Raw genomic sequence first — 1,153,433 nt, forward strand, 5'->3', positions numbered from 1 at the left:
CAGAACACTTGTAGGCCAACAACATTTCAGTGCCTTTCTGTGTAATTTTGTTATAAAACTATAGCTGAGTCTTTCAAAAACGTTTATCTTGAAGACCATCTTTGATTGTGGTATTGATAGGTTCTCAGTCATTACATGTGCCCTCCTTTGGGAGAGCTCTTTGCAACATTTGGCATGAACATGATGAATTTGGATTGAAAAGATAGGTGGTTGGGCTTTTTGCCACTTTGTTTGTTGTAGAATCTTCTATCACATACATGTAGTTACCAGCTGACTCCTCTGGATATCATTCCCTATGGTTAGGGATGTGGCAGAGGAAGCTATGATGGTTTTTATCAGTTATCCCACATAATGGACATCAGAGCATCAGTTACCCCACATAGTGGACATCCCCAATACCATGGCTTTTTTCCTGAGTGCATAGCCAAGGCAAAGCTCACCAAGTCTCAGCATATTGGATGAGCTGGATTACTACTGGAGAGTATCACTAGGGGAATCTTTGGTCTCCTTGGCGAGGATGCAGCAGTAGTATAGTTGGGGGATATACAGACATGCATTTTTGGTATAAGCTATTTTCTATAGCAACTGTGACCACCATTTCTGTGCACTTCTTAAAAAAGAGTGCTGATATGTTTAATCAAACTAGATGTGGGCTTACGTCCAAGTAATTTACCTGATCCTTCTGCTGAAAGGGTCTCCATCCCTATCAAAGATTTAGGTACCTATTTAAGAAGGTACTGGCAAGCATTCTCAATTTTAAATTTAGAAGGAAATTTAAGGAGAAACAGTCTTATTTGAAGACACTCTGAAAATTGCTCATTTGTCTCAGCGGCCCAGCTGTCTCTGTTCCAATCTGACTGGTCACTGCTGATGACACTGGCAAAGCCTTCTTGGAGTATGTGCAGATGGGCTTTGTACCAACGATGTTCTTTTGAACCACTATTTGAATTCAGAATTCTTTGCTCAATTCCAAATAGCTGCTAAGGCCACCATCAAGGGAAGAAGGGTTATTCTTCATCTACTGCAAGATTTGATACAGCTCCCATGCATAATCCAGATTTAATTAATGTATATACTCTTCACACATGCTCACAACTTAACAGTGGCATAGTAATGTGGTGCTTTGCCTGGTGCTATTTATGTATACGATAGACTTTAGGCACCGTTTTGCTGGGCAATACGTAAATTTGCCTGTATATGACTGTCCTTGTCCCAGACAGCTCACACAAGACAAAGCAGAACATGTCGCAAAATAATCAACAGGGACAGTACAATAAAACTTACAATTTTCCTGTAATAAAATATAACAATTATAATGCAGCAATGGACTTACCCTGCTGAGTTTGTTTCCTTCTTCTCTAGGCATTTTGAGAGCTGGATTTAGAGGACAGTAAGGTGACTGTGTGGATATTTACTGAGTACTTCCCACTCTTGAGGGCAGCGTGGGAGAAAGCATGACAACTGCTGGGAATTTTGAAGAGCAGGTCTTCGAGAGGGCAGCCAACCTTTAGAAGCCAATCCCACCTGTGACTAATCATCTGTGACTCATCTCAGGCTTTAGTTTCTTTTATTAAGGCTTTTCAAAGTCTCTACACCTAGGAAACATATAGGCAATACACAAGTACGATTAAGTCAGAGCAATCCACAGGTTATTACAAGAAATAACAGCATTAATTCTCCCAAGTGCTTGTATACAGAAATAGCAAAGGAAGATGAATAACTTCAAGAGTTGCACAGCCCCAGGTATAATGGCACCACGTCACCTCAAAAAAGCCCTGTTATCCTAGCACCAAACTTTCTTTCTCCCCAGTGGAGATTCTTTTCAGGTGACTCTTAGGCCGCACAATGCTTGTTGTTGGCATAACTATTCATAAACCATTCTCCAGATCTGAAAGTGAGGGCTGAAGGGAGCACACAGACTTGTGACTACAGTTTCTGTTCTTACCCAACAAGTTTGACCAATGGCTGCTTCTTTTCTGTCTACTTTCTACAAAATCACTTTTGAAAGTCCATCTAATAATTTGTGTAGTTTGTCTGGTTTCCAAAGCTTTAGACTGTCTCTTGCTGTAATTCCAGACTTCTCTTTCTTCAGCATATAGAATAAGACCTATTTCATCAGAAAATAACAGCTTCTCCTTTGTGCCTGTACACACACAACTCTCCTCAGACAAATTCAGTAATTCCTTCACAATTCAGTCCAGTGGTGGAAAATTAAACATGTTCACAGTGCAAGAAGCACACTGACAAGTAACCTGTGTTTTTTAGATGTGTGACACTTACCAACTTTTACGGCTTTCTACAACCTGCCATCTCCAGCACCTTTTCCTAGTTTAAGCGCTCTATTTTCCTTCACAAAAGTACAGCTCCAGCATTTCGAGCTAACACTGCAGGCTCTGCAGACCTTTCAGTCAGGGAAAGGTCAGCCCATGTTTCTCACCTCATTTACCTATTTGGTTTTTGAAGGCTGAGTCTCATCCCCGAAACACTCTCATTACTCTCCAGGCAGAAATTGAGGGGGTTTTGCACGTCCTTTGAAGTTGCGATCATAATGGAAATGTTGAAAAAAAAGCCACATAGCACAGGAGGAAGAAAGCCCCATTACTGCTGGTTTGCAGCTACTGCTCATCTTTGGATATGAGAAGATGCTGAGCACACCTGCTAGTGGCTGGATCTCCATATCCATTCCAGAGACAACCCATACAGGACTCAACAGATATCCTCATGCCTGGTCTCTGAGCATGCCAGTTAGTCTTCTAAAACTCTGCTTTTAGGAAGAACACGTCAAGCTCTTGGAGAAAGGCTCTTCCTAACAGCGGCACCTTCATCTCTTTTCATCTGTAGACCCACATGTTCACTCTTCCAAAGAGGGGTTTAAGAAGCCAAACCTAGCAGTGGAGGAACAGAAGGATAAATTGACATACCTGGTAGCTTTGGATATATTGCTACTAATAGGGAACTATGAATCTCACCAAGATTTCCCTTTCCAATATGTGAGACTTCTTCATGTAGGATGTGAGAAAAATCTCACATTGAGATATTTCCCTAGGATTCCCAGAGTTATTCTTTACACTCATACTCCTGCAAGCTGATTAAATCAAGCTTCTCCTTTATTTCTTGTTTGCTCTGGGATGGTAATTAGTGCTATATGAAGAATAAGGCCTCACTATGATGGGGTTTCCCAGAAGACACAATGTGGGTGCTACCTTCATGAAGAGGTAATGTAATGTATTCTTGGCTGTAGCACGAAGTGCATTACTGATGAGTAATTTTTGAGAAAGAAAGCTCATAATTTTGTAAACCTGCAGTTTGTCATGAAAAACATTCAATTGTATATGCTTAATGAATAAAATGGATAGTTCCATGGCATTCTAAACCTACTCGAAATACCAAGCATGTATGGCCTTAGAAATTTACGAGTTTAGGAGTTTCAAGAATGTAGATTTTTTTCACTCATGTACACAGTGCTCCAAACTGTTGCCAAGATTCAAAGAAAAAACAAGTTCAATTTCAGAACAGATGATTGAAGTGATAACCACTGATTAAAAGCTTTTGTTAAAGCTGTGTTCTTGATACCATTTAATTAACTGAGTTATAAGTAGATAAGTTCTTCTGAAGCAGTCTCGCCAATATTTTCTCCTCCCTTATGATCTGAATTGTCCATCTAACACAATAACTATCTCTCTGTCTTCCTAGTGTTTTCTAGTGTTTTCTCTGTGCAGGTGGAGCTCACACCCACCAATGAAACTGAGAAAATGCGTAAGTGCATTGAAGCACCTGCAATTTCAGTTCCAAGCCTTCTAAAGCTAGCACCTGAATCTCTAGGACCAACTGTCCATTGCTCTTTTGGAAATATTTGGATCTAATGTTATCTGCTTTGCTGATAATGCTATAGAAGCCCTGGTTTATTTCTCAGAAACTGTATATTATGGAGAGTAGATGGATTCTACACAGTCTCCTGGACATTCTGCTTCAAGCTTGATCCAAGAAATACCAAAATATTGTTGATCCTTTCTCTGCATGCTATTTTGTACACCTCGTGTTTTCTCTTCAGCCCTTTCCACAAAACACCAAAACCTGGGTAGTGGGAATCTCAGCTTTGCAATCAGTCTCCTGTTAAAGGAAATACACCATGGCCAAACTATATGTGAACGTGTGCAATGCAAATATCTACCTCAGGGCTAATCTCTGTAGGATCCTTTAGTAGCTGATGGGAATCAAGTGAATATACTCAAATGAGTCTGGAGGATGAATCAGCTCATGACGGAGGTGTGGAAAGTAACTCTGATGATTCATGATTTAAAATTGCCTAGTTCTCTCCTTTAATTCTTAAGAGAGCCTTGGGTGACTAGCTCATGTGTGACTGTCTGAAAAGGCAAAAATTAAAGGTTAGATCAGATTAATTCCATCCGGAGACCTTATTTTTATTTTTTTTTAATTTTTTTATTTTTATCATTATTTAAGCAGAGATTTGCAATGCTGAGCTGTAACTTCTCAGTGATCATTGTATGACAAAAGACATTGTTAGACACAAACACATTGGTTGCTTGCATGTTTAAAGTACCATTCAGTTAACTGAGGCAAAAATACATTTTGAAAAGAAAAAAAAAAGGTTTCTAAATTAAGACCATCATAATTTCTGACACTTTTAGTAGATTATAATCAGTAATTACCAAAAGAATGTTCCATCTATGTTGCTGGGCAGGAAGAGGGGCCAACTGTCTCCACTGCATATATTCTAGACTTCTACAAAATCATTTTTTACACAAAACCACCCCATGCATCTTACATTTCAGAAGAAATCTGCCACTGTAGGCTGCAGGTCCTCATTATGACATTGAAAAAATAGGCTTTTCTATTAATATAATTATAGGATGCAGGCACGGGGCAAATTAGGGACATGTTTAGGAAGCTCAGATCTTGAAAATCAGCAATTATGATCACAGGGGATCTCTGTCAGCAAGGCAGTATAAACTGGCAATTGCCTGAGAGCACAGAGGAGCCTATGAATACTCTTCTAAAATATTTTCCATGCTTGCCTTTCCTGCTTTAAGATAAGGCATTTTCTTCTATTATAATGCTGTTATTTGGCATTTTCAGCAGTATATTGCAAATTTCAATAACAGGGTTGCAAACAATTCTCCATAGAGACTGCATGTTTAGCATGTTGAACGATGGGGTTTTGTCAGAAATACTAGGAAGAGAGTCTTTTTCATGTTGAAGTTTTTCAGCAAGATTTAGAAGCCCTAAGCTTGTCATTTGAGCTTCTGTCTACCTGTATTTGTGAGTCAGCAATTCTGAAAGCACTCCCAACAAGGGGCTCAGTTTCTAAATCTAGACTCTGAATTCAATCTTACAGAATCCAAAGAAGTATGCGATCTGCTGCAGAAACCTTCAGGCATATTTACAGAATTTGCCACTTTCATGATGTGGTACTGACTCCTCTAAATCCTTCTTCCCAGGTCTCTAAGCTAACGCATACTTTGCAAGATTTCACCACTGCAATCTGGAGCAGACTGAAGTTTAAACAGGAGAGATCAATTATCTGTGGCTGACACCAACAGTTAGTATTGGCACTGTGAAAGAGAACATAATGAGAAAGAATGATCCAAACTGACATTAAACCAATTGAATATGAAGTCCCTAAGCTAAAAACCTACCTTGTAAATGTAAATTGGTATGACGGCTGACAAAGCAACTCAGCTCTTACAGCTCAGACCAATATGAACATATCTTTGGACAGCTGCTTGCCATCTCAGGTCAGATACACCCCTGGCTTCTGTCAAACCCCTCATTGTCTCGGCTTCTCAGTGCAAGATATCCTTCTTGCACTGAAAACTAAACCCTTGTTTGGAAAAACAGTACAGGCAACGGTGTGCTTACAGAGTTGGCCTGGGACTTCAGCTCTGCCGGAGCCCACCCTTGCCTTCCGTGTCCTTTCACTTCCTAACCAGACTCATCCGACCAATATGTCATCCGCCATCATTGCATTGTTTCTTCCATTTGCAATTTCTATCCTTTCTTTTTTCTCTGTGTCATTGTCGTGGTTTGGCCTCAGACGGCAGCACAGAGCCACGTGCCGCTCGCGCGGGCCTTCACGGGAAGGATCGGAAGAAAAAAAAGGCAAAACTCTTGGGTTGAGACAAGGGCAGTTTAACAGGACAGCAAAGGGAACAAGAAAACAACAACAATAACACGAAAACAACAACAATAAGGCGGACAGAGGACTGTACAAACACGGCTCCGGACCCGCCGCTCGCCGCCCGCAGCCGGGACGCCCCAGCCCGCCCCAAGCGGCGACTTCCCGCCCCCTCCCGCGGCAGCTCCGGGCGGGCACGGCTCACAGGGCAGGGGATGCCCGGCCTGGGGAGAATTAACCCTGTCCCCGGCGGAACCAGGACAGTCATCTTTACTTCAGTGTCATCTCTTTGTAATAAGGGTTGTCCCTACCACAGTGAGACTTTGGATCTATTTGGTCCTTAGGAACTACCGTATTGAGCATGGATAGTATGCCCCTGACCCTCAGGAAATCCATAACCCAAGCCCTGCTGAGGTGCTTTCCTCCATATGCCCATGGACGGAACTATAAAACTCGGGGGGGGGGGGATTAATCAATGTTACTGTAGAAGGGTACTCCTTTTATTTTTTTTTTTTCCAGGACCTCTGAATAAAGTATTTGGAATGCATCAAGAAAACAAAACATTTCCTGGCTAAGAAGCAGCAGGATTTTGATCGCTAGTTCCCAAGTTATGTCACTTTGATGTAATACAACTCATGTTGGCCTCCTGCATGCAGTACATATGTTAATTATGGCTTGGACTGTCAATTCTATCCATGATAGCTGGTAGGGACAGGACAGCAACAACTTAGGCAAGCATTCACCTTCCTAAAAATCCTGTACGTAGCTCCTAGCAGGGAGGTTACAATGGAGGAAAAATTCAGACTGCTTATATTCACTGCCCAAGGAACAGCTGTTCTTGCTTCTGTGCACCTCAAAAGTGAGAGGCTCGGTTGACAAGACAAGTTGCTTAGCTAATTCAGGAACAATTGAAATAAAGAAGCTGTAATTTTTTTTTTTGCAGTTCACAAGGCAAATTGTCATGCAGACATCTCGTCCTCCGCATGCTTGTTAGTAGCAGTTGTGAAAACCTTCACAGTTTAATTAGAAGTACCAGTATGGATCACAGCCTGAAAAAGAGATATGCAAAACCAAAAGGAAATATTTGTTTCTGTGAGCCTGGCAGCTGTGCTTCAAGGTGCAAATAAGAAGAAAAAACACGTTGACATTTTGAACATTTGAAATACCTCCAATTCCAGGTATCAGGATTCCATACTTCAAGAAGATACTTTCATAGCTACTTATGGCTTGGTATTACACAGGTATGATAAAATCCATTAAATGATTCATTTCTGCACTTAAAGTCATGCTCTTTCTCTTCAGACAAAAGGAAATCAACTGTCTAGAATGACAACTAAAAGATTTTATCGTCTTTCAGTGGTTGTAATATGAGTGTTAAAATCATGAGCCTATGCAAGACTGAGAACTGCTCAAAATCAGTACGCTTATGCAATTGGCAAGGAACATACTATAAGCCCCAAAACAGATTGCATAGTTAATTCTTAGAATAAAAATAAAATAAAATAAAATAAAATAAAATAAAATAAAATAAAATAAAATAAAATAAAATAAAATAAAATAAAATAAAATAAAATAAAATAAAATAAATAAAACTAGAGAAAAGCTTAACTTTATGTCTTCATTGGAAAACAGCAGGGCAAGGAGGAGTTGAGATATGCGTCCTCGAGTAAGGACCGTCTTAAATATGATCTCGCAGTGTTCAAGACTACATAAAATTCATTTTGCAGTTTCTTGATTCTTTAAGTTATAAACAAAGAATGATAATGAAGAAAGTGTTTTTGTAATTTGCCACATTAGACAGTAATGCTTGCCATCTTCAGTGATTCAGTTAAACATTATTTCTGATGGGGTGAAATAGCAGTATTTACTGTTCTGCATGGTCTGTGACTAGAAATCACCATATTTTACAAAAAGAGTCTCAGTGTCTCCCACCTATTTTCACTCTTCCCAAACATCAGGTTGACTCAATACATTATTCAAAACAACAAGAGAAAATGACTAAAACAATGTGCTAGTCTCTGAATGAGGCAGGTTTATTTTTCATTAAATCATGCTTTCACACATTTTAATTGAGATGGACCCTGATCCGTCTCAAAAATGGAAAATTTCTTCACCTAGATTTCAAAGTGGTTTTCATCAAGGCTTCTGAATTGCTTTAATACTAATTTACAGGTCAAAATGTTATCAAAAGGCTATTGAATTTTCACAGTTTTTTCCCCACACACTTCTACCTTCTTGAAAATCAAATTCCTTTAACGTTGTTCTTAGATTGTTTCCTTGTTAGACATATGCAGTCTTTACAGATCAAGAGCTTGGAAAATACAATGAAAAAGCATAATTGATCAGAAACTTTCAGAGAGTACGCAGTTTAGGATTTAACAGATTTACTTTATTTAGTATTATTCACATTTATGTGAATTTTTCTTTAAAAATTGGCTTTTCTCCTCGCTAAGCAATGGTCATTCCAAATTCTGATTGTATATCACTATAAACTTTGACTTCTGTAGCTTTTAAAATTTAAATATTTCTTGGAGCTTTACTTTTATTCCCAATAACAGGTTACTATTACAGCTATCTATTTCACGTGCTCTGTACTTGGATTTCCACATATTTAAGGGCTGAAAAATGAACCTGTAGAAGCCAGTGAGGTAGTAACAAGCCTGAAGTTGGACAACTGCCTTTCAGCAAAATATTTCAAATTAACATTTGCTCTCTTGCTGAAATGAGTTCTGGAAGACAATGGATTGAAGCCTGGAGATTTTAATTCTAAATCTGTTTCTGCCGAGTGCTTGTTTGAAGCCCATATTAATCACCTTCACCAGTGAAAACCTTAACCAGCAATCTAATTTGAGGTCTTTTTGACTGGGGATTTTGAAATTAATAACATTTTCTTGAGGGAAAATCTTTGGATGAATCCATCATGTTACTTTCCATTATTTTTGCTGCTGCCTCATTCTTTGAGTTAGCTTTTGATGTTGGAGGAAAGCATGTAACTTCTCCCTTTGGCAGATGGCCTCTGCAACAGCCATGAGTTTATAAGCCCAAAAAACAAGATAGGAAAAAATTGGACAACGCAAATATAGATGTGTCTCTCTACCAAAAAAAAGGCAGTCTAGAATTTACAGGGGGTTTGCCAGTTGGTGGTGGTCTTTGTGCTATATTCACCTATGAAAAATTCCACATTGCTCAGCCACTTAAAATAGACAATTACCTTATTCTTTGCAAGTCACTAAGTCTCAAAGCACCTATGATGCAGGGGTCGTCCAGGAAAACTCCTTGATTTGGCCTCTTTGATCAGACTTTTTTAACCTTGTGTGATATTAATGTTTTTTTTACTGATATTAAAAATGATGGAATAATAAACTGCAGTGTAAGTTCTGACACAAGCTAGTTTGGGTGAGTGTTTTAAAGATGGGGTTTCTTAAGCTTTGCAAAGCTGCACTAATCCATGTATTGATACTAAGGTGGTTGTGGCTTTATACTTAAAAATGCAGCGACCTCTGTGAAAGGTAGGTAAAAAACCCACTTGATGATCAAAGATACTAATGCAGCTTTTATACTGAGGAGGGCCTAGATTTGTTCTTCAAGTGTCGTGAAGTCCAGTTCTACTTGGTTAAACCTAGTACAATTAACGCCAATGAAGGCTTGTCCCATGAACTCTGTAGGTCAAGGAGCTCTGTTGCAATGTTGACTTTCCTGCCAAGCAGGTAGGCTGGAACTGTTGACAAATGTCTTGCCATTCTGTTGTAAGGAGCCTTTGTCAGAGCTGATTGTCCAAGAAGGAAAAAGATCTTTTCAGAAAGTCCCTGAAAGAGACATTTCAGGTCAAACTATATTGTTGGATCAGCTAATTGCATCATTGGAAATAGAAATCACTTTTTTCTGTGAATCTTTAATGTACAGTACGTTTGTGAGTAGCAGCTGACCTGACCATCACAGTGAGTGTCTCCTCTTAAGATATTTTCAGGTTTATGACAAACAAAACCATTAAATGTGGCAATCCCCCTCAGTACCAGACCAGTCCAATAATAAGCTACTCTGCCTGTAACCGAACCATCAATGTCAAGTTATTAAATTAGAGTTTTTACAGCTTTTTTTTTTTGAGGTTATAAAGAACCCTGGAAAGACATGGGTGGTGTTTCAGGTTCCTATTGTCACACTATTGCAGTGTTGTGTCTTCTAAATTTAAACCCTGTGTTCATGACTGTACAAATTCATTCTCTTTCTTCAGGTGGAAACTGTCCAATTCCTAAGAGTTTATGAGATAAACATACAGTTTGGCGAGAGGTTTTTGCTGGCCAATATAATGCGGGAATTGAGGTCAAAAAGCACTTATTTACCTTTCCTAATGACGAATGGAGCCTGGAACAACTGGCTCATGTGCAAATACCTACTTTGGAGAAGGAGGAATTTCCTTCTCCATTCATGCATCCAGTGTTGGATCCAAAATATTTGAACGCAGTAGTTGCTTATCCCAATCAATCCCTCGTTATTTTTTCACAGTGCTCAAAAGTCTCAAAATATAAAAAAATAATAAAAAAATAGAATAACAGTGTAGAAATGGAGGATGATCCAATACTGGTGTTCACTGGCATACTACTTTGTGACACTTCTGGGAAGGTAGCTTTAGTCAGTCATTCCTGCTATAGCAAAGCTACTTTTACTACACTGATGACTATTTTCAACTCACATCTGAAACTAAACAAAACTTCATTGACTCCAAAGAGTTCACAAATGACAGAAACGACTGAAATGAGAACACAAGGGTGCAGCAAATTCTGGGGGTGGTTGTTGACATCTCCAGAGTTTTGTTATTTTTGTGTCTCTGTTACAACTGACTTGGAAGTGACACTGAAATAATTTTAATCTGTTTGTAAAAACATCTCTGGTGTTCAATAGAATCTTTAAATATATTTTGGGTTTTTTCAGGTGAGTGACAGCCTCTTCCCTTCCGTGCCCTTTCATTAGTTCTTAGACATGAAACCTGCATTTAGGTTCTCTGTTGAGCTCCATTTTTCACTCATTTTATGGTTTTGGCCAATGAATTTGTCATGGCCCTGGAGAATTAGAACACACACAAGTAAACTGGGATTGAGTTTAAGTCCTTTTGAGTATACAATTTGGTCCTTCTTCTTCATCAAATTCAAGCTGATTGGAAATGAGGACTTCCAAACTAGGGCTGGCAAAAAAATTTGCAAGTGCTTGAAAAAGTGCCTACCTCTGAAAGTACATTTGCAGCCACAAAATGAAAGTGAACTGCACTATTTAGAGAAGGAAGCCAGGTGGAATTGCTCTGTATATTCACGTTATTCCCAGCACACCTGCAATTTTGGAAAGCCAAGCTAGAAGTCCTTCTGTACCATTAGCAAAGGTGCGTTCTGCTCACTTACACAAGAACTTGACAGGAGAAACATGCCATTAACTTAAATGGATGAATAAATTAAGTTATCACCTGAGGTGTCCAAACATTTGGAGATCTTCAAAGTAACAAAGTATTTAAAGCATGTTACATTTTGTACTTCAGATCTTCAGAACAACACAATCTTATTTTATGCTGTGCCCTGCAATCTGTCAAGCCAAAGGCTTTCTTTCGGACATATTGTTTGCACATTGCGACTTATTTTAGTGTTCTATACAATTAAGAAATGAGGGAAGAAATCTAAAATATTTTTTTCTTTCCTTCTCCTTCTGCTACAAAAATTTCAGAATAAGTTGTCAAAAAGTAATGATTGGGAGGTTTTCTTAATTTAAATAAGTCGATGTTAAAATGTTCTTAATTAGGAGATGTGAATGTTTTGTCAGCCGTAGCTGCTGCAGCTTGGATAATAGTGGGCAGTTTTGACACAATCTGTACAGCTTTGCTATAATTAGACAGACACACAGAACAACCTTTGGAGTAGAAAATGACTGGTAAAATACTGAATTCGCTGACAGGCTTTAAAGATCTCATGCTGTCCTCTGACATTTATTCTGTCTGTCACATAAGCTCACTGTAAGCTCCATAAGAGCAACACATCCCTGAAAATGACCCCTCAACATGTTGCTTCATGACAGCACAGGTCATGGCCGATTCCAGAGTCTTTTGTGAGTAAAGACACTGTTAAGAGCATAGATTTCGGCAGAATCACATAGACGAATTGCTGATCCATTTGGATAAGGTCTTGTTTCTGCTTTAGTTATCAAGACTAGATGGGATTGAGGGTTGACCAGAATTTAAAACATTTTGGAAAGATTTAAGGACTTGTAGCAAATCTATCAGTTTATTGCTGTGGTATTGAATTAATGGCTCCAGTACGGAGTTCCTGTCTGCATCAGAAAAGACATCTATGTGTTCTGTATGACTGTCCTCTTTTAAGAAAAGAGAGGAGCAGATATCCTGTGCATGGAGCAATGCGGGACTGCTGAAAGTACATTACAATAACCCCTTCAGTGGCTCTGTCATCTATACTGGTGGTCTTCTGTGCGATATTTCCTTCACAGAGGAGACTGACCTGTTCATGCCCAGTAGCCAGATTCATGACGGCTGCTGGTTTGGTGTCACACTGCAGATCTGTGAGTGTTTAACAAGGCCTATCCCTTCTCTGTAGAGATCCAATAGCAGGGTCTTGCTGGTCCCTTCTGTGCCTGCCACTGCACTGTCCCACAGCTGGGTCAGTGGGTATTACCTGAATATTCATTTACTGCTTTTTAGGAAAATCATCAGGACAGAAAGAAACTTCCCATCAGTAGGTGCAGAATCAAATTGCTACAAAAAAATATATTTTTGTAAAAAATAAAAAAAAATTAACTCTTGAGTTCGTCTTCCACTGTGCATGAACTCTTTTGAGATCTCCACTTAACTCCAGATCTCCATCCTATCCTAAGATCATCACATACTGGAGCACTCATCAGTTGTCTTAATTGTCTCTTCATTCAGGAAATTTTGGATGATCATCAGGGCATGTGACAGCTGTGGAAATCTCCTGCTCGTTAAGTGGGAGAGAGCAGAATGAAACACTGGTCTTTTACATTTTGTGGTTGGGATCAGTCACTCTGTTGCTATCCTCGTTTGAATATATCTTGTTGAAAGGTTTTGTACCATGGAGCCATGAGACTAAAGTCATACTGTTTGTGCACAAGGAACTAAAAGATCTACCCTCATCTATTCCATATACTTCTTGCAAATGTGATTTAATGCTTACTAGTTCTTTCGAATAAAGAGTTTCACTTTTATGCAAAGATCCGTCCTTCTCTTTTATATCCTGTGCAGCCTTTTCTGCATGACTCTCTCATATGGTTGAAAAAAATTCACAATCTACAACTTGTGAAATAAAGTGAGTTACAAATTTTGGCTTAAGAAAATTTTTAAAGCAAATTGCAACAGCCCACATTCCTATTCCAAAAGAAAGTCCAAGTTTAAAAACAAGTTTAAACTTGTTTTAACTTACTTTTCATGCTACTGTGGGCTAAGTCAGCAATACTGTGTGAAGTTAAGATTTTCCTTAGCATGGCACGGCATAAATTTAGTATTGTCACTTCATTACTTTTGTTTCCTATTTAAAGCACAGCCTTCACAAATGGGCATTTGTAGCAGTCTGCAGGCTATTGAAATTGCTTGAAAACTCAAGGAATTCTTCTAGCACATAAACCCTGAACTGTTAAAAAGTGACACAAGACTGTATTTCCTATTTTTCATGTGTTATGTACTACGCACAAGTTGAAAAGGTTTCTCATTGGTCTGAAAGTTGTAGCCTTTTAATCTAGTTTCCTGAGCAGGAATGTGAGACATTAACACAATCATTGTAGTAATGCTGGGTATGGATTTGAAAGAAAAAAATTAACTATTTATGATGACAAATACAAAGTCTGTGAGGCACGGGTAGGCACTACTGGTTCTCTTGTCTCCTTGAAGTCTCTCTAGAAATCTTAAAATAAATATGTTTTATATATAAACCTGTGAGACTTTGAGTTTACCACTGGAGCCAGGGAGGAATGTGGCTCAAAGATGAAAAAAGAAGACTTTTTATAACTACTGTTCAAGCCAATTATACCTACTGACTTACATTGACATAAGCCACTGTCTCTGTTTTATTACTTACTCAGTTATCCAGGGGTTTCATTTCATGACTCTCAGACTTACCTAACTGGTGGCATTGTAACTCTGACACTGTGTGCTGGAAAACAGCTAGTGACATGGCAGGTCATGTACCACATCTTTGCTTTGACTTGAAGAAGTCTGTTTGATTGCTTCTGCTCACATTTTGGGGAAAATTGGGAGAAATCAGGCCAACTAGAAAGTTGTTGTGAAGCGAGGAAATTCCTATTACCTTCATGAGCTGCACTTCTCAGTTTAAAAGCAATTAAGAGCCAGTATCTTCATTCCGGAGGAAAAAAACACCTTTTCCTTTCCCCGCTTTGAGTACTCTGTTCTCTTTTATTCCCAGCATCCAGACCTTTTTTCTTCTTGCTGCTGCCCTCAGCTTTAACTACTTCAGAGCTCTGTGGGGATTTATGAAACTTGTTACAGAGCGATGAGTTACTCTGGCAAATCAACAAGGAAAATGATGCATCTTCCACCTTCCGATTTCCAAATCCAAAATGAGATGCCTAATTTGGAAGCTGGTCTCCTTTTTTTCTCTCTACTGAACACCCCTCTGGCAGGTGATTGAATTAGGCCTTCTATGATCTAAGTCTCTGGAGATGCCTGAATTCATCCAGTGGTTGTATAGGGAAGCCTAATGTTAATAAGCTCATGTACCTCTCAGTTCAGCACATAAATTTGGGCTGTAGTAGTAGACTCTGACTTTTTGTTACAGACTTCTTCAGTAAAGAAACTTACTGTATCTTGACAAAATGGAGCAACGTGGGAGCGTTACTCCAGCTCTCTGCATCAAATGAGTCCAAAAAGAGTCATATATCCATATGGACATCCCATCTAATTCCACTTTGTCAAGCCGGATTAACTTTGTGCTGCATACAAAAATTCAAAATTGTTGCTTTTCTTCTAACCTAACTTCATGGATTTAGGCCCATAAGCATTCAAATTACTTCAGTTTAATGGATCACATGTCCTCATCTGGGCCACAGCAAATGCTTGTGGCCATGTTCTTAGCCCTGTTGCAAATGGGAAGGAATATATATTGGTTTAAATTACCTTCAGGCTCTGAAACAACAAAATGTAAGGTTACATGAGCACTTGCTGCAATAACTGATGTGCTGTCCAGGAGCAATGCATGTTAATGACACTCTCACTAATGCATTATGCATCGTGACTAAAGTCAATCAATACCACTTTCTGTGACTTCTGCCCCTTGAGACAATGATGTGACTCATTGTCAGGTCTCTGGATGGGTCAGCAGTCTGACACCTTTCCACTGTAAAGAAATGCTGCTGATGTCAGTCTTTTTTTCATTGTGAAAATCACCTGATTTTTATAAGGACACTAATATTAATCTCTTTTTTCACCACAGAGATTACAAAAACAGGTTCAAAAACCTTTCACCTACTGTAAAGAAATAAACAAATAAATCAATAAGCCCTTTTATCTTGATGTTAAAGGTTAATGAGGTAAGAATTAAGAACCAGAAGTGGGCAGAAGAGAAAGAGCTGATAAGTTGTAGCTGTCAATATTTCCTTCTTTAAGTAAGTGCAAAGAATACACATATAAAAAGACAGACTTATTAGTCTCTTTTCAGTTAGAAAAAGAACACAGTGGAAAATCAGTAAAGCAAAACTAGACAGTAGTAAGCAGTGCTGTTGCCCTTCTGAGATCTTTTCTGCATTTCAGGCCAAGTGTCTTGTGGAATCTTGAAACTCTTTTGGAAATCGAGTACAGTGGAGCCATGTCAGCATCATCAAAATAATGTTCAGTATCCAGCTAGCTTTGTGTAAAAATGACAAATTTCAGTACACCTCCAGAACTGTGAAGCTTAAATAAGTAGATCATGTACTGTGATTGAAGAGGTGGTAACTCTTCATAAAAACATCTGTTGACCAGCCCATTGGCACTACCTCTTCCCTTCCTCCTCCAGTCACTTCCAGATACGCTCCCATCAGTTTTCACACTTAATTTAGTGCCTTTTCAGTGGTTTCAGAAGATAGAGCTTTGGGCAGAGTAAGGAACTGCTTTGTCAGAGGAAAATTCCATTTTGTTTTTTTTCTAGAGCTTTTTACTTTTTTTAGAGCTATTGTCATTCCCATTGAGTAGGTCTGCATCCCAATTACTGCCTCTAAGAAAAGTAGAAAGCATATGGGACCTTTGTTTCTTACTGTAAACAGAGCAAAGCACAGAGGCAGACAAGTAGGTGCCACCATTGTAGTGACAATGACAAAACAATGTCTTTTTCTGAGCTGATTTTACAAGGTGATATAAAACTTTCAAAACAAAGCTTTGTAAGGGCTCCTGGAATACAAACATAAAAGGTTTATAACCTCTCTAGTCCTGTGAAAGTGATTCTTGCTATTTAAAATATGACTATGCTTATTGTTGGATATTTTCAGATCACTCATCATGATTTGCTTTAAATGGATGCTGCATTTAGTCCCCTTCTGTTACACAGAGGACAACATATTCAATTTATTAACTTTTCATTCAAGCTCTGATAGGGATGTTTATATAGCATTCGAAAGGGTGCTTGGTGCTACATATAGCTCTGAAGAGACCTAGCCCAGGCCCCGAAGAACTCTATTTTTAATGGGATTCTAGAGGTGACATTAACAACAGGCTTGGGGCAACGAAGCACAAAGATGACAAGGTGCTTGGGTAAAATGTGCTTTCCAGAGGTTTGATCAATGCGTTTTGGCTCTCTGTGTCCTTCCGCAGTAGAAACTCTTCCTATCACACTCCCGTGCCCAGAAGGGAGCTGCAAAAATGAGCAGGTGATGACAACCATCCTGCCCCACAGCATTTTGGGAAAGCTTTTCTGACATCTGGGCTGTGCACGTCCATCACTCTCCACTTTCTGTCCTGCTGCCACGCTGGCACTAGAAACAGCCACTCCCCAGCCCCTTAGGCAATTTAAGGCCATTCTCAAAGGGCAGTTGGCACAAGGCTCATCTTGGAAGCCAGGTGTGCTCAACTTCATACTGAATTATTGCATGATTTTGGGAGCTCTCTAGTCCAACCTGTTCAAAGCAGGGTGAACTTCAAACTTTCAGTTGTCTGCCTTATCCAGTTGCATTTTGAGTATCTTCAAGGATGGAGGTTCTTCGGGTACCTGTGGCAGTGTCTGATCACTGTCACAGCGATGTCAAAACCTCCTTATGCAACATCTACTCTTACCATTTAACTCCCGACAGGGCGACTTGCTTGTACCTTTTCCTTCACTGTGAATATCCCCCACAAATATCCGTAAAGTTGTAAAGCAATAAAAAACAAACCCAGCCACTTTTATTAGAATGTGAATTAGGCACTTAAGGGTCTTCTGAAATTTAAAATAAAAAAAAAAAAAGAAAAATAGGTAAAACAGATTATGACACAAGGATTTAAATGCAAATCTCCTCTTGATACTCTTTCCTTGCAGAGCAAGTCCTTGATTCCAGGTTAGGACTGAGTCAATTCAGTGGTGGAGACGTTGTGTAAACCCTGACTGTTGCTCTCTGGCCATGAAAACATGATAAAACATGAAAAACAGTCTCCTTAAGTGTGCTTGAAGATGTATTAAAATTAGTTTTAGGGTTCCTATTGCCAAACAGAATATGCTGAAGTAAAATCCCTGGAACCCTCTGCTGCTCACTGAGTCTGTGCCTCAAATTTTGTCCTCACAGCATCCATGAGTTGGGGCAGCAAATAGCCAGAACGAGACCATTATAGGTCACATTAGCAAATGGTTAAAGAAATATGGGAAAATGCTGAAGTCCTGCAGGAGAAGGTTGAAAACGAATGCCTGTCCTCGCAGAGCTAAGAAGCAGTGGGTGGCCTAACCCAGGAGTTCATGTTGCTTTTTAGGAGGCTGTTTCTTGGTATAGCAGTTGATTTCACAAGCAGCAGGTCTGGTGTCTCCAACAGGCTGACCAAAACCTACCCTTGGATGGAAGCATTGCATAGAAGGGGTAAGTGAAGGGCTGAATCCTTTCCATAACTATGCTCCATGAAATCACAGTCAGGAGGTCTGAATAATTCAGTGGTGTTTGTTTGAAATGTGCCCTCCTCCTTAATCTGACTTAGATATATTGTGCCAAGCAAACCGACATTTACGCTCATTTTGGCTACAGTAGATAATAAGAAAAAAAATCATCATTTTCTTTTTGTATAAGCAGTTAACTTATTTTGAAGACTTATTCTGACTTCCCAGAAATTTTCCGGTTAATAAAAGAATTTGAAGAACACTTGAGAGAAAATGTTCATTTTATGAGAAAAGGGAGAATCTGGTGTTGAAGCACACTCGAGAAAAATGACCTATATCTCTTTTTTCTTAATGTTCTGTATCTGTTGCGTCAGACTCATTGCTGAAAATAAAGGAGATAAGAATAAATTGATACTACCTCAAACCATTTAGTTTCATCTATAGAAAGGAAGAAATACACCTTTTTGGACTAAACATTTTTTGGCTGTCTGAAGAACTATGAGAATGTCTTATATCTTCTTTATAAAGATAAATTTCAGGGACAAGTTTTATGATGACTTTTGGTTTTATGACAGATTTTTTAAAGTGAACTCTGGCTGAGCAAGTATATGTATTATGAAGTGTTCTCCTGCAGTTGTTCAGCTACCCTCACAGTTAGCAGATTTTTCTGAAGTCACTGTAGGGAATATCTATTAGAAAAGTACTTTGTAACTTTAAAAACATTTATCATGGCAACAGCTCTTGAAGACAGAAGAGCGTTGTTTTTCCATTGGTCTCAAGAGAGTAATAAAACTAGTGCTTAGTAACTTGTCAGATGCTTTACAGGAAGACAGTGATTGAGAAGTGAATTAAATGCAGGATTCCCATGTCCCAGGTTAACATCCTAATGGCAAGAACATTTTCCTCTGTGTATCAGAGAGACGTCTCCGCTCTCCAGTGTGTCCGTGTGTGCTAAGGATAATTAAGACTTAAAGCCTACTGCTTTGGGACACAGTGCTATTATTCAGAAACGACAGGAAATTAAAGTATCTTTCTTCTTGTGTTCATTAAGGAACCGATCGCATATTTTGGTTGGTTTTTACAGGAGTACTCTTTCCTGCGATCTGGAAAGTCAAGTTTGGGTCTCTGTGCATTTCATCTACCAACATATATACCCAGCATATATTTAAGTAGCATATACATATTCATCTTCACATCCTGTCTGTATCTTCTGTTGTGACACATGTATTTCACTTCCATGGTAACTATGCATCACCCTTTTTTCAGTTAAATAACAGTGAAATTCTCATTAGTATATAGGTTTTAAGTTTTTTTAAAAGTCAAAAAAGCAAGGTGCTGCTGGTAATTGATTGAGCTGGGGTGGTGCAAGGCTGTACCCTCAAATACTGAACGTTTAGTGGATTTAAAGCTGTATCAAGTTCTCTAATAACTAAGGATAAAACTAAATCAAAAATTTCCTTTGGAGTTAATTGTCACTTAGAGATTTTTCTTCACAGAAGAACACAAACACTAAATATGATAGCTATATAACTATTGCAGCTAGTCTGACATAAATATTTTAAATAAGCAAACACATCCAATGGTTTTTACTCATGAGTTAACCCACCTAGGCATTAAATGGCAAATCTGTAACCTAGAAGGAGGTATTTTATTTAAAAATCATCTGCATTGTGGATATGCATAAATTAAAGGAACAATGACACACGCTTTTAGCAACCCACTCACAGTTTAGTAACATATGTTCCAGTCGGGCAAGGGAAGAGTCTTGGAGGAAAACCAAAGTCCTTGGAGATACTGGCTCTACTCCCTGTTTTGTGCTGAAATCCCAACAGGAAGAACTGAAAGAACACCAAAACCACTGCCTGAGACCTTCAGTGGTGTCTCAGAGATTAATGAAAATGACAAGGAGACTGCTATCATGCACAAATGCTAGTTCACTACTAGGTTGAAATGTTTAGGCATCATAGTAGTACCCACAGGGATGGACTTTATTGTTCTTGCAGTATTAGAGAATTGCCAAAACTAACTGAAATTTGACAGGATTAGCTATTTAGGATAGTATGAGCTCTATTGGGTAAATCATTTACATAGCTGCAAAACCTAATAACAACGTTACTGATGTTGATCTAAGTAAAAGCTGATGTTGATCTGATGATCTTTAATTTAATCTGTAACAAGTATTTCATGCAAATGATTTTGGTCTTTACACTTAAGAATGCATGCACCTTTGGATATGCACAGGAAAGAGATGCAGAAGCAGACCTAAAAATCAGAAGAGAAAAGCCAGTAATGGATCACAGCCACAAGAGTTGTGGGAAAGGGAAGAAACCCAGTCAAACAACAATAGTCTTTGTATAATAGCACATGCACTCAGCTCCCTCCTTCTCTTACTTTTCAAAGAAAACCATTGCAGGTGCAAATTTGCATCTGGAAAAAGACAAAGGGAGGATTCCTTGGTCATCTAATTCTGGAATCCATTATGTGTCTGTGTTTTGGAATTAGAGAATCACGTCTTGCTTTTCTTTTTGCAGGAGCTCCACCTCATTTGTGGTCTCAGTTGGATAGCACTCCCTAAAAGAGAAACTATTCATTATTTATCTTCCCACCCCCACCACGAGTGATGCTCCTGCCTTGTGTACAACACATGGTTCAAAACCATCAACTTTCTCCTGCATTTTATTGTGAGCCTTATTGATACAGTGCTCTGCCTTCAAAATATGTATGTATTTAATTTTCACAAAGCCTAACTGCAGTGAAAATGGGTTCCCTTATTACTGGACTTGTTTTGCAGTTGAGAAACTGAAACACAGGAAGATGAAGGTCAAATGTATCTACTAACTTGGTTTCCTCATTTTAGGATTTGTAATCTAAAGGAGGTCAGAATAAATGTCATGGTCTCCCCTGGCCTTGAACTTTATGGAAAGGTAGGTTATTTACCTGGATAACTCCATGTATAGAGAATAGATTTCAGGCAGATGCAAAATCGCTTTTCAGTTTGCAGGATACAAGCCAGCTCCGCACTAGACTGTGTAGCAATGTGCTTAGGCTATGCTAATTCAAGTACGGAAACCATGTACATTTGGGATTAAGGCCTGCTCATGTCCAGCTAGTTTGATGCATCTGCCTACCATGCACCATGATTTTGAGCGTCCTATCAGTCCAGTAACTTTAGAACAAGATGCTTTTCATTTCTCAAAAGTCTTACCTGTACTGTGCTGTGGGCGTGGGGAAAGCCAGGGCTGCTGCTGAAAAGGAGGAGGTGGGGGGTGCCTGTGGGATCTGAGCAAAGAAAAAAGGTGCAAAGGGTGGGTGGCAGAAATCCCTGTGATTTATTCCTGAATCCCAGCCTGATGCATGATGTGAACACAGGCATGAATAAAGTCTCTCAGAAGATATGCTCTCTGTCTGCTTTGGCACACGCTGACCTGCGTTGTTCCCTGCCCTGCCTCCAGATGCAGGCAATGAAATCAAGCCAAAACAAATCAGATACACAAATATGTCGGCCTGATTTTATACCAAGGGAAATTTAAATCCTGCTCAACTCACCCAGGAGACACAAAATTCTGAAACATGAATATTCATTATTATCATTATCTTAATGCTCAGCAGAAAATACCCTGAGCATTTTGAGGGTAATGCAGGCATATTTTGTTCCATCTCTAGTCCAAAGAACTTAGCTGGTAGCCAAGATTAATTTAAAACCATGGATTGAAGTAATTATTCTGTCTTTGATTCAATTATATTGATAGGGCAGTGCTAGGCTTAAACTGAGATGTGTGCTGGAAGGGTCACAAACACAGTGTAAAACAATTACTTCCAGTGACCTTTTCTCCTAATTCAATCTCAACTTGAAGATGCCAAATGAATGGGGTGAACGATTTAAGTGGTTAGCTAATTTCTTAAAAAATTTGCATGTTGATGCCACATTCAGTTTTCCTAGCTGTAACCCCAAATTCTCAGCCTTGTGATGCTGCTGTATGCCCACTCAGAAGCCTGCTAGTATCAGGGCACCTTGTTCCTCCTTAAAGGGAATTATTTCTCCTCTTAGCCTCTCCACCAACTGAACTACTGGACTAAACACCTTCTCAGTGAGGGCATGCTTTCCTCACCTTGAATCATTTGCATAACCTTCCTGAATGTTAAAGTATGAATGCCTGTCTCAATGCAGCATTGCAACCGTGGCAATGTGTTCTTCAAATGTAACAGCACCCTTTGGTATTAATTCTTTGTTACCAATATAGTTTTCTATCTGTGCTTTCTACCGTAAAACATATGCCTCCACCTTAATCACAAGGAAGACCTAAAAAAAGCAGTGCGTGGGTAGCACAGGTTGTTTATCTGCTTTTTGCTAACAGACTGACCTGTTAATTATCTGCTCTTTTTCAGGCTGGTCTGTGAAGAACAATTGGTTTCCCATTGTTTTCCAGTGCAAAATGGAGTTGTCTTAATATCTGCTGCATTATCTTACTACCTGCTCCTGAATTAATGCCTTACTGAGTAGAAATGCTGGCAGACTTAATGTGCAATGTGGGTTGCACTAAGGAGAGGCAGGAGTAGGCACCGAGATGAGAGCAGAAGGACTCACTGCTGTGACTTGTGTGCAGAAGGGCAGAGATGGGGCTCAGGAACTCTGCAGGGTTGTTGCTATTGTTGTGCGGCTGAAAGAAGGAAGCAGGAAGGACTGCATTCCTGTACTGAGGTCTGGTGAGGTGAAAGAAGAAGATTTTATGAAGCTGGATCTGAAGAGAGTGCTAGTCTGTACTAGCTTTGTCATGCCTGCCCTGGTGTGGTTTTGTTCACCTGAACATCCAGTTGGCCCATTCCAGACTTAAGGCTAACAGTAATTCAACACACAAATGTTGCAAAGGATTAGAGCTCAGCCTCAAATCTCTGAATTCAAATGCTTACCTGACAGTGAAGGTGAAACTTGATTTATATTAATGTAGTAATAGAAATCTCTACCTATGCTGGCTTTCACATTAGTTATTGGAGCTCTAGTGGCATAGTAGGCAGAACAACAAACATCTTGCTCCAGGCTATGAAAGGTCTTATAAAGATTCACCAGTGCTGTGTCTTTCTCAAATGCTTCAGGTCTTGCCAACTTGCTGAAACAGAGCTAAGAGGTCTGAAGAACACACTGAAGCCCAGATTCCTCCTTTACAAGGAGCCACTCTGCTTCTAAGTCTGAATCATCTTATTTTCCACCAACAAAACAAATATGTAATTTGTTTGTACAAACCTTGTATAGCCTTCTAAGTTTCCCCATTTAATAAAAGAGTTTGCCAAAATAAGATATTTTCTAGTTTTAGAAACCTTAACTTCAGGGTCAGTAAGGAAACTCTTAACTAAACACAGAGTTCTAACAGTAAATCTGCCATGTTATATTTGTGTCTCTGTTCTTACAATTAAAAAAAAAAAAGTATAATGAGCCACTAAACAACTTATTCTTAGTGCTGAGTAAAACAGTTAAACGATTAGTATTTATAACATAAATAGCCTAGAGTGAATAATGTTTACGTTTCTTTTCAGTTCTTTCCCTTGCATTTGCCTTTGCCTACTCCACTGGTATGTTTTGGCTCTTACTTTATTTTTGTCAGAGAAATCAGTTATTTCTGACATCATTTCAATGCCTTCAGGGCAGAGTGCTAGCCACTAAATAGCTGGTCCTCTCCATGACTTTTTCCGAGTCCATATCAAGCATCCGAGTTCCTTGCTGCTAACCAGAGAAGTCATGGATGCAAGGCTAATAAAAGGATGAATTTTGGTAGGGTTCACTTTGAGAATAAAGATGTTTCATGGTATGTATCCACAATTACCTCCATGTTTATAGATTTCTGTGTGTCCAGAACTGGATGTCTTAATATGCACCCTTGCTTCTTTTGAAAATTATCAGGTTTTGTATTAACATCATGGCCAAAGTTCTTTCCAGCAGTCCCCAAACAAAGGAAAATGATCTCTTCAGACTGGTCTCCTGTGCCTATATCAACAGACAGACCTTCCTCCAATGACTACTTGTAGGCTTTCAACTTTTTGTGCAGGTGAAGAAGGTCACATTAATCTCTGGAGTTATTTGGAGCATGACTGAAGGAACAGCATTAAGCAAAGCTCTGACTCAACTGCTTGTGGCATTTTGTCATTTTGTCATTTTTGTCATTTTACGTCTCCAGTGAATGCGCTTAAACACTGCTTGATGATGTTTTCTAGATTTCTGAGGTTTTCTTTTGGACCTCTTGCATCTCTTAAGGTTCCCTCTTCCTGATACCCATTAGAAAGCAAGGCAGAAGACTAGCCAGCCAGCTGGCCGCAGGCATTATTTTTCTTAAGGAGAATCTCTGTAGTCCTAGATATCAACAGCTCGAGATATCAGCCCAAGACATCCTCCTCGTGTCCACCCTGAACCCTAATGGGAAGGTCAATGGCTGTGAAAGATTCCAGAGGAACTTTTATACTCCCCCCCACCCCGTAACATTATTGAACAGTATTGATGTTTATCTAGCAGAACTGGGAAAGAATGCTAACAGTTGACTCTTGTCCTTGTGTTCACATTTAGAGATGACTTCTTCACCTGGAACAATGGTTAAGCTTCCCACCAGTAAAGCCAAAAGAGGGAGTTTTGCTTCGGGGGTAATCACATGCTGATTCATGGCAATGGGTGCCTCTACTAATAGAAACCTTCTCAGAAAAGGATCTGCAGCTTAAGATTTACAAGACTGTCACAGTTCAAGTTTTCTTTTCTGCTTAACAGCCCTAACTTTGTTTTTCCTCTACAGAAATATCCCGAACTTGTTAATTCCTTTCAGATACAGAGAAGAAGGAACAAACCCTATCATTATTTTCCAAGGTAAGGCTTAACGTACTTACTAAATATCAAGCATTAACAACCTCTTTATTTCTTGTAAGTACCTGGTGAACTGTCGATTTTTCATCTTGCTGTTTCTTCAACCTTAAGATGAGTCACTCTTCATGGTAAGAATAAATACAACTGAGATCTTGAAACTGGCTTTTCTTTGCCTGCATTTCCCCAATTTGTGTACTTAATTGTAGCAATTATTTGAGCAAATCAAGATAATGGGTCTGAAAATAGGTACAGTGGACATGTTGACTGGAAGGAAAGGTCTTTATTTCTCATTTGAAAGGTGTTGATGCCAAGAGATATCGAACTCCTTCAACTTTTCTTAACCCCATTGAGAGTCAATGGAACTTGGCACTTTGCTGCAGCGCTCCCACCCAGGCAGGCAGCATTGATTCCTGTTCAGTTGTACTTTGATATTTGTGGAAGGACTGAGAAGAGTAAGGGTGGAAGGACTGGACGTTGATTTCTCCTTTCAACTCCAGTGAATTTTTCACTCCAGATAAATTTGCCAGTTACCACTTGGATATCTCGTAATGTTTTCTCTCTGCTCAAGGCAATCAGTGGACAGAACAGAGAGAACTAAGTCCGAACAGAGCATTTATCTTGATAACATTCACTGTGCCAACATTCAAGTTATAAAAATTGTCTTTCCAATTACTCTAATCTCTTTTAATTTGTTTCAGCAAAACAAGGAGTGTTAATGTTTATAATACGGCAGATGGCAGCATACAATAGTACCTTCCTGATTTTTGAGTATTTTGTATATATTTAGTGACTCTTTAACATTGGAATTGAGGATGTATGACCTATTATAGCATCATGTAGATCAGTATATAACATCTTATCGGGACTTGTTTGCCTTATATTCTGCTGCCAGAATTAATTATTCTTTTAAATTTTTTATTTATTTTAAATATATTTAATATTTAAATTTATTTTAAATTGTTATTTTATTTTAAATTTTTCTCAAGTTGGTTGATACTCACATAACAGAGCTCTTCGTCTTACGTCAGTAGCATGCTTTTTCCAAATGCTGTTTCTATGGGTAAAAACTAGATCAAATTAGTTTCTTCTTTTTCCTTTTATCTCTGTGAAGCTTATGCATCCTGGCTTTTCTATTTGTAAAGATAGATCCCAGCACTGCCAAACAGACTGCAATCTTGGTTCCATCATCACTCAATTGCATATGTTGGGCATCTTACCAAAGTTGTGGCTCCTGCTGTGGATAGGTCTCGTATGGGGCAATAAATCTGTGATCTCAGAATATTGTAAAATAGCAAGCAATAAATTTCCCTGGACCATAACTCCAGGACTTTTGGAGTTAAAAAATTATAGGAGTTAAGAAACTTAGAAGATCTAGGGTCTGTTCCCACACAAATATTTTGTATTATGTGAGTAGCAAATATTTAATAAGGTAATAAATATTAATAATTAACAATAACAATATCAGCAACAATATAAAAGGTAGTTAATAATATAACTATAATGATACAAAATTTAAGAGTAAAAGAAATAATATTAATAGTAATTTGAGTAGTAAATATTTATTGATTTAGTAGTACAAAGAGATAAATTAGGTGAGTGTTGCTATAGTGACTTATCTTCCTGATCTGTGGGATGTGATTCATCTTATAAAACTCATCGTGTCTGTAATGTAAATGTATGCGTCTGAGCTTAGATTGCCTTTACACGGTGGAGAGAAATGGACACTTCCAGGACACAATTAATTTCCTCCCAAGGTAAGATTTACCACTATAAGATTAGGTCTTTCCCCATGGTTAGAGAGAAAGTTTAGATCTAAGGCTCAAATCTTGACATTTTCAGTTAGGATAAATGAAGCCTATCACAGTCTTCTGGAAGACACAAACCAAATGATTTTCATATCGTCTCTCCATACAATAGTTCTGCAAAATACTTTCCATGTGGAAACTTTTCCAAGCATTTCAACATGTGATCTTTTTACTGTGATTTGTGTTAGTAGTAAACTACGTAAACATGCTCAGAATTGCTTAATGCAAATCATCCCCTAAATGGTTTTCACAAAATCTTTTTGTTTATTCATTGACAGAGAAGCTGTGCATTAAGGTTGAGAAATGCAGGGTTTAACTCACTATTGGCAAGCAATACCTCTCCAAAATGTTGTAAATAGGTGAAATCAGTCTTATTGATCACTGTGTTTTCAAAGCATGCAATGTAGTGGGACTTTGACTCTGAAGAGTGGGTGTGTGTGTATATTTGTGTGCCTCGGAAGAGGAAGGTATTTGGCTATACATTAATGAAACCATTAACCCCTCTTGGCAGATTCTTATCATTTAAATGCTCCCTAAATTAATCTGGAATGACCAACTAGCCCATAATGAGGACTTGCAAGTCCATGCGTATTAATATAATGGGCTTCTGGAAATTACAGCAAATTTAGACACTAGTCCAATGGAAAATGAAGTTGGACCACCCCTGTATAATTATTTGAATTACCCTATATGCCAGCGTTAGTTCTCATGAGCTGAATATGCATACTGAGAAAAATTTGGCCTCTGAATGTAGAAAAAAGGAGGTATAACACTATCTCTCCATATCCTTATCACTGTGGTTTGCTATAATAGCCTCTCTTTCTAGGACTTTGAAGTTTAAAAAGTTCCAAGAAGTACAAAAATATCATGAAGCATAAAGTGATGTAGGTTCATTTCCCACAGGGAGTCACCACAGGGGACATGGTACTGCAATGGCTTCAGCTTGGAACTAAACGTATGTCCTGCAAGCAACAGACATAAATGTAGTAGAAACCTCTGCACTTCATGTGTGAAGCTAAAACTGCAACCCAATTTCTCACTTCCATAAACACAGCACACACTTCCAGCATGAGGTAAAGAAAATCATTATTTCTGGTTTAACCCTTTTGTTGGCCTCATCTATCGCACAGATCTTCTGCTGTCACACGTTGAAGTTTCTGTGTGCTATCAGCTTGGGCTACATAAAATTTTAACTCCAGAGCAGTGACTGCAGCAACCTTGAATGTAATTTTTTTTTTTTGTTATACCTTTATCAGTTGGAAATCATACGCCTTTCTGTTGTTTGCTTTTTTGAGCTCTGCCAAAAAAAAAAAAGAAAAAAGAAAAAAGAGAAAAAGATCTCATTCTTTAAAAAAGGAAAAATAAATCACTGCTGCGTCTGTTGGGCTTCATCTTGATAGAGTCTGTCTAAAAAAAAAAAAACCTGTGCTGAATTAATGACTCTGAGGTAAACAGCACAGCAAAGGAGAAGTCTAATTGTTACAGAAAAGGGTAAGGAGCTTAAATCTTGCAGGCTTTGGTCATAAAATTTACACAATGAAAATATGTGCCAGAGGGCAAAGGATTAAGATGAGAACATAGTGAAAATGGTTCAGTACTGACCTGTTGGTACCCTCCATTCCGTCTTCACATTGTTGTGCCTCAGAGTATTGTAGGAAAAAGAGTGGCTGAGATTAAATGGACAACTACCAAGAGCTGTCTAGGTATTTCAATGAGAGCTGACAATTCGTTAAGTATTCTTACTTTCTAGCTATCATGTAAATCCACAGCAGAGCCACATTGTTAAATATTGCTGAAGGTGTAGCCTTATAAACATGAAAGATTTATTGTCGAGGTTCTTAAAATGCCACGAGTCTTTGAGAGGACCAATATGTTGGGATTTTTCTTGAATAGAGTGTAAGTAGGGTAACTCTTTCTTACTTGTTGAAAAAAAAATAAAAATATTACACCCCAAAAGGTAGAGGCATTTGCAGGGAAGAGGAAAAAACGCCAAGATTTCTTCCTCACCAGGGCTGCTGCCCCCATTCCTATGTGCACCGTGGTGGGGCTGGTTTTGAGCCCACATTTACAAGTTCAGTGAATTGTGGGCTGACAACTAATAGCCCCAGTACCCTGGGTGTCTCTGTGCTGGGTGCAGCCCAGCATGCTCCTTTCCTGGGAGCTTAGACCTGGGAGGGCTGAAGGCTTCGGGGTATGAGACGTGACAGACTCCAGCCGTGGCTGTGGATGAAAGCCTGCTGTGTTTGCGTAACACTGTCTGAGCAGTGGCACAGACAGTCTAGCTATGGATCGTGGTGCTGGCTGTACCCAATAAATGCCAATTTGTTAAATACTTAAGTTTACTGAGAGGACTGTGAGGCAGCACTAAGCTATGGACATGGAAGTGCATTATTGAAGAATATGATTTACATCTTGAACTTTCCCAAGAGCTGCAACTGTTAACATTCAACACGCTGGAGTTTTATCATAAAGGCTGTGTGTATAATTAGCATGACAAGTGGTTGCAATCACCTTGTGTAACGGAAAGAGATGTTCCCCTGGCATTGCTAAAGAGAGCTATGATGCAGCAAACTTCTTTTGGCTGATGCACCATGCCAGGGGCTCTGAGTCAGCAACAGTGGCAGAGATGCAGAGACGTGGCTTGTGACTTACCATGGAAGTTTTGAACCACCCTGCCTTTCTGTGAAGGTTACCTAGGGGTAGCGTGTACCACAAGGAATGGTGACCGTCGATCCTGCTCCAGGAATCCCAGCTCCTGGCAGGTTCCTGATATTTGTCTGCTGGGTAGGAAACTGGTCATAGAGGATTGGAAAGGAATTCTTAAAATAGACCATTTATATATGATTGTTTTCTTCTGTTTACATTCTATACATCTTTCCTGCTCTTCAGCTGAATCCTTGATTGTGTTTATATATGTGTACTACAGAGCTGGGGTTTCTCCCTCCATTTATTTCACCTTGCATATACTTAAATCTGACTTTGAAACTTCACATTTTGGCTCCTGCCTTTGTAAAAATAAGAGATGTTTCTTGTATTATCCCTTGTGAAGGCTGATTGATATCCAAAGGGTTATATTAATTACTTCATTGCTATTTTCTATAAATCTTACAGGTGACATTAATGTAACAATGTTAAACAGGCAGTGTGTTGACTTTGAACTTAAAAATAATAATTCTGAGGTCATAACCAAAAATAGCTATGTTTTAGAGCAAGCTAATAACAACCATGTTTTTCTTTTATCATGATGCATAATCCCATTGTATTAAACAAATAACCAAAAAAAAATCATAAAAATAGAAGGTACAAGAGATAATTGTTAACTCAGTTTGGCCTGAAGGAATAGAACCCTGTTTCAGCCAAACAAGATAGCATCAAATTTTTATTCTTTGCATTTCGTTACTTATGACTAATCTCTGGCCAATCCAATTATCATTCTAAATACTGCAACTGTTTTCAAAATTTATTTCACATCATTTTAGGTGACTTACCCTGTACTTTTTACCAAAATCAAACAAGTGGTAAATTAAAGCATTAAGAAAGTTAGGAATGAGAATTAGTCTGCCCAGAAAAAAAAATGGAAAAGCTAAAATAATGGAGAAGGTCCTGGAGTCTAAGTTAAATACCAGGTGACAGCAACAGCCACGTGAAAACTCAGAACGTAGTCTTTTCCTGCACAGAAGGCTATAGAGAGCCTATTGTTTCTTTTTAGGAATACAGAAATGAAAATGTACCAGTGTGGAAATTAATTCAGTAGCATGTCATAAGATTTAAAGTTTTGGACACTTTTGAAAAATCTATTATTTTGGTTTGGTTTGAGATACTTCAGTTTGTAGTAGCTGTAAAGCTACAGCTGTAAAGGTGTCTTTGCAATTTTGGAAGTCTTTCACTAGGTAAGCAAAGCTGGAGGTGATAGCACATGGAAGCAGGAGCTTTGGCAGCTGTGTTCCTGGACTCCACTTTTCATCTCAGCAAATGTCTTGGTCTTTTGCTTCATGCAGATCCTTAAACTTAATGTAACCCTTTTTCAGCTCTTTGTGTGGGAAGAGAAGGACGTTTGGGCTGCTGTTAACCAACTTCCATTACCCCAGCATCTCTGCACTGGACTGCTTGGAGAGAAACCGGCGACTCATGTCAGGACTACTCTGCTTCCTGCTTCTTAAAGTTGTTTTCTAAAGAAATCCGTGAGCAAGTTCTTCAAACATGAATATACTAAACACATGGTTATATATAACCATACAGTTTTAATTTAGCCTACTTCTGTGTTATCTATTTGGTCTTTCTTTGCTTTCTCAGCTCCTAATCTTTGTTATCCAGAATATCTCAGAGTTGAATGTATAAAATATTTCCAGAAGAAAAAGAAAAAAATAGCCATAAGTCAGGTCTTTTATTCATTACCCTGAAAAGTTACAGTCCAGGATTCACATAAAGCCAAATGACATTTTAAGAAAAGACACGTACCATAAAAAAACATAGAAATCTTTTCCAGGGAGCTGTTTTGATAGCTATGAATGCTACCCCACACCGACTTTATGCTCCACTTATCACCACAAAGACAATTAAATCTGTTGTTTACCCAACTTGTACAAGACAGTATTTCTGCAGAAAGAGCTGGGAATGGACAAATAGCATTTTTAGCAGCCTGAAACTGGCAAAGAGTGAAATCTGACTCTTTACTTAAGTAGATGGCCTTTTAAATGATACAAATCTCCATGGCAGGAGCATTTCATAGTTGAAAGAAACCAAGTGCAGATTTAAAGATCCTGTTTTAAAAAAAAATTATTTTCCCTACAGTTCAATTGCTGTAAAAGCTGGAAACTTCTTGGGAAGGACCATAAAAGTTAATAAACACATTTTCAGTGGTAATAGCTTTAAGTGCTTTCATTTGATAAAGATCATAGATAATTAAATCCCTCTGAGAATGAAGTCTAAATAAGATCAAATAGGAAAATTACATAGGGAAGAAGCGTGATACAGCAAGACCAATGTTAGATCTCAGCTCCTGATGCTCCTCCTTGCCTGTCACTTTTTGGAGGACTTGGACTGGAAAGTGAGTGGTTGTTAGGAGCAAGTGTCTCCTCCTCGTTTTCACCAGCGTCCTCCCGATCAGAGTCTGTGGTCAAAGTAAACTACACGTCCTCCTGCAGTGCAGTGAGCATGTTATCTCATCTCTTCTGAAATACTTTGATTTTCTCTTGAAAGCAGTTGATTTTGGCTTCCTTTATTTTTTCAAAATACTTTTTAAAACATGTAGTTGTTGTATTGCGAGCTCTAAGAATGCCTCTAAGGAACTCATCACCAATGAGAAACAAAAAACCAAACAGACAAGCAACCAAATGAACCCCCTCTTGTTCTGCTAATTAATATCTTAAAAGATTAAATTTTAGTCTTCGTGACTAACAGGTCACTCTGTGCTCTTGCTGCTGAACTCAGAGAGAGACACCTCCACTTCCAAGATATTGGTAAATGGTTATTTAAACCAAATTATTCGCAAAGTCTTTATGATATGGTGGGTAGCAGAGAGGCTATGATCTATTAACTTTTCTTTTTTTTTTTTAATAAGGAAAGATTAAACCCTGTAGGGCAGAGAAGAATTAGTAATATCCTTCTCTCTATGGCACTCTACATTATCTGAATATAGCACTTTACTGCTAACTATGTGAGTAGATAATGCATTTTTATTCCAGAAACACGCTAATCTACTTTCTTTTTCTTTTTTTTTTCATAGAAACATGGATATTCTGTAAGAAATCTGTGCCTAAAGTCTTTAATTTTTGTGACTCATGCTAGCTACCAATATATCTGTACTTTTTGGTGGCTTTAATAACCAAAAATCTCTGCTTAGCATTCAAATTTAACTCATTTATTTGCTAGGATAAAGGTCTCTTTGTACTATGCTAAGTTAAAAATCGAATTTCCATAGTGCTTAAACACCTATATTAAGAGGCTTTGCTGAAGTTTATATAACCTTTAGATTGCCAGATGTCTTAAAAAATCTGTTTAAGGGAGTTTTTTGGATTATCAGTCGATTACAATATATTTTGTGATTATTTTGGTGTTCTTTTCTCTCCACATTTTAAAGCTGCAGATAGGAAGAGAACATTGGTTTCTTATATCTTGCTTTAAAATAAACAGAAGGCAGAAGGCAGTTGAGAACTTACACTCTAAAACTGTGTATTGCAAACAAGTACAGTGCAAAATGTGGTACTTATTTTGCTTAACTACTGCAGAATCTCAGCAGGCTTTTTACATTAGCTATGGATGTTTACAGTAACACATAGTACAGCACATAAATTTTATTCATTTTTTTGGGTTTCAGTGATGATCAGGTAACTGTAATCAGTTGGCTGGAATGATATATTTCTACCCTTTGTCTGTGACACTCTAATGTCAGCAGATAATATATTAGGAAAAGGTTGGTGGGAAGTTGGCTGTCTCGACCAGGCCATGTACAAAAGACAACTCTTCCTGCAATTGCAGAAGTGGCCATGTAGCACAGTCCTTTCATTGGACCAGGCTGCCCAGGGAAGTGGTTGAGTCACCATCCTTGGAGGTATTTAGAAGACAGGCAGACATAGTGCTTAGAGCTACAGTTTAGTGATGGCTTTTGTCAGTGTTTAGTTGATGTTTGGACTAGAAGATCTGAAAGGTCCTTTCCAACCTAGGCAATTCTAGGATTCTAAGATATTTAGGAGGTTTCTTTGGCATGCATTTTAAGATAATCAATAACAATAAATTATGCATGAATGTGAAAACATAGAACCACCACCCAGCCATATGTATGTCCTGAGCAAAGATCTCTATGCAAAGACACACTATGCAAAGATCTCATAAAACACAAGTGGGTTTTCAACAGACACTGAATGTGAGTGCCTGTGCAACAACTGAAGAATAAGACAACTGGTAATGGGCACAAACTTGAACATAGGAAATTCCACGTAAACATGAGGAGGAACTTCTTTACTTTGAGGGTGGCAGAGCACTGGAACAGGCTGCCCAGAGAGGTGGTGGAGTCTCCATCTCTGGAGACATTCAAAACCCACCTGGACGCATTCCTGTGCAACCTGCTCTGGGTGACCCTGCTCTGGCAGGGGGGTTGAGCTAGATGATCTCCAGAGGTCCCTTCCAACCCTACCATTCTGTGATTCTGTAATAATACTATTAACCCAATGATAATACACTCAGTTAATCTGCTTTTAGGAAGGCAGGGTAAAGCTGGAAAATAAAGCCTGTTTCTTAAATAGTGGTCTAAAATACGGCTACTGCACTTATCTTTCCCACTTTTGTATTACTACTTCAGAGCTCCATGTAAATTTCATCCTAGACAGGGGAGAAAACAAAGCATAAAGGCAATCCTTCTTCTTAGGAGCCTTCCAAAATATTATCAGACTTGGGATAGACAGTTTTAAGGCAGGGAAATGTTACAATAATCAAAGCATCTGAAATTAAGCTAGGCATCATGCTTGGGTCAAACTAAGTCCTAAATCTCATGCTGCTCACTCCTTGGTGTAAAATGACCCCTACATGGCATATACTCATTCTCTATCTACTGCAATGCTTTTATGTAGCAAGAATATTTTTTTCTTCTTTTTTTTTAGCATATTTTTTCTTCTTTTTTTTTTCTTTTTTTTCTTCTTTTTATTTGGTCTAATGTAATGCTTATGTTAGCAGTAATGTCAGACTGTCCCAGACTATGACATAGATTTGACAGCATGGTCTGAACCACACCAAAACCTACCCATGTAGCACCTAAAAATATCCATCATCATCTTCTAGCTTTCTGGATGACGTAACTCAACAGTGGCAGCTGAAATCGTTGTCCAGGTACACGTGGTTTTCGAAAGGGATTAGGATTATTTGTCTCCCAGGATATTTTAATTCGGCATAAATCAAATCTGATGTTACTACAAGGGGCTCAGGTGAGAGGAAATCTAGTTGTGAAAGCATGCAACATGCTTTATTAGCAGGTTTGTCTGAGCAAGAAATGAGTCATCATCTGGCATGTACTTTATGCTTTGTCTTCACCGTAGGATTTTAATTGACAAAACGCTTCAGTGCTTATTGACTGCAAATACTAGGTGTTTTCCCCACCTTCTGAGCTAAGCATATCATCCCAGTGTTAGTTACTTCCCATCCAAGCCGTATTTGCCATTTATCACTACTATTTAAAACTCTTCTACTTCAATCTACCTGCTAATTTTTGCTGTCAAATGAATCACCGTGGAGCAGGAATATGCCAACCTATGGCAAGGAAAGGGAGATATTAGTGTTTTGACTGCTGTGTTTAAAAGTCACCAGGTAAACTGTAAAACAAATGTTGTGACCAGCATCTAAAAATCCCCTGAAATGTGGGTGTTTCAGTGGTTTCAATACAGAGGTATTTCTACATGTCTCAGGTCTTTGACTGAGTAAACCTCAATTTTTATTTATTTATTTTGCACACCTTGATTGTGGAATCACTCTTCAAAGAACAATCTGCAGGTTATAGATTTCTCAGGGTCAGAAAGGACTGAATCTAGGTGTCCCATTTTCTAGGCAAATACCCTACATTCTTGCATATTGCCTAAAAAGTGAGCTCAGCCCCTGTCCTAAAACGAAAATAATGACCAACACTGCATCTTGCAAGAAGCCTAGTTTTATTGTAGAGTAGTTGTATTTTGGGAGAATGTCTCAGCACTCTAGATGCCAGCTAGAGTCTGATTCAGATGGAGAAGGGGCTGCAGTCTGCCTTTTAGCATCTTCCGAGGCACCTGTAAGTGGTTTCTGCCTAGTCTTTATGGGGAAAAGGGCTGCAGTACCAGGACAGGGTTTCACTACAATTTTCTTGGCATGATTTTGACAGACAGCAGCGTTCCTCACTGCTCTTCAACAATTGCTTTTGCTGGTTTATGTGTCACTGGCAGGATGGAGTAACAACCACGATGGGAAACCTTCCTCTACTGTTTTTTTTTGTTTTGTTTTTTACTAGTGGCCTCTGCAGCCCCTGTTCCCAGTTATAATCCTGTCACTGTGGCTACTGGGACTTGCCTGGATTGGGCATGTCATTGGACCAGAGCAATTCTGCACATGTACGGCTGTAGAAAATGTAGGGGCAAAAGAAAGGGAGCTCTGGATTTAGGCACTGTTGGGCTTAGACAGCATTGTTGTCATATTTACCCCTGATTTGTTGGAAGTGAGAAAAGTCCATCATCTGAGAAGCCAAACCCAATATTCCCCTTTGATAATTATCAATCAATATTAATTCAGCAGCAACCCCAAGGAAGCCCCATCTTAAGACAGGAATCCCATTGTACCTGGTCCTGTTCAAAATGAGAACACGGAGGCCCTACCACTAGCAACACTGTGACTTTATCAACACCATTTTCTGCTGTAAGGAAAATGAAAAAAAAACACCTAACAATCCTAGTCAGGAGTGGAGAACTATTTACTTTTATGCATTTTCTTCCACAGTAGTTTCATAAGCAGATTGAAGATTCTTCCAAAGTATGAAAGAAACATAGTGCTCTCATTTTTTAATAATATCTGATTGCTTCTCATTCAAGCTGTGACATAATAGAGAAATTAATTAAACCAAATATCACTGCAGCCATATCTATAATGAATCTCAGTGCCTTAAAACACTCCAAAAATTGACACAAGAGCACAAGAAATTGTATTGAAAGACTATGGAATTTAGTAATTACTTGGTAAAGGGTAATAATATAAGTTACACCCATGGCTTTATGTACTTGAAATAACCCTTTATTTATGCACAGCTGTACCATCTGGGAGTCCTAGCTGGGACTGTGGCCTGCTGTATCATGTGCTTTGCGGGCACAAGGTACAATAGCCACTCTCCCACAGAATTCCCAGTATGAATAAACTAGAGTCAGTGTGAGTGCTGGGGTGTAAACCTCCTGACTTCACAAATTGCTGCTAAAATCCTCAGCTGGCCACAAGCACTGAGCTGTAATGGAAGGAGGGATGCTAGCTGCTGCTCAGAAGTGGGAGTTGATGGCTACTAATGAGGAGTACCCCACTCCTCTGTGGGTGAAGGGATGCACAGCGTGACTCGGAAGCCCATGATGGCTTATTTTTTTCTATACCCGTATCAAACCCTGGTAGGGTCAAAATCAAAACCCAGTTGTCATTCCATGTCTGCCTGCAGAACAAGTATTTGCTGTCGCATTTTAACCTGACGTTGACAGAAAGGGGGTAGATACAACAGTCGATTTCAGCCCTCCTACTATCACCTCTCTGCTGTCCCTGGGCTCAGTATTTTTCACCTCTTCAATACCATTCATACTTACGTCTGGTACCTTTGACCATACAATAATAGCAAAGCCTCCATATTTTCTCTTGTTCTTAGCCCAATGCAACCTGCTGCTAGCCTCCTGCTCCCTCACACCAGATAACTTCAATTCACCTCTCCTCTCCTTGCCACAGAGGTCATCCTGATATGGGTAATGAACATCAGAACATCAGCCTTGTCTCGGTCATTATCTTCCTTTCTGAAAACAAAAAGATTTCTGCCCACTTCCTGCCTGATGGTTAATTGTGGAGGGAAACCAAGACACAGCATGAAGCTGTGGTGAGGAGCTTAAGTGTCCTCTGCCCATACCTGATCTGAGACCGGTCTTTTTGGACACCTGGCTTTTCAGCATCTCAAGCTGGTAGCTACTGCATGCTGTCATGGTGGAAGGAAGCAAAATATTTTGGTCACATACAATATCTTCACAGTGAGCACATTGGAAACGTTAACAAAATCCAGAATCTGCAGGTTGAGCACACAGTTGGTCTGGCTAGTCTGCTGAATTTATTGGAAGATCCTTGCTTTCAATTGTTTTTCACTTATATTGCTTTTAATTATTAATGCACTCCTTTATGTTTAGCACTTCTGCAAGGCAGCCTCTATAGAGCAGGCTCTCCTCCTGTGTCTGTAAAGGTTACTCGGTGTGAAGCAGTCTCAATAGGTTTGTTACGTTCCTTCTTGTTCTATTAAGCAATCAGTGATGCAAGTATGGCTTAAGAAGCTTTGATCTTCTCTTTCAGTCGAGCAAACAAACTGGAGCAAGCTTACCATCCTCTTTCACACACCCTGGTTCATACCCACTTGTTTATCAAGTATAGGTCTGCAGAATTCAGCTAAGCTCCATCTGCCTCTTTAAAAAGCAGATGTACAAAAATACCTAAGTACCAGACACAAATTATCGTAACTGGAATCCATACGGCAATTGTAGAAGCAGAAATGTGAAAAGTTCAAGGCAAAGAACTTATAAAAAAAAATCACTAAACATTTTGGAAATGTAGCTAGTCTTCTTGACACAAAGTTTCAAGAAAATTTTGTTTCCAGCTTCACATAAGATAGAAAAGTTCTTTAACCTTATAAACTATCCTTGTTAAAACAGCCTTCAAATATATCTCATTGGCTAATACAGAACAACATACACTATATAGAATTAGCAGAAATTCTTCTCTTTTCCAGCCTAAACATATTCAAGGTTAGTTTATATCCAATTGGTCTTCTGCCAAAATTGTCCTTGAATTATCAGAATGTACACAGATTTTCAGAGTCAGGACACTGTAGATGCACTCATGGCTATGAAAGTAAGTTTGTTTGAGTCAATGTGAGAAGAGAGGAAGTCAGAGAATGAGCTGGAATGGAAATGTCAAACGAAAAAGTGGATCGCATTTTCCTTTCAAATTACTTGACTTGGAGAGAGACAGGAAAAGTTTCATGTCTAAAAGACCTTTTGTTTTCTGAAAGTTTTCAGCATCTAACAGTCCTGTATTATATTGGAAACTCTCTTGCTTCTTTTAGCTACGCTGTAATTTTCATGAGAGGCAGACAGCTTAACAATAATACTTACCGTGTCATGCAGTTCTTCAAAGTCTTACACAAACACTAAGGAACTCTCTGGAAGATCAGAAAGAAAATCATAGTTAAACACAGCTGCATCTTAGTTAATATTTTTAAATACATGTATTTGCAAGAGACATGTAATTAAAACTGGGAGGGGAGAATTCTGCTCTTGCTATGGAGTGCAGTTGTCAGTCAAACCATTTTTAGACCTTGGTCTGGGGCTGTGTCTATGTATAATACTTTAGATTGACAGGCAAGTTACATCTCTGCGGATGCAACAACCTATTTTTGTATAATAATGTGGGTTTTGATTGACAACTCAACAATGGCAGAATTCAGCCATCCGTGTACCCTTCTTATACCCTGGTTATCTGCTGCTGTACCACTCTATTGTTGTACGCACCCAAGCTGTTAATAAAAATGGGTCTAGTGCTCAACTATGCACAACCAGCACAGTCCAAAGGATGTGAACATCAAAATAAGAGTACTAAAATACAATAAAAAATAATAAAATAATATAAAAAATGTAATATTCCACCCTCCATGACTGATTGGCTGCATCCTGAGCAGTGTGACTGGTGTTTCCAAGCCCTTTACAAAGTATATCTTTGGTAATATAACCCTGTCATTGGCTATAATTTCAAGGGTCAAACAAAAGAAGCCCAGAGAGACATGGGAGTGAATGAGTTTGAAACATTCGGTAATGGCCCAGTTAAATGTGTCTTACTACACAAATCACATTTGTACACTGGATGCAACATGTTGGATGACTGTGACAAACCCAAACAGCTCTGAGTTCCACACCATGATCTTCTCTGCTCAGTTTCCTCACAGCAAAATGTTGTTTTGATTTACCAGGCAGGTTCTTCTCAGGTTTTTACGGTTTAAAGAAGTCAAGCTTGTGGTGTGGTTTTGTTCGACTGTGGGCAGAACATCTTGATTTAATAGATCTTGGCTCGTATTGTGGTAACAGAGGTGTTTGCATGCTGAGGCATTTCATGCATTTTGAAAAGCACTTTGTCAAATATTAGGCTTTATATGCTTGCCAGGTAGTAATACTGCAACTCATTTATTCGTGGCTTTTAATGGTAGGTGAGTAGAGCTCTCCTGTCTTGAAATTTTGTTGTCTGATACAAGTTACTCTTATAAACTTCCTTTAGCTTCAATAGAGAGAAAGAGAGAGACAGAACTGGAAACTAATTCATCCCATCCATCTTAGCCAATTTCCTAGGAGGGGCAAGTGGCTCCTGTATCTCTGGGTATTGGGACCTGTTGCAGCGGGTCCAGAGGAGGGTCATAACAATGATCAGAGGGATGAAACACCTCTCCTATGAAGACATGCTAAGAGAGTTGGGGTTGTTCAGCCTGGGGAAGAGAAGGCTCCAGGGAGACCTTATAGCAGCCTTTCAGTACCACAAATGGGCCTACAGGAAAGATGGGGAGCAACTCTTTATCAGGGAGTGTAGTGGTAGGATGAAAGGTAGGTTTAGATTACATATAAGGAAGAAATTCTTTACTGTGAGGGTGTTGAGGCACTGGAACAGTTTGCCCACAGAACTCGTTGATGTCCCATCTCTGGAAGTGTTCAAGGCCAGGCTGGATGGGGCTTTGAGCAACCTGATCTAGTGGAAGGTGTCCCTGCCCATGACGGGGAGGGGGTTGGAACTAGGTGATCTTTAAGGTTCCTTCCAACCCAGACCATCCTATGATTCTATGGTTCTATGATTTATCCAAGATCAACCTTCACATCATTCATGGTAAATCCTGCCACCTCCAGTCGAAGGTTTGTATCATTCTTTATTCTGCACACACCCTTTGAGATGCCGAGAGGACGAAAGGAATGAAAAGAGAATGAAAAGTTCACCTAGTCAGTGTCATTTGGGTGAAAACATCATTATCATCATTACCTTGAAAAAAAAGAATTTGTGGTAAAGAAAGAGTGAAATGCAAAAAGTACAAACAACAATAGGAAGGACTGGTACTGGCAGCACGTTACCAAAGGGCATGATTGAGGGTCAGAGATGAGTTGTCTTCCCTGGGAGTACATAAACTGCAGAGTGGATAACACTAATAGGGATGTGACTTGGAGAGAGAGGCCTTAGCAAGGAGTCCCTTGTCCTTTGTCACAGCTCTCAAGATAACCCCTAACAGGGAGTCTGACTTCTCTTTCCCTGGTGAATGAATGACTTGCCAGTGAAAAGAGGCTGATGTAATGTCAACAGAACAGCAGTAAATAACAGGATGGCTAACTGCTAAGTGCCTAGTATTTCTGGCTGGGAATGACTTATAAAACCAAAAGAAGAAATGCATAAACATCAAGTCCCAGAACCACATTTTCAAATGCAGGCATGCAAAGTGAAGAAACAAAGCCAATTATCTGAATTTCTAAATTAGCTCTTTAGTTTTCAAATGGTGCAGAAAATGAACTTCTGATCTGAAAATTCTCAGGTATGTATCTTTTCTGAGGATGTAGATTAAAATTGGGGTTTTTTTTGTGTTAGGATTTTACTGCCTTGTGGGAAAGATGATTCTGTGGCCAAAGAGGACATGTAATTTTGAATATATTGGACTGTTCATAAATGTCAGAGAGAATATTTCCATCCTATTACATGTCTATTAAATCACATGGTATCTTACAAAGTTAAGTTCCACCACAGGTGGTGGAAGACATCCCCTATCTTTCTTAGAAAGTGTTCAGCTTGTAAAAACATTTTTTTTTTCAATTCATTGCTTGATTTCTTCTTTTACAATAAATCTTGACTCATTTTTTCAAGAAAGGCTGCAAAGTTCTGCTCCCAAATATTCAGAAAACATTTTGATACCTTTAGTGAGCACTAACCGCAGCTGTAAAAAAAAGAAAAAAAAAAGAAAAAAAATATGTTGGAATAAATTGCTTGCATATTTATCTTCAAAATTTCAATCAGTTCAAGCAAAGAGGTTTTCTTTTACTCTTTTTAATTAATATCATGAGTATAAATTACAGATTTATATCTTAGTAATAAAATTTTATGCTAACGAAAGCTAATGGAGGCAAAAAAATTAAATTTGTCAAGAGTCAAGGAACTCAAAATTGCACTGGGATGTAGATACATTTGGTAATATTCCCTCAAGGCATTCAGAATTTAGAATGAGAAATGTTTTTGCTAAGTACTGTAAGATTTTAAGTAGAAGAAAAAGCATTTCAGCAAATAGATCTGAGGCAGTTCTGGGACTGTGTTATATACTTATATAAAATGCTGTTCTGTCTTTTCATTTCCTAGCATTGCTCGGATTAGGACATGAAAACAAAATAATTTAATCACATCAGGTTTGATTTATGATCGACATATAAGTTTATAGTACGTATGAGTGATTGTACTCATCTACTAAAGTGAACTAAATATTGCTTAAAGTGAATGGAGAGATTAAGAACTTCCGCACAAACTAATGAAAATGGCTATGTTTACATGATAAATATTGCTGAAAAATAATGTGAATTCTGTCTAGCAGTTGTTCTACGTACAGATTAAGAATTTAACATCTCTGACATTAAAAGAAAGTATTAACATGTCAGCTCAAATAGTAGAAGTCTATGCTTGAATTACAAGGTCTTATCCCTCTGTATAATCCATCCCTCATGAAGCATAAGGGCTTTTTCTCCATAAAATACTTTTTAAATTGAATTGTTCACTATAAAATATGTAAGACTGATTGTTTTTTTCCAGTGATGTTCTGGTTCCAGCCAATATGACAAGGTTTCTGGGGGCATCAGGGTAGACGACTATGAAACTTCCATTGCCCGTGGGATTTTTGCTGGTTTTGTTGTTTTCCCTCTCAGTATAAACCCACACACTTTTAAACAAAAGACATTCACAATGAAGCCTACTTACATTGCATTTTGAGCAGTGTGGTATTGGCCATCACTCCAGCTGGGAAGCAGCTGCAGGTCTGGAGCAAGTGTTATAAGCAGGGGTTTAAAACATTGTTAATCCCTTTGTGGTGAAAATGGAAATTTATCAGCAAGCAAAGAGCGTGTACTCAAGTATCCGTGAGTTTGAAGTCACTGAGAACAAAATAAGTGATATTTAGGATTCATGAAAGATTGCATTAATGAAGCACGAGCAAGCTGCGCCATGCAGCCATTGCTTAGCACGACAGACATTCACTCAAAATGTTGTATAGAAAGAGTGGCGTTAATTAGTGACAAGGTAGCATGTGCTGCATCACAGCGCTTCATCTGGATCAAGGCACAAGTTTGAAAAAACCTACTGAATTTTCTCTTGGTCTTGCCTAGAAAGCTTGCATAATGTCTATCACTATATGTTTTTAAGAACAGGTTAGACAAATATTGACCAGGAATGACAGAAATAAACCTAATCTTAGGTTGAGTGAGGGGATGCATTACACAGCCACTCCAGCCCTGTTTTCTACTTTTCAGGCTGGTTTGTGAATCCCCACCAGAAGGCTTGGAGTGGGCTCTGGACAGCTTGCATGCTCAAGCACTCCAGGAATTTACTGATGATGATGAGGAAGCATGGAGAGGTTTCCATATGGATTAATGACAGAAGCATTTCTGATCCAAATTAGTTGAAAAGTCAGTCAAGATCTCTTTCCTGGAGTGTGTTGTTTAATTTTACAGGTAATAATTCCAGAAGAGGGTTTATGCTGCGCTAGAGAGCTCGCAGATCAACCCTGTTGAAACTCTGTGATCTTGTTACGGGCTGGGAGATTCATTGCTTTTTATATGCACATTCCAGTGAAGCTGGGAGGTAACCAGCAGGTACATGCTAACCATATTATTGTTCTATTTTTCTGATGATTTATTTTGTCTCCCAGCTGTCTCTATTTGTTCTTCTGCTGGAAAAACAATGTTCCCCTGGACTATGTTGAAACCTGCTATGTTCAGATGAGGAAGGCAAAAGAGAATAGACAGTAGGTGGTTTGTCCCCTCAGGCTGCCACCTTGATATTTTTAATATGATTTTTTTTTAGAAGAAGAATCTTGTGTAGATCTCCTGCTGACCTGCCACGGTGCTTGCTTCTGTTGCAAGGAAGGAGAAGAAGAATAACTAAGAGTGAACTGTTTTAACTATCTAGTGCTGCAGAGCAAGCTATTCACTGGATTGTAGGGATTATTCACACTCTGCCTGGAGAACATCATGAACTACAACTTATTTTCCTTTCCAGCAATGTGGTGCAGTGTTCAAGCTGATGATTCAATCTTATCCATATGGAAAGATGTTTATTTCTACATAGAGCTGTTGGGGTACAGCATGCAGTGGGAGTGTTTATTTCAATTGCACTTTTCACTTTTAAATGCTGTTGCTGTTTTCACACAGCAATGAAGGTGTTTGAGAGTTTGCAAGAGGGATAGAGTTTCCTTCTTAAAAGATGACCTGATGCAGAAGCTGTGGGGCTTGCAAAGTTACACCCAAGAGAACAGGTGCTGGTAGAAGCTGCATATGTGTGAAGTGCCATCTGGCAATTGCACAGGAAACTATAAATGCTGAAGCATTTTGCTGGGCTAGAGGAAATTCCTGACAGTGGTGTCCTAGGAAAAGATATGATTATGAGGCCAAAGGAAGCAAAAGGCTAAGAAAAAAAAATCATTGATTAGCTGCACTGGAAAAACAGCTAGATGTGGCAGTGCCAAGGGAGAGGAGATGCCTCCGCACCCACAGGAGAAAATAGAGCTTACCAGATATAGAGCACAAAAAAGAACCAGAAGCACAAAACCAACAGAGGAACTACAGATGGAAGGAAACAAAAACTGCAAAGGTGATATCAAATTGAAGAAGAAGCAAACCTGCTAGCCAGGCACCCGTTAATAAATAAGATTTGCAGCCTCTCAGTGCATTCAAAATAAGAGCGTGCAGACCCTCAGGAGGAAGAATACAAATCTGAGTCCGGAAAAGACCCTGAAAGGAGCAAAGAAGAATCCAGTCATCACCTGGGACAAATTATGCTGACAGATTCCCAGATATTTATGTCACTGGGGACATTTGTGTCATTGGGGATGGTCTCTTCAAAACAACTATATGCATGAAACTAAGGCACAAAAAAGACAATACAAATTGCTGGTTAAGACCTATAGCAGGAAGCTATAGGGATAACACACATTACTAGCAAAAAAATGTTGATAAAGGAATTGGAATTGAAAGCCAGAATTAATTGCCTGGTTCAGCAAAAATCATTTAGAAAAAAATTGATGTCAAGATAGCATTGGGACACTTATGCAAGGATAAACGTAGACTGCAAATAAGATTTAAAATTCCAAAGCAAAACTAATGATGGCTGAAAGAAGTGCCTAGTGGTGTTAACTCAACTGAAAAGTTTGAAGACATGCATGTACAAGCTTTCTAGGATTCTTTAAGCCAAAGATGCAAAAATAATAAGGAATTTGTAAATTAAGCAAAAAGAAGTACAGTAAAGAAAAATTCCAGGCTTCTCTCTCTGAATGATTAGCTCTAAAAAAAATGAACAGAGCTTAAAAGTAATAGAAAAACGGACTGATCGGCAAAGAATGGTAAGATCTTGGGGTCAAGAAGGATAAAATTGTAATGTAAATTGCCAAGAGTCAAGTGGATGTTTATGAAACAATTAGCAGAGGTACTTCAGTCCTATAAATAAAAGAAAGTGAGGAAGGAATAAAAGAGGTTGCTATGCAGGGACACGCACAAATGATGTTGAATATGGCTAGAAGAGAAAATAAATATTCTGCCTTAGTTTGCAAGAAAGCCACGTAAGGGAATGAGAGGGCAGATAACAGGAATGACAGTAGAGAAAATGGCACAACAGTGGTAGATGAAAAATGCGACATGATCCAAATAGGTGGACCATTATCTTGTATTATCAAGAAGTGAGAAACATGACTAAGACAGAAAAGGCAAGGACATTAAAAATGGGACAAAGATCGAAGAATTGCTATAATGGAAATGAGGTGAAAATCACTATGGAAGTCTGCAAAGTTTTGTACCTAAAAGTATCGTGAATATAGAAAGCTTCTTGAGAGGAAATCAAAAGAACTTCGCCTATTTACCTGAGAACAAGGGAAAATACAATTACTCTCTCTGCACTTGTCAGGACAACAAACAACAGGTAAAGTAAAAGAAACTATTGGTGCTAAAGAACGTGTTGGCACAAGTGCAAAAGGTTACAGCATTTTCCGTGACCTAAAGATCTTAGATAAAGTTGGGAAGAAATTAGAAGAGGGCTCATACCTCCTAAATTTCTGGAATTCTGAAACAGTCTTTCTACAAGACAATAGGGTGATAAAAAATCTGTACTTTAGTAGAGATTCATAGAGCAGAGGGAGTTAGAATGTACTGGAGAACCAAGATAAGAGGGCAAAAATAATTTGGGAAATTTTGTGAACAGTGCAGAATGGCACAGTAATCCCATAGGCTGTGCATATCTGCCAGCTCCATGCAGATTTCTAATATACTCTGAAATGTCTTGACTAGTACCAAATACCTGTTAGACAGCTGAATCACTCTTCTCCAGTGCAGATACCTCCACGTGAGCAATTGCCTCATGGCTGTCTGTCTTTGTAGTCAACAGAGAGCTCCATTTATGTATATTAATCTGTGCTGACTTCAAAGAAAGGTCAGAATAACTAGCTGAAATGCAGGTGCTATTGTGTAGTTGAATGAGATGAGCTACACTTGGGCCATACATGTCTCAAACATTTTAAAAATCAATGCAAGTGCCTAGTAAATCGCCCTAAAGCTGTGGTTATTAATGAAGATAGAATTAAAATGTAGCAAGGGTCTTCCACTAAGTCAAAGGCAGGAGATGTAGAAACACGCTCTTCTCATTCGCTGTATGTGGGAAAGGAGAAATAGTTTAAATTACAGCAAGAGTGATTTGTATTAGCTACCCAGGAAACTTTTCTAAGAGTAGTGAGAGTTAAACCCTAGAAAAGGCTGTGTTGTGGGAAATTGCACCATTTCCTGCAAAAAGCAGCCTTGGGAACAGTGTGAAAGTGTTTCTCTCAGGATCAGTTGGATACTAGGTTGGCAGTTCTCAGGTAGCGATTGAGATGATCTTCTGAGTCTCTGGCAGCACTACTTTTTACTCTTTCTGCGGTTAAAATCATATGAGACTTGCAAATCATTGTTTAACATATTGCTTCAGTTTTTCTTTCCTCTTTGAAAAGACATGTAGCTTATTGTTTCGGAATCTTATGTATTTTTGTGTCCCCAAACATTTAAAGTGATGCCTAAACAGATTGAACCATGAAGGCAGCATACATCTCTTCTTACCTACTTTGAATTTATATCCATATGGTTTCTTTCCCAGAATCCCTAACACCTTTGATTTTGAACAAGCACCAAAAACCTTTCCTTTTATTTCCCCCCAAATGCCTACTTTGATTATTCAAGCTTCTTCCAATCTAATTTCTCCCATCTATTCCCTATTTCCTGTAGTTGTCACCTGTTGTGACCATACTTAACTGCCTTCAGCATTGCCAATTATGAAAATGGCCTTCTTTTCACTCAGATTTTCTCAAGTATTTTTAGCATGAAACCATAAATGTCAGACGGATTTCTACTGATAAGACAGATTTTCATTTTCATTTGTGTTTGCAAGCAGAGTTATGGTTACAGAGGAGTCTGGGGTTTGTGCAGAACTTGCTGTGTTTTGTGAAAAATCTACACTGATTTGTCTTCAACTTGTTTGGATTTTACATTGTTATACAACTTAAACTTAGAAACTTGTGTGAAGACCATTTTATTTTCCCTAGTGAAGACCTCGCTGATGAAACATGTTGGAATAAAGTATTCAGCTAGCTTTCTTTAAAACTCTTGCTCTTGCTTTTTTTGTTCATAAAGGCACCAGTGTTTCCAAAAGTGTCAGCTGCTCAAGGTTGCGTGACTTCATTGCCAAAGGTGGTGGGAGTATGTTCTTCATTCAACCTTATAACTGGACCTGCAGCCACATAGTGGTATTTTTGGAGCTAGGTTGGAGGAATGATGTGAAGGCTGGCACCCTAGACAAGACAAGGTGTTCTAAGGTAAAACATCAAGATGCAGAGTCAGAAGAGGGGCAGAGAATATTTAATTGGGTGGGTTGTTCAGATCTACACCTCAAGGATGGCTCGTCTTCCTTCATGATGTGCAAAGCACCGGCCAAACCTTTCATCACATCTCTCTATATTACTCATCTGTGAGTGGTTGAGAGCTAACACTGTCTCTGGATATGGGAATGGAGATTGCAGGTCTTATGTTTACACTAAGTGAGTAACTGTTGCTTGTCCATAAGCTATGTTGGGACTTGGTGTAGGCTTCTTTCTGAGTGCCACCACATGCTGTGTGTTTGACTTGTCATCTTGGTTTTTTGCAGCTTTGGGGAAGGCTCTGTGTGCCTCGTTGCACTTTACTTAAGCACAGGAAAATCCTGGCGTTGACTGAAGCCTCTTAGTACCCTCTAAGTCATATCTTATCATGAGTTTTGAGCCTTTTCTAACAGCATTGTATTTCAGCTCCTCTTTTTTTCCCCTCTGTATTCCTGGCTTTTGAAGTCTGTAGTGCTCTCATAGGTTTGACTATTCAGTCCTGTGAATAATAGCTCTCAAATGACACTCGAGTTACTGCATTTTCTCTTTCAGTGGCTTTGTAAAGTCACAAACCTTGGGGAAAGAAGAGGCAATATGACATGATCATGAAAGCTTGTATATTTTCAAAGGCTGATTCCAAAAGCTGTTGTGGAGAGCAATGTGTCACATTGAATTATTGCAATAAGTTTTGCACACCCCCTAATATTTCCTTATGCCGTATTTGAAAAGGCTGTAAACCTTTTATGGATATCTTTATCCCTTTTTAATCTAAATGCCAGCAGATCTGAATATGACCACCTTGTGAGTTGCCGGATCATATATCCAAAGGAAAGTTATCTCCATTTCTGTACACACCTGTAAAAGTTGTATCTGTTCTTAGGATCTAGGAACCGTCAGACCAGACAGAACAACGGACAATATCCTTCATTACCCAGTTTTTATTCCTTCCAAGGGTGGTGAAAGCTGTAACACGAAGCTATACAGAAAAAATACACTAATCTATGTTGCACAGAAACTACTAAGCACTTCCTGAGATAAGGAAATTTAGAAGGATGAGAGAGATGCAGTTGATTCTAACTCTAAAGAATGGATTCTCTAACCTTTAAGGGCTCCTCTAACACCTTCTTTTTCCTCACGTAGCAGTACTTTTCGTGCTTGCGATGTCTGTAAGAGTGTCTAATCCTTCTTGGAATTGTGAAAAGATTTGGAAGCTAAAGATATTGTTAAGTATTCTAATCACAGAATCATAGAATACGAGGTTGGACGGCATCTTGAGGATCATCTGGTCCCACCTTTCTCGGCAAAAGCACGGTTTCTAAGGAAACATTTCCACTTATCTGTTGTCTTCTGATTGCTTTGCTTTTCCTCCTTTTCCTTTTTGTAAGAAAGGGTATACGTACGAGTGTCTTGCCTTTGTTTGCTAAATAATTTATTAGTTTGTGTACCTCTTTCTTATGCTCCACTTCTCTCAAAATCAAATACTGTCCACATTAACAAAGATAATGACAGCGTTTAAGGATTGGAAAGTTCTTCTCATTTAATTTACCCTTCAATATTGGTCTAATCACTTTCTAATCCATCCCCTTTTGGCTGTCTATGATTTAGTTACCCAAATCCAATTGCATTTATTTCCACTTAATCAGTTATTTTGTGGTCCAACCCAAGACTGTCACTTATGATAGCTGATTTTCCAAAGGGTTTTAAATCAATTTAATTAATTTCATGTAATCTCTCCAAGAACTTTTAGGATGTTGCTTCCTACACCAATTAGCCTCTCAAATTACTGACATGTGCTTATTAAGAAATTTCCTCTTATCTTTCAGTTCCTATGCACATAGCTGTTGTGTTCATGGCCCCTTTGGTAGTCGAGTGAGCTTGCAAATCATGGTCCACGCATTGCTGCTCTCCCTTTCTATTAATGGGTTCTCCTCTGAATGCTGTTTGCAGAACAGCATCACAAAGAGGAGGTCAAAGGGCTATTTGGCATGATAGGCAGCTAGCTACTTTGAGATAAATATCTGGTTTACCCTAACTTTTAGCCATGCATCAGGTTAAGACAGGCAACATGCACCAAAACATATGCTTAGTCTTACTTAACATAATTTATTTTTATTTGGATACTATTTGGATATTTTATGTATTAATGCGCATATATATGTAAAACCAGATTTAGAAACATATGTATATAAACCACGTCTAAATAAAGGTATATATAATTGTATTTCCTTAATGTTTTCAATACTATTACATGCTTTTGGTAACTGGAATGTTATAAGTTTTATACCTCTAGTTTAAGATCTTCTGTTGATTTAAAGACTTATTTGGGATTATCAGCTAACCCGACTGACCAGATGAATACACTAGTACCTCGGTTTCCTATTATGATTATTTAAGGAAGAAAGAGTAGTTTAGTACAGAACAGAAGAGTGAGAACATGGCAGCCCTCCTCCAGTCAGGTTATAATCCTACATGGGAATGGAAAACATGGTGGGGGGGTGGGGGGAGAGGCTGGGAGAGAACCACACACTGTATGTGGAAGAAGCTATCAGAGACCAGAGGTCAAGGTGATATGTCAATGTGATGACTCAGTGTTGGTTTTATGCACCTCAAATGATTCTGTGCAATTAAATATGAATTACATTTAACTCACTGCATGCAGGAAATTATTTCCCTTTAGTCTTCTTAGAAGTCTTTGGCAGGAAAAGGACAGACACTCCCCCTAGTGTCCTACTATTTAGAGCAGAATAGCGTTCAATCTCTTTCTTTTTTGGACATTGACTGTCATCTTCCTTGATTTGTTACATGTATGCTGATTTCAGCCTGCCTTTTAAAATCCTTTCTACCCCAATTGCTCCAAACTGATTGCACTGAAATGGAATAAGAACTTGTGAACGTCTCCTTTGAATCAGGAATGGGACTGATGGTAGCAATCATCTGTAGTGTTGTAGGAGTTCAGCAGCCTACTCAGAAGTCAGGGGTGCCCGGCACTATAAAAACCAGGGACAAAAAGACTGACCCTGCTGTAAGAAATATATTCAATACGTGAAGATGAAGGGAAATTTCCCAGAGTCCAAGGGAATTAAATTCAATGGTTAAGTACACACTCATATCAGGATCTGAAATGCTCCAGGTTGCCAAATAAACACACATTTGTGGGGTTCAGAGGACTAAAGAGAACTGAGGTCCCTTACTGTTCCCATTAATGCAGCGTGTGCCTGATGCTTTACACCCTCCACAGCGCTCTGGCTCAGGAAAAAGCTCTGCTGTACTGTTCTTTGGAGCTCCAGGGTTAGTTTTGATTTGCTTTTAATACTGCCTACTTCTGAGGAAAAGCTAAAATAATCCTTGGGCCATAAATCCAACCACCATGTCACTGGAAATATTTTTGAATCTCCCAGTAAAGCCTGCTTGAGTTTCCCCTTCACACAAAGTCTGCAAATAGGAGAGTTTTGCATGACTTGGTTGCAAATATCCAAAATTAACAATAGCCCAATTCTTAACAGCTGCTCAGGTTAAACTTGCTTGTTCTCGATATTCTGTTGCTGTAATTCTTTTTGTAGATGCATTTTTCTGTTTAAGTCAAGGGCTTAAGAAACAATGATTTTCATACAAACACTTTTGTTTAGCTGTAGATGGACTGATTTATCTGTAAGCAAGAAAAGTCTTTGTCTATTACTGACTATTCACTGTGTTTCCATATAGAAGTCCAGAGAATAGAAACATAACATAAGGTGACTAATATCCAATTATCCAGGATAGAGTGGTGAAATACCATAGCTGAGCAATTTATAGAGTTGGACACTTACGCCTTTGTTTGTCTCTGAGTGGGTGAGAACATAGGAGAAGTTTAGAGAATAGAAAAGCCCTGAATAAATAGCTTATTGACACCAACCTACAACTTCAAAAATTATAGGATAACTCGCAGAGGAATAAAAGAGAAGTAACTGCAGACACTGTCACATAAGTGACAACTAACTAGCCCTTTTCTCTGAGATGTTTGCAGAACCCAATTGAAAGTCTGCAAAATTATAATAAACATGAAACGGTTAAAGTTTAACTTTCTCCAAAGCATTTCAAAAAATAGCAAGTTTTAACTTTCAGATCACCTTTGTGTCAGGTTTTTTTTCCTTGTTTTAGTGAGGACAGCGATGCCTTCCTTCTTCCAGTGATACTTCACTTGCATGACCTGACATCTGTACACAGTCAAATTAGTTCCCTCTCCTGCATGCTTTGGAAGGTGGATGAGCTTTCTTCATTACCCCTCATCCTTTGCTCATCTGATTAGCCCTGTAGGGAAGAAGGAGAGGTAGTAATTTACAGAGCAGCCTTTTAACATCTCTGGGTACCAGCAGAGAGCAAGATGTCAGTCTTCAGAAGTGGCTCTCAAGTATCAACAGCTCTCTGGCCCTTTACAAAATGTGATCACGTCTCCACTCACACAGGAACTGGAGCAGGTCCATCTGGCAATGCTGCAGTGGTGTTTGGGTCACCCAGTTCACAAGCTGCTATAGTAACCGACTGAGCACAGTCATCCCATCAGATGAGAGATGGTAGTTTCTTGTGCTCCTTATACAGCACTGAGCCATGTGGGGACCAAATAAGCCCCCAGACTGGAAAGCAGGGTAGGGGGGAGGAATACTTAGAGCAGATTAGAAGCTTTGTGTCTCAGGAACTTCTGTTCATAAAGTCAGTGTGTGCTGGAAAACGTTGCATCCTACTTGGGTTGTAGAAAAAGGGGGAAGCAAGAGTAGTATGAATGGCAAGGTAAAAATGGTAGGCATAAACCACGGTGGGGGGGATGCAGGAAGGGAAGAGGCAAAAGAAGCACATGAAATAGAGAAGGAATGAACAAGTGGAATATAGCAGAGAAGACATGGGTGTTAAGATTGATTAAATATTTAGGTCATTTAAATATTTAATTTAATATCTTCCTAGCTAACTTTCTAGAACAGAGTGTGCTGGAAAAGAGGGGTTATGTTCTGTAGGAATGAGGAGCTTTGCTGTCAGGAGTAAACTGACCTCCACATGCTTTGGTTTCTCAGCCATAGAATAAAATAAAAACCTGCCTTGTGGTGGCATGGGGAGGTCCAGTGTGCCTAAATCCTTTGAATTGCTTCAGGTGAGAACAACAGTGAGTCCTCTGCAGGAGAAGGAGGTTGATGGAGCCACTCTCTTCCACCTCCCTGAGGAGGTGGTTCACTCCCTGCAGCAAAGCCCACAGTCTTGAGCAGGAGTCTGCTCCCACGTTCATCTGCTTTCAGCTTGCTTTGAAGGCAAGCAGGCATGGAGAAGTAGGACAGTGGTATTGCCATGAAGCTTTCATCTTTCTGTTTTGCTAGCCTTCATTTGTTGCTGTTTTGCTCTCATCTGGCTGCAGTTATTTCTCAGTGCTTTGTATGCAGCCTTTCTGGACAAAATCCTACAGCGAGAACACACTCTGGGTACTGTAGTCATAATAACTGTGTCATTTACTTATCCAAACATATTCAGAAATAATACTGTTTTGTTTAGCAGATATCTACTGCTGCAAACCAGTTGAAATACATGTGACACAGAGGCCCAACTGTGTTATTTTAAAGGGGCACACTCAACTTTTCCAGTTTTTCAGTTTAAATTTGCAGTATCCTTCTTTCTTCCCTGTGCTTTCTCAGAGGGGATTCTTTGGGCATGCTTCCACTTATGAGATTTTCTCATTTAGGTACAGCAGAGACTTTACAGCCCAGGTAACTTCATTACACTGCCCTTTATGTAAAGTGATTAAACTCTATTTTAAAAGTATGTAAGGCTTTCAGTTTTATAATTTGGAGTTGTATTTAAACTGACACAAACTGCCACCCATTTTTTTCTTACAAGTCACTGACGTGAGAAATACTTGTTTCGGTCTTGCATACTTATTCCTCATTTGGATCACTTACTCAAACACTCCCAGCCGTGAACAAGTGACATCTCACTCCTGTCTGGTTCATCATCCCATACCTCCTCTGTAGATCCTTTTCCACCTGTGCTAGTGTAACAGCAGAGTAGCATCTCTTCCCATCATTTACTCATGTTCATTGAAGGCTTTGAAAAATATACTAGGGAGAGGCAGTTTTCAGCCCCAGTTTTTAAATTTGCAACAAACACATAGGTAAGAAATTTGGTGTATATGTTTAAACTGTCCCACACTGCACTGCATATCTTAACACTCTGCATAAGAACTGAATAGTGGCATCCTCTGGAAGCAAAGGTGTCCCACAGACTTCCTTTTCCAAGATGAGGTAAGAAAATAGAGCAAAAAATACCTATTAAAACCTCTTTGAGTTTGTCATTGTTTTTTTTTCAAAGAGAATTAATGTTTAGAACCCCTCACCATGGGTACAATAGTACTTCAATGGACAAGAAGAGCCAAGTGTGCACATGGGACACTGCACCTGCAACATGCCAAAGCAAACGAATGTCAGACTGGGAAAAGATGCTGCCTCTGAGAAATACAGAGTCTGGCCCTCTTGATTTACACTGAAGTTTTAATGCAGTACCCTTGTCTCTTGTGAGCCATTCCCCGACACATCTTCCCGTGTTAATAGTCTCCTGCTCTCTGGAGAGGCAGTGGGGACATGGTGAGACGGGCAGTGCCATCTATGACAGCATCTCCTGGCTCTGCGCCAGTTGTCCCTGAGCATCTCCTCTGCCAGATGCTTTGGTGCCTCAAGTCAGCCTGCCAAAAGATGAACAGTGCCCTAGTGGAAATAATCCTGTGTGCAAAATAAGTCTCCAGGAAATGGGTTTTCTAACCTGCAGGCTTAATACCTCAGAGATCGTTGTGTGTGACTAAGCCACCTGTTTGCATTGAGTACCTGTATCTTTCTCACATTTATCAATTATTACCCCCCACCCCTCAAAAAACACATATACGTGCCTTTTTGAATGGGAAGAAAGTAAATTTTTTGCAAAAGATGCTCTGAAATCCTGTACCTCTGAGGGATCTTGGAAATTTTAAATCATTAAAAGCTTCCTTTTGAACGATCTCAAGGATAACACTTTTCTCTTGTAGCCTGCCCACTTGCTCACTTTTTAAGTCACTAGCTTAGGTTGCTGCGTGCCACAGTAAAACTTATGAGTTATATTTTGCTGACGATTTTTCTGATAATTATTGCTCTTTTTTCCCCCTTTTCCCCCTTTCATGTTTATTTTATGTTCCTTCTTCTGTTTTTCTTTTTGGCAGTTGCGTTTTGCTGTGAGTCTCCATTAGTGTAAAGATATTTTTGATGCCAGATATCTGTTTCTTGCTTCTATTAGCCATCGCAGTAGAGCCCCAGGAAAGCTCGGAAAGGGATCCATAGGACTGGTGTTATGGGGAGAGTCGGGAATTTGAAATCAATTTTTAAAAAGGAAGTGAGTTCAAGAAAGGAAGTATTGTTATCCCCATTTTACAAACAGCAAAAGAAAGCACAGTGAACCATTCAAGGAAACTTGCAGAGGGTTTGGGAGCTCAAGCCGGTGCTTGTGGGCCCTGGGGTGTTGCTCTTACTGGGTTCCAGTTAAACCATGGGAACTGATGACATGCAGACATGGACTTACAGGTCAGGGACAGTTTTACAAGGGGGAGACAAGCTTCGGCAACTCCAGCACTAGTATTACACAAAGGGACGGATCAGATTTTGTTTCCATCAGATAGCTTTATGACAGTTTTCCCGTGTGTAGTGAGACAAGAGATGGAGTTATTTGTCTGCACAATCTTCCTTTTGGCTTGAGCTGGTTTCTCCCCTGAGCTCAGGGCGTGCTAGCACAGCAAGATCCTGAATCACAGTCTGATCCTTCTGCAGTTCTTGACCAGGAAGAAGGACTTCCCATGTAGGTATCAGGCTCAGCCAGTGCTTGTCAGTTGGGTATGAGGATGGCACTCAGCTATATGTGTCTTTAAGTCAAAATCCATCCTTCCTCCTTGCTGCTCCTCAGTCTTATTGGGATTTTACCCCACATGCAGAGATCCTTTCAAGCAAAGTTCTGGGACTGCACAAAATTCCTGGAGAAAAAAAAATGAAAAATCATTGATTTAAGGTAAATTTTATTTACACACTCTCGTTCTCCTTCCTCTCTTCTCATTGCCATCAGTATTGCAAGAGCAGCAGCCCCAAATTTACATGTATCTTGTGAACTGAACCATGAAAAACAAATTAGTGTGAGTGATTAAAGTGTTCTGGGAATAAATAGTGTTCAGAGATGTCAAACTGGTACTTTTCAGGACAGCTATATAACCATTAATGAAGGAGGGGAAAAAAAATCTGTATTTCTCAAAAGCCAGCACATTGTCTTTATTTTTCATCATGTGGGGAGAGAGGAGGGCTCACAAATCAGTCTCATTCTGCTGGAAATTTTGCCTTAGTTTCTGTATTTCTGTGTTGGGTTTTTTTTCTACAGAAATTGAAATTATCGGGCAACAATTTAAAGAGTTTCTAGCTAATCTTCCTAGATTTACTGTGCCAGGAGAGGATTTTTCTACAGCTTTTTTTTTACAATCTGGCAACATCATAGTTTGTTAACATTTTAGATATGGTGAAGACACATGAGCCAAGTTTTTATCAGGAGAGTTACGATGGATTTATTGGAGGATAACAGAAAACAGAGTTTGGATCATTTATTTCTAAACTGGGATTTCACTCAAAATGCCCCACGGCATTTTCTTATAATCATAAGGCTTCTTCTAGGGGCACTAAGCAACTCCCAAAGAGACTCTCATTTTGATTTACTTTGAGTGTAAAGTCTTCAGGGCAGGTGGCAGATCTTAATCTGTGGCCTCTTGAGATAAATCCACGTTTTCCACTTTGAACTGCAGTTCAAACTTTGGTTTGAAGCCAACTTGTAACCTTAAGGTCCTTTATTTTTGCTTTTCCTTTTCACTTTGGATTTTGATTCCGTAAGTTATTGGTTACCATATCTTCTGTAATGTGATGTGTCCAAGTGGTATCTCAGGATGGTTTCATGAGACTTTCAAGCAGTTTTGAAGCACAGCCCCTATGCCAGGACTGGGTAGGTTGATGCTGGCAAGTGGCTTTTGGCTAATTACTTTCTGAGAGAAGGAGTAAATCCAGGAGGAGCTCCTAGGACCATGTAAATGCAGCCCGACTTGTTAAAGGGCACTATCCTTCCCCTCAGCTCTCTGAAATATATATGTCTCGTGGTCACAGGAAAATTTCAGGACTGAAAAGCTGGCTTGCCTGTGACCTTGGTGATCAAATGGTCCTTTTGAAACTCTCACTGTGTAAATTTGTTAATCACAAATGCACACGTGTCACTCAAAATCCTTCATGTTTGGGCCACCTTCAGGATGATCGTTAATAATACTTGTTATCCCCATAAATAAGGATTTTCTATTCTGATCCAAGTCAGAGAGAACAAGAAGACAGAAATTTTGTTTGGATGCAGCACCTGTCTGCCAGAGGTATTTTACAACAGCTTGGTTGTACCAATCCAAAAAGTTCATTGCAATCCTTACTTTATCCTGTTTGCCATTTGGCCCTAAGTGAGTTCCTACTGAAAATGTAGCTGAAAAGCAATGCCAATTCCCCTTCCCTTGACCAAAGCACAACCGTGTTTGTTAACTTTAAACAGATGCATGAGTGAAAGTGCATGGATCTAAGCCATCACCTAAAAACCTAACCTTGATTAAGCCTATATCCTGGATTATTTTAAGCGGATATAAAGAAGCAACATTATTCCAATTTTATTTAATCTTTCTGGTCCAGTCAACTTCAAATCTTCATAAATCACGATCAGCTAGCTAGATTGGATTAATATTACCATTCTGAGTTGTACTAACATTTGCAGAATCATGTTTTCAGCTTTTTTTTTTCCAACTTCAAGACCTTCTACAGTTGAAAATACATATTTCTTATAAGATATCAGGATTCTTTAGAGCTCAGGCATGGTTTATAACACTAAGAAATCTCTAATAAAATTTGGAGAGCAGGCAATTCTGCCGCTTCAATGCATTATAAGGAGCAAAATAGACTATGATCCAGGAACTGATGTAACGCCAGGGGATATTGTAATTATTGCTTTCTGCTCCTAAGTATAGATCTAAAAAACTTGTTCAAAAAGACATCTTTAGTTTGGATTTACAACATATCTTGTATCACTGAAATAGATGCCCTTTAACCCTCGTGAAATAAGCAGTGTTCATTCACGTCTTTTGCCTCAATTTTCAAGGTTCATAATTAAGAAGAAGAAATATGTTTTACATACACATAGGTCTTATTGAAAGACAGGAATCATCATGCTTTTTTTGGTAAATATACTCTTTTTATAAATATATTCTTCAAACAAATATCCTTTTTTTTTTCTTGAACCATATATTGTAAGTGTGAGAAGCAAAGGCAAAAATACACTCAATTATTAGAAGCACTGAAGATCCATATATTCTCTGTTTTCCAGTTCCTACATCAGCTTGTTGGAATACATGCCTTGGAAATCCTGTTGGTGGATTATATGATAGAGAAATAAATCTCATTCCAATGTCATAAGTTTACAAGAATCACTGGAGAAGTACTTCCAAAACTGAAAGCCAAGCAGGGAAAGAGAAATTAAATATTATTTGGAAGAGACAAAGATATGAAAAAATGGACTATGCAGGTTAATAGTCAGCACTAACTGGTTGGTTTGCAGGTAAAGATAAACACTGCGATATGGGAAAAGACCAAGAGTAACTGGGGAAAAAAAATACTCCTAAGAAAGATACGTGAAATGTTAGGCTTCAATAGTCAACCACAAATTATCTGTTTGCTCGAGCAGTGGAAACTGAGACAGAAAAATTCAAGATGAGGGAACTGGTGTGTGTTAGTTCTAAAGAAAGACAGCAGATGTTTCCCCAGACATTTATGCACAAAATAGTGTTTTCATTCTGTTTTCATATGATGAAAGAACATATGCGACATGTCCTAGTGATTAAATTTTCAATCTGAGAATGCATTTTCACAGAGCCATTTTTTACTCTTCAAAGCAAATGACAGTAGGCATTAACGAAAATAGACCTGTTGGGAAAACACACTTCCATGTTTTGTTCCTTGAAAGGTAGCTATTTCAGCTATTCTTATATGGCACATTAAATTTCCAGTCTTGCAAAAACACATGCACAGGTGATCCCCTTGCATTTATCTGTAAAGGTAGGTGCATGTCTATGTCTTCTTAGAACCAGAACATATGCATGTCTTTGTCTACATATCTACTGAAGCATTATAGGGTAAAAAATGTATCTTTAACTATTTAAAAATTCGTGTAATCAATATGATAAGCAGATTTTTAGCTCTGTGCTATTTAATAAAGAAAAAGGTATAATCATTTGTATGTACGCTATTGCAAAAGATAGAAAAATATCCAGGGAAATAAAGAAGCTTACAGTAAAAATAGATATCTATAGAAATTAACACAGTAATGTCTGAAAGATGATATGCAGGAGGGAGAACCTGAGTATGTCTTTGGGATAAAAGGTGATGAACTTCTCCAGAGAACTTTGATGGGCCAGAGAGCATCATAATAGTGCAGTCGTTACATGCCTGGTCATGTACCAGTGGCAACATTCTGTTCTTTAGGTGACTTGTTTTCAAAACTTACAATACAATCTGCACTATCCCAACTGGTAAAATAGGAACAATTAAAAGACTCATAGTTCTAGACCAAAATAATTTCAAGAAGCAATGTCTCAATCCCCTGCTCTGTCAAAGAAAAGATTTTAGCTTTATTACAACACATAAACCTCCCACAATTACACAGAAGTTTACTGTGTTAGACTTGGACATACTAATAACTACAAATAAAGAATTTTGCTCCAGAAGTCACTATAGTGTCAGTGAAGCTGCCTTGCATAATGCTACACCTGAGCTAATGATGTTTTCACTGAATGCAACTTCTTTTGGATAGACCTTAGACTGCATTTTTCATGTCCAGTCAGCAGGGTAATTTCTGCACTTATGGTTCAGTTTGGATGGGGTTATGCCAAGTCCTTCAGATTAAACTTGTTTCAACCACTTCACTTTGATCCGCAAGTGTACTTGTCAATTTGAAAGTTAAGGATTTTAAAAGGAGAAGCGACTAAGAACAGTGTATTAAGAAGTGCTTCAGAGACAACGTCCAGCTTCAAGCACGCGTTATGCCACACGTTGGTCAGTGGACATTTAGACAGCTGAATGAGTTAAGCAGAACCCAAGCAAATGTGTCTCAGTGAAAGACATCAAAGCTATAGTCATATATATATGTATGTAAGTATGCGTATGTGTACAGGAGCTCTTGTGCTCTAGATTGTAACAATACCACATGAAAATAACTATAGCCAAAAGTCCATCTAAGCCTTTCTTGCATTTTGCAATGTGTCCAATAGTATATACCTAGAAATGCATATTGATATATGGTGATACTAGTTTCATTTTCCACACTTTAGCTGTCTGCTTGTGTTATCTTGTTCTCTACAGCTAATGGTCAATCTCTGTGATGCTCATTTTGTTTCCAAGCTTTGAACCTGAGGATGGATCAATCACTTGGTCCGGTTTCTGGACCAGCTATGATAAGTAATCATTTTCCTCCCTCTGAATATTACATACTGCCCAAGACCTGTCTACTCTTCATAGATGACAAGTGATGTTCCATTTTATTAGCACTCATTGCAGGACGTACCCTTCTTCAATGTGTCCTAAATTAACAAAGAATTTCTGGACTTAAATTTGTTCTGTTCTGGAATCCCAGCTGACCTTTAACTGGTGCAACTTGGGCCTCAGCTGTCTTTGTGTTCTTTTGCTTTTGTACTATATTCTCTCTTCCCCCCACTGAAAGTGAAAAAAACAGGTCTCATTATATTCTTTTCTGATTGGAAAGTATCGTTCACTAGCAAAAAGTCAGAGCACATGTTAAGTAAAGCCCTGAAGGCCAACAGAAATATGCAATCTATTCAAAGAGGACAAATTAAATAGTAAGTAGACATGAAAGCTTTGTTATGCTTATGTAACCCATAATAGCACAATTTTCCCATGACTTGCTGCTTACAAGATAGCTGACCTTCTAACAGTTAGCCACTTTACAAATCTGCACAATGTGCTTTTAATTAAAACTTGCCTTTGAAACTAGGTCCAAATGAGTTATCCTTCAAAACAAAACAATGAAATAGGACCCATCTTTCTGGTTTTACTCTGAACCAGATCCTTCATACTTTATTCCCACCATAAACAACATTCCTCTTGGTGTCATCCTGCTAAAACAAAGCTTCAAGCTGAATGTTGGTCTCACCTGGAATAACAGTGACAAGAAAAGGTTCTTGCTTTGTTAAATTCAGTTAGCAATCATGTCAGTCCTTCCTTCAAAGATGGAGAGAAAGATGGAAACAGGACAGTGTTTGGTAAGGGTTTTTACTTTGTTAACCTGCCTCTAAACATTCAGATTTTTCCAATTGCTGATCATCAGGAGACATGGGCATGGCAGCAGGACTTTGAGCTTGTCAAACAAGGAAATAATGATGAAAAAAGAGGAGATGAAGTTGAAGACGAGCAATGTCTGGTAAGGATAAATTGCACTTTTTGGAGATATTTGCAACACTAAATGCCATCTTACAAACAGGTGACGAGACACAAGCAGATCCATTAAAATGGAGGAGGTGCAAAGGATGCAAAGTAACTTTTGAGTGAACAGCTGTCAAAGTGCATTAAAATTAAAAGCTTCTCTCTGACTGAGAAGAAAAAAAATCTAGATTAGCTATATGTTTTGTGTTGCACATGTTTAAATATAGTAATGAGAGGGCATCTACATAGTCCAAGTGAGAACCTCCAATATTTGTTGCCTGGAGAACACCAGGTTTTGTTCCTTGTCATAAGTGAAACTTGAAGGTCACATCACAAAGCACCTTTCTGTTTCTATACATTAAAAGCCTACAGTGACAATTTTCATTTAAATAGAGAAGAGCCAGGAGTTAAAGTTAGGTGGAGTAGCATTATAAGCATTAATGAGCACCGTCTAAAGAAATTTAAGATAATGAGCTTAAAGGCAAATCAATAAATTTAATTGAAAAAAAAAAAGGAATAAAATCCAATTGCATGTCTAGGTGTGGAATCACTCACACCCACTGTCTTCATTCAGCAACAACTAGGGGTTAAGCATAAGGTTTTTTTCCAGTGACTAAGGGGACATATGTAGCCAATATTATTTTTTATGAAAATGCACCAAAAATTGCAAGCCGTTAGAAGAAGAGTGGCATTTAAATTATTAGAGTTGATCAGTGGTATAAACTTCTGAATTTCTTGTGCATTTAGAGAGGACATCTCAATCAGGTGATCAGGGTGAGCCATCTAAGAACTCATCAGCATGGCTAAGAAATGTGCACCCATCTTCTGGGTTCATGAGAGGAGTCTTTTCTCATCATACCCTGCTATAAGAGGGTAAAAGAAAAGTTCTGGAGGTGTCATTATTTTCCATGCTGTAATCTGACAGAACAAAAATAATTGTTTCATTGCTCTGCAGATTTAGAGAGAAGCATTTAGCCAGAAATCCCTAAAAAAGATATAACAGTACTTTGCTCAGAAAGACCGTCTTGTGTTCTTGTGAAAAGGATGAAAACCACAGTTGAATACCACTTGGCAGTTGTTACAAAACTGATTTCTTTCTTTCTCTTCTATTAAAATACTGTTCCAAAATTTCAAGAGTCTTATAGTATGAAATCAGCTCAAAGGTACTCACGGACAGTTAAAACCAGTTGTTCTTGTTCCAAGATCATTCTTTAGTTTAAAAAGATATTTTCTTTTCCTGGAATTTGTTCCACTGAGGTACTGAAAGAGGACAGTCACATCTCTTCTTGGCATTCTTTTTACTTGACATACTAAGGCTGTTTTCCCCTCACTCCTTCATCCCATAAGAGGGTTATCAGTCTCTCTGATCAAGACAGTCTTTCCTTACGTCTCTTCAAGACTCAGTCTTTTTGACCATGAATAGCCGGATTTGAACACTACATTTCAAATGAGATCTCTTATATGTTTCTTACACTAGGGCATTAATTTTTTTTGAGTCTATTAGAAATAGTTCTTGGCTATTGCATTCAGCCTCCCCATTGCTGGCATCACAGCAGAATTTCATGGTCACTCTTCTATCAGCTGCACTACGCCACTGTTCTCCTTTCTCACTCATTTCCAATGCGTAAACCCACAGGTCACAACAGGAATGCCTATGGTCAGTCTCCACATATGCAATCTTGCATTTTCTTCTATTAAATTCCTTTGAGACTTCTTTTAATTCTAGTCTTTGAGGTCATCCAGATTTTAGGATATAAAGCCCTGATTTTTCTCTTTATAGAGAAAGAAGAGAAGATAGAGAAATCTATCTTCGTGGTACTGGGAAACTGAATTAACATAGTCTCATTTTGGGCCAATCCATAAAAGAAACCATGAAATAAAAAGAGGCCTGAGTCTCATTTCTTGGGCAACTCTGACAATGACTTCTTTACCTACTGCCTCTTGTCATTTTCCCTTTACCTGGCCTTGTCACCAGACTTCTGTGAGTGTCTCCATGGCATTGCATCAGATGATGCTATACCCACACTCAGCTAGATTAAATGTGTAACACTTTTCCTGGAAAATCTCTTACATTTGCAGAGAAAGGTATCAAGTTATTCTGACATCATCTACCTTGGTAAATTCAGCTTGCATTTTATCTTGTTTTTCATTTGTTTCTATCTCTTCACATACAATGCTCCAAAGACTCCTCCAAACTTTCATGCAGTCTAAAAGCCAAATTTTCAAGCATGATAAAACTTTCTGTTTAGGGAAAACTCAGTATCAGATGTACTAAATAACCACAAATTTAGTGAAAATCTTTGCTCATGGACCTCTGGGTATTTTTGAGAAGATTAGAATGGAGATTATTTGAATCTTCAGCTTTACATGAGTGTTTTGTACTCCTCAGGATGCTAATTTTCTCATTTTGTCTGGATCTTTTTGTGTTTTCCAAGTTGTACACTAAACACTTCGAATAGGTTAGTCACTTAGCTCATGACATAAAGTGGGTTGGAAAATGACAATTCTCCACTGATTGTGAGGTACTTAGAGATACAATAAAAAAGAGCTTTAGACTTGGAAATCGTTCTGTTCATTGATGAGTCATAGTCTTTTGAAGGAGTTCTGGCTGAAGTGAGTATTAGATGGATCTGCAGCATATCCGCTTTAAAATTTGCACTGTGCTCCATCTATATTGATATGGGCAAGCAACTGCTTTGTGAAATAACTTCGTATTATTGAGGTCCATAAAGTAAAAGATTTAATAATACTTTATTAAAAGCCTCTATGTTGTTGTCCAAATTGAGTTTCTAAAGGAAAATAACAAATGCATAGCCAAGAAAGTGAAAGAAACTGTACCGGTCTTTCCAAATATCTTCATCATTCCCACAAAATGACAGTACAAACTGTTTTATAAGATTCTGAGCAGATAGATCCCTACTTTTCATCAGGGGACTCAGCAGGAGCAGTAAGTATTTCTAGCTGGAAATGCCAGATTACTATCTTATGTCCAAATACATGCACGTATTCCAAGTCATTCAGGGTACGTAGTTGCTGCTGCAGCATCTGCATGGATGAAACTTGCCGTTAAAGCTCTCAGTGACGTTTTTTTTTTCTCTTTTCTTCCTTACGGGAGACCCCAGTTCACTTTGAGAGACTCTGAGGAACAGGTGCACTGAGCATAGATGGCAGTCACCTTCATTAGGTACTGCAAAGACTAAATATCAAACACTTCATTTACTAGTTGTTTACTACTGCATCCAAGCTGCAGCAAGGGACACATCAACAACAACAATGACTGTGGATGTTAGTTTACTCATATACAAAAGTAGCTTTCTGCCAAAACCGTTTTCCAGTGCAAAATCTTTTTTTGCGGGAGTGGGAAGTACTGCCTGTAGAAACATATATTATTCTACATGCATACTCTCCAGTTTGATGGCAGCTTTTACCATGTTTGAAAGCTCAATCATCCATAAGCAGTCAGAAAGAACTTCTAAAGTCTTAGTTCTGTAAGTGTTGTAGAGTGAAGTTAATTTATCCTAAGCTATTTGAAGACATTTAATGTACAAAAGAACAGCTGAGTCCCTTCCTTATCAGAGGCTGAATCTTTTCTGTATGTTACAGTGCTCTGGTACAGGAAGATACTATTTGATGAAAAAATGTTTCTGAGAGTTTTCTCAGAACATGTTGTTCTACAACTTTTAAAAAATATTTAAACTTTTTGTTTCAGCAATGTTTGAAATATTTTATTTTCCTGTCTAATGTAAGAACTTGTTCAATTCTGTGCAATGCTGAGCATGACTAACTGAAGGAAAAAAAACCCCACCACATATGTAAATGCTACATTTATCCTATCGAATTTAGGAGAAATATGTTCAAGCAATGAGCTAAATTCACGTGCTGCAAACACACCTTATCATTCCCTGGAAATTACTCTCTTTTTGGAAGAAACTGTACTCTACACTGGAGTGTTCTGGAATGTGTTAATTTTACAAAATAAAGAAATATTCACCAGATCATACTTCTCCTTCCTTGCTTGCTTGCTTGCTTCCTTCCTTCCCTGCAAGTCAGTTTTAGCCACTGAAGCCTAGTTGAAGTCTGCAGCATCAAAACACTGCAGCATTGTTTAATTACCTCTTTCTCAGCTCATTTCTCGGGACACAGTAGGATCCTCAGTGCCAATGTGCTGGAGGACATCAACACAGAGGAAATTAATACGGAAGACTGAAAAAGGGAAAAGCAAATCCATTTGCACTGACAGGCACATTCCAGAGTGAAGGTCAGGAGACAAACAGGACATACAGAAAGTAGAAAACCAAAAAAAAAAACCAAACCAAACCAAACCAAAATAGCTTTGCCATTGACTGTATAGGTCACTGGTCCTTTTGCAACTGTGTCCAAACATGCAAATAATCTCCCAAGAAGATGGAAAAAAAAAAAGAAGCAGAGCAACCTAGGATAAAACTAATATAAATAAAATAAACAAAGGAAAAAGGTGACAAAGATCTTGGAAGTGCCACTGCAGTTCTTTAAAAGGGAAGAGAAAACAGAATTCAGTTCAAGAATGAAAGAATTTAGCTTAAAAAGGATATTTGCTTCCTGAATATGTGTATAAGCAAAATACAACTAATCACTGATAAGCTACTCAGAACTACTTATTAGACCATATGTTAGACCATATGTTCAACAAGTTAAAAGGAAGGATTAAAAGACCATTTTGCATCTTGGAGGATCAGATTATTGGTGACTTACTGTTATTTACCCATTCATATTTTTTTGGCTGTCAGTTTGTGGAGATCATCGCAGTGACAGTAAGCACATAGGCATACATGCCTAGCAGCATAATCTTCCAAAAACTGAGATGCAATTATCTCTAACATAATCAGAGCTTTTGTGCAAACCTTACTCTCTCCTGAAAAAGAGATTGGTTAAACATCAGCAAAGGCAAGCGTAGTGAAGGAAACATGAAGCTTGTAATTAAATCTGACAGGAAGTAAAACTAAAAGCTATTTATGCACCATTAACAAGGAGATGTTTAAATGAACACAGTCAGGTGTTGTGAGAAGTTGAGAAGTGGTGCAGTAAATGAGAAAAAGAACTGTAAGGTGGGAGAAAAACTTAATGTAATGTTCCAGAATAAGGAAATAACCTAAAGGATTTTTTCCCATTTATTGAAGAAGAATCCGGATCAGACAGTGTAGCAGTACAGAAACTCATCTTCTACCTTATAACAGTATTTCAGAAATGCCATGAAAGCCAAGTAATGAATGTGATTGTGGTCAGTTCTGTGAAGAAGTACGTCTGAACCTTACACAAATAATCCAATATCTGTACTGAATGAATGAATATTAAATCACAAGCCACAGGGAGGCTATGAGGATTCACTAGCTTCTACCCTCGTGGTGCGTATCTGTTCCCAGAGATATCTCATATTAAAAAAAATTCTCCAATGCACTTTTGGATTACCTTTGCCTTTATTATCTAGAAAAAATGACAACCTATCCTGAAGGTCAGCCACGCTCCACAGGTTTGCATCTCCAAAATTTTTGCCCTTGGGTCTACAGTTGTTCTTTGCTATCTGTACAAACCTGAGCTCAAAGTCATAAGTGAAGGTAATAGCAACTGATAATGCTACAAGGCATAAATACATTTCATAATAGTATAAAGAAATTCATAATGCTATAAAGTGGTGGCGGGCTGTCATGCAGTTAATAACATCTATAAATGTTATCCCCTTGGTTTCATAAGTGAGCTAATTATTGTTAGCATAGTGAGTGAAGAGATCAAAGGAGCTTAGTTGTTTCCGTTTCATCCTGTGTCTCTGCTCTATGATTCAGTAATCTTTGCGCAAATGCTGAAATGTTAAATATATAGTTTTCCTTTTCCCAGTTGTTAGAATGTTTCAAAATTATAAATCTAGTTTAATATCTTCATTTCTCCAATATCTCCATGCAATAAGTATTGCATGTCTGAGAGTCACAGTAGATATTTCACTTACTTTCTTTACACTTGCTAAAGATAACCCAAATTCAACATGGTTGAATCTTGATGCATGAGCCAGTGACCAGAAAAATCTTCCAGGATCTTGTCAGACTTGAATTCTATAATTAATTTTACAAACGTAATGCATAGAATTTCTTTATATGAAACATGGCATCAAAATTATAACACTCTGCCGCACTCAGTGTTTTCTTAATGGTGTTTGATGAATTTAGTACTGCTATAAGTAAGTCCTTGCTGATAAGTTAAGACTGGTGAGTCTTGTTGGTATGAAAGGCAAAGGTAGGTTGCTATGGGTTCAGTGGAGAATGTGTCCGTCCTCCACAGAAAGAAAAAAAAAAAACCACAAAAGAAAAGAAAGGGTACTAGAGTTGCTATCATTGGAACATCAATGTGTTTTAAATATTAATGAAATCAGTTAGGCCAAATTTAAAGATTGTAAAAGTCTGTGATATGGAAGACGAGTTACTATATGTCTGTTGTAGAGTGCACATTATCTAGAAAAAGCTATTTTGTGAAAAGCAGTGTCACTAAAATAGAAGTTATTTCATAGATTTCTTTTTTAATTCTCCAAAGTTGAGAATATCACTGTACCTTCTACTATATCTTCCCAAAATTTCCCTGGAGTTATCACTTCCTAAGAGTTTATCTGGCTGAATGTTCTATTATACATCCTTTAAATTTGAGGTTAATTGACCTTTGGAACAGCTTACACCAAAAAAATATCTTGCCTGAATTCTATCTCATTTTTACATGCTTAATTTCAAATCATAGACACCCTGGAGCATCTTGTCTGGCTGTGTGAGTCACCTGTTTGCCTGTCTGAGGCATCATGGTGAATCACTAATGGGTTTGCATGTCTATGTTTACATGACCACCGCTGCTTCTTAGATGGCTTTTCTGGGTGAACTGGGACATATCTCTCAGGGGATGCTTAGACATGCTGCTTAGCAGGCAGTGGGATGATGATCTATAGTATGTCTGGTGTGTGTCAGCTTTACGTATTCAGAAAAGTTCCCTTTGGCCCTGGGTTTATGAGAACTATCTCCAGATGCGTAAAAAACCCTAATGTTTCAAAGGTGTAAATATATTCAGTGCAGGTTCGGTCTGTTTTTTCGTAATGGCAAGCTGGTAAGGAACAGTGTGATACTGAGACAATGCGGATGTTTCCTTAGGCAAAGGATTTATAGAAATCACAGATGTGCTGCTCTGCCTAACAGTCCAGGACATCCTGCTATCTTCTGACAGCCATTAACTAGCAGTCCTGCTCTCCTGCAGTCCTTGAAGGTTTTAGTGTTTTTCTCTGACCAGTTTAAACACACTCTGTTCATGCACATTGCGTCCAACTGATTCCACTGCACAGTATCTTCACTCATAATAGTTTTGGCTATAGAGGATTCAGTCATACACAGATCATCTATGCACAAGAAAGAGAAGAGGATGGCTTCTGCATAAAGAAAAATAAAATACATTTCCAGAATGAATGTTTATGGATAGTCCAAATACTTACTTGTATACTAACAGTTAACTAAAAGAATGCAATGATGTCCTCTGCAGAAGACACAATATCAGCTCATGGACTGTTAAGAAGAGCCGGCATCCCTGCATTCAGAGTGTCATGATGACAACTTGTTTATCATCATTTTGCTTGACTAGTTTTCTGTGATTGATCCTGACCTGAAATATGGAAATTTTGCTCAGGTAAAATCCCCATTCAGCTCAATAACTTCTTGCTAGCAAGGTTTTGGAAAGGCAAATCCCCAAGGAGATATCATTTGTTGCCTTCCATGAGGAATATTTATTGCATGTAATGAATAAAACTGTGGACTTTAGTGGGGTTTTTCATTTAATTTTTTTTAAAGATTAGTTGATTGAATTTGATTTGTACTTACGTTCAGTTGAGGGAAAGCTGTTAAATAATTCAATGAACTGGTACTGATCATTGAATATATAATTTATATTCATTAGAACAGGTGAGGGTTCCAAAATTTTGTGATTTCACTTTTACTAGCTTAATACATTGAAAAAATTGATTGGTAGAGAGGCAAGAGATTCCTCACTTGTTTCAACTCAAGATTCATGACCTTTGCTTAAGCAATCAAGGGAAATTTAGTAGTTGGAAGATGAGTAAATAGCTGACTTTAATACTGTACTCAAGGAGTTAATTTTTCTCTCAGTCACACCTTGATCTTTTCTGTCCTTAGGTTCATGCAGGCAGAATCCAAGGATTTCTCAAAAAAATACTCAAAGACCAGGGATAACAACAGTCAGAATTATGCATTTTGCCTCCTGTCCTTATTTTAGCTGTCATGATTGTTAAGGCTATTCTCGGTTTTAAAACTTGCCCTCCCTCATTGTGCTCACTGCTCTCCTCTCACACAGGGAAATCACTACTTCAACAGCACTTAGCCTTGGCAACAGGATGGAGCTTTGAAGTGCCGCATACTTTGGAACAAAGGATATGAATTTTCATTGAAGATTATGTATCTCAGTGGTGGAGAACAATTACACCATGACTCAACCTGCAGAACTGTTATCAAATGGCAGGAAAGGACCTTATTCATAAAATTCCCCCAACCCCACATTTTCCAGATCAAGACACAACATTTCATGCTAACATATCTTCCTCTAACAATGTGAATACAAAACCCCAAAGTGAACATATGTCTGTTAAGCAAAGCACAGGAATGTTCACTGAACCCTGATGATTGGTTTGGCCTGATAAAAAGAGTCCATTTCAGCTCACTCAGACACGTTCAGCATGAGAAATCATGAAAAAATTTCCATGTCATACATAGCAGCCGTGCTCATTGGTTATTTATGAATGGTGCAGCTCCTGTCCTCCTAGGAATCAGCTGTGACCCATCTCTGTGTTGAAACCCGTCCTGTTCTCTCCATGATCATTCTATCTATTTCTGATCGAGAGGAGGGTTCAGATGGAGTTGTCGTTTCCAGTGTGCTCCTGTCTCCTGCATTACACTTAGAATTTTCTTCTTTGCTTCTCAAAAAGACTCCAAAGACTACCACATTAGTCCATCCTATGTACCTCTAGACTTCAGCTTCTCGTTCAAAGTCACCAAGTCACTTGACAACATATGGTGTTGTTTTTAACTTTGTTGTCACAACCAAAATAAAAATGGTTCTCATAACAATTGGTCTCTCATAACACTAGTGTGGTCATTCTCTTTTAGAGCCATGAGCGCTGACACATTGCTTTTGTTCTTTGTAGCAAAATACCTGCTGTTGTGTTATGTACAGTCACTTTATTTTCATGTTGCATCTTTCTTTTAATTGCTAGCCAAAAGGATCTCCTGATGATGTGGGTCAGACTTTCTTCATGACCGTTTGTTTTTCTTGGAGCTCAGATTTATTTATCCTCTCTGCTTCTGCACAGGTAATAGTCAGCCCCAAACTCAGTGTTAGGATCTGCTGGCCACACTGAGTGATCATAAAGGACCTGATATGTAAAGGTATTTAAGTGCGAAAGCATACCAACACATCTACCATGGAACGGCCAAAGCTTTTAAGGTGTCTACCTGTATTTTGAAAAATAGAAGTAGTAAAACTAGTTCAAAAGGAAAAATAACCAATGAAGAATCTTCTCAGAGAGTTTTCTCTGGGAAGGAGTAATGTCCACCTTATCATATTTTCCAAGATTCATTTTCCACAAAAGACTCTTACTACCATACTTGATGAGGGTACTTTGGACCATAAGGTCACAAAAGCTCACGCTGACTTTGTGCAGAAACCCATGACTAGGTATAAGCTGCCTTTCACCCTGCTCTGTAGAGGTGTTTCTCATGCTGTTCCTACCAAGTCAAAGAAGAAGACCGTAGCACCACAGATGATCTCTGAAGGGAGATCTATGCTGTCGCTGCAGTGACTGTAGGGGAAAAAAAATGCTAGACGCTTTCCCCCAGCCAACATCCAGCCCACACAGTCTTCTGATCTAACAGCTTAATGAACAGAGCCAGTTTCTTTTCATCTCCTAATGATGATGCTACTTCCACCTTTTGTGCATAATTGCACAGTGGTCCATGGACATACTTAGGGCATGGGACATCTCTCCTCTTGATCTTTCCCTCTAACCCAAGAGCATTCATTTCCCACCAGGTGGTGGGAGGGTGGTCACTGTTCACCCCTGCTGATGTAGCAGCCTGTTTCACAGCTAGGAGTTTGAAAAGCATGAGACCTGAAGAGAAAAAGTAAGAGAAAACCTGACATCTTCTGTGTGTACCAAAGATCATAATACTGTTGTTTAAATAACACTGTTACAGATTAAACAAGACAACAACACATAAACACTCCTGGATATAGGGACCAAAATCCTGATTTCTGGTGCTATGAGATGAGTGACTTAAGCTGAAAGCAAGACCTTCCCTGACATCCCTGCATACATGCAAAGGACATGACTGACTGGTTTGCTTTGAGTACTGTGTGCAACTCTCTGAATGAAACCCCACCCTTACTGAAACCAAACTGCAGGTACACTGAGAAAATATCTTTTCAGGATTTCTTGTTTCATAACAAAATTCTGATGTTTCGACTGGTTTCCATAGTTGGAGTGAAAACTCAATATGAAAACAGATTTCAAAAACTGAGTTGCTGTTTTTACCTTAGTACTGCATGACTTCAGAAAGACTTAGACTTCATTAAAGGTAGGGAGGAAAGCCTGATTTGTTTACATTATAAATCAGGGCTGACCGTGCCTTGTGCTGTTTAGATTACCAATCAGGCTGGGATGGCAGGTTTGCTCCACTGTGGCTTACATTGTCACGACTCTGAAATGTAAGTTTATGTCTTGAATTGTGGAAATGTTTAGTGTATTTTGATAATATCCTATGACCTGCCTTTTCAACTTTTAAACAGATCACAACCTGGTTTTTCACCACCTTGTGCCTGAGGAACAGGAATGTGGGCAGAGAGCACCCTCTGCAGTGAACGATGGGGAAATGAGAGTTTGATCTCTGCCAGAGACTCATTTGTGCTGTATTTGATCTATCAGCTCAGAGCCCTCTTCCACACTATGCTTTTGATGGACAAACTAAACAATGGAGTTTGGAGCTGGTGTGAAAGCTGAGACAGGCAGAGGCATCTCAGGATGTCTTGAAGGATGTGTGGGGTTGCAGGGAAGGAAGACGGTGGCTAAATTGAGTTCGAACTATCCCAGTTTTATGGCACATGCTATTTCAGGTGCTATTGTGTCAATTCTCCCTAGGGCTTATCTTTTTTTTTTTTACAAGTACAACTTTGTCTTGTGCTACAGATATGCTATTTAAGAAGATTTTTTTGTTAAGTTGCAGTTCTTTTACATGCGATGTGTTAAAGAAATCACAGTCAAAGGACACATCTCTCATTTGCAGAACGGGAATCTGCTCCAGACTCTGAGCAGACCAGAAACCTTATTGTGTTGACCCACCCCTGTGGTTTAGTCATATCTCCTGCCAACAAAGGCAACAGGTGCTGCAAAGACACTGATACAAAAACCAAACCACAAAAGTGCAAGACAATTTTCTCCCAGTAAGAGTGACAGCAATGGCCCCATTTTCCTCCATGCTAAAGTGATCTTGTGGAAGTGATCTTTACACCAGAAAACCAGCCTTTTACCAGGACAAGAAGTTTAATACCTTCTCCCAGTCCTTGTTTTCTTAGAGGATCCTCAGCTGCTTCGCAGCGAACCCTGGTCCAGCTCCCAAATGTGCAATCTTCCTCTACACCAGCTCCTAATTAAAACAGGTTGGAAGCAGAAGTAGATCTCCAAAGTTTAAGAAAATACAGTTATTTGATGAAAACAAGAGGTGGTAATTTCAGGTATCATGAGGACTGCCTGATAGTGTCTCAGGTCACTTCAGGGTCAGCAGATTCCTGAACATGTAAACCTGAACCTTGCAGGCAAGTGCAGTCTAGTGGGCAGCAGCTCGCATTTATGGCGAGAACCTCGTGGGGTATGTTTACCCAGGTTTCAGTCCATCTTGCTGTGCTTTGTGTTTCCTCCGATACCTGAATAAACAGGTCCAAAGGGAGCTTGGCTTCTTCTGTGCCCTGCAGCATTTTACATGATGGAAGCACATGCAAGTTATCCATGTAAATGGATTCTCTTTTTAATCTCTGTGTATTTCTGTTGAGCTTCCACTAAGGTTTCATTCTACTCTTTGGACTATTTTACAAATCATTCTGGGAATGCTTTCTTGTATGAGAGAGAACTCTTGAGATTCACAAACTATATGTGCTGGGGCAGAGCAGCAATAATGCAATGAAATGGTTTCTATCTGCTTTTCCCTCTTTTTTTGAGTGAGGAGCACTCAAAAGTTAGAAGAGTTTTAAAAAATAAACAACGGTGTTTGTTAACTGCTAAATTAAGTTTCAAATTTCAAGTACTCTCCAGGTTTCAGATTTAACCCGAAACCTTTAAAAGCAACCATATGCCTCTGTGTTTGCATGCACATACACTTGCATGTACAGAAACCTGGGCACAGAGACCCGGAGAGTTTTACTATGCCGATGAGATGAAAACTTCATGTTAAATTTCAAATCTTAAGTGTGTGACATTATAACATGTAGAGTAAATTTTGGGAAACATACAGTAAGTGTTATTTTCTACTCTTTGAAAAATGATTGTCTCCCAAATCTCTTCCACAATCTTTTTCAAGCTTTCCAAAATATTGTTTTTAAAATCATAAAGAAGTCTAATTTCATTGATGTTAGGGCAGTCATGTTCAAAATTAGATTAATAATGGTTTAATCTGTGGGTTTTTTAAATGTGGAATACTAGCACTTTCTCATAATTTAAAGCATGTTGGAAATGTGGGTTATTCCTCTTTGATCTGAAGTTTGGTTGAACAGTAGGAAATTGAGCCAAATGTGGCATATTGTCCCTCTCTTTATGTAGCCACATATAAAATTTAACAGTTTAGTGTTTTTGACTGAAATTGTTGTCTGCCACAGAGAATAATAAGAATTCTTCACTCCAAGTGTTTCTCCTCACTCTGCCCAAAAGCATATAAGAACCTTCATTCTAGATCAGACCAAAGGACCACATAGTATAACATCTCACCTCTGAACATGGTGCATAAAGGGAGTTGCAGGAGGTAAATGATAAATAGGGCATGCTCAGAGCAATTCCTCCTCCAACCTTCCAAGCTTCCAAGCACTCAGATATTTAAAGCAATCATTTACCATGTTATAGTCAATAAATAAGAAAAATTCAGCCAGAGGGTGGCTTTTTTTGTTGTTTGTTTGGTTTTTTTGTGTTTGGTTGTGGTTTTTTTTGGGGGGGGGAAATTGCTTTCTTTCTTCCTTGGTTGAATAAACACAGAGTAGTTGCTCCTCTCATCAAGCAAGTTCTTTAAGTCTTTTTCTTGTGTAGCTTGACATAGCAATTGAAAAGGCTACTGACGTCCACTTCAAGACATTCATAAAAACCTTTGTGCAAATACTGTAAATGTATCCAATTAAATGGTAATGAAGAATCTATTTTCTGGTTGGCTAAAGATATCCCAATGACCACAGGGAATTAATTGGATATCATCATGGTTTCTTTTTTTGAATTACAGACACTATTGTCTTAGGATGATCACACTCAAGCTTATTTCTAGGTAAATAAACCATGGGCAAAAGGCTGATACATGATCAAGGAATCATTCTGAGTTACCTGGAAACACTTCAGGATGGACAACGTTGTCCCATTCCATATTACTTGGAAGGAAAAAGCCTCCAAGGAAAATCTTAAAGAAACCTTGTTGTCTTGCTATAGAAATTTGTAAAAGCAAAGTTGTTTTTCATGGTTTTGCTCTGATGAGTCACAGTAAAGAAAAAGATGTGTCATTCGCTTATTAAAAAGGGAAAAATTCACCTCGTACAATTTTGCTAGGCTGCTTAGACTTGCGAATACTGCTGATGGACAAAAGAGGAAAGCATCGTGAGCAAATTCCAAGGGCAGGCTACTGAGGGATTTCTGCTTAAAATTCTCTTTTAGATGTTTTTTAGAAACTAAAATAATGATAATGGTGTCGACCTCCTTTGTAAAGTGCTTAGTGATTTTCTGATGAAAAGGAATATACGAGCTAGATTGTTGTTATTGTTATTGATGTTATTATTATTATTTTAGAATTATTAGTCTGATTCTATATCTATTGAGTACATCAAATGGCTACTAAAATTGCCATTTCATCTTGTAAATTTCTAATATGTTAGTATCCATGTTTCCTATTCATAAACTAAGAGCTTTTCCTGTTGAACTTCCTGTGTTTGTGATTTTTACCTCATTTTATGACTGGACAAGATCATTAGAAAGCAATCAAGGTCATAGCCTCTCAGAGACTGCTAATAACTTTTTAAAGTCGTAGTATTTTTATTCTCTCCAAGAGACAATAAAAAGGTGTTTTCTCTCCAAGGTGTTTTCTATAATGTTGGTTTTATGTAATTCAGTGCATCCACTTAGGAGGTGGCTGCCTCTCTCACTTCCCTGTCATTGTCAGTACTTCTCTCTTCTAAGTGGGTGTATTTATTTTTCTCATAGATCTATCCGCATCAGTGTTATGGTTTGGGTCTGCTGCCATGGGAGCTACCTGTAGGTTTACCTTCAATTATGATGTCTTCCCAGCTCAACAATCTAGGTGTTGTTTGCTGTACAGCTCTGGGTTAAAAAAAAAATAAGGTGTAAAGCAGTGCTTAAGTGAATTTCCACATGATGCAGTTGGGCACATAACATCTTCCAGTACAGAGGAGCCCACGAGATTAGACTGTAGGTACAACTAAAGTGATGCTTCCTCTGTGATGGACTCAGTAACTAAGACAGCAAAACAAGCATCTGAGGATGCATCCCTTAAGGATTCATATTCCTGGCTGCCTAGGATGCTTTGATTTCTGCCATCTTCTCCTTTAGTTTTTTTCCTTTTGGTCCAAAAGAAATAGGCACTCATGTTCTTTTTCTCCTAGAAAACTGTTCCATTGCTAAAATCATCATCTTCTCCTGACACAGCACTGCCTTACAGTGGGAAACTGGCAGGACAGCTCATCCTGAAATCAAAGATTCAGTGTCTGGGTTTATTACAAATGTGACTTCCTTTATTTACATAGTTATATATTTTGGAATAGAGCTTGTCACGGTGGAAAGATAGGCACAGCCTCTTGTGAGAAATATCAGCTCCCAGAACCATGTGTAAATAACCCAGCAAGCAATTTTTTACTGTCCTAAAGTCTTCCTCATAGGTTTAAAAAAAAAAAAAAAAAGCCAAAACAGTAATTAAAGTAAAACAAGTTAAAAGCATGCATATAATAGTATCACTTGGTAACATGAAACACTACCTGTATATCCCAGACAAACTGATACAGGTCCACAACCGAGACCTCTGTTCTAGCATGCTCAAAAAGTCTTTAGGATGCTATTTGTCCCAAATTTTAGAAATTACTTGTTCCATAAATCTTTTGCCCAGGATGTTATCTCCTTCTTGGAGCCCATGAAATCCACCCATGAGCCTAGAAAGAATGTAGGAGGCAGATGCTATTGAAAGTAGAAATCAGCTGCCCACTCCCCAGAAGACAAGAGAAGAGTCTATCTGCCATCCGAGACCCATTTTTGGGAACTATGTTTTTATTGATCTCATGGCTTTTGTAAGAATAAGGTAAGTATTTCCGTACTTGGAGTATTTGGGTACTTAGGTTCCACTACATAGATATGCAGTAATGAGACTGAAAACATTGAACAGATACAGATTTATACCAAGATGAAGGACTATGCTGCTTTGTTTGGGCACTGTCTGCCCTTGAAGGCAGTATGGAGCTACACGGCTCAAGCAAACTTCTGTGAGAGATCCCTCTCTATAAGGTACTCCCTCAAAAAAAGACTTAGGACAGTTCAAATACATGTGCATTAGGCTCTAAAATCCTGCATAGTTTTAAGTTCTCCACTCTGCCCCAACCTTAGTGAAGCAGGCAGGATCACAGACTGCCTTCTCTGTGCACTTTAATACTAATTTCTATTAGCTGCTTTGAAGTCCTTTATGTAGCAGAATACCTGATGAGTGCTTTGTGTGTTGTTGACTAGCTTGCCAGCACTGATGATCTCTTCATTGTGCCTCCATTTACTTTGCCTATCAATTAGGTTGTTATTGTTCTGTAAGTTACAATAATTGGCAGGTTTTGCAGACACAGCTGACAGTCACTACACTGAAAGGTGGGGGAGTATGAATAAATTTAAATACATCTGCATATTGAAAATGAGTGCCTAACAATATTAAATATAGACACCTTCAAAATAACTTCTAAAATAAACAAAATTCAAGGAGAATAATCCAAAGTAGCCCACTGACTGCAATCTGGGAAGCTCAGAATGAGACAAGAGCAGTACCCAGCAGCCAGGGACGCGGAAAGATTTTGGGGCATTGGGCTTCTTATCTAGTCTATCATACACATTTTGTGTGATTCTGTGCTAGGCATTTCTACAGTTATTTTCCAAAGTGTGTAAGCAAGGTTGAGCACTCATATTGATTTTGGTGTCTTAGTTCCTCCCTGTGAAATGGGAGCATTAGTGCAATGCTGTTTTCTATGAAGTACAGTCTCCCCTTTGCAATGTCATCCATGGAGAAGGACCTCACTGTCCTGAGCATTATTTGAACAGCCAATAGAAGCTGTTCTAAAGAGTTTATGGTCTGAGCAGGATAAATGCATAGGGGTTGTGGAGCGCTTAGATAAGAATTGTACAGTGTCTTACTGTAGTAAGAAGAACTGTACAGTGTCTTAGTTGCATATACCATATGTTCACCAAGGCATTTCGGTGTTGCTTGGCTTGCCATTCTTACTCTAAGGTCATGTAATCTGAACTACCAGTGAGAACAAATGTGAAACCCTGATGTTCCTACCAGACGTACTTTGCTCTTCTGTAAAACTCTCACTGAACTGAACAGAAGCACCAGTGCAACTGTTTTATATCTCTCAACAAATAATAGGGAACAGACAGTCATTAAACTCCAGTACTGGATGACGTTCAATCCAGAGGTTGGTGGAACTCTAATATTAAGTTGCTAAGGCTTCAGGTGGGCCTGATGCCTGTCATGGTTTACACAGCAGAATTGCAGAAGGCAGAAACCTGCTTTACAGACGCAACGCAGAGCAGTCTGGTTTTACTCAGAGCTGGCTGTGATTACAAGAACTAGATTTAGAGGCAATGAAAATATGCAGAACGTCTATCAGCCTAGGCAAAAGATAAAAGATGTCAGAGTTTGGGGAAGAATAAAGTATTTAGGGATTAGAAATTGAGAAGAAAGAAAAAAAGGCCCAAAAAAATCATATTTGGAGGGTAGGGGGCAGAATGGTCTATGTCTTTTAAACTAGGAAATACCTTTTATCTGTTCTGAGGGTTTATCTCGGACAGATTTGGCCTGTAAAGGGCCATGGTCTTGTTTTAACTATTGCAGGTTTTATAGCAAAATTGGTGTAAGGGGTGGGAGGCATGCTTAAAATTTTATTCAGTGGTAACATTCCTTCCTCTACTAACTTGCATTGAGCTGACCTGACATAAGAGCCAAAAAAGGAACTTGAAGAAATAAGTCTGAAAGTAAATCCTCCAAGGAAGATCTTGAAGATGAACATTTCCCTGCCTCCTTGGGTACTCCCACCCCTACAGAGCTGAGGGAGTTGCATCGTCTGTTGGGCTACAGTTGCAGCTGGGATTCATAGTCATGCTTCTGTGGATTAGTTAATATTTCTTATGTTTATAATCATGGTTCTGGGGCCTAGTTAATACTTTATGTCTGCATACTTTGAAAGTCACATGCACTTGACCTCACCTTGGTCGGAGACGGAGTTTTGAAAAACAGGACTGGGATACCAAACGTTTCACGGAATAGAAGCCGAGGCCTCTATTTCTTGGTTTAATTCAACTGCTGGTTTAAACTGTTGTTATATGCTCCCACATTAACATGACAGGTTCCTAAAAGTCATTACAAATAAAAAATAATGAAGGTGTTTGGCATTTTCCTGGATCATTTCTTTACATATAGGCACAGCATCGCAAATTATAAGAAGACTGCAAAACTGGGCAATCTGTGTGTCTTTTTCTCTCCCCTGCAAACTGTACCTGTTTCCCAGAAATGATAAATGGAAAATCTTATCTATCAAAAAATAAAATGAAATTAAATGGAGCTTGTGAGTACCAAGTCAGAAAAAATTGGACTGAAGTTATGTAAGAGAAAAATAACTGGTTTTACAGACAAAAACAAAAGAACATTTTCTGAAAATCTGGGGAACCGTTAGTGTAAACAAAATAGCCACAACACTGCACTGCACTGTCCGTATTTATTTATATGAAATCCCCTAATAATACCAAAGCTCTCTAGATGGCAATGTCAACATATGTTTCAGAATATCATGCAGGTGCCTCTCCCTATCCATTATCTATCATTTCAGGCTGAGGAAATTGCCTTTCCTAAATTTTAAATTGTGAAAGTAAGGTTAATGCCACAAACAGAAGGTAAAATAAACCCACATGCTGATTCAGCAAAACACTTCCGTCTGCACTTCGGTTTGGTCGTGTGTATATGCCATATTGGTTCCACTTACACCCAGACCTGAGCTTCGGTGTCCATCCGAAAGAGCAAACTCCTGCACAAGAACCAAAAAAGGTGGGACAGAGGGAAAGAATTAAATGTCCATTAGTCAAGAATGAAATGTCCGTTTTTTGTTTGCTTGCTTGCTTTGTTTCTCTTTACAATGATCAGCAGTTCCAACATTAGTTAAAACAAAGATGTGGAAATCTAATGTGGTCTTTTGTAAGTAGGAACTACGATGATTCTCTTTTTTCTTGATTTGCGTTCATCATAGATTGACAGAGTAATTTGTATTGTCTTCGTCTCCTTGCTCTTATTTTCCTTAACATACCAAAGAGAAGCTTTTGTACTTAACCCAGCGGATATTCCCTGGGATTACATTTTAATGCCTGGGCAGCTTGCCTGGCTTTTCACCGTTGCAAACCTGTCTTTATTATCCACGCAGCGTGCACTGCATGAGAATCAATACTCTTTAAGTCAGGAGCCAATTATCCAATCTTTTTGATGAATTAAGTGTGGTCTACATGCTTTGATTTTTATTTTGAGTTTTGTTTCTGACATTTTGTGGGGGCTGTCTTGACTCTGTTTTCATTTTTCTCAGTGCAACTTCTGCTTTATTCTCCAAAGGGAAATTAGTTTTCTACTCAATCTTTCATGCAGACAAAGAATAACTGTAATATTTATTTGCAGAATGACTAGAGGGTTTTTGTGAAACCATCTTTTACTGTATCTGTGATTCAGTGGCAGAACAGCAGTCTGTTATGTCAATAAAATGTGAGAAAAAAATCACTTTTGGAGGTGTGGAGTTAGAAGAAGTATTAATCAATACAAGATGTCTTAATGTTTCCCTGTATACGTTCTGTAAAGTAAACTTCCTATAAAGTCTTTTGGTTCATTTTATACTTCAAACTCCAAACTGGGCATATTACATTAATTTAAATCAGTTTAAAGTATTACCTGAAACGACATGTTTACAAGAGCTGGCAAGAAAACGCATCTGGTTAAAATGCTATTTATGTTTTGAATATTCATCATAAACTTTGCCTGAACTTTTTTATTATTTTTTAAATTGCACTTAGATACTAAAGTGGAGGAAATTTACATTGAAATACATCATTACTTTGCAATTACAAGACTATATACACACAACTGAATATTTGGTTCATAAAAATTTATATTGAATATTTGATGAACTTTTTTTCCAGTCAAAGAAGGAATTATAATCTCTGAACATTGTTATTAGTAAACACAGCCTCAAGTGAAAACAGTGAATTATTTATTTACAGGAAATTGTCTTAAAATCTCAATAATGCATAAAATTTAGTATGAATTTTTAGTATGCTGAAATAATAAGTTCACAGTCATCTTCCACTTTCCTCTTTTTCATTCCCAGATAAATGTCCTTAACATTTGTATAATGCCAGATAAGATTGATTCTTAGGGAATATCTGCATGGACACGGTGTGACCACACTTTGTTGGTTTTCCAGTGAAGATGTGACAATGTGAAGATGCCATCCAGTTAGATGGCTGCCATGCCAGCCAAAGATTAAAAAAAAAAAAAAAGACATATAAACACAGATTCATAGAATAAAATAATAGAATCACTTACATTGGAAAGGACCCTTAAAATCATCAATCTAACATTGCCAAGTCCACTGCTAAACCATGTCCCTAAACACCACATCTACACATCTTTTAAGGACCTCCAGGGATGGTGACTCAACCACTTCCCTGGGCAGCCTGTTCTGATGCTTGGCAACACTTTCAGTGAAGAAATTTTTCCTAAAATCCAGTCTAAACCTCCCCTGGCACAACTTGAGGCCATTTCCTCTCATCCTGTCACTTGTTACTTGGGAGAAGAGACTGACACCCACCTCGCCACAGCCTCCTTTCAGGTAATTGTAGAGAGTGAAAAGGTCTCCCCTCAGGTTTGTTTTCTCCAGGCTAAACATCCCCTGTTCCCTCAGCCGCTCCTCATAAGACCTTATACTCTAGACTCTTCATCAGCTTCGTTGCCCTGCTATGGACACGCTGCAGCACCTCAATACCTTTCTTGTAGTGAGGGGCACAAAACTGGTGCAGCCTCACCAGTGCTGAGTGCAGTGGGACAATCACTTCTCTAGTCCTGCTGGCCACACTATTTCTGATACAAGCTAGGATGCTGTTGGTCTTCTTGGCCACCTGGGCACACTGCCAGCTCATACTCAGCTGGCTGTTAACCAACTTCCCAGGTCCTTTTCCACTGGGCAGCTTTCCAGTCACTCTTCCTCAAGCCTGTAGCATTGCACGGGGTTATTGTGACCTAAGTGAAGGACGTGGCACTTGGCCTTGTTGACCAAAGAAGATAGGGTAGTCATTTTGATTTGGACAAGTCTAATTCTTCTGATGAAAGTGTGAAAACAAAAAACTATCAAACATCTCTTTCCAGAAACTCATGCCAAGGCTCATATTCTGCCATTTCCCTTTTATGCTTTGTTTTCACTCTGAAAGTAACAAAGAGGGCAGACAACTGCAATCCCGACAGCTCATAGGTATGTTGTGATCATTTGTGCCCTTGGCTGAAGAGTGGGACTGAAAATATTATAGGCAACAAAAGTAATATGAACTAAAAGGTAGCAAGCAGATAAAACTGGAATAAGCTGCTGGACAAGCCCCACATTATGTTGGGCATGAATCAATAGTGACCCCAGGGTACAGAACGGCAAATCCCACGTGCTGTGAAGCCTCTCCCAGCCTCAATATTTTAGACATTTATGCCTGACAAGAATTATGCAGTCCCTTACTTTTTTTTTTTTTAAAATCACAGAATTACCCAAAAATTGTTTCTAGATGCAAACTTCTCAAAGATTTCTTTGAAGTAGTCTTGCCCATCAATAAAGCTGTTTTGTTTTGTTTTGGAGATGGTTACATTTCTAGTTATATTTGTGTGTTTGAACTGTTATCCTCATTGATAATATCCAAAGTATTTGAGGTCTTTAGCATTTAAATTTTGTGGGGTTTTTTTGATTCCTCTGCAAGTTGAACACTAATAATATCACTACCTGAAAGACTGTTACCTGAAGAGTTCTTAGAAATTAAGCGTAAAGGAGATAATATTACTATGTTAATGTTACTAAATCCTTTTCTTTTGATAGCACTGATCAATGTGAGCTGCTCTCAGCTTGCTTCAGTATTTGCATTTTTATGTCCTGTCAAGAACATAAAGGACTAGCTGATTGCATCTATAAATCAAAATTCGCATGTGCTCTGAATCCATCAATTCACACCTGTTTGCTCTTAATGACCAAGCAATTTTGGTTTTTAGTCAGAGGATACAACTCTCAAGAGTTATCTCAAAGAAACAGACCTACTCTGCAGCAAATTTCTTCCATTATCCCTTTATTTCTATTGCTAGGGTCAACAAGCTCATCATTCTAAATAATAGCCTGGGAAGATGTAGGTGAATAAAAAGAATGGGAAAATACATACACACACACACACACACACACAAATGCCAGAAGTCTCATTTCAATTTTCTGCTTTCTACAACATAGTTTCCATAATTCCACCAAACGTTGACCCTTATAAGAAAATTAGGTTTGTCTTCGTATCAGTCCCGCCCAGTGCCCTCAGGGAGGTGAGAACTTTCCCACTGAAGCATAGACACATTGCAGGAAGGGAAACCAGCACAGGGAGGTGAAGCAGCTCCTCTGAAGGCATGCAGATGGGGATTGCCTGAGCCAAGATCACTGTCCATTTGCCAGTTGCTGAAGATACTGCCTTTTCTTTAAGTCTTTCATGTACATAATACTTCACACTGCAGCTCAACAAGAAGCTTGAATTTGTGTTCATCAAATCACGTACACTCAAATTTTTCCAGGCGTTGCCCATACTAGATGAGGAGCTGTACATTAGAGGTAACTATAGATATGGGTTTGTCACATCACCCAATACTAAAGCCACCTTAAAACCCTTATCCCTTCTCCTAGCTTTTTCTACTCACAGGGTAAATCCATGCCTGCTAAACAAGCAATAAATTTAAAAGGACATTGCCCAGTGTAAAATGTTGCTTTTAGAATAGCTTCCAAGAGAAAGTATTTACATACATTCAGAGTGACACAGGAGGAGGTTAATGCAATGAAATGTTCCCAGGCAAAATATATTGTGCACGTTAAGAACAAATGAAGGATACTGATGAATAAACACACAGTACTTTGCATCCCTCCATAAATTCGACCTGCTAATAAGAAATCTTTAAAACCAGGATTTATCCAATGTTATGTCATTATCCTGGGATACAGACAAAAGCTGCTAGGGGTGAGAGTTTAATGTGTGTACTAACACACTCTGAGGAGAGGAAATGGGAAAAAGGAAAGGGGAAAAGAATCAGGGATAACCTAAAAATAATCCTAAAGACTAAAAAATCCTAACCCAAACCATGAGAACTTGTAACAGCACAGAAGACAGACAAATCATAGTTCTGTGTTGTCTGGAAGGCTTCCACATCATGTAATCATTTGCTGATTAATGTATTCACCTGATGATTAATGTAATAATTACATTGTGAAATAATAGAGGGCTCATTACAGAGCCTGTCATATAAGGCAAACAAACATTGAAAAAAGTGTATCTTAAATGGCAGAGAGATATTCATTTGATTGAATGAGTCAGGTAACAAATAATTACAGTTATACCAGCAAAAAAAATTCCCCAGAATGACTCAGGATTTAAAGCGGCTTCCATAAACTGTGGCTAGGAAAAGGCTTTCTCAGGAGATAGTCTGTTTTGTAATTTTCTCATGCAAAAGTCTATTCTGAATTTTTCTCATGCAGTTTCCTGTGAAACTGACCGACTGACTGTTCTCAAAGCTATGAGACAAAATGAGCGAGTGACCTGGTTCAGCTTGAGATCCGGTTTACAATGCTTCATCAAGGCTTCAGTTTAGCAAGGTCCCCAGGCAAGTCACTAACGCTGAGCTTGGGTGCATGGCTAAGCTGTGTTATTCATGGGCTTGAAGTCAGGCATCAAGGATCTTTGGTTCCAAGTGATTATTAGTTCCTTGTCTGAGGAACTAATGAGCTGGGACACAATAATAAGATTCTAGTAATAGTTTACCAGTGTGTGTCAATGAGTTTCCCGCAAAAGCTTTGCAGATAAGTATTTGTATTTCCCTTGCTTGCCTCTGAGGACTGAGAAACCTCTCTTCTCTAATCATCATTTGTCTGTTTTGGGAGATGGCAGATACATTTAGCAGTAGCATTCAATTACAAATCCTTATTCAAAGCACGTTATATCTTTCCACAGACTTGGGTGAACGTTAGGTCCAAAGTTTGGGTGTGCAAAATACATATATATATATAGATATATATATCCTCTAGAAGGTGTTTTGGACTTACAGTAATGTATATATCTACCTTGAGCTTACCAGAATTCATAGAATCATAGAATCATAAAATCATTGTATGTTTGGGGTTGGAAGGGATCTTTAAAGGTCAGCCTCCACAGCAATGAGCAGGGACATCTTCAACTACATCACGTTGTTCAGAGCCCCTTCCAACCTGACCTTGAATGCTTCCAGGGATGAGGTATCTGCCGCCTCCATGGGCAACCTGTTCCAGTGTTTGACTATCCTCATCACAAAAAATTTCTTCCTTATATCTAGTCTGAATCTACCTTCTTTCAGTTTATAAGCATTAGCCCTTGTCATAGAATCATAGAATCGCAGACTGGTTAGAGTTGGAAGGGACCTTCAAGATCATCTAGTTCCAACCCCACTGGCCACGGGCAGGGACACCTTCTACTAGTCCAGGTTGCTCAAAGCCCCTGATCCATCCTGGTCTTCCTATCACTACAGCCCCTATTAAAAAGTCTGTGCATGTATATGTGTGTGTGTGTGTATATATACATATATATATATCTCCTATTGAGGGTATTTTGGACTTGCAGTGATGTATATATCTACCTTGAGCTTGCCAAGATTCACAGAGAAGTGATTGTTAAGTTTCTCTACATATCTTACACGATTTTGTTTAGCAAATGGGAAATTAAAAAATAAATGAATACGTAAGTAAATGAAAGCAACTCCAATAGTCTGTTTGGCAGCAGTAGGAATACACTCAATTTCTAGTTCTTCCTCATGACATTTTCTTGGTCTTGGAACCTAGATTTGTATTTTTTATTTCAGTAGAGACATGAAAGTTGTTCTGTAATATGCTTCCACACTAAGGAATAAAATAAGAGAAAAGAATGAGGAACTTTCTAACCCATTTTAAAAGAACTGACTGAGATGGCTTTCTTGGTGAAACCCAGACTTCAAAAATAATTATGAGAAGGTGAAAGGGGAATAATAGATTTTTTTTCTTTCATCTTAAGACTGATTTTTTTTCAAAGGCGACAGATAAATTTGGTCTATTTTTAGAAGTATTTTTCTATCTGCTTTTAAAGCCATTGTTCTTGAGGAAAGTTCTGTCAAATCTGATTTAATCAGAAGGTTTCTTGTGTTTGGTGGGGCTTTTTTTTCCCTTCTGGATGTTGATGAGTAAGGCCAAAAGGCAAGTATGATATTAAGGACTTCTGACAAATAGTATTAATGGGGAGCTTTCTGTTTCATTTCTCTGGGAACTGACTGCCCATTTTGAATTGCAGCTGATGCTGGAGGAAGAACAGATTAACCATGCTACACCAGGATACTGTCCCACCTTCAGTGGACTGAACCTTGTGTTATTGGGGAACTAGAGAAAGAAACATCCAAATTCTCCATCCTGCAGAAATAGCAGCAGACAAAGCAAAGACTCAGTGGAAAAATAAGGTTGTAAAAGTGATTAGCTAAGGTCATCCCTCTTCCCAATAACCCAATGGGTGAGGTATGATGTTGGGGAGATCTCTAGCCAAGCCACAAACACTTTGAAAGCACCAAGGCCTGAACTGATCCCGTCTAACTTTAGATATCCATCTGAGGCACCTGTGTCAGGCAGGCTGTAGCCCCCCTGGAACTGGTCCATCACCAAGGGAGGCAGAGAAGCAATTCTGAAGGAAGATTGATATCTTTGGCCTCCGTCTCCATCCATTAACTATAGCAAATGCAAGGCAACATGGTCACTAGATAAGGTGCCTTGGTGAAGTGACTAATGTCTAATTAGTCGGAATCCATCTGAGTTGAGTCATCTGGGTCCAGAGAGCTGTCTGCAGCATGCAACTGATTTTTTCTGCTCTTTTTTACCCAGTTCTTCCCTTGATACCTCAGTCCTTCCTCCTCTGCAGTTCTCCACCTTCCCTCTTTCCTTTTTTCTCTACCTGATCCTTTAGCCTGTTCCTATTTCTCACTGTCTGTTTGTCCACACACAGTAAAAAAACCCTCACTCTAAAAGATGCCAGGCAGGAATGAGAGAAAATTAGCTGCTGTCACACTCTGTTTATGTGTTATAACTCTCCCTCCATCCTGGCTGTAACATTTCTACTTAGATCATTAGCTCCTTAGAAGCACCACTGTCTGCTCCTCTTAGTGCAATGCCAAGCACAACAGGGACCTTTAAGTCCTTAAGTACAAACATAATCAAAAGCAGTAATAGCAGTAAAGGAGTGAGTGGGTCAGCCAGCTTCCCTTTTCCTTTTATCTTTGTGAGCTGGAAGGTTCACTCCGGTACAAATGGGAACACAGATGAATGAGCTCTTTAGTTTCACGTGGCAAAATGTCTGCAAATAAACTGCAGAGCAGGTGTTCGGAGGAATTAAATGATTCAGAGTAATTTACAGCAGCAGGAGCATCAATTTGAGAAATGCTAAAATGCAGGTACTGAAATATCATATGTTATTATGTTTTCAACTAGTAATGTCAGTTGCTTTATTGGTTTTAACAACATATTAGGTGCACCAATAAATTTACAAAGCACATCATTTGGATTTCTAATAAGCATGGACTACTAACCTCAGATATCATTAATTCTGCCTCGTTTGTGAGTGCCATGAAACTAGAGATGTATTTTAGTTGTGATTTGCTCTCATCCTAATCAGTTTCATAGCAATTTATAATACAATTTCTATGTGTCTTAAACAAAGTGCTAGTTTTTAATAGATCATGGTGCTTATTTTGTTTTAGCTTTCGTGCTATTAACAAAGTTCTCTTCACTGAGATCTAGAATATTAAAGCTGATTTGCAAGCTAACAACATGCCTTTCAAAGTTAGATAATAGAAGGAACAAGTCCTAAAAAAAAGACTTGGCATTAAAATAAGGAACTGGCTAAGCAGTCAATTAAAGGCATGATGAATGCCAAAATCAATTAAAAGAGCTTACTGTAGAGCTTAAATCTTCGACTAATGATCAGGGAATGTCTCCTGTTGCTAAAAAAGGATGAGAAAAAAAATCATCAGCATGGCCATCCTAAAGTCATTTATTTAATGCAAAGTAAAAAATTCCTTAAGTGTTTGAAAGCAGAATTTGATGTCTAATGACAAAGCATCAAACCAAGGTCAGTAAGATGATTTTGATGCTTCGTGAACATGAGACTGACCCTCTCTGCTGACACTATATGTTGCATTACAATTCAGGGCTCTTTTCCATTACTGAAGCCCTTTCCAGTCATGGCATATTATTCTGCCAAATTACATAACATCATTATGCATTGATTGAGTCTCTCGCATTGGAAATATTCCAGCAATCACTTTATATACAACTCTGTCTAGGAATTGCTTCAACCAAGGGTGATGTGGAGGTGTCTTCAGAGGCAGGAATATGCTCACCTTTTGCTTTTTGCAGCACCATTGTGAGTCATACTTGAGCGGAAAGGGGGATGGATTTGGATTGCTATTAGAGGGAAAGTTTGGGTGGGTGAAGTGAATTCAGTGTGGGTGGTGGGTCGACATGGAAACTAATATAAAAACTTGCCAATGACAACAAGTGGGAAGAATCTATTTTCTAAAAAACTTGTTAGAGAGACTGTGGTGAAGTCAAAACTAGCCAGGCTGTTCTTCCCTTCCTTACGTAAAGGAAGGGTGCCATCTAATGAGCACTGGCAGCAATTCCTGCCATACTGCAAGCATTTCCTGCCTTATAGGAACAAACTTTATTCACTGCATGACAGCTTGTTTCTATCTGTAGGTTCAGCAGCTCAGCTGCTGTTGACCTTGACCTTAAAGTAGTTAATGATATTAGAAGCTGGCTTCTGACAGGGCATATGAAGATAAAGACAGACACTGCCTATGAGCTTTTAAGTGTCATCTGCATCTATTTTTTTTCCTTCTTGCACCTCTGTGGGTACTGTGAGGGTGCTTTTGTAGTCTCCTTTATACCACCTTCACACTCATAGGGATCTTACTGCAATAAAGAAAACCACTATAGCCATCCTAGGGAACATATACAGGTGTACATTCCTTGCCGTTTCCATCTAGTGCTGCACAAAGTAATTATTATCACAGGAAAGTAAATCACCTTCTCAGTGAAAAATCTTAGAGGCTTCTAAGAGTGAGGAAAGCATCAAAAACTATGGTGCCCAGTTTGAGCTTTCCACTACTCCTGGACCAGCAGAGTGACTTGCATGAGCCATTTGCTAATGCTAGGACCTCAGGAGCTCGCTGCAATGTGTCACAGAGGAAAGATCATCCACAGCTGACATCCTCTTGTCATTCACCACTCAGCATGCTCTGTCGTGAGACATGAATTTTCATATATGGAAAGTGTTCCAGCAAAGAAAAGGCAGACATCTGGTTCCATATTTGTGGCACACAGAAAAAGAAGTGAGAAGCATAAACTGCAACAACAACAACAAAGAACTTTCTAAACGTAGGGATAGTGAAGCATTTAAATTGTCTGGGACGTTTCTCAGTCTCTGTCATTGGAGTCCTTTGAAAGCATGTTGGGCAAAACACGCGATAGAGTGTTTTGAGAACAGAAATTATACCTGCTTCTGCCTTGGGACAGAAAGATGGGCAAGGTACACACACAATGAGGGTGGTGAAACACTGGCACAGGTTGCCCAGAGGGATGGTAGATGTCCCATCCCTGGAAACATTCGAGGTCAGGTTGGATGGGGCTCTGAGCAACCTCTGGAGGCCACACACAATGATTTTTTTGTGTGCTTCTAGCCTTAAGTGTATCAAAAATGGAAAAGGGGAGAGTTGTAGATATTTTATAAATATCTTTCAGATTCTTTAAAAATAAATTAAATTCTTTTCAAAACAAATTTAATTTATCCTATGTACTTTTGAAAATATGGCTACTTCATTGCCAGGACTAACACTCCTTTTTTATCTAATAGAGTAAACATTACTGACCTTCAGAATATTTCCTACCTCATGGCCTAGTTCTGAAGCATTCAAGACTCTCAGATCAAAGGCACACAGCTGTATAAACGGTTCATCACGGGTAGCGTAGTTTCAAGCTGCCACATTTAGGCAGCATCTTGCAGTTACAAATAAGGTCATTCCGTCTCCTCTTGCTTAAATCTGTCTAAATTAAATTCTCTGCAAGATCAAAAGTTAGTTTAGGAAATTATTTTAATTTCAGTAGTGCTGTGATCAAGTGACCTCTAAATGTATGAGTTAATATTCCCAGGTGTTGCCACCACCTTTCTTTTATTTTTTTCTGAAAATAAAACTGAAATTACTGCCATTCTTTTTGCCTCTTTGGGGATCATGATACCCATGTATGTGACTAGCACCAGCTCACACAAAGGACTCACTCTGGAAAAAGAAGTAGATTTTAATACAGCACATACCATGGGCAAACTCTTGTGCTTTGTTTTAAATGGCTTTTCACTCAGCAGGGACCAGGGCAGTCCCTAGACTCAGAGATTTGTTTTTCTTGCTCCATGGTGTCCTCAGAAAGTGGTCTCAGGCCCTTTCTAATCAGCCCTTGCTATCCATGGGTGCCTGCCTCAGGCAGTGAGCTTTAAATAACTTCCTAATCTTCACCACCCCCACTCCAACACACATTTTTCCCAAGCTGTATCTTCATTGCAGTTAAGGCTGATCAAACTGATCAAGCTCCAACAGAAATGTCTATCTAGAAGAACACATGGGGAGACAGCAGCATTCTGCAGTGTATACACGAATGAGAAAGCTGACAAACTCCTACAAATACTCCATTACAATTTTGTATGCCTTTACAGCATAAAGCTTAAGGATAGAATAGAATCACAGAATCATGGAATAGTTCTGGTTGGAAGGGACCTTTAAAGGTCATCTAGTCAAACCTTTCTGCAGTAAGCAGGGACATTTTCAACTAGATCAGGTTGCTCAGAGCCCCATCCAACCTGGCCTTGAATATTTCTAGGGATGGGACATCTACCACCTCTCTGGGCAATCTGTTCCAGTGTTTCACCACCCTCATTGCAAAAAATTTCCTCTTTATATCTAGTCTAAATCTGCTTCTCTTGTCCTATTGCAACAGGCTCTACCAAAAAGTTTGTCCCCATCTTTCTTATAAGCCCCCTTGAAGTACTGAAAGGCTGCAATAAGATCTCCCTGGAGCCTTCTCTTCTCCAGGCGAATAACTCCAACACCATTCCCTCCGAATGTTCCCTAGAGACAAGGGCCCCAAAGATGTCAGCTTCCCACCTAACACACAGCAGAGATCCAGGAGGCCAGACTTTCTGCCTCTATCAATCAAGGTGGAGTAGGCAGTACCTTTGTCCTTTCAGTTATTACAACTCAGGTCTTAAATAATGTATTCCTCTGGTTTCAGATGATAATGGAATAATCAAAACCAAAATCAGGTAAAGATAACAGATATAGTGAGAGAGAAAGACAAATGAAGTGTCAGTTAAGGATATCAAAAGTTGCAACTGACAGAGCATCAAGTAGGACTTTCTATCTGCCTAAAGCTGCAGGGCAAAGAGTGGCAGTCAGAAAAAATAAAATTCTTTGGAATCCCCTAATGAAATGGGATTCAGTGGAAACTAATGGTGGCTTGGCAAAGTATGTTGACAGTCTTCCTATACAGAGACTTTGGCACTAGGTATGACTGCAGCATGTGTTGATAGGGACAAGAAATAGCAAAAGAGACACGGACAAAGTGTGGGCACTGAATACTGCATCTTCTGAAATCTGTGATAGTGGTGAACACGGAGGGAAACTTAAAGACATTATTCTGTACCTGTGCTGCCAGCCCACATTTACTTTACAAATGACCTTGATCTGAAAAGAACAAGGAGAAACAAAATACCTGTTATAGGAGATGACTCACTGAGCTTTGGATCCTTCAGCAAAACACCCCCCAGGGATGCAAAGCAAATATTTTACCATAGTTCTGTAAATTATTAGCAAAACAGACTTATGGAAGTAAGAGCACTCCAAAATAATAGCAAAATGACTGCAGCATTACCCAGGGACATCGCTCACTTGCAGATTGTGCCAGTGGCATTATATCTAATGCTGGATTTTGAAGTTCAGAGTACTTAAGTAAAATCCAAACCTTCTAGCAAATGCATATTCCAAGCCTGCTGTTGTCTGTCTCTGGCCATCCAGAATATCATATTTACCACTACTGCACTGGCCAACAGCAGAATTTTTTAGAAGAGGAGCTGAACTTCATCCCAGTTGGCCCTGCTGCAATTTTACAAGCAAGTCAGAGGCTAAAACTTAGGTTCTAGGAGAGAACATGCAGTGTAAGTGTAGCGCTTGATATCGTTTCCCATGGAGAAACAGTAAGTAGGGCTGGTTGCCACATCTTACCTTCTCACCCTTCTTTGACCCTTAAATGCCTTCCTGACAAAAGTAGTGGGGCATCTTTTCCCATGAAGCTCCTGAAATGGCTTCCAAACATGAGATAGGGGAAGGATTCACTCATCTATGGGCGGTCTTTCTCACCTATAGATGTCATGGGAAGAAGCAGAGGGGAGAGGAGAATTTTAGCCTAGTCTAACGATCAATGCAAAATTAGTACTCAGAAGTCCTAAATCGTATTAGAGAAGCCCTCTTTCGGATAATGTCAACACCTCTCTCTGATACCGCTTGGTGGTTTTCCTGCTGGAGGCTTGCTAGCAAACGCTTCAGAAATATTTCTTGACAGCCCAATTGACGCCACTTCTCACAGATCTGCTCTTTGCAGCTTACAGTACAAGGATGAAGAAACTGCTTTCAGCAAGTTCACAACTGGCTTCAGTCCATCCCATTTATTAGGACCATGAAAGTGCTCGATAAGCTGATCATTGTACTGAAGAAGTGTAGGTGATTTTCAAAGCATGTGAATTCCTTTTGTTGTCAGGAAGGCAATGCTTTCATCTTTGAACTGGATCATGCTGCTGTGCAGAAGAATATGTTGTATCTAAATGAAAAGTATCTTGGTTTATCCAGTTTCATTCCATGTTTCAAATTTGCTTCTGCTCATTGTTATTCTGAGTGGGAAGAAAAGACTTTATTTTTTAACACATTAGCACAAACCAAGATTTTAAATATATATATATATAAAATACATAAAATATGTGTGCATATGTGTATATTTATATGAAAATACATATGCAACTCTGTTTGGAAAAAGAGTTGGAATTTAAAATAACTTTATATATAATAGCATTCTGAAATGAGTCAGTGTAAAACAAAACACTGAAATGTTTATTTCCTGCAGAGTCAAAATGTTCCATTTCAATTACATTAAAATTTAAGCATTTAGGCACTTTTTTGGAATGAGATGTGACACTATAATCAACTAATTTTCATACGAAAGAATATTCCACAGAAGGCTTTTGTTTAGTACTAATTTTAAATTCTGATTGTGTTCAGTGAATATCAATTTCCCTGGAACTATGCATTTGCTGAATGTAACATTCAGGGAAATGCTCTCTCTACCCCCTGCCATGACATCTATATCCTGGCTTGTAATTCCTACTTTAGGTGAGATCTGAGCAGCTTCAGAAACCTGTCACACTGCCTTCTCTGTAATCAGTTAAAATCCAATCAGGTGCCTCTCAAATCCAGTGGAAGATATGTACTAACACAGGTCAAGCTAACCAGCTGGACTTGGTGTTCAAATACGATAGGCTCTTCCAAATAAGTGGCTTTTTTTGGAAAATTTGCTCTGAAAACTGAACTCAGCCTGAGACTCAGAAGAGCTGATACTCAGTGTGGCGGTGCTAAGCCTCTCTGCACTATTCTAGGAATCGCCATAGGGCTCTAAAGTGTGTAAAAAATTTCCTCTCATAGTCTTGCACAAGGATTACTTTTCCCCCCCCCAGCATAAAAACTTCGGGCTTTCATGCTGCAGTGGGTTGGTGTCTCCTTGGCCATCAGTACACCTAGCCTTTGGTCAGGCTAGGGATGATTGAAGATTACTGAAGCACGGGCTAACATGAGTCTGGAGAAGGGATGGGTAGTTCTAGCATAGAGAACATACTTTCTGTAAGGCAGCAGCTTTGCTTCTGTGGCTTTGCTCCAGAGTATTTTGAGAGGCATGTCCTACATGACAGATCTGAGGCCTAACACGAGAGGATGGGGATGCAGAGCGCTGTCTTGGGAGGGTGGACCCAGGAGCTCCAGACAGAATTATTGGTGTATGGGCAACCAGACAACGCAAGAGGCATGCTGGTGGGGTGTGTGGGAATCAACCAATGTAACACCCCAGCTAGAATGGCAGTGTTGTGGGCTTACCAAAAAAACTTCATGAACTGAATAAGGTGGTAGACACACAGGAGGTCTGGTCTTTAGAATGCCTCAGGGATGTTACAACTTCACAATGTCAATGTGGCTTTTGGACTGACTCTATAATGAGCTGTAAAAATATATCTATAAAAATATGTATGTGTGCAGGGATGACAGGGATGATTTGGGGCATAGCTGCTGAATGCTTTATAACAACTCTCTGAATACGGCTTTTTTTTCCTCCCCTGCACACCTCTGCCTGACATTTACTTTAAAAAATTACAATGCCAAAGCCAAAGTTGTGATATTAAATCCTCAGAACATGACCATGCAAGTTTGCCAAGCAAATGAGCACTAAGAGCAAATACAGTTTGTTCTTCTCCACTGTTTCTATTTCCGTCATCATCTTTGGTTGCACTGTTACATCTTCAACACACCAGAGAGTACTCAGCCAAAAAAAACCCAGGAAACTGGTCAGGGCATCTTATGTACTCCTGTCTGTATTTTATATTTGTGTCCAAAGTATCAGAGAAGCAAATGCTCTCATTTTCATTATAATACTCTTTTTCCAGAAAATGTTAACACTGATCAAACAAGCCTTACAGCATATTAATTCTACATATCTGGTAGCAATGAATGAGCAGTCACTTCTTTTCACTTTAATTTTTATTCTACCTTTCTTCCTGCTAGTCAAAGCAATTTACTGGAAGAAAGCAGCCCTTTGGGACACATCAAGGGCTGGAGGCCTTGGACATTGTCTGTGTGAAGGCTTCTACAGTTCTGATACCTGGGTGAGATACCATCACGACACATATTGTCTTTATTGATATAGCAAGGTCCAGAGTGGTGTAAAGCTCCACTCACTTCAGGGTAAAGCTACTTTCTGATGCAGCCTGGGCAGAAAAGCTGACCTCTCAAGGAGAGCGGAACAGCACCCTGGCTCCAACGGAAGAGGACACAATGTGCCCAAGAGGACACACTGCTGAGGGTTACACAAGCATAGGCTGTGGGTATCAGGAAGACTGAGATGGTAATTAAGATGAGAAAAGCCAAATATTTCATTTTTGTTATATGAGGCAGGAAACATCTTCAACTTGCTCTACCACATGTGTCTTTCAGCACTTAAATTCTGACAATCTGAGCTAAAGCTTTTGCTGTTGGCAGCTACTTTACTTACAATACGTGTTTCTCCTGCTGCCGTGTGTTGCTGGAATACCTTCTCACCCAAGCTTGTGGTACTTTAATGAAGATATACCTGGAAGATTTTCACCCCTCAAACCAGCTCTTGAAATTCCCTGGGAAAATATCCTCATGACTCCGTGATACTCACTTTATCTTGATTGGCAGAGAGAGTGAAACCTCGTAACACCATTTTGTCTAGATCTGCTGCTTCTTCAAAAACAATGTGCTCACGGTCTGTCACTTGGCCACGCAGTAAACACAATCTACAAGAAAGCTGGGATTTTGTTCTAGCAGTGCAAAAGAACTATATTTAGTATAACAAACCTGGAAGAGAAATAAGAGAGAAATAAGAAAGCACAGATTCAGAGTGTGTGTGCTGTTTTTTTTCCCAGCAGTTACTGAGTGTACTTTATGAGGCATATCAGGGACTCAAGGCATTGCTCACTTCTTCTGTTCAACCAGTGTCTTTCAGATTTCTCCTAAAGGCTCTTTTCCTCTCAATCTTTCCAAGTGCTATTAATGGTAAATGACATTTCAAAGGGTCTATTAAGGATGGTTTTTGTTAATATACCTTTATTAATTTAGAAGAGCTCTTTGCACAGTGCCCTTGTTTGCAGCTACTTGGAATGAAAATGAAGTGTTCTTCACTTTATTTGATAATGAAACACTTCCTGAGATGAGATGAAGTGTGTATTACTCCTCATTTTTTTCCCACTCCCATCCCCCACTTACTTTCTTTCAAGGAATATAACATATTGCATTTGATACAAAGGTACATTTTAACATTTGCAAAATAATTGTTATAACATTTTAATGACTTTATGTGATTAGCTTGCATTTCATAAAGACCAAATAGAATAGTCCCACCCAACTGTACTAAGGGACTATGACACTGGAATATAGTCCTCCAATGGCAACCAGGGAAAGACCTACTTGAATTAAACAGTACCAATTAATAGCATCATTGACAATTTTTTTTAAATGGCATAAAATGAATCCAATGTTCTGTGGGCTGTCTACGCTCAGGAAAATTATATATTAGGAAGATCTTTGAATTGTGACAGGGTAGGATGAAAAATAGAATAAAAAGAATTGCCATAGTTACATTCTGATTGAACTTGTGAAAACATGATCAGCAAAAGTAAGCAGATGTTTATAGGGCCAAAAACTTTCCAATCATGGATGACTGATGACAGAGGAAGTTAATAAATCACAGTAGAACTTAACTGTTGGTCTTAGTTTCAGGAGCCACTACGTCACAGGTATTTGCAGTGACTCGAGGAGAGTCCGTAGTCCTGTCCTTGCAATCTGCTCTGCTATTTTAGAACTAACTAGGAGAAATTTTAGCAGATGCAGAATCACTTGGGGTTTTCTGGGGTTTTTTGAGTTTCAGAGCAGGGGTGGTGGCCTTGTGGGTAGTGGTTTCAGATGAGATAAATGGCAATTCCCATTAATTTTAACAGATTTCTGACACAGTGAATAAATAGGGCTTTGTGGAAAAGCACAGGCACTAAAGAGGGAGATATGTGTTCAATTTTATGGTCTATGCTGCCCTGAATATATGTTTTACACACTCTGAGTTTTGTTGTTCTTTCAGGCTAAAGGGGAAGAGATACGTAATTTTGTCAAGTTTTCAGTATTGATTTATTAGACCAAGTAATTCAGTTATATTTTAATTTTTTGATGGTGTGTTTCTCAGATTATAAAATTAGATCATCCCATCTGATATTTAAATAACACAAACTATGGTACTTTTTCCTATGTCTCCCTTCAACAAGCCCACATCATGTGATTTACTTGGAGCCACAAGCTTCAGTGAAAGACTTCAAGTGACAGTGAATTTAACACAGTCCTTACTAAGAAATTCCCATGGTTAATTGCAATAACTGTAAGAAATATTCAGACTTGTTTATAGGTCTGAATTTTCCTAGATTTACTTTCCAGCCATTAAATCTTAATATGTCTTCATCTGCTAGGGAGAAAGATCTGTCTGGATGACTAACCTGAGGCTTTTTAAGTTTGATTTTGAGTGGAGTTTGCTGATGTTAAATCAGCTTGGCAGCATGTTGAGTCCACTAAATAGAGCATCTATAATTAGTGGATGTTATTTGACGAAAAAAATTTAGATAGACTGTGCTGTAGAAATGCAAAATATTTCTTGGCTTATACTTTTAAATTGCACTACATGAAGCATTCAATGTTAACAGAATTGCACGTTGAACCACTGTTGGAGCTAGCAGCCGGGGTTGTAACAACCCGGTTTGAGGATCAGCTTGAATAGCAGGTTGAAGAGTCCAGATAAAAAACATACTCTGATCTTACTTCCACATCAAAGACCTTTTGCTCTAGTCCTTTGAGGTTGCCTGGGAACAGCAAAGTATCTAATTCCATCAGCTGCAAACCCCAAAAACTTAACAGCAAGGAAATGGTTAACACCTTAACAAAGTATGCATCTCTTGCACCATAAGCAAAGCTCAAAAATGCATATTTCATTAGGTAATGTCACCAATATTTTCATACCTCTTGAGCGTAGAGGAGTGATGTATCTTGATTTGAATAGTTAAATACTATAATTTAAGGAACGCACTTTGCAGATGTGGAATGTAAATTTGAAGCATGAAAGCACTGGGTTTGTAATGACACTATTTGCCACAAAAATTATTGTCTAACTTTTAAGATTCTTTACTCATAAACTTATTGTACAAATCAGTAGGAGCTGCAATTAGCTTAGCGGACAGAAAGCAAAGACTTTTCCAAGACACTGAGAGAAATTCTCAGAACTTTCTCTGTGTTTGTCTTTTGTCTCCAAGCTCTTACATACCTTGATTAGAATTAGGTGTTAATCTCAGAAAAGTTATCAAATGGCCATTAAAATTTATCCAGAGGAAGGAAGTATCAAAGGGCCTACTGTATACTTAAAAATTACATTGAAAGCAATATAAGCAGTTTAAGAAAAAACCACAAACAAAACCCCAGTACCTCAAAATCTAAGGTAGAAGGTCTATTTGATATTAGGCAGTTACCAAACCCAATTCCATTAGACGCCAGTTGCCACAAGGTTCCTTTATAGCTGGTAGACAGACACAGGGCAATTAAGTCCACCTAAGATGTGGCAGATTTTCTGGGACTTACCTCTCTCCATTGAGTTTGGGAGCAACTCAGTGCACTTAGACCACAATTTGGCTATATTTGGCCATATATTTAGGAATATTTACCTAAAATTAGATATGATGAATCTGTGCCATAGTGCCCATCACATTAGTAATATATAATATAGCATGAGGAGGACAATCCAGATCTCAAATGTAACTCCATGGGGATCATGCTTGAGTGAAAAATGTAATTTCTTTATGATAAATATATTGGATATAGACAATAAACACAGCTATCTAAGCGCCTTATTCTGACCACCAATATTTCATATTTTGTGTACGCCATCTTAACCAAATGCTCACGTCACCTTCAGCAAGTCTGCTTCCTCAAGCCATATCACAGCACTACTTCAATAAAATGACATAAGCTTTGAAAGCCAGCAGAAAGAGAGACCCTGGGAGATAATCTATCTAGTGCATTTTCTAACTTTAAGGCAGGTAGTTCTAGCCTAACAATCAGGAATAAGAATGTCTTCTTTCTGCTTGCTTTCTGCACTTCTGGTAAGCCTTCCAGTTTTGCTTGAATGTCTCCCAGCCAAGTTTCCATTTTAGTAGAAAATCAGATCTCATATGGCCTTATAGGCAAGTTTATATTTAATGTCCTTGTGTTTATTTTTTGATGAGTTTATGCTCTTCTGAAGAAAAAAAGTCACATGTAAAAAAGATAATTGTTATTGGGAAATAACTGTAACATTTACCTCAGTACTTTTTCCACCTGGAAACAGCTTTCCATGGTATACAAGCATGAAAGATTAAGGTAAAGGGGCACATAAAGACAACCCACTTCTTCATTCAGCTGAAGTTTAATTTAATACAAAGAAAAAGAAAGATTTTTTTTTTCTAACAAATACATAAAGAAGCTGATTTTATCCTTCATTTCAACTGTGAAAACCAGTGAACCAAACATCTAAAACAAATTTCCTTTAGCTTAATTAACTGTACCAGCCCTCAGACAAGTGCACTCCACTGCTATGCACACTGAATAAAATGCTGAATCTTTTCAGATGCAGATCTCTGAGGACTGCTTTATAGTGCTGCCAAAAGGGAAGGCCAAACAACGCCCTTGATAAAGCATACAGTAGAGCTGGTATAATAGAAATGAAGGTCTAGAGTGTTCTCTTTCATGCCACCCCTGGAAATTTCAGACAAGTTCTCAAGTCCCTTCAGTAGTTTATGCTCTGATCCTATCCTGAAGCCTGATTTCAACATGACTTAGGAGCCATCAGGCAGAGATCCTACAGCCTTTCACAAGATGATGAATGATTAATAGAATATATAACAAACCAGTTATTTATGTAATTCCAATGACCTTAGATGATGCAGAAAATACTAGAAGTGACACATCTGAAGTGCCTACGAACTCTGTAGACAAGCAGTGAAACAAAGCCATCTGCTGCTGTAAAAGTTGTCAGAGCAGTGAACACATGATAAAGATTATGTAGATGGTGATTACTACCATTGCAAAGCCTTGCAAAATTTATAGATGCAAGTCAGAGGGAAAGCAGGAGGCAATACCTTGCTTGACCTCTGCTATAGCGTTACCCAGATACTCACCCATTCTTTTGTGCACTGCTTCTGGCTGAAGTTTACCTTCCAGAAAGGCATCCTCTCTTCATATGGGGAATTCAGTACTGTTCTGAGTTGTCATCTTTGAAGATGAACATATATTTATTTCTCATTTGCATTTACCCTGTCTTACATTTCAATAGATGGGCAAAAACCACAGAAAAAAAGAAGAATGAGAATAAGACTTTGTACTTAAAGAAGAAAGAGAAAGCAGTGTATGGTAGGTAGGTGTAAGAGTGAGAAAGGGCATGAGTTACAATAATCCTATTTCATACTCATTTAACAACCAATTTGTTTTTTTCTCATAGATGTTTAGTTTGACTTCCAACAGCAAAAGGCTGAGGTGAAAACTGCACTGTTGGACAAACTCTGAAAGCATATTGCATCTTACTTAACCTCACAACTTCCTGATTAAAGAGAAAATCTTACGCGGTTTCAGAACGCACTTTTCTGCACTCCTGACCTGTTCATTAAAACAAATAGGTACTTTGTTGCAACCAAGGACACTTGCCCTTAAGGAAAATTATAGCAATCAAATGGGAGTGTTCAGACATAGGCTGGTTACCACACACATTTTGGTTGAATGAGGCTAGAATTTTTTAAAAGAGCGTTTGGGGTTTTTTTTTTGTTGTTTTTTTTTTTTTTTTTGTTGAAATACTGTGAAAAACAAAACTAAAACACTCATCCACATAAAGAATTAAAGACAAAGCATACAGAATTTTAGATCCAGAAGTGGAAACGGTGGAATCAGTGAAAAATAAGCATTACATGGAAGAGGGCGAACTAACTCCTGAGATAAATATTATTTGCCATTAGAAAATGACGTAATTACTGGAGGTGGATTAACACAAACATATTAATTGGAAAAGTCTCTCTCCAGAAAATACTAGATTCTACAGCTTGTGCTTGGCTTTTTGTTACGTTTTCAGAAAACTGCATATATTGTTAATTAATTTCTTGTTGTCACAAGGATGCGAGGATGAATCTTCCAGGATCCAAGTCCTTCAAGATCCTTTTCAACCTTTAGGAAGCAGTGGGATTTTCAGGAAGCACACAAGCTTTTTATACCAACACCTGAGCTAGAAAATTTTCCTTTCTTTTTTCTTTCCCTTCCTCTCCTATTCTCATTTAATGAATAGACAGAAGTTGCTGGGGTTCTAAAATGCAACATCAAATATTTCTGCAAGAATTGGCAAAGCTGCTAGGGGCATGATAATTATAATGAACAACACTCAAGGAATCACATTCTGCATTGACTCACATCCTGTTTCACTCATGCAAGTCATTAAGCTTATACAAAGGACTAGTTAATGACAGATTTGGTTGTCTATGGATTATAAATGAGAAAGTTACAAAAATATCAACATACAACAAATATAATAATGTATTACAATTGGTTTTCACGGCAGTGCATTTGGATTTCAGTTTTTCTTTCAAATTACGCACAATTCAAACCAAGTGTTAAGGAAAACTGGAAATCTTGACTTCTGATGGGGAGAGCAGTGAGTAACTACCACTACAGACTGTGCGCCTTTTTGAGGTATTTACCTGGTATGGAGACCATGACTGCTGAGCATGTGACCATGACATAGAAATAGATTTATTTACCCAACACTCTCTATAAGAGAAAATATACTGTTCTGATATATATATACACACATGATCCCAGAGCCATAAAGAATGGACCAGCCATGATTTATCCTCCATTCTCTTATAAAGAGATGCTTGGAATAGTAAAGGACCAAAAAATGTGGGAGTGAAATACGGGATTCAAGCTTCTACAGTACTTGGAAGGAGAGTAAACATTTTCATGTAAGCAACCATACCTTTTTCTTAGGCAATGCATCACTGCGGGACATCATAGTGACAGGGTAGAAATTTTCTCATCCTTGTTAATATTTTCTCAATGAATTCCAAATTATATAGCAGCTTAGAATGCCCAAATACCAGGATCCTGTTCCATCACATAAAAGAAAAACAACAATAAACTCAAAGCAATTTACCCATTCAAACTAAACTGAGATCACGGCACTCACCCTTCTAATCTGACCTGGTTTTGTGGAGAACAATGTTTAGCAAATGTCAGAGTGTTACTGAAGATGGTCAGACTGCAAAGGTCAATAATTGGCTTGTTCTAGAGACAGGCCAGGGGTGTTATCTGCACTTTGGTGGAGGATAGATTACCGTCCAGTGAGGGTAAAAAGTGGGGACATACTGGGAAATCAACTTTATAAAAATCTTAGAATTAAATTCAAGTTTGTCTTATGCTTATAAATGTATGGGCAGGAGGAATAGAAAGAGCTCATTTGTTTCTTGGAAACAGTGCAGGAATCTGGAAACATGCATGAGATAAATCTTTTTTCTTTTTTTATATTTGGGATAAAAACATGTAGTTTCATGCAGAATACAGAAAAACCATCAACTATTTTGGCAAAAACTCTGCAAACACTTTAGAGGTGAAGCTGGGATAGGGTGGTTTGGATGACACTGCCTTTTCTAGCTGTTATGATGGGAGCTGCAAAAACCCTGTTGATGGTAAAAGAAGCTAACTGGCATTCTCAGAGAGGTTCAAAAGGAAACTGAGACAAAAAAAGAAGATTTTCAGCTTGGAATGAGAATCTTTTGTTCTCGTTAGAAGCATTCTCAGTCAGTGTTATTCATGCAGGCTCTCTCCTGATGTGCATATTAACTGTAGGATGTCTTGTTCAGGTTGTGGGGGACTCTCTTCAGGTAATAGGAGAATGTAAGACTGATTGGTTGGAAGTTTGTAATTTACCTGGTGGCACAAACTGTATCAAGCAATAAGCGTAATAAATGGTCTTGTCCTTTTGCACAAAGAAAAGGAACATCTTCTGCTTTGGTAGGTTTATGATTCAATCCTGGCCCCTGAAAACATTGAAAACCAGAGAAATTCTGCAATCTCCATCCCACTTTTGGAATTTTTGGACGTGTGAGTATGTGTTTGTGTATAAAACACATACACCTATACCTATCTGTACACAGACAGGTAGATAAGTTTTGGTAAAGTAACTGTTCAGGTGAATGTTTCAGATGAGACTTCTTGTGTAGTGACAACACCAAGCAATAAAAGTTCCAGGCTGCCTAGCTCTGAGACTATGGACAGATCATCCCCAAATTATTGAAAAGGCACATGTCCAAAAGAAAAGATGTTATCACACCTTATCCCTCTTCCTGAAGTTGACTACCTTTGACTGTCACCATATCTTAACAAAACAAAAAAAAGATTATGCTTGAAATTATGCTGCAATTACTCATTCTTTGGAGGACAGAATGTCTTTGCTTTGGGATGCAGCAATTTGATGTCTGTGAGCTGCTTTTCTGGTCAAAGATTAACCATTGGATTTTGCAGCACACTGTGAGCAAGATAGCACAAAAGTTTCTCTGGGGACTTTAAGCTCTTGTGAGCAAGTAATTGATTTGTAGGAGGGTTTGACCTACTGACAATCCTATTGATTATCCCTAAAGAGCTGATGTCCTGGCCTTACAAGATGTGAATGGCACAAATCTAAACATTTGTGCTGTGCAAAAAAAGCTGTTAAATTGTGTGATTTCTGGACAAGACCTATGGCGCCATGAGCTCTTGGCTTCTTGGAATAACATGAAAAGGACCTTGGTAGTCTGCTCAGCAATGACTTTATTACTCAGTTTTAGCTGAAGGAACTTCAATTATTTGCACATGATAAAAAAGAAAGTAAGACTTTAATTCCTCATGGTTTTACAGAATTCATGCCTGTAGGGTGTAAATTAGAAGTGTGACCACTTAAAAATATCCTGAAAGTATTACTTTGATGAATACGACTTCTGTCTGTGCCTCGATAACAGTGCTATGTTTGCTGCATGCTTTAAGCTACTTATGAACTGTAGTGATCTGTTTCCTTTGACAAGCTAGTAATAATGTTTGTAATTTACAAAGAAATGATCATGGAAATATATATTTATTAATAGAATTTGGGGTCAGAAGGAATTTGCACAGAATGGTAGGGTTTGGAAGGGACCTTTAGAGGTCATCTAGTCCAACTCCCCGTCAAAGCAGGGTCACTTAGAACAGGTTGGACTGGAACGCATCCAGATGGGTTTTTAATATCTCCAGAGAAGCAGACTCCACAACCTCTCTGGGCAGCCTGTTCCAGTGCTCTGTCACCCTCAAAGTTTTTCCTCATGTTCAGATGGAATTTCCTGCATTCCAGTTTGTGCCTATTGCCCCTTGGCCTGTCACTGGACACCACTGAAAAGAGCCTGGCTCCATCCTCTTGACTCCTTTTGGATATTTATAAGCATTGATAAGATCCTGTCTCAGTCTTCTCCAGGCTAAAAAGACTCGGGTATCTCAGCCTTTCCTCATAAGAGAGTTGCTCCAATCCCTTGATCATGTTTGTAGCCCTCCGCTGGACTTCCCCCAGTAGTACCTTGTCTTGAACTGGGGAGCCCAGAACTGGACACAGTACTCCAGATGCAGCCTCACCAGGGCAGAGTAGAGGGCTAGAATGACCTCCCTTGACCTGCTGGTCATGCTCTTTTTAATGCACCCCAGGAAACCATTGGCCTTCTTGGCCAGAAGGGTACATTGCTGCCTTATGATCAACTTCTTGTCTATCAGGCCTCCCAGGTCCCAGAAGCCTTGCTGAAATTGAGGTAGACAACGTCTACTGTTTGCCCCTCATCTACCCAGCCAGTCCTGACATCATAGAAGGCTATCAGATTGGTCAAGTGTGATTTCCCCTTGGTGAATCCATGCTGACCACTCCTGATAACTTTCTTTTCCTCCACATGCTTAGAGCTGACATCCAGAACGAGCTGTTCCATCACCTTTCCAGGGATGGAGGTGAAGCTGACTGGACTGTTGTTTCCCAGGTCCTCCTTCTTTCCCTTTTTGAAGACTGGCATGACATTGGCTTTCCTCCAGTCCTCAGACACCTCCCCTGTTCTCCGTGACCTTTCAAAGATGATGGAGAGTGGCTTCGCAATAACATCTGCCAGCTCCCTCAGCACTCGTGGGTGCAGCCCATCAGGGCTCATGGATTTGTGGGTGTTGAGTTTGCCTAAATGATCTCTAACCCAATCCTCTTCAACCAAGGGAAAATCTTCCTTTCTCCAGACTCTCTCTCCTACCTCCAGGGTCTGGGATTCATGAGGGCTGGCCTTAGCAGTGAAAAAGTCATAACATAGCCTTCTCTGCATCCTCCCTCACCAGGGCACCCACATCATTCAGCAGCGGGCCCACATTCTCCCTAGTCTTCCTTTTGCTACTGATATACTTGAAGAAGCACTCTTGTTGCCCTTGATATCCCTTGCCAGGTTTAATTCCAAGTGGGCCTTAGCCTTCCTCATTGCATCCTTATTTCCTTTCCTTATGCTCCTTTTCTCCTTCCTTTTCCTTATTCACTTGTTCTAATCATGTAAAATTCCTTCTGCCCAGGAAATGAATTGAGACGTTGAGTAGTATGGATGGACTTTGTTTGATATGTTACTAACACCAGACTCCAGCTTTCGAAGGACTAGCATGATAAAAATCAGTGACAGCATAAGAAGTCCTCTATCAGATAATATATAGAAAGACTTTCAAGAAATTAAGTTGCTGGAAGGGGACTGTAAGGATAACATTGAAAAGTAAACTCAGTTTTCAAATTTGGTCAAATATGCCCAGTTGGGTTTCTGAAAATTATAGTCCCTCCACTTGGAAATACATGGAAGGAAATTTTTGGCCACGGCCCTGTCTGAGGTTGTTGGAGGAAGCGTAGCGGGCACCTCTGTGACCTTCAAAATATGCTGAATTCCTCAAAGAGACCTTTATGGAGAAGCAGGTGGTTGTGATGGATACCTACAGGGCCTAAATCTGGGAAAGGGAGAAGGAAGAATCAGGAAATCATTATGTTCTGAAGAACAATAAATTGTCTTCTTCACAACAATAAAAGCCTTAGATTTGCAGGAGTGGAAATGAAATTACTGCAATTAATATGAAATTTCCAGAGAGAGTTGTGGCAGCCAGATCTTGGCTCATGTGCTACAGAGGAACACCAAACTGAGTCCTATTGCCCTCCTACTCTTGCTCTCAGCAGCTCTAGAAAAGCAGATATTCCTGGATGTTCCTAAATGGTGAATTGCTGGAAAATGGCAGGAGACATGCAGGAAAAAAAGTCCGCACTTGCCCACTTTCTTATGCTTTTTAAAAATAGTTGTTAATGATCTATCCGAAACAAGAAACTGGGTTCATCTGAATTCTTCTGGAATATAATATGGGCAAAAATAAAAGGAATAAACAACTTTAATTTCCTGCAATTTCAGCAGGATGGCGAAACTCCTAGGGTCCAAAAGCTCGGGTTTTGACTCATTTTCTTTCCCCAGCTCTTTGATGTGCAACCAGAGAATGTTGTTAATTAAAACGAGTCCCTAAGGGCAAGGATTGTTGTTGCTGTGTTAAAAAAGAGAGAGAAAAAAAGGGAACCTGCATAGTTTTGCATTGCAAGGGACTAAAATAATACACTTTAAAATGAATTTACACAGCGTGCTTTGAAATCTGATTAACTGTCCCCAGAAAACACAATCATGGGGCCAAATATTCAGGTGGTGTTGATCAGTGCGGCTTACACCGCAGGCACGGAAGCTCCTGCAATTCACGCGAGCTGTTTGTGCCACATCTGACCGTGCTCTAACAGTGAATTAGAGTAAGTGCCATGAAAAAAACTTTACACTGAACCAGAGATTGACAGACACAGTCCCAAAGAATTGTTTTTCATTCTTGTTGACCAGAGTCACTTCTGATTGATTTAATATGTATTTTCTATTTCCACTCCAAGGCTGCCTGAACTATTATTGCTTTATAACTGCTTCATGGCCCTACCCATTTTTACTGGTTCTTTCCCACTCATCCATAGTGCTGTATGCAATGAAAAAAAAAAAAGTTAGCGTAAAATGCAGATTTGTACACAAAGGGAAGGAAATTTCTTAAAGACAGTGACAAGGTCACTGGAGAAGATACAGATCTGAGGTCTTGGCTAAGGAGTTTTCTTATCAAACATTGCATTACAGTAATGTGGCGAGGTTTCAGGTAAAATGCCCAAGGCTTTGTATGGATGTTGGTATGGAAAACAGCCTCTCCCTAGCCTGTTACTGGGTGCACTTAAATTTTGTTTCCATTTGTTACTGGAAAACTGCCACACATAAGGACTGATGAGAGCAAAAGGCTCTCAATATATTGTTTTGCCTCAACTGAGAAATGGAATAAAGGACTAATAATAGTCTTTTATGCTTCCTCTTTGGGAGCACTTTGCAGGACTTTCTCTGCCTCCCATCATGTGCAGCCCATTTTATGGCACATCTCAAGTTTTTTTGGATGATAATACTTAGGGCGCCCAAATTAAACAGTGTTCACAGGTCACTCAGTATAAATCAAGACGTGAAACACAAGTCTTCTGCGCATCAGTTCGGTGTCCTACGCACAACTGACCACCCTCTGCTTTTCCCTTAAGACTAGAAATAACCTGCTAAGTTTTCCAGGAGTTTTCAGCCTGGCAACCTGTAGGGTTAGCTGCTTCTCAACGTCAGCTTTGTCTGCAGACCAGAATCAATCCTCTGATTATGCTGCAGTCTGTGGACCTCATGGGTCAAAAAAGCCACCAATTCTGATGGAGCTAAAGCAAATTCATGCAGAGACAGGGATGTATTATTGTTTTGTACTTTTAAAGAGATGCTTTTTCATTAAACAAAAGAAAAAAAAAGGAGTTTACTTGTAATTAAAAACTTCCCTTGCCTCTTTTGTTTTTCAGTCTTACCTGAGGTTACTCTTCTTACTGACAATGTGGTCTATCATGTTTTCCAGGCCAAAATATTCAGTTTTACAAAGGTTCTCAGCCATAATCTGCCTCACCTTGGAGCAATTGCATGAAATTAAAGGACGTGCAGTGAGAAAATATCGCAGGAAAGCAGAAAATGAACCCCAGTTCCAGGAATTCATTTATCGCAGCTGTGGCTGAAATTTCACAATGTCTAAAATCTCTAACAATGAGTACAAGCACCAAAAAAATCCTGTTCTAATACCTGAATAGAGCTCCCAAACAGATTGTCTGGTTTTATAAAGAGAAAGAAAAGCCTGCTAATTCTTCATTTATATTCTGCAGTACCACCAGTGTCCAATAATGGTCCTTTGTGAAGAGTTTGTTAAAGCAGTGTAGGTAGGAAGATATTACCACAGAGACATTGATATAGTCACTACACAGGAATGCAGAAAGTACCTTGCAAAAATTAATAGTCATCTAAAATAAGAACTATAATTATTTTGGGCTGAAGTTTCCCATGCTGGCATTTTCCAGCAGCCTCTAGCAATTCTATTTTGTTTTCTTAGGGGCAGAAAAAGGATAAGATGAGGAAGGGACAATTGCTTCTTTCTTTCTCTTAATTTCTTCTAAAATGCTCTATGTGCTTCAGGAGAAATTAATTAAAGAAGTTATCTTCTGTTTGCCTAGCCTGAAACAGTATTAAAAAAAAAAAATCAAAACCAAAGCCACAATCTTTTTGCTGTTAATCTTGCCTCATCCTTTGAAGCAAAGACTTGAAATCTGTCAGATTGGTTTTTTGCTCTTCTCCTACAATCTACATTGTTACAAGCTTCTAAAAACTCTCTTTTTTTTTTTTTTTTTTTTTTTTTGCCTGTTCAATAGAGACTTGTTTGAATCCAGCAATGAAATATAGCAACCTGCACGGAGTACCCTGTATCTCCTCACCACCTCTTTAAAGAGTTATCTTATACTTACAGCACAGACTTATTGGGTCCTTTTTGGAGCTGAATCTTCTCTACAGCTGGACTTCAGGCTGCCAAAGGACTAATAGTCTCTAGGAAAAAAAAAAAAATTAATTTGAGATTATATAATTAATTCTGTAATACTATCATACTTCAGGGTTCAAATAAAGGCTTGCTCAGGATGCTTAACCTGGGTCATTCAGAAATTAAGAGTCTTCATTTTGCACCTGGTCATTCTTTTGTTTTTGTGTAGCATTTTAACTAGTGGATGGTACTTGTATCTTATTTATCCTGCAGGAAGGTAGGCAGGATTGGAGGCTGGAAGGTGATGTACAGAAGAAAAATGAATAAATAAATGCCCAAGGACTTAGGCGTTGCACAATGCCTCTTCTGCTGTTTAGGAGCAATTAGTTACAAGATTGCTACTTGCAAGGTTTTTAGCTTAATTTTAATAATTGCTCCTTTCCAATGCATGGCATTTGGAAAGACTGATGCTTTTAGAAGTGCATAGTCAAACCTTACTTAACTCTTGCAAGGGTGTGTGTGAATCAGCTCCTTTTCCCAATCGGTCCTTCCTAAGCTGTGGAATAATATCCCTTACGAGCAAATTTCCTTTTTTCCTTTTTAGGGAGAAAAAACTACGATTGCTGTTCTTTCCTATCCCAGCTGTTGTTTCAGATTAAATCCATGTGTTTTATAGGAATGGTCTCTTTAATAGGAATTCCGGTTTAATGTTGTGACATACCCCAGTGGATATCACAGTAAGATTCGACTCACTAACCTCCAGGAGCAACAGCATCATGCTGTTTTGGTTCAGCTAACTTTGAGAGGGTAATAGCTACTTTCTCCTACTGCTTTCTGCTTGATACTGTTTTCTTTAATGGGAGAAAATTGCTACAGAGGGGAAAAGTTTTCCTCTTTGCCATTACTAGTGCTATGCAACTTACGATGCCTGTGAGTAGTAACTGAGGGTGAGCATTTCAAAAGGCAAAAAGGCTTTTGAGTATTTTACTCCAGGCCCTAAAATATAAGGCATCTCTTATTCCTGAGGAGTTTCACATATTCTGAAAAAAAAAATAAAAAATACTATTTATCTGATAGATTACTTTTATTATTTTATTTTTATTTTACACTTTCTCTTGGTTTTAGTACACTGGTACCCAAACAAAGTTATCTTTAATGACTTAACCATATTATTAAAATATTTTCTGATCTTCCAATATAATTGAATCAAGGTAATATGCCTGGCATTAATACTTTTCTGCTTTTTCTAAAACAAGCCAAACCTGAATAATAATTTAGGTTTTTTTCCAGCTTGGCCGCAAACAGACTCTTGCCATCCTTTTCTTTTTTAAAAAAGGAGCAAAATTTCCATCTGAGATGCCAGGAGTGCTCTCTTGTTTTTGTTCTCATATATAATTAGAACATCAGGAAAAATAAAAGCTTGCAACTAGTTTAGTGTTGAGACCAGGGCTTTCTCCTGTGGAGGAGCAGAACATAATGTCTTCATTAGGATTAAAATCATTAGTGTGTGAATACTCACTTGAAAATACTTAATGTAAAGTGTTCTTAATGCTACAGAACTATTTCCCTAATCAGAGCACTTTTAAGTGCAAGTTTTTAATTGCAGATATAGTCAGCAGATACAGAAAAATTACCCAGCACATTAAAAGGTACTAAGAGAATGTTATCAGTTAAGTAAATCTGATTAATGAGACCTATCCTTGGCTCCACAAGTTCAAAGGTATGGATGTATTAAATAATATTTGTAGTTCAAATGTATGTTTAAAGGGAAGTGGTTGAGTTACCATCCCTGGGGATATTTAAAAGACATGTTGATGTGGTGCTTAGGGACATACTTTAGTGGTGGACTTGGCAGTGTTAGGTTGGACCTAACTGAGGACTCAGTGACCTCAAAGGTCTTTTCCAACCTATATGATTCTGTGATTCTATGCTTGTGAGGGAGATAAAAGCTGAGAAGCATCTGGCTGGGGCACACCAAGTTTTATTGGACTGTCAGAGGTGATGCACCAAACCTTAACTCTTACTCACCCTCCTTGTTGGTCCCATGCTTCCTTTTTCTCCTTTGCCATGACCTTGGCAACTACTGCTACTTGCTTAACCACCTTTTTAACCAATAAGCTTAGCACCATTTTTAGGCTTCATCTTCACTATGCAGTCCTGTCAACATGTTGTGTTTTGCAATGGTTTGGTGCAAGCTGGCAAAGCACGGCTGTTTTGTCCCTTACATGAAGCCCTCTGCTTGAATAACAAAGGTCTTTGACTGACCCACAGTGCCTGGCAAAAATTTTGTGCTCCAGTGATGTACCTGCTCCTGTAAATGCTGGGGTCCTCAATGGGATATTACATCATCTACTGACACAGCCCCTCGCAATGATGACATACTGTACTCCAAGTAACAGTAGCAGCTGTTAGGATGGCTCAAAAAAAAGCCATCTGTAAATGTTTCTACTAAATACATGGCCCATACAGACAAGCATAATTTCCGTTGTTAGAGCTGTAGTCTTCCTGCTTCTGTACGTCAAAAAGCCTAAAAAGATGATATAGTTGCTCTGCTTTGTAGAATTTGTCTAATATACACATCATGTGCTATTTCTGAAAGTCTGCAGCCCTTGTGGCATTTTATCACTGATCTTATATTTGTATTTGCCTTTCTTAGCAAATGAAGGGGAGTTGTATTACCTTTGCATCTTCCAATTTACCGTTATTTTTATAATTCTCCCAAAGGCCTCCAACAATCGAAGCTCATGAACTGACATTTAATATTTTATTATGAAATTGTGAACAGATTTGCCAAATGTATTCGAAAATCCTGTCTACTGTTTCATAAAATTCTCTCCCTGGATAAAAAAGAAAAGGAAAGGAATAAAGCATAGTGAAACCCCAAAGACTTCCTAACTATATTTCAAACTGAGAAATGTTGCACCAAAACTCTTGCACTACACATAAATAAGTATAAAGATATACCCACAGCAGTAGCAGGTGTTTTCTTTTCAAAAGAGAAAATTTACAGCTTGAACTAAAAGGCTCTCTTCTGATACTCCAGTCCTTTCTTGCCTATGAACAGTCTGTTTCTTAGTCGTGAGAGCCCTCTAGGGTTAGTTCATGCACTCACTGGTGCTCTAATTAGACTTCAGAGAATCACAAGAAACAGCTCACAAGCTGTGCCACATCACAGTTGGCTGGCTGGACACGGGCACTTTTGCCTACAGACACAATTACTCAGAAATCTGCTTCTGTAAAGGGCACGATTTACATCCCTGTGCTCCTAAATCCACAACTCGAAGAGATCCTGTATTAAAGCCAACTTTCACCTTTCCTAACAAAGTAAGACTAATTTCTAATCCTGCTACAGGTTTGGTTTTCCCCTAATTTTCTAATTTTTAATCTTGCTATTAACTTTTATCTGGGCTGCAGCAATGAAGAATCTCTCTGTCCTGCTGACAGAGGTGGGGAGCTGAGCAAGTGGCACTGATTTTTAGATATCAATGTGCAGCTGCACATAGCAACTGGTGGCTCATGCCTTGTCAGGTTTAAGCTGAGAATTATCTTCCCTTATTTATCCTAATTTTATTTTTTTATTTTTAAATTCTAACATCCTAATAATGGCCTAAAAATGTAACTGGTTCACCAAATATTGGGTTGGGATGCAGTTCCTGACAAACACAGGTTCTTGCAGGACTTTTCCGTGTGTGCCACATGTCTCCCTAAAGCACAAAGAAAGAAAACTACAACGGAAGTTTTAGTTTTCATACTCGGAACAGGCTCTTTTCCAAACTTCAGTAGTCTTGGGTTTTTTTTACGCATAAATCATCAGCAAGGACACACACAATAAAGAAAACTCAAAAGCAACATCAGGCAGCACAGCAAAAACAAGTCCAACTTTTCTGATATTGCTATTATATATATAGGTAGATGTTTCATGCATACCATTTGAAGTACAAAGTCCCAAAGATGTCTGTTTTTACAGAAACAGGACTGTTGGAAGTCCCTGTCTTTCAAAGGTAGCAATCTCAAAATATAGACAGACCATTTCCCTGGTGGTCTGTATTTCTGTGTCTCAGAGCTTTTTCTCCCTACAAACATCCATCTTTTTTGGTCTATTGACAAATTCCCTTCTGAATATCACATATCTGTAAGCCAGGTGTTGGGAAAAGGAAACCAATTCAAATGGGTGATGCTGTTTCTCACAGTCTTATGCCTGACTTCAAAACACAGAAAAACCTTGGTACTGTGAGGCACAGAAGACGGATGTTGCATTTTTTTATGTTAACATTATTTTTTATGTTAACATTTCAGATGTTAACAGCTGTAGCCTTCACCTTTTTCTTCACTTTTTTTTTTTTTTTTTTTTTTTTTTTTTTTTGTTAAGAAAGAAAGAAAACTATTTAGAGGTTAGTTTGTGGCAGAAAGTCCCAGAAAGTCAAAGGTAAATTGAAAGAATACAATATGTGCCCTTCACATCAAAATCTCTTTAGAGGAAACTCAAATTCCCATCTGATTTTGCTTACAAAATCACTTACAAAATAATAGAATCATTTACGTTGGAAAGGACCTTTCAGATCAGCAAGTCCAACCATAAACCAAACACAGACAAGTCCACCACTAATCCATGTCCCTAAACACAGCCACATCTGCACATCTTTTAAATACTTCCAGGGATTGTGATTCAACCATTTCCCTGGACAGCCTGTTCCAGTGCTTGACAAAACTTTCAGTGAAGAAATTTTTCCTATTAACCAATCGAAACCTCCCCTGGCACAACTTGAGGCTGTTTCTGCTTGTCCTATAGCTTGCTACTTTGGAGAAGTGACTGACCCCCACCTCACTACACCCTCCTTTCAGGGAATTGTAGAGTGAAAAGGTCTCCCCTCAGCCTCGTTTTCTCCAGGATAAACATCCCCAGTTCCCTCCGCAGCTCCTAATTAGACGTCTACTCTAGACCCCTCACCAGCTTCGTTGCTCTTCTTTGGACGCGCTTCAGCACCTCCGTGTCTTTCGTGCAGCGAGGGGCCCAAAACTGAACACCGTGTTTGAAGCGGGGACTCACCAGTGCCGAGTACAGGGGGACAATCAGTTCTCTTGTCCTCCACACTATTTCTGATACAAAACTTGTAACAGTCTAAAAATGTGCAGAACAGTCTTTGTGGCTATTTTAATGATTGGTAACTTAGTAACTGAGTTTTAGAATTTCTAAGCCCTTAGTGCTGGCAAGCCTGTACAATGTGTAAATTAGCCACAGCTGAGCATTAACAGCTACATCAGAACATCTAGAGTCACAATCTCTTACCCACTCATATTTCCAAATCTCCTTCATCCCCCTTTTCCCCCCTGCTGTGTGTATTAAAGAAATACCTGGTGATTTTCTCAAAGGTTCAAGCCAGTGCACAAAAAAATGGGAGCAGATTGGGAGAGCTAGACTGAAAATGCCCACTGCTCTGTTCTCCGTGCTGTTACTCGTAGCCACGTGCTGGAAAGCGGCTTCTTGTCATATCCTCTTCACAAATGTCCCCTTCACCTGGCAAGTAGCAGTGATGGTGAGCTGCAGCACATCACAGAAGTGCGCTCCTTCAAGCTGAGCCAGAAGAGGGAGACCAAGGATGCACTAAGCCAGATGCCAGCAATGTTTGCTACTGGCCATGCCCCTGCTCACTTTCCCTTTCAGGAAAACCTGATTGCAATTTGGGTACCTGGATGAACTCTCATTTAGAGAAGTGAATACATCCACAAACCATTGTGCTGGGGCTGTGCAACCACACTGTCTTTAAAAGAACCTGACAAAGTCTAACACAGCATTTTCAGATGATTGAGGTTGTCAAGCTACGCAAAATGCATGTACAACCTGCTATAAATACAGCAAAATGGCCTTAATAAATATTTATTCCTAAAGCTGGGAAAACTTACATGCTGGTAGGAGAAACATGTTTGGTCTTAAGAGGCAGCTTGATGTGTTTGTGAACAAGACTATATCGTATGACTGTTTGTATTACCAGAAAATAAACCACAACAAGCCAGGATATTCCTGTCATTTATATGTTCTTAATATTTGGGCTTTTCTGGGTCTGCTTTACCAGATTTCTTTTGATTTGAACACGCTTTCATATGTTTTCTTATTCTTTGGCTCATTACGTTATCATCTTTTTATATTCTTAACAGTTTTTGTTCAGTGAAGCCTAGAAGCCACAAAAATGGATCAAAGCCCCTCTGTAGCGGGTGGCATAGAAATACATAACAAAAAGAAAGCCCCTAACACTTAAATCCTGCAGTCTAAGCAGATTTGTAACAAGAGTGGACAGAAAGGTGAATGCTCAGAAGGGCTGTAAGTGCCAGCAAAGATTCAGTGACTTCTATAGTAAGGTAATATATTAGGACATTGTCCTAGAACATCCGCTGCTCTAGGCACATTTAGGATTATATGTGGCAGTATCTGAAGGTATCTTATTGGAAACAGCATGCAGGATTTCCTATCCCGTTACACCGAATCTCAGAGCAAAAAAGTGCAGAAATTGATCTATATTATTGCCTTCACTGTGCCTGAAAAAGACAACAGTGTTAAAAAAATCCCAGCCCACTTCCAAAGGAGATGCAGTGTTGCATTCCATTGTCATGACAAAAAAAAAAAAAAAAAAAAAAAAAAAAAAAAAGTGCAGTGTTCTCAGAGGAATGAAAAATAAAAAAAATAAACACCCAGTTTCCTATAACTCTGCTCCAGACTTCAGCCAATATTTACCAGAACATTTCTAAGGATAAGAAACTGCTTCAAAACTTGAGGAAAGACTGGCAATTTTTTTGTGATCTAATTGAGGGGTAGATTTGGAAAAAAAAAAGCAAAACAAAACAGTGTTTCTAAGTGTCAAAATAAATGCCTTCCTTACAGCAGTTCGAGCTGTGGCATTCATGGGCAGAGTTTCCTTTGCCCTATTCAATTACATTCATTGCAGATGCTTGGATTTTCTGCTTGCATCCTCAAATTCTTACCCAGAGTTCACTGATATCTGTAAAAATGTCCCCTGTGGCTTAATGGATCAAAAAGCAATTTAAGGCCTTCATGTAGCCATGGGCATACTAAAGAGAATGGTTCTTGCTCCTTTCTGATAAAACTTGGAAAATGTCTCAAAAAGATCAAGTTCTTTTGGTTTTTCTCTCTTTCCAGCCTGTCCCAAGAAAGTTAGATGTCTCACATAATGCTGGTAAGCAGCACTGAATGACAAAGTTGCAGATTGATCCATTTTGGTTTTATCCTGGTGTCATTTTTATTTCAAGTACTGTTATGCTGAGCATTGGGTAGCAATATGCAGAAACTGATGGTCACGTCAGTCCTTCCTTTAACCACTAAACTTTCTGCAGTGTCAAGTATCTTGAGCAACAGAAGCCACCAGCCACTATCACAGGTGAATATTGCTGAACATATCAGTGCCATTATAGAGGTATAGGGATGGCAGAACAGAAACAGCCCACCAGTAAATACAGGACACAGCAGAAAGCAGTGGATTAGCAGAAATACTTCCAGATGGATCAGAGAGACAATTTGGACCAGGTTTACGGGAAGAGTGCCAGCATGTGGTCCTCAGGAACAAAGGAAAGAAGAGGAAATTTCTCCTGAGCGGAGAGAAATAGCACTGTGCGTGCGCTTTCTGTAAATAAGCAGCCTTGCAACAAAAGAAAAGCCCAAGGCAATGTCAAGTTCTCCTTGTAATGGGAACAGCAAGGCTGCCTATTAACAAACAAACTGTCCAGATAAAATGCAGAAAACTACAATTTGGGTCACCAGGCCCAGCGTCACAAGCATTCTGGTGTCAAGTCAGTCTAAGATAGAAAAAATGTTGATATAAACACAACAAAAAGCTGCACCTAATCCGTATGGGTATAGCAAAGGGAGAGAGATATCCGACAGCTGTTTAAGATACTGAAGCCTGATTTTTAGGTGCAGCCAAGATTTCCAGTTCCCACTTCTTTCCCACGTGAACTCATTGTGACGTATTCCTGTAGTACCTAATTTTCTGTTGACAGTATTTTCCAGGTACTATTGTCTGTCAGTGGGCACGCACCGGATCATCCAACTGCTCACGCTGCTCTAAAACTCTGATGACATCCCAGCAGCCCTGGAAAAATCTTACCTTCTAGGGGATCCCAAACATATTGCTAAGACATCATCGTACATGGAGAGAAAGTCTGCAATAAGCCCTTTCAACAGGGACCTTCTTTGATTTTTCCCCACTGTTCAGTTGTCAGGAGACTCATCTGTGATTTGGAAAACCTGTTTTTGTTTCCCCTTGCTGTTTGCTTTGAAGCAGAGATGTAACTGTTGGTTTCCTGCCATCGAAGAGGTTGCTGTAATCAGGAGGCTGCTGGGTCTGTTTGGATAAATTAATCCTACTGAAGTTGCTCTGTTTTGTATAAATAATTCGATATCCAATGCACCTAAGAGTAAACAAGCCAAAAAATGAGTTATTGTCTAGTCGTTAGAGTATTGTCCAGGGATCTGGAGGGGGAAGCAAGGTCACACACTTGTTCCAATTAATATTTACTAACACAAAATGGAATAGCTCCAGGCAAAGAGATTTTAAGAAATATCTTTACAGACAGGTCTGAGACTTAGGGTTCTTTTCTGGAATTTAGGAAAGTATCTTCCAGGTTGAGCAGAGTAGAGATTTGAGAGCACGTCTTCTGCCTTCCAAGTGGTATCTCTTCTCTTCCTTTTCCCCCTGCTTGCTCCCTTTTTGCAGGGGTAAAGGCAGGTTTGACTTTAGCATTCAACACCACCTGAGAGCTCGGAGACGAAAATCTGAATATCTGAAGACAGGTACTGGAAGATAGGTAGTAGATGCACCTTGTTTTGATTTTACTGGAAATAAGTTGCCTAAATTCCTTTTACTTAAGACTGTAAGAGCTAGAACACAAATAACTAAAACATCATATAAGAACTGAATCATGTTTCCAAATATCTTTAAGACATTTATAACTCTGAGTTACATGGTGCAGAGTTAGTTTCCTTTTAGACTAGGTTCTTACTGCAACATTACATAATTTTTTTTCTGAGAAAATGATGGAAAAAACAATCAAGCAGTTGCACAGCCTAATAAGGCAAGGAACCATTTCACCAAACAGAGAAAAACACAACTGAGCACTAATGAAAGAAATTATAGCAAAAAGGGGCAGTTACAGACTGCATTAAACACACATCAGGAGGCAATTTAACAACTGAGCAACCAGAGTCATATTATTCAGACTTGATCTCCGTAGAAATGAAATATTGTACTGTGCTGACACCTGGTGCACAAATACATTTGCTCAGGAAACCACAGCCCCCTGTGCCATGCCTTCCTAAAGCAGCTTTCTAGCCCAGAGAGGTTAGCCTTAAGCCTTTGTAATCATCTGATGTTTGCACAGCACTTAAGAGACAAGCAGAGCTGTCTGGGAGTGATGTCTTCCTGAACAATTCAGTGCGATTAATTTTCATCTGTTTACAAGACGTATCCTGCTACGTTGAAGACGCGATTAGAGGCCTGGGAGGGGTATTTTAAAGACATAAATGGCTGACTCTAGAATATGCCTTAGAACCAATTCCCTTTTGCTACCTCTTTTTTAATTTGGAGGTTTTGAATGTCAGAGGCTAGCGAGGCAGATCCTTAGGTCTTTTTTGGCCCCAGTCATTCCCTAGGGTTGAAACCAGAAATGTTTCTTGTTCATACTCTATCGTACTCCATCAAGCACACAGTATGAGTTTTTTTAGGAGGTTAGGAACCGGCCTTCTCCATAAACTTGGCCCAAATAATTCTCTGAATGATCCAGTGTTTTTTCTCTCTGTTGGTTGCACGGCAAAGTGGTACCTCATTTAAGGGTCTTAGGTGCTGCTGTGGTAATTCATAATAATGAACACAACTTCCTAATGAGTTATTCTTAACCTACATGATGTTCCTACAATCTCACTGTCACTTTCACTTGAGAACCATATGCAGTTCTCTCTTTTGACACTGCCTTGATCCTTTCATACAAACACTGTCTTCCTTTTTTTTTTTTTTTTTTTTTTTAAGAACATAACCCCTGTTCTATTCCCTTACTTGTACTTTAGAGATTGTTATATTCAGGGACCCTAAAGTATCATGTAGCTGAAAGGGTGACCCACTAAAAAACGTGTGATATGAAAAGTGCCTTTTCGGAGTAAAGACTGCATCTTACTGTTTGGCTGCGAAGTGCCCAGCCAATTAAAATAATAAATTATAACTACTGCATTTTCCAAGCTTCCTTTAGACCCTTTCTATTTATCCCAGCTGTAGAATGGACCCTTGATCACTTGGTTTGTGAAGAACAGGTTCACTTAGACATGATGTTTTTCTGTGCTATGGGAAGAAGGTGTGCTGTAGCCAGATTAATCACATGGCCTTAATTCTTACTGATGGATGTCCTTATTCTACTTCCATCTCTTTAAAAATCCACACATTTCACCAGCCTTTTGCTGTTTAAAGTTCTGGGATGGAGCGGTGAGAATCGGTGTCGGTATGTATCAGATGTATCCTTAACCTGCTAACTTGAGCAGTTCACTGTAACTACCTGTGCAGGCATGGTGCCCTAAAGGACACATTACACCATGCAAACAATTTCCAACAGTAAACAGTGTGCTTGTTTACTTCCCATGAAGCCTGTTAGGCTTAGTCCTTTTTTTTTTTTTTTTGGCAAATTGATTTATAGCATAAATGAAGCTCCTTGTTTGCGTTTGTTTTTAATGCTTCACGCCACATAGTGCTCTTCGCTCTGTATTTGATGTTAGGCTCAGTTAGACGTGTAGAAGAAAAATAGCTGCCTGTTAAGAGTATAATGTGCCTCATTTGATACAGAATTGAGAAGCAGCCAATATACTGCAAGAACCTCATTCAATTACCTCTTACGTGTGGCTTTCTTTGCATGTGTCTGATCATTAGTTCATGCTAAACATGTTTAACTTCCCTTTGGAACACTTCCATCAATTTTTTCCTTAATCCCTTGGAAACTTCCACTTGTTACTTGGGAGTATCTCTGCTCAGGAGTCACTGGGTGCAGCGTAGAGCTTACAACAGGTAAGAGTTTTTAGACATAGCCAAACCACCTTTAAATGAGATGGCTCAGCTATCTGCAGCAGTCAAACTGGATAATGGAAGGCAAAAGACCTGGAGGTTAGTCTGTGGTGAGCCGTGTGCTGCATTAATTCTTTTACAGCTGTTTCTCCCTGCATGAGAATGCTGTAAACAGAGTAACATTTGATAAAACATGTGGACTTTTATCTGGACTTCAGTGTCAACCCAGCTCATATCTGGCACTTGCTGTTGCTTTCAGTATAATATCTCTAAATCAATTTGCCATGACCTCGAGAGAGCTAAAGCTCTTGTGATTTCATGTCTTTGACTATTACAAAGTAAGAAGGTTGCAGGTTGTCACATCTGCAAAATCTTCCCCTCCCACACTTTGCTAGACTTAGGGGAAGTCCATCTGAGTATGTCACTTCTTATTTGTGCCTGTTCCCCTTTACGGTAATATGAAACAAGCCATCTGTCTTCCCTTGCATACTGAGTAATACCGTCACAGTGTTTTCTCCTTCTTCACCTGCCTGTTGTTTATTGCTGTGTGCTTAGATTGGAAGAAAAGATAATCTTTATATTCTGTATTCATACAGCTCAGCACAGTGGGACTATGCTCAGAGGCAGAAGCTGCAAAGCTGTAGAATAATCCAAGTCCGAAGCATGGATATGTGAGTGTGTGGTGTCAGTATTTGACTTCTCTTGTCATGCAAATTGCGGATGTTTGGTTCCGGGGCCTAAACCATCCATTCAAACTGCTGCTAAATCGGAGCCTGGAAAGGGGTTGGTACGTGTGTCTACATGCACCCCACTGTCCTCACTAAGGTCCTGGCCTGCTCTGAGCAGAGCAGCATGGTTGCTTACTCTGGCAGAAGCCTGAATGTGTATCAGGGAGAGCTCTGCATCCCCCCTGACAACTGCACGCTTCTCTTTGGAAGGGAACTAAGGCAGAAAAGTGGCAGGAGACTTTCAAGGTGCGATGTTCTCTCTCCTGGATGATGGTTCGACATGATGCACATGTGTTGCAGTGCAGGAAAGGTATTTTAATGCCCATCAGTGATTAAGTTTTGGTGGTATCATTAAGATTTGAGACTTGTGGGTTTTCCTGCAAGGATCAGAGGAAACACACCTCCCTTCTCCATCCTGGCAGGAAAAACGCCCACTCCTGTACCACACGATGCGTTACTCTTTGCTTGGCTGCTGTGTGGCCCACAATTTACTCTCAGCTGCTTTTCTCTCCATCCAGCAGTTCAAGCCATTGGTACAATAAGGTCATTATTAACTGTTGCTTCCGGTGGCTCCTGGATATTTAAAGAAGATGCTCAGTGCAACAGCTTTTAAGCTGAATGTGGTATTGACTCCAGTTTTGCATGCATTGATTAAGGGTAACAGAGGGAATGGTGGTTATGCCTCATTTGTAAATGGATAGACCCAGAAGGAGTCAAGTTCCTGCCTGCTAATCCATTGACCAGACACAATTTGCCTCAGAAACATGAGCTGTTTTGCTAAAACAACGGATGATCCTCATCCCAGCCGCTGTGCATGTGCGTGCACACACATCTATCTGGTACTGACTTTAGCACACTGCAGAGCAGTTAATATCAGAAGCAGAGCCCAAGGTTACTGTATAGTCTGGTTGGCATTGTGGGAAAAGGATTATAAAAGCAAGTCATGTGTGAAATAAATTAAATACACAAACTCACTCTGGGTTGTAGATGGGGTCAATTGGTTAGCTAATTAACTTCCCACAGTAACCTTGTCCCTGCCTGGCTCTGCCCTCTCAGGTGTTACTGAAAACACTTACATTTCAGAAGCTTGATACTGTAGTTTAATACTTCTCTTCACAATGCAAGGAAAAAAACCCAATAGATGTTAAAAATGGGAAAAGGGACCTTAAGCTATTTATTAGGTAACCTAAGTTGTTCTTGCAGGAAGTAGAATCCTGTGTGAACATTTTAGCATTTAAGGACCCTCAGAGAAGTGAATGGTTATTTAGTGAGCTCTTCACATCCGTGTCTGTGTCTAGGGATAAAGCATGTGCATCCATTACAGCCACCACTCTTGAGATTCTGTCCTTCAGTTCATGTGAGAATGGTCTGAGCTCAGTGATAATCACAGCTAAAGCCGTTATGTGAATGCAGGTCAAGAGATTTTCCATATAATATTTGTAGAAAGTTTGACTGATAGCCTTCCCCTGATGCTCATAGTTGCAGTTTTTTCTAGGTCAACAGTTCCCCCTGTCCACCAGTATAGCTCACAAATATCTGCAATGGAAGAGCCAAGTCAGAATTCTTGAATGGGATTTACGCTTCTGCAGTTAATAAATCTTCAGTAAGAGATGTGATAAGCTCTCTGGAGCTTTCTTTTTAGATGCCTCAAGAGCTGAGCTCAGCAGGGAAAATGGTGACTTCTGCCCTTTGCCCCTTTTAAGATCACTGGGGAGTGGAGTCAGCAACCCATTAACAAAACAGATAGCGAGAACTGGCAGTGCTTTCCTCATTGCCAGGAGCTTCAGAATAGACCTCTAGGAAACAATACAGTTAATCAAGTCACAAGAGTGTGTGCAGCCACATTCCAGTACATAGTGAGTGTCCAAGACTGCTGTGGAAAGAGATGCAATGGTATATCTTCAGTCACTGAGAAAGAGCTGCAGGACTTTAGGCACTGTCCTCAAACAGCAAGCAAGCTAGATCCTCACCTCCTACTAGTTCCTGGATGCGGTGATATAATTTAAAAGCAAACAAATAAAAACATGCCAAAATGCAAAGCACTGATTTAATCCTGTGTTCAGTGTGGTCAGTCCACATATGACCTTCAGGAGGATTTGGAACAGCTCTTTTGACAATAAGCTATGGCTTATTTGTCTTTTATCTTGATTTATGAGACGTGTTTTGGGTTATTTCACTTCAAGTTGGGTATTCACAGCCATTGACATATCTGCTGCCTAGGAGGTTGCCCAGGATAGTCTCTGTAAGAGACCTAGCGTAAGGGGTGTTGCCTAGTGTAAGTCAAATGTTCTGGTCTCAGACCAGATCCCCTTAACACTACCTCATCTTTTACGGCTGGGTACAACACTGTCCCACAGATCATCATGCTTCACAGCCCAACTGCATATTTTCTTCCTTTGGACAGTGTCTAGGCAACCTGGAGGTCTGAGAGCATTTTAACTTAGTGCACCTGGCTGAGCATGGATTTTCAAAACATTGCAGTCCATACAGCATGCAAATCTGGCTTTCTGGACCACATCAGGTTAGCTCATGAAAAGCACTATAAATGTAACTAGAAATGAATGCCAATGCTGAAATCTTATTAAATTTGACTGACACATGGTGTAAGTCTGTTTATATTAACTTTTCTGAATCTCCATTTAGATATTTCTGGTGGAAAACGTAATGCTCATTTGCAAATAAACAGCAACCTCCTCTTGACAAACTAGATAAAACCCCCAAACCATGCTTCTGAAGTGCAGTACTTTTTAAGCTTAAATTTATTGACATTTTTCATTGGGTTCCATGTTTTTCTTTTTTCTATTGCACCATTTTTTAAATCGTTAACACTCCTTTATTTCTGTGCAGGTCTGCTTGAAGATCATAAAAAACCACAAATTTGTTTAAATATTACACTCCCAAACAGACTGTAAAAACATCCACATACCTATAATTGCCCCTTACTTTTCCATTTTCTTTGGATTTGTGGTAGTCACTTCATGCCTTGCAGCAGTATAGTTTACTATTAGTAAACTGTGCCAAATAGAAATTTTGAGATTAAATACCTCTATTTAACTACAACTCTGGAAAAACATGAGCAAAGACTGTGAAAGTTTTCATATGGTTCCCCACTCTGTATGCTATGATCAAGAGCGTGCAAATCTCCATAATATTGCAATTCTGCAGTAAGGGTGTTTTGTGATTTGAATTGACCAGGGTTGTTTGAATACCAGGGATGGTTTGAATGGGTTTCGCAATCCCAATGAGGTTTGTTTTTTTATTGTGAGCATCTCTGTTGTAAAGCCATCTGATCGCAAAAGGTCCTCTCAATATATCTCCATCTATCTCAACATAAATATGTATCGATATATCTCATTCCTACTCTTCAGATAGAAAGACGGTGTTCCAAAACTTGTTGGCTTTTGAAGAGTGGTTCAGATGTCTGGTCTTCATTCAATAATTTTCACAAAACTTAATGCATTGATCTTATATTTTTCCTTAGACCTTGCCCTGGATTCTGCTTTTGCCCATCTTGTATAAGACCATTCCGCAGCTGGTACAGTGGTGTTCAGGTCCACCACTCTTCAGGTTTCAATGCAAAATAGATAGCTAAAGTGAAGGGAGATAAATCTCATCAAAAACATCCAGCTGGTTAGGTTATGTTATGATGGTTATATTCAGATGTCTCTGTGAAACCTTTTAACAGTGCCCAATCCTACAAACGACACACATACTGAAAGAAAAAAAAATTTGCCACAGTAATCAAAGTTCTTAACACTGAGTGTGGATCCTCAACTGCAGGCCTTCCAATCTATCAGTTTGTCTATCTTCAATTGTATGCTCCATTAAGCAGCGACTGTGTCTTTCTCTGTTGTGTAGATGAGCACACCACGTGACATCAATTAATAATAAAACGAGATCTGCAAGCAAATGGACCCATAGCAAAGGGAAAAGAGTGATGGGGGCTATATTGTGATGGGGACTGCACTATATATATCCACACACTAAACCCTCTGCAGAAACAAATCCATCAAAAGATAATACTGAGTACTGAACCAGAAAAGATCTTACCTTTCATTATATTTATACTGAGTTCAATGATTACCTTGCATCAGCACTTCCAGGATGAGCTGTCACAGTTTTTCAGTGTCTCTGAAATGCACCCTCTCTGGCGACTGAGCCCTGTCACCGCTGTCCTATTAGGCCCAAATCCAACAATTTTCTGGCTCTCACAGCACGTTAAGATGCTTTACCCTGGTTTATAGGATGTGTTTTCAGGGCAGCTCAAGCAGGTTTTGGAGCCTACAAAAGCCTCTTCCTTTGTCAGCACTCACTTGGAGCAGTCTCCTTGAAACATAGCACTATTTTTATGTACTAAAAGGAAGGTAACATTCAAGAAAGAAAGGTGAAAGCACCTGAGTGCATACAAAAGTATGATTTTCCAGATGCTGGACCATTTCCCTCAAAAACAAGGTGGACCTGGACTCTCCACATGCCACTGCTTAACTGGTATAGGTTTTCACCTTTTTCTCTGTACATTTGGCATCTCTTTCTTTCCCAGATTTTGCTTTTTAACTACCTAATATTTCCATTCTTTGCCCTGAGGCACCAGACTCAACCCAGTCGGTTTATGAAGTCCAAGCAGCGGCTTCTAGGAGTAAAGTTCTCTGAGAACTGTTGTGCTTGTGATTGAAAGCCATTGCTTGCCTTCCTGCCTTAACTATCTTCTCTGTACAAAGTAGCAAAGAATATAATAACTCCCACATAGACATTCTGTTGTTGAAAACAACATAGATCATCCCTACAATTTTTACTGACTTATTCTGGTGAAGCAGAATCATATGTAGTCTATTATCTTTGCCTTGTCTTTCAAGAAAAAACCTATGAGTTATAATGAGGAAGACACAAGAGAGTCCTGAAAGCAGGAGCAGTTCTTCCCAGGGAGAAGACTATTTGTTGCTTTTAAAGTAAAATTGTCAACGATGTTTTCTCAGAGCATGGGGTCTTTTTGTTTCTCAGGAATTTTTAATCTATTTAATCTTTGCTTTTTTCTTTCCTAATATCCTACCAAAACCTCTCCGATTCCCAGGAAGTGTTTCCGGGTACCAGCAGTACCACTACAAGAAAAAACATCCTATAACTAAATAGAATTAAAAAGATCTAAAAAGCATTTCTGTTAATCTGCTGAGGTTCATCCTTAAAAAAAATATGAATTAAAAATGCAGCTTTTATGTTAGCAAATAAATTTTTACAAAATTACCATAAACATAGCTAAGGTTTTAATTTCTTCCCCTTTCCTTATGTGTCACCCCATATCACCCAAAGAAAGGGTCAGACTTCACACTTAAGTTTGTCTTACTTTGAATCCCTTCACAGAAGCTTCAGAACAGAAAGTGAAAGATGTCACGTATGGATTTGGACTGACCTTTTCATCGAGACCTCATTCTGTTCATTGTAACCAAACAGTCTCGCAGTCAGTCGCATGCACTGATTTTGTTTGCAAAAGGATTTAGAGTGTAATAATTGGAAAAGAGATTGACACTGACAGAATGAATGTGCGCTGTGGATGAAACCATCTCTTTGGGGTTTTTAAATGTGACCCTGAAAGCAGAATTACATTATAATGGAATTAATATTTTTTTTTTCTTCAAACAATGAGAAAATAAAATGCTAGGAGGTGATTAGATTAGCTATTTTCAACTCTCTGACCGGGCTGTCTTCTTGGTTCACCTTTCTCTCATGTTGCCACATAACCCTTACAGTAGAGAAGGAAGGTTTGGCTCCAGTTGGCCTGTAATTTTAGTGGTGTTTCCGCAAAATTTAAAGATGATGTTTATCATCAAACTAGTGGATGGCACATACAAAGGGCTTCTCGTTTAATAGATCAATTAAATCCTTTCACCCCAAAATGCTATGCAGGAAAAGAAAGCATTCTTGAAGAGAGCCTGGCAGACCTGGCTCTCAGCTCCCAGCTCAAACCCTCTCATTAGTGTATTCAAATGAATCCGTACCTTTTATTATATACAAGAAACATAACAGCTGGGGAAATAAGGCTAGAAGGGCTTGGAAAATCAACTTGTCCATCCTCCTGCTTTAGGATGGACTCAGCTTTGTCTAAACATGTCCTGTCAGACTGTGTCTGCTCTTAAAAGTGTCTGAGGCTGAAGATGCTTCTGCTGTCTTGGTCAATCTATTTCAGTGCTTTATTCTTCTGTGACCATCCTAAATTCCAGCTAACCTGTTTTGTTGTTCTGGATAACCCAAAGAAGATCTAATACAAATTTTTAAACTGAGAATCAGAGTAGGTTTGCCTGTAAAGTACCCCAACACTTAACATCCTCCTCTGCCTGAATAACGAGTGTCCTTGGCTCTTCTCCTTTCTGAGTAAAAGTATCTCTTCATCTTCCTCAAGTGAAAGCATAGAGCTTTTACAGAGAGAAATCTCTTTTTATTCTCCATTTTACATCCACTCCCCACTTTTATTTTGTTTTTTTTTTTTCCTGTGGAAAATATGAATCATTCTCCCATCAGATATCCATTGACAGACCTTTACTGCCTCTGCCAGCAGCGCCCTTTATCGAACAGAAAACTATGACTTCAGCTTCTCGTGTGCAGACAAACAAAGCATATTCTCTAGGCAGAATTTTTTGTTAAATTTTAGTCTTTCAATTCTTGGGAGAGAATAAGAGAAGGACACTCCTTTATCATTTTGCCAAGACAAGTGTTAGATTTCTATTCCTCCTATAACAATAACGTGCACCTCGTTCTTCAGCAAAGACTTAAATGAGAGAGAGAAAACGCAAGCAAACCACAAACGTTCTTTGGTATTTGCAATTTCCTTACAACCTAAAAAACGACTCCCTCTTACAAGATTTTGTGAAGACAGTAGAAAGGCATGGCAGTGCTTAAAGACAAACTCTTGTATAGATTAAAAAAAATGGGTGCAGAGACAAAAAAGTTTGAAAAAGTGGGCTGATGGAAGCTGCATTTGTGAGAGAGATGAGGGAGGTAGGGGAACAGGCCTGGCTTCCTCCTTGATTCCATTTCCCCAGTCTCCTCTGCTGAACCATGTTTCACAGCACTGGGTGGCTTTAAGAGTCTGACCACCCTATTCAGGCTCCTTTGAAACTCGGTCCCACAGGACACCTACTATGTGAGGTGGTCTTCCGGTGAAGTTCCAAAGTTGTCCTTCAAGCTCATTTCCAGTCCAAAAGCTGCCTTTGGAACAAGGCTGTCTTTGAAGACCTATTTGGATCTTGAAGCCCAATATTGAGGTTTGCAGTAAAAGCCAGCCTTGACCCAAGTAACATGTAATGTGAATAAAGATCTGCACTTGTAGGATGCTTAACTATTTTAACAAAACTGCTCTAAATAGCATGCTCATATTAAGACAGAATCAGACCTGAGGTTACATTTTCTAAATTCTCAAATAATGCTTTGACAAGACTGCATTTGACCAATGAATGTATTGGTTTGACCTCATTAATCAGCTAGTTTCTTATGAGATACTTAACAAAGACCCTTTGAACACATAAAATACAAAAGTCAGCTGGGTTGTCTTCACCCCACCAGGGATTTAAGCCATGCAGAAGGACGATTTCATCTATGTAGGTGTTAAATGAACCTGTAAATCCTTCATTAATTATGAAGTAATATCTAATGGGATTTATATTTTGTTTTAAATCATCTTTCTCTTTAGTTCTAAGTCTTTCAGCTGCTTTATAAAATGCTTCTGTCACTAAAAAAAAAAAAAAAAAGAGCCATTTTTATGGTAAAAACCAAGAATGTGCAAAAAATACGATGGTTTCAACAGGACAGTTCTGATTAAAAAAATTCTGTTTTTTTCATGTGGGTGAGCAGTCCATGATTCAAAGTTTCAATGATCAGTAACTCTCCAAACACAAAATTTTCTCCAGATTTATAGCAAAATTCTACTAAATGACTATTTTCCGCTGTGCTTACTGAAAGGCTTTGTGAAATTGTGAGCATGGCATTTGGATGGGGCGCAGCCTGTAACAAGAAGCAGATATAGGGAATTCTTGTGGGCAGGGGCTTGATGCCAAAAGCCTTAATTTATTCTAATACAGACACATGATACAGTATCATGTGCATGAATGTGGTTTAGTGCAAGTAATTCTTTGAATCATGGGTGCTTTTGAGCGGTTTTAGGGTGCAGAGGGTAAGATAAAAAGAGGACAAATAAAGTATAGAGATGGGAAAGAAGTAAATATGTAAAGCCCAATATCTAAACTGCTTTGCATTGACACATCATGTTCTCACTGGAACTAGCAGGTGCTGCCACTGACTTCAGGAAACAATGAATTTTGGTATGCACAATGACTTCTGAAATTCTTGCTATAAATATTTTCAGTAACAAAATACATTTTGAACAAATCAAAATTTGAAAAAGAAAAACAGGATAGATTTTTCTTCATTATTAGCATATAATAGGGGTGATTTTATTAAGGAAATGTAATAAAATGCAACTTTCAAATGCCATATAAATTGCTGGTTTTTTTCTGGTGCAAGTAGTAACAGTTCCTCTCTAGCTAATGTGTGTGTATCATAATACACACTTTTTCTATGTTAAAATTCTAATGAGAAACTTTTGGAGTGTTGCTTTTTCAAAACACACAAAAAATCATCACATCTATATAAATGTTTAATTTACAACAGCATAATTTCACAAATATCTGTTCTACTTCATCATTCTTCATAAAAAGTATTTCCAAAAATTTATGTCCTAACTCTAAAGATAGGTACTTCAGCAAGAAAGCTCATGTAACAGTGTTGAGACTTTATTATAAATGTTCATTGCAGCATTTGCTTGCTCAGAAAATCTCGAGTAACCTTAAAAATCTTCAGTGTGTACTTCTGTGTCACCTACCTGCTCTGATTCACAAGGCCGCTCCATGTTCTTCCAGCATCAGGAATTAATGGTATGAGGGAGCAACACTCAAAAGCAAGAGTCACCTGAGGGGTGCTGGCTTGCCCATGAGAGAATGATATGAAATAAAAAGGAGACAACAGACTTCACATTCTCTTGAATTGGTGGCAATTGTGCAGAATAAAAGAAACTTCTATATGAAGAATGGTTGAATAAGGTAGGACTTTTCTGACTACAAGGACAGCTAAGGAGGAGTAGGATATAGATCAATAAAGTCATGAGTGGCATGAGGTGGATGCATGGGTAGTGAGCATCTCTAATGAAGCATTTTCAAAGCAGAAACAGCAGAACATGCAGTTAAGATGTGGAATGAGGATACAAAAAGTTTACAAGGAGTCAAGGAAAGATTTGACAAGTTCATGGAGTAGAAATCTATTAAAGTTTATCATATATTTTCAGATTTTTATTAACCTTAAATAAAACCTGCAGACAGAAGCCATGTCGAACTCGAGAAGTTCGGAGGATGGGAGAAATATTGCTTGGGAAAAATACCACTTTCGTTTGGGTTTGTAGTCTTCCACAGAAAGATATTTTTAGGTATTATTGGAGACAGACTACCTTTGGTCTCACCTCATGTGGTCACTCCTCTATTCTTATTGGTTGCATTCAAATATTAGGTAGGGTTCCATTCACAATACCAGTCAACTAAGAGTCATCTGCATGCTGTAACCTGTTTATCAAGACTCTCTTTATAACTAGTGAAAGATGTGCAACAGAAAATAATTTATTCTCTCTATTTTAGGAAGAGATGAATCATTAAGTAGAAATGTCTGTGTGTCTCTGCTAGCCATAGAGAGCCAATGGTAAACTCCCTAGATCAGCTGAACACACGGACATCATATCACCATCAGACATGCATGAAATAACATTTTGAGGTTTGTCTTTCTGACACATTGCAACCTCCATTTTATTTTATAGATAATCTGTTGACTTTAATCCCTCTGCAACATTCAGTTTGCTTTAAAATTATTTGAGATCATGGGTGCCTCTCAATGCCTTGAGACTATTTGCGGCACTAAGGTCTAACCTATAAGGGCAACCAGTCTGGGATGTAGTAAGCACGGTAAAGGCTTGGACCCTCTTAGAAAGCCTGTGATTAGTTAGTTATGGATCAGGAACATCAGCCAGTTTCTCCATAACAAATAAGATGGTTTGCCACTCTTGTAGGCCGTTTATGTAGAATGGATTCACTGGGTGGTAATATGAAGAACGGACACGAATCTCCTGTAAATCTTCCAGACCGGATGCCCAGTTGCCAAACTAACCAACTGCAGATGAAAGACTTCATGTCATGATCTTCATATCATGTCAGTCTTCTCTGAGCACAATCTGTGGAACAACTAGGCTAGAATATGAGTCACAGGTTCAGCCAACCCTCTTTCACCTGACAATTTTCTGCAATTACAAACTGCCTGTAAAGCACTAACTATGCACAGGGCCTGCCAGAACACTGGAGATAGTCACAATGAATAGCAATTCTTAGGGGGACTGAGATTTAATTAGCCAAATCCAGCCCTAACGTGCCAGCAAGTATCCAAAAAGAGACCTGAAACAACATGGCATCCAGAAGATCAAATGCCTCTTCACTAACCTGTGTACTCAAAAGCTTGGCATGTAAGTTCAGCCTAATTACCCTGACTCCCTTTCAAAGTACTGGAGGGAGATATGCATTTCTAAAAGTAAACCACCTAGATACCTGTCTTAAAAAGACTTACATTGGAATTGCTTACCTCTTCCTGTTGAGGTTAAGGAAGGTAAGGCAACCACCTTAGATTTTGGCATGTTAGAGGTAGATGTCTAACTAGGGGCTGGGAGGAAAAACGCCTTAAGAAAACAATGAGCTGGGACGAGACAACCAGCTGTCCATTTCAATAACTTCACCTTGACTTTGAGTCTCCAAAATGGTTTTCTATAGATAAACTGTCTCTGTCATATTAGGAAACTTCTCCTGTTCATTTTTTTTTCCTCCCTACAGACAGTTACCAAGCCTCTGGATATTGCTATTTCTGATCCTCCCCTGACTGTCACCTTTTTGTCATGCACTTGCGGTGTTTAAAAGAGAAGTGCCTTCTTCAGTGAGGACACAATGGGATTTGATGAACCCCGTGAGAAAATTGCAGAGGGGAAAGAATCAGATTCCGATTGCCTAATTTTCATGAAATACAGGCAGACGGAATGCATTTGTGTAAAATGTTACCCATAATTGTTATCCAGACCAGACAAAGCAATAGTGGGAACAATACTTTTCTTATGGCAATTGAGACCATTTCTGGAAGATCAGAACAGGCCAAGAAAGAGGCTCTGTGGGCCACCTGTGGCTAGGCTATCAATCATATTCATAGCCAGGGAGTATTTAAACTCTGGTGTGAGTATGCACAAAGGGTAACATGATTCAGTCCACCATCAGGGTGACTGCGAGCTACAGTTTGCTTTTTACAATGAGAACTGTGATTGCAGTGTCAGAAGTCAACTCTAAATCAGAAAGTACAGCCTCTGTTAAGCAGCCTCTTATCCTTGAGGAAGATGATGTGATCAGTAAATTCAAGTTGAACAGCCAAGGTGGAAGGCAGAGGTCTAAATCAGAACTGACTTTTTTTTAGAATAATTACCTGGTACAATGTCACAAATGCAATGCAAATGAGTAAATGCATCCCATTACATCTTTAAATTACTATTTGAGTTGAAATAATGCACTATTTATTTAATTTTATTAAGCTTTTAAGTGCCAGTGATATAGCATTTAGTCACATGAAATAAGATAAGAGAATGCAAAATGTGCAATGTAACGCGCATTGTAACACCGAGTATGTGAAGAGTTCATTGTTGTGTCTTTGGATAATGAAGAAACCCTTCAAAAAAGGAGCTAAAATTTGTCAACATCTACCTAACACATACATTTGGAGCATTACTGGGCTGGTGTCCACATTATGCAGAGTCTCCTGGGACCATTCTGGAGAAATAAAAAATGAGCTGCAAAAAGTTTTTGAGGACTGTGAGAAGTGCCACACACTGATAGACTCTCTCATTTAAAAAAAAAAAAAAAAAGAGAGAGAAAAAAAGAAAAAGAATACGTGATTATCAGTATTGCTTAGCTTAGTGCGGAGAAAACGCCAAATAAAAAAAATATATCTTTTACTCAGGAAGGAAACTATTAGTGAGAAAAAACAGCTGGAAAAATAAAACTAGAGGTATTCAAATTTCCAGCAGGACATACATTTTTAACAGTGAAACAGGCTCCCAAAGGAGGCAACAGATTTTCCATCTTCGGCTATCTGCAGATCAAGACTAGATATGTTTCTGGAAGTGCTGCAGGACTAGTGGGTGAAATCTCATGAGCTTTGTTTTGCAAGATGTCAGACTGATTGATCTGTTGGTCCCTTCTGGCCATTAACTTGGTATTTATTAATCAAACAGAAATGACTAAATTCCCAGACCCTTGTTCCAGCAATGCACAGAGCTCAATTAAAAATCTGTGCTGGATTATCTGGGATCATTCTAGTTTTGTGAGTAGTTTAACTCTGTGGGCCAAAAGCAATATATGTTCACAGCTCTCTCTTCTCTAAACACTGGAGCAGCATTTCAATGTGAAGTTTCATGTTAACCTTCTTATTAACCTTATGGCTTTTTCTCTATTACTTTTTTTTTTTACATTTCTTGTCTTAAAGGGTTATTAAAAGTTGTTCGCAATTGGATTACAGATGAACTTTGCCTCCTATAGTCAGATTTTCTTTTTTATTTCTATTTTGGCACTTAATAACTTATAAAAGAAGTGTGTCTCTACATTTGGAGAAAAAAAAAAAAGTTGAGGAGGATTCCCAAGAAAATCTTGTGTAGTGCCTTGTGCAGTGGAATGTTTAATTGAAAATTTAGGAATATTTTTAAACCTTCACCATTATAATCAGATATTTATTAGCAGTGGGCAGCAGATGAATAAATCCTTTCTGGTTGGACACATACCATTTTCTCCATCAGTAACTACACTTTTCTGTCAGATAGTATCCCACAGTGGAAAAGATTTCCTGTGCAACTGTTGCCAGAAAGTGAAGTTTGCTAAAGAAATGCAAACTGCCAGTGTATGCAATCTTTTCTATCACCAGCTGCCCTCCTCTAGCAGGTAAAATCCACTTCCTTAGCAATTGCACATCTATGCTATAGCTCTGGGAATTGTCTCCTGATACCTCTGCATGCTTTCTCCAATGCAGCTTAATTATTTAAAAAAAAAAAAATGTTGGAAATGAATTCACTAACCCTCCACTGTAAAATAGCTGTAGCTGCTATATACGCAGAGTTGTAAAATAGAGGAGATGTTGAGTTAGGCCACCTAAAACACGATTCACTTCTCCAGCACAGCTTTCTATGCTCTTATTGCTGCACGTCACCCTCTTTCTACCCAAACCAAGACCATCACTGTATTTGCAGAGCAGTGCTGAACTGCAGACCCTTTCTTCTAGCCCAGAGCCATCTCCTTGTGATGCCCACTTGCCAGACTATTCCAGCACTGGAGAGTGAGTGCAAGGTCCTTTCACACTGGGCATTGCAGCCCTGTCAACACAACAGTTAGAAATAAGGGACTGCAGAAGCCTAACTTACTGAAAGTGGTTGCAGAGAAGGGTGTTTGGTTTACGGTGCACAGTAAAAAGAGTGGCCGAAGGAAGAGAACTAAAACAGGCCAGTCAGCTAACTGAAGTCTTTTCCTTGGGATCGCTATCTTTCCATTGAATGAGCTATGCCTCTATTTTATTTTATTTTATTTTTTAGTGTTTTGGTTTGAAATCAGAGCTTTCAGTCATGAAATTCAGCAGATGCAACTGGGAAACTATGAAGATCTGCTTTCACTGCTCTTTTGTACTAATTTCAGAATGTCTTTCAAGGCAGATGTCTTCAAAGATTTTATCTTTTTAACATATCATAAAGGTGGTTACGTGGAAAGGCAGAGGATGCTATTTCTTAACAAGACTTTCTTCTAGTCCCTTCCTGATAATGACTCTGAGAATGAAAGTAATTCAAGCTGACAGGTCCTCACTGCTTGTAGTACAGAACACAGAGAAATAGCATAAGACCTCTTAAATGTAAAGTGATGAAAGCTGTGACTACTTCAGAAACACATACAGCGGAGGAACATGACTAGTACTTTGAGCAGAATATATTTCTTGAAATAATCTGACTCCAGAAAGTGAATAAAAGTTTGTGTCATTTCTGTTGCAGAATTTCATCATAACACGTATAAGACTCTTGAAAGTTTTATTCCTGGAAAATTCATCTGTGATTGAAAGACTAGAGAGAGAGGGATTAAAAAAATATCCCCAAACCTCTGAGCCAAGGATGTAGTACAGAATTTAAATAACATTTCCAAGAGGAACACATTTAGATGCATTTCACAGAGATGTATTTATTTTTTGAATAACCACGTTACTCAAAGCAGTTTAGCAACAGGCAGGAGGCAACTGCCTCAAGGATAAACAGAAGACACTGAAAATTGTTGCTATACCCCTGCAATGCATTTGGTAGACTATAAAAATAACAAAGCTAAGCCAAATGAAATATAAAGCAGAACAGTTACAAAATAAAATCTGGACATATCGGGCTACACCTTGCAGTCTCTACTTTGGGAAAAAGATAGTACGTGGCTGATTGAAATAATGGTTTCACTTGATTGCCAGATTTTCTTTCTGTACTCGTTTTCTTTGCTAAGAGTGCTCTAAGGCACTCCTCACTGTGGTAGGGAGAGTGGTCCATACTTACATGTCTTCTTTCATTCCCCAGCTCAAGACTATAGCAATACTTTGTGGTGGGCCCATACCCGTGAGCTGTGGGCAGTGACTGCGCTCCTGACAGATGGGATTGATGTCTGCTGTGCACAGCACAGGGGCTTGTGCGTGACAAAAACCAGCAAGAGTCATAAGAACTGCAGAGAGGTAGGATGTGACTGAGCAGCTCCCATGCAGGCAGCTTCAAGGATGATGCTGATAAAGGATATAGTGTTGGATGATATTCACTGTTGCTTACGTTATTTTCCATGAAAGCTTTTTCTGCTATGGTCACCTGAGTGACACCATAGTTTCCACCACTAATGTAACTCCTATTTCCACAATGAGTGGCTTATAGCATATATCAGAATCATGGATATATTTGCTTACGAAGGTGTGCCCAAGTCACTGTTTCTTCGTTGCATGCTCAGCTCCATTGCTATAACATGTCGATAGTATACTATTCTCTACCTATGGTAAGAACTTCAGTCGGGTCCTTATCCCCACTGAACCCTGACAAAGCATTTGGACAGCACGCAGAGATTGTGTGTAACGGTCACAACAAAACATAGCATGAGATAAAACCTTTGGTAGTAGTCTATACAATAGTTTTTTTCATCCAAAAAGCATAATTTCTTAGTTGTTTCTTTCCAGTTCCAGGAAGCTGGCTACTGAGAAAACAGAAAGACTATTCTTTCATCTTGTGTAGATTGCTATCAAACCTAAGCACTTGTAAGTGTGGGATAAAATTCCACATATAATCTAGCACATACAAATGATGGTTAGGTTTATGTATATATACAGAAGTATTTGCAACCATGAAAGATTTTTGTTTTATCCTTTTTGTTGTTTACCACCTTTCACAGAGATTTGATTACCCCTCTCAATCAGTATCTGTGTCTGTAAAGGTGATTGACACATAGGAGGATCTTCCGTGAGACTCTGCAATATCTGGGAAAATAATAAAGTGCCTAAAGCTGTTCCCATATCTGATGCTCTTTTCTGGAGCATTTCTTGAGCTGAAAAAATGTCTTATTCTCTAGGTGATAGACATTCGTGTGAAAAAAGCTACATCTCCTCAGGAAAAAGTGTATTACTATTGTATCCACAAAAAGTGTTGAAGCAAAAGGTATTTTAGCACATTATCTGAACATAGGCAGCAATTAGTTTCTTTCCCTTCTTCAAGGGCTTTTTATATAAATCCCATGAGATTTTTGCATTTATCTATTTTGTTACAGACCATTTTGCCACATTTAAAATGGCCTTCAAGGCATTTTTAGAAAGCTATTACTCCATGTCAGGCTTGCAAAGATATTACAGACTCTGAAAATTCAGCACTCACAATGAAGATTGAAGTGAATAGCGCTGAATTGTTAGATGCAAAGAGGAAGAATTAGCAATGGGAAAGCTGCCAAGCTTCTCAGAGGAGCAGAGGTAATTCTTTCGTCATTGTCATTGCTGGTTGTGTTTATAATAAGCAGCTGATTTATAGGAAAGCCAGAGGGTATTTTACTGTGCAGTCTCTGAACTTAAACTCGTAAGATACAACTAACCAACAGTACTATGGCAATTAGCATATCAGGGTTATTACACCTTCATCTTCTTGCAAAACAGCTCCCTTTCAGTACCTCTTTTCTTTTCTTTCTCTCTAACGCTCACCCTTCTCTTTGAATCTAGTAGATGCAATGGAAAAATTCTTTTTTTCCCCACATATTAATTCACTCCCAGTCTTCTTCGCTCAATGCCGAATTGTCTTGGTATGCTAGGAACCTCTGCACAACACATGAATGAGTTCAAGTTGGCTCTTTGGAAGGCTTCCTGAGGTTCATTTCCTACTAAGCGGACTCATTCAGTCTTCCTCTTTGTGAAGAGTTGAAGTAAGAAGAGGCTGCTGTCCTCCTCTTGAGGCTTCTTTCCCACCACTAGTCCAGGAGGTAAACAAAACTGTAAAATAACAGCCGTGTGTTGTCATACCGAGTTATGAATCAAGAGAGAGTGTATGTCAGTAAGTTGGAGTGTTAGAAGGAAAAATGGGTAAAACCCATATCTGGCACTTCTGGTACTTTCTCATTCCTGGCGTCCATTAGTAATAAATTTACAAATAGTCAAAAACATTTGGGCTTGGACAGTTTCGCAGAGAACCTTAATGAGTAACATTAACATACATAAAATGCTAGATTTCTTTTTTGGTAGCTAGCTAAGTATTTGGGTGAAAAACAGTGAAGTTATCATTATCATATATGAGGGTCAAATCTGAAGTGCTATTCAGGCTCCTAAGTCCCATATATTTCAGTAACATTTAAGTGCTTTCCAGGTTACATTTCTTAATACATTTAAGCTCCTATTTCCACTACTGTCAAATAGGAAAGAACAAACCATTCTTATAATTTAGAGTTTCGGTTTAGAAATTGAAAAATGGATATTTTCAAATTCTCTGTGGAAGGAAGGAAAAAGCAGAGAAGATTGTTTAACAAAAATTAAACGAGGACTCCAAACCCATACAGTTACAAGTGTCTTTTTTTCCAGCTTTTACCAAGTCTAACAAAGCAGGCCTGGGCAATGGAGGTTTGGAAGACATGAATGTGCAGAGGCACTGGAGACAGGGCTCTTGCCTCTGCCTTGGGGAAGGTGGAGTTACCAGCTCTCTTCCGTACAGCAGGGTCTGTCTTCAGGCCATCAGTCCTGGAAAGTAATCTCCCAATTAGACCTCCATAAGAGCCTTCAGAAACTCAAGATGTTCTGAGCTAGGAAACTGGCAGAATTTCACAATATGAATGATGCAAATGTTTCACCTTTGATTAAGATTTCATATCTCAAAGAATTTCTGACCAGCGATATTTGTCCCAATTTTTATAGATTAAATATTATATATATATAATGTATTATATCTTTTATAAAATGTTGTGATTGTTAGGTAAAAGTTGGGAGCAGCCAAATATCTGAGTAGTTATCATGGGTATTTCTTTCCAACCACATGAGTACATTGAAAAGCTTGAAAAAAAACTTAAAGTTGAAAGAAACATCTTCTTTTCTAGAATGGACCTTGTCACTTTGCTTTCCAGAAAACATTATCATCCAAGTAAAGTTTCTAAGGATACAGACTTTAGCCAATTTAAAAAAGTGAATAAATCTTCAGAACTGGCCCACTGGCAGAACTGGTTGCACACTAAAACTGGGATAGCTACATTATATATTTTGTTGTTGTTTTCTTGTGATTCAGTAGTTAGTTTCATTAAATACAAATATTGCACTAAGAACCAAATAGTAGTTAATGGGGTTTCTCCTTAGATTTCAATACCAGCCAAGCCAAACTCATAGGACAAGGAAGACACTCATATGCCCTCCCTCCCTGCCTCAGTCATGTCACAGTATTTCTAATATGCTACATTTCAATAAACAGACTCCTGAACGTCCCAGAGTCATCAAAATCCTGCAGTGACTGCAAATCCTCTACTATTTGTTGTAAAATAATAGAGTTCCTGAATTTTACTAGACACTCTGGACTGAGGTGTGTGACCATTTCTAAGTAACTCTGCTGGACATTTATTTGCATAAAGAAGGGATTTGGCTTCACTGAGATATTGGCATTGCTGCCGGTAGTTTCCACTCTTTCCCTGCAGCACAGCTGACACCACGCTGAGACAAGGGAGATGTGAGCCAATCCCATTTGTGATTCTGAATGCGAACTTCCAAACAAGCTCTAATGCAATCCAATTAGCTGAGGTGGGAAACCAGAGCAAGAATCTTGATTAGCATTTACATGCATTAACATTTACAGTAGACCAGACAAAGTAATAAGCTGTTCCCAAAATAAGCAAATGATGTGCATGGTACATGTAAAACAGTGTAGTTGATTAAAATCTTGCAGCTTCATTGCTGGTGTCTACATGTTAAAAGTCAGCTCCCAAACTCTTCTACTCCATTCTCATTCATACCGTGGTATTGCGTGTGCTCCTGGCTTGCTACAAGGACAACTGTGATAATGCTTTAGCTACTTCCTCGCTGATTTCAATGGAGCTGGACCGCTTCACAAAAAGCTGGAATATGATGTTTTTGTATGTGGTTTCTATTATTATTTTGCATATTATGGGCCGTAGGACTGATCTAAGCAAGGACAATGCCTGGTATGGAAAATTTCATTAAAAGCTCTATGAGGGCTAAAGGAGATAAGATTTTACTTTTTGCCTTCATGTGCTACCAACTGAATTGCATCCAAGTTTCTGCTTTTCCTATATTCCCGTCATAAGCATAGTTTAGTACTATGTTGCATGCACCTGCAACATAGATTTTTGAGCTAACAGTCACATTTAATGTTTTATTGTGTTTGTCATAAGTCCTAAGAGATGAAAGGTTTCCCCACTTCCCACCCCTTGGGCCAGTTATCTGCCAGTGCTTGCCCCATCCTCCATTTTTGACCTCTAGTGCTTGGACCCTTCTGGCCTAAAAGCTTAAATTGAGCATTCAACAGCTACACCATTAGCATGACGCAAAATCACAGAACAACAGAAGTGCTGAGTTTGGTAGGAACCCCTACAGATTGTCTTGTCCAATCCTCTTGCTCAAAGCAGCATCAGTTAGGGCAGGTTGCCCAGAGCCATGTCCAGTTAACATTTTAATATCTCCATGGACAGAGACTCCACAACCTCTGTGTGCAATTCTGTCACAGTTTTCAATCACCCTCACAGTAGGAAAGTTTTTTCTTGTATTTGAATGGAACTGATTGTATTTCAATTTGGGCCCATTGCTTCTCGTCTGTTCAGTGGACACCACTGAGAAAAGTTTGACTCCCCCCAACACGTACTTATACATTTTATACATGTAGATAAGATCTGCCTCCTCGCAAGCCTTCTCTTCTTGAGGCTGAACAACCCTGGCTTTCTCAGCATCTCCTCATATGACAGATGCTCCAAGCCCTTAATCATCTTCAGGGCTCTTCAATAGATTTGCTCCAGTATGTCTATGTCACTCTTATGCTGAGGAGCCCAGAACTGGACACAGAGATTAGGTTTCATCAGTGTTAAGTAGTGAGGATCTTCTATGCAGTACCCCGAACTGGACCATTTTAAGAATGGGATGGCACGATCATATGTTCACATATGCCTAAAACTAACCCATTACCCAACAGGACAGGAACTCTGCTCTGCAGTGGACCTTGTACAGGTCCTTAATCTGCCAAATTATGTTGGACTGGGCTTGCTTTTAAGTGAATTATTTTTAATCTAAGCTTTTCCATTCCACTAGTTTTCACAAAGACATTTCCATCCAATATATTGGTTTCTGCTAAATGTCAGTTAAGGTTTCTGCAGCTGTTTCCTCTGCTCAGGAGATATTGCCCTCTATGTCAGTCTAAATGGGATAAGATCTCTTAGATATGAGCTGAGGAAATGCCCTTCAATGAGACTTATTCACCAGGTTTTGATACTCACACCATTGCTGTTCACAGATGAAGATCCCTTTATAAGAAAGAGAAACCTCTATCCTGAGGCAAACTTTACAGCTCAGAGTGTCACCAGATTAAAATGCCTTCTTGCGGCTTGGTCACAGAGGACAGTCAATCCAGCCCAATTTCATGCAGGCTTAGGCTGTACTACTTGTGAAATTTCCTGACATCCCTACTGCAATACTTTCTCCCATAGTAATTTGAAGGCTTTTAATTTTGCCAAAATTTTGCAGTAGTAGAGTCTGTTCATATTTTCTCTTTTGGCTTGAACCTAACACCAGTTGTGCTCATGAGTAGGGGGTGGATACGCTGTCAATATTGTATTGCTCCCACTAGAGATGAGCCAAATAAATTCAATTAAATTAATTTCCAGAATCTGTACCCATTTCTATGATTGTGGAAAATTTACTATTTCTGAGCAACTTCTTGTGTGTCTAAAAGAAGAAATTGGTATTTGCTAATGATGGCAAAGAACTGGATTCTGACACAAATGGTTTCTTCAGTCTAGTGGTTTTACATGACATTATTTTTGAAATCCAAACCTGTATATCTTTCAAGGAATCTCAGAGGAACTCAATCAAAACCATTGACAAATGCTTGGGTATGTGAAATCTGTATCTATATTTTGCAAGTTCAATCCTCCCCTTGCCTCCCTTTCTTTCATCTTGTTTTTTTTTGTTGCTGTTGTTTTGGGGGGTGTATGTCTTTTTTATTTTTGTTGGGTTTGTTGCTGTTGTTGTTGTTGTTGTTTTTTTAAATCTCTCCAGTGATAATAGACACAGAAGTTCAAAATTCCTGGTGAAATTACATCCTTGCAAACTGTCTGGCATATTCTGAAAAATTTAATCTATCAGAAAAGATTTTCTCATTGATTTACCTCACAGGTGTGACACAGGAGGACTAAGATTCAGGTATGATCTTCATAGTAAAGTTTAATTCTATTTTTCTAAATCTAGAGGACTTAGTGATGAGAAATAACAAAAATCTTCTCTTGAGGTATTGAATTTAAAGTACCAGTTCTTTTTCTTTTCTAAACAAGTGGCTTAGAAAAGTGTTTCTGTCTCTGTGTTGTCTTTTTCTGTTTACAGAAGGGATACCAACTTGTTTAGACACTTCGGGCTACCATCAGTGTTTCTTAAAAGCCCATTCTTCAGGTAGCTTTTCTGTGGTATGGACAGGGATTCAATGACAACCCCGAAGATTAGGATCAGGAAAGAATCCAAAAACTGCATAATACTTCTCAAGAGGCAAGTGCTCCTTTATTAAGTACCTCTTTTTAAGGCTGTGGTCAAGCAAGGACAGTCAGAAAGTAAACAACTTCCAACAAAGAGTACACCTGTGGTCAGAGGGAACAGCTGGATGATTGCTCATCGTTAGTTTTTCCTGGGAGCTATATGAAATGCTGACTTTCACATCTGTGAAGTGCTGGCCCAAAAGTGCAGTCCTACCCAACCAAAGGACTTTTTCTAGAACCTGTCTTCTGATCCAAAATGTGCTTGCAGCTCACAAAATGCGCTCACACCTTTTTTCTTCTCCTAGAGACACTGGAGGAACAGCCATTATTTAATCTCCGATGAGACTTTCTAAACTCATATCTACTAGGAAGGGTATGGGACCCTTGGTCACCGTGAGTCACCTTGGTTCATCGGGATTCTGGAAAAAGGTGTTTCATTTGCAAATGGGACTGAAACCATCCTTGCCATTCTCAACTTGATGAATCATATTCAGGCTCTGAGCACCTGCAATTTCCATGTTGCTTTCATTATCAGATGCCCATTTATATTTAACAGTGTGAAAGATAAGAATTTCAGTGAAATGAGCACTGAAAAGCACTAGAAAGGAGCCTAGAAGACTCAGAGTTCAGCTGAAATGTCTAGGGCACTGTTTTCTATTCTGTTGTAGCTTCCTTTTTCTTTTATTTCTGGGAAAGAGTCTTGTAAAATAGCTTATGTTTACTCTGGAAGGTAATTGAATGCACTGGTAATATAGTTTGACCAGTACTGTTTTGTGGAAAAGGAATTTATTTACTGATAAACTGACCTGCTGGCCAGGTTGCAATCTCACTTCAAAATGCTGTGCTGTTCCTCTGCCTGTGAATCATTTTTAATAGTTACAAAATCACGACGTCCTGCTACTAGTTATGAAAGTTTTCTGAACAACTGAAAAAAAAAACCCAAAAAACCAAAACAAACGCCCAGCTCTTTCTTTTTAAATTTTCTCTCTGTATCCTTGCCCTCCCAAACTGAATAAAGCAACTGAAGTTCAGAATCCACGTGCACTCTGAAGGACACACATACTTCCGATATTGAGTTTTATCATGAGGTTTTGGCAAGAAGAGAACTTAAGCATTAATCTTACTAGTTTGACTTATTGCGTGTGCAATTGGGACCTTTCACAAGGTTCTGTCCATTGGCTTATTTAGCAAACCAACTTCTTAAAGAAGCTATAGAAACAGCTATGAACACTAGAGACTTTCACCACCAAAACACTGACATGATTTTGCAAACCTCTTTTGTGCTCTTATTGGAAAGATTGCACTTCCCATCACCCATTCCACTTGTCTCCCAACTTACCTATTTCCAGTTGCAGGTTATTGCTTCTGTCTCTCACATGTTGCCCTGTTGTGGAGGGAGGGAGGAAGGAAGTGATTCATCCAGATTGCTGGGCATTCAGGATCATGGAAAAATGATTGTTCTGTACTTTTATCTTAGAAAAACATATCATGCACTTAGTTGTTCTGGTGCCTCTATACTCTGTTGTGTATACTCAGATCAATATTTTTAGCATATAAACATTTTTGCTTTAAAAAGATCTGTAGAGATGAGCGGATATAACCCTTTCTTTTTTTTTCTAGGGTTGCTATGTATGGCTCCTGTGTGTGTATATTATACTCTTAACAACACTACCTTTGTCTCTTTTCTACTGGGAATATAAAATCTTGGAAGCAGGATGCTTATTCCACGTCTCTATACAGTGGGTCTCAGGCTGTGACCCCAAGACCTACTGTAATGTTAATGTATTCAGCAGAATACTCAGGTTAGTGGGTGAAGGGGTCTCAGGAAATAAATGGCAGAAAGGAAGCATTTTACCATTATTTCTTTGTTTAAGGAAACCTTCAAACTTGTCTTTGTTGCTACCAGCACTGGTAACAAGAACTCCTGAGCTCTCCCGAGGGAAAAGCCTCTGAGGACAAGTATTTTCTGCAAGATCCACAAAGTAAGACTTAAAATCAGCACATCCTGTTAGGCCTCCAGTTATCTGATAGATTCCACAAATCTGAGTTAGGTGCCTGAGCTTCCTACACAGTACTGGGGGAGGAGGCGGCAGGTGTCAAACTGCTACAAACGGGTTGTATTAAAAAGTCAGTAAAATTTCCCAGACTGTCATCTTGACAGATTTGGTTGCAGAGGCAGAACTTCAAATCTAAAAGCTGAAGCAAAGCTAGGTTCATTTTTAACTTCTGCAGCGGAAAAAAAAAAAAAGAGTGCAAGCTTGTGCTGATGCCTCCTACCTGCTGGGTCTGTGCCCGAGCCTATGAGCTGTGTGGTGAAATGGGGATCTCTTGGTCTTTCCTCTTGCAGCTAGAACTCATTAGATGTTAGCTGGCAAAAGGAATTGTGCTGTAATGTCCTGCTGCCTAGAAGAAACATCTGCAGCTGAGTTGCAGGGCAAATCTCCGTCTTGATTTGGTCTACTAAATAATGTTATTGGGGATATATGAGACACCTGAGAACACATTCCTGCTGCAACCCAAACTGAGGTCCCTGCACTGATGATAAACTTAAAGCTTAATTCAATTGAAATGAAAAAGGCACAGCTCCCTCTAACTGCTGACCCATGAGGCTGGACTGGACCCTGCAGAGGATGTAGGCTGGGGGCAGTGCAAAGGTATACCTGTGGTACAGCCCCATTTCCAGACAGGGTTAATTGTCTGGAGTATGTGGCAGTGCTGGACAAAGATATGTTTGTTTGCACACACCTGCACTATGTCATGTAATCATAAGCCTGAATGTCTCCATCACAGCTCCAGCTGCTTAGAAATCTCTGAAGAGAATTGGACGGCCATGACATAGCCTGTTCTCAGCGAAGCCAACCCTGCTTCTCTCATCCCCTGTGTGCCAAGGCATGTGATGGGCAATATTTGTGAAGGTTTGGATGCTGGCAAAATAAGCAGCAGGGCGATCACCATGTCCTGACCCTTTCCCCCTTCCTTATTGGCATTCAGGACTTTTTCTCATGATCACTAGCATGGTTTATTTCTGAAGCAACAAAAGAAAATGTGAAAGGAAATAAATATTCCATATCACCTAGAAGAGGAAGGGAGGATATTGGGTTCAGCCTCTGCCTTTGTTCTCACATAGACCTTTTTCCCCCACAAAATATGAGAGAAGAGTAAAGCTTTCTCTTCCTTCCTCCCACCACCTTGCAGAAAAGGCACAGGCTTAGCAGACACGTGCTTGTCTTTAGAAAAGTTCACATTTGGGTTTGAGCTTTCTCCTATATCAGTCACATATTTTTCTATCCTGGAAGAAGCATTGTTGTCTCTCCGCTGGACTTCACTTATTGTTATGCCACAGTAGGCTATGTGCAACATGCACCAGACAAAGGGTTTGCTATTTGTCTTCTGCGGTAGTTCATTGTAAAGAAAGGGGACAGCTACAAAATGGAGAAGTAGAGCTTGCAGTAATTATTCCTTAAAACGTCACAGACTTCAAATGGTCTTCTATAGCTCCTTTTATAGTGTCAGCAAAAATCTGGACAAGTAATAAATTACAGATTAATGAATTGTGCTGACCTTCTCTTAGTGTATTTTTCAAGCCCAAGGGACTTAATGACATGGGATCAAATGACATAGCTTTGTCACCTGATGTGCAAATCTTGGTTTCATGCATTTACTTTCTCATGTCATGTCTAGTGATCAAAGTGTAGGGAATTCCTAGAAAGATCCCTTTGCTGCGGCTAAAACAAAAAGTAGCAGAACAGTTCCAAATAAGAAAACTATATTAAGGCTTCTTTGGTTTCAGCTAAATGAATTGTTCCTCTTGACTCATAGTAATCTTGTAAGATACAATTAATATTTTTAATCTTTATTTCTCTTGAAATTTCATTCACTCATTTGCTTTCAAGTGATGCAAACAGTTTTGCTTTATGTGTTTTTTAAAATTGAAATGGCTGCATCTTCATTTCTTTCCACTCTTTCCATAGTGATTATGTTAGGCAATATCTGCCACATAATTAATTTTTTTTACAGTTATTGTAAAATTGTGGTTTTTGTTTCTGTAATTGAGACAGCTAAAGTTAGATGTTTCTCTTGTTTATCATTTCATGAGCATTCACCATGAATTCAAGAACGGTTATTCAAACCCACATACATTCTAGAATTTCTTTTGATCTTTGGTTTTTAAAAGTGGCTGCTTCTAATTCTTTGATGTGTATCAAATTCCTAGTCTAATTGTAAACCTCACTTCTGAGTTTCTTCTCCAAATTGAGCATCAGAAATTAATGTCACCAGCCCTTTGCAGAAGAAACACAAAGAACAAATTACATCTTAACAGCAGGGTATGGAAGCAGCTTGCAATATTAAATTGTATTGTGTATAACAGGCAGTGAACATTTGGGTGAGCAATTGAAAAGAAAATGCTATCTGCAAGATATGTCAGAAAACACAATGTCAGATTTCCTGAGGAGCCCGGTAGAAATACCATACTAGCATGAAAGTGCCAGATTTCTAAATGCCTTGGCCCATGGGAGTAAGCACTCAAAATTGCGAGTAAAGCATCTGCAATCTGGCTTACATATTGCTAAGAATAAAATGGCCATTATTTATGCCGTATGATGCCTGTGGAATGAAAGCTGTTACTTGTATAACTGCCCCGGGTTTCGTGCTGTTTTAACAATGCATCCCAGTGTCAAATTGCTATCATTTATGGATTTATTGCAAGCCCTGGAGAAATCCACCACAAATTAAGAAGTAAGCAAGTGAAAGAATTTCCAAAGCAACCAACTAATAATTTGGTCTGTAAGAGTTACTAAAATAATTTCCCTCACATTTAGAAGAAGCCATGTGGACACCTGAAAGAAGAGTACAGTGGTGCTGTGTTCCTTTTACGTCCCATATTACCTAATTTTCTGTCAAGAGCAATACCCAAAACCATCAAAAAAAAGAAAAATTATATATATATGGTAACCCCACCCCCCAAAAAATAAAATTGTACCCTCTTCTAGGAAGTAGAAATAGAAAATAAAAATAGATCTTAAGTGATCTTACGTGATAATTTAATTTACCTCTTACACTCAAGGATCTGCTTAGCTGGAAATTATTTTTAATAGCTCATCTTATCTCTGTGTATATTGAAAACAATATTTTGCCTTTGTAGTTTCCTCTTCTGTGTCTGAAGATCCTTGCCACAGTCTCGCCTATTGTTCTTTTCTCTAGGCTCAATCACTACAGTTCCTTCAGTTTTTCCTTTTGGCCTGTATTTTCAAAATTTCTGATCTTTCTCTTTGCTTTCCTGTGGACACTGAGTGAAGAGGCACAGATTTATTGAGTCGTGGCATTTAAAACAAGGTATCCAGACTAGGCTTTGTAAAGGGAGAGAAGGATACTTTCTTGTGTTTTACAGATGTCATTCATGTTTATACAGCCCAATATAAAGTTTGTCCTCCAGAAATGTTAATTTTTTTACTGTGAGTTGTCTTTAATGGTTGTCAACTTGAAGTTCAGTAAATCTCTTTTCAGTGGATTTGCTGTCTAACCAGTTTTCCTTATTCTGCATTTATAAAGAGGATTACCACTGTCTAAATGTAGAAACTTGCACTTATTTATAATAAATTGTACCATGGTTCCCCTGTTTATCAAGAATATTCAGAATTCTACTTATCCACTTCAGTATGCCAACAGTCTCTCTCTGCTATAAAATTTTAGGTGGCCTACAAACCTAAAATCATACTTTTTTATTGGTCAAGATTACTGAGTCTGTGTAATAGCACCAAACCCAAGAAACAGTGATACGCAGCTCTGGCTGAACTGGCAGTCAATATTTAATAATTAGAGGACAGTTTTTCATCTCTTTTTGTACCCTCCATAGAGCAGTTACACCCTCTGTACACCCAGCTAATGCTTTCACATCTTACCACTGGGGATGTTATATAGGCTAACATAAAAAAGCTTCATTAAAGTCAAGATACAACATCAACTGCTTTTTCACTAAGGACTATTCCTGTATCTTGAAAGGAAAATAGATTGGTCTGAAACACTTTTTTTCCTAGAGAAATTCATGTTCCTCCTAAAATCCCGATTTCCTACGTGTCTACCAATTGTTTATTCTGTGCTAGCTTTTTTTCTTTTTCTAGCAGCTGGAGATTAAGATGCATGATGATAACTCCTTAGTGCTGCGCTTATCTCTTTTAAAAAAATAGTTACTATGGTTTTGGGTTGTTTTTTTTTTTTTTCTTTTCCAGCTATTGGGGCTTCAGGTATCCATTTTACAGAAAAACCACCAGCTGTTTTTAAGTTATTTCAACCAGCTCTCTATATGAAGATAACTAAACAATACAAAGTTAGAGGAGAACTTTTAATATCTCCCACCGCTGTTTACCTGTTTCCAGTTTCTAGTCTTAGTTACCTCTTCCAATAGCTGGGTTGGCCTTTCTGCTCTGTGCAAGTTTTATTAGTGTATCTGGCCAAGAATAATTATTTCAGTGAAGGCTGAAGCAAAAAAGGCATTAAGCAACCTGACCTCTTGGCCTTATCTGTTGACAACTCCCACTTTCTGTTGAAGCAGGATGAAAACTTTCCTTGTTTTTTCACTTGCTACTAATGAACCTTACAGTTACCAAGATTACATTTTTGTGGCTCAGGCTGGTTTTCCCTTATATTGTGTATCAGCCTTTCTGATTTTCCTTTTCTGATTCAGTTTTCCTTGTCAAATTGTAGAACCCAAATGCTTCGGTCTATCGACACATATTAATTAATTTCTAGTTTCCATACATTTAATTAAGGGTATGTCTTAAAGTATTTTTGGGAAAAAAAAAACTTTTGAAGGATTGCAAAACAGATTTTGGTGCTTCTTGGGACATTTCTAGCCTATAATCTGAGAAAAGTGCAAGGGGACCTATGACTTGAACCTACTTAATTTGAGAAGGAGAGAGTATATTTTAGTTGGTTGTTTTGAGTGGTTGAGATTCTGAGCATTTCCGTAATCATTATTCTCTGCCTAAAGCATTCAATAAACACTTTTCTAACTGAATAAATATGAAAGGCATCATCATGCAAATTCATCTCTTCCTCTTCTAATGCCAAATTACAATATGGTGCTTTCAAGCGCTGCATTTACATTTCTTCACCTCCTGCTCTTATTCACAATCCCTTCTTTAATTAGACTACATTTTTTAAAAACAGAAAAGAAATTAAAAGTAAATGATATGTGAAAATGTTCTTTTGTTACATTAACTTCACAGATGGTGAAGGCCTACTTCACTGAACATGAGTATAAACGTTAATCCTATTCTCTTTCTTCTGCTGTATAAGACCTATTTTGATAGAGAGACAGTCATATTGTTATAAATATTTACAGTGCACAGACAGACAGGCCCAGGCATTGGGATAAAGCAGTTATTTTTTCCTCCTTGATTCCTTAAATATTAATTATTGGCTATTGTATCGGCCATGGCATTTCTGGGATTTTATTCCCCGATCTGTTGCTAACCTGCACTTTTTTCCAGCACAAGTCATCCAGCACCTTTAGGCCTTAGTTTATTCATTAGGAAAATGGGGATGCAATTCAACTATTAGGGAAATGTTGTAAAGTTTTTGGGAAATTGTAACTGTCATGGTGCTATAAAATAATGCAGTTCAGAACAACTTTTCAGAGAGACTGTAGGTTAATTTATTAAGCAACTATTTACCCCTCTTGTAAAACACATAAATTAGAAATTTGCTCAGCTGTAGAGCACAGGAAAAATTTCCAGTCTCTTCCATAGTCCCAAGCCTTGAAAAAAGGAAACTTCCTTCATTTTCTTTACTGCATTTTTGCACTCAGAAGATTTTCCTTAATGCTGTCTTTTTGTGCAATTCGGATGTCTGGCTTGGTCCTACTTGCGCTGACTACAATGAAAAACTCTCCCTTCCCTTTGCCACATGCACACACAGACACACACAAATCTGCTCACCAGAAATCCTTGGCAAAGGTCAACTAACCACATAGAATAAGTCATCTGAAATAAATTTCTGTAGTGACTTACACTAAGCTTGCGTAAATTGTGAAAGTCTTGAGCCAGAAGAAAAAGAAATAAAGACAGAAAGAAAGAACACAGAATAAGGAGGGGAAAAGAAGGACACCTGGGACATTTAAAGGACTTCAGCTTCTCCGTGATCTTCTTCTTGCTACAAAGCACCCCTAAATTAGGCATTTCTTCACAAAAGTCTTTGGAGGGATACTCAAAACAAAGGTGGTCTTGGATCATGGCAGAACTCAGCATTTCTTGAAGTATAAAGATAATTTCACTTTCTTTTGTAACATGTGTTCACATCGTTTACAGAAAACATCAGATTACCACATTCATCCCAACTGGGGCTCAGCTCCCTCTGTGTCCTTTTGGCAGTCCAACCCAGATTGCTCAATTTACGGGCAGCTCCTCGAATATTCACTGTGAGTGCAACCCCTTGGGAACCTGCCAGAGAAAGGACATCCCAGTTTCATTGCCTGATGGCCTCTACACTGCAGATAACAACTGATTATCCAGCACTTGTTCAGGTTTTGGTGTAGCCATGAAGACTTTCATCTTAAGGCTCAAGGAGGATATCACGAAGTGAACAGAGGTACCTCCTGGAGGTCCTCATCCAATTGCTTGAGGGATCTGAGACATCTTTATCTTGCTCATACATGGTTTGTATTTTAAGCTTCTCTGAACTGATCAGGTTGTTTGTTTGGGGCCTCATTCTGGAGGATTTAACTTTCCCCATCTGCTGCGGGAACTGTATGTACCTAACATGCCTCACTTCTACGATCCATTTTGCATACCGTATTTCTGGAATTTATGTGCAGCAGCATCAAACTTACAGCACCTAAGGTTTTGATTGAGCAACTTCTTAATTTCTCCATTTCAGTCCCCTGATAGTAAAAGATTGGTACAGTAAATCTTCCTGTTTAAATATTGATGTCCCACAATAGGGATGGTACCTTGCTTTATTAGTTCTCAGAAGTCAGCATAACAGGGTCCTTAAAACAGAATGGTAAAAAAATATGTCACGAAGACAACTGATTTGAATTAAGAGTACAGCCTTAGCTGCACTGAAGAATTGCCCAAAGCAGTTTCAATTTTACCAAATAATTTACTTATAAATGAGAAATTAATAACATTTATTGGTTTTGCCACTGTTTAAAATAAAGCATGAGCTATAAAATAATAAAATCAATATATAAATTTCAATATTTTTTTTTATTTTACTTAAATAGGAACTGTGTCAATTTTCCAATTCAATATGATCTTGTACTTTGATCTGAATAATTTTTGTACAGTTCAAAATGAAAACTAGGTATTTGATTTTTAGAATTAAGAACTTACATCCTTCTAATAGGACTGAATTAATTTTCAACATTGCTAGTAAGTCTGAGGAATCCCTGATTCACCTACACATTGTAGATCCAACTGCAATACAAAAAACTCTCACACAACTATTCATGGCATATGCAAAGTGGAAAAAATAGTATAGGGATGTGAGGCCAATTGTGAGCACATGTGTCATTCTCTCATTTCACAGTGAAGTCTCCCTGTCCTTATTAGATGTAGTCATGCAGGACGTGCTGGGGATGGAGAGCTGTGATAGCCGCAGCTGGAAATAGATCCATGAAGCCAGGCCACATTGTGACAAGGAATACGGGACATTATGAATGGATTTGGATAAAACCCAGCCACACTTCTGTTGGATAAAATGTGAGAAAACATACTTCCTACAACTCCAGACTAACGAAAGTTTCATTTTGCACAGTGCATACTGCCATGGGCGAGTATAATATTAATGATGTGGAAAAAGACCATCCTGTCATTTCTGCTGAAAATGATAAGAGAAAACAATTCCCTGTAACAGTTGCAAAAACACTGTTGGAACAACTTGAGGAAAAACAAGATTAAGGGCTGGTTTGTCAGTCTGGTGTCCTCCACTGCTGGGACTGATAATTTACAACAGTACTCCACTGCTTTGTGAGGAGAAATAATGTCAGCTCAAATCCCATTCAACTTTGTGAAGGTTTTTGCTCTTAAGAAATCAGGGTTAAGATGTGAGTTATTATTTCACAGGTCTGATTCTAGTTGTAAGCAAAGTAAACAGCTTTTTAATGGGGAGCATGTATCTATTGGCTTTGGATACTCCAGTAATACTCCTTTAATAAGGCTAAGTGCCGAGTCCTGCATTCCGGTCACAACAACCCCAAGCAACGCTAGAGGCTTGGGGAAGAGTGGCTGGAAAGCTGCCCGGCAGAAAAGGACCTGGGGGTGCTGGTGGACGGCCAGCTTAACATGAGCCAGCAGCGTGCCCAGGTAGCCAAGAAGGCCGACAGCATTCTGGCTTGTATCAGGAATAGCGTGGCCAGCAGGAGCAGGGAAGTGATCGTGCCTCTGTACTCGGCATTGGTGAGGCCTCACCTCGAGTCCTGTGTTCAGTTCTGGGCCCCTCTGCACAAGAGGGACATTGAAGTGCTGGAGCGTGTGCAGAGGAGAGCTACCAGGCTGGTGAGGGGTCTGGAGACCGGGTCATATGAGGAGAGGCTGAGGGAGCTGGGCATGTTTAGCTTGGAGAAGAGGAGGCTGAGGGGAGACCTCGTTGCCCTCTACAACTACCTGAAAGGAGGCTGGAGAGAGGTGGGTGTTGGCCTCTTCTCCCAGGTGAATAATGACAGGACCAGAGGAAATGGTCTGAAGCTGCGGCAGGGGAGGTTTAGATTAGAGATTAGGAAGAATTACTTTACTGAAAGAGTGGTCAGGCACTGGAACAGCCTGCCCAGGGAGGTGGTTGAGTCACCATCCCTGGAGGTGTTTAAGAAACGTCTAGATGTGGTGCTTCAGGGCATGCTCTAGTGGCAGAGATTGTAGGTTGTTTGGTTGGACTCGATGATCTTAAGGGTCCTTTCCAAACATGAAGATTCTGTGATTCTGTGATTCTGTAATGGGGAGCATGTATCTATTGGCTTTGGAAACTCCAGTGCCTTGGAAAACTTGGCTGGCTGCTCGTGCCACTGACGGGGAATGGGTATGCGGGGAACAAACCACTATGGGTGGAAGGCCCCTACAGAAATTACCCTCCACATATTTTTAGGGTTCTCCCATTAGTTACAACTTTATCTGCCTTTATCTTGACTTTTAGTGAGAATGGTCTTGGGAATGCCAATGCTCAGCATTGCCCACAGTGCAAAGAACGCTTCCATTGAGCATTTTTCTTCAGACCTTGTTTCTCAGTCTTTTCCTAATGTGAAATAACATTTTCATACATGAAAAACAAAACTCATTATATGATGAACTTAGTCAAGAAACAAGGTAAAACTGAAGATGAGCAGGATAATGTTTGAGGTGCCTCTCAGATAGTTACGGCAATGAGTCTTTCATAGACTAGTTTTTTACCAAGAGGAGCACTTCATATGCTGCTAGTATTAAAAAGAGAGTTTCCATTGTGATTCAGGACAGCAAAGAATGAACACAGATAAGAAGTGCATAAAGGAGAAAACTAAGCTGACTTTTAGGAAAAAGTAAGAAACAACATGGAGTCCAATTATTTCCAAATACTATTAGCTTGTTATTGAGGACATTTCGAAGAACAGTCCATCAATCATGACAAGAACTCAGCAGAGGTCTTGATGGGGTCAGGCAATGGTACTTTTCAGCTGCAATATATTCAAGCACATAGCTTAAAGGATTCTGACAAAAACTCAGAGAAGTCAGGAATGTTTCAAAAGTTCATCTTTTAACCCTACTAAATAAGAGGTTGTTTTCCTCCTCTCTCTTTCTCTCTCTTCCCTCCCCTCCTCCCCCTACCCCAATATTTTTGCACAAGGCTGCTTTCACTATGTTCCTCACTTCACTCAGGAACCATCAAGACCTGCTCCAAGGTCTGTTGAATTCAATGCAAAAAAAATTAATCAACCTCAGGATCTTAATCATTGCTGTTTGAATCAAAACAGCCAGCTGTATCAGTCCTTAAGAGTGGACACAATTGCAATAAATTGGTAGCACACGGTGTTCGTGCACAATTCAGCAGAGAACCACCTAAACTTCTGGAAGCAGTTTGTCACTGAGAAATCACAGATGAACCAGCCCAAAACAGGCACCTAGAATTTCGAAATTCTTTTCTTCTATTTAAGGCTGTATCTTACTCATGTTGAACTTCAGCTGGAGAAACGAAAAAGGGGGATTTTTGTGGGGGTTGATTTGAAGGACGTGCTGAAAGACCGTATTGGCCTAATTCTGGAACACAAAATAGGGTCCAGATGAATCTGTAAAACTTCAGTCTTAAGGGTGAAATTAAATGTGATAAAATGTGTACAACTCTCAAACCTCATTACTTCCTCCATACGTTTTCCTTAGATGTCCCAGCTACCTACTTGAAACTGCTGCTAGTTTCCATCTTAAGATTACTTTGGGTAACAAAAGGCTGAGAAGAGAAATATGAGAGCTTCTTTAGCACTGAGAAAACATGTGAGGTAGGTTAAGATAGTGAACTGATTCCTCTATCAAATAGCGTTTCAGCTTTCTGTTGTTGCCAAGACAGAAGAGGTGGAAGTAGCGTACTAAAAATCAGAATATTTTTCTGATTTAATGAAAACTGAGTAATATGATTTATAGAGAGACTTGGAATAAATCACTGAGTTGTAAGAATTTAACAAGGAAAATATCACAAAGTACTATAAAAATTAAGAAAATTAAGCTAACGAAATTATCAATATTTCGGGAAACGGAGCTCCACAGTTACCAAGATGACTTAAAAAAATTATATAATTGCTAGTAGCTTGGTGTAGGAAAAGTTAGGAAACTACCACATTAATAACAACAATCACATTTAAATGAAATATTGTTTGTCTATTAAAGACCCTTTTCTGACTCTGTCGTTATCTTTTCTTTGCAGAACCCCTATGGGAAGAGACTAACATCTTAGGTATTTAGATAGTAACTGGCACTTGGGTATGAAAGGTATTTCATGACGTTTTATGAGGCATGTCTCAAATTTCCACAGCAGTTTAATACCCCAGTATTTAAACTAAACTGGGGTAAAAAGCAATGTGCATGTTGTGTCTATGACTAGCAATTAAACTTGAGGTCAAGCTCACCTGACAGATTTTTGCACGTGGGGAATGAAAAAGAAAAACAGCATATAAAAGCTCGGCTGCAGTATGGACTTTCTGACATAAAAACAGTGTATCTGCCCATTTTAATATGACAGGTTTTGCTTTTTTTTTTTGACTAAAATTTGAGGACCACTAGAGTCTAATCCACTAAAAATCAGCTCTCACGGCTGAATCTATATATTAAACTGAGTTTAAAACTCCAGAACAGATTTTGACTGAAGAAAGTGTAAGTTTCTATCCCCAGGCCATAGACGATGGGGGGTTGTCATTTTTTGGATCCACAGAGTTTAATATTCTTACCCCAAATTATCACTCCTTCAGCTTATGTGATAGCCTTTAACTGCTGCAATTCTGGGAAACATCCACACTAATGGTGACGCTTCCGTATGTACACACCATCTGAAAACATTCTTTTTTGCCCAGCAGGCCTACTTATAGACTAGCAGCATTTTAGCTATCTTTTCTAACAGCCTCTTTGTGTCAAATTTTACAGAAGTGTCACATTTTCTGTTTATTGGTCTAAAAAAAGAAAATAAAAGTAGTTTTGCAGAGCTCAGTGAAGAAGATTCCTGGATTTAGTTATTTTAGCTAGTTTAGGGAGGGAGTGAAATAGTAAAATCTAAGCTCTGTAGTGACTGAATGCTGGACACTCATTCACAAATACACAACCGAAACACATTTTTTGCCTATTTTTGCAAAGTCTGAGAGTCTCCAAGAATGATTATTTCAGACATTATCTCAACTATATTCAGGCAGTAAGTAGTAAATTAGTGTGAAAAAAAAAGATAGTTTCTTACTATTTCTTGCATGGGGAAAATCGATCGAACTGGTTTCCTTACTAGTGTACAGGGAATTTCATGTTCATAACTCACAATTGTGAACTTCCCCTCCATATAATTGGAGAAATAAGTCTATAAATCTTTACATTGATTACAGCTTGCAGCTAGAGAGAGAAAAAAAAGTGGAGAGTACTGCTATAATAACTATATCAGAACTTCACATGATGGATAGGACTTAACTCTAACATTTATAATATATACTAGATTGAGGTGTTTGTTGGACAACTGACTTCCTAATATTGCTTTGGGTCGAGTAATGTAGCATGTCACTATATTTATAGAGGTATTTGTCACAGGAACTGCTGATGAAAGGGGATTTTCTTCTTCCCTTCTCAGTAATTCTTACTGAAGGCAGTTGGAATTAGGACCATATGTCAGATCTATAGCATTAAAAGTTCCCAATTTCCAGTTAATCAGAATTTTATATAGACTGTCCTTAAGTCAAAAACTACATAAGGATCTTCTAATCTTTTCAGTCAGCTCTGCAAAAATTATACAATCCTTTTCTGAGAGGATCCAATGATGAGTATTTCTGAGAGTGAGCACCTTATAAAATCTCAATATCCCATTTTATATGATAATCTTGCTTGATTAGAAATTATTAACCATGGCTGGCTGTAACAACGATTTGAGGGAGGTTTTGAAGATCAACTCTGTTAAAGAGTAGTGACAGATCAAAAACATTCAAGGTGGAAAAGCCCTCTTAAATCTTAGTTTTTCCCTCTGCCCATGATAAGAGATACTGGTAGATATCAAAAAAGGCAAAAGCCCAGGAAAAGTACACAGATCTCTCAGTAAGCACTGACATGCTCACTAACAGAGGACAAGTGTACCACGTTTAAGGCAGAGATTCCCTAGATGATATTTTCTCAGACATTAGAAACAGTTTCTGCCTTAGCTTGAGATCTGACCTGCTCAGGAGATGCCTTAAAGAGCAGATAAAAACATAAAAAGTGAAACCTTACTGCTTGAACCTGAACACAATGAAGCAAATGCTCTTCACCGAGAAAGAAACCAAGCAGATGTTGTATTGAAACTCTGGCTAGGGGATGCTACTCAAGAGAAAAGGTTTGGCCCGTGTTTTGAGAATGGCTGTTCATACATTTCATCCACAGACTGCTTCATCTTCCCATGAGATTTCCATAAACCAAACGGACCAGGTGACCTTTTAGGTTTCTTTTCCTGTTTCATACAACAGGACTTTGCACCTGTTTTACAGCTGGTGACATTTATGGGGCATTTTAGTAATGTGACTCTATCCATTTTGGGTAGAATTTTTTCCATGTTTTTCATTGGAAAATGGAAATCACATGCCACAAACCTTGGGGAGGAATTAGATCAGTGTTTCAAAATTGTGACAGAATTGTCTTTTGTAGGAAAAAGAAAATAAATGAGAAAGATTATTTCTTTCTTTTATGTTGCAAAAAAAAAAAAAAAGAAACCTGTCTTTATAGAAAATATTTAAAAATACAATAGCTATTGTAATGAAAAAAATGAATGGTTTATTTCTGCCATCACGTGTTAGCTCCTTCTCTGTGATCTGTCTCCTCATGGGTTGAATTACCTATTTCTTTTTTCCCCACCCGCAGATCTTTTCTCCTGCAGTCTTTTGGGGCCTCCTGGCACTAGATGGGCTTCAAAGAGGCAGCTGCTTCTTAGTAGTTTGTCTGCTTCCCTTAGAATTTAAACATTAAGGAAGATAGTGGATGTAAGAAGCCACAGCTGAGTTTATTTTATCTTAATGATGCAGCCTGAAGCCTCAGCCCCGTAGAGCATGTACCCCTGAGGCTGACAGTAAACATTATTCAGAAGCCTATTGTTTGCTGAATGTATCCATCAAAAGATTATTGCGCTTGGCCAAGTTGCTTCACTTTCCCTTTACTGAGTTTATAAGTCCAGGAATGCTCTGCTCCACTCATTGACTTTGGATTCAACAGAAAGGCATTTTGTGTTTAGTTAAGCAAACATTCATGTAATTGCAGGATTAGTTCTGGAGCGGAATGTTGCTCAGATGGATGAGCGTCACTCTGGAGAAGTGGCATTTGTTACTAGACATGTTTCCCTTGCTGACATTTTATTTTATTTTAATTTCCTTTTCAGTAGTCATTACTCACTTTTCCACTCCTATTCCATAGCCTGCTGGAAAATGCACACCATTCAAAGGGAGGTCTGAAACCTTAAGCTCTGTAACCTAATACAATTCACTCTGAGGTCATACTGTGCTGAGAACAAAAATCAATACCTTACCCACTTGACCTGCAGCAGAACAGAGACAAATTTCTTTTACCCTTTTTCCTATCCATTGTTCTTTATAGAGCTCCTTATTGATCTGAATTCTCTGTGTCAGTCCACTTCTTTTAAATGTCTTGTTCAGAAGCCATGTTTTCCAAAAAATCCTTTCTGTGATAACCTACCATGATATTAAAAGTAACACATGTGGAGGAATAAACTGTCTTGAAATCAGGTCACAATGCGGGGTTTGGGATCTTTGGATTGAACTGAAACCATTACCATAGAGTACATCTGAATGCATATATACTGTGCAATAACCAGACGTGAGGATAGCGGGAGTGTGGCCATGCCGGTGAGGCAGTATGCTTCATTCTGCTTTGATTACTTCCCCAAATTCCAGTGGTGGTCAGTTAGCAAAGGTGAGGTGAAAGAGGATCCCAGAGGCATGCCAATACAGAGATTGATTCACTTGAAAGCTGTAGTTGTGGAAACTGGGGCATACAAATGGTTGGTTTACTATCACAGATAAAGCTGGAGGTGTATGAAAACATGTAGCTGTTCGCCTATTTGATGAAGTTAAATCCAGGCTTTTTTTTTTTTTTTTGCCTGTGGTGAACAAAATCACAGAATTGCTGAATAGCTTGGATTGAGTGACATCTATGTGGGTCAATTGTCCCACCCCCTAATCCTCTTTTTAAAGCTAAGCAAACTATATCCTCTCTGACTCTCCTTGTACTTTCTGTTCTCTACCACCTTCACCTCATCCCAGTGGCCTCCACTGGTCTCACTCCAGTATGACAGTGTCTTATTTGCCCTGAAGAGCCCCAAACTGGGCACAGCATTCCAGACGCAGTCTCACAAGTGCCAAATAGAGGGTAGTCACTACAGAAAGCACTGGCTTAAAATTATACAGGAACAACAGAAGAAAGAGTTTGCTTTGTTAACGTTCATTATATCCTCTGTCTAAACCACTTTCTCGGCAGATTAATGCCATCAAGAATATTAATAAATTTAAAACTGTTATGGCCAATACTGTTCAGCTCTTGTTTAATGAAGAAATGAGAAACAGCAGCTTGTAATGGCAATCCACCACCCAAAGTACGCAGTTAATGTGAAGAGCAGTATTTACACAAGCACATCTTCTGCTAAAGTAAACAAATACTCCAGCCCTAAGTATGCACTATATGGAGAGAAGGCATTCCCTGAAAGTGAACTTGCATACCTGGCCTTGATAATTGAGGGACTGAATGATATTCAGTCTCACAGATGACAGATGCAGAGTCTCTGAGCAGAGCTCGGGTCCAAAATTGTCACAAAAAGCTGACCAAATGCCTGAGTTCATTTTTCCAGCACACACCAGTACCACCAGTTACACACCAGCAACAGAGTTTTCCAACAAGTAGAAAATGTCTTCTGTCAGGACGTATATGGAATACAGTAATTGTTTCTGCAAACCACAAGTGGATACCAGGGGGGTACAGATTAATATGGAGCTATCTTTAAGGATTCACACACATTTTGTCTTCTGCTTTGGGCCTATGATCATAAGCCCTGGATGACCCTTCACGTATCCACGACCCAGTTAAACCAAGTAACAGCAGGAATCTGTGCTCAGCCACTCATGCAAAGCCATTTACACTAACATAACACATTAAAAAAATCTTTTTTTCAAAAAAGTTACAACTGTGCTTGGTATAAGCAGGTAGGAAAGCGCAGGATGTCGTTTGAATATTCCACAATGACCATGATAACATTTTGCTTTTCCGTACGGAGATCCCCAAATCTTCTAAAACTATTGATAAATGAATTTTCAAATGGATAAGTCACAAACATTATTATTTTCCTTTTATAGCTAGACACAGTAAAGCACTAAGGCATTACATGTCAGCTAAGGTTTAGGGACAATCTGCAAATAGATGACAAATGCCCCCACACCAGGATTAGGGGTTTCGTACCAGCATAATTATAAGTTCCGGATGCCTTTACGTACAAAATCATATGATGGTTTCTTTTTATCACAAAATCAATTAAATTAAATGCTTGTGGGTAAATATTGAGGATTTTTATTGACTTCTCAGGCAAGACATTTTTAAATATTTTTTTAACTTAGATTGGCACAAATTTTTTTTCCTGATTCAGTACATAAAATGCTTGTGAATTATTCAGTGGAATTTTTTGTTCTTGATTAACCATTCCTGGGACTGGGTTTTGTATATTGCAGCTGATGCTTTCAAATGAAATAACTGAAATTGTCAATGAAGTCCATATTGAAGCAGATAATTTAGAAGTAAACTTCAAAAATGTTGTCTTTAGGTACTGTATAATCCAGCTTCCCAGTTTCCAATTTATAGACATCCTTCCAACTCAGGTTCTCTTCGGTTATCAGGGACAAGCTCTCCTGGAAAATGTCTTTCAACTGGAAAATATCTTTCAACTTTCCAATATTATATTTTTCCCTTTGAATGCTGCAGAAAATTCAAACGCTTTGTAAGCGCTACACTGAAAACAATTGTAATGATCCACATGAGATGAAGCGTGTACTAATTTTTTCTGGAATATTTATGGATATTAATAAATCACTGATTTATGAACTCAAGAGGTATAATAATGCTCATATGTTATGTTCTTCATTCTTATTTTTCTTTCTTTGGTTGATATTAGTACTATACAGTACATTATACTGTAATATTATAGAGGTTCCCTCTATAGCTGATGGAAAGAACCAGGCATCTCTAAAGGTGAGCCGTGTCAACTGCTTTGGGTTGAGACAACTATTTCCCTATCAGTAGGTGCCCATCCATCTCCAGGTACCTTATAAATGGATAGCCTGATAATTACCTGAATCTGCAGCGTAATTTGGGAGCTGAATTTTATTCAGAACTGAAGGCTCTTTAAAAAAAAAATAAATAAAAATGTGCTGATATATATTCCCCATAAACACCTGTATCCAGAGTTTTGCACCAGCCACTGTGCCTCAGCATCGGGAAAAAGGTTAGGAGGTGTGCACTTGGGCACTAAAGTCTGTAGTAATACCACGTGTTGATAAAAATTTCAGTGATTTTGGTTAGCCAGGGGTAGCTGAGTCCAACATGTTCATGCTTTCACTGCCTAACAGTGAGAATACAGTATATGTAGACCTAAAGCGACAGCACGCGTTTCAGAGACATCACCACACTGATCCTGCTCTTGGCTTTACGCTTAGGCTTTCCACAGAATATTGAACCAGGCTGAGGGTGCCAGTCCTGCTTTTCAATTTGCCAAGTGTCCTCAGTGAGACAGGTGATTGGGAATATCCTCTGCACTCCAAGGTGAGCACAGTGATTACAAACTTCTTTTTCTCTCTGGAGATGAAGCTTCCTCCAAAAGAGCATAGATTTGTGCAGTGGCCTTAGTTCTGAAAAGCACATGAAGAAAAAGGCATAACAACATGAATTCAGTGAGTTGAGAATGTGAATTTAGACTTATCGCTGCATTCGTAAGCTGAATTCTATTGAATGTTTATCATGTCTGTGTGTAGCTGTAATACACAGTTCAATAAAAAAACCCCACCCACTATTTTGGCATTTAAACTACCTTCTTAATGCTACAGTGGTGGTAATTAAAATAATTACTGTTGAATAGAGCCAGGAGTCAATCGCTTGCATTGCAAAATCAAATTCTCAGATCCAGAGGACTCAACATCAGTTGATTTGCCAATAGTCCATTGATTTCTCATTGAGTTTTACACGTGGGAAGTAGATGCAGCCATGAAGAATGGCAGTGTTGATATTTGTCCTGCCACTGAAGAACTTCCCTTGGGAAATCCCAGTCTGAGACTGATGTAGAAGATCTGAGTTTCTTCATATGTTATTTAATCTGCCTCATATGCTCAGGCCGAAGTGGACAGGCTGCAGCTAGAGAAGTAGTTTGCATTTGCCCAGGACTATACTGGATAAATGAGAAAGACTTGTGCTGGGACCTTATGATTGCAAGAAGGTTCAAATAACAAACCCTTATGTCCATGCTCAGCCTCACCGCAATCAGAGACTTTACTTGTTTGAATTACACTGCATTGCAGGTCACAGCGCAAATTTAATTAAATCCTGATAAAATTGATTTGAATTTCCTGTACCACTTAAGTCAAGAATAGAAAACTACTGAGCCAAGCGCCCATCTGGAAAAAGTTCTCAAGTAGAAAATTACAACTGCATTTTTAAACGTTTATCTTATTTCATATGCAGGAGAGCTAATGGGCTGGATCCCTGGCTGCACAGGACAGGTGAGTTCAGCTAGCAGTGGTGGGATTGTGTTCGCTTATGCCAGCTGAGGTCCACCCTTTCGTCAAATGGATAAAAGCAAAATTTGTGGTTTTAGGCAATCAGCTCTGGCTACAGACTTTAACCACAGCACTGGACCTCAGGCTTGTCGGTTATATAAAAGTTCCATAAAATTTGTGGTGACTCAATGTTGTTTCTGTCTCCAGTGGCAACATGATATCCTTTGGGACACACAGGAATTATCTTGCTGACATAAGGGACCAACCATTTGCATCACAGGAAAAGTCTTGTGATCACCACTGGGATTTCAAAAGACAATATTAGGGGCCTGATGATTTCAAGGGAAAACAGACAACATTTCAAAACCTGCCTCCAAGGGTCTCAACACAGCTGGGACATAGCCGAGGCAGACGTTAACAAAAAGCAAGTTCTCCCTGATTTCTAGAGCAGAGGACAAGAACTTGGGAGACTTAGCTATCACACCAGCTAGCTGGGTGACCTGGCACATTTGAACTCTTGGCCTTGGTCCAATCTGGTTTCAGTAGGGGGGCTACCTGAATATTGTGGAGCAAAAAGCATGGATTTTGTCAGCTTCAATGACAGAGAGCACCCGAGTTGTCATTTTGTGATAGGTGAGCATCCTAGGGAGCGTCCTTGCTAACTGGTCCATGACTGGAAGTGGGCAGCCCTCACCTTAAGGAAGACAGTGAGTTTCTACACGTGATCTATCCTTTCTGTAAAAAAACTTGTCTGTGATTATTTTTCTTTTTATTCATTAGCACGCTGCTTGGTTTGTTCCCTCTGGTCCCCAGGCAGACAGAACATCATCCTTTCTTTGCAGAACGAGACTACTTTGCATGTGCTTTGTGAATCCAGATTCACGGTGCCTCATCTTCTACCCGGAATGCTGATGAATAACTCAGCAGTGCCTGTGATGCAGCTGCCCTCTAAATAACAGATAGAAATCAATGGATATACATTAGCGCTGCAGTTTCTGAGCCTGAAATGTTTCCATGACAGCTAAAGGGTTTCTGGACATGCTTATTGCACCCTCTTGTGTTTGTTCACTATAAATGCATGATTTATTCAACTACACTCGTTCCATATTTTGATCATGTGCTAGTTGGTGTCTAATGTCGACCTTCCTCCTGGGCCTGACTGGTAGAGCACAAAGGACTTGAGAAGAGGATAAGCCATTTGCGTTGATGGAGATTCTCAGTAATTTTGTAGCAGATAGGGTTTTGATCAATAAGTGGAGCAAATCAGCACCTTTTTTTTTTTTTTTCCTCATTTCGTTAGCACCCATCAAGATTACGGTCCTTGGTATAATTGATTCAAGTCACAAAAACTATATATGACGTATGAAAGAATTTTCATTAGACTATGCAAGCAATAAAAGCATTTATTTAACATCACTCTGTAAATTATGCACAAGGAATTAAATTCACAGCCACTTCGCCTGGCACTTAACTGAAGGACTTTCCAAGCTATGATGGATGGCATGTAGGATATAAAGAGCTTTTCCAGGTCTCCTGACTTCTTCTGTAGTGGGAAGGTTGCCCGAGTCCCTCTCTTCCTTTGGTTTGTGCTTTTCTTGGGCAAGGAAGAGATCCTTCAAATAATTATTGATTCCGATACTGCCAGCATAATTTCTTCTTATTGATTTTTCCTTCTAGCTCCAGGTTCTTGCAGGTTGAGGCTTTCTAGGGCCTTCCAACAGACTGACAACTTTGAAAGTCCAAAGCCAAACATACCCTTTTCTTCTCTGTCATATTAAATTAAATTTTAATCTTACCCTTATAAGGCTTTACAAATGATAGTAGATTTTTGTTTCTGCTTTGCCTGCATTGAAAGCTCCAGTCATATAAAATTACCAGGAAAATGACCAATCTGTGTTTGCTTTGTTGTGGATGTGGGTGGCAGATAGTGAAATTACAGGAAGAACAGAGGACAAGAAAAGGCCTCACATGTATTTTTAAGGCAGATTGTTGAAATCCACAGTTTCACTGCCCTGATATAATGGTGATGTTATAATGATGAAGCCTTTGAGCTCCTGTTATAAATTGGTAATATTAGGACCCCATTAGAACTGGCTCCATTTTGAAACTTTCTGGTGGAGAAAGCAGGTGAATGTGTTGGGAAAACACTGACAAGATATGTCTTTATTTTCACCCTGTGTTCATTACACCGTTTTGGTGACATACAAATGCTTTTCCACCTCCTCAGCCCTATGCTCTTGCTCAAAGTGCTCTGGGGATGTCAGGACAGACGTATGCACCTAAATGAATATGGAGGTTCAGCACGAAAGAGTCTTACGTATTTTGCTTACAGCAAACTAAAACCTGCTGGCTGCGTCAAGATCAAAAAGCAAATCTCAGGGTAGAAATATTGTTTTGGGCATTGTTATGAAAGCTTGTCAGCTAAACAAGGTATTTTCAGCCGGGCAAGAGTTTGGTGCAGAACTGTGAATTATGTACACATACGTATATATAAGTAAAAAGTAAGGTGGTTAAATTCAAATAAAATGAATATCACATGGCATAGCTGTTGCCGCTGTCGCTGTGGTAACCAAGCATGACAACGTGTCAGACAAGTTAATTTTAGACAAAATAAACTGTTTCTTAAAATTGTTGGAGAAACAGATGGATTTTGTCTTAAAATGAACTCTTAAACATTTGCTTTTTGGAAGTACATACAGGCAGACCAAATAAATACACATTCACCTCACAATAGCTTGCTCAAATGAAAGGGCTTTCCAGATGCTTTGGGACCATCTTTATTACCCATGCTTCACTTGCTAAAGTATTTTCCTGTACCTTCCCAACCTGATGTGTGGGCCAGTTGAGAAGATGATTTGATTTCTTTTTGCTGTATTTCTACTAGGTTGCTTGGCCTCCATCCTCAGCACTCTCTCCAGAGCCTCAGAGCTTTCTTGTTTTTCCACACTTTTCCACGCTTCACCTTTGCTGTTTAATATCCTCCAGGCTGCTTCTACCAGACTAACCTTAGTTTTTAATGAAAAGGTAGTACACAGAATGCAAGATAACTCTATTTGAGACCTGAGTATGGTGACTAAAAATGACTTAATCACTGGACTAGATGATTATGGTTTGCCAAGGCACTGGGGGTCACGACATGATTACATGCAGGATAAATAGAGGGCAGTCTTAAGCAGTGATATTTTCACTTCGTGCTTCAAAAGGGCCGTTTCCAAATGCTGAGGAAAATTATAAGCCAAAGAAAGTGGGAATAAAAATGACAGAAAAATCAGATTTCCTGTTTGCATATAGACCCAAAGTCCAAAAAAACCCACCCAGTCAAGATCAAATAAGAAGAAACTCATTACCAAGAACACTCTCAGCTCAATAAGAAAAAAAAAAAAAGGAGAAACTGAAAAATTCCAAACCAAAAAAAAAAAAATGAGCAAAAACTTAAACTATAAGAAATGAAAATAAATGGTAGTTGCTATCACCAAGAAATTACAAGATTAAGATAATCAATAAAGAGAAGATGATGACATGAGGGGAAAAGACATTTCAGGCAGTCTTCTGGAAAATTTCAAATATATTAAGAGCAAAGAATTCTTATCAGTAGTATAAGCCTTTGCTAAAGAGAGGGGTAACCATTATGAATAATATTGCAGAATATCAAGAAATGGTCCCTAAACACTTCCATCCTGAAAAATGACAAGAGGTTGTTACGTATTTTCAGTGATGACAGCTCTGTTTGTGTTTTAGTAAATCAAGGAATAAATCGCCAAACCTACCAAAACCATGTCTTCTCATAATCAGCCAGTTTAGACAACTTTCAGAAGACCCTGACAGAGTTGTCAGAGGAGGTGAATATTAATAAATCTTTTCGTTTCTCTGAAATTCCAAAAGATGGAAACACTGTATGTGAGTTAATATTGTGTAAGGCACACAAAAAGCTGGAGACCTGACATCTATCAATCCCAAGAAAAATAATGGAAAAGCTCATATGAGATTCACTGCGTAAAGACTGTGAATATAATTAATGCCAATCAAAACTGTCCCTGGAAAATGGGCCTTGTCAAACAAACCCGATTTCATCCTTTAAGGAGATTACTATTTTGGTTGAAAAACATACTGATAGGTGTAGCAGACTTTCCTAAAGCATTCACCTTCATATTACACAACTTTCCAACTAAAAATACAACACTACAAAATATCAATATGCTATACCACCTAACTGACAGGTTTTGCCTATGAGGAAATCACATATTTGGGAAACAAATATAGTATCATTGATACAAATACAGATTGTTCTGCTCATTACACGAGTAAAATGCCAGCGACCACAATGTGTGGAGGTCAGAGTATATGGTTTAATTACAGTCTGACCTATTGTCCCCCTGCATCCCCCCTAGCCTTATGGTCCTCAAATATAGATATTTTCTAACACACAGCAGGGAACTCCAGAAATTCTGCCTGACTTGGTACAGCAAAGATCCTGCAAAAAAAGAAATTACAGCCCTGCACAGATAGTGTTAAGCCAGCTGATAAGCAGTTATGACTAGTGCCATTTTGAACTGTGCTCTAAGGACATTTAATAGTGCCCCAATGGTGCTGGTGTCTCCCAAAGGATGCTGTAATGAGACTGAGTGTCTCACAAGCAACACTCAGCGTCTTGCAGAATCAAGCCTGTATTTCCAACCAGGAGAAAAGCTAGTCCTACTATTGAAGCCTACATTCTCTCTCGCTTAATTTCTTCCAATTATTCTTAATTGTTCCCCCAGGAGTAAAGCTCTGTGAATAATTGATTTTTTTTTTTTTTTTTGTTGCCAAACTTGGTGCAGGAGGATTATTCAAGGTTGATTGGAAATGTAAAACATCTGATTTTTCTCATCGTAAAGAAGCCCTCCCCCCTGGCATTTTTCAGGTCAAGGAAAATAGTTCTTTTAGTTTAGACCAAGGTATCTTGGTTCATTTTCTTTTTCTAATTGTTGTAAACAATGAAGTGCAACTATGTGCAACCTTAAAGCACCATCCGAAAAGTCGAAAAGTCAAAACATGGCATTTAAAAACTGTGAACTGAAATGTTTTAAAAATAACTTTTTGGAACAGAGGGTCTTGTATAGGTCATATTCAACCAAAATCAGTGAGAATCTTCATTTCCACTCTCAACTGAACTGTTCTCCCCGTTCTCCTTCCCAGATCATCCAATTCTGCTATGATCCTGCATAAACAATCTTGCCTTTGGTATTGACTTGGTATTCGACTTGCAAACATAGCTAGATTTATGTCCTTTTCCTGAGCTCTCCTTTAGCCAAGCTCTACCTAATTAGTTGTTCTGATTTTCTCTCAAAAGTCAGTCCTTTCTACCTACTAATAATTTTTCTTCTTGGATTTACCTCCAATTTATTAACATGTGCCTGGGCAGGAGCTGCTAAGAAGTGATTGCCATGTTAAATTGCAAGCCAGTGACAATGGCTACCTTTCATAGATACCTGGGTTTAGCTATTTTTCCTGCAATTACCATTTTTGGCTTAGGTTTCTTTGCTTTACCAATCTCCTTGAAACACATTTCAAGCTGGCAAAGGTCTGTTTAGCCCTTCTTTTTTTCTAGAAAAATTGTAGGTAGCTCATTTGTAGGCATGGATTGTAAAAGCACGTATCCTGCATGCTCCAGCACCTTTTAGTAGTTCATAGTTTCTGAATATTTTACATTACCGTGTTTACTGAAATACCCATTCTTGCCCAACTCAAATATTCATCAAATTCGCCTAAGGCAAAAACTTAATACACATACTTGGTACTTCCAAACATTACTTACGAACGTCTGTGTGCGTAGATGCCTGAGGCTGTAATAAAGCCAAACCTGTCTATATGAAATAGTGCGAGATAAAACACTGGAGGGTCACCAAATTAGAAGAAGGGAAAAGAACGGAAAAAAAAACCCACCCAAACATTTTCCAGCACATTCAAATGTCAGGTGTGGTCTAATACCCTCCTTCATCTACAATCTTAAAGCAAATTGATTTGGTAAACAATGAGGGATGGCTAAGCATTGCTTGCTGGGGAGAATCAGGCATGGGAAGAGTTATGAGAAACCTCTGCACGTTTTCATAATTCATCTGAGGAGAGCAGTATTTTCTGTCCCTCAAGGTGATCCAACACCGAGTCCTGCTGCCAGGATTTAGTCCCTTCAAAAGCACAGGAAGTCTGATGATGAAATCACTAAACCTGCGGTATTTTTCTTGACTTTTTCATTAAGAAATGTGTTATTCTTGCTCACGTGGTTGTTCAGCACACATGCTTCATTGATTTATGTTGTATGAACATACCTTAGCTGTGCCCTTAAAACCTCATTAGTGTCTGTTGAATATCCATTTAAATCTGAATTTTATTCATAAATGCAAATTTACAAACATTCTTAATTGTGTGTCATGCATCAGTGTGATTACAACTCCATCTCCTGTTTTGACATAATGTGGATTTAATATTTTGCAAAACCACCATTCTAGATAATGCATAATGACTTACCGTTTATACAGAGGCAAATGTTTCCTATTGTTTCTAGGTTTGGTCAATACCTACTCAGAAAGAAGACATCCCGCAATTAACAAGAATGAAATAATAATAGCCATTGCTGTGACCCTGTATAAAAGCAGCAGAAAGTTTACTTTCTAATAGGAATCAGAAAATATTCCTTTCCTTACGAACAAGAATGCAAAGGTACGCGTATATGCTTTGTATTGTGTACAAAGAACTGATACCCCAAAGCTTTACCACTGTTACGTAATATTAAATAAAAGTAAATGAATGAGCCAATTAAGAGTAAGAATAGAATAACAGTATTTGTGTGCTGTTATGTTTCTGGTCTTCATTTTAACTGTTAAAACCTGTTATTTCACCTCTCTTATTCCTCCCATATTCTAGTTTTCTACTTTGATCCTATAACTCTAATAATTTACCTTCACTAATCTTCACCACCTTTCCTCACAATTGTCCTTGTTCTAGCTAAACAGCGGACATGAAGAAAAGACAAAAAAGCAAACTTCCACCCCATGCACCTATTCCAGATCAGAGAAATACCCTAACCTGCTGGCTGTACGAGTGCAAATCTGATAGCCACAAGACCTGTCAAATCACTTTTTCCAGTGAAGCAGGTGTTTCGGTGACTCTTTGCAAGGAGCCTGGAGTGCCGTTCTTCACCCATGAATCAGAGCTTGAAACTGGCACGAGGGTGTACAATTACAACCTCAAAAATTTTTTTCATTTTCAACAACTGGATAGGTTGTTCAGCAGGGAATAATCACAAGCACTGCCTGGTTTCTCTTATTGAAACTGCTGCTCTGCTTTGTGAATTATGGATTCAAAGATGCCTCTCTTCATGGTATGGCACTGAAAAGGAAATGCTTTACCTTCTACAAACATCTAGCTGTTTTATTCTATTGGGAAAGCAGTTGGTGATCTTCATTGCTATTGATTTCGGTATTTAAATAATCAATCATCTTTTGTTTTTCTGCTTCCCTATTTTTTTGACAAAGGGTTATTACAAGGCTGTGCCTTTCCTGGTAGCCTTGTAGAGCAGGTCTCCCTCATCAGGATTAACAGTTTTCCTTGCTTCATAACTGTTTAGGACTGAAGGTAAAGGGTGTGAATGACAGATATGACAGTGCTCTCCCCACCGAATGAAGCAATCAACTTCAAAACAGGCTACTGCACAATGCTGTGCCAACAATGAAATTGTCACAGCATCATTGCAATCATGACCTTGCTCTTCCCCTCAAATTCTCTACCTTTAATTGCAAAATGGTCCTTGACCTGAATACGTCCTTTTTTGACACTTTTGTGTCACTTCTTATTTGTCTTTGCAGACATGATGATAGACTCTCTCATTCAAAAGCCATTCAGTGAAAAGCAGCAAGAAGTACTGAATTAGCAGTTCCAAATTCACATATAGTCGTCTTACTTGCTTCATGATAGTCAGCCCTTTGATCTTTTTCCTTCAAAATATAGACTTATTCTCCTATTGACAGAGACTTTTCCTTGGAAGCTGCTAATGTTGTGTGCAAACTTACCATTTCCTTTGGCATTGATTCCATACCATCTCTGTCCAGTGTTGGCAGTAGAAGGCAGCGGCTTGGGTCCACGTGTTTCCCAGCTCCAGCAGAGTAAGGTGCAGCTTCTAGGTTAATGTTGAGTATCACAAGAAAAGTTGCGCCCAGACACAAGACTTCAAGGGCCTCCTTGCCGATAGGTATCTGAAGGACACCAGAGAGATGTCATCTAGTTATAAGGTGGGAAGAGGACCATTCATCATGGTTTTTGAGAGAGACAGAAAAGACAGCAGTAACTTGCTAGTTATGCTGAGCTACTCCCTGTACTCTACAAAATTATCTACCCGTGACTGAAAGACTCCGATTTAAAGGGAACTCTCTTCTTCAAAAGTTAAGAGTTCCAGGTGTTAATTATTAAATAGAAACATATATATTATTTCTCAGAATTCACATCTAGGTACAAAGTTTGGCTTTGTCTCTGTTTCCACACTAGAGAACACTGAGTTGTCAGCATTATTCAGGGCATAATCTTGTTACTTTCTTATCTTGGATTGTCTACGTAAGTTTTGAAAATGTATCTGATTTTTTTTAGTTATGCTTTTTATCAGATTTTTCTCTGTAGTTCCTTTACAAATCCTTTTCAGCTTGTCTTCATGCTTCACAAATAGCAGACATCTAAATTTGACATAGTATTTCAAGCCCATACTCCAGACAGAACATGGAGATGTAGAAGAATATTGCAAGGTAATAAACCTTTTTTTAACACATCTGCTATGCAATAGTCCAGGGAGAAAAAAAGGGACAAAAAAAAAGAAAAAAAAACCAGTTTTTTTAAAAAAGTATGGTTAACTTAATCTTCTGAAAAGGCAGTCGAGCCAGATAGAATTGCTTGTGATTGTGGCTTCAGTAGGACAGCTGAAATGTTCTTCCTCTTATTTTCTCTAGTAAAGACATAATTTGCAGATTTATAGTAGATATCTTGTATCTTGCTGTTATGAACCTATGGAGATTTGAAAGTAATTAATCATGCTGAAGAGTCTTGCTGCTCAGGAAAGAGAATGTGCAATTCTGCAGGCTGTTAGTCAATAAAGAGAGACTTTTCAGGCATTCTTAATTGACTACCATTTGTCACCAATTTATACACAGTAAACTTCTGTTAAAGATATCCTTGCAGGGTAGATTGCCAAATCAGATTAAAACAGACTTAAAACACCCACCAAATAAGATTTCTGTAACTATTTCCACCACCCACTTACCCTTATATTAGTGGATTTTTGATGTGTGAATTTCTAAAGAAAATAAGGTTAGGAGACATGTGAACTTGTTGTAAATCTCTACCAGGCTAAGAAGGATTTAAGAAACTTTTAAGGAAAAGGGCCAGAGAATACCGGGAAGGCCTATAAGTAGCACCAGATACTCTAAAAGATGTTGACTCAACAACTGCAAAATTCCCTGTTGGACAGGTAAAACTCTTGAGTCTTGGTCAGGAGTAGAACATGAAAATTTATCTTGGGAATGGTCTTTCTCATGATGAAAATTTCTGTGCAAATTTTAATGAGTGATGGGAGGAACTTAGAGAAGTAGGTATCAAGAAAGATGTTCCAACGCAGTGAGATCTGTTAGACTGCAATAGCCTCATAAGGAAACTGATAGAAATCCCATTGCTCAACATGTTTAAAATTAGACTGGATACAGCAGTTGTTATGTACCTCTGCAATAAAATAATAACAAAAAAAAATTACAAAGAAATCACCCTGGCACAGCTGGGGACATAAATAACAGCTTTTAGCTCACAAACAGCTTAAAAGTCTGCTAGTATATTCAGACCATGTACCACAGCATGGATCGTGTTGAATGTATTGCAGGGGCAAATCCTGGAGAGAGATCTTGGTAAGCATGCTCTCTTTGGATACCAGTGACCTTTACCTTGCTGGAGAAGATGGGGTTTTTTTTCAGACTTCCACTTTCTTCCAGTGGCTCCTTATCTGTGTCTCTAATGCCTACAATTTCACATTCCTGCCAACTTGGATAAAGTAACAAAGCATAATAACTTAGTCCTACAATCTGTTACTCACTTTCCCACCCTCTGAGCCTTTGGAAATGTTATTGCTCCCCCAATATCCTTTGTCTTGTCACCTGTGAGCTTTATAACTAAAATCTTTCTTCTTTTGTTCCCCTATTTCTTAACTGCTACATATCCCAAAAGATCATGATACTGCCAAAACCAGGTATGTTAAGACTCTGATTTGTCAGGGTACCCACCCATAAGCAATCCAGGAAGGAAGCTGGTTCTTGCAGGATATGTTATCTAGTTTCCATGGTCTAGAGTCATTCAGGAAACTGTCAGAACATAGAATTTAAGTCAAATGTTTATGTTTACAGTGTTTACAGTGATGTTGCCTATGGAAAAACTGATAACGTGGACACAGTATATTAGCTCCCGAAAGAGTGAAAGTGATTTGAGACAGACAGTCTCCATCTCAACAACCTGATTAGAGTTTCACAGGCAAGTTAGTGGTGATGATGCTTTTCTTTAGCAAGTCTTAGCCCAACTAGCTTCTGCTCTGGGATAGACACCTTTATAATTGCTCTTTCTGTGCAAAAAGGGTAGAGGGGAGAAATTGCAAGTTGGCTGGATGTGTGAAACTAACACCTTCTGCAGTTGTTCAGCTGATAGTGAGGGTTTGCCAGGTTTGTGCAAACCACCCCAGCTCTGTTACGCTTCCCGCCCCTCTGTTTGGTGCATGACGTGTTACATAAGTGAAGATGAGGCCACGTGGCTTAAATAGAGGTGGCAGAATGAATATTGGGCTTTCAAACTTAACACTGCTTTGTTCTTTTTCATTGTTCATAAAGAATTATTTTATCCTCAGGTTGCACTGAAGAAGTACTATAAAAGAAAAACAAACTGAAAAAGGGAATCTGCAGCACAAGATTGCTGTCAAGGTAGATCAAGTTCTGCAGGTAGTAATAACAGCCTTCCTTTAGCTTCACACAGTAAAACAATCTTTAACATAATGATCTGGAAAGAAGACTTTGGAAGCAGTTGAAGACATGGCTGTTTAGCTCTGTTAGGAAAGATGACCTACAGATCTTCAGTAAGAAATATCTGACACAGAGGTCTGAATACAGCAAAAATTGTGCATGGGGGATGCAGGCAGAGGTCAAGTTGCAGGTCCATTGCAAGAAAAAATATATTTCTAAATCAATGTTGTTGATTTATTCTGTTTTTTTAAAGCCTTCTCCTGTGGAAACGTGGGTACTCCTGAGCACTGTTGTTAATGCCGCAACAGTAGTGTTAAAATGCTGCGTGCAAACGCAGAGCATCGCAGTCCTCTCACCAGGCTGGCAGATAATCATTTATCCAGCTTTCAGGCCCATGATGGCTCAGCTCTTAGATCACCCCCAAGCCCTGCCAGCCCTGTGAATTATGCATGCCTCTGATCAGCTGCCCGAGGGAGTTGGAATGGGAAGGAGACACAGAGCACATGTGGCTTGCGGAGGCTCCATGCAGCACACAGGGATGGAAAGGCTTTCCTTTCTAACATAGCTGGTGGTGGAGGGGGATGCCATGCACCTTCCCCTTCCTCTACCTGGTCTGGAGCACTTGCCAAGCGGTGAATGAGGTTTCGTGTCCTGTCCTACCTTGTGTGATCTCAAACATAAATCACGTAAACTGGGTGAAAAGAAGAAAAGAGGTAGAGAAATTTGAAGCTTTGGTTTTTGAATTCAGACAACTGTGGGACCAGAGGGAGAGAGAAAAATAAAACCATCTGATGCAGTAGTGAGCACTGTAATGACAAAAGTGGGTGTCCTTGCTCTTACAATTGTTTTTTTTTAATTATACAGTTGCAAATTTATTTATAATTCACATCTATTCCTTGACAAGGGAGTTGAGATCTTTGCCCTAACCTGAACTCAAACACTAATTCACTCTTAGGGACCATCCTAATGGTTTCATGACACAATTATCTCCTTTTTGCACCTTTTCTAGCCAATACACACTCGGTTCATATCTGTACAACAGAAACTTTCAGCAAAATAGATGGGGAGCTGTTCTTTTACCTTGCAGCACATGCCTTGAACACAGGATGTGTGGGTTTGAATCCAGCTGATGGGAAGAGACTAGCACTCCGATCTGCTCCTTTTCCCCAGGTGCTCTTATAACAGAGCTGTTTTGTAAATATGTAGTGGAAACAACCTGGCATTCAGTGAAATACTGGAATAACACTGCCAAGCTCTGCAAAGAAAGGACCTCAGTTCCTGTTTTCAGAAGAAGAGTTAACGTTTATCTGTCCTATATAGGAAGGATTTCCCTACAAATAAAGAACCCTGAAGGGATGGTGGGGAAATTAAGGTAAACTTTTGCCTTCTGCCTTTCCCTCCCTGCAGAGCACCCTGAATATGACGGCTTTTTAAGAATCTCTTTCTGAAGCAACTTGCTCTGGCATGCATTACATAGAGCATACCACATGGCCGGTTCTTCGGAGTCTTGGATGCTGCTCTGCCAGGCCAGGTGCTCATCTTCTGCAGTGTGTCTTGCCCTGCCTCCATGTTATTTTGCTCCAACAGATGTTTACAGCAACATAGAAACAAATCTTTGGCCTTTTTTTTTTCCTTTTTTTTTTCCTATTTATATCCCTCTCGATCAAAAAGGAAACAGATAAAGTGTTTCCAATTGCTTCTTGGCTTTCACATACACATATTCCCCACTAAATTGTGACTTTTCCCTTAAAGTCTTCTAAAGTGTTTAACAGATTTCTAGTCTTATATATCAGTGTTAACAAGGAAGCAAGACTTCTGGCAGTCCTTTTTACTAATGTGTTCAACTATGGGCTATTACACTTCACAGTGTGAAAGAAAGCTCAGTTTAACAAAACCTCTGGATGGCTCAAGGGGGACAAGTTTCAGGTACCTCAGCTAAATGCCAAAGAGACTGAGCCAAGGTCCACCAAAGTCAACTAAAGTCTTTTTTTTCCATTGACTTCAACGGGCTTTCGGTGGGGAAATAAGTCTATTTTCTAGAAGCAATAGCAAATTGTCAACCCTCTTCTGCAAACCTACCACAGGGGAGGGACAAAGTCCCAGAGTATGTTAATGAGAATTACGTGCACTTGAAAAAACTGTTTATATTGGACACTGCTGACTTCAGACTTCTCATACTTTCTGTAAGACATTTCCTTTCATTTCCATCTTCAGCTGCAGTCCAGTTGTAATATTTGAGGCCCTTTTGCCCCTTGCTACATTTGTTATGTTCCTATTTCAAAGAGAAATTCTGTCTGCACATTTTTTTTTACTAAAGGTCACAGTCAAAGTTTGAAACTTGGCCTGTAAATTCCTTCTGGTGGAAAATGGTTCTTTGTTAAAGTAAGGATGGAGAAATAACAAGGTTTTTTTTATTCAGTTACCACTTTCAGTGCATCTTTTGGCGAAAACACAGACATGTATAGAATAAAACAGGGATGCAAAGTAAATCAAAGGCTGTATGATTTAGGGGAGTAGAGTCAAACTCTGATTCATCTGCTGTCACAAACTGGTACACCCCAAATCCACAGACATTTAGGATTTCTTTTATTTGAAAATTTTCCAAATATCTAATTCTCTGCTTGTGTTTGTCAGTGCGTTACTTTTGCTGGAGTGGAAGAGCATGGTTCCCAGTACCAGTTGACATCTAATTCCCATATGAATCTCCAAATTACTTGTCAGCATTCTTCTTCGGACACTGCCTGAGGGTATGAGTGTGTGGTGAGTCCAGATCCGGGAGCTGTTCTTCTTGAGAAGAAAACCAGAGAGCAATCTAACAGGTTTGCTGCGTGAATGTGAGGTCAAAACACTGCAATAAAAAAGGAATCCTACAAATCAACACACTGAACCAAAAATTCAATTGCCACAACACTTCTCCAGGTTCAGTTTTGTTCTCTACTTGAAGGGATCAAACTCTCATCTCCTAGGAGAAGACTCAAGTAAACCACCAGGCTTTAAGTGGAGAAACACAGCAGAGTTAGAAAGGACATATGTATAATTCATCCCATTTAATCCTGCCTTCTTTGAGTAAATAGCCTAAAAATAATCAGGGTGGAATTTTCAAAGGAGTTGAAGTAATTTTTTGATGCTCAACTTCCCTGTGGTCCAAAGAATAATCTACTTTTAGAAAACAATTTAAGATCTGGAAGGAAGATTGTGATATCACAAGGATTCAGTGAAAACTTCAATGGCCCTACCCAGCACTCATATCTGGTAGCTATAGGATGAAGGATAACAGTTTTAAACTGAAAGAGAGTAGATTTCGATTAGATATTAGGAAGAAACTCTTTAGTGTGAAGGTGGTGAGGCACTGGAACAGGTTGCCCAGAGAAGTTGTGGAAGCCCCATTCATGGAAGTGTTCAAGGCCAGGTTGGATGGGGCTTTGAGCAACCTGGTCTAGGTGTCCCTGCCCATGGTTGGGGGCTTGGAACTAGTTGGTCTTGAAGGTCCCTTCCAACCCAAACCATTCTATTATCCTATGATTCTAAGTATGAAAGACATTGGATTAATTAATAAAATTTTCTGATAAATTTTAGCAAAAGACAAGAGACGAGAAGAAATTGAGTGAAAGTCAACAACTGGCTTATGTGGTTCCCTGCTGACAAATACTTTGCATATGCTTTAACTGTGATGATTGTGTATAGCATCCTTTCTCTGTCCTTATTAGCAAGAAATAATGTAAATAATGTAAAGAAGGCTTCTGGGGAGTGGGAAAGGATTTGGTGCAGTGACCAGTCCTCAGAGGGAGACTGTGAGCAAACCTGTCTGCTTGAAAGCAGGATGAAGCCATTCAGGTGAACTGTAGAGGGAAAGGATGTGGAGGGAAGCCAGGTCTGAGATGAGAAACACAAGGATAATTTGGCATGGAGGCTAGTGCAAAAAATTAAAGAGCAACATGTCAATTGATGCCTGTTGTTCACCCTCCACTTCCCAGCCTTCACTAACTGATACATCAAGATACAGTAACACCATAAGTAAACTTGAAATCTATGCTGTTGTCCAAGGTGTAAGCAGAGGCTGAGTGATGAAAAAAGAATAATAATTTTCATCGCCTTTATAAAGGCAAAACCAATGTAGCATGAAAAAAGAGTCATGGGAAAATGTTAAGACCTTTTTGAACCAATACGTACTTTTCTGTAGAAAAGTTTTCATGCATCTTGAAAACACAGGCAACAATTCCAGCCTGCTTCCAAATGGGTCTCTTAACTGTGGTTAAAATAAATATTTGCCTTGACCCTTATTCTTTTGGGGCTTGTGGTCTTGCCTGAGGGGTCTTATTGTCATCCACACTAAATTTAGTGCCCCTTGACACAGCCAGAACAGTAAATATGAGTTTAACATGCATGAGAGTTGTTCCATGTGTGAAGAAAGAAGAGGTTTTCTGGAGAAGACCCCTAACACAGCAAGGTTCCCTTCTGCCTTGGACTGCAACCAAAGCAGCTGTTGTGCACCTGACTGCTCAAGAACCATTTAAGCCAGAGGGTAAGCCAAAAGGCTGTCAACAGGTCTAAAGTATATTGCCAGCATGCTACCGTATTCACTGTTAGCATCAGAGTAAAATGCTGTGTCTAATGCTTTGCAGGGTAAAGGATTATTCAGACACACTTTCCCCAAATTTATAATTCCCTTGCATGAATAACTAAGAGAAAATATGCTTAATGCAGAAAAATCAGTCAATGGGTAATTCTTGCTTCAAAATGAGGAAGCAGTAGTTATTACCATTCTCATGCTTTGCTCTGTGGGTTTCCTCTACAGGGTGGTATTAAACCACTAACCATTCTGCCTAATGATAATAGCCACAAAATTAATTTCTTCAGACTGGCAATGCAATTAAATTTAACTGAAAGTCTGACATGATTAATGAAACCATGGAAAAATGCAGTTCTTTGAGTCCTAAAACACACATACATACATAATGATATCAGAGCAAAATGAGTTAAATTCCTAATAGAACACACAAAGACACAAGCATCAACACATACACATTTTCCATTGTGGTCTGTTGTGATAAAGAGGATTTGTATACTTCAGACATTCCACACAGATATTTGAAAATAAATGGAAATTGTGTATATGATGTTAGTCATCATGAGGAGAAGAAATATTTGTAGAATAATTGACAGAATAATTTAGCATGGAGGGTAAATTGATCAAGTAGCTAATTTTATCCTTGTAAAGCAATGTAATATATGTAAGGCCATCTCTGTGTGGGATTATTAGATGGAGAAGTAATAATACACTGTTATCTCACAATGCTATGGATCCAACACAAAGCCTAGTAAAGTCTATGTAAATGCTCCTATTATATTCAGTGGCCTCCCTGATGATTCATGAGCAAATCTGATTACAAGTTCACAAAAAATAAATATTCCCCCTCCCAAAGCTAGATGATTCATAAGCAGCTCTGGGCAGTGTAGAGGAAGTGCCTTGTCACCTTAAAAAATACCTGTATTAGATGGAAAAATTCCATGGAAAATATCACAATTCAAAGTCTGTCAGCCCGAAACTAGAAAATGCAACTTGTCTGATTATTCGTGCTGTCTGAATCTCTGAATCTGTCCTGTTTGAACACACACATTGGGAAAACAGAATCCCAGGGCTGGAGTAACCCAGGAGTTGAATGGATCTGACTGTGATACACTGGCAAATGAATTCTACATCTCAATTTAGAGTTTAGTCTGTGCAGGTGAAGGTAAAGAATCATTAGCTGTTGACAAATAACTATTAGATCAACATGAAAATGAGCTCAGAGGTCTCAGTGCAACTCCTACATCATAATCTGCTAACAATGCTTATACCTTTTTGGTCTCCAAGCACCTTGTAATCTTTATAATGTGTTTATCTGCATAACGCTTTGGTGAGACAGTGATGGGCTATTTCACCCTGCTTTACAGATGGAGAAGATAGGTCGTGTAAATAGGTACCCACAGATCTAGGGACTTCTCTGTAAAGGGCTCTAGTTTTCCCTGCACATGAAAGAGAATCACCAGAACAATAAATGGTGAGTTGTGCATCATACAAAATAGAAAATGTGTAGGAGATATGTGGAGCTTAGATTCCCCTTAGGCACCATCACGGCTTTTTGCTTGGGTTTTGTGATCTATGGAACTGTATGGAACTCATCGGTGGTCAACAAGGATATAACCAAGTTTCTTAAAACAAACTCCTAGGGACTGAAGACTGATTTTCCAGTCAGAGACATGGTGGCCACAACACATGGAGAAACTGCCCTTTTGTCTTGTATGACTTTGCTCAGTGCTTGCTCGGCTGTCAACTTCACATTTCTCATAATTCTAAAGTTCATTTCAAATGAAAAGCAAGGAATAAAGGGAGATCCCTCTGCTGTGTGTTCAGTGTCCCTCCACTGGCTGACATGAGCCTGCTGAAAATGGACTGTATATGTATCATCCCTGTGCAAGGTGACAACAAAATCAGATTTCAGAAATCAGCAAGTTGCCATAGCAAGCCAGGGAAGATTCAAGGACAGGATTGCAAATTTTTTTGGTCTTCATTTTATTTTATTTTTGCAGCATTTTTCTACCTCATGAGGCAGTGCAAAGGACCCTGGAAAGCAGCTTACTGCCCTCTCCCCATTGGTGTCATTTATGGGTCTAGCGCTTGAACCATTCATCTAGAGACAAAATTATTTTTCTCTCTCTGATTGAAGACCAGGAAAAATCTCTAGACTAATGTTAGCAGGAACAGGAGCAACAGAAGCTTTTATCTGGGTAGCTGTGTCCTGGGATCACTCCCAGAAAGAAAATCTTTGAAGAAAGTCACATCCAGAAGGAAATTATATTCTATTTGTATCTATCATAATATTTAAGGCAAAACTCAGCAGGCATGGAAGACTGAGCCGTATCCAATATTTCAGTGGTGTCTGAAATCATATGGAATCCCTACTTGGCTGTAGGATGATTCCTTGTACACTATATGGGTCCAACAATTTTGCACTTAATAAGGCAGCATTTAGGCAGCCTCCCCTAGTGAAATTGTGATTTAGGCTAACTCTAGGGTCTTAGTCTAGCAAAGGATCATTTCTGGTCTTGTGGAATCAGCATCTCAGCATTACCTTACTCATAGATTATGTAGTTGACATCTGGTCTGACCAAGAGTGGTCATTTTTGTAACTTTCCTATATTTTATGCTGCAGTACTGTCAAATCCTAACTTGTTTGAAAACAAAGGAGAAGTGAAGGAATTCTTCTATGTCATTTATTTTGCTTTTTCCTTCTTTCGGTTTTAGTCCCTTCCCCATTATTTCCCTCATCCTGAGCTTTGTTAGTCTCTCTTCTGCTCTGTGCTATACCTGTTATTTTGGGTTATGTCCATCTTCTATGTAATTGCTTCTGAAAGGCTTAAGGTAAACACAGAAGAGCAGACTGATAAACAATTGCTGCAAGAAAGACAAGTATAATAAAAGACAGCAGCATGGAGCAATATTTGGGAGTAGGATGTAATTTTAAAGGTCAATAATGCACCAAGGAAATTTTGCCTGAAGCACAGCTCACATTGATAACAGAGAGTTGGTATCTTTGGTTTCTTTGGCTGCTAAATGAGTTTAAGAGTCCACTTCTGAGTTTACCTTTCTATCTCCCTTCTTGCTTCAGGCTTGCTTGCTCTTGCTCACTCTTTCTTTCTTTCTTTCATTCTTCCTTTCATTCATTCTTTTTTCTCACATTCTTTCTTTTCCTTCCTTCCTTCCTTCCTTCCTTCCTTCCTTCCTTCCTTCCTTCCTTCCTTCCTTCCTTCCTTCCTTCCTTCCTTCCTTCCTTCCTTCCTTCTCTTTCTGTATTTATGTATTTGCCTCTTTTTCTGCCTCTGTTTTTCTTCCTTTTTCTATACCAGATTTATCATGGCTTATATTTTCACTTAGAAAAATCTTAAAACACATCTCTTCAGTATTTATTAAAATTATTTTTCATATCAGGCCTTCTGCAGAAAACACTTGCTGGATCAGTACTTCAACAAATAGAGAACAGGATTTTAATTTCCAGGTTGTGCTGCCTGTTGGATAAGTATCTGTTTTATCACAGCTCAGTTTTCTAGTATCTGTTTCTGTGTGATCTGAGAACAAACTGCTTGAAATTCCTGTGTTTGTTTCCTTTGTCCATTTGTGGCAGTTTTGGCTGAAGTCTTAGACTGAAATTGTCACAGAGAAACCATTGTCTCCCTGTGGTCTTTGAGTCCTACAAGGGTATTACCAACAGTCTTAAAAGCAAGGAAAAACATGAAATGAAGATAACACTGTGAGTTTTAAATGTTGCATTAGAGTATATTAAGCTCTAAACTTTTAAGATAGTAAAGCACCTGGCTATAAAGATACAGTTATGCTTGCCCAGATTTTTCAGCAGTCAGTAAGGATTCTTCATTTCTTCATTTCTAAGATTGCATTATGAAGAAAGCTCATTTTTGGAAGATGGGTGCTCATTGTCATGTTTTTGCCAGTTGAACTATTCTAATTAGGTCTCGGAAATCACTGACTGCTGCTCCAAATTTGGTAACAAACATCCTAATATAGTAGCATGACTTAAAGGGAATCTACACTTTGATCTAAAATTATTAAAACTTTGTTGATTTTTCTTTTTCACCCAGGGAGCAAAAAGCCCTGTGCAAAAGTAAGTGAAGGTAGTCAATAGATTTTAGTTTTTATAAACCCCAGGCTTACATTTGCAGACTCTGCTTGCTACTTAGTTGTTGTCTGTCTATCTGCATGGACATATTCCCACATTGTCAAGTGCAAGTAAAAGATGGATGAGAAGAGTAGGGTCTCCCTCTCCCCCTTGTGTGGTCGAGTGCACTGTGGTTTCTGTAGGGTGTCCTGTTTGGTCCCACGTGAAACCCATTCAGGACTTAACCTGGGTGTCTATAAATGACAGCACAAGTTTCGAGGCAGTGAGGAGCTTGAGTAGTGACCTATGCAATTTTCTTCACATGTTTATGCAATGCCCACCCGGTGTCCCATGCAGGCCAGGATAGAGTGGCTGCAATTAGGACCTCTCAGGCAGATCCTTGGGAGGCTCTGTGTTTACAGGATCCATGATAAATTATCACGGAATCACGGAATCACGGAATCTTCAGAGTTGGAAGGGACCTCTAGAGATCATCTAGCCCAACTCCCCTGCTAGAGCAGGATTGCCTAGAGCACATTACTCAGGACTGCATCCAGGCAGGTCTTGAAAGTCTCCAGAGAAGGGGACTCCACAGCCTCCCTGGGCAGCCTGTTCCAGTGCTCTGTCACCCTCACTGTAAAGAAGTTTTTCCGTGTATTTGAACGGAACTTCCTATGTTCTAGCTTGTGCCCATTGCCCCTCGTCCTGTCACTGGGAACCATTGTAAAGAGCCTGGCTCCGTCCTCCTTAAACCCACCCTTTGGATACTTGTAAACATTAATCAGGTCCCCCCTCAACCTTCTCTTCTCCAGGCTAAAGAGTCCCAGCTCTTTCAGCCTTTCCTCATAAGGGAGGTGCTCCAGTCCCATAATCATCTTGGTTGCCCTTCGCTGAACTCGCTCCAGTAGTTCCCTGTCCCTCTTGAACATTATGATGGTTTTTCTTGCCCAGGTTGTAAAAAAGATAACGGAAAATGGTTGCACTAGGACTTTCTGGCTTCTCCATCAGACTCCTGAGCCATAACAACATATACTTCGGAGACACAGACCACAGCCCTACAACAGAATTTATTCTATGGGCTAGCCTGGCAGAACTTGATTGTAAGTGCTGGAGCATGTGCCATCAAATGCAGCCACATCTGGGCCCGTCCTAACTGCCATTGTAAGTGACAGACTTAACATCATTCACACAGCAACACATGCTGCTATTTTGATCCATGTGAAATGAGTGCTGTCCATGAGCACATCTGATGCTTTATTGTCCCTAAGAAAAAATCAGCAGCATCTACGGCTCCATGAGAAGAATTAGGCATGGGGGGAGATGTCTTCTTAATGAAGACTTAAGGCAGAATTCTGATCCAATTAAAAAAATTCCTCCATAAATTATTAAACTAAACCCTGGTATTACTACAAAGTTTGAACATGAATCCTACAAGTTTTCTTGGGGAGATTTTTGAGATTTTTCCTCATGCAGGGCTGGTATGTCTCAGCCTTTTCTCCTCAGTCTTCCCCAACCTTATTTCTGAAAATTAAGATCAGAAAGAGATTGCATTTACAGTGTAGATCTTACCACATTTGACACACAAATGCAAAAGGCAATTTATACCATCAGCTACAATTAATAGTGCTAAAAGAACAATGCCCAGAAGGCAGCCACGTATGGATCTCAACACAAGATGATGATTTTAACAAAGAAGGATTATTTTCTGCTATTAACTAATTATATGTTGCTCTAGGTATTTTTTCTCTTTTCTTGCAATGTAACATGTACCACAAGGAGGAAGTAAGTCTTTCATTTTTCCCCATCTAGAGCTCAAATATTAAATCCCAACCAGTACAAATAGGCTAATGTTAAATTTTGGCAGTTTGCAATTATCCTTATACTGAAGCCAAAAATTTCCTGTGTATACATCTTATTACCTTACTTCATTTCATACTTCCATTGCTACTTCAATAAAATTGAACAAAAACCCTTCTGGCTTTATTTGCATTGTTTTTCCCTCTGTTAGTTCGCAAATAATATGAATGTGGACACATGACTGAAAGCACTGAATTATCGCTCACTGGCAGATTCCTGAAAACCACCAGTTGGGTTCTCAGTCCATCTCAGTTGCAAAATAAACCATGCTGGCTTGAACTGCTTTTGTGGTGGTTTAACTACATAATTCAGTTTGGCTAAAAATATTCCAGCTATTTTTACGAGGCTGTGAATTAAACAAGCACGTTATGCTGTTCAGGATAACCTTGCATGATATAACTTTCCGAAAGAACTGTACTGCTTCATTTCTCTAAGATTTCATGATAGAAAATCCTAACTGATCAATCCAAACAATGTCAGTACTCCATGCTTCCCACTCAAGGATACAATTCATATGTGTACTTTGTATGCAGTGTATGCACTTATGCAATGGTGAGGACCCCAAACGCTATCCCTACACATGGGTGATTAAATACAGAGTCTTAATCTGGAACTAAATTCCAACTCACATTAAAGACGTGACCTGCAAGGCAGAACCCCAGCACCACATGTCTCCAGTGCAGAAGAAATTCTAAAGCAACCTGCCTTACATCACTCTAAGTTCACCTTTTCTTTCTCTTTAAATCAGTCCCTTCACCTTAATCAATAATTTCTCATGCTTGTTTCTGGGTGTCATTTGTTCTACCTCTTCCTGGCATTCAGGCATCCTGGACTAAGACAGGACTATTCATCTTCCTGCATTGCAGTTCTGAATAAGTGAACCTAACAGCTTTAATATTTATTGGCAGTTTAAATTCACCGAAACACAGTCACATCTCTAAAAAGTAGCCAGATACTGTTTTTCCATGACCCCAAAAGTGTTTCTTATCTCTCTTAAATGTTCAGTGCCAGGCTGGAATAAGCAGGTGTCTATTGAGTCCAAGAGGCCTTCTGTTCGGCTGTTGCTTCCTTGATAAAAGCAATACCACATTTATAAAATGTAATGTCATAAACATGCTTTTATCATATGGCTTGTCATGCTCCTCTCTACTCTGTGTACTTTTTGTGTGATAAATTCTGCACCAGTACCGAAACCTAATGGGAGCTAAACAGAGAGGGAGTTAAACCAACACAAAGAGCTGCTTCTTATGACAGCGAGACTCCAAGGGTGATGCAGCACTCGCAGCTCTGTGGAGCTGACTTCAGTCCTTCCGCTGTCACAGAGATTTCTTCCTTTCTCTTTTCATTGCATGAGTCTGGCTTCCACTACCCGAGTTTGCTCCCTTTTTGTCAGGAAGCTGCCCAAAGAGCTCTTTGTCACCCTCTGCTGAGGACTCTTTTACACCTCAAAGGCTCCCTTCTCCCTTTCTGACTGACCTTCACTCCTCCCTGTCAAATAGAATGAAAACTCTAACATTTACTAGCTGTATTTACAGTGTCATAAAAGATACCTTGCTGAGAGGCATACTTTCCCTGGTATGATTCTGTTTAGGGTAATGGGAATCCATTGTGCAAGAATATAACCCCCTGATTTTTATCTTGTGCCCTTGTCTTCCCTTTATGTCCCACAGCATCTTAATTAAGATATAATTTGGAAGCTCTCTAATACAGGGATATATCTGTCTTTGGTCCTGTAAAGTACATTATAGCATGTTATAAAGACAGAATGAAATTTTGCAAATCAGTCTGCTGGCATGTCACCAATTTGCTGGAGGTAAGCTAACAGCGACCTCAGGAAATGCAAGCTCTGTGAAATCTGGTTTGTTTTACTGAGATTTGTCAACATCTCTTAAACCCAGAGCATTCAGTTCATGCCCATCTGAAGGACTTTCTAGGGCAGAGATAGACTTTGAAAACATATTATTATGGCTTCCTTTCCTAATAATTTCATCAATGATATCATATTCTAAACAGCAACTATGATTAGGGTTATCCCATGCTGATTCAGAAAGGTAAAACTAGACCTTAAAAATGCACTAACTTCCTCTTGAGATGATAATGAAGGAATTAAAGAAGGAATAAGGTAGACGTACGAAGAAAGAGTCTAAGAAGGGGTATCCATGGCCTAAGGAAGAACTTTAGGAAATGTCTAAGACTACATGGGGTTACTAATCTGCTAGAAAAGGATAAAGGCAGAAAGAAGCCAATTCAAATTAGGAATTTAATTCAGCCTAATGGTTTTTACATGACATTTAACATACAAACAAACAATTCCAACATGCAATTTTTACACTCTCCCACCTGCTCTCTTAGGAAAATCACAGGAACGGATCTTGAGACAATTCAAAGGTATAACAAATCCAAACAACAGTGGCTCCAACAGACTCAGCCTCCTGGAAAGTGGAAAGAAGGGCAAAAAAATTACCTCACCTTTCTTCTTTTTGAATTACTTGATTTCCACTGAGGCACATTCAGCATAAACTGTGTGACCTTTTGCATGTGCATAATGACTACTGCATTGGTCGTTTATCACCTGGGATATCATTGCATGAAAGCCACCATGCTTCAGCTTGAGCCTACATGCTCTGAGTGTAGACTAAAACCTCTTGTGTTACACCTAACCACTGCAGACCCTATTGAGTTCGGAGGTAACAGGTAAGCAGCATCCCTCAGTGACCAGGGCAAACTAGCATGGACAAAGAGAAGACCTCAGTTCATTAGGCCGTAGGCTACTGAAATCCTGAAGGTAAAGTTTTAGTTATGTTATAGAAAAGGAAAGGCAAGGATGATTTTCTGATCATCTTTGGCTCCATAGTGGTAATGTGTTTCCTTATCACATTGCCTTGGACTGTCTCATTGGGGTTCTTTTACCTTATCTGTTGTTCTGTTAATATCTATATGTTCTATCTATTATCTTAGTGTTGACTCACAGTTTATCAGTGGCAGAACATTTCTTGGTCTTTCTTGTATGATATTTAGCACTGTGAGCTTATTTGGCCCTCATTTATATTCTTGTGTAGAAATAACCTGTGCAATGACCCAGCAATGCACACTCACAGCCGAGAAAGCCAACCGCATCCTGGGCTATATCAAAAGAAGTGTGTCCAGCAGGTTAAGGGAGGTGCTTCTCCTCCTCTACTCCGCTCTCATGAGATCCCACCTGGAGGACTGCGTCCATCTCTGGAGCCCCCAACAAAGAAGGATATGGACCTGTTGGAGCAGGTCCAGAAGAGGGCCATGAAGATGATCAGGGAGCTGGAGCACCTCTCCTATGAAGACAGGCTGAGAGAGTTGGGGTTGTTCAGCCTAGAGAAGAGAAGGCTCCAGGGAGACCTTATTGCAGTTTTTCAGTACTTAAAGGGGGCCTACAAAAAAGGTGGACAGGGACTCTTTATCAGGGAGTGTAGTCATAGGATGAGGGGTAACTGTTTTTAACTGAAAGAAGGTAGATTTAGATTAGATATTAGGAAGAAATTATTTACTCTGAGGGTGGTAAGACACCGGAACAGATTTCCCAGAGAAGCAAAGGATGTTCCATCCCTGGAAGTGTTCAAGGCCAGGCTGGACGGGGCTTTGAGCAACCTGATCTAGTGGGAGGTGTCCCTCCCCATGGCAGAGGGGTTGGAACTAGATTATCTTTAAGGTCCCTTCCAACTCTAACTGTTCTGTGATTCTATGATTTTTTGACATGAGAGTCGCCTCTGTGTCCACTCTGTATTTGGGATCCTTTTTCTTCAGAGCTTTCTCTTACTTTTCAAAAACTATCTATCTGCCCCATTGTTGCTGTATAACTGCTGATAGCAATTATAAAAAATTCTAATAAGCATGCTAGAAAGAATGTTAAGATAGGTCGAGTCAGAGGCAATGGGAATCTGGACAAGAGGAAGGTGAAATTCGGGTTGGAGAAGTGAGATTGCAGCAATGAAAAGGGAGAGGACTGCATGAAGAAATTAACTCAATCTCCAAAGAAAAGCAGGGAGGGACACCTTTTAAATATATTAGCAGTTTACAAGCACCTCCAACCTTTCTGGTAAAATTAAACATGGCTACTAGTTTCCTCAGCATGTGCATGTTCTAGGGAGTGACACAGTAATTAATTCTAAATATCTAACCCATGGTCTGCCTCAGCTTTCAAGGCACATTATAAATATTGGCAAGAAAGATCATTAAGAACAACACAGATCGAATGTTCAGCTTGATTTGTAGAAATTGCCTAGTAGCAAAGGTGCTGTGAAGATGGATGAGTTTGTTAAAAGGGAAAGAAGATTTCAAATATAATTTCGTAAGGAAATGAATAGCTCCTTCCTACTTCTGCAATGTGGCCACAAACACATGCATACAGAGAAAATGAAAAAAAAAGGAAAGCAAGCTTTTCTCATTATGATGGGAAGCTCACAGACTGCTGAAAAATAGCATGTGTCTGGTGCTGCCTTTTGACAGAAATTTTTCAAGGGCTGGACCACAATTACCAGCAATTTCTCAAACTCCTCGATCATCCTTTCTTGCCTGCTGCTCTCTGCTCCACCACACACTGGCCTGTTCCTGTCTCTTACCCCTGACTATGACGGGCAGGGTGAAATCCAACAGCAGGACGCAGGAAACCTGCAATTTTCCTTCCCCGGGGCAGTGTATAATTAGAAGCCTTTTGGTTTAGAATATTTTAAATCACATAATAAAGCATTTGAAACATCTGAAAGGGAATTTTCAGACCACCTGGTAGACTTAGGGGGCATCTGTAAAGCCAGATGTTTTTACATCTCTGGTCTTATTTTGAAGATCTTCAATTTCATAAAGCCGACAGTTATTTAGACTCAGAATCACAGAATTACTGCATCACAGAATCACAGAATGGCTGAGGTTGGAAAGTACATCTGGAGGCCGTGTTATCCAAACTCTGTGCTCAAGCAGGGCCACCTAGAGCCAGTTTTCCAGAAAGGTGCCCCACTGACTTTTTAATATCACCAAGGATAGAGACATCCCTGCACAACACATGCCAGTGCTCAGTCACCCTCACAGTCAGAAAGTGTTTTCTGATGTTCAGAGGGACCCTCTTGTATCTCAGTTTTTGCCCATAGTTTGCGCCCTGTCACTGGGAACCACTGAAAAGAGCCTGTCTCCTTCTTCTTTACACTTTCTGTTCAGGTATTTATAGACATTGGTGAGAACGATCACATCTCTCTCAGCCTTTCCTCACAACAGAGATGCTCCAGTCCCTTCATCACCCTAGTGACTCTGTAAGTCTGTTGCACTAGGGAGCCTAGAACTGGACACAGTACTCTAAATGTGGTGGTTTCACTAGTGCTGAGTAGAGGGGAAGGATCAGCTCCCTCAGCCTGCTGAAAACTCTTGTAGTAACACAGCCCAGAATAATATTGGCTTTGTCTGCAGCAAGGGCACCTTCCTAGCTCATGGTCAACTTGGTGTCCACTAGGATCCCCAGTTTATCTATGAGGAACTTATGGGAGATGGTGTTGAATGCCTTACTGTCTAGGTAGAAAATGTCTAGGTAGACAATATCCACTCCTGTCCCCTCATCTATCAAGTCAGTCATTTCATTGTTAAGGTTTGTCAGGTTGGTCAAGAATGGCTTCCCCTTTGTGAATCCATAATGACTACTCCTGACAATTCCATGTGCTTTCATGTGCCTGACTGCTAATGTTCTTCATATGCCTGGAAATATTTTCTAGGATTAGCTGCTCCATTACCTTCCCAGGGATCAAGGTGAGACGTCTGAGCAGCTTGTAGTTCCCTGGGTCCTCCTTCCTGCTCTTTTTGCAGATAGGAGAGACATTTGCTTTCCTCCAGTCCTCAGGCACTTCTTCCAGTCACCCCAATCGTTCAAAGAGAGTGGCCTTGGAGTAACATCAACCAGCTCAGCACTCATGGGTACATGTCATCAGAGGTCATGGACTTCCACATGTCCAATTTCCTGAAGTATTCTCTAACCTGATCTTCTTCCACCAAATGCATGTCTTTCTTGCTCCAGACTTTATCCCTGGTTTCTAGGTCCTTAGATGTCTAAAGGCCGGTCTTACTAATAATGACTGAGGCAAAAAAAGCATTCAGTACCTTCCCTAGAATTAAATTAAGTTCCCTTTCACAGTTCCCACCCAAGATGATGTTTCTACTGAACCTTCTGACCTTTTGAGGGGACACTCATAGATTGAAGAGTATTTCTAGAAGTCAAGATTTTTATCTATAATGACTTTTTTTGAGGTCACAATAGTTCTTTCTGCCACAATTCTTTACTGCCTTTTTCCCCAACGACAACTTCTGCTTTGAAAATGTGGGAGTAACCAATCCCTCTTATAGAAAAAGGTTTTTCTCCTCTGCGGTCTCCTCTGCGGTCTCTTCTGCACACAGAGAAAAATTTATTCATCAGACAAATTTATGTAACTTTCAAATTTTATTTCATGCCTTCAAACTCAGTAAAATAGTTGTAATTGACTTAATTGGCATCACCCTTCAGGAAATCCGGATGCTGTAATCCTGACGCAGAGAGAGGGACAAGGCAAATTTACCCAACACCAGAATTTGCTACGAAATCTCTAATGTTTATGGGATCAGTTGGAATGCCTATTAAAGTTTCACAGAAATAAATTGATACATCATAAACTGTATGGAACTATTGTTATTGTTATTATTATTAATATTATTATTATTATTATTACAGAGAGTTCACGTACCAGACTCTCTATCATCTTGTAAGATAAGACTGTCAAAAATTTTAAGGATATTTAGACTTCTTATTTTAAAAAGAAGAAAAAAACACACCCACAGCCTTGGTCTTTTCATTTACGTGTCATTCCTTGCAATTTTCCACTCTTTTTTCTCTATAAAGTGTCTCTTCTTATCTTCCCAATGGGTTTTATGAAAATTGCTGTAGTGCATAAAACATGGATTGTAGTACCATTTGGATAATATTTCCCTTCTCTTCCAATTATGGGACTGATATTTCCCCAAGACAATGTAAAATAACACAGATCTTCAGATGACAGTCTGGCAATAGCTCAAAATCTGGGAAGGGAAGACAGAGAATCCTTTGGGGAAACTGATGAAAATGTCAAGGATACTGAAGGAAAAAGATAACATCTCCATTGCTGAAACATGCTCACCAGCTGATAGGTTATATTTTGCTGTGGATAGAAATGATTGCATCGATGTTGCACGTTATACAGAAAATGGATATGCCCATTCTGGAATATCACTCTCACTGCTTTTATAATACCACTGAAGCTTTATCACAAACCCATCCATGACTTTGACACCAGTGCTAAATATGCTGCTACAAAACCCAAAATCAATAGGCTGGAAGGCGAACCAATCCTTCAAACCAACACTGGCTGTCATAGTCACTACTCTGTGACCACATCCTTGTAACTACATCTGCCAATGATCCATGCAGGAAACTTCCCTGTCAGAAACATTGAGAAGTTCTGCTTGAATTCAGAGGCCAGAATAGAGTAAATTATTTGCCTGAAACAACATATTTCAGGCTTTGAAACATGGAGAACGAAAAGAAGTGAATAGTGCTGCCCTGAAAATCAAATACAGCTTTACTTTTATAGAGAGGTTGGAGGTCTCTTGATTAAAGTGTTGTTTAAATATTAAAGACAACCACATCTAAATATTTGGGAAGCATTATAGTACTAATACTATTTTTATTTTCCAGAAAGGTTGCAGAATCAAGGCTTTCATTATCTGTAACCACTTAAGATACCAAGTTACTTTTGCTAAAGAAGGAATGATAGCTTTGGTGCCTGGGCTAAGATCCAAATTAGTAATTACATTCTGAAAGCCTACATTCCGAAAGCCTACATTCCTCCTCAAGTTTTATATTAGATAAAGTTCTTTTCACTTAGCAATATTTCTTTTTAAAGACTGACGTCGTCCAAGCCAGAGGCAGCTACATTTCACTGATGAGTAAAACAATTCCTATGTAAACATAATTTGAATAAATCAAGTGCTTTGTGGTTTTCAAAGTGCAATGTCCACATTAATTCATGTTTCTCATTTGTTACATGCATGGAATAAAAACCCGTAATGCCAACAAAACAAAAATCCATCAAATCTTTGATTTCAGGCAACACCCTAAGCACAGACAATGGGGAAAAATGCTTTGGGCAATTCACATTTACTTTCAAGTGTTTTGTTCATAAACAGCTTTTAATAAAATGGCATTTAAACTGAGTATGATGCATGTAAAAATAAAACAGCTGTTCACCTGCTGAAAATCCCATTAACAAAACTCCAGATAAGATGAACTGAAATTAATAAATCTGTGAACTTCCTTGAGATACATTTTAGAAATCTCCAGCTCGGTAAATAATTAATTGGTATGAGGTTTTGCTTCTGTTCAGAAATATAAAGTCTTACAGCATAGATTAAATGTGCTTTACTTACTAATGATTCTCAATGCATCAAAGCTGAGAGGTGGTAAGGTGGAAGAGCTGAAATGAATAAGTAAAAGGCAACAGAAACATTGTCAGGTGTTACTAAGGGGTCTGAAAATCAGATCCTAAACTTAAAATACAGTTCTGTTCACAACGTACAGTTCAGAGAGTTGCTGTTGGCAATCTGCGTAACTTTACTGAGTACTATGTTGCTATGTCCAGTGTTTTGTTTCAGAAGAGTAATTATAGCCGAAGGTAGAGTGAGTAGTTTCCTTTTGTTGCTTTTCCCATGAATGATCTTCTTATGGAGAAGAAAGGGAAAGCTGCTTATACAGCCCTGCTAGGGACAGGAAACTACCTCCTGTAGTAGGATGTAGGATGGGATCCATACATAGACCTCACAGGGAAGAAAAAATTGGAAAAAAAAAAGGAAAAAAGCTGGGAACCTTGTGCTAAGAGAATAACTCCTTTCTTAAGGTGTGCTGTCTGCACCAGGCATTTCTCTGCAGTAAGGGTGGTCTTGCTTTATTCCTGCTCATCCTGGATGTGCTGGCACCCCACTCATGCCCATTCAACCTCCACCCAGGCGAGGAGCATGTTGCTTTCTTGTGGTAATATACAAATGACTCTGCCCACTAGCACTGCTCTGTGGTACTGTTTTGCTGAAAGATGTAGGTTTGTTGGACTACAAACTTGGAAGTTAAGCAGAATAAATCATAAACAATGTTAGTACTGCACAATAGTTCTTAGCAGGCTTAACCTTGTTATTGCAAGATATTGATTAGACCGGTCAAATCTCTTATAGCTTAAAGGATTTTACATCATTTACAGCAATTACAGTGTCTTCCTAACTGGTAAAGCTATCTCCGAATTCCCTGAAGGACGTCCTGGATGTGCAGAAGTGAGTGATAATTTCCCAGTTACTTTTGTGAAGCCAAGATTTTGTCCACTTTAAGAAGTGGAGAACACTTTATATTTACATACATATTTATGCGGGTTCTGCTATCCCAAACCAGTTCAGTGCCATGGGAAGCAGCAGCTGGGGGCATGGGACTACTGTCCCCGCTTCTCACATTGCATAACCTGGCAAGCATCTGTTCCCCAGCTGCAGGGAAATCCCTCATGCGGTTGTGGTCACATTAAGTCTGAAGTTGGAAAAGTGAAGACATTTCATGTTGCCTCAGTGCTGTGACTCAGAAAAAAAACACTGCAGCTTGCTTCTGCTGTGCACATGGGCTCACTGATCCGGAATTTCTTTCTGAAATATTACCTTCCTAAAGGCTATCATGCCCTGCTGTGACTGTGAACATGAACCCCATTTTGAATAAGGTACATTAAGGTACCTTTCCACTCAGGAAATATGTCCATTTTCCCTGGCTGAATAAGTGTTTTCCATGTTTGTTCTAGAATCAAGCCTAATTGTATAATCATTGTATAATAATTACACTGTTTTTTTACAAAGCAATCAAGGGCTAGCATTCTCATAGTAAATAAGTTTATCAAAGAAGCAATTGCATTGAGTCATTTTCAATTATCTAAATGACAGGCACTGACATTAGAATATACCTTGGGACATCTTTTCACTATTAGTAAAATGATTGAGAGAAAAGTGCCTTTCAACTATGGACTTTTGTTCATGGCTCATTGACGGCTCATGATGGCATTAATAGTTTTGTATTGGCACCTGCAAGACTGGGCTAATACTTAGTGAAATGTCTCTGATGGCATCTCTGATACAGGATCAGGTCCTCTGGGTGTAACACCTCAAATTCTTTTGAGTGAGTACCTTCTGACCTGTGGATTATTTTGTGAGGATGCATTGAGGGGCATAGTGACTCTTCAGAGCAGTAAAAATGTCAATATTCCAAATAATAGGAAAATATCCAAAGTTTCTACTTTAAACGCTTTTCTTCACCTGTTGGCCTAGTCCAAATCAAGTAAATAACTACAGTGTGTCTGGTGCAAGGACCCTTGAATTCATCTCGTAGTCCTGACAGGGATTTGTGATATGACCTTGGGCAAGGTCAAGTTCAGATTTTCTGTACCTAAGCTTCCCTATTTGCAGAATAGTAATAATAATTCTTACTCCACAAGAAGACCGTGGAGCTTAATTAACATCCATAAAGCACCTTGAAATCCTTAGATAAAAGGTTCTGTAAAAGGGCAAATGTAATTACTGTTATTATAGTGGTGCTGCTATAAAATATTCATGGTATAATGGCAAGTCCAGTGAACATTCAGAAGCTTGTAAGATCAATTGCTGTGCATGAATGCACAAGCATATTAGCAGGCTGTACAAGATTCAAGGCATTTTCTCTCCAACTATTAGAGTCCTGTCCTGCAGAGGGTCAAGAGCCTGAGTTTCCCACTGAACTCAATGAGAGGCCTTTGCCTGTTCGAAGACGTCCAGAAGATGGCCATGAAGATGAGGGCAGCACCTCTCCTATGAAGACAGGTTGAGAGAGTTGGGGTTGTTCAGCCTGGAGAAGAGAAGGCTCTAGGGTGACATCAGTGTGGCCTTCCAGTACCTAAAGGCCTATAGGACAGATGGGGAGGGACTCTTTATCAGGGAACGTAGTCATAGGATGAGGGGTAACAGTTTTAAACTGAAAAAGGGTGGATAGAGATTAGATATTAGGAAGAAATTCTTTAGTATGAAGGTGGTGAGACACTGGAACAGGTTGCCCAGAGAAGCTGTGAATGCCCCATCCATGGAAGTGTTCAAGGCCAGGTTGGATGGGGCTTTGAGCAACCTGGTCTAGTGGGAGGTGTCTCTGCCCATGGCAGGGGCGTTGAATCTAGATGATCCCTAAGGTGCCTTCCAACTCTAACCATTATATGGTTCTATGAAATTAAAGTAGCTTTGCATTGATAAAATTATAAATAAATAAATAAATCCACACCTTTTCAGGACTCAGTTTCTGCATACGTTAAGCAGAAAAACTGTCACAATTAGTTTATTATTGAAATGTATGTAAAAATTAATTCCTTAGGATTTAGAACAGCAGCTAGATAATTGTGTATTTAAATTATTACTATTCCTCCTTTTCTTGTATTTGTTCTTACCTAGAGGTTCACAGAACCAGCTGTTTGGTTTTGAAGCAAGTTATCATTAATGACTTTCTAACCATTTGCAAGATATACTTAATAACTGACAGTCCTGTTATGCAATGCAGCTATTAAGAACTCCTATCTCAAGGACAATACTAAAAGTCATATGAAGTCTAATCATTGTTGGCATATTGCTGGCTGCATTTTCTCAGATACCTAGCTTGACACTCTCCGTAGCACTGCCATCACATCCCACTACTTCTTTCCAGCACACCTGAACTTATGTTCGCCACTTTCAGCCCACCTAAAAGACAGTACTGTCTTCAGTGTCCATCTGAGCGTTTGCCATCTCATCAGCCTCCATCTGTGCTTTGGCACCCTCCTTTTCACTTCATTCCTTCTGATATTCATCTGGCATTTCCACCGATTTGAACTGATGGCAAATTAAGATTTCTTAAAATATGAATCCCAATGTTGCAAAGGTAATGTCAAAATATGCATTTACTCCAGTAAGATGTTATGGGACTTTAACGTGATTTGGGGGGGAAGCTCCATGAGTGTGGTCTCAGTGATCTATAAAGTGGAAATTTCCCAGGGCAAAAGAACGCAGATGAAGCAATGAACGTTTACCTTGCTCCCTTGTAAGACAAGTGTGAAGGTTGTGACTTGGAATATACTCCTTAAACTCTGAAGAGACTTTGCGTAACTACAGTTAGGAGTTCTCAGAGCAAATGCTTCTCCATTTGAAATTGTAGAGCTGAAACTTCAGTTAGAGGATATATTTTCAGTGAAGACTATGAAAATTGTGCCTACAAATAATAGTGAACTTGAGCTCCTTGACTGCCTGGTAGATTTTCAAGATGCTCTGAGCGTGGATGATTTAGGATCAGATGTTTCCAAGCTTTCCAGGGACATGAGGTTTCATCTGACCTCTTTTCATAGGAGAGGTACACCAGAACTTCAAGTCCTTTGACTAAAAATCAAATTTCACAGATCACCAGGCATTTGGCAGCAAACCTGGACAGTTTCCAAGCTCCCAGTTCCCTGGCAGTCTGTCTAACTGTTTTCCACAGAGGAGACTGCAGATTCCCTTTCTCCAGCCCATCCCTACAAAAAGACATGGACAGTGGGAAGCACATTTTCATTTTGGAGAAACAAGAATAGTCTTGGTGCAATCAGACCACCTTGATGGATTTGGAATGAAATGTCAGAATATTTAAGTTCTGCAGAACAAAAATGAAGTGAGGAAAAATAAAGCAATGTGTTCTCCTTTTGCCATTAATTTAAGATTTAAAATTTTCCAAGACTTCACAATCATCTATGGAATGATCTACATCTTTTCTGTGTAGCTCTTGCCCATGGCATGACACATAGATGACCTTAACAAAGCTGTCTTGGAGCACAGCAGCCCAAAGCATTGCTATAATTTATGGCAGATGCCTTGAATTTCTGTTCATAGGCTGTCCAGCACCCATGGTGCATCCTGGTGTTTCATCAAATCACATATTACATAAATATGCAAATATAACATTTAAGCCCACAGGAGGACAGAGGGAGAAAAGATGCACAAAGTGAGGAAAAGAAGTATTTAAATATTTAGTGAGAAAATATTAACGATACGGAGGTATTCAAAAGAAGAACATAGAGAAATAGTAAGTACTGTGTACATTAGTAGCTAATAAAAATACTGACTCATGAAAAAGATCTTTTACTGTCCAAAATACACCCACAACTTTTGAAATTAACTTCATGGCATAATAAAACATTTTTTCCTGGGAAATATCTATGAAACATTTGTTATACAACGTTTTATTGATTTCTTTCTCTTCTCTATAAAGTTATTCAGGGAATATATTTGTGCTTTTTTTCAACACTGGACTGTTCATCTCAACATGGAAGGTCAGAATCCTCAAATTCACTAAAACTGCTACAACATCTAGAAATATGCCGATTGTTTTGCAAAATCTAAGATTAAAACAAAATAAAATAACCTTTTAGGTACTTAAGATGAGATCAATCCACAGCTGGTGCGTAGAATTACCTACAGTCGTTGCCCAGAGAAAGTCCAGGCCGTGTGATGATTTAGATCAATACTTTACTTCTGCAAGGATCAGTCATCACCGGTAGGACTACTGGCAACGGTTTGATTAGACGCACATAAATCTTTGCAGTATGTCAGATCCGACCAAATGAACAAGCTCAACAAGCAGCAGGAGGGAGGTTATGGGAAGGAGAAGGGATGTCGGTATTTCTGTATTTAAGCAGATGGGATAATCCATCTAGTCCACCATAGAGGTACCTGTAGCGCTTCCCTGCAAGAAGCAGCTGGGAAAGAGACTCATGTGCTACCATTTAGCACCATAATCCTCGCCTTCAAATATCATGTGTTTTGCTTGAAAATCTTTCACATTCAAAATGTTCCCATCCTACATGTATGTCTTTTGGTCTGTTCCTCATACACTGAAGAAATTTCATCTTGTGGTAACGAATCCACAGAAGGAGTGTTTGAACAATCAGACCTTGTGAACAATAAGTATGCATATGCATTAGCTGTTTTAAAAGTTGTTTAATGAATAATCATAAAGATAATATAACCGATTCCCTGATTCAGGAAGCGTCATTTTGGGTCGCAGGCTTAAAGGATGTGAAAAATTAGGACATTCCAGGCATGAGAATGACAAACAAAGTGATGACAAGGGAAATATCAAGGCTGGAATGAGTGATGTGATAGATGAGATCACAGAAGAAATTTAAGAAGGACAAGAAAGAATAAGAGGATTTGATGCTTAAGACAAGAATACTGGGTTGGGTACAGAGGGGAAAAAATCAGCTTGCATCAGAAAGATGTAAGGATGAAGATAGCTAAAAGCATAATTTCCACAGCCAGGCTCTAGAAGGATCATTTAAAGAAGAAGGGAATGAACTGGGAACTGCCGTTTTTCATGAACAGAGGCAAGGATGCATGGTGCTACGCTGGCATGCAGAACTGGGTGCAGAGGTCAATGACAAGAGGTTTAGCTTATCTGCAAAAGCCTGGCTCTTCAAGATGTGATGGATAAAGTGCCAAGTAGTCTTGCAGCTAGCCCGGCTGTCAGAGGATGATAATGGGATACAACTGCCCACGTGACAGGGTGGATCTTGAAGGAAGGGGGCTGATGACAGAGGAAAGAAAGGAAACAACCAGCAGGCCATGGGAAAATAAGGAGTTAAATATAGGACTTATCAAACCATCCCAGAAGAGCTGTCGGAGAGATGGTCTGATACATAAGAGTAGGGTTGAGGGAGGTATATGACAGGTTGAGAGTTGTGAATTTTTAGGAAGATGTTAATAGCTCTCTATCTTTCACATAGGCTGGACGTGGACTGAAGTTTCCTGCACAAAATATGTACACTACAGGGGGAATTTCATCCCCCATTTAAATGCAGCCATCTCTCTGGTGGCTTAGCACATTTCATCTCTCCTACTAACACTACAAAATAGCTTTGGAAGAGTAAGAAGAGAGTAATTTCCCCTCTTTGAAACTATTAAAGTTATTTATGCGAGCAAAATATAATTATCCAAACTGAAATTTAGCCAGCAGACTGGTTTTACGTTTCTTCTGAAGCAAAGCCACCAGAAATAGGCAGGATTCCTTCTACTATGAAGCTAGAGCATAGATTCAATCCTGAATCAAGTGGAATAAAATGGCCTTGAAGCACTGCTCCTGAAAGGTGCTGAGTTAACTCTATCTGTCCTTCTTTTCAACGTGACAAGAGTGCTCATCACCTTTTTGCATGCCCTGATGTATGAAGGTAATGTATCAGAGTAATTTGAAAAGCTGACCTTTATGAAGGCAAGGGGAGATTTACTCTCATCTTCTATGGGTACAGGATTTGGCCAAAGAACACATTCCTTTGTGCTGCCAAAAAAAGTCCTGTGTTGATCAATATCCTGACCCTGCAAGGGAATCGGATTTAACAAAATCATAGTCCCAAATGGTATAGCTGGAAGACGGCCAGGGTGTACTTCAGAGTGGAAAATCTATTGGGCCGGATTTACAGAGTGTGCCTGGACTCCTTAACGCAGGTGGTGACGAGAAATGCTATAATCCTGCCACAAATTGCCCAGACAAGAATTCCCTGGTGGGTCTGTGTGCTGGGCCCCGAGGCATCACATCTTCCCTGCAACCTGGCCAGATGGGTGAGTGGGTGGAAATAGGAGCAGACATGCTGGGGGCTGGGAGCCTTAATGTGGTTATCCTCTGCCATGGCAACCCTTCTCTGGCACATCTTCACTGAACATAAGGGACAATCTTGCCTGTGTACTTAAAGATAAAATGGGAGTCTCAGAAGCAAGTCTCCTGAGCATCCGTGTCGCTATATATTTTACTGTTTCATTTGTTCTCTGCGCTGTCCCACTGAAATAAGTGATTTCTACTTGCAACATTACATCACCTGTAGGATTATTTTTTGAAAATACTTCTTATCTATCATGTCACAATTGTTCCCTCTTTTATTGGGCTGGTATCAATGAGTCCATCTGTGGAATTACTCCATGAAAACAGCCCATAAAAAAAAATGAAGAAATTAAATATTTACTGGCATGTCTGCATAACTATCATTCCCTGCTCTCTGCTCCAGGGTACTATGAGGATTCATTAGTTAATGTTCATAGAATTATCTGAAAATAAAATGCGTTACATAGCTGGAATTCACCCATATAATTCTTGTGCAATAGGAATTTTTCTCATTTAGACGCACATTAATGACTTCTAAAATGTTTGAAACTTGTGCATGTCAATTTTTTTAAATCATTGAAGTTGTAGCTTGTGTAGATGCTGCCTTGCTTACTGAACTTGGATGCGAAAACCGTCAGTCTCCCAAGAGTCTCCAGAAGCTTGCTATATACTAGTTGTCCATCCCGATCTACAAGGCTGCCTTTAATTTGTGAGGCAACTTCTCTTAATCCAGTTCAACCTGAAAAAAAAAAAAGCAGTTTAGAGTTTATTCCTACACCATTACTTGTGCCTGGCTGGAAAGAGTGTTTCATGGACTGTCCTTCCTTCTGAAATTACTGTCTTTGGTAAAACTTTGCCTATTTCTCTTTTGAGCCATGTGATGAGGGACCAGCTACATGGTGTTGTAAATATGATGAAGGGTGGTGCTTCCTTCCAACTCCAACATGTTCACTCCTGATTTTATCCCAGATGTTTCACTTGGAGTCCCAGCTCATTAAACCAGATTATTTGACTGCAATCTCAGCTTTCCTTTAAAACACAGGTTGGATGCACTACAGGTGCTGATGAGAGGCCTCTCTTTTTCTGCATCACCAACACATACCTCCTGACATCTTACTAATAGCCAGAACAAACCTACATTGCATCTGCAAAGCAGAATCCTATCTGTTCTCAGAGCTGAAGTAAACAATTTATGGCCAGGCAAGGAGGCTGTGGTCTTAACAAATACAAAGGGAATTTTTTTAATTTTTTTTTTTTAAGTAGCAGACAGCAACATCTTTTAAATGCGTGGTACATATTGGCTTTCCTCTTGCTTTGCAAAATTACTTACATTGTTTCTACACTAGTGTCTGCCTAGGACTCCCTCTGCAGTCAATACTTTGAGCCATAGAAGATAGTAACCTTTGAGTGAGATGCTCAGCCCTGGTTAGAAGTCTGATCCTGTGAAATATATTGTTTCTAAAAAAATTCTACAACACAGGTTATTTTAACACATTTTATCAGTTGACTTCATGAAGCTGTCTATAGATAAAAAGAGAAGCTTTAACGCTTTTTTAAAATCTTTAAGGGAATCTATGTCCTTAGGGAACTTTCCATGTGTCTTAAAATAATCTAAGTTCTCTTCTGAGGGTAGTGACTGCTCCAATTTTGCATTTGGGGATTGTTGTATTCCCAAGATAACACAACACATGCACACTGTGATGGTTTCCCTAACTGGGCCAATCAATCTAAGTTCTTCATTTGCCACTACTGAACAAAGGATGAACCATAACAGATATCACCAGGTAATAACTCTCATCAGTATCTCATTTCAACCACATCCATAACATACATATTTTCTTATTTCATTGCCCGAAACTGAGTTCTTCATTTCTTTGAACCCCCTAGACAACCACTGTATCCTCCTTGGGACAGATTCTAATTTTCCGTCTTTTTTGGAACATTTCTCTAGCCTACATACAACGTGCTTAATTTCATGGAGCAGTGATCCCTGTGTCATTGAGTTTCTAATCTAAAAAACAAATTGCACTTGGGCTTCATTTTATGTATACATCTACTGGGAAACAGAATTAAAGGCAGTTTTTCTTTCTGAATGGTACAATACTTTGCAAGTTTCAAAAGTTGATGCATAAAAAGAACTTGCTGGAAACAATTGAAAGAGGTTTGCTGTGATATTTGCAGTTCTGGCATTGTTTTAATTCGCAATTGTTTGAAATGGATTCCTTTTTTCTTTTTTTTCCAGCTTATGGCAAAATCCAAAAACCAGATGTCTAAAATACTGTTGGAATAATTTTCAATATTTAATTGGAAAACCTTTTTCATTTTATTAATATTATTGATTTTTAAACACCATTTCTTTTACATACATCTTCTTAATTTTGTTTTCAATTCAGAAAGCCACAAACTTTTGGGGAAAAAATGAAAAAGAAAAAAAGATTTCAACAATTTTTAATGAAAACCAGTAATTTTCTAAGTCTGTTTCTGAAGGAAAAGTTTTTTCTTGGAAAAAAACTCAACCAGCTGTACAGGCAAACCTAACAAAGCAGCAAAGACTTTGTAAATACGTCATTTAAATGCAAGATCCACTGGGGTGAAACCTGGCAACTGTTTAATAATGCACAGCAGCACTATACAGCAATTTAAGACAAGACAAGAAGAATGACATATGGAATTGAAAATGCAGGCTGAGTGTAAGTAGGCAAAATGTAATCATCTGAATGTGAATTTTGCCACGGCAACAGAGCAGGCATCCCTGTACTTACACATATTGCCATGAAATCATTAATGACAACTTGTCAAGGTGTTTTTTATGTCTCCTTTTTAACTCCCCCTGTTCTGTCACAACTCAGAGGAAAGAGGTCCCCATGGTGAATAATTAGTACCATTTCTTTTTAATAATACTTGTATTTTCGGAGTTGCCTCTGACTGGATGGCGTAAACACTGCTTAGACTTTGGGGCACCTGAGCAGGTCAAAAATGCAGTACATTGAATCCCATTTGGATGTGGTAGGTTAGGGATTAAAAGGCATATTTTCAATTATTTTAGAAAGTGTTGGTTTTTTTTAAAAGTTTGAATTATTTCCCCTCTCCACCATTCCTCTAATGGTTTGGTGTCAAGCACCATTGGTTTCTTCTGATGTGGATGAGCTTATTTTGCTGACGGAGTGAGACCTGGAACTTTTTTTTTTTTAATTTCTTCCTTTCTATTTCTTGTCTGTAAAAAAATGACCTTTTGTCTAGCAAGGAACATATGATCAGGGGATAAAACAATATTTAAGTCATCAAGTTTGTATGCAAAATGTAGTATCCTGTAGGGAAAAATAAGTCAGAACGAAGCACCACTTCAAAGGCCAAAAGTTACAGCAATGTTGTAGTAATGCCTAACAGAAACATTCTCCAAGGGTTAATGAATTATTCCTGTATTTTTAATAACAATATTTAGATTCTTAAAAATATTCCCTGAGTGATGTCTGTTCCCAGGAGGAGCAGCATGCAAGGTCTTTAGGCACCTCAGATGCAAAAAAGGCATTACCGGGATTTTTGGAAGTGCCCAGGGACAGGCTACGGACCATGCCAAAGGGAAGTGGCCATTAGAACTTTGGAAAAATCTCAGGAAGTGCCTGTCTGATCTTGGCTGGTTTTTAGACAATGACAGATCTGGAAAAAAGCACCCCAGAATTAATTGTCTTTGGAATGGAAATATGACACAGTTGTTTGGAGGATGCTGGACTTGCACTTGGAGTCAGTATTTCCAAAAGCAGACATCTACATTGTAGATACCGACACTCCCTTCATAGTTAAAGAAGAGAAACAGGCGTTTCAGAGCTGTCATTTACCTTTTCCAGAGGTAAAATCCTGAAAGAGCCTATTTCTCTCATAAATAAGCACTGAGCTTAGGAGGGCCTGGCTCATATGTCTGTAAGGGTAGATGCCTATAATATACTAAGAGGAATCTTTCTCTCTGTGTCCTAAGAAGTACAGAGTGTGATAAAGCCATGACATAAGATTTGTGAAGGAAAATAATGTGTAGGGCTGGGGGTCATTCCTTTCACATTGCTTCATCAGACTTCATTGCTTCTCTCTTTGCTTTCTGAGATAAGTCATTCTCAAGAGTAAAAATGAGAATCCTCCAATTTGTGAGTCATTTGAGTGCATAATATTGCTTGCAATGAGGGTTGGTGGAGAGGCCTGAGGCAAGTCTTTTCATCAGCTCTGCTGGGACTGGGGAGTGACGAGGATGGTGGATGGAGGCCCTGGCTCGAGCTGGTGGAAGGGAGTCAGACACTGAATTAGTCATCTGTCACGATGAGGAGTAGGAACTAAGCAGGTAAATTATGGGAAAAAAATATGCATCATCCTTCAGTCTACCAGACTCTGAATTCCATTTCCAAATGAAAAATGAACAAGCTAGCAACTAAAAGTTCCAAAAACTTTAAAAGGACATCCAAAATCTGACAGGAAAAAAAATCTGCAGCACTTCAGAAAGTATTGGATACCTAAGCAGATGGTCTGTTTTCTTTCCTGAAGAATAAAAATTAAATTGATGTTTCTAAAGCAGCATCCAGGCCTTTAAAGATAGTAAACAGACACGACGTCGTTTGTACTGACGTGCAGGAAACTCTGGTAATGAACTGTGGGAGCAAACTGGGTCCAGTCCGCCTCCTATGAACCAAAAGATATACGGTGTTATAGGTACAGATGGCATAGGCATACTAAGCTACTCCTATATGTCTTTTGTTTAGTAAATACTATATTTAATGGCCTGACATTAACTGCTGAACATAGTAAGTTAATTTTGCATTTAAATAGTAAAACTTCAAGGAAGTTCATAATTGCATATCTTTTTACCAAATGACAAGCCATATGCTAGGAAATTTCAATCCCCTAATTAAACAAAACATGCCCAAGCATGTTTTTTAACAAATACTGTACATCGTTATTTAAATTCAGGGCAAATACTGTTCTGAGCACTACAAATAGCTAAAATGGTGTTTAATAAGATACACCATCTGCATTTCAAATTGATGCCACCCACATTTAAATCTCTTGAATAATCCCACTGAATAGTTACTGGGGAAAAGAAATGCATTCATGGCTCTTTCTGTGAATTAGATACCACTGTTCTCGGCAATTCTCGTTTGGTTATTAAACTCACTGGGGTAAAACTGCCAAAGTGCTAACTGCCAGCTCCTAGATTACACTAATCGAGAAGTGTACAAACCAAATTGAACTGTCCTTTAAGAGCTCTGAAAAGGGAGTAATTGGAAATAAATCAAAATAAATGCGGGTTTTTTTCTCTCCTCGCTCCCCCCTCCCCCCCTGCTATATTTAGCTACTCAAAGCTACTCACAAAGCCTGGTAACATATGGAACCCTACAGATTGTATAATCTCCAGATAACTTCTAGGGACATCCCTTAATCAGATGAGATGCAGCATACTGGAAGAGAATGCACAGAATAAACCTCAAAAAGGGAAAATTATAGCATTTGGGCATATAGACATTTTTTCTTCTCTCTCCCCTTGCCCTCCCCTTAAGAGAATGAGGCTGAAATGCAACAGCTGTTTGGTTCAGCATCCAAACATCCACCATGTACTGGGTTTGCAGGTGTTCAGAGTCCAAAGCACATTGCCTCATCTATGCCAAGACAGCTGGTGTAAAGTCATGGGCTAATTGTTACAATTCTCCTTCCAAGGAACTATAGGGGATAGTTATGACAATTAACATGGCTGAAACATAGCCAGGGAAGGGAGGGACTTCAGCAAAGACATCTGCTGGAAAAATAAAGTCAGTACATCCCTTTTCTATTTTTTTTTGGTTTAGTTTAGTGGGTTTGGGTTTTTATTCTGCTCCACAGCTGATGTTTTCTTGTGGACAATTACACTCTCCCTGAGATTGTTTATCAATAAAATGTGAAAACTACTTCCAGCGAAAGCTGTGGGATTGTCTTAAAACCTCTGAGAGTTTGGAAATATAGCCAAGGCTTCCGTTCTACCTGATTGGGTCAGAAATATATTGAACTATACCCAGAAGATTAAGCCAGAGCTGGCCCTGGCACTATAAATAGCAAAGCAGAGCAGCAGCTCAGGGCTTCTGCATTAACTGAATTTACTTTTTTGTGATTTAGAAGGGTGGCATAAAGATGAAATGTATCTTTTATATCTGTGGTACGAAAGGCTCCAAAATTTCTGTGCAGAGCCCCATTAAACTGCCTCTCCTACAGCCTCTGCAGCGGCAAAGGGATCATATGTTTTCACAGGCATTTGGCCTGTTAGGGATACAACCGCCAGGTCAGTTGTTTCACTTTATATCTTCTTCTCAATCTGATCCCTTAGGAATGACTCCTCTGTAATGCACTATGGCTTCCTCAATGGTAAGGATAAATCAAATGGGCCTCTATAGTTGAAAGCACAGCTTGGCTTGAAATTTTGACCCACCAGCCCCGATGCTCTGAATCACAGTGAATTTCATGAGTTTTTAAGATCTCAGTTGGGTTGTCCTTTCTCAGATGGCGGTGTAGTTACCCTCTCCCAACTCTGCACCAGGACTCATCTGTCATGCTTGGTTCATCTGTGCTTTCTGGTTTTCATGTTGGATTTCAAGAGGCCCCAGGTGAGGAAGCTATTACTGCCCTGAGAGACTTGTGTCAGTTGCAAGTAGTAAATCCATTAAAACTTTCTCAATCCATTCTTGCGGCATTTATTTGTTTCATTTCAGCCCCCAAACACCACTTCTTGCTGTGTCTCCCTATTTCTTTATGTACACTTTTAATGCCTTTTTCTGCTAGCCAGTCTGAATTTCTGAACGCAACCACAACAGCTCAAGAGAATCCTTTAAAGTCCACAAAACCTATCTGGGATGTATACTTTAATGAGCTTAAGCCACTTTTTAGCCAAAAACAAAGAATAAACTGAACTAAATGAAAACCACGATATTTAACACCTTGCAATGCTTTGGAAATGACACCTTACCACTCTTCATTTGGGTAGCATCTTCAGAAATGTTCAGCTCTGCTCTTAATGAATTCTGGGGGAGTTTCAGCAGTGACTTCAATCAAAGCAGAGTTCGGCCAACACTGAGTACTTCTGAAAATCTCATCCTTCTTGTATCATCTATCCATTTTTAATTAAGTACGAAGAGGACTATATTCTATATTATGAATTAATGGTCTGAAAAAATTCATTTAAATTTACATAAGCCAAAGAAATTATACTAAAAGTGATAAATCTAACAGTACTGGTACATTTTGTTTTCTTTCTTTATTCCCTTTTTTCCCTTTTCTTGTGTTACTCTCCTTGAAAAGCAGCCAAATAGATATTCTTAATTTTATTTTTTTAAAAATGAATTGCTGAGTTCAGCATGGAGTCTATTTTAACTGCTAAATTATGAATCTGGGGTTAATTCTAACAAGATTTCAAATAGAAATACCAAAAATCCTCTAATCTTGAGAGTAGCGTGAGCCAATATGCATAGCTAAGAAAGAAAAAGAATTCATTATCTGCAATAAATAGAAATAGTTTGAAAAGAAGGAAGGAAGAAGGTGAGCACACAAAAACATATAACTTAATCGGCCCATGCAGCAGTATTTCCTTTCATCATCTATTTGGAGACCTCAGTTATGATGATCCACACCTGACTCTACTAACTTTTTGACAAATCCCTTCTTACAATCCTTCTTTTCTGTTACACTTACTAGAAATCAAATAAATAAGACCAACCTTGTTCTGTTTCCTTTTCCACAGCTGACCTGTTCTTTCCTTGAGCTTCCCTGCCTCCTTCAATGTGCTCTGCAGCAAGCTTTGCCACCAGCTCTGTGCAGGTACCGCACTTCTGCTCTGGAGTCATTATGGCAATGTAGAGAAAAGTTATAGTGATTTATATAAATAGCTATATACAGCTACAACCATACAGATAGCTCAGGTGAGAAGGCACTATTCAAAAGTAACATAATGACTGGGTTGGAGGTATTGCTATAGGTAGGCATCACACACAGGACCTTATCCTGAAAGGTATTATCATTTCCAAATCTTTTCAGTAGCCTTTCTTTTTCAGACTGGTTTTGTGGCCGAGCTGCCTGCTGAAATCCAGGCTGCTGTTTGAAACTGCTCTTCTACATGGAAAGACATATGCAAAGACACCTGGTGCCCTTTGGGGCTAAATGCCCCTCAGTGGTGCTCAGCAGCCCTTATTAGCTCCGGAAAGCATATTTTGCATGGCCTATACAAATGGGGACTAGTCAAGCCCAATGTATTTACTTACTTAGTAGCTGCAGTCAAGGAGACTAAGCAGCCCGTAATAGAGAACATCAGACAAAGAACAAAAATCTTTGCCACTCACTGTGCAAAATGCCGCCCTCAGGAAGCAAAAGTTGCTTCCCCACGCTGCGCTTGCAGAAGGCTGCCCACTGCTAGGACAGACATCAATCCGTACCACGGACTCAAAGGCAGAACCTTGCAGGGATTGCAAAACAGGCCTTTCAACTTATCTGTAACAAAAATACATCCACCACTCGTGTCCAGTTGGAACATGCAGGGTCCTGATTGTATGCAAGAGCCTAGTTCGAGCTGGATTTTCCTACGTAACATTTGCCAGCACACGCTCACATTTAGCCACTTGTCCATGACATGATGTATTGTTCTGTAATTACTTTTTTATGCCATGTTCTAGCCACATTCTGAATGTCACACTTTTTAATTAGCTACAAGCCCATTTAAATGATGCCTTTTCAATCCATGTGCCCAGGGAAGGTTGGGGTGTTTTAAAGGAGTGATTGAGCCTTGTAAACACAAGGAAGTGACACGACAAAATTAACTGTACTCACCGTTTGTAAAGAGCAAAACTAACAATCTGTGAAAAATTATTTTCTTCCATTAAATAGTACGCCAGGATATTCTTCTCACAAGACCCTCTGCAGAAATTGTTGCATGTTTAAGTATTTTACGGTGTTGCTCTTTTTAGGTACTGTGACGTTCCTTTAATAAGCCATCATGGCTTTCCTGTTTAAAGATGAAATGGACTCCTGACACATCCAATAAATCATACCTATTACATGCATACATCCATAGAATCACTAAGCTTTAGGTTTTAATCTGATTTCTGGTCAGGGTTACCATAATACTGAACGCTAGATTTTTCCACATTTTCCGAGGGCTGGATTTTTTTAGACTGACCTTGAAAAAGGGGGAGGAAGGGAGAAAGGAAGAAAAAGAAACAAGGAAAGAAAGAAGAAAGGAAGCACTCTAGGAACAAATGGGATATAACTGAAATTCTCAGGAGACAAGGATGTTGCACAGAGAAATGGATCAGATTTGTTCAGCTATGCCCTATATATAGTATCCTTTAGTAGGATAATGGATTTTTTTCTTAAACAAACAAACAGACAAACAAACATTCAAACAAACCGACTATAGATTTTATTATGTGGGAAAATTAAAGATTTGAGATGGGATTTTGTTTAGGTGTGGGGTTGTGTTTTGATTTTTTTAAACAGACATTTTGAATTCCCCACAGAAACTAAACAGTTTTCATTAAAAAAAAAAAAAAAATGTTTAGTGGACGATCCAGTTTTCTATCAATCACATTGATTTCTATCACATCACCCCTGATGTGATCTCAAGGGACAGAATTGCTGCCACCACCGTGACTCGCCAAGCAAAGTTACAGTGGGGGTAGGGTGAAGGGAAAAGCGATCAGAATCCCAGGTGAGTGCTGAGAAGTTGTCTGTGTGTCATGGATCCAAGCAGATAGCACTGACTGATAAAAGCCCGGTTTATGTCAGAAAGGATGGCAACAAAGGCCTTTAACCTGAGGGACAAACACTCGGGTTTTTGCACTGGCATGGTAGGAATAAAACTTAACTGAAACTAACTATGTGTGGAACTGAACTGAGGACACAGTTATCTAACACTTTTCACTTTGCTTTTTTCTTGCTTTTTAAAAAAAAAATAAATTGCTTTTTAATTGCAAACAGTTATTACTGAACCCCGGAGTATGTCTCCTTTTGCTTACAGACTCTATGTTCCTGATCATCAGCAGTGAATGTATAATCTTATCTAACTGCTTAGCTCCGGCAAAGCACATTGTTAGTATTTTAAATATTAAGGGAAAATTGATTTTCCTGTTTAAAGAACTGTATTTCTGTGTCGTGGTGATTAGGTGTGAATATTCCATTACCCTTTCCCAGATAAAGAGAGCCTCCTGGGAGTGCTTTGAGGGCAAGTATTGTACTGTAATGATTATTAGATGAGTTCCACCTCCTCAATATGGAAGTGAGTAGTCTGCAGTGATGCAGTTTATTTACTAAAGTGTTGCTTTAAAAAAGAAATTAATTACTTTTACAATACCTTGGATGTTTCCTCCATGGAAGAAACCTGAGAACTGGGTAAGAAATGGAAGGGCAAGAAGTTAATTTGTCGATAGAAAGAGCCGTATAGGTTTTCTGCAAAACTATCCAGGATTTTAGAGAGCTCACTGAGTAGCTGCAGCTTAAATAGAAAACAAAGTGGGGAGAGAGAAGTGTTACAGTTTCAAAATAGCCACAGCAGGAGACATTAACCAATGGTGCAGGGTTTATGGCATCAGCCCACAGACAAAAACCTAAATCCCATTCCATCTTCCGCTTGAAGGGATTTCAGCCCCCCTGTCCTGGAGGAATACCCACGCAGCTGTTACGTGGCACATTCCTATGAGGGGGAAGGAACATTCAATGCCTCCTGTTGATGCAGTTCCATCTGGCATTGGTAATTAAACTTTCACCTGACATAAAGTTTGATTATTAATTGTCCTACTGCTAAACTCCTTCTTCATCCCCACCTTAGTGAAAATGAAATAGCAATTTAGTAAGCCCTGGCTCAGACTTGTCTGTACCTCCATGGACATGACGTTCTTCCCTGGAGGCAGGAGTCTTAGCTTTACATCTCTGTGCTGCTTGTTTCAGAGACTGCAGCCTCTGGTGAGTATTGTAATGGTATTTTCTCCCTCAAGTTCTCCTGTCAGAGGGGTCTCATTTTGTGAACCTAAGCACAAGCTGGGACACTCACACAGGAGGCAAGATACCTGTCTCCTACTATCTACACCTGGAATGGACTAGCAAACTGGAAAAGTAGTAACAGAAGCAGCTATGCCCCATATACCCGTCAGCAGAAGGATTAAAGGATACTGAGGTGTAGATTTTCCACAGACCAAAGAAAAAGCAGGGATGAAATCTGTGCCTCTTGCATCCAGGCTTATTGCTTTGGCAACTGGGGCAAGGAAACACCTCCTCTTCTCCAGTTCAGGGAATACAGTCCTTCACTTCCTTGTTTTTCTTACTGGTGTTCCAAATGAGAAATATTTAAATTTTTTATTCAGGAAGAGGATTTTTCTCTTGACATGCAATGAACATGTTCCTATTGTCTCATTTATTTCAGTTTTCATCAAATTGATCCCCTTTTTCTCCTGTATCACTATCATATCTCTCTCCACTGCGGTAGTGAATCTCAGGTCCCTTTGCATTTGGTCCTATACACTCAGAAGCTGTTAAATCTTGAATTGGAAGTTTCTTCTTCTTGATATTCAGACATAATTTACAGAAAAGCAATAATCCATCCTTGCCTTGGATGCAGTACGAGAGCAGTGTGGAAACCTCGCCTGGGATACGACACATCCAACAGAGTGCAAGAAGGCTCAGTCTCCCAAGAACATTCAGCATGTCATTTCATCTTGCACGCGTTACTGGTCTAGCAAGATAAGAGAGGTGTATTCTCCCCAGATCCTCCAGGAAAGGAAAGACTTGTTTTGGGTTTATTCCATAGTGATTTCTGTTTTGCCCACTGAGTAAAAAATATGGCACTAAATAGCTGGTATTCCACAAAAATATCCCCGAGGAGATGCAGCTGCCAATGACTGTTGCACATGCAGACAGATGCAGTCTCACACAGCTTCTGAATACACAAAGATCCAGAGCTTCATCTGACGGAAGCGCTATAAGGCGCCACATGAACAGGTCTCCACCTCCAACAGTTTATTGTAGAAAAGGAGCCCAGCCCCTAACTATCATGCTTTAGAAACCACGTAATTCAGAGCTTTTTGTGCAGAACATGGTTTAACAATATTTGTTGTGCTGTGGTGCTTCCTTCCTTTCTTAGCAATATTGGCATTATCTCCTCACGACCAGTCTGTGCGCACAAACCCAGGCTGTGTTGACCTCCTTTATGGAGCTCTAACAGCTTCACTCTTAGCAGTGGTATCACTGTTCTTTGAGGTCCCATGATGGGGGCAAAGGAGGGCCAGTATCACCCATGTTGATGAGAGCTGTGTGCACTTTGTGCCACTAAAGTCAAGGCATGCCCAAGCCCTATTACTGAGTTAGAAGAAGACTCTAGCATTGGAGGCAGACGTCCTGACTTCATGTCCCTGAAGACTTATCACTTCTGTGCAGCCTCAGGGAGTTTGGTCACAATCCCCCACACCAGTTTGGTTATGTCTTTTTCTATTTACCAAGACAAGTGTGAACTCTCGACTGAGTAAAATTCAACTCAAGTGAAGAAATTTTGCTTCTGTTGAAAGCAGGAGGAATTTTGCTATTCATTTAAACACACCTTCAGACTAAAATTCACCTCTAATGCAGAGATGGATGGATATGTGGAGCCAGTTGTTTAAAGGACACTGCATTGGAGTACTGACACTGCATTGGAGTACAAATCAACCCAGCTGTGGGGAAAGGAGAATTGTGATGACCAGTGAAACTCAGCTTGCTGCCATATCACATCTACAGGACACAGCATTTTCAGCTCATTGATTATGGCAAAGGATATCTGTTTAAGTTGTAGTATATGCTGCATGCCTTTAAAAAGCGAGTGGGTCAGATGAAAATCTGCATAGGGAGAGAGCTGTTCTTTTAGGACGAAATTGACCTTCTCAAGAAGGCTTCAAGACTGAAGGATATGGCAGGTTCAGGAAGATGCAGACATCAAGAGCTTAGCAAGGACCTGGAAGGCCAAAGGTCAAGACTGGGAGACTGCTGAAGAGAACAAAGAAATTATGCAGAATTTGTTGAAACCCAGAAAACCACTGAGCTCACTGAAATCAAAAGGAGAAGCAAGGGCACAGCATCTTGTTAAAAAAACTTTGCTCTGCTTTACCTAATTGCTTTGAGTTGTCCTAATTAAAAAGGTAATTATTTTAGTCTGTGTACAACCCAGCTTTTTGAGTTTAAAGGGCACCATGGTCTTCATGGGGATATTACTAAATTATCTAGACATATCCTTCTGAAAGTTGTGCTTGATTTGTGGTCCCAACACTGTAGTGAACAAAACACCACAGCAAAGCTTTCCAAACTGAAACAGAGTGCTATGGCCACAAGTAGGAATCAACCTCATTAACACTGGCTCTGGGCAAGCCTTTTTTTCTCTAAATCTTTCTTACAAGTAGCTATGAGGTTTAACAAGAAGAATTTTCAACAACACTAAATGCACGGTGACAGGTAGTTGTCACCCCTTCCATGAACTGCAGGAGAGAGTGAATGGCTGCTGCTGTTAACTGTAATCTGGAACATGAAACTGTTCCCCCAAAGGCTTGCATTCACCTTTCCCTGTGAACTCAAAGACTCACTGAATCCATTGTCCAAATCCTACTGCAACAGATGATGGTGGAATTGGCTTGAAGTCACCATACCTTCTGCCTTTCTTAAGTCTTCCCCTTCTGGGAAATGTCAACTGGCAACCAAGTGAGGAAGTGGTGGACAAGGCTGGCAAGCAGAATTCAGGGTGATGTGGACTTTGTAATCAACAATACAGGATTAAAAGAGGCCCACTTCAAGTGTATAGAGATAAAAAGCTTCCACCAAGAGTATTGGTGGAAGAATATCAGGTTAAAGAATACTTAAGAAATCCAGACACGCATAAGTTCATGGGCCCTGAGGTGGTTAAAGTCCCTGCAAGACCACTTTCAATAATCTTTGAATAATTGGGTTGATTGGAAGAAGTGCCTGAGGACTAGAGGAACGCAAATGTCACTCTTATCTACAAAAAGGGCAGGAAGGAGGACATGGGGAACCACAAGCTGTTCAGCCAACCTCACCTTGATCCCTGGGACAGTGATGGAGCAGCTAATCCTGGAAAACATTTCCAGGCACATGAAGAACATCAGGAGTAGTCAGGTATGTGAAAGCACATGAAATTGTCAGTAACAGTCATCATAGGTTCACAAAAGGGAAGTCATGCCTGACCAACTTGTTAAACATCAACAATGAAATGACTGACTTGATAGATGAGAGGACAGCAGAGGACATTGTCCACGTAAGCTTCACGGAATCACGGAATCTTCGGAGTTGGAAGGGACCTCTAGAGATCATCTAGTCCAACTCCCCTGCTAGAGCAGGATTGCCTAAACCACATCCCTCAGGGCTGCATCCAGGCGGGTCTTGAAAATCTCCAGAGAAGGGGACTCCACAACCTCCCTGGGCAGCCTGTTCCAGTGCTCTGTCACCCTCACTGTAAAGAAGTTTTTCCGTGTATTTGAACGGAACTTCCTATGTTCCAGCTTGTGCCCATTGCCCCTCGTCCTGTCACTGGGAACCATTGGAAAGAGCCTGGCTCCGTCCTCCTTAAACCCACCCTTTAGATACTTGTAAACATTAATCAGGTCCCCCCTCAACCTTCTCTTCTCCAGGCTAAAGAGTCCCAGCTCTTTCAGCCTTTCCTCATAAGGGAGGTGCTCCAGTCCCATAATCATCTTGGTTGCCCTATGCTGGACTCGCTCCAGTAGTTCCCTGTCCCTCTTGAACTGGGGAGCCCAAAACTGGACACAGTACTCCAGTTGTGGCCTCACCAGTGCAGAGTAGAGGGGGAGAATGACCTCCCTCGACCTACTGGCCACAGTCTTCCCTATGCAGCCCAGGATGCCATTGGCCTTCTTGGCGACAAGGGCACACTGCTGGCTCATGGATAATTTGCTGTCTACCAGGACCCCCAGGTCCTTCTCCTCAGAGCTGCTTCCCAGCATGTCTGCCCCTAACATATACTGGTGTTTGGCATTCTTCCTTCCCAGGTGCAGGACCCTACACTTGTTTTTGTTGAACATCATTAGGTTCTTCTCTGCCCAGCTCTCCAGCCTGTCCAGGTCACGCTGGATGGCAGCACGGCCCTCTGGAGTGTCGGCCACCTCTCCCAGCTTGGTATCATCAGCAAACTTGCTGAGGATACACTCTGTCCCCTCATCAGGGGGACTGTCCCCTCAGTCAGCAAGGCCTTCTACACTGTCTCCCATAAGATCCTCATAGGAAAGCTGATGAGGTATAGGCTGGATGAGCAGAGAGTGAGGTGGACTGAATACTGTCTGAACCGCTGGATGTGGATATGCTGCTGCCCAGGGGGATCTTGACAGGCTGGAGAAATGGGCTGACATGAACCTCATGAAGTTCAGCAAGGGAAAGTGCAAAGTCCTGCATTTGGGGAGAAATAACCCCATGAACCAATATATGCCAGGGACTGAGCAAATGAAAACAGCTTTTCAGAAAAGGACTCGGGGATCCTAGAGGACACCAAGTTGACCATGAGCAAGCACCAGAAAAAAAGTCAACATTAGTCTGGTCTGCATTTGGAAGATCACTGCCAGCAGGATGAGGGAAGCGATCTTTCTCCTCTGCTAATCACTGATGAGACATGTGTGGAGTGCTGGGTCTCCTCAGTACAAGAGAGACTTGGAAGTATGTCCAAGCATGTCCAGTAAAGGGCCACAAAGATGACTAGGGATTGGAGCATCTCTCAGCGAAGAAAGACTGAGGGAGCTGGGGCTGTTTCAATTTGAGTGATCTGCCTTATGGAGGATCTTTTCAGTGTGTGTAAATATCTGATAGGGGGGTAAAGAAGATGGAGTTAGATTCTTCACAGTGGTGCCCAGTCACAGGACAAAAGACATTGGTCACAAATTGAAATACAAGAAATCAATTTAAACACAAGAAAAAACATTTTTACTGTGAGGGTGATTGAACCGAAACAAGTTGCCCAGAGAAGTGGTGGAATCTCCATCCTCAGAGATTTTCAAACCCAACTGGACACTTTCCTGGACAACTTGCTGTAGCTGGTGCTTCTCTGATCATGGATGTTGGAGCAGACAACCTCCACATGTCCCTTCTGAGCTCAACTATTCTGTGACTCTGTGATACTGTGCTCAGCCCCTCCATGTACCAACAACAAGGACCTCAGCTGCAAAGTATTTTTCTAATTACTCCAAACGCTTCCCCTCTCTGCCAAAAAAAGAGGAAGGCTGTAACTTTCAATGTAATCGAAATTACTTCCTTAACAGAAGTAACCATGATACTAGACCAGGAAGTCTTGACCTCTCTTTCCACTGATAAGGGTATTACGGAGCTAGAGACCAATCTTTTCTGTCTGATGTCCCACGCTCCCCCTTCCCTTCTGCTTATGGGAAGAAGATGAATTTTTCCATCTGTGAATTACCCAATATAAATTATTCATGGAACACTTTTATCAACCCTATTAGCTGCACACAAATCTAGGTAAATGTCAAGTCATCTTCGTTAATCCTTCATTCAGGCTGTTCGAAGTGATACTGCACTGAGTGGTAATGTATTTGACCTCCCAGAGTATTCACTTTGCCAGAGAGTCACATTTTGATGAGAAAGTCTAAGTGCTTCTCTGTGGCAGAGCCTGGACTCTATCCTTTCTGAATAATTGGATAGTAGGGGGTGGCCCTGATGTTTGCATATTTTCTTCTGGGTCATATATTTCAAATGGAGGAAAAAAGGACCTATTAACTCATCTCATGTCCATTTGTGTAATGCCTTCCCCGGTGCAGGTGTGCTGCTCTCCAACAAGTTTTAAGAGTTGCACTGTTTTGCACTTCTCTGCCCTAGGAGATGACTCACTATCTGACATCTGGAAGTTTTCCCAGTAAGAACATATCCAGTAAAACTAGTCTTTCACTCTAACCCTCAAACGAGTTCCCTGACATTAACAGGCCCAGTGTAGTGGATTTAAAATATGTCACATGCTGTTACCTGTCACGACAGCTTTCCTTCCACAAAGACCTGAGTTCCTCAGAAAGAGACTTCAGCCCAAACCTGCAGCAACTGGCAAGTACTTTTACAAGTTCCAAGGACTTCAACAGACTTTAAGATACAAAAAAAAAAGCCATAGAGAGAACTCAAGTACCTAAATTGGGACGTTAGCAGGAATTTTCTCATGCTAGCCTTCATAACCCATAACTGCCTAGTTCCACAGATTTTATACTTTGTAGTCACACATACTTTTTCTCCAGCCCTGTAGATCCTGAATTGCTTCCTGGATGCTAACACCGTCTCCAGAGGTGGGGTAGAACAGCCTAGTGATGAGGACACCAGCTGCATACGGTGGGACACATGGAGACCATGTGGCACCAGGTCTGGGCCATGGGATGGACCCCCATATGAGTTTTCCATCCTGCACAAAATTGGGCTTGTTCTTTTTAAATCACGCTTCCAAACAAACAGTTGTCATGACTGCATTCGGTGGGCAACACAATCCCACTGGTCTGTGTTAGGTACAGTCTGAGAAGACCTAAGGAAATGATTCTCCACATGACACTTAAAGGTGATTTCTGCACCAACCAGGCTTGGGCACAGAATGGGTGCCATGCCTATCAGCCTAGCCAAGACAGAACTATCTGGGGGAAAATGCAAAACTGGAACTTTTGAATGCCTAAGGGATTTTTAAGTTAAAAACATTGCAAGTTCTTTAGAATTTGAGAGTCTGAAGAACAGAGATTTTTATGATCCTAGTTTAGGATTTAGGAACCTGCTTTCCCTGCTTTCTATCTGTCTGGTATTTCTTGTGCCTTGCAATGGAGTCAGATGTGGAAATATCTGTATTTCTGCCATGTTAACTAGAAGTAGCCAACCTTGAGGAGTCTATACCAGCTTTCCCTCTGCCCAGTCCCAAGCTGTGTCTCTACACCGTGTGTTTTGTACTGTCTGCGGAGACATCGCAACTCACCTGATGGTTCCTCTCACAGTGTTTCTTTGCTTGGGGTGGTCACATCTTACTGTTTCAGATCTGGACCTAAATAGCTTGCCCAAGGCTACAAGGAGTAGAGCAGAAACATGAATGCCAGCTAGCGCCCAAATCCTTAATCCATCCTTCCTGTGTGTACTGTAGTTATCTTGCAGGCTGGCACTACACTAAATATAAAAGAATGAAAACAGCCAGACAATATGCTTTCTGTTTCCAGGCTTTCCTGGTCTCTCTTTTTGCATCTCCCTTGTTGATCTCACATGTAAAACATAGAGTAAATAGTGACTGATGCCAGCTGGAGTATTGCCTCGGTACAGACATGAAATGATGCTTCCCCTTCGTATCCTTCTTTTCCATAATCCGTTTCTAATCCGCTGGCAAGGAAAGAAAGACCATATTAGAGCTACAGCTGCCCTTGTTGGATGGAAGTAGAGACACAAGTTTGCACATACGTTACGCTGTTTCTGCCAACTCCACAACAATCACAAATTTTACTATTTAAAATAAAAATGGTGGAAGCATAATCCTTGGGGAGTATATGAAAGTGCAAGAAAGTTGTAAATATACAATGGGCAGCAGAAGTACCTGAAATAGGCTTGAACCCTTTCTGCCAAATAGGTTATGAAGCACACAAATAATTCAAGTATTATAAACCAAATCTGGCCATTTCACACATTTGTCAGCAGGCATTTAAAACTCAGCATCTCCTGCTTCCTGGCTGCAAGATCCTGGATTATATTCTCTGTAAAGCAATATGGTTTTCTCAGCATAAAACAGAGCATTTTTCTTCATCCATCTTCTCTGCACAGCAGAAAGCCTCTCCCACATGTTTGACTAAGCGTTTAAAGAGTAGTTGTGAAGTGTCCAGCCTGAGTAAACAGGGGATGTAACGGGCCAATCCTTATTTGCATCGGTGCATAAAGAAACTGAAGAGATTCATAGGCAAAAATGTCCTACTTTGGGGTCAGTTAAATATGAAAATACTACCTCTCATTTAGCACAGCTTAAGCCACAAGCTAACAGAGATTGAACAAGTCCTCTGAGGAGGCAGGACAAAATGCATGCCTGCTCCCATGTTCTTTCCGGGCATCCAGAGTTCATTACTGTCTGAAACAGGATGCTGGGCTCGGAGCATTTTTGGTCTGACCCAGCACGGTCATTCTCACAGCCTCTTATTAATGTCAAACTGTGCAGAAACGTCCATCCAGAGAGCTGAAAAGCTACTCTACTAAGTTTGAGCTTGGGGAGCCGTAGGAAAAAGCAGTGGAGTATCAAGACCACAGAAGTATGACTCTGCTGCTTTCCAAAGCAAGTCAGAGACGCGGCATGGCCCTGAGCTGTGGCAGTTGGTGTGAAGGGAGCTCTGACACAGCATTTTGTTGGGTGCATGGTGGAAACCAAACCTCTCTCTTGGAGAGCCTGGAAGGTCTGGCTAGTAAAAGCTAGAGCTATCTTCTGGGAAAGAGGATTTGTATTATGAAGCATGTTTTCTTATGAGTTATGTAAACTCTGAGAACCCCCAGACGAAAAACCCAGCACAGGAGCCTGGAAGGGAGTTAAACATTTCTCCTGGCTTCCCACTTCTCTCCTGCACTTGCCTTCCTTTTCCTAATTAAAAAAATTCCCTTTGTTTCATTTAAACAATTTACGACTGAAGCTGTCCTCACTCTTAAAATACATGGACCAAGAAAGTATTACAAGCACTCTCTTGCCTTGACTGGCCCAGCATGAATGTCAATGCTATAGTGGCTTGCATTTTGATGTCATGATTAAATTAGGGATTTCAATTTCACACTATACACAGTCCTATCTTACTGTCCATACTTTATGGATGGGGAAATGAGCACGTTGATAACCAAGATGCCTAAAAATCATGCAGGGAAGGGAGAAAACAAGAAATGGAGTCTTCTTTCCAAGAAAAAAAAAGATCCTCAGAAATAAGCAATTGAATGTGGCTTATAGGATATGCAGACCACAATCCAAATGATACACATATGCAGTTTTTTAGCTCTGTAAGTATCTAGATAAGCCTATCTGGTAGTAGCAGCAGCTGATCCAGTGACATGTGCAAAGCTCAAATCCACCAAATATGAGATTACAATTTACATTTAGAAAGCATCTTTCCCTGAGGATAGCATGCCATTTTGCAACTATTAAATATTAACTTGATATCACACTAACCCACTGCATGTGTGATGTGTAAGGGGGCGGGTGACTATATTTTTTATGAGACACCCAAAAGCAAGGACAAAGTAACCTACAATTGTGGATTATGCTTCCTGTACCTGTCTATTGTAAATACTAAAGACTATCAAATGTGTTTATATTCTCTTGACACAAGTGCAGACACATGCCTGAGGTGGAAGTATGTCGACAACCCCAACTGGAAAGTTGCAGAGAAATAGGACAATAAAGGTACTGGGAAAAGACTTGAACGTGTCTCCCACCTCTGACCTTATATCCCCATGTCATTTTGGGCAGATTGCTCAGTCTCTCCATGCCTGTTTTCCATCCCTGAAACAGGAATATGCCTTTCTTTTCTTTGCCTGGCTTACCTATTCACACTACAATCCCCAAGGATGGGAAGTGGTTATTATTTTGAATTCGCAAATCACATAGCGTGGAAGGGTCCTAGGTCCCAAATGCTACACTAGAGTAAGCAGTAATAAAAGTCAAACAGTTTTTTGCTTTTCTTTGCACAGAACTGGCCACAATAGATGAAATAATGTCTGGTTTGCTACCTCTGACAGGTGGAAAAATCTCACTTCTTTCCCAAAAGACTTTATCAGTAATCTGGAAGGAAAGCTTTCCTGCTGGACGGCCAGCTTGTGTACCTGGTGGAAAGACGCGGTTATATCCAATCTTGAAGCCAAACCATCAGTACCTGATATATGAGTCTGTGTCTCTCGAGTGGGGGCGGCTCCAGGATCTCAAACACAGGTGAGCCCATCGAGCAGCCAAGTGATTATCCCATGACAGCAAATCACAGGAAAAGGAAATGCTTCTTTCAGGCTAGTGCTTCACAGAGATAACGAATACTCGCTGCCTCCAGATTGGGAGGGTTGCAACCCGCTCCACAGAGAAGAAAAAGACCATCTTTTAGCCTGTCAGCGGCAAGGAGACAGATGGTCTTTTATGCACTAATCTTTCTCTGCACCCCTAGAAATTCAAGGGATTTCATCAGTGAGAAACTACATGGCCAAACTCACTTAAAAGAATGTATTGCAAAATGATTCGGGTCATTACGGATTAGGCAAGCTTCCCACTTCTCTGGGAAACTAAAAAACTCTTTAAAAGAGCTGTGTCAGATACAATCCTCTTTGATACACTCTGTCCCCTGTTGATGTCTCACAAGGGACTGTATACAGGGAGCGCCTGATTTTCCTCTCTCTCACACCTGTGGCAATCCAGGATAAGGTTGTTATTGGGAAGACATGGGGGCACCAGGCTCAGAGTGTCTGATAGGACTGATCTTTGGGTGCAAGTGATGGCATTGAGCAAATGGTACTCAAGGGGTGCATATTATATGACTCTGACAGCAGCCTCCAATTTTCCCCTTTTTCTTCTCTCTCCTCCTCCCTGTTGTGATCTAAAAGAGATCGGAAACCAAGTCTCCAGAGGTGAAAAGCTAAAGCACAAGTGTGCATTAGCTACCTTGTCTTATGGGCTTCTCCCAGGTGCTCCCTATTCTAAAAGTTTCATTCATTACATTTGAAATCCCACCATTGTCAATCCTGTGCATAACGGGAAAGGATATCATTAGAGTTGAGCAACTGATTTAATGATTACTGACCTATTCAATGAATTTGCCATACTTCACAGCTACCTTTTCTGAAATCTGATGCCACAGACTGATCAGGAATATTAAAATGTAATCCCTATTGGGTTTTGATGACTGGCTGTAGAAATCACATGGCCTCGATGCACCACCTGGATGACCCTGGCCAGCCCAACAGTCAATTTCTACCATCCGCTGGCACAGGTCACTTCGGAGTTCACTTCATACATCACCTTTGATCTGTATGTTTTTTCATAACTTCATAGGATTTAAAGCCAGAGGGCTTTCTGGGGTCATCTAATTTAAGTTTCCCAAATTTCACCTGGTTTCTCCTGAGTAAGTTCAGTAGTTTCTGTCTGATGAAAATGGATATGGTTCCTGGATCTGTAACAAAAAAACGGATGAAAGAAGTCGTTCTATGAGCAAACAAAACCAGCTTCGTTATAGGTTTGTGCCTTCACAACACTAACTCTAACTCTCCCTCTGAGACTCACTGTCTTGCTGGGTGAGAAACAACGTGTGTTATGACTATTTCAGAGCTACGTGTGCCAGCCAGTGGGCCAGTACCTGCAAGGCTGACCAGCTGCCACTAAATAAATTGGCAAATGTGAGTTCTTCCTGTCTTCAGTTTAGAGGGTGCCAATTCCCTTGTCTTTCCTCTGCCCAATGACAGATTTCACCACCCTTTTGGATATTGAATTCTCTCCGAATCTCCTGCCTCCTCCCCTTCAAATTTGATTGAGATTGACTAGTGAGTTTCAAAAGTCATGAGGGGATGGAGGGAGAAGCATGAGGAGAACTGTTTTTTGTAGACATAAGATCATATAGATATGTCTTCTTAAGAAGTTAATAATGAATGCAAACATGACTGAAGAAGCAATGAATTAAGTTAATGGAAGAATGTTTATCTTTATTCTTCAAGCTCTGGAGGAAAAAAATGCAGAAATGAAAAAAAGCCATCTCTGCTACATTAGCTTGTATTCTCAAGCAATAGGACTTTGGTACAGACCCTCATGCAGGGTCAGTAGCTGGACTTACACATACTAGATTTTTATATATACATATCAATACAATAAAACGAAGAGTGAATCCTTGCTGAATAACAAATCAAAAAGCCAGTAGGTAGATTTTTTTTAATTTTTTTTTCTCTTTTCTTTCTAGGCAGGTATTTGGGAATTGTGATTGCCCTACTTTTAAGCCACCAATGTAGTCATGTAGCTTTATGTATTTTTGAGAGCTCTACACTGGATGCACCAGCCACTGCAAAACTCCAGCGCTTCTTAAGAGCCCTCCTTTGAAAGCTCACCATTTGCTGTGAATTCATTCCCCTCTTGCCCTCCCCTGTGAAACACCAGCTTTTCTTCCCACATTCTGGTTTCACAAGCCCTGCAGTAGCATTGTGAGAAGCACCACTTAGATGGAGGAAAGACCACACAACTATGTTTACCAAATAAATCACATGCAGAAAGGAATCAGCTAGGCACAAAGTTATTTTGCTGGTATATATGAAAGTCTGAATCATATGAAGCCTTGCAGAACTGGTAGGGAGGAGGCTGGGAGGGGACGTGAGAGCGAGTCCATATGCAAGGTTGGAAAAACAGCTCCAATGTGTCCGTAAAAGGTACTCTCTGGGAAGGGACACTTCAGTTATACAAAGTTGGTATTGTCTGACAGTATTGCCCAATGTCTACTCAGGAAACAGGGAGAAAATTTGGGGCAGTCTTTTACATGCAATAGTGACACTGAACTTGTACCTGTTGAGGAGCTGCTCTGTGATCCAACACATTCAACAGCACAACACTGTTAAGATGCCTGTTGGTTTAAGAGAAAGAAATTAGAAATTTTATCAGCTGTATTTATGGTAGCTCCTTTTCTGGGATGCTTCAAGAATAGTTAACCTCTAATAAGCACTGACTATAACAGAGGACAGAGAAAACCCTATGTGATTTTATAACATCACTTTCTCTGAGGAACAGTGACTTCCAGAGTCAAAGAGCTTTTCCTCTGTGCTAGGTTTCTGCAGTGTTGTACCTGTGTTGCTTGCATTTGCGTTGCATAAGCATAAACCCATACCATATAGATGTGCTGCCGTAGTGAGAAAGGGGTTTCACTTGAGTAGCCTCAGTGGTTTCCCTCTGATACCCCAGAGAAATGACAGCTTGTACTGAAACAGTCACACGGGTGTAGCTGCATTTTTGTTTAAAAGCCAAATTTTCAGTGGCCCATAATTTGGGTCTCTGGAGGACCAACAGCAACTAAAATTGAAACACGCAAAGCTGAACCGCATTTGTAGCAGTCGGAGTAGTGACAACCCCAAGATTATTGCAATAAAAAGGCAGGAAACTCTTTCAGCGTATGATGGTCTGTAACCGCAGCAGCACATCGCTGCACAGATCAATTTACAGATACTTACCAAGGAGAAACAGACATTGCCTATTTTATCAATATTTGTTTAAGCAAGCCAACTACGCAATATGTGACTTATCATACACCTCCAGTCCAAATTATTTATTACTTTTTTAAATGAGTGAGAATACATACCTGACTTCTCAGCTGAGAATTGGTTTTATAAAAAAATCCTACTTCCTGCTTTCAGTTCACGAATGATGTGTAATTTTTCAAGTAGATATGCTGCAAAATCAGAGTAGCAGCAAATGCTGCATTTTATGATGTGCATTGAGAGGAAAATCCCAAAGACAAAAACTTGCTTTATGACTTATTCATAAAAGGAAGAAACTATGGAATCACATGATTTTTAACTTTAAAGTGCTGGAGAATTTTGAACCATATGCATTGAATGTCATGTTATATTGTATCTGACAGAGTACTGCTATAACTGAAGCTGCTGTAAGAAAATTTCCCCTGGCTTCAAGGGAAGCAAATCATCACAAAATATGGTCCAGAATCTGTCTGCCTAACTGTGTGACTGTCACCTAGACTATTAATTTAAATATTTTTCTGCCTTAATACGGCTGAGGTTTCTGTTTTACCTTCAAATTGTCCTAGAAACTTTAATCATTGCACAGATTATAATAACCATTTCAAATTAATGCTATAATTCAGTGCATACAAGTTTTCAGAAAACATTATCACCCCTACTGAAATGAAAACTGCACAGCCTTTAGTGTAATGTTGCTATCGTTTTGCTGTAATTAACTACTGAAGATCTGACTTAAATTTACAAAGACATAGGTCAAGTTAATTGTCTTGTTGCTTAGCAAAGGAGGAGAACTCAGTAGGGTTACTGGAGCAGCAGCTACCTATGGTTAATAAAGATTTTGAAAGAGTGGTTTCTGGAGACCAATATAGCTTCAAAAATATGATTTCCCACAGCCTGCAGCATTCCGGGAGCAATGACTTATTTCCAAAACCTCTGCAGATGAACAATGAAGTCACTGCAATTATATCCAAAGGCCTGTAAAAGAGCAACACAAGAAACTCAGAAGGCTGAAGATTTACAGTCTGGATTTCCTTTGTTTACTCAGAACAAGGTGCATAAATACCAGCTGAGCTTTTTTTAAAAAAAAAAAATCCATGTTTTAAAATATAATCTTATTTTCCAAAGGGAACAAAAAGCCAACCTCTAAATGGAGTATTATGTGTCAGACATCCAGATAGTTTTAAGTATTTCGCTCTTACATCTTCTTGGTATGGATAGTTTACTGCTTATACTAGTCTAGCTGTACCTCCATAAGGGATTAATTTTTTTATTTTTTTTTTCTTTTAGGCTAGACAAACCCCTTTTCCACTCAGGCAGGGACAGGGATGTCAGTATCACTGTCCTGGTTTGAATTCACAGTGGTAACTTGAGGGTTTAATTATCTTTTGTCAGCAAGTCCATGGGAATTTGGAGTTTCAGTTTGTGTGTCAGTGGAATTTAGGTTGCGCTTGAAGAGAGATTTTCAAAAGTAGGAACCTGTCTACTTCTGTGGGCAAATATCCGAGCTTAAAAATAAAGTTTACTAATCGATGTGAGTAAGAATGGCTATATCAATCTGCAATTTGTTAGTCATGCAAAAGTGTTTTATACAGGAAAAGTCTTAGAGATGTGCTAATTAATACCCTAGTTTTGCATTGATCTTCGTTACTTCTGCAAGGAACAGGTAAGTTTACCTGCATACGTATAAACATAAAGAAGTCAAGTAAAGCTGTAAAACTCATAACCTTACCAATGAAGCTACTTCTCCAACAGACTGCAAAAGAAACAGAAAGAAGGATGTTGCTGTTATTTCAGCCTTGAAAGCTGGAGAGGTACCTGAGGATCCAGGGGAAAGACAAAAGTCTGGATACAGATGGGGGCTGGTGTCCAACTGCTTCCAGCCCAGGTATCGTGACAGCTGAGCTACAAGTATGCTTTTGGCCCACTGCTATCTCATTTGTGGAAAAGAATATTTAAATTACATGTAAAATGAAGCTGAATGAAAAACAGGCTAGAAATGAGAACAGTGTTAGCTGGATCTATTTTCTGAAGAAAAATTATCTATCCATCACAGACCCCTGCCTTAGGATGAGAAACAAATCCTCCAGAGGTACTTATTTCTCTACATCAGCGATTGAGAGACCAGATAACCACTTTGCAAGGTGCCAGATTTTTGGAGAGCTGCAACTACTCAAGAATAAATCTGATCCCCTGAGCCTCCCTGGCCCACCCTTTAATCTTCACTGTCCTTTGTAGCCCTTAGCATGGCCATATAGAGTGAATAATCCTCTTACCTGGGGGGATTCTATATATTCAGGAGGACTATTTTGTTATAATTTCCTCCTCCTGTTTCTAGTTTTTGTAATGTTTCTGGAACATAAGCTGATGAAGTGGTTTTATATTCCTTTGCCCTACCAGCAACCGGCTCCAGATTTATCTCACTGTAATATAACCAAATAAATTAGCATTCAAAAGAACTTTCTATCAAAGCTTGCAAGCCTAGAGGCACAGGAAAATTGATATTACTGCAGAAAACAATTATTTGGTTTAAGACGGATAAAGATTCTGCTGGGATTTGATACTAGCTTAAAATTTGCAGGGGCGTTATAGTTATAAATCAGGAAAGTAAAAAGCTTCAGATGGTCCAATTTGGTGACAATTTTTCCTCCACATTTATTTTAAAAAATATATCTAATAGTAAACAAGGTTTGTTGCTGTTGGATTTCTTTGTACTGTGATAGCATTGAAACTACTGCTGGAAGCTTTCCAAACACAGTGTAAGTTTCAGTACCGCTCTGAAAAGTCTACGTTACATCACCTTCATGCACTTCAGAAGAGTGCTTCATGAGAAAGAAATCTCATTAAAGGACTTGATATTGCTGTCCGACTTTGAGCAAATACTGGAATCTGGGTCCTAGTCCAGGTTTTGGAAAAGCAATTAATTATTGCAGGTGTTTCAGGTATTAGGTGCTCAGCTAGAGACACCTTGAAGAAGGCTGAATTTCAAAATGTGCTATGGTCTGAATATAATTAGTGGCTTTCAAAAATCTTAGCTTTCCTGGTGCTCTCTGATGAGGACTGAATCTTAAATTCCCAGGGATGGATTTATTTTATCAGCCATTTGGGTTTTATTTATTTGTTGGACTGCTATTTTTTGGGTTGGATTTTCATAGATACCAGGATTGAAAGGTCATTCCTAAAAGGCTATATTATATGTTTTGTTTGAAGCATTTATTCTACTGAATAGTCATATTTAAAACATCCAAACAAGGATCATTTTGTTTAAAATGAAAGCTGAAATGCAAATGTCACTCTGATCCCTTGATAGGAGTCTTGAGTGTGTTCACTTTCCCTTTAAAGCATCCATTTTCCAGTTAGAGAAAACCATCTCTGACAGATCTGTGATCTGTTCCAGCAGGACAGGTCTGTCTAATTCCCATGTTGGCATCACAATTGCATTTCTCCTATAGAATTAATCACTCAATCACCAAATAATGACTGCTACACAATGTATTTGTTTGACTACTGACATTTTTATACATATCCCTTTTATTTCAGATAAGCCTAATTACACTCTGCTGTACCCTTTCAAGATACACAGTATGATTTTTATTCTCCTAAGCACAGTGCTCTGAAAAAAGTCTGACTCAAGATTTATGAAAATCTCACCATAATTTTGAAAGACTTATAACTGCCTACATTTTGCCCTGATACTAAGCTTACCTTCTTGTATCATTTGTCATAATTTCCTGACAGTAAGAAAGAGGAATCCACTTGGGAATTTATATAAAATAAACTTGGATTTTTAAGTCTAAAATTAACTTCTTGGATTGATTTCTATGTCCCTCGCACCCTTCAAATAGAATGCCCATAAAGATGTAGTATCTGCATGTTGGTGAGCCTAGCTTTTTCTCAGGCTCTTTCAAAATATCTTTTTGCTGCAGAATGTTACCCCAACTTGGTTGTAGTGTTAGTCCTAGCTGCCATTTGTTTGTCTTGTTCTACGTAGTGTCGGGCAGCAACAACTCAGATCTTAAAGAAAATTTTCTCCCTTGGTTTGCTGTGTTTCAATTTTTCTATCAATCAGCAGCACTTTGCGCATGGAGTGGTGGTCACAAAATGTCATAGCTGGAAACAGTGGAATATCAAAGCTCTTGCCAAAGAGATGTGGAATTTCATGGGGACTCAGGGTGAGAGTGTGTGTTCCCACAGGATTTTATTTTTCTGGATTTCTTCTCTTCGTGATCCTGATCCCTCAGAGATCTGTACTTTGTTTCTGCTTTAACACTATCCACATAACTTTCTGATGTTTTTTTAAGGATCTCAGACAGTAAGGGGCAGTAGGGCCCATTTGCAGATCTGTAATGATTTTTTTTTTCGAAAAATGTTGCTTGAAACTCAGATGGGATGGTTACCACCTTGAATCTCAATCTGGGGACATGTTGGAGAAGACAAGTTTCACCAAAGGGAGGTTCTGGTTCATTTCCAGGTGTAGGCTTCTGTGAGACTGTGAAGTCTGTCCATACTGTGACCAGCAGTAAAAATACACTTTGTGTGGTTACAGGCATCTCCCTTGGGCAGCAGCGTAGTCATGGCAACATGGAACTCAGTGTCTGCTGCCCACCGAGCACCTTCTCCTTTCAGCTAAAACGTAGAAAGCGCCTTTGTCTATGTTCCTTATTTAGATTATTTGACTTTACAGCAAGTATCGTCTCAAACATTGCTTTGCTGGATTTTTTCTGTATTTCTGTGCTTCTATAGTAGCGATGAGCTGACCATGTGCAACCCCACAGAGTGCATATGGGACTGCTCCCATCAAACTTCGCATGGCACGTCATTCTGAAGGCCACTTGCTCTGAGATCCTCTTATGATTAAGGTTTTAAAATAATTGCACCTTTCTTTCATCGGTAAGTGTCCAAGTGAGTGCATTTTAGAAATGATGAGCCCCTGTAAGTTTAGATCAAGTTGGTTAGTTATCTTTGTTTTTTAAAGCCATTGTTTTGGGTGTTTTTAATCTTGGATTGCATTTTGCATAAGCAATTATGACCTGAGGCCAAACCTTTCAACAGCTACGCACAGAGCTAGGCACCTATTCCTATATTCAGCACACAGTTAAAATTATCTAATTTTCAGAGGCATTAAACCCCCTTAAATTCTAGTGCTGTTTCGGGATCTCCATATGCTCATTACAACCAAAATTCATGCAACGTTTAGAGACATGGACTAAGTTCCCTAATTTCTGTTGCCTAAATCCATACCTAAACACTCATTTTAATTTTTTTATTTTATTTTATCTTTAAATACCTTGCTAGTGCATGGTGAATACATTGATGAAAATTTAGACTTTTTTTTCAATTACATTCATGGAATATACACAGTTTTTTTCTTTTTCAAGTCTCAATATAATTGGCAATGCTTTATTCCTCCACTGCAGCTGTGTTCCTGAATGCATTTCATGGGCTGTTGAAGTGCATTTCCAAAATGCCCTCTAAGGATGTCCAATCTTACTTAAGAAATGAATTAAATCTTTCCACTGAGTCATGGTAATATTTGAGAAGAAGGTATATATTTGTCAAGATGTCCTGTTTTCTTAACATTTTGGAACTTCTGGGTCATCTAATTCAAAGTAGCTTACCACATTCCACCTGCTTTTGACATCTTGACAACAGCTAAACCATAGAAGAAGGAAATTACGGAGATGTTCACATCTGCTTAGGCCTTACTAATGCTCTTGAGTATAGTCCTTACCGCAAACAATACACTCCTGAGGCACTTTTAAATAAAAAAAAAAAAATCAGACCAAATTCCATTTCTGCTGTCATGATTTTCAAGATAGGTACAGTACAGTACATTTACTTGCCCTACAGTGGCATTTTTTTGCTTCAGCACGCACAAAAAAATATTACCAGTTGTGCCTGTCGGTTTTAATCTTATTAAGATTTCTTTGTGATGAATTGCAAATAGGTAAAAGCACTTTCGCTTTTCTGATGTGTTTATGCACCTAGGGACTTATATGACCCAGTATCTGTACATTTGCTGTTATCTGTAGTTAAAATATCATTAGCAGAGCTCGTATTGATACAAGCCACAACAAATCTGTTTGGATATTTTATTTGAGGAAAGGTCAGGGCACTCTTTTTGCAAGCATGTAGACCTCCAGCAGCTCTACTTGGCCTGACCAGCCCAGTGAATTAATAGCCTGGACTCCAATCATGGGATTTAAATTCTTTCATATCAAAACCTTTGTGTGATGTTTTGTATTTATGTCTGTGGCCTTTGTAAATGTTCTTTCTCCCTTGGAACAACTGCCATACCAGCTAGCAAAGGTCTTCAAGGAACTATTCATTTATCCAGTGAGCTCTGCCTGTGACCTTCCTATCTCATGTGTCTTCATGTATCTTTCTGCCACATCCAGCAGTTGAAGGCGATATATCACTCAATTATGACAGCTAGCCACTAGCAGAAGGTTTATATCAGATGGAGACATACGGCTAATATCCACAATATTTGCAATGCAACCTCGGTGCAAAGGGATCATATCAGACAGGAGAATCAGGACATCATTATTGTTTAAAATGACCTGTAAACATTAGGTCAGCTTGTTTGCCAGCAATATTATGCCCCTGATATCAGTGACAGTTTTTGATCTGTTATCTTTAGATCCCAGCTGGATTTTCAGAGCTAACTGTTGATGGCATATTAACTTCGTTATGCTTTTCAAGTTAAATGCAAAAGGTCAATAATGAGAATTTTGGGGGGTTTAATACAACATTCCTTGCATTGTTACACTCACGTTTATTTTACTACCAGCTTTAAAGAAAGCTTCAATGCACAGCAGCGGAAAGCAGGTTGGCAGACCTAACAAAGGATCACAGTAAACAGAAAACAGAAATGTACTGGCTGGACAGAGGGTGTCAGATGTGATTGGTGTAGATTTGAACCAAGTTTGAGTATAGAGTAAAAACACATTGAGACTCTTTCATCCACTTTTCTAGCCAACCAACCTGCAAAAATATTTCCTTCTTCACTCAGGAGACTGGAAAGGATTTGACTACTCATGAAATTAAGTGCTCAAGGGCTTTCTCACAACAATCTAATGCAGTGGGTAAGACTACTGTTCACTTCAGTGGGACCCCAAAAATTTTTTTACTGTGATGAGCTTGCATGCTTTGACTGTTTTAGCCATGTCCATATGGAAATAATACAGCTCTACTGACAGTTTAGGCACTGCTCCAGGTAAATGTAAAAGAGACAGAAGTGAAATCCAACTCACAATTCACGTTTTTTTATCACAATCCTAACTAATATTTTGACCACTAATGCAGAATAAAATAAGGTAACATTCTTGCTGTCGGTGAGAGTATCCATGAGTCTCTCAGCTCACATTATATACCTTAGCCGTTTCAACAGCAAGTGTGATTTAAGAATGACCTCGAGCAACACATTCTTTGAAAACGATGCCCCTGGTAACAGGGATGTACGTCCATGCCCCAGCTTGACAAGTTTTTATCTCCACCGGAGGGGAAAGCTTAACTTCTCATCGTTCCCACATTACATGACTGGACAAACATTCTACTGAGTGTCCTTGAGCTTCATTTCTTCGCTACTAAGATCTCACAGCCTAACTTATTGCAGCTTCAAGGAAAAACAGAGGACAGCATTTACAGCCCCTCATGTTCCAGGAATGCAGAAAAAAATCACATTATAACTTTATGTCTGTAAAGCAGTATGTGTCTTGATTCACAGGTGATCCTGCAGAGAGTATCAGAGGAAGGGAAAGCTCTCCTTTGACTCGTGAAAGTAACAGAAATCCTTGAGAATTTACTGAAAAGACCACTCATTTATGTAGATGCATCTAAAATCTCAGTGCCCAACCTAAGATCATTGTCTAGGTTGTCGCTGTAGTCAATGGAAAAGTATTTGGCACCTCTGAAAGCACGATTCACCCCATCCTCCGATATTGATTTCAAATAGGCGGAATATTGACTCTTTCATTGACTGCAGATGATATGTGTTATGCAAAAAGCTGCAACAATACTATTTCAGTGTTATTGTATTTCAGTATCTCTGCAGTGCCTTGACAGATAACAAGCCATCTGTTGGCCTAGCAGAGCAGGCCTATATGATCTGTGAAGTTGAATTAAAAGAAAAGGCTGTAAATCTTTTCACCCATTGAATGACTTTGTGTCAAGCCTTCAGTTAGATAAATTGTAATGTCTCTATTTGCAAAAAAAAATCTAATGTGTCATCCAGTCAGCAAAGATGGGAGAATATACATATAAGGAAACAGCAGCAACAAGTCTTCAGCAATTATATTTGCCACACCTAGACAGAAGGGTAGATCGAACTGTGAAAAAGAAGTCACAATATTTCTCCTGCTTATATAAATCTTGAGTTGAGGATGGTCAAGCTTTGTGGGAGGTGTTTTGTTTCTGTATAGTTTTGATCTCCTTTGATTTGATTTTAGCTCTCCTATTTCAGTACAAGATGCCAGCTTGTACCTCTTTTGGCTGAAGGTACATGTGTTTTAGCAGCAGCAGCTTCCTAAGGAAAAGATATCAAAATTCATAGGAAACTGACTCAGCCCTGCCCTGCACCTGGCAAGGTGATGTAACCAAAGAGGTAGGTTTATGATACCTGCAAAGGTAGGCTATGATACCTACTTTACCTGTGTTTGTATCTACACTCCTGCTAAGAATTTGTCATCTCAGCAATAGCTTTAGGACACATTTATTACTCCGATGCTGTCACATATTTACCCATCCTGGTAGGGCTTGTACATGCTCCATATCCATGGTTTCTCCTAATGTGCAGTTTATATTATCATATTGCTTTGTGCATTAACTGTTTCTCTACTTTGTCACTTCTGTTCATCAATCCTGACCCCACCCTATAGCTTGCCTTGAGGTGAGGTGAGATGTGATGTTTGCTTTCTCTACTTCATCATGCCATTGGTTACCTCAAAGGGTTCAACTCTCATACTTCTGTCCAAGGCCTTTCTTGCCTCAGAAAACTTCACATCCCATGAAGTGTGTCATTCATATCAGCATATCAGCATCAATAACAATTCCAGGAAGACCACCTGAGTAAGGAGGTGATTTTTGGCTCCTTGTTGGAGATATTAGAGCAGAGCAGATTCCTTCTAGAACCCTGGACCCCTGTAAAGACTGCCTAATTGGTGACAGCAGCCTCTGACAGAGATTTCGGTGCCCCTACTAGTGTAGAGAATTCTTCCTTCAATAATAGGTGTCAAGAAGAGTGCGTCATCTTCCCCTCCAAACACAGTAACAGGACCAACAGGAGCTGCAGACTCTACCATTTGGTTACCTTTGTCCACATATGACAGCTTTAGCTCTGGGCTGTGTTTGAAAGCCCACAGGATCCTCACAGCATTTATACAGACCTTTCCATGGAGGTACCAAAAATCAGAAGACGAAGCATCATTCATACCTTCCAGGTTGCACCTCACTGGTCATCTCTTTCTGTCACACCTAAGGACTTATTATTACTTGCCTGAGGAAGGGAGGGCAGATGGCAAAGGATAAAAAACAAAGGGCAAAGAAGACCAATGGTCTCAAATTTCAGCTGAAATTGTTCTTTCTATTGTGAAGATGGATTGGAACATCATTTTCATTACGAGCCTGCTCTGAAGATGATTGAAGACAGTAGAAGAATTTCCTTTGATCTTGATGAACTTGTCACTTGTTCTGGAAGGCTGGACCCTGACCAGGAGACCTCAAGTGTGGTTCTCCAGTATGATCAAACTTTTTCTCTGGGGAGGGGAGAGGTTGTTATGGATCCAGATAAATCTATAATCTATATATCCCATAGTCCTAAAGTTCCAGATTAAACATACACTTAACTGAGAGAGCTTATGAATGTTTTTAAATAACTCTTCTGGAAGTGTGATTGTGGCCGCAGCATGCATGGCATTTCTGGTGGGTGGGCAGCCCTTCTTATTCACTGTTGTTTGAATAATTGGAAAAATCACTCACCCATTACTATTTTACCGCCACAACCACAATCCTCCCCTGAGCTGGCGCCTCATCTGGGGATGCTTCATTCCCATTTAATAGGATGAAAACCATGTGGCTGTGGATCATCTAGTTCTGTCTGTCTCTACTGTCTTAACATGAGCACATTTGCTGTGTTCGATCAACTGTGGTACAGTTCAAATTGATGGCAGGGCTCACACCTCATTTCTACACACAGAGGCTGTGAACTCTCCGAGGCTGTGAACATTTCCTTGCCAACCTCCTCGGTGCTAGAGGCCTGCTCTTTTTTTTTTTTTTTTTTGAATGCTATTGTGTGCTAGATACTTTGCAGACAGACTACGTACCATCATTCCCTAAAGCTTTTATTAACAGTACTTTTTCTTTCTGTCCAAGATTTTCTGCCACATTTATTATCACACATGCTCCTGAATGTGTGTGTGTCTTAGGATGCTCATAAATCACCTTGCAACCCTAACTACACTCTTAGAGTGCAATTCCACAGCGCTTTAGCTAATCTAAACCAGAGCTAGTGCGGTCGATCTCTCTCCTTCACCACCAGCCTCACGTTCCTACCCCCATTTTCAAGCTGGCACTAGCAAATTTGTTATACAGGCTGATATTTTATGCGATATCATGCAGTGAGCTAGCTCAGGGAGCTGATGCAGTTAGAAACCAGTTAGGCTAGTTTTTGGGCAGTTCATTTTCCTGAGTTATGTCATTATCCTATACTGATAATGCAAATCATGTAATGATACCTTGTGGAAAAGGATTGGAATCAGGGTAGTATGGCAGCAAACCTGATTTAGAGTGGCTTAAAAGTGCACTGGTGAACTGGTACACATGAACAAAAATCTATAGATCAAGTGTTTCTAGACTGTTACACAAAGCACTGGGGGTATAAAAACCCAATGAAAAGTTTGAAAGATCCCATTGGGAGGCTTTTACAGGAGCTGCAAGGTGACATTGCCCAAGAAGGCAGTCAGCAACTGCTACTAATCCTGATCTCTCTGGAGGTGCTGCTGGGTCAACACCTCAACACACTGATCAGTCAGTCAGTGATTAACGCAGCTTGGCTTATCAGAAGTAACAAGCTATAACTGCCGCAGCTTCACAGTCCATTCTGTTACTGGCGGGATGGACACAAGTGGTGCCAACACCTGTGTTTTCTGCTGAGGGTGTTAGGGACAGGGTCTGCACCAAGTACATAAAGGGATGGTGATGAGGCTAGAGTCTATTTTTTGTAGGTAGAAGACAAAACTAGGCTGAAGGAGAGATGGAGAGATGGGACTTTGGGTGATAAGCAGAAGGGAAGATAAATGCTCTGCATCTTGGTGCAAAATGCTGGAGGGATGTGCTAGCTAGATGTGCTAGCTAGACATGGTTAGCATCCTAGTCTAAAAGGGCAGAGGGTGGGAGAAGAAAGTGGTGAATGAACAGATATTTTTATTGATTTCTGTTTTCATCTTTTCTAAACCCAGATGTGGTAATTCCTACTGGTATCTGTAACTACTACTGTTATGTGCAGTACTGCCCCTGTGGCTGGTAGTGCCTGCAGCCACTCCATGGTTGTTAGCAGCTGAGTAGATCGTGGCTGGATTATGTGTCTGTGGACTGCAAGTACACAAGGCCTTGCAACCGATGCAGTGGAGACTGGGATACTACTGTACTAAGTCTGGGTGGGTCCAACTTTTATGGTGATGTAGGAGACACAAGGTGTGATGCCTCTTTTGCTGCTATATGGAGAAGATACCTTCACTTCCGGACAGTGGAAGGTAAATCACTTCCTTCCAACGGGTTATAGTGGTAGTGGTTCTTCCAAGAGTAAGGCAGTAGTTTGCTTACCTTACCGAGTAGCTCTTTCTCTCCTTATTCATTTGTCTTTCTCTTTGGTCTCTGTATTGGTTGTGATTTTTTTTCTTTTTAATACTTTCACAACAGTAAAATTCTATTCCTCTGCAAACAATCTCTGCTAATATTGATTCAGCCTTTATTACAAATGCATTAGTTGTGCTGTTATTGCCATTATTTAAGCTTTTACTCCTGCCCCATGACCCATAGCTAAATGAACATTTTTTCCTCTCTCTGCATAGATATTTATTCGCTTTTCCAGCATTTATCCCACACCTCCCATGTAATACAAATCCTCTTTCCTTTGCTTTTTTTTTTTGGTTTGCAGTGGTTATGAATGTCAAAAACAATTTGTATTCGCTGCTTCTGAAAACCATTAAGTTTTGCCTCATGTGTTGGAAGTTTGAGTCATTTAACAATATTTTGTAACTGATGTTGATTAATAATTGGAAAATAGTAATCACTGGTGAAATAAGCAAAAAGTCATTATTTTGATATAGATTCAATCATAGAATCATAGAACAGTTCGGGTTAGAAGGGACCTTAATGATAATCCAGTTCCAACCCCCCTGCCATGGGCAGGGACACCTCCCACTAGACCAGGCTGCTCAAAGCCTCATCCAGCCTGGTCTTGAACACTTCCAGGGATGGGGCATCCACTGCTTCTCTGGGCAACCTGTTCCGGTGTCTCACCACCCTCAGAGTAAAGAATTTCTTCCTAATATCCTAATATTATATATTGTATTACAGTTTGATTAAACACTTAACAAATAAGCAAAATATTTGATGGAAAAGGCACTTCTGGAAGGGTGAGTTTAAGCTTTCGAAGCAATGAATTTCTCTTCCTTTCTCCTTTTGACCACTGAGGAAACCTGAGATCACTTAGGTCGTAGTATAGTCCTCTCAGTTAAATGTCTTTAGGTGGGTAGGATGGATCAGACCAAAGATGTGTCTCTCACTGAAGAATTTGATTTAGACTAGTCCTGGGGTGTTTTTTTTTCTCTTTCAAGTTTTCTAGATGAGACAATTTTGCTCTTGCTGTGCCTCATGTTTACTGGAGCAAAAAAATGCTACAAGAGGATCAACGAATTAAGGATGTGGCACTTCATAGTGCACAAGAGAACAAGCACATCTGGATCCCACCTCTAGCCAAAGTGACCTCAAACTATTGTTGAGACTGCATAAAAGAACAGCAATAAAAGCCAGGTAGTGCTGCTATCCAGTTTCTCCAACTAACTATAGGTCACCGAATACAACAGGGCATTTGGCTAAAGTATTAACCCATGACTGCCCAAGCTGTTTAATTATTAACATGATCTTCTGTGCAGTTTTGTCTATGTGCCAGCTAATGATCTCCCAGGCAGTGCCCAGGCATAGTCTGGGGAACAGGACTGCTCTCAGGAGGTTGTGTGGAGAGCATGGTGTGAACTTTGGTTTTTCCACCACGCAGTGTTTTCCAAAGATAACCCACCAGGCTTTGCAGTGTAAAACACAATTACGTGATCTTGTACCGCATCTCAAGAAGGCACCTCAGATCTGCAGAAAGTTCCTTTTCCCCATTGAATTTAGCAGTAGAGACACAACCTCCAAGAATAAAAGCAAACACTTTCTTCAACAGATTAATCAGTTCTGAAACTGAGTTACTTCTCCTACTTCCAATAAGCAAGGAGAATAACCTTTCTAATCCCTTGGAAAACACCTGAATTCCCAGAAGACCTCCCAGTATCTGTCTGCTGGAAGTTGCATTACAGCAACTTGGAGGTCCTCTACAAAGACAACAGTAACTTACACCAGAAGTTTAGCTGTAGCCATGGTGTCATCAAGCAAGCTCAGAATTAGACAGTAAGTTCTGACTCTAGTTTCCACCCTGCATCCTCCTCCATTCTGCTAAATATTTCCTGGATTTCATAAGGCTGTTTTCCTTTGTCCTTCTTGATTTTGATCTGCCACTCACTTGTAAGTAAATCTCAAACAAGTGTTCATCATTTCTAAGCAGGAAGCTCAGAGATTGATCTCTTTACTCCAGAATCTCCCTTCAGGCAAACTAACATCATCTTGTGTGTGATTATGTACCAGTTCAAGCTCAGCAAGGTTAGAACAGAGCTTATAATCCTTTCCTGTGATCCCTCTGGGCTATCTTCATTCTCTATAGCCATTCTTGTGCTCATCCATGAATTCAGACACCATTTCCTGATTGTATCACCCTTCAGGCAAGGAATCTTGATTGGAGGCAGGGAGGAATTATTTTAACATACCTTAAAATAAAAACAAAAAAAAATCCCAACCTTTCCTACTTGACTTCAAGGCAAAATTCTCATTCAAATTCCCATCAATTAGGATTCATCTTCTCTAACTTTAGCTGAGCTTAAGCTCATGACCTATGCTCCCTGAGCAGGTGGTAAATAGATATTGGAATCCTCCACAGGTTTATGTTTCACTACCCGTCAGACAGACAGGAAGACAGAATGTTGTCAGGGTAAATGTAGCTGTGATGGGTAAATGTATTCCTAGATGTGTTTCTTTCCTCTGAAAATTCAGAGGAGACTGTGTCCTGTCATACTGAACAGAACTATCCCTTTCTTTTCCTCTAGTTCCCAGGGTAATTGTATTCGTTTGCCTTTTTATGTTCAAGGTTTTTAGGGAATATCTGCCTTTTCAGTGTGTGTTTCTGCACTGCTAACACAGGAGAATCCTGATCTGGCACTGCAGCTTCATGGTACTATGATAAAACAAATAAATAATGAATTAGGTATAGGAGTAGGATCAAGCACACACAAGTCCATGCAATAAACTTTCCTCTGCACCCCTGAGATTTCTCTTTCTTTATTATATATTTTAAAATTAACTTCATTTCCTACAATATTCTTCATTCATCCCTAAGTGAACCAGGTTTCTATATTGTTGGTGTTCTAAGAAACAAACATTTGACTCTCCAATGTGAGCACTTGGCCATTCTCCTTTAGTCTCATGGAGCAGTAATTATTACCCTTATTGAAAGGAAATTTCACTCAAGAGTTTTAAGAGAGAACAGCTCAGATACCTCAAAAGAAGGAAATAGGGTAAGTATCCTACCGTACACTTACAACCACTCAAACAAATGCTTAAAAAAGAAGGGGCTAGAACTGCTGATTCAATAAAAGTTCCCTTTAGAGCATGAATTGTCTTTAGTCACCTATGGTTTACTAATTTGTAAGGGTTCACATTAACTTCCATGCGATAAATCACCTCTCACCCAAAAAAAGCAAAAACTACCTTAAATGAAAACTTAAGTTTCTTTTCTGAAAGTCATGAGTCTTCAGTTGAGTATCCAAGCACACACCTAACAGTAATTGCCTTTGATGTGATTCCAAGTTAAGCATATGATTAAATGCTTTGTGGCAGAAGTAGAAATTAAGCAGATTCCTATGTGTCCAGTGGAATTTGAGACTGATTCTCAGGTTATTGGACTTACCAGATATATTTCTGCCACTTTTGGAACTACTGAATGGCTTACTGGCGCCAGGAATACCTAACAAGGAAAGGAATTGGGTTTGCACGGTGATCAGTGCAGACAGACACGGAAACTTTTGCAGAGCCCCGAAGCAGGCCTGGTAGGGCTAGATCTGAAAGCTGAAAGGGTCAGGATAAGGGTCTTCATTTTTTATTGAGGTTTTTCTGCATTAATAGATTCACCACTTTTGGGAACCAGTTTGTTGGCAAATACAAGGTTGAAGCATGGTTGTAATATAGAGTAACCAGCTAGCTGTTTTGCTCAAGACCGTGGAAAGCTTTACTGAATTCTTTGTTCAGCCTTCATATATTTTACATTCTCCTGCTTCAATATGCATCATATAGATAATTGAATGCAGAAGACATTCTTGCAGAAGACATGTTGTTCACTTGGAGACAATGTGAAATAAGGGAGAGGAAGCTGAAAATGAGGAGGGGGATTTAAAAGCAGGTATACTTTGATCACCTCTATAGGAATGTAAACACTCGATTTATCAGCCTAGCCCTGAAAAAAGCTTCCACAGGCTCATTAACAGGACAAAAAGTAAGGTGTTGTTTATTTACTTATGTGTATGTACACATACAGAAGAGTGGAGGTAATTGACATTGAAATGATTCCTGTATTTGTGTCTGAGTTCATCTAGCAGTAAATGTTAAGGTCATTCCCAATTTCAAAAATTAGTGCAAGACTAAACTTGCACTGAACTCAAGGCAATTGAAAAAGTTCAACGGAAATGTGCTTCCCTGACACTGAGAGAAATTAAGGCAGGGAATTAGCAGACTTGAATCTATGCCCTTATTGAAGTCTGTTTCTCCCACACTGCTTAGCAAGTTCAGCTATTTTTTTTTTATTGTCAATCATAAAATATGTGCTTAAGGTGTAACTTCTTCCACCTTGGTAACACTGGCCTCTGCAAGAGGTTCCTTCCACAGGGGCAATGGTTTTTCATCTTAATAAGTAAAACCATAAGTGAATCTGTAGCCTGAACTTTCTTACAACATGCTGAAAGCAGGTAGAGAAGAAGAAGAAAAGCAACCGAGGCTCCCTTCCTGCCTTGGTCTTTAACGTGCTTTGGACATCTCTTTTAAATCTTTGGCATCTTACTCCAATATTTTGTCCGTCTATGATGGGTTGACTTTGGACCTTGGACAAGGTGCCCACCAAAGCTGCTCTGTCACTCCCCTCCTCAGCTGGACAGGAGAGAGAAAATATAACATAAGGCTCATGGGGAGAGATCACTCACCAATTATTGAGGAGAAATAACTGGACTCCAGACGATCCAATGTGAATCAACAGAAGCCGTTTATTAAGCACAGATCATCATCTTTTATACCCTGTGTTGTAGCCGTACACGCGACTCGCTTATTTCTGATTAGTTAGTTACACTGTCCACGTGCTGTGCATGCAGTTCATTCACACATCAGATTGGTTACAAGAATTCGCATAGTAAATTTCTTAGTCATTAGCACAACATGTTTTCTACCTTCTCAGTTCCCGTTTTTCCCATGTACTAATTCCATCTTCTACCACCTGTTTTGCCGTTAATCTAATCTCTCACAGTAGGGAGGCTGGCTCACATGACCATTTTCTCTCAGATACATTCCTACAAATTATGTCATGGGCAAAAATGGTTCAACTTGGGGATATTAATTTAATTTACTTCCAATCAAATCAGAGCAGGTTAATGAGAAATACAACTGAATCCTAAAACACCTTCCCCCTACTCCTTTCTTCTTCATGGGCTCAACTTCACTCCCAAATTCTCTACCTCCTCCCCCCGAGTTGTGCAGGGGGATGGGGAGTGGGGTTGTGGTCAGTTCATCACATGTTGTCTCTGTGACTCCTTCCTCCTCAGGGGGAGAACTCCTCACACTCTTCATCTTCTCCAATGTGGGGTCCCTCCCACAGGAGACAATTCACCATGAACTTCTCCAATGTGAGTCCTTCCCACAGGCTGCAGTTATTCAGGAACAGACTGTCCCATCACGGGTCCCTTCCATGGGGTGCAGTCCTTCAGGAACAGACTGCTCCGGCATGGGCTCCTCTCTCCACAGGTCCACAGGTCCTGCCAGAAGACTGCTCCAGCACAGGCTTCCCAAAGGGTCACAGGCTCCTTCAAGCAACCACCTACTCCATTAACCAATATAAGGGTTATTATGGACCTGGTCACCTACATATTTGTAATAGTGTTGCTGTTTGGTTAAGGTATTGACAGTTCAAATACTCCACTGCAATGTGTGATGTCAACATACTCTTAGAAACTGAAGAGCTATAAGAAACCAAGAATTAAAAACTGCAGGTCTATGAGAGAAAGTAAATGCAATACTGAATGAAAAAGTAATGTCTAATGAATATTGTATCTATAAGGGTCAGGTTTCATCATGTCCCCCCAGAGAAGATACCTATTCAAATATCCTTGTCAGGATGATAATTAGAAAAATGACTCCTATGACTGGGATGCTAATGAACAAAGTCACACATTTTGCTGCAAAGTGTTCCCAGACCAGCCTGGATAGCAAGTGAGCTGAACTGTTACTTGTCACGTTAGGAATCAGAGATTCCCCTATCACAAGAAACGAAAACTGTGAACACTAGATATTTGGGTGTTTTCCTTATCTGTAAGTGCATGAGTTTTGGGACACTCTGGGCAAGGTCTGGGGTCCGAGTACTTCATGCCATGCATCTTAACTGATCATTTGTGAGTGTTTTGTTTCATTACTTACCAAAAAAAAAATCTAATAATCTGAGTCTGTTAACAGGATATTCTTGCTCATTCATACAACAGACTACTTCACAGATGAGAGTAGAGTGTGATTCATGTAGGATCTTCAATCAAAACGCCGGATGCTTTCCTAGAAGGTACAGTCAATGCCAGGTGCCGAGACCGTCTTCACTTATGTGAAAATCCCTAACTATCACTGACAAAATCTAAGTTAGAAATGAGATCATGTCAGATGGGACATGACAACGACATTTAATAGACCATGTGAGAAATACTGTAAAATCTCAATGGCTGATCTTGCCCTATATTCATCATATGCAAATTCTCAGCAGTTTCTTTTTTAAGATTGCCTTTTTCAAGTTAACGCTTTCATGAGCATTGCTTCAAGCACAAGATTTCTTGTGAAATTCTTTGCAGTCCTGAGATAGAAGATGCAAACAAAAATATGCTTGTGATTTATTATTGCATACACTGAGACTTTGTAATGAAGCTAGAGTCTAGTCAGTTGTTTTAAAGTAATTGGATACTACTATCAGAGAGGGATAAAGTCATTCACTGACTGTGGTGCTTGAAAAGAACAGATATAAAGACAGAATTAACTGAGAAACTATCATCTAAGTATTCCCAGTTCTGTAGTAACGGCCATCTGGCAAGACCTGAAACATTCCCTGACATACCTGGTGAAGAAGAAGGCGTCAGCCTTGTGTGAAATGCTCATGTGAGGTGATGAAAGGGAAATGACCTTCTGAAAAAAATTCTGATACAAGATTTGCACTGACAGATGTGCATGAACCTTTGACTACAGTAATTATGATTTTACATTGATAAAGCATTTCTCATCCTCGGTCCCACAGTACCCTATTCAGGATCACACTGTTGAGGTGTTGACACTTTTGATAGTAGGATAACAACCAGCTAAATCAAGGCATGTTAAGGGTGACATTGAGGAAAGAAAAAATACTGTGATGATAAAAAAAGCTTGCAAATGTAACCCAAATGCATCTGCAGTGCCAGGAAAAAAAGTCTAGTTTTAATTGGTTATTTATAAGACAAGTTTACTGTGTCTTTGAGACTGATTCATGACTTTTAAACACCAATTGTCAAAGACTCGAAGTGTAAGCTTTGATTTCAAGTGCTTAGATCCTTCTCTTTTCACGAGCATTCTTTTTTATAGATGGTTGCACACCCTAGGGATAGTTCATAGCATTCAGTTATTTGGCCTGGGAAGAATGGCCACAGATACTACCTAACTTTTAACTAAAAAAAAAAAAAAATCTTCTCACCTATACACTCCTATTCAGACAAAGGAGAGAAGTAGGCATCTTCTGGTGACAGCTCAGATTTTGCGAGGGTCTGTGTTCCCACCCTCATCTCCTATTTTAGGGACCAACAGGTCAATGTGACAAGATCAGGCCGTACTGGTACTTTTTCCTTTAATTAGTGGCAGTGAAGGCTGTAGGAGCAACGTTGAAAGACTATCTTTTGTTTACCCACTGATTGTGTTTTATCTATCCATCAAGAGGTATTTGAATAGTGTGAACTAATCCAACCAGAGAACCTTAAATCTCCCTTCCAAGGGAATGTGTTTAAAGATCTAAAAATGTTATAATATCCTAAAAAATAACCTTGAGAGAAGGACTTGTGTGAGTCAAGTGAAACTTGAGATAGTTTTGAACCTAGCAAGGCATTGATCCAAATTCCAAACTCTTTTCTGCCATTTGGAGCACCTTGAAGGACTAAGGCCCTGGGATACATTTGCTAGTAACCTATATGCTAGCATGGCCAGTGATTTTGCTTTCAGTAAGTAGGATGCTTAGAAAAACACCAATTCTAAAAAGCATCCTGTTTTTCTTCTGCATTTCAAGACTTATTTTCATTCACCTTAGGTTATAGCACAAAAAAAGGAAACTTTCTGAGGGTTGTATTTTGAATTCCGAGGAGAGCAGACCTCCAGCATTCTCTTCTAGCTGGTACTTAATGACGAAAAGACTTACTTTTTTTAAAAAAAATAAAGCAACAAAAAATGATAATTTTTTACAGGCATTTTGGGAGTGTGGAAGCGGAGAGTTTGGGAATATGCAGAAGAAACATTTGTATTATAACTTTGCTCTAAGACAATGTGCTCTAATTAGATGGCAACATGCTTGCAATATCCACACAGCCTTACTCATATTATTAATATTTTATGCTAACTGGGACCCATCATGCATTCTTCAACATTCTTTTTTTGCGCTTCACAGGTTACAGACAAGTCTTCACTTTCTGTATCTATATAAGAATAAATCAAGGTCTTTAGCAAACATTTTACAAAAGAAAATGGGGAAAAAATTGCCATAAAAAGAAAAGGATTATGATTTACCCACTGCTGGGACATTTACTTATACTGTGAATCATAGAAAGGATAGAAAATTGCCTTGAAAATTGTTTTGAATTACGTGTCTACAAAAATCCTATATTTGTGTGTGTGTAGGGGAGGATGTCTGCAATATATTTACTTTGCAGCCAGGTTTATATGCATTCTGTCACACACAGGTTTAGAGTTTTACTTTGGAAGGTTAGTGAGTATGATTCCTCATTCCAAATTCAAGCAAGTAAAATTACCCTAGTACTTCTGGCCTACATCTTTAGCAATGTATGTCCAGCTTTCCTTCATCTGATGTTTCAAGACAGCATTTTAAAATGGATTTCAATGTGTTGCCAAGCACCTGCTCACACGTAGGGTCACTGTTAAAATGAACTCTGCTGTGAAAATGTATTTTCCGCACAGGTGTTGCTGTCTAGATTTCCTTTTATAAGAAATGGACCAAGAGCCTGACTTCATCAGTTCAGTAATGAATGCTAGCATACGTGAGCCTTGCCTGGCATTGTAGCAAAAATTGTGTTCTTCCTTCAGAGTCCAACATACAAGGTTTGACTGTGAAAGTACAACTGGAATGATCAATTTTTAGCTAGGGAAAAACTTAAAACCAAAAAGTCCATCCTTACCTTGCAGTAGTAAGCTACTTGATCATGGTTTTCAAGTGCAACCATTATAAGTTTTTTAAACACGCTTTCCACAAATGTTGCAGAACGAGGGTTTCCCTGCTTTACTTCTGACATTGAGACAAAATGAGAAGCGTAATAAAGTGAAAGTTTATCAGAGTTTATGGTTTCTAGAGCTTGTCCTGACACTCTTATTATGCTATAGGAAGCAGGTGGGTACCAGCAGACCCTTAGACGAAGGCAATGGTGATGGATATTCACTTACCCCAAATTCTTGCCCTATAAATAAGAGAAGACTGCAGGGAGGGAAGCAGGAACAAACTTATCTGGGAAAAAGGGCTGTCAGTTAAAATCACAGAACAAATACATAAAAAAACAGCTGAGATTTTATACCAAGTTTTCACGTCAAGCCTCAAGGAAGTATATACTTGTCTCTTTAAGATAATATTCTGCTGTGTGGGGTTCTTAGCCTACAAAGGCTCTTTCTTTTCTGTTAATTCATACTCACCCTACTTTTCTCTTTCCTATCACTGTTTTCTGTTGACTTCTAATTCCCTCCATCTCTCTCTCCATCTTTCTTATTAAGTCTATTTAATTGTTTCTCCCCTTTACTACTTTAGAACAAAATCTTGTTGGACTTCGGTTTGGGTTGTTCTTTTTAATATTAAAGATCGTTTGCCTTTCATCTTCCATTTCCTTTAGGGGGGAGTTTTCTTTCAAATTTGGTCTTTCTTCAGCTTCTTATTTATCTTTTGATTTTTTTTCCTTGCAGATTGGTATTTTGCTCAGATTTCTTTTTACTCTTGTACAGTTAAATTGCTCTTTCTCTGTGAGGCCTCTGACCTCATAAACCTATATCTTCTTTATCCATCAAAAAGATGAGAGAAAAAAGGAGAAAAGAAAAGGGGAACTTGCTAAAAGGGAAAAAATCAATACGTTATACGCATGACACTCATTTGTGGGAACTGAAGTGATTCTACACCATCTGTATTATTGAAGCATCTATGAACTTTACCAGCATCAGGGTCCCATTGTGCTTCATCAAAGACCATCCTTGCCTTAAAGAGTTTATATTCTAAGCAAACAGGATGCATAAACAGTATAAGAAAGATGGGACTGCTATCTGCCTCATACAGATGGAGAATTGAGATTAAAGACAAGGTTTTTCAAAGAACTATTTTTTAAAGACAAGGTTTTCCAAAAAGCTACCATTTAGGAAGCAAAATAAGCCCAAATTCCTCTGCTCTAGCTTTTGTCTTCACCCCTCAGCCTGATATGTCCTTTGGGCTGGCTCTAGGCCTTCAGAGACCACTAACATATGGACTTGAGTGAAAGTCATGCAAGAAGAATTACTTTAAAGGCCAGATTTTCCTCGGGACATTGGACATGAGGCAGTGAACTAAGCTGGAAAATCTGGTCATAAATGTCACAGGAAAAATTGAGCACTTCTGAATTTGTGGCTTACTGCTTGCAGAGCAAAGCAGAACAGCAGCCTCGGTGACTTGCTGGGTGCTTTCATCAGGGGCTCATCTTTCTTTCTGATTCTAGGTCAATTAGAAAGGCTGTGCTTACTTGGGGAAGTATGTTCAGCAGGATTGTATTTTTGCTGGTTTTCTGTGAGAAGTGTTAGTTTCTTACATGTTTATAGGATTTAAAGGGACTGAGGGGAGAGGAAGGAAAGAAGGAGGAAAGGACAGTGGGAAGGAAGGAAGGACAGTGGGAAGGTTTACCCAGAGGACCAAGTAATAAAATGCAAGAGCCCTGAAATAAGTCTTATGAATATACTGCAACTATCAGAATAAATCTAAACAAGTCTCATACGAAGACTTCTTCCCTTCATATTCTCCATTACTCCATGGTGGCATTCCTGATTCTCAGTCATGTAAATGAAATTAAGGAAAATTATAAGGAAGAGATTTCGTTAAAGACAAAACTTTGTTTTTAAGGAAAAAAAAATCACAAAAAACCCAAACAAAAAACCCCAAAACAAAACACAAAAAAAACCAAAACCAGGACTGTCAATGCAAGTCATCCTTAAATACTTCTCTTTCTACAACTAATGTTATAGAAGCTTTAGGCTCATTGGGTAGGCTGAAAAATGCAGAGTTTGACTGACAAGATTCCCTGAAGAAATTTTTTTCTGTTGTCTCTGTTCAAGTAATGAAAGAACTTCGATTATGGGGGGGAAAAAAAAGCTAATTTAACACTGAGGATTTTGCAGTGAATCACAATGTGCCTCTGATTCAGTGCATTTATCACCATGTTTCACTTGAGTAAACATGCTGTTGATTAGAATCCAAGCCAAATTATCAGGCAGCATGCTTGATGTCTGTTTTTATGTTGAATTCACACCGTATTTTATTTAAAGACAAAAGCAATATTATGGGATTTACCAGCATCCTTTTCTTGTTGCGTGAGTAGTCCAAGCTTTAGCATCCCTGTAACACATACATCCTAAGTAGATTACTACAAACTGTTGAAGCTGGGGATTTGTTTGAAAAAGTTAGTCTTTAACAAATCAGATTTATACTTATCTTACAGGAGTTAACAAATCACTGTCTTTGAATCATTCCAGTCAAAAAGCAGTTTTTAAATGCTTCTCTGTAACTTCCAAACATATTTGGAGAAAAACATTCACTCTTTCTACCACACTACTTTTCATTAGTGTAAGGGATGAACATGACAGCAGAAAAGTTCACATAATAAAGGCTAAAACACAGGGCAGCATTTTTAAATCCCCTTAGGACCAGATTTTCAAAGATATTCAGGCTCCTACAGATGCACACAGACACTTTCTGGGATTTTCTCAGCATGCCTACACACATTAGATGTCTGAAGTACTGTGGGAAAAAATAAGATATAATTGGGCCATTAATTATTTTTATAACACACATAGAAGATGATTTGTGAGTGATGATGTCTGTGAAGGAGGAGAAGTGATCTGATTTATATATGTCTTCCTGTCTATGTGAATATTCTTTGTGATGTGGTTTTAGTCTTGTCTTTTCAAAATGTTCACTTTGGTAGGATTGATCCAACAGCCGGACATCAAATACAAACTAATTTAGTCATATCTCATTAAGTAACTCCTTCACTGGAAACAGGTAGACTCCTGATGGGATTCAAGCTGCTGGTTTGGTTACCTATCTCAAGGCAAGATGAATAGCCTGGTAAAAATATCCTTCACTTTACTGTTCCTACAGATGACTAACTTGGATCAAACACCACTCTTACATGGCTAAAGCTCAGTTAGAAATCCTCAGTGTAATGGTTTCAAGAGGGTTAAAGCAATATCCTGCTCCCTCCCCTTTCAGACAACACAATTGCCTTCACAACTGTTGTTCTAGACAGAACATAAAACATGTTAGAAATACCTTATAACTTCTCATTTCTCAGTGGCAGCAAACCGGATGACCAACAAAGGATTGACAGGTTCTTGTGTTACACTAAGGAACAAACAAAAAAATAATAATGCGGCTGTACATTTATGTTCTTAATTTTTGCATTTTTTTAAATTATGATGTGTGCAAATACTTTAAAAAAGCTATCTAGAAATAAATATTGCATCAGTACAACCCAATTACTCTTTCCTTGAACATGAGTTTAGACAAAAATAGACCCTTTTCTCATCATTATCAAAAAGAATGCGTAATTCCTAGAAGCTCAAGCAGAAATTAGAGCCTTGTTTTGCAAACTACTCTAACAGCTTGGAGACCCCCAACTCCTCAAAATCTTAGACCAAGATAAGAAATCTAAAAAATTTATTTCCTTTTAAATCCAAAGAATAAAGTCAGATGTCACCTGGCTACTGGGTGTTAAAAAGGCTAAGTAGGTCCTACTGTGTTTAAGGAAGTGGATGCTGTAAAAATTTTTCAGAAAAACACATCAATTTCGGACAGCAATTGGCTTAACTGCAGTAGAAGAACCATCCTCCCTCCCTGGTCCTGACTAAGTCAGAATATAAAATCTTCAAACAGTCTGTAGTTCAGAATGAAACCTCATTCAAGAGCTGCTTAGGGTTTCTTTTTGTTTCGGTTTGGGGTTTTTTGGTGGTTTTTTGGTGTTTTTATTTTTTTTCATTTATATCCACCCCTTCAAGCAGTCTATGAATATTTAAAAAGACCTCTAATCTTTAATCTCCACATTGAGATAACTGGCCTTGATTTCTTATCTTGGTTTAAGACTTAAGGAGCTGGTCTCTCAAATTAAACAGTTACTCAATACTTTGCATTTGACTGTGCAGCTGGCTTAAAATGCAGTTTGAGCACATGTGTTTATAGATGGAAAGTCACTAAATCTAATTTTTTTTTTCCCCTCTAATTGCATTTTGTGCCAGCAGCTATGAAAATGTGACCCACAGAAACTTAATGCTTCTGCCTGCATTACCTCACCTCCCATGTGGATACACGCTCCCTGCTAACTGTCTCCTTGTCAAATCCAATGATAAACTACCACTTGTGAGAACAATCTGCTGCCATTCCTTTATTTTCCCAGTTACATTTACCAGAAGCCTAGTTGTAACCTTCCAGGCTACCACTAGTGAGAGGCAGCACATATTTCTAGAAGAGGCAATTTGGAAGCAGAGACCTGAGCATCCTTTTCATCTTTGACAAGCGAAGATTTGAGATGAAGGTTGGATCACGTGGTTAAGGCAATGGGTTTGGATAAGCAGGTTATAATCTGTGACTTTTGGTAAATCACTCACATTGGCATTCAGCTGTCTAAAGACATATAGGTGTCCAGTGCTACTTTAGACACCCAGGAGAGAGGCACTTGGCTTCCGTCTGCAGAACACTGTGATATATTTGCCAGTCCTACTCGGTGTCTCATATACTCAGGGTCGTCTTGGATAGTGTTGGCTTCACTCTTAATTTCTCTCCTTCTCTATAAAATTATTGGTGTAGCAGTTTGTGTTGATGTGACTGCTGTCATCAGTGATGTGTTAGAAAGGGGCATAGGCGTGCCATAAGCTTGTCAAGCAATAGCATCACCCTGAAAATTTTTGATTTAAGCACCAAATAGAGAAAACAGATATTCAGCAAATGAACGGAGATTACAAAGCAAGGAGGACACTCTATTTTTTTATATATATTTTTATATATATGTAGGCCAGATGCACCCTGGAGAGTCTGGGGACATATAGCAGTGACGCAGGAGTAGGTAACTATCGCCTTATAGCAGGATCACGCACACCAGAATGATGAGTTTTTGCAGAACCTGTCAGTGCCCAGGCAGTAACTTACACCTTACGTAAATTAAATCATGAGAAAAAAGATCCTTACTACAATTTTTGCTGTTATAATGAGCAGGTCAGAAAAGACACGGTGTGGCCATTCCTTTTAATGACTACAGAATTTATATATTTTCATAACATAAATAGGAAGAAGTGAGCATTTGCTGCACTATTTTAATGTTTTCTTGAGCCTCTTGCTATGTACGAGGCAATCGACCTAGCAGACTAAGGAGACTCCTGGTGTCTCATTTTCCAGATTGCATTCCAGTTGCATACAAGATTATTCACCATGTGGCTAAAGAGCCCTCTGCAACCCCATAAGAGCCACAACCTGCCCTGAGTCCTGCAAGTGACTGTTCCAAAATTGTTTCTAGCATTTTAGCTCTTCTGTGTACCAGAAAGAAAACTGAATGAGTCAGCATATGAACAAAAATACCTATTGTTTTAATAAAACACAAGTGCATAACCTGTCCACAGTACTTAAATCTCATAAGAGAAAAAAAATCTTTGTGTTATTCTGTATTGCACGAGGTTGATGTAGGAATGCTGACTCTGGCATTTTAAAAAAAATAACATAAATTTGTCTTTGGGGGGCCCCAAGGGACTGATATTACCTGCTTTTACCACAGCCAGAGTTATTCTTTAATATCACTGAAAATGTGTCACCTCGTAGACATGCAAGATAGGTCTAAAGCGTTATCAAACAGCCTTGACAGAAACAATTGCTTATCCAGTTGGGAAAGGGCTCACTGAGGGCAGGGTTGTATCAGGTTTACAGTAATACTGAACATTTACTGTAAGCAGTGTGTTCGGTCCTTGAATTCCTCACCCGTGATGGAGAAACTTTGCCTCTAGCCATTTCAGGATTACCATAGCCAACGTTTCAACTCCACTGCCACTAAAGGATTGGATGGTAGGCAGGCAAACAGACTGCATCCAAGATAAACTGGGCTTGTTAGGGCTTTTTGATGTTGTGTCTCCTGCCCAGTCATTCATATTTGTATGTCAGCTTGAAGCACACTTGCTAAATCTGCCAGTGTTGGATATCGCTGTTTTGTGGGAAAGGTCTTGGAAAAGTCACACTTTTTTTTCCTCTGTATCCACAGCAACCTCCTATGCTCTGATAGTCATGAGACTGGCATATGTAGTCTGGATCAGAGTATGCTCTCCCAGCCCCTGGGCTGTCTGCTCCTGATTTACGCCAGCCTGGGGCTGTCTCTTCAGGAAGGCTTTCATTTAAAGCGGTAACCTGTGCAAATGTGCCAAACTGCCTTGTCTTTACTAGGGTTTTATCTCAAAATAATGATGCCAAGTTAATTCAAGTTAAGAACAAGTCTTTTTTTTTTTTTTTCCCCCTTTTCTTTCCTAAGTGAAAAGGAAAGTCAGATCACAGATGACTTTTAAAGCAGCATTGTTTTCAAAGCAAGCTTAAAGTGAACTGCAGCAATCTATCAGCCAGACTTTACTGTGCAGTACACTAATTTCCCATTTGCACTTCATTTTGTGTTTAGCACTGTAATTTGTACATCTCAGAACTGCTACTGTAAAACCTCAGACAACCTCAAAAAAGAAAAAGAAAAAAGAAAAGAAAGAAAAAAGCACCCAAAACCTAAAGCAAATCAAGAATAAAAAGCCACAGCAAAAACCTAGAAGTGTCTGGACTTATCTAGAATATCAATGTGTCCACAACAAAGGCTCTTTGTGAGTAAGCACGATCTGTATTGTCAGTGCTCTTAATTCTGCAAACTTTTCACATCTACTTAATTGTTCTCTGTGTTAAATCACACTTCTATATTTGAAAAAAAAAAAAATTATCTGCCTTATCCCTTAAAAGTGATCCATCAAGATGCAAAAATGATGGCTCTTTTATAGCCGTGAAGAATTTGCATACACAAGCTGTAGGAGTCCCTGACATGTTGTTCAAAAATTAAATAACATGTATTCATCAGACAATGGACTACTTTTATACAGTAAGAGAATATTCAATCAGCTGAAGCAGATGCTTAGAGGAAATCTTGTTCTTGAGGCAACATTATGTTATTGACAGGTGCATAAAAGAGTCTTAACTGTACAGACCAAAGATGCAAAATCAAATGCAAAATCCTTTATACTTTTCTTTTTTTTAATGGAGATGAAAAACAATCACTTTTAATGGGAAACTCTAGCCATTTTTGCAGCTGATGTCAGTTTTAATTGTTTCAATGTGTGATCCAAAAATCAGCTGTGAAGAGAGGAGCGCTGGGGAACCGCTTACTTCCCATGAAGTAAGGCATTCCCACTCTCGGGGTGTCTTATATCCAGCCAGGGGTTGAAAGGGGACCCCAAAAGTAACTACATGGGAAGAATAAAAAAAGAAGAAAAATTCCTGTATGCTATTCCATACCATTCCCCATACAGGAAGAGAGGTGTTGTGCTGGCCACATTGCATATATGGCTCATTTGCTAAATGCTGTAGAGGAAAAGGCTTACAATTTACCTGTATTTCGTATGATACAACAGAGGATTTCAAAGGTAGGAATATCCACTTTTCAGCAGCTTTTGGAGAAAGGGAAAAACTTCTGATGACTGAAGTGTGTACTGGGCAAGTGAATTATTCAGGTTTTAACTTACTCCTATATTTTCTAGCTAAGTAAAAAACTACAGGAAGCAATTGAGGCAAGAGCATTACTGATTTCTGTTGTTGCTTTTAAAAGATGTCTACAGGTCTTCTGCATGTGTTGGCACTCCCACCCAAGCATCACATATTTCTAGACCGCTTTCACAGCTGCGCAATTAATGTGGGTGGTACCTATATGATAAAAAGCCGGACGCTGAGAAATATGAATAAATCAGATCAGGCTTCAGAAAGGAGACATGAAACTTCCTGAAAAATAATTAATATCAGGCAAAACATTATTTTCAAACAGGAAAGCATTCTGTCAGAAAATATCTGACCAGTTTTACACAGCAACTGCATAAATTAATACCAATGCTTTTGCCAAGGTGCAGGGAAGAAAAGCTGTTAGTGAAGTTCACTGGCTTTCAATTTTTTTTTCCTAATTCCCTCCAGAATATCAAAGACTTTTTTTCCAGGGCATGAGGGAAGAAAAATTCACACTTCTGTCTTCTCTGATTGTAAGAAATCTCAGTTGCAGGGAGTCGACTTTACTGTCTGTTTTCAGAGGGCTCCTTTTGCTTCACAACTGCAGGGTTTGGGTTGGGGGAGGTGAAGTTAGTGGTTTTGGTTTTTTTCTTTTCTTCTTTCCCTTTTTTTTTTTTTTTCCCTTTCACACTGAGTTTTACATTTTAAGAATTTCTTGGGTTTAGTCAAAAATGCCTGCTGGTGCTTTCAGTGCCTCTCAGTGTCTCCAGCAACAATTATCCCAGACCAGCTCCATTCCAGAATCTCATAAAAATATGCTTTGAGATACAGAGACAGTCACTCTCTCACACAAGGGTTGCAACTGTCATTCTCTGTCAATTATTTTCTGTGGGAAATTACTTGCTGCTGGAGATGGGGCAAGTCTCATTGAAGTCGTCTGTGCTGAATGGTTTCTTGGGGTGTTTTTTTGGTTCTTTTTGGTAACAGATTAAACAGATCAGCAGCCAAGACTGTATTGTCTTGATTTTTTGCATGCAATGAGTGAACTTAATATGTGCACTGGTACTTAGAGATACATGCCTTTTATAAACAGGGACTAAGGATATTGATGCAGATGTCTTTACCATCTGAACAGCTCAAAATGCTTTTCAAGCTCTCATTTAAATGCAATTCAGCTCTCACCACTGTTCTGGCACGGCTTTGCTTGGAGCTGGGTGATGCTTGTACCAAATGTAAATCACTACACTGACCAAATCCATCGGCCTCATCCTCAGCTGTACTGTAGCTGGTTTGCATCTTTTTGTCAGTACAAAACAGCCCCAAGGTCACTGTGATCATAGGAGGACTGTGGCCACAATACCAAAAAACCTGCATGGCCAAACTAATGGTTTCATCCTGACCAGGAAAAGGGAAGTGGCTGAGGATCAAAGGCTGTTGCTAGAAATGCACATATCCAGATTTGACCTGCTGGTACACAGCTGACAGAGCAGATTTTGGGGCTGTTGGCATAAGTCAAAAGCAGGAATAAAAAAGCAGAAGGTCGGTTTTCACTCTCTCCACTAAACTGGGCTATTGCCCACACTTTTTAACCTCCTTTGGTGTTACTCTCAATATTCTATGTTTGAAATCTCCATGCTGAAAACTATTTACTTGTAATGGAGGAAAAGAAGACACTCATTCAGTTACGGTAGGTGAGGATTTGGTCTTGCAAGGTGAAGTCTTTCAAATCATTCCTTGTCCAAAGGACAGCTGAGTGCACGTGGATGAGTGCCTCTCTTACGGTACTCTGTAAATGCTAACGTTTAAGCAAACATATAAGTACAAAAAAAGATGTTCTGCTAGATAAAAGCCACAATTTGCCAGCTTCCACCTGATTTGTCTTATTAAAAAGTAAAATTTTATTCTTTGGGGTGGATCAACACCTAACTCTGGGGGGATCTTGGACCATGACCACGGCCACCAGTGCTTCAAGAGACAAATGACAATTATCAGTCCTCTGGGCTGAACACATGCTTGGGGCTGGCAGCTTGTTCTCTCTGCAAGCGTGTGCCGGTCACTTTTTTATATAATCACTAAGTGATAGCACCAGAGTGTTGTCAGAAAGCTGCAGCAGGATGCACTCAATTGGGCAAAAGCATTGAATCTGTGTTTCTTTTACCCCTATTCAGCAGAGTTTTGTGCACTTTGTCTCCAATGCTTTGAATCTGTTAGCCGAAGGAACACTCCAAGTAGTTCAAAAGCACACAGAAATTCTTTTCTTTTCGTTTCTTTTTTTTCACCCTTCCTGTTGGTACAGAAATGCTCCGAGTACTCTGTTGCTTGGCTGGGGACAGGGTCTAAATGTGTGCTCGGGACGTGGCAGCAGCGTCCTGCAAAAATTGCTGCTTTGCTCTTTGAAAAATGCCACCGACCTTATGAAAAACAACCTTCTGACACAGGCTAAATTATAAATTGCAGTACAAATTTCATGTCTGATATTAGTAGTAGAAACCAGATAATAGAGTCACAAGACCAGCCTCTCAGCTGACCAGCCCCTGTGTCAACCCACTGTAGGGCTGTGGGGTGAAACCTGCCCTCTGTCGATTCGCTGACATGGTGAGGTGGCCATGCAAAATGGGTAACCTCAGCTGCATAAAGCATTTTGAATTTTAGTACTGCCTCTGCCATCAAAAATTATGGCGATGGGGGCCATGAAACTACCTGACTATATAGATAACAGCAAATTTCCTTCCTGCTAAAAGGGCTCAGTTCTCCTCTCAAGACACAGTCCTCGTACTGTGATGGCAGCTAAGCACATGCGGTGATGGAGACAAATACCTCTAAGTGGTTTTTACTCTCCTAATCACTGAGCTGCTCCCTTCATTCCTTTTGTCTTTTGCTGACTTTGTTTCTACTGCTCCTTTACTGACTGTCTCTGCCTTGTCTCCCTCCGTGTACTGGTGCCATAACCACTAAATCCTCTCTCAGCCTCCTTGGCATTAACTGCTGTTGTCACCAACTATTTTTTGTCAACATTACTTGATCTCCTTTGTGCTTCACCCTGTCTTGATTCATTTTACCTGAAATTCATCAGTATATACAGGGGCGAAGATATAAGGAGAGAGAATTCTGCCTTTCAATCCTTCTTTATTTGGAAAAAAGTCCCTGTCCCTACATACACAGCTGAAACAGGAATTGATTTATGTTGCTGCAACTCTACTGATTCCACCTGAAGTTTCCCTAATTTCCACTGGCGTAAAGGAGATTAAAATCCATCTCAGAGTATAGTACCTCACTGCTGTAGAATTGCTTTTGACTGGGTAAGAGATAGGAGGCATATTTCCAGCTTGAAATGCATTTTCATCGTTATCTCATGCACAGAGCTCAGTGAAAGACTGTTATTGGAGTTCTCTGCAAATCACCTGAATTACTGATAATCCTTTAGCAGCCCCTGAGCAATGAGACACCGTATGGCATTGGAAGCAATGTTTCTGCATGCCCTGGATGCAGTGGAAGCACAAAAACTAGCTGCCAGCTGCATACCCAGTGTAGCAGTGCAAAAGAATTGCCCTAGCTTGCACACGGGCTGAATTTAGACCCCAACATTTCTAACCCTGATATGTGGTTATCTCCCTGATACACAGCCACAGTCTGGCTCTGGATTACCTTCTTAAAATGGTTCTTTTAGTAGTAAACATTTTATTTAAGGATAGGAATATATTTGCAAAGTATAATGTAGTGTCCCAATTTTTCTTGCCACATATGCTCTGTATATCACGGAATATGTTTTCTTTGCTCTACCACTGACTTATCTGATAACCATGCAGATAAATTACTATTCACAGACCCGGGCAGGGGCAATACTGCTTTTTTTTCAACTCCTTCACTCAAAGGAGAGATAGGAAGAGTGCAATAGATCCAATCCCTGATTCACTGCTCCATTAGCTTCCAGTTTCACCAGCTAAAGATACAGCCCAAATCTTATTGGTTTCCCAGAATATTCATTTATACCTCCTTCATCACAGATTCTCCAGCATTTCTCTTTTTGAGAGGAAAAAGTTCTAGTTCAGGCAAAGTTGTCCATCTGTTTTATTGCCTTGCCAGGAGTCTCTGCACTCCTCTCTTCTAACCACTCAATGGCTAAATAGGTCACGCCACACTGAGACTTTACCTTACCTGGAGCCAACTGGGGTTGTTTTGCCCATTTCATACCCTTGTTCACCATCATGACATCAGCCAATCAGAGGTGAACCAGCCACTTATTTGGTATTTTTTTGCTTCCAAATCAGGAAAAAAAATATTTAGTCACATTCACATTTCAAAATAAATGTGTGATATCCTTACAAGTGTGAGGATTGGTTTGCAATAAAGACAGCAGGATGCCTCAAGCAATATGGTTATGCAGAAGTAATCGCGCATCTTAGGTGGATGAATTAATTTTACTCGTGGTTTCAGACATGCCGAAGGTATGCAATCTCCATCAGATAATGCATTGTCCCAGCTTCTGAGAAGTTTAAGAAGAAATGAACTTCTGGAGAGTGTGATTCCTTGCTGGGAGAGAAATGAGCCAGCAAGGAATCTGAATATCATATAATTGATCCCAGCCTTTATATTTATGCAAAAGAGGGCAGGAAGGTGAATTCTGCTCCCAAGTCTCATTCTGCTCAGTCCTGAGCTGAAGTTCTTTGTGTCCCAACAGACAAGGTGATGGGAATTAACACTAATAATCAACCCAAACAGGGTTGCATCAGGCCCAGATTCCAGACCCGTGTCTGATTGTGTTGTTTGTAGTATATTTACAAGTCTTTACCTATCAAAAGTAATGTGTTAATGTTCAATTCTTGCATTCAGATATTGCTAGCAGGGTTCTCTTTTCATAGAGTAAACATTTCAGTGTTAAATGGGCTTACCAAACACCACAGACACTCCAAAGACAAGCAGTAGATACTTTTTTCTGCAGTCTTGACTATCGGTATTTGATGGAGAAATTTAGTTCCTGGGTTCATTTTGTTAATCTGTGTCATTTCTGGTACTTTACGCAACACATGCACATTCTTTAATTGGGTTAGTGACTTGTTATAAACCACAAAAGCTACAGTGCAGTAAGTGAGAACTTCTTAGTGCTGGAAAGGACAGAATCTTTTAACTTTACTCATAATTGGTGAGAAGCCTCAAACTGTGTCCACTCAGAACTATTACCTCTACATTTTTAAGTTTACCTAGCAGCATTAGGGAAATAGAGCATCATTGCACTGGGTACTATGCAAATATCTGATCAAGAGGGAGTTGCTGCCAGGGAGAGTTCAGGCATGAGACTTTGTAGAATGTAGGAGGCAGAGAGAGAATAATCAAACAATCTAATTAGCCTGAAAAGCAGCAGCCTTGTTAAACCAGCTGCCTAATCATTGCCAAGGTTGGCTCCTTTCTCTTCGGCAACACCACAAAGGGTTTTCAAGCAAAATGTGAACGTGAGTAGTGAATTGGCTCTATGAATAGATTGGGGGTTTTACTTACTTACAGAATTACAGAAAATGGGATTGGAAAGGAGTTGAGGAAGTAATCTGGTCTACTGCCCCTTCTCTAGTTAACAGAATGAGGAGAAGAAAGGAAGAAAATAAGTAGCTAATATTCTTAACAGACAGTCATGAAGTCTGAAGACTCTGCCTGTGTGGCAACGCTTCACTTGGGGTAGGAGGCCATCAGCAGGGTTGGGAAAGGCTGCAGAGATCTGTGAAAGAGCACAAGTTCTTTGTACTGAACGCTGTGCAGATTTCCAGTGAAGGAATGCAAAACAGGGACAAAGTGCCTTATTCCCCTAAATGATGAACTACAGGAACAGTTATTTTACCTCTATTTTAAAAGGATGTACATGTATGAGGAAGAGATTGTCAGAGCTAGGAGGAGGAAATGACGGTGTGAGATGAGAATGACCTGAACAAGACATTTCCTCTGCATACAAGCCTAAAGACATTGCATCCCCCAAAATGGCATAGCTTAGATCTGGCTCCGCAGGGAGGGCTCTGAGGTGGGTCAAGTCAAGCCAAACCTACCCAGTAGAGTAACAGGGAGGAACACGCAAGTTCCCCATGGCTGAAGAAACAGAGTGAGTAGATGTTTGGTAGGGGAAAGCATAAATATTCAGTTTTGACTAGAGTAATTTTAGGTCCACTAGGAATTTTCCAGTGGACAACGCCATAGATCAAGCTAGGAAATGCTGAAGTTGAACTACTGCTGGCTAGGTTGATCTCACAACAAGAGAGATAGGGTCAAAAAGTTGAGGGCAAACGAGACCCCAAAACCATGCTGCATGCATCCTAGCAGCTTTCTTGAGCTTTTCAGAAGCTTAAGCAAAACAGACCAAATTACGCTTATGCAATTAAGTAAAAGGCTGAGGTTTAAATACTGGTAAAGCTGATTCATTCCCTGTTGCTCTACTATTTTAAAGGGCAGACCGCTAGCTAGTGAAAAGTTGACCTACTGTTGCTTCAGCAAGTGGACCTCCCATCCCCTTAGAAACCCTGCCTGATCTTGTTTGAAAACGCTGCAAGAGTAAATGTACAAGACTACGTGACTTGCATAATTATAAAGCACAGCAAATTCATAAGCCCATAACTTACTGTTTACAAACACATTTACAGCTCTTTGAATTTGGTAATGCGAGTGAATGAGCAAACAGGTTCAGCACTCACTTACCTGATTTCCCTAGAATATTTAAGACATTTAGTTCATGCCAAAAAGCTGTAGAGGATGAAATAGAAGGAGAAGTTCTTCCTGGTTCTAATTTTTAAATATATTAAGTGCAAACACTTCACTTTTATGAGAAAGTTTAACATTTAACTCTATGAATATGAATCTTTGGTAGCAGTTCAGATGAAGATTATCATCTTTCAATCTCATAATTTCTGTCACATCTATTAGATAAGGTCCTTTTCTGTCATTCTTCCATCCAGGTTCTGAGATTACGAAATTAACACAGGGCTATAAATTCTCCCTCCTGTCTGATTCTGTCCTTGGCAGATGTATTTTTCTTGCTCAATTCCATTTCTTATTTTGTTGGTGCATTGTATTTCAGAAATAGCTTGCTGCTTTTTTGTTGGAGTTTTTTTGTTGTTCTTCAAACAATTACCCTGCTACAGCTAAAAAAAGCCTTTGCCTTCATGCAATAAGCCTTCTTCCTAAGTGCCAATACGTAATACTGTAATATGCTGCAAATCCTTCAGTTCTGTTTAGGTTTGGAGTGTGCCTATTAGCTTCTAGGGAATAAATCATGCCTGTCTGATGACTGAAATGACCTTCAGTCTATACAGTAATTTAAAATGAAGCTGAGTTGATTCTCATTAAAAACCTGTAATTTTCTTAAGCATTTCAGTTACTTATTTTCTTTGTAAATACTGTATGTCATTTCGAATACTTTTCTGCAGCCAATTATCAAACTATATTTAGTTTTGAGTCTGAGTGATAGTGCCATGCATTTTTAGAGACAGTAGTTACAATAGCAAAGTGTGCTCTCATCAAAGGACCAAGAATTTCACCTTGAATCACACCAGGTTAGCCACATTATCCATTTTATTAGCTTTAGCTTAAATCCTCTTTCTCCAGAGTTTTGTATGCAGTATTTCTCAAAACTCTCTATGTAGCGTTACCTGATATCATTGCTTATTGTATTTAACCTCTCACTGCTATTCAGACAACACATAGATTTACTGATGCTGATTTCCCATCATTAATGACCATTTAGGCTAGTTTAAGCACCTTCAGCAATAAGACACCTGAAATACCCACGCTGCAGAAATTTTATGGTTTAAGGGCCAAGATTTTTTATAACTCTTTAGTGCACTTTCACTTTCTTTATTGCACCAAGTATGAAGTTAAATTTACCAAGTAGAATAAATCTCTTTTGCCTGTGCACACCATTGAAAAGAAATCATTAAAGGGGCATCATCATATCATACATTAAAAGTGGTGAAAGGAAGAATAAAGATTAAAGTAAAATGTTCACGGGTTGGTGATTGGATTTTAGTATCAAGGACAAGATGTATGTCTTCAAATTTCAGACATCTTTAGTGTTGACACCCATCCTACACTCCTTTAAGAGTCATGGAGAGAAATGTACCCTTGTAGGGGAAGATTTCTGTGACCACCTTTAGTTACCTACTTAAGGATGAGATGATTCATTCCCTATCATGCCTCTTCCTTCCACTGACTGAAGGCAAAGTGGTCAACCAAGTCAAACAGAAACATCCACATTTAAAGTTGGGCAAGATGAATTACACAATTACAGCTGTATTTGAAGGTACGACATTGTGTCCCATCTTGTCCTTCTAGGTTTACGCGACCAAAATCTTGAAAATGGCTGTTTTTCAGAAGGTCTGAGTGATCCTGGTTCCCATCAAAATAAATACAGGGACATACAGTCTCCTTGAAAAACAGTATCTTGGATCTTGAAATCAATCTAGTTCTGCCTCCACTCAGGCCAGTTTTTAAATATGGTTTTAGCAGAAAAATATTCCTGACTCCAAGCTTTAAATAGTTACTTCTGTATGATTTCCTAAATCCGTATTTTTAAGCACCAGCCTTAAAATGTCCCCACTTTCAAAATCTCTGTTGGCATTAACCAGAAACCTTTGTAACAGCTGCCTTTGGTTATGATGATTATGCTTCTTTTTCTAACTTTTTCATTACTTTTCTCATTTTTCTCTGTTCAACGAAATTAAATAAGCCTCAATTATAAGGCTTCCTGAATTACCAGGATTGTGGGCTGTTTTGGGATTCTAATACTGCAAAGAATGTTTAAAGTAACAAGAAAATCATGAAACCAGATGTAAGCATAATACATTTGCAAAATCTAATTCTTTTTTTTTTTTCAGACTCTATTTTGGTGACCTACCTACTTGGCAAAGTTCTTGTAATAGTCAAATCATTTTATCCTCAGAGGAAATTTTAATTTAAATACAAGTCCATACATTTTGGCCAAAATGAGCCTGTGAAATTAACACTATTTTGGATAGCAGCAAAAAACCTGGAATCATCATCTAAAGGCATTTGCAAGCGTTCCAGGAACATCATTACATATGTATTTTTAGTCTTCCTACTGGCAGCAAGAGCAGTGTAAGACAAATTTGCATTTCAAGGCTGGAACCAACTGCATTTCGCATGGATCTGATAAAAACATCAGAAGAACAACGAGATACTTTGGCACAGACATACATTTCCTAAAATGACAGAAAAATGAGAATTTTAAGGATGCATTTCTACACCTCCTACTTCAAAGTCTTGCTACTTAATCTCCCTTGAATAGGGTGCAAATATTTCTGATCTCTTAGTAAAACTCATTCATTTCTATGTTTTTTTCCATGTAAATCCCACAAAAGAACTGTCTCAGTAAGTTTACAGATACTACATAGATACTCAGAGTACAGATAGGTTTAAATTCATCAAACTCAGATTTTCACAATGGTAGCAAGTGGGAGTTTTTCATGGAAATCTGTTTTCACTGGAGCCCCACAATACTTGCTTTTCAGAACTTATCACAACACCCAATCTATTAGTGGCTCCCTAGTAAAGGCAGATCAAGAAGATACAACATGGCTTGCAGACTCCGCTCCTAAGGATGTTTCACAGTAGGCTTAAGGAGCACTAATGGAAAAGTTTTCTGTGCAAACTAGAGAATGCAGAGGGATCTAGATCAAAATGTACCATTTTTAAATCTTTCAAAACTGCTCTCTGGAAGTGAAGATAAAAACTAAGTTATTTGCACAAGATGCTCCACAGCTCAGAAAACTTTTTTGGCTTTTTGTTGCACTTTCTGATTTTGAAGAATCTCGACCTGTGCGGATGATGGAAGATGTTTTTTACAGAGGAGATGTGTAGACACAATAAAACGTGTCTTGGAGATATTTTATTCTTGCGCATAGTTTTGTTTGATCTCAAGTAAGTGATGTTGGATTGAAAGTATACGCTCTTCACTCTCTTGAAACAGCATATGCTCTTTTAGTATTGCAAGCTGAAAAAGAAGTATCAGAAACATGATATCCTTATTTCTCAGAGAAAAGGTCAGAGAAAATGAAAAGCTTATCTGAATATAAATTAAATATTCACTACTACTGGAGAATATGACTCTTGCAGTTAGGAAGGAGTCAGCAAACTTAGCTTGACACATGATCTCTCCAACAAACAAAAATACATTTGCAAAATTTCCTAATCTAGCTGCTCTGCAACTTTTTCAAGTTCTCATATGTCAAATTTGGCCTTCATTCCTGGCTTTCACCCAGGAAACCTACTGATCCACTGCCTCTGCAGTCAGGCATGGCTCTCCGTCTCTCACCGTGCCCCTCCAGCTGGCTTTGAAGCCAGGCAGGGAGCAAGAGAAGAGCTGTCCTCATCGGTGGTGGTGTATTCCTGGCTCCCTGTCCAGCCAATGCAGAACTGTCTGACTTCAATCCTCAACCAATACCGTAAACACAAAATCTTTTGCAATATCCCAGATCTGGTGGTATTCTGGGATCAGTCCTCTTAAAAGCTACTGCAGAATAAAAATTGAACTACAGCCTAAAGCAAATTGTATTTCTCTAGGTACAAGCAGGACTCTCTCATCCTCATTTCTTTCAATCTGATAACCTATCTGTTTCTCTTTTGAACACCTTGCTCAGTTTCAACCAGAGAAGTCTCCAAGCCGTCAAGCTCCACCAGCCTTTTGGAAAGAAAGAAGAGGGAAGGTTTTGTTAATGTGTTAATCTCATCTCTTGAAGAAATACCTATTTCAGGACACACACAATCAGTATGTGTGTCCTGCCCGGGACAGATGTAAATCAGGAGTAGACAAGCCACTTTCTTAATTCAGCAGGTAGGAGAGGTGGCTATGAGACAAGGGAAGAGGAGGGATTAAGGATACAAATCTGTATTTGTATATAAACCAGGTTTATTACCTCTATTAAACAACAGCTTTAAGTTTATTAACTTTATGATCACCACAACATCGTGTAGCAATACATTCCAAAGGCTAATTATGATTTTACTGCAAAAATTATTTTGCTTTCCAGTTTAAAATTTGTTGCCTTTCTATTTCAGGAAATACCATTTGTTCTAACATTTTAAGAAAGTGCTAACCAGAGTTCTCCAGCTACTTCATCTGTATAGTTTATTTATTTTTATACATTTATCACGGTCTGGTTATTTTTTTCTTCAAGGTGAATGATCCCTCTTTTTAATAGTTCCTGCTAAAAATTACAGAATCATTTCCATTTCTGCTGAGTCCATTTTTGAGTTTAGGTGCCTGGAACTGCACGCATCATTCAAGGTGAAAAGGTATTTTGATTTATATAGGTTTGTATTATTTTATTATTCTCCATTATGATCTTCATGCACCCTAGCATTTTGTTCAATTGACCTTGCCTCCACAATGAGTATCTTCATTAAGTTATTAACAATGATTCACAGTGATCTTCTACTAGACCTGAAACAGTTAATGTAGAATTTTCATAGCCAGCTGTATAAAATAAACATATGAGTATTTCAAGATACTGACCATTATTTTTGCATCTCAACATTGAATTTCCTCTGCTGTTTATACAGCTTGGAAGGCTCCTTCTGCCTAGATTTCTCCTACCTGGGAAACCACAGTAGTTGTTACCTGCAAATTCCGCCCTTTCTCTCATCACCATCTCTTGTAGATTATCAAAACATTCTTTAAACACCACCATGTTTGGAGGTCCACCTTTCAGCTTCCCCAATGATAGCTTCTTGCCATGAGAAAAAATGGACTCCTTAATGAAATCATAGAATCATAGAATGCGTTGGGTTGGAAGGGACCTTTAATGGTCATCTAGTCCAACCCCCCTGCAGTAAGCAGGGACGTCTTCAACTAGATCAGGTTGCTCAGAGCCTCATCAAGCCTGGCCTTGAACGTCTCCAGGGATGGGGCCTCCACCACCTGTCTGGGCAACCTGTTCCAGTGTCTCACCACCCTCATTGTAAAAAACTTCTTCCTAATGTCTGATCTAAACCTACCCTGCTCTAGTTTAAAAACATTGCCCCTTGTCCTATCACTACATGCCTTTGCAAACAGTCCTTCCCCAGCTTTCTTGCAGGCCCCCTTCAGGTCACTATAAGGTCTCCCTGGAGCCTTCTCTTCTCCAGGCTGAACAGCCCCTGTCCTCAGCCTGTCCTCACAGGAGAGGTGCTCCAGCTCTCTGATCATCCTCGTAGCCCTCCTCTGGACCTGCTCCAACAGGTCCAAGTCCTTCTTGTGTTGAGGGCTCCATAGCTAGACAGTATTCCAGGTGGGGTCTCATGAGAGCAGAGTAGAGGGGGAGAATCACCTCTCTGGACCTGCTGGCCACACTTCTTCTGATGCAACCCAGGATGCAATTGGCCTGGGCTGCGAGTGCACATTGTTGGCTCTTGTCTGGCTTTTCATTCACCAGTATCCCCAAGTCTTTTTCCGCAGGGCTGCTCTCTATCACATCATCCTCCAGCCTGCATGGATAACGAGGATTGTCCCGACCCAAGTGCTGGACCTTGCACTTGGCCTTGTTGAACCTCATGAAGGATTTCAGCAAATTGCCATCCTATGTCAACACTTCTACTTGCAATGGTATACCTGGAAGCAGCAGTACATTCGCAGACCAGGACAGATCCCATGGTATTCTGTGACTGCTTTGCATTGCTCTGGTGATGCAAGGCAGATGTAGACCCAGCTCAGCTGGCTGGCTAGCTCCGGTCAGGGGAGGAGAACAATGAGATTGCTGCAAAGCCTGTGTCTTTGGAAAATCCAAAATAGACCAGCACTAAGATATTTTCAGAGTATATAGTATATTTAAGTATTTGTCTTCTAATGTAAGCTGTGGCTTTAAGCTAACTATTAATTCTGGTGTGATGACCTATTCATCCGTGATCTCTTGAGCTGAATTTTTGTATCAGCAAGAGGTTTGAGTGGGAGGCTGCATGACTTCATAGCACTTTTCTTTTTAATCTGATCTACATGCTCCTTAACCAGGCCCTCCAAAATCCCACCCACAAACTATCGCCTGTAACGATGCAATGTCCATCTTAACATCCAGGCAGAAATGTAATGTCTTTATTCTCACCCTCCCATCCAAACTTGTTCAATGTTTAGAACGGAGGGGTCTGCTGAAATGATGCAAGGGCTGAATAGCTTTGTATTCACGATTCTCACAGAGGAAATTATATTAGCTGCATGCCGATGAGCCGCCTGTGCCAGCAACTGCTCAGCTTTCCAACATCTGACAACTGCAGACCAAAACTGTAACAGCGTCAGGAGGTGACCCAGCCAGAGTTTGATTTCTTTCCAGTATCAAAGAATGCAGCTGTTTTTTTTCTTTTAGAGTGACTATCCAGGATAGTCAGAAAGCCTGAAGAATGCATTGGTTGTTAGTCTATGTAAAATAATGTTAAATTTAGCTACAACTGTATTTGTATTTTGGGGGTATTTACTTAACTTAATGAGGAATGTGATCAGTACTAATGGGGAAAGCTCTCTGTTTTCATATGTGTATGCAAATGTAAGTAATTAGCATGTGCAAATGAGGAGTGGGTGTCCAGGGGAAGGTTGCTGTTTGCTTTCTATCACTTGTGCATGTTAATTATCAAAATAAGATTTGCAAATAGACCTGTATTTTTTTATTCCAAGGTTAATAATACAATTCAGTGAGATTTAAAAAGGCCAGGCTTGCATTACAGCTTTAGCAAGCTTCTTGAAATGTTCTACAAACTCATAAGCTTTTCTGATCTAGGACCTTTAAATTCTTCACTTGACAAGAAACTATCCTTTTTCAAGATGCGATCAGCTGATCTGGACATGTTTATATCTGATATGACAGTATTATCAAACCCAGGATTAAATTTAAGCTTTAAGTAAAATCAGCCCCAGATTTAAAAAAAAAAAAAGAATTTAATTTTAGACAACTTATTCCTATTTATATACCTGATATTAACTGCTAACAAATCCATAATTCACGAGTGAGGGGTTTGCAGAGCATTTCTAGAAAAACAGTCCCCATGTGAGTCACTGTTCTTGAAAGCAAGTACATTTCCTTAAATTCTTGTATATAATTGCCTAACTTGAAGCTCCCAGATTAGAAAATCCCGGTCGTGTAAAGTTAAGGAGTTTTATCTGTGAACAAGCATTTGCCTCCTATGAATTGTCTTTGATTACATCAGTCGTGAGCACACATATCCTATAAAGAAATTGAAACTATTAAACATACTTCAGCTAAGAGCCTGCAGCTTACTATCCACACTAGAGAAGCAAGATAAGTGTCTTTTACAAAGAGACTGTATTTCAAGTATCACAGGAAAATTCAAGGAAAACCCCACAAAAGACTAGAAATTCCTCTCTAACCCCCCTTTTTTGTTTGGTTGGTTGGTTTTAGTTTTGTTTCTTTTTTCCTTTTAATCTATTTTTTTTCTCTATTAGGCATTAACTCTTAGAATGATGACAGAATTCTGGTCAGAGTTTATGATTTCAGTAAAATTAGTGTGAATGGCAAATAAGCAATCAAGTAAAAAAAAGAGCTGAGTACGGATAGAGAAACATTGATAAACTTCTGCCAGGCCTGCTGCGAGGAGCTGTCCCAAACCAGCTCCTCAAATGGCCCCTAAAGTTATCCGTACAAATATAATCTTATGATCTTCTGACATGACAACCCCATCTCTGAGTGGCAGCCTCGCATTTTGCACCTCAGCATGTTAAAGCTCCTTCCATCAAGGGAGGGTAACATATCCTTGTACCTACCAGAAGAAAGAAGGCAGAGATGGAGACAGATTTGCAGTGGCTGAGTGGAACGGGGAGTCAAGTCTGATCCATACTAGGTTAAATGACCCCTCTGTACAGTTGTCCTGGTCATCCCTATTCATCCAACACTTTAAAACCTTAAGGTACACATTTTCCTTTATCCAAAACAAGGATTCGACACACATTTTTATCCTGCTGTTCCCTAAGCAAACACTTTGCCTGTTGGCTGGAACCCCAGGATTAGTGAAAGACTTAAAAATGAGAAAGGCTGTTGCAGAGACTAACACCCTCTGGGAGGCATAAACAGGCCTTTCTGCTCCACTGAACACTGTATCCAGTTATGGACAGCATAGCTGAAGAAAAATATGGTCCAGTTGGAGGGAATCCAAAAAGGAGAACTGAGGGTGATCATGTTGTTGACTGAATTGTTAATCTGAAGAAAGAGGAGCCTGAGACCAAGAGTGATCGGAGGACTCGAGCATTTCGGGAGACAGTGAAACCACCACCGCAGGATAATTTTTTAGAACAAGGTAAATCAGATCTGTCAGAAAGGGTACAGAAATAGTTGTCCTGCTCTAGGGAAAGAGGGAGGGACAAGCCCTCCTGTTTAAAGCCCTCCAGAAATCCCTCTTTTTATATATTCATGCGGCATCTTATAGTCAGGTGAACATCTATCATATATGACTGTCAAGGAGAGAATGAGGGAATTGGACTTGCTCAGTTTTTAGCAGAAGAGTCCTAGTGCAAATGTTAATGTTGTCCACAGCTACATAGTGGGAGGATTTAAGTGCAACAGAGCTAAACGCTTCTCAAGAGTGCACAGTGCAAGGACAAAAGACAAAAGACTAAGGTTGTTGCTCCATTGGATAGAAGACGACTTTTCCCACCATGAAGGTTGATAAGCATTGGCACAGGGCCCAAAGAGGTGGAGTAATTTCCTTGAAGATACTCAAAAATTCAACTGGGCAAGGCCCCGAGCAACCTGATCTAAGTTGGCCAGTTCCTCACAAGATACCATCAGCCTCACAAAGTGCCATGGGAACAAAACAATACCTTCCCCTGATAGAGAGTAGACACCGAATTACAAGAGGAATTTGGCACTGCAACCATCAGCACTGGGCTACTGTTTAAAGTTAGATAACCGTCTACTTTGTTAACTGTCAGGTAACAGGGACTAAATATCACACAACAGAGCAAAGAGCCTATGCAGCTACATGAACTCTGGGGGAGCACTAACATCCTGATTAAGAGTCATGGCATTAACGTGACAAATCAAGAAGAAATATCAGCCGTTGTTTTGTCTGCACTTTAACCTGTGTCTTGCATGGCTGAGGACGTGACTCCAAGGGCTGCAGCAACAGAGCGTGCATTATTACAATTTGGACCTAAAGAGCAGGAAACCACTTCAGCTGTTTGTTGCTATTTTCTCTATCACCTGGTTATATACTTTTCCTTAGATAATTATTGGGTTAAAGAAGCAGAAAGGAAACACAGAAGGAGCTTAAAGGAAACAAACCAGTTTTCCTTACCCCTACCTAAATGTCCCAGCCAGCGAGCTACAAAGTCACAGCTCCTGTCCATGGGAATCCAGCAAGCCTTGCTGGCTGCAAGAGGGCTCTCTGGTTGAGTACGCTTATCACTAAGGTCATCCATGCAAAAAGTGCACATCAGCAGCCTTCAAACGACAGCAATGTTTAGATCAATATCCCAGGAGACAGCTAACATAATTTTAATTTCCACCTCAGTCCAAGGGAATAAAAAGCCATGTCTTTCCACCACCAGGCTTTAAGCACCAGTTTATAGGATATCTTGCACGGAAGAAACTTTCCCTTCTTCTTAGTGCTAGTGCCACGAGGATGAAGGGACACCCTTTAATGTGAAGAAATAACTTTCTGCATACTGCTTAGGACAGGTGGAGAAAGGGAAGAAGACACAGTTGTCTGAATTACCTAAATCTGGTGAAGCAGAAATATATGGCCTTGAGGCCAAACAGGAATATATGATACTTAAAAAACATGGCTTGTTCTTTCTGGCTCAATATTAAAAGTGAGTCGATGCACTGCATTGCACCAGTCTGCCTCAAAGGTAACAAACGTTTTCTAGGAGCTTAGGCCTTGTGTGACATTTCTGTGTCCCTCAGCTCCAGTTTAGTGAGTGAAAGAATAAGATAAGTTAGCTCTGTAAAACAGGAGCTTAGCTTAATGGTCATTAACAATTTAACCACATAACCTTCAGTATACAGTTTGCGTATTGTACCTATCCAGAAAGACCCTTGTGAGGTGACACAAACTGTCTGCAAAACAGGAATCAACATCCCAGGCAAGTGATTTTCAGGCAAAGGCACTCCAGCTAAGCTGGACTTTTGCCATTGCCTTCAATAGAATAAGCATTCAGGCAAAAAGCCACATCCCAGGCTGTTTGCATTTAAAAATGCGGCAGGGCTCAAGTCAGCAGAAGGATGGCTTTGAAAGAATGTATTACATATGTTAAAAATGTGCTTGTCTAATTAAATTTGTCCTTAAAAGTAATTAATGTTGAAGACATATTGCAAATCCACATGAACAAAAATACATTTTTCTTAATGTATCTAAAGGAAGTTACAGTTGGTGACGTGGCCAGGGAGGGTAACTCTGGCCATGTCATGCTCAAGTCACTTTATTTGTGCAATAGCATGGGTTAGGTACGTTACGCTGAGGATTATTTAAAACAAACTGTCTTTACCTCAAAACAGAAGAGGTACTAAAACCAGACCATGTTCATCTACTCTATCTAATGTAGTCGGCGGGGATTTCTCAACAAACATTAGTTCTATTGCTTTTAATTCTCCAAACATATATTGATTTTCTTCAAGTGAGTAGTTTATGATTTAAGCCAGACCTATCATTGCCTTTGTTCATATAACTCAGGGTATAAAACTAGTGAATGTTATCTGGAAATGGAAAGTATGGTATTGGATATACTGAAGAACTCTATGGAAAAAGCAGGGCAACTCACTTACAGTAGGCTCATCCAAATGTATGGAATCTGTGTGGTGACTGATGTTTCCCAAAATCATCACAATTATTGCATATGCCCATATGTTCAGCATGGACGTATAGGAGCTCCAGCTTGCTGCCATATATTCACAAATCTTAACTATGAAGCAGTTCTAAATGTGTGACCATGCACATATTCCCTAGTTTTATCTAAAATTTCCCCGAGGGAAATGCTCAGCAGCCTGAAGAATAATTTCTAGCACTGCTAAATGCTCAAAAATTCCAGCTATATTTTAAAAGGCTTCTCATGTTGTCCGATCTTACAGGAACATTTTGAGGACACATACAAGGAAATATAGTTATAAAGCAGTCCTAAAATTAAATTCTTAAGGCTTTTATCATCTCATTCATAAATCAGCCAAGCTTGGAATCCAATTAGGATTCATGCTGCCATTCTTTCTCTTGGAAGGCTCTGACATACAACAGCAATCTTCTTGCAGTTAGAAACTTCATTCTGATTTCCATCCTGAATTTATTCAGGTTTGAGTAATTAACTGTGATTTTCAGCCCGCGATCTGCAGGCACTGGGTAGTCTACAGAGAGCTTCTAGAGACCTCGGCCAGCACAGACTCAATAGATATGTATTAATTTTGTAGGATTCACAACTCGACTGGGAAACCTTTAGGTGCCTACCAATAACATAAAGAATGAAAATTGTTAACGCCTGTGTCAGGCATTAGCTTGCGTTACAGCTCAAATAGCTGTTACCACACTCCACTCTTTAACTATGAAGTAGTAGGGCGCTATGCAACCATTTGGGGGATACAAAGCTATTTTAGTTTCCTGTTATATGACACACACTTCATTCGCCCAGTTGTACTCCTAGGCATTCCCCGCACTTGCAGAATAATTTTGAGGTTGCAACTCTTTACGCCATGTACAGAGAGTGGTTTATCCTGAATAGGTGAGCTCAATAGTGCTGCTAACTGTTTGATAACATCACTTACTGCAGTGTCTGGGTTTTCCTTGGGGAACACTCTCACACAAATATTACTTGGGCTCAGCACTTAAATCCTCGTGAATATGGTTTATAAAGCACAAGCTGCAGGTACTGTAGCAGAATGCAATGAAGCATTTCAGGTCATGTTGGTATTTGACTGCATCTTTTAATAATTATTGGTTCGGTGCACAGCAACTATTAAACACAGTACAGCCAGATATTTTTTTTCCTCCTCTGCAATAACAAAAGGCCATAAAAATGCTCATGTCTACCAATTCATTACTTTGACTTTGCTATGGTTTAGGGCAAAAAAGCCCAGTAGTATTTAGAACAAAAGCAAACAGACTTAAAGCACTGTTGTTACCAACAGGTAAAATCTCTTCACTACGATCTGACTAAAGGCAGCCAGCGTACTACCTGGCAATGGCTACATAAAACTTGGAGGGCGCTTTTTTCTTTTCTTTCCCCCCAAACCAACACGAATTTGTGCTCTTAAGTAAGAAACCAAGACCATGGCAACAAGCTTGTATGAGTATTCCTCTTTAGGAACATGTTTCATAGAACTGGCCCAAACCAATTTTCAACAGATGAGAATTTCTGATGACAAAATATGTTTCTTGAGTTTTAGATATACTCTACAGATATTTATCAGAAAAAAAAAGAAGCCTCTGAAGTAAAATATAATTTCTCAGAATATAAAGGGTGGGTTAAACAGCTCCTTTTTTTGTTTTAGGATTGTATTCAACTGCTGATTTCAATTACGGTGACCAGTTTCAAAATATAATACATTTTCAGTGGGAATCTTAAAGGAGCTTTTTTGTCTATTTCTCCTCAAAGGGAAGTAAAATTTAAAAAAACCCACACCCTTCAAACCTTAAAGACAATTCTTAAAGACAATTCTTCATTTTAAGAAAAAGCAGAATCTTCAGAATGAAAATTCAATATCTCTGAAGATTAAATTATTGAACCCGGCTACTCTTAGTACATTAAGTTAAGCAGGTGACAACTTCTCACAGCTAAAGAACTGTATTGATATAGTACATCTCTTTCAGTCCTCTCAAGCATGATAAATTGTGGAGAGGCATTTTAACAGTCAGACCTCCTGAATCACAGCAGGGATTTTGACTGCACACTTAATCCAAATCTTCAGAAATTGTTGTACATTGTAACTATTAAAAAAGATTTAAAAGAATAAACGGGGGATGTTTAGAAAGATAAACACTTTCTAAAGGTATTACAAACCCAAATTTGGCCCTTACTGCATGAAGTTTCTAGAACAGATAAGTTTGATATTTTTTTATTTATTTTCTGAGCATTCATGTTGTTGTAAGGTTTTCTCTTCAGGCTGTTCTCCAGTTACTATGAGAACTGCAATTCCTTTCTAGGTAATAGCAGAGATTTTTCAAAAACTTCATTTCAAAAACATTACACAATTTGGTGCTCTAAAGAAAAACAATAACCTGATGTCTTAAATCAGGTGATGGGACTCAAGAAATAACTCATAACCTGGTCTCAGTAAGACTTTTGCTTCAAAAAAGAAAGCCTTCAGGAATCTGTGCTATGGGAGAAGAATCTCTTAACACATTGTGAAAACCAGGCAAACTGCCACAAACAATTAATTCTCTTCACCTGTCATCTTTTCAGCTTTGGGTTGACTAAAGATAATGTGTACTTCATAGAGCAATAATAAGCTGTGTAGTCATAACTATCATGCTTACAGAACTCACAGCACTTCTGAGCATCTCCTTTTATAGGGATTTGCTTTTTCCTGATATGCCTTCCCTAAACAGCTTCAACCCTTTAAAAAAAAAAAAAAAAAAAAAGGCTTATGATGAGTTCTATGTCTTGCTATTTTGCCTGGTGATTTCAAGTGTATTTTTGCCCTTTCTGGCTAATTTTTAGCGGTATTTTTTTGGAAACAACTGGAGTTTAAGGTAGGCTTTATCTCTGAGATCTCCAAATTTCTGAAAGTTAGGGGTCTAGTTGAAATCTAGCTTAGTCACTCTGCATGGAAAGCACCTCCCATAGCCTCATGAGGCAGAGTCTGTAAGGACTCACTGATTTTTATTTCATTGACTACTGAGGAAACCTAGACTGAGCACCCCGTTTCTAGCTGTTCAATGATAGGCAGGATGAATCTCATCCCTCATCCTTACATTTCTTTTTCTTCAGTGCAAACGGAGATTTCCCCATAATGGCATGACTGTTGAGGGTGTGGCATTAAGAATGATAACGTCTCAAAAGCTGGCAAAACCAATTTAGTACCTTGTCATACCTGATAAATAAAATGGTTATGTTTTTCAGGAGCAATAATCAGTTATGAAATGTGTGACCCTGGGTCCCATCCTTCTTCTAAAGTCTGCATAAATATATACATTCCTTTATTTTGTAACAGAAATACACCAGCTGTTCACACTCACTATCCTGACCATCCAGTGGCAAGGATGGTTGAAGATTTTGGTGTGAATGTAGAAACCTTTTGCAAAGATGCAGGATGAGGGCTAAGTGAACGCATAACTGGATGCATCCGATCACAATTATTGCTCAGAATTGACCCTCCCCATCTCTATAGTCTCTCCAAGCTGAACACTCCTTGGTAGATTTATATGTGGTTTTTAGCTTTTTGTAACAGACTTCCCTTCCCACAGGCTATAAACCTTAATTAATCAAACACATTTTTCCATTGCTGGAATTTATAAACACAAAAATAAAATAAGAAAAGAACTTAAAAACAGCTGTATAGAGCCAGATACAAAATGCGTGTAGGCTAATTCCTTATCTCTGAGACTGGCCGGTGGCAGATCCTTAGGGAAAGTGTATAACTAAGGAGACATTTATAGTGAAATCATTTCCCTGGCAAATCCTTCGGGCAGGCAGTGGTATAAGGACTTACCACTGCAGTTAATAGCTCCTAACTAATATATATCCATTGAAAAAATCTAATGAGTTTTTGAGCAAATTCATTCAAATTTCCACAACTTTCTGGGGCAATTTAATTACGCTCCATATGAAAAAGTAGTTCACTTTGTTTGTTTTGAACTACTTTCCTGATAATTGAATTGTGTGTCCCCTATTCGGTGTATTTCAAGAAAGGAAGAATAATGATTCCCTGCTCGCTTTTTCAGTGTCATTCATTGTTTTCTATGTCTCTGATCATGTCCATCCCAGTTGTTGCCAAGCTAAAGAGACTATTTTATAGGATTCTTCCTTATTGCAGAAGTTGTTACACACCTCTGGCCATCTTCAACAGCTTCATGTGTTTTTTTTTACCCACCCTCTGAGGGGAATTACCCATTCTGAGATAACAGGATACACTACAGATGTTGATTTAAATAGAGTTGTGGTGGTGGTTTGGATCTCCATTCCCATCTTAACGATCCCTAAGATTCCTTCTGCCTCTAAACACCTTCTAAGAGCTGTACCAGTCTGCAGTGTCTCCAAGATCCCTGCTCTGAATGGCAATAATTAGTGTAGAGCCTTCCACTGAGAATAGATATTTATGGTTGCCTCTTTCCACTTGGTTTACTTTGTGTTTAGCAATTCTTAATTTCATCTGCCATTCCCTTTTCCAGTCATCCATACCATAATTTAAATAAAAAATTATCCAAAGGGGTGACATTCGGTTCTTACACTGTTTCTTCCAGTGTCCAGCATGGTCAGCAGGGAGAATTAGATGGGCTTTCAGTTGGACCCAGATGGTATTAAGTTGCCATAGATTTTACATTTTCAAAGAGGAAAACCACTTCTGAAATAGAAATTTTTCCCAACTGTGTTCAGCAGCTGAGCTGCACATTCTGGAGATTAGAAAGGGGCTGTCTTACCCACAGAAAGACTGGATGGCAACACCACAAAAAAAGAAACTGGTACCACAACACAGTTATTCAGATGCATTTTAATTCAAATTGGATGGGACTGCGGGGGAGGAAATGCTGAAAGCCACAGAAATAGAATTTTTCCTCTCTTGCTTCAGTGTAATTTAAAACATCAAACCATTTTTAATGAGTTTTAGCAAAACCAAGTCTTGGCTGTGACCTGCTATGCCAAAATTTAGCCTGGAGAAAAATTTCAAAGCTGATTTATAAATCCTATAAAACAAGGAGGTTGATGGTGGAAACAGTGAGCTGCAAACACCAATAGGATATACAGTTATAGCCTTATTTTTAACTTTTAATCTGCAGAGAGGCTCTGTAAGGTGTATTTACCTTGCATTCTGATGCTGAAATTTTGCATGAAACTTTTTCCTTATAAACCTATGACTTTGATATTTTGCGCTTTGTTAGACTCAAGGAGAAAAAAGTGTTAGCAAAATAAAACATAGAGAAGGAAGCATGTACCACCAAGCTCTCGTCTGCAGCAGAGGGAGGAGGAACTTCTTTACTTTGAACAGCACTGGAACAGGCTGCCCAGAGAGGTGGTAGAGTCTCCTTCTCTGAAGACATTCAAAACCCACCTGGACACACTCCTGTGCAACCTGCTCTAGGTGACCCTGCTCTGGCAGGGGGGTTGGAGTAGATGATCTCCAGAGGTCCCTTCCAGCCCTACCATACTGTGATTCTGTGTGATTCTGTGACCACATTTACAGTAATAAACAGCAAACAAGCCACTAAACTGCTTGGTGGAAGGACAGCTTATAGTCTTCTGTTGGACAAGTTGTTTCTGCACCCATTTCTCATTCTAGTATAAGGCTGAATAAATACTTCAAGGTACAGAATTTCTTACTGTGAATATGGACATGGCATGCCTGTAGGATCTCTAGGAGATAACTGTCATGCAAATAATTAGCAATGATTAAGTTGCAGCCGTCCTTTTTTCCTTGAGTGTTAGTAATAATAAAAGTTTACAATCATCAGGTCTACCGTGTAATGCTGCCTTATTGATTTCCTTGTCAACAGTTTACACAACGCTTGGAACCTTTTGCATCAAAACATAATTTGAGTTAAAGGTAGGGTCCATTATTTCATAGCCTCTGGCTATGTAGATGTCAAGGGCACAGGTACATCATATCACACCACCTATGGATTACCCATCTGATCTATTCACTATTCTGCACCATTACCCACCAGCTTTCCCAGCAGCTTCATGGCTCCTCAGCTGTATGGTCTTCTGTGTGCTACGTACATGCACATGCTTATTTTCTCATCTAAGTAAGTTTACAGTTTTACCATAGTCCTCTTGGTTCCAGAATGTATCAGCTCTTGCAGATCACACTATTCACCAGAGCTTATCATTCCTTGGGAAATCTCATCCACTGCCTTCTCAGCACATACATTTCCTCCCCTCAGACTTTGTTTTCTTGTAATTATTTCTCCATCCAAACCTATAGACAACGATAGAATTTACAGAAACTCAGGCAAAAAAAAAAAATATTTATGACAAGCCAAGAAATAAAGTTAGGAAAAAAAGTTCTGTAAATAAAGGAATTTTGGTTGGGCTTCACTTTCCTTCTAAATTTTTACTTTAGGTAGTATTGATGTCCACATCTGAGTTGGTCATTTAAGTGGCTGTCACAGGAGTTCACAGTAGAGACCATCACAGTACATATTTTAGGTATCTATCTGTGATGAGATGAATTGTTTGTAGGAGTATTTCTTTCTCCCCGATGACTGTAAAAGGATGCTCAACAGCAAGGTCCGATGTAAACAACCTGCCTTGTAAGTGCCTCAAGTCAGATGAGATGTCTCTGTCCTTCTTTTCCTTTCCCCACACACAGTACATAAACAGAAGGAAATGATGGCGTGACTCCATCCTGCACTGACCTTGAAGAAGGCAGATTTCTTGACTAATAACTGAAGTCTTGACTAATTAGTTAATTACAAGCTGCAATTATCAACTTTCTTTGTAAGAATTTCACTGCCTTCAAGCAAACGTTGTATGCACAAACTTGGCAAAGCACAGACTTTAGCCCTTCAAATCCAGTTTAAAGCAACAACCATTGTGATTACACTGAGAAAAACAGAGAGAAAAGTTCAGCAACACTGATGACAAACAACACTCCAGGGAACAATAGGAAAAAAAAATGTTTTTATTCTGCACGGGGTAGGACCAGTGGAAGTTGCTCCAGCTCCTAAAGAAAACTTATACATTGCTTAACGTTGGTGATGGAGGTCGTGGTGGTGGCAGGGCTATTTTATGATTCTGTTGTTTTCTTTGTACTTTCTACTTCTGTACTTCATTTCCAAAATAAGTGGACGGGAGCCTGGAGACACAGTGAATATTCCTAGCCCCATTACTGGCTCGCTGCAGTAAATGAAAAGGTCTCTTAACCTCCCTGTACCTCACACATCCCATTTGTGAAACAGGCCTTGCCCTTTTACCTCTACAAAGCACTTTGGGACTTAAGGGACTATTATCACTACATTCAGAGGAAAGCCAACAGCTCAAAACAAACAGTCCTGATGCTGGTGGTCACAATGCGAACCATGAAGATTATCCCTACCCAGAGATCATAGACTATGAAAAAATCTAGGCTGTTTAAACATATTCTCTGGTTTTCTTGTCCACCCAAGGAAAAAAGGAGAGGGAGAGGAAAAAAAAAAACCCAAACACTTCAAAGGGTTGGTCCCCTTGCCCAGAGCACTGAGATCTTAAAGCATGCTGTACAACATGGCTACAGCTCACAAGCTAGAGAGAGATCAAAACTGCAGCTTCACCAGCTCTTCTTTGCAATAAAACTAATCACATTAGCCACTTCACAAGAATAAATCTTTCCTTTCCATTTCACTTTGATTTTCCCTTTTCATTTTTATCTTTAATGGGTAATGGTTTGAATAAAAATTTTTAGGTACAAGGAGGACAAGCTAGTTGCAGAGGGCATGTCTGGGATAAGACTGCAAGGTGGAAGCCCTGGAAAGGTCACCACCTTACACGGTAGGCTTGAAATTTGACCCAGTGGTTCAGTAATCTGCTTAAGGATGTATATCAGCTTCTGCATCGTCCTGGCTTGGAGGAAGTTTGTTTCATTTCAAAGCTTCCCTTTTCATCACCTAGAGGGAAATACAAAAAGAGAAAGAAAAATAAAGTATAAGCAGGGAAATATTTCATTTTTCACTGCTACGAGTTTTGTCATTGCTGAGAAGTAAGAAGTCTGGTCTGATATTGCCCGAACCCCTCGATAAAAGCCGATGACAATATGTCAATGAATAAATAAGAAAATAAGGCCAAGAAGACAAAGAAACTAAAGTTGCTGTTCTAACACTTTAATTCAGCTATCTGGGCCTGATTCTGTACAAGCTTGTACACTGAGACCTCTGAGGAAGGACTTCAGGTGTCTCCAAAGTAGGATCATCTACTGAGTGAGCTTCATATTTAGTCCTTGCCACCTAGTTGGCAACGTTTTGCATAAGTGTGTGCTATTTTCTTGTTTTGTATGTTGTACAGAATCAGGCCCTGATTTTTGGTAGACTAACTGTGAGGGAACAGATTAAGATAAATGTAAATACACAGAGATGTTCTTGGCATTTTAGGCAAGCTTTTCTTCTCTGCATTAAAAATTTAACAAACACTACTGTATTAATTACTTCAGCAGGTAGCATCTCGGTTTCTAAACCCCTGGACTCACCTGTTTTCCTGACCAGGGGTTCGAGAGAGGAAGAAAATAAAAATTACTCTACAAAAAGCAGCAAATGAATTCCCAAGCTCCGCAAATCTTTTCAGCTTCTGGTATGCACAGTACATCAAACCAGTTTGTTGTCCCCTGAAGGAAGCTGTTTATTCATGACAATATTAATCAGGTTTTTTCCATTGTTTTCTGACCCCTTCCCTTCCAAAATCCTTCTTTCCCTACCTCCTTCATTTTAACGGCATTAAACAACATTTAACCTAAATAGTCAAATTATACCATCAGTTTCTTACTGCAGTCTAATGCAAATGAATAGCTGAGGAAAATCGTGCTCAATTTAAGAGGACTCACTTCTGCTATAATTTTTTAGCTTAAGTAGAGGTTTATAAGCCTGCATGAAAGAGACAATGGTCTTTCTTTTTCTTTTTCTTTTTTTTTTTTTCAATTTTGATTTGGTTTGGTGGGGTTTTTGTGGTTGTTGTTGTTGCAATTATTTCTACATCTGCAATTGCAATTCAGGACCTGAAACTTGCTGTTCATGAAAAATTAGAAAGTGCATCTTGTTGTCGAAGGAGCTGAGGTTTGCAGAGAGATGTGTGGGGGTGTGCCCACACTTTTTCTGTCCTCATTTCGAATACAAAGGTTTAAGGAAGTGTATGCTGTCTGGCTCCCTGGTATAAAGGCAGGGGGACTTGCAAAGCCCTTGTCACTGCCATAAGCCAAGGTGTGACTTCAATGACGACCATTAGTCTAGAAAAAAATTCTACCATCAGAGACTTCAGGCATGTCATGGCATGAGGGGAGGAGAAGATGTTCCCAGATGGACTTCGCCTGCATTGATCAAGGAAATTAGAAATGCTCTAGGTAAAATCCAGTGCAAAAATGGTAGCGTAGGAGCGCACTTTGTTCAGCGTGCTGTGCTCTTCCTAAGGTGTGGAGTGGACCCTACATTCTCTCTTCACTGATGCCCTCAGGATATTTGGTCTGAGATGGAGTTCAGCAAGTCTCCTCTCCTGTATTAATAGAAATTTGGGCATCACTTTAATACTGACCATGTTTATAAACCAATTTCATTAGTATTTCTACTTTGCAAACAAGGAAACTGAGACACAAAACACTTAAGTAATATGGTCTGATTCTCATCATGGGGCAAAATTTGGAGTCTACTCCATTTCCGCCCCTATTTCTTATCAGAAAGAAAATAAATGTGATATTAACTGTTATTCTGAAGAATGGAGATCCACATACGGTATTTTTTAAAAGCATAGATTTTCTTTCTTTGTTTATTTAAAGAATTAATAAAAAAATGCAACTATTTATATGTTTTAGGAATCTGAAAATTACTGGTAGGCATTAATATGAACAGTTGAAATGGGTCTACAGTCCATTCTAAGGAACTCAACACGGAAATAGCTCTAAAATTACGTTAACAGAGTACAAGCAGCACAAATTCCTAAACATATTAGAGCAACAATGTGCTATAAAATGTGGCCACATCTGTTCAAAAGTGTAAGAATAATAAGAGGTCTCTCTGCCTGGAGAAATGTAGTATGATTCAGGCGTCAGGCAAAGGTTCACTGCTATGATATGATAGAGCTGTCGCCTTTTAATATGTGATGCCAAAAAAAGAAGAAAGATTCATAGCTCCCTTCTCAGTCAATTTTAATTAGATTGGGGGAAGAGAAGGTTGGCTGTGGAGGGGGAGCCACCATATGCTGGTGATATCTGAACATACACAGACAAATACAATAAAACATTGCTATTTCTGTGTCTGGGTCTATCTGCTGCCCTTTTTCCAGTATACATTTAATAAGGAGGTCAGTGGGGGAAAAAAAAAACAGAGCAAGCAGGATCTCTATGACTAGTTCTGGACCAGCTGTCTTAACTGGAAATCTTGGACATGTAGCTAATACATGCATTATTTTTAACTAAGAGGTCTCCGTTCCTGCAAATGCAGGCAGGTTTGTTTAGCCTCCCACATATGAAAAAATTTAATTGATTTCAGGGGGGCTGCTTTCACTGCTAGCATTGAACATCTGCTTAATGCTTGAAGGAGCAGCACCCTAATTTTCTTTTCCAAATAAACCTCATGACACATAAAGTAGTAACTGACAGGCAATAACCGTGTAAAATTCATTCACTCCATATGTGTTTACAAGGCTAAGAAAGAAAACTAATAGAGAGAGAAGTGTAGTTCTCAAAAATCTGTGAGAGGTAGTTTCACGTGAGATGCATAAACCATCTTATGAGCAGTGTAAGATGCTTTGTCAGGGCATTTGTACCACACTCATCCCTACAGTAATCTTAGTGTTTGACGTAGGAATTTAGAAGGAAAAGAGTATGGGAAAATTGGCAGATGGTCCTGCAATTAAGGTGCTGAGCTGTGATTCAATGCCTTGTTCCCTTCCTCTCTCTACTATGGCAAACACCTGTGGTAACCTTGGGAGTTACTTTTCTATAGACTATAGAAATAGCGCTCATTACTGGAGCTCTGAATACCTCAAAGCAGTGCCAGCCCCCAGCAATCCGACAGAAAACACTGCTCTTTTCAAGGCAACCTGTGGAAGGAATCTTTATGATTTCTATTGCCACCTTCCACTTAATTTTAAATAGAGCTTTCTCACACGAGGGCCAAAATAATGCTAAAGTAAGCAATACCCCTGGCTCTCCTAATTTCATGGTAAAAAAATTTGCAAGGCATAGTTTAACCTTACTTTCATTGGTTGGTTTATTCATTTATTTAGTTTTATATGATTTTTCAGGAAGGGCAGAAGTTGAGGACAAGAGGGACAAAAGGCTTGAAGGCTCAAAGTGAAAATAAGCAGGCTGTGGAGTAGGACCTTTTGGAAATGTGATACTTTTTAGTGGGGCCACAAAGAAGCAGATTGAAATAGCACAATTGTGTCATGTGCCGTTGGAAAATAACATGCAATAACTGCAACCCAGGACAGAGCCACAAGAGAGTCAAGGTCAAGTTGCATGAACAATCTTAACTGTGGCATTTCCTGAGTTTTACTTATTTGACTTTACTGCCTGAGCTTTTTGTTCTAGTTATTTTCTATTACATATATGAAACACATTCAACCTGCACATTATTCATTAATAGCTGGTGTTTAACAGGAAACGGAATAAAACCGTGTGGGCTATGCATGTTTGTGTGGCAAAAAATCGCAGGAGAAATCTTTGTAATATTTCTTTGGCCTTTTGTTTAGGGGAGCTGCAGAGTGAAATATTGCCCTCAGGACAGAAAAAAAGACTGCCTGAGTCTTACATGAAGAAATTTCAGCCTTTAGCTCCAGGCGTTGCATCATAATCTCAGTAACCCTCTATCCCTAGGTGATACTTTACCACATTTTCCTCCACAGTCGCTATTTATAGGCTGGGAGAGAGTGCAGACAGTGTGGTATGTTATATACACATGGCGGTTTGTTTTGTGTGTATGAGAGGAACATGAGGTTTGTTCCTAACAATTCAGGCAGCTTTATTTTATGTTCTCTGAAAATGTAGACACAGAAAACTCTTTCTAGATGGAGTGGTGAAAAAGAAGTTTCTCTTATCAAATGGTATTTGGGAAAAAAAGAACAAAACAGCAAGCGAACACCCTGAAAAACAACTGAAGATATTCAGAGACCTTTCCTTTTGTTCATATCCTCAGTTCTGGAAGTAAAAAAAAAAACCTATCCAAAAAGAGTCAGTCAAGGCATCCTAGTGAAGGTTTACATGGATGTAATTGTAATCCAAACTCAGTCTTTTGCATCATGTTTAACTTAGCAACTTGTGAAGTATATGGTACAGTAACTTCACTGAGACAGGATTCATTGGACCTTAACCTTATGATGTCACAGCTAATCTAAGCTGGGCTCATAAGCTTCCTCTATGGAGTTGATGAAGAATGGTAGACAATTTATTCCAACTGTGAATGTATATAGAGTAATGTCTTTCCCTCTATCGATGGTGTGGGTAACCTGAAGCCTATGTACATCATTTTTGAATAGATGAAGTAAAGTAAAATGTGTGTTCATAAGATCATAGGAAAAATCAGGTTGTAAGGACCATCATGAATCTCTGTTCAAAGCAGGATCAGCTCTGAGCTCAGACCAACTTACACAGGGCTTTGTCCAGCCTGGAGAAAGGCTGGAGGCTGTGCAGCCCATTTGAAAAGCCTGTTGCAATAGCCAAGCAGGAAAGCTATCCTCCTTTCCTTGTGTCTCAAGTCAGATTTTTTAACATGGAAACAGTTCTTTTTGGAGGGGACCTCAGGGATTTATGTAGTCCAACCTCTTACTCAAAGCATATGTCATCTAGAGCACTGCATGGCATATGTCATTAGTTATGAATCTTGATATCATAAAGGGAAAAGCATTTTCTCCTTTGTCACTGATATGGAAAAGAATTCTTTGTTGTCACATACATTCACTCTCTGGAAACTGCAGATTTAGATGTTAGATTTGCTCATTTAAATACGAGTGAAAGTTTTAGTAAGATCTTCCAAAGTGTTTAGTTCAGCAGAAGAACAAGGAAAGAACAGTAGCTACAAGGTAAGTTAGAGGATAAGAGGCAATTAGAGGATGTTAATGGACTGGGCTGAAGGAGAAGGAAAAAGGTTTTCTGAGACATTCAAGCATTGGGTGCTGGCAATGATCTTGTTTAATGCTTTCATTAATAAACTTGGCAAAAATTAGGAGTATGCTAATTAAACTGATGACAAAAACTGGGAGACATCATTGACACAGAGGAATGCAATTTACTGAAATAATTGAATGGAACTGAAATAACAGAAATAGGATGAGATTTAATGCTTTGAAGTTATAAGGTCACACACTTGGAGACTAGGAACAATTTATCTAGTAAAGCTTCAAGTTTTACAGTGCAAACAGCTGATAAGAAAGTATAAGATGGTACATTAGTCAATCAGAGTATGTCTGTGAGCCACCAACATAGTATGGCCATGGAAAAGACAAATGTGAATCTAAGGGGTATCAGGTTGAATACTTGAAACAGATGCAAGGAAGTATTAATTGCACTTTCCAAAGCAACAGTCTTTTCTGTGCATGCAGTTCTGGTCACTTCTGATCAATAAAGATATTAAACTTCTAATATTACATTCTTGTTTTGTAGAAGAAGGAAATTTAATGAGATGCAAGAGGGAAAGACAGATTCCACTTTGCCTCATGATATAGTATGAAACTACAGAAGATTTAGACTAGGGGGAAGCAGACAGCCAGGCTTTAAATTTCTGATGTATGAGATCAGTTAAGAAAGCATGATCTAAATTTGCACTTCATTGGTTCTTCCTTCTTTAACATTGTTATAAAAGTTATGTATGCAACCAATATTCTGATGGAAAAACTAAGCTTTGTTTTCTCGGAATAAAACGGTTTTTTTCTTTAAGTTCATCTGATGTTGAGAGAGAGCTCCGATCAGTATGACAATCATGGACATATTCTTTCCTCAGCAGCAATAGGTCCAAATGAACCTGACTCGCTACCAAAACCATGGTGTTTGCTACCTGGCACATGCTGGGGATGAAGCATGCTTCCAGCTGGCCTGCAAGAGCCAGTGTGGAACCAGTCAAATAGTGAACAGAGAACCCTTTCTCCTCTGCAATGTCAATTAATGTGCCATTTGCCAAAAACATCTTGGTAGGCTGAAGGAGACACATCCCACAATGCTGAATAGCTTCAGGTTATCAAAATGACATACCTTGCTAAGACTTGTGTCTTATTTTCCAATTAGCCCAAGTTATACTTTTTTCCTTACAAGACAAAATGGTCTGTGAAATCTTGGAAATGAGTTTCCTTTCCATTTTCCCATAGCATTTTCTGTCCTTCCTAGGTAAATGGTAACTGAGAATACAAAAAGATCAGGAAAAAGACCTTTTCTAAGTTGCTGGTGGTGTCACTGTGCTCAAGATGAGTGTTGGACTGAGAGAACAGGTGATAAAAGTGGCATAATCCTTGTGGCTGGAGCTGCACATTTTTAAAACCTAGTTTTATACACAGAAGAGTCCAGGTAAATAATGAGGAACCTGGAGATTAAGGCAGGGACTGAAAGCAAATAAGTGACCTGACCTAAAGCTTGCCAGATGGGCTTTGATAAATTAAAGAAGAATCTACCTGACCATTCTGGGTTTTATTAGATGGCATTTAAATGGGGCCAAGACCAGTGAATAGAAAAAAAAATCTAAGTAAAAAAAAAACGCTCTGGCATATTGGTAGGTGGAAATAATACTTTTGCTTCGCTTGGAGGGAGAAGGAGGAAGGTAAGCTTCTACTTATTGTTGCAGTAATTATAGATATCAGGTCAAGAATACCTTCCCAACAGGAGCAGTCTGTGCTAATACACTGTGCTTTTTATAACTCAGCTCTTTTCTTGACCATTTTCCTTTGCAACAGGTTCCACAATCTAATTTTTGCCTTTTTAAAAATGGCTTGTTCCAATGGCAGAACACCAGACACCACCAGCTAATTTATCAAAAAGCCATTTTTTAATCTATATCATATTTTGTTGAAAATTTTGAGACACATACCATGAACATATTAGCAGATATCCACCAAAGAGTGGTGGTGTATAATCCATCCTACACATACCCTAATTTTTCTTACTGTTAAATTTTGAATATGTTGCACAAAGAGATTATGACATTGTAAAGTGTCTGGTGATCAAAACAATATTCCTCCCTCTCTCTTGAGGAGCAAAGCCTGTACGTAGTCCACACAGTAGCATGCGAGCAAATGCACATACCTCTGAAAAAGGACAGAGAACAAAATCCTCAACCTAGCTTTTTCTGTACGTCAAAAAGTATTTCACTGAAATCAAAACTAAGTGGAACTGAATACTCTCAACAGCCATCTAGCCAAAGAGAAAAACAGCGGGGAAAAATTGAGAAGACAGTAACAAGCAGAAAAGCAGACAAATTGAGTATAACAGCCACCGATGCAATAATCATAATGAGAGCAATTGAATTGCACCTTGAAAGGTCACATTTACTTGCAGCCCATATGGGTCCTGGATGTGTGTATTTGCACAAAAAAGCCAGATGGCAGGGCCCACCCCCTCTCTACACACACCCCTGTCTCTATCCAAGCTTGCAGTTCCCAAGGGCACTATCACCTGTGCTATCCCAGACCTCCTGGGGGAATCTCACTATCGGCTAGAGCGCACTCAGCCCTCCTTATGGTGCAGTGCCTTCACCTACTGCTCTCCCTTCCATAGGTGGTAGCTTAAATGTACAACTGAGCCCCAAATCCAGATGCTTTTCTACTTTTTAAAGGAGCCACTAGGCTAGGATTTATCGATGAGCACTTTGCAACCAACTGATGGAACAGGTTTGATATGAACTGCTGGTGGACACGTTAAACCGAAATGCAGCATTAATCAAATTATGCTGTGGTCTGCGACAGATCACTGCATACAAAAAGCACAGACCTGGCAGAGGTCTGACTTATCCCAAAGTGCAAAAGGAGCTACAGATTTTACATAGCAGTTACCACAGCGAATGCTTCTCCGTCACTGAAGTTCACAGCAAAAGCTCAGCACAAATAACAAGCTTAGTCACAGGATCAAAGAACTGATGAGAGAAGATCATTGGCTACTGTATTGTTTCCTCCTAATTTTGTGGTTAATTGTCTTTTCAAACAAGAGTCCTTAAATAAATGTTGACAGTAAAAAAAGTCTGAATTCAAGTGGCACATTGAAGCGCCATGTCACATCTGTGTCCAGCAGCCAATGTTACCAATGCCTGCCAAAGTCTAAAGTCACTTCATAGATATTTCAGTTAGGTGTTTAGTGAAAGCCAAGTACCTGTGCCCCTTCTGTAGCTAATGAAGAGCATCAGGAAATTCCAGAGGTGCGTTCATTTTATCCTTGAAAACACCTTCCTAAGAGAAGGTGACAAATTTTGCAAAGGCTGAAGATAAGCAATGAGATTTCCATCTAGGACAACCACTCATCCATGGATAAGCAAGTCACCTAAAAACAGGTTGCGGCACAAATCCAGAAAATCATTTGATTTTGCATCTCTGGATTTGTCCAAAGATGTTTTTTAACTGATTTATTACTGTGCTCTTCTGATTACTAAAACAACATGGAAGATATTAATTTAACATGAAAATACACCATTCTATGCTCCTTTATTATCCTGGAATTAAAAGAATTCTGATGATGAGTTATCCTTTCCACTTGCATTTGGCCTTCAACCAAAGGACCTCTGAATCTTCTGATGAGCTCAGGATAGCCGTAGAAAAAAGTATGTGCAGAGAACGTGAACCAAAGCAACATGATCTCAGTGTCAGTGGCTGGGAGGGGGGATAAAATACAGACTTTCTCGGTAGCTTTCTGGAAAGCACAAACTAAGTGAAGCATCAGTATGTGAACATTTGAGGAGAAAGAATTACTATATCAACATGCACCAAGACCTGAGTTTCTCTCATTGCATTCTCATCCAGAAGTTGCATAACCACATTAGCGCATTAGTACTTTTGGAGAAGACTAACTGTGTAAGACTTAGGAGCTTTATGGTTTCCTGACAGGAGCTGGCTCATATCCAGCCAGCTAAGAGCTTGGGCAGAGGAGGTTGGGGCTGTCTGCACCACCCATGCAGGCATGACCTTGCTTACATTTAAATCTGCAATGAAACATCTGACCCCTTTTAAAGAGGGACAATAGAGACTCCCCGTGTTTGGCCGTGTTGTCGTAGCAACTGTAATTTAGCTTATAAAGAGAGTGAATGCAGTTGGCCAAGTTCTTGCTGTCCAGCAAACAACAAAATCCCTGTCTGGGCTTTAAGCACCAGCTACGAACAGTGAGAATAGCTCAGACTGCGGGTCTTGCATCCAGGCACGGGTAAAGGCAGGTGGATAGATATGGAAGTAATGTCAATAAAAGCAGGATATATTAAAAATAATAATCATCACAAAGCAAAATGCCAAGAGGAGCTGAGCTATACACATTTCTGAGACATTAATTACACTTTAAAACTTTCTTCTGTCTCTTAAGGTTCCACTGGTCTATCCTTACAAGGCATAGCCATATTTTTCAAAATTCAGCCTATGATATCAAAGTAGTCCCTTCTGGCTTGAAAAAATGTAAGCTCATCAGTGTTCCAGACTGGAAGAAATGCTGTCACTAAATATAAACCAATACCTCTTTTCCTCTTCCTATCTTTTTAATTTTTTTGTTTCACTACATACAGTGAAAACTTGGTCTCTTAAGCTACAGCAACTAGTCCCAGCGATGAGACTGCATTTCTGCTTGGGGGATGGTTATGGTTTTTTATTTCCAACCACGTGCACTCCCTGTCAAATTCCAAGTCATTTTTATTTAATCTAATTCTCTATCAAGCTGATTCTCTGTCTCCCAAGCCTTCCTGTCTTCCAGCTGGGCATTATTTAAAGCAGTGATTTGCAAAACATTAAAGAAGGCATATAAATAAATTACTGTCTGGAGAGTGAGTCATCATTATTTAATAGGAGACTGTATCATAAGTAGTGGCTGCTTGTTGGCAAAGCAGGCCCATGTTACCCCCAGTTTTATCCTGCTGTTCTCTGCTGCTCTCCAGCTTTCTGAGGGCTTGTCCTGCTCTATCACATCCCATGATATTTTGCCTCCTGGTAAACGAGGCTCTTACTCTGGACCCCTGGTGTTACAGGAGATAAGGACAGCAAAGGCACACCAAGACCTGAAACACAAGAGCTGCCCCGTTGTAACGTGGGTTCAGAAGAGACACCTTATGCCTAGGGTCCTGTTAATCTCTAGATGCTGGTCAGCTGAAGGGCATCCAGAGCACAAGGGTGAGAGCCTGTGGGCACACTAACATGTACAGGCTTCCCCGAGAGAAATTATGGAGTGTGCCACTGCTCCTGAAGACATTGTCTGGCCGTGGGAACGGGCTAGGACTCAACTTAACTGAGAACATACATGTGCCCCAGTTGCATCTTAATTTCTATGACTTTGGGGCCTAAATTAAAGGAATTTATCCAGAGGAACACCTGACTGTGCTTTTACAGTGTGGAAAGGAGGAGAGTAGTGCAATAGGGATTACTTGGTACAGAGACAGAGATCCCTCTCTCTTCTACTAGCCCCACTCAGTTGTGTCTCCCAATATCTCTACAGAGACAGTTTATTTCTTCATGTTCAAAATTCTGCTACAGAAGCAAGTGGGAAGGATACAATTAAAATAATCCTCAAGCACTATTCCGTCTTCTGTCCTACCTTACACTTGCTACGGCCTGGTTCCCAATTATATTCTTTATTTTTAAACCCTACACAAGAGCCATACAACGACCCCACCTAAGGCTTCACTTAAAATTCTTCCTCCTCCCCATCACAGTCTTCAACTTCTGTCTCCCAGTCACTTTGCACTGCTGGTCCCAGTCACCATCTTAGCAGTGGAAAAGCTACAGTCAACTAGAGTAACTGCATGTTACTACCTTTAAAAATAATGCAGCAAAGCCTCCCAAAAACTCAAATGCTACCATTCTTCATTTCCACTTCCTCATTCATGACTCCTCTGGAAGAACCTGACTTAGTTAAATCCATGATAATCTCTCATATAGTGAGGGTTTTTTTGACTGTGGTGTTATCTGACAGGCAGAGTTCCCACTGACAGCCACAACAATACTGACAAATCCCTTTTTATTCACATTGCCTTGAAGTTTCCACCCCATCCTTTCTGTGTGCAGAACAGGTGTGACCTTAGTGTATCTATTTTAGGCCCTTAGTAGCATTTGAACAGGTATGAGATACTTCCTGATGAGAATGCCAGCTAGAAAAAGGATCGCATCTGCATCTGGCGTCAGCCAGTGTCATTCTTGTAAAGTAAAGATCCAAGAACCATTGAAAGCTGTAATAACTTCCACTGTCTGAGGACCTGATCAGAGCCTCTGCGCATTTGCATAAGGCCGAATGCATCTAAAGGATCACCATAAAAATAAGCAGAGGGAGATGATTAATTATTTTCTAATTTTTTGGTGGACTTTTTATTTTACTTTTCTGCTGAGACAGTTTATCTCTAGAGGTCACAAGAAGGATTTTGAGTCTCCTCTTGGTGCCAATGGGTATGCTTATCAACTCTATTCTTGTTTTCCCTACAATGACTTGTAAAGAAAAGCCAAGTGGGGTGGAAAGAGGACAGTCTTAAGATCCAAGCCAAAGGTTTTGTCAAAAACTAGCAATGCCATTTCAGTTTTCTGTACCTCTGTTTCTTCTTTGGGTAAGCCAGGCCCATGTCCTCCTGTGTGTTTATACCATACTTAGCTTAGCAAGACCCCGATCTTAAATGGGACTTTTTGATAAGCTCTTATGAAACAGAAATTTATTCCACTTAACTTATGTACTAATGCATAGTTTATGGCCCAAGGGGACTACAAAGGGAAGAACATCCAAGCTAGTTATCTGCCTCCATCTATCACTTACATTTGGAATGAAGACTAAACACTTAATTCCTAAATAAAGCATCTAATAGTAAAAGTGCCTTTCTCCGTAATAAGTGACTAAGAAGCAATAGAAGGCAACCTATGAATCCCGAGTTATGGTGCTTTGAGTAACAAAAGGAAATTGGGAAAAGTTCCAACGTATGGAAAACGAAATTAAATTTGGCTTGGAAAGGAACCATGTTCATAGCAATGACAGCCAACTGACCGCAATGGTTATACTTCATATGTATCACCAGGTATGGCAATCCTTGCTCCTAGTAATGGCCATTTTTCCTACTTGGGGAATGCAGAATAAAGTGATAGATCGCTATTATGCCTTTATGCTCATGAAGGCTACAGATCAATTACCAAGGTTCTCTCTCCTTTTACCCTCCAGCTTTTTCCTTTCTTTGGCTAAGAGCCAGGATAGAAAATATGTTTACTGTCAGCAAAAATACCCTGTTAAAGTAAGCAGAAAAGAATAAATAATTAGCAGCCCCTTAAAAAAAAAAACTTGGGCTAAATTGTTTTCTACTAGCAAAGATAATCATCTTAATAGGTAATTTTTATTTGGTTATGGTTTATCTGGAAATGGGAATCATTAAAATGACTCGTCAATAGAACAACCAAGGCTACTAACGAGGTGTAATTATAACATAAGATATATACAATTAAACATTATAAATTGACAAGTCCTTGACAGCCTGTAGTGAGCTAATCTCCTGCTATTGCTCAGAAGCGTTAGGAATATTCAGTGCCCTTTCTGAGCTAAATGCACGCTTGGATAATACATTTTCCTTTCCCAAGCTCTCCCTGCAACTAGATTGCACATTCGTCATTTCCCGGCAGTATTCAAAATGGAATTTTAAAAGAGCCATTGAAACCTATTTGTCCTTTAGCCCATGGTTATGACCATTACTACAAAATGTGAGTATATATATCTGATATACTGAGAAGTGGCGGTATCCTGTATTCTAATGCACTTGCATCCAGCACTAAACTACTGTGAAGGCTGATGATGTTTTGCTGGAAAGGATGAGGAATATATGCATGTCTCATTTAAAAACCCACCTGGTGTTGATATTTATTAAATGAACTTCATAAGCAGATGATAAATTGCATTTTTATGCCTTCCTCACCTGCACTGTACTCTTTAGTCTATTTCTCTCCCTGAGTTCCTTCCAACTTTCAAAATCTCTAAATGGCCTCAAGCAGCCACTGTATTATTTTTAACCTTACCATGTAAAGCTTCTAGGGCTTTTTCTCCATTTTGCCTAAACATGGAATTTTTCTTGCCTGAGATTAGGGTGCTCTCACTTGGATGAAGAATGAACAATACTGTTTCTACACAGGTGGAAAATCAAGTCTCTTATAATACACAGAGCCTCTAAGCAAGTTGAGGAATTCTGTCTTTGCAAAACAAAGATCTCCAGCTCCATAACAGGCCCAGTATCTACCCCTAAATCCCACTCTGTGACATATAATGTATGGTGTCCTCCAATTACAGAAAACACTGTTTTAGCTTATCTTACATTAAAGGGTTTTCAAACATTAGCTTAGATTTCTCCTATCTCTTCATCCTTTCCAGTTAGACTAATGGTAACTGAAGCACATGACTGCACATATGGAATGAAAAATGAGTCACTAAAAGCTCTGAGCCATGTTTAATCTGTTTTCCCTAATCACAAGTAACGGAGTACTGCAAGTGTGGATGGCCCTGCTTCCCTCTTCCCTGTGTTATAGACTTGTCCAAAAGTTAAGAGCTTCTGAGTATAGGAACGTATAGCATTTCTTTTGTTCTGTTCATGAATAGTTTATAGAGGGCTCTCTGGCTTTTAGGTTACTCTTATTGCTTCACATGAATGCTCGTTTACCGCTCACTGGCGGGTGAACATCTGTGGTCAGAACCTCAGCTGGTGTAAATAGGTATGTAATGGAGACTGGATGATTTTTGCCAGCTGATGATCTGAAATAAGACATCTCAGCATTGAAAATCTTCCATTTCTGATTAGACAGAGAAGAGAAACACTGCATGATGTGAACAGCAGCTCTTGAAATAAGTATCTTGAAATTAGAAAGGGGAAAAAATGTTATCTGTGTTTCATGAGTAGACTTGAAATTTCAGTACTAGTCCAAGATCACTTTTCTTCCATTTTGGAGTCTTCTATATAGATGCTGAGACCACCTCCGTAACATCAGAACACTTTCCAACACCACACTGAGCAACATAATATAATTTGTTATGTTTATTCTCCTGTCTCTGTAGCAGGACAAGCATGTGCAGCGAAGTACCTCTCTTTCAAAGGGTTGTGGGATCAGTTTTTCTTTTTTAGAATGTTATTAATTAGGGTATGTGAAGGCTGGGTGTCTTTTAATAAATTAATATATTTTTATGGAGGGGTGAAAAAGCAGGAAAAAAAAGCAAGTATATTTCACTTCTACATGAAGATGGTAAGATTTACAAGCATAGTGTCCTGACCTCTGTGAATTTACTACTCATCTGACCTTTTACTATATTAAAGAAAGTCAAAGTGTGGCAAAGAAATGAACTTTTTGGCCATGATATTTACTCTGTAGTTTTACATGGTCTTTATAGATATTCTGAGCCTACATCCTAAGTCTTGAAGATAACGAGTTCATGTATGGAAAAAAATATGTCTTATTTTTTCTTTAAACAAATAAAAATTTATGATGAATCTATCTTAGTCAAAAAGTGGAGTTAATTCAAAAAGACAAAAACTGTAATCTTTTTTTAATGGTGAAAATGAGGAAAAATGACAGCTTTTATGTATCCTTATTTTAGTCTTAAAATCCTACTTAAAGAAATCAGGAAGAGAAGCTAAAATGTCTGCAGAAAAACAAAATGATAAAAACATAAATACATCATAAGAAACAAAACCAAAAATAGAGAGGAGAAAGGTGGGTATCAGACCCAGAAACTGTGTATGAGAAGCTCTGGGCCAGATTTTTATTGAGGGGTTGCTCCTCTCAGACCACCTCCAAAAGTATAAATACTTTGCTCCCTCAAACCTCTGAGGAGGGAAGGGACAATTACGTTGCCCAATATTTTTAAATGGAAAAATGCCTTGCTTTTTCCCTTGGGGTGACAACATTTAATGGGTAATGAATGACTGACTGAATCCCTCTGTGGTTCTTGAACTGCTGTTCTATGATAATTCTAAGGAAATCCTTCTTGCAGAAAGCCAGACCAATAGACTAAGCACTCACCTGAGATCCTTTTTAAATTCATGGTTCTTTGATTGTCACATGTGGCTTCTTCGTGAGACTTCTTTAAAGCAGGAGACTTTTCTGTCTGACTTCAAGATCCAATGTCAGCAGTGTGGGGCAGGCTAGGATTCTTCCTGCGGGCTTCTAGAAAAAGAGAAAAACACTTAGACAAGCATTTAATTGTAAAGGAAGAAAAGCAGGTCCAAGAACATCTTTCCACTTTGTTAAAGAGAGGCACCAATACATCAGAAGTAGTAATATTTCACTTACAGCTTGGATGAAGGGGACAGAATACATGTAGAAAAGAAGATTTTGCCTATCGATGCCTATCTGTCTGTCCCCATAGCAAGGAGCTGCGTCCTGGCTCCCTTCCAGCAGCTCAGTAGAGCCATGCTGCCTGCACCACTAGGCTGACCAGCACTGTTTCATTCTTTCCTCATACTTCTCTCTGAGTCAATTGTCTTCTTCAATTCTCAGAGCTATTCTCTCAATGCCAAAACACCTTCTCCCCCACCCTGCTTTGTACACGCTGTCTTGGCCAATGACCTTGAGATGGAGATGCGACAGCCTTAAACAACCATAAATAACAAAGGTAGCTTTGATAGGTCTTTAGTTCTGGAGTAAAGGTGTTTAACTTAATCCTCTTGAAACAGAGGAGGGGGATGGATCAATCCAGACCAACTCATTTTCAATCCACTCTTTCAGCACGAACTGACATAACTCACAATGACATCTGTGGAACCAAAAGAGTACAAGCCATGTTAAGCCCAGTCAGTAGAAAATAAAGTATGTTACTATTTTGTTTCCATGCATTGATTCATGTCACCTTTTTAGATTTTGTTTTTCTTCTTTTTTAGTTATCTGTATTTTAGGAAAATAAATAAAAGCTGTATTTATAGTAGAAATGCTTTTTTTTTGCTTGTACAGGTAGGTGGCAATTCCTACACCACTAAATCCTAACAACTGCATCTATTAATTTCATTTTACAAATTTGGTTTGTATATATAGCCAACTCAAACTATTGTACAAGAGTCAAAAATACGCCAAGCATTTCCTAACTTAGAAAAACTGTGATTAAACTCGGTTAGGATTCGATAAGCTCTGCAGAGGTTAATTAAATTTTTATAGATTTATTCTTCATTCAGTGCTGTAAAAGGCTCTTCTGTTTTGCTATCGTTGCCAAGTTGGTGATGGGGGAAATTGAGAACGCTGATCTACATCAATCTTCTGTGTTGCCAGACATTGAAATAATTTGCAGAATATTGGTATGGCATAAACTGGGGAAATAAGGAAGAAACAGAACTACATCTGGAAGCTGTTTGGGTAATCTGTGGGCTATCGTGAATGTTAGACTTCTGCAGGCAGAAGTGACATATTGAAACTTTCTCTCACTGGGAATTAGCTACAGAAGAATGAACACTTTTCATGTTGCTTTCAGGCAAAATGGATAGCCGCTTTTCCACCGAGGCTGTACAAGAGTGGAATGTGGCAATCTCACTTCCATGAAGCTATTACACTTACAAATAGTAATCAAGCACACAAGTGGGTTGTCTGCTTTTCCAAATTACTGGAAAGGCTACTAGATACTAGGTTACTAGCAGTAGTGTATAGATAATACTGTAGATATCTACAGCGTTTCATCTAGAAAACCCAAGTGGGGGTCAGTGTTTTCTTGAACTAAGTGTGAGGCAGGCAGGTAGCAAAGCAAAACAGTCAATGTCCCAGGAGGATTACAATCAATGTGTTACATATATAGCAGCTGGCTGTGATGTAAAAAAAAAAAAAAAGACGACGGCTCAGAGATTAAGATAACAATATAAAGAGTACTTTGAAGGTGAAAGTCTCTTCTCAGCTTCTGCTTAGTCTACTCTGTAAATCCCCTGTTCAGCAAAGCCAAAAACATAGAATCGTACAATCATTGAATGGATTGGGTTAGAAGGGACCTTAAAGATCACCTAGTTCCAACCCCCCTGCCATGGACAGGGACACCTCCCAGTAGACCAGGTTGCTCAAAGACCCATCCTTAAGTCCAACTCTCTTCAGCAAAGCACTGTGGCATGTGTTTAGTTTTTAGCTTGTAGTGAAGTGTTCTGCTAAATATGGATTGACTGCTGAATCTGAGCCTGAGGATGTTGTTAAAATAGTGGTTAGAGGAGATGCAGTTAACATTATTTATTAAAAATGTTTTAACAGCATTCCTTGCAAAAAGCTGCATAAGGAACTAATCTGTCATAGGGTAAATTTCTGCCTGGGGTTAAAAACTGGTAAAAAGACAAAAAAGGGACAGACTTGATAGTCACATTTCATCACAGAAGGACAATTGTCACAGGAATCCACAACAAGAATGAAACTCTGCAATGTTGCCTGCAGGGTTACTAGCTATGTACACCGAGTAGCCTGAAGTGTATCTGGGAACAGTTGGGTTTGCCCAAAAAAATTGTTAGAAATTATAGCTTGCCTTGGTTGTTTGGGTGGTTTTTGTTTGGGGTTTTTTTTGTTGGTTTTTTAATGGGTTTTTGGGGGTTTTTTGTCTTTTTTTAACAAGATGTAGATAAACATCATCCTGAATATTCCAATTATGTTGTGGATCCATTGCCCCAAAACTGCATTGAATAGCTGAACTCCTTGGAGGATAGCTCTTGCTTTCTTTTTGACATGGAAAATATCTTGCATAGTCCAGGCATTAGCTGAGACAAATAGCAATAAATATTGTTAATAATCTGGAACAAGGCCTTTAGCAGAAAAACATTTTTTTTGCCAGGAAAAGTGTATTTTATGTGACATAATTTAGATCAGCCAAGAATAAATAAGACTTTGGAGAATTCTAGATGGCCAGACTAAACTATCTGCACAGCATTTGTGACAGCTGAAATTCACTGCGGATAAATTCAAGGTGATACACGCTGGAAAGGACAATTCAACTGCTCATACGCATAGCTGAGTTATAAATTAACTGCAATCATTCAAGAAAAAGATCTTGCTGTCACTGTAGACAACTCCATGAAAACATCTGCTCGCAGCAGTGATCAAGAAGCAAACAAAATGTCAAGATGTATTAAAAGAGGGTTAGGGTTTAAGGCTTGAAGTATTATAATGCCATGGCCTAAGTCACTGGTGTGCAGTCACCTTGAACATTGTGACCAGTTTTGGTGACCCCCCTTCAGAAGTAATTTATTGGAAAGAGAAAAGATTCAGAAAAAAAGATGTGAGGGTAACATTAAAATAAGCAACACAAACATATGAATTGAAAAGTTCAGTTTCTCCTCTCTTGCAGCACACATTATGGGGTTTGCCACTGTCTAAAAGCTGAACACAAAGAACTAAATTTTTAAGAATTTTTTTATAACTAATATGTGCAACCTACTCCTACAAAAAATCAGTTCAAGAGGTTAACCACTTCCAAAAATAATTGTCAATAACACTCAGGCTTAGAGGTAGGTATCACTAAGAAGGGACATAACCAACCAAAAGGAAGCCAGTCAAATGGCAGATAAGGACATTTGGAGGAAGCATTTCCTCTGGCCAGGTTGTTGAATATATTTCATATTCATTAAAGACCTCTCTGGTTTTTACACTGCAGGTTCTCCAATTTGCCTAGTATAGCCTAGAGAATTTCACGCCATTTGCAACAGATGCTTCACACGTGCAGAGGCATCATAGCTAGTACATGTAGAGGTACATCACTGGCAAAGCATGCTAACAATTTTTTTGCACTGTTAGCTATTATACATGATTACTATATTCCTTTACTTTAACTGTTTTGGCCTATTTCCAGATTGCTTCAATGTGCCATGTTATGGTTTTGTGTTGGATTACTTTAGAATAACCTACCTGAATCAATGATTGGTGAATTAGCATTGCTGTATACAAACTTCTTGCAAGAGAATGCATCATGGCAAGATGTTAAAATAAAGACATCAAAGTAAGTGTTAAAATACAGCAAACTCAGAATATAGAAGGAAAGGTAAAATTTAGACCAAAAGACTTGATAAATGAGATGAAAGTTCATATCGTTCAGCAGGCAAAAAAATATAAGTTCAGTGAAGGGAAAGAAATATTAGCCAAATACAGCTTTGGGAATTATTTCCCGACAAAAACATTTTAAGGATCTGAAGCACAAAAATCTATTTTATGCTTCTCTATGCAGTTGATCATGCGTTCCTTCAGGCACACAAATCCTATTGACTACACAAGATTTATGTGCAGAGAGCAACAATGGGATCAAAACTGAGGTACCAGCCAGTTAATATCAGAGCAGGGCAGGACGCATTTTTTCTGTCTTTGCAAAAATGCATGCAATTTGAAGAATAGTACCTGTGCATATAGAGACAAACTTCAAAACAACATTAACTGTGAAAAATAAGAAAGAAGGAAAGAAAGAAGGAAAGAAAGAAAGAAGGAAAAAAGAAGGGAAGGGAGGAAGGAAGGGAGGGAGGAAGGAAGGGAGGAAGGAAGGGAGGGAGGAAGGGAGGGAGGAAGGGAGGGAGGAGGAAGGAAGGAGGGAGGGAGGGAGGGAGGGAGGAAGGGAAGGCAGACTTATCTCCCAGGCAAGTCTGCTGGTTAGAATATTGGAAAAGAACAGACTGAAAGGTAAGTCCTAATATGTTCAAACAAGCATTCACTCAATTTTATGTAAGGTAAATTTATCAGATTTCCAAAAGATTTCATTATATCAGCACCTAAGTGGTTCAGACACTATCTCAAGGGGGGACGTCTAGAGCTCAGGTTCTTCTTGAACTCCCTTTAGAAGGTCTGATACAAATAAAAATGTAGCCAAAGGAAGTGGTATCACATGTTGCTATCTTATAGCATCTAGACCACATAAATTTACATACTTGTCTCATGAATACAAGCGCCTGGTATCTCTTTTCCACTGAACTAATGGGTCTTTGGAATAGCTGACAGTGTCTCTGTGTCCCTTATCCTTATTCTTCTTCAGTTTGACAAGAAATCCTGCCTACACCCAAATGCCTTTTCTGACAAAACTGATATATAGTTTGCTTCAAGAAAAAAAAGAAAAGTTTTGATGAAATTGCATTTTATCAAATAAAGGATAATTTCTTAGAACTGTCCCAAACAGTCTTGGGTAATACTTTTTCTTTCTTTAGAGGGACCTACCTTGCCTTAAAACTGTACACACTATAGAAATACACTGCTAGCCAACTCTTCTTTCAGACACATAGTCGCTCTATGTGCACATGATAGCTACTGCTGTACGTGTAGCTTAGTAGTAGAGATATATTTTGGCACATTCAATAGTTATGAGACCACGTCCCTGCAAAAAGGGACTGCCAACACCAATAGAATCTATTTCGTACTCAATATGTAGTATTAAAAATTAAAGCTACTCTGCAACCGTACTTAAAGACACAACTAAATTTATGAAGGCTACTCTGTAAGAACCTGATTCTAGCCCATAGGATGCTTGTAGGTTTGCTTCAATTATCGTAGTGTTCCTTTCCTGTTTTTCCAGTAGCATCTATAAGCTGTAAGCTGGGACAACAGTCTCTTCAGTCAAATATTGTTTGTACAGGTAAGTCCGTCTAGAAATATGGGAAGCATTGAAGTTAATGTGGTTCATGCTGTGCCATTTATCACCTAAATTAGTCACCAGTCTTTTGCATGCTTTTATCCCATTGCAAATACAAGGTAAAACAAGTTAACTGAAAATATCTTAATTTAAATGAACATATTTTATTTCATACGTGCAACAGATATAGAGCCTGAATATGGGTACACACAGTCCTTGAAGAGCTGAATGGACAAAGCCTTGAGCAATCAGGTCTGATACCTCAGCTGACCTTGCTCTGAGCAGGAGGTTGAGCTAGAGATCTCCTGAGGTCTCTTCCAACCAGGGTGATTTTACAGCCAGTGACTGTTGTTGAGAGGACGGTCTATAACTTATGGTAAAACAGCTACAGGTGGTTGTTTACCCATACCTTGAGTTCAATGTTTTGGGCTAATTTTATTATGTATCACTGGAAACTGATACAAATTGACTGTCTCAAGAGTGAACGTTTGCCCAGGCAGTTCAGGAAGTTGACTCACTACTTTCCAAGAGTTTTAGAGAGACACAGTTTACTCTATGGCATTGGGTTCAGCACTCACCTGTTAGCATACAATGTAAAGAACACAGTGTTTTTCAGTTGGTGGTGCCTAAAAATGGAAAAAAAAATGAGTTCTCCTGATTTTTTCCTCTGAAATTTTGCGTATTTATCTTGTTCAACTTCCATCCATCTTTTGTGTCATTTTCAGCTCAAGGTCACTGGGCACCACAAAGGCATCCTGCACCCCAAGTCAGCAGCAGCAGCGGTTACCTCATCACTACATACAATGAGTCCTTAAGATGATATAAATAATGTATTTAATAACACCATTAAACAGGAAGTAGAGGTTTTGCTCTGTAAGGTCATTTTCAAAGTTAGGTGGCTGGAAAACTGCTCTCCTCTTACTATTTTGTTAATACATGAGCCAAACAACATATAGACTATACTTTATCGACCTTTATGCCCTTTCTTTATCTTCCTGATCTCTAGTATCCTGGAGATGATTCTTTATTCTCTGGCTTATTAGTGTGACAAAAACAGACAACTGCCATTAATTAGGCATTTAGCACCTCTTAGTGATAGCTTAGTGGCATTCATTTTCCATTCCCTTTTGCTGTAGAAAAGGGAGGGGGAGGAGAAAAGGAAGGGAATAAAGGAGGCTGCTCATCACTTTATAGCTTGAGCTTTCTTGATTGCAATTACTTTTTTTTTTTTCTAAATCAGTATGAATCATGAATATTACATAAATGGAACAATAAGTTTGAATGGTATCCACATGTATTACCCTATCCGGCTGTGATGTTGGTGGGTGGAGATAATTACTTACTTTTATTCATTAATCACTGTGCAAAAATCCTGCTGGAGATTAACCAACAAACTTTCTATAACAAGCGTAAGCAAGTTCCTTAAATTCTTAAATATGCCCTTTTTTATCAGCAGGCACATCTTCCTGATGGCGTGATCAAGATAAATCATGTCGTTTTTGAAAACAACCCTCACACCTTTGGCTTTAATTTCAAATCGACGAACATGCTTACAGTCATCCATTTGTAAATGCCTCAGCTCTTGCTCTGAAGGTGCGACATCCACCAAGCTGCCACACAGCTGTAATAAACTGGATGAAAGAAGCTTTCCATGCAATATCTGCTCCATCAGGCATTCAGAGTTGGCACAAGCACTGCATAATCAAAAGGGAATAATGTTACACTGTCTGTCTTGGTTCAGCTTGAACGCCATGCTCCCATTCCTTTCTGAACCCATTTGCATCTCCTATACATAGAAAACCTATTTGGAAAATGCTATATAGCTCATGCTATAGAATCCAGTCACAGAGGTAAACACAATGTTTTGAGGACAAATTCAATGTTTATTAACTGTCTCTGACAAAGACTGCTTCAACCACTTGTTTAAAGTACACAATGATGAAGAATCCATCTTTTTCTCTGCTCTGATACCAAACTGTCTTTAGTAGGAAGATTTTCTTTACTTCTAGATTTATCTTCTTGAGGAAAACATAGTAGATTATCCATGGCCTATCTATATATGACATGTCACTATCCTTGCATGGCATATATCTAAAACAAGAAAATCCTTTCTCTCCCCATTCCCTCCTTCCCCCAGCCCATCCCCCCTGATTTCCTTATAAATTATAAACCACCTGCTTTTTGCAAACTGAGTCAAGCCTCCAGGCTTTGGAAGTTCCTAGCCTCTAGCATTAAAAGTATAAATGAGTCATCCTCTGTAATCATTCTCAGATTAGTGTTATATTTCCCTCTGTTCCTCCTTTGACCATCCATCATGATGCAGACAGGGCACAACTTCTCTGTGGCCCAAAATCATTTTCACTGACCCACTAAATCTAATCACATGCAAGGATGAGACATGGCCACAACACGATATAATCCACTAGCAAAGTGATTTTTTTGAAAAGAGAGCTTTCCAAAATGTTTGTGAGAGCAGTCCCATTGAGACTATTCTGGCACGCTTACAGTATCTGGGAAGCTTTTGTTTTCTGCCCACATTGTGATGAATATCAGTGCATCCACCTGAACGTTCTTGAACAAAACCGAGTTACAAATATCTCAGCAACAAACTTATCAGTCCTTTAATTTGCATAACTGCTCAAAATACGTTTCCCCTATTTCTCCCACTCTGTTGCACAATGCTACTATTAATTACTGTTGCACAAAGTGCTCCAGTGAAACTGCTTTAGAAATAAATGCATACAGTCATTGGCTTCATTTATTCTGTGTATTTCTTGTAGCTATTTTTCTGGGGCAAAAATCTGATTTGTTACCTTGTAGTTCTGAAATGGGGCGTTATGTTTACATGTATTTTCAGAGCAGTGTTAGTTTGACATTTTTCGAGCCTGTTATAGTTGAAAAAAATGGAGAAAATGGGAGCGTTTGCCTCTTGGAAGGTGGAACATGCTTAAGCAAAAGCAGTTCAGTATTATATTGAAATCTGATATAATGAAGTCCCACAACTGACCTAGTGAACCTGCCACAGAACTGGATCTAATACAATATTAGGGCTTTTTAGCATAAGAAATGTTAAACAAATGGAGACACTGAGAGCCAGCAAAATTGTACCAACCGCTTGAGCATGGCAAATGGGCAAAGTAATTATGCCACACACGCTGCACAGAAGAAGAGGGATAACACAAAATAAAACATAAATATGCCCTTTGAAATTCATCTGGGAGTTGTTCCACAAGTATCAAAACAAAATTAAACTCGCTGAGATTAAATCTGAGTACCCGTAAGTACAGAGCATCTTTGACAAAAATGAGCCAGTGGACCATGAAACTCTCTCTTAGGGATAGAGTATTCAACAGAGGTGTACCACGATCCTTAAAACTCTGGAAAGCTCCAGTTCCCACCTGTGAGGTTTACATCAGGGCTGAAGCATGACCACATTAGAGGTGTTACATTCACTGTCACGGGTAGAGGAGGTGGTGATACAGCAGTAGAGGTGCCCAAGCTTGCGTGTCCATGCTCCAGCTGTTGCTATTCAGCAGCACCAAGGATCCTAGAGCATAGAGACAGAAAATGGGGTCCTGTTTTCTAGCATTTGGCACCTTTTTGGTCTTGCAAGTCATCTCTGTCTTGTGTAAGTTCCCTGCAGTCTAGAGGAAGGGAGGACTACAGAGAGATGACTGCACCCACCAAACAGGTTATTTGACAGCGCTAAGTTTAGTGCATTACTTGTCTGTCTCTCTTCAAAGCTGCTTAATGAATGACAAGATAGTACACAGTTCTATTTCTGCTACACTTTAAATGTGGGTTTGGTTTGCTCTGAAGCCTCTTTCATTGGTCCTTTCACTGTCTTTTTCATATTCCGACATCTCTGACCAGCTGGGCCTTAGGCAGTCAGTACTATTCATCTAGCAAGGTGCCTCAGTTTGTACAGACTTGTAAGGAGACAGAGTAAACCTGATGCATTGAAGGATTACTCCCTGTACAAATGCCAGAGCGAGATGCATATGCCAAGTCATTGCATTAAGAATGTACAAATATTTAACCTGTCCTTGCATAAAAGGAGCCTGCTGAAATAGCCTCCCTCTCTTTGAAAAATATGATCAAACTTCACCGCTGCCTTTTAAAACTGCGCTGTGGCACTATTCACCTTTCACGTTGTTTAGTGGTGGCTGAAGAAAACATGAAAGCAGAAGACTCAGTTCACTGCCCCTTTCAGTCAGAAAGGGTTTCAGCCCACATCCTTCACTTCACAGAACAGAAGTTTAATCTTTTTCAACTTCGGTCTATTCTGGGTACTTTGTATTTCGCTTCTTAATGCTGCTACTCAGTACATGTGTACAGGAGAGAAAAATGGCATAAATGTCTCTCTCTAGCCTGGGGCTTCATTTGTCATAGATCTCTGTTGCAGTTGCTTTCCTGGGACAGTTTATGTAATTCAACAACCACCATATAACATGCTTAAACTGCCCAGATCAGATGGAGAGAACACAGAATTATGTTTTTCTCTGATCTGTCAGCAAAAATTTGCAATCACTTTTTTTTCACATTATTATCTTTCCTAGCCCCCTGACTTCCAAGTTCTTGTCTGCAGAGAGCAGCAGTTCCAAAATACCATGATGGCAAGTACCTCACCTGTAATATTCCTGCATGACCCGATATATGATCCATATGTGTCAGCTGTTAATTATTGTCGCCTTCTGCAAGATGGAACAGATGACATTGAAAGTTCTCAGGCTGAGGAAGGATTTTAGCTCAGGACCCACACCTCTTAGATGAATGTACCGTTCACTGAGTTACTATATTTTAAGGGAAAGATCACAATCATATCTATCCTTGGGTATCCTATGAAGGTGTTTCTTAGCTGGGGTTCCTCAACATTCCTTGACTCTATTCCAGCTTAAGTCAGAGACAGATGTTAAAATTCTTATTACAAGACAGATGGATCTTTATGAGGACATGCATGTTTGAGATGCTTTTAGGCAGAGTTAGAAACAGAGCCAGAGATTGTATGGATCATAATTTGTGAGATATTTTCCTTAATTTTACACAAATTCTTCTCTGAGTTTCAGTCCTTTGTTGGGACCTGCCCTCCATCATCTACACCAGGAGTCATCATCACCAGGGGTGATCTACACCAGGAGTCATCATCTCCCGGCTCTTGTGCCAGTTGCTGCATATTGGGTGTGGGTGCGGGTTTTGCCAAAAGGCGGTAGTGATCAATAGGTTGAAATGCCTGAAGTGGAAAGGACTTCAATGACATTCTTGTAGCATACCTGTGATTTTTTATTTTTTTTCTGAGTGTATCTGTGCATATTTAATATTCATGGATTTTCTTTTTATTTGCAAGTCAAATCAAGCTCCAACTAATGCTTTCTACTTTAAATACCTGTAAGAGAGAATATTTTCTTTTGCCTTTTATATTCTGTCAGATGCTTTAGAGAGTTTATTATTTCCTCTTGAATACGCTTCTTCTCACACCGTGTATACTGGAGGACTATTAAAAATGAGCAAATTCAGGAGTGTTGTTTTTATTTGGATAATCTTAATACCACACAAGCATCAGACTTTGCCTCATCTCAATTGCTCCCGTTCCTGCATTACATAACCTGGCAGCTCAGGTTTCTGATTAGCCTTTGTAATTCCAAAAATGTGTAGGAATTTACAACTGTTCGATATATCTAAGTGTAACAGGAAAAAGAAAAAAAAAAAGACAGGGAAATGATTTTCCTGAAAATTGAAATAGTTTCCATTTTGTTGTGTGGAATAAACACATACTTTTTTTTTTTCTTCTTACTTCCTTATGTGTTTGCAGTGCCATGCATTTTGCTGTAATAAATTAGCCTTGTATTTGCACTAAAAATACAGGCCATATTGCAAAAGTCAGTAATTTCAGAGGGCTTTTTTTTTTCAGAAGTGTTTTTTTCTTATACCAACCATTTTTCAACAAAGATGTTATATCCACAAGGAAAAAAAAAAGAATAAAACCCATGTCTGTTGTAAAGCTTTTGGAATATCTAAGCTTCTCTCGCATTAAAATGCTGGAACATCACTTTTTTGGAAGGAATAGTCAGTCTGTTCTGCTCACCCCCCCACTGCCCCCACCATGCTTTATTTCTTCTGGTTTTGGTCTTACTTTTCAAAGAGAGTTCATGATGCTGGGCAGCCCTGATAACAGGCTGATGGACACTGTGCAGGCTCAGGGGAACCTGAGAAAAGAGGCAGTTCTTGAAGTGTGTGAGGTTTTGCCCCGGCATTTTTTTATTATTATTTTTTATTTTTTTTTTGTAGGGAAGAGCTTTCAGATGAAAAAAACTAGCAATGATCCAGGACTATGTAGCTGCGTGTCCCTCTGGAAACTGGGAACTGCTGATTGCTACAAATCTGTTTAAGGCTGGAAAATCTGCAGCTGGCAGAGGCAGCGCTGAGGCTTACAGCACTGCCCCTGGGGCTTTCCGTCTACTGATGGAACGATGCAGGGTTTAAGCGAGTGAGCATGTGCAGGTGTCATTCAGCCCTTCTTCCTCACAGCGAGTAGTGTTTTATTCTGGAAATCAATCCCCTAAAATCAGCCAGAAAACATATGTAGTGATGGGAATGAGGGCAGATAAATCTGGCCTGAAGAGAAGAGACAAAAATTACATATTGCACCTGAAGGAAGCTTGACACAACGTAAAGACAAACCGCAAATAAATCAATGTAAACTCAAACTCATTTGCACAACTACAGGAAACCCCATTTTTCATTATGTGAATCTTTGCTTCCCCTTCTCCGCGTCTCCAAACACACGAAGTTTAAGGAAAGTGGAGGTTTTGATGCAGCCGAACAGCTTTCAGCTGCTGGTGGGCGACTTGCAGCCAAGTTTGGCCATCGGCTCCCATGAGCAGGTGGTGTAAGGCTAAATCGAAGAGAGGATAATGCAAGGTAATGTGACTGACCACAGGATGCTAATGTGAGCTGCTGCCATCACAAAGTGCTTGAGACAGTGAACATTTCTGAGTCTGGCATTGCTAGTGACTCCGAGACTTTGCTGAGAAAAAGCACTTTGTTTAAATTATTGCAGTTGGTCTGAGTGCAAAACACTTTGGGTTTAAATGAATCAAAAGCAAAGAATACCTCTTATCCTAGACACGGAAATTTCAATCCTTCAGAGAGACGAAAAAGCACTAATGCTTAATGACTCTGTGCACTTCCAGTAATTACTAAAGAATGAAGTCTGATATCAGTGGTATAGGAAAGTTAGGTTATGTAAAACTTGCATTAAATGAAGGGAAGGTTTTGGGGAGAAGGATGTGCATTCGTGGCTTCTTTTTCATTTGAAAATTTTTACTGTTGGTAATGAAAATATGCTGTCTCTCCTTTAAATAAAATAGAAAATGTGTCATTTCCCTAGAAATACTTCAGAAAAACTTTTCTGAGTTTAAATCAGGGAGCTTGGACTCTGGATTCTTTCTCCTGCTTTATAATAACATAAATTCTATGTTTCCTTGACCGAATCATTAAATCTGTAAAAATCTAGAAAAAAACCTATTGGTTATGGATGCCATGAAACACTGACAAGGCTGCCAGTTTCCAAAGGCACTCAGGGACAACAAATTTGGTTGAAATCAGTGAAGTCTGCAGATATTCACAACCCAGTAAAGAGTGCCCAAAAACGGAGGCAGCTACAAATAGTGGGGACATGTGCAAATGGATTCCCACACATGCAATGCAGGATTGAGAAGTAAAAAGGCGAAAGGACTAAATCAGAAGAGCTACTTCAATATATGTTGACAATTTCACTTGATGAATTCAGTATCCACCCAAAATGTTGGCAATATTGTATTTATTTTTTCATTACTCCAGATATCTGGCACTCTTGCAAGCACCTATCAAGCACAAATTAATTCTCTTTGCATCCCCTTGATCTGAGGATCTTCTCCACCTTCTGTGTGGAGAATCAAGGTTTTAAAAGACGAGACCAAAAGCCAGAACTAGGAGATTTGGGCTGTCTGACATCTCTTGCTTTCCTCATGAGACTGAAACAATAGATTAGCGTCAGAGGGGGATTCCATGCTGCTTCTTTATTTGTGCCTCTGTGGAGTTTTCCTGTCTTCCTATCATTCAGCAGTGTTCAGGCATAAATTCTTTGCTCTGCCATCGCCAAGAGAGAAGCCTCTCGACACTTTGAGGTGTGAAAGTGGTGAGTGCTGTTTACTGGAGTGCATGGCAGGGTGCCAGGCAGGCAGGCGGGCGGGCGGGTGGGTGGGTGGGCTGGAGGCAGAAGCTGCCTAACACACAGGAGAAGATGTCTTGGGAGGAAAAACTCCAAATTTCCTGTGTCAGGCTGACACTCTCATTTAAAGATGAAACTAAAGCCAATGCTCCCCACCCACAACACACACAGATGCATAAAGAAATTAAGAACTTTTTCAATACTGTTTGTTGCAAGAAAGAGAAATCCCATACCAGGGCAGAGTTTCATTCTGTTTTTGAATTTCTCTGGCATTTAGATCTGTTCATTCCCTCAGGACACCAGGGATGTTTTTTGAAGATGCCCATGACAGACATTAGAGAGTTTATTATTTTCCCTTCATTTTCACTTTGTGAGAAGCAGTAGCAGAAGAACTTCAGAATTCCATAAAATCTCAGTGTTTTGAATTTTTTTTTAAATGTAATATCAGGGGGAAAAAAAAGAAAATAAAAAGAAAAAAAAGAAGACAGGAAGCAGGTCTCCTGAGTGAGTTAAAAATTAGAAACACAAAAAAGTAACGGGGGAAATTACTCACCCCAAGGTCACACAATAGCTTGGGAGCGACAGTGGTGAAAGAATGTGAAAATCCCAGTATGTTGCCCTAGCAAGAGGATCCCCATCCTTCCCGGGCATCTCTGGAAAGCAGCTGAGGAAGAAAAGCGTCTGTCCCTGCCTGTTTCCTTGGAGATGGAGAGCAATGTCTGTAGCAGCAAGCATGACGGGAAGTTGCCTTCTTGCAAACGGAGCCAGGTATCAGCTGGCCCTCAGCTGTGTCGGATCCAGGCGAGCAAAAAGTCTGCAGTGTACAAAAGGAGCTTCTTTCAAGTGAACGTGTAGGCCATGGTGATAGGAGGTGAGGTCATTTCAGAGCAGGATGTAGAAAATCCAAAGTTAAAGCTAAATCTTCCCCCAAAGCCTGTACTTTCAAGTAGCTACGAGTAAGGTACATTGAATGTGCAGGAGACTGGAAAAGGAAGAAGTTTGCCAAGTTATGTAATTCAATTGGATGTTCTCGCTCTAATTACTGACCTGGATCAAATCTGCCGCCACCTTGCTCATACAGAAGTCAGCAGCTGGTTCTAGTACCGGCCTGGGATACGTTATTATGTTCATTGCATACATTTTCCAGTGGAAAACTTATTAGAGAAACCAGAGAATAATATATTCTTTTACAGATTTTATATCTATAGCTATATATTAGAGCTAAAAAGATTTATTTTTATGCGTTTCTATATCCTTTTGTGGCTTTTGGCATTTTGTGCAAGTATCTGTGTTTGTTATAGGGTGTTTTGTGGAGGAGTTTGTGTCTTGTGATGTGCGGGAGTGACAGGAAAGGATGTGAGACTTTGCTGGGCTTACGAATCTGTTGCCAGACCGCCCGCGCTGGGGGGACAGGACTCTGAGCGCAGGCCGCCTCTTCCAGGACTGCTTTCTAAAGAGCTTTTCTCGTTAACGCCAGTGTGCTGTGGCCATACACTCAGAAAACATGCAGCTTTTACAAAGCATTACCTGACAGATTTATATTGTGTATTGGTATCAAATGGCATTAAACCATCTCAGAATTATGGCTCAACCTGAGGGTTCAACTACGCACAGCAACCTTCCAGTTTACCTGACCTGTCAGTTAAGCTGAGCGGTCTTTTTCACGGGCAGCACCTTTTAGCTCCTTTGTTCTTATTATTATTGTTTTCTGGTAATTTTCTTTTACGTGAACCGTAGTCACTATTCTGTCTGACTGATCTACACCTAGCTGTTCTCTGGTGTGAAATAATCATGCTTTGAAATGCTGGAAGACTGCAACTTCTCTACCCTCCCACTACCTCCACAACTCGTCTTCCTTCAGTCACCTCAGCTGTAACAGCAACACTGCTCTAATATCTTTGCATTGAAGTCAAACTCATTACTCATACTTGCAGGCAGTCATAACAATTCCAAAGAATCATTGTTGCAGATAAAAGGGCAAATGAATTTATGACAGCCAATTAAAGGACAATTAATAATTAAATGGCGATGTGAATTCTTAACATGAATAGTGGTTTTTCTACAAAGAATGCTGGCATTTGACAGTGGGTTCTGTAGCTAAGTATTAAATAACATAGCACACCAAAGAACTGGTGTCACTCCACCAAAGTTAATGAAATATTACAGTGGAGTCGGGTGGATTTTGCTCAGCTTCCAAATAAAGTGGAGAGCTTTTAAGAGAATGCATTAGATGTGAAAAATAAGTAACGTATTTATGGAGTATTTTCAGCCTTGTGGCAGGCCCTGTCTCTAACAGAGATGTCACTGTTGGACCTCTGTTGGATTAAGGTTTGGCATAGACTTGCAAAAGGGTCATAAATGAAACAAAGAAAGAAAGAGAGGCAAAAAAAGAACGTGCAATATAGTTATGCTTTCCTTCCTCAAGCATTTAACTTAGGAAGACAGATCTACATCCAAGACAGAAGGCTGCATGTAGGCTTTTGGCTATCACAGAAGTATGGAGGAAGGAGATACACTGTGAGAACACTGTATAAAGCACAGACTCCAGGAACCAAAGCTCACGTTGCCCACAAGAGAAATGCAGATCCAACTGTGGACATAGTTGAGTCTCTGGACACCGAGGAGAATAGACGGCATGAATAAGAGATTTGGGTGATGTCCTGTTCCTGAACTTTTCTTACTGTAGGGAAACATCAACCAGTGGCATATTTTTGGTTGTTTATTCTTCCCCAAAGCTTCAAATTTCAGAGGTTCTGCTCTTAGGTTGTTATTACTCTATGTTTTTCTGCCCCTTGTTTATTTTTCAACAGCTTCCCCTTTAAAATTTTAAAATAACTATTTCTCTGCATGCAACCAGTATGAAAGCATGGTCTCCTACCTCAACCGACATGGTTAGGAAGCCTTTATTTAAAATGACTTCTCTCCCCCTACCTCCTTCCTGCACAAAACCAACCCAAACAAACAAAGGAGGCTTTCTTGGAAAGTTGGCAACAGTTTTCCGAGCTCCCACTGTTATTTCTTCTTTAAGATGTTCAACTTGTTTGTTTAAACATTCATGTCTTTAGGCCTTTCTTCCTGATTTTGTTGTTGGAAACCATGAGAGCTGCTATTTGTTCCAGGAAGGAGATTTATTATTTCTTCTGTACCCCAATTATGACTTTCGTTCAATTTAAACTAAAAAGAACCCAACAATTTACTCTTCCAATATGCACTTTAACTCCTGTGATTTAGAGCTCCAAGCTGTGAAACAACACATCTTTAGTAGGTTTTTGCAATTGAAAATCAAGAGTGGAAGCCACTCTATGAAATTTAGGTGATGGATGCCACAATCATCTGCAATCGTCTCATCAATTCCAGAGTATGGCCTGGTGATAGGAGTCAATATGCCATAACAACACTTTTAAATAAAGGATAAATATGCATTTTGCATTACATGATATAGAATCTTGTCAGAATGGACCTGGCTGGGGAATTTGCAGGTCATAACGGTTATGTGGTGGACAACTGTAATTTTAATGAGCATTTCTCAAGCTTAGAGGCACATCTCATGAAGGCACAGGGGCTGTAGTTGTTGGTGAGCCTTGCTGGTGAGCCTGTGAGCGGTTTGCTCCGCTGCTGCCTCTCCCAAAGAAGTATGTGCCACTGTGCCAGCAGAAGGCAAAAGTGACACTCACACTGGGTTAGCAAAGAACAGAGTGCATGCACAAAGGGGAAGAGAAGAGGGGCACCTTCACGCTCACATGCACACAAGACGTGAAATCATTTGTCCAAATGAAAATTTTCCCAAGGAGCGCATTTATTTTAGCGGAAAAATTCCCTCACCCAAATGCAATTTTTCCTTGTATTCCCCAAGAAAATGCCCGATATAGGATAATAACAGAATAATCCAGCAGACTCTGAAAAGGTGAATGTCTGTGATCATTTCTTTCTATCCTATTTGAACCGACAAAGAATTTGAATCGTCATCCCTCACTTCAGAGTAGGGCTCTAGATACCAGACTCTCAGTGTATTCTAGGGAAGGCAAGGGGTTGTTTTGTATATGTAACTGAAAAGACAGTAGCAAAACTTCAGTTCTGTTCTGCATCAGACTAGAAAATGTATTTGTAAACCTGAATTTTCCACTAAACACAATTCTGGACTTCTTGCCATTCTACTTCAGAGATCAGCATCTAAAATTGTGCAATAGTCTTTTGATTACCTACAGAGTCTTGATTCATCTATACACGTAAAAAGGTAATTCAGGTCATTTAGTTGTAAATAGGAAGATGATTTCTGGCAGGTACTGAAATGCATGCGGGAATTTATTTATTTGCTACACTGAATGAAGTTCTTCATGCTAACCATTACTGCCTAAAACACAATCACAGCTAGTGGCAGCTGAGCATTCACCATGTTGTTCTTTTGAGATACGTAACCATCACGACAAAGAAGAATACAAAGAAGAATTAGTGATAAGAAGGCCTTGGTAAAAATGGGTTCTGTGCTGATTGCATTAAAGATTTCCAAATTCAAAGTTAAAGTGTTAAAAAGCTCATGATGAAAGAAATTCTGCTTTTAATGAAAACTGGGTTGTGCACAACCGCTTTGACGAGAATAAGCATAAGGCAAATAATCTGAAATGTTTAAGGGTCCCTATGAGTATGTAGTACTACAGATTGCAGTATCAAAGTGTTGGAAGTTATAGTGGCTTATTATATTCCTCGTGATTTCTCTTATTTCTTTGAAGAATTATTTTCATATAAAAACTCACCTTAAAGTAACAAGGTCATTTTTTCCAGCTGTCGGTTCTGGGGCAGCTTTGGCATTGTTATAATTTTGCAAGGTATCAACAATGCTGTGAGTGTTTTCCATGGCAAGAGGGGATCAATAAGAGAGGAAACTGGTAGAATATGTGGATGGTCAAATTAGGCACCTTTGCAGGGGTGACTTTGCAGGGGAGCCATCCTGGTTTGCTAATGTTTTATCCACACATTGCACAAGAGTAAATGAGTATATATTTCAAGAAAACAAGAAGTGTGGGCCAGTGAATCTGCAAGTGTATGTGTGCAGGTGTGTTTGTGGATTTTCTTTCCATCATTTTGCATCCCCTGATTTTCCCATGGGAGAATGTTTGTGTTGATGAGTCCACTGTGCAAATCAGGATTTCTTCCTGTAACAGGGTATTTTCTTGTGTTTCCCATTCTGTTTATCTTCTAAATTGTTCTATCTCATGTCACTGTCTGCTATGGATATGCTAAAAATTCCCTGGACATTAGCCAATACTGCTGTTGAAACACCTGGGAATAAAATGACTTTTAAGCAGATAAGTACATAGGTGGCTGACCTTACTGTGGTTCTGTGGTTTGTCTTCTCAGGATTCAGGAGTCTGACAATAGATAGAGGTCCCACCTCACTCGCACATAGCATTAACAGACCTCACCACCAGAAGACCAGATATGACACTTGCAAAATTATGGCTCCTCTAAAGTCAGCAGAAATCTAGTAACTTAAGATGGGAGCTTAGTTTTCTGGAACCATTCTGAGAAAATACTTTTAAGTCACAAGGAAAAGACAGGAATGCAACCAAACTACAAGCAAAATGAGGGGGAAAAAATGGCAAAGGATATTGATTCTCCCTTGTTGTGTGTCTTTTGCAGATGTTACCTTGAAAGGAGTAGAGAAGAGAAGGAACCTCAAGCAAATTGGAAGGATGATGTCCTCCTTTCCAAGGGGGCTGTGGGGGCTACCTACAAAGCTATAATCTGACCTGAAACTCGTCTCTGCTCTCAATTGCTTATGCAAATCCATAGATACACTTTTACCATGCTCACTTACAAGAGACTCCAAATGTTCATAAGTGTTATCACTATGTTTAACTGTAACACAAAACCACTAAACTATTACAAGAGAACTCTATCCATAGGGAAATCTCAAGTCTGCTAGGTGAGACAGATGACACTGAAGACTGTAAAATTGCTTGCTGCTCATGTCCTTGCAGGATAGGTCCCTTCCCCCAGTACTGATTTCCGGCTTTGCTTTTTTACCTGCTCTGAAAAACTGTCCTCTTGGGAGTCTTCCTTCTCCCATCATCTGCAAAGGTTAACTTTAGGTCCCTTCTAAAAAGATCTTCATACTTCCCATAGGTCTTTCAGTCTGCCCATAATTGCAGTTTAGTCTTTCTCTGTCACAGCTCCATCCTATTTCTCCAGCCTGGACATGTTCAGCTGTCATCAGGGAAGGAACAGCAACCCTCTACTCCACTGCCCACACTCCTAGTGTTTAAACAGAGTGTAAAATGTACATGTGCTGATAGAGAAAATTGTACAAGGACAACTCAAACACCTTAACCATCTGTCACAGATGTAGATAACTGGACATGAAGCAGTAGGAACTTAACCAAAGATGTGAAAAAAATACAAGTGATTCAGTCCAACTCATGACTCAAGACTCATCAGGATCTTCCCTATAAATAACTATGAAGTTGTTTTCATTTCTTTTTCTGGAGTTTAACTGTATTCCCACAGGTCCGTATGTGTATTTCCCACAGTGTCTCAGTGGAAAAAAGTCTGATTTTATTGCAAAGGAAACTGACATGTGCCAGCAAAAATCAATTCAAGCTACTCATTAAGGAGACAATGATTTCCTTGCAAGAAACAGGATTCAGCCATTCCCATCAAGGTGAGAAGTGATACCCGGGTAAGGATGAATGATGTAAGGAAGGGAAGGATCTGTGTCTTCTCCTTTCCTTTTACCTATGCAATTTCACTACTAAAAAATCGTATTCAACTGCTGTTTACTTGCCTTGCCTGCACTCAAGCCACTAGCAGCGAAGGGTCTGTTTTCTATCTCATATTTGCTGTTATAAAATTTATAAATGAGCCTGCTATTTCAGCATTCTCTCCCTCTGTGTTTTGATCCCTGAATCTGAGGAAATTAGGACCATACGGTTGAAAATATCGGCAACTGCAGTTGATATTTCTTTCTTTAAAAGTTGTCTTAAGCCTCATAACATGACACATGCAGTAAGCAAATACGGTTTCAACACAGCCTGTGTGAGGCAATCATCCAATGCCATCCTATAAGTGGATCCCTACCTAAAAAGTAAATAAAACTGTGTTAAGTCTAGGGAGAAGGAAGAAGAGCTTAAGAAGGATTTTAAAGCGGTTTCTTCTTCGAAGCGGTTTTATTGCAAATCATCTTAGTGTAAAACTCAGCATTAAAACTCATGTCTTCTCAGATCACCAGTGTGGAATTCACCCACAGTTTACAGAACCGAAAAGCATACTTTTTACATCATTTAAGTATTGCCATGTGAGGGGATGTTTCTTAATCCGTGTATGGTATCTGCTTATCCTTTCAGGTCAAGAACAAAGAGGCTTCATGTCTAGTTTGGGTAACTACTTGGTTTGGAGTTGAACTGTCTCCACTTAGCACATTTTAGTGCACACCATGGACTGACTTTGGAGCAGTTACTATACGTTATGCTTGGAGGACTAATGTTACTCCAGCATGAAAACATCTGAAACATATACAGTGTGGACAACAGGTGCTCAGCACCGAATATTTCAACCTATAGAGCTGTTCTTATAGCATCACACTACTTGACAATGCAGAAATGGCCACAGACTGTTACAGAAAGCCACAACGGAAGAGGAATTGTGATCTTTTCATTAGCTAAATCACATCTAGAGGGACGGTAGCAGTGCTAGGACCTGAATGCTGAAATCCTGAATGCCATTTCATATTCTGAACAAATACAATGCATCCTCTCCAATTCTTCTTAAAAAGTGGAACACTAATTGAATTTCTCTGCTCATTCTTAGTGGGATCATGGTTCGCAATTGTCCTCTAGTTGCATGCCTCACTGCAATTTTACTTTGTCTCACAGACTGTGATTATGAAAACTGGCTGTGTGGCATACAGTGAATCATGCTGTGATTTACTTTGAAGAGGTCAGCTTAAAAATTTCCCGAGAGGAATTTTATTAGATGCAAACTGTACCACGACTGAATTAAAATGCAGCCTAAGTATTCTTATATCCATTTCATCAATATAATTCTATTTCTCCCTCTGTTTCACCATTATAAACTGATTGGAGGTGTTTTTTTCTTTAAATTGGATGGGTCAAAAGAAGTTTTCTACAAGCACAAAGTCAATTGTGTTCCACTGAAAATGATAATAAATAGCTCCAAAGCCTCAGTTACACTCTGTGACAAGTGGACAAGGTAGACAGAGAGTGTAATGGAAGGGCAGATGTGGAAAGTATCATTTAGGAATCACTCAGCCCAGAGGTTTGCAAGAACTTTTACCAACTGGCATGAAATGATGGAAGCCACCACATAATGAAACAGCCATTTCCCTATTTCATTCGAGCCAGACACTCTTAAAGCACAGGTCTCTGCATGTCTTTCCCAGCTAAATAGAATAAATCATAAGTATTAATGTAAAACATGGTAAAAAATTAGCTATCGGTGCTCCACTAAGCTATGACTGTTGTACCTGATTTCATCAACTGCCTTCCACTTGAAGACAGTGGACACAGAATTTTTGGATCAATCCTGTAGCATCTGTGTGAGCTATAAGACCTTTTAGATAAATAATCCTGTTTGATTCAAATGTAGTAGAGGAATCCCTGTCTCACATTTTGGGAAGCTAGAAAAGACAATTATCTTTCTGTGTTAATTAATAGAGAAGGTATAAATAAATTATGCCAAAACCAGTGCATCAGCTATTTTTGATTTGTCAGTAAGTTTGCTGTTCTCTACCAGGAATGGATGCTTTTGTCAACCTACATACGGTCTTAACAACATTATTTTTTTATTGTTAGGAAGGATTCTGCAGAGCTGTTAAATAACAAAAACATATCTGCAGTTTTGGCTGAAATGACATCTTTAATCACGTCACTCCAAAATGGTTTATGTAAATCAAAAAGTGACTTGAAGCATGCATTAATCTCTACTTGTCGAGACTGAGACCGCTAGTGGAAATGCAGTATTTCCTGGCATGAAATGTCATCCCGGCAACATGCCTGCAGATCTGGCAGCATGTAGATGAAGACACCTGGCAGTAGAAGAGAATTAGAAGGTATTTTTAGGATTGATGCATTTCTGCTTTGAAAGTATCAGTGGTAATACAGTATGCAAAGAGTAAATCCCTCTGTACATTCATGCATTTTGACACATCCTAACTCTATACATGCCACCGACATGCATTAAATGCTTAGATATCTACTAAAATTATAATATGAAATAAATAAGTAAAAAATAAAAAGGAAGTATTTTCTGAATTCTACCTATTTCTGTTTCTTGAATTATCCATGTTACGATTTCTTTAGAAAACATGATTTGTATCTGCAGCTGAATATTTTCTATGGCTCATTAGTCAACATTTGATTGTAATGATTCTGTATTCAAAGACTCAGTGATGCTCAAAGACATCATTTTATATGCTTAAAATCACTTTTTAGATGACAGTAGATCATAGAATTAGGTTTCTAATGAGGTTGTTACTAATTTCTAAGTTGATTTCCAAAATTCTTCTGGTAGAGTTTTCTGTGAGAATGGGAATTATTGAAAAGAAAATACCATAGTGATTTAAAAGCACTTAAAATTAAAATATTCATGCAATCTTCCCCTGACACTTGCCCAACTCATAATTAAGAGGCCCAGCTCTCAATTTTTTTCATTCGCAATGCCTAAGCCAATATATTTCAAGGTATATGATTAATTGATTTTAACTTTGTTAATACCCGTACTAAACCAGAGCTTTATGTCAGAAAGGCAGCACTAAAAGCCAGGGAAACATTGTTATTTGAATCCATCTAAAGATGTAATTGTATATCATCTGCATATAATTAGAAGCAGGTGCACTCTCAGGCAACAAAGAGATAACACTAAAAATTCAGTAAAACAGAAGTCTGAGATACACACAGCACTTACAGAAGATAATTAATCAGTCTGGGACACCATAAAGACAAATTAAATGGGGTATCTGATATAACATGTTTGAAAAGTTCATTTGTAAATTTTCCTGAATGACTTAAACAAAAACAGTGAAAATGCCAAGAACGAAGGTGATCTATTAAATGACACGCTACATATAGTAAACTGGAGATGGTTAGAGATTTTAGCCCTGTTAAAAGGTAAAGCCTAAAGGTCTGTGCTTCATACCCTGCAAGCGCTCGCAGGATGCCAGTCCCCCAGCACTGACATCTGTTCAGAGTTGTATTTAGAAAACTGGGGCTTATGCATGTATAAACAAGGGACCATCTATGGGCTGGTTTTACTCGCCTCAACAGTTACTTCCCATACCATTAATTCCTTTCATTTTACATTTCATTTTTTCCTTTCTCAACTCAAAGTCCATTCATATCAAGGGGAATTTTTCCACTGACATTTGATGGGCTTTGGTTCATATCCTAATTTATCCGTTCCCAAGAAAGCAAGTCTAGAGCTGCCTAACTGCTGTAAAATCAGCATTCGCAAACATTCATTTAGACTCTGAATGGTTGTTCAAATCAGCCAAGCCTCTGATGGTTTTTTATCACTGAAAACTGTATAATCAGGTATTTGTCCAACAAACAGCTGTTCTGCACCTATATTCTTACGTGCACTATATAATATTATTGTTATTTGCCATTCATTATTCATTATCCTCCTATGAGTCACCACTGATTTTTTTTTTCTTTTTTTACAAAACCACCATTTCATGAGGAGTCCTATTTTTCACTCTGCCCAGCATTTTGCAGTATTGGTTTTTCAAACAGAAAAAAAAAAAAAAAAGACACACCAGTATTTTGCCTGCATCATTTTTCCCTATCTTTCTTTTCCTGATTACTTTTAATAGACAATCCGGTAGGAAAATGAAAACCAGAATAAATTTTTTTTGGGGCAATCAAAAAAATGAGTGTTACAAATGAATTATGATAATTTCTTTTTGAATAGTCCCCACTTTGAAATTTTCAGACATCTGTTCAATGGAAGAAGAGTAGCATGTCTCATTCAGAAACAGAAAAAAACCACCCTGAAATCTAAACAAATAGTGCATGAACACACCATGAGCCAAAACGTGTTTGCTTGAATCAGTCATTGAACAATTACAAACAAGAAATAAGTATGCAAGAAAACTAGTGTGATTTGCAAATTATTTGTGAACAGAAAAAGAGCAGCCAAATACACCAGATAACTGATTAATTGTAATTAGAATGTGGGCTCCTGATAGTGCATAGCAAATTTCCCACTGATCTGGTTTCAGTGAAAATACGTTTTGGTCCATGCTAATGAATTCTCTCCTCAAATCAATTGATTTCAGTTCTCCTAAGGAAAGTATCTGCTTCACTTCAGCAATAAAACCCATCCCCATTACCTAAAAAGCTTCATTAAAATTATCTGCTAGCTCAGTAAGAAATTGTCACATTGTCACAAGAAGAAGTGACAAAAAGAGATGTTTCTACAGTACCTGTTGATGCGTGTTTGACAAAAGTACTTGGATCTCGGGTACCACAACACAGATGGGCATGACAGCATCAAATGTCCTAAATAAGTGCATATTGGTGAATTTATTTTATTTAAACAAGTGTTTTGCATCAACATACTCAAAGATGTGTATTTATAACTATTTCTTTCTTCTCCATTAGTATAGCAAACCTGCAGCAGCATTTGATCTTTCTGGAAAATACATAAATTTTGTATGTGGCTTGGTAGAGTCAGCATTTTTTGTTCAGAGTACTGGGCTCCTGGTCCTGTTCCAGCTGAAGCTGTCAAGAGTTTTGCGTGTGACCTCTTGGAGGGCAAGAATAGCATGTATGTCTGCATTGCCTCCAAAGGATGGATATACGACCGCCTTCAAGGCCAGAGCCATTGGCAATTTGCACAAACGTGTAAGTCTGGGAGAAGGGTGCACTTGGCAGATGCGCATCCCCCTGAGAGCATCCAGGTGGGTTAGCAAACTGCCAGGGCAAATGATCTGCAGTGTAGTAATTGCAAAGAAGAAGTAATGAAGAGAAACTAACCCGAATGCACCAAAATCAGTCCAAAATTCAGATGTTTCCCTTTGATCAAATTAATTCAGTAATATTTCCATCTTTCTTACATCTCAGTGTCTGAAAAATCATGCAAGAGTTTTTTGCACAACTTTTGGGGTGCGCGTGGGCAAATGAGACTCACACTCGCAGGTTTGAGAGGAGGAACATTGGAAATCACTAATGTTAAATCTGAGGTTAAAAATTACTTTTGTTTCCTGCTGTGTGCAAATGTAAATTAAATAAGCAGAAACAAGCCAGAGGAAATGATGCTTGATTGGAAGCAGAAAGTTCCTGCTTTTCCAGATTTAAAAATTAAAGACTTTTTTGTAACTACTTATAGGTAGAATATTTCCACAATTCTGAATCAGGGAATTAACAACCTGAAGATATACTAATTGTCCAAGTGTTACGAGAGAAGTCATACAGGCAATGATTAGTCCAGGAATTGAGCCTGACACCAGTTTGACCCTGAAGTAACGCTGATGATTTGCAGTAGCATGGAGGCAGAACTCAGAACTGGGAGACCTGGTGGAGTTCCCGCGAGAAGCACAAAAGGGAAAAGTGCATTAAAAAAACCCCAAATTTACTCAAATAGTTTTGGAGAGGAAAAAGATTTTGTGGGTAAAAGTGAAATGAACTGAAGTGATATACTACAAAGCACAATATTGTAGAGATTTGATGAGCATCAGAGACATTCAGACTTGTAGTAAATAAATGTTGTTACGCCGCCACAATTACAGCATCTTCCTGTTTTCAGGCTTGTTGAGCCATCTGGCATGGGCATCCGGATAAAAGTTATGCAATTATTAAAACAAGCTAAATTAAATTAATTTAAATTAATCACAGGGTATGAAAATAACTGGCCAGAAGCATCAAATCATAGTTGTTTTGAACATGATGGCCTATTTTTCTGGGGTTTTTTTCTGGGCTTTCTCTAATTATGAGATAACATGCTGTCTTTGAAACCAGTGGCAAAAGTCCAGTTGAGTGAAAAGAGAGATTTGCGCAGGGCACTGCTTCCCTTGTACACTAACAGTAACATGCTTCATTAAACAACATGCACACACAGCACCTAATGAAGGATACAGATACCTTTTTATTACTGTATGTTGGCCTCTCATGTAGGATGTGAAGTTACTACATTACATCAAAATGTTTCCCACCCTATTTTGGGAAGGTCCAAAAGACTTTTTCATTCCCTTAAATGTTATGAAAAGTTTGTGTCCTTCAAACTATTCATAAGTAGGTATTTTTTATTTAGACATTTCCAAAACGATTGCCTAAATGCTTTATTTGCCACAAATGTAGGTTTTCTGTTACAAATTCAGCCAATCTTTTGGTGACAACGTGTTTAAAAAACAGTGTAAAAAAATGACTAACTGAAAATGGCTTGATTTAAAGTGCTGAAGAAAATGGGAAGGCGTTCAACTAACAACCTCCCAGAGCTGCTAGGAATAAGAGCAGTTGAGAAGGAGAATCCCAAGAAGGAGAATCCTGAAGAATTTATTTCTATTTTTACCAAATCTGCTTGCCAGTACATGGAGGGAAAATGCAGCATCTTGCCTACTGCTTGGTCAGAGGCAGCTTGGCTCCAGGTTTAGGAAGATATTTGTGTCCTCCTGATTCAACAGGGCATGTTTTCCATATGTAACGTTCCTGATGTATGCCTGAAACCCAGCGGCGGACGCACTGAGGACAAAAGGATAGTAGCTTCCACAGATCAAGTCCTGAGCATCCCCAGTTTTAGCTAAAGCTCCCTAAAATGCTTTCCTGCATCCTAATAACTCATTAAAAGCCAGCCAGCAAGGATGTACATATCCTCCTACAGCATAGACAAAAGCTCCCTCTAAACTCTATTTGCCTTTCAGTATTTTTTCTTCTCTTTTGCCATTTTTTTTTCTCAATTACTTTGGCTTTAAGTAAAATCTTTTACAGAAGTTCTTCCAATCCATAACTGAATTGCGTAAAGATACAGTTCAACTAGTTTAATGCATTGGACTGGAATCTGAGCAGCAGATAAAACATGCTATTTATTTGTTTATATGTTCCTGATGTGATCCCCACTGGGCAAAACCATGTGTCACATATTGAAGGGGATTTTATGGGATGCGGGAAAAATCTGTACTAGATATTGACAGGTATTTTTTCCAGAAATGTTCAGGGAGGAGGTGGAAGCTGCTTTAAAACAAATCATTTTTCCTAAGTGAGGTCCCTGCTTCTCAGGATAAAGCACAGGTAGGAATATTTATCACTGGTTTGCTTTCTTTCTTAAATAGAAAATGGTAAAAATGCAGTCAGTGTAAGGTTCTATTTAAAAAGCTAGCCTAGATGTGCTGTTCATCACTAGCAAATTTAAAATGCAGAGGTGCTAATAGCTGTAGAGAAATCCAGGTGTGGAATACGTGACTTGGACCAATATGAAATAAAATTTTAGGCAGAAGGGATTCTCTAACTGTAATTAGATTTTAAGTTTAAGTAGCTGCAATTTTACAAATTTCTCCCCCTTCCAAATTGTGAAGAAACTCTTTTGAGAGTAAAGCTGATAATCTGCATACTTTCAGTCTAAGGAAATTAAAATGAATAAATTATTCACACAAAATGACATGGGCATTTACAACAGGAGTCTTATCTCTAATAGCATTGTTATTACCATTATAATTGTTACAATAATTTTCTTTTTAAAATCTCATAAGTCTGTTTCTCGTATGTGCATTTAATTCGTATTCCCTTTCAAGGAAATATCATGCTTATTATGCCTAGGTTTCAGTAGACTTGCCTGAAATCTTTTCTTTCGTAAATTCTTACCTTCTGAGAATGTTATTGATCCTTAGAGGTAACGTGGTTATCTATCTGGGAGAGGGATTAGGAGTCTGGAGATGTAGTCTTATTCTTGGCCCTCTCATTTAAGGTTTGTGAACTTTAGCAAAGCACCTTTAAAAAAAAAAAGCCTCAGTAGTGAAACAGGATAGTGGCCCACATGTATCTTCTCTATTTAAGCCAGTGAGTTTTGCGAAAGGAACGGACTAAATGTAAAACTAAGTAATTTTTTACAAATAAGGTTTCAGATCTTCAGCTGAAAGCCCCTAGAAGTGCTAATTATTTTTATTCCAGCATCTATGTATGATCTTGCTGAACAATCAAATACTGCAGCCTTTTATATTTTCTTAAGTGGTTAGTTCCACTAGGATTACAGTTCTTTTAAAATATACATGAAAGACAGCAGTTATTAGCAAAAGCCTTAGAGATTCGTATTGACAGTGAGGACCAGAGGGTTAAAGTCAGCTATTTAGAAATGTCTGTATATAAAAATACCCACTAGACACATCAAGTACTTGGGTGTGTATACATTGGAGCATCACATCAGCTATTTGCGTTTCTAAGCTAATAAAACCCATGCACAAATACCTGATTTATATGCATACCTTGGGGTTTGCACACATGAAAAATGGCAAGGGCAAATATCTGTGAACAATTGCATTTGCCTCACTTGGAAAATCTGCCCATTAGGATCAGTCTGTATATTTTGAGAAACAACCCATCTTCCTCCTTCCTCCTGAATGTTTATTATTGTAATGACCAAGTCAGCTCAGAAGCACAGAGAAAACAGATGAACATTTAGAAGGGGGCAAGAGAGAGGACTTCCTATCATACGATTAATCAGACACATGAATTATTTGGAGAGAACTTTTTTACATGCAGACAAGTTTTCTAAAATGTTATGAAGTAATTGCATTATGAAAATAATCAAGTGTTCTGCATTCTGATCATTAGAAGCTGATGATATAATTGTCTTATAATGAAAAGCATTCTGGTGATTATTCCATAGAGAACTTCTCTGCAGATAATATTCAAATTTACTTTATTTTGGCATCATTTCAAAGAAGCTGAAAATACAATGTAAACAGCTGGACTGTGAGGTAATGTTATTATAACTTCTGAAGTATGTCCCTTTTTTTAAACTATTATCTTGAAAAAGTTCTTTGAGTTTATCTGCATAATGCCAACTGAACTCGTTTATGTTTTATTGTGGCTCATTAAATAACTTTGTTCTGTATTTCTAATGGGAAACAGCAGTTTTATTATTATTTTCTGAACAATTAATTTGAAAACATCCCAAAGCCATAACGAATCAATAATACTGTAGTTCTGTCATATCCTGAATGGTGTTTTATCACATACTCTCTTGTACTGACAACTTTATGCCAAATCTCTAACTGCCTGTGCTACTGATGACTTAGATTTGTGGTGTTTTGCAGGGTATAACACAAGTCAGATCTTTTTCCATTGGTAACTTCACTATTTCAAAATAAGCACGCTGCATTTCCTCAAGTTAATCATTGATCTCAGAACTAGGCATCTGGTATATAAACCACTCATCTAGGTAAATGAGGATTGCCTCCCAAAACCAATTCAATCCATTGGGTTTTGATAGGACAAACAATTCTATGGAGGAATCTGCTTTCGTATTGAATATCTGGCAAACTGTGGCTGTGGGTAAATTAATTGCACAGCCATACAAGAAAACTAAGTTATTTAACTGTCTTGTTAAAAGCTGTGTATATTTCTGCTATTGCTGCAGTATTTGAATGCACCTTGAACAGTAAAACAGTTTTATGCTCTGCTGACTATATTGCTTGCAGGGAGATGTCTGGGCTACAACAAGGGCTAATATTTGACTTGTAACAAGCTCTTTTTCTACTCACTGTTTCTTCATTATCCTTCCCCAGATAAATATGTAACTGCAGTCCGATTTGGTGGGTGAGAAAGCAGAGGTGAGCGCTGTTCTACTCAGCAAGATCCGTTAGTTTCCCTTTGCTACAAACAAGCATTTCCAAGCTCGGCATTTCCCAGCTGATTTAAATGCCCTCCCCGCCTTTTTATCCATGATACACATGGTTGTTTCTTGAATTTGTTCTTCAGTACAAAGAGAAAAAATTGCCAATTCGGGGTGGTGTGGAGCTAGCCAAGTCCAGTAGTTGCAATGGTAGCTGGAAGTGTTGAAGAGGGGGTGCTGAGATCTTGACCTCAAATGTCCTTCCGTATTGAAAATACCATGCTAATTACAAAGTTGGTGCGTTATTATTTATAATGATGCAAATGTGGGATGAGGTTATATTGAGTCCTTTAAGGGCTTTTGTTTGCAATTATGGTCTCGCATAACCGAGCCTGCAATGTTTGGGAGGTCAGCTTGCTCTCTGGGTCTGCACGTGCTTGTTCCACCTTTACCTTAGTCCTGCTTTAAAACCAGAGTAATCAAATGGCTGTTGCACCACTTCTAAAGCACAAGATCAGCTTCCCCTGCTTTCCTCATTCTCAGGTCTTCAAAAAGCGTGTTCACATCTTCACCACCCTGCACCTGTGATGTGCTGAATCAAGTGAGAAAGCGGGAATAAAATGCCCTTTTTCATTTGATAATGTTTTTACAGGGGAAGTAAAAGCCCACACCTCTCCTTGACTCTAATTAGAAGAGCACATAATTGGCAGTGCTGAAAGTAAAGCCACTAACACAGATGTTTCTTGTTGTCTTAGAAGTTTAAAAGAAGCAAAGAAAGGCAGCACGAGAACTTGAAAGGGATTTGTAAGCTTCTGAAAGGTATTTAGTTGCCTAATTCTGTAGTAAAACTTAAGGACCTAAACACACATAATGCTGTATATATATACATAGACACGTATTTGTCTATGATTACTTAAGACAATAACTAAATCGGAGACCTTTAGAGCCAGAACTCCATTTCCCGCTTTAACTATTAAGTGCTACTGCCAGATGGAAAGAGGTAGAAAAAGCCAACCGGATAGAAAAATGTTGTTCTCCTCCAGCCTCTGTTGTTCATCCAACAAAGAGAACTTCTCCAGAGTCCAAATGCACTAAAGCTGGAGTTGATGTATCTTAATCTATTGGGCTATGAAGTTGATTGCTGACTTGCCCTTTCTTACTTTCCTGCTGTAAGGGTCTCAAAATGGCATTGTAATAACGAAGTGCTGTAGCAAGAAGTAACAACTGTGACTCCGTAGCTATTAGGCTTTTGTGCAGGGAGCTGGATTTTTCATGTAACTACGATGTAAGTTTTTGAGATGTTGCTTTTTCAGTGCTCTTTATTTTACTGCAGTAATCAAAGAGAAAAATCATTTCTTTGACAAGTTATGTGAATCCAACAGAGAAATGCTGGAGGGGGGCTTTGGGAATCGCTAGCTGCATATTCTACTGGCAAGAGGAAGGAAGGATTGGGATAATTCCTGTGCCTTTGATGGGCTTGCAATATCTCCAGATATTGCTGAATCATTAAGGCCATAGAACTTCCACCTGGAACTCATAAAAACATTGGGGGAAAGCAGCATTTGTGTCTAAATTTACCACACTGAGGCATGTATTGGATTAACTTTTTTGTTTCCTTTTTTAAATGCTGCCATGAAGAAAATCACCGGATGTCCCTACAACGTCTTTTCTCACCACCCGCTAGCATATCTAGAGACATAAATGGAAGCTCTAGATATGCTGTTTTTCTGGGAAAAATAATCTTTCACAGCTTTGCAGTGGTTTATAAATTTATTTACTAAATAGCATAAAATAAAAGAAGTTTTTATCCCTTATAAGGTATTGACATCTACCCCTTGGCATCTTTACATTGAACATCAGAAGTAAATCTGTGAACGCCAAAGTGAGCTAGTAAGAGGAATCATGGCACAAACATCGTGTGGGAAAAGGCTTGGGAACCATTGGTGCAGCTGTTACTAGACACAGTATATAATAAGAGAGACAGGTTACACCTCTATCATCAATTACATCTATGAGCTGGGTCCTAAGAGAAACTATAACAGAACATCTCTGTATTTTAAGCATTTTAAGACTAGATCTCTGCTAACAGCCCCACTAATCTATAGGTATGCTTGGTTATATTATTACTGCATGTACTGCTATGGCACCTCATGTTGATAATATTAAAACATGCACTTCAGCAGCACTTACACATCAGCAAAGCTGCCTTCTCTTTCCTCCCATGCCCACTGTGCTAAGCAAATGCCAGGTATGGTTAAAACAAAAATAAATTCTAACCATTCTTACTGCTAAGCCACACAGTTTAAACATTGTGCGTAGCAGGGTGTTAGTAACAGATGGACTGTTACAGTCTATGCCATGAATACCTACTAAGAATCGAATATATTTTGTATCAATATTGTGGCTGGGAAATAAAAATCCTCATGAAGTAAAAATTCCTGTGAGTAAGCAGCATAGTCTGGCAGTTTTAACTGGGGGGGTGGTGGGGAATAACAAAAGCAATCATTCCATATAATGAAATAACTACCTGCAACAGCTCCATTTACATAGGCAGTCAATTCTAATTCGGAAATAGGACACAAGCTAAATTAAAGGAATATTAATGGTTCACAGACTGAAACTTTGCAAAAGAGATTCTTAATTCATGGTGAACTTTTGCAGCCTAGCTAAAGAAGGTATTAATGGAAGTTTTGAAAGACCTTTAGTTAAGATACTTTAAGGGAAGTCTTTGCAATTCATACTAATTTCTTTCTCGTAAGTGCATTATACATGTCTCCAGTATCTGCCATAATGTTACCATTTCCTCTGGTAATTATAACTCTAACTTCTGTGTAGTGAGTCTACATATCTATAAAACTTAATGTTTCACATCCTGTAATATGCTGCCCTGGTAACAGCAGTTTGCTGCTACTGTTGGCTTCTCATTATATGGCCCACCATTACCGACTATAGTTTGTAATAGCCTATTTCCTTCTTTCCCTATTCCTAATTTAAAAGCAGCCATTTTTTAACGCTTGTAATATGCATGTCACTCAGAGCTGAAACATTTTGCTTAGGGCCAAATTCTGGTCTTCATTGCTGGGAAAACTCCCATTCTTATGAATGAAGCCAGGATTTGTCTGCAGCTGTCTGTAGCTCATTTCATTCGGAAATGTGGGCTAGGTTTGTGCCTGCTTTCTTTGGGTTGTCCTTCCAAGAAGCTGATAACCTTTCTACAAATGCCCGTTGTGAAAGAAAACAATCAGCAGAATGAGAATTAAAAAGAGTTTAAGCAGAAAATGAATCGACCAGGAGGTGTTAATGGATTAACTCCTTTCCAGGCAGTGCCCCTTCCAGCACCCCTCCACTCTCTCAAGGACAGGGTGAGCATGAAAACTTGTCCCCTAACCTGGAGATCTGCCTAACCAGAGGCTAGCTCAGCTGGTCAGAGAAGCATCCCAGTCTTTTTCACCATTTGCTGAACAAATGATTATTTAATCTCTGATTAATCAGGACACTTAGGCAAGTGCTAAACTGACCCCTAATACTTCTTTCTCTGACACTTGCAACAAAATGCTGAGAAGCCTTAGTTCCTTTGGACTTTTCTCATGCAGTTATTCTCATACCCAAGTATTTTAATGCTTTCCACATTAAAACAAAGAAGGCCACCTGATTACATTATACAATAGAGTATTTGACTCACCCTTATAAATATAAATTAGCAAATCCCAGGACCGTTAATGTTTAAATCAACAAGAAACAAAATTAGCTCTAGCACTCTTTTCTTAAGGAACTCAGACACTAAAAAAGAAAATCACATGGTAAAATTGCTTCCCACTCTTAAATCTTCTTCTGTGTCACAAGCTAAATAATTCTAAATTCCCATGAAGTCTATCTGTTCCTGAAGGAGGTAATCTATCAGATTGTTGTATTGTGTTTGCAGGTTAAATATTTGCTAATGGTTTATTAGCACATATATTGTAGATGATCAACTTTGATTAATGCCCAAGTGCTAGAGAGTTTCTTATATTTAATAAATATTTTCAGTACTCCCTTATTGCTTTATCAACATAAATTACAATAACTGTCTAATAATTTCAAATCAATACAAACCCTGCAGTAAATCATTCTGAAGCAGAGAGCTGCTAAAAAGTGAAATCCCAATCCAGATTTCTCTTTCATTGCTTTATTATACTTTTTCTGATGCTTGTTATTTTTTTCTGGACCCTCAGCACCGCTAGGACAGTATATTGGTTGAATCACCTCATTTGGACACAATTTTTCTCCATGTCTCCATTCATTGAGATTAGAATTGTTTTCTTATTTTTGCTATAGGCTGAAGAGGCAAGTATGATTCTTGAGGTTTGTAGTTAACAATTTTACTTTGCCTCTGGCTCTCCCTTGCTTTCTCTTCTATTTAGTTATTTTAATTGAAACTTGAGCATGCACTGAAAACAACATACCCTTGTATGTATACCTTGAACAGATTGAACGCCACATCCTTGCTTTCAGCACAGAGTGGGCCTTAAGAAGAGACTTCTTGTCTAGGATTATGTTGGAAGATGTAGCTTTCCAGTGGCTGCTCCCCTGAGTGTCCTCCACCAGCAATGGAGAGGGAGGGAAGTCTTTCTAAAGAGCAATTCCCAAAGTAGCTGTCTAAAGCAGGCAGGATACATCTTCCTCCACAAGTGACAAAAAAGGGATGACTAACTTATATTCAACACCTACCTTTTGGATGGCTAAAGTTAAGGAGGATGAATCATACTGTTAGTGTACTAGTCTCCGTTCTCTTTATAGAACAAAAATTTTGTTGTTGCTTCTGTCTTTATGTAGTCCTTGCCCCAAAACATCTACTAGTTTTATGGTCTTCCAAAGATGTATTTTACAGAATCATGCTATTGAGTTTAAATCATAGGCTGAAGTCTAGGTACATGGAGACCAAAAGCTACAGAATTTAACTACAAGTTATGTTATTTGGTGAAGAGGCTTTCAATAAATTTTAGTATGGTTATTTGCCTTGGATTGGTCAATCTGTTTAATGCTTCCTGCTCTTTGAAAGTGAATCAGTACTTTTGGGATGATTTCAGGTAGTCAGGATCCTAATGTGAGTAAAAGTACTTCTAACAAAAAAGTCTTTACTGTGTTGGAGTCAGTCAGTCCCCATCAGCAGAACTGTGTGCTAAAATTACTGCTGTTCCTGCTTTGTTTGTTAAAAATCACTTCTCACCAATTCTATTTACTAGTACTGATGTACTCTCTCTGAATATTTCTGCTACCAAACCTTTGCTCAGTAAAGTCTTTCAATGTTCGATGAGCACAACTTAATTTAAGACACCCTCCACACACCCCCTTACCGCTGAATATCTACATTTGCTTTGCTGTATGGAAACAGCTTATTTTAAATTTCTTTACTGAACAAAACAATTAGAAACTACCGATATTAGCATACCCTGTTAAATTCTTGCCTGCTGCTCAATAAACTGATCTGACTGTTGATAAATTTCTTCTTAGCAACATCCTCTAATATTCCCATACAGATTTCACCCACTCAAGACTTTTAAAATCACATCCACAACTTTGGCTGCAGGCAATAGATGCAGAGACGACCCAACCTAACACAGATATGAAGCTTATAAGAATATTTAGGTGCAGTTGTTTTGAAGGAAGTTTTCAGGGTTTGTTAAAAATATCAGGGACAACAAAAAAAAAAAAAGAAAAAAAGTGAGGTGCGTGGGAGGATGAAGGACATAAGATATTAATTCTTAGAGTCAGTGAGCTGTAGTGTACAAAATGAAGCCCAGGAACATATGCCACATGTTTGTGAAGTGCTAACTGATAGCAGTTCTTTTCAGCAGCCACAAAGAAGCCAGCTAGATTAGAAAATGCCATGAAATGAAAAGGAAAACAATAGAATTATCTACTTTAATTTTCCCCAAAGGACAACACAACTTATCACAGAAGCTACAGAAGTGCATAAACCATGGCCTAATACTGAAGATTTAGAGATTATAAACTCAGAAGACATCATTATGTTCACCCAGTCTGACCTTTGGTACAGTTCATAATACATACTTTCACTGAGCACTTCTTGCATCAAGGCTATAACTTTTGGCAGCATTAGGACCTTTCTCCTAGAAAACATCCCAACATAAAGACTTAAAACGATGGGGAATCAATAACGTGCTTTAGTAATTTGTTACACAGAGCTCCCATGGTTTAAAAATGTGTGTTTTATTTCCAAAATGATTTAAATGATTTTGTCCATTGGCTCTTGCCTTGCTTCTGTCAGCTAGATTAAAGAGCTTTCCATTATCAGAAGTCTTCTCTCCATGTTCTTACTTACAGATTAGAAGGTGACTTAATCATAATCTTTTCTCAGATAAACTAAATAAATCAATCTTGTCTAGTCTTTGACTATAAAGAAGGCTTTCCAGACCTTTATAAATCCAAACACTCTTCTAGACTCTGCTTTGCAAGATGCAGTTTCATATCTGAACTATCTGACATATTTTCTCCTTCTATTTGTATGAATTTTCCTGGTTTTATTCAAATTTCTGTAGCTTAAATCAGTCCACTTCATCAAATGATTCAGAATGCTCTGTGAAATCAGCCCTTCATTGCAATTATTTCTTATAACTCAAAGCTCTCATTGATAATTAGTGTAGGGATGCTGCCTGATCACTTATGCCAGATCTACAGTGCAGTACAGTTTTGATCTGGATTTTATTTAGGTTTTTAGAGATTTCTAATGGACTATATTCACATTATGTTTGCAAAGACTCCTCTCAGAAAAACACAAAAGTATTCTTCCTTGTATTTATTCTACAGTTCTACATACTGGTTCAGCTGCATGGCTTTCATAGACAACTTCTGATGACAAAGCTTGGAAAACACAATGACTTGATTTACCTATTTATTTGTTTGTTTTTAATCAAAAAGGTTTGGTGGCCACAGTCTAGTTTTAGCGGGCAAATATCTTCCTCTAAAATTTACCAAAATAGCTAGTAGAGCTTACATACTGATTGGTCAAAGGCTGCAAATACTTTCTTTATTTGCACATATGAGAGGTGCTAACAGTATTTGTGACAGCACATGGGCTAGTGTCACATCATTTCTAAAATATTTCCAAGCTACATCACACGACAAAGTAGTCAGAGATGTTTTGACTTGGTTACTCTGTCATGTATACCAGTAAAGGCTTTTGTAGCTCTAAGCCTAAAGAAGACAATTTAGGGAAAAGTCTTATTATATGGCCAAATTTTTATTTATTTTTTTTTTAACCTTTCTTCTCATTTACATGTGTTTCAACAGTCTTACAGAAGGTGGTAGCAGCCACCCTAAAGAAAGCTTTGTGCCTCTTACATGACTTTCTTTTAAAGGAAATATATGGGGTTTTTTTTCAGTTGGAGACCTCTTTGCTCTTTAATATACACTTTTATACAGGAAGCAGTTGAAGTAATTCTCCTCAAGTGAAAATATGTTCAGGAATAGGAACATTTCATGTGTTGTTCATGTGTTTACGGCCAAGAAGTCAAATTTAAATCAGAATCTCGGCACCATAATCTTATAGCAAATGTTACCAGCTGTTCAGCTCCACACTTTCTTCCTTCTAAAAGCAAGTAAGAAAGTGAAAATCCATCATATCAGTCAGCTAGTGGTTCTTAGTACCTTTACCTTGACAGATGATACATCAGAGTGCCTGTCGTTCTGGAAATTTTAGTTTTAATGGGCTGGGATCCATCTCCCTGCAAATCTTAAAATAAAAATATGCATCAAGTCATTTATATATGACTTGAGCCTATATATATATATAGGCTCACTTTTTATATGGTCTTCTGAGAAATAGTACTTAATTTTTCTTCTATGTCTATTTATTATGCCTGACTATATTTTTCTTCATTGAAAGGGCCAATGAAAGTAGTGTGGCTGCTCTAGTATTTTGATATCCTTCCAAATGCAAAGTAGTATGAGAATACTAAAAAAAAAAAAAAAAGGAAAAAAAATTTGAGACCTAGAATAGGTAGAAAATTTCTGAGAAATTTGCCAAAAAATTAATTTCAGGGAAAAAAACCCCTCATCAAAGGGGAATAAAAAAAACCCAAAGAAAGCATTTTTTAAGTGTTACAGTCAATGGGGTCACAGAAAGAAACCTCCTTCTTCATACATATATACTTCTATACTGTATATATCATTCCACATTATATACCTATAATCATATAAACCTATTGATCCCTATATGCTATATTAACTAGACTGCATTCTTCTCTCATACCTGTGCAGAGCTCTGCATGATAGAGTATGGACGCTAGACATAATGTTAGATGCTACTGTAGTAAAGATCAATATATAAATTTACTGTAATAAAGACAAATCATCTGGTGGTGAACATGTTTTTTAAACACTATAATCTTTGACCACACAATAGCAAAACAATGTTTAACTCTGAGCAGCTAAAATACATGAGGTAAAATAGCCTCTAATCTAGGCTTTTTGCCAGATAGGTGTGACCTTGGTAGCAGTGGGAAATAACAGACAGATTACACTGTACGCTTCCAGTACCATAGAAACCATGAAAATATGATTTTTTTTTTTTTAAATTTTCTCCCCTCTGGCAAATCAGAACTACTCTGAAAAGCCAGTTGAAACTGTATGCCTTATATACCAACCTGGGTAGCCCAATGCCACTGGGTTTCTTTGACAGCAAAACTAGAGTAAGTGAGGAAAACAAATGGGGCACGTTTAAATCCATGACATTTTGTATTTTCATTTCTTATGTAAGGGAGTTTGACAAATATTAGAATAACTCAGATGCAAGCTCCATTTGCATGTCTATATCAAATGATAGCTTCCTGTCTTTAAAGTCAAACCCCTTCATTACTAAGCCCCAGTCTGTTTGACCTGTTAACTTGTTAGGATGCTGACCTTTCCCAGTAATCTCAGATTTTACTGTCCATCTGTCAATTCATCCTGTATATCCACACTTTACCTTGTACTACTCTTCCAACACAGGAAAAGCTCCATACTAAAATCCAAACATCCATTACCTTATCTCTCTTCAAATCCTGATTTACAGTTTATATCTCTCATATAACTTACTCACATCTTCCTTTTTTGCTACTTGTTTACTTCCAGCCTCCACTTGTGCATGAGCAACAATAAAAATACTAGACGTGTGAATTTTCATTTTTGTTATTGTCCGCTGACTGAAATGGAAAAAAAAAAATCAATATTTTCTTTTGATAATTCATTTTACTTTCATTTATAGTCATTCTGGCAAAAATGAAAAGAAAGATGAAATTAATTTGAACTGAAAAAAGTATTTTTTTGGTCTCTAAGCAAAGTAATTCAAATTGTTTCTTAAGCTCCACTTTTTTATATTATAAAGGAATTGATTTTTTTAAACATTATTTTTATTTTAAAATTATTTTTTCTAGCTTTTTCCTTTTTTTAAATAATATGCACATATTTTGATGGGCATGATTCAGCTTCTTTTTGTTTTCATCAAATAGATTTGATAGGAAAATTTTCCCATACTAAGAAACATAAATGGAACAGAAAACATTGTAATACTTCTTTGCTATGTTCATTTATGTGCAAATTCAACCTTCAGGCCTTGTTTCATGTGTTCATGTCGTAATCTGTAAAGTTTGCTGGCCAATGATATCCCCATTCAGTGTTTGTGCAACACCTGCCACAAAAAAGTCCGGACCTTAGTATAACCTTTTTATTTATAGTCCAAACCAAATGCCAGTAAGGGATGGAAATTGCCTACCTTTCCTGTCCTTTCCAGATTTAAACTTAGATCAGGTACTTCACAGCAAATATACTGAACATAAATATTCACATGAATAAAATAATCATATTTATGTAGCCAAGTGGAAGCACTTAAGGGTCATTTAATGTATAAGTACGAAACTATTAACAAGAGCATAAATTTTGCCAATAATGTTGGCAAGAGATTATGTATTCCTTAAAGGACTTATCTATTCCCATTAGTTTAAAGCTTTAGCAAGACAACATCAGAAAATTTAGTTAAGGTATCAGCTTCAAGGTCTGAAAAATGCTGGAGAAGCTTTGGACAGGAAAATTCACCCTTTGGTACACTTTAAATGGCTTTCAAAGCCCAACGCCCTCAGGCACAAGTGTGCAATTACTTGAGGAGTGAGGAGTATTGAGTTGACTGCACATGGCTGCTGTTGGGAAACCTATTGAACAGAAAACAAACATCCAACCAAAGAGCAACACAGTATCTATCTAGGTATCTAGTGCAGTCAGATAAAAAGTGGGTAGAGTACATATATTATTTTTTTTTATTGGCATTTGGCAAGACAGTATTCCCTTGCTCTCACGGGTCATGTCTACCGCAAGTTGTTGGTGTTCTGCACCTGCTCCTGAGCTGTACGTGGGAACTGGACGCTGCAAGGTTGTTGTAGGCTTATGGAATGATGGATAGCTTCTTCATGCCATCATAGCCAAACGGATTACTTAAGAAACAAAAGATGATGGCATAGCATTGGATTTGTCTCCTGTGCTCCCAACTGAAGTATATGACATGTTCTGCAGACTCAGGACTTCCTAGCTGTATGGGAATGTCCCATTTAGTGGAGAAATGCTGGTGGGGAGTAATGATCTCAAATTTCTGGCCTATTTTCAATTAGGATCATCTGCAGTGTCCTTTCCTGATATCACACAAAGGACATAGAGTTTGAGTATATCCTTAGGATATCATATAAAATAACCGTAGTAATTATTCCTAGCTGAATTATAATAGAATGAAGTGATTCTGTTCTTTTTCTTCTCCTCCCCCTCCTCCCCCCCGACCTGTTCCTCCTCTGATCCTGCAGCACTTTGCAGGTTTGGGACTATAATCAGCAATTCTACGTGAAAACTTATGATCTGATTAAGCACTGTTGGTTCAAGCTGATAGGAGAAATTGCCTAAAAATGAGGAATCAATTTTGAGCCAAGTGTTGTAATTTTAAAACCACTACTTAAAAGGTATACGGTAGTGTAATTACTCAGGGATGTAATTAGAAACATTTAGATGATGGCTTGAGTGAATGACACTTCTTGCTTAGCTGTGCATTTTGGAAATGTTACAACCTGGTTCAAGTTCTCAAAGTAACTTTTAACTTGAACTTTGTACACCGTAGAAGTGGAAAAAATACTTGGCAATTCCTTTGAGGTGATGCTTTTCTGACATTCCCCCAAAATGCCTTTGCTGCAACATTGGTATTGTATCACAGCCTTTATTCAGATCAAAAAGCAATTTCAAGCAACCCAGCTTCATGTCAGATATTGAGCAAAGACTAATCAGACTTTCAATCATGAAGATACTCTTTAGGGAAGCATGTTATACAGACACATTTAGTAGATGTTGTGCTGATTAGCTTTCCATTCCTTAGCCATCTAGTAAAGCTTCATGGTGAAGTTACCAACTTCTTAACGTGTAACCATGTGTGACGGAATTGTGGTTTACTGTCCCTCTGTGCATCCACAGCAAATGCAAGTTAATTTGACTTAAGCCATCCTAGAATGAAAGATAATCAAATTTACCTGCACTGGCTTACTTCTTTATTAGGGCAAGGCCACACGCACAAAGAAATGTCATGCTGTAACTTGTAAGACTCAGTACTTTCCTCTTGGATCTGAACACTACATTACAGACTGGACCAAGGAAAGCAATACTTGGACTAGGACTAACTTTTGGCAATGGTCCAAAGGTCTGGCTGTGGGATATCTTACAATTCAGGATCATTGCTATTTTGCGAATGAGACTGAAAACTTACAAAATTAGGTGGTACTTTGTAGTTGCCTGTTCTAGAGGGAGTTCTGTCACCAGGTGCCATAATCTAATTGCTTTGGTGGAAATCTAGGAAAGAAAGATGCTTTTCAAAAAGGACTTAATTAGAAAAGAGTTAATAAACATGAAGAGAGCAATATGAAACAGATAAGGATGGAAAAGGCTTCACTGAGGGTCAGTGTTATGGATGGTTCTGCATGAACATTAGGAAGGCAAAATAGTTTGGGATAGGAGCTGGGACTACAACTGTAAGAACAGGTTCAAGTTTGGCTATGTAGATCTGAAGCCCTTTATATGTAGGGATCTGAATCTGCGGTTTTATTTTTAATTAAATACTTTTTTAAAAATTAAACACATTTTCTTGGCATATTTGAAAACTGTTCATTCTAGGAGAAAACAACTGATATTTTTAATCCCTAGCTGTTCACAAACAGCGTAGTGTACAAAAAACTGCACATCATTTTGTTTCTGCGGACACAAAAAGAAAAATTGGATATTTTCAAGGTTGTATAACCTGTTCTTTTTTTTTTTTTCTCTGTAAAAGCTGGAGGGTTAAGCCTCTGTATAATTTGCCGAATCAAATGTTCTTTCACATAATCAGTGATGGATGGAATATACAGATGTTTCATCATGGTTTAATACTGAGTAAACCTCTCTCCAGAATTTCTCCAGGTCTCCTTATCAGTTATGTACTACCCCGTTTAAAACTATGACTGATTTTTGTTACACTAAATCCTTTCTGCAGAGTGACTTTCTTTAACAGTATGCCATTGATTATGGAAACATTCTGGTTTCAATTTTTTTATGTCTGGTCTTCTGGTTTTGTTTTTTTCATATTTGGAGGGGATGTTGGGTATGGTGAGTTATTTCAGGATGAAACTCCCTTTCGTTGGAAGGTAGTAATCCATTAAAAAACCTTCTATCTACTCCAGACTTAGTATTTATCGTGGCTCAGCTGAGCACAGGAAAGTGTTAAACAGCTGTATTATGGCAAGCGTTGGCACAATGCAGTAAGTCCACAACTCAGATGACACTGCAGTCACTGTGAGAGAGGGACAGTAACAGCAGACTGATTAAACATCAATGCCTTGGAGGAAAGCTTTGCCTTGCACCCTGTGACTTGTTTTTCTTGCTTGTGACATCGTGCTGGTTTTTGTTTAAAATGTGCATAATTTTGTAGATACAGTACTTAAAGACTTTAATCAGCAGTAAAGATGAAACACTATCGCTTTTGTTCCCCTGCTAATGCTCTTTTCATGTACTGTTACTAGCTGCTCAACAGCCACATTTATTCTGAATGTCTTGTACAACCCATCCAGCCCATGGGAACAAGAACATTCCTCACAAATATTTTCAATATATTTTCTATCACAGGTTTATGAACCACAATTGATCCTGCAGTAACATGTCTTTGCTCTTCCTATAGCTGTGTATGATCCCCCCACAAAAAAGTCAGAGTGCAATTCCCCCACTATTCCATAATCCTTTGACTTTGGTCATGGCCCTGGTTTGGCAAAAAACTCCAAAATGTGAATGGTGGAGGAGGAGATCAAATTGATCCCTAACAAGACAGTTCTGACAAAATCATGTAGGAGGATTTCTTTTCCTTTCAAACCTGGAGGTGACCAGAACTCACAAGTGCCAGATATAAATCTGGTAAAAATTGATCTCTTTTTAGTTGAATGAAGTAACACATCTTTCTCCCGTCTGATAATTTAGCCCTTTGTTTCTCATCAGTATTAAATACATTTTTAAAGACAGAGGGAAAACAAACAAGCTCCAAAGATTGTTCATCAGCTCTTGTGTAACATCACCTGGATTAAGTTGGGAAAACTTAATTAAACCCACAAAATTTAAATTTCTCACAAGAAATCAAGTGCAGTGTGCTTCCTTCTTTCTGTTTATGTGACTGACCCCTTTATTGCTGTTTACTTTCTGCAATATTGTAAATTATCTAAACAAAACTGAATCAGTGGACTAAAATTATACTGTGCTGTTTACAGAAAAATAGGTTTGTGCTGCCCTCATAGTAGGGAGACAGGCAAGAACTTGACATTTACCTCTGCTGTTTGCCAACAGCCAGCTGGTCTGACAGCATATGTGTATTAGCAGGATAACTGACATATGCAAAGCTTTACAGGGCACGTGCCATTTCTTGCAATGAGGGAGTGAAAAACCTGGACACAATAAAAGCTGGGGATACTTCAAGATTCTGAGGAGCATGTATAGAAAATATAGGACAGAAATTCACAGAAAAAAATTAAACTTTTACCACTATTCATGGAACAGCTGATTGTGGTGTATGCATCAACAACTGAATATTGGTGTCCTTTTAACATGATTTTTCCTAGAAAAGCTGCAATGACTTGTCAATATTAAGGTTATTCAACTATTAAATATTTTTGTTGAGTTTTATAAATACAGAAGAGTCTACAGATGAAAACTTTTTCTTCCCCCTATTTAAATTTTCAGTGCAAAAATTGTGTCCCCCATTCATATTAGTACAGGTTTTTGTCTGGGAAAGGGTGTTTGCTCCTATAGTACCATGAAGAATTTGGCAATAGAAGAGGTGATAAAGAATTTGGGTGCCTTAGGTGTTTACTTGATTGTAAGACCCAGTTCCTAAAGGGGGATATTCCTATAGCCTAACTACTTTGGTTCCTAAGAAGCTATAAGTACACACATCCTCCCCCAGAGAACTTACTAAATCACCTGAATTTCTTCTACACCGCACAAAGCATGATCATCTTGATTGCATCAACGGCTACTTGCAGCCCAAGGTTACATGCAATTCAGAAATGTACCTTTGGATTAGCTGAAGAACCTGAGCCGATGGATATGTTCCAGCACAGGGTGGATAGGACAAGAAGCAGACACCAATCAGCCATTTTCCTTGGTAAGAACAGTGAAGGGGCAAAGCCAAGACAACCTCTTATTTAAAAGCCTGTGAGGAAGACGTGGGTTGGAGGCCAGTCTGAGAGATTTCAAACTCACTTTTTCAAGGAGTGGGCACAAAATTGGAAGTGCTGTTGTAACTGTTGGAATTGCCTGTCCTGCTGTGGCTGAACCTGGGCATATATGCATACAGAAACACATAATTTTGTGACTTTTGCAGACAAAAAAAAAAAAAAAAGCAGGAACCTAACTTTGTAGTATTTGCTGGAGCTTTCTTGTTCACTGAGTAGACTGCAGGAGGTGAGGGGAAGGGGAGCAGTCGCCAGTCCTGCTGTTTGGCATGAGAAGTAAAGAACTTGGAATCCATTTATTGCATGAATCTGTTGTCTACTGGTCTGTAATCCACTTTTCTTTAGTGCTGGAAAGACCGTATTTCTTTTTTCCATTTTACTGACACTAAAATGGCTCTAGGATGACATTTAAAGACAGAAGAGTCTCAGAAGGTGCGTATGAGCCAACACGCAGGAGGTCTGCATAAGAGCCAGAAACAGCACCTCCTCTCCTGTGCTGCCTAAGCACTCTATTACTATTGCCCTGCTTCAGAATAAAGGTGTTCAGTTTTACTTCAGCTTACACTTTGATTCCGGACAGGAAATTAAAAATAAGGTGCTAGCTCTGTCCTATCATGACATAATTTTCCAAGTGAACATCATTATGGTCATTTACTTCAGTAGTTTGGATTGACTAATTAAATCGCTTCCTTTTTGTCTTTACAGATGAACCATATTTAACATCTGTATTGCATAACATCCACTTAGCAGGACTACTCTGAACTTTCTTGAAGGGCAGTTTAGTTCTGTTCTACCACATTTATCTAAGCATCTAAGTCTCATCTTGAAGATGCCAGATCTTCTTTCAATTACTATTCTGGTCACTTTTTGAGTTTCATTATAATTTATAATGATACAGTTTTCAGAGAGAATCTGGAGATAAAAGAGAGAGAGATTAGGCAATTTTTCAGGAGATATCCACTGTCACCTTATAAAGAAAAAGAAAGTTTGTTATAAAATAAAAGTCCTCAGCATATTAGAATGTATTGGAATACCTAAATCTTTGCTTACTAAGAAAACATTCTTCCTGAAACATACTGTTTGGAAATAATATTACCAAAAACTCTGGGAGGGAGAGGTGAGATGCATAGTACAATAGCAATAAAGCTTATTTGCTCAATATCTTACTTTTACAGTTTCAGCTCAGATCTCATGTCCACACAGTTTAACTCATCAAACTACCTTGTAATTTACATCTTTATAATTACGTGCAACTAATAAAAGGTATAGCAATTAAGGTCTTAACTGAACAAATGGAAGATCTTGTGATAACAACCCTTGCTCACTCCTTCCCTTTTCACCACTGTTATTAGCATTAGGTGCTTCATTATGTCAAATTCAGATCGTGCTACTCCTTTGTTCTTACACAATCTTGCACTGTGGGCAGTAACCTGGTAGCCTCCCTCCTATCATCAGAGGCTCCCTGTTGTTCTTTTAATGTGAAAGAGGGAGTTTCATCTGGAGGCAGACCAAAGTGCCAGTGTACATCATCATGCTTTTGCAGCACTGAAGACTGAAAGTATTCAAGATAATTTGTCATTAATAAATACTAGAGTAGAATCCCACGGCATTACTCCAAGTTTAAGCATATCAAGGTCAAAGGAGATACTCAAGACATACAGGATTTGGACCCTTTGTTGTGTTAGCTCCTCCTTGTATGGCTGGGATTATTTTTCAAAGAGGAGAGCCATGTTGTAAATGCAGGCTACATAAGCCTCGACCCACTTTTGGGAAAGGGTTGTTATTGCACACTACCCAAAAGGCACTTATGATATTTTGGACCACTCAATAAATAATTAAAATATATATTCAATGCTTTAATGCAGCATACTTCTTAATATTCTAAATGGGTCAAGGGATGACACCCACATTTATTTTTTAAATAATGCTCATCTTTTATGATTGTTTGCATGTCTTTTTTTTAAATCATTAGTATGATTTTTAAAAAATTTAGAGAGTCAAATAAATCACAGATTTGAACTGCTCCGACAGCCTTTTACTGTTAGGTAAGTTGAGAAAGTATCAGTAACTTACAGCTTGAGCATTCTTCATGGGATGGCCTGTATTGGCCCTCTACTTTTGGAAAATCAGATACTGAATGGTAAGCTTTCAGCTTGCTTTGTTTTTGGGTTTTTTTCCTTTCCACATTGTCCTGAACATCTTTATTTTGTCATTTGCTCTTATGCTGGGTGTACTTCTATGATTGTGCTCCCTCAAACATGTTCATAGCTAGTGTAGCAATTACAGATATTCTTTGTTCTCGCGTCCTTTTTACAACTGCATAAATTTACACCTGTTGAGTCTTCAAATACACACTGACTCTGTTTTACATAGTTTCTCCATGTCTAGAACCTGAGCGAATGCATAGAAACAGAATGGTTTGGGTTGGAAGGGACCTTTAAAGGTCATCTAGTCCAATTCCCCCTGCCATGAGCAGGGACATCCTCAACTAGATCAAGGTTGTTCAGAGCCCCATCCAACCTGACCTTGAATGTTTCCAGGGATGGGGCATCTACCACCTCTCTGGGCAACCTGTGCCAGTGTTTCATCACCTTCATGGTAAAAAAATCCTTCCTTATATCTAGCCTGAATGTAGCAGCCTCTTTTAGTTTAAAACTATTACCCCTTGTCCTATTGCAACAGGCCCTGCTAAAAATTCCATCCCCATCTTTCTAATAAGCCCCCTTTAAGTACTGAAAGGCCACTATAAGGTGTCCCCGGAGCCTTCTCTCCTTCAGGATGAACCACCCCAACTCTCTCAGCCTGTTCTCACTCCACCCCTCTGATCATTTCTGTGGCCCTCCTCTGGACCTGCTCCAACAGGTCTAGGTCTTTGCTGTGCTGGGGATCCCAGGGCTGGATGCAGTACTCTGGATGGGATCCCACCAGAGTGGGCAGAATCATTCTCCCTCCCTATCAACTAGAGCATGATGGCTCTGACTGATAGCACAAGTCTGTATATTCCAAATATGTGCTGAAATATATAGCAAAGATACATAATAAAAAGCATGTGACACATGCTGGTTTTCCGTGCACAGTACAAAATAATGTAATAAAAGACATACCTAAATGTGTGTGCCAACAAGTATGCTGTCCTCGAGCCAAATGTCCTTTAACAGTGTCAGAGCCCTCACATAAAGCACTTGTTTTCTCATCAGCCTTATACAAATAACCAATTTCCCAGAAGCACTTTCCTTTTTACTTCCTATTACTGCAAGCTCTCCCAAACCATACGCATTTATAAACTGCTAACAGGACTAAAACATTGAAACATTAAAATAAAAGCATAAAACAAATGTATCTTGCTCTTTGCATTAAGTCAGTCAGCTGCAAATGTCTTATTAATGTCAGCATGTGTCCAGGGGAGCAAAGAGTGAAGGTAGCTAGAGTTGGAATATAAAAAAAAAAAAAAAAAATCAGGAGTTTCTCTAACATTTCAAGATAAGAATAATTTTTCATAGGACTACATAACATCTCATACACAGTTATATAGACCACCTTTCTCTTCCATTCCCAACTGCTTATCATCTCTGAAACAACTCCACAGTTTGAGGGAGAAAAGAACAAAAGAAAAAGTCTGTGTTCTAACCCTTCAAGCACAATGCCTTTCAACATGTGCCTAAAAAATGCAGTTTAACACTGGCTTCTACAGTTCCTCTGCTCATCAGTCTTAAATCAGCTCTTTTCTACCTGCTTTTTAGAATACTATACCCTCTGCCTGTTGCACCCTTCTTTTTCAATACACTGTCTGGTTATCTTTTTCCTTGCTTCAGGACATTCCCTTTTCCTTCTTTCTTAGCAACCTCAGAGCACCAGAAATAAGCTGCCATTAATGAAATGATTTCTTATTTCTTGACAGAACTCAAGCATATATTGCTGCCATGTAGTAGTTCTTGGATAACATTTTGAGAAACCGTGGCATAAACCAACATAGATGTCAGCCACTCTTAGGAGATACAATCAACCGATAATCCAAAAAAAACATTTGCTTTAAACCCCATGATTAACCCAAATGTATAGGACACATCTGGGTTAATTTCAAGGAGGCATATCTATGAATTTTAATAAAAGAAATATCTCTAACAGAAATTTATCAACTTTACTGCCCCATACCAGCGAACTCCGTGTTTGGCAGTTCCTTTTCCAACCTATAGTTCTTATATTCTGATGTTAAAAAATCTAAAACCTGAAAACACCCAGTCCTTTCAATACATCTGAATGTGAGGACTTAACTCCCAACATGGTAAATACTACCCCTCATAAAAACTTTGAGTCAATTTTATACTGTTGCAAATGCACTGGCACCGAAAGACTTTTTTTTTTTTTTTTTTTTTTTTAATGTAACCTCACTTGCATTATCAGCTAACACTTACAGTGTCCACTGGCACCAATATTAAATGAGCTTCTTATGTTTCTTATTTACAAAGGACTGGATGCAATTCCCTGTATCCACTTAGATTTCACTTGGCATTGTGCTACTAGAACAAAAACCAGAACTGTTATCATTTTCTGGCAATGGCTCATATATATACCATTGACTTCCATTTCAGAAACAACTAGAAACGGTTTAGCCAATGTGTGTCATTTATTTTTCAGTCACTTATACAGAACAGTAAACAAAGGCAATTAAACTAACAATACTGTATCTAATGACATTACTCATTTATAAGACTAAAGCTATGTTCACGTGGGTTTATGACTATGCAGATATAAGTTAGAGCATTTGAAATTAGCCTTCATCTTGACTTTGACGAATACTGAAAATTAGGGCATTGAAAAAATGCCTGGAAATTTTTCCCAAGAGGAAAAATGTGTGTTTTGACAGAAATGACTTCATCTTGACATATTTATAATACAAAACAAAGCTAAAATAGAAATATTTGTAGGAACTGTCATAGCAACCTGTTTTGATTTAATTTGCCAAAATTCTGTAATGGAAAATACTACTTTTTACATAGTATTTTATGTAATTTGCATGAAGAAATCATGAAATGGAATGGATCCTAGTACCCTGTCAGAGAAATTTCCAAAATAGGATCGTGGAAGGTCTTCCCCCCCCATATTATTGCAAGTTCTATGATCATTATAGTTTGCTCGACGTTCCTTCAATATTTCTGAGCAGCTTCATTAATTTAATGAAAAAGCATTCCCTGTTTTGTTTCTTTCTTTTTTTAAGGGATGGTACATTCAGCTGTCATTCAAATATGAAGAATTATTTGAAAATGTAAATATTCCTGCAGTGTCATTCCCATTGGAGGTGTGCTTTATGTAAGGCCTTATGTAAATCTTGACCTGATCGATCAAGAAGTGCAACCATTTTCAGAAGTAATAAGCTGCATAATTCAATTTGAATGTGCATAGCATTTCTGATATTTAAATCAAGACTATTATCTAAATGGGGCATCCTTATTTTACATGGAGCATTCTTCTCATACTTCTCTCAGAATTAACCAGTTCATGGGGATTTTCAGAATGTCATTTTCTTTCTGTTTGAAACTATGTCCATCTCCAAACTGGAAATGGATGAGCCTGCTGCTAGATAACTGTTTGCCTTCATAAGCCTATCTGATTATTTGCACTGGTCATGACAGACAGACAGACAAAAAGGAATTCTTTATAGAATCATAGAATTGTTAGGGTTGGAAGGAACCTTAAAGATCCTTTAGTTCCAACCCCCCTGCCATGGGCAGGGACACCTCCCACTAGATTAGGTTGCTCAGAGCCCCGTCCAGCTTGGCCTTAAAAACTTCCAGGGACAGGGCTTCCACCACCTCTCTGGGCAACCTGTTCCAGCGTCTCACCACCCTCATGATGAAGAACTTCTTCCTAACGTCCAATCTGAATCGACTAATCTCTAGTTTTAATCTCTAGTTTTATATCATTCTTTAACTGTCAATGAAAAGTGAGAACAGGGCAAAGGGGTTTGAAATACTCCAGGCTTATTGCTCATAATTTTTTAATTTCTTCATAAAAAAAAACCCAGAATTTTATGTTGCTGTATTGCTACTGTAGATGATAAAAGATTTCTTAGTGGAAGTACATTATTTTTAGCAGAAAAAAAGGTTTGATCTTTCTAAAAAACTTAATTAACAAGAAACACTGTAAATTAGGTCAAAAGGTCCATTAAAATGCAGACTGGTCACAACCAGTAGTAGCTCTTGTCATCAGCTTTCCTTTTTTTCATTTTTTTTCTTGATTATTCTCCTCTTTTTTACTTACAGCTGCTGCTCCTTTAGAAAAATCAACTTTCCATCATTTTCATGATTCACCAAGGCCTGAAGGAAAAGACCAGAATCATCCATAGTCTTTTCATTTGTGATGCAGACTACTAACAACATAATTTTTACAGTTGTTAATGGAAAGATGCATCATCTTGGGCTTCTGTGAATAGAAAAAAAAAAAATTAGAAATTTTATATACTTCAAGATGTAGGAGATAATTTCTGTAAACATTGTTTTGTCTAAAACAAATCTTGATTCTATCTCACCACTGTTTTGTGCCCACAAGATAAAAAATATATTTAAGTGACTACATTTCTTCTGATAAAAAATGTTTAGCAAGTAAAACATCACAAGTGTCTGTTTTAAACCTTAATTAAGTACAGAGAACCTTTAATGTAGTGCACACCAGAAACAATAAGCAAAAAGAAAGGTTAATGAAAAGAAAAACAAATTTATTTTTCTTGTAGACCAAAAGTTCTACAGCTAGTTGCCTCTAGATTAGCATGATGCAATGTCAGATATGGATATTCCCTGTCATGTTTTGTCTACTAAAAGTCTCATAAAGACAACAGGAGTTTGTATAATAAGGCCTGAGAAAGGATCAAAGTTTAGCCCAATACTCTTAAATGACATTGCAAAGAAGTACAGTACTATGATTCAGTGGAGGAATACAGCAATTTTCACATGGATGAGCAAGTACCAGACAGCTTTCCATCCCACTTTATACGCATAGAAAGCACAACAGGATGTAATAATTGAAAAAGCAGAAGGTTGAGAACAGTAATTTCCCTGAAGTGAAGCAAATCCATTGGCTATTTTCTTCAACAGAGGAATACTTAATGAAATGCATTTGGAGCCATGGCAGAATAGGAAACTCTTCTGTTCCTCAGACTGAAAATTTTCGAGAGAGTCATTCTTACTCTGTGACAGTTATTAGGATCCAGATATTAATCTTTCTTCCTAAACCTTTGTTTGCTAGGAAAAGAAAGGAATTCTAGGGACAGAGCAGTTCCAGAAGACTTCAACTAGTTCTGCAAAGGTATGAGCCAAAAATACATACTGTGGTTTTTAATCTGTGCGCATTCTGCCTAGTTCTTCTACTACCTCCTGTCTCCTCTCTCACACACTCAGCCCAGCTCCCTCCTTTGGTCTCTTTCTCACTTGTCTCCTTAGACAAGGCTACCTGAACACATATTCTGTGTACATACGAACTACATTGCCTTACAGTTTGCAACACTGTAGGTTGCAACACAGAGGTTTGTTTACCTCTGATGAGTTTCACTAATTGAGTCCCTAGCAAGAAAAAAATTATATCCTGGCATTGTGTAGTATTCACAGTCGTAGACAGATTTCCTGTTGTTTTGATGCAGCATGCAAACATAAGAAAATAGAGCTTCTTTTCCAAGGAGCTAACAACATCAGCAGCACAAGACATGAAGTGTTTACAAACAACAGATGGGAAACAGCTAGAAAGTAGTGGTCAACATCAAAAGCAGCGCTCTCTGCTTAAGAGCTGCTTATCTGATCAAGGCTTTTGTAGGAGCAAAGAGATTTAAAGAAAGGTATAAAAAATATTTTTTTCTCATATATGTATAATCAAGACAACTTAGATGCAGAAAAAATGAGGTAGCTTTGAAGACGTGAAGTCAGTTATTCAAGGAGGCTTGAGGAAGAGCTGAGAAGTTACATTTTCCCGAGTCCCACTCTTTCTCCCTAGCTGCTACCCCTGTCCAGATAGAAAACGATTCATTTTATAAATGTGAGAGAGAGTGATTTTATGGCATTTGAATTAAATACTCAAAAGTTTATAGCACTTTCTCTGAATATATGCAAGATTTCTAAACCCTGCTTTCTCTACCACCTTTCAAAATATGGAGGTGCAATAAATCTACCACACATTGCCCTTCTTGCAATTAAAGGATGAGAGATGACCTCCACGAACACACACCCCTGCCCCACATCAACTGAAGTTCAACATAAAGCTTTAACAAAATTTAAAATCTATTCCTGTGGTTTTGAGAAGTAACCATTTAAGGAAAAGGCCTTATAACAGTCTGCTATGGTAGCTGTTAATCTAGTCAACATTAGTCTGACAATAGCAAAGAGCAGATGTCTTTTTTGCATTTCTTTTGAATTTTTAAAGTTAGCTTTCTGAAAGAAGTGAAGGTAGTTGCCTCATCCTCTCCAGCATGAAAAAATGGATAGGCATACCCCCTGTGTTTTTTTCAAAACAAACTGCATCTGCTACTTGCCTTCTAGTTACTTCAGAGGTACAAATCAGGGTAAGTCCCTGAATGCTCTGACTGGCAGACTCTTTTAAGCCAGAGAAAACAGTTCAAAGGGGTGGCAGAGGGCATGGCAGGGAGTATCAGAGCCCACCTTGCATATGACTCTTTATACAATATCCAATTTAAAGGACCTGCAGGGTGTGAAGGCTTTACTGTTGCTTACTGAGCTGCTCATGCTAATATCTAGCACAGAAGTGTCCCACTGCAGAGGAGAAGCAAGAAATATTTGCAACCCAGTGCTCAAGCGAACATGCCAAAAGTGACATACCTAAACCAAAACACAGGTCTCTCAAATACCCACCTAAAAGGTATGCAAATGTGCTCAGGGACAGTGAATGATCTTAGTCAATCCCTGTATATTTATGTGCACTCAGACAATCAAATCTGAAAGGTAACGTCTTATTAATAGAGGCACTGAAATATCTTTCAGAGCTGCTGACAGCCTCCCATCAGTACAGGAAGGCAACAATCTACTTTAAAGAAACAACCTATTAGTTGTTCTGTCTTTAAAGACAACTGAGACTAAAAGAAGCTTAAAGCATCCTAAGTGCCACCTGCAGCTTTCAAAGTCTGCTTAAGTTGCCTAAGAGATACAAATCCTCCTCAATTTCTCTCACTTAGATACTAGTTAACTGTTTGTTTCTACTAAAAACCCTGTTAGTCTCAGCTTTCCTGTTCTCAGAAATTCTTCTTTTCAATAAAGCACAAGTGTTGTCCAAATAGGAACAGGGGTTCAGGATTAGGCAGTGACAGAAACGAAGCCCATTTAGACACAAAGAACTATTGAGATCATAACAGAGGAAATAAGAACTCAAAAAAGTTCATGTTCTTGAAACAAACAATTGAGATCGTTTTTAGCAATAATTTCTTTTATTGTAGAAGAGTGTTCTACAAGAGAAAAAATGAGCAAAAGTTGTGGAGGGTTTTTTTGTGTACGCAGACACAATGCTGAGACTTTATTCTGGGGTAATGGGGATAATTCCTGCCGTGGTATTTTCGTAAGCGCTAGATGTAAAGATAAAAACATACTTTGCAATATTTCAAGAAGTGGACTAAGCTATTTTAAGGCTGAAAACATGTCAAATATTAGGACTTACTGAAGAAGTCGATACTGTACAGTATTTGGATGCTAGAAAAATAGAAAATAGAGAAAAAGAGCTAAATGACATGACAGATATATTATAGCAAAAGCTAAATGCCCAGTAGTTAAGACAAATGTGCGGAAAAAAAATATAAATTGATGGCTATGTTAAAAAAAAAGGAAAGTTAAAAAAAAGCAACAAAGAAAAAAGCTGGAATTAGCATTAAGATGTAGTATTGTGTTTACATTTATAAATATCCCCAGATTAATTTTAGATCTACCCTCACTGTAAATTCTTTTTGCATGCTGGAGAATATAAAAATTCTAAATTATTATCCCCAGTATCCAAAACCTACTTTGTCAGAGAACACAAGTAACATGTAATTTTACGGAGAAAACCTGTATTTGATAGATATCATGTCATAGGTATCATAATAACATGTAACAGACTAAGGCTTGACTGCTATAGATTTAAATGTTACCCAGAAGAAAATGATTTCGCAGTACATTACATCATGTCAAGGTACCTACTGTCTAATGTTGTCATAAAAAAAAAAAAAAAAGACATAGAAAAATATTCAATAGATGATTTAGAAAGTCAAGTTCAGATCTGTCCAGGCACCAGTGAACTGTAGGTTGGTATTTGAAAACTGGGACTGCTATGTGCTGAAATTTACTAAGCGATACCCTTGGAACAAACAATCTGCCTATATAACCACAAATGCTAACATACAGTTCCTTAAGCAGAGAAATTTAAAAATCCATTGATTTCCTTCACTTTTTATTACAGGGATCACACAGCTTTGAGTTCTTCAAAAAGTAGCAAAGAGCACTGCACTTACAGAACCTAAAAGCTCTTTCTGCCATGCAGTCTCCACAGCGTAAATACTGCAAATTCTCTACAGAGCTCATAAGACACCATGGTTTCTTCTGTACATCTACCTTCTGGTTGATCACACCACCACTACAGATCTAGATCCTGAATTAATGTCTTTCAACAATGATCCCACTCATTTCCTGATGGCCTTTATATAGATGAGGACTCCTACACCTACGAAAGGTAAGTGACTGGGCACAGAGGGCTCATCTACCATATGGTAGGCTGAGGCTGTGGGTGGGATGCTGTTTCAAGAACCCCAACTCTGCCAGGACCTTTTGCCCATGCATATTTATGTGTCTCTTGAGTGTGTGTTCTCCCCCAAATTCCACCCATCTCCTTTTCACTTCAATGGGCTGCTCCCATCAAAAGCTACAGTGAATGCAACTTGTATCTGACTAGTTATGCCTTTGAGTAACTATGTATTGCAGAACTCACCATGAAAACCTTAGGGAAAGGTAAAGATTAAATGGCCATCAAGGACTAGGCTAAATGATACAGGCGAAACATACACTGTTTTTATTTTTCTGTAGTTCTTATTCTAATAATTCTTATTTTCCATGTACATGCTTAATATTTGGGTTCTATGTGGTGACAGACAGTTCCACAGTTGGCACAAAACTAAAAAAAAACCAACAACATGTATTTACAAAAAGCATCCACACACATTTCACTTAAACAGAGTCTTTTTGTCTGTCTTGCTAATCAAAATGGCCAATATTTCTGATGCTTTGGTGATGTCCCTTTTCTGAAAGTTGGCAGTGGGAGACCCCCTGGCAGTTGCAAGCATTTGTTAGGAGCTGTCAGTTGGCCTCCCTCGGCTGGTAAGAGCTACATTAATTTAAGAGAAGCATAGCAGCTTATCTCAGTTTTTAGTAAACAGTGGTAAGAAATTCCATTTTCTTCCTTTTCTTTGAGACAATTAACAGTGATAAAAAAAATAAGAGTAGCTTCAAAAATCAGTTAATAACCTACAAGAAAGAAAGAAATTTCTAAACAGTGGACAGAGACCCTTCAGATTTCTCTATCACGTTCCGGCAGACCTCTTAGCAACAGTCCAGCAATCCATGTCTTCTGCCTCAGATAAAAGTAATCTGGACGACATAAGTAATCTCATTTGTTTCTTAAATTGACACACTTTAAACAGAAACATGCACAGATAGTTGAATGAGACCTTTGGTTTGAACTTACGAGAGATGTATTTGCAGCTTAGTTACTGGTGATGGTAAGAAGTAATATCATTTTTCATAATCATGCTTATTTACTATTTGTGGTTCTTATATGTACACTATAGCTCATGCTCATTTTAGTCAAATGCCTGGAGAAGCATTTAGTTGACATTCAATTAATGATGTAATGCACTGTGATAAAGAAGTAGGAACCTTGCTTGTTTCCATTAATTTTCACAATAGACTAGGCAGTTACAACAAAGTAAGGCACTGTCCCTACCTAGAAAACTAGCAATCCAAAAGACAGGGAGTACAGAAATGAAGGCAAGAAACAGAAGGTCTGTAAGTAAAGGTTTCCTAACATCACACGGCTCCATTCAATAGCATGGGAAAGACAATACCACTACCTACAAAAGTAATTTGATGCAACCTGAAAACTTATTAAAGACACAAACCAAATACCTAGTTTGCCTTACTGCAATAATTTACTCATCACCATAAAGGGCAGGCCAGCCTAGCATGAACTCTGTTTACGCATGCAGAATAGGTCATGTTTCAATCCTAAATGATACTGTGAGGTTGAAATAATTCAAAGTACTTCTGTATACTACTGGCTATGACTACTTACTTCTGTTCTATGGCTGTAAAAACTATGTGCCATGATGAATCTGATCACATTTAAATTCATATTTAAATAAGTTTTTGCTGAAGAAATTGCTGCAAACTCCCCCCTGGACTCTGTTGGTGTGCCTTGATCAAGGAAACCAAGGTTCCAATTCCGCTCCCTTCCTTATTTATTCATTGTAAAAATGAATGTAGAGATCCTGAAAATATTTTTCTCAGACTGTGGAAGAGAGAAGAAAGACTGGCAACTACTGCCTCTACTTGAGGCCTGATAAAAACCTGTACCACTAACATCATTCCCTTACAGCCTGAGGTAAGGGAATTGTTTTGGCAAGTCCCTTCCAAGCCTAAAACAGGCAAGGAAAGGTGAAAGTGTGGTAGGACTCATCCTCCTCCCCTCCTTGTTGCCTGTGAGTTTACGTAGAAGGTGGTGAAGCAGATGGATGCCGCAAGAAGTGCAAAGGATACGCAGAACAGCAGCACGTAAGTGGGATTCACACCGCCTCAAAACGGCAAAGTCCCCTCAAAACCACCTACTCCACAGGGATCCTCCGCCACTTATGGGACTTAAGGATCGGCAATTCTGGAGCAGGATGTTTCATCCAAAAGAAACAGCAGAAGAAGGTGCTGCAGCGTAGCGAAAAAAACTTAAGCTTGGTAATATTAGCAACACAAGTGAAGTAACAGAAGAGAAAAGAGCAAGGCTTTGCAGAGAGGCGCAAAACTTGACATTTGGAGCAGAGAATGTAGGGCTGTAAAACACCCAACTAATGAGAAAACCATAAGCAAAGTTTTCGTAGCTTAAGAGAACCAGAGAACCGAAGTTCTTGCAATCGGTCCTAATGGTACACTCATAGAGCAATTATCTTCCCCCTGCCTAGTATCTGAAGCAGCTCAGGAGATCATTAGGCGAATAAAATCCACATTAACACCCCTCCTGTCACAGCTTCTCGGGCTGTCCCTCGGCCACCGGCCTGCGCTTGCAAAGCCCCCGCTGCCGGGCACAGCCTCTCCGCAGCCGTCCCTCAGCCCTACCAACCGCACACCACGGACCCGCCACGGCCACCGTATCGCACCTCGCCCCGCCGCAGGGCCGGGACGCGCCATCCCCTTCCCGGTGCCGTTTTCCAGAGGCGGCCGGACAAGCCCGGTTTCCCCCGCAATCCCAGCCCCGTCACCGCCGGGGCCCACATGCGCCCGGTCCAGCCAGAGTGCCCTCACCTCAGCCCTCCACCTGCCGCGGCTGTCCCCCGCCACTCTCCGAGCCCTTCTCCCGGCCCACACGGCAGCCACCGCCATCTCCCTCCCGGCCCCTCGGGGCGCCTCCCGCAGGCTCCGCTCCCCTCCCCTCGCACCCCCAGCCCCATGCCTCCTCCGCCGCACCGCCCACTCCCCCTCCCTCCCTCCCTCCCTCCCTCCCTCCCTCACCCGGACGCTTGGTAACGCCGTTTCCATACTCACAGCAACTGCGCACTGAGGCAGCCCGCAACCGGCCTAGGGACCCGCTTAGCCGGGGCCGGTCAGCGGCGGCAAGGCCTCCCCCCCGCCCCGTCACCCCCTCGGCGGGCAGCTGCCCGCGCCCGGCGGCAGCGGCGGCGCAGGCGCGCTGCCTCCTCCCCTAGTGGCTGCCGCGGGGAGGCCGGCAGCCGCGGCGGCAGCTCGCGGGTCCCCTCAGAGCCGAGCGAGCGGGGCTCGGGCCGGCAGCGAGAAGCGGGCGGCGAGGGCGGGAGGCGGGGGCCGGGGCTGGGCGCTGTGTGAGGGAGCCGCGCCGCACACCCAGCCCGTCAGTAACTGTCGCTGCTGCTGGGGAGGAGGAGGAGGCGGCGGCGGCGGCGGAGGAGGAGGTGGCGGCGGCAAGAGATTCTCCCACCCCCACCCACCGAGCTGAGGTGAGGCCAGGGCAAAGCATCCTCCTTTCTTCCCCTCATCCCTTCCTCCCTTTCATCCTTTCCCCCCTCCCCGACCTCCTTCCTTTCATCCTTCTTTCCTTATCCTCCCCTTATCTCGCCTTCCCCTCATCCTTCCTTGGGCTTCCTGGTCCTCCTTTCCTTTCTTCTCTCCTTAGCCACCTTTCTCCACTCCTCCCCATCCCCCAGACTCCTTCTCCCCGTACCCACATTTCGCACCCACCAGAAATAATAATCATACCTTCGTTTTATTTATTTTTCTCTTTTTAAATGCAATTTTAATTCTCAGCCAGTGAAAGAGGGAGAGAGAAAGAGGCACAGTCGGTCACGGAGATAATCCCCTCTCCTTTAAAGAATGGATTTGAATTAATGGTCATTTTGTGGTGTGTGTATTATGGGAAGAGGGGGATTATATTTAGGGAAGAAAAGAAAGGGTCAAAGGTGTGTTGTTTCACTTATTCATCTATTTACCTAGTATCACTTCGAGGTGAAATCTATCTCTGTATTATTTTAAGTCTTTTTTTTTTTTTAAATTATTCTCCTTTCTTCAGGCGTCAGAGGTTTCTTCCTCCCTTTTATCCATCCACTGTGCGTCTCTGTAATTTACAGTCGCTGCTGCTCTGATTGTCTCAGCCAGGAGCTGGCGGGGAAGGGGCGCGGGGAGCGGTGCTGTGCGGTGGGGAGGGGGCGGCGGGCACCCGCAGAAAGCAGCTTCCTCTATCCCTTCCCTTGAGGCCTCCTCCAGGCTCTGAGTCCTTTCGAACCACCTGCTTTTTATCCCATCCGGAATCCAGCCCGAAAGGTGCCAGCTCACGTCAAAGGATTTGCTCTGGTGGCAAAGAGTGAAAGTTTAAAACGCGGCTTTGTCTTTACGTGGAGTGTGCTGGGGATGGCGAGAAGCTGTATGGATGTTGGCTGAAAGGCGTCGGCCAAAGTGTCTCGTTGCGTGGCTTCTCGAGTGGAAGAAGTTTTGCTTAGACATGGTGGTGTTGGTGGTGGGAAGCAGCATTGCTGCTGCAAGACTTCCCTAGCTGCCTTGCCTTTTTGGGAGTTGGCGTTGTGGATGCATGCGCTTAGGGGCGCGTCCATACGCCAAGGGTTCAGGAAAGTAACTTTTACATATTTACGGTGGGGTGTGATGTGAGGAGTAGGTAGCACGCACCTGCTTCTCTGTAGATTGAAGGGGTGAACGTACTCCCTTGCATCTCGCTGGTTGTGTGCAGTGCCCGTTTTCTTTCTCAGGTGATGCTCCGTCAGTTGAAATGATCAGTTGGTGGTTGTATTTCTATCTTCATCAGCTGTGTAGTGGAAGAATGTTTATTTGATTGTTAGTGTGCTTCAGACAATTTCAGTCAGTTTCCAGTTGCTGCATTAGAAGTTTGTTTATACTTCATGAGGTAGATAACTTTCAAACCCCTTGTTATTTTAGAAATCTATAGATACCACGGCAGTTGATACTGTGGCAAAACTCTATCAGCCTGAATAATATAAACACATGCATGTTATACATAATCTTGGCATGTATTCCCTAAGAAATGTTGATTCTGTTAACTTGTCAAGATTGCAGCAAATGCTGTGTGTTTTGAAGTATAACGGAGATATACACATAAATAGGGGTAGTCTTAAATGATATTGCTGATGTGAAAAACAGACCTTACTGGCTTTGTGGCTATTACAATGCTGCTGGTTTTCCTTTTTGCCCGTAGTGTCTATGATTGATATTATGTATTGTATCAGGCTTTTTATACTCCAGTTCAAACAGAATTCTTTCTAGAGGAGAAAAAGTACTGACCTGAAGGATGAACTTTTGCACTCAATTGTGTAAATCATTGTTTACAGAAATAGCACCTCAGCTGTGTACAAGATAGCTGTAATTCCGTTAATGGGCTCTGTTGATGACAAAAGCCTCAACAGGAAAGCTCCAGTGTCACTTGAGCCCTGAAAGCCGGTTCTTTAATATTAATGTTGAGTATGGATGGTACTAGTGAAATGCCTTTGAACCATTGAAAACCAAGAGTATTGAGACTGAGACTTTAAAGCCAAAGGAAGCAATTAGGTCTTCTGCTCTGACCCCTTGACTGTTACAGCCAGTTGGATTTTATCCAGTTACTTTTTGAGTGCAATAACTTGCATTTGGCTGAAACATATTTTCCAGAAAAAATGGAATTGTGATCGGAAGAAAGTAAGAGGTGGCGAATCTGCTGTTTATTAAGTTATTTGGCTTCAGCTTCCAGTCACTGGTTACTGATGTGGCTTTCTCCACTATGCTAAAGAACTCAAACTATTTTCTTACTGTGGAGGTATTTATCTGCTGTAACCTAGTATTCGTTCTCTTCTCCATTTAAAAAAAAACAAACAACAAAACAAGTGGACTAAAATTCTTTAAATTTGTCACTGCATACATTTTCCTCACAACTCAGTTTCTGTGGCTTTTTTTCCAAATCCACTTCTCAGTATTTTTGTGAAAATGTGAGCTGGATACAGCATGCCAATGCCTTGTCTCAGCAGTGTCTTGTGAGTTTAAATATTACCTCTCTAGTGTTACTCTTCTGTTTCTATATTGCATTTACATATTAACCCTTCAGCAGCAGCACTGTATTTTGATCTCCTTTTCATTTGGTGCACTCACTGTGGCAAACCCTTTGCAGAACTATTTCTTTCCACAAGAGTTCATCATTCTGTAGACTAGCATGTGTTTCTTGATTGTAGCTCTATAACTTCGTACGTGGCTTTTTTTAGAATGTTTTTTTTCTAGCATAGGTTGAATATACCAAACAATTCTGGTTGCTTTTTGTAACTGGTTTATCTCAGTACATACCATTCTATCAATTTATATCTTGTGCAAATTTTGTCACAATTGATCACATAGACTTACAAATAATCGAGAAAGTGTTTTGTGATAGTGGCCCTCCCCTCGGGTAACTCCATGTTAATCTGAGTTATGTTGTGACGCTTTCTTCTTGAAAGCTGTTTTTTTTCTTTTTGAGATGTCACTTAACCAGTTCTTAACCTGTGTAATTGGTACTATTTTGTCATCAGGCTGTCATAGAATACTACACCAAGTGCCACAGAAGTTTATGGATGAATACAGATATTTTTACCAAGTGGAAGTATCAATTGTGTCAAAGAATAAAACCAAATTCATTTAAGAAGATACATTTTCATTAATTTTGCTTCCTATTCTTTGTTATATAGCTGTGATAGATCAGTTGAATCTCGTATTTGTTTTTTTTTTAATATATATATTATTGTTTTGCTCAGGACTGCCATCGTTCTAACCTTCTTATAGCTATAAACATGGTCTTTTAGAGTACAGTTGTAACATTAGCATTCATTCAGACTTCTGAAATTTTCATGGTATTTTCAGCATTGCTAAAAATTCATGTCGGTGCGATAGATATCTCCTTGGACACTTCTGTGAGAACCCTCTTCTATCGTGATCTTTGGTCTTGCTGTCCGAAAATGTTTGTTGCAAAGTAATATTTTTTTAATGTCATACTTGTAAAGGGCTGAAGAAGTAATTCATCATTCTCATGAGGTACCAGCAAATCATCTCACTTCTTTACAAGTGCAGAATTACTTATTGAATGTATCTATCTGCCCCTTTGCACTATTAGTGTAGATCAGAGTCCCTGTTTAGTAGAACACCTGTGTGAGGGCTAAGATTTCTTTTGTTCTTACAGATCCCCCACTCTTTTTTTTCCCTGTTGCCAAGAAATATCTTCATCCTCACCTATCAGTTTTTTACACTTACTGTTTCAAAAAGTATGGAATTTGTTATCCCTTAATACTTTTCTTCTTGTTATATATGGCTTCTCACTTTTGATAGCAGTATTTATTGAAATCTGTTTTGTTGCCAAATTGTAGTAGTTATGACAATGCCTTCTAGGTATTACATGCTGTCTGAACACACAATTATGAAAGTGTTTTTCTTCCTGTATACAATGACACAGCCATACAATTTATTACATTTCAGAGCAGGGTAGACTTTTGCTTTTAATATAGCATGTTTCAAGGCTTGGCTAAAGAAAGCTAAGCTCTTTATTTATTTTCTCCATACTTTGTTCACAGGCAGTTCAAAGCATAGGACATACTTTGGTTTTAGCTATAATACCAAATGGTATTGGAAATATGAAGGGCAAGTATACAGAAATAAATAATACAATATGTAGTTGGAAATATGAAGGGCAGGCATACAGAAATAAAGAATAACAACATTAACCTAATAGCAATTACAGTATCATACTTAGGTCATAACTTGTTTGGAGTTTTTGTGGCTTATGTCCGTAGAAGTTGTTCATCTAAAGTTAATTTGAGGTTAAGATGCAAGAAGAAGACAAAAAAAGAACAGAATTGGAGGGGAAGATGAAAGTGACAAAAGGAAAGTTGTATTGTAGAGGCTAGCTAAGAGCTGCTTCTTGACTAAAACAAACTTGTTTATTTTGTATCAACACAGCATTTGTTAGGATAAACTTTCTTGAGGAATTATATAAACAATAAAGTGTATCAGTTGACCAGCGAGAACTTTCCCAAGGCACGGCTTCCAACACAGCAGGCTTCTGCAGGAAGCAGAAGTGGCTGAGACTCTAGTTCCTCTGTGGAGCTCCATTATTGATGGGTAAGGTCCTCCAGCTGTGTCAACAACACCGTGAACCTGACTGTGATCAAACTGCTTCTAAGTCTAGCATGCCTTGAGCATTGCTGGAAACTAAAGAGACAAAACTGTTTAAGACTGCCGTAACAAATAAGTTGAAGATATGACAACAAAGAACAGAAACCAGGTTTTTGGCCTGTTAAAAGAAGTGGTTAATAACTAAATTGTTATTGTATTCCAGCTTCTTACTGTCTTAGGCAAATTCATAATACATCTAAATATATCTCAAAGAGTGATAACACTATTGTATTGAGTCTTCAGTTGGGCAGGCTCAGCACTCTGCGGATGTAAATGAATTTTGTCTCGGGTTTCTGGATAAAAGCTCTACATCTCAGTTTTCTGATTGGTTTCCTCAACAGCATACATGAGCCATTGAGAGAGCACTAAGATATTTGGTTACAAACAATGGTTGTATATAAGAAGGCATTCTTGAAAGTTTTCAAACAGTAAGATAGATTGAAGTCATATTTACATAAGAAAACATTAGCTGCTCTAGGAAATGAACTTGTGGGCATCACTTACCAGTACAATGGGTTGAAAATCAGGATTTTTGTGTTATGGAAGATCCTTGTCTTTGAGAATTGTGCTTTATTTTGGATTGTAACAAGGTGCTGAAGTTTAAAATTTCCAGCAAAATGAAAATTATTTCCCCAAGTAGGAATATCACCACCCCCCATCAACCCCCGATATACATATTTTGTTTCAAATTTCATATCCTGTCATGAGACAAAGCATTTTGACCTTATGGTGAGGAGAAAAGCTTTTCAACAGTTTTTAACTGGATTTGTTGACAAAGCACACCTTTCTTTGAAGTACTTACACTCTGCTGAACCAGCATTTCTGACAGCAAGTTGGTTGTTTTTTTCTTCCTTTGGAGTATTTTTTGGCTAGCTACACTTTTTCATTCACATCACCCCTTGCATTAGTATTCTAGTATTGAGAACAGTAGAGAAACATTTTCAACATTGCTGGAGAGACTGCCCAAGGTTTTAGGCTTCTTAAGTAATGAGAATTATTCAGTTAAGTGAAGCTGAATCCTGTAACAGTAAGAATATCTCATAGGGTTTTCATTTGAGAGTTAAGAAAAATAGATTTCGCAGTTATAAAAAAGAAACTCTCTATTCAGCGTATTTTAAAGTATTTTTATAGATATTGCAGTCTGTTGTTATCACTGGTGTTACAATAATTATTATGTGACATTACTTTCTCCTGTGTACTTGTCCTTTTCTTTGAAGCTATGTATTTAAAAACAAGCATATGTTACATCATGCTTAAAGTAGACAAGAATATTAGAACAGAAGACAATTTGGATGTAAGTGGAACTTAAATTCTGAATATACTTTTATAAGCAGAAAGTGGAAGTGGTTTTCATCAGGTTAGGCTCCCAGTTGCCCAGGTGACTTCTGCAAATGGGGCTTAAGCTTTTAAGTTACTTAAAGCTTCCTGTAAATGGATTAATCAGTTTGCCCTTTTCTACAACTAATCAACCTTAATTTTTAATACTCTATTATTTACTAACAAAAGCCTGTCCTCTGTATTCCTTTGAATCTGTCTTGATGGAAATTCTCCATTAAAGTTCATTCAGCACAACAGGGACGGCTATATCTGTCAGTTCTCTAAGTTTTAATTATAAGAAATGGATCAATTGGAAATATTTTATTCTTTATATTTTAAATATAGAAACTGGGTGCATCCTGGGCAGAGCCGAGAAAACCGCTTTTATCAGTTCTCTAAATCTTTTCAAACGTCAAAAGAAAGTCCGAAAGACCTCTTCCTAAAGATTTAACTTTCAAGTTAGATTATGGAGTAAAATATTACTGCAAAATTTTAATAAGCAGTGGTTTCATTTCTACTGTAGTATCATAATGTTAGTAGTAATAGTTGTGTCCTTTCCAGAGGAACCGCATTAATAAACATGAATAAAATCTCTTGAAAAAGGCATAAAAATTATTTGCAGTTTTAACTCGCTCAAATAATCTGAGGCAGACATATTTATCTGATGAGATATTTTTTTGCTCCTTCACTGCATCTGGGAAAACATTTGGTTGTTTCTTCTTGGTGTGGTAAGATATCCTCTTTAAGGTTGTTCTGTAACTTTTGAGCCAGTCTAGAGATTCCTGTAAATAAGTAATATTAAGTAAATGAATGAATGAATATAAATAAATAGAGAACAGGTGTGATGTCCTCTGTCATTAAATATTATCTTCCTCGAATGTTTATTGAATCCTCTCTCTTTCTGATATAAAATGTGATCGGCTGTGACAAGTTACCCATGGTTAATGCTTCATGCGAGCTCATATCTGCACCGTTACATGTCCCCCACTGGATGAGATATTGCACCTGTAAGCAAGATGCAGCTAATGCATGGAGGTGAAATTTGTTTATGGCTAGTGTAGTATAATACAACATCTGATTATTTTGTTAGATAAAGGAAGCATAATACATATATCCTAATAAGATGTCTAGATCTCATGGTTAAACTCCTGGAAATAAAAGCTGCAGTTGCTTTAACATATGCCACCATATTTATTGAGAAATTTTGAATACAGGACCCAAGTACTTTTTCTTGTTTTCTGCATCACTGTAAAAAATCATATCATGAAAACGGTTGTTTCAGTTTTTAACAAAATACAAAGGGATTAAGTTCAACTTTTTTGTTACTGTGCCAGAATATTTAAGTAAAATAAATTGTCATCTGTGCTTGATTTTGGTAGAGAATTTACCAAAACACTTCATAAATGGTTATCCGATGGTTACAAATGTTGACTGTTTAGATAACAAAAGACTGTTCAGCCTTTCAAGAAAAGGTATAAAAAAGATAAGAGCTAAAATTTTAAGTGAGAAAAATCCAGAGTCAGTAGGAGAACAGTTCTTCCATTTATAAAATATAGGATAGTTGGTTAATTTAATTCTTGCAATTAAAATCCACAGGTGAATCTTAAAGTGAAGTTACAGAATTGCAAAGAAACAACTACCATTTGTTACCAGTTAGAAAGAAACAGCTGCCATTTCTTACCTAAGCTTTTTTTTGATTGGTGTCAAAGTGAGAGAAATTCATGTATTTTTATTGCAACATACGAACTCATTTCTAGTTCTTATACAAATAGTCTTGAGTGCTTACTATAATCAAGTCAGAAATGCAAATTCACAAATACAGCTGCTTAGTCTAATTTTAAACATATCTATTATCTCTGTAATCTACATTTCCAGTGCTTAGATGCTACACAGAAATACTTCGAAGAAAAATAATTTCTCAGGAAGTCCATGAATGAAGGAGGATGAAGCTGTGTAGGGGTAGAACAGGAATAAATAGATTCTTGTTGGCTGGGAGCACTTTTCCCCAGAAAGATGTCAGAGGCCTCAGCAGCGTGCAAAGCTGTCACTTGTACTTGGGTGGGCTGCCCGTGCTTTCTGTAAAATTCAAGCCTATTTCATTCAGCTGACAAAATGTTTTGGACTTGCTAAATACTGTTTCTGGGTCACATCTGATATCTAGCAAGAACATTATAAAAAAAAAAAAAAGAGAGAAAAAACAACCTGTTGCTGTCTTACAATTTAATTTTACTTTCATGGCATAGGGAGAATTCAGTGCGTGGCTAAGACAGCCAGAATACTGGATCTCTGGATGCTTTAAGCTGCTCTTTCACTTTAAAAAAATTTTAGGTGACTTGCATCCTGGAACAAAGTTTTTTCTTTTATGCTTGAATTCAAACCTTTGCATTCAGGCCTGAGCCCAGGGAGTATTGGGTCAGTGCAGATCAGAGTAATGGAACTGTACGGGTGCTTTCTAGGTGCTAAAGAGCAGTCGGGACACAAGTCCTAAACAGGATTGTCGTCTACTCATGCTCTGTTTGTGTGAAAACCAGCATCAAACCTTATACACATTTTATCATTCCCCTCTGTGTTTTCCTCATCTTCTAAATAACTTAAGTGCATTTACAGAGCATTTTCTACAGCCTTACAGACATTTTTTGGTTCACCTTGTTCTAATTCTGTACTTAATACCAACAGTATTTTTGTTTATAAATGCAGCCTAAGAACCAGAAAATATATGGGGGTTTTACGTTCAATATTTACCTTCTGTTGAAGGGGTAAGAAATAGCATTTTTTTAATTACTTTTTATTTTATTTAATATATTTAATTATAATTTCCTTAATGTAATCAGAGAAACTAACACCTTGCTTCTTACAGAGTCTTCTTGGAATGCCAGCCAGAGGTATTGTATGGTCCCAGGTGATCTCAAACACTGCAGCATAACCTAATTTACATGACAGAGTAATATGGAAGCATACATTTTGTGCAAACATAGCCAAAAAGCTTTCAGAATTAATGTCTTAAAGTAGTTGAGAAAGCTGAGGGACCGTAGCCATGGTGACTTTTTTTTTTTTAACTTTTAAGTAGAAATGTCACTGATTACTAGTCTTCATGTGAGCCTTAAGCTGGGTATCCGTTCAGCAAGCTACAAATTTGGTGGCAGCAAAAAAAAAAATCATAGATGTGTGGACGGATTCAAAACATGAAAAGCAGTGTGATTTCGATGCAAAAATAGCAGGCTTGCAAATAAAATTAGGTTGAGAGCTGTAATGGTGACACAAATGCCTTTTTGAGGCTCTGCACTCTATGTTCTCCTTGTTTGCTACTAGTTTTAGAACTGTTTTGGTTTGAGAGGTGTTAAAGTTGTACCCTTTAGTTCAGATGCTGCAAGAGTCTGACTTTGGACTAACAGATCCTTCCAAACTTGGTTGCATCCTGAGGGTGGAGTCAGCTTAACTTTATTTTAATTTTTTTGTGGCTTCTGTGTTCACGAGAGTGATGCTGAGATGCACTGACAACACGAGTGTGTTCAGGTCTCCTGTCAGCTTAATGAGTTTATTTTTTGCTGGGTGGTTGACAGCCAGCCAAAAGAAACAACAACAACAAAAAAAATTACATAGCCCAAGAACAGCTTCTTGGCCAGTCTTCCATAAAAAGATCAGTCAGGAGGAAGAGGAAACGCTAGGGATGACTCTTTCTCACTTTTTCTTTTTTTTGGTTAGTTTTCCAGAACAATGTAAAAATTGGGATCTCTTCCTTTTTGCTCTCTGTGCACCATAAAAATGTTGGAGATAGTGTGAGGTCCATTCTGTTGTCATAATATCCAAAAGAAAGATTTGTTGTACCCTAAGGATGTTGCAGGACTTGTGATGCCTAAAGCCTTTCCTATTCAACCCTTGGGAGATAATCCACAATGATTAAACATTTCTTGAAACAGAGCGTGAGAGCGATGGGCTCTGTAATGACTGGGACATGGGTGAATCAGAGCAATTAGTATTTGGTTACACAAAAGGAACAGCTACTAAGGAGGGACTGAAAGCCACACTCCCCAAAGAAATAAGGTGTTGGAGTCTAAATACTTCAGGTGTGCTTGAAGTTAGTGGTGTGAATTAGGCAGTTTGAACCCGGATCTCCAAGATTTTAAGTGACTGTTGTTTCAGCTCTTGGCTACATTGGCTTGGGGTGTTTCTCTTTCATTGCTGTTCTACATTAAGAAGTGTTTTGCATTGGGGTGAAACCAATATCATGTAAGTGAGGAAAGAATTTTGAGATCGCCCTTTAAAAAATGTATTTTTAATAGTTTCAACCTAGCTTTAGTTAGAAATGACTAAAAAATGCTTAGAATTGAAGTTTCCTCTTGGCAATTACAGCTAGGGTACAAGAAGTACAGGCAAAGCGTAGCTGCTGTTGGAAAGGTATGTTGCAGGAAGACTTTCAGCAGCTTCGAGTACTTAGAGCTCCTTTAAATAAGGGGAAAGTATGTAAATAAGAGGGAAGTATGTAAATAATAATAATAAAAAAGTACTGTCTTGAACAGTGGAACTTCCTTTATGCATTTAAAAAAAAAAACACCAAAAAAACAGAGCACACATATTTAATCTTAGCTCTGCTGTTCACTTAATTTACTTCAAAAGGATTACTAAGTGCCTTGAATCTGAAATATGTTTCTCCAATCTTAAGAAATGTGCAAAACATGAGAAAAAACTTCACGATGACCAAATAGAAAGATTTATTTTACTGGGGGCCTCTTCCAGCATTGCAGATGGGTTTCTGGGTATTTTAGCTAAGGGAGTAGTTTGGGTATTCAGATTATGCAGATTATGCAAGATTAAATCCTTGATACTTTAAAAGTAATTACTGAATTTCCATTAATGTTGCAAAGCTCTTACCCAACACTTCTGGAGCTGACTTTGCCTGTAGCAGGAGCCAGTCCTGTGTGGTATTACAACAATACATAATAAATTGCTTAAATCTCTGAAAAATTTAAATGCTTATCTGTGTTACTTTATAGAGCTGTTGTGAGTACTAATTGTATCTGTTACATGCTCTAGAAGGCAAATGATTTGTGTGATCAGGATGTTTTTTAACATTTCAAGAGTTTTTTTTTAAAAAAAGTAACAGCAAGTGCCCAGTACATCAGCGCTTCTTTGCATCTGATTTCTCATCTGCTGCAACTGTATGATACACACTGCTCAAACTTTTATTTTAATGAGCTGCTTTTTGTTCATGTTTTGATCTAAAGATAGTTTTTCTTCTGAAGGGAGAAACTTGTTCTGTCATGTTGGGACAGTTGAAATGTTACAAATGGACTCAGTTACCTAAACGTGAGCTCGTAGCACCCTGTTGTAGACACCTTGCAGTATTCAGTTTGCTCTTCAGTTGTGCCACGGGTCTCATGCAGGTCCTCTATCATATATGTCACTGCTGTGTTGCTTCTGTACAACATCCTGGGTTATAGCTTATCTCTGTGCCGGGTCCTGCACTTGGGCCACAACAACCCCATGCATCGCTACAGGCTTGGGGAAATGTGGCTGGAGAGCTGCCTGGCAGAAAAGGACCTGGGGGTTCTAATTGACACGCGGCTGAACATGAGCCAGCAGTGTGCCCAGGTGGCCAAGAGGGCCAATGCCATCCTGGCTTGTATTAGAAATAGTGTGACCAGCAGAAGGAGGGAGGTGATTGTCCCCCTGTACTCAGCACTGGTGAGGCCACACCTTGAGTATTGTGTCCAGTTCTGGGCACCTCAATATGAGAGAGATATTGAGGTGCTGGAGCGAGTGAAGAGGAGGGCAATGAAGCTGGTGAAGGGCCTGGAGAATAAATCTTATGAGGAGTGATTGAAGGAGCTGGGACTGTTTAGTTTGAGGAAGAGGAGGCTGAGGGGAGACCTCATCGCTCTTTACAACTACTTGAAAGGACATTGTAGAGAGGTTGGTGCTGGTCTCTTCTCACAGGTAACTAGTGATAGAACAAGAGGGAATGGCTTCAAGCTGCAGCAGGGTAGGTTTAGGCTGGACATTAGGAAAAAATTCTTCACGGAAGGAGTGGTTAGACACTGGAATAGGCTGCCCAGGGAGGTGGTGGAGTCACCATCCCTGAATGTGTTTAAGACTCGTTTAGATGTGGTGCTAAGGGATATGGTGTAAGGGAGAACTTTGTAGAGTGGAGATGATGGTTGGACTCGATGATCCCAAGGGTCTTTTCCAACCTAAATGATTCTATGATTCTACAAAAAAGACCCCAGAGATATCAGAGCACTGAGTTACTTGATGAGGTTCATCATATTTCTCTCAAATGGTGCTAATGTGGGTGGAAGAGTTCCATGTGAGGAACCACAATTCATGGTTAATCTTTAGTGTGGCAAGGTACATTGAATAATTATGAAATTTGGTGAGAGTGCTGACATTTCAGAGATCCCTTGGATACGTGGAAATAGGGAGAATTATGAATGTCGTCTTAAAATGTGTATTATAGGTGTATGTATCTCATATGCAGAATATATGCAGATAAGCACAGAAATACATGAAGAATCTAAATTTGTTGTGGGCCTGTGTTTCTAGATGCAAAGAGTACTATGGAAAATATTGCAAGGTGAGATGCAAAATGTGTCAAGGATGGTGGTGATAGTCAATATGTTAGAAAGGTTTCATTGTTTCTCAAAGGAAATTTTGTTGTCTGAAGAACGACTATTGCATTTTCATTTTTGTATCCCACTAAATACAATAGATGAATTTGATGAAGGTTTGTAGTCACTTAGATTTCTTCTGTCACAATAGTGATTTTGCTTTGTGCAGTCCTTACCCATGTTTAATCACCATTAAAGAATGCGTTGGCTTTTAGCCATATTTATCAAGGTCCTGTCATTTGAAAGTTGAAAACAAAACAAAAAAACCAACACATTTTACTTCTGTTAAAGAAAGTATTTGCCTGTTATCATTCCTAAACTTCAGTCCAAACTTCAGTCCAAAAGGTGTATATCTATATAGTTCTAAATAATTTAATGAAAATTATGTGTTGATAGTATTTTTGAAAATAAAAACATTTGAATGTGTTAAAATTTATTTTTGCAGAATACTCTGAAGAAGACAAAAAATAGACAACCTTATTTTTATTATAATAAATTATGTATGCTTCAGGTGATTTCCGGTTATCTTAGGTGTTTATGTAATGAACAGTTCCACTGCTGAACTATTTCATTCTAAGTTTTATGTTCTTAAGGCAAAGGAAAAAAAAAAAAAGCTTTTAAGAGCTGTATTTCTGTGAAAACTGTTAGCAAATGCTCATTGTGGTGAGGCCTCGGTAAAATATAAGCTATTCTTCCTTATGTTTTATTTCAAGACAACTGAATGTTAGGAGATGATTTTTTGCTGCACACATGCTCAGAGTTGCTACAGTCCAATATTTGCTGTCCTATTGCTATTTTTGTTACTGCTTTTTGTGGTGAAGGCTTGTGATTTCAATAACAGATATTTTAAAACCCCCCAAATCTAACAGAGGGCTAAATAGAAAATAATTCTGTTTTCCATGTAGATAAGCACAGAAATACATGAATAAAAATCAGGTTAGCCTCTCCTCCACGCTTCAGAAATCTCCTGCGTACCTTTATGAACCTTTGGGAAAAGGGGCACGTTATCTTAAATTTTGTAAATAATTAACATTCTCTGTGTGGTTATTTTATCAAAAATATACTTCTAGATTAATTTGTGGATAATAATAGTTGCAGTTCTTAAGAGGCTTTTCTTTTTTTGTTGTTTTTGTCTATATTTCTGGCATAGCAGAGTAGCCACCTTTTTTCTGTGAGAATCCATATATTGTATGAGGCAATTTTTAATAATTTCCACAGAATTTGAACTTGTATTACGTTGTGATAACCCTTGAAACCCAAACATGTATCTTATATGTTAACTCCACCTATAGTTTCCCCAAGTCATCTTAAGAGAGCTTGTTTGTCACTCATGGTGTCAGAACACAGGGTTGTGTTTGTCCTTTGAATTAAGCAACAGTGATTAAATTACACATGCTTTCATGATCCTTATTTTTCCTGCCTAAAGAACAGTATGGTGACCTTATGTTGACACTATAGAGAATGTGTGCTTTCTTAACTGCATTCGAGATCTACCCCTGGAGTTTGAATCAGAGAGGCACTTGTTCTAAAACACCAGCTTTGTTTTTTGGGATTATCACAATCACATCTGGACCTTCACTACCTTAGGTGCCATGGGTTGGTACTTATTCTTCTTGTATTCATTTTGTATGATTTGCTTAATATAAGAGAACACGCATGTACTCCATTTATTCTAAAGTGAAGAGGAAAAAATTACTTTCTCTGGAATGATGACAATGAGCTGTTTATTACCACAAGCTGTGCATTTTATTTTCTTTTAGTTAGAAAGCAGTGATTTGTCTGAATTTTTGGAGTGGTTTTTAAGTGAATAATGATATAAGAGCCTTCTTACTTGAGGCTTCTTATAAATGTAGTTATTTATATGAGGAAAAACTGTTCAAGCGTGGATTATTTATGCAGGGGAGAAAACTAGCTCTGAATTGATATAATTTTTCTTTCTCATCTTCTCTGAACTAATTTGTTTTCTCTGTACAGTGAATGCTCGATGTGCTTGGAACTTTGTTTCATACACTTGATAAAGTGATCCGAATCAGACCTCATCTTCTGTTCTTCAAGGCAAACTTTGTTCCCTCATGGCTTCAAAGAAGAGCATTATGGCCTTTCGCCTTTCATTTTTTAGCAGACCTGGTTTCATCACACATTAAAAAGTAGAACTGAGATTTTTCCCGGTTCAGTAGTATTGTCGTGTTCTTTTCTTAATTTCTGTGGGTTTTTTCCCCCACAACAATTGAGAGATGGATGAGAAGATTAACTGCACTTTTGACAGTGCAGCACTTTTGATTTCTCTTTTGATGGCAGTCCTCTCCTCAGATGATCCCTAAGCCTAGAGCCTGGGCTCAGCCCCCCAGGTGAACTGTGATGTGAATCCACCCTATTTATCCACCAGATTATTTCAAAATTGTTAGTTCTGCCATTGGGAATGTGCAGTCATTGGTAAAAAGAGCATCCAAACAGCTTTCCTAAAGCATTGTTGATCATTGACAGTAAACATAAAGAGAAGATGTAGAGGATTTTATATCAATAAAGATCTCTCCTACCTAGAGCCAAGAATGACCTAATTTTTTTTTAGATACACCAGCAGGATCTGTCTGTAAACAGTTTCTAAGCAACAGCTGCCTGTCCTCTAGAAAGAATGTCACTTTTTATCCATGACTCCTGGGCTTTATAGTCCTTCTGCCCAAATTGGTGCCCCAGATCAGGGGGAGATTGAAGCAGCCTTGTAAGAAATGATGGTTCTCCTTTTTTCTAGTAGCAATCACCTACGGTTCACTAAGGTGTGTTTGAAATTAAATCACTGTCCCCTTTATTGTTGGTTTCCCAACAGCTTGCTGTCACGGTCCAGCACTGTGAGTTATACCTGTGCAGTTTCATAAACATTCTGTAATGATCAAAGAACTTTTCTAGTTTCACTTAAATCCACAAGGTGACAAACTGAAACAGCTAATATTTTATTTTAATTTTTTTAATTTAATTTTATTTTTTTTTAATGATTACATGGTTAGAACTGGTTTTAAGGCAAAAACTGAGTTTTCCCCACAGCACAGCAGGTCTCTTTCTTCATCAAGAGTTGTGTGTCATCTGTCTCAAAAACTGGGGTAACTCAGAGGCAAAGAAAACGAGAGCCCTTTGGGAATGGATTTTTATTACTTGGCAGCCTAGCAGCTGAAGTGACCAGTTTTCTGAGACTTACCTGCATTAAGCACTGTTGAATAATTTGCATCTAGAGGTCAAGCAGAAACAACTACCCAAGGGACAGAGCTAACCTTTTCCATGGTAATATACTGGTAAATGGGAAAAAAAGGGAAGACAGAGAGTAATCTCACTGGACATTGTAAGCTCTTGTGATCAATTTTAAACAGATGTTATTTGAAAATAGCAGTCACTTTTTTTTACCCAAATATCCATATAAGATGAAGTATACAAAAACACTTTTTAGAGGGATTTTTGTTTGTTTTCGTTTAATACCGGCATCTTTTAAAAGAAGGTTAATGTGGGGGCTGCGGAGATCAAGTAATTGGTTCGGGCTATTAGAACTTCTAAAAGTTATATATGTCAAGTTCTCTATTTTGCAGCTGATCTACCATGTTTTGCCTTAGCTGAGGCTGCTTTTGAGGTGGGGAAAGACTGATCTTACAGATTTTGCCCCAAAGGACATTATAATGAAATATGATCATAGACTCATTTAGTAAGAAGTGAGAAAGAGTAAACTGGAATCTGTCTCCCATTATATGCCAAGCAGCTCTAGAAAAGTAGCCTTCAGGAAAATATGGTGGAGGTTGCTTACAGGAAAAAGCTTGAATTTTAACATACTAACTCCATGCTTCCATTTACGAGTTGTTTTTGCCAACTCTGTGAGCCAGGAGAAGTAAACTTTCAGTTCTTGGAAGATTTGGGAGAAACAAGCAGAGCCTCATCAGTTACCACAAGATGGTAGGACCTACATAAGTGTATCGATCATTTTACTTAATTATTTTTAATTGCTCTCTCTTATCTGCTACTGTATTTCCTTTTGAAAAATGATCTTACTACTTTTACTAATGGTGCCTGAAGAGAAGACCTGTGGATCTTGGAATCGGTTAGATTTGAGTAATAGTTATGATTGATAATATAGGCTGTAGCCTATGGCCTGATTTAAGAAAACTGAGTTTATTTCTTCCCCAGAAGAGGTAAAATCATAGGTCTTTGAGTGCTTTTGGGAAAAACAGAGATCTGTATATATTTCCTCTCTTATAGCGAGAGGCTGTCTTGTTTCTTACAACTGTCTGTATTTCCTTTGTTTGATTTGAAATCAGAGATTCCTGCTATGTACTGAATAGGGAGTTAAAAAGTAATTGAGGCACTTTTCTGGCTTGCATTAAGAAATAAAAACGAGTAGAAGGAATTCTGTCTTATGAAAGAGAGGTTAGATGCTATTATGTGCAACTGTGAAACACAACAAGAAAGGGAGTTTAAAATACCTGCATGTTTAAAAAGCTAACATTACAGTAAAAAAATGTTGAGTAAGAAGACATATGAAACGTGAGCTTTTGAAGAACTTTTTATGAAAAAGGCAATAAAACTAAGATTTGTGACATTCTTACTTTTTAGGGGCTGCTAGTGTGGCTTCCCGTCAAATAACATAAAAGTAGACTGTGATGAAAGACTGAGAGTAAATTCTGGTTTTTACTGTTTTCAGCATTCTCGCTTTCTCCATTACATTTTGGCCAAGAGTAATGTATTGTTATAAAATTCAGACTAAAAGTAAGCTTTTGTGGCTTTGTTTATTTCTGTTCGTTTCTTACATAAGTGAAACAGTAATCTCAGTCAATCAGTATCAATAATTTGTTACTAATTCCCTCTAGAATTGGTCCAAACTTACTTAATAATTTCTCTTTCATGTAGGAATAATTCCTCATTATTATTATTTCTCTGTCGTTCTGTGAGACATGGACAATGAAGGTATGTCTTTGTTACTAAATATTCTTCTCTGTACAAGTAGAATTCTTCTATCTTTTGCAAGCTCTTACCTTATACAAAATCCCTGCCTTTTCATAAGCAAACTATTGTAGCTCTGTTTGCTGCATATATTATCAAATTGTTTGAAGACTGAAGGGAGCGAACGTGCAGTGTGTCATCTTCTGTTGAGAACAAAACCTGATACATTTGTGAATGAAATCTGGCTTTGTGAAGTACAGCACATAGTTTGTTATTATTGGGTTTGGGGGGATTTTTTTTTTGGGGGGTGTGTGTGTATATTTTTGCTTTTAACAGATGTGCAAGTTAAGAAAGTTTTAATTAGACTTGAGGAATGATTTTTAAACACATTTGTAAATCTGTGAATATTGCAATAAATTTGATTTAGTAGAACTTTACTATGACTAGGAATACCTCCCTGAGGTGGTCTGAATCATTTTTGGAGGTGCCTCTGTTGACAATATTTAAGGAACTTTGATTCCTAAACCTACACACAAGCACTAGGATGCCTAAAAATTTTGAAAGTGAACTGAATGCCAAAAAGCTTGGTGAAGCTCCTTGACAATTAAGTAGCTTGTGTTAGAACAAGTATAGGATTCTAGCAGAAATGTGTGTTGATCTGATTACATATATGAAATGCTAAAGTCTGCATAAGTCCAAGTGTGTGTTGTACAAAGATTTCTGCAACTTAGAAAATATTAAACGTGGTGATTACACGCAAATTTAATAATAAAAATCATAGAATCATTTAGATTGGAAAAAAACTTTAAGATCTTCAAGTCCAACCATTAATGTAGCACTGTCAAGTCCACCATTAAACCATGTACCCAAACACCACATTTACAAGTCTTTTAAATACCTCCTACCTGGTGACTCAACTGCTTCCCTGGGCAGCCTGTTCCAATGCTTGACAACCCTTTTGGTGAAGAAATTTTTCCTAATATCCAATCTAAACCTCCCCTGGCACAACTTGAGGCCGTTTGCTCTTGTCCTATCGCATGTTACTTGAGAAAAGAGATCAACACCCATGTTGCTATGACCTCCTTTCAGGTAGTTGTAGAGAGTGGCAAGGTCTCTCCTGAGCCTCCTTTTTTTTCCAGGCTAACCAACCCCAGTTCTCTCAGCTGGTCCTCATAAGACTTGTGTTCTAGACCCTTCGCCAGCTTTGTTGCCATTCTCTGCACCTCAGAGTCTTTGTTGTAGTGAGTGGCCCAAAACTGAACACAGTATTTGAGGTGCGGCTTCTCCAGTGCCGAGTACAGGGGGACAATTTCTTCCTTAGTCCTGCTGGCCACGCTATTTCTGATACAAGCCAGGATGATATTGGCCTTCTTGGTCACCTGGGCACACTGCCAGTTCACATGCAGCTGGCTGTCGACCAGCATCCCACGTGCTTTTCTACCGGGCAACTTTCCAGCTATTCTTCCCCAAGTCTGTAGTACTGTATGGGGTTGTTGTGATCCAGGTGTAGGACCCAGCACTTGGCCTTGTTGAACCTCATACCATTGGCCTTGGCCCATCAATCCAGCCTGTCCAGATCCCTCTGTGGAGCCTTCCTACCATCAAGAAGATCAACAATCCCACCCAACTTGGTATTGTCTGCAAACTGACTGAGGGTGCACTTGATCCTCTCATCCAGATCATTGATAAAGATACTGAACAGAACTGGCCCCAGTGCTGAGTGCTGGAGAACACCACTATGTGGTTAATTCCATTCACCACAACCCTTTGGGTCCAGCCATCCAGACAGTTTTTCACACAGTGAAGACTATGCCTGTCTAAGCCATGAGCAGCCAGTTTCTCCAGGAGTATGCTGTGGGAAATGGCGTCAAAAAATATGGTATTCTTTCTGTAATGGTAGTTGAAAACAGAGTACATGTATGGGTTGATTCATCCCTGGATATTCCATCCTAGCCTGTAAGAGCTAGCTTTTGATGGAGTTCCTGAGTATCAGGGTAGCAACTGGACAATAGTTTTTAATTGACAACAGATGTGTTATTGTTTTGTAATTTCTCTCGTTAATGTTCCCTTCATCTCTGAAACATCCTGCTGCAGTTGGTTCTGCAAATCGAAGGGAAGAAGTTACCGCCTATTTGATACTTAGAAACCTGATGACTGAAGAATTTGAGGTTTGTTGAAGTTCTTCTATCATAAAAAGAATTGTGAGTTCTATTCGTTTCTGTGCTGTTTTCACATGATTTTTAATCGTATTTCTTCTCTGTGATTTATATTGAAAATTGAAGATTGAAGTGTTTTTAGACTCTTCATATGGAAAGCGTTCAATGCCTCTGAATGTGGAGACTTTATAGATACACATTCTAGTTCTACCAAACCTTTGTGTAGGTTGACGTGCGTGTGGCATTAAAGATGTAGATGTGTAATAGATTTATACAGTGATGTTACAAGTATTTCCCTATTGATCCACATCCCCGCTTTTATTTTCCTGACCAAAGCTGTGCAGAAGTGCTGGTTTTTAGAGGGCTTCTAACTGTGATTCCAGGTTCAGTTGCTAACTTCAAGCCAATTGTTTTATATGTAGAGGTGCTTTTTCCCATGTTCTTAGCGATATTTTGCGGTGGTGGAAAATGCATTTTCATCTGCCATCTTTGCCCATGGTCACTAAGCTTGCCAAGATCTGCAATTCTCTGTAGTGAGATTTATACTGAAGTATTCTGCTTTTATTATTTATTTATTTATTTGTTTATTTTTATAGTTAGCAAATAGCCACTTCACTCTTCACCTCCTTTTTTCCAAATGGTGGCAGGAATTCAGTCTGTGAACTAGTGATACTATACAAGTTACGTATGAAGATGTGCTTTACCTTCCAGAAAGCTTATAATCCAGTTAGATAAACAAGTTAACTATTTTAATAGGCAATATAGTTATATTGTTATGGACTGAAGTTCTGCATTGAAATATGAAGAGCTCACTGACGATGACGCAGAAGTTGTCTGTCTGAAGATAGCTTTGCTGAGCTGTTGTCAGGGACCACAGAAAAAGAGGACTCTTGGTTTTGAATAAACATAGAACTAAAACCATTACTATTGAAGACATATGAAACAATGATCGTATACCTTGTGGTTCAAAACCTTGTAGGAGGTGGGAAAAAAAGCCAAATTCACTATAGTAGTGTTTAATCTAAAGGAACTACACATACAGGGAGGCATGCTTATAAGGAAATTAAAAAGAACACTAAAACATTAATTTCTTTTGGGTTTTTGTTCTTAAGAAATTTCAAGGACGTAAGGAAAATAAGTAATATTCATTAAAATAAAGCATGAAGAAAAGACAATAAGGAATCAGGACAGTAGAGAAAGCTATTTTTAGGTAAGTAAATATTTTTTAAAAGGTATCATAATGTGCATGTATTCAATGCCCAAAATATTATAAGGGAGGCCAAAAATAATTCTGCAAAAATGTTCAAGACACGAAAACCAATTATGAATCTCTTTCAAATCCTTTGGAAACAAGAAATGTTCCAGTGTGTTGGCAGCCAATAGACAAGCGAGGTAGAGAAAGGCAGAGTCAAGGAGCACGAGGCCCAGCAGAAAAGCATGGGAGATTCTGTGCATCCTTGTTAACTGGAAAACAGCTTCTGAAGGATTTTCATAGGGGACCTTGCAGGAAAGGTGTCTGAGACTGAGATGTTAATTAAAGGTGTTTTAAAGGAAATAGATACAGGTCACTAAAACTGAATTTTATTTTTTTCGATCACTGTGTATTCATTTTTCAATTATTGTTCTCACACTTGCAGCTCTATGTGTCTAAGCTACAGCAACTGGCTTAAGTGCTAGATTTCATACTATAGTGAGCTTTGATTAGTTTCATCTTCTATAATTCCTGGATTGACGTTGTCTGATTTTTGCCAGTTTTTATGAATGCTTAATGTATTATTTTGTTTGAAAAGGTATATAAGGTTTTTTCTTTTTTGTTTCGCTTTCCATTATAGTCCTATATGAAAACTATTTGTATTCCATTGAGGTCCCTGTAGTAGTTTATTTACCTGATGACCTGAAAAGTTTCATTCCCATTTTCAAGTTTATCTGGGTTCCTTTGTTCTCTTAATCTTCACAGAGATTATTTTTTTCAGACACACTGATCAAAGATTCACTATCAAGATGGAAACTGTGTATGAAAAGAAAAGTTCTTCTGTGGAAAAATTAATCTGACGTTATCTAAATTGCTTTTTTTGAAGAACTAGCACTTTATTGTCACCTGTATACTTCTTGCATTTCCTTTAGCCTGCAAAGACTAGTCATTTGTTAATTAATCCCATCATAATTTGCAGGTTTTTATGCATTTATGCAAGAATTTAGTTCATGTTTTAATGTCACTAAAGAAAAAAATGCACTTTCTTTCTTTCTTTCTCCCCCACATTTCTGTTTCTAGGTTGTTCTTTGTTTGTTTGTTTTAAACATTTTCAGTTCTAGTAAAAGTCATCTTGTAGTCAGACTGGAAAGGTGTTTTGAAGACTGAAAAAGAAACAGGTTAGATCTGTTGGTTTCCTCTGTGGTCAGGGCACATAGTGATGGTAATCGCTTGGACAGGTTGCAAACAATTCAAAATACAACCCTGCAGTTACCTTTTTGTCCTGGATTTGAAGGCACAGAAAATACTTATTGCTGTTAAATATCTATGTATCTATATATATTCTTTTTTTCTGAGCTGGTATTATTCCCTTCTGTATTGCTTCTCCAGATTCATCTCAGATCCATTAGTGGTGAAATCAGTTTCCTTCTAAGAATAGCACCATAGCATCAGTGAAAAAAATGCTTTTAATTCTTTAAAATGTCCTTGCGCATAGAAGAACCTCATGTAACAAAGTTTGAATTTTTTATGTTTGAAATTCTAATTTTTTTGTGAAACTTTTTTTTTTAAGTTTTTGTATTAATTTTGAAATGGCTACTTACAGAACTTGGTAACGCAGAACTGAAAGCATCTCAGCTTAAAGTAATTTGACCATATGGATCTGGCTGTTACTTTTCCAGATGAATGAATTTTGAGGATTCTCAGTTAAATATCTGACAATGTATATCTCTCTCTGGAACTGTACAGCCTGTATCCATGTGTGTTTATATATGTCTTCTGGTTCAAAAAGTACAGTTGTAGAGTGATGGCTATTTTAAGGATCAAGCACTGTTCTGCAGACCTCTTTATGTAAGAGATAGAGAAAGATCCCATATTTAACTGCTACTTGTTTTCTCGCATATGGATTTTTCTGTATTTTCAAGAAGGTCAGCCAGTTTTTTTCTTTGTGGAGTTAGGACAAAACCAAGGTGAGTAACTTCTGTATATTCGTCTTGATACCCATTTGGTCTGTCTTTCTCAAGAGCAGAGATTTATATCTGGAAAGCCAAGTATATTCTCTCTACCATTTTGTAGTGTGCTTTCACCAGACAAGTGCTCTCCTGCTTCTGGTACAAATGGATGCAATCAAGGCAGTTTCTAATCCTTGATGATTGCAGATTTCTTTGAAGTCGATGGGTGTCCTGAGCATCCTCTTACAGGCTCAGCAGAGGGGATGTTTCAACAGCTTTCGAAGTGTAGCAGGCTTCCCACCAACTCCTATAAAGTTTCTGTACTTTTCTCATCTGTTTAAAATTCATATACTCCTGGCTTCTTAAGACTGCTTTTTCTCTTTTCTGTGTTCGTGATTTTTTCACCTTTAGTCAATAATAGGAAATCCTGTGCAAATTGAAAAGCCTGTACTACTCAAACGTCAGTTGGCAGTCACTATACTAGAGTGTTTCTTTAAGTCAGATGTTTTCAAAGGAGCAGAAAATTGTTCATTTAAAATATATTTAATAAAATCACAACACTTTTGCTGGCTTGCCTGGGGTTGTGAATTAAACATGATGAATTTAAGCATGACGTCACTTTTTTTCATGATTACTATAAATAACATATTAAGCTTTTCATTACAATGTTTCCATTTTCAGAGTTTTATATCACCTACTAATTTACTCATTATAAGAACATTACATGGAAGGTCCATGTTGAACCAATCAAATTTTATTTGCAGAAAAATGCTCTCCAGCCTTTCCACCCGTTCAGGAAGACATGCAGTTTGCAAAAACTGTGCTAAAAAATCCTGACCATTTTGTCCAGAGAGAAGGAAATATCAGATTAGGGTAGTCTGTACGATGAGAAAAAAAATTAGTTTAGCTTGTGGACTCAAAAATATTTTTTTCAGTAATTATTTTTCTTTTAATTCTATCTGTATGCTTAAAGAGGGCAACAATTGTAGAAGCATTCATTTCAAAGTTCAGTGTATAGTGATATACATACATTTCTTGATTATTTTTTTTAAGTTCAATCTAAGTTAAATAATAACATCTATTTAGTAATCCCTGAAAAGATTATTTTTCTCCATTATTATCCATTTACTTATTTTGCTTCCTATATCTGTGTCCATATAGCATGAACTTGATCCATAATGCACAGCATTATGCCAGCGCTTCCGGATTTTATTCCTGTTTTAAAAAATAGCAGGGGAGGAAGCAAGAGAACTTCACGTTTTAGTTGTCATACACTTGTGGGTAGTGATAGTTTCCGTGATTATTTGAGAGCAAAAGGGAGGCTGGTTTTCATATATTTTTAATACCTTTGATTTTGAGTCTTGGGCAAAGATCCCATTCTGTTTGTGCTAAGTGCTATGTAAATACCCGGCAAAACCAGGCTCACTCTCCTTGTTCAAAATGAAAGACAACAGCTGGATTTAGACAGATGAAGTGCAAACGCGGGCTGAGTTAGCATTTATCAGCAAGGTAAGGCTTGATGACAACAACCCATCCCAACCCAATTGCCATTGAGTTTTTTACGTGGTGCAGCCAAGAAAAGTACTAGCAGGAGGCTGAAAGCAAGCAATGAGGAGGCAGATCTTTGGAAGAGTTTCCTTGCAGGTATAAGGTGCAGCTTTTTAGAAGATGCGAAGTTACCTGTTTAACGATTTAGTCAGCTGCTTTATGGGATCCTTATCAACTTCCTGTTGTAGAAGGCTTATTTTCAGTAATTCTTTAGTTCCAGGGCTAATTTAAGCAGCTACTGTTGATAATTCTTGTTCTGCACCACCTCCTGAGCTATGCTGTAATATTTGTGCACAGTTGATTTGTGCTAAATTAACTTTTTTTTTTTAAAGTGCTTATTTTAAACCTGGATTCTTTTCTTGGTTTCGTCTGGTTTATTATGCGCCGTAACAAGTACTTGTATGAGCAGAACTCAAAGCAGAGCATGGGGATTGGAAAAAGTGGTGAGGAATGTGTGGACACTGCTGAAACCATGACTACTGAAGAAGGAAAGGCTCATTAAACTACAGCCCAGTAGGTGTCTGCAGTAAAATTTTGAAAAGCTTTAAAAGTGAAGGTGAGCAATATGATGCAGAAAGGTGATTTAGTTACTGGAAGAAGTTTGAGAAAGCACTGACTTTACAAAAAAATAAAGCATTTTTGTAATAGTTTCCTGAGTGCATATGATGGACTAAGATTGTCGTTAACAGAAAATACAGAAAGTGAGATGCAGAATGGTAATATCAAGAAAGGGAGGGGAGGAAGCTTCCCTTCAGGTACATGGATGAATCAGAATGTCATAAGAGTATAACATCTGGAAGATTTAGGTGTAGCTTGGATTGGACAACATAAAAGGACATTCAAAAACAATACCTATATAACAGGACAGAGAGTAATTTCATTTTTGACTGTGGATATGATATCCATGCACAAGGTGTAGAAGCCACATGACTTCCTTCTATACCTCTCTTGTTTCTTGGTAACTGCTCTAAAATCTGAATATCAGGACTGAATGCAGTATGGCAGTTCTGTTGCTTTCCATATGACCTTAAAAACCCTATTTGTCATTACTTTTCACAAAGAGTGACTTTTACCAGTCTCTTCAGGAGTAGCCAGTTTTTTTTCTTTCTTGCTTTATACTTTTCCATGATTATTATACTGCAACAGTTTTCTTGAATGATCCTATTTCACCAAATAACTCAAATTTTGTTCCTGAACTATTTTCGTTGTTGTCTGTTTATCTTTGCAGCGTTTGCAGTTTTTATCACTTTACCTGTTTCTTCTTTTCCTTTTTTTATTCTTTCTTCTGTAGAAAATATGAGGTGCTTGGGAAAATATTTTCTTTCAAGTAATGGACCACCAGCCTGACGAGGCTGAAAAATGTTCTTCTGCCTGAGAAATCATACCAATATCTAAATTGATTCTCTTGAGGCAGGTAGATAAATTGATTACGGCAGGAAGACATTTGTGCTGGAAAAGACTTGTAGCAAGTAGTTAAAGCCTTTGATTTGATCAATGCTTGTTAGTCATGGTAGAAGGAAGGTAAAGCAGTAAAGCATCCTTTCAAGGGGTTATTTATATTGGTCACCTGAATGTTGATGTAAGCCTTTACCAGTTGCTCCACATTAAACTTTGATGTGCAGATATTCTTAAATGACACTTCTGTTTTTTGTAGCAATGAAGGTATTTTTATTGATTTTTGTTTTGTTTTGAGGTGGGGATTAGCAGGAGAAAATATTGGATTAGTGTAGAGGATACATTGAAACAAGTGAAAATTTCATCATTTAATACTTTTCCTGAAGTTACCTGCAAGGCTAAGCATGCTTTCTGAATAGATTAAGGACTGAAATCAGAATTAAGTCAGAATTTGAGTGACTATGTATGTAAACAGTAACTGATAATTTCAGTAATTTACTTCAGATTTTGTTTATTGCTGTATGCATAGTACTAGTAGAAAACTGAGGAAAAGTATGAATACATTATCAGATATATTAATTTTTGTCCTCATACATGCTTTTGAAGGAACTTTAAACTATACTTGTAAGTCGGCGCTGAAAATCATCAGGTAGAACATATTCAATTAATATTTGATATTTAACACCCCAGTCCCCACCCTCGAAATCTGGGATGTTCTGGGTATAATTTTGTGAAAGATTTCATGCAGGACATGCTTGTGTGATTGCTCAGAGACTGAAGGAACTTAGAATTATTGCAGAAATTTAAAAAAGTTAGTAGAACTTAAAAGTTAGCAGAATTTAAAAGTTAGCTTAAATGGGGCTGAAAATGCCTCTGTAGTCAAAATTTGCCTTCTAAAAATAATTGAATTTTACAACCATTATATGAATTAGCAAGCTTAAGAGAGTTAATTTTCCATTTATAAGGTAATATAAATATAGTCAAGCTCTTTCATCGTGAATTTGTGGTATTAAAAACTATTCTCAAATACTTGTAAAGTCAGCATAGTGTGCTCATGATTCACAAAAAATAAGCAAACAAACAAAAAGTTAGAGAGACAGTTTGTATACTTTTGTAAACCTCTTTCTCCATAAAAAGAAATATTTATTGGGTTGAAAAGACCTCTTGATGTGCCTAAATGCTGAATTTCCCATCTGTATGGTAAACTTCTTTATGTGGCATGAAGTCTTAAGTGATTAAGAAATCTCATCTGGGACCTGCAAGGCCAAAGCCGGAATAAAAAGACAGTTGCTCTTGTAGACAGGGAAGGATTTCTTGGTTCCCTTCATGGCAAATCAGAGCTGTGGGACTGTTGAAGGAAAATCCTGGGCCTATTATTAGATACAAGAAATAATTGTATTGAGTGTATTCAATTTTTTTAACTTTGAATTTAATTTAAAAATAATTGTTGGTGTCACACGCCCTGCTCCTTTCTGGTTATAATATATCCCTCTAAGCATTTAGAGTAATAGCACTTTTAGTACTGTTGTAGCAATCTTGCCAATGGTATGAAGTTGCAGGCCTCATAGTTGAAGAAATAGTGTTGTAAAATCTAATAGGGGTTTGTGTTGGCCGGTAGGTTTTATGAGCAGTCACTACCAGAAAAGTAATATATCCAGTTTCTAATTGTAGCCAGGAATTTGAACTAGCAAGTTCAGTAGATAAGTTCCAGTTCAGCGGTACCTGAAATTTCCTTCCATTTCTTCCTCCACCAGTTTAACTTTTACTTGGGTTGGTAACAGTTGAATTTTTGTGCACCACAAAGTATAAAATTAAAAATTGGAAGTGGCAATGTGCAGGTTCACCTAGGGAGAGTTTAGTCCCTGTATTTTGCTGCTGTAATTCGGGGAGCATTTGTAGTTCACGTGCAGTTGTCTGTAGTGAGTGGGTTGTGAGCACTGTCAGGGCACCCATAGCAGTAGCCATGTGCTCCTCTAATGTGCAAGAGCAGGAAATCAGGACCGCCCCTCATTAAGCCTCCTCCCATTAGCATCTACAAAACAGCATAATACTTTTTTAGAGCTTCTTTTACTGCTGCAGAATATTGGGATGTTCAAGTAGCCCGGCATCACAGTGTGTAAAGAAATGGTGGGTCATATGGTGAAAGAGCTGGGGTGGGATGAAACGTGGGAAAAGAAGACAAGACAAGGGACCTCCTGCACCATGATGTTGCTCTGGCAGTGCTACCTTGTGCAAACAGGCTGTGCTGAACTGGTGCTTGAAGACATGTCAGAGTGTAGGAAATTTCAACTATCAACTGGAGTAAAAAAAAAATATTTCCATTAGAGCTCTATTTACATTTCTAAGCAGCACATCAAAGTAGTTCTGCTTCAAGAAAAATAAATGGCTTCAAACATTTTTTGGTTGGGATTAAGTTTGTGGCTATAGCAGTTTTGTTAGCTTTTTGGTTTTTCTAGTTGTGTTAAATTTTGCCATGTTTCTATGGATATGACGCTGATGGTTTTGGCAAGTGCAGGTCAGAAATCTGTAAGCAATGCCACAAATTGTTTTTTCTGAGAGAAATGGACAATAATCACATATATTAGCATTTTTCTGCCTAAAACATAAAAAAATATAAAAGTATGTATTTTCATGAGGCAGCTTTTCCAAGTAATGTTACAATTATTTTATTCCTCTTAATCCGTTCCTTTTCTGTGTATAATTATTATCACACCATTGCCAGCATTATTTCATTTCTGTAATTATCAGTATTAAAATGAAAAGCCTTGGTTTTCTATCAGGCATTTTAACCAATTTCTCCTCTGACAGCTTTCTCTTTCTTTGTTTGGTCTGTTTATTGAAAAGATTGACAGTTCCATAGAACATGGAGTTTATAGATGCATAGTGACTTTCATATGTTAAGGAAAAAATTGTCATCACTCTTTTAGTTCTGATTATTCCTGCATTATTCTAGAGTTTCAGAAACAGAAATTTTATGGTTGAATTTAGTTTCAACACAGTGGCTTCTTCACCTCTGAGTGTCTGAAATTGCTGTAGAAATATTTTAAAAAAGGTAAAACAAATTAAAAAAAAATAATCCAATGACTTAGGTCTCACAAAGATCAAAATGAAAAGTAAAAGACTATCTCATATGGATTGGTTTTGGTCTTTATGCAGGTCAGGCAGCAATGTTAAGATCCTTTTAAGTTACACCTTTTGAGGTCAGAGAAAATCATGAAAGAGCAGGTGCTTAGGTTGTTATGCTCTCACTACACCGTCTTCTCTGGACATATTGGGCAGAATTTCCATGGTTTATGTAAAGGCGGTTGTATGCTGGGTTTAGATGCTCTGGAGTGCAAACTGGCACTGCAGAAGATCGTGCATAATCATAGGGTTGGAAGGGACCTCTGGAGATCATCTAGTCCAAACCCCCTGCCAGAGCAGGGTCGTCTTAGAGCAGGTTGCACGGGAGAGATTTTCAAATAATAATCTTTTCAAATATACATGTGTTTCGGAGGATTTTTCATTTCTGCTCTGTCAAAACATAACTTTGAAATCTGTTTTATAAAATAGAGAGGTATGGAAAATGGAGGTGAGGATTTGGAGCAATCATATGTACCTTTTTTCTTAGTATAAGATGCCAAGTTTACCATCCTTATCCAGTAAGTGAAAGACCTTAAATAGGCTGAGAGTTGGTAGGGGAATATTTATTTGAAACAAAATTAGGAGTTAAATTTGTACCTCATGTAGAGCTCAGTTTTTGGATCTGAGACTATTTCACGCTAACTGAATCTACTGGCGTCTGAAAAATCTACCCAAAGGACATCTTCCCACCCCCAGCATTTTTGGACGTATGGATTTTTCTACCTCAGCCTTTGGAGTTATTGAACCTCTTATCATTGGAAGCAAGACTGATAGATCTCTTTCTCCTTCCCCCAGGTTTTGCTTTAGGAATTCACTGAATCATTTCTGTTAAAAATCTGTCTGTCTCCTCCTCACTCTCTGAAACATCAGTGCAAACCAACCACAATCAACTCAAGGCAGACAGCTAATGTCATTCCAAGTGGCCAAACTCAAATTTATAAGGACCTGGAATTAAAGGCCAGCAATGAGATATTCTATTCCACCCTTTCTTTGGAGGTACTATGCATGAGAAAGATGCTTAACTGCTTAGTTTGAATTTATTGCTCATCTTTGTCTCAAATATGTTTTCCAAGAAGTTCTGTTACACTTAAACTTATTTAAATCCAGAATGGCTTCAAATGCCTGCTTTAAAATTGCATTTACAGTGTCATAAAACATTTTTTTTCCTTTTTGAAGAAGATAAAGTTTGAAAGTAGCTTAAAACTCCAGCCTGGACTGTAGAATAATGTTTGGAAATAGCAGAAATAAATCATGAACACAATTCTTTTACTTGGAAATCTCAAAGTTTCATTTAGTAGAGATATTCTTAGGTAGGTAGTTAAAGAATAATAAAGAAGTCTTACCCTATCTGAAAATGGTTATAGCATCATTATCATTTCACTGTATATATTTCTCTCTTTACATATATTTCTATGTAGACCATATACGGTGGATAAAACTCTTTAATTTCACTTTGTTTAGATCAGTAGTATTCTTACAAGTACGGAAGAGTTGTTCCCTATTTGATATGGAACATGACAGCACGTTTGTGTGAAAAGGTAAATATGTAATAGATAGATATCTATGTGCTTTTGCTTTTAATTATTAGGTAATTCAAAAGGGCACAAGACCGCTACAAGTGATCCGTGTAAAGTCAGCAAACAATGCTGGCAGACACAATTTAAATTTGAAAGGAGATCATCTCTTTTCTGGTGTTTTATTGCTGATGTTTTAGGCAGTAGAGCTACGTCTTAAACAATTCGTACTCTGTTTTGCTGTGGGATAAAGTATGATCTGCAAGTCCTGAAATCCCAGCAATTAGAGTGGGAAAAGACCTGTCAAGTTTGTGCAGATTATTTTCTTGACAATGCAAGATACTTTTTTTTTCCCTTAAAAATGTTTTCAAATATGTATGCCTGTTCTAATCACAAATGTTCTTTTAAAAAGTCTTTTCCACACTTTCTAAATGCAGATTGCCATTGGAAAGACATCATATATCTCCAGCTGTGTGATTTTCTTGACTTTTATTTCTCACTCATGTTAAAGAATTGTCATTGAAAAAAAAAATAGTTTGAAGTTTATTCCATTTTTCTCCTTGTCAGTTACTTTTCTAAGAGACAAATCATTCTTGATCAGTGACCTTTAAAACTAGTTGATTTACGTTTAAATACAATTTGTCATTTATGCTTCTAATAACAATAAAGCCAGGAAGCTATGTGGTATTCATATTTAAACATTAGGTTTTGTCTATCACTGTAAAAACAAGTATTCTAAACATTATAGCTATGGAAAATAGTACCATTAAAATTGAAATTAATTTCAATGAGATATGTTTTTCGTGCAGAAGACAAACTTGACAAACTGCCCCAGTGTAGTTATATTCTAAATTTTCTTTGTGCTCTTTCACTTTGGCTGTCTACTTATGAGCTCTCTAAATTCTTTTGCTTAGTTTTTTCATTTTTTAATAATTTACATTTAAAGAGTACTGAATAATGTTATTTGATAGATTGATATTTTTGTTGAACTTCTGAATTGAAATTTTAATTAAAATGCAGGAAATTGGCATTTAAATATTTCTTATTTTAATAAAATGTATGCAGGGTGAATAAATTATTTTTGTTAACACTTCTTATACTGATTTAAATAGTATCTGTAGTTATAAATGATTTATTTAGTGTGTGTGTGTTCATCATATCCTTTCAGTTTTAGTAACGGTACATTTCTGGTAGATTTCAGGTTATCATGCTGACTTTTATTTATTTATTTATCTATCTATTTATTTATTTATTTATTTTCTGAAATGCCCAAATGAGTAGAAGTAACAAAGCTTCCCGACATTTTCAAATATCGGTTATCTGAACTTTGAATGAAGAAGACATGGATTTAGAGTAAACAGATTGTCTAAAACAAACCAGTTTTTTCATTGCACTTCCTGAAATGGTTGATCTCATGAGCAGAATTTTCTTTCAGCTTCATAGTCAGCAAGTGCCCCCACTTTAGCAGTTTTGCTTTCATTAGGGTGCATTTAGTGAATGTGTACTATTTAGATATTATTTAGTTTACGTTATGTTACTTCTTTACGATGTCCTTTTTTTCCTCTGATAGGTTTTCTTTAAGTAGTTCGCCAACTTTATAATTCTGGCTTGTATAAGATGTGTATATTATATATGAAGTATCTTCTAAGGTAGAAACAAAACCAACTGTGATTTAGAGTACATGCATAGCACTAAAAAATTCAGCTGGAACTTCAGTTCTGACCTTGATAACTCCTGCAGAGAGTGTAGGGCAGTTTTACACTCCACCTATATCTCTGTTTAATTTACATGGAGATAATTAGGAAATATAGAAAAATATTTTTCAGTAAATAATTCTTCTGAATCTGCCTTTTTTCCACCCATTCTTTCATTTCACTGGTCTGACAAGTTTCTGTCCCTTTACCAAGTATTACTTGAACTTTTAGAATGAAGTATTCTCTTACTTCCTCTAGCTAAGGTGTACAAGAGTCGTCATAAATTTTCTGAAAGGAAAATTTTGGTTTCCAAAGACATGCAATTAAAAAAAAAAAAGGTTTTTATTCTCAGCTTCATTATAAATTGATGAACTTGCAAATTTAAACTAGTTTTGCTCATTAGTTTTCATCTTAGCGAGCTAGAAGTGTGTTGTATTGATCAGAAGTTCTAAAAGGTATGTGATGAAAAACCATAAGTACTATGTGACAACACGAACCGGTGTTGATCTCTGATGTGATTTCAGTTTCAAAATACAATAATTTGCTCTGATGGATGAGATCTATGCAGATTTAATTATTCATGTTATAGAATAGGTATCAAGGACATTGAGTGACACATCATCTCTTACCAATTTTAATTTTTTAGGCTCAATTTAATACAATATTGATAGCTTGCTAACAAATACTCCCTGGTGTACTATTTTAAAATCATCTTTCAGGAACATGAAATCAGGTTTCGCTCCAGAACTATGTTATGCAAAAATGAGGAAGATGGAACAAATGCAGTTGCAATGGGGCACTTGCCTATAGGCAGGTAATTTTTGTATATGTAGCTGACTTTGAGTAAAAAAGGCATATTACAGTTGCCTCTGGAGGAGGGTTGATTTATTTTGTTCCTTACTGTAGCTTCCCTTATGACCATAAAGAGTCTCTCCTATGCAGAATATGGGGGGGAGAGGGGGGGAGACTATTTCTTCCCAAAATATGATGAATGCAGAGTCCATACTTTGGAAAGCTTGATCACAAATACCGATACTGTATTTTGGGGGGGAGGGGTATGTATCAGTGGAAAAATATTTTTCTGCTCTTACCTGCAAATCCTCTGTTACAAACTGCCTGCTGACAAGAAACCATCTGTTCAGTTTCTTCCATTGGAGCTCACCGTAGCAGGTTCTAGGGAAAATATTTTTCAAACCTGCTCTTCCTTGAAACAAGAGAATGGCAAAATAAAAGCTGGAGTAACGCGTTTGAAAGGTAGTAATTCAGACCATCCACAACATGTATATACATGGGTTCTGAAGCATATAAATATCCACATTAGGTAAAGAATGCATTTCTGTATTGAAACGATACCGGGAAGCTGGAGAACAGCAAGTTTAGAAGCAGTTTTTGGGTGAGCTTGGCAAAGTTATTATTTTGTGCTGCCACTCCTCCCTGCTTCTTTAATGAGTTGATGTTTATTTCTGTTTTGTTTTATTATTGAGTGACCTCTCACTCTAAAGTAATCAACTGATTGCTTGATTAAAATGAGACGTTTTACATAATCAAATGAGCTTTTTGGCCTTTCTTACTTTAATTTTTGCTTTGTGTGGAGACCTCAGTGTTGCTGCTGATGGACCAGTTATTCGCAGTTTATGGAAGTTATGGCTAGTAGGATTTTGTTTAATTTTGACATGCATTCATGCATTCCTGATACTGATTCTTTTTGAGAGATTGATGTGATTAAAGAGAATATAAGTTGTACTTTCTATACTTAGCCTTTTCACGTTCTAAATTTTACTTTTTTTTTTCTCTTTTCTTTATATCACAGTTATTTATAGACTTTTTAGTGTGAATAATTTACAGTTCAAAGCCTTAGGACTTTAATACCTTGGGATATATTTGGATTTCCTGGTTCTGTGATTTTTTTTTTTTTTTTTTTTTTTTTTAAATTGTTGGTTAAAGCAGCATATGGATACTTTGGAGCATCCTCTTCTCAAGTTCCCTGATTTACCCTCTGCTCTTTGTAAAGCTTCTGTAATTCCTTCAATCAGTCATTTCCCTTTTCTTTTTTCTACGACTTTGTGATCCTTCTGAGATAGACATGTTGCAAACTCTCCTTTTCTCCTTTCTACCATGACTTCTTTATTTGATCTTTCTCTTGAAGTTTACATTAAGTCCTGTTGGTTTTAACCCGTCCCTTTTGAATGCAGTAAAACTATTTCATAATGATGAGGCAGCCTAAAGCAAAGGTTGAGAAATCTATGGATATCTGTATATCACTTCTCTATCCCTACCACTACTTAAGTTGATTACCAGTGAGTATTATTTAGGAAACTGTAAACAGATTTGTCTGTGTGGTTTTAATCAAACAGTTAACAGCTTCTGTGGTCATTAAGTTATACAAATACTCTTTGTCTTGGTTTTGATTGAAGACTTTGCTTTCAGCATTAACTAATTGTTTCTTCATATGTTGCTGGAACATTAGATACTTTGATATCTTTGCATTTAAGTGTCGTTATTTATTAATGAACATAATAATAAAAAAAACCCCACACCACTACTCTTTAGTGCCTTAAACCCAGAAATTTCTCAGACTGGCTATTACGAATTTTAAGGTAGCTTCAATCATGTTGTTTACATATCCTTATTTGTAAAAACACTCTAATGTGAAAAAAATAATTAATAATTTTTTTCATGAAGTTTTGTCCTAAGTAGCACACCTGGAAAAGGAGAGTTGGGCAGTGCTACCGCTGTAAGGACGAAAAGACTGGCGGGATGTAGAGGAAATCAGGATGTGGTCTGTTGCTTAGGACATTTTCCTAGGGAATAAGGACTCTGGGCTGAGGAAAGTATCAAAGGCAGCTTTCTCATGGTCTGTATGACGACTTGTAACTGTGAGCTGGGTCATGAAACATTGGCTGCTGCTTCTGTCTCTAAATTCCGTGACCTGTTTGGATGGGATGGATTACTGTAGGAGAGGGCTGCCTCTTCTGAATTGCCACGTGCAGCATTGTCATCTGGAGCTAAGTCCTAAAGCCTTGAAGATAGACTTAAGCTTAAGATAAACTCTTCTCTGTTTCCAAACAGCTATTTCAGATGGCACTCTGTTCCGAGCATGGATAATTTGAGGCTCTTTGAGGCTCTGTTTATCACAGAGGCCGTCTAAATACTGGACTCCTGGAATACTTTTCCTTCAGAAAAGCTCAGTATTGCAACGGAGAATTACATGAGACTTAGTAATAAGGAAGTTTTTGACAGCTTCTCACATGAATCTGGTGGCTTCAACAGAAGGACGTGCAGGTCGTGTAAAAACAAAGAAATAAAAAATTGGTTGTGAGGTGTCTACGATCCTCTGTTTCTGATCTCCAGTCTGGTTTACCAACTTAGAGTGAATTCTCTTGTGAAAGAGAGGGTAAAATTATTATTGGAATGTGCCTTCGTTCCTAAAATTGGGATATCGTGCATGTTGTCAGCTCTGCTGTTATGAGCCTAAAAATCCCCTGTTTTGGAACTAAGATTATACTATAGTTATTTTCTGGTCTCAGTACAATCAGAATCCATTCTGAGGTGTTTGAGGCTGATACTTTTAATAATTCTTCATATTTTTTTATTTAAAATAATGGTTATATGCTACATAGTACACCGGCAGTAATATGTTGCCACGAGAGAGCAAAAGGATAGTGTATAAATCCCAAAAAGATTTGCAAAACTAATCAAACCGTACAAAAAAAAAAAATCTAAATAAAAAAAAAAATTCACAAACTTTGCACTCAATTAGGCTAAATATAGATTCTGGCTTCTTAATCAAAAGCTTTTTGCTGTGGAAAATTCTTGGTTAATGTAAAAATCTGCATAAATTCTCTTTGTATTTTTATGTGATGTTACTATAGACATTTCAAATATCAAAGCAAATTCTTGCTTGAAATGTCCTTAGAATCACCTTAGAGTTTTGGAAATGCTAAACTTTGGAAGGTTAACATCACCATCTCTCTAGGGTTCATAGAACATTCTCCTGGGTACAGTTTAGTCTTTAATAATGTGTTAATATGAAACACTTCATGACTAATATTAATATTTTCACTTGAACATAGATAAAGAAATCCATCTGGATAAAGAAAAGCATTGGTCAAAGTACATAAAATTTCATGGCATGAATTGCTGAACTGCATTCCTTGGAATAGTTGCTATGGAAATTCTTTTTTTGCTAGGTTTTTGTTATGTATGCAATGAGGCATTTAAATAACGGAAGAAATTACAGAGAAAGTTTGAAAAATAGAAGTAAACCTTTTAGTGGGAGTGTTCAGAATAATCATCAAATTCTAGGTTGCCAAGCACTGTCCATTCCTTTTCACTTTATCTATTCTGTTCACAAATGGACTGTACACTTAAATGTTAGTGGTATAATAGGTTATTTTCCAGGAAAATTTGGAAAATTTTCTAAATAGAATAACCAGGCCATATTAGATATTAGCTTTATAGCTAATGTTTTTATATCTGTCTCTCCAAAACTAGGAAGAATAAAGTTGTTTTGACCCAACACAAGGAGTAGGCTTTGCGGTCCAGGTCTCCCCTCAAGCTCAATAGCGCAGCAGTTGTTTCCTGGCCTTTAAAATGAATGGATCTAGGTCGAGCGTCCTCAGTAATGCAAATTTCTTTGTAAATAGATTGCTTTCTTTCCCTGAATCAGATTTTAAAACATTATGAGCTTTCTAGACCAAAGTTAGTAACAAAAGATCTGCCACTGTAATTTAACAGTAATTATTATTGCTATTTCTAAAATGTGTGATGTTGCAACTCGGGAGAAATTTCTTCTGATTATTGTGAAGGATTACGTGAAATCCAAAATTCAGTTCTGCTAAGTGTATCAGACACCATCAGCTTAATGTTATAAAAGGGGACAAGAATGAATTGAAATCTGCCTTCCCATTTCTTTGTTTTTTGTTATGTACAGAATTAACTTTATTTTCAAACACTTAATGTACCATGCTCAGTGTATACTTGACTTTAAAACAAACAAACAAAAGTACAATGTTGATAATCAGAAACTGTCAACAGGAAGTAACTTACGCCTTTTAAATACTGTGCTGTTGGGAAAAGGTGGTTTTAGAAACGTTTTTAAGAGCTGCTAAGAGTAGAAAGAATTGGGACAAGTCATCTGAAAAAACAAATTTAGAAATATTCTCCAAAGGTTATTAATAAAGCAATAAGATGTGCATATCATAGAAAGGGAATGGGAAGCAGGGAAAAAGAAAAAGGAAAAAAAAAAAAAAGGAAGAAAAAAATTGATTGTCTTCAAAAAGATTAAGGGGTAAATCATGCTTGAGAATTTTTGGTACTTTAGTCACCATGTATTCATCATCAGTCTTACATAATAGGAACTCTGATCTTTTTCCCATTGAAGGCAATAGAGAAAATTGCTAACGGTTTCAATAAAACAGGACTGGAGCCCATATCACGGTCTGTAAAGGGAGAAAAATATCCCCACTCTTCCAAGATCCCTTTGTGTCTGACACGGTCTTTTGTATTGCCAAACTACTCATGAATGCTATCTGAATCTGCAGCATTCAGGGTCATAATTATAATATAAATGTGGTGGATTGACTGTTGTACCAGCAAGTATAGCCTAAAAAGAAAACTAAAGTTATTTCAAATAATCTGAAGAATGATAAGGTATCATTTGAGACTTTGAGTCTCAAGTTTGTAATTAGGCTCATGATAAAAAGTTTGAAAAAAAAATCCAATTAAAGTCTGGTTAGTCTTTGAAATTTGTACGCTATGTAAGTGGTCAGATTTTTAAAAATTTTCTTTTGCCAGGGTTTTTAATGAATCTACTGCGATGGCATGGCTCAGTAGGTTAATAAATTGCATGCATTGTTTCAGTTATTGCCAGTAAATTGGTAATTTATTTAAAAAGTGATACATTTAGAAGAATAAGAGAGTGTCCCAGAACAAATATACTTTCCAATTCTCTGGTACTTTTACATTGATTTTAGTAGTGGAATGTTATGAGGAAAGTAAATGGTGCTAGATTTCTTTGTTATGAAAAAAAATACTGAATATTAGACAAGTTGAGTTATACAAAGGTTTAGATTTTTAAAAAGTCCAAAATATAATGAAAAGTAATCCTAACAGACCCCTCTTAGTTTCTGGATGATTGAAATGCTGGTTTCTTCAAGTGACCAAATCCACTTACTTTGAATACAACAAAGTTTCATTCTAAATTCTATATATTCCATATACAATACCTGTATGGTTCTGAAATCATGATGTTGAATGTCTCACAATCGCAAAATTATTTTTTCAGTACTTTGGTGAACTGGAGGAAACACTGTATTTGTTGGTTGCAAGGAAATAGAATGGTGCAGATGAGGTGACGTGTTGAAGTTACTAAAAAATTTAAAGCTGAGGCAGGATTTGAAACAATTTTTTGTGGTTTCTAATCCAGTTCTGTGTCAGTTACACCCCAAAGTAGTTAACATATGCCCAGAAGGAAAGTTATCTGTGCTAGACGTTGATCTCAAAAGGTCTCTGAGGAAATGAGAAGGTAAGTAAGTGTGAGGTGTATGTGTTGTTCTGCTACTAACAGGTCACTACAAGCTTCTGGCTTCAGTCAGGATGTGGGATCCGGGTCTGGGCTGCATCTTTGGGTGCAAACGCTGTACAGACAGTTGTTGCGAATTATTTGACTTCTATCTGTGATGACTTCTATCTACGGTTGGCTTGATCTTGCTGTAGTTGCAGCCACCTCCTGTCAGTCGGGTAAACTAATATTCTTCTTGGCTGAAAAGTTTGGGCACCATTGAACTGAACGTTCATAGAAAAGTGGAGTTATTTTCTTGGACACAGTTGCTGCCATTATTGCAGGATTCTGTGTTAATCAACACAATTTAGTGAATTGCATTGCTAGCATCCAAAACTGTCACTTTCTTTAGACAACCAGGCTCGTTGGTGTAATCTGTAGGACAGATACTTTACAAGTGACGGTCCCAGGAGGATTTTATAATTAACTGCTACTTCACTGGGATGTGGTATCTGTGACTGGCATTATTGGTGTAATTCAAAGTTACCTATTAGTGTGGAGGTTCTGCAGTGAAATAAATGTTCCTGAAAGGTCAAATTGAATGTATGCAGTCAGGTCTGGCCCTGTTCCCAGATTTTATGAATGAAAACATAATATTGGGCTTGTAAAATCATATCCTTTCTCCTTTAGTGGAAAGTAGCCCTTTTAGCATACTTCCTTTAGAATTTGTAACTGCTTGTGTAATCTGGTGTGAAAAATGAGATACTTTGCTGTTCTGTTTCCTTGGGTACAAGATTGTCTTCTGTGTGGTCCTTATTTCAGATGATTGCTTCTTTTGTGTTACTCAGTGAATGCCATTATAACATTTTGGCATGACTAAGCATACGCGTATCCATGACTGATACTGAAATTCTTTCAATCCAAAACCTTGCTCGGATGTCTCCTTGATACCTAAGGCTTAGGCATCCACGTTTAGCAAAGGAGAGCAAAAATCCCCAGCAGATATGTTGGGAAAAATTAATGCATTTTCCTGCAGTACAAGAATATGACTCTGTAGTTTCTGTAGGAGTTACACAGCATAAGGCAAAGCTGAAGTGGTTTATAATACTAGAGTCCTAAGTGACATATAGATATATTTTACCTTGGTTTGTTCTGCTTATTATTTTATGAAGCTTAGCTTTTTTTTTTTCTCCCCTAAGACCTTTCACGAAAAATCTCAAAAATCATAATGTGACTGTCAATGGGAATTTAGCATTTTATTTAGCTTTTTTAGAGTTGCTGGCATATTTTAACTACTTTTTCCTTCCTATTTTACCGTCTAAAGTAAATAATCATTAGAGAATCTGACTCTATATTTTACATATTATATGTTTTTGAGCATTTTATCATGTAAGAGCTACCTGAATTACGCATGAAGTCAATACCCAGGTTAAAAAAGAGTACCTACCTACAAAATCAAGCTATGGCACCAGTATGAAGGCAGGTGTGTGTTCTGTGCCCAGAGGATTCTACCATGGCTGGTGGAGTCATTAATCAAATGTAATTCCTTATTTTCTTGATGAAGATGAAACTGTTAAGCTCATATGTGTGTCTGAATTATGACATTTTTGAATACTTTTTGTTTGTACATGCTCTTTCACACTGATTATGCTAAACTGTGACAGTAAGCCATAACACACGTTTCAACATGAGATTCGAGGGTAAGATGTAATCACCCAGCTGGCAGACAGCACTGCTTGTTTTCTAGATGGGGAGGGACGATACACTTTTGGTCTGAAAATGGTAGAAACTGTCATAACTTTGGACTGTGTTTGGGCAAATATATTCAAGCTGAACTTAGTATTGTGATACGACCGTAGAGTCAGGTGCTAGTGTTTCTAAACAGTGTTGGGACCAGGCATAGATCCTATTCTGCTGAACTGAAATGTAAACCATGCCATAACTATTCAATAGCTAGTACTTGCAACCCTTTGTACAAAGGAACAAAAGGTTGGTTTCCTCCTTCACTCTCTCTTCTTCAGCCAGGTTCTTTTTGGAAGTATGGTTTTTGCTTTTCTGTTTTACAATACAAGGGAAGAATAAGAGTTAAATAAATTGAGATTTCAGTCATGTGAGCTGGAAGAATGCTATGCCTTTGTCTTTCTTTTAGTGAAATTGGAAATGGCATTCAGCCTTATCTGGAAATTCCATCCAGCTCTCTCAGGATCATGAGTTTTAGTATTGAATTAAGCAGAAATAATATTACATGTGAAGCACACTTGGTTAAATATCAGGAACAATATCAAAGAACTGACAAAGTCCTCCAAAAATATATGCTGTTTTCTGGAGGAGGACATGCAGACTAGAAGATATGCAAATATTGGATTTTAAAGGTACTTTATGTAAACTGATGATCTAACACTGCTAATAATTGGAATTTATGTGTACTGGCATATGGGAAAAACTAATTAACCACTCACGCCTAATGGTGCATAATAGGAAATGGTAACTTATAGGCAAATGCACAAAGAACTCATCAGATGCTTGTAAACAGGAGCTATGATTCAGATTTTTTGAATTCAGGCTCCTGTATAGTTAGATGCTACAATGTTCTGTTGGATCAGCAATGTGCAGTGTTAAGCTTTCTGTGTACTACATGGAAAAATCCTGTGTGACAAATCCCATTTCAGCTTGAATTGTGTGGCTTGGCAAGTCTGAGTGAGTCAGGCCTCTGTAGGAGGTGAGATTAGAAATGGACCCTGGCATTATCAGTTCTGGCTGGAAAACCAGTAGACACTGGAAAGCTGAAAGTGGATAGTGGGAAAGGCAGGTAATGCATGGAACCTCCCAAAACAACATCACTTTGTTAGAATTGAAATTACTTTAAAATTTTGTTGACCAGCAGTCATAGGGAATTTCTGATTTTGAACGCAAAAAACCAATTGTGGGTGAAAGGTTTTATATACATTTTTAAAGCTGTCATGTGCAATTTTATTTGTGGACACTAGTAATTACTACATTTGAGGAGAAGGAGTTAGAAAGTGTATAAATGCTTTGTAAATAAGTTAGTGCTCCTTGTTTAACAATGAAAGGCACAAAAATATTGAATTCTTTAATATTAGAAAGTTGGGTTGTACAGTTTTGTATTCCTAATAAAACCCATATATTATGGTGTTCTGTGGTGAACGTGGAAATTAAGAGTAACTTGTCAAATTGAGCTTTTTAATTTCAGGAAGAACTATACATGCTTTTCTCTTTCAATTTCCTAGATGGAATAACTCGAATTACCTAGTTTATTTTAAAATACACCTACTTTTTTCTTTGTTTGATATTTCGTAGGCAGTGGGGTGTGAGTACAAATAAAAAGAGGAAATAATTCCTAAAAAGAACAACAATCTTTCAGTCACAGAAATATATTCATATTATCTCACAAAAGGTGAATTAAATATGTAGTATATATTTTCATACTTTTTTTTTTTTTTAGTTTGCAACAACAGTAGGAAATTATGCTATGGTCCTTTGAGAAAGTACAACTTATGAGATGTTTTTGTAGTTAGGCAGCTGATAAGCACAGGATATGAAAAGGAAAAATCATAGCCATGGGGAGTTGAAGTGACAGAGGAGTCGATTTATGTGATTCAAATAGGATGGTCTAAAAGGTTGTTTCAGAGAACAAGGTCAACTGTGTACAAAGCTTATTCTAAAAATGTTACGTTTGAATTAATTAAGTTTATTTTAATGGAACTGGCTGGGTCCTTACAGGGTACGACTTATATCTGGCCAGGATAAGCTGAGCTACTTTTCATTCCTCTATGACTTGCTGGTAAAATGAAACAGATGGTCTTCAGGCATTCCAAGAGAATGGAACTATGGATGATGGGTAGATAAGTCTGAATGAAAATAAGACACAGCAGTGGTGATCAGGACATTGATTGTATCAAGAACATTTAAGAAATTGCCTTTTTTCCCCTCTTAGGCGCTTGTTTCACTGATGGCAGGATCAAAATAAATTTTACAAAATAATACCTTTTGATTTCGTGCTTTCTCCTCTGGCATGAATACTGTGTTTCTAAACGCAATATGTAGCATCAAAAATATTAATGAAAAGAGAGAAGTTTGTGGCTCCCAATCTAAAGACAATTGTATAGAAATTGCAAAAGGTGACATTGTTAACTATAAAAGTGAAGATGAATGCTTAAGGTCTATTTCCTTTAGGTCATCATATACTTGGAGGCAATGGTCCTTTTGTCCTGAGATGAGTACATATGAGAAGAAAGACTAGGACATGTCATAAATTATGCCAGCCTTCCTAAATAAGTGCTTTCAAGATGGCTGATAATGGGAGATTTTTACCATAATGGCATTGTTTGATCTTCTTGAACTCAGGCTTTGAATGTGATATTTCAGTGGCAATTCAAATAAAAAGTTTAGCTTTTCTTTGTAATTTTTGCTTTTTATTATTATTTTGGTAGGAAAAAGAATAAGTAATTTGAAACCCTGTCTAACTTTCTTAACTTGATTTAAAACCGTGCACACATATATATTTCTGGGTTGTCCTGGCAAAAGCTCTTGCCCATAAATCTTATTTCCAGTATTCTAAATTTTAGCAAATATTACCTTAAATTATGTTGTGTAGTTACAGATTTCAAAGCTGTAACAAATGTTGCTTCATAGAGATAGGCAAGATAATGGTAGATTTCTGGCATTAGCATATTGTATGATTTAGTAATGTACTGTATAATATGGCTTGAATTTTGCATTTGTTAATAGGTTAGATTAATTTATGGAATTGATTAAATATGCCCTTTGTTGTGATGTATTATATTGTTGCAAGGCTTGCATAGCTGAGATTTAGCTTCAGTTAATATTTTATTATACTTTTCTTACTTGCAATAAACTAGTGAAATTATGTAGAACTATTTTATTTTCTCCCAAAATTGCATCAGTGATTACCAATCCTTGCTCAAAAGTTTCCTTATGATGCCAACTGTGTGGTGATGTTCCCAAATTCACATACAGCTCTTATACAACAAGGAATTTCAAAATTATGGAAGGCTCAGCATTTCAAATTCACTACGAACTTCTAGGGGGAGCTGAAGAATTGGTTCTAATGGAACAATATAAAAAACAAAACGGGTTAAAAAAGAGTAAATTTCTGATGCCATTGCTCTTGGAAAGTTTTAATGTCATAGATGCTGTCACTAAAGATAAATTAAGGGAGAGAAATAAAAAGAAATGGATGGGAAAATTTCTTTTGTAATTTTTTCTGGCATTTCTACTACAACCCTTTTTGTAACAAAGCTGGAGTTGGTAAGTTATCTGGGCATTGCACAAGTTATTTTTTCTTAGCAGCAATTAAACATGTAAGCACTTTAACAGCATGAAAGAAAATAGAAATAGGAAAGCTGGGGATAATTTGATATGATTTCATAATATGATCTCATAGATTATGAAATTTTCCCCCACTGTAAGAGTTTAAGAATGGGATCTTTTGTGCTGGAAAAATTATAACAGTAGTAGTTTATTGATATCTTTTTGATTATAGTGTATTTTATATATTGAGAGTTTTTTAGAGATAAATTGTAGGAAAAAATGGCATTTATTTTGAAAAAATTTATTAAAAAGAAATTGAGGAGGTTAATTTGTTAATAATTTTGTATTTGGTGTAAATAAATGTCTTTTACACTAACATTATAGTAGATGACAAATGAAAGACAATCGCAAGAGTCATACAGAAATGAAGGAGAATATTTATTGCTAAGGCATCTATTTGATTTGTCAGATTATATTATTTTCAAATATTCTAGTGGGATACTTCTCTATCCACAGCAAAAAAAAAAAGTTTCAAAATGAAAGTATCTTCTCAATAATATCTGGTTTCTGAAGAGTTTGCCCTTATTATGTTAAGAAAATTTAATTGCTGGTGTGAATGTTTGAGTTCTTTTCTGTGATCTGAGGAAGTAATTAAATGCTGTTAAATAGAATTCTATTTCTTGAAATGAGTTCACTTTCTTTTAAGTTTTCTCATTAGCTACTATCTTACCATTAAGTAATTGTGCAAGATCATAATGGATTAAAACTAGTATAGAGGGTTTAAACCTATATTGCTTCTTTTCAGGATGTGTGAAATATTGAGGATCCTTTAAAAGCTGGGACTAGAGAAGGGAAGAAGTGCAGAAAATAATATGAATGTTTGACTGAATATGACATTTTACTGTCAAACTAAAATGATAGTAAGGACCTGATCAACCTGAAATGGACTAACAAGGGGTCTTTATATTTTGTTGCTGAAACAAGGCGTTGGGGAGAAAAGGGCATGTGCATTGCCTCTATGGGTGAGACAAAGAAAAGGGTCCTTGTCTTGACTAATAAATGTGACATATAAATATACATGGTCTACATATGTTGTCTCTGATGTGTTTTCTACCTCTTCCGGCACCAACAGCCCATACGCAGAGTGTTGTCTGAACCCCTCTCTTGACTTCTAGTGGTGTGAGTGACATTGAAAGCAGTGCTACTGTATCGCTCCCTTTGAGATACTGAAGAAGAAAGTGTCACCACCAGTTCAACACTTGAGTTATTCTCTCCGCCTGTCATTCTCAGTCCTGATTCCTTACTTCCGGGAACATTGTAGATCTTTGATATAAAGTAATTTTCTTGAGTGCCGGTATGCTAAGCTGAATGATTCCTCTATGCACCTCTTTTAGTAAATGAAGCTGCTCATGCTTGAAAGGCAAATTGGACCTGTCGTTTCTGTGTTTACCCTCACTATCTGCTGGGTTACTTGATTCCTGATCTGCTTTGTCAGGGCAAAGCTATTCCTGCTGTAATAGCCTGGTACCATGTGTCCTGGTTATTTTGTCACACAAGAAGAGGAGAGGGAGTAGATTTTTCTCACTCCAAAAAGTTGGCCCAATCTTTTATTCCCTTGAGGTTTCCTTATCTTCCTGGAGATTGTCTACAAGTGATTTGTCTTTCTCTTTATACAGTAGACAGTAGGCCAGGGTGTCAACAGTTTTAGACTCCATTTAATGAGGTGAAATGGTTGACCCCTCAGAGTAAATGTGTAAAGAAAGCACTCAGTGATACTTTGCTGGACTATTCTCCAAGCCTCAGACAGCCTGCAGCTAAGGGGCTTCAGGTCAATCTGTTAGCTATTTTTGGTTTGTTTCCTGTTTTGTTTGTTTTTTACCTTCCTTTCTTTTTCATGAATGTATGAGTTAATTTATGAGCTGAAGTAAACTTCTAGCATCTGTCGTGCCCTATGACATGGAGTTCCAAAACCTTTACTGATAATTTAGAGGTTTTATTTGACATTTAGGGACGTTTAGGTTTTTTATATGACAATTTTTTAAATTTTTTTTTATTGAAAAAGACAAAAGCAAAAGATCGCTTCACCTTGTCCATGATACTTCAGGTTTTGTTGCCTGTATTGTATTCCCCTGAGTCTTTCCTTCTGCATAATGAAGATTTTTAATCTATTTAGTTTTTCCTTTAAGTCCTCCATCATCTTTGTTGCCACTGTGTATTTCTCAGTTCTGTGAAATGCTTTGTAAAAAAAGTGATGGCTGAATAGTCTTCATGACACAGATTTATAATGGCATAATGGTGTCTTCTGTTTTGTTATCTTTCCCTTTCAGAATAATTCCTCACTTTATTTTTGATTACATTCCTGAGTATTAATGACCAATTCATAGTCCACCATTTTATATGTAATCAGGATCCTCGTCCTTTTTCCTGGTTTTTATCAGTTGGCATTTATCAGTTAAATTTCATCTACCTTTTTCATAGCCATTTTAAGAACTTCAAAGCAATTCTGCTCTAAAATTCTTGTTTGGTTGGAAGGGACACAAAAAGGAGAAATAGCTGAATGATTGGATTGTGTGAGTTGACATTTTACACTTCAGTAGATGTTGTATGCGGTCCTCAGATTAGTTCTGAGAAATAGGAGGGGAAAAGGACGTGGAAGTAAAAGAAAATAATAAGGCTTGGACTATCTATCGTTTGATACAGAGCAAGTCTGGAACCTGTAACATTACCAGAAACCTAGTGGCTTCTTAAAAAGTGACTGTCCTGATTTCAGCTGGGATAGAGTTGGCTGTGGTTGTTTTTTTTTCTTTTTTTTTCTTTTTTTTTTTTTCTGGTAGCTCCTGTTTCTTGTGTTTAGTATAAGAATAATGTTGATAACACATATTTTTTTAGTTGTTGCTAAGTGTTCTTTACATTGGTCAAGGACTTTTTCAGCTTCCCATAGAAGCTGAGAGGGAGCATAGACAGGACAAGCTGGTCAAAGGAATATTCCATACCATAGATGTCAGGCTCAGTATTATAAATGGGAGTTGGCCAGGGGCAGGAATCCATGATCCCTGCTCAGGACAGGCTGGGCAACTGATCATTGGGTAGTGGGAGCAACCTGTGTTATATCATTTTATTTTATATATTTTTTTACTATTATTATCCTCTTCTGTTATTGTTCTATTAAATTGTGTTTCCCTCCACCCACAAGTTTTTTTTGCACCTCCTTTTTTCCCCCTTCTCCCTACTCAGCTGAGGGAGGAGGGGAAGCAGAGTGAGTGAGCGGCTGGTCCTAGTTACTGGCTGGGGTTAAACCATGACAATAATGAATAGATGTCCAAGAAGATGTCTTATAACAGCGTTGGAAATGGACATTTCAGTCTATCAAAGACACAGTACAATGCGTTGCTAGCCAACAAGCCACCACAAAGTGGACCTGAGAGCAAGACCAAAGGAAAAGACGTACACTGGAGGGACACAGTAGAAAGGAGATAAAATTGTCCATAAATCCCTTTCATTTTGATTCTGTCTTTCTGAATTTTCTTTATTGCAATGGCCAAGCTGTGTTTTAATAATATCTAGTTTTACTAATTCAAAGCCCTTGTAGTATTTTTGGGTCGCTTAATTGAAAGAAAAGCTACAAGTAGATCTGGCTCAAAGTAGTGGTTGATGTAGGGCCCAATTACAGTCAAGGTGATGAATCTGAGAAATTCTCTCAGTCTTTTAGCAATTGCAGATGCAGTCTAGACTGGCCACTAATTTTATTGGAACTGTCTTGTTTTCACTTGTGGTGATACCACAGATACCAGCAACTAATTTTAAAAAGAAGAAAGATTTTTCTAAAGGTTCTTCAGTGACTGTAGAAGTTCTAGCTAGTATAGATAACATCCATATGTATGACAATTGACTAATGAAAACTAGAAAATTGCAAATTTGGTTTGCCACTTCTTTTTTTTTTTCTTTTTTTTTTCCCTCATATTTCAGGTGTTGGTTAGTAACATAAATCTGAGGAAGTGATTGTTTTTAAAAAATACCTTTTGGGGTTTTTGGAAAGCCCAATATTATTGAAGGGCCATTTATGTTCTGCAGGTGTTGCAGGTAATGTTGACTTGGACTCCAAATTAGCACAATTACATCTCAGACAAAAAAGAGCGAATAAGTAATGAAATGTAAGAATAAGGAAATAGTAGACGTAGTAGACTGTCATTTGTCCTTGGGGTGTCATTTGTCCTTGGGTTCCTTCCTCCTATAGCTCCTTCATGGATGAAGTGGGGAAAAAATGTTTAGTGATGAGTATTACAGAGAAAGCAAAAAATGTGGACTTATGATAATACGTCAGATACGATATTACAAACTAGAGTATTAACAGAATTGTTGAGTAGACTAGAAGCAGCCCCATATATTCTGCTCTCAGACATTAGAAAGCTGGAGCTGCAGTGATAAGAATTATTTTAAAAAAATAGTATGGCACAGTGGAATTATGTGAAGACAAATAGGGAATTTAGAGTGGGAAGTAAACGTACAGTAAAACCAACTGAACAACAACAAAACAGCCACAAGGGACAAGCTTAGAGTGCTTTGTACATGGCAGCAGAACAAGTGTTAGGATGCTATGGATTAGTGGGAGTAGGAGAATCACCTATGGACCAGATGTTAGTATACAGTATACATAACCAAAAACTACTCAGGCTTAAAGAATGAACATACCGTGATCAGGGACAAATGGTGATATTGGGTACTTCCTATGCATGTGCAATGAACAGAAACGATGATCGTGCTTGCTGCTTTTGACTTATCTTCTTCGTTTTCTTTAATTCTACTATGAGGACCCTAATAAAACCCAAGAACATTCATGCATCATTGTGATGGGTGGCAACGTACATTGAACTTATTAAAGACAGAATTTGCTGTCTTGAAAACTGGTTTTTTTCAGAGTAGGATATAAAGGAGGAAACTTTAAAATAGTGGTATGGTTAGGAAATTAAGCTACGATGCTAGTAACTTTTTATGCGACTGCTCTGTATAATGTAAATATCAGCTGTCACTAGATTGCTGTCTTCCCATTTCTTGCTTCTGCAGTAATCCTTTTAGCTAAAGCTGGAGAAACATTGCTTAAAACAAACCAACCCAAATGTGTCCATTCTTTGCATCAAATAATTTTCTGTATTTTATAGATAGTTTTAAAGAAATAGTGGATTGTACAAGTCGGTGCTAGTGGCTTTCCAGCCATATGAATTATGTTGCCATAGAGCATAAATCTCTAGATGTCGCTGGCCTGTCTGACCCATACTAGTACATTTGTAATTAGCGGGAACTCTTAAATCCATATGCTCCTTATCTTAATGGAAAGTAGTGTTGTAGATTGTATACAGTGTTCACTGCTAGAGTTCAAGGGTTCTGGAATTCAGTTCGATAAAAGCTAAATTTATTTGTTGCTGGAGCATGTGAATCAGCTTCTCTGGAAACCTGGTTATTTGTTGGGTTACATAAAATGACCTTTGAAGTGTTCACATGGCCGTACAGAATTTTCCAAAATGAAATGAGATCCCATACTTTGCTTTTGTTCTTTTGAGTTTTTTTTTTTTGTCTTGTGATGCATTTGAGGTTAAGGAGCAAGGTTCTCCAGTAATAGTTTTATATTTTGACTGAACCAAGCATTCCCTCTACAAAACTTTAAGCGGTGCGTTTTCATACACTGACAGAATGGCATGCTGGAAGGAAGAGATGCGACTAGTGTAATCACCTGCATAACATGCACTGTATCTTTTAATGAAGTCAGTCCTGTTTAAAGTAATCCTTACCTCTGAGACAGTGAAGTTCTGAATTTAAAATAAGCAGCGATGGAAAATCCATCTCAGATCCTTGTAAGTTGCTCCCTATAAATATTTTCGCTATTTAAAAATATTTTAAAAGCTGTTTATTTCTATTAAGAACTTGTTTAATTTCAGTTTTCACTCACTAGATTTTAGTATACCGTGGCCTGGATTGAGGAGTCTGTCACAATAATGTTTTATTTTATATTTTTATGATCCCTAAAGATCTCTTAATTAAAAATCTATAAATCTATGATACCAACAGTAATTTTGTTACCCCTGTGCAATACTTTGTTAACAGATTCAAGTGCCTACTTTTCCCATTGTTTTGTGAGAGGTTAATGTTGAATTGACAGCCTTATTCTGAGATCGTTCTGTCTTCGAATTTTAAGGAAAGGCACAAGCTTTTTTCCTACTTTTCCGGAATATCTTCAGTACCCCACATATTAGGGGAAAATAAGAAAAAAAAATCAAAATCAGTCCAAATATATAATAGATTAAAGAGAGAGGACAAGTGTTAGAAGGTATGGTCTGAAATAAGGAAAAAATCAAAATTAGTCCAAACATATAATAGATTAAAGAGAGAGGACAGGTGTTAGGAGGTATGGTCTGTTTCTTACGTTACATTTTTTCCAAAGTTGTGTGCAGGTTTTGGGAGAAACAGCTACTTTTTTTTTTTTTAAAAAAAAAAAGAAGGTTATTTTCATTAAGCATGTCATCTGCATTGTTATGGCTTTGGATGTCATCTTTTACATTAGAAATTGTGTTCTCTGATTGTCTGCATTACTTACATCTTTTTGGGTAAAGGACTGTTCTGAATAGGAAACGCAGACCTCTATTATCTTTAATTATGTTAATTCACTTGAGAATATAATGGTGATGTGATTCTTATGCCTCAGTATTTCCAAACTAACAAAACTACAGCAAATCCTGAGAACACAGAGCTGGGGAAGATAAACGTTTTTGGATATCATCATGGATGGCTAGCTATGCATTGTGTTTTATTTAAAACATCCATCAGCATAAAAATAACATCGGGAAAAGTTTCAGTAATAAGAGATCAATCAGAATTAAGCAATTTAGTTCTTATTCTTAAAGTTTATTTCCACCACTACAGATTTTTACTTTGTCTTTTTTTTTTTTTTTGATTAGTGAAACAGCGGTAAATAGTTATGGAATGGTACACGTGGCTTCTGTCAGAGTCTGAGGCTTATTCTAAATGCGTTTATTAGGGACAGAGCAACTTTCTTTAACATGTTTAAAGAAAGAGCAGATTTAATGAACACAAAGTTAGATGATAAATTTCCCTAAGATTTTTAGGAATTTCTCAGAGGCAATTGATGAACAGATTGACAAATGCAGATGACCAGCAACAAGACAATGTGTGCATGTAGAAGTTGGTGGGAATGTGGAGAAAGATTATTAATGGCCCTTAATATTAATTGCAGAGGAAAAAATCAACTTTACTCCCACAGGGCTTTATTTGAAAACAGTCCTGTTTAATGTATTAATTATGGAGTTGGAAAATGGAACAGCACCTTCTCCATAGTATGGAAGCTTGTAGACTTTACAAGGGCAAGGGAGGACTGTTGTCATCCAGTATGTCACAGTGAAATTGTGCAAGCTTTGGGCTGGTTGTATCTGTAGTTCAGACAACTAAAAGATTCTGTTCCATGCAGGAAAATAGTGTTGCATCAGTAGGAATAAGAGCAAAAACGTCTTATTAAAAATAATTAATAGTTAGATAATTTAAAGCTTAATGAAGGAGAAAGACATGTAGAGATGATAATAGCAGTATTGCTATTGTAGTGAAACTAGCAGGGAAATAGTCTCCTTAAAAACCCAACCAAACCAAAAACGCACAAAACCCCCTAAAGCTTTGACCCTCCATAGGAAAAAATGCAAATTGTTTCATTTGAAGGTAGCAACAGTTGATCTTGTGAAATAAAGAGTCCTCTTTCAGAGAAATGAAGAAAAGCTGCAGGGAAATAGAGAGGTAAGGTTAATTGTAGTTTCCAAGTATGAGGAATTGTAAATAGCATACTTTCAGCGAAAGGATGACCCCTACATGCAGAAGCAGAAGCTTGCAGTCACAATTAAAGCCAGGTTCAAGAACTCTTTTTTGAAGAACGGTTGGAATCTGAGATCCAAATTGTCTGTTGCAAGGGGAGCAGACATGCGTTAGTTTAAACCACAGACGCTTAACACTGTAAAATGTAAGCTGGTATTACTAATGCCAGTTTAATACAGTGAATAACAAGAGGTTAGACAGATTTAGTGAATAAAAGTTTGTTTCTGCAAGATGTGAGATTAATGTTTCATTAAGAAGGAAAAGACCTGTACAAAAGTTTTAAAAAAGTGATGGGTTTATTACTAAAAAGGAGGGTCCTTTATGTAAATTGATCATATCTACAGTAATCTAAATGTCTTATACTGGTATTACTTTGTAGTCATTTGTGGGGGGGGGGAATATGATGGAGAGAATGCAGAGCATAGGATCTGCACCGATGACTTGATTTAAAATCATTTGGTTTTCCTGGGCTTGCAATATGACCCTATGTGAACTAGCAGCAGTGAGCTCAGAGGCTTTGATCACACCCAGAACTCTGTGAGAAGACTTTTATTAGGGGGCACTGAATAGCTGTGTGAATACAGAGTGATTTGTGGAAAAATCTTTGGTTGTACAGAAATGACGTAGCAATCTTTTGCTGGGGCTTAGGCTCCCTTTTGGTATAGGTTTCTTAAAGTCTTATATTTCACTGAGCACTTTAGGAAACTACCCTACCTCGACTGTAAAAGTTATTTGGTGAACAAAAGCATGTTCTTATGTATAATGCAACATAAATTATTTAAATACAGTGATTTTATGTATGGCTGTTTAAAACAGCTTTCGAGCACTTTCATTGCGTATTCATCTTGGAGTAAATTACTTTTGACATCAGACAATTCTATTCCTAATATTTATTACAGCGAACAAATGTGAATCCCCCTATTTTTCATCCTTCCCAGGGATAGCCCTCCCCAAATCACCAGTTCACTCATGGAGAACCAGCCCTTAGATTTTTAGGTGTTTTTAGAATTGGGTGTTGTATCTAAGATCTCCCTAGAGTGAGGATCTTCTATATAGCAAACTTAAACTGAGAGCTGAATTCATGGTCCGGCTTCTTGTCCCAGTGTCCACAGATTGTCCTTAAATTCATATCATAGTTTGTCTGAAGTGGGCTTGTTAGGGACTGGATGCAGCTCAAAGGTGTGCTGGACCAAAGGGGATGTCGGTTTGTACAACCGTTGCCACATCGTGGCACCATGTTCCTCAGGGCCATCTTAGGCGATGTTGCTGTGCGAGCCCAAAGGTAGTCAATCTGTAGCTGTAGATGTGTGAGCCTTTAAAGTAGAATTATTTTTCTAAGCCATATACTAGATAAAAACAATTTGGACATTGCACACAGCTAGGCTTTGCACAGAATTTTGAAGCACGTTATCACTGTTTTTAATTAAAGCAGAAGAGGAAGCAGGTCATGCGGGTGGGTGTAGGTGGAACCTTTCTGTTACGCTGACCCTTACGCTGCAGTTTGCACCTTCCCTGTGAGTTCTTTGTGACCTCTTTGATTTCTGAAGGCAATTTGCCCTTCCGGCTCATTCAGATCTTGGTGTAGGCAGTTGCCTCCAAGACTGAGCTGGTTAATGTGACTTAAAAGTGTGAATGACTCAGCCATTGCCTTTTTATAGCTTTCCTGTTTCTGTGTCAGGGCACTGCATGGTCACCATCCCACTGGCTTTGTTACCAAGGTAATCCTCTGCTTGTCAAGGCCTTTTTCCTCCTTACTTAATGGTTTATTGGTTAGCAGTCTGAGTTTGCATAATGGGCCGCCTCCATTTAAGAACTTTGTATTGTTGAGGCCAGACCAGAATCTGAACCCAACGTGGCAACGTGGAGGTGGATGTTTAGCAGAAAAGAAGAGGGCTGTGAATCCAAAAGGAAGTTGAGAGCTTAGAAAAGCTCAAATTAAAAATTCTCTGCATGGTTAAGCTTGGGAGCGGGGCCTAAAGGTTTATTTTGGCCTGTTTTTTTCTGCCTAAGTTTTAGGAAAGATGAGAGGAGAGTTCCATTCATGAAACAAAGTAAACAAGTATGTCAAAAACTTGCTGCTTGAAGACGCGGAGACAGGTATTCCTCCAAACCATCCTGCTCCGTCTATTTTTTAATTTTTTTTTAAAAATCTGTCTTTCATCTTTCTCCTTTTTTTAGGAAAGGTGATGGGAACTACCCATGTAAACTAGGATCATTTCAGCCCAATATGCTGGAGGCTGTGCTGGGCTGTCATTGACTAATGATAGGTGCTTTTATCTGTAGAAAGGGGTGTTTTCTTTTCCATTGCTCTTTTACCTCTCGTTGTTAGTCTCTATCCTCTTAGCATTTTCCCTTTATTTCCCTTCTTTGCAATTGTTATGCACTCATTCTTTTCTGCGTCTTTTTGTCTCTATTTGTACTCTTGTATTAGTAGAGACAGAGAATGGGCAAATGGATTGAGAATAGTACTGGAAACCAGGCTCCCTTGGGTACCAGAGCTCTTGCAACGGCTCTTTATGCTGCTCAGGTCAGATCACAGTGAACGTCTGCATTGCTCAATACTGCAGATAAACTTAACGTAACAGCAGAATCTCAACTCTATATATACTCCCAGGTATCACTGCAGCCCTCTGCCAGCCAGATCATTCAAGAGGTGGTGTTTCTAGGACTGCGTGTTTTGCTGATATTTCTAAAGTCTGAGCTAGTTCGTCCTGTGCTCCAGCCTACCCTGTCCCCATAGTAAGTAATTCAGAGCCAGCCTGTCCATCTCCAATGTCACGCTGTTATACTCTGTAGGCATGCTCAAGGATGTAACCATTCAAGTATTTATATGTCTAGCTCCCAGTGAAGCACATAAATGCATCTGTGAAGTCGGTCAGAATTTTTCTGTCAGGGTTCTTCTCGAGAGATTGTGTATCCTGCTGTAAGGAATTCCATATTCTTCACATAAGCCTGGCTTTGTGTGGAGAGGTGTTTGTTTTGACATGGTTCTCAATCTAAGGATGCAAACGAAGAAAGCACAGTCTGTCGTTCAGTTTCTCAGTCAACTTAAGCCGGTTTGTGTCCGTGCTGCTGCTGAAGAGGCAGTCCTGTCCTCCCCTTCACCTCTGCTGCCGTATTCGGAGCTTTGCTTTTCACTGGTGCTGTCACCCACGTGACTGCAAAGTCAGGCAGGGAATGGAAAACTTGTTTTTCTTCTGTAGGATTAGTTAGTATTCAGCCAGGTTATGTTCTTGATGGAACGCATAGCACCGTTACAAAGCGCAAAGCACAGGAACACGCAGGAAGAGCTGAACTGGCCTCTCAGCAGTCCAAGAGTAGGTCAGTTTAAAGCATGTGTGGAAATGCCCTATTAGTCTGTACACGTGGACTGAAAGCCAAGATGGCAATTGATGTCAGAGAATAATTTCTAAAGCATACTTTTTTTTAATAGTCTATATAAATATCTTGGAAGTATTAAGGCTGTTATAAATTTAAAATTTGGAAGTGAGAGCAAAATTTTATTGTTTCCTCTCATCTCACTGTCTTTCTACCTTGCTCGTCATTTTTGTTTCTCACTTATGAAGACCAGTTTTTGCCTTCCAGTAGCAGTTGGAAGTACAGAACTGCACTGCCAGTATTGCCAATCTTGTATTGCCACCACATTAATCCTACAGATTTGCTATGAATCAGGTAGGATTTTTTTTTCTTTATTTGCTATGAAAAGTTTAGCATCTGTCTTTCATCTCTGCAGTGCTCTGCATTGCAGATGTGAACTGGACGAGCAACTGGAGGCCTGTTCTTGGCTGGCAGTACTTATATTTCCAAGAAATATCAGTTTGCTTCAGCAAATGTTGCTTTTGCTCATGTAGAGTTAAAATATTTTTACTGTTACATTTAAGTTGCAGCATAGAAGTGAGATGCACTGTCACTTGTGAGCAGTTTATGAGCATCAGAATGGACATTTGTGTAAGTCACAAGTAAAGTGGGGCTATTTGGAGGAAAACTGTGTTGTAGTGTGACAGACAAGTAATTTCACATGCAGAATATTTTGTTTTTGCAAAAGGTTCCAAACAATAAAATTCTGCTGTTTGAAAAGCTTGGTGATAAGAGTGGTTGTGAGGTTAGATTTTTGGCGACTGGTAAGTTAATGAAGAATTACAATGATGTGGTTAGATTTTGGCTATAATATAGGAATCAGCTCTAATGAATTGTTGACTAAAGTAAATATTTATTTTCTTTACAGATAGGCTTGGAAGACAGACTGTCTAAACAAATGTTTGCTTTGAACAATAGTGACCGGAATGGGTGGAGACATTTCTGTCTCGCTGTATTTAGGAAAAGATAAAAGCTTAAAACAAGAAATGTTCCAGGAAGAAAAAGTATAGTTATGCAATAGAATTAATTAAATATATTATTGAAAAAGTGTGGGGCTAGTTTCAGGATTAGGGCAGTAATCCTCTACAAACTTCTCTAGAAGTATTATTAACCGTGCTATTACCTTACTTTCCTTACTTGATAATATAAAATTTCAAATTCAGACTTGATAATCAGGCATTGCCAGTTTATAACATATGCGAACAGCAGAGAGTAAGTTTCACTGAAACTTTCCGCTAAAAATGTTTTCTTAACTCTGCAATCATAAAAACACCATGTGAATTTTAATTCAGTGAGATTCACCCCAAAGAACACTCAGTATGTGTTTGTAAATTACAGAGGCTGGTTCCTCAGACGAGAAACCTAATTTCTCATTTTGAAGAAAGAACGTATGGTTGAACAAGTTTGTTGCTGAGTATTTAAAAAATGACAATAAGTTGGAAACTCCAGGGAAAAGCAAAAAAAAAAAAAAAAAAAGTTACTTGAGAAACAGCGGATATCAGCCTAGCGTAGAAGGTATGTTTTCTTCCATCTATCATAATATGCTTTTATGTCTGTATGAAAAATGTCATGGGATGCCATTATCCTCTCACCTGCTCACACAGGTTATCTTCCTCACAGCTACTGGAAAACCAGGTGTAAGCCAGGTGTAAGCTATGAAGCAATTTATGTTTTCAGTGAAGTACTTCAACCTAATTGTTTGTGGAATATTTGGTCAAATAGTCATAAGATATCATTAGCATCCTTTCCTTTATCCAACCGAGCAATTCCTTTTCACCTGTTCAGTCTAGGAAGACTGTTGTAGAAATGGCAACGAAGAAATAGTCTATCTTTTCATATACATACACTTGGGCAGGTGACTTCTTTTTAGTCTTTTGTCATTTAAAATTGCTATTGTGACAGCAGCTGAAGAAATGTTGAGGAAAATGCACTAATTTGACTCTTTAATTTTACTTATTTGATTTTATGGGGTAGATTTTGCTGCAAATGAAAAAAATCTTTTAGGCTTTTAATAACTTTTTCTTGTATGTGTCGTTTTTATCTTTAAAAGTATCGCTCACCCTTTCATATTTAATTTTGAAGGATGTTTTTCCTATTTCTTGGTAAAGGTTGAAACTGAGGCAGTATTCTGATTGAAATATATTTTTGTATAATGATTGAATTATACATGAATATGAAGAATATGAATTCTGATTGAATATACTTCTGTATAATGAGAGGTGTATGTTTTGAAGTACCCATGTTAATAGTTAGTGAGGAAATCAATAGTTAGTGAGGAAATCAATAGTTAGTGAGGAAAAACAATAGTTAGTGATAAAGTATCATAACTCATAAATTATTTACTAGAATAACTGTCTACTTAAAACTTACATTTTGAATACAGAGGCAAACTGGAGTAGCAACCATCTTTATACAAAAAAGAAACAGGTTCTGAAAGACAATTGAACGTTGTCTGTTGGAAAACTGAGAATAGCTCCCACATTATAACCGTGTTTACAGCAACTAGAAACTGTCTCATAGTTTTCTTAATCACATGTATGGGTGTTTTCAGCTTTGTAAAATATGAAGCCTAATGATTTTTTGCAGAAGTGTGGAAACTGAATAATAAAATTTCAGCAAACGCTACATATTATGAGTTAACCCTGTTACCACGTGTTTACAAATGAGAGGAGACTGAGGGCTGGTTTTATACGTGATTTATAAATACATTGATTAGGGACTTCTGATACGCCTCTCTTTTTTGAAGAAGTATTTTAAGTTGTCTGCTAGTAATACAGTGAAAACCTTTTCCAGACTGTGAATAAATTTTGCATAGACTCACTAGCCTGTTAATTTCGAGTGGTAGTAATTAGTCAAGACATTCTCCTGAACAAAGCAGTAGAACTTATTTTGTGTATACTAGATGATGTTGCTAAGTACTGAATACATACCTTATTAAATTAAGCTTTATGAAGAGTATTGTTACTCAAGGAGCAATACCTGAACTTCTTTTGATTTTGTTTACAGAACTGTGTTGTTTTGTGGGTTTTGGTGGTGTTTGGTTTTTTTTCTGTATTATTGAAATTAGCTTGTCAGTTAAACATAATTTTCTGGAGAAAACAATTTTAAGCATTTGGGATATTATATATGGAGGGCTTGATTTGTATCTCTTACGCAGTGTACAATATGATATTATTGGTTTATCTTTCCCTGCTAGAGTTCTCATGGTGTTCTAGGTATATGGGACTTTTATTTTTTTATTTTAATTTTAAAATAAAGGGAAATATTTAAACCAGAATTATTTAAAATTAACATTTTTTTCATCAAATTTTTCTGTTTCTCCAGTGGGTTGTTTTTTTTTTTGGTGTGTGTGGTTTTTTTGGTTTTGGGTTTTTTTGGTTTTGGGGTTTTTTTGTTGTTGTTGGGGTTTTTTTTGTTTTTGGGTTTTTTTTTTATGGACAAGCTAGCTTACATATGGCGTTGGTTGTCACCAGACACTTATAACACTTTCCATCTCTTGCGGTGCATTGCATGTCTCTTACAACCTGACAGCTGGATTTTTCTGTATTTGGAATTTCAAAAATAAAATCATCTGTCTTGAAAATTTCATGAAAGCCTGAAATGGCAAATAAAATGACAGCAACTTGCTGTTGCCTTTATTTTAGGCCCTGATTAAGCTTTTAAGACTAAGATAGTCTGGTGAATCCTTTTTGTTTTTAAATGAGTACTGCCCTTTTTAGTGCAAAATTAAGAAACCCTGAATACTGTTGGAAAGTTTTGCCCCCTGAACAGCTGAACAGGATTACTGAATTTTTTGTATTCCATATGTTGTTGGGTTGATCTTGGCTGTCTGTCTGATGCCCATCAAGCCACTCTCTCACTCCCTGTCCTCCTCAACAAGACGGGGGAGAAAATAGGGTGAAAACCTTTTGGGTGGAGATAAAAGACAGAGCGATCACTTACGAATCACTGGCGCAGGCAAAACAGACTTGGGGAAAATTAATTTAATTTATTGCTAATTAAAATAGAGTTGGATCATGAGGAAAAAAGAGAAAACGTAAAACACCTTCCCCCATCCTCACTTTTTTCCCAGTCTCAACTTTTCACTCCTTCACTCCTGATTCTTCTATTTCCTCGCCTCTCCTGCCCCGAGTGGTGCAGGGGAGATAGGGAATGGGGAATGGGGTTTGCAGTCAGTTCATAATGCTTCATCTCTGCTGCCCTTCCTCACTCTTTTTCCCTGCTCCAGTGTGAGTCCTCTCTGTCGGCTGCAGTCCTTCAGGATAAACCTGCTCCTGCATGTGCTCTCCATGGGATGCAGTTCCTTCAGGACATATCCATCTGTTGCAGTGTTGAGTCCTCCGTGGCCTGCATTCATATCTGCTCCAATGTGGTTCTCTATGGGCTACAGGGAAATACCTGCTTTACCACGGTCGTCTTCATGGGCTGCAGGGGAATATCTGCTCCGATGCCTTGAGCACTTCCTCCCTTCCTCCTTCGCTGACCTTGGGGTTTGCAGGATGGTTTCTCACGCTTTCTATACCTCACTCCTCACACTGCCAGGCAGTGTTTTGTCCTTTCTTAAATGTGTTTTCCCAGAGGTACCACCAGCATCACTGATGGGCTCAGCTATGTCCTGTGGTGGGTTCAAGCTGCGTCCAGCATGGGGCAGCCCCTCGCCTGTTCTCACAGAGCCCACCTTGCAGCTCCCCCACTACCAAAACCTTGCCATGTACACCCAATACAATATGTATGCAGCATGGCAGGGAATCTATTCTTAAGGGTTTAGGGGAGAAAAAAAAAAAGGAACGTAAATGTTTAAGCACTCAGTGTATGTGGCAGTGGTGTGCTTGGGAGTTTTCGGGAGTAGAGGAACACTAGCAAGGTTATGGATAAGTATTTTATATATGAACGGAGACAGCATATATGCTATTCTCTAAATAGATTATATACAATATTTGGATATAACACTAATAATATTCATGGATGTTGTGTAATTTTGTCTGTTCTAGGGAGTATGACGTCTGCAACATCACCTATCATTTTGAAATGGGACCCCAAAAGTTTGGAAATCAGGACTCTCACAGTAGAGAGGCTATTGGAGCCACTTGTTACCCAGGCAAGTATCTTTGATTTATTTTGCTTCTTCCTTTAGCCTGATGCTATATTTACTCATTTTATGTAATTATTTTAATAATCTTCGATAATAAAAACTTGAACAGCTTTTGTTTGTGATCTCTAGTGCAAAGCTCTATTCAAACATGTTTAGAAGTTCTTGTTCTAAATAATTTATAGTCTCAAAGTATGAGCAGGGATACAGTAGCAACAACTATTTAGTTATGTTTGTCTTTTAAAAGCAGTTTCGAAATTTATGAAACAGTCGATTTAAGACAGGCATCTGACTGAGTACATACTCTTGGTTTGTTATTATAATACCATGGAAGACAGGTTCGCATTAAAAACAAACAAAACCAACCAACGAAACGAAAGAAACTCTTAAAACATGTTTCATTTTGTGCTGTGATTGATTAGGAGCGTATGCTCAACCATTTATCTTTCAACTGAGTAAAATTTGCCAATAGCAGGTAAAATATTTGTCCAGTGGTCTAAAAAGAGAAAGATGAACGTGATGCTAGGTAACGTGTATAATGTGTGTATTAATGGTGTCCAGCTTTTAACCAGATGGACCAGTTTTTTTATTGTCAGATAAAATCTTTGTATATCTATGTATATCACGTTTCCTGTGCCTGTACAAATTTACATGCGTTGTGAGTGCACGGACAGGGGCAGGAGCTGTGCAGTCCAGAGAAATATGGCAGTAGAAATCAAACTTCTGTCACTATCAATGCAAGTTGCTGAACCTGTCGCCTGATACCTTTTTGTTCATGAGTTGCCATTAATAATGGGATGCTGGTTACATAATTTAATTCTAGTAAGCTTCAAGATGGATAGCTCCATTATTTAAAAGACACACACAAGTCATTTTTCTTCTAGGAATGCTCATTATATTAAAAATGAATGCCAGCTAACCCCATCTGTCCATCCACCTGTTACTAACAATTTTCTCGTAGACATTGTGGATCTTGAGATTGGTCTGCTGGATAGAAATGTAGGCCTTCTTTTGAGTATGAGACCAGACTTGATGTTTTTGTCTTGAGAATAAAGCACGAGATAAAATATAAATTGCTACTTTTTTTAATTCCCCCCAAATGATGTCTCTGTATGGTTCCTATGCTCCTTTCTGTGAGTCACTTTCCAAAGAAATTACACCTATTCTTCTTTCTTTGTTTTTGAAAAAAATTACGCTATCTTTCTACAAATTATTCTGGACATGAAAGTCTCTAACAATGTACACAGCTTTACAGACACAGGGGCAAGGAGATATAGGTTTCCTTTCACATAGCTGTTGATAACATGGTAATTAACTTTCATTATAAACCTTGATAATTTTGTTGTTGATATGGAAGGTAGACTAAAATCCCAAATTCATTGTGATACCAACTGAAAATTAGGTTATGAGCTCTGTCTGTTATTCTGATGCTGCTGTTGGCATAGAAAGTGAAGCTGCTGTGAACCTTGATCTGCTGGGAAAAGTGCAAATTACTGAGTCTTCTGTGAGTGAATTTCCTGTTTTCCTTTCATTTTATTTTCCAACACCTTGCTCAGAAAAGAGAATGCATTGGCCAAGAAGCAAAAGTACCATTGTAGTTTCATAGTTTCTCAAGTTGCTTTGGTTAACTTTTGGTTTACCTAGATTTATGTTTGATAGCACACTGCAGCAAATGTAAATAAAGAAATTACAGGACAGGGATTTCTTCAGTCGTGGAAATTAAGGTGCCCAAGATCCTTACCTCTGCATTTTGATGAGGAAAAATGTATTTCTATTTTAGCAGTATGACAAGAAGACTAGAGAAAATAAAGTGTAGTCCAAAGGGAATAGAGAAATGTTGGGCTATTTTTTTATTCACCATTTATGAATATTTCCATCCTGATTTCCTCATTTCATAGGTTTCTAGCCAGTATGGACATATAAAACAAACTTTTTGAACATGCAATTTAATATCTTGTATTAGAGAAATAAGTAGTTTTACGGATTTTCTTCTACTTTGAATCCATTAAAGTATGTTTGACTAAAGCATGTTTTTGTGAGCCACACAAACATAATCACGAAAGCTTCAAGTGATGAGAAATGTGCTACCTTTAGATTGTGTTTATCTGTTGCATTGTTAGCTTAAGTTATTCAGCTGCTCATTCTGTTTTTCTCAGATAATTTAACGATCATCCCAGTTTAAAAGCTTTTCTTTTTTCTGCTTAAGATTGCATATACAGTCTGGTCAAGTCAAGAATAGCGTCTGATTTATCTTGTTTGGGTTTACATTGCAATCTGCCTATGCAGTGACAACCTCCACAGATACCAAGTGCACATTCCATATGCAAAGCACTTTCCTTCCTAAAGTGAACTCTTAATTTGAAAGTTTATCTTGGCAAGCAAATAAATACATAAATATTTACTCCCCATTCAGTTTGAACTCTGAAGCCCAGTGTAGATTTGTTAAAAACACGGAAATCGTAGAGATGTGAAATTCTTACATAAGTCATAAAAAATAGGTCAATGGATAGAAGAGAGAGATTCAATGGCCACAACATGCAACAGAACTGTGCTGCACAAGTTCCTGAGCAACCTGATCTGACTTTGAAGGCACCCCTACTCTGACTAGGAGTTTGGAGTAGATGGCATCCTGAGGTGCCGTACAGCCAGTTTTATTTTGGCATTCGCACTTGAATAATTAGAGGATTCTTTTGTTCTCCAAGCTGTGTATGAGTTTTGGAGAACGCTTGGAAAACCAGAAACAGTTATACACAAGTCTTTGGGCTCCAAAAATGCTAATCAAGCCTTGTGTGGGGGGGGGATTTAAGTTTTGAACTCAGTGTATATATAGTCACATGATTGACAGATTTTCAAATGGTGGTGCACCTGCTTATTTCTACTGAAATTTTGGGGAGTAATCTAGAAATGTGATGTGCATTTGAAAAAGAGCACCTCAGTGTATCAGGAGAATGATATATTAAAACTGAATTTTACACAAGCTTATTAGTGTTCCAGATGAGAAAATATGGATAACCTATGAATTGATTTAGAAGAAATTATAAGACAGGAAGGTTGTCTGAGCTGGAGGCAAAAAAAAAAAAAAAAAAAAAAATCCATTAACTGATCATGGGAATACATTAGAAATGACAGTATTGCACTTATTGTAGGAGGCCCTGAACTAGCAAACTAATTAAAACTTTCTCTGGCTGTCAGAGATGTAAGACCATTGAAGCTTGCTGGGGTACCCATTTTCCCAGTGCTTGTTGTCATGTTTAAAGAGTAACAGATATGCCCTGCCACGTATCTTTTATCACATTACTATTATCGAGCTTTTGTAAGAAATGTGTGATTGTAAAATCTATTAGAATTTCTGTTCTCAACGATATTGAATTTAATAATTGAAATGTGTTTCTTTTCTCTGGCTTCAATGTCACAATTAGCTAAAAGTATAAGGTAATTGTATTTATTGCTAGTTTTGTTTTCTGAGAGTTTGTAACAGTTAACGTTTTTTACTATTTATCTTACAAATTTTAATTCTATGGATTTTTTATAAGGAAATGTATAACTAAAAAAATCCTCAAGGAATACTGCCTATTATTCTCACCTTCTTGCATAGTAACCAAAATGAATTGCAATTTTATTTCTCAGACCGAGGATGATTTTCACAAGAAAAAAGAATTACATTTTTAGGAAGCGCTTAACTGCCATTATCTGATATTTTATGTGTAGCCAGAAAATAGTGCTTGTGGAGGTTGCCCATAGGGACTGAGGGGATATTCTTTTAGTTTCTGGTGGTTTTACATAATAATTAAATACAAATATGAATACAAGTTATATATGTTAAGGAGAGAAAAAACCAAAACCACCCAAACTAACTGACCATTAACCAGCAACATCAATGCAATATTTTTTTTGTTGTTGTTGCAAAACACCAAAATTACTGATGTGTGAACACACGGGTAAAAAGATGAAGGAGGCATGTATAATTTTCGAAGATAAGATTTGCTCTTTTGATGAGATTTCATTTTTCTAGTGTCAACCTGTGGTTCTGTTTGGTAGCTTTTCCTAGGTATTTTAAGTAGCAGTGTGGCTGTTTTACAAATGCGCCTTTATTACTAGAGCCATGCAGCAGTTGTGCTTTTTACTTTTTGTACTATTATGTTGTAATAGTATTATGTACTATTATGTTTTGTACTATTACGCATTTTTTTCAGAATTGTAACAATAGCACAAATAATACTGAGTGTTCCTGTTGCAGATTTTTCATGACTGATTATGTTTTTCTCCAGTATGACACATTTTTGTCCTTCTGGAGTTGATGTGAAAAGACAGTTCTGAATTGCAGTGCGTGTTTTGTTGTTTTTTTTTTCCCCCCAGTAAATTCAAGATGCCAGTTACAGTAGCTTAGAATGAAACAACAGTATGTTGTAAGGCAGACAAAAATAATTGATTAATGATTTTGCGGGTTTTTTTGTATATAGTATCACTCAGTAAAATTAAGTAACCTATATCTATAAAATAAACAATTAATTAGATAAAATTCCAAACAGTTTTAATTAGTGCAACTTAATTAGAAAATCATAATAATTATGGCTGATGTTACACTTCATGCTTTCTTATCAAAGAACTTGTGCAGTATATTTGGAAAATAGACCGGTTTCTATGTTGCTATAAGAAATATAAATATGTTCCCAACCATTCCAGTTAATCAGATAGTATTTATATTCAGTGAACCTTGTTTTTATTGCATTTGAACCCTATTTCTGGTGTGCTAACTAATGTCCACAGGAAATACGTTATTGATTATTACTCTCAAGGAGCTGCATCTGAACCACGCTTGTGCATGTGCACACGTGGGTTCCTTTTGGAGAGTTTGTGAATGTGTACGCGTGTTTCAAACGATTTTGAGAAAACCAGTAATAGTTAATGGAGCACTGTATGCCGGGTACACGTTCCACTTGTGTTAGTAATTGTGCAGAATTTTTGAGCAATTTCTTTATTTGATAGCTGGATTCAGCTGAAGCCGTCTTCAAGACAGACGTGAGGGAAATGAATTATAAAGCCATATTGTTTGATTGTTTGAGCTCAGTTCAGCTGTACAATAAGGTCAATATTATTTTAATTTATTTTTTTTACTTGAACAGGACTGTTTTCCCAATTGCAAAGTTAGTTTCTGTTTAAGCTCTGTTTCTATCAGAACATGCAGAATCTGTGGTGTTTCTGGGAGGGCAGGAGGTTGAACTGTGCCTCAGTCATTTCTGGCATGGGCTAATTAGGTGATGGCCATTTGTATCAGGGAGTCAAAGCCAAATCCTATCAGAAAAGGAATTTGGAATTTTTCTGTTCTACCTGAAACTGAACTTTAAACATTATTTATGAAGTTATTTTGTCGAATAGGAACAGGATCCACTTTCTCCAACATTATACTATTTATTGCTTAAAATAATTTATGAAGTGAAAACTAGCAGGTGCCTATTTACATCAGGGTGTTTTTTTTTTCACCCATTAGATTCCTGAGGAAGCATCTGCTGCAATCGCTGTTCCTTGTTTTCCATCGGATTCAGTAACATCTCTGCCCCTCTGTAAACTCTAGTTGGGATTTTCTCAGCATGGAGACTTTTTGTGCTGATTAAGAGAACCTTTAACTAAATTTTATCTTTTCTATTTTTATTGTCTCTTGCTGGAAAACTGTAGACTATTTATAGTATGTAGTGTCCTGTAAGGTCCGGACCTTGTCAGTCTGTTTGCCTTCCAGTGATTTTATTCCCTGTTTAAAGGTGTTTACATATGTATTTGTACTTCTGAGTTTATGCATATGCAGGTTAGCATTTGCTGGCAGGAGAATGAAGACTCTGGGAGCTTTAGATCTCATCCATTACTCCCATGGTCTCATCCATTACTCCCACGGTCTGTTTTTATGGAATAATGCTGCTTAAACTTAAAGCGATGAAACATGATGGCTACTTTTTCTTCTCTTCTGCCATACAAACCGATACGGAGAGATGGTGAGAAAATCTGATATTGGACTCAATGATTTGAAAGGTCTTTCCCAACCTAAATAATTCTGTGATTCTGTGTATCTATAGTAGCTGGAAATGCAAGTTATGCTGGGACTGTTATAGGTTTTCAGTCAATAGTGACTGGAAAATCTTGTGGCTAAAGTGAACCTACTCTACTGTGTAATTCTTTGTATTAAATGCTAGATTTTCCATTCATTCAGAACCTCTTCAATCTTGTTTGTTATTAGCAAATTATTAGTGGTTCAGGGTTACCAGAAAGTGTTTTTGACTTTATGTGGTATGGACAAAACCATTTTCATCACAGTTTAACTTAAAAAATAAAACAAAACAAAACAAAAACAACAAAACCCCCAAAAGATTAAAACTCTGACTGAGCTTTAACTTCAGGAGAGAGAGAACTACAGAAAAGTTTCCCCCATCATGACTGATTAGAGTATAATCATAATGGGGCTAGGGTCTTGTCTGAAAAGAAATATAGCATCTAAACAACAAAAAAAAGACAGCTGAATATCCAGCAAGAATAAACATTGAGTAAGCAAAGTTTTCCTGGTATTTCCAGTGGCGACTCCATTGCAAGAATGAAAGCATTGCAGTGGAGCGATCAAGGTGGGGGTGCTGGATGAATGTTTCCTATAAGTGTAGGGCATTCAACAGGGAAGAGTCAGTGCAAGAAATTGCGTAGCTGAAGCCTGGGAAATTCCCTGATATTGTCTTCATTCTTTCTACTGAAATAGTACGGTGTGGAGTGTTCAAACTTTTCTAGCCGTTTTCCTAAAGGTATTCTTTTCTTGCATGCAGTTTCCTTGCAACTGTTTAATGGAAGAGTTTTCAGAAAATGGTGTTCTTGCCTGGAATTTCCAAACTCAAAGCAAGATGATCAAACTAATATGAATAGTTATTGTAATATGTTTCTTCTACTTGTGTCCTTGAAGATGTATAGTTAGGTGCATTGAAGCAGACCTGAGCCTTTTTCTGTCCTCAAACATACAACTCAGCAGGTTCTTAACAATCCTGTTGATTTAATTGGGGTCATTGCTGTAGAAGGGGAACATCTAAAGGTTTTAAGGGAAAATTGGCTTTGGCTGCATTTTTTAGTTCATTCTTTTCAGTTTGCTTGAAAAGCAGTTACATGTTTTGTTTTTTCAGAGTATCTTGTGAGCTCCATGTCCCTTCCAAAAATTCTCGCAGTCAAAAACGTATTAGCAAATTACAGTCTTTTTCTTTTATGTCAAAAATGCTAATTAAAGCAGGATAGGTGTATAAGCCTATGTTTTAAAAGATGATTGCATAATTAATAGCCGGTGGCCTTTTTACAAAAGTAGTAATGGATTTTCATTTTGGCTGATAAACAAATTCTTGTTGGTATCATAAACTTATATTTACTAAAAGTGTTTGACAGATTCCCCCCCCCCCCCAGTGGTTAAAAAAAGAAAGACTTCAAAATTATATTGCAGCAGATATAACTGCTAATATAATAATTTATATAACTATAATAGTTCATAGAATAGCTTGGGTTGGAAGGGACCTTTAAAGGTCATCTAGTTCAACCCCCCTGCAATGAGCAGGGACGTCTTCAACTAGATCAGGTTGCTCAGAGCCCCGTCCAACCTGACCTTAAACATTTTCAGGGATGGCGCATCTACCACCTCTCTGGGCAACCTGTGCCAGTGTTTCACCACTCTCTTCCTTATATCTAGTCTAAATCTACCCTCTAATTTAAAGCCATTACCCCTTGTCCTGGTAAAAAGTCTGTCCCTATATTTCCTGTAGGCCCCCTTTTAGTACTGTTAGGCTGTAATAAAGTCTCCCCAGAGCCTTCTTTTCTTCAGGCTGAGCAACGCCATCTCAGCCTTTCTTCATAGGAGAGGTGCGCCATCCCTCTGATGGTTTTTGTGGCCCTTCTCTGGACCCACTCCAACAGGTCTATGGCTTTGCTGTCCTGAGGGCTCCAGAGCTGGACACAGTGCTCCAGGGCTGGACACAGTACTCCAGGTGGGGTCCCACCAGAGCAGAGTAGAGGGACAGAAACACCTCCCTCGACCTGCTGTTCATGTTTCTTTTGATGCAGCCCAGGATACAGTTGGCCTTCTGGGTTGCGAGCACACATTGCTGGCTTATGTCTAGGTTTTTGTCCATCAGTACCCCCAAGTCCTTCTCCTCAGGGCTGCTCTTAATCCCTTCATCCCCCAGCCTGGATTGATATTGCAGATTGCCCTGCCTACCTGCAGGATCTTTCACTTGGCCTTGTTGAACCTCATGAGGTTCCCATGGGCCCACTTCTTGAGCCTATCCAGGTCCCTCTGGATGGCATCCCGTCCCTCAGGTGTGTCAACTGCACCACTCACCTTGGTGTCGTCTGCAAACTTGCTGAGGGTGCACTTGATCCCACTGTCTATGTCATTGATGCAGATATTAAACAGTACTGGTGCCAGTATGGACCCCTGCGGGACACCACCTGTCACCAATTTCCATCTGGACGTTTAGCTGTTGACCGCTACCCTCTGGATGCAACCATCCAACCATTTCCTTATCCACCAAACAGTTCACTCATCAATCCATACCTCTCCAATTTAGAGAGAAGGAACAAGCTGCCCAGGGAAGCGGTTGAGGCAGCATCCCTGGAGGTATTTAAAAGACGGGTAGACATAGTGCTTAGAGATAGAGTTCAGATTAGTGATGGTTTTTGTCAGAGATAGGTTGATGGTTGGACTAGATGATCTGAAAGGTCCCTTCCAGCCTAGGCAATTCTATGATTCTATGCTGTGGGGGATCGTGTCAAAGGCCTTACAGCAGTCCAGATAGACAACATCCATAGCTCTTCCCTTGTCCACTGTTATAGTCGCTCCGTCATAGAAGGCTACGAGGTTGGTCAGGCAGGACTTGCTCCTGGTGAAGACATGCTGGCTGTTTTTAATTACCTCTCTGTCCTCCATGTGCCTTAGCATAGCTTCTAGGAGGATCTGTTCCATGATCTTCCCAGGCACAGAGGTGAGGCTGACAAGTTGGTAGTTCCTAGGGTTCCCTTTTTCCAGTCACTAGGGACTTCACCTGACTGCCATGACTTTTTAAGTATCATGGCAAGTGACTTGGCAACTACACCAGCCAAATACCTCAGGACTCTGGAATGCATCTCGTCACACCCCATAGTCTTATGCATGTAGTTTGTAGCCTAGGGTATTTTTATAATGTAACTGAGTACTTTAACAGAGGGGGTACTTGAAAAAAAAAAAAAAGTTTTTAATATCACCAAATGTGAATCAAATATATTAAAAACAAATAATGTCAGTCACATACTGTATGAGCAGGGAGTTGGTGTGTTTTGTTAAGCAGCAACTTCAAAATAGCTGTTATGGTATCCAACTGAATGTGAGCTCATAGTAGCAAAAGTTAATATGATCCTTAAGTGGATCATCTGGTGGGTATAAAGTAAATGTAGGGAGGCAGTATTATTGCTATAATGTAGTATTAATGAGATAGTTATTGGAAGGATTCCCTATTCTCAAAAAAGGTGTTGACAAATTGGAAGGAGATTGGAGAAGAATTATGTGAATGATTCAAGTTTTGTGTTTTAATGGCAGACTAAATTCTTTGGTTGTATTTCATTTATATGCAGGCTTATCAATAAAAAGAAATTCTCTTAAATTAACTGCGGGTATAGATTTTAAGACTATTTCTGATAGCGCCTATAGCATAAATAATATTCTAGAATTAATTTAAACTAAATTCAGGCATGGGATTCACACCCTGAAACTAAAATATCCCATAATTAAAATGATACTCAGTAAGAATTTTGAAGTACTCACAAAAGTAGTAAGTTAAGAGGTATTATGATCTCAACCAATATACATTTTTCTATGTGCAAAAAGTTTTATTGCAGCTTTTTGTCTGACAAAATCCTCTGGCTGGAAACTGAAACTATAAATAAGTATAAATTATAAATAATTTATAAATAACACACCCACTGGAATAGTTCTCCTACAATGGTGGTTCCCTGTGTCTTTTTAGCTCATTTGGTTAAGTACAAGTGCCAGTTTTAGAAAAAAACAAACAACCTCAGTGCTACCAGAATCTTTGATTAAAAACTGGATATAGTTTTGAAGGACATGCTTTAGGTCTACCAGGAGTTATAAAACTGGGAAAAGGAGTACTAGAAGAACAAAAAACTGTGCAATAAAGGGGCTTCTCACTTCATGAATTAAGGAGGAAGCAGGAGCAGGATTGCTTGTTTTCTGTCACTTACACACTTTCTTATTTTTCATTAACTTAATTTGCTGTATGTCATCAATCCACAAAAGTTAGAAAGGCTACAAAATAAGCCTGATTAAAAAAACAATATGCTAATTACAAGGTTTTGCTTTGAGGTGTTAATTAAACTAATTAGAATAGATCCATGTTCTGAAAAGCAATGGCAATTTTTGTTCCATTTCCCTTCCATACGTATTTCCAAAGATTGACTGATTTCTTTGCAGTTCAAAGAATTCAGGGCATGGATACGTGGATTTATTTATTTATTCTTATGTTAATTTCTTTGGAATATTGATTCCATTTGGTGTGCGTTTTTTAATGGATCCATATACATTTTATAGCCATCTTTGAATGTTTCATGAAATGCAATAGTATGGAACTAGAGAGATCTGAGCTTTCTGTTTATTTTAAACAAGTAATTGAATTTCAGCCAAAGAAACTTAAAATATATTGCAGTTTTACCTTAAACACATGTTCTAAATCACCATATTTCATTTCCTCTTTGGGAAATTAATTTTTATATCTCTTTCCACAACCTCATAAGTGGTTGGTGTTCTTGTATATTATGTGTCTGAGCACCAAATGCCCATATTGTGAAGAAATGTCCTCTTCTACTTGTCTCTTTCAATGGGAAGATTAATATTTTCCCCTTGATGTATTGAAGTTCTTCTCTTATTTAGTATATTTCTATGTACTACTATAGTCATTCAGTACTCATTGACGAGAGTTCTCAAACCTTTTACTACTATATAATGGGGTTATTAAGTATGTAATTCATGCTTAGCGTATTGAGGTGTTCAATATTGGGCAGATGACCTTTGAAGAGTACACAAACAATACTGCTCTGCTCCTAAATGAAGTCAGTACTAGAATTTGCATTCTCATTTAGCTTGTTGGGTTAGTGTGGAACAAGGAACTAGTTGCTCAAATTTTCACTTTTGGCCCCTAACTAGCTCATAAATAAAAGGGTATTTAGCAAAAAGGCATAATTGTAACAAAGTAGCCCTGACACCTTATTTTATGTTAGTATTTTTCTTTAGAAATCAGTTTTAAACATGAAAATAGATGGAATTGATTATACATACCCTTTTAAACCAAGAAATACAACTTAATTTTAGCTTAAAAAAGTTTTAGTGTGGAAACTGAAAATAATTCCTCACCTGCTAAAAGTTACTGCAGCTGTTCTGCTTCAGATTGCACTTGATCTGCTCTCCTTTTCCAAATCACCTGCCGCAGCACTGATGTTTGCTATGCGTGGGTTAGCAGTGTCCTGGGCCGTGTCCCTTGCTCTGGGCTGCATCTGACATGGTGGATCCTGGAGAAGAGGAGCTGCGGCAGAGCTCTGCGCTGTACCCAAGCCAGGTTGGTGCCTCCTCCGGGCTCACTGTTTGGCAGCAGCCTTACGTAGCCCCTTGCTCTGTCACACAGCCAAGGACACTTGGTTGTTGACCTGGGATCTTACGCAGCTTTCATGTAACCTGACTCCTTTGGCCACTTCCCTTATCCTGTATCATATGATCCAACTTTTGAAGATTTTTTCCACCTTTTGCCCCACCTTGAAAACTCTTGACAACATATGGCGTATTCAGCCCATGTTCCATTTTTCTATTTGTCTGCTTCCCTCCCCCCGCCCCGCCCCAAACTTTATCTTGCTTGTCAGCGTGCATTTGGGATGGAAGGGGTGTGGAACAGATGAATCCTTGACTCTGTCTTACTGACAGATGTGGTCATGTACTTTCTCTGACTTACTAGGGAGCACTTACTGCACCAAGTCCAGGTCTTGGACTGGAGGCGCAATTCCTCTCTCAAAGCAACAATCGGATTGGGAGTCAGTCAACCATTCAAAGTTGGTTTATGATCCTTAGACTATACGACACTAAACTGACCTTTCAAATTGTGAAGTCACAAGCTGTCCCTGTGCTTCTGAGGATCATATTATTAGACATGTGCACTTTCTCATTCAAAAACCTTACCTGCTTGTACAAACGGTTAAACTGTAAGTTTTCAGAGAAGAATTTTGGAGAAGTGCAATTTGCAACAGGAATTAATTTTCCTGATTCATTTCATTTTGCTCCATAGTAATGAAAATGTATTGTATCTGCTTATGCTAATAGTAAGTTCTTTTATTAGAAGGTATTCATATAGAAGCATAATGAATCCAGTGTACTGAATGGCTATTGAATATTGAGTTGTTTCCAGGGGATACGTATTAACCTATTCAATTTTTCCCAACAAATTACACATATCTGCACTCTGTAGTGCAGAACGATTAAGCTTTTACTACTCTGCTTGAAATACTTTAATTGCCACGTAGTTTTTCACTGTTCTGAAGAAGCAATTGGCTGAAAAAAATTGAGGGAAATGAATGCATGGGGGACTGGAGATATATATATACACACACACACATATACGTGTGTATATAGAATTTATTTTTTCCTTCCTGTCTTCTACTCAGTCCATATTCTTTTAATCTCCTTCCTTCACATGTTCCATCATATAAGAGATCTTTGAATGCTTCCATGAATCTGTATTATTTATATTTTTTATTTTTTTTAAACTGAGAGACTCAATGCTTTCACATATGTGAAATATGATATTGTTGACAATTGGAACGCCAATTGGATTGAAAACGGTTGTGGTGGTGGTTTTGTCTGTTATAGAAAAGAAAATGGGCTTTATTTGAGAAGTTCCTATCTGACATAACTGAAATACTTGTTAGAGTAACTGAAAACATGCAGGTGTATTTTTGGTGTAGTACTGATTATGATCAGTTAGTTCATTTTATAATGTGGTCCATGCCCTGTAAAATAATTTTCTTTATGAGCTACTTACGTGAAGAATAAATTAACTGTCAAATAGATATCTTTTTTAGGGAGTTTCTGAATTCAGCAGCATTCTAGCATGCTTGTTCGAGATGTATCTGTATTACATCATTTGCTTCCAACCAGAAATGAATGACACTTTACAGACATGCCTTCTTATCCAGAACATATTTATAATTGCATTACTGCAAGTATCAAGAATTCAGGAAAGATATCTTAACCATGCGTGTGTTTGGACACAGAACAGGAAAGTCCAGGCTGTGAGCTACATCTGTCTGCTTCCCCATGTGACAGACATATCTGGAGACAGAAGTTTCTACTTCCTTGCTAGCTTGCTTGTACAAGTAAGAAGACTTAGGAAAATTATTTTCTATTTTCATATGTTGGTTAGTATCTTGTTGCTAGATGCTTTCAGTCTATTTGTCAGGGACTTTCCTGTGTTCCTGGCTTGGTCGCCTATGTCAGGTTTTCTTGAGTTCATCATGTGCAGTAAAGCTAGGTAGAAAGCTGCAGTGCCATATCATGGAGAGTGAATAGCTGGTCTTTTGTTCTCAGTCAAGGTAAAATTTAGGTACCTCAGCACATTATCAAATGTACTTTATCATCATTCCTCAGCCACTGTTAGTTTGGACTATTACTTGAAATTGAAGAGGCCAGACCTGGTTTTGAAGTATGCATACCTGCTGACACAGAAGGCCACATATTTTTGTTATTAATATACCCTGTTATGCAAATATTATAAATTCTTTGGGCAAAATGATTGAAGTTGTACATATTCCCTTTAGTGCCTGTCAGCTTTGTTGATAGATACATAGCAGTAGTATTCCCCCCTTCCTTCTTCTTCCCATAGCTTTATATACTGAGCATGGTGTCACACGGTATGGAATATTCCTTTGGTCAGTTGGGGTCAGCTGTCCCACCTGTGTCTCCTCCCAGCTTCTTGTGATTCCCAGCCTACTTGCTGGTGTGGCAGTGTGAGGAGCGGAAAAGGCCTTGACTGCTTAGCAACACCTAAAATCATCAATGTTTTACCAACCACTATTTTTATCCCAAATCCAAAAAAATAGCACTACACCAGCTGCTAGCAAGAAAGTTAACTCCATCCTGGCTGAAACCATGACAGGTGGGTACTCTGAGACACTAACAAAATTGCAGCAGTTACGCTGGCCTTTAGGGTCTTTAGTCTCCTATAAAAATTGACTTTCTTCTTGCAGTAGAAGAACTGCAAGCGTGTAAATTATTATGGCAATCATCATCCTAGAGCTTTTGCGGGTGTTTAAATTTTACTGAACAAAAGTTACTAAGCACTTCAAAACTGAAGACTGGAATTTTGAGCTCAGTGTAATAGTCACTGAATAATATTTTATACATCTTTAATGAGAGCTTAGTAATGCATATGCTCTTCACACCTCTCAGCCTTTTTCATTCAACTAAAAATGTTCAAGAGTAAAATTGGTATAATCAAGTTACACAATTGTGTTCTTTTTTGAAGTGATTGGCCCTGTAGTTTTGTCTTTAGACTGAGGAAGGTATTCTCAATTAATGTGAGGGATTTTGCTTTTTCTGGTTCTGGTTTTTGTGTGGGGTTTGGTTTCTTTCTTTTCTTTGTTTTGCAATTTATTTTTTTAATTTTTTTTTTAACAACCTGGCAATAGCCCTTTAGGCTGGATGAGCCAGCAAGGACATTAAACATCCATAGATCATTTATTTTATATCTCTCATGGAAATGAGATAGGAAGCCAAGAGTATCAGTTTGTATGGAGCAGTGTTAGTTTTGTGTATAATGAAATAGTTAGAAGGGCGTATTTTTACACATACTTCTGTCAGCAGAGAAATTCTAAAACAATTATGTCAGAAACTAAGTCAGAATAAATCATAGAATCATAGAATCATAGAATTGTTGAGGTTGGAAGGGACCTTTAAGATCATCGAGTCCAACCTTTAGCCTACCCTGACAAGAGCCACTTCTAAACCATGTCCCTAAGTGCCCCATCTACCCTTTTTTTAAACACCTCCAGAGATGGTGAATCCACCACCTCCCTGGGCAGCCTATTCCAATGTTTAATAACCCTTTCAGTGAAAAAATGTCTCCTAATATCTAATCTAAACCTCCCCTGACATAACTTGAACCCGTTTCCCCTCGTCCTATCACTTGTCACCAGGGAGAAGAGGTCAGCCCCCATCTCTCTACAACCTCCTTTCAGGTAGTTGTAGAGGGTGATAAGGTCTCCCCTCAGCCTCCTCTTTTCCAGGCTAAACAACCCCAGCTCCCTCAGTCGTTCTTCATAAGGTTTGTCCTCCAGACCCCTCACCAGCTTTGTAGCCCTTCTCTGGACACGCTCCAACACCTCAATGTCCCTCTTGTAGCGAGGGGCCCAAAACTGAACGCAGTACTCGAGGTGGGGCCTCACCAGTGCCGAGTACAGGGGGATGATCACTTCCCTAGTCCGGCTCACCACACTATTCCTGATACAGGCTAGGATGCTGTTGGCCTTCTTGGCCACCTGGGCACACTGCTGGCTCATATTCAGCCGGCTGTCAACCAACACTCCCAAGTCCTTTTCTGTCGAGCTGCTTTCAAGCCATTCTGCCCCAATCCTGTAGCGCTGCATGGGGTTGTTGTGACCCAAGTGCAGGACCCGGCACTTGGCCTTGTTGAACCTCATATATGATGCTTCCCTATTTATTAAAAGTGAGGCTTCTAATGCTGATTTGCTTTGAAGCAGGATGCATCCTTAAGAGTTCTTCTGTCTGCAACCTTTCCTCTGAGTCTACTGAGAAGCAAGGGAAGAAAGACTGATGTTTTTCTCTCTGGAGAAGTAGATATAAGCCACCACCAATTGTGACAGGAGAGCTGAGATCGAATCTGCAGATGTCTCTGTCGATGACCTTTGAGCTGATGCCCACAGAAGTCCTATTAAGTAGCCAATAATTTGGTGCTTAATTCTTTTTGGAAACGGGATCACTACTCCTGTGAGGAATCAAAGTGCAAGTTGCTATGAGTGGCATGGCCCTGTGTGCTGGTTGAGAGCTTTTTGGTCTAAAAATCTAAAAATCATCAGTTGAATAGGTACATGCTAATGCGTTGTTCAAATGTAGTTCTTAATCCATTACTCCATTAATTCCTAATTCACTATAGTCCCTCTGCTACTTGAGACTGAGTACTTCAATGACTGCAGCACTTACACTTTTATCTGGAGTACTGTTCTCTGGTGCTCTGCCTTTTATTTCTGTTCTAAAATGTTGCATGGTGTTGAGTGGCTTAGTGTTGAGTAGGTAGATACCACAGTCACATCCAATTGAGGTTATGGACTCAGCCAATACAAAGCAAGGCCTCTAGAATAGCCAATGGTCATACCCACAATATGTTTTTGAGCGTCCTTAGAAAAACAATCAAACCCTTTCATTTTTGGGTAGTATTTTCTTCTTAAATCTCAGTTCTGAAGAGATATTTTATTTGCTAAAATGTTTTGGAACATGCAAAAACTTTGGAGCTTCTCAGGAATCTGTATTTTGATAGCAGATAAGTCATTTTACAGAGAGTAGTTCTCCGTCCCGTATTAGAATCAGGTGTGACTGCAGAGCTGCTGTGAAGGACAAAACTTTGTCCTGAAATGGTTATCTGCTTCTGCTGACCTATAGCTTGTGGATTCCACTGGACTTGATACTAAATGTTAAGCCATGACAAGGAAGCTAAAGGATCTTTAAGTTTATATAATGTAGCCCTCTCATCTCCTTGTCTTCCTGGTCTCCCTTCCAATCCTTTGCTGTTGCTGGTTGCTTGGTTTGGTCCCCAGGCACCGTTCTGTTCCAAAGTACCAAGAAAACTTATGATTTGAATGTCAAGAAAATACAGTTAAATACTTTTGAACTGGAAGGAAAACTGCTGAAAATATTTAAGCTCTGATTCTTTATGGAGTGGAAATTTAGTAGAGAGAAGCATTTTTAGAACTTTGGAAGTGATGGTTTTAGAAGTTTAATTTCAGTTTTTAACTTCCTATAGTAAGTTTATGCAGGATTGTCTTACTACCACCATTTGACCAGACCGTTTCTGTCTACTCCTTCAAATATTTCCCTTGGCCAAAAAACTTCTGGTTATTACATGATCAATCTATGTCCTGTGATAATTTCTTCTCGTTTTTCTTCCTCCCTGTTCTTCCTATTTATAATATCTGCGTACTCCAGATTCTTTTAAAAACCATTGCATTAAAAAAATTGCTGGTCCATTTAACCCAGAAATTCTTGTGCCTTTCTTCAGGCCACAGTCTGTAGTGGTCCGTGGTTTTCTCTGCCAAACTCTTAGTAGGTCCTTGCTTTTACAGTAGGTGTGTCAGTAGTTCCTTAAGGCTCCTGTGGTAACATCTGGTTCCTAGGTACTTTGCTCTGACACAGCTTTTGGGCTCGTGTGTTTTTATTACAGAAAAGTGCAGGAATCAGCAGGGTTGCATTTTTCAGTTTAGGATTTCCTGTTTTAGAGAAAGTTATTTTGGATGAACAGGCTGTTGGGTCTGAATTAATTGGCTGGTTATATATTGAGTTTCATAACTCTCATTTAAAGAAATCTCATTCATTTATTGGAAAATCAGTCATGTTACAAATGTTCGGTATACTTGGCAGTCTGAACTGTAAATTTAATTGCAAATTTTCCATTGAACTGCTGGCAAATACTTAGGTAATGCATACTTTTTATGAGTCAACTCAGTTACAGGGAGTCACCTGCTCATCTGAGGTATGTGTCTTTCACTGCTGTGGCCATCAGGAAGCTGAGGTTTCAAAGGCCGCATATTAAGAAGATATATATTTTAACATAATATATTCTTTTTTAATGATATTCCTTTTCTCCCACCCAATACTGCATAGAACACTACCTTCATTGATTTCCTTGTCAGTGGTTGCTGTAAGCTTATATGATGTGTACTTTGAGGTTATATGGTTTGCTATGTAGATATGCGATACTGTCACTGTGCACTCTTTGTATGAGATGATATATTTTTCAGTGAGGTATCTGAACACTCTGCAAGAAGCTTATTTAGCTGGGAAATGAATATGTCTAATCAGCATCTAATTTCACAAAAGTCCAACAGGGAAGCTTATGCTGAGTTCCTGCATTTCCATCTACGTAAGGTGGAACTATCAAAAAGCTAATTGTTTCATCAAAATGTGCCTCGTTCTGGATTCATTAAGTTCCATTTTTGTCCACTGAGAATGTGGGCAACTTGATATTCATAAAGCCTTTATTAACATTTATAATTACATTTTATACTTCTGCATAACTCATTTTTACTTTTCATGAGATTTTTATGATGTTGCTTGTCCTTGTAAACTTATTTACTGGCGTCTTAATTTAGCAAATCTCATACAAGATACTGAAGAACTTTATATAAATAATATGATCAGAGGCTTTTTTATTGATTTTTATTCGTGTTTGACTCATTTTCTTTTTATGTAACTTAGTCTATGTATTTCAAATCTTTCTGTGGCAGTAGAGATCGAGGTTTAATAGATTCTCAGTTTAGTGAAGATTCTACCTTGATATAAAGTGCATATATGAAAGAATACTAGAATTTTACATTACATTTTCCATACTGGTCAAGTCAACATGTTCTGTTGACCACATCGATCAGCTCTGATTAACCACCTTAACCCTGAATATTCAAATACTTTAATGGCAAGAATTACACATTACTCAAATATTTTTCCTTCTATAGGAGGCCTTTTAGAGGTTGTCCATCATTGTCACCCCACCCCCCCACACCCAAAACAAAGCCCCCAAAAAGGAAAACAAGAGAGAAGTTTTATTTCATCAGATTGTTTAGTTCTGTTTCTAAATTAGTTTGGAAAATATATTTTGTCTGTTTCCTCCCTTACTGAGTTATGCAAAAGATGGTAGTTTAAGAACTGCATTACTTAAAGCAATGATTTGTTATACTCTGATATAGGAGAGTGAAATTAGTATTTTTTGAGTATGGGTGAAAAACTAAGAAGTTAGGAAGAGGCCCCGTGAGCTTTTGAATTGTTCCTGCGTATTGTTCATTGCGAGATTTCCGCAGCAGAGAGGTGCAGAAATCACCTGGATATGTTTCAGAAAATTTTCAAAGTGGCAGTAAAAGCAAAAGCGGCCATCTCCACATTCTTGTTGGACAGCCTTTTCTCCCTCTTCTCCCCTTCATAAATTGCATGTCTGCAACGCAAGAGATGGGAACACTGGGTCTCCGTAACAAAAGGGCTGTAGGATATTGGCAAAACAATGTGTTTTGAGTAATATTGGACTGGAAATGGTAAAATCATTGTTGATGATCATATTCTTAAAAAGGTAGTGTAATATGTACTTCCAGAGTGGCAAACTGGAGCCAGTGGGAAGATATAATTTTGTGCAAATTTATAAATACTTGACAACAGAGTATTAGCACTAGATTGTGTCAAGTGTAATGTTCACTACCTATTGGTTTGTTTATGAGCTGAGAGTAATTAAAATTTATACTTTCTAGTTCTTACAAGTTTGTACTGTGACTAAGAAGTTACCTTTCTTATTTACAAAACAGTTTCTTATAATTCCAATGCACGACTCTGGGATTTACTGTGAGCAACGCCCTGGTTCATTCTTATTCACTTGATTTATGACAACAATTGAAACTCCTGTTAATTCTACTATAAGTACTTGTTTAATGCTAAGTATGTACTTAAGTGCCATCCTGACTACAGGTATTTCCTTGAGATGGTTTCCTAATAAAAACTGTAACTTTCAGTCTGCTTTTTCTTTTTAGCTCTTGTTTGGTTAAGTACAAGTGCCAGTTTGAAAAGCAAAAAGAAAAAAAAAAAAAGGCAGCATCCAATTTTTTACAGCTTGTGACAGTGGAAATCAACAAGGCTGTCCTGGATTGATTTTCGTCCCCGTACTAAATAAATAGACATTATTCTTAAATGATATAATCTCAATTCTTTTTGTAGTTGTGTGACAAGGTTTGAAAGATTTACATTAACTTTGTTGTTAACATCTGAGAGTAAAAATTAAAAAAGAAAAAAAAAGACTGATAAAAGTTTTAGTGTGTAGGTTCTTCAGGTATCCCTATAGTTATTTTAAATCATCTATGTTTTTAGAAATGGATTCCTACAGATAAATTTAAAAACAAATTTTTCAAAGACTGAGTAAATGGAAGTGCTTTCTCTCATGAGGGACTAGCTTAATAGCTAGGATTTGTGGTTGTTTTTTTAATTGTGTATTTTACTAAAAGAGCTATTCAAGCTTTAAAATTCTATTTCTCTAGATGTTAGAAGAAAAATTGTGCTGTATGTACATAACTACGCAGAGTTTGCAAAAAGGTAATTAAAAATGATACTGCAGAAGAGGTATTTGTTGCCATACCCTGCCACTGCACGTATGAGTAATGTTCAGCTACTCTAACCCGTCTTTGCTTTCATCACTATCAAACGCAATAGCATACCTGGGCAGATTTATTACCATTTGTTAACATACCAGTGGAGATGGATGACTCAGGCAATTTTTAAACAAATTTTTCAGTTGGGACTGAATATGTTTTTTACTACTCTGGTAGCCAAGATATAATTTTTCAGTGGCTAATTGCTTCTATTGAAATTTTCTTCAAACCCTCTGACATTATAACACACTGACACAGGAATTATCAGTGCTGTGAGATAGCTGCCATGTCCAGGCAGCCCCATTCAGAGGAAAAGTCCTGTTAAAAACCATCAAAACGCCTCACGGACAGATGCTTTGATAAGCACCTGATGCTTGTAAGCGCCGTAAGGCTGAGCGCTGGTCTGCCATGTCTCCTGTCTTCATTGGTGTCCAACAGCAGACCGTTATGGGAGATTGCAAGGCTCAGTAAATGTGTAGAGGTTTCTGTCTTTGGACCACCAGTTGACAGGAGCCAAAACTTCCTGAGCCTCACACTTAAGGGCAGAGTGGAGGAAGGAGGACTCAGAGTTCATGAAGGTTTCAAGGGTATCATGAATATGTGTGTGCAGGGAGGAAGATTTGCTCTCTCTGGTTGTTCTTCTTCTTGCTATTTTTGTTCCAGTTCCACTGCGTCTTTTTTAAAGGAGTGATTTGAATCTCAGCTAGTAGTCAGCAATGCTTTTTGTTGGGTTTGTACAAGGGTACAGGAAATGTGGATTCTTGCAATTACTTTCTGTAACAGGGGCTAGACTTGAGGGAGGAGAACTTGGTATCATATCTTCACATTAAAACTTTTAATGCTGCCTGAAATGGCATTCTCAGGAGGAAGCTGTGGTTTAGATTAAACTGCCATGAAATGAGATTTACAACCAGGTTTCACTGTCAATATAGGTGAGTCACCCAAATGCTATTCTGATTTTTTTTCAGTATTTTAAGTAATGGTCCGGACAATGGAATGGAGAGATGCCTACTACCTTTGCAGAGAACACTGAGCTACAGCTGGGGCTGTAAGCATGCTGGTAGACAGAATTAGAAGTCGACATAACCTTGGCAAATTGCAGATGATAATCTGAAAATATAGAGTATAGTTCAGTACAGGCAATTAGAAAGCTCTGCACTTGACCAGGCATAATTAACAGCTTAAGTATACACCAGTGAACTGCCACAGGAGAGGAGGCAAAGCACGGTAGTGGATCATAACTAAGCATGTCAAGTGTCATGATTTACTAAACAGGCATGCACTAAATTCAGCTGTAGAACAGAAATACACCTTCCTGAAAAATAATCCTCCCATGCTTTTCAGCACTTTGGGGGCTGTGCCCATCAAGTAAGATGCAATATGATGTCCAGTTTAAGCACTACACTTCAGGAAAGATTTGAACAGTTACCAGGAGTCTAGGGAGCAGTAACAAAGATCAGAAGTCTAGAAAACATGACATTCTGCTAACAGTTGGACAACTTGGAGCTGTTATTCAAAGGGAAGAAGACTGAAGTGGAATGTAATAGTTCTTAAATACATGAAGAGGGAATGGGACAACTTGTTCTCCATGCCTGTAGTGGATAGGATGAGAAATAATAGACTTAAATTGCAACAGGGAGGATTCTAGATAGGTATCAGAAAAAGCTTTCTCATAGTAAGACTAGTGAAGCATTGAAATAGATTTCCCAAGGAAGTCTTGCAATGTACAGTATTAAAAATCTTCAAAACTGGAATGGATAACGATTCCACCATACCACTGTCAGGAATGGCATAGGTAGAGCTGTTTATGTTTTGGGGTGAGAAAGCCTTGATAATTTTTTTTATGTCTTTTCCATGCATGTGGTGGCAGAATATTTTGTTTAGGGGCGGTTGTTGGCTTGTGTTGGGTTTTTTTTCCCCTTTATGAATTTCTTTCCTGTTAATTCTTTGCCTTTTTGAGCATCAGTGAGCAGTAGCATTTGGCATACAAAGAGTCATTCACAGCATCTCTTTGATCTCTTCTGAATAGTGATAGCTTTGTATATATCCTTGATTTTTTCTCACTGTGCATACCTTTATATTTTCAGTATTGAATTTTATCTACCCTTTTGGTAATGGTAGATAAATACTAAATGCAGCAAGTGTCCTCCATGCTTCTTTGTGGTCAACTTTAGGTTGTGATTAATTTCGTTAACATAATATTGTATTTTATGCATACTCTGTCATCTGTTTCTTTTCCACTTATTCCTATATCAAACACCAGCATTGCTCTTGCATTCTCCAGTATCTTTCCTGTGTCCTTTGCTAAATTCGAAAACTGAAATATTTCACTTAAATCTCTATCACAGGCCCAAGAGGAAGTAAAACTGATGGAGACCTTTGATGATATGAGATATTCTGCATGTAAGGTCTTGGGTCAAGGGAGCTTAGCTGTTACATTTTAATTACTTTTATTAGTAAGTTATATTATTCTGGCGTTTGTGAAAGGTTATGGCTGCAATCTGAGCAACTTCCTGAAAAAAAGGAACAAACACAAGGCGAAGTATTAAGATTTTTGTCATAGAGAAAGCAGGAAAGGTCACAATGCTTATTTTGACCTTTCTCTTGTTTTAGTTCTCAAGGCATTTTTCTTTAAGAAGAAAAAGATTGTCAGATTCTACTATTCTAAGAAAGCTGTAAGATTTTTATTAAGTGTAGGGATCAGAATTGAGGACTGAGTCAAGAATAAATAATGATAAGGTTTGTCCTCACGCAGAGACTGATAATCAGAAATAATGAGCAATCAAATTTTAACTAAATATTGTGGGAGTCTTCATGGCGTTTTGCCTTTTCCTGTGAAAATTCTCTGCCATCTCTTGGAGGAGCAATTCTTTTCTCTGTATTAAAAACAAACAAGGGAAGCACTCCTGGTGCGTGTGTATGTATGTGTAGGTTTTCATTTTTATTATTTTTAGAGACTGCATGGTTTCAGGTCGGCACTGAGGCTTCTTATTCTGGTAATAAATTATTCCCTTCCACTTAGTGTGAAAGAGCGTAATATTCTTGGTAAGGAAGTTCTGGCTTCCTCCCTCCAGCTGGGGCTCAAGTTTGAGACTAATAAGCGACCTAATGCCTTCTTAAAAATCAGGGAATTTATCAGCCGGAGATAAATCAGCAGACATTCTTCCCTGTGGTAACAGGATTTTAAATGGGGACTTTATCTTTGAGTGCAAGCTGTGCCCCCGAGCCATAGCGAAGCAAAGTTGTGATTCATTACAAAATGCTCAGGCATCAGCATCATATGCCTAATGAATAATGTCACATATTTGGACTACAGTATCTTCTAGCCTGCGCTGCTGTGGATCAGAGCTCTGTTGCGACATGTGCTGTACAAACTCACAACAAAGTGACTGTTCATACTTTCAAGAGCTTTTTGCTCCTTTACTCTGTGCTACTTTCCTGTTCTCTTAGTTCTTTGTGCATCTATCTTTTAAATTCAGCATGGGGAATTTTTATAAAACGGTTTAAGAGTGGATTGTTTAAAACAAAAGGCAAGCTTCAGCAAGCTTGCTGAAGCTACAAATTTTTTCAAAGATATTGAAATACGAGGGAGGATGGTCCCTCAGAGCACCTGTAGTTAAATAAGAAAATATTTTGGTTTTGAAAAGTTAATAGGTGTGAAATTTTGCTTGTGCAATCAAACATTAAAATTAATCAATTTTCCATATGTAACTGATTATATTAAAGAAATCATAAATACCTAACTACTTGAATTCATATTCTGTGAAAAAATATCCAACAAGTGTAAAGTGGATTTCTATGGTAATTTGCTAAGGTTATCTAACTTGATGTCCTTTCTGTGACTTCAGTTTCATTTATGAAATAAAAGTGAATATTTAAGCATCTTGAACACCTTACTTCCACCTGCATTTGCCTACGTAGGAAACCATCAGATTATTTAGATTTAGGCTTCAAATTTTATTCTTGCTGCCAGATACTGGATATATTGAAGATCTGTGTATGAATTCTATTTGTTAAAACAAACCCCAGCCTGTCATTTTGAGACAAATCCTCCCTCGTTGTTGTTTGCCACTTCTTTTCATGCTATGCTATAATTTTTTGTTTTATATGTAATTTAACTCTATCTTACTTATCTACTTTGTAATCAATATAATTTAAAAAACAAAACAAAACAAAAAAACCACACAAAACTTTCTGTAAATTTTGAATTCCCAAGCAAGCCTTTGGGAGACAATAAACATAACAACGTCTATTCCAGTACTGAACAGCTTGTAGCTCTTCTGAAAATCTGAATTTATTAATAGAAACTGTTTCTGTCTGTCTGATCCTGGAAGATATCTCTGGATGCTAATTTAGGTTGATTTTATTACTTAAGAATGGAACCTTTCCTGCTGATTGTATTTTAATTAATCAATTTCCACACTGTTTGTATTCACAGTCATGGGTGAAAATTTTCAAATTATTAAAAACAACAATAACAAAAAACCTTGAATACACACAGGAATATTAGATAAAAGAGGATGATACCCAGGAAATGTAAATCTTCCTAATTATGCTGAAATTGCACACCAATATATTTACCTTCCTGAAAAGAAACATTTCCTGCTATTCAATGTGTATAATCCCTTTCTTAATTTGATAAAAATACTTCCAAGAAAGAGGTTTGTTTTCTTTAAGCTTATTCTTCTTAATTGCTTATGTCAAGGTATTTGTTGTGATGTTCATCAAGCTTTACAGAGTTTCTTGTTAGCTAACAAATAAACATTTGAATAAAAATTCTCCTACTCTTTCCTCACAAATTAATAACTTTATTAATTCTGTTAATATTTATTTTCTGAACTTAGTCACTCTGTTGCAGACCTGTGTGACTGTCTGCTGGAATGAGTGCCGTGAGATTGTTCTTGTCCCAGGTTCCTCTGGAAATTGTGGATTAGCTCTCAATAATTCAGCATAAATTAATATTTCTTTTTGTTTCTGGAGATTGTGTTTTCCTACTTTAGAAATAATCTGATCAACCAGCTGAAAAAAAATTACTCAGTAGGCTTGAACCCATTTATATTGAAATGCAGGTTCTTTATTTTCATGGTAAATCATTGACGTTTCAGGAATCTCATAATTTCTGGGTTTTCAGAGTGCTAATAGTTTTATTTAGCTGAAATATATGCACTGAGCAGTCCCTTTCTTCTTCCCTGGGAGCTGTGATTTGAGATAAGATGAAACTGAGAATTCAAATGAAATTATGTCAAATATAGTCTAATGACCTAATTAAATCTAACCTGCATTTAGCTTTCAAAGGAAACAAGTAACTGGCACTATATCATGTAGAACATATCAAACTTTTCAAAAGGCTATTCCACAGGATGTGTTCTGTATTTTTAATTCCAGTTCAGGTATTAAAAAAACCCCAAACAAAACCCCAACATCATCTCTTAGGAATGTGCTTTTGTATATCGTACTCTCATATCTACTTCTAAAACCTCCTTCCACCTTTCTGACAGTTTGTCAACACAGTGATTCACATTTGGCCTAGAATTTAATGGACAACTAGTTCACTTAACAAAGGCCTTCGAACTTTAAAATAGGCATTTTTAATATTAAATGGTTTTCTGGAAAATGATATTTATTTGGTATTATTTGTTAAGACTGACATTTAATTTTCAATCCTTAATGCTAGTACTCGGGAAACACCTTCTAGTCAATGCTCTGTCATGAAAACTTGTTTGTATGAAAAGGTTTGCATGGTTTTTTATAAGAGAACTTGAGGCCAAAAGCAGTAAGACAAAGCAAAAAAACCCAACGGAATAAAAGAGCAAAACCAGCTTGCAGTAGCTTGAACTTTTAAATGTAGTGTTATAATGGATAAAAATAGAGTCTGAATGTATTGACCTGCACTAAATGTAAGAAAGTTCATTTGCTCGTCCTACCATTATTGTATTTTAAATGTCAAGTGGACCAAAGAAAATTGCCTTGGAGTCCAAGATTTACATATTGAACGGAAAAAGTGCAAGATCATAATTTTTGATAGCCAAATCCTAAGCAGTATCTACACATTAAAGTAATGCAACCAGTCTTTGCACAAGGGCTCTTACTTCTGCTGACTAACTTTATATTATTATGTATGTTAAACCATTTGTAGTCAGGCAAAACTATAAGGCAAAATATGCTGGATTTTAAATTCACAGTAATTGGCCATAGTGGGCTTTTAGTTTAATTCAACAGATTTGTGAATAAGACAATTTATTTGAGCCAAGTGAAAATCCAGTACAGTTATGGTCTGCTGGTGTAGCAGGATCAGCAGCTGTAAGTCACAGACTCTTGTTCATGAGGGGCCAGTGCTGTTGCCTAAAAAAAATCCCCGCAGAGCTCAAAAAAGCCATGCTTGTGGAAGATGAGATTCGGCAATCAGCAAGAGTTCTGGAAGTGAATCTTTCTAGTACAGATCTAGCCTCAAATACAGTTTTACAACAATCCAAAATAAGCAGGGTTGGTTTACACTAGGCTTTTATATCTCTCTTATTCTTCTTTTTCAAGAACCTCTGTTGACACTTCCAAAACTTCATACATTAGCAATAAAGAAACATTTTTTTCACTCACAGGCTGAACTCATTGTTCTGGCATCCTTGTGAATAATTCCCATAAATAAAAATTTATAGAATTTGCATTGATAGATAAATCTTAGTGAAACTGATGTTCAGTGATGTAGAATTGGATTGTATAGTAATTCTAAAGGAAAATCACCTTTCGTTACCTCCTCCCAGAATGTAGCTTGGTTAATCTATGTATTACACTGTATAAATGTAATTCCCTTTACATTTGTAAGGCCGTGTTTTCTGTGGCAACTCAGAATGGTGTGCTTCACAATAAGATAGAAGGAAAATTAGTTTTTTTTCTTCCTTCCCTCCTTGATAATGTTGTTCATATAGTTTCCAGCAAATAGCAAAAATGAGAAGTTATCTAGAAACAGTGCAGGAGATGCATTCATATTTAAATGTAACTTTAATCAATTAACATGGTTAATTAAAAAAAAAAAAGAAATTCATTATATTTCATTGCGTCTAAGATAAAAGGTACACAAACAGAACCCAACACAAGTACAAATAACGCTCCTTGAAACAGGAGTCAGAGTAGTACTTAGCCTAATGTGCAATCTTTCATGTGGCAGAACAGAAGAATTTTTATGTGTAGTTTGACTAAATGACTGTTCTTTTAATCCTTTGCTCTACTTTCACTGTGGTGGGTAACAAACATTTCCACGGGTGGATACTAATCTTAATATTTCTGTTCCCAATCTCTAGAGTCTCCTAGGTTATACTACAGATAATATTTTTACAAGGTGTCACACATTCCCTATGATAACTGCCTGAAACTTTCCATGTTGTACATTCAGATGTATTTATTTACAAATTTTTGGTCTTTTGTGAGTTAATCCTTTCATTTTTTCTAGTTAGAGATATACAACTTTCTACTGACTATATGCATTGCGCTGAAGTTGAAGTTAAACTGCATCCTCAAAGCGACGTTGGGAGGTTTCCAACACGTCTAGTAGTGTTTGTGAAGAGCTACCGTTCTTTTCTTGAGCAGTAGTTAGTGGTAGAAGAAAGTTAGGTTACAGAGCAGTTGCATTCTCTTCTGTAACCGATATGTTAGAGAATTTTGGCATTTTGCAAAGGCTTTTTTTTTTTTTTTTTCCCCATAATTAAAGAAAACACAGTTAAGAAGTGCCTGTTAGGAAGCCTACTGGGGAAAAAAGTCTACTCTTTTTTTTTTTTTTTTTTTTTTAATTTTTAGCAGTAATAGCCTACTGAGATAATTGGTGTAAAAATGTAATATGGAATTATGTATTGTTAAGGATGACATCCTTGTTAAAATGCTTATTTTTAAAAATACAGCCTGAAGTCCATATACTTTAATGTTAATTAATGCATTAATTCTTTAATAAAAAGCTTATTTTGTGTGCCTTTGCTTGTGCAGGAATGAGTTGAAAAACAGCTTAATGTCACTTTCTGTGTTTCAGACATAGCACCTTCTCTTTGGCACCTGCTGTTTTGTTCTGCCAATTGCCACTTACTGCTGGGAATATATATATCAGATTCTTTTCTTTCATATCTCTAAGACTTTTATTGGCTGTCACTGCCATTTGGGGTTATTTCCCCTCAAATCTGTTAATTTGTTCTTTCCTTCTCCATATGGTTAAGTTTAATGCGAAGTTATTGTTACGGCATTACTATTCAGAAAATGGATGCTGATAGTGATAATGGTAAGAGACGGTGGGTTAGGAAGGACTATTTCATTTGCAGCAGGAGGGAAAAATAATCTGATCTCTTTACCATGGGGGGAAAAACACAAATCTAAACTCAGTTTTCAGGTAGGCAGACAAATGCCTACTACTGTGGTGATTAGAAAGGTTTAGGTACCATATGCAGCGGGATAATTAGATGTATTACTCATGGTTTTGTTGAAAGAAACAATGAAAAAATTGTTGATGTCTACTCAACTAGATCTGTCTGTGGAATGTGTGGGACAGAAGTAGCTGTTAGATCTGTGTGGGATGATGTTGCTGCTCTCTGTTCTTCTGACAAAAAATCAAGATCAGTAGAAGGAATACGGAGATGGTTTCTGTTTCTGGCAAATCCTGGAAAAAAGCCAGTACTTGCTTCCAGTTTAACCGAGGGTGGTTTCTGGAAAGGGTCTCTTTTGCCATGCCTAGAATTCTGTCTCTGAATAGGCTATTTGAATTAGCAAGCTGTACTGCCATGGCAGGTTCCCAGTGATGAAATTCTGAAATAAAATCAAGTATGTTTGTATGCCAGCATAGCACAGTACCCTTTTAAGGCATGGAATATGTTCTACTGAAGAGTAATATCCCCCCAGACCAAGTGGATGAGGTGGTTGTTCTCTAGTAGCAGATATGACCATTAAAAGACAGCACTGAATCTCATTTTAGTTGAACAGTAATAAATTGAAAACCCAGTCAGTTGATATTAAAAAAAAAACCAAAAAAACAACACACAAACAACAAACCACAAAAGAAACAAAGCCACCTTTCAACAAACTCCTTCAAGTCTCTCTCTCACACAATTTGTAATAACACAATTGAGTTGTTGTTCTATTTTTTAGGATAGCTTTCTTTCCTGTTTGCTGTGCAAACAGGTACACAATAGAGAGAAATCAAGTATTCCGTTAAGGGAATGGATCTTGACTGTAGAAGAAATACAGGCTTTGCCTTCTCAACCTCTGTAGAATGTATCGGGGACAGGTGGACTGCAAAGCAGGTCAAAAACTGGCCAGACTGCTGGACTTGGAGAGTAGTTGTCAATGATTGATGTCCAGCAATTGTCAGGGGTGTTCTACAAGGCTTGCTATCAAGGTGATATTGTTTAATGTCTTGTCATTGGTTTGGGCAACAGGGTGAAATGCACCCTTAATAAATTTCCAGATGACACCAATTTGGGAGAAAAGTCAATCCACTCAAAAGCTAGGGCTGCCATGAGGACTAACTCAACAGGATGAGGAAACGGGCTGACAAACCTAATGAAGCTCAACAAAAGCCAACCCAAAGTCCTGCGGTGAGATGGGGTAATTTGATGTCATGGGGCTGGGGATGGGCTGTCTGGGCACTGCTCTGCGGAAATGGACGTGAGAGTCCTAGTGGAAAACAAATTGAACATGAGACTGGAGACCAACATTGTGGGGAAAAAGAGCAAACTCATACTCTGCTGTTTTGGTGGGCTTAGCATAAGTGGGCTTACTCTGCCAAGCAGATCCCTGAAGAGGCCAAAGTCGGCTCTCCTGAAGTCCAGGGTAGCGAGACGTCTGTGTACCCTCATTGTCGCCCTAAGGATTTTGAACTCCACCATTTCATGGTCTCTGCAGCCAAGGCTGCCCTGAGCTTCGCATTCCCTACCAGCCCCTCCTTGTTGGTGACAACAAGGTTCAGCATGGCACCTCTCCTCATTGGCTCTAACCTGTCCACATTTTGCCTTAAAGAAGTTTGAACAGTCGTCTTGCAAAAAAAAAAAAAAAAGAAATATATTTTCTTCATTTTCTTGGTAGTTGTTTTAAATAATTTTCTTTATTTTCCCCAGTTGTTTGGTATTTAGACAAAAAAAAGACTCAAAGAATAAGTTAATTTAATTATTCTTTATACTATTAGAAAGAGAACTCCCAGAAATATAAATAATATCCATTTGGGGGGGATTTTGATTTAATCTGTTGTATAAATAGAGTGGAAGATTGCTTGCTTCTGCTTTCTGCTGTTCTTTATGGGTAAGGTTTTCATTAAAAAAAGATATATTACTTGTTACAGAGAAACTAGAGCACTAATTCGCTGCATATGTCTGAAGTATTTTGCTTCCTTCATTTCCAGTACTTTACATCAACTGAAACTGAAACTCCTGGGAATCTTTTTCCTTAGGTTTTTAGTGATGTGTAAGATTGTTTTAAATGCTGTTTAGGAGAGTTCACAAACAATAACATCACCCTAGGAGAGCTGGTCTTAGAGGCTCCATCAATAGATAACGGAGGGCACTCCCAAGAGTGCCAGCTTGTCGTCTTTGGCTAGTGGAAGCCTGCAGAGATCAACCTCCCTATGATAAACTTAAGCCTAGTGCTACCGGCCTTTATAGTTGCCTGCTAACTTAGTTTAGTATCCAGTTAAGGATTATTTAAATCCTCTTATGTTATTTTCTCTAATGCAATGTGTTAAGCATTGGAAAAAACAATAATCAAAATAGGTAATATTAAAGCTTCTATTTTAGATGCAATATCTGTTTAGGTAGGAAATAAAACTTCCCCCTCCACCACCTCCTGCCAGCATAAATAACCCCAGAATTAGGTAGAAAAAGCTGTAGACCCTTACTAAGGAAATTGCCATCTCTCTTTTGCCTTTTTTTTGTTTGATTTTTTTTCTCCTGGCCAATTCAACTGTTGCCTGCTTTGTGGTTGATTTTCTTTGAGAACTAAATCCTAAACGATGTTGCCTTTAATTCTGTTAACAGATTTTTAAACCAAAGAGAAGTGTCAAGAAAATGGTACGTTAAATATCAACTAAGAATTTAACTTTGTAAAGTGCCTGCTGTTTATAGTGGCAAGTCTTATACAAATCCAGTAATACAGCTCAAAGTACGCTAAACCCAGGGATTTTACAAGTAGCATGTTGTAATAGAACTCCTATTTAGAGAATAGAATTACTCTAGTGTGGTGTGCCCTCATGTGGTTAAATGAAATATCTTCCTTGAATGAGTCAGACACCCTTTGAATTTATTCTACTAAAGAGCTGGGAGAAATAAAGCCTATGAGCTAAATGGGAGATAGTTTTATGCTAAGTAGGTTTTTGGTAATTTTTTTTGCTGTACAGCTCTCAAAAGATTTAGTACTTGGAGATGAGTATAAATATGCTAGCTTTTGGTTCTGATTCAACAACAGATGCATGCGTTTTTCGTGTCTTGTTTTTTGAGATTTTGAGGATCTGCTTACTAATATTTAAGACAAAGTAACTTCATTTCTGATTGGTTAATACTGATAACTCTAAGTATGGAAATGGAAACCTGTTTATTGACTTTCTCCTGCGTAATTTATAATACCAGTAGTCTTTTACTTTTGATACCATTTGAGTACCACAAAACTTCATTTGGTGATAATAATACATAGCTAGCTACTCTACATATCTCCATTCATGCACATTATGTGTTTGTAGGCTTAATTATTAGTTCTGTGTTCAGTTTTGGAAGGAATTAGAGTTAATGAGGTGTTGTTTTTTATTTTTTATTTCTCATAATTCACGTAGATTGCTAGCAGCTTTTCTTAAGGGTTTCATATTCTTACAGCAAATTGCATATGATAATGACTTTTCCTGTTCTTATGAAAGTAGTGTAACAAACTTTTGCCCTGTATTAAAAATCGGTAAAATTGGAGAAAAACAGGAAAAAGCACTTACGGCATCAGTGACATTTACTGTTTTAATTAACAAGGAAAACAACAGACGTCAGTAGGGGATTTGCGCTAGTAATAACTTATTAACTAGTGATAACTTATTAACTGTGATAAGTTAAATAAATTTAAGTTATTGAATGCAAAAAATTACTTCAGCATCAATTACTGCTCAGTTGTTGCTATGATCATTGGACACAGCACTGAAAGTTAACGTTTCTGTCTGCTTTGAGGTGACTACCGCTTAATGTGTATTTACTGATTTTCGGGTAGACCTTAGCTTTCTAATTATTTTTAGCTGAGATAAGAGAAAGCTCATGTTTTACTGTTTAAGGGAACGTTTTTTGAATTGTGGTCTGTTAACCACTAGTGAGTTGCACAGAGATGATCACTTGGAGATAACTAACTTGGCTTGCCTTTATTGGTTTCAATGTTTTAAGTTTGCACGTGGATACGTGATGATGTCTCACTAGGACAGTGGTAAACAAAAGGAAGATGGTCACAAGATCACAAGCAGGAAGGACTGGTATCTCCAAATGTTGCTCCAATTAAAATTCAGTTTAGTGGCAATTAACAGTAGAACTTTGTCACAAAAGGAGAGTTTAAAATTTTTTCCTCCTAATTTATTACAAATTAGAGGCAAAATATATTAGGAGAGACATTTTATTAACTTAACTGATATTGATTCTTGTTTCAATTGTAGGAGGATCAGTGAAAACATATTGCAGGTTTGTATGTCTATTGTATGAAAGATAATTTTTCAGGAAGACTTGTAGGAGGAAAGTAAGTGTGACGGGGTTTTATTTATTGTGTTTTTTTCCTCTTTTTGTTAACAGAACAAGTAGTAGGAAATTCCACAGAGAATTAATACTTGCTGAAGAACTTTAAAATACTTTCTGAAGAACATTAAAAGTGCCTTATATAATATTCATTCACATTGGCTAGGATATAAACCTCTTCCCATGGTTTGAACACTGATAAGAAGAGTATAAATTAACAGTAACGCTGTTGCTATCTCTAAATTACATCCTAAAGGTACATCATGTAGACAGAATAGAAATATGCAAATTTGTTCAGGAATTTGTATTTGGCAGTGGAAACGTGAAGCAGAGCAGCTAGCTGTCCTCAAGCTAGATTGGATTAAAATATACTGGCTCTAATCAATGTTGCCCAAGTTATTTATGTACCTTGCGTCCAAAAGATAGGTGTGTCACTGGCATTTTTTAACATCCTAGCTAATAATTTATACATTAGAGGGAACAGACTGCTTGTTTATTAATTCTTCTAACCAGCAGGTGTTTGCAAACACTGAAGGGAACTGGAAGGAGTACAAAAAGACTGGGTTAAAACACTGGAATTTGGTGTGGATAGTGAAAGTTATATTTGTCAAAGAAAATTCAAATATCTATATATAATAGAAAAAGAATTTCAGTTTTATGAATTAGGTAGACAGCTGGTGCTAATTGTGCAGAGATAATTGCAAGAGTTAATTATGCAAGCTGTTATGATTTATGGGCTAAGGACAGTGGCAAATTACTTAAGTTGATAGAGAAAATTGAAGAATTATTATCATCAAAAAAAGGAGTTATATTAAGGACTGAATCATGCTCAGCAGAACATCTGTATTCACAATTATATTGGTGTAATAAGGGAAAAAACCCAGTTTTTTACATAGTACTAGAGAATAAGCACAAATATGGAAAAAAACTCAAGTTAGATGCTTCTCTCTTTCTTATGTGAACGGAGAAGTAGTTGTTGAAAGTATTTTCTACTGTATATTGCTCAATAATATCTTGCAGTTGTGTTAGGATTACCTAAATAGCTACTGCTGAGAGCTGTATCATAAAGTAAGTTTATGGTTTGCAGAGTTGGGAATATATAAAGCAAAGTCCCATGTGCTTTTGCTCTGGTTCTTGATGATCAAAGTGAAGAAGGTCACAAACACAGTGTTTAGGTCCGTTCTCTACTTCATTTTGAGCAAGGAATTGAATCCGATCTTCCTACAGCCATGCCAGTACTTTAACCCATAGCACAATCTGTTTCTCTCCCAAAGTATTTTGAAAGGTCTCCTACTGCCAGAGGAAACAAAAAAAGAAAACCCAACCCTGAGACAGTTTGGAAAATGAAGTTCTTGTTTTCCAGACAGTTGTAGTGATTTTTTGCTTTGATGAAATAAACTTCTTTCGGAAATAGGGGGATTCTGAAAAACAACGCTCAAGGGGATACCATTAGTATAACCAGTGAGCCAATAAGATAGTGCATTCAAGTGGAAGGGTAGCCTTATATCTAGAAGGAAAAGGGCCCTTACACTAAAATGTCAGGGCTGTCTTTTTTCAGGTCATTGAGTGTTTCCAGAAGCTTGGTGATATATGAGTATACAAGAAGAGAGGAATAACTTGTAGCTGTTCACATTCAAGAAATGCCACTGGGAAGAACAAGTAATATTTACTTGAAAATAGAAGGGACATAGGGGAGAACAGTGAATTTTTTTTTGCAAATAATTAATGATCTTTCAGAGAAACCCTTTTACATTGATTTTACCTGTGACAACCAAACCAAAGTATTTGTGTGAATGGTTTTGATAATGTAAATGTTTGCATAGCCATATTTGATTTACCTGCTTTGGTTTATTAAAAACGAGCAAACAGATAAATGCTGTCCACCCTCTGAAACAGCCTCTGTCATTGATATTTAAAAATCATAGAATCACAGAACCATAGAATGATTTGGGTTGGAAGGGACCTTTAAAGATCTAGTGCAGTCCCCATGCCATGCACAAGGCCATCTTCCACTAGGATCGGGTTGCTCAGAGCCCCATCTAACCTGATGTTGAATACATTCAATGATGGGACGTCGACAACTTCTTTGGTCAACCTGGTCCAGTGTTTCACCACCCTCATCGTAAAAAAAAATTTCTTCCTTATAGCTAATCTAAATATATCCTCTTTTACTTTAAAACCATTATCCCTTATCCCGTCACTACAGACCATGGTAAAAAGTCTCTTTCCATCTTTTTATAAGCCCTCTCTAAGTATTGAAAGGCCAAAATAAGGTCTCTCTGTAGCCTTCTCTTCTCCATGCTGAACAACCCCAACTCTCTCAGCCTGTCCTCACAGGAGAGGTGCTCCAGCCCTCTGACCATTTTTGTGGCCCTCCTCTGGACCCACTGCAACAGGTCCATGTCTTTCCTGTGCTGGGCACCAAAGAGCTGGATGCAGTACTCCAGGTGGGGTCTCTCAAGAATGGAATAGAATCACCCCCCTTGACTTTCTGGCTGCATTTGTGATGCAGCCCAGGGTACAATTGGCTTTCTAGGTTGTAAGCGCACGTTGCTGGCTCATATCTAATTTTTTATTCACCAGCATCCCCAAGTCCTTCTCCAAAAAGCTGTTTTCAATCCTTTCATCACCCAGTCTGTACGGGAAAAATAATAACAAGGCATCAGTCCAAGGTGAGTGATCAGTGACAAATAGCGAGGATTCATGGTATAACAATAATTTTAAAAAAGCATATCAGTATTTTCCTCAAAAATTATGAATATATTTTGTAATATGGTTATAGAAAATCTTGAGAAACTAATGCAATTGAGGAAAGGAGGGAAGGATTAAGTATTACAATTCTTCAACTTTCGGCGCATGCATTTCAGAAATCTATAGGGAAGACAGTTTAATTCACAGAGCCAGGAATGTTTTTCTATAAGCTGTAGCTGCTGACTGGAGATTAATTTGATGAGTATGTGATCTAGTTCTATCCCCTTTCACTTCGGGAATCCCTGCCCACACATGACCTCTGCAACAGGGAAATCCGTGCTAATTTTCTGCTTTTAGCAAAGACATCCTCACCTTTCTTTTGTGCTGCTGGAGCTGTGTAAGGAAGACTTAATTTGGGATGGGACTGAACTATTAATTAGTGAGGTTCTGTTTTTCCAACAGAGTTCTGTGCTAGAACTCTGTGAAGCTTCTTTAATAAAATAAGAGAGCAAGACTCCCTAGTGTGATCACAAAGCCAGGATCATTATAGGGTTGCCAAATGAGCTTATGGTAATTATCAAGTGGTATATTTGATAATTGTACAGAATTTTGGTGAGGTTTGCATTAATTAGTAACAGAAGCTGATAGAGACATTCTTTCCTTTGTACCAGCATAGGTGGGATAAGTTATCTAAAATAAACCAGTTAGATTGAAAGCCCTGCCAGAAGACTGAGCTATGTTCTTGTCTTGTATTTTTACTCTTTTTTTTTTTTCTCCCAACCCCAACAGGAATGCAGTTAAAATCTTTGGGCTAGACACTTCTGAAAAACTCAAGCGTAGTATTAATAAGATAATAGGTTATTATTTATTTTTTCTTTTATCATGCAATTTGTATTAAATTATAAGTTGATTTATGGCTTTTTTTAAAAAAGGAAATTAGCTAACATGATCTATAAGAAGAATATATATGCTATATAAGTATATATTTGTATAAGAAATCTTCCTCCCCCCTTCCTCTCTCCCAATACAGCTGACTTTCCTGAATCGTATTTCTAATTTTGGAAGAGACTGCTTTCTTAGCGTTTCAAACTAGTAATTTAATGTAATTTAAAAGAAACAGACACAATGTGGGAAAAAATGCAAGATTCCAATTTTTATGCGTGGTTTTCTTCCTGTAAGGGCTGTGCATTATGCAGAACCCAACCTGTTGGTGTAAAGGCTGGAATCCAGAATTGCTTTTTCCCGGCCCCAGATTAGAGAACAATTCCTCTCCTTGCTTGCTGCCTTTCAGTCGTATGAATCTTCAGTCTGTTGCTGTGTGATGGTTCAGCTTCATTTTGGGAGAAGAAAACCCCACCATTCCAGCTCGTGTATGTTTTATAGATCACGATACTTCCTTGGGAAGTGGGAGATCTCTGTTGCATCAGGAGGGTCCAGAGTTCTGCTTTCCTTTTCTCTTTATGTTAGGCCATCATCTTAAAGTTTATGGAATATTTTAGAGGACCTTGAATAATATCTACTTTATAAATGAAAATCATTGTACTTGTACAGATAATTGCATGAGTTTTTCCTTATATCCAGTTTGAAGCTCTCTTGTTTCAACTTGTGCCTGTCTGTCTTGTATTGGAGACCCCAGAACTGGACATGAAATTCAAGGGGTGCCAAGGCACAGTGCTGACAGCTTGCCATCTGTGAGGGTCCCTCAGATCCCTTGAAAGAGAATTGCTGCGCAGCCAGTCAGTCCCTCCCCTGTGTTATTGCCACAGGTTCCTCCTTTACTGGTGCAAGACTTTGCACTCGTCCTCAGTGACTTTTAAAAGGTTTCCTCTGAGTGACAGCCCTGCCCTGAAACATATCAACTGATCTCCCCAATCCATCATCTGCAACTTGATGAGTGCACTCCATTGCTGGCACCAGGTCATGTCTATCCCTAATAAGGAGATGAAGTCATCTGAAAATAAGTGCAGAGGAACACAAGACATGCTCACTATAAAATTCTCTTAGTAGTACAGTAAGTCCATGTCAGTTTTCTCTGACTCAATGCATAAGGAAGATGACCATGAATGTTCATAGGATAAGGTGCTCAGCTTCCTAGACATAGCGGTAACAATTACAGTAGGGATTTCTAGCTCATTGTACAAGACTAGGAAGTTTTGTCATGTTCTTTGGAAAATATTTACATTTTGGAAAGAGTGTCTACATTCTTTGTGTCTGCTCTCAATGCTCTCTTTACTGTATATGTCACTTCAGGGCCCAGAGACTTTCTCATTCACTCAGAAATTGAACTGCAAATGCAGTTTCTGATAGTTGAAGTTTTTAGACTTCTCACTATGCTTATAAATTCACATTATCCAGTTTGGTAGGCTAATCACTTTTTGAAACTGTACATTGGGAATAGTCCATGTTGTGGCACATCATTGTCTTTATATTTACTCCTGTGCTTGCAGTGATTGATAAATTCAGAATGTGAGGGTTTTTAAGAAGGACATGAATTTACATGTGCAAAATATTATTTATTATATATATAGTCCCTTCTTAGGAATTCAGCAAACCACTCTCCATAGTTTGGGTTACAGAGACCTGCAGTTCACTCTATGTAAGAAAATCTGAATTTAGTGTCTGTCCGTATGCTTTCTTGAAAAAAAAACCCAAACCAAAAAACAAACAGCAATATGCAATTACCAGCCAGCTCCCATTTTATAGGTAAAGTTAGGTGAAAAGAATCCCACCTAATAGTGGAATCGTGCACAGAAGAGCAGACTGGAAGACTTACAATCCAATAACACTGGGTTTGGTGGTTTTTAATGGGAAAATCCAATTTTAGGGCACCAAAAGTAGTCTGCAATCCAACTAATTTCTGTGTCTTTACAGGACTTCTACCAGCTACAACTTCTGTGTGTTTGTGCTATTTCGAGCTTTTTTTTTAGCTATTGATCCCTGCATCTACCTAATAGAGATCTATGAAATAATCTCATTGGACTTACTTTATTGACCACCTTTTTCTTCACTTCAGATCTTCTCTATACTACGTGAACTATTCTGACAGTCTAGTTCAAGTTTGTTCAGTAAGTCCAAATAATTAAGATGAAGTTCCGACATTATTCTCTTCATCTTCAAGTCTCCTATAGGAATTTCAGCATATGCTTAAACAATTTTATTGTCTGGTGTATGTGAAAGCTTTTCTTAGTCATCCTTACGATGTACTGGACAAATCCATTCCATTTGCTAAACCTGAATTAGGTTACAGAGCTAACCTAGTTTGTTTATTTATAAAATTCTAAAATCCTTAAATAGACAATGATCAACCACAAAAGGATCTTCAGGAAATTTTATGAAGAATAATTTCAAGGAAAAACTAATAACTAAAATATTATTTCTAGATATCAATAGTGAAAAAAAACCACATGATGGAAGAATATTGCCTTCTTGTAGCCAGGCAGACTCCTTCCTGAAAGAAGGGTCTGAAGTACATTTTTTTCACACAGTACATGCATATATCCATGCATATGGTGTTTTCAAGCCCTGGTAATCTTTTCTTCCCCCTTCCCCGCCCCCCCCTCCAGAGTCTATTGTTTTTTATTTGAGATTTGAAAAAAAAAAAACTAAAAAAACCCTCACAGAGCAAAAAATGTAGCACAAAAGGCTCTTTGGCCACAGCTGTACCAAACACCTTGTCGTGCTTCTTGTAATAGGGATGGGATGACAGTGAACTTTTATATTTCATTTTGAAATCTTTTGCTTTATAATGCACTGTCTTTATTGCAAGTTTTTATTTTCTTCCAGTAAATTTCTGGCTTAGCACACCGATACATCACTTCAAATGCCCTGGTTTGTATCCTTGTTAGGGTCAATCGCATCCCTGAGCATTATGGAGCCATTGCTATTTTTTCCATGCATTTAACACCGGATGTCATCCGATTCAGTATTCCTGTTTTACAGAAAGGCAGCCTTTTACTGGTGGAGTTATAAACTCCAACTGTATCCTGGGCTGCATTACAAGAAGCGTGGCCAGCAGGCTGAAGGAGATGATTTTGCCCCTCTACTCTCTGCTGGTGAGACCCCACCTGGAGTACTGTGTCCAGCTCTGGGGCCCCCAAAATAAGAGGGCATGGACCTGTTGGAGCGGGTCCAGAGGAGGGCCACAAAAATGATCAGAGGAATGGAGCACCTCTCCTATGCAGACAGGCTGAGAGAGCTGGGGTTGTTCAGCCTGGAGAAGGCTCTGGGGAGACCTTACTGTGGCCTTTCAGTACTTAAAGGGGGCTTATAGGAAAGATGGGGACAAATTTTTTAGCAAGGCAGTAGTGACAGGAAAAGGGGTAATGGTCTTATACTAAGAGAGGGTCTATTTAGACTAGATATAAGGAAGAAATTTTTTTTTACAATGAGGGTGGTGAGGCACTGGAACAGGATGCCCAGAGAGGTGGTAGATGCCCCATCCCTGGAAACATTCAAGGTCAGGTTGGACGGGGCTCTGAGCAACATGATGTAGTTGAAGATGTCCCTGCTCATTGCAGGGGATTGGACTGCGTGACCTTTAAAGGTCCCTTCCAACCTGAACTGTTCTCTGATTCTATGATGTAAGTTTTTTTTTTGGTCCAGCAAAAAGCTGTGGTATACACTGTGCTGCATCGTTAAGCTTTCTGATTAAAATTTCTAATCAACTTATTGACAGTTCAATAAGGAATTCCTTTAGGAGATTCTACAAACATGAAAGCAGATCTTCTTTCTTTTGAAATACTGTGGAGAAAGTGGGATCATTTCACTATTTGCTGTTGTCTTATGCCAACATATTATAAATATGCTGGAGCAATACTTCACTGAATGGTTTTAACCTGTATAATCTTTGCAGCAGCTATTCATTCCTTAATGTGTGGAAAACAGCCACGATGTTCTTGTCACCACTTGAATGTAACAGCCGGTATTTATCTGAAGGGCTGATCGCTTTTTGAATGGTTTCTGACCCACATGTGTTAGGTTTTCATTTGAGCGGCTTATTCTTTTTTTTTTTTTTAAATGAAAAACAGTGACCAAAAGGATGCTTTAGCACTAATGCCCTTCCATACCTGTTTCTTATCTTTTTTTCCTTCACTGCTTGACTGTGATTTGCTTAGCCCAGACTAAATAGGGGTTTAAAGAAAAAACCTTTTTTTGAGGTGTGTGCTGCCATGCTTTGGATTTTAAACTTTACATTTTATTTATTCAATACACATGACCGTTACATCATTTCAAGGGTAAAAAAAAAAAAAAATAGTGGGGCATTGAATTAGGTGGCTATCTAGTGTGCTATTAATAGTTGAAGAATTGTTCAAATTGTCAAAAACTTGTGACTTTTTTTTTTTCTCAAAGGTAACAACGCTTGTTAACACAAGCAATAAAGGACCATCTGGCAAAAAGAAAGGGCGCTCTAAGAAGGCTCATGTGTTGGCAGCTTCAGTAGAGCAGGCGACTCAAAACTTTTTGGAAAAAGGAGATCAAATTGCTAAAGAGAGCCAGGATCTCAAGGAGGAATTGGTGGCTGCTGTAGAGGATGTACGCAAACAAGGTACGTGCTGCTCTGATAACATGATTAAAATGTTGTGCTATGTGACAGTATATCTGTAATATGGCATATAAGTATTAAAATAGCTATACCGTCATGAATGGCAATGAGTATAAAGAATGTTCTAACTTGGGTAAAAAAGTGTGTTTGGGTTTTTTTTTTGCTTTTGGCTGTTCTGTCACCAAAGAGTGAACTCAAATATTATTTTGCAGCCATGCTACCCAGGGACAAAGCTTATTGTTTAATTTTCAACTTGCTTTTCATTCTGCTGTGTAATAAAATTACATGATTTTTCACTTTGCTAAACTTGAGCAGTGCTTTAAAGCCTGTGGAGGCAAATGTAGAATTAAGATTATGGTGTGTGCATTTCCGAAAAATCTAACAATTATCAACCAAACAGCACAGCAATATAGGATTACTTGTGGTTTCAAGTATATACTGAAATATATACAGAGATTATCAAAGTCTGAAAATATACAGATAGTAGCAATGTTGAATTTTTTTTTTTCTGGGAGTTGGTGATAGTAAGATAAATGCTAAGATTAGTTTGCATACTGCATAGGTTAAACTGCAAGTTTCAAGATATACAATGTCACAAAAAATTGCCTAGTTGGGAATGGGGTAATAACTTTTTTTTACTGGCAGAATTAATTCTGGTTTTGCACAATTTAATACTTGAATTTTAAATTGCTATTATAAGAAAACTGCTTTTAAATAAGGCTATGAAATTTTAAAAATATCATGCATATCCATGATATGGATATCATCTGACAATTTTCCTTCAAAAGGTAAAATGTGTATCGGATGCTTTTAAATTTACATGTGTGGTAAGGGAAAAATATCTTTTCAATATATGCCCATAACAAAACTTTTCCTTTTTATTGGCTTTGATTGTAATTATCTTTATTGCAGCAGAATTAAGCATCTTTCAGTTTTTTTTCCATTGTAAATCCTATAATCTAAAGATACCATCTGCCAGTTTCATCAGCCCTGGTTTTAGAACAAGACTGGCAGAACTCCAACTGAGATTTTGAAAGGAGTCTAAAGGACTTAGGTATAAAATACTGATTTTCAGTGAGTTAGTCTCCCAGCACTCATATGATGTTTTTTTCAGTTCATGAAAATTGGACTCAAATGATCATATCAGCAGGCAGGGTTAAAATTTTATATATGTAAACACTGATTAGCGAATATTCCAGTCAGTTCTCTCCTGAGGCTGTTTTTTCCTGCTGTCGATTATATGCATATTTGGTTTCACTGTTTTCCTGTTCCTATGTGTTTTAATTTTGTTTTTTTTAATATTCAATTGACAGTACATCAGAATAAGTCGAGTATTTGCTGTATACTCTATGTACAGTGTTATGCCAGTATTCTGGGGGTGGGGTGGGTGGTTTTGTTCTTGTTTGTTGTTGTTTTTTTAAATTTAGGATTTTGATGCTGATGCCTGGTTGTTCTGGCACGCGGTTTCATTTGTCAATGACTTCAGCTTCCCGTTGCTTACATTACTTATTTTGTGTTATGTTAAATTCTAGTACAGCATCTTCAGCGCTGACACAAGTGCCCTTGTTCCCTCGGAATTTATAGTGCTCTCCCTTTAGGGCTGCGATGCTGACTCAGTTTTGCAAGCTTCTCCCAAGGAGCCTTCTCATGAGTTAGAGTCACCAGCCTAAACTGTTGCATGCTCTTTGATCTAGGCAAATATACCACATTCATTAGCATGATATCAGAGCTTCTTATTATCTGTCTTTATCATTAGAGCTTTGTATTAGTTATCAGGGATTTCTTTGTAGATTTTTGCTTGTAAAGCTGGAGGCATCTGAGAGGATTTGCTGTGGAGAGTTTTGGTTTTTTTCTTGATTGAATTTCTGACTTTTTAATTGATAATAAGCCTTTTGTTCTTTTATTTTTAATCTGCATTTTAAAAAAGACAACGATGCAGGAAGCGGAGAGGAAAAAAGATCATAAACAGTATTACGCAGAATGATACAGGCATTCATCTCTTATCAACACTGCAGGCTAGAACAAAGTCTGTCAGAAAAGTGGAGCAGCTTTTTTGGGTCTGTACAACATGAGTCCATAATTAGGAGAGCAGGAGACACCATTATTAGCACACACGAGCCGTGTAAACTAGACCAGCCTTGGTGTAATGTGAAATGATATGTTTAGCTCAGTGACATAAAGAGCTGGATTAATGAACTGAGGCTGTGTTTTGCCAGAGTATTGCTAGTTGATTTTCTGGCAAAATTCCAGCTTGGATAATTACACCGTCAACCTAAAAATGTCTCCTGCAGTTACAGCTGGCTCTGGTGTGCTCCTCATTTCCTGCCCTGTATTGCTGTGTACTGTTATATCCTACTATAGGCGGTTGTTGCAATTCATCTCAGAGACGGTTGCTTTCCGTTGATAGGTATGAAACAAATGTACTGTATCATTTGCAAAATACTTTGGAATGAATGTGAATGGAAAGAATATATAGCTTTAAAATGCTTGTTACTTTAATAGTGTGTGTAAATTATATGTGGATAGCTGTAAAAAACTCTGATGATCAACAGTTTTGATTTAGAAGGTTGACTTCTGAAAAAACAACTAAGAGAAAGAAGAGTTTTTTAAAGTTTGGTTGTTTTTTCCACACACTTTTTGAAAAAGAGTAAATATGTTATGCATAAAGCTCTTAACTGTCTGTGTGTGTATATATGTATCCTGTAATAATTCCATAATAGGAATACTTTGGCCTCATGGGTCTTAAAAATGTCAAAACAGTGAAAATTAGCTTTAGTTCAAAACCATCTAAGTGAAATTATCCAATTGCTCCATTGAGTATTTTGCTATACAGATATTTATTCCCGTCTTGTCAGAGCTGTGTAAACGATCTCCCAGGTCGGGGACAGATAAGATGTAAGAAACGCTGATGTTTGTTGTTCATGTCGTCTTACGTTAGATGTGAGGGAAAGCTGACAGTCTTCTGCATATTGAAATTTTAGGAGGAGTGAGACTGGTGTATTTTTTTGGTTATAGTAACCCTAAGAAAACTACAAAGCCTGAGAAGTGCAGAAAAGCGAAGAAGAACTCATAGAAATAAGAAATACAGTCTGGAGAGGGGAAGTGAAGCATATGTTCTCATAGAATAGATGTCTAAATGCAACTGGTCTTTAATTGATTATTAGAGAAGAAGGAAATTCCCTGTGGAGGAGACATTCAGCTTGTGATTCACACAAAAATCTACAATGTCCATTGTGCTCAGGTCTGATTAAATTTATTAAGAAGCAGTCTGGGGTGCTGAGGAAAGCAAGACAGGGAAATAGGTTATATTCATGTAAATTTATTCTATGTATTAAATGACTTTGGTGATGCCTGTCTTGTAAGTAAGTCTGTGCTAGTGACTGCCTAATTTTAGTATCATTTTCCTAGATGTTTTCTGGCATATAGCTAAAATGTCCATTAAAAACATGATTTAGTCTAGCAGCTGGTTGTTGTGTTCTGAATTTTTTGCTTTTCAAGCAGGGTAGATACAACTTCACACCATAACCTGAAATTTATACTTCAATAAAGGGACAGAAAATAGCTGCTGATGTCTTTTTGTGTCTTTGAAGACAGTATAAACTTGAGGTAGACTTAATTTTCTGTTCATGCAGATTTATGCACATTGCATAAAAAGAATATGGTATGATCCATATACTCCATGACTGTCAGTAAGCATGAAAGTATGTATCAGTATCTGAGACACAAAAATGACTTTAACTTTCTTGGTAACTTTTTTTTTTCCTCTGTGATGGAACATACTAAATACTTTTTAATGCTTTACTTCAATGCTTTTAACTGCCTAAGTTTTAAAACTTTTAAAATTAAGATTTTAAACTAAACCCTGTGAACTTCCTCGCTGTTCCCTCCTGTCTTCAGTTACCCTGGGAGAAAAATAGGGAATCTGCACACTTTAGGTGATGGGAGCAAACTTGAACACCATAGAACATGCAGAAGATGCCAGTTGTTTTCATAATAATTTATAATGCTATTTAAGCTTATTTAAGCTCTTCTGATTTCAATGACAGCAGTACACCCTGGAGAGACACAGATTCCATCTTGCTATTTGTAATGTCACATACACTGTCACAACTGTCTCAGTTTTATGTTCCCGGAGACTGCCAAACTTAGCCAAATGCATGGCATTGTGCGAGTCTTAAAACAGTACCCCAGTTCAGCTGGCAATTTGTATTTTAGGAGACCTTTCCTGATTGTACAATTTTCTTTCGGTTAGACCTTGTTAGACTGACAGTTCCTTCCTAAAACCCAGTCCTTGCAGTGCCATGTTATTCCAAGCCTGTAAGACTTGCTGCCTGGAGGTCTTGACTTTCCTGACTGAAGCAGAAAATCCCTGCTCAGATTTTGCCTTCACTAAAACTTTTCCACTCTCTTTAGATTTTTGTTTTCTGCTCTCTAATCCAATCTGTTTTCTTTTTTTAACTGCATTAAAGAGAACTCTTAGCAGCCATCTCTGTTTCCCATGGAGTCTGTGCTGCTGTCCTCTATATTCCTCCTGTTTCCCTCTCCTTTTCTTTGCTACCTTCATGTGGTCATACATTTATTTTGTCTTCCTTGCAATTCAAGGCCTGACATTTCCCCTATCTCATGGTCTCTTCAGATCTCCCATTCCCTGTAACCCTTCTTTCTTTCATCTCCTTCTCATACTCTAGTTCTGTATTCACATGAGGTCCTTCTCCTTATCTCTCGTATTAAGTCATGGTTTTGTAATGCAAAGTAGAAAAACAAAAATAATAAAATGTCTTTTTCTTGATTGCTTTTTCCCCCCCTTTACTTTACAAACTTAACATACCTTGTTTGTTGTCCTTGTTTTCTCTACACTCTGCTCTGAAACCTTCTCTGACCCTGGATACGTGTTTCTCAGACTCTTCTGTTAGCCCATTCTTCTGTACTCATTTTTACCCATTCTGTCCCTTCTTCCCCTAAATTTCTTTCTCACGCTGAAAGCATTCGTAGTAAGCCAATCTTACTTGCGTTTAAGCCCAGGGTGAGAACATCTTCTTACATAGCATGTTAAACATGCCTCAGATGTTCTTGCTTAGCAGAGTCATCTGCAACAGACTTTCCAGGAGCCCTGATTTACCCAATCTGTTCTCTCTGCTGTCCTGATTAAAAAACAAACAAACAAACAAAAACCCCAAACAAACCAACCAACCAACCAAAAAAATAATAGAAGAAATTGGGGGGGGGGGGGGAGGGGGGAAGGTTTGTACCCATTAGTATCTAAAAGCTTTCCTGGAACACTATAGGTTTAACGCTTAAAGTTACATTTAAAATATATATAAAAAAAACCTTAGCTGAATGCACTACACTTTGGTTCACTTGGTTAATAAGAACTCAACTAATAGGTGTAGGCTTGCTGTCTCTTTCTCTGTGCTAGCTGTGCTGCATTTTTCCTAGTTTATAAAATATATGGAAGTGGAATTACTTCATGAGGGAGCTTCTGTAAAAGCCATTAAAAGTCTTGCCACAATATAACTATCACTTGAGGTGGGAAGGAGGAAATTCTTTTTACAGAGAAAGCAAATAATTGTCTGATTTCTGCATCTGCTTTCAACTCTGAGTCTGAGTGACAGGATTCAAACTGTAGAGCTGATCTGCAAGGGAAGCTATTCAAAGGTATCTCTTACTGTAACAGCTGAGCACTGGCTGATCGTTACTCCCAAAGTCTGAGTTGAATGAAAGAAATGTAGGATATTGGGTTTGGATCTGGCAAGTATGAAGGAGAAATAAGTGATTCTTTTAAAGACAATGATACATCTGATAGCAATATTTTATTGCTTTGGATTTGTCTAATTAACCTGTTTCTTACCTGGGCTAGGGGCCAGAGAAATCTGTTTTAGAACAGAAGTTATCTGGTCTTTTCACTTAAACCTGTGTTCTGCCTAAGTGTATTTATAATGCTCTTCATTGAAGTATATAAGAACTTACCTTTTTTTCTGCTTATCAAAGTTAGTGACCACTATTTCTACATAGAGGAAAAAGTCTGTGTGTTTATGGAAAGAAATTGCTGAAAAAAGTTATGTGAGACAATGGACTTTCTATTCATTTCTGAAAGATGAAGTGAGGTTGTGGTCAGTCCTGCTTAATGGGACAATGAGTTTTGGTCTGCACTTTGGAAGAACCCGTGTGTATAATAAGAGTATTCTCTACTTTGCCAATAGTACCTATGATGAGGTACTCTGCAACTTGCTGTTTTCCAGTTTCTCTGATGGGTCACGCCTCTCCTACAGGAAGCTTTTGAGTATGAAGATTTGAAGTCTTATATTCATCAATTCACTGATGCTGTGGCCCGAAAACTTTAACTTGTTATTCAAAAATATTCATAATCTATTTTGAATTGCTTGTTACATTTGGAAGCGACTTCAATTGTTATTCATGTTTGCTGTGCTCATCCTAAGAAATATGGCATGCTAAATGTCATTCTATGCAAATATTCTAACGCTAGCTCTTTCAGACCCTTTTCAAATCCATTAATTATCTTTCAGCTCGCAGAGAATTTAGCTTCTGAAAGACATTAAAGTTCCTTTTCTCAAATGATTTAAATACACTTCTGATGAAAGAGCAGACATTGTACAGAATCTCAAAGAGCTGTTATACAGATAAGAAGTGTCAGGGGCTCCCAAATCCAATAGTGAGGCTGCTGCAGCTGCATTGCCCCAGGTCCAAGCAGTAGCGAGGCTGAGCATATATTCCCAGTAGGCACACGCACACAAACACGCATATACAGCTTCATTTATACATATATACACGGCTGACCACAAACATCAGACACTCAGCACTCACTATGCTATGATTCTATCAAACGCTGGAACACTGGAAGAGGTTGCCCTCACCAAGGGAGGTGATAGGTGCCCCATCCTTGGAAACAGTCAAGGTCAGGTTGGATGAGGCTCTGAGCAACCTGATCTGGTTTGCAGGGGGGTTGGACTAGATGACCTTTAAAAAATCCATTCCAACCCAAATCATTCTATGATTCTGGGAAACAAACCCAACAGCACCAAGTGTCTTACCATCTTTCCCTCTCTGGCTAATTAGGATTGAAGGTCCGTTAGTGGGCAATGCCTATATTTGTATGTAGAATCCCGTAGCTGGCCCCTGCATCCTGGTGTCCCCAGTTGCCCCACTCCCAAGGACACACAGAAAGAAACACATGGAAGCAGATGTCTTAGTTGACCTCCACACACTGCGGTCTCTCCAGCAACTGGAAATCAGAAGGTCTGGCCCCAGGCATGACCAGACAAGTGCACTGACCAGCAGTTTGTTTACACACAACTAGTCCCTTTTATCCTCTTATCCCTCCATTTTCCCGTGCTTGTTCCTCCCCAAATAATCTTGGTCCTTCCTTTTCTCCACTTTCGGTTCCTGCCCTAAACATCCCATTGCAAGTCCTAAAATGTTTTTCCCCTGCATCCCATAGTGAGTCCAGTATCCTTGAGCAGGCAGCTAAAATTAGAGAAAAATGAAATGTATACAGGTGATTTTCTGTACATGCACTTAATGGTTCAGGCAGTTGGGGAGGTCTTGAACTGGTGATGATATTGGTTCTTCTTAAAGCCAGCTGAGGACTGAGAGCCTGTACTTAATATTCTGCATCATTTTTGGAAGATTTATTTCTGTTACAGCCTTGGCTGGATCTTTTCTAGTATTCATTTCACTTTTCAATATTTTGTTTAAGCTCATGTTAGTTTCAATTTATGAAGGCGACTTACATCTCCCAGAAATATTTGTTATAAAGGGTGGTTGGTGTTTGATATATTACCCAAATATGACAGTTTGAGACAGATTTTACAGAAGCATAGTGATACATGTTTGAAAAATAATATAAATGAATATATTTGGTGATTTTTCCATTTTCACACTGTATTTATTTATATTGTCTTTCTTTAAGATTTTATTACTATTGTGACTCTATAGCAGAGAAGGATGAAATTGCTTTAGAATGTAAACTTCTGACAGCTGTCAAAAATTAAATTATACTCACAAATTGAAAGTTATAGAAATAGTGTTTCTTCCAGAAATATTTAACTTGAATTCTAAAATGAGATCCTAGAATTACTGCTTGTTTCTTTAAAAGCAATATTTCTGTTACGAAAACTTTTATTTGAGAAAGGATTGTAGAAATACACCACGGTTTAAAAAAAAAAATAAACTAAATCTATCAAGGGATTGTAACTAGGGCATGTTTTTCAGTAAATACTTCTCCACACATCACAGTGCAGTATTAGTATGCATGAAATTTTTGAATTCAGGTCAAATTTAGAAATAATTTCACTAGTATTTAAAAAAAAATATATAAATAGGGGCTTCCAAATTGGAAGAGGCACCATTGGCAGTTATCTTTCCCTGTTCTGTCTTCCAGCAGTAATTCCAAAACTTGGTAGGCTCACTCCACAGTCAGTAATCCCCAGCAGTATTAAATGTATGGCCTTTTCAATTAAGTTTTGAGGTAACCATGAACAATGTTCTGCAAGAAGATTTTCCATCATGCATGAAATCTGTATTTAAGCCTCCTCTGTGTGTAATTCAATATAGAAAACGGAATTGAAGTTTCTGACCTCTCAGAAGAACACTGTTACAGTAAAGCTATAGAGCACCATGGGATGAGCATCTCTGCCTTTCTTTTTGAAGCTGCTCTAATTTATGTGCTAGTGAAACATCATCTGGATCACAGCTGAGTGCTTGAAATCACTATTGATTCATTCTGAACTGAATTTCTTTTTGTTCAACCCAACATTAAAAAAAGGAAAAAAAAAGGAAAAGTTTGAACTGGAAAATCAGTTATTTTAGTCTGTCAGATCAAAAGTATTTGGAAGGAGATTCATTTTAGCTTGGCAATGGGGAGTGATCTCAGGCGACTGTGTGTAGGTGCTGGAGGTTTTTAACACAGCAAAGGTAATATGAGTTTAACCAGCTCTCTAAGTAGTGATGGACAGGGTTAGGGAAAGTAGGTGGAAGGGTTATCTGGAGCGGTGCAAAGAGGTTGTCTTGGAGATGTAAATTGGTAAGTAGTGCACCCAAGGGAGAAAGTCAAGGAGATGAGATTTGGTTGTTGCTTTATGCTTCAGTCGCATAGCTCTAGTGAGAGCTGGTGGACAATATGGGGAGGTTTTACAAAGCCAACCTTCACCCAGAGGGAAAGACAGGTTTCCTTCTGCACTGCCACTGTTACCCTGTCCTATTGCCTCTCCCTTTCCAGTCCTTCGCCCCTCTCTGTGCTAAACGATGAAAACAGGATTTTCAGTCTTTCAGAAATTGTAACTGAAAAACTTCAAGTGATTTTGTAATGATTACACAGAAAAAAGTTACTAACAAACTTATACAAAAATGCTCAGTCTGTTGAGCAAGTGTTGTAAATGAGGTAATGAAACATATTTTCAATTAAAAAAGCAAGGGTTTTGTTGTTCACAATGTAGTTGTAAATACTGCTGTAATTCACCTGAAAAGTGGGAACTTTCCATGTTAGCAGGATTATTTCTGCTACTTACCCAGTCACATTTAATAAGAAAGATATAAGCAGTCCTTGGAGCAATAAACTTTATCTGAGAGTCTTCCTTGCACCCTCCTTGGTCCTCCTCCTTGCCTAAAGTATGTTTCCTTCTGTGTTCTTTAATTTTGACTGCATTTTCCATTGCAGTCATCCAACTTTAAAAGCAGTTGTGAAGAAGCTTCATTCTCCCATACAGATTAGGCTTTAATTTTGGATATGGTTTCAGAAAGTGGTAGTCGATGAGAGAAGTAATAAAAATGACAGCATGAAAATTTGAAATACACTTCCTAATGTCTGAAACGTGTCTGCTTAGTCAGTGTATAAAAGACTTTAATTTATTATCTTTCCATTTACCATTTTGAACACCTCTTTGGAGGACATTTTTCACATATTACAAAGGCCAGTATTCTAAGTAATATTTTACAGAGTGAAGGAATATAAAATATTATAATCAAATAACACCTGCTGCTTTCCTCTGAGAAGTGTTACATTATATTATGCTGATCACAAGCTGTCTTGTTTTCTTTCAGTTTTAGTCCCTTTATCAGAGACAAATACTTTTTAAACTTTAGCTCTGCAAGATCTTATGGCTGCTGTTTATATATGAAAACTGGAAAAGGAGACTGCTCTGTAGTGCCTATGGAATTTAGAATTATTTTTATAACTACTAAATATAAAAGTCTAGAGACTCCACTGATTTTGATTTGTGATGTTTGCAAATCTCATTCATCCATAATTGTTCCAAATTTGACTTTCAGAGCTGTGCTTGGCTTTTTTTTTTTTGTGTTTAATTGCAGATAATTCAGTTTATATCATCTGTTTATATTATTATGTGAATTCTAAAGTAGTTGATGAAACATATGTTATTTTTCTTCACAAAAATGTATCAACCCTATCTTCCTTTCACCTGTTTCTTCTGGACCTTATGGTTTTAAATGACTCTTAATTATATTACTTTGATGATGCTGTTATTTTATGGCTAACATCTTAGTTATGATTGTCCACAAACATATGCCTGAATTAAGCTACTGTTCAGTTAATCTTAATATATTTCCCACTGGCTGAAGCAGTTTCTGTTTTCTCCTCTCATTTGTCTTGTATTGTGATCCTTCCCTATTGCTTCTACATCCAAAAACACTTTTTTGTGCAGAAAAGCCCTCTTTCTGAGGCTATATTTCTGATAGACAAAATTATTCCTATGTAGAATTTCCATTTGCTACTTATTGTTAGAATTTATCCTCTTTAAGCTAAAATGTCTTAAAGAACTTGAACATAAAAGCCTGTTTTAAGAAATTCTTAAGAAAGAAGGATAGCTTATAATCGTACACCATTGAGCTAAGTCAGTATTTTGTAATTAATCTACAGTATGTGCTTTTCAAGGGAGTCATTCAGTTCATTTAACAGATGGGGAAACTGCGCTGTGGAGGTATCAGTGCAAAGCTGGTTATAGCACCCGAAGTGCCCCAGCCAGTGTAACTGCAGCTCAAGGTAACATTTCTCAATGGTAGTGTGCAGCTGTCCTGGTGTTTGTACTTTTTTTCTGAAGAAACTGGCCTACTGACATGCCCACGCAAGAATAACAACATATATTAAGAATATGTATAACACTGCAGGAAAAGCTTTTCTACCGCTGTGTTCTGCGATGTGGAGAATCTATATGATGACAGGTAGCTTACATAACAAAAATTGTTTGAACATTGGGACTATGTTTTATAGATACCTGGGCATGGCAGAAGTTATGTTGAATTTATACTATAACATTGAAACAAAAGGAAATAGGTATAAATTCCTCATGAATACTGTATGCTGGGAAACTAAAAGAAAGTTTCAAAGTCAGAGGAATAACGCAGACGTTGCAATAACAGAGGCAGAAGGCAGTGAGGGAGTTATAGAATAAATCTCTGTTTATGATGAATACTGGAAGACTATATATTGTGGAACAGATCATCTTGAGTGCCACTATGCGGCATATGAAAGACAACCAGGTGATCAGGCCCAGTCAGTGGGGATTCATGAAAGGCAGGTCCTGCTTGACTAACCTGATCTCCTTCTATGATAAGGTGACCCACTTGGTGAATGAGGGAAAGGCTGTGGATGTTGTCTACCTGGACTTTAGTAAAGCCTTTGACACTATTTCTCACAGCATTCTCCTGGAGAAACTGACTACTCGTGGCTTGGATGGGTGTACTCTTTGCTGGGTTAGTGGCCAGTCACGAGTGGTGTTCCCCAGGGCTCAGTTCTGGGGCCGGTTCTCCGTAATATCTTTATTGATGACCTGGATGAGGGGAACGAGTGCACCCTCAGTAAGTTTGCAGACAACGCCAAATTAGGTGGGAGCGCCAACCTGCTGGAGGGTAGGAAGGCTTTGCAGAGGGATCTGGACAGGCTGGATCGATGGGCTGAGGCCAATGGTATGAAGTTCAACAAGGCCAAGTGCTGAGTCCTGCACTTGGGTCACAACAACCCCATGCAGCGCCACAGGCCTGGGGAAGAGTGGCTGGAAAGGTGCCTGGCAGAAAAGGACCTGGGGGTGTTGGTCGACTGACAGCTGAATATGAGGCAGCTGTGTGCCCCAGTGGACAAGAAGGCCAACAGCATCCTGGCCTGTATCAGGAACAGTGTGGTGAGTAGGACTAGGGAAGTGATTGCCCCCCTGTACGCGGACACTCAGGAAAGGAAAGACACTGAGATTCTGGAACGAGTCCAACGAAGGGCAATGAAGCTGGTGAGCGGTACTGTTGAGGCCCCACCTCGAATACTGTGTTCAGTTTTGGGCCTCTCACCACAAAAAAGACATTGAGGAGCTGGAGGGGGTCCAGAGAAGGGCGGCAAAGCTGGTGAGGGGTCTAGAGCACAAGTCTTATGAGGAGTGGCTGAGGGAGCTTGGGGTTGTTTAGCCTGGAGAAGAGGAGGCTGAGGGGAGGCCTTATTGCTCTCTACAACTCCCTGAAAGGAGGTCGTAGAGAGGTGGGGGTCGGTCTCTCCTCCCAAGTGACAAGCGATAGGACAAGAGGAAATGGCCTCGAGCTGCGTCAGGGGATGGATGTTAGGAGGAATTTCGTCACCAAAAGAGTTATCAAGTATTAAAACAGGCTACCCAGGAAAGTGGTGGAATCATCATCCCTGGAGGTATTTAAAAGACAGGTACACGTAGTTTAGTGCTGGTTTTGTCAGTGTTAGGTTGATGGTTGGACTCGATGATCTGGACGTTCCCTTTCAACCTAGACAATTCTATGATTCTGTGATTGTAGCTAGATAAGTAGCTAGATATGATGATCTAGGAATCCTTCCAGTCTTGTGTTCCTGCATGCAACATGGTTGAATGTAAAGATCATACATGGTACTTACAAAGCCATTTTAGCCCATTTTTTGCTATGATTTACCTGTCTAATCCAGTCTCCTTTTTCTGCCTTTGCCTCAGAGAAAACTAAAGATGTGCAATTTTTTTGTTTGTTTTTGAGGGTGTTTGGGGTTTTTTTGTTTGTTTGTTTTAATTCAATGTGAGGTGGTAATACTCAAGTAGCTCTAAATATGCTACTTTAAGGAGCAGAGATGCTCTCGCTAGGCTAGCATAGAAATTTATATGGACTAATACACCTGCTGACAAGTGCATTGAATGGATGCAGCTGATGACTATTCCCGATAGTTAAGCACAGTTTTCATACCTCTTATGTTTCTTAATATGCTTCCACAGTGACACCTATACTTGCAGCTGTCACTGATGATTGTTTTTTTCTGTTCTCTTTAAATGTCTAAGAATAATCATGTGATGTTTATGAACCTGTTATTATACAAAGCATACTGATGTCCCTTTCTGTGTGTTGGTGGTGATCCCTAGATTGGCTTTGTGTTTTGTTACCTGCACCAGAGTGTAATTTCACAGCATGAGGTTGAAGTATCTCTCTATCTCTCTGCAAAGAAGGTCTTGCAGTTTTGAAACATTCATGAGTCACATTATGTACGGGGCTATGTTGTATTAACACCTGTATGGTACATGGATTGCACTTGAAACTGGCAATTAAGTGCGAGGGTACGAAAATATTTCCAGGTCAAGTTTAGATGAAAGTTCATTATAGTCTGTGAAAATTAATTTTTTTTAATGTAATTCTTAATTTTGGAAAGATAGGCTTAGTTTTCATGCAGATTGATGCCTTGGGCGTGATTTCAGAAATTCTTGACAAGTTCTTTTATGGTGTAAAAATAAATGCATTAGGTCTCAAATATAGGTTATTGTAAATAATGCATGCAGGCTATGTGAACAGATGGTAGAAATGAAATAACTTAGTTCTTTGAAAGTGCTATTGTACCTTCTATCTCTTGCTCTATGTAAAGCTGCAAGTGCTGTCCTTTGTATTCTTCGTTGTCTTCTTTCTCTTATCTTTTCTTATTGTAAGCCTATGCCATAGACTTTCCCTGTGATGGTGACCCTCCTTGGTCTACTTTTCTTCTTTCTCACGCTATCTCATACTGCAGTACCTTTTTCAATTTTTGTATTTAGTTTTTTCCTGTTCTTTTTCTGTCTTGATCACAAAACCCGAAATTGTCCAACATTAACATGCCTGTTCTCTTAACCCAATCAGGGTGATGCGGAAAGGCTTTTTTACTTTCAGCAGTGTTTGTTTCCCACATTTCTAATAATGATGTTAAGAATATGCTATATGCCTCTATCATTTGCGCAATCCACCCATTTCCTTTATCTCAGGCTCATCAGAAAACTGGGTGATCGGCAGGCAGCAGTACCTCTTGAGGTATGAATCATCAGGCTACAATGTGCTTGGAAATGTACTCTGTTCAGAGCCAGGTGGTTCGTTCCTACTTCTGATAATGCTCCTGTCAAGTCATTCACAAGTAGAATCCAAGAATAAGAAAAAGCATATAAAGCAATGCAAAACTGGCCCCTTTAAACATCTATTAAAAGCTGGTCAATCCACTAGATTGATCAATCTCACCTCAGTCCTACCCACCTCCTCACAGTTGACAGTAGTAACTTGCTGCTCCTTCTGTTCTCAGAGGACACTGGGAACTTTATGATAAATTTTGTTAAGGAAACGGGGCTTGCTGGAAAATACGAACCCTTTGAAACTGAAGCTTATCTCAAAAAATATCAATTTCAACTAGAAGTTTCATTGGGCAATATTTTTAATGTGATAATAAAGAACGATGGAGCTGATTCTAATTATGATTTTGAACTTAGTTCACAGTGCCTAGGGCATAGATATAATCTACCAACTAACTTGCTTGGCTCTACACTATTTGTAAGCCTCTTCAAGCCCCAGAATTAAAGAGAATGCCACAGTAGTTTTTTTGGAGCACTTCCTTTTCTGTGACTGTTAGAAAGTTGTGTGTGCTTTTCAAATGTTCCTTTCTAAACCTGATACATTTCACTCAAATTTATTAATCACAATTCTCTTTACGATTCATAAATTGATATGTAGAAACCCATTAAATTATTAAATTCAAGACTTTAATTGCTAAGACTCACAGAAAAAAGATTTTTCTGTCAATTACATACATTTTAGTCATTTTTTACAATAATTATTTTAGTAGATCTACTATACATAGTTCACCTAAAAAATGACAACTTTTCCTAGCAATTGCCACTGTAGTTATTTGAATAGTTTTGTCTTCTTTATGTGATGAAATATTCTACTCATTTTAACTTGCTTCCTGTCGCAGTTCTACAGCTATCTGGTAAAGAAGGAAACACTTCTTATTTTTAATTAGAAATCTCAAATTTTTAGAATAAACATAGAAGTTTTGGAAAAACTACTAGCTGAAGAAAGAAACAACAGGCTTCCTCTAGTGCTGATATCCCAGTATCTTGCTGCATGGCAGAAATGTGTTCTGCTTCACAGTGATTGTTGGAAGACAGTTCTGCCACTTTCAGTATCTACTGAACTACCCAAATAATCACAGACAGGTTGCCTTGGAAAAAAATATTATTTGGTTCCCTCCCAGCTGGAGTGTGAGAGCAAACTAGCTTGTGTATAGCCTTGGACAATCAGGTTTATCAGGCCACTGGAACAAAGCAAAGAAAGAGCCAATTTGGCAACACAAATGCTATTTTGAGATAAAAAGAAACACTTCCCTTCTCTTCTGTAGGACATTGAGGTTTCAGCTGCATGCCTTTTGCCAGGATACAAATAAGGCTACATTATAATTAAGTTGAGTTTGAGTTTTTAAATTTGCTTCTGTGTTTATTGATATCTTAAAAGGTCCAGTGTGTTTTCATGTTCCCTAACACCAACCACGATGTTGAACATCTAAAATGTTCATGTTGATGTTCCTGAACTCTCCAATTCAGTGAAGGCTAATCAGTTTAGTTTATCCCTGAAGGTTGTTAAACTGCGGAATAGCTGAGAGCTGCAGACAAAGAGGGATTAGAAATGGCACTATATTCTCACATCCAAAACAATTTACTTTTGAATTGAAATTTAATTAATGTTTTATTGTACTTAAGTGTATCAGTGATGTTTCAAATGCGCTATTAATCTGACTATTAATTACAAAAGTTCTTTCCAAAATGTAACATTTGTGCAATAATTGTTTTAGATTGTCGTAGATATGTGGCTAAATATCTTGAAGTTCTGTATTCTTGGTATTTTATTATCCCTTAGGAAAGAAATAGTTGGGTTAATTAAAATTATACATTTTAATGGTCTATGAAGTGAATGAGTGGTGTGCTATTCAATCTAAATGCAAATATTGAATATAAAATACGTACTAGCTTTAAGGGTATCCATTGCGCTTTAAAATACATAATGATACATCTTCCATCACTTTATCTAAATGTCAAACGTAAATGAGTCCAATTTAAGTGAACTAGATTGTCTGTATAATCAATTCCAGAGAGACGCAGCTCTAGGAGCTGAAATATAATGGGGAAAGATCAGGCTAGATCATATATGGCCTTTTCTGGCCTTGAAATCTATTAATACGATGAGAACAGTGGTCATTCTTCCACAGACAGAGAACAAAATCCCAACTGCAGGTGAAAGGGGAAATGAGTTTAGGGAACATAATACTAAAGATTTAGAAGAAAAGTAATAGGGAAGGGGAGACTAAGATTTAAAAGCCATACGTGTGAAGCTTTGGGAATACTGAATAGCATTTTTAATGCATATTTATATTTAGGATGTATGCCGCATTCTTCAGTATGAAAATACTCTACAAATTACTTCCCAAATTTTAACAAATGATAGTACAACGTCAAATAGAGATTGCTACTGAAATAAACTATTTTCATTTATGGAGAATGGATTTTAAAGTACTGTAATAAAAAAATGATATTTTAAGATATGGGATAAATAATCAATATGCTTATGAAGGTAGGATGAATATAGACAGTGAGAAATGAACCACTGAAGATCAGATTTAGTCCATTATTCCTGGATCAAAAACTTGACAGTTGACAAGTATACTGGAATGGGCAGTTAAGTGGTCCTACTCTATTTGATGGGTTTCTAGACAAGTCCAAGGGAGATAAAATTGCAGATCTTTGTATCCTGGACAGTTTCGTTTTGTTTGTTTTAATAGCAAGACAGCATCTATGAGGAAAGGATTAAAAACATGCTTACATTATTTAAATATACCCTATTAGCAATTACTGGTTATTCCAATTTATCATATTATCTTTTATTATCATGAACACTGTTCTATACGGAATCTGCAGCTCAGTTTGTGTCTATACATTATTTTAATTTAGAATAGCTTCATAAGAATGCTTTGGCTCTAAATACAAGCAAAGCACTCTAAAATACTTTAATTAGGTCATGGATCAGTTGTCACATCTTTTTAATCTTGGACACGTAGAACAAAAGACAAAATCTACAAGAGATGGATTAATTAAACCATAGCTTTATTAATTTCTTCCATTTGATAATTGTTCAGGAATGGTACATACACTCAAGCTGTCATTGTTTCCTTAATTATTTCTAGGTGCTTGGAGCACCGTCAGCATCCCCTATTGATCATAGCTGTTCTCTAGATTGCTGCTTTGTGCCCACTGTCTTCTATCCCTTAATAAACACTTCAAGGCTTTGGAAAAATGGCATTTCCTCAATGGATTAAACATTAAGAGCTTCCTTTCTTAATAGGTAGATGCCTACCTTTAACTTTGCTTGTGATTCTAAAAGTTCTAGTAGCTCAACACAATATGTTTATGCACCCCTACCAAAAAATGTGCCAGTGATCAACACTGGTACCTCTCAGCCCTCCCTTTACTCTTTTTTCCTGTATGCAATCCCCAGCAACATGCACTAGACTAAAATAGGAATTGCTTTTTTGAAGACATGGAACTCATCATCTGTGTCATTAATGAGGAGGTTAAACAGTCTTGGCTCCAGCATTGACCCATGGAACATTCCATTAGTGACCTGCCTCCAGATGGACTTCATGACACTGATCACAACTGGGTGAGACCACCAGTTTGGCCAATTTTCAATGCATCTCACTATCCACTTGGCAAGCTCACACTTCTTCAGTTTCTCTACAAGGATGTTCTGGGAGATAGTGTGAAAACTCTTAGTAAAGTAGAGATATGCAACAGCCCCTGCTCTCCTTGTGTTCAAGGTCAGGTTGGACAGGGCTTTGATCAAGTAAAAGATGTCCCTGCCCACAGCAGGGAGGTTGGACTAGGTGATCTTAAAAGGTCCCTTGCAATCCAAACCATTCTATGAGTCCCCTTGTCATCTCATTGTAGAAGGCTATCAGATTGACTGGGCGTGGTTTCCCCTTCATAAATTAATGCTGACTATTCCCAGTCACCTTTCTTTCCTTCGTAAATTTGGAAATGGCTTCCAGGAGTATTTGCTCCATCTATTTTCCAGGGATCGAGGTGAGGCTGACTGACCTGTTGCTCTCCAGATCCACTTTCTTTCCCTTTTCAAAGAAAGAATGACATTTGCTTTCTTCCAGTCTTCAGGAAGATACCCCAGTCAGTTAACATGATCTTTCAAAGATAATTGAAAGTGAACTGGGGCAGCTCCCTTGGTATCTGTGGGTGCACTCCATCAGGGCTTATGGACATCAGGGCTCATTGGCTCATTTAGAGCGTACTGCCATGGAAGACTTTTAGCTTTACTTTTGGAGAAAACATTTCTTTACTGTTGTTAGATTCAAACTAAGAGTGATTCAGAACAGTTCTTGTAGCTTTTCCAGTGTTTCTCTACAAATTGTCCCTCTTTATTTTGAGGCACTTTCCTCAGATTTAGAGCTCTGCTTTCCATTTAATGCTTTGAGTAGGTCAAAACAGTTGTGGCTGCCCAGGGAAGTGGTTGAGTCACCATCCCTGGAGATATTTAAAACACATGATGATACGGTGCTTAGGGACACTGTTTAGTCATGGACTTGGCAGTGTTAGGTTTACAGTTAGACTCGATGATCTTGAAGGTCTTTTCCAACCTAAATGATTCTATAATTCTATGACTTAGGCACATCCAGGCTATTTAAATGTTCCCTAACCAGGGGTAAGCCAGCTTGCCTTCTTTCCTATTGCTCTCAGGGGCCTGAGATCCCCAAAGACAAGTCTTACCACTAAAAGCTGGTTATTTAGCCTGGTTATTATTTTTGCAATTATTAGTAATCTGTTACTCCACTTAATGTGGCCACACTGATATTTTTAAACAGGTTTTTATCAGAATATTTGTTTATAAGTTAAATCCTATGAAAATCCACGTTTACGAAAACAGCATGGTTGCTTTTTGTCAGTTACACTTGCAGGTTGTTTATTGTTTGAAAAAAAATCATGTCATCATCTTTTAATTTCCCTTTGATATACATGCATAGAGATGGACATATATTTTTGTGTGTGTATCTGTCTAAGAAATCATGGAATACTTACACATTTCTGTTGTTTATTAAAACTTTCCATAGATACTGGTATAATACAAATATTTTCAGTAAAAAATAGAAAACAATCAGCCTAACATTTTCTGGAAATATATTCAGAAAATATAAAATTTCAAATGGATGTGTGTCTATATATAGTTTTTGAATATTTATATATATGTATATAAAATTATAAGAAAAAAATGTATAATTTGTTGACTTCAGCTGATTTTCTGCTCTTTTTTTTCCCCTTATGTTGATTTTCACTTTCAATATGCAGTAATCACATTCCAGTTGTTTGAGGCTGTTTTAAGACTTTAATGATGAATAGAAATTTGAATAGGTGGTGTGGTTTAGCCCCAGACAGCAACTAAGCACCATACAGCTGCTCACACATTCCCCTGCCCGGTGGGATGGGAGAGAGAATCAGAAGGGTAAAAGTGAGAAAACTTGTGAGTTGAGATAAAGACAGTTTAATAAGTAAATAATAAGTAAAGCAAAAGCCACGCAAGCAAAGCAAAACAAGGAATTTGTTCACTGCTTCCCATTGGCAGGCAGGTTTTCAGCCATCTCCATCACGGTTACTTGGGAAGACAAACACCATCACTGCGAACGTCCTCCCTTCCTTCTTCTTCCCCCAGCTTTACGTACTGATCGTGACATCACATGATATGGGATATCCCTTTGGTCAGTTGGGGTCAGCTGTCCCAGCTGTGTCTGCTCCCAACTTTTTGTGATTCCTGGCCCACTCACTGGTGGATCAGTGTGAGGGGCAGAAAAGGCCTTGACTCTGTGTAAGCACTGCTCAGCAATAACTAAAATCTCCCTGTATTATCAGCACTGTTTGCAGCACAAATCCAAAACTACTACGAAAAAAATTGACACTGTCCCAGCTAAAACCACCACAATAGGATTCAGCATGAGACATGTAGTGGGTTGTACATTCCTTTTGCCCTTTTGACGTTTGCTTTTTGGCATGTTCAGTTTTTAAGTTATACTGAATCACTCAGAATTTTGGTGACGTTTGTAATCATCTGTTTATACCTTTTTGCAAAATTTAAGCTTGTAGTACTTGAATTACCTTACACAGATTACCAAGTCACTTATATATGTACATGATTCTTGTTAAATACATGTAAAGACATCTTTAACTGCTCCTATATGAGTGCATGAATTTTATATCCAAGATTAAATGACATCTTAGTTTGAAGATCTAAGGGAAAAGGGTCTTTTTTTGAGAATCAGGTCTAAAAAACTCCATTGCTAGGTGGTCACTTTGTTAGGAGAAAGTGACTGAGTATGACTAAATCTAATCTTGCATTACCCTTCAAGGAAGGATATATAGAGTAGGTCTCCCAGTTAAATCCCGTCAGAGCAAGCTAACTGGGTTGATAGTGAGAGATGATGGCTGTAGGTCTGAACCTTCTCAAGCTGATGAGATCCCAGAACCTAAATAACTTTGGACACATCTTCTAGTCATTACTCAAGTGCAGGAAAGTGGCTTGTTGCACGGCTGTTATCAGATTCACAGAATCATAGAATGGGTGAAGTTGGAAGGGACCTCTGGAAGTCATCTGGTCTAACCGTCCTGCTCAAGCAGTCTGACCTAGAGCTGGTTGCCCAGGACTTTGCCCAGGTGGCTTTTGAATATCTCCAAGGATGGAGAATCCGCAACCATTCAGGGCAACCTCAGAGTAAAAAAGTGTTTCCTGATGTTCAGAGGGACCCTCCTGTATTTCAGTTTATCCTCATTGCCCCTTGTCCTGTCACTGGGCATCACTGGAAAGAGCTCAGCTCCATCCTCTTTGCACCCTCCCTTCAGTTACTTATATACATTGGTAACATCCGCCCTGAGCCTTCTCTTCTCCAGGCAGAACAGTCCCAGCTCTCGGCCTTTTTTCATAGGAAAGATGCTGCAGTCCATCATCTTTGTGGCTCTTCATTGGACTCTCTCCAGTATGTCCATATCTCTCTTGTACGGGGGAACCCAGAACTGCAAACAGTGCTCCAGGTGTGTCCTCGCCAGTGCTGAGTAGAGAGGAAGGATCACATCCCTTGACCTGCTGGCAATGCTGCAAAGGTGGCCAATGGTAACCAGGGCTGCATTAGGCAAAAAGATAAAAATTCTAAAAGAAATAAAAAACTTTAACCCCCCCATCCAAAATGGATCTAAGTGCATGAAATGTTGTCCGGCCATGAGTCCTAATTTCACACAAGCAGCAGTTCTACCAGTAATCACTACAATTCAGGAATTAAGCTGGATTTCAGTGTTAAGGTTGTTGTTTGTTTTCAGGTTTGGGTTTTTTTTTTGGGGGAAGGGGGGGGGACAAAGGGCAGTTGTTTCAGTGTTTGGGTTTTTTTTGTTTGGTTGGTTTGGATGGGTTTTATGTTTTCTTTTCTTCTTATGATGAACATTTCTTAATGTGGCTAGTAGGGGCTTTCTCCACTTTCTAACCCAACTACAATGTAAATCAAATGCACACTTTTTTCTCAATATGAGGTGCCAAAGAATTTAGTACGTGGGTCTTAGTGAGAAAATGGCTGACGCTATTTGTCTAACAAAAAAAGGTATATGACTGCTGCAAGGTATCAAGTGTATTGTTTCCCATCGGTGTGAATTATATCACCTAGAAAAATGCAGATCTTATCACACGTATTCCAGAAATATAATTGTTTCATAGGGCTGCTGAAATGATTATAGGAATGGATATTCTATGCAATAAGAGGAGACTGAAGTACTACCTTAAACTGTCACGGTTCATTGCAAAAATGCATGAAGTGAAAAAGGGACAATAGGAAACACAGTGGAAGAAGAATACGTACTTAAATTGAAGGACAAATGGGGCATGAGAAGAAATGGGTATAAATTATCTACAAATACAGTGATTATGGAATTAAAGTGTCTCTAATGAAAAAAAGCCTGTCAGATTCTGGAGTTCATTTTGGAATGAGTTTCCTACTTCCAGTAGGATTAATTGGGGTTAAATGTCTGAGCTGTTTCTGAGTTGGAAGCTTGATAAGTTTGTGAGTGTGGTTATTATCATATTAAGATTATTATTAATTTTATTATGACATGACTGTCTGCAGTGGCAAGGAAGCAGACCTGATGACTCAAGATGTCTGTGTTTCTTGCCTTGACCTAATTTTCACTGAAAGTAATTAATTTAGATTACAGGATAACTTTAAATGAATTTGGAAAGAAATGGATAACTGAAAGTAGTGTTGGCTTTTTCTAGATAAAAAGGTTTCTCTGAAAAATAATTTGACTAGCTGTAACTCCAACAATACCTTTGGCTGAAGAGTGGTTTGATACTATTGATGTACAAGGATAAAAATATGTCAGTTGGCAAGACAGACAGTCCTTCCTCCCCCAAAATGGCTGGATTTCTAGATTATTACATTTTAATTTGTGAATTACTAATTATTTATAGTGTTTAAAAAAAGTGTTATGAACTTTTATATTAATGCTTTTTTTATTTGCTTATTTGTTTATGTCTATTTAATACTTTCTACTTAATTATTTTGAAGAAGATTTATTTCACCTAACTTTAGATTCATAACATAAAATAATTAAGTCAAGCATTTTAAATTGTTGTTTTGACACTCCATGTATTTTCCCTCTGTCCACCAGATTTAACTTTCAAGTATATTTGTTAGTGTATCTCCTTGGATAGTCAAGCCTAAGGAAATTATTTTCCTGCTTTCTTTCCAGTGCCGCTGTCCAATTACCAAATATTATTTCTTTATTTCACAGTTCAGTATTAATATTTATCTGAAGCTACAGACTGGTAATTTGGCAGAAAAATGTAAAATCTCTTCAGTACCAAAATGGAAGTTAAACAATTTGTTGGTGCCTGATTCCAAAACCCAAAGCTTTCTTTGACTGCCATTTCATCTTGGATATACCTAAAGTTCAAGTGCTTTTACATATGAAAGTTTTGTAGCTGGATGCTCAGAATCACTTCCATCTCAACTGAATCTAACTTAGAGCATAAATACCAGAAAGCCTTGCTGGAGTTTTCATACTATTGTATGTTTCCCCTTGGGTCATGTCACTTAGATATGCTTTAAGAGTGCATCAGACTTTCTACAAGGAGCTGTGATAATTGGCTTCCTTTAATAAGCATCTGAACAGAAGATGATGCCCTCCTAGTTGTTACGCTGATTAGATGAATCCAGTCATCCGCATATTGGATCAAATACCTAGGTTAGGAAATTCGAATCTAACCCTTGCCCACGTGCTGGACTAAGCTATCCCGTGGTCACTCTTAGACTCTCCTTTTACAGGGAATATTTTGAGTCACTGACTTAATAATAAACCTAATAAAACTAACAATAATAATAAAACTAATAATGAAACTAATAATAATAATAATAGTGGAAATGTCATTCCTAATTTTTAGCACACAGCCAAGAATTGTTGATAAATTTTTCCAATAACTGTTTGATTTAAAGTACGTTTCAGAAAAATCTTTGTGGCCTCCGAGTTCCTTGCTCCTCACTTCAGTGATTTTTGGCACACAGGTAAAATGCACGGCAATGGAGGTACAGCGAACTGTGGTCCTCCTCTGCAGAAACCTTGTTGTTTCTCTGCAGAGACCAGGTACATAGAACTTTGACTCTGTGATACTGAGCAATATAACATTTAAGCATGTTTAGAAATTTGTTTTGTTGTCTCTTTATCTGACAATGATTGTTTGTTCCTCATCTTTTAAGAAGTCTTTTGAGAGTTTAGGCAACCTTATGGCAATCTAAGAAAAGTATGCAGCCTTAGAACTGAGGCATTTGAATTTTTCTACTGAAATTTTATATTATCAGTTTATCATCCGAGATACACTGCACACAAATTATACTAAGAACATGCAGTCCTAATGGTAATATAATAAGGAAAAGAGTTCTGATGGAAATTATTCACTGTGGCTTTCTTAAGTCTCTTCTCCACTATTTGCATTGTGTTATAGGAAGTTATGCCATATGGGATTTTTTTTTATTTTGAATGTTGCTATAATAGTCTTAAAAGCAATATAAATATGCTTCGATTTCACATTAGAAGTACTTTCTTTCTGAGTTTCTACACTGGAGACAAACATGATTTATTTATTTATTTTTAATAATAGGAATGTTTAGGTTAATATAAAATCTCATTCAAAATGGTCTTTGCTCCTCTTTCAGCCTGATTTCCTAGGGAAATGAGGCTTGTGTAAGTATCGATCTGTTGGTAACTCCTAATACATTTAAAGTGTTGTCCAGTTTCAACCTATGCATAAATAGGGAAACAGAATTAAAAAAAGTTAAAAAAACCCCAGCAACTGGAGAGAGAAGAAAATGCAATAGAAACTCAGACTTGTGTTCACACCAAGAGCAAGGCGAGTGCAATTCAACCTTGTCTTTGACACTGACTGGCTGGTTGGGCAACCCATGTGTAGAGTCCTGATAAGGCAGAGCACATGCTGTTTCTGCCAGAGATTGAAAGCATCATGGAGAAAATAGGATGGAGTGGGTTTTCAGGCAGTATAGGAGCAAGACAGGGGAAAATTAAAATAAACTTTTTACTTCAGCTGCACAGAGATAATTTTTTATTATATGGATAAATAAAATTGTCATTTGAAAAGAAGGTCATAACAAACTTAAATACTGCTGAAAGTTTATGATGAATTTAGAGAATGCTGAATTAAAAAAAAAACAAAACAACTTGCATACAGAGCTTTCTTTCAGCAAAGGTTAATAGTATAAAGAAAGCTTAAAAATCAGATTTTTCTTGGCACAGCCACAACATAATTCCAGGTAATATATCGATGGGATTGTATTCCGTAGCTGGGCTAGCTTATTTTAAATGCTTTTAACAAGTCTACACAGTAGAACGCAACACAATTTGGAGATGTCCAAGGTGGTCTGAAGTTAGTAAAGCTGTATAACAGCAAGGCAGCCTTACACAGGCTACGCTAGCTTGGAACTTGGAGCTTGGAGCTTGGAACTGAGTCATCAGTGTGGCACAGTCTTACCTGATTAGAACTGTCTCTGAGCAAGACCCATCAGCTGGTACATGACACTGTGCAGATATGGCTAAGTTACTTCTGACCACAGAGACAGCGAGCGCCTGTGATCTGGGTTTAGAGGTTTCTGCAATGGGTTGTTTTCCATAGTCTATGGAAGTCCTTCAAAATACAGAAGTGATTTCCTCATAGATTGGATTAATAGTATCATCTCTAAATTTCTATTTTGCAATGCATACTTGTTTTTCCCATTTCTTGAATTAAGAAGGGAGATGATGCATTTTCACTTCACTATTTTTCAGCTGAAGCTGTTTAGAAGTAAGGTGGCGTGATCTCCCATTTCCTAAAAGGATGAAGGTAGACAGCATGTCATGCATGTTTTCCCTGTTGCCTAGATTAACATTCTTTTAGTTCACAACAGTTTTCAAGATCGTGGCTCTGTATTTATTAAGATATCAGTCTCTAGAACTACGAGAAAGGAGGCTGTAGTGAGATGGGGCTTGGTCTCTTTTCCCAAGTAATTAGTGATAGGACAAGAGGAAATGGCCTCAAATTGCACCAGGGGAGGTTTAGATCGGATATTAGGAAAAGATTCCTCACTGAAAGGGTTGTCAAGCATTGGAACAGGCTGCCCAGGGAAGTGGTTGAGTCTCCATCCCTGGAGGTATTTACAAGATGTGTAGATGTGGTGCTTAGGCACATAGTTTAGTGGTGGACTTGGCAGTATTAGGTTTACAGTTGGACTTGATGGTCTTAAGGGTCTTTTCGTACCTAAATGATTCTATGATTGGAGAAAAAAAAAGTCTTTAATAGGCGTGATAGCTCTTCTAGGTGGAGGAGAGCAGAGTAAGTATCTGAGCAAGAAAATGAGGACTGAGGAGCAGGAGTGAAGGAGAAGGCGGCAGTTTGAAGGCAGATTTGTAGTGATGCAGTTGGGATGATACTGTTGGGATGCTCTGTTGGGTCCTCCCTACCAGTGCAGGGGAGTTCTGTATTTCTGTAACACACACTGCTCTTTTTCTTATTTTGTGCTGGTTGCATTTGGTGTTTCGGTTTCCTTTTTAGTTTTTAGCAGGTGACTGCTCTAGAAGAAGAACAGTTGGGAAATAAAGAAAAAAAGGTGGAGAGTACTGAGGGAGTTGCTGCACATGTTTAAAAAAAAATATTTCTCCCGAGCAATTCAATATTCAGTATCTAAGCCATTATTTTTTTCCTGACAGCAGGTAGTTTAATTAATGAGGAGTTTACACTTTTTGGAAAAAAAGTACAAGTATAAAACTTACCTTTAATTACAATTTTTTATTTTTTTTTTTTCAATTCTAGGAGAAACAATGAGAATTGCCTCTTCGGAGTTTGCTGACGACCCATGCTCCTCAGTGAAACGGGGCACCATGGTGCGGGCTGCTCGTGCCTTGCTTTCTGCTGTCACCCGCTTACTCATCCTGGCTGATATGGCTGATGTCATGAGGCTTCTATCACATCTGAAAATTGTATGCATTTTTAAAATTATATATTCTTTTTGCATGTTTTATGTGTAGAAAAATAGGGAACAAATAAGTAATGGATGCCACTTTGGGTTTCTTTCTCTGTTTCACTGTTTTTTCTTAAAGTGATGAACAAGAAGTAGGAGATAACACACTTCTACTGTTCTACTTCTTATTAATTTTCTAATTTTACATAAATAACTTTTCAGAGACTTAAAGTAAAAATTATCAGATAACTTCAATGCCTGGACTAGTATTGCTATTAAGCAGCTCTGAACTGAACAGATGCATTTACTTAACTCACCTTGCCTGTTATGCAGACGGTTTACTAACTCAGTACTTGTAAAGTACTGCTATCTTGTGGCAGAGTTTAGGTACTACAGTTAGTCTTTTTCTTTTTTTTTTCCCTCTGCACAACTTTTGGATGTATCAGGAGACTGAATCTTTAAGTTGGAGTGAGACAATAGTACAACGGTCTAATCAGTCATCAAAGAGGAAAAATAGAATTAAGAGGTATTAAATGTCACCAGATAGTTTGGTATGGATTTGTATTCACTTTTGGCTGCCACCATTCAGGTTTTTAGATAGGAATGTTAAAAGACTTTGCAGGTGATAATGGGAAATGTAATTTTTTTTTCCTAGTTATTGGACTTCTTCACTCTTATTGCATAAACAAACAAAAACCTCTGAAACAAAATAACATGTTGCAGAAACTCATATACAGAATATTTAAAGCCAGCAGAGTGCATGTGTGAGTTTAGCAGAGGAGATGGAGAGTTATTTCTTTTAAATAACTGTCCAAAAAGTATTTTATTTTTATTTTTATTTTTAAATTTGTCTTTTTAACAGTGTAACTGTACAATGATATTATGTTCTGGACAAACAATGAGAACCCTCTGACTTGCAAACTGTGCAGATAAGCTAAATAGTTTGAAAACAGTTTTCATAATGAAAAAGGCAGATTTTTCTGAACAGATTCTAGTGAGCTCCGCTCTAATGAACAGAACGCTGCTCTTGTAATTGTCAGCACGTGGCTCTGATTACGTGCAGTGTAAGCATTGTCTCTCTCGAATATGCTTTTAATTTTTCCCCACAATAATACTCCATGCAACTGTAATTCAAATAATCCTTTGCTAGTGAGATGAAAAATTTAATATTATTAACAACAGATTTTTCTAAATCTTATGATTAAAATTCAAATTCAAGGTCTTTCAATATGAGAAATATTGTTCTTGCATCTGAGTCTTTTTCCTTCTGTTACAGCAATGGGCTCCATTATTTAAAACACAGATGTCGAATACTGTTTTATAAGTGGGTGTATTTACTTTGACAGTTTGCACCCTAGATTTGCAAGGACAGTGTATGGCAATGTCATTTGACACTCTGCATTTATCAGATTTTATTATGAATCCTGTTTCTAAGAAGCTAGACATCTCCGGTTGTTTTTAGCAAAATTCAACTTACAAACCTTAAATTTTATTATTTGTTTTCAGTTTAAAAAGGATGATTTGTTTCTGAGGACTGACAGTGTAAATTATTTTATCTTAGTGTTTTATAAATAAAAATTTTAGATGAACACAAATTGAATTACTAGGAAAGAAGAAGTGTTTATATTTTACAAAATTGATGAAGAGGCAGCTCTTGTATTGACTCAAAGGTAACATTCAAAGACAGGTGTAAATTAAGACTGACATGATAGAGTAGGATCAACATCTTTCAAAATCTGATTATCAGAGTGGAATCTGTACCAAATTCTCTAGTAATTTTATTTAATAGGAGGCTGGAAGGACTTACAAAAACATGTATCAGATGTAATGCCTGTGCTTGTCATTACAAACAAGTTAAAGATGAAAGTTTCAGGTAGTTTAGTATAAATGTTTCTTGATGTGAAAAAAGATGTTCATATTTTATTGGGAATCCTGCAAGAACAAATTGGTTAATACAATGACGCTTTTAAAATTTTTGTTAATGGTTAAGGCAGGCAGGTAGTTCAGCTTTAAAAAACTACTGGTCTTTTTAAGTGTAAAAAAAGAGGTAAGTGGATTCTGAATAAGGTGTAGCTTGCAACTCTCAGACTTAGTATAAAATTTCTAACATAACAACTATGGATTTCTGTACTTGAATTACATATTTTCCTACAGGAATGTGTGGGTTCGCTACTGTGCTGCACTGTAATTTGTAACAACAGCAAGTAGGTAAAAGCTCAAAATAAAAATACCCTCTCTCACTGGCAGGAAAACATAGTTAGAGGAACACAAATGATAAAAAGGCAAGTTCTGCACATAATTGTGCCTTTCTAAATTCATTAGATGCCAGCTACTGCTGAATTTATGAATTCCCAGTAGTGTTTGGAGAGTAAGCTTCAAACCTCGGTTCTTGCATAGGAGCATGTACCTTTCAGAATTAGCTGTTTCTCTTCAAGGAGAAAATTTGCCTGTTGTTGAAAGCTTATGCACGGTGTCATGAATTGAAGCAATAGTATTTAGAAAGAAGGATGAATAAAAACTTTTCAGTTCTCAATCCTTTTGCTTGGAATTGTGTTTTGTCTTGTGTGAGAGAGAAAGAAAACTTTGACTTTTCATCTAGTGACAGAAAGATTTCCTTTACTTATTCTATGAAATGAGCATTTTATCCCTTCAGATATTTTCCCTTGCTGTACATAAGGTAAAGTTTCACAATAGATTTGGTAGATTAACTTGTTTGTATAACTGGGGTTTTATATCTTTACCTGTTAGCTAGAGGATGACTACAATTTTCTGTGGTAGATTTTTTTATCAATTTTAAAGTAACTGAAAAAGGAAAGCTGAGAGCTGAGAAGAAGAAATCATAAATATATTCTGGTTTGAATCTATTGTTGTTTCATTTATTTCACAATGATACGGTGTTTTGGATATATCAGGGTAAATTTAAATATTAATGGTAAGTTTGAGTTTCCTTTTTAAATGTTATTTTTTGTCCAGAATTAATAACTTCCCTTTGTTTTCCCATAAATTGTGTACCACACATTAAGAACATATTCATCTATGTTGTTTGAAACCTGCATATATTAAACATTTCATCTGATAACTGTGAGTGGGGAAATTAATATAGTTATGCCCGTTACATTAGTTTTACATGATAGCAAAGTACAGTAAATGGAAAGTAATGCACAATGGCGATCAGACAGCTTCTCTATTAAGAAACCTAATTAAAGTTAGTGGGACTGATAAAGACACTGTGCAGTGATGGACATGAAAGCTAAACTGGGTCCATATAATATAGAGTATTGGGTAGAATAGTTATGGACTTTGTTAAAGAGCGCACCTGGATTAGAATGCTAACAAAGTTGATATTTTATGTTCTAGGTAGAGGAAGCACTAGAAGCAGTGAAAAATGCGACAAATGAGCAAGACTTAGCGAATCGCTTTAAAGAATTCGGAAAAGAGATGGTAAAACTGAACTACGTAGCTGCTAGACGACAACAGGTGAGTATGTTTTAAAGCAGTGGTTGAAAACTAGTTTTGGTTCTAAAGATCTTGTAGTTTATGCCCAAGTTTGGTTTAAAATGTACAATAAGTAATTGATGTGTCATGGCCTGTAATTTAATCACACTGATTTTTTTGAATGTGATGAAGTTTTTAAAAAATACAGTTTATTTAAGAATATTTTCCAAGTGTCTTCAATTAGTAACAGAATGAAGGATGAAAAGGCAAGTGATTCAGGAAGTTCAGGATAGTTTTCATGAGGTGGTTATTCCCATTTAATTCTAACCTATGTTGATTTGAGGTCACTCTGACAGCTGGTAAAACATGAGCTCTTTGGTAGTCTGGTATAATTCAAATTTAGCAAGAACAGAAATCTACTTTGTGTTTAAAACCATCATTATTAATTTTCAAATACTTAAAAAAACCTAGTACTCAATTCATTCGTCACTAAGGCAAATGCAAAAAAACCCAGAAAGTCACAATAACATTTATTCAGTGCCTGCAATTATACAACTTTGCAATAAAGGTAACATTCTCTTGAACACTGTTCTTTTTAAGAGTCCTGACAGTGCTGACACTGTGGAGTTCAATAAGGTCTCTCCAACTTTGATTGTATTTGAATACCACCATTCAGGACTGTGTCATCTTAGGATCGCATAGCTTTCCATATTCATCTGTCTATTTACTTTATTTTCTGCATTACAGTAATGACAATTTACTTCTGTATCACTATTGTATCTTTTTATGAAATACAACATTTTCAGAGTTATACTGAAATTAAATAAATTAAAAATGTAAAATCTAGTCACTATATGAACAGTACTATTCTGTATGTTCAGACAATTCACTTGTGGAAGTATAGCTACAAATACGGGAAAAAGAAAAATGTGAAAGCTAATGACGGTATATGTCTCAAGTTCTTAGTGGTGGTATGAAGAGATAACAGAAGACCTCAGTTATAAGCCTTTCAAAATTTTCTTCTTGAGGTGCATTTTTGTAATGTCAGTAAGGTTTTCGTATAACTGTGGAAAATCTTGATAGCATTAGAACTTACTACTTAGATGTTTGTATGTTTTCTTTTCATCTCTTCTGTTTTGTAGCCTGATAAAGGTTTTAGGAACTTAATTCTCTCTGAAAACTGTTACCCGTCAGTCATGTGTGGTTGAAATTAGTCAATGGGTAGAACCTTTAAATTCAGAATATCTGTGTTCTTTTTTAATTTTTTGCCATAGATACTACGTGTGAACTTAAGTAAACTATTCATCTCTCCAGACTTCTTTGTTCATAGTTTTCAAATAGAAGTAATGATGTTTTATTACTCCGTATGAATATTGTTAGGGCTATCTAATGGTTGAAAGGCTTTCATGGACAGTGTGATATATGCTACAAATAAATAAATAAATGGATTAAATAACAATAAACCAGTGTCATCTTATTCTGGTAACATATTGTACAGTAGCTGGCGCTTGTTGTCAGGGGAAACAAAAGAAAGTATATATCATTAAAACTAACACTAAATGATACAAGGAATAGAACAAATATGAAGGAAAGGCTAAAAACAATGAGGGGCGTATTTATTAGGTCTTTAAGAACTAAAAATATGTTCATCAATGTAATATTTTGATTTTGATTTTTTTAAAGTTCTACCTTATGATTTTATGTGTGTGTATATATATATATTTATAGATATATTTATAGATATATATAGTACTTACAAAAATATGGCACTTGCTGCAACAGGATTGTTGCACTCGCATTGCCTTTATGGAATCAGCAGATTGAATCCAGTCAGTCGGTAAGAGTAATTTTGAATGTTTTATATAAATTTTCAGTAGGTCATTGAATAAGGAAAGCATATAGACTGATAAGAAAATATTGTGAAGAGGGTAACAGCTATAGGAACACAGAAGGAATGGAGTTTCTTGGGCAGCAGAGAGATTTCTTTCTCATATGATCTCATATGATCTATGGTAGATCATAGAATCATAAAGAATTTCTTCCTAATATCTAATCTAAATTTACCCTCTTTCAGTTTAAAACCATTACACCTTGTCCTATCACTACACTCCCTGATAAAGGGTCCCTCCCCATCTTTCTTGTAGGCCCTCTTTAGTTTCTGCCATTGATTCCATCTCTGCTAAATCACTGGGCTGTATTTGTGCAGGGACACTTAAGCTGTATAGACAATACATTCTAATGCAAAACCTGACATTTAAAACTGTAATAATTGCATGTTTTTGTATAGGAACTGAAAGATCCTCACTGCAGGGATGAAATGGCTGCAGCTCGAGGTGCTCTGAAGAAGAATGCCACTATGTTGTATACTGCATCCCAAGCATTTCTCCGTCACCCTGACGTTGCAGCCACTAGGGCCAACAGAGACTATGTCTTCAAGCAAGTACAAGAAGCAATTGCTGGTATCTCCAACGCTGCCCAGGCCACCTCACCCACTGATGAGAACAAGGGGCACACTGGCATAGGAGAGCTTGCTGCTGCACTAAATGAATTTGATGTAAGTATCAGAAGTTTATTGAAAATGAAGTGCTTCTCCATGAAATCTACAGTGCTTTTAACTAAGTGGGTCTTGAACAGGACTTAAATTTCCCTTTTCATTCAGGTCCATTTTCTCAGACTGCAGAGGCAAAGTACAGAGATTGATTTGTGTTATTTTTAATGAGGAATAGTTATTTGCTGCTAATAGACTTGAATTACAAGCAGTTATTTGTGCTCATATGCAGGTGCCGTGATAAAGAAGTCCTCTTTTCCCCTAGTGCCCTTGAAAAGTCTAGTTACATAGTTTTGAATAATAAGTCTGATTAATCTGGCATTTTAGTTCTGTGACCAAGTTCTGTGATTTGTTGAATGGTAAAATATTTGTCTGGCAAGTCGGGAAGTCAAGACAATAAAATAAAGATGGTGATGGAGCTGAACATCCTGGAAACATTAACATTCAACTTGAATTGTGAATTATGTTAATCAAATATATGGAAAAGACATCCTTCAAACACAGTTGATACCCATCACTTCAACTGCAGGCAAAGCGCTGGAGCCTCTATTCCAGAAATAGCTACAGTTTTGCTTAAGTAACTTTCCTAACAACTAATTGTTTAGCTGTTAATTTCATTGCCAGTCTTATATTATGATTTTTCCCTATGTTACAGTTGAGGACTGTTCTTTAGAAAGTGAAAAAAAAAATAATTGCAGATAGTATCTGAAAATATAATTTTTTTCTCTTTCATGCTCTGACTTTAGGTAAGGGTTTGTTAAAATTATAATTAGGACATGGTGTCTTTTTCAGTTTGGTTAATAAATAACATTGCAGTACAAGCATCTGTCATACACCTGCAGGAGCTACTCAATCCTGCTGTATTTAGGGCTGAAAGTACAGAGATGATGTACAGGTGGTCCATCTCATACTGTGATGGACTGGGCTGCTCTTCTGCATCTGTGGCTTACTGTCATTGGGCATACTTTGGAGACAGCAGTAGAAAGGATAAGCATTATGAATCAAATGAAGTTCAAGTATTGAATAAGATATTGAGAAAAGGCAGAGAATGAGTATATGAATAACAGCAAAAGGGAAATGGGGACAGAGGTGGAAACACGACAGCAGAAAATGTGTGGATAGATGTAGGAAGAGACAAAGAGGATAAAACCATTCAGAACTACTGCAGGACCCAGAGGTTGACTCCAGTTTCATCACGCTTTTCAGGTAAATGAAACAGTACTGCCTGCATCGACTATACTCGTCTTTTTTTTTTTTTTTTTTTAATATCTTTATTTCTTGATCTATAGTTTTTCCTCTAAATTTTTTGTGGGTTGAGATTTAAGTAAATCTGCATGGTTTTCAGCGCCTTCTCAGCTCACAGGTCCCTTACTGGTACGACCCTGGGAGTAATATCCCTGTTTGCTCTGATTGTACTCTGGCTTTTGTGTGGGACTTTGCATGTTATGGACAGCAGAGGTTTGACAAACAGTAAAAGGAAACATGTGACAAACTGATGACGATGCTGCTCTCTGGAAAAGACTGCTGTTCAATGCAAAGAGAGTCGTTGTGCTTAGTGAAAGTACATTTAGTGAAGACTATGCGAGACACCTGATATTGTCTCCTGCCTCTTTGTGAGAATATTTGTTCATAATTTTTCTCCTCAGGTAAAGTAATTTCCATTTTACATGATGTTGCAGGCATCATAAATGCATATGTGAGACCTATAGCCATAATACTGTGTTCTGTTCACAATTTTATTTGGAAAACCAGCCTTTTTTTGAGATATTTCTCTAATTTAAAAAAAAAATTAAATGAAAATTTTATTCTCTGAACTGCTGAGGATACAAAGGTTGAAACTACTGTTTTGTCTGCTTTCTAACCGTGTTTTCTATTTTGCCTCACTGCTTAGCTGTTTAATGAGATATATTCGCACCTAATTTTGCAACAGAGCCGACATTCCCTAAACTCTAGGGAAACCTGAAATTTATAGCTGTGGTGGTGGGTTGATTGTGAATTTACCCTTATGTTTTACAAACAAGAAAGCAAGAAAAATTACCAGACTAGTGAGACTATTTCATGGGTAAAAAGATGGTGGAGAAAAAAGTTTGATTTTTATGCTGGCAATATATAACTTCAGCAAGCAAAAGAAAGTTTCTGTCTACCAGTGAAAATAATTTTACAGTATATTTATTTTACAGTATCAGTCATATTGATTGAGATCAATTTGTATTGGTATGAAGTGCATATTAAACCTTGTATTACATGATAATTCTTCTATATTAAAAATAAGTTTACCCATAATATTTTCATAATATTTTACACAGGCTTCATTATTTCAAATGTCAGAATCAGTGTTCTGTGCCTTAACACTTTAAATAACTGCAGTATAAGTCATCTCAATACTTTATCAATGTAAATATTATCACAAGTGTGTGTAAATAATTATTCTCCCGATTTTAAGCACTTCAAGTATTGTGTTTAAATATGTGTCATGTTAATTGTCATACTCTACACAACGGTGACTTGTGGTATTAAGTCACCTGTGAGTTATTAGCAGCAAAGTTTTGGAAAGAGTTATCATTTGTTGCTTCTCAGAGATAATTTGATAATTTATGTAGAAATGAAGAGAGTTCACAAATCTGTTTCTTATCAGATTTTCTACTTTAAAGTACTGTTTAAAGTTGATTGATTACAGAGTATGTGTTTAATGCTTCATTTTTTGTCCTTAAACCTAAATGTTCCTGCTTTAATTTTAAATCATTTAAATCCAGATATTCCTGGATTTATTAGTAAAGTTTTTATTAGTAAAATTTGGCATATTTCTGGGTTCTTACAGCAACTAACAACACACCTTTTACTCCTCTTATGAAACTTGCACAAATTTATGCAAGTTACATAGAGAGGGTTGTAAAGAACTTACTGTGAATTGTGAAAGTATTCTGTTTATGTGAGGAAGTGGTGGTTTTTGTCTGGCAAGTCTGCATAGCTCTCAGCCCTTCTGATTATCAAGAGACTGCTGTGTACTCCCCGTGTTGAGTGTCGTCGGACTGATTCATCTGGTACCGTCCATGCTTTCCCCATAGCCGTCATGATGTGTGCCACAGGCAGGACCTACCCTTCAAACTGGAGTGCTGTGGGGAAGTAGATAAAAAGATAGTAAAATTACAAAGTGTGAATAAATGAAGCGAGAAAGACCAGAAATTCTGTGCTAGATGAAAACTGAGGTGAAGATAGATAGCATCTACACCTTGGTGTGGGGCTGGCAACTGGAAAATGGTAAAAGTAAGTGTAGGATTTGGATATAAAAATACTTTTATATGTGGGTATAAAGTGACGGGATGAATAGATGCAGAGTGGCTATCTGCTCTAGCAAGGGCTGCAGGCAGGTAGGTGGGGGACACACTCTGCATGGTAGAATGGAGAGGGGGCAGTGGCAGGTAGAAATAGTATTTATTGGGCACTGGGGATCTCTGATGAGTAGAAGAGTGCCTCCTTTCAGAATATGGATTGAGATTGTGATTTCTTAGTTTCCAGAAATGTAGCTGTGTCAGTGGGATGTGCTGAAAAAATTTAAGAAGTTCTAACTACTGCAGAAATTCAAATTCTAGGGGTTTCAAACAGGGCACCCTAAAATACTTAACATTTTAAACAATTATAAATATTTTGCTTTAGATTTTGATATGAAAAATGCGGCAATCATTCTTGTACAGTACTGCAAGGGTAGGTGTAGCAGTATAGTAAATACAAAAATATTTACTATGGATGCAGCATAGACCCATAAAAAGGACTATTTCTGTGTTTGGAGCAAGGCTAGGGTTGTTACAAGAAATTATGAGTCAAGGGTAAAATAAATGAATAAAGCCAGTGACTTAGAAAAGAGGGAGAAGAGATATCTAAAGGAAAAAAGGATCAAAAAACCTGCTTACCATTGATGCTAAAAGCAAGTATCTCATGGCTTTTGTATTGCTCCAGAAAGAAAACAGCAGAACTGATGAGTCGTCGTAGCTGACTTTCTCCTTGAGTTTTGTGTTTGTGTGTGCGTATATAATAAATTGGCAAGTTCTATGTCTATCAATGGAATAAAATGGTATTGCATTTGTTAGAATGTATATATAGTGCTTGCTCTTTAGTACATTAATCCAGATACACCCTATACTTGGTGTTATTTTAATACTCTAGCAATTTATTGTTTCTGTGTGTGTGTACAAACCATTTGTCTTTAAAGTTCCTTGTCTTTAAAGTTGATCCATGTTACATCTTCAATTACTCTGCCTGTGTGTCACCTCTTTACTGTTCGATTTCAAAATCACATTAACTCTTGAATGAACATGAAAACAATTTGGTTTATAAAGGAAATGATCTGGTTAAGAACTGAAAGAGGTGGTTAAAATTATTTTTGGTACATGAGGTATTTATTTCTATATTTGACATAAGTCCTGAGGTACTGAAAATGTACCATTTTTTGGTATGAGAGGGATTTGAGCAGAAAAACTCCAGGCAGAGTAACTCAGTCTTTAATAAATTTTTGAACACTGCAAGTCTACCATTTGGGAGATTACTATGTTTTATGGGAAAGAAAGTGTTTGATGACAATGGTCATTGTCCTCCAGGCTTTAAAATTTAATAAATGGACTATCATAACATATTTTTCAAAGATACTAATAATCCTTTGAGAATATTTTGCAGGGCTTGTGAATGCAGTGTTCCTTAAATGGAGTGAAAGATCTAATAGGTGTGTAATGAGAAAAAAAAAAAAAAAAAACAAAACCAACCACCAAACCCAAATCATAGAAACTGAAAAGACAAAATACTTGGCTACAACAATAGAAAGGATGCTTTTTTGGTAATAAAATTAAGAGCAGTCAAAATGTGACATAAAGGTAGCGGACAGAAGATCATTAAGTGGCTACCTTTAGTATGTTGTTGCTTTTTGGACAAAAAACTGTACTAGGTGTTCAGCCTGAGAATGGATTTCTTAGAATATTTATGGATTCTCAATTTACTTTTAAATGTGTTCTTCAGAGAAGGGATTTATGATGCTGGGGATTAAAGGAAAAAATGTGAGCTTCAGAATCAGAATTGAAATGTGTTTGTTTCACTATTGAAATCATACGAAACAACTGCAAAACTATTACTGCATGTCCCACATAGCAATTTGAAGGTAGACTTGTTGAGCTCTAGTGTGTAGGGAAGCATAGTCAAATGGCTATTTCTGTATAGTAGCAGTTATATATTGAATTTAAATAGGGACACCCGTGTCAGTTTGCACTGGAGAAAGTGGCAAATTCAGATAACATTATATATGACTTTGAATGAAATACAAAAAGCTTTCCCTTGTGAAGCTGAAGTAGCTTTTAAACTGGAACATTTCACCTGTGAAGGAGCAGGGCTGCATCCCGATGCTTCAGAAGCCCCTACTCGATAGTGAGATCCTTTGGCACTTTCTGCACTCCTCAGGTCTCCCCTGAGTAGGGAAAAAATCACAGACTGGTCATCTTTAAGAAAATAATGAACAACAGCACAATGTTTATTTCACAGTATACCTAAAAACTTTACCTGTTTGCAAAAAAAATGTTAGAGGATGTTGAACTGACCTTTCAAGAGTAGAAATACAGAGTAAATTTTCAAGGTCCTGATGATGCTAAGGGCTGAACAAGCTTTTTCTTCCATGTCATTGCTGCCTTTTCCTGCCCACTACAACCCCTTTGGTGTGCTACCTTTGGGGATATTTTCCCCAGAATTTTCCATGCAAAAAGGGAGTAGTTTAGCAACAAGAAACTGAAATTGGATTTAGATTGAAGGTAAATTCAGACTAGATATAAGGAAGATTTTTTTTTACTCAGAAGGTGGTGAAACACTGGACCAGGTTGCCCAGAGAGGTGGTAGATGCCCCATCCCTGGAAACATTCAAGGTCAGGTTGAAAGGGGCTCCAAGCAACGTGATGTAGTTGAAGATGTCCCTGCTCATGGCAGGGGAAGTTGGGCTAGATGACCTTTAAAGGTCCCTTCCAACCCAAACTATTATACAATTCTATAACTCTAAATTGTTTTAATCACCTGTTCATTCTACTTTTAATCTTAGTGCCTTCATGATGCCTTCATGACATATTATGGTTAATGTTTTATCTGTGCTTGTGTATGTATGGAAATGTATATCTACTATTGTGGAAATGTCAGCTCCAGAGTACAAGGGGCAGCACTGGAAACAGCAGGATTTTGGTATCAAATGCATGGCAGAAATATGACCTCTGTAAAGGGAAGCTGCCTTCCTTACTAGCACTTTAGGAGCATGTTACCTTCATTAACCTTTAGCAGTGAGAATGGTGCTGCTGGTCTGTATTTTCTGTGTAAGAGCACCATCTAGTGGGTTTCTTGATTATTTTTTTTTTTCTTCCCCTGAAATGCTCCTGTGTAGTACATTAGTATTGTAAAAAGATTTAGCAATCAAAAATACTATTTGTAAATTTAACCATACCACATGGCCACTGAATTGTGTCGATGGTAGAGAAAGAAGTATTCCAACAAGCCAGGTGTTTTGTGTGCTTTCCTGTCAAGCACATTTAACCTGCTTGTAGTAGGACAAGAACCAGTTTATTTGTAAAAGAGTTTTTGTAGTGAACGCTCATCCAAACAAATTTGTTAGAGAGAGTAGAAACACACTTTAAAAAAACCTAATCGACATTTTTATAGGGAAATATGTTTTCTGTAGCAATACAATTATTCCATTATTCAATTTATTACAGGTTGCTTATTTCATCATTATTAATAAGTATGAATATCTGAACTGTTAAGTCAAAAATACATTAATTTTTTTTTAGGTTACATATAATAGCTCAAAAAGAATACTAAGTGAAATTTTCCAATTAGACTACACTTGGTACTATTTTGAGTATGTTTATTTAGCACATCTGAGACGCTTCTATAACTCAAGTATGTGAAAAGTGAGCACCACCAATATTTCAAGGAAACAATATCTCCATTTGCATTTAGAGAACAGAGTCACCAAAGACTACTGGGGGCTGTGGAGGTAAGGGCTGTTGCTACTTGGATGTGCACTTCTACCTGGGTGTGATATTCATCAAACTACTATGAATTTAGTCATCCTGCTGTCCCAGAAGGAAAGATACGCACTCTTTTCTCTGAATTAGTTCTCTGTTCTTTTAACACATCAGACCTGCTCATTGAGAACCTGCAGTGTTTGAATGGAGTGAGCAGGAGTGCATTTTGGGGAGGTGGAAAAGGCAGAGGAAGGGGGACCCTCCTCGTCCCTGAGGCATTGCACTGTCACACTGTTCATATTACTTCAGATTACACCTGTATGGTATGTCTGTGCGATGAAGCATAGTGACAAGTAGAAACATTTGATTTATAGCTAAACAGGAACCAAACAGCCTTGTTAGCGCTTTTGGGGACACTGACATAAGTACATAAGCCATGCCTGCGAGCACACTGCATTTGTTTTCATGGTAGTGCAGGCACTTCTGACAAAGAAATACATGGAATACTCTTATTTATAGAGTCTTGTCTCCCAGTTTGTTCTGAAAAGCTGGGTCTCTCGGTATATTATGTGCTCCTTTTTACACAAAACCAGTTTTTCATACTGCCTTATGGTTGTGACATTGTTTATCTAAGACATCTATCAATTTGAGGTTTTAATGGCATTTTTCAATGAGTTTTTGATTCCCTCTTCTGACATATTTTTCACTTTGCAGTGGCATTTGCCTTAAAAATTGTATTTTCATTGTGCTAAATCACTAAGAAGCGTGCTAGGAAATGGTTTCTGCCCTGAAGGTTTTACATGCTAAATACATGAATTAATAAAGTGTAAAAAGAGAAATAGAGGAAAGAAGGTATCATTTGTCCAGAATCACACAATAGATTAATGCAAGAGTCAATAAAGAAACTACAGAGCCCTAAATTCCACTTAAGTGTCTCTTCTGCTGTACTGTGCTGCTTACCGTGATACATAATACATCAGTTGAGTTTTCTGGAATTGCCTTAGATGTAAACTTTTGTAAAACTCTTGTTATACAGAAGTATCTTACTTGAAAGATATTTCTGTTCTATCGAGGATAATTTGTCTACCTGCAGAGTTCCAGGTAAATAGTAGTATGATTACAGCTGCTGCTTTATCAGTTGTCTTGTACTTTTCAAACTTTACTTTTTTTCCCTTATAGAATCTTATATTAGATTCAGAACTGCATTATTATACCCTCAAAGGTGCCTTTCCTTTCTTGGAGAATATGAGTCTGAAAAATCAATTCAGCTTTCCTTTCTTCCACAGCATGAATTGGTTTTTGGTTTTGTCTTTTTTTTTTTTAGTTTTGGTTTGGGTTTGTGTGTGTGTGTGTTTTTCTCAGTGCTTTTAAAGTGTACCTTTTCTTAAATAAGAAGATTGTTTCCCAGTAGAACAGAAGAAACTGGTATTGGACTTCTTTTATATGATTTGATAGTTTCTTTTAAAATTCATTTTTACTCAATTACAGGAGGAAATAACTTTTGTATAATTGGCGGTTTTGTGTGTTTTAAAGAACAGAGCACAGTAAATTGTTTAAAGGGCACAACAAAGACCATCATTACTTTTGTCATCCTTTTATACGACAGAAAACTAAAGAAGCACAAGGGAGAAAATTAAAAGGGCCAAAGCCCAACTAGAACTTAACCTGGCTTCAGACATTCAGGACGATAAAAAAAGTTCCTATAAATACATTAGTAATAAAAGGAGGACTAAGGAGAATCTCCATCCTTTACTAGATGGGGGTGGTAACATGGCGGCAAAGGATGAAGAAAAGGCTGAGGTACTTAATGCCTCCTTTGCCTCAGCATTTACTAGTAGAACCAGTTGTTCCCTGAGTACCCAGACCCCTGAGCTAGTATATAGGGGCGGGGAGCAGAATGAAGCCCCCGTAATCTGAAGGGAGATGGTGAGGGACCTGCTCCAACACCTGGACATACACAAGTCTATGGGGCTGGATGGGATCCACCCAAGGTTACTGAGGGAGCTGGCAGAAGCACTCACCGAGCCACTTCCCAGCACTTACCAGCAGTCCTGGCAAACCGGGTAGGTTTCAGTAGACTGGCAGCTAGCAAATGTCATATCTATCCACAAGAAGGACCTGAAGGAGGATACAGGGAACTACAGGCCTGTCAGTTTGATCTTGGTGCCTGGGAAGGTTATGGAACAGATCATCCTGAGTGCCATTATGCAGCATATGAAGGAAAACCAGGTGATCGTGCCCAGTCAGCATGGGTTAATGAAAGGCAGGTCCTGCTTGACAAACATAATCTCCTTGTATGGCAAGGTGACCTGCTTGGTGGATGAGGGAAAGGCTGTGGATGTTGTTTACTTGGACTTTAGTAATGCCTTTGATACAGTTTCCCACAGCATCCTCCTGAAGAAACCGACTGCTCATGGCTTGGATGGGAGTACTTTTTTCTGGGTAAAAAACTGGCTGGAAGGCCAGGCCCAGAGAGTGGTGGTGAATGAAGTTAAATCCAGTTCGTGGCTGGTCACAAGTGGTGTTCCTCAGGGCTCAGTATTGGAGTCAGTTCTCCTTAATATCTTTATTGATGACCTGGACAAGGGGAACGAGTGCACCCTCAGTAAATTTGCAGACGACACCAAATTAGGTGGGAGCGTCAACCTGCTGGAGGGTAGGAAGGCTTTGCAGAGGGATCTGGACAGGCTGGATCGATGGGCTGAGGACAATGGTATGAGGTTCAACAAGGCCAAGTGCTGAGTCCTGCACTTGGGTCACAACAACCCCATGCAGTGCCACAGGCCTGGGGAAGAGTGGCTGGAAAGGTGCCTGGCAGAAAAGGACCTGGGGGTGTTGGTCGACTGCCAGCTGAATATGAGCCAGCACATTCAGGTGGCCAAGAAGGCCAACAGCATCCTGGCCTGTATCAGGAACAGTGTGGTGAGTAGGACTAGGGAGGTGATTGCCCCCCTGTACTCGGTACTATTGAGGCCCCACCTCGAATACTGTATCCAGTTTTGGGCCTCTCACCACAAAAAAGGCATTGAGGAGCTGGAGGGGGTCCAGAGAAGGGCAGCAAAGCTGGTGAGGGGTCTAGAGCACAAGTCTTATGAGGAGTGGCTGAGGGAGCTTGGGGTTGTTTAACCTGGAGAAGAGGAGGCTGAGGGGAGGCCTTATTGCTCTCTACAACTCCCTGAAAGGAGGTCGTAGAGAGGTGGGGGTCGGTCTCTCCTCCCAAGTAACAAGTGATAGGACAACAGGAAATGGCCTCGAGCTGTGCCAGGGAAGGTTTAGATTGGACAATTCTATGATTCTAAAGAAATATTGGATTCCTTTTTGTTCTCTCAGTCAGTGTTTGAATGGGAGGTAATTGAGTGGGGAATTCTAGGAAGAATGTATGAAGGTAAGAATCTGATTTCCCCTTTGATACATGTACAGCTATACAAACAGGACAACTCTGCAGACCAGTTTGTTCGTGTGTTGAGTTGTTTTTTTCTCAAAAAAACATGATTTTTCACAATTTTCATTGTGAGATATAGCTGAGCTATAATTTAAGAATCTCTTTGTTACCAGCTCTAAGGTGGTTATAGTAGCAGTAGTGTTCCATTAATGCTATTTAGTGTTTTGAAACGATAATGCTTTCAGTGTGCTTTCTTTCAAGCTTGCCAAAATGCTGAGCAGTATCAAACTTTATGAATCTATCCATTGATTTAGGAATGAATTTGGATGTGTTTTATGTTGTTTTTTTAAGAACTGGAACTTCCTTCATTTTTTTTTTGTTTATATTTTTAATTTTTAGTTTATATTTCTAATTAAAACCATTTTTTTATATTGTTAAAAAGTATATTCTAATCCAGATAAATTTTACCAATTTCAACAATTATGTGCTCTCTGATAATACCATGTAGGGTACGTGGTTATTTTCAAGACTTTTAGTTGAAGTGTGAATAATTTGGCTGTTATTTTAAATTTCAGAAGTGGTGCCCTGTAGTTTATTAGTGTTCATGATAGTTTATTCTTGTTTGACCAAGACAGCATATAGTAATAATTAGTATGAAGAGGTCTATTTTCTAAAAGTTTTTATTCTTTATGAAAACATTACAACTACTCTATAAACTCACCTTTACATAATTTTAAAATAATTGAGAAAATAAGAGAAAATATTTTAGTGTAATATACCTAAAGAAGATGTTACCACAAGTTTAACAGTTTTCAAATAAGACTACAATTATATTTCAATTAATTTTCTTGGACTTTGTTTCAGCAACTGAATCCAAAAATTATGTTCATTTACACTAATCTGTCTACAGTTGTAAAGAGGCTTGAAACATAAGTCCTGAATTATCGTGTCAGTCCTTGATTTACGGCTCTAATGTTAGTTAACTAATTAGAAATGTAAAATGTTCCAATTCATTTACATTCATCATTCATTAACTGGCTATCAAGAAGTGACTTGAGATTTTTGAAGGAATTTATTTAGCCACATTTCCTGGCAACTATTTTTTTATTTCCAACCAAGAAGACATTATTTCCTTGTTAACATAATGTTAATATATGTGTAAGAACTTTGTACGTGTCAATAACACAGTCTGAAGCTGTATTTAGATACCGAGCTTTCTTTGAAAAGGAGTAAAACCTTTCAGAAGCAAAAAATAGTGTCTCTCTGGGAACTGAATGTCAAGAATATGTCATGTAGCAAGTTCTCATCCCTGTTCTCTTTTTCCCAAAGCTCAAAAACCTGTTGTCCTTTTAAGATATTTGAGGAAAAGTTTAGAATTTAAAATAAAAATTTATAATAATATGTATTTATAACCATCTGTCCATAGGTAACTACATCTTTATTTATTATATTTTAAACAAAGCGTAGTTGTTCTATTTCTTTCCTTAGAACCTCTAAGGTTTTCTTTCCCAGAGTGTTTCTTGTTATAAAAGTGTATTGCGAGGCCCAAAAGTTAGTTTTGGTCAGTATGGTGTGCTTTGTGTGACATTAGGGTTAAGAAAGTAGCCAGGCAAAAAAAGCATTTGATGTTCCTGGTGGACAGGAAATTCAACTTGAGTCAGCAGTGCCACCCTTTCAGCCATGCAGATCAGCCACCTACGAGGCTGCATTAGTAGAAGTGTAGGCATTAGGTCAAGGAGAGTGATTTTTACCCCTATATTTGGCATGTGTGAAACCGCATCAGACCTTCCAGGTCCGTTTTGGGGCTTCCTGGTGCAAGGAAGACTGACCGACTTAAACAGATCCAGCAGAGACCGCAAGATGATGAGGAGGCTGCAGGATGTGACAAATTGGGAGGGGCTGACAAAACTGGGAATTTTTTGGACTGCAGAGCAAGAGGCTTTGAGGAGGAATCTTGTTGGTGTCTTCAACTGCCTAGTAGGATAGTGTAGAGAAAATGGAACTAGAGTCTACTGTGAGGTTTGTGGTATTGGGATCAGAGGTAACTGGCACAAGCTGACTGAAGGAAAATTCTGTTTGGATATCGGAGAGAGAAAAACAAAACAAAACAACTACATCATGAATGTGATCAAACACTGAAAGAGGGGGCAGAGAGATTTGGAAAATCTCCCAAGAATGGAGATTTCATCTTGACTGGATGAAGCCTTGAGCAACCTGGCGTGATGTCAAAGTTGACTCTGCTTTAAGGTGTTTAAAGCAGATAACCTCGAGAATTTAATTCCAACCTAAATTATTCTGTGATTCTGAATTTTCATTAACAGAATATCCCAAACAAATATTTAACTGACTTCTCAAGCCTATAAATTCATTATAAAGTTTTGTGTGATATGGATGAAAAATTACTGAGTGCAACTCAGTGGCTTTTATTCTTCATGGGCTAAGGTCTGATGGTCATAAAGATCTCTTCTTATTTAGGAAAAAAAACCCACAAATATATTCATTTTATATGTTTTACAGTGAGGAAAGCTGGCTTATATTAATTGTACAGCCTCATAGATACACGTTTTATTTTTAAAAAGTAAATGGTGTTTGCATGTAACCTGTACAGAACTTTCTAAATTTATTCCTGGAGTATGAGATAACTGCTTGTGAAAATAGTGAGTTGGGTTTCAGGCGTCAGAGATAGTGGAGATATTTGATCTGCAGATTGTTCATCCTCAAGGCTCAAAAAGGATGGAAATATTCCAGGAATATGTTCTTGGTAGGTCATTGGGTCTCATAGAAAACTGAGTGCAGGGTCTGCAAAAACCTCTAAGAATAAAAATGTGATTCATGACTCGCTGAGATGTGTAAGATCTACTCTTTAAAATTTGCTGTGTAGGTAGAGAACCTTACACCTGTGGCTATAAGGAAAGGAGGAAAAGCAAAGCATTTCTGGAAGGACTGGTTATGTTGCTCTAATTGAAACATGAAAATTGCAATAGTGCTGTGTGGATGTTGCTTTGATAAAATCTATGGATTGAGAAAGAGGTTTGCCACAAGTAGAATGTATGTTGTTTCTTGGAAACCCTCTAGTCTTTAGTAAAGAGTGCCTCCTTTCATTGTTAATGACCATTTTTATAAAAAAAAAAACCACGTGACCATTAACATGATAATTTTCTGATAATTTAAAAAAACACAACCATATTTGAATAAGAGAACACTGAAAATAAGTAGAAACATGCAGCTAATTTATTTTTTTTAATAACTTTTTCTTACTAAGGGCATAAATTGCTAAGATAGTTCATTTGATGCAATTTCAGTCTTGCTACTGCTGAATTAAATATACTGTTGGCAGATGAATTTAAATGGTTGATTTCTAAAAATCCCAATGCTTAGGAAGAATAGTGTCGTGGTGAACTCTCTCCTTTAAGTATTACCATTTGACTGAAAAGCACAGCTACATAAATATGCATAAGCCCAACTCTTAGAGAACTGATTTCTAATTTGGAGGCTTGTAAAAATGCTCTTCTTACTGCTACGAAGCATAGACCCTAGAAGATACATGTGAGACATTATTTCTTATTCTGGGTAATGCTGCATTTATTTCTGCGAAGTCAGCAGTTCCTGGAGCTGGAACAATATGGTGTCTGGTTAAAATTCTATTTGTCCTTTTTTATTAAATAATGAATCTTAACAAATTTCCTGGCATCCTTATGTTTATTACTGTTTAACTTCTATGCATTCAGTTAAGTTTCATATTTCTCAGGGCTTGATCCTCTTTGTATAGTAATGAGTTATGTTTTTTGTGTGTGGAGCTAATTGGAAGTTTTATTGAGAAATAAGCAGATCTTTTGTAAAAGCCCTGTCCCACTGAATTAGTGAAAGCATATTCACTTGGAATCAGAATTTAGCCTAGAATAAGTTGTTTTGAGCATGTTATGATTCGTAATAGACAGATACACTTCTCAGCGTTAAAGGCAGATGTTGGTTATGTATCATGTCCCCAAATCCTGATTTACATTTTAATACACTGTGTTGTATTTTTTCAAATTAACTGTATCATTTGTCTTGCACTTGTTGATTGCTCTTGGATATTAAAGGAAATAGGATAATCATAAAGCTATCAAAATATCATGAAATTCAAAACAGTTCATTAACAAAAATCCTATGTGCTTTAAAATAGGTGTCATTATTAGAAAACAATACTTCTAAGTTTTTAATTCCTATTTCACAATTTATTTTCTTTTAAACCTCAAATAAGAAGTGCACAACTTACAGAGCATTTTTAGAAAATATGAAATTATGAAACTTCTTTGCATGACTGCAGCAAAAGGTTACTGAATTACACGGTGTTGTTAATGTGCCTGTAAGTGGAAGCAGGCGATTATTGCTTTTGTATTTGTTACGTTGAACTACAAAAGGAGAAAAGCAGGTCAGAATATGGTCTAGTGGTGACTCAGAACTCATAATATTACATAATGTTGTGCACTGATAGGGGTAAAACCTATGTGTTTTAGCCCTATATGCTGAAGTTGGTACAAAGACAAAGTTTTGGATTTTAGAAGAACAAACTTCAGCTCACTCAGAGGTCAGTTGGGAGGGATTCCATGGAAAGATTCCATGGAGGATAAAAGAGCTAGTGAGTGCCGGGAGTTTTTCAGGAATGCTGTCCTGGAAGCGTAAAAACAGCTCATCCCCTTTAAAGGCAAGGGAAGTAAGTGGAGCAAGAGACACCTTGGCTTAACTGTGAGCTTTTCTGTGATTGTGAAAAGCCAGCAGAGATTCTCCAAGGGCAAATCTTGCTTGACAACCCTGATCGCCTTCTATGACAAAGTAACCTGCTTGGTTGGTGTGGTTGACCCCTTGGTTGATCCCAGCAGAGGCTGGGATCTGCCCGGCTGGGAAACAGCTCTGTAGAAAGGGATCTGTGGGTCCTGGTGTACCACAAGCTCACTTCACTGAGTTCTCTGAGCGAGCAGTGTGCTGCTGTGGCAAAGAAAGCCAACATTGCATTAACAAGGGTATCACCAGCAGAGATAAAGGAGTCATCATCCCACTCTGCTCAGCGCTTGTCAGGCCACTCCTGGAATACTGTGTTCAGTTTTGGTCCCTGCTATACACAAGAGATGTGGCCAGGCTGGAGAGGGTCCGGAGAAGGGCCACTAAGATGATCAAAGGACTGGGAAGCCTGGCCTATGAGGAAAGGCTGAGAGAACTGGGTTTGTTCAGCCTTGAGACAAGAAGGCTTAGGGGAGACCTTATCACCATGTTCCAGTATTTAAAGGGTGGCTACAAAGAAGATGGAGACTCCCTTTTTACAAGGAGTCACATGGAAAAGTCAAGAGGTAATGGCTATGAGTTACTCCTGGTGAGATTTCTATTGGACACAAGAGGAAAAATTTTCACAATGAGAGCATCAGCGATTGGAATAATCTCCCCAGGGAAGTGGTGGATTCCCCACAATTGGACACTTTTAAGATTCAACTGAATGAGTGCTGGGCCATCTTGTCTAGAAAGGTTGGACCAGATGCTCCTTGAGGTCCCTTCCAACATGTCATTCTATGATTCTATTTGATATTTCGTACTAACTTTGATATATAAAATACACAACTGTTTAGCAGTGATCATAACTTAAGAATTAAAATGTCTTTAATGGAGAACAGTCTTTGAAAATACATATATTTTTTTTCCGGTGGAATAAAGATATTTTGCTAACCAGCAAGCTATTTGACAAATTAAAGACTTTTTAGACTCTCTTTCTGTAGTGCTCTCTTTTTAGTTAAGTAATCCAGCACTTTTTCCTGATATGAAATCAAACAAAAACAAGCTTGCAAAAGCCTTTAGAAAAAGGCTTTTAAAATATGCACTACAGAATGGGAATCAGAGATATTTAACACTTTTGTCTAAGTGCAATTATATAATAATGGTTTTCTTACAATAAAAATAATCAAATTTCAAAATGAAGGAAGCAGTTAACACAGAATGTTCCACATTCTCTTCAGTCATAGATAACTTGCACCATATTTATGAATTTCCTGAATATCCAAGAAGTTGTCAGAAGATTCAGGAAAGAATAATATTAGTTTACTTCAAGATTAAATATATACATATAACATACAGAGTTAAAGATACACATAGTGTTTTATACTATGCGTTTCCCAAATACATATTTGAACCAGTTATGTTGCTCTCAACAGTAGTCTGTTGTAATGATAGGCTGTGAATTATTTGTGTGTGTATATATATATATATTTATATATATATAGGGATTTTAGAGCTACCAGATATTTCTGTAATATTGATTTTTCAGGAATTTGATGGATAATTTGTTTATATGAAAGCCTAAAAACCTTGTGAAGCCACTGAAATGAGGCACTTAAAAATTGCTGAAGATCCATGTATGCTCCTAATTTTTCCACTTGTGTTTTGTTTTTCAGAACAAAATTATTTTAGACCCAATGACTTTCAGTGAGGCCCGCTTCAGACCATCTCTTGAAGAAAGGCTGGAGAGTATCATCAGTGGAGCAGCACTGATGGCAGACTCTTCATGCACGCGAGATGACCGCCGGGAACGAATTGTAGCCGAGTGTAATGCCGTGCGGCAGGCCCTGCAGGATCTGCTCAGCGAGTATATGAATAATGTAAGTTATATGCTCTTACTACTGGCTTCTTTTTCAGTAGATGATTAAACCTTCTGAGGCTAATGCTATGACTTTAATAATTAACAAAATAATAATGCGTCTTTATACCGGGAGTAAAGGTAATGCTATTTGAATTATTTAACTTTTTAATATATTGCAAATGTTTGACAGAGGTTTGGTACAATTAGTAGTTCACAGGAATATTTTTTTACCTGTGAAGGAACCCCATGCTCCTGATAATTTTAGCGTTAATGTTTCTTTTTATGTAATAAATAGCCAACAAGTATTCCTTTTGAGGTAACATGCTTTTTTAACGAAAACTAAGGGCAAGCAGCTTAAGTGGGGAATGGCTGTAAAATTATTGTCCTAATGAAAGTGAATACACTTCATTTCCACTATGTAATGGTGGTCACAGTGCTTGTTTAATAGGATGTTACCTATAGATACCCTTGTGGGGTTGTCTGTTTGTTGTGTAGGTTAAACCATTGAAAGTCTTCACCCACTGTTGGAGCTGTTAAATATTCAGTTGCCATGAAAGTAGTGAGTTTAGCACTAGTGCTGTTCACATAAAGCATACCTGCAGTATCCTAGATACTGACCTGTGTAGGGTTTCAGGAGGTGTTAAGTTGTTCGACGTGGTATTAATCAGTGGTGCATAACCTTTGTTCTGCATAAGTTATTCCAGAAAACTCTTTCCTCCTAACATTGCGTATTAAAACTCAGAAGTACTACCACTGGGTCCTTAAGAGGATGTGTAGAAAAGTCCTAAACAATGTAAACAACCTCTTTTAAAATGGCATTTTATTGATGAGAACTTTGTTCGTTTGAATTTATTTATATTTGATACTTTTTATTTGAATAGGAATATTTTATTTATTTATTTGAATTTATTGTTGAGAAAAGATTTTTATTTTTCTTTTCTCTTCTAAAAATATGGTGGCTGCCATTTGAAACAAGCAGTCATTCTGAGTGATGTGACTGCCATTCTGTGATGCTCTGGACATTGTGGACACTGAGTTTTAAGACTACCAAAAATTTTTACACTGAGTTTACAAACCTGCTTTATATGACCTGAAATGTTTGCAAACGTGTATGAGACTGAGCATGCTATCCTTTGCTGTTTCTTATCATTGCTACCAGACTATCAGGTGGCATGTTTTGATCCCATTTTTCTATAATCATCAAAATAACGTTGAAAAGATTGAGTATAAACCTTTAACTCAGTTATTTTCATTGGTACTGTTATAGTTAGTTGGTAGACTGATACAATGCAGTATCAATAGTGCAAAATTCAGCCCTTTAGTCATTTTATTGTACAGCTCAATATTAACTGTGACTTTTTTAAGGTATTTCATATAATAGAGTTACCCTAAGGAGTAGCTGTTTGTGTTGGTGCAGAATTTAAAAGCATATGTAATTTGCTTTTTGTTTTTTATGAAGTGGTAGTGGAAAAGTTTTTCTGAATGAAAGCAAAGTCTATGCTGTTGTGTTATGGGTTAGAAATTATAGACACAGCATTAAATAATGAGTGATGAGACTGTGGTGGAAGAGGACTTGCTGGATTCCTTCCTAGAAATTCTTGCTTTGTAGAATTATTAGTTACATGTAATCTTTAAAGGTCTTTCAAAAAACTTTGAGAACTGATGGATTGGGGGGCTTCCTATTTTATTGGGATGTGTCTTTTTAAGTAAACGTGGTTTTGGTAACAATGCAATTTGCCCTTCACCAGAAACATTCTTACTGCATTTCTGACCACATTTACAGAGGGAGGAGAGATTTGAATGACTGGAGGCATTTATGACTGCACTAAAGGTGGCTAATATAGTTTCATGGTTTTTACTTAAAAACGTAATGGTATATGAGCATCTGTTTTTATTGTTACCATGATATGTTTTTGAATTTGTCTTCCTCCTTTTTTGTTTTGGGATTTTTTCCTGTACTAATTAGTCTAGGCAGCACAATTCCTGTAGTATTTTTTTTGTTTTCTCTGCTCTGTATTGAGTATAATCAATTTAAGCTATTTTTTACAGCTATTGGGTAATTTAGAGCTACTATTGAAAGAACTGAATGTATACTTAAGTTATTGAAAAGTGAACTACTTCTAATTTTAACATACTTGTGATGGTAGAATTTGAGAATGATATTGCATTAAACTTTGTTTTCCAAGCTGATCTTAGCAGATATAGCAGATGGGATTCAGTTTACAGATTGATACACATAAATTTAGGTTTCTATACACAGGTACGAACAGATAAACTAGAGGCATCAATTCAGTTATTTAAAGATAGATGCCTAGTGGCATTTTTAACTACTAGTTTAAATAGCCTGGTGCTTATTTGAACGGAGATTCCTCAGTCTCCCATTCAGAAGCATTTGGATCCATGGGTCTTGTGTCGTACGTGCCAGCCCCACTTCCATGCCATATATACTCTAGGGAAGAACAAATGGGCAGACTCCTACCTTTATCAAATCATTTGAGCCTCAGTTGCTTAACCTCCTGCTATAATTGATGGAGATCAGATCAATACTGGAGATCAGATCAACACTGACAAGGGAACCTGAAGAGCCATTCAGATGACTAAGTGTTATAATCTAATATGGGATAGGTTAAATAACTGTAGACTCCTCTGACTATGTTAACTAAATCCCCATTAACTAGGATAGGAGATTAGGTACCTCCTTGTAGGCAGCTGTTGTTTAGGCATCTATCTAGAGACTGAATTTCACCCTTTTGTCTGCACTGGCAGAATTTGCTTTAGTATTTAACCTTTTGCTTAAACCTATGGATGGATTTTCTTGGGTTTGTAGTAATGCTAAACATGTTTATTGTGACAAAGTATTTAATTTGAAAAGTTTTTTAAAAGCTTGGATGAGTTTCAAATGGGTAAACCAGAAAGGCATACTCCGAACATAACTCAGTTATAAGTTTGACCAAGAAGTGGCTAGAATGTCAGAGCATGTTGTGTTTGAGAAGATTTGGCAAAGATTGACATCTTTAAAATCTTCTGCCCATACGGTCTTAAACCATTGCAATTTTGCTCTCATTTTCAAGCCTGTGAAGTTTAATCAGACATTGATGCTTTGGTTTTTTTGCTGTTTGATACCTGGAAAATGACAGATCATTTTTGGCTGGTAATTGTTTATCAAATGTGCATACTGCTTTTGATGCTTGCCATGAGATACAAAAAACATGGAACAAATTAAATATTTTGTGGTCATATTTAAAGGACACAGACAGTGAAGTCCAGGATATGGGCAATGTGCTGTACAGTCAGTGCTGGTTCAATCCTTCTCCAGCTTAAAATTGTTCCTTTCAAGTTATCTACTTCTATGATTTGGGTTCAGAGAGATGTTTCTTCTGTATACAAAAGCATTTCTATTTTTTTTTTTTTAATGAAGATTCTAGATTCCCGTTTACCTATTGTATATTTACACTGCAAAGTCCCATATAAATTGGTTGTGGTTTGTATTCTGTCTTATATTAAATTTTCACAGCAGGTAAGTAAAATATCGAGTGCAAAAGAACATACTCAGAATGGAGATGTTCTTGAAGCTGCACTGATCTTTTGCTTTTGTGCCAATGGATAGTATTGCAGGCATGAATTGGAAGCTGGATGGTTTATACGCAGCTGTGTCAAATGCAAAGTTGTCTATGTGATGCTGCATTGTGCTTTCTAGCATTTCAAATGATGAATGCTGAAGGCAGTGCAAGGAGAAAAAAGGGTTTTCCCAGGTTTTGTGTGCAAGAAAAGGAAATAGCTTCCAACTGAACAATGTAAGGACTTCTGCCTTTTAAGTAGTATAAGATATATAAGAAAACCTCCTCCACCTCCAGAACCCCTCCCTGTGCCCATCTCTTTCTAAGAAAGTTCCCTGCAGGGAGGGATGCACCTTGTCTTCTGTGCTCCTGCGGTTGCAGGGCTTTTCAAGTACATCTATCATATCTCCTGGTATATTCCATGCACTTGAGATCTTTTTTGTCACTAGGTGCTTTACCAGACTTCAGTGGATCCATATGCTCTGCTCCATAGGAAGGGAAAATTTAACACACAAAGCAATGTTGTTTTTTCTGCATTCATCTACCCATTTTTTATGGATCCATCACAGACTAACCATGACGCAAGTAGGTAATGATCTTCTTCCAATTAGTTATATGCCGGGGGTAAAATCTCTCTGTGCATTATCCGGAATTTTACTGAAGTAACTTAAAGCTGTTTTGTACTTCAGAAAACTATATAGACAGATGCCACAGGTTATCTCACCATTTGGTGAGGAGTACACAAGATTGGTGAAAAAAAACTTCAAGAGGTGAGGCATAGGGATATGAGTTTAAAAAAAATTGCAGATAATCACATTCAAAAAGTTGGCAACCAAAGAAAAATATGAAAAGAAATGCTGTAAAGAGAAGGATAGAGCAGATTTCAATGCAGATGGGCATTATAATGCTGGTTTTGCAGTTGCATTATTTTTTATTATAAAGGAAAACTGACAGAAATGTATTTAGAGGACTATGAAAAGACATGTTTGGAGAAGTGTGTTTTGGTTCTTCCTTCCTTCTTCTCAGGTAAATGTTGGTTTGTTCCATTTGCTATGTGTCAAATAAGATTTTTTTAATTTCTTTATCAAGCTGTCTTTGCAAATATTCATCTGTTCTGGTCCCAATTCAGATATTATTTAAGCAATTATTACTGTGGAAGGTTTTTGTATTATTGCTGCAGGAAAATTAGTCCCTAGGATCTTTACCAGCTCTATGAATAACTATGCATTTGTATAATGTATTGCATTGACAGGAGTCTCACAGTACATAAGCCCTCTTGCAAGACCTTCTATGGAGATGAGATGTAAACTGTTTCATTATTATTTGTGGATCTAGTAATATGTATTAGTTTCATTTGTCTTATTGGTAGCTCAAAATATTTTCCCAGCATGGAAATATGGGATTTTATGCTGTCAAAATATTTTCCCAGCATGGTATCTATTATTTCTATGCTGAACTCAGCTGAACTTTAAAATCTTTTATTTCTGAGAAGCAGTGGCAGGAGGAATCTTAGTCTGATGGGTCATATGACTTTTTTCCATCTCTCACTGAAAATTGTTTGGTTTTTTTTTTTTTCAGATTCTTATGTGCGTGTGATAAATCTCATAATTTATTTCAAAATAAAATTACATTTCTAGACATATCCTACAGAGAAGAACTAAATACAGTTCCATGGAAGCTCTTAATACAATTGTTTTCCATTTGTCTAAATGAACAAATTATTTAATAGGAGGTTAGTTCTGGGTGTGGTCTAGTTTCCTGCTGGTTTACTCCCCTGGATCCTTCATGATTTCTATTGCAGGCTGTCAGGGAGCAAAAATCCTGGGAGTTCAAGCTCTTAAACTCAGACTCCCGGATTAGAAGTACACTGCCAAACTCTCATAACCCAATGCTCAGCACCCATTCTAGCAAGCGTCAGGGTGCTGCTATGTTGATGTCTGATTAGGATAAGAAAAGAAGAAAATTATATCTTTAGAAAAATATGCTTAAAAAGGGATGCTTTTAATTCCCTGTGACATCACCAGTTTCTGTGACAAGCAGAGAAAGACTGAATTTTGGGTTGCTGAGGTGTATCAAAGAAATTCGGAAAGCAGTTGACAAGTGAGTAAGCCATGACCAAAGACCCCTGTAATCACTTGAATGCTGTCTTGGCATTATTTCAAATCCGCATTTGAAAAGGCATTTCCTATCTGGTTCAAATACAAGATTATCTTCTTAAACCTTTGGTTTCATTATTAAGCCAACATTCACTCTCATGCCTTCCTTTTCCTCTCACCCAGTGCTCCTGCTCCCAGCCGCTGCCAACATTTCATAAGTGCTTGGGCTTTGCTTTTATTGTGATTGGGCTTTGGGACAGGGAATATTTGCAAGTGTCCAAGTGGAATGAACAATCCTTTTTGAAGTCCTTGTATTACCACTGGCAGTTTAACATATAGACATGAGGACCGGGGCACTGCAGGATGGGTGCTTTTTTTGTTGATATTTTACTGATATTGGCAGAGGAATAACATTCCTTAGTGTTTTCTCCTTTTAATCTTGTTCTCTAAAGTTACTACTCATTCCTGATGTCTTTTCACTGTAACCGAGATGCCATAAGCTCTAATTCCCATTTCTTACAGAGAAGAAAATGTCATATCTTGAAAATGCAAAATATATAAGGAACAAATGAGAAAACACAAGTCTACAGGAAGTTTTTCTTCACAAATATATCAGCGAAAAATTCTAATCACTCAAAATAAAATTATTTTTTGTTTTAAATAATTTTTTATTTATAATAAAATAAATTTAAATTTATTTATATAAAATTTATATATAAAAATAAATTAAAAAAATAAAATAAATTTAAAAAATTTAAATTTAAATAATTTAAAAAAAAAAAAAATAATTTAAATAAATAAATTAAATAAATAAAAAATAACATATACTGTGCTGCAGTATATGAAAATGAAATGTCCTTAATGGATAGCTGAAGTTATCGTGCTGGATTGGAGAATGAAAAGCATGATAGCAAATGAAAATCTATAAACTCTCAAGGTACTGTCAGCTTCCATATTTAACAGCTCCATCTGAATTCATATTTAAGAGAAAAGTAATAGTTCTTGTGCACGTTTCAGTTCTGCTGCTGACTTGCATAAGGTTAATCTGGGTGACAGTGAGCAGTAAATTACAGTTATGAGACAGAGAAATGTCTGTAGCTGTCCTGAGATGAGTAATCAGGGATGAGTGACAAGAGATTTGACTGCTGGGTCATCAGGATCAACTGATTTAGGCATAACCGGCTCAGCAGGACAATTTTTCCGTTGATACCATTGTTGAGTTCCTCGATTTCCAAATAATTTTTAGAGGCCAATGGTTTGTTTAAAGCTTCTTACTGTATTTCAAGCCAGAGATAAGCTATTTTACTATTCACTTCGCTCTTTCAGAGGCTGTATGAGCACTTTTGTCTTTCCTAACTTGGAACAAGTACAAACACAGTAGTTATGACTAGAGGAATAGGGTGTATTCCCAAATGGGCAAACACTTTATGATATGTCACAGCATTGCTTTTCAGTTGGTTTCCGTTTCTTTGTATTTATGCGTCCCTCTTGAGTGCCTCGACTTCTCATGACTGTACATAAATCACTGTCTAAGTATGCTACCTAGAGTGTAACTTGAGACAACTTTTAAGGAACCTTCTGACTCTTCTTTTTTGATGATATCATCAGGGTCTCACAGGGGATGCCCAGTATTTTTTGATAGTTTTACAGAAATGCTGCACCACTTAAAATTGCACAAGTGAGTTTTGATTTATTTGTTCATTGCTTTATTATGTGGTTTTATAAGCCCAAATAGAAAAGGCCTGTGAGAAAGTAGGATTTAATGGCTTGATGTTATGCTAAAAATTTGTCTTGACTTCAGGTTCTGGTGGTTGTAAATTTACACAGCCCTGTGGTGTTTCATCTGTTTGGACCAGTAGATATTTAAATTTACTGAATTAATATTTGTGTGAGTAAATGCTGTTTCTGAATCACAGGGATGATAGCTTTTCCCTGATGGTGTCCACTGGAGAACATTTTATAGGTGCTTCATATATGCTCTTTGTCTTTCAAGCCAGACCACAATAAGTTGTGAGAAAAATTTTCTATCTCTTGTTAAAATAAAAAATAAAGCGCATGAGGTTTTTGTAATATAAGGCTGGCTTGCTGTATTAGGTTGAGTGATGTTTCTGACAAGATAGTTCCCTCCAAATTAGTATGGAAATTTTCTAGACTGCCGGTAAATCCAACCAAATGCCTGTATGTGAGGACTTATTTTCTCACTTTCTTTTATGTCTCTATATAATTAATGAAGCCCAGTGACTGACCTGAAGGCTTGGAAAGAAAAGGTCTAAATCATGTTACATTCCAGTGCCTCAATGAATTCTATTTCTTGTTATCACTTTATTGTTATTTCATTATTAAGTAAACTGCACTTTTAAGGATCTGTTTAAATCTAGACATACTCATTGTCTGAAACCATGCATTTAGCATTTCCAGAACTGAGGAGTGAAGGTGAACTTCACTGGAGTTGCAAATTTTGCAGCAGGCTACTGTATGTAGACTTGTCCAATACGTTTTCCTGCCCAGACATGTCAGTAGGTGGTGGATCATGAAACTTTCCAACTTAACTTTCAGGCTTTCCAACTTAACTTTCCAAACCATATTAGATGAAGAGTACAGCGGCAGCAGGTATTTTATTCCATTTATGTGGGTACAAAATTCTGTAGACCTTAATGTCTGAGAATAGTTTCTGAGTAATATTTTGTAGAGCAAATCACCTCATGTAGATCTGATAAGATATGAAGGAGCTCCTTCTTACTACTTCCATGTTTATCCTATCTGTTCCTCTTAATATTCCTGTTGGTGTTACTTTGGATACTGTGATTGGAACGGTTATCTGGACTATTTGCGTCTCAGCTGCTGCTGATTATTTTTTTCAGATTTTTCTGTATTTTATAACCCACAACCTCTTTTCTTATTAGAAATTAATAGAGGCCAATCAGAAAGCAAGCCAGAGAGAAGTATGATTTTTCAGCAGGTGTATGCTCTGTCCACAGGAACTGAGCTTTAAGAAGTACTATATCTTATATTAAAGGTCTTTTCCAATCTAAATTATTCTATAGTTCTATGTTGTGTGGCATTCTAAAATACTTCTTCTAATTCAGGTAATATTATGTGAATATATTGCCCAAAAGATCATGCCACCTCTGTCACTAAATGTTTTTAAAGAATAGGTAGGAGGAATGACAGAAGTCCATGTGATCCAGTTTTAGAGAGGAGGGTTAAACTAAGTGACAATAGCCTTACGTATAGATGTATATATATTTATTATTTTAAATCTAAGTTGTACTCATGCAGAGCTGTTTCAAGAGACAGAATGGTTTACATTTTCAAAGGCATTCTTAGTCTTTCGGTTTTTCTCTGAAACACCTTTCCAAGAGCAATATGGCTTTTTTTGGTGTTGCGCTTTTGTTTTGGTCACTAACATAAAAATGGGAAAGACAGCTCCCACTTCCCTTCTCAAAATTCTGTGACTTGAAAAGAAAAAAAAATATTCGAAGTCCTGTCTGAAACAGACAAATATAAAAGGCTTGTATTTTTTTAAAGTGTGTGTAGGTATATGCCAATATGGGTGGATAAATTATACAGGAGACCTGTGAGAAATTAAGTACAAGGGAAATGGAGATGGAATAAGATTAATGAAAGATGCCAATAGAACTGACACGCAGTTTTAATCACACACGTGCAATATCAAAGTTCTTTCTGCCATCTAATTTAGGTTCCACTACAGTGTATTCAAATTGCCGTTTTACATTTTATGTAATGTCTGGCTTTTCAAGAACTGTTAAAAAAAATTCTTATGCATCTATTTTCAGCTGCTATGAAGCAGTTTATAAGAAAGATTAAAAACAATATATTTTCAGAAAATAATGATACCTGTATATAGTAGTGAATATAACTATGTTTATAATGATAGTAAATTGTCACATGACCTAAGTTTTAAAATACAGAATGACCAGATTTACAATAAAACCAGAAACAATTGTCTTCACAACTTTTGTTGCTGGCGGTGGTGGTGGTTTTTAAAGTTCCTTCTTGGTTTTTGCTTCTCAGGCCCCAGTGCATCCTATATATGTTTAAAATTAAGAACCTATTAAGTTGCAGTGGAATTTAGTCATAAGTTTAAATGTTTGCCCAAGATTATTATACCAACAGTCCCATTTCCTTTGGGTCATGATGGCTAACAACTTCCAAACCACCAGTTCAGACAGAGATATTGTATCTTCCAATAAAAGTTAATCCAGCATTATCTCCCTTAACTTCTAAGAAATATATTAAATAATAATTATTTTCTTGGTGTCTCATTAATGTCTCATTAATATTTCTAACATATTCTAAATTTCTGTCAGATCTTTGTTCCTCTGGATTTTTCATTTTTTCCCTGTCTTTGCCTTTAAAACACTGGGTGCCTAATCAGGAAACACTGTTTTTTCCACAAGTAAATTCAAATGTTTCAGTCTCATGGTGAATTTAAATATACAGGAGAATTCTATATATTACAGTTGCTCCTTTCTTTGCTATTTGTCGCAGTAGGAAGAAATGGCTAGTGGTTAAGTAACAGGCCTGGAAGTTAAATTATTTGCCTTTTATCACTGACTTTGTATGTTCATATAATGCTTAGTTTTTCTGGGCCTCTGTTAGTCCAACATTAAAATTGATGTCATGTCAGACTTAATTCATTAAAGTTTAGGTGCCTTGACATTTCCACTTTTTTTTTTTTTCTGTAATTTGTATAATTGTAGCGTTTGACTGTTGGTGGGTGTGCATGATGTCTGTCTCTTCAAAGACATAGGTTTTCTCTCAATTTAATATCTTCTTCTTTAAAGACTAACTGAACCTCCTTAGCATATGTACTAAATTTTTGCTATAACTGGGCAAATAATGAATTTCTTTGGTTTGCCTATTGAACTGAAAACTGGGAGAAGAATGACATGGGGCAGAATGAAGTGGGCACAACAGTCATGGGGAAGATTACATGGGATTTCATTTTGATGATTTTTTTTTTTTTTTTTTTTTCTGACCAACAACCCAAACTGCTGTGGTGTTAATTTCCTACATGCCATAATTTGGAATGAATGATTTATTAAGTGGGACGCAAGTTCATCAATACTTTGCCTCCAGAAAACTTGCCTTTTTTGACAAATGCATTTATTATTCCTCTTCGTTCTACCTCATACCTGGCTATACTTCTGATACCTTATCAGAATATGTCCTCATTTTAAACAGACAATAAATGTTTCTTGCGGGGTGGGAGGGGGGGGAAGGCATTGCATTGTCTTCTAGTGATTTTTCACGTCATAGCTGATTTTATTTTGCATTAATTAGTTTTGTTTTTTCTAAAGTGTGTTCTTACAGAAGTAATGACTTCTGCATCAGTGCTTTTAATATGCTGGAAAGCATTGCCTTAATGTTTGCAAGACTTAGGCTATCTGAAAATAATGTTGTTAGAGCTATTTGTTCACCTGTATAAAAGTCCTTCATCAACCTTTTGTATATAGTGTGACTCATAACTTCTATAAATTTTCTTTTTACTGAAGTTAGCATTTATGGGTCATTAATTTGTTATTTTTCCATGTCTGCAAATCAATATCAGTATGAGAGAGATTTTTCATGCATGTTATACTATACCAATAGCAATATGATGATTAGCTCTATGTATACCTGCTTTTGGTGTATAGATCTTTCAATATTTGCACAGTTCAGATTAACATTGTTGTGCATTGTATTCTTTTGGATGCAAAGCAAAATATTCCCAATGCTTCTAGAATTACTGGGAATGCATTAAAATAAAATAAGCATGGACCTACTGAAATTAGTAAGCTTTCAGAAAACCACGTAAAAAATCTGTGTCTCCTGGAGGCTACAAAACATTTTCTGTTCACTTGACATTGAGGTGGATTTTTTTGGTATTCATAATGTGTCCAAATTCGGGTAATCATGTGGAAAACCTGAAGGCAGCAATGGAAACATAAAGAGTAAATTATCTATGCACATTTGTTTCTCTGAGATATTATTATTCTGCAGGTGAGCAGAGGAGGGAGTAGCTGTAAACAGGCTTAGGTTCTCTGTGTGCAAGTGTTCATCAGCTATGTATTGTAAAGGGCATGGTTGCCCTTCTTTAGTAAATAAGTCTATATAACTCCTGTTGAGCATTGTCAAAATCTGACGTAGGCAACTGCATTAACATCATGATATACATTAAATTAGCCTTGAGCAGTTTGTAGTAGTCTTTCTTCGTTCTTATTAAAAACTGGTAAAAGTCACATCAAAATAGAGGAAGGATAGAGGATGTGAAGTGAAATTTTTCCCATTTAGTACATTAGATCATCATTGTTATAGTCAAGGATACACTTTCCCACAGGCAATGGTCAAAACTCTTTTCATATTAGTAATGTCATTACAGTATTTACACTTCCATGCAATCAAATCTACAAAACTAGAAAATTACATTAGTGTGTGTAAACCACAGGTTTATGTACCCTACATTGGTTTGCATTTTTTTTTTTGTTTGTTTGTTTACACAAGGAGTGTTTTTACAAATGAGAACAAGGCTCTGTAAGGTAGTGATGGAAAAATTCAATATCATTTGGAGAACTGTCATCTGATATGATGGTATTAGATGTCCAGAAGAGGGCACACTTGCACACCAGAAATGTTTTCTACCACAGTAAAGATCTGCATGCCGATGTGATACAGCTGTAATCAAAGGAAATGTAGTAATACAGAAAATGAAGAGGTTACCTTGTTAGTAGTTATGGGACCTTTAAAAAAAATATATATTCAAAAGGTTATTTTGGGGAAAAAAATAGTCAAATTAATATTAACTGCATGAACTATCAAATAGAAATCAGATATTAAGTTCTACTTGCATTTTTGAAAGGCATTGATGTTTTGATTTCAATAAGGAAATTGGCAGGCAAGGAGTAAAAGCTTCTCCTGCCCTTTTTGAAATTATTTCAGATGTAGATGTTTGAGGCAGAGCTCAAGAACATATGCATGCTAATACAGGCTAATTAATATCAAATATATGATAATAGGAAATGAGATATATTGGTGTTCAGTGGGATTTGATATTGGGACTGATAGATTATATTATGACTGCCTAAATACGGTAGAATTGTGAGGACAAATATGTCTGGTGACACAGTAACTTGTTACTTTCTCCAGAATTATGTATTAGCCAGACACTGGGAGCACGTGGTTTATGTGTATGTTTTTACTTGAGAAATGAAAGAAAAAGCATCCTTACTGTAATCAGTTCCCTGAAACTTCCTCAGTGAAACAGTAGAAGTTTCATTTCTTTTAAGATGACTGAGCTGAAGGAGTAATCTTCATTTTGGTTTGGATTCTAATTGGAATTTTAAGTATTTATCCAGTTTTCGTAACATTCAATAGCATTTGGAAACTTTCTCAGAACCCTTCCTTTTAAAAGATATCGCAACTGTTTTAAATATTTTAGCATGCATTTGGCTTCAACAGAATGAAATTAAACATTTTGTGAAATTCATTTGCCTATAATAAATCTTTAAGCTGATCTGCTTTATAAAGTAAGCTACTATAAAGTTTAGGTTAACATATTGACAACACATTTTCACAATACATATGTTATGTAGGTTTTTTGTATGTTTGTCGGATTAATTAACTGCTACCTTGACTAATTTTTTTAATGTGTTAAGCAATTATTTAAAAACAAAAAACAGGACAACACTAGAAGAGTGACAAACCAGATGGATGCATTAGAATTGTAATTCTGCATTAACATTGCAAATAAATTTATACATTCCCATGTAAAATTGGAGATCCTCAAAATAAAATTCTGTAGCTTTAAGTGGACAATGACTGAGCTCTTTCTGACATAATTTAAAATACCTTGGGGCATGATGTGTAGTAATGTAGTTACTACAAGGCTGTCAAAGGCATTGCCAGATAGTATTTGAATCCTGGGATCAGATAAATTAGATTTTAATTGGGTTTTAAGGGTAAGCTGAACAAGTAGATAAGGTAGAATTAATCAGAGACATATTAACGTAATGAAACCTTTGGTTCTTTTAAAGCTATTGTATTAAACACCATACAATCTCTTGTTGAAAAGAGACATCATGGTAGAGTGGAAAGGGATTGACGGTGATAGGTAAGATGAACGGTGGTGTCTAACGTAATCACGTAAAAACATAATAACATAAATCACATTATCTGGAGCACCGTAAACCCAAGAAATGAGAAAATTGCATTGGTTGTATTTTATTATAGCATTTTGAAGGGAAAGAAAACAAATAAACAAAAAGTCGAAAACTGAATTTTCCCAAGCTGGTGGGATCATTCACCCAGGGAATTTACTGAGGCTGTTGAATGTTTGGGTTTTTTTGTTTGTTATAGAGCAGAACAGAAGCTGCTGCAATGTGAAATGGCCAAACCACTTGCTGGTGTATTTCTTTTCTCTATGAACTACCTTATGATGTTTTTGCTCAGTGGAATTTTTATTTTTATTGGATGCATGACCTTTTTTCTAGTAACGTCCTTTTGTCTTCCATATAGACATATTCAGATGATGAAAAATTTTAAAAAGTTATAAAATTCAAGAACTTGAACTCATTTGTTATTCCATTATTTTGTCTAAGCACATTTTTTATCATTTAAAGTGGAACAACATGTTTAATGACTAAAGGTGTTGTAATGCAAACTTTAATGTGAATAATTTATTACATATATAAAACCAGGCGTCTATGTCATGCATAAGACTCCATAATTGCAGTAAGTATCCTGAAAGAGTAAGTTTTAATTTTATTTTTTTTTTCTTACAAAAATAAGAAAGAAAAAAGGGAAAGAAAAAGAAAAAAGAGCAAGAAAGTGAAACGAGGAATTTTTTGTGGTTGTCAGTCATGAATACATTAATTCATTACAGAATTATGTCTTATTCTTCTGAATGGGTAGGTGAACGCAAACCCTTATGCCTCATGCAGTACTTTTGATTTCTGCATATAGGATGAGGATCATAGAGCCAAATCCCATGGATGTCAGTGAAGGGTCAATCATCGTTACACAAATGCGTAAGGGATTCAGTCAGGAATTGAAAATGTCTAAGTTCCAGTATACAGATACGTACTGCCCCAGGAAAGGCAATAAGGCTAACTTAATTATATACATTGTTAGATTTGAGTCTTGGGTTTTATAGAAGCTGGTTTGTTCTGTTGTGTTCTGCATGGATAACCATCACGTGATTAATCCAAATGTTCAAGTGTAAGCATTTTGTCAATGTGAACTTAAATTAACGTTATGAAATCAGATGTTTAAAAGATACAGCATAAAGAAGTTAATGTTTTGCAATTTTGTATCATAGCTTAACTACTAAAATGCATTTTGAAGCAAAAATATGGGCTTTTTCTTTTTTTTGGTCAGAGGCTATCAAGGAACTTTGTTTAAAGAAATCTACCCACACCTTTGATGAACATAAATTTTATTTCTCTCTTCGAACATATTTTTTCTCTCCGTTCAATGTAAATAAATAAATACATGAATTAATAAATAAAAGGTATAAAATGAAAGGTATACCTGACTTTGTGTGTGTGTAGGCTTACAAAGTAGATCTACATCCATCCTTTTGTTTGTACCAAACAATAAAACTTGAAAGCTCATTAGCTTGGAATGACCCAACTGTGTTTTATGCATAGGGGTCATTTCTTTACTAATGAGCCACTAAGCCAGATGGCTAACCCCACAGTAGTCTAACTGCATTAGTGTGATTTAGATTTTTAGGCAAATTGCATTGCTTTTCTTTTTTTTCCCCTCCTCTTTTTTTTTTTTTTGTCCCCCCCACAAACAGGAGCTAGAGGGACAGCTTCTTCTAGGGCTGTGTAAAACAAAGTATTTTGCCTTAAAAGACAAATGGCTAAGGTGACTGTACTTCTTAGGGGTTTATATCAATTTCTAATATTTTTTCTGGTTTGTAGTGATGAGAGTCTGTTAGATACTGTCCTCCCTGGAAACTGTTTTGGGTAGAAAGTTATTTTGACTGTCTTTATATTGGATTTTGTTTCCATAGATAATTAATCAAACCCATTCTTATTGTCTCATATCTGAGTGCATACGAAAAAACTTGCGTATAAAATGCAAAAGAAGAATGATTCTGCACAGATGACAGTGCAAGAATAATTTGGGGGTTTTTAATGTATGTTTTCTTATACAATTTTTGCTTGTGTTTATGAATTTAAGGTGCTTCAAGTGATTAGGATGAGAAATGCTTGCTTATTTTGGCCTGGATTTATGTCACTCTAGAAACATTTTTCAGGCATGTAAGTGAGGAACCACGTCGTTGAGGATTCCCCCAACTCAACGGCAAGAGAGTGATACCTTCAAAGCACACTGTATTTTAAGTCACCTGGATTATTATCTTGGGATGCTTTTCTCTCACCATTGACTTAATCATACACAAGGCAACTTTGTAAATGACAGAAAAATCTATGTAGTGAACAGGCCTAAAGAGAAGAGTTCTTAAAGGAGGGCAATTTATGAAAGACAACATCCAAATTGGCAAGATGATTTTGAAAGTGTGCTTCAAACATATTGGGCAAACGAACACCCATGGTCCTTTCAGCTATCCCACTTTTGAATGAAGTTTTGATGTAACAAATTGTTAGCATCTGTTACTGTGAATAACTTAATTTGATGATTTCTTCATATCTTATGGGAGTTTGTTGCAAGGATGTTAGATAATTGTATATAAGTTCTTAGCATTAAAAATTGGTCTTATCTTCAAAGAAGGTGGCTACAGTTGGGGGAATAAGAACATAAAATGGCTCGGAATAAAGCTTTATCTGGCCTAGTATTTTATCTCTGATAATAGTCATGGGGGATGAGTAAAGAAGAGTATAAGAACCTGACAAACATACTGTGATTGTGATTCTTCTTTGCAAAATTTATTATCTTAGCCTCCAGCAATTTATGGTTCAGGGAATTCCTGAACCAAAGGTGATCTTTACTGTTTAAAAATGAATAATCTAGGGTCCTTACTTACACAGCCTGTACAGCATTAAGATTTTAAGGGATTTACACAGGTCTCTAGAATAGCCATTTTGCATTGTTTCAACCCTTTTCTTTTTTTTACCCTTTCTTCCCCTCTTGAGTTTTGCAAGATGTTTAGTCCAGGATGAATTAGGAAGGGGAGAAATGGAGTCAGTAAGTAAAGGAGAGATGTGAAAACTATTACACTTTGGTAAAACATTTTTCAGCAATGCTTTGTAGACATAATCAGCTTTAATAACCTGCAGTTGTTTACATTTCAAATACTGAAACAAAACTGAATATGCTGAATCATGTCTTTTACATGTACCAAGCGTAGTACATTGGGATTTGCTTGCTTCATTTCCATCCACTAGTGTTTCCCTGCTGTTCTTGCCTCTCACTAGCACTAGTAACTTCCAAAGCAGCGTGATTTCCTACTGTGGGAAATCTGCCTAGAATTAGCTGTGAAGATATGGGAGGTGGTCTGGAAACCTGTGGTTTTACTCTGTGCTTCCTAAACAGGCTGTGTTAAAAGAAGTCCTGATAGTAAGTACAGCATCTTCAGGGTAGCAGCATTGTGTCACCAAAATGCAGACGGCCAATGCATTTTATTTGTCAGAAGATATTATAAAATGTTTAAAGCTTTGCTTTAGTAAAAGGGTTTTCCTATAAGCAGTCACAGTCAGAATTAGGGCCAAAAAAGTACAAGATAACTTTCTTCAGAGAGGAGGAATAAAACCAGTGTCAAAACATGAGAAAAATAAATTAATTTTAGATGCGAAAGAGCAAGAAAATCAACACTGTTGCAATTTGCCAATGCTCATAAATCTCCTGTCTACAACAACTTGGGCACGGGTCACATTCTGATGGAGATACTAATCACAGTGAAAAAGAAGAGGTGTTTTTCAGTTTTATCCGGATTTGAGCTTCTATTTTTATGAGCTCGCATTTCACAGTGTATTGGGGGATGGGGGGTGTGGTGCATGTATCTCACATTTTTAGCTTCTGTCTCTCTTAACCAAAGACAAATCAAGTCTCTCACTGAATATTAACTGTTAGGAAGGAAGTTATATTCAAGTCTATTGTTGCTTTTAAGATTTATTTGTGAAGATGAAACTTCTACTTTCTATTTGAGAATGTGAATCTGATCTCCAAATCATACCTTAATTTTCAGTTTGGGAAATATAAGTGTTTTTTTTTTTTTTTTCTCTTACTTAGTATTGCCAGACTAACTGAACAATAATAATAAAACTTTTTTTTGTCAAATCATATAATTAAATTACTATAAAAACTAAAGAGTATTCCATTCACTGAAGAGTGGTTACACTTTTACTGCCATGTAGGCAAAACTGTAAGAACAAAATGATAAAGCGTCATATGCTGTGTACATTTTTATTTGTTAATAGCAAATTTAAAATAATAAATACTTTTCCTTCTGTAAAATTCTTACTGAATCTCTTGAGGATTCAGTAGCACTGTAAATGTAATCTGCAGTTCTCTACAATTATAGTTTAAATAGACCAAGCCTAAAGGGAGTTAGCCTATTTGATTTCCAAATTTGCATCACTTAAAATCCAGTCAGACCAACTGTTCAGATTTTTATGAGATATGAAATACACGGATGGGTTCGAGGCCACGCTATGTATAGAAAATACATACCTTGTTTTACAGCATGGATTATCTAACTTGTTACTTAGCATGTGGTTTGACCTTCAGCCCACAAAGACTGCTTACTGACTTCTTGAATTGTTACTATATTAAATCCTTCGATTTTCAGTAACTGGTGTTTTATAGGCCAGCAGATTGCATTTGGTATTGTGAATTTGCTGTAACATATTGAGTTTAACGGATTTATACAGGAATGTAAAACAAAAATAATACAGAAGGTGCTCAGAATTTTAGAACACAAGGGTATTAAGCTTGCAGATGGCTGATATGGATAATGACATTGAATAATTTAGTGTGGAAGGTAATCTGGTTTTGACAGAATACATTAACATTTAGCCAATGCATACAGGTGTTTGGGTAGTGATCTGCATGGTCTGATTTAAGGGAGACCAGAGTGACTGTGTGAAGTGCAGCATTATAATCTCTAAAAAAGGAGGATCTGTTTGAAATATGCTAAAATAGATTTAAAAGACACTCAGAACTGCAGTCTTTAAAATTTCTCACCGTGTGGTGTCATTTTTTTAATTTTAATCATGGGAGAAAAGGAGGAATATTTGTTTAATGCTTTGATTATAATTGTATGCTCATGACAGGGTGGATCTAAGGAAACAAGGCGTAAGAAAATGTAGCAATTAAAATAAGAGGTTTTTCTTTTGTTCAAATCTATTATGTCAAAACATGTCCACCACCTCTTCCATCCAAATTTAGGATGAGACACTCCAATCTTTTTGCTATGGGAACATCTTTAAAATATAGTAGACACAGTGTTAATCTTGGTAGTTGAGAATTAGAGAGAAATAATTAGACTAATAGCCTGCAACTAGTGTTCAGATCAGGCAGGAGCTGTTTGTGTTGCATTCTCTTGCCTGTGTATGCATTCCCGTAACAAGTTGTGTCATATTTTTGCAGCTGTCCCTGACACACACATGCAAACACACTCAGAGTCACAGACCCTGTTAGTTTGTTTTATTTCAGCCTAACATCAGTTTGCCATCATTACGATTTTTATTAACTGGTATGTCTGGAAGAGAGTAACCAATTCTCCCTAACTCTTCGGTTAAATACATTTCTCTAAAATCCATATTAATGAAGGAAACAAATACGTATACTTCAAGAAGTATTCATGATGACATTGGATAATGAGTATGTAACTTAAATGATGTATATCATCTTTATCAATTTAAGCTTGATATTTTTTCAGGCAAATCCTGAATAATTTTTGCCTTGCCAAGAAAGAATCTGCCAGTTTGAATATTTGTGAATAGACTAGAATAGGACAGAACAGAACTATTTCAGTTGGAAGGGACCTACAACAGTCATGTAGTCCAACTGTCTGCCCAATTCAGGGCTGACCAAAATAAGCATGTTATTAAGGGCATTGTCCAAACGCCTCTTAAATACTGACAGGCTTGGGGCATCAACCACCTCTCTAGGAAGCTTCTTCTGGTGTTTGACCACCCTCAAATTAGGAAGTTAAGGAGTAAAGCAGTTCCACTGTCTGTGTGTAGTAAATGGTAACCTTTTCAGTGCCCAGCTGCAGTGCTTGAGCCATGCATCATCTCTTCCAAGCCATGGATGTACTGACTCTACTGCATGATCAGCAGATCAGAGCTGAGCCAATCCAAATTTCCAGCTTTCACAGAATCACAGAATGGTAGGGTTTGGAAGGGACCTCTGTAGATCATCTCGTCCAACCCCCCTGCCAGAGTAGGGTCACCTAGAGCAGGTTCCACAGGAACGCGTCCAGGTGGGTTTTGAATGTCTCCAGAGACGGAGACTCCACCACCTCTCTGGGCAGCCTGTGCCAGTGCTCTGCCACCCTCAAATAAAGACGTTCCTCCTCATGTTTAGGTGGAACTTCCTATGCTCAAGTTTGTGCCTGTTACCTCTTCTTCTGGAGGTAACAAGGCATGATGAGCTTGCTGAAGGAGACATTAAGGTCTGATTTCAGATGGAGCCTTGCGTAGGCTGGATTTTTTTCATGACCACTCAAGCACTAGTTGAGTCCCTGGCTGATAGTCATTATTGAACACCAATAAGAATCTGATGAAAGAAAGGGAGGAAGCTTTCAACAATGGTGTTAAATTGAATTAAACTTACTGTTTTCTGCATCTTTTTCTTGCCTAGTCAAAAAGGCAATAGCTATCAGATTTTCTGTGAAAGAAACTAACACTAGGTAGAGACAAATATGGAGAATTTCTGTTGAACAGATGAAGTTATTCGATATCATAGGAAATTGAAAACTAGAGAATATAAGGAAAAGAAACCTTAATACAGTCAGCACTCACTATTTTTATAAAATAAACCATAAGTATTATGAATGCAAAGAATAGAGTAACCCTCATATTGATTTTATAATGTTGTTGCTGACTCTAGTATTGCAGTGCAGTGACATTTCATTAGACCCATTGGAACTATAATAACTGAAGTGCAACACCAGCTGATGGAAATGAAATTAAGTCTATCTTCAGTAGGAAAGAAGTGATGTCCACGAAGAATAGAATACAAACCAGCTTTCTAGTTTTATATGTTCAATTGCAACAAGCTATAAATAAAAAGTAGGTATTTGTTCTTGTTATATCAGCTAACAATCAGATAACCTAATCGCTCTTGGATTCTCAACAAAAAGTCCCTAAAATAAATGCATCTCCAACCACACTATTGTGAAATTTGTATTCTACAAAATATTTAACAAAGTTTCTTAAATATCTTCACATTTGTGGTGACAGACACACAAAAAAACTCCCCAACCCTTTGTTGGGAAAATATAAATCTGTCTCTGCTTTCATGCTTACACAAATACAGTATATCTGGAATTTTCAAGACCTTGAAGTACTAAACATTTAAGCAACATCAAGAATTACTTTTGGTTTGAACTTCAATCTTTTGTTTATTTCAGTCACTGAGTGATAGTAAGTTTGTTTAAAATTAATAAATGAAACAAAACCCTGACCTAAAAAGAAATATACAGTCTATATATTTACAGTCAGAGGGTTGAAATGTTTCTGACTGCACAAATATCAAGATACTGAGAGCAATTTGGCTTATAAAGCATTCATAATTAGTATGTTATCCTTGCTTATATTATCGTGACTTTTTCCAGGTTCTATTTTAGTATTTGGAAGTGTCATTAATACCCTGTTACTATATGAACAGATAGTAGGATCATGTTTTCAAATCCTCATGCACATTTTGGCTTGCATAAGAGGCCCAATAATGAGAATGGGAGAAGGATAACTTGAAAAGGGGTTTGAAGCTATAAAGATGGGGAAATATAGAGAAAAATTACAAATACATTTTAATTGGAGAGAAAAGTTAATTAACATTAGTGAGGGCTGGAAATTTGGCACAAGAAAATTTTTGTAAATGGCATGAAGGATTTGTATGACTTGTGGAGTTGGTTAGCAGCGAGCTCTTTTAAATGGAATGCCATTTTTTCATTGTCTTGAGGACATTTTTTTTAGATCATGAACTTAAAAACAAGCAAACAAAAAAACCCCAAACAACCGCACAAGCAAACAAAAAAATACAAAAAAAAAACCCCTACCTGCATTTAGTTTACAACCTTCCTCCTAAACCAAAAAGCTTGTGTTCTTGCCAGGGAGTGCAATTTCCCCAGTCTAACTGTCGTGAATGTGGAAAATGCAGACAATAAGGGGTTGTGAAAGAAGTATGATAACTTTTTTAAAACTCGAACTTAAGGCAGTGGCTTGACAATATGATATATGTATTTATGTATATTTTTCATCTGATTCAGAGCCTGGACAGACAAGGAGTGGGCAGAGAAAGAGGTACTAGATGAAGCCTCTGTAAACATTAGACTTAAGTACCTGGATTTTAGTACTTGCACAGGCTTTTGACAGGCTCTATGGTAAAAGGCTGAAATAAGTTCCCGTGTTAATGTGCATTATACATTGCCAATCCAAAGTAAATCTCCCAGTAATGGCAAAAAAATCCTTGACCTAGAGATTTTTCTTGTTTTGTTTAATTGTTTTCTTAAAGAAAACAAAAATGACTGTCTTTGCTTGGATTCCTTATCACTCTTCTTTAAACACAGTATTGACTAACAGCCTGATCTTCCAGGTCACCAACATGGGGAGGAGAGCCCCTTGGCTTCCTTATTGACCTTTTACCTGAATACCAGGTGAAAGAAGTCTATTATTTTATTCTGGACATCCCAATCATCACTTGACATGCAAATTTTGCTTTCATTGCTTTGCTGGATACCAAAGGCCTTTGCAAAGGTATTTATTATGGCTCATCTGATTCATGGCATTCTGCTAAGGATTGCTATAATTGGATTTTGTGAATCCAAAGAAGGGGGAAGCTTGTATCCTTTATGGAGTTGTCATAGCCTAATGCAAAAAGAATAGTATTGGACTTCACAACAAATATATGGCTGGTTTTAGTGCCCAGTTCTTCATGTTCTCAGCATTTTTTTGCACAACTTTCTGTGAACTGGAAACCTTTATTAAGAGAGAGGGAAGATGGTAGAATTTCATTTTGTGATATGTTATTGCAAAAGAAATTATATACTGTATGCACATTGTGCCATATATAGCACATGATGCAAAAGGGCATATTTTAGCTAATTTAGTAAATTTTGTGAAAATAAAGTACTAAAATTTGTCTTTTTTAGTTCATTCAGTTCTCCTTTGTGGAAGAAGGACCTAAACTCAGAGTTGCTAAATGACCTTTTGAAAGAGTTATTAAGAATTCAGAACAATTCTTACCATTTTCATCTTGATCTTGATGTCTGTATTACTCTTAGTAGAGTCATTTTCATTTCCCTGTCTCCTTTCCAAATTTCCTGACATACAACTGACAACATCTACCTGGAACATGATGCGTAAAGACCCCAACTGAAAGGGAGCAGAAGGAGCCTGACACTGGGATATGAAATGCAACCTTCGCCTGTCACTTCATGATATTAAAGTGTGTCTGGCACCTGTGATCACATTCTTCAGGGGGGATGGTAAAAAGTGTAGTTGAGATTAGTTATAAACTCATCTGGTTTTGCTTTATAATGGTCTTTTTTATTATTTTTTTTCCTCATATCTGAAATTTTATGGTTTTATGGACCTATAAATATTTTCAATTTTCCTTCAGGTTCTTGAAATAATATTTTTTCCTATCCTGGTATAGTTACTTTTTTAAATAAGTAAAGGGGCAGAAGTGGGTCATAGCTATTGGGAAAACCTGATTTCTTCCTATCCTTTTTAAAACCTAGAAACATTTTCAATGAGTTCTTTTAAACTACTGTTCTGGGGATAGAGAGCATTGGGAGGTGAGGAGGTGGAAATGAGTCTTTGGTTTTCATCATTATTGTTATTGTACCAGAGTGGCTAAGGGACATATGTGCAAGTTTACTTGCCCATAAACATTGCATGCTTTGTTGGCCTGATAAAAGGAAATTTTGTAGCTAAAAGTATCTTGGATTTAACTAATGAAACTGAAGAAGGGGAAGCAGGACAGTCCCCAAAGAAGTCTACATCTATGAGGAGGATTGATCTTCCAATTGGTGGTTTCCTTACCGAGTTGCTAGCTAGCACCTGTAACTGCTAGCAGATATGGCAAACTTCTCTGAAGTGATTTGGCATTTAATAAGATTATCAGTTTTCCTCGAAGAGTGTAGTAGGCATTGGAACAGGTTGCCCAGAAATGTTGGTCCATCTCCATCCACGGAGCTTTTCAAGACTGGACTGGATAAAGCTTTGAGCAACCTGGTTTGGCATCATAGCTGACCTTGCTTGGAGCAGGAGGTTGCACTAGGTCCCCTCTGCTGTCCCTTCCAGACCAAATTATTTTATGATGCTATGATAGTTAAAAGAGTTTGGGCACAGCGACAGCCTGTTTGACGTTCAGATTTCCTGTGTGTCTCCAGTTGACAGCAGTTTGTATTTCTGGCATTTTGCAGAGTGTGGTAGAACTGGTGTTCCTGTCGGTTGATGTAGCAGCTTAAATGTAGGATATTAATTAAAAATGGATACTGATTTCTTTTGGAAGGGTGGTGCAAATGTATGATTAACTCCCAGTTGATTCTCCATATAGCTATGCCAATTTTTGAGCTAAAAGCAGACATTGTATACTTTTATGACATTTGCTTCTCTTTTGGTGATTAATATAATTTAGAAGGGTCACAGTGCTAGTAGTGTTAGTATCTAGGGTTTTTTTTCTCAAATAAAAAATAAAGAAAGGTGTTTACTACACTGGCTGTAATGATTGTCTTACAACTTTGTGAAGTAAATTCAGTGTAGAAGAAATGTTCATTGGTTCATTGTGTGAGCCCTGAATTCTGCAAGAAAAGCATATTTCAGAATGTGGCGGGCAGAGTGATTAACTTCATTTGTAAGAGAGAAATAGTGGAATATTTATTAACATAAAACAGTGATTTAACAAAGTTAGTAGTGAATGCGACAGTGTTTTACGAGATGCAATGCCAGGGTACACTTGATCATTTACTGCATAGAGGCCAGGGTCAGACAAGCTCTCAGGGAGACCCTCCTGTTGAGTCATGAGGTTCAGAAAGGACCCCCAGCTTTCTAAACTCCTCAGAGAGGAGTCTGAGTGCAGCTGGATCCAATCCTAGTCCCAGACTTGGTCAATGGTTTATGTCTAACGGATTATATATGTGCAATCAATCCTTTATATCACTTAGCTAAGATTTCACAGTTTAGCATGCTATTAGTTGCTTACCGAGAATCTTCTTGAGGCAAGAAATCTCTCAGCCTCGAGGAGTAGAACCTTAAGTGAGTGTCCCCACTCAAGGGGAGATCCTGTCGTGCAGCCTGCTGCCCTGCAGGAGAGCTCAAAGGGCTCTTGGGCTGTCCACTATTTATAGAGTAAGATAATTGACCTATAGTCATGTATTTAGATGGGAACAAGATACCTAGGGCCCCACTCCAGACAGTGTTTTGATTATGTTGCCAGCCATACCCCACAGTTCAAGTGCAACTCATAACAACTCCCGCTGATGGCCATGGCTTGAGCAGGAGCCGGAGGGGGGAAAAGGGGAGACCACACCGCCACACAGAATAATATACTTAAAGAAAAAAATCAACAAAAAACGTCCTCTTTTGATGTTTTTTACTTGAAAATCATGAATGACTTTACCAAATTGAATGACACTCTATATTTTTTTTTATTTTATGACTCCATACATTTTATCAAAGAGGGATTTAAGTTGCTTAAGTTAACCAGAATTAGAATTTACTAGCAGAACTAGGTATGCTAGTTCTTGTCACTCTACTCTCTGCTCCTCAAAGATTTTTTTGAATCTTTTTGTAAGATACAAATAATTAAAATCTACTGTTGATAAATTGGAAGTGGATGTTTATGACGTATTATTCAAAGTTAACAGAAGTAGAATTTACATTGGGGCTTAATGGTTCACATGCATTTGCATTCATTATCTACCTGGGAATTTCTTTTTGTATTCTAAATCATTTCGAGAAAAAAAGAACAAAAATAGTGGCTATGTGAAATAATAAATTATTTTTTTAAATGTTTATGAGACCATTAGAGGGGATTTTTGTTGTTTTACCTGAGAGTTACATTTATTCTGTCATTGCTTTTCATATAATTTTGCTTTTGCATGTTATGAGACAAAATAATATATGTAAATGAGGCTGAAGCACACTTAAGAACTTTCACTGTATTAATTTGTAGTTACTTTTAAAAGTTATCAACAGATTTATGCTCCTGCCAAGGATGTTGAACGCTGCCCTCCCCCCTCCAAATATATGATTGCAGTTTGCCAGTAAATTGGCTAAATTTGAAGCTTGAAGGCTACCAGCCAAGAAAGTAACATATTATTAACTTATGTTACCTATGTCATTACAACATAAGGAAACTTGCCAGATAAGTTCTGTGCTAAAGAGAAATAAATGAAAAGAGTGTTCTGATACCATGCAAAAAAGAACTCCAATTTGTCTTTCCCAAGGTATTTTTTAAAGGACTCAGGTATTAGAAATAAAAGTGGACTTAAGTGCCATTGGAAAAGAGTGTAATTTTGATTAACAAACCAAAGATTTTACTGAAGCTAATTTAAGGATAGTTTACTATGGAATCAGTGTGTCATTAGACTGTCACCAATTTTAACTTACTAGAAAAGCCACAGTTACATAACTTTAAATCATCGTATTAGTATTTACATACTTAAGTTCTTTACGAACAGTATGTATTTAATTAGTAAAGGAGATACTATAAGTAATGAATCATTTAAATATTAATACTGTAGACATTCATTTAGGAAAAGAAAAGTCCTGAAACATTCTTTAGATGTTGATCATGCGTTGAAGATGGAGAGGTCTGCATGTTCCATGCAAGGATGACAAGAATTAACACATTTTAAAATACATTCAAAGATGTATAATAGAAATAATACAGTTGTGCTTGCTTTTGTCCTGTGTAACAAGCCACACTGATAAGATTTGACTGAAGCCATGATGTTGAATAGAACATTTGATTTTCAAATAATGGTCAGGAATAAGAACTTTCTAATTCTGTGTTCATAAATTCTGTTTTCATTCCAAAAGGCATTTTTTTGCCAGGCCAGACTGTAAGTAGAGGCTCCAATGCTTCCCTATTCCTTTCATTTTTCTTCTTTTGTGAGGGTGATGGTGTGACTGATGATTAGTAATGTCATTTAATTGCTCCTTTCTGCTTTCTCACCACTTGAACATGTGTCCAGGAGAGGGAAAATCAAGTTACATCTTCCACTTAGAGAGAATCTGAATCCAAGCCTCCCTACTTATAGTTCAGTGTGCTAACCAGAATCCTGGCTGTCTTGAGGGGATTGAAAGTGCCTTTCACTTTTATATTGAAATTAGTTTAATTCAGTAGAAAGTTTGTGTGTGTGTTTGGCCAGGGGATTGTTTCCAGCACAATGTGCTTGTTTATCTACATATTTTGTTCTTACATTTTCTTTTTTGTTCAAGTCGTGTTCTTAATTTTTATTTTTAAAAACAGAAAAAAAGAAACAATGGTGTTTTTACAGACTTTTAAATGCTCAGAGTAATAGAATGAATATTATGCTTTAGCTTCTGGAAGAATCTTTCAAATCCATATTCAGTGTAGAAAGAGAAATCACAAATTCTCTGTTCACTTCTTTTTTCCCTGGGCTTTGTGGAAAACCAAGTTTTCTTGTATGGATCTCAACATGCTTACAATACTTTTCACTCTAAGACAATAATTGTTATCTTGTCTTCTAAGGCAGGCGCTTCAGGTGAGAGTTTAAGGCATAATGATTATATTATTCAGCGGGTAAATTGAAATGTGAGGAAGGCAGAGGAATTGTTCCTTTGTTCTCTGCCTTCACCAAGGTGAAGGTAAGTGGCATTCAGCAGTATGTGACTGATCTGTTGCTCACAGTCTTGTCTTTGTACCATACAAGTTTGGAAAAACCTGCCTGTCCGTTATAAATGTAGTGGGAAATTAAGATTCTATGTGTCTTTAATGAGCCACTAACTCAATTTTTTGATGTGTAACTAATTTCTCCTTTAAAAATTATAGATTAGTGCAGAGATTACAATAAATACAAGCATTGAGGACTTTTTTCCTTCAGGGCTATAACATAGAAATGTAATCACACTGGAAGAGATCTGGGTTCTCAGAAATGAGGTCACCTTGGCAACAAAATTTTCTATTATTGTCTGAAAGAAGCTAATCAGTGATTTGGCGGAGCAAGAGAATGATAAAAGGGATCTCTGAGCCATTTCCTCTCTTTTTGGTCCTCTTCTGCTGTATGTGATGATGGTAAGGTGCTTGTATCAGAAGCTGGAGGAGGCTCCAGCCTTTCCTCAGTGCATACAGACTCTCAGAGCACCAAAGGGAATTAGTGAACCTCTAAAAGGGATAGGGTATATTCAGCTTTTTCTACTGATCTGTAACAGCTTGGCTTTTATTCAGTTACTAGAAGCAATGATGTGTTCAGAATGACCTAAAACCTTTCTGTATATTCTCACGTGCTTGCTTGTTCTGTTGTGTTTGTCCTGGAGGATTAGACTGAATCCCATGAGGTCCCTGTCTTTGATGGGATTCTGGGAAATGGTGGTGGCTACAGGAGGACTGGCGAGTAGGGCCTGATCCCTGGGGCTAGGCACCTGGGCTATCCCCTTGTGGGATGGTGTCATGTACAATACGTTAATCATCAAAAATTTTAGGTTTACTTTTAAGTTTACTGACAGAAACCTGCTTTTTTTCCTAAAGGCTTAAAGCATTTTGATTGAGTCTTCTAGTAATAATGAACCTTGTGGACCTGACTCCTGTGGGGAATTTCCCAAATCATTTACAGGGGCACCTTCTAGAGATGAAAATGTAATTGAGTATTTTCCCAGCTTAGGTGGGCAGGGAAACTTTATATGCTTGCTTTATTTGTTTTCTTTTGCCTTTTTCTGGCATCCTTTTGCTAGCATTGCATTCACAGCTCTCTACTAATTAGGTCTCTGCCGTTGCACTTCTCTATGCCTCTTATTTTCTTGCTGTGGTGTGCTTTGTTTGTTTGTGAGGATAAGGCAGGGAGGATTTGAAGTATTTAACCCAACTGAATTCTCTTTACATAGCATATTTGGATGAAACGTAATCATGTGAGTTATACTAGGTATCACACTAGATGATCTAATGGTCCTCTTTGGTTTTGCTTTCTATTGATCCATGGATCAATAGCAGAACAGTATGTATTTACTTATCTGAGTATTAACCTATTTCCTCACCCAGAAAACAATTTCTGGTATTGTCAATAGGGCTTACAGTTTACAATGAACTCTGTAATGCCAAGGTCGAAATTATATTGGAATAAGGGGCTTAGTTTTGCCATGTGCTTTGCCTGAGAAATTAAACATTTGAGTCAAATAAGGTAAAGGAGTTACTGTAAAAAAAAAAAAATTGCCATAGATCCTCTGGAATGAAATTCAGTGCCAAAAGAGGAATTTTATAGTACAGAACTATTGTCAGTGTTAGACCTATTTTGTTGTATGCCCGGACACTTTGGTGAAAGCATCTGTGATTCGAAAAGGCAATTAGAGGCTCTGGAAATGACCTTATATATTTCTATATAGACTGGACACCATGTTGGGGTGTTAGACAACAGAATCATTAGTTCTTGGAGCAACTAGTTAAGAAATCAGCAAGAAGAGAGAGAACAATTTATCTGGCCATTCTTAGGGATCAGACCTGGTTCAAGACATTATTACTGGACAGTTGATTTGTAATGGTTGCCAAAATGTATTAAAAGAGATTAAAATCACCCCTCCAATTTAAATTTTTCATACAAAAAAAAAAAAAATCGGTTTTCAGTAACAAGAACAGTAAATTGGGTAACATTTTTACAAACAGTATGGAAGTTCCCATATCTGAGCTATTCTTTGCAGTTGATAAACTGATGAAAGTGTCTCAAGTTGAAGAGTCAGTAGAAGATATTGTAGAGCAAATTAATATATTAAGCAATAATACACCAAGGTAAATTGTAAGCATGGAAATGTCTAAAAGGAGCCTACTTGTGAAATTGTTGAATTAATAACTGGGATTTTTTTTTACTTCTTGCCTAATTGGACATTGAAGTTAGAGGACAGGAAGATGGCAAATATGCCTCAGCTTTAAAGAGAAACCTAAGAAGTAGGTGGCAGAACCTATGACTAGCAAGTCTGACTATCTAACAGGCTAAATGTATATATATAAATTATTTAGAAAAGGTGTAAGTAATAAAGTAATGAAATTTTCAGGTGGCGCAGCATTGCTTGGAACAGTTAGGATCGCGTACAGAGAGGCTCAACAGAAGGGAATTGGATGTAACTCAGTGGTGGTAAATTCAGTGTTGCAGAGATGCAACATGTGATTAAGAAAAAATTACCAAATATCCATTCACAGTCCCAGACTCTAAATTAGCTGTTATCACTTGGGCCAAGGTAGCAGAGAGGAAAGGGAGAAGACTTGGAGTCATTTGGGATACTTCTGTGAAAATATCAGCTCAGTGACCTCAAAAGGCAAATAAAGCACTAGGAATTATTGGTGACAGAAGAGACAATAACATGGTAAATGTCTTGTTGCCACTGTATAAATTCATTGTGCACCTGTATTTTTAGTAATAAATGTAGTTCTTTATATATTCAGCAGAACAGAGAAGGTTCAAGGAAGATTGACAATGATGATTAGAAGTACAGAGATGGTTATCAAAAGGAAAGAGAAATTATTATTCATCCTGCTTAAGGGATGATTGAAGAGAGATATTGTAGGCGATCTGATAAAACCAAGAATGTTATGGCAAAAGTAAATTGGGAATGATTGTTCACTCTGTTGTACCATAAAGAAAAAGAGAAATGTTTAAGAAATCAGATCTGAAGGAAACAGGACAGTAGTAATTTATTTTACACATCATATTTTTAGAATTCTTTGCCTTTAGATGTTTTGAAGGCAGAAGAGAAGGTTTATATAGATCCATGGAAAGTAGAATGCTTGGTGGTGTCTAATCCTGGTGGTCCTCTATAATGACCTGAAGAGTTTCTAACCTGCAGATTGCACGAAGGCAGATTAATGAGGATTTATACAATTTTCCTGATAGGTCTTACATTTCTTCCACTTTTATATCCAATTGTTATTGATATTGATTGATATTTATATTGTTTTGAAGTGTGTATATATGGTATATGTTTACCATATTCTAATGAAGCTGGTAAGAGGTTTACAACTCTGCTCCTGGCATACCCTTAGATTGAAAAGAGATTAAAAAAAATCTAAGGAAAATGTCATTTACACAAATTCTGTCACAAATAAGATGTCTGATTTCTACTGTAAATACATATTTATTTTGAATTAATATTTTGATTATGTATCTCTGAAAAATGCCTTGTGTGTCACTTACCATCTTAATGTGCAAGTTTTTTAGAATTGAGCTTGTAGGTGAAATCTTGAGTTTATACAATTGGTAGTAAAAGGCCTTTGCAGTTCACTGACATTAAATGCCGTGGAAAAGGCAAACACAAATTTGCTCACAGTTGTGTACTGATAAGGATTTCCCACTGCAGCTGTAGATAAAAGAAATAAGTAATCAAACATTTGCATATTCTCGTGAAAATCAAATTAAGTAAAAGTCCCATTTCTTTGCACTTTTTTTGTGTCACTGTAACCAGCAGTAGTTACTGAAAAATAAAGCTGACATCGTAGATTGAAACAGCAACTCTAAGCATAAAGTGGGCATGTAATTCATTTCCCATTTTGCTAGTTATTCATGGTTACTCACTCCTTAATTGTTTTCCATCTTCAAAATGTTGTATATGCATTTTTTAGGCTATCTTCTGAACTTTCTAGATTACTTGTCTTAGGTTTAACTTGTTAGTAGATTCTGTAGCTGATATGTCTTGGTTAGGAGACAATAACAGAAAGATTCTGAGATATTTTTTTGTTATTTACTAGTGTCAAAATGATATATTTTATTTTATGCTGATTTGCACATATTTTGCAGGGGAAACACTTTGAAAAAATATAAAATGAAGTAAACATGGAAGCATAGCAAAACATGTTTTAGAGCACAAGATGCAAAATGCTGGTTTCACCGTACATATTTTTAAAGGTCCGATAGTTCGTGTAAATTGTATTTAGTGACAGTATTCACTGAATCCTGCAAGCCAATAATCAACAATGTCATGGCTTTAAATGCCAATAATCAGACAGGCAGAGATCAGTGTTATTAACATATACACAAGTTAATGGTTCCATAGTTATTAAATAAGAAAGAAAATCTTATCTGGTAAAGCCCTGCTTAAACAGCAAAAGAGTTGGAATTAGAGAGGGTGTTGGAAAAAAGACAGGAAGAAAGTGTAGCAGATGAAAAGAAAGGGAAATTCAAACGTTTATGGAAAATGGAAAAGCCATAAACCCCTTATTACACACTAAGAACAAAAGTTCAGCACTTACTTGAAATCTTCATTTTTATTTTTTTTTTAATGAGGCACGAACTACAACATTGTTAATGAAGAACATCTGTGGTTTAATTTTACAGATTTAATTTTAAATACTTGTATTCATTATCTTTTAAATATATGGAAAGTTGCACAGAATAACTTCCTGTTAAACTGCTGAATTCAAGATTAAGGAAGAAAAGTTTTTCTTCTCAAGTCCAACAAAAAAACGTGACCTAGGAACCAAGTTTGCAAATCCATAAAATTAGCAACAAGGGAAACAGAACTTGGTGATTAAAAATATGAGGGAGGAAAGTTATATGATCACCGGTGATCTAAGTAGAGAGGAAGGGAAGATATTTAGGCACGTAGAACTAATATATAGGAGATGTTCTGTCACGCAAGAGAACTTGTCCTTCTGTGGAAGTTTGATCAAATTTTCAAATGCTTGGAATTTTGTCTTTAAAAACCACACTTTGTTGCACGATAAGAATTTGGTTTATTTTGTTTGGAGAGTTTATTGAATTCAGCTCATATGTCCCAAATATTTTTTTACATTTTTCTCACATTTTAATTCCTGCCTGATTCTTAAAAAAAAAAAAAAAAATAAAAACCCATCGGACTGAACAACTGCAGTACTGCATCTATCGTCTGACTGATGTCATTCCTTACAACTGATCTACATTGTATTTCGTGGTGATAGGAAGTGCTATGACTATGCAAAATAAGCCTTCATATTATAACTCACTTGACGTAATAGGGAATGTTGTATAGACTGCAACAGCCACACAGCTAGTTAGAGCTAATTGTGAATGTAAATCAAAATCGTTTCTATCAGTGGGGCATCTATCTAAGGTATTTCCGAAGGAGAGGAGCTGTGTCTTTTTGTGGGAAATTGCGGGTGAGAATCCTTAGATATGCACCTGGTCTTTTTTTTCTATTTATTCTATTCAGCTGAATATGTTTTTGAATATTTTGATATACATTTGACAGATTTATATTGATCAGTGGTGCAGTTAACGGTCTTTAAATTATGAGTTTATTGAAAGAACATTCACGTGTGGATTTGAAAGTTAGTTTGTAATAGACATTTTTTTCCTACTTTATCTTAATATTTGTTTATCATTTTCCTTCTCTTGCATCATATTTAAAACCTACTTTTTAGCTTTACTGGGGTACTGCAAAGTAGAATAACCTATCCTAATTCTGAGAGTCAAGTCCCTGACACTGTGCAATGGGACTAATTTTATCTGTTGCTTCGGTCCTCTTGTTCTAACAAGAAATCTCTCCTTAGATGAATTCAGAAGTCTGAAACTTGAATCTAACCCCTTAAGTGTCTTATCTTCAGCTGTACTCAAGCGCTATCGATATTTAATCTTGCCTCCTGTCCTCTGTTTCTTTCCATGGGTACTCCAGATGTGACACAAGAACTAACCTGAACAAGACTATTAACTACTCAAATGAAGTAATATGGGGAGGCAGGAGATTGGCAAGGCACTGACATAGGCCTTTGCTATATCTAAGCTAACAGTTCTATCTATTTAATAAATCAGTTATAACATGTTACATTAAATGTTGGAGTCCATAACAAATGGTATGAAATGTTATCTGTTCAGAGCAGGAAATTAATTATCTTCTGCACACAGACAGCAAGTCCTCTTATTTTCACACATATTTTGATTACAGTGGTGTAAATACTTATCTCTTCACTCTATTTTGGAAAGAAAACTATTTGCTCATTAAAGTTCTAAATTTTGTCTATGCTGTTTCCTTAAAGTTGTTTTAACTATAACAGAACTCTCATTCCTGAAAACACTTTTCTAATAAAAATGCACGCCGGAGTTGGGGATTGAGAGTCTAAGAGTCAGAGAAAAGGCTTGAAAATTGCAATTAAACAATTGAAATATTTTTGGTGTCAGAATTTTCAATCTGTCTTGCAAAAAGTGAATTTTATTCCAGCTTTTAAAAATTGTTATAACAACAGCAAGAGCACATTTAAAGGGTGGTTTTTAGGGTTAACTGTTAGGGCATTTTTAACAACATACCAAAAATCACGAGTTGGGAGAATGTGTTACTCAAGCATTGAAAATATTCTTTTTAAAATATGATTGGGCCTCATTTTGTAGTCAAATTGCCAGATTGCAAGTCAGTCTTAAGGAATTTGAATTTTAATAAAGCACAGCCATGTGATAGAACTTTATTATTAATATCATGCATGATTTATAATTTTCTTAATAATTTAAAAGTAACTAAATAATACTAATAAATGTGTGTAAAAACATTGGTCCGTTTTCAAGTTTTGTGTTTATTATAAATAATATATGTAAGCCGCTCAACATGTTCAAGCCATAATGGTCCTAACTGGCCTGAATAATACTGGTTTTCACCAGCAGTGCAGTGTCAGAGTTTCTGCAGTTTTTTTCCCAATATAGACTACGCCTAGCAATAACACAAATCATAGCTGTAGTATGAAAAAGTCGTATTAATTTGACCAAATGTCTGTTGTGATAGTTAAGTTATGTAAAATCACAAAATGGAACATGTGGAAAGAGGCTAGTAAGGAATACAACTACAATGAACGAATACTGATCTCTCTAAGTCAATATCAAACTTTCATGGTAGTCAGTAGTCAGTGAGGCAAAGATTTCCTTTTTCGTAACTGGTTTACATACAACTACACACAGCCATTTCATCTCGACGAATCTGCAGTTTATTGCACCCTATGTAGTGGTAGTACTTAGATTGCAGTAATAATATGGATTTATTATAGGTAATTAAAGAAAATGCTACGGTGACCTTCATGGGTCCACCTTTGAGATCTTTTATTACAACTGAATATTTTATTGAATTTTTCAGGGCTGTCTTGTTTCTTTTTGAGGGCTGTCTTGTTTCTTTTTGTCATATATACAGCTTGAATTCCATCTTTATTGGAAGTGACTATATGAACATAAACTGGAAACAAAAAGTTGCTTATACAAGTAAATCTAAAATTTCTGTTATTTTTATAGTAATTTTCGTTTACATAGGAATAATTATCTCTTCAAGGTGAAAAGGAAAACAAGCCTGTTTCTACTTCTTTTTTTTATTTAAGAAACTACTTATAAGTATTTCCATTAAATATGAACTAATCTGATTCACTTTTTCAAGACTGCAATAATGGATGAAAATACTCAGTACAGAGTGTTAGAAAAAAATTGAAGTAATATTTTGTGGTATTTGCATTTCTGACCTGTTGATCCTCTCCAGTGAAAAATCAGTGCATGTCTGAAAAAATACTGATAACTTTGAGATTTATTTTTTTAAGTATTGTTGTTCAGACAAAATTGCTTTTATAGCATACATGCTTTCAGCTTCCTTCCCCCCCCCAAAAAAAAAAAAACCAAAAAAACCAACAATCTTGCACAATTTACTTGTTGAAAATTGGCCAAAAATCACGATGGGATTAATTTAAGTGTCCCTGTTATCCCTGTTGCCAAAATGTAGGACCTAATAGTTTTCTGTAAACAAAGATAGAAACTCTGGCTTGCTGAATCCTTAAGTCAAAATTGCTTGAAGTATCTCCTAGAGGTGATGTTGGAAATTTTTTCTTGGATCTCATCTGATATTCAGGCTCATACGATGATAGCACAGTAAATATCTCCTGAAAGCCTTTCCATGTTTGTTTAATAATAAGAAATATTTCTTTTCTACCTATGGAAAAATAAGCATTTTAGGGACCCTGTTCTTGAGAGATTGTAGTGCCCATTCCAAAACAGACAGACAGATGTATGACTTCTAATAGATATCCTGTATCCATGGTAATCACAGGGTTTCTGATCTATGAAATTATGGACGGGATATTCATGAAATGAAGGGAACAAAACAACAGAATCCAGAATGTTGATTGACTTCTTGAAAAAATAAACAAACAAAAAGAAAACAAAAGAAAAGAAGCCTCAAACAAGCACAAAATTAGTTATACTTTTATTTATTTCCATAGTGTAATGCATAGAAAAGAAAGGAATGTTGTCAACCTGTAGGTTTGAAGTTATAGTGAGATATTATTCTAAAATGTATGTAGAAATTGAAAACAAAATTAGTAGATGCTAGATGTTATTCTTCAATCATTGAGCGGTTTAAACAACTATCTGCAGAGGAAAATGTACAATTCACTAGTGAACACTGGTTCCAGATTGAAACTTTTATTCATGCTTCACTTGTTGGAATGTAATTTTACTTACTATGTTCAGGTATGCTGTCATTAATGGGTAGTTATACGTATTTATTGGTAAATGGATACTGGATAAAGCCTCCAAGAACTTACTATGTTATTGTGAATCCTTTCCAATAATATCAAACAAATCACTTTGTTCTGTGAGGCACATTTAATGAGATACTAATGCACCTAGCAGATTCAAGAGGCAACAATTAGATCCTAGCTCTTGTTTGTTAATGAGGTAACTGCTTCTCTAAAATAGAAAATATATTGGGTCTGTAACAGTTAACTAATACCTTCAGTTAACACAAAATTCTTAATTAACTATGATTGTGCCTATAGTGGGAGAAAGAGCTCTTACCATGCTTTTTTCTGATTACATCACTTGCTACATTAAGTTCATTAGAAACATTAAGCAGTGAATAAAGGCCAAGGGAGATGAATCACTTTTAATGAATGATGAATGTTACTGAGACCATTTATTAAGGAGGAATAATAGTTACAAAGAATGTTTTTCTTCTTCTATGGTCTACTAAAATATATACATTCCTGGTGTTTTGTTTATTTATTTTTTTTTATTAATTCATTAAATGTCTTAGAAAAAAAAACCCTCAAAATTATCTAATATTTTATTTTAACTTCCTTCAAGATTTAGACACTGCAAGGATAAACACCTATGTGAGCACTTCTATGACAGAAATGTCATGAGAGAACAAAAGACTGCTTCTAAATATACTTATATCAGCCTACTCTGAATGAATCTTTAGGGAAACCTTAGAGAAGAAGGAGAACACAGGGCTATGCAACAAGGTCAGAGGTTAGGGTTGGAATCCAATGACTCTCCGAAGAATTCAGTGCTAGTAGCTTCTTTTCATGTGTAGGGAAGAAATACATCATGAATGCCCAAGTAGATCTCAACAGTGTCATCTCAACATGATAAAGATGGAGGATATTGACTGTAATTTGGTTTTAGACTCTATATGTTATAGTCAACATTATAAGTACTAAAGAACCCATTTTAGACCTCAGTGTATCCTACATCAACTCAGAAAAATCCCAAACCATCAAAATTGGCTTTATAAGTTTGATTCACTCTTCATTTAATATGTAGCACTGATATCACAAAATTGTTGAGGTTGAAAGGTGCCTTTGGAGAGCCTCTAGTCCAACCCCTCTGCTCAGAGCATGACCAACTAGTCCAGATTTCCCAGGTCCATGGCTAGTAGAGTTTTGAATGTCTCCAATATCTCCCAAATTGTTTTCTTATAAATACATTGTTGTACAATTCTACTGCCACTTACGTACAAATATGTCATTTCTTTGTGAGACAAGTTAACACTGGTGGGTTATATATCTCTCTTATTCCCATTCTGCTTGACTCAGGTCTTTCATAGAGTTGTTCTGTCCTACCTTTTTACTTCATCATCATTTCAGTGGCCTACTTTTGCAATCATTTTCCTGCGTATTGACAGTAATTTCAGTTGATACTAGAGTTTGTGAATCTCTTTCCTTAGGCAAAATCAGGTAAGAAATGAGGGCATGCTAAGTAGAAGGAATAAATCATGTTTGCAGAAGCTACTGCTGGCTGTAAGACTGCAGGAGCTTTGACATTTACTATTCCTGAACTTGATATTTACTATTACTGAAACAGATTTTTATAACAGTATTATTTAGTAATATTTTATGAAGTAGTTTTCTCATCATTTCTTGGTAACACAGCCATACCTGTGTCTGAGGGAGTGGATTGCAGTTTTAAAAATTTAGGAGTAAAAACAGGATCTTGATTAATAGTTTGTGAAACTATTTCTCTTGCCTTGTATGATGTTTTGACTCCTGTCTCTAACCAGACTTTTACACACATAAGCAGGTTTAGGGAAGCCTATGACTTTAGATGAGAAATGTTTCAAGACAGGGAATCAGGCTTTTTGTACAAAAAAATTGTCTCATACATTGTGAATACTGTCAAAGGTAAAATTGTTGCTACTTATAGTTGAAAACTAGTAAGATTGCAACTTTGTATAAAGTTAGGTGGTGTGAACATTGAAGCATTTTGTTGAGTTGGTAAATAATCAATAATCTTAGTAATTTTTAATTTTATTTTTATTTTCCCCCTCTAGATTACTATCCTTTTTAGCCCTGGTATGTGAAGATGCTGCTAAAATTCTAGTATTGTTAAAACCATTTAAATTGCATAAATGACTGTTCCTTATATATGCAGTTATAAGCTTGTCTGGTTATGGAAGTCTCACATTGATTTCATAGTTAGGATTTTGTTGCACAAAAAGTTCATGTTGCTTGAAGACAGAATACTTAATGTTTCCGCTAGTAATTGTCTTGGGAATTTCTCCCCTGGATTAACATTTGTCTTCAGCCAAGCTTATATAAAGAATTTTAAGTCCCAGTAGATAGAAAATATTTGAGGAAAATTTGTTGATGTACTTCCATTTCAGCACTTCATTGAGGAAAACTTGCCCCTTAACAAGTTTACGGTATTTTGATATTTTAATGTTTATGTATACCTTGTGTGACTTAGGACTGGGAAATCCAGAAAGGTACATCTGCCTATTTAAGAAGAAAGAGTTTCAGTGATTTGATACTCATATTTTCATTTCAAATTAATGGAGTAAATAAATTCTATCCAGAATTATTTTGATTTTTATAATGACTGTATTGGGTTGTGTTGCTCACTTTTCTTTATATGCTCCATAAAATAAATAGTTTTCCAATTGTTGCAGCATTACATGCAGAATAAAATACTTCAGAAACTGAACAAAAGTGTTAGAAAATGAGATATGTGGGGATTTTCACATTTCTGCACTATCATCTTCAGTGTTTGCAGAATGAGCCAGGCAGAAGTCATTTCTGAGAGGAGTTCTGAGGACAAACAGCTGAAAGTACTTGAGATGGTCCAGACAAGAATCTCAAACAAGCAGTAAAACCCACAATTTAAATTTGGGGGGAAAAAAAGAAAGATAAACCATCTTTTCTGGTGACCTAGCATTGCCCCATTAGCAATGAAACAATTTGAGTTCTTTAAGACTCTCCAGTTTTATCTGATTTTAAAGTCAAAACGCTTCCAACAGATATATACTATTGATTTGTGCATTCAGATACTCTAATTATCTTCATGTGCAGAACATTTTGACTACTTTATGCTCGAAGTATTACAAGTTTTGATCTTGATCACTAGGTATATCTAGCAATCAGATGTTTTTTGTTTTCAGCATGAGAGAACTTTAAAAAAATGTTCAACAAATCTATCTATTTTTTTTCCCCTCATAAAAACCCCAGAGCCTTTCATTAGGGACTAGTTTTTAGTCACAGAACTACATTCTTTGTCTCCTCTCTTTGGCTGTCAGCTTTCCGTCCCCCTTTTTGCGATGCCAAACTTATTACAGGCAAATACATCAAATGGCTTGTCAAATCATGCTGATTCCCTTTCTAATCTCAGTGCAAGCTTTCACCTCATCAGAGGTCCAGGAAGGTTATGAAATGAAATTCAATAGTTAAAGGAAACTTCTTGCAAATACAGAAGAGGGTCTGTGGTTCAGAGCCTGTTTTCCTTCTATGTACGCTGAAGGATTTGCCTATTATCCAGAGGGAATGAGAAGTGGAATCAAAATACTAACTGATACCAAATAATAAAACATATTTTTATTCAACTTTCCTCTTAATGCAATTGCTTCCTAAGAGAAAAGTATAAACACTCTATTTAAAAATATATAAATCACATTCCATTCCTTCTCTAGTCTTTTTGATATTTTGAAGAAGAAAGAATAAAATTCAGAGGTGTTTAATTCTCAAGCCTTTAATAAATAATTTTATTTTCTGACATAAATTCAGGCTATGGAAGGTACTGACCTGCTAATTATAAAATCTGATACTTCATTTTTTCTGATACTTTACTTTTCTCATGTTTTGTATTCAGTTTAAATGACATGTAATTACAAATAAAAGGATATTACTTTAATTACCTTCCACTATAGGTGTGAAAATAAGCGAGCAGTTATCACAGCCATTACACCAAATGGTGCAACGTTCATTTTCTGACCCTACTACTAGCAGACAGAGCTATTCAATTGCAATAGCATCTTAGTGTAGTTGAGTAGTTCTAATTATTACCTTCTGTGAATGCTATATTTTGAACTTTGTACCCTGGACTGCCTCGTTCACAACTAAGAAATAACAAGTGCCTTCATCAAAATGCAATGAATTATCTGACATTTTGAAATAACGGCTAGAACCAGCTGGGGGATAGAAAATAATTGCCATTCAAATATATCATTTTGGGGGTTTTCCTTCTTGCTTCACTGGTCTCCCGTGCAGTAAAGTTTAGTGAACTTCCTAAACCATAAGTAGGAACAAACATTTGGGAGGAAATAAATTCTGTTTAATTAGGTCCTTCTTGCAGGTAATGTCTCACTGAAATTTTCTTCACCTGGATCCAGATGGAGAAGTTTGCTTTAAAACAGCAACTGTGGTTCTCTTTGTTAGAGAAAGGTCAGTTCTCAAAACATACCAAACTGCGTATGTTAGATCCCCCATCTTCCATAGAGATTATGGGGAATGGGAAGAAATGTGAGGTGTCTTACCCGCTTTGGGTAGTGCCAACCTAGCGCAGGGTTGGTGCCGAGGGCAGGTGCCCTGATGGTAATGAAAGTTTGTGCTTTTAAAAATTAAGAGGAAACTTTTGTGTTGTATTTAAATCTGTTTGATTTACATCTCGGGGACAGAAAAGGGCAAAAAGTGCAATATTTCATCATATCCAGAAACATGCAGTTCTTGCCTTCAAAATGCATATCTTAGAAGCTAAAATGTAATGCTTTATAGCCTAGCAGTCTGGGAAATGAGTTCTCTGGACTGCAAGAGAGAAAGGAAAATGGCCCTTCAAGTGCTAAGAGTTGGGAAAATGAGATTGCTAGAGAGAAAAAGGACAAGGCCACAGCATCAGGGAAGCTGAAAAAAAAGTTATGTCTTTCCATCTTCATCAGGATGGGATAGGCAGAGTATCTGCTGTGGTTACCTGTGTGGGAAATGAGATCCATAGGAGCTTAATGTATCCAGAAAGTTCATGGATCAATTAAGGAGAAGGATGTTGAAGGAGATGGATGAAAGACTGAAGCAGTTAGTTTGTTGTTGACAATTCTATGTAGAAAAAATCCTGTGCATGTCCGTCTTCTGTAGAGAGCCCAGAAACTGCAATAGATTTAGAGAAAGACCTCTATGTTGTTTAATTAGAGTATGTTGAGCTGTTATATATTTCATCAGCCCACATCCAGTGGTCTTCATTCAGAAGGTGCACATAAGTAGATGTCCCAATGCTTTTGGTGAAGCATCTCACACACACATGAAGACACCTATCCAAAACTGAACCATAGGCAAAACACCTGATGAACCATTTTTGAGGTCTCAGGGGAAAGTATATGATGGCAAACCTGCTTTAACTTTCATGCAGCACTAAAATCTATTGAGTTGTTTTATTTAGAAATATTTGTCACTTGTTCCTGAAGTACACTTGAGTCTCTGAAATAAAGTATAAATAAATAGAAACAGACATATAAATATTTTTATTTCTCCTCATTTCCTCTATCAGAGATTATAATCTTGTTTCAAAACACTGAGTGGAATTTCATACCTATTATTTTAGGCTTGAAGACCAAAAAATGTGATCAGAATTGCACCTTCTGCTGTTAACATGTTTAAACCTGTGAAGAATTTCTAATACATGGAAAAATTGTTTTTCAGTTTATTGGTTTTAATGAACTGAGAAACTGACTTTTTTTCCCCTGTTCAATGAGAAATGGTATCTTTTTCTTTGTCTGCTCGTTATAAGAATAGTATAGGCATATTGTCTTTTTAATCTTTGTTATACTTCTTCTGCTTTAACGTAGGCTTCATCACTATTTTACTATAATTACAGATTTGTTTAGCTCTTCTATAAATAAGAACTATACTAACAATCCCCAGTGATTCATAAACTTCTTGCTCAATTGCGCATGTGTTATTTTGACTTAATCTCACTGATATTTATTAATAAGTACTATATGTACACATTCTCAAAATCAAAACAGACATTCTAGTAACTTTGTTTGATCACTTGTGTCTGTGATACACTTTAAAATACTAGGAAAGTTTTATGCATGGCATAAAAATTTGGAAAGCCAGTAAATAATATTATCCTTATTCTGCAAATGTTTTCACCACCTTAACTTGCAGACTTGCCTCCTGTATTAATTTCTTAGTACACATCTCCAAACTTCTTATTTAAGGGGCAAAAATGTCTTTGCTCAAGGAAATTTTCATCAAAAAGAACATTATTCTGACTTTTAGAGTCAGCACGTACAGAAGGCAGTAAGTAGACAGTAAATTATCCATGAGCCAACAATGTGCCCTTGTTGCCAAAAAGGCCAATGGAATCCTGGGCTGCATAGGGAAGAGTGTGGCCAGTAGGTCAAAGGAGGTCATTCTCCCTCTCTACCCTGCACTGGTGAGGCCACAACTGGAATACTGTGTCCAGTTTTGGGCTCCCCAGTTCAAGAGAGACAGGGAACTGCTGGAACGAGTCCAGCGAAGGGCAAAGATGATTGAGGGACTGGAGCACCTCCCCTATGAGGAAAGGCTGAAAGAGCTGGGACTCTTTAGCCTGGAGAAGAGAAGGCTGAGGGGAGACCTTATTATGGCATACAACTCTGAAAAATTCCGTGATTCTGTGAAGGTTTATGGTTATGCTTGTGCTGGATAGTCAGGAGTACATAGTTAATTGCATTAATTTTTAATATTATTATTCCTTTCATTTATGATTGGAGTTACTAATTTTTTGTGTTTGCTATATAGTCAGTAAGAGACCTTATAGCAATCGAAGTAGGTTTCATGGTTCAATTTTGGTTAACTAAAAGGAGGACATGGCAACTTTTTTTCAGAATGTTTAAGTATTTGCCAGAGATTGCATTGCACCCCTGTATTAGTGAAATTATATATTCCAAGAGGCAATCTGTTCTTGACTGGTTAATGCCAGAGACTTTCCTTCTGGTCTATATTTTTCTCTACATTAATATTTACAGTACAGTTTGACATACTAACGGGGGGAGGTGATACAGGGGGAAAGACAGGTCCATCCATCAGTTGAAACAGTCACTATTAGCAAAGACAGAAGTAGTGAAAACAAGTAAAAGTCTGGTCTGTTTCTGCACTGTGGATCAAAAGAGTATGGAAGAGAAGCAAGATTTTCATTATCTATATGCCAAGGGCTGCTGGGCGGTGAAGGACCTGCAGAGGTGGGGGGGGGGACGGGAGAAGAGCACCGACTGCAGTGGCCTGCAGAGACTTTGAGCTGAAAAATAATAAAACTCTTAAAATATAATACTGCAAGAAGGAATGCTAGATAGCTAAACACTTCTCCCCTTTTGCAGCATGTCTAGCATATCAGAAAGAATATGAGTCTTTAATTGGATCCAGTCTTTGTTTCCTTGTTCCATGTGGGCTGTATAGTTTGTAGAATCAAAAGGAACTTTACCAATTTTTAAATCATCTTTGTTTATGTAGTAAGAGCAAGCAAGAGACAGGTCAGAATTTGTATCTAGCTTTTAACTGCCTATGCATGGCCCCAAGGAATATACCTGTGGGTCACTGCTATCAATTTTTTTTTTTTTTCCTCCCCATATGAACTTTCTTCCTCTGGAAACATAGTAGAAAGGTGATTATGAAGTTGGTCTGAGGTTTTTTGCCCTCCACCAATTCCTCTTGCAAAAGTGAAAACCTTTGAAGACAATCTGTGCTAGTCATTTCTAAGACTGTAGCCCAGCTCACTACCATTTTTTTTTTTGTCAAAAACAAACAAAAAATATGGCATTATGTGGTCCACGTGCATATTTTTCTGACTGAGTAACAAAATCATAATCAAATGCTACATTTCATTTTGATGAAAAAGCAAAACAAGTAAACTTTATTTTTAAGACCATCATATTATACTAAGAAACGCTGAGATTAAAGTAGAAATGAATTGAAAACATAATTTAAAGAATCTCAGGTAATCTTCTAGTTCATCCATGTTTTCTCCAGGCTCTCAATTATGAGTAGACTATTTCTGACAAAGGAAGCAGTGAATTTTCCAGTGTGTAAAAAAGACATGCATAAGGAGTTGCGAGTTTAAACTCAGAGGCAGAAAAAGCCAACAGTTTAACTTGGTTATTTTCATTTTCTTTGACCCTGCTAGGTTTCAAAGTACTCTTATGTAGAAATAGGGTTCAACCTCAGTGTTCAAGAAAATACTCCTCTGGAATATCAAAAGGTGATACAGACGATGTAGGTATATTATTAGAAGGATTTCTTTTATAACCCAGTATGGCCTTTCCGTTGCTTTTGTCTAAGATTGTTTCCACATTTATGTTTTATCTATTTGACTTTGAAAGAGAATTAGCAAGGAAATCTATATTTAAAATTTTATAATCTCTGTACATTTTAATAAGGCTTAAATATAACATTCTGATAAACACTGTGGGGAAAAGGCCAACTGAAATCGCTAATTGCCAGCCACTTTTTTTAGAATGGCAGAATTATTTTTGCCTGTAATAATCCTCAGCAGTTTGCTTTGCTATTGTTGGAACATGTTTGACTACCAGTTGTTAAATGAGCTTGTATCATTTAAGAGTGGGAGAAGAACATTTGAAAAAGGAATTGGAGTATATTTATTTTAAATAGGCAAATTAAGCTGTCACAAATACCATTAAGAATAATTTCTAATAGACAACCTTCACATGGTTTTTGAAAGTAGCAGATTAAACCTCCCTGTGCGTAGTTTTCCTTTATAAATGTCTTTTGGAATGATATGGGCTTCTCTAAATGTTGGTTTCCCCTGCTTTTCTTTGTATTTATTTTGTTACATATTCCCACCTCTGATTTTTTTTTTTTTTTTTAATTTTTAACCTCAATTAAATGTAAGAGTATGAGAATGTACAGTTCTGGACAATGTATTTGCAAGTGCCCTGATATTAAATACTTTTTTATTGCAAGAGGTTATTTTCCTGTTTGAAAAATTCTATGGGAAATCATTCAGACTCTTGAAATACCCTAAGAACATGACGGACCAAATTGATGCTTTCCACTCACAGAGAGTTTCCTCTTACCAGTTTGTCAGCCTTTCTGGGTTAAAATAAAAAAAAAAAAAAAAAAAAAAGAAACTTTCCCAGTGAACACATCCATCCTTATCACTGATACCATCACAATGGCATTATAAGGTGTCAGGTAGGAATCATAGCCCATAAAGCTGCTTGTACTCAGCTGCTGGATATCTAGGGTTGAGCTGTACCGCTCTGGCTGTTAATAGATATTTGGCCTTCTCTCACTCCTAGCTGTTTACATCTTTTCTCATAGGAGTATGAGTTTCTTTGGCCTCCAGCTTGTTTGATAAATGATCCTAGCAGCTAGCTACCTCATGCTGCTGGAGTCTGTATTCCCAGCCTTAAAAGACGTGTGTGCTATTTGTCTCTTTGGAAGTTCGTACAATGATGTGTTAGCAGGTGAGGAATAGTATTGCATTGTGTTGAAAAATAATGTTTTAAAATTAATGTTTAAATAAATGAGCAGAGAAGCGATACATAAGTGAAAGACTGAATGCCAAGGGTATAAAAAGAAATTAATATAAAAAACTACGGAGTAACCAGAGGGATGAGGGAAAGGGCTTGAGCTGCTCTGAGTTTAGAATAATTATTTGTTTCAAATATTTACATCTATAAAGCTTCAGATCTGTCAGTGCAAGAAGGTCTATGTGCTATCTTGTCTGGAAAAGAGAAACCAACCAGCAGAGACCAGTTCCATGCATGTGTGAACATATTTGTGTCGTTATTTCATTAATATTTTCTCTCTGTCCATTCTGGCTGCCTGTTTGTGATGATCAAGTCTGTGTTACATTAGATCAAGATGAGTAAAAGTCAAAATAGTGATCTAGACAAGCGAAGAAACCTTAGTTGCCAGAATAAGCAGTTATGAGGAAGATGCTGATTAAGTGCACAGCAGTTTAGGTGACAGCACTGGAAAAGCAGCAAAGAAAGCAATCGAAAGCCAGTGGACAGTTAGGGGATTTATCTTGCAAATAAGAGATGGGATCTGGAGAAAGGACTGTCAACTGCCTGAGCAGAATGACGCATGAATCAATACAAAAATAGGGAGTAGATCTGCGTAATACAGGCTCTTGGGTACAAAAAGGAGATTTTTGGAACTGAACTGAATTATGCTTAGAGAAGTTAAGTTAATAAACAGCAGAAACTATACGTATGCATGTTGGAAAGAAAAAAAATATTCATCTTGTGAATTGGTGTGCTTGCATTGTAATTTAGTTCTGTTTTATTTTTGGAAAGAACTGCTTCTTGAAGAAAACAGTTTTGTTTAGTGGAAATTTATTCTGTCACAGTTTTCTAGAGGAAAAGAGTTTACAGGCTTCAATCCAAGCTCCTTAATGCTACTTGTAACTGTGAAGATTTCCAAGTAAGAGTGATAGAACTGTGTAGTTCCATCTACAGAAAACTCGCATCAGAGGGCAAGGAAGCCTGAAAGGTTTCAAAATTAAGCTTGCTCCATTAATAATCTTCACAAACAGTCCAAGTGAAGAAAAAAAACCCCACCAAACCTGGAAAGAAACACAGATTTGCTTTACTGATTAAGAAAAACATAAGATGTCATATGTTATGTTATGAAATATGATTTAGTATATCCTTATATCATAATTTTTTCCATATAAATGTAACTATTGTTACTTGGCTGAGTACTTACTGGCGAAAAACAATGAAATTAGTCACAAAAAGTCTGTAGAGATGGATTGCTCTATTATGAACCTTAAATAGGTGGTTAGATATGCAATAACAAGCCAGTACGCTTATTTTTCTGGAGAAAAATAAAGTAATATATCATATTAGCTTTTAAACTTCTTGGCATACACGTTCCAGATTTCTTATTAACAAGAAATCTTCATATCTATAGGTTAATTGTGTAAACAGTTGTAGACATGGGATGGAAATCTGTCACAAGTGATGTCCACTTTTCTGACATTTATTGTTTTCTTATAAGGGGCTACGTTAAACCTGTAATCAGAACTTTAATATTGGAAAACTTGGTTTTCTGTGGTTATTTGTATAAACTCCTTTTGGATCAAAATATGTTTTAAGGGTTAATCAGTGTTCTCCATTGTATTTGAAGACCTAAATACATATAAGAATGATGTTAGTTTTGCGGGAATCTTGAAAAACTTAAATCATTCGCACCCAAACCTGTTTGGCCAGTATAATTTGCAAGAGCAAAAAAACTGGACCATATAGCATTGATTAAGGGGATGGTGGATCTTTTATGGACTAGAGGTAGAGAGGAAAAAATAGCCCAAAAGATATCTGAACTTTTCAAGGTAAGACGTATTCTGCATAGGCAGGAAACAACCAGTTTTCCTTATAATTTCAAACCCATCTGACTTTTTGAAAGATGGTGTATATTCTGTTTATTGACAATACCTATGTGATTAATTTAAGATTAAGGATCAATTTCCTACTATTTTAACTTGCACAATGCTTCAGGGAAACATTTCATGTTTTAATATTTCACTGAGAAACAGTGATATTTTTTTGCTTTGAAAATAGACCAGTTCTCTAAATATCAGTGTACCAGCCTTTACCAGAGTTTGAATACTGAAGCAAGAAACGAAAGGAGAAGGCCCGCAGGAAATTCCTCTGTCTGAAAAAGGGACCAGAGAACTTTGAAATGGATATCTAGAAGAAAACTTGAGGGAGAGTTGAATTAGCTTTGATCTAAACCATTTTTAAATAAAATTAAAAAGGAAGCAGTGTGGTGATGGTTTTGTCCATTGCAACACTAAAAACTGGATTATGTTAGAGGTTAGGTATTATCATATACATTCTTAAATTTTTTTGGAAAATCCTGTTACCAGTCTGAAATCTTTTCAAGTGAAACATAGCCCTGAAACAAAACTTTGCAACCACTTTACATTCAGTATCTTAAGTTGGGAATTTTTTGTCTCACCATTCTAAAAAAAAAAAAAAAAAAAAGGTCAGCATACCTGTTCATTCACTTTTACCTGATTTGACAAATAGTTTGTACGTCTCCCAGCTTCCATTTTCAGAGGGAATATATTCATCCAAATGGAGGGGGCTGTGGGGCAGGGGGAAGGAAAACTCCAATTTACTGGTCTTACAGTTGCAAAGTATCATAGTTTGAGTTCCCAGATAGTATGTTTTCTTAAATTGCATTGGCATACACATCTGTGTGTATTTGTAAGAGTTGTATTGAAGACATATAGTGTGTTTTTGTTAACATATACAAGTTGGGAATGTCTGCTATTGATCCATGGGTGCTTCAGGAGAAGCTTTTTTTAAGAAAGAATTAATCGTTCTTATTAAATTCTACATTATTTGTAACATAAACAGCCTCAGTTACTTTTTTAGTACATCTGCCAGGTTCTTGAGCTGTGGTGATTGCAGCCTGGTTACAGAATTCCTTTTCAAACTAATGAGCTATTAAAGGAGAACTCTGTGCTTTGAGAAGGGTTAAAAAAATGCAGATGTTGGATAGGCTCCTCCAAGTGGATTTTTAACTTCAGTTGCAAGACTCCATTTGTTCTTAACCGTAGATCTGCAACTTTTTTCCATAATAAGACTTTGATGAAAAAAAAATACAGAAGACGCTTTGGAGGTTATCCTGAAGGTATACAATAAACATTAACAATTAAGAGCTTTAGTTAAATAGGTTAACTCTTGCTCTCCGTAGGCTTATACTTTCTTACTTTCTCTCCCTCTATTTTTTTATACATGATATCCTTAGAACTGTTGTTGTCAGTTTAAATGTTTATGAAGATGAGCTTAAAAATAGCTGTTAGCTATTAAATCTTCGTGATCGCATAATGAGTTATTGTCCTGACTCTTGCGTCCTGACTCTTGCATCATCCTCTGAGGTATATGTGATATTATTTTTTTGCCCTCATCGCCTTTCAAAATTTTAAGTAAAAAAGTAAGAAATACACAAAGGATATTTAATCTTTTCTTTGCTGTCATTGCCATGGAAACATTAAAAGTAAGAGGAACTGTAGGAAGAAGATGAAAAGGTAGAGACAAAGAAGGAGATACAGAACACTAAAGAAAAAAGGAAGGCATGCGGCAGTGCATTAAGTTGCAAGACAATCAATATTTAGATATCATTTCAATTCAGAAATTCTGCCACATTTGGAAAAGCTATACTTTTTAGACCTGAAATGCAGCTTAGTTTGATCAATTTGTATAAATGTAAGAGTAATTTTTCCATTCAGTAGAAATACTAAAAAAACTACTTCAGTTCATGTCTTTGCTGATGTTTTCATAGCATTATAACTCTGATAACGGTAGAGATTTATGGCTGAGTTGCATTATGCTGGGATAAATGCTTCTGGACTAGGATGTGCATTCGTTTGCTCTTCTATCTTTTTTACATGTCTTGGACCATTGCCCAAACCCTGTCAAAAATAGCCCTTCCTGATAGTGTGGAGAAGTCGCTGAAGTCTGGATCCTTAAATGTAATTTGGTCTGAAGGACTTAGAGAGTATATCATTGTTCTTTTCTCAAATACCTGAATCTAATCTAATTTTATCTGGATGCACTTACTATAAATGCCACAGTTTCTCTTGTAACCAGCCACTCCCTCTTTTTCTCCATCCAACAGTCACTCATTTATCAGTCCTGTCTTTGTATTTGTATATTATCAAGTTCCAGTAGGTGGCAGTCCTGCAGCATTGTTTGTGGATTTTGTGGGATGAATAAAACTTAATGTGCATTGCAAATGGCTTCTTTTGCAAAACTCCTTGCAATAATTTTGAAGTTCTCATCCCTTTCATGCCTATCATTTACCACTTGGAGAGAGTAACTTCCCCAAATTTCCATTCTATATCTATATCTATATCTATATCTATATCTATATCTATATCTATATCTATATCTATATCTATCTATATATATATATTTTGCCCTATGGTGATGTCTGTTATTATATTCTATAATAAAATGTATATCAGTTCTTTTTGTTGTTGTTGTTGCTGGAATCTGTTCTTCAATCCCATATTGTGGGTTAAATCAAAAACACATGCAGCAATTACATTGCATTAAACTGATAAAGCCATACTGTATATGAAGACCCGTTCTCTGTTTTATTTTTAATAAATGGATGTTAAGTGACTTGCTGCCACCATTTTGTCTGGGAAAATTGATTCCTTGTTTGCATAGTCCAGTGCTGTGTGGGAATGAAGTAGGATGTTGTGAGAAGTTAGGCTGGCATGAACATCTCTGTATAACCTCTCCAGTCCCTTCTTCATAATCTGATATAGTAACAGGACTCCCACTGCATCTATTTTTCCTATTTTTTTCATCTATTTAGCAAATCTTCACTTTATCCATTTTTAAAGATGTTCTGGAGTTTCATAAGCAAAGGACAGAACTCAGTAAAGTAATTTCTCCTACCAAAGGAGAAACAATAAGTTTAGTGATAAGCTATTTATTAGAACTGTGTTCTTAAGCATTTTAAAGCCAGAAATGCATGGTCTGTGTGATGTTATTTTAGTCTTCTACATACTGATTCTATAAATCCTATTTGGGTTCTGGGATGAGAACCTGCTCCTTTGAGAGAGCAAGGACGTAAGACAGAAGAACCCAGCTTTCTGGATAAAGCACTGGTATGAATGTCATGAAGCTGTTATTTTCTGGACCTACTCATACATATGTTATTGTCAAAGCCCTTTAAATGGTGTTGGTGTTGCTAAGCAATATTCAAATCATTTAAAGATATTTTGAAACCAGTGAATACCTGTTAACAGTCCTTTGAGCTATACTAGTTAATTTACTACTGAACTGCGTTAATGCATTTTTCTCTGGTTTAAATTGTTGTTGGTTTGAGGGGTTTTTTTTTACTCCAAGAATTTAACCTTTAAAAGTACAAAAGTTGCAAAAAATGAAATGACTGAGTTAGAGGAGAGAACCAGTGGGGGCAATTGAGGAGGAAGGTACACAAATGGGAACGCTCTGCTCATTAATGCACGTTTCCTACTGTTCTGCTCCTTGAATTTGAGAAATTTAGAAAGTGGAGATAAAAATTGCCAGACAGTGTGTTGTTGCCTGGCAGCCTGTAGAAATCATACGATGCTGCATAAGACTGCCTGATCTAAGTGAAGTAGATATTTTTGCCCCTTTCTTCTTCCTGTTAATTCTTTAAAGAGCTGTCGGGATACTGCCTGGTTATATCATTAAAAAGTTCTTCAGTGAAGGAACACATATAGATACCAATATATTTTTAGACGTGATGCAATTCATATTTTAGTTAAGGTGGTGTATTTTTACATTTTACTTGGAAATGAAATAAGATGTTCTCATAAAGAAAGGCTTTATTGCAATTTGTGATGGTAGGCTGCTACTAATAGTGAATAATGTAAGTAACCTATGGATTTTTTAGCTTTCTGTGTTGCGTAGATTGTATTTCTCTTTCGAACTAGGATTTGGTATTAGTATTTCTGCTTTTATTTCGAAGGTATTGTAGTCTTTTCCTTTAAATTAATCTTTTCAGTAAATCATCCTCTTGTAATCTCTAGGGGTTTTTTATTAATTTTAAAATCAAGCTCACACTAATAGCAAAACAGAGAAATTCTGACTTCAATATGCTGCATATGAATCTCCTGCATGTCCATGAGGCTTGTTAAAGCAAGATTTAAAGAGATACCTCCTTGGGTATATTTGAGTTCCTCTTTATATCAACTAGTTCTATTAAGGAGAGAAAAGCAGCACTGAGTTTAAAATTTGTGGAACTCGTTTATTAACTTAGTGAACCTGTACCTTTTTTTTTTCACCTAATTGGATCTTGAGGAAATCATTTCCTAAAGAGATGACAGTTTTAAAGCCTGGTGTTTTACCAAGGTGTTGTAAAACATCTACACTGGGTCATCATTACAAGTAACGGTGATGACAGCAGAGTTTATTACAGAAGGAAGTAGGCAACAACAGCATAGTTCAGAGCTCCATTAAAGTAGACGCTATACATACTAATTGGTGTTGAGTATTTAGGAGGTGATTAATGAGTTTTCTGAGACAGTCTGCAAATATTGGAACTCTTCAATGAATAGCAAGTTAACAAACATTAGGGGAAATAGTTGTGAGTCTAAAATATATGTTAAATATACATCTCAACCAAAATATATTTGGATTTTTCCCTGTTACATTTCAGTGCAGTTTGCCTCAAGGAGCAGTTCCTTTATGCTTTCTCCTACCAAAAGAGAAATATGTTGAATGATAAGCTATTATGTTCTTCATGAGTTCTCAGATATTATCTGACTTAGAATCATAGAATCTTCATGGTTGGAAAGGACCTTTGAGATCATTGAATCCAACCAAACAACCTACAATCTCTGCCCTTCAGAGCATGCCCTGAAGTGCCACATCTAGACGTTTCTTAAACACCTCTAGGGATGGTGACTCAGCCACCTCCCTGGGCAGGCTGTTCCAGTGCCTGACCACTCTTTCAGTAAAGTAATTCTTCCTAATATCTAATCTAAACCTCCCCTGCCACAATTCCAGATCATTTCCTCTGGTCCTGTCATTATTCACTGGGGAGAAGAGGCCAACACCCACCTCTCTCCAACCTCCTTTCAGGTAGTTGTAGAAGGCAATGAGGTCTCCCCTCAGCCTCCTCTTCTCCAAAATAAGCATGCCCAGCTCCCTCAGCCTCTCCTCATATGACCTGGTCTCCAGACCCCTCACCAGCCTGGTAGCTCTCCTTTGGACACGCTCCAGCACTTCAATGTCCCTCTTGTGCAGAGGGGCCCAGAACTGAACACAGTACTCGAGGTGAGGCCTCACCAGTGCCAAGTACAGAGGCACGATCACTTCCCTACTCCTGCTGGCCACGCTATTCCTGATGCAAGCCAGAATGCTGTTGGCCTTCTTGGGCACCTGGGCACGCTGCTGGCTCATGTTAAACTGGCCGTCCACCAGCACCCCCAGGTCCTTTTCTGCCGGGCAGCTTTCCAGCCACTCTTCCCCAAGCCTGTAGCGTTTCTTGGGGTTGTTGTGACCGAAATGCAGGACCCGGCACTTGGCCTTATTGAAGCTCATACAGTTGTCCTTGGCCCATGAATCCAGCCTGTCCAGGTCCCTCTGCAGAGCCTTCCTACCCTCAAGCAGATCAACACTCCCACCTAGTTTGGTGTCGTCGTGCAAACTTACTGAGGGTGCACTCAATCCCCTCATCCAGATCATTGATAAAGATATTAAACAAAACTGGCCCCAAAACTGAGCCCTGAGGGACACCACTGGTGACTGGCCACCAAGAAGATTTCACCCCATTAATCACAACTCTCTGGGCGTGGCCATCCAGCCAGTTCTTAACCCAGCGAAGAGTACACTTGTCTATGCCATGATTCGCCAGCTTCTCCAGGAGAATGCTGTGGGGGACGGTGTCAAAGGCCTTACCAAAGTCCAGATAGACAACGTCCACAGCCTTCTCCACATCCGGAAGGCGGGTCACATGGTCATAGAAAGAGATCAGGTTGGTTAAGCAGGACCTCCCTTTCCTAAACCCATGCTGGACTTGTTCTTCTGTGTTTTAAAGTCAAAGATGCGTTATAGTCAACACAGTTCAAGATAACAAGTCTGGATGGTGTTAATTTCTTTCCAGTGCTGATCTCTGTTTCACTCTGTCTTCTCAGGTCAATTTTTTCATGAGTTGGAAGCTTGTAGTGCATCTGCTCGGTTGCAGATAGTCTTGTGGTTTTAGAGGCTTTAATTTATGTGATCCTTTATTAAACTACATATCCTCTTTCATTTTTCTCATGGTATTTATACAAAATTGTGACACTTCTTTTTTTTTAACTTTGCTGATTACATGGTCAGGTAATCTGGTACTAAGCTTTTCATTAAACATATTTCAGCAGACAACATTTGAGATCCAGGGCATCACCTGGGAATTAAATAAAGCCAAATGATAAGTTTAGAAATGCCAAGTATCTGAATTGAAATGGTTGACCTTTTGGCACAAAATGATGATAATCCTGTCTTGAGGTAGTGTATCTAAATGCACATTCTTTCATAAGCAATTGAACTTATAAAATTATATGTTTGGCTATTATCTTTCATCATTGCTTTTGTGATTTTCTAACAAACACGCATCAGATGATAGCATCTTCAGCAGCAGTGGTAGCAATGCTCCTTCTTGGAGGTAAGAATAAAAGTCCAGAAGCAACATCTAATTTTTCCCAGCATACAAATCCAAATCCAAATTTAGAATATGGATCTATAATGGGATTTTGTTTGGGTTTTTTAGGGCTTTGAGGGGTGAGTTTGCCTTTTTAAGGATGTTTACATGGACAGTTCTAACCTCTGATCCATCTTCTAGTAAAGTTTGCTGTTGTGGTCCAACTTGTAGGTAATAAGGAGGCTATATTTTGTCTGACATTAACAAAACCCAACAAACGTACATATCAGTTTATTAACTAGTCCAATATAGCATTTTTTTCCTCTCCAAAACTTGCTGTTATATTTACTTTTTTTTTGACAAATTCTAATTGCTAAAAAAAAAAATAAATACTTAGGATTTCAAGTATCCTGTTTTAAAATTCTTCTGACTCTCATTTTGACAATTCTTCTCTACTCAATTCAGGATTTCACAAGCCTTGTAAAATCTTGCATTTGTCTCGGTTTCTCCTGTTGCTATTACATTACACTACTTACTAATGTAGACACATGCAGCTATGGACAAAAATCACTAGAAAACCATCTCCCTCAAAAAAAACATGAATCTAATGTTTGATGGAGAAACTGATTCTCGATCTGGAAGAGGTACTGTATGTTCAGTAGACTTATTTACATATGCATTTCCACATTACAAAGAAAAAAGTAGTTTAAAAAATAATTGTTGATTGAGACTAATTCACATCATAAATCAGGGCCATTACAGAGAAATACAGCTGTCTGTAATGAGGTAACTACTTTAACAACAAACGAGACAATTTCTTAAAGACAAGAGTTTGGCTGTGCTAAGAAGAGAAATAAATGCTGCTCCTGCCACTAGTAACCTTGCTATTTCTATATTCAGGTGCCGAATTTGTCCCAGTCTGTTTAAATTGAGTCCTCTTCCTGACCTATGATTCTCCAAACTGTGCAACTTCAGAGCATAATGCAGTTGGGGAAAGTATTTTAAAAACTTTGTCAATGAGTGAGTCCCTGTCAATGACGCAGTCTTTCGTGTTAGTATTTTCAATGAATCCCATTCCTTCCTTTGAAATGCTAAAATTACCCAGCACTAGGTCCTCAGAGGAGCTTGCTGATCTTATCCTATTGTGAATATTCCATTGCTTATGTCATCCATACATTTTGAGTTGTCCTGCCAAACATGTCTATTATTTCATGGTAGCTAAGGGGGCAGTTACCTTCACGATACTGCCAGATATTCTGAGTGTATCACAGGTGAGGATGCTTTTCCTTTTATAGCCTTGCAACAGTGCAAGAATCCTAACTCCTGACACTATTTCGGGATAAAAGAAGAGGTTGTTTTCTTCTTCTGCAGAACTCCTATCTGTTTCAGTCAAGCAAAAATGGATTGCAGTACTTGTAACAGTGACAATGAAACTTTCTGTTTTGTGTATCTGCATTATGGATACTAATGAGCCATATAACACTGCACATTTGTTACTAACTTTGAGGTGATTGATCATTTTCATCATGTGTGGATAATTATTTCCCTAAATAGAATTCCTTATATCATGACAACTCGCACAGCCCCCTCAAACTGATTCACTCGTGTAACTGTGGCAGCCTCTTGTTGTATTGTGCTGCAAAGATTGTCTGATTAGTAAGAAATTATGACTTATTTAAATAATTAAACTTAATGTACTTAACAAGGAAACTTAATGCTTTCTTAGAAATTCTCACTGTGAATTATCTTCTCAATAGCAGAATAACATTTTTTTCCCTCAACATTAGCACATAGAACAACAATTACTGCACTAATACAGAATCAGAGAATAATTTTGGATGGAAGTAACCAGTGGATGCTATCTGGTTCAAATCTGCTCAAAGAAAAGCTACCTTCAATATTAGATTAGGTTGATCAGGGCCTTGTCCTCTCATGCTGTCCCCAAGGGTGGACATTCCACAGTCTCTCTGGGCAACCTTAGTTTAGCAATACCTTAGGCTTTACCTGGACATCAGCTGAACTCAGTTTGAGTTGACAGGGTGGATTTAGCTACTGGAGGTTTGCCCAGAGTGTGAGGAGGCGCCTGGCTCTGCATGTGCTTCAAAAGTTTTGGCACATTCCTCTCCAGGGTTGCTTTCCCCTGTCCATAATGGGAATCTGTGATAAATACCTTTGTTTTGTGAATTTTCCATTAAATTATCTGTCTTTTTTTTCATGAAAATTATATAATGTCTACATTTCCATTAAAGTAGTTTTTTTCTAAAGTAATTAGTAAAGAGAGACTGGATGGATGGGATACACCTGCCTAGAATAGGCAAGGAAATCTTTGGAAGCACACTGGCCAGCTTGGTGAGCATGCTTTACACTGAAGGACTTGTGGGGTTGGATCCAAAGTGGCAACACTGACGCCATTGCAACCAACTGCGGAATAAGCCAGGCCAACCAGAGCAGCAACCAGTGTTCCTTGGCTGCCTCCCAAGATGAGAACCAGAAGATCAACCATTTCAAATGTATGTAAACCAATGCACGCAGCCTGGGGAACTAATAGGAGGAACTGCCTGACTGTGTCCAGTCAGAAAGTTATGATATCATACAAATAACTGAAACATGCTGGGACAACTCACATGACTAGAGGATCGTGATGGCTGGTTATAGGCTGTTTCATAAAGACAGGCAGGGAAGAAGAGGAAGAGGAGTTGCACTCTATGTTAAGGAGAACCTTGAATTTATATTGGCAACTGTGGGAGCCTTCTCAAATGCCTGTGGGTCAAGATCAGAGGGATTGTCTCCAAAGGGGATCTTACAGTAGACATCTGCTACCAACCTCCAAACCAAGATGATAAGGCCGATGAAGTGATATTTGGGTCACTTAAGCAAGCTTTGCATTAACAGAACCTTGTTCTTTTGGGTAACATCAACTACCCAGACATCTGTTGGAAGAACAACTCAGCAGCTCACATATCATCCATCAGGTTCCTGGAATGCGTAGAGGACTGCTTCCTCATACATATGTTAGAGTGCTAACCGGGAATGAGGCACTGCTGGGCTTGCCAATCACAAACCAAGAAAACCTGCTTTGTAATATCTCCGTTAGTGGTAGCCTTGGCTGCAGTGATCACAATATTGTGGAGTTTGGGATCCTGCTGGGCATGATAAAGTTTAGTAGTAGGACAAAGATTTTAGTTTGTAGAAGAACAAACTTCAGCTCTCTCAGAGGTCAGTTGCGAGGGATTCTGTGGGAAGCTTCCATGGAGGATAAAGGACCTAGTGAGTGCTGTGAGTTTTTCAAGAACACTCTCCTGGAAGCACAAAACCAGTTCATCTTCTTTAAAGGTAAGGGAAGTAGGTGGAGCAAGAGACCCCTTGGCTTAACTGTGAGCTTCTGTGTCTGCTGAAAACCAAAAGAGAAATGTAGCAGAGATGGAAAAGTGGATAAAGATCTGTTGAGAACTACAAGAGCATTGCCAGAGTATGCAGAGATGCAGTTAGAAATGTAAAAGCTCAGCTCGAATTGAAATCGGCCAGAGATGTCAAAAACTGCAAGAAAGGGTTCTTCAGGTACGTAAACAAGAAGCAGAAACAGAAGGAAAGTATTGGCCCACTGTTAAACAGGAGAGGTGAATTAGTCACCAACAATGCTGGAAAGGCAGAGGTTCTCAACGCTTTCTTCACCTCTGTCTTTACCAGCACTGTTGGGCCCCAGGCCTTGGGAACAACAGTCCAGGTTGATGCAAACACAGACCCACTGCCAGTGAAGGAAGAGTTGGTATGTGAACTTTTACAGGAGCTTGACCCCTACAAATCAATGGGCCCTGACAATATCCCCTCAAGGGTGTTTGGAGAGCTGGCTGCTGTCGTGGCGAGGCTGTTCTGCGTAATCTTTGAGAAGTCACAGAGATCAGGGGACATCCCAGAAGAGTGGAAGAAGGCTAGTGTCACCCCCATCTACAAGAAGGGCTTAAAGGAGGATCCAGGAAATTACAGGCCCGTCAATCTTACTTCAGTCCCTGGGAAGGTTATGGGATGAATCCTCCTGGGGGCTATCAGAAATCAAATGAAGCAGGTGATTGTGAAAAGCCAGCAGAGATTCTCCAAGGGCAAATCTTGCTTGACAGCCCTGATCGCCTTCTATGACAAAGTAACCTGCTTGGTTGGTGTGGTTGACCCCTTGGTTGATCCCAGCACAGGCTGGGATCTGCCCGGCTGGGAAACAGCTCTGTAGAAAGGGATCTGTGGGTCCTGGTGTACCACAAGCTCACTTCACTGAGTTCTCTGAGCGAGCAGTGTGCTGCTGTGGCAAAGAAAGCCAACATTGCATTAACAAGGGTATCACCAGCAGAGATAAAGGAGTCATCATCCCACTCTACTCAGCGCTTGTCAGGCCACTCCTGGAATACTGTGTTCAGTTTTGGTCCCTGCTATAGACAAGAGATGTGGGCAGGCTGGAGAGGGTCCGGAGAAGGGCCACTAAGATGATCAAAGGACTGGGAAGCCTGGCCTATGAGGAAAGGCTGAGAGAACTGGGTTTGTTCAGCCTTGAGACAAGAAGGCTTAGGGGAGACCTTATCACCATGTTCCAGTATTTAAAGGGTGGCTACAAAGAAGATGGAGACTCCCTTTTTACAAGGAGTCACATGGAAAAGTCAAGAGGTAACGGCTATGAGTTACTCCTGGTGAGATTTCTATTGGACACAAGAGGAAAAATTTTCACAATGAGAGCATCAGCGATTGGAATAATCTCCCCAGGGAAGTGGTGGATTCCCCACAATTGGACACTTTTAAGATTCAGCTGGACAGGGTGCTGGGCCGACTTATCTAGACTGTGCTTTTGTCTAGAAAGGCTGGACCAGATGCTCCTTGAGGTCCCTTCAAACCTGTTATTCTATGATTCTATGCAAATATTTGTACCTAAACTGAAAGAGACATTTCAGGTTGAACTAAGTCATGTATAAATAGTGGAACCTGGTATTCCATGCTGTAGTTCAGGCTGAGTTTTGTGTATTGACTATGGGTTGGCAATAGTAAACTGCTAATACATTTGATTGCCATAATTAAAGGCATTTGATTACATCAGCTTGGAACATTTTCTATAATATGATTAAAATCATGCTGGAACACATTCAGCAGTTTTACACTTCAATAATATACAATATGGAATGAAAACCTGGCAGCAGACTGATGAATTCAATGTTGCATGCAGGAATACAGAGTAAGCACCATTACAGTGTTGCAGAAGTAGTGGGCAAGTAATGCATTTCAACAGATTTAGCTTTTGTCTTTGCTTAGTCTTCAAAATGAAGCTTCAAATTTCACAAGTGCAACTTGTAACCCATTCAAGTGGCTTTTAAGTTATTTTTGAAACTGTTCAAAGATCAGGATACATGCTTTATTATTTGTATGTACTGCACATTTTAAATGGCATGCTTAGCTGAGTTCATTTCTTCACTGAAACATCTTGTTTTGTTTGTTTCCTGCTTATTTTCTTTCCCCTGTTATTTTCAAAACCTGATGTATATTATTGATTTTTTTGCGTGGACTTTTTTTTTTTTTTTTTTACTTTTTTTCTTTTAAATCTCCCATTCTTCATCTTTTACACTGGGCCTCTTTCATTCTTTGGTTTCTCTCAATTTACTTCTCCCCAGTATAGAAAGCATCCAGCACTAAAGGTATATGCTTTGAAAGTGCCTTTCTTCTAAGTTAAAGGTCTAAGGAAGACTCTCTTTAGTCAGTTTGCTTTGTCTGCTTCTTTCAGTGCTATCAGGTTTTCTGCTTTCCTTTATTATGTGTAAATTCCCCAAAAGTTGATGAAAGAATCAATGAAAAAGAAAAGGACATGTTGTATTGGACCTTAAGGGTAATCACAAATTGAGACATCATGGAATGGGCAGGAGGGCATAGAAGACAAACTGAGCTGTCTGTGATCAAACAGTAGAATGGTGCAGAACTTCCATAATGGTAAAATAATATAATTTTGTCTCTAATACTTTAAAATTTTTGAAGCAATGTGTATGTTTTGTTGGTATTAAGCAGCATACAATTATTTGTTGAGCATTGGGATAATAATTTAACACACTTTGGTAAATCTGTTACTCATATTTTTGAATTTTTGTCAGCTAAATTCTTATATATAGAATGAGAGTTAACTTCTCTATGTAGTTTTACTAGTATAAATCAACTTCAACCTTATTGAAAGTGTAAGGTCTCAAAGTGCTATCTTGCCAATCTCAAGATTTAGTCTGAAAAAATGACTGATAAGATTGTACCAAAACCAAAGAACTTCCTTGTGCATTTGAAGTGACAAAGTCACAGCACTAAAAAAGTGATAGAACTGGCTTCCCTTGGCAACAATTTTACAATTTTACTGCACCAAACTGCAAAATAAAATTCACATTACTCTAAAGCAAGACTCTGGTGTCAAAGCTGAGAAAAAGGTAGTGGAAATTTGTTTGATAGTAGTGGACCTGTAGAAAAAGGAGTGTATCTGTAAAACAAAGAGGTTGGTGCTGAGAACCTGAATCTACATTGTACCCATTTCAGAAGGGTTTGTGATGAGCTAGGTCTGGTCTGAACTTGTGGCATGAACACCTCTCAGTGGCTGGAACTCCTGAATCACACCACCTGGTTTAGTTTTATCTGGATGAGTCTAGTCTATATACCTGAAGACCACGTCGTGGTATAAACCAAAGTGCAGTAAACAGGAATCAACAGAGGCACAGTCCTACAACTCAGAGGTAGAGTCACTCTTGGTTCCTAAATTGTTTTTCTATGGAGTTTTGTCTATAAAGAGACATCTGGGTGGATGAATCTCCACCCCATGCCAGCTTTAGAGTCACGTATCATAACTCTGTTCCTCTGGTTAAATATTTTTCTCTTTGCTGTCATGTTATGACTAGTAGTTTCCACCTTATGCCCATTAATTAAATCATTGTTATTTTCAAAAGAATTCACAAATAGTATGGAATTCTAAGTGCCAGGTGTTGTTTCTTGTATGTTCAAATAACATGATTATATTTTAAAAAGCTGTCACTACAAAACTAAAATAAAAAATGAAAATACTAAAAAGAAAAAGTCAGTGTTGTTGCTCATAATTTGATTTACTGCATTTTATATCCCTCTTCTGGTAGGTGGTAATCTTCTCCAAAATTAAATGAAATACTCTACTTTGTCATGGGAGTATGCACGCAGAAAAAAGAAACCACTTTTGATTGATGGATAATTATTTTTCCGTCTTAACCAGCGGATTTAATCATACTAACAAAGTACTGAAGTTTTATGATGATAAAAATTTACTTGTAGTGCTTTTCATTTTGATTGTTGTATTGTCTTTAAAAAGTGTTTGTCATGCAGTAGTTTAATTCATTAAATGAATGAGATTTTGTGAGAACTTTTACCAGCACCACGAGCAGATATTGTCAATTCAAACATTCAAAAAGAAATTGCCATCTCATATATTATAATGAAGGCCTTGTGTGTCATTCTTTTTCACTGCAAAGTTTAATTACACTGGAGTGAATTTTAGGGTGCACTTATTACTATAGGCTACCCAACATTCAGTATATAAATAAAATTAAAATGAGTCAGAATATAATTGGAAGGTAATAGAATTCTCTCACACAGACTGGAAAGTCATTATTACCACTTATATTAGATACAACAATATTTATTTATAGGCTGAAATGGTGGTGGTGATTGGATTTTTTTTAGTATATTATGATTTGTCAGTCAGCATTATACTATTGCACAATGAATATAAAAGTGATAGTAATTGTCAGAATCACTATGAACTTAATGTCAAAGTTGGTAAAATAACATAGACACAAGATAGCTTTGAAAAGGACCGTTAGGGTGGAAAATGCCAGTGGAACTTTTGGTTTTAGATCTAGTTTTCACTGCTATTCATGTGAGAAAAAATTTTCTTTTTGATAACTTTTTATTGTGTGTCTGTGACCTTTATTCTTGAAACCTTCGTTCCTACTTAGAAGATCATAAAAGTAATATTTGGAAAATGATAAAATCTGTCTACTTGCATACATCACCACGTGAGCCAGGACCATCCCAAAGAAATAAGCAAACCTGTGTTTGAAAATTGGGAACCACATCTGGGAAATATTTAAGACTGTGTCCACATGTCAAATTAAGCAGAAAATATTTGCTGGTGGCTAAAGGTGAAAACAAAACTCAAACAAGATTTTTTTTTTTAAAGAGAGATAGTCATACAAAGTATTGTTTTCATTTGTTGCCAGCTATTAGAAGACAAAGGGCTCAATATTTTTCTTTTATTTTTAAAAGGAAAAAAATACACACAAAAAAAAAGTTACGAAGAGAGAAATGAGATTTGGGGGGAAAAAAAAAGAAAAAGCGAGGCCATGATAGAGCTGTCATAGTGGGTCACACAGCAGACCTTTAGCTTGCTGTTCTGGTGTTGTTACTGGCTGGTAGCAGATTCATAGCAAAGAGTGCAAGGAACGAGGAAAGCGTGGGGTGAGCTTTTCCCTGCTATATTCTCCAAACTTCCACGCAGCTGTGATTTAGAAACTTCCTGAGCTGAAATTAGCATCTGAATCACTGTTTTAATAGCCATCAATGGACCTATAATCCACTCATTTTGCTAAAGACTTATTGAACCCACTCATATGTTTGAGCTTCCCTGCAACAATGAGTTTCTGAAATTAATTAGGTATTGTATGAAATAGTAATTATTGTTGTTCATTTTAAATGCCCTACCTGATTATCCTATTTTAGATCTCCTAATTTATTGATTAGTGGCCAAATTACAAAATAATGGTCTCTCCCTTTCCCTTTTTGGTGACTTAATGACCATTTTCTTTGTTTAGAACCTGAACTGGTGCATCTACTAGTTTCTCAAGAGATGCTAAGCCGTCAAATATGTCTTTTGTTTTGTCATTTTGGTCTTACAATGTGTATATCATTATCTTTTTAACCTATGATTTTTTTTATATAATGTTTAGTAACTTGGTGCTATTTAATAAGTTGATTTTAAAAAATGTGGAGGCAGTGCTCATATTTAACTGAATAATATCTTTGAAGAAAGATGTTCTGGTAAGTCATGCAGCACAGCTTATTAACCTTAGGTGGACAGTTAGAGAATTGCTTTGCATCTTCACAGAACTGAAAAGAATGAGGTCAAATCCAAATCTATACAGAGCTTGTTTTCAGCCAAGCATTTGGTAGTTCGTTTGTTGTTTTTTTTTTCTTAGAATTGCCTTTGCTGTTAGAAGAAAATGGTACTAGGCTGGAGTGGTGAGCATCCACAGAGCGTATCTACTTTGGTATTCACAGTCACTAACAGCAGCACTGAAATACAACATGACAAGTTTATGCTGATGTTACACAGTTTATTATCTTTGAGTGACCTTTGCCTGACAGTTAGCTACAGCTGAATAATATTGACAAATCAGGGTGGATCAGTTTAATTTGTATTTAATACAATTTGCTAATTACTCTTGAAATTGGATTTTCAGGAGGTTTCGTTGTAATGTTGGAAAAGGATATCGAGGAAAGAATTGAAAACTTGCAGCAATAAGCACAATGCCTTAATTTTAGGCTATTTCTGTAAAACATTACTGCCATTTTAACAACAAACAAGGGATCAAAATAAGAAGCAGATACTTGGGGAAAAAATGAGAAAGAGTAATAAAGTTACAGCTAGCTGTTTAATGGGATGTGATGATGGGGAAAATAAGTTTGCAGATTTGACATGTGTTCTTTCCGTTTTGCCTAGATTCATTTGCAGCGTTCCTTAGATTTCCTTAATCCATGTGTACATTTTTTAGAGAAAAAGACTGTAATGTGAGCCATCATATGTTAATTTGTAATCTATTAGGGTAATTTGGTTTTGCTAGCATCTTAGAAATAATTACGGTGGTGTAAAATGAGTTGCTGGTCTTCCCAAATTGATTGAAGAATAATGGGATTAATCATGAGTAGGAGGGAGTCCAACAGAATTTTAATATGGAATAGCAAAATGGGATTATGCTGAACGTACCATCCTTTGTCCCCCTTTTGTTAAAAAAGGAAATATTCCATTCTGTAAATGGATTTTCCTGCGGTGTTATGTGGTTGCTAAGCAGAGGAGCTCAAGGGATAAAACCTCCTCATGAGTGACTACGTGGTGGAGTTCCACCCATCACGAAGATAAGAAATCAGCGAAGAGAGTTCATTGGCAATAAACACTTAATGGTATGCCATGCACATGACTCTTTCTGAACAGAGTAAAGACTATGCTTTTAAAAGTTAGAAATTAAAATTTTAACAAGATGATGGTATCTCCATCAGAGAAAAGCTATCACGAGAAGAACAGGCAGGAGTAAGAGGTAAAGAGGAAGGACTGCAGGTACTTCTGTAGGCTTTCCATGTCCAAGATGTTTTCACTGGCCCTCTCTGTGAGGTGGAAGAGTAAAGAGCTGAGGGTAGAGGTGTCCCAGGCTTCAGTCCTCATGTGACAGGAATCTCCGTTTACCTGTTGCCTTAAATAGGGTATGAACTGCCCTCATTACAAGTTTTCACTGGTGATTTAACTTGGACAAATTATTCACAGATTTTTCATTCTTTTTATGCACTCAGAAGTATTCAGGTTTTCTTTACTTACAGCAAATTAATATGATGGAAAAGTACATGGTGATTTAATAATTTTGGAGACTTCATTTTATTTCAAATAATCAAACAGGCTAATTAGATCGCTGAATTTCACAGCAACATTTTGTCTAATCAAGGTCTTGGACAACAGGGATTTGCAGAAATGAGCAGATCTTTTCTTGTTAAACATTGTCAAACTACGAGATATCACATCATATGGTATATTAAGGAAGACACTTGTCCAATAACAGACATCATTTTGCCATTTTAAGTAATGCAAATAGAAACGTTGTGAAAATCTAGAAATTAATTAGAAAGGCAATAGGTAAAGCAAGGTGAGTGGGAAGTTTGACTTTCCAATTAGTCAAACTTTTCTCATTAATGAGGTAAGTTAAAACCTGGGAAAAAAGCTGTCATGGGCTGTTTTTTCTGGAACAGGGTCTGCATAAAACAGACACCATCCTAGGCTTTCCTTAAACTACTTTTTTTAAGCATTATAATGTTCTTCCCATACAGTTTGTTGATAGTCTGACAGCAGCATGCAGCACTGTATGAAAGGCTGGAGAGTGACCCAGTGCTATTTTGTACTTTGAGGCTATGCTTTGAAAGAAAAAAACAGCTTTGGAAAAACAAAACTGCTTTTGTTATTATAGTAGATATGATTCAATGTTCTTGGACATTTTTTAATCTTGGACAATTTTAAATCATAGTTACTTATATTATTGTGGCTTTGAATTTATCACCTTGTGTGGTGAGATGTTAAGTAGCTCAAGAAATATCATAATATTTCTGAAGTTCTCAGTTGATGATCCGCTTTAAAATGAACTTTTGAAGCTATGAGAAAGAAGTTAGACGCATGCAAAAGACATGAATGTTATCAGAATAAGCAAACTCTGAAGTTTTCTTTCGGAGCATTTCTTAATGCTCACCGAGACTAACACCTAGTTCAGGTTGTGTTATATCAAGTGGTGGCTTACTGTGATTTACAGAGGTGTGTTGGAGGCTGTTACGTTTCCTTTAACATGTCAGTTTTAGAGTACTTTAAGGCAGCCTCAGAAATGAAATTGGGTAGTTCCTAAATTGTCAAAGGATGTCAGGGCTCTGAAAATGTTATTTTTAGTACAAGTGTGCTGGCATGTCTCTTGCCTGAGGTTATTTATGGAGCATTCCCAAGGTGGTTTGTATTTGCCAAGAATAAAGGTCTTATGCCCTTGACACCTGCATTCTCTGTCCCCACTTGTAATGTCACAAAACTTTATTTTTCTTCTGCAAATGATGCTTGTTCCAGATACTAGGCACCTCTGAATTTCCTTTTTTTGGAAGGCATTTGACCTGTAATCCTTTTAGGTGTTTTTGAGCCTCTTCTGCAGGTCCCCCTTCCTATTCCACTTTGGGAAAACCAGGAAGTGTGCGCGTGCAGAGCCCATGAGATGAGTAAGGAGGCTGAGGCAGCGGTGGTAAGGACAGCTTTGAGATAGACTCACAGACTCTCCCAAATATGGTGAATCTGAATACCATAGTAGTGGGGTGTAATGTGAGTGATGAGACTTTGCAGGGGGTGCAACAAGAGCTTGCAGAAAAGCTGGCATTCCTGAAGGTACCTCTGTGTGATAGAGTGTGTTGGAATCATGGAAGTAATTCTTAGGATGCACAAATGGGTTTTAGAGTGCATGGAGCTTGGATACCACAGTGGATGTGGCTCTTGGAAGGAGCACAACCATCACCAGCTAAGACGTATTTTGCATTTAAACTGCAGAGTCTAAAAAAAGGCATGCTGACATTTTAATTTTATTTTACCTTACTCCTAAAAATGAGCCGTAAGTAAACTAGTTACTTTGAATCACTGATCTTTAATCTATGAGTTATTAGAAGATGTAAATTAAAAAAAAAAATAGTTACAACTAGGTATTAGATATTAGCTACTAGGTCAGTTAGGGACTGAAAGTGCAGGGCTGTATGTTCCTCTTTGTGCACGAAAACCGTTGACAGCAGAAGAGCAGAAGTTCCGTGTGATTCTTTTCCACATAGAATCATATCCCAGAAATAGTGGCAAATTTGTTCTGAAAAATACTGAATATTCTAGAACCTGAGCAGGAGTGATGTGTATGTTATCTGGGGCTCTGTGCGCCACCGAACAGCCGGTCACACGAACACTGTGGTTTGTGCTTTGATGTAATTCATTTCCTTCCTTCCCCTCTTCTGTACTACAAACAGCCCATCTGTTAAAGTGAGTAGATTGTAGACAGCATTTTAACTTTTTGTATGTGAAGTATTTTTGATGTTTTCTGTAGAAATATGAGGCCCTCATAAATCTGCAATGTACTGATTCTCTGCAGTGAAGGTTATTTATTTTTTTTCTGCATGTGAGAGCTGAGAAAGTATAGATCAGTATAAATAATGATAAAGAGAATGAACGGTAGCAATTGGCTTATTTCCGATTTTCCCCTTTTTGGAAAAATACTGCAAAACCCATGACAAAGACTATCATAAACCATCTGCTGTTGCCAGGTGATCTTGATCTTTTTCACTTGGATTTCTTTTTGGTGATTATGGCAGACAAATTGGATTTTCAGACAAGTTGGATTTTTCTTGTTGGCTGAGTTGTCTACATTATGATCTCACCTTGGATAGCCAATACTTTCATTACAGAGATACAATTAAATATAAGAATAAAAACATCTCATTACTCTTTATAAATGATGGTACTTGTTGCACGATTATACTATCTAATTTGACCATAATAATTTAAAATGTTAGTAAAATGAGTGAATATTATTTATGTTTTACAAGGTTCAGCGTTTTTTAGATTTAACCACAAGACTGCTGGTTCACAAGCAAAGTTTATACTGAGCCCTTGGTGTCAGGTAGGGAGAGCCATCAGTATGAGTAACTGGCAACATACACAGGACACTTGAGGCTGAATTAAATGATGGCTTTTGCATGGTTCATCCAATTTACAGTAGCGTGGCTACACATTGGCTTGGTCTCACTAAGGACATGGTGTCATGTCCTACTCTCAGTAAAGAGGGGAGGTAAGTGACTTCAGATTCATAAATTCTCAACGGTGCGGACTAAGGTGAGATAAATCTCAAGGTCCATATAGAAACATTTATTAGCTTACCAAAATGGTTAGCATAGGTCTTAACAAGTCCATGATAATTGGTTAGGTATATAACAAATTATGGCAAGTGGTGAGGTATGCATTGTGTTACTTAACAACAGGTATAGGACAACTTATGGGAAGCGGTACTTAAGGTCGTACTTAAGGTGGTTACTTAACAACTCTAATGGTTACTTAACAATTCTAAGAGAAAAGAGAAACTGAGGGATAGGGAAAGGAAAAGACACAGAAAAAGACAGAGAGATCACCGGTCCTAGTTCCAGCGTCTTTTTCAGGGGATCTTCCCAGGCATAATCTTCTTTCTTGGAAAAATCTTCCCAGGCACGGTCTTCTTTCTTGGGAAGAATCTTCCCAGGCACTATCTTCTTTAATTTCTTCTTTGTTCCCCCCTAGGGCACTTATTTTCCCCTTTTATGTTTGCTGAATTAGGATGGTCCACCCGCCTTGCTGAGGACAGCCTTGTCTCAGGTTTCTCCCTTCTCCCAGGTGACGTGTAGCATGATTTGGGTGGAGAGACGAGTGCCATAGTCACACATGTTTAGCATGATCTCTATAATCTTCATTAGCATATGCAGGGATGTGTGCTTTCATATGCATTTCGCGGATAATGAAGCAAAGGTCACTCATCGGACACAATAGCCTTCAGAACTGAGAACTAGAACTAGCAAGCTCACCACACGAGTGGCAGAACTATCCTGACTTCACAGGACAGTTCTCCCAAACTTCCAGGCGCTAGAAATGTTAGCCTTATCAGTTCTTTGAAGGCCAGGCCTGCATTATTTATTTCCTTGTGAGTGTTTGAGGCATTCCATTGAAGGCTTGGAGGGCCTTCTGCCCCTCATCAAGGAATTTACAGTCTGTCCGTTACACATGGGTTCTTTAGACTGCTGTGAACACAGCTTCCATGAAAGCACTGAGGATGGAGGTTGGACACATTTGTAGTCTGGAACACTGCTTCATACCCACAATCCCTCCTTTAGTATTACTGAAGTAAGATAAGATTTTGTAAAGCCCCAATGTAAATATAAATTCTAAATATTTGTGTTTCTTCTGATTTCTCACAAGTCCCTTTATTTTTCAATCAAAAGCCAAAATATCCCTCAAACAAAGAGTTTGTTCTAGGTGCCTGGGCATGGTCAGTTTGCCATTCCCCAGATGATAAATTAGGAGCCAGATGAATAGTTTTATCCCTCTTTTTTTACACAGTAGTACGGTGGAATATCTGATACTAAGTCAATCTTTTTCACGGCTATTTTCTTTAAAAAGCCTTTAATAGCATATTTCTGAAGGTGTTATTATTTTCAGATAAGACTGTTTTCTTTTTTGTTTTGTTGACTTCCTCTGAAAACTGCCACATCAGAGAGGGAGTTTTTAAAACGTGGTTATTTCACATAGCCATCATAGATTTGCTACAACATTATGTTGCTGTTCTTAACAATAGTTTTCTGCTGTATATATATTCTGCTGTGTGTATAACCCACACCTGTGTTATATTTTAAAGATGGTTCTTTTTCCAATATGAGTAAAAGACTAAGCCATCAAGCTTCCTAACAGGGTGAATTTTTCCTTGTAGAGCTCTCAGACTATTGGAGTATCAATCTACACAATAGATTAACACAATGTTATTATTTTTGTTTTTAATTTAAAGCTAATTCCTCCTACAATAAGAATTTAAATGTATTAAACTTTGTCTTCTTTTTTTCCTCCGTATTTTAATTTTTACTAGAAATCTCTTTTACTTCTTTTATTTGACTGTTGACAGTTCTCTCCAAGATTGGTTTAGTGTACGAGCAGTCCATTATATTGATGATGGGAAATTAAACCTCTAGATATAACAGTACTGGTTGGTATATGAAATATGAAAACTTGGAGTCCGCAAAATATTGAAGAACGCCTCACAACTAATAATAATGAATTAAAAGAGTCTAGATCAGAATAATTTGGAAAATTTTGAATGTGTGGAAGCAGGTTGGATTATTATTGTTATTATTATTATTATTATTAAGGCTGATCATAGTTATAGGGATTCCTACATACGCCTTTAAAAGAATCATAGAGTTGATTTTTTTCTTTTAATTTTTACACACATTGATGTAAGTACATTGAAAATTGCCCCAGCTGTTGAAACCCTTTTTGCACTGATTATTTATTGTTATCTGTTTGGCTGTAGATGACAACCCAAAAGGACTGCAGCTTACTACCGTTCTCTTCTTGTTTGTCTCTGGAGTTGTTTTAGGACCCTTGTAGTTCATTGTCATTGAGTTTTCACGTTTGCAATGAGGACCATAATTACAGTGCTGTATGCAGTTTTTCATTATCTAGTGTAGAAATTTCTAAGTTACAATTTTGCAAGCTCTTTGATAGCAAGACTCCAGTAAGTCTTTTCAGAAAGCTCATCCTGTTTTCCTGCACAATAATACAAGGGAAACAAAGCAAAGTGAAGGGAATACCTTTATAGAGGCTTTAAGAAAAAATGTCTAGGTATAACCATAAATTTTCTAAATTTATGTTTTGTTTTAAACCTGACTGTGATGTAAAAATATTCATTTGCTACAATTAGCTATTTAAAACTGATACATTTGAGAAGTTGGCTTTGTAAAATGTAAAGAAGATGTAGTTAACTAAAAAATAAATAGGATAAATCAGAAACCCATATAATGCAGATATGTGTAGTGTAGCATATTTTACATGAATATTGTTACTTTAAAAACAGATCATGGAAGCAATAAAGCAGTATATTACTATTTTAGAACTTAGCTGTATCAGAGGCTTAAGAATTAGAGTATTATTAAAATAATATTCCTAATTATATGACCCACAACAAACAGACATCAAATTACTTTTTATTTAGCAATTTGGTTTTGATATGTGTGGCAGAGATAGTTCCTGTTGCATTTTTTTCTGTCAATTATTAAGTATTAGGGAATACATGTATCAGTTTGTAGCATCTCATAAACTAATGGCCATTCAACTTTGATTTCAGGGAATTCAAAATGATGAATAATGGTATATGTATTTTCTTTTGTTTTTTTCCCTCCCCTTTGGAAAGTTTTGATTGCTGTGTCTTGCTGTCTTGCTATAAGATACAGGGAAAGACTGTAAGAAGTCAAATAATTAAAATATATTCTTTTGATTTAGATGCTTTTATTCCTCTCAACTTCACATCTTATTCCAAAGATAATTTACATATATTCAGAATGGATGCTTGCACCGCAGGTATGTGATAAAAGTTAATTAAAACACTAAGGCATGTTCCTTTTCCCAGTAAAGTTATATATAGAGAGCTTTTTATGATTGAAATTATTTGAAAATGTCCTTAAAAAAAATACAGAATTTACTGATGTATTTCCGTCTAAAAATGTGTTTCCAATACCAATCTTAGACTCATTTATTACAACACAGGCTAAATTTCATATAAAACCTGAAGAAAATATTAGGTTGCTCCTTTCTGAATCTTCTGCAACTGCAAATGTCTATGGAAGAACCTTTGCTAAATTTTTTCCTTACTCTGTCAAAGGAGACATTGTGCGTATTGTGCATTCAGGATGTTGTCTAGAATTCCCTCTTTAGCTTCAGTGTGCTCAAATGTTAGGGAGTCTTTCAGTTTAGCTAGAAATTATCCAGTAGTTAATTTAAATTATATAATGGGAATTTCTTTGTTCATTGAGAAGCTCATAATGGTTTATCAGTATCCTGTGCAAAACAGACTAAAACAACATTTCAGTTCCTAGTGATCCTAGCAGTGTTCAAAGATTAACATGATGGTAGAGAATAACACATTTAGAGTCACCAGGGGAAGCCAGGATGAGTAGGAATGTGGGGTCAGACTAGATATAAGGAAGAAATTTTTTACAATGAGGGTCGTGGAACACTGGAACAGGTTGCCCAGAGAGGTGGTAGATGCCCCATCCCTGGAAACATTCAAGGTCAGGTTGGACGGGGCTCTGAGCAACCTGATCTGGTTGAAGATGTCGCTGCTCACTGCAGGGAGGTTGAACTAGATGACCTTTAAAGGTCCTTTCCAACCCAAACCATTCTATGATTCTAAAAATCTATGATCTCTCTAAAGAAAATTCCTTGTAAAAAAAAGTAGAGTTGACAAATGCTTGAAGTTAATGAACATTACCAAGCATGTGTGAAGCAAAGGGTACCTAATAACATTTCATGATTCTTCCTCTGTTGATGCAGGCAGGTAAAATGTTTGATTTTTTTTTTTATTTTCCCCCATCTCTTGAGACAGTGTGTATGCACTGAAGTCCTTGGGTAGTGGCAATATAGAACTAAATGCCTCCAAATATTTGCAGTTTCTGTGATGTACGGTTTTTGTGATAGTTCTGGGAAGCATGATTAGGAAAGCCTTGTAAATTTATAAGTATCAATCTTACAAAATGAAAAATGCTCACTTTGGTAAGGTTGTGTTTCACTCACTGTCACTGTTGATTTGAAATTTTAGGTACAGGATAACAAAAGAGATTTTTTTTTCACCTCTAATCACTGTTTCTGACAAATTCAGAACTGATGAAATATGACATTAAGAAAGAAAGGAAAGGAAAAAGAGCAAGCAGAACCACTGCTTTGTGCCATTAAGGATTTTTTTTTTAGTTGGGTGACATTTTGGGGATAGGTTGCAATTATTTGTTGGATATTGTGCTTTTGAGTTGGAGGAGGAAGAGATGTTCTTTCATTTTCTCTTTTTCTCCATCTGCTGATGATAATATTTGGTACATGTTCTTTTGTTTTCCTTTTATATCTCATTATTAATATACAAGTATACATTATTTGTGTATTTGTATACAGATGCATCCCTATTAAGAAGACCCTGTAGGTGATCAACTAAGCCATTGCTTCTTATTTTACCTCTTTAACCTACTTTTTCTCTGGACATTTCTAGCTGCCCTCAAAAGTCCCTGTCTTCAGGCCACGCTTTGCCATTTTTCGTTTTCTTGGTTTTGGAAATAGTTTAGTTCTGTTGTTCTACATAAACAGCCTATTTCCTATTATGATACTAAGACAATTAACCAATAGATATTTACCTGTGTCTTTCTATGTCTATTGGACTTTTTTGGTTATTCAAGGCTGTATGGATTTCTCTGCAAAGAGATGCAAAATAAATCTGCCCAGTTAACTTTCCCAACCCTTCAGGCTAGTGCAATAAATTGCCCATGTTGCAGAGCTGTTAGTACTAGAAAATGTATAATTTAAAATTAGGCTATGAAATATACGAATTTCTACCATAAGGTATTTTTAGCATTTATAGTTGCAAACTATGCGGACAGTTAATAGACTTTAATAATATTCTTTATTGAATAGAAGGAAAGGTAGTATTTTCTTCTTCATCAAGTTAGTTGTCCGTGAGATGAGGAGACTTTACTAATGTAATGCGTATGTCTGTACTATTGTATTAGTGCTTTACATAACAAGAGAAAAAGAGAGAAAAAATAGTCAGAGAGAAGAGTATAAAACTATGCTATCTCTTCACTTAAGGCTTTATGCAGAACCAATTAAAATCCAGTTAAATCACTGAAGTACAACGTGCACATTTAAAAACAGGAAAGGTGATGGGAAATCTGCGAGATCAGCAAAGCTACGTGAAACTACATTTGCATTCTTTCATCAGACAAATAAAATTTCAAGTTGCTTATATCCACACAAACAGCTAGTTTGATCTGCAGATAACGTCAAAGTCAAGCTCATGATTAGGGAGGAGATTCATGGAGCTCTGCATTGCTTAAATCACTGAACCAAAATTTTCTTTTAGGCAGGAAGCAGGCCCAAACCAAAATTACTCCTTTCAGCAATTATTTGTCATGGTAAAGCGAAATCTCACGTAAATGAGTGCTTGAATTACCAGTACTATACGTACAAGGAATCAAGGGTGAGGGAGAGAGTATATTAAACTCCTTTAATCTCTGCTCCAGCAAATCCATGCACCTTGCATTTTTGTTCATCTCTGTGCTCCCTGCTATTTTACTTCCCTGCTTGCAATTTGTAGTATATATGATAACATGTTTAATTTTATGATAATGTTTATGCATTCAAAATTGTAGTCAAGTTTCTGTGGGAACTGATACACTTCTAGCAATAGGGGGTTATGGAAAATATTTCTGAAAAAACAGGGTAAAACTATTGTTATATTTACTTATAACATTTAACAAATTTTTTTTGTTGCTTCTCTTCTGCCCTTGAACTGTGCGGTTGCAGTGGAATGGCAGAAAGATATAATTTAATCTAAAAGAGCATGCTATGTTGAAAGTAACTTCAAAGCTATGATTAAACGTACTTACGATAATTAGTTTCAAAGCATTCTAATTCCTAGCAGTGTTTGAAGAATGCAGCATCTAATGAAGTAAAATAAATTACACACCACTTTGTTCATTGAATAACCAATTTTCTCCTCCTAACCACCATTTATCAACAGAGCCTCTCACTCCTCAGCTCTCCTTTAAATGTACTCAGACCCAATCATACTCCTCATTCCCCCTCCCACACACACACAATGAGCTCAATTATAACACCTTCATTGGATAATGTACAAAAACTAATAGTTCACTTTGGATTTAGAGTTGAATCAAGAGAAAGGAAATGTTCGGTGCAAGCTCTGTAATGCTTTGCTTTAAAGAACTCCTGTTAGTATTGATGAAAGAGGAAAAATGACATTTCCAAAATTCTGTTTTCTGATATTCTTAAGTAATACTAAATTGAGAAGCTCCATGTGCTACATAATTTGAGCTGTAATTTCTTGTCGAGGATACACGAAACTTTGTATTCGTCATGATTGATTCATAGCAAGTCCATAGGTTAGTGTTTTGGATGACCGAAGCAAAAAATTCAGTATTTCTATATCCACAAGTAATCTCACTGACATTAGTGAAAATCTTTATCTCATATTTTGACACATCTTAGCAACACATTCAGGAGCAACAAGAAAATTCAGGTGAAAAATTGAGAGGAATGGACAAATTTCCATGTGAGAGTGAGTGCAACAGGAAAAGGGACTAGCTAGTAGTCATATAGCCTGTCTCTCTTGATTTTTAAATATTTCAAGTACAATGAGAAAGTAAATCTACTTGAAATTTCTTATGGACTATAAATGATGTGCTGTACAAGTGACGAGGCAACTCTTCTTATCATCCCTTTGGAAGTACAAAAGAATAAGCTGAAATTGGACTCTCTGTAGAACTAGGGGAACCCAGCACATAGTAAATCCCTGATGCCATTGGGACATCAAAAAGTACACCAGAAGAAAACATAATGGGCAAGAGGTCTCGTTGTTCCTAGCAAGTCTGAAGTTATCCATGTCCTTTAATAGGGGTTTAAGTTCTTACTGTCTTTTGAGGTCATGGTAAATTTTTTTTCCTGAAATAGGAATGTAGTACAATTAGACTTTCTAACTATCCATACAGTAATTTAACCAGAAAACCATCGTGCTTGTTACTGTTCCTGTCTTAGAATCAAAATACTTTAGTAGTTTATTCTACTGGAGTTTGCAGCATCTCTTGATGATCTGTACAGCTTGAACACCTAGGATCAAAAAAGGAAAATCACCACTTTCTTCCTTCTCCAGTTTGACTTTTTTCATACTACGAAAATTGGACCAGAAATTTATTCTTTCATTTATTTATTCATTCATGCTTTTTTTTTTTTTTTCCTATTTGTATATGCGTACTTATGTCACAGTTCATATTGGGACTGGCTAAATTTAGAGTTTACATACTATCCATACACGTATTCGTGAGCAATATGGCTAGCAATTCCTAGGCCTATTAACTTGAATAACAGAATTTGAAAGGGTTATTTTATAAGGGTGATATAGTTTGCGTGTTTGGTGTATTAGGCAGTTGGTTGAGATGTTATAGCAATATTAAAAATGACAAAATCACCAGAAGAGTAATTTTGAGAAACAATACAACTTATTTATCATTAAGGACCATAACATATCAAAATGAGCTTGCTTGCACTTTTAAAACGTTAATCTTAATGCCCTGGGAAACTGGAGGCAATTTTTAAACAAGTTTCCTCAGTAATTTTCCATTTATAATGAGTATTGTGCAGGAACATTTTAAACCCCTTGAGAATAGTTTGTCATAGATTAGTCTCTTTGTGATGTAATATTTCATTTAAGTAAAGTAATGAATTATACGAAGTTTTAGATATATGTATCATAATCTAAATGCAGATATCTTGGTAATTACATTTTTATTACCAGATATAGGCAGGAAAGATAAATAGATGTAACAGAGCAATTATGACACAAACCAATGAAACTTCAGAAATTAAAAATTGAAGGAAATTTTCTGTCTGTACTCTAGATCACTTACTGTCATTTTGTGTTGATTTTTCTGTGTAGATTATTTATTGAAGAAATCCCAGCAATAAAATACTCTTGACTGAGGACATGAAGGATTAGAGCTATATTTTCTTATAAAATTGTAATGGATGGTCTTAGCAGACCTAGTTGTTGATTTGGTATTATTATTATAACGCTGTAGGGATATAAAATGTGACGTTGAATGTAAAAGAAGTACTCTGTTAAAGTTGTTCTTATTTTACTTTGAAAGCTTTGGTTTCTCTTCATTACTATGCAGAAATTTTAGGACTATACTTGGCTATTCCTTGACCATACTGAGCGGGTTTTACTTTTGTTTTGATTTTTGACATCCTGTATAGAAAATACATTCTGTTCTGCTTGTACTGGATTACCAGACCTAAATATATATACATACATATATATATATATATATTTTGCAGCTGCCGCTTCGCTATTCCCAGCTCTGAAAGAAGACTGTAGGACTAGATTCTTGCATTTGCCTTTTTTTTTTTCTTCCCCTATAATTCAATATGCCCAATGAATTGCATAGCTTCTTTGGAAAACGTTTTCTAATAAGATTCCTATGACTTTGTGAAAACATAGAACAGCATAAGCAACAGGAGGTGCCTAGGAAAAAAAATACATCCATAGTACAAGTGTGGAGTGATGGTTGCCTAGAATGCTTTCCCAGCCGGTGCTAAATCACAGCTTGTAAAGTAAGATGAGACTGAAAATTCGAATGCATTTGTTAAAAAGTTAGGGGACAAGTTTTATTTACAGTACTTCCTTATGCAGATATTAAAAATGTGTATATAATGTGCACGGTTCTGAGCTGTGGTGGTTAACTGGCTACTGTTATTCTTTGTTATATTTTTTGGTAAGTAAATCCAAATTTGTATCAGGATGCATAAACCAATATTTTCATTATTTTATTGCTAATATGGTTCCATACATGTGTTTTTCAAAATGGAGACATATATTCATGCTGACTTCATGTCATATTTGTAAAGTTTAAGCACATTCAGATTTGGTTTTCCTGAAGTTTAAATTTTACTGTTATCTCAGGCTTTTTTTAAGTAGAAAATATACCTTTACTGAAAGACCTAGGTCATAAAAATACAGAGCTGTACAATGAAAAGTGTTTTCAAATATCTTTACTCCCTTTCTTGCTTTTAAGATATTCACATTATTTTTTTTTTTCATTTGCAAGAGTCAATGGATTCTTTTGTTTCGTTGGGTTATCAACCAGCATCACGAACAAGTTATAAAGAACTTAAAATATTACAAGGTAAAATGAAAGGAAAAAAAGCCAGATATTTTTGGTATGTCTGGTCTTGTTTTATGTACAGAGATGTGTGTTCAGGTTTGTAAGTTTACCATACTGAATTCTGTTTTCTGATTGTATTTCTGCTTTTTGGTATTAAAGCTGATGTGAGCTGTGCACTCAATGCTCCACTGGAAGGTTCTACATTGATCATTTGTAGTAATTGGGCTTGTGTGAGAGCATGCCCAGGGAAGGAAAGAAACAATTTTTAGCTGCTGAAGCTAAGCTGTTTGCGCTCACTGGTGAAGCTGAAAGATAACCCAGATACTCTTTACTGAAACAGACTTCTTCCTATGCCAGCTTTCATTGTGTCCACAGCAGAAAATGATGATGATGAATCAGTTTGGTGATCAGTGCCAAATGTTCTGTATTTTCTAGATTTATTTTGAAAAGTACAGGCTTTTTTAAAAAAAAAAAGTTCTCATCACCTGCATCACCTTGGCTTCTTGTCTCCCAGAGATGTCTTGACAAAAAACTGGGGGAGCATATGAATTCTACCAGTTACTGCAGTCCGGAAGCTCTGGGCTTCCTAATACCTTGTCAGATAATTTTCCTCAGAGACCAGGAAAGAAAGCAGGTGAGCTGGGACCCAGTCGATGCATCAGTGATGTTAACACCATCTCACAAACTGTTTAAATCTATATAAATTAGCACTTTCAAGAGAAAGCTGGGCTCAAGCTGCAGACAAATTATTTTTTTTTTCTTGATAGTATTAATGGGCCCATATTGCATGAAATTAACCCTTAAATTTTTTCTGCTCAAGATATATAATATGTACTTATATAAATGCTTACTAAGTATGTAGAGCTTTGGGCTCCTATCTCTACAATACTCTTCTTTTCCTCCAATATAATCTTTCTGGCTTTGGTTTTTTGTGTTTTTTTCTCCTAAAGGGATGGTATTTGGGGTTGTATTGATTTATGTAGCACTGATCAAAAGTTGAAAAATGTGTGCGCACCTCTGTAGTAGCCCTTTTACGCTGGACTTCCCTGGTCATCAGTCACCTTGGGAACTTCAACACACATATTTTAAATCTGGCTGCTCCTTCAGCTCAGTTGCTTCCTTCTACAGCTATTTCACTCTCTTCAGATCCACTTACAGGCTCCAACTATTCTCTTTGAAGGTCATCTGATGATGGTGGTGTGGCTTAGAGCACTGTCCTTGATTTAAGGCTGTTCTTATGGGCCTGGGGTATATTATACTGAGAGGGGAGACAAGAATTTAGTTTTTGGTGCACATCTGGGAAACACCAACCAGAGGGAAGAGGATTGTTGGAAGACCTGGTCCAGTTTTACTTACAAAACAGTGGCCAATAGCAAATGCTTCAAGGAAAGACACATAGATAACTCCGGGTTCAGTGTTTTATTCATAGAGTTCTCTTCTTGTATAGAAAAAAAAGGGACTGTCCTTGACTCCTTCAGCAATGTTACAAAAGAAATCAGTGTTTTAGCATACATAGAGGTAAAAGAAAGTATTGGCTAGATGAATGGGGCTGGGTTTTATGGGATCTTTTTTTTTTCTTTTCTATTTCAAAGGCAAGTCCTGCTTGTCACTCTGCTGTTGAATTTTGCAGAAAGATCAGCTTTTGCAGATCACAGATTAAATCTAACAACACTGGAGTTGTTCAAGGCAAACTTATGAAAATTAATAACCTGTGAAGGTTACAGGCCCTCTTGTTACTGAAAATCAAATAGTTAACCTGTGTTCCTGAATTTGTATTGTAGATCACGGGAACATAAATAAAATTACTTTCAGAGGTCATCTTATCCTAAAGGAAGAACAGCTAAAATAATGCGTATGTATATAAATGAAAAATATATTCTGTGGAGTATGAGCATATAGTGTCTCAAAATTGACCCTCTTACGCTTATGATAGCTTTGCCCTCAGGTCTTTATTCAGCTTAACCTTGGATATTTGTATAATCACCAGAACTCAAAGTATAGACACCTTTGACTAATGCAGGGTCTAGTGATAACAATGAATGTCTTTGTCTATATCTGTAATATTATGTTATGGCTCCTGTAACTCTTTGAACAGGTAAGGTGAAAGATGTGTAAAATCTGAAAAACAATGGGCCATAAATGATAGAGGGACATTAATAATTAAATGCATTACAAATTTAAAAAAAAAAGAAAAATCCAGTACAGCAATTCTTAACGATATCTTTCATGGACCATATAAGCCGATGAATTTCAAGTTCAACCATTTGTGCTAAACAAGGTTAAAATGGCTAAAAGACCGACTATATTTTAATGTGCTATAAAGGAATTAAAAGCCTCCAGCAGTCCATAAAATATCATCCTTCAGTTCTGAATGCAATGCCCATTACCACTGAAAGATTTAGTCAATCATAGGGCAATAACTAACTCTGTAGGGCTGCTGTAATTGCTAATGTAATTGTATAAATTAGGTTTATCCACTTTTAATTCTACTGTTGCTTATCTCTTTAGTAAGAAATAAAGTTTCTTCATTCTTTAAAGAAGTATTATATTTTATACCATTATATTTACTTCATTCATTTAATATACAGTTAAATTGTCTAATTACTGGTGACATGTGGTATCCAGTATTTAGTTTATTGAAAGGAAAATGCCACAGTCATTTACTTGGCTTATCTACATATTTCCAAATAATTGACAATAAAAAGTGATTACTTTTATATGTCTCATTCTAGTACTGCAGTTAACCCCTTGACTGTCAGGATTTTGCTGATACATGATGCACAGTATTTTCACTGTGTTGCACTGTTTAACACTCTCAGCTCACCAATGTATTTATCTGTCCTTCCAATAGTATTTTAATCAAGCAAAACCCATCAGCAGTAATATAGTCATTACCTCTATGCTGAAAGAGAATGTGGTTTTTTGTTGAAATAAATGTTTTTAGAATTGGATTTTAAGTCTTCGATTCAGATGAGTTACCATTTTCTGAGTGAGGCAGATTGTGTTATTGAAGAGAGGTCTACCATTTGGTGTCACAGCCATTACATCCTTCACTGGTAAAAGAGATGACTGCAGTGCCCTGCGTAGAGGTTGCACAAATGTGTTTGCATTCTTCAGGTCGGGGTACCAGCTAACTGCCTGCAGCTGAAAAACTGTGTGTGGGGCCATGGGCTCCTGTAGGTGAAAGTCCAGAAAGGATAAAAAGCATTGCAATAGCAGAGGGAGCACAAAGGTGGAACTAGGTGATCCACCGTCCTTCCCCTTCCTCCCCTCTGATCCCATCTTTTTCTCTCTTGTCCTTTGTGCGGAACACCATGCTTGCCGTTAGAAAGAGGAATGCTTTTCAATTCCAGTTCTTTCTAATTGTCTCTTTTTATCATCAGAAACTGGCATACTAGACAGACAGAAAAGAAAGGAGTTTGCCTGCAAGTTCGTTAGGAACAGCAGCAAGTGGGGAGGAGGCAGTTTGAAAAAGTGAGAAAAGTTGCTTTTGTGTTTTGTTTTTAATTATTTCCTTAAAAAAAATTCACTTTGGCTGCTTGGCACCTCATTGTGAGCAGCAGCAGAGGCACTGCAGCTGTCAGGCTCAGAAGGCAGCTATGGCATTGATACTCTTGCTTTCATGTTTCAGCAGTTATCTTTGCAACTATAAATGACAGAACCTCTTTTTAATATCATTTAAAATAAAAGCAAGGATTCTGTAGACATTGATGGGAATCATGTGGGAAGTATTGCTACTTACCATGAATATGACTTTGTTAAGCTTAGGATAAGAAACGGATGAGATATTTTGAACAGAAAAAATGGGGTTTATTTCTTTTTTTTGTTATTAATGAATGTGTTTTGATAAACATTTTGTCAGTTTTGGAATGGCAGGTCCTCTGCTCCTGATATAGTAGGCTTTATACAGAATGAAGATTCACATCAAGAGTAAAGGAGAAAATTGTAGAATCATCGAATCATAGAATGGTTTGGGTTGAAAGGGACCTTTAAAGGTCATCTAGTCCAGCCCCCCTGCAATGAGCAGGGACACCTTCAATTGATCAGGTTGCTCAGAGCCCCGTCCCACTTGACCTTGAATGTTTCCAGGGATGGGGCATCTACCACCTCTCTGTGCAACCTGTTCAGTGTTTCACCACCTTCATTGTAAACAATTTCTTCCTTATATCTAGTTTGAAGATAAAAATCACGTACGCCAAAGAGGAAAATGTCATATCTTGGTGTTAGTGGATGGCAAGTATGATGTACAGCACGTGAATTTTCTTAACACCATGATGAGGACTGGAGCTGTGCCTTAAAACAGTTGCAAGAGTAAGTAGCAATGCTTACTGTACCAGAAGCAGGAAGGCAGGAGTAAGAATTTTGCCAAGTGATACTAAATTGAGACTTAATGACCATAAGGACATCTTAAAGGTGAGAAGAACAAAGAAGAAAAAGACAAACTACACATTTTAGAATCATGGATAAACAGAAGGACTTAGTGAAAGTAGTTACCATTTATTAGTCAAGTACAAAAATAATGAATGAAACGAATGTTTATTACATGCAGAATGTATGCTTGTGTCTATTGAGTAAGAAATGTGGAAGAATAAATTACAAATAAATGGAATCTAAACCATATTTTTTTCATAATGTGAAAATAAAGCTACAGTTGAATGCATCCTCCTAAATCTAAGAGCAGAAGGAGAGTGGGAACAGAACATGATTAATCTTTAACAGTAAACTTTTTTCTTGTCACTCTGAATGTCTTGAATCAAAGGCAACCATGCGTCAGATGTTGAGTTTGAACTAAGTAAATGATAAAAATGCGTGATTTGATGAAGTCAGTGAAAACTACTGATTACTGATATCTGGTCACACAAAAAGTCTCTCTTCATTCATCTTTAACATCGAATGGCTAACCCCTCCCCTGATTCTTTTAGCCAACTTTGAATTTTAAAAAAATTACTTAGTTTTAAAATAAAAAGGGAGGGGATATTTTGGAATTACCTGTCTTTAAAAGTAGGATAGGTCCCATTGACTAGTATACTCTATAGGTACAATTATATTTAGGATTTTACTTTTGAGGAACAAACTTAGAGCAATCATAATTTCATTCCTGCCTGAAAACTGTAACATCAATTGACAGTCACCTATTAGCATAGGTTAAATTATTATTGCCGTCAGAAAATTAAGTACAGGAAAGAGCCCTGCAGAGACATGGATTCATCCAGGCAGTGTCAAAGAAATGCTAGGGCTTCAATCCTATATTGCAGCAATTTAGGAATTGATCAGCTTTGCTTATGAATCCCTTTGCATCTCCTTGTCCTACTCCAGATGGGTGCGTTTTGCAATGTCTTTCCTTCCAAAACAAGAAGTCATGTGGGAGAGTCATTAAGCAAGAGATGAAGCCATGGTCATATCTGTAATCCCCAAATGCCTGAGATTTGTGTTTCTGGCAAGTCACCCTGTCCTTAGTGCAATTGCACCAGGCAATGCTGTCAAACCAAATGCCATGAAACGATGACACCACTAAGTGTTATAATGAACCCACCTGGAGTACTGCATCCAAGTCTGGAGCCCTCACCATGTTAAAGACGTGGATCTGTTGGAGTGGGTCCAGAGGAGGGCCACAAAAACAATCAGAGGGATGGAGCGCCTCTAGTGGTAGAGACTATAGGTTGTTTGGTTGGACTCGATGATCTCAAAGGTCCTTTCCAACCATGAAGATTCTATGATTCCTATGAGGAAATGCTGAGAGAATTGGGGATGTTCAACCTGGAGAAGAGAAGGTTCTGGGGAGACCTTATTGTGGCCTTTCAGTACTTAAAGGGGGCTTGTAAAGAAAGATGGGGACAGACTTTTTAGTGGGGCCTGTAGCAATGGGACAAGGGGTGATGGTTTTAAACTAGAAGAGGGTAGGTTTAGACTAGATACAAGGAAGAATTATTTTTTTTTATGATGAGGGTGGTGAAACACTGGACCAGGTTGCCCAAGGAGGTAGTAGATGCTCCGTCCCTGGAAGCATTCAAGGTCAGGTTGGACGGGGCTCTGAGCAACCTGATCTAGAGGAAGATGTTCCTTCTCATGCAGGGGGGGTGCACTACATGACCTTTAAAGGTCCTTTCCAACCCAAACCATTGTATGATTTTATGATTCAATGAACGACAACAGGAGTTAAAGCTTTCTGAAGCAGAAATGTGCATTTTTAAAACAGTACCTAAAACCTGAAGATTTTAGCTTGACTTCTTTATATACTGCAAGACATGTTGAATGTGTAGCTTGTACCTGTATCTCATGCCACCACATATTAAGGCTAATAAACAAAAGCTGCATTATATTTTTATATGATAAAAGTTTGTTTTGGGAAAAAAAAGACCCTTATTGCTGTCTCTCATAATGACCTTTATCTTCCTGTGAGCCAGGAGAAACATGAAAAAAAAAGGACAAAAGCACCCACCAACAAAACCCTTCTTCCAGAGTCTGTGTAACAAAAATGAAACATAATTATATGTGTGAACTGAAAGAAACTGAACTCTGTACTGCATATAAAGGGCTGAAGCCCATCTATGGTGCTAGAGTAAATTAATTCTAGCCTTGTCTCTTTTCTTCTTTCTGCATTACTGGGTACTTCAGAGTCAGTGCCGAAAGCTATGTCAGCCCAATAAAATATTTTTGTGTATTTCAAAGCCAACACAAAATTATATAGCCTGTTTCTTGTCTCCAAATTCATGGAGATATACTTAGAAATACTGTTTTGCCCAAGAGGTTAACTGCATGCTGTGAGAATCTATATTCATGCTGAAGTTGCCAGAAATTTGTTTTTTAAGAAGAAAATGTGCCGTAGCACATGCTCTTAGTTTTCTGTCTATCTTAGTGTGGAGAGAGAGTGAAGTCAGGATAAATTCTCTGTCTTGCTTATAAAAGTGCCTTGTGGAAGCAAACCTTAAAATTGTGGACGCACCATGAAGTAGAGAACAAGTATTGTGTTCTACAGTAAACGGCTTGACTGTGGTGTGTATCGCTTCTGTTTTCTTAAATTGCTTTTATAGGATATTCATTATTACAGCATAATAGCTTATTGTGCATAAGAAAATTTGCTTAATGAATAATGAGTAGGGATCTGTCCTTTGTTTTTGGTGTAACCTGAAGGGCATGCCACAATACAAACAGCAATTAAAACATCTCTGGTACAATATTCTGCATTCAAGAGCATTTATTCATGTTTTTCCTCTTAGTGGTAGAGTTGCAACAGTCTACTCTATTGCTGCTTTTGTGATAGATGTCATCGTTTCACTAAACAACAGTGGGAGTGGGGTTGAACAAAAAAATTTAAGTATCTGTACATATGTATCAGCTGACCTCTTCAAGTTTCATACAAATTTCTTAACTAACAAAACCACAGCAAAAAACGTGAGAAAGGGCTGTAATAGCATTTATACACTGGAGAGCATTTCTTTCTATTTGTGAGTTAATAGACCGTAGGTAAATAATATCTGCATTTTAATGGCTTTAAATGAATAAAAGAAGCCATTATGTTCCTTATGTGATAGGTAAATCTCTTCTTCCAAACTTCAAATTACAAAGATTTGAAGGTCTTTCTGATGAACCCTATGACTATGGCACGTGAACAGGAAAGGGAGCATCACAGATTGCATAGGAGGAGTGCGTGCCGAGGCAGGGTCCTCTCCTATAATCAGTAACTACAGGGATTCTGATTTCATATTGGTACCAGCTTTTAATTTGCTTTCACCGCGTACGTACCGACAGCATAGACTGGCAAAGCCCACTATGCCTGGCCCAGCAGCTGCAGTGTCTCCTGCAGCCCTTGGCATGCTGTCAGCTGACTGTAATGTTGGGAATAGGATGGGTTACAAAGTCCAACATGCAGTGTGTCGTAATGTCTTCTTATAGGTGGTTATTTCCAGCTCTTCATAGAATAAGCAGCTGTTACATCTCTGCGACACTAAGAGATGACGCTTGGTGACTGTTGTATAGGACTTGAAGCAGTGATAATTGAACTTAATGCTTATGCTGTTTCTTGATCTGTCTCATGATTTTACTAAAGTCATTTCGGACCCCTAGTTTCCTAGCTGTGAAAATTAATAGCAGTGTTTTGCATATTAGTTGGAGGTTTCTTCTCCTTGCATACAATAAGCTGTTGGTTTCTCCACACTTGGAAATTTTTCCAGTTTTCTTCAAAATTGTAAGAATGGCGTCATATGTGGTGGCATCATCATGGCTGACTAAAGAAACTTAAAATCTTTCAGAGAGGTGGGGAAGACAAGACATTTTCTCCATCATAAGTTAAAGAAAACCTATTAAAGTCAAAATCTGGAGGGGCAGTATTTAGTGTGGTGTCTGTGATGGAGTGACTCTGGCTTCAACACATGGGAAGCTGCCTCTGGGAAAGAGAAATTGTGCTCCTCACGGGCAGTTTTAGTTAGTATAAAGGGATGTGGATGATGGACTCCATACTGTGATTTATTTTTTTTCCGACAGACTTCTCTCCTAGGTCACGATTTTTGTTGTCTTAAATGGCGTGATGCTTGCTGAATCAGCTCATGGAATTTTAAATTTGGGTGTAATATTTCTGCTCTTTAGCATAGAGCTGTACATGGAAAAAAACACGTTTGTTGCGATGGGAATTAGAATTCAGAAGTATAACCCCACCAAAAAAAAGTATATGTATATATACATAGGTAAAAGGAATGTGTGAATGTGAAAGTAAAAGCCGGATGAAAAATTATCTCTATTTTGTGCTTTAACATTTAATTTAGTATCTATATTTAGCACACTTACTCTTGTAACTATTAAAGTCTCCGTATATTTATTGGTGAATGAGGTTCTTTTTAGTCTGTCATTTAACTAGAAGCTAGTGGGGGAATTGGAAAAAAAAAAAAATCACACCCAAATGTCTCTCAAGTGCTGAATTATTCGTAAATATAAGAAGGCAAAACCAGCCACTGTTAACTCCATGTTCCACATGCATATTTCCTGTTGTGTTTTTTTTTTCATAAACAAGTTAATTTTAGTATCCTCTTTATTGCCTTCACTTCCCCACCACCCCTCAAGAAAGAAAAAAAAGAACTGTCAAGTTTTTCCATCTGTTTTTCAGTATCTCTTAGCCAGCTTTTTTACACCTCCAGGTGTATTTATTTCATGTGCCCTCACCACCCTTGATCTTTTATAAAGCAAGGTGATCATTAGTGATAACTAATACATGTGATGAACATAGTTGTGCAGTTGCGAGTGGAAATGAGATGTTAGCTGTTGCTTGTTGCTGCAGTCAAGTGTACAAGGGAAACCGAGGCAAAGGTTTACTGTGAATTTATTTAAGTAACGCATAGCACAGGACTTTGGACACAAAGTTATTTTGTTATTTAAAAGCTCATGCAGGTAGAGTTAGGTAACTAAATAATAATTAGATATACAGAAATTGCTTGGTGGATCTAGTCTCCTGTTCAGGACACAAGGTTTTTGATACAAGACATGAAAACTAACTGGCATCAATATAATTTCATTTACCATTTTTGTTTGCAATTATAATTTGATCACACATTTATAGTGTCATCATTCTCCATCACACTGTGTGTGTTCATGTCTCTTGTCTTTCGAACTGTAAGCTCTTTAGGATAAAACTATATTACTATCCTTTTAAACATGGGCATTTAATGTACAATAAATATGAATCCACTGGGAGACAATTCTGTATTTTAGGAGATACGAATTGTCCATCCCACATTGTCATGCTCTGTACCGGAGTTGCTTATTCCTGAGATTTTTATTGCTGGATAGGTACTGCTAGCCGCCAAGGCATAAGTGTAACTATGCGTTGTGATACCATGATAAATATGTTGATCTGAGATATCCCTATGCCCCATTTGCAATCAGTAGGAGCAAGAGCTGGAATGTGGTTAGTGCACAGCGGGAGGAATGTCAAATTGTTAACAGCGTCTTGCACCCAGGAGCAGCAGAATAGGTGATTCACGGCTAAACTAAACTGGGAGAGAAAGAAGAAAATGCCAATATAAGTTAAATTTTCAGACAGGGAGTGTCAAAGCTCTAGATCATGAAATGAAGGATTGCTTTGAAAAGCTGTCAGCATTTAAATCCTTCCTCCACATTATATTTTTCTACACTATTTTGGTTCACAATCAAAAATTCATCTTGTGGGGTCCTTTGTTTTTTTATTTGTTTTGCAACGTCAAGGTTTTCATTTCCAACATTAATTCTTCCAAAGTAGGATCTTGAGTTCTGTGACTCATAGTGCTTTTGTTCTTGGTGTAAGCATCATTATTCAGCCTAAAAACATTGTATTTCTATTTCTTTTCTAAAGTGTAATGATTTTCTTTCTCTTACTTTTTTTTTAAATCTCATTCTTTCCATGTTTTTTGATAAAATGACCAAGAGGTTTGGCTCCACCATCCTCACACTTAAAGCACCTGCCTGCAGGGTGAAAAGAGGTTGCTAGAGAAAGTGAGAGCAGATTGCTAGAGAAAGTGAGACAAGGCAGGGAGAAGGAAAGGAGGATGGACAGATAAAAGACTTGTAGATGGTGCAATTAAATAAAGTAAGTTAGAAAAAGGGAAGTAAGGAAGGAGAAAAAAAGGAGGGGGAAATGTGAGAAGAATGTCTTGTGCATTGTAAATCTTAAGCTCTGGCAGCTTTTTGTTTCAGGTATGGGGAGAAAAATCAGTACAAAGAATATTGCTCAAAACTAAGCTTATTAGCAAGCAGAGAAGAAAGATACTGTTGGATCCTGCTTTTCTATGAAAAATATTATGGAGGGCTAAGTATAATATAATCTCCCTATGTAACAGGAAGCAGCACTGAGAACTGCACAAATGAAAACAACCCTGAAAAGAGTTGTACCCCATGTACCATAGGTGGGGAAAAAACTGCGAGACGGTACCAGCACCATACTACTAAGAAGAAATATTTAGATTTAACTTCCAAAAGAAATATTTAGATTTAACTTCCAAAAGAAATGCATTTTTGTCTGTTTTGGGAGTGTGCATGCAGCAGAAGTTAGCAGTCTGTATTATCTTGTGTGCAAGTTCAACAGATGTCATTAAGATATGCATCTTATAATTATCAGATAGGTCACCATATATTCAGTCTATAATTAGGTTGCCCTATTTTTCTGTGTTTCTATTTGTCTTATAATTGTGTTATTTAGTATACTGTTGTGTATCACATTAAGTTAAAGATCACTTTACCTTTCACTATTTCAGCAGTTAAGGATTTAACAGTTTGGAATGATTTTTTGAAATTTAGGCTACTTTTACTTTAATTGGCAGTGAATAATAGTAAGCACATCATAGTCCTTGCACAACATGTTTCCTTAACAAAAAAAAATGTTACTTTGCTGTCATTAGTATAAACTGCAGTGCAGCACAAGTAAAATTGCCCAAGATTTTAATTCATTCTACCTTAGTGAAGTATCTTTCATTCTCATCCTCTTTCAGAAGCACATAAATGCAATTGCTAGCAAAAGACAGACATAGATTTACACATGGTCAATCCGGGAAGCATCATTTTGATCATCTGTTTTGACCTCTGCATAGCACAGAGCAAAGAATTTCCTTCATTAAACACCTATTCAAAGTTGAGCATATCTTCCAGAAATAAATCCTTTCTTTATTTTAAAGTGGCCTATTATGAAGAATCTAGCATAACCATTAGCAGACTTTTCTAATGATTAATTTGTCTCATTGTTTAAAAAGTATACTTACTTCTTGTCTGAATTTGATAGTTTTGACATTCAGTAATGGTTTATTCTTATATTTTTGTCTGCCATTTAGCCTACTTCCCTCTTCTGGGGCCAGAAATAGAGCAGAAGTCTAGGGGAGAAGGTAGCTGAAGTTCTTGATAGCTCTCGATGTCTGCAGATGATTTTGTAGCCTTTCTGAGGGGTTCGATAGATCAGGAGAGAAAGCAGAGGACTTGCAGGCACTCCTTTTGAACTCACAGGTTGTAGAGCTGAGTAAACAAAATCCTTATTTCTTGATATTTTCTTTTTATCTGTCATTTTTAGGAGCAGGAAAAGGTATCATCTGTCAAAAGGTTCCTATGTGACTGACAGCTTTTGAACACTTTGTAATAACTAACCAGTGTTTGGCCACCTTTCATCTTTTTTGGTTCAAGTAGCTTGGAAACTGATACCAAGCTCATTATCCGTTGTGTTTGACAAGGTGATGCTGTACTTGCGCTTTGTCAAAATTATTCTGTTTCCTGGTACTGCTGGTGGAAGTTGTTCTTGAGTTTCTCTGTGTTTGCATCTCCAGCCAGGCTGTTTTGTGAGTACCTGCAGCAGGGCAGTAAGTCACAACAGAAGATATATTGGCAAGAAGAGAGCAACGGGGTGGTTATGGAGCACCTACTGCTTTGGCAGCAGGAAAAAACAAGGCTAGGTATACTGAATGGAAAAAAAAAGTTTGCTGAAATAGCTGCTTAGTGTACAAATTCAGGTTTCTGTTTCTGGAATGATTGATACAGGCAATAATTCTACATTTTGTCATATTGTGTCTCTGTGCATGAAATACTGATGTAGGCCAAAGAGTCACTGAGCCATTACCTACCTGGCAGAACGCAGGGGAACCTGAAGAAGCAACATGAAGATCCAGGACAGGTTTGTGCACTGGGAAACTTGTAGAGGTGGGGGAGAGAAAAACAGAAGAGCTCAGTCAAATTGCAACTTTAAGATAACACAAGAGATTCACAAAAAGCAGAGGATGTTTCTATACCCTTTGAAGAGTCTGCTTGGTGTCCAGGACTGGCCAAGGTGTTGTGGGGCTGTTGAGGAATCACTTTGGCTTTTCTAAAGTGGAAGTTGACAGCCCTGACCTTTTCCGAGAGCGTCAGCAGAACATGATTGCCTACTGAGGCTTGTCTGGCTTTGTTTTGTGTTTTGTTGTTTCTTTAAAAAGTGGCATTTTAACACAATCTAGTTACTATTTTTGTGAAACAAACAAACCATGAAATACATTAATGTTCCATGGATCAATAATGAGGGATTTCAAGCCTAAAAAGACAACTGTCTGGTTTTCTTTCAAGTTCTTGAATGGTATGAAAAGGTAAGTTGACATGTTCTGTGACAGTCTCTGTCATGAAGATTTGTTAGGACTTCCCCTATATGTAGAAGTTTTATAAAGAGCTAGATGCAGATAATCTGAAATCACAGTTGTTCAGTGATCTTGTAATTTAACAGAGAGTAAGAAAATATGATTTGAGGTCAGTAGGTCATTACTTTTACTAATGGATTTGACTGTAGGTTGCTGTACAGCTTCCTTTCATTAGAAATATAGGAACTGCCACTTTGGATTAGACTAACGGTCTTTCAGTTTCTCTGTGCTCTTGCAACTTGCATTACGTATAGCTCCATTTTTAAAAGAAAAAATGTTTTTCTCCATATTTTAATCTGTGATTGTTAGAAATGGCCTGTGAAAGTGATGGTCATCTCAAGGTCACATTTCAGTACTTAGCGCTTATTTGTGATATAAAAGAAGAAACATTCCCTGAAATCTCACTGCTTTTTACCAAGTTTTTATAGCTGAAGATTAAAAAATAACCAGATGATACCTCAATACCTGTATGAACTTCTGGCTAAATTGATCAGAGCGCTGGATGGAAGAAACTGTAATTTATCTAATGTATGTGTCAATCTGCAAAAACATTTTAATTAGGTAGACCGGTGGCTTAGTAAAGTCACTGTTCCCACATCTCACAGAGATGAATGTAAATGGACTATGTGTTGCTGAAAGTCATCTGAAAGCAAGCACACAAAAATAAGAGCATGAGAGGAAGTTCAGAAAGGTGTTGGATTGATTTAATTTTTTAAGGAAAAGATTCACAACTATTATTTTTAATACCCAACTGTAGACGCAATTTTTCAGCTGGAAAAGGATACATTCAAAACTAAACAGAGGCAAATTTGGTTTATGCCCATACGCAGAGCCTTCAAAATTTAAATAGGGAATCAGGGCCCTTGGACTCTGTTCCCACCATAATTGAGAGATTCATTTACTTAGATAAGGCACTTAATCTCACCGGGTCTGTTTCCCAATAGTAAAACAGAAATAATAAACCTTAGCAGTCTAATTATGGGTGTCTTGCTAGGCTTAATTAATTTGTAAGGAATGTTAATATCCCCATATGAAAACTGGCACGTGGTGTGAAGTGTGTGTGTGTATAATTACATTTAATACACCCCTCACCACCACCCCCGCCGTTAAAAGAGCACTGTTTGGGGTTGCAAGGCCAAGCAGTCGGAAGGAAATATGAGTTTTGCATATGGACACTCCCTTGTGACTACTCATTATGTTAAATATTTAATTATACAATCATATGCTGTAATCCCATCAGAAAGCCTGTCTGGTTCACTTCATATCAGCTGCAAATTTCCACCTCTTTTAGCTAACCCTTTCTGGTAAGACTCAGTTTAGCCATCCAGTCGTCCTTCTTTCTCATTTCTGATCCTATTTCCAGGTCCATTCCCTTTCCCCATCTCCCTAACATCCTTGAGAAGTTCCTGAAGAAATAGTCATGCCAAGGTAGTTTTTCTTGACGTGTCTCGAGAACAGTTTGTTGGTGTTCAACAGACTGATGTTTGTGTGAAAACAGTGCCACTGTCTTCCTGAGTACAGATACATTTCATGAACCAGTTTCTAACTTGACTTGCAGAAAACCAGGACTGAAGTTGACAGAAAGTTTTGTTCAGTTGGGATGTGGGTTGGTGCAGTACAGCTTCAGGTACCTTAACTTGAATGTTGTACTGTGGGTACTGAACATTGTCCACATTGACTTTGGAAAAGATCATAAATTGATACATTTTTTGTAGGTCAAAGAATAAGATGGCTCCCATTTGTTACAACAATTCCTATTACATTTTAGATCTATGAACCAGGAATTTTGTGTCAATGCTCATTGCTTTCTTATGGTTATTTCTGAGAGAGAATAACTCTGTCTAGTACATGGGGGTTTTGACATCCATATTTCATGTTCCTAGGAATGACTCTTTTATATTCAAGAAGATGATGAGTGACACAATCGATTTCTAAAGTTAGGGATGAGGAAACCCATGGAAAAATTGCTGAAGCCAATAAAATGGAATTACAGGATATATTATTGCAGACCTTGCATCACATTTCCCCAAGCTATATGGGTTCACTGACTCTTCTGAAATATTCTTTCTAAAGGCTAATTTTGTTTTAAAAAACATTTCCTACTGAGGAGTGCAAATATAGCTATTCTATTATCTACTGCAGCTAGCTAAAATATATGTATTTGCACTGTTTAGATATGCTGTATGATGCTTTTGCAGTGGTGCTACTGTATGGTGTTCAAATGATTGGATTCATTGAGGTTCATTGAATAACGCCTGCGTCACTCAGCTGGGAGAAAGGGTTATGATATTAGCAGAAGACCCATCATTAATACCTATTATTCTTGTACTTCAATAGAAGATAACCACGCTTATTGCATTTCAGAAAATAGAGGTGTTTTTCCCGGGCAGAAATTATAACTTCTTGTTCTCTCTCGTTTAAAACTATTCATTATTTCTAAAGTAACAAGGAAAATAGAGTAGGACAAAACTGGTATTTCCCATAGATTCAAACTTCTCTGAGAGCCAGAATTACTAGAGAGGAAGAGAGTTGTTGTGCTGGAGACCAACTCCTGTAGGGTTTTTTTATCATTATTTTATTTCTTTGTTAAATAGCAGCTTGTTCTTAATTTACGGACTGCATTTTAACTCCCCATTCAAGGTGCACCTAGTACTCTAGTGAAGCGGTAATAAATGATAGAAAAGACTAAATGGAAGGATGCAGCAGTGTTTTCAACCCTCAGATCCATGTGCATGTATAGCTGTGCATTAGCTATGTGTCAGGACCAGCTTCAAGCGCTTTCTGCCCTGGCTTTGTGTGACCACTTGAATGAATTTGGTCCTGTGTGCAGACCAGTGTGTAAAAACCAAAAACAAAAGACCAAAGCATCTGGGATGGGCAGCATGACACAAACGTAGGGGATCTACTGATGCTGTAGAGTTAAAAGGATGCTGTCGTATTCAGTTACAGTGGTCCTGTGCTAGTAATCTACATTTATGTCACTCCCTTGGTTTGGAGCAGTATCACCATTACTTCCTGCACTCTTCAGTTGAATTATACATGTTCAATAAGAAAAACAAACACACTGATTTGGTAACCCTGGGTTTCTGTTTCTTAAATTGATATATACAAAAGTAGCTACATAATTGGACTGTCATGTAGATTACATGGGCAGTAATGCTGGACTGCATCCTTCAGGCTTTAATTCTCACATGAAAAAGAATTATAGAATCTGTTCCTTAGAAAAATAATTCTTAAGAAGACACAAAAGCAACAACAAAGGAGACAGCATTTAATGAGCTAGCCGATATATTAGCTTATTGTTTGATTTTGCAGCCAGAGATAATAATGACTTCAAAGGTATTGTAGCCAAGAATATTGCTGCTAACTTTGCAATATTAATGAAAGCTGTAGAAGTATCTTTGATTAATGTGAAAGGTGAATTCTACAGCAACTACTTTCTTAAGTATTTAGAGTTGTCTAACTGCATTGCCTGTTTTTCTGTGCAAACAACTCTAGGACTAAGATTCCAAGTAATAGCAAAAAACTAAAATGCCAAAACCATAATGATCATTTTAGAACTGACCTTTAAAAGGTATTTCTATACATTTTGTACCCAGATTTTTTTGAACAATCAAACTTCTATTTTAAATTCTAAATCTAGTATAATAAGAAGGCAGGCCCTGTGTTAATGTAGTGATAAACAGACACTGAACTTCAGTTATAAAATTTTAAAATACCTGAAAAACTGTAACATCTATATGCTTACAATTTATGAGTAATTTAAAAGTGTAATACTCCCAGGTAATGAATAATTGCAAAATAGTATTAATGTATTTCTCTGACTCAACTGAGTCTCTCTCTCGCTAATGCTATGAAGTAATTGTAGGTGCATGGGATGTGGTTTGACTGATGAGAGAAATTTGTCAGAACCACTGAGCTGGAGGCTCATACGCTGTAAGGTCCACTAGGGATCATGTCTAATCTGGAATGTGCAGATGGTGAGGATTAGGTGTGAAAGGATGTAAAAACCAAGCACAGCTGGGGACAATGATGTTCATTATAAATCTATTGAATATTTTGGACTGTAGGTGAGAGCTGTGTAAAATATGCAGCAAGAGATGGCATTTATTGATTCAGTATATGTATTATTTTAAAAAATCTTGCTTAACAGCAAACAACTATTTGATGAGCACCATAGCTTAGCACCATAAAGCTTATGGTAGCACCATAAAGCTTAAATGTATTTGTTAAAGTTAAACCAGTTGAGTTCACCATGTAACCACTCCTTGAGTTTCCTAGCTCTTGGAGCTTGATTATACATCTTAAAGGCGTGGTGAGAAAGACTATAATACAACATGCTACCAAACCCATTTAATTCCCTCCTACTCCACCAACAAACTTAGAATGAAGAGTGGGACCAAAATAAATTAGAAAACCAGAGGGATCAAAGTTCAAAAAAAAAAAAATAGTATCTTATTTCAAGTGTAGACTCCAAATTACTTTACAAAAGATTGAATATTAGTAACTCCATTTTAGATAGAAAACTGAAGGACAGAAGGGTGGTACAGCTTGTACAGTATCATTCAAAGGCAAATGGCAGAACTGGGAATACGGTCCTTGTACCTTGAGTTGCACTCCCGTGGACATTGCATGAGAGAATCTGGTGTAACTGGTCCATTGCAGCAGTGATTTAACAGTGGAAAATGTCCCTTTTACTGGTCAACTCAATGATAACTAATTTGGCAAAGGGAGAAGGTCGAGCAAGTGGATGGAGGGGAAAGAAAAAAGCAGGGCTAATATACAGGGTAGTTACATGGAAGCTGTAGAGAAGAGACAATGCGTCACACGGTTCCTTTGCTAAATAAGCTTTTCTCCAGCAAAAAGAATTTTTATTGCTCTAAGACTTTGGTTTTATGGGGTCTGACATTTTCAACATTTCAGTGGCACTGCCTGACAAAGAGTGAAGGGTACTTATGAATGCAGTTACTAGTCACGAAGGAAAGACCTTGGAAACAAATGTATGAAAAAGATGTCCAAGTATTAGGTGTAATACACATGGAGCAAAACAGGGAAGAGTCATGTTATATTAACACATGTTTTGGTTAGCTCTTGTCTTCTTAAGGATACAGAAGATTAGAATTTGGAGATTAAAAACCTTTTGGTACTTAAAAAAAAAAAAAATTAAATTTCCATAAATATTAAAATTGGTTTCATTTTTTTAAACTCAACATGATATTGATTCCTTACAGTGTCTGGTAATTCTGTTACGGTCGTAAAAAATCTTTTCATCTTCTCCCTAGTGTCTGAAGCTCTTCACTAATACTGGTGAAGAATATGCTTCTCATGTGGCTGTCCTAGCACTGAAACCCAAGTGCGTCACGGAAGAGCAGTGGAGAAGATCACTGGCAATACGAATATTCTCCCCTCCTTTCTTGGAGGAAGCACCTTGTTAGCAGACCATGGCTAGAGCTATGTGAACAAACTCGTCCCACAATCACATATAGTCATACTGTCTTTGGAAAGAAAAATGGAACAGAAAGGACACTCCCCATATCTTCATGAAGGTGTGTCTCTACAAGCCATTTTGGGTGAGACCAATCTCCCCTGAAATGATTCTCACCTTAGGCTCACTGTCTAGGCAAAGAATATAAGTTTTCTTAGAGAGATAAATGTTCTCATTACGGCTACTAGAGATACTTTAGAGAGACAGGTATTGTAACCTGAAAGTTTTGTTTTTCTCTTATTGACTATAAAGAGATCTTAGACAGCTAGCTCTAATATAGACATCTTGTGTCTCTGTTGGAGACATGTCTATTCGGTTAGAGAAGTCCCACTCTCTGTCAAGATAAGGGTGTAAAATCGCGAAGGTGCTAAGTTGGCGAGAGCTGTATGATAACTACCTCTTGTTAGATGGAAGCATGCCGAGATGTACCAGGAGCTTTCTAATCTACCAAGCTTGTTTTCTGATTTTTTTTTTCTTTTTTTTTCTTACAAAATACTAAGCTAGAATATTGTTAACTCTTTAACTGTATGAGTAGAGAAGACTAGAAAGTCATAGAGAAGCATTTAATGAAGTTTGAAAATCAGTCTCCCGGTTTGCTCTGTCCTTGAAGATCTCTTCCTCCAGGCCAGCTTTCCTGTCCAGCAGTTTACAGTGGTATTCTGTTGAATAAATTCATGCAGCCTCTCATGTATTCCTAGGAAAGTGGAAGGGTATGTCAAAATACATTTTTTATAAGTGTCACTAATGTCTCTTTTGTCAGTACACTTGCAGTTCAGATCAGCACTGCTATTGCTAATCCTGATTATTTACAAGTTTATATTATTTCTGTAAAACATCTCTTTAAAATAAAACTTGTTATAAAGACTTGACAATAGAAAACTTTTTTTTTCTCCTCCTTCTTAGCAAATTAGTTGGTCCAGGGGTGAAATGCAGAGATTCTTGCTACTTAGTTAAACCATGAAAAAATATCACTTTTTAGAGCTTTTGAAAATAATGCAAATACTTAGCCTTTGACAAATAAGACCTATTTTTTTTAAGCAACGCATTGACCACTGAAGATACCAAATTGACAGTGCTGCTAAATAACAACCTCCATTCACAAATGAAAGCAGTAGATGCAATGGATTATGATGCTAATTTCCATACTTTGAGCTTTAAAATTGTTCAGAACATACCATTTAAGCACAAAAGAGTTCTTCAGACAATGCTGATGCTATGAATTTTTTATTCTTTCCCCTTTTAGCTTGAAATGGCAAGTTAAAAATTGGTTCTCCTGACTAACTTCTCTTTGTAGATGTACCTCTGCTGAGGGTTCATACTGTGATTCTCATACATTATCTAAAGACAGTTGTTATTCTTCTTTCCCCAGTTTTATGTATTTTAATGTATAACTATTGACTTTAATGGAGCTGCTCCCAGTCTTCCCTTCATGTCTAGCATTTATTTTATTTTTGCTTTTGCTTAGGCAGTATTGTGAAATAAGAATAAAACCACCAGTTTGTCCTTTGGAAATATCCACCATTATTGCTATTTATTACAGGCATTATGAAAACTATGAGCTAAATGGAGACTATGTGAGCAGAATTATAATTGTACTGATACATAGAATATAGGCATTTGGGAAATGGTGAAATTTAGTATGTCGATAAATATATATTGTTGTGGATAAAAATGATTTATTTTATTTTTTTGTTGTTCTTTTGAGAAGTCCAGGATAAATACTGAACACTCTCTCTCTTTAATTTGCGAATGAAAACTAACAGAAAAAAGTAGAAGAATGTGAAGTAAGACCTGTTCCAGATCTTGCATTTTCAAAGCAGAGTGGTTTTATCTTTATAAATCCTATACTTAAAGAAGGGCTGTATAAAACCTCAGACTGTACATTGAAAATAATAGGAAAACGTCTGACTCATTTCTTACTTATAGGCACTGCACATCCTTTGTGTCAAGGATATAGGCAAGCAGTTTATATTTTGTTAGTTGATCTGTATTATATAAACTATGTGGATGCCCTGAAGAACTTTGAAGTTGCAGAGCCTGTTCATGAGGTCAACAGAGAAATGCCAGAAATGAACCTGTTGGCAGCACGGCAGTATGGCATCACTCGACGTATCCCAACTACTATTTCAATTGAATGAGAACTTTAATGAGCAAAGTGAGGTTAATGTACAGTCCCAGCTTTCCAGCTGATTAGACTGACAGTGTTTCATTTTACTGTCGGAGTTATCAAAATGTGTTTTTTCTTCCCCGTGATACTCCTTTATTATAAGTTTTGCAGTAGTAGGGGAATGCAATTGATATGCAGTCAAATTGTTCCTGACAGAGAGATTTTAAAAGCTTTTAGAGTGGATGTAAAGGAGGAAATTTCGTCTTTGCAGAGTCTGCTTAGCCCATCTATCTGCATTAAGCGTCTAACAGTTACACTGAACAAAAATGACATCTTAAAGAAGACTAAGCGCGGCTTAACTTTTTAATGTCATTCTTGGGAGATCTGAAGTTAATTATTTTTTTTCCTGGTTGCTGATTCACTCCATCATAGCATTTTATGAAAAATAAAACAGTACTCGTGTTGTTAGTAGTGGACTTTCTATTCTTCCTTTTGCACCATGGAGTTTGTGTCTCAGCATATGGAGTGAAAGCACCACACTTTTTAAATAAATAATTGATGCATGCCTATATATGGATTGTTGAGAGAAGAAATACAATCGAAAAAGAAGCCTCTTACATTTCTTATGAACAGACCCCTACTATTGCAGATACGTCTTTTAATCCTGCTTGTGAATCCATGAGGATTCTCACTAAAATGAAGGGTTATTTTTGCCCCAACACTTCCTGAAGGGCTCTTTTAGAACCCCAGTCTTGTTATTGTCATAGACTTTGCATTTTTTGGATTATATTTATTCCTAGCCAATTCATACCCGATCAAGATGAAGTGTACTTCATCTTAAATAAATCTTACTCCGTATAGTTTCATTTCATGATATCATTCAACAGAGCAGTCCTACAATGTCCTCTCTCAGCCTTCCTTTTGCTGAAACTACACAATCCCAGCTTTTTTAGCTTTTTTTCAGCAGCCTTACTAACACCTTTTTTCTGCTTTGCTCATTTAAATTCCTCTTTCTTGAATATAAATGACAAGAAGTGCACAGTGTTACAGATGAAAACTCACCACTGCCTTACGCAATACCATTAATATTTCCTATCTCTGTTCACCCGATGCTCCTAGTATTGCATTTGCCTTATTCACAGGCACATTATACTGGTAGATTATACTTATTTAGAGTAATAGGTCTTCCCTCCATTACCATTTGCACCTGATGATTATCTCACAACAAATTCTTATCAATAGACCCTAGTGTAAGCAGTTGAGCTTCATACTCTTAATTTCTAACCTAAGTGTAATATTTAAACCTCGTGGTTATCCAGTTCTTCACAGTGATAGTCACTCAAATTTGTGTTGAAGATTCTGTCCCATTTTTCTGCAAATTTCATGACTCCCAGAATGTATATGTGACAGTACTGTCTGCTTGGTCTCATCTACATTAAATTGAGGTATATTATTCTTTTCAAAAAATAGAAAAGAAAAAGGTTTTTTCTCCATAGTTATTTAGTTACATGGAAATCAAAAGTATCACACGTCAACCATATTTTAAAAAAAAAGTCATGCCATTAGGCTGGGTCAGATGACAGCACATACTCTATACGTCCATCTCCTGCTCATAGCATTTGTCAATGAGTTCACTTCTCTCCTGTGCTGATTTTTCTGTTTCTCCCTTGCCAATGCTCTGCCCTGCCATTTCTTCCTCGGTCATATTGCAGTACCCTACAGATAGGAGCCAATGATTGCCTTCTTCCTAACCTCACCATTGTGTTTTGTGCTAAGACTTCCCATTGTTACCTTATTCCTGACCCTGTTGCCTTTGGATGAGCGAAGTGAAGATGTGCTCCCTCACAGGCTCCTTTGCACAGAACTGCACTCTGAATGAAATATGCATTTCTCTACTTTTGTAATTTTTGTCCTCAGTGTTTAGCCCAACAGGGTACAAATATGTGGTAAGAACTGGAGAAAGCCCTGAGAAGATTGATCTGATCTCTCTTAGATGACCCTACTTTGAGCAGGAGGTTGGACTAGTGACCTCCTGAGGGCTCTTGCAACCTGAATGTTTCTATGATCCAGGTGCTGCTTATTTTGAAGAATCCAAACTCCCTCCTTTTATCTTCCCTCCTCTTTTTCTTTTTCTTTTTCTTTTTCTTTTTCTTTTTCTTTTTCTTTTTCTTTTTCTTTTTCTTTTTCTTTTTCTTTTTCTTTTTCTTTTTCTTTTTCTTTTTCTTTTTCTTTTTCTTTTTCTTTTTCTTTCTCTTTCTCTTTCTCTTTCTCTTTTTCTTTTCCTTTTCCTTTTCCTTTTCCTTTTCCTTTTCCTTTTCCTTTTCCTTTTCCTTTTCCTTTTTCAACTGTTATGGTTCAAAACCGATTTTGAATCACATTCCTACTTCGACTCAGAATATTTGAACATGTGGATAACATTCCTGAACAATTTTCTCTAATGAAATAACCTTAAAATGGAATGTTTCTTAAAGTGTTTCTTTGTATTTAATATTGCCTACAAAGGCTTCATCTAAATTGACATTTCTGCCACTGAGTTACACTTACAAGTACGGAAAAGGTCTATGATCATTTTTAATGTGCAATAGATATTACAGCTAAGAATAGTCCAAGGAAGTTTTACTTTGGAGAAAGATTTATTTGAGGGAAAAAGTACTTAGCTGTTCACATGAGCTAGGTCATAGAAGTATAAGAGTTATTTTCAACATTGTATCAAATTCAAGGTTAAAAGCTCATTCAACTCTTTTATATTAAAAGTAATATTTATAGTAGTGGTTACATTGGGTTGTGCTGCTTGAGACATTTTAATATTAACAATGTAAATGGCACAACAATGGTACCGCTGAGAAATATGTAATATATGTGTGTGCTGCTAATACTATTCTTATTACCATTATCTACTTTATCTCATTTCCATTAAAGTGATGGATATTAAGCAATATGAAATAGAAATGGCCATTTTGTCTATTTTCTGCTTTGCTAGATGGCAGTATGTAAGTGATGAAAACTCTTATTTTATCAAGCACATTTTATATTCCAAAACTGGACTGTAATGAGTGAATAGCAGAAATAATACTAACAATGAGTTCGGTCATTAGTACATAGAGACATTTATGTGGTATGCTAAGCATATTCAGTGGCTTGCTTGAGAAACATGGCAAGTCTTGTAGGCATTCATAATTTAGATACTTTTTTGCTATTTGTGGTCATGTAACAAATATATAGGAAATTATGGTTTATGTAATCTAGAAATGAAAGTTGTTTAGCTTTTGTAAAAAAACCCAAAACAACAGATTAAATAGTTCAAGGCTTCTTTCAATTTCAGATTTGTCTTTTCATCTTCTTTTTAAAGAATCATAGCATTGCCTGACAGGACACTGAAGAAATTTCCCTGTCCCTTCTTCTCATTTAATGTCAGGATGAAATAAAGTTCCTCTCCAAAAGGTGTCCTTTTAGCCTGCTAAGGTCCTTTCAAGATTGGCATTATTCACGCTGTACTTGACTAATGTCTTAAATATCCATCCTTTTTTTCCTTGTTAAGAGTAAACAAAAAAATCTTCTCTCGTATGATGTGTTTTCTGTATCTCTTCAATGTGCCTGCAGTTTCCCTTTGTACATTCTCCAAGAAATTTGCAGTTACCATAAAATATGATGCCCTAAATGGACTTGGTGCTTTATTTGAGTATCTCTTACCCAGGTGCTGTCACCTTTCCTTTGTCATTGTCTGTCTTTATTGTCGACTCTTTTAATTCCAGAAAATATTTGAATTGGCTTCTCCAGTCATGGAAATGGCAGATATTTCCCTACAGTGCTCCCTTTGAACATGCGATGCATGGGTGTACAGATGTAGGACTCTCTTAAAAGCAAGGAAACAATTATTCTTTTAAAATTCATAACTATTTTTTTCCAGTAGTCACTAAAAAAGAATTCTTCAATTTACGTACTTACCATGTTGCACAGAAAACTTCTAGGAAAAAAATAATTATAAAATGAATATGAGCCATTAGTATGCAAAGCCATAACTCAGTACAGTAAAAAGAATTTATGGGCTTGTGATTACATTCAATATAGTTAATTGACTCCCACTTCTTTATTACTTGCAAGCTATGAATAAAATTTGAGAAAGATGTGCATGCACACACACACACACACACTTGTTTTATTAATCAGTAACTTTAGTTTGTATTGCAATTAAACCCTAAAATAAACAGATTCAGGAATGAAAAAATATATCTGGGTCCTCAGCTTTCTATTGCTATCACCAGCATAACAAAAACTTTGGATGGCGAAGAGCCCTAAGACCGCCACACATACGTTGTGAAGCTGAGACACACAAGTCTTTTTTCACTTTCGCTTACCAGCAAAATTCTTAAAACCTTTTTTTTTTGAGTCACTTGGTTTTGGTGGTAGATGATGCAAAGGACTGAGAGCAGTTACAAGCCCAGGATGCCTAACATTGCTTAATATAAAGCCTTAGGAAATAAGTAATTGAAAATTGTAATTGACTTCACATAATTATATCCCTAATTTACAGAACATTTGTATGTTAATCCCCAGCCAAAATTTGAAATCCACTCTGCCGGGTTGTTTGCATGTTGTAAAGACAGAATATTAAAAAACTTTGTGTTATTCCCTTGCCTGATTGTGTACTACAGAGGTGAAATTGTACAAATATAATGTGCTGGGACAATTCAGACCTGAGCACAGCATCCACCCTGCTATTTAAATGCTGGATAGCTGCCAAACAAACAAAAATAATTCTTTTCATATCATATTATTTTGACTACTTTGACAAAATATGGAAAAGCAACAAGACATTAATTATATGACTCTGCCAAACTCTGCACCTTTTAACAAAGTGTTTTAACTCTCCTTTGCAAGAACTTGCTTGGTATTGAAATGGTGCCAAAATCTATATGTACCTTGTAGGTGCAGGTCAGTGCCATCAATCTGGAAACTGCTTCAGGATCAGCAGTGACACAAAAAAAATCAAAATATTTTACTTATTTATTAGTCCCACTGTGTTGCACTCCTGTCGCATACCAAACTTTGGTAAAGGCTTACGTGGACAAATGCACTGAAGGCTAAACTGAGGGATATGGACAGAAAATAATTGGCTAGATTAATTCTTCCTCAGCTTCTCCCTCTCCTCTGTTCCCATTCAGTTCTTCTGGAAGCTCATTTGAAACATAAGCCTTTACAGTATTTGCATTATGCCTCCTTTGCTATTTGTCTTGAATGCTTAGAATTCCGAAGTGCAAGATTTAGTTATTGGTCAAATGTGAAGAATTTCCTTACACAGTGTTTTAGCAAAATCAGGGGTAAAATTGGGAGCGTCTGGTTCTTAGAAAATATAATTCTACAGCTCTCCGATTAGTGATAAGATTATTCTGGGAAAGCCGTCAAATTCCATGAAGTGTTTTAAATACTACTTCACGAAGTCACTATGCAGGCTTATGGCCAGGTTGTCTTTAAGAGTTCCTGTGGTGAGTTAGGTGGTACTAGTGTGTTCCTAAATCGAGTCTAATTGAGTGAGAGGAGAGGCTTTCACCTATTAAATACTCCCCTACAAGGATCCGAAAGGGTTGTTAGGAACTCTTAAATGGCGTTTATACAAGACAGTTTCCAGGAGGACAGATTGCAGAGCACATTCCCAGTGTCCAAATTTATTTGCTTCCCTTTCCTCTTGCTTGACTGCTCTCCTCTGCCAGACTGTCTGCCAGGTAGAATAAACGAGGCCAGCGTCGCATTTTGAGTTTCAGAAAATATAACTGTTTTGTCTGTTTCTACGGTTGTTGTCCTTTCTGCTTGGCTACTTCAGTCCAATGGGACTTGAGGCATACAAGGATAGGAAAGACGTGTGTCTCAGCTGGCCTTAAATCTTACTTTTGTTGCATCATTTCAAGCGCTCTCTGCCATCCTGCCAGTATCAACTGGCTTCAGGATGTCTAAGACTTTGGGTCATGGTCTCCTTAGGGTTACAGTCGGGTCTGAGGGCAGGGGAAGGCCTTACTCCACCCCATTTTGGTGTCAGTTCATCTCTTTAATGCAGGAGATTGACAACAGCCTGTACGCTTTCAATGTGTTATAAGAAACCTCAGCAGCTAAGGGATGGGAGAAGCTTGTGCTGAGCTGGAAAGAATTGCAATTTCTAAGACCAGCATTGACCTACACTACATGTAACCACATAGGAACCTCTTTTTCCTTTTTTTCATGTTGGTCTTGCAGGGTTTAAGTAGAGAGGATGAAACACAGCTTTCTACTTGGGAGTCAACCTCCATTCTCCCCAGTTTGACTAGTGCTTGAAAATATCCTGTTCAGGGATTGAAGTGGTGGGTGAAAAAATGGGTTTATTACTAAAGCATCTGTTGAAGAACTGCTAGAAAGGCTGATGGATTTGAGCTGATTTTTTTGTGTGTCTACTTATAAGTTTTTAGGCTAAAAGAGCTCTTGAGCTCTTGCATCTCCTCGTTCCTGGGTATGGTGTATTTTCAAAATGTGCTTTCTGAACATGTGATGAGGGACTCTCAAATGCAAACATTTTTTTTCACCAGAAGGGGAAAACTAAGAAAACTACATTAAAATGTCAAGAAAAACAAAAAGCAGTTCAGAGAAAATGAGTGGAAAAAATCCAAGGGTGTGTCAGAAACTGCAAAATAAAGTGATCTCCTCCTTGGGTGAAACTCAGAGAGTGTTATGTTGCTGATTTCAGCAGGTTATACCCACTGTGATATAGAAAGCTATGCAAAGAGTTATAACACTGCAAAATAATTGTGAAAGCCCATCTAGAATCCTGCTAATAATTGTAGAGCTCTGGATATTTGTATCAACGTATTTCAGCAAATTCAGAGAACAATAGAAAAAAATTGTAGGACTTGAACAAAAAATTGTGAGAAGTGATTAAGAGGATGGAAAGTATACCATGCTTTTAAGTAAGAAGGAAAAGATGAGAAGGGTAGAATTAAAGGAGTTTGTTTGGTTTTAAACATATCTGAAGGATACAGATACAGGCACAATAATGGGCTTTTTCTTCTAGTCTCTCTTCCATTACACAACAAAAGGGGAGGTAAAACGCTCTAGCTTTGTGTAAAGACTTCAGGAATTTTTTTTCGTAGGTACTACTTCAATCTTTTCCATTCAAAGATCCTGACTTCTACTTATAAACAAGACCCTAAAAAAATCTGCAAAGAAAGGTCTACTTTTATGTATGTGCACATTATTGAACAATATATCTTAAGATTGACTTTACTGCTAAATCTCTATCTACTTTTTTCTTTTTTTTTTTTTTTTTCTCTTAAGACTGTGGAAAAAAATCGGTCTAGAGTGAATTAATTTTCTTTGGATTTCCAAAGGAACACGCAGACAGGAGTGTTGAGTTTAATTAGCAGTAGTGAAGTTGTACATGTCGGTACGTCCCACTGTCTAAAAACTAAGAGCTTAAAGACTCTTGTAGTCTTTTAGACTGCGAAACTATCTTGATGGTAGTAAATGGATCACTTGTCCTTCAATTAAAAAAAAAAAGGGACATTAAAAAAGTTATTCATGTAGTGTCTTACTGTTGTGTGGGGGAGTCTTTGAGACTGACATGCCTTTGTCTGTTTTCTCTGCTCGCGATTTGCAAAACCTTCTCCAGATTCAGCTCTCTGCAGGGGAGCCTGACAGCTGTGATGAGCACCAAGCTCTGCCTGCTGCCTAGCGCTTCTTCAACTGGCTCATATCCGTCGGTCATAAAAAAGAAAAGAGTATTTGATGAAGTAGGGGAATCCCATTCAAAAAGCTGAATAAGTACTGTGGTTTCATTTATTCAGATCAGAGAAAGTGTTACTATGCAGTTCCAAAATGGCGGGGGAAAAAAAATAAATACCATGGTTGGGTCACCGAAAAGGAAGGGAGAGGGTTAAAAAGGGAACCTTTAAAAATAACCACAACCCCCTTAAGTGTAGGACAGGGTTTTTTTCTTTCTTCTTTCAGTGGGTTAGAAACACTGTTAGATACCTGGGGCCAAACCTCATAAGAAATTCACTTAAACAAGGTATTAACTGATTCTTTTCTCTGTGCATAGCAGCTCATCCAGCAGCCATTTTAAGTATATTGAGATGCAGTTTACTACCAAGTATGTCTCAGAAGGATTGTGGTAAGGCATGGGCAAAAAATGTATGGAAACAACCAAGTATTTAACCTTAAAATCTTCTCTCACTGTACAATCCTGCTCTAGGACGAGAGAAGGGGGACAGCCAGCTGGTCTCACTCTGGGTCAAGGAATGCATTTCCTGGGTTTTAGAGGGTACTATAATTACTATTCAGTGTTTTATTTCCCACCTGTATCTTTTTCTGAATTCTACATCATGGAAACTTTGTAGAATGGGAGAGGAGGAAGAGATCCAGAGGGGGCAAATTTGGGAAACTGCTAAGGACACTGCCTAATCAACCGTGATGGTGATGTTAGCAGAAAAACAAGCCAATGCCTCTGAGTTTCATACCTGGGTGTGCAGAGCATTTACTAAAAGCCTCTTTGGTATTAAGATATAATTTGGAATGGGAAACAAAATCTGACATTTAAGAAAAAGAAAACTTTGACATAGTTAATAGAAATTATTAGAATTGTAATCTCCCTGAGACATGTTAATTAAAATAACACAACAAATGCTGCCTTAGTGCAGAGTCTGACATGCACTGTGGCTTTATGTTGTTTTTAATAAACATAGTAGACAGTAATATCAATTTAGGAAAAAGATAAGCAAGAATAAAATTAAAGTTTAAATGCAAAGGTTAGAGTAGCACAGATGACTCATGCTTTATCTGTATTGAAGTAATTATACAGTGAGAACTCAGAACACTGTCTTTGGATTTATAAAGAGCAAATCACCATAGTGAGATTTATCTTCTAGCTAATTTTATGGGCAATACAAAAGTTTCTACAAACTGCCACTTGAAGGATGGATATGAAAGGTCATTGCTTCTTCAATTCCCTTTTTTTTGCCATTGAAGGACTTAACAATCATTCATGTTTACCAAATCACTTTACTTTTTCCTGAAATTTCCTATTGAGGCTGTTGATTGCTTTTTCTGTGCATCTCTAAACTTTTCAAATTACATTCATGTCTTTGTATATGATCTGCTAGAAGTGGTTGCCAATACGTTTGTAGTGTAAGAGTCTGCAGGCATGGTGATAAACAACACATTCTCCAAGGAGATTTGTTAGATTACTGTGCCTTTTATTGTGCCTTAACTCACCTGTGAGCATCTTGAATGCTTGCTGGGACTGGTGGCTATGTTTTCAGAAATGTTTGATCATAAAACAGAACAAAGACATTTTAGTTATGAGGATTATACAGATCTTGATTGAAGCAGTTTTACAGTCTGATGCCAATAGATGTCAACCTGCAGTGTGTTAGAAAGTCAGATTAGTGGGAGGCTATAAGGTGGTTTGCAGATGGCTGAAATGCTACACCAAAACATTAGAAGAGATGGTTTGTGGTGTTTATTTTGCCCTCAATCACAATTTCTCATTTTAAATGTTTCTTTTTTTTTTCCCCTCAAAATCAAGGTTAAAAAATTATTGGTGTCTAAGTTGTTTTCTCTCTGCATTCAGGGAAACCAAATTATTACATGCCGTAATTAAGTGCTTTGCAGATCAGATTCTGCCTCCTTTGACAAAAGAAAGAAAAGATTCATTAACTCTGTGGTATGGAATAAGTTTTCACCAATCTAGGGAAACAGTTCAGGAGTGCAGGTGGGGAAGATGAGTTGTGAGGAGATTTAAAGAGACCATGCTCCTTCCTTGTTGTTTCTTTCTGCCTCTTCTCTACATCCAGTTGCAGGCCAGGATGAAGTGCAATGAAACTCAGTGATAGCTGGTAAGGGCATAAGGACTTAATACTATTTTGGGGAATTGGAATGAGGTTTGGTCTTCAATACCTGAGTACCTGTGTGCTGTAGAAAAAGCTATTATGAAAATGCTTGAAGTAGTTACAAAGCAAATACATGGATCTAACCTAATACCTTACGTTATGTTTACTGGTTTGGAAATAATTGACTTCTTTGAACAGTATTAAGCATGTATCTAGTGCTGTCCATCTTCAGATTCCTAAGAAACATTTGTCAGTCTCTTAATCCACTAACCAGACTGTTTCCTCCCTCTAGCCACTCATCAAATTGTATCAGTTTTCTTGGTAAATTGCCTTTCATGTTGAATTTTCAGTTCACCCTTCTGTTTTATATAAAGCTTAACAGAACCTGCTTTTCTCAGTGGTATGCTGTGGTGGTGTTAATAAACAGTTTCCTTTTTCTTTTCACCTAAGAGTCCATTTAGTATGTTGCAGTAGAAATACGTGAGCAGCCTCCCTCTCTGTGAGCGTTGGTAATCCATACTCAGTTCTGCTCACAACAAGTGGAGTAAAGCATCAGAAAATGAAGTACAGGGGCTAGGAGAAGGGTGGAACGATGTTCTTGCAGAGTGAATCTGCAGGCATGGATGCGTCAAAGAAATCAGTTGATTTCTTCACCTTTTTTTGTGATATTAAATTCCAATTGTTCCTAGCATTTCTACAGGGGTTTTTTTGACATTGCGGGAGGAGTGGGTGGAATAATTTTGAAACATTGTTTGGCAACCTGAATTTTCAGCATGAATTCATGCTTTTGTACATATATGTATATTTTTATATATGTATTCAGACACATGCACTATATAATATACTTAACATTTTACCATTTTTACCTGTATGTTGAATAATTCACACATTATAATTCAAAGAGTGCCCTTGTGATTTAATGCAAGAATAACACTTGTTCCTCTTACATTGCAAAAGGTTTGTTTCACTTTTTTTCTCATCAGCACTCCTAACTATAGAATTTGGGATTATGCAAATGGACCTTACCAAAGGGTTCTTTCTTAAGTGGGAGTAAGTCAATTTAAGGAGCAGGACTTATCCAGCTAAGCGAAAAACAACTACACCTTTGTATCATACTGTATTTCACTATCTAAATGTTCCAGCTTTGTTCCACATTAGCTCAGATGTTCTTGTTCCGTCTTCTATTCAATGTAGATATATAGTATGGGATATTTTACCTTATGCTGAGGTGCCGTAACGAATGGAGTGAAGAACTTTCTGTTAGATCATTTGGCCAGCACCTTAGGCGAAGTCTTTCTTGTCAAGATGGTAGATAAAAGCAAGAAAACAGAGTCTCCTGTGACTCTGATTCTAATGTGGTCAGCAGAAAAGCTCAGGGTAGAGGTAGCTCTTCATTTATTGTATATCAGTTAATAAACAATGCAATGAGAGAAAGTCTGGAAGAAGTCCTTGGGATAGCACTATTTATTCACAGAGTGGGGAGACATAAGAAAAACCTTCCTTTCTCTGAGCCTCACAAAAGGCGCTATCTTAAATATCTTTGTTTAAAAAAGGAAATTAGATTTTTTTATTTATTTAAAAAAAAAAAAATTAAAAAAAGGACTCCTGCATCTAACATAAGCAAATCTTAAGGGCTGGAAGATAAAATGTTAGAGATGCTGAAATTCTTTTAAAGGATTTTTGTTTTAGCTTTTGGACTTTTAAGGAAAGAAATACAATAATAAACATCTTTATTAAAGTTTAATAACTGTTGTTTTAAAAACAAATAGGTGAAAGCAGAAGTAGGATTATTTTTTTTTCTGCATGATATAGTTTTGTCAGCTAATCAGTTAAGAAAATACACTCCAGGCAATAAATAATTCTGTAGAACCTGAAGAATAATAGCCCTCAGAGAGCAAGTGTTTTCAAGACTACAGTGTGAAGTAATGCTAGAGCCTCAGTGCAGTTAGATGGCTATAATTACTTGAGGGTGCTTTGTAGTATATGAAATAACCTTTGACTTCTAAGGGAAAAAGATAAATACTTGGGGGGGGGGGGGGGAATAAAAAAAAAAAAAAGAAAGCCTGAAGTCTGTTGTAGCATCAGGAGATTTTGGTAGGTAGTGGTTAACAGCATGTTTAACCATGATGATTAGTTGCATTTCACTAGAGTCACCCATTGCTAGAATCAATATAAAAATCTTTAGGCTTTTTAGATCTTCTGTTCCACATTCCCTATAACTTTGCCTAAACAGTCAATGTATCTATTAAAAAAAAGAAATTGTTAAATGATACAACCTCTCACATTCAGTCTTGTTTTCTCTGAAGAGTCACTGATATAATTTTAGACGGAGTTGTGACAGATGGGCTCTAAGGCAGATCTGGCTGTGTGGAAGTTAGGTAGTTGCTATAACATCATGAGCCCCGAAATGTTGGTGGGAGGATGATTTTGGAGAAAATACTTGGCATGCATAAGCTATCACCTGTACTATGCCATGAATAGTCTTTTGGAAGATCTGACAGCAAAATGATAACTTTGGAAAGATACACATTCATTTTATAAAAATACTACACCAAATATGAAAATGTTGTGAAGGGCAGGAAGACTATTCTAAAAATAATCCCTCTGACAATGTCTTTCTGGGCTCCTGTCTTGACCTAGGAAAAAAGGAAGGATACAGATACACAAAACTTCTCAAAACTAGTCCTGGACTTGAACTGTTGAGCAGATAGGAACCCTCTTCCTTTCCCCTGTTTTAAAGGTCAGTTTTTAAAGGTTCAGGGATGGAGTCCTGCTCCATCCCCTTGTCTTCCTCTCTCAGGAGAGTTCACAAAGAAATCCTCTACGGCATCTTGAAAGGCAGATAATTTAATGATATTATGTTAAAGGTTTGTCTTCGTAACGGGTAACTGGGTAATCTGGTTTCCCATTTTTGAAATCAAGAATTTAATCTCCTACCATTGTTTTAATCAATTAACTTTTTTTGTTGAAAAGAGCTGCAGTGAGACTGGCAGATATAAGACATACAGTTTCCATTAGAGCAAGGAATTCAAGCAGACTGGTGCATATAGATAAATCTATGAATTATGTGAAACATTTGACAAATTTTGGAGACTTAGCAATGCGGGGTACTTTTCTCATGTCTGTGGAAGGACAATTTCAATAACGTTCCCTGTGTAGGGTGTTAAACGGTGTTTTTCAGCAAAAAGTAAGCAGCAGAAAACCACCTTCAAATATGACAGTGTCCACACTTTGTCTCTCTGAAGGTTATTGCTCCTTTAGTAGAATCAACAGAGAAAATAGATGAAAAAGCATTTAGATCAATAAGTGCAAATTACAGCTATGGTGGTCAGGGTTTGAGCATGGGCTCACTTTTGCCAAATTTCTAGGACAGTAATATCTGGCAGAGGGAAAGAATGAGCAGCTGGAGAACAGGAACATCTTAAATCACTACAGCTGTTTGCTTCTGTGCAGCTGAGCCAGAATTTCAGTCAATTCACCATTAACTTAAACTGTAACAAGATAAATTGAAATAAAGCAAGGTTGTATTCAACTAAATCAAATTGTGAATGGTTAAATTGAAACAGTGTTCTCATATAGATGAATCCTATGATACATTAGAAAGGTAATTTAATATAGAGTTAACTGCAGGAGGACTTCATTTAGGAGTCCAGATTAAGAAAAACAACAAAAATAATCTTTTTTTAAATGAGATTTTATTATGCTGAATGATGAGAGTATGGCTTGAAAAAAAGCTTCATCATAATTTGAACAACTTCAAGGGAAAAATGAAACACAAGCCTAGTCCTTTAATTCCAGACACCAATGTCTAAACTGCCAGCATATAGTAAATGCTTGATAGCCAGGTAGAATAAGCTATTTTCTTCAGTAAAATCTATGAAAGGTAAGCTTGTGTGCCAAAAAGTGGAAGAGCAGCAGTCTTTTGTGATACACAACCGTGCTGATGAAATTCTGGATGCAGGTAGAATGGTCAGTAGAGAAAACCAGCCCAAAGGACAGTGAGAAGTGCACATCCAGCAGGTTCACAGCTTGGCTTACACCTAAAGTTAGCTGGAGTTATCCACTGATTTTTATTTTTTTCTCTTTCAGTAAGGTGTTTAAAAAAAAAATAAAATAATCAAAGTGATGGCGGGGATGGTTAAGTGACCGTTGGGAGATGTCAGTGCTTCATTTGATTGCTGCTCTCTCCAGATTCAGCTTATTTTGTTTTCATATTTGTAAATGGGATTTTCTTTATCATGCAATTCATGGCATAGGAATTTTTTTCCAACCAGTTTCTTTTACGTTTGACATTCGTAATACCTTGTTGAAAATCAGGTGAGTTTGTTTGTTTAATGGTTGCTTTTTTTTTTTCAAAATTATAATTCTTTACAGCTCTGAAATCCCTAAATTTTCTTGTTCTCATGCTTATCAGCTTCTCCTTCTTCCATCTCACTGCCATTGGAGTATTTTCTGGTAATGTATATTTAGTGATATGTCAAACAGCTGCTATGAACTGTTTATCCCTCCTGTAAGCCTTTTCAGAGTAAAAATACTTTTTTCTGTAAGATAGGCATTGCATTATTAATGTTTAATTTTCATTATTCTTCTCCAGATCTGCTTCCTCATCTTCCTATAGCTTTATTTTTGTCTCTGCTTATCTGTATCTTTATATATTCTTTAGCCTTCCCTATATTTTTATTGAACATAGACATTGGTGTTATTTTCTGTGGTTATTTTTTTTTCCCCCTTTAGTTTCAAGCTGAGCAATAAAAAGCTGTCTCCTGCAGTGAGTAGTTTTACCTCTGTCAAAGGAGTGAAGGACAGGTTTGCTGTTCTCTCTGCAGCATGCAAGGCTGAGAAATCAGTGCTGTTCACGATGCCGCTCTCTCCTAGCTAGAGCTTCCAGTAGGGCAATGGCTTCTTGCTCAGCAGGAAGGGAGAAAGTTGGTTACAGGTTTTACAAAGGAAAAATAACTTTGAAGTTCTTGAAATAATATCTATCCATGAGTTCTAGGCTGTATAACTCACTGGAAAATTAATTCTATTTAAGTTTAATTAGATAGACTTTTTTGTTACTGCTTTAAGATACTTGTCTTGATTCAATTACAATTGTAGGTGATAATAAAGTCAAGCTTTGCTGGATGGTGTGGAAGAGCTGATAACAGTTTGAGGTGTTTCAGTTGGTTAGCATGGGCACAGGGATGAATTACGCATTACTTTGTTTTATTTTGACCTAGAAAAGTATTATTCTGGCAGAGGATCATTGCTTGCACCTGGCAAAGGGCCAGTCCATAGTTACTGTGGAATATTTGCCATTGTTAGATGAGTCTCAGTGGGAAGTTGTAAACATTATTAATCGTAAAGTAAAGCATGTGTGCTAAGGATCATAATCAGATGATAGAAATGACCTGAGGGAGGTGATTTTTGTAAACCAGATGTATGTTTTGAATCAAAGTGCTATATTATTATTGCCTTTCACTGTCACACAAACATTTATTTAAAGGCATATATACGTAGCATCTTGTGTTGGGTAAAAGAAGATTTGTCTCACGGAGCAAGAATAGCTTAAAAAGTAAAGTTAATGTGATTTTTAATTTTTTTTCCTCCCCCCTTAATGGAGTGCAAAGTATCTAGTTGACATTTGAGAAGATTTGAGGGCGCTTAATCCCACCTTCAGGTGAATTATTATTAAAACTTCCAAACAATCTCTGCAGTCATGGATGAGGTTAGTTTTTGACCCTTTTTGAATCAAGGGAAGATCGGCTTGAGGGAGAGGAGAGACTAATTAAAATGAAGTCTCCAGGCCCGATCATCTCTCTGTGGCAGGCAGCTGCAGAACTTGAAAAATGACTTTCTGCTGCCTGGCCAAATTCTGGTTATTTGCTTGGCTGGATGATAAAACCATCTGTGACCTTCAGCAATGTAGAAGACTACAAATCTTTTGTGGTGGAGAAAAACCCAGAAGCAATAGGAGGACATTGCAATTTCTGAAGTAGAAACTCTCAAATCCTCTTTTATAGTTGTGTAGAAGAATTGTCAAAATGTAATCTGTAGGTATAAAAAAGGCCATGGAAATGTCTAAGGTTTATGTCTAAAGCATAATTTTAAATAATTTTATTTTAATAAACTTAACATTTTTGGGTGTTAATGTGTTGATTCATGTAGATATATAGCCTTTTACCTGTTGAAAATGTCTGCCAGTAGATTAGAAATACGAAAATAGGCAGTGTTGCAAACAAATACAAATAATTGGTCAAATGCAGTTAATGTGGAGCACCAAGCAATTAAAATATATTAATAAAACTATAAAAGTGTGAAGTTCTGACTTTTCAGTAGTACTGTCTGGGTTTGCTAGTACTGTGATTCAGTTTTTCTTCTGTTCAACCTGTCTAATGGGCAGATAATGGTTGCCAGGGAAAGTGATGTCGAAACCTCTTTCTAACCTTAAAATGGAGTCGTGCCAATTACCGTGTTCATCCCCAGAATGATTCTGATGTAGGGACTTGCAGGACTGTTTTCCCTTGGCAATTGTCGTTGTTATGTGTTTTGGTATAATATAGCTAAACACAATGAGTAGTGCAGCTTCATCTGCCTTTTCTTATGAACAAAACTGCCAGTTTCTCACAGATGTGTAGAAACCTTCCTGATGATGTTGGTAGTGATGATGAAGAACAAGGCCTCATAAACTTACTCTTTTTGGATAATACTACCATTAGTGGCAGCAGCACTCTTGTTTGCCTGTACATTAAGTGCAGGCAGGCCCCGGAAAAGATGTAACATGAGTCAGCATTGCTGCTTTTGCAGCCAAAAGGCTAAAAATGTTCTGGGCTGCATCAGCAAGAGAGCAGCCAGGAGACGAAGGGATGCTTATTGCACTGTACTCAGCACTTGTTAGGCCACACCTTAAATAACATGCAAAAATTGTTTCTGCATATGCATATAATATTACATATCATTGCATTACATATACATAAAATGATATGTGCAATATTGGTACATACCATTTAGTACTATATTGTGTTATTTCATCATTTAGCCCTTCTGTGTATGAGCGTGTCCCCTTACAATTTACTGATTCCCATTGCATAGGTTCAGTACGTAGGAGACTGAGTTACCCTGGAGCTCTGAGATATGGTTATTTACTATAGTTGCCTTGGCAGTGGTACAATTCAAAACAGGAGAACAAAGTTTCCAGAGCTTTCCTGGCTGCTCTGCAAAGTTGGCCAGGGAAGGGATAAATAAGTCAGGACCATTGCACCATGGTAATTGTGCAGGTTTTCAACTCTAATTGAAATTGCTTTAATCCTATCGGCAGTAGAGCCTTCGGGGAGCAGTGAGAGGCATGAGGAGTTGTGTCCCCCGTTACTGAGCACTGGGAAGGTCAAACACCCAGTCCTGTTACACTTGCATCTTGAGTAGTCACCTACTAGGTCCTTGTATCAGTGACTTGACTACATCTAGCAAATTAAGGCATCATTAGGCTCCTTTCCACCTAAAATAGCTTCAACTTAGCCATTTTAATTCAAAATAATCAGTATTGTTTCCTCTAGCCCTTTATCATCAGTAGAATGCATCCTTTCAGATATATGATAGAAAATGTGAACAGAATATAAATGTTGAGTTAATTCTAAATCCATTAGTTTTAATATAGAGATGTCTCTATAACAGTTCAAAATATTGCAAAGAAGAAAACAACATACGTTATTGCTGCAGAACAAATATTGTCTTTAGCCAGATTAGCAATATTAAAATGTCTTTGTTATTTTGAGTAGCTGAAGTGTATAGAGAGAATTATTTATACCAGATTTTCAGCTCAAAAGGGAAGAAAGCTCTAGGCATGGACAATTATGTATATTTGTAAATGAGTGGAAAAGTATATTTTATTTATAAAGGAGTTTATATGCTTATATTAGTATGCTAGTTTTGTATGCAGATAGTTCACTTGAACGCTTCTTGTTATTTATTTTTTTCTAAAGTGGGTTGATACTAAATAGTGAGGGACTTCATATAGGTACCTAAGTACCTATATGCAGATGGATTTTTTTTTTTTTTAAGATTTTAAAGGGTTAAAGAGAAGTCATAATGCTATACATACAAAGAGAAAAACGGAATCTGTGTTTTTTGTAGTTTTTTTAAACTTAATTGAAAAACATAAAGCAATGGAAATTTTTAAGATCATTTAAGATTTGCTCACAAATAATTGTCTCAAGCTTACTTTTGTACCTCTGATAAGAAAGTAACTGACACACTGATTCCATAGAAGTCCCTTGAGCAGTGGCTCAGTGATCAATAGCTCCTCTAGACAACTAAGAGAGAGGAATAATCCATAGGTAAAATAAAATATTGGCAATAAACTCTTAAAATACACAGATCAAGATCAAGGCCCTACATCTCCAGTATGCTTTTATCCCCCTCCAATTAAAAATATCATTTTGTAAGACACCAGCAGTAAAATTCAACTCCCCATATCATCACATTAATGATACTGGAAGAGTAAAGAAGATTCACACTTCCATTTTTTAAATGTGTTTAGCTTCAAAATTGCAACTATAAACGCTGTGCACTTTTGTAGTTTACAAAGCAAAAGCTGTGCGTTAACATCCCAAATCCTGGTTTTCTATGTTTACAGGGTTCTTCTTAGCTAACTGCAGCTGTGTAGAAGCTATGCACCTAATGTAAGATAGTCATCCTTCTGTAGTCAATGGAAAGATACACAGAGGAGGGAAAAAAAAAAGTAGACTTTTTAAGACATCCCTTGGAACTGTCAAGTGTAGTGATCTTTTATTCATTCTTTTTCTAAAATAATATCACTTAGCATAATATAAAGTTGGATTTTGAAACTCACTACAACTACTTGGATTTAAAAAAAAAAGTCTTAGAAAGTTGTATGGGTGAAGATAATTACATTCATCACAAATAAAGAATTTAATATTACTTATCTGCCTTCATGCCTTTTATCTAAAGATGTCAAAATACATGACAAAGGATAAGAAGTATCGCTATTGAATTTTGCAGATAGGGAAACTAAGTACTGTCTGTTATTTTACTCGAAGACTACAGCAATATCCCAGGTTATTTTACCATGTCTAATGCCCTGTCCATTGGAACATGCTGCTTCCCATGAGTTTTCAACCCAAACTGGATTTCCATTACCGCTCATAACTTTGGGTATAACCACGTATAAAATCTATAGCGCTTTTTAAAAAAAAAAAAAAGTAATAAACTCTAAATAGCTTTCTCAGTCACAGGGTCGTTCAAATTGACACTTTTCAAAATTACCATTTCATGCTTGTTTTCAGGAAAAGAAAGAAGGAATCAGCTTTTAGCATCCCTTCCTCTTGCCAAGAATACTTGGCCTTTGCTCATCCTAGGAGAAGGGTTTACTCATATTTCTTTAATAGCTGAAATTGATATTGGTACTTCATCACAACTTAAGGTGCTTTGTGTAATAACTGTAGATTTTTTTCTTCTTTTTATCATTTCTTTTAGTAAATATCTTTTGTATTTATTTTTTAACTCTTTTTCTTTCTTCTGTTATTCTGCAACTGAAGGAAAATAATGCATTAAGCAGAACTTCCTAGAAAATACTTTACAAAGGCATTTTATATTAAAATGAGAAGGCACTTCTAAAACAGAAAGAAAACAAAAGATACATCTGTAGTCATAGTAATGGCTAGTATTTGTTGCAGTCCTTCTAGCATTTATTCATTGTTTGATACTTATTGCAGAAATTATCATGCTTTTACCCCATTTTGTACTTCACCCCCCCCCCCAAAGTCTTCCAGGTTTTACAACATAAGAATCTTTACTGTGATCATTAAAGACTCTTAACCCTTCTTACAAAATTTAGTATTAAATCTCACAAGGTGCCTGTGTATTCATATGTACCATCTAACCAAGCCTTGCTATGAAGTTATAGTGTCTTTTATCTCATGGAAAAATCCTTGTCCATGAGGATTTTTCAAGTTCCCTGATCACAGCAATTGTCCAGCACTTCATTAGTTATTAGGAACTGTGATACATCCATGAAATTCAAACTCTAAACATTCAATAGTTTTAAAAGATCAATAACTACAGTTCAGGGGGGGAAATAAAAGAAAAAAAAATTCTCCACTTGCTAGCAAAAATAACAGTTTTTATGGGCTAATGAGGCTCATAGGTTAGATCTCACAACTTGCCTGTCTTAGTTATAGTGAGAACTGGTTTGGAGTTGCATCTGAAAAGCATCAACTGAAACTCGAGTAATTTTGTTTCATCTTGCATAATAAACTGCAGAGTGGGATGGCACTCAGCGAAAATTTTCAGCTGGGATCAGACTGATTGAGGGACTGCAGGAAAAGTTTTCTGTACTGTAGATTTACACAGGTGGTGACATCATGCCAAAAATTAAGATCCTTTAATATGTTAATAAAACAGTATTCTTTTCTTGAGTGTCTGCATTTTATAACAAGAGCAAATAAACATTTAAAATTTTGGCTGTTATCTTTCAATAGATATTTAAACATAGATATATCTAAATATGTGTGTGCATGTGAAGAAATTTATAGCTCATGTAAATGTATATATACATAAAGTACAAATATGTATATAAAAAATAGAAAACCAGAGTGGTTGGCAGCAAAGCTGAATGTTTACTGCTTAAGGTACTCTTCAGTTTTATCAGAAAGCAGTGTGAATATTGCATCCGTTGTCCCCAGAAAATGCCAGAAAATATTGCTGATTTATTATGTGGGAGGAAGGAAGTGAAAAAAGATATGGTACTGGAAAAATTGTACATTAGCAGAAAGAATTGACTAAACAACTTGTAACGTTTAAACTTGCTATGTAAAATTTCCCTCCACTGATTTGGATTTCAAGTGTATAAATCATCCATCTCTTCTCCATGTATGTGCTGTACAGAAATGTACTGATGGGTTTTTGTTGAGTGCTGTTGTATTAATTTTTTTCTTAACTGAAAGGATGCAACTATTGGGAGGAAGCTATACCAGCTTAAGATAAATCAATGCAAAACTATGACATCCCATTTTCACTTTTTAATACTGTATTTTACACATCATGTTTTTGCCTTTCACCTAAAATAATAATGATGTCTGTCGATTTTCTATTTTAGGTGAGTTTAGTAATTAAATGGTAATCATCTCACTTCTCTGTTTTACAGCATCTACAATTGCATTTAATTTTCTTCTCTTTCAAGCTGCCTCATTAAGTTTAAAGAATATACACTAAAAAGAATAAACCAAAAATATTTAATAGAACCATAGAATGGTTGGATTTGGAAGGGACCTTAAAGATCATCTAGTTCCAACCTCCTACCTTCCACTAGACCTGGTTGCATAAAGCCCCATCCAGCCTTGAACACTTTGAGAGATGGGGCACCCACAGCTTCTCTGGGAAACCTGTTCCAGTGTCTCACCACCCTCACAGTAAAGAATTTCTTCCTAATATCTAATCTAAATCTACCTAATGGTTTAAAACCATTAACCCTTGTCTTATCACTAGACTTCCTGATAGGGTCCCTCCCGATCTTTCCTGTAGGCCCCTTCTAGGTACTGGAAGGCCACTATAAGGTCTCTTTGGAGCCTTCTCTTCTCCAGGCTGAACAACCCCGACTCTCTCAGCTTGTCCTCGCAGGAGAGGTGCTCCAGCCCTCTGATCATCTTTGTGGCCCTCCTCTGGACTTACTCCAACAGCTGCTTGTCCTTCTTATGATGGGGGCTCCAGAGCTGGACTCAGTATTCTAGATGGAGTTTCACGAGAGCAGAGTAGAGGGGGAGAATCACCTCCCTTGACCTGCTGGCCACGCTTCTTTTGATGCAGCCAAGGATGCGGTTGGCCTTCTGGGCTGCAAGTGCACATTGCCTGCTCATGTTGAGCTTCTCATCCACCAACATCCCAAGTCCTCCTCCTCAGGGCTGCTCTCAAGCCATTCTCCTCCCAACCTGTATTTCTGCTTGGGATTGCCCCGACCCAGGTGCAGGACCTTGCACTTGGCCTTGTCGAACTTCATGAGGTTTGCACAGGCCCACCTCTCAAGCCTGTCCAGGTCACTCTGGATGGCATCCCTTCCCTCCAGTGTGTTGACTGCACCATGCAGCTTGGTGTTGTCAGCAAACTTGCTGAGGGTGTGCTCAATCCCGCTGTCCATGTCTCCAACAAAGATGTTAAATAACACCAGTCCCAGTACTGACCCTAAGGAACGCCACTTGTTTCTGGTTTCTGCTTGGACGTCGAGCTGTTGACCACAACCCTTTGAGTGCATGCATTCAGCCAATTCCTTATCCACCGAGTGGTCCATCTGTCAAATCCATGTCTCTCCGATTTAGAGACAAGGATGTCGTATGAGACAGCGTCAAATGCTTTACCCAAGTCTAGGTAGATGATGTCAGTTGCTCTTCCCTTTCCATGTGCCTTAGCATAGTTTCTAGGATTTTCAGTAATCAAATAGTTCTGCTTTTATGATTTCAAACCAGTGCCATCATTTTTTAACATGATCGTGTTATACAGATAACATTAAGAAACTCAATCATTATAAAGTATAAGCTGGAAAGATGTCAGAAGGCTACTGACAGGCTACTGACTCTCTTCTACACTACGCCAAAGTTCAGACACAAAGATCTGGTTGTGAAAACTATACATGATGGAAGATGAAACGGGGAGTGGGGGACAGGGAGGACACCCAAAAATTAAACCCAGAAAACTCCTGAAGTGAATGGCTGAATATAAAGGGCGAGTTTCAGATCCCAGGTTAAATGACAAGAAGTGGCCTCAGCATAACTTGTCTTCTAATTAAACTAAAATATTTAAACCTTTGATCACGACCACTGATTAGTGACTTATGTTTCGAGATAAATCTGTATTATATAATGAACGAGGTAGCTTCTGTAGGCTCCTAACTTCATTAACTGTATGAAAGACTGTGGCTGGAAACAGGAATAGTCAGCAGGAAGACAAAAGAAAAATATAAGAAACCCTAAGCTTCAGGGTCCTCTCTTCAGTGTTGATGTTAAAAAGTTGCTTAAAAAAATGTGTGTGTGGTATTTGTCAAGGTGTGATGCCTTTTCTTAGTGCCCGGACTGAGCTTCTCTACTCCTGACAACTGCTTTGAAAATTATAATATATCAATATGAGTTATCACTGACATTGATGTATGATCTGAAGGAAACATGACTTTTAGATCTGTCTCTCCTTTGATTTGCAGTATGGCCAAGCTCTCTGAAAAGACGATAACAAAGCTGAGTGGAAATTTCCCAGTACAACGATTTTTCCATGGGAAATGCTGAGACTGAAAGTCTGTTTTGGCTAAATTCTGATTGTGTCAGCTGTCCAAGCTCCCTATTCACTTTTTCAGTGCTTGCTCATGGTGGGGGTACTCTAGATAGCTCTGGGAGACTGAAAGTATTTCATAATTGAATGGTAGTTTTTTCCTAAAAAAACTGTGGCATTTTCTCATGATGAGAAGTGTGATGTTTGTTCAAACACACTCTCCCCTGCATCTCCAGGGATGTTTATTTTGACATGGGAATTCCAGTTTCCATACAACTCTTAGAGCATCATTGGCTTGCATGAGGCACTGCTCATATTAGAAATATGGTTCTGTTTCTAGTTTGTATAGTTTTGGGGGATTGGTCCACCAATAAGTATTTTGACAAACAAAGTCTAATCAAATAAAGTTAGTAGAAAATTATGGACCTTATGATAAACTTGAAAGGTTTTAGAAGCATGCTTCTGGCAAGCTCTTACAGCAGAGTGCAAATAATGATTTTCTGAAACTTATAATTTGGCCAAGTACAAGCAGGTTAGCTTGAGGACATCTCCTTGATGGCTGCTAACTCTTGGATAAATTTCAAAGTACCATTGCAAATTATAAAAGTGTTAAGAGTTATTAAGAAAACAGCTGGGGAAATGAATAGCATGAGGATTGTTAAATGACCTTAATAAAGGGATTGATACTATTTCCTCATATCTTCTGACAATTCTCAAGAGGACCTGGGAAAAAAAATTAAAATCATCACCATGCAAAACTGAGGTTGGAATATTAAGTTGTGAGGACAGATATTTCAAAACAAGGAAAGCTCAAGATTTTTTCCCAAAAAAGGGAAAAAAGAAACTGAGTAGTCTAGCAAAAAGTGAGTGAAGATTATATTGCTTTTATAAGTGATGTTTGGAGATTCACTTATTTTCCTTCCACTTTCAGTCACTTTCACAGTATTTATTTTACTTAACTTTCTCTTTCTCTTTGTTATTGTCTTCTTCTCCTTGCCCCCTTTTTTGTGCCTTTCCCTCTCTTTTCTTCTTCCTAGGTTTAAAACAGCAGCAGAAGAATATCTCCGTGTGCCTCCAAAGATGTACTCTTTTTATAATAATGAGTAGTTGTATACACCCCTTTTCCCTTCAAAGTATACAAAATATTTCACTTGTGCTATTTTTCTAGTTATTGCCACAATACAGCTATCCTTTAAAAGGTTATAGCGGTTTCAAAAAGATATAACGGCATTTGGAAAATATGGAAGTATTGAAGAATATGAATTATCTTAAGGCATAAGTGCGGATGAGAAAAAATAGTTAAGCAAATTAGAATGTGATGAAAATAGGTATGTTTATTGGAATTATCAGAAGTTCTTTGGAGGCCCATTGCAGTAGATACCAGCACATCCTAAAGAAAGAATTCTGCTCTAAAGAACTTACACTTTAAGTAAGCAGTGACTAAAGGGTATTTTATCAGTCTAATTATGAAGACCTGGGCTACAGGAAGGAAGACTTTTTGCTGATAGTCCCATTAAATAAATTCTTACTACACAAGTTGTCCCATCAGGTAGAATAACAGTTAACTTGAACAGCACTATCTTTCTTTCAGAAATCTAGTGACATATCCCAAGCCATGCAAGACGTCTGTTTGTCAGCAGAGTGTCTTAATTGCAACACCATGATTTCCGTCTTTTTTTTTTTTTTCTTGCCACGCCTACCTCACCATCTTCATTGACCTCAAACTGTTCAGATTTATTTGATTTTTATGTCATCTGATAGTATTGTGTGTAATAGCTCACCACTGACTCAGCTTGTGCTAGGTCTTTAATTTACTGTTGGAACGGAGAGAAGCAGGCCAGCTGCAATCTCACATCAACGCCACCACTTCCTGCAACACCCTTGATTGCTCTTGGAGGCTTTCTGTGTAAGTAGTGACCACTGCTAGGCTACTCCGTGCATGCGCAAAGTACCACTGTGAACTTCGCTGCAGGCAGTAGTTGAAGGCATGGTAGTGAATGTGTTCTTTCCTGTACAGTCAAGCATCTAAATGACATAGAGGTGTCATTCTGTGCCAATTGAGAAAGTGTAGATGTGCTAGGGAACTTGTAATTAACCCTGCTGCAATATGAGAAGTAAGCAAAGAGCTGAGCTCAGGCAAAGTTCCGGAGTGCTACGGCAATCTGGAAAAATCACACAGAAGTCTGAGATAGTCTTGAAACGGTATTTTCAGCTGTGTTATGTTGTTTTACGTCCTGTATTTTTAATTGTTTGTGGGTTTTGTTTTGTTTTTTCAATCTGCTCATTGCCAAGAAGGTTGGGGCACTTTCTCCATAAATACACTTTGTATTTATATATGTATAAATCATATCACTCTCTGTGGAATAGAAACTGCAGCCATTACTAAGATGGTTACTGTCTTCAGTAAGTGTTGCAGGTCGTGATGAATTTGCTCATAGCAATTAGTTAAGATGTTTTACTCTCAGCAGAAGAGAAGACAGGTGAGTCTAGCTCACAGAACAGAGGATGAATCAGAGTAAATTGTCACAATAGGGGCAGAGTGCATTTAAACAGAAATAGAATTTGAAAATGAAGACCCATAGGGCATTATTGGCATGTGTTTACAGAGGACGTGGGAATGACAATAGCTGGGGAAAACAAGATGATCTCAATATGGTCAAAGCTTAGGGCATAACAGGAGAAATGTCAGATATTTTCATGGACCATTTCACTCAAATGAAGGTATGTAAGTGAGATAATGGATGAAATAATGCAAAGATGAGAGACACAGAAGTGGTAGAGGAACATTCAGTCCATCTCATGTCTCTCAGTAGGACTAGTTGACTCAGGAAAACACCGGTGATAGGTGAGCTTGTGAAGTCACGGAAGGAGATTGTAAAATAAAATATAAAGGAATGACTGATACATTAGTCTGCCAAGAGACTGAGCTTGGAGAAAAGAAGAAAAGAAAAAAAAAAAAGGAAGAAAAAGAAAAGCAGAATAGTGCTAGAAATTTGATGTAGAGGGAGAGGTAAAATAGAACTTGCCTTCTGAAGCCCCAGGGATGCACGTGTTTTTATAGATGCTGTGAAGGCTGTGTTTGATGGGGGCTTTCTCCTCAAGCAAGAAAGGAAACAAAGTCCGTGTAATATTATTTTTGACACTCTTTCTTCAAGTTTGCCTTTACTGTCCCTTAATTTTTGAGGATCAGAGTACGTGTCATATGATTTAAAGTATCCAAGAGGATATTGCAGAAGTGCAAGAACAGATAGAACCCTTTTGTTCCTCTTCAGCCTAGCCTACCTCTGCTTCACTTCAGTAACTCACTGACTTCAATATTATTATTTCTGTGTTATTTCTGTAACACATGTTCTACTTTATTGTTGCATGTTAGTGGATGAAATTCCATGAGCTAATATAATCAAAATAACAGGTTTTGAACATTTTCTTGTGAAATCCTTGTGAAATATTCATCTGTAATTCCTACTACACATCTACTAAGACATGATACGTTTTTATCACATACCATGAGAATGATGTTTAACTCTTCAAATGGAATAATGGACCTTCTCAAACAGGTAGCACCTTTTTTCTCATAAAGGATACTTTTAAAAGTAATTTAAAGTACTTTTTATAAAAAGTAGTGTTGTAAAAAACAATTTGAGAGCACTTTAGTCAGTGGGTATTGGACACTTCTACCATGATATTTAGAAAGCTTTGGGGTAAAGTGAGGAAGGAGCTCTTAAAACCTTCTTAACTTTGTTGCTGACATCGGTAGAGTCAGTGAAGAAAGAACATGTGTGGAGAGAATTCTAAGAAAAAAGAAAGGATATGACATTCAATTTTTCTGCTATTCCTGATAAAGGATATGTGGGCATAGTTTTAAAACTGGAAAAAAGACAACAAACAAACAAAACAAAACCACAAACAAAAACAAAAAAAACCCCACTCCCCCCCAAAAGAAATTGTATTTCTTTCTGTTTAAGTTCCACATTTTTCCAAACTTTTCCAAAAGTTTGGCCGCATTATATAGAGAGCTGGAATTTTTCATTCACCTTTTTGACCCAGTCTCAAAAAAGCATGAAATGTGGAGTGCTACCAGCTAGATACAGGTCTATATGTTCAATACACCATGGCCTGTGAGTGGATGACCTCTAAGGACTTTATTTCTCTGTGCAAATTAACCATGTTCTGTGAAATATCCATGTGGATCAACTGTGTTGTCCACTTACCCAAATTATAGCTTGGAAATGTAATTTTTTCATAGCTGAATTGACTGTCTGTTTCTCCTGTGTGACACATCAGTTGTGTCTGTACAGAAAACATTTCAGTCATACAGCTGCCCAGGAAAGGTTCTTGTGGTTAAGGGACTTATGAGACCAATACTCTCTTGATTCTGCCTTAGCCATGCTACGTAGTCTTAGGAAAATCACAGAGAGTAGATTTTGTCTCCAAACTCTAACAGTCTCAAATGCAAGGGTCAAATCTAATCTTCTTGTTTATGATCCCTCCGCATCCAGCAGAATTACCTTCAGAAGGGGATTCCTCCTAAACTAGAATAGTGGCCTGTGATAGTTGGATTATGTCTTTTGAAGAAGCCTTCCTTTCTTCCATGTTTCTAAAGGCAGCCTATATAACTAGCTTAGGCTGGATGCCTCAATTTTACATGTTTATGGTTAGATGAAATTAAATCAACCCTTAATCTGTCTGTGGATTTGTCATATGCAAATTAATGTTTCTTTTTCATCTTTTTCCCATAGAAGCAATAATTAGATATGACAGAGAGCTGATGGTGTTGCAACGTACAAGTAGACAGCAATTCAGAAGTCATAAAGAAGAGAAACAGGATAGGTGATTAGTGTCACAGAAGGCAAAAACTGATATGCATAATTGTATTTTACATTTTACTCCTCAGAAATCATAATGACCAAAAATACTCAATACAACTTCCATCACTTCCTGAAAGAAAATAAGACTACCCAGTATTGTTTGTTGGGTGTGTCTTTTTTTCAAGGAAATGGAAAGATTTTTCAGATTTGGGTTTGTGGTTTACAGCTCCTCCTCCACCCTTCTTGTTGTTAGTCTTCTTTCTAGCAACTCCCATCTGCCTCATGTAACGTTACTGTAGATGTTGCTAGTACAGAAGAAGGTCAGTTTGAAAGACTCTGTTTTGAATTAAGTTATTTATTATGACACTTTATGCCTATTAATTAGATGAGTCATATAGTTGATTTGCAAACAATCATGAAAGAATTGCTCAAAGACCACAAGCTAGATCTCTAAATGGAAGCAGTCTTCCATAATGGTAAATGCTAGGATTTATATTTAAACAAACAAACAAACCAGCTGAAAAAGAATAGACTTTAGAAAGGTATAATGAAAATGGGAATATAAGGAAAGAAAAAATATGAATATGTGCAGGCTTTCCTGTATCAAATTCCATAGATGCCATGGTGATGCATCTGTTATGTAGTATGTGTATGCAGGTATCAGTCTTAGATTAGTTTTAAACATAATTCACAATATCTATAAGGTTTACTTTCAAGCAATTACATTTTTTAAATGAATACAACAACTTTAATGCAATTATTGTAAAAAGTAGAGAAATATAGTCACCAGGATTAATGAATCATGTGATATTGTGCAGATATGCTGAATTTGCATTTACTTAGAACATGTCATCAGATATTGTAATATTAGTGGGAGAATTAAAGAATCATGATTATATTCTGTAAGTGTATGTTTTGGTGGGGAAAAAAAAGACAAGGGAGCAAAAAGTATTAATAACTAAATATTGTACTGGAAAAAAATGTGAGTTATTTTGCTTTTGCCAATTTGCAATTGCATCTACCCAGAGGGAAGAGTTTTTTTAAAGAAAGTAAATCTAGACTGTAAGTTGGTTGATCCTTGTGGATAGAACCTAAATCCTTCTTGGAGGGGTGACACAGATGGATTTATTATTACTTTTTGAGGGAGTGTGGGTTGTAATTGAGGAAGGGATAAGCCTAACTTGATGTTTGTGTACGTTTGGAGAAGAGAAGGGGATTTCATTCGTTAAACCTCCAACCACTTTAACCACCGAAGGCAGAGAAAGGAAAAGAATTTTTTTGCTCCAGACCTTGGCTCATCCATCTTGGGAAATATTATCCCACTGTGAAATAGAGTTGGCATTATTTTTTGTGACTTATGAGAACTAAGTGTTTCAGAATTGGCATGTGTGTTGTATGAGAGGTGGCAAATTCAAAGCTGGCATGTGAATGGGCAGAACAGAAAGGCATTTTGAGCTAGGTGGAATAAGATGTTTTATTTAACGTAACTTGGATGACCAACCAGGTCTGTCGTCTTACATCTGCTCAGCATCAACAGGTCTTGCTAATTCAAAAAGCATGTTTGTAAGGATCATGGTGTGAGAGCTGCAATTCGTGAAAGCTTCTGCTTTGTCCTTGACCTTTACATTTCAACACTTCCATAGTCCGCTGGAGTCTGTTGTTAAATGCCAGCCTGGAGTTATGAAGGCATGAAAGATTATCAATTATAAAAAGAATTGCCTTTCAAATGAAGATCAATACAAATCCTCCTATTGAGACAAACAGAGCTACACACCAAAGCATTCAAGTGTGGGAACACAGGGAATTATTTGTATTCTGACTGCAAGAGCAATGACAGGGTGAAGGCGGCCACTTTCTGCTGTCTGTAAGTCTGCATGAAGAACATTGCAACCTGTTGGGAGACACATAGCTCATAGAAAGGCAAACATACAACCGAATAATTTTTGTTTTGAGCTGTGCAAACAGGAAAGGGATATTGGGATATGATGACGACGTAAGCCATCTTCTGAGGATTTTATGCAACTATACCCGTGAAGTTCAAATATCAAGGGTTAGTGAATGTGTAGTAGTATGCCTGATCCCAAAGCAGATGCTGGTTTGTATAGTCTTCCAAAAAGCCACAGCCACCAAAAGCTTTGTGAGCCACAGCAAGAGCAGTAGGCGTAATTTCACTGTACTTTCGACTTTCACGGTGTGGAAGCCTACATCTGAGTTGGCTATAACACTCCAGTAGTTAATGAGAAAACCAGGAAATTTTAGCGGATGGTTCAGCTGATGTGTTTTACACATCTATCTGAAGATCAGCGTATAGTGCCCCAAAAGTGTCCTGGCCCTATTATATATAAGTATAGGAACTTTATATATCTATCAGAGTGGAGTCTATATTGTAAATATATTTCTATGTATGGATTAATTTTATTTTTTTTTGGCTAATAATTGCTACTTTCCCTGACTGTTTTATTTTCTTAGAGCTCTTCAAGCTGACGTTTACTGTGAGAAAAAATTATCACATTAACAGGCATACAATGCTGGTGTGAATTTATTTGGGGAAAAAAAAAGAGAGCTCAAGTGATGGTAGACTGCACACGTCTTAAAATTTTTAATATACCATCTGTACTCCAGGTCACGTTATGTACAAGTCTTTGCACTTGAAAATCATATTTTCCACTCCAAATGGAGCTACAAGCAGCCCTAATCCAATTTACACTGGACAGCAAGGTGCTTGAAGATTTTTGGGGTGTAGAAAACACACTCTAACTACTGTGAAGTAACATAACTGCTAATAAATATTACATCAAAGTGATAAGGGTTTAGGAAATTTGGAAGAGAGCATGAAGAAGGCATGAGATATTTTCACAAAGATGCTGACTCTCTTATCTGCTGAAAATCTGCATTTTAAAATGTTAAAACAAGATTTTAATCTGTTCAGAAGTATTTATGTCAGCTGGCTTTCAGGTTTGTTCGGGTTTTATTTTTTTTAATCTTGCGGCTTTGCATTGTGCCACTCGGGATCCTCCCTCTTGCCCAAGTATCTGTAAACAAACTGGGATTGCAAATATGTGGCAGAGTGTAGGAGCCCTTACTAATTGCGTACATTCAATATATTGTCTAGTGTTAATTTTTAAGAAAAAAAGAAGCAAAGATTTTTTCAGAGAAGTCATATATTCTGGAATATATATATATAAAATAAATATATATTCTGGCAAATATATATATATATGGAAATACAATGAAAGCATGATTTTTTTGTGTGACTCTTCTAATTAAACTTGTCAGCATAACCTTTTAATAGAAAAACCTGACATATTAGCTGCTATTTAGAATTGGTAGGCTAAGTAATATTTTAAAAATATTTTCACAAAGCTTTTCTAATACTTTACAATGCTTACAAGAAAATTATATGATCCAGGATAGATTATCCGTAAATCATGAGTATGTTAAATTTCATTTGTTTTAACTATTTCATCATCATCTATTCTTCAAACTCATTCCATACTGGAAATGTCTGAGAAAAATTAGAATACAGTATCAAAGGCAGGAAAAATTGCAACAACTTAAGAAATTACCTGATTTTTCTATTCTGACCTGCAAATTACTGCTTGTTATAAAATACGGCAATAGAAAAAAAACATATGAGGGCACTTTTAATTATCTTTAAAACCTTCAGAAATAGAGGTTTCTATTAGATGGCTGCCTGGTATTTTTTTTTTTAAGCACTTTGGAAAATTGCATCTGAGATGAGATAAATTCAGCTGCACATTTAAATTAAGATTATCTTTAGGCTAGTAATCTCATTTACTGCTCAGCAATTTTAATTCAAGTCTAGAAAGTACAATTAGTGTCATCATCCTGCTGGTATTTCTCATTGCTTTGTGGCTGTATTTACTGTTGTTAAGACAAGACAACCCATATAAAGTATAAGTCAAGATAATGCATTATTAAAGGGAGAGTATGTCAGCAAGTATTGCTGGTGCAGCCTGATGAGCTGGACTTCCCTTCAGACATAGATACTGTGTTAGCTTTAAGAAGAAGGTCTCATTAAAACACTGACAAACATAATAAATTTCCATTTTTAACATGTAGGTACATATATTTCAAATGACATTCTGAAAAGTGTTTGGTTTTTTTCCCCCCTTCTTTTAATTGCTGGCTTAAAATTATAGCTGTTTTAAATATTTATAATATGAGTAATAAAATTGTAAGAACTGTTTTCTGTATGACAAATTTTATTCCCCCTAATAAGAAGGTATTTTGCTGCTTTTAGGAAGGTATTTGTTTGGGGTTGCATTATGCTGCAGCTTCCAAGAATACAGAAATGTCAGCCATTTCACATATACAAAATGGACAGTAGTTCTGAACGTATTTTGCCTTCCCAACTAGCATAGGTTTGAGGGATTTTTATTAGTAGTATTCTTTATTTTGTACATCTACACTAGCAGGTCCCAGAGGAAACCAGATTTCTATGGGTGGGTGATTTTCTTCAAGCCTGCAGCATTAATTACATTTCTGAGTTTGGAATCCTGGCCATCTAATTTTACCTTTTTATTTTTTTTTTTTAATAAAAATGTTGTTTGTATTAGTGATTCTGTATGTGATCTGGCAAGATATGGTACTTCAACTTGTTTTCAGTAGCAGTGTATTCCCTGAGCCCCACTAGTAATGTTTCCTTTGCAAAGAACTGTTAAGTTGCTGCAAGAAGCCTATTCCAGGAAGAGTAAAGGAGGACTGGTTTGTCCTGGGGATGCTTCCCTGAATATATTGCTGTTATATTCAATAATTTCACGACGGTGAAGATGAGCTCTCCCCACTGTACAATCTGCTAAGTCAGATAGAGTGCAAGCACGAGGGTGTTTTTTACAAGGAAAAGAAGAGATGTCAGGGCATGAATCAAAAGCACAGGAAGGAAACTGTACACAAAAGCAGGAGACATTAGGTTATATTCGAATTGCATGTTCAATGAATAGTTTGGCATCAGACTTATAAATGTACATGTAATTTAAAAATGTGTAGAGACACGGGGCATGGCTGTATATATCGTTGTGTGGTAGACAATGTAAACTGTGCCAAAAGTATGCTGTGCCAGAAGCATTTTTAGTCTCTTACTATTCAGGTTTCTTACCAGCAAGGTGTTTAATGTATACTTGTCTTTAAATTTAAGACTAATGTTATGCATTTGAGTGGACTATTCATGTCTACCTTACTACTACCAACTACCTTACTGCTTCAGGAAACAAAAGCATGTGGTGCTATTAAGACCTTGAAGCGTACTCAGAGCTAAGTGACTCTCTCCCTCTCTCTCTTTGTGTATCTATATATTTATGTACGTTTTCAGAATTAAGGAAAATATTATAGAAATAATTCCCTGCTTACATATAGGTTTTCTTTTATGCTTATTTGTGAATCAACCTTGCATAAGATGACTTTTATACTGGCTAATAAATATGCTTTTTAAGAGCTGATCCTTTTCTGGTATGCATTTTCTTCTTTTTGAAATAAGCAGTATTGGGTTTAATAGAAGGTATTTGGGGGGGGGAAGGGAAGGGGGAATGGTGAAGAGAGCATTCCATGCAACATGGAGAATGCCACTATAGCAGACTCACTCATGCCTCCTTTCTCTGTGAAGTATTGAGTGTGTTTTGTAGCATTCATAAGATAATACTTTGATAATCCTGTACTGCAGTAGCAGGTAAAAATGTTGGAAAGTGGCAGGATTTTGCAGACTGAGCAGAAATCAAAGACAAACCAGTTCCCGATTGTTTAGTTAGGGAAGTTCTAGCAAAAATTTTAAATTAGGATCACCTCTCAGTTTTTTTTATTGTAATATAACTCGTTGGTTTACTGCTTATTACCCTGGCTGTAAATGAAGCAATGTTAATTTTGGACTTGTTCTTTGCATAACTGAATGGCTTGAGTAATAAACCCTTTGACAGCAAAAGCACCAGCAGAACTTAAGGTCACTTAAGAACTGATTCAAAATGTGCCCAATGAGCTTTGGATCAACCAAAGTCATCCCAGAACGCAGATCCCAAATAAATTGAGGAATTAATTTAAGAATCTTCTGTCACTCTTAAAAACAAACAAACAAAACAACAACAACAAAAACAAACAAACAAAAAAAACCTTACCAGATAAAATAGCAATCACCAGAGCCATTCAGAGTTAAGAGCAGGATCAAGTTCTAACTAGTCCTGCAAAACTGGAGAGAGGAAAAAGCCACTGAAGATACTTTAGTATTTTTTAATTATTATTATTTTGTTAATATTTCAGTAGTTAACTACTTTTTTTTTATAATATCTGTGGTGATGAAGTATGAGAGGAAAACAAGTTACTAAAAAATGTGGTGCTTAGTGTGAAGCCAATGAAGTGAGATTTGATTCTCCATAAAGGAACCTGAGTTGAAACATTTCAGTTGATGTTAATGGGTTTTGGACCAAACCCAGTATTAAAAGCTCAGTTTTTCAAGTAACTATTAGCATCATTGGACAGACAAAATTTCATCCCCAAATAGAAACTTTTGCCATCTCAGCTCAAGTAAACTAAAACATAGGTTGTCTACTCTTAAATCTAGCCTAGACTGAAGGAAAAAGAAACACTTCTGTGGATAACAGAACTACTGAAGTTGTCTTGTAAGGCTGTGGGGCTTGTTGTTGAGTTCCCTGGTGAACAGTAAAGGTTGAGTTTGCATTACAGCATTTTTATAAGGGCAAGAACAAATAGGATGTCTCCTCTCTACCTTCCTCAATATGTATCTTCAGAAATTGGGTATCTTCAGAGCTTCTATTACCCTTCTATCAAACTTTTATAATGAAGACGAGAGGGAGGTTCATGAGTTCTCTTTAGAGAACTTTTCCTGGAGAAAAGAAAGCTCCAGGGGGACTGTATTGTGGCCTCTCAATACTTAAAGGGAGCTTGTAACAAAGATGGGGACAGATGTTTTAATAGGGCCTGTAGTGATAAGACAAGGGGTAATGGTTTTAAACTAAAAGAGGGTAGCTTTACGGGGGATGAAAAAAGAGGACGAAAAAAAAAAAAAGAGCACGAAATTTTTTACAATGAGGGTGGTGAAACGCTGGACCAAGTTGCCCAGAGAGGTGGTAGATGCCCCATCCCTGGAAACATTCAAGGTCAGATTGGACGGGGCTCTGAGCAATGTGATGTAGTTGAAGATGTCCCTGCTCATTTCAGGGGGTTTGGACTAGGTGATCTTTAAAGCTCCATTCCAACCCAAACCATTCTACGATTCTAAGATAATGTTTAAGTTCGCCTACATAAATGAAAGCCTGCAGATGCTTTCACAACAGCATGCGTGAGTGCTGCAGACTACAAACAGCATAGGATTCATATTCAACAAATACAGACCTACTGTGCTAAATTCCGTTAAGTTTAAAAGCCCTGTGTTTAAGGTTTTAATTAGTAAATAAATATCTAGTTGTGATAAACAAGTTGATTAAAAGTATTCAGATTTACTGTAAAAGACAGTTTTATTTGGCTAGACATGTTTATCAGCCAGATTGGTATCCCATGATGCTAAATGCTCTATACTGAAAGAAAATTACATTTCCTGCCCTAAAGCAATAGCTTCATTTACGTATTTTCCCAAACAGAATATGAGATGCAATTTGCCACGGTTGCATTTTTGACTTTTCAATCAAACCCCGGTATTTTTTTCACAGTTATTTATGCAGTAGAATTATTTGAATTAGCAAAAGTTATCATAAGATAGCTAAGACTGTGACTTTAAGTTTCTTGCATCATGGAAGTGATTGCCTCTGTAGGCAATAGGAAATTCTTTATTAGTAGCTACTTGCAAAGTATGGTGCTTGTGGCAGGCAAGGTGCATATAAAAATGCTATAGATCCATATAGTCCCAGCTTTTCTCAGAATATGTTTCTCTAGTTAGTGAAGCTGTCAGAGATGGTAGGAAAAAATTAAATAAACACTAAATAAAATCAGTTTATATTTCACTCCTATTTATAGGGGATTTGCAGAGTTTCAACTGGCTGTGTTACCTCCAAGAGATGGGAACAGAGACATTAGCAGGTATTAACACTGGGTCCACCCTATGGGTTACTGGTTCACTGTCTGATATTTTATTAGTTTTTCAGGAGCAATATGGTCTATTTTTAACCTATCCCAAGCTATGTTGGTTTGCAGATAGATCAATATTTATAAGTTTGCATATGTAATAGAAAAATCCACTCATTTTTTCCGGTCTGCGATTAAGAAAATAAAAGTTAATAAATGACAGAAAAAATATGAAATTATATTTGACACCACCCCCCACAGTCACCTGAAAAATAGCTCTGTGTGTTTTTAGAATATGCAAGTTAATATGACTTTATACACTGACTACCAGAGTCTGGTTCATCCAGGTTGTGATCTCCACATATAATGTAAAACCAAGTAATAATCTAGAGAATATCATGCTGTGGTTATGCATTGGAATGGAACTGATTGGTTCAGCTTGAGGGAATTCTTCTTATCTGGAATTATTTCAATTTTTGATCACTGCTGTCCATGCAGGCTTCCTTTCAAGGGTTTTCCAAGTATGCATGGCATGAATTGGCCATTTATATGCAGTTTCTATCTTTCAGACTATTTGCGAAGACTATGTAAACAGTTGGATTTTGATTTTAAAACAGTGGTAAATTATGCTATCGCTGGTACATTGGTCTGTTTTTGACAAACACAGCCTACAGTGAAAAGGATTAAATAGGTAAAGTGTATTCATTAATTATATGTCATAATTAGAGTGCAGTTAATATATTATTTTTTTTCTTTTAAGAGACTGAATCAAACACATATGAATGCCAAGTGATCACCTGACATATTTTTCAGATTTCAGTTAACATGACGCTTAGAACAACTCTAAGTGTGACAGTGGAGTTCAGTTCATACCGCATGCAGTTAGGAAAACCTGCCATGGTTGTCTCCTATATTTTTTTTCTGTTATGCATGATCAAAAAGACAACCACATATGTTTGGGGCGAACTCAGGTATTTCACCCTGAAAAAGGAGCAGCCTGCAATTGTGCTATTTCAGAAGCGAGGTAGAGATGAAATTTATCTGTGTTGTTCTTTATATGCATGAGGAAAATTAATCAAAATATTGCTTATAGACCATTCTTCTTAATTTCCACCCAGTGCTGATTCATCTGTGCTGGGCTGTTGCAGATACACACCCAGGGCTCTGCCCTTTCTGCACTTCACCTGCTCTTTAGACAATTAAAATTAAGCATCTCTGGTTTCCATATTGTCAGCAAAAGGAGGCAACCGGATAATTTTATCCACTGCCTTAGTTGCCTGTTTTAGGATGGGAGGAATCAGGCTCCAAATATGCATTTATTTTTCCTGTCTAGTGTAGTTTATAGGCTCAACTTTAGGGTGGCTCACATCAGGTAAGACAAATTTTATGCTCGTTCCCTTTCTCTGCCTTCATGCTGGGTGTCCTGGTTTTGGTGTTCTCTTCTGTGGGAATATCCATCCCAAATTGATAGGAGAGCTCCTTATTCACTCTTACCCACTTAGAGGGGAGCATTACTAATTTAGGTAATAATTTTGCTCTGTCCCTTGACAGTATTTTTCCAGGATGAATGAAATGCCATTTTAAGTAATTCTTACCATTTTTATAAAAAACAAGGATTTTTCTCCTACTGTGGTATTTTAAAATTTGCCAAGTAAAGATATTCTGCCTCACCCTGGGTGTATATTCCACCTCCAACGTACTCCACTTGGCAGAGCTTAGAAAGTTCTAGGCTGCTTTTTGAATGGGCTTCAACCAGTATTATGGTTATAGTTACAACTGGTGTTATAGTATTATAGTTATCTGTAGAGCATTCTTAAGAAGCAATATAATATTGCTCATTGAAGGTTAGGTTTTACTATTATCTTTAACATGGTCACAATTTCTTCCTATGAAGTGTTAATATACCTGTGATAATGAATCCCACGTTTCATCCTATGCATATGGTGTTATAATTTTATTCAGTGGATTGTATAATGTAGTTACATAAAACATGTCCAGAAATCTTGCTTTACAAGTAATAAAATTAAAAATAGTAAAATTTTTTATTTACATCATGGATATGCAAGTTAAATTAATGTAGCTGTAAGAAATAGTTGTAGCTAATATGTATGCATTAATATTTATAGATAAATGACATTTGCAATGGAAATTTGCTTGCAGATTCTCCATTATGATATAAAACTGACTTCTGTAGAATGTTTAATCAGCCCCACATATTGGCTTCTGCACTTTTCTTCCCTACAATTTACATCTGCTTCATTATAAACCAAGCTCCTTATAATAGAATTTTGTTTAAGTGAAATCTCTCTAACGCTAAGTTACATTTTCTAGAAATCAGTGTGCCAAATATTGCCAACGTTAGATGTGGAAAGAGGCTGGTTTTGCAAGTGATCTTCCTTTTAACTTCTGTAGAATTTCTTGTTGAATGGCAACAATATCAGGATAATTTTTTTTTTAATAAATTTATCAGTCAGCTCTCTTTTCTGCCCGTAAGTAAGTAAATAAATAAATACATGAAACTGAGTCATCCATACAATTACTTGATAATTTGCACTCATCTATTTTAAAAGGGGAATAAATTTTACATAACTTGCATTATAATTCTGTCACTATGTTAAGCACCCCTATATTTTTATGCCTGCCACCTAAGGAATAATTAAAGCATCATGCTAAACTCACTCATGGAAAAACCAAATGGGTTTGGCATCTGAGGCAAGCATGACTGTCTGAAAAACCTCATAAACCTCCATGTGGGTGGAGAAGCAATAGCGCTGCTTTCAAGATTGCTTCCAATGCTCACACTGACAAAGCTTGGCACAAAGGCCAGTCTTTAAAGAAGGTTTAAAACCACCACAAACTCACTCTATTTAAAATGCTTGAAGCTGCATTTGTGTTATTTCATTATTTTTATTTTTTTTTTTTTATATAGAATCAGGTGCACTGCCAAAACCTGTAAGGTTTTGATTTCTTTTTCTGTTAGATTTGACAGGAGATTTGACAGGTTTACATTTCTACTGTATTCTCAGATATCTATTATTCAGGTTTCTTCTCTCAAGGAGCGGGTGTAATTTGGCCACTGGAACAATGTGAACAGTCTCCAAGTGATACCATAATGCTAGACTGCTCCAAATAACTTAAAGGGATATACTTTGATATGGAATCACAGAATGGTTTGGGTTGCAAGGGCCCTTTAAAGGTCATATAGTCCAACATCCCCTGCAATGAGCAGGGGCATCTTCAAGTAGATCAGGTTGCTCAGAGGTGTGTCCTTTAATGTTTCCAGGCATACGAGGTATCTACCACCTCCCTGGGCAACCTGTTCCAGTGTTTCAGCATCCTCATTGTAAAAATTTTCTTCCTTATACCTAGTCTAAATCTACTCTAGTTTAGAACCATTACCCCATGTCCTGTGGCAACAGGCCTTACTAAAAAGTCTGTCCCCGTCTTTCCTGTAGGCCCCCCATAAATACTGAAAGGGTACAATAAGGCCTCTCCGGAGCCTTCGCTTCTCCACCTCTCTCAGCCTGTCTTCATAGGAGAGGTGTCCCATCCCTCTGATCATCTTTGTGGCCCTCCTCTGAATCCACTCCAACAGGTCCATGTCTTTCCTGTGCTGAGGGCTCCAGAGCTGGGTGTAGGACTCCAGGTGGAGTTGCATATCTCCCATGGAACCCAGTGGTGATTGTAGCACAAAGTCACTTTTTAATTACGACCACTTTTTCTTACATTTACATATCCGGAAGTTTAGTTTTGATGTGATAAAGCACGTAAAATTCTGTACCTACCTAAAACATGTAGATTGGCTTAGTGTATATGAACAATAAAGTGCTTCATCAGAACTGGGACTAAAAACGCACGCCCTGATAGAAACCTGGTTGCTTCTGCTTTCTATAACAATTTACAGCATTTCTTATTTGTGCCGTGCCTTGTTTTCTGTGAATTATAATAGCAGAGCTAATAAAAAACTGCAATAAATACTGATATCAGTGACATCAGATCAGCAAAGGGCATTAATATTCATTGCAAAAAAATTCTGCAAGATTAATTATTGGAGGAAGGATAGGCATTTCAGATGATTTTACTGAGACATAAGAAATTAAAATACAGTGCAATCATAGAACCATAGAATAGTTTGGGTTGGAAGGGACCTCTAAAGGTCATCTAGTCCAATCCCCCTGCAATAAGTAGGGACATTTGCAATTACATCGGGTTGCTCAGAGCCCCGTCCAACTTGACCTTGTATTGAAAGGCTGCAATAAGGTCTCTCAGAAGCCTTCTCTTCTCCAGGCTGAGCAACCCCAACTCGCTCAGCCTGTCCTCATAGGAGAGGTGGTACAGCTCTCTGACCATTTTTGTGGCCCTACTCTGGACTTGCTCTACCAGGTCCATGTCCTTCCTGTGAAGAGGGCTGATTAATCCCCTTTATTTGATTTTTTTTTCAGTAATACAATGAGTAATTTTTCAGGAAATTTTTCAGACTTAGAACATTAATAGCTTGGGTCAAGTTAAAAAGCAAAACAGCAGTCCTTCTCCAAAACCAGTCCAGATTCTAATGCTTAAATCCTTATTTACAAATCCTGTTCCACTGAAATATTCCTACTTCCGTGCCTAGCAATTAAATATGGCATAATTGGGTATGCTGGCATTATTGCTCAAGTTATGGGTTGCCCTCAGAATGCTGTTACCCACCAAGTGTTTCCACAGGGCTTAGTTTGCTGCGTTTGCCAGCAAAGATACAAGTCCAACTGTGGTCTGCAGGTGTGCTTTAGCTCACCAGTTGAAAAATGTTTAACCTGCATCTGAATAAACTTAATATTAAGACTAGAAGGTAGTAGTAGACTTAGGGTAAGCTGAAAACTTATTCTATTCAAATTTGAGAAAAGGGAAAGAGTAGGTGGCTGGGACAGGCATATGCCTTGGGTTTCCTTCAGGCTGCTATCAGGAGCTTCCCAACATTTCTCTTTCCATAAGACCATGTTCTGGAGGGGATCCATTGTCGAGGGGATTCCCTTGAGCTATTGCAGTTTCTGTGTATTTTATTCTGGAAGGAGGGAGCATTCTGTCTAGGAGACAGGGAAATGAAGTGAATCTCATTTAGAGAAGCTGTGCTGGTGCCTAATTTCTGTATTGTTAAAGCACAAAATTAAATTCTTGGTAGCTATGCAGTTTTATATAATTACCACCATTTTTCACTGAGGAAGGGGAGAAAAAAAAGTGCTGTTTACATTAAGGAACATACAGTGACACTGCAGGAGTATGTGGCCACAGTTCAGGTCCTCTAGAAGTACAAATATTGATGAGTTCACACCCTCTTGCCCTTAATCTTTTATTCCTGCAGTCTTTCATCTCTCAGACAACATTCCACTCTGAAATTCATGATGTCCAGTACTGGATCACAAACCAACTACCGCATCCCAATTCCAACAGCTGCATCTGACATGCTGTAAGAAAAAATGATGCTCAAATTCAGGATTCATGATCCTAGCTGACCTGACATTTGTGGGAGAATGAGATTTCACCGCTGTTTCTTCTCTATGAAAAAGTTCCCGTGTTTTCTATCATAACATCTCTACAGTTTTAATCAAGGATTGTAAACGTGCTCACCACTTCTTCCCTGACATGTTTTGAAAGTACAAAATACGAATGGCTTTTTGCGTTTGTTGGTTTGTAGGTAAAGTTTTCCACCTTAAAGCACAACTAGTTTTATCAAAAATGTGTTTCTTCCCCCTCAGTAAGAAACTTCCTCAAAGAAGTTCAGTACCATTGATTTGGAAGCCTCTCAGTCTGAGTTAAGGAGTGGCATCTGAAAAACTGATTTATCCCCTAAAGGAAAAAAAAAGCACGTGTTCCCAAATATATTCTATTGAGAAGCTGAGACCTTCATTGGTAAATTATTTCTCAAATCACTGCAAGAAATAAACAGTCTTGCAAATTTAATCAAGCAGGGATGAGCAGCAGTATAAAGCTATTTAAATGTTTAGAGCTAGAGAAAGGGGATACAGAAGTTAAATAAGGAAGAGGAGAGGAGATGAAATTGTTACTTAACTAGCAGTTTCTGAAGGGAAATATGTTTAGGGAGTGCATTTTGTCTTGTATGTACTGAAGAGGAGACAACATTATGAGAAGAATTTTACACCTACTGGGACTTTATGTTTTTACAGTCAGGAATAGAAGAGCAGAATTGATGCTCTGCGTGTAGGAAGCACATCCATTTCAAACTTTCCCTGGATTTAGCAGTGTAACCTATTCTTTCCCCTTTAACATTTTAAAACTTTATTTTTGATGGAATTCATTGCAGTGCCAATATAAAAATACACTAAGCTATAATACAAACCTTGGGCTTCGTCCAGGTATGATGATGTCAGTAGGAGTCTTCCTACTGACTTTGGATTAGACTTACGATCATTCTCCCAGCAATTATTTATGCCTTCTGTAAAAGAACCATTTTTAACACGAAAGCCTAACCCATCTACAGGCTTGTTGTGGAGTTCTCAAGGGTTTTTTTTAAGCCTTTCTAAGATAAGATACAACACTACAGAAACCATTGAATCTCAGTGTACTATTTATTTTTTTTTAAGCTGACAGAAAGGAAATCATTTTCTATTATATCCATTTTTAGACATTTGAATAAATTGCCTGATTGTTAAAGATACTAAGCATTCACACTTCAGAAGAGCATTTTGTGTTAGTAAATGACACAGGATGTTTTTCCCCCCAAATCGAGCGCTGAAAAGAGAAGCAAATGTTCTGAAAATTAGTCACCGTAACCTATTCTGCCTGGAGACAAGCTATACCTGCTCTTCTTCTTTATGTCCTCCTTTTTGGCTTCCAGAGTCATGTCATTTTTTGATAACAGCTTTCTGCCTGAGGGTTTTTGGTTGGGTTCTGATCTTTGTGAGAGCAAGTGCAGGGGCTTTACTTCTCCAGGGATAGTGAGACTTGTAGGAGAACTCAGCATCAGAGAGTAGCCAACAGCAGTGGCTGTGAGAGCACAATTTGGAGTGTCGTCAACAGAGCAGGAGGGTGCTGTGACAGCCAGGATGGGTTCTCTGGGCTAAGGGACATGAGGCAGGGATGTGGGAAGAGCTCAGGGTTGTATGAAAAGGTTTGGGATGGATGGGCTCCATTGCAGGTTGGAGGTTTGGTTGGGAAGAAATGTTACGAATGACATAGGATTTGGGAACAGCATGGAGTGATGGGCTCTTTTTGGAGAGTAATTTGAGATGTTGGGACACATCGAGGACTCGGAGTAAGGAATGTGGGAGTGAAATTAGGGTATTTGCCACAAATGAAGAGCATGGTTATATCTGCAGAGGTAGAGAGACCAAAGATCTCTAGACTTTATCTGTTTCTGAGAATAGCTGTTAACAGTTGCTAAAGTAAACAGCAAGGCAGGACAAGTGCTGAATGATCCTTCTCTTTTGAATTCAAGGATTTTTTGAGATAAAAGTTGCACCTGGGACATCTTGTGTAATAATTCTTGAATTTGTTTTACCACTTTTTGAGTCCTTTTAAATATGGCTCCAAGATATATATGACAAATGTTTGTATGTGAGAAAGTATTTTCCTCTGCCTAATCATTCAGTGCAGTTGTCCCCAAGGTCTTGTATAATGAGAACAATGAATAATTACCTTCTATTCACCTTTTCCATTAAGTTTATAAATGCATAGGTCTGCCTTTTTTTTTTCTCATTTCTCCACAAAGCTCACTTTGAACTAAAGAATTTTTATGCCTTTATTACTCTTGTCTGTATTTTCTATTCTTTGGTTCACCTGTGGCATTGCAGGCACAGACGCACCCCACGTCTGTATGGCTTCATGGTGATGGTCTCTGTGTTCTCTAACCCTTTCAAAATAGTTCCTTCTCTTTGTGTTCTTGGTCATCCACGAACGTTATATCTGTGCTTGAACAACCCAAATGGACACAAGACTTACTTCCTGACTGAACTGCTAAAGTAGGAAATATTGTTGTAAATATACTGTTGGGGTGCTGCAAGCACTTTAATACTGAATTTCAGATGGCTGTTTTTGTTTGTGATCTCCTTGCAACCTTGCACACTCAATTAGTTTTGACTATGCTGAATATTTTGGTATCATAAGCAGATTTTACTACCTCGCCAGCTCTAGATCAATTATGGGCATAAAGACGAGTCAAGACCCACAGCAGATCCCTGTGGGATTCTCCTAATAAATTCTCCACATTGGGAAAATTGACCGTCTTTGATCTTTTAACAGAATACAAATCAATGAGGGAATTTTCCCTTGTACTGAATAGTTTCTTTTAGAGCTTCTGTTAAGGAATCAATCACAAAATCCTACTGATGTGGTGGTACTGTTCAACTGCCTTAAAAAGCTTAATTATACCTTGTTCATTGACTCTTGCCTGGTGATGGGTTTGTATGCAGTAGATGGATCTTAAGATCTCTAACTTCATAAATATGGAGGGACAAACGGACTAATAAACTTATTTGTACAGTTGGCTAAGAAAATCTTGATAGTAAGTGGAAGAGAAACAAGACCTAAATGTGGGTAAATTTAATCATAATTCGAAGACAACTATAAACTAGTACTTTATTTACCCGTTTTCCTAGCAATAATGATGATAAGGGTAAGAAGACTTTTTATTTCCAGAGAATGTTTCTCTTGAAATTCCAGTATTTTGATACATCTAAGACTTGGAGTGTGTTTATACTATATTCATTTCATAACAGGCTTTTCATGATCATTAACTTCACTTCAGTTCCTCCTTTGGTTTTATCATTTCTCTGACTCTTTTTGCCTTGCTATAAACTATTGGAGAATCTCACCTAGAGATGTGTTACTGTCAAGATGCTGCTACTGGCTTTAAGTTCATCAGCTTAAGGATGTTAAAGTCAGGAGATTTCAGGTCAGTAAGAAGTTTTTCCCTGTTACAACAAATTAACAGGGGATTTTTGGGACTGAGTTGTCTGGTCTACTCTTTGGAACTGCGTTGTTCCATGTAATCCATATGGGCAAAGGGAGCCAGGACAATGGTGATGGTTGTAAGCTGCCATGTTCTTTTCCTGTTGTCAGGTTTACTTGTAACTTTTGCATTCAGAACTTAGGCTTTAACTTAATTGTAGGGCTTTTTTAAAGTGTTTTATAATCCCTGAGGCAACTGTTGTAGGCTGCCTAGTAGTCCAGTTCAATTCTAAGTTTTGAAGTTCTTCTGAGAATCCAAATTGGTTTTACTGTAATTTCTTAATAGTCTTCAGATAAGTAAATTTCTGACAAGTGAAATTACATTTACAATACTTCAGAGAAAATTGTAGCTATAAGACCTGGCTTCTTATCCATTGAACATCTCCACCCTTCACAGCCATGCTAAGTAATCATTTCTCTTGCATTTGATTATTTTGTTTCTGTTATGTCAGTGTATTAATAAAAATGTCAGCATATGACTAAAGTACATCATTCTATTTTGTCAATGGATAACTCCTGACATTTATTTTTTTTAAAATATATAGAGAGCGCGTCTGTTTTATTGTTCCAACTGGGGAAAATAATCGTATTTAAATACAAATCATGAGGATGCCAAAATATGAAGGGTTTATAGTACACGTTTTAAGAAAAATATGTTCTCTGATTCTATTGTGATGTATCTATTTTACCAATAAATTCCAGTCCCGTACACAGTTATATCTCATTCCTGCTTATTTAGGTGCACGCATCTGGCAAATCCCAGTGAAAACATCCAAACTGAATGGGGTAAAATATTGCAACATTGTCAGACAAACTTTATTTAAAAAGGATGTAAATCTGAGTTTATTCAACTTTCCCTACACACACTCAAGTGAGTTATTATGTTTATTAAAGTCCTTGTTTGCATTATTTCCAGACACAAGTCAAAAACCAATATTCTATACAGATAAAATATATTGGTTTGTTGGAAATGGAAGAATTTTATATCATCTGTCTCTTGAGACAGTATCAATATTTATTGAGTAAAAAAGCTATTTTTTTTAAAGACGTCAGCAAGTATGGGACAGCTTAGGATAAATTTCTCTGCTGCAAGGTACAGACCATGTTCTCAGCTTTATGTACCTGATTAATGTTGTTCAGCTTTTGTCAATGTCATTGGAGCCATTAGCAGATCGCTTCAAAAAGTTCAGTCATTTAAAAATGAACTGAGCTGTTCTTTATGGACATCCATTATTAAAAAGAAATATAACAGAGTTGTCATGAATGACTTTCATCTCACATCAATTCCCCATCCATGTAACTACGTTGCCTTCAAGGGAGCTGTTCCTAATCTATAACCATTATAGATTTTAAAGTCAAAAGGGCCATTCTGATTATGTGTAATCTGACCTTTGGCATAACATACGACATAATTTTCCACCTGCATTAGGTCTGATGATTAAGCCCGTGCTTCTTCGAAAAGGGATGAATAATGTATCTCACCTAACTTCATCTCTCGAAAAAAACAGTCATATAGTCTCAGCTTTCTTAAGTGGAAAAAAGAAAGATTCATCCCACATGTTCAGTTACTTAAAACGTAATAAGTTGAACTGCCTGCTGGTGGTTGTGTCTATCCCCACTGCCTGTACTCTGGTTCAGGCTGGCCTTCTACTTTAAGTAGCTCAAATTGGTTGGCATGAACCCTTCCCATACAGCTTTGATCTTAAGATTTCACTGAGCCTTAATAAGTTTTGCTCTGGATTTATTATTCTTGCTTAAGAGTTTATTGGTATTCTGAATTTGTTTAGCTCCAATAGCCAAGTATTGAATCCTCAATCAGCCATCACAGGTAAAGTAGAATCTTTTTCTCCTATAGAAAGGGGTAAAACTGAAGATAAAACTGGATAAAAAGGACACACAATTTGCATTTCATCCAAAGTTTGCAAGATATCTGGGATGACTATCTGTATGCAGGCTTTTGCTTTTGAGTCAATCCATCAAAATCAATACCCAAAATATTCCAACTGAAGATTCCAAAATGTCTCAGGGAAAGCACTTGGGTCACCAGTGCCTTAATTCTGCTTATAGGTATTCAGTGGAGCCTTTTTTTTTTTTTCCAAAATTTTTTTTTTTTTTTTATATGAACCCTGTTAACATTAACCTGCCTCCTTACAGGGATTAATTACCAAGTGTCATTAAGATAAATCCAAGAAAAAATTCATGGAGCTATTGTTCTCTCTCTTCTTGGGGGATTACGTTTTGTTGTAAAATTGTGGGTTATTTTCCGAATCACGTTACATTGATGTTAATAGGAGCAGGACCACACCTTGTGGCAGCAAGCAGTCCATAAATGCAGTTGTTCTACATATGAGACAAAATGCAGTTGTTCTACAGAAGAGACATGCTGAAAATGTGTTCAGAGCAGCTATTATGATTAAGGATAAGGCTAGTAAATTTTTCTTAGTTACTGATTGCTGCTGGTATAATAGTGGATCCTTCTATATCAAAGCATTTTAAATCAATGAATCTGAAAAAGTATTCTAAAATCATACACTTAATGTTGTTTTTCTCCCAGTGTATCTTGATGCTAAATTTTCTGTGATACTTGGCATTTACTTCAGCTTGCCTCAACCATATAAATTTAGGCATCTTCCCTATGATAACAGCTAACTCCAAGCCTGCTCAATGGAAAGGACTGCTCTTTTTGGTTATTATCTTAAATAGCTCTGATAAGGAATAATGAATCCATTAAAGGTGCCTATTAGAAAAATAAGGTGTGAATCACATAAACCTGGCATTTTTGAGATCTCTTCTTTTTCTAGTCTTTCTGCAAAAGCAGCCCCCAGGCTAGATGACCCCTCATGTTCCTTTACTCTCCGATATTTCAGACCGTGGGATCTGGATGCTGAAGGGAGCCAGCTGACCTGGTGACCCAGCTACCCATCAATTCCTGGGAAGTCTGCAGGGCAATGAAAGGGTATGAAAGTTGACAAGACCTGACAGAACAGAAATTGCCTTGGTGCATAGGATCTCGCTGTGTCTATGGTCCATCAGATGATTATTGAAGTAAACAAAAAAAAAACCAAAACCCTTTAGCAAGGAACAGCCTGGCAGTCTTATTTGGAGAGCTGTTAAAATATAGCCCTGGCTGAAAAGAGATACAGAAGCGCTAGAACTTGTTTATTTCATTGATTATATTTTACAAGTGCTTTTACTTTATTAACTGGGAGTGAAATTCTGCTGTTAACTGAGTGTATGCAATTTCTGTGACTGCAAGAGTTTTGTGTGGAGAGCAAATTAAACCCTAGATTGTTTTTATTATTTGCATCATTAGCAGTCAAGAGAAAGCTTTCCTTTTCCAAATGTTGCCAAAAACATTGTTGTTGCTTGTTTTAAATTAGAAAAATTAGTAAGATAGTGAGGAAGCGGGTTCCTTATGTGCTTCTGAAAGGCTTTAGAAACAGATCCCATCGCCTATGGAATAGTTGTTGAGCTACGATATGTTCCTATGAAAGAGCTCTATAAACTGCTTAATTAACAGATATCAGCCCTGGAAAGTCCAACAGAATTGTTACATGATATAATTTAATCAGGTACTTGAATACTTTACAGGATTTTCTAGTTTTGTTCCCCAGTGCAAATGCTAAAATTGGTAAAGCAAGTCTAAGCCATAAAGTTTAAAAAAAAAAAAAAAGGTACCTAGGGTAGGCAATTTATCTTAGATTTAGGCCTTTTCAGTGCTGCAACCAAACATCTCGACGTCTGCTCTTTGCTCTTGTATCCCCTTCGGCAGCACAGCTTGCCCACCGCTTTGCTGCGTTCGTACAGCCGCCAGGCTCTGGCTGTAGCAATCAGGGCTTCTGCCACCTTTCAGCCCTCCTGCACATTCCTGCTGTATCCTTTGAATGGCCTGGATTCAGCCAGCATGAGTTTATCTTATTAACAAGGCCAGGCAAGTAGCGATGACCTTATTACCGGGTATTCGTGCTGTATAATAACCCTGTTAAACACACAGATAGCCACAGATCTCTCGAAGGACTGGATCACAGCTTTATTAATGTCCTTCTGTGTCATCCATCAGTTCACGTCAGCACTGTGTTTTGCAATCAGTGTATTTGACTGAGAGCAGTTTGTATCGTGCAGTATTGGTAAAGGAACAGGGTCTTTTGTGAAGGTAGGAAGAGAACAGGGTGTCTTCGGGTGTTCAGTGCTCTGTGAAACTGTTTAATGTAACAGTGGTTTAATGTGCTGCTTTATTTGTGTTCACAGACCACAGTGAGGCAACACTACCAACAGGTCATTTGTTAATTGAAGTTTCAAAGCGTTCAGCTGATACATGTTTCCTGGCAGTGGGTATATTGGAAATAATGTATTTTATTCGAGAGACATAGGTGAAACTTCTAGAGTCACGTGAATATAATTGTGCTGCTCTCCTTCACAGTGAGCCAGCAGCCTGTGCTGGGAGGGGAATAATGCAGGATAAATAAAACTGCAAGAGAAACTTTATTCATGTGCTTGAACTTTAATAAGAAACTTCTGTATGCTAAAGAAATGTCTATATGCTAAAAAAAGCCAGTCCCAGCTACTTTGTTTCTTTTAATGAAGAATTGTATTTAATCAGCATGTCCTCTGACTTCAAATCTGAGATGTCACACATAAGGCTTTCAGTTCTTCTCTAGGAGATGTTAGTCCTTTTCATAGTAAATGAGAATGGACTCCTAACGACACCAATTAAGAGACGCAAAGGCCTTGTTCCACTCTTTACGGTCTGATAGGTCAGTTAAAATGAGACAACAAAACATACGGCACAGGCGAGAACAATTTGGGCTCTTTGTGGAAAGATGAATGTCTGTGACTTAACTAGCAGCAGGAAGAATGAGCTTGCACAGCCCACCCAATTACAGTCTCTCTCTCTCCCAAGGAAATTAAATAATTTGGAAACTTTGCAAACGTTGCCGCATATTTATGTTCAAAGATAAAACGGGTATTTTCATTTGAGGAGGTCTGGAATCTCTTTCTGTAACTTGTAACCTTTCCTGGACCAAATCTGCCATTATCTAGCTATCACTATACAGACTAAACCCCATAAGTAATGACTGTTTGAACTATTTATATGGCCAAAGCTGGCAGGACTTTGAGGGGAATATTTACAATGCTGACATAGTGGTCTGTTGAGTGTAAGGCAGAAGTTTTGCAATTTTTTCCCTGTCATTGCATATGGAAAGTGTTAACGAGAAATTGGAAGCTCTGTTAGATTACTGACTGTAATTACGCACTTAGGGTTTAACCTTTTAAAGACATGCCTATTTTTTAATTACCAAAATAGCTATTACTCTTTTTTTCTTTTTGTTAGCCTGTTGCTCCAGGTGTCTGCTCCAGTGTCACCCTTATCAGTGAAGGATTTGGGTTCAAAGAGGAAGGCAGTGTAAATAATTCTTACACCTTGATAATTGCATTGGTACACAGTGTACCATGTGTCTGGAAAAGCAACCACAAGCAGGTCTTCACCATTTAAGATTAATGTCTCACTCTGATATAATATTCTCTTCTGGTAAAGCTCCATCTTTTATACTCTGTGTTAGAAAAACCCATCACCCAGTTTGTGGCCTCAGTGTTGCATGTTAAAATATCATAGGATCTGGTTCACATGAGGGTTTGTGGAAACTTTTCTTCATTAAAACTATTTTTTAAATTACACTTTCTCTTCCATTTTACAACCAATCCATGGTATTTAGTGCTAGACATGCTTTTTCTGGACGTATAATTTCATACCAAAAATACATGGTCTTAATCACGGAAATGATGCGAATCCTTCTGTACTTGGGGGGCAGGGTTTGAAAAGCCAAGCTGCAAACAGAATAAATCTTTCCTTCTGCTTTCATCTGGGAGCATTAGATTTATCTCATAATTTGAATTTTCACCAGTTTGCTTGAATTCATTACAGATTCCTGTGTGCTCTTGCAGTCTCTTTGGAGGCTGTCTGTGGTCTTCACATCTCAAATTTCCAAATGTCTCTCAAAGATCAGAGGAACACTTGTATTTTGTGGGCTTTGCCTGGGAAATATTTAGTAAGTTGAGATGTTTCTGGTTAATGCTAATATTGAGTTGATTGAGTGGGAAAAGGGGGAATCGTACAAGACCAGCTGGTAATTAGGATGTGAGTTTCCCATACTGAGGGGTTTGCACAGGGCTATTATGAGACAAAAATGTGGCTTTTAGGACTGACCTAGCTATTCCTACTGAAATCATGGGTAACAGTGTTATTTTGTTCAAAGGCAAATGCTTTTAACAGCCCAACTACTGCATTTTTTGTAAAGCACTACTTACATGGAAACAATACAAATAAATTTATGTGGGAGGTGAGGGGGAAAAGCTTTCCGTAATACTGGGAATTTAAGTTGATTCAGATACTTAGGTATCCATGGGCTATATAAAGCTTTTCAAGTGATTATTGAGAAAAGCCATTTGAAAAGTCATTTACGAATTTAGCACATGAAATTTGAAGTAAAAATATATGGTGTGACACTGCATTTTTTGTTCAACACACCAATATTTTATGGCCATTCTTAATACAAAGACTGAAATGAAGTCTTGTTGATAGAAAAAGGTAAAGAGAAGTTATAGGAATAGGGATATAATAGAGACTTGTATAGGAAGCGACCCAGGGAGCACCATCTTTGTTAATAATAAAGGAAACATTTTCCATTGAGTTAAACATTGTCTGATTACATGGATGAAGTTACTTTGAGTTCATTTGCTATATAGGATTCCCAGCAGTCACCCTGAATTTGGAAACTTTGAAAAAGTCGCAAGTTTGGCTTTTTTGTGAAACATCACAGGAAAATATAGCTGCAGATTATGTGGTCATAATAAATTGTTCTGATCCAAGACCATGACAACATATGTGCTTGTGTAATGGCAGCGGAGAGGGGTCTTGCCTTCTCCTGCCTGCACTAACATTATCTGGTGGGGAGCGTATGTGTTGAAGCACCTGATGTGACAGTACTTGGAGTTACGCTGTTTCCCATCAACATGGCTGGTCCATCTCATACAGTGTCAGGGCAAATTCTGCTTGATTTTGTAGATTTTCCGTCTTTGTTATATGGGCTTCTGTGTTCTTTAGTAATACTCAAATTTCAGCCTGAAGATTTCATGGTTGTATGTCACCTGCAATGCTTTTTTTTTTTTTAAATTTATTTACTTTACATTTTTTCTCTTTTCAAGTGCCTACCAGCTGTGTAAAGCACAAATCAAGATACCTCCTTGATTGTAGCAGTTTAATCGTACAATGTGTGCCAAGCATTAAGGCAATATGTAAGTTAGAGGAGTAAATTAATCACAGAACAGGTATATTGACTTTTAAATACTGCAAATACAGTGTCCAATGTGTAGCATGAATTCTGTACAATGGAAAGTAACTATTTAATTTTCCAGTATTTCAAATTTACTTTTTAAAAACTGTAGCCTATGGGCCTAGGATTATAAACATTTTATAATATTGCTATGACACCTAGTTAGTAACATAGTACACTTAAATATAATATAATGTTGTATATACAAATATAAATAAATGCATTAAAATGTACTAGAACCCTACTGGTAGCTACTCACACATCAGTTCTTAACAAATAATGCAATAAGAAGGAATGACAATTGTTCTTGACTAGTACCATCTGGTTCCATATTGCATACAAACGATTACTACGTTATAGTATGTTATTTCATTGAGGTAGAAAATGAAATGTTTTGAGATAATAAAAAGTTTAAGCATAACAAACTAAGAAGTAAAATCAAATTAAATTTGTGGCATGTACTTATTTTCATGGCTTATGTCAATAATGTGAATAAAAAGTTAACACTAGCTCAGTTGCTTCTGTAAAACATTGGTTCATTCTTATTTTTTCCTCTAACCCTTTCCGATAGTAACTGTATCATGTAACTCTGATATGAGAAATGTCCACCTTAAAAATAGCGGACCAGCTACTACTCCCAACTGAGAAGTCATTTCAGAAACTTTATCATTTTAATGGCTATTTATCTTTTCTGAATGAACCTAAATTAATTAGTTATCATATCTAGTTGTTCTTGGGCCAGAATTGCCCTTCAGCTTGAATCAGTCTTTGCTGCTCCTTTCTTCTAGAGGTATTGATTGTTCATCATATTATGTCCTTATGGGTTTTTTTGCTCAAGGAATACAGAAAGTTCCTTGGGGCCCCATTCCTTGCATAGTCAGCCCTGTGCTTCTGAGTGCTCTAACAACAGTTTTCTTTCAGTACTTATATTTGGGGTTTATACGTCTTGAATGGGAGTGATAGAATTTTTTTGTCATGTTTCAGTACCCATGCCTCATGCAGCAGTAATGATACCTTTCTGTACAGGCTGATACATGAACTCCATCATACACCTGAAAACTGTATTTATCTTGCTATTTTCTAGTTTCAAATCTCAGCTGAACATTTTATTTGCATTAATAATCACCAAAGGTAGATGCAAATTATACAGGGGCGTGTTGTAAAGTTGTCTTCACATGTTTAAAGTCAGAACACTAAAGGTAAGTAGTTTAGTGCATCTGGACTGGTGTGTTTTTTGCACCAGCTATCTTGTTCTAGCTACTTATCCCATGAATATCAGCCACTCAGCAACATGGTTTTGGTGATGCTGTCAGTACACGCAGAAAGACGCATTGCATTATAAGCTCTCAGCAGCATCCGGGGTAGTAGTATTACAAGACTGAAATAATTTCTAGCTGTATCTCAGAAATGGTGTGTTAATCCAGAAATAGTACTGTTCAGGCATAAGGTATGTCATATCAAAAAGGCATGGAACAGGTTTTGTTTTCCTTTAGAATTAGTTTGGATATTTTTTTTTTTTTCTGAGAACGTGACAGCTTCCTGTACCTTCAAGGAGGTACATTTTCTTACAAAATAAGCTTAATTAGGAGTGGCAGAAGTGGTTATAATAATAAGATACGTGCATAAGTAATATATAGAACTGGAATTTATAGATACATCCCGAGAACTTCACACAAGGAATGGCTAATTTACAAAAAACACGAGACATTTTAGGAGCCAGCGTTTTTGTATTCCCTGTAGAAATACAGTGGTAGGTGACACCTAGTGGAGTTTGCCATTAACTACAGGAATACACCTAAGCCTACAAAACTGTTCATGATTGGAGTAGAAATATTCCTGGAGCTGTTAAACTCTACCATTCCTCTTGTTATAGTTACAGATATGAGAATTTTGAATCATTACTGAATTTTTCTTCCTGTTAAAAAATGATAGTCGTGATGGGACTATAACAAGAGGGGAGTAAAAAGCCTTTTTCAGCCTCTAGAGTTTTCCTCTTGATATTTATTTTATACTTCTTGAGGTTTCAGGATTTAGAATTATAAATACACTATTTTTGGCTACTTTTAATGCTTAAAAAATAGCTTTATCTTTACATGAGAATTATTGTACTAAACTTTACTATGGAAGAAAAGAAAAGCATTTTTTTCCTGACAAAAAATGGAGCATCTGTTGTATTTGTCTGTTATCACGGTCTTTCTCAAGGAGTAGTGTCATTGCACAAAATGACAACAAATTAATTGTACCGGGCTTCACATCGTAAACTAGCTCAGCTATTCTTCAGTATTAGTCTAAGGAGATGGTTTTTTAGGGGTTGAGTCCTACATTTATCGGGAACCTTAAGCATTGTTTTACTAGTGCGTCAAAACACCTGGAAAGAAAAAAAATATGAAATATGCCTTCCTTCTTTCTGTAGATAGGTCAGGGTTAAGGAAATAAGTGTCTTATAGTCAAACTTGATTCCCTAATAAAAATACAGTTCAGTTCCTAATCTTATCGAAGAAAATGGAAATAATAAATTACTAGAACCACCATTTGTAGCATCAGATGCTCAACTGCATGCATGTATTTGGCCTACAGCTTAGTGGATACATGTTGGTTTCTGTTTAGAAGATGATTTGGGTTCATGTTGGAAATTATTCTCTTTTGGGATGTTATTCCATATTTTGTTGTTGTTGTTGTAGTATAGGTCTAATTCACATCTCTTGTACTCACTTGTTCATGGGACACAATGAAGAATGTCAAAAAACTTCTGGTTTGGGTCTTATCATCAAGTGAGCAGGTATGTGCCAGAAAGTTCTGTGTTGATTTAGTTGTACCTCTACTTCTTAACAGGATAGACATGGGAGCACAGTCACCTCAGTGAACATGCAGAGTTATAACACATCCAGGAGTGTTTCTGGGGCTGGTGGATCAGGAAGATTTGTCCCAGCGAGAGGCAGCTGATGCATTACTGTGTTTTTCATACCTTTTATATCTCTGGAGAAACTTCATTTAATAACCCATCTTCCCTGAAAGCACCAGTGGTTGATGTTCCTCCATGGCAGATGTGCTAAATTGGCCAGAGTCCATTTTAATCTCTTGTTTACTGGTTCTGATAATGAAGTCTTGACCTCTCAGCAGATGGGACTTGCAAAGCAGTTCTGCTTACCTCTAACAGGATCCGTGGGCCAGTCTGTGCCTGAGCATGTGGCTTTTATATCCAGTGGAGTGGCATATTGGGTCAGGGACTGCAGGGTGCTGAAGTCAGAATTAACTCCTGGAATTATTAAATAAACACATATACCTACACCCCCACATACACATACAAAACATAGACGTACAAAACATACACATACACATGCAAAATGATGACTGCAATAGTCTCTGCTTTGCTATGGTCTCACCATGTATCCTTCTAGATACTACATTCAGTATAAGCATGAGCTTCCAAAACTGCTCAAAACCACTTACATCAGTAGGCAACTCCAAGCTCCCGTGGTTTATCTTCTGATTATGGGGTTATTATAGATATAATGAATTTTAACAAGAATATTGGATGACTTTGTAAATGGTAAATGTGGCGGTTGGAAGGTGATGGTGTTTGCACATCTGTATCTTCTGCTCAAGTTTCTTGAAAGGGTTGATTTAAAATGCATGCTCAGAAAATAATAAAAAAAAAAGGTAATTTTCATGCAGTAGAAAGGAAATAATTTAATATATCCATTGCTTTGCATTCATTATAGTGTGCTTAATTTACTCTATAGGAACTTCTGTCATTTAATCAAAATGCAAACCACAAATTGATACCCAAGAGTAAACCCCATTGAACATACAGGCAGAGTGTATCCTGAGGCAGCTATGGTGACTACAGCCGCAATCTCCTATGGTGCCGCTTGCTGTACAGCATGTACTCTTGTGCCATGCAATGCACTCATGGCCATATGTGATGCCCATCCCCAAGGAAGGTGTCTGGCTGTGCTGGTACACCACAGAACTGGGTTTGTACTCGGTTTGGATCAATGACACACGGCCACAACACAGTTGTAATTTGTTCAGACTCCACATTAACACACTGCTGCGTGTGAATGCAGAGCAGATGGGCTGCTTTGGGATAATAATACACTTGGACACTAGCAGGGGCAGCTGGTTTTACATTCAGTGGCACAGAAGTTGCATTGCACAAAAGCATTCATGGAGAGCACCAAGGGGTAGTCATGTTACGTTCAGAACTTAACTTGGGAAGACCTCGAGCACCTGTGGCAGACAATACTTCAATTTCTGCCCTGAATTGCCTTCTGATAGCACCTACTTTTCTCTATTAACTATATAAGGAACCCAAGCTACGTTATATGCCTGAAGTTAGTTGGCAAATACCCATTTATTTGTTCCAAGTGAGGGTTTGATAGTACCAACCATATGTAGTTAGCACTGATAAAAGATGGTAGCGCTTTCAAAGTCCTCCTGGTGAATAATTTCTGGAACTATTTACTTACCCTATCGCTCCTGAAGAAGAGGCAGTCATGAGTGTTGTCTTCATTACACTGAATCTGACTTAGAAGTTGCAGTTGCATATATTCTACTAGTGTACAAACGTTTTGATTTCTGTGCCATTTTGCATTTGAGTGGGTGTATGTGTGTGTGCAAGGCACCCAGCTGAAGCGTGAGCGAGTTTAGTGTTTGACATCAGATGGAGAAGGCAGCCTCATTTTCCCAGAAGCTGGGTCCATAGACCAAAATCCAAAATCAGGGGTTTGCATTCAATTCTCACAAGTCTTCCCAACTTCAGTAACATCAGGGTCGTACTGTTGAGGTTTTCATGTGGTCTGAATGTCACATTACCCAGTAGGAGACACTGTTGTCATGATTGCCGAGATCTGGCTCTGCAAACCCATTTGCAGACCCTCTCCTGGCTGGGCACAGAGGCAGGCAAGGTCGCTGCTGGCCCTAAAACCTGAACAACTTAAATTCCAAATTCACTGGACATGCTGATTCAGCTGTCACCACCGTGAGTAAATCTGAGCCCAACGGTAAGATCCGTATTTATTTAGTGTGTGCTAAGGACAGACTTTCCTCGAGTCAGTGCTTCAGGGCTCAATGCATATTGAATATACGTAGAAGCAAAAGGCATAAGTTCTGCCTTGTCCACCAGATCACAAAAGCCTTTATATTAAAAGAACAACTGGAAAGCAAGTTTCCTGTGCTGGTGCTGGCCATGATACTTAGACTGAAAATAAAGACCTTTTTACACTGCTAAAGACTTTCAAAAATTAATCTTACAACAGCCCACATAGCACTGAGGGCTTATATGGTTTATTGACCAAATTGGTGTTCAGAATCTGTAGGAAGGGCTTGCATCAATTTATCTTTCCCATGTAATACCCTTTCATTCATAAATCTTTAGGCAGGGCTGGCTCTCTGGGCATTAATATTAAGCTGTTGATCTACATGTACTTTTCCTTGATACAAGTGAGATAAAAAGCACGGTTGCAATGTTCTGTAAAATCTATATGTGTTCGGAAGTGTAACGGTTGCTATGGTATTCAGGTAATAGGAGTAGCGATTTTAGCATGTGCTAAATCATTTAGCATTTTGTAGAATAAACTGTGGACTTGAGAGTTAAATCTAGCCGCGTGATAAGCTGCAGTCTTTGCAAACTGGCTGCTGTCGGTGGCGGGGATGGTGTCTGTGCTCTTCATCTCCTTTCCGATGCGATACAGGATTTTGGAGCACATGCTGCAGTAATCCCACTAGATGGAGTAGGGTAGCAGCAGTGCGGCATAGGTTGGGCCGTAAGGGCAAAACCACATGATTATCTGCCAGGCAAAAGAAAAGAGAGAGGAGAGAATGGAATGAGAGGCAGAAGAGTGGAAAAAAAAAAAAAAAAAAGGAACATGTGAAGAAGTAAAGAAGAGACTTGAGAAAGACAATTAAAAAAAAAAAAAAGCAAAGCAGAGGAAACCTACATTGGAGTTGTGCAATAGTAATGCAAAAAACCAATATGAAAACAGATGTTGGATCTTATTTTTAAGACCTAAGTATATTTACATTTTTCTTTTATCTATATTTTCCTACATTTCCGCTTTCTCCATCATTCATTATAACTGGAAATAAAAAATTAGGGTTTTTTTTTATAGATAAAATTGTATTTCTGTTTTGAGAGTCTTACTTAAAGCTGGAGTATCCTCAGGAATACAGTGAAGTCAGGAATATTTTACAACTATAGTTTTCATTGTTTAATTTCAGTAGGGAATATTTAACTTCGGTTGACTACTGCAGAAATATTCTTCTGAAACCACCTTACCATGTGGCTGATCTCCACTCTTATCGCTCTGGTTTTTTGTTTTATTTTCTTGTTGATGCAAGGAAGGCTGTGGTGTTCAGTTGTGATTTTTCCATTGCTGCTGTTAAATATTGTTGAAAAGAAATATTGTTTCACTTGCTACTTGTAACGTGAACCCTAAGTGTAAAGCTACAACTTTGTAGTCAGATAGTGAAAGTAGCCAACTCCATTACAGAGTTTGCCACCTTGATCATTTTGGGGTGTTAGGAAAAGGTCAGGGGGAAAAGAAATATCTGCTGCAATAAATAAGGTTTACTGCTGAATGATCTATATGAAATTAAAGTGGGATAAATCAGCAGAAAGTTATATCTGAATATATTTTTTAATGGAACTTTTCAAGACATGCTGTTAGCTTATAAATGAAGAACAACTTAGCGTATCTTCCTCCAGCAATAAAGTAATTACTATTACAGTATGAAATAGATCAAATCCTATGAAAATCAGTAAGACCCTTCTCAGATGTTGTGATCAGACCGTACACTTCTGAGATTGTGTCCTTTATAAGCATCATACTAATGATGACAATTTCAGAAGAGTTCTGTGTGATTCTAATTTCTGCAACTGCAAATACATGATTTAATAAAAGAGCAGCTGGGGCCATGCTGGTTATCCACTCTGGTTTACATAAGAATTTCGTTTAGGGGAGAGCTTCACGTTACTCCTTCTCTGGTAAAAAAAAAAGTTATTCAAGAATTTCAGTTGTCCTCGGTTGCTCATTTTCACTATTGTGCCATGCAAAGCTGCCCTGCAGTTGCATTTCTCAGTGAAATTATTTATGGAACTGCATTAAAAACTCGATCAATGAAGACAGCCAAATTAAAAAAAAAAAAAAAAAAAGTCTTCCCCAAAAGAGGGATTTTTTTCTTAATCCAAATATTCTAAAGCTAAATGTGAATCTCTGCTTTCCAGCATTCCCTGTGCAAACTTTTTATATCTTTTGAATTATGCATTTACAGTGGTCTGTCTTAAAGCTGGAGAAATGGTCAGGTGTAGGAAATAAATGTTTGGAGGAGACAAAGGAAAGTCAGTCTTGAAGGCAACCTTCAGTTGCAGAACTTCTGCCAGTGCCCTGTTAGGAAGCAAGAGTTTCACTGTACTGGTACAGTCTCTTAAATACTATTACCTGAAATAAATTAACCAAGTGATCTCTGTCTGTCTGATGAATCATAAAATGTGGAAGAAAATTCCATAGGTATTGCTACCAGGGCCACTGGGCATGCCACCAGCATAAAAGCACTGACTGTGTAGAGGCAACAAAAATGACAAGTTCAAAACTAATAATTTTCTACCCTATTTTGGGAAAAGATAGCATGAAAAATTATAGAGGCACTAAGGTAAGGAATTATATGTGTTTTGATAACTTTTGCCCTCAATGGTTTGGGATCATTGTTCATGAGCTCTTCACATTTTCTCTTGCACAGAATAAAAAAGCAAAAGAGTAGACACTGCAGTGTTATAACTGTGATATCTGGGAATAGCCTTGAAAATGTTAACGGATCTCTAATTAGAAACAGGAGTGTTCATGGGAATTGTGAATCATTTGCTGAGAAAAGCAGGTCTGAGCAAATGAAATGCCTCCAAATAACAAGGACAGACATGGAATTTGAGTGCAGGCTGACTTCACTTCAATATCTACAAAGTAACAAAAGGTGGCAAAGGAAAAACAAAAAAAAGTAAGCAAGACTTCAATACAAAAGAAAGCAAGCCAAGAAAATATAGAGCAAAGTTGGGTGGCGCTGTACAGATTTCAGGGATAATACCCAGCACCAAGACAGACTGGACAACCCAGATCCTGCTTCCTGTTTAGTTGTCCATTGCATAGTGAGATGTGCAATCACAGAATTAGGTTGGAAGGAACCCATGAAGGTCTGCAGTCTGAGCCACTGTCACCTTAGATCAGGTTGCTCAAGGTTTTATCTGGGCAAGTTTTGAATATCCTCAAGGATAGGAATTCCAGAATAACAGAGAAAGACCAATACCAGAATATCAGAAATATAGAAATAGAAGTAATAAAAAGGAGACAGAACCTACTAAGGGATTAGGAGGTTGTGCTGGCAGCCTAATGCAGCAAAGGAGACGAGAAACTGAGATGGATGATGTCACATATATTGAGAGCGAAACTAGCTGAGGCTGTGATGAGCCAGAAACCATATGCAGCAACTATAGTGCTAGGACAGCAGAGCAGATGTAAGTATAGTAGAGAACTATAGAAGTATAGTAGTATGATAATAAAAGAGGGGGCAATGGTAGAGCCAGGCAGGTAAAGAAAAACTTGGTGCAAGAAATGAAAAACTAGACGTAGGCAATTCAAAGACCTTCTAAGCTGCTGTCTGGTGGAGAAAAATCATCAATGTGAAGTCAAGTCTCATCCAACCATGAAAAAAATAAAGCAGAATTAATTCTTATTTGAGAACCACTTGAGTGCACTTGAAAGCAAATAAATTAAAATATGATGGCAGTCAATACCAAGTCTTTGTGCTGAACTCTGTGCTGATAACCCCGTGCCCCCGCAGGTCAGGAAATGAATGTGTGGAAGGAATATTAACAGAGCAAACGGATAAAATAGGGTGCGGTAGCATGCATAGAGCTAAAAGGAAAGAACGTGGAACATTGCAACTGACTAAGATATGAAAGAAAAAAAAAATATGCACACACACTGGAAAGCAGATAATTGCAATTTATCTGTAGATACAGCATTTCAGAATCTACTGCATTATATACTTCCAGCATGTATGCCAGTATTCATGTCAGTACTGAACCAGTCTAGTTGTACAATCAAGAAATAACCCAGTGCAGGGTGTATAGTGCCAAAATTATCAATAATGCATATTTTAGAGTAAAATTGGAAGGAGGGAATTTGCAGTTTACTGCCATAAAATGTAAATTTTACTTCTATCCAGTGAAGCTGATCCTTCCTTGGTATGAAATGGCAAAAACACCTACAGTATATTGAAGCAAGCCAGAGTTCATGGCCAGCATTTTCAGTAGGAGCACATGTTTTCAGTGCCTGCCTATTTATTTTTTTTCTTTTTTTTGAGTTTCCAATTTCGGACAACTTCAGTCAAGTCATTTGGGACCATTGAGGTGCTCTGCTTTTTTAGGAATCGGAGGCAGCTTACCTTAAACTTTAAAATCAGCATTTGAAGCATTTTGGTATTCATGTATTCCTTTGGGCCTGTGTGAGCTTGGGCAAAGGCACAGAGAAGTCAGCAGTGGGACGCGGAGTTTCTGCTTGTCATTTTGCTCCTCTAGGATTTTACCGAAAGGAGAATTATGTCAATGAGAGGAGTCTCACTGTATCCTACAATTTAGGTACATGACAATTCCAGCACACTCCAGCTCCTGCGAAAATACGAGAAGCAGAGTTAGAAAGAAACCAGATAACTATCACCAGTACATATCCATTCTATTTTCTATTTGGCCTGTATTTGGGTATATTACAAACTTTTCTTTCTTTCTTTCTTTCTTTCTTTCTTTCTTTCTTTCTTTCTTTCTTTCTTTCTTTCTTTCTTTCTTTCTTTCTTTCTTTCTTTCTTTCTTTTATTTATTTTAATAGGCCTAAAACAAAAGGAAAATTAAAATCTGAACAAAATATATTCTACACCACTGAAAAATATGTTCTTCCTGACTTTCTGTTGTGAATTCATTATCTGAGAAGATTGTTTAGGTTTCAAAAACTGTTATGCTTAATACAAAGAATAGCTTATGCTGCCTCTTTCCTTTAACTTAGTGCACAAGATAGCTGACACAGAGTTATGATATTATCAGCATCATTTAACTTCTTGCACTTAATTTACCTCATTAACATTTTTATTGCGTTTTGTTACTATTGCACATTTAGAAAACAGAGTTGTAAAGTCATCCGGTTCAGGCTAAGCACCTATATATGGCTCAGGGATGTCAACATGCTTTCATTGTCGCGTTAAACTGAATTAAATAGTTAAGCTTTCCAGCTGCTGTACTACCTATCCAGTTGGCAAAGGTGTGGAATAATCTATGACTGAGGGTTTTCCAATTTTCAAGATCACATTCCTACAGTCTGACCAAATGATATGCTAGAAAGAAAAATGGTGTGTTGACCACGGGACCGGTATTTGATTTCAAGCCTTGATGCACCAATACTTCAGTGGGAAATGGTCTTGATAGGATGACAGTTGGCAATCTATCCTCAGACAGCACGAAGGTTGTAAATTACCATACCTGGTGTTTACCTTTGTTTCTTACTGATAATAGGTGGGAAATTTTTCTGTGTGTTTATGATGTTTTATTGATTGAGTTGCTGAAGATCATGGATACCAAAAAGTTGGGGGTTTTCTGCAGTTATGTAGCAGATTTTAATGAGGTTTTTTTAAAGTGCGTTGGCTTAATATACATGATTCTGATAAGTATGCTACATTATCATCCAAACTTTTAGCGTTTCAAAGATTTAGGGGAACAAATTCTTCTGGAGTTCTTTTAAATGCTTTCAGTAATTTTTTGTAATGTTAATGCTAGCTGTGTATTAAAAGCATGTAATTTCACTCTAAATTCTGTTCAGTGGTAAAGAACTGAAAGTCATGTCATTTTTTTCAAAATATCGTTTCTTTTTAAAAATGATCTTTGTAGCTTATGGACTGAAAGTCGTAACTTTTTAAGGATGATAGAAATTATATAGGGTATGAAAAAAATACTTTTTTTTTTTTTTTTTTTTTGTGGAGTTCCTAACAGTCTGTACCTTTAGACTAGGAAGCTCAATTTAGCCTTTAAAACTGAGTTTATTTGAAATAGGTGGTCAAACCATCTTCCTAGATTAGTAATTTTATATTATTTAGTATGTAAATAGTTTCCTCTAAGTAACAATTAAAAAAAAAAAAAGACATTTATTTTGTATACCTAATCATTGCTAAAAAGACATTGCAGATTTTAACTTTGTTATGAGGCTTCTGAAGCAAAAAGGTATATCAAACTTCTTTTAGAAAAAAAAACCTGTTAATCTTTGCAGGAATTTTACTAATGGTTGTTTTTTTTTTTGTTATTCTGACTGACTAGGAGGTAATAACTCTCTTTTTAATTCAATTATATCCGTCTCCATTCAGTTAATGCTAATAAGTTAATGTATTTTCAGTTATTATTATTACTTATTTGCTAATAGAACAAAACCACTAGGAGACAGTTTGAGATGAAGTATCATTTTGCAGCGAGCAGTAGGCAGAGTTAAGATATGAGACAGCCTCTGCCATGAAGCATTGAACAGTTACACTACGTAAGTCAGTGTGGGTGAAAAATGCCTTCCTTGCAAATAAAAAGGCTAAAATTAGTGTTTAGATAGGTTAGCTTGCTTGATTTTCAATTACTCCTCCTTTTTTTTTTTTTTTTTTTTTTTTTCACATTTGAAGCAGCCTCTGAAAAATATTTATGTGGAATTAAGGGGTGAGAAAAGAGCCACTGAAGACTCAGGGGTGTAGTGAGAATGGAAAAGAAAACCTGAGCGTAGGCGGAGGGAGGATGAGAGTAAGTAACTGTGCATCTGGTTCAACAACACTCAATCTTTATCAACATGTTTAGTTAAGGTCTCTGCGGTATGCACCAGTAAACTATTGGGAGTGTGGTTATCAGACCATACACTTAATATTGAATTTTCTTTTCTTCTAATTGTTTAGTGTGCTGTTTAGGCTAAACAAGGCTAGTGGTGTCTCTGGTTTATTAGGGCTTAGTTAAACAATTTGGAAAGCCTTCTGAGTACGGACAGGGAACTTCCCTCTGTAACCTTCAGTACAATCCTTAGATTTTTACAATTCCTTTTAAGAATGACATTGATATCACTGATGTATCACTTCCATGTCTGGGCATCTTTCTCAGCAGCCTTCAGAATCATCGTCCAGGTTTAATTTTCCCTAAATCACTGTTTGCTCGTACAGAGGATACATATTTCTCTAAGGATTGCATCCACATCTGGTTATCACTGCTATGCTTAGAATTAGCCTTTTGCTCGTCCTAAATCAATTATTTCCAACAGGTGCAAAACCATAACCCCTTTGGTACTTGGCACCAAGCAGAGTTAAATGGAAAAGAGATGTGTAGGTTGGAGGACCGTTAAGAGTCTTTTAAATCAATTAAATCAGATTCTGTTTTGCTTACACATAATCTCAGTTCAGGTAGTATCTGAAGCTTTTCCTTTTAATGTTTGTTTTTAACATTAAAATGATTTAGATCGTGAAATGCTTACACCTTACAAAAAAGAAAAAAAGAAAGGAAAAAGAAAGTTTTATTCATTACTGCATAGGATTGTACTTGTATAGTTCTCTAGTCTGCTTTTCCCAGAATTTCTTCCCGCAGTGCTCTTCTCCCCATCTTCCAAAAATGCATGTTTTCAGCATTAAGGAAAGAATATAGGAGGAAAAAAACCCAACTCTCTGTATGATTTGCTGTCCGACATCTCAGCCACGGGAGATCTCAGCCTAGATGGTCTGGAATAGCTTATTAAAAGGATCCAATAAAAGATTGCTGCTTGATTATTCTAATAATTAAGTGTTGCAGTTATTTAGGCTTAACTTAATATTAATAAAGTGCTATTTCTAACAATGAAAATAATCTTTTTTTAATCAAATCATAATATAATATGTTGCTTTTTGTGGTATTTAGTTATGCCTTTCATTTGCACGGTGCCTTTGTTGTTTTATCCATGTGTATATACACATATGTGTGTGTGTCTTTGTGTGGCTATATACCAGAAGAAATGTCTAAAAATGAGGGTAAAAAGTGATTTCTTATGTCATGAAACTTTCTTGTGGAATGCAAAATGCATTTTGAAACACAGACCCATGCAACTCTCTTAATACAGAATAACTGAGTGATGTAGGAAACGCAGACCTCCCTGTACCAAAATTGATACAGGAATTTGAGCCTGGCAATCAAAACAATAACCAGGACCATAAGAGTATGGAATTAGTGTCTCCCCTTGTAGCTTTCGGTTTGTATACACAATTAAAGATTCATTGTTATACATAGAGAGGAATTATTTATTCTGCCCTTTGTCTGTCTGAATGATTTTATGTCCATCTTCCTCATTCCAGAGTGCATTCAGCAGAGTGAAGAAAAGTCTTGACAAAATTGTCAAATACTGATGAATCAGGATTCTCTAATTTAAAAAAAAAAAAAGAAAAAGAAAAAAAAAAAAAAGAAAATCCCAAACATTGACTTTAGGCTCTCTACAGTATTTATTTTCTGCTTGCCAATCATTTACAGAGACAAAGAACTTCCTTTTTCATCTTTTAAGATAACATCAGAAAAATATGCAGGTGAAGAAGTTATTGAGTTGTGTGATTTATGTAGGAGTTCTTGGTGCTGTTGTTTATGTGTCTTTTTGAGGGAGAAGATTAGCATGGAAAAAACGTTTGTCTGTAGATCAATTTATCTTCCTAGATGAGCTCTATTGTCACCTGTTAGCTTGGGAGACAGAGTATCACGGACGGGTCTAGAAAAAGTAAATAACGATGCTAGTGAGTAATCCGAGAATAATAGTTTTATGCCATAACTATCTTGCCCATTTTAATGAGTGAATTAAATTCATTTATTTGAATTTCTGATGGGTATTTCTTGCCTATGGCTTTGCAGGGCTAACTCTGAAATTAGCTCAGGAAAGCTTTGAATCTGCAGAATGTTTCATAGCACTGCAAAAATGTGAAGGAGCCACCTCTCTTTCCTCACAGTCATGATTTCAATTTATCTTCAAAGCTATGGTCGTTATATTCAGAGAACTTTCGCATTGTGTCCCTTGCTGTTTCTCTCACACAGGCTGATTTCAGCTATAAACGCTGAGCTGCGTTACGCTTATTTTCTGGTTTTGTTTTCATTTTGTTTTGTCTCTATTTTTCATGTTCTTATTGGAACTATTTATTCCATACAAAGAAGTGGAAATATCTTTTTGACAAAAACAAATACGAGGAGTGTGAAGGTTTGCAGAAGTTATGAGCACAGAGAAATAGGACTGTAGCAGATACTGTCTCACATAAAGCATTTGCTGTCTAGCATCTGCATCTACAGTGTTGATAAGCATATTATTATATCCTTATATAAAATATTCCTCTTTAACCCATTATAAAATCCCAGAATTAGAAAGCAGGGAGCAGGAAAAGACTCCCTGATTCACAGAAACCCGTCTCATTCTAACATCAGCTATCAGCTTACATTGACCCTTTCCTAAATAGACCAGGTTTCATCTTGAGCATCTTATATTCTAATCCCTAATGCTAGGGTATTTTTTTTTTTCATTTGTTATGTCCACTTATTGGTATGTACTGCTAACTGAAATATTATTTTTTTTTTTTATATATATGAAAAACCTTTCCTTAACAGCAAAAACCTCTTTGTCTTGTGGCATGGAAGACAGGGAGAAATGCGATGTTTTTGAAAGATCCAGATGACTTCATAACTCAGGGATGATAAGACCAAAGTTTATGCATGTGTAAATTTGGCACTCATTAATTGATAATATTTCTGATTTACACTGTCTCTGTCTGTACTGTAACCTGGCAAAGTTGATTGGATGAATTACCTGAGAAATTACGGTAAAATTCCATGCTGTTCCTCTTGCACTGAATTTTATATAGGTGTTTTGAAGTCAAAGATCCACGGACACAAGAAACTTCAGGCTTGCGATTATTAACGATGACTTTTTGATCTTAGAGTGTCCCTCAGAGCTGAAAACAAATTTCTCTTTGCAAAATGTGAAAAGAGACATCTAAGGCCTCTGAAAGGCAGCATGACAAGTACCAGTATGTAGAAATCCCACTTACAGCCAAAAAGATTTGAGGAGAAGAGTTAACTGTACACGATTGTACAGTAACGCTTTATGTCTGCTATATTTTCTGTCAGGTTTAAATAGGTTTTGTCACTTTGATATGCTTTTCTGAAAAAAAAAAGAAAAAAAGAAAAAAGTGGAGTATATGACTAACTAATATTAGACTTCTATATGAAAATCAGCAAAATCAGGCTATGGCAGGTTGTTTAGGAACCAAGGTATTCCCCATTTACTTTTGCCAATATTTTTTTCCCCCTGATTTTAATCTATCCTAAAAAAAAACAAAAACAAAAAAAAGCAACCAAATGAGAAACAAACAAACAAACAAAAAAACCCCTGCAACTAAAACCACTTTGTCTTGGCTGAGTTCAAAATTAACCACAGGAGAATTCATAGGCCACCTACTCAAAGAAGTGCTTTTGAACACTCTCTAAGAAGACCAAAAAGCTACAAGTACAATGGACTATTAAAAATTGGTCCTGGGTCCTTGCAATAAGGGAGTGTTAGTTGAAAACGATTCCTAAATAAGCAGGGAAAGCAGACCAGCTTATTCCATCTTTAAGTGAAGGATTATAAAGCAACCTGGCAGGACTGTTACTTCGGGGTAGTGGCCAACTATTTCTGCCATGCTGTTTCCTTTTGAATGAAAAATCAGCCGCCTTACAGACTCTTATTGTTCTCTACATCTAGTGCTGCGGTTGATGCAGGGTGTTTGTTACTCTTTTGAAGGTTTCAGCACAAAATGGAAGATAGAATAGCATTCATAAACTAAAGTTGAATTGTTAGTCTGCATAAATACAGTAAGTACTTCCAAGCTGCTGCAAAATGTTGACAATGGCTGTGATTCTTCTCCGGAATGGTGGGATTTTGGCTGGGTTTGGATTTTCATTGCAGTGACATAAGATCATGGGTCACCAGCTCTATCACCAGTAAAATAATTAGGAAAACTTAGCCCTGCCAAGATGAAAAAAATCCTAGCTGGCTGCCTGTGTATCCTTTCCTCTCTGCACCACTTCTGTTTGAACATCCTTTGCCATGTACAAGGAGACTCTGCAGTACTCTGCAGTATGCACACAGCACACACACAATTTAAGAGTACAGGGCAAATATCTATTGGCTACTACACACAGCAGCTTTCTAAGCTAAATACTACTCAGCTAAGTATTAATACAGTCACTGCCCTGATGCAATACCCAGTGCTGGCTTGGAGGTTTTCAGCCGGGTGTGGAAGGGTTCTCCTTCCTTGCTCCTTGGAACAGGCATCCAATTCCTTGTTGTGATTTTTCTTTTCCTTAGGATTTTAGCTAGCTTTTCACAGCAGTATTTTTTTTCCTGAATCTTTGAGCTGTATCTTTGACTCCAAAAGAAAAGATGAAATCTTGAAAGAGTGATGGGGAGAGGAGCAGGTAGGGAGGTTGAAGGGCAGAACTGTTGGCAGAGATTTCAGTGTGGGAAAGAATGGATGTGGGCTTGACAACAGCAGAAATGGAAGCTGAAAGACAAGAATAGTTAACACAGAGCCAAATACTTGGAAGCTAGATGAAAGCTAATGAAACAGGAAAAAAAAAAAAAAAAAAAAACAAAACAAAAAAAAAGCAAGGCTTTTTCAAGCAATACCTTTTTTCCCCCCAGTAAACTGGAGAGTGAGCACAATGAATAAATGTTACACATGCCATCAAGATGCAGATCAAAGCAAAACCAAGATCAAAAACCCCACAATATTATTTTTATAAAGTATTGGTTTATGGAAGTTTGGGCCATTAACAGTTTTCATCTAGGCATGGAGTGTCTGTATTACTGTGATGGAAATTAGCACAGCTCCTCAGAAGTTAATGAAATTTAGCAGCTCACATTGAGTGTGAATTTGACCCTCTAGATCTGATCTGCCTATGGCTTGACACCAACATACTTCTGTGGGCTTCAGTGGTGTTATTCCTACTTCAGGCTTAGAAGAACTTCACTGCTTAATTCAGAAGAAAGTATTTCTGAGGACATTAACTCAGCTTGTAACTCTGGACAGTCATTGACTCTCTTAATTTTAATAATTGCTTAAATTGCTTCCTAAAATTGTCCAATTTAAAAAATCTGACAACATTTTGTAAATACTGTATATACGCATCTCTTCACTTCTGTGCAGAACTAACAATATCATTGGAGCAGGGAGATGGGGAATTGGATAATTTTTTGCTCTTTAGTATTTTTAAACTGCTGGTTCATCCCCTGCAGCTGCCTTGCGTTTTATAGGTGCACTAAATTTGATGATCGTGAAGGATTGTTAAACAATATACTGTGATAAAAATAGTTCCCTTTGCTGACATTACATGTTTTTTTCTAAACTAGCTTCATAAATTACATCAACAAAAACTATTTGCACTTTTTTTTTTTTTTTGTTCCCCAGAATTTGAGACAGGTAAACTCAATTGTTTCTGTAAGACCAAGGGTGAAAAGAAGCATGTACAAATGATGGACTTGGCCCTCTGGTAGTTATTCATATTAAATAACTTTGTTCTTGCAAGTACTGTTATTTAAAGACACTGGACTTTTCCACACCACTGTTACTGGACCACGTACTCATTCTTCTTACAAGGTTTTCTTGTGGAGCTTGATATCTGAATACAATTAACAAATTCCTGTATGTATTTCAGGCTAAATGAAGTAATATGATGACAAGTGAATTGAAAGCACGGTATTTCTGGTAGAAATACCTTGGTATTTCTGAAGAAATTTCATGTACTGACAGGGTTATGCAAGCTTGCGTAAATTATACGTCATATGAAGTAAGACTGATATTAAAATGAGACTTTAAATAGTATCATTTAAATAAGAGATAAGCATTCAATTACCTTGCTCTAATAGGTCAAAGAGTTAGCACTGTCAGAGATGCTGACAATTTCAACAGAAGCAAAGGAGAAAATATATTCTCCTGAGTCAAGAAAGAAATTACAATAGAGAGTACAGTATTTAGAGCACAGGCGATGTAGATAAGCTGATAATAAGCTATGTCACAACAGGAAAGGTCGAAGAAACTACAGCTTGATTATGCAGCTAATCAAAAGAATCAAGAAGGCACTTTTACCTGCTATCATTTCCCAACTTCATATAAGGACATATACTATCCACTAATAAAAGTATTGTAATTACATGTCTACACTCTGTCTTCCAACTCTTTGTATTGAAGGTGTGAGGTCAAAAAGATGATATAAACTGTGGGACAAAAGGACAGACAAGAACAACTAAGTGATATGTTTTATTTTGAAAAGTTGAATGCTGGGATTTTGAAACATTTGGAAAGAAGTTCAGATGTTCAGTGAGATTTCACTGCCTAAAAAGTAAAGTAAAAATTCCAGTCAAAGAATAAGTGTTACAGAATTCCCCTCTCCCCTTGTGTTGGTTCGACTTCTGAAATTCATTTTATAGGCTCACTCTTCTTTGTGTCCCAGAGCGATGACCATCTCGCTCTTTTAAGACTCTAACGTAACTCAGTTAAACTTGCTAATTTAAAATCTCCAACTTCCATTGGAGTTCCCATTTCATATCTTCCTTGAAATGTTTCATTATCAGCTGACATTTTATGAATACAGACGATATATACTTATTGAATACTGCTCTTCTTTGAATTGATATTGATAATATAATAGATGAATTGATGAATTATTGTTCATTTTATTACACATATGCTCAGTAGCGGCGTATTAATTAATGATCCAATCACTCGTTTGCTTTTCATAAAAATCCTTTTATTTAAATAGAATAGGAATAAATTATCAGATTCCGTCTGAAAAAACAAAACAAAACAGAAACAGAAAAAAAACCCAAAACCAAACCCAAAACCACAAACCCAAACTAAAAACCAAAACCCTGCATATCATGAAAGACTGGATTTTTGGATTCAGATGTAGTTTTCATTCCTGTCCTGATCTACTTTGTCCTAATGAACAGTCCTAGTGAAATTGCTAAGGGTAGGAGCAACGGAGTGAGAAAAATAAAAGAATAAAAAAAAAAAAAAAAGGAAAAGCATTTGAGACATTTAGACTCTCTCATCATATGATGCTCTGTTAGTTTTGCTTTCTGATTATTTCCTAGTGTTACAGTACTTAAGCTATAGCATCCAGACAAAATCTTTTTTATTTCGAAAGTTAGTTATGGATTTACAGAATTTGATAGTGTTTCTTGAAATGTTGTCGTTTGTTCTAAAAACACCCCAACTGCCTTAACTTGTGTAAATAATGTGGGAATGGGGAAAAAGTTGACAAGATGAGCTCATAAATCAATGATGATGAAGAGAAATCTGTCATCAGTTTAGCCAAATTCCAAATTGAAAATAGGAGTTTCACAGTTGTCAAAAGAGTAATAATTATGCCAGATTTCCATTTGTGTGATTTTTTTTTTTTGTGGCTTGGTTTTTTGTTATTTTCTTAAGATGTAAATATAAAAATGGTTTGACGGTATATTATAGAAATTGTAAAAAAAAATCCACTTTATTTTCACAATTTTGTTTTCCTACTCCTGTAGTAGCATGCATCATCTACCTTAACAATAATTTTTAAAGTACATTTAATTCAAAATTTAAAGAAAATTTTAAGCTTCATATTTATTTTTCAAGAGCCCATGAAAAATTACTGTGAACTGCACCATCATATCAATTCCATTATGTTTGTGAAGGAAAAGGAAAGTAGACCACGCATTATTTGTCAAGAACTTCTTTGCTGTGCCTTGGCTTCGTAGCCTTTTCTGCTGCAATGATGAAAATTGAACATAATTTTCATATAAGCCCTTACCGCAATAAACTGTTGCACCCTTCAGAACAAAGAAGCAGAAAGAAACCTTACAGAAAAAAAGAGGCTAAAAAGCTATTCTCAGAAAAGTAGGTAAGTGCAGCTGTATTAAACCCTCTCTACAATCAGTTCCAAACAGTTTGCTATATGATGGTTGGGAAGGTACTTGAATATTACATTTGGATATCCCTGACTCTGTTTAAGGCTCAATAATACTTGACATTGACATCCTGTCATGAAGAATTAGTTAAAACATTGTATCTAAAGCAACTAAGGAGGATGTGATATGTATGTAGGTGTTTGAAAAGCATGGATATGGAAAAAGAAAGATAAATTGTTGAAGCTGATTATGTAACTGTTCATTCCAGTGGTGCGTAACTTGGTGAGAAGAAATGATATAAATCCAAAAGGATTAAGGTTGAAGATCAGCAATGTCTTGATTAAGAAGGTTAAGACAAGTCATAGAATCCAGGCTCAGTAACAGTAATGCGCAGAAGTCCCATGATCGTTTACTTATAGGTAAAAATAATTTTCTGGTAATGGAATTAATACACCTTATGCTGAAATCAATAAGAACATATTGCTGACTTCTCCGGGAGTTGTATAAGGACTAAATGACTTTGCTGGTTCATTTTTTATGCATCTGTGAAAATTAAGTGTTTTAGTCAAGTCTCCCTTACAGAAAGACATCTATTACCAAGTAAGCCTTTACCAAATCTTTGTCTCTGCCTTTCTTTGAATATAAACCTAATAACTGAAGCAAATTCACTTCATTTAAAAGTCTGAGATTCAGAAACAAAAGAACTCCTCTGGATGACGTAGGGTCATGAAGCAATGGCCAAGGAGAAAGGGAGGCACTGAATCGCCTCCAACGGTCTCATCTACACCTATTCTCTTTGACTTTTTTTTGGTGAAAAACTTTTTAGTAGGGCCTGTTGGATCAGACAAGGGGTAATGGTTTTAAAGTAAAAGATGGTAGGTTTAGATGACATATAAGGAAGAAATTCTTTACTCTGATGGTGGTGAAACACTGGACCAGGTTGCCCAGAGAGGTGATAGATCCCTGGAAACATTCAAGGTCAGGTTGGACGGGGCTCTGCGCAACATGATCTAGTGCTCACTGCAGGGCGGTTGGACTAGATGACCTTTAAATGTTCCTTCCAACCCAAACTATTCTATGATTCTATGAATTGCAGAATCACAGAATGGTTGAGGTTGGAGGGGGTGTCTGGAGGTCTGGAAGTCTGGAGGACTCTGTCATTGCATCAACTCATTAATGACACTTAAAATCTGTGGAGATACATGGCCGTTTGAGGCTCTACCTCCTAAAGTTAAAAACATAGATAATTTGTTTGTCCTACTGAACCCGGGAAACAACATCTCAGAAATTTAGGACAATCTCACCATTGTAGAACAGATTTTTGTTACATTCTGCATATATCTCCTTCCTTCCCCAAAAGCACTCAAACAGAAAGAAAAAAAAAAAAGCTCAGCTGGAATGAGATTCTTTTCCAAATGTTGTGGTTGCATCATCGCTTTCCTTAAAAGGTAATGTGTCTTTGTCTGATCTTTCCAACATAAAAATGAAAACAAGTAGAGATTCCTTTCTGGAGGGTTAAGTAGATCATTTGTCATTGAAGTCTTGTTAGTTTGGCTGCTGACAAGTCAGAAAGAAAAATGTTTTAGCAAAGCCACATAAAGATCCTTGTAAAGGAGCGGATGCATGGTTTTAGCATCAGGATTATTATCTGATAAGGCTGCAAATCTCTTTCGAATCTTTGCTAGATTTTGACTAGTAATCACTGGTAGGCCTTCACTAAGGTTATATGTTTGGAAAAGGCAAAACAGTAACATCAGTTAAATAAAAATAGATACGTAATGAGTAACTAAAGGAAGTATTGTCCCTATCCTTATAACAGAGACTCTTCTTCTCCTAAAGGCTCACTGTCTGCACTACATCTGTATTTTTAGCAGGGTGGGCAGACTGTTAGCTTCTCTGTTAAAATTAATTCTAGGAGCTCCAAAGAAAGCTGATAAATATTAACTCCTTGATAATATTAAATTGTTATAAATGCAATACAAGTAATTAAAAAGATTCTTCAAGTTTATAATGACTAAGAGTCAATAGAATGGCTGGAACTAAGAGAATAGAATGGTCAGCATGAATATACATATCCACATATCTCTCTCTGTATATATATATATACACAGAGAGAGAGAGAATATATATAAGCTTATATGTACACTTATATATGTAGAGAAAGGGAAGTGGCAGGGAGAGATTATATATGATGCTTACCCTGCCTGTGCTAAACCAAATAGTAAAGTATCAAGGCCAGGCCGTGAATTCATTAATTCAGCTGGTGATTGCATTGGAGCTAAGAGACAAACTGCTGCTTTTAACAGTCTTGGAGTGTCTATGTGAAATATAAGAATGGTTTATACAAAATATTCATGTGACCTCCCAAATAAATTGATTGAATTCAAACTCCTGGCAGTCCTTGCTCTAAATTCTGAAAATTAGGTAGTTAAAAAATAATGTTCATTAAAAATATATTTAATCCTGAATATACAAGATAAAATTTCTAATGTGTGGTAATCAGCATTTCTGTCTTCTTCCACACAGTAATCATTTTTAGGAAGAACTAATGAAAAAGCAGTAAAACTCAAGAAGTACCAGACTATGTTTAGTCATACACATATGTAAAAAAAGGTATATCCAATCAGATATTTTTCTTAGCATTAACTTATATATATTTAATTATTCTCGTACATAATGTGTCTCTAGATTATTTCTCTGGATTCATTTACGTAATGGAAAACTTCCAGTGTTCACAGATCTAAGTGTTACGTCAGTCTGATTTAGTAAGTGATTTCATTAAATCCAGTCAAATTTTGCCTGAATTAGGACTTAATAGAAACTTTCTAAAGACTGAACTTTTCCAGATACTAGCTATGATACAGCTTTAATGTTAAAGATGCAAGTGACAACAGAAAACCCTCACATTTTTAAAAAATAATTTATCAAATGTTATGTACAGAATCCAAATGAAGACACAAAGTATGTTCCAAAGAGATTACAACCCAAACAGAAACTGGATCAAAAGCCTGAAAACCTGATATCACAGCTATACTTAGAGAGTTAATATATTTGGAAGTCATTATAGCTTAATATACACATCGAGTAACAGTGAGCCTTGAGGATGCAATGCATTTACAGGAAATGTATGCATCACATTAGCAAAAAGAGAAGAAAGAGGAAGAGTTGTCATAGAGAAAAATGGGGGCGGGGGGGCGGGGGAATGGGTATGGAGCTAGATACAAGAAATTAGTCTTAAAATCAACTCTGTAGCCAAGGAACATACATAGTATTCTTGAGAGCTTTCTTGAGGGCTCATATGAAGATGTTTTTGCTAGTAATAATGTGTAAGAAGATAGACTTTGAGACAAGAGAGAGTCAAGGAAGAGATGCTAGTGCCAGGTGGGAAAACACACAAGAAGGGATAAAAAAAGTTAATCCAAGAAAAATGTAGTGACATGGAAGTTGTTTAAATGGGAGGGTGTATAAGAATGGTGAATAGCCCAAAGTCATTAGCCTTGGGGACAGAGAAAAGGGCAGATTTGTGTGTGCACACAACTATTTCAAGGGGGGATGGGGGTGGTTGGGAAGAAAAATACGTAAATTGTGACAAAAATCAGAAGTTTGCGTGAGATACCTTTGTGAGTATTGACCATTGAGGCCGATCCTGGCCTGATTAATATGTGAAGTCTTTCCACTTGTTTCAGTGGGCTTGGTATCAGGGCATTAAAGTGCTTTAACACACTCTCCAGTTAAATAGATTCACATCTCTCTGAATATTCAAATTCTCATGACAGCATTTTTCCTGATGTGTGGTTTATTTTGTTTTATTAAAAATGGACGTACAACAAAGATCAGTTAAAGTAATATTTGGGGTGTAATTTAACCCTAACATGTTTTACATAATACTGAATTATGTGATGTTGTTTGAGGTGTTCTGAAGACAACTTTTCATAATAATTAATATAGTTCCTCTCAGCTCTGTAATGTCTCTAAAATGTCAGTTTACTTGGGTCACATCCAGAAGAAGCACTGCAGTGCTGTCAGGAGAGCTGCCATTCTCTGGAAGGGATAAGAAAATGAAACTTCCGTCTTCATATGGCAAAAACATTTCTCAATATGCTTTAAAAAAATAATATTGTTTATTATTGTGTTGTCAAATATACCGTCGTTCCAACTACTAAATTATTTTCTGAAGCAAAATTATTGTCCTAAAATAGTTTTAAAAAGTGCTTTCCAGTACAGTGTATTTCCAGACTGTAGTTTATGAGAGGAAGAATTTCTTACTTTATATTGAGTGACTCTCGTGAGACCCCACCTGGAGTAGTGTGTCCAGTTCTGGAGCCCCTACTACAAGAAAGATATGGAGGTGCTGGGACGTGTCCAGAGAAGGGCCACGGGGATGACCAGAGGGCTGGAGCACCTCTCCTATGAGGACAGACTGAGAGAGTTCGGGTTGTTCAGTCTGCAGAAAAGAAGGCTCCGAGGAGACCTTATAGTGGCTTACCAGTATCTTAAGGGGGCCTACAAGAAAGCTGGTGAGGGACTTTTTAGGATGTCGGGTAATGGTAGGATTAGAGGGAATGGATTAAAACTAGAGATGGGTCCATTCAGATTGGACGTTAGGAAGAAGTTCTTCACCATGAGGGTGGTGAGACACTGGAACAGGTTGCCCAGAGAGGTGGTGGAAGCCCCATCCCTGGAAGTTTTTAAGGCCAGGCTGGAATGGGGCTCTGAGCAACCTGATCTAGTGGGAGGTGTCCCTGCCCATGGCAGGGGGGGTTGGAACTAGATGATCTTCAAGGTCCCTTCCAACCCTAACGATTCTATGACTGGCTTATTCCGGTTTTAGGTGACTGTAAAATATATCTCTGGATAAGGATATGGTTAAGTCCCTGGCTGAAATAGGCAGATAAATTAACAACTCTGCTTGTACAAATGTATTTATGTGTGGTCAATTTAGGCAAACGAGCTGCTTCAGTAAAATAAAAGTGGTTCCTAAAGAATGTAGTATTGGGAGAACTGAACTTTATGAATGCAATGAGATATTAATGAAACAAAACACAGACTACAGTGAGGAAAAAAAAGGGAGTTTTTAAATTATCTGTAAACATGAACATGCACAGTTTCAATATTTATACCTAAGAAAGCAAAATCTTAAATATGTTTCTTTGATATTCTTCCTGAAATATCTTTACATAATAAAATATGCACCTTATAAAACTAATTATGGAAGAAGAGATTCTGTAGAAAAGGATGTAGGTGATTTATAGCGCATCATAATCTGTTCACAGACCAGCCGTGTATAAGCGGGATATATTACCCAACTGCATTTGTAAGACCTTTGCAGAAGTACTGTGTCAATTTGGGGTACAGACTGCAAGAAAGATGAAGTCTGATTGAAAAGGAAAGTAAAAATAATGATCAAAGACCTAGAAAAATATGACTGATGAGAGAAGATTGAGTGAACTGGTGTTGTTACTTCTGGAGAAGTGAAAATTGCTACCATTTTTCCTCTAGGTCCTGAACTATGTAAAATGCTGCTGCAAAGTGGAATAGAATAAACAGGTTTCATTTTCCTGCTGGACAGAAGAAATTGTTCTGGAATAACATTGCAGCAGGGAAGATTCAGATTAGAATTAAGGACAATGTATTATGAGTAATAAGAGTTCAGCACAAAAGAATATTGCCTGAGGATGCTGCAAAATCTTTATCAGTGGAGAGTTTTGATAATAGCCAAACATTTGTCAGGAATGATACCATTGATTTTGCCTTTTTGCAGCAAAGTGAGCTAAATAGCCTCATAAAGTGCTTTCAATTATTTTTCTATCATTTTTGCAGCTAAATAACAATATTTAATACATTTATATAATATATATTAGAAAATGAAAGTATAAAGACGTCTTTGAATCAAACTCTACCGTATTCCTGTTGTCGAACCCATCTGGAATTGTTAAAATTTTTGTCCTGTTCTGTATATGAAAAATCTGAGTTAGCTATTCCCATTCTTTCTCCTGGCTGCCTTTCTTCTTTAAACTACTGCAAAAGAACAAAAATTCTTGGAATGAAAGGCAAATGAAAAATGCAGGGATCAAAATGAGTCCCATTTATAAACTAGTAGCTTAATAAAATAAAAACTGGGATTTTTACCTCTGTCCTACTCTGCCTTTGTTATGCATAAAATAAGCAAATAGAATAAAGCTAACATCATATGTCCTTCTTTCTGTCTCAAACTTGCACTTTATTTTCAAAATCACTACGCAGTGGTCTGTCTGTGCTGTGAAGTCAACAGGAATTGCCATTAACCTGAAGATAAATAATGTTAAGTCCATCTGTATTGTATTAGTGACAATATGTAGATGCACTTACAATGAGAAGTGCGAGTTAGTGCTTGTATGAGTGATAGCACCTTTTAGATCAAACCTTGCTGGAAGATTCTCACTACAGCTGCCTACTTACCTGATCGAAGGTTGATGGACACTCAGTAATTTTGCAGTTCAAAATGGTGCAGACATATGTACCAAATCAAGCGTATGGATTTCTACACACTAGCTTTAAGGTAAAGGTTAGTTGTTCCCTGCCGATTGCCTTAATCCAATGTAATGATTTCATTACCTATCGGTTTGCATGCTGTCAAAAACTTAGGAATGCATGCACATACATATTTCACTTAAATATTTGTGTGTATAGATAAGTTTAAATTCAGAAAATTGATGAAATGACAGTAAAGAAAAAAGGCCTCACTTTTGCAAAGTAAAATACAAAGTGTTCTTGTTGTTCCTAAAAAGCAATATAATATGGACAGTTATTTGGAAGAGTCCTAATACAGTTCAGTTGCAATAAAGGATTAAAATGCCAAAATTCTTGGCACAAATAGAAGTTATTTCATCTTCTGTACTGAACTGTATTTACAGTTAGAAATGCTTTCTAATATGTAACCCAAATCTCTTTTGTTGCAAATCGAGCTGATTACTTCTTATCTTACCCTGTGTAGACATAGAGGACGATTGAACACATTTCCCTTACAAAAGATTTGAAAACCTTGTGTCTTTTTTCTGAGACACTTTTGTCTAGAATAGGGTTTCTTATCCTGTGAATATCATCTGATGCTATTCTACTGGCTGTTTAAATTGGAAGTATTCAATTAGTTTTAATTCAGCCATTTGATATACCCGCGGCAGTATCATATTACAAGGAATTCTTTTTTTCTTTTCTGACATTAAGCAAATCTATATTTTCACACGACATTACTTACCTACTTGAAGAAATTACTCTGAAGTAGGGTGCGAGTTTAGAGTGCAACAATTCCTGAGCCCTGATGGGGAAACTTGTATTACACAATCAGTCAGAGATAAAGGACCTTGCTGGAGGTGATTTCAGTTATTTTAGTGGAATTTACTGCCTAAATTATGGCTGCTTCTGGAAGTAGCTGTTCAAAGTCACTCTCAGCAAGCTGCTGTGCTCTCTGGTGGGACATATGTGTCCTTGTGTGGCTTGGAGCATGCTCCTTCTTTGCTCTGAAATAGGAGCCCATGCATTTTCTGTGTGAGGAAATGTTGTGTCCATAACCCTGGCTTCACAATCCCAAGAATTCTCCAGATCTCTGCGATGAGCTGATACTCCCTTGCCAGCATGATTCTGGAGAAACTTCACTAATCTTTGAAAAATCTGAAGCCAGCCAGCTCAATACACAAGTTTAGCAGAAACTTCCAGCAAAATGAAGGCTGTAACATCACTAGAGAACTGGAAACCTTCTAGATTAACCAGACTACCTGTGATCTGAGAATCAAGCCTTTTAGTTAACATGGCGGAAGTAAAACAGCAAAAAAATATAATATTTGATGACCCTGATAAAATCTTTTTATGCTACAACCAACTTCTTTCACAGAGTTCTAAAAGAATGCTCTAATCATCCGTGTCTGTTAGCTGTTAAGCACTGTAAAAAAGGTAGCCACTGATAGTGAAACAAGTCAACAACAAGGTTATTTAGGAACACTGTATTGATAGCTGAGAATTAAAGATTGGTATGAGATTTAACCAAGCCCTTGATGAAGTGATGGTGTCTAAAAAAAAAAAAAAATCTTCTTTCTCTGGATCCATCCAGATGTGCTCCATTTTTCAATCAGCATCGTCAACACAAAGCTCCCGTCTGTAGAAGTGAGGCGTACTCCCACCAGAGAGACAAAGGGAAAAAGCTTTGTAACCAAAGAAGTGCTGATTTCTCCATGATACTAGCGTAATTGTCAATCTTTTAAGTTCCTGTGATAAAATCAGACTTTGAAATTAACTGAGCTGAGCTACCAACTTCTCAGGACAGGTCTAGAAATAACCTGTTGGCTATGAAAACCTACACCAAATAGGAAGATTGCAGTTGAGGTCCTGTTACGCACAATTAGCTTGGCTTCCTCCAAGGCTCCTGTGGTGAGGAGTGTAATCAACTCACCTACAGATATTGCGATTTCAGACATTAATACCATAGCATTTCTAGGCCAGCCTCCATTCCCTGTGAAAACACAGTACTTGATCCATGTTTGGACAGGGAGACATCCTACTGTTAACCACATTAGACGAAAACAGCAATGCTAATGACAGCTTCTCCTCAATCACCCTAGGTTTTTGTTATACCAAAAAAAAAAAAAAAATCGTGTCAGAAATAACAGTGGCAGAATCAGTCCAGCAATGTGATCCACCAATTTTTGGAAATACATACAAGCTTTGATGTTCTGCATTAAATTCAGGTATAGACAGTTAGTGCTTTATTAACCATCGATATTTTATTTAAAATCTTGTGTCTAAAGCTGGGATCTTTGCCTGAGAATACTCCTACTCTTTGGCAAAGCTAGAAAGTCAAGACTATGTATCTTGATATAGGTTTGTGGCAAATGCCAAACGTGTTCCTGCCTGATTTTGTCATGTCAGCTGCCATTCTGCCTAAAGAACTGTTGAGGAAATGAGGCATATTTTGATTGCAAAATACTAAAGTATTAATTCAATTATCATACCACTAGAGGTACCCTCATAAGATAAGGTTAAGATAAGATTATTAGAGATATAAAGAAATTAAGAAGACTGAGATTTACTTCAAAGAAGGCATATCCTTTTATATAAATTTATATTTGTTCACTTAGATTAAGATGGATTCAGGAAAAAGGCACTGAGCTTGTTCATTAACCTGCATTATAGAACAAAGGATCTTCCCATTACTGTTACCTTGCTTCTTGATTCAGTCTTGTCGTGAATTGAGTACTGGAAATTTAATGAGGTTTTCACTATCACAAATACTCTGAAAGTTTTGTGTAAAAAATACTTACCTGTTTTACTACTGGCATTTTTACTAGCTTGCCAGTGATCTTTCTGGCTTCTGCTGGGCCTGCTTAAAAGTGTATTCATATATGATGATCTTCATAGGTCTTGCCAGGGATGACAGACTTGACCATGACATATTTTCTTATCCCAGATTTCCTAGGAGGCATCATTTAATTGTTAGCCAGGTTATTATGTCACCACGTACGCAACTGTCAGCTGTTTTTTATGGGAATTAAATATTTTAGTTCTTGTAAAATGCAATTTCCTTAATTTTGTGTTTTTCTTTGACATATCACTTCACACTTAACTATAAATAATAAACTACTTAGCTCATACATATCAATAAGAAAGTCTGTTAGAAGTGAGAGATTGCTTGCTTAATACCAACAAGTACTTTGGAGAACATCAAATCCCCTGACAGATGAGTGTTGCCACAAGGATTTATTTTGTTCAGGCTTTAACTAAAATAGCTTCAGTTTGCGTTTTGCTATTTAAGGATATTGAAGTAGAAGGTTATAGCAAAATGATTTATAGATAGTAATTGCTTTTCCCAGCTTACCTATTTCCATAAATGAAATCACAGATTCAATTTGTACTTGATCTTGAGCTCAACAATGTCATTATTTGTATATTCATCAGTTTAACAAGAAAGTAAAGTAGTTTTCTTTTGTTCCACCACAAAATATTTAAAAGTTTTAGGACACACGTTGGTGTTGATTTTCTTTTTCTCCTCATAAGATACACAGAAATGTGTTTCTATACTTGGAGTATTTAGATTGTTAATTAAAAGAAGCATCTGAATTTTAAAGCGGTAAGGGAAACATAGCAAAGGTACATGTTCTTACACTGTATTTTTATATGCTATATAATCCGCATCCTACAACAGGGGAATCAGAAAAAACGTTGAGTCCCGCCTTGTATCTGGAAGCTGAATCTTAATTAACTCATCTTTAGTTGCAGGGATAACAAACAATCAAATCTGTTATTTCACTAATTTCATTAGACAAAATCACGTTGGACTGAAGGAACAAGAAATATCATTTTTTGACCAGTCACTATAGAATCAGTGTTCACAGTGAATGTCAGAGCACTCTGGTGTAAGTTATGCAACTTAGTTTATTTTCTGGTAGTGAAATGAAGAACAGAAAAAAATAAGCACTTTAGGTAAAATCATATAGCCCCAATCAATCCAAGACAAGAAGATTGCCGGGCAACTTCTAAAGCTGAACATGGAGCTTAGCACTTCGTGAATCTAAGCAAGTTTCCAATCCTGTGCTATAAATAGATGAGTTTCTTAAAATGATAGACGGACTTATTCTAAACAAAACATTTCTTACAAAGACATGGAGCAAAGGAAGGAGTTATGGCAGGAATGCTATTTCCAAAGTGGCTTTAAACCCTTTACATTATTCTCCAATGTCTTCCTTGCTAATGTCACTAGTAAAAGAGAATTTTCCTGAATATCTTTCCTTCCCATTGCTTCACCGCTCTCTTTTTGCTGTCTAAGTTATTCCTCTGTTGGCTCCCCAGGTTGACCATACTTCAATCGCAAGCAGACCAACAGACCAGTCTGAGAACTGTTGCTTCGTATGCTTGGTGTCACAGCTATTTAGACACTTGAAATTTCTTTCAATTACCCAGGTTTATTGGAATCTGTTACTGTGGTCTGCTAGCCAAAACAAGGACTTTACTAAAAAATAATAAATTGCTGGCTAATATTATTTGCATGGTAATTGCTTTGCAGTGCCTATTAAATCAGTGTTTCTGGCACAGCTTTGTGATGGCAGAAGTAGGGATATTAATATACTACGACAAAAAGCTTTTCTCATTTTCTGTTTTTTAAATTAATTACTATTTTCCCATGATGGGGGGGTTGTGTGGGAAATGTATCCATTGTTACCCTCAGCTTCGTGGGATTTTGATCAGGGCCATAGCATGGGCTGGAAAATCGGTGGTATTTGCAGATATTTAAGGAAATATTTAATGGGACAGAGTCAGCTCCGCTGCAGACTTCTGGTACCTTTGTGGCCCAGCTGATCAACACAGGAGCAGAAAATCCAGCCTGTTTCCAGCTTGAAAATGGCTGATGACATGTGCCGTTCATCAGTCTGAAATACCTGCCATGCGTCCTCAGCTCAATTAATCTGCATGGATGCTGGACATCCAAAACCTTCAGACCACACTGGATTTACTGTCCTTGCCTTCATTACCAGTCGAGCACATACACAGTCATTTTGAGACATCCAGATGAAATGGACTCTCTGACCATACACTGGGTGACAAAGGTGTCCATATTTCCATTTGTGATTTGCAGGCAAGAAATACATAAGCCTCAGATAACTCCCAATTCAGGATGTATAAAGCAACGGCTATCTCATGGTTTGTTCTCAGCTTGATTTCTCCCTTCAGAGCATTAATGGTGATTATATAGTGGATATGTTGTCTGGGAAGAGTCATCTGAACCTGACTGCATTTGTTAGGCCTGGTCATAACTCCTAGTTGGTTTTAGTAAGCATTTGGTGAAGTTTGGGACTGTGAAAAATAAACTTACCGTAACAATTTTTAATGTTATGTAACTTATCCTGATTTAAGCATTTCTAAAATGCTTCACACCAAAGCTCTTTTGTCTGCAGTGCATCATTGCATACCATTATTTTAGGTGCCATGATTTAAAAATGTTACTGTAAAGACAGTATGTCACATTTTCTATATGATTTTTTTTTTCTTAAGTGCTCACAGGACTCGCTGCAATTTGTAGCTAGAGTTTAATTAATTAATAGGCATATGTAACTGTCAATCAATAATTTAGATACTTCTGGCTCACAGTTTTTGGAATGGAGCTTGGTTTAGGAAGAGTGAACAAATATACCATTCCATCTGTTAGCCAAACCACCTGGCACAAAATCATTTGGGGCATAATTATGTAGTTGGCAAGAGTTTCAAAAAATGTGGTTTCTAGAGTTTTAATCCCAATTGATGCTTTACTTTGTAGTGATGGAAACCTGACTAATGCATCAAGAACCAGTACTTTTTTTCACACCTCTGAATAAAATAATTTGTGTTCACCTTGTAAAAGATGCCTAACATCGACGAATATAGGAACTAAGAGACAGGCGTGAAATAAACCTGAGAGCATAATCACAGGAATGGAACTGAAGCTGGTCTGTTGTTATAAGCAGTTGAAAGGAGTCACGTAGGAGTTGCATCATTGTCCTCTTAATCTCCGTAGGAAGAAGCTTGGGACAGTATGGGAAATGATTTTTCCTTCTTGATGGTAGTGCGAATGTTTTTCTTAACTCTGGGTTTTACAAGATTGCTACATCTGCAAATCTATTTTCCCATTCTTTCGGTAATAAAATTTCTTCTTTAATCCTCTGGAAGCAGAGTACACGCATAAGACACTTAGCAAATTATATTTGAAATATAAAGAATCTTTCTCTTTTTAACTCCTGGAAGAGGAAAACAAACTCATACAAGGTTAGCTGTAAGTTAGATAAAACTTCTGAAGTAGGAGCAAATAGATACACTATTTAAAAAGAAAAATAAATTGCTCCAACTAAGTTTTTACTGCTGGTTGCAAACAGTCTTTATGTGTACAGTTGAACATCATGCAGAAATTGAACAAAAGTGTGTATACACTCTATATGGTAAAGCTGCGGCAAGGCTGATTTATGGGTGTAAGGTGACTAGTGTTTGTAAGGCACACCAGGAGACTTAAGCAGGTAGTTAGCATAAAACTTAGTCCTTTTTACTAAAATCAGTGAGATTTCTAACAGAACCTGGACCTTGCAGATTTTCTGCTTGCTGTTGTTCAGAGCACATCATCAGACATGAACAACTTGCCATTCTGTTTGTTACAGAAAGACACAGACAAAAATATGCAATTGAAAATGCAAAGAAATGAGATTATTGAAAAGGGGTCTTGTTTATGAATAAGAAACACCTGCTCAGAATAGTTTGCTTTGTTAACATTTGCTTCCTCGTGGTATATCATTGGCATGCCATATTTTAGTGTCTGGGGAGAGACCATCCTTAGTTTTAATTCTTTACATGGTTAAAGTCATTCAGTTATCATTCAGTTTAATTAAATGGCTTTTAAGATTTAATTTTAGTGAAGGGAAAAATGATCTATCATTAAAATTACCATTGAATGTTTTCTGGGTTTTGGTTTGGTTTTTGTTTTTTTATCGTGGCAGATATTGGGGAAGAGCCTTTGAGATAACTTTTATAATAAAAAATGCTTCTGGTAGTCTGTAAAATGTGTTATCTGTAATGAAAAAAGAATCATTGATGTTGTTAATTAATAAGTAATGAATTAGTCTGGAACCTGACACTTAATTTACCCCAGTAATGGCATTCATGGGAAATCACAGATCACACTGGGTTTCCGTTTTGAAGAATCCACTTTTCTTCAATTTGTAGAAACTTCAGCTAAAAATCAGGGTTTGTGTTTGTCTACTAAGGAGAATTCTAGGGGGAAAAAATTATTATTTGACAGAGTAAGATTGATAAGAGTAAGTGCTATGTATGAATATATGCACTTCCTATATGAAACTAAGCATATATTGCACTTAAAAAACAGGTAAAGAATTCTCACCCAGTATGAGGTGCTTGACCAAATACTCCAAGTCACTTACTCACAATCACTTCTGCAATTGCCAGAAGTATGTATATGCCTGTATATGTAAGTATTGGTGGAAAAATAGATGTCCTCAGTGGATCAATATGAATGTCTTCTTTCCGTATTGAGCAGAGCATTAGTTTTCTTTACGTTTCCCTGTAAGCATTTCCTTCTACTTGCACCCATCCTTATGGTACTCGAGTGCCTTTTTTTTTTTTTTATTTGTCTGTACAGTTCCTTATACTCTTATTCTTGAAACTGTCTCGACAGCAAGCATTATGAAAACAAGAGCTGTCTGAAATTGCATCAGTATCAAACTTGCTCTGACTGTGGATAGTAAAGAGTTAATTTTGTGCTGGAAGAGGAAATTACTTCCATTATTATATACAAATAATTTGAATAATCTGTTTTCTTAATATTTTTAATTAGGTAAAATTATTAAGACACGTTGGAAATGGGTTCATTTTTTAAATTTAAGACATGAGAAGTCAAACTGTGCCTTGTTTGTTGTGTTACTCTTTAGTTTCAGTTGAAAAAATTAACAGCAACGTATTAAAATTAACAGAAAAGTGCTATCTCTGAATTCCATGTAAACAAGTGTCCAGTCTTTGCCAAAACCCACTGCAAGATACAGCAAGGCACAGTCTTAGATGGTTAACAGGTAATTTCAGAATAACCTGTAGAAGGGCAGTAATTTTGCTTTAGTTATTAAAATGCATACAAGAGTGCATAGTGTGTTACAAGCGTTAATTAGAAACACATTCTTCTTGGGCAATTTCTTAGCAGATTACATGTAGAAAAGGTTACTTAATTTGTCTGTCTGTCTGATACATAAATTAACCTAGATCTAAAAAAAACACTAGTAAGGATGGCATTTGAAGCAGAGATGGATAAAACTGAAGTGATGGAAAGATTTTACAAGAGAAAAACATAATCCCTTGCTACTTCTCATCTTCCCTACAACCACAGCCTGGTACACTGGAGTTTATTGGCTTGAGGATGTAGTAGGTTCCTGTCACCAGATTTCCTTTTTTTTTTTTTTTTTTGATTTAGAACAGGACCTTGAACAAAACTTGCAGTCCAAACAAGGCATTTGGCATTATCTCAACCAGAAAGAGAGCACAGCTCCTTTTCAGGTCTCAGCAGCACCCCTCAATGCAGCCAGTTTAGCACTTCAGCTGCTTTGCACCACAAAAGGTTCTGAGGGGATGTGAAGGGTTTGCCTGGCCTTAGTTTCTCCAGGTGTCTGTAGTTGGGCGCATTGGTTGGAAACACTGATATTCAGTGACTGGTCTGTAAATAGGAAATTGAAAGGACCGTTTCCACTGCGTGGTGTGCCTTGTCCCAGATGCTGTTCCTAAAAAAAGCATTTATTTTTTTTTTAATCTAAACAATTTTAGGGGTATATGTACAAAATGAATTCAGTGTTCCCATTTCTGTACAACAGTTCCTTTTTTTAATGCCTATTTTTTGCATTGGTGATGTCTTTATACATTGAGTTCCAAAGTTTATTTTTTAATTTATGATTATTTCTGATGCTAGCGTGTGTGCATGGGTCCCTAGCACACTCCATATCCTCTTCTTGCAGGTAGATACAAGCATATCACAAAAAAACCAAAAAAATACAAAAAAAAACCCCCAACCGACCAACCAAAAAACCAGCCAACAAACCTCTGCTGCAAAACAGCTTCTGCACTAAGTAATGACAAGAAATAATGAAGGAGTACAGCAGGCAGTTTAATGATGAATAGCAAATAATAATATAAAGTGAAGGAACATAAAATTGTGAGTGGAATAAAAAAGAGGGGGTGTGTGCTTGTTTTAAAATGAATTGCCAGTGTATTGCCTTCCCTCCTTGTGATTTTATGTTTGCGATAGCCCTATGTGGACTGGCCACTAGAGGGGGAATGGATACACATTTTGCTCTTAAGCTGCAGTTGTAGGTCCAGTTTCTTTGCCTCTTTCCTTACACACAAACTTTCCCAAATCATTCATCCTTTTGCTTGTCAGTAGCTTAGCCTTAACTAGCAGTTATGTCCTTTCCTAACTTATCTTTAACAGAACTGGGGACTGTTTTCTAACTGAAGGCATAGTAGTGATTTATATCAAGCTATTTAATTTCTTGAGAGGTGTTCCGTTAGGTACACATTTGAGAATTTATTCCACTTCTCTTTTTTTCCTCCTTCTTTTTTCTGTGCGCACTGAGCAGAAGTTTTCAGTGCAATGTCCAGAAAAATAGTTGTCCAATTGTTGCATATTACTTACGTCTCCAAGGCATGGATGAACAGTTTTCCTTATATCTTGACTTTTGCTTTGTATTTGACAATTACGAATTTCATCCATCACAGCTTATGTAATCTTCAGCTTTTGGAAGTCCCTTTACACATGCTCATGATTTTCATTACTTTTTGTGATATAAATAATCTGTCATTTGAAAAATGCCATACGTTTTCTGATTGTAGCTAGGATGATTCAGCAGCCCTGGCCTTGGGACCATACTGCGCTCCATTTTTTCACTGTATTGAGTAAAAAGCCACTGTATTTTTGGCTGCCTATCTAGTTTGCTATGACCATGGAGCTTGTCTTATTTAGGAGAAACTAAATATCTCTTTCAAAGTCCAAATGTAAAATTGCCTTTTTGTACACCACTTTGTAAATATTATTATGGCAGTCCAAAAGTTCAGGACTGCAGGCTGTTACAGAAGCATGATGTTACTTCACAGACAATCAGTCAATTTATCCCTATTGTGTGGAATTATAGACCTTAATAAATCTTGAAGTGAACTTAAGAGCTACTGAGATAAGACTTACTGGTCTGTTATGATCATCTGTAATCAGCTCTACAGTAGGGGAAGGGCAGTTTATTTTAGTTATTCAGGTTTTGGTGCAATAGCTACTTTTACTAGAAATCTTCATTTTTTTTACTAGCTGTTCCACTTCATTTTTACTTTTATTAAAAAAAAAAATTCTTGGTAAACACCATTTGGGTGTCCTGATTTGTTGTTCTAAATGCCCTAGTGCTTTAAACTCCCTAACTTTTATTTCCCAATTGCTAACATCTCCATTACCTGGAAACAATAGATCTGAGATAGATTTTAGTGTTTGTTTCAAGTTTGATTTTCCAGGACTTATTCGTCAAATCCTCATTAAGAGTCATCATTAACAGCCGTAGCTTGACTCCTCTGCTAATGAAAAATGACAGATTTGGGCTAGATTATTCTACATAATGGGAAAATATAACCAGGGAAAAAAAAGAAAAGTTTTCAACTTCTTTTTAAAATGAAAGATACACAATGTAACTTCATAAAACTACTTAGGGGAACTTTTTGGGAAGATCTGCATTCCACCAACTAAAATTAACCTAATGTAATCCCTAACAGTTTCTGGAATCACAGAAATACATTCACAAACCAAATACAATAGGGTTTACTTCAGGCTGGAAGTGCTACCCATCGAAGTAACAACTATTGGTTTAGCATACGTAACATAAAGTAAAAAACACAATCTCCAACGGTCCAGTTCTGTACATAACAGCAATAAAATAGTTAAAATTTTTTTAAAACATACCAAAAAGCCCATCATGACAGAGCAAAGGTGGACAGAGGAATAAGCTGGGAGTTCAGCTTCATGGGGACTTCATGGATTGCTGTTTCCCCCGCTGTAAACACGTGTTTGTATATACTCGTTTTGCCATCAAATACCACCCCAGTGCTTTGTTTTCCCTTGATGAGTTTCTCCTATGTTGGTTATCACCTAATTCCCTTTCTGATTGATCTCTGATGGGCACTGGCCCCTTTTCAATTTTCCCCTTTATTTTTTAACAGTGATTTTCTCTATCCTGTGTAATTCACCGTTTTGCAGTCAATGTTCAATGCTTTCCGTCTTCTGCAAGCTTAAGCATTGTCCCATGCAGTGTTTTCTGTTTTGTGGGGTTTTTTCCCCATAGATTGTATGTCAGATGCATTTCTTCTACTTGTTTATTGTCTCCGTTATTTCTTTGTCTTTCAGGCCATAGGATTCGCATTCAATTTATTAGACTACAGCAATTACATAATAAATTCATTACATCCAGTTGTTGTTTGGGAATTTGATCTGACAGTTGCATTGGGTTCTGGGCTGTTTGTAAAGGTAGCTACAGCGCAAGGGGAAAGTTTGTGAAGATGGAGGCAGCTGCATATGCCAGTAAAGAAATACAGAATGTCCAATATGGAGTGACATTTACATGAAATTAGGGTAAACATTTGACATGCAATGGCCTCTTTAGCATGGGGATTGCAAACCTTTTAGCAGCAGCCACATCTTTCTGTTTGCTGTTGAAAAAATTGCTTTGGGAAATAATCTGGATCAGAGAAGTAAATTTTCTGTCAAGGTAAACTTTAGTAAGGAGCCAAGTTTAAAAAAAAAGAGGGGAGGGAAAAAATCCCTAGGTGGTTTATCTCATTATTATTAACATTCTTTAATATTTACCAGGCTCTCTTAGCAAGCCTGACTGTCAGTAGAGGCACTGAACTACAGAGACAGATTCAGGTTTACTCCCGGGAGCTTACTCCACCTCTCGTCTTGCAAAGAGGTTTGATAGCAGGTGTGTTTCAAAGGGCTGACAGTCCTTAAAAGAATGAAAACTTCTGGAATTCAACAGTTGTGGACTGTTGTTGCAGTTTAGTTTGGGATTTTCAGGGTTTCCCTCTTCCCTCCCCCCCTTTTTGATTCACTCTGCTTGTGAGGTTCTGGGAATGAAAAATGGGAGAGGGGGGTAAAAAGGGATAAAAATTAGAGGGAAAGTATATATTTTAAAAGATATTCAGAAATCTGTTTCCAGTTTGAGTCCCCCAGCTATTAGGAGGATGTTTGCTTGTATCTTATTGTAACCACTAGGGTACAGAGGTGTGCTACTTCAGGGAGGTTTTGTATATATAAGCTGCATCCTTCATTGGATAAACCCTTAAATCAATTTGGTATGTCCATGCATTTTTTTTTAATCTCAGATTTTACTGAAAATACAATTTTTAGTGCTCTCTCCGGTGTCGTGCTCCGGTTTGCTATTAGGAGGAAGATACATCATGAAAAAGGCCAGAAGAAAGTTTGTAATAAATGAACGACCAGGCTTACTGTCTAACCATGTCAGTCAGAGAAATCTGCTGTGCTAAAAATGGTAATTCAGTGATGAAGTAGATTTTTATACTTACCCGTTACCTTTGAAATCTTGGATTTAGTCTTTGTTAGCTCAGAAATGGAACCGAATTGGTCATGTTCCCATAGCACCCGTGTTGAAAGACATCTTTCTGGCGGTAGTCGCTGTGTCTGGTGAGGATGTGAAGAACATGAGAGCAGTGAAATGGTTTAAAATAAAAAGTGCCTTAGCAGAATAGTAGGTGCTCTTTGCAAAGCACAGGCTCACATAATATTATCCTTTGGCCACTGCCAATTTTCTCTAATTTCTATAAGTGATGTACATATCTGGATTTTGGGGAAGAGAGGTGGAGGAAAAGGTGAAAAGCTGATGTTTATTTTACACTGAGTTTCTTCTCTTGTAATACAAATCTGAGTACTTTGAACTCAAACTCCATTCAGTGCAGCCTGTTACATTTGACTGTCTCACCAAACTATCACACCAGCAAAAGCGAATAAGAACAGTAATTGGTTTAAAGGCTGAATAATTGTGTCTGAATGACAACAAGTGACGTTATCTTTATAACAAAAACAATTGCCCTGTTCTCACGGAAATACAGGTTTCATTGCAAATGTGTTCACTTTAAAGCAGACACACCGCAATAAAATTGCAGTGCTCTGCAGCATTCATCTTGGATCTTCACAGCCACCCACCCAATTACAGGCTGTGTCTTGCCAGCAGAAGATTGTTGCTTGGTTTCTGTAATATTTTTGTAGCTGTGCTTTCCTCTACATAACTTTACAGGTAGACTGCGCTTACTCCTTTCCTTTCACCAGGTTTTTCTGCTGTAAAAAAAAAAAAAAAAAAAAAAAAAAATTGGCTGGTATGGAAAGTCTTTTGCATGGCTCTAAACGTGATTTTTTTTTTATGTGGAATACACTCTGAATAGTTGTTTCTAATACCTTAATGGCTCTGGTTTATGTCAGTAATTACATGAAAGGTTAATCTTTAAATCACCGGCATATCCTAAATTCCTAATCAACTTCATACTTGGAAAGGAACCCATATAAATGCTCAATTTGTTAATATTAGAGTGGTTTGAGCAGGTCAAGGAAAAGCGTAACCTTGGTGCATAATGATAAACTGAACACAGCTAAAGTATCTCAGATCTGTTTGTCGTAATAGCTGTGAATATGAAAACTGAATATAAGGGAGAATGAGTGTGGATATAATTAGTAGGAGAATCTGCTATGGCTCAAGATCACCCCTCTCTCTAACAGAGGGTTTCTTAAGGGATGGGGAAACAGAAGAGATATTTTGGGTAGAAAGGTCTGATTTTCTAGAAAGTCTGTTGTGAGCTGTGACTAGGGTAGCTAAGAAGTCCAGCCAAAAAAATTAGGGGAAGAGGCACACTGCTGGAGTTCAGCGAACAAAATGATGGATGAGGGGGACATTGTGCTCCCAGGGAACAGGGAGGCGGCTGAGGAAATGACGGGGTTGCGTGCGTGTGTGTTTGGGAAAGCATGTCCGTCTGCGCCTCTGTAAATGAGAGTGTTTGTGTGTGACTGTGAGTTTGAAAAGACAGGGAGAAAAAGAGAGGCAGAGAGAGATGCTGGGTATCTTTCTTAAATCTCTGCTGTTGTCCTTGCCACAGTTTCAATGTGGGAGGTGAAGGCACTGAGAAATCTTGTTTTCCGTGTGTGCCCAGTGGTCCCCTTGCCTTCTCACCGGTTCTGGTCTTCCCTTTCATCCTGTTCCTTCACCCTTTCTTTTTCTCTTTCTTGCTCAATGAAGCTATTTAGTGTTGTACCCTCCTTGCCAGAAGCTGTTTCATCCCTGCTTGCTCAGTTTTTAAAACTGCTTTCTCCACCCACCTTCAGTCTTGGCTTTTCATCTGTGCTAGTCCTTTAGATTTTTCATCTTTAAAAAAGAAAAAGCAAAGGGAGCGAGCAACAACCTGATTTAGTTGTCGTTACTCCAGTCTTTTCTCTCATCTTTTGTCTCTTCTCCATTTCTTTTATTATTATTACTGTTATTATTATTATAGCACAAGAAATAAGCTTCCTAGTTTAATACTCCTTATTTGCCGTTCTGAATGCCATTGGAGAAGCTGAGGGGAAAGGGAGGGGTATTCAGGGTGTCCTTTTGCTACTAATGCAGAAAAAGACACATACAAGAAACAAATTTAGTCCATCTCAAAAGCAAATGTGGGGCTTTTTATCAAAACCAAAGAAAAATGATCAAATAGGCTCATTTCAAGTGCCCCTCAAAGTCTTAGCCATAAAAACATACAGAATATATTAAAGCATACAAAAATATGCTGAGGTATCATTAATGATCTTTCTGTGGCAAGGCAGTTATGAACCAGGCGTGGGACTGCATCTTCAGACTGGTACAGAGCATCTAGCTATTGCTGTGCACATGGAGGAACAGAGCATCCCCTCGGTCTAACCCCCTGCAGTACTCAAACAGCGTGGTAAAGGAGGGAATTTGCAGCTTTAACACAGAATTTCTTTGTATTTTATATATTCAGGGCAGAAACAGAATGTGGTACATTAGCATTGATTCTGTGGTTTCATATAACTTTTTTCTTTTTTTTAAAGTAGTACAGAAAGGAAGGAAAAAGACAGAAAGGAAAATAAATCATCCCTTATATACATTCAAAGCATACACAGCAACAGTTCCTTCATCACTGGGTGCACTGTGAGTGTGTATTGATGTTAGCAGCAAGAGATTGCATATTAGAGATCTATAACACTGGTAGTGTTAACCATCTTCAAAAAAGGTAGTTCTTTTGCTTGCATTTCTCCCTGTCTTGTATGTTAAAAGACACTTAAATAAAAATAAAATAATGTTAATTACCTAATCATAAAAAGATTAGTCCTATTAAGTGGAACATTAAAAGAGGAATATTTAAAATATTTTCATCCCTTCGATATTCCCCAAGCATCTTCTGAACAACAAACTGTCACAACTAACCCCGAAAGCATCTTTTTTGTTATTGTTGTTCCTTTTCTTTTTTTTTTGAAGCCATTTCATAAGCCAGAATAAGGGCATCATCAGAGAGGGAATGACATATCTCTGGACAGTTGGTGAACATGAAATTTGGAAGAAAGAGTTAGGGAAAATTTGTCCCTGCAGTTGCTATAAATACAGTACAAATATAACAACTCTCATATATACTAATGCGAGCAGCCTGGAGCAGGATGAATAACTGGATTTGCACTAGCTGTATTGAAATGAAACACTTGCTCCTTTATTTCTTTACAGTCCATATATTTTTCATGCAAACTTTCAGGTGTGGAGTACCTTCCTGCCATGTAATAGCAGTGACACCAAGAGGGGTCCAGTAGATATCCACCAGTAGATATTCAGACGGTATCCAGATCTCCAGATATCCTCTGGAGATCATGAGGAGCTTGTCTCCAGAAGATACTCCCCTTAGAAAAGATTTCTGAATGAGGATTTTGAAATGTATTGTTTTCTGAAATTTAATAAATGCTGTGCTCTATATGGAGGATCCATCCATCATCCTGCTAAGGGTGGCAAGTCATTGGTGGTCATTACCTCTCTTCAGGAGAAATGGCAACAGGCAATACCAAAATCAGCTCTCACTTAGGAAATCACTGCACCTTTAAAGAAAAATGTTCTGTTCAGTTTACTTGAGCTGTCAATGCAAGGTGCATGAAGCACAGAGGTGAATAAATTCCAAAGGCGGAATTGCTCACGTCTTTGCAAACATAGCTTGAGGTTGCTAACACCAATAAACAGCAGGAATAATTCCAGAGGGGTGCAATCACTAGTGTGTTTAAAATACAACCCACAAATATGCTAAAAATACATAGAAATACAACCACAGGATGATTGTGTGTCAGTATCAGTCTTGCATCAGATTTACAGGGGTAAAACCACGACCGCACCAATACGGTTCCTCATAGCAACAGGGGGGTCGCTATAGAAATAAAGCTAATTCTTTTTTTTTTTTTTTTTTTTACTGTATGCAGACAATATTGTAACAATCTTGGGTGGGTTTGGAAGTTTCCTGGCAACTAGCTGCATTCAGTCCTTCTGGTTGCGGTGCTGTATGTTGATTTGAGGAACGTATAAGTAGTCCAAAGTTAGAGAGCCAATTTTTCATGGTTAAATTCCCTATTGATTTCAGAGAAGGGTTTAATGGGGAAAAGACATACATTTTGGCCCTCAGTTAGAATGGCATAAAATATTTTCTCATAAAATGTCATCGGGCACCCAAAGAAACAAGGGGCTCCTTACCTACTCTCTGCCCTCACTGTTAGGTTCATATCTGGACACTCAACCCCTCAGGTCACTTGGGAGTTCCTGGATGGATCAGGCCCTTATGGGTTTGAGGCATAGAAACAGAAATGTGCATTTGTTTCAAGAGAGAAAAGCCTAGTTTTAACAGTGCTAGCTTGTTTCAAAGCTGTGGGTGAATTTTTAGTGGCTTTAGTAAAAAAGCAGTTGATTTTCATCAAATTTTCTATGAAAAAGTCCTCTCCCAATACATAATCTCATTGCTTTCACAGATGACATTATCATCTCACTAAATAAAAATTTTGATTTAAAAGCTATTGTCATATTTAATATTAAACAGGATGAGATGTACCAAATAGAGAAAAATAAGTTCTGACTCCTTAAAAATAGTGTCAGTCAGAAAAAAAATTTAAATTCACCCCTTGTGTTTAAAATTAATGGCTAAAACCTACTATGCAGGAAAAAAAAATGGTTTGTTCTGTGCCTATTCTCTGCGTTTATAAGTCTGCTGTAGCCTTTTAAGAGTAGGTGGTACTTTGATGCTATAAAAAAAGAAAAAAACCTTTGTTAAATTAAAATATATGTTAGATTTCTGATTTTTTCCTCTATTGGTGGTAACCTAAGGATAGAGAAATACGTACAAAGCATAAAAATGTTACCCAATTCATTATCTGTAACATTTTATTAGCATGGAATGCTGTATGAAAAAAAATTCAAGATGCTCTGCCTGATGTTATAAAACTACCTCATCTTCATTAGTATGAGAGGAGTTGTTGAAAAGATCAATCAGTAGGTTGTTCACATACTGGAATGAAAAATCCGAAATACAAGGAAAGGAAGCCTTTATTTAAGGGCAGTCAAATAAAACAGCTGTGTGATTCTACATTATTAAATCAGTGCTCATATCCATCAAGTCCATTTATCAGTCATTAGTAAGGAGGGTTTGTATACTTTCAGCCTCTGCAGAAATTTTAGACTTGTTTTGTTAGTGAAGGCTGGTGGTGAAAGTAAGGGACATGAGACAGGCTTTGCTAGCAGTTTCCTATAGGACCCAGAAGTATGTTCTAACAACTCTCTGACTCTGAGTGTTACAGCTGAGGTTTTACTCTTGCAACACACACAGGTTTCACCACTGAGAACCGAATAGCTTTTGCTCTTCTCCATTCACCATGGCACCACAGTGCACAAAGCAAGGGTTTCTTTGCTCTCGGTATATATCAAAACAAGCATAATAGTGGGAAATGCTAGTAAAAGCCCTTAAATTTAGATTTTTTTGACTTTCTTGTTTAAAAAAAAAAAAGATGATAAGCACTTTTTTTTTGGCAGTGTTTTGGTTTGACTTTTGTTGTTTGCTGTTTTTTCTTTTGAGTAAGACTTTGCAATATGATCAGGTTTGATACAAAATACTTTTAGGGGTTATGATGCAGTTTTTATGGATCTTACAGCAACTAACAAGTGAACTGTACTTAAAAATCCTCAGAAATCCCGCCCCAGGGACACGGTCAAAACTTTAGCCTTTCTGAGGTGCACTGGCTCCTTGTTGTACTGACATCCAGTTACAGGTAGCACATTAACAAAAATAGAATTTCAGTGTCATGCTTCATATCTTCAGTAACATGATGTAAGCGAATGTGTACTAATTACAATGGGAAGCCATCTGGTTAATTTTAAGCTTGCTATTTTACGTGGCTTCTTTGCTCCTAGACTTTCATTTCAACACTCAGTATGAAGAGAAAAAGAGGTTAAACTGTTGCATTTTGTATACAGGGAACAATTCATGTAATATACACCAGTCTGTAAAAACTGTAAATGCTATTTTTTTTTATTTTAAACAGTTTTCTTAGTTTACAAAAGATCAATAATTGGTACCTTTTTACACTCTCAGATTCCTGAATATTGACAGATCTTCAAAGGGAGTATTAGCAAATGAAATCTTAAGATTGACTGTCCTGAAGATTTTTAAGACACAATAAAGCTAAAATATCAAGTCTTTCAGACAGCTCCTCTTAACAATTTCGGCAGAGGAGCACGTCGGAAACCACCAGCAAAGCACAGCAATCCCCCCCGTGCCACTGTCTGCCTGCACGCTGTTATTTGGTTGCACACTGTTTAAATCCCCAAGGCAAATCACACCTCGCATTCCCTCGCTGGCTGCTGGTGACAGGAACAAGATCCGTACTCATTAATGATCACCAGGGCTCCCTCAATGTGGTTGGGTTTGTAATCAACGTAATACTCCTGGGCTGACATGGCAGCCATTTGATGCATGGTCTGTTTTTGCTTCTGCTTTCTGCGCTGTGTTACAAAGCACTGTCTTAGTTGCCTTAAGCTGGCTGGAAAGCACTTCCAGGAGACGTACAACACTAAAACCACGATGAGGAAGGAAAAAATCAGTGCCATGGTCCCCGTCACCACCTTGTGAATCTGAACGGCGTTCTCCGAGTTCTCGCTGGGCATGGTCACGGTTATGGCATATGTTGTTTGGTCCCCTTCGCTGTCCTGCACGTCGTACGTGGCGGTGGCAGAGCCGTAGCTGAACGTTTGGTCGCTGTTGTTCGTTACTGTGGAGAGGGTGTTAACACTCGTTGGGTCTGCCGCGTCTTCACACAAGTGAAAAGCGTACACCGCGTCCAAAACATCCTCGCCCTGTGCGTACTCAGGGGTGGCACAGAGCAGATTGCTGTCGTAGCGACCCTTGAAGTTGCTCAGCCAGGAGGCCAGGGCGCAAACGTTACGGCTGCAATCCCAGGCATTTGCAGAAAGGCTGATGCTAGTGAGGGACTTCCAGGAGTCAAGGACTCGGGAGTCGATGTAGGTCAGCCGGTTGGAGTCCAGCTGCAGGGATTTGAGGTGAGGTACGCTTTCGAAAACATGAGGTTCGATGTATTCGATTTCGTTGCCGGAGAGATCCATTTTTTCAAGTTGCCATATCCAGTCCAAAGTATTTACTACGATGGTAACTTTATTCCTTCGCAAGCAGAGGGAGTGCAGGGAGATGAGCCTGGGAAAATGGGCTAAATTCACCTTCACCAAGTCATTGTGCTCGAGGTGCAGCTCAGTGAGTTTGAACAAGCCTGCAAAAGAGTTTCGAGCCAGGCTCTTTAACTGATTGTATCCTATGTCTAGAAACTTCAGGCTGCGACAGTCCTGAAAAATTCTCACTGGCACGAACTTGATGGCGTTCGACCGCATGTGCAAAGTTGTTAGTTTTCTCAGCCCGTGAAACAGGTCAGGCTCCAAAGACTGTAGGTTGTTGTATGATAAATCCACACTGCGCAAGTTTGGCATGGGTCGGAAAGTGGTGTTGGGCAGTTGGGTTATTTTGTTGGAACTCAGGGTGAGCTCTTTAACTCGCCGCAATTTTTGAAAGGCATTCCCCTCCACTGAGCAAATGTGATTGTGATCCAGATAGAGCCACGTGAGCTGCATTAACCCTGTGAACTGTCCATCATGCAGCTCTGAAAGGCTGTTGTACCGCAGAGACAAGCCCATCATGCCCGACAGGTTGCGAGGCATCTCTGTAAGATTCAGTGATTCACAGTACAAAAGCCTGCCCTCACACCGACATAGCTGTGGACACCCACTATTCACGGCTGGAAGCATTTTAGAAAAGATACCCAGCGTACACAATATCAACCCCGGGGGCTTCCTCAGCAGCCAGTTTAAACAGAGACCGATAAGAAGGAAATCCATTAGCAAGAATATTTCCAAATATGCTTGAGAATGTCCATTGAATCTTTTCAAATTCTACATCATATTTTATTTAAGGGAAAAAAGCAAAAAACAAAACAAAGCCAGAAAACCAAAGCAAAACAGCAAACAGAACAAACACAGAGGCAAATATTTCACTTTACAGCATGCAGGAGCTGTGCAGCATTAAAGTTCACAGACATTCAAAGGTAAAATGATAGTGATTTTGTTCATGTTAAATGCTGCAGCAAAGAAAAAAAAATCTTTCTTCATGAAAGAATTTAATTAAAAAGTGTCTTACCCACCCTTTTCCAGAGAGTGACAACCTCCATTCAGTTGCTTCCTTTGTGTTTGGACTAATTATATGCAGAGCTAAAAAAGACCCCTCTGTGCTACAAATTCAGTCCCTTTCAATTTTGTGCAAGGCTGGCAAGCTCACAATGTCTCACTTCGCTTCTGCTCAAAGAGCGAAAGGCTTGTCCAGCTAGCTTTTTAGCTGACTCCTAGGACCTGCAAGTTTCAGAACTATGTACATGAGCTTGATCTTCTCCTTCTCCCTCTGTCCTTTTCTCTGCAGTTAACACTGTGGCGTGAAAAAAACTCCAAACTCTTTACTAACGACTCCACAGGATTTGTCAATCTGTTTAATGTCCATCATTTGCAACGACCATTGACCGGCACAACCTTTACTCCATAGAGAGATTACCCTTCATTCACTGACCGGCTAAGGGTAGCTTTATTTCCCATTCTTTGTTCGCTTTGCTTGTTAGGTGATGCTTAGAGCAGAGAGAGACAGCAAGAATCCCTTCCCTTCAGCTGAGCAGTATGTTGCTAGAGCATGCAGAGGCACCTAGTGTTCACTGAGTGTCGTAAGCTGCTCATGATTGTACGCCTGCACTGTGCATCTCAGACATGGGCAGATTGAAAAGGGGTGGGCATAAAACCAACATTTGAGCGAACCAGGAAAGTAATATATGCTCTTTGATGAAATGGAAAATACTTTAAGCCTATCTCGCCATTTCTCAAACAGGCACGCACACACAGCCGCACAAATCATCAACGGCGAGGCAGTGCTAAGTAGGAAGCTGGAGAATTAGGATTCTTCTTTTTTTTTTTTTTTTTTTTTTTTTGCTTTTGTTTAAAGTCTGAATTTATAAGCTATTAGCTGGGAGAGGGAGATACTTGATTTCTTGGTTTGGGAAGGAATATGTAAACCAGTATCTTTGGATTGCTTTTTCTCTGTAATTCTGATGATGAGATTTGCCTTTTGGAGTCTTGGGGTGGGGGAGTTGGGGAGGGGGGGGGGGAATGTGTTTTTTTTCTGACATTGTCTAAATAGAGCATGATTTGAAATTCTGTGCATTCTTTCTCATAGAAATGCAGCCAGAGCTCTGCAAATAGGAATGTCTGGTTTCATATAAGCTTTAATTACATTTGGTCTTTTTCCATCCTGCATATTTTGTGTGTGTTCAGCACATGCCTTTTTTTTTTTTCTTTTTTTCTTTTTTGCAGTGTATGCTATGGCACACGAAACTGTAATTCTTGCAGCATAAAGATTACTGTGCTTTTGGAATTAGATCAATGTATAGGGTACTCTGACCATGTCGGCAGCATGGGATTTAAAAACCGATTAGTTAATAAGTTCTGCAGATTGTGCTAGCTTTTGTTCCACGTACCAAAAAAATTCTTGTCTGATAATTTGCAGTCCTCATAATCTATGGGAAATGCATCGACAATGAGCTCTCTCTGTAATTTTTACTGACTGAAAAATATACGATACTTCTGTCAGGAAAATGCTGGCCATCTTTTCCTATTATGAAATAGAGTCTAAAGCCTGTGTGCTGGTGAATGCGATCAGAGCTGACAGCTCACGATTCTGCATGAATTCTCTATGAAGAAGTTTCACATGGAAATACAAGTATTGCAGAAGATGGTGTTAATTTTAAGTCAACATCAGCTGTGGAATGCAGGAGGCAGGGCAAAACCGTTACATTTGCTTTCTTTTTCACAACAATTTAATTTTAAAAAATGTTTTTGAAGTGTCTGTTGCAGAGCTCTGAAATCCTAGAGCTGTTCGTTGTGTTTGAGTGTGGCTGGCTGCTGTGAGTGTGTGCTGGTAGAGATCAAGGAATGCAGTAATTTGATGCAGTAAAAGTTGTTTTACAGAAGTCCTGGAAAACTTAAGCTCTCGTGCATAAAAATGTGTGTAGGAGATTCATTACAAATGTATTTGCCAAAAAAAGTCTTAAATAAATTACAAATATAAAACACTTTGACTGCGGTTTTAGAAGCTGGGAATCAATGTGCTTTTATGCTCCCAATTCAGTTTATTCACATTTTTCTGCTATTCACAGCCCTTGCATCTCAGTGTTCTCAAAGCAAAAATGTGATGCTTTAATGAACCTCTTATATGTTTTAGCATTTGGGCACAAAAGCTGAATGTGTTCTTCCTGTCCCGAGATTACGCTGTTTTATTCAAAGCAGGCTGTTTATGCAAGCGTCCACTGGTTGCAGTACACCTTAATTCTGTTTCTCAGTGCACAAAAGCAGGAGGGAAAGAAATGACAGAACCAAAAGAACATTGAAACAGGAGAAGAGACTAAAACAACCTTGTCTGAGAATATATTCCAGATTACATTTCTGAATATTTTGATGCAATTAGGAGGAAAAAAATTTAAAAAGGTGACTTGAACTTCAGGTTCAAAGCGACAAGGTTCTATCCCTTAAAAGACAGCCACCGTATGAGTCTTCATAGGGTAGGACTTGCTGCCCTCTCCCATATAACGATTTGCGGAGAGATCTGCAACAGTAGCCCTAAAAATTTCAACTATGTCTTCAAGGAAAGCTGACATTTTCTGCAAATCAGATGACGACAATGATCTCTTCCTTGGCATCTAAATGCTATGTATAAAATGAAGAAATCCTCTAGCAGAGATGAAACTCCTTGATATATCCCTGTGAAGAGGAGAATACTTTTTTGCTGCTTCTTCTTGCTATCACCCAGGATACAGCCTGGATCCTAGCCAATCTGCCTATTCCCACACTGGCATATAATCTATTATCACTTGGTTTCAAGAGGTAGAAGTTAGAGCAGACAGTACCAAACACATATAGTATCAGCTGGAAGACTGACAACTAGAATTAGGGACCCAGAATTAATGGGCCTAAGCACACTATCTCACAGCTCTGTCAGAGGTTTATTGTATGAGAGACTCTGCTCTTATTCGTCCAAAATTTGTTTGTAAAAAAGAATCTAAGTAGTCTTAAAATTGGAGACCTAAATGTATGTTTGGGGCTGTGATGTTGAGGCAGAGTAGTGACCAAATTCAAGAATCGTGGCACATGGATCTGAAAAGACAAACTTGGGTGAATATATATCTTAGCCCTGAAATATCTTTTGTAAATTTGTTTTTCTTCTATATTTTTGAAATCTACTTTTTTTTTTTTCAATAAAACTTGGAATCCACTTTGAACATGATTGTAATGCAAAGGGCTTAATTTCCACTGTCTGAGCTGTTATCGCAGCCGAACTGTTAAGTTTACACATTTTCTGAAGTTTCAAAGCCTCTGGCAAATCTCTATAAATTAGCGGATTTAAATTAGCTTTATTAAATGTGCTATTATAAAACATTTTAAGAAGTGCAAACTACATTTTTATGTGTTTAAGGGAGATTGATTAAATCATTGTAAAGTAGGTTACAGAAGAACAACATGAGTAAAGTTTTAGAAAGTTTAGCTGGGAAGTGACAAGTGTAATTCACTGGCAACACCCTGCAGTGATTGTCAAAATTGTTCAGGTTGAAAAAGGAAAACACTTTTCAATATAATTAGTCTACACGTCTTTAATATTGTGTTCAGTTTAATGCTACACATCATTTAACTAGCCTCAGAATCATTTCATTCTTGTGAATTCCTTGTATTGAGTAGCATTACTGTTTGTGCCTAGATATGTAACCTGCCTGAGTTTCCAATCCAGTACAGATGGGGCTCGGACAGAGTAAGTAAGATCAGGACCCGGTGACTAATGTCTAACTATGCATATATACGTGTTTTAACATATTAACCGAAAAGAACAGAGGGAAAAAAAAAAAAAAGGTAAATTAAATACTGAGTATATTTCTTCCTTCTGCTATTTTCTGAGTGGTTTCTATCAGTGTAATAAAAAGTGGGACTTTTAGTGGTGATTTTAATTTCCTTTCATGAATGGACAGACTCAACCCTTGATCTTGTATGGTAGTCTTTAATTTTCAAGTGCACTGAACCATGTCATTTTGTATAAGGAAACATTTAAAAACAGAAAAGGGAAGAAAAAGATGTGAATCCAAGTAAAGCAAATTAAATCTGTTATTTCTCTGGTATTTATACCTCGGTCATCCCTGACATTTGGCCAGCCGTCCCTTCTGTATAGAATTTAGGGTTTCAGCTGATAAGAAGTCCATCATCTACGTAGCATGGCTCTTTAAGTAAATATAAAAATGCACTATATTATGCAAGGTTTTGACCAAAATACTCCTGGCAACTCCAGAAGTCAAAGTGATAATTACCATTAAATTCTTGTAGTGCAGAACAGACACACTGGATTTGTTATTACCTTTAAATAATAGATATTCTTATGCAAATCACCTTATCGTTTTTGACAATGTGATAAACACTTTTTCCTCTCATTACAGTCATTCCATTCTCATCAGCAGCCACATTCAATAGCAGGTAGTCATAGCTCTATAAAGTCACTCACAGAAGAGACCTATGTGCAGAATCATCAATGCAGTGTGGAAATATCAATTTCTAGGAAAATATATCAGTGGTAAAATGAAGTGTCTCTCTCTCCTCCATTCGTTACTGGTAGACTACTTGAATAAGCTAAAGAGTTACTGACTCTCTTAAGTACCTGTGAAATTGCCTATGGATTTCTGGATGTGCTGTCAAAGCTCTATACAATGTTATTGGTTGTGAATGTCCAGCTATAATGGAAAAATGACTTGTGTTACAAGTAAAACCTATCCTTTTGTTATCCAATCAACACCTTGCCGAAGATCACATAGCATCCTGGTTAAGCAAAGACTGGTGTGTTACAGTCAAGTTACAGGGTTGTTGGAACTCCTGGTTTGTAGGGAAAGTGGAACTTTAAACCTTGGTTTAAAGTTTGGGTAACTTTTCACTTGGGGAAGTTAAACCAATTAACTCTTGCTGATTTATATCTCTAAAAATGTCTTGGAGGAAGCATGTGTAAGACTGCAATGATTAACTATTGAAAAGGTTTTAGTTAGTCATAGTAAATTGGAAACCAGTTAGTTCCACCTTCAGAAATGCTAAGCTAGACGCTCCAGAAAGGTTTGTCTCAAGACCTTCCCAAGTGTTTCTGGAGGTGCCAGCAAATGAACTGTAATTGATTTCCAATTAGGTTAAGAGCAAAATGGGCCACAGCTTATCCGTACACTTGAATACATCTACTTTGCCCTCTTCTACTGTGGATAGTTAATCTGTAAGGATTATTTTTGAATAAATTATAATGCTTTTTTTTTTATTTTTATTTGTGTTTTAAGATTCTGTTTTATGAAAAGGATTCTGTTCATACATGGGTGTAGCTAATCCGAGATGGCTATCGATGCCATTGCTTCTCCTGTTTGTTGGTTGGTTGGTTGGTTGGTTGATCTTGTATTTACTCAGATTCATCAAGCCTGGAGAGGTTGGATGATGATTCAACCATGAATATGCTACAAAGTAACAGAATAGCAAGGTTGGTTAGGACTGTGAAAAATCTCCCCTGTAGCCAAATCCATCATGTGTCCATCACTTACTGGCGTTTTTTGTCCTTCTCCAGAATAACTTGCGTTGCCACTTCTGAGCTGGCAAGTCCCACCTGAGGATGCAGGCATAACCGTGACAGCAAATTCCTGCTATAGAGAAGTCATTTGTCTGATGTTGGGATAGCCTTTCTGATGCAAAACATTTCGCTCTTTTTATCAACGACATAACTTTAGTGGCAGTAAACACTTTTCAGACTTTCAGGTGCAGGAAGTAGAGAGAATTGAGAGGAATTTGTGAAATCAATTATTAAAAGCTAGGATGAACCAGTTAAAAGCAGTTCCTGGCAGTCTCCTGGAAAGTCTTTTTACAAATGGATGAACTACTCTTGGAAAATTTTCCCAGAGCAGAAAATCTGTTCTTCTCAGTATTAGACAATCAGTTCTTAATCCATTTATTTTGCTCCTTTCCAAATGTATTTTAAAGCACAATCAGAAAAGATAACAAACCTTATGCTGGCCTTTGTAGATACATCATTGCAAGAAATATAGGTTGGTGGTAAAGTCGGTGCTAAACTAGTATTTTGAAATTGAATAAAGACTTTTATTGAGCTCTCTTCCATCACAGAGGGTACTATTTCAAGTGACTCCAAAGGGAGTTTTACAGGAAAATTCTCTTTTGGATAATGTTACCTGGAAATTATATAATTTGTTATATTCTTAGATCTAACTCCTGGAATTACTGAAGACCTGAACAATATGTGCTCGATTATGTAGTCGTGGAAATAGATGTTGGATTGTAGTAGAGCACTTATAGCAAACAGGCAATCGGATCTTTGGCAGACTGTATTATTCTCAGTTATGTGTGCTTCTTGGTATATTTTGGCAGATAGAGAAGGCAGGATTTTTATGTTTCCATCCTTCTGCTCTGACGGTATCCATAATCTGAGGGGAAAACTCAGGAAAAAAGGTGTTGAAATTATGGTTCGTTGTGTATTGCATCTTATTGGGAGAGTAGAGGTGTTCTGAAACATTAGCTCATACGCAAAAGTAAAAATGCAGAAACCAGGTTGAAGACTCACATTTCAGATAGAAGTCATTGTGATTTTTGCAAATGAAGACGGTTTGTTGACTACCTGAAATATTTATGGTTTCATTACGTATTATTTGCAACTGATGTAATGTCTAAGAGCAATAATCACGGGTCAGGAGTCTTGGAAGGACATATTTAAAGGCATAACAAAAGATAGTCATGCCTTCAAAAAAAAAAAAAGAGAATAACCTGACCTTTTTTTTTAAACAATTTAAAAATACTGAGGCAATACTGAACAGTTTCATATGGTGGGGGTGGTTTGTGTGTGGTACATGTGTAATCTTAGAAAGTCAGCTTTGCCCAACAGCTAGTTTAATTCTGTGAGATCCAATGGCAGTCTTTGCAATATGCCTCCGCAACTCTTGTTCGGTTTTATTTCAATGTATTTATGTATTTGTGCTAAAGACTCTTTGTGTCTTGTAAGGAAGAAACGTACAATGTAATCAAAACTTTGTGCTGCTCCTTTACTCTCAGTAAACATACAGAAAGGTATAGTCAATTCTAATAAAACATCCAAAGATCCTGAATTTGCCTGCAAAGATACAGAAAGCGTATGCAAGCCACATTCTCAACATACATGCAAAAATAAGAAGGTAAATTACAGTCACATTATATATGTTTTTAAAAGTGAAACAGCAGATTTGGGGAGCAAATAGTGACAGTGCTGCAAAGTTCACTTCAGATATGTTTCAGAATCATATTCCTCTCCTACTGCTGTAATTTTGAATCTTTAACATTCATGTAAAATGAAGAGCTTATTGTTTCTTAAGACTCAATTTATATTTTAAATGAGTGGAAAGATGCATCATCAACTCGAAAAGACAGGAAAAGATCAGCCTGTTTTTCAAGATGTAGGACATTTTATTGTGTGTTTTGAATTCTAGAGACCATTTTTAAAGAACACTTGGCTTACTTCTACTCTTTTTTTGTAGTGCAAATTAATTATAATTTGACAAGAGAGTGCTTGATTTTCTTATTCAGATTTGGTGTAGAGCCAAGCTTTATTACTTAGAGCATCTAAATCAAAATCAAAGGTCAGTATCTGTGGAAGGCCTGTGGCTCAAGATATATTGTAGTTCTTTCCCCATTATTTAGAGATATTTGTCTATGAAAAGGTGTTTATGTATTTAAGTGGGTACTGTATGTTGAATGCATGGCTGTGGAAGAATAGCCATTTTTCATTATTACATTGGTAATGTTCCTAACAGCAATCCTGAAGTTGTAGGCAATCATTGGTGTGAAACTCTTGAACTATGCACGTCTTTGGTGTGGTCTACACATGCTGTCTGAGGGTTCATGTGCCATGGCATGTTGTACCCAGTGATTCCTCTTCTCCCATCAGCCTTGTGCATGATAAGCAGAGGACGTGCTCCCAAATCTGCCCGGCATCATCCTTCAGCCCCCAGAATCTGTGCTGGCATCATCATATACGTTGCTCAACTGAGGCCCATTTGGGGAATCAGCAGGTAGGGGACAAAGGGAGATTAAGCAAGCTACAATGGTGATTGCCAAATATGCCAACAGAGATCAGAAGGGGAGTGAGAATGGCTAATGGACATCTTCGCTGTACTTAAAAAAAATGGAACTAGCACTGTCTGAGCAGAGAGTCATTGAAGATACCTAGCTTTAAAAAAAACAAATTAATCCTGGAAGCAGTACTGTGTGTCCTGATCCTCACTTTGCTGCTTCTAATTCTATATAATTTTGTTGTTTGTTCTAAGCCCTTGTTCTTCTTACATCTAGGGATTTTTTCTGTTCCCAGCTTTTAATTTCAGGGATTGTCTCTTCCTATATCACTGTGTAATGACCAGCATCTTTTGCTATATCTTAATGAATATGATAATCAACACAGCTTGGGTGTTCGAGGCAATTACTGTTGGACAAGAATTAGTGAATTGCAAGGCTCACAGATATGTGATCTATACAACTGAGGTTTGGTCACGTTGTCTTTCTGCAGCCTATTTTGCTAGCTGAGCTTGGACCATGCACTGACAGTAGGTCAGCAGAAGTCACTTTTTCATGGCCATGGGGGCCATGAAGGCAATGAGAGTTAGAAGACTTTGAAAATGTAATGGGAAGAAGCTTCCCTAGTACCAGAGGGGTGAAGGTGGGAGGTATTTGCTTCTTTACCTTCGACCCAAAGAAAATCATATTGACAACAGTTATAAAAGCATCTGTCACCAAAAAAACCCAACAAACCAAAAACAACAACAATAAAAACCAACCCCAAAACAAAAAAACAAAGCCTTTGATACATGCTGCTTTTTCTTGGTCCTCAGTCTGCCAGATCGTGGAGCCCATTGGATGCATCTGCAGCGTTGCAAAGTAATGCTGACCTTGGGATATTTCCCTGAAACACATTCAGTTCTGAGTCTTTTGAGATGTGTTCTCTGACTTTCTGGATTTGCTGGCACCATTCTATCCATTAAATACTGATTAGATTTAAGAAATCCAAGAGACCAAATAATGCTATCATCTGTTCCCTACTTATCTTAATAATATTGCCGGTAATATTCCAATATATCAGTTCTAGGATATTCTATACCTAACCTGATGCATGAAAAATAGGGACAGTGTGCTTTTTTGTTTCAGAGGCAGAACAAAACCAGTTTATTTATTGATTGGATTTTGCTATATTGCCTAGAGATGAGGCTAAAAAGTGAATTAGCTACTTTCAAGGACTGTTAGAGAAATACACCATTTTTCATAACATTTGATGAATTGCTTACAGTACTTGTTTTACTTAAAACTGCAATTAAAGATTGCCCTCTAGTCAAAAGAAAAATGTGATAAAAATGTGACTTGAAACTGGGCAGAAAATTTTCTAAAGCCCTTTGGGATTAATTCCAGTAATTATTCAATCTGACGTTTTCCAGAGAAATAACCCTGTATGTATGAACTCCATTAATCATAATAACGTAGTTCACATGTCAGATACGTCTGTCCAGGCACTTCATACTCTACATTTAGTAAGAGACTAATAAACATCTTCACTAAATACGAGAAAATATTAAACTGCTTTCAAAAAATCCCAGTGCCTGTGTATAGTTTTTAACTAGGTTTGGTCTTGTGAGGTGGGACACGTGCTTATGTCTACAAATGCACTGAATTTCCAGGCTGTAGCTGTCATTAACATCATGTCTGCTGCTAATTTTATGTAATTTAATTCATAGAACTTTAAGGACTTTTTCCCTTTCTTTTCTCCTCTGAACTGCCCTGGAGAGGTCTGTTTTATCTGTCTGTCCAGTTGTAAACTCTTATTAATTTGCTTATGTAAATAATTTGTCTTTTGCAAGACCTGTACGTAGGAAAGAAAAACTTTAGGTCATCTAAAAACATTAAAATGAATACTTTTTTTTTCTTGCATATGATCTTATTACACGTTATTGGAACTGCGCAGTGAATATTGAGTAACTGTCTCTGATGACAAGCAGCTCTAAAAAGATTTTTGTTATGTTTGTCAGTTTTTCATCAACTGAAGATATTCCATAATATTATCTCGTGTTAAAAAGTGGTTGTTTAAAAATGCAGCGATGATTAGACGCTCATATTTGAAGAATTTACCATTCTCTCCTTTTCAGATTGTGACATTGCTTTATGTTTTTGAAGCTGAAAAGTGAAATTGTCTGTGTTCTGATAAGAAGTGATAAATACGATCTTTTGCTGAATGTGGATAAAAGATGTAGGCAAATGAGATCGTTTTAACACAGCCTCCTCATGCGTCTTTTCAAAAACTAAGAGTGGAGAACAATCCTTCTCTTTGGAGATTTCCTGTATTCTTTTTTTAAATTATATTTTTAGTTATGGAGCAATATACGGTGTACCTAGTCTGTTACTGTGACTAATGCTTTCAGTTCAGGATTTTTGCATGTCAGCTGTCATTCTTTGCACACTCCAGTAGATGGCAACTCCAGTCTTCTTGACATTTAATCTCCATTCAAACTAGAAATATCTTCTGCGTGCACCCCCCCATCTCGTCTATATAAATGGATAAGAGTTTCACAGAAATGTGATTCAATTTTACTTTTATTGAAATAACCACATAGTATCTGATTTGAACTCAAACTGTACCAAAAAAAAAGAAAAAAAAAAAAAGGAAGGTAAGCACCAGTCCTCCTGGATCATAAAGCACATATTGATTCTACCATAACTTTTAAACATCTTTAGGAGTTTTCATAAAAAGGATTAGTACCCAAAACTTCTTTTTGTGTGAAGTAAATGAATGGGTTGGCTGAAAATACAGTGTACTGGCTTTAAGCTGGATGGTTTGACCCCATCCTTAATGTTAAAGTAATTATTTTTGCTATACACAGTAAATACTTGATCAGACTTTTAAAAAGTTGCAGATGATATTTCTCTGTGAATATGATGATGATGTACCTAGATGTGGATTGTCTTGGGTGAGAGGAAGAGTAGGGCCAGGCGTTTATTGTGTTGTATTAGACATGAGAATTTTCTCAGATTCCCCCTCTTGCTCAAAGCCCTGCTTTATTCACCTTCTTTGTGCTTTTATTCTGTCCCATCAATTGTATTACCACAGCATCAATGCAGTGGAGTCTATTTCTCTGTTTTCCTCCGCCGACTTTCACAACTTAAATACTTGCCTGTAGAATTTGAAGACATAAAACAAAGCATCTCTCTGTGAACGAATGCCAGACATCAACAAGAGGCACAAAAGATTGTGCTTGCTCTGCCTGGGATGGAGGCTACTGTTCCTAACAGTCACACAAAGGATCCTTTCTCTATCTCTTTGTATCAAGACTGTAGTTTAATTTTCAAATCACTTCCACTGTGTCTAGTAAGGTTTTATTTTGCAGTTGATGGTTAAAAAGGGGCGGAGTGAAGGATAGTTAATTTATTTTTTTTTTAAATTAATACAGATCTAACTTCAGAAGAATACATGCTACTTACCAGGTTTTGTTGTTGTTGTTTACCTACTTCATCCATAGAGATTTTTCAGTAATTGTGTAAGAAACTTTCCAACTGCCACAGTCTGTAGCATCAGTGATGCCATTTGATCATAGGTCTTATGGTCACAGACAGATACAAAAATGTATTGTTTAAAATAAACTACAACAATTTCTAAAGCAGAGCAATGTTTAAGGCCAGATTTAGATGGTCATGCTTTTATTGGTTTAGTAAAAACCTTGGTTTTCAACCCAGGCTTGATTAGTCCGTAGACATTTTTACTTCACAGAAACAGTATAAAAATAAATTATGCTCCTATAGGACAAGCAGAATATTGGTCCATTTAAGCCTGACTGATTTTTATGTAACAAATTAGTGAGCAAGGTAATTAAATCTCTTTTAGATGACTGTTTCATCTCTGGAAAGAATCCCAAGAACCTCCAAAAACTGACTTTTGGGTTATATACAGGTCCTAGGTCTATTGCAGCTAAGTGGCTTGTTTCTCATTATCGCATTTAGTGCTACAGAAACTACTCCACCAGAGTCTTTATTAAAACTTGCTTAAGGCTAGCATTTTCCCTTGGGTCAATAATGACTTTAGAGGAATGGATGTAGAAGCTAGATTTGTTCTAGCTAGTGGAATGAATTATGTCTCATTGGGGCCCCCAGGCTAGTATTTCAAATTCGCCACCAGGCACTTCATCAAAAATTCTATTCCAGTATTGAAGAGACCTTGTGCTCCTATTAGTAAACGCAGAGCATACATTTGAAGATCTTCCCCCACTCCCATACTATAAGACTATATGTTTTTCTCTGCTAAAAACCCATTGAATTGCCACATGCATCAGTGAAAATGTGGTTTAGAAATGTATCCTGAAGATTTCATGTATCAGGGAGACAGTGGCCAGTTATTTCCTATTAAAATATGGAGCACACACAAAGCATCAAGCTAACATCTGCCGTGCTCCTACCGGTAAAAGCCATTAAAATCCTACAGCTCATTTTCCTGGTGTGAGCACAGTATTTATGAGAGGGGTAGTGTGGAAATAGCGTTTCCTCCTGCAAGTCCTTACTCATAAGTAATCCAATCAAGATCGGCATTGCTGATCACTGCGCGTTATAGAATCGTAGAATCATAGAATAGTTTGGGTTGGAAGGGACCTTTAAAGGTCACCTAGTCCAGCCACACTGCAACGAGCAAGGACATCTTTGACTACATCAGGTTGCTCAGAGCCCCGTCCAACCTGACCTTGAATGTTTCCAGGGATGGGGCACCTACCACCTCCCTGGGCAATTTGTGCCAGTGTTTCACCACCGTCACCGTAAAAAATTGCTTCCTTAAAATTTCTGTCCTACTCATATGAGCGAGTATTACTGAAACATGTGGTTCCTCAATAAGTAAAAACAGCTGGGTTTTTTTCTAGTTTTGAAAATCTGTTCATGTTGATGGCAAGATAAAATATTGACTTAGAAAAGACTTTGGATTTATGATCCCAAAAAGAAATTGCTAGCTTTCCCATTACTGGTCTGGTTTTTAAAAATGATCATGTGAAGTTTACAAAATGTAGTAGTATAGAGGCATTTGTTCTCTTTCAGTGTTTTTTCAGACTGAAGTGTCTGTTGAAATGCAGAGATACTTGATAATAAAAAGAGATTGGTAATAGATAATAGGCATACAGGTGTTTGGCTTTACTTTGTGCTTGTCAAGGACAAAGTTTTCCAGCGCATTACTTGGGTAGCTCACAAGCACATTCACATTCTCATCTCATTTTTTCTTGCTGACTGGATTTTCCCTGAGTGCTATGTTCAGAGATTTCAAATGCAACATTACCTAAGAGGTGCCATTAAAATCTGAATCCAGCGCTGAATGTTACAATGGATATTGCACTTTAACTGCTATGTCTGTAGCCCAATATTAAATATAAATAATTATTTTTATATATACAGTGAAATTTTCCCTATAACCGTTTCCACGGTTTATTTCTCACCTAACAACTGCAAGAACTGAAAAAAGTTATTGTCCTTTTGCTATATACCATACACCATGCTTCTTAGTTTTCATTCCAAAATAGATTCTCCAGATGTTTTTCTACAAAACAGAATAGACCAGTATAGCAACTACAGCAGACTATAAAAATATATTTGCTTTCTTGTATGTGTTTATTCTGTATTGGAATTTTAGAGAATACCATTTTAGACAACATCATGACAAGGCTAATTGAGTAAATTCTGTTTATAGGTAAGTTTTTCTTGACATTTTGTATGACTGAAACAACTTTTTACATAGTAGGAAGAAAAGGAATACCTTCATATGAAATTTGTAACCCAGTCAGCTTAATCAAAATATCAAGAAATAGAAACAATAGGTATAGATGCAGTATATATGGAATCATAGAATCACCACTAAACCTGTGATCCATTCCTCTTAACATTACATTTAATCCTCGGGAGAAAAAGTGCAGAGTTTTAGTCAGAATATGAGACAATCTTGTGTATGAACTTTCTCCATGTAGTTTTGGCTTTTAATAGTATTCCAATACAACAGTGGAGCTTGTTTTAGGTGCTTATTTTATTCTTTTTTTTTTTTTTTCTTAAAATCTGAAGTAAGACTTCAGTGTTGTTGTTTTTTTTTTTTGCAATATGCAGAACAGACAATTTAAGAACCCACGTTCTGTTTTCCTAAAGATCCTCTGGAGCTGAAATGGTTTCTCACCAACATGATGGGGCGTGGAGGTCTGAAATACCTTTAAAGCTCTGAGTCTCAGCCCTGACAGTGTTTTGGAGCCACCTTATAAATAATCTTCTACTTGGAGGTTTCCAGCTAACCCTAACTCAGGCTTCTTAAAGAAATACAAACCACTATGAATACGAGTTTAAAAGTCCCTCTGCTCTGTTTAGTGTGGTTCTTTGTATTGGTTATAGCTGTCCAAGTCACTGTGATATAAGCCTTCTAAGTTTATAGAAGTGCAATGGATCTAAGAAATCACCTGGTCCATCTTTTTGCTCTAAGGCAGTATTAGTTTTGTCATTCCAGACACATCAGCTCCTCCTGCGGACTCCAGAACTGAAGACTTCTCAAGGAAATCTGTTCCAATCCTTCACTTTTCAAGTTCTGAGAGTTTAACAAGCCCAGTGCAACCAAGTTTTTACTGTAGTGGAGTTTTTTGCTGATCTTCGGTAATTGCTTTTGATCTTTTTTGGATTCATTCTAGATGGAATTTTCTTGATACAGGGTGCCAAAAAAATCCCATGGTGTTCAAGCTGAGACCTTGCTAGTTTGGAGAATCGCATCTTCTAGGCTGCAGTTGGGTTTTTCTGCCCAAGAACAGTGCTTGCCTTTTCTGTAGCTGAGTGACACTGATGACTCCTGCTCAGTCTGTGATTCACAAAAGCCCTTGGAACCTTTTCTGCAGATTTTCTACGTAGCTACTACTTGTTTTATAGCTGGTTATTCCTGACTGAGTGAACATCTTGCACATGACCCTGTTGGATAGCATCTCTTCTTTTTCTTTTTTTTTTTCTTTTTGAGGACATAAATGCAATTTGTCAGAATCATTTCGAATTTTTATTCTGCCCTCCAGAGTACTTTCAGTGCTCTCAGCTTGGTGTCACCTCCAAATTTAATAAGCGTATTCCGTGTTCTATCACCTAGGTCATTAATGACAATATGAAACATTGATAGACCCAGAAAAGACCTCTCTGTGTCATTTCTAAGTGAGTCAAAGAATTGCTTTTAGGTAGCAAGCTCGTTATATGGCATGGATAATTATATTATATTAATGAAACTGTGTAACAGAAGGAAGTATCCACATCTAACAGTGATGATGGAAGAAGAGCTCACCTACACCAAGATTTCCTTTTTTCCTCACAGTTTTTGCCTGAGTTGAAGTTATCTGACTGTACTTTGTTACCATGTAAGGCTCACAGGCAGAACATGGGAAGGACAAAACAGATTTTCTCCTTCTCAATCTAGGGCTGAGCTGGGCATTTAGAGTCCTGTAATGAGAAAAATAGAATGTTTAGGTAACATTCATAAGCAATGTAAGACATGCTTCATTCCTCTGCCTGCCCAGAAAGTTGGTAGATTAGGAATAAACTCTGCAATTTAAATAAGGAAACTTGCAAGGATTTACAATGAAAGGGATTTTCTTCCCAGTTGCTCTGATCCCATGGATGCTTACACAACTGCAGGCCCCATCTTTGCCATTTTGATTTTGTAACAGCCTTCCTATAGAGCTCAATGATGCTAAGTGTTCACTTAAATGCAAAAATCACTTTGTGCTGAATTATGTATTTTCTTAACTGTTATTTTAATATGAAATAAGATTCTAAAAAAATATTTTCAATGTTCTACTATGGAAATAGACACATCTCCTCATTTCTAGCTGTAAAGTCTCAGTGAGAAGACGTACTACATTCATATGCCCTGTCTCTATGAGCTCCACATAACCTTTAAATTACTGATTACCTGCATTATGTGTAAAAATTCATACAGCTGGACAGCTGTGCCCCTGAGGACTCTCAAAAGCATTGAGTATTTCAGTGAAGTCCTGGAATATCTTATATTCATTAAGTTCCATGTATATTTGCCTGCCTTAAACTGTAACACCTCGATGTCATCCCAGTCAGTCAGTGACCATCATATGTGCAGAATATATTCGACTAGGAGACTCTCCTTTACAGCTTCTGTTTGCTGAGTTGAAATAAAGCTTCTGTTATTTTTTCAATTGCATTATTCTCCCAGGAGTATACTGAAGGAGTTCTGTTTTGGTTTGTTGGGATGGTTATTTACAAGCCCACATGCACACAGCAAATGACACGCTGATATGATTTTTTGTTATCTAAACAGCATTTCCATGAAATTTTGGCCCATGTGGAATAATCTATTATATTATTACTTTCAATTTATTTGACACCTGTCCAATACTCTAGACACTTCTACTTTTATAAAGTTCTTCTGTAGCTACCAGTACAATAGTATTTTTGCACTTCCAATATCTTTCTTTATGCCACTTATCTTCAAAATACCTGTGTATTCCTGCTTAGATAGAGAAGGCAGACAGAGACTAAACTAACAAACACCACAGAGGAATCCTATGCTGAAACAGAGAATTTGTTCTTCACAAGTCATAAACTGGAAGCCTGGGCATCCAACCCTTTTCTTCTGTAGCTTGTTGCATAAATCACATCATTCTCAGCTCACCCTCACGTAGCGATTTGCTTTTCATGCCTACGAGGTCATACCTTAATGACACATGTAAAGAAAAAAGAACAGCTTGTCCAGACCTGGCTTATTCTTTCGTATTTTTCATTCTTTTATTTTTATCTCAGCTTTCATTTCGTTGTAACCTGCCTCTCAGAAGAGATTGGCTGTCACACATGGGCTATTTTGCTGACTGTCCCAACACGCAGGCACTCACATGCCCCATCTTGGTAGACCAGATAAGTCATGCTGTCTTCTAGGCGTACATTTCCATCATGGAGTCTGCAAAGGGCTGGCAGCAGGTGGACTCAGAGCTATTCTGCTCAATCCTTTTGACATCAGAGCCTTTAAATCTCTATAGAAGTATTTTGCTGAATCATGTTACAGTTTTTAAATGCTCTGTATAATATGAAATTTCCCCCGGTGCAGCTTCTCAGATCTCATGTCCCTTATTAAATGCTTAGGGGATTTTTTTCCCAATGTGGTAAAATGTATCAAGTCTATTACTAACCATGATTTTCTTCTTATTTAATCTTATTGCTGCTTCTTCCTGTAGGGCGTAAGGCAATCCTAATGCTTTGGTTTGGGGGGTTGCAGTAGGAGATGGCCACATGCTGATGACCACACAGGTTTGAGATAATTTTTTTTTCTGCATCCAAGCATCACCTATGCAGAAGCATTTGCAGGAGCAATCCCAAAGGCAATCCCAATGCCTTCGGGATCTGCGTATCCCTTGAAACAGGTAATGCAGAGTGTGTCTTGTGTTGCACCGTGTCTTGCTTGACTGGCCTAGGAGAGGGAGGTAGACCAGTTCGTAGATGGCAGTTGAATATTTTCAGACACATCATGTCTTGTACTCACTCACTGTCATGAATTACAGATGAAGGAACAAATCTCTGCACCATGTTTTGTTTGCCTGGACCTACCTGTGTCACAGAAATAGGGAAAGCTTGGCTGAGAGGAGTTTTGCCACCACCGCCTCCAAAAGGGCCATTTCACTCTGCAGATTGATGTGTATTTTGGGCATGAGCTTCCACCCTCATGGGTTACATGTTTCCCCCTCAGAACTTTCTCTAAACTCCCTTTTCTGTGTCCTGGATTTTTGTTTCCAAATCAGACAACGCCAGAGTTACTCCTGTTTCTGCCCCAAAAATGGAATCTCAGAGCTGGAACTGGACAAACACCTGTAAATTGGCAATTTTAAGGCAGGAACCACTAACAGCACTTGTAACCCTTTCTCCTCTCCTGTGAACCTCAGACATTCGTATGGCCAGAATAGGCGCTAGATGGTCAAGGGCTCTTTGGCTCTTTGTGAGGAGCTGGGTTAAAGCACAGCTTTTAAATGGAGAGTCAGAAATTACCGATAGCTTTGAAAGGCAGGAAGGTAGGGGCTGTAAATTTGTGAGGTCGAGATTGTGAGTAATGAGAGAGGAGAGAAAATAGAGGCAGAATTGATTCAGAAGGATTTAAAGCAGAAAGTCATTGATACAGAGAAATACAATATTGGACAAAGGCAGGAAAAAACCCATAAATGTACAGGTACCGATATTGTGAGAAAGTTACAGGGATTTGATAGGACTGGTAGAAAGAGTTTAATTTTGGAGACAAAAGTTATATGCATATACATGTCTCATGTTCTAGTGTTTGTAATCTTAGGAGAAAAATTTGTCGAATATTGACTGATTTATGAACTGTGCTGTTACCTCAAGCTCTGCTGAAGCAATGCTGCAGTCCTTTATAGAGATATAAAGACCATATTTATCGGTTTTACTCACAGCAGGGAGGAATATAGCATGTGGGTGACATAGTTTGACCTGCTTAGCGTATGGAGAAAATGGTATAATGCCAATTTGCTGCTACCTTGGTATGTTGCCTAATAATTTGGGGTAGTTGGGTATGTAATTAAATTTAAAATCTGTGAACATAAAGATACTCAGTAGCTTTCGAATAAGGAAAAAAAAGAGAGTAGTAATAGTGAGGAAGTCTAATAGTGGAAATCTAAAATGGCATTTAAATTAAATTCTTGCCTCTGTAAACGTGGCAATGTTTAATGTGGTTTTGATCAGTGCAATATGCTATCCTTATATCAGCATAGAAACGAAATTTGTTCACAGTGCAGTCAGTATCAGGTTCCTGTGGGTGGTGGAGGATGTCCCTTTATAACAAACACTTGATTTAAGTGGGACAAATGAGTTAAATATGGGTCCGTGTCTGTAGATACAGGAAGCCAAGCTAAAAGTCCATTTCTGTTCCTTATGGAAAAGCCTCATAGAGCTGATTCAGTGCTTGTCTGTGAGTGCCCCAGAGCCTAGGAGAAATTCATACAAGCAGAAAAGGTCATATAATGCCCCAAAGAAATTACTCTAAACTGTGTAATCAATAGGGGGATTAAGGAAGATATAGGGGATTTTTGGTTTTTTCCCCCTCCAGAAATGTACCCTACATTTCTGCTTTGAACAGATGTCTTAAATAGTATGTGGGAAATTTCCAGGAGGTCCCATACGCTTGTATTTTATTATTTTTCTCTAGTGCGATAATGATTTCAGAAGTGACTGATGCTATTATTTTGTTTAGTTTGCAGCATTTTCTGTTTCAATTCTTCTTATTATGTTTGCACAAATACAAATAGCTGCAATACTAATCTCCGTACTAAATCGCTGAAAAAAGAATACATAGAATTTCAATTTTTTAAATAATATTTCCCTAGGCTTGTGAAATGTTGCCATACATTTTTTGCTTCCTTTCCAGATTTAATTGATATTCCTATCCATCTATGAGGGCAGTCGTACTAGTTATTGAACCACATTCAAGCCTGCTGTTCAAAATGAGCTTTCGTCTTTATCCTGTACAGCAGGAGAGACTGAAGGTCCAAAAATTTGGGGCAGCACTGAAATAAAGAAACAGAAGGAACAAGGCAGAGGAGAGGTTTTAACTGAGATATTTTGAGGGATTACATTTTCAGCAGAGTGGCTTAACAAACCAGGAGGTGTCTCCATTGAAGCCTCATGAGCTCTTTAGGTGTTGGCAGGTTGCAAGTCCAGAAACTATTTCATGGGTGAAAGGGAATGACTTGGATAAGCAAAGAGGCATCAGAAAGCATACCGAACCATGGTAGCATCTCTACTCAGGGAACAAACCCACTTTGTTGTGCAACTGAAGCAAATTCTTGAGCACACGTAGATGTTCTGCAGAATATTGAGTGTCTAACAACAAAGGCCAGTTTATTTAGTGCATGTATGGAAAGGGGAAAATGAACTTATGAAAAGGACCATGAAGATAATTTTGATTCTGTTGTAAAACAAATTAATCATAAGACTATCTAGGTGGTCAATTTGATATTGTTTCTATGGAAAGAAATCAAACCATAAACAATACAAATGCCACTAACAGGAGCAAACCTTGAATCATACTTTTGATATGGCAAGAAAAAGTAGAAGAAATGTAAGAATCTAGGAATGGAAGAGACAAATGACTAAACTGTCAAGGTATCATGCCTGTAACTAGCCTTTCTGACAGTATTATTACTAATCTGCCTTCACCCTGCCCTTCCCCACTCACTGTAATGCACATCTCAATTAGACTCTGGGGTGGGAGCTACGTGTCTAAGGACACTGACCTTGATGGAGGGATTTGAGTTTTATTCTGGAGGTGTGCCTGTGTGTTTATGCATATGGATAAGCATTTGCATATGTTTGTGTAACAGAAAATAAATGTTACATCGCATTTGAAGGCTTCACTGAATGATTTAGAGGGAGTAGGTGGTTACTGCCCTAGAACATGGAAGGGGTTGGATGATATGAGGGAGTAGGAGGATAATTAAGATTGCAAATATTATTTATGTTTTGTAGTTACTGTAGCTAACTCTTCTGTATCTCCAAATATTTAAGTTTTCTCTAAATTCCCATATCTTTGTTTCATGCAAAATGTTCTTAATTTTGTTTTAATAATGGAAACTTCTAACTGATGGGTATCTATAGAAATATTTGAAACACAGTTCCTTAAGACATAAAACCAAAAGACAAATAAGCATAACACAAAAAAGTATTATTTTTTAAAAGCTTGTGTGTTTTAAGCAGCATTCTTTTGTTTTCATAGTCAATATTATGATTTGAGACTCTTCAGACTGTCATTATTATGTCTAGGTCATATCTTTATTATGTTCAGTATAGTATGCTAGTGCTATTTGCAAGGGGTGTAAAGCGGGGCATCACTCCACAAGGGTGCTCAGAAAATAATTTTGTAAAGATACTAAATATTAAAATCTGTTGAAATTTTCCTACTATATCTATAAAGTGTGTTCTAAGAATCAGTAAAGGAGTTTATTCCCCTTCCCCTGGTTTGCTAGTTCAATGCAACTCCTGCAGCTGGATCAAATGGAAAATATTTTATAGACACTCTGTTGCGGTCAAAGAACATTTGTCATAGCAAGCTGGTTAAAGCTTCATTTAGCTGTATGATTGCTCTCTGATGCTATAGTAATTGACATTTTAAAAAAGTCTTGGGTGGAAGAATGTTCAGGTTATTGACTTTTTAAAAAAAAATTTGCAGATCACATTTACAAAACAGGATTTCACCCTCCATTTATGACGCAGTAAACAGGTCTCTTCAGTGCAGTCTTTAAAAAGATTATTGTATTTAAATACTGATTTTACAGTGTTCAATTAAATACAATACATTAATTTCAAAATTAATACTTTTTATGGTGTGTATCTGCACAGGAAATCATAAAGTGGCTGTTATTATTTACCGTTTAGGTTGAGACATGCCCTGTGTTTGCTGGTGAGAGATATAATATGTGCCCAAATTCTCATTCCAATTCATTGAATTACCCAGTTGATCCTACCACTGTTGTGCATCGTTTCCCAGCGGAGCCCAGCTGGGATCTCACAGCTGCTACACAAATACTCCATGTAGTATGGGAGAATGCAGAGAAGAAACTTGAGATATTTTCAGAAATACAAATTTTGTTCTTTAGACTAGTGGATTAATTCTCATTCCAGTAATACAGAGGGCAGAATTTGATTAATTTCAATTATTCTGATTAGGAAAAAAAGTATATTGAATCAAAAGTACATTCCAAAATCCCAGTGAATCGTAGAATAGTTTGGGTCAGAAAGGACCTTTAGAGATCATGTGGTCCAATGCCTCTGACATGGGTAGGGACATCTTTCACTATATAAGGTTGTTCAAAGCTCCATCCAACCTGACCTTGAAGAATTCCAGGGATGGGATATTCAACTTCAAAATTTGAACTTTGAAATACCTAAAATACTCATGGGGGAAAAAAAATAATAATTGCATTTGCTTTGAGTTTCTGTATTTATTTCAGCGTGTCATCTGGGGAATAATACAGTCTATAAAATCCATGTAGACTAGAGCAACACAAAAAGCAACAGGAGTATTTGGCTTTTATTCTTACTGCTGTAATTTTATTTATTTATTTATTTACGAACAACTGTGCTGTATAAAATAGTTTGTGATCTCATTCAATGGCCTCTGAAGTCAGTGAGCTTTTCCACCCACCATCATAAACTTATTGTCAGGACCAGGAGATTAGATGTGATCATGACGTTTAGTCCAAGAAACTGAAAATTGATCTATATTCATGAACATGCTATATAATAGGCTGATATAAATCCAGTTGGTTTATTAGGACTTATTTCTGAAGGGAAGAATCGTAGTCACATTTAACATGCTAGATTAAAGGTTTACCAAAATAACCCATTGTAATAATGCTTGTCTTTTCTCATAAGAAAAAAATATCAGAAGTGATAGCAAAACCAGTTAAGTCAATATAATTCAAAAGTCAATTTAAGTCACAAGTCATAAGGATACCAAACCAAACCTTTTGTGATATTCTGTATTCAGAAGAAAATATTTTTCCACACCAGTTTTTGCTGTGCTACAGCATTTTTCTGCAGATACTTATTAATAGTGAATTAATTTCATAATTTCATGACTTTTAAATACTTTCCTGATACCGATCGCTACAGCTCAAGTCTCTCCCCATCAGTCCTAGGGAGCTTCTTTTTGTTCTAAAGTGCAAGCAGGTCTGAGCAGACGTGATAACTGAACATTTCCATGGCACTTCACATTACTTTGTAAATCCCATTTTAACGTCAACTTGAACAATACCATTTTGCTTATAGAAACGTTCTCTCTGATATTTCAAAAGAAAAAGTTGTTCTTTGCCTACAATCTTAATTACTGTGTTTTCTTGCAGCTAAATTGAGGTTTTATATGAAACTGTTGAAATATCCAGCAACATTTTTAGACCACTATATTAATCTGTTAATTTCGCAAACAGCATATTTTAGCTATATAAACAAATAAGCAACAAATGAGCCTCATCTATCCTGTGCACATTAGCAGAGTTCCTGTGGAAAAATTAAGTTCTGATCGTATAATTGATGACTGTACAATAACATGCACAGATAAAAACAGGGGAAATTCTAGCTAAGCAGGCAGCCGTAACACTAATAGTTTATTTTCAAGTGTGTGGTTCTGAAATTTGAACAAATTTTGCCATAAAAAAGAAGTTATGTTGAAATAAGATATAATTCTATAATAATTATAATATATAATAATGCCTAATATGGGGCATTGCCCTTCTTAGCACCAAAAATATTAAACATGTAAATCAAGAAATCATGATTATTTTGAATTATGATTTATTTCGATTGTTTAAAGGTAAAATATAGTGGATTTGAATGATAAAAGCATTACATACACACACAAATACATAAATACATGTCATCCGGATTTCTTTTAGTCTTGATAAAATTTGAAGTTATGTAGAATATTGGAAATAGCTTTCTGAGGCAACGACTTCTTCTTCTGCGTGTTGTTGCAATTTGTTTTTGATGTCAAAAATATGTTATTGAAGAGCAGAATGATATTAGAAGTAGAGAATTTTACTAGGAGATGCTATTTGTTGTAATAAACTGCTCTAGAATTCATCAGTCAAAATGAATGCTGGCACAGGCAATCATTCTGCTAGCCTCATTTTTTTTTAAAAAAATGCACTCTTACCCAAAGTTCCTGCTCTTTAGCTATATTAGGTGGTTGATTGACATTCTTATCTTGACTTAGAAAGTTATCTACAAAATGAAATTTTGTCCTTGAGTGTAAAAATATTTATAAATTTTGTAAACACAGTTCCTCCTGTTTTTTGTGAGCACGTGATATTAGTAAAAGAGGCTCACCAGAAATGTTGATAAGTACCTCGCCTGATGTGGGCATGGATTTGAGGTTGTCCGCTCCCTGCCTTACCCATGCGCATCAGGGCTACGTCCATGAGTGGGTGTAACATGCTGGCCAGAACGACCATCCTGAGGTAGTATTGTTGCCTTTGCCCAATTTTCCTACATTATGGGGAAGCTTCCAAAACCACTTGGCATTGGCCATTGCTCATCTCTAAGTACAGACTAACCCCCACCTTAGAGTTACTGAATTTGAAAGTACACAAATTTATAACATCATTTAAAATATTAAATTACATTTTTAAATTAATCAAATGTTGAAGTAGTAAAAACTTGAAATTATAAAATATAATTTCAAAGCCCTGCATCGAAATGATTGTGTTCTCTTCATTCCCCTCCTGGAGGTAACGCTGCCTGATCCCAGAGAACAAGCTATTAACATATAGATATTTCAGCAGAGAAGAGCTCACTTGATATATTTAGAGGCTTTTTCTGCATTGTTACAGAGTGCTTTGCAGCACTCACTTGTTAAATGCTTTTCTGTGGCCAAATCTAGCCAACCCATCTGTGTTATGTGAAGTTCTTCTGAAAGTCAAACCGCAAAGATAGTTTCAGAACCGAGGTCAAAATGAGTTTACACTTTGTACATACACTTTTACTCTTTCTCCTGAGTGGGTCACTAAATGGCTCTCTGTGTCTTCAGAAGTCATGCCTTCGCAAAGTGTAATTCTGATATCCATATGATATTTAATCTGTGAAAATAACCCTTTCTGAGCTTTTTGGAATGAGTCTCTTATGTATGTGAACAAAACAAAAGCCTGTATTGCATGTTGTTGAAATGGATTATGAAGGAAAAATATTTTTTCTAAATTGTGCTTGTCGGCCATTAAACCCAGACTATTACTCTCTTATTTAATATCTAGTACCTCTTGTCTTTGATCTGTGACTGAATTTTGCATGTACTCTGCACAAATATTTTAATGTATGTATAATTAGCCTTTAAATGGACAGCAGTATTTTAGCCAACTAGTATACACAATTCATTATTGCTAATTTGTGCCACCTTTTGTCTTGGAGAAAGCTCTTTTGTGATTCTTGTATGGTTTTCCTCTTTCTTCTCCTCAATCCCTGCAACTTCTAATAACAGTTGTAATAAAAGAAAAAAAAAAAACAAAAAACCAAAAAAACCAAACCAAACAAAAAAAACCCAAAAAACACATAAAAAAACCTATAGAAGAAAAAATAACCTTTTCTTCTTGGTGAAATAGCCTGTTGTTATGCATCTAGGTATTGATTAATTGCAAGAATAGCCTCTGTTCTCTCAGAAGCATCGCAAGGGTATTTTCCTAATCCATGCTGTGATCATAACTTGTCTACTAAAATGATTTTTTTTACCACTGGTTTTCAAGACTGAGGAACAGAACGGGTGTGCAACATGACATACTTGCAAGAAATACTTAGCAGCAAGCTGTGTTTTGCATTCTTTCAAAAATTAAGTGGGGTGCATCCCTTCACACTCCCAAAAGTGCTGGTCATTACCATAGGAGATCATGTCTTCATCATGCATTTCTTAAATGGGGATCATTAACCCAATAGATTTATAATTTACTGGGCATTTCCTGAGGGCTCATGAAACTCTAGAAGATTCTTCCAGAAACAGTAATGTGGTACAAACAGCGGAGTATAGCAGTTTCACAGGTTGAGCCTTTACACTTCTCTCCCACATAAAAGATCATTAGAAAAATGAAGTTTTCATTCCTGCTTGCCCCTGCAAGCTAAAGAAAAGAAAAAGAAAAAAAAAAGACTGTTCACTTTACACTAGAGAGGTAGTATGCATCATGGCACTACTTTGAGATGAGATACTTCCTACCCATTTCACACTTTAGAAATAATTACTTAACACAGTGTAACCCATTTTATTCACAGTAACTTTTTCTCAGTAATTTACTTAGTAGTTTTGAAGTGAAAAGCATCATGCAGTGTGGAAAGCCGCAGAGCTTCTCCTGCTGGGCTTTAGTTTATTTTTTTAAATTTCTTTAGGTGTTTGATCATCATAGAATTGACTCACCCTTAACACTAATTGCCATACTAAAGAAAACGTCGCTAAAATATAGTCTATTAGAAAGAGAACTGGTCTGGGAATTGGAAGCAGAGTCTAGTTCCCGTAGACTGTGGTCTCAGTTGCTATTTTGCCGGTGTACATCATGACCATGTGTAACATGCAGAATCTCTACAATTGTTCCTGTTTTATTGAAATAATTGATTTTTATAGGAAACATTTATTCAATTTTAATTTTGTCGATAATGCTAGTGAAATTATAGGGTATGGCATATACAGTAATAAATAGGAAGTGTATTACTAACAAAATTGCTGTTGAAGTCTGTGCAGAGCCAAATTGGTGAATCTTTTAGAATACTCCTATTTAAAATATTTATATCTTTATATATTAAAAATAGGTTTAATTTGGAACATCAAAGGTATTTAGGAGGGAAAGAAGGAAACCAGATGTAGAGGTCAGTTGGCACTTTTACCACTTGCAATTAGTTTCTATATGCATGTGTCATTAAAAGGTATTCTAAACAGCTGCAGATGTCCGTGGATAACTTTTAATAGTGCATGATTTGTACCAAGACTTGCGAACTACCACGGTTTTGTCGGTACAAACCATGAACTGTTCCCCAGTAAAAAATCTCCTGCAGTGAATAACTCAGTACAACTACAGTTTGTTAGTTCACCTCCAAAGCCAACACTAATTGATAAAGGAAGGCATATCCAGGATAATTTAAGAATTTAAATTCCACAGACTTTCAGTCCTTTTGAAAATGCACACACTTGTCTCATTGGATGAATTTTCAAAAGCATCTAAATAACTTAGCAGGATATAAATAACTTTGGAGCTGACAAACCAAATCCAAGCACATTTTAACGTTCGTTGGATGGCTAGTCTTCTTTTGGCACCTTTGAAGGCTCGTTCAGTTTCATTTATGAACATCAGAATGAAGGTGGTGCCAATTAGCATCTGTTTCAAAGTTATTTCAGGTCTTGCACTGCAACCACAGTGCAAGGTTTGAGTCTGCTGTGATTTCATTTAACATTTTTTAAAATTTTTTACACTTCATTTGCTATGAGAAGTCTTTATGGCAATCTACCAAAAGAACTATCTTGCTTTTAACGCTTTTACAATAGTTTGGGGATTTTAGTTATGCCAGAAGATTAAGGTGTATCAAGGAAATTTGAAAAATAGGATTAACTTTATCTTTTTTATTTAAAAAGGCTAGGCAAAGTGTAAACTGTGCAGTGGTTTTGCATGTTGCGTATTCATATACTTTCTTACATTTCCTTTAACTATGAGATGGGCTCCAATGGCACTCACCTTAACAGTTTCAATGCCGTCCTTATCAATGTAGCAGAGTTAACTTGTCATATTGCATATTCATGGTAATAACTCTTTTGGGAGGCATTTATGTGGATGTGCAGAGCTATTCATTCAATTACCCTATGGACCAGGCAGGGATGATCAAATTAATTACTGTCTCATGAATATAGAAGATAAAGGGCCAAATCCAATTAAAGACCTCAGAGTCTATGAGCTCAGAATTACAACATGAACATTTCAAGTGATTTTTTTACCACAGGGGTACCAGGACCCTGTGCATTGTGACTATTGAAAAAAGTGAAGTCACCTCAATGCAGGAGATGAAATGTGCTGAGTACAGTTGGAGCCCTCATGTCTTCTGGATCTTAAAAAGCAAGTTAGGGCTGGGAGGAGAAGGCTTTTTTCCAGCTTATGCTCTATCCTGAAGACTTGGGGTTTTTTTTAAAGACTAAGTGGGTTTCTAAATCACATAGAGGTCATTCTGCCTCTTTTTTTTTTTTTTTTTTTTTTTTTTTTTTTTTTTTTAACTGGGTGAGTATCACCCAGGAAATGAGAGTCCTTGGTCTGATTCCCTGTTGTGGGATTCACAAATCCTTATTTCCTTTATACCTCTGACCGGGCATGTATTTTTACCTATCACACTGAAACTGAGCTGTGGTGCAGCTTGGGATGAAAGGATCAGAGGGGCTCCAGGCACCAGAGCCCATCCCAGTATATCCCATCTGAGGACTCCAGGCAAGGCTTCAGGGGTAATTTTGCATTTGTTTGTCCTTTTGAATCGACCAGTCTTACATCCCTGCCTTCAGGGGAGAAGGAAGAGTCTTTGCCCTTCCCTGCTCCCATTTCATACATGTAATCCAAGTCATCTGTTTGATGATTCCAAAAATACAGCTTATATTCAGTGGAAATTTGGAGTGTCCATGAGAAATGAATGTTCCAATTATTCAATGGAAATAATGGTAAAACTCCTACTGACTTGAGAGGGAGCACAGAGAGGCTTTGTAAATGCACCGGTTATCATTTCAGTAAGGGTCTTTATGCATTTAGTTTTATTCTAGGAACAGAACAAAAGTAAAAAAAAAAATAAAATTGATATCTGCAAGGAGAAATAAGGACTCTAATCAGTTTCTAGATTTAAGGCATTATTTTATGCCTAATTAGTTTTTAATAGCATTTACAAAGGGTTTTTTTTCTGTAAAAAGACTGTTGATGAAAATGTCACAATTTTCAACAGGCTTTTGCTTCAGATATCCCACATGGACATTCTGTTGTTTTCTGCTGGCTTTTACACTAATGCCCTATAATTGTGTTTCACTTCCTCTGATTAAACTGACAAGTAATTTGAATGGATATCACTTAGCACATTGATCTGAGGTGGTGACAGGAATAGACTGCAGCTTTGCTCTGTAAAAATAGAAGGAGCTGGTCCTTTGCTCTTGCATTCTCATGAAAGTCTGGTTGGAGTTTAAATAGTTCTTTTATTTTTATTTTGTTTTGTTTTATGTAATCACTGATGCCTCTTGGTTGTGATGTCCTACAAAGGAACATGTGGACACAAAGAAAACAGCACTGAAAGTGAACGATCAATTACTGTAATGAGGATTTTTTTCCTAGGCTGTCCTCTATCTCCATTCATTCAAAACAGTAGCTAAAGTTACAGTATGTGTCCAATTAAACTCACACACATTGTTTTCTTGCAGGTGGGTTTTTCACTGGAGATGTGCCAGGCTGAAAAGCCTTGTTGCCAGACACGCGTCACTGCCCTCAGAAAGTTTGACACATGTACTAACCCGACATTATGTAGACTGCACAGTTCACTGCCAAGTAGGGTGTCAGAGCTGGAAAGTAGCAGTGGTTTCACTGGCTGCAAGAAACATCAACTGAAATAATTTCAAATATTGTTTCAGTGTAGACTAATTGAAAGTTGTCAGAACAGCGTAGAGGATAAAGAGAAAATAAAAAAAACAAAAAAAACCACAAGAAAACCCCACCTGGGTAGTCTGGAGGGAACTGGCAAGATAAGGAAAAAGAAAGTAGCAACAACTTTGAAAAAGCATTTAGTTCTCTGTTATAAGTACAAATTTTGAGTTAGCATTGACCTTCAGCTGCATACATTGATGAACACGTTTTTGATAGGAAATAAGCAAGACCTCCTTTCCTTGTTGATCATCCAAGAAATATAAGTGTGATGCAATTAAAAAGAAAGAAATGCAGATCTAATACTTGATATGTATTTCATAAAGAGATCTATTAGATGGTGACCGGTGCAACCAATCCTATTTTTCAGTGATATTTGTTAATCAAAACACTGTAAGCACAGTCAAGACAATTCTGTGCCTCCTACAGACAGGTGAGGTTTGGGGGTTTTGAACTCTAAGGCTATATAATAGCTGTCTTTGTGCCATTAACAACAATTCTGCATCTAAATAGAAAGGCATAGTTGGAACTTCAATATGTTCATTAGAAATGTTCATTTAATACCTGTAAATATTGTGAACTCTTTGATGTGCTTCCAACAGTCAGTTCATTTATCAGAGATGTTTATTTCTTTAAAAAGGTCCTTGGCCAAAAAAAAATGCATAAAGGTCCACACTACAGAAGCCAACATTATAGTCAAATATTATCATCAAATGCGGCCTTTTTCTTAAATACATAAACAAACAAAAAAGTCTTTGCTTTCAACGAAATAACATTATGTGGTTCTTCTATTCTTCCAAGAGAGAAACCTGAAAAATACTAAAAGGATGTTTTCAAGGGATGCTGAGATGTTCCAGGAAGTCCTGTATTTAATTCAGTGAATAACAGTCATCCCTGTGATTCATCATATAACCTTAAACCTAAAACCAACTATGAAGAGATTGGCTACAAGTGCTTTCTAGTGAATGAGACAAAAAGCTGAGACCAGTGGTCATACCAGACATCAGTATCACTTCCATTAAGAGTTCTAACAAGTATTTCCACTAATCTTTAAGAGAGATGTAACAAAGATTTACTCAATAAATTTTCTGAGTTTAGATGCATGCAGTATTGTTTGTTATATATCGTAAGACATCCTGAACTTCTCTACCACTTCTCTTCTTAGTTGCCTGGTATTTCTTCAACTTTTTAACCGATAAAATTTTAATAGAAAATATGATAGAAGGCTCTATTAATAATTATTTCATTACTTAGTATCATTAATTATTATCCCTCCAATAGTATAATAGACTTTTCTCAAGAGCTTCTATTAAAGTGGGTAAATTTTAACACTTTTTATGTATATAGTCCTTCACTATAGGCTTACATATCTGAAGGGAAAGAAAAAATGTGTGCTATCTCCTTTCCCTCCAGTTATTTTAGATTAAGAGAAGCCATCCAGAAGTGATTTAAAAGCAGATTGCAATGTACAGCTGGAAAGCAGTTGGTGGTTAAATGAGGAATTTGTAGTGGACCCTTTGCAATTGGATGTCTGTGAAGAAATTAGAATAATTTCAAATTCTGGAGTAAACATTTCTGACCTTCTTTATGGAAGCTTCTGCGAGATTTCATTTAACTGATGAGTGGGGAGATTCTCAGCTGGTGTAAATTAACGTGGCTTCAGTGAAGCTGATGGTTTTATAACAGTTTTCACCATCCACATTTCTGTCCTCTAAAATTCTATTTTTTATATGTATTTAAGTGTAACAGCTCCAATTTTGTGTACTGATATCTTCTGAATAGAAATATGCAGTTTATTCTGTGAAAACCCTGATGTTTTCCTCTTTGGGTCCTCTGAGTAAGCACTGCAAAGGAAAAGATGCTCTTTAACTAAAAGAAATATCCTGCAGATCAATATTCTAGTACATATTTTTACAAACAGAAAAGAATGAGGGGAAGCTTCAGAGACATCAGTTCTCAAGGACAGTAGGATAGAAACCTGGGTCAGAAGTACACTTGCATGCTAAGACTCTGTCATGCTTTAACCCCAGCTGGCAACTAAGCACAACACAGCCACTCGCTCGCTTTGCCCCCAGTGGGATGGAGGAGAGAACTGGAAGACTAAAAATGAGAAAACTCATGTGTTGAGATAAAGACAGATTAATAAGTAGAGCAAAAGCTGTGCACACAAGCAAAACAAGGAATTCTTTCTCTGCTTCCCATCTGCAGGCAGGTGTTCAGCCATCTCCAGGAAAGCAGGGCTCCATCGCACGTAACGGTTACTAGGGAAGACAAAAGCCCCAAGTCCAAACGTCCACCCCTTCTTTCTTCTTCCACCAGCTTTATATACTGAGCATGGCGTCACATGGTATGGAATATCCCTTTGGTCAGTTGGGGTCAGCTGTCCTGTCTGTGTCCCCTCCCAATTTCTTGTGCATCCCCCAGCCTACTCACTGGTGGATCGGTGAGAGGAGCGGAAAAGGCCTTGACTCTGTGTAAGCACTGCTCAGCAGTAACTAAAACCTCCCTGTGTTATCAACACTGTTTCCAGCACAAATTCGAAACATAGCCCCAAACTAGGTACTATGAAGAAAACTAGATCCATCCCACACAAAACCAGCACGCACTCATATTACCTGCATTTACACTGATATAGATAACATTACACAGTATTGGGGAGATTTTTTGAGAACATATCAGAAAACCTGTCTCAGGTCTTGGATCCTGCAACTGCATTTCCTTGTCTCCCTTATTATTGGCAAACTTCAGTTCCAAATTAGGGTGATGTTGGCATACATCTTTACCCAAGAAAGCTCAGTTTAGAGAAATCCAGTTGTAACTGGGTTTTTTTGTTGTTTTTTGTTCTTCATTAGGTTGTGACGTTTCTGTGACCAGCAACTGTCTGCCTTTTGCTGTCACACCTATAATTACAAAGATAAGAAACAGTTTCACACAGCATTGTCCTAAGGCCATTGGTAGTGATGACCAAAGTATTAAAATGTTGTGTGTGTATGTGTTTATATTTCAAGGGTTTTGAAGGGTGAAAATGAGCATGGGGAAACAAGCAAAATTGTTAAGATCCAATGCCAAATCTAAAATTTATTAAGTGTGTTTCTTTTAGACAGTGGGAAGAAAGTGCATTATTTACAGGACCTCAAAGTATCGTAACCTGGAAGGACAGGAATGTCTTTTGAGAAGCTTGTAAAAAAGGTGCTCATATGATGCTTTTAAATTCTCTGGAAGAAAATCATCCAAAACACACATAATTTGTCCAAGATGCAGTCTCTAGCCTGATTCTTAGGAGGGCTGGACAATCTTTGTAGTTAATAAGAAGAGATTTTATCTCATGTAACTTAGTTGTTTAAGAATTAGTCATCTAGTACCACGAGACCCTCTCCATTGTCAATAGAGAGAAGCAATCCCATGTGGTGATATGTATCCCATATTAAAATAAATATGTAAGACAGATGGGATGCTCCAAAAATAACTGTCACTATATATTGAATACAGAAGGAACTAAAATAACTCGGTTTTATTCAGTGTCTCCAGATTGTAAAATTAAATGAGATGGTCCTACCCTGAAAACTATAACTGCTTTCTCGAATGGCAGTGTGTGCTACATTATGATCTGAATTTAATTAAATGACTCAGATCTTAAATGATCGCAAGATATTCTTGCCTTGGGGAAGAACAACTAATAGATGCCTGGCTTTCTACCCCCTTCCAATAAAAAAAGAACTCATGTGTTTTACCTAATGAAAATCATTGAGATTTGTTTGTTACACTTGCCTTGTAACTTAGGAGAGTCCCACCGGTTGCCTTTTCTGCATTTTTGGTACCTCAGTATGTTGTAAAATCCAGTCTTGGCTAGTAGCTAGAAGAGAAGGACTGTATCCTCACAATGGTGATCTTGGAAAATCTAGTTCAAAAATACATAGAAATACAGAAATATTGAATGTATATCTACAAGTTAAAAAAAGACAACCAAAGCCAACAAATTGCTGCCTTCATCCTCAGGAATAAAAAAGTTCTTCATTTTAGGCAACCTCTAATATCATTAGGATAATTAATATGAATAAGTTCTTCAGGCAGTTCTTTTTTAGGGAAGCTTAGATGCTAGTACGTGATTATGGGTAATGTCAATTAATAGTACCAGCTGCCCTTGGGAGCTAGTAAGATCAAGCCCTAATCCTAACTGGTCTTTCAACTCAAACTCCTGTCATTGACAATGTTTCTGAAAATCCTTGGTTATTGCCAGAAGACAAGAAGTAGTTACAACAGTTAATTATGTAAAACAAGACAAGCAATAGCCACAAACCAGCCAAGGTAAAATATTCCCCTACAGACAAGTTCTCCCTCTTGTGAGAAGATAAAAGAAGAAACCACACATGGCTGATATTAAACACACCGCTTAATTCACCAATTAACCACTTGAAGGCATTCGGATGTTGTAGTGATGTGGACTGCATAAAAACACACATAAAATAGAAAAGAGAGTCTTTTTCAACCATTTACATATTCAGTTTTCGTAATCTCTTTATTTCATTACATACTTAGTTTTAATTGTCTACAGATCTAGATAAAACTTGCTTGGATCCAGGCCAAGGACAAGATTTGCGCACCTGAGGTATTGATATTGTGTCCAGCTCATGGTTCATTTATATTTTATTGACTTTATTTACTATGTGGGATTGCAAGGATGTGGCTTACCCAGTATTCTGCAGAGTTGTGATTATTTATGCTACACTGGAACCAATTACAGTCACTGTGATCTGGTCACAATTTTGTAAGGTAATTAAAAACTGCTGAAAGCAATTGTTTTGTTTTAGGAGAACTTATTGTCTGAAACATACATTTATGAGCAGATTATTTAGTGAATGGCATTCTGGAACTGAGTAGTATCATGGAAGCACCATGAAGAAAGCCTGTAATTCAGTGTTTTATTGCAAAGTGGCAAGATAATATAATTACTGGGATCTTTCTGTCTTGTTTCTCTGTGGGGACCGAATCTTTCTCCTTTGCAACTGCATGAAGAAAGGCCAAAAGAGGAGAGTAGAAAAAGGATATCTAAGTAGTACTTTTTCCCCCATTTATGCAAAATTATCTTCTTTTTTTTTTCTCAAGAAAAAAAATGAATGGTTAAGAGGGAAAGAAAACATAAATTTTCATTCCACATGAGGTGATGCTCTAACAAAACTGAAGATGGAAAATGGGTGATTGCAGAACCTCCAATCTAGTTACTTTCAATAAGTCCTAAAAATCAAAATCACATATAGGAATAAACATAAAAAACGGATAAAATCACTAAGCTGAGTAGAACAGTAATTCATGTTCACACCATGTTCCCAAGAGCTTTTTTCACCATTCCATTTTAAAAAAATTATTATTTATTTATTCCAAGATGTCTTCTTCAGCTCATCTGTAGAGGGAGCACACATATTTTCTAAAATATGTTTTCCTGTCCCACTTCCTTAGCTAATAGCTAGAATTTTCAACTTCCAGTGAAATCTAGTCTCTACTCACTTCTGCTAGGATATATGGTTTAGCCTTTTCCTGACCCAAAATTAGTCTTCTTAACCTGTCAGAAGGAGACTATGTATTGGTATGTTTAAACCTAGCTTTCTGCTTAAAAGCACTGATGCAGCTTATGCCTGTTTTTCAAAATGTTTTTCCTCTTAGTACTAAGCTTCTCTTCATCACTTTTAAAAGGGCTATTGAACATGAGCATAGTTTTTAAAGAGTGATGATGTTCAACATTTAAAATAAAATATTAGGACAGATATATTTTTGAGCAGCAATTTACGCCTTAATAAAACATTGTGATATTGAAGTTCTGAATAAACTGTAAATAATGGGACCATCTACCTCGGGGATGATGAAAATATAAAAGTATATCAAGGTTTGGTAGCTTTTGGATCAATAGATAATCTTTCCACCTGTCTCCTGGAGGCTAAATTACCCGATTAATGGCAGTGAGGATGCCTTGGACATGCAACACGTAAAATGTTAGGAGACTGAGCTCTCCCTGGTGTTCTGGCTTATCACTAAAGCAGCAGAGAAGACAGGGGGATGTGTGAAAACAGCGGTCCCAAAATTTCTTACACACTTTTAGGCTATTAGAAGTAGTAGTAAATTGAAACACTGAGCTTCTAAATTATGCAATTTAAAGGAAAAGGACAGTAGCTCTCTCTAACATCTCTCATTTAATTGTCATATGCATTGGTTCTTTGTCTGGGACATTATGTTGTAGGTCTGCAGTTGCTGCACCTTTTGTGTATTTCTTGGCATTCCATCCTCGTCTTTAATAGGTTACTATTGTCAGCCATGTTCATCTGTCAGTGATTATAATTTTTTTTTTTAAATAATATGCTCAAAATAGTGGGTTTGCATCTCACAGAACTGCAAGTAATCCTAACTTTTCAATACAAGGGCATTCGTTACCCAGAGATGTGGATGCCCCATCCCTAGAAGTTTTTAAGGCCAGGCTGGACGGGGCTCTGAGCAACCTGATCTAGTGGGAGGTGCCCGGGCCCATGGCAGGGGGGTTGGAACTAGATGATCTTTAAAGTCCCTTCCAACCTGAACCATTCCATGATTCTATGATTCTATCTTAGCCCTCATACTCTACGATTTCCATATTGGTGGTAATTGGAATTATTCAAAACTAACAACACAGTTCCAGTCTGGAGCATCTTCTTCCAAGCATCTTCTTCTGGAGCATCCATTATTCCAAGATACTCCACTACTTCTGGAGTATCTCATCCAAAATGAGGTATGTCTTTAGGCTGATTGGCCCGACCATTCGTGTCTTGATTCTGTGAGATTCTCTAGGGTTAGAAAAGAGTATCCTATTAAGTAGGATACTTCTTTGGAGAAGGATAGGATACTCCTCTTTGGAGAAGAGGAGGCTGAGGGGAGACCTCATTGCCCTCTACAACTACCTGAAAGCAGGTTGTAGAGAGGTGGGTGTTGGCCTCTTCTCCCAGGTGAATAATGACAGGAGGTCACCAGGGAGGTGGCTGAGTCACCATCGCTAGAGGTATTTAAGAAACGTCTAGATGCGGCACTTCAGGGCATGCTCTAGTGGCAGAGATTGTAGGTTGTAGGATTTTGTTTGTTTGTTTGTTTTTTGGTGTTTTTGTGTGTGTGTGTGTATGGTTGGACTCGATGGTCTCATAGGTCCTTTCCAACCATGAAGATTCTATGATTCTAAGTACTTCACTGCTGATGTACAATCCTGTAATGAGCAATTTGTGTGATATAAATGTCCTTAATAGTTGTGAAAAATATTTTGGGAGATTTTTATTTTACTTCAACAGTATAAACTGTGAACAGCTCATGAAAAGACAAAAAGGAGGGGGGAAAAAAAGGTCTTTTTTCAAGAGGAAAAACAGACCTATATCTTAGCAGATATCATTCTAGCAGATGCTGAAATTTCTTACCATCCTTAGGTGCTTTTAGTTATTATTTCCATTCCTAACTATATGAAGTTGAAGTTCCCCATCTAACTAAGTGCTTACCTGAGTATTATGCAGTTTTAAACTTTGCTTAATGTAAGGAAGGTGATGATTGTATTCTGTATTTGTTTTATTGTCCAAGTAATATTGTTGTCAGTGGTTGCGACTGCAGACATTTTCTAGAGTAAAAAGACCATACTGAGATTTCTTCCACTAACTGGACATGGATGTGTTGAAAAACTACTTAACTTATCATGCCAGTGGAAAATCAGTCTTATAAGTGCTTGAAAAATACATTCAGGGAGCTGGATCTTATGTTGTGTGATCTGAGAGGGAGACTGCAGGCTTGGGGTAGAAATACAATGGAAGACCCATTCCTAACCTGGGAGACTCCGTAGACTGCACAGCCCCTGGTCAGGAGCCCAGGGAAATTGGCTCATGCTGATCAAGTGAGAATAAATCAGTCAGGGAAAAGCTCTTAGGAAATTAGGGTGGGAGTAACACATATTGAGAGAATCATTTGAAAAAATCCTGGGTAAAACTAGTAGGCAAATGCCGTTAATGGTCACTAGAAATCAGAGAGCTAATTATTATATTCTCCTGTAGCAGAGTTTTCCTTATTACACCATGAATAGATGTAATTCTGTTCACAGGAACTCTGAATACCAGTATTTTGGCATTCAAGGAATTCTGTGCATTTCTCCTCCTTCTCCCGTTAAGCCAATGCCAGCAGCAATTTTTACTTCCTTTTTATCCCATCTCCAAAGTATCTTTCTTCCCTTTGCAGAAAAAGATTAACAGAGAAATGCTATGAGGCTCAATACCAAGCTTTATGTTTTTTTCAGAAACACAGGAAACTACTATATTCCTTTCTATCCTTTCTAGGAATGAAGGCCAAAAATTTATCATAGAGCAGCATTAGTATAAGAGTATTTAAGGATTTAAATAAATAAACTTTAATAAACTTATATTTTCAGCACAGAGCAGATGGTATTTGACAGACCTGCCTGTAGCTATGTAACATCACATGCCATGCTATTTATTTTTCAATAATGTGATTTACTAAACAAATTTCTCCTTCTTTGAAATCATACAGTGAAGAAGGGGGTTTGCATCCAGATTAAAAGGCAGTAGCCATTTTATAAAAGGTGAAGGATGCTCAAAATTGCCTGATAAGTAAAAATTGTGCAGATCATGAGAAGTGTCTCTATGACTTAATCCATATTCATATATGTTAATAAAATATTACCATTGAGAGAGCTCAACTGGATCTGTCTCCGCTTGGTTTGGTATCCTGTTTGCCAGCAGAGACTGGTTTGTGCCATTTAGCATATCAGACAGCGTATGGTCATGATTCAGGCAATTGCACAGAGCAGGGACTTTTTCAGTAAGCAATATTTATGAGGCTTTTCTCTGTTTTGGAGGGAGAAGGGGCTGACCAGATGGATATTGACAGTTCGGGTTGTGTGGCCTAAGGGTCACAGAAGGCTTCCCATTTGTCTTGTGTTTCACAATAGGATGTACCCTAAGGGCCACTTTTTATGTAATTTAAAACTAGACTGAAAAAGTCGCAGGATAAATTTGAAGAGAGCCTTAAGAGAGGTGTAAGCTGTAGGCTACCATGGGCCTACTCTCAGTTATAGTTTCCTCCTACAAGTATTACAAAACAACCAGTTTGGGAACCTAAATTACGACCTTTTAAGTGAATCTCAAAATTTCTACTTTTTTCCAATGACCATTTAGGGAATATGAGGAGCATCTGCTCCTAAACAGTACAGTTTATCAGATGCCTAATTTATTGAGTGTCATTATATCCTGTAGCTGACTACCCTGAAAGAAGTCCCAAGTTCCTATTCAGGACAATTTCCTGACTCCCTAAATAGGTGCCAAGCATTAAGTGCTTGACCTTGCATGTCATGGTGAACACAAAATACATCTGCCCTGCATGAGATCAATGAAGGAGAATTGTTAAGCGTTAGCTAGTTATTTTGATTGAGAGCTATAAAATGACGTTTGCTTTTTGATTATTTACATTGTGTTAATAGTCACTACAATATGCACAGTTCAGCAAATTCTTCCCTGATTTTATGGCAGGAAAAAAAAAGGTTATCTTTGCCCCAGCAAAAAAGGCCTTAAAACATTTTGTGTGGTTATCTATCTTCCTAAGCCAATGCATTAAAGCTTAAACAATGAGAAGGAAGAGAAGAATTTAAACAATATTACAGAAATTGAATTATTTGACTGGGAAAATAAAGTGTCCCAGAACGATAATGTCACCAAGGATACTTGGTTCAACTAGTACACTGCACACAGCTGGAGTAATTGAAAATTTTCTTAGAATATAGCTTTGTAGTCTAAGAGACTAGGAACCTGGCTGAGACTAGCTCATCTGGCAGTCCCTGTTGTACTATTTCAACGGTTAGGAAAGGCTTCCTATACCAAACTTATCTGCCCAGGTCTGCCTCGTTTACATTGTGGAATTTCAGCTTGAAAAGCTATAGCTTATGTGCACATATGACAGCTGCTGTCTTGGACCAAATACCAGGGACTGAATTCAGGGCATCTAAAACTAAAAGCATGTGCTGGAATTACTTAGGCTAAAGACCTGTAGTTCTTTAGCTGGAGACCAGAAGAACTCAGTCAAAGGATGAACACAAGAAAAGTGAAATAAAAATATCAGCGGGTTACACAGATGCCTCCTCTTGTGTCATAGCAAACACTTTTTCTCTCTTTTCTGGTGTCAATTCGTATGAGTAACTCCAGAATTTGTAATGAATTCTTTTTAAAAACCTAAGAGGTAAATTTATGTTTTATATTAAATTCTGGTGTCACTTGATATTTTTGTGTTTGAATTTCTAAATAAAAAAAGGGGATGGGTTTTACAGATCTCTAAATGATGATAAATGCATTGGCCTCATATCATAATTTGAATTACAGACAATAATAGAAAGCAGGCGTTCCCTCGAATGAATGCTTGAAACAGAAGACTGGAACCCAGGCCACTTGCCAATGTGGCCATGTAGAGCTGATAACGGTGCTGTACATTTCGGAGATGATTATTGAAAGGGTCTGTTTAATCCCCATCCCACCCCAAAACTGACTTCTCAATAGTTCCCAGAAAAGTATGCTATTAGGCTCAGCTGGAAATAGAAAATCACTCTTAATCATATGCAAGGAACAATTCTAAATAGGAGTATTTGAAAACAGCATTGGGAAGGAAAGAGTACTGATGGAAAGAATGGAAGATCATTTTGATTCTTGAGGAAAAGCTATCAAACAGAGTTCAATGTGGTAAGAGATGTGACAAATCTTTACAGAAGCAGTTTTCTCTTAAGAGAAAGGTAATACAGCTGACAAAGTCACTTAATGCTTTTTGTGCCATTGAACCTAAAAAAAATATTTTTTTTCCATTCATTATGACCTACAAAAAGCTTTTTCCCCCTTTTTAATCTTCATGAGAATTTTTGCTTTGAGGCTTCCTGCAGGAAAATGTTTTAAGTGGAAGTCTTCTTTATGCTGCACCTAATGTCTGCCAATATGATTCCTGTTACAGGCGTAGGGACCATTTTCCGTCTGTCCTCAAGCTGTGTTGCTGCTTATTATCATGTTTAACATTCCCAGTGCCTGGCAGGATGGAGATTAGAAACTCTTAATATTCGTTTTATAGTGAAAGGTCTTGCCAGATTTTTGGAGCATGGGCTATAATATATGCACATAATTTGTTGTTGGAAAAGTTCTGAACTCTCCAGTGAGTCACCTTAATCTTTCTTTTTATCATTTTAGGATTGTTTTAAAATAATCTGCTATGCCCCCCACATGTAAACATGTTTAAAACACTCCATTTGAAATAACAACTTGATGGAAGCAAACAAAAAGATGCATAGATTTCCTTTGATAAATCTGTACTATTTTTTTAAAAGTGTATATTTTCTGGAGTGTTTTTCTCTAACTCCAAAATCTCATTTTTAACAGACCGGAAGGAAGGAGAAGGGGGACCCACTCAACATTGCTATTGACAAGATGACCAAGAAAACACGGGACCTTCGAAGACAGGTAATCTAGTTTTTTTATAATGCTGCTTGATTTTCCAAGGAAGTCATTGCTTTTCAATTTGACTGGTTTTGCCACTTGTAGAGGTATAAAGTATTTGTATCCTTACTTAGATATGGCACTACATTACACTTGACATTAAGCAAAGGACTAGTATTTCCTGAGCCAAAAAAAAGGGAGACTAAACCATATTCCAAGTGTAACCCCCAATGGTCTTAATATGTGGGAGGGTAGGCAGATTGGCCAGATCTTCACTGCCTTTGCAGCCCAGCAACCCCAGTCATAAAAACACCGACATATGTGCTTAGTTGTATTTATTTGAATACTCTCATTGAAATACCAGGAATGATGAGCAGAAAATGAAAAAGTTTGTATGAGTAGAATATTTTCAAGGAAAACTTTCAAGGTAACGCATTAAATAAAGATCCTATGAAGATACGGAGAAGGTTAATAAATAACAGCTTGCCCAGAGAGGTGGTAGATGCCTCATCCCTGGAAACATTCAAGGTCAGGTTGGACAGGGATCTGAGCAACCTGATCTAGTTGAAGATGTCCCTGCTCTTTGCAGGGGGGTTGGACTAGATGACTGTTAAAGGGAATTTTCACCCACACCTTTCTATGATTCTGTGAATAGCTGTAAATGTGAGAAACGCTCCTTATCCAATAATGGCTCAGGCAGTGATCGATGCGAAGCACATTTTATTTAACCATTCTTGCAAGAACAGGTGACCCAGCAAGCAGGCACACCTGAGTTCCCAAAATAGTTTATTTCCTATTCGTGGCCAAAGTTTCCCTCCCCTGTTTCCCCATTGGCTAGGTACTTCAGGGGTTGCAGTCTATTTGATTCGCCTAAAACTACTTCTGTTTGTTCCGCCTCTGTTTACTTCTCCCCATCACCCCACCTAAACCTCTTACTTCACCTGTTTATTTCTTCCCTTTTTTGGTAGTATTGGTCAAGGTTGCCGGTCTTAGTTAAACGTTCCTCCTCCGGTTAAACCACCGATCTGGCATAGACTGGTTTCTCCTTTGTCTAAGGGATGAGCATTCTTGCATGTCTTCTGATAAGCCTTTGTGTTGTTAATCGTTCCCTGGCCACTTGCAGACTGGCCAAATTGTTCCTCTGCAAAAACAATACCTCATTTTTTCTTACATAAAGCATAGTTTAAACCATAGAGGTTGACTTTCTTATATTACATTTATCATTGTGTTTGACTGAAAGATTTGTTCAAAAAGCTTGAGATGGAAAAGAATAGAAGGGAGACTGGCAAACAAAAGGGAGAAACCCTCTATGGGTTTCTCTGTAAATTTTTGAAGATAAAGGAGGAGGGATTGCCTCTTTTTATTTCTTTTTTCTCCTTTTGAGATGATCCCAATTCTGCTTTTTCTGTAAAAATAATAATAATAATAAAAGACTACCTGGCCAATCAAAGGTTGATCCAAAATCCACATACATGCAACACCAAGTAAGGACTTGACATATCTTCAGATACGCATTTGCAACATGATAGTTTCAGAAAGAGTGGCCCCTATAGGCATTTTGAAATCAGTGCTCTGCACTGCTAAAATTCGGCTCATTTTAATCTCTTCCTTAACTCTCAGCAAATGTGTTGGAGGATCGTATTCTCAGAGCTTATTTCTCAAAATAATAAAAATATTGCAATGAACTTAGAGACAATATGAATCATTGACTCTCCTCTATAAAGCCTAGCATCACATCTGTTGCTCAGCTAATGACAGAAGAAAGATCTCCGCTGTTCTGACCTCCAAATTTGTGGGATCCTAGGTTCTGCAGTGGAGCTTGTACCATGTGTTGCCTCCCACCTCTGTTCTTATTACTTGAAGGAAGTAGCAGACTAACACATGAGTTGCTGTTCTGTGTGAGCCTCTCAGCAGTTGCCTGAATTACTCATCTCTAAAGCCAAATTTACTCAGAAACGTGACATCAAAATGGCACCTTTCTTAATAAACTGCTTTTCATATATTTTCAGCCCCATGGGTGTTGCGTTCAATCTCGGAAAGGTTGGAACCCTGTATGTGGGTAAAGTGAAGCACATATATAAATATTTTCCTGCTTGGAGATGAAGCTTTTAATACAGTTTCTGATTTTTATGAAAGTTAATCACGTAGGTATAATGTTTATTAAATTTTGGCAGTTGCTAATAAACTAATCAAGATTAGATCATAATTGTGCTAGGTTTTGCACAAGCATAGAGGAAGATGGAGTCTCTGCTTTCAGCAAAGTGTATTCTGACTATAAATTATTAGGGTTTAGAACTATAATCAATGTTTTACTTCACCGCATGTATAATCAACAGTACATATGCATGTACCTACCCAGACCTGCCTATACATCCCCTGCTAAATTTCAAAATATGTGGATGTCACTGAAGGCTTAGTTTAACGGCTGGGGAGAGCATCTTTAAGATTAAGAAATGAACCACAGTTGAGATTGCAGTGTTATACTATTTCAGTCATTCTATTCTGGGCTAAATCATGGGAGAGACAACCAACTTTGAATACCATAATGCCTTTTATTTTTAATGAATCCCTTTTAAAGCACCCTTGCTTGTCAGATTTATGAAGCTTAATGTTATCGCCATAAAACTGGACAATCTACAAAATATGTTTTGGTAATGAAGAAGGTATATATATTTCATTTGGCAGTCAGGCTCCTTTGCAAGGCTTCAGTCGTCAACCATCTAAGACTGATTTTTCTTTCTCTCCCCAGGTTACTTAGCTCTTTATTTCTGAGATTTTATTTGATTATCTACAGAACACACAGACATGTGAAATGATTGTCATTGGAATACATGGTGCTAAAATTCCTTCTCACAATTTACAGTCACATCAATATTTCCTGTTCTGATGGAATTACATCTTTTATACTCATCATTTAAACTCTCCTGGGCATTGGAAACTATTATGGAGATCTAATTATACGTCTTAATATAAACTGCCAGTAAGAACATCAGCCTAAGTCAGACTGAACAAGTTCTTGGAAGCAGACAAGTCTCACCAGTCCATAGCTTACTGCTGCCATTTCTTACTTTATTTTGAACAATTTGGAAAAAGCACAGAGATCTGTGTCTGCTAACAAGTTGTGCCAATTGGCAGGATTTGAGGTCTTTTCCCTCCCCAATACACAAGTCTGTTGTGAAAAAAAAAAAAAAAAAAAGAAAAAGCAAAACCTAAAAGCTAAAGAAAAGCATCTTTCACTGTGTGGAACAGCAAGCTAGAACAGTAGAACAGCAGCAGTTGAAGCCAGTTATTTTGTTTGTTTGTTTTACCTCCATAGGAAAAAATATAAATACTAACCCTATAGTTTCAGCAGTACAGCTAATCATAAAACAGCACGCACACCCAGTATTTCAAGCATTGCAACTCTGCGGTGACATTGAAACAAAGATAAGCAGGAAGGACACACCAAAGAGTTTGGCTAACACACAAACTGGATGCCTAGTGAGGACCAACACGGTCTATAGATCATTTGGAGTTGTATGAGCAGGGCACCAGCTGTTCTGCTGTCACCACCACTGGTGTCCCACCTGTTAGTGCCGCTGCCTCCTGCCCTGCTGCCACCGTCTCTTTGCCTCATGTCCTGTTCCAGTTCATCAGTTGAGCTTGTTCAGTGTGTATTAGCCAGTTGGTTTCCCTGCAAGGTATAATAACCAAACCCATTAGTTTTCTCTTAAAGAGCAGATATCTGTGCTGCTATTAATTTTAACAGAGCAGCCAGTCTGTGGTATTCCGTACAGTAGATTGAAATCAAATAATTCTTCATTTTTGTCCATTCAAGCCAGACTAATAGTTTGTATGCCTCCCAAGTGGAAGGAATCGTAAAGAAATAGGAAGATTTTTTACCAGCAATTCTCACTTTATACTGGAAATGATGCTCTCGTATAGCTGTTAAAGAAAATCCATCCAGGTCCCGCAGACTTAGGTTTATGTCATTACTGAAGCTAGTTAGAAATACTTTATGAAACAAATACTCAACAGAAAATTTTCACTTTCTTTAAAACTGGAAAAACATCAGAAATTATCCAGAAATTGAATTTTGAAAATAAAATTAAATTAAAAAAAAAAGCCTGATGATGTTGAAAAGTCAATTTGGATTATTTTCACTAATTCCAAATTTTCATTTTGAAAGTTAGTACTTTATTTTAGCTTTGCATTGCAAATATATTAATAATGTTGTCAATAATGTTTTCCATTGTTTTAAGGTGTTTTAATAATTTTGAAATTTCCGGGTTTCATTCCAAAGTAGAATATAGAAAAAATTAAAAAGTACTATATTTTTCTTAAAGGAGGATTTCTGGTTCTCCTTGCGGTTTCAGGCAAGAACACTTTATTTTAAAATGTATTCATAGGAAATGTGAGGTGGAAAGTCCAGGAATAACTACATTACCACTTGCATCTTGAGAAATACTTTAAAAGTTTAGACTGATATCCTGGGCTTTTATTTTAATGGAGTGGATGTCTAATAGAAATTAATGTTACAGTTAGGTATCTAGGTCTATGTGTGCAGTATCAAAAGGTATTTTTTGCCATCTGATTATTGTTTAGTGACCTTAGGTTGTATTTTTGGGTGCAATCCAGTTCAACCTGTTGGTCAGGTGCCACAAAAAGCCAAATAACATCAAGATCCTATTATTAGCTACATACAGTTAGTAGCTAGGATGGTGATTTTGAATACGGAAAGCTGTCATCATTTCTGGACTCGAAATACCTGTGCATGTTCTCATGGCTTGACGAATTTTTCAGACAACTCTCTAAGGTAAAACATTCTGATTTAGCATTTCTTTTTACCAAAAATATCCTCTTCGCAGACTGTCTTTTCCAGACAGCATCCTACAAACGTCTGAGGAATAGATATTGTGTAGACATAGGGCTGAAAAACAAAATTGCGAACAGCTGAATCAATGAAGTCTTGCTTTCCATAGCATTGTACTGTCTGTATAGGGCTTCCTACAGCAATAATCTCAGGTCCTCCCTAATGTTCTCTGGTTTTCATGTTTTTTCTCATTTTCTCCCATCCATGCTTCTCTCTGCTGTCACCTCTTCTGCTGTAGCTCACTTGTTACTCCAGGCTGGCTGGTGAAATGCAGGGAGATGTGAGGCTGGTTTTGGCACCTGTTCTGCCAACTGGCCGGCTGGTACCCGTGTAGTGGTTGGCCAGCTGGTACCTATGTTGGTACGCTAACCAGCCAGCTACAGACTTCACATTACAAATTTCCCTCCACAGGACTCTAATTCGGGTCACTCTTCTCCCACCCAGACAATTTTTCATCAAACTTAAGGTATTTAGCATCCTGAAGACCCTTTTTGTCTGTCAGATGGTTTTAAAATTGGCCAACAGATTAAAATGTTATTTGGAAAAATGAACAGAGTTACTGTAATAAGCCTCATTTCCTCAGAAAACCAGTCTAGAAACAGAAGCCTTTATGGTCAAGAGTATGGTCCTGTTCTGGTTATCTCTGTTATCCGCAAGAACACTCCAAATATTCAAAGGTATATTTAATTTTAGGACCCACCACTGTTCTACATTGCTAGCAATATTGCTATTGTATAACTATAGCATGTTATTATCCATAAATAAACCCTTCAATGTGTTTTCTACAGCAACATATAGCTTGTTTTCCCATGTGATTTTCCAAGAATGGGTTTCACAGCATGGCTGTAGTTTGTCCTTAAAAAGTTGGTTATTTAATTTCAGCTACTTTGTAGACTGAAAGCTGAAAGATAGGCTCTTCCACGATTTCTGTATTACTTTGAATGAGTTGTCTGCGTCTTTCTTATGAATATTGATGGAGGTTAAGATAGTGATTGCTTCTTCCCAGTGTCTGCTTTTTTCTAATAGTCATTACTAGCACCCTAGGAATAGTGACACACTTTTGGATACTCAGGATTAGGTTTAGCCATTTAGGCATAAACTAATATTAATAATGACTGTGCTATAGTGTCTTTCTACCAGCCACACACACAGACTTGTTCATACTTTGCAGCAACATAAATTAAAAAAAAATATATAAAAAATCCAAGTCATGTTTTCCCTTTCTATACATCTAATCAATTCTTTATGTATCATGTAGTTAGCGCATCCTTTCACAAGACCTTTATGTATTTTTGGTTGGTCATTAACATTACCCGCATGCTAAGCTGTGCTCTCACAAATACCTTTGTAAGACGCTTGGTGGACTACAGACATGATATTCATTAGTCTGTTACCAGCCATATTCTCCAGCATACCTCCCTTCAGCTGCACAGCTACAATTATTATGTTCCTCATCTTTTAGTCCTTTATAGTACTGTTTCAGTAGCTATATTAAACTACAAGTCAAAGTTTTAAAAGGTTAAAGGCGGATGAAAAACACACATCTGGTAATTTATTCATGCAAATTTGGTTTTTACCTACTTCTTATGTCTCTGGAAGCACTCGCAATTCAGTGTACTTTCTTTAACATGAGTTACGACAGTTTGAATTAGATAACAGGCTTCATAATGTTCTTAGGTTTCTTTGTCATATTTTTTTTTTCCTAGCTCATGAGAGGCAGCGTATCACCATTTGCTTTTTACATCAGTCACTTCCACTTAGATTAAGTTGTATCGCTACTGTTATGAATGCTATGAATTTGCGGTAAAAAAATTGGTTAGCACTTTAAAATGTGCCAAAAATTGACGTAGATAGCCTCTAAAGAGACTCTCAGAATAAAAACCATGAATATTAGTTCATGCAATTAGACTAAAGGGACACCTAAAACTGAAAAAACGTGTTCTGTTGGAACATATTTTATCACAGATAACACATACAATGCAAATTATAGGCAATAATATTTTTGGTCGGTGGACTTAAATCTCTCTCTTCAATTATATGCATAGCTTGCATCTTTATAGTATGTAAATACTTTGAAAAAAACACAGGACCCCCCAAAAAGAGGAAATTTTGTCATCATCATTATTTTGCAGCCAAGCTACTGTCTCATATACAGACCAGATGACTTGTCAAATGCTGTAGAAAGGGCCAATGGCACCTAGAAATTAAATCTTGCTGTCCTGACTCATGATTTACTGACTTAAATTTTTTTTATCCTCTCTCCCTTCTAAAATGCTTTACAAAGACAAGCAAGATTTATTGTCTGGTTTTTGGAAGAATAATCTGAAACACACAAAAATAAAGTTGCTTATGGAGGTGAAGCTGCCTCAGCTTAGGTATTCAGTGTTGTACCAGCTTGAAGAGGTACACAGCATCTGTACGTTAAGATATAAGCCCAAGGAAAGTATGAATGCTCAGAAAGCAAAACAAAACTAAGATCTTCAGAAGAAAACAGTGAACCCAATTCTAATCAAGCTTAATAGATATTAGATAACCAATTCTTTCTAGCTTCCTTGAGAAGCTGATCAATGCATCCAAAGAAATAAAAGCTCATATCGAGGGAGTGGGGGGAAGAGAAAAAAAGAGAACCCTGAGAATTCCCACCAGCTGATTTCAAGTATGGAAATTGGGTGATAATATAAGGAAGCTGGTTTTCCTTCAATCTCCTATACAGTCAATAGAGAGTTCATTTTCAGAGGGTGGTTTGGGGTTTCAAGGACCTATTTCGCAAAAGCTCATCTTTTTTCATATGTAGGGAGTCATGAACAAGCTGCTTCCTAATATTGGCACCCAAAAGGTAGGAGCCTAAAGGTGGGCTTACATGACTAATCCTTTTGCTTTCAAGCTATAGAGCCAGTCAACACTACAGCAATAGGTGCGCTTCTTGGAGGGCTGGGGAAGCAAGCCCTGCCTCTCATTACTGTAAAAGAAGGTTCTGATGTGCCCCTTTTTTGCAGGCAGGAGGGCACCGGTTAAGGTTATAAATCCTGAAGGTGGCTTTTTCTAAATCAAGATCTGTATAATTTAAGGAGGGCTAAAAACACAGGGAGAGAGGGTCATGGACCTTACCTACCAACTGAGAATTTGTAAGAGAGTTGATACAGTGTTTTTAAGATGCAAAACTTCATGCAAGTGTTAAGTAGTAACAGAATATCTAAGAAGGTTGTAACTTCAAAATTTAGTGTTGTGTGAATGTTTACTAAAGATTTATTTTGCAAAGGCAAGGTTGAAGCAAGGTCATACTTAAAAAGATGATCCGCATGAGTCTTGCTAAGGTTGTGCTATATTACCAAAGATAAGGTATTGGTTGTTCCCAAGGGAAAGCGCAGTGTCGTCGGTAATATTGCTTCATTCTGTTGCATGAAAATGCTTCTTGAAAAAAATGTTGGCTTTTTTTAAAGGGAGCCGGTCATAAGTCAATCTAAATGTGTTTGAACATAAGGCATCCGCCCTTGCTCATTAGAAACTCATCACCTTTTCCTTGTTGCTTAATAGGTTATGTTTTCACCTGCAGGGACTCTAGTGCTCTTGATTATGGAAATCTGGAAGTGGCTTTCTGAAAGTAGTCTATCAAATGCTAATACAGATTTATTTCTTGCCAGCACTACTTGTTTATTTCTTGTATTCATTCAATATGGTTGCGCCGCGTTGCATATACATCAGTACTTCTTTATTTGGTTTGTCTAGCAGCTTGTACAAAACTACTAGACAGGAGGCTTGAGTAGTACTGAATTATAAAGCAGGGAGAGTAATGCTCCACTTGATAAAGTCCTCTGCTCTTCTAGCTTCCACTGAATTCATAGACACTCCTTAAAGCAACATAAGTAGGCAAACTCCGAATTTCACCAGCTAGGACTGAAAGAACTGTAAGCCCCTGGCATGCAGTTCATTTCTGCATCCACTTTTTGTCTGCTCCCATTTGGTAGACTAACTGGTGTATTTACTTTAGGAAAGCAGTTGTAGAAAAATGTCTAAAAATCTGATCTAAAATGTTAGAGGCAATGAACTGTTATTTAAATTGCACTTAATCGTGGTATTGACTTGAACTTGTTTGAATGCACGTGTCTGCCTCCCTCAAAATGCGTTTCTTCTAGATGTTTATCACTGTGACATTGAGGTTTTTATGGTGCTCAGAAGTGCTTTGGAGGAAATGGAGAGTGTTTTAACATTGCTGATTTACTCTTCGGGTCTGCAGTAATTTCCTTACTGCCTAATTATAAGACTCGGTTTAATTTACTTTACACATAATGTTTACTGATGCACATATGGTGCCATAGTTCTGGAAACTATACCCATATCAGGTGGTTTTGTGTAAGACCACAGTGTGTAATATTTTCGTCAAATGCAGGAAAGTTTTATTTGCAACATAATAGTAGTAATGGGTTATTTTTTTCTGGCAAAATACGAAGAGTGTAATAGCTATAGCTGTTTTTGCTTTTTGAAATAGAGACTTCATTTTATTTATTTATTTATTTTAACTGAATGAAGTTGTGAGCACCAGAGGGTTGACCTTTCAAAGTGGCTTGTAAGGAATTATGAAACAAAATCCAGTGACAGCTATATTGCGTTAGAGTAGATTACTGCACAGAGTTTGTCTGTTATTCTTCAAATAATGAGTCTTCGTAAAAGCTCACATATTTCAGCAAATCTTTGTTCTCAGTCCAGGAACTTTAGAGGATGCCTAGCTCTGTAATCACTGCAGAGAAACAAGTATGGAGTTTCTAAAACTCTTTTTAATGAGGGACACTGGAGAAGTGTTTGGAGAAGTTCAACAGAAGTGTATAATGTTGCTACTCAAAAAAAAAAAAAATCAAACCAAATGAACAAAAAAAACCCCAAAATTTATTCCAAAAAAATTTCTATTGATGATAGTTTTACATAAAGAAGCTCTTACTGTTCTGTAGTGTCAACCAGAGAATGACCTGTAGTCACGTCAGCTAAATAAACTTATAGAAGCTTGGATTCATAAACACAGCTTCAAATTTTGATGTTCATTATCTATAATGCAGAAGCATGAGGTAGGGAGCACTATAAATGCAGAGGAAAACATAGTCCTTTTACAAAGACTTCTGTAATTCTGTCCTCCTAATGGATTTATGAGCAATGGCAAAGTATGTGAATTTAATTTCCAAATGGGATTTCAGCATTGCTTTTTTTTTTTGTTTGTAATTGACATTAATTTTATTCAGTAACACTATTTTTAAGTATTATAAAATGTCTTTAATGTTACTTGTTCTTAAGCAACCAGAAATATAAAAAGTTTTGGGTTCAGTTTTTGCTTTATAGAAATTACTGCAAAGGAGAAGAAAACAAAACAAAATAAAAACAACAAAAACCCCAATAAAACAAGCCCAAGAAAAAAACCCAGGCTGTGATCTCACTGCAGAAAGGGCTTTTGTGAAAGGTATGAATGATAATTGATAGTATCAGATAGCAATCATCTCTGTCCATGGGGCAGGTTCAGTTTGTGACTTTGAGTGACTCTTGAAAAGGATGATGAGAAATCCATTTTTGCAGAACACAATCAATTTTTAATCTTATTTCAGCCTTTGTCTGGAACTCCAATAGATAGCTCTACCAAAGACAGCTGTCATCAGCCTTCATTGGGGCTAAATCTCTAGGTCTTAGAGAAGCTAATGATAATATTTAGTATGTCAGGCTGTTCATGCAGCTGGGGTAGGTGGGAACGCTTTTAAGTGAAGTTACTATACATGCTTATCATAGTAAAGATAACTTCACGAGGGGTTTTCGTAGAAAACTTCCTTCCCATTTGTGACCAAATAGCTATTTAACTTCCTCAAAAGAGTTATGTCCCCAATTTTTCATCTTATTTACTATATTTCTAAAAACCCAATAAAGCTTCTTGATTTAAATATCAGTCCAAGAGAGCCTAAGACAATACGTAAAGATACACAGTGTATTGTGATTCTCTGTTTAATCCGTGGATTTTGAATCCATGACTTTTATTCTTCATTACCCTCCTTTATGTCACATCTCTCTCCTGTTTTGCATCAGACCCTCTAGGCTTGCAATCTTTGTGACGTCTTTGACACGTTGCACTCAACTTTCTTTTCTGTCTGGGTAACCTCCTACAATCTTTGCTGCCATCTTTGTTCCTGTGTGTAATGTCCTGTTCTGCAACTTCATCCTTCCATGTTCTCCTTGTCACAACTCTACCCTCCCAGGTCATACAAAATGCAAAAGTTAATCACTCTCTTTCACTTCCGGATTATTTTGGCTTCATTGACAGTTCAGTCCTTGCCTGTATTTCTGTCCTCCTGTTTTTCCAGCATTTTTCAACAGTAATCTCTGTGCTGTCCTCTACCTCTTTAAATCCCTCAATCATTCTTTATTGTTAGAAATAGTAAATGTTTGGTACTATCGCAGCACTCCAACCAGCTTTAGGATTTTATTGTTCTATCCAGACACAAAATAAGACAGAGTTCTTTCCTTGATATTACTTGTATATTTGAGGGGTGTGTGGATGTCTGTCCCCCAACTTTCTATATTTTTATCTGCTTTCATGTAACTGCCCTAATGTTGTTAGCAAGCCCAGGGGTTGCTCTTGCAAAAAATTAATTTTTGAAAGGGCGATATAAAATTTATAAGTCACGAAAATTGATAAAACACAAAACAACAACAAAAGAAGATATTAATGAGGATTAAGTACCTATGTACTTGGTAGCTTCTGTGATTCTGGCCATATACCATTTTGAGGAATCCTTTGTAGTGACCTACAACTAGCAGGAACTTTTTGTGTGTGTGTTTCAAATCTGTGATCAAGACTTGTCACTTCATGTTGCTTTCCATTAGTAAATTACTCCCCAGTCTTTCTCTGACTAGGGAAATTTCTCTTCAGAGAGAAGAAAGCTCACACACAGAAAAATATATGAAGAAGTATGATCAGTCTTTGTACCAGCATTTCTTCCTGAGTTTTTATCTTAGGCTCAAATCTTAAACATTTTTGTGAAGTATATTCCAGAAATCTGTAGTTTGGGTGTCCAAGTGTGGTACATGCTTTATATGTTAATCTTTTTGCTGTTTAATCTATCAATACCTAATTCATGGCATTAGCGTCCATCTACTAATTTTTGGTAGATTTGGTCACGTCATGATGGTTTTGTAGTGTGCAGAATCTACTGGGACTTTCTCTTTGCCGCTATACTGCAGTAGCTTCTAACACTCACTGTCTTATTCTCCAGAACTCAATTTCACGATATATTGGAAGAGACACACTTTAACTGCAGTGGAGAAGGCTTTATTTTCATCTCTTTCAATTAAATTAATACTTGTTTGGGAGCGCTCTGGAGCTGCAAACTGGAGTTGGGTTCAGCTTGTAATGCACCTTAAACAAAAAATGGTGAATAAGGTACTCCTTGGTAAACTTTTGTTACAGATAGCTTTATGCTGCCAGTCTTTATAAAGTTTAACAATCTGTTAGAGTCATTAATCTCCTGCTGTGACTTTACCTTCCAGTGTCAGCATTAGACATTTAATTCTCTACTAGACTGTAAGTAGCACTGAGACACTTTAGTTCTAGAATTGTTATATAGCCATGGAAAACATCATTTCAGTGGGCAGTTTAACCTCTTTGAGCTCAGTTATTGCTGTGAATTCACAATGATAAAACAGCCCTAAATAGTGCTTAGAACAGTAGAACATGATGCTATCAAAACCAGCAACAGACTCTGCACCATAAACTGACTAAATTGACTGAACTGGAAAGACATAAAATCTGCCTTATGGTTCACCATTCATACTTTTAAAAATATTTGCAGGTCTTGATGTTTTCCTTTTATATCTTTGTGCTGGTCTGGCAAACTTGTTGTTCTTTTAGCTGTGTGCTAATTAATAAAGTTTTCTCCATGACAAAATGAATTAAGCAAGACCTTTATTTAATGTGCTTTTTCCTCTAACAAATGGAGTTTCATGGAGTGGAAACTACCCACACTTTGAATTCACCTCTAACTTAAAAATTCAGTGGGGAAAAAAACCCTAAAGCATTGTCTTATGAGTAATAGTTTGTGTCTTAATATTTATATCAGAATGCAGGCTAAATTAAGGCATTGCAAAGACATTTGTTAATGTACGTACGAGCGCAAGATCTCATGCTGTTTTTAGAATAAAACTTGACATGTTTTTGCTGCATGTTTTATGACCATTTAAATTCAAGTCACATTCTCCCATTCCCTTCTGAGCTGATGTTGGTTGGATGAAACAGTAAAATTTCTGGATGCATAAGCCATCGCTTTGGCTGGACTTTGTTGCAGTATGCAGAGGAACATACAAGATTAGTTTTCCAGTAGTTATTTACCTTGATGAATAGCCCTAATTGGATCAAATAGACTGGCAATGCTGAGCTAATACTTTTAAATGTCTTGTCTTGTGCAATTAATATTACCTTGTCATGTATCCATTTCAGCTATTGGATGAATGTCTTATGTTCGTACTCCTGTCACATTTAACAAATGATTTTGTCAAGTCATTCTTTATAGCCTGTGGTGATGGATAGCAAAATTTGTGGTCTCCTGCGTATATAAAAACCGTTAACTGTACCTTTCAACTTCAATGCAAGGGCATCCTAAAACTCCGATAACCAATTTCTAACAAAATTATAATGCATGTTTACATGAGAGGTCAGAAATATGCTACTGACATCTATGATTAACACAGCATAAGAAAATAGAATTTGTTAATTTTGTATTTGTCAAACCTGTGACGTCAGTTTAGGTTGTTTTCAGCTGCTGCGACTCTGAACTGCAGAAAGCAACATACAGTTACCATTAGAAACAAGAGATCTATTAATTTTTATTCAGATATAACTGTACTGTGTATTTACAGTGGTACACCCCAAATTGCTGGTTAGCTGATTCTCTTACTGTCCTTTTTATGGATTTTTAGTATGTGGTTGTAGACTGAAGATATTTAATTCCGATGAAAATAAACTGCGTACTTAAACATCCTCAGACTTTTCTTACAGTTCCATGGGGCATATTGTTTTAATCCGATCTATAACACCACATTAACCTTGATTAAAAATTGAATTGCGTGTTCATTGAACACAACGCTTTGAAACAGATACTTCCTTATGGAATGATATAAACAGAAAATATCAGTGTTCATTTAACATTTAAAATAGTTTTTTCCAGTGCAGTGGGTGGTAGGTTTTATTGATAACGGCATTGAACTTGTTCAGGTGGATTTTTTTTAAGAATTTTCCCTGGGAATGAGGTGGGAACGACATGGGATTTTTTTTAAAACCTTTGTGTGTTTCTTTGGAAATGGTACCATTTGGTATATTTTGGTCCAATGGACTTCAAAATGTCTAACTGTAGGTACAAAAGTGAGGCATCTAACTTGGGAGCAGAGCTTCTCAGCGGGTGTTGGAAGGGAGATGGACATCTGCAGAGGTTGATTAAGCAAAAGTGAGGAGATCCTTTTCTAGCAGTATCTCTCCCTTAATGAAGGGAGAATACAGATGAAACCCTCCATTTAGTAGGGAAGGACTGATATTCACAGTCATCGGAAAGCTATCAGCCATATAATGCAGAGCGCTATGCTGGTGCACTGTTCTCTGACATTTAACTTCCTAGTGTATTTTTTTATTATTTTGCAATGCTTTGATGTGTTTGGAGAAATGTTAGTCTTTATTTATGTATTGAGATGGTGTCAATGAAAACTATTCATGGATCAGGATCTCATTGTATAAGATGTGCTGTAAACCGACCCAAAGGATGGTCTGAAAGAGCTTTCAATGTAAGAATAAAATAAGAGTCAGCAACTGGATATCAACAGATTGATGTGAGGAAAAAAAGAAAGAGTACAAGGTGACAATGAGATAGATGGTAGCAACCACACACCAGCTTCCTAACTGTTGGCAGGTCTCTGATATATTCTTCGTCTCTCCCTCTTCCCCCCCACCCAGCGTGTATGTATTATTCTGTTAGCTATTCTGAGTGCCTTTCATCATTTTGGAAGTGGAAAAATACTTTCCAGGTAGAATATGAGTCGAATTAATTTTTAAGGGATATTAAGAATTGCTGTTCTTAATATATTGGCTGATTTAGTTGTAATAGAAATAAAAGGAATACCTCATGCAAAAAAATATATCCTATTTTGCTTTGCTTGTTTTTGCTACACCACTCAGGGACTGAATGGAAATATTCAAACTTAGATTTCTCCTTAGTCAAATACAGGTGACAATTGCTGCTGTCAAACAGCAAATATATCTTGGATCATGTGTTTACAGTGCCTAACAATATACCAGTTTTCAGTATGATAGGATATTTTGATGATACCTCGTCTGGCTAGAGCTTTCTTGTCTGGACTGCAAAATAGAGAAAATTACCTTTCCTGATGTTTCATCTAACTAAAAATGCATTATTTTAAGGAGACTAGTGGCTAGCCAGACCTCCAGGCTGTATAGCTCCCAGCTTGTGTTTGAGTCCGCAGTTTTTCAGTCTTAACAACCAAAAAAGCTGGAGAAAACATGCTAAAAACGTTTCTAATCCATACTCCTATAGAACAATTAAGCTTCCAGGAAGAATTACTTAAGATTTCAGTCATCTTTCTGGCTGTCTTTCAAATTTTTGTGACGTTTGACATTAATTAGTAGTTATTGGCAAGGTAGAGAAGAAGTTAGTGACATCATTCTTAATGGTAATTGTTTCAAACAGATGTTTTTTATGAAATAACAGGTGTTTGTTCTTAAATAACTTGTAGGGTGTGGTTTTTTTCTTTGGAATAAATTATAGTATGTTTTCTAATCTACCTGGAAAATTCTTAGAAAGGTTAGAAAGGTTTTCTCTTTACACCTGTTGGAGGTATTTGAACGAGAATATGAAGCACAAGGCATGTGCTAAACTAAATACTCATTATTGCATAGAATACTATTCAGTGCAGGAATTAGAGAAGGCTTAGAAATATTCAGGCTAATATTTTTAATGGTTGCCTGAAGTTAAGCTCCTTAATCCATATTTGGCTTTTAAGTGAGCTGAACTGTTTTTTAAAGTGGCGTGCAGCTTTCAATTCTCATCAGTTTGCAATGTCTTATGTGGGTAATCACCACCGTCCTATATAGATCCATTCAGTTCAGTAGGATTAGATGTGTGAGTCAGCATGAATCTCAGGAGGGTTTTGCAGAGCTAGGCCCTTAAGTGTTTGATATTTGTATGCTTGCTGCGAATATATAACTTGGGAGAAAGAAAGAAAAAAGCCCAAGCTCCCATACAATGCTGTGAGATGTGACACATCAATGCTTAAATAAAAGTAGCCAATGAATACAGTGGTAATGTATATTGATAATTCTCCTTTTATTTACTGGTCTGCTTTCTTTTGTCACAGCTACGGAAGGCAGTAATGGATCATATATCGGATTCATTCCTCGAGACCAATGTCCCGTTACTGGTTCTCATTGAGGCTGCAAAAAGCGGTAATGAGAAAGAAGTGAAGGAGTATGCTCAGGTCTTCCGTGAACACGCCAACAAGTTAGTTGAGGTAAGTGACCTTATTGGCACAGCTAGACTTCCATCTTGCCTCTCTAGGAGAGGCAAGAAAAATTATATAGTGGCTGAAATGACAGACGTAGCATTTCTGTAATACAGGTTTCAGGACTTCTGGTGAGCTTTATCCTAGTGATCACACAGCAAATGTCTGGATGACTGGCAACAAGGAGCATGTGCTGTACTTCAGTAGTTCATTAAAGAAATTGAGCATGGTAAAAATGGTATTTCCAGTATTTTGTTAAAAGTCATGAGCAACAAGAAGTAGATTGCATTTCAGCTTTACTGACAATACGATAGATCTTAATTTCTGTTACATAAAAAGCCAAATAGGTGTTTCACAACTCTGTATCTGGTAGTGGCCAAAGGATTCTCTAGACTTAAGAGCTTGTTGTGCTGAAATAAACCAGAGAAAAGGACGTATAGAGAAGACGTAGCCTTAAGACTGGTCTGTATTGAAAATATACACACAGTACCTTCTCTTTCTGAAGAGACCTACTGTGTAAAGTCAAATGACAATTTCAAGTCTTCAGGGATAGTATTGAAATAACTCTATTCTGCCCTGAGGAGTATAAAACATAATGATTGAAGTCTAGGTGCTCGTTGAATGGACTTCCAATAAAATAATGATAATGTTCATGTCAGTTTGCCCTTTAACATATCAAGAACTATGAAAAATGCTTATATTTCTTAAGCAAAACACAGAGTTATATTTGTCTTTGATATTGTTATGTGGCATTATTGACTTCTCTCTACTAGCATTATTTTGAAGTATATGTAGCCCCTTTGCAACATTCTTTCTCTGTAGTCATGCCATGTGTTCTTTAGCAGAGGAAAGTGCTATTGGGGAACTATGGATTTGACAGGCATTGAAGTATGCCTTTGAATGGCTTCTGTTTTAAAACAGGCATCGTCCTAATTCTCTAGTACCTGAGCTGAAGCAAAGAGTAAGAGTTTCTCGATTCCTATTGACTAAAGATAGACAGTTGCCTGACAAATGTGTGTGGGAGGTGATATTTTTAGTGGGAGCAAGGTGCTATTCTGGAGCACCTCATTCTTCCCATGTACAAAATGGGGAGTCAAGATAGGTTCCGGGGTTTAAAAATTCTGGCTGGATTCTGTGCAATGCTGAAAACGGTAAAGGTTTGTTACCATTATCTTCAAGAGGAGCACGGGACTGCCAGCAGCTTTCAGCCCTGACTCCTCTGAATTATGCAGAGATTTGTTACTGCCTCCTGGTGACTGGAGCTGTGGTAATGAAAAAGGAAATAGGCAGCGCGTATATAGAGAGAGACAAACAAACAGACAGACAACCCCTCCGCAATATTCATAGTTATATTGTAGTGGCGGTCAGAGTTGCAGCTTTACACAGAATATCCAATGCACATACGTGGTTAGTATTACAGCAGCCCGCTCCTCCAGAGATTTGCAACAAAGTGTTGCAATTATGGGTCTAATTGCATTATTAAAAAACTAAAAATAACTAAGTAGAACTTTGTTAACAGATAATAAGAGGTAGTGAATAAAAAGCAGAAAAATACCTTTTAAAGTCTATAGCTAAAAAAAATCCCATCACCCCCTTCACGCCCCTTCAAACCCAAAGAAGAACAAAAAAAAAAACCACTTTCAACTGGAAGAAACCCAACAAGAGAGTGGTTATAGTTATCTAGCTTTGGTTTTACTAGCCTAACATTACATTAGACTTGTACTTTAGACCAAACTACAGTTTGGTTACTGATTTTGAACGTTATGTGATCATCTTTAGGTACCCCACCAATAAAACAATATCAATAGATATCCTGGCCCTCAGACCTAATATTTTTATTACTTTAGGTTGTTCCAGAGTATTAAAAGCAGATCCTTAATTGATTCTTGGTACTAGCCTGCAGGGTACTTACTCTTTTCCAAGGGTGGGTTCCTTTAGAGGGATCTTAGTGTTTTATTTGTAAGGATTCTTTCTATTTGGGGTAATAAAGTATCTTGAATAAATTAATTTCTAGTGTGAGTGGAATTTTGAAACCCAGGTTTCAGGTTCATCAGACTGCACAAGAAATGGAATATATTTACATCCTCTGTATGCTAGATTTTGCACTTAAAATAGTTTCATCATTTTTACTTAATGATGCACAATGGTATCTTAGCAGATGGACTTCTATGGTTTTGTGGGTCAAGTAAATTGCAAATAGTAAAATGTAGTTTAAAGATGAGACATAATCAAGTGACTATGGAATGTAAGATCTTTTCCCAGGCATAGGGCCAGAATTGCGTACTAATATATGCAGACACAGTTCCACTGGAGTATTTGGAGTTGCGCTTGCTTATGTTAGAGGAATGTGGCACTGAAAATCCAATACTGTGAAAACTCTATCAATCATTAATTTTTCAAATCAGAATCTGAATTTCTTCGATGTCTTACCAAGCTCACTAGAAAGTCTATCAAAAGGTCATGGAAAACAGCCCATGTTTTAATACTTCTTTTATGTAAACGCTATGTTTTACCAATCCGAGGAAAAAGAAATGCATTCCTTGATATTTGGTGAATACAAATGGCAAAATTTTCTTTGCATAGCCAATACATTTTCAAAACTATATGCTGTAAGAATGAGGCTTATGGAAGTTAACTTTTTTTTATAGTACATATTACAGAAATCTTCTCTTAAGAGCTACTTTCATTATTTCTGTGTTTTCCATACCCCACCTCTTATCACAACATTTTGGCTCTTGCTTTTCACTTGACTTGCTATGATATGCCTCATTTGATGAATTCTCATATTTCCAGACATTCTCTGACAACGAATTTTGTCTATGAGTTTTGTTGGAAACCCAGAGTAAGATGTCATTCCATGAAACTTGAGGCACTTTATCTGTGATACCTGTATTTAGAAGCTTTCTTGTCTCAGGGTCCCTCCAGAGTCCAAGAAGGCAGAGCACCTCAAGAATGAGACCCAGCTTAACTATGATGTGAATCATCCAAAATGACTCAAACAGTCATACAGATATTTGGGGTAAAAAATAATAATGAAATAAAACAGAATTTAGATGGTACTATTCCAGGCTTAGACAGCTAACTCCTATTCTTCAAATCAGCTGTCATCTTTCCACTTTTCTGCCTTCTGAAACTGAAGTTAGAGAAGTGATAATGCCTTTCCAGGTCATGATCTTTACCTAGTGAATCCCTTTAATGTTTTTAAAAATTTATCTGTAATGATCGAAAGACAGCAAATGTCTAAGTTGTGTTACCAGCTTCAAATGTGACCTTGGGAAGTCATTTAACTTCTGTATATGGGCATCTTCATTTGTAGCATAAGGTTAATGACAGATAATTCTAATACCTACCACACAAATGCACTCGGCTGATAAATCAACTCAGATTTATTCAATACTTCTATCAAAGCACTATACAGCAGATAATTAACTATTTTTTATTAAATATTCTGTTTAGTAAAGCTTCCTTGGTTTACCTGTTAGTCCTCTGGCCTGTTTCTTGCAAAATTAAATTAGTAAATCCAAACACTTTTGCTGGGAGATGAAACTCAGCATCCAGTAAACTTCTAAGAGCCATGATAGCAAGCTGTTTAGTTGCTTTCACTAGTAAACATCAATATGTTTGAAGTTTAATTAAGAACTGTGAAAATTCAGATTATAGGGCCTTCTGGTTAAAATAGTGAATTTTATCAGGCTTTCCATCCTCACAAGGATGATGAAAAGTCCAAGAGACTTCTACAAATGATTTAAGTTTGTGTGGTTTTTTTAATATATTTTTATGTAAGAACTTCACCATTTGGTGATCAGTGAACATTTAAGAGTTAAATACAACTGCATTATTCTTCCTTGAAACTTATTTCCAACAAAATTGTAATGAAGGGGATTTTTGTTCTTTAGCATTAATTGATGCATCACCAAATTTGAAACAGTTAAAAATAATTTTTTGAAAAGACAGTGCCTTACCAATTTTGCAGGAATTTATTTTTATGAAGAATTTTGTGGAGCATACATGTATCTATCAGTTTCATCTCATACAAACTTAAAGATGAACACTGCTAGTGGAAGAACTGTGTTAGGCAATGGCTTATGGTGATTAAAATTTGATATAGTGCAAGCAAATCAATAGTATCACAAGATTGGATAGGAATTTGTAGCAGATGAAACCTAACAGCAACATTTCTGTTTCTGCTTTATAGTCTTTGTCCATTAGGCTTGAAGGAGTCTTTATTAACTTTCGCCTGATCATGTAATTCCCACTTCGAAGAGGATTCTAAGGTTGTTTTTGGGAGTTTAGGCATTTGGTTATTTCTTTTAGAATGTCAAGGGAAAAAAAAAGTTAGTGTTTTAACTTCTTTGTAAGTTACGATGCAGGCTGCCCTTCATTTTCCAATAACTGTTTTATCCGTAGCTACCTAATTCATACTGATTGTATGTTTTCGTATGATAAATGAGCTTCCACACTGAAGATAGAAGGGGAAAAATCACTGCCAGCCTGCACACAAAACATGCAATTAGACCTCCTCAGTGACCCCTGCTTACTTGATTTAGTAATGAGAGGAGAGGGGAAAAAATGTGAAAGAAAATTTTACTGTCATGGTCAACAATGAATTTAATCTAGATTTATATCATCCATAATGGACCTAACATCCAACCCCATATTTCTTCATTCCACTGTTTTCTTTGTGCTATTTTAAATATTGTATAAGTTCATGAACTCACTTGGATTTTCATTTAAGATAGACAAAACACAGAGTAATAAGCTTAAGAGGGAAAAAATTGACTTCTTTATCTTAGCAACTTTAGTTCAAGGAATAAAGAGTGTTCCTTCTGATATATTTCACAAATACTGTTCGTACTTAAAAAGTTCTATTCTTTTTTATTTAAGTGCATTTCACTGCATTATTGGAGTATACAAGTAGCTGTTTGCTTCTGTGTCCAACTTCTTTCATGAAAAATGCATACATTCCTGTGTTTCATCTTACAGACTGATGAGCTTTTATTCTTGTATTTTTCTTTTAGTTGACATTAAGCTAGATAAAAAATAATATTTAGAAGATAATAATCCTTGGCTCTAATCAAAGAGTGTTGAGGAGGTCATAGATTAGTTTAATTCAAGCCCTTCAAGTTGAGAGATTTTATTTGAAATTAAAGCTGTGGGCTACCTCTGTGTCCTAGTGTTTCATCTGCTCATTTTAGTTTTAATTTCCATCTCAGGCCTTTCTTCCCTGCATGGGCAACAGATGTTCTTAATTCCTAGTAAACACCATGAGTATATTGACGATACCTAAAACCACGAGTCCAATTATCTGCAATGAGAGCATGAAAAACTTGAACTCTTCGCATTTATTTCTTCCAAGTCTCTGCTGCAGCCAGATCTAGTTAGTCCATCTCTTCACCTTGGATGTGTATATGTCTTTGAGGCAAAGTGAACTCAAAGTCTTTCAGGGTAAAACTTTTTGGTAATGTTATGTCATCGGTGAACTCTTTACACTGGCTTTTTTACTTACATAAGCCACTGGATATTGGTAGTCCACTGGGATCTATGCCAGTTTCATCTTCTGGTTTATAGATTAACACTGAAATGAAATCAAATTGCCGTATAGAAAAGGTGAGGCACAGAAATAACTGCTGCTTTGTGACTTTTTGAGCCTCTTGTGTACCTGCCCCTGAAGAAGATAGGTTATTAAAGGAGTTAAATAATCCATGTCTACATTTTCAAGATTGCTTTCATCCCAAAGCTGTCTCTGCCGTGAGGCAATAAGGATCCAGATCTAAGGCTTACAAAGTCAGCTGTAGGAGGAAGCAGTTGCAGAACCTGCCTGTGATCTGCAGAGTGCGTCATTAACATGGAAACATGGGTGAAATTAAACAATTTGGCAATGGAGAGCTTGGCTACAGCCGACGCTGAAGGCCCTATGTGCTGGTCCCTCAACACCTGCTCTTAGCAAGTTTTTGATGAAACCCAGCAATCCAGGGTGGCTGAAAGGGGAGGAACTTCCTTATCTGATGGCTTCTTGTTGTGGTTTAGGCTGGGAAAGTTTACTGAAAAGAAAATTGGTTCTGTTCTACCTCAAACCACAACGTTTCTTTGGCAATATAGTCCTGTTTCCAAAATTTCTTCCCACTAGTAAGCACCCTGGTAAACAAGCATGCCAGAATCTGTGAGACTATTAGCATCATCTTGAGTAATCATTTTCTATTCATTTGTTGCTTTACTTTATTTTTAGATCGCTAAGCTTCTATATCTCATAGCAGCACCAAAAGGGTTGAAGGATAAATGCATTTGTTCACACATCTTTCTGTACTATACATAATAAGCAAATGGTACATAAAGTTAGCAACTTGTGGATAATGGTGGTTCTTTTTTTCTGTCCCAGAAGGAAAAATTTTATTAAAAAATAAAAGAAAAAAAGTGAGTGGTAAATTTCTGCAGAATCTCTGTGTCAATTTGAATGCATCTCTAGCTTTGGGACTGTAGACATAATACCAGTGTTGTGCTGGTTCAGTTATCTTATTTGCTATAAGTCATCATTCCTTTTTCATTAGCAAATGACTCTATTATGTGTTTTTACTCACTGGAAAGAAAAAAAATGCTGGAGAATTTTCTAAAAATGAAAAAGTACTTTGGCCATTTCCTCAGTTTTTGCTGTAATTCTTTAACATATCTTTTCTTTGCATACTCTATTAATTATTTTAATGAGAAATACCTTGTTTTCTCCTTGCAGAAAAACTTATTCCTAGTGATTTCCCAATATTTTTCAGTTAGCTGCTTTTTTTTTTTTTAAAGAAAACTAACTTTTAACCGTGCTTATTTATGGGCTCTGTACAAGAGTTGAAATCCAATTACTCCCTTTTTAAACACTTAGTAATTTTTAAAAAATATTTTTCTAGTGAATAACATCTGCTTAGCAAGGGACTCAGTTCTCCAGTCTGATCACGCTACTGTGCTATGTGAGTCATGTGGTAAACTTTCCCAAAATAAAATGACTCCTACAAACTCTAGTGTGTCTACTGTCTCATACAACCCAATCACATAGCACTCTATGTGGTTTAAAACTTGTTAGTAATACAATCAAGAGCTCTTGGTTGCATTTTAATTACTTGATTACATAAATTATGGGTTTAGCTCCTCCTAACCAGTTGTTTGAATTTGCAAGCCTAGTATGCTAAGATGCCATAAAACTAGGCTGGAAACCACCTCCTAACACTTCCGTAGGAAGGACTGCTGTGAAAAAAGTGTATATGTAAACCTGTGAGTGGAAGGGGCCCTCTTGAGCCTAAATGTCCTTTTACTTTGAACTCAAACCCTTCTGATAGACATGATTTTTGTTTACAGACATGTCATCTTTTCCATCAGGAAAGAAATGAAAGTAAGTGGAGGCTCCTTAGGCAGATACAAGCCTTCCTTAATTAATCCCTCAACAATGAGAGAAGTATAACCAGTTGTCATCAGAGGCATCGCTCTTAAATTGTCAGGATGAATTCATGGCATCTGTGTGATGACATGGTGTAAAATTTGCAGCTGAATGACTGCTTAGCCCACTCTGTTTAGCAGGTAGGAATCAATACTGGCAGGCGTGTAGTTTACCTACCTTCAGTTTCTTTGATGTTTGGGTTTTAGGGTTTTTTTATATTTCTTTTCACTAGGCAGTAAATAAAGCCTCTTCACTTAGCAGATCAAATTTATTAGTAGCATTTTGCACTGACTAACCTATTAGTTTTTTGGCAACATGGAAGAAAGTGACCTCTTACCCCAAAAAATGGATTGCTATTGGAAGCAGGAAGTTCATCAAGTGGTATTAACCTTTGACAGAGGTAAAAAGAAGATTGCAACTGCCTGTCCTCCTGATAATTATATGACTTGACTTCCTTTATTCATGTGTCAGCAGGGCATCGCTTATGAGAATACCCTTTCCTCTCCCATTGACTGTTCTTTCTAGCAACTTGAAGAAGGATTTGTTAGAGCAGGGAGGGCTACACAGTTGGAGCTAAAAGGGACAAAGGTTAATTTAAGCAAACCTACCTCTTTGGACTAATGTGGTTAGGATATATCAAGTAGAAATATAACTAGTGCCACAGCAGACTTCTACTAGCTTCCTTGTCTTTCAACCTGTTTCAGATGTAGTAAGAGCGCTGGATAAGTTTTCAAGATGAACCCAGAACAAGGCTCTCTCATGAGTGTTGACTTCAAGACTTGTGTGTTTAATATTCAGAATGGGTTTTTATCCATTTACTTCCTAATCTCTTCATTTTATCTGACTGTCCCCAATGAGTTGTGTAATGCAGACATCTTTCCTACTTCCAGTTGCCAGCCATGGGGATCTGAGGGGAATATGTTCTTTTGAAGACAAGCAGAATGAGATACTTGGCATGTCAGTTATTCAAAGGCAATATTTTCTAGACAGCCCCACATAACTATCCCCGTTCCTTACTTTTGCTCTCATATCCTATTTTATAAAGTGTTTTAGTTGTGTCTCTCGTAACATGCCCTAACCATAATTGATGCTTTTCTCGGTGTTTCTTTAAAAAGTGTATTTCAATCTCTACTCTAGAAACTGTACGTTTGGATTAATTTTGCTACTCAAGACAGGTTAACATTTTACTACTATGTAAAATGTTTAGCACCTTGGCCTTTGTTCTGTGATGTATTAGCATGGCTATATTTCAATCAGTGAATATTAAGAACCGTGCTTTTACATAAGCATCCTAGGTTTCTCTGTAAGAAAGAGGAGTTTAATCAAATAACCTGTCTTAGAGCATGGAATTTAAGAGAAATAAGGGAAATGGTGGGGAATAAAAGAAAAGATGAAATACAAGAAGCTATGCTGGTATTCCAAGCTTACGACAAAGTAGGAAATAAAATAAATAGCTTATATTACTAAAGAAAAAAGGAATTTGTCATCTGTGATTGAGCTATTTCCAGTATGCAGGACAGAGAGAGAGGGGCTAGAACCTAAGAAGCCAAAATGTTCAGTGCAAGCAGTAAGTACTTCTGAGGAGACTGAAAAGAGCATTTACAATAAAATAATGAGTCAGAAATAAAGGATAGCATTCAGAAATGCTCAAAAAATCAGCAGATGTGCAAGGAAAAGTCATGTCAAAGACTTGAGGACAGAATGGCATGGTTAACAACAGAGTTTTGAACTGATGCAAAAGAAGAAATTGTAATCAAGAAATCTCAGGATTTTGAACAAAAGTCATAGCAGCTTTGATTTTGAAAAAGATTGCAATCGAGATATATAAGAAAAATTTCAAATATGGATCCTTGACTAATAAAGTTTATTAATCCAGAATAAAGTATGAAAATGCAAAAATCATTGTCTACAAATAGTGGTATCATAGGTATATTAGCAACACAGACACTCCTGTACAACTCTTAGCTTATGCAATGTGTGGGTCATAGTGTACTCTGTCCTGTTTTTTCTTCCCTGTATCCTATTAGCTAGATTGTGACAAGTGTAGTGGTGATGATGATGCACCCATCATAGGTATAGCCTACTGCTTCTACTACAGTGCCCAGACTGTAGCTGTTTAGTTGGTAGTGCATGAATGTCAAAATAATCCTTATTGCCTAAATGTTCCCGGTCAGTGATGCTGTCTTTGTTGGCTTTTCAGAGTTCCTGTGGCAGAGGGATGTGCTGGGAACTTTGCAACAAACTGTGTTTAGTGGCACCCACATCCATTTCCCTTGGTATATTTACAATTCCCTGGTGTATTTATTATTTTGGAAGACCAAAACTCCTTCATCTCAAGTTTTGATTAGAAATCTTTCACTGTTACCAAATCCATAATCAATTACACTGAATAACTTCAACAGTGAATTCCCCTCATTACTTAAGCTTATCACTTTATCTGCAATCTAAAGATGGGTATGTTTTTTTTTTTTTATTTTAGCCCTTACAGTTTGTTCCACATCTTATCTGCACCTATGTCAAGAAGGACCTTTCTTATAAGTCGTCTGTTCTCAACACAGACGCAAATTTTGAACAACAACTCCCAAACTTCAGGCTCTTAAATGAGGTCTTTTGGTCTCTTCCTATAAGGCATTTTTTTCTCAAAAGCTTAATTACCTGTGTGACTCATCTCTATAGCACCAGGTTTTTTTCAGCAATTGCACTAGTACGTCTATGTACAAACATAAAATGACCTATTTTTTTCTTAGCATTTACTAGATGGAAGTAATACCTGTACGCATAGTATTTTGTGGCTTTACTTGAATGTAAAAATCTTGTCACATCAACATGTTTTGTGTCTTTTCCTGGAATTCCAGGCATTCTCAGTAATGAAACACGCCATTGCGCGTAAGTTCAAAAACTGTTGTACTGTGTTTTCATACATATAGTCTAAGCCTTGGATGGCCTGTGTGGCTTTAAAATACTGCTCTGTCAAACTAGATCCTCAAGATTACCAGTAGAGTCAGGTAAACCGTCTTTGTATTCCCTAGATAGCTGTTATTTGAGCAAAAATTTACATCTCTTCCTGGAAGCTTTTGCTACAGAATTGCATGAGGGAAATGGAACAGAGATCAGGGTGATACTATGAATGGACACAGAGCAGGCTGTGAGAAATAAGAGTCTTGGAGGGCTACTGGGGGAAGAGAAAGTTTGAGGGTGAATTTTCAGTGAAGTTATTTATGTGCTTGAATTGCTGCTGCTGAATGTCAAGTACATATCGGACTAGATTAAGAGTTTACTCATGATTTTTTTCTTTAACTTATTGACAACCCATGGATTCAACAAGAAGATTTGACATTTTACGTAGATATGTCTCCAGAAAACAAGTATTCTCAGTCATAATCTTCCTAGGTAAAATCTTGAGCTCAGTGATGAAGGAAAAGAGACATTGGAAAACCTATAGTGCTGCAACCCTGCTGTACCTCATTAGTTAAATACAATACTAAACTCATTCAGAAAATAGCTAGATAATACTGAGTAAAATACTGTAATCCTTAGTTTTCTTAGGGTTTAAAATGGTTTTTATACCTTAATTTGGAGATCAGTTTCCAGACAAAAACCAACCACCTCACTACTCTGGAATAACATAACAAACGTGGATTATGTTTAAGTAGGAAATCCTTTGAGATGTTGATGGTAATAAATGAACACTGACTTCATGGCTTAGTATGAAAAGTTATTGGTTTATTTCCATGTTTGGACTTCTGAAAATCAAATAAAATAATTAAGTGGATTTTCTTCAAAGTCCAGAAAGCTTTTCTTTTTGCCTGAGAGCAAGCATGAGGAACTTCAGCCTGAGGACAATGTCTTAAGAAATTTATAAGTAACCAAGAAAAGGATTTTAGCATGAAAGTGTAATCTCAACAGAGAGTTTAGTACACAGGTTATAAAACTCCAAGTGAAATTGTGTTTTGGTGTTCCTGAAGTGGTTCCAAGGCTTCAAGAGCTCAGGAAAAGAGGTTCTGTAAGCCTTAATCTCTACAATACGTATGCTTGAAGGCACAAGATAGAGAAGGGAGGAAAAGTCAGGATTTTTATCAGTGCTCATACTTCTTGCAGTCAAAAGGATTGTGGAATAAAGGTTCTGCTTCTAAAAGATGAGTGACTTACAGGCTAGTGGTATTACCTTAATGTCTGTGTCATCATACCTGGGTGAGAAAGTCAAGTTATTGCTTTATAATGAGAACCTTTTATCATACAGGCAAAAACGGTGCTGTTATGTCTCTCCTTGTGGTGTGTAATTCTATAGTCGTACCCTTTGAGATACCAATTAATGACTCAAGCTTTTCTTCTACTTGTATTGAAAATAAGTACAATTCTTACCCGTAGATATGCAGAGTGTATAGCAAATCAGCTGTTACCTTTCCAACACAAAATGCATACTGTTGTATAGTTTAAAGAGATTTGTAAATTTTACCATGCCCAAGAAAACAGTTAAGAGCTGCTACAAGATCTTAAATCACTGTTTCTGCCGTGACTCAAAAGTCCCATGGGCGTGTTTTTGTTGCAAAAAATACCATTGCCATGTCAGAAGGAAGATGAAGGCACTTAGCAATGTATATTAACAAAAGAACAAGGCAAATGACATACAGAATTTTTTAGATAGGTGAGGGGGAAATGAGAAAGAAGCGATAACGATACCTTATTTGACTCGGAGTGTAACTTCCTCAGTGGGATAATTGTTCTTGCTGGGATGCCAATAAAGCTGAGTAGAATTCATGTGGGAGAGGAAAAGAGCTCAGGCTTTGTGTTAACCCTCTCAGATACAACAATATCAAAGGACATCCCTTTTAACAAAAGAATATTTAGTAATTTTGTTGGTTTAAGTTATAAAAATTTAAGTGTACACCAGAAATGGTAGCAGTTGCTGTTACTGACCACCATAATTACAATATTGTATAGTATTAAACCTCCAATCATATATAGTATTGGAACTAATCACTGAGTTACCTTGACATCCACTGGTTTAAAGACAGTCAAACACTTAAATAAAACAAGTAGGAAGCTGTAACATTTCACATTCACAGTCTGTATAAGAGAAAGCAAGAGGAGATCAAACTCTGTACCTCATGTTGCACACCAATATCTCAGTATTACTGTAATCTTTGCCTGTTTCATTGAATAATGCTAGGTCTAGATAGCATAAATAGATCACTGGCAACCTTATATAAAAGGTTCTACATCAGTACAAAATATTAATTATACTAATTTGTGACACATGATTTTCAAAAGCCTAACAGATAAAAGCATTAAGGCCATAAATCATTAATTTAATCTGATTATTTTCAGTCAGTCTTTTATTTACTGTCTGCTCAATTAAAAACTGTGGTTAATGAATCTTTCGAATGTACTGTAATATTCTAGAGTTCATTATTTCCCTCTCCCCTGCCCCAGGTAAAAGTCTGTCTTTTTTTTCTCCTCTCCCTCCCTTTGGATTAGAGAGGAACTTCTGAGCCGCACCATATATTTTCATTTCTGAAAGTTGCTGATAGCAGATTTCCCATCTGAAATGATGTACAGAGAATAAGATGGCAAGAAGCCAGAAAGCAGTAGGAGCTCTGGAGTGTACTGTGCAAGTACAGTTTTACCTTAAGTTTTACCTTTCATCTTTCTGTCTTTGCAATCTTCTGCAGAAGTTACCTTCTTTCTCATCCATATCATGGCCAAAAAATCATCTTTTACTTTAGTTTTATTTTTAGTAAAACTCAGCATTCTGCTGAGAAACTTGCATCTCTTTCCCCATTTTTGAATGTGTTGATTTGCAAATAAATGAGGTGTTATCTAAATATACCTAAACTTGGTAGCAATCATTAGAATGATTCATCATTTTTATGCATTAAAGTTACAAATAGAAAAACTGCTTCCCCAATATTTTTGCTGAATATGATCACATTCCTTGAATTTACCTGCCTCTTTACCTTCATAAAGACTTTTTTCCTTTAGAGAATAATCATTTCCTACATCTTCAAAGCATGAGAATAGCAAATCTTTTTCCTTCCCATTTTGTAACATGTGTAACACAAACATGTTTGGCATTTTGCAAGCCGTGAGTAAACAAGTAAAACCAGATGCTCAGTTGGTGTAAAATAGGACTTCCTCCATCTTCACAGGATCAATATCAGTCTGTATTAAACAAGTGTAAATCCAATATTTCCAACTTGACTGATCTTAGAAATACAACTCAGGTGATGCTTCTTGCCTCAGACACCTCTTAGTGCTCAAGAACACCAAAAGTCTGTATTACATGAGATTTATGGGGGGTTTTGGTGGAATTCAAAATGCTTTTTAGATTTAATCATTAGTATTTTCTACACTTTATAGGTAACATCCTAGAAGGTGAAATGATTTGCCGAGAGCGTATTAGTGGAACTGTGGCATATCTAGAAAAAGAATCTGATCGCTGTGGTTTCTGTCAGTTTTTTATCAGTGAGGCTTTCACACTCCTTGTTCTTGTTTCTAGAGTTTATTCATACTATCTTTTGAATTTTGGTTGACTTGTTATTTACATATGACTTAAAATAGTAAACTAGATACAAGTGAGCAAGAAGCTTTGAGCATTTAGAAGCCATTAGATACAGCCTACGCTTTACTATATATAAGCCAGTAAAAGTAAACATAGTATACTTCCAGGATTGATTTTAAATAGCTAGAACCTTTCTAACATACATGACGAAATTCATTTTGCCTAGCTCTTGCCTTAGACTAGTCTTCCAGCCTTTTAGATGGCTACTGTCTACTCCCTTTGGGTCATCACTGTAGATAGATGTACTTCTAGAAGGTGTTTCTTACCATCCTAAAGTAGGGCTATCAGTCAAAATACATGGGATACATTGACTCTGAAGATACCTTTCTCTCTTGTGCAACTTTGTAGGGATCCTAGGCAATTGGGTGACAATAAATGCCTTTTTGGTGGCTAATGTTGAGTTACGTATGGCGAACCTCTACCTGTAATGACAAAAGTCGTGTCCTGTGGTCACTGCTATTGCCTGTGGTGTACTTCTAATCCTGCCCTCAATTATTTTCAGTGAGGACGTTATGTTCTTGCAATTACCTTCTCGTAAAAGCCCAGAATGCTTCATTTGCATCAAATTCTTCCCTTCATAACCAAAGATTATTATAATAACATTAAAATATCAAGTCTCTGAAAGTGAAACAACAAGTAGCATATGTTTCTAAAGGGAGCATCCACATTTCCAATCTCTTGCAGACTGAAGATATGTTTCTCTAGTATTTTCTTTTAAGATGCAGCAAAAGAATAATATCCTGCAGCCACTGCCTCTGGTCTGTTGAATCTTAACCTGTTTGAGCTCTCTGAGATTATTTTAGTCTGCAGTGTCTGTCAAAGATGCTCCTGTTTCCATCTTCTGTGCATTGAAAGGTATCTTGGCATGTAACTTTAACACAACAGATGGGACACAGTGCAACTTGGCTGACCTTTACTTTCAGCATTTTAAATAGCTAAACTGATTTTATTACCATAAAATAAACTTCCAGGAACTTCTTACACTGTAGACCAAGCTGAATAGCTAACAAATGCCAGTTACAATCCTGTAATTGCAATATATAAAGAGGTCAGTTTTCATAATGGTTTCATGGGATTGAAGGATGCTTCCATTGACTTTAATGAGAACCATAGGGATGAAATGCCTAGAAAACTTATATTTTCTTCTGACTAAGAGAAGGAGCCAAAAATAATATTGGTAGTAGTGCACATGCACTTCATTAGTGTGTGTTTCCAAGGTCATACTCTTATTTTTCAGTATAATTGAGACAAACAGGGCTTGCAACATTGAGAACTTTTAGCACAATTTTTCAGTTTCCAACACACTTCATCTCAAGACTATCGCTTTCTGGGAGACGTTTTTCTCTTTGGTATGACTGTTCTGTTGTTTCCAGTTCCTGATGCCTCCTTTTCTCCTGTTAGGCTGGATTGTAACACCATTGGCTACCCACTCTAAATCTTTAGCAGGCCAGGTTGCATTTTCTGCCAGAGACTTCCTGGAGGAATTCAAGAATACCATTGTAAAAAGAATACCATCCCCTCAAGAAAAATAAACACTATAAGTTTATATATCTAATAAAATGTGAAGATCAGAAGGCAGTAGTTATTAAAAAGCAGTTAAAAAGGATGCTCACCCCATACACCTTGGCTTCTGACAGAGGGATAAAGGTCTCATTAGCAATTTTTACCCTTTGTTAACACCTTTTTGCCTTTAGAGATGCTTATTATTACACATTCTCATGTCTGGAATTCATTTTTCATACATTAATTTAAGCTCTGTCTTTCCAGCTCCTGTCCCACTTGTCAGGCTGAGGTGCGAATGCCTTTGAATCAGCTCACACTTTGGCAAACACTGATTGGGGTTTCAAATATTACGAACAATGAAATAATCAAATCAATGGGCATATATTAAAAAATGTTTTACTCGTTCTTTAAGAAGGTGCAATATCTATGGAATGCTTTATTTTAAAAAAATCTCTGAATGACTGCGTAATACAGCAACGTATTTGAATATTTGCCTCCTTTGGGCTGCTATGAATATATCATGTGCTTTGTAGAAGGGCCTCCATGTCTGATTTTTTTCTGTTATACCAACTACAAATATTGTACGCATAGTTGCAGATATAACCATAACTGTACTATGATCTAACGACACAAACGTGGTAAAACTGATCTTCCTTTACCAAATGTAAGCATGCTGTTTAACTCTCCTTCTAGATGGCTTAATTATATTTTTTCAGTGTTTTCAAAGAAAAAGGACTGAACAACTTTATGCAATTAAATAATAAAGATGTCTTTCATAGCAGTTATTATAATGGGAAGGCAGAAATCTATATTTTTACTTACTGATCCTGTTCTCTACAGCTTTTTCTGCAGAGGTTTTTGTACTTGTTTTCATTCTTCCTGCTCGCCTCTTTTGTCAGTAATATAATAAATGAAAACAAGATGTTTTGTGGTGTTCTTCATATCCTATACTGTAATTACAGCATTTTTGTTGTAATATTGATTGTGGGGGGAAGCTGTATTTCTGTGCATAAAGTAATGAAATTCTGAATCTTACAAGAGGGAGTTATTTAATCTTTATTCAGATGACTTGTAGAAGGCTTGCAGGAGAGAAAACTAAAGGAGGAGTATTGTGATTTGAAACTATTTTCATTTTATAAAAAACTTTATTACAAAGTTAAGAATATATACATGTATGATATAAATAATCATCTTCAAAAAGTTCTTGTGATCAAATTAAATTTCATGTTTCTACCTCATTCTGCAACTCTGTCATACTTACATGATAATTATCGTTATTATTCTTTCATCTTGATGTCTGTTTAAGAGATCCTTTCATCGTGTTAGAAGACATTTAGGGGAGAATTTTCTCAAATTCTTCTCACAGGATGTATGAGATCTTGCATTTACCAGGAGAGCAGAATACTTGCTATGAACGTGCAGGAGGTTGCCTGTAAAGTCAAACAAAAAAGCCCCCCAAAAAACCAAAAGCTTTACCAAATGTTGCTGAAAATCCTGCTTATATGCTGAAGGTTATAGAAATGAAGTGTAAGAAAGGCCAACAAGAATGGTAAAACATTAAATCAAATTCTCTAAATATTCCATACTCTAATTCCAGTCCGATTTCTAATCTGTAAATTCCAGAAGCTTTCAAGCTCTATGTCAAAGAGCTATTTGGAAGGGGATTCCAAAATTTCATTCCCATAATGATCACAAATCCTCTAAATATAATTTTGAAAATCTCACCAGAATGTGAAGCTCTAGCTATTTTTTCCTCCAAAGCACTTATCTCGAATGCATTTGTAAAATGCTATTGTAACTACTGCTAATGTCTTATTTCCTCAAGCTTCCGAGAAATTCTTTCTACTTGTATGGTTCACACTGCTCTTTTTATGCATATGACTGTTCTAAGTGAATTTTTGCAATGGTTTGTACTAAAAATCTAATATATTTTCTTAAATTATCGCTATTGATTTTTTTCCCCCCCTCAACATATTTATCTGCTTCTGGGTCTTGGATGCTCTATCTCTGATCTGGGCTGTTTAATTTTTAAAATTGATTACACAAGTATGGCTCTTATGATAGATTATCATGTGTACTTGTAACCTCTTATAATTCCTTATGATTGATCAAGCAATACAATTTCTTTTTCTGCTTAATCTTTTCCGTGCTCTGCAGTTTCTTGGTCTGATGGACATTAAGGTAATCCATGTTCCTTTGGCAGTTCTTCGGAGAGTTAAGCCAAACCTTTTGGCCTCGTAGATACATCTATAATTCTGAATAAAAGAGGATCAGAGAGCAAATGCAAAAGCTGAGATCATTCAGTGGAATTCTCTTATTTAATAATATAGACAGAGCATAACATCTCTTTCTTAAAGCAGCCATTTACATCCCTTATTACATGGAGTGAGTTAGGTTTTTAAAACGAGAAGGATCTATTGGGAACACATATAATCGAAAGGGACAGAGAGACAATGTTTAATCATTTATGGAAATTGCTTTGTGCCTGGAGACTCTTGTGAGACTGTCCTTCTTGAAAAGAAAGGCTCCTTCTGAGAATGCTATTTGTTGAAGTGCAGACAGGCAGAATGATAATGATAATGGCAACAGTAAGTGGTACTTAATCTGAACTTTAATCTGAACTTTTTTTTTTTCACCTAATTTTTTTGGCTATGCAGTTTCAACTATTTTACAACATACTGACATGTATTTTGTCATGTCAGTACCCTGAAAAATCTCAGGAATTCAGAAAATGTCTGTGAAGCTCAAGCTCTCAGGTAATTGATGATAATTGTTTGATAAATACACTTGCCTCTACAGAGTGTGACTATGCAAGGCTGAAAAATGGCAGTATGGTGCAGCAAAATGTCAGTTCCATGAAAAATCAGTAGAAATATTCAATGAGAAGGGTGCTGCGTTGAAAAATAAGACAGCCCATTTAATTTTATTGGTAATGTCAGACGTTAATCTAAACTCTGAGAGAAGTACCTTGATAATAAAGGGTGAAGCTTGTAGGTGGCAGATGAAAGTAGTGGTTTTATTTGCACGGTAACAGGTGGAGCCATTCTGAAGCTGATGCAATGAATCCATACAGCTGAACACGAAGTATTCCAAGCCCTCTAAACAAACAGATATCAGGGATGTTAAGTACAGAAATGCATACTGTATAATTATGGGTTTGAGTTATTCTTGGAAAACTTGGAACTAGAGAGAAGTTATGTGGAATTTCTCGTATGAATGCTTTCCCAGTAAGAAATGCAGTTTTAGGCCAACATAAATTATTTGTGAAAGTTTACTGAATTTGGCCAATAGGAACATACTTGGTGTTAACCTGAGACAATTTTTTGTGATTATTTTTTATTGCAGCCACTGAACAGAAAAAAATATTATTTAAACAGCTCTATTTTTTGGCACACATTTCACATACAGATAGTCTGTCTGGCACAGTATCTGTATTTTTATTCTCTTGTTATGAAAGAATTTTCCTGAATCTGTCATATATGTTTATAATAAAGCTCAACCCTCACCCATGTATATATTCTGTTTAACTAACAGTAATGATCTGGAGGAAAGATGCAAGGATAAATTAATAATATTTTTTGAAATTGTGTAGGACTTCTCACATATTTTAGAAACTTGGTCATGTTTTCTGCAGTAGTGTATAATATAATGCCCTGACTAATTACTGTTGGAACTATTTTACTAGATCCTCCTCATTTTTGTTTAGTTAATATGTTCTTCATTTCCTTCCCTAAACTGAAATACGAAATTGCCAGGATTTTTTTGTAAACAACTGATATACCCCATTTATAAAAGCCACCAGACTTTTCTGGAAGGCAAAGAATGATGAACTGTGAGCATGACAAAAAAAAGTGTATAGTTATTAGAGAAAATAAAATCTCTACACTATATTTAATGCATACATTAGGGGAAAAAATACTAAACCAGGATGATATGATCTTGGTTATGTCTTGGTGTAACCTCATTTTTTTTAGGGTGTTCAGCGAGCCACAGCTGGCCAGCAGAAAAGAAATAATTACAAGGAAATGATAATGTTTCATTTCCTATGTTTGTCTGTCTTTTTACTTGGAAGTCAGTGGGCTGAGATACATGATCTATAATGTGTTACAGAAAGGAGATCCTGTAAAGATGTATTTTACTTACATTGAAGGAATTAATTCTTTTCATTTAAAAAAAAAAAAGGTGAGCTAATGCTATAGTGATCAGATATGTGTTAGTATTTCTAAACTGTGTCACAGTTTAATGCGGGATCCTGTACCTTAGACATAAAGTATTATGTGTAATTACTGTCCTTAATTAAACTCAGTTTTGGTAACTGTTGGAGAAATACACCAATAAACAAAAGCTGATATTTTTCCTTTTTGAGGCATAAATGAATGTGTAGGATTGCTTTGATTTTTCAAGAACTAGAATTTCCTTGCGGTAGCACTTTTAACTGCTTTAGCCTGAGTTTTACAAAAGCCTGACTGTGTTTTATTTAAAACCCCATTTGAAGGAGGTTCTGAATAATGTGTAATTGACTGTGTTTGGGTTCAGAACAAAACCTTCAATTCACTTTCACTGAATCTTAAAGGTTTTTCTGCATCGTGTTAAAACTCCAGTACAAAGGTGGCCAGTGTAAGTGCTTTGTAGCCTGGTGGTTTGGGCATTGTCTACAGAGGTTAAAGCTGTGGGTTTGAGCACCCTCAGGTGAAGAATGGAAATAGCCCTAGATGTCTAAAAATGAAGTTGTTGTACAAAGATGAGAATATATTAACTCTTCTTCCCAATATATTTCAAAATCAAGGAGACACCACTGCTGCTGGGAAGGTGGAATAGATGAGGACATGTATTCTCACCTCCTGAAAAATATCAGCCATGAGTCTTTGGGACAGAGGTTTTTTGCCTTGGTTCACTCATCTGTTCTATGAGAGCAAAACCAGCTTGAGATTCCATAAAACTGGCTTCTTAAAAAATGCTCTGAGATCTTGAAGCTAGTTTTTACTGTTAACTCTGAATGAAAAACCTGAGTTTTCCTTTGGTTACAGAGCTCAATAGTAGCCTAGCTGAGATCTGAGAGCCTGACTAAGAATAGTTTTCTAGATCTTGTTAAATAAATTTCTAAAGCTGGAGAAAAATTAATATCTTCTGGGTACACGTTTTTAATAAGCTATAGCAACTCAGTTTCAAATTTGCAATATTATAGACAGAAGCTGAGCACTCCCTGTTGCTCCCTTCCGAACTTGCGTAGCCCTTCATAACCATCATGACATGTTGAACTAACTTGGAGGAAAAAATAATGTAGCAGCAAAAAACTGTGATACATAATGTCTCTGGTTCATCTTTGTCAGTACTTCTTTTGTTGTGTTGAGGTTTTGGGGTTTTTTTTGTTTGTTTGTTTGTTTTTTACTACAGGCAAAAGATAAATTCCCTGTAAAGCAGAGTTGAGACACCATTGGTTAAGTTAAATGTTCTCCAAGTTTAGACCAGTTAATTTTACATTATCTACCTTTTTACAGTGGACTTGAGGTTTTAGCTTGTTAAAGAAGAAAGCTGCTTGATAGCAGCAGCTGTGCTACCAGTGAATATTAAGGATGGTGATTATCTTAGTTAATTTGAAAACAGCCTGGGTGCCAGCAATCTAGAGAAGAAACCTCTAGTCTCACAAATCCTCAGAAACTGTTTGACTCAATAGTTGTTATTATTTGGGTTGGATATGAATTCTTTTTTAATTGGCTTATCCACTGTAGAAAGGAAAGAGTTTGCCTCAGAATTAGAGAGTTTGTGTAGTTACTTAATAAATAAAGAGCTTCTATTCTGCCAAGTGAATGCTAGACAGCTTATAAAAGGCAGACTCTCAGGGAGCTGCCTGGAGCTTGTGGTATTAGTATTTATTCTGTCTTCGCTTGCATTTAAGGAGCTTTATGGAAGCCTATGGTCTGATATACTAGCTTTTGTCTGGGAATTAAGTTTGTCGCTCTGTGTATGCTCATTAGGTTGGTTTTGTGAGTAATCAGCTTTATTCTTCTCTACTTTGATACCGGTGTGGTAGGGAGTAAGTACCCTCGCTGCCTGACCTAGACATCCAAGGAACCATAAGGGTCTCATAGGGCTGTGATCACAGAAGTGCAAATAAGGATTGCCAACTTTTACCATCATATGGTCACCTTATATATACTGAGATGAATATATATATATATGAGAACTGGAAAGCAGAGACTGCTATCTTTTTGAAAAATAGATATTTATTAACAAAAATAGGAAAAACAGTACTTCCCTGTAGGCCATTTGGTAATAAGAACAGCTCACTAAAGCTAATGAGTGATTCTGAAAATGGATAAAAATGTTTCAAAATACTTTGGAATCTTTCGTGGTAACACTGCAAGCTTGCACTGGCATATTTGGGCATCTTTTCTTAATTCCAATTTGAACAATGTTTCTTAAGAGGAAGAAACTCTCAGCAGCTTATTTGGCATTTGTCTGAAGACTGAAGGGTAGGCTTCAATTATGCTGCGTAAAGCCAGAGTGAGAACATGAATTCAGTCCAGTATGTCTAATTATACCAGTATAGATGAATGCAGTATCTGCCCTATTTTATATTTAGGATTTTTCAAAAGAAGATATATTCTTAGCTGGAATGTTTGCTTGAATGTCAGTGTCGAATGTCAGCTGGATTGTTAAATGTTAGTTTGACTGTCTGTTGTTTGAATTCGGGTTCCTTTAGTCCACGTAGTTGAAGCTAGCCTTTCTCAGCCTGTTGAAACGTTGTAGGTTTTTTTCCCCTCCTGTAAATCATGTGAATTCAAGTAGAACATTAAGACTTTCAACTTGACTGTGTTTGCGCTTAAGCCATTCTCTTGAAATGGGATCGAGATATTAAATGTAAATCACCTCTGTGCTCCCTTCTCAAATTGAATGCTTGCCTAAACTGGGAATAACACAACACGAAAATCAGCTGTTCTTCTGTGAACTTCTAAAATGAGTAAAGCTGATCTTAAGTACATCAGTGTTTTCTCGACATATGTTCTGTTCAAATATCCTCAGCAGAAGTCCATTTACCATTGTTTATATTGGGTTTTGACAGATAGGAAAAGAAAATTTAGGAATTTTGGCTCTGGTAAATTGAAAAATATTTTTTTAATTCAAATTTCTATAATCAAAGGATATTGAACAGCTGCATATGCATCTCTGATATTATTTTTTTGTAATTTTAACCAAACAGGTCAATATGCATTGCAGCAGCATATTCACAACCTGACTCAAATGGCACTCTTCCGTTACTACACAATTCTGTATGATTTTAGAGTATTTCTTGATGTGTTTCTTAAGACTACAGAGTAATGTTAGTATAATAGGTGGCAGGTAATAACTTGCAAACTATTGATTGTCATTCTCACTGAAAAGGTAGTTTCTCGGGTGGGAACAGCCCAGGGTAGGTTATGTTTCCATTGATTCAGAAATGGAATTGATTTCCTTGTGTTTATGCAAATAAACACTTTCAGCAGCTGTTATCCTCAAACTACTGAGCTCATTTCTCCTGTCACTCACGCTGGTGTAAATCAGGATTAATTCTACTAAAGCCGATGACCATATAATGCTAAATATATGGAAAAACGAGAATCACAGATTTGATAGCAAATTGTAATTTTTGAAGACAGTAAAAAGCAGTATTGAAAGCTTTTAGCTCTGAAAAGTTGCAACACGTTGTTGCCACTTGGGAATCACTGTCTCTGGGACGAAACCCCATTGTATGCTTGGTTCAGCCACACACTGTCAGACCGCTTGTGCCGTTCCTTCCCCTGCCCTTTTAGCTGGCAGGAGGCTGTCACCGTGGTAGCTGCCAAGGGGTTTAAAGAGCTAAAAAAAAAATAAAAAATTGTAATGGAAAGAAAGTAAGGAAAAAAAATAAAAATAATAAAAAAAGCATCGTCTTCCTGACAGTGAAAAAAATATGTGTATGTAACAGCTGAAGCAGGAAATACTCACCTGACTCCTTGGCTTATTGTTATTCTGGCTTCATTCTAATGCAGTTTCTTCCTGTTCAATATCAGTTTATAAGACTGTGTTACATGTTCACTGACCCCCGATAACTAAACAAATCCCAGTGCGCAACTAGATGAATAAATTCCAGTTTGTAGTAGTGCAAATATATGCTGATGGTTGTTCAGTGAATTCATAATAAATTAACCAGTAAAAAGATGTGGGTTAGAAGAATAAAAGGACATAGAAACAATGTATTTCTGTAATACATTACTCGTTATTTCTGGTAGCAATGAGGTACACATTTTTTAATATAAACTACAACACATTCTTCGGTCAACCAATCATATATTTTTCATGCCAATGAAAGAAAAACTTTCATGATCAGTTGCCACATTTACTGAGTACTGTGTCCGGCTCTAGGGCCCCCAACATAAGAAGGACATGGACCTGTTGGAGTGAGTCCAGAGGAGGGCCACAGAGATGATCAGAGGGCTGGAGCACCTCTCCTGTGAAGACATGCTGAGAGAGTTGGGGTTGTTCGGCCTGGAGAAGAGAAGGCTCCCAGGAGAACTTATAGTGGCCTACCAGTACCTAAAAGGGGCCTATAGGGAAGATGGGGAGGTACTCTTTGTCAGGGAGTGTTATGATAGGATGACGGGTAACGGTTTTAAATTGAAAGAGAGTAGATTTAGATTTACTGCGAGGGTGGTGAGGCACTGGAACAGGTTGCCCAGAGAAGTTGTGGATGCCCCATCCCTGGAGGTGTTCAAGGCCAAGTTGGATGGGGCTTTGGCTAACCTGACTAACCTGGAAGGTGTCCCTGCCCATGGCAGGGGGGTTGGAACTAGATGATCTTTAAGGTCCCTTCCAACCCATTCTATGATTTAGAAAATCCTATGTTATTTATTTATTTCTATACATGAACTGTCATTACAGAGACACTTCTACATAGAGTCCCATAAACATTTCTGGAATGCCATAGTACATATAGAGAAGTGAAAACAGAGCAACATTTACTTCCATTTGTGTATCGTTGGTGGGTTGCTTGTGGAATTCATTTCTACCTTGGTTTGTCAAAGCTACAATTTATTGACCAAAGAGCGTGTTATACGAGCCAAGGCTGGTGTAAATCACTGAAGCTTTGCTGAAGTAGAACAAAGCTGCTGTACATCAGTTGGGGATCTTCAGCTTTGTCTTATTGGATGGATTGAATGAAGAGCCTTACCATTTTATGTTAGAGTTGCTGAGTTCTGTATTTCTACTTTAGAATTATGTCATTGAGTGAAATGTTGAATGTGATCTGGAGTTCTTTTATGTGCAAGTGCTTAACTGTTTTTGTTTATAGCTGCACTTGAATCCCCTCTGTCTCTTACTCTCGCACGCATAATTTAAAGAATTTATATTTAAAATTTGCTAGCATGTTTTAATGTGTTTAGGACTTCTGTTGATGTTTCTCACTGTGAGAACAGGGACTGGTTTTCAAATGAAGAGAACTGAGTTGACCATGATACATGTTAAATAACGACCTCAGTAGTGATCAAAAGTTTTATCATTATATTTACATGATTTGCATTATAAAATTTTGTCTTTATATTTACGTCATTACACTACAGACATCTAAGTAGAGACAGCAGTAACAATGTGTTAAACAGATCAGAGGGACCAGCATGTCACCTGTTCTGAAGATAACTTGTCAGAGAAAGAAAAATCATTCAAAGATATGTTTTAATCTTTTTTCCTTTAGTCTTCCAAGTGCATAAAGATATCATAAGAACCTGGGTAATACGTGGAAATTTAATTTAGAAGATGAATTGTTTAGACTCAAGCAATAATCTTTTGTGGTGGTGTTTCAAGCAAAGAAATGCATGTGCGAAAAAGACGGTATGAAGGGATATCAAAATTTCTTTTAGTAAAAAATGTCACCTACACTGATGTATGAAGCTTCTTGGTGAATCCTATTTTAAGGGGTCTTTGGTTTGTATTTTTTTTAAGATACTGAAGTTCTGTGAATTTATTATAAGCATGTAAAGATAGTCCTAATGGACGCAAATAGCCTTACTGCCGCGCAGTAGATAATTTTTTTTTTTTCTTGTTCTCTTCAGTCACAAAGTCCAGATCTTAGCTAACAGTGAGTCTGCAAAGGAGAAATATGCAGAGGAAAGAAAAATGGGTTTTTGTTGGTTTTCTTTTTTCTTCTTGCTGTCATTACTCAATCTCTTAATATGTATTTGAATGGGCCCTGAGCGCAGATTAGTGCACGCTCATTGCAGTTGGTCCAGTAAATCTGACTTTGTCACACACTATTGCTATTTGTTTTCCTTAATTAAATTTTTCGTGTATGGGAATAGAAATCCATACAACTGGTATCAATGCAGACTTGTGAGACTAAGTGAAACAAACATCTGCCAGGAGTGGTTTAGCTACAGCTGATCCTGCCTTCAGACAGGAGCATCATCTGTCAAGTTTCCTTTCGGCTCCAATTTCCGCAACTTGTAGTAATACTGTATTAATATTGGTGTAGTGAAACAGATGTTCCTGTGGTATCTAGTCTCCTGACGAAATTAATCAAACTTGGCCAGAATGTTCCCAACATTTAAAGAAACTTGTTTTGCCTACTCCTAAAGAAGAACATAGGGAGGTGTTATTCCTCACCTGCTCTACAGATAAGCAAAACACAGGTGCATCACTTTATCCAGATATATTCATGGGTGCAATTACTACTTCTCAAACGAGCATGGAATGGGCCTGAGGGGAGACTCAGTAATGCTCCATTTTATTGTATGTGTGCTTGCATTTCCTATGTTTTTCAGTTTTTTCTTGTTCCAGGATTATATCTCAGGAATCATTTCATTGGAAAACTGAATGATGATCTGTAAATTGGTGAAGGATAGCTTCCTAATCAACACAGAGGGGGAAAAAAAAAAATCAACTCTAAGAATTCATTCATTCACCTGTGGCTAATTTTGAAAGTGATTTACTGAAAAGTTCTTACGGAAACATGAAACCAAAGTGTGGAGCCACTCCTCAGCTCAACCTAGGGTTTCACATGTCTGGAGTGGTATTAAGAATGTTGGTTTAAACATATCACAAAGGTCAGGAGTACCTATAAAAACAAGCTAAAACATCTTCTTACTACAAATATGTCTTCTCATAACCAACATGGAACCCCAGAGAAACATGGTAACTCTCCTGTTTTTCTAGTTGAAGGTTTTTCAGATGCGCAACTCTTGCTGCAGTTTTGAAGAAGTAATATCTTTTATTAGACAAGCAGTTTCATAATAGTTATGAATCCTGGTTTCTTAGAGATTTGTATTTTGTCATCAGGTGTCAGATTCAGCTTCAGCTTTTCCTACAGAATTTATGAAATCTCTTACCTACTCAAATTTCTGTGTGGTCTGTTTTCATTGAAATTTTAGGAATTTAATTTTCACTGAGATACAAAATTAAAAGTTATTAAGATGGACTGGTGTAGAGACTCTCTGCAGCTTTATCATGGACCTACTGGCCAAAGACTTTGAATTAGCAATTTACAAAGGACCCCAAACACAGACTGATATTGCCGTTAAGTCTAATAGCAGAGACAATGGACTACTTATACCGATCTCTGCATACGAAGAGGACCATAAATCAGAGCACAGTGAATTAAAGATATCTGTCTGCAGTCCTATTCAGAATTTTGATGTCAGTTTTGATTTCTTAGTTATACATTTGTTCCCATTTTATGTTTAATGCTAAAAGTCACATGAAGAGCTTTTGATATAAAAATTCATTATGGAAAAACTATTTGCATGTGAGCTGCATTCATATGACAGTTGGGGTTTTTTTGAGGAGTCAAAGAAAAAGCCAGAAACAGCACTCTAATGCACAAGAAATAATCCTGGTTTTGTTCAAATGGTTTTGGATATTTATGAGCTAATGATGATCCTTTGAAAAGGTAATCAGCTTTCATGCATAGAACTGCAAATGTGTAAGAACTGGGATAAAATGTACGACTGAGTCAGAATCTAACAGTTTTTAATCAAATAAACCATATGATTGAGTTTACAACTAAGATGAAAATTTCCACATTCCACATGTAGTACTATAACAAGAACAAAATTTTAGGGAAAAAAAAAACAAACGTAAGAATGCAGTCTTAAATTAGGAGGAAATATAAGCTGAGGATATGAATTCCAGCAAATAGAATAATTAATACTGCTTTGGTTTTTGTTGTTGTTGTCTTTTTTTTTTAATATGTATATTTGCCTTTCAGAAGAGGAGAGAGAACTAAATATAAATGCAGTTTTTCTCACCTCATTGTCCTTTACTTACCTGTAAGCACAGACCGAGATGTAAGGTTTCTCAGTGCTCTCTCTTTTGCCCACATCTTTTTAATACATATAAGAGAGACTACGTGTCGTATATATGAGGTGGTTTAGGCTAAAACTCTACTAAGGATTATGTTTACATTTGAAAAAGGTGGATGAGTGTATGCAAGCGCTCAGATCTGTGTCTTGGCTGTGGTTGGCTTACTGGTATAACTGCAGCTGCTGTAAACAGATGAATATAAGTCATTTCTATGTTTCTGATCATACAAAAAGTGGATATGCAGTGATAGGACAAAAAGGGAGGAGTAATAGACAGACTAGTTTTTTATAATATACAAATGGGAAAATACCTCTTATATCCACATATTATTTTTGTGTTAGATACTCTAAGTCTTTGTTTCTTGGTGTCAGACACTCAAACTGTAAAAATAATTATCATGAATATGACTTTTTTCAAGAAAAAAGGGGATTTATTAGCAGGAAAATGGGCTACTAAGCAGATGAGTAAACTAAATTAGATTTTGAGCCAATATGAGCTCTCTCCATGCCAGGGTTAAAGCATACTGACAGGAGGAATAGAAAAGGGAACATCTAGTTCTGTTGCCTTGTCTACACATTCTGGTTCTGAGCAGATGACATCATGCTACATTGCTGTTGAACCATTACTAAATTATTGTTAAAACATTTTATAGACTATTGCACAAAAATTGGATACACGTAAAATCAATCTTTCTCTGAATGTAATTTTGTAAGCCTTTAAAATATTACTCTAAATAAAAATCTCTTCACTCACCCCTGTGAAGGCAATCAGTATTTTACAAGGTTTTGTCTGCAAGCAAAGGAACTAATAAGTCTTGATTTCTTAAAAATAAATTTGCATTCTACATGCCATTATAATATCAGATTTCTTTCATACTAGCAATCTCCTTTCTTATACAATACGTACAGTTTTCCACCACTCCTTATGCTGGTGTATCACCATATCTACTTCTGCAATGTTTCCAGTTTCCATCTATGCCCATATCCTTTCATCCCCGTTAACTTCCTCATCTTATCTTCAAAGTCTCCTTCTGTGATTCCTATGTATGTTGCCTTTGGTGGCTGAATAAGTGTTTGTGCTGACCAGTGCTTCCAGTTTGTCAAGTAGGCCAAATAAAGCAAAAAGCTGAATTCTCCCTTAGAGGGTCGCTCATCTTGACAGAGATGTGGGCTTTCATGCAAGTTAGGGGATAACCAGTACGCTGGTCACAAATCTTAACCTCGCCTCAAAGGCAGGGTCATGGATGATGCACAAGGACTAGAGGTACATTTCCCCTTAATGATAATAAAGTCATGTTTACGTAGATAGCAATGCAGGATAGTAGAGTGACTAGTTCAGCCTAACAAATTTTGGGGTTTTCATTGTGAACAACAAGTTGCTATTGTTGGATGCTTATGTAGAATTTAAAGATGTCCCCACCTGTGTTATCATCACTGGAAGAAGTAATAGACTGTTATACAGTTCTTTCTTTATCTGCTCAACTTCAGCCTTAAAATTGCTTCCATCTAACTTGCAGGTTATGTTTCTTTAGGGATCAGTAATTATAGTTTGTGATTTGTTTATACCCTGGGGTGCCTGATATCACACTGTGTTCATATCTTCAAAGCTTCTGTTACTATTGTGAACTTTTTTGAGTTCTTACCGTAATCTCCTGTTTTTCTTCAACAACAGTCAAAATATAGCTTTCTGGTCATATAACTAATGTTTAATTATCACAGCCTACTCAGGCATACATCCCTGTTCCAGGGTCACTGAATAGTTTGCCAAAATAGTGGACTGTTATTAGATAGATGGATTGCTTTGGTAACTACTTGCTATTAATAGCTGTTAATTATAGCACTGCCAGGGGTATGTTGTCAAAATTTCTTTATGGGATCAACTACAAATTGCAGTCTTGTAAATCTTCTTTCCATAGGATGCCAGCTGCCCTCTCACCCTTTGAGTATCTCAGTATACATTGTTCATAGTTCATTATGAGTTTTAATAGCAGTGACCTTGATTGCAGATTGACCAGAAAGGATTAATACACAAACACCCTGAATTTCTTCTTGTTTGTTGGTATACCAAAACAAGAAATTCTTTTGGCCTTTTTGCATGCTTTAGAGCATAAAAGTTACTGTTGGTTAAAGGTTCTGTTGTCTGACATTTCAGAGATGTTGCTATAGTTTTTGGTGTTCCTCTGTATTCTTTGTTCACTGTTTTTTTTCAGTATGAATAGAACAGATATGGAATGGTGTAAGAAAGCCTTTACCTGTGGTCAAATTCAATAGAAAAGTAACCTGATCCTGCTAACAGAAGTAAAAGAGCACTGAGAGGGGTCACTGGTCTCCGACCTATGCAGAAGGAATTCTTGTAGTTGGACGTTTTATATTTTACATTTGCTTTCTGTGAAAGGAAGAAAACAAATGTGTATAAAATGCATTTATACCTGTAACTCAGAAAATCAGTAAATCAAATTCATGACGTCTAGCTATACCACCTAGACTCAGCAGTCACGTTAGCTATGTGGTTTAGAACAGGATGTCTGCTTCATGGTCCACCTGAATAGATGGAGAATAGAGAACAGATTCCCTACAGCTTTATAAGCTGCTTTCTTGTAGGAGAAAGACTTTCTGCATTTCATCAGTGCATTGCTATGTTGCTTAAGATCTATTTAAATTAGCAGGAATCTGGTCTTAACTGTGTTCTTGAGACTACATCCTGCTCCTCTTCTTGGTTTACTACAGCTGTTTGCTATTTATTTCTTTAGCAATTGATGCACATGTATACAGAGAAAATTCAGAAATTACATCAATATAGTGAGCAGATCGTTGAAGGGAGAGACCCCATATATCTGAAGCCGAATGCCCCACTGCACTTCCCAACTCCTGTAGGAGCAATCCTCAGGAGAGAAGTCCTTTTCTGCTGTCCTCATCTCCCTCCTGGCTGGCCAGCTGGGAGGTAGATGGGTTCCCTACTACTTCTGACTATCAATTAATTATATTCCAACTGAATGCCTCAGAAACACTCTTATGAAAACGAGGGAGGCTCATCTATAATTCCTAAGGGAGTTTTCTGACAAAGCAGAAAGCATTTCTATTGATTGCAGCTCTGGGAATCAACATCCACACCCACTTTTCTAAAGTCCTTGAATTTCAAGCTATTTAGAAATATGGTAGAACACAGAACCCCTAACAGATGTATGCCCAGGCTTTTAATTGTGGAATTGGGTCTTCGTGTATTGTAACTGGAACAGCTCTGAGCCTCTTTGTTCTAGCTGAGGACACAGGTTGATAGTTCTGGGCAGTCCTCAGCTCTGAGTGCTCAACAGCATTGCTGGAATAATTTTACAAAGCCTAAGAGGTTTCCAGAATTATTTGTCTCAGATGTAAATTAGAAAAATGCTCTGAAACAACCGCCTGCCTTTCTTAAAATCAATTTGCTTTTCTGTTTTCCATAGAGAATGCTTGGGCAGACCCTGCTGAGAAATCGCAATGATGTGGAAAGTTGGTCTAAAATCACAGATGCATGTTAGCATCGTACCCCTCTTCTTTCAGTAGGTGCTTGAACCCCAGCAGGGGGTTTCTTGTGCTTGCCATCAGGCATATTTGTCATGGTTGGTGCTCATTGATGTGGTGTAGAAACTTGACTTGTTTCAGGAAGAAACAGTTGTATGGTCAAATTCCATGTAAAAAAAAAAAATGGGGAAAAAAAGAAGAGTCAGTATTTACTGTTGGTAAATATATATTTTTTTATTCCTATCCAAAATCATTATTATTGTCTAATATTAAAATTAAATCTATAATACAATACCCTTTTCTTGTATTCTTTACTGGCATCTCTATAATTGAACATGAACCAATGTATTTTTTCCAGTTAAGAAAATAGCCAAGTAATTCATTTTTGATCTCATTTCTGTTCCTATAGGCAATAATCATGGTATGTACCAGAATGGTCCTAGAAATGGAGGAGATTCAGATTAAATTAACAACACTTCACTGAAATTGTCCGAAGCTAGGATTTTTACATTTCAAATTGAGCTTTCAGTACTCATGAGGCTTCTAACCTTTAGATTTCTTTCAAGAGTCCAAGACCCACTGAATTTATTCAAGTCAGAGTTACTTCAAATTTTACCAAAAGCAGAAATCTCTTAAGGCTCTTTCAACTGAATCTGATATGGAGGAAGTCTCAAGGGAGTTTATGTGAGTAGAAAAGCCTTGTTCCTGTAGTAAGTATGAGTGAATATGCTGTTGACCTTTTCAGAAGTTAAAAGTTTTTCATATGTTCAGTGGGCAGCATATAGGACATTAAATAAGCCATTCAACTGTTGTGCTTAAAATTTTCTGTAGCTTTCTGATGTCCTTCTGCTACCAGCCTGCTTAGATAAATACAGAGTATTGTAAATGCTGAGCAGTTTGTATTAAATATGTTCAGGGTTTGGTATTAAAAAATGTTCATAGTGAACATCAAACTCGGTAAATTAGATCATTAGTAACTTATAAAAGAAATGCCTTTTTTACTGCTGTGCATGCAATTAGATTTTTTTAATAAGTATGAATGGATGTACATATGAACAAATTAAAAATACATCTTTATTTAGATTGTGACTGGTTAATATAAATGAGGGACAATTGGCAATGTTATCCAGTATGAGGTTCCCCCCATGCCGTATGGAATGGGTGCTGAGAAGGAGACCACAGCCTAATACTTTCGTGATAGTACAAACTAGCACTGCGTGGAGAGGAAGAGGAATCTGCTGCAATATGTACTCTCGGTGACATTTTGATTTTTTTGGCACTTGTTTGTGTATGTGCAAAAACATCCCTTCTAGTGATAAATAGAGTTTTACTCACAATATAATGCTTCGGTGAGTAGAGTGAGGATAAATAAGCTGAAGATTTTCAGTAACTTAGCTTCAACTCTGTGCTCTCCTTCGGAAAAAATCTCTTATTTGTGGCTCCATGAATACCACTGGGCTGCCTACAGTAGTACCAACATTAATATATGTCAAAATTTTGAAGGATTCAGAGATTGTAACAATATCTGGATAAATTACTAAGCGGATGGATAAATAATTACAAATAGTCAAGATACCACAGTTCAGCAAGTTACTGCTCATCAGCTGAAACATAGTAACTGATTATTTCATAGACTCATAGAATACCAAGTTGGAAGGGACCTCAAGGATCCTCTGGTCCAGTCTTTCTTAGCAAAAGCGCAGTCTAGACAAGATGGCCCAGCACCCTGTCCAGCTGAATCTTAAAAGTGTCCAATATTGGGGAAATCTACCACTTCCCTGAGGAGATTATTCCAATGGCTGATTGTTCTCATTGTGAAAAAGTTTCCTCTTCTGTCCAATTGGAAGCTCCCCGGCAGTAACTCGTACCCATTACCCCTCGTCTTTTCCACATGACTTGCATACAGCAGACTCAGAAACTTGTAGTTAAGCCAAGGGGATCTCTTGCTCCACCTACTTCCCTTACCTTTAAAGGGGATTAACTGCTTTTGTGCTTCAGGAAAGCATTCTTGAAAAACTCACAGCACTCACTAGCTCCTTTCTCCTCCATGGAAGCTTCCCACAGAATCCCTCCCAATTGACCTCTGAATGAGCTGAAGCTTGTTTTTTCTAAAATCTAAGGTTTTAGTACTAACCTTCATTGTGCTTAGCAAGATCCCAAACTCCACAATATTGTGATCACTGCAGCCGAGGCTATTGCTAGCCAAGATATTACAAAGCAGATTTTCTTGGTTTGTGATTGGCAAGTCCAGCAGTGCCTCATTCTCAGTTGGCACTCTAACATATGTATGAGGAAGCAGTCCTCTACGCATTCCAGGAACCTGACGGATGACATGTGAGCTGCAGTATTGCTCTTCCAACAAATGTCTGAGTAGTTGAAGTCACATGTAAGAACCTGAACCTTGCTTAAGTGACCCAAATATTTCTTTGTTAGCCTTACCATCTTGGTTTGCAGATCGGTAGCAGATGTCTACTGTAAGATCCTCCTTGGAGACGACCCCTCAGATCTTGACCCAGAGGCCTTTGATAGGGCTTCAACAATTGCCGTAGTTTACTTCTATAAATTCAAGGTTCTCCTTGGCTTGGCTTTAGTCAGCCATGAATGTTATAGAGGTCTCTTACTTAAACCACCTTCAACTCAAGCTGAGTAACTCAGAAAGTTTCAGTTGCTCAAATGTGTGGTGTAGACAGGTAAGTTTGACAGTGTCTTCAGTCTGTTTAAGTTATTCTATATTTCCCTAAGAAAATAATAACTTGCTGTACGTTTTCTTCTTCCTAATATTTCCATCAGTTAATTACAGTGAAAAAATAAATGGCATAAATAGGAATTACATGTATAAAATTTTTTTTAAAAAGCATGTTTGCAAAGAATACACAAAACTAGGATATAAACAGATTGCATTCTCTACCTGACAATGGTTAAATGGTTTGGGAAGATGAATAGAGCTTTTTTCTGTCATTTATTTTAAGCAATCTATGGTGGGAAAAAATAATAAAAGAAAAAATTAAGAAATAGACTACATACATAAGCTGCAATATTCTGCAGCCTTTGCATTGATATTGCTTCTCTGCTGTAGCATATACTGGTCCCTTTTTTACATTTTTGCTCTAAGCAATGGATTCTTTTTTTTGACCTTTTTAGTTACGTTAAATTCAGAGTGGCCATGTTAAATCTTTGAATTTAAGTTTGAACCAGAGGACAATACATTTTGATAGTCTTAATTACGTTTAATAATACAAAGAGCTAAAGTCAAAATTGGAAATAGTCTAGTTTAAAAACACAATGAAAGGTAATTACACCTAATTTTCATCGGTGTAAAAATAAAATGGTATGAAAGATCCCTTATTACTTTTGTAATTTGGAGTGCAATTTTATGGTAGAACTAGAGTTTTCCTGTCCTAGGTAGTATGTGTGGCAAATGCGATGAAAAAGCACCAATCCAAACTTCAGTCAAGTGTACAATGCCATGAGAGGTAACAGTCTGCACTGACATTTGTGCTGCCTGTCTTCACTGTGTAGTGTAGTCATTGCCTAGACGTACAGTACTTACACCTCCAGCTGCCATGTAAGTACACCTTTAGAATGAATCCTGTCTTTGGCGTGTCCTTTCAACAATGATAATACAAATTTGCATTAGAAAAAAAGTCCTTTGCCACCCTCATCTGCTATACAGCAGAAAACTGCTTGAGGCTGAAATACATGCAAATACATTTCAGTGAGACTGATCCTGCATATGTTTTGAATAACTGAAACTAATGGAACTATTTGCATGATTAAAGATAGATACCTAGCAAGGTGTAGAATTGCATCTTCAGCTATCAGTGCCAGTGATAGGAAATTAATATGAAGGACTTGGTACGAGCTTTTTCACCTCTTCAGTTCTAGGATTGCTTCAGTGGATTTGGTGATTGCAGAAAAACACAGCGTCGCTGGAGCTGGAGTGTTTATTTTCTTGCTCATTACTTTCCTGTGCTCTTGCAGGACAGGTTCAAGGTGTTTAGCAACGGTTTTGATGGTATAACAGTAGCTTAGCAGACCTGAAATTCTGGACAATAATGTTTTTCTACAGAGCAGTTTCACTGTTATTGAGTTCTCCACATATTTCAAGGATGATTCACAATTAATCGATTTTGGTATTTAAAATGTATTCATTCATATAAATACACTTCAGACAGTTCACATTGATCTTAATATAAACTTAAGTTCTCTTTAGGCAATCAGTGAATTCACTATGCTCAAGGAACTTAGTTAACAGGAAAAAAAGAGGGGGGAAAAAAAAAAAGAAAAATTAATTACTTGGTTACTTTCACAGCCTCTTATGAAATCTCTTCTTCAATGCTTTGGTGGAGACAGAGCACTTGAAGTGTAAAGGCAAAGGCTGTCAAATCAAAGTTTTGGCAAATTGGCAGCTGCAATAACATGCAGCCTTTTTATTTTCCTTTCCAAGCTATCTGCTCCATCCAACTCAGGAGTGGTGTATTAAATGAATTCCCAACCTTGAAGAGTCTGGGTTCTTTACAATACATGTTGTATTAAATATGCACATACAAAACAAGTTATAATGCACCTCTTTTATTTCAGTAATACCTTTTCCAACAGTCATCAAGGCCAGCTATAATCTAAGTTTAAATAAGAAACTAGATACATCTAGAGGATAAGATAGTCAGCCAAAAGCCTTAAACAATCTCTGGAAGTGCTTTTCTCTTTTTATCTCTTATCCAAAGAGATCAGTTTAGCATCTAACCAAAGTGTCTCAACTAAGTGGGGTGGAATTAGGTCTAAGCGTTTTTGGTCATAGTTTTGGGTAGGAAAAATATCTGAAGTTGCTGAATTTATAGTAGGCTAAAGCATGTTGATTTACCTCACGGTTTCTGTCAGCTGAGAGCATGTATATGGACCTTGCTGTGCCAAGAATCTTAATTGGTGGTAACTTGATTGTGCATTTGATAACAAAGTCAATCAAAATAATTAAATAGTATCATATCTGGTCATTGAGTGCACTTAAAATTTGTACTGTTTCACAGATCCATACTTACAAGACAGCACTGAAATGCAGGCTTTTACAAGTAATGTCTATTTCTTGCCATGTTTTAAAAATAAGTTTTGGGTAAAGACGCAGTATTTCTGATTTGTAGTGCTAAATCCAATTTTATCCAGATCGCATCTACCTTTGTAGGATTTGCTTATCTCTATTTTTATTTGACTTAATCAGATCTTCCCGTGGTACAGGCTGGCATGCTCCCTGCTGAATTGTGATAGTATTACTTTCTGACTGCTGATGGTACAGGACTGTATTTATGCAAGACATGAAATATACCACAGAAACTATTTAGGTTAGGATTATAAATAATATGTATAATTATTTTTAAACAGATAACTGTAGTGCTCTTTTGATGCATATTTTATACAGCCATAGAGTACGTTTGTACTCCTTCTGTATTGATAGTAGCACCCAAAACAGTGTACTGAACTCTGAATTATTTTACAAAAAAGAAGTTTCCTCTGGTTATCTCTGTATCCTTCCTTGGAAAACCAGGACACTTTACAGTGTCTAAATATTTTCTCACCAGATTCTATTGAAAGAGTAATTGTCAGAGACAGACAAGAAATACATTTTATTTTTACTGATTTTTTTTCTGTGAAGATCGCTTCCAAGAGAACTCAAAGACCTGCTTAATAGTTTGATTGCCATTTCACGACACCCAGCCCCTTTCAGTCACGTATCTCACTGCTATATGAGAAAAAGTAAGATATATGGTGCATCTGGAGCCTTAGCACAGATTTTCATCATGATAATCACAAAAATAAAGGGCAATCTGAAAAGCCACTTATTTAAAACACAGAAGATAGCTTTTGCTGAACTTAATACCATTTGCTGGCTTTTAAGGTCTGTAATTTCCACTCATGTTACTGCATTCTAATTATCCTGCTTAGCTTTTGTTTCTCATGAAGATTAAAGTGGTCTGTTTGATGTGTGCAAAGAAGTGACTACAGAAAATGGCAAATTAATTGGAAGACGTCGTCTTAGGAGAATGTTTTTGACATGAGCTCTGTAAGGCTGTTAACAAACAGACTAACTCATTTGTCTCACCATGCAATGAAAATAAAAATCACAACATTATGATACAATCTTGACTAGGAAATGCCTGCAAGACTCTTTGAAGCCTTAAGTTCTTTTCTTCCCTGGGCTTTGGCACCATGATATATGCAAACCACGTTCTACATAACTGTGAAGTGAAATAGGTTCTATGTAGAACAGATGGACCAGGGCTAACGTGGCAATGTGCACTGGAGACGAGAACAGATTAATACCACAAGGGGAGACTGGAGGAAAATTGGAAAGATGGGGGTATTTGAACTAATTCATGAATCATTTCCAACTGATAGTTATGCCTTCAGGCACAGTGAATAATATCAAGGAAGCATGTTTAAAATTTTATAAGTTTGTTGTAATGTAGATTAGAACGAAGAGCTATACTTTCGGATGATTAAAAAAAATCTTGTACTCTCTCCTCCCAGAATGTACCTTTGTGATATAAATATCACCGATGAGCTTAATTATGTGCACTGTGGCATGAACTGATGTTTGGAAAACCTACTCATGGACTTGGCACAAAGCTTTTTGGAATGGATTTTTTACAAGAAGCACTATATGAGTTGGGAGAACCTGCTCTGCACTTGCATACAAGCCACAGAGAGGCAGCTCTGCAGTGTCTGGAGGCATGGTCTGATTGCTAGATCTCATTCAGGTGTCTCTCTGAGTTTCCCCTTTCTTCACCTTAACCAAACAGTCTTCACTCTTGTGAGGTTCAAACTTCCCAAAGCCGTGCCAGAGCAAGCACATGTAGAATGTGCTACATCTTTGAATGAAATCTCAAGCATGTGTTACAGAATGAGGCTTTCAACAGAGACATTTCGCATGACCATGTTATGATAATTTTGCTAATGGACATTTTACTCTAGGGCATACAGTCATGTAGAAATAAAGAGGTCCAGCTGAGGATTAAAATGATTTTAACATGCATAAAAGCATCAGAATCTGAAACAATGAAGGTACTTGAGAAATATGTAACTTCCAATTGTCAGTGAAGGTATCAGAGTTTTGTTTATGGGTGGAAAAGCACAATTACATGTGTTAGGACATCAAAGATTCTTCATTTTGCGAAGCTCAGAGCATATGGATGAGCCTGATTACTAGTATTCATAATGGACATGATTAATAAAAGGAAAAAGAAACTGTGAGGAAAGGAAATGCATAGAAAATTGTCTGGATGCACTACATTCTCTGTATGACTTCTCAGGGGATTATTCTCAAGCTATAGAGGAGGATGTGAAACCCTTGACAGTGAGGGAAGATTTGAGAAAAATCTGATGAAGATAGCTAGTTCAGTGTGCTAGGAAGGAAATAATCTCCATGGGTTTCTGTTCACCAATGGAGAAGATGCTGTGTCATTCCTCTTGTATAACATTCTCTCATTCTAGGCAAGGCTCAATAAGAAGAGAGAAAGGTATAAAATGGCTTGCTTGCCTAAAACTTGATTCTCTTTCTGCTGATTTCATTACAGGTTGCAAATCTGGCCTGTTCAATCTCGAATAATGAAGAAGGCGTGAAGTTAGTCCGTATGGCAGCAACGCAGATTGACAGTCTGTGCCCACAGGTAAGTGAGATTCCTGTTAAAAAGTACTTGAGAACTCTTTTGGCATTAAAAAGCATCAGTTACCTGAGACAGGGAAAACAGCCTAGATGAAGATTACAGCCTTGCTTTTGTCATTACATTGTTGCCTGCTTTCCATAAACTGTGAAAAATACATTCATATCTTGAGACATGCATATCAAATGGGGTGCAATGCTGAAGTTTTAACACAGTTTGTAATCTATGTTGCCGCTCCTCGTAACAAATGATTTTGAATAACAGGTAATAAATGCTGCGCTCACATTGGCTGCCAGACCCCAGAGCAAAGTAGCACAGGACAACATGGACGTCTTTAAAGATCAGTGGGAGAAACAAGTGCGGGTTCTTACTGAAGCTGTTGATGATATCACTTCGGTGGACGATTTCCTCTCCGTCTCAGGTACTGGGATCAAGGGACTCCTCTAAAAATAAAGTAATGGGTCAGAGCAGTGAAAAGCTATAATTACTAAAGCATCGTTAGTCTGTTAGTCCGTCATTGGAATGCTGACCTTCTACACTCAGTAGGAGCAATCAAGCCATGCCAATTAATCCCTGGTAGCAATCGTTAGCTTTTCCTCTCCCAGAAAACAGCATCCTATTTGTGCTTCTATTTCTAGAGAAGTTTTGTTTCAACTCAGGCACAAAGTAGGATTTTGGCCACCTTTTAAAAATTTATTACAGACCTGTGAAAGGCTGACAGTATCTGCAAAAATTTTGAGAGTCTTCGTGCAATTGTGGGTAAGAGAAGGAAAGATGAACTTTCCTTACTTTATTTTGTTGCTTTGTTTTGCTGCTGCAGAAAACTCATTTTCCTATTATGGTTTAAAAGAGGTGAATTTCATTGTTGTGAGTAAAGACATAAAGCGTGTCAAGTGTGCTTAGCTTACTCTGACGTCACAGAAGAGACAAGCTTCAGGAGATAGCGTCGCCTTAATTTTATGTTTCATTCCACATTCTTTTTCTTGGTGTTTCCTAAATTTCCTAATAAAAGTTTGAGATGTTTAGAGGCAAAAAAAAAAAAAAAATTATCCTTAAAAAAGATCCTTAATTTTCTTTTTTTCCCTTGCCTTTATTTTGTTTGGTTGTATCCAGCTATTATTAGTAGCAGGAAAATGGTTTTGTTTGGTACAATTATACTCCATTGTTCAACATCACTGCTAGAGTGTTTACTGCAAGCCATGACAAGAAAATTAAAATGAACTCTCAGAATAAAAGGGTACTTCAAAATCTCGTAGCACTTAGATTTTTTTATTCAAGAGTTGAAGCTGGCAAGCACTTTTCAACAGACCTAGTTCTACAAGGAAAGGGCAGACCAAGCTGCAAACTGCAGATCCACTCCACAAGCCAAAGAGATGGCAGACATTCTTAAATGGCCATTTGGTTATTTGTCTGGGGACTTGGTTCATTCCAAGCACATGCATCCATAAAATCAGAAGTTATTTGAGTGAGTGATTGATTTTTGTTTTCGTCAAATCCTATTTTCTTCTAAACATGTTACTGAAGATGATAGTCTTGACTTAGATCCAAACTGCCCAAGACAGCTGAGAAGTAGTATTTCTTTCTAATACTGTCCATAGACATCTATATGTATTAAAGACAAGAAAACATCTCATGTATCCAGAAAGCCTGTTGCTACTAGCTGTAAGCTTGGAAGCCTCAACTTACACTGAGTAGTTTTATTTTTGGATGTTAAACCAGTGAAGCATTCAAAATGGGCTGGTGTCTGGTTAAACGTACCTCATGAAATGACACCTCCTCCTCTTCATATTGAGTGTCACAGTTGATGGCATGTTTTATTAATACAGTGTCTGCCAAAAGAAGGCTGACCATAATTTTAATCACTTACTTTATATTCCAAATGCAGTAGTTCATATTCAGAAAGTACTTGTTGAGAAGATTTGGCTATGCCATGCTAAAGAAAATGGAGATTGTAAGGAGGAAATAGTGAAGACATGTTTTAGCAAAGCGACATCTTTTAAATGAGAATAGAGAATTTTTTTAAAGAAAGAATTTTGCCTTGCAAGATACTCTGGTTCACAGCCCAGGGGACTTCCATTTTTCATTCAGAGTTGTTACAGTTTAAAATTCTACATCATGTAAAATGTTTCTGAAACCCTCAAGTGATCCAACCTTGGGATTTTTAACAGTGAAGAGTAGTGTGTCATTCTATTTTTGTGGCCAAGGAAGGATAATTAACAAAAAGCAGTTGGTAAGCTGATTGATTCTGTTTTACCTATTACTACAACAAAGAACAACATTTCATTTTCAGTTTTGATATGTCTGTGGTGGAAAAGTAAGTTGCTCTTTAGAGTCTCTGAGTTTCTCAGGCTGAGTTTGCTCAAATAGGAAATTCAGTCATGGTTTTATTATTGAAATGATTTTTAACTGTACTGGCTGCACAGAAATAATGTTTGAGCTAGTCAAAATCTGCTTCGTCCTTTCACATTATCCATATGTGAGAATACTACATAAACTATGATACTGCAGCATGTCAGAGTACATGGCCTGATTCTGAGCTGAGAAAAAACAACGCAGCTCCCAAGATTTCAACAAACCTACTTGATATTACATCATCTGAGCAGACTCAATGTTGTCAACTCTTATTTCAGAATATGCGTAGTCACATATGATTATATTGTATGTCATGAAAAATCTACACCTTAATCTCTGGCATAGATGAAGTAAAGCAGATGAACTGCTCCTGTACAGGCTCCCTGGTACCTGCAATGTTTTCAAAATGTTTTATTTTCTTTTCTAATTTATTTAGGCATAAATGAAACAAATATATTAAATGTTTATAGGAGTGTGTAAATTCATCTTTATAAAATTGCCAAACTCTTTTATTAGAGCATCTGCATAATATTTGACCCGCCTTCCTTTTTGCATAGTCTTTTATTACACTTTCATTACAATTAAATTTGGTGTGATGTTTGAAATTAATGTGACTGTTTTTTCAAAGAATTACAGGTTTGTACTCGCAGTATAGGTGAGAGGACATAGCCCAGTCCCTTTTAAAGATAAATATCACACTCGGGAATTTTACTTTTATGTGGCATAGTATCACAAGATGATATTTGTTTTGCAGACCTGGGTAAGGACAGATATCAATTTTTTAACGTACTGACATTTGCCATTTACCCAAATCAGTAAGCTTTGCTATGAGTGAGAATGAAATGAAACGAGCCTTATTTTTTTTCCTGTATCCTAGAAAACCATATTCTGGAAGATGTGAATAAGTGCGTGATTGCTCTCCAAGAGGGGGATGTCGATACACTGGACAGAACTGCGGGTGCCATCCGAGGCCGTGCAGCCAGAGTTATTCACATCATTAATGCAGAGATGGAAAACTATGAAACTGGGGTTTATACTGAGAAGGTACTGGAAGCTACCAAACTGCTTTCTGAAACTGGTAAGCTTACCTGAGATGTTGTTCAATATTAAGTCACTTAAAACCTTCATGTAGTTCTCTGAAATCTGTAACTCAGAGGGGAACCTGTGCTTGAAAACAAGATATAAACAAATTAATGACCATGAGTGCTTTTTTTATTCTCTACTCAGTGCTATTGCAGAATTCATATTGACAAGAGCTGTATAAGAGAAGAAATTCACTAGCCCATCAAGGCTAGTCTACTTCGTCAAAGTTTCAGTGATTTGAGTAATACACAGCCTTTTCTTCAAGTTGATTATGAGTCGGTTGATTATGTATTGTGTGTCTTTGGAAAATCATTACAAACATTACTCTGTGGTCTTTGCAGGTGAATGTACTTGTTGGTGACTGAAGTTGTGTTTCTAAACAATTTTTCATCAAAAACACATTTAAGCAACTGAAAATATATCGCCTGATTGAAAAAATATAAAAGTCTGCTAGATTATATAAAATAGATAGATTATATACAAGTATGAAAGTCTGCTAGATAGGTATACTGGGAAAAAACACTATTTTTTTTTAACCTGTTTTTGCCTTCACAGAGCAGGGGTTGGATTCATCTAGGTGCTTATGTCTACATTGATCATTTTAGACTCTGTTATACTCAGTGTTATCTGTTGCTTACGTGCATCTGAATCGTTCAGTTCAGGCAGTGTTATCAAGTGCTTTCATCTTAAAGCAGTGGTCTACATTTGTTTGGACGAATCATGCTTTGAATTTCATTGACTTTATGGACTGGGTCTCCGCTCACTGTACAAGTGACCAGCTGTGAAGTAGATGCGTGTAGTGTAGATGTATTAAAATGTCTGAGCTGACATCTATCTGGCTGCACTTGTTTACCTGGGCTTTAAAATCATCAGGATTATTTTAGGAGGAACAAATGAGACTGTACCACTTCAGGACACGGCAAATGTAACATTCAGACAAAACAACCAGACATCTCCCTCTGAGGCAGAAAAGCAAAAACTGCTGCAGATCTGGCAGCCTCTGTGTCAGCTTTAAGCACAGAAATCAGCAAAATGAGCTAAACTAAATGTTAGGATGACTTAGTATTACTTGTTGTGTTATTGTTGCCCCAGCTTATTATCTTTTAGCCCTAATGAAACCCCAAGCCCTATTTGCACAGATAAATCCCATTAAACAGCATAAAGACTTTCTTCTTTTTTTACCTTTCATTGTGATTTATTGGAAATTATAGCTGAAGTGTGGATTCTTGTGATTGTGATTATGGCTAGACAGTTGTGCCTTGAACACCCACAATGCTTGTAGATTGACACCAACCTGTAGAAATTAACTTTCACAGACTCTTTCCTGTGAGCTGCAGATAGACATTTCTGGGGAGAGGTCAGAAATCAGTACCATGATCTTCAGCCTATGTTACACACTCCATTTGGCTCTACGCAGCTATTTCCTATGTGACATTCATGTTCGTTTTACTTCCGTCTGAACCCAGAGGGTTGGCTTTTGCCCCTGTAAAGCTTGAAGAGAATGCAATAAGGTTTGCTTCTTTTTTTCCTCGAAGTTTAGTGATTCTATTTTGTGTCACGTGTTTTTTAGGTGGCAGAAGCAAAAGCAGATCAGAAAATTGTTTTTATTAGTCCCCCTATTTTTTACTAGCCAGTAAGAGATCAATGGAATGAGTGCTGTAAATTTAGCTTGTTTGAAAAAGTCTCTGAACAGGTATTATGCATTCACAGAAAGAAAATAATCTGTTCAGTCTTATATGGTAGACTATTTTGTTGCACTGTTATGTTAAAGTCTCCTTTTGGTAAAGGAGAGATTTTGAAGAATTCCTCCTATCAGTAAGATTTCTTTATTAGGCAAAATGAAACATATCTTCAGGCTTTTTATTCAGCTAAAATTTCTGACCTAATGTTCTGTAAAATTTGTTATTAATAATTTTTCAACAGAGTAACTGACAGTTATAAAGTGCAGTTATATAGATCAATAGTAGGCACAGTAAATACTTATGTTCCATATTTAATGTAGTTTTTGACATAATTTGAATTATCACTAAGTGTTAGAAGCTCTGGACTAAGTGCATCTTGACAACATCATCTTGTTAATTCTGGGATTCAGCACATAAGACTGAGTCCCTGTTCCTCAAAGTCAAAGTTATTACTTATTCTGTATTTTGTAAAATGTAAGTAAACATGTGAGTAAGAAAAAAGTAGATTTTAAATTAGAAGTACTGTACATCATGTACAAATTGTGCAACAGAAGTTCAGAAGATGGAATGGGCCCAAATTCAGTGGAGCCAATGAAGCTAAAGTGATTTATGCCAGACGTGAACGTGGATCATTAATACTACAGCAGAATGTCGATCTGCAGCTTTTCAGGCCATTTACAAAGGCAATGATTATTATTTCTCTATGATTGTTGATTAAAAAAAGGTAGAATTTACTGACTCATTTTGTCACCCTGGAATAAAGTAGTGTAAATGGTATTTAGACCACCCTACACCATTCTGTGCCTTTCCCATTTATACCCTTCCCTTTTCCCAAGAACTGGTCTCTATCTACCTATGCATCCGTGTAGCTATGAATATAGAGATATGGGTATATATGAATACAAGCATATATTTATATATTCATTCTATTCATCAGCTTGAGATCCTGTGCAGATTTTATCAAACACTCAAGAATGATGAGAGTGATTTACTTGGACTCAGGCTCCACCCACAGATGCACATACCAAAATCTCAGAGAGAATCTTGATGTTGAATGTCTTATCATTTTCATCTTTATTCCTCCTTATTTTTACTTGAACCTTTATTTATGTTCAAATGAAGTGCTTTCAAAAGCTGGGAAAAATTTAGTTAAATGATAATGGGAAGGAAATAAGCAGATTACATTTCTCTTATTATTTACTTTTAACTATCAGCTCAGGCAAGGAAAGGCTCTGTTAAGTCTCCTTTTGCAGGGTTTTCATGCTATTATATGACTACTGGGTTTGGGCCACAGAAACACTTTGCTAATGGGTTTTTTGGGGGGGAGTAAATTAATCTTTAATGAAAGTTATGTTGGTAGGTTCTGAGAAATTGGAAACAACGCAAACCTTACTTTAACAACGGGATTCACCTTAAAGTTTTATTTGTTTGTTGTTTTCATTTACAGCCTTTGGAATATATAGTGTGGGGTTTTTTAGTGTTTCAGTGCTTTCTTGCCAGCGCTTGACTAACCTACTGCCTTTATAGCCAAACCTACTGCCTTTATAGCCAAACCTACTGCCTTTATAGCCAAATACTTGTTAGAGGCTAGATTCTTATCTCTGACAGCAGTATTAGGGAGTGAGGTATTGGTTAATGTCTTTTTAAAATTACACACTTTTCTTTTTCTTTAAAACCAAAATAAAAACTTGACTCTCAGTTGATGACTTTATTCTAAATCCCAGATGAAAACTATAAACCCACAGAGTTTACGGGCTTGCTGGGAACAAAGACAAAACTCATAGATTTTAGTGGATGTTAATTGTGTGCAGGAGTAAACCAGAGCTTCGGGGTTTAATTTTTTTATTTGCTTTTCGAGGCACTGTGAAGTTTTGCTAATATCTTTAGCTTGGTTTCCTGAAGAGCAAGGCCCAGTGGCTCCCAGGGGACAGTCCCAGCCCTGGGCATCAGGCACAACCATGGGGACAGTGTTGGCCTGAGGCCAGGCTGGGATGTCTCATGGGTGGGAGTCAGGATCAGGCCTGGTGAGGGGAACCAGGGTCAGACACAGCCCAGGGATTGGTAAGCAGGGCCATGCTCCTGTTAAACGCTATATTGGTATTCTGCATTTTGTAGAGGGCTGTGAAATTATCCTGCTACAGATAGTCCATGAAGAAGAAGGAAAAAAAAAAAAAAAAAAAAAAGGAAAGAGAGGAGAAGAGGAGAGTGGAAAGAGTAGAAAGAAAAAGGAAAGAGGAGAAAGAAAAGGTTAAAAGCAAAGAAAAAGGCAAAAAGCAAGTGAAGGAAGTAAGAGAAAAGAGAAAGCAAGATTTCTGTTTGACTATTGAGATCTCTCAAGCCGCTCAACACCCACCCTAGCGGTGACCAAGGCCAGCTCAAAGTGTCCTGTCGCCTTTAGTAAGGAGGAGATTGAAGTCTACTCGGCGATTGCGTGAGAAGCTGTACCGACTGTAGGGAAGAAACATGAGTTTCTAAATGAGTAAAAAGAATTGTCCGAAGAAAGAAATCAAGTAATACGCGGTGAGGTTGAATATTGTTTTTCAAGATTTCTGAGATGCAGGAAGGAGAAAAAGGTGTGATATTTTTTAAAGTTCAGAGGGTTGAATTTAAATTGGGAAAACTAGAGTAGACTTTGCAGGGTTATATTGAAAGGCAGTGAATGGGAAATGAAGGAGAAAAGCCGAACAAATGGGACCAGAACTGCCTGGGAAGGGCTTTGAAAAGGTTCCAATTTCTTTTTTTTCTTTTTTTTTTTTTCTTTCCTTCAGTTTGCATTGGGATGTCTGGAAACCATCCTGGAAGATCAAGTGCCGTAGTATTTGGGTTACTCACTCCTGTGAAGGACATTGGAAATTCGAAATTGTCTGATTCACAGCAGAAATTTGAGTTTCAGCTTTTAGCATGTTTTAAAAATATCCTAGTAACCTTGTAACTAGCTGTTTTTAAGTAGGCCGCTCTGACTTCTGTTTTGACATAAATTTCTTATTTTGTCTTTATCAGAATGGACTAAAGTTGAAAATCAGCACTACTGGCAGTTCAGCAATAAGCCTGTGAGAGTTTTATCAGTGTGAGTAGGACAAACTTTAAAGATATTTATCACTAGGAAAAGGCAGCTCAATGATATTATCAAAGCTAATACTAAAATGTGGTAAAGATGGATTTTTCAGCAGTGATGTGAAGGGAAACAAAATGTAGAAGCAAGAAGAGGAATTTAAGCATAGCTATAATAAAAAAAAAAACCATATTGAATCTGAAGGAGAGCTAGAAATCGCAAAATGGAGCCTATTTAAAAAATAAATGATGTTAAATTCATGTTTTATGGGATTTTCAGGTAGCTGTAGTACAACTTATGGGTACCATCACCCTGAGAACACGAGACCATTTATCCAGGGGGTTTGATGAAATTATGGCTTTTATTCTGCAAAGCACTGCAGCATTTTCTTTAAAGTTTTGCTAAACTGAAATCCAAAGGTCAAGATATCACCACCAAAAATCACTTAATGCATCATTTAAAAAAAGATATTTTACAAAAGGACCAAAGAATACTCAGCATTACGTTCCTCTAGTGCTTGGTTTGATCCAAAGAATTTTTAACCGGAGAGACGGTGTTCAATAAGCAGAGGAATACAGTAAGAAATCCTGTAAAATATATTATAAAACAATTAAATGAGATACATAAGAGATGAATGAATCACCACCGTGTCTAAAAGCTTAAATACTATTTCTTTTTCTCTCCACTTTTAGAGTTTAAAAATAGAATATAGTACTAAAGGAGAATATAATATAGTCGATTTAGATTTTCAAAGGCTTTTCATAAAGTCCTGCACACACAGCTGTTTGGAAAATGGGTAACCATGGAGTGAATGTTAAGGCCTTTGATGGATTAAGAGCTGGTTACAAGGCACAAGCAAAGCATAAATGACCATTTCTCAGCAGGCAGAAAGATAAATCCTGTGATGCTTCAGGGGTCAGCGCTGTGGTTGGTGTATAATGGATTAATCAACAGGTGAAGAGAAAGAAGAAAAATTTGCTAAACGGAAAACACTGGTTTGGCTGGTGGGAGTAGGGGAGTTTCCTCATCAGAAATACAACACTAAGAGATAATTTTATTTAATTTTTCTAGATAAATGGAACAACTTAAACTGTATTATCTACACTGACAGGAAGGCTCTGAGCTAATTCGTTCTCTCTGAAAAAAAATATGGCATCATTATGGGCATCTGGGCAAAGATACCTTTTCCATGGACAACAGCCCTCACATCAGTGTTTCAGATGTTAGCCTATACTTTAAGGAGGATATTCGCTGAATGCCCCAAATAGTTGTTTCAACTTTGATTTCCACAACCTAAAAATCTCCCAGAAATGGAAGAAGGTCAAGATAAAGATGACAAAATTGAAGAAATGTGGAGATATGGAGGCAAATTAACTCCAGGACAGTTTCAAAAGACTAGGTTTATCTATTTCAAATGTGCCAGACAGCTTAGATAATGAATAGTAGGTTAGTATAATAGAAGTGCCTATTGTCATAAATCATTATTACTTAGTTGCTGTTCGAATCTTTTCTCAAAAACATCTTGTGTTCTTGAGAGCCATTTTTTAAAGTAAGGAGAATAGTTGTGGAGGAAGAAAAAAATTTATACCAAGTCTAGAAAATACAGGGAGAAAAATGCAGTGAATATTGACAGGCTGCAACAGAATGTTTTGTGAATATAAATGTGAACTGTACAGTAATCTTTTAAAATAAAAACGCAAGCATTCCTTGCATCTCCTTGCCTACACACACCTATGTACTGAGATACACAAAAATAACTAAAGCCAGAAAGGGTGTTTTGCTTGTGTTATATAAGTCATTTTGTGTTCAACAACATGCAACTGTTTTCTTTAGGGGATTTTTTTGAAGAGTTGCAGCTAGATTTTATTTGAAATATTAGCCTGAAGGGAGTTCCATTCGGTAGCAATAATATTTTGGGGGTACTCACTGTATGTTGTGTTTATTTACACAAGTAGGCAGGCGAATGAGTGAGACACCTGAAGTTGGTGAGATGCATATGTCCCTGCAGCCGTCATTTGCTATCCTTCTTTGTGCTCTTTGTGATGTGCCCTTTCATTACATGATTGCCTACTATGTTGGCCATGAGGCACCTCCTTGCAGACACCGCTTACCTTGGTTCTCCCCCCTTCCTGGAAATGAAAATTCAATCAGCACGAAGTTTGAAGGTTTGGGGTTTTTTTCTGTGTGTCCATATCTCCGAATACTTGGTAATTTAAATTGAGACATCCCATTAATTTCTAGACTGTAAGCCCACCTGTTCTGCACATGAGCAAATCCAATGTTTCCTGAAAGTGTTGCATTACCACGTCTATACTGCATAGTTGCATATACACACGGATAAAGTAAGAGCCTTCTGTGAAGTGCCAGAAGACCTATTTATCACATATGGGCTAAAGGGTCAGGACTTGGCCATAAATTCAGGGCACCCTGACAACATTGGTTTTACACTCTGTGGCTAAACCGGTGATGCAGTGTATTGGCAGTGAAGGCTGATTCTTCCTGAAAGTCTTGTGTTTACTGCAAAATGCTATAGGGTATGTGGTTTCATTATTTTACATCTATCCTTTAACCATTTCACTGGGGGAAAAGTGAATCGATAAAACGGCAAGAAGATAAAAGATTGCATTATGCTTCGGAGAGTGTTGTTTCATCCTTTTCTATGCCATAGCACATAAACCAGCATGCTACAAATCTTGCCCTATTCTTGCTTTTCCTCTTCTCTGAGTGACCAATGTGAGACGCATAGGATTTGATATCCAGAACTGATGAGGATTCACGTTTTTACTTCTAACTATTTAGCTGTAACGGAAGTTGTTCCTTGGTTCTCTGAGCACAGAATGGCAAACGCTCTGAAAATCCAATCCACTGACGTAAAACACAGACATAATTACATATGGGCGTTTCTTCATCCACGACAACCAAAATATTAGTATATGTATCTGTATGCATGATATGTCTATGCACAATGTGCACTACAAAGATACATAGATGGAAGCATACATCACCCAAGCAACAAAATATTTAAACCAAATCTGCTTCTTGGAAAACTAGTTGGTCTAATACTATTATATATTGTTTAATTTTTCAGTAGAGCTTTATAAAACTTTTTAATTAGCAATATAAGAATCATGACTGAAATGTTGTAAGTTATGATATGAGACCAGGGTTTAATAAATATTTTATGAAATATTTAGAATCTTCTGATAAGGAATTTACAGTTCTGAAAACAGACTGTGACAAACACTTCGAGCTAAATAAGGTGTCATGTTCGATTCCTTAGTCATCCCTCAAAATATATTGAGAAACTGTGCTGTTTTTGACAAAGCATGTCAGATATCCAATAGAAATTATTTTTAAATACCTGTTTAAAATACTTAAACTTGCCAGTAGTAGACTTTATTCTTTCCTCAATTAAGTGAAATACAGGGTTCATAAATTAAAAAAAAAACAAAAACAAAACAAAAACACAACCAAACAAAAAGAAACCCCAAAACAAGAACCTAGAAGAAATGTCATTCAAAACTCTAAAATTTTAAGCTACAGCTTTGTGAATTTCCTGTACTAAAACCTCTTAAATCTAGATAATGATTGGGCTTTTTTTCATAAGAGAGTATCATTTTTTTTTTTGGTATAGTGGATCTATTATTAGTCTTCCCTGATAACCCTTAGCTTATAATACTGCCAATCATTCTGGATAATTTTGTTGATTTATGTGACATACACAACTGTGATGTTTAGTATAAGCACAGATTCTCTGTGTGAGATTTTCAGGGATACTTCCTTCAACTTTCAGCAGTGTAGTGGTCCAAACCTTTAGACTGCCATGTCATTCTTGAATAATCTTACCCAAATCAGACCGGATTTTTACAGCCATTTAAGGGTGATTTTGACCAGGTGATTGGTACCTAAAATTATGTGTCTAGTCTCTATGAACAGAATTTGATTCAGCTGAACTTGAACTGCTTTCTTAAAGTAAGTGTGATAAATTGTCTAATGGAAACATCTATTGCTCTCCATTTGGTATAGAGAAACACAGATTTCTAAGTTTCAGATATATGAAGTAAAATGAAACGAGGCCAAGGATCCTAGCTCTCACTGATACCATTAAAAATTAGAAATCTGTGCACCTGGAGGAACCTTTATTGTTTTTTCTGTATCTCAGATCTCCCTTTCTATGTTACTGAACATTTGCATCTACGTAAGTATGTGAGGAATTCGAGTTCCTAAATTATAAGGTCATAAAAGGGCTTAAAATTAGCTAGGCATTCATTTAATCTTGTATGTAATGACACTTCATATTCTAATGCTATAAACAATAAAGATCAAACTCTTTTTCTTTTTCTTTAATCTCAATAATGTTATTATGTAACCTAACTTTTCCCTGTCTATCAGTGATCTTATTGTTCCCATATAACTAAGCAAAATCTGTGGCTATGTTTTTAAACACAAACATTGTAGTACAAACTGATTACCACAGGAGAAAAAGTCAGTACAGAATATATTTTTAGAAAATTGATAATTACTTGATAATTTTAATGTGCAGGAGAAATGGGGGGTCCCCAAGAAAAACAGAAAAGCTCTAGAGAAAATACTTTCTGTGTGGAGCAGGGTGGTTCACAAGAAAATACAGGTTGTATCAAGGCATGAATTCACCCATGGTGGTGTGCTAGTTTTCTATTATGCTGGTAGTAAAGAAAAAATATTTAAAAAAATTAATCAATTGAAGTAATTTTATCTTTGCTGTTTCTTGGTTTTTCTCCAGTAGCAGTTCAGCCTAGATTTTGTTGTTAGCGATCGTACTTTCAGTGCCATTGAAAACTCATCTACAGAAAGGCTCTAAAATCTTTACTTGTTAGAATGACTATGTCAGTAAATTAGAAGTGTTGCTATTAACTTGGGACCTGATTCTGTCAACATTTATGCAGGTGCCTAATTAATTCATGTAGTTAGACTGAGAGATGTTAATGGATCACATTTTTCAGTCTAAGTGTATGCATAACTGTTTTCAAGACCACAGCTCAAACTACAAAACCAATATTAATTTTTTCCCTCAAAGTATTGATTTGCTTCTGAATCTGAAATTCATAGCAAATCTATTTGTACATAATAAACGAATAATCCTCTATCTGATGCATTTAAAAGTTTCAACTCCAGATACAGATTTTATGCCTTTGCCTGAATTTTGCTTCTAGCCATTTCACTGTTGGCATAAAAATATCCTTCTTTGTACAGTAAATGACAGATAAGGAAGACTGGAGATTTTGTGGGTGCAACTGAGTTAGGTATTTTCCCATATATCCCTGTCGTGGAGCTGAAGTGCGGCCAGATGACCTTAACTGGAGAATAAAATAGTTAACTCAATTTCCAAAAACTTTATTAACGATATATGCTTAGAGAAACTGTAAGTAATAGCATCTTATTAGTTTAAGATGTTTTTTCTTGCTTTTAGCAAGCATCTTATAGTTTTAAGATGTTTTTTCTTGCTTTCTAATCAAAAATGAGTACTGATGTAAAAAATGCAATTAGCAAGCAAGCAATTCATAATTCATAATATAGTTTAATAGCTATTTCCATTTTGAAACAGTAGATAATGTACATGTGTAAAAATGTAAATTAAGGACTAAACCGTATCCAGGTCTGCAAGGTCAAAATTGTTGAAAGGAGCTTTCACACCCAATGGGCACTCCCCATGCTAATCCATGTGGTCAAAAATGAGTGACTTGTTCACCAAAACGAACAAAATGTAACTTTCCATCTCGTCCCCATGGCCTGATGCTTATGAATATACTACTCCAATCTACAAATGGAGTCATGACTGTTGGCATCTTCCCAGTGGCACAGTGAGAAAAATTACGTGTGGGGCTTCAATATAGATTATTGGCATAAGTCTTCATTGGCTGAAGGCCCACCTAGGGCCTCACTGTGCAACTTCACAGTATCTTCTCTCAAGTCTTTTTATATATATTTTAATAATTCTAAATTGACCTTTGCCATTTTTTACAATAGCATCACATTGTTAGATACGTTGCAAAAATTCATTTGATTTGTCTTTCTGGTTTGACAATGTACCACAGGTAATTAATTATTCCTTGCGATGTTTTTTACCATGCGTTCCATGTCCACCTTATAGTAACTTAATTTGCATTTCCCTCATTTTGTTTCTAAGAATGTCGAGTGTGGTCATATCAAAAACCTTAAAGTCAAGCTGCTTCTCCCAACTCACTGGTTAGCTGCCCTGTCAAGAAAAATATTGTAAGAGCTTGATGCAACCTCTTTTGACAAATCTGTTGCCTGTCTGACATCTGCTCATTATTTACAAGATAATTAAACATTAATTGCTTTACATCATGTTTCATTTTCTTTCTGGGTACTGAAATTAGGCTGAATATCCTATTTTTTTTCCTTCTTTTTTTTTCTCTGCCATTATAAAAATAGTTATTTGCTTTTTCTTCTTTTTCCAAATCCCTGGAACTTTCACTGTTACTGGTTTTCTTGCATGCTCAAAGAGCGTTCAGAAATTGCTTGTATTATATTTTAAGAACCACAGGGTAAATTTTACTATGCTCTGTTAACTGAAGACATATTTAATAGATAAATTTCCTTATGCAGATGTTCTCCAAACTGCCCTTTCCTAATTCAGGTCTGTTTCACTTGCTATTAATTATGCTAAATACCTGACCACCTCTGCTATTTAGGAAATTTTCGACAGAAATTTAAGGACCCTAAATATTAGGGTTCTTTGTCTCCTTTTCTGTTGCCATTTTTGCATCTCTATCTTTACTTACTTTATCTCTATGACCCTAAATATTTTTTCTTTTATTCTTTATGTTTACTTGTTTGCATTGTATTTTTAATAATTGCTTTTTGATTTTCAGGCCAGAGATTTCCTTATGCAATCATATTAGTCTTCTACTACAATTTCAAGTGTTCCGTTCATTAAGATAATTTGATATATTCATTTATTAGTACTTTTTCCAAAACTTCAGCTCTCAAACTCCTTTTCTACTTAAAATGTTTTCCTTCTGCCTAGCAATGTTTTGTTAATGTTTACTTTAAGTATATTGTTGTTGTCACTTCTTCCTGTTTTCTCCAATATATCCCAAGCACTTATTGCACTTACTGAACATTATCTGCATGAAAGATAAAATTCTGTTCTTTCATCTGTGTTCATAAACAAACATATATATGTTTGTGTATATATATTTAGGCAGAATAAACAAAATTTGAATAGATATATCCCTTTAAAGGGTTCCACTTTAATATCCAGTGAGTAATACTTAAATGCCGGAAACAGAAAAGTTGGCTCATTGCTGCTGCCAGTTGTTCTTCAAAATGTAAACTAGTCTTGAATCATATTTTTTCATGTTTTTACTTTAAATCAGATAATAAGTAAGATGCCTAAAACATAGTTTTCATTGTGATTAAGGTATATTTAAGGACACTCAGTCAGGAAGAAAATGTGGTTTCCTGCCACAGTGACAGTTTACTTCCTAGGAAAGATTATCTCTGCTCTTGAGGAAAATGACACTGGAAATTCCCCTATTTATTCATCAGGCTACCAAAAAGTGTATTGAAAATAGGGTCTAGGGAAAAGGTGATAAAGATAATATTATGCCAAAAAAGGCAACTGTCTGAGTTAGGAATCATCTTTGCCCGTTCTTCCAATTATAATGACAAAATAATCAAGCCAATGGTACGTGATTTGGATACCAAGGTGGCAAATAATAAAAATGATGTGAATATAATGAAAAGACGGGTATCTATAAATCTTAGGCTTGACCCAAGTTCCTTAAATTTGTAAGAGTTAATCCCAATGGGTTTTGTGTCCAGGTTTCTAATGAAGCATTGATTCTGTGATTCTATTCGTCCTGTGGTATATGAGAGCTCAGTCCTCCAATATCAATGTTAAAATATTGAAGAATAAGAGTAACTAAGTACAGGAGTATAGGTGCATTATAATTAATGGGACCTGATGTTCTTCATGTTCCTGTTTGTAGGATTTGAGTTTAAGTCGTTAGAGGACTGATTTGGGGAACATATATCTTTCTGCATATGTGATATGCAGAAAGTGATTATACTTTCAAAGGCATCCTGTATAAAATTTGAAGAAAAGCCTCTGGTTACTTCAAGGAATGCCTTTAAACTATTTACATAAGTAAATAATTGCTTTAAGATATGTATTCATGAAGGACATAACACAGTTTATAATACCCTTAGGTTATATCTATGGTTATTTTTTGTTATATACATGATAACAGTGAAGAAACAGAATGTCTATTTATGTGCCTTCATAGAAGTCATTTGCTAGATTTTGCATTCTAAACATGTTTTGTTCCTTATACTATTATTATTATTCAATATGATCTTGAATGCAGTTAGTTATCTAAACTAGTAGTCATAATGGCTACGTTTTGCTTTGATCATTTGGTATAAATATGGACTGTGTTCCTTCCAAGATTTAAATGGTTTAAAAGTACTTTACTGATAACTCGGATACATTGCGGTCTTTTAAAAGTTAGTAAATTCCACTTTTTAAAGGAAGTTTTACATTCTTTGTTGTGCAATTGAAGGAGAGAATATGAAGATGGCTATTTTCATGCTGTCAGAAAATATGCCAGATCTCTGCACGTGTAGAGTCAGTATAAACCCATCCCATGAGCCTTCCTGGGTCTTGAAATTGTAACAACAGTATGTACCGTGTCTACTGGGAAGTATTTATGCCCAAGGGCATGGGGAAAATGTTCATGAAAGAAGGTGTCTAATCTTTCTGCCTTTCATTTTGTTTAATCTAGTTATGCCACGTTTTGCTGAACAAGTTGAGGTTGCCATTGAAGCTTTGAGTGCAAATGTCCCACAGCCATTTGAAGAGAATGAGTTCATAGATGCCTCCCGCTTGGTTTATGATGGAGTTCGTGACATCAGGAAAGCCGTTCTGATGATAAGGGTATGTAAGGCACCTGGGAAATAAAAGATGGGACTTACAGGAAAGTATCACTTTGGGTGAGAGAAATATAAAAGCTTCTCAGAATCAACTTTGTTTCATAATAAGCCAGAGAGGCTTGACACTGAAGCAAGCATGAAACAAAAGTATGTACAGCAAAAAAAGAATTTGTAAGTAAAGAGATGAGGCTATCCTATGGGATAAACCACAATTAATTTGTTAATCACCTAGGAGAAGATCTGATCACAACTGCCAAGTGATGCAAACTTCATTACTGTTTCTGTAGTAATAGCATTAATTTGCCAAGATCTTCAAAGTCTGTATAGATTTTTGTTGGGGTTTTTTGCATTTTTTTTTTTGTTGTTGGTTTGTGGGGTTTTTTTCCATAATGTACGTGTGCTGCCTGGGATATGAGGAAAGTCTGGTTAAAATCTAAATGAATAAATAAATTATCTTGCTGCTCCAGTAAGCCTCTGCAGGGATGGTTTTGAATGTTTACTGAGGTAAAGAATGTGTCATTTCAGCCTTGACTAACCAGTTCATTCAATTTGTTTAGGCATCTTTTAAAAAAACAAACAAACAAATAAATAGGAAAAAAAACACAGAACAACATAATTATCATGACAGTAGATGTGTGTCTTGCTTTTCAGTGTAGTCTACAGTCAAAGATTTTTAAAAAAAAAAAAGCAACAAGCCAAACCTGGTTTGGACACCTCTTTAGCAATTGAAACTTGTTTGAAACTGAAATTACCTTAAATCTGCCCCAGTGAAAGCCACATACAGAGAAAGCTATGGTGAAAATCACAGAGAAAACTTATGAAGCAAATAACAGTGCTAAAACAACAACTCATCCCTTTGAGCAAACAAGTAACATACACTTGTGGTTATCAGTATAGTATGACACTGATGTAAGACTTCAGGCACTTGGAACACTCCAAAATAGCTTCATTTTAGTAATCTGTCACTATGTAGTAACATTTACAGCAATGTTTTTTGATAGGCTTAATTTTATAACCGTGAAATGTAAATTCCATTCCCATACCTGATGCTAATCTCAGGTAGTCTCAACTGTAGTCATGACTGATGATGGGGGCAGACGCGTCCTGTTTTCTGGGTGTGCAATATTGGGGTATTTGCAACTCTTCAGGACTGGGATGAAAACAAGAGATCTGCATAGTAAAGGATCTCCATTTTTCCTTTGATTATCCAGTTCCTTAGTCTGTAACAGTGGTTTTCAAGGACAAGAACCACTTCTAAGCGTGTTTTAATCTTTTATAGTCTCCCATGTGTGATTTTAAACTGTTTCACGAGACACAATCATAAGGTGGGATCTGTTATAGACCCACACTTTCATAGAATCATAGAATACTTTGGATTGGAAGGGACTCTTAAAGGTCATCTAATCCAACCCCCCTGCAATGAACAGGGACATCTTCAACTAGATCAGGTTGCTCAGAGCCCTGTCCAACCTGCCTTGAATGTTTCCAGGGATGGGGCATCTACCAACTCACTGGGCAACCTGCTCCAGTGTTTCACCACCCGCATCATAAAAAATTTCTTCCTTCTATATAGTATGAATATACCCTCTTTTAGTTTAAAACCATTACCCCTTGTGCTACCCCTTTCCCATCCCCTTCACAGAGTTCTGGCTTCCTGTACTCCCTGTACATCAGAGTTGTCCCAGAGAGGTTGCCATGAGACTGTCCATACTGGGTGAGATGTTTCTGCTAAGCAGAAAGCTCCATTTTAAATTCTGGAGGCACAGACACTTATTTCATTGCTATCTTACTGTTATATTAACTGCTACCTTGGAAAGCTGATCAGCATGCAGGCATTGCAGTCTCCTTAGAAACATCCCAAGTTACGTTTGCCATTGTATCACTATTACTTTCCGCTTCTTGTATGATATGAGTTAACAAATTCTGCTTACCCAGATTAGGAAGATGTATTTTTGCATTCAATTAACTTATTTATGGAGATAAATGTAGTGCTTCTTACTCAGGCAGCGAACTAAAACACATTATCCTCTGACTTAACTGGGAAAATTCACATATATAAACTTACATCAACCAGCGTCTGCTGAATCAGAACCTTATTTTCTGTAGAAAACAAAATTAGTTTCAGTTTGAGACACTCTAGCATTCCCATCTGGACATCTCAAGTTTAAATGGAATGTGTAATTGAAGGTTGTGCATTAAATTCATGCACCCCTTAAATTCAGGTTGGAAATCTTCTTGCAGAGTTATAAAAAAAAAAAAAACAAAACAAAAAAAAAAAAACAAAACCCTTGCAAACTTTTTAGAGCATCTGACACAAACAATTATCTTCAGGCAGTAATTGTTCATGTGCATGCCGTGAAAGACTGAATTTATCTGAGATGATTCACTCATTCCATAGAGGAAATAAAGCCACTTTTAAAATTATTTTTTGTTGATATTACTACTTTTAGTAAGCTGAAGGCAAGGGGAATAATCTCAGTTCTTCTCTTTTCCCTTGAAAAGGGGAGATTTTATTGTTGCTTTGGAGTAGAAAGAAGACTGACTTTTACATTGGGGACTATTATTATGAGCTATATAGAAGATAAAATCTCTTTCACAACTAAAGAAGTAGTATAAATAAATTTAGGAGTATAATTATAGAACCTAAAAATAAGATAGAAAATAATAACTTACTTCCAGCATCTTTTATATTACTGTGTTGGTATCAAATTACAGGGTTTTTTTTCTTTTCATAGCTTCTTCTGAAATTCCCTCAGTTATTAGACAGAAACCCTCTCCCCAGTTAGGAAGAATCACAATCACAGCACACTTTTCTCTTTCTTATGCATCTCTGAGGCCAGCCTTCTCTTTTCACACATGGCCTTTGCTATTGGCAACCTCACTGGTAGTTGCATCTAAGTTAGCATTAGTGTTACATTTGTTTGGATCAGGAGTGCACTTTTGGAGCCAATCTCCAGTTGTTCCCTCTTGCTGTGTTGTAGTTCATTTTACAAATGAGTCTTAAAGCATATAAAATTGATTCGTTGTGGAGATCCTGGAAGATGTGCTCTCAGAGCATCTTAAATGCACTTCTCTTCTGTTCTACCGTTAAGGGCCTTTCAGTCCATGGGAGCAGACTACAACGAGCCTGAATAAAAAAGAATTGAAGGTAGTGCAAAGGTAGAGTCCTTAGAACCAACTGTTTGGATGTGTCAATCCTCTTCTACCCTTCCATACCTGTCAGCGCAGGCTTAGCTGTGATCACCTATGGGGTAGACTACTGCGGTGAAATCCAAACTGTTGCAATATCTCAGATCTTCTGGAAAACTAGACTTGGTGCAGAATCCTATCATCTTTTTAAATAGTCTGTCTCCAAAGGGTACTATGGGGTCTCTTGTCTACATTAACTGCCTGTTGCTTCTCAGGTTGAATTTAGAGTGTTAGATTTTACTGTAAATCATGAAACAGCTGAAGACCTGCTGTGAGAGAGGTTCTCTGTCTTTGCCATTCAGATGCTGCTCAAAGCACCTGAGTCACTCAGGCTGCAACTGCCTTTGTACAAAAACAAATATACAGAATAGTGTGGAGTTGAATAGAAAAGCATGTTATAAAGGCTTTTTTTTTTTTTTTTGCTCCTTAGCTTTTAGAATTGGAGGATATTTTCATGCTAAAAAAATGAGGGAATATCTTCGGTCTTTCTTTTCTCTCATTACAAAGTTAGCTTGACTTGGTGTTTGCAGTACTGAAATTCTTATAATTGCATCTTACAATTTTTAAGTGCATACAGCGCTATAGCATAATGGGATTTCTATCTTCATCAAGCATATTTGAATTGGTGAAATATTAAACAAATAGCATTTACAAATCTGCATATATATGCCACTTTACAACTAGTACATGCATAATTCACATTTTTATACTGCAGTTACAAAAGATAAAACAAAGTTATATTGATAGAAGATAGAATCATAGAATCAAGATGAAGATATTTTGTTTACAGCAAGCTATTCAGTCGAGCAGCACAGGAGAAATTTTAAAAAAAATAAATTCTAATGACTTGAAGCTGAAAGTCATCAAATTCATATTAGAAATAAAGCATGCATAAGAGAAAGTGTATATTTACTGGGTGATTTATCTGGGATTGTGATTCTTCTTCATTGGGAGAATTCATATGAATTAGATGGATGAAGTGAAGAATATACTCTATGTGTAGTAGAGATACTGTATTTGAAAACAATTAGTCCTGGGAAGTCTTATGGCCTGTGCTACAGAACAGACAGACTAAAAATTATGAAAATGGTCCATTTTTCTGATGAAATAAATGAGTTCATAAAATTTATTGGTTCTGAAACTTACTCTAGCTCCTTCTGCCACTGGTGGTTGTCAGACTTTTGTTTGGAAGCCGTCTCCAATCTCAAATCAATATTTTCTACGTCTGTGTGACCATAGGTTCAGGTGTCTGCAGGACTGATTCAGTAGTTCTGGCTTCCTACTCACATAAATTAAGTTCCAGACTTTGTTGTCTTGGTAACTAGGTTTTAAATACCAAGGTCCTGTTAGTTGTGCACAAAAATTAGGTTTGTTATGGTATGTTTAGAAGGGCCTGCTAAGAGTAAAAGTCTTTAAGTCGATGTACTTCAATATAATATTTCTTTTTTTATACTTTTGTGTCTAAACATATAGGAGACACTATTATATATGGGCTGCACCTCCAAGAGATGAGATAAAACAAAGCAACAGTGAAAAGCATGCAAAATGTTTGAAATGTCAGCGTGCAGATAACAGTTAACTAGCATTTTTCATCTTATTGAAAAATGTAGCTATTTTTGGAAGAAAATGAGGTTGTTAAATTCACTACACTTGAAAACCTTATCTGAAAGTTAGTTTTGAATTAGATATCACTTTTACAGAGGGGGAACACAGACATTTGTGCTTCTAGTATATTATTAACAGTTGCATTAACTTGTCCTTTTGATTTGCACTACATTTTCTCCAAGTTCAACATCTATACCCATTACATTTCAATCTTTTAAAGACCACAAATTTTAAGATTATGAATGTCAGGCAGTAACAGCGATATGTTTTTTCTGAATGTTTCTTTAAGAATGAATCACTGAAACAGAATTTTCAGAATATTTTAGTTTTAGAAGCATCCTCATGTCCTTAAAGGTTACAGCGTTGAGATGTAATATTTTTAATATTACGCCCATACTTCACTGCAACTTTGACTGTGAAAGCCTGGGAAAGGGCTGCACGTTATCTTTTATACTTTTATAAAAGTGGAGAAAGAAAAAACTAAGACGAGTATACTTGCGGGGTAAAAGGGTACTGGTTTTACACTTACCAGTGCAGCTGGCTAGTTAAATGGACTTGGAGGATGAGGAAGAGCCAGCTGTTTTATGAAGAAGGGATTGAAACTCTCCACCGTGTTCCTGTTCTTCACAGTAAAGCCTAGGCAGTCGAAAAGCTGAGCCCTATGATAGGAAATACTCTCTTTTGCTCTAGGAGTTGTATGATTCTCTTAGTAGCTGGTTTGCTTATGGCAGATTCTAAAGTTAAATCCTGCCCTCAGGCAGTTGAGCAGAGAGAATAAAGTGATTAAAGGCAACTGGAATGCAAGACCATTGGACGTTATAATGATGGGCACCAATCTTTCTGTTTTTTTTCTTGTGGCAGTAAAGAAAGGTAAATTCATTTTTTCACCTAACATTCATCTCCTGTCTATCCTGTTATATACACTATTTGCACATGCATCTCTTCAGAGATGCAGCCTGAGTTTTATTACCATACTGTCATACTTGGTTATTTCTTCCTCCAGCGCTCAGCATCAAAGGATTTATTTAATTCACACTCTTTAAGGCAAATGAAGATAGCTGTGTTTTATGCTCCCCATCATGTGCACTTAACCATGTAGCTAGCAAAGCAGCTGATTTTCCATTACAAACAGTGATGTGCACTTCGTGTTGAAAACCAGGCCGTAGTATAAATATCGCCAAAAGACTTCTCTACATTATGTTAGAGGGTTTGGACCAGTTCCTGGTGACTGAGCATCTTCAAGACAGAGCTGTAATGACAACTGGCAATGATTAGCACCTCTGCTAGCAAACTTGACGTTGCCTCCAAGCATGAAATGCCAGCATGAATGATTTCTTCTGTAATGGTTGGCCGTCTAGGTTAACACTGAGGCATAAGGGTATCCAGCAAGGTGAGGCGTTCTCTGCACAGTTACTGTGATCTTCTTTTTCTGTTACCACTATCATGTATTGTACCTACAGATATTACTTGTGGCCAGATTGTTGTACGAGATGCTATTAAAGCACAAAATGGAATATAATCTTCCTTCTAAAGACTATTTCTGGTTTTGCATCATCTGTATTAAATATAGTACTAAATAGTGATTTTGAAGTCGGCTGTCTCTCCATATATACATAAGGAATTTTTTTTTTGCTCCTAATCTTTTGCTGGAAGGTGAAAAAAGCAAACAGATCCATCAGTTTTGTTTTTTTTTTCTCCCTCCCTCCAACATTTTAAACAACCCGACGCCAACACACATGTAACTAGATTTAATCAATCTGTCCAGAGACCCTCACGCCATTCATAGCACCAGCAATGGAGATAACATGATTTCAGTTCAGGGGATGAGGTTAATTCAAAAGCTCTGTATCTGAAAAGAACCACATAAACCAACAAGATAAAGCAGATTATAAACTTTACATTTCTTCTAAAAACAGTTGACATCATTTACGTTTTCTTTCAAGGGGAAATCTCTTATTTGCTTTCATAGCTTTTTCTTTCAGAATGTTAGTTACTTTTTCCCAGGTGTTTACTTCTCCTTTGAAGATTATGTGGAGATTCCACTAGTATTAGTGTCCATTTATATGTGAAACAGCATTATTTTGAAATACTGAATTCTGATTGTTAGTGTTTCCAAAGGGTATTTGTTCCTTGAACTGCATTCATCATGTTAACAAAGCTAAGAAAAGTTGCAGCAAGGCAATGATAAATGCCATTTATAAAGAAAACTAGAGTTGAAACAACTTAATTTTTTAATATGATTCAATTTCAGTTCTTGACTGCTTGAGAAGACAAGTTAATTTAAAAAGGAAGGTAGTCAATGAAATAAGAGCTTACTGTACATAGGACTTTGTCTGTGTCCTTTATAAGCTCGTCGTCTCCTCTGTTTTGTTTTCTCTGCCTGTGTCTCTCTCTAGACCCCTGAAGAGCTAGAGGATGATTCAGACTTTGAGCAGGAAGATTATGACGTTCGCAGCCGAACAAGTGTTCAGACTGAAGATGACCAGCTTATTGCTGGCCAGAGTGCAAGGGTGAGTATAAAACCCACATACTACATTAAGTGTCTGTATAGCTACGAATAAAAAGCTATGCCTCGGAAAGCAAATACAGTAATTTTAGATCTTCAGAGTCACTTAAGAAAAGACGGGAATAAGTTGACCTCAGTGTTTAAAGTTTTTTTTCATGTCTCACCTATTTGAAAAGCACTGACTTTATTGAATGGTCTTCCTTAGGCTTATGTGATGCCTTGTATTTGCCGTTTGCTCCAGCTAGTGCTGTAGGAGAAGGCCATGCAGGCTTGGAATGTGCTGAAACCACGGGAGTAGTCAGCAAATTTGGAAAAAAAAAAAAAAAAAACAAAAACAAAAAAAAAACCTATCAGGGCACCATGTGCTCTATCCAGAGAAATCTTACATTAGTCATGTTTCCCAGTGTGCAAACTTGTCAAGAAGATCTGCTTAAGCTACTGAGTAGTCCCTGTAATTTAATTGTAATTGAAGACATTTGTTACTGAGTCAATGTAATTTTACCAGGGTAATTACATCATGATAAACTCAAGTCATTGTGATTTGCGACCTCAGCTTGTGCATGGGGATTGCAAATTAAGCTGATGAGTGCTTCGGGGGGTCACAGGTGCTGGAGAAGTGAAGTTTGTTAGCGCTCAGGATTATGCTACCCTGTGATGAATGTTTACCTTTTACTAAATAGGCTGCTCAGATCAGAAGATTAAAAAAAAAAAATCACAATATAATTTTGGGGGCAAATATATTTGACCGAAAAAAGAGTTTCCTCAGGCATTACCTGAATGATTTTCATGGCTGTTTTGCATAGGTCTGCAGTTTCTTATGATAAGTGCTAAAAGTGAAGCAATGGACTAAATGAGAAGCATCTTACACACACTCAAACACTGTAGCAAAAACTGGTAACTGGAACAGTGACTTCTTACCTTGAATTCTGGAAGAGGACTTGTAGGGCTGAGTACCTGTAGACCAAAAGGCAACAATGCCTTGAAAGATCACTTCAGAGGACCAGGAAGGAGGAGTTTCCAGCTGCTGTAGGAAGACCTACAGTATGTTAAGTCTTGAGGTTGAGCAGAGGTTTCTTTTTGTCTTAAATTAATTTCCCTGAATATTAAATACAGATGATAAATAAACCATACAATGTCTCAGAAAAGCTGTGTTTCTATCACTACAGCCCAAGGAAAAAAAAATTGTCTTTGCATATCAAGGACATATCATATATATCATTGTCACCTAGAAGAAGAGCAGATGGATTGTAGTTCCCATCCCAGAGAGGTAGATGATGGCAGTGAAAACAGTGCAGTCAGAATTGCAGAATGATACCTGGATACCTTACCCTGAGAATGATGGTGGAACTATGTTCTGGGTGCAGTTTACTGTCTTGGGGAGATTTTTATATTTTAAAGAGCATAAATCCCTGTTTGAGCTATTCAAAGAATTGACTACTAAAGTCTTTTTTCTCTTTTTCTTTTTCTCTTTTTCTTTTTCTCTTTTTCTTTTTCTCTTTTTCTTTTTCTCTTTTTCTTTTTCTCTTTTTCTTTTTCTCTTTTTCTTTTTCTCTTTTTCTTTTTCTCTTTTTCTTTTTTTCTTTTTCTTTTCTTACATCTAGGATTGAGTATCGTATCATCCTTTATCTTAAAACCAAGTAAAGACTGCAACAATATTTTTACTAAGAATCTAGTTCTCCTAGGGACTTAAGATTCTTAAATTCTATTACATTTATTGCAGTTATTATCACTGCTGCACTTAAAACCTTCTGCTTTGATCAACTATACACTTTACACACATAGTATGTTATAAAGCCAGGTCCATTGCTGAATAATGTACAATACGTCACAAGAAGCAACAAACTATGAAAACCTAAAATGAAAATATGCTAAGCAGAAGCCACCCAATCCACAGTCTTGAGTGACTCATTGAAATGAGTCTGCTATGCAGAATAATATCTTATTTGAACCTTTTCTGTAGAAAAGCTGGATTTTTATTTGTGGAATTTAATGGATTTGTTTAATATGCTCACTCAATAAAGGTATTAGTATTTCTGTGGAAAGACTTGTGTTGGTCTTCAATAGAAATAAAACTTGAATATATGAGCTGCATTTGCTATAGGATATAGCTTCTTTGAAAGCACATCAGCATCTGGAACAGAAATGTTAAAACACTGTATACCAGTTTGAAGGGTGTGCAGATGAAGCTGCCCACAGAAAAAAATCATACACAAGACATACAGATCAGCTTTCCAAATTTTACTACTCCTATCACATTCTCTTAATTTCAGTTCGTTCATCTGTTCAAGTGTTTTATGTGTATTTTATATATTTATTTATGAGCTTGACTTACACTGCATTTTTCTTGGAAAGAATAATATGCTAACATTTGAAACTGCTGAGTTACATTGATAAGGCCTAATTAAAACTCATGTGTTGAATTTTAATTTGATTAACTTGCAAATTTCTCATTTTCTGATCTACTGTTTATAACCTTTTTTAATCTCCATTTTGGAAAAGGTCAATTATGAATTTTTAAAAGCCAAGAGCATTTTAAGAATATGTAGAGAAAGACTTCAGCTGATTGAAAGTGACATAAACAAGACAAAATGTAATGACACTTAAATATGTGTCACACCCCATTAAATACATAACGTGGTCTTCAGAACCCCTAAAGCCAAATAGTAGCTCATCTTGGAAAGCATTATTGGAAGTGTCCATTTGATCTTCAAAAGTAATTATCATAATTTTGTAGGGTTTTCTTTTTTTCTTTTTTTTTTTTTGGGGGGGTAGGGCGGGGAACTTTTTCTGCTTTGTTGATAATGTTGAGGCAGATTAGTATTAACCTGTTTAGTGCCTTTTTGCATATCTTTGAAGAGACAATTAGACCACTAAATATTGAAAGGTACATTAATTACAATTCACTTCAAATGTATTATCTTGCATGTCATAGCTTATTATAGCATTGGGTTAAGCAGAAAACATCTTCTGACAGAGAATGAGGCTGGGAGAGATACTGGCAATGCATTCTGCCTTTTTCCCATAGATATCATTCATTTTGGTCTTCCTAAAAGTTAATATTTAACAGGATTTTTCTTTAATCTTCCTGTGTTGACCGCTGAATAGTCTGTGTATCATGGCATCACATATATAATTTTTAAATTCTTGAAGGCATAAGAAGAGTTATAAACATCCTGTGAATTTGGTTTTGCCTGTCCTAAAAGAAATCAAAGGTCTACTGGATTTTGCTTGGAATCTTCAACTCCCATAAAAAGAAACTAGAAGTTGGGTGTACCATTTGGACCGCTGGAAATGTATAGTTTCTAGCTCCCTTTTTAACGTCAAACTTCTCCCATTTTTTCTCCAGGCTATCATGGCTCAGCTTCCCCAGGAGGAGAAGGCTAAGATTGCCGAGCAGGTAGAGATATTCCACCAAGAAAAGAGCAAACTGGATGCAGAGGTGGCCAAGTGGGATGACAGTGGTAATGACATCATTGTGTTGGCAAAGCAGATGTGCATGATTATGATGGAAATGACAGACTTTACTAGGTAAGGACAAAATAACCTGTGCTGAGGACTTCTTCAGACACCCTGCCTCTTTCCTTTTCCTTGCAATTTATAACCTATTGAGATGATGTGCTGTGTTTTGGGGGATGCAAAGCCAGGTAACACACACCATACGTAGTGGGATGTGTTGTACAGTTCTCTATACATGACTGCTCTGGATATTTCTCCAAATGGGATTAATCACATGAAGTTTTTGTCCTATTTGTGAATATGTTTTGTTTGCAGATCATCTTGAATTTCAGCAGCAAAGATAGTCTGTGACCTTACAGACACTCAACTGACATTTCGTTTAGTACCCATCTAAATGCATGTGCCTCTCTGAACTTTCAACATTTCAACACAATTTGTGTCAATCAAAAATAATGGAAAAACTATTTATATCATAACTATTTATATCATTTTGAACACCCAAATGAAATGAAACTGTTTTGATCTAATACTCTATTGGAGCCTGTCAGTAATGATTTTTTTTTTTTGCTTTCATTTCTTTTTTCTATTGATGTGTTCTTTTCTAATTGCAAAGCATCAAAAGGCCATTCATTAATGATATCATATAAACAGAATTATTTTGTTTAAAGATAGTCATATTGGTAATCACACCAGGGAGAACATTTTACAAGACTCTTTGAATTACAGGTCACCATAATAAATTAAATTTTTTACAGTGTTTGTTTTTTATGGGACTTCAAAAGTTTAAATGGTATTTATCAAAATGTGATTAGACAAAACTGGACAAAAATCTTTATGTTTTTCTTCAAAATTAAAATAAGGCATCCATTTATTCACCTCACTGAGATGCTCAAATAGATTTCTTAATCTCCAGCTGATCACATGCCTTGTGTCTGGAGCCTGCAACCTATTTCAGAGGAGACAGCCTCTGCGTTGTCGATACGGGGTTCGCATGTACCTTATAGATAGATAGATAGAGGGTGAGGGGGTGTATAAATACCATAAATTTGCAAATGACTTCACTATTTGTACTTGCATAGTTAGTTAATTGGTAATAGGCAACAGCAAATATTTTATCCATTTAAAATTTAATTATCCATATAGAAAGTTTGCTTGCTTTAATACCTTACTACTATACTTCTTTCCAAGTAATTATTCTCTCAGTTTTTTTGTTTTTCTCTCAGTTTGTGCTTTTACAACTATTTTTTTTTTGCAGTAGACTCACCACCCCTGTATACAGGATCTTACAGGCAGACAGTGAGGAGCTGGAGAGTAGAAGTCTAAGGGCAATGAAGAAAGATTTCAGGGCCTTGGGACAGCTTGTCAAGGGTTCGTGAGCACAAATTGTGTTCTCCTCTGCCCTTCCAGTTTTGGGGACTGACGAATGGGTGAACAAGAAAATCAGACAGACCAACACCGGGCTCCAAAACTGGTGCTACAAGCAGGGCTCTGGGTTCAGTGATCACAGTTTGATCTGCAGGACACCGGGCCTGCTTGCTAAGAATGGGAAAACCCTATCCCAAAAGGGGAAAAGGGTACTAGGCCAAGACTTAGTAAGGCTTATGGACAGGGCTTTAAATTAGTATCGAAGGGGGAAGGGGATAAAACCAGGCCCACTAGTAATGAGCGTAGGGATAAAGGGCCAAGGATGGGGGTGAAATAGGTAGCCCAGCTGAAGTACATCTACATGAATGCACGTAACATGGGCAACAAATGGGATGATCTGGAAGCCATTGTGCAGCAGGACAGCTATGATGTAGTTGCCGTCACGGAAACGTGGTGGGATGACTGTCATGACTGGAATGCTGCGATGAATGGCTATAAGCTATAGGCAAGGAAGGAGAGGCGGGGGTGTCGCTCTGTACATTAGGGAATGTTTTGATTGTATAGAGCTAGATTCCAATGGTGATAAAGTCAAGTGTTTATGGGTAAGGTTGAAGGGGAAGGGAAATAAGGGAGATGTTGTGCTGGGAGTGTGCTATAGACCACCCGACCAGGATGAGGACACAGATGAAGTATTCTATAAGTGTCTGGCTGAAGTCTTGCAATCGCCAGCCCTTGTTCTTGTTGGGGACTTCAACCTGCCGGGTATCTGCTGGAAATATAACACAGCAGAGAGCAAGCAGGCTAGGAGGTTCCTTGAGTGGCTGGAAGGTAACTTCCTGACACAACTGGTAGGTGAGCCTACCAGGGGAGGTGCCTCACTAGACCTACTTTTCACAAACAGAGAAGGACTAGTGGGAGATGTGGTGGTCGGAGGTCGTCTTGGGTTTAGTGATCATGAAATGGTCAAGTTTTCAATACGTAGGGATGAAAGGAGCGGGGGTTAGCAAAACCTCCACCTTGGACTTCTGGAGGGCGGACTTTGGCCTGTTCAGGACACTGGTTGAGAGAGTCCCTTGGGAGATAGTCCTGAAGGGCAAAGGGGTCCAGGAAGGCTGGACGCTCTTCAAGAAGGAAATCTTAAAGGCCCAGGAGCAGGCTGTCCCCAAGTGTCGCAAGTCTAAAGGGTGGGGAAAATGGCCAGTCTGGATGAATAAGGAACTTCGCATGGGACTTAGGAATAAAAGGAGGCTTTACCACCTTTGGAAGAAGGGACAGGCAACTCAGGAGGAGTCCAGAGATCTCGTTAGGTTATACACAGAGAAAATTAGGAAGGCAAAAGCCCATCTGGAGCTCAACTTGGCCACTAACATAAAGGACAACAAAAAAAAGCTTGTATAAATACATCAACAAAAAGAGAGTGAGGAAGAATCTCCATCCCTTACTGGATGCGGGGGGGAAAGTTGCAACCAACGACGGGGAGAAGGCTGAGATACTTAATGCCTTCTTTGCCTCCGTCTTCAATAGTCAGACCAGCTATCCCCAGGGTGTTCAGTCTCCTGAGCTGGAAGATAAGAATGGAGAGCAGAACAACCCACCCATAATCCAGGAGGAAGTAGTCAACGATCTGCTTCTGCACCTAGACACACATAAGTCTATGGGGACAGATGGGATTCACCTAAGAGTACTCAGGGAGCTGGCGGGAGAGCTCACCAAGCCTCTCTCCATCATTTATCAACAATCCTGGTCAACAGGGGAGGTGCCAGATGACTGGAGGGTGGCTAATGTGACGCCCATCTACAAGAAGGGTCGGAAGGAGGATCCGGGGAATTACAGGCCTGTCAGCCTGACCTTGGTACCAGGAAAGATCATGGAGAGGATCATCTTGAGTGAGCTCTCACGGCAAGTTCAGGGCAGCCAAGGGATCAGGGCCAGCCAGCATGGGTTTAGGAAGGGGAGGTCCTGCCTAACCAACCTGATCTCTTTCTATGACCATGTGACCCGCCTTCTGGATGTGGGGAAGGCTGTGGACGTTGTCTATCTGGACTTTGGTAAGGCCTTTGACACCATCCTCCATAGCATTCTCCTGGAGAAGCTGGCGAATCATGGCATAGACAAGCGTACTCTTTGCTGGGTTAAAAACTGGCTGGATGGCTGTACCCACAGAGTTGTGATTAATGGGGTGAAATCCTCTTGGCGGCCGGTCACCAGTGGTGTCCCTCAGGGCTCAGTTTTGGGGCTGATTTTGTTTAATATCTTTATCAGTGATCTGGATGAGGGGATTGAGTGCACCCTCAGTAAGTTTGCAGACGACACCAAACTAGGTGGGAGTGTTGATCTGCTTGAGGGTAGGAAGGCTCTACAGAGGGACCTGGACAGGCTGGATCGATGGGCCAAGGCCAACTGTATGAGGTTTAATAAGGCCAAGTGCTGGGTCCTGCATTTCGGTCACAACAACCCCAAGCAACGCAGGCTTGCGTTGCTTACAAGCAAGGCTACAGGCTTAAAAGCAAGTTACAGGCTTGGGGAAGAGTGGCCGGAAAGCTGCCCGGCAAAAAAGGACCTGGGAGTGCTGGTGGACGGCCAGCTTAACATGAGCCAGCAGTGTGCCCAGGTGGCCAAGAAGGCCAGCAGCATTCTGGCTTGTATCAGGAACAGCGTGGCCAGCAGGAGTAGGGAAGTGATCGTGCCTCTGTACTTGGCACTGGTGAGGCCTCACCTCGAGTGCTGTGTTCAGTTCTGGGCCCCTCTGTACAAGAGGGACATTGAAGTGCGGGAGCGTGTCCAAAGGAGAGCTGCCAGGCTGGTGAGGGGTCTGGAGACCAGGTCATATGAGGAGAGGCTGAGGGAGCTGGGCATGTTTAGTTTGGAGAAGAGGAGGCTGAGGGGAGACCTCATTGCCCTCTACAACTACCTGAAAGGAGGTTGGAGAGAGGTGGGTGTTGGCCTCTTCTCCCAGGTGAATAATGACAGGACCAGAGGAAATGGTCTGAAGCTGCGGCAGGGGAGGTTTAGATTAGATATTAGGAAGAATTACTTTACTGAAAGAGTGGTCAGGCACTGGAACAGCCTGCCCAGGGAGGTGGTTGAGTCCCCATCCCTAGAGGTGTTTAAGAAACATCTAGATGTGGCACTTAAGGGCATGCTCTAGTGGCAGAGACTGTAGGTTGTTTGGTTGGACTTGATGATCTCAAAGGTCCTTTCCAACCATGAAGATTCTATGATTCTATGATACCAAATGACAGTGTAGAAACTCCTGTGAAGGGTGATATTTTAGAGTAATCTTAACTACTTTCATATTTGTATTGTCTCTGGGTCTCTGATGCTTCTGCCCAAAAACAGAGTGAAAAACTGTCCAAAAAATGCCATCATTTCATGGAAGGAAGAAATAATTTTCTAAAGCAGCTGCGCAGAATATGAACATGTTCTGCAACCTCCTGGACAACCTTTGAAACATTGAACATCAAATTGAAAGTTTTGTAATTACATTTTCTACCATCAAACGAACAGAACTAATATGAGAATGAGAGAAAACTACTGTCACATTTGAAGTAAATTAAAAAAATAAAATCAAAGTGCACCTCTGTCTACATCAGATTCAATAAAAAACTTGTTTAATATATTCCATTAAAACAGAACAAAGCATTTCACACCTTTTTGGTTGACTGTAACCTCAGCAGTGTTAAAATAGAATAATTTTTCAAATGCATGGAGTTTGTGACAATCAGATCTACTGATGTAATTAATGTAGAAGCATATGAGGTCACTATGAAGGATTTTTGCTACAGTTTAAGTTCAACAGAAGTGGGATACCTGTATTTCAATATCTGTTTAACGTGGAAATGAAAGTATGGAAAGAAGATAAAAATGGAAATATGTTTCCGTATGTTATTCTTGGCATTAGAGATGACAAAAATGCAAAAATGGTACTATGTTGTGCTTAGAAAAAATGCCTTCAGTTTTAGTACAAAAAAAAAAAAAAAAAGCTTGATCATATTATGATTTTCCATCAGTCTTACCTGAAGCTGTATTTTCTTCACATAGTTTAAAAAAAAAAAAAAAGGAAAATCAGCTTGCTTCCAACTCATTCTCAGGACCCGTAGCAAATTTGGTATTAGAAACAGGATTAAAGTTTTGAGTCTGAAGGAAACTTAGAAAAGTCTGCAGTGACTTTTACTTTTTGTGGATAGACATTTTGGTAACTTTAATGACTAAAATTAGAGTTTTGTGCATCACCTTAAAAGTATAGTGAAAACTCATAGAATCACAGAATAGTTTGGGTTGGAAGGCAACTTTAAAGGTCATCTAGTCCAACCCCTCTGCCAGGAGCAGGGACAGCTTCAAGTAGATCGAGTTTCTCAGAGCCCCGTCCAACCTGACCTTAAGTGCTTCCAGAGTCGGGGCATGTACTGCCTCTCAGGGCAACCTGTTCCACTGTTTCACCGCTGTCATCGTAAAAAAATTCTTCTTTATATCTAGTTTAAATCTACCTTCTTTCAGTTTAAAACCATTACCCCTTGTCCTATCGCAACAAGGAGTAACGGTCAAAGATCAGTCTTAAAGCTAATTATACATGTTTTAAGCATATTATATGCTTATATAATTATATGTTTTAATTGTAACATTTAAGTGAAACGTAAGGATTCTGCTTCACGTATCTTTGTTTTCTGACAAAAAACTTGTAAAAATATTTTCTAAAATATGACGTTCTTGCTCTAGACGTGACAGGCTTAACATTTAGCACTGGCTTAGGAATAACACAATTTTAAAATAGTTGTGTATTCCAGAAAGAATGTTGGCTTAATGAGCACTTAAAAATGCATATACTATTAAGTATAGCTCATGTGCTTGAAGGTGCCATCAGACTAAATTGCTAGTAAAGCAATTTTTAAGAGAGACAAAATATACCAAACCGATTTTCTAATCAAGCTGTATATAAAGTAGTTAAAATGTGAAATTGTAATAAATTGAGAAGTTATTTGTGTCACTATTTTAAAACAAAACACTAAACAGGGTCACTAAAACTGTTGCCTTTCATGATTTATTTAGATTGTGCATAATTGTATTGTATTTCACAGAGGTAAAGGCCCCCTGAAGAATACATCAGATGTCATTAATGCAGCCAAGAAGATTGCAGAGGCAGGATCAAGGATGGACAAATTGGCACGGGCAGTAGCTGATCAGGTAACAATAAAAATAAGCAGAAATATAATGTAAACTCTATTAATAAGTTGTCTTTTGCAGGAAAAGGTTATCTTTACTTGGCAGAAAACTACCTATTAAAAGTCACTGCCTGGATACCCACTGAGTATAAGTTTTCTCCTATACCAATCAGCTTGGGTTTTACAGTACAGGAAAGTCATAAATGACTCTCTCTAAACCTCAGAAATGCTTGAATTGTTCCACAGTCTCACTTCTGGGCCCAGGTGATTGTATTAGAATTAGACTGATATATTTGCTGTCATGAAAGCAGTAGAGAATTGGATGCCCTCTTACCTAGCCATATGCCTAGGAATCCTTGTATTCTTTTCAGCTCGTTCTTCCTGCAATTTCCCTTGATATGGCACTTTTCCTTTTCAAGATTCCCTGACTTCCTTTCTTCTGCTTTGCATCAGAGTATTGTGCCTCCACCTTACAGCCCCCTGCTCCCTGTTTTAGGATCTGTGTCCTCAGTCCCATTGCCAAATTCATGCCACAACTGGAAAGATGAACTTGCTATATGCAGCCCCTTTCTTTCAGATTGTATTATCTATCCATCTGGCGAACAAGAAGCAGCATCATATTAAAAGTCATGAGTCAAATTTCAAGCCCATGTTCTAAGTAGCTAATTTTAGATTTAGGCAAATTAAATTTGACCATTTTTCCCCCTGTAAGCTTCCTTTTTTCCCCTTCCTATTTTTTCTTTGCTTCTTTCCTTTCATTGTCATCAGTAGAAATTTTGCTGGAAGTGGGAACTGATAACTTCTTTGCCTCTAGTCTTTCCCTTCAAAATAAGTACTCCTTTTCTTCTTCAAGTAAGCATGTAATAGTGTGTAACACATCCCGCCAGGGAATATGGGCCACAGTGGCAAGAAACATGAAGTAGCCCATTTTCCTATAACCTCAGAAATTTTGGGTTTAGGTTTTCTTCATTGTCAGCAACATTTTTGCTGTAGTTAACCCATTGCAGTCCTTCAAACATAGCATCGGTTCATTTTAGCGTAAGAACGAAGAAATCCATCTGTCAGCTGATGAAATTCCTAGTCTATGATATTTGCAGAGATGAAGTATTTTAAAGAAAGAAACACAAAAGACTTGCTATGCTTAGAGTACATTGGCTTGAGACACATTTTAAATTTCAGAAGACTGTAACATGCACACTTTAATAATAAACAGTAAAATCACTAAGAGAATGAAGTGTTTGTTTTAGTGCTTGCGCTTTAATGATATTTTACAGAACTTTGGAGACACTCATGCAATATAAACTTTTTATGGACAGTTGCATTTTTAATTACTGTTTTAATGAGAGAGATCTTACATTTTCATTCGCTCCAAGGTACTTTTATTTAAAGCCTTGTCAGCTCTCTAGAAGTATTGCTTTAAAGTTCGTTTCTTTCAGTTCATAGACTTCAAGAATAGAGTAAATATTTCTGTATTAAATTGTCACTGGTAGGGAGAAGAGGTCTCTTAGGGACTCATGCCTGAAAGATGTGGCAACTGTCTGAGAAAGAGAGGCATTATAGCATTGCCATAAGTATAGAGCAGATTAAACCTCTCAGCCATGGTGAACCTCCAGCTTTGTTTTTTGTTAGTTTTAAAGGGAGAGGAAAAGCAAAGTGACTGCTTTCAGGGTTATAGATGGCAGTATATGCAACTACTTCACTGCAAACATATTCTGTGCCAGCATTAGCAGTTGGGGCTAGAGCAATCATCTCAAGTCTGAGATTGTGATGCTGTTGAGTGATGTGTGTTTAATTCTTGTTTTGTGCTCTGGTAATATTTTGTAAAAATTGAGCATAAACTTGGTAAGATGCTAAAAAGACATATTCAGAATCTTTGCTCCCCAAGCTATACATTCAAAGAACATTGTCAATCAGACTTTGTTGGGCAGCCCCAAAGAGTATTTATTGGAGACATGCTGTTAGCAATGGACACTTTTAGCAATGTTTCATCAAAGTGCATTACTGAGGTCTGTTCTCTTGAGGCAAGACTTTGAATATTAACTACAGGAGTGTTGTCTATTATGCTGTTGATAGTGTGGGGGATGATGCCGTTTCTATTAAGAGTCCCAAAGACTATGAATAAAGTGTACTTGTGATTTTTCTAGTTACATTGATTATAAAACCTTCACTGACTCTACCACGTTTGACCTAATGTAATTCATATCAAAGCACATTTGAGATGCACGGCACACAAAATGGTAACAGGGCTGTAGATAGCCTTCCCTCTAGTATGAAGAGGTATCCCTATCCATTAGACATTCAGAGGGACCAACTTATTTCATTGTGTTCTTGAGAAGGGCTGCAATACTGATGTCATCTGCTGAGACACTCTGTACTATGTCAGTTAGACTTCAGTAAATAATTTCCTTCTGGCACAGATTAAGGTACTTATGCATTAACAACAAGCTTGCTAAACCTGTCAATATCAGACCCAAGCAGCCTCTCCTCTGCATCTTGTGTCCTTAGCATGTCAAGTAAGGGGCCTGCCTTCTACCAAGTGTGAAGCAGAGCTGTCCTCTGAAGGTCTGCACAAATGCCAGGGAAGCTGGCAAGACAGTCAAGAGTTGGCATTGGAGTGGATGTAATCAGTCAGGACCGGGTTTATCTGGACTTTAAGTGGTCCATGTTGTATCCTAACCTGGACCCCCAGAAAGCAACTTGGAGTTTCAGGTCAAACTTGGTCTTTTGGCTGCTCAATAGGTTCTTCTGTTCTGTACAAACAGATATCACAAGTGAACCTCCCCCACAATCATAGTGATCATATTATTTTAATTGTTTTTCATTAGTGGCTGACAGAGAGGTTTCCTCTTTTTACAAAGAGGCATAGTGCATCTTCAGGTTGCAAGTCATAAGTCTTGAATTAAATGAAAGGTAGAGTTTAAATTTTCACATTTCATCAGGTATCCCATGTAAAGACAAGGTGGAATGGATCCGCATAATACACACACATTGCCTCTATCTCCTCTGATTACCTCTCTATAATTATATAAACTCAGCCACATCTAATCAAGTATTTCTGTTGTCTGTAGTGCCCCGACTCAGCCTGCAAACAGGATCTGCTAGCCTACCTTCAACGCATTGCCCTCTACTGCCACCAACTCAATATCTGCAGCAAGGTGAAGGCAGAAGTTCAGAACCTGGGAGGAGAACTTATTGTATCAGGGGTAAGCTGGTATTTGTATTTAGCCATTTATGTTTCCCATGTAGCACTTGAAAGAGAGCATTTTTGATGGCAATAATGTACGAAACAAAAATACAGTGATTCATAAGCAAGCTTTTTAAAATGTTATCGCCATTATTCCAGACCTTACAATAACTTGCGTAGAGCAATTTGATTTTCCAATTACCCTTTGTTTATACTAACCTTGTAAAATCTTCATTCTTCAAAAAGAAAAGTAATTTCATAGCCTAGAAAGTCGTTGCCAGGCTGTGAATATTGTAATTATTTGGAGTTTTTGTATATTTGCTTATTATAAATCTTTCCTTTGTTAGTACTGGTAATTTCCTTCCTCTGTGCAGAAGCCAGCTCTGTATGAAGTGCATATTGTTAAGATGGTGATGACTAATGGGATTTCATTCACTCAGGTTCCAATGCACACTAGGTTTAGCAAAAACTCTGGAAGGCCAGCAAAATATTTTAATTTTTGATGCATGTGCTGTTTTCGAATACTATTGGCAAGCACAATGATTATATATGCTAATTACCATCCAGTTATTTCAGTTATTTTCAATGAAAGCTACAAACCTTTTACAAACAATCTTTTTAGAAATAAAGTCAGGAATGTGCAACAGTAGTAATATTATAAACAATGATTTTTTACATTTTTAAACTATTTTTTTGTTCCTTCTCCTAATGTTGCACTCTGTGCTTCCGGGAGTTTATTAGAACCAAGCAGTAGTAATTGCTGCTTTACATGATTTTCTTGTTTTGTTATTTTAACTAATCCACCCTAGAATTAGCCCCATGACACCTATGGTACCTTCTAACTCAAATACAGACCCTATGTATGTAAATGTATATGTTTCACTCTCATGAGTGTGTTTTCAAAATGATGGTGATTTATGACACCCAAGATAATTGAAACGAGATTGTTTTCAAATGCAGTTTTGAAAAGCACCCTTTCATTGTTTAAGCCCAATCAAGTACGAAGATTCTCAGGACAACTAACTTGTGCCCTTCATTTCATCCATAAGATTCCCCAGTGAAATCACTGGCCTTCCTCAAGCATATCAGAAGTCAGAGCGAATTTTCCCAACTACATAACATTCTGGTTTTTGCAAAGCACTACAGAAGGTCTTAAACATTTACCAGGCTTTCTTGGATCAAACATTCTGAAGTCATATACGCAATCCTAAAAGGAGCTGCTTAAAAGTTCCTGTGTCTGTCCTGCAATTGGTCTTCACTTCTTGACATATGTACATATGTAATTTTAATACCTTGATCTTCCCACAGCAATGAAAAGATCCTCTTCCATTTTCCTGACATTAATGGAGTAATCTGTCCTTGTGTCACTGACAGCTATGCTGCATAGTAAATGCTATGATCTTTTCTTACCTTCTGCCATTGGGTCCAGCTTTTCATACCCATTGACTTGTCATATTCATCTATCTATAACAATTACCCAAATCAGTGCTTCTACCAGCTTGGCTTTTGTGATTGTGTGTGTTTCTTTTCCAAGTCTCTTTATTCAGTGTATGTGGATGCTGAATAAGCCATTGTGAATCTCTAACATCTATTTGTTCACTGGAACATCACCATCCGTTGTGAAATTTAAGTGGCCGAACCGCTTGACTTCATTGTTTCCAGTCTGGCATTGTTAGCATCTGCTGCTTACCAGGCTTCATCACCATTGTGTTTCTGTTTGGTTGGGTTTATACAGTCAGTTGCAGGCAAAGGCAAAACTAGCTTCAACCACAGAAATTATTTGGGTCTATTCTAAAGACTCAGTAGCACTAACATACAGAAAATTTTAAGATTGCCCAGCTTGCTTCTTCTGCCGTTGCTCTGAACAGGAGGTGATACAGAGTGTTGAACTCCTGTGCATCCCTTTTTGAGAGTATTATCTTGTTATCTGGTATAACACAGTTAGTACAGTGCTTTCCTGATAGTGTTTTCCAAGCTGTTTATCTTCAAGGTGCTGGGTACTGTATGCTCCTTTGCTATCCAGAGATCTGGTATCCAAGTGCACATCTACATCTGCTTATCTACTTGCTGCTTCTGCTGCCATCTTCTTCATTTTCCCTTGGATAGCCAATTACAAATAAACAGTATTTTATTTACATTAAAATGAAATACCATTATTTGGCAACTTGCATACAGTACAATGTTAGAAATCCAGAATCTAAGTTTCCCAACCTGTGACTACAGAAGTCTATGTGAATGTACTATATTTAAGTGTTTTGATGTAAATATCAAGCACCAGCATGATTATTACAGTATCATAATTTAGTACTGTGTTTACAAGGAACCACAATATAATTCAGATTTATCCAAAAGATGAGGTATGATTCAGAACTATTATGAGGAGTACAATCTCTGCTTGAATTTTTGCATCATTAAGAATATTAATTGATATTTATATATGAAATGAATGTATGAATATGTATGTATGAATCTATGTGTGGGCATATGTATATTTATGTAAAAAGGAAAGAGACGTAAAACCAAGTAAAACCTAAAAGACAGATGAAAGCCAGTCCACAGTTTTTATAGTTCTGTTAGAGAAAAATGTGTTGCAACAACTTCAAAAATACTGTGTACATAACATATAATATACTATATATCTCTTGGTGAAACTTCTATTTCTTTTTTTTCCCCCAAGATTCAGTAGTTCAGTATGGTTTATCTCTGAAAATAAGCATAAAGCTGATCTTGTTTGCTTTTTCTTCTATAGATTGATGTGATACTAGCATAGCATATGAAGGGGTTCTTTTTGGCATCGACTTTGCTACAAATAGAAAAACAGATCAAAAAGTAAGAAAATGCCACACTCCTGAAGTGTAAATTATTTCAGTAAAGGAAAGAACCTACTGCTGTTTTTCCCTTTCTGTCTACCATTCCTTTTCCCCCAGCCCTTTCTCTCCTTTGATATTTCCCACCAAATCCCCTGCATGCAGATAGCAAAATTGTTTTCACCAGAGAAGCAAGATCTGGCAATTGAGAGTTAGCATATATCAGCTGAATCTTATTAGTATCAGTGGAGCAAGGCCAATTTAGACTACCTGTTGACTTGGCCCTTTATGTTGCAAGGTGAGATTCTTAATTCCTGATTCCAGTTGAGTTTTGAAAAGTAATATAAGGAAAAACTATGTGATACCTGTTCTTCAGTGTGGAGCCTTGTAAACTTGAAGAAGGTTATAGGGAAGAAAGTAAAGAAAAGGGCTGAGGAAAAAGTTCGATAAAAGCAAAAAGGAATTAATATTTAAAAAAACCCGCAATATATTTTAAAAATATTTTCAATCTGTGTAGATGATATCCTTGTTCCTAATAAAAGTCTCTTTTACCTTGGTCCATAAACAGATATATGTGTCTGTAATTCTAAATTTGAATATTCAATTTCTAATTTCCCCCTAAGAATAAACAACCTCCTTTAATAAATCACAGACTAAAAGCACTTCAAAATAATTTTGTTTGCCTTAGTTTATTTAATGTAATGTATATTTGCTTCATAATCAGTTGCACCATTGTATTGGAATGAATCCTCTGAGGTGCTGAGCATATGCTGCTCTTAGGGAAGTAAATATATACTTAATTCAGATAGCCTTTTTGTGATAGCAACTTTTGTTGAATAGAGTTGGGTTTAACCATGATGTTTGTTATTTGGATAAAAATTCAGGCCTCTTCTAACTCTAGGGCTGCTTTATTTTTTTAGTATTCCTGTCTGACTCTTGTTAGCTAGACCATTACAATAAAGCAGATCTATGTATTCATTTCTTACTCTAGGATAAATATCCACTTGTTCTGTTTACTGCTGCTCTGAAGTTAATCAGCTCATTTACCTACTCTCCGTTTAGGCTATGAGCTTGCATTTTTTAAAATTCATGTTTAGGTTAGTAGCTTTGCTACAGTTTTTTCCTGCAGGATTATATTGAACAGAATCTAAGAAAATCCCTTATCCAAGGCAGCCCCCTATCGTTTTCAGGTGTGATTTAGAACACTACAGATATAATCAGCTGTACTATCAGAAAATTTGCCCAAAGAGTCTTAAACTTCTGAGCCAGATAAATATGCAGTGTCATACAGAGTAACAGCCATGTATCTTTGAACACTGTCCAAATATATTGAATCAGTAGCCAAAGCACACTCCAAACGTATATTTTAGCTGGGTCCAATTTTCAATTATTTTCAAAGGCCCATTTATCTTAGCTTAATAGGCTCAGCTATAAAACTAAGAGAGGGATTCTTATAACATTTTGAAGATAGCAGACAATTTAGTTAAGATTGTGGCTTTATCTAGGAGTTTTTGCTTGGTGAGTTTAAGTGGGGACTTTGGGGGAAACAGGATGGTAAAAGGGCTGGAGCTACCCCGTTAACTTTGGGTAGGACATTATGAAAATTCCTGTAACACCTGGACTGGGAAGTCGGATACATAAAAAATTATATTAGAGATATGGGATATACTGCAAAATAACTGTCTGTATGTTTATTCTTTCTTGATCAGTGATAAGAATAATGTAACTGGAAATAGGTAGTCCTCATCAAAAAAGAATGAGCCTCTTATTATTTATCACAGAACCACAGTGTGCATCCAGCAGTTACTTCAGGTGAGCTGTCAGGTACCCTATCAATTCTGCCTGTGGATCTTATATCTAGTAAAATAAAATGCTTTAAAGGTCCTACTTTTCTTTCATTTAAGGCCGAATCACCCTAAACTACCTTGTGCTCTAAAAGCAAATTCATGTGAGTATGAGCAGTGGAGTAACAAGTTGCTACTTATGAATTCTATAGTCTCAAAGAAAAGTCAGGTAACTTGAAGTTCACCTGCTATTAAAAGTGAGTAAGGCTGTCTTTCATTGACTTTGGATTAAAAGCCTGTGCATAAGCAGTTACTTAAGAGCCGCTGATGTGGTATTTCATTTCCCTGCATCAGAAAGCCTTTCTGTAGCTTTTCCTTTGTTTTCAAGTAGGCAATCAGAGAGAACCTTTGCATTTAAAATGCTGAAGAGTATGGAGAAAATGTTGGTTTGGAGTTTGGTAAATAATTTAATTCCTCCGAATCAGGCAAGAATTTAGCATTATGTAAAAGAAAGTTTGCTGAAGGGACAGTTGGCAAATTGACAAAACTGTGGGGTTCCTTTTCTTCAGGATTCTCAGGGGTGCAAAAAGGTTACTCCTATTAACTTAGCTAGCAACAAAATAAGCTTCACTATTAATTCATAACAGAAATAGAAAAATGCTTCGTGAAGTATAGTCACAGAAACAATCTGACAAACCAGGATTAGTAGATATTTCTGGGCTGGGCTGCTTGGACTGGTAAGCTGTCAGTGTCCTCTAGCAGAAAACACCTGAGCTTAGACATAGCTGTACTTAATGATTAACAGATATCACTAATAGAAATTTTGTGTTTTGTCTGCTAGTGATTCAATTTACTTGGAGCTGAGGGTAAGAGTAGTTATTCCTAAATAATTGCTGTGTTCATGTTTGTTGGACGGTGGGTACTGAGAGAGTTACACACCACAAAGAAGACGTCTAGTCCTACGTCTAAGCTGACATCATTGGAAGACTGGAGTTTGTGTTATGGTAATAGGTGACAAGTGGATATAACACAAGTGAATATACTCGAATTGGTAAAGGGAAGTGAAAGATGGATCCGGGGACCCTATAGATAATTACTAAATTGCTTAAGAATATAATTTGACTTTTGTGATTTTCTTTTTTAATTTAGGTAGTTTAGGTTTTGGGGTTTTTTTCCAAGTTGCTTTTCATGTTTACCCACTGTTCAACCCACAAGATTGTAGTAAGGAGTTAGAATGGCAAAAAAGGGAGATTGGAAATCTGAACAGTGTATTGTATGTACCAATGCTGTGAAAATAATGTGAGATGAGACTCATGGAAAGATATTTGTTTAGGATAGTGTTGGTGGAAAGGAGTTTTGTTTTGAGACTTAGAATGAAAACAGTGGGTAAAGGAGAGGACTTTGGAAAGAATAAAGAAGTTAAGCCAAAGATATGAAAAGGGTCAGTGGAAGAAAAAGCCAACCAAAAAGCAAGATAGGAATATGAAATCAAAGAATTGCGATGTTGGGAAAGGACTGAGGTAAAGGCAGGACCGTAAAGTTGGTTGGACTTCACAGTGATCTCTTCTCTCCTAGTAGAACAAACAAGGAGAGAAAATAAAAACTTAAGGTCTTTATTTCGGGTCTGAAGTTACCACTTAAAACGACACCTTCCAGCACAGGAAGGCTGGGGCTAGGTGGGGAAAGTGAAAGACCTTGATTTACATTTTTTTATTTGACTAGCTCATGTCGCCTGCTTTGGAAGAAATGAAAACTACAGGGAGATGTTTCAGCTGTGCATTGTGGCACTGGACATATTTAAGTAACCTCTGCATATGTCTTTGAATGTATGCAGACGTATTGATATATGAGAGGGTGAAATAAAGCCATAGTAAGTGTACTCTGTTCCAAAATATATGGCTATATGAAACACCTAATACTTGTAAACATACAGGTTTTGATAAGCCTTTATTTCGAACAAATTATTTGAGCTTTCCTATTTGTTACTAATATAGGAGTCCCCAACTCCTCCTGGCACAGGCTGTATCCCTCAATTCACTGTCCAAGAGAAGGGACTACCTGATGATATGGTAACATAAAAAATTTATCATCCTGACACTGAGTCAATTTACTACTCCTAAAGGATAAGGGCATCAGTGAGTTATGCAGGTTAATCAAAATGAGTGCTGATAAAATCCCTTATGGTCATATATTCATTATATATGATGTATTTTATGAAAAAACTGTCTTAGGGCTTTCTGAAAGTTAAAACAGTGAAGAATTCCTAATATCCTATGAAAGAGCTCAAAGACTAATAGGAAAGAAAAAGAAATGACGTAAATAGATGTAGCTATGGTGGCTTTAAAGCCATTTACAATACCTCTTCTAAACATGTAACAATAATAAAGATTTAGTTCATTAGATGAAGCTTATCTATTGCTTCCCAGTAAAGGTAGTGCAGAGCAGGAGCCCAGAGAATTTATGCAACTGGCATCCTTGGAGGGGTTCAAGCCCCAGGTAGACAATGCAGCAACTGAGCAGATCTAATGTTGGTAATCGACTCAGTTCAAGTCACAAGTTGTACAAGAGACCTCAAGAGGTCTCTTTCAAGTGACATTTGTACAGTGTTTTGATTCAGCTAAGTGAAAGATCCCATAGGATCTTGTTTCTACGTCTGTGAGTTCCCATGGTTTTGCCTTTATAGCTGTCGTTGAATTGAACAATAGTATATACCCTGAGCTTTGGGCATCTGGGTGGTCATAAGTGTGATCCACATAAAGAATAGCACAGAAAACTTTGGAAAGGTTGATTTATTTTTATTAGTGTTATCATTTTTTCTTCAAAGCAGCTGTGTGAAGGTGGATTGGTGGTGGGCAGAATTTACATTATGTAAGGAAAAGTAGATAAACGAAGCTTAAGACAAAGATTCAACAAGCAAATATTTTTTATGAAATAATCTCAATTCTTTTGAAGCTACAGTCTTTTGATATAAGGCTATTTTCAGGACTAAGAAAATATCTTGTTTTATATGAATGCACATGTAAACACACATACACATAAATATGAAACAATATATTCTCCATAAATGGTAAGATGTTATCTAGAATTTCATTTGCAAAGCAAAATCACACTGCACTTGTCTTCATTAGAATATATTCATGGAGACAAGACGCACGCACACCATCTATACGTCTACATTTAGTAGGTTAAAATTTAGACAGGACAGACTTTTATCCTTATTAAGAAACACTTTGGCTACAGTGAACATGCTCTTGTGCTTTCTCAGGTTACAAATATTCATGAATTTCTGAATATTACATTTATTGAAATTTCTCATTAGAGGAGTTTTCTGCAAAGAAAAGCGTTTCTGATATCTAATAATGTTAAGCCATTTAATTCCATGAAAACAAAGCAAAGTGTTACGGATTCAAGATTGAGGCTTGAAACAAATACAATCATAGAAAAAGATTAGAGAATTGAAGGCAATATTAATGTATATGATTCATTACATACTGCATTTATTTTAAAAATAGTAACCACTCTAAAATCCAAAGCTCGCCTGCTACATACAGTCCAGCTTGTTTTCCTATTTCAGGCCATACTGAATGGGAATATTATGGCTTTCTAATATATAAATTGCACCAACCCTGCAATAATTAGCAAGGCCTAGAGACCATTCTGACATATGCCAAGATATGGTCCTAAAGGACTATTCCTATAAATGTTGCTATAAAGAAAGAGAGGAGTTCAGTGCTATCTCATGTTTACTTCTTTTCCTGTCTTACTGCCTTTAAAAGAGGTGGTTTGGGACTGAGCTTCACCATTTACATTAAATAAGAATTCCTTTTCCCTGGGGCATTCTCAGGTACATCCTGAGGCTTTAAATAAAAATTAGGTTTGTTTCTTGCACAGGGAATTATGGATAACTGATTTTATATAATGACAGAAGTACATATTTTAGCCCTTACAATTATTTAACTTCCTGATTCGGATAGTGGTGAGACTTAATCTCCCTTCTAAAAGTGCTATCACATGTTGCTTTTCCAGATATTAAAATAATAATAACTTCTGTTCAGGCACATAAATTTCTGTCAGTTTAATTACAGTTCTCGACAACCTGAGTTGCAGATGAGTAACACAACATAGAAATACTCACAGGCAAGAAGACATGCCCTCAAGGGAAAACATTACAGGTTTTCCCAGCCTGAGCAGATTCAATTGCAAATACTGAACAAAACAGCTTACAACAAAGTATTTAATAAAACTCACAATAGGAATGTATTTTCATTAAATGTAGGAGGTCATAATAGCCTTTGGGAAGAGATCAAACTGTGAGAGAAAGGTTAGAAGTTGCCTTATATCTTTAAACTCTGAAATATATTCTTCCACACTTGGAACATGTTATTATTACTATTACAATGATTATTTATGAACCTCATAGGAGCAAAGGAAAAACATGTTTGTTCTCACATGACATCATTAATCTTATATAACTGATAAGCAGGTGCATCAACAAGAAGGGTTTGTTTTGTATAATGTATTCAAGACAATGATATGGAGCCAAAGTAAAAACCTCTCCAGTATCAGAAAAAATTATCCTAACCTCAGTTAGTTCTAACCTAACCTAACCTAACCTCACATCAGTTCTTTCTAATTCTTACTAATACATCATCAAAATACCTTGTGAACGAGGTTACCAGGTAGGTAATAGTATCACTAGAAAATGAGACCAACCATACAAGTGATGTGTCCTAAATTTCATCAAAGACCAAATTAGACTCTGAAAAACTGGATTAAAGCATCAATATATCAGAAAAACCGCAGAAATATTTTCATCCTTTTTTATACCTGCAACTAGGTTCAACATTTCCATTGTCAAAAAATTAGAGCATTTACAGATTTACTCATTCTCAGATAGGATGTTACATATTTCATCATTCCTTAGCTATGACAGATAATGAACAAAAAAGATTGCTCCATTCATCCATCAAGCTGATCCACTACAGCTACAGGACATCTTTGGGTCACAGGTGTGTCTGTGTTAAGGTCTCAAACTTCTATGATATTTGTCAGCTTGGCATTTATACATGGCCTTTCCAAGCTGTTGTTTCATTTTTATTAAAATACATCAATTTTTACATTCTGTAGATATACCACTATTACATATAACGTCTCTGCGCGGCTGGTACTTCTCAGCTTTTCACAGTCTTGCTGTACTCAAAACTTTATAGACAGCAGCCACTGGTACCTTAGTGGTGCCTGCCTATTCCCTGTCGTCTGTCCATCTTTTTGAGCAAGAAAGCAAGCACTTCAGTGTTTTTTTCCAACAGCTCTTTGATATCAAACTGAACATGGACCCTTTTTTTAACCTGATTTCTAGTGCCTGGGTGCAAGTGATTAAATCAAAGACTTGATCTGCATTTGCATAGTTTTCTTATGTTGTTAGGCTTAACTTACATCCCTTAAGAAAATACTTAAGAATATTAAAGTCTTCATTTACTGTGTCTTTGCATTTCCATGCATTAATTTAATTAATCTTAGTTGTGTTCCTTGGAACACTTGGAAGATTTCCATCCTTTCTTGAATATATATACATTTTTAAAATGTTTTCAGTTATGTATATTCCTTCTCTGCTTTTGTTCACTGTTTAGGAGAGTAATGTGTTTGTTCACAAATCAGTCTCATCTTTTTTTGCTCTTCCCTTAATTTTCTCTTTATCAACTACAGATATCATACTAAGCAGGTCAAAACAAGATTTCAGATTTGAGCAGTGCTAGCTCCAAAATACCATCTGGGTTATTATCTGCTACCTAATCTATTGAACTGTTTATATCACATTATCATGACGGAATCTCCATATTTCTCCATATTTCTCGTGTTGTTACTGGACGATATTCTTGGCCATATTCAATCTTTGTAAATTTAGTTGTGCTACTGCCATATGTTTCTATTCCAATAAAAGACAATTTCTTCCTTTTTAGGAGATCTTAGGACTGCTACTACAACTGTAGTATTTCTCATATTTAGGATATATCCTCTGAACATCCTTATCTATCAGAATGAGCAAACTTGCTTTGGCTTCATAAAGTCTGGTGGTCACAGGAGTTCGAAATATATTCCTACTTTATTTGGCAAAAACAACTGTGGTGCAATAGTCAAGTCATAGGTTACCTAAGTTATGAATTAACTCGATTCTACTTGGTACGTTTTACCATAAAAGCCTTTAAAAGTTCATTTTTTTCTTTTCTCTTTGGCAGACTAGTATACATACATGTTAATAAGGATGAAATATAGGATACCAGAAGTGTTTTTCCTCCTCTCTATCTTCATACATGCAAATAGCTTGAAATCAAGATGACATAATGAGAAATCAGACATACGTATAATTCAATTATGAACTGAAATTCACAGCACTATCATCACTTTGCGTTACTCAGATGCAGCCTAGTTTTGCATTGTGTCCCTGAAGTTATATATCATCTCTAACAGTCACAATAGCTCTTCATTTAGTCAACTGGACTAGCCCATTTGTTGAGTTTTTAAATCCACAATTATACTGGCTTAAAGCAGCACCTGCAGATACTGCAAGATTAGATTATGATAAAAGTTTTGAAAGTTAAGAAGAAAAACACTTGACTTCTGTTGTTAGGTAAAGTGATTGATACTAGACATTAGTCACACACTCTTTTTTCAATAGCAGGATAGAAAAACAAAGAGCAAACAAACAGAGCAGGGAATACACATTAATCATTACTAAGACTGACAAAATAATCATGATTACATTACAATTTACATGATCCTTGTAGCAATAAAAAGCCTAAGGGGAAACGTCACTATTAACTCTGTGTGCTTATAATACATAACTCTTAAAAGAGATTTAAGGAGCATTCATTTTCGCACTTCCAAAAGGCAGGATCTTATGCTAGTACTCTTTACTGGCATTGAATAGTCCCCCATTCTCTAAGAAGTTTTATTTAATGGAGTTAGGTTTAGCAGCATATCGTATTTTTTTCAATTTTAGTATACAGCTAGGTTGTTAAGAAAATCCCAGTGGATAATACAAGCAATTATGTTTACTCTCGAAGCTGCTTTTTTTAGAATTTGGACAATAAAAATTCCATTTACAATAAATTAGAATGAATATCCCATTTTAAGCCCTCCAGTTTCAGTTCTTGGGAAGTTGTTTGAAAAGAAATGTACTTCAGCCTGTAAGGTTGTCATTGTCTAAAAGTGTATAGTCTTTAATAGCATCACCTCTTTGCAATTTTGTTGATATTTTTCTGGAACTTTAAAGTGTGCTCTGTAAATAAATGTATGCCCAGAATTTTTATACTTCCCTCACTTGTTCTTTCAGCACAGTTTGTCAGTTCTCGTTTTCAATGTGAGAAAAACATTATTCTTTCCTGACCTCTTTCATATAGTGGTGTAGGTGGCCTACCCTCTGGCTTACTCTGCTCAAGGGTCAGCCCAGAGGTCTGGATTGTGTAATGTTTATTCAGCACGGGTGGACACAAGAGTAATTCCAGTTGTAGTCACTGGGATTTCAGCTGCTTGCATCGCTGTGTATGTTTTTGTGCAGGTCGGCTGTTCAAACCATACACAAAATAATGTTATTTGCAAGTCTATTAACTAAATTCATGCCTGATCTGATGTCAGTCAGCTTTCAGTGGGGATAGAGATTTCTATCCGCTCTGGTTTTCATCAAAAGGTGCAATCAGCAAACCCTGTAGGGTTTCCCAATCAGCAAACCCTGTAGGGCTTGCGTGCTTAACCTGTGCTATGGGAGCAAGTGAGAGGAACCACCAGACAGCGGGGTTACTCATCGTGGAAGAGTCCCTGTTTCCTTGACCAAGCATAGCTCCTTCAGCACACGTTTTCCTCTCTCCTCACCTCTACGCTACGGCGCAATATTTCTCTTGCTCTCTCTCTCACTATCTCTTTTCTGTATCTCTCGGAAATCAGACTGGAGTTCAGAGCACTTTCACTACCTTTTATGAGGTAGAGTGTGATGTCATAGATGGGGGCAGGGCTAGTCAACTTTCTACCCACCCACCCACCTGTGCTGAGGGAGCTACGCTTGAGACCGGAAGCAGTGACTCCTCGACGGTGAGTAACCTCCTGTCTCATCTATATCTTTAACTTTCTCTACAGCTCTGGGGGTGGAGGGAAAAGAGATGAGAATGGGGGATTTTTTTATTAGCTTTTTTTTTCTTTCTTTCTTTTAGCGATAGGGCTCACAGAATGAATTGCATGTGGTTTTTTTAGTCACCTGTGAAAAATCATTTCCTTCCTGTTCTGAAGTCCTAGAGTTAATGTCATCTGTAAAGCAATGATCACGTTTCTTTGTAGAGGTGGTCCATTTACTGGTGGTTCAACTGATCCTTCAATGCTGATCTTGCACTGTGAACAGGCAGACTCTGGTCCCCTTAAACTCAATTGCTAAACTTTCACTACTTACAGTAGTGCTGGGCCATCATTTTTCTAAAGTACTTTGTGATTAAAGACAGATGGTGTTATTTATATATTTATCATTGCTAACTGTGGATAATGCCTGTTTATACAGGACAGTTTTGGTTTTTTTATTTTGTATATTCTGTTACCGTTTTTATTTGCTTTATCCAGAATGTTTATGAAGCTATGTATTGACCATAGGCCAATTATAAGATCTATTTTATAGATGAATAAAATTCAAAAGTAAATTGTGGAAGATGTGAAATTAAGCAGGAAATCAAATCCTGGGAGATGTAACTGAGATTTAACCTTTGGAATTATAAATCAAAGCATTTGATTTTTTTTTCTGTGATTTTCTTGGTGTTTTTCTTCTGTCACTACCTGTACGTTACTATTTTACTTTAAAGTACTGTCTTGTTACCTATTTCCCTTGGCCCCAAGTATTACTACTTCCCTGTTTTAATATCCCTCAGCATTTTAAAAAAGACAAGATGGACTATGAAGATCTTCCTTTCTTGTTCTGCCTCTTGTGTATCTATTAAAGCTGTCAAGATGTCAGAGCTCTCATACTCATACTAAAGGGCAGAAGAAGGATCATATGAAGATTTTGACCCCTAGGGATACTACAAAACTTGCTGTTCTTCATTTAAAGCTCTTTATCAGCTCTGTGTGGGGTCTTGTCATATCTCAGTGAAAGGCACTAAAAGGCAGCAATGCATACTCTATAAATCAAAGGCAAAGAGAGTGCAATCACAGCCTTTTCAGCAGAGGTGGTCCATGGTCTGATTGATGAAGTACTTCCATTTTCAGGTGACTAGGTGGCTTTGAGGAATTGAGTATAGGATGCAAAGCCTTCCATCTTCTGGTCATGGGCATGTACTGGGGATTGGTCAGTAGTGATGGATAGATATTCTTCCCTAATGGCTCAGTGAGGCTCTTTGTGTCAATGCATAGGAGATCTGAATGAAATTCTGGGAGGATGAAAGTCTTGTTTACAAAGCTACCAAAACTTTCACTAATGACTATTTCCCTTCCTGTCAGAGAGAAAAATCGGGACAAAGAATATAAAAATTGGCTTCCTGAGAGCTGGTAGCTTTTCTAGCTTTGAAGAATGTGGGCAAGGAATTTTATTACTACTGTTTATTCCTTTGGTGAACCAAACATTGAAGTTTCCAAATCTTCCTTTGCAAAGCCAAGAATTTGTCCAGCGAATTTAGCTTGCCTAGCAAACTTTGATCTTTTAAGTAGGAAAGGAAAAGCGGGTTAGTCAATCTCTAATGTTTCTTTGGGAAAACTTGATAGGAATTGCTGATGTTAGAGGTTTGTTCTTTTCAGAGGTAAATGCTTTAAGGTAAAATTTAATTTAGATCCTAAGCACATCCTTGGCTGGTGAGTTTACAAAATTGGTTTTGCACATAATTATTCTTGCATAATGCAGACGACTTTCATTTTTGCACAGAATAGGTAAAATGTAAGGACCAACTGTACAATGCCCTTAATCTCATCTCAATGATGTGAAAGCATTTTGGTGGCATAGAGAGGGAAATCCTTTTTTAAAGTGATACAAGGATTGGGAACAGGAAATCAGAATTGGTATAATTCAGTAATTATAGTGAATTAGAAATAATGAACAGTACTGAGGGGATATTACGTAACAGAGATGTCAGTGGATTACAGTGGATTACCAGAGAAATTTGCTCTCTACATTTATCTTGCAAGATGAGCACATCAGCAGTTGACTGACTTATGTATAGGAAGGATTTTGTAGAGGAAATGATATTCAAAATGACATAAACTGTTGCAATAATTAACCTGAAATCTGCCTGTGCCAAATCTAATAAATTTTTGTTCGTACAGCGCCAGGATGTGTGTTTGCCTGAGTAACCTAACACTGGGAGAATAAATAGCCAAATTTTACATTTATTGAGCTAATTCCTGTGTTAAATTGTTTTACTGGCAGCTATGATTAAAAACTTCTAAAGTGCACAAATTCCTGTTTTTGACAGCTTTAACTTGAACGTGTATTCAGTCAGTTGCAATGTTTAACTCTATATTATTTACATGCACATAAATTAAAGTAAAATATAATAAAGCCTAGATTTCAGCTGATTTTATTTAGTGTGTAATATGAAAACTTTTGAAAGCAAATACCTGAGCAACTTGTTCCAATATATGGTAATTTAAATGAGTTGCATCTTCATAAGTGTTTTGCAAACTGAAAGTTACTTTATGATGAGGCATTCTTAAAATTTGTGTTGTTTTACATTTGCAAGCACGTTGTGTATTACTGACTCAAAGCAAAACCAGTAACCAGTATATTTATACTTATATATTTAAGCAGGTCAGCATTTAAATTACAGATTTGTTCCTCAGTCGTGCTGGCAAGGTGTGAGCAATACTTTAATGATGTAAGACTGTTCATAGGGATCAAACTCTTTTTCACTATGATTAAGATAGCTATGTAAAATTCCCAAATATTCTGTATTTGCCAGGCTGATTTCTCTTACAAGTTGAATTAAAACTTTGTGGGTTGTTCTTACCTTCTTCTTTTTCTGTATGAGAAGTGAGGGAGAGCTGTGAATTGCACCATCTGTTTGCAAACCATGTCAGCTGGCAGATAGATGCTCATCACCCTGCCCTCTCCTGCTGCAGTTTTAGGCTGGTATAACACCATTGACTCAAAATACTTTTGATTTAATCTTGTTTAAGCAAAAGAAGTCATAATGATAGTGCACAGCATTCTAGAGGACTCTTTGTGTTGATTTGAATTGCAGTCCTTTTAAACTTCGACCTCGGCTCATTTGAATTGTCAACAAAATTGCTCAATAGTACTTGTACTGAATATAGTGGTTGGAGGAACTGAGGACTGCCTTAACACCCCAGACTTTCTGTTTCTGGGGCAGTTGCATCTCAAAGACATTAAACATGATTCTGTTCAATCATAATGCTTTGGATTTTTATCCTATCTGAGTGTCTCAAAGCTAACACGATGGTATATCCTCGTAAAAATGAAAAAGCAAATATTGGCATTATTTCCCTTCTGCAAATGAGAATACTGAGCCACGCTCAAGGCAGAACAGATTCATAGAATCACGATGAGTTTCAATCACTACTTCCTTCTCCCAGACTCAAATAATTTTCAAGACCAGTGTTTCCCTGTCTGACATTCTATATTCCAGTTTCCACTCTGGATGGCCAAATAAAAATTAAAAAATAAAAACAGAGGAAAGAGTTCACTGAAGTTAAGAAGCATGGTTTGAAAATTATAGAGTTGGAAAGAAATCTTGCAGTAACAGGGAGAGGCTACACCACTCAAGTTGTGCAAAAGATGAGAGTAGGTCTATGATGTAATGAAAACTGAGTATTCTATTATTCAGAAAGATTTTCCTTGAATTATGAAGAGTTTTTTACTATTATCTCCATTGCTATGTGGAGAGGGATTTGTCTAGCCAAGTGTAAACATCTGCATCTGAGATGTTCACTCTATGCTTCCTTTATAATTAGTGGAGATCAGTAGCCATTTCTGAGAACAGATATTGTTTCAGATAGATGCTGACAACGAGTTAGGTTAATAACATCTTAAAAAAAATGACAGAGACATAAGCAGGTGAATTGAACCATGTATTCAGACAAGCATAGAGTCAGGGGCTTTAGCCTTGGGGTTGTTTTGAGGGTATATATTCATATGTAAGTGATGTAATCTTTCTGAAAGCTTAGCTGCTGGTGAAAAGAAACTGCCAAATTTTTCTGAACGAAAATATTTAAATTGTTTTGTAAGGAGCATTTATCTATATAAAGTAGCTCTCTCGGGGGTCCCATTCTCATTAGTATCTGTAGGCTGGAGGGATTAATATGTTTTGTAGTATGTGGTTTTCCCCCACTTGACACTTTTGGGGATCAAACGAAGAATTAAGGAAAAGAATCTCAAAAATAGTAAGTTTGATTGAATTCTTGGACTACTGGGTCAAATCCAAGGACAATTTTTTGCACATGTTGAGCATCTATGCCCAGATTCACTGTTACTGTCTTTAGGATTCTAATGCAATTTATGCTCTCTAAATATAATTAAAAAGATGAGGTATCCAGGCCCATCTCCATAGAAAATGAACCTGTGAAATATCTCAAGTGTTCCATGATTCCTGGTCTTCTCCACAAAGCACACAAGGAGTCTGGAATGCCTTGGTCCAGCACCTGGAGCTAGGTAGGATGAGTACAGGATAAGACTTCGTTTATAGAAATGGAAACTTTGAAAGCCTTGTGTAGGTCACCGAACATGTCGTCTCATTGTTTTTTTTATGAGCCGCTCTGTTTTCCTTGCCTCCATTCCTAGTAAAAGTGTTCTGTTACAGACATCTGAAAAAATACTTCTAGGGGTTCTAGTGCTGCCAGCTATGAACAGCTCTTGGATGCTGACTGATATTAATAGACATTCAGTCACAATTTTTCTGATGCCAAGTAGGTGAAGACTAGTCCATAGATAATCATGACTAATGTACAATATTTAAGTTAGGTAGAAGCCTTATAAGAAAAGAACCAGTGCAAGTGCTTTTTCATTTCACCATTCTTCTAAATAACAGCTGAATTTATACCGTCATCTCCTTTACATAAATTCTGGATTAGAGGGAAGATATGGAGATGTGGTTGAATTAATTTGTTTTTGTGTAGGGAAGATTGTCCTGAGGTGAAAAGCACAGAAACCATTTGGGTGATATGAATCATTGAGGCTATAAGTACTTCTGCATTTGTTGTTCAGGGAAAATGCTATCTAAAGTATAGAATCTCAAAAGAAAGTAAATCAGGTTTTCCTAACACGAATATTTTCTGAAGAGAGTAATACAGTTCTTGTACAGTGACTCAGTTACTCACTTCTACAGGTACTCAGGTTTTTTCCCTTTGGATAAAACACTTGTTCTTGTAACAGTGAAAATGAGATCACCAACATCATCTACACTACTCTTTTAGAGACCTTTGCATATATACAGAAGACGACTAAGGGGAGATACTGTTGTCTAAAACTACCTAACAGGGGGATCTAGAAGAGCAAGATCCAGACGTGTCAGAGGTGCATAGTGACAGGAAAAAGGGCAACAAACGCAAGTTTAAACATAGGAAATTCCAATTAGATATACAGAAAAAAAGTTTTACCTTGAGGGCAGGCAAATTCAAGTGCAGGGTGGAGGTCTCTAGTCCAGAGATGTGGGAGACTATCCGTCCTTGGAGACAGTCTGAATTAGAGCAAAATCCTGAACAACCTCATCTAATCCAACTTGGTTTGAACAGGGTATTGGACTAGATGACCTCAAAAAGTTCTTTTCATCCTAAAGTATTCTATGATTATATGATTATTTGCATAATAAAATGTGAGTAATAAAAATGAGCCTTTACAATTCAGAGCAAGATTTACTCATTCCAATTTATTCTTAATTTGCGGTCATCTTTGCTTGTTCTTTCCTTGTGAACTGAAGCAGCCTTTGCAATTGTTTCTGTTTTGTTCTGGTTTCATTTGTTTGCAGTTTCCAGTAATTCTTACCTGTTTTGCTGGTTTTAATAATGTTTAGTGTTAGCTAAAGTTAAAAATGTCATGAACCAGTGCATTCACAAATTGTATGTTCAGTAGTTGACTGGGAAAAAAACGTCTGGTAAGGAGCACTTACTGAATGTTATTTAACCATTGATTGAGTTGGTCAAACAAATAGAATGGTTAATTGTGAATTTTGTATTTGGAATAAAATGTTAGAATTTTCTTTAGAAAGTATTTTCCATATATTATGAAGCTAGCTCTGACAGTGATGGGACTTTTCTGAAAAGCTGAAATGGGGCGTTCTCTTGAAGACTACTGTGGAGATTCAATTTTTTTTCTTTATTTCATTGCATACTGTTGTAAGATCCTGAAAAGTGCTCAGGGAATCAAACGGAGAAAGGAATGTTTCTACTAAGCTGAGTTGAGCAACACTGCAAGGACCCTCAAGTCCAAGGAAGTAAAAGCCTTTTAGCACCTCAGAAATGATCAATATCTTGAATGGTCAAGCCCTTTATCTGCTGTTATGAGACCTGAAATATACATGAACAACAGCAGGCAAGCATTAGGAAACAAGGAACAATTGTCCTCTTGCTATCTTCCATTCTACAAGAGGATTTTGTTTTATTCATTTTGAGTCTGTCTGATGCATTGTTTCCAAGCCCTTTCCTGAGAAAAGCCAGCTATTCCTGTAGAGCAGATATCTTCAAAGTGTCTCTGGCTGACCTGGGCAAGCATAACTTCAGAGATACAAAGCTAGCTCAAGGAGCAAATTTGCCTCAAAATGTGACAGATCCTCACAGTTGAAGACATGGAGATAACTCACATAGAGATACCATTCTGACACTTTTACAAATTAGAAAAGAAGTTGGGAAAATATCTCATTTCTCAGCATTGCAGTCTGAAATCCTACATTATGCTGCTTTTCTTTTTTGTTTTCATTGTGACAAAATCAGGAGGAATAGCAGGAGATAACACATTCTTACGTAAAGAATATAGTGTTTCTATGCTTTATTGATTTTTTTTTTTGAATCCAAAGTCTCCCACATTTTGTCACTGAGAGTACAATTTCCAGCTAACCAGACATGATTTGGACTCCCTTCAGGTAAGACTGTAAGAAAGACATGCTTTTCTTGTTATTATACCAGTTCTCTAGGTAAAGAACAAAAGGTTTGCTTAATTTGAAAGAGCACTGAATTATTTTGTGCTTTTAAAAATTATATCTATCTTTAAATTACATGTAAGTCAGAACTCAAGTCAGGAGGAAGTAGGTCAGTAGCACAGACTGGTTAGATAACCTTTATTTCCTCTTTCAGATTTAACTGCAATTGGATATGAAAGTGGGCATTTGTACTGAGATGCTTTTGACAGAAACCTGTCTGTGCTTTTCTATCTGTGACATCAAGTTCAGACAATGTCATATCTTGTGTAGACTTCTGTTGTATGAATCCCAGTGTAAAACGGTGTATACAATCCTGGCAATACACAGACCACTTACATAAAGTTTTGTACTAATGACTATTTTATTGGGACTGATACTGAGCTTCAACAGAATTCTTACCCTAATTTTCTTCACTAGGCCTCCTGGCAATATCACAAAATCTTAGTTATAGTTTGAGTTAACCTATCCTGTCAAATATACTTCAGACTTCATCTTAGTTGCAGACATTTTATCTTCTCCTTGAAGATTAGGTAGGAGCCTATCTTCAAGTCAGTCATACTAAAGTCTGTTTCCTGTTAATCATCCAAGAATTAAGATCAAACCATGCCATGGGATAGAATGATTGTAAAGTTGTAAACATGGTGGTACTACTTTTGCTATAATTAGTAATGCAACCGTGGTGGCCGTTAGAGAATCATATTTTTTGTCCGTGACACCGTCACCCGGACATTAGTTCTATGCAGAATGAGGCAGACTTAGAAGAATCCCTTGACTCATCATGGCAGAAGACTCATTCCCATGTTTTTCAATTGTAGGTTGATGTAGAAATTGTTGTAGAAATTGAAAATGTAGATGTGTTTCTTCCTCTACATTGAAACTTAGCAAAGAAAACATGTAGTATACACAACCATAGTCCTGGCAAAGTTGCAGGGTGAAATCCTGTTTGCATCTACAAAACTCCTTTGACTTTGTTGACTGAGGATGACTTCCTTGGTTTGTGAAATTGTTCCACGTGTTTCGGCATTCAGACTGATATAAAATATCTTAATTCAGTAACAGACTCTGAAAGTTTTGAGGTAGTGCTATAGTATGACAACGGCTGATAAAGCAAGCTTATTTTAAACATTCAATGCTGTATATGATTGCTTGTCCTTACAGTGTTTCTGGTATATGATAGGAATTGTATTGTTTTGGTGTCTTTTTCCTGCTGTGCAGTGACAGATAATAAGCAGAAGAAAAAGAACTGTTTCTGAGAAATTTTTCATTACGGGTCAAAATTTTTTTCCAAATTAAATTCTGAAAAGAATGCAACAATATATTAATTAAATAAATGTTAAATATTGAGGAAATAACCTACATTATGTTTGGTATCTACAAGAAAAATTGTAAATTTTGTCTTATAGCAGTAATGTCATGTTGAATAAATAATTTATTGACTGTAAATACAGTTGATAAATAGAAAAACCTTAATATCTATCAAAAATTCCAAAATATATTTTTCACCTATGGGACCTGACAGGCTGGAGAGAAGTCAATAATAATGATATTTCACAAAAAGAATTAGATAATGTTAACTTTTAGTTGTTTCCAGTTGTCTTATTTTTCATTTCACTATTTCAATGCTTAAAATAACAGCTTTCCTGCTAGCTCATTAGACGGAGAAGCACTGACAATATGGAACATTGGCCACTGCTATAAAAATAACATTTTGATAACGTCTAAATCAGAAAGGCATGTAGTGATTTCCACTAGTACAACAAATCCTATGCAAAACTAGATGGACTAAAGTAAAAGAAAATAAGCGTCTGAGTCCAGCCTAAATCTCATAGTAGCGATCCCATCCCTGAGCTGTGATCCTCAGACTCCAGCCTCATAAAGTATCTGCATTTCCAACATTAATATTCCCCATGTGTGTGTTTTGCTCCGGAACATGGACACTAATGTGTTAGTTAGAAGGGTGCTTGGTAGCCTACCATGCTTAGCAAAAACCTGAGCTTTGGCAGGATTTACAATTGGGTGCTTCTCTATGTTCCTAGATGACCCAGTAAGCAACTCCAGTGCATACATAACTTATTAGAGCTGGCTGAACAGCAGAGTTGGAGATGCCTAATATCTGGTGGTATACTATGCTCTTGGGCTGAAGACAGGTGGATTCACTGTCCTTCAGACTATCACCTATGAGTGAGGCTTTTTGCAAGGCTGCTTCTTAAAGATCCATCCACTTGTAGCTGTTGATGAGGGGAGAACAGAGAACAAAGCAAAGACAAGATGAGTGAATAGGCAAATAATCATGACATCAAATACAAGATGAGTAAATATGATCATTTGTATGTATATTTGTATATATATGGGTAAGTTGTCACAACGTTGAAGCGCGTGTTTCAGTCTCTCAACTGAGAAGGCAAAAAGATTTTTTTTTCCTCAAAAAAAGAAATACTTTTAAGCTTTCTGGAACCCACTCTGAAATTTAAGTACAGTGTCTGCTAGCTGAGCATTTCTGAGTTGGTGCATGGCTTACTATTTCAGATGATGATTGAGAAACTGTTGTGGTTTCAGCTGGGATGGAGTTAACTTTTTTTGCTAGCAGCTGGTGTAGTGCTATTTTTTGGATTTGGGATGGGAATAGTGTGATAGAACACAGGTGTTTTTAGTTGTTGCTAAGCAATCAGGGCCTTTTCTGCTTCTCGCACTGCCCTGCCAGGGAGCAGGTGGGGCGGGGGGGGGGGGGGGGGCCGCAAAAACTTAGGAGTGGACACAGTCAGGACAGCTGACCCCAACAACCAAAGGGATATTCTATTCCATGTGATGTCATGCTCAGCATGTAAAGCTTGGGGAAGAAGGAAGAAGGGGACATTCAGAGTGATGGTGTTTGTCTTCCCAAGTAACCGTTAATGCATGATGGAGCCCTGCTTTCCTGGAGATGGCTGGACACCTGCCTGGCGATGGGAAGCAGTGAATGAATTCCTTGTTTTGCTTTGCTTGGCTGCGTTGCTTTTGCTTTACCTATTAAGCTGTCTTTGTCTCAATCCATGAGTTTTTTCTTTTCCGATTCTCTCCCCAGTCTGAACGAGGCTGCGGGTGGGGGGGCGGCGAGTGAACAGTTTCATGGTTCTAGTTGCTGGCTGGGGTTAAACCACAACAGAAACAAAAGATCTGCAGGGCTCCTGGTGTTTCAGTGAAGTAGCCTGTATGTCTTGCTACATTAAAAGTAAAGGTTTTTTTGTAGGATGACTGGATACATTTGAAGGCGTTTAGGTGGTACTCCTTAACTTTATAGGCTTAGTATTCTTGTTTTGTCATAAACTTAGATTACTTCTTCAAACTTCTTCATTTAGTGAATAAAGTATAACCCTCCCAATTTTAGTGATATCCAGTGTTGAATGGTATTTTATGATTATGTTTATATCTATATTAGTTTCATATTAAGTATTCTCCTCAAAGCAAATGAATTGGAATGTTATTTTGTCTTTTATCCTTTTTATTTTAAAACAGCCTGGGATAAGTAAATCAACTGTATAAATGCATCTCTACAAATTTTCTGTATTGCCTCTGTCATCTTTTATTGGGAATGCCAGTATTGGGAGTATTTTTATATGCTTCTGCTTTTTCAAAGTGGCATAAAGCGGTTGGTAACCCATTGACCTTGTAAATTAAATGTGTCTTTTAAAATGGCAATGATCCATAGAAGACAGAAGATACCCATAATTCTTGGTATACTTGTGTGCTTTCTGTTGTCCTAAGAGACGGCAGCCTTTGTTAAATGCAACCAAATAGGCTTGGGAATCCCTACGGGCTTCTTACCTGTAATTGAAAAAATGCAGATGAGGACAGTTATTCAGTGGATTGGCCACCTATAAAGCACAACTACCCCCAGAATTAATTAAATATTCAACATGTATAAAGGAGTAAGTTAATTGCGTCAAATGTGAAAATAAATAGCTAAGAAGACTATAATACCTTTTTCTCTACGTAGCCACAGCTCCCTTTTTAACACCATTGTGACCACATTACATTCTAAATAATGACATTTTGGTTTTTAAAGAATTTCAAATATATAGAATAGTTTTCCCACAACGGACCCATATCTAGCAAAAACCTTATGCGCATTTTCAAGTGACTGACTTAAATATGGCTTCAGCCATTGCATAGTAGCGCTGATAAATAGCAGATGTCTCCTACCATAGGGATGAGTGAATCTGAGTAGCAAATAGGCCATTCTTTCATTGCCTGTCACTAATAGTATCATGTTTTATGCATGAAATGTGCCACAGAAATGTAAGACATAAGTATTAGGAATTAGATCTTTTCCTTACATATATCTTACATATGTATGTAGCACTGGATTTACTATTAAGCACAGCTGCGAGGAAAATATTCTGCTTCATAAGAATGTAATCTGGGAAAATGGTATTCCTGATTCACCGTCTGGATTCATAATTGTTTCATGTAATCTTAGTTGTTCTAGAGGCTGTTAATTGACTTTTGGTTGTGATAAGAGCAACTGTACCTGTCCGCAAAAGCATGAACTTGCTTTGGAAAGAAGGAGAAGCAGGTAATGCACCCAGAATTCACAGACAGCCTTAAGAGCTTGTCAATGCCTAAATTCCCTGCTAAAGACATACAAGTCAAGTCTTAGCCAAGAGTATTTGAAGGATTACAGGCTCTTTTTCAATATGTTAAATAAATGACAGGTGCTCCTCCTGATCCGTACAAAGTAAACAAGACTAAACTCTATTTATCAATGATTACTAGTAATAATTTTTTGCATTCATACATTTCAAGGTCAATATGGGCCATTGTTATCATCTAAACTGTCTTCCTGCATAACTGATGCATAGGCTTCCCAGAATTAATGTGCATTAAAAATGTCCAATCGTTATGCTTAAACTAGAGTATACATATTAAGCAAAACCACCCAATTTTGATTTCACAATTTCTAGAGATAGAATCACTATCTTTCATGACTTCTTGTGATTAATATCACTGATAAAAATTTTCAGCTAATTAATTACTAGAATGACCTGCTTCACCTTTCAGCCATTATTTTATGTTATATCTTTGTCTAATCTATTGACCTTGAAATATTATCAGCTTTCTGTTACTATGTACTTGCTGATTTTGATCAACTCATTTTTTAATCATTCACTTCACTAATGGAAAAAACAGAGCTGCCTGAATCTTTCCCATAAAAGATGTTTTTTGTTCTTGAGGTTCTTTAAATTCTTTCCAGTTCCTCAGTATTGTTCTTGCATTGAGAAGACAACTCATGTGGACACATGATAAACTTAATATGATAATTTAGCCTATTTCATCAGTGTCCTCTTTTTTGTATACTCAAGGAGTGACTGCCTAGAATCCTGCTTAGGATAAAGTTCCTTATTGCATAAGTGGGTATCATCTGCTCTAAAGTTGGCCAAACTGAAATCTACATTTATGACTTTTACTGGCTTATTAGATATCAATCACTTGCCGTCTGTATGACTTACCACTTTCCCAATTGTTATGTTATCAGTTAATATTAACAATGTAAAGCTGACAAGTGGTTTCTCCAAGAGCCCACTGCAAAAGTCTTGTTTAGCAATGATTTTTTTGCACATGCATACTTTTGGAAACTTAGCTATTAGAGAATTTGGAATCAAACTGTATGTGCCTCGTTAATTTTGTAGGAGCTAAGTTTTCAATCAAACTGTCATGTAGTACCAAGCAAAACACCTTTCAAAGGTCCAATTATATCAACAGTATTATTTTAAGCAATCCAAAATTTAATCCTATCAAAATACAGTGTAGGTCACTTTGAAATTTTTTTTACCCAAAAAATCATTTGGTTACTGTTAACGGTCTTTCTTCCCTTTATTTATGGAGTCATAGAATCATAGAATAGTTTGAGTTGGAAGGGACCTTTAGAGGTCATCTAGTCCAACCTTCCCTGAAATAAGCAGGGACGTCTTCAACTACATCACATTGCTCAGAGCCCCGTGCAGCCTGACCTTGAATGTTTCCAGGGATGGGGCATCTACCACCTCTCTGGGCAAACCCTGCAAGTGTTTCACCACCCACATCATAAAAAATTTCTTCCTTATATCTAGTCTAAATCTTCCCTCTCTTACTTTAAAGCCATTACCCCTTGTCCTATCACAACAGGCCCTGCTAAAAAGTTTGTCCTCATCTTCCTTATAAGCCCCCTTTTAGGTACTGAAAGGCCGCAGTAAGGTCTCGGTGGAGCCTTCTCATCTCCAGGCTGAACAACCCTAACTCTCTCAGCCTGTCCTCACAGGAGAGGTGCTCCAGCCCTCTGATCATTTTTATGATCCTCCTCTGGACCCGCTCCAACAGGTCCATGTCTGTCCTGTGCTGAGGACTCCAGAGCTGGACTCAGTACCAGGTAGGGTCTCACAAGAGCAGAGTAGAGGGGGAGAATCACCTCCCTCGGCCTGCTGGCCACACTACTTTTGATGCATCCCAGGATACTCTTGGCCTTCTGGGCTGCAAGTGCACATTACTGGCTCACGTCCACCTTTTCATCCACCAGTACCCCCAAGTCCTTCTCAGTAGGGCTACTCTCAATCCCTTCATCCCTCAGCATTCATTCCCCACCCAGGTGCGTGACCCTGCACTTGGCCTTGTTGAACCTCATGGGGTTCACACAGGCCCACTTCTTGAGCTTGTCCAGGTCCCTCTGGATGGCACCCCATCCCTCAGGCATGTCAGCCGCACCACTCTGCATCATCCGCAAACTTGCTGTGGGTGTGCTAGATCACACTCTCTATGTCATTGATGAAGACATTGAAAAGCACTAGTACTAACATGGACCCGTGAGGGACACCACTTTGTCACCAGTCTCCATCTGGACATGGAGCCGTTAACCACTACCCTCTAAATGCCATCATCCAACAAAGTCATCCACCAGTCCACCCATCAAATCCATACCTTTCCAATTCAGAGAGAAGGATGTTGTGGGGGACTGTGTCGAAGGCTTTACAGCAGTCCACATAGATGACATCCATAGCTCTTCTCTTGTTCGCTGATGTAGTCACTCCGTCATAGAAGGCCATGAGGTTGCTCAGGCAGGACTTGCCCTTGGTGAAGCCATGATGACTGTTTTGAATCACCTCCCTGTCCTCCATGTGCCTCAGCATAGCTTCTAGGAGGGTCTGTTCCATGATCTTCCCAGGCACAGAGGTGAGGCTGACAGGGCGGTAGTTCCGGGGTCCTCCTTTCTACCCTTTTTAAAAATGAGTGCAATGTTTCCCTTTTTCCAGTCACCAGGGACTTCACCTGACTGCCATGACTTTTCAAATATCATGGGGAATGGCTTGGCAACTACATCAGCCAATTCCCTCAGGACTCTGGAATGCATCTCATCACGTCCCATAGACTTATGCATGTTCAGGTTGCTCAGGTGGTCATGAACCTGATCTTCTCTTATAGTGGGAAGGTCTTTTCTCCCCTAGTCCCTGCCTTGCAGTCCATCCATTCAAGAGGTTTGGGGAGACAGGTTGCCAGTGAAGACTGAGGCAAAAAAGTTGTTGAGTAGCTCAGCCTTCTCCTCGTCCATTGTTGCCAGTTTGCCAGTCTTGCTCATCAGGGGTGGTAGGCTTTCTTTGACATTCCTTTTGTGGCTGACATACCTGTAGAAGCCCTTCTTATTATTCTTTGCATACCTTGCCATGTTCAGCTCCTGCTGTGCCTTGGCTTTCCTGGCCCCATCCCTACACAAACAGGCAGCATCCCTATACTCTTCCCAGGATACCTGTCCCTGCTTCCACTGCCTGTGCATGCCTGTCTTGCCCTTTATTTTGACCAGCAGGTCTCGACTCAACCAAAGCCAGTCTCTTGTCCTCCTTCCCTTACTTCTTACACCTGGGGACTGAGGGCTCTTGCACTTAATGGAAAGCGTCCTTAAAGATCTGCCAGCTCTGTTCTGCTCCCTTGTCCCTGAGAGCAGTTTCCCAGGGCATCCTATTGAATAATTCCTTTAACAGCTGGAAGTTTGCTTTCCTAAAATTCAGGGTCCTGACTTTTTCCCGGACCCATATCCCTCAGGACTATGAACTCCACCAGAGCATGATCCACTGCAGCCCAGGCTGCCTCCAGTTTTGATGTCACAAATTAGCTCACTTGTGTTGGTGACCATCAAGTCTGTCATAGATACTGCATGATTTTATTTGGCAGTGCTGTCAGCTGAACTGGTCTATAATTTCACAGGTCATTCTAGTTGCCCTGCTCAAATATCTCCAGACTAGGAACTATGTACAATTATTTTGATGTCTTCCCCCATTTTTCAAGGTTTATTAAAATCAACAATCGTGGTATAGAACATTTTAAACAACCAGTTCTTTTAAAGCTGCCTATACGATATCCTTGCTCACTGGAAATACAGGGTGTCTTTTTCCTCTATTTCCCTTAACTTTTTGTAGTATATTTCTGATTGTAAATATGAAGATATCTCTGGAAATTAATTCTTTTCCTTTCTAAAACCTGTGGTGTAATTCTTCCCCATTACAGTGACAATGTGTGACAATGCGAGGAGAATATCTCTTTTCTTTTGCTTTATTGTTAAGGAGAAATTTTCCCAGCATTATTCTCTCCCTCTTTTTCAGCTATTTTTGGTATTGTAATTGCTTGTTATTTTACTCAGATTATCTGTATATGTAAAAGAAGCAAGAAATCTTGATTGTCACAAGCTTCTAGAAAATTCTGCATATAGTACAGGAAAAATGCAGCACAGCTTAAAAGCAAATCAAAAACTCCTCAAAGCCTTATGGATTCTTTGGGGGAAAAAAGCCCTGAAATTATGTTCTTGGCAGATAATAGGCTCTGCTGCTCCAGTGTTCTAACCTTGTATTCACTAATTGCAAAATTAGCTTTTAGCAAAATCTTTTTTTTATTTTTTTTTTCTGAATGATTTATGCCTTTCCTAAGTAGATGACAGTTTTAAACTGGATAAGTGACCAGATCCAGTGCAGTGATTCTTAGGTTCTTTTGAATTTTCCCCTGCATTCTCTGTTCTTGGAGTTTTGTGGGCCAATAACTGCAATTTGCCTCTTATGTTTAAGAGGGCTTTTTTCCCTAAATGGAGGCAAATGTATTTGTAAAGAGATCTAAGCAGCAGAACACTATTACTTTGTGTAGCAAGTCAAAGGCTCTGTTAGCTGTTAGCATGAAAAGCTATCGTTATATTCATAATTCCCTAACCATTGCTAGAGAGTCAATTTTGCCTTCTGTACTGTGCAATAATTTCCTAGTGGTACTTTTATTTGAATTGTTAATTTTCCTTCTTATTTTTTTTTTATTATTAACATTATCTGTTTGGAAAAGTGCATATGTTTCTGTGCCCAGATTTTGTAAGGAAATAACGCGCTAAGGGCTTGATTCATTGCGGCCTCATTCCAGTTTTTGCCGCTGTAGCGCTGCTGACGACAAAGCATGGCTTAAAACTGAAGTAACACAGTGGTGTAGTAAGATCTAAATGTTAATTGAAATGATGTTAATTCAGCTTAATTCTTCTTTACTGAGCCATAATACAAACAAGGAGCCGGAGGCAATAAGAAAATCACTGGAAGTGCTTAGGTAGCCAAATTGGATACGTGGGATGGCTACCAGCAGATTTTGGAGAACACTCACGGCCTAATGCTATTATGGGGTTTCCGTGTCTCTTGTCTGATTCCAAGACTTGAAAGCATTTTGCAATATGAAGAGATATTAAGGGCAAGGACTAAGTATCTGCACGTTAAAATGTGATTAATAATGGTGAAAACAGGGAGATCTTATCTGCTATAACAGCAGATTGAAACTAGAGGTAATTAAAATGGCATCAAAATATGGAATGTGGTTTTCTGAAAGACGTTGTTGCAATCCGCATCCAGTCCTGCAGAAGCACATGCTTCTGCACGCCTTTATCAATATACTCCATAAAATTAGTAACGTGTTTAAAGATGTTGATTGCATCCTTTGTATGGTTTTAAGCATCTAATTTAGGTGCCTGGTCATTTCAAAATGCTTCCTTTAATCATTCTGTTCCTTAATTTATGCCGCATGTAAAAGAGCTACCAGAACTCTTTTCATAAAGAAACAATGGAAAATGGGAGGATATTAGAAACTTTCAACAAAGAGAATTCATTCAGGAATGTGCAATATAGGCTTGACCCAGACAGTTTATCCACATTGATTATGAAGTAAATACTATTTGATGGTATCACTTTATATTCAATATCAATCCACCAGTGTTTCAAAAAGAATCATTTAACAATGAATAATGCTTGATTGTAGATCTCTGCAGTAAATTAGAATATCCTAATTTAATAGAGTATGATCTGTTATTTGCCAACAAACATACAGATTGCCTTATAAATCATGCAGTACTGTGGTTATAGAATAACACTATACTGAATTATATTTCATTACTGCCTATTGAACAGTCATGTTTCTGCCATATAATGTAATTTTACATCTTTTAACTTAGTTTCTTTTACTAACAGAAAATACAAATTAGTCCTGAGGCAAACTGTTTGCTGGGGGCAGGCGGCAATTAACTATGCATTTCAGGGACTGGCACCAAGTACGTGAAAATCATTAAAATGCTTTTTTGTTTCTCACCTCACTGTATGTAGCTGTTTACGTATTTAACAAATCATAATGAGTATAAAGCCACAGCTGAGGAAATCAAAAATATAGGTAAGTCTATAGATTAATGTGGTTCCAGGCACAGGCTTTCTCTAATGTCTATTCTTGTTCATATCAGTCACTGACACTTCAGAAAGAGGTTTCTCCTGAACTCTTCTTCTGTTAATGATTCAAAATACTTGAGGTGAAGTATTATATGTTTCCTGTTATTGTCTTATGAGTATTTATCCTGGATACCTTGCTTAGAATTCATGTTAGGGAATCTTATGCTCCCAAAACATGGAGCAGGAAAGGTTTGGAGGGAGACAGGCCTCTTATACAAGTTTAAAATAGCTAAGAACTTACTGAGTAAGCGGGGTGGAATTAAACAGTAAAAATAATATTGCATCAAAAATCGTTCCTGCTAACTACCAGCTTCCATGGTAGAACTGAAAGGCTTTATCACAAAGAGTGTATCTGACTTTTCCAGTATTTTGGGAAAGGGATAATTGAACTTCCTAAATAGTAACCTGGGTTGCTGCAGTACTTAAGAGCATATTTTTAGCGCCTACTAATTTGAGGATGTCCTGTTGGATTTGGCAAGTGCCTCATTTGCATTTTGGAACATTGAGACATTGCTTTTGAAGTCACATTATATGCTTAAATCCTTTTGAAATATTTGGCCAGGGATATGTGCTTGATTTCAGCGTATGATGGAAGCTTGTTGACTGGAAGTCCCAATGGTTTGAAGTTCAACAAGTTCTTAAGGCCTCTTACGTCCAGAGGACCCATGAACCTCAGGCAGACTTGTGCATGAGAGAAACACAAGGGTGTATGTATGAAAAGCCTGCTAATCATAAAGTAAGATTCCTTGGGAATATAAGTAGTTCACATATTAGAGTAGGTACAAAAAGCTGCAGTTAACTGGTTCATCTTTTTATTTCTTTAGGGGTTTAAAAATTTCCTTTCATCTTTTCAGGTGGGGTGCTCTAACAAGCTCAGCACTGGCCTCACACTGTTCCTGTAGACCTCACTGGGGCTGTTGTCCTGGGCTTAATAGGAATCATTAGAACAAACCTGAACACTTGGGAAAAATCCCTGTTGATCTGTTTTGTGGTTTGTGACATGTAAAAGTAAATTTTTAAAGGTTTAAGCAAGAAGTAACATTTAAGTGACTGCGAAAAAAGAGGCAACTTCTTCACCCGAAGAAAAAGAATTTAAAAAAAAAAAACAACCAAAAAAACAACCCAGACAACACAAGCTTTTCCTTTGAATTATCAAAAAAAATTAACGTGAGGTACCACAGTCCTACCTTTACAGTTCAGTGCATGTTGTTGACGGTGCTTGTTACTACAAGCCACTTGATTAATCCTGAGGGAAAGGATTCATTTCATCTTTAATGAGATCTGAGAGTATCCAGACCAGTCAGGAAATGGTCCAGTGATCCAGTCATGGAGTAACCTTGCTGTATTTCATTTTCTTTTCTATTTCTAGCTGGACAGTGCCACTTCTCTCATCCAGGCAGCTAAAAATCTGATGAATGCTGTGGTCCTTACAGTGAAAGCATCGTATGTGGCTTCTACTAAATATCAGAAGGTCTATGGTACTGCTGCAGTGAACTCACCAGTTGTATCTTGGAAGATGAAGGCCCCTGAGAAGAAACCTCTAGTAAAGAGAGAAAAACCAGAAGAATATCAGACAAGAGTGAGAAGAGGGTCCCAGAAGAAACATATTTCCCCTGTACAGGCCTTAAGTGAATTTAAAGCTATGGATTCATTCTAAACCACTAAGCTTTACCACGAGGGTTTTATATTCTTTTTGTATGCATACCTGCCGACTTGTATGCGTCTGGCATGGGGTGGGGGGAAGCAGTGTCAATTTGCATGCAACCTGAGACTCTATTGAAGTAACTAACTTTCTGCAATGCCAAAATTTAGGGTGTTCTCTTCTGATGTTAAATGGACATATTCCAAGCTTACTTTTTCAACTAAACTATAGCATTCAATTGGCCAAAGAATTTGCATCACAGGGGTACGTGTGGGTTAAATAATAAATTCAAGTCTAAACCCCAAAATTTTTATGCATGCAAGAAACATTAGGTTGGCAGGTATATTAAATGAAAAAAAAAAAAAGGAATTGTAACGGTAGACCATAAAGCTTGTATTGCTTCTGTTCCAGTGCAAAAATGTACTAGCCAATATGCTTAAATGTGTGGCCCAATAATTAAATGATATAACTTTTAAGTCATCTTCATTATAGTATGTGAATTTTTAAAACAGATACAAACTAATTCATCCAAAAAACGCTTCTTTTAAAACATATTTTGTTCTTTATATTCTAGTAGTGTTATGATTGCTCACATTTAAATTAATCCCATTAATATGACCAGAGGTTTACTTTTGCCAATTGAATTCCTTATGGTGGAGTATGAAGCACAATATGGTGATTGACATTGCCTTTTATATTATTATTATTATGATTATTATTATTATAATATTAGTAATAGAAGACCTGGTGGTGGAATGTTTAGAGACACGGAAACTGACAGTGTGAGAATTTAGAGGCAAATATGTAGGTGTAGCTTGGATTACAGGTATCTGACATACCATTGTAACCACTAACTCAATAAACTCATTTAACCTTGGAATCCTCAATATGACGTGTCTGTTTTAATGCACAGATATCTCCTGCATCATAGTTGATGTAGACAGTGAGTAAGTTTGCCTCATGCTTTTTTTTTTTCCCTTTTTTTTGTATTGTTGTGAAGGAAAGATAACGTTGCATTAATTTTCTAATTTTTTATAACCAGGGTAGCCAAACATGGTCAGTGGGTCAAAAACAGTGGGTCAAAAACTGAGACAGATTTAAACTTCAATATGTGAGACATACGTGTCATGTGGGATGAAATTGTTTGAATAAAACACCTCAGAAACATCATAAAGATAGTTCATTTTATTAACCTGACAAGGGTGCCATCTCGAAACCTTGGAAATTGTCTATTGTGACACACTGTATAGACCTGTATAAAGACGACCATGCAAAGAAATGCAGTATCTACTTTTATTCCCATTTAGCCCCAATAGTTGGCTCAACTACAGAGATTGTATTATTGTTATGAAAATATCTTTATATATATGAAAATAAAACAGTGAGCATGTATTTATTTTTCCTATAATTAAATATCAACAACTTAAGAGAATGTTCATGACCTCATAAGGGATTTGAAACGCCATGATAAACAGTGAGGTATACCATAAGTGACGTGTACATCCCTTACAGTGTTTTTGAGAGGCGTTTGGATGCTTCTCTCAGATATGCTGATTATTCCTCAGAATAGCAACATAGCAAATTTTGTTCTATTGCCCTCCTACACAATCTTCGTAAAGAAATGTACTCTCAGAGGCCGTTTAGGAAATTACTATTTTTGCTTTGTTTATTTGTACTGTGTAATGAAAAGGTTCCCCAGTCAGAATTGGAGACTGTACATATGATGTGGGGAGGCCCTTGAAGAGCTTTCCCTATATTGCCCTGTAGTCTGACATAGACTGGCATTGCGGTACCAATAAAATACGTAAAAGTAATTGGGATATTTACAAACAAAATTACAGAGGCAAAAGATGGACGCTGAGTTTAAAGAAAAATTGCAAGTAACAGACAAATAAAAATGTCCCAGTATGGTGCATGAAAAAAGAAAATAGGCAATTGGCCACAAATAAAAGTCATAGCACTTCCTCAGAAGTGTTTTGGTTTAGAACTGTGGTGGATTAACTGAACAGTTGCTTTAAAATTATATTGTTGCCATAAGAGGCATCCCAAAGTTAGAGTTATTAGAAGAAACCATCTAGACAATGACATCTATGAACAGGTTTTGTAGAGTCTCCACTGATTAAGGCTCCACGGTTAAAGAGGAAGACAGTAATACAAGGAACACGTTATGAGTCACTCAGTCAAAATAGTGACGGTGTCTGCAAAATGCAGAGGAAAAATTACACTCTGAGAAGGTAAAACCAAGACTATCACCTTGGTTCACAAGCCAAATGTATGGGTACTACACATATTCCTGAATACATACAACTTCGAAAATTTTGTCTGCAAATTGTACCTACAATGCAAAAGAAGCAATTGCATTGCTGTTTCTAGAAATTGCAATTGTATGTTTCTTGATGACAGAATTTAGTTATTTTTAAATAATTATTTGCTTCCTGCAGATGAATGTACAGCAAATGACTGGTTTGAAGATCAGCGTGGAGGTCAGGCAGTCATCCCTGAGTTAGGGACAGTTTCTATGCTACTGTGGTCTTCCATGCTGTGGCCACTCTTCATGTTATTCACGTGCCAGGAATTGTTTCTTCTCTATGAGAAACTAGAAGGCCAAGTTACAAGAGTGAGTTACGTGCTTTTTCCAGAAATGGCTGTATCTTTTAACCTGTGGCCATGAGGAAAAGGCTAGAGAGGGGTTTGGCTTACTTCCCATGTTAATACAATATGGAAAAAGGGCTAGCAGAATATTTTAGTTTATAGTATACCTCTTTATCAAGAACAACAGCCAATTTGTGAATTGAGAAGTCAGAAAAAACAGAAATCCTGAGAACTTTTAGATAACTTTCAAAATAATTTTCCTAAGATTATTTTTTTCCCCTTATTGGTTTACTTATAAAATTAAGGATTTGAAAGTGAGAGGAAGAGTTAAAATAGCTAAATATGTGTTCTAGGTCAAGGAGCTAGTAGTCAAGGAGCTACTGAGCAAGACATATTGCTACAAAGGAACAGAGATTTTGGATGGGGCAAAGAAATGAAAGCTGACTGTAGTAAAATAACTTAGTACATTACTCATATAGAGAACTTTCTTATCCTTAATCCCCAGGGATCTCAGTTACATCATTAAACTTATACATGAGTTTAAGTGCTTGGCTGCCTATAAACGATAGTATTCATACGCCTAAAGTTGAACAAATGCTTTGATAATGAAGCAGGGGATAAAGCTCAGCACAAATTCACTTTGATCCAGTATTTTCCTACTACTGTGTCTTTAGAGTGTGAAATACCAATCAATAGTTCATCTCTTTTACATTTTAAAAAGAGGTGGACCAAGGTGTGGAAATGTAGTGTGAAACAATCCTACAAAGACAAAAATATTGGGTGGATATTTTTATGTCTAGCATATTGTTTTATATCTCCACATGAAAGCTGGCCAAAACAAGATCCCTGTGTCTCTATGAAATTCAAGTTTAATAAAGAGGATGTATATTTATAGGCTTAAAATGACATTTCTGCATATAAAAATGTGGAATTCAATGGAATTTTCAAGCAAAAACCAAGTTAGTTGTGTTTTTTTTTTTTTTTTTTAAATGAACCCCCCAGTATGAATCTAAATTAAAGGCTTATAATGGAAATAAGGCAGTGTATCTCCTTTCACTGTATTTATAAATGTGCCTTCAAACAACCTTTCAGATCAGACTTGGTTGTTCAGTTATTTTTGCAAGGATGAATATGCGTGTGGAGAAGGAAGGAAGCTGGAATAGAGAAGGAGAAGGGTTTTTTCTCACTGAATGACCAAGTGCAACCTCAGGCAAGGGTTCACACATTTCTCCTGCTTTAGATATTTTTCCCTTTATGACACAGTTAACACCAAGCTATGGAGAACTTGACAGCTTGATAAAAACTGTGGGAGGTATTTTCATGCTCTAGTTATACTTTTAAAGGAATAAATATTTAATTATGTGAGCAATGTTTCCTTCTTTTGATAATGTCAGGTGAGGTGCCATAGGTGAGTAGCTGCTACCCAATAGTAGCCTCTCCCCTTAGGTGAAATTTCAAAGTTACCATATTGTTTGGTGATTACAGAATCACAGAATAGTAGGGGTTGGAAGGGACCGTCGGAGATCATCTAGTCCAATCCCTCCATCAAAGCAGGTTCACCTAGAGCAGGCTGTACAGAAACACATCCAGGCAGGTTTTTAATATCTCCAGAGAAGCAGACCCCACAACCTCTCTGGGCAGCCTGTTCCAGTGCTCTGTCTCCCTCAAAGTAAAGAAGTTTTCCCTCATGTTCAGATAGAACTTCCTGTGCCTGTTGCCCCTTGTCCTGTCACCAGGCACCACTGAAAAGTCTTGCCCAATCCTCTTGACACCCGCCCTTTAGATGTTTATAAGCATTGATAAGATCCCCTCTCAGCCTTCTCTTCTCCAGGCTACACAGACCCAAGTCTCTCAGCCTTTCCTCATAAGAGAGGTGCTCCAGTCCCTTGATCATCTTTGTAGCCCCCCGCTGGACTCTTTCCAGTAGTTCCTGTCTTTCTTGAACTGAGGGGCACAGAACTGGACACAGTACTCCGGATGTGGCCTCACCGGGGCAGAGTAGAAGGGGAGGATAACATCGCTGAACCTGCTGTCCATGCTCTTTTTAACGCACCCCAGGAAAACATTGGCCTTCTTGTCCACAAGGGCACGTTGCTGACTCATGGTCGGCTTGCTGTCCAACAGGACTCCCAGGTCTCTCTGCAGAGCTGCTTTCCAGCAGGTCAGCCCCTAACCTGTACCAATATATGGGGTTATTCCTCCTTAGGTGCAGGACCCTACATTTGGCCTTGTTGAATTTCATTAGGTTCCTCACCACCCAACTTTCTAGCCTGTCTAGGTCTCACTGAATGGCGGCACAGCCTTCCAGTGTATCAGCCACTTCTCCCAGTTTTGTATCATCAGCAAACTTGCTGTGGATACACTCTGTCCCTTCATCCAGGTCACCGATGAATACATTGAACAAGATCGGACCCAGTACCAACTGCTGGGAAACACTGCTAATTATAGGCCTCCAACTGGACTCTGTGTCACCAATCACAACACTCTGAGCTCTGCCATTCACCAAGTTCCCAGTCTACCTCACTGCCCACTCAACCTAACCCACACTTCCTAAGCTTACCTATAAGGATGTTATGGGAGATGGTGTCAAAAGCCTTGCTGAAGTCAAGGTAGACGATATCCACTGCTCACCCCTCATACACACAGCCAGTCATTACATTGTAGAAGGCTATCAGATTGGTCGAGCATGATTTCCCCTTGGTGAATCTATGCTGACCACTCCCAATACCTTCTTTTCTTCTTCATGCCTAGCGCTGACATCCAGGATGAGCTGTTCCATCACCTTTCCAGAGACAGAAGCGAGGCTGACTGGCCTGTAGTTTCCTGGATCCTCCTTCTTGCCCTTTTTGAAGACTGGCATGACATCAGCATTCCTCCAGTCCTCAGGCTCCTCTCCTCTTCTCCATGACCTTTCTAAAGCTGATGGAGAGTGGCTTCACAATAACATCTGCCAGCTCCCTCAGCACTCAGTTCCTGCATAATAATGGCCTTGAAAAGAGATACATCTTTGCAGAATGTGAAATGTTTATACTTACCTGCTTTACCTCAGCTTGCTAAAAATTAAATACAAGGAAGAAAGAGAAGTAATGTTTTTAAAGCCTCCTATAATATTCAGAGGTAATGACTTTGCTAGAAGGATGTATTTGATTATTTTTTTTTCCTGAAAGTTTTCATGCAGAAATTAGGAAAAAAGTATTCTTTGGCCTACATTTCCAGAAGATCATATTAAGTTGTCTTAATGGTTCTGTCTCTCCACTGAAACATAGATCTGGCTGTTAACAGGAGGATAAATGGAAAAAAAAAATCAAATTTTTAAAATCTTAATTTCTCTTAAGATATTTGATGATTTTTTTCTTTAATTGTGTTTGGTTTTATTTATATGTACTTTGTGTGCATGAATGCACACACAAAAATTCCCAGGATGCACAGAGATTTAGATTGCCAAGCAATCTACTGAGTAGCATTCTACTTTCCCAGAAGCAGACGTTGCCTTTATTTAGCTGGAATATCACAGGGATGTCACAAGACCCTCTGTATGGATGTACTGTGTTTTTAAGATCTCTAAAGATTACAACGACTGATTTTTAATTGTATATATCTATGTATATACGCATACATACATATGTATCCATATATATGACTTTGGGGCTTGGGGTTTTTTTAGTTTGTTTTTTTATTTTGGTTTTGGCTATATGGAAGTCAAGTCTGTCAGTTAAACCATAGGCTCCTTGTTTCCATTAGCTTGTCAGCCGTGGTACTGCCCAGCATTAGTCAATGTTACACGGTCCAGTGTCTGGAACCTGCAGGAGCTAACAGAGACCTTGCTCGTTGTCATATACAGTTTTCATTATCAATTAGGCCCTGGTCTACACCTGAGACCATAAGGAAGATACATTATTTGGGCCGTGATTGTGGAATAAGTTAAGTTCACTAGACTCTGTCGTAGAGATATGTGAAGCCCATGTGCCTCTTGGTTTCATTTGTCCCTTAAGACAGGGTTTTCAATCTGCAATATGCACAGCTAAGAGCTTGGAGAAGCTCAGTGGTGTTTCAGGGAGCCATTTATTCACGCCATGAAGAAAAGCTCCTCCAGTTTTCCCTAGTGCCCTGATCTAAGCTGACTTGGGTGCTCACACAACTGTGTATGTTGAAGGGCAGGGGAGAAATTTATAATCTCGCTTCACTGACAGTGATACCTCAAAAATCGCATTAGCTGGATCTCACACACTATGGTGGGGTCCCTTTCACTGGAAGCAGTTTAAACTACAGATTATCTTTATGTGGATTAGTGGAAACATTCCTTGCCTGAGATCATAGCGTGTGCTACGCGTATCTTACACATCAGCTACATTGCACATTAAATATTAGTCACCATTCCATAGGAAGATATTTTAGCTTTTCTCAGTGTGCTCATCTTCAGGTGCTTCTATTGCTCATAGGAATAATTTTTATTTTTCTTTTAGCTACAACAGTGACTTGTCAAATGATTAAGTGGTGAAAAAAATGCAACATCTTGTCACCTATTTTGCATGTACACAGTATGAAAGAAATATCTACAGGAAGGGAAAGAAGTGATATAAGTTCATAAATCATGGGTATTGTCTTGACTCACAAAAGCTGTATGGGGTAAGACCTTGCTGGTTGCTTTTTCTCTTTCTTTATTTCTTTATAATTTTCTTCCCTGCTTTGATTGATCTATTTCTACCTATTCTTTCTCTTTTACGGGTATACTTTTATCACTTCAGCATGAAGAAGCTGTAGCACAAGTGTAAACACAAATGTTATGGACAGGTGAGCTCATTTAAAGGACTGGAACACTGGAGAGTTATGATTGAAGGGGACTTGGATAACTGTTTCACCTATTAAAATTTTAGGGCTGGTATTTGTGTTTTGCACAATCAAAGCAACCATTTTTCTAATTTCTTTACTTTTAAGAAAGTCATGAAAAGGGGGTTATAGTCCATATCTGTATGACAGTGTTTGTGTCAAAGCCATTATACGTCGTACCTTGAAAACTTTCAAATCAGTATATTTGGGAGGAGAAGGAGAAAAAGCATTTTGCACTAGCATCTCTGAAAAGTCATTCTGTAATGAAGCCTGAAAATAAAAAATAATCCTGAGATAAAATAGGAAATGGACAGGTACAGTCACCTCAAAGTTCTTCTAGAGTAATAAAAAATGCCTATTTCCTCAGAAAATCAGATATCAGATCTACCAGTATTATACCATAAGGCAACTCATCTCCCTGAAGGGATACACTCTGGTCACCATCTTTCAAAGTCAAACTATTTTAAATTTTCCAGATACAAATTTTGTGGATTATGGAAAATTTTCAAGTCTACACCTGAAATTACATGATACATGTAAACTGACTTCATGGATAAAGATTTTCATACTAGTAGTTGCATTGGCCAGACTAATCTAGGTGAAAATATAAATTAGATATTGAGAAAAAACGGCCTGACTCATGTTCCCATGCAATGTAGTTGTGTATAACTAGATATAGTCACAATAGTTTTTAACTTCTTTCCTTCAGCTGCAGAAAGATAAAGCAGAAAGCTGCCTCTAGACTCAAACATAACTGTAAAAGATTGACATTTGTCTCCATTTCAGAAGTGACGGCCTTGGTTTAATGAAGATGTGAAGAAATCACTCCTTAAATGACTTTTTTTTCTTAATCTCCTTCTCAAATGCTTTTCAGACTTAAAGAAAAAGAAAATTACTAGGGCAGTTCCAAAGCCTGCTAATTGATACTCTTCTTACTACCAAAAACACCTGACTGAGAATATGGTTTGTTAATTGACCTTGTAATTGACCTGTAGAGCATCATGTGTTGGGCATACTAAGATAATGCCCTCCTCGTCAAGGCTTATTGCTTTAGTGCAGCTCAGTAGGAAATGAGGACATAAATTAAACTTGAAAAGAGAAATGGAAATGCTGAAGTTGATGTGGGAATGTCTCAGAGAACCTCGCATACTGCAGAGGGTAAGTTGGCCTTTGTTTCCTGATGCCTTGGCTAAGAGATGGATTTATTTAGGAGTTATGCCTCCCATTAAATTTAATGGCTTCCCCGGTAAAAGCCTACTTAGTTGAATGAAAGATGCTTCTTGTATAAGAATGTGTGGTAAAGGTATGGCTATTGGCAAGGAAGACTTTCATGTTAATCTATTTGGTATGTGGACTTGTTTGCTGCAAAGGTGATGGTAGGGGCTTCCAAGGCTTGTAGTGAGATTGTTAGATATAGCTGAGCTGGAAAGCAGAATGCATCTTTTTGTGATATCACAAAGGTTACTCATAGTAAGTGACCTGCAGTCACAGCATTTCTACAGGGAAAAAATGAGCTAACAGAACTCATTCAAAAGTGAATTTCACTTATTATTGATGACCTATTTTAGATTGCACAGAAGTTTTATTTTTCTTTTCAGGATTGGTGTTTCTTATTTGAGAAGTCTTTTTGATGTTATTAATTCAATCATTCAAAGAACCTTACTTTTTAATATTTTGCTTTCAGATTCTTCTCACTCCTGCCAAAGCCATGGGCTTTTAGGTTTGCAGTCAAGCTACTGAAAGCTCTGTTCTTGCTTAAATAAATACTTGATTATTAATGATTTTATGGGTTTAAAACTCACTAGCATTTTGTCTCAAGTATATATGACTTCTTTTTTCTGCCCCTGCCCGAGCATTTTGTGTTCAGGAGGAAGCATCATTATCTACGTTAACCTAATTGTGTGGGCATCTTATAATACCCACCTGTGACAGCATCGGGAGGCTTCTTCAGTAGCCTGGGGTACAGGAAAGGTTGCTGTCAAACACCTTTATCCCACGTTTCTGCAAGAGAAAGCTTGGACCAAGTGCCTTTATAGCCCAAAGGTTTCAATGACACAGGAAATTCTCATGGATCTTCATCTTGCACCATTCAGATGGGTCCAGGCTCTAGCCTGGTTTCTCTTTATTTTCTGTGTTGTTTTCTGAGACTGTGTCTATCTTGTGCCACAGACCATGACTTGGAGTTAACCAAACTGGTTGTGCCCGAGTTACATCTGACACCGGAAGCAGTATAACTGCGTTATGGTCCTGTTTTATGCAAGTAAAACCTCAACAAGCTGCATTATTAGTTGGGCTGAGAGAAGCCCAATTTATTCAGGGTTTCAATATAGAAATTATATGTCTGTTCTCTATACAATTCTTTCCAAAGGAGATCGAAACAACCGTAAAAGACATTTGCCATAATATTTTTTTAACATAACCAAAATGCAAAAGTGTCTTGAGCAAACAGGAGCATCATAAAAAAAAAAGGGGGCAATATAAACAACTTTACCTTTGTCCACTGCACTATTTCAGCTGGTTCCTTGCATTCGGGCTTAGTTTCCATCAATCATTGGCTTTCTGACTGGCAGCAGAATCAGTCCTCAGAGAATCTCCCTTCCCACCTCCTTCAATGCCTGGACTGCACATATGCTACCTGCAACGCACAGGTGCCCTTCTCTGAACTGTGTGCTCCCTGCTCCCTTGTCTTTCCCCTTTCTTCTGTTCTCATTCTGGATCCTGATTTCCCCCTTTCTCCAGGAAGGATCTGCTTCTGCCCACCACTTCTCCCAGCATTTCTCTGTCTAGTCAAAGCTGCCTTGAGGGTCTCTGCCCCATGCATTGTTGTAGGGTGAAGATGTGCTCTCTGTTGCAGGTATGTGAATTATGATTGCCCAAAGCAGGGCTATCCTAGACCATCTTCAAAACATTATTTATTAAAGCAAAATGTTCCTTCTGGATTATATACTCTATGGTGATTACATTGAGCAAAGGGCTAATAGCTTTCTGTGTGTTATCTTGTTATAATGCACTCAGCAGTGGCCCTTGAGACCCTCTTTGCTAAACTACTTTGTTCAGCTTGCTGCTGGGGTACCTGAGAGTAACTTCGTTGGGGTACTCCAGAAAAATACCTAAGGGGCTCCCCACTGTGAGCCAGCAGCATAAAGCCAGAAGAGAGGAGCCTACTATTTCTCTGCAACAATTCCCTACACTTTTGGGACACCCTTCACTTCCCGGCTATATTTTAAGCTTGAAACTGGACTGTATTTTCCCTCACTCTGTTGGGTTTTTGGGGGGTTGGATTTTCTTTTTTCTTTTTTTTTCTTTGCATGTCGTTGATGCCCAGTCAAGGTGCAATTTCTCCAAGTGGGCTTTGATGAGAGAGACTAGTTTCTATGTTTTATGTGACGGGGACATATGTATCCTACTGAACTGAAATTGTTCCCTTCATGGCACAACTCTTATTATGGGAACCAACTACTCAGCATTGGCCCTCTTAGCAAGAGCTTCCTTTGCCTGTAAATCTCTTTTTCCTAGGCTTTTAATCTCTCATAAGGACAGACAGACCCTGTAGTGCTGGTATGTTTCTTGTAGTCACTTGACTGGCTCCATTTCTAGGCTAGGGCCTTTGGTTGTAAGACTCCCCAAACTTGCTTGCAGTCTGCAGTATGGAAATGTGTATGCTGAATAACAATAAACTGTTGGGTTGTTTTCTGCAAGTAGGGCATAAAAGACAGTACTGGGGCATCTAACACAATTATTTGGGTTAAGTTGGATTTGGAGGCGGAACTAAGCTTTCCTGAAATGTCAGATCGCCTGAAAAATAAACAGAAGACTGGCAGATGTGGGAACTGATGGTAGAAGTTGGGAGGAAAACCAAACCATCATTGAAAAGTAGTGGTGGAAGATAAGTTTACCTGATCTCTTCAAAACGCTCAGAACTTTTATTTTGAATGGAGGTGTTTGGGGTTGCTTTTTGTGATCAAGTTTGCTATGTTGAAGTTTTTCATGCTGCCTGGTCTGTGTGTTCAGAATAAATCCATGATCGCAGTACATAGAGCGTTAGAGCTGGCTGAGCAGGTTGGGTACCAGAAGCAGCCTGTGTATAATAGCACGAATCTCGGTGAAGGTTTGTTTAACCTATTTGCTTTGCTTTTATTCTCACTTCTGTCTGCCTGCCTCATTAACCTGCATGATCTGACTGTATGCCTGTATGAGGCCACTTGAGCACAGAAGCTCTCTGCCTGACAAAACTTCAGAAACCAATTTAAATTTGACAATAAGCGCTAAAGAAATCGCAAAGAACCCACTTCTGAAGTCATACATACATATCAATGAATACAAACCTCAGAAATATGCTACGTAAAATCTTCTAGCTACAATTAATTTTATTTTAAAATCCATATATTGGCACATTAGGTGCCAGCAAAGAATGGCTAATACTAAAGCAATGAGTCCTATCACCAATGCTGCAGCCCCCCGTGAAGAATTTTAGCAGAAGATTATATTAATTTATTTGAAATTGCCACAAACATCTTTTATTCTAATTATCGTTGCCTGAGGTTCTGTTAAGAAACTGTGTATCATTTTGTTTCATAACTGTGTATTCTTGTCCTGTGTAGTAACATTAAAGTGACTTTATACTGCTTATGTATACAAATTAAACAGAAGAAAATTCAAAATACCCTCTCTTTAGCAAAAATGTCCTATAATTATTTTGTCACAATGACTTTTCAGTCATAAATTATCTTAGCTTATAATATGCTGATACTGAATAAAAATCTTGTTCTTATACATCTATTTTCTCTAAAAATAGTGATTTGACCCAGATTTACACTTGCACTAGCAAGGACATCTTTTCCACAAGCAGTGGTTGTTTGGGGTTTTTTTTTGTTTTGTTTTAATTTAAAGAAGGGAAGGTTTCTTTCTTTAGTTTAATCAATTTAATATCAATCAATGCCAGATCACTACCTTTTTGGAATCTTGTTGCAGTTTTAATGAAATTATTTTTTTTTTAATAAAATCTAAAATGCTAGCCCAGGTTTTCCTTGAGCTTCTTTCACAGGCAGCCATGGGAATGCTTGGCCACTGGAGCTTGGCTGCATGCTCTTACTGGGCAGAGAACTGTGCTTTAAGTTTAAGTAACCTAGTGACTAATTCGTATTATGCAAGAAGCCAAAGAAGCACCAGAGTAAGGAGGTGGGAAGTTGTTAGGTAGGAGTAGCTGAAGGATTGTTTTGCACTGTGGCAGGGATCCCTGGCATGCAGAGTATGTTCAAAATGCTTGCCCTGACTTTTTTTCTGGCAACATATTCAGCAACCCTCTCTAAAGGGATCACCAACTCCATGAGTCTTATGGCTTTTGAATTCCCTATGCGTAAAACAACTTGAGAAATTACTTGACCTTGTTGTTGAGCCCCTCTCCAGGGAAAAGGGCTAACTGCTGATATTCAACTAGATTCAGTTTTGTGTACTTTTTTTTTTCAATTTGTAAACTTGTACATCTGTACAAATTTGTGAGACTTCTCTTGAAGCTAGTAGTAGAATATGGTCCCATGTTCAGACAGCGTTGGTTTTAGCAGCAGGCTATTTGAGTCAGTGAGTTCACATAAGCTAAAAAAAGACACCCCGCTGCACTAAACAAGCTAAAGTTTCTGGTGAACTTCTAAGGTATTCAAACTGTAAGAAACTGTATTTATTTGATGAAGTCTCATGAAGAATTCTAAATAATAAGATCCTGACAAACAATCTTATGCAAGCACAAGTAGAACATTTAATCAAAAATTGATGGCCGAGGGTTAAATGTTGACTGCGTCTGTCCTCAAGCACATCTCTTTTCATTGTTGCACTGTGACTTCCCCAGGATTTCTGGTTTTATCGAAAGAGGTCTTGCTGCAGGCATTTAAGCCTACACACACAAGCATACCACAAGTAGAAGGCTCAGTGTTGTCTGTATTTGATCATAAAACTAAGAAAATCAGAGAACCGTGTTACTAATGAGTACATGTCTGCGTTAAAGTGGTATTTAAGAATAACTCCTGAAATGCAGAGCACCTTGACATCAATGGAGTTAAATGTCATGCAGGGGAAATGTACAGATAGGAAGAGAAAATGAAGTCTGGAAACAATCTGATTTCAGAGGAAACTGAGGACCTTTTTGCCACTCCTTGTGTTTCCAGGACAGTTGGAGAAGACTTGTGATGCTCCCTGCAAGAAAAACCATTGGTAGTTCTAGTTTCCATCTAACAATCTCTGGCCTGTATTGGTCAGAGCCTGGATATTAATTTTTCTGGAGGACAAGAAATAATACTTTATTCAAATGGTGTGCCATATCAACACCACTGCCACAGAAATGAAGACTAATTTTGCAATAAGATTCTAAGAGCTATTGATGAAGTTTTTAGTTTATAGAACATATCCAAGGCTTGAAAGATTTTTGTTCTCCGTGTCTTCCTAGTTAGAAGGGCAGTGCTATAACTGAGAGGAAACCTCTTCCTTTTTATACACTATCCTTAAACAAAATCATCCCTCTCTTCTGTCAGTTCCACCTTAAAATAAATATAAGAAAAGCCAAAAGACATAGCTAGGAAACTGTCAGTATTTACTTTGGGGGGGGGGGGGGAATTATTACATTATTTCATAAACATTTTCTGAACATTTCATTTAGGGAAAAAATCCAATAACTATAGTTTCCCAAAATACCAAATCTATTTCCACTCTCAGTAAGAAAAATCTATACTGAGGCATTGAAGGATTACAGTCAGCAACTGATCTTCCTGCTGTCAAATTTTAAATCAAACAAAGCTTTCTATGGGAGGGACGAGGAGGGGTAAACCAAAACTTTTTTCTGTGGAAGAGTAATTTAACAATCTATTTCCAACTAGTTCTGTTTTGAAGAATCAGAATAGCCACACTGACATCAAAAATTAATCTCTTTAAGGTCTTATATGTTATTACCTGGTAGAATTTTAACAACATGATGGTTTACTGCATTCTTCAGTTGCAGTATTATAGGCAGGATCCACCAGGGTGTGCATACTGGAACAGTTACCTAATATATGCCTTTAAAAGACCCACTTCTTGGATGCTGGCCCCTTTGTCAAAGTATAGCCTTTAGGACTGACACTTTCTTCAGCTCCTTGATCCTGCTTTGCCTGTGACTAGCAGGTATCTCTGAGGACCACTGCCCAGTGCGAGCCGTGTTCCCTTCACCATGTAAATGGAGCATTGCAATATGCCATTGGTGTCATTAACTCAAATGGCTTCTAGGGTGTGTTTACAGAGCACAGCTTTAGTAGAAATGCTCACATTGGGTCTCAGGAAATAAGTATGGGTAATAGAAACAAGGGCAGCTTTCTGTTAGAGCGCATCCTTGCAGCGATGGTTCTTCACATACAGCTGCATTTCAGTAAAGAAGCAGGCTACTGGCCAGCTCTTTTTCAACATGTTAAAATTTTTTTTCTGTGAGTTAGAGATTATTCTGATTATTATTTTTTTTTAACCCAAATGGTGTGTGATTCCATGAAAAATGCTTTGTAGAAATCTCAGTATGCAAAACTGACATTGTGAACTTCTGTAATGAACCAAATGTGCAATTTCATGAAAGAATGTATGAAATTAGCTTGATAGGATCTGCTTTCAGAAGTAAATGCGCCTTCCTATATCTGCTATATCCTGTGTCAACCATTATTTTCCTCAGAACCAGTGTCAGGCTGATGTGCCTGTAATTACTTAGTTTATCTAAATACTAACACAATCTCCATTTGAAGAATGTGGATGCAGGGCATACAGGATTGCTGTGTTTTCAGATTTATTTTTTCAAAGATTGGAAATTGCACACATTCATCTGGCCTAATGTGGATGCATAAATCTTGCAGTCAAAGATGACACTGCTAGGTACAGCTGAGCTCCAGTTCATTATGTCCTAACATATAATCGTGAAATATGTGAGATTAACTGAGCCCTCGGAAATGCCTGTTTCTCTCTATTGGTTATGAAGGCATTTTAGGATGATTTGTTCATAGGTGTTTACACTGTCAACTTCTGAGATTAAATATTGTTCAAAGAAAATACATAAGACAATGAAGGAATACCAAAGCCTGTCAGCTGAGCAATGTTTCTTAGGGAAATGTAGTATGATTAGTGACTGACAAGGAAGGAATCACAACATACAGGTGTATGCATACAAAACATATGGAGGTACCTCTGCAGCAACTTGCTGGAGCCATGCAAGGCTGCAGACAGACATGTGGCTTTCTGGTCGATGAGTCAGGTTGTGCGTACGTGACGTGGAGCCTCTGGAAGGCTGATGTCTGCCGTGGAGCAGCTGGTGGGCTCCGCTCTGCCTGAGGACACTGCCGTCAGGCTGGGGTGAAAATAGCCAGTCTTTAACATCGAAAAGTTATGCAAAACTCAAAGTTAAGATGTCTGACTATCTGCTACTTGCACAGATCAATTTCTGTTGTCTGCTTGGTCTAGACAACGACACAATCTTTAATTACTCAAGCACAGACAATTTTTTTGCACAAGATTCTGTCCTGTTCCACACATATGATGGACTTCTGGGGATATATCATGGGTGCATCGCAGAGGAAGCTGTCTGTTGGACTTCATCCTCACTTACTGTCAGAAACTATACTGAGCAAGCCAAAGTATTGCAGAAAGAGGATATACCTCACCATGAGGCTAGCTGCATGCTGCTCTAGGGAGTCAATTATATTTCAACCTCTGCCTTCAACTTGTGTGATACCCAGCAAGTCACTTAAACCAAGAAACCAAAAACATGATATACCGATAAGTATCCTGAAAAAATAACATTCCTGGTGTTTCAGGATGGACACTCCCAATTAGTGTACATATTTGATTTTAATCTCTTTGTGCTTTAGCTCCCCATTGGTAGAATGGAGATATTGTTACCTTCCAGCAAGGGCAACTTCATTAATATTTATGAAGTACTTGGTTTCTATAGTGATGAAAACCCTAGAAGGTTGAGGAAGAAATTAATAGTTATGGTTTTGAAGCTGGAGTTGACTATGGCAGAGTAAATAAAGGAAGGGCCAATGAACTAAAAGAAGAGAGTATCAAGTGGCAGCTGATTAAGCGTGCATTGTCCTTCCTGATCTGTGAATGAGGTATGAAACAAAAACAGTTAGCTTTCTGTCTGTCCTGAGCCCTAAGGAATCAGAGAAGTGTAAAATTCGACCACTTTTTCTATGGAATTTTATTGTGAAAGCTTTCTCTAGAACATCTTGTTACCCTGTGAAAATAAATTACTTTTTCTTATTAAAATAATTTGAAAATTATTCAGAATTACCCTCTTTCAACTGGAAAAGGAGGAAAAAACAAGCAAAGCATTTTACTCAAGAAAACGTGTGTTAAGCTTATTGAATGGTGCAAGGAGACAACGACCAAACTTCCAAGTCTTTGTATATTTTATTGTGCAAAACTTCCATGAAATCTCAAAGCAGAACATCAATGCAGACACATAGATTACATATTGACATCACCTGTGTAAAGCTGACCACCTGTATTACTGTGCCTGAGGAATACAGGTTTCTCCATCAGATTATTCTTGTGATGTTGCCAGGAACAAGGCTGGGTCAGCTAGTAATGGAGGTATAAGATTTATCTTATGATACACTACTGGAACTTGCATTGAGGGATGTTGCGATGGAAGATGTACTTTGAAGCCCTGACACTTCACATATTCAATGTGCTTTAAAAATAATCCTGTCCTGCAATAGTTATAAATAATTATTATGATAAATTTTTAACTAAAATACCTCTGTACTGAAAATGTTTCAGGAATGAGAACTTTGATTTTCATATAACACTTCTCATCAGTAGAATTTTTTATTTAAAAAAGGGGAAAAGAGACAAGGAAAAAAATAAGCACGACCATTGTCTCTGTTTTACAGACAGAAATTGAGTTCAGTTACATTACAGACAACAGAAAGCGAAGTGTTATAAAATGCCATTTCCACAGTATCATGCATCGTAAAGGTAGAATACAGAAATTAATGTACACTGCTCAACTAACTGAACTAGAGATTGTTAAAATATACAGTAGATTAGACATTGTCCTTGTGTCAGGTAAGTCATCATTCTTCAGTGCAGTATCTACCTGTATAAAAAGATTGAATAGCATGCTGTTACCATACTTAATACCACTGTTTGAAAATATTCTATTGAAAGTTTCTTTTTTTAAAAAGTTTGTTTTCATCAATCTGACAAAAAGGGGATTTGGGGGGTTTATTTGGTAGTAAGAATTATCAAGGAATTTTTTTCAGCTTTTAGAAGAAAATCTGCATATTGGGAACAGCTTTTTTTTTTTTTTTCAGTCCTGGTTATAAACAGAGATGTTTGTTTCATCTGTCAAAATTTAGGTTGAGATATAATTTTCCTATGACTATGGAGAGAATCATATACAAGAGTCATCTTTTTCCCATTGACCCTAAGACTAAGTAAATTACTTGCATACGGCAAAATGTTGAGAGCATATTCTACCATCTTTACCCTGAGAAGCACAAGGCATTATTTGAGGGGGTAAAAACTGCTCAGTAGAAGCAAAGGTTGAAGAATCTGCTCGCTAGCAGAGATATCCATGAAATGTCATGACTAATTGGAAAAGCTACTCTGAAATTAGCATTTGCTGAATGGTTTAATAAAATCAGCGTGATAAGAAAAAAATAACAGCAATTACTGTGTTACATAACTCCCAGGAAACATCCATCAGACATCACAGACTAGCTGAAGATATATAATTTAGCATTCCCCTTCCTCAGAACTGCTTGTTCTTGCTCAAGATGGTCTCTTTCCACCCTATCCCCCATCTGCTCCACCCCCGCTTCCTATCCTGTCTGATTGCTTATACACTTTTTTTATTACTGGTATTCATTTTAAGGAATCAATATCAGTTCTGCTGTTGAATCTTCATAATGCTGAAGGCCTCTGTCAGTTAAAAAGTGATTCCAACTCCCATTAGCTTCAAATCACTGGTTTCAATTTAATCTACTGGTTTATCTATCCAGGCTCTGATATTGCTGTCTACCAGCACTACCAGTGTGCAAGTTGCAATTGTGTGCTGTCAGGAAAATTTCACAGAGGAATCCCTTCTCAGTAGTGCTGCTTTTAATTTCCCGTGTACAGTGCTGACTCTTAATTCATTTGTGATCATAGGAGTAAAATGTCACAGTTCAGAAACACTGACAGAGAAAGCCTGGGAGACTCCAATGCACTCTCAGGTTATATCCATCCCCACATAGAACAATTCAGATTTTACTACTTTTTTATGTCTTCTTCAATTATTTTATTTCTTGGGCTGTGCCAATTTACTTTGTGGTGTTTATGTCCCAGATCTGGATGTGTTTGACACCTGAAGAGAACTTACGAAGACTTCACTAGGGCTTCAACGCTTTGGGTCATAACTCATCACCAGTATCAAAGACTGCAGAGGGCTTTAAGGACCTCTCCTTAAGACAAAGAGACAAAGTTCATGCAGCTGGTGCTTCCATGAGGATAAACAATATAAAACTCCCTGATCCAACACCATTGCAGTTACGCATGTAGGCAGGTAATGTGGCGAGAAGGGTACAGCAGTCAAAGCCCTAGTTTCCAGCAATGTGCCCCTTCACTCCAATAGCCCCAAACCCTCTGACTCCCCTTAGCCTTTCTTACTCTTCAAATAGCTCTTCTACTTCTCACAGCTCCGGCCTCTGCCTTTTGCAGGTCATTTGACCGTGCAAACTATCTGAAATTTAATTTCAAGGAATGGTGCTTATAAAGATGTATAAATCACTTAAGACAGGATGTTTAAGTTTGAAAATTTAGTAATAGCTTTGCTGGCTTGAGGAGAGAATGGATCTTTTACATGAGATTTTGATAGAATTATCTGGTGAATTTAGATACTTCTAGATGTATTCAGATTTTTTTCTAATGGTGATTCACAGTCTGTGAACACACAAAAAAATTCTTGCACAGTTTCAGAGGTCTCTGTTACCAACATTTCTAATTTGAAAGCACTTCTCTCTCAGACCACACAGCCTCCTCTTTAAATGTCAGCAACTTAACAGTTTCCAGCTCTTACAGGGAAGAATACCTTTTACTGCGCGTGGATACAGCATGTGATAAAACAGACGGAAACTTATAACGGCCTGTTTTTCTTTTATTGATATTTCTGATGGGTGTAAAATATAAACTGAGTTAACAGCCGTCTTTAGCTGAGAGTGCTCAAACAGTGACTGAAAATGAGCGGCGCTCTAATAATCACAGGCAATTAAAGAAAAATGTAAACTGGTAGGAATCTTGCTTGCCTAATAAATAGGTCACTAGAGAAAAGCCGATAAGAGGAAAAAAAAAAAATCAATGACTCTGACATGAGTGGAAAAGTAAAAGCCACTGAGGACTAAATTTTCAAACCTACTCTCACAACATCACTTCCCTTAGTGGTGTCATAATTGTTTGTGCAATTTTGTGTGACAACAAAATTCTATTTTTGCCGAAATAAGTTTTATGACTTGCTATTACACCTTTAAGTTTTCATTAAACAGTTATTCCTTGAAGTCTCCTGCAATTTGTAGCTCATACTTCTGATCACAGAAAGACCTCTTTTTGTTGTTTTCTGTTCCCCTTCTACCTAATCATGAAAATCTTACACTTGTCAGTAGCAATGAAACAGGATTCAGCCTTGAGGACAACTGATTGTTCTGTTCAGCTTTTCATCACAGACAAGGAGTACACAGAATCTGAATTCTCTAGGAAAAAAAAATATGAAAGAAATCCCCATGTTCTTACAGATAGGTTTTTAGACATGAGCCACATGAAGGTTTGGTTTTGTGGAAAGAAATGAAAATAGATTATATGCCTGTGTGAACCTATTTGGTGAAACTACATAATTGAACAAAGTTGCTGTACAATGAAGGGTAGCTAATAACATATTGGAAAAAATAAGAGGCTCTACAGAGCTGTGCTCTGCTGTGCTCATGGGCAGCACTATGAAGGTGGTGTTTTGGCTGTTCTTGAGTACCATGGGAATACGGTGGCTGCTATCATCTCATGTTCCTTTGGGAGATGAACAAGTGTTGCCATCACTGGGATTGATTCTGTCCTGCTCAAAAATAATTCTGTGGTATTTTAGGAAAAGGAAGCTATTGATAGATTCAGATATTCTCCAAATTTTTTTTATATTGCCTGGGCATTTAAGTCAAAGTCATTGAAAATACCAGGATTCATGTGCAACAGGGATTGCAGAGAATGCACAGTATAGAACCAGCTGATTTGTGTCTAACATATTAAGTCTTGATGTCCCCAGAGGAAGTCTAAATGATCAGAGAAGATTAAATGCTCAGAGTTTAACTGGCTAAAAATGCATTGTATGAGTCTGATGTCAGGGATAAGATTTGTCTAACCAAAGATAGACTTCTACAGTGCAGATATTTAAATTATTACAATGAGTCACTGAAGACTCCTCTTACAGCAAAAGAAAACAAGCAAGCAACTGTAGGATGCTGCTAATTGCATCCCAAAACACTCGTCTACCTTTGGTCAAACAAACTACATTCTAAGATAGCTATTTTTGTCCTTTGACAAAAAAAAGGGAACCTGAGGTGACTTGCTCGGGTGTGAAGGTGTATAAAGTTAGGAGACATGAATCCTAGTCTACACGCACTACAAGAGAGAGCATTAGGGAGTGTATAAGCAGGTGAGGGACTAACGCTATTTTGTTAATGAAAACAAAGAGACAATCAAAATACCTTATCATAAATATGAGGTAGGAAAACTTTTAAAATTTCTTTATTGCAGTTATTCTTGACTATCGAGGTTGTTTAGAGATGAAAATGAACTTTGTATCAACTCTTCCACTGAAGGATAAATTAAGCTTGATGAGTGCATAGATGAGTAAAGCATGTTCCATCTTGTGAGAAGAATTTAGCTTTTTCAAGCCTTTCCACAGCTAAGGCGGCCAGGATTAGCATTACTGCAATGTTGTTGGTTTTTTGTTTTTTTAAGTCCAGCATTTCCTAGTGCAATATTTTCTAAAAGATGAGAGGAGTGTGAAAATTAAAAAGAGACTTTTATGCCAGCATTTAAAGAGCTGCTTACTTTACCCCTTGGAAACAACGTATGGTTCCTAGTATGTGGTTTTTGGTTGTTTTTTTTTATAGGACAAATATAGCTCAATCTCCAGTCTATATTGATATAGCTTTTCTCTTCCTGATTGTGTCTATTCTTCTTTAACCTTTAAAGACTAGGAAGATAAATATTTCATGTTATATATAAACAATATATATAAAAATATTTTCCTATTTTTCCGTAGTATAACAGCCTCTCAACTGGAATTTAGATAATACCGACATGTCATTTGAAGATTCGTTGCTTGTTAAGGTTATTACTGGAAGATTATTCAGGTCATATGGAACAGAAGAAGAGCATGCATTAACAAATTATTCTGTAACACAATATTGGTAGGCAGATATTCTAAATGAGGGATAAGAGGAGGTATAAGGTTCTGCTTCATCCATATAGTATATCTGAGGCTGAAATTAGCCATACATCACAAAAAAATACCACAGAGATGTAAGGAATTGTCTGAAGATTTAAATTAGATATGTACATCTTGTTCTTTTTCTTCTTACCTGCATACAACACATTCTTCAGAAGGAAGGGGGCAGATGGATAGTTCACTAGTGATAGCATTAACATGGGTCTATAAAAAGTGAGATTCAACTTGCCCAGAGATTTACTGGGTAGCCTTAGGCAAGGTTCAGCTCCCAAGGTTCAATTCATAATCTGTCTATCACAAAGCACTGAAGTGCCAAAGCCCGCCAGAAGTCACAAATGAGGAGGAATTGCTTGAAGGCCCTGATGAGATCACCCTGCAATGAGCTCGCTTCATATCTCAAGGTCTAATGAAGTCACCATTGCATTCACTGGAGGAGAGGAGACAAGGTGAAGCCCTTGCATATAGCTCAAGGCACTGTGGAAGAAAGGGAGCTACCTCCCTTCCGTCCTTCATCTTTATGCCTCCATGACCTAAACATAAGGTTAAAGTCTTCATGAACCATACGATATACAGAAAGCAGTGATACATCTGAGAGGGTAGAGGGTGAAAGAAAAATAAATTCTGTAATCGCACTAATGTCTATAACTTAGTTTCCTCTTCCTGTCGTACCTAAACACCAAAGACTGATGATGCCTTCTCAATGAAAAAGTTACTGTATAGAATACAATAAAAGTCCTTGGAGCAGAAACACAAATCAGAACTTTCCCAGTTGAAGTCATCAACACTAGGCTAGAGATTTAATCTCTCTCTCTCTCTCTAACATAATGAATCTTTAATTGCATTATATGAAATGAAACAGACTCAAAAGGAAGGGGTCGAGGGTTTCTTTGTGCTTTTCACCCTGGAATAGTTGTAGTCTGGTGGTTAGTGCATTCTCCTGGAGAAAGATGTGGGTTTGAATCCTCTCAGGGAAAGAGTAAATCAGGCATGTATTCCACATCCTGACTGAGTGCACTAAGGTCTGAGCTGTTAAAGAAAATGGAGACAGTTTTGTTTTCTGGGTAAGAGCAAGAGCTGAAGACATCAAAGACTCAGACTCATATAGCCTGGACAGGACCTAAGGAGGTCATCAAAACGCCTTCTCCTTAGACCAGGCCATTGAAGTTGCATCTAACTTTTAAGTTAGACCAATTATTCAGAGCCTGGCCCTGGGATTTCTCCAGAGGTGGAGATTCCACAACTTCTGTATAGGAAGTTCCGTTCAAATACACGGAAAAACTTCTTTACGGTGAGGGTGACAGAGCACTGGAACAGGCTGCTGAGGGAGGTTGTGGAGTCCCCTTCTCTGGAGGCTTTCAAGACTCGCCTGGATGCAGTCCTGAGTGATGTGCTCTAGGCAATCCTGCTTTAGCAGGGGAGTTGGACTAGATGATCTCTAAAGGTCCCTTCCAACTCTGAAGTTTCTGTGATTCTCTGCATGACTTGTTCCAGTGTTTGAACATCCTCATGTGAAAATGTTTTCTCTAATATCTAATTGGAATTCCCCTTGCTGCAATTCATGATCATCACCCTCAGTCTGTAGTTTTGAAAGACTTACATTGACCATGGGATAATCTCTAATTTACGAGACAAGAAACCAGATCAGTGACAATCTTCCTAATTTATTCTCCAAACACCTAAGGTCTCCTAGTGGTTGTGATCTGATGAGGAGATACCTGAGCCATGCCTGAAGATAGATAGGAAGTCATTACCTGCAAAAGTCATGTAATGAAGGTATGCTTACACATAGGACCGTTTCTTGTTCATGAGTACAAGGCTTGCCAGGTTGCACACTATCAGGATCCAGCAGGGTACCTCATCCTGTGATTTTTTACCTACATGAATTCAGACACCTTTACATATCATCTGCCAAAGGATTTATTAACATCCCGAAGGATCACTGAAATTTTCAGTATTTCCTCTGTTTCCAGACAGTACTATCAAAATGGCAAATAAAAACTGAACATAACGGAAACTTTGTTTTGCACAAAATGCAAACTTCATTTTGGGGAAAACCTGTGTCCAGAGAGGACCCCTACAACTCCCCTCCACAAAAAAACAAACAGAAAAAAAAAAAAACCAAACCAAAAAAACCCAACCAAACAAAAAACACAAAAACACCAAACCCACAAAAGAGTAAAACAGAGACTCGCCAGAAACAGATCTTTGCAATATAGTAGAGGCTGAAGATTTCCCTTGAAGTATGAAGTTGTATGAAAGAAAAGATAAGACTTCAATAAATTGGGTATGTTTGAATAAATGTCAAGGCTTTTGAACTTCACCTTTGCCAGATTTAAAGTCATAGAAAGTGGGGTAAATTGATATACTGTTTTTATTTAATGATGAGTTTCGAAGAGAGATTAATATTCATACTTTGTCTCCAGGATCCATTTCTTTTTTCAAAGTAAAATTGTTGACAGTGCTCTGGAATTTCATCTTTCTGGTGACTTAATCATCAGTGCCTTTTTCAGATCATGCATTATCATAGTATCTAAAATGTCCCTTTTAGAACACGTCTGAAATGTTTTAAGTTAAACAAAAATAGTTTCGCGAAATCTGGAGAAACATTGAATATACGTACATAACACCTAAAGCATTTAATATCCTTCTATTGTCAAGAACTAATCTGAGAAGAACAATTTCACAATCGATATATTTAATTGGTTTGGGCTACTTTTATAACGTTAAATATTTTCTTATGATAAAATCTAGTCACCTTTAGTTATTGTGTTCTATGGATAATTGAAGACTTGTATGTCTTTCAAACATGCGTAAACTGGGTTTCATCAGTATAAACGATCTCACAGCCTACAGAAGACAGTTGCGGATCTGCGTATAGCTGATAATACGGCAGAAGTCATAAACAAAGCATGGTCAGAAAATTCAGAAGAGCTGACGCACATTCATAGACGATAAGAAATACATTTCACATTTCTGCTCCATTTCCTATGCTTTTGTTTTTGTATTGGGAAGGTGTGGGGATAGTCTTCACAATCCGAGTAGTACCTGTCATCGCTGCTTCTCTGGTCTTGATTGAGGATTCCAGGTGCAACTGCAACATAATTAATAACAGAAAAACAACATAAGAAGAGGATCAAAAGAAGCAGTAAGAAGGTGGGAAAAACTAGAAACTGATTTTATATTGTCCTAAATGGCCATGTTTCAAAATGAAAAAGAACAGGAAAAAAAAAAAAAGGAAAAAAGAAAAAGATGCATCGCAAATGCTTCTTGGAAAGAAATACCATAATCTTGTTTAATCCTGAATCATTGTTGCAATCAATTCAATTTTTTAGGTAAGCTCCTATGACACTTCTATTCCAGGAGCTAAGAAGAGACAGAGCTGAAATATCAGCAACTCCAACAGAAGACCAAATTTTCTCTTATGATGAAAATCTCTGCTTGGAGAGGTTTCAGATCTGCGTGATCAGTGTGAAATTGAAATTACTCCAAGTGATTTTGATGAGTGGCTGTCTTCACAGATGAACTGTTTGATGTTAATGCAAGAAAGGAAACAGAGTGATATGAGAGCAAATGAAAGCTTTGGAGGGGGGGAAATGTAAGAAAAATTCTGTGTTTTTTTGACTAAGCACCATAAATATACGTGATAGAATAAAAAAATTGAAAAAGAAAAGAAATAAGGCTAGAAAGGTAAACAGGGTTAGGAAGATATGTGGGGTTCATTCTTTGCACAACAAAAGAAATGAACAACAGCAAAAGATAATGTTCAACTGCCCTTCAATAGCTGAAATGTGTGTATCAACTGAATCCTTCCTTTTGAAGTAGTATTATATTAAAATAAAAGGGATCTCATGCACTGTTTCTGCCTTTAGTAGGGATGAGACCTTTTAATCTTATGAGGCATGCATACTGACAAATAAGACAACCCATTCACATTAGCGAACTTGTTCATCTCCTTATTAATTTGCGTCACTAGCAGCTCTGACTGAAATTGGGCCACTCTGAAATCAGGAGCCGGTGTTGTGCAAGGTGACACATGGTCCTGCTTTCCTCTTGCTGTGGGTAATAATGCTCATTGCACTGTACTTATCAACCTTTCGCTCTCTTCCACGTGTAGTCTGACTTCTCACTGGGGAGCCTGACACTTCAGTGCAAAACTTGGTGTATTTGATGTACAGGGAAACTTCAAGCTCACTCTCCGAATGTAGGTGCAAGTACATATGAGGTGTTTTTTAGGATCAGACTTGAGCCTTCCTGAAACTGAAGCATTTCTGTTTTCAGAGCTATTATTTACCAACATAGCGCATTGCATTGTATCTAGTCTTTACAACTTAAGGTCACAGGTTATTGGAAACATGCAATAAATCTTCTGGTGTTTATGTATCATTTTTATCTCAATTTGACAAATTGAGATGAATACATATTCTTTCTCTAAGATGCTATTTCCCAGTGTGTTGTAAAAGTACAAAATGTCTTTAAATACTGCTAATCAAACTACACAGGCAGCTAATGGAAGTGATTTTAGCTCCCGTAGTGAGGGGCTATGCACAGTTTTGCTGCCTAGACAGCAGAGCTGCATCCAAATTGGGAACTTGAAAAATTCAAAAACTTGGTCTTTGCTGAATCTTTGCTCTGGACGATAGAAAACTGTGCCAGCTTCTACTTGGCATGGCTTAGTTCTTCTTACATGCTCACTCAGGTTGGCTTAGCTTCCCTAGCTGATATATTGGCAAGATGGAATCAACGCTTCACATGGTTGGTTTTTAAAAAAATTATTTTTATTTTGTCCACCCTCTGTAAAAAACCAAAACAAAACAAAAAAACGAAAGCAACATAGCCTCCCACTGCTGAAATAGAGACAGGCAGTACAAGGCTACCTAATGTTTGGTTTTTTTCTTCCCTGTATTGCTGTGCAAGTGACTTGGAAAGAAACCTTTACTTATTCTCATAGGGCCTACAGCAAAATTGCTGTGCAGCTTAGTCACGTAGAAGTGCACTTGTGTTGGTCTGGAACGTGAGGTTTTTAACTGCATTTGGGGAAGTAAGGGTTTCACAGCTATTTGTTTTGCAAAATGGATGGCCAGGACAAATCTGAGACTATTCTTGCTTTCAAGAATATCCCGAGGTGTAACGTTTAAGGTCATGGGTCTCGAATGACTTGTGCCAAAGTAGTCTGTCTTCGGCATTGCTTGCATTTCGTATGGCATATTATATAATTATAAAATAACAATGTCGTCTTCTACTTTGAAGATAATTGTGGTGGTGGTGGTGGTGTTGTTTTATTTTCTTTGCACCAGAAAGCAATACAGATTGTAAGTTCTACATCCCAGGTTAAGCAGGACAGCATTGTTTATGCCATGCAGTTTATGCTCTAGTTGGTCTGAGTGAACTAAAAATCAGAGTGAATAGAAATTAGGGCTGTGCATAGTATCATTATAGTTACAACACACAGTGACATAATCTATTATATTATTTTCGATTGGCAATAGCAAAGGACCTGAAGCGTCAACATGTTTGGGTACCTGAAGATGCAAATAGTGATTTAGAAAGATGACCAAAAGCAGGTTGGTGTCCATGTTTGTCAGGTACTTTACCTTCTATTCCTTCTATCAAGTAGTCATACACCAAGATGCTTCTGAAAAATCTCTTTAGCTACGTATACGCCCCATTTGACAGACACCTTCAGAAATCTGGTAAAAATGAAACAGTGATCTTCAAGCCTCTCAAAGGCAAGGAAATAAAGAATTACAGGAGTCTTATGATAGTGGTGCTACAGAACAGGAAGTATAAATTGACGGAGAGCTCTGTGAAATAGGATAAAATAGGACTGGTTTTCAGATGCCCTCAGCACATTCCGCTATTCTCTTTGAAGACCCCATGGTTTCTCTTTGATTTATATTCTCCTTATGACACTTGTTGAAGGAATTAATGTCACTGCTTACTGATATATCCCCCAGTAAGGCATGGTAGGGACCATTCACATTTCCTAGGTTTCTATAGTGTCAGGTTCTCTTCTAGGTAGATTTCAGGTATTAAAGGAGTTTAGTAGAGAATAAACCAAAGAGAATAGAAGTCCCCTAAAAAAAATGAGCATGTATAATCTAGATCCTCTGTGTCCTGTTGTTGAATAATCTAATTCTAGTTTGTTGGGGCTTTTTTAATTAGAAAAAGTGGAATTTTTTGTTTAAAGTAGATGTCTTCTGTAAAAAGTTATTTTTATATAGTTTCTTTTATTCTAATGGGTGTCAAAATGTCTACCAAATTGTCTCTGTACAGAAGTCATTCACACAAGGCTGATGCAGACCTGTGGGCTGAAGCTTCCAAAAGTTAATACTGGAAGCCATCGTGTGAATGTACAGGAAATTTAATATGTTTTTCTCTCTTCTACGTATGCAAAGAGAACTAACAGCCATCTGATCTTCCTAAAATATGTTGCATAAACCAGGGAATATTTGAATGTGCAGGTCTCTCTTTAAATATTGTCTTTAAATCCAGACTTATCTGTTAAGTGTGGAGTAACTTTCAGGGATATGTTATCTCCCGGATAGTACCCATAATTATGGGTAGATTTTAGAAGAAGGCTGAATGGCACATGCTGAATGAATCCTTTGTTTCTACTTATTGGTCTCTGTAGTGGCAGTGGAATCAAGAGGTTATTGAAATAAATTACTGAATCAGTACACACTGAATCAGTGACTGGCTTTTTTACCCAGGGTAAATCAAATAATCCTTCTGTTGCCTGCAGATATCACAGTGCTTGGAAAAATGTCATATTACACTTATTCTCTTAGATGTACTTACAGGGCCACCTAGCTTAACTTGTGAGTGGCAATGGGACAGTTTAGCTGTGTGCACCTCATCAGCCTCTGTGGGACTATTAGGTTCATCAGAAAAGAATCTTGTTGCTAAAAGCACAATCCAGATCTCCTTGAAATAACTGGAAAAAGCTGCCATAGGCTTTGGATCAGACCCCCTTGTGCAAGCTGGATGCAAGAAAAGCTGCTAAATTCAGCTGGTATTCTTTTCATCCAGATAAAAGATAAGCTCTTACTCAAGCTGTGATCTCCCAGAGGGAGAAAAATGAATAGAAGAGTTGTTCAAATGCAACAGGCTTTGATTGTGCCTGACCCTGTGTGGGTGCTAGGGAAATGGGAGACGAGTGCAAACAAGCTTTCCCAGCTCCCTCTGGAGAGCCTTCTCCAGGCTAGACACGGTTGTGCCCCCTGAGATCAGGGAGCCCAGGAGTAGTACAGAAGATAATGCCTGGAGCAGGGAAGACGGAAAGGATGTCAGGATGCAAAGCTGTTTACCCCTGTTGGCACCTTATGAATCCTTTAAAGTGGGGCAGCTGCTCCCGCACGCTGGGTGAGATGCTGGCATCGATAAATCAGTTCAAATTAGCATGTGCTTGGAGTTGCACATAAACTGATCTGCTTAAGGAGATTTGTTTCTGTGCTCCCAGGAAACCTTGCTGGGATGGTACACATTGCAGCTGTGCTTTCTACACAGGGTTAGCACCAAAAGAGATCAAGCAGTTGTATAAAAACAAAACAACACAAAAAACCCCACAACTGATAAAAGCTCCACAACACATTTTTAAAACTTTACAATCTTACGCGGCCTACCAATATACATATATTGCTGTTCTGTGAGGATATACTGGCTTCTCCAGTACAGGACAAGGAGGCCCAAAACCAATGATCTCAAAATATTAAGCACAATGTGATAGGAGCAGCAATTCCAGCTTGTCAGACTGGGTAATGAGGCACACCGGGACTAAAAGTGCAAGTGTGGAAGGTGGCAAATCCAGGCAGGAGAAGGACAGAGAGTGTAAAGATTAAGAATCAGTTACAGAAATCTGGACTAGAAGCATTGTGATGGTTCCAGCAGTGGGCAAAAATGATGGGAAGTCTGCAGTTTTGAGGCTACTTAAAAAGCCTGTACTCCAGTGTGTGCTCAGCATTCTCCCTACTGCAGCGCTGTAGGAAAACGCCATGATCTGTCCTCAAAGTCTTGTTGGTTGCTCTTGTAAAAGGAGAGGATGATCATTTGTGGCTCATCTGGTACAAGCAGCAAGAGGTCATCATGGCTGTTCAGAAAGAACCTGGGGAAAACACACGCACACAGCGGTACTTCAGATTGTGGTCTCTGGTGCTGCATTTCTGTGCTGACGTATGGAAACAAATTCTGGATGTTTTATTGATCCAAAGGATCAGATTAAGTCTCTTAAATTTGGAATTGTATTTGTAGCAAGAGATGAGTCAGCATCATTAATATATGCTTACAGTTATTGGGTAAATAAGGCCAAAGAGAAGGTGGTTAGTGAACCTTGCTGAATGTCAATGCAAACTAAACCAAAGCATTTAGTGTCAGTGATGGTTCATGGACTCTTCAGCAAAGATAGTTTTTCTCTGTCCATTTGCTGCATTTTTTCTTCAGACTTTTGACCTTTATAATCAACAAGAAAAGGCCGTCAATTCTGGCTGTTACTGAAAGAACATTTCCCTTTGTCACTGAAAGGGAGAAGTCAATGGACCATTTTTTTCTGAGCTGGCATAGCTCCACTGACCAATATTTTTCCAGCGAATTCAGGACCTGTGATGACTGATTCACCCATTTAATGACAAAACAGGCAAGTACTACATAGATGATGACAGTAAAAGCTTCTGCGTGGTTCAGGAATGATCTGGAAGGACCATGATGAGAAGGTCATTATTTTATTCTCCATTTTAATTTCTTTCTCCTGCTGAGCTTGCTGCTCAGTGCCAGCTGAATATGCAACTCAGACCTGGAGCTGTGCAAAAAAAATATGTTTCAGTTTGGTTCTAGCTGACCCCTAAAAATCTCATTGTGTGTAGTCTCTATTAAACTGTTTTGTGCCTATTATTTTAGTGGAAAGGAATATTATTTCAACTTGCAAAATTGAATAAATTTGCTTTGATGGTATCAAACCAAAATATTTTGGACTATCTGAAATGTACTTTGTATTTTTCTTACTGAAATTATTTGTGAAATGTGACGTACCTTTTCAAACCTTTGGAGTCAAACATAATCAGAATTTTTTGGAGATCATACCATTTGACTCAAAACTTATTTAAGAGAAATCATTTAAAATAGTTAGAAAAATTTCAGTGAGTTTAAGTGAATTTAAACTAACAAGAAGATGAATCTTATTACTGCTAACCCACTCCCTTCTCTGCTTAATGTATAATGTTATGAAGTAGTTAGAATCATAGAATTGCCTGTGTTGGATGGGACTTTTCGGATGATCTAGTCCAACCATCAACCTAACTGAAAAAAACCATCACTAAACCATATCGCTAAGCACTATGCCTACCCGTCTTTTAAATACCTCCAGAGATGGTGAGTCAACTACCTCCCTGGGCAGCCTGTTCAAATGCTTAATAACCCTTTCAGTGTAAAAATTTTTCCTAATATCCAGTCTAAACCTCCCCTGGTGCAACTTGAGGCTGTTTCCTCTTGTCCTATCGCCTGTTCCTTGGGAGAAGAGACCGAGTCTCACCTCTCTACAGCCTCCTTTCAGGGAGTTGGAAAGACCGATAAGGTCTCCCCTCAGCCTCCTTTTCTCCAGGCTAAACAACCCCAGCTCCCTCAGCCACTCCTCATAAGACTTGTTCTCCAGACCCCTCACCAGCTTACTTGCCCTTCTCTGGACACGCTCCAGCACCTCAATGTCTTTTTTGTGGTGAGGGGCACAGAACCGGACACAATATTCAAGGTGGGGCCTCACCAGTGCCGAGTACAGGGGGACGATCACTTCCCTAGTCCTACTCACCACACTGTTCCCTAATACAGGCCAGGATGCTGTTGGCTGCCTTGGCCACCCGGGCACACTGCTGGCTCGTATTCAGCTGGCAGTCGACCAACACTCCCAGGTCCTTTTCTGTCAGGCAGCTCTCCAGCCACTCTTCCCCAGACTTGTAACACTGCATGGGGTTTTTTGCCATGTTGCCAATGTTATCAGGGCCTGAGTAGGTACCTCCATGGTAATACCAGCATGGTGGCACGCAGCCTTTGTCAGCCTTTTTCTCAGTTCTTTGCCTTCCTTTTCTCTGCCCTTGTGCCTCCTTTTTTCCCTAACCTCAAGCCAGGGCTTAGTCAGCAGCCATAATCATCTACCTTTAACTTCTAAATGCAAGGAATAAAGCTTGGCTCTGTTTAAATACACTGCAAAACTCCTTCTGACTCCAGCACAGCCAGATTTTCACTCTGAAATCTTGGATCTTTATACAAGCAGAAGACTCAGTGACATTTTGCTGTGTCACTAAATCCATGCAAGCAGAAGTAACTTTTGCCAAAGTGAAGAATACGAAGCAGTTACACACAGTTAAGCTTTAAGGGTTATGCCAGAACAATTCCTTGAGTCTTTCTAAATCCAGATGAAGGTGGCATCAAATTTATCTTCCTAGGCCTTATGCAGAAGAGTAAGACTAAAATATCATATCTGTCTCTGAACCAAGTCTCTATCTAGTAACCAATACTCTGGCTGTCTATACAAGGTGTTTTATATACATATATAAGTTTGTGTATGTGTGTGTGTGTGTGTATACATATAAAAATCTTCATTGAAGTTGGTGGGAGTTTTCTGATTTATTTCACCATGTATAGATGGGTTATATATCACAGATTATTGAATAAATGGTTAGCATACATATTTCATTTCTTATGTTAGAACTCATAACTATACATAGAGATTAGATATTTTAAAACAAACTATTGTAGCTTTAGTGGTCGCATCTCCTTGCCTAAATTAGGCTACGGTGATATAATTTAACAGCAGGAAGATTGTGTTTGCTGCTACTTATTATCTCTTTAAAACAGATAAATACTGTTTTAAAGGGGTTTTATTCCCTTTAGAACATTCTGGCAGAACAGCATTTGAGTTATTTGAAGAACTCTGGTTATGTACTGTACGCCCAATATTTTTGCAAAAATAGCAATTTTTTTTTATTAACTGTATTTCAGATTTTCTTCTTATAGCTCCTGTTTTCCCAGTTATTGCACTGTTTGTGTAATTTTTGCTGTATCTTTAGAAAACACTTATATGTTTACTTATACTTAGCTCTCAATATGCATTCATTATGTTCACAGTGAATATCATTTTTCTGTGTGGGAATGGCATAAAATAGAAGTAGAGCAAGTTAACTGAAGCCTTTGAAGAGGAACGCAGTCCACTGTTTCTCTTGCTACATCAGCTGCTGCTCTCACACCTTCCCCTCCTCCCTCTCCCCTTTGAGCCCAGTCCTGTGGACAGTTAGCTGCACTCAGGGACTCTTGGAAGTACGGTTGCAGACGTGCATTCTTCACCTACAAACCCTTAGGGAATAGTCTCTTTTTATGCCTACTGCAAAGAGCCTACCTATTCTTTTGTGCTGCATAAGACTTAGAAGGTTGTAAGTGGTACCAAATATTGAAATGATCTATCAGCACTGTTGGTAAGAATATAGACAGATATTCTTTTCAAACCCTTAAGAACAATAGCCTGAATATGTATTCTTAGATTAATGCATAGTGCCTTTATAAAATACTGTCTCACAGAAACAGATTCGTCCTTCTATTTTCCATTTTCCACGGAGGTTAAGGTGTAACAGGGTACTCTCAGGACATCCTTGGCTGATCTAGCGCATGTAGAGGGTCTACACTACCTGTGTGATCTGTAATTTGTGCTTTGACTTGTCCTTTGGAGGTACTTACCTCTCCCCATTGACTGCACGGAGAGATAACACACCATGTTTATTTTAGAAAATCCACAAAAATTTCCTAGGAATGGTTTGGGTGGTTTGTTGGTTAGTTAGTTCATTTCATTTGGTTTGTTTTTTTTATGAGTGTTAAAATAGGTATTGAGCAACTAAAGTATTTCTGAGTTTATGCTGAAATTGAGTAATTTTAATGAAGATAAGTTTATAAAAGACTGTAAAAATCCTCAACTATTGGATCAGCATAGGCATTAAAATAAATAAATATTAACAACTAACGCTTAATTTTAAAAAGAAGTTTAAAATATGGAAAGTGGGAAAATAAAATAATTTTTAGTTACACGACCACAAAACAAGTCTATACCATTCAGTGTGTGGATGGTTTAGTCATACCATTAGAAAACTCTTTATTTACCTCGTTCAGATTAGGTGTCTTTATTTGTGGAGTTCTCTTTTAATTCATAATTGATAGCTGTTGTTCTCAAATCTCAAATTTCACTCCATCTGTACACAAAAATAACATTTAATGTCATTTAAGTTTTGTTGGAATGGATACACTTTGATTTTAATAAATGTGTATATATATCTTACAGTAACTTTATTTGATAAACTATATTAGGTTTCTATGTGAGCTATGAAAGCTTTTGTTTCATTCAGATAGTCAAGAATTCTGTCTGAGGTTGTGAAGATACCAGTTTTTAACCTATTTGTAGTAAAGTACTTGAAAGTTTTAGAAGTGGTACTATATATGCCATTGCTTACTTGTGGGTGGTGACCTCCCTCATCAGATGATTTCAAATGGCTACACAACCTGGTGCTTCCCATTAAGAAGGAGAAGATTATGCATGGTTGTACCTCCAGATCATTGACTTACTAGGGGTTCAGCTGGGATATAAATCTAGTTCTGTCTCCTAACCTGTTACAGAGGTTGTGTGTGAGTCATACATGTGCCCAAGTAATTAAAAATTGTCACATTCACTCAATGGTTTGAAATAGACATTTTCATAAAAATGACACTTGGGATTGTTTTGCTGGGTTTGAATTATCAATTCCTGACGCAGACTTTTGAATAAATAAAACATAGCCTAGTATTACTTAATATAATTTCATACAATTGGTGAAAACTAATTTGATGATCTTGTAGAGGGACTTCTTATTTCCCAAAAGAGTCAACAGATGACATCTATCTAATTTGCCAGTTAAAATTCGTACATGCAGCTTATATGAGAAAATTGATTGGAACTCACTTGACTATTGAATAAGATTCACGTCAGTAAATATAGTTGACTGCATTAGTATTAGCTAAACTTCCAAACCACAAAATACATTTTGTCTCATTTTATTTGTAGAAGAATGGCACAATTATTTTGTGAATAATCAACTTCTCAGTTTAGTCACAATTACATCCTGTTATAATAATTAAAATTGCACCCTTCTGTTTAGATTATTTGAATGGAATAATTATTTCTCTTCTTAAGATTTAACTATATCTTTCTTTTTATCTCCCAGCTTCAGAAAACAAGATTACGTTAAAAGCATATGTGGGTTCTACATTTCTGTTCAGTCTTCATCTGGTTTGGCCCACAATGTCAAAATATGGGTACTTGAATACCCATGACTGAAATTCAAGCACTGTATTATCTGTATTGCTTTTTGTGGAAGAGACTTCCATTAGACTGTTCATAGGAAAAGAGGAATTGTGCTTGTTGGTGGCTGGCAGATAATGCAAAATACTGTACAGTAGGCAGTTATTTTATGCATAGCATCAAGGAAAGCTCCTTAGGAAATGTGGAGGATTTATATATATTCCCTAATCCTTGTACATATTCACTATTTAAAATTCCCAATTCTAAAGACTTAAATATTTTCTTCCTGTTCTTAAATGCACTTTGATCTACTTACAGATATTTAATTGCTGTGTTGGTCCTACATCCTACATTCAGTAGCAAATGAGGCCTGCTCAGCTGCAGACTTCAAGAAAGACACTTTTCCTGTGTCTCTAGTTTGAAGGAGGAAGGTTTTCCCAGTAATCCTTGTTTCTGTGTAGCATCTAAACAGGGCAAAATACAGAAATGACATACATATGTCTTCTCTCCTTCATTTTTGGAGATTTTCTTCCTTTTCCTTTACCCATGGGTGGTCTTGTTCTCTGCCAAACATCAGAACTGATATTTCACCTCTCCATGTGCAAACCAAGAACTGGCTGTCTGCCAAGCACAATCCATTATAAAACTTTAGCAGATATGACACATATGGGTTGATGAATCTTCTGATGTCTTCTACTGTCACTTTTCACAACAACAACAGGATGAGACGATTGCCTGAAACTTCCCAGTTTCAGCTCACACAACTATTCAAGAAATCACCTGCCCCAAAATAGCACAGTGGATAAACTGATAGCATACAGAGATTTATTTGGGAATGTTAATGTTTAAGTATATATAGAGTAACTAAAAGGGTACCTAGGAGGTCAGCATTCGAACAAGTAATCTGAATAATCCCCTATTCTGTGTTTTGGACGTTGCTCTGGCCACTGCACAAAACCCTAAATGGGAGTAGTGTTTCATTATTTGTAACAGAGCTGTGAAGACAATTTGTATAAGGATGAAACATCACTGCAGAAGGCACGGATGCCTTCCACTTGGTGAAAATGGTAGGCGTAATGCTGGATTATAAAAAAAATAGACGTACCTTGAGAAAGTACTGCTTTCTGCGTCAGTAATCTCAGTGCTTCTCTAGGTACAATCCAGAGTTTAGCAATAAAAAGCTGCAGGGTACGTTAGTATTCTATGATACCACAGAGCTCTTTTTCACATGCATATATATCATATTTCTATGTGTATGTTTTCACAATTAAATAACTTATAAAGGCAAATTAGAGGAGAAAGGAAAATTAAATATATTGTTATCCTTAGCTTCACTGTATGAAACTGCAAGAAAAAACCTCATAATAACTAAGATATTAAATATTCTTATGAGGTTCCCTACACCTGGTCATCTGTTTTATGAGAGATTTGAAATCTAGTGTGTAAAGTACCCAAATATCTGTAGTACATTAAAAGTAAAATCCAGCAGTACTGTTTAATCAATTAGTATCTCATGAAAATGTTCATTGTCTAGCAATTTGTGTTTGAAGCATAATCTTGTGGTTTGAACAGTATGGCTGTTTCAGTTTTTGACCCTACTGCGGGTTTCGAGTCTGATGATAGGTTCTCCTTTCTGTATCGCAATCCTCTTTATAAAATGGGAATTAAAAAGTTTGTCTGTCTCAAAAGGGGTTTTTAAAATGCAACCATGGAACATGAATATGACATCAAAAAACGTCCTTGAAAGGACATTGTAGAGAGGGTGGTGCTGGTCTCTTCTCACAGGTAATTAGCAATAGAACAAGAGGGAATGGGTTCAAGCTGCAGCAGGGTAGGTTTAGGCTGGACACTAGGAAAAAATTCTTCACAGAAAGAGTGGTCAGACACTGGAATAGGCTGCCCAGGGAGGTGGTGGAGTCACCATCCCTGAATGTGTTTAAGACTCGTTTAGATGTGGTGTTAAGGGATATGGTGTAGGGGAGAACTTTGTAGAATGGAGTTGATGGTTGGACTCGATGATCCCAAGGGTCTTTTCCGACCTAAATGATTCTATGATCAACATGGTATTAACACATTCTCTTGATTCACCTGATTTATTACAATTTTTAACCAGTGGAAACTGCACTCAGTTTCCATGTACTTTCTGGAAGTTTTTGTCTTTTTAGAGAATTTTTAAGCCTCAAGCTTGTAAAACTCAAACCTTTGCAGTATCACTACGTATTTCTATGGAAATCTAAGAAAGCAAGCAGGCTCAGCCTCAGTTCATCTAGACTCTAACTTTGCACAGTAAAAGAAGTAATATTTTTATATGATGGCGGCTAGTCCAAAAAATGAAAATAATATGGGATCTTGCTGCACACATTTATTGCTGTCCTAAATAATGCTACAAATTCCATGCTTAATTTCTTTTCAAGATTGAAAAAGCATGAAGGCTTTTCTTTTAATACTGTTCTTACTTTCAACCCTAAAGTATTCCTTTTATGGCTTCTGTATTTTGTTATGTTGTGTTATTCTTATAATTGCCATTAAAAAGACGGCAACTAGCGCTAAATTTTGTGCAAACCCAGAAACATCAACAAAACTTGCACTGAGGAATTGTCACCTAAATAAACAAGATGGGTAGATGACATGATACCTAGCGCTTAAATGAACAGAATGAGTAGTAAAAGGCATATTAAAGCTCTGGTCAGGGTAAAGAGTAAAGTAACAACAATGGCATTTATACAAGAGGAATAACTTTAAGGAAAAGGAAACAACATGAACTGAGCAGGATCCCATGAGGACTGTAAGAAAGACAGGCATGGAGTGGCCTCGATGCGAAAGAACTGAAAGGCAATGGCATAGACAGTCAATTAGCATGGGAGAAAGAAAATTCAACCAACACTGTCGGTACCACTCTATAAAGAAATAAAATATTTGCCTCTTTTAGCTTCTTTTATGGTCTTTTTTCTATCAAGTGTAAGCTCTTTTTACACATCCTCTTCATGTTTTTGTTCACCTGTGACAATGCAGGAAGGAAAGATGCCATAGGCTCTACTGTGAATAAGGCATGTGTTCCACACAATTTGGCGTATAAGAACCCAGAAAAATATTTTACTCTGTATTTATCTCCTCCCACTGCAACAATATCTATTTTACTTGATCCTGCTTCTTAGATTCTTAGCAGTATTTAATTAATCTGCTGGCATTATTATTCAAAATCATCAGCTTGTCTTCAGCACTTGGAGAAAATATTGAGCATCTCCTCAGCTTTGAATGCTGTTCTGCTTCAGTTGCTAAATTCTACCAGGTTGCTTGCACAGACATTGCCTGCCTGACCCAGTTATATCCTTTATGTGAAGAGAAGTGTTAAAGTAGGTAGAATTGCTCTTCATATCCCAGTGAAGCTGGTAGATGGGAAAGAGCATGTCGTAGGGATTAGGAGCTTCTACTGTGAATGTGGGCCTCCTGGATGCTGTCGTGGTGGTGCCAAATGTGGGTGTTGAATAGTAGCTAGGAAGTTACTGGAAAGTTCTAGAAAGAAAATTAGGAATTTAAACAGGAAAAACATGAGCTTTTTCTGCTTGTTATTACTGTATTTTCAGTCTGGCACCAGCATAATTTTGAAAAAAATCACGAGCATGCCTGTTAGGGTATGGGTTCCCAACAGCATTATTTGGCTATCGTTCCTGCTAGAAATAACAAAATTGAAAGTTTGTAATAGCTAATCTCTTGCTGTTTCTGAGAGTTTGTTTAATGATTTGAACTCAATGGATCTAATTTGCTGAAGTAGTTTGCTGCCTGCCAAATGGCTGGAGTTGCATGACACTGGGATCTGGCTACCTGCAAAGCTTTGCCTAGCTGGAAAAAATCAGCACAGCACTGGAGCTTGCTTTATGCAGGGACTCCTTGCTTTGTAACTCTGACCCTAGCCTGGAAGCCTGGCTCTGACAGGGGTCTATTAAAGTCCCTGAATTACTTGGTATAATATCGAGTGGTTTTATTTCAGCTGTGATGTCAGACAAGAAAAAGTTCCTTAGCCCCTAAAATTCCACCTAGAGAAGCCAAGCTTTAGGCAAAAGCTCATACCCAGAAGTTTCTTTTTACGTTTGAAGTTCAGCTGGTACAAAAGCCCAACCTAATTTAAAGCAGTTGTAAACTAACTGGGGAACAGGTTACCATAAAGCTGCTGTTGCTATATGCCTTGTGAATTAAACTTATTCTGTTTGTATTGGACTCTAATTTTTAACTATCTATTTTTGAGATTATTTTTTTCCCCTTTTTAAAGCTTTTGTTTTTCCGTTGGCCTTTTTCTCCTTCACAGCAGCTGAGCCTACGACCTCCAATTCGAATGTGATATATTGCTTTGACAGGTTGACATTCTGGTGCTGGTATGGTTTGAAAGTAATAGCCACATTTCTACATCTGGGATTCAATAATCTGGGGAAAAAAGGCAACCCCCCCTCCATTTTGTTTTGCTATAGAATGTATCATTCTAGCCCTGGGTCTCTGTCGTATGGGTTGGAAAAGAAGTTCACTTCAATAAACAAAGCAGAGACAGAGCAGGATAGGTATTAGCTTGGTCACATGAGGAATGCACTATAATACCCTCTTCATAAATTTTAAGTGCACTGTTTGCGTCTAGGTGTTTAATCCACTTATCAATCAAGAAATGCATTTAATAAAAGTGGTATTGTTTTATATTTTAGTGAGTTAATAATATTGTTTCCTGACTCTTCCTGTTGTAAAGCTGTGTGTTCAGTTCAGCTGTTTATAATGCTACAAGATTTAGTCTTTTTTTGAACTGAAGTTTTCTATTCTTGCTGAATTCTCTGTGCTGAACTCTTTGGGGTGGGTTTTTAGAAGGAAAGACACTCACAGAAGTCTTCACCTTATTTTCTGTAAAGTAAATACAACATAGTAGACGTTAATTTAGGGAAAAATATCTCGTAAAAGCACCTTAATAGGATTATAGCTTGAGGTTTAGTGATTAGTCGATTAAGATGAGCATCCTGAGAACTAGAGAGCAGGCAAGAAAAATAAAAGATCAGGGACTGATTATTATTAGGATTGAAGACTGACTAGTTGGACCTAGAATGGAGACTGCTATCTCCTGATAGCTAAAGAGGGGCACTAGAAAGCAGGAGCTGGCTGGAGAAAGGGAAGATAATCAGTCAAGGAAGGTGAAAGAGAAAACGTAAATGGAGAAAATGGGAATGGATGGTCTGATTACTGAACAAGGTATTGAGAAACATCCAAGAAGATTTAAGAAAAGGGAGATCATAGAAGGAAAAAAACTCAAATCTGGGAACAAACCTATTTGTATCCAGGGGTGTACGGCATCTCACACCTCGGCTTGGTTTCAAGCCTCATCTGAGGAAAGAGTTCTGGTTTCAGCAAATCTAAGTGCACTGTGTTCATTCTTCTCTTCTATTGATTTTTGTAAAGGATGAATATCCCCTAGGGTTATCAGTGACTTTGCCAGCTTACTTAGCAGAGAGTTGTGTGATGACCATGAGCCAGCAATGTGCCCTTGTGGACAAAAAGGCCAATGGCATCCTGGGGTGCATCAAGAGCAGTGCAGCAAGCAGATCGGAGGAGGTCATCCTCCCCCTCTACTCTGCCCTGGTGAGGCTGCACCTGGAGTACTGTGTCCAGTTCTGGGCTCCCTGGTTCAAGAAGGACAGGGAACTGCTAGACAGGGTGCAGCAAAGGGCTACAAAGATGATTAGGGGACTAGAACATCTCATGAGAAAAGTCTGAGGGACTTGGGTCTTTTTAGTCTGGAAGAAAGACAACTGAGGGGGATCTTATCAATGCTTATAAATACTTACAGGGTGAGTGTCAGGAGGATGGGGCCAGGCTCTTTTCAGTGGTGCCCAGGGACAGGACAAGAGGTAATGGGCACAAACTTGAGCATAGGAAGTTCCACCTAAACGTGAGGAGGAACTTCTTTACTTTGAGGGTGACAGAGCACTGGAACAGGCTGCCCAGAGAGATGGTGGAGTCTCCATCTCTGGAGACATTCAAAACCTGCCTGGACGCTTTCCTGTGCAACCTGCTCTGGCAGGGGGGTTGGACTAGATGATCTCCAGAGGTCCCTTCCAACCCCTATCATTCTGTGATTCTGTGAAACCTGAAAATTTTATTTATTATTTTAATATAAGCATCCTGTGTCTTAATTCAAGCACAAACATCAGAAACTGCCAGAATAGTGCTTGTCTCTACAACCCTAAATTAGTTTCTGTGCATTTATGCACTACAATTACAATAAGTGAATATAAGACATGGAGACATTCCCCTTTGCACCTTCAGGGGACTGTTATTATATTAACTGCGGGCATGGAAAATGCTTATGTGCAACATGTAAAATTAACCCAAAACTGTTCCTGGATGGATTTACCAAACGAAACATGGAGCTGACCATATTGTTTCCTGATTGAAAAAGGTTAGGGACTCTTTGGAAAATGATTCTTCCCAAGAAAATCTTAAGAACTCCTCAGGCAAGGCTAGGACAGTTTACTAGCTGTCATGTCTGTGAGTGCTGGTTCAGTTTTCAGACCGTCAGTTCTTTGGTAATCAAGGAAAAATTCTATATCTCATCTGCAAAAATACTAAAGACGGAGAGAGCTATTCTTCTAAGAGACAAATGCAAATATGCCTAAAACATTATACAGAAGCGTTTTGAAAAGGAGATCCAAGAATCGCCCTCTACCTCAGTTCCCTTTCAACAAAATAAGGACAACAGTATCTTTCACAAAATCAGAGAATGGTTGAGGTTGGAAGGGACACCTGGAGGTCATCTGGTCCAAACACCATGCTCAAGCAGGGCCACCTAGAGCCAGTTATCCAGGACTGTGTCCAGACAGCTTTAATTCCACAGAAATGTTTTGAAAATTAATTAATGTTTACGGAGCATTTGGTTACTATAGTAATAAGCATCACTGAAGAACTCAGGAGGAAATTGAGCACTATCTACTCTGTGGAAAGCAACAAAAAAGAATTTGCATGAGCTCATGTAATTAGAAAATACGTTATAATGCACACTGGCATACATTGGCTTGATTTTTGTGGTTTTGATTGTATGACCTTAGTAATCCTTTGTTGCAATTTCTATGTTTTTGTTTTATAAAAGCTTTAGTGGCCAAGATGGCTAGTCCTGACTATAAAATATCTTATTTATTATGTTGGTGCTTAAGTTATCTTATATTAAGGCTTTGTGAGAATTCTTGGAGTGCTTATGCATAAATAGCAGACGATAATACACTGCTTTCCCTGACATCTTATTGTTATGTGTGTAGCGTAAGTATTGGTCAAGTGAATCAATAAATACTGAATACATTAGCTGTTGTATGAAGGATATGAATCTAGTAACAATTCATGCTATATTATCTGAGATTTCAGTCACTTTGACTCATTCCCTTTCTCTTTTATTTGGTAGTATAATTTTGTGACAGCAGGTGAACTTTGTCCTGAGGATGTGATGGGACAGCATTTAATTAAGACCAAAATATACTCTGTACCCTAGTTCTCTTCAGTTTTCATAGCTTCCATTCATTCAGTAAAAAAAAAAAATAATAATTCTCTCTTTCTCTCTGCTATTTTAGCAGTATTCTGTGAATGAACATAAGAAAAGTAATAACACTTCCTAATCCATCATATTAAAATGAGGAATATGCAATGAAAAAGTTAAACCAAGCAGGATCATATTAATCTGCATTTTTTCATAAGTTTGTTCCGTTTGTCTACATTTGCAGTAGTCTTTGCTGGAATATCTTGGTGAATCAGGAAGATGGGAAAGAAGAAAGGAAAGAATTATTTTTTTAAAATGTGGGTTTTTTTGTGGCTTATGGGGAACTGAGAGGCAAAGGTATATGAGTCACTGGTAAACGAGGAATGACACTTTAATGCTTAGGCAACACACTTATTTCCTGTGTGGGATTGTAAGTTTTTTATAGACCCAGAGTATCCCCAGATTGCACTTGATGTTACAATCTCAGTCATCACATCAGGGCAAGGTACACGACTATATCAAGAGGATGATACTTTTTCTTCCCTTTTAACTAACAGTGGAAGAGGGTAATGGTCAGTGCAGGTGGATGGTCACTTAATGGGAATCCCAAATGAAGCAGAAAATTGAGGGGGTCTGGGTTAATTTACAGTCTTTTTCTGGGCACTGAGGCAATCAAAATAGGAATTGTGGAATCTCAAGGTTACATTTTCTTCATGCAGCTCTACACTGTTTAAGGACCAGAATAATAAATATCTCTCATATTTTGAAAACTCTGGTTTTGGCTTCCACTCAGCAGCCATCCATCTAGGAGATGTGCAGCCCACATCACCTCAATATCTGCATGCCTTGCATCCTTAATGTATTGATCCGCCCAGAATTCCTGAGATGCAGAAAAATGCTATTACCCCCATTTTAGAAATAGGGAACTAAGGCATAAGAGATAAGGACCTAAAGTCACCGAGGAAGTCTGTTGAGGAGCAGAGAACTTAACCTGCCTTAAAAGTTGTAAAGCAAAGTCCAAACCTTCCTCCACCTATCCTAAAGGAACTTACAACCTCTACTATGGTAAAAACTCAGTTGTGCTTTTAAACATCTGCTATTCTTCAAGAAGACTTTATGTCAGAAAAAAAATGCGAGTTTAACTTCTAAATCTTCACAACTTTTTCTAGCAGCTGCATAAAGATATTCTTGCTTCCCCTGCTTCAAAAACAGACCAGAAAATCTTGCATATTCCTTTGCAGGCTTTTGATTTTTGTTTGTGTATATTATTTCAGAGCTCCTTCACAAATTAGCTTCCACTGATATAGTTTAACTGCTTACCATTTCCAAAGCAGACAAAATCTGGATCACAGAGAATGCAATCAAAACATTTTTCTTTTAGTTTGGTAATCTATCTTGAGACTGTATTCATTCAAAATAGTATGTAACAGTTTTTACATCATTCTAATCTCCTTTTCATTATACCCCATTATTTGGACACCTACGTAAATTACTATGAATTTATTATAGTCTTAGTACTTATAGAGAGAAGGCAGTCAGCTGTGTTTGTCTCAGAAGGCTTAAAATGCAGTTCTTCATCTGACTCGAAGATTGTATGGATTTACTACAAGTCTTGTTTTATATGACAGGCCAGTCAACGTGTGGAAGGGAGCTCCCGTCCATGGGGATTCTAGTCTGATGATAATTGTCAGTTAATTTGGGGAGAAAGTTAGAGGGATTTAAAATTGATCAGGAATAACTAATGAAGACTGGGTTTTTCTTCAGATTATTATTTTTGCCCTGGACAGAACAATTATTTTTTCTGGTGAATTAGTTGAGGTGTGTTAGATTTCGACTAGTACAAATGAGAGCTGCATTTGCCCTTTTGAAATGAAAGATGAAAGATGCTCCAGACTACGTAGCCCAGTTCTACTTTCAAAGCGTAATAGTTTGCTACAGCACCAGTGCTTCAATTTAGGGTTTCTGAAAGTGATCCCAAGCAACCAGCTTTCTACCATTCTCTTTGTGTTATTTACTTCACTGTTTTAACATATTATGTATTTTTTCTTGATAGTCAGATTTGTTCTCAGATATTTGGTGGTGGCATTTTCTTTATTTTCTGTTACAGCTAATTCAGGCTTTCTTGGAGGAAAAAAAAACCCTAAGCATTGGAGTCCAGCTCTGTTTGTGGTCTCTTATGAAGACACCTTACAGAAATGAGAACAGAACTTTAGCCTCATCATCATTTCATGGTAATCCAAGACTCATCTAGCCAATGCATTTATGTCTGCACAACACTTAAGAAACTGAGTGGTCTATTTTAAAAAGAATGTAAGATAAAAGGTTCTATACCATAAGTTTCTATTTATTATCAGCATGGAAATTTCCATGCTGTATGGTGGAACTCTTCAGGGAATCTTGGGGCAAAAATATAGCAAAACAGCAGGACCAGGTGAACTGTGTTTTTTGGATGCCCAGAGCTCTGTTTTAAGAAAAGAGGGTCTTTTGAGACCTGCACGGTTGTGTCTGCATGACACAACGATCTCTGGCTACAGCAGTAGGATTGAGTTAGCTTGTGTATTTTTGCACCACCTCTGCCTGTTCCGGGACTAAGATGTCCCAGGGCTGTCCGAGGAGAGCTGTCGGCCCCATTGGCCAGGATGACACCCATCATGACAAGTCAACAGGAGAGGCTTTCCAGATCACCTTACAAACCCACAAGGCTTACTACGTAGGTGTCATGGGACCTTTTATGGAACATATGAGTTTACACAAGACTTGTTATGGGATGTTTAGGGGAAAAAAAAAAACAGAGAAAGGGAGGTGGTTTGGGGAGGAGCAAGCATGTAATAAGGGAATAAAAGGAGCTGGCCACATCTAAGTGGACTGATGGATAGTGTGCTTTTCTGGCTGTGCCCTGCCCATGATCAGTGCAGTCTGATCTGTCTTCTCATTAAACTCCATTTCTAACCATTCTACTGGGTAAGAGGGTGTCTATTCTGTGTGTATGTGTGTGTATGGGGGTCGGAGTGCCAGCAACTGGAGTCAGACCATGGGTCAGAGGGGTCTGTATGTCTGTGGTGCCAGCAACTGGAGGGATTGGAGTGCATGCATATAGTATAGGAGCACAAGTCACTACAATTGCTAGTGAACATCAGCCTGGACTATCCTTCAAGCAGAGTAAGAGGCTTGGGAGTCAGATATCAAGGAAAACCTAAGTTTGGGACAGATCCTTGAAAGACCAGAGGGTCTGCAAATTGATAGCTGGAGGGATCAGAAAGATCAAAGCTACTTACAGGAGGAACTATGAGGCCTAGGAGTAAACTGAGAGACGTGGTTGCATATGCGTGTGGCAAGGGGAGATGGAGGATCAAGGGGCCAGTTACTGAATAGGCTGTTTAAGTCCAGCTACTGGGGAGGTCTGTATTGTATATGTATTTCCCATTAATGGACCACCATTGTGATCAGCCAGAGGGGAGGACAGCATTAGACTGTTTGTGCCATCTGTGTTTGCATGAGAGTTTCTGCCTCATTTTGTGTGTCCAAGTGTGTTTACATGTGCATATAGTGTATTGTGTGCGCATGCGTGCCTCTTGGGAATGTATGTTTAGCCTCACTGGCTGGACCTGCAGCAACCTTGCCTCTATCAGGGTACTTGATTAGACAACCCCTAACAATTGTTTATTAAACAATTTTTATTTGGTCTAGAGTTCATGAGTCTCTTTTATAGCCTAATATCTTCTTTTAGTGGTCAGTATATGACCAACAGTCCAAATCAGTTTGCTTAATTACAAATCTTTAACTGATATTCCTTATTAGAAATCTACTTTCTTAATGCCTCCTCCTTGGACACTGGCCAGTAATTTGGCTATTTTATAATTCCCAAGAAATCCCCCTGTAACAGGCACATCAATGAAGCTATTCAAATCAGCTCTCAGTGTCCAAAATCATAGGTTTCTAAATTATAAATATATAGTTCTATATAAGGTTAGGGGGAAAGTATTCAGGCTAAATAGCTTTATATTCCAATCCTTACTCAAAAAGCATTACTATTCTGGAATATACTCAAGGCTGGTTAACTTCAATGGGACTGGCACCAGATAAAAAGGCAAACAAATAATGTGCCTTATTGAGTTAGGACCATTATCTGGTTTTCCACTAATGCAATTCCACCAAGTTAAACTGATTTCTGACAGTTGAAGGGAGAGAAGAATCAGTGTCAAGGTCCCACATTGCTCTCCACAGCTGGTACTTTACAGGAGAATGAGTACTGACATGAAATCTCCCAATGCTGTTAAGTGCTTTTGAGATCATGGTCTAAAAGTGAAGTGGGACTTCCCATGGGTGACTAATACATATGGCTTATGGGATTAAACCTGGTGACAGTGATAAAGTCTGTTCGTGAGCAGACTTGCATTGTTTGGGCTAACCTCACATCTGCAGTAGGCTATCCTGGGAAAAATATAGTCCGGCTATGTGATTTTCCAGTCATATTTTCAAGATGACTTATGATAAAGACGTGAGTGATTAAGCATTTGTTCCAAAAAACAGAGTAAATGCATTATTTTGTTCTGTTGGGAAGAGACTAAAGCTTTGAGTTCTTTCTATCCTACATCTTTGCAGAAAAGTCTATGAAAGGTGTTCCAGAAGGCAAGAAAGTAACCACAAAACGGGACAAAAATTCTCTTCCAGCATATAGAATGGAGAGCTGGAAGAGCTAAGGAGCACTTCTGAAATAAATTTGCATTGATAGAAGGGAAAAAATTGGAAAGTAATGAACTTTTGAGAAAAGTTTGATTACAGTAACCAACATAGGTGGGTAGCCTGAAGATAAGAAGATGGTGCCATAAAAGAAACTCATTAGTGACAGTATACTTCCCCAAATATAAAAATGCCATTGATTTAATTGATTCAGCTGAAAAGAAGGTGTGTGGCTACAGCCCAGTAATTTCTCCTCAGTCTTTGGTGCTGTTAGTTATCCAAATAGTCCTTCAAGTGATTTCTCTTCGTCTTCCTTAATTAGGTTGAGAAGACTAAACTTTTCATGCCAGTGGATGGATTCTGTCCTAGTTTTGTTGCAAAGGTTGGATAAATTTGGTTGAGATGAAAGCAAAGTGTCTCATACGACTGGTAAAATAGGAACTGAGTTGCCATTATGTCACATGAGTTCAAAGTCAAGACACTGGTCACCACATAAATTACTTCAACAGAACTTTGGAAAAAATATCCTCTTCCACTGTGATACAAGCTAAAAATTAAAAAAAAAAAAAAAAAAAAAAAAAGATTTGCAGATTGAGAATTTAAGCATTTCTCACATGTTATAAAATTCTTTTGTATGTTCTTGCCCTGCTGGGTGTTTTCAGCCCTTCTAAGTATGATATATTTCAGCATTACTAACAAGATGGGGTTTTCTTCTTTTCCTTTCTTCTTTTGAGATTACGTAATGAAGATATTTAATAGAGCTGACCAAGGAAAAAGGAGAAAATCACACCTAGTTTAAAAATGTTTGTTTACCCTCCCCTCTTCTTTCTGAAATTTGAAAGCTATCATCTGAAAGATCTATATGTAGCTGAAAATAACACAAGGAACAAAATTTTACAAAAGTATCATCAAATTATGTCCTGACAATTGAAAAGAATGATTTTTAGCAGGGAAATTTCATTAGCACTTGAAAATTTTGAGTAGTTCTAACATCCAGAGTAACTCAGGTTTTTAGAGTATTGTGCTAGAGGTTTTACTTGTATTGCTGCTCTCCTGTTTAATATATTCTTATTTTCCCTCTTTTCTCAGATTACATGGCATGTATATATATGTTAGTATGTAGGTTGTAAATAATATTTCATGAGGTAATTCCAATGGGGATGTGAGATACAAAACAGGAAAAAAACATAAATCTCTCTCTATGTCTTCATTAGTGGAACATAATTTATCCTTCATTCCTTTTTTTATGAGTTCAATAATGTTTCTCTAATGATCATTTAGAAAAATATAAATAAATTACTCCTAGAGACGAGAGACTGTAATCATCATTTGTAGCACAGAGGGAGAGCAATTCTAGCTTTCACTGTGCTAAGCCCTGTGCAAACCCAAAGGAAAAAGATGTTGCCTTTGCTGAACTTGGTGATTAAGTACAGGAGCATATAAAATAAAATCTGTGTTACCAAATGTTTGAATCTCACTAATTTCAAGGGAGACTTGGAGGACAGTTTCAAGGTAGTTTTTGACAATCTCAGCCTAGAAGGCTCCGTTTTATTTTTGATTTGTTTATGTCCTTCTCCTAATAAATGACGAGTAACATTTTGTGTGAATTTGTTCTCTGGAGCCTAGTCATTTGTGCTGTCTTTGTTACAGTGGCTACAAAGTGTCACACTGAAGGTAAGTATTGATGGGAATATAATAAGTTTTTTAAAAGAACTGTCATAGACGTTACAGAGGGAGAGGCTTGAGACAGATGAGATAAGGACAAAAAGTCACTACCGAAACTTCATAGAAAAGGAAAAAGAATCCCAAAGCATTAGGGATAGGTTTGCCTTGCTCTAGAAAAGGAGAGGAGTTAAGAATGAGTGGGGAGAATTGTCTTTTTGGGGACACAGTTAGAAACAAATCAAACTCCAACTATTAGGAGGAGATAGTGAAGTTACCCACAACACAGAAAACTGAGAGGACACTCTTCTGCTACAGCTGTAGCATAGCCCTTTGTGTGTGAAATGCATACCCCCATCTCCAATTAAGAGCTGCTGAATTCGGGTTGGGAAATGTTTAATTAGGGCAGTAATTTAAAGATCATTGCCATCAGCCAAATCTCATTTTCTGTCCCTTCCACAATCATTGGAGAATTTCTGACTCAGTACTCCTGAGGACCTGGAATCCTTCAGTGCTTTCATTTTTGTTCTCTGTTACGAACCTATTGCCCTGTGGAGAGAAGGAAGAAGAGATTGTACACATTTACCAGAAGGATGGAAAGTTGGCTCATTTGTTAGAAGAGGTGCAATATATTGCACATGACTGCAGTACGTAACACCCGTGTGATTGCCAGAAGAAAATGGTCACTCGAGCAATCAGCATGGGCAGGCCCATAAGTAGCCCATTCTGTCCCCTAGTAAAAGGAAAGGGGAAGAGAAGGCAAATTGGTGGGTGTTATGCTGAGAAAGGTCTATGCAACAGAAGACAAAGGAGAGGTAGGTTTTGTTATTCAAGTGTTAAAGATATAGATAATTAAGCTTTGATAGTTTTGGTTTTCTTTGAACTGCTTGCTGAAATGATATTCAATGTTTGTAGCTAAACTGTAACATTTGTTCTTATAACTAAGACTGTAGATGAAAGTCTCTTAATTTTCAGAAGATGCTTACAGCTTTATTGTCAGAAATAAAATCCTGTGCAGTGAGAAGAAGGTCTAATTGCAGAGAAGTCTGAGTTCTTCTTTCACTTAGATGTTCTTGAATACATTCAAGTTACTTCTGCTCGCTCACTGGCCGTGTGTGCTCCCCTGTGGTTGTCCCTCTGCACAGGTGCTTCTGTATGCAGAGAGTATACATAATATCAAGTATTCTGTTTAATGCTAAATATCAGATTGGAAAGCTATGTCTGTGACTACAACTTGAATTAAAGGATGTGATTTTTCAAGTGATGGTTGTTACAGATTTTGTTTTTCCTCTCAGTGCTGCTCAGTTTGATTACCCACACTGACACTGCTACGATCCCTTTACTTCTCTGTAATTGGTGTGTGAGGTGCAGCCGTTGAAGATCACATAGGACTATGTGCTGATTGTGCTCCTCTAATATTTGTTACCTCAGTACAGGTAGAAAACCTGCAGTTTGGATGCCTTCTCTGAAGGCAACTTCTTATAAGGTCTTGAAGGTGTGGTTCCTTATCAAGACACCACTTATGCTTCATTTTTTGAATATCCCATGGCTGCTTGGCCCTAAAATCCAGTGAGGGCAAGTAGGCGAATTTCTGAACTTAAACTTTTAGTGGTAGACTGTGCCTAAAGTCAAGGGACATCACAGTGACCAGAGACTAGTTTAGAAAAAGTGTAACCTCTATTTTGTATCAAGAGTCATGTCGGATCTGGAGAGTGGAGAGTGAATGAGGAAGATGCAGCATCAATATATCACTGTACTGCTTGTGATAGAGCCCCATTTCGAAGGCAGTAAGGAAAGCAATACATCATGAGCTGACTCTGGAATTTTGTCTGTGTCTCTTGTGTTATACTGCCTGACCCCCAAAGCTGCTGATGTATGCTCTCCTGAGATGCTGTTTTCTTCCCCAGTTGACCTGCTTCCCACTAGCAGTTTGAAAGTTGGGGAGTAGTTCAGATTTAATCAGAGCTTGAAATTCAAGCAGAGAGATTTAGAAGCCAAAGTTAACAGTACTATAGTCTATTCCCACTAAGCTTTTGTCTGAAGGTTGATGGGGTAACAATAAAGGTGACAAAGAAAAACGTCATATAAAGCTAATTGAAATAGACTTACATTTCAGTCTTGAAACTGTAACTGCAGGTTACAGTTTACAACTCAACTAGTGATGCTAAAACTAATATAATAAAAAATACCAAAATCTGATTATCAGGAAAAAAAAAAAATGGAGGATATATATTTCTAGGGGCATTTAAATAGAAAGTAATCACTGTAGAGACATCAAAAGAGAAGGACATACAGGTAAAGGAGAAAAAGAATATCAGAAATTGTCAGGGGGCTCAAAAAACCCACTCTACACAGAGAAGATGGGAATGGCTGCAACAGTAAGATTTAAGAAGCCACAAATATCAGCACTGCAAAATCAGTCAAGAAGCCAGAGTGTCACTCTTAAATCTTTCACCTATACTTGCCAATAGTAGCAGCACTTGAAATGTTAATGAATATGCCCTCATACAGTAGCCCAGGAAATTGCTGCCATTACCAAATTAAAGGTGTAGAAAAGGAGGCAGAGAAACACAGGTCCTATAACTTTATGCATTTAGTCTAACCTTGTCATCTAGCTTCCATCTATAGTTCCTGGAGAGACAGCAGCACTTGCAGAGGGCAATTCAATTTTCCTCTGTTGGCTTCGTAAACCCATTGAAAAGCTTGACTAGCAGTTAGGTTTCAATGAATCCTACTTTAAGTGATGCTTTCAAGGGCATGTAAACCTTCTATGGCTATTTGGGGAATTGAATGCAAATTTTTTTCTTATGCAACTTGGGAAAGCATATCATTTTTTATAATAGTGCCTTAGGTATCAGAAAGCACTAGCACCAACCTCTGAAAGCCACTGAGGGTTTTGATGGAAATGAGGTAGAGAGATGCAAAGCGTCTGACTGTCTGTAGAGTTTACATAGGCTCTCAAATGCTTGCAGTTCAGTATAGGGACCAAAGCGATCCCAACATAGTGAATGAATTTTCCAAAATTAGAAAAAAAAATTACACATTTTTGCATTACAATGGGGGAGAAAAATTCCATCTCTACATTAAATACATGTATTTAATCTGACTTATTTTCATTCCAGTGACAGAGCCAAAAATCTATTATTTGTCTCTCATTCAGTTCCACCAATTAAAATAAATAAATACATTGTTACTCTTCTGCAATCATGGACTGCTTTGATCAGTATAAATGTTTCTTAGCATCTACAATCCTGCTAGTGACAGCTTGGTCTCTAGTTTATTATGGAACTTAAAATGCTGTAAACACTAACCCAAACTGGTTAGGATCAGTAGCTGTTGTCTGACATAGTCATCTCTCTGCTTGAAACCTTTACTCTGTATTGTAATTAATCAAAGCTTTCAAAAGTCGATGTAATTAAGAGCAAGACAGTTCTAATGGACAAACTGCAAGCTGTCTGCACTACATCTAAATAAAGCAACCAGTTACTGTCATCATTTCCTTGGCACAACAGAAAGCATCTGACACTTTTCTTCTCCATCTTGTCTCCAAAAATTTGTGTGTCTGTGTGCTCCCACCAGACATTGTTTTCCCCCTTTTTAATGTTTAGCGAAAAAACGAAATGCCAAAGTGCTGAATCACTAGGGAAAATGACCTTGCTGGAAAGATGAAATCTGAAAACGAACCACCTTTCCGCTTGCGAGTGTACAGAATAAAACCTGCTATTTGCGAACCTCTCAGGATAAGAAGTACTTCAGCAGGAATGGTTTTAGCAGACTGCAGTGTTTCTTAAGAAGAGAGGAAAAATCATTGTTCTGTTTTGATCACTTGTTTTTGTACTGCAGTAATGCGCTCAGCTCAGCAGTCAATCTTACCTTAATAAACAATGCAAGTGAACTTTATTCTTGAAGTGTTCTTAAGGTGAGCTGGAAGGTGAAATCTGTACAAGGATCAGTAACACATAGCTGAGATAGCGTCCTCTAGCTGAAAGCATGTCAGCCATTAACCACTTGATAGATCTCAGTTTAGGATTTGGGGGCTGAAGTGAGGAAAAATGAGATATGAAAGAGAAAGATAATTGTATGGAAGTTAGTAATTAAACTTCATTGAATTTGGCAGGAAATACTGATTAACATGTATATTTCAAGATGCGTCAGTTTAAGATCTTGGTGTGTTGCCCTTTTTGTTTATTTTTAAAATGGGTTCAACTTGTTTAACTTTCCTTGAGCTTGCTTTAAGTGATCAGCTATATCTTTAATCACCTCCTATAAATATCCAGGTCCTACTGAGTCTTTACCACAACACGTGCTCTGTGTTTAAAGGCATGGCCACGACCCAAAGTTGTCAATCACAGGCAGGACAAGCTACGGTGCAGGGTTCTCCACGTGGCCCCTGGCAGTCAGGTGCTGCAGGCAGTGGCTGGAGGATACTGCCCAATTTACATCACTGCGTGTTTTCCATGGCAGGTGGCTGTGATCAAAACTGAGTAAAGTAGGGCTGATGCATCGCAGAGAAATGACAGTGGACTGGTTGGCATTTTACGCCTCTCTGAAACCCTATTATTTGCAATATGTGTTTAAAGATGAGCTCTCACAGTAAAAAGGAGCAAAACAGATCATCCAAAACTATTCTGAAGTCCAAATGGATTTGGAATCAGTTTAAAACAGATCTGTATCTCTTCGGTACTGGAGGTAATGCAATAATCTTCCCATAAGACCTTCATAAACTGTGATTTTTTTATTTTTTTTTGTCTGCTGTACTCCTGCTGCTGATTTTGATCTTTTCAACTTGCATAGCTGCACATACAGGAAAGCTGTTCAGTTATATCTTATTTTTATGTTTCACTATCTTATCAATGCACTCATGCACACAGATGGAAACTAAAAATATTTGAAGTACAAAGTTACTTTCTATACTATAATGTGATCATAGAGCCAGTTTTTCAAAGAACAGTGCAGGGCTATATTTTTAATGCCTTTGGCGTTTACTTCCATTATGCTGTATGGCACAAGTCCGATAAAACTTCATGGGACGTATTGAGGATTTAAGATATTGCTATGACATGTTAGCCTCTCTCAGAAATCCAAATGAATCCCACAATTCATTTACTTGCTCTGTATTGACAACAGTAATTAGCAGTAAATATTAACGTGAATTCAGAAGTGCATGAATCCACTAGATACAGCATAAGTGAAGCTTTTACGCTGTTTAAAGCTCCAGAACGTGACAATTGTCGGTTGCATATACAGAAAGAACCACAAAAAGATCACTTTTGATGTGGATGAGACTTGCATGCTTTTTGACAGATAAAGACAAATTGCTAATGATTATGTACTGGTTTTCACATAAATCTCGTAAGGAGCACGTGACCTGGCTGAAACAGGAACAGGACACATTAAACCATACTATAGTTCAATATTTAATTACTGTTAGTTGGAATAACCATAGGGTTTTTTTCTTCTTCTTTCCTTCCCCCCCCCCTTAAAAATAAACACAGTAATTAGCTCTTCATTTTAAATTGAGTGTCTTGGATGCAGAATTTGTTGCCTGGGAGCTGCTGACTGACAGCAAGAGGATGTAGTCTCGGTTATACAATTTTTTCCCAAACGCTGTTCCCTCTCCCTCATCACACATCCCCACCCCCTACCCCGCCAAAAAAGCACCTCAGATGAAAAAAACCACATGTGGTGGCCTCAATACGGACACTGTATGACCTGAAAGATATTAAGGGAAGTTGCTGCTTTTTTTACTGCTGAAAGTAAAAATGTTCTAGGCTCTTGGGAAATAAATAAGCAGTGAATGTGGAAGCGCACCAACAAGATGATATTACAGACTCTATTCTCTTTCTAGCTCACCAGTAAAAATACAATTCTGATTATATCTATGAATTCCACTTTCTCAGTACAAAGAGACTGTTCTAATATCACTGCAGTTATCAGAAAAAAATTAAAAACTTAAATTTAAAAGAGCACACCACAAACCAGTTCTTTTATTCAGTAATACAAGTTCATTAGGTAAAGTTCAGCTTGCTCTGTGCTTTGTCTGCGTTTCCAGAACATCAGCAGTGACACTCAAATGTTTGAAAAAGGGAAATTACCCAAATGATAAATACCAATGCCACGTAGACTCTCTACACGTGAACCAGCGATAATTCCTGGTGCCTACCTGCAGTTACTAAACTGCTTTTGCTTTGTCCAAGGTAGCTGTAATAGAAGCTGCGGGAGTGGCAAACAGCAATGTGCGAGATGAGGAAAGCTGTGCCAACAGCTACTGGTGATGCTCTGCTCTTTCTGTGTGATTGAAGGTGCTTGTCAATGTTGGGTGGCTCAGAATTTATTTCCTGAGTATTGTCAGTGACACTGTCAACTGTAAAGTGTGATACTTTTGCAGGCTGTAGCTGCAGTGGTAGGCGGGAGGCCACAGCATGGAATAATAGGCAACGGGTCACAAAAGAGGTGTCAAAGTGATCCTAGGAGAAAGCTAGGGACTCGGACTATGACAGGCACTTTCTCTAGTAGGGTTCAACCAGACAGCTTTTCCCTTTTCAAGGGAGAGAGATTGTAAATGGTAAGCAATAATTATTGTGGACCCTCTTTTCAATAAAAACTGTGTAGTCTGCAAGCACAAAGTTTTTGAGCTTCTCAGTAAGCGCGGAGTCAAGATTTCATTGCCATATAACTTGTGTTCCCTAGCTGGAAAAGTACTACTTCCAACAATCTTGGAAGAACATAAGGGTAATCTTCATTCCATATTAGTAAAGCCTCTTTGCTAGTGCCTTTTCCAGGTTATTGTCTTTCTTAATGGCAAAAGAATATTTGCTTTGGGAAATATGGGTCAATTAAGTAGGTATCATTACCTGGCTACATGAATTCTAAAACTGAAGAATATCTGCATCTCTTGCAGCACTTGTTAGGAGCAGATAATTTTCCTTTGCAGAGGTCGGGAAGGGAAGTTGGGGGAAGAGCCAAAGTAATTGCCCAAGGCCACCCTGCAGAGCAAAAAGTAAAACTTGAGGCTCTTGGGTCCTGACTCAACAGCATGTTCACTGGCAAAGCAGCCATTTTGTGATTGCAGAATATTATCTGCTTTACCTCCAGTGGTCTTATTCGATTAGTTATGGTACAGTACAGTTAAAATTTGTGCTTTGATATGTTTGGAGCCTTATTGACTGCTGGAACAGAATGAATGTGCACAAATAGGATAGAATTCAGTTTTCCTAAATTTAGTCAGAAAAAGAACTAGAGGAAGTATTACATTTTGAGTACAATAATACCAAGCATGTGAAGACAGGCTGGAATATTCCTCACTTTCCATCCTTGTACCCTCCATCATCAGTCTAGCTTTATGAGTAAGTTTACCCATTTTCATTTACAGGCCACCTTTTCCAGTTAGCCCCATGGCATCGTTAGCTTATTTAATTAGCAATTGCCTTCTCTGCTATACACATGCTGAGACCAGCAATTTCCTAGATATGTACACTGGGCTGAGCACCTACCCATGCTTTGTAGCACTCCCAGGTGCCTTCCCTCTCCCCAGACTGATGGCTGTGCCATCAGGAAACTTAATTTTATATTATTTTCACTTGTTTATGATAGGTAAAATTGTTTTCAGGATCCTTCCACAAGCCAAGTCTCTTGCAGGGACTATGAGGCCTGTTGTTTTCTTCCTTTTCCTCCCTCTTAGTCAGTGTGTGTATTTAGGGTGGCTGATGTGGTCTTCACTCATGAGTGCCCAGGACAGGCTCTCACAAATAGGGGAGCATTAAGATCTACTTCGACAATTTGGTCTCAAATTCAGGGAACTATTGTCCCATACTTCATTTTAAGAAGTATTTTAAACATTCCTCATTCCTTTTTCCTTGTATTTAGATTACATTATAGGGTTTTTTTTTAAATAAACCTTGGTAACAAAATGTTTACAAATAATTCTCAGAATTTCTGTAGGTCCAAAACATATCTTCGGCAGCATGTCAGACAGGATTATTGATTAAAAACATGTTCCCTTGACTCACCTAGGGCTGTGTGAAAATTGGTTGTTTTAAAATTGTCCTGGCTGTCCATCTTGATGTGCAGCTTCCAATATATTTTCTATGTCCTGGTCCGTTTTTTCAAAGTCATGTTTCAATATTGTTTCTTCAAACAAGCACCGGACATAATACACCAGAATAGATTAATATTGACCAACTGAAATCATTTGGAGTCTGACCAGAGTGATTACTGTATTCTGAAGTGTGAAGAGGAGGAGAAAAAGTAGAACCTCTGTGAACTCAAGGAAATGGTGGTTTTGGTTAGGAGCATGCTAGGACAGGGACTAGTCTGTGCTAAGTTGTAAGTATTGAGAAAGCCATAACTACATGATGCAGTCCTTAAATCTGATGTAACATTACCACAGTACTGACAAATTCACAGTTGTATAGGCTTTCTCTCAGTTTTATACACTTATTTTTCACTGTATGGCCTATTCATTTGGACACGACTGCAATTTGCCCCAGGCTTAATTTTGAAGCTTTGTGTCTCTGTTCAGGTCTCAGCATTATCAATCCCTTGCTTAGAAGATACTTTGGATTATTTAGCATCATTTGAGGAAAAGTTTCCTTCACTTCCAGGAGACACTGGTCACTGGAAATCAATACAGGCAATTATTTAGACCTTGGCATGTTTATGGAAGACACCTAAACAAAGAGTTTTCTAACCTTTCTGTAGCAGAGCTGTTGCTTCTCTCACTGCTGTCTGCTGACTCTGAGATCTCAGTCTGCTTTTTAAATGGCATATACCTATCTCAAACTACTTTTGGCACTGATAATAGTGGATGTCTGTGCTCATTTTCCTGCCAGAGACGTCAAGGTCTGGATGGCCATGAACACCGAAGAACTTCCTAATTCTGGAAATGATCCTTCTAACGCATGGTTCAGTACCTTACAAGCATCCAGAAATGCTGTATGATCTTTTAGGGGTTTCCAATTTTCTTTTTTTTTTTTTAATACTTGGCCAGAGAATATGGGGGAAATTTCACATTGCTACTTGACGCTCTGGTGCAAGCAGTTGATTTCTGGGATTATAAAAAGATGTCAGACATGGTTCTGTTCTCTTTCAATAAATGATGGTATTTTAGTTGATGTGATGACATAGCTGCATGTAAATTGCTATGCCTTTCATGATGATCTGGTCCCAGTAAATAAACTGAACTTCAGCGCTTTTTTTGTCATGAGAATTTGAGACTCGGAATTCTAAAGGGTAAGTGCTATAGTTTGAAAAGATGTTGAACCCATCACCTGCCACTAAAATAACTTGATTTCATACAGGAAAGCTTGAAAATATCAGTTTCACCCCTTATTTTCTGTCTTTGAGAAAATGAGTAAGGTAATCAATATTCTTCTTGAATTATTTGAAAATTTTAAAAAAAAGATACCCTAAGAGTCTGGGTGTGTTTGTGTAGGATTTCCTCCCCCACCCCCCACGCACCCCTTGAAGCATCTTAAGATTGTTTAAATATCTTGTAATAGTAAAGTAACAACAGATTTGTTTTCAGTCAGTTTTTGAGACTACAATCCTTTCTCACTGCAACACAGCTTATGGCTTGCACTCAAATTGTGTTATCTTTCTCTTTTTTTTTCTTGTTTTTTTGGTTTTTTTTTTTCTTGTTCCAAAGTGTAAATTGTTTCCTGCCACTCTACAGGATTTTTCTCCCTTAATGATATGGAGGGAGATAAGTACTTATAGTGCTGACTGAGGTAAGAGTACTAGAATAAGTAATCCTTCAGATACAGAATGATATACTGCTACTGGGAGTAAACTGAACAAGGATTCATATCCCAAAACACTAGTTAGTCTATCAGCACTTCTGCCATTATCTCTTAGGCCACAAATCTGAGAGAAAGTTTCAAGGTCAGCTGTAACTATATTGAAAATCTGTAGATCTAAGAAAATTCCAGTGAATTAACAATGTTTTTCTTCTTGGATTTTGTTTCTAATGTGAAGGGACTTAGATGCCTCCATTTGGCTGGATCAGTGTAATAGGGTAAGGGTAAATATAAAAGCCTACACAGATAAAGATATCTGGGAGGGGAGAAGTAGTATTTGACAGAAACATCAAGTGTTTAAGCTCACAGAAAGCACAAGGTCAGAAGGCATTTTAGTTGAGGTTTCCTGTGTAAATAAGCATACACCATTAACACTGGTATTATGCTAATTTGTCCAGAACAAGACTGATTAAGTCAGGTCACTTAAAACTGTTTTTAATTGTTTCAAAGCCTTTTTTTGGGCAATGGGGGGAGGAGGGGGGAAAGTCATGCCTAAATTTAAAGTGAAGTTGTAACTTGTAAGCCACTTGCCTCTCAGGAATATTAAGTTTTTCAGTCCCTATATAATTAAATTCAAATGATTATTCAGATAGAAAAAGAGTGGTCCACAATGTTCATTTGTAGTCCATTAACACTATTTTTCACTGACTGGGGTGAAAAAATTGCCGTCCCAATCTTTAATGGATGACTTCTCCACCCTTCCCCTTCAGTTTTTGTCATTGGCCATATTACAAACACAAGTACAAACTACCCAAACCAGTGGAAGGACAGAAATTATAGTAGACATTAACTTAAATAATGAATCAAGGAAGAGCTCATATGTATTATTTAAGGATTAACAAAAAAAAAAGTGGAAATTAGTCTTGTTGATTTAGGACATATTGTAAGGATAGGCATGGAAAAGCCCAAGCCAAAAGGAGAGGCATTTTGTAGTCTTTGAGTGCTGTAACAAGATAATATTCTAGAGCGGTTCATTGCTAGTAATAGGAAAACATGAATGAAGCAGTTGGTACAGAGCTCGGAGAAGAGGAAATCCTATCTACGGATAGGGAAGGAGAAGGCTTAAAGATCTAGTTCTTTTCTGCATCAGTCATTCCAGGAAGGAAAACTGCGATTAGATCAGTTAACATCTATAACACATAGTAAGTTCTCTTTCTGCAAGAGGGATATGAAGCAAAAAAATACGCTTATTTGGATTGTCTGGGTTTGATGAACTTGGGCTGCCGTATGCTTCATTCTCAGAATTTTTTTTTCTTTTAAAGGATTTATCAGCAGCAAGAAGCAGCAATATCTCATACAAAGCATTCTCATAAAGAAGCCTGATCCACATCACTCCCAGAACTGGTGCCATTCACCATCATTATTCCTAATAGTACGGTCTTCCAGGACTCATACTTGTTCCCAGGGGAAATAATAGTAGGGTCTGTTGCAACAGGACAAAAGGTAATGGCTTTAAACTAAAAGAGGGTAGATTCATAATAGACATAAGGAAGAAATTTTTTATGATGAGGGTTGTGAAACACTGGAACAGGTTGCCCAGAGAGCTGGTAGATGCACCATCCCTGGTGCATTATTGCCATCCCCAACCATGACCATTCAAGGTCAGGTTGGATGGGGCTCTGAGCAACCTGATCTAGTTGAAGATGTCCCTGCTCACTGCAGGGGTCTTGGACTAGATGACCCATAAAAGCCCCTTTCAACCGAAAGTATTTTATGATTCTGTGATGATAAAAAACAAACTTGTGAATCCCTGGTGTATATAAAACTGCTATTGGGGGGGTGACAGCTGGTTAAAGATCTATTTAGTATTAGTATTTAGAGAGTATTTAGAATGAGTCACAGACAGAATTGGAGGCATGAACCAATGAGGTTTTTCAGGCATATGTCTTAGTGTGGTGCTATTAAATATTTCCATTAAGATCCAGATGATGTAATAGAAACTTTACTTATTTAATTTCCGGCTGCACCAAGCTGGGAAAAACTGCAAGTACATGGGAGGATGGGATGAAAATTCAGAATGATCCTGAAAAATTGGAGATATGGCCTGAAAAAAATGGATTGAGAATCATCAGAGATAAGTTCAAAATTCTATACTTGGGTAGAAATAATCAATTCTGAAGTGGATCAAGTGAAGAATAAAGCAGTAAGAGTGATAAGGAATCTAGAAATGTTGCCTCTGAAGAAAACTTGAGGAATCTGGGTTATCTCTTGTAGAAAAGAGGAGACATAATGTGTAATATAAGTGGTACTGCAGAGAGGAAAGAAAATGGTAATGGATGGGAAGCTAGTGACAAACTCAAGGTTACAACTGATCAAATCAACAACTGATTTGTTGACCAAATTTTCCTTGTGATCTCACATATGCACAGTCTTCAAAACTCAGTACTTTATTGACTGCATGGTGTAAACCTGTCTAAAATATATTTCCCACTGCTATCAAACTCTAAGTCTCTTAAGTAAAGTAGATCATCTTTTGCTTTGCTTTTGTTTCTCTGCAATCTATTAGCATAAGGTTGTCAGTAATGCTTTTTTCTACACACAAGATCAGGAACAGCAAAGCTATTGTATGAGTAAACTGTTCTTTTATTTGTATCCATCAGTGAATTTGAAATGGAAGTGTACATGCTCAAAGTAGGCTTTAACCTTCATCTTAACTTTTTGAGTAGCTTTTTGCATTAACATGCTGTAGCTGTCTCATGGTCCCATATTACTATCTGAATTTAAGACTAAAAGTACATCTACCTTCAGCAATTGCTTGTCACTCACCTGTTGAAATCTGCATTTATATTGCTAATTACAGTGAGCAGTTTCTTCTCCCTAGCACTATGCCCACTAGACTACCTACCACTTACCTGAATTTTCAAAAACCATTTTCCATAATAGGTGAAGAGAACTTGAGAATAATATCCTTTCTGCTAATGCAAAAAGTATTTTCTTCTTTAAAACTGCAATATGTTCAGCATTTTCTCCTTTTTGTGTTTGTCCATCCTCCCTGGAGCTTGGTTTTAGATGAAATGGAAGCGTGTTGGATGGATGTGTTTTTTCTTATGACCTCAAATTGGCTTTAAACAGCCATTTAGGAGCAATTCTTGCTCATTCTTATGAAACTTTAAAGACCATATGTGATTATGTGCTCATGTAACTTCTCAGACTAATCATTTATAGCATGTATTACTGCCTTCAAAAGTGGCTCTTTGGACATGCTGCCATAGACAGCACACATAATACTATATTTTCTTAAACATTATTTGTCGGGTATTGTATGACTATAATGAAAACAGTATGTCTTTGAAATTAACTAAATTTTGCGCCTATTCATGGGATGCTGCCATGGGGTTGTTGAATTCTCCAAGTGTTGACTTGGGATAAGATGCTTTATGCTACCTTACTGCATGAACTGTATTATGGAATTCTTTGTGCACGGAGAATGTAAACAAAGCCTTGAGTTAGGGTGACTACAAAACTTGTGAAATACTTTTCCACGCTAGTTCAAGAAGAGTTAGAGATTAAGTGGGTTTTGGCTTGTTTTAGGTCCCAAAATGTGTTTTTTAGGTTGCTTATACAGTCAATGGGAACAGGTTGCCTGAGAAGTTGTGGATGTCCCATCATTCAAAGTGTTCAAGGTCAGGCTGGACGGGGCTTTGAGTAACCTGATCTGGTGAAAGATGTTTCTGCCCATGGCAGGAGGGTTGGACTAGATGATGATTAAAGGTCCTTTCCAAACGATTCTATGACTGTACCTGCATGGGATGACTGATATGAACTTAATTTGGTGTTTCAGGTACAGGGCCTGAATAACCATACTTCTCTGCCAAATTTTCTCATAGTATCTATAATGACACACAGTGCCACTTTGTATAAGAGTATATATTGTTCTGTTTCATTTCTTATTTTTAACTTTTTTAACACTGCATATTGACACTATAGAACAGCTTGTTATCTCTCCAAAGAGACCGATATATTTAGCCTTTACATGAAACGGGAGAATTTTGATCCCAGCCTTGAGCCCTCTGTTTTAGATCAGTTTTGAATGACTGAAGCAATGCCCGGGAAAGGTAAGTGTTTGTTATTTGCTGCAGGGCTGAGGCTGCCTTCAGTGCTCGGACAATGCTTGGTCCTAGAGTTGTGGGTAGAGCTGGACATTTTGCACAGATTGCAGTGTCTGGGATTTTCTTTGAGCACCTAAAGATCAGAGACTAGAAAAATAATCATTTTAATTTTCTTTCCACTTAACTCTAAGTAGTGCATTTTGATAGCAGCTGACATATGGAAAGCTGGGGAAAAAAGTGCTTTGAAATGTAAGTAATGTTTGTCAGAATTAGAAACCATGTAATGATATGACAGTAACGAAAACAGTTTGCATGGCCCCTTAACTATATTATTTGTTTTGATTTGACTGCAACAGAAAGCACCCATCCACAGATTCTGCCTGGTTTGTCAGTTATTTAAAATCACAAACTCTAAATCAATGCCATCAGCTCCTTCTTTCTGCTAAATAACAACAGCACAATCAAATACTACCACCTGCAGACATTGCCCTGTATCTCAGTCTACCTTTCTGTTGAAGCCAGTGAGCAAGAATGGTTTACAAAGTTAACTAAAAGTCTAAAGAAGCTGTTCTATACATCTGTGGGTTTAACTTGCACATACTTAATCCGGCTTTGATTGGCATCTTTATATAGTCTATACACTGTAATCATAGAAACATTACATTGTGAGGGACCTTAAGAGGTCTGTAATCCAACCTCCTCCTCAAAAAAGGACTAACTTCAAAGTCAGAATGTGTTCCTCAGGGCTCTGTCTAGTTGATTCTAGAAAATCTCCAAGGATGAAGATTCAAACCACTCCTTTGGACGTCTATTCTGGCACTTAACCAGTCTCACTGGGAATCATTGGGAAAACCTTTTTTTCTCCCTTTTTTTACCCCCACTCTTGTACTCAATCAGAGTTTTTCTTGCACAAATTTACTGTTACCTCATGTGCTTTCACTGTGTTCTACATCCTTGTACTTTCCTTCTTTTAGATAAAGACAAATTCAACAAAGTCTTCTCTCTTCCAGGCTAAACAAGCCCTGCCTCCTCATCCTTTTGTGTGCATCTCTCAAGTTTCTCCATCTGTCTTTTACTGGGGCAGGGGCACAAAGCTGCACAAAGTACTGCTGATACAGTCTTATAAATGATGGAAAGAGGAGAATAATATTTTCCCTCAACTGACTGGTCAAACTCTTTCAAATGCAGTCAAATATGCAGTTTACCATCAGTGTGGTTAAGGTACACTCTGACTCATGTTCAACTTCTCTAGTGGATACCCAAGTCTTTTTTGACTCTCTAGTCAGTCAGCCCCCAGCCTGTGTTGTAGCATGGGTTTACTTTGTCCAAGACTCACATCATCTCTTTGTCTTCTACTTTGCATTCAACATATTTCTCTAAGTTCTTAACCTACTATCTAGCCAAGAAGGCCAATAGCATTCTGTCTTTTATCAGATATAGTGAGGCCAGCAGGACTAGAGAAGAGACTGTCCCCCTGTACCTGGCACTGGTGAGGCCGCACCTCGAACACTGTGTTCAGTTTTGGGGCCCTCATTACAGGAAAGACACTGGGGTTCTGGAGTGTGTCCAAAGAAGAGCAATGAAGGTGGTGAAGGGTCTTGAGGACAAGTCTTATGAGGAGTGGCTGAGGGAGAGAACTGGGGTTGTTTAGCCTGGAGAAAAGGAGGCTGAGGGGAGACCTTATAGCTCTCTACAGCTACCTGAAAGGAGGTCATAGTGAGGTGGAGGTTGGTCTCTTTTCCCACGTAACAAGCAATAGGACAAGAGGAAATCGCCTGAAGTTTTGCCAGAGGAAGTTTAGATTGGATATTAGGAAAAAGATCTTCACCGAAAGTGTTGTCAAGCACTGGAACAGGCTGCCCAGGGAGGTGGTTGAGTCACCATCCCTGGAGGTATTTAAAAGATTTGGCGCTTAGGGACATGGTCTAGTGGTGGACTTGGCAGTTCTACGTTAACAGTTGGACTCGATGATAATAAAAGTCTTTTCCAATCTAAATGATTCCATGATTCTAATAATTCTTCCCCAATTTTATTTCATCCCAGCACCTGCTGAGAGTTCCCATGGTCACTAGCAGTATGAGATAAAACTCCTCCTCTGCTCCTTCCTGGGAGAGATGGGAAACTGGAACAGAATCAAATAAATTGCTGTACCTGTGATGGCAACTGAAAGGCACATGTTGGAGGCTTAGGGTGCAAGTGAAACAATTTTTGTGTCCAAATGTTGTATTGGCACCAGACTGTTAATGAACACCATGTCAAGGGAAAGATAGTATTCAAATGTCCTGAACAGATAACTACATGGTTGAAAAACTGTCTGGAGACAGTGCCTGTGAAAAATATTAAAAGAACAGCTATGAAGGAACAGCAACTAATTTGGAATGGAAGCCACACTCAAAGTCATCTTGTCCTGGTAAATCTGATCATGATTCTCCCTGCTTCAGATCCAAGGCTCTACATCTGAGCTACAACAGAAGCTGCATGGAGAGAGGGAGATGTATTTTAAAAAAAAAAAAAAAAAAAAAGGCAAATGTGTTTAATATGAGATATACATTCGGAATGAATTTTCTGCAGAAGCTGAGAAAGCAATGGCTTTGCCTGATAGATCCTCTCAAAGGAACTATGGCTCAGAGCAGTATCATACTTGTCTTCATCCTTACAATGAAGCAATTCCAGAAGCAGATAAAGTGCACAGAATGAACACACAGAAGAAAGGCATAAGTTTGCCAGTGAAAAATAGCATTAATTTAATGCCAGAGAGAGTTGTTTCAGGGGGTTTTCTTTGCTTTATTTTGTTAAACTTCAGTCTGATCACAGCTCAACCTCAACGGCAGTTTAAAAGCTATGACAGTACAAAACCAGTCATTCTATCGTCCAGCTTATGTCAGCTTGTTTTGATTCAACAAAAGCATTGGAGCCAGGCCTGGGTGTACTGCTGTGCGCACTACGTGGATGCAGTTTAGTGCTTAACCTTCCTTTACAATGCCCAGATTTAAGAGGTTAAAAAAAAAACAAAACAACCCTAGCAAAAGGGAAGGAAAGGAGGAGGGGGGGGGGAAAACTCACAACCTTTTTGCTTCCTCTGTGAATCCATATGGTTTCTGAGGTAAAAACATGCAGTGTTCTTGATGGTACATTTTGATTTCTTAAGAGAAACATCTCCCTTTTGGATTGATCACATGATGGAAATAAGGCACAGGACTTATTTTTAGATACAAAGCAAGCTCACAGACACCTCGATTAATGAGTTTCTGTTATATACTGCAACAGGGGCAAAAATCTCAAGTGCAGGGCTGTAAATGAAGAACTCTCCCAGCTAAGGAAGTAATACTGTCACTACACTCCCCATGTAGGTTAATTCCTAAACCCAAAGCACTGAGGTGTTTTCAAACACCCGCAGGAGAGCAGGCTTTCCAAAGTGACTTAAGTACCTAAAGCCACAAGTAACTCCCTGTTCACTTTCCAATACACTATAAAAGATTTTCTAACTATTGTTAAAAACATTAACCATTACGTGCCTCCCCTTTGCTGCCTCCAGGACCTAGAATAGAGGTTACATCCACATGGTGACCTGAACCTGGACCCTAACTCGCTAACAAGCTTTCCGTGAAGCAAATTCAGAGCATGATTTAGGAGTCAGGGCATTGCTGAGGTCATTCCCAACAGTTTGCAATCAGCTATCATTTTTCAGACCCTGCAGCCACATATCCTTTCTGCTGCAGAGTTAGCTTTTGGGGCTGTAAGTGTTGGCAGGAATACTGAATTGAGAATATCGCTATAACCATAGCCTCTTTGACTATGCCTGGGTCTCATGAGAGAGGTCACTACACGTCTGTAATTATTTGTTGGAATTTTTTGACTGGCATTCAGACTACAACTGCTTTCTGAAAATTTTAGCTTGCTGTACATTTGTTGGCTAAGCCTCTTAAAACATTTGACACATCAGATGGATGATCGTGAAGTCTAAAAAATGTGAATAGTACCTGGTTGTTTGAAGTCACAGAATAATGAACAGACTCCTGAAAGAAATAGAAGGTCAAAAAATGCTCACTGATATCTGATGTTTTATACATGCAAAACCATGGCCATAACAGAATTAATTTACTTGGGCAGCAAGGCAAGGAGCAAAGGAAAGAGCAGCTTAGATGGGAGAAAGATGAGCTGTGAAAGGAAAAAAAAAAAAACGAAAAAAGAAATTGTCATGGGAAAGCTGTTAATTTTAACAATTTTAAAAAAAGCATACAATTAATACATTTCAATATGTTGTAGAAGTGTGCTAGTACTGCTACAGAACACTAAAACACCTTTCTGATTAAAGGCTGACTCTAAAAACCCCTAAATTTTTTTTAAAAAATTCTGCACATTTCATTTCTTTAGGTTGTAGAAATTACATAGGCAATGATCAACAAGAAGTTGCCTGCGGTTACCTGCAGAAATTTAACTCCGTCCTCCTGCACATGCACTACAATGGAAACTTAACTGGCATTTCCTCTCGAGCCTTGGTTATATGAGTATTTATTTCTTATCTCATACAAAAAATCTAAGTTTCATATTCAGCAGGGAGCAGAAAATTATGGATGCAACCTGTATAATGTTGTCCTCTGTTTTGATTGTACCTTAAATTCTATAGGTATGAAATGAAGGGAAGAAAATAAAGGCTCTGCATATCCCTGTTTGTTTGAATCCACGATCAATGGTATCTCTCATATCAAATTCAGCAGCACAATGTTAATCAAGGTCAGCATCTCTTTTTTTGCAATGATTAAGGGTCACGTCAGAGAAGATGTATTTCTTTGATTGTTTATGTTATTCACATCCGATAGGGATTGAAATCACTCATGACCAGTTAGATGCTGCAGCCTGAGGCAGTTCAAATGGATGCTGCAACTTGAGCAATGGTTAGAGTTCAATTTTGCTGCATGTACTTATTGTGTGGGATTTTCTGTAAGATACATTGGAATTTTACGGATTGGATGTTGCCAGTGAGCACACTCCCTTGATTTGTCTGTTTTGATTTTCCCTGTCTGAAACACTTCAAAGTCAGTTTGAGGGTAAGAAACACTTAGAGTTTTGCTGGTGTCCTTTTCTCGACCTCACCTTTAAGGAAAGTCTCTGTTATGCACATTTTCTAAGGGGAAAAAAAAATGTGGCTGGTAATTGCATAGAAGTATATTATTCAGACTTCACAGATAATTGGCAGCTGCATACCAATGAACAGTAGTATATATTTTAACCGCTACTGAGAGGTCTCTAGGACCTTGCAGAGTCCCCCAAAGCCGAGAAACTGGTGCACGTACAGCAGAGACAGTTAGGGGCTGGAGCACAGGATGCTTGTGGATGGGATGAGAAGACACTAGGGGAATTCTATCAACCTTCCACTGTTTACAGGATTTTCTGAGAAGGCAGAAGCAGAGTCTTCTTGGGGTTGCCCAATAAAGGATCAAAAGGCAAAGGCCACAGTTTCAGCAATGGAAACTGTTTGGATGTCAGGAATTTCTTTTTCCTCCATGATGGTGTTTACACACAGTAACAGGGGCCCAGCAAGGGGGGAGTGGAGTTGCAGACCCTGCAGATTTTCCAAACTCAGCTGCACAATTTCCCAAGGAATCTGATTTATCTTTGAGATTGCTCCTGCTTTGAGCAAGAGTTTGCAGAATGGACTTCTGGAGATCGCTTCCAGACACAGCGGTTGTCCAGTTCTGTGATTCTCATTGTATGTAACCTCTCCTGGGGAAAGGGAGATCCTCTCTGAAATAAAAAATGACACTGGAGAAGCAGTGAATGCAATGTTTTTTAGTTATGAGGATGAGCTCAAAGGGCTTTTGTCAGCTCAGTGGAGAGTAGTTATGTACGACAGTACAAAAGTCAAGAAAACAAAAGTTGCAGGGATCTAAAAATACTTTGATGATCTCAAGGTTCTTTCCAAAGTATATATATCTTCTGTTAATAAACCAAGCATTTCTAATTAGTGTAAGTGACCACAAAACTCTAACCAAAGAGCACAGATTAGAGAAAGCATAGCCTAATTTAATGACTCTAAAAGTTATTACCTGCCTGCACGAACTCTGACATAAGGCAAGTACTGACTGAATTATGTGGATTGAATGAGACGTCTGGTGGTTTTCTGCCAAGTGGAGGAATGGGGGGGGAGGAGGGTGGAAGAGAGGGGAAGCTTTGGCTTGTGGCAGAGAAGCTCATTTACCCCAGATCTGAAATCCATATGCTTGTTAACTAGGAGCTGGCTACAACCCAACATGAAAAATGAAGTTTACATTGTGTGTGTGTGAACCAGCAATTTGCATTGATTTGCACATGATTTGTGTCTAATTTGCTAATCGTTAAACTCTATGTGATATGTAAATAGGTAGGAAGTTAAAACCGAGGTTTTAAATTCATTCACTTTGACAATTTAATCTCATTGGCAGGAGTTGCCTTCTGTCACACCATCTGAGTACATTGAAGTTCACCCTCCACGAAAGGCTTGCAAAAAGGTCTTTTCACTTACATTGTTTCCTTCTATTGCTACTGTCCAAAGGTAGATTGAACTTCTTTAGCAGTGACCTGTTATTTTAGGAGTTTTGAGATACTTATATTATTCTACAGCTATTTATATGACTTGTGGTCCATCTACAGGTGAGACTGACCAGTACAGCTAATTATCATTTTGAGATACCTGAAATACAGAGAGGATGCAGAACAGCAAATGTAGGAATGGCAGAAGTAAAAATAGCTGCCTGCAAGACACTGCAAGGCTGGTGTTAATGTGAGCAGGATCATGCCAAAAATCTGCATGCAGACCTCCTATTATTTCAGATAAATAAATACTGGTTTATTTTTAAACGTGTTTAAATGCAAAAGGACGATCTCTGTACTACATTTACAAAAAATTAAAATTAAATAGTAACTTGATCTTTTTTGACTGAAATAGTAATGAGAGGTGACTAAAACAGGATGTCTGATATTATCAGTGCCTCAGCTACCCTGGGTGATTTCAGGATCATGAAAGAGGTGTTATTATCAAAGCTGTAATAAGCAAAAATGAACAAGTTCCAAAGACCAAATGGGGTTTGGTCTCTTGTTAAAAAAGATCTTGTCAGAAACACTTGCAGTGCTAATGCATTTAGTTGACTGTAGGAACACGTTAAGTTTTCCTGATGTCCTAGGAGACAACAATGGTATGTAAATTAATTTGTTTCATGTGTGGGTTGTTTGTTTGTTATTTTCTTTGAAAAAATTATTCAGTCAAAAAGCTTTTTAACAACACAACAATTGACAAATCAATGTGACCCAGTGAACGGAGCATGGGATTATACATTAAAAAAAAAAATAGACTGTCTCCAACTTACTTTGTGATCACGGCAAGATACAGTTAAGAGGCACAGGAAAATATTTTAATTGAAGGATGTCAAGACAGGACAGGGTTTATGTTGTGTGGTGTGTGTATGTATGCTAGAGCCGCCTGGGAGCCTGGACTTATTAGAGACATCAAAGTTCAACAGTGATGTGTAAGCAGACACTGGACAGGACCATCAGCCTAAGCTTTGAAAAACTGAGTCTATGCCATTTTCTCATTTCAATGTTCCTGTAATCACAGTCGTGTTGGACTAATATGTGTACCCTATATATTATTCTACTTTGTAAACTAAGAAATGCATGGGATCATGATGTTTCATGTGAGATTTTTAAAAAGCTCATTGACTTCATCGGAAATTATTCCAGCTGTGAGACCAAAGGGAGATAAATCATTGACAAGTACTGTGGAGGTCAGAACTTCCTGGTTTTCGCTTACAAGTTCACAGGTTTCCACTGGCTGATGGGCTATGCCATCTTGTTTGCAGGACAAAATGAGCTCGGACTTATGCAATTGCTTATCCTTGCAAGCAAGGGCATACTTTGTCAAAGCCACATCTGGTTTCAACATTTTCTAGATCTCTTGTTTTTCTTATAGAAAGGACAGTTCTGGGAACTGCTTTTCTGATATCATTTGTTGTGGTCTGTAAAACTGGGCATTAACGAAGTAGCTGAAATGAGGAACAGGATACCTAGAAAGATTAAAGCATGATATTGCATGGAGGGGACCTGTAGTTCTTGGTTTCTAGTCTCTACTGGGACAGTTTGTTATGTTGTAGCAGATTGCTGGCTCTTCTCTTTCTCAATTAATTCAGTCTGCTAGTTAATGCAGCTCGTTACTAGCAAAGATAAGTGGCTGCTAACTAAATGAGAAGTGTCGACTCCTAATTTCAGGGAATAAAACCACAAGCCAAGTTCTTTTGTTACTCACACTGAACTTCCCATATTAGCTGTTCCCATTCACTGATGAAATGAAACAACTGCAACAAGAGCTGGGCATTTTGTTATCTTTACATAACTCCTCAGACTGAAGTGTAAGAGTACTTCTGTATGATAGAGTATGAACAAGAAGTTTAAAAGTGGTTCTGCATAGTTAATGAACATCTGTCAGTAGGTAACATGTCAACAGACCTAGTTGTGCACCAATAAAGTCATCGGAAGCATTTTTCTTCATAGGGGTGAAACACCAGACCTTCTAGTCTGAGGTTAACTTGAATCTTGATAGCGATTCCTCATGAGTCCTATGGCTGTCCTTCCATTTCACTGCCTTGTGCCTTGCAGCCACTGAATATTGGACTATTTAATTGATTTAACACTAATTTGATTGTCTTATAATGCAAATGCTGACCTTGATAAGGGAAGGCTTTTACTTTTTGACTTTTTTTTTTCAGTTGCCAGCATAGCAATTAATATGTACTTAATAGAATCCAAAATTAGTCACTCCTGAAAGTAATTATGTGCTAATTATGCAATTATTTTATTTTATATAGGCAGCAAAAAAAATTGTAAAGTACTTCAATTATAGTTTTTTTGAAAAATCAAGTCAACCACTACTTGACTTAAATAGTCATTTATGAAATAATTTGTCACTTGACATTTTAAGACTTCAGGTATTTTTATGGCATTGTTATTGTATACCTAACAAAACTGCTTTTTCTCTATCTGGTATTTTTTTCCAGTATTAGAAATTTGATGCAGTTTTATTTTACATGTTTTGTCTGACAATAGCAGATTATGTTTCTATAAAGTAATTATTAGTAGATTCCTATGTATTTCTCTGACTCCTAGCAGTTTTGGATGAGTTTGATATGAAGCTTTTAAAATTAAGATTTGAAGAAGGGGGCTAGAATAATTTTGTGTGTAAATGAGGCTGATCAGATCAGGTTCTTTCTGTCTCATCTGATGCTTAATTTCCTCTCTATGTTTTTTGAATCTGTTGGCCATTGTTGCTCCATTTGTCAGAAGTGGCAACATCTCCAGACAGATAAAGGCCAGAATGTTTTGTGAAAATTCTGTCTGAATAGGCAAACAAGTGCTTCCAATCACAGAGAAAGTACGTAAGCTCAGCCTATTCTGTTTGGCCAGCCAGTGTACCCATCAGCACACACTTACCGCTTGCTGATTGATGTGTAAGTAGCTTAAAACCAGGTACAGCTCCCCAGGGAATGATCCAGATCCGTGACAAGGCAGATGGAGCATTGCAGTGGCTTGCCCTGTACTGAGTATTGCAACCATAAAAAGATTTTGGGACAGATGATGAGGGAAAGCAGTAGAAAATAGGACTCAAATCCACAGGAAAGCAGGCTTCTTTAGTTCAGCTGCTTACGAGTTATTTTAATTCTCCTCTAAAAGATGTTTCTACAGTGCTTTATCTCCATAACAATATTGTTCAAGACAGTATCTGCTGTGCGCAGAGGGAAACTCTCATTTGCGTACAGGAAACAAATAGCGTCAATCAAATAGCACTTATGACCCTTTCTGCATAATACTACAATAATGTGGTTCTGATTTACTATTACTCAGACTACACTGGTAATTAGGAGCTCAAATGAATTTGAAGCCTTATTCTTGTAAACAATATAGGAAGACATTCATAGAAGATTTACAAAATAATGTTATGCTGTTTGATAGCTGGGAATCTAAGGCAGAGGGGTAAGTTATAAAGCTGAGATTTTAAGTGCTTGTTGACTCTAGCACTTAGTAAGTCTTTGTTGATACTAAATTAACTTTTATCAGTACCAAAAATCAACCAATATTAAGGAGTTCACATTTACTAACAAAGATTTTGTCAAAACCTTTGTAGATCCTGGATGGAAAAGTAGGATTGAAACTCCAGTCCATCTTTACAAGAAGCTTGTCTGTCTTGTCTCTTCCCAAAGGAAGATTTTTGATCGCCCTCTGGAGATGTGGTTAGTTGCTAGCTACTGTTTGCTCTGGGTATGGTCACTCTTTTGAAGTTTTAGCATGAAAAGTTTTATACCAATCTTGTCTGTAAATGTATGGCTGGGAAGAAAAGGGAGATGTTGTAGGAGTCCCTGATTCCAGCATCTGTGTGTCTAGATAAAGCTACGTGATGGGTTGTCTCCTATATCCCAACATTACCTCTTGCTCTTTCCTAATGGAGGTGGTAGTGGGTCTGTGTGCGTGTTTCACCTGAGCTTTAAATTGAGAAAATAGGCGATAAGGATTGGATCTTTATCAGCTGATGCATGAAGAGTTATATTGTAGGGAGTCTGATGATACTGCTAAATATAAAAATATTTTCTGCCATCTATCTTTTCCTTCAGCTCCCTTATTCTGTTTTCACCTCACTAACTCATACTGCTGTGATTGACTGACAGACAGAGACCACAGCATTGCCAGTTTACATTTGCAATCAATAGAGCTTAGATTTCCAATGACATTATTAACATACATTTAATAAACAACAAAGTTAACTTTCAGCTGACATTTATGACTATGTACTGAAACAGAAACACTTAAAATGAGATTACACAGAACTCTTCCTGGATGCAACTGTCTTATACACCTCTGCTTTCCACTTTCCTTCTCAGACACCATTCAGGACTCCTCTCCTGATGAAAAGCTCCAAAACGTTTTGCCTTCTGACATCACCAAATATAGTACACTATTTTAATTGAGAGCAAGTTAGCAAAAAACCAAGGAGCTTGGATACACACAGACATAAGGATGTGGTGCAATTTCCTTAATTTGTACTGTCTGGGAACTTTGTAATGTTTACTTTATTTTAGGGTATGTTGGCCTTGCAAAGCTACTTTAAGTAATCACCATCCAGATTTGAGCAGCAAGGTTAAGCAAGCCTGTCACTGAGCACCTACACTGTGAAGCTGACTTATTTGTTTATACACAAGGAATTTTTCCTTCTCGTATTAAGCCATGATGGTGGTGTGAGCCTCGATCTTCAGTCTGTTGGGTCAAAAAGGAAGCAAAGAGCTGCTATGCAGGTCTAACTGAAGACAGCACGTCTTTTTCAGGGACTCTTTGGTGTGTGCCATCTTGATAGGAGATGGATAAGGAGACAATGTGCCTGGTCATAAGAGCAGAAGGAGAAAAATAGAAGAAAACAACTGGAAAGCTGTCAATGCAAGGGACTCATTTTTCCTCATTTCAGAGTGGGTATCCTATTGCTTTGAACTATAACAAGCTGTCCCAAATTCAAGCCTCTAGCTAGGCAAAGTCTATGAAATCACAAATGCATGATGAATGCTGTGCTTCATCAAGGGAGGTGAGAGACCTGTGAACAGTTGAGAGTAAGACTCAAGGTACACGCAAGAAATGCTCCACAAACCTCTTCAGTGAAAATATAGCTTTATGTTAACATCAGGGGAATGGAGAGAAGGGGAAAGAACAAAAGAAAAGACAACAGGTGAAGGATCACAGGATGAGTATCTCCTTTGTTATAGGTTGCAGAAGCTATGACAAACAAGCTGACAGTCCAGTCAGCACAGGAGTTCGCAGAAGTCTAGCAGTTAATTGCATAGGAGCTATTGTGGCTTTGTAGCTACATACACCTCTTTCATACTCGGTCTCATCTGCCACATACTCAGTAATCTGCCACTGTACAGAATTAGTCAATATACTATTTGTGCTAGAAAGTCAGTAGAAACATAATTTAAAAGGGCTGAAAGCTAAGTGGACATACACAAGTTGAATGGGCACTAAGATAGGCCTTGTTTTGTAGATAATATTTATCTTGTTCTCTGGTTTTTTTTTGGGGGGGTTTCTTTTGTTTGTTTGGTTGGTTGGTTAGTTTTTTTGAACGAAGAAGCAAGGTTTCCCAGGAAGATTATTTAAAAAGCTGAAAACTTGGAGGTTTTGGCAACTGGAATGGCCCATCTGAGATTGCTTGCCTGTGAGGGATATTAGAAATAGCTTGTGATGCAATATGCTTACTAGCTCTTATTAAAATACGTCCAAATAAACAATTAAGGTATGTACATTACAATTTTTTTTGAAAGTTCAACATTTACCTGTAAACTGTAGAATTACAGAATCATAGAAGTTGGAAGGGACCATTGATGGAGATCCTAAAACCTCCCTGGGAAACCTGTTCCAGTGTTCAATCACCTTTGCAATAAAAAAGGTTTTTCTTATGTCTAAACGGAATTTCCCGTGTTTTGGTTAGAGCCCATTGCATCTTGTCTATTCACTGACCACCACTGAGAAGACCAGGGCTCTCTTTTCTTCATTAACACCCATCAGGTGTTTATACATGTTGATAAGATCACCCTGAGCCTTCTCTTCTCCAGGCTGAGCAACTCAAGTGATCCCAGCTTTTTTTCATATGACAGATGCTCCAATCCCTTAATCAGCATTGTCATCCTTTGCTGGACTCACTCCAGGTATATCCACGAGTCTCCTCAGTGCTGAATGGAGGGAAAGGATCAAATGTCTGATCTTGCTGTCTCCAAACTGTGTTTTCGGGCTTTTTGCATTTTTGGGAAACCAATTTCTGTTATCCTTTATTTCGTGTTTTGCCATTTCTTTTCCTTTTGAAAGCAGAAGGAGAAAAAAATCGTCTGCATATAAATGGCCATGCAAGAAGATTCACCCCAGTGTAGCAAATTTATGTCCCATTCCTGGAGAGGAAGAGTCTATTTTTGTAGCGGAAGGAGGATTAGCCAAGATTTGGGGAGCTCTTATGTGTTTAAATATTTAAACTTTTATTTCTTCTAAAGGTAAAAAATAGAATAGGGAAGGACAATGGGAAAAAACACTTAAGAATGTGAAACTTTTTTGTTATAGGAAGTATCAGAAGAAAGTTTTAAACTGAGAAAAAAATAATCCAGAGAACGAGAAAAATGAGTAAATTTAGTGGCATATGTTTTAGAAACGCTGTTTCCTTTTTACAGCAGTAGACATGTAGAGTTAGACTGAGTATCTGAATTTATTTTGAAGTTTGTTATTTTGAGGTTGTGAGTTACTCCCTGCTGAATTAGGACTCAAAAAATTATGGATGTATGTTGGAAATATTAAAACAACATTCAATACTAAATACACTTTTATGAAGAACAAAATACATTTTTACATTAATTCTTGCTGGTGTTATTTTCCCTATGTAATTTTTTTAGTATGGGGTAGACCAGGATTTGAACTACATCAGAGTGGAAACAAGTAAGTCCACTACTATGCTGTCCACTAAAATAGGTTTAATTTACTTGCTGGTATTAATCATTCAGACATGAAATCAAACATGCCACCTGCAATTCCTGTTAAGATATTTGGCCTTTCTTTACTGTTAAACTATTCTGAAAAAATATCCCTAGGATCCTTTGGGTCTTCTGCCTTCTTATCTTAATACTAGCAATTAGATAATTAAAGAAGTGCATTCCTAGGTGTCACAGTTTGAAAAGGAAAATACAAATTGATTTTGTTAACTTACAGCTAAGGACAGGGAAAGGAAGGCAAAATTGTGCCTTGACAAAGTAGGAGCTTAGTAAAAAATGTATTGAAAGAGAAATCAGAGAATACCATCATGATACATATCATTTTGTGTTAGGAAGTTATATGCTTACTTTCATCCTAAGATTTTATGGCAAGGCCAAAGAGTTGCCCATCTGAGTAGGAAGGATGCATGCTATTACTGTTGACGTTTTGTGGATGGAAATGGCATCATGGAGTAATTAGATTGGCCTAAGGTCTCTGAAGAGGTTGTCAATAACCTCACCTTTGCTGAATGTTCATCCAGTTTCCCAGCTGCAAGATCATTTTTCATCTCAAAAATAAAAAAGTTGTCTCTTTCCATAGAGAGAAAAAACAAAGATATATTCAAATGTGTCAGGCAAAAGAAGCTCCTTTTTTGTACAAAAATAGGTTTTCTCCCCATGATCAGCTGCTGTCTGAACCTTTGATTTTTCACACATTGTATTTTTAAATTAAAATGTGGAGATTTAAAATTTATTGTAATACATGGGCTCGTACCTTAAGTGAAAGAGAAGAGGAGACAGGGTCTTGTCCTTAGAAATTGTTCTCTCCCAAGAGCTAAAAAGACCCCATGCTTTCACAATTAATGATAATCTTTATCATGATGAGGAGCCAACTGAGATCTTATGGGTCAGGATTAAAGGGAGGGCAGGGACAGGTGACATTACAGTGGGGGTCTACTACAGGCCACTGACCAGGAAGACCAAGCAGATGAAGCCATCTATAGATAGGTAGGAGCAACATCACGTTCACAAGCCCTGGTCAAACACCACGATATCTGTTGGAGGGACAAAACATCAGGGTGTAAGCAATCCAGAAGGTTCCTGGAATGCATCAATGATAACTTCCTTCTCCAATTGACAGAGGAGCCAGCAAGAAGTGGTGCTATGCTGGACCAACAAGGAGGAGCTGGTGGGGAATATGGAGCTCAAGGGAAGCCTTGGCTGCAGTGACCATGAAATTGTACAGTTCAAGATCCTTAGGGCAGCAATGAGGGTGCACAGTAACCTCACTATGTTGGACTTCATGAGAGCAGACTTTGGCCTCTTCAGAGATCTGCTTGATAGAGTACCAGTGGATAAAGCCCTGGAGGGAAGAGGGGCCCAAGAAAGCTGGTTAATATTCAAGGATTGCCTCCTCCAAACTAAGGAGCGATTTATCCCAACAAAGTGAGGCAAAAATGCCAGGAGGTCTGCATGGATGAACAAACTGCTTCTGGAGAAACTCGAACCAAAAAAGGAAGCCTAAAGAGGGTGGAAGCAAGGACAGGTAGCCTGGGAAGAATACAGAGATATTGTCCACACAGACGGGGATCAGGTTAGGAAAGCTAAAGCCCTGACAAAATTAAATCTGTCCAGGGACATCAAAGGCAATATGAAAAGCTTCTACAGGTACAGGTCAGTGATAAAAGGAAGACTAGGAAAAATGTGGACCCTTTCCAGAAGGAAATAGGAGGCCTGGTCACCTGGGATATGGAGAAGGCTGAGGTACTCAATGACTTTTTTGCCTCGGTCTTCACCAGCAAGTGCTCTAGTCACACTGCTCAAGTTGCAGAAGACAAAGGCAGGGACTGGGAGAATGAGGAACTGCCCACTATAGGAGAAGATCAGATTCAAGACCTTCTAAGGAATCTGAAGTTGCACAAGTCCATGGGACCTGATGAGATGCATACGAGGGTCCTAAGGGAACTGGCAGATGAAGTTGCTAAGCCACTATCCATCATATTTGAGAAGGCATAGCAGTTCAGTGAAGTTCCCACTGACTGGAAAAGGGGAAACATAACCCTCATTTTTTTAAAAGGGGATAAAAGGAAGACCTGGCCAGCCAGTCTCGCCTCTGTGCTCAGCAAGATCATGGAGTTTCCTCCTGGAAACTGTGCTAAGGCACATGGAAAATAAGGAGGTGATGGGTGACAGACAACATGGATTAACTAAAGGCAAATAATCTCTAACAAATTTGATGGCCTTCTATGATGGGGTTAGTGGATGAGGGAAGGGCAACTGACATTTTCTACCTGGACTTGTGCAAAGCATTTGACACTGTCCTGCACAACATCCTTGTCTCTAAATTGGAGAGACATGGATTTGGTAGATAAGGTCACACTCAAAGAGTTGCAGTTAATGGCTTGATGTCCAAGTGGCGAGCAGTGATGAGTGGTATTCCTCAGGGTTGGTATTGGGACCGGCACTGTTTAACATCTTTGCTGAGGACATGGACAGTGGGATTGAGCACACCCTCAGCAAGTTTGCTGACAACACCAAGCTGTGTGGTGTTGACACACTGGAGGGAACAGATGCCATCCAGAGTGACCTGGACAGGCTTGAGAGGTGGGCCCATGTGAATCTCATGAAACACAACAAGGCCAAGGGCAAGGTCCTGCACTTAGGTCGGGGCAATCCCAAGCAGGTTGGGAGGAGAATGGATTGAGAGCAGCCCTGAGGAGAAGGACTTGGGGTTGTTGGTGGATGAGAAGCTCGACATGAGCTGTCAAGGTGCGCTTGCAGCCCAGAAAGCCAACCGTATCCTGGGCTGCATCAAAAGAAGCCTGGCCAGGAGGTTTGAGGGAGTTGATTCTCCCTGTCTACTCTGCTCTTGTGAGACCCCAACTGGAGTACTGCATCCAGCTCCGGGACGCCCAACATAAGGACATGGACTTGTTGGAGTCGAGAGGAGGGCCACAAAGATGATCAGAGGGCTGGAGCACCTCTCCTGTGAGAAAACAGTCTGAGAGAGCTGGGATTGTTCAGCCTGGAGAAGAGAAGGCTCCAGAGAGACCTTATAGCAACCTTCCAGTACCTAAAGGGGGCCCAACAGGAAAGATGAGGTGGGACTCTTTATCAGGGAATGTAGTGTGAGGACGAGGGGTAACAGTTTTAAACTGAAAGAGGGTAGATTTAGATTAGATATTGTGAAGAAATGCTTTACTGTGAGAGTGGTGAGACACTGGAACAGGTTGCCCAGAGAATTTGTAGATTCCCCATCCCTGGAGGTGTTTGAGGCCAGGTTGGATGGGGCTTCGAGCAACATGGTCTAGAGGAAGGTGTCCCTAGCCATGGCAGGGGGAATGGAACTAGATGATCTTTAAAGTCACTTCTAACCCAAACCATTCTATGGTTCTACGATTCTATGATTTAAGATGTATGTCTGTTCTGATGAGTGATTTCTGATTTCTTTAGTTTGATCTCTTAATTTGTTTTTTACTGAATATTGTTTTCAGTTCACCACTTTTCTGGAAGTGCTGTACCAAAGGTTATCTTTCAATAGACTGCAAGCATGAGTGGCTTAGTAAAAGTCTCTCATTTTATTAGAGGTTTATATTCTTGCAGCAGGCTCTCTTTCTCTTGTAACACATAGGTTAGTATTGCAGATGGGTATATGTACCAATCTTTCTTAAATCTTTAGGTAACTTCTTGCAATGTCATTGAAACCTGTGCATTTTTTAAAGAGAAGATATGGATGACATCTTCATCCATATGTTGTTTGAAATCTTCTGAGAAGGTTTTCTTTTTTTTTTTTTGTCAGAATAAAATGGGGTGGTGGACAGTGGAAAATTAATTAAGTGGATTCCATTAACTAATCAGGCAACTGATGTGTGACTAAACAGATAGTGTCCAGGAAAGCATTCTAATTATAACAAGGTATTTCTTTAATCCCAGAAAAATCTAATTAATTTTAGCTTACTTCAGTCTCTGATGTCATATTTCAATTTTGTGTTAGAGTGACTGTATGATGACAAGTCCTAGACTGGTGACAAACAGGGACACAATATCTCCAAATCAAATGACCAGAGACAAGTATTTGAATTAGGGGTGAGGGGGAAATCCACGGGAGCATCAAGGTACTTGATGTGCATTTTGCTGCCTGAGTCTGATTGTGATCTTCAAATCTGGTAAACAATTTAAGTAAGATTTGTCCATGTGTCTCAATGCATTATTGGAGAGAGATGCCTGAGCTATCTGTGAATGAATTAATTCCAGGACAATAAGAAATACGTGTGCTAGGTTAGCACTATCCTTGTCTGATGGACTTTTGGAGAACAGAGTTAAATAACTTGGATCAGTCTACACAGTTTTGCATTGTGCCGTGTCCGTAGCTGTTCCACTGTTCTTATGTGTGCCCGGTACCAGTTCCTCTTGGTGGGGCTGAAGAACTTGGTGTGTGAGTCTCTGTGATATTCCTTTTGGGTCTGCTGTAGGGTCTGATCTTGTCCCTCTGAGCCTGCCTAATACACTGCTGGACTAAGCGCTGCACACCTAGCCCATATTGCAACCTTATCCCCCTTCAACTTAAAAACACTGTGAAGACTAAAAATTTCATCAAATCCATGTGGAGTAATGTCACTCTGCAAAGGAGATTTTAAGATTGTTTAAAGGGATTAAAGCATGGTCTTGCTTCCTTGGGACAGCAGAAAAAGCTGAATTCAAACTCTTTCTTCCAGGAATGTTTTCCCGGTGTTTTATAGAAAAGGTCATCACTGGGCTTCCTGTAGGGTGATTTAGTGCAAAGTGCTGAACTCATTCCAAAGATGATGGAACACCTTCCCATCGCTGAACTCCCAAAACTCCAGGAAGCAGCAGCTTCCACCTGGGAAAAGTTGGACATCATGATTGTGGGACAGCGTTTCTGAGAACTAGATTTCTGAGACTAGATTACAAATCTCCAGTTTGCCACGTGGGCACTTGAGTCCCAGAGACAGACAAGTTTATGCATATCAATTGTCATATCTGTCTCTCTGCTCAACCTGGAAGCTATTAAAAATCCTGTAGAGAAGCAATTTATAATTAGGATACAGTGGGAGTGTTATAAAATATCTACACTAGTATTAATCCGAGTAAGCAGTCCGCATGTCTGTATATGTATGTAGCCTTTACATTGCTCTCATTTCCACTTAGAAAACTTTTTAGAACAGATATGAGGATTTCCTGCCTTGGTCTGAAATATTTGGAACCTGATAGTCATAACAGAGCAAGAGCTACAGCAGTGTGATAACTGTGTATCAAGAAACTTCAGAACGTCAGTTGTCATGATTAGTAAATCTGATAAGAAAGAAAAAGCCACGGTGCGCCTGTGAAGAAGGTTGCACATAGATGTTAAACAAAGTCCCTACGCTTGTGCTGTGTAGGATGTCTTGGGCAAGTTTTCTGTTCTAGAAATCCCAAGAGTAGTGTGGGTATTTTGCTCTGATTTACAGTTGCATAAGCTAAAAAGATCCCAAGATCCCAAATGCCTGTGCAATGATATCTCTGCTGAAAGACCTTGGAGGATGTTAAGTCGGATTAAATTGTTTTAGATTTGCCTATAGGCCTTTTGTTGAGTCAGATACTGAATTCTAGTGACAATAAAACTGTACAGCTATAAGCTCCCATTGCAATGCAACTGTCTTGAAAGCCTTTTGGGGATGGCTTATTAAGAAATAAGAATATAAATTTCTCAAGAGGGAATAAAATACAGTTTACCTGCTTGAAAACGCAACTGCTTAAAAAAGAAAAAAAGGAACAGCTACATGTTTTTATTTTATTCAGAATTCATGCAGAACCCTAAATTGATTTGCTCAAAGAAATAGCAGGTACTCTTCCTTCTCATAGCCCTCCTCCCTGATAGAATGAAGGCAAACAGTGGAGAGGAAAATCCTCATCTCTAATTTGAACTTTATAAAGCCCTGACAGATCCATCTGCTTCATTTTTTGTAGGAAAAAACATATGCTAATGATTCTGACTTCATTAATCATTAAAAAACAAATTATCTGAATTCTACCACATCACAGAATATAATACACAAAAGATTTCTACATATACTATCTTGCTATTAGTTAATATTCCTGTGTTCTGTGGAATTACCCCAATCATGAACTTCTTCCTTTGCCAGTTTTGGTTGTGTTTCTTCATTTATCATTTCATTTTATTTACCTTGTTTATTGGATTTTTGGGGGTTGTATTTTGCTTTTGTACGCTTCCAGCGTAAACTCTGATTGCCTTTTAACAGTCAGTTTTAGTGTAGCTTTCTATTAAAATCAGACAAATGGCACCTGGATGAAATATGCCCACTTTATTAAGAACCAACCTTGATTGTTAAACTTTTTTATCAAACCCCTAGTTTTGGTGCCAACTTTTGGACATATTATTGAACTCTTGTTAAGTATAACAAAAATTGTGATGTGAGAGTCTATCTGATAAGGGGTTTTAGACTGAGACAAACTGAAATTAAACTGAGATCCTCACTCTGCTCCACTTTGGAAACACTGTGATAAGAAAGTACACAGATGTGTGCTTTTGTTCTGATTTCAGATTTGGTAATTTCTCAGCTTGGGAGATCAACTATAAAATAGTTAGGTATGGTTTTGTTTGTAGTTTTCTCTATGGAAAAGAGGACATTACAGTAAGGAAATAAAGCACGTGGCTCTTATCTCCCACCTGCTAAGCCTATTGCAATATCTATTAAAGGAGAAAAATACCGTAATACCATAAGAGAATAAAAAGAATGTGCTTCCAAATTTAATCGCATATGTTCTCCGTGCAGATCATAGCATTTGTGCTAGAGCTGATCAAATTTACAAGTAGTATTCACAAACCTCACTGTCTGGAATCTTCATTACCACAATCTCCTCTTCACATGCCCTGGACAATGTTTGTCTACCCCTACAATTTACTTCAAAGGCTTCTGTAAGATGTTCTCCCTACCTCATTGCTGATCGTACTACCCATTTTTCCAACATGTCCATGAGTCCTCCTTTTCCACATCAAACATAATCTATTTGTTTGTTTGTTTGAAGGTCCTCTCTGATTTAGCTTCCATTGAACTTCTTAATTTTTTTTAAGGTGGTTCAAAGTAGTAATTCTGGTCTAATTCTTTTTCCTCTTTCTTCTTTTTTAGTTCTTATGAACAGACAATTCGCAAACAGAAAGCCAAATGAACAGAAAAAATGTACTCTGGACTGTTCACTCAGCTCTAAATCATTTCCAAGTTAATCCACATAGTGTTCGTACCTGTTCATTTTTTTGTCAACTAAGTCTTATTTAGTGAACATAATGTTCTAAAGGTTCAATATTTTAAAGAAGTTATGTTCTTGATTGTGTTCCATATTCCCTGTCCTCTAGACTGCTCATAAATCCAGGTTGGTTGGTTGCCATTTTTTCAATGTTTCACTCCAGTACTTCCTGTAGCCTTTGTGGGACAAAACTGGATAGTTCATCACATTTCCAGTCCATTTGAATGTAACATCTGTCACTGAACAAAAACCTGTTTACTGTCCTCAGCTGAATAAGACATTTATAATGGGGAAAAAAAAGGTTTTCCTGAAGGAGCTTTTTTTAAAAAAAATCATCACATTAATCATAGACTTGGTTTTGATTTCCTGATGGACTAAGCCTGCCTTGGGAGTAATAGCATCAGCTATTTCTGCTTTACTTCTGCTCTTTGGAGGGAGAACAAGGGGGAGAAGAGGTAAATAACAGCATTAAGTCATGCCTGTCTCTAACAGTAGTCTGAGTATGGGAAAAAGAAACAGCGAATGAAAATGCTTTACTGCCCTTGATAAAGAGAATAGGGCATTTACTGAAACGCTGTTCCAGCTCTTCTCCATGCTGCCTAGCAGTACGTGGGGATATATGCGCTCCATCGAAGAAGAAATATTTAGTTGATTGTTTTCAACTTCCATTGCTTTTGAGGCTCTGTTCATGAATGGTTTTCTTCATTTGATATGTCTGCGCAGGATCTAGGGCAGGTAGAGACCTCCTGGTATGTTGCCCCAAGCCCTCTTCTTTCATGGGCAAACACAAAATTAGCAAATTCCATTCTGAAATTAGTGAAACTCTTTATCCATGCCATGTCAAATTATTCAAATCTTTTCACTCCATGATCAAATCTATTACCTTCCAGGTTTCACTTCAACAAAGTTTTTATGCCATTTATTTTGTTTTAAAAGCATATTTTTAATGCTACAATACAATACAGTTACACATCCCATTAGCAGAGTTAATAGAAAGATGATATGACTACCTCAGTGGTCACAACTGCTGTTTAAATGCTGCTTTAAATATTTTCATTTCTAAACCACTTACTTAAAATGATGTCAAAACTGCACTTGAAGAAGCCTGAGATTCACAGATTTGTATGTCAGGAAAAGAGTATTATGGTCTTCTAATGCAATCTTTTTCATATCCTGGGCTGTGGACCCCCACATGATAACAGCTAAATCACATCCATACGAGAGTAGCAGGAGGAATTGTCATTCTCACTGCCCAGAGTGTGACCTTTCTCCTGGTACAGCTGTCCATTATGTCTAAGATGTATCCAAGCAATCTGGTTTCCATACTCAACAAATAATCTTTTGGGTTCTTCTTAAACACTTTTTCTTGTTCAAGTTTTTAGTAGACAAAGTCACAGAGATTTCACAATCACTTTGAGGAGTTTAGTCTGCAGACTAATAGCCATTTCATATTGAGTCTAAAATTATCTTTACTGAATTTGCAGATGTGGTTTTGGGGGTTTTTTGGTGGATTTGGTTTGTTTTTTGTTTGTGTGGGGTTTTTTGTTTGTTTGGGGTTTTTCCTTTGTTTTTTTTTTTTGTTTTTTTAAAGGAGTCTGTCCCCACTCTGCTGCCTTAAAAATTAAAAATCCTTTCTTTTCTTGGTGCTTAATTTTCAAATACACTGAGATAGTTATCTTCTTTTTCCCCCCAGCCATCATTCAACCATGCTGTACATAATTAGTTCTTTTAATCTTTGCTAATAATGCATCATTTGATTAATGCTAGCAAAGCATTTATTATAAAGTGTACTTCTATTTTAAATCAGCAGAGTTATGTCATGTCCTAGAAAAGCACGTGTCAGAGCAGTGTTAAGTGTTCTCCTTAACAATTTTTAAATGGCCAATAGGTCCTGCAGGTAATAGAAGAGATTGTTGAACTAATGATAGTTCATATGGAATCATTGCTTTTGTTCAGTTTAGTTATCCTCCCTGGCTTGTCCTACAGCTGGAAAGAGGGAGGGACATAGATAGATAGATAGATAGATAGATAGATAGATAGATAGATAGATGATATAGATACAGATAAGGTATAGATGATGATGATATAGATATAGATGTATGTAGATATAGGGGCAAAGACAATGAGCACTAATAAGGTGCTTGGTCTCCTTTTCTGTTTGGAGAAAATTAATATACAACCAGGTTTGGTGGTATTTATGGCACAAAGTTTAAGACTACCTGGGATGTTTTTTGCCCTAGACATTTCTTCATGCCTCTTGATGGAAATACATGTTAGGCAATGTCGCATCTATTTTCATGGAAGAGTTTAATGTGTAACTGCAAGACACATGTGCAGTACTTTTCTGCATATACATTGGATGTACACGTGAAAAAGAAAATAAAAGATTATTATATTTGGAGTCTGTCATACTTACATGCAGGAAAAAAATAGGAAGTATCACAGAGACAGGTTAACTGTAAGATTTAATCAGTTACTTTTGCATGTGGACAGAAAGATAATTCTCTTAAGTCTCAAAAGACGTGCCTGCATTCATAACTCAGTTCTTATTTTGTTCAAGATCAGGATTTAAACAACCTCTGGGATTCAGTGTAAAATCATAGAATCACAGCAGATCCCACAGAACAGATTGGAAAGGACCTTGAAAGATCATCTGGTCCATCCTTTTGTGGGAAAGAGAGCCTAGATGAGATTATCTAGCACCCTGTCCAGTCACATCTTGAAAACCTCTAGTGATGGGGACTTGGGGAGGTTGTTTCAGTGTTTGATTGTTATCACTGTAAAAAATTTCTTTCTGATATCAAGATGAATCCTTTTCCTGTACAACTTGTATCTGTTGCCCCTTGTCTTCTCCATGTGGCTCCTTGTGAAGAGACACCCTCTGCCCTCTTTGTGGCCAGCTTTTAAGTACTAGAATACTGTGATGAGGTCCCCCAGAGCCTTCTCTCCTCCAGGGAAAAAAGACCCCACTCCTTCAGTCTTTCCTCATAGGACAGGTTCTCCAGCCCTTTAATCATCTTTGTGGCCTCCTTTGGACCATCTCCAATCTGTCTACATATTTCTTGAATTGTGGGGACCAGAACTGAAGACAGTATTCCAGGTGTGGCCTGGCAAGCACTAAGTAGAGTGGGATGACCACATCTCTATTTCTGCTAGTAATGCCCCTTCGGAGGCAGCCCAGGATCTGATTTGCCTTTGTTGCTGCAGCCGCACACTACTGACTCATGTTCAGCTTGTTGTCCACCAGGATGCCCAGGCCCCTTTCAGAAAGGCTGTTCCCTGGCTACACAGATGCAAGCATGCACTGGTGTCTCTAGTTATTGTATCCCAGGTGCAGGACTTTTGCACTTGTCTTTGTTAAACTTCATACTGTTCTTGTTAGCCCAGTCTTTCAGCCTGTCCAGCTACTTTAACGTGTATTTGTTTTGTCTATCTTTTTGACAATAGAACACACAATGAATTGCTGTTTCTTATCCCACTTGCATTAAAAATTGGTTCATGTTTCTCTATGTAAAGAATACATAGGCTGATAGTATTGCAGTTTGGGTGTGTTTTTTTATTCAGTGTCATTAATCCATGTTTTTCTTGGTTAGTGTGTTTTAGTATTTTAAAAAGGAAGCCTCTCTGTTGGCTTCCTCAAACTTTTTTATCCTTAGGGAACTATCTGGTTTTTGTGTTTTTCTAGCCTGCTGCTAAGTGGAATACAAGATTATAAAGTCTCTGTGGAAATTTTGCCTTGTTCATTATTCATTATCCTTGCCGCTGCTGATGGTGACAAATGTCATTACTTTAATGACCATCGTTACCCATTGTCATAATTAAGGGAGATCATTTAATGAAACTGAATATAACATTGTTTAATGCACCAAATTAAGAAAAGATGTCATGACTAGGTACACAACATCACCCATCATTTTTAAAGATGAATCAATAAATTAAACAATTCATCCTTATTAATACGACAACTTCGTCTTTGTAAAGGTTCACAGGGGCAAAGAGAAAGGGTGCCAGATGGTCCTTTTTCCTTTATTTGCTCCCAATTCAGTGATGTCATGGGAAACTGGATTTCTTTGCCACTTTCTGAGATTCACCCAAGTATGTTTCATGATTGCCATTTTATACCTAGCATGTGTATGGCTGCATCTCTCTGAATAGTCCATTAGGCATGTCATCCTCAAGTAGTTGCCCCTTAATATTGCCATAGCTAACAAATGAATCCTTAATTTAAGTGACAAACCTCTGTATCTCTGTGACAGATGGCCATGAGCTCTGTACCATGGATCACTGTGGATGGTCTGGCATATGTTTCAGAGGGGTGAAGCAGCCTCTGTACCACTTTTTGGCAAAAGCCATGTTCTATGAATTGCCAGTGCTCAATAATAGAGATGGCGGTAACCCTCCATAACAGAGAAAGCTAATTAAGGTCCAGTCGTGGTGTCAGTTCCTTCCATTTCAACAAGTGGAGTCCACAACTGAGAAAGCTATTCCACTTTTGTTGGACAGATATCCTAGATGTGCGGGACACTCATTTGGGCCTGTAGGCCATCTTTGCTGACACAGCAAAGAATACGTGCCAATCACGGGAGTTCGGAGTTCAATTTGATGGTAGGATCAGGAAGAACAGAACATATGGTAAGTGGGCACAGAGGAAGAGAAATTTAGAGACAGAAAAGAAAAAAAAAGGATGAGATCAAAATGGAGGGAATGAAAAGATCCATACAGCATGGGTCAACACGTTAGGGGAAGCATTTGGCAGGCATGTGGGAAGGAGGTTTAGCTACGGATGACTGTGATTTTGCATCAGATTAAGGAGCTCTGGAGTCACTTGTACAGTCTACATTTCACCTAAGCAATTAAGGCAAGCTACCTCATCTCTTTACAAAAAGAGAAGACCTTCCTTCTCAAAGGGTACAAAGTTCAGCTGGCAGTGCATACGTGATATTCAGATCTTGTTATCACAGACTGAGAAAGAGCAGGAGAAGAATGTATGACAAGGAGCAATTAAGAAGAGGATATACTCTAGTACAGCTCTTGACAGAGGAATCCCTTACCTCAGAACTAAAATAATTATTAAAACAACTACATTGAAGACAACTCATGTAGATGTGTGTATGTTAACAAGCTGGAAGCCTTTGGTCTAAATATTAACAGGTACTGACTTTGTTTAGCTTGTGAATCCAATGAAATCAGACTAGTAGCAGAACCGCAAACTAATTGGCTACCTTGCAATCACATTTACTGATACAACAGAAAATATCCACAGGTCTGCAGTTATGATTTAAGACTGGTCCTTAATGCTGACAGTGAGGAGTACACCAGAGTCTAAAGTATTAAAAATTATACCCTTCAGGACTGAAAAATTCTCAACAGTAATTTTTTTTTTCGGGACATGCAGTCATTTCTTAAAAATTTATTAGGGGTTGTCAGTAAATCAATGAACAGTTAGCCCCACTGATTGGGATTGATAAACTGTAAAAAGTATGGCACTCTCTAAGGATTTTTTTCCCCCCTCTTAGTGATAGGATCAACTCTTTGAGAACATTTTCAGCCTCAAGGACAAAATACGTAATTGTGTTCATGAGGTACATCTATCACAATAGGGAAAGAATTGAATGTGAGATATAGGGAAATAAATGAAAAAAAATTAAAGTACATTCTACCTTCCCTTCACAACCTTTTGATCTCAGCTTTCACTATAATTTAAATCAGAAAGCTGCATAATGGGTAGTCTGTGTCCAGCCATTTTACACATCTCGTTGATTCTCGGTCCATGCTAAAGGATGACAAAGTGCGTGCATTTCTGGTACCCAATAAAAAATTACAGATCTCATTTGGAAAAAGGAAAAAAACAAACAAACAAACAAAAAAGACAAAACAAACAACCGCCCAAAAGTATTTACTTCTCAAGAAATCCATCCCTCATTTTCACTCTCTTCTTTCTGAAACTGAGGAATAGATTAAAGCACAGCCATATAATTTACAGTTAGCCTTAGCCTTTTCTGAGTTATGCACTGTTCACACCTAAAATAGCACAAGGAAGCAAGAAGCACTAGATCAAAACATCCCCATTTTTCTTCTCTTTGGTCCAATTCATGAATACATACGCTGTTGAATTAATTTATCTGTCTAAAGAACAGCTTAGGAAAAAAAAACCACCCACCAAACCAAACAAAAAAACCCCATCATTGCCAACCAATACAAAATTCCCTTTGGGGACTATGTATAATGCATGCTTGGAAATGTTTTTAATATTTTACCCGTGATTGAGGGTGAGTCCTGTGTTAACGCTACAGTTCCAGTTATAGACATGGGCATCAGGGCTATGTATCTGCAAAACGTATGAAGAGGCTGTCCCTTTCCTAAAGTGCTATTGTCTCCTTAAATAAAATGGGCCAATAGTGATGGAAATACGAGGTTCTAAGATTTACTTGTGTCTCCATCCCATTTGCAATCAGCCGCCATGAAGCCATGTTTAACTCACTATTGTCCACAGTGTAGCATATTCCATCTTTTTCAGTGCAATTCTTCCTTCTTGGGTTTCACTTTTCAGTACTTCAAAGTTAATGCAAGGTTTTGGGTCAAATTCTGCTCCACTACACATTAGATAATGCAAAGAAACTTCAACCAAATCAGTGGCAATATTATAAAGTTATCTGATTTTCATTCCATTTCAGTGAACTTAATAACTTCACTTACATGTTTTGTTTGGGAGACTGTGATAAAAAAAAATCATACTGAGATACTGAACATTCGGTCAACATCTGCACTGAAACATGAGTTGAAATCAATCAGATTTGCAAGTGCAGATTACTAGCAAAATTCAGACATAAGTAGTTCTGGATACTTATTTTTCAGCAATATTCTCGGGATTATCTGAATTTAACTTCAGCAAAGTCTCTCATTGTTTCTCTGAAACTATGTTGAAAAATCCTATTTAAGATGAGACATTTGATGGGATGTGGTATATACCCATTCGGTTCTGAGTACTGTAACACCTAACTGACTGTTTAGAAGATACAGCAAGAAAGAAAATCAATTAACACAAAACATCTATTTTTGTAATTTAATAGACAATATAAATGTGTCTTTTCAGAACTGCCAGGGTGTCTCTGAGTACTTGCCATTATATGCAATTTAGGACATTTTTATTCAGAACTGAAGGGAAGATGTTAGATGTGTGAAATTCTTTTTCCTAGCTCTAATGCTGAGCTGGCTTTTCATTTCAGTGTACCACTCTTTAAAGTGGCAGTTCATGATAATTTGCCTCTCCGGAGTGCTGTAAGATTTCATAAATATTTTTAAGAGTTTTGAGATCCTTGGATGAAGTGTGTGATAAAGTGAAAATGAAAAAATGTACAGAGTTAAGAGTGCTTTGTTGGTGGTGTTTGCTTTTTTGACTGCTGTTTAGCTTAGCTTATCCAGCATTCTGCCTGGTTTGTGTACTGGAACCCACAGCAACTAAACTACCCACTTCAGTTTACTGTCAAGTGCCTCTGTGCTTCCCTTTCCAAGATAATGCGGACTGTGTATAGAAATAACATTTTCTTGTTTGTGAGCAGAATCCTTGTATGACTAAGGAAAAAGAGGAATGATGTGAACAGTTGGGAACTGAATGCTGGTAGTAAGTAAAAGTTCAAAGCCTCTTATCTCCTATGAATAGCTCTGGACTAGAAGACAAGTTCAGCCTGCAGATTTTGGAAGCCGAATGTCAGTTACTTGCCCTAGGTTTTGAAGTGGTACAGAATTGAAATGTGTTGCATAGCTGACCATATGCAATGCCACTGTGGTAAACAGAAAAATCATAGATTCACTTATTTGGTGTATAGGGAAAATGAATATCCGCTACATATTCCATAGCAGAAGTTGCAAAGTCCATTTCCTTGTCTTTACCTTCATCTTGACCACCTCAAATAAGGTGCTTAGGAGTTACTCCATGGCAGTCCACTAGTGCCTGGCGTGAGCTAGGACACAGGAAACTGGGCTCCTTGAGTTTACTACATAGATCATTACATTTATTAGTGTCTAACCTGCACTGCCTTGGGAATATACTTCATGATTTTGCCTTTCAATTCCTCTTATGTAAAATGGTGATAAGATTCTACTAAGCTTTCTTGGGGTTTTTCCTTTGGTTTGTTTGGGTTGGTTTGTGATTTTTGTATATTTGGATGTCCAAGCTTTATATTCTTCTCCAAATGGTGTTTTTCCTGATGAAGCAGTGGTAATTTGTTTACTAACCTGGAATATTTCCTTTTTTCCTGAGTTATGTTCCAAATTTTATACATACATGTATTTGCATTAATGTTACATCAGTTTAATTTTTAATGACTGGAGGGCTCAGATGTATTGTGTTAATTTTTCTGTCCTATTTACAGTCCTGTGAGCGTAAGAGACCTAACTGAGCAGGTAACCCCAATATTTGTATCTTGATGCATCTACCTGCAGATTTGTGGGTGTTCTGCTTTGGAGCATATGCTCTTCCCCTGGCCTTTTTTTATTTTTTTTTTTAACTTCTTTCCCCTGCTTGAATAGTTTACCTCGGTGCCAACTTTGTGATATAATTTATCTTTAGCTCTAGATAAATTTATTCGTGAGTGCTAGGACTGGGATCTTTGAACACTCTGAATGACAGACCTGAGAAATGCAGTTAGAGTGGATCTGTCAATAAAACTGAAATTGTGAATAAAAGGTTGCTCTTAGCACTTAAAAGTAAGATACTTGTCCAGTAATATTTGTGTTTGAAGTGTGACTGTGAGCTGAAAATTAGAAAGCTGGTTTCCTCTCAAAGGAGCTGCTTCATATTTATAACCTGATATTCTCTTTCTGAGGGTTTAAAATTTCAAGACCAATGTGCTGTATTAGACGAAATTTTTTGGAGGCTTCTGGCCATATTGTGATCCCATCCCTATAAAATACTCTGCAGTTTTCCTCTTTTTACACAGCTGTTTAGTTCTTTTTCAAAGAATAGTATGCTTTTTAATTTTTTTTAAGTTGATGGCATACTTAGGACAATTCACTTTAGCATGGCGTAAGGAGTGTTAAAAGTTTGCTTGACATTGGACCTCAAAAGGTAATTTTTAAGCCAGTGATGTATTACCATATATTAGTGAAGGTCTAGCCATTGCAGTCTTCCAGTGATTTGTTATAAATCCAGTTTTATCCATATGTTTTATAATAATATAACTTGAAATTTTAAATTTTTTGGTATCCAAACATAATATAGGTACAGGCTTGGAGATTTCATGAAGGAGATACAGAAATTGCTCAAATCCTTGGAGAGTTTTATAAGGATCAGTATAATTAGCTGTATAAGACAGCACAAGTGAGAAAGTATCTGATACTGGAGGGGTCTTTGAACCAACAGAAGCATCTTAATGTCCATTAACACAGAGGCAAAAGGTGGACAAGCCACAGGGAGAGTACAACACAGATTTTTAACAGTCCAAGAAGAAAATAATATGGTCTCAGTCCATGTTAATTCTGAATCAAGACCAAGTGACTGTCTTAAAACATTCCACCGTTCAATTATAACTTATATTGAGTTTGGTGCTGAAATTGGATAGACTCTGAAGCCTGTACTACTCAGAGTTATTAATTATTGACTGTCTACTTGGAACTCCTGCATAAAAAGAAGACCAAATAGACTACGTAGTGTGTTCATAAGACAAATCAATCTGATTTTTAATAGGTTTGTATCAACACACCTTCTTCAAAGAATATACACAGATTTGACAAGCCTTCAAGACTTAAATTACTACTTATTTTAACCAGGTTCGATAAGAAACCTTGCCTATTGGAAAGTTTTTTGATTCATGACAGGAACTTCCATGTTGTATAGTTTCAAAGCAGGTAACACTGATTCTTTTGTTTGTTGAAGCTGGTACCAAACTTCAAAATAATGATTGTACCAGCAATGCAACGCAATGCAGGACTCAAAAGGGTATTTTCATTCTTCATGAAAGATTTCATAACATGTAGTAGATCTCAGTTTTGCGTATTCCATTAATGAACCACCTTCAGGTGTGAATTACAGCACTTCTACTTAAAAGTAGCCACCTGTTACAGTTCGGCAATTGTGATGGTGACTCATTCTAGATGGATGAAGTTTGTGAGCACTGTGATTATTACGATCTTTCATCTGCACAACATTTCATCACTTTATGGAACTCTAACAAGTGTCTGGAGCACAGCAGTACTTGTAAGTCTGTGTTATTTTCAAGGACATTCACAGATTTGCGAAGACTTAAGCACATTTTACAATCCTGCTTTCCCTATGGATTTTTAGGAGGACTGAGGAAAATGCCAAAAGCATCTCTCCTTCACACAGAATTACACTTCACTGTTTCTGTAGAACAAACTTCTTGCATATGTTTCCTGTATGATTTTACTTCACCCGTGATCAGTAATTTTGTTAAAACACTACTTTCCTTTCTGTCCTGTCTGGTGCTAATTGTGATTCAAGATCTCAATGTTTTAAACTATTGGAATGGTAAATGGAGCTGAAGAGGGGGGCTAATACTGAAAGGAACGGTCACCTGCAGGTTTCAGCTTGGACTATAAATACTTCGTAGAATCGTAGAATCATAGAATCATAGAATAGTTTGGGTTGGAAGGGTCCTTTAATGGTCATCTAGTCCAACCTGCCCTGCAATGAGCAGGGACATCTTCAACTAGATCACATTGTTCAGAGCCCCGTTGAACCTGACCTTGAATGTGTCCAGGGATGGTGCGTCTACTACCTCTCTGGGAAACCTGTGACAGTGTTTCACTACCCTCATCATAAAAAAATTTCTCACTTATATCTAGTCTGAATCTACCGTCTTTAAGTTTAAAACCATTATCCCTTGTGGTGTTGCAACAGACCCTGATAAAAAGTTTGTCCCCATCTTTGCTGTAGGACTCCTTTAAGTACTGGAAGGCTGCATAAGGTGTTCCCGGAGCCTTCTCTTCTCCAGGCTGAACAACCCCAACTCTCTCAGCCTGTCCTCACAGGAGAGGTGCTCCAGCCCTCTGATCATTTTTGTGATCCTCCTCTGGACCCACTGCAACAGGTCCATGTCTTTCCTGTGCTGAGGACTCCAGAGCTGGACTCAGTACTCCAGGTGGGGTCTCACAAGAGCCGAGTAGAGGGGGAGAATCACCTCCCTCAACCTGCTGGCCATGCTTCTTTTGATGCAGACCAGAATGCGATTGGCCCTCTGGCTGTGAGCACACATTGTCCTGTCATGTCCACCTTTTCATCTACCAGTACCCACAAGCCCTTAGCAGGGCTACTGTCAAGCCCTTCATCCCCCAGCCTGTATTGACACTGGGGGTCACCCTGACCCAGGTGCAGCATCCTGCACTTGACCTTGTTGAATCTCATGAAGTTCACACAGGCCCACTTCTTGAGCTTGACCAGGTCCCTGTGGATGGCTTCCCATCCCTCAGGCCTGTCAACTGCACCACTCAACTTGGTGTCATTTGCAAACTTGCTGAGGCTGCACTCTGTCCCACTGTCTATGTGACTGATGAAGCTATTGAACAGTATTGGTCCTAACACAGACCCCTGAGGGACACGACTTTGTCACCAATCTCCATCTGGACATGGAGCCATTAACCACTACCCTCTAAATGTCACCATCCAACCAAATCCTCATCCATCAAACAGTTCACCCATCAAATCCATATCTTTCCAATTCAGAGAGAAGGATGCTGTGGGGGACGGTGTCAAAGGCTTTACAGCAGTCCAGATAGATGACATCCATAGCTCTTCTCTTGTTCGCTGATGTAGTCACTCCGTCATAGAAGGCCATGAGGTTGCTCAGGCAGGACTTGCCCTTGGTGAAGTCATGATGACTGTTTTGAATCACCTCCCTGTCCTCCATGTGCCTCAGCATAGCTTCTAGGAGGATCTGTTCCATGATCTTCCCAGGCACAGAGGTGAGGCTGACAGGGTGGTAGTTCCAAGGGTCCTCCTTTCTTTTTTAAAAAATGAGTGCAATGTTTCCCTTTTTGCAGTCACCAGGGACTTCACCCGACTGCCATGACTTTTCAAATATCATGGGGAATGGCTTGGCAACTACATCAGCCAATTCCCTCAGGACTCTGGAATGCATCTCATCACGTCCCATAGACTTATGCATGTTCAGGTTGCTCAGGTGGTCATGAACCTGATCTTCTCTTATAGTGGGAAGGTCTCTTCTCCCCTAGTCCCTGCCTTGCAGTCCATCCACTCAAGAGGTTTGGGGAGACAGGTTGCCAGTGAAGACCGAGGCAAAAAAGTTGTTGAGTAGCTCAGCCTTCTCCTCGTCCATTGTTGCCAGTTTGCCAGTCTTGTTCATCAGGGGTGGTAGGCTTTCTTTGACCTTCCTTTTGTGGCTGACATACCTGTAGAAGCCCTTCTTATTATTCTTTGCGTCCCTTGCCATGTTCAGCTCCTGCTGTGCCTTGGCTTTCCTGGCCCCATCCCTACACAAACGGTCAGCATCCCTATACTATTCCCAGATTATATCCAAATCTGAAACAGCAGTTCCTTGTAACAGGCACAAAGCAGTGCAAACTAGGAAGAATTGTGTAGCTTCAAATGGGAAAATAAGGACAGCTAAAATATAGCATACACTACAAGGCAGGAAAAAAAATTGCTACATTAATGTCTAGTACTTCAAATACCATTTTCCTTAATTATTTTCCATTGCAAAGCAGCAGGGAAATTAATCTTTCTTCTGCCCTGTCATTTGTAAATCATCACAATTTAGACATTTGAGATGGGGTTCAGCTTCAATATTTAGACACCTGGACTAGTAGCCGATGTGGGCACATCTACCAGCTAGGCTGGCTAAACTCACATTATAGTAGCAGGAGGTCTATTTAACACAGACAGTGCAGGTATTCAGGTCCCCCACAATAGACGTGCATTTGGTGAGCTCTGTAGCTTTCTAGATTCCACTGACTCTGTTGGCTAAGGGCTTAATTCAGTTGTCCTAGTGTCTCTAGAAATAGCCTCAGATGTCTAGTCTGATCTCCAATTTATGGTCCAAAGGGACATGAGTCCTTTCCAGATCCTGCATCTTATCTGCCAACCTCACCACAGAGATAAGTTTTGAGCACATTAGTCTGTGAACTAAATTTCACCCTTCATTTCCTTAATTCAGTGTCTATGTACATCTTTCTGTTGCTCTACATTAGGGAACGTTGAAACTTCAGAAAACATATTTCAAATTGTGATACGATACAGGAAGGACTGAGTTAAAGGAAAGATGTATGTTTTTACAAAACATTTCTTCTCTTTGTATAAGATAAGCAATAAGGTTTAAAGGATGAGGTCATCATTAGATTAGCAAATGCAACGCTATGTGTAAAATCAAGGCAATGCTGACTAGTAATACAAAAGTATTATTGCTTATACATAAAGTATTAAAGTATGAACATTGCTGAATTCAAAATGTTCAGAAAAAGGAAAAACTATAGTTGTTCTAGAAAATCATCCTAACTGTAATAAATGAATAAAGTCATAACACAGTCAAGCATTTAACTTAGCAAATGAAGGTTAAGAGAGGACCTAGTGATGTTCTATGTAAATTCATCCACATGGATAGCAGACTTCTGAAAGTAAAGGGCACTTTAGTCCATCAGAGAAAAAAAAAAGTTTAAGAAGCTGTAAAATGCACAATTTTAACAATTAGTATCATTAGTCATTACAACAACAACTCTATCATTTATCTTCTTTGAATTGAAAATTAATGACTTTCTAAAAGACATTCTAGGTTAAGTAAAAGTTTTTAATTTTGATGTAGCAATAGCTTGGAGAAAACTTCTAGTAAAATATTCAAAATATTGAGCTAATGAAGTGGCTAACTGTGCTAATTTACAGATAAAAGGGTGAGAAAAGATACTTTTATCATCAAATGGTCAGATGATCTCCTCTGGCTGGATCAACACATGACAGAAATACGCATCTACTATATTTTTAAGAACTAGAATAAGTTTCATTTATTGCCAAGATCTATCCCTTCCTTGTTTTCCTGAGTTTGGGTTTTTTTATTATTTTTGTAATCAAAATGTCCATCTTCTACATAGAATTTGAATTTGCTTGGAAAAAAATCTAAATAACAGAACAGCCACTTAGTATTTCACTTTAAAGTTAATCGAGAACAAAAGATAAGCAGTGACTCACCCACTTATCAGACCTGGAATTACATTTGTGGTCAGTAATTATATATATTTCTGGCTTTGAAACAATTTTGGATTAAAACCAGGAAAGGGAGAGACTTACTGTAACATAGTATTTTTGCTATTTGCATATGCATATATACATTGACTACTGTCCTGGTTCCGGTGGGGATAGGGTTAACTTTTCCTGGTATTCCATGCCATGTGAGCCACGCCCACCCTGAGCTGCCGGGGGAGGGGGCAGGAAGTTGCTGCTTAAAAGCGGGCTGGGGCGTCCCGGTCCGACCGGTCGGCGAGCGGCGGGGAGCGGCGGTCCCGTAATCGCGTTTGTATATTCCCCTGTCCGTGTTGTTGTTGTTTGCCTGTTCCCTTTGCTGTTCTGTTAAACTGCCTTTGTCCCAACCCAAGAGTCTTGCCTTTTCTTACGATCCTTCCTGTATTAGGAAGGCACGTGCGAGCGGCACGTGGTTCTTTGTTGCCATCTGAGGCTAAACCACGACAACTACCAATGTATTACTTTGGTTATTAGCAATCACAATAGCTAATTTGCTATTTTAAATTATTGCTTCATAAAGCCACAGTCAGTTTGTACATTAAGAAATTGTAAGACTGGTACCAAACTTTTATGTACTGGATGATTATTCTTACCAATTTTTACCTTCCACTTTGCAATTCAGTGTAGGAAAAATGCAAGAAGGAAAGAATTAAGTAATGGACTTTGTCTGTTTTTTAATTCCCGTGTACAATAAATCACATACAGTGAAGCCTCTTACTTAAGAGATAATTAAAATTGGAATTAAGAAGTATGAAGTGCCACTTCAGAGAAGAAATGAGAATAGTTGGAAAAATAGTGATTCATTAGCGTCATCCATAAGGGAAGGTGAAAAAAGAGGAAAAAAAAGTCTCAGCACCCTCTTCTGATATTAGACTTGTAAGAAATTTCCTGACTGATGGTCGTTTGTGGTACAGGTGGATGGAATTCACTTACTATATTTCTTGCAATTATTAAATGTCACAGGCACATATAAATAGTATATATTTATTTTCCCTCCTGCTACCTTTCCTTCATTCATAAGCTCCAGCCCACCTCCAGTTTTGACTATCTGAAACCAAAACTACAATCCTTAAAACCCTTCATTTCAGCTGCCACTTTACTCCAGACACTCTTAAACTCTAGTTTTTAATGTTATTTTCCCAAGCACCTGGAGTTCTGCTTCTTGGCACGACCAGAGTCCCAAAGCTCTCATGTCATCAACAACACAGATGCATACATCACATCTCTGGGATACTGTCATCCTTTAGAAAATACTACTGCTGGCATTATTTTGCCTTTTGTGTTTGAGTGTGGCTTAAATAGAAACATTGGGTTAATGGTCATGAATGTTTCAATACTGGCTGCAGAGAATATAGCCTCTCTTTGCTAAACCTATACCTGATATATCTTCATTCTCACCCTTTGTTTTTGTTGAGCATCTCACTCAATAGGATGTATTTAAGCCTTATCAGGAACCACAAATTAGACGTTCATTCATGTCACCACAGGGGTTAGCTGTCTGAGCCAGTGGCCAACAGAGAAAGTACACAGAGAAAGTTCACCACCTAAGGGTGAGAGCTCTTGTTTCTCCAGAGCAGAGTGGGTGGATATCTTAACCCCACAGGTGACTACCTTAGCAGATTGAAGAGGAAATCTGCTGTTCACTCAAACTACTTACTCCATGAGTGGTGGAATAGCTTCAATAAGAGGGGTAGGAAGTTTCCCTGTTCCCTATGCAACAGTTGCAAGCTACTCACTAAGCTTTTATTTTAAATGAGAACTTTCCTCACTATTTCCTTCTGTTGTTGTTTTTGGGGTCTTTTTGGTTGTTCATTTTTTTGTTTTGTTTTTAAAGAAAAGCATGTTTGCTACTATGACATTGAAAGAAAAAACATAAAGGCCTATCTTTAGCGCTGTTGGTGCCTCGTGATAAAAAATTCTTCTATTCGAATACTTAAGTCCTGGTGAGTGGTTAGATTTAAAAGGCACACTATTTCCAGTGCAGAACCTAAAGAAACCCAGTCGTAGAGCCGGCAGGCAAGGAACAAGCAGAAAAGCTTACACTGCAACAAAGACTAACTTGTATTGTCTGACTGTTTTTACGTAGCCAGAGCATGGCACTCTGGGAACCAAGGAGAAAAAAAACCCCAAAAACCAAAACCAAGAAAACAATCCAAGAAAAAAGGGCAGGTAATATGACAGTCAAAAACAGAAGAAGTGAGAAATAAAGGCTGGCAAAGGTGAATTCGCAAGTGCCTCTATTCCGACAGAGAAATTTATTCCACAGTTACAACTAGGAGTTTCTAACAAATTAATAATTAGAGAAGAAAATGAAGAAGGAAACAGAAGAAAGCAGGTTCTGACCTAATAACATCAAGAAACAACACAAGGGCCCACAGTCCCCTGTGGTGATGCATAACATTTGAAGTATCTCACTTAATTATAGCTCTGCTAATTTGTAGTAGCTGCTAAATAAATGTACTGCATCCTGTAGTCTTTGATAATGAAATAGTGGTGAAATAGCATGCTACTCTATTTGTGCTTTAGAGTCTCACAGCAAGCTGGAGCAGGTATTTGCCCACATTGTTGAGAATGCCCTACTTGCTTTTCTTTAAGCTCTTGCTGAACATATCAAAAATGATCTCTTACCTGGCAGCCCAGGCAGATTCCTTATGTGGGTAATGAAGGTGAAGTTCACTAAAATTAGGCGTTCTAATATTGAGTATGGTGGTAAATAAATCCTTGTATGCATTTGAGATTTCATTCTCCAAGACAAGAACTGTTTTGCGGTAGTTGTGTACTAATTTTGGAGTCGCTTTGGATACACCCTGGAGTCATACTCAATCACAGAATTTGATTGCCAGTAGCATAGGCTTAACTGTAGGAGTTATGAATGGGAAAGTGCAATTAGGTCATGAAGCAGAACTGATCCCAGTGGTCTCTCCTCATTTAAAACAAGATTCATTTAAGAAGATGATATGCCTCATTGTTCTTCAGATAGTCTCAAGAGTCTGACAGCTGGACTAGGCAGAAATTCAGACTGATGGTAAAACAGTGATCAAGGCATTCTAGAATATCTGCATACTTAGGGAACGTATTTCTACAAAGTGTTCTGCATATATTTGATAATGAGAATAAACGTGCTGGCAACTGAAAACTGGAAGCCTGTTACTGGAAATTATTTTCGCAAACTGTACTTATCCAGTGGCAATAACACATTTTAACATCTGCTGTTACCTTGCTGAAGCGTATGGATTTAGCTATTACTAGGAACTTAACAAGCCCAGTGCCTTCATCAGCTGCTTTCCAAATCACTGTATCATATGAGGAATTCTTCAGGGAATCAAAGCCATGGTGTGTCATAATGCATTTAGCAAATGACAAATGCAAATACATTGAAATATATATGCAGGGAAGGGAAAAATACATCTCCTGGGCTAGATACTTATTGGACTGTGAAAGCAGTCTAAAAATCAAATGAAGACCTAGAAAGTATCTGGTATAAAAAAAAATAATCTCTGTCTATGAAAGCGGATGCGCTAGATGATGGTTATAAAATATGTACAGAAATGGGATACATTCGTCAATATGCTCCAGCTGTTTTACTATGATGGTAAAAAGCAGCAATAACAGTTAAATCAAGCTTATGGCTGATTTGCATTATTTGACTGAGTCAAAGCATCTAAAGCAGAATAGTATTCCTAACAGTTTGTGTCTGTGTGGCTTGCTGTGTGGCTTGCATTGTCCAACACAAAAGTTCCAGAGTTTTGCTCTTTTATAAATTATACCCAATACAAAGGCAAAGAACAAAGGCAAAAAAGTTTCACTTAATTCTTAAGCTGATCATTACACCTCTTATCTAATCTGACACCCAAAAATTTTCCTGGATTTTGAATTTATATGCACCCCATCAGTGGCCTAGTGCCACATTAGGATGCATCTTAGGAGACTTTGTGTTTTGCTATAACCGAGTTTTGGTTCTCATGTTCTTGCATCCTAGTGCTGTCATCTGTTGTGCTATTTCTTATGTTTGTTAGGTTAGAAATATCTGTCTTCTGCTTTCTTCACCTCTCCTATGCCTCATGAGCCACTTTTAATAGATATATCGATAACAAGCAGAGCTCATTTCATCCAGAGACTTTACCCCATCCTCCGTGGAGTGTTAGCTTTTGTTTTATATTTCTCCCACTTGCTGCAGCCTTCAATATAGTTCATGTTGCCACTGAGTTACTTAAATGCAGCTAACACATTTCTCATTACAAAGTCATCTTCTCCTCATATCCTTCTTGGCAGCTCTCTGCCTGGGCTCTTTGGGGGACTGCAAACTGTCTGAATGACAAAGACTCCTCACGCTGATTATACAAAGCGCATTTGCAATACTTTTGAGGAATCCCATCTACCATAATTTTTAGAAATAATTCATGGGTGATGTAGACTGCATTTGTTTTCACCTTCTGTCTTCTTTCGCCTATCTGTCTTGTACTAACTCCTAACTTCAGCTTCCAAATCTTGAGAATCTAACTGTTTACAGCAGTCTTTTTAGGAGAGCTTTTAGGGCAGAGAGTCTACTCTCTTTTCCGCAAGGCCCTGAATGTACCTTATATCAGAACTGTCGTCTTAGCACTTCTCTGCTCATTGCAGCAATTCTGATGTCCTGCAGTTACAAAGAGACTACTTCGGAGGTCTTTCCAAGAGCAAAGGAAGGAACGCTGTCCTCTAAACCTTGACCAGTTCAGTTCCTGCTTTCATGACCAGTCCTGTTGATTTGGAAGAGTGTCATCAGAGGAACAGAAAGCCCAAAGGGGAGAAAAAAAATGGCTCCAACTTCCTCAGTGTGGTTGGGCTGGTCTCCCTTGGATAACTACCTTCTGAATGATTCTGGGAGAAAAATCTATGACACTCACAACCATGCTGAAATATATATCAACCCAGGCAGAACAAATGGGTTTCATTATGAAAACTCCTAAAAAGTAACAGGATACAAGCCTGCATATGAATTACAAAACAATGACATACATAATAATAAAATTTTACTGCTGTACTGCAAGGATAAGTGTGAAATAGTAGCTGTAGCATACTATGCACACACTAATAGGAGAAGAGTGGGGCTATGGCTCTAAATACAAGCTGAAGTGGCTTTCAAATATTTACCAATGCTTAGGTCTATGGTAGCATTTCATAAAAAGAGCATTGTGTTGTCCTTTTAAACAGAGCATGTAACTGATTATCTTCTTCTGAATTTCAATTTCCTGAAGAGCCGCAGTTGCTGATTTATGAAAACTGACTTGACTTTCTTCATATAATTAGCAAACTATTTCCAGATTACTGAATTTATACTTCTGACAGTTTATATTTCCAAACATCACTCTTTCCTTGAAAGATACCAATGTGTTGTAATTGTTTTAACCGACTGTAACTATTGTAACTGACGTTTTACCCTTCTGATTCTCTCCCCCATCAAACCGATGGGGAGTGAACAAGGGGCTGTGTGGTGCTTAGTTGATAGCTTGGGTTAAACTACAACAGAGATTTAGGATATGTAGCAGGAAGAACTCAAATGTTTCAAGAGACAGGTACAATGCAAAGCTCTCTGTGCAATGTGTTAAACATTCTAACAAACTTGAATATACATTTGTCTTTGCTAGCTTTTAAATTGAAACAGGCAAATGAATGTGAAATCACCCAAAATTAATGCCCTTTTCACCTCTGTAATTTTTGGAGGTCACAGGCTTTAGCAAAGGAAATTGTATCCTATAAAGTATTAAAAGAAAAAAAAAAAAGACAAAGAAAAATTTAATGAAATGTCTAGGAAGTTGTGATTAGTATCAAATCAAAGTCAAGTTTATCTGTCAGTCCTCAGAGACAGTAGGGAGGAAATAAAATAAAGACTCTATCTCATAGATCTAGTGATAGATTTAATTAAATTAGTAACGGCCATTCGCAGCTTGGCAATGGGAGTTAATGTCTGGGTGTTGATGTGACAAGTCCTCCTGTAATATTAGCACCAAAGACAAGGATATCAATATCAGTTTATGCCAGGCAAAGACATAATTAATGAAATCCAAGTGAATCAGAGTTGCAGGTTTACCCAGTTGGTATAAAATATGTTGTGATCCTACTAGATCATGAATCTACTAGTAATTTAATACGTCTTCCGGTACAATTAATTCAGAGTGACAAGTGGCTATTGTGAAGAGAACGATGCAGTACAGGCCTGAGCAACTCTCTATCTAGGAAATAATACCTAGATTAGGTTAGAAATATAATATAATTTAATTCATGATACCGTTTGTTCATTCTCTGAAAGCATTGACTTTTGAAGAGAAGGTTAAAATCACACTAGAAGGTAAAATGCTTCAGTTACTTAAATACAAATAACATAAAGTGGTTATTATAGCAACAGGCACCGATCTCAATAAATTAACATTTTGCCAGAAACTGAGAAATCAAGCTCTGCTACCACATTGTTAAAAGTATTTCTGTGATTCTGTTATCAAAATATTTTTCTTTGAAGCTGCCGAATCTCCAGAATAATTTAGATGGTTTTGATAATTTGAGCATTCAAATTTGCATGTCTGTTGGGCCACAGAATCTGATTGTGGGCAAGCAAATAAAAGAAGATGGATCCCAGTTGAACAAATCTGAACAACTTAATATCCATGGAAGAGCTTTTGACCAGATCAACAGGCATCTAATTACTGTGAAAGATAATGAGAAAAAGATTCCTGAAGATAAGCATTTTTTTCCCCTCTACTTACAGACCTTAAGCGAGGTCTATATCCATGCCTGGTAACAGTCAAAAAGAGACACATTATCCACAATCATATGACAATTAATATGACAAAAAGCTTAAGACAAGGTGGTGCATATACTTTCACAGATATGACAGAAATATAATTTCCCCAAGCTTTTAATTAGTCATATGATAAAATCATAATACATGTACACAGACAGTCAATGACAGTCACTTTTCCTTTGTTCTTGACTTTCTATACCTTTGCAAATATAATATTTTTTTTGATAGAACTACACAATCAATAAAGATAGTACTTGGTAAGATCACAGTTAAGAATTTTACCAATGCCTTTATTTAATGAATGCAAAAATATATTAAAATGGAATTTGTTGGATAGTGTCCTGAATACTTTAGAGAGATTTTTCATGTCATCCAGTGGTTTCTGAATTTGAAGAATTTTGAATGTAAATCGATTCTTAAATATTTCCTATTCCAAGGGAAAAGATTTTTTTTTTCCATCTGTTTCATCTACACACTAAATGTAAATGATAAAAGAGAAGGAAAAAAAAGAATATAAAAATAACTATGTTGGTGCATATCATCATTGATTTTTGCATATGTTGTGTTCCTGTTCAGCCAAAAAAAATTGCAATGAAACACTCTATTGACATTTACACATTAAAAGTGCTTTTCTTGTCAAAGTTAGCAGCCCAAATAGCTTGTTACAGTGTTCCATTTCACAAAAATATCATAGATACTGTAGGTCAATACACTTTGACATTAAACTCAGTTGCAGAACCAATGTAGATGACCCCTTCCCTTCTTAAATATCTTGGTCAAAATCCTGATAATGTGCCAATAAAAAGTGACTTTCCCCCCAAAAATGTTCTGTCCCATTCATCTTGATACAAATAATAAAATAAATATGTTATAATATTGCATATCTTACTGTTTATTGTTGATGGCTGAAAATTCCATCCTTCACAGATAAGCTTGATTATCTTTTTTTTATCAATAGCTGTTGTGACTTTACAATGATTGTGTGCATGCACATTTTACATTTGGTGTGCAGATAATCATCCACTGAACTTATTTCAGGGATGAGGAAAGGAGGATGCTTATTTACTTAGACTTCTTGACTAACAGCCAGAACATATTGCCTCTACTTCCTGCTTTATCTCAAGTTTTTAATGTGACTTTTGCCCAGTTTCTTGTGTCTGTGCATGCTGTACTTCATCCTCTGAAATAGGGAGAGTATGAATTGCTTTCTTTCACTCTTTTTATGTCTTGCCTATTTAAAATGGGATGTCTTGTTACAACACTTGCCACAATGAAGTTCCAGTGTTAGTTTCTGTTGCAATGACAAATATTGTTTATCTGCTGTGTGAAATATGGCATAAAATAATGGATTATGTACACTTTCAAACCACCGTACTGTAGCTACAGGTATACTCTTATTCCCTCTTGCAAATGCTTGAAAAGGTTTGCCTTGGAAATTGGCAGGATGAATAATATGAAGAATGGACTATTAGACAGAGCTTCAAATTAGGGATAGCACTAAGCATATTGAATTCTTTTCTTTCATAAGAGCACATTAGTAAAGAGTCAATTATTAACTCTGCTACTTGATTTATTCCAACATTTTGAATGTATTAGAGGTCAATGTGTTTAAGGGGTTTTTTTTAATTATTATTTCAAGTGGAAATTAGGTTCTCAGAGGGTAAGTAGATTATAATAGATCCCAGCTCATGGGCCCATGCACTGGTATGTCAGTAGGATTTATTATAACTCATACCTTCAGAGAATAAGAATTACATGTAATTTTCTCTTTTAGTTAATGAGATTGTATGCTGTTCAATAGGTATTTTCGGTGTGATTTGATAGTGAATTTTTACTGAGTGATCCAGGCCTTAGCTTTATCAGTATGGTTTCTTAATTTCTGATCACTTATTTTTGTATCTTTCCAATTTAAAGTCACATTCACAGTTTAATATGCAAATTTATCATGAGGTTCAGTCATACTGTATCACTTATCAGAATATTGAGCTGTGCAGGTCCAGTGAAAGCTCATTGAACCAGGTTGCATCTACAAGGGCATCACCAGCAGAGATGAACTCTATTCAGTGCTTGTCAGGCCACACCTGGAATACTGTGTTCAGTTTTGGTCCCCACTATACAAAAAAGATGTGGGCAGGCTGGAGAGGGTCCAGAGAAGGGCCATCAAGATGATCAAAGGGCTGGGAAGCCTGCCCTATGAGGAAAGGCTGAGAGAACTGGGTTTGTTCAGCCTTGAGACAAGAAGGCTTGGGGGAGACCTTATCACCATGTTCCAGTACTTAAAAGGGTGGCTACAGAGAAGACGGAGACTCCCTTTTTACAAGGAGTCACATGGAAAAGATGAGGGGTAATGGGTACAAGTTACTCCAGGGGAGATTCTGATTGGACACAAGATGAAAATTTTTCACAGTGAGAACAATCAGCGATTGCAATAATCTCCCCAGGGAAGTGGTGGATTCCCCAACATTGGACATTTCTAGGATTCATGTGGACAGGGTGTCAGGCCATCTTGTCTAGACTGTGTTTTTACCAAGAAAGGTTGGATCAGATGATCCTTGAGGTCCCTTCCAACCTGGCATTCTATGATTCTATGAAATGAGTTTAAGAGTCAAACAGGTGCATTATGTGTCATAAAAGGGAGGGGAATGAGAGACCACCACTTGCACTGCTGGGATAGAAGCTCAATGTCTAAATGATCCTGACAGTATCTAGAACATATTGCTAAAGAGTGTATTGTTTCTTAAATCTGACTTTTGTAACCTTAAATGACTTTTAAACTCCTCATTTAATTAGAGTGCTATGATGTAGAAAGATTGATTTAATTTATTGGCTTATTTACTATTTAATTTAAAACTGAAGTGATATGGCTATTTATTGAAATATCTGGAGGTTTTTTCCTAGATTTAAACAAACACAAATCAAAATAGTTGCAGAATCTATTGTATCTGCCGTTAGAAAACAATATGACTGTTCAGGCATAAGAACGGATCAAATTGTTCCTGTGTCTTATTTAGGCATGAAGTGGGCAGAACACAAAAGCAAAGAAAAATTAGAGTTTTTTCCATCCATAAGTTCTGAAGCAATGTTACTTTTCATTTCTTACAAGTCTGAAACGTATACTGTCCTTACTGCCTTTGAGGTAAACAAAGTTGCTTTCTAACTTAGCTGGAAATCACTTTTTGACACAATCTTAGTGATCCAAGAACCTACGATATTGGAAGATTTCAAAATCTTCTATCTACTGATTGGTTTTGATGTATAAGGAGAAACTAATTTTTCTTCACAGTTATAAACGATTTTCAGAACACTCAAAGGGCTGTTTTGAGAATCAGTACATTATTAGAAATATTCTGACAATCCATAAATTATTTTTTTTAAGTAAATCTAGATCTGCAACATAAAAGGGCTCTTTTTTTTTGTCTTCGATTGAGGCATTAGACTAATTTTCCTGAATCAGAACCTGAATTCAAGAGAAGAATAGGTAAATTACTGCAAACAAACAGCAAAACGCCAAATCCATCATGATGATCTCACTGAATTTGTTCTCTGGAGACAGCAGTCCCAGATTGTCTTAGTTTAGTAAGAAATGAGATCTCCCTTTAGAAATTCTGATTATATCTTTGGAATTTAATTTTAGCCCTAGAATAGAATTGCATGAAATCTAGGAATCTCAAAAGTCCACTTTCTTTATGAGATTAAATTATTGTTATCCTACAGTTGCTTGAGGCAGTGTACTTCTCTGTACCAAGAATTCTCTGCAGGGAAGAAAGAAGTCTATTGATTCTGACACAATATGTGGGTTTCTCATTACGTTGGGTTTGAGTCCTACTAAAAGTATAGGCTAGATCCTCATCTGGTGCTATCTAGTATTACCTTCAATGGAGAAAGAAATTTTAAACTGCATCAGGTAAAGATCTTTCTTCAGGGTAAGAGTAGTATCTAAGTATCCAAGACACTTCAATTTAAATATTGTAATGTGCTGCAAATGAAATTTCATCATGTAAGTGGGATCCACATAGGAAAACACATGTTGCTACTTGACAATTTTACAAATAATTTAGGCAATTATTTATTGCTGGAGAAATTAATGTCAAGATTGTTTGGTGAATAAAGTGGTTTCTTGTGTTGTTAGCAGCTTGCATCACAGTTGTCAGCTCAAGCAAAGTGCTGGGGTGATGGTGGTGTTCTTATTATCAATACTTATTATTTATAGAGACTGTCACTGCAAGTGGTGCATAACAAATGTAGGTCAAGGCAGGTTTTTCCTGGTAAGACTTGTATGAGCTCATTAGACAAATCCTGCCTGAGCCAAAAGTTCAAAAAGAGAAAGGAAAATGGAAAAAGAGAGAGAAGGAATAGTCTATAAAACTGTTTATTCAGAGTCTAAATAGCACATATGGACAGGTGAAGTTATATATGGGCCTGAATGGGGGCTGGTATCATCACAGGTGATAAAGACAAGAGATGAAGGAACAAACAAGGGTGATGATGTTTCTCCCCTGTGTCCTGAATTGGCTGATATGTTACAACATGATTTTCTCATTAACTATAAATAAAAAAAAAAAAAGTGTGTGTCTTCAGTTTATAGGAACAGGAAAAAAATAAAAATACTTCCACTAGTGTCTGATGGAAAAAAGAATTAGAGCTATAATTCATCGGCATATTGGTGGTGATTTAGCTTTTTTATTGCTGTGCTTCCTACAGATAATATTAAGAGTGAACTTTTGGATTCATCAGCTGAAAGCTTTTGGGTAAAAGTTTCCCAGAAGCATTGTTTGGAGTAATCATCAGACTCTGTTATCAGAACTCTTTCATAATGAATTCTTGTGCTCCATATAATTTTGAGTTGCTTTTCATGGAAAAATTATTCTTGCAAAAGACTGTGAAATGAAAATCTTATTATTATTCTGAAATAATTGCTGAACGATGGTGACTTCATTAAATAGTTTTAATGCAAATTAACTAAAACCAAGTATTTTGGAACTTGTATGACTGCATAATGTCATGTATGTGCAATTCTCAAATAACATTGCTTGTTATATTCCCTATGAAGATGAATATAGAAGTACAGAAGTGTATAGGAGTAAGACAGGCCATCAGAACTATAATTATTAGCAGGAATTTTTTATCCATTACTTTTTGAGGAAAAAAGCCAATAATTTACAGTAGAAGTACTTATAACTGTATTGTGGTCTGAAATTTTTGACTATTGGACTCCACTTTCCTCACAGAGGTGGGTAGGTGCTGCCAGAATTCATGGTGTTTAGCTAAAGCAGATTTTTTAAGGGAGGGCTGGCCACAGCACATATGAAGGCAATTGTGAGTTTCTTTTCAAAAGGCCCCAGGGAAGCTCGCAAAGGACTTTAAATAATTCACGTGGCAAAAATGCATCCAGAGAGCTTAAAGTCAATAAAGCCTCTAGCTCTTTATAGTATTTTATGACTGAGTCTTAGTATATTAATTCAAGCTCTCAGAGGCAAAGACACCATATTCTCAATCTGCTTGGGTGCAAATGTGAGATACCATATGGGACTTAGTCCCAAGAGAGAGGACACAATAAACCCACAGTCAGAAAGCTTAAGTAAGAAGTGGGATTGGTTTCTTTAGCATAAATAACACTTTTGCTACCATGAATTTCATGAGCCTACATTTCTGATGTGAATAATTTTGAGTAAAAAAAGTGTGATAGAGCAGAAATCTGCGTGGGATGGAAGATAAATTTAGGTCTGTAATGAAGGACAGTTTGAATTATGTGTCCATTGTATCAGCTGTTAAAGACATTTTTCTTTGCTGCTGAAAATGCAAAATTTTTCCACCCAACACTATTTCTTTCACTTCCTATGGATGTTGTGGGTTTTTTAAGAAAAAAATCTGCAAATAATGTAAAAAGCTTTCAGCAGAGCCCATGGCTGGTTTTCTACAGCCTGTACTCAAGGGAAATGAAATCCAGCTTTGACCAAGCAGTTATTTTTTACTAAAAATATAGTATATTTGCATCAGCAGACGCAAATCAGAGGATGCAAATAATTTACAAGACAGATTTGTTAACATAATTGAAAACAATTGCTCCTGTTTGGGTTAAAATTAATATCCAATTTAACAAACTTTTTCAAATTCACTATGAAAAGATGCAACTTTCTGACTAATTTGAAAACTAATCATCAGATATGGAGCCTGTTTATCCATGGTTTTCACCATTTTATCTGTGCAATCTAGCTATGTTAGAAACATTGGATCTGCGAACACAGATATAAGGTTTTTATTCTACCACTGTTGATGTCAATCATCTAGATACCACCAAATTTTAGGAGGAAAGAGCAAAGCTCAAGACAGCACCAAGAGTTAGGGTGTGGAAAATGTGAACGTTTGTCATTTAGGTTACTGCTTTCTGTTAGAGAATTTCTTAACAGATGGTACTTGTTTGAATATGAGTGACTATTCCAGGCTTATAGGATTCAGGTGAAGAAGCAAGAAAAATGGTGGCATGGTTAAATAAGTAAAGGCTTTCAAGAAAGCAGGGTGGAATAAACTTCATATGCAGTTTTGGAGAAAATAACTGCTCTTCTCTGCCTCAGTCTCCAAGTCTTTAACAGTAAGTTAAAAATTATTCCACTTGCAAGGTTGACTGGCTCGGGTTAACTGAAATTTCCAGGAGTGCAAAGGTCTTACTGAATCCTGTACAACTCTTGCTGTTAAAGTCCCAAGGATATCCGTCATGCAAAATCTCAGTTGCCTAAACAATATTTGTAAATAGCTTCGAGAAAGGCGTCTATACAAGTTAAAATTATTAATCTTTGAGAAATTTTCCCTTCATGTCTCTAAACCTTTCCTATTGCCTCCCACTTCTACATCTGTCAGCTTTTAGAGTTATCTTGCAGTGCTCTGAAAAAAACTGTGATTTGACCCCTAACTTTCTTGGTTTGAGTTCTTGTCCCCCAAAAGGCAGCATCTTCTAGGCAGAAACACGTTATAGAGATGTTCCCTTTTAAAGCCTGTCAGTGCTGTTTCTGAATCAGCTGGGAATATTTTTTATCAAGTTAGCAAGGAAATGTGGGCTCAAACCTGAGATGTCCAGTACAGAATCCACTGTCCTACGCTGCATAGTACTACATATCCCAGAAAAAGATGCAAGAATTTCACGGACATGTAATAATCTGTTATTTACTTTATGTCTTCTGCTAATATCTTATATCCAAAGACTGTGTTAAAACTGAAGGATGGGGCTTAATCACCTTTCAGAACTTATTAGTATTAACTACTACAGTTCTTCAAATTTTTGTAGTCTTACCAATGTCCAGCCTTTCTTTCAGGCTATTAAACTTTTGACTTGGAAATGTTTTTTGTTTGGCTGTCAGTAATGCTCTGAAATTTGATGTCCTGTGTTAATTAGAGTTCAAGTGTTCCACTCCTGTGCTTGCAGAAAGTGCCATACCTCGTTTTTCAAGTGACCGTTACCCACCACCCTCTTCATAATCCCTTTTAATAACTAAATAATAGTCCCTTTTAATAATAGGAAAAATTCATACACTTTGCACCAGGTTCCACTATCCTTGTGTCCTACATGCTGGTCCAAACTGACGTGGGAGGGTAGGGAAGCGAAAGTCTGAGAACAAGGAGCACAATTTCTTTTAACTTCCCATTCAGCAGTGCCAGGAAGATGTTAGAAGCAAAAGAATTATGAATGCCAGAAGCCCAAAATCTTGTTCTTCTGTCCAATGAATGTAAGATATTGGTGGATCAGGTCCTCAAATCATCTGCCAACAGAGGGTATGAAAGCTGGGAGATGGCATGTTCAGAAGTTGTCACTGGAACTGAGACTTCTCTGTCTGTTTGGCATTTGAATTTGGAAAGCTCTGTCCGTCCACCCACCCATCCATTCATATCTCTCATGGTGTCAGCAGATGCTGAAGTGAGTCATAGCCTGTTTCCCCCTCCAAAGGCGCAGTTGTGTTAATGAAGGATATGCAGAGAGTGCTTTTGGCAGAGAGGTCCTTAATGGTTGACGTAGACAAAAGTGCACAACTAAAAACATAATAAAGTTCAGATATGACTAACAGAGTATCTGTAACTGGCAAATGACACAAAGGAAATAATGCTAAGTGTACATGATTTGGAGTAAAATTGGGAGGATATCAAGTCAATTTGTTCCCTTTTGTGAATGAAGGCAAACACCATGACTCAGGGATCAGTAAGACTGTAGGACTGAAAACTGATGCTGCCTTTGGCTCCATCTGTATTGGACTCAGTGGCACAGCGTCTGGCTCTGGTCCTCAGAGTCTGGAAAGCTTGAATGATCTGGGTAGAAAGTTAAAAATATCCAGGCTATCCATGAATTTCCCAGGAAACCTACTATCCTACAGTATAGGGAGGAAAGAAGCCAGGTGATACTGAAATGAAGTGTTTAAATGGCATCAGACTGTTAGTTTTGACAAAGGAATATTGTGTCAAGTCAAGGGAGAGTAGGTTGTGAGAATGTGGTCACCTTCATCTAAATCTTTCCATAGTTAAGAGACCTTTAACAAACGAAAAAGAGGAGGCTAAAAATGGAGTGGTCATGTCTGAATACTCAGGCATGAAATCTGAGCTGGAAATCCTTTACGTCTGACAAAGTCAAACCCCAAATTATCTATTAAGAACATATATGTACGGACTGTTGCCAGCAGCATACTCAGAAAGGAAATGTGATGGAGCTGGTGATTCTCAAGAATCTGATCGCAAGGAGAATTGCTGGGGTCAACATCAGACGCTTACAATTGGAGACCACTGAGAATTACAGGACTCTAAATATTAATTAATTAAAGTTGTAGGTAATGAAATTGCTGGGCAGGAATTTATTATAGACAACGTAATCTCTCTAAAGAATGACCTAAATTACATCAAAAATTGTGTTACACTGAGCAATTTTAGCTGAGGAGTATTAACTATACATTGCAACAAAACCCACTTACTTCTCAAAACTTCTGAAATACAGTGAAGTACTGTAGCAAGGGATGATTTTTACATTCTCAGTAAAAAGTTAATCACTAATTTAAAATACAGCAACTCTGCAACTAACCCATGATTATTGCCTGGTCAGGCACGTTTTGTGCAAAGAATTTGTGGCCAAGAACAAAATGTGTGAATGCTACAAATGGAATCAAAGGAAGCAGTGAACTACAATAGGCATTAGGATGAAAAAACTATGAAGCAGGACATCTTAAAACCAGATTTGTCTTCCCCAAGTCTGGGGATAATAGGAAGGGGAGGACTGCTTGGGCTTGTGTAGCAAGTGGAGACAAATGTTGATGCAGAAGGTGGTGCAGTAGCTTATGTCAAATGCAAATGGAGGGCAAATGATGACGGCAGGTGGACAGACAGGCTGTTTCTCTGTTTGGGAAGGGGTAGCCTACTTGTCCAGATATAGCTTGAGAGGTGGAAGTGGAAAAACAGATCTTACTGCTTATGTAGGTAGAGCGGATAGCTGCTCATTAATGACAGAGGCATATACTGATGGTATGAGGAAGAAAAATAGGCTGCTGTTCCTTTGTCTTGTGTCAGCTGCAAGCTGTTTATTCCTGCCGCAAAAGATGACCGAACTTTCTTTGGTCTTGTAGATGGAATAGGAAACTTGCAAACCCTAACAAAGTAGCAAACCAAGGCAACTTATATCATAAGCATTAAAGCAGTTGGACAAGGGACCCTCTTAATAATGAATGTTTGTTAATAAGAAAGTTTGGATTCCAAATTTTGTAAGATTACTAATTTCATTATTGCGAAGAGCTAAAATGAATTTATTGGTGAAATTCATTGCATCATCAGTTTATTGATTCTAGATAAAGTGAGATAACTAGTAAAATATGGAAGCAGACTCCCGCAGAACAGGGCTAGAAGAAAAAAAAAAATGAGAAGAATGTTTGCATACCTTCAAAGAAAGACTGTTCAAGAAAGACCTTCAAAGAAAGAAGACTGTTATAGCAGTCTATATGAACCATATTGAAATAATGACCAGTCAAACTGCGTGAATTGTGCTTTTCTTTCCACAGACAGGTGACTGCATTATTCCTTACCATGGGCAGATGTGAGAGCTTTTTGGCTGGCAGGTGAGCTTGACTCGTATTTACTTCCTAATGGAAATGGTATTTGTACTCTATCAGTCCCTTCAGGTGTTCTGGTAGGCTTATTCCAATTATTCTACCATTATAACAAATTTGGTGAAATCCTATTGTGTCCCATTTTTCTTGCTGAGAGATGCAGAATGGAATAGTTATTGCTGAATGGTGAGCTACCAACTGGATCTCTATTATAGTTAGAAGGAATGTTTTTTTTCTGTCTTCCTATATTTGTCCATTAAGGCTGAGAGGTTCAAAGGAATATTACAGTCAGCTATTCAGCTTGCAAACCTGTGGGAGTGAAATGGGATCATTTATGCTTTTAAAGACTTGTCTTTTTAGGATATCTAAATGGATATCCCAATGGGAACATTATTGCTAAGGTATCCTGAAAAGACAAGAACCTTCAAAGGTGTTTTACAGCTATATCCTGCCAGTGCCACTTTTAATTGCTTCTGCTCAGTCTTATGTTGAAGCTTATCCAGTGAAACCATACAGAAACTTATGAATATGGCTATTCTTTAAGCCTGTGCATTTGCTCAAAGCATCTAATAAAGCAATGCTGCTCTCATGCGGGCACAAATTTGAAGCACCTTTATTGATTGTAAGTGCTCCAAATTTAAACTTGGACAACTCATTTCACTAACACTAGGACAACACAGGCCAGATTCTCATTTTAAATTCTTTGGGTTTGAGGGATTTATTTTTTTCCTGATTGATTTCAGTGACGGTGATTTGCCTTGCACAACAGGTAACAGGTACCAGTAGTAGAACAAAACCAATAAAAATCAGGGGAGCTTTGATTTCGAAGCATCATCAGGCACTGATACTGTCAGGTCTGTGAACAGAGAAGCTATAACACACTTGTGAGAGAGAGAAAGAAAGCAAGCAAGAAAGAAAGAAAGAAAGAAAAAAAAAACAAGCTTCTAAAAAGCCTCAAAGGTTTGCTGATGATTATGAAAGAAAATGAAGAGAAGGAATCTTCAATATTGTGTACAATTTCACCTCATTTTGCCAATATCTTTCAGCTTAGTTCAGTGTCAGTGTTTAACTCTATTTCTTTAACGGTGCAATCCTGTGAGATTGCAACATGTAAAATTGGAGGTAGAGAGCAATCAGTTTTTATCCTCTTCCTGTCTTTCAAAATGACCAGTGTCAACCTACCACAGATGTCTTTGCTACTCAACGCAGAATGCTAATTCAGGATGCTGACTTATCTTTTCTTAACTGTTTTTTTATTCAAACATTCAAAACAGTGCTAATTAGTCTGGCTATATAAAAACAAGTGTCTCCAGCTCCATTTATTCCCTATACAAAGGTCCCCTTCTTGTCTTGTTTTTAGTGTGTGCGTGCGCATATGCGTGGTTTTACTTTGAAATAATTGTTCTAATGGCAGAAATGTTCGGTCCAGTAATTCCAGGAGATTATTTCCATTCCCCAGGGTACACGGGCCTGTATGTAAATGCCCAAGCATGGACGTGCAGCTGTGTGGTTGTACATACATGCAAGGGCATGTTTAGTTTTTCGTGTTTTTTTTTTTCTTTTTTTTTTTTTAAAGGATGTGAAATTATCTTGTTTAGGGATACTGTGCTGGTTCAGTTTTTTATTCAGCTTCTTGCCATATGCAACTCAGGCTAGAAATTGTTTCTGAATACTTTCCCTGAGCATCCTGACTGTTTTCAATAGCTGTGGGTAAGTGGGAGGACTGAACACGCTGAGGAAAGATTTCTTCTTTCCCTCCCTTCTACTCATCCTGTAAGTCTGGGGCAATAGAGAGCGCCTTGTTTTATTTGTGCTTCAGAAAACTAATTGGAGGATGAGCATGACGTAGCTACACAGCTGATGGATGTGGTAGTCAAAGGCAAAGATGCTCTCCGAGAATGGTGCTACAGCTCTCCTGGTGTCAAAGTTAGACTGGGCTACAACTGGGGAAGAGGAGATGAAGATTAGAGCGAAATGAGACAGTAGAAGGTGCGTAAGGGACAGAGAGAAAATATGAAAAGCAAGATTAAGTAGTTTTCCTATAACCTCAGTCAGCCTCTGGAGGTGACTCTCCATTGATGTCTCCGTTGGCATACCTCCATTGATGATCAGGCTTCCAGGTTCCACTGTTCAAGTTGTTACCTCAGGCAGATGGACCACAGCCATTTGACTTTCTAGCTGAAAGCGAGTTGTAAAACTCTCTCCTAATGTCTCTGTTGCCTTCCACATCACTAAATAGGAGGCAGTAGGAATTGTAGCTCTTCTCTTAGAGAATGAAGGGAATGTCAATGAAGGGAAGTAAAATGAAGGTGCAGCAGCCCCAAAGAGCATTGTCGGGGTCAGCTGAAAGTCTAGGCAGATTGTACCACATTTCTACCTGCAGTTGCCCAAAAGCCACATTGGCTTTTGAGGATCAGTATGTTTTGAGGATCAGTATCCTTTGAGGATACTGACGGTAAATTCAAGAGATTTGGCAAAGTGGCTGTAGTGACTCATACTCCCTCCCCCCCACCTAATGAAAGTCTTTATCACAATCACTTAACATTTTAGGGTTATTTTTAATGGAGATTTGGCAGTCAGTATTTGGTAATCTGCAAGCCTTTCATTTTTAACTGCTCTTTTATACTATTGGGCATTTCTTAAGTATCAGATGAGACATTTTTTCATCTTTTCCTCCAGGTTTGTTGCCTGAACTTGACATTTTGTTTGACCTTTGCTTTTTTTACTCCAATTCTCCCTAAAAATAAATTCGTTCAGAACATTTTTAATGTTATTATTTTTCACTGTATGCCAGGTGCTATATTGACTCTAGCTCTGGCACCATCCTGCTTTTATAGAGCCCTTTTCATCACCTATCTAACACTACAGTTTAATTGGTTTCCAGCCCATTGCACATCTCTCTCTCACTCACAAGCACACACACACACAGGCACCGCACTGACATACACACAGCACTTCCCTCCCTACTCAAGATGCAGACTGAACATAAGAAATCAAAGCGTGCAGCAAGGCTGAGCCTGCTAGAACCAGTGGGCCCAGTACTGACAGGTATATTGATTTCCTACAACTTCCAGGGAGGTAACAGCAAACATTTTATCATCGACTGTACTGTACGGTCTTCTTAAGTCACTTCTGCACACTGTAGTCTGGATACACTTTTTGCTCAGCGTGGTACTGCATACTGTGTTTTCATTTTCGAAATTCGGTATCTTGCCTGGAGTCTGAAGAATAATGTCTGCTTCTGCTAGAAATACAACACAAGAGTTTGTAAAATATATTTTTCACAGTTCTTACGTGGAATCCCCTGTTGTACTACATGATTTTATTTATAATCTTTATTGCAGTTATCCTCAGAATTTATGTGACATAGGACATCACCTTTATTCTCCAATTTACAGTTAAACAACAAACGCCTATATCTTAAAAGTTACACAAGCATCTAATTCCAGTGGGAAAACACATTTAGCTTTAAGCTTTAAAATCTGGGATTAAATTATATGTTCAAGGGCAAAATCGTAGCCTGTAGCTATAAGTTTAAAGCTATAGCAAACAAGTCCTATTTTGAACTTTCTGCCTTGCCAGTGTCTTAAAGCTGCATTTCTACAGACCAGAAAATTTCTAAAAATTTTATCTTAAAATCATTTATGACTTTACACTCCTAAATTTTCTCACATATGTTGGGTTCTCATCTTGCTGTTGTTGAAATGCTTTATAATGTTAGAAGTAAGGAATCTGGGAACAGAGGCTATGGGAAGGATGCTTTGTTCCTTTGCAGTTCTATCATTTTGCCTAAGCCCCTGCAGCATCTTCCTTTCTCATTCTCCTCTCAGGTGTAATCATTTCTGGAGTTTGCACAGCTCTGCACTTCCCTTTCTTGTTGTTCATCATATCTCGTATGTCCTGGGGCTCAAACTGGGACTAATCATTCCATAGTGAGATTTCTATATTAGTGTGCAGGCTCTGGGCACTGTTATATCATACCTTCAGTCATGCTATTCCCTTTCTGATGCCATGGCTGGGCATATTCATAGGTGACTGTTCCTGCCTGGGTCTGAGCACTGTAGAAGCTTACAGGTTGCTCCTTCCGCTTGCACTCACTCCTTTCTTTCAAGGTTACGACTTTTTCTTTTCTAAAACAAAAAATCACATCTGGAGCATTTTGGTTTTGCTTGGTACTATTGCTCTATTATCTTGGCTCCTGGAGCATATTTGATTTAGTGGAAGTATGAGGATATTTTATAATCCTGGGAGTTATGCTAGTCACAGCTTCGCCAGCAGCGCATCTTCCAGACCAGACAGCTTGAGGGCTGGGGTTTGGGGTGGGGAGCAATTTACCACTTCTCCAGACCAAGCATGAGCTCAGTACCTTTATTCCCTTGAAAAGATACACCCACAACCGTTAAATTGCAATGGTGAAAACCTCAGTATTATTGAAAGGCTCTAATACCAGGTCTGAAAAACACTGTCAATACCCTTTCTCACTTATTTTGCGTGGTTTTGAATCATGTTCCTACTCTCCCTCAAAATGGTGCTGAACATGACTTAGTTCTGTGCCCAGCATGATCATGGAGCAGATCCTCCTGGAAAGTATGCTAAGGCACATGGAAAATAAGGAGGTGATTGGTGACACACAACACGGCTTCACTAAGAGCAAATCATGCCTGACAAATTTGATGTCTTTCTATGATGGGGTTACAGCATTGGTGGATAAGGGAAGAGCAACTGATATCTTCTACCTGGACTTGTGCAAGGCATTTGACACTGTCCTGCACAACATCCTTGTCTCTAAATTGGAGAGACATGGATTTGATGGATGGACAACTCAGTGGGTAAGGAACCGTCTGGATGGCTGCGGTGAAAGAGTTGCACTGAACGGCTCAATGTCCAAGGGGTGAGCAGTGATGAGTGGCATTCCTCAGGAATTGGTACTGGGACAGGTGCTGTTTAACATCTTTGTTGGCAACATGGGTGTTGGGATTGAGTGCATCCTCAGCAAGTTTGCTGACGACACCAAGCTGAGGGAAGGGATGGTGGATGAGAAGCTCAACATGAGCCAGCAATGTGCGCTTGCAGCCCAGAAAGACAACCGCATCCTGGGCTGCATCGAAGAAGTGTGGCCTGCAGGTTGAGGGAGGTGACTCTGTCCTTCTGCTCCACTCTGGTTAGACCCCACCCAGGGTATTGAGTCCAGCTCTGGAGCCCTCAGCACAGGAAAGACATGGACCTGTTGGAGCAGGTCGAGAGGAGGATCACAAAAATGGAACACCTATGCTACGAGAACAGTCTGAGAGAGTTGGGCTTGTTCAGCCTGGAGAAGAGACAACTCCCAGGAGGCTCCTAGGTGACCTTATTGCAGCCTTCCAGTACTAAAAGAAAGCCTACAGGAAAGATGGGGAGGGACTTTTTAGCAGGGCCTGTTGTGATAGAACAAGGGGTAACAGTTTTAAACTGAAAGAGGGTAGATTCAGCTTAGATCTTAGAAAGAAATTCCTTACTGTGAGGGTGTTAAGACACTGGAACATATTGCCCAGAGAAGTTGTGGATGCCCCATCCCTGGAAGAGTTCAAGGCCAGGTTGGATAGGGCTTTGAACAACCTGGTCTAGTGGAAGATGTCCCATGGCTGGTGTGTTGGCATTAGATGATCTTTAAGGTCCCTTCCAACTCTATGATTCTATGAAAGCTCTTTGGATTAGCTACCTTTTCTTACATGCTGGCAAAATATCAGACAATAGGGATTTTGTTTCTTTGTTGTTAGTTTTTTTTATGTGTATATAACATTGGTTGTTAGTTGGGAAGATGAGCTAGACTGACCAAAAGCCACAGGACAGGTAGGCTTTTTTCTTTTTGTACACTTCTTGTATAGATGTGTGGGATTTCTGTCTGCTGCTTTCATGTTTGTCTTAGTAAATTAAGAATATAACTATAAACCTTAACTCAGGTGGGTCAGGTGCTGACAGGTGGGTCAGCTTTCATAACCATTTTTAATGGGGCAACTGAATCCAACATGGGTGATCTGAAATCAGTAACAAGAGATATTTTAGGTATTGGCCTATATCTGCAATGAATATGCACAAAGTCATGGGGAAAAAAAGGATCAAGTTTTCTTGTTTATGTCCAGTTTTCATTCTGCTGGAGGATAAGGCTTTTTTGCAGGTGTACGTAGAGGAGAAGGTGGCACCATACATATAACAAATAATTCAGCTTCTTCCTCCTAGAGAGCAGGTTCGGGCAGCTTGTAGGGGGAAGATGGTTGGACTCAGTAGCACAGAATTTCAGAGAATTTAGCCTTCCAATTTTATATCACTTAAGCATGCAGGCTGCCTTTTTCTTTCATGCAGGGGCAGTCACAAGATGGCTGATTCAGGAAAGCGAAGGTCTAATCTAGCTAATCACTGGATTCCAGTCAAAGGACATGTGGGTTAAAGGAGGACAGTTGTTTCTGCCAAGTACTTGATCAGGAAACAGTAACAATTATTTGCAAGCCAAATATTAACACATTTATTACTTTCCAAAATTATCATGAAGAGGCTGCAATAATTGTTATTAATTAATCCATTAAAAGTAATGGAGCATGTTACCTATTGCCTTAATAATTAGTTTTAGTATCAGAGAGAGCATCCATATTGCTTTTATGTGCTGAAGTCCACATCCTTGTTTAGTGGTAGTCTAAGCTGGAAATAAAATGCTTTGCCAGGAGATGAATTCACTCTGAGAGGCAACTGCATTAGACCTGATTTATTTTAATAAACACATGGAACAATAGCTGAGAACAAACATTTTTTGTAGCAAATGTAATTACCCAGCAGAGTTTGTCCCAGAGAGTAGTTGCCTTTCATTTATGGCAAAGTGAAAACACCAAGGAAATTTTCATGATGGATTTTTAAGAGGTCAGGTTGTCTATTCTCCCAGTCATGTGTGTAAATGCAGAGAATCCAGAAGGGGAGAGATGTCCAAGACATTGTGTTACTGCTCAGGGACACCCAAATCCTTGGTCTACACCATGGGGTGGGGGTGCTTCTGATTTTTCTTTGTCTTAAATCATTTCTTCATCCATAAAGATGGGGAATGTGGACACTTTCCTGTATCACTGACAGGTTGAGGTTTGGTTCATTAACACCCATAATGAAATCTCAGACTTAGATGAGGAGCAAGGGGCATATAAGAATGTGGACAGACCATTCTGCAGAGCTGTTATTTTTCAAGCAAAAATTCTCCTCTATCCAACAGTTGATGAACACACATGTGCTTTCTTTTAAATGTTGTCAATGTTATAAAGCTAGACAGTCGCGTGCTGTCAACCGTGATGCAACAGTTTTGTGAGCGTTCTTTGAGTTGTTTTAAGGACTACTTCTGGGTTTGGAAGTGCTATTAAACAGGTGACTAGCATTCTACCAGCTGATACACAAGAGATAGTCTTTCATAACCATGGCAGGATGTAATTATGATCTCTGAGAGGACATGCAAAGCCTGCAGGTGTTACAGTTAACTCATGATTTCTTTTTTAGGATAATGGACTTGTGCTTTGTAACTTCAGGAGACAGAGTCTGATAAGAAGCTACCTCAGGCAGATAATGCTAACGTTGCTATTGTACATAGGTTTTGTACAGATCCTGATGTGAAGAGCTGAGACCTGGTTTGTTTTTTCCTTAAGCAAACTGTTTAGCCAACTTTACTAAGACCTACTATTATCTTTTTACTTTCAGTTCTCTCTCAACTAACACCCACTAATGAGTTACAAGCACCAATTCCATTGATGTATGATTAGGATATTACATGTTAATATGAAATACAAGGTTCAGTGTATAGAAAAAGCTTCATAAAGAGATTTACTTATTGTCTGTCCAAGAGTGGGAGAGCTGTTAATATTTTTCTAATGGCTACTCAAGTGCAAGAGATAGCACCTATTTTTCTGAAGGGCCATTATAATTTCCAAGGCAGTAAGGGCAGTCAATACCTGGAAGAAGGAGTGCTGAAACTGCCTCCTAAATAAATTAGGGATCAATAATGGTTGGTGGGAGGAAGGAGGATTTTAATCTAAATGGAACCCCAGGGAGATTTAAGAAAAGGACTGAACACAAAAACTATCACACTTTGCCAAGAAAAGCCTGTTTCGTGTTACAGCAACCTGAGCACACAGAATGGGCAACAGAACATGTCACTGGCCATGGAAGCAAAGCAAATGTCAACAATATGTCAGACGGACAGGGGGAAAGAGAGAGCTTTTGGATTTGATCTTCAGACAATTAGATTAAGCATTCTTAGTTTTCTTAATTTTCTTCTGACCCCTTCACACTATATCTCCTACGCATGTCTTTGTAAACCTTTGTGCTGTGTTATTGATTTGATGCTCGAGGTAGATTTTAATTGCTTTCAGCAAAAATGGCTCCAAGTGAGTCATAAGTAGAGATTACTATGGTCAGGAAAGGGATAGGTCTACTTTCTCAAACAAAGCCCAACACCCTGGCCCCCTTCTGGAGTGTACATCCACTCAACCCAAGCTGGATAGAAAGAGATGTAGCACAGGATCTGAAGGTGGATATGTCTTCCTGTGATCAGCATTACACCAAAAAAACCCCAACTTTCTGGGTTTGACAACACATTAGAGAGCATGGCTGTGACCTATAGATCTCAACTAAGTCTGTAACAACTTATGGGAAAACTGAGATGCAGAGAATATAAATATATATTCTCACACATTGCTCCAGAGTGAATGGCCTTGAAATTAAAGACCTTTGTTTTGATCTTCCTCATGGAATAAGCGGTCAAAATCAGTAAGAATATTGCAGAGGTAGATGAAAACACAACAGATACAAACAGGTCACTAAAGAAACACTGAACTTCATAAATTTTGTGCCCACACTCTGAACCATGAAATCTATCTGTTCCACGAAGCTGTTGGATTAATAAAGGGATTTACAGAAATCCTTTTGTAAATATAATCTAATTTAAAATTTGAGAATAAATTCTACCAGCATTTGGACCGAACTTTAGTGTGTACATACTTTAATGAACTTGTATTATGCATACATGCTTTCTGGAATTTGACATTTTAAATTGCATCTATTGAAATGAAAATCTAAGACAGAGGGGTTTTTGTACTTAAAGTTACAATCACTTTCCTTGCAAGGTTTCTGACAAACCATTTAATCTTTACATATTTTAATGTGTCTAAATTAAGAAAATAGTATCTTGATCTTTCAGATTTTTCTTCTTTTCTGCAAAAATATATTTCATTTGGAAACTCTCTTTTTAACCAATAGTTAAAAAATTAAAAATGCACTTATTACTGAATAGCAGCTGTAACTGTGTTTGTAACAGATTTTTCTAATGTTAATTTAATTGACTGATCAGGGTTGTGAGATTTTTTTATTTTAGATAAACTTATTTAAGCAGAATATTAAGCTTTAAATAAATATTTTCCTAGGTCATTAAAAAAAAAAATTACTAGTTCATTTTAACAAAAACCTAATAATTTGTACTCAGATAAAAACTAACAAAAAAATACGTGAAGATAGAGAAATGGCACTGTTGAGTCGAAAAGTCAGAATTCAACTTCTGAAGGGCAATGAAAAGATTATTTTAACTAAGTAGTTCATCAGTAATTCATAAGATTTCAATGAATCCAAACTTAAATTTTCTCATGAAAATGTTTACCATAAATTTATACCAGACTTTATCACATATTTATCTTCATTTTTTTATTTTATCCTTTTATTGTTCTAAAGAGGGTTCAGGTGTGCAAAGCAAAACAGATTATGTTACAAAGAAAGCACCACAATCCAAACCTCTGATGTTAAACACCTTTATCAAGCAGCTATTATTCTGTTGTACAGATTCCATTTGAGAGTATGCTGGCTGTGCTCACAGAAATCACTCAGTGGTGAAATTAAGTGCTACATATATTACAAATTGTTATTTACTTCCAAGGTTTTTAGGTCTGTTTGTGGGTGAAGCACACACACAGATGCATTCAGATCCATATGAAAAAAACCCTCTAGTATTCTTGTAGTCAAGGCAAGAGAAATCACTTCTTGCAAATGCAACAATGCTATTCGGGCAAGCATCCATCCCTTCATATCAAGAAAATTCAAGAAATTAAAAGGGGGATTAGCAGATCAAAGGCAGAAATTCTTATACCAGTCCTACAAAATCCCACCAGTACCCTTATTTAAATGGTTTGATTGAGCCAATGAACGGCAGCATAGTGAGATATAGTCTAATGACCAGTTTCAGTCATTCTGCAAAACCAGAACCTAACTAAAGGAGACCTCTTAGTATCTTTATATAGGGCTCACCTTAGCACTAAATTGTGCATTTCATGAGTCTAGTAAGTGAATTTTCTTGAGCGATTCCCCTCGACATGCAAGTAAAAATTCTATTGACCCTCTTGCAAAGCATCCATAAAAGGAAAGGAAGAATCCTCAGACCATCTATGTGTACGAGTGTATCTTTTTTACATAGTTCTATATAACACAAAAATCATACAGTCAAAAATAAGCACACTCTTGACTACACATTGACAAATATTCTGACAGCATGCTAAGATTTCTACCAAAAATTTTCCTCAGAAATTACAAGTGTTGTCAAAAGTATCTGAGAAATTTACTATTAGCTTACAATATCAGACATCGTTATTTTTGCCAGAACGTTTCCATCCCATACAAAACTAACACAGAAGTTGCATTAAATCTCTTTCTTCCAGCTTCTAGTTATGTATGAAGCTGTTCTTCAGTTTAAAAAATTAGAGGACAAAGATATTGTTTCCATAATCTGAAACTGTCACTTTTCTGTCAGTTTATGATGAATTAGTATAGTATAATATAATGTAGTATAGTATTTATTTTAGCAAGGCATGTGATTTTTCATCTGTTCTTCTGACATTCTTTGAGACCTTGATCTCAGGAAAAGCCAAAAGGGTAGATTCTCAAAGGAAGTCAGGTGTCTTAAGCTATAAATACATATATTTAAGCAATATAAAAATAGGAATTTCACTCTGTGCATTCTGGTATCACAACAAACTAGGTGCTTTATTCCCACTGAAAGCAAAAGGGAGAAGAGCTTAAAATTTTGCACTTTGTTGAGTGTTTACTGTTTTATATATGGTTTTTATACATTTGGCAAGGAAGGGAGGGAAAAAGAGCACATTGTAATGTGTCTCCATAGCTTAGTGGTTAATAGAACAAGTATGAAGGAGTTTGAGGCTGTGACCTGAGGGTTTTGTACATTGTTAGAATGGGTGACTGATGTCTAAAATGCACAGATAGTCTAAAATGCACAGATAGCTTATGGAGTGTGAAATGCAACATGGAAATCATCTGTCCAAATGCAGTTCCACAGTTCTGGAGTTTAAGAATCTGGATCACATTTGCAAATTGCTGGATTTTCTCTCTCTTCTCCCTTATTTCTTTTCTCCTTTTTGGCCTAGGGATTTTATCTATCCTGTTCAAAATAGATTATTCCATCTCCAGTGCCAGCACCTCTGAGCTGGTGATTGGAGTCCTCTCCCAGCGGGTGAGTGCTGCAGTTCTGAGTCTCCAATAGACAGTGGAAGACACAGGATGCAGCTCTCTCATGTTATGGTCACGGCCAGTGAGGATTCTCTGGACGTTGGGGATATTCTCTGGCACTGAGGACAAGATGACTTTCAGAGGTCCCTTTCACCCTCAACCATTCTGTGATTCCTTGGAAAGGAAAGAGGCATGCATGTCCCGCTCTTGGACGTAAGCATTGTAGGCATCTTTCAGAAAAGCTGATAGGGTTTGGAATCTTCAGTGAATGAAAATAACAGATTAGATTCTGCCTCAAATATTGCTTTTCACCAGGACTTGCTTCTCTTCAGCTTTTGCTTCCCTGTTTGCTCTCTTAGAAAGATTTTTCTGACGGTCCTTCATCTCCCTTCCTTGTAAAAGAAAGCTAGCTATCATCGATTCCTCTACATGGACCAGAATTTAGGTCTTAAAATACTGAATATTCATCCTAAGGGTGCCCAATTTCTTATACTCACTCCCTAAGCATCCACTGTTGCACACCACTGCAAACAGCATAATAATCTATTCGTGCCGTTGGTCTGAGACATCATGGACTCTCTTATTTTCTCACTATTTGTAATACCTCATGTCTTTTTGTAGACTTGAGTCTTACTTTAGGATGCCCCCAAAATGAGAACTTCTTAGTGTAAGGTAGGAGAAAAATAGTGTCTACTCTAAATATAGTAAATACAAACTTATGAATCCTTGAAGTGAAATAAAAAGTGATAAAACTAAAACCTGGTTGATTTTGAATTGAGGTGTCAGATACATTAGAACTCCTAATGACATATCTGCATTTCTGTTCAGAAATAGACTATGAAAAATAAGGTAAACTAGGAGTAATTCCTTCATTAATATTAAGCCCACATGATGATTATAATCAACCCAACTTTGCAATGAAAGGTAATTAATAAAAATGTTATTTAAAATAAAATGGAGGTCACTATCGATGGGCCATTTTTTAATTATGTACGATAAGGAAAGTATTAAGCTTCGTAATAGTGTGGTCTGGTTTTCCAATGTGGTTTTCCCCTGAGGACTAGCTACTTTATTGTCCACTATTTAAAAACCACAGTGTGATCATGAAGAAATAGTGACTAATACAACCAACAGACCCTCTAATGCAGAGTAAAAATATGATACAGGACAAGCATTGGTCTCTGAAGTACAAGGCATTTAAACAGATGTTAGGTCATTTTATGTCTAATTTTGTAATTCTAATTCTTACTTTGGGTCAGTGATAAGTCAAAATAAATTTTAACTGTTCTGTAGCTTTCCATACCGAGGCTCAGAATTTAATACAAGCTCTAGTGAAGATCTCTCCATGCATCAAAGCAGCACAATTAGGGCTGGCATTAATTTCTATCACAAGTCTTTTTTTCTACTCAAAGGCTGGTTCTTGAAAATGGAAACTGAAGGAGGTGTCAACACAAAATTCTCTATAGTGTTCGGTGGTATTCCCGCCCATCCATTATAAACTTCTGTAGCAGATGGAGAAAAAAAAAAAAAAAGAAGAAAAAAAAAGGTTGGATATAGTTATCCTTTTTCAAAATACTTCATTCTTTTTTTAAGGATCAAAATTAGAATAATCCGGTAAACCCAGATCCATTTGTTTTCCAGGTATATATTTCTGAGGTGACTAATAAAGGAGTTCCAACTTACAGAAAGGATAATGATGTTGGTTGCTTTGTTCCTAAATGAAAGAAAAGAGGCAGAGTTATGTATCAAATGCTTTGAGAAGTAGAAAGGAGGAATACCCCTTTTTTTTGCTACGGATTAACCAAAACCGTAAAATTTTACTCATTTTCAAAAGGAACCTGTTTTTATTTTAGAGTTATCACAGCCAAAACATTGTGATGAAATCTTGATAAATACCATCCAAACATGTACAGCCCTCAGGGTAAAACATGATTCCTACAGTTTCTCTCCCCACCTACCCTGGAATCTAGAATAAATCATTTAAATTATTATATACTTCATTGCTAATATTTCAAGCATAGAGAGATCAGTTATACATTGGACTCCCCTAGCATCAGTGTGAACTATTTTTGTGAAACACTTGTGAAAAAGGTGGTTTTGACCTTGACAATTTTAAAGTTGTTACGTCTTCAGAAATCCCATTTGTACGTCCTAGTAGAGCAAGATGCCTCCATGAAAATTTCTTCATCTTTTCATGTTACTGCTTCTCATTTAGACCTGTCCAGGCAAGATCGTATCAACTGATTGACCAGTCTTGTTCCTTAAATCTTCTGGTCCTTGTCACATCTCATTCTTTGTATTTAATAAAGGAAAATGAGCTGTCCTCACGGTATAACCTGCTCGGTTTGCTTTAATGATTTCTTGAGACTCAATAATCTTCATTTCAGGCAAAACCAGAATGAAAACTTCATTGCAGATCTCGCCCTATAAATCTTCACTGTGACGTTAGTCCCTTCTACTTGAATAGGGACCAGCTCCATGACAAACCTCAATTGCCATGAATGATGATTTGCAGATGAAGGTTCACTGTTGTTATCCTGATGCTGAGGTAGTATTGATTTCCTTCACAAGTCTACTTCAGTTTGCAGCTAATGAGGGTTCTGATTAGCCAGTGTATTTCTTACATCCCTGTTCAGTCGATCATTTGCTACCAATGGAGTGTAAAACATTATTCAAGTGGCATAAATACATTATGTAATTTGTATTTCATACCCTACTGTGTTAGTTTGGGGCAGTCCGTTTCAGTTTACAGACTCGCTATTACTTCTGTGATGATGTATTGACCTTATATTAATATAATGAAATGAGAGACATATTGTATGTTTGCATTTGTAATATTTCTGGGGAAGTATTAGCTTTGTCAATGCAGTGTATTTAAGTGTCTCACTGAAATATTAGCATGAGATTGAAAAAAAACACAGAAGTTCTGCTTCTGTGCCTGTCAATAACTTACAAAACAAGCTAGCTTTGACTGCACTTTGACAACGTACTTTTTTTTTGGTTCTCATTAGCATGGAAAAGGAGGAACACCATTACTGGAATCTAAGAACAATTCATTATTTTCCATTATATTTCAAGCTTTTGCACAATTTTAAGAATACAGAACTTTTCTTTCTGTTTAATTGTTAAGTGATATATTTTTTATTCCAAGTACAACAACTAGGTCTATAAATTCCTTCCCCGTCAACTTGATAAACTGTTTTTCTCCACTAAGCTAGCAAAATTACAGCAATAATTAAATAGAATTGTTTTGATTCCTCCTTATCTTCTGAACAAAAAAGTATTTTCTATAACTAACAACGACATCTAAATAAAGTTGTCTTTTTTAAAATTCAGAACAAGAAAACAAAGGACTTAAATAAAAAGGGTATTGTAGCTGAATTTGCCCTGTAATTGCCCAGATGCATTAGAGAAAGCTGGAGAATGAAGAGACACTTTGGTCTGTTATTTAGAATAGGTGATGTGACTTGCCATCCACAGTTTCTATTCCTGTTTCTGCCAGAACTTGTCCTGTGACCTTGAAAAAGTAATTCCTTTTTATATTTCAGTTTCCTGATCTGTAAAGCTGAAATCTCACAGGTAGCAGGAAGACAGAGAAATCAGCTAGAACTTAGGGTGTCATTGCATTGACATGAAATTGGATTCCCTATGGTTCCTGTCAATGGAAACAAGACGCAGCAGTCCATCCATCCCAAATTAAGATGCTGTTGGTTTATCTTTATTAGTAGACTTTATTAACAGAACAAAAATTTTCCCAAAGGAATAAAATAGCATTTATTCTCCCTGAAGACAAGTTAGTTGCATTTTACTTTTTTATTGTAGAAACTGGTATTTAGTGGAGTGTGATCACGGTCTAGGACTCGGATTTCCTGGCACTGCGATAGTCACAAATATTAATGGTAATAACAATAACATATTGTACAGAACATGGCATTTGATGTCCAGAGTCTCTTCAGGTTATCATTCTGTTCTTATACCTCGGCACACTGCCAGATTCAGAATCAGCCTTACTAGAAGGCAACTAGGATAAAGTGCTAAATTATTTCACAGTCAGGTGAAATGAAGCCATCCTCTTCATCTTCAAACACAATAAAGTGTCAACATTAACAGGGCTGGAGAGCTCCACTCATGCAATTCTTTGTGGCCCTAGATAAATCCTCTGGGTTCTTGGGGAAAAAAATAATTGGAAATTATTGCATTCTTACAATCTTTTCTGAACTTGCATACCTTTTAGGGGTTGACAGAAATGCTTGGCATTTGACAAGACCCGATTCCATATCAACTTACTTTTTTTTTATTGATTTACCTACATCTTCTGCAGATGGAGAGCAAGGAACCCTTGCTGTCTTAGCTGCAGAGTCCCAAAGGATTCAGTTTATATATGGGAACCAAATCTCAAAAACTTCGTAGGGCTGGGTGGGAAATGATTTCCTGCTGGGAGAGAGTTTACCATAAAAGCTTACACGGTCTTGGCATATTCATTCAAGTAAGAGCAGTCTTTCACAATACTGCTCCAGAATTTCATGCTCTTAGCCAAAGTTAATTACTTGCCCTGCTTTCTGTGATCAGAAATAGTTCTTCACTGTAATTCTCAGCCACTGAAGGTTGGTCTCTATTGCTAAATAAAAGGGGAATTTGAACATTCAGACTGTGACTGTCCACACTGCAGCATTAAGAGCTCACTTCCCCAGTTCTCAGCTCCCCTAGATGGTCCCCAATCTGCTACAGATCAGGATAACTCTAAGCGTAAAGAAATCTGTACCATTTGGTTTCAAGGTGTGGATCGTTATCATTATAAACTTTGTGTGATCCTACAACACAGATGGTCATCTTGTTCTACTCCTCCATAGCACAAGGATGACTTGCTCTTGCACGTGTCCACAGCAACTATTCCAAATATGAAACAATGGTAGACCCTAGAGAAAAGGGAATTTCTCATGAAATCCATATAAGTCTCTGTCATCTGATAAAAGTCTAAACGTTTAAGGACAAGAATCTGTATTGGTACTATTTTAACTTGATGATATGGCCAGAGATGTCAATTTTTTGGTGGGAAAGTGGAAGATATAAATGATGTTGATATGTGCATCCCTCTTTTGTTGTCTGGAGGTCTTTATCTTTTAATTGACTGGGTTTTGAACTTGGAAGAATGAAGGTCATAGAAAACAACTTCTCAGGCCACTGGGTATGATGGGCTAGTGAGGGGTGATTTTGTTGTAGACTGTATGTCCTGATATGGTAACCAAGGTGCCTTTGGTATAATTAAAGACTTTTTAGAAATTGGCATCAACTTAAGACCAACTAAAGAGATACAGACTTCTTTGTTATGCCAAGAATACTACTAAGTTCCTCACAAAGAAACATTTCATATTGTTATTACATGTAGACAATATCATACTTATGGGAAGTTGTTACCTTGCAGCCACCTTTGATAAGGTTAACGCAGTGACCTAAGTCCTCAAGATCAGCCATGCCCAGTTGACTGTGGCTGCAGGTGAATATTTAAATATTTGCGGTGCTTCAGTGGCTAGGTACTGATCTTACAGTTCCTGTATATCCAGGCCAATATATTGGTCTATTATGTTGTTTCTTGTCTTGCCTATTCAGCACTTCATAATAAACTGTGCACCTACGTGGTCTGGTTTACCATCCCACAGCTCTGCAGTAGAATCTGGTGAACAGCTGAAAAAAAAAAAGAAATGTTGTTTCAGAATAAGTGAAACTAATCACAAATACCCAGTTAATTAATCTGATTGTTTCAGCTTGGTAGCAGGGGAAGGTGTGGAGATGAGGAAATCAAAGGGGTTTATGTCACCACTTCTAGTGAAACACTGGAACAGGTTGCCCAGAGAGGTGGTAGATGCCCCATCCCTGGAAACATTCAAGGTCAGGTTGGACGGGGCTCTGAGCAACCTGATGTAGTTAAAGGTGTCCCTGCTCAGGGGGTTGGACTAGATGACCTTTAAAGGTCCCTTTCAACCCAAACCATTCTATGATTCTATGAAATTAAAGGGTTTGAAGCGCAACAGTTGTGTTTGGAAGTTTGTCTGGATTTAATTAAAATTATATATAGGTATGCATGGAACATAAGAAAACTAGTTATTTTTTTCTGAGCCACTCCTGCCCTTCTCTTCTTGTATTTGAACTAAAATAAATTATTTGAATAATCCTAATCTGATCTGAATGCTGTGCTGTGGAATTAGCAAAAGGTCTCATACAGGCTTTTAGAGTAAAATCAGCCCTAGGCTTCCATCACAGTCTGCGCAGGGGCTCACAACGTAGCTGTGGGCAAGTTGCTTCTCAGCACCACAACAGTGGGGGCTCCCAGTAAGGAGAGACAGCTGCCAGGCAAAAGCACCATCCATCAAACACAGAGGACCACTGATGGGAATGAAACCACAGGTTCAATGTGTTGGTATCTTCTTATAAATAACAGACAGTAACAGAACTATGGCATATTTTTGTCCCATCTTAATGCTTCTGCCAAGCATCTGTGAAAATCAACATAACAATGGATTTCCAGTGGTCAATTCAATGAAAGCTGCAATCATGCCTTGCCTAAGGCTACACAACTCTAGTTTTGCACTCAGTCTAATTATCTGTGGGAGCTGGCCCCACTTAGCTGTTGAGATCTCATGTAATCTCTGCTTCATTTGCTCCTAGCTGTTTTGTGTTGGGTTTTTTATTATGTATGTATAGACATTTATTTTTTTCTGAGAAAAGACCTTGGATAAAGGATTCGGTACATACCTACCAGCCTCGTGCTTCCCTTCAGTAACTGTCCTACTGTGTATAACATTTCTACCCTTGAATGCTGTTAAAAAATGTCTCCTAAGGAAGTTGTCTTCCTTTACTTTTATGGAGATCTGTTATAACAGGTAAAATATGTCAGGTACCAGGAACAAAAAAGATGATCAACCTGAATTTCTGATTATTCTGGTTGCTAGTTTGTATAATGTTACCGAATGTTGATGAAATAAGGGTGTTTTGTGTATTTGGTACAAGACAATCATTCCCTGTACACTGCAGCTACACTTTTCTTCCACTTTTAATTATCAAAAAATGGGTTGTTCAGACCTTTTCTCTATTTATCTACTTAAACAATAAATTAGAGATATGCATGCACAGAAGGAAAACAATCCTTAAGTAAATCTCTGTTAAAGTTATTGCTAGAATAGACTAAAAAGAAGTTCTTCAGGCTGCTACATATGAGCCTTCTGCTATGGAGCCAATAATTACTCATGAGGTAGGACACTGTGCATAGTGCGCAAGCTTTTCTGAAACTGGTTTTATCTGGAAGTCACAATCAATCACCCATCAGACACATAAAAGTTAATCTGTATTTGGCAGAATATTAAACAGTTAATGGCAGGAGAAAGAATAGAGAATTAAGCAAGTGAATGGTGACCCTTGAATTGACTAATGGTCCATCCAGGAACCTCTTCAACAGTCCTTGCTATTAGAAATGGTCCTGCTGGCCTTGTCCAATGAAAAATTCTCTGCTGGAATTAAGCATGCAGAAAGAAGTTCAACAACACGCTATTTACACATCACTGCAGTACTGTTAATTAACTCAGTTTCATACACTGTCCTGCTGAAGAGGTTCAGATCCAGTGTCATACACATAATGGTGGTCTTCTACCACTGGCAGACTGCAAAGTCACGTTTTCAAAGACAATGAGAATTGAATGCCTGACCCAATTTGTGAGCTTTTGTGGTCTTCTGTGGCCTTGATAATCTTACCCCTCAAATATACAAATACCAAATGCATATTCTGGAGGTCAAAACCCAGATACGGGAATGAGACAGTCTGGATTCTGTTCCTAGTTTAACTTTTTATATGTTATTTTGCATAATGTTATTTTGCAATATGTTATATTACATAAATCATTCACCGTCTGTATCCCATTTTCTCTGCCTGTAAAACGAGATATATGATATGACAAGCTCCACAAAAGCTGCTGTTTAAAGAACTTTTATTTGGTGCTACAGAATTCATGAAACACCCTGTCATGATTTGGGCTGGGCTGGCCACTAAAATGAACGACAGAAGCTCTCTTTTACTTTTCTCCCCTTCAGAGAAGGGAGAGCATCTCCCTTCAAGAAGAGAAGGATCAGAGAGAAAAGAGACTTAGGAGTTTAAAAAGAAACTAAACTACTTCAATGAAAATATTAATAAAATAATAAAAAATAAAATAATGGAATATATACAATATATACAAAATTGTATCAAGCTCCCAGGATGACCATCACATCACTGGCAGGCACCGGGAAAGTCCCAGACTGGACTCAGTGACAGATGGGAACTGGATTCCAGATCTGGATTCAGGAATGCATGCGTTTGGATCAGAGGCAGAGGAACAGACGGAGTCCTCCTTGTATGCCAGCCACTGAAGAAAGAGAGCAAACCCTTCGATCCCTCAGCTTTTATACTGAGCATGGGGCAGATGGGATGGAATACGCCGTTGGTCAGTTTCGGGTCACCTGTCCTGTCCACTCCTCCACTCAGGTGCAACTCCTCTATGCTTTTCCACTTCCAACCCTCCTCCTACCCAACATGGCACATAGCAAAGTTAGCTGACCTTGGTTGTTACAGGAATAAGTATAAGCAATAAGTAGAAGTCTGCATACCATTCCCTGGTATAAATTATAAATAATCAGGTCTTTTCACTCTGGAAGTGGACTACTGTTTTAAAAATACACAGTTAATTTCAGAGACTTCAGTTAGTTAGAAGAGGCTTAGCTGAAGAGTAAAATTACTGAACAGAAAATTGGTTCTGTTTTACCTCAAACCAGGACATACCCACATACGCTTGAACTATCTTGTGGCACCTTGCAGCATACTGAGTACGCCACATAGGTCCTGTTGCCTTTTCCTAAAATCCCCCTTTAGTAGGGGCAGGCTGTACTTGGAAAACCTCAGAATTAAGGGACAGAAGATATATAAGGAGACTCCTGTGAATTAATTCCCTCTGAGGGAGAATGATTTAAAACATGTGGTTTCCTTTCCTGTATATTGAATTGTAGCAAAGAGAAGCATGTGAAATAAAACATGTATAGCTTCTTTAGGTATGTGGTATCCAGGCAGAAGAGAACTGAGAATGGTTTTAGCCATAAGCATTACAGTAAGTGCAGGAAATAAAAGCTACTTTGGAAAATAGTATCTCCTAATTTCTTCTTATAAACTTAGTGTTTAGCATTAGGAGAAAGTTGATTTTCCTTTTATCATGACATGTGGCACCTGATCTGTATGGGGAAAACATTTATGATTATTCAGCGCTTTGTCAGTGGGCTTGTGCTGATTTGGTATTCAAATATCTTTTGAACAAAGTGTTATCTCTCCATTAGTATTAATCAGATTTCTCTCATAGCACCAACAATGAAACTGAGTAATAACTTTGACGAAAGAAATTTAGAACACTAAATGTCACAAATTTTCCCTTTCACTTCTTCCTTCTTCTCTTCAGTTCCCACCATGTCATCTCTAATTCTCCCCGCATTTGCAGTTAGGAAAAACATTGCTTTCTCTCACATTTGATATTTTACTATGAAGTACTTTGTCTCATATCTCATCTAATGGTAAATAACAATACAAAGCTTTGTAAGTAATATTACTCAAAAAACCATGAAAATCTAAAGAGGAACTGTGGTTTTCATGTCTCTTAAATTACACCTTCTTTTTCTGCTTGCATAAATTACACCTTCTTTTTCTGCTTGCATATCATGGGTGAAATACAAAATATTTGCTTGTTTGTCAAGGGGTAAGCAGCTGTAGATTTGACAGCATAACTGAGAACAAACAGGGCCCATCCTTCCTTGTTATCTCTGCATGTGTTTCAATATTGGATAGGATTTATGATGTGCTGTGATTTCTCACTCACAAGGCTGTTTCAGGAGTGGCCCATAAGGCCAGAGCTGTGATTTGTACTTGTATGGAGAGTTGTGTTTACGATTCAAATGGCAGCAACTAGAAAATCCCACTTCAACACATGTATTTTACTAGGTCTATTAAAAAAAGAGAGAAAAAAAAGGAAGTGAGGCCAAGCTAAATCTTTAAAGTGTGCAATCCGTGGTGGATGCAGAGCAGCAGACATTACTCTTGCTGAGATAAGGTTGTGGTTATACAGAGCAAGGTGATAGTAAAGACGGTTCATTCAAACTCCACTGAGAACAACTAATCAGCTACATATCATCTAAAGTACCCTGTCTTCTCAGTGAAAGTGGAAGGGATCCAATTAAAAGTGGGGGAGGCGTTGCTTCTTACTTTATAGTAGAAGGAAGTAACATACGGAATTAGAGTCTACTGCTAAAGAAGAAAAATAGCAGTAAAGAAGAAAAATTCTGGTATCTTGAAGATCTTGGAAAATCTGCCAAAATACAGCCTTCAGGAACTCATTTTGTGGATTAGAAAACACGGGCAGGCACAAGATCCTACCTTAGGATAGAAAGAAGGATTAACTGATCACCTGAGCTTCTGTTCAACCTCAACTTTTTCCCGGAGACAAGTCTTCAGGGCAGTGGTGACTAGGTGCAGAGATGCCATTCCAGGAAATAAATGCTCCATTGCCACCACGGTGCTTCAATGGCTGCACCAAATTGCTTCTGGGCACCAATGTTTCTAGGCGAGTGTAAAATAACATTTCTTGTTATACTCCTTTATGGTGAGTTGGGTCTGTGACTTGGAAGCTTCATAAGGTGCTTTTGTGGACAGATGGCCTCTAACTTTAGCAGAAAGATTCAGATATTTGACTCATATGGGTATTGAGATACAGATCTCATAGTCAGAAAAATGGATTGAGTTGAAACTGAACAATGATTTGGATCACCTCCCTGCCCCCAGGCAGGGTGACCCATAATCAGGTAGGGAAGTATCAGCGGGAGGCAAGGAAGGATGTAAAGTGGGGAGGGTATGATCATTAAATATTGAAATTTAACATTTGAATTATCTGGGTTATCTCTCATATACCGCAGACTGAAACCAGTATTGGCTAGACCTGCTGCACAAGGAGGGGGAAGCCATATAATCTCTGCCTCAGTTTTCCTCTCTGTGAGGTAGGAGTGAAATTATTTTCTTAGGCATCCTTTTCTCAGAAAATTAAGTTTTAAATATGTTGTTAAAAAACATAACAAAACAAAGAGCCTACCAATAACCCTAGGCTGCACAGATTTATTATTTGTCTAAAGAATTTGATGGGTGAAATGGAAAAAAACCCTAACGAATAATAATGTTATTAACAGAGCTTCTCAAAGTATATTTTCTTGGCAATATAGGCATGCCAATAAAGGTTAATTAAAATAGGAGGCAATCATGATCCAATTAAATGGGGTGTATACTAATCTCATGCACTTGCATGACAACCTAAAAAGCATATCACTTGAGGATGACAACTGAAAGCAAGGTATTTTTAGCTAGAATCAATAGAACTTTCTTCCACTCAATTAATTTCTGCATAATATGGAGATGAAACATTTGCTTTTCTTCCCATCATCTCTACAGGAGGAATAAGGCATAAAACCAACATTTTTGGCACAAAAATATGTGTATGAAAATTTGAGAGTATTTAAGGAAAGAAAAATGCACCTATGAAAGACACAGTAAAGTGTTAGTAATTTTTTTCATTTTCATTCCAGTTTTTCTTGTGGAGGACATACTACATATGTATATATACATATATCTTTGTGTGCATGTGTGTTTAGACAGTGTAGACAGTATTGAGAGCAGCCCTGCCGAGAAGGACTTGGGGGTACTGGTGGATGAAAAGCTGGATACGAGCCAGCAATGTGCGCTCGTAGCCCAGAAAACCAACCGTATCCTGCATCAAAAGAACGTGGCCAGTAGGTCAAGGGAGGTGATGCTATCCCTCTACTTTGTTCTGCTGAGACCCCACCTGGAGTACAGCACGCAGCTCTGGAGCCCTCAGCACGTGAAAGACACCCGTGTTCGAGTGGGTCCAGAGGAGGGCCACAAAGATGATCAGAGGGCTGGAGCCACTTCTCCTATGAAGACAGGCTGAGAGATTTGAGGTTGTTCAGCTGGAGAAGAGAAGGCTCCAGAGACACTTTATTGCAGCCTTTCATTAATTAACCGCAGCTTATGAGAAAGATGGGGACAAACTTCTTAGCAGGGCCTGTAGTGATAGGACAAGGCATAATGGCTTTAAACTAAAAGAGGGAAGATTTAGACTAGATAGAAGAAAGGATGGTGAAACGCTAGAACAGGTTGCCCAAAGAGGTGGTAGATACTCCATCCCCAGAAACATTCAAGGCCAGGTTGGACGGGGCTGTGAGCAACCTGATCTAGTTGAAAATGTCTGTGCTCGTTGCAGGGGGTTTGGACTAGATGACCTTTAAAGGTCCCTTCCAATTCAAACTATTCTATGATTCTATATGTGTGCATATGTACAGATAGGCACGCTTGTAGTCCTTTTCAGCAAAAGAAGGCAAACATATGAGAATGAATAATGGAAGACTGTTAAACCAGTGAGAGCTGTGCTGTATTCTGGTCTTCTGTCCAACAATAAATATAAGACTGCATTTGCTGTTTAAATCTTACTGAGTATTACAAGAAATTATACAATGATGTATAAGTATATACATTAAATAATCACGTGTCATGCATACCATCTATGATGTGCACATTCTCCTTAGGTGAAGTGAAATCTGTCTTACAAAGGGCAGATCTGTCTGTCCAACAGAAGCTCTTTATGACAGTATATATTACATTTTCGGATACTTCACTAAATAGCTGAGCATGACTTTTAGCAGGAGAAGGTAGGGATGATATCCTTCTCTCTTTGGTGTAAGTGATAGTTTGACCTTTAGTTTCATTATGTTTGGAGCATCACTCATAGACATTTGAATGTCATTACACATTTTTGGGTCTGACGGGATATCTTTATCATCTTTTACTGAACAAGTTCTGTTAAGACTTTTGTCAACTGCAGGTACCTATTTTGGCAAAGAAGTATTTAGACACTAAAGAGAGCAAAGAAAGGTACACAATAAAGACCAGGATAGACAGATTAGTATCTATTCAAGCATGAAATGCTAGTCCTAGTCACTCATTAAAACAAAGAAACAAACAAACAAACAAATCCCAAAAAGAAAAGCTTTCTGTCCTCATCCTTGATGCAGCGAACATAAGAACAGTTCTAGAGAAGGCAAAAAAGTATATTTTTCACGTAAGACGATTCCACTCTTTGAAGACTGTCTATAATAATCCACTGAGAGCACTACATGGTTGTTAAGGATGTGAAATTATAACTTTTAACATCTGAAGTTCAAAACACTATAACTTTATGAATAAGCCCACAAACCCAGCACTTTTTGTCAGACATATTCTTCATATTCAAACTGCCCTGACAATAAATGAGGAGCAGGTTTCAGATAAATTCAGACACTCCATCTCCACCTGTTTGCAGGGAAGAATGATATAAAATGACTTGAAGGGAAATGGTTGAGATGAGAAAATTTAGAGAATGCTGTTCTGTCTTTTTTTTTATTTTCCTCTCACCATAATAGTTTCCATGAGCTAAGTATTGATACCTCAAAATACCTGGGAACCTGCAGGGAAGGAAATGCAAATGAACTACCATGAAAACGGTTGTTTGCTCACATTAAGCTAACGCATTATAAAGAAGTGGTAATATTTACCGTGAAACATGGTTTTGTTTTAATTTATAGACTTCTTTACATCCATACTCCTGTATCCCTAAGGGCCATAAAGCAAAACATGAACAGAAAACACAAAATGAATAAAATATATCTTGGCTTCATTTGTGTCAAAATCACAATAAAATAAGGAAATATAATCAGCTTAGATGCTGTTTTGCTTTTATTTATAAAGGTTACTGTTTCAGTCTGTTTTAATTGTCATCACAGTGGTTACTAAATTGTGGCAGCACAGAGAACGCTGCATTCCACCTGGACAGGCAGATTAGTATCTAGTTCTAAATGGAGGACGCTTATTTTAAAACTACTTCTATAAATCGTTCTCCAAGTCTATGTTTTTTTGTGGCCTCGCTCCATCGTTATTTTTTGACAAGTGGATATCCCTTTAATTTCACAGGTCTTAGTGGATAATTCTTTGCAGCTGGATGAAAGGAACTGAAAGTCTCATGTACAGTGCTGTATGAGGTCAACCAGTTTTGCTTCTATATGAATGGCGTATGGAGCAGTGTCTTCCCTAGGGCAGAGCAAAATATGTTGAACCCGATTCAGTTGTTGAAAAACAGCAACATTAATTTTTATCAACAAAATGGGTGCAGAATAAGAAAATGGAGAGGCACTATCAGAAAGCACGCAAAACAATGCTGATATTTTGGTTTTATCACTGCAGCACATCTAAGACCTTCACAATTTTTTAAAAACTCAGTGAAACAAAAAAAATCCAAAGTACTTTCATACTGCTCTTTCTAGAACTCTCTTAAGGACCATACAAATCTTGTTACAAAACAGGCCATAGTTTGGTGCATTGTAATCTGGTCATAGGTTTACACTATGTGGTTTATCGCTGCTCGCTCTCTGTGTTTCTGTGAAACAGTGACCAGCAAACACAAATACATTACATCTTGATAAATTCTTTCTGAAGAAAATGGCATACTGAGACATACTGCTACACAATGGAAAAAAAAGGAAAAAGTCATAAAAATACTTTTGGTACTTTTAATTAACAAACCAACTTTTGTGGTATGTAGAGGTGGTAGCAGAAGATGTAGCAGAAGCATTGTTTAGCACTGGTTGAATGGATTCATTGTAGATAAATTAATAATGGATAGAACAATCTTATATTACTTACTGACTACGGTCAATGGTATCCTGGGCTAAACCAAAAGGAATGTGACCAGTAGGTCGAGGGAGGTGATTCTGCCTCTCTGCTCACTCTTGTGAGACCCCACCTGGAGCACTGAGTCCAGCTCTGGAGCTCTCAGCACAGGAAAGACATGGACCTGTTGCAGTGGGTCCAGAGGAGGGCCACAAAAATGATCAGAGGGCTGGAGCACCTCTCCTGTGAGGACAGGCTGAGAGAGTTGGGGTTGTTCAGCCTGAAGAAGAGAAGGCTCCGGGGACACCTTATTGTGGCCTTTCAGTACTAAAAGGGGCCTACAGGAAAGATGGGGAGGGACTTTTTAGCAGGGCCTGTTGTGACAGGACATGGGATAACGGTTTTAAACTGAAAGAAGGTGGATTCAGATTAGATATTAGGAAGAAACTCTTTACTGTGAGGGTGGTGAAACACTAGAACAAGTTGCCCGGAGAGGTGGCAGATGTCCCCTCCCTGGAAGTGTTCAAGGCCAGGCTGGATGGGCCTTTGAGCAACCTGGTCTAGTGGAAGGTGTCCCTGCTCAGTTGCAGGGGGGGTTGGACTAGACAACCTTTAAAGGTCCCTTCCAACCCAAACTATTCTTCGATTTTGATTTTTCATAGCATACAACTGTTGGGGTTACTAAAGCTGTGGCTTTCTTTGGTTTTTTTGTTTGTCGGGTTCTTTCTAAATTATTGCAGGTAAAGTAAATCATAGAATTGCCTAGGTTGGAAGGGATCTAGAAGCTCAAATATCTACACCTGGCCCCACAGTGAACTATGTTTCCTTCTGTCCTGGTTCCGTCGGGGACAGGGTTAATTCTCCCCAGGCCGGGCATCCCCTGCCCTGTGAGCCGTGCCCGCCCGGAGCTGCCGCGGGAGGGGGCGGGAAGTCGCCGCTTGGGGCGGGCTGGGGCGTCCCGGCTGCGGGCGGTGAGCGGCGGGTGCGGAGCCGTGTTTGTACATTCCTCTGTCCGCCTTATTGTTGTTTTCTCGTTCCCTTTGCTGCCCTGTTAAACTGCCTTTGTCTCAACCCAAGAGTTTTGCCCTTTTTTTTTTTTTCTTCTTCCGATCCTTCCCGTGAAGGCCCGCGCGAGCGGCACGTGACTCTGTGCTGCCGTCTGAGGCCAAACCACGACATCTTCCTTTAAAAACATTAACTAGGATGGGAGTGTTTTATAGACAGTGTTATTTCCTAAGCATAGACAGATTTGATCATTCAAGGAAGATAATAATGTGATCACAAAAGCCTGTCGTGCCATAAGTAAAGTAAACATATATTGTATGTTAACTGCATATTGTTTCAAAGCAGCCTGTGAAATATTAGAGGTTTACCCTTATTTTACAGATGATTATGTATACAAAAGAGGAGGGAAATGATCTCGGATAATTCAGCTAGACAGAGTAATAGCCCACATAAGTCTGGGGAAAGGTGCCCCTCTATCACTAAAGTCCATCTGCTCCCCTTGGAATTGCTGGGCGAAGCTGGTGAAAGGGGAAACAGCCCCGATCTCTCCTTTGTCCTGTGCACTGAAGACAGTACGTGCCTTACAAACAAAAAGACAAATTCAGTTATGTCAACGTACTCAATTTGTGCAGTTTTTGTTCAAAGGGTGAAGTTACGGATGAATTTAATTAGAATAATTTTCCAAATTTTAAGCCTAGTGTTACTATGTTGTACTGGTTTGGAGAAGACAATAGGGTTTTTAATCATTTAACTGATGTAGTGCAGATCTGGGAATAAAAAATACACTTTTTGTGAGCATCAGACCCATCAGTAGACAACACAGAAGTCCTAATGCCTTATGTTTATAGATCAGCAAGCACAAAGAAGGAGAAATTTCCCATTCAAGTATACATCAGAAAGTTTGCTTAACAGAATGTTTTCTCTTCCTTGCATTATGTTTGGGTTCAGTGAATAACAGAATATTTCCATTTGCAGTGCTGATTTGGAGGAATTCAGTTATACCACGAAAGACTACTTTAAGAGCCTTTTTCACAACAAGGAATCAACTGTTCCACCACTAATTTATTTTTTTTTTTAAACCTGACTGGTTTCTCATAATCGGAGAGATATTGAAACTTCTAAAATTTAGCCAGCAGGCTGTTAGATACATAAACTCACAGTTTTCTCATAAGAAATGTGCTACATGTTTTCAATTACCTAGAATGACCTTTAGGATTTGCAGAAATGCATTGCAACATGCAGGGTGGTTTGCTGCTGAATTATTTTATCGTTTGTAATAGCATCAGAAACATCTGATCGTACAGTGCAGATGTAATGCTGACATTTATCAATCTCTCTTTAATCAAAGGATTATGTGGTGTTTAGGAAAGGCCTAGTGAACTACCTCAAATCTCATCTGGGCTGCACATAGGGGATTTAAGACAGGAAGGAAAATTTTATAGGATCTCAAATATGCCTAGAACCATGAGAAGTCAAATGTATCTGATCCTGTGTCACCATCTGTTCATGTTAGTTGAATATGTTCACGTTAGCTTGTAAAGTCATTTCACATATCACCTCTGATCTCTTATGGATGAGAAATGCATAAAAGTCCTTTGTACTGTAAAACACTCATTTCATATCTCTATTAGCCGTTATTTGCCATAGACTCACTTGGTGTCCTATCCTTGATTATTATACTGATATATCAAATAGCTGTAATGTGAAGCAAAATGATGCAACTAAAGGCATTCATAACCATTTGCTGTGGTTTTGTTCATGCTTCACTCATAGTGCAAGAAATGAGGGCATAAAAGCAGAGAGAAGAGTAAAAAATAAGTGATGGAACCCCCTGCTTTAGAGCATTGTACCACAAAATTTCAGCAGGTCTAAACACTGAAATATAGGGACTCGTTTTTTATAGGACAATATTTTTTACTGTATTTATAATTATGACATTCTAACAATAATGCAAATAATATGACTATACAACAGAGCCCTAATTTTTTTTTTGTCATTGTTTACATCTCGTACATATAATGTTTTATGAAAGGCAGGTCCTGCTTGATTAACCTGATGTCATTCTATGACAAGGTGACCTGCTTAGTGGATGAGGGAAAGGTTTACCCCTGTGGAGGGGTTGCACCTGTGGGGAGGAGTGGACAGGTCAGATGGCCCAAAACTGCCCAATAGGGTATTCCATCCCATCTGCCTCATGCTCAGTATAAAAGCTGAGGGAGCAAAGGGTTGGGTTCTTCTTCAATGGCTTGGCTTCTTCAATGGCTCTCTTTCTTCAGTGACTGACATCTGAGGATTTTTTATCCCAATCCATTGGTTCCTGAATCAAGATCCAGAATCCAGTTCCCATTTGGCACCAAGTCCGGTCTGGAACTTTCTCAGTGCCTGCCAGTGACAGCTCACTGGGAGCTTGATACAGTTTTGTATATATTTGTATGTATTCTATCTATTTTGTTATTTCCTTGTTATTTTATTGTTAATATTTCATTAAAGTAGTTTAGTTTTTCTAAACTCATAAATGTCTTTATCTCTCTACTTCCTCTCCTTGGAACGAGCGGTGGGGGAGAGAGTCTGTCATCTTGTCATTGGCCAACCCAGCCCAAACCGCAACAGGGGATCGAGTGCACCATCAATACGTTCGTAGACAGCAGCAAGTTAGGTGGGAGTGTCAACCTGCTTGACGGTAGGAAAGCTTTGCAGAGGGTTCTGGACAGGCTGGATCGATGGGCCGAGGCCACTGGTATGTGATTCAACAAGGCCAAGTGCTAGGTCCTGCACTTGGGTCACAGCAATCCCATGCAGTGCTACAGGCCTGGGGGGAGAGTGGTTGGAAATCTGTCCAGTGGAAAAGGACCTGAGGGTGTTGGTTGACTGCCAGCTGAATATGAACCAGCAGGGTGCCCGGGTGGCCAAGAAGGCCAGCAGCATCCTGGCTTGTATCAGAAATAGTATGGTGAGCAGGACTAGGGAAGTGATCATTCCTCTGTACTCGGTACTGGTGAGGTTGCACCTTGAGTACTATCTTCAGTTTTGGGCCCCTCACTACAAGAAAGACATTGAGGTGCTGGAGCACGTCCAAAGAAGAGCAAGGAAGGTGGTGAAGGGTCTAGAACACAAGACTTATGAGAAACAGCTGAGGGAACTGGGGTTGGTTAGCCTGGAGAAAAGGAGGCTGAGGGGAGACCTTATCACTCTCAACAACTACCTGAAAGGAGGTTGTAGCGAGGTGGGTGTCAGTCGCTTTTCCCAAATAACAAGTGATAGGACAAGAGGAAATGCCCTCAAGTTGTGTCAGGGGAGGTTTAGATTGGATATTAGGAGACATTTCTTCACTGAAAGGGTTGTCATGCATTGGGACAGGCTGCCCAGGGAAGTGGTTGAGTCATCGTCCCTGGATGTATTTAAAAGTAAATGTGGTGCTTAGGGATGTGATTTAGTGGTGGTTTTGGCTGTGTTAGGTTAATAGTTGGACTTGATGAAAGGCCTTTTCTAACCTAAACCATTCTATGATTCTAAGTTAGCTGACTCTTGAAACAAGTAGAATTTCCTCCATCTTGAAAAACTCTCCTTTTTCTAAGAATTTAATAAAAATGAACCTTCAAACCCAAAAACATCTAGAATTAGCTTTCTAGATGAAGGGGCAAGACTTTCTTCAGGAAAACACTTCCCTTGACCTGCTGGCCATGCTTCTTTTTATACAGCCTAGGGTACGATTGGCTTTCTGGGCTGCAAGCGCACATTGCCAGCTCATGTCCAATTTTTAATCTAACAATATCCCCAAGTCTGGGGGTTAAGGGGTTAAGGGGGGTTGCTGCTCTGCAGGGCTGCTCTCAATCTGTTCACCACCCAGTCTGTACTGATACTGTTAATTGCTTTGGCCCAGGTGCAAGATCTTGCACTTGGCCGTGTTGAACTTCACGAGGTTCATATGGGCCCACTTGTCCAGCCTGTTAAAGTGGCTCTGGATGGCATCCCTTCCCTCTAGAGTATCAACCACACCACTCAGCTTGATGTCATCTGCAGACTTGCTGAGGATGCACTCAATCCACTGTCTGTGTCATTAATAAAGATATTGAATACTATCGGTCCCAATACGGACCCTTGAGGGACACCACTTGTTATTGATCTGGTGCAGCCGTTGACTGCAACTCTTCAAATGTGGCCATTCAGCCGATTCCTTATCCATTGAGTAGTCCATACATCAAACCCATATCTCTCCAATTTAGCAACACAGGTGTTGTGTGGGACCATGTCAAAGGTGTTGAAAGTGATTCAGAGAGATTTCAAATAAACACCCTGAGACATTTAGAGATCTGGAAGGCTTGGAGAATGCAGCTGGTTTTGGATATGTACCTGAATTAAGAGTAGTTGTAGGCACTTTCAGCCCACAAATTTAAAAAAACTTCCCTACCATTAATGATACCATCCTTGCACAGGTTGCAAGGGAGTATATTTTCTTACATTTATTTGACAAATAGGGAAAACAAAGGGACAGAATGTGATTTTGCAGTAAGCCAAGTATCCTCAAGTCCCACTGATTTCAAGGGGGAAGACTGCAGAATTGAGCTTGAAGAATCAAGGTTACAAAAGACCTCTAGGCTGGATTTTTCTGAAGTGTTTATAGCCTTACGTGAAGGCTATAAACGAAGCACTTTTGAATGTCTGTCCCCAGTTGTTTGTAATAAAACACTTTCAGAATGTCTTATTTAAAGGATTTGCCCACAGGAATGTGTCCAGCGTTTAATTAAGGGGAAACTGAAGCTGGATCTCTCAGTTGCTTCCTGTGCTCTTAGCCAAAATAGCATCCTTTTTATGTTTTCTTTTTTTTCCTTACCAAGTCAGACCTTTTGCATGACCGTAGAAAAATACCTATAGAGAGGTGATCAAAGAAGAACAGTGAGAAAAGCAGCATGTGTTTGTTTTTTTTTTAATTCCACGTCTGCATGCTGATTTCAAAACAATGTGAAAACATGTTTCAACAAACTCTCTTGGGGAGAAATAAGTAGCATAAAATGGATTGAGAAGATACCTATTCATCAAGATGTTGATGAGAAGACTTTTTTTTTTTTCAATTGGGGAATCCTTAATTTCTAAAATTGAAAAATAAGGAGAGGAAACTGTTATTGATGGAGATTGTATTTCTGTCTTTAATTGATTGAATGTTCTTAGTGGTTTTACAGATGTGAATTTTACTAGCCCTGAGAGATGCTGGAAGCTAAAATGATTTCTAGTTAAGTATAGCATTTAGTTGCATGTATTTAATGATTTTTAAATGAAGGTTTCAGACTGTCTGTCCTTTAAGCCTCAGTATTTTCTAATATGATGGGGCAGGTGAAGCAAATACTTGTAGACCTCTAACTCTTCCTCAAATTATTCATGTTAATTTTTAAGTTGATCAAATAATTCTGTAGTCTGTATACAGCTTTGAGTTTCTTCATGTCTTCTCCCTGTTCAGTTTGCATTGCTCCAGATGACGGATTAATTTTAAATATTTATAATGTATTATGATGCTACCAAGAAGCCCAGCTGGGGTAAGGTCCCCCAGAGTCAGGTTGGTATGTCATGTTCCTGCTCTGCTGAGCTTCTATGACAAAATACTAGGTTCACTCACTTGGAGACCTCTCTGAGTGTAGCTTAACTGACATCTAATGGACCCTAATAAAAAATCAAGCACGGGAACATTTAGCTTGCAGTGATTAGTTTAGTTTATTCCCACTGAAGTACCTTAACATTTTTGCGTGCTGCTGTGCATCCTGTAAGACTGAACATACACATTGGTAGCAGCAAGATATGTCCGCTCTCTGACAAGGCAGGAATTTCTCACACAGAAAAAAAACTGTGATGTTTTTGTGTAGTTTCCGGTTACATATTTTTTTTTTTCAATTTAGAGAGTTATTGTTTTTATTTTTAGTTAAATGATCCTTATTTTTCTTGGTTTGGTTTTCATTATCTACTTCCCTTTTATTTCACAGTGACGCACTGAAAGTAAGTTTACTGTCAAAATAGTAACACTCCTCACTGTTAACTGAAACTGGAATATAATAATGCAAACTAGCAAGGTGAGAGTAAAGGGTATATATGTAGAAGAAAGGGGCCAAAGTTTACTATGCTGTCTATTAACATAGCACTGCACCTAAGCATGTTACTCAATAGTAGAGAAAGGAAAAATATTTTTCTTTTCCATGAACATTAGTGATATCTTAAAAACAAAAATCCTTTCTGCGTTGAGATGAAAACAAGAACTTTAATGATTTAACTTGAAGAAATAAGAAAAAATATGTAGCATCCAAGATAAACTTCTCTCTATCCTGGATATCTGTCCTGGAATAGATAGGTCTGACTTAAAACAAGTTTTGAATTGCAGTTTTTATAGCCCATGATGTTAGCATGCAAAATCCCAAATTACTGGTAAATCAGGTTTCTTTGTTTCTTTTTCTTTATATATATATTTGTGTGAATACGTTTGGACACATTTATATCTGTGTCTATAGATAAGAAATAAATGCACTGACATGTATAAAACATATATTTCTATGCATGTGTATATATTTATATAAGAAATTAACATTTTGACAAAAAAATTGTATCTAGGTCTGAAATGCTTTTCTTAAGTAGAGTTCCATGGAAACTGGTGTTTTCTTGTGAAATATTTTCTTCTTCTTAAAAGAATTGCAAAGAATTGTAAATGAGTTTTTTTACCAAACTTATCTGAAAGACATGACCTAACTTCATAAAAATGAGAATGCATAGGCAGGAGGCATAAGCACATGAGAAATAAGGCAGAACTTTACCTTGTCTTCATAGACCTATTAACGAATAATAAGCAATTAGCAAGAAAAAAAAATCTACTTGGAAACCAGATTTCTTACAAGGACTAAGCCACTGTGCCTTCCAACTGCAGTTGTAATCTGTTCCTATGCAAGTAATTTAGTAAGACATCATCTGCTGAGTGGGGACATGCTGTAACAGGAGAGGTCTCGATATGTGAGATCTTAAAACCAAATGAAATGTGAAGAATAGTCAGTACCAAGAAGCTTGCGTTTGCAATGATCTAATGGCGTGGAGTTGAAACGCACATGCCTTTCCTGGAAGAAAAGCATTATAATATTTATATTAAAAGCCTCGTAATATTTATAACTGACTTAGCGGGTGCCTTATGGTGTTACAGAATAAGGCAGCTAAGTGCGAGGCTAATCAGGAACAAAATGCCAGTGGTCTAACATATCTGAGATAGAGACATGATAGAGACAGCTGGCAGACAGGGATATATTCAATTGCGGCATTCAAATTCTTGTCATTTAAGGTATGTATATACAGTCTATGATGATAATATATTGACCAAAGTTTGAACGTATCAAAGACAGTCAGTGTGGACATAAGATCTTACCTGTTCACTGGAAACATTTTGGATACCTCTGGTCTGGGCAGGTGGGTCTTTTTGGCCATCTTCTTATGTGCTGTTGGAAACTGTCTCTTTTAAATTTATTTCATCTGTTTTTTCTCCTGAAGGCATTTTCTTGACCCAAGTGTCACATTCAGTCTGCCTTCTGCACGTGCTTTGGTCAGCCCAGAAGCAGATAAGAGATTTACAGCATTGTTCATTTTGGAGGGCATTGGGAGATAATAACAGTTGTTTATTCAAATATATAAAATGCATCAAATGCTGTTTTGGTATTAAAGGTATTTTGTCTGATAAAAGAAGTGATCATCTCTGGTCACAAAGCAACTCAGTATGAACTCTGACATGTGAAACTTTCCTAGTTGTGTGTTTGTTTATCAGTAACTAGAATATGACTGAAAGGTAAACATTTGAAAGGTTCTGGGGATTTGTTTTAATCAGCCACTTTTTTCCCTAGTCTTATTCCTAATGTTTGGCTACAATATAGATATAACAGCCCTATCTAATTTCTTCTTCTTAGTGATAAGAAACTTTTGATTCTAGTTTCCTTGTGGCGCCACAAAACTTAGACCATAAAACTTAAACTCCTGGAATCTAAACTCCTGGGACATGCTTGCAACTAGTAAAACCACATGCTTTGTTAGCAACACAGTTTTCTTCTTATGGGTATACTCAGAATATCTTTGACAGGGATTTTTTTCTCTTGTTATTTTAAGTTTAAAAGTTCATGGTTACCAATACCTGCTCTGTATGCAGAGAAGTCACATAGAGCCAGGAGTCATTCTAAATATTTCTTTTGAGGTTAACATAAGTGAATTGCTTTTCAGGTGGAATTCATCAGGTCCCCAGAACGTGTTCTTGTCTACAGTCTTCCTGCTGCATTGTATTGCTCGTCTTCAAACTGTCTTGATTTGCATTTGCATGAATTGGTTGAACCCTTGTTCTTGTTTGCATGCACAACGGTTCCATTTTATCCTCCCTTTTTTTCATTGTAGTTCTTAGTTCATGTTGCTTTCAAAGCCATTGTTATATCTGCTAAAATTTACATATATTTTACATATATTACATATATTTTCCATAACATCTTTGTCTGTTGTCACATGAATTGTGATAAAAATGTTGGCTGCATTTTCTTTCCTTCTAATTTTGTACTCTGCTCACCTTTTGAAATCTCCAGTTGCATCTTCTGATGGAGACGGAGTGAAATGCTGTCTTCATTTAGAAAATTATTCCATGCAGTAGCTATGTCAAACCATTTTTTCCAGGAAAAAAAGAAAAAAATCAAAGGAACTCATATTTTTGTCAAATTGTGTTCTAAGCAAAACTTTCAGTGGTACCATTGTATTGATCTGTGTGGGAGATCTCAGGAAAAAGGGTCCTCATTTTTAGTAAAACAGCCATTTTCTGTTCTCCACTATGCCAACCTCCTTAGAGATTAGTGAAATTATTTAAATAGATACATTTTAGGAATAACTCATATATTGATAAATATTTTTCATCTGTATTTTTCTTTATAAATTGGAGATTGTAGTGTGCTGACTTGTTGAAATAAGAGTGACTAGAAGGTTCACCCACATGCATGTATATGCCTGTGCATGTATATGCATATGCATATACTTGCATATATGCATGTTTTATAGCAGAAGAAGGAAGTTTGGGGAGTTTTTTTGGTGGGTAGTCAAATCACTGTTCCAAGCTCAGACAACTAAACTAAAACATCTCTTGGCAACTTGCCAACGTGATCTAGTTACTCTTGGAGATGTCAAGTGCTACCTACTCTTACTGATAATTCCCCACTGAAAAGTAGGCCACGTGTGCAAGTGCTTAGTGCAAATATAATTGCAGATTTTGAGGCCCATTCAAAGTAAACACTGGGGACTTATGAACAGGTCTTTATGAACATGTTATAAACCAGGAGTGTTGCTATCCTAGTCTATCTCTATAAACACAAACCAATCAGCAGACCAGTCACATCGTAAGCAATCTGAACTGCGTCACACAGGCTCCACTTCTCCAGCATCCACCATGTACAAAAAGCCTGTGATGAATAAGAGCCTAACTTATTCCTTACACTTAGGCGTGGAGGGGAATTCAGTACCGTGAGCATCAAGTTGAGGCCATATGAGACAAACCTGGACTTGGAATCACTTTGCAGAGATGATCGAGATGGTTCATTCTGATTTAGACCTACTCTGGAACCAATATAATGACATTCAGGTCATGCTGTGCCAGACAAACATAGCTCTCTTTTGGACTAGACTATGCTTGATTGTTATCAACATCTGTGATTCATCATTAAATGAATTCTTAGTGCAAAAGTCAGTGTCGAAACTACCTGTGGTCCCCAAAACTCTCTGACTTACCTGCTACTTCTCTGTACCACTTTACCTTTCTCTGCTTTCCTTTCATTTAGTGACACTGCAAAGCAAGAGGGAAGATAAATTATCTTCAGTGGCTTATATATCTAAGATACAGGGCCTTGTATAAAAATTATGGTGGATGTATACATGATTGATTAGAGCGTGTTGTTTGTATTGTATTTGGAAATGAAAATATAAGAAGAAGGGAATTTCAATAGCAAAGTGGAAATGGTTGTCATCAGGATTAATGTTAAATGATCATTCATGTCTGCCTTATCTCACACTAAGTTTTCTTTAGTGGAATTTTAATAATGTAGACTTTATTGTGCATTACGGTGATAAGATCCTGCCAATGTTTAGTTGAGCTGGTTAATTTACAGGAGCTAATTTAAAAGGAAGCTATTGTATTAGGGAATCTGTCCTGTTGGATTGATAACCCAGCTTTTAGGATATTATTTCCACAGGAAACAGATCTTCATCTTTTCTCCTCATCTGTGCCCTTGCTCTCCAGCTTCTAATTATTCAAGTGTGAAGGGAATTTCCTTCATTTGTAGACACAAACGTCTTCACCACATGATTTATGAGGTCGCCTGTAAAGTGAACTTATTATTTTGGCTTGTTAGTATTTCTATAGAATTTTGCAATATATTAAGTTTTCGTGTAGAGATAAAGATAAACTCTACCTGTTACAATTCTGTCTTGGAGAGAGGTTTTTCCCCTGAAAACATTTAATGTATTTACTCACAAGTTTTATCGTTAAGTATAATCATTCAGCATACAACTCATGCATGCTTATAACACACCACAGACACTTTTCTCACCACTGAAACTGAACCACTGAAGTTGAATGTGGCAACTATTTAACAATTCTCATCTGCTCGATGTGAGAGTTTAAACAGAAAATGACCTTACTACTTTCCCAACTTTAATGCATATTCAAACATTTTCTGTCAGCTGTCATTTAGTTTCATAAATTCCTTTGTGTGAGGCACAGACTGCCATCTCTGTTGTCACTCTGAACAGAACCCTGGTATCTTCTTGAAAGATTTTATTCTATATTGGCTTTTCATGCAGTTCTCAGAACTGAAATTTCAAATAATCCATTGAAAAATGTGACTGACAACATTAAATTCTCTGGCTGGTTCCTGTAGCCAACTCTCATCTATTCATCAGCTACAGTGAAAGATGTAAATAACATTTAGCAGTAAGGGGTTTCAAATGCACACAGGTCTTTTGTGCTCACTTTCTGCACACATCCAGACAACAAAGTTTTACTGGCACAACTGTCTACAGCAAATGAAACTCAAAGCCTCATATGAGTATCTGCAGAAGGTGAGATTTAAATCTGCACAGGAAGACATCCTGTGGGAGGTCCTTCTGTGTTCATCCATTCAAAGAACAGGAAGACAGGAAACATGGCATATTTTCTAATCGAAAGTGATGAGCAACACATGTTGAATCTCAAGTATTTGCACTCAGTCCCTGGGGTAAAATACTGGAAGATGACAATGGTGAAGTAATTTCATACAGCATCCAATCTGATACTCATTAAAATAAATGAAAAGAGAATCTGAAATTGGACTAGGCCTATAGGTCCCAGTTTACTAAGGTACTCAAGCATGTCTTCAAGAAGACTAAGCATGTATTTAATGTTATGCACATGTTTAAATGCCAAGTTGTTTTGGGGCCAGAATAAATTAAATTAAGGAAACTGTAACTTGCCTTCTGGGCGGGAGAGGGGAAGACTACATTTTCTTGATATATTTTGAATGTTTAAGAAAACATCCTCCATTTTAATAGAGATATTCAAAGAAAATTTTCTACATAGTTTTCATTGGCAGAATGTTAAATTGTTTATCTTTTTGAAGTGGCAGAATACTAGATGCCATCAGATAATTTCTCCAAATCCCTCGGTTTCTTTGCAAGTGATTGTTCTCTATTACTCAAGCATGCTTTTGTGAAAAGATGAGAGTTGTAAACCTTGTTTTCCCTCTTTCCCCTTAGAAATACGGAGTAAAGCACTTCAACAAAAGTCTACCCAAACAAATATACTTAAAAGCTTCATATTGCATAACTCCATGCTCCATCTGAAGATAAAACTATTCAGAATACGTCCACCAAACTTTTTTTTTCCCCAGAGCCTTGTGTCTTTCTTTGAAACATTTTTGTTAAAATATTAGCCAAATCTGGCAGTTTTGTTTCCATAAGTTAATCAGAGCTTTGTGTTATAGCTGTAGATAAATTTTGCTGTCCTTCGTAGGTTAAATATGACTTTACTCTGAATAGAATTGTAGTTGTGCTGAGTGTAACTACCGGCACGGCCAATATCAGTAGATGCGATGTTGTTTGTAGGTACTTTAGGAAGACATATTCAAAAACATTTCAGATGAGTTTTGCATCTGAGGAATATCAAAGCTAAGTTGTGTCTAAAAATTAATAAAAAATGCATATACAAAACCAAAGAAAATGGAGCTTTACTGGTAATAACATAAGGAATGGGCAGAGGTGATGGATTGTATTAATACTGTAATTTTAATTTTAATTTTAAATTCTGGTCTTCTCCAGTTGCAAATCACTGCTTACTTTAGTACTTTAATGTCGCTGTACATGTAATTTGCCAATATCCAGGTTGCTCGTCAAAGAAATCATATTTGCTCTCAGAAATACAGAATGTACATTATTGGAATGTTTCATTTTGTTTTGTTATCAACTTTGTCGTGGAATGAAAGAAATTTCATTTCAGATTTTATTCAAAACAGAAATTATTGATACTTTATCTGCTGTTGTCACCAGAGTTAATGAATCTTTCATTTTTCAATTCTGAAATCTTAAATTCAATACCTTACCTCTCAGACATTTAATAACAACCTAGTCTTTAATGAACTTTAAGTTGAAAAATAACATAATGAATCTCAGCTCATTAACTTTTCTCTAACATGCTTCCTTTGTAACTTATCATTTTGTGGATGTGCACATCCAAATATTATAAATCAAATTTCATACCTGCATAAAGCACTGAAATAAATGGCTTTATACTGGCATAAAAATCCAGAGATGAAGTGGGCTCTGATCCTGTTTATTTTGTTCTCTTGGGAAATAAGAAAGGAAGACAAAGACAAGTAAAACATCAAGAAGAAGATCAAATGTGAGACAACATAAATGGCCTGAAATTGATTCCTTTTACTTTGGTGACATTTCATTAACTTCAGTGAAGTTTTGGAGGGTTTTTATACAAAGGCAAGTGAGAAGAGAATAGGGAGAAAGGAAAGAAAGACTTTTCTTGCAGACCCCAATAGCCTGATTTGCTGACCTGTGATTTTATATAGGGAAGAGCAATACAGTACTTTCAACTCAGAATAACCTTGTCTCTCATGTCTTTATTCACATGTGACTTTGCAGGTCATTTGTATCAAGAATTTCTGGGGAAGATCCTAGCCATGCAGCAGTTCAGAAAAAAGACTCATGGATAAAACTGATAATCGTAACTCTGGTGTTTTTAAATGAAAGTTCTCGTCAGCTTTCTTACTAGTCACAATAACAGGCTGTGACTACTTGATTATTCATAAATGTTCCAGGAAGATGGTTCATCTCAGGAAAGCAAATATATTGTGTTTTCTATCTACTAGTGACTTTTTTTTTAGTTACTTCAACCAGAACAAAATGTACAGACACATAGCCACCATGAAGTGAAGCTTCTTAATTAAGATTAAGCAACAAATAGCAGTCTGTATTTCGAATATTTCTCGTTCCAATTATTCAGTGGGGAAAAGTGAATACTAAAACATTTCCGGACTTCAGAATCAGGTTGCAACCAGAATTAGGCCAAAAGTTCCTGTTATTTTTATCATTGTACAGTTTAGCACTTCTGGTTTAGGAGAACCATGAAAATTTGGCGTGGGAGTCAGCTTGGAGATTCTGATACATCTAAATGTAGATGCCTATATGTGAGTGTCTTGAGTCAGTTGCTGAAAACCATCTATCTGGCGCTATTTCAAACACAGTAGTAGATCTGTGGCATCTCCACAAGTTTGGAAGATGTGATACACGACCAGTGAAAAACATGCGTCCTCTGCACTGGTGGTTGCAGGCCATGTAGGATGTCCTAGAGTGTCTCAAATGACACTCGATGCCTTTGTCAAATGAATTAAACCATAAGCTCCCATGGTAGCCAGTGGAGCTCAGATAAAGGACTGTTCAGTAGACACCTTCACCGAATAGCTCCTAAGGCTCTGTTAAGTTCACAGCTAGGGCAGATCTAATCAGTATTATAATTACGTGCATGTACAGAGGTAAATTCAGGTGTCCTAGTGTGAGTGCTGGGCCCTACTTTTACTGAACAAACCAACGTCATGGCAGTCAAGAGAACCACTCCGCTGTGGCAAATTTAGAATTGCTCTGTGATTGTAGAACAGCTGATAACAAAATATGAATAAATCACTGTGGCTTGAAAATAAACCAATAAAATGCCCTGCAACTCAGGCTTTGTACTGTGTACTGCATTTAAGAACTTGTCTGATATCAATACCTACATACAGTTGGTGCTCTTGTTCTTTAAAATCTGACAATTTTCTTTTTCTTTTTTAATAAATTTAAAAAAACCCTTCATGACAGTCATTCCACATCAGTATGAAAGCAAGTTTTATAGTCAACTAAAATCCATGAAAATCTGTATTCCTTACAGAAACATTGTTGCAGCTGCTGCACGGTGTGAACAGCGGTACCCTAAGGTATGCCTAGATTATTTTGCGAATGATGCATGCTGTGAAGGGTGTTTGAGCACAAAGCTGCCAGATGCTCTCTGTGACTTGCATATTTGTAGGTCGTATGTGCATTTTGATGGCTGAGGTGTAAATGATAAAATTATGGAGGGGGGGAAAAAAAAAAAAGTCTGTTTCAGGCCTGAAATTTGCCTCATGACTGCAATGATATGGCATTAGATCAACTTTTAATGCAACTAAATTTAATTCAGAAGTAGACTTGTGTCATGATTCCACCTGTTGTCAGCTGCTGATAATGCAGTTTTCTCTCCCACACTTTCAGTGGTTGCAATTGTGAAGAAAATGTGGTTCTGTGCATTTATCGCTCTCATGCATAACTTCCAGCTTTCTTCATCCAGGAGGGATTTTGATTGTTTTGGTTTGTGAGATGAGTGCTATGCGGAAAGGACCAAATTCTTCTTAGTCTTAATAAAAATGCAAATGTGATGTTATCAATCATTATGGTGCTACCTAGAGACCTCACAAATGTTTAATCCCTTGTGCTGTTCTCCTGTCAGAGTAAAGAGGAGCTCCCTCCCAAATTTAACCTCCCAAAAGAGGTTAAATTCACAGTGAAAAAGATTGAGGTGAAAGGAAACACTGAGACGGAGATGGTCACAGTGAATACTCCTATATGATATGGAATATGTTGGTCAATCACCCGAAGACAGATCTGAAATTGCTCCTGATAGAATTTAGAGATGACCCAAAGATTTGTTATTATATTAAATAAAAAGGGAGCGCACCAGTCACATCAAGAAATTTGGTTTACTTGGTAACTTTGGATCTCTCAAATAAAGTATGTGTCAGCACAGCTGAATAAAGCAATAGAAATGGTGGAACAATGAATACCAGTCATGCAGAGTGGGAGACTGCGTGCTGGAAATTTATAAGGAGGAATAAGGATTTAAGAGTCATACAAGTCAAGGAAATCAAGCTTTTTATGCAATGATGCAACTGTGATTCTTGATATACAAAGCAGGAATTAGTTCATTAAAAATGAAAGTTAACAGTAGCTTTGCAGGTGGCATCGGTGAGTCCAGTATTGGAATACTGTGTATTCAGTGAGTGCCCAGTGATTTTAGTGGAATATTAAAAAGATAAAAAATGTGCAGACAAGAGGCACAAATAAAGGTTCTGAAAGACTCAAGAAATGCCATAGAGTGATAAATGTTTGGTCTGTCACAAGGAGATTGAGAGGTGCCTTCATTAGAGCACATAAATACTCTCACTGAAGAAAATGCCAAGTATTAAAGGACCTTTACTCTAATCAGGTATAATGGTTGGAATTTAGAAATAGATTAATACAAATTCAAAACAAAGCACAAATCCTTAACATGGAAAAGAATTGCATCAAACTACAAAAACTTCTCAGTTTCCTGAAATCCTCAAAATTGTATAGGTGTATGGAATAAAAAGTGACTACTGTCAGTCAAATGATAATTCAGTGACATTAAGTGGTCGGTGATATATAAGAATCTGACTGGGTGATCTAATAACTTGAAACTTGTAAAGCTATGAAAAGAGTTTGGGCGGGCTCCTCCAGGATACTATGAAGTAGAGGAACCAGGAAGTCTGAACAAGGAGAAATGCTGAGAAATATGGAAGATATCAGGGTGGACCACAGAGAAAATTGTTAGCATAACCAAAGTTTGAGGCAGGCTGAAACAAGCATGTATATCCCTAAGAATACAAAAGCAGCTTTGAACTTGATCCCAAAGCCGAAGTGATGCTATGTGAGTAATAGAAAGTGTTGCTGAACGCTCACACACACAGGGACTATTGACCCTGCCAGTTTTTTTGCTTTCTTTGTACGTATCACTTCTAGCAATCTTAATTTTGCTTTCTTTCAGGAGCAAAGATAGATTCAAGAAACCAGAATAGATGGTTCTCTGAGACTTAGATGACATTTATAGAGCTTTATGTCATGCATCTGTAATACTGCCAGGGGGAGGAATACAGTTTCCATGTCCAAATGCAATAGTCTGTTAGTATATGTCATAAAAAAACACTCTCTAGAAGTACTAAGTTAAAAAAGAATATAAATGAAAAAGATTTTGAATATTAAGCATGAAAATCCTATTACATAGGGCATGGCAAAATATATTAAGAAACCAACATTCGAAGCTCTCAGAGAATAGCTTGTTTATCATGTTTCCAACCCAGTTTATGGATCAGATAGTTATGGATAGGTTCAACTGGGCTCAAATGGTTTTGCATGCTTACATCAGTAAATCTTCCACCTTCTCAGATTCACTTATATCATTAATGACAGTTAGGGATAGGCAAACATGAAAAGCTGCAGCCCACTCATTCTGTCTGAGTGTATTCAGATATGCATTCAGATTAATTTTTGGTTAATTTATCCTTCTTTCTATAGCTTGTGAGTACTTATTTATGAATTGTAAAAGACAGCACAGTGAGGAGATGTTAATGCAGTCTTTCCAAAGCAAAGACACCACTTAGGCAAATATTTGGCAAGAGCTACATAATATTTTATGCTTGCAATTAGCTTTTGGGGTCATTTTCCATATCAGTGGGAGTCTCGTTTGACAAATTATCCACTATCATTAAGCCTTTTTTTCTTATATTTATAGACTCTAAAGCCAGAATGCTCTGCTCATAACATTTTATTCAGTGATGCCTATATTAATTCCCTAAAAACTTGTGGTTACATTTGCTAATATCACTTACAAAGGCTTCTAATCTTTAGAAGACTTTAGCTGATGGAACTGATCATGTTCTTAGATAAACTTTTGAAATGGTTAATTAACCTTCTTAAAATGTGCAACTCATTTCTTATGTAAATTTATCTATCTTTGGGCCCCAGAGATAACATTTTGTTTGTTCAGTGGTTTCTGTTGTCAGTGTGGATGTTTCCCCTTCATCCATATGGTGCATATCCGTAAAACGTGATCAGACTGAGATCACTTAGCGCTTCCCTGTAGGATATTTATGTGTAGATGATAATCCTGCATATGATGGGGGAATTGTAAGGCTTGGTTCTTGTCTTTAGGGCAACTTACTCTGTTTTTGCATAGCTGCTTCTGCAGTGATACTGTTCACTATGGTAGTCAAGGTAATGATGATTTCTGATGGTGAAAATTTTGCTTAAAAATCGCTTGTTTCTTAAGCTTTCCTGTACAGTTGATGGCATTTCTTATCAACCATAAAGAGAAAAAAAGAGCTCAACGTCCAGGTTTTAGACATTCTTTTCCCTTGTCACTACATTTGAGAGTAAAGTTGTCTGAAGTAGATGCTGCCTTAATTATGGTATCATATTCCAAAGCTCCTCTACTTTTCTAATTAACCCAGGCTATATTCTTTTTTTTTCCAGATTCATCCCACAGTACCACCAGAGAGCTCAAAATCTGTTATTGTCATGCTTCTAGTCAATAAACCATAGCGATGTATGGAATAGGCTTTGCCTACAAGAAGCTGAGTATTCTTAATACTTTTTGGCAAACGCATTCTTAATTGTTAGGTAAACGGTTGAAAGTTAGTGGCACTCTAATTTTTATGCACTTTAGACATTTTTGTTTCAATGAGACATATTTCGGTTGAGCACATGTGTGGTGGTAGTCCTGACTCTTGTGCATTTACACCAATGTGGCTAGAGGGGTATGAATAAATATACTTTTGAACTTGTTTACGTTACACATGTATGTTTATATTAGTAAAGACAAGTAGGCCTGCAGTATACAATGTGAAGTAGTAAGGATTTTTGCTTATGGTTGCATTGCATTCACTGAATTAGAGGAACTAAACAAACAAACTAAGAAAAAATTGAAAGAAGCAAAGATTTCAAGTCAGAAGAAAACTTTATGATTAAATTTGTGGATGCCGCAAGCTAAAGCATGTCCAATTCAGCACATTCCTGCCTGCAGCCTTTAAATTGCTTTTAGATTACCTAAACCATGAATTGTTTCTAAATAGAAACATGTCAAATGATAAATTCCACAAATTCTAAGACTAATTTCAATTTAGCTACCTACCAAGGTTAACCCCAAACCCCATATTAATTATATAATTTTTTTTAAAAGACTTTCTCCTTGTTTGCACGCTGAACTAACCTAACACTCTCTGTACAGTGGACTAGATTTTTATTTTTTTTCCTTCAGAAATATCACTGAGGAGACGCATTTTGGTCAGATGTGGGGGACTTAATTTCTCTTTCTCCTTTTTTTGCCAATAATCTTAAAATATACACCTCGATTCCCAACTGCTCCTCTTGTTGGGCATATCTACACTGGAGCGGAGGAAGTGTTTCTCAGCTCCTGGGTGCCTGTCCAGATCACCCCTTGCATGTCCTAAGAATATCCCAGGATGACATACAGCGATGCACTATTATCATTGCTCTCCTCCCAGTGGCTAACAGGCAGAAAGCGGCCTCTGCGATAAAGTCTGCGGACTATTGGCTGCAAAAAACACTTAATAGCTAGGAAGAAATCAAAAAGTGAATAAGTTAAATAGGGAACACTTGACTTTGTTTTATTTTGGATGATGGAAATTATATTTTTTCTAGATGTCTTTTTTCTTCTAACTGCAATAAATGACTCCACTGGTAGAGTGAAGAGCAATTATCTCAAACCACTGCATGGTGGAAGATGGTATACAAGGATAAAAGGTATCAGATATCTCTGCTGTGTAGATCTTTTAGTGTCAATTTATTGCTTTTGGTTTTTTTGACTCATTAAGTAGTTAATAATTTATACATTACTTATTTACACACAGAAATGTACTTCCTGCCATTCCTTACTGCAAGATATATTTAATTCTAGGATTAAAAATCATGTTGGTGAATGATTTTATGTAAATGTAGAATTAATTTGCATTGTTAAATTGATTTTTTTCCTACCAAAACACAAGGAAGGAGTATAACAGAATAAATAAAAATGAACAGTAGCTTATAATTCCATAATGGATATTTACAAATTGTGGGGTTATGCCATTTCTCACTGAAAGGTTATTGTTCTTTTTATAATTCAAAAAAAAGTAAAGGAACCGTTTGCTTTAAACTTTATAAAATAAGTATCCTACGAATGTCCAAGCTATGAATTTTGGTCTTGGTCTTTTGCTGTACAATTTATTACATATGTTTATGGCATCCTTATGGAATCACTTTTCTCTCATGTAGCAAAGACTTTGTTAGTTTGTTAGTTATCTGGACTTTGTTACCTACTGCTTGCAATAATTAAAAAATATCTAAGCTTTTCAGAGGGAAGAGATGGGCAAAATTTAAAGAAAAAATATTTTTATCTCAGTTTAGACTCTATGTCAGTTCATCTGCTCCCAGGGTCAGAAGGGTAAAAAGTACAAAGCTGGGGACAGAAGGAATAAGATAACATCTACTATATAGGTTGAATACCAGTATCAATCAGGGTCAGTGTTGTGGAAAAAAACAGTAGCAAATACATTGTTGGAGACAATCTATTTCCCTGGAGGTAGGGGCAAAATTTTAGCTTTATATACGTTTCTTCAGGTTCTGTATTTTATGTTTTTGGCAACAGAATAATTGATTGTACAGAGCTGTGGTCCAGGAGGTCTAAGAAAAGTATTATTTTTTTAGGTCTCATGTCAGAAATTATTGGCCTGTCCATGGCTGATTGAAACGTTTCCAATACGCATACTCAGATTGTCAACATTAAGATGGTTTAAATTACACTGAAGAAGATCAGTGTACCAGAGAGAAAAAAGGACCTGCCTCTCCCCATCCCTGAGAACATCTTGGTTTGGCATGAAAAATCACAGTGACTCCCACGATAATTGTGAAAATCTAATTATTTTTATTATTTCATTAATTTCAAAACTTTTATATTTATCAAGGGGCGAACTCATTGATAATTTCTGTCATCAGTCTTTAAACATTCACAGAATCTCTCTTAATTCCACTCTTTAAAGCCTGATTTGTTCAATGACTTCCTGCAAATCCTCAGCTTATTTCTATCAACCATTTAATAACTCTTCTTCCACTTTCCTCTGAAGGAAAGTATATAAATAATACTGTTCCCAAAATAGTATTTCTATCAGCGTCAATCCTGATGGGTCGTGTGAAAATACAAACATATTCCAACAAGACTGAATGTTATTTTCTGTGAAATTTTATAAAATATATTTGTAGTTTTTGCATGCAGTTTTCACAGTGTCAAATTTTGCTGTGTTAAATAATAGGTAAATAAATAAAAATAAATATAGGTAAATAAATAAAATATAGGTACCTTCATGTGATTATTATCACTACTTTACTATGCTCCTGTTTTTCATAGAAAGTTATTTTAGTATATGAGGCATTTTTACATTTTTATAATGAAATGTTAAAGATTTCAGTGTTATCGTCAATAGATCCCTTTGAAATATCTTGCACAAGCGTGGTAAATAAAATTAATAGGTAAAGATAAAACTGTGGTTTTCTAACATAATCACCATACATCTTTATCACACTGAAAAGCTATTCCCCAAAGGTCCTCCTAGATAAAGTCATATATTATTATTGTTGTTGTTGCTATTCACTTTATTCCTATTTCTGTGTACCTGGACAAAGGTTTAGCATTCCCTAGGAGAAACGAATCTGTGCAGTACAACGCAAATAACCATCATCAATTACAGCTTGAAGGTGACTCTATCTGAAATGAATTGATCATCCCTGATCAATGTCTGATAGATCCACATCACCAAGATAAAGGCTGAATGCACGCAGAAAACAAACGGCATACTTTGCCCTTACTAAGACCTCCCTAGATCAGGTCAAATACCCAGTGATGGAGAAAAACTTGCACTTTTCTAGTCCTAGCATCCTTTTCACAGAGAACTTACTTCTTCGGAACTGTCAATCTGGTAGCTCTAACCAGAATTTAGCTCACTTAGAAGAAATACATATTACTCATTTTTAATTCATTATCCTACGTTTCAGCTAGGAGCTTTTAGACTGCTTCACTGTAGTTAAATTACTTCTCTTTCTTTCTAATATCTCGCTTCCCCAGCTATTCACCCACTGCTAGTTTTATGTCTTTATAATGTCATAGGTGCACTGTTTTCATCTACAGTGTTCTTAAGAACATCAGTTTGCAAAAGGCTCCTTGCAAGACAGAATTATACAGACAAAAAAGAAGTCAGAAGCACTTACAGGAAGAAGAGATTACACTAGATGTCTTCATCCTGACACTTAAATGGAGTGTGACATTCTTAAAATATTAGCAGAACATGGGACGTCAAGAAAATAGTAAAATATTTGTGTTCTGTTAACACAAAAAGATGTGTAGATGCATAAAGGAAGATTCAAAACCAGAAATGACAGGGTGGGTTAGGAAAAAAAATCTAGTAAGGCAGTAATACTATAATGTGGGGAAAACAGTATTGTACTTTATAACAGATGAAAGCTTCTGTCTATTGTATGAAAGAGATAAAATAGAAAAGCAATAAGTACTGCATAATCCGAACTCATTGTTCAAGCCATACACTGCTCATTCTCTGGCAGCAGTCCAAGGATAAGCATCAGTGGTATGTATGTACAGGCTGCTTTCATAAATATTTAAAAAATACTATATTGAGTCAGTGCAGTAAATAATACAATTGATTAAAATAAATAGAATATGTGAATTAAGGCCACTTGCCAGTGCAAAGAATAGAGTCATAAATCTAATCCTGCTCAGCCCTGGGATTGTCAGACTCAGATTTTTTCCACTCAAAGAAACATTAATTGAAATATGTAAAGAGAAAACAGCTCAAGCCTGTGGCCTTCTCATGTACTTCTTCTGGTTCAATAGTAGTTTACAGGGGCAACTGAGAACAAAGCAAAAAAAAAAAATCCTTCCCCAAGTAAGCAGTTCCACATTTGCTCCCAATCTGTTTCTTGTCTTGTAATGTTTAAGAAATATTGGAAACTTCTATTTCTGTGACACATGAAACTTTTATCAGATATGCGACTAAATGAAGCATAATATATCGTTTGTCTACTAGTTCTACTACTGGTAGGGTTAAATTGTCTATTTTATGATGGAAACTGTGGGATTTCTTAAGCATTGGCCAGTATCTCAGTGCAAAAGTAGAGAGAATGTAATAAACATCTAAATAAATATTATATTTGATTCACATGAATTTTCTTCTGTGTATAACTTCACAAACAGCAAATGAAAATGTTGCATGCTGAGATTATTCAAATGTTCCACAGGAAGATGAGCAGAGGGTCTTCAGAGGCAAAGAATTTCGGCAGTTAATCATTCTTTGAGAAAAAAATCCACTTTTTCAAAGTGATTTTGCTGGAACGATATCCACACTCCTTAATTTTAACCATTGCTCTCTACTGGGATGTTGCATGACAAGGGGCAAAGCGGTTTTGGCAGAAGATAAACCCCCTTGCGTTCTAACACTCCTCACGGAGGTGGGAGGCCAGGTGCGGCTAGGTTTAAATTCTGAGTGATGCCCAATTCAGCACTATCAGTCCAATCGCGTTTAATATGTATTAAACTATTACGATTTGGATACACTAATAGTGGACTGCACCTTCAATCTCGTCGTGCTCCTGAACTAGCACGGCCACTCTCGAGTCTTTGGTCGCGTTCAGTGAGAAACCGAAACGACTAGCTACTTAAACAGTGCAGTTTATTTAAACAACAGATATATAGGTTCTTAGGATTGCCAGTGATAAATACGCTGTCTGCAAAGCACGTGCAAATGAAAGTGGTGTTACATATACAAAACGCGCGACAAAGTTCTAAAGATACAGCCTGGCTCTAAATGTAGAAAAGAGAGATTCTCTAGAGAAATTTCTAAGTTTCCCGAGGAAGCACTCGTTATAATCTAAGTCTTACCCAAAGGCGTCCCTATGGGGGGGAAGAGAGGCTCAGCCCGTCGACTGATCCCAGAAGTCAGTGATGTAATTCTTTGCGACGGTGTCTTCCCTGGGTAATCCCCCCTCTCTCGGGCTATTTTTATACTATTTGATATTTTCAAGGTGGAGTTTGAGTGACTTTAGTCATACATACTTTTACCATGATTGGTGTAAATTTTCCTCGCTTCACAATTAAAGGTATAGTTCACGAGAAATTCAGGCCACAGGCTCAAGAAGGAGTGGTCGCACCTTGGAGGCGGGTGGCCTTTGGGATGGAGGTGTGTTTTGGGATTATAATGACATTATAATGAGCAAAGTTCACACAAAGGACAGCATTTCATCAAAATTTGACAAAATGTTGGCTCCGAGTAGTGTATAGGCTGCTTATCTGTTCCGTAGTACCATCTCGTTCCTATACCTGCTATACATCACAAGGGAAGGCCACGGAACAAGCGCGTTCCGTTCCATCCCTCATGTAGTTTCGCCTTGTACAGGGGATCGCAGATGTTGCATTCTTCGTATGCCAGCTGCGGCTGTATTCTACCTCAGAAGCCTTTTGATTTTATGACTTTCCTTAATGTGTGAACAATGCTGTATTTTTGTATTGTTTGGCCAATTTAGTAATTATTCCACATGGGAACAAAAAATACATCCTCTAAGGTTTGTGTAACATAGAATCGTAGAATGGGTGGGGTTGGAAGGGGCCTTAAAGATCACCTAGTTCCAACCCCCGTGCCATGGGCAGGGACACCTTCCGATATATCAGGTTGCACAAAGCCCCATCCAGCCTGGCCTTGAACACTTACAGGGAGGGGACATCTACAAGTTCTCTGGGCAACCTTTCCAGTGTCTCACCACCTTCACAATAAAGCATTTCTTCCTAATATCTAATCTAAATCTACCCTCTTTCAGTTTAAAACTGTTATCCCTTGTCCTATTGCTCTACTCCCTGATAAAAAGTCCCTCCCCATCCTTTCTGTAGGCCCCCTTTAGGTACTGGAAGGCCACTATAAGGTCTCCCTGGAGCCTTCTCTTCCTTAGGCTGAACAACCCCAACTCTCTGAGACTGTCTTCGTAGGAGAGGTACTCCAAGCCCTCTGATCATCTTTGTGGCCCTCCTCTGGACCACCTCCAACAGGTCTATGTCCTTCTTATGGTGGGGGCTCCAGAGCTGAACTCAGTACTCCAGGGAGAGTCTCACAAGAGTGGAGTAGAGGGGGAGAATCATCTCCCTTTACCTGCTGGCCATGCTCTTTTGATTTAGCCCTGGATGTGGTTGGCTTTCTGGTCTGCGAGCGCCCATTGCCATCTCATGTTGAGCTTCTCATCCACCAGCACCCCCAAGTCTTTCTCCTCCCGGCTGTTCTCAATCCATTCTCCTACCAGCCTGTATTTCTGCTTGGGATTGCCCCAACCCACATGCAGGACCTTGCATTTGGCCTTGTTGAACTTCATGAGATTCTCATGGGACCACCTCTCAAACCCGTCCAGGTCCCTCTGGATGGCATCCCTTCCCTCCAGCATGTGGACCACACCACACATCTTATTGTCATCGGCAAACTTGCTGAGGGTGTGCTCAGTCCCACTGTCCATGTCCCTGACAAAGATGTTAAACAGTGCTGGTCCCAATATGGACGTCTGAGGGACACAACTCATCACTGGTCTCCACTTGAACACCGAGCTGTTCACCACAACTCTTTGAGTGCGACTATCCAGCCAGTTCCTTATCCATAGAGTGGTCCATCTGTCAAATCCATATCTCTCCATTTTAGAGACAAGGATGTCATGCAGAACAGTGCCAAATGCTTTGTCCAAGGCCAGGTAGATGATGTCAATTGCTCTTCCCTTATCCACCAACACTCTAACACCGTTGCAGAGGGCCACCACATTAGTCAGGCATGACTTGCCCTTAGTGAAGCCATGTTGTCTGTCACCAGTCACCTCCTTATTTTCCATGTGCCTTAGCATACTTTCCAGGAGGATCTGCTCCATGATCTTGCCGGGCACAGAGGTGAGACTGATGGCCCTGTTGTTCCCCAGGTCTTCTTTTTTTCCTTTTTAAAAATGGGAGTTATATTTCCCCTTTTCCAGTCAGTGGGAACTTCGCCAGACTGTCATGACTTCTCAAATAGGATGGATAGTGGCTTAGCAAATTGATCCGCTGGTTCCCTCAGGACCTGCTGATGCATCTTATCCCATGGACCTGTGCACCTTCAGGTTCCTTAGGAGGTCTCAAACCTGATCTTCTCCTAGTGTGAGCTATCATCATCACCAGTACTAAATGTCAGTTGCTATTTTAGGTGTCACGGAACAGTGCTTCTACAGGTAACTGTATCCCTTACCACAGTTCCTTAATTTAACTACTGATGATGAAATATCTTAAACAGAATTAACCCTTCTTCTGTTGCTGTGTTGATTGTAGGGAGAAAGGAAAAAAAAAAGGGCATTTGTTCTCATCATTATAATAAGCAGAATATACAAGGAAAAAAATGTTTTTGATTAGTAACAGGATACTGTATCTATGAACAGACTTCTAACAGATACTCCACATCTGCTGATTTTTTTTTCCTCCCCACCAGGGTGATTCCTGTATCAAGCTCATAACAACTTGTAAGTGTACTAATGCGTTTCTTTTAGAAAATGACTGATTCCGAAATGTCAAGTGATGAAAAATCCACTGTGCTCCTAAGTGTAATGTTCCAATGGTTAATTACATTCATTGTTAAAAATGTTTCCCTTGTTTATGTTCTGAATATGTCTACCTTCAGCTTCCAGCCATAGCATCTCATTATACTTTTGTCTGCTAGATCAAAGAGGTCTCTTCCCTCAGAAATCTTTTTGTGTTAATACTTATCATCTATAATCCTATAAGGTGAATTTTGATGTTATTGAAGTTGATTTGATTTTTCATAACCTTTTTGACTCTTACACTAAGTGAATACAGGAATGTAAAGTAGAAGTGCCTGACATATTTCATATTGTTTTATTTTAGTTTTTGCATCTGTTTGACAATCTGAATAACTATCGAAAATTTGGGGGGGGTTATAAGTGTCCTTGTCAAAATAGTTGTTTTTCTAAAATATTTTACAAAACCTGCAAGACCCTGCAGACTTTTTTGTTATTGCAATAGCCAATAATCTTGTCATGGGATAATGTTTAAAATCATCCTTTTTCTGCCTGAAGTGATATTACACTGTGAGAAAGAGATGCACTTCAGAAAAAAAATAAATAGTCAATCCGTGAGACTTGGTAAATAAACAGAATATGGAAAACATTTTAATGTTAAAACATATTCTGAAATTTAGCTAGTCACTATAATTTTAATTTTAAGAAACTGCTTTAAAGCAACTTCACATTGACCCACTTCTTTGTTGTCATTTCTTCAATAAAAATTGATAACACATTCTTGTCCACGCAGAATTATTGTATTGACAGAGGAAATTTAACTCCATGCATGATTAATGACCAAGGTAGCACTCTATCAAACACGCAACATTCACTGGGATATTCGATGCATCTGCCAGCCCAAGAATGATTATTCTTTAGAGGAGCAGAAAGCAGACTGTGACAAAATTACAGTTACCGATGCATCCTGCTGCATCAATAAAATGGCACACCACAACAAATGGGACTCTTGACCTCATCACTTAGAGCGGAGCAGATCATTTGTATAAACAAGTTATTTAGATGCTTAGACAGTTTTCTTTAATGTACTTTGCTGTTGATTAATAAGTCCTCCCTCCGCCTTTTGCACAACATGTTAGAGAGTGTTTGAGAAGGGAGAGAAGCAAAGCATAGTCTTGACGATGAAGGAATACACTGGAAATTCTGATTCTGTACAGATCTTTTCTACAGATCTTTAGCTCTAAATTGGGGAAATGACACATTTGCTAAAGCTTCATCTCAAGAAAGTATCATGCATAAGTATGCCTGTAGGTACCATGTGTAAGCATTCCAAAAGCCCAGAAATACCAACTGCATTTTCATGGCAGACCTTTTGTATGTGTTATCATGAGATTTGTGCTAATTTTTAAACCAACACAGACGGTATTTTCTCCCCTAACTACAGATATCCTTTCTTCCAGCAGACTATTAAATAGTTTTCATCATACTTCAGGTATTTTTTCTCTTTTCTCCATCTTATTTTGGAATTTGAAAATACGGCAGAAAACAGAGCAGTTTCAGTTACAGCCAGGGAGCTTTTGTGCAATATTATGTATTTTCATTGGAAATGAGAATTTGCTATAAAAGCAACATTTTATTGAAGCATTGATTTAAACTAATGTTCCCCAAAACAACAAGTTTTCTATGCCCATATGTTTAACTTATAAGAAATGAATTTTCAGAGGTCATTCTAGGTATCCTAGTATTTCAAGTTGTCTTCAGTTTCTGAACTATAATGCACGGAAATTATTCAAATGCAGGTTGCCTGATTTCTAGGTTATTTCCATGATGTAGGGAAAGTCTCTAACTCCAGAGGACTCTGCATAAGCTAGCTATAGAATCTCCATGCATCAGTCAGCCTGTGTCTGTTTCTGTTTATGAAAATAACAAAACCCTGAATTTATTTTACTTTTTCAAAGCAATTTGTAGGTTTTGACTGGTTTGGTTTTTTAAGAAATTTTGTCTCTCTGTTTCAATTTAGAACAAACATATTTCAATAATTTCTCATGTTGTGTAGAGAAATAAATACAACATTAATGAGGTAAACAAAACTCTTTTTTTCTCTTTACAGTCTTTATTTCTGTCCTTTTCTTTAGTCTTAGATTTCAGAAGGTCTGGTTAATTCTCTTGCTTTTGCCTTTCTTGTTGTTTCTTGGCACCATTGAAAGTCGAAAGAGGACACTGCTGAGCAAAACACTAAAATATGTGCTTAAACTTCAGTTCCAGCTAGAGAGAGACAGATCTTAGACATCTGTCAGTAATATCTGACAGATTAATTAATTAAAAATTAAAAAATAAGATAATTTACCTTAGACAATCCAAGGCATGTTGGGAGTCTCTTCAGATCCACATTTCTTACAAGAGCTGTAAGAACAAGTAGACTGTATTCTGCAGTCATATATTAAGTATTATTTTTTTTTTTTTAGGTTTTACTTATTTTTATATTTTGCTTATTTTATGGTATGGTAGCAGTTATATTAAAGCAAGACAGAAACATTTTGAATTTTTTCCTTCTTCGCAATTGTTGGATCATTTGTGAAGAAATACTGATCTGCAATTTAAGTACTCCAACTCATCTGGACTTTCATATTCTCCTCCAATAGTTTACCTTCCCTCCCACAAACCATACAATGTGTTATAAATCCCTCAGCAAAAATTCTCACTCCACTCCCCCAGTGTATAATTTTCCAGGAAACATCTCCTCACTCATTAGAAGCCTTATGATTAAACAATGAACCAAACCAACCGGAATTTGTTCAGTGCTTCACAGCAACACAGGAGGAGAAAAAAAAGATGCTACTCTTGGTTGAAGGAAGAAAAGGGACTTCTGGAAAAGGCAGTCCATGTAGTGGTCCACTTTTCTCCAGTAAAGTCTGTCCATACTCCCCCACTGGGACAAAGCAAAGCTCTCTTTGCTCCTAAGAGCATAAGATAACTTGCATCTAGAGCTAATGGACTCAGAAGGATCTTACTAATTATGGTGGTTGGAAGACACGGTGCTGTGGAAATCAAAAATATCACCTTTTGCAATCCCTTTGCTCCATCTCTAAGAGGGCAGCGAAACAGGGGAAGAGAAACTAAGCAGTGTTGGGCTGCTCAGTGTTGCACTGAATTGTTGCTGTCTTCGCTGCAATCCATCCTCCTGCCCTAGGAGGAGGCGAATGAGTGACTGACGTGTGGCTAGCAACGGGCCAGGCTGACTGATAGTTATTCTGTTTTGATGCTTTGTCTTTTTTCTCTGTCACTGTTTACACAACCTATGCCTGACACTGGACTAAACAACATTGACCCTTAGTGTTCTGCATAAATATGCAGCTCTCTATTAAACTCTTTGAGACATGTATTGATCTTCGCATCATCACAAATGTCTATGTTTTACCAAGCAGTAACATCACTTGTTTAGTATAGCTCTTTCTCTTTTCTAGTAGTCATGTTTCCTCACTGTGTTGCAGCTAAATAACGCCAGAATCTAAATATTATGAATGTTATTTGTATGATTGATATTCATTTGCACAATATTCATTGTACTGTTGGAGTCGCGGGTCAGTATTGTGGTCCCTGCCTTATGCAGCTTTCAGTGCAGGAGGGGCATTGCTTTTCTAGAATTGTCATTATTCTTCTCTGTAATCTTCTTCTCATCAAGAAACTGCTGTGTTTCATATGTTCCTGGTGATGTAAGCAGAAAGGAGCTTAGACCAACACCTAGATGAAAACACAGCTTGATTTTGCAGTTAATAATATGACTGTGACTGAAACCGGAAGGAGAATCCTCACTCCTTCTTTAGGTAGATCTCCTATTACAATATGAGTGAATCTGTTAATTCCTTTGCTACAAAGAGCGGAAGATATCTGTCAGCACAGATGAGTTACTGCAGTACCCACCCATTTGAACTAAGAATGTATAAATTAATATTTCTGATTCAGTTACGCAATCTTTGTTGACAAGTGCTGTCTCCTTTGTGATGAGTACCTGTCTAAGCAGGGATGCAGTAAACATAATCTTGCTGTCTGGTTGCAGTTTAACAGTATATGACTGATTCACTGTGATTACAGGCAAAGGAGAGAGTGCTATCAATACTACACTAAAATTATTTGCATCTAAAGTATAGTCTTCCCATCCTTCTCACAGTCACAGACAACAATTAGTTTATAACACAGTCATAAAGATTTGTTGGCAGTATCACTTGCTTTGGTACAGGAAAAGTTTCAGCTGCACTGGAGTGTCTTGCACAGGAAAAAATGTGCAGTGTTTCCTGCTGGAAAAGGAAAAAATTCAGCAGTCTTTCAAAATCTTGCAGGGGGATTTCAGTATGTATTGTGCTGCCAAGCATCGTAGTGGTTTGCCTCTAAATTGGTATTGTGCTGTTTAGAGAAGCTTCTTGGTGAAATCATTCCTAAAGATGGGGTGAAATGTCACTTATATCCTCTGATACACGGCTGTATGTCTCTTGCCCTGGGGAACCTGCAGCTCCTTCTGTGCTGTGGAGGAATGATTGATACATGTACCAGTGTGAGATGTCATGACCATGTCATCCTAAACCCCAAAAGTCAAGTGATAAAACTTGTTTCTCCATCATGACCCTACATTTGTGACATTTTCCTCTTGCTGAGCCTTCATTTTTTCCAGAGATGAGGACATGCAGTGTTTTTGCAGGGTCATGGCCTCCAGGCTCAATAACTGCTTTTTTCTCTCTGGCCCATTTACACAGTTTTCTCATTCGATTTCATTAACCTGGTAACGAGGAGACGTAGTAAGACAGGTTTCAGTGTATACCAGTGAGTTTCAGGGTAAGGCAAGCAATTCTATTTCTAACTCAGCCCCACGTGTAACACCTTGCATTACAGAGCTCATGTGGCTGGAGTTACGTGCAGGAATTTGTTGTGCCACAACCACCTCTGTGCAGCACTGTAGATGAGCAGCTAGGAAGGTAAACAAAGCCAAAAAAACCCAAAGCCACAAACCCCTAAACAGAAGACTTGGAAAAAAACTGGAAAATTCATTCTGTGAACATTTTCAGCTCTACTGGCTTTTACAGGGCCTGTGAGCAAACACATTTTTATTTGAAAAAAAAAAAAATGGAAACACTAAGCATTAGGGACGAATGCGCAAATTGGCGTTTCACTCTGTATTCCCATAGCAAGTGTTGCAGACACTGTGAGATCTTGCAGCACCTTGGGAACCAGCAGCAGCAGGGATGAAGAGATTTGGCATATGATGGTGGGGGGGAAATTAAACTCAGATGGAGAAATAAATTGAGGATTGCATTAAAGTCATGAAAACCAAGAGAGCAAACAGATAAGAATCATACACAATGTTTTTTTCATGTTGACTAAGAGGCACATCGTATGGTGTCAGTTTTGATATCTACATGCCAAAGATGTCAGTAAGATTTGGGCCTCTCACTGCAAGAAAGACTTTGAGGTGCTAGAGTGTGTCCAAAGAAGAGCAAGGAAGGTAGTGAATGGTCAAGAGCACAAGACTTATGAGAAGCAGCTGAAGGAACTGGGGTTGTTTAGCCTGGAGAAAAGGAGGCTGAGGGGAGACCTTATTGCTCTCTACAACTACCTGAAAGGAGGTTGTAGTGAGGTGGAGGTTGGTCTCTTTTCCCAAGTAACAAGTCATAGGACCAGAGGAAATGGCCCCAAGTTGCACCAGGGGAGGTTTAGATTGAGTATTAGGAGAAATTTCTTCACCAAAAGGGTTATTGAGCATTGGAACAGGCCTCCCAGGGAAGTGGTTGAGTCACCATCCCTGGAGTTATTTAAAAGACATGTAGATGTGGTGCTTAGGACATGGTTTAGTGGTGGATTTGGCAGTGCCAAAACAGTTGGACTTGATGATCTTAAAGGTCTTTTCCAACCTAAATAATTCTGTGATTCCAAGATTATTCCTCAAAGATACAGAAAAAAAGGGAGAATTGCCCTGGACTCTGGTCTGTCTGAAGCTATATTTTAGGTATTTACAGCACTTATTCATAGTTCAGTGTTGCTTATAGACCACAGCCATCATAGAATCTCACCCTGGGGTGGGTAATTTAGCAAAGGGAAAAGAAATTATCTCTATTCTGTCTCCCTGAAAGATGAGTATTGTGTCTAATTTATAGCAAGGACAATTCAGGTTAAGTATTAGCAGCAAAGATTGTCACGGCTGTGATACGCAGGGATGTATTGAGCAGGCAAGTGTTATGTCCCGGTCTGACTACATCGGGCCTGGGAGAGGTTCACAGTGATGCCAAGCATGAGATTAAGACACAAACGAGGTCAGATGCTGCTCACTGCAGGTTTATTGCTATTCCCCAGCAATAGTCACCAAGATGAGCAATGAGTAAAGGCAGAAGTAGAGGAAAGGCAGAAAGGAGACGCAGTATTACGGAGCACAGCAAAAGTATAGTCACCACTACCGGCCCAACGATGGTCCTCTGGAATTTCAGCAGTATCTCATTGATCCTTGATTCTCAAGTCGTGGTGGTGGGGTTCCAGTTCCCAGTTGCGGTGGGTCCATAGCTTGACCAATCAGGATGACAGTGGCTTTTGCCCAGCTAATTGTCATTTGACACGGTCACCCTATGAGCTCTTCCTGCCCCCTGTTGCTTGGGCAGCGCTTGGCTCGGCACAGTCCTCGTGCCTCAGTGAGGTTGGGGTTAACAGGGTCTGGCCACCCTGATAACCAACGGCCTACACCCTTTTCAATTGATGGCAACACACCCTTTTCACTTGGTGGCAATCTTGGGTGGTGACTGATAAGCAAAAGAATGGTCTGCAAAAGGTGCTAAATAGACACAAGCAAGCTTCTTATTGGCTTGCAAGCCTGCCGTCAATTTACAGAAGCTTAAGCAAGCTTTGAGACAATTATTTTGAGGTTCTAGTCTCTCACAGCAAGCCATGGAGTTGCCAATATGGGAGATAATTATGAACAGGTTATACAAACATCTCTTAGGAATGACACGAACAACTGAACTTACTTCAAAGCAGGCAGAAAAACTGTATCATTATTGGTCCTTCCAGCCATATAGTTATATATTTCTGGGTGTTCTGGGATAAAATAGGAAGTCATCTGAGAATATTTTTTTTAAAAAAGGCCAGCAAGAGCAATATAATTGATTCTCAAGTACTTCCCTTCCCTGTGTCTTGTATTTAACCTCTTCTGCCAGCCAAACTCCACCACAGTCCAGGACCATCTCCCTCAGCAGTCCATCTCCATGAAGAGCCTCTCTGCCTAATTTCCTGCTGGGGACGAAAACATTAAAAGAGAACATCTGTTCCTAAGTGTTCCTACAAAAGGAACACACAATCCACACAACTATGAAGCTTCTGGCATCCTCCTACTGTCCTGGCTTTTTGCCAATTCTCTTTTTCTTAGTGTAGAGATATGTCCTTTTTTTTTTTTGTTCCTGTTCAAAGTTTGAAAGATATAGCTCCTGTATCATGAGTTCATTTACTTACCATTTTCCTTTAGTGTTATATCTTCATTCCTTGCCTGTGCGAGTGGAGATTCCTCTTTCTAAGGTAGATTTGGAATCTTGGTCACTCCAGTCATCTACATTAGCAAATCTTAGGTATTCTGCATTGCAGTATTTCCCATAGCCTCTCTCTCTTGATTAGCTGCATAGGGAATGTAGGACCTAACTTTTGTACTTTGCAATATATTTAAATTAATGATATACAGTATATGGTGTGATCAGTAGTCTGGGTAATTTTATATTAGAGAATTAGCACCTGATATAGTTTTGGTTGTTGGGGTTTTTTTAAGAGTTTTAGCTGTTGATTTAAGCTACCACTGTGAAAGCAAGTACTTTAAGAAATAACTATTGGATGTGCAGTTCTCCATTTGCCAGCTCAATATGCTTATGCTCCCCAAAACACTCCTTATTTAACACTATTATTGTCTTCCATGGGACTACCCGAACAAGTAAAAATTTCTCACGTGAGCAAATTTTGTATCCCAGATGGTATTCAGCCATACCTGCAGCCTTCACAGCTTTCAAAGTATTCTCTTGGCAGTATTGTTGGACTCCACTATCTGCACTGCATATTTTCAAAGGGAAAAAGAATGGGGCTTTGATTTGGCAGCTCTGGATTCTCTAATCATCTCTGCTCCAGTCTTGTTCTATGGCTTCAGGAAAGATCTGCTCCTCAGTTTCTGCCTTTATACAACAGTGACAACAGTATTGATGTAGAACGGTTCTATGGTAAAAATACACCTATAAAATATTTCCCAGTCTTAGGATGGCAGAGACTAGATCAAGTCTAAGTCACTAATTATAGATAAACTAGAAGGCAAAGATTAATTTCATGTAATCTGTTTTTATTGAAATTCACTCTGTGCATTCAGTATATGAAGGAGAAGGAAAAGCAAGAGACTTTCCATCCAGAAACGTGCAAAAAAAGTGTGGTTTTTTTTCCTCAAAAAACATTGAGCTCTTCTACCTTTATTGATCTAGATTTACTGCAGTGGTCAGAAGTAGTGCACAAACTTTAAAACACACTTAGTGCTCACAAATTGGCTGAGTGTATGGTATATCATGCCAACACTTACACTCTTTTACTGCAGTGCTTTAGGGCCAGAACCTAGCTATATTTCAGAGGAGTAAAAAAAAGCTTGTAACTTCATCGCTCTCCAAGTAATATGGTAGTACTGCAATACTCATGGAGGGGATGTTGACTCAGTATGTACTGGTACTCAGCCCTAAATCACCGCCTGTATGACTGATAAGGGAACAATGCCTGCGGGCTGTATTGCAAAGAGATGACATGCTTCACTGCACATCGCTAAACGTATGAATACAATGCATAGAGTCTGGAGATTTTACCACTAATTCAGAAAGACAACAATCTACAGGAGTAGTTCAGGCTTGAAGGTGGGCAGTTGCCTGACAATTTGTAAAATCACAAATAGGTGAAGAGAATACTACTTTTGTTTTCAGACTATTTTGTTTGGATTTGTTTTCTTTTTACGTGCTGTATATACCAGCAAATCTGTTCTGATCGCATTCTTTCTATGAGGACATTCTTCCCTGCAAACACTCTCTATCTGACTACTTGCATATTTTTGTGAAGAATTCATCAAGGAAAAAATGTCAAATGAATGTGACTTTGCAGCTAAAGCTGTGTGAAAGTCAGCAGGTTTTGTTCAATGGGATGTGTGCACACACAGTATTTTGGTTTTGGTTTGCATGGACTCATGCCTTCTGAGCTACAGGTTCAGACAAATCATCAAAACCCACTCCAAATGTCCCCATTTGTTCTGGCTTCATGCTGAAACCACGGTAAACACTTGGCTCCTATATTTGAAAATAAAAAGGCATGACTCACCCCTACTTTCTTCTAGCTTTATGCCATTTCTAACTCCACTGATTTCAGTGTCAGACTGATTTCACAGAAGTTAAACTGACATAAACTTAAAATGATACAACATTGAATCAGATCCCTCAGGCTTAAAAGATGTATTGCAATGATATCTGTTCACTGACCTTTGTGAAATGAATATGGAGATTTCGGTTCAGTTCTTATTGGAAGCACATAGTCAGCGCTGAAGCCACCATCATTAATACATCTCCTCTCTGCAGTGCACGAGCTCTGCAGAAATGTAGACCTTTACTCTATTAGGACAAGTGTAAGAGACAGTGTCATATATCTTAAGAGGAGAGGACATATCTGGGGTCATCAAACACTGCCTTCTGCATTCATATCACACACAAAAAAATCTCTTTTATGCACTGGAAACCTGTGGGGTTTTTTTTTTCCTTCTCTTTGCTTGGCAATAATCCTCTTCAGCAATCAAGTTGGTCAGTGAAAGAGCTTCTGCCAGGACCTTAGTGAACGGCTTTAGTTTGGTCTTCTCACCTTTCAGGTGCCTGACATGGAATAATAAAATATTAAGACGACTTTAAATAAAGAAACAGTACTTCACCCGTCCACTGGAACTGACCATGCATTGAGAGATACACAAGCATCTAGCGACTGAGGTGCTTTTGCCTTTTCAATAGCTTACTTTTAAAAATTTTATTCCCCTCTTACCTGTGGGACCTGAAAATGAACTTTCTTTACCCTTCCCTAAGCAGTTTTGTGACCTGGGTGTGTCCCCTTTATCTTTCCCTACATTAATCACTGTGATCTGCAGTCAGAGAATACTTATACATGAAAAGCCCCTAATTACAACCAAATATTGTTTTCTTCAAAAACAAGTTACTTGCATATAATCTTGCTGGATGAATAGAAATTTTATAGAAGCGGTAAACAAATTGCTAATTCCTTTTCAAACAATGTTTCAGGCAATTGTGATGTCTGTGCCAACACAAAGCATTGCAACACATAAAACTGAGATGTAGTTTGTACTTTCTATGAAAAAACTACCTGATGTCTGGGAAAATTGGTAGAAATCAAATTGTTTTATTTTTCCTTCTTATACAAAACCTGATGAAAACATCTTTTAGCTGGAATTTTTCCACACCTTTCTGAAGATTACCTGCTTTGAAAAATACTTTGAAGTTTACTGATGAAAAGCACACTAGGTAGTAGCTGCATATTATTATAAACACATGAGATAGAAGATCTGAAAAACTTTTATTATTATGTGCTGACTTGTTCTTGTGGTGAAGAACACCATAGATTTCTGTTTTTATTTACCTTCTGTTGCTTGGAAATGTCAAATCACTGTTAATAGTGAAAACATGCAGATTAATAGTTTTCTTACCTATGTATTTATTTTGGCTATTGAAAATAAGATTATGGACAGGAAATTCTATTATTTATTTTGGCAGATCACAGAGAGCCTTGATTATATTCACTGTCTCTAGCACATGAATAGTGTCACCTTTTTCCCTTGATTTACACACACGGCTCTAATCGTAAACCATCTTAAAAAGAGTATGTGTGAGGCTGTCTGCCAGAGCTTTCAGAAAGAGCTTGTCAAAACTCAACAGACATTCCAAAAGTAATTTCCAAAACATTAATTTTGTTGGTTTTAAAGATATTTGTACTTTAAAACTTAACTATTAGCTCCACTTCTATGTTCCTGCCAGGTAAAAAACAAAAAAAACCAAAAAACAAAAAAGCATAGTATATGCTTTCTGTAATAGACTTACTTCTCCAGAAGAAAAAAAAAAGAAACTTTTAATATCTCTTTCACATGCAAATTATAATGAAAAAGTACCTAACTACAATTTACTTGAGCAGTAAACCATGTTATGGCTGAAATTCTATTCTGTAAGGACAATGAATGTGAATGGGATTATCTATTGAAAATAAGATTATGGACAGTAAATTCTATTATATATTTCTCATCTAAGAGCTTTTTATCAAGAGATAATAAAAATATATTGCCTACATTTATATATATACATACAAACACACAATCACACACTCATATATATGTGTGTAGGTGTGTGTATATATGTCTCTCTCAAATGTGTGCCTGTGTATTTAGATACATCGAGCTATATCTACAAAATTAATATCTAACTCGAAAGGAATGAAAAAGATTAATTCTTCCATGGCAGCTTAAAGAATCTATAATATGCCATCATAATGCAGGTAAAGAACATTTCAGCTTTGCAAGTTTATTACTCAATAATTTGTTCTTTCTAGAAGGGACTAAAACATTGAGCAAGGAGCTGAGTTTTCAAAAAACATTTAGTTGCGAAATCGTATCTCCCCAATGTCCCAAATTTTATTCACAAGTATGTTGTCACTTATACTCTCATTGTTTTCTCACCTTTCTGTGACTGACTTTTTGGTCCAAAATAGCTACCAACATACCCAGGACTCATTCTTATCTGAGCCCTCTTTGAAATAAATTGAAGAGGTATCAGACTATGAGTGAAGAAACGTTTCTTGTATTCTTAGTTTTGCCATCAAGTCATCAGAGTAATTTTTTGCAAAGAGGGTATTTTTGTGCTTACACGTCTCATGAAAGTTCTGCTGATATCAGTGTTTCTTTGATATTAATAAAAACCAGTATGTTAGCTATGTGTTTCTGCCTTGGCAGGGGCTAATGAGTATTAAATATAGAGCAAGTATAAAATGGAAAAAGGACTATATGCAGTTACAAAACTTGAATTTACTGAAGGAAATTCTTTGTTCACGACCATTGCATAAAGACAATAAGACAATACAAACAAGTGGGATAGGACCTATCCAAATTCCCCAAATGAACCAGATGTCCTAAGAGCTGGATAACACTTGTTCATCTAAATGTAATATAAGGCCTGGATAGCAAAGCACGAGACGCAACTTTTAGACTCACAGAATATTTTGTGTTAGAAAGGATTCTTCATCTGCCTAGACGTGGCTTCCAAAATGATTTTCTCTTTTATAGATGTCTAGCTTTCTTGGCTGGCAGTGAATCAATCAAATATCGTGCAGCATTTAAAGTTCTAAAGACTGCGTTTGTAACTACACGTTGCAGACTTTCTCCACTGGACGGTAAGGCCTGAGAGAATATATCTAATTAATCCTGTGTAGTGGATTATGCAAAGCTCTTTGAAGTCAATAGAACTTCCATCCAATTACACTACCACACAAATTAATATTGTTCAGCCATTGTGTCAGCGTACAGGTATACAGCATTACATCAACCTGGCTAAATAGCATAATCTCAGTGTGGGTGATTCAGTTTCAGTTACTAGGTAGGATAAAGAGGTATCTAAAAAGTTTGACAGTTCTATTGGACATTTTTCACACACCCATATCCGCCTACCTATCATACACACACAGGATGGTTGCATGTCCCTGAGCCACCTGTCTCCACTGATTTTCCACAGGAAGCTCTTGATATTACCTTAGACTAAACTCTTGATATTTGGGCAAAATGAAGCTAGGTGTCAGTGTCCTCAGTTTTACAGGACTTGCCAGTAATTTTATATTTTTGAAGAGTGTTTTAATATAATCTCATTTGGAAATCCCAAAGAACATTAGTTAGTCATTCAGCATTTTATGGATGGGCTTTAGGAAACCAAAATTCTTTTTCTGCCACAGATTTGTTGCATGACTCTAGAAAATAAAATTAATTTCTGTTATCAACAGGAATAAAGCCCCTGCATTGCTCCTGGCTGCACTGTGTCTTTTTAGAATATATGAATGGAATTATGTTTCTTCAAAGTTTATCACAGTGGATTTTTACAGTCATCACAGCCTTAAAGCATTACTGTGGTGTTACCAACTAACTGTGCATTCCAGTTCACTTTGGGGTTGTGTCACAAGCTGTTTCAGCTATATCTCCGTTCTTTCCCTCTGACCTCCTTTGAGACCTTCTTAGAATCATAGAATCGTAGAATAGTTTGGGTTGGAAGGGACCTTTAAAGGTCATCTAGTCCAAGCTTCCTGCAATAAACAGAGACATCTTCAACTAGATCAGGTTGCTTGGAGCCCCATCCAAACCTGGCCTGGCCAGGGATGGCGCATCCACCACCTCTCTGGGCAACCTGTTCTAGTATTTCACTGAAATGTTAAGTTGTCGCAATATTTCTACCTTGGATTAAGGTTTTACTCAGCCTCAGGCCAGGACTGACATTTGAAATAGATTCAAAACCTTTGCCTTCATAGTTCTTTCGAAGCAGACTAGACTTATTTTGTTTTCTTCTCAGTGCTTTTAGATACCACATTTTTTTCCTCATCAGATGAGACACAAGTAGTCACTAACCAGATCATAGAAACACATATCCCATTTCAAGTGTCGATACAATAATCTCTGAAGACAGCAGTATTTCATAGCTTTTGTCACATGAATTCTAAGTCTTTGCATATTTCTTATACTTTGTTACCTCTGTTCTAATTAATAATCCTTCCTTTTTAAAAAAAAATCAAATCCATTCAGTATAAGTGGGCTAAGTGCTATTTATCTAAAAGCCTCTGGCAGCTGAAGTCTGGATTAATCTTCTAGCCCAAATCAAATCATGTCAACTCAGATAAGCTTCCTTGTATAATCTGATTTTTGCAGGAAAGTCAGCTTCTCTCCCTTTATGTGACCTACAACAGCGATGTGAAGAAGGAAGCTTGGCATCTTTGTGTGAGGTGGATCCTCAGATGGTGGAAATCGGCACAGATTTCTTGCATTTCCTAGAACTTTATCAGTTTAAATCACCTGGAGATACGGCTTGAACTGTTTAATACAGTTCACAGGTCATAAATTTGGAAAGTAATAAAGTCCAAAAACTTACCTTCCTATTCTATTGTGGTAAATTTGTGGTATTGTGTCCTATTTCTTTTGTGGTAAAGTTTGTGTGTTTCTATTCAAAACTCTTACCTATCTTGCATCATTTTATGAATGGCAACATAAATTTTTATAGTTGTTCTCCATATGTATGTTCTTATATCTAGCTATCGTGTTAGCTTCTATGCTGCCTTACAGCATTTATTTCACAAACTTTATGCATAAGAAAACCTATGCAAGTCTCCATTTAAAAATGAAGTGTGTAAGAGGCCTGTGGAAATTACAGTAAACAGCAAATGTTCCTGCAGATAGATATTGACTTCACAGAGTGACTAAATTATATCCATTTCCCTTCTCCCTTTCTGTCATGCTTTTGAACTAGACTTCAGTCACTTTGGTTTAGATTCCTATTTCCAGGGTAATGCTTTTTAGCAGTGACAATTGCTGATGATAATTTTATACTCTAAGCAGGTTAATGTATTAATTTTTTTCTTAAGCAAGTTGCCAAGTATGGTACATACAGTGGTAATTTATGTTCTGATTCTAGTTTGGCTTCTGTGGTATAAAAGTCTGTTCTTAACCTTAATAATTTTGGTATTCTGAACACAGAGCTGCTGATCCAATCTACATTCTGGCCTATAGACTCAAGGTCAGTGATATTGGAATATCATTAGAGTAAACTGCAGCCACAAAAAAAAAAAAGAGTGCATGGCAAAACACAGGTCTCATAAAAATATTCAAGCCTCTCTAGAATATCCAAAAATCCCAAAGGCAGGACTGGAGGATGGGAGGATCATAGATAGGGGAGAATTTTGGCTCAGGCAGCTATTTATGTACAAGGGGCTTTTCTTTTTTTCTTTTTTAATTCTGATGGACAGTGTTAATTCTAAATCAGTAATAAACTAGCCATAAATTGCTTCACTTCTGGCATTATTTCATGTCATGTATTATGGCCTTTCTGGCAGGAAGCTAAATTGGCTTTTCCATTATAAGTGAACATTTTTTCTCTCTCTTTTTTTTTTAATGTGTTACGCATCTTTGACAAGGAGAGATAGGCCCGTCTGTAGATTACTACCTGCATACTATGTCAAATTCACTGCTTTGCAACAAGACTCCTGTGAGCATAACAACTTAATCATAAAAGGGAGTTATTTAGGGTTGAATCAATGAAGGAAATTAAAGTGTCAAGTGTGACTCTTGCACTCAAAACATAAACCCCAAACTGAGATATTTACACCTCCCCATGACAGTCTTCTCCTGTGTTTCCTAAACCGAAGATCTTTAGGCAGTATGACTTGTGATGCAGAGGTTCCACAGGAGTCTAAGATTTCCTCTGGAGTATTTCCAAAACCTTCTTCTTCTTGGTAAAACTGATCTTTTGCATCTGTCAGATGCCTAATCCCTCTCAGAATCACAAACTGAGATTTGCTATGCCTGTCATTAGTGCCAGGAGTGACAGGAACGAAATCTTACGCAGGCTGTGGATTTATTGATTTTTGGCTGCCCAGAGATTTCAACGCTATAACTCCTACCACCTTCAGGTTTCTTCTAATCGTCAGTAAATGAGCTATTCCTGTGTGTCAGGAGGTAAATATCTTTGAATTTCCTTTAATGAACTACTCTGACTTTGTGCAGAATAATTAAAGTTTCTTTAAGTTATCAAGCAAACAGTATTAGCATGATGGTGTAGCCTAATGGTTGAGGTATCTAACTTGGAAAGGAAGATTAAGGGATGCACTGTGTTCCAGTGCCCTCTAGATTATTTTACCTAATGCATATTGGAAGAATTGCTATAAAAGAGACTTTTTACATCTTTTAAGATAACATTTAGGACTAATATTCTGACTGGAAAGAAACTGTTGACTGAAACTTTATTTATATATTCTTGAACACCAGCAAATGATCCTGAACAAGATCTCCATGATCTCTTTAAGATATCAGAATTAAAGAATAGGTGGCAGTAATGTTGTCCTTCAACATTTTCCTCTACAATGCTAAAGTGCCTTTTAAACTCATGCATAAATTTTCTCTTTTTTTTTAATATATATATATATTAGAGATCCCAGATAATAAAGAATAGCATCAAATTCTTTAGATTATTCTCCTGTGAGACAGGTGAGCTGACAAAGCTGGAAATTACAGTAACAGGAGCCACTGAAATCCCAGTGTAAGCATCTAAGCTCCTCTGTTCTGGCTCACTTGTCCTCTGGGAAATTTTAGCTGGAGCTTTGAATCTATGAAAATAATGTCTCCACCTCGGAGAACAGTCTGTACATACTCAGTTTAGCCATTAGTTTCCCTGGAAACTTAGTAGAGACACCAGAGCAAAGTGCTTTCGCTAGGAAGTACTGCTCAGGAGCTGAAATCCTGCTGTCTGCACAGGGCTTACCATCTGTAGGTTAGTACTAGGCTTCCTTTGGAAGCTCCATCTGCTTTTACTGCTTTCAGTGACTCATAACTACACAATACTCCGTATTTTTAACATTAAGGTTTCCAGCTGGAGATCACTGCCTGAAGTTAAAAAAAAAAAAAAAAAAAAAAGTGGTAGCATGCGTGAATATATACATATCTGATTTATAAAAACAACCACAGCAAAGAACTGATAAGCTGCTTGGGGAAGAAGAGCAACCACTACTTTGCTCAAACAATTCTGCCATCATTCCCAATTTGTCTACCTGCTTACCATATTCTTGAATCTCCTTCTCTGTCTTTCTGAAGCAATTGATATCTACTTTCCCTTTTCCTGCAGGGCTTCTGGCTTTTCATTTCACATTTCTTCTACTGTGTTGCTTTATACGATAGCTTACAGCATTGCCTTCAGGGTCATCTCATACAACAAACTTTTGTCATCATTTCTGTTGTTCCTTTTCTAGGCTTTGATTTGTTAATCTATCCAGATTTAATTTTGATCTTACTTAGGTACCAGTTATTGATATCAGGAAAATTCCTGGGTAACACTGAGATCATGGCAAGAAGAGTAATGAAGCTGATCCAAAATGAAGTTACCAAGACTACTCTTCTTCCAAATTTAACTTTAAAAATACCTACAAATTTACATAGGAATCAGAACCAAAGACATGTAGTCCATAGGCCCACAAGAAATCCCTGGAATGTTAGCTTAGATTTTTATTATGCATCTGTAAAAAAGGGAATAGTTCCCACTGAAAACCTAGAGTGAAAGTATCTGCATTTAATAATAACAACAATAATGAAAAGAAGAATTAAAAAAACCCCAACAAAACTCAAGAAAACCAGGTAAGATTAATTGCTTAACATTCTCCAGGTTTTTACCACAGCTACGGTCATTTCTATTTTATTTACAGGTGGAAGCAATTGGATCCCCTCTTATTAGTCTTTGTAATTATTTGCCTCTTCAAACCTGGTGGAGTATCTGATGAAGCGGCACATATTCTATACAAATGCGAAGTGACCAGCGTGAAGAGGTCTGGCTGGAACCTGATGAGAAATGTAATCCCAGAAAAGTCCCCCAATCTATATAAATTAACACAATTAAGGCTCATCGAACACTCCTCTGCACCCACTGTCAAAGCAGTTAGACAGCCATCCAGCAGTGTGTGAATGTGTAATCAGACAGAGTCTGGAATTCACTGAGACATGTGGTTATGGTTTGGACACAATGTCAAAATCATTATCTTGCCTAAGACACTTCTGTTTGTTATACCTCTGCCTCCAGCTCAATAATTTACCCACCACACATTAGAAGAACAAAAAATAAACAGCAAAAAAACAGCATTAGAAACTAGCACAGCTCTACACAATGGGAATTTAAACACCAAAATAAAATAAACAGTATTTAAAAGTTGGTAGGAAATATGACAGTGATTCAGTTGGACAGATATTATTAACCTAATGGAATATTAATTAGATGTTCCATTTATATCTCCTATTCTGTCCCAAAGTCTCATGAGATATTTTCCAATGAGATTTTAATGGTAATATAAAATGCAGCTACTTCTGGGATAAACATCCATCAGAAATTAGTAACAAATCCATCATTTAAAAGCTGGGTAAGAAGAATTTGCCAACTAATTCCATAAACTGGAATATAGCAAGGATGCCAGGTATGTTTCTAAACTTTCGCCATGTAGTCATTCAAAATTCACACAGTATGGTAAAAGCACAAAACCTAAGGTTATATCATAGAATCATAGTATCATAGACTCATGTGGGGTCTCACCAGAGCATAGCAGAGGTGGAGAAACACCTCCCTTGACCTGGTGGCCATGCTTTTTTTGATGCAGCCCAGGATATGGTTGGATCGCCAGCTCATGTCCAATTTTTCATCTAACCAATATCCCTAAATCCTTCTCCACAGGGCTGGTCTCAATCCATTCATCACCCAGTCTGTACTAATACTGGGGATTGTCCCAACCCAGATGTAGGACCTCGCACTTGGCCTTATTGATCTTCATGAGGTTCACATGGGCCCACTTCTGCAGTCTGTCAAGGTCTCTCTGGATGACATCCCTTTCCTCAAGCATATCAACTCAGCTTGGTGTCATCTACAAACTTGCTGAGAGCGCACTCAAGCCTACTGTTTATGTCATTACTAATGATATTGAACAGTACTTGTCCCACTACAGACCCCTGAGGGATACCACTTATTACTGATCTCCAATTGGACATTCCTGTTATCCCTTTGGATGCTGATATCCATTTGGACAGATAAAATGAAATACCTTGATGTTACCAAAAAATCAATGAATATTAGCATCTGTTTGTGAAATGAAGCTCATTGTATCCTCAGAAGAGATGACAGCGGAAAAGGAGTAGCTCCATCTACACACGATGGGGTGCATGCATTTGAGATCGATTGGAGTAGGAATAGGAATAAGAATAGGAATAGGAATAGGGATAGGAATAGGAATAGGAATAGGCATAGGAATAGGCATAGGAATAGGAATAGGAATAGGAATAGGAATAGGAATAGGAATAGGAATAGGAATAGGAAAAGAGCATGTACTTATTCATTATAAAAAGGATGAGAGCAAGGAAAGAAATTAGAGTAAAGAAACTAATTACATTATTGTGGATATCTGCAAATAGTGAGTGCCACAATGCTTTGAAAGAAGCGACTGAAAAACATGCAAAAGTAAAACTTTCAAATTCTCAATTCAAATTTCAATTTCTCTCAGGCCTCCTATTGACGCCTTTAGCCTTAAAACATCAAGTGATGTTTTAGTCCTGGAGAAGGCTATCAGATTGACAATCATGGAGAATAAAGTCCTTATTTAGTCTGTAAGGTTGGTAGAAAATAAGAAGTCATATCAACAAAACCAGTTCACTTTGTTCTGTGAAGACCTTCCCAAAGAATGAAGAGCTAGTGTCAACTTGACGGCGTATCAATTGCTTCTGCCAACAAGGAGTTCAAGATAATTCTGGTGTGATAGTTTTCTTTGTAAAACCTGCTGCATTAAAATCTGTGGACTCTATGATTTATTTTATACACACCACAATTTTCTTCAGGTCTTTAGGTTATTGTTTTCTGTTTGAGTATTTTTAATCAGGTTCTGCACATTTCTGAATGACATATCATTTCACAGTAAAACCAAGATGTTACAACAAACTATTAGATATGTTTCAATTTTCTATCAGACTCAGTTTCTTCTCCTTCCCCCTCCCTAAATTAAAAATATTTTGCAAATTAAAAATTTTTGATTAATAAAATCTGTGCTCACAAAATTTTGCCCCCCCACCCTGCTGCCAGACCAATGGTTGTCTGCCATTTCTGTACCTGCCCTGAAAGACATAGTGTCTTTTCATTATAAAATTATGTTACCTGCTTTCTTACTAGGAGACGTACTCGATGTCTAAAACAAAGCAAGAGAGAGCTGGGGGGCCACAGGGGAGCAAGAGGACCACACCACAACAGAACATTGCCTTTTTCCTGATATGGAAGGCAGGTGAGAGGGTTGGATCACTATCACGTAATTATTGTGGTAGAACAAAACATTTCTGTTGCATTTTTTCCCATTTTTTAGTTGTGACTGCATTTTTTTAAGTATTGAATCAGTGTCAGTTTACTGAACCACATCCTCTGCTCTATGATGCAGCCCCAAAATGCTGCTGGAAGTGTCATCTTCTGTATGAGGTGTAAAACTGGGGTAGCGATGGTAGTGATTTACAAGATCTATCTGGGATGTAGTTTGTTAGGGTGAAAGGTATATATCCAGTTCATGATAATAATTTCATTTCATGCTATTAATGTGCAAGTAATCGGACACCTGTTCTTATACTGACATGCTGTGACTGCTGAAGGCCACCAAAAAGCACATAGAAGACACTCAGTCTCCTGAACAAGTTGCATTTTGGTTCACTGCAGATAAGTTCCCCTGTAATTCAGCATAATGTAATAGAATATACACACACGTCTTTCCCAGATGAAAACCCAAAAAGCTTTACAAAAGCACAGCCCATGATATCAAAGCCAAATTTCACTAAGAAATTCTCACTACTTTCTTCCTGAAGCGACCATTCTATGTCAGGTATCAAAGCATACAGTTGACTGTGCTATATATAAAATAAAGTAAGAATGTAAGGTTTATTATCATTGAAGTTTTTACATGTTTTAATGTACACCTGGCTTTAAAAAATCATAAAAATCTACTCAAAGACACACCTTTCTCCTCCAGGTTTTCCCCAAAATTCCTTGATACTATTTATGGAAAGTTGGTGCAAAAGAGTAAAGTTTTACAAAGTTATGAGTAAGTATCAGAAGACATCCTTACTTAATTATCATTAACATGATTATGGTTAGTTTATTGAGATAGATCATGGATGCTTCAGCTATCCTATTGTTCCACACAATTTAGAAACACGTAAAAGAAGGCCAGCATGGATCCAAAACGCTTACAGTTAAAGCATCAGAACAAATTTGCCTCAAATTTTGGAGCCAGCATTGTCCTTTCTACAATAAATATCTATCTGCATTTCAGCAGACAAATGACTGTAAGATGTCACTGAAGACAGGCCTTTATGAGGTCGGGTTCTACTTTGCTATGCTTTATTTTAACAAATCTGGCTCTTTTCTATTTTAAAGGACACTGTTAGCTGTATAATCTGAACAGGACGTTCCCCTTGCCTTTTATATAACACTGTACCTTAAAAATTTAAGTTTTATTTATAATGCATTTGTAGAATACTGAATAGCAAGAGACAATTAGCTGAGGGTGTTTCAACTCTCTGAGAGCTGAAGATACGTAATTGTGAAAATTAGGAATTGCAATTAAATGTGATCCAGATGTTGGACTGTCTGATGATACTCTTTAATTAAAACATTTATTACAAAACCAGCAAAGGGCTATGATGACATATCATCTTAAAGCATGTCCTCTTAGTGACCTTAGCCTTCCTGGCTATGTGCCAGGTGATTTTAAATAGACACACACGAATAATGTATACTGTAAAACAGAGGGTTTTTTTAATAACAGATGCCATTTCTCAGAGTTATCACTTGACTGTTGAGAATTAGTACAATGATAACAATAATCGTCCATTCCGGCTGAAAAATTAATTTTCATACTGTCATTTGCTACTCCTAGCAAAAGTATTTAAATTTAAATACTATTTAAAGTGAAACTAACTCCTTTTTAGGGGAGTAGAGTGGAAAAACGGTGTCATGTATGATAGGGTATAGGATATGTAAGAGGCCAGCTACAAAGAAAGGGCATACATGTTGTTTGTCCAAATGTTTTGTGTCTTTGTATATATGACTACTCTGGGTTTCCATGTTCGGGATTGTCAAGGTTTAGGTTGGGCTGGCCACTAAATGGATGACAGCTGTTTCCTATCAACCCCTCTCCCTTCCCAGAAGGAGAAGGGAGAGAGCATAAGGGAGAGAGAGACAGACTTAAGGGTTGGGGGGAAAAAACAAAAAAAAAAACCAAACCAAACCAGCTTTAATGAAATATTAACAATAAAAATAAACAATAATAATAATAATTATTATTATTGTTATTGTTGTTGTTGTTATTATTATTAAAAAATGTAATATATATATACGAAACCAGTATCAAACTCCCAGGATGACGATCATGTCACTGGCAAGGCACTGGGAAAATCCCAGATTTGATTCAGTGGCAGGTGGGAATTGGATTCAGGAGCACGTGGATCAGAGTCAAAGGAAGAAGAATGGAGAGAGTCCTCCTCGGATGCTGGCCACTGAAGAAGAGAGGACTGACCCCTTTGATACCTCAGCTTTATACTAAGGATGATGTGGATGGGATGGAATATCCTGTTGGTCAGTTTTGTGTCAGCTGTCCTGTTCACTCCTCCACTCAGGTGTGACCCCTCTACGTTTTTCTGCTTCCGACCTCCAACAGGGCAAATAACAAAGTGAGCTGACCTTGGCTGTTATAGTAATAAGTATAAGCAGGAGCCTCGCTGCATACCATTCCTTGGTATTAACTATAAACATCAGGCATTATCACAGCTGGAAGCAGACACTGTCTGAAAAACATACCTTTAATTTCAGAAAGTACAGTCACTTAGAAGAGACTTAATTGAAAAATAAAATTACTGAAAAGAAAACTGTTTCTGTTCTGTCTCAAACCAGGACAGGGATGCAAACAATAAAGGAAACAAAATAAAATCTAAGAGAGGATTTGTAAATAACATTATCAATTTTATTACAGAAAAAAAAGTTCACCCGTTTCTCTGAGCAGCAGAATATCAGGCAACCAGAGACATTAGGAAGGGAAAAATTATTTATTCTTTCCTCTGGCCCCTGAAGAATTGCTTCCTAAGGGCATCCCTGACCACTTTCAGAAATAATTTTTTTAATTTCCATGTAGTATTCTGTGCCTTTCCATGATTTCTCCTGGGAGACTGCACTATCCCTGTCACTGTACTTCCCACAGTTAATGCAGCACTCGGGTCTGAGCGGCATGCAATGAAGCCTGGCTATTAGCAGTTCTGGTTAGCTCAAATAATTCAGTTAGCGTTGAATCTGTGGCACAGACTCACCAAGTGCCTTAATTCCCCTTTCAGTGAGTTTCCTGCAGGAATCTGAAAAGATGACAGAAGTGAGCACCAGATAGCAAGAAAACACACTTCTCAAAGGAAACCAGTGTTTGTTGGACACTTATTTTTTCAGTAAATAACTTAAGAAAACTTTAATCAAGAAATTTATTTTTTCAGAATGATTGTTATTTTTTGAATTAGACACTTATAAGCTTTTTAATTTGCGCTCCCCAAAATCATGAGTCATTTGAAAAACTCGTCTGGGATCATTGAATATCTCAAGTTGGAAGGGACTCATAAGGATCACTGAGTCCAGCCCCCTGCTCCTTACAGGACTACCTAAAACTAAACCATATGACTAACAGTGTTGTCCAGACACTGAGAGCTGTATGTCCTGCATCCCTGCATGGGTAATGTATAATCCTTATTCTAGATGCATTCAGGAATTTGAGGTTAGGAAAGGTGTAACTATGGAAATAAGATACACTTACCATTATTTAAGTTACCAATAGGAAGCATAACTATGCATCCTAACAGAGCCTTGCATTCTGAACCTGACCAAAGTTATATCATCTTGGATTGAATTCAGGAATCAAATGCTTATGGCAAACAAAACCACAAAAATCTTCACCAAGCAGCACCAAAATTTGAAACTTCCAGGAGTTGAAAATGCACATTTATATTAGCTTTGAAAGGTTTCTATTATTCAATAATCTTTTGGAAATGAAGATTCCTGTATCATTTACTCTGGTGTAAATTGCAAGTAAATTATTGTTGCGTGACTCTGGTCCCAAGGGCACGCAGCTCAATTCCCACCACCAGCTTTGTGTTTGATGCCCCTAGCCTGTCAATGCTTAAGACGCATTTGGACAATGCCCTTAACAACATTCTTTAACTTTTGGTCAGCCCTGAACTGCTCAGGCAGTTGGATTAGGTGATCATTGTAGGCCCCTTCCAACTGAAATATTCTGTTCTGTAACTTCATTCCCCCAGTCCCTGACCTGAGCTTCAGGGCCTTGAGAGATGTGGGAAGAGAGATTACTATTGAAACCTGTGATGAACAGATTTCTCCTAACAAGGCTGTGTCTCTACACATAATACTGTGTTAGACTTGAGAATTCATATCAATTCCTACCGAATGCCATCTAGTGAATTGTTAACCGTACCTCTTATAGAACGTAAATATTAATTGAATTAAACACATTTTGGCATATGAGGCTTGGTGAGATCAAGTCATCTATCATGCAGTGAAAGGATACAAACAAATCAAGGGTGCTATTGGTCATGAAGCGAACCTTGAAGGTGAACGGCTTATTATACACCAAGTGTTTGGAATTTCACCATTTCCACATGCTAAATCTGGAAACTTTCTGTAATTCAGTGGAGATGATGGGGTCAACTTTTAAAACTGAGACACAAATCCTATCGTATCTTCGTGGGATTTCACAATCCATTCCTTTGAACACAGAGTGCTTCTTTAAATAAACAAACCAACCTAGAAAAAGATCTCACCTTCTGTTCAGAAAATGCAAAACTAACAGTGCCTAATATTTCCAGCATTTAGATATTTCAATGGTCTTGAGGGAAGTGTGTGTGTGTGTGTGCAGCTTTACAGAAGAGGAAGAAATGATACATGTTAAATAGATACTGAGAGCTTCTTGGAGGCAGGATTGGGTAGTGAATGGTAATGCTGGATTTCACAGTACTGAATTCACATCAGTGGAAGCTGACAGATAAAATGGGTAACTTTAATTTAAACCTATTAAACTGAATCATAAAACAATGTTATCATTTGGGAAATTGATTCTGAAATATGCTCAGCTTTGCAGGAGGTTAAGGATGCTTGGGTCTCAAAATTCAAAACTTCAGAATTCAAAACTTCAAAATTCAAAAAGTCTAAGCTCTCTAGGTATCTGTGAAAACTCTGTCTGCCTGTATCAAAAAGCGACAATTCACTTAAAACACTGATGGCAGTTTTTGTGCTCATGATGAGTCCTTTGTGTCACTACTTCATTCTCCCTTGAGTATCCTCCCTGAGACATTACAGGTATGTCCAAGTATTATGGGTTTGCCCCCTGCCAAAAAGACACAGACCATGCCTGGCGGTATCTCTGTCTGTCTTTTCATGCTTGCCACTAGCCACAGGCAAATTGGTTCTTTCACTTTAATGAGAAAAATACCTCTATTCTTAAGATATGAAGATAAGCCAGCAAGCGATTGTCTCTCTATGCTGACTTATTTGAAATCTTTTCTTTCGCAGAAGTGCTGTGCTGTGAGTCTGAAATGCACCTGAGTCCACTTTAAACATGGCGTAAGCTTAAAGTACAAATTAAATGGGTTTTATTGAAAAAAAAATGGGAACGATTACAGTTTTGTTTATAAAGTTGGAAACACATTTACATAAGAAACCCATAAAACCAGATATTGTGTGCATACTGATACGGTAGTCTTCTTATATCTATGATTTTAGATTTTTTTCTGGTGTGTCTAGCAGGAAGTTAAAACTCCTGCTTGGTAGGGTTTTACTGCCAAATGAAATGAGCAGTGTTTTTCAGGGTAATTTTCACTCTCTGACTTTCCATCCCCAGGTTTTGTTTCGTATCTTTACTTTTATCTTGTCTGCTGTTGAATGTAAGTTAAATTTCAGAGCATGTCTCTCATTTTTCTATTAATACCAGGTACCTTTCTTATTGTGATCTTTTTTTGTTGTTGTCATGTTGTGTCTAGCAGAAAAATAAATGAAAACTCTAGAACTTATCTGGCAGTGAATCTCTTTCATAAGTAGAGAGAGACCTTAAAGCACTTCTTATTGTACCTTTCATTTAATTCTTGGTGAAACACTGGCACAGGTTGCCCAGAGAGGTGGTAGATGTGCCATCCATGGAAACACTCAAGGTCAGGTTGGACGGGGCTCTGAGCAACCTGACCTAGTTGAAGATGTTCCTTCTCATGCTGGGGGGGCAGGAACTACAAGACCTTTAAAGGTCCCTTACAACCCAAACTATTCTATGATTCTTCTTTCACTTCTTGTACTTTAACATTATAATTCAACATAAGCCTTTTTGTGCAAATAAGTCGATTTTGCACACCATACTTGCTAAGATTTTTTTGTTTCCTGTTACAGTTTGTCTTTTGGTTTAACAGAAACTTACATGTAACTATACATGCCACTTAACTACATGCTTTCCATTTGCAAGGTTTTATTCATTCAGAGCGTAGAAGTGTGGCCATCTCATCCCAGAACACACAAATATTCTCTATCAGTTATTTTGCATCTACTATAATACACTCATGTATACACCTGAATTTGGCACACTACAGAGAAGCCTTCAGGCTGTAGTAACTGATGTTTATGAGCAGATAGGTGCTGGGATGGGACCAAATTTAAATTAGTACACTACAGGTGGTAACAGACCTAATTATACTTAGAGCTATTAGTGCAGAAATCTAGAGCGCACTGAAGGCAATTCAAATGGAAGTCCACGTTTCCAACAATGTTATTTGTAGTTAACTCAAAAATTGCTAAATGTAATGATTAAATGTTGAACTTGAAATATTTCGTGATCAGATTTTTCCTGAGCGCATATTTCTGTCCTTGAACGGTAGATAACTACCTATTCATTTTTTGGAGAAACTTGTAAATCTCACTCAAGATCATCCTGAACTGCATTTGTCCAGTGTCTCCTTTTTCATGGTTGGGACACACTTGGCCATGAGTGACTGCCAAAGGAGGAGATTCAGAGAGTGGCACAAGTGCCTAAGCCTAGGGTCTGGTGCCATTTTAAATGTCTCTGTGGACAAAGAAATCTGCTTGGGGCTGGCCAGCAATACGACAGAGGAACTGTGGGAGAACCAAGATACCTGAATTTCTCCCTCCACATCAAAATTGAATGCACATTATTTTTCCCTCAGTGAATCTTTTCTAAGTGGTAGAGCTGAGACAAATTTGCATTTTTCATTAGTTCAACATCATGTAGTGTCGTGTACACAGGAATGACCTTCACGAACAATATTCTCTGTTCAGGTAGTTTCACTAAGATAAAAAACACTGCAGGCAGAAAACCTGAGCAGTATAAATTTTGAGTACTGTGTCTTTTTTATCCAAAACCAATTTAATTGTGCCTTGTTTCGAAGCTTCTGCACTAGGGGCACATGCAGGAGAGCCCTCATGATGTTAGGAACTTTGATCAAAGTTATTTTCCTCTACATGGGTCATCTCTGCTCAAGTTTTAGCTAAATTTCTTTGGTATCTATTATTTAGATCCATGTCTTTAAGTAAAGTTAGTAGAACATATCTGCAAGAGACCCAGAAAGAGGGGCCTCTGTGTCTGTAACTGCTGAGATTGTGCAGACAAGAAAGTGGATACTTGGTGGAAAACTTTCAGGTTCCTGTCCTAATCTGAAGTTCGGCTTTCTTTTGGGCTGTTTTTGTTTGGCTTTTTGTTTTCTAATTAAATGAACTATAGCCTGAAGAAATTCTTTCTTGACATATAATCCTTCCTGTACGGAGGTCACGTCTTTTAATATATGTTTTGGGGGAGCAAGAGCACAAGCAAATGGATAAGCCTCAAAATTGTTAATTTGGCTATGGGATCATTTTAAGCTCTGTATTTATGCAGTGTTAAGAGCTCCAGTTGTGAAAGACTGACTTAAACAGAGATAATATAAAATTAGGAAAAAAGTGAACAAATATAAATATTTTACAAATTGAATTCCAGAGTAATTGTTTTTCTTCACTCCCCCACAACCCATTACATTTACAACCCATATCTTTAAAAGCATTTTAGACGGGAAATAAAATATGTAGCAAACACCTCCTCATATCATTACTTAAAAATTCTTCCTGATAAACAACATTTGTGTTGCCATATTTTAATATCAAAATAGCTTCATATGGAACACTGTCAGTGTCAGAACTCTTTTATCATCTGAATAATTTAATTACATCCCATACAGAAAATCTTTTAGGTTTGTTATTTTAAATACACTCTTCCTATGTGTTTGTCCTCTATGTTGTTTTTTTCCTATAAGGGCTTCATGGTATTTTAAATGCAAGCTTTTCATTGAAATCTTTCTAATGGCTTCTGATGAAGACTGGGGCAATCTGCATTAGGCTGATGTGAGCTCTATTCTCTTCAGTGGCAGCTTTTACTATTTTAAAGTCCAGGTTACTATTTCAAGTTCACTTTTTATGCTGACTACAATTCACCTCAATGGGATTTTGGTCAAGTCCTAAAAGAAACCCTGGGCACGGAGGCTTTAGTAAATCATTATAATCCTACTAAAACTAGAATTTTTACATTAATTACCTTGCATGTGCCCCCTGCCCCGCAACCGCCCCGGGCATCAAGCTTTTTCATACTGTAGATGGATGACCTGGCAGAGGAAAAATCTCCTTGTGGACATGTTAATACTAATATGTGCTATTTCTCAGAAGCTCCATAAAATAAAGTTCAAAATGCCCCGTGTACCATCAAAGAAGGAACATGGGACTAAGAAAGATTTCCTCGGTTATTAAATACAATCCTTTCCTATCATATTCAATTAACCGTGTCTCTAAAGACCTTGTATTCAAAGTACAGGACAAGAGAAAAGAATTAGAAGATCAGAAAGATGGAGAGCATAAATAAACAACCAGAGGATACTCATCAGGATATTAGACTGTTGTGTCAGCACACAATCTTTTTATATTGTAGTTACCACAGCAAAATGTTTCTCATGCTCAAGCCACAGGAGGTAAAACCTATTTTGTCTTTGCCTGTGATGGGATTGGGCTTACTATTACAATACTGTTAACACTAATTTTTATATTCTTTTGAACTGTTACGTATTGGCAGCTGGTAAAATGTTATTGTGGTGGGTCTGGTTATCTCATCTGGGATACCATGTTGCACATTACAAAGGTTGAAACCGAATTAGGCCAACGAGATCCTAAGTATATTAGAAATAAAACCACCACCAAAAAAATCCCATGTGCATTATTATGAAATCATCTGTCAAGCTGCCTCATTCAACTTTTAATAGGCAGAACAGAGTCTAGCAATTAGTGTCACTATCTGTTATTTTCTTTGTAAATGATGTGGTTTTTTCTTTAAATAGTCCCTGCATTGCACTAATCTACTTCACTAATACCTAAATCCCTTTCCACTGGGATAAAGTTCAATTAAATCCCGTTGGGTGTTAAGAAATGTCATGAATGTGTCCTGCATCTCATAAGAAGAGAAGAGCATACCAAGATGCTTTCATTCACTTAAAACTAGAGCTGTGCATGTAAATGAAACTGGTACCCTTTATTAAAAAAGCATGAGATGGTCTTACAAGGGTCATATTCACCTGGCTTATATTAGTTGTCTGAAGTGTAGTCTAATTTCTTTCTCTAAGCTGTCTCTACTATCAATATGCATCTCCAAATGCAAAGCTACTTTTTTTTTTTTTTTGCTTCCTGACAAAATGAATAGAAACTTTGTAATTCTATTCAACCCTTTAAATTTAATTTTTATTTGTTTATGGAACGACTTTCTATGTGGAGAAAGGGTACAGCTCAGTTAAGCAGTCATCATGTACAAACATACAGGGTGCAGTGCACTGAATGAGACAATTTGTATTCTTAAGATTTAAAAATACTTACAAATAACTCCTTACTATTTTATCCCTGCTTCCTTTCTTGATAAAGGACATGTGTTCTAATGACTCACTGATAATGAGCCCACGTAAGGAACCTGAATGTGCTCAAGTCCATGGGACCTGATGAGATGCATCTGAGGGTCCTAAAGGAATTGGCAGATGAAGTTGCTAAGCCACTATCCATCCTATTTGAAAAGTCATGGAAGGCTGGTGAAGTTCCCACTGACTGGAAAAGGGGAAACATAACTCCCATTTTTTAAAAAGGGAAGAAAAAAAGGAATACCCATGAAACTACAGGCCAGTCATTCTCACCTCTGTTCCTGGCAAGATCATGGAGCAGATCCTCCTAGAAACTATGCTAAGTAACATGGAAAACAGAGAGGTGATCAGTGACGGACAACATGGCTTCACTAAGGGCAAATTGTGCCTGACAAACTTGGTAGCAGCACTGGTGGATAAGGGAAGAACCACTGACATAATTTATCTGGATTTGTGCAAAGCATTTGATACTGTCCTGCACAACGATCTAGTCTCTAAAAGAGATAGACATGGATTTTACAGGTCAACCACTCAGTGGATAAGAAATTGGCTAGATGGTCACACTCAAAGAGTTGTAGTCAATGGCTTGCTGTCCAAGTGGAGACCAGTGATGAATGGTGTCCCTCAGGGGTTCATACTGGGACTAGTATTATTTAACATCTTTATCAGGGACATGGATGGTGGGATTGAGTGCACCCTCAGCAAGTTTGCGGTTGACATCAAGCTGAATGGTGTGGTGGTTGCTCTAGAGGGAAGGAATGCTATCCAGAGGGTCCTTGACAGGATAGAGAGGTGGGCCTGTGGGAACCTCATGAAGTTCAAGAAGGCCAAGTGAAAGGTCTTGCATGTGAGTCATGGCAATCCCAAATATTGATACAAGCTGTGTGATGAGTGGATTGAGAGCAGCCCTGAGGAGAAGGACTTGGGTGTACTGGTGGATGAAAAACTGAATATGAGACAGCAATGTGCACTCACAGCACAGAATGCCAATCATATCCTGGGCTGCATAAGAATTGTGGCCAGCAGGTCGAGTGAGGTGGTTCTCCCCCTCTACTCCACTCTTGTGAGACCCCGCCTGGAGTACTGTGTTCAGCTCTGGAGCCCACAGCATAAAAAGGCATGGACCTGTTGGACCAGGTCCAGAGGAGGGCCACAAAGATGATCACGGGACTGGAGTACCTCCTGTATGAGGACAGCCTGAGGGAGTTGGGGTTGTTCAGCCTGGAGAATAGAAGGCTCCAGGGAGACCTTATAGCAGCCTTCCAGTACTTAAAGGGGGCTTATAGGAAGGATGGGGAGGGACTCTTTATCAGGGAGTGTAGGGATAGGATGAGGGGTAATGGTTTTAGACTGGAAAGAGGGTAGATTTGGATTAGATGTTAGGGAGAAATTCTTTACTGTGAGGGTGGTGAAATATTGGAACAGATTGCTCACAGAAGCTGTGGATGCCCCCTCCCTGGAAATGTTCCAGGCCAGGTTGGATGGGGTTTTGAGTAACCTGATCTCGTGGAAGGTGTCCCTGCCCATGGCAGGGGGGTTGGAACTATGCAATCTTTAAGGTACTTTCCAACCCAAGTTATTCTATGATTCTATGACTCTATAAAAATAACGGAAGAAAACCTTAATTATTAAGTTCTTAGAGAGACTAATGTCACGATCTTTCCTTTACCCTTGCAGAGATGAGTTTCAAAGCTCAGGCTCATACACTCTTTTTCATGGGAGTGCAATTGCAGTGCAGAAGATGTATCTTGCAAGAAACCGTGGCCGTGTTGGAACAGAGGTGATCTGCTATAGAGCATCCTCTTTGAGGATCAAGGATGGCTGATGAGGGAGGATCCACTCAATAAAGTGGGGCAAGAGGCTCTTTGCCAACTGGCTGCCCAGCCTAGTAAAGGGAGATTTAAACTAGCAACAATTCAGGCAGGCAGATGATGACCGTACTTAAGAAAGTAGAAGATGCAGGAGGACTGGAACAAGACATACATCAGGAATGACAAAACAGGACATAAGAAGACCCCCCACAAGTGTATTTGCACAAAGATACATGGCTTCAGAATCAAGCAGGAGGATCTAGAGCTCCAGCTGTGGCCTCTAAGCCATATTTTTCAAATGACTGAGGTGTGGTGGAATGTCTTATATAAATGTTTCAATGGGTGAATATATGCTCTTCAAGAAAGACAGGTGAGGAAGATGTGAGTGGTGCCTATAGGGAGCTCTTCTTTGGGACAGACAGTTTGGTTGAGAACTGGTAGGTCAGGATTGAAAGGCTTCTTTAAGCAACCCAACAAAGGCTCTAGATCACTGAACCTTGTTCTCATAGGAGACTTCAACCTACCTGACGTCTGCTGGAAGGACAACACAGCATGACACAAGCAGTCAGGAAGATTTCTGTGGCAAGTTAGGGATAACTTTCTAACACAGGTACTGAATAGGCCAACCACAAGGGATGCATAGCTGGATCTGCCGTTAACTAAGAAGGAAAAACTGAGTGAGGATGAAGTAGTTTTGGAAGCTACCCATGTGGTAGCTTTGGCATTAATAAGGCCTATGAAGAGAGACTGAGGGAATGGGCCTGTTCCACCACGAGAAGACAAGATTCTAGGGAGACCTAATATCAGCCTTCCAGTACCAGTGGATAGTTTATTGAGAAGACACAGTGGGAGGATGGGAGACAACAGACATAAAAGGAAACCAGAAAGTCTCAGATTGGAGGAGGAGGTTGCACTAAATACCTCCTGAGGTTCCTTCCAACCTGAATTATCCTATGATGCTGTAGCGAAGGACCAAGAGTTAGAGATTGCTGTCAGGATAAAGACACAGATTTTGTTTTCAATGAGAAGACATGTCAGCATTTCAACACATATGGCTTCATTGCTGTATGTGTTCTGCAACTGAATGCAAATGTTCTCAAGGCTATCCAGAGACTTATAAAATAGACATGCTGTCTCCCAAGGTGCTAGATTTTCATTTAGATAAGTGATTTTTCAGGAACATACATGACTTAAGACATAGCCAACTGTATTGGCTTATTCAGGATCTGTCTGCTGGATGTGTCAAGTTCCTGATTAAGATGGTATGTAAGTCTACGAATGGATAATTTTAACTCATGATGATTAAGCTCAAGAATTTAATCAGAACCTGATCTATGGTTATTTCATCTCAGTACATGGTGGAGACTGAATTGAATGGCAGTTAAAACTTTAGAGAGAGACAGTGGAAATAATGCAGCAAATCAGAAGGAACAATCAAAGACAAAGTGAGGATTTAATCTATTTCTGAACAAAAATAGGAATAAGTATTATCTGCTACATATATTGAAATTCCATCTGTTAGATGTTCATCTAGTTACCAGGAGGGCCATTTTATTTTTCATTTTAAAACTAGCAGATTGTGACAATGTTCTTGTACTTGAAAGATACTCCGCTGCAGCGTGTTCTGCATACAATGGCTCAGACCTCAAACGATTTTAGAAACTGAAACTGCAGCAGAGTGCATGTCAGCTTTCTTCCTAAATGTCTCATGGGGTCTGCCTACTTCAGAAAATCCTTTTCTCTGTGTCATAGTACAATTAGCAAAGCAGCTCATTATGAAATCTCTCATGGTTACAAATAAAAGGAGTAAACGGTGAGATATTTTGTACATCTCTGCTGCAATCAAATAACTCTTATTTCATTGTATCATTACTCATGTTTTTGGCCAAGGAACATGATGGATTTGGCTTTTGAAAGCTATGATGTATGGTGTATCCTCTCAGGATGGTCCTTTCTTACTGACTTTCTGTATCAATTGCCTTGACTTTTTGATAAAGTTAATGTACTGAAGGCCTCTGGCAGACATTTTGTTAGTATTCCATTAGGATCAGGAAGGCCTATGACGATTATTTAAACTCACATTCTCTGCAGCACTGACTTTTGCACACAATTATTCTAGTGCTAAGACTATATATAGAAATACTTGCAAATTTAAGTAAACTACGAATAGGTATACAACATACCAGTTTCAGAACCGCATTAAATTAATCTGGTTTTGGACTGCACTTCCTCAGCACCATCTTCTGTTACAGATCTAGAGAGCTGTGCATATAGAAACATATAAAAAAACATTTTCACATACTGAGAAATCAGTAGGTGAGAAAAGAGTCTGAAGTCTGATACTCAACTATGGATCTGAAAGTGGGCAGTACCAGGCAGGCCTTGAAGTTATGCTCGTTTCCTGGTGCACGCTGATTGTATGACCTGAACTGTATAAGCACTGCCCAGTCCCATAGGAATAACTGAAACAATCATAGAATCATAGAATGGTTTGGGTTGGAAAGGACTTTAAAGACCATCTAGCTCCAACCTCCCTGCCATAGACAGGGTCACCTTCCGCTAGACCAGGTTGCTCAAAGCCCCATCCAGCCTGGCCTTGAACACTTCCAGGGATGCAGCATCCACAACTTCTCTGGGAAGCCTGTTCCAGTGCCTCACCACCCTCACAGTAAAGAATTTGTTCCTAATATCTTATCTAACAGTTTAAAACCATTACCCCCCATCCTATCACTGCACTCCCTGATAGAGTTCCCCCTCACCTTTTCTGTAGGCCCCCTCTAAGTACTGGAAAGCTGCTACAAGGTCTCCCCGGAGCCTTCTCTTCTCCAGGCTGGACAGCCCCAACTCTCTCAGCCTGTCTTTATAGGAGAGGTGCTCCAGCCCTCTCATCGTTTTTGTGGCCCTCCTCTGGTCTTGTTTCAACAGGTCCATGTCTTTCTCATGTTTGGGGCCCCAGAGCTGGACACAGGACTCCAGGTGGTATCATGTTACCATTTACCTTAATTGCCATTAATCAAGGCTACAATCTGTAAAGAACAGGGAAAATTAACATGGCAATTCAACTCCTGTTCTTGTCCCACTAGAAGCACCCAGTCCATTTCATCTTCCAAGATACAAATGAGTGTCATTATTATAATAAACTCCTTATTTTGCAAAAACTGGGGGATGTTTATACAAGCTAAGTTACTGTTACTCCGCTGCCCAGGCTGCTCTAATCTGCTGCCATGAAAGCGGAACCTGGGAACAGTGGTCATGGATAGAAACAATGAAGTCATCGCACTGTAAATACATGGCAAATGAGTCATTAAACACCTCCTCACACACATTTCTCCTTCTCTCCAAGCACAGAGTCAGCACCAGCTGTAACCCAATTAAACTCAACACTTCACAGGTGTTCAGTGGAATGATTATAACACAAAAACACTTTTCTCTTTAAGCTTCTTTAACGTTTTTACTGTTATTTAAGTTTCATGCTCTAAAGAGAAAAAAAAATCCCAGGGAGTAAAGCCTGAAATTGTACAAAAGGAAGAGATCCTTCCAGATATCATTAGGTGTTAATTAAAACAGTTCTGCAAACTGCCCCATACCTCCTGTTCCTACCCCACAACTCTTAAAATTCATGAAATCTCATATTATGTATTCAGCTTGTAGACTCACCATGAAAGTAGAGTAGGTATTTAACAAAAGCACCATGGAATTTGGTCAGAAAATATCACAGTAATACTCAAAAGATTCCCCTGTCATATGATAGCTTTCTCCTTCTAATAGCCAGCCTGTGCCAGAGTGATTGCAGGTGCTGAGTCCCTTTCCTACCACTCCACTCTTACAACTACTCAAGCAAATCCAAACTGTTCTGTGGATGCTTCTTTACTTGTAGTTTTTGTTGCTTAGCTGGCTGTATGCACGCATTTCTCAGGTAGCTCCTTCCTTACTGAATTTTTAACCTCATATATTGAACGTATTCCCTCGCACATATGTGATGTCATCTGCTTGTTGATTGTAGTGGTCAGTTTTGGAGCATGACAGTATGGAGTCTGCAAATTATTGTGGGATGATTTTGAATAACATATTATCTGGGAGTTTTGGGGCTGGGAGCTGGAAGGAGAGAGACTTTTAATAGTGGGATCATATTAAGGCTCCAGTTCCTGCTCTGCAAATAGAAAGCTGCCTTGTAAAGCACAATTGCTGGTAGTCATTGCATTGCAAAAACCCCTTGTCTGGCTATGAAGCAGTAGCTTGACATTTCTATCTGTGTGTCTGGCCAGCCACTGAGAATGTTACAGCTGCATCCTGGTATGCCTCCTTGGGAAGCTTTAAGTAGTACAGGGGAGTGCAGGAAAGAAAATCTGGGTTTCCTTTCCAGCTCTGACAAAGTTTCTGCCTGTGATCTTCAGAAAGCCTTTAAATGCGAAGAGGTGGGCGAACCTTTCCACCTAGCTTATTTTAGGAGCCGAGGTACCCTTGGGAATTAATCATCCTGTTTCAGTCAGTGGAGGGTGATAAACAATTACCTTGTCATGAATGCAGAGGACAAAACCCTAAATATTAATATTTGGAGGGATGCATTTCACCTAATTTTAGACTTCAAAATTTAGTTATCTAGAAAAATAGATACTTCTTGGATGATTTGTTCCATCTAGCTTAGACAGCTATTTTCAAATGACTGTACCTTACTGACTGTAGAAGACAGCCTGTTTTGTGTAGCCTACACTAGATGCCTTTTTGACAGCTTAAATTAGAATCCAGGCTTTTGAGATAATTTTTATGGTAAAGAGTATCTTTCTACAGATGTTCTCATTTAACTTTGAGTCTTTAGAATCAGTACAGGATCCTCTCACTGAGAGAAATGATTCGGCCAAAATAAAAAGGTCAGTCTAGATGATCATATTAGTACCGTTACCTCCTTTAGCTTTAAATTTTATGAAGATTTGGAAGTACCTGCCCTTTGTCTCAAAATAGCAGTTGAGTCACTGACTGTAGTTATAAAAGGTATCACAGTAAAGAGAATTTATGGACTTTATCATCAAAGTTATTTTGCATACATTAAGATTTTACATATTCCACAAGTATTACAAGAAATCCCCTAATAAATACAGATTTTAACTACCTCTGGAAAATAGTGAAGGCTTCAAATAAATCGTAAATGAACACGATCTGTATTATCTGGGAGCACAGAGTGCTCTTTTGGGTTACATTTGGGCTGCACCTTGCACAATAGGAATCCTAGGTGGTACTAGAACACAAAATAACGGCATATAATAGCATATGAACAGTATGAATTTTTCAGCCTTTTGTTTTTGCATGTCAGCACTCATTTCAACTCAGGTGTGTAAATCAAATATATTACCATGTTGACTCTTACACTACTGTTTTATTTCATACTGTTCCCATTGTGTTGTATAGTACTGTGATATTTATCTTCCTTAATACCAAAGAAAGAAAATTGTGTTTTTAAATTTCTTAAAATATACACTGTTCAAAAATATGTCAGTCTTATTGGGAAGAGAATGGGGGGAAAGGAAGTAACAATTTAAGAAAATACTTTAGAATAAATTTTCAGGAGATCTAGGTGCTAACCTGTTTCTTAACAGCACAGAGAGTTGACAAGAAGCTTTCTTTAAAGAAAACAGTGCTTTTTGTTGCTGACGTGTATTTAGATAATGAGCCAGTACTATTTATAAATTCTATATTCATAAGAATCCTGATCAAAGACACAAAACCTTTTAAAAAATGGATGAACTCACTTTAGACAGAGCTTTGCCAGCAGGTCATAGGACGTTATCCTTCCCCTCTACTATGCCCCAGTGAGATACACCTGGATTGCTGCGTCCAGTGCTGGGCTTCCCCATACAAGAGAGACACAGATATACTGCAGTGAGTCCAGTGAAGTTCCACAAAGATGATTAAAATATGGTTAGTCTCACCACACAGGAAAGTCTACCAAAAAACGCAAGTAAAAAGGAGAGTAATCTGAAAGATTGAAACATTGCTTTCAGGTTTGTTTCTAATACTGAGTAAATGTTCTACTGTGTATGCAGTATTTCCAAACAAACTCACTCTTTCATCAGTTACGTAACTACAATTTTATTCAGAATGAAAAAGCCACATTTTTATAGCAAATATATTCGGTCCTTTGCAAGTTTACTTGATATAAGGAAGGAAAGCAGCTCTGTTTAGTAGCTGAAGGCATGGCTAGCAGGCAGCACTGTTTAAATAACTGTAGCCTTGAGTCTCGTTTTGCATCAGCTAAGCAATTACCCTTTCTTTTGCCTTCCCCAGGTTCAAAGAATTCTAAAGAATGGCGTGCAGAGATTTTTCACAAGGTGATCCATTTTTTATGACGTTGTGTGAATGCTGTGTAGGAGAGACATTGCAGGAGTTACAGCTCTGCAAACTCGCTCCATAAAGACCAGATGTTGCACCTATAGTTTTTGTGACAGTACTTAAAATCTGTTTTTTCTCCAGGTAAAAATAAAAAAAAAAAATCAAATTTGACCATTTAAGTCATGTCAGTATTTTCACTGGTGATAGCAGTTTAACAATTGCAAATCTAAGCATTATCATGAGAATCAATGATGAGGGTCACTGATACAAAGGATCAGGGAAATTCCTAAGTATCAATTTACAAAGTCCTTATTTTCAACTAAGTTTAAATTCTTACCTGATAGACATAATTTAGTTAATGGACCAACATGGAAATCCTGCATTTGTAGGATCCATCTCCGTACAACTTTCCACTGCTCCATTTCGAAGTTTAAAATCCTAGTCATGCTGATCTGTCACATAGACACTGCTGTATGCCTGTATGCATCTGGCCATTTGCTTCTTTCTTTTCTGTACTTTTTCCAGTTTTACTTCATGGTTTTTGACATAAAGAGAGGTGGTATTCAAGATGTGACCACTCCTGAGAAGCTACACAGTGGCTTAATAACATTTTCTCTTTTATTTTCTATTTCTTTCCCAATAACCTGGCTTGTTTTACCTTTTGGCTTACCACTGCATATTAAAAAGTATAACTCAAAGATATCTGTTTTAAGTGTTGATAACACTCTGTTTTGCATACTTTGGGATGATTTTTTCCTACATCGCTTTTAATTTATCAACATCCAATTTCTTCTTTTTTTCCAGCCACTCAAAACCGTGACCTCCTCCTGCCGTTCATCCAGTCAGCTTTCCCTTTTACTCCTTTGGCTAAGTAACAATCAGCAGTAACATCTGTCAGCTCACTATCTGTATCCTTTTCTAGATTACCTGTGAACACATGGAAATGCACAGATTTTAGCATAGATCCTTTGGTATTATGTTGGCAACTTCCCTTCATTGTGAAAACTGTAATTATTTCCTACCTTTTTTCCTATTCATTAGTCAGTAGTTAATCCATGGGAGGACTTTCCTTTTTATCCCATGACAACTTAGCTTCCTTTGAAGAGAAGTGCTTTCAAAAGCTCTTTGAAAATCCAAGTATAGTATTTATATATGAGTTTAAGAAGTGTATTCTTAAAGGTCATTTTTTAGGTATAGAAAAGTGATTTTCATGCCTATTTTTTTTGTGTGTGAGCTGCTGTGATTACTTCTTTATGCTTTGTTTGACATTTTGATAATATTTCTATGAAACTTCATGAATATTATGATTTTGAGGAATAAAATTTCATTAATATTCTATGCAATATAATGAAATAGTTCATGATGTATTTCAAGATAATTTCATGCAGACCATTTTTGTAATCTTAATCTTATATTTTATTAAACTTATGGTTGGAATACTTTCTTTAATCTTTATGTAATATTCCATCAAAATTTAAGAAGATATTTCCTAAGTATTCCGTGAACTACTTCATAATTACTTTTATGACTTTTTTCTACCCTGTGAAAATCCTCTTCTGTGTTTGGAAAGAAGCCTGTATAAGACACTTTATTTGAAGCATTCATAAAAGCATAATTGATTGCATTTCAGCATAACCACTATTTATTTTTAAGTGAAAATTTACAAATATTTAATGTAAATTATTCTCTAGCTCTAGTTCTCTCTTTGTCTTATTTATCTTCCCATTAAGTTTTAATGCATATTGCAGCTAAGCAAACAACCTAACAGAATTTCAAAACCACTTATATTTTCATTTGTGCAGGCTTTCAGCACAGTTTGTCTTCTGGTAAATTGTTGAAACACTGCAGCAGAAGGCTCCTCCTTGAACCTGAGAACTTGAGTAGATTCCTAAGCTTGCTTATCTGCTTATATTTCTGGCCTGGGTTGTGTCCAGGGATGAAGAGCAGACACTTATGGATGGGTTTCCAGAAAGCAAACTGCGTCTTCCCCTCAACTGAGTTCTCAGCAGGTCTGCTGCCAGACATTGCCTAGAGATGATGTGCTTCAGAGGTGAAAAATAGTACTGATTATAAAGCTAATCAGAAAATAAAAATGTGAACATCTTTCTTCATCGGTTTTGAAATGTCACTTTTATAGCTTTTTTTCACCAGGAATTGAGCAGAATGCTTTACGTACTGTGAGCTAAGTTGGCCTTCTGGGGCTATGGCAGCTGGGACTTGCAGAAGAAAAGTAAAGCTTTGTAGGCCTTTCTCATGATGGCAGAGCAAATCCCTTATAAGGGGACCTAAAAAATACTTTTTTTTAGGAAGCTGGAGAGATGACTAAAAGTTACCTTGGCTGATAGTAACCAAAATGGTTCCTTAGGGGATGCTCCCAGGATATAGCTTGTCTATGCTGGAAAACCAGCCAAGACAGCTTTGTAATGGAACACTCACTGTAAAGAACCGCTGTAGTTCCTATAGACAAACGTGTGAAATACGTATTGTCAGAAGCAGAGGGGTTAGCAGGTTCCTTCCTCATTTGTGCTCTACTGTATTTCTGTACTTTCACACGTGTTCAAGCTTACACTCTGAAATATTTCCCCTGAAGAGTTTACCTGCTGCTAAAAAGCTATGCTTTGTCCTGAATGAAATGTCTACATAAATGTCTTTAAAATACATATATTGAACAATATGATAAAATGCTATAAAATATACCCCGCACGGCGATATGATGCAGTAGTCTAAAATGTACCGTATCACATGCAAAGATGAAATAGTGTGGATTAAATCTCATGCAGTTCTGTGATATGATGCTTTGAACTGCATCTCAAAAAGAAATTCTATGAAACCTGTTACCTCAAGCAAAACACGGATCAAATGACAAGGCAAATTTATTTGGATGCTGTCTAGTTTTTGCAGTACTTGGTAAATGTGTTTGATGTGAAGATTTTACCACTAGAACTTCCAGGGACAGTGGGGGACTGGACAGTAGGATAGGAGACTGAAAGTTGGATGCATGTGCAATGGAAGAAGGACTCGTGAGGGGTTACTGAACTCCTTATTCTCAAAACAGTAATTTTTTTTTTTGCAGCTGAGACACCCAGCATGAGCATGTGGGTGAGAATGGGGTAAAAACTTTGAACAGGCAACCCAGGGAAGTAACTTTTCTGTTTGTATTAGCCCCAAAGACTGAAAGCTCTATAAGAGAACTAATGTTAGCCCTGCCTCTAGATTTAAAAAATACTTAAATTCTATTTAATGGCCACATGAGAATGCCTTTCTTTTTGAATTTCCCTCCACAGGACTTCCAGGGTGGGTAGCAAACTGATGTCTTCAAGTTGGTGTCCTCAGATATCTTCTGCTCCCTTGTGCTTCAGAGAGACTGTAATGAGAGATACATCCTCCGCAACATGAGCATCATAGAAATCTCACATCTTCATTGCCTTTGGCATTATCTGCAGTGAAATGCAGCTTGGAGCAGAATCATGACAGAGTCTTGTAAAATTCTTTATTATAAGGGTAGTTGGCAGATCCACTGCCAGAAATGCAATTTTTTTCCTTTGGTCATTGACCTTCTTATAATCCACTTTCAGCTCCTTTACCTAGAAGTGCTCTGTTTTCCAGGCCTGACTCCTCAGCTGCTTCTTTAGTAATGGATTTATATATTGTTATATTCCAGTTGTTCTTTCCTAGAGTTTCCTATGCTTTCACCTCTTCCCGGGAAGCAAGGGCCCCTTCACATTTTTGGTCCAGTGCATGGAATAACACCACTGAACTGCAGGCAAGGCTTTAAACACAAATTTAAAAGCAATATAAGGCAGAGTAATGTATAGATTGGTTAGTGACAGGTACAGTCGGGCTACAATGTCAGGTATAGGAAAATCAAATTAATGCAAAGTAGAGATGCATCTACACAAAACCTTAACCTGTTTAACTCAATGAGAATTCTACTTAATGCAGTCAGGTAGAAATACAGCTAGCTGTGGTTGGAGCAATGGATTTAACCAAGAATATGGAGTCACAGAATCACAGAATCGTAGGGTTGGAAGGGACCCCTGGAGATCACCTAGTCCAACCCCCCTGCCAGAGCAGGGTCACCTAGAGCAGGTTCCACAGGAACGCGTCCAGGCAGGTTTTGAATGTCTCCGGAGACGGAGACTCCACCACCTCTCTGGGCAGCCTGTGCCAGTGCTCTGCCACCCTCAAAGTAAAGAAGTTCCTCATCGTGCTTAGGTGGAACTTCCTATGCTCAAGTTTGTGCCCATTACCTCTTGTCCTGAGTCATATCAGTGTTTCAGATAGTGATAAATAAGGTCAGCATGAATGAATGAGAAGGAATCAAACAGTGCTGCAGAAAAGCGAGCTTTGAAGTCTATGCCATTTACAGAATCACAGAATAGTTGAATTTAGATACCTTTGAGAAATCTATCCTTAAATTAGGGTTCTGTATCCAACAGTGCCTGCTACCTATATCCTCAGTAAGAGTTGAAGGCAGTGTCTTGAAGCTATAGAATAATTTGTCCTCAGGGAGAGTTCAATGGAGGCCGGCCTAAGCCTGTAGTAGAGAGACCAGTACCATTAGCAGACTATTGTGTTTTTTGATGTCCATACACTTTTACATGTAGTCCTTTGGATTGTATCTAGGTGTTAGGGGTACCCACAGCAAAGTCCTACAAATTCTAAATATAAGGTTGTATTTTAGTCTCTTCAGTTCCACTGAGTTTCACATTTTTTGAGAGAGAAAAAGCTAATATTACATTTTTGTAGGTTTACTTGGTATAAAGTAGATTTTTAGCTGACGTCAATGGAGATAAGTTCTGGTCCCATCAACTCTGAGAACCACTGTTTCCATATATCGACCCCTATGGATGAAGGTATAATGGAAATATACAAATTCCATTTTTCTTCTTTGACAGGACTCTAACAGAGTCTTATTTCTGAAGACAATGAAGTTGTTTTCATTAACAACATTGGGTATCACATCTACCAGCCTGAGAAAACACCTCAGGAACTATGGCAAATCTTACATGACAGTGGAAGCTGATGTTTTAGCAATGTTATCAAGCCCCTGATTGATTTACCCTCTGACATGTAGTTAGAAATTCATCTCAATGAATGAATCTAGGAATCTACTTCAGGGGAAACTGAGTAGCTCTGTAACCCCCTCTGAGTGTACTACCAGGATACACTGGATGTAATCACTCAACCCACATATTGTGTCCAGATGTAGATCGCTATATTCAGGTATTTAAAAGAGCAAGCTGAATCCCACTACTAAATTTTATGCAACTGAGTTGCAGATGTTTAATTCCAGTTAAGGTACCCTATGTCCATCTAAGTGGAGCTGACAAATAAGACACTGGCATTTTAAAGGAGTTTTCTCAGCAACTGATTTAAGTTCCTAAAGTTAAAAGAGAAATCTTAGGGTTAAATTCAGTTGCCCACTTAATGGCTGGTGGGGCTACCTAAGACTTGTAGGGCATCTGAGATTTCCAAGTGGAGCTGACTGGCATGATTCCTCTGTCTTTCTGGAGTGGCAGCTGGAGATTAGACAGGGTACTTGAGTGCATCTCAAATGCCACTGAGCACTTTCATTTGAACTACTGATCACTGAACTCCTGCGATACTTTTCTTTGTATAGGCATGTTCAATTTTCCAAAATGGGTAGGCTCCCAAATCCCGATTTCTGAAAATTTCATCCTGATTCTGGGAAAACCAGGTATTGAGAGTGTGTGTAGAGCAACAGGGAAAGTACTGCCATGCACCTTTGTAGTATTTGTATTCCCTCCAGGCAATATTAATAAGACAGAAGGTAACTGTATGAGCTGTGTTACTGCACAGCTGGCCTCAAGGCTGCTCCCACTGTACCGTACAGGTGAGACCAAAGATGCTTAATGACGTGCCAAGGTCATCCAGGAAATATGCTGCAGAGTAGGGAACTCCAGTGAGTCGCCACATATCCAGACCCTCCTCTGTTTTTCTTGTTTCCAAATGACATCAACAAAGCATAGGAGCATTACACACTACTCTGTAGAAATTTATCTTTATCTTTTCATTATTATCCCATAGAAGAGAGATAAGTTATCTGTTTGGCAGCAATCTGCATGCTGCTTGCATATGGTATTCCATTTGCTACTAATCAATACAAATACAATACTAATTTCTGTGGAAAGAATTATAATCTGTAAGAATATTTGTAAAAACATATCTGTGGATACATTAAAAGCAAAACCCACCCAGAATACATGCACCAAGCTAAACATTTTAATTGTTATTTCAATTTTTGAAGTAGTTACAGTTAAAATCTGACTACAGCTGTTGCTTTTTGAATGAACCAATTATTTCTTGAAGTAAAATAGGAAAAATAAATGTTTTTGTCTTCCCCCTAAGTTACTCACAACAGACGCGGGTGAAAATAAAAAAATCCACACCTCCTCAGATCTAGACAGTAGGAATTTATAAAACATGAATGTGCCATCCAGCGTGAAGCTAAGAAAGAGGTGTGTTTAATCCTGGAACTGATTATTAACTCAGTATCTGTCTTTTTCGCTTGCCAGACTGAATAAAAAATAGCACCCTCGTACCCTGTTCACGCAGTGACAGCTAATACCACCATATTTTAGCACTTGCTGGTGTGATTTTTGACATGAAAGATTCCTAAGATGTGTTTAAGGTGAAGCACCTTAGTTTTAAATTTCCATGTCAGAATGACATGACAACAGTGACTGCTCAGCTCTGTTTCTGACTAAATGGGAGAGCAGCTTTCATTATCCAGTATCCTGGACTCCATTCTCCAATACAAGCAGCATGTTTTAATTTCGAAACAGGCTGGTGAGACAGAAATATTCTGGCATTTTCAGAATGAATATTTATAGACTTCCACCCAACTGTTTTCTGCGAGTCACTCCTGCAAAACAGAAATCTTTGCTTTGGAATAACAGTCACTTAGCACATAGACAGAAATGCCAGTTTTGTAGCGAAGAATTGGATGTTATCATCTCATGGCTTGTGAGCCAATGCTGCTCATAGTCATGGGACAGTCAAAAAGCTTTTTATTAAAAAAAAAAAAAAAGCCACTGAGGGGCATTAAGGTATAGTGTTTCTCGCAGGGCAGTTTTTGCTAAACAGCAGTGCTCATAGGCCCATGAATATTGGGTACCATTGGCAGAGAGTTTCCTGGAGACTCACGAAACTCGATTAACTTCATGGAAGTGTCTGCATTTGAAAAGGTTTTAATGGGTTTCAAAGGCAATTCACTCTGTGTTTAAAACTCACCATAAAGGTCCTTCTTGCTCCACCTTGCTCCTCTGGCAATTGCCTTAGGACTCTTCACACTTGGATGCTCACAGAATCTCTTCTGTTTTTTTATAACAGAAAGTTGATTTTACTCCTGCTACTTATAAAAACCTACACTCTGTCTCCTGTTTACAGGGCCAGGGAAGAGTGAGGACACATCGGCATGCTGGTTGCCAAGTTAGAATAGAATCAGATTTCAAATCAGAAAAGGCAGCACTGCCTTTCAGTACCAGAGTATTTCCACAGAGACTGTGACTCAGGGATTATAAAGAAACACCAGCCGAGGTGAACTATGTGCTGTACCTTGGTGAGAAATCTTCCTGCATCTCCCTATATGATCACTTCATCATATAATGGATGCCATTCTCTGCAAACTTCCCCAGTTCAATGGTGAGTTTTGTTCTGAATACTTCCAATGAAAGCTGTTTCACAAACTTCTCTGGCAGATAATTTCACTGTCTAAGCAGAAATAAGATGACGAACTTTAAGAAAAAGCTTTTTTCAGCTTCCAGATGAAAATCTGTCTTCTAAACTAAAACCATTGCATCACCTAAAAGGAGCCGATACGACCAGGACCAGAGAGTGAAATGTAATACAAAACAAGAACACACCAATATGCATTTCCCTCAAGTAAGATTTTTTATCATGTATTATATTTTCTGCATGCATAAAATGTAAATATGTGAGTAAAGCACTAAAACGTACAAAGAATATATTCCCTTTGTACTGGTCTGCAAAAAGTAAATCACTATTAAAAAAACCCAACAAATCCCAAAAACCCAACAAATTAATGCCTCGAAAGAAAGAAAGCTGTTAAGAGAATGTTACATACTTGCCATCCAGACACTTGCAATGCAGTAGTTAATGACCAGGCAACAGAAGCTAGGCTTTTTTTTTTTTTCTTTCATAGCTATGGACCAGGAAAAAAAAAGTAAATTAAATTGAATAAGCTCTTGCTAAATTTATTGGATTAATTTTAAAATACACCTCATAATGACTTTATCCTCTGAGAAGTTTCAGCAGCTTTTAATGCTTAAAAGGCCAGATGCTGTACCGTGCTGCGTATATTCAGGCATAGCAGGTCTTACCAGATGAAGAAATAACATCCTTAAAAGGTTTTTGTGCCTCAGAAATGCACACACGGGTAATTTGCCTGACATTTTAAAAATTTAATTTAGGGTTCTTAGGAAAGAGACATAATCATCAAATAACAGCTCACTTTCCATCCATTGAAATTCCTTAATGGTTCTAAATATGATGCGTACTCTGAAAAATTACTTGACTCACAACCATGAACTTTTAACACAATTAATTTAATTTGTAAATTGAACAATATGCATCATTAATGACTCACAATTTCCAATTTGCTGAATGGTTTCTGCCTCATGTCTCAGTCATTTCGGTCAAGCCATTTTCTGCAGCTTTATGTCGCCTTTAGGTTTCGTGCAACTTTCCCACCTTAACTCCATAGTGTCCAGTTTGCACTTTACTGCTAACTACTATTGGCGAAGAGACCAGTCTGATTCAACTGCTGTTCACATAGACTGAGTCCTGTCTTCTTCTCTCTCCTTCCAGGTGATGTGTGAGTTAGGGTCTTAACTGGCAAATTGTTTCTGGGCTGCAGCAACCGGCTGCGCAAAGGCATTTTCAAGCCAGATAATACCACTGCAAAGTACACCCAAGGCTAACCCAAGTTATCGTATTCTTACAGCGTATACAGTCTGGTTGCCTGCTCCACCACTGAATTATCATTACATTCGGGATTGCTGTTTGAAGGTTGCCTTAGAGCAGGAAGTAAAACACACTTGGTGAGATTTTGAATAGTCTTCTGAGAATACAAAAAGTCTACGAAATAAAGGAATCAAATGACTGCAAGCTTCTGTAAGTTCTAAAGCATTAGTCAAAATTGCCTAAAATTGCCAAGCATTTAGTCAGGTAAGAATGGCGAGTGGAGGAGTTTGTGGTATGATCATGATGTAAAATGCTGCTGAACAAGCTCAGCAAATGTAATTGCTCTGTGTACCGGGGTGGTTGCTTCCATGGTCCAAGAGGGTAATCAGTGATGCCCATGCTGTTCTGTTGGGCCACAACCACAGGCTACAGGACTCACCTGTTCATGAAAAGGGGAAAGTATTGCACGATGCTTGAATGAAAAAAAGAAGGCTGTTATGAACCTCTTTGGGGTTTTTCCTCTTAAATGGTTGTGCCAAATCATGAGAATGATAAAACCGTCCTTCGGAAATGGCGATAGGACAATAAATTCTGTCTACCTTTATGAATGACTTACCACAAAGCTGTGCAACATTTTGAAGTTCTGAACGGGTGCTGATGTTCTTTGAAACATCCATAGTATGGGATGTTTCAACAAGATGAGGCAGATGGTGTGACATGCCTGAGAGATTCTGATCACAGATTCTTTATTTATGAGGCAACTTGTGATAAAAACCATGTGCCCCTTCTGAAGCCCAAGAGAAGATGAACAGAAAAGGTTTCCATTCAACATTGATGCAAGTGATACTGGATCAAGTAATTAATCTCTTCAACATTTCAGGATGATGGTCCAGCAGGATTAATTATTACAGTAGTTTTAAAAACTTTATTTATTTTTTTTCCAGAGGTCTCTGAACTAAATATAAATAGTATATCTATCAGTAGGGTGATACTTATTTTCATAGTCATATAGCCTTGATATGACTAGACACAGCGTAACAAAAGGTAATTTTGTCTCAACTCACATAGAATGTGAATTTTTAAGTACTTTTTAGGATGCGGGTATATGGAGGTATGTGGTGACATCTGAGCTATGTGCTTAACCATTGTAATACAGGCATTATAATATTTGTCTTTTGCATTTTACATAATGTGAAAAAGCATGAGAAGGAGAGGTTCAACAGACTGAGGACTGAAAAGAGAGTAGGACTTGCTGCAAACTATGCACAGCTGAAGATAATTGTCTGCGTGACTTAAATCAACTCATCTTCTCATAAAGAGGCCACATATAAAAGTTGAATGCACACGACTATAACATGCATGTAAAGATTTGAGGGTTTGCATTGCTGAGGTGTGTTTGACTCAAAAGGAAGTGACAGCTAATAGTACCAGATGAAAACCTGGGAATGAAAAATAACCTTTATTTGGACATGATTTTTTTCACTAAAATTATTACAGATTTTTAAATTATAAAAAAAATATTAGGATATTTAATGCAGCAAGAAACTCAGTTTCAGTAATATTTAAACGCATATTTCAAATTTTAAAAAATGAGACAGCCATCAAGTTCTGAACTGGGCAAAAAAAGAAAAAGCACTGCAATTTCTTGCTATTTTTTAAATCTTAAATCTTGTAACGGCTAATGACCATCGCAGCTTTCTTTGCTTACGACAATCTAATGTTGCTGTGTGCTCTTTAATTTCTCAAATAAATGATTTATTCACACAGCAATCTACAATAAGAGACTCTGGAAAGAAATTAATTGGGGTGTTGGTGCAGTAATAATGTTACCAGTTGATCAGACAGGTTTTTTTGAGATGTGGTTAGCTTTAATTTGCTGATCAGATACGGTATTTTTGTTTAAAAATATATTTATTTTAGCATTTGTATATAAATTGTTTAAAGCAGGTACTTTGAAAAAATAATTGAGTAAATATTGATATTGAAATAAAATATGCTTGATGGAGTCTACGCAGAAATAATTATTCACAATAAACTTTACTAAATGTAAATCAAATGTAGGCTGACTGGACTAACTAACCTAGAGCATTGCATATTATGTTAGGAAAAAAGAATTACAAAGTGAAAGGGTAGGAAATTAATCCACTTGTGGTTTCAAATCTCCATCTGCAAGTATCTCCCAGTTACATACAATGTCAACACTGCTCTGATATCAACATTACTCAAATAAGTTTAACCGCTGTGAAGTTCACCACTGTGCTTTTCTGCACTAAGCATCTCCCCAACAAAACCAAGGACACAATAGGAGGTAGAGCATGTATTTCACTTAACCTCTGCATTATTTTTTTGGTAGATAATACTTTCTTGTGCAAAGCGATAGAACTGCTCAGTCCTCCATAATGTGAAATCCTTCACATTGGAAGTTTTAACCAAAATGGTTATACCGATTAAAGTTCATTGAAGCTTTTACTGCAAATTTTTTGGGGAAAGTCCTGCTTATGCTGTGTTTTTTGTCAAACACACTTCCATCTGTGTAGAGGAATATAGTCACTGGTTTGCAAACAGATAGGAAGACAATATATGATAGATGTAACAGCCTTACAACTTAACGGAACAAATCCCTATGTATTTATCCCACTTCCCTCATGGTTGTATAATAATTCAGAACCACTGAAACTAATTGCCTAGCTTCTTTCATGTGAAAAGATGCCTACTTATTATGCTTGGTCTTCACTCAAGGCAAGGTACTTCCCTGTGAGTCTCTGTCACTGCAGTTCTAAACACAGCTCTCTTGCTTTGGCTAAATTAATTTAGGATGGTTCTTGTTTGTAAAAAAACAACTAATTTCATAATTATCCTACCCTGATATGTCAAAATGATAATGTCACTAAATACTAGTGAAAAGGTCAGAGGAAATAAAAAATTACAACTGGTATTATATTTGGCATTAGAAGACAGAACATTGTAAGTGTTTTAAATTACATGGAAAACAAATAATATATTTTCTTTCATTTCTTATTAAGAGAAGCCCACAATTTAGTTTTTCAGTTGTACAATAATTTGTGGCCCATTGTCTGTCTTTTCTTTTCCTTTTTCTGAATATATCAAGATCTTATTGTGGGAAAAAAAATTAAAATTGATCCCTTTCAAAATGTGCTAAGGCTCTGGAAAATGTGCTCTAAAAACCACAAGTGTAATGCCTTTTTTTAAGAAAAACTTTCAGAATTACAAGGCAGTGCTATGATTTCCATTAGCATATTCTATAGAGTGGTTAGGGTAAGAAAGATAATCAGTCTTACTACATTCAGTTGGACTTCACTATATATATCATATACATATGTATATATACAGAGAGATAGGGTTGTGTGTGTGTGCATCTATATATGTTAGGTCACATTATGGGTAACTTCAGTATCAAACATAACTGTATGGATCACAGATATTTGACTTTTTTTCTATACGGCTTTGAAATCCTCCTTGTTTATGAATTCTATGCACACTGCACTGCTGAAAGCTTATTCAGCCCAGAATACTTCTGTTACGTTTTGAATAGCTTATACAAAAGCAGATTGTGTTATTTATTCTTACTATTTATTGTTGTTTCAGCTTATTAAACATATACTCCTCTATTCCCATAGGACGTATGTATTCTGTTGAAAAATTCATTTTGAATTTATATTGAACTTTTAATGCACATTCACGTTAATTAGAAAAGAGAGATCGGTAAATAGAAATAGCACAGCTCAGCCCTCTGTTTTAAAGATAAAATACATGTCGAGAACGGACAAATTTCTGAAAGACAGAGGTGTTCTCCTTCTGTCATATATATCAATAAGAAGTATATATTCAATTTATATGGGGTTTCTCATAAATGATCAGCACAATTTTTATTTGAGCTTTGAGATCTGTATCAATTCAGAAACAGTTAATACATTTGCACATTCAAGACTGTGTGCAACATAAGCCTTTACCTCCTCATATATGTTTGAAATTGAATGGACTGTGCTAAAATTAAATCAGTGAGAGAAAAGAAAAAGCATGGAATCACACTGAAACCTATTATGTCAGACTTCACTAATAATACAGCAAAGACTCATTCCCAGACCATATTATTGTCAGTTTTACATGACTTTTTAATACTCTTTACCAAACCTGGTCTGAATTTCAGCTGAACAGATGCATTTACTGTAATTTCTACTTCATGTTGAGAGGTTCCATATTTCAGTATAGAAAGATGAAAAATAGCTCTTACTTTCACTACCTGCAAAAAGCAGCCAACTAGTTTTGAGGCAAATTTGCAATCAAGACCTGGTTTACATTCTGGGGGCACCAATTGGACACATATAAGGAAGGAACATCACCTGTCTTTTAGTCAGTAATCCACTGTTTCAGTCACTTAAACAAGAGGCAGGGTAGGTAATTCGATTTTCTTCTCTACCTGTGGAGATTCAATCCCAGTTCTCTCATTACTCACAGGTGTTTCCCAGTTAACTTGCAATATGCGATTATGCTATGCCTTTCTCTGAAGTTATCCCACTGACAGTCCTCCACTTTCATGGTGCTTACATATTCATTGAAATTAGGACTCAAATCCTGGCATTCTAGATTACTTCCTAATCCCTACTTTACGGAGTTATTTTCCCTTGTTCTCTCACATTGGCTTAATAAACAGCACCCACTGGAAAGACTGTGAGTGCCCTATAGTAAAATATGCTTCGCTGTATGAACAGAGCACTCTCAGCAAGATGAGAATATTAAACCTTGATCTCCCATTCCCTGGTGAGTGCCTGAATGATGGAGCTATGCAGTAAAGGGTAGTTAGACAGTATTACTTCATTTTCCATCTTGGGACAAGTACCTATGACAAGCCCTTCGTTGTTTTGCTAGAGAACTACAAACATCCAAGCATGAAACAACCCTCTACATTCTTATTGTGAAAACAATTAACCGCTGGAAGAATTTACCTAGGGATATGACTGATTTTCTATCCTGTGAAGTTTTGAACTAATTCTCTCTGAAGAGAGAATATTGTCTTACTTGAACAACTAGTTGTTGGTTCTATGCAGGAGTCAATAGGTGAAATTTGAAGCCTTTTAAGCTGCGGGGCAGCTGAGATGGTGATATTGGTCCCTTTTGTGTCTAAAATCTATGGATCTATGAAAAATGCTGCCTTGTGGTTTTTTATGTGTGATTATTTGTTGTCCACTCTTTTTGTTCCTTGCTTCATAATTCTGGAAAAAAACCCTACATATTTATTCAGCGAAATACATATTTAAGGTCTGTGTCACATAATGTATTCTTGGAATTAACATTTCAATGTTTGTTAACACAATGGCACTTACAGTATTGGCAAATGCAAACTATTAATCTTAAGAGTTACAGAAGCTTCTGTATTTGATTAAAATATTCTCTAAAGCGCTTTGGTACAACACTAGACAAGAGAATGAAAAGGTCAAAAAATATTTTACTGTTTGGTTCATTGGTAGGCTAGTTCAATAAATTATAATTAGGAATCTTTGAATAGAGAGTGTTGGAGGAAAATCAGAATTCTGTAAAGCTGCTTTGCCATCAATAAATATTAACTAAAACATGTATTAATGGGCAATACAAATAGAGTACCTTTTACATTTAGATTTCTAATTAATATTCAGCCTGAAATAAACAGACACCACTTGACATGGTGGTCTACTAAAGGTGAGGTAGGCATGGGAAATGGGACCTATGACTAGGCCATCTGCAGGTAGATAGAACAGCAGTGCCTTGTGCTGCCCACTGAGCACTTTCCACAACGCCAACAGTCACACAGGTGTTTTCTTTTTTAAAATGCTGTATCTACTCTTGAATACAGAAAGACCATGCAAAAGAAATGATGACATAGGAAAATGAAATTCAGAAAGAGATTATCATGGAATCACAGAATAATTTAGCTTGTAAGGGAGCTGTGAAGGCGTCTGCTCCAACCTCCCTGAAAGCAAGTCTAAATGCTGCACATGACCTTGTCCAATCAAGCTTTGAATATCTCAAAGGATGGAGATTTGACAGCCTGTCAGGGAGAAAAAAAAAAAAAATTCCTCAGATTTAGTTGGAGTTTCCTGGATTTCAATTTGTCACTGTTGTCCCTTGTCTTTTCCCTGTGCTTATCCAAGAAGAGTTTGGCGCTGTCACATCTATATTCTCCCATCAGGTAGTTGAAGACAGCAATATGATCTCTTGCTAGACATACGTTCTTAAGGCAAAACAATTCCAGCTCTCTCAACCTCTTGTACTATGTCCTCCAAAGCAAAGCGCTGAGTATATTTTTTTACAGGGCTATAGGATTTACATCTCCAAGTCGAGGAAGCTATAAAGCTGGGACAGGATTGGCAAGAGAATTAGAATGGCTGTGGTTCTGGAAGAATCTCAGATATATTCACCCAACCCTGTGTCATAGAACAGGGAAGAAACTTCCCATTTCTGCCCCACCATGATAAATTAGGACTTCTGACTCCACATTAATGAATACCGGTCAGTCTTCTGAAGCTGCTAATATGGGCCTATAATAATCTTGGATACATCTATGTGAGTACTTGCCAAATACTGCTGATAATGGTTGTGCTATGTTATTGCCAAACTAGTGGCAATAAGCTGGTCACTAAACCTTAACTGGTCATTTGCTGCAGCTGAAACAACAAAGGAATACTAAATTTTTTTTTACCTGCCTGAAAAGAAGGGACTGGAAATCCAGAAATACTTCAAGAAGGACAAAGGGATTGAGGTGATACATGAAGAGTTTAAGGGTTCAAAGAAGAATTTTCAAAAGAAAAAAAAAAATCAAAGGCAACACAGGGAGATCTCGACAGGAGTTAGAAAGGCACAGACAGGCTTCTGTAGTGGGAAAGATTGCTGTAGTGACAGGATCATCCAAGGTTAGTGAAAGCACAATAGAAAAATTCCTTGGTGAAAAAAGAAACTGTGACCTTGGACTAAAAGACGTTTATAGCACAAGCCTCCTTTATGTTAGGACCTCACACAACCTTATAGGAAGTATCTATCTGACAGAACAAACTTTACAAGATCTGTTACCATATAGCCTGCCTACTACTAATGGGGAATAATCAATGCTGGTAAAGTAGGGGTAAGGAAACTAATCCACTGGACCACTTGTCTGTTCCTACACTGCTTTTTAATCCACTAGATAAAGGGATATCAGGATTCAGTGGGTGAAAACTGAAGCTTGACAAATTCAAGCAAAACCATGTATTTCAACAATGATAGTAAGCAACCACTAGAACACTTTATCAAGGGATGTGATTCTGTCACTTGAAGTGTTTACATCAAGAGTGGACATCTTTTTCAAATATATGCTGTAATTCCATACATGACTAGTGTGGAATCACTTGCTAAAATTACATGGTCTGTTTGAGGTATGACTAGGTTATGGCTATAGCAATCGATATTCTTAGTCTGAAACTCAAAAGGTGAAATCCTCTTCTGGTTTAAGTTTAAGTGGATTTTTCTTTCACTTCTCTTAGGCCAGGATTTCACCAGATATCTGCAAAACTTTATTCCTGAAAATGTTGGGCTGATCTGTATCACACATAGAAACTGATGATGAAAATAAAAGGAAAACGTCCTCACCAAAGCAAATGGCTTTACTGTTGAATGCTTATTCAAAAGAGCTTTGAAATAAACAGTGCTTGGTAACAGAAACGTTCAGGCATATAAAACACGACAGAAAAGAACCGCATAAATCTGAATGAACCACAATGCAGAAAGATATTTGTTCCATTAACAGATCTTACATAGGTATTAAATAAAAGCTTGCAGTTTTATTAATAAAAAAGACTATTTGAATGCATGTCAAGCAGACACTTTCATATTTTCTGCAAATTCACATCGTCTTTAAAATATTGATATGAGGTGATGGTTTATTAAATTAAAGACAAATAAAAACAACAACAACAACAACAACAACAAACAACTGATGTTGGGTAGAACATGCATTATATATAAAGCTTATTTAGTTAATTTGCCTCAAATATGCCTCCATCAAATTATGTAAGCCTAATGCCAGAACCCAATGCTTTTAAATCATATGGGGGAAACACCTTTTTTAGGACACAATCTCCTGTTTTTTCAGTGTATGTAGACATTTAGAATGAACATGTGAGTAGGAATTTAGGAAGAATGGTTCAACACTTCACTATAGGTGCTGTTTCACCACAACTTGGGGAAGCCTCCAGCTGACCTGAAATCAAAGATTTATCTTCTGGTTCAGAAGAAATGCTCCCTAAATATGGGCCATTTCATAACAGGTCATGATATGGCTTTAACTGTTGTAAAAGTTTTGTTTACTCTGGTGCCACTGCATTCTGTGTTTCCAGACCAAAAAGTATAAAAAATTCATACCAGTATAATCTGAACTTCTGGTGCATTATATATAGTAAACGTTGACTATTATAGAGAAAAATTGACTAGGGGCGTCATTACAGACAAATAACCAAGTCATACACACAATGAAAATCTGAAAGGACACAAAATACCGAAGAAATTAAAATTTGGCACCTTACACAATCAAACTGAAGGTGGTTTTGTTGTTGTTGTTTTTTTTTTTTCTCAGTAATATCCAACAGATAAAAAGAAGGGCCATGACCAGTTTTTCTAGGTGTATTATTAGGCCCTTTGAATTAAAAGTTGTAGTATGATTCCCGCTCCTGTACAGTATTAAAAATTAATGATCAAGTTCCTGGTGTCACAAGCACAAGTCTTTAGAAAATAATGTACACTACCAGTGCCTTACTTTTCCCATGTTCCCAGATATATGACAACTACTTTAGATAAAGCAGTTGTTTTGAGTCCCCTTTTGTTCTGTTACAAGTGTGTACCAGAAAGCGGATGACTGACAGGTTTAGACATAAAATAAACTGGTCTGTTGGGCAGTTTAATCTGTGGGCTGGACCAATGGTAAGGGTTACTTTCTCAAAGTACCAAATAACTTTCAGATATAGCTGAAAAAATATGCCCTTCAGTGAATTCATTATCTCTCTAGCCTTCTGCATTCTTTCAGCTTTTAGCATATACGTGCATTTCCCTGGGGTTAAGCTAATGTGTTTCTCAATTCCTAGATTGCTTTAACAACAAGAATCGAAGATGATAACAAAATGAATTCCCAAACCCATTCTGAAGTACATGAGTTTTGAATTTTAAGTATTTTGTTGTTTCAAGGGAAGAGGTATAAACAGTATCTTCTGAATTAAAGAGAAAATCTTTTGGCTTGTGAAATGCTTCCATGTTCTCTTCTCAGCCACTAGTGAAATTAAATAATTTTATACTGGTGTCACAAAGAGCAAATAAATGACAATACCTTTCAAAAAATTAATTAAGAGCAAAGAACTCTGAAAGGCCACTAGCTATTTTAGATGGGACATAATATTAGGGGTTTTTCAATTTTAAAATGTGAAAAAGACTTTAAAGAACACCAGTGAGAACATGTATTTATGCTTCTTGCTGTCAAATACTTTGGATTCCTGTCAAGTCTTTCTGTGGTATTTTAAAAACACAGAAATTGGAAAGCAAATAATAAATGAGTGACTCATTTGTCAGCTTGGTGACATAATACCAAAATACTAAGGCTTGGTGTCTTGGTAATATAGATGGTATTACACTTTTTCAGATTTTGAACTCTCAAACATTTCCCAAGGAAGCTGTAGTTCCTTGTATGAGTTTACAGACATGAGGTTTGATTTTCTTCTTAACCTGTCATAGACCTGAAAAGGCTCCAGTTTTTCACGGGTGACAGAGTAAAAAACACTGTTTTGCTCTAAGAAAACATTATTTGAAATGACTGGTCTGCCTTGGGTGACCTCTGCAATTCCTCTCACTTTAAGTGGATAAAATGTAGAATCTACTAGTCATCTAGGCTTCTTCTAGTGCCAAGAAAGAGATATCTTAAGATATTTGGAATGAAACTGTCTTCTTCAGGTTCCTAAATTGCACATGTCAAAGCCTAACAGATTAGCTTGCGCTAAGACACCAAAACATTTACATGGCTAAAACAGGTGATGCAAAACTCATTGTTTAAGTCCCTACACAAAACCGCTCAAGATCTACAAAATAAGAATGAATTTACGCTATAGCTCAAAAGCTTGTCATACAAGTGAAAGCCTTGAACTGCTTTAAATTCAATGGTATTACAAAGAAAAACAGAAATTGCTTGGGTCCTGCTTTATCTGTTTATCTGTACGGTATTATTTGCTTTGAAAAAACCTCTCACTGCTTCCGGGAGCTGAAAAAGGTACTGAAATTTTTGATAGGTGCACAAAGGAGATAGCATCAAAAAATGACTAGAAGAGACCCCAGCTTGTACTTTGAACAAAACCATGCACTATTTCTGTGAGGCCAATGTAAATAAGCTGAACTATTTGTGCTTGTAATAGAATTTTGTATTCTTTAAAGATCTTCTTACTCAGCTTAAACAAGGCTACAGCATGGTACTCAGTTCTTACAGCTGGCAGGCTGTCTTAGAGACAGATCATGCAAAGATGAACTCATACGCATCTACTCTACCAGCAAAAATGAGTTGGCTTTTAAGCGTAAAACCACAATGTGATAGGGAGAAAAATAACTTCTTGATTAAGGCACCGGAATAGCATAAAGACCAGGATTCCATTCCCATGGCACAACTACTTTTTCAGTCAATTTCCAACGATTTTGAAGACACCACCAAGAAAAAAAAAATGACAAGGAAATCATTACTGTGGAGATACATTCTGGGATACCTCGGTTAACTGCTGGAAAAACATTAGAATTTTTAACCTTACCTTACAGAAATCAAAATTCAGACCTGTAGCAGTTCACCTGCCATCATAAGAAAAAAGTATGTAGGACCAAAAGAGATGTCTGGCTTCGTCAAGACTAGCACTTTTTTGTTTTTATCAGAGACAACCATACTATGCAATTTCTATCCTAAACTTACCAAATCTTACATTAAAATGAGTTACGGCGTTTGCCTTTTATATACATCAGTAAAAGCTAGCGACTCACTCTGTTGACAGTTAGAAGCATTCCTGTTCATAGTCCAAATTACTTATAGCAAGTTTATGTTCTGCCAGCATCGCCTGATTGCCCATAGGGCTGTACACCCTGCTCAGTGATTTGGGCTCTGAGTTGGACCTGTAGGCTGGCTTTCTTTAGAACGAAGCTCTAGTTCCTGATCTGATGAAGTTAGGAAGAGAATGAGCATATTATTTTTTCTGTAAAGTTAGGTCTTTTGGAAGCTTAGATATACCTTTCTTTGTATAAAGATCAGATACTGAAAGATACTCAATATAATATGATTTATTGTCAGTACATGAGGTTAAATTTTTTTCTATTTGCTTAGATTGATTCAATCGACACAATTAGACTTTGTATTAAAAACGTCAAAATAGGCAGGTATGCTAGCAGTGTTAGAAAGATATTACTGAATGAAGCAGAGTTTGGTCAAATCTGGACTTCCACATTATTTCCAAACAGCCATGATACTGAGATCACATTAACCGGCTAGTAAAGACCTCAGTAATTTTTTTTCTCATGTTTTTATAGACACTAAATTTGCCAGTCTTCATTTATATGGATCTATCCCTTGTTAATTAGAACAATCCTTGCCAGCAAACTTTGCAACTTTTTATTCCAAGATGCAGGTTATCATGCCTCCCCTCTTGAACACATTAAACACCTCCAGTTGATAGGACATAAAAATCCATTACTCTGGACAGAGTGAACTCCCTCTCGCTTCCATTGTGTCTATCCTTTAACAAGGTAATAAATATCAGTTAGTCACCCAGAGAGCGGCCAGATATGGAAGTCAAGCTGAGTTTCACTGTCCAAAGGGAAGAAAGGTGACCTGGAGGCAGAGAGGGTCAGACTCATGTGGGTCTGCTCAGTGTTGCCTGTTTGATCTCCCCGATTAAGGACTTCGGCTGTGCATTTGTTTTGGGTTCACTTCTCAGCAGCACAGAGAACCAGAGCTGTTAGAGTGGCAACAGCAGTGGCAGCAGCAGGGGAAATGGAGAGATCACATTGGCAAAAATGAGAGCCATAAAAAGTCTAGATGAGAGAGGAAATGCCTGAACCTCTTAAAAAAAGGAATACAGTTGTGACTAAACACATGTAAACCAACAGCAGACCAAGCGATACTTTTTGCTTTTACAGAACGTCTGGGCTGTTTTCATTTTAAAAAAAAGTAATCTTGTCATCATAATTAATGATTAAAAAAAAATAAATTACAGCTCAGAACATCCAATTTGGTAGATCTTTTGTTTGAACAACAGCTACGGAAGTTTTTGGAATTTTGGGAAGAGAGTAACAATTGCAGAGAGATCTTATGTCCCTTAACATGTCCTTCATCATAGATTGAAATGTGAGGAGAGATGGACAGATGCTCTAAAGCAACTGAATTCTTTCTAAATGAGTTAAGATTCACCACCAACTGAACGACAAAACTACACAAACCAAGTTAATCTCAGTCACAAAGAGTGTATTAGCTTATACCACCTTTGCAAGCCCCTATGATAATACAGTCGTTGGGGTTTTTTTAATGTATTCGGTAAACTAGAAACGGCTCTTGGCTCAGTTAACATCACTTAGGTGACTTGGCCACAGTAACTCAACCACTTGCAATTATTTCTCCTTATCCATACTGAAGGACCTGTGAGAGACTTAAGGAAGAGATGGCAGAGCAAACAGGAAGGAAAGGGAGGGTACGAATAAAGTGAATCAATCTTAATGAGAATAAATAGCTTAAAGATGATTGTTGGGAAGCTCATATAGTGTTTTCATTGCTGTTCTGAAAGAAAGTCCTAAAGTACCACACAGTAAATAATGAGTTAAAATATATGTAATAACAATCTATGTAATGATTTCCTTCCAGTTTATGAGCTAAGAGAAGCAAATGTCTTGTAAGAAAAATGTCATGGAATTTTGTTGGGAGACTGATAATGTGAGCACTTCAGCGGGTTAGATGCAAAGGCAGCTGTCAGTTTTGGCATTCAGCTTTAAGTGCCCGGATTTGCAGCCTTAGATAATGTCTTGTAGAATAGTTTTTCATCATGAAATATCTGAAGAGGTTTTTTTGTGTGTTATTGCATCACATGGCATCAGAATGGTTCCAATTTGCGTCATTGGACAGACTGGAGACCTCAGATCCATAGAACAAGCATCTGTCACTTCAGCTGCCTCGGTGACAGACAGCTGTAGGAGGTCATTTTCCATCACATGGCCAATGATTATAAAAAGAAGAAAAATATAACTTGATGGTGGGATTTACTGATATTGACTGACAAAAAAAAGAAGGCTAAGAAAAAGAAATCTGGAGTTTCTCCCAACGCATCAGTTCCTATTGCTGTCTGTGTTTATACTTTTTCATGGTCATGACAACTTATCTCTCCTCTTCCTTTCCCACCCTTTTCAATACATTTTTCAGGCTACATCTATTCTTATTATCATTCCCTTTTTTTTCTTTTTTTTTTTTTTAATCATTCTGCATGTCATTGTAACACTTTGCTATCCTTCTCACTGGTTTCTGGTTTTACTTAACTCTTATTTTCTGTATATCTTGTGTATACTACAAGCAGCTGGGAACGCAATACAGCTGAGAGGGAACAGTCTAGGAGGTTCCTGGACTGCGTTGGGGATAACTTCCTGACACAACTGGTGAGGGAACCAACTAGGGAAGGAGCCCTGCTGGACCTGCTGTTTCTAAATAGAGAAGGACTTGTGGGGGATGTGACAGTTGAAGGTGTCTTGGGCATAGTGATCATGAAATGATAAGAGTTGTCGATTCTCAGAGAAGCAAGGAGGGGGGTCATCAGAACTGCAACCACAGACTTCTGGAGAGCAGACTTTGGTCTTTTCAAGAGCCTGCTTGACAGAGTCCCTTGGGAGGCAGCCCTGAAGGGCAAAGGAGTCCAGGAAGGCTGGACGTTTTTCAAGAAGGAAGTCTTAAAGGCACAGGAGCAGGCTGTCCCCATGTGCCGAAAAACGAGTCGTCAGGGGAAAAGACCGGCCTGGCTGAACAGAGATATGGGTACAACTCAGGGAGAAAAGGAGAGTTTATGGCCTTTGGAAAAAGGGGCAGGCCACCTGGGAAGGCTGCAAAGATGTTGTAAGGCTATGTAGGGGGAAAATTGGAAAGGCCAAAGCCCAACTAGAACTTAACCTGGTTTTGGATGTTAAGAACAATAGAGTTTCTATAAATATATTAATAACAAAAGGAGAACTTGGGAGAATCTCCATCCTTTATAGGATGAAGGCAGTAGCATAATGACAAAGGATGAGGAGAAGGCTGAGGTACTTAATGCCTCCTTTGTCTCGGTCTTTAGTAGTAGAGTCAGTTGTTCCCTGATTACCCAGACCCCTGAGCTAGTATATAGGGGCGGGGAGCAGAATGAAGCCCCCGTAATCTGAAGGGAGATGGTGAGGGACCTGCTCCAACACCTGGACATACACAAGTCTATGGGGCTGGATGGGATCCACCCAAGGTTACTGAGGGAGCTGGCATAAGTGCTCACCGAGCCACTTTCCATCATTTACCAGCAGTCCTGGCAAACCAGGGAGGTCCCAGTTGGGACAACGAGATGATCATGCCCAGTCAGCATGGGTTAATGAAAGGCAGATCCTGCTTGACAAATATAATCTTCTTGTATGACAAGGTGACCTGCTTGGTGGATGAGGGAAAGGCTGTGGATGTTGTTTACTTGGACTTTAGTAATGCCTTTGATACACACAGCATACCTGTTTCCCACAGCATCCTCCTGAAGAAACTGACTGCTCATGGCTTAGACAGGAGTACTCTTTGCTGGGTAAAAAACTGGCTGGAAGGCCAGGCCTAGAGAGTGGTGGTGAATGGAGTTAAATCCAGTTGGCAGCCAGTCACGAGTGGTGTTCCTCAGGGCTCAGTATTGGAGTCAGTTCTCTTTAATGTCTTTTTCAATGATCTGAATGAGGGGAACGAGTGCACCCTCAGTAAGTTTGCAGACGACACCAAATTAGGTGGGAGCGCCAACCTGCTGGAGGGTAGGAAGGCTTTGCAGAGGGATCTGGACAGGCTGGATCGATGGGCTGAGGACAATGGTATGAGGCTCAACATGGCCAAGTGGCGGGTCCTGCACTTGGGTCACAACAACCCCATGCAGTGCCACAGGCCTGGGGAAGAGTGGCTGGAAAGGTGCCTGGCAGAAAAGGACCTGGGGGTGTTGGTCGACTGCCAGCTGAATATGAGCCAGCAGTGTGCCTGGGTGGCCAAGAAGGATACAGGCCTGTATCAGGAACAGTGTGGTGAGTAGGACTAGGGAAGTGATCGTCCCCCTGTACTTGGCACTGCTGAGGCCTCACCTTGAGTACTGTATCCAGTTTTGGGCCCCTCACCACAAAAAAGACAATGAGGTGCTGGAGCGTGTCCAGAGAAGGGCAAGGAAGCTGGTGAGGGTTCTGGAGAACAAGTCTTATGAGGGGTGCCTGAGGGAGCTTGGTTGTTTAGCCTGGAGAAGAGGAGGCTGAAGGGAGACCTTATTCCTCTGAAAAGTCATCTTCCAACCTAGGCAATTCTATGATTCTATGACCTCTGTACAACCCTGTTCACCCTTCTGTTCCTCACTTCTTAGTAATCTAGTCAATGCTTTCCCCTGTCCCCCCCCCGCCCAGCTTCTTGAGTATTTATTTTGCAAATAGACTACTAATTATGAATTTCAGTGGTTGTTGTGATTAAGGTTAGGTGCAACAAAAGTAATCCTTGGGCTGACAGAACCTCTCAGCTTTCTAATAAGGTAGTAGAAACAATGAATTGTGGCTTATCAGTATCTACATGATATAAGATGTTATCAAGAGTAGAAAGAATGGTTTGTACATATTACCAAACTCCCCAAAGCTTACTCCAAACATGTAAAATCCTTAATTTTCAAATATGTTTATATATACTTATTTACAAAATTGTAAAGACCTTTACTACTGCCCTTGACAACTGGACACCTTTCAAACTCCTGGTCCTGTTTCAAAGATTGGAATCACTATTATTTCTATGTGATTGGACTTAAACACTTATTTTAAAAAAATCTTTCACTCCTCTCAGTCTTGTTATTGGAGAAAACTGAACTGTGTTATTTGAAACTTTCAAAATCACATGTACTGTGAAGCAGACATCTGACAGAGGATACCTTAACCTGAACAGTTTAAGCTTTAGAAAATTGTAAACCCGTTTTGAAGTTTTACAAATGTAAGTACTGAGCTACATTGGTTTTTTGTTCTCACCAAGGAGCCCCATAACAATCAGTTGTGTGGATTTTTTTTTCCCCTGCAATATCCATCTCTAAGGAATGCAGACAATATAGTGCAATTGATATACTATGTTCAAGCAATTCAAGCAGCCTCCATGGAACTGATTCCTGTTTGCTTCCTTGTCGATAAACCATTCAAATGCTTCAGTACCTGTGCATCTCTTCAGTTTTAAGGCAGACCAAACAACACCTTTTGTTCTACACCAGAAACTTTAGTTATTGTTTTTACTCAACTTTTTATATCCCGTCCTTTAATAAATCTAGTGAAACCAGTCACCTCCTATGCATCAAAGAAACTATTTATTTTCTACGCAACCACGAAAGCAGCCTCCAGAAATCCTATTTGAAGGTTGCAATGAGTCAGATCGTGCTTTTTTAAGGGAGAATGTGATTTAGGTTCTGTTCACTGTACAGACAAACGGGTTTTAGGAGGACTTGTCCTCCTTGAGTACAGAGGCTAGGAATTTTCGTGTAAAATATCAAGTTGACAAACAGAGCAGAGCCAATAAACTCTAGCTGGGACTCCGTGCAGTTGTAGTGACGCCTGGTAGATTAATGAACAAGCAGAGCAAGTGGAGTATTTCCTCTCCGGAGCACGCAGGCTACAGACTTGTCTTTTAGAAAACAGAGCAGTATTTTCCCTCATCTTCTCCCCAGGAGACGGGAAAAAATATTTGCAGGCATGACTATGTTAACAAGAAGGTATGAACTGACGACACTAGAAATAACAGTGCCTTTCCCCCAGGCCTCAGAAAAAAGTCTGTTTTTCATCACAAACTCAGCTTAGGAGAAATACATATATTTTTTCATCCAGAATCATGACTGCTTATTTCTGATTTCCATACAAGAGCGGTAAGATTTCTTTCTTGGCACTGCAGATAACATTTAAGATCAGCTTGAGCAATTTTGTATATATGGCTAAGGATGAAATCTTTATAGGGGGATCTGGCAACTCCCATGAACCCGTCACCCGCTGGCAGTTAGCAATAATCAGCAGAAATTAATTAATGCATCTGGTGTCCATGACAAGATGTCGGTGGGGTGGGGCTGCCTTTGTGAGGAGAGCTCTGGGGCTGCCCTGCGCTGGACACAGCCGGTTCCAGCCAGTTCCTGCTGGTGCCACAACAACCCTGCTGCGCGACACAGCCGAGCCCATTAGCCAAGCTGGTGGCACCAATGGGAAAATGTATTTAAGAAAGAGTAGAAAACACTGGTCAGGCAGAGGAGGAGAGGGGAAAAAAAGTGAGAAACTGCCCTGCAGACACCAACGTCAGAGACGGAGATGGGGGAGGAGGAGCTCCAGGCGCGGGAGCCAAGACTCCCCTGCCGCCTGTGGGGGAGACAGTGGCGGAGCAGGTAACTCCCTGCAGCCCAAGCAGACGCGTATGTCTTTTTTGTTTCTCACTACCAAATCTATTTTAATTGGCAATAAAATTAAATTAATTTTCCCCAAGTTGAGTCTGTTTTGCCTATAACAATAATTGGTAAATGATCTCCCTGTCTTTATCTTGACCCACAGTCTTTCTTGTTCCTGTTTCTCTTCTTATTTTCTTTCCCTGTCCCACGAGGGAGAAGGAGTGACTGAGTGGCTGGGTGGGAGTTTAGCCGGTGGCCAAGGCTGACCCACCACAGCTGTACTCCAGTGTACTAATTTGGAAATATCAGCCTGAATGTATACAGCAATAGTCGCCAGCTTTGTTGATTTGATCAATATCAGTACTCCAACATGTTTATGGATGCACGTGGATACGTGGCTTTGGACAGTGAAGGGGGAATTTCTCTCTATGCTTCCCCACAAAGCTCGGATCAGTCTCACACGCTGCACGCTCACCGCAGGGGAAGCGATGAGGCATGGGCAGGCCACAGTGCAGGGGTGGCTGCGTTTCCTCATCCTACAACAAAATCTTCATGACTGAAAGTCATGAGACACAAACCTTGTTCCTCAGGGAACTGAGGGAGTGACGAGATCTTGGAACTTGGCCCCATGTTAGGCGCCAAGACTGGACCTCACTAATATCAGTTTCAGTAGTCGGGATTGTTTCATGCTACAGCGGGGTTCAATTGTCTTGTAGCCACTGTGACACAACAACCTGTCAACAAGTAGCACGACATGGCCATAACGGGGAAGAAAGACTGTGAAAGGCTCTGAAGCCTTTGTATGGCCATGCTGGCTTGAAGTGAGAAAATCTGGCTAAGCACACTGATGCCAAGTTCACATCCTGAATTTCTGAACTTTCACTGCTCCAAGTGTGACTGGAAAGTTTAATTACAGCTCCATTGGATATCCCAAGAAAAGTGAAGGGAAATAAATTGTTCAGAGATTGATTTTTTTCTGAGATTAAATGTTTTTCCTGTTTTCTTCTAAGCACTGAATGAAAAAACCCACCGTATTTGCATTACCTGTGTTTATCTTTCCAGTGAAATTTAGAAAATTGAAATTTTCCACAAAAATGTCACCTTTCAGATGGGTCAGTTTTTTACAGTCAATTCATCAGTACCTTGCAACCCATTCTAGTGGAAGATGTTGCAGAGCCAATGCTGGTGGAAGATTTGATACTGAAAATGTCAGTGACGATCACGTTATGATGGCAATCTGAAGTGAAATTTAGGTGGGTTTGAGGGGGAAAAAATCATCAAAACCCCACTGTCTATTCTTGAGCAGGAATTTAAGGGAAGTCATATGTAGCATGGGACCATGTAATGCTCCCCCTTTGAAAATCACTTAGAGGGTTCTCCCATCATTCTGCTTACTCTTGCTATCAGTGCATGACAAAAGCTACTGGATTAACAATGTGATGTCAAGAGGTGTGATACAATAAGAAGTGGGTGAAAAATCACAACATCTGCTCATCTTGGTTCGGCGTGATCGTACTGGTCTTTCTACTGTATTGTATTTATTCATCTTGGCTTTAGTAATATCTCTTTTTTTCTGTTGCAGTTGTATCTACAAGTCTAGTTATGAACCTGGGCTGTGTTATATACAAACAGAAAGACAAAAAACGTTTTTCGTTCTCAAGAGTTTGCGAATCAAGCCTAGAGGTAGGTTTGATAATTACAGGGATTGTCTTTCATCTATATTGCTTTGGATTAACTAGGTTTCACAACAGGCTATAGTTCTCAATTGATTCTAAAAAAAAATCAAATTCAGCTGAAAGCGTGCCTGTTCAAATTTTATCCAAACTTGGCAAAAACATAATAACATGAATCTTTAAATTGCCCAGCAATCTTCCAAAAGTGGATAATAATATTCTTTGAGTGCTTTGTCTAGTTTTTGAATATTTGTCCAGACACGTTCTTCAAACTCTGCTCCGTCTGATCTTGCTGTGAGTCAAAAGTGTGACACTGTCACAGTGTAGCAAGAATCTGTGACCCACATTTTTCATTTTTTAATGTAAGTGTACATGGCATAATTAAAAAGCTATCATAAGTGAGGAGGTGTATGTTGGCTGGGCTATATTTTTGTTTAGCCCAAAATAGGATCTGAATAATCTGAATAGTTTTTGATGCATAAAAAATATCTAAATATAAATTTAAAAACTAAGTTTTAAACAGAACTGTTAACTTCCCACAGACATGATTGATTTGCCATTGCAAATTGTTGAAACCCAACTGGTTGTGCGTTTAGATAATCAGTTGCATAAGGACCAGCAGCAAATGATGAGGAATCAATAAAACACATAAGCTTAGAAACAAATGATTTGTAAAGACTCTCTTATGTGTCAGGCAATTTAATCATAAGGAGTGCAAGCTGTGACCTCTGAGTTGGATGTGGTAATCTGGGAATCAAGAAGACAGCAGAGGCATGTGTTGGTCTTTCTTTGCTGGACCACCAAGAAATGATGAGATTGTGTGACTTGCAATGGCTTGAAGTATAACTTAGTCTTAAAGAGTTAGGAGAGTTAAGTCTTTTTTTGTTTTAGATTTCAGCAAACCTCTCTACTGTATGTGTATTGTCCTAAGAAATGTGTAGAATTCATAAACATACATGCCTTGTTATAGCATAATACCCCACAAAACCTGGCAAGTTTTCTCTTAGTCACTCTTTTCCTCCCACTTCTTTTCAAAAGATGTGCCTGAACTTGTCCCAGCAATTAAGAAACATTTACATTCTTAGAATGGAATTTGAGTGAAGTTAAAAAGTCTGTAAGACTATTGGATCTCAAGACTGGGAAGAACTTCACATGTATATGTGAAGATAAGAATAATTTTCCTCCCAATAATTATTAAAAGAAACAAGATAGATTGCTGTGTTTCATTTTCTGAATGAACAGTTTGTCTTTGCAAAAAGCTTTCCAGCAATAATCAGAGGCATTACTGAAACAAAAAGGAAAGCCAAACGTTTTCTTTCCAGCTCAACAGAGAAGCTCAACAGAGAAGCAATCAAATCCTTTTTTCATCATTAAAAAGATCTGCAGACTTTGGACACTTCTGCTTGAGGTGTCTAAGCAACATGGCAGGCTGAGGCTAAACTTGTGGGGTTGGTTTTCACATCACCTCCTATAACATAAATGTCTTGAAGCATTTAGAAACCATTAGAATCTACAGTAGGTCTGATGACTGAGTTGTGGATAAATGTTGCCCAACAGGTCTTTTTTGTGACAGATGCAGGAGACACATTTTGGGTGAAGGCTGTGACTGTTGGTCTCAAATATCGAAGAAATCCTGAACATGATGTTGGAAGGAATGAAAAAGATGCTTTTTTTGGTACTGAATTTGCTGAAGTGACAGATTTGGAGATTTCTAAGTGAGAAAACTTTGTGACACTTGTATATGCCTACGTGTATATGTGTGCATATCTATATAAAAGGGAGATAGAGATTATAGTTCACAGATATAAACAGATAAAGATTTATACTGCCTACTCATTCGGCTCATTTCTGGTCAATAGCTGCTAGACCTTCTGACTAATACTAAACAATACAATGCAGCAGATGAAGATAAAATTAATGACGCCCATTGACCCTTGTATTTTTTGTCCTTTAAATTTTTATGAGAGGATTTCATAGTCATAAAATTTAACACTGTTTTTCATTACAGATTTCTTCTGCCTGATTTGTCAGCTACAATAAATAAAACCTTGGTGGATTAATATTGGTATATTCATGAACAGCAACCACATCAAGTCATGTCTGAGCCTGAATTATCTCTACTTTCACTAGAAAAAGGAAATCCAAGCACTATGAAGAGATTTATTAAGAAAAGCAATCAAATAAAATGTATGACTAATGGTGTCAATTCCTTACAGATAGCACCTTTGCTCTAATCATTTGGAAATTGAAAGTTCAGATTCCTCTGAAATAAAGCCATTTTCTTCCTCTGTTCTACGTCAGCCTTGGGTTAGTTACTGCATTCAGCTAGAGTCTAATAGCAATGTAGCACTGTGCAGAATCAATGTCTTACTGTATATAGTGATTGCAGAAGTTAATTGCTCTTTTTAAATGAAATATATTTCTTTACAGTAAATACACTGGGAAGCAAAGATGATTAGACAGCTACTTTTATAAACATGACTGTGGTGTCTACTGATTACTTCACATCACCAGTGTATTTTCAATAAATAGAAATACTCTTTTTTTTTTTTTGAAAAAAAGGAATATAAGAAGTGAGAATGAGACTATAACTGAGTTTAAAGCAGTATACATCATTTATGACACATCAGCTACATTTTAGGAAGCCATTCCTACTCAGTTGTTTGACAATGCCCTGTATTCATTTGCTTCTGTGGGACACTCAACCAAATTTTAAAGAATGTATTTTGTTTTGCAACAAGAGGGACCAAATGAAAAGTTTACCAGGTCAGTTATTTTGTAGTCAGATAAGGAGGTGATAACATAGCTGAGTGTTAAAAATTATTTAAAATGTGTCAAATGTTTTGACAGTACAACTTACTCATGACTGTCCCATTGGAAATAGGAGGCTTAATCCACTTTTTCCGGAATGTAGAGGTTAAGGGTAACTGTATGTAGCTTTCATGTAGCACATTTTATGTATAGACCTTGAAGCACTCTAAGTGAAGATCTATACGTTCATGTCTCTACTGTGAGAGCGCATAACAGTAGGCAAAGGTCCGTCCCTGTCCCCCCACAGTCGTCCCCCCCCCCCAACATACACCTATGGTGAGTGCTCAGGATTTAACAAGAGAGACATATGGGAAACGAAACAAAGCAAATGGAGTGACTTGCCCCAGGCTAGGTAAAAGACTGGAACAGAACAGAAGTGTCCTGCCTCTAGGAATGTTGCTGTCTGCCTTCCTGAGGTTATGTTTGATTTATAGCAACTGGACCTGTCTATTTTCACGTCTTTGTGTTGAGTGTTTTTTTAAGAAGCATTGGCTGCTTTGACCGCTTTCAGTTATGAAAAGTGAATTAAACATTTACCTAGGTTATTGACTGCTTCATGTTAGTTGTGTTTTGTGGAGCAGCCAGAAGATATTGAACAAAGTGTTTCTAAGTGCTTGCATCATTTTCACCAGCCTGTAACCACAATTAACATAAAAAAAGTTCATTCAAACCATAAAATTGATACTGATTATCCTGAAATTTGCAGTTGTATAGATAGTTTAACTTTCAGATCACAGATCCAAATGTAAAAAAACCCACATCACTGGAAAACTATGTATTCATAACTAAATTTGACAGCCAGGATGTTTGTTTTATCTACATTAAGCTACTGTTGAAAGTTAATTTAAGTGTCTTTCAGAAGACCCAAGCTCCTTGAATAGTTAATGGAAAGAAATAAGCTTAAAGCCACCTAAACCAGTTTTCATGAATAATTCTGCCTGACCTCAACCCATAAGGGATATAAACATGAGCATATACAGAGTAATATTTGCATGCAGAACTGGTTTGTCCATGGAAACAGATAGCTGTGTCTATATGCATGAATCCTGTGAGTAAAACTGCTCTCTTTGCCGAGTTGTAAAGGACAGTGTATGCAAAATTACAGGAAATATTTTAAATCATTGATCATCTTGATTATAAAAGGTACTGAAATTTAAAGCAAGCTAGTAATTTTCACAATTAAATGTGGGTTTGTGATACACAACATAAAATTTCTTTCCCTTAGTTCATGTTGCATTGTTGGCTTCGCATATACTTGCAAGCTATATTAAGTTTCAGAATACATTATAAAGATAAATATTGGACCTTTCCACATGTGGCATTATCAGTTAGTGGAAAATTTATAGAAATTGTGTATAAAACTTTCCAAACTTTAGAGTTATGGGAAAAATAATAGTCTTTCCTGTCTCTGTCACCTGCATTTTGACAGGCTGTAAATATAAGACGAACCTAAGTAATTACACATATATCCACGTCTCTGCTGAAATGTGGCTGCAAGATTAACAGAGCTTCTGTGTTTCACATTGAGCTGCCCATCAAATGAAATCAGTGTTAACATAATAAGCTAGTTATTGCTGGTATTAAAAAAAAAGAATTGTAATAGGGCAAGTGCAGTAGGAGATCAACAGCTGCGAGTAGCACTGAAAGAGCAGTAGTGGCCTGAAGCAAGAATCAAAGTAATTACATCTCTCACAGGAAGTGGTGAGCAGCAGAGTTAGAGAGTTAGATGAAAGAAATGTAACCAGTTCACTTAGCTTATTCATTTGCAAGAGAGATGCTTTCTTCTATTTTAGAGTGGAGAGCTTCCAGCCACAACCCTTCCTCCTCCAACCCCAAATAACATCACTTTTAGGTAGCCAAGATTCAAACAGTGGTTTAAATTGCCCACACAGCAAGCAAATTGCAAATGTGGTATAGGCACCAAGTACGGCGAACCCATGTCCATATAGTAGCTAAAATCCATAAAGTAACACCAATGTTAGCATGTTGTGTGCATGAGGGGAGAAGGGAGGACTTCAGTACCCCTGCACTACCATGGCTTTACTGCTTATGAATAAATGCATTAGTATAAAACTAATTAGTAAATCAGAAATTCCATTCAGGTCTTCACAGTACAGATGCAATCTGTTAATACACTTACTAAAATTTTGTCCTGTCTCAGCTAAAGATTTGAATGCGCACCCAGAGGAGTGGAGAAGGAAGTGGGTCACGTCTGCAGAAAACATCAGTTAGCCATTACTGGAATACCATGCCCAGTTCTGGTGTCTAACCTTTTAAAAAATTGGAGACATTTCTGAGAAGTTGTATAAAGCTGTCCTGTATTCTTCAACATATGCCTCATGGACAGAGATCACAAGAGCTCAGTCTACTTAATCTGCTTCAGGAAAAGACAGGAAGACAATTTATGATGATCTGTAAGTACCTATGCAGGGAAAGACCTCTTTTACTAAATGTTTCCACAGTATAAAAATCATAGGTGTAAAAAATTCCAGCAGCTGGAAATTAAAATCGGACTAACTCAGGCTAAGACTAGTTAACAGGAGCTGGGACGAGCACCAGAGGGTCTGCCTGAGGAGGCAGCTGGTGCATCCACACCTGGAAAAACCTGGCACCTACTTTGTAAATAAAGCCAGTTCACATATGTTTAACAGGTTCATGCAGGCATTTCAGCACAGCCAGTGTCACTATCTGAAAAAAAAAGGGGGTTAATATCTAATGAAAAAACAGAAAACAAATCAACTTCTCACAATCAGAGGGCTCATTTGTCCTAGCCTGGGTCATCAGTGGGAATCACTTTCCCTTATCCCATAAGTTCCTATCTTATTGTCAGAGGTACCTCAGTGGCCCAAACAGCGCTTATCTCTTCCTCCTGCATGTGATAAGATTCAGCTCACTAAGTTTTTTAAAGCTCTTTGAGCAGTCAAATTTTTCCTGCTATAGGCTTTCCAGAGGCACAGTTTTCCAAAGGTCAATAACAGCACAAGTCACTGCTTTCCTTACAGCATCCCTGCCTGACTGATGTTGCTTGAGGCAACTCTGTCCTCAGGGAACTAGTGCCAAGAAAACAGGGAGAAGGAATCTCCATTGACAAGTTCTTCCAGCTGTGATAGAAAAATATCTACTGAATGGACTTGGGGAAAAACGGTGAAACACCCTGTTTTGGACATGTTAGAAATTACTTAGAAATTTCTGTGGCTTTATTGACAGAACTGGAAGAAACACAGAACCTAGTAATTCCTGTAACAACAAAGTCTAAAATTCTGATCTTATCTCCTGCCTTATGTGCCCTTCAGGCTATCACCTTCAAGCTGGGAATACTGGAAAAGATGGGATTATCAGAGTAATAAGAAAATAATGGCAGGAATGTGCAGTTTTCAGGTGGTGTATGGTCACTGAGGGAACCATAACCTGTGGCATAATTTAAACCACATCCAAAGCCTGCAATAATCATTTCCTCAGTGACAGTGATTGGTCAAAACATAACGTTGAAAATGAATGATTTACAGTTGGCTCCTTGTCAGGCTTCCATCTCTCTGCCTGTAAGAAAAGAAATAAAGAAAAGAAAGAAATCCAGCCCAAAACCCATGCCCCAGTTGGGTAGTACACCTATATACTGGAATACTGTGATTGCTTCAGAAAAATGATGAACTAAGAATTTTGTTAGGGAATATGACATTAGGGAGTTATTGTGGCAAAATATTAATCACTGGGGTTTTTTTCCCAGTAAAAATGTATTATAATGGGATTAAATACATATCAAAAAGGTGTTAGAGTCAAAACATTATATTTTTGTAGGTTTTTTTCCAGTAAAGGTGGAATGAACTCTAGATGGAGAAGTTAGTGCCTGTACTAAGTACTATATACATTACATTACTTAAATGACTGTCTATTGTGTGTATATATGCAGTTATTTAATGGCATATATGTTAACATACGACTTTTAAAAATACCAACTATGAAGCTAATAACAAATAGTAACATAAAAAACAGCCCCAAGGAGCAGAACACTTGGTATATAAGCAAAATGATGAGCTTAAGAATATTCCGTTCCTTAGCATAAAATGTTTACTTTTAGTTTGAAGGTGTAGGTATCATATGAGAGAATTATTCATCAGTGATACAAACTTCTATAAGTCTATTGCCAGCAGGTCTATTTAGCTTCTTCCTAAAAGCCAGAATTGCAACTACCATGGAGGACATTATTTTACAGTAAATGTATTTCTTACTAGTCTCTTGAACAGTCTTGTCTACTTGTAAGCATTCATCTCATGGAGAGATGGTGCAAATGAGAGCCCTTCATAAAAGCAGGCTTTTGCTATAGAGGGTCCAGGCTCATCTGCACAATCTGTTATGGTTTCAGTTGGGACAGAGTTAACTTTTTACTAGCAGCTGGTATAGTGCTATGGTTTTGGTTTGCGATGAGAAATACCTTTGATAGTGCACTGTAGTTTTTAGTTGTCACTAAACAGTCAAGGCCTTTTCTGCTTCTCACACCACCCCACAAGCAAGCAGGCTGAGGGTGCTCAAGAAGTTGGGAGGGGACACAGCTGGGACAGCTGACCCCAACTGACCAAAGGGATATTCCATACCATGTTAATGTCATGCTCAGTATATAAATCTGGGGGAAGAAGGAGGAAGGGGGGACGTTTGGAGTTATGGCGTTTGTCTTCCTAGTAACCATTAGATGTGATGGAGCCCTGCTTTCCTGGTGATGGCTGAGCACCTGCCTGCCGATGGGAAGTAGTGAATGAATTCCTTGTTTTGCTTTGCTTGTGTGCATGGCTTTTGGTCTACCTATTAAACTGTCTATCTCAAGTGATGAGTTTTTTCTCACTTTTGCTCTTCCATCCGAACTGGGGAGTGAGCGAGTGGCTGCATGGTTCTTGCTGCCAGATGGGGTTAAATCATGACACAGTCTCTTGTCCTTGGGACAACTGAAAGGTCATTCCCTCACTTCAGTACTGTCATTCTCCCTGAGGATTTGTACAGAATGCAAGATTTCAGTGTATTTTAAATCTCCTGAGGTTTACATATTTGGAAATATTTCATTTAGTGAAGTACATGTGTTTTTTCTTTTTAGCTAAGTAGAGATCACATCTCATCTTTTAAAAATACCATCCAGTTTCTTTGTATTTAATCTTTCAATATGTCTTTTTCTTTTTTAGGTTTTGTTTCTCTATTTGCTATTTTCTGATTTCTTCAGGAATGATCCTCCATAGAAAATGCTTTTTGATATATATATAAAATATCTATCTATATATACATATATATGCATGTGGATAGGTATTTCTTTCAAGTGGAAGTTGCTGGAAGTTGTAGAATGAGAAGAAAGTACAGGAAAAATTCAAGAAAAACACTTAAAGTGTCAGCACACAAAAATAAATGAACAAACAAAAAGCCATTAAGTTTTAAACTTATGCAACTTGGAATTTTAAAAACTTGACTGCCAGCAATAACACTCTAGTTACATGTTAAAATAATGCATTTCTGCTGTGCCTTTATAAATATTGTTCACAGATTAACTTGAGTCTGAAATGAGCCACTTAAATTGTAACTATGGATAGGTAAAATCTTTTCGCATGTGAAAGACAAGATGATTCTGCTTCTAACATTGGGCCAAGTACAAGAAAGCAGGCAGGTTATGGTCTAGCTGCTGCTGGGTGCACACTATCATTATGAAAGAAGCTCCAAATTCAGCTCATTCACAGATGGTATGTGGGCGCTTTCAAGGATGAGAGCTTTAATAACTGGGCAAGAATATGTAATAAGTGTGATGGCAGAATGTAAGTAAATGGCGGATACATGAGAAATACATGATAGAAGGAAATAAACTGTATGACAATGTGAGATGCAATTCATAGGAAATGGCCAAATACATTGGTACAGAAAGAACCACAACTCTCTCTGGATTTCAGCTACCAAACAGCTGGACTTCATTATGGGGCATGGTCAATGATACACCATTTTATTTCCAGAGTAGTAAAGGATTCTGAGTAATGAACCCAACACAAAGTGAAGCTCTGTGTCTCGGCAAGACAGAGTAAATAAGCACCTAGAAGAGATGAAGTCAGAAACAGAGGCTGGAGGAGATACTTATGATTAATGGATAAATAGTTGCATGAGAAAACAGGAGGAAATTCCTGGAATGGCATCTGTGGCCATTCAGGGAGCAAGATCCTGAGAAACAGAAGACAATCCTGGGGGTTTTGCTTGTTACTCCTTGTTTGTGATTGTAGTTGACTGCTATAAAGAGAAAGGTGAAATAATGAAGTATAATACATACATAATTCAAACTCAACAAGGTAACTGGCATTTCATGAGAGAAGAAGATGCAAAACGAAGTCACCATGTTAGCACAAACAAAAAACATTATACAGATATCATCTGTAGGGCGAGCACTGGGATGGGAAAAGTTAAATGGTTCCATATGACCAGAACACTTTCCACACAGGCTTTTCTTACAGAACATATAATTTTATTATTTTTTAATTAGGCTGTTTTAATTTATTAATGATTGTTATTAAATTTAAAATAATTTTCAGTTCTTAAATAATTCCTGTATTTTATCCTGAGGCAAAATCTCTTTAGCCTCTGGCACTTAAAGACTTCTAACTATCTGACTTGAAACAAAAGAATAAATATATGGCACAACACAGGGCAGATATCCAACAGTGTTATAATTTAGTATGTTAGCCGCTCACCTCAGGAACATTGGATAATAGTTTGTGTCATTCATCAGTGAGGAGATTTTACTTCATGCTGTCACTGGGGTGTCTTTGTACTATCCAGTGACATCCACCTCAGACAGTCATGTTTGGGGACCAGTTCCTTATGCTTCTGCCCATTGAGACAAGCTCTTTTACGGGGCAGTTCAAAGCAAAAATTTACTCTAAGTGCTGTGAATCAAGCACCTAAAAAAGCCTTTCTCTGTTCTTTGATTAGAGAAGAAGACTTAAAGAACGTAGCAAATCACTCAGTAGGAGCGAGTCTACTTAAATGGGGTGATTAACTTTCTTCACCACTCTCTTCCCTTTTTTTTTTTTTTGGCTTTCTGCGGTAGCATTGGCCTAAATAAACCTTTGGATTAAGACTCAAGAATTAGCAACATGAGTGAAACACATCATTTTCAGTTCACTTTTATTCTTTTTCATCAGGAAAATTTTTGTATGTGTTGTGGAATGCCTTGTTTTCTAAGGTTCAGTTTGAAGACATTTCCTTCCATTGCTTTTCTTCTGTATTTTCTTTTCCCTTAGAAAATATTTAGTCTGTTCTGTTGGTGAGAGCTGTCCAAGGCGTTAACTTGATATAAAGCACAAGGTGATAATGACCTTGATGACCCTTATTTTGCAAAGAAAGCTCTGTCTCCTGTCTAATAAAGGTTATTGATGTGAGAGAAAACTTGCTTTCATTATAACAGCAAAGTTAAAGATCACAGATCTCCTTCTATAGCTTTAGTTGTTCATTTTGTTTTTGGAGATCTAACCCACTCATGCCAAAATAATACTTTTGATTTTTCATAGGAAACCCCTGAAGAACAGAAAAAGAAGCAAATTTTCTCATTATGAGAATTTAAATGTTGGGACAGGGAAAGAACAACTACAGCTTGAAGCTGTTTAAAGTGTTTGTGACAAAACTGCTCCATAAGCAGTGACCATGGAGCAGATATAAAGGCATGTACAAGCCCAGGGACTACCCAGGGCTTCCCACTAAGAGGTGCAGAGTGGTTTGCGATCACATGGTTGAGGTCTATTGCTCTGCAGAGGAGAGTGCCTAGGTGCAATTCAACTCCAAATTAATGATGCCAAAATTTAAATACCTGCATGCCCATGTCTGCAGGCACTGTAGCTGTCTAAGCTCCTGTTTATATTCCGTGGACATCTAATCAATAGAGTCAGTAGGATCTTGAAATCTATTCAGCTTATCCAGAGCTAGTTACCTGAATTCAATCAGTTCAGTTACCCTCCAGATTCCACTCACTGTATTGCCTAAATCTCATTTGACTTCTGCCCTAGACTGTTTCTGATAAGAGTTTTTAGTCATTTTTCCAGTTCAAATACATGGAATAATACGAGGGCTGTGCCACAATTTACCAAATTGAGGATACAAGACCTTTTAGGACAGCAGCTTGGTTTTTTTCGTTTCAGTACAGCAGAGATCCCGAGTGCTCTACCTGAGAACTGCACTCAGCTTTCGTTTCATAAGAAACTGGTTGGCTCATTCCAAATGACATTCCAGTAACAAAATAAAATACTTTTTGTGTGGACAGTCAGGGGACTTAGCAGTAAACCAGACATTTATGTTACTTGACTGTGATAAGGCACACAATGGCTTTTCAGGAAAACAAACAAAAGGAAAAATTGTTAGGTGTATTTCTATGAATGCTATATTATTTTGCTGTATATGTCTTCTGGTTTTATTCTTCTGTATCTACAGTTCACTTTTTCCAAGACCATGTTCACTAATACATAATTTGTACAAAGATCTTTTATCTTTAAGGACAGAATAAAAAAATTTTCCTTTTCAAGATTTTTGGTATTGTTGTTGCTTCATTTCTTATAAAAACTACACTGAATTCCTCAATATGGCCTTTCTGCAAAGTATCATGCCTTCCTAAACAATGAGAATTGAAGGAATTTTCTGTTCTTTTTCATCTTTCTTTGGCAGATACTGTTTCATCTCATGCCCTGCATTAAAAGCAAAAGCACCTTTCTACACTGTTGTTGTGTTTACTTATTTGGCAAATGCTTCCCACGGAACACACTTCGATACAGGTTGCAGCCAGTGTCACTTGATGTAGCTTTAGGATAAATGTGTGTTTTCTCTGTACGATGTACAAACAGAAGGTGACTTCTCAGTTGGTGTCAGAGACCTGGGCTCAATCTCCTTTTCTAGCAAGGTTTCTTGGGTATTATTGGGCAAGCTATTTCAGACCAGATCCCCAAAATGGCTCAAAATGACTCAAAATTTCTGGGGTGGGATCGAAATATCTGAGTTGGTTTTTTTTGTTTTTGTTTTTTTTTTTTTTTTTTTTTTAGAATCATAGGGTTGGAAGGGACCTCTGGAGATCATCTAGTCCAACCCCCCTGCCAGAGCAGGGTCACCTAGAGCAGGTTACACAGGAACATGTCCAGGCGGGTTTTGAATGTCTCCAGAGTTGGAGACTCCACCACCTCTCTGGGCAGCCTGTTCCAGTGCTCTGCCACCCTCAGGGTAAAGAAGTTCCTCCTCATGTTTAGGCGGAACTTCCTATGTTCAAGTTTGTGCCCATTGCCTCTTGTCCTGTCCCCGGGCACCACTGAAAAGAGCCTGGCCCCATCCTCCTGACACCCACCCTTTAAGTATTTATAAGTGTTGATAAGGTCACCCCTCAGCCGTCTTTTTTCCAGACTGAAGAGACCCAAATCCCTCAGCCTTTCCTCATAAGAGAGGTGTTCCAGTCCCCCAATCATCTTTGTAGCCCTCTGCTGCACCCTTTCCAGCAGTTCCCTGTCCCTCTTGAACCGTGGAGCCCAGAACTGGACATAGTACTCCAGGTGCGGCCTCACCAAGGCAGAGTAGAGGGGGAGGATGACCTCCCTTGACCTGCTGGCCACGCTCTTCTTGATGCACCCCAAGATGCCATTGGCCTTCTTGGCCACAAGGGCACATTGCTGACTCATGGTCATCCTGTTGTCCACCAGGACTCCCAGGTCTCTTTCCACAGAGCTGCTCTCCAGCAGGTCAGCACCCAACCTGTACTGGTGCATGGGGTTGTTCCTTCCCAGGTGCAGCACCCTACACTTGCCCTTGTTGAACTTCATAAGGTTTCTCTCTGCCCAGATCTCCAACCTGTCCAGGTCGAGTTAGTTATTTATGTTCTTACCTCATACCTCAGGAGAATTAGGCTCCTTTGCGTAAGAGTGGGTTTAGCAATACCCACTGCACTCAAGCTATAGAGGTGCCTAATTTAGGCTACAGGAAACACTGGAAGATGGGATGGTTCAGTGACATTGTCTCTTACTAGTCTCTTTGCATTTATCTATAACACTAAGTTTCAGGATCAGGTGGTAACTCACGTCTGTAAAATTTCCTGACACATATAAGCTTCTAAGACACCCTTTTAGACAAAACTGACTCATTTAGGTTTTTTTTAACATACAGATATATCGTTTGGTATCATTTAGAGACTGGATTATGAATCCAGGAACAGGAGACATTTGTTCCAGCCTTTCTTCAGCTGCAGATTTTTCGGATTTCCAGATTCCTCTCTGCACAGAAGCACTCTCATGAGATGACTTGTGCTACTTTCACTGTTCACTTTGAATTAACTGGAAAGAATTTTTCTCTCTTGGGAAATTTTACAAAAAAGCCCTATATGATTTAAAAATATTAATAAATTATAATGCCATTTTGTAATGTAAAACTATTTCCAAGCTGTTCTACTCATGACTCTATTAGCTGAATGCTTCATCAGCTTCAATGAATTTTATCCTTGCATGATCTTTGTGATGTAAAACACTCAAAACTAATTTTTCAGTTGGAGTACTACAAGAGACAGACTAAATGTTTTACTTGACATCACAAACAAAGTGAGCTTGGAAATACGCAGTCCTTTTAAGTCCTTGAGTATCTCCCTCCACTTGTGGACCCTTCCCTTTTATGTGTTCCTGGAAACAATAATCTCAACACTCAGACAGGATCAAGAGATCAGAGAAAAGAAGAGATGGACTGGTTTCAAGAAGGTCAGGCTAGGTTAAATGCTTGGTCTACACACTTTGATTGAGTTCCCTTAAATGTGCTACTGGAAGCAGCGTGGTAACATCGATGTAACTCTTTATTTGCTTTCCAAGGACTCCCCATTAGTCATTTGTCAATTGTTTTTTTATCCCTCTGAAGTCTTTTTGTCTTTTTTCTTTTTCTCTTTTCTCTTCTCTTCTCTTCTCTTCTCTTCTCTTCTCTTCTCTTCTCTTCTCTTTTTTCCTTTTTCTTTTTCCTCTTTTCTCTTTTCTTTTCTTTTCTTTTCTTTTCTTTTCTTTTCTTTTCTTTTCTTTTCTTTTCTTTTCTTTTCTTTTCTTTTCTTTTCTTTTCTTTTCTTTTCTTTTCCCTTTCTTCTTTTCTTCTTCTTCTTCTTTTTTTTTTTCTTTTTCCTCTTCTTTTCCTTTTCTGCTCTTGTAGAAGCACTTCTTAGCATCCAGAGAGACATAGTTCCACCAGTAGAAAAGAAGCAATTTCCTGTGGGCAATGTCACTGCTAATATGAGCTTTCCAAAAGCAGATGTTGGTTGCTTCAGGCTGCCCTATGATATTCTTTTAATCCTTGACAGTGCATCATGGGTACTGGGTAAACCGTGTTCATGCAGATACAGTTTGTGAAGATTTGAAGTTGGTAACAATATTGCAAAATTCATGCTGTCCTGAATAAACCGCACAATTATAGCCTTACCCTCTGCACAAGGCTTTCAACAGGGCTCCAGCTGAAAGAGCCATCTAATTCAGAACAGATGAAGCATGAAGAAGCATAAATATTGTACAATGGCTCCAAAAAAGATCATGCATGACTGCATACATCCTAATTGTCCTTCGTTTGTATGTAGATTTAGCAGTGCAAACACCAGTGCTGTACCATTAGCACTACCAATATGCGTTTATAAACCAACATCAGGAAGCAATGTAGGAAAAAGACACTTGATCATTACTACATGATTTAGACCCAGAAATGACTATTGGAAAGGTACCCAAGTGTTCATCTGGCAACACAGCAGGCTCATTATCTGTATTAAATCATTATTTCTGTAGGGGAAAAAAAACCCCAAAAGCAACAAAAAACAACCCCAAAACAAATAAGGTGTTGAAAAGCAGGAGGTAAAGAAAACATGTGCTGCACATATGCAATGCGTAAGAGACTGTGCTGCAGTGAGGGTTGCCATGGAGACTGCTGGATGGAAGTAAAAATGCAATGGGTCTGAAAGTGAGGTGCTGAGAGCATCCCATATGAACCCTCAGCTCCCACCGAAGTCGAGGCAAGTCAGGATCTGTCCCTGTTTATTGCTAAAGCAGTCTAGCACTGGGCAAGATGAGACTTAGATGAGCAGCACTAGTTAGTGGCATAGGAGCTACCAGGAGCTCATTCCTCAAGAAGCCACCATCCCAGGAAGAAAAGAAGGATTTAATTATTACTTAGCAAGAAAGCTGCCTGTGCAACAGCTTTTCTTTTTCATAGTGAAGAGTAAGTTACTTAGCTTTTTTAAAAATATATCTTACCGCAGCTAGTCTGGCTGGTGAATCATGAGGCCTATGTCCTATTCCCACCCCTCATAAAATCTTCGCTTTCTAGAACACGGAATATTAAGAGTAGCTGCTTCCTTTCTTATAACTACAACTACGGCTGGAGTAAGGCATGATTAAAAGGTGAGCTTTATTATTCTGTACTGCAAAGTACAGATGCGACAGCCCCATCCTTGTTTCCACACAACCATCCCAAATTACACAGTGGTATCATATTGAGAAGCACTTGCAGGTTGTCACACTGGGTTTAAGCACCCATCTCAAAATATACAACTGAAATCCTTTTGAAATTATATGGGAGTCCTTCACGGAGTACAGTAGAGCCACAATTCCTTCATAAAATATGAACTATAATAGAAGAGATGCTGTTTGCACGATCATCAGTCCTCACTGAGACTTTTGGGACTGATGCTGTTTAACCCCATGCTTTCTTTTCTGATGTACATTCATGTTCACCTTGACCCAATCACCCTGGACCCATGCAGAATCCCACTAACTAAACAGTGACAGACTGCAGGATTCAGATGTATGTGAGAATCTCTCATTCCTAAAATCAAAGCACACTTCTCTTCGTTAGAGCAAATGGTGACATCAATTTAAAAGTTATCTAACAAAAAGACAAAATGGTTATGTCAATGAAAAAGGATCTTTTTTCTTTTCCTTTTCCTTTTCTAGCTTCCTCCAAGCTAGACCGTGGGAATTAAATTATGTGGTTGTAGTTCAATAATCTAGAAGCTACCTGGAGGTAAACTGGGAGTGAATCAGTTTATCAGTATAGATACCATCGTAGGTTTTAGTGGCGGCCAAATTACATTACCACTAATTGCTTGTTAAAGCAATTCTTAAAAAAATGAATTGCAATACGGCTTAGTTCGCAAAGCAATTGCATGGTCTACAGTCCTTGTACAAGAAGCTGAAGTTTCTTCCACAAGCACAGCGCGTTGTTCAGATCTAGTTTGGAAACAGTTTTGAAAGAATTACCTCTTATCAAATGAAAAATTATTTGGATCACATTTGACACAAAATTACAATGTATAGTTGATTAATGAGGCACGTCCATGATGGCGGAAAAAAATCTATAACTGAATCCCTGAAACCTGAAAACTGCTAAAAAGTTCTGAAAATGCCTAAGACCAATTTTTCCCTTAACAGTTGTGATGGATGGAGGGGACCATTTATTACAGCCAAGGAGTTTATGGTTTTTTTGCTGTGAGAAAGTTAAATGATAGCGAAAACTTACATATAATTTATAAATCACTAAAATTGTTTCTTGTTATTCCTATGGAAAAGCAATTCCTTTCCACATATTACTAAATTCTGCTTTCATTTTAGTCATTTGTTTATCAACATCCCTCTGAGTAATATAATATTACTTCTTTCAAATCATCCTATCATGCACACATAAATAAAAGATGGTAATTGCCTCCTACCTGTAACTAGTTCTGCTTATCAACTGTTGGGGGTCTTTCAGTTTGTTCTCATTTTTAGGAATTCCCATTTGGAATATCCATATCAGTAACATACACTACCTAACTCTTCTGAAGTTACATATGCAGATGTTTTTTGTGCCAAAATTAGGGTAGCATATATAATCTAAACTGTATCTTTTTACTCCTTTGTGCCTCCATATGGCTTTTAATTGTGTATTATTATTTTTCTTACTGTAAGCATTCAACCTTATTCATTCAGCATTTTGGATGGTTATTAAGGAAAGATGAGCAAGAGGCCTGGAGCTCTCACACAAAAGTTGGACTGGGTTCTGTAAATCTTCTTTTTGAGTCCAGCGTTTTCCAGATGAAATGCAGAAGTTGACCTCTGTGTTCTCTATATTCATTATATTAAAGTATAATCCAGTAGTTTCGCTACTTTCATTGGTTTCCCTTTTCTGTTGGTGGAAATGAACCTATTGAATTAGCATAGCTAAAGCAGTTGCTTTAATAATTCACAAACCCTAAAAATTATCAAGCCATTACTTCAGTGCTTACTCAATATTCTGTTTCTTCCTAATGCATCATGTATTGTCCTGCTTTAGAAAAGTCCATATTTTGATGATACAGTTGATCGAGCCTATTTTCACCATTGCTAAATGGAATCAAACATAATACAATTTCTGTGTAAGTTAATTACTCTGGTTCATGTAGTGCCCTGTATTCTGTGGCTTAGATGGTCTTTTTTGACCTCACACTGCCTAACTGTTACAAAATTTGTCATACACAGATGATGTGAAAATTGAGAGCTTAGAATTTTAAATGCTGCAAAACTAGCTAGACTCAGAATCATAACAGTGCCCTGTGAAGAAACACATATTTTTAAATAAGGGAATAATTTAGGATTTAGAATATTCACATATTTTCTATTCATCAGGTTGTCATTCCTATGTAAGACTTTGACAAATTTTTCTGGTATCTGACTACTATATCGTCACTGAGAGTTAAAAATGAATACACATGAAGTGTGGTTGCTTCCTCACCTTGATACTAATCAACTGCCCCACCCGCCTTGGATGCGTGGCTCTCCGTAATGTGTGGCTTGATCCTTTGTATACACAAAGCAAGCTTTCTGTGATAGCCTTTAAAAAGTCATTTACTTTACACTACTCCTGTAATGGAGTGCTTTTCCTATCAACATTTCTATTCTTTACATCCTTTGCTGAAAAAGTCACTCTAAACATTTGCGAAGGAATTCTATTACCAGTTTTAAATCCTCCCTTAAAACCTGCCTTGTCTCAGACTAGCCATCCCTCCAGTTTTGTACTGGCTACAGGGAAAGCTTTTTTTACACAGCTTCCTCAATTTCATTTTAAATCTGGCATCTGCATCTTTATGCTGGGACAACTCACCAGCTACCTCTCATTGATCTACAGACTACAAACACCATAGGTAGAGAATATGCTTTTTCTCCCTTGAACATCTCCTTCCTACGCACCGATCTTTGATTAGAGCTCTTAAGGCTACATGAGCAATCAACGCTTGTGCAATGTAATTAAGACTAATATTAATAACAACATTGGTATAGTGATTGTCTCCCAGAAATTCCCAATTGTTTTGGTAGAAGACCTGTTACCTTAGATATTTAAATCTCAGCTCCTTCAAGGAGTAGAATAGCTGCCCCAGGGAATAATGCAGTTGTTGATGAATAGATTAAGTCACTTGCAAGATATACTTTTATTCCTTTCTATGAACTATGAAACCATAGCACCACTCCTTACAGCTCCACAACTGCTTGATTATAAAGTCTGAGTTTCAGTACGAGTACTGGCGTCTATCCTCTGGAGGGCCCAACAACGCGAATGCCTTGTTGCAAAGGAGACTGTGTTCTTGAGTTTCAGTCTAGCAACCTCTACTTGTATAGCTGCACTGCTAAGAATTGTCATGGGAACCTGTGATGTGATCAGCAGGATATGACAAAAAATGGCAACTGGAAGAAGGAAAGAAAAAACAGACTAAAGTGAGCTGAGAACTGCAACTGAAAAGCATCGTGGTAGTAATGGGAACTGTCGTGGAATCCCTTGGTGAAGCTGGGGAACATATAACAGAAAGGTTTGGGTTATTTGCTTGAAACAATAAATATAGAAATAGATGGGTACCTAAGTAAAAGCACTGGGGAAGCTTTCTAAAGATGCGTGGATCAAAAATAAGAAACAGAGTCGTGTTCAGATCCATGGGACCTGTTTGTGAAATTGCTGCACCTTTCATGTGAGGGAAAATATATGTTGGGAGTTGGGACCTCTGACTTTTCATAGAACTGCCTACAGTTTTTGAGATTTTTCTGTGTCCTGTGCTGAACAGCTCTTTTTCCTGATCCTTCTTACTCTGTCACTCCCAGCACTTTCACCTCAGGAACATTCCAGTTCTCCATGTCCTGCCTTTGTACCCTTCAGGTAATTTCCACTCCTTGTTCCCTCTCTCTTCTATTCCCATCTTCCCATTTTCTCCTGCCATCAAATAGGATATTGGCTAACATCAGACTGTTAACTTTACTTGCTTTATCATCCCAAACCTATCTGGCTTCCACCTGTAAACTCTCTTGGGGAGAGAGTCTTACTTTACATTGCAAAGCACAGGTTCATTCTGTTCGTTCAGCATGATGCTAATAAAGAGGATTTGTAAGATTAATCTCAATATGCATTACAAAAATGAATAAGTATTGGTTGTAATAAAAATTTAGAAATCAGAAAACTACTAATTACTAGTGCTGTTGGCTATACACCTTGAATAGTATTGGAATAAATGTTTGATGACCAAGAAGTTCCAGTGTGTAATGCTGTCTTGTACTGGAGTGTTTCTGCCATTGGCAGCCTCCAGAGTACACAAAATCAGTATCTTCTATTGACTGTGTGAAGGCCACTAGACATTGCTCCCTTGGTCACTTTATCACTTGCCTCCTCATGCTTGGCCCCATCGCTCCTGTGACCCTCTCCTACCCTCACAACACTGTTGTAAGTTCCTTTCCCTGAGTGAGGCAGAGTATATCTCTATTGTGCATCTAAACACATTTCTTGTTGGAAAATAACTGCATTTATTGATTTATTCCATCTTCCCTTTCCTCCCAGCTCTTTAGCCTAAACGCTAAGCATAGTAAAACTTAGAACATCTGGTTGTGTCCTTTTGTATAGCATACATGGGCTTTGCAACAGGATCCTCTTCTTATATTAGACCTATTGCTATACCAATTATAGAGAGCATGAGTCCTTTACAATCCCAACAGAAAACTCCAGCTGGAGTAAAACATGTTTTTAATTCAAAATATGCCTAGTTACATTCTCATTTTATCAATCAAGGTGTCAGCTCACACATCAAAGGAGTCAGATGGACTTTGACCTGACTTTATCTTTGGTGTTTGAATGGAAATTCCGTTTCCACAAGAATCAGATAATTACCTGATGACTATAGACAGTACATCCCTGAATAGGGAAAACAGTTTGTTCACAATCAGAATATCATTTTTTTAGTTTCATCCCATCTTGATAATCATTTATTTTGGCTGTTTATTCAGTAATGCATTTTTGAAAATTAAATTAATTATGACAAACTACATTGTGTTTTTTTTCCTCCAGCTGCTAAGTTAAAATCCATATGTTTTAAAGGCAGTATGATAATGATGCCAATTAATTTTTTCAACTGTTATTATTTTTATAGTGTGTCAGCAATGTCCATTGCACTAAGGAATAAGATACCCAGATCACAGGAAGTGCAAACACAACAATCAAAGGGATTTCTTCAGACAGCTTGATAGGGAGAAGAGAAGGTATAACTATAAAGGCAAAGGACCAGAACAACATTTCATACAAGCCTTTTTGCTGTTCTGAAGAGACAGTCCAGCTCAAGCGTAAGCTGTTTTGATACTTAAGGATTCCTATACCGATTTAATATATAAGATTTAAACTTTGTGCTTTTTGTCCTTGGAATTACACCTACTGCAGGTGCAACATTTTAATCTGGAGATTTTCTGTAGGTCAGCATTAATTAGAGTTTAGCATTAGGGGCATATAAAACTAACTCTAAGCCACTGTCTTTCCCCCCATGGCCTTCCTCCATGTACACCTCAAACTGCAGAGCTGAGACCCAGTATTTTATCTTTTGAGTTATTATGAACCAAAGAGATGGCTTGCCAAGTATGCCTCACTGACAGGTATTTTCAGAAAGCTTTTAATTAAAGGATAATGGGACTAATTCACTATTCAGTCACATAAAGGTACAGCCAGTCTGTGTCACTGGAGTTGCTCCATATATAAGCTGAAAAAAACCAGAGCATAATTTGGTCCATTATCTTTAGGATTAATGCCTGAATGACATAGCTACAATAGATCTGACAGCTTTTCCTGCTAATGTAATTGTATTGCATTGTATTATGAATATTATTAATTAACACTCCATTTGCAGGTGATCTAATCAGTTAATATACGCCTTTGAAAAATGTAATATTGCCCTACTGCAAATGGATATTTCAGCTGACTTGTGGAAATCTATTTCCATTCCTTTTCATTCCAGTATTCCTATTTCTAACTTCATTGCTTCAACATTTGGCAGGGAAAACTTAGATCATGTGAGGCATCCCGTGATCAGTATCCATGGGCTAAAAATGCTGGTAGAAACCAGTGTGAAAACTGCAGAGTTTCCTCTGAAAGCACCAGCTCTCTGATTTCCCTCTCAGACAACATCTCCGAAAAGAAAAAAAAAAATAAAAAAAAATCAACAGTTTCACTAAAATGTATTCATGTCAGCATAAGTGAGTTCTCATAAATTTTGATGGGACATGTATGTAGATGTGAATCAGGAAATAAAATGAATGGGAAGTGCAACATAATCCATATAAGAAAATTTCTTCCTTTATGCAAGAATAATAAAGAATCTCAAATTCATGATTAATCATAAAAATTATAAGAGACCTTTCCTCCTCCTTTGGCAGTATTTCCACACTTCTTGCTTTGTGTTAAGCTATAATTTGTTGATTAAATTAACATTTTCTATAGGCATGTTCATGGAATGAGCAGCAAGGGTTATTATGGTCTTAAAGCAGTTTCCTTGGCATTTTACAAGGCAAGCATAAATCGCATTTCGTATTTCAGAGTTTCCACTTCCCTTGAGGGTCTTCAATGAGAAAAGTGCTAACTTAAGCAAAAGAAAATGAAATGCCTGTATTTTTTGAATGTTATTGCAAGAGGAAAGTAACTATAGGTGGAGGGAATATTTTGAAAATAATAGCATGAACACTTTCACTGTAGTTGTGTGGCCTAGAACCACATAAATATCATTTCTTTGATAACCATAGAAACTCTGCAAAAGTATTTATTGATTTAACAACTTGTTTTTCTGGATGCTGTACTTGTTGTTTAGAAAGAAACTGAATCATGTATAATTAAGGTTAAGGAACAGTTTTGGGCCCCTCACTTCAAGACGTTGAGGTGCTGGAGTGTGTCCAGAGAAGGGCAATGAAGCTGGTGAGGGGTTTAGAGAACAAGACTTATGAGGAACTGCTGAAGGAACTGGGGATGTTTAGCCTGGAGAAAAGAAGGCTGAGGGGAGACCTTATCGTTCTCTACAACTAACTGAAAGGAGGTTGTAGAGAGGTGGGGCTCAGTCTCTTCTCCCAAGTAACAGGTGATAGGACAAGAGGAAACGACTTCAAGTTACACCAGGGGAGGTTTAGGATGGATGTTGTGAAAAATTTCTTCACAGAAATGGTTATTAAGCATTGGAACAGGCTGCCCAGGGAAGCAGTTGAGGCACCATCCCTGGAGTTATTTAAAAGACGGGTAGATGTAGTGCTTAGCAATATGTTTTAGTGATGTTTTTTGTCAGTGTTAGATTAACGATTGGACTAGATGATCTGAAAGGTCATCTTCCAACCTAGGCAATTATATGATTATATGATTCGATAAAATAACTACCTATCTACAGTATGAATTTGTCAGATCAGATACTCTAAAGCAGTTGGAACTAATCAACAGCACATCAGATTATCAGTGTCATTCCTAAATTATTATCTATATAAATATTCATACCGAGAAAGCAAAAATGTATAATCAGAATTGTTTGCTTACTAGAAAATAGGTACAAAGAATCAACAGTGAAAAAGGATAGTTGCACTTAGGTGCAGGTTATGTAAATGCTGATGAAAAACTTTGCACTTTAGACACAGACATTTTAGTGGCACATAGTTAACCACGTAGTTAAAACATATTTTATACTTCCATCATGGGCAAAGCAATGTCTGTATGAGAAAACAACTGTAGGCATTTCAATTTCCCCAGTTATGAACATGCAGCACATGCTTATGTTACAGAATAAATTGAAATGTAAGGACCCTGAAGCTACAGATGACTGGAGATGGTTGGCTGACACGGTACAATACAGTATCACAAGGAGATACTAACCAACATCCCAAAACACTAAATGCCAACCAGCGTCTGAGGTAACAAGCTCTGTTTCTCAGCATTCATTAAAATAATGCCATGAATATGCAGATGCGGCTATATTTCTACATCAACCCATAAGCATTATTTTGGCTATCTATCTCTGGTTCATTTTCTGTAGTATGGTGTATACAGATGCTTGTCTTACTCAGTCTCACATATTTGTTTGCTAGTCACAACCTAATTTATTATGCTGCTTGAGTGTGTCCATACTCCAGGTGGAACACATCTGAGATCATCTTTAAGAGTTAGATTTGCCATGCATGCAGACAGATGACTTGCAGCAGCAAAACTAGATTTGGAATAAGGCCCTAATGATTTATCTATAAGGCTAAGTAGGATTGCAAGTTTAAATCTACTGCAACAGCTTGCTTGCTTCCACTGTGGGATAAACAGCAGCACAAAAGAAAAACTAAGTACTCCCAGACCAAGCTGCTCTCATCCCAGAACAGTCAGTCCTGTTTATTACTACACTTCTAGAGCATGGTATCTTCCAGAATACAAGTGGAATTTATAGTCACTTTGAGTGTCTTCTTGCAAAAACAGAGGAAAATGTGTCTAGCGGGGCAAAGATTTGCCTTGCATAACTTAGTGATTTCTCAAGTCTTCTATAAAAGCTAGGTTACACTGTTTTACCAAGCTGTCAGGTTGATGAGAGTCATAACTATTCCGGAAAACTAAATGAAAAATCAAAACTATGCTGAAAGGGAAGACAACGTAAAGTTTGTCCCAGATAGGACAAATCTTATGTCAGTAGTGTACATAAATATTAAGAACACAATACCAGTTCCACACCCAGCTAGCTCTCCTGCAATAGCCTTCTCCTTTCAGACTCTTGGCTTGCATCTTACTATTTTAGTTGCTATTAATTTCTTTTAGCTTCATTGGGCCAAATTCCAATTACCTGGAGAGGGAGAGTGGGATGGGAGGCTAAGAACATGTACAGAAATAGAACTTAAATCTTGCTGGACCTAGCAACAGCTGCAGAAGCTTCATTCTTATAAAATATTATTACTGATGCTTTCTCATTTTTAGATAAACAAATGTGATACATTATGAATGGGATTAGTTGTGGCAAATGGTTAATGGCTAAGAATGTCACCTTACTATATGCCAGTGGATGTAACTGGGGAGCTTCAGCAAGGTCTTTTTTTTACATATAAAGGATATTTTCTTTATGTCAGTTTTGATCTTGTCTAAGAGAATTAGTTGTAAATTTAGAAAAAATTGCTTTGCTTGACATTCATTTCTTCATTACCAGAATAGATTTGGAGTACTTAAAAAAAGCTTTCATAGAGTGACTGCTTGAATGAGTGACATAAAAAAAAATAGCAACAATAAAAAAACTAAATACAATCAAGAGAAATTATAAATGTCCCACTAAAATTGATGACAAAAGCTCATTCCCCCTTATCAACATCCAAATCCTCACTCCCAAAAAGGAATAGGACCTTAAAAAGCTTCCTTAGATTTAACACACTACTAAATTTTTCCTTCCAAGCCCATGCAAACAGAAAGGCCCAACTATTGCAGAATTATCAGTTTTTATTCACTAGGAATTAGAACTGATTTATATTCATGCATATTAGAGAAACAACAAAACTACCAGGTGAACTTTTCCATAATATTAACAACAAAGAATCCTTTGTGTAATAATATTTGCCACTTTTCAACTTCAGTAGCCATTTCAAATAATGTAATTTTGCTAAGTGGCAACTAAGAGAAGATGATAGAATCATAGAATCATAGAATTGCTGAGGTTGGAAGGGACCTTTAAGATCATAAAGTCCAGCCATTAACTTACCCTGACAAAAGCCACTTCTAAACCATGCCCCTCAGTACCACATCTACCCTTTTTTTAAACACCTCCAGAGATGGCGAATCCACCACCTCCCTGGGCAGCCTATTCCAATGTTTAATAACCCTTTCACTGAAAAAATGTTTCCTAATATGCCATCTAAACCACCCCTGACACAACTTGAACCAGTCTGCAAAGGGTATTAGGACAGGAGAGCAAAATTTCAGGTCCTTCAGGAGAGCATAACTAAAAGTAAGGGAATGAAATTAAAACTAGAATAATCAGTGGCCCAATCCTCTAAACACCCACTAGCCGATATCACACTTCCTATTTTGAGACCCCCTAATTAATTCCTGTCTCTGCTTTTTGGTAATACTCGTCAGATATTTATAAAGTACCATCTCTTCCTTGCTCATTACTAAGTGAAGCAATGTTAATGGACTGGCTTTAATAGCAAATGTGACTCAATACTACATGTTTACAGAAGTAAGTCATCAGGCTATCTAATAGATTAATAAAAACTGACTTTGAAATGTGTCATTTTGTGTACTTAATCTTCCAAACAAAGTGTGAACGCCCCAGAACTGAGGCTTTTTGAAGGGACTTGCAGTGGAAAAGCTTGGTGCAGTTGTTTTAAAAGGCCTTCAATTTGAATATTTTTCTATACATCCTCCAGGCCATTTACAGACCACCAGGACCAATCATCCAATTTCCAGCGCATTATTATAGCCTTTTTCCTTCCAGAGTGCAACTCGGGAAACAGATGATGATTACGTGAATTTTTCAGGCAATGGCATCAGGCTATTCTGTGCCACCGGCTTTCTGAGCTGCCTCACAAGGTGATAGATGCTCATGTGGAAATGACCCAGAGGAAATGACTCAAGGCTTCCTTCAGGTTCCTGGAAAAGCTGGCATCCAGGAGCAGCACCAGGAAAATTAATCTAGCCTGCCACTCAGTTCCATTCTAGGAAGGAATGTGCCTTGGACAGAGGTCTCCAAAGATCAGCCTGCAAAATAAGTCCCTCTGGGAGACATCTATTGCTGAATGACATCTTTTCAGGCTCTTCTCTAATACAAAGAGAGCAGCGAACACAGGTTTTGTGCAGTGTTTGATTTACACATGTATGGTCAACTGTACTGGACACACGCAATAGAAACATTTTTGTAGATAGTAGTAGCATCTTCTCACATCAGAGGGATGTTTAAGACCTGCTTTGTCAGATGTAGGCAGAGCACAGTTCAGGCTGTAGCCAAATAAAGACAATCTTCTCATCTGCACTGCATTTTACTGTGGAAACACCAGATCAGACAACTCACATGAGTTACAGAAATTGGAGATTAGATGTTAAAAAAATCTTTGTCTTCTAATGAAACCTCGGGCCTTTCATTTAAGTCATCCTCAAAACAGCATAGTTTTTTATCTGAAGGATTGCAACTAAAAATAGAGTGAGATAGGTATGCAGTTCTCAGCTGCAGAAAACTAGGGACTACTTGCTTTCTTTTACGAAATTTTAACTTTCTTTTTACAGTTGTGCTTCATGTTTCCTTTTTTCCTCTTCACATATATTAGCTCCTACCTAAATCCTTCACACTGCATTTAGAACCAAATAAAGCATTAATATGTTCATCTGTGTGAAATGTTCTCTTAACTATTACCTCGGGCAGTCATTTAGTTGAATCTGATAGGGGAATGCATTGACATTGTTAAGGTTAATGACCCAATGATTAACAATACACATTTTGCAGCTCAGTGCTTCCAGTCTGTGTTTCACAGAGTAATGTGAACAACGACATGTATATTATGCTACAATACCTGGAATGATGTCTTTCTTTCTACATGATAGGTGATGTAAAAGACATCACCCCATGCTCAAATTAATAATTCTAAAAGATGGGCAAAGTTTTATACTTATCAAAAAAGTGAGGAACATCACTGAGCTCATAGATGATACTATATTAATCCTGATTAGCTCATAAAATCAGTCAGTTTATAATTTGTGTCCCACTGCATTTAGCTAAATCATCCACAATTTAAAAAAAGTTACTTTTTCTGCTCATAATTATGTCTTACTAAAGCTGCAGTGCTGTATTGGATCATCCACAGCACAGATCTGATCTGAACTGATGATCCACACGACTGCGTTTCTATCCAGAGCACACACTATGACTTTTATGCTGACCATGGGCAGACAACTGTATTTGGTGTAAAGGTAGACCAGTAGGGAAGAGCAACACTCAGACTCTCATAAGGTCATCTAGATCAAATTTACCTTTTCAAAAATTTTGAACAAACCTGTAATAGGAAACTGCACCATGAGGCCAGGGTCAGTTTGACTGGGACTATACATGTGTACCATCCTCTGCAAGTGGGATCTGTCTTTGAGTACAACAGTTGCATCTGAAATAGGGTTCCTTCTTCTAGAATACCATATTCTGTGGATTTTTTTGACCCTCAGTGTTATGTGGCTGACAGGAGTAATCTCGCTCAGTTGCCTTTAAAATAATAGACTTTTCTCTCTTAGGTTTATCACATTGTTTTGAGAGCACTGATAGCTAAAAATAGCATAACTGCAAGAAACATTATTATTATTATTTCATTTGAGTATTCCAAAATAATTTATAAACATTAAGTAATTCACTGAGCTTCACAGCACCCCACTTATGTTATTAGCACTGCATTAGTATTTTCAAGTCTTTCACAGGATGCAAATATATGCTAGGACTTACTTGTACTAAATAATTTTTAGGTTGATTTTAGGCATAACACAATGAACTGAGCAAATAAATAGGACAGTGGCAAGTTTTGCTAAGGAAAGACAGGAACAAAATCACATGGTTAGTCAGATCTGTCATGAAGTCATCATAACAGATCAGTGACTACATTTATTTTTATTTATTTATTATAAATTAAGAGGTGAGTTGAGACATAATCAGCTTACAACATCAGTCATATTTGCTTTCCAAATTTATGCACTTGAGTGTTCTGATTTTCATAGGACCTGTTTAAGAACATGTTCTGTTTAATTAATGGAAGAGGTAAGTGTTCACAGCCTCTGAAACTTTTAAAAGTTATTTAGGTGATTAGCATGGATTGAAACCCAGATCCTCATTCGCATTTACATCTTAGATCCCTGCAGGAAAATAAATTACACAGCAGATACAAATGGGTTAAATTATTAGTCCTGGAGAATGATTTTCAAGGAGTGGAGTCCATCTCGGAGAGGCACTGCATTGCAAAAGGTACGTCTGTTCTCTCAACTATCTATCTCAGCCACTGCCACACAATACTCACCTCTCCCTCACACTGGCTCACGTACTACAGGGTTTTAAAGGTCTAAGACTTTAGGAAGAAGCTATGTGAACTGAGGCTTGGGTAATTATGATTCCCCTACATCCCCCTTAAGTACAGTGCTGGATATGCTGCACCTGGTAGACAGGCAATATATTGAAGCATTCAAAAGCTATTAGCATCAAAATGCATTACAGTGCCATAAAAGGTCATTTGTGGAACATTAGATGCAGAAGGTATATGCTAATCCATGCCTGTTGCTCATATCAAGAGGAGAAAACTCCATGAAGAGAAATAGCTCTCTTTCATGAGAAAAACAGGATGAAAGGCTACAACATGAAGGCGCGGATCAAAGAAGAGGTAGGAGGCAAATTCTCTCTTCCATGCTTGACAGAAGAGGCAGGCGTGGCCAAGATAAGAGCAGCAAACCCAAAGACATACAATACCAAAGACACATAGCTTTTAAGCAGAAATGCCTTTTGTTTAATTCTTGTGATTTTACTCCCTTCCTTCTATAAGACTATGGAAACTGACAAGGCCACCTGAGTCGTTCTTGACTGGTTTTGAAATGATATCTTAACAACTTTTTACTGTCTCTATACCCTCTCAGTATTTGTAATGTTTTCTGCTCATGAATATGTAGCTTGTTTAATGTATATGCACATTCCCCTTGTTCTCAGGGCAGGAAATTTTGAGCGTATTTTTAAAGTTTGTGTTTTAATAGAAGAAATCTCTTAGGTCATCAGGTTCTTTCTAACATGGACAATCTCATCCTTGAGTACTTTAAGCAGATCTATTTCTTTCTTAAAGTAGTTAAACTTCTTACTTCTTCTGCTCTTGTTGGAAAGCTATTCTGGACTCTTACCACCCCAATGGTAAAAAGCAGTCCTCTCTCATGTATTGTTTTCTTGCATCAGCCTTGTCTTTCAGCCTAAATCACAGAATCACAGAATGGCTTGGGTTGAAAGGGACCTTAAAGATCATTTAGTTCCAACCACCCTGCCATGGGCAGGGACACCTTCCAATAGACCAGGCTGCTCAAAGCCCCATCCAGCCTGGCCTTGAGCACTTCCAGGGAGGGAGCAAACACAGCTTCCCTGAGCAACCTTTCCAGTGCCTCACCGCCCTCACGGTAAAGAATTTATTCCTAATATCTAATCTAAATCTACCCTTTTTCAGTTTAAAACTGTTACCCCCTGTCCTATCACTGCACTCCCTGATAAAGAGTCCCTCCCCAGCTTTCTTGTTGCGTCCCCTTTAAGTACTAGAAGGCCGCTATAAGGTCTCCCTGGAGCCTTCTCTTCTCCAGGCTGAACAGCCCCAACTCTCTCAGATTGTCTTCACAGGCTCCAGCCCTCTGATCATCTTCACGGCCCGCCTCTGGACTCGCGCCAATAGGTCCGTGTCCTTTTTATGCTGGAGGCTCCAGAGCTGGACTCAGTACTCCAGGTGGAGTCTCACAAGAGTGGAGTAGAGGGGGAGAATCATCTCCCTTTACCTGCTGGCCACGCTCTTTTGATTTAGCCCAGGACGTGGTTGGCTTTCTGGGCTGTGAGCGCACATTGCCGTCTCATGTTGAGCTTCTCATCCACCAGCACCCCCAAGTCCTTCTCCTCAGGGCTGCTCTCAATCCATTCTCCTCCCAACCTGTATTTCTGCTTGGGATGCCCCGACCCAGGTGGAGGACCTTGTGCTTGGCCTTGTTGAACTTCATGAGATTCTCATGGGACCACCTCTCAAGCCTGTCAAGGTCCCTCTGGATGGCATCCTTTCTCTCCAGCGTGTTGACCATGCCACACAGCTTGGTGTCATCGGCAAACTTGCTGAGGGTGCACTCAATCCCACTGTCCATGTCCCTGACAAAGATGTTAAACATCGCCGGTCCCCTGAGGAATGCCACTCATCACTGTTTTCCACTTGGACATCAAGCCATGACTGCAACTCTTTGAGTGCGACCATCCAGCCAATTCCTTATCACTGAGTGGCCCATTTGTCAAATCCATGTCCCTCAAATTTAGAGGCAAGGATGTGCAGGTTGTGCAGGACAGTGTCAAATGCTTTGCACAAGTACAAGTAGATGATGTCAGTTGCTCTTCCCTTCCCTACCAACACTGTAACCCCATTGCACGTGGCCACCAAATTTGTCAGGTATGATTTGCCCTTAGTGAAGCCATGTTGTCTGTCTCCAATCACATCCTTATTTGCCATGTGCCTTTGCACAGTGTGCAGGAAGATCTGCTCCATGATCTTGCCAGGCACAGAGGTGAGACTGACTGGCCTGTAGCTCCCCAGCTCTTCGTTTTTTCCTTTTTAAAAATGTGGGTTATGTTTCCCCTTTTCTGGTCAGCAGGATCCTCACTGGACTGCCACGATTTCTTAAATAGGATGGACAGTGGCTTAACAACTTCATCTGCCAGTTCCCTCAGGACCGTTGTATGCATCTCATCAGGTCCAATGGATTTGTGCATCTTCAGATTCCTTAGATGGTCTTGAACCTGATCTTCTCCTCCAGTAGGCAGTTCCTCATTCTCCCAGTTCCTGCCTTTGCCTTCTGGCACTTGGGCGGTGTGGCTAGAGCCCTTGGTGGTGAAGAACAAGGCAAAAATTTCGTTGAGCACCTCAGCCTTCTCGATATCCCAGGTGACCAGGTCTCCAGTTTTCTTCCTGAGAGGGCCCACTTATTCCCTAGTCTTCCTTTTATCATTGACATACCTGTAGAGGCTATTCTTGTTGCCCTTGAAGTTATCTTTCCTAACCTGATCCCTGGCTGCTCAGACAATTTGTCTGTATCCTCCCAGGCTACCTGTCCTTGCTTCCACCCTCTGCAGGCCTCCTTTTTGCTTTTGAGCTTGTCCAGGAGCTCCTTGTTCATCCATGCAGGCCTTTTGGTGGTTTTGCCCCACTTCCTGTTTGTTGCCATGCATCACTCCTGACCTTGGCAGAGGTGATCCTTGAATATTAACCAGCTTTCTTGGGCCCCTCTTCCCTCCAGGGCTTTATCCAATGGTACTCTATCAAGCAGATCCCTGAAGAGACCAAAGTCTGTTCTCCTGAAGTCCAGGGTAGTGAGCTTACTGTGCACCCTCCTTGCTGCCCTAAGGATCTTGAACTCCACTCCATGGTCACTGCAGCCAAGGCTGCCCTTGACCTTCACATTTACCACCATCCTCTCCTTTTTGTTGAGAACAAGGTCCAGCATAGCACCTCTCCTCGTTGGCTCATCTAGGACTTGGAGGAGGAAGTTATCATCAACGCATTCCAGGAACCTCCTGGATTGTTTACGCTTTGCTGTGTTTTCCTTTCAACAGATATTTGGGGTGGTTGAAGTTCCCCATGAGGACCAGGGCTTGTGAATGTGAGGCTGCTCCTATCTGTCTATAGAAGGCCTCATCCATTCAGTCTTTCTGGTCAGGTGGTCTGTAGCAGACCCCCACTGTAATGTTACCTGTCCCTGCCTTCACTTTAATCCTGACACATAAGCTCTCGGTCGGCTCCTCATGGAGCTCCCAGGTGAAGCTCCATGCACTCCAGCTAGTCATTGACATAGAGGGCGACACCCCCTCCTCATCTCCCATGCTTGTCCTTCCAAAAGAGCTTGTATCCTTCCATTCCAACACTCCAGTCATAGGAGCCATCCCACCGTGTCTCTGTGATGTCAATCTGATCATAGCCCTGCGGGCATGCGCATGTCTCTGACTCCTGATTATTCCCAGTGTTTTTGCATAGAGGCATTTACTTTGGGGCCCCGATGAAGCTGATTTACTGGCTGGAGTGGCTGGAATTCCTTTGTGCCGCAGTCAAGGTGCTCTCCTGCTGACCTGTGATCCTTTTCCAGGCTTTGTAGTAGTGGGATGGACTGAGGACTCCTCCCCTGGCAACTTTAGTTTAAAGCCTTCTTCATCAGCTTGGTAAGCCTTAGGCTGAACATGCTCTTCCCATTCTGACAAATGGAGCCCACCAGCTCCTATTTTTTTCCGATTCATAGGAATTTATGCCACTGCTGTTTCTAGACATGTCACCACTGATCATTTTGTTTTCGTGGGGATAAGCAAAGGCAGCTATTACAATTTCCTCTAGTAAACTCTCTTGTCATCGCTGCCAGAAACTTGGTGGCCAGTCTCTGGATCACTTCAAGTCTGAATTCTTCAGGATGAGGAGAAGACAATACTCTAAATGAGGCCTTTACTGGTCCTTTGAGCAATGATGCTAATACCTGTTTGTAGCAGCTATCCCCATTCCCACAAGGATAATGCAGTTTGAAGGAGTGACTCATCTGACCTATTTTATCCATTTCCCTCAGGATGATATCAATGCATTGGAGGTAGAATCCAGATGTCTATGTACAAGCTAGTCACTACAGTACAGTCTGAATCCTACCCTCATTTCTGGATGGCAAAAGTTATAAGAGATTAATTCTGTCCCAAAACTAAACTTCCCCACCCCAGAGGGATTTGAACTAGATGATCTTTAAGGCCCCTTCCAACCCAAACCATTCTATGATTCTAAGTCCCAGTGCTCAGAAATATTCTCTGTCACTGTTTAATTTACTAGTGTAGACACAGCCTCTGACTTCGATCAAGTCAGTGATAATATGCTGACAGACACATTTTTTCAATTAATAGTCATACCTTAGGTACTTAGAGAGCTTTTTATATTACATTGTCATTCAATTGACCTTCCTGGACAGTGCATAAGCCAGATCACTTTTCACATAATAAAGTAGTAGGAAGATATTATTATTGTATAATGATATAAATATGAAATTGCAATTAAATTTTATAAAAGAAATTTGTAATCTCAAATGTTCAAGAAACACACCAGAGAGTCTACATTACAGAGGAAATGTGAGTCCGGTAACTCTCTTGTGTGGAACTTCTGAATCAGGAAGTTTTTTGAACTTCCAAGACTTTTGAGTGTTTATAGAGTTACAGATGCAGTCATCACCATAACAGGTGAGATGAATATTCCTTCATGCAGACTCACATTATTAGACAGGGAAGAATATATTATATTAAACATGAGAGCAGGGACCAATATTTGGACTGTAAATGAAAGTACTTTCAATAATAATGTCCCTCGTACCTTTTGATGGGCCTGAACTTAGAAACTTTCATTTGTGAAAATTCAAGAAAGACCAATTTAATCAAAGATCTGTCCAGAACTGCAGTGTTGCACTGAGCTAGCAAGATTAAGACTACCCAGCATCCTAACTAGGACCCACTTATAGATAGATAACATGAAACAAATCTTAAACCCCTGCTCTAAGATGCCTTAGGTGCTCCACTATTAAATCCTTTGCCGAAGAGTTGAGCTCTTACAAAAAAAGATTTTGCTCTCTGAATAAATAAGATATACAAGGGATATTAAAGGTATGCAAGAGAGAGTTGACTTGCCCCATTATGATAAACTGCAAGGTACAGAGAGAAGAAATCTTCACCAACACTATCTGTAGTTTATTTCATGGCCAATGATGACTGCTTCTCATTTTGAAAGGACAGTGACTAGCACATCAGCCACACCAATTATTAAAACAAAAACTTCAAAGCAGTAGATAAGAACTCAATACTTGGAAGCACAGTCATGTCAGTATGGACAGTGGGGCTTTTACTCTGAATTATGTTTTTAAATGATCCTCTATCACAGGCAAAAAAGCTGAACACCAGCAAATATCTCTAAGAAGCAGAAATGCTAATCATAGTGAAATTAATTCTCTCTTCATCAGAGCAAGTAAAATGCCACTTTTACTTTAACAAGACTGCACAAACAAATTAGTTCTAAACGAGGCAGCATCGTCTTGCCAGTCCTCTCACAGGGCTCAGTTCTACCTTCTGCTGCTTTTCTTATTCTGTTTGGAAATTTCCTTTCAGGAGGGAAGGGAAGATTTCCACTGTGTGAATACACCACACAGTAAAACACACATAAAATGAGATGAAAACCACATTGGCCTGAATACATCTTATTCAACTATAGAGAATTAACTCAGGCACCCAGGTTTGGCACTTATTTACCCTAGACTTTTGCTAGAAGAAGATGTTCAAAAGAAAGTAACACTGGCATTTCTGAAGTGTGAATTAGATCTAGAGGCACAGACACTAAGTACAGAAGGGGCCTGGGTTTCCAAGGTACATAAATACTTCCTTGCAAAGGCCTGGAGTTAGATGGGGTAAAGTTAGTCCCTCCTGCCTAAAGCACAGCCCTGAAGTGTGGGGAATGAGACAGAATGGGAATGTGCCATAGGTCAGCATCAAGACCTGTAAAAGGTGCTTTGCACCATCGAAGTGGGAAGGCCAGTAAGGTGTGGTGATTCTTATTTTACTATTATTTTCCATGCTATCATTCGAGCAAAGAGACCCTGAGACCACACTGGAATGTTGAGTCATTGTTTATTAAGAAGCTTTTGTATTCTAAACTGACAAGGCAGAAATCAGAGGCGCTATCCCTGTTTTAGAGGAATGAAAATGGGACAGGCGATGAAACAGTTAGCCTTAGGTGACCCAGAAAAACAATTGGTGAGCAGGGAATACCAGACAGACCTCCTGAATCTCAGTCAGAGACCTCAAGTACATAAACTCCTATTTCGCAAATTGTTTGATCATCTGGCCACGCACTACAAGCTGAAGGTAATTGGACAAGGTGAAGAAAAGGAGTGCAGGGCAAGGGAGGAGATTTCCTCCATTTCTGCCTCATGCTTTCACATGGCTAAAGAAAGAGAAAAAGCTTTTCCTATCTTTGATTTTCAAATCATAGTCTATGACTTCCCTCTTTTTTCCAAGAACATCTTTCTTTTTTTACCTCCCTCTCGCCTTCATCTTTCCCTGCTCCTTTTCTCTATATGGTTCATTCACAGTTGCGTAGCAACAGCACATTCCTTAAAAAAGAGACTTGCTAGATATAAAAGATTGAATGAAAAAAGTGAATGGTCTTAACGAGACCATAAAACAACCATATTTTCTGACTGGTTCTTTCCAAAGAAGTAACTGGGGAGCTGTGTGGGATGAAGGGAGGTAGGAGTCAAAAAGCATCAGCATTTTTGACACTCATTTCCAACTGTCCTTTTCTAGGACCCTAAGCAGGGTCCTCTGTAGCTTCCAGTGTTTGGAAAGACCAAAGAAGAGTATATGATAAAAAAAGGAACAAGAGTTTAAGGCCGAAACAACCAATGAGAAACCTGTACCAAGGAAACAAAGGAAAGGAAATAAACCTGGTATTTTTGCTCACAGACATGCTTAACTCTGAAAAAGCCCTGACTGTACCACAAGCTCTGTAACTTTGATGAATTCTTCCCCAAAGCGAACTGATTTGTTCAAGGACACATGTGAGCAAAAGCAAGTCTTAAACTCAAAAGTTATTGATTCTTCTCAACATATAAAATGGTCACTGGAGATCCAACTGTGATACCTTATTTACTACTGCATTTTAGCTGCATTTATCATAGACAACACTGAGTCAAGTAGGATACTCCAACAAAGGCCAAGCTTAAGAAAGTCAAGTAACTAACACATATAAAATGGAAGCCATATGTTTGAGAGCACGTTGTTGTAGCAGAGTAGAGGAAGATCAATATTATACAAAGGGTTAATAGTAAGGATCAAAATAGTCTTCAACTTTAAAAAAATATTGTTCCAAGACTAAAACCTAGTGCCACAGCATGTCATGTCAAGATGCTGCAAATAACAGAAGCCTATCATACAGAAGTTGACATAATTTCTTCAAGCCATAAGCAAATCCTTCCTCCTCAGCATATGAAGTGCCTTCTCTTCCATTTAGATCCACCACTTCTTTCACTCACTCAGTCAGGAGGAAAAAGAGAAGGAGCAGTAAGAGCACAAGAAAGGCCAGATTTCTCAGTAGGATGATACCTTTTGATCGATCTGATTCTTCTACGAGGTGATCACGTGTCAACACCCTGGTGACCCACAAAAGCAGGACTCCATTTCAGTCTCCACCCTGCAGCATCACGACCATAAACAGATATGAAGCTTTAACAGCTACAGACGCCCACGAGCAAGGTCTGCAAGGGGAAACTGTACCAGCAGCACACAGTGCATACCGTAAAAAGAAATGAAAAGTGCTAGTAGAAGGTGACTCTCTGTTAAAGAACAGTGAGGTGCCTATCTGCTGACCTGACAGGGTCATGAGAGGTATGCTGGTGTCCGGGAGCTAAGGTCTGAGACATTGCTGAGAGTGTGCCACAACTTGTCAAGAGCATGGACTACTATCCACTGTTACGCTTTCATGTGGGCATGAATGACATTGCAAGCCAGAACCTGGCAGAATTAAGGAAGATTATGCATGGTGTACATGGGCAATAACAGGAAGAACTAGAGATCTGCGTGCGGTCGCAGGGCCATGATCTCATTGCAGTTACACAGACATGGTGGGATAGCTCACATGACTGGAATGCTGTCATGGATGGCTACGTACTTTTTAGGAAAGACAGGCCAACGAGGTGAGGTGGTGGAGTTGCTCTTTATGTGAAAGAGCAACTGGACCGTATCAAGCTCTGGCTAGGGGTGGGTGCAGAACAAGTCAAGAGCTTATGGGTAAGAATTAAGGGGCAGGCTAATATGAGTGACATTGTTGTGGGTGTTCACTACAGGCCCACCTGATCAGGAAGAGGGAGTTGATGAGGCCTTCTACAGACAGCTGAAAACAGCCTCACGGTCACAGGCCCTGGTTCTCATGGGGGGCTTCAACCACCCTGATATTTGCTGGAAAGGCAACACAGCCAGGAACACCCAGGTTTCTGCAAAGCATTTATGCCAACTTTTTGACACAGGTGGTGGAGGAGCCAACAAGGAGAGGTGTGCTGCTGGACCTTGTACTAACAAACAAAGAAGGACTGGTTGCAGATGTGAAGGCTGGGGGCAGCCTTTGCTGCAGTGACCATGAGATGGTGAAGTTCAGGATCCTGTGTGGAAGAAGCAGGGCAAAAAGTAGGAATATAACCCTGGACTTCAGGAGAGCTAACTTTGGCCTCTTCAAAGAGGTACTTGGAGGAATCCCATGGGTTAGGGCTCTAGAAGTTAGGGAGATGCAAGACAGATGGTTAATATTCCAGCACCACTTCCTACAAGCTCAAAATCAGCGCATTCCTGAGAGAAAGAAATCAGGCAAAGGAGGCGGGAGTTGTGCGTGGCTGAGCAAGGAGCTTCTGGAAAAAATCACATGGAAGAAGGAAGTTTACAGAGTGTGGAAAAAGGGTGTGGCCACTTGGGAGGAATATAAGAACATTGTCAGAGTATGCAAAGATACAACGAGGTAGGCTAAGGCCCACTTGGAATTAAATCTGGCAAGGCATCAAGGACAACAAGAAGGACTTCTTCAAGTAGAATCATAAAATCATAGAATTGTCTAGATTGGAAGGGACCTTTCAGATCATCTAGTCCAACCGTTAACCTAACACTGACAAAACCACCACTAAACCATGTCCCTAAGCACCACGTCTACACATCTTTTAAATACCTCTGGGGATGGAGATTCCACCACTTCCCTGGGGAGCCTGTTCCAATGCATGACAACCCTTTTGATGTAAAAATTTTTCCTAATATTCATTATATTTCCTAATATCCCCTGGCATAACTTGAGGCCATTTCCTCTTATCCTATTGCCTGTTACTTGGGAGAAGAGACTGACCCCCACCTCTCTAAAACCTCCTTTCAGGTAGTTGTTGAGAGTGATAAGGTCTCCCCTCAGCCTCCTTTTCTCCAGGCTAAACAATCCCAGTTCCTTCAGCAGCTCCTCATAAGTCTTGTTCTCTAGACCCCTCACCAGCTTCCTTGTCCTTCTCTGGACTTGCTCCAGAACCTCAATGTCTTTCATGTAGTGAGGGACATAAAACTGAACACGGTATTCAAGGTGGGTCATCACCAGTGACGAGTACAGGTGGGCAATCACTTCCCTAGTCCTGCTCACCACACTATTCCTGATACAGGCCAGGATGTTGCTGGCCTTCTTGGCCACCTGGGCACATTGCTGGCTCATACTCAGCCGGTAGTCAACCAACACCCCTGGGTACTTTTCTGCCAGGCAGCTTTCCAGCCACTCTTCCCCAAGCTTGTAGCACTGCATGGTGTTGCTGTGACCCAAGTGCAGGACCCAGCACTTGGCCTTGTTGAATCTCATACCATTGGTACATCAGTAGCAAAAGGAAGACTAGAGAAAACAGGCATGCTGCTGAATGAGGTGGGTGCCCTGGTGATTGAGAATACAGAGAATATGGTGTTAATGAATGCTTTCTTTGCTTCAGTCTTTACTGCTAAGGCCAGCCCTCAGGAATCCCAGACACAGAATGTAAGAAAGAGAGCCTGGAGAAAGCAATACTTTCCCTTGGTTGAGGACGACTGGGTTAGAGATCATTTAGGCAAACCTGACACTCACAAATCCATGGGCCCAATGGGGTACGTCCTGAGTTCTGAGAGAACTGGCAGATGCAATTGCTAAACCACTCTCCATCATCTGTGAAAGGTCATGGAGAACTGGAAAGGTGCCTAAGGACTGGAAGAAAGCCAATGTCACGCCAGTCTTCAAAAAGGGCAAGAAGGAGGACCTGGGAAGCTACAGATCAGTCAGCCTCACCTCCATCTCTGGACAGGTGATGGAACAGCTCATCCTGGATGTCAGCTCTAAGCATGTGGAGGAAAAGAAGGTTATTGGGAGTACTCAATATGGATTCACCGAGGGGAAATCATGCTTGACCAATCTGATAGCTTTCTATGATGGCATGACTGGCTGGGTAGATGAGGGGAGAGCAGTGGATGTTGTCTATTTCAACTTTAGCAAGGCTTTTGACACTGTGTCCCATAAAATTCTCATAGGTAAGCTTAGGAAGTGTGGGTTAGATGAGTGGGCAGTGAGGTGGACTTGGAACTGGCTGAATGGCAGAGCTTGGAGGGTTGTGATCAGTGGCACAGAGTCTAGTTGGAGGCCTATAGCTAGCAGTGGTCAGTACTGATCCAGCCTTGTTCAACATATTCATCAGTGACCTGGATAAGGGGGCAGTCCGCAATAAGTTTGCTGATGACACAAAACTGGGAAGAGTGGTTTACTCACTTGAAGGCTGTGCTGTCATTCAGTGAGACCTGGACAGGCTGGAGAGTTGGGCGGTGAGGAACCTAATGAAATTCAACAAAGGCAAGTGTAGGGTTCTGCACCTAAGGAGGAATAACCACATACACTGGTACACGTTAGGGGCTGACCTGCTGGAAAGCAGCTCTGCAGAGAGGGACCTGGGAGTCCTGGTGGACAACATGTTGACCATAAGCCAGCAATGTGCCTTTGTGGCCAAGAAGGCCAATGGTCTCCTGGAGTGCATTAAAAAAAGTGTGGCCAGCAGGTTCAGCGATGTTATCCTCCCCTTCTACTCTGCCCCGGTGTGGCCACATCTGGAGTACTGTGTCCAGTTCTGTGCCCCTCGGTTCAAGAAAGACAGGAACTACTGGAAAGAGTCCAGCGGAGGGCTACAAAGATAATCAAGGGACTGGAGCACCTCTCTTATGAGGAAAGGCTGAGAGACTTGGGTCTGTGTAGCCTGGAGAAGAGAAAGCTGAGAGGGGATCTTATCAATGCTTATAAACATCTAAAGGGCAAGCTGTTAAGAGGATGGGGACAGACTCTTTTCAGTGGTGCCTGGCGACAGAACAAGGGGCAATGGGCACAAACAAGAACACAGGAAGTTCCATCTGAACATGAGGGAAAACTTCTTTACTTTGAGGGAGACAGAGCAGTTGAACAGGCTGCCCAGAGAAGTTGTGAAGTTTCTTTCTCTGGAAATATTCAAAACCCGCCTGGATGTGCTCCTGTCCAACCTGCTCTAAGTGAACCTGCTTTGGCAGGGGCATTGGACTAGATGTCCCTTCCAACCCCTCTATTCTGGTTTGAGGTAAAACAGAACGAATTTTCTTTTCAGTGATTTTAGTTTACAGCTAAGCCTCTTCTAACTAACTGAACTTGATGAAATTAACAGAGTATTTTTAAGACAGTAGTCCACTTCCAGAGTATTAAGACCTGATTGTTTCTAATTTATACCAAGGAATGGTATGCAGAGAGGCTCTTGCTTATACTTATTGCTATTACAATCAAGGTCAGTTAACTTTGTTATTTACCATTGGGGGGTCAGAAGCAGAATAGAGTAGAGGGGACGCGCCTGCAGGGAAGAGCAGACAGGACAGGTGACCCAAAACTGACCAACAGCGTATTCCATCCCATCTCCATCATGCTCAGTATAAAAGCTGAGAGATCAAAGGGTCAGCTCTCTTTCTACAATAGCAAGTGTCCAAGGAGGACTCTATTTGTCTGGCTCTGATCCCAATCCATGCATTCCTGAATCCAGATCCCAAATCCAGTTCCCGTCCATCACTGAGTCTAGTCTGGGACTTTCCCAGTGCCTGACGGTGATGTGATAGTCATCCTGGGAGCTCGATACTGTTTTGTATATATTGTATATATTTCCTTATTTTCTTTTTCTTATTTTATTAATATTTTTATTAAAGTAGTTTAGTTTCCTTTTAAATTCATAAGTCTCTTTTGTCTCTCTTCCTTCTCTCCCTGAAGGCAGATGCTCTCCCTTCTCCGAAGGGGACAGAAGTAAAAGATAGCATCTTCATTCATTTTAGTGGCCAGCCTAGCCCAAACCACGACACCCCACCATTCTGTGATTCTGTGATAACATGGTCAGTATCCATGACCTTGATCTACTCAGCCTCGATCACTGCTTAGGTTCTCAGCATGCAGAGGAAGAGAGAATGCATAATGACAGAAATAATGAAATTAACATTGTGTCAGGAAAAGGTTCAAAAGTAGCTCTTTGATGACATGAGTAGCAGCAGCAACTATGAAACAGTAGCTGTGTTTAGGTTAAATTTTCCTCAAACACAACTACAGAAGCATGTTAAGATACAAAGAAGTGTCTGTCCTGGCCATAAAAGCCAGAACAGAAATAGCTAGATACTGAGAGAGATTGGAAATCCTGGTCAATCTGATTTTTACATCGTGATCTTATCTTGATCTGTTAATTTAACTTCTCTGATCAATCCTTTACTGTAAAGCAGAAATAGTCTAGTTCTATTTCAGGGAAGTTGTGTGACGAATGTTTATAAAAGCCTATGGGGACAAAAGCCACATTCAAGTATTAAGTAAATGGGTTGAATTAAGATAAGGTCTAGAGAGACCCATATCCCACCCTTCTCTTCCACTGTTGGGAAATTTGCCCACATCTCTACTTTTATTTGCAATGACCAGCAGTCAGATATTAGACTTGAGCTACAGACTAGTAATTTTTTCCTTTGAAATTTTCTAAAAGAGAAAAGGTTTGATTCCATTGAAAAAATGAGATAATGGAACATTTAAAGAATGGAAACATTTTTAATTGCATGCCAGAAGGTTCAAAGAAGACAGGATTTTGAGTCAGAATGGGCTGAAAGGGGTGATGCATGAGAAAAAGAACTGTGTGGGAAGGGATGAAGAACTCCAAAGTCAGAGGTCTGTAGTAAATCCTTCAGTAATCATGATCCCAGATCATTAGAAAGGAATTCAGAAGAGGAGATTAGATATTTTGAGGAAGCTTTAGGATTAATGCATTCATGGAAAGGCTGATAGATAAGATTAGTACAAGATAGCTGACCAGAAGTTATTAGGAAAAAGGACCAGTTGCCTGTAACATAACGGAGTCAGGTAAAGTAAAAAGGTTTTTAAGTGCAGGAGACTGAATGTACCTAATGGTGCCTGCTCCTGAAAAGAGAGTACTGGTCCTATCCAGTGTTTGCCTAGGAAAACACCTGGTAATCCCAACTGCACAGACATGGAAGAAAAGAATCATAGCTGAAAATTAATCACTGAAGACACATGAGCTAATATGCTGCGTTAGGTCCAGACATTTTGCTGATCTGGTATACAAAAAGAAAACTGTGAAGAAGATTGGTAAGGAAGTTGTGATCCTCTCATAGCCATAGCAATCATAGATATTTGACGAAGACAAGAACAGAAATGTATGGAGACAGGAGAATTGCAGGAGTCAAGTGTTGCAAGTTTCAGTAGACTGAGACTGCAATAGCTGGAGCTTTCTTTTGCATGTGGATGGAAATCATTTTTAGAGTTTCATAAGGAACTAAGACGTGGAGACAGCATCAAGAGAATTCCAATTTAAAACATCTACATGTATCAGAAAGTTTCTGAATACATTTAAAGTTAAGATAAGACAGTACAGGCAATAAAATCTCAATTAAAGATGCTCATAAGCAGGCTAAATTACATCTCTGTATGACTGATGCTGGTGATATGGTGCAGAAAATGCAGATACTTTACTACATCTCCCACCTAAACATCTTCATCTCCTTTACCTCCTGTCTAAAAATCACCTCCTGAATGTTTATCAATTGAATACAGATACATACACTATTTATAAAGTGCACATTCTTCTCTGAAATGCAGTTCAGTCATTAGATACCCACATACACTTTTACATCTGATGAGCATTGCCCTTGTTTGCCAATTTCAAGTACTTGCTCTGTTAAATAAAGTCCTTCAAATATTGTTTTGTGGGTAAATGTGATGCTGGTGCAGAGGAAATTACAACACTAATAAATGAACATGAACATTGATTAAGCTATCTATGCTACCCTGTCAAGAAATGCATACAGGACTAGTTTTCTTCTGAGAGCAAGAGGAACTAATCTGTCCTGATCTATATCTTCTAGCAGCGGTGAAATATTTCATTTGTTCACTTTGCCCTGTCTTTTCATCTAATTTAAAGCTGTCAGCAAATGTTATGTTGGTTTGTGAATACAGAATACTGCATGAACTTACACTGAAAACACTAAATTCATATCAGTTGACTATTGAATAACCGTAAGATAGGAAAACTAATTTCAGGGTGGCATTGACCTCCTGGGACAAAATTCATCCATTCTCAATATCGATGATGGGTGAGATGAATTACTTTCTGGAGGTGACTAGTGCTCTTCATTGACTGCAGAGAAAGTCTACAAAGCTAACTCAAACTAAAGACTAAAACTGTGATTGGCTAAAGTACATCCTTAATGACTTCCTGTGATTTCACAATGATTACTTCTTCATCCCATCACCAACTCCATAAGCCATCTAATCTTTTAACATTATGAATGTTTTTGCATTAATTATTTGCCATCTCCAGTATGATACTCAAAAAAAATTCTAACAGAACTCAAATCTGTAAGTACAGAACTCAGTGTAAAGATAGCTCATGAATAAATAGCAATAAAGTGCATTTTTTATAAATTCAGTCCCATTTGTGTTTCCTCTATGTCCTGATGTGTAGGAAACCATCTTTTCTGTAATGGATCATCTTACAACATTTACTTTCGGTGTTTGATTTAATGAATCATGTTTATTCTCAGAGAAGAGCTCTCCAGATGAGCTCTGGAGAATCTTCTGTGTCAGCCTGACACATAAGAGTCCTCAGTTTTCTGTGCATCCATCTATTGGAGTTCATCACACCCTTAACATAGTCTAAGAGAATACATGCCAATGTATGTGCTGCTGCATTTAATTGTTCAGTAGCTGAACTTATAGTCACAGTGAAAATTAATTTGCACTGATGTGGTGGTCAGTGAAGTGGAGCAAACTGTCAGATAACCACTTATCTATAAAAAAAAAATTGTATTTGTCACAGATAAACACATAAGGCACCAGAGGTAGTGTCATCTATTCCTTCCCATTAATTCAAAAGGTTCATTTAGAGCCATGAGGAAGTGGGGAAACGACTGGAACAGCTACCACAGACCAGAGAAATTAGATCTGGGCAATAAACTTCAGGGCATACATGACAACAGGACTAATCATAGCTAACAACCATCTCTAGTACTGCAGAGGATTTTAGTTAAGAGAATGAGCTGATGTTATAACAAATTAGCATAGCCAGGAGAACTACAAAATATAACACACAGAAGCATTAGTGATGCACATGATGTGCGCACTCGGGGCTTAGTTAGTGATTTGCTGTAGGCCAGAATGCGAAAGAAAAAAACCAGTGAACTATCCGCTGTGCAGGCTACTAAAGCTGTGGATGTCAATGCCAGGAGAGACAGGTTGGATGGGGCCAGTTCCTAATTTCTTGCAGACTGCAGAAGTATCTAGTTATGTCTTCAATATATCTAGCCAATTTTTGTCTATCCAGCCATCAGTAAAGTCACTGCAGCATGTGTGAGAGCATTTGCTCGCTCTTTCAGAGGTGACAGTAGCAATGAGATGTCTTTCAAGCTCATTTCTGAATAGTGACTAGTGCAAATAATCAGATCTAAACAATACCGTGCCATTGCAATAAGGATTGCTACTGCTAGCTGGGATGGGGCTAGCTGGTGGATACCCACACACATTGAAATTACACACATACTCTGAGGTGACACTGAATAGGAACGAATTCATTTCTATTTGAAGGCCACACAAATCACAAGGTCAAGGGAGGAGTAGAGACTAAATTATGTCTCAGAGAATGAAAAATAAAAGATGCTCTCTACTTAGGGCTTTTCATGGAAGTACCATTCTAATCTATGGGAATCCTCATGTGAAGTTAAATCAATCTATTCTGACACCTGATTCCTTTGGAATAATCATTGGAATAACACTTGGACAGGCTAGAATGGAATGGAACCAAAGAGTCATTTCTGTTTCAAGCAACTGCCAAAATACCTATTTACCACTGAGACCAGAACAACTCTGAAGCAGCTGTTGTGCTCTTCTGGGTAAATAATATGTGTTAAAAAATGTATAAACATTTATACATGTTTACCTTCGAGACATCAGATTCTCTGAAGCAGACATTTCCCTTGCTGCATACATAATACATGCTTTGTTTGAAAAACTGCCTGAATTCATAAAGGGAGAAAAACCTGTAGGGCACTATATAGTACAGTGCTGTTATCTCTTGTAAATACGGAGGTATTGGAGCTTTAGCATATAATACAGCCTTATATTCTGTGTTCAAAGTCTTCTGCGAGATGCTGAAAGCATTCCTATAAATTTGGCAAATACTGTTATCTACCCCTTTCTAAGAAAGGCCAGGATTTTGAGAACCACAGCAAAGAAAAAGTGAAAACCTCCTCAACCAGTGGTGCTCCATAAGGGTTTCATGTCTTTATCCATCACCATTAGTATTATGCATCTAGTCGTAGCTAATGGTTGAGGCTCTCTCCAGAGTCCATGAAGAGTGAGAGATATGCTGTGTGCAAATCTAATATAGTAATAATTAATCATAAATATTATCACAACTGACTAGCTGATCTACCAGTGGAAAATTATGTTCAGCCAATGTATGTGTCCAGACATGAGTTCAACCCTTGCTACTGAGCACTACAGTCGATCAAGCTATAAAAGGGCATCTGATCCTCCAGACAGCAACTTGCTCCTTGAGTACAAAAACTTGCATGGTATTACCTATTTCAGTCAGATGAGACATCTTGACTCAGAAGTATCTTTGTGTCTCATTACAATCCTGCTTAAGATCCACAAGTGTAAACAACTGCTATATAAAACTTAAACGGAGAGATATAATTCAGTTTTCCTCTGCATCATCTTACCCACTCTCCAAACTCTGATTAGTAAACATCCATAAAATTAGTCATGTTTGCTAGAGGAGTCTATGAGTTGCCTTAGTGGAAGTTAACAGTGGTTCATGCAAAGCAACATTGCCTCTGATGAATTAGACAAAGGTAAACAACTTGATAATATGGTATGTGGGATGCCAACCCTGGAACGAAAATCAATCTGTCTGTCTATCTATCTACCTGCCTTTTTACTGCTATCTGTTGGCAATCATTTTATATTCCCAAAATTTATATTTAGAGATAACCCTATTTAATCAAAATAAATTCATTTGACTGCCTACACTAAAAACCTCCCAGTCATCACTTGGCATTTCATATTCAACTCTGCAATAACAGCATATTGTAAATATCGGGTCCACAGTAGCAAGGGAGTTGGCATAGAAAAAAAAAAGGGCCAAGTGTTTTTTTATCAGAAACCTCCTAAGGAAGAACTAAGCCCACATCTTTTATTCTTACTATTTCAAGCTCAAGGCACAAAGGCTAGGTGAAAGTTTACAAGATCAGTCCCTTGCAATTATCCTGCATCTTCTTTTCTTGTTCTAATCCACTTTCACAATTTCAACAATTTGATCAAGCATTATTCCCCATCTAGCATTCCTCTCATTGCCAATACTTTGTAGAAAGGTCTAATTGAGTCCCCGGTTTATAAATAATGGAGTTTTGACTATTAATTGATATTAATTGATGTATTATTGATAAAATCATTATAAGAGGTCATGGCTTTTATACTATTAATGGGGGGGAATCCTACAGTACATTTTTACACGTCTTTATCTGGGAGATCTTTTTCTTTTCTAGTATGTATTGGATTAGCCAAGGGATACTCTTAATAAATTAGTATTATTTCAACTGCACAATAACACTACTATAAAACCAAATTATCTATAAACCCATCAGTGCAGGGGTATGCAAGTAACAAGTAAAAGAACTTCTTATATCCTAACAATGCTGACATCAAATTCATTTGGCACTTTTTGTGTGGATAGATGTTATTTTACTTTACACAAAAAAAAAAGTTTATAAAATCTATCTATCACTTTTCACAGACCTTTAATGATTTCTTTGTGCATGGAAATCTACTTCTGCATGAGAGTAATTCTACTAAATAAAACCTGATTTTCAGAACAGCAGAACATGGACAACTCCTGCTGGAAATCCACTGAAACTGCTGATTCCCATCACCCACAAATCACTGAGTCCTTGTTTGCTTGTTTATAAGTTCAGGTTCTGCAAAACCTGTTCAGGTTCTGTATTTTTTTGTGAGTTTTGTTTGTGTTCAACAATTTTTTTGCCCTTTTCTTTGCAGTACCTGAAATTCTTTTTCAGTGTTAGAGGAGAACAAGCAAAATGCACGGGCAGCAGGCACATCCTGACTGTGGTCAGAGGAGTAATGGGAAACCTCCATGCTGCTGAGATGCTGGCTAAAAAACTTCATTGATTACAGTCGTCAAACATGTCAGCTGCACATGGTGGGAGATGAAGGAAATTATTCACTCCAGAATTATGGAAGGAAGACTTTCCTGACTATAAAAACTGACAACTAATCTCATTCTATTCCAGGCTTTTTCCTCCCTGTTCTTTGCTAGTAATCTTTACTTAAATCTCTCTTTCTTATGTTCAGGAGCTCAAATAAGACTGACTTTTTGTAGAACCTCATCTCCAATAGTGCACAAGAGCCATAGAGATGCATTTAAATTCAAACTTGGCATTGTGTTTGAAAGACAGAATGTTAATAGGATATCCAGGCTAAAGGGAATGCAAATAGCCATTCCCATCAAGTATTCTCTTATTATAGTCACATTTAATATTTCCCTAGAGCCAAAGCCAAGCTCATGAGAGCAGGGGTAGGAGAAGAGAAGGTACAGTAGGAGGAGCTGTCAATTAGGCCAGTACCAGGCTAAACTGGTTGGAGAAGCTGGGGAATATATGAAGTCACATTTTGTTGAAGCAGTTACGTGTGCACACTCCTTACGTTTTAGAAAGCTGACTTTCACCTCCAAAATAAACTTGCATCTTAAGGGAGTAATTCTATCCCTAAAGACAAAATCCCTTCACTCATACTGATGTAGCATGATTACACCGACCTATATCATGGACCAGGTAATTGTTGAGTTTGCAGAGAACAGCTGCTAAACCTGTTGAGAAATAGCCACAAACAATGAATGAGTTATCATACAGTCACTGCAAGAAGTGGGCATGCTCTCTGAATGAAATCTATAGACACCTTCCGTAAGTAGTACATAATGTTTTTAATCTGCTTACATATGTTACATTTCTATTAGGGACAAGAACTTGATTGGATATACATCATTTAGCTGGAGGCAATAAGTCGTCTTTCATAAGAAGCAAATATTAGTTCTTCTGCCAGTCTCATTCTGTGGGTCTTTAGCACTGGAACTGCACTCTTGTATTAATTTAGGAGATAATTGAAAGTGCATTTAATAAGATTCATTACCCTTAAGCAGTACATTAGTTGTTATCACTAATAAATAATCTAAAAAGAAAAAAGAACTCAAAGAATTTATCCAGTTTTATATCCAACCGCTTTCCTTAAATGAAAATTTTATTAGTCTAATTGAAGATAGCAGAAAGTACATGACACAAGACAGCTCTAAATATACAGATTTGGACATTTTACAAGCTTGGTTTGACTTTAAAATGCCCACTTGAACATTGCAAGTGAAAATTGCAGCCCTCATAATCTAAAATCTGAGTTACACTTATGGAGCTGAGTAGCTCTGCAGTGCATGCTGAATGTGCTTGAGCTTTCGGGAGCAGTCACATTATGGCTGGAGTTATGATATTGCTTCTGCCCCACCCTTTTTGAGAGTAGGAGTGAAAAAGATGTCTGTACTGTATCAGGTGCTATTTTCATACCTATTATTTTAGGTACAAAATAATCTCAGCATCTGATGATGAGACACTCTCTGGCTTCCAAGAACATCAAAAGCATCCATCTATGGCAAACCTAAAAGAGGCAACAAATCTCTGTAGCATATGCCACTAAGACTTTCTTTTTTTGTAAAAGTGTAATTTTCCCTTGGAAAAAGAAAATTGAGCTGTTCTCAAGATAACCCTTGGATCCCCTCCTCACCAGAAAGATAAGTATCCTTAATTTCATTGTTTTGTATATAGGATTCAAATTATTTCCCAATTGCCTTACTTCTTCTCAAGTCAAAGTTCCTCCTCCATCACTTCTGTGCTAATCTCCCTCTCAGTATTTCTTCATAGCCTTTTGTTTTCTAATTAGTTTCTTCTTTATACAATACAGCAACATCAATCTCTGGTTTTTTCCCTTTTCAGGATTTTATGTCCCTCAGCAATCTGTCCCCTGAGGACTGTTCAGCAGGAATCATAAACTCAGCATAAGGTCAGTTTTCATGCAAGAAGCACAGAAACTTTTGCCCTGTGTGATTCACCCAGCAAGTTAAAAACACAGAATCAGTATTCTGCATGGACCAGCAGACAAAAAGACCCTTTTCACAAACTACTGCAGGAGCTGCAAAGGTGACAGCAAAGCATAACAAAGTAAATAAGGGGGGGTGGGCATGGGGAGAAGTAGAATAATTAAAAGATATTTGCCAGAAACACTATAATGTCCAATGGCTCCATTTGTTCTTCAGAATTATGTGTAACGGAGACTTGCAGTCGGGTGTCCCATCTAATCCACACATGCCTACACGATAAAATACTAATTTTATATGAAGGTGTTTGGTTTGTTCCTTTAAAATTAATTTTAAATTACTTCCAAAAAAAAGTGGAACAAATTCATCAGAAATTAAAGAGCTTATTGCTTCCACTGCTGCCAATGTACTTGAAAGATGGAACGATTCGAATGACCTCCAACGGAAGGACTCAAACCTAGAACACCTCTAGTTTTGGTGTGTGTCTTCCTGAGAAAAAGGGATTCATACCTGATGCTGTTCCCTCCTATAGGTGTCTTTTTGAAGAGCGACCAACATCTGCACAGCTTCCACAGGACATGTCTAAAGTGTTTACTTGTAGTAAGTTCAACCTGTGTTGCCCAGATATATTTCAGCGAAGACAACAATAAAAATACTCTCCCACCACAAACTGGAACCATAAATTGGGGCTATTAGTATTATACTACTAGTACTATACTACTATATTAGTATTACGCTATGAGTACAGGGTACGATGAGGATAACAGCATTAAAAATCATTATGTGCTCCAATGCTACAACAGCAGATGCCTAGTAAATTCTGAAGAAAATAAAGGTCCAAAGCTGTGGATCCTGCCAGGAGAACACAAGATTATGAGGATAAGGTTTAACTGCACTTTGGAAGTGTAAGAACTGTGAAATAAACTGCTTCTTATAGACATAGCAAATGCATACGTATTTATAAAAGGAACTGTGAGCCCCCAAAAGTTTATCATTTACAGTGTCCCCATTTATACTGGCAACCAATAAAGGTGTCAGCCTGTATTTAACAAGCAGGCATGTGAACAACAGGTTTCATGTGTGATAACATTGCGCAGCTGTTGATGTCTTATTGTTGGTACTAGTTACTGATACAGACACCTGAGGTGAAAAATAAGATGCAGTTTCAAAGACATGAATAAATTCTGGTTGTGAATTATTCCATTGAGTTGCACAGAGGAAATAGCCATGTGAGGAGGAATGTTGTTTGGAACTCCCTCTAACTGGCTTTGTTACGACAAATAAACATATTTATATATTTTTTTATGATTGGAAAAATTTATGCAATTGTTACATTTCTCCACTTTTAATTAAACAGTGCTCCAATCAAATTATAACTGGATTGCTTAAGGTAAAATAAAAGAAAAAATGCTGAGCTCCAAAATGTAATTAATTTAAGTGAGAATTTTTTATCTTTTCCCAGAGTTGCAGGACTTTGTTCAGAGGAATTATTCATCCAGTCTTCTGGACATAAATCTTTAAACTAACAAGGTCAAGAAAAAAAAAATCCTTCCCGTTCCGTATTATGAAAATAACTGACACTCATTCCTCCCTAACACCACCTATGAGACACCAAGCGTTGAAAGCATAAAGAACATATTTATGCAAATAATAAAACACAGAAACTAAATTATAGCAAAATAGCAGTGGTGCTTTAGGAAGCTAGAATTTTTATTTTTTTTTTCTTGAGCAATTCTGGCATTTTCAGGTTTAAATAGTAGCTATTCAGTTTCACTTACTCTACCACTACTTCAGAGAGAAAAACTGCAAGACCCGATACTGTGAGAATGTCTAATTGATACCAGCAGGAATATAATGCATTTGGATCTTTACATCAATTCCCCAAAAGAGAGAAAAAAGAATCTTCCCCCCTGCTACACGTAGCTGGGTCTTGTTTCAGGACTGGGATTTGCAGGTGCTGGTGGAATGCAAGTAAAAGATGAGGAGATATGCATCTTTTCAACAAACAAGCAAATGGCTTAGCAAATCAATCTCTCTGTATGTCAAACATTTATAATAGAACTTTCTTCTCTGGAAGAGATCTGTAGCCTCTTCTTGCTCCCAAAGAGACAAAACCAACAGTTACAAAATTTA

The 1,153,433-nt window shown here is 37.9% G+C and overlaps 2 protein-coding genes and 2 long non-coding RNA genes across 8 annotated transcripts; 1 reads left to right on the forward strand and 3 right to left on the reverse strand.

Annotated features, from left to right (window-relative positions):
- Positions 1-277,378: 277,378 nt before the first annotated feature.
- LOC141743339 (uncharacterized) lies at positions 277,379-352,858 on the reverse strand. Of its 2 annotated transcripts, XR_012587015.1 has the most exons (7): positions 352,700-352,849; positions 345,198-345,359; positions 302,606-302,754; positions 300,762-300,901; positions 299,786-299,833; positions 293,678-293,821; positions 277,471-278,460 (listed from the first exon to the last, which is right to left on the reverse strand). It is a non-coding gene; the product is annotated as an uncharacterized LOC141743339 (long non-coding RNA). The 2 variants fall into 2 exon arrangements; XR_012587016.1 differs by lacking the exons at positions 299,786-299,833; positions 300,762-300,901; positions 302,606-302,754 and having other exon boundaries at positions 277,379-278,460; positions 352,700-352,858.
- A 21-nt stretch (positions 352,859-352,879) lies between these two features.
- On the forward strand, positions 352,880-868,947 carry CTNNA2 (catenin alpha 2). Of its 4 annotated transcripts, XM_074587254.1 has the most exons (19): positions 352,880-353,127; positions 413,233-413,339; positions 454,520-454,715; positions 481,383-481,549; positions 484,888-485,007; positions 487,253-487,519; positions 504,295-504,498; positions 743,053-743,133; positions 759,344-759,496; positions 798,338-798,430; positions 798,689-798,845; positions 801,654-801,854; positions 815,386-815,537; positions 822,724-822,837; positions 826,180-826,361; positions 832,730-832,835; positions 835,882-836,016; positions 848,530-848,673; positions 867,795-868,413. In XM_074587254.1, the coding sequence occupies exons 2-19, from the start codon at positions 413,238-413,240 to the stop codon at positions 868,080-868,082; spliced, it is 2,862 nt and encodes a 953-aa protein (XP_074443355.1). In that variant the 5' UTR covers positions 352,880-353,127; positions 413,233-413,237; the 3' UTR covers positions 868,083-868,413. The 4 variants fall into 4 exon arrangements, with proteins under 4 accessions (XP_074443355.1, XP_074443353.1, XP_074443352.1 ...); XM_074587252.1 differs by lacking the exon at positions 848,530-848,673 and having other exon boundaries at positions 867,795-868,947; XM_074587251.1 differs by lacking the exons at positions 352,880-353,127; positions 848,530-848,673 and having other exon boundaries at positions 413,215-413,339; positions 867,795-868,947.
- LOC141743338 (uncharacterized) lies at positions 379,149-425,007 on the reverse strand. Its single transcript, XR_012587014.1, has 3 exons — positions 424,735-425,007; positions 386,316-386,428; positions 379,149-380,263 (listed from the first exon to the last, which is right to left on the reverse strand). It is a non-coding gene; the product is annotated as an uncharacterized LOC141743338 (long non-coding RNA).
- Positions 700,312-703,093, reverse strand: LRRTM1 (leucine rich repeat transmembrane neuronal 1). Its single transcript, XM_074587255.1, has one exon. The coding sequence runs from the start codon at positions 702,201-702,203 to the stop codon at positions 700,638-700,640; it is 1,566 nt and encodes a 521-aa protein (XP_074443356.1). The 5' UTR covers positions 702,204-703,093; the 3' UTR covers positions 700,312-700,637.
- Positions 868,948-1,153,433: the final 284,486 nt, after the last annotated feature.

The sequence above is a fragment of the Larus michahellis genome, chromosome 5 (genome assembly GCF_964199755.1).
Source record: "Larus michahellis chromosome 5, bLarMic1.1, whole genome shotgun sequence".
Taxonomy (NCBI): domain Eukaryota; kingdom Metazoa; phylum Chordata; class Aves; order Charadriiformes; family Laridae; genus Larus; species Larus michahellis.

What these genes read in the sequence shown, in the direction of transcription:
- LRRTM1 (XM_074587255.1), bottom strand. Translation starts at nt 702,203, where the DNA reads ATGGATTTCCTTCTTATCGGTCTCTGTTTAAACTGGCTGCTGAGGAAG.
- CTNNA2 (XM_074587254.1), top strand. Translation starts at nt 413,238, where the DNA reads ATGACGTCTGCAACATCACCTATCATTTTGAAATGGGACCCCAAAAGT. An exon ending in ACGCCAACAAGTTAGTTGAG is followed by an intron (nt 759,497 to 798,337) that starts GTAAGTGACCTT and finishes ATTTCATTACAG; the next exon opens with GTTGCAAATCTGGCCTGTTC. An exon ending in AAGCCGTTCTGATGATAAGG is followed by an intron (nt 815,538 to 822,723) that starts GTATGTAAGGCA and finishes GTCTCTCTCTAG; the next exon opens with ACCCCTGAAGAGCTAGAGGA.